Raw genomic sequence first — 975384 nt, forward strand, 5'->3', positions numbered from 1 at the left:
GTGTGGTTTGGGCACCAGCACTCCCTGGGAGCTGGCTAGAAATATGGAATCTCTGGCCCCACCTCCGGCCTGCTGAATCAGAATTTACATTTTAATAAGATTCCCAGCTGATTCTTGGAAAGCACTAGAACACACTGTTTCTTAAATTTGATGCACCTTGGAATCATCTGGGGAGCTTAAAAAAAGAGGGGGACAGGCACAATCTCGGATCAAGTCAATCAGACTCTTTGGATGTGGAGTTCATGCATCAGTAACTTTAAAACCGTTTAGGTGATCTAATGCGCCACCAGGGTCCAGAAGCATTGGGATGAGATGATCTATCAGCATCAGCAGCATCAGCACCATTATCATATCAATCCCTATGAGATAGGTACTATTATTGCCCCATTTGACAGATGTGTAGACTGAGGCTCAGAGAGGGGTTATCTGTTACTGTAAGTGACAAAGTTGATAAGTGGAAGAGTCAGGAATTTGTACCCAGGTTTGCAGCCTCCATCCCAAATCCACACTCTTCACAAACAAGGTTTTCTACCTCCTGCTGTACTAAGGCTCGAGCTTATATCATGGGTGGGCATCTTATTCCTCCAAATTTTGCTTTTCTGTTATTTAGCAAGCTTTCTTTCATAGGACTAGCCCAGAGTTCTGAAGTCAGAACATTCTCACCAATTTTCATTGCTTCCTAACTTTTCCCAAGATGTAGGTGCCTTCCCTCAAGCACTTGAGCAAAAGTGTTCTAATTTTATTCCTATCCATTTCTGGACTTATTTCTTCCACACTATTCTGCCCACCCAGTCTCTTAGGTTGACAGTTGTAGAGACAGGAACATTTTTGTGCTTGGCCCAGTATTGGAAAAGCTGACTGCAGAAAATGAGACTCTCCTCCCCAGGGGATACCCAGCGCTCGACACTGGCCTTGATCATGGCTCTCTGGTTTCTCCCCTCTATCTGTTATTATCCACTGGGATTCACAGAAAGTCCAGGAGTCCAGTTACAACTCTACTGCCTCCCCAATGCTGTGTGACCTCAGAAAGATCCTGCACCCACTCCAGGCTTCAATTTCTTGACAGTTAAAAAGAGGGTTCGGTTCTTCAAAATGTTAACCATAGAATTACCACATGATCCAGCAATCTCACTCCTAAAAGAATTGGAAGCAGGGACTCAAACAGATATTTGTACACCAATGTTCAGAATAGCATTATTTACAATAGCCAAAAGGTGGAAGCAACTCGAGTGTTCATCAACAAAAATATACATAGGCAGAATGTGGTATATCTATACGATGGAATATTATTTAGCCACAGAAAGGAATTAAGTGCTGAGACATACTACGGTGTGGATGAATCTCAAAAACATTAATTTTGGTGAAGTAAGCCAGACACAAAAGGACAAATATTGTATGATTCCAGTTACATGAAGCACCTAGAATTTAAAAAAAAATTATAGAAAGGGAACATAGAATACAGGTTACCAAGATCTGGGGCAGTGGGTGGTTGGAAGAGAGGGGAGTTATTACATAATGGTAGCTTGTTTTGGATAATGAAAAAGTTCTGGAAATGGAACTGGTGATGATTGCACAATGTTGTGAACATACTTAATGCCCTTGAGTTATACACTTAAAAATAATTAAAGTGGTAAATTTCGTGTCACATGTATTTTACCACAACAAAAAAATGCAAGTATAAAGATTGAATAGGTGAGTCTATAAGGTTAGTGATCCTGTAAAGTTAACTTCAACTTTCTAGGCCTAGGTAAGAAGCCACTGATTTTGCTATTCATTTCTATTTTTATTTTATTTTAATTTATTAATTATTTTTGAGATATGTTCTCACTCTGTCACACAAGCTGGAGTGCAGTGGCATGAACACAACTCACTGTAGCCTCCACCTCTTGGGCTCAAGCAATCGTCCCGCCTCAGCCTCCTGTGTATCTGGGACCACAGGCACGTGCCACCATGCTGGACTAAATTTTTTATTTTTTGTAGAGATGGGGTTTCATTTTGTTACCCAGACTGGTCTCAAATTCCTGGGCTCAAGCAATCCTCCAGCCTCAGCCTCCCAAATTGCTGGGATTACAGGCATGAGCCATCATGCCCAGCTTTATTTTAAATATACTTACTTAGTCCTCACCCAGCCTCCTTCTGGGGCTGGCTGTATCACATCCATGGCAGTGTTCCAAATGCTTACCTGTGTTCTAATGTGGGTCTTTCTCACCAATCTGTGGCAACAGGAGAAAAACACAGTATGGGCAATGCTGGGAGCTTGTCAGCAAGTGAGATTTAGTCCATTTAGGAGCAAAGTCTTTAATTCTGAGATAATGTTTTTCACTTCCCTACATTTTGGGTTTAAAATGTATTTCATTTTCTGAAATGATCATGATAATTTATGATAGTTGATTCTTTTAAAAAATTGTCTATGCTTGACAGAAAAAGTGACAGCCTCTATTTATTTCATTTATTTACATTTAAAAAGTTATGCTTGTTTGTGTAAACCCAATATCCAGGGACATTTGTTCTAACTTGGAAGGAGTCAATATCCTGAGAAGGATGGATGGACCGAGGGACAGAAAGCTCAATGATACTTTGAGCAATGGCCAAGGAGAAAGAGCTCATTAATGGACTCCAAGTTTATGAGGCTCCCCTCAAATCATACCTGCCTTCTTGCTCCCCCACCCACCTTCTTCATCATTGTCCTTCCATGGTTTGTCTTTACGCACTTAATCTACTTGGGCTCCCTGCCTTCTTCTTGCTGGTTTTGACCTCTGAGCTATTTTGAGTCTACTTTCTGAATTACTTCCTCCCTTATCCTTTTTACTTCACCTTATTGTCCTGAAAAAAAAATTCAATGCCTGCCTTTTTCTGGAAGACATCCCAGGTAACGCACCTGGTCTAGAGCTCCTCTCCTCTGAGCCCCCTCAGAGTCTATCTATTTTGATGACCATTGTGGGAATTCCATGGTGAGAATTGCCATGGGCTTTGTGCTTCCTTTATTCACTGAGTTTGCTGATTGAAAGCACCTACTATGTGCAGAGTACTGCATTGGGGGAGTGGTGATACACTAGGGTGAGCAAGGCAGACTGTTTTCCTCCTTTATCCAGTTACATTTTAGTAGAGGGAGACAGACAACAAACACATACTAAACGAGATGATTGCAGGTGCGGCTAAGAGTTATAAGAATAAACCAAGCTGATGGGAGAGGGAAGCAGAAGGACCACTTATTGTGGGATGATCAGAGGAAGTACCATTTGAACTGAGATCTCAATAAAGAGGAGTTCATATTTTAAAAATCTGGAGGTAGAATGTTTCAGGCAAATGCAACAGCAAACACAAAGGCTTAGAAGTAGTAACAAGCTCAGCAATTTTGAGGAACACTTATGAAGCGAAAATCCAAGTGTCATGTCACTGCTCTTATCAAAGTCCCTCCAAAGCACATTACCCTAAACATAAAACTTCAGTCACATCAGGCTTCTCATGATCTGGTTTCTCCTCTTCTCTCCAACCACACTTCTGACCACTCAACCATGAAATTCTGTACTGAGTGTTTTTCAAGCTTAAACTTGAATTAGAGCCACCTGGAGAGCCTGTCAAAACACAGATTGCTGGGTTCCATCTTGTACAGTTTCTTTTGCTGCATAGAAGCTCTTAAGTCAATAAGGCTATGGTAGCGCCTCGGAATTTGCATTTTTATCAAGTTCCCAGGAGACGCTGATGCTGTCAGCCCCGACTCCGCTTCAAGAAACACAGCATTACTGTAAGCAAAGTGAGTTCTGTCTTACCTCTGGGTCTTTGTACATGGAGAGCTCTCTCCCTGAGGTGCCTCCACCCTTTCCCTGCCTCTTTGGCTTGGATCACTCATACTTTGGGTCTTAATTTTCCCTGATTGCACCAACACAGAGAAGAATTCTTTTTTCATGCATCTCCTCAGCCTTCTAAGTTTAGCCCTTAATATCACAGATTACTCCACCCACACCCTGGATTGGAGGCAGAGATGTTTTCCTACTGCTTTGTTGAAACCTCAACACTTGGTATAATGCCTGGCACTTAGTCTGTGCCCAATAAATTTTGTTAATATGTTACAATAATTAGAAAGGGCATGTGACTTGAGTTACTTTTTTAGCAGTCAGCCACACTATCTCCGTGGTTTGGGGCTGGAGCCATGTTAAGTGGCCCACTTAATATTAACTCTGGCTTCATTCAACTCATATGGAAACCCACTGATCTATCTTTCCAGGTCAATGCCATCTTCCTTTCTTATTTATAAGTTTCTGCAAGCAGGGAGTCTAGCCATCGTTGCTGAATTTCCCAACCTCCTCATCTCCCAGGAGACCCCATCCAGCCCCAGAATCACCTGGTCTTGCTGCCCTCTGGTCACTGTCACATTCTTCATGTTTCTCAGACATAGGTTTTTTGTTTGTTTGTTTGTTTGTTTTAAGGTTTCTTTTTTTTTAAATTATACTTTAAGTTCTAGGATACACGTGCAAAACATGCAGATTTGTTACATAGGCATACATGTAGCCATGGTGGTTTGCTGCACTCATCAACCCATCATCTACATTAGGTATTTCTCCTAATGCTATCCCTCCCCTAGCCCCCTACCCCCCGATAGGCCCCAGTGTGTGATGTTCCCCTGCCTGTGTCCATGTGTGTTCTCAGTGTTCAACTCCCACTATGAGTGAGAACATGCAGTGTTTGGTTTTCTGTTCCTGTGTTAGTTTGCTGAGAATGATGGTTTCCAGCTTCATCCATGTCCCTGCAAAAGACATGAACTCTTCCTTTTTTATGGCTGCATAATATTCCATGGTGCATATATGTCACATTTTCTTTATCCAATCTATCATTGATGGACATTTGGGTTTGTTCCAAGTCTTTGCTATTGTGAATAGTGCTGCAATAAACATACATGTGCATGTGTCTTTATGGTAGCATGGTTTATAATCCTTTGGGTATATACCCAGTAATGGGATTGCTGGGTCAAATGGTATTTCTGGTTCTAGATCCTTGAGGAATCGCCACACTGTCTTCCATAGTGGTTGAACTAATTTACATTCCCACCAACAGTGTAAAAGTGTTCCTATTTTGCCACATCCTCTCCAGCATCTGCTGTTTCCTGACTTTTTAATGATCGCCATTCTAACTAGTGTGAGATGGTATCTCATTGTAGTTTTGATTTGCATTTCTCTAATGACCAATGATGATGAGCATTTTTTCATATGTTTTTTGGCCGCATAAATGTCTTTTTCTGAGAAATGTCTGTTTCTATCCATTGCCCACTTTTTGATGGGGTTGTTTTTTTCTTGTACATTTGTTTAAGTTCCTTGCAGATTCTGGATATTAGCCCTTTGTCAGATAGATGGATTGCAAAAGTTTTCTCCCATACTGTAGGTTGCCTGTTCACTCTCATGAGAGTTTCTTTTGATGTGCAGAAGCTCTTTAGTTTAATTAGATCCCATTTGTCAATTTTGGTTTATGTTGCCATTGCTTTTGGTGTTTTAGTCATGAAGTCTTTGCCCATGCCTATGTCCTGAAAGGTATTGCCTGGATTTTCTTCTAGGGTTTTTATGGTTTTAGGTCTTATGTTTAAGTCTTTAATCCATCTTGAGTTAATTTTTGTATAAGGTGTAAGGAAAGGGTCCAATTTCAGTTTTCTGCGTATGGCTAGCCAGTTTTCCCATCACCATTTATTAAACAGGGAATCCTTTCCCCATTTCTTGTTTTTGTCAGGTTTGTCAAAGATCAGATGGTTGTAGATGTGTGGTGTTATTTCTGAGGCCTCTGCTCTGTTCCATTGGTCTATATATCTGTTTTGGTACCAGTACCATGCTGTTTTGGTTACTGTAGCCTTGTAGTATAGTTTGAAGTCAGGTAGCATGATGCCTCCAGCTTTGTTCTTTTTGCTTAGGATTGTCTTGGCTATATGGGCTCTTTTTTTGATTCCATATGAAATTTAAAGTAGTTTTTTCTAATTCTGTGAAGGAAGTCAATGGCAGCTTGATGGGGATAGCATGGAATCCATAAATTACTTTGGGCAGTATGGCCATTTTTATGATATTGGTTCTTCCTATCCATGAGCATGGATTGTTTTTCCATTTGTTTGTGTCCTCTCTTATTTCCTTGAGCAGTGGTTTGTAGTTCTCCTTGAAGAGGTCCTTGTAAGTTTTATTCCTAGGTATTTTATTCTCTTTGTAGCAATTGTGAATGAGTGTTCACTCATGATTTGGCTCTGTTTATCTATTACTGGCGTGTAGGAATGCTTGTGAGTTTTGCATATTGATTTTGTATCCTGAGACCTTGCTGAAGTTGCTCGTCAGCTTAAGGAGTTTTGGGGCTGAGACAATGGGATTTTCTAAATATATAATCATGTCATCTGCAGACAGAGACAATTTGACTTCCTCTCTTCTTATTTGAATGCCCTTTATTTCTTTCTCTTGCCTGATTGCTCTGGCCAGAACTTCAAATACTATGTTGAATAGGAGTGGTGAGAGAGGGCATCCTTGTCCTGTGCCAGTTTTCAAGGGAAATGCTTTCAGCTTTTCCCCATTCAGTAGGATATTAACTATGGGTCTGTCATAAATAGCTCTTATTATTTTGAGATACGTCCCGTCAATACCTAGTTTATTGAGAGTTTTTATCATGAAGGGGTGTTGAATTTTATTGAAGGACTTTTCTGAATCTATTGAGATAATCATATGGTTTTTGTTATTGGTTCTGTTTATGTGATGGATTATGTTTATTGATTTGCATATGTTGAACCAGCCTTGCAGCCCAGGGATGAAGCTGACTTGATCGTGGTGGTTAAGCTTTTTGATGTGCTGCTGGATTCAGTTTGCCAGCATTTTATTAAGGATTTTTGCTTTGATGTTCATTAGGGATATTGGCCTGAAATTTTCTTTTTTTTTGTTGTGTTTCTGCCAGGTTTTGGTATCAAGATGATGCTGGCCTCATTAAATGAGTTAGGGAGGAGTCTCTCTTTTTATGTTGTTTGGAATAGTTTCAAAAGGAATGGTACCAACTCCTCTTTGTACCTCTGGTAAAATTCAGCTGTGAATCTGTCTGGTCCTGAGCTCGTTTTGGTTGGTAGGCTATTAATTACTGGCTCAATTTCAGAACTTGTTATTGGTCTATTCAGGGATTCGACTTCTTCCTGGTTTAGTCTTGGGAGGGTGTATGTGTCCAGGAATTTATCCATTTCTTGTAGATTTTCTAGTTTATTTGTGTGGAGGTGTTTATAGTATTATCTGATGGCAGTTTGTATCTCTGTGGGATCAGTGGTGATGTTCCCTTTATTATTTTTTATTGTGTCTATTGGATTCTTCTCTTTTCTTCTTTATTAGTCTGGCTAGCAGTCTGTCTATTTTCTTAATATTTTCAAAACACCAGCTCCTGTATTCATCGATTTTTTGAAGGGTTTTTCACATCTCTGTCTCCTTCAGCCCTGCTCTAATCTTAATTATTTCTTGTCTTCTGCTAGCTTTTGAATTTGTTTGCTCTTGCTTCTCTAGTTCTTCTAATTGTGATGTTAGAGTGGCGATTTTAGGCCTTTCCTGCTTCCTCCTATAGGCATTTAGTGCTATAAATTTCCCTCTTAACACTGCTTTATCTGTGTCCCAGAGATTCTGGTATGTTGTGTACCATTACACGTAGGTCCTTAAGACACCACAGGTGCCTTCTACTCAGCATGACAAAAAGCAAGTGAGGTAGTTAGGAGCTGGACACTTAGCCAGAGAGCTCGGCTCAGTCACCCTGGATGGTGAATATAGAAATACTCCCATTTAACTTGGGAAATAGCTTCTCCTATGATCTCACTCCAGTGCCCACGCCCTCTTCACTGACCTGGCCACTGCAACCATTTCCCTGGCACGCAGCTGTCCTATACCCAATATCCATCTGATAGGTCAGAGCCATACCATATGGGTTCATTTGTTTGTTTTGTTTTGTTTTGCTTTGTTTTGTTGAGACAGAGTCTCATTCTGTCACCCAGGCTGGAGTGTAGTGGCGTGATCTCAGCTCACTGCAACCTCCACCTCCCGGGTTTAAGCAATTCTTCTGCCTCAGCCTCCCGAGTAGCTGGGATTATAGGCACACACCACTGTGCCCAGCTAATTTTTGTATTTTTAGTAGAGACAGGGTTTCACCATGTTGGCCAGGCTGGTCTTGAACTCCTGACCTCAAGTGATCCACCCGCCTCTGCCTCCCAATATGCTGGGATTACAGGCGTGAGCCACTGCGCCCGGCCCATATGAGTTGTTAAGTGCTTTGCATATTACTCCTGGGTAAGAGCATGGGCTTTGGGCTCAGAAAGACCAAGATTTAAATTCCAGCTTTTCCATCTACCACCACTGCGTGACCTTAGACAAGACATTTTATCTCGCTGAGTCTCAGCTTCATCATACACAAAGGATGGATTCCAATAACAGCTCCCTCATTGCGTTGGTATAAGAAGGGAACGAGATGACATTTGTACTTAGTTCCAATGCAAGGCACATAGGAATCATTCAACAAATGCTAATTTCTGCTGTTATTAAAATTATTGTTATGAGTATTCTCAGGAAAGAAAAATACAAAGAAGCTACAGAGTGTCATTCCTAAGAGGACCCTCAAGCCCAGGAGTTGCAATGGTCAAGAGGGGAAATGTATATGCATGAAAAAGCCTGGATGAAATGCAATTAGGAGTGGGGGTCTGTGGCAAAAGGAGAACATTTTCCTTACCTATAGTCATTCACATTCTCGATTCTTAAATACATTGTGGCCATCAAACAAAAAACACATCTGTAAGCCAGATTCATACTCTGGGCTGCCAGTCTGAGACCTCTGAGAGCCTAACCCTGTAATTTTACAGATGGCAAAACTGAGACTGGGACTTAGGAGTAAGCGTTGCCTAAGTTCAATGAGGACCAGAATGCTGGCCCTTCAAGCCTTCAATGCATTGCCCAACCTCATCTAAAGTCCTCCTTGAAGGAGATCAGACTGGGAGTTATGGCTTGTTGCTCATATTCCTGAATAATAGATCTAGGGAATCCTTCATAAAGTCTAATTGAAAGAGATTTTTAAAAAACAGCATTTATCACCTTTCTAAAGACAAAATTCTATGGCACATTTATTATACTCATGAATACATCCCCCTCATCCCCCGCCATGGAAAAATAAAAGAGAAATCCACTCTAGATGTTCTGGCTGTCTGACCTCAGACAAGTCCCTTCACTTCTTACAGAGACTGCTTCAAAGGGTCACTGTGAGAATTAAATGTGAATATGTACATAAAGCGCTCATACCAAAGAGGAAAGATTAAACGCTCCAGAAGTTATTCTGGGTTTTTGGGTTGTCAGGAGCCTACATAGAATCTGGCTTGCCTGTAAGGCAAACTAAGTTTCCAGGAGGAAAATGATGCATTAACAATTGTGGTCACGTCACAACACTGACTATCAATTTATTCACTAATTACTTCTGCAACATCCAATCCAGGGGCAAGGCGAAAGGGAGGGTGCTGCTGCAGAGAGCTTTCTCCCAAAGCCCCTGGATGCAGAAGACACTCGTTTTCAGTTCTGCCTCCAAATCTTCTGTGTACAAGGGCATATGAACAGCCTTGAGTTTCTCTTCCTTGTCCTTTTTTTTTTTCTCCCAAACCAAAGGTCAGTTGCCTTTGTCTTCTGCTTCAAAGCATTCCAGGAGAGAATTCTGTACTCCTTTCAGTAGAAAAGAGTAACAGACAAGACAAAGCAAGCACATTCAAAAGTTGCAGCCTATCTTTAAAGGCAGAAGGCACTTGAGGCTATATATATAGTATAGACACACACACACGCACACACACACACACACACACACACACACACACAAATAAGAGCCATGACAGATAGAGAGATGCTTTCAGATGCAAAACTGGATTCTTTTAGGCAAGCTTTTTTTCCACCTTCCTGTTTATAGGAACAGAGATTTGCACATCCATATTTAAATATTACACCAGCTTCATACAACAGGTGAGATGCTCACAGTGTGTATATGTCAAATATATGTCGTTCGTAAGTGAAGGGACTAAGCTACACACCTCTACACAAAAAGGCTGTCGAGTCAAACGCCAAAATTACTCACGGATAGGTAACAGGGTGCACACAAATGTTAATGGCTTGAATACTACTTTAGGGTTTCCATAGTATCTTTCTCTCACTGATGCTCTTGTATACTATTTATGCTTTTAAAAAACGGAATAATTCTGAATGAGGAATATTTTTAAGTGAAAAGATAAACCATAAAAAATGTTTAAAATTACCTGAGGAGAGGGAGGGAATAGGGTGGACAGGAAAGGGTGTGTAGGCTTGTCTAAATATACCTTCTTGGTAGTTTTCACTTCAGAGCCATGTAAATATTTTACATTTAAAGAAATAAAGTTATATTGAAAAGCAATCCTTAAAAATCAAAAGTAAACAAATAAACCTCAATGCAATCCCATTCCAGTTGACTTTAATACACAGTCCTTTGAATATACATCCAAATGAGAGGCAAAAAAAAAAAAAAACCTTTAACTGAATTTAGTAATCATATTATGGAGGTAGGATAAGTACAGTTGTCCTAAAATATGTGTGTGTGCGTGTGTGTGTGTGTGTGTGTCTGCACACGTGTGCGTGCTGTGGGATAAATACATGAGTAATTATGTGAGTGTCACTAAATGTAGATTGTGGGCATATCAGAAAAGAGACACAGAGGGACAATTTATGAGGTTAAAAAAAAACCTGTAGCCCTTATTTTAACTAGAAATACAAGTGAAAACTCATGATACATTTTTGGTCTGAAAATAAAATTTCCTAGGTCTGTATGCTAAAAAATCCTAGAAACACTGACCAGCTAATCCGGTAATGATGAGAAACTCTGACACCTGTTGAAAGGAACCATTGCATTTTGGAGAAATGGCTGATTCCTGGTCTGGGTCAGGATATTTATAAGTTGAGCTTGGAACATCTTGACATATCAGAAAGTGAGAAAGCCACTGAAAGCCTTCTAGGTCATATCAAAGGACTCAGGAACCAATTGAATAGGCTCTCCTGGCTAAAGGTGGAACAAGTAAAGCATCAATAAGAATAATAACAGGAATTAATTGAAGCACATAAAATTTATTCAAATCTGAGTCCATTGTAAGGATTAAAAAATGGCAACAGCAAATAACCAATCAACTCAGTAGTACCTTATAAGGATACTAGTAGCCCAACCCATTATTTTTATAAGCTAGAAAATAAAAGGGAAAGAATCAAATATCATTCTGCCATTTCTATACTAATGGTGCTCTAAATTAACCAAATAGTTGATGAGGGATATTTCTTTATAGAAGTATTCCAGCTAATACATGAAAGATAAATGATAGATTAGAATATCACTATTTTGCAACCACTAAATTATAAATTATATAAATTATAAATTAATAAATTAAGCAATGATCTTCAGTGTCAGCTAGCATCACAAGAAAAGAGAAAACCATACATTATTAGCCTCCTGGTAGATTTTCTTTTGAACGTAAGTCTGATTAAGCCTCTAGCGTACCACCACTTAACAAAAAATAAAGAATGCAGAGAAACATGTTATCAATGCCACAGACTTGCAAAATCAGCAAAATACAGATTATGGAAAACTCTACTAGGCAAATAATCAAGTTTCTTAAGAAAAATAAAGAGGACAGAGGTAGAATGTTTGTGTGCATGTTGGCAATGGCAGAGAACCTAGAAATGAAAAGATATTTAAGGAGATATATCACCCAACCATGAGGAATAGGCCTTATTTGAATTCCAGTTCACACAAGCCAATGAACAATAAACAAACACTTAAAAGGCAATTGGGAATGGGGGATATTGACTGGATACTTGATGATATTCAGAAATTATTGTTAATTTTGTTTTGTGTGATGATATTGCAGTCATGCTTTTAAAAAGGAGTTCCTATATTTTAGAGATGCACCTTGTATTTACAACTGGGAATAATGCAATGTCTTAGATTTGCTTCACAATAATTTAGTAGTGTGGAAAGTGGGTGAGGGTACCAATGAAACAATTGACTCTTTATTGATCAGTGTTGAAATTAGACTATGGGGACATTGGGACTCATTAGGCTAGTCTCTTTATTTTTATGTATGTTTTAGATTTTTCATAATAAAAAAGTTTTTTAAAACTGATTTATTCATTACTTAACAAATTTACCTAAAGAGGACATTTTAGAGGTGAAAAACCAGTATCACATGCCAATGATGGAAAATAACTATAAAAATAAATTCAGTGAAAGCAAATCAAGGTTATTAAATTGTAATTGTCCTAACCTCTGAATCTGAAGTCACTTTCTTGTTGAAAAGCAAGTGCTAAGACAGGTTCAAGACATTTCAAGAAAATCAAGGTGTGTAGACTTACTTCTGGAGGTAACCCAATGGCTAGAAAAGAGAATTGAAAAAGAAATAACTTTCTCACATTATGACCATGTATTCCAATGTTATTTGTTGTGCTTGATCTGCCTGGATATCACCTAAAACATGCTTGGGGTGGGGGGATACCACTAGGGTTCCAAGGCTCCTCACTTTGAGAAATAATGATATAAAATAATTGGCTTTTAAAACTGGGTGTAATAATGGTGATTCTCTCATTTTGCATTTGAAAGAAAAATGAGACTCATTTAAAAGGAAAATGAGACTCAGAGAGTATAATTTCACTGCACACAGCACATTTTTTCATCACTAATTCCAACATTCTGCCTCCATTTTTTTCATCACTGTGTTCTCTGGGCTTCAGCCTCTCTCATAAGTCTACCCAACTCTTTCCCAATGTGTGGTCTTTGTGCGTACTGAACTCTTTTCCTGAAATGCTACCTCCCTTCTTCACTTGGCAAATGCCTCTTACTCTTAGATGAAACTTAAAAGCAACTGTCTTGGACAGACTTTACCTCTATACACTCAGTAAATTCTCTTTACACTTAGTAAATTCTCCACTTATCCAGTTTTACATCGTTTTCCTCTTTGGGGCATGGTTTTTTTTTATGATGTTTAACATAACTCAACTGGACTGAAGGGTTCAGGAGAGGAGGACCCATTTTTGTCCCTGTCCAATTGCTGTGCCCAATACATACTTGCACAATGAATGAATTTCACTTCAGGATATAAAAATCATATTAGAGGCAGTATGTAAGAATGATTAAGGGCTCTGCAAGTCAGACTAACTGAATTCATATGTTGGCTCCACCTTTTACTAACTGTGTGTCCCTGGTAAGTTACTTAAACTCTCTGTGGTTAATAGCAGGGCCTAATACATAGGGTTTTGGTGAGCATTCAATGGGTTAATATTTGTAAAGTACTTAGAAAAATGCCTGGCACTGAATACTATGTAACTATATACACATATATTGTTATAATTGCATATTATTACTGTTATACATACTACATAGAGTATACATAAAATACAGTGTTTTTCTCTCATCAATTCACAGTTAAGTGAATATATACAATGCCAGTAAGCACAGTGTGAATACTGTATTGTCACGTGTAATATGAGTATAAAATCGTGCCTCATTACCTGCGGGACTGGGTAACTTGAACATTAGTATAGTTTCTTACTGTATATGGAATCTACTCATTACACCAGCATTTACTGAACTTTTACTATGTGCCAATTCTATACTAGGCATTTGTGACTCAAATAAGAAATAGACATAGTCTGTTCTTTCAAGGATCACCCAGTCAATACTATGACAAGTAACTCTAAATAAATTATAAAGTATACCCATGGCTCAAAGGAGGGCCAAGAGAGGAAGATTTTATTATGGGTATGGAAGGCTAGCAATGCGTATGTTAAGACTTCTGAGATAATGTGATTATAAAATATCAAAGAATGAATAGGACATTTTCAAAAGGACAGAGATGTCAGAGGGGTTTGTTTTGCACGATTTGGAGAGTTATGGAGTAGAACGAGGTATATAGAGATACGATGAACAATGTGAAATAACTGGAGGGTGAAGTTCAAGGACAGATAGAAGGCAAGCACCAGTTCATGAGAGCCGTAATGCAGAGGGGTTAGCACTGACCCTACTAATTTGGGGGAGTCAGTGCAAGGTTTTCAAGGAAGGAAGTTATGAGCAGGCCCCCAGTTTGAAGGAAAAAAAAGTCCCTAGAGGGAATAAGTCCAAAGGATAGGTTAGCAGAAGGTGAATTCTTGCAGCAGGAAGGCAGATTAGGTGGCTGGTACAATTGCTCTGGGGAGGAATGGTTGCTTTATTCCAGTCTTGATTTTGAGCATCTCTCTCCTTCTCCTCCCACTGAGATTCTTCAGTTTGGTTTTCTTCAACAAAATCAATATGGTCGCCTTGGAGACTCATGTCTTTTCCTGCCAACTACCTATAAAATACCAGGTTGTACATATTAGGGTAGTACCAGGCAAGTACTCTTTGCCCTTCTGCAGGAAGAAGGTGGAGGCTCTGAAAATAACATCCTTGATAGCATAAATAGATATGCAGACTAATGGGCAGCTCTAGACATGGACACAATATATAGACAGGAGGGATACATTTTACACTCACCTAATGTTACACTTTTCTTATCCTGTTGCTGGAGGTCAGCGTAGCCTAGACTTTAGATTAAGACATATCTGGATTTGAAAGCAGACTCCTCTACTTGCTAGCTATGCAACTCTGGGCAAGTGATTCTCCCACTCAGAGACTCAGTTTCCAAATCTGCAAAATTTAGATGATGATGGTTCCTTTATCATAGAGCTGTTGTGAGAATTAAGTGAGATAATGTTTATCAAGGGTTTAAGCACATGTTGTGACTAGAACATAGTAACATATGTCTGATAAGTGTAGCAATTTTTATTGTCTGAGATGGCAATGAATCCATCTGTCTTGTAGAATCTTGGGATCTATGCAGTTGGAAGGAGGCTTTCTGGTTTATCCATACTAGTCCAGGAGTATCTGAAGTAGTGCACATGTATGTTCCAGAAGAGGAATGGACAATAAACAACAGAGGTGGGATTCAGGTTAGACACAAGGTAGAACTTTCAAGAAGTGAGGATTAAAGGAAGAAGTCAAATTGGGAACGAAGAAGTCAAGAAGTGAGGATTGATAAACATTGAGTAGTGCAATCATATTTTTCTCCCCAAATAAATAATCTTGTAATTTGAATGGTTTAGCATGATCTTGTTTAAAGACATAAAGACCGATGAATTGGTCTCATTATCATATTTCCCATCATCTCAGTAATTATTTGAATCTTTTGCTGTTCCCTGGACTTTTAGAAATGGGTACAGACTGTCAAGTTCTCTGATGCTGGTAGATAATGGTTGGCTCCATTGTACTCAGAGAAATCGTGGACACAGAAAGATTAAGAGATTTACCCAAGGTAACATGGTAATGTTAGTGAGGTGGGATTTGAACTGCCTCAGGAGAAGGGGTAGCTATTTCTCTGAGCTGGAGGTGCTGTATCTTTGGATCACTAAGGAGAAGGTTGCATAAGAATCTTCTTAGCTCCTGCTCTAGAGTGCCTGGGTTTGCAAAGTTTAGAATCATTTCTCCCTGCTGTCCCTTTTTTCAAATGAAAGAACAATACCAATCAGGTAAAGAAACATTCTCTAGACATGGATGGCAAATTGATTTTATCTGGAATGCCAAGACCAAACTATTAGTAGTGGCTATCTAGAAACTGTGTGTTAAGAAGGATTCTGAGGGTCGGTCTGAGAAAGAGTATTGTGAAGGATCAGTGATGTCTACCATCAGTATAGCACAGAGGGCAAGGAATAATTGTGCCATAAGTTTATATTCATTAACCAGCATATTAATAGGTCCTTGTTTATGGGGTGGGCTGGCTTGCATCTGGGGAAACAGAAAGCAATACCCGGAAGGAATGAGGCACAAGATGGTTCTATTTTAATAAAGTGATGGAGGAACTGGAGTTCACGTTATATTGGAGAAGCCAGACCTAAAGCAGAAGTCACTGTGATAAGATGAAAAGGGGACAAGTGTTAGTCAGTGGAGACCCAGAAGGAGAATTAGGCTGTGAACTGCTTCAGGGAAGGGACTATGTCTGGTTTGTCTTTGAGTCCTCCGTGCCCAGGACTGTGCCTGGCCAAGATGCAAGATTGGGCATCAGTTAATGATTATTGAACTGAATATGGCCTGACTTAACATAGTAACAGGTGATTATTCCAAGATCATGAGCAAGAAGAGCTACCATTGAATGGTCACTTGCTATAAACTGGACAATTTATTAAGTCCTTTACCAGTAATATTTCATTTAATCTTCCCAACCACGATGTGATATCTCCACTTTTGCAAATGAGGAAACAAAGGCAGAGGTTAGTTATTAGCCCAAGCTCATACAGCTACAAAGTGGCAGAGCTGGGCTTCATATCCTAGTTCTCTCTAAATCCACAGGCTGGGCTTTTAACCACTTGAGTAATTGATATTTTTGAGTAAACTGTGTTTCAGACACATTCTAGAACCTGTATGTGTGTTAATTCCTTCAATCCTCACAGCTAGTTCATCTAAACATATTATTTATAATCTTTATAGAATCTTCATGAAACCCCATCTCTACTAAAAATACAAAAAAAATTAGCTGGGCCGTCGTGGCAGGCGCCTGCAATCCCAGCTACTAGTGAGGCTGAGAAAGGAGAATGGCTTGAACCTGAGAGGCGGAGGTTGCAGTGAGCTGAGATCACACCACTGCATTTCAGCCTGGGCAACAGAGCGAGACTCTGTCTCAAAAAAAAATTCTTCATAGTATTGATAAAGAAACTGTGACATAGGCAAGTGAAATCCCTCCTCCAACATTACACAGCTAGGAAATGGCAGAGCTGGAATTTGAAGCCAGGCATTCTGGATTCCAAGTCCTGAACTGATTACTGCAGACTCCCAATTTAGGAACCTCAACACCAGGTGCTTCTAAGTATGTGACTCATTGTTATCTGATTTATTTTTAAATGGTGGTCCATCCTGATATGCGTAGTATCCCACTCCATCCTCCACCCCACCAAGCAAAAACAGAAACTGTATTTTTCACAAATTTCCTTTGCTTCCTACAGGATCACCCTGGGGAAGTCACTTGGTCATCCTCAACTTCTTCATGTTTAAAACAGAGTAAGATCGAATAGCAGGTCTACGTTTTTTAACTTTTATTTTAAGTTCAGGGGTACAAGCGCAGGTTTGTTACATAGGTAGACTTGTGTCACGGGGGTTCGTCGAACAGATTATTTCATCACCCAGGTATTTAGCCTAGTACCCATTAGTTATTTCTCCTGATCCTCTCCCTCCTCCCAACTTCCACCCTCCAAAAGGCCCCAGTGTGTGTTATTCCCATCTATATGCCCATGTGTTCTCATCATTTAGCTCCCATTTATAAGTGAGAACATGTGGTATCAGGTTTTCTGTTCCTATGTTAGTTTGCTAAGGATAATGACCTCCAGCTCCACTCATGTCCCTGCAAAGGACATGATATTCTTTTCATGGCTGCGTAGTATTCCATGGTGTATATGTACCACAACTTCTTTATCCAGTCTATCACTGATGGGCATTTAGGTTGATTCCATGTCTTTGCTATTGTGAGTAGTGCTGCAGTGAACATACACATGCATGTGTCTTTATAAAAGAATGAGCAGGTCTACTTTTAGTTCTTTGAGAAATCTTCATACTGTTTTCCATAGTTGTTGTACCAATTTACATCCACACCAACAGTGTATAACTGTTCCCTTTTCACTGCATCTACACCATCTATTTTTTTTTTTTACTTTTTAATAATGGCCTTTTGGGGGTAAGGTACTATTCGGGTGACAGGTATGTAAAAGCCCAGACTTCATCACTATACAATTCATCCATGTAACCAAAAAACACTTGCACCCTTAAAGCTATTGAAATAAGATAAATAAATAAAATAGAATAAGATCAGCTTTCTCTCCCACCTCATCTGGCTACGATGGGATTTTAAAAAGGCAATGTTTTGCATATGGGAGCTCTATCAACATTTTAGGGATTAGGAGCAGGCACACAACTGGAAGATGTTGACTGATCTTGTGGGGGTAGGATCCCACCTACCTCTCTCCTGCAAGTGACTCAGTTCATACCCTAAATGTCATGACTAAGGTTAGTTTTAAAGATGCCAGTCTGCTACCTATAAGAAGCCAGCTCTAGATTGCATTTACAATGATACCAACTTCTGGGTGGGAAACGGGGGTCTAGCCCAATCAGGGAATGGGGGATTTGGGGCGCAAGGTAAGAGGGAGAGGAAGGGAAGGGGTTAGCCTAGTCTCCACTTTGCTCCATCTCCAACCTTCCCAGGCCTGACCCCCACCTCTGGGCCCTCTCCCCCGGCAACCCACATAAGAAGCCAGCAAATGCACCTCTCGTTGTTGACCAGAAGGGGTCACTGCAGAGCAAGTAGCGCTCTCAGGCACTCAAATAAGCGGACGCAGGCGTGTCGAACACACACACTTCAAACGTAGATACCCTTTGGGGCGGGTACTCATTTACTCCAAGGTTCTTTCTTCTCCTGCCCCATCTTATCCTCTCTGTTGGCCTCTTCATCTTCACCTCCTAGTTACCTCCTGTTCCCCTTCAGAGAATTTCTGGAGTTCCCATTGTTCTCCCGACCCCCCCGCCCTACCCCGCCCTCATTGGGTCCCCATTGCTATCTGCTTTAGCAAAGAGCAGGAGTTTATTCTCGCTGTGACTGGGACTCAGCACCAGGTGCTTGGAGGCATTTAAGACTGAGCGAGGCCTCCTTCCAGGAATTTACAGCCTGGAAAGTGGAAGCGGGGTTGGGGGGAGGGGGAGGGCGTTAGGTGGGAGATGGGGGAGTAACAACTCTGCTAAGATTAAAAGGCTTCCAGGAAGGCAAGGGCTGAGGGGTCCCGCCACGATCTCTTTTTTTTATAATGAAAACCCTGGGGGAAAACAAGAGTCATTCTAACCAGATCTTCTGTGTCTGGGGTTGATTTGGGATTCTAAACCTCCACTTGCTTGGGATTACGATTGAACTGCGAGGCGGTAAGGAGATGGGGAGGAGAGACCGAAAAGTAACTATCCCCCTGCTAATCCTCGAGATTTTCCTCTCCAACCCTCCCACTAAGCGCTTTCTTTTCCAAAACGTACTCCTTTCCCGAGACTAGCGGCATTAGGAAAAGTGGCTGCAGGCGGATTCCCCAGGAGTGGATGGGGGTGGGGTGGGGTGAGATGGGAACTCTTTCCTCTGGACGGGGTTGGCGGCGGGGACGCTGGGCAGGCCGGCTGTGAGACACAAAAGAGATACCCTTGACAGCTCCGCATGCACAGATGTAACGCTGCGCCCCTTGGCGGGCGGGGGCCCTGCTCGGCAGATGGCGAGAAGCCGAATTGGTGAGGGATTGTCTATCAAATGGCACTTTCTGGGTGGTGGAGACCTCGCTAACCCCCGGCGCAAAGAGGAACGCAGGGCACCCTCTGTACCGGCCTAGGCCGTGTCTCCCAAAAGTGAGGGTCTGGGGGAGGCCGGCTGGGGTGGATAGATTAAGTTTTTTACGAGCCCCCCCAACCCCCCCCCCCCCCCCACGCAGAAGATCAGCTACAAGACTTGCGAAGGGGCTGGAAAGAAAGGTGGCCTGGCCCAAAGGGGGCACCCAGGAAAGGGCTGAGGAAGGCCAGCGATGATGGGAGAGGAGAGGGGCCTGGGAAGCAGGATCTCCTGCCTGGCGCAGATTGGGGTGCCAGGATGGCTTCTCAGAGGGATCAGCGCTGCAACTCGGTCGCCGCGGGGCCCTGGTGACAGGCGCACGCCCCGCCCTTTCTCCTCCCAAGACCTGCGGGCTTTTGTTATGCAGATGGCGGCAGGAGGCTGAGCCTGAGGAGGAGGGGGTTGGTGGGGAGGAGGAGAGACGGAGAGGGGGGAGGAAAGTGCAGCTCGCGCGACCAGCCTCCTCTTCCAACGTCACATTGTGCGAGAGACAAAACCCGGGCGCGCCGGAGCTCACACGCGCACGCACACACATCCGACCCCGTCGCCTCTTCTCTCCTGGTGCTGCCCAGAAAGCCAGCCCTCCCTTCCCTTCTTGGGGCGCAGAGGCTCAGCCAGCTCAGAGCGCAGCCTGGAGCCGACCCAGAAGGGCGAAGAAAGCCCAGCGGACGAGCCTCCTTTCTCTGCTGCCTGCCCGGGCTGGGGCGTCCCATCCCCCGCCCTGAACTCCGATCTCTCCCACCCCACCCCTCTCTGGGTTTCACCCGGACAGAGCCGGGAGCTGGGTGTCGCCCCCGTTTGGAATCCACGTTTCAGCACTTTGGACAGCGCCCCGGACGCCCCGGCCCCTTTGGGTTGGCGATGGCGAGCGTTCAGCAAGGCGAGAAGCAGCTTTTTGAGAAGTTCTGGCGAGGAACCTTCAAAGCGGTGGCCACCCCCCGTCCCGAGAGCATCATTGTCGCCAGTATCACGGCCCGCAAGCCGCTGCCAAGGTAATGATCTCCTTCTTAGAAGGGGGGATCCTGAAGGTCCTCCTTTCTGGCCTGTGCCCCAGAGCCCGGAGGGGTGGATGCAGGCAGCCGGGCCAGGGCGCCTGTCTTTTCCCGTCACTACTCGGCGGCTCCCGCTGAAACATGGGAACTCATTGCTTGTGTGAGGTGGAAGATGGTGAGAAGGGACAGGAATTCTTTGGGGGAAAGCAACGCTTATTGGACCCCCGTAGCTCCTATTCAAGAGGTTTTGCTACCTGAGGGTGGGCGGTGCAGATGGGGTACGACTTGACTGAAAAACTTTTCTTGGTGTCACAGAGTCCAGAGGGCAGGTGGGCCAAGGAATGGTGGATTTGAGATGTTTGGGGGGTGTTGTACCAGAAAAGGAGAACTGAGCCAGCTCAAGCAGCGTTCAGAGATAGCACACATTTCCATCCTCGGCTCGGAAACTAGCGAGCTTTGAACATTTTTGACAAAAGCCCATATGCTGTTCCCTCAAATACACCCAAAACAGCACCCTCCTCCACGCCTTTCTGGCGGCTGCTGCCGCTGCTGCTGAATTCTCTCCTCTCCAGCATCCAAAACCAAGACTCTGAGCTCAGGAGTCAGGGAGGAGCCTTCCAAGATCGTGAAGATGATCTTGGAAGAGTTTTATTTTGTTTTTTTTTGTTTTTTTTTTTTTTTTCCAAAAAGAATCTGATTGCTTTGAACTCAGGGATGAGAACCGATCCTTGGATGGTGGTAGACATGGTGCTGATGGAAGGAAGAATAAGGGAAGAAATGAAAGAAACAGGGGAACAGGAGGTGGGGTGAGAGGGAGAGGAGGTTGGGGGAAAATGGAAGCATTCCAAGACAGAGAAAAATCCAATTCTTTTCATAAATCATTCAATTTAGAGGAGTTTAAGAATGAAGGGAAGAAGGCTGTGCTCTCTGTCAGGGAAAATCAAGGTAGTATGAAAACTCATCTTTTGCTGGTGTTGGATGAGTGGTTTAGTAGGAGAAAAGAAAGAAGTGGACCAGGGGGACCACTTGGAGGATTTATTAATCCTGGCAGTCTGCATTAGGGAGCAGATTGAAAACATGTCTGCAAAAGTGCTTAGGACAGACTGAACGTCTGTTCTGGCACAACTGATTCTGAACTTTCCAGTGAGTGTGAGGTGGAAGACGTATGGGAAATTATGTCTGAAGAATCAAAGCCAGATTGGAGAAGTTTTCCTCTTCACTGTCTTATTGAGGATCATACAGGTCTTTAGAGAAATAGGTGTCCCATTTAGGAATGGGTGGCCAAGCATCACAACAGGCCAGTAGGGTGTAGCAGGCTTCAAGCTAAAGCAGCACCAGCCAGTGTTTGCAGACGGGAAGGAGGGGACACCCACCCACCCACTGACACAGGCTGGAGAAGGGGAACAATAATACCAAATGCCATTAAAGGCTGATGCTTCTCTGCTCCGAAGGAGGTTCTGTGTATAGAGTTTTGACGTCAGTGGTTTTTATCTTCCTGGGTTTCTGCTATCTATTCCACCTTTGGAACGTACCTACTGTTGGCTAATCAGGTGCTGCACTGGCCAAAGAAAATGCCCTTGTAGAAGGAACTAGAGGAAATTTCACAGGAAACTAGAAGTATGGCATTTAGTCCAGAGTCTTCCATCTATTTTAGGGGTGCAGGGAGAGGAAAGCGGATTCTTGGTGGTGTTTTGATTCAGGAAAGCACACCTATTATCTGCCTTGCTTGGTACTTTCCACTTTTGTCTGTCTCTCTGTTACTGTCCTGCCCTTTTCTTGGTCATATTTGCAATCACATGAATGGCCCACAAGGTCTTTCAACCCTCATCCTTTCTGCAGCTTTTTGCTAATTCTAATGTAATCCTGAGACTTTTATAATACTCCACTCCCCCTCTGCAACCAGTATCATTTCACTCTTGGTGCCTTTTAATGTCGTGGGTCTCCTTTGCCCTAGAAACCACCCCTGAGGTGAAAGCCTGAACCATAAGCCCTGGATTTATGTCACGCTAGGAGAATCCTGTGTAATACTTCTGTAATAGGCGTGGCCTCTCTGTAGAACAGATTCCGGTTTTATAACTGTTACTCCTGGTTTGGGGTAGAGAGTGAGAAGGGAACATTTGTTTCCAAGTCCTCAGGAAAGGTTGGATTGGAGTTGTCTTTTAACAGACTGGATAAAACCTGAATCATCCCCATTCTCACCCAAGCCAGCCACATCCAGTGACATTCAATTTCCACTTCCTTTTCAACATTCTACACTTACTTAAGGGTGAAAGTACCATGTTTCCAAAGCTGAGTTCTCAAGAGGAAAGAAGACAGAGGCATTGGCACAATATCAGCTGGGTTTGGGTGGCTTCCTCTAGAGGCAATCTGGGGACTTGGTCTCATCAGAAATGTCGTTTAGTTCCATGAGTCAAGCCCAGATCACAGTCGGCAAACCAGCACATGTAGCAGTCTGCAGGGGGATGGCAGGGAGTGGGTGGAGGAACCACTAGTCAGTCCTGTTGGTGTCACACTTAATATTTGTTTATAGATGAAGGCCACCCCTCTGAATAAACTTCCTCAGGATATTTTAAGTCTATCTCTCAAGGTAATTTAGTACCAGGATAGAAACATATATTCAATTCATTGATTTCATAGCAATATGCATACATCATGCAACTGCAATCTAAGCAACCCCCTGCTTAGTCTCTCTTTCTCCTCTACCCCTCTGTGGGGCATACTTGATGAGGCAATAGCTTTATAATGTATCAAATTGCAACCAGATGTCTGCCTCAAATGTCAGAACAGTAGAGCAGAGTGGGAAGCAGTATATCATAGTGGTTAAGAGCTCAGACTTGAGCATGAGACAACCTGGATTCCTGTCCTGGTTCTATCATTTACTAGCTGTGTATCCTGAACAAATAGTTTTACCACACTGAGCTTGAAAATAGAAATAATAACAGTAACCCCTCAGACAACAGGTTGTAAGGATTTAGTTAGGTAAAGCTCTACCCCTATGTGTGGTGCATGGTGTTGTTTAGTAGACATTGACTCTGGAACAAAGCTTATAGTGGCCAAAAGGAAAGCAACAACTCCTCATCATTGTGTTCTCCATGCCTACCCATTTCTCCCCCAAGTAATGCTGACCATTTTTATTGGGATTTCAACTCCTGATGGACAACTACATTCAGATGAAGTTAACACACATGAGGCAGGGTAGAGAGTGGTCCCATAATCCTCGTCTCTGAGAAGAGGCTAACTGCTTTCTGATCTGACTGTTTCAGTTAGGGGGTTGGGGATAATAAATAATTATCTGGATTCAGAATTGATTGGTATAACATTTCCATGGAGCATTCTGTTGGTTTGTATAGAGAAGACCAGGTACTGTCAGTCTAAAGAAAGCTCAAACTTCTTGAAAAATCACAATTTTAATCCCACGGTTTCATCAAATCTACAGTGACTATGTGATTTATAGTTTATATCAAAATGTCTTTAAAAATGAAAGAAGGTGTCATTAGTAATTACCTAGGATGGAAGATCTAACAGAGATCATCCCAGGCAAACCAGGATGTACAGTGGTCCTTGTCAAACTTTATCTACCAGCCGGAAGGGAACCAGCATGAATCGATAAGATATATGAATCTCTAAAGTGTAGAGAGCCACCTCCCTTTTATCCCCATCCAAGAAGGGTAGTCATTTTGCCTGGCATTAACTTAATTCTCTTTTTTAATTGCTTAGCCTAGAGAAGTTTGTACCTAAGAAGTTTCAGCTCGGTGAAAACCTAGTGCTTAAGGCTAGATCAAGCCACAATATGATTTCATATCACCATATCGACCAATAGTAGCAGCTAAAGGCTTAATGAACATGTAAAAATCATTTGAAATTTGCATATCAATTGTTTATGGATGCATGAGTGTTAGTAAAGGGCTAGAAAAGATATCCCCTTAAGTAGAACACACATTTTCCTTACAATTCTTTTAGCAAGCTATTAATTTTCTTCAAAAATCCTTTCTACGCAGAATAGACCAGAAGTAGACTTCAGCCCAGGCCCTGTCCAAAAGGCCATAAATTCCAAACTATTGGAGATTTTACTGCATAAAGGGAAATTGTAAGGCAGAAAAAAAAATGCCTTTGAACCATTTAATTCAAGACTCCCCTCGGTGCCAAGAGATCAGTTAGCAGTTTGTGCTGACTTGATCATCAGGAGCCAGGTGAGGGGCTGTTGAGAGGCGATTTTCTGGCAGCAGCCTGTGGTTAAGAGCCAATGCGCTGAGGGTCACAGAAAATGCTTGCCCTGGCGGTGAATGAGCGTTTTTCTCTAGGAAGGGAGCGTTATTGTGTGGGTCAAACCTTTCTCCTTTTGAAAGGTGAAATTTGTTGAATGGGATACAGGGGTTGGTTGCAGGGGGTCATTTCTGACATTCTGCTGTGTTCACCCGGCACACGTGCTATCTTAGAGAACGAGGTTGTGGTAGATGTTCAGTGAATGTTGGATGCATTAATTAGATGAATGTGCATGGTTCAAACCCAGCAACAGATTAGCTCTCTCCCCACCCCACCTCCAGTTCTGAGACGCTGAGGCTTCTGATCAATGCAACTTGAAAGACGCACACACTGCAAATAGACTTGACTCTCCCTGGTGTCAGAATGAAGTTCCCTAGATAGAGACATCTGTCTGTCTGGGCAAGTAGACATGTTAGCCAGTATGGGGGCAGGAGGTTGGACTAAATGCCACTTGGATGTGCTTTCTAGGCCTGTAAGTCTCCATTACCTCCACCACTGCTCCAGGCCACCAAAAAAAGGGAACATCCCTAAAACCCTAACTCCTTTAATAGGGAAGGAAGCCTGGGTCACATGCCTTCTTCTCCATGAACTCTTCAGGCATGCTGCAGAAGAGCAATACATTAAAAAAAAAATCTGTTTTTTTTATTTTTTATTTTTCAGAGTGGCTGGATTTACCTTCCCGTGAAGTGGAAGAATTCACAGGGGCTTAGCAAAACTAGAGCTCTTTAATTGCTTGTTCCTAAGACTTTCGCTGAAGTGTGAGAGAATATTTCTGAGGTGGAGGAAGTAGAATGATGAAGAGTTTGAGCTCTGAAGTCAAATCTATCCAGGCTCAAATCTTTCTTTGCTACGTGCAAGCTGCAGGACCCGCTAGTCACTTCACCTCTTTGTGCCTCAGCCTCCCCATCTGTGAAATACTCCTCTGTTGGGGTTGTAGTGAGGAGTGAATGAGATAATTTATATAAAGAGCATGGCACTGTGCCTGGTACAAACCCAGATCTCCATAAAGCAGATGCTCTTGTGTACTATGCCAGGGGCTACCCAACGAGATGCAGAGAGGGGGGATGCTAAAGCCCCTTACTACCTGGGCTGCGCTTGTTCAGTAGTGATGCTTGGGTTCTGTGGACTGGACTCCTGAGCAGCTCCAATGCTCTGTATTCACTTTTAAATGTGGCTTTGGTGCTCCCTAAAGAGCCACTGGAGATTGGTAGAGCTGTTTGAAACATTTGATGGACCTCAGGGGCACACTAATCAAAGGAAGTGTTTTATTTTATTGGTTGCAAATGCTTACGGGCTATGAGACTTGGCAAGCAGCTTGACCTTCTCAATCTCAGTTTTCTCATCCATAAAATGGGGCTAATAATAGCAGCTCCCTCCAAGAGCTGCTGTGAGGACTGGATGAGCTAATTTATGGAAAGTGCTACTTGGCACCCAGTCAGAGCTCCATCAGTGTTGGCTCTTGCTATTAATAATAAATGATAGGTTTTTTCGTTACTATTTGCCAGGCCCATTGGGGAGAAAAAAGTTGAATGTCCTCTAGTGAGGGCCTCAGAGTTTAGTAGAAAAGGTAGACACAACATAAGTACATATTTCATAAGGGAGACAGTCTTTTTAATTTTTAAAATTTGTTTTCACATAATAACTGTACATATTTGGGGGATACATAGTGGTGTTGTGATACATATAATGTACAGTGATCAGATCAGTGTAATTAACATATCCATCATCTTAAACATTTATAATTTCTTTTATTAGAAACATTCAGTATTTTTCTTCTAGCTATTTGAAACTGTAAAACATATTATTGTCTTAAGCATGATAATGTAGGGAGAAATAGAGACAGAGGAATGTAAAAAAAAAACAGCGAAGGGAGAGACCCTTAATGAAGCATGGAGTCCCTTGCTTATAGTCACACAGTTATTTTTAGTTATCCGATCTGCAAAATGGGGATGATTCTTCTATTTCATCAACGTTATCTACAAATACAAGGAATGATCAGAGAAAATCAGACCTTTGCCCCCAGCAGGGTCTCAAATACCATTTCTTTTAATAGGAGAGAAAGCAGGCTAAACTCTCTGAGGGGAACATTAACTGTGGGGGAATAGTCAACGCTAGTGGAGGGGAGCCGTGGAAGGGAGCTGCTCATATAATATACATTTTCCAGCTCAAGGATGCAGTCTCTGGCGTGGGCTATTAGGCTTCTTGTCCTTCATGGACCAGCTCTAGCTAATAGGAAATCTAGTCTGCATTCCATGAACAACCACCAGTGATGGGGGGATTATAGCGAGCCTGCAAATGTGGAAGATAAAATTAATCACAGGGGAATTAATACACAAAGTGGAAGAAGCTGCACGTTGGCTAAAAAAAAATTAGGTTGTACTTTCATTCATTTATTCAGTCATTCAACATTTTTATTGAACCACTACTCAACGTAACAGTGAATGAACACAGGAACTCCCTGTTCCCGTGGAGGAGAAAGACAATAAATGAAGAACCAAATAAATAAATGAGAGCTGGTGGTAATGCATTCTGTAAAGAACAATAAAGCCAAGGAAAGGAATAGAGGGTGAGGGAATGAGCTGCTTTGTTGGACAGCATGATCCCTGAGTGAAGGGAGAGGTGAGCTGTGAGGATAAGTGAGAGAAAAGTGTTTGAGGCAGAGGGAACAGCAAGTGCAAAGGCCCTGAGGTAGAAGGATGCTTGGTGTATTTGAGAAATAGCAAGGAGGTCAGTGTGGCTAGAGCAGAGTGAGTGAATGGGAGAGTGACAGAAGATGATTCCCAGGATGCAGGCAGAAAACAGATCAAGTGGGGCCTTGTAAGCCAGTTCAGGAAATTCCTAGGTCCTGGGCTGGGGGCAGGAGGTGGTCCCAGGAGGGTTCTTGCCTTCTCAAGCAGAGTTCCAGATCTGATCTGCTTCTGTTTGACTCCTCTTTCCTGACTCTGATGCAGCCAGTGATGACTTTGAACAGCAATATCAGAAGATTGGCTGGGTCCCTCCATGTGTTATGGACAAGCATGAAATTTACAGTCCCTTTGATTGTGAACAATCACATCAGGAAACTTTAAAGATGCTGTTTAGACTTCCAAATAGCAGTGATAGATTTTGTTCCCACGGTGCAAGGGTTTGGTCTCTCATATTCATGCATGCAAACCTAGACTATCCCTTGCACCCAGTAGCCCCCTCCACTGCACACTCTTGAAGCTACAGTCTGCTCTTTCTGTCTCTCTCCCTCTGTGTATCTCTCCCGGCACCTGTCCCCCCACACCTTCCAGCCCCCCACTCCATTTGAAATTTTGCTGAGGGAGCTCCCATATGCTACAGCCTCTGTGCGGAGCTCTGTGAAATAGAACACTGAATTAAGATGTCATAGAGACAAAGCCAAACCAAATACAGGAACAATGCCGAACCCTAAAACAGTCATTAAGTAATTCATGTCTACGTGTGTCTGTTCAAAACAAATATTAAGATCCTCTGGACGCAAATCTTTCTCATCCGGAGAATCCTCTGGTTGCTGGATTCCCAAAGCTTAGATGCCGCTGTCGGACAGCTTTGCTGAGTACAAATACCAACAGATCACTGTTCTCTGGCTTCGTTAAAAGTTAAGCTTAGGCAACTGAGCAGGAATTTAGAAGACAGTTGCCACTTCTGCAGAAAGAGAGGTGCCATTTGGGCCTGAAGCGTGCATCTTCATGGTGTGTGTGCACGCTCACTTGTGGTGGGAATGTGTGTGCTAAGAGCCTTGTGTTACTATGTGCCTTGCCCTGTGCTGAACACATTTCATCTCTTATCCAGTTCTGTACTTATAATAATTCCAGAAGAGAGGTGTCTTCAAGACCCTATTTTACAGATGAGAAAACAGAGGCTCTGAGAATAGAAATGATCTGCTCACAGACACATGGCTGGTAAGAGTCAGAATTGGAATGAGAACCCAGAGCTCTTAACCAACATGTTTATAGGATAAGACACTTTGCAGAGGAGGAAAAAATGGTATCACAGAGGGGAGGTAAGCCCTGGGAATCCAGCAACCAGGGGAGTCTCTAGATGAGAAACCTTTGCGTCCGGAGGTTCTTACTATTTGTTTTGAACAGACACACGTAGATGTGAATTGCTTAATGACTGTTTCAGGGTTCGGCATTGTCCTATTTGGTTCGGCTTTGTCTCTATGTCATCTTAATTCAGTGTGCCCATGATCACACGGTGTGTAAGTGATGAAAGCAGGAGATGAATTCAGGTCTGTCTGATTGCTAGTATATTCTTCTCTCCTGGCTGGACTTCCTGTCATTCTGGTTTGGGTTTTAAGGTTGGGGGTGTTTTTGTTTTGTTTTGCTCATCTTGTTTTATGTTCAATCAGTTTAGTAACTGCCATTGTTATAATCCCATCTCATACCACTTGCAGCAATACTGCTTTCCTCTTTCCTTGCCCCTCTTATCCATTATCCACATAGACCCAGAAGAACCTCTTTGAAAAGCACATCAGACCATGTAAGCCCTCTCTCCCTCCATCTAAAGCCCTCTATCACTTTCTCTTGTTTGTGTTTTTTTGGTTTGTTTTTGTTTTGAGATGGAGTCTCGCTCTGTCACCCAGGCTGGAGTGCAGTGGTGCGAACTCAGCTCACTGCAACCTCTGCCTCCCAGGCTCAAGGAATTCTCCTGCCTAAGCCTCCCAAGTACCCACCCCGCACCCAGCTAATTTTTGTATTTTTTTAGTAGAGACAGGGTTTCACCATTTTGGCCAGGCTGGTCTTGAACTCCTGACCTCAGGTGATCCACCCTCCTCGGCCTTCCAAAGTACTGGGATTACAGGTGTGAGCCACCATGCCTGGACCCATGTTTTTTTAAGTATACAGAGCCAGCTCCCTGCCATGGCCTCTAGCCTCTTCATGGTCCACTTCCTGCCCACCTCCCTGAGACCATTTCTAAAACACCACCTCTCACTTCCTCTGTTTAGTTGCATCTTATTCCTTTTAGTTACTCACATTTTCCAGGCTCCTTCCTGCCATGGAGCCTTTGCACATGCTGCTAGGAAAGCTCTTCCTCTCCCCTGGTGCCTGATTTATACCTACTCCACTTTCCAGAGCTCAGAGGAAATGCTGTTTCCTCGGGGATCCTTCCAGAATGCTGCAGACTAAGTCATACCCCTCATTACAGACATTACTTTCTTATCACTGTTTTCAACACATTTGTAATTATATATGGATTTGGGCGATCATTGGCTAAAGCATACCTCTCCTAACGGTTGAGGCCTCATGAGGAGAGGGACTGTGACTATGAGCTCCTTGTTGAACGAATCTCTTCCCCCAGATACGCAGCAGGGACCAAACACATGTTGGTAGAATGCATGAACTGTAGCACTTTCCCCTCATCGAATCACTTTCACACCTAATAGTCTGAACCATATGGAATTGCCAATATTCAAAACCAGTAATGTTATTTCCTCTGATTCATAGGAGAATTGTTTGAACCACTGGGGATGGGGACTATGCCTGTCTCATTCTTTGCGGTATCCCAGCACCTAGTACAGTGGCTCAAGGTTGGTCATCTTTAAATATTTGTTGAATAAATTGTTAATGAGGACAATACAACCATAAGCACACTGTACAGATGAGAAAACTCAGAGATCTACAGAGGTGTAGTATTAGATAGAGCTAACAGGACCTTAGGGATCACCCGATCTCATTTTACACGTGGAGGGCTGAGGGATAGGTTTGATAACGTGCTTAACATATTGGAACCATAGTGCGCATGTGTAATTTGTAAATAAATACACATATATTGGGGTTTTGTTCTCAGCATTTCTCACTGAGAGAGATATGAGATAAAAGAAACTTTGGGGTCCATTGATCTAATTCAGCTCCTCTTTTAGCAGAAAGAGACACTGAAGCCTGCAAAAAGAGAGAGATTTGCCTAAGGTCTGTAGTCTGCAGGTGAGCTCTGGGTTCAGAGAAGTGATGTTTGCCCAACGTCAGGGCTCTTGTTTGAACTTCTCTGCTGCAACCAGGTGAGCAGACACCAGTTCTCTCTGGTGACCCCACCCACGCTGTGAGACATGACATCCCGCCCCCTCAGGGTCTCCTGTGGCACCTGCTGCCCACCCACTCGTCTGGGTATCCTGACAAGATGTCCATCCGCACCCAGCCTGTGCCTAGCAGAGCAGGTGAGCAGCTCTGGGTGTTTCTGGAATCAGATTTCAGAACTTCCAGCTGATAAAGGGCTTTTGTTTGGCCAGTGTTTTGCCCCAGCCTCCTGTCCACAGCCAGGTGGCAGGTGATTCTGGGACCCAACCCACATCCGGAAGGGGCAGGTATCTGAGCAGTGGTGCAGGATTTATCATATGGATGGTTGTTTGCTGCAGGAACGAGAGGCCATCATCATTATAGCACCTTTCAATGGTCAGTTCTTTATAAATCCTCATTGCCTCACTGGGGCACTTAGTCTACTGTCAGGATGAGAGGGCAGCCAGGGGGACCTTCAGAACTCAAATATAGCCTCTTCATTTGATAGATGGGGAGACTGAGGCACAGAAAGAGCACAGGGCATTCCATATTGCATCAGAAAATTAGTGCCAAAGCTGTAGCTAAAATATGGGCTGCTTGGCACCCAGTCCCAAGACACCACACTGCTCAGAATTCCTTGGGGGAAGAAGACAGAAAAATCAATGTATTCACATTTTACAAACGGACTAATGAAGCTAAGAGATGTGAAATGATTTTCCTAAAGTCACATCATGAAATAATGATATATCATTACTATCGTCACTGTTAAACTGTTACTATTGATCTTGTTTGATCCTCACTACAGTAAGTACCAGTGTTATATCCATTTTAAAGATGAAGAAACTGAGGCTCGAGGTCTTATAAAGACCTGGAATAAGCTCCAGATCTCTTGACTCCAAGTTTAATGCCCTCATGCCACTGTGGGGAAAGATTTCTGACCCCAAAGAGGTTGTTCACTGAGCAGGGATCACCAGGCAAGGGTGGGAATGGTGTGACCGTCTTTAATCACTGACCCAGGCTGCACTGCCTAAGCATTCCCATTCAATTCCTCTCATTCTGTTCACCCACAGAGTGTGCCAGCATCATGCCTTCTTCAACTGCTCTGTATATACTGTATCTTTTTCCTGCATGGAGAGTCTCTTAGAATGACATTCCTCTTAATGGCCTTGGGGGCATGGAGGGATTGGAGTGGGCCCCCAAAATTGAAAGGGGAACCCAGATATCAATAGCCTTAGGAAGAAACACCATGTACCCAATTATGGCAGGGACCAGACTGAAGGGGAACAGGCCCCAAACTGCAGTGGGAAGAGTGCATGTGGGTCATGAAACCTTCTTTCCATGGTGGGTCCTGGTTATAAATGGCCCCCAAAGAAAAGACACCTTGACAACCAGAAGAAGTAGGGGTGGCCTCAAGATTGCTGTAGCCCAACCCTCCCTAACTCTTCATTTTACAGAAGGAATCTGGCACAGAGTAGTCAAGTCACTTGCCTAAAGTCTCACAAGCAATCAATGCCATTGACAATGGGTTCATTGTAGGGCACTTGTGGGCTTTTGGAAAGAGAAAAACTAACATGATTGCTTTCTGCTGGGTGCTATAACACATGCCTGCAGCCCCAGCTACTCAAGAGGTTGATGCAGGAAGATCCATCCCTTAAGCCCAGGAGTTCTGGGCGGAAGTGCGCTATGCCAATGGGTTGTCTGCACTAAGTTGGGCATCAATATGGTGACCTCCCAGGAGCTGGGAACCACCAGGTTGCCTAAGGGATGGTAAACCGGCCTAGGTCAGAAGCAGAACAGATCTAAACTCCCATGCTGATCAGTAGTGGGATCGCGCCTGTGAATACCTACTGCATTCCAGCCTGGGCAACATAGAAAGACCCCAACTCTAAAAAAATTAGTAAAAATAAATAAAAAATAAAAATGATTGCTTTCCACTCACCACTCCTATCCACACCCCAGAACACTGGCTGTTCCACCTTGGCTCTATAGCATTTATGTCCTATTAACAAGCCAACTCTCAAACTGTCCCCACGTAGTGGTGTGAATTCAGGAGCTAGAGGCTATGGTCTAAGTGCTCCTAGATGCTTTTAATGTTTTCCAGGAAAGCTCAGGCTGAGGCTTCCACCACAGAGACTCCCGGCTTGCAACTTGGGCAAGATGCCATTTCAGCCACCCTGATGTTTACTACCCCTACTCTAGTTCTTAAAAGCCTTTTGCCTTTCCTCTCACTGGAAAATAGCGTGCTCTGCATTCCCACCCCTCCAATCCTCCAACCTAAGGAAAGCATCAACTCCCAGTCACCAAGCAAATGTCAGTTCTGACGCATGCCAAGGAAGGGGTGTTGTATAGTTAGAAGACTTCTGGCTTTGCAGTTAATGTGCTTGGGCTTGAATTCTACTCCACCACCTAGTAGCTGTGCGACCTTCAGCAAATCCCTTCACTACCCTGAGCCTCAGTGCCCTCATCTGTAATATGGGGCCAAAAATCCTTAACTCGAGTGGTTGCTGATTCCTGGTATGACTGAGTATTTGCAATGGTTGCCTTTGGCCATTCCGGCTTATGTTCAAAAGCGAGTCAGTTTGATGGTGGTGGTGGAGTGAGAAAAGACACTGGGATTATACCCCTGATCAAGAATGCTAAACCTCACAGTTCATGGGTTCCATTCTCTATTATGCAGATGGAGAAAGTAAGCCTCAGAGAGGGAAAGGCATTTACCCAAAGTCATACAGTGAATGGGAATCCAGGTCTCCTTACCCCTAGAGTTCACTTCTCTGCCTCAGTGACCTCATAAATGTCAATTTTAAAACTTCTTCATCTGTCAAAAGGTTTAATAATAGTTACTAATAATAGTTTTTGACTACTTACTATACACCCAGCACTGAGAAAAGTGCTTTATCTGCAATATGTCACTTAATCTGCTCAACTGCTTTTTGAGGTAGATACTGTGACAATTTCCATTCTGTAGATGAGAAAATTAAGGATCAGAGAGGTAAGTGATTTGTCTAACTTACACAGCTAGGTAATGTCAGAGCCAGAATTTGAATCCTGTGCTGCTAACTCTCACTAACTCTTATTGGGAACACCTGTTCTGCCAATCTCCTGAGATAAGGAAAGATGAGAAAACTTAGGAGCACCATATGGAAACTAGGAAGTTCTTGACAAGCTGTTTACATCTTCCAATATGTGGCTCCATTCTGCTCCATCCCAGTGCCACAGTGGTGCATCAGAGAGAATGTGGCTCAGGATATCTGTCCACCTGCACTGCCCCATAGTTCTATTTTGGGACTTGCCAATTTGATGCTACATTAATGTAGAATGCTTTCCGGAAACAAGTTTCCCTAGGAATGAGAAACAGACAAGGAGAATAAGTCTTTCTTGAGTGAGAAATTTGGGACTTCTAACTGCAACGCTTACCCCAAGCTGACCCAGTTAGGTGCAGCCATTATGCAATCATGGTTATTCTTCAGATGCACAATACTTTATGCTTGCTGAGAACTTGATTCATGCATCTACCCATCCACCCATCCGTTTATCATGCATTTACTCATCATCTATTCCTGCATCCATTTATTTATCCACCACCACCTATTCATCCATCCATCCACCCTTTATCCACCTGTCAGTCAAGCAACAATTGATGCATTTATTATTTCATTCACCCATCCATCTATTTTCCAGCAGTTTCTCTATTCATCCATTCTACAACTATTTTCTTTTTTCTTTTCCCATTGATCTACCTGTCCATCTACCCATCCATCCACCTTTGCATCTAACCAACATTTATGCAGCATCTAATTTGTGCCTTTCTTCACCATTTCCCCACATTTATGGTAAAGTGAGATTTATTTATTTCATTCAACTGACAGTGGGAACTAACTACCAGCTCAAATTATTTTTTTCAAGACCACACAGGAATAAAGTTAAACCTGATCTTCCAGTCCTAGTTCTCTCCAAAACACCTGTAAAACATTGTGGGTCCAAAGAATCACAGGCATCTTGGGTTTGTTTTTCTTCTCTGAGGTCTTTTGCTGTGCATATTTAAATAATCATGCATATTCATTTATATCAGAAACAAAGGATCACAACAAATGCTATGACCCTTTTTCACTTGTGCAAAAAGATTTCACATATGCAAAAAACAAAAAATAAAATTTTCTCTATTCTCAAGTTGCTTACATTTTAGTATAGGAGACATGTTTATGAATAACTAGTGACTAGAAAGCAGGGCAGGAGTTAATAGTATCAAAAAGAAAATTAAGGCCAAGGCAGGTAAAGTGACTTGCCCAAGGTCATGCAAGTTAATACAAATGCTGTGTAATTACTTTGATTCCTAAACGAAGCTCTGTGTTAGGCAATTTATAGACAGATTTCACTGAATTCTCACCTCAACTCTGTGTAATAGGTATCATTGTCTCCATTTTATGGATGGTAGATGTGAGACTCAGAGAGTCTAAGCAACTTGGTCAAGGTTATCACTTGGTAAGGGCCAGAGTTAGTCCAGGCATGCTTGCTTCCACAGTTTTCTCTTTCATAAAACTTTTCCCAGAGTCAAGGTATGGAGCAAAAAATGTCACTTGTGAGGTCCAACTGTTTTCCTGCTTCTCAGTTTCTAGGTGATTACTTCAGTGGAAGTCCATTCCAAGACTAGGTTCAGATAGAGGAGGAAGGTTCTGCACAGAGATGAGGTGGACCTCATGGGGCTGAATGAGGCAGGGGTGGAGTAGTGATGGTCCCAGTCTGCACTGGGCAATCGCTCAGAAGAATCAACCAGCCAGGAAGTGTCTTCTCAGCAAGAAGGTTATCCATGAAAAGGAAAAACCCTTCAAGACAAGGAAACAAGAGATATTAGTTAACCATACATGCTCTTGACCACAGCTCAACTCAAAGATGGCACCCCAGAGGGGCATGAACTGAGTCGCTAGTAATGAGGAAGGTGTTGGGAGGAGTGGGGTAAACATTCTCTAAGCACCAAATTTGGTAGGGATTTCCACTTCCTTATACTCACATGTGGAGTGATTGAAAAGAGCCTTGTAACGTAAAGGAGAACACAAGCCCAGTGAGGTTGTTGTATTTACCCAGGGCTGCGCAACTTGGCAGAGCTCTTTCTATTGGCCATCAGTCCACACACGTTACTGTGGACGCGTCCATCATCCCTGCCATGTGGCACCTTTCTGGTCTTAGGGATCTCTCTCTCTCTCTCCCTTCTCCCCAGCCTGGAGGCAATCTCTTTCTGTTCTGGAGAAATCTTTCTTCCTTTGTGTTTCTTCATGATTCTCTTCTGAATCCATAAATCCTTTTCCCTAAGGGCTTTGACTTTTCCAAAAAGGAAACATGAAAACACTCTCATATTCTTTCTGTTTTCAGCCTGACACACGTCTCCCTGAGGCAATAAGAGTAGAACCCATGGCCTGCTTAAATGGTAAAAAAGAACAGGGGAAAATATAGAGAGAGGGAAAATATCCACATAGATCAATATCTCAAAATATTGTCCCATTGCACACGCAACATCTCCTTTAAGCTGCTTAAGCTTTTGAGGTGGATACTGTCATTATCTCCAGTTTACAGAGGAGGAAGCTGAAGTATGGGGACACTATGTGCCTTCTTCAAGGTGACACAGCTAGGAAGTGGATCCAGGATTCAAACTCAAGCTTGTAAGGCACTAATTGTCAAGTTTTTAACTACCACGTCCTACTGACACACTAACTGTGTGGAAAAAATACGTATCAAAATTGTTCCCTAAGGAAAATTGACTTGCCCAAGATTGTTCAGCAAGTCAGTAGAATGGGAGCCAAGTTTGCTGGTCAGAGGCACATCAATCCGGATCTATATTTAATGGACACTATTTGCATACATCTGGGTCTAAGGGTCACGTAGCTTGGTCTCTGAGGAGGCTACATTTAACACCCAAGAAAAGTGTTCAGAAAGGAAAGAGATATTTCTTAGAGTGCCAGCCAAGCTTCAGAACTGTGCAACTGAGTGGATAAGAGCAATATGGCAAAAAAAAAAAAAAAAAAAAAAAAAAAAAAATCACAGAGAGTGTCAACATCTCTAACCAATTGGTAGTTGTGGTCTGGAGCACTGTATTGAGATGGACTCTAGGGCTATATCTGAGATCAGTAGAAAAGAGTGCTTGGATCAATTAGTAATGTCTGTCATCCTTGCAGGAAACAGAGGTTGTAGCATGCATACTATGTATTTATCTTTCCCCCACCTGGAAGGGGATGTTACAGCTTTTGGAAGAATCAGATCAAGTGCTAACTATTGAACATTTACTACGCTGTTGGTGCCGTGCTCATCACATTCACTATTTCATTTAATGTTATCACTGGATTCCCTCTCCTAACACATTTTGCAAAGGAGAAAAGAGAATGTCAGAAAGGTGAAGTTACTTGCCCAAGGCTAAAGAAGCTGGTCCATGGCTAACCAGCTATGATAATTACTGTGAAATACATAAACAATTAGGTTGATCAATAGAAATGTCAATAGAGAAACAATCCCAGAACCTGTTAATTGGTGTTTGAATGTATATATTTGGCCAGAGGGCTTTGTCTTATTTATCTCTCTATTCCCAGTGACTAGCATAGGGCTCTGGACACAGGTGATGCCCAATTCATATTTATGTAGAACTGTGAACAGGCACTGCTCAAGACAGTGGTTTGGGGTATAAAGAGATTTTGTTATGCATATAATGGGAAGGTGTTGAGTTTAAGGTTGGGCATGACTAAGTACACAATAAATATTTGTATAATCCAAGAGTGATAGAGGAGTTGGCTACTGGGTGGGATCAGGAAGACAAAATGAAGACAATCTTGGTGAAGACAGGGCAAAGGTATTCTTTATCCTATCTGGAAGGATGTTAGGGGTCCAAGGACCCAGCCCCCACACTGCTGATTCCTAGGATACCAGGCTATGCAGGCACATTTCATGGTACCATCAGGCAAGTCCAGGAGGGAGAGTCCTGCACCTGGGGAGCTATTTCTGGCCGTGTGTTCTGCCAGCAGTGTGCTGGGAGGCTGCAGGAGCCGGATCTGCTGCTGGGGCTCTGGAACTCAGAGTCGGGACAACGCCAGCTTTGCCTTGCCAGGGGCACCTGAATGTCATGGCAGGAGGGGAAGGCAGCAGGGAGGGGCGGCCTCAGGGAGCCCAATCTTATTCTGTGCATCTTTTCCCAGCTGTGTCCCACCTGTGTTAAGTTTGAGGGTGATTTATCTTATCTGCAGCATTGGCATATTGCATTTAAAAGAGTCTCAAATTATGAAATCACTGTGAGATTGGAAGAATTATTTTTTTCCATTTCATAAATGAAACAACTAAAACTAACAGAGTTATTTATAATAACAACAGTGTATGTTAGGCATTACACTAAGCATTTCGTTTACTGTAACTTATTAAAGCCTTATAATGCCCTGTAAGACAGGGAATATTCTTATAGCTATTTTGCAGCTGAGGAAATTGAACTCAGAGAGGTCAAAACTTTATCAAACCCAGTCCCATCTGATTCCAGAGCCCACAGTCTTAACCTCTATCCTATGCTACCTCTGTGTCAATCAACTAATTAACTTGTTAATACTTTGCATATATACAGTGTTTTAAATTTCCCAAACACTTTATGTATATTTGTGCCTTAGAGTGGTGCTCTAATACTAGGCACTAAGTAGAAGAAGTACTATGTTTTGTTCACACCCTTTGACACATCAAAAATAATGCCAGGAGCTGGGGAGGTACTTACTGCTCTACACTGTACTTTGTACTGTATTATGACACATGATGTTTTGTATTTTGTACAGAACGCACTACACAATATGCTACTTTGTACAGTACAGCAAAGTAACCCCTGTACTACACTATATTTCACTTCCCCAAGCCTCAATTTTGTCATCTATAAAATGGGGGAAATAACTTTTTCCCAAGGCCTGTGACCATTGAAGATGATAAATGGGAAAAGAGCCGGGCACACCTCACACATCAAAGCAGTGCAATATGCTGTAGCTGCCCAGCCACACACCTCGGAGTCGTTTTACAGGAGTGAGCAAATACTTCTCTTGCTGAAGTGAACAAGGTGACTGGCTAAAATAAGCCTAGTCATCTGTAACTGAGGCATAACACAAGTTTATTCTTAGCATCCCCTTTGCACTCCCAGTCACTGGAAAAGAAAGGACTCAGACCAAGGACCCGTGAACTTTCCAATACATTTGACCCCAGTGAACCCTGTGTTTCTCGTGACTGGCCCTGTACTAAAGACCTCAGTGTTCTTGGTCTCCATTTAGGCAAGGTCAGACCAGAGATTTAGTCAGAATTGGTTTAAACTATTTCCAGGTGGAAGAGGCATCTCTGGGAAAAGTGAGGGCAAAAGGACAGAGAAAATATATTTACCATTGGAACATAGATTTTGTGAGTACAAGTCATCTAGCCATGCACAGCCCTGTCCTTGGGCTATAATTATATTCATTCCGAGTTTTCTCAAGAAACAGCTAGAAAGGGAGGCATTTTGCCAGAGCCTAACCTAAATGGAAGCTTATCACTGTTCATAGTCATGGGATCATTTGGCCAATGGGGGAACCTGGGAGGCAGGTAAGGATTTTCTTTCATTTCCTATCCTCTTTCCAATGAATCTCTCAGACCAGCACCATTTTTCTGCCAAGGAAAGTGGTCTCTGGCCATGAGGAAGTGTCTATTGGCTGCACACACCATTTGGGCTCAAAGAAAAAGCAGAATAGCGCCATCTTGGATTGTTACAAAAAGGCCATTAAATGAGGGTGGCATAGTTAGGGTAGGCAAGATTATCAGCTAAAACAGATGAGCTCTGGGATCTAAGTGGCTTCACTGATACATTCATTTCTTGCTCTTGTCTTAGTCCTTCCTATGTTGGTTGAAGGAGAGCTTTGCTTCTCGTGGCATACAGGGACCCACCCTTATGGCATGACTTCAAAGTTATGTGACATGGTGGTGCAGCTGGAAGATGAGGAAAGTGAACAACGTTGGAGAGGCCCCACCTACTCTTGACTGTCTCTGCTGGAAGTGATTCAACACTCCTCTTTAAATTTCATTGGTAAAAGCTTGTCACAAGGTCCCCTGGGTGCTAAGATAACTGGGAAGGGCAGTCTCGTAGCATGTCTGAGTGGGAAGTGAAGGAAGCTTAGTACCAACCTCTCTCAAGGTAGGAATTGCCCTTCAGGCCAGGAAACACATATTAAGGTGAGCATTTCAGGCTTCTCTGATCAGTTCTTTCTCTGTATGAGTGGAAGAGGGCAGGAAAAATAACAGTTACTATTTATTGAACAATTACTATGGACCACGCACTATGTTAAATTTTCCCAAGCCTCACTATGTTTCATATATGAACCCTGTCATGTATGTATTGTTATTTCTATATTACAGATAAGGAAAACCCCCATGAGAGAAAGTAACTTGATCAACATCACACAGCTAGGTGGGAGTGGTGGCTTCTGCCTGTAATCCAAGCACTTTGGGAGGACGAGGCAGGCAGATCGCTTGAGCCCAGGAGTTTGAAACCAGCCTGGGCAACATGAGGAAACCTTGCCTCTATAAAATAAACAAAAATTAACCAGGTGTGATGGCTCATGTCTGTAGTCCCAGCTACTTGGGAGGCTAAGATAGGAGGATCCCTCGATCCTGGGAGGTGGAGGTTGCAGTGAGCTGTGATCACACCACTCCACTCCAGCCTGGGTGACAGAGTGAAAACATGTCTCAAAAAAAAAAAAAAAAAAATCACACAACTAGAAAATGCTGGAGCCATGATCTATTCTGATTTTGATTCCAGGTCTGATTCTATAGCCTGTGTTCTTACCCATTAGACCACACTGCCTATGTGAAATACAGCTTTCAATGTGGCCCTGAGGGGTTAAACATGACGATAGACGAAGTGCTTAGCCCAGTTGCCTGCCATGCCATTAGTCCTCATTAGATGCTGATTGCGAAAAGAAAAGAAGCAAAAAAAAAAAAATTTTTTTTCAAGTTTCTCTTTGATCTTTGAGGAGTTACCTGCTCTGACGGTTTTTTTCCCTTGCAAGCTGGTATCCCATTTATTCATTTGCACATTGAGTTAATGTATCTACTGAACGTGTTCCATGGGCTTATCATAGTGCTAGGCACTTGGTATATGAAGATGAGCCAGATATGGTCCCTCCACTCAAGGAACAGAGTGAGGGTATGGGATGGATTCATTCTCTCCAAATTCTTGAGGATTCTGAGAAATGGCACTGGCGTTGTCAGAAACCTGGGGTCTGGTTGGACATTTGGGACAGGATGAAAATCTAATTGATTTGAAGTGTTTATTTCCCATTTGTGGGGCAAACAAGTAAGAAGGTAGATATAAGGAACTATAATATTTTTATTTAGTTATCTCCAGAAAGTTTTTCCTGTCTGATACAGCCTTATCTCTATTCAACCTAGGGCCACAATAGGCACCATTACAGTTCTCGGTTACCCTAGGTACCGTGTTTGGTGCAGGACTAGCATATGATACTAGGAGAGCCAATCTCAGCCCTTCCCTGGGGCTAAGTATGAGGAGAGTGACTTTCACTGGGCTCTGGTGGTGACAAAGGCCATGCTGGACAGGAGGGATCACAGTAACACCCAGCATCTATTAGGCGTCTACACCAAGGCCAGTGTTTACACCATGCTGCTGAACACTGCATTTGAATGAAATTGCTTCAACCTCGCAACCACCCTTTAAGGCGGGCACATTTTCATTATCCTTATTTTACAGTTGAGAAACCTGGAGCTCAGAGGGGTGACAACACTCATTCAACGTCCCACAGCTAGTAAGGGATCAAGCAGGGGTTTGAATCCCACACCATGTGCTCACAGTCACCATACCACACTGCTACCAGTTATCTCTATGTAGCTACCTCTGGGTCCCAGCAAGGAAGGGCATATGGAAAGAAGGCTAGGCTTGGGCTGCAACCTATGTTCGAAGACCAGGGGCAAGTAGATTTAACCCAGCCATTTGGACTGTGCTCTCTCTACCCCCTCCCCATCCCCCGCCACCAGCGTCATCCAATCTAAGACCCAAACTGAATAGCTGTGAGCCTTCACAGCTTCCGGCATATCCTGAGCCTCAGCCCCCAGGGCTCTGTAGCATCCTTGATTTTTTATACTCTCAGGGACATGCCATAAAAGATTGAATCAGCAACTGCGTAGATTGCTGTAAAAAATGAGGGCAATTTTATACATGTTTTCAGTTCCTATTTCCCCTCCTTGCTTTCCTCCAAGGATCTGAGATTGTTAAGCAGGAGAGCTGGTAGAGGTTCCGAGGGGAGGTCACCAACTGGAAATGAGGCATCTGCCAGATAGAGATAACTACACATGGCTAAGATACCACACCCAGATCAGCTTCATAAGGAAACCCTCCCAATGGGCAGCAGAAAGATCAGAGGGACACTGGAAGGTCTTGTCACCCCCAGCTCCCCCAGGGGCTTGCTGCAGTGGCTTGAGGTCAGTCCTTTCCATGTATCTCCTCCACCTTCATATCTCAGTGAATGCTTTAGACCTCTTATCTTCATGGCCTCTTTTTTCCCAAAGTTCTCTTAAGCAAACCATCATAGAGAAAACGCTGAATTATTCTTTTCTTCTCTCTATAGACGATATTACTAAATTGTCATATGAAGAGATGATCAGAATATGCAGGCAAAAAGTACAGGGAATAGAGTATGATAGAGATGTTTCAGGCTGTTAATTATTAATGAATTGTTAATTGATCAGTTATTTAATTAATAAAAATTATGTTCTAGTCTGGATTTTGGATGTTTGTGGTTTTTCTCAGCTTCTAAAAATGAGTCATGTGTTATTATCATCTTATTCTAAATATCCACCTTGGTACCAAACTCTTTTTGAAAATTTGATCTTCTTTTTCTTAAAGAGGCCTCCAAAATTGTGTAAGCTGCAGGTCCCACACACCTGGTTATGCCCCTGGTTCTAAGATTCTGAGACCATAAGATTCATGGTTTATATATTCCCCAGATCCAAGGTTTGTCATCTCCTGATCCCTTTAGGGTCACAACCATTCTGCTCCTTGCGTCCTGTGGGATATTTTTCATAAGAACATCTGATTCCTAGACTTCACAGTCCTGGAAGTTTTCTATCTGTCTCCCAAACATTTGAAGACTAGGACTGCAAGGTCCAAGGGGTTTAAGAAAGTACAGTGGTTCTGAAGGAAGCTGCTCCTGAGAGGGGGAGGGGAGCCTACAGCAGAGAGCTTCTGAGGAGGCCTAGTTTTGTTCAGATTTCTCCATTCATTAGGATTCCTCCATTTTCCATCCTGCAGCTCACAGATGGATTGAGAGAACTAGCCTCCTGCTAGCAAAGGGTGGGTCAGAATCAGGGCTCCAACCCCCTTCTTTTACAGGCAGGGAAATTGATCAGAGTATGGCAGCCCATTCAACAAGTCAGCCCGGCTGATAGCTAGGACTCCTTTTCTCTCCTCTCGGCTCCCCCAGACTCAGAAAAGAGGACAAGCACTGAGAAGGCACTTTACTTCCTGCCGAAGACGTAGGGAGTGATTTTAAAGGCAGAAGTGAAGACGATGTCCAGTGTCTGAAAAATACAGATCTCCCCATTGCCACCAAACCACAGACCCTTCTTCCAGGATCCATTTTCCTTTGTTCCCTTGGCGGAACCAAGGCTCCCCGCTCCACTATTATTTCACTGTATTTCAGGGGCACCCAACTGGTTCACCCAGAGAAGATTAAAACAGGCTGCTAGCAGCATCACAGTTCCTGTGGCTTCAGATTTCGGTGTTTCTGATACCACAAAAACCTATTTGAAATAAACATAATAAAACTTTTACAACAGGCTCACTGTAGGCCCCTAAACTCTGGCTGACTCTGGGGGAAAGGAGGAGAAGGGACAGTCAGGAACAGACTGCTTCTGGAGCTCTCAGCTCAAAGCATTCAGGGATTAACCCTTTCCTGTCCCAACCCTGGAGAGGATGGATTCTAGTCTGTCAAAACGGAAGGGGCCCCATTTTATAGACAGGAAAACTGAGGGAAACTCAGCTGTCCCACAGCTCCTCTGAGACGATAAATGGAACAGTCTTTGAGGAGCATGTGGTGCAGTGGTTCTCGAACTTGGAGGCTCATGGGAATCAACTGGGAATCTTTAAAAAGTACTGACACCTGGGCCCCACCTCCAGACATTCTTATTTAATTAATCTCGGAAGAGACCTGGACATTGGGATTTTCTTAATCGCTCCCTAGGTGATCCTAATGTGCACCACTGCTGGAAACCACTGGTGTGGTGGAGAAGGGACAGGGAGGTGTATATTTACATCTCTGTCCACTGTTTTATAACTGTGTCCTTCAGCAGTCACGTGGGCTTCAGTCTCCTTCTTCTGTAAATTAGAGCTAACGGTGAAACCTACCTCATCCAGGGTCCAAGTGGGAATTAAACGAAATTATATGCATTAATTGCTTAAAGCAGTGCCTATCACAGAGTAATCGATCAATACCTGTTTGCATTATTGTTACTGATGTTACTGTTGTTACTATCACTAATGTCATCATTTCAAGGTCTCGGGATGGGAAATGGGGGAATACAGTCCCCACATCCATTGATGGTTGAATTAGGATTCGGGAGATCTGATTTCCTTTTTGACTGTTCTGACAACAAACAAGCCGTGTGACCTTGGGCAAAGCTCTTAACCTCTCTGAGTTTAGTTACCACATCTTGCCAGATGGGTCTCACAGCCCCTGGTCATCTATTGTCCAGGAAGCTGTGAGATTCCAATAAGATAATGGATTTGAATGAGATTTGAAAACAGGAATGCACCAGAGGAATTTGAGATATTATGATTGTGACGCCCATTGCATCCCCCTTGTGCCCTGGCTGGCCCATCTGTTCTGGGAGCTTTCCGTTCTCTCTCTGCCTCCTTTGGCCGCCAGTCCTGAGCTGCTCTGTCTGACATTTGGGCAGTTTCCAGGGAGGATTCTGTCCCTTTTCCATCTGCTCTCAACTTAACTCTTTCTCTCCCCTCTTTTGGTCTACCAGGATCTGATGTTAGGGTGTGAGGCGATGGTGTGTGAGAAGAGACACTAGGGAGCGACTACTCCTTCTTTTCCTGGGGTCAGGAAGTGGTCAGTGATCTTGGATTTCCCACCATAGAAAAATTGAAAAGTCCCTATGAAACCTTTGAGGTAGACCAGGAGATGAGGTAGAGTGGGAAGTAGAGCCAGGATTTGAACCCAGCTTCCTGGACTCCCAGATAGTGCCCTTCTGCTCCCGACTCCCCATTCCACCCCATTGCCCTGAGCTCTTGGGAATGGGTTCTGCAATATGGGATCCCTCCTGGCTCCTCACTTTCTCTTGGAGAAGTTACTGCCTGTGGGAGAATATCAGGACACGGAGGATTGCTGCTTCCTTCAGGAGCCTGGGCTGTCTCCCAAGGAGAATTTGTGTCCTTGGCCAGATCATAGAGCTTCTGCAAGACTCAGTTTCCTCTGCTGTGCAATGGGAAATACCACCACTGATTCTATTGGTCAAATGCGACCATAAGCAAGAAAGAGTTTGCAGCTTCTATTGCCTGAAATGCCAATGCTCCTGCTGGAGATGGGCATGGTGGTGGGTTGAATCTGCCAGGCTGATCTCTCCTGGCTGGAGACCGAGGCCAAGGCAGAGGCATCTGGGCTGCTCCGAGCTGTGTGGGCTGGGAGGAGCCCGTGAGAAGGCAGGGCCTGCTTGGGATTGGCAGCTGCGGGCCTGCTGGCAGATGGTCTCCTAAGTGGGCCACCTCAGGGTCAGCTTTATGGATTTGCACATTAACCCTTCCCTCCCCAGCAGCCCCTTAGCAGCTGGTTCTTTTTGACTTTGGCCTAACTGAGCTGTAGACTAGACCCTGGCCCACATCTTATCACTTCCCAGCCCTCTCTGAAGACACGAACCATCCATTGCACATGGAGTGCAATTTAAAAATGTGCAGAGTCAAATTCTGAAACCTCATGACACTCAGAGCTGGGCAAGATTGAGGAGAGAATATCCTTTTAATATTCATCACTTGTATTAATACCAGTTTTATAAATACTGATGTACAAAAAATAAAATATTACTGCGCAGGAGAACAAACAAATATTTTGGAGTTTATCCTTCTAGACTCACTAACTTACTCTTATTTTCTCTCTCTTTTTTCTCATCTCTCCCCCTCTCTTTCCCTTTACCAATATGAGATAATGTTGGACATGTTTTTTTTATTCCAGACTTTTTAACAAATTTAGCAATACAGTCTGATTACCTTGCCATGTAAATTTCCATCCATCTCATCATTTTTAATGCCTTTATAATGTTCTATTATAGGCATCTATCAAAAGAAATTCACCCATCTGCTGTTGTTGGATGATACCATTAGAGAATGAGGAAACAAACTCAGAGAGGTTCAGTGACTTGCGCAAGGTCACACAGCTTAGAAATAACAACCAGAACTTGAATTTTGGTCTTGGGACTTGAAATACGGTTCTCTTTTTTGGTTAGAGGGAGTGAGGGTTTAGCAGCACTCCTCCTGTAAACCAGTACAGACCAATCCCACTCCAAGAGGGGCTCAGACGAGTGTTGCTTTTTGGTGGTTGTTTGGCTCAGTTCTGGGTTTGAATATGAGCCCCATCTTGATTGGCTGTGTGCTTTTGGGTAGCCTGACTCCCTTCTCCAGTGGGGAGGCCTCTCTGGAGCCTCAATTTCTTCTTCCATAAAATGAGGCTATTAAGATCTAACTTGTCAGGCCATTAAGGGGATTTGTTAGAGGAGAAATTGTCCAGGTATGTGGCACATAGTGGGTGCTCAGCGGTGAGGCTAATACCCTTCCATTGCTGCTAGAAGTTTTGGTATTATAAGAATATGAATAGGCCTGGAGCAGTGGCTCATGCCTGTAATCCCAGCACTTTGGGAGGCTGAGGTGGGCAGGTTGCTTGAGCCCAGGAGTTCAAGACATGACAAAAGCCTCATCTCTACAAAAAATACAAAAATTAGCCAGGTGTGGTGGTGCATGCCTGTAGTCCCAGCTACTTGGGAGACTGAATCCAGGAAATCGAGGCTACAGTGAACTGAGATTGCACCACTGCACTCCAGCCACAGTGAGATCCTGTCTCAAAAAAAAAAAAAATGAATAAAAAGATTAATGTTATCTAATATCTATTCAAATTTTCTGATCTCTACTCTTATCTAATGTTGTGTAACACCTAACCATGTTGGAGCTACTCTTATCTAATGTTGTGTAACACCTAACCATGTTGGAGCTACTCTTATCTAATGTTGTGTAACACCTAACCATGTTGGAGCTCTAAAGGTAGTAGTAGCCCCAGTCCTTGGCAAGTCTCCTCACCATGCCTCAGTTTACCCATCTGTGAAAGTAGGCTACTGCCTTTGACTATTTCTGAAGGTGATTCTTTTCCTCACCTCCAGCTCCCGGTGAGAACGCATGTTTATCTCCTGATGGGCACAGGTCTGCCCTTGAAACCCCTCCCTCATCAGTGCTGTTTTTCCCCTCCCCCACCAGCCAGAGCCAACGGGCCGCCCCTTCCTCCACCAGCTCTCCGGCCTTTGACACTAATTGATACGGAGTTTCCCCCTCTAATCCTGCCTCTGCCTGGGGCCCTTGTTCCTAGGGCATCTGCTTGGTGAGAGGAGGAGGAGGCAGGGCCGACCGCCACCCGCCTGTCTGCCATCTGGTCCCCTTCCCCTCCCTCCTCTCATTGCCACCGAGGGAAATCTGTAATGAATCCGTGGCCCCCAGCCCAAAGGGGTGGGGTAAGACCGGTCACACGCTGGCGGTCTACACACACGCTCACACACATACTCACATACACACACTCGCTCGCACACGCAGCTTGTAGACACAATCATTAGCAAAGCTTTTGTGCGGCCCTCCCAGGCCCGCTGCAGCTGAACAGCTGCTGGGAGGGCTCCGGAGCGAGATGCTAACAGGAGGGGAACTTTAATTATCCCACCGAATGGCATCTTGGGCAGACCCCGGGGACTGGACGAGATCGGGAAGAGGGAGGAGAGTAGGGGAGAGAAAGACAATTAAAGTAGAGAATCCGGGCCAAGAAAGGGATGGGACGCACAAGCCGATGGGGAAGAGATGGTAGAGGTTCACCTCTGCTCCCTGTCTCAGAGGGCCAGATCTCTCCCACTCAGGGGCTGAAGACAAGACTTGGGAAAACGACCACTTTCTTCTCCTTTTCTGACTGGGGTTACCCACATGACTTTCTCTGCCTCAGCCATCAGAGTTGCCTTCTAAAAGCTTGGCATCAAGAGCAAGGCTTTGATCTCTGCACATCTGGGTCTAATTTAGTTTTGCTTCTTGCCAGCTGTGTGACCTTGGGCCAACTACTTCACCTCTCTGAGGCTTGGAGTTCTTCTGTGCAAAATGGAAATCACAGCAATACCTACTCACCGGGTTGCCAAATCAGTTAATATCATTCATTCAAACAGCAAATGTCCACTGAGTGCCTGCTGTATACAGGCACTGTGCTAGGAGTCAGGGATACAAGAGAATGCATGATGTGGGGTGGGAGTGCAGACAATAAACAAGGGAACCAACTAACTACAAAAAGGGTATTGTGCTTAGGGCCCAAATACCAATTGCTTCAAGCAACTTTTTCAGATGTTCCCCCTTCGACTCCTGCCAGAACAATTTTTCTCCTTTCTTCCTTAATTCCCTAGCTGATGTTCTTTACTGCTGTAACTGGATCCCATAATATTCCATAAGTGTTTACCAACAGGAGTGTATTTTCTTTGTATGGGAAGCTCAGTGCTTGGCACATAGTAGGCTCTCAGAAAATATTTTCTTTCCTGAGACCGAGTCTCTCTCTGTCACCCAGGCTGGAGTGCAATGGTGCGATCTTGGCTCTCTGCAACCTCCGCCTCCCAGGTTCAAGCAATTCTCCGGCCTCAGCCTCCTGAGTAGCCGGGACTACAAGCACCCACCACCACGCCCGGCTAATTTTCGTATCTTTAGTAGAGACGGGGTTTCGCCATGTTGGCCAGGCTCGTTGTGAACTCCTGGCCTCAAGTAATCCGCCCGCCTCAGCCTCCCAGAGTGCTGGGAGTACAGGCATGAGCCACTGTGCCCAGCCTCAGAAAATATTTTCTGAGATGAATCATTGCGAACCCCACATATATTAAGTGGTTGAAGATGAAAAGTGTCAGCCCTTACATGGGAGGCCAACAAGGGGTTTGTCCACTTTGAGAGTTCTCTTTGTTCAATCAGAGTTTAAACTACACATTTTGTACCCTCCAGATCGATTAAAACTAAAAACAGTGTGGTAATATCACATTTTGGCAAAGATATCTGGGAATACGTACACTCATACATTGCTGTTAGGAGTGTAAACTGTTGCAGCCTTTTGGGAATATGATATTTCAGCATTTATCAAAAATTTTAAAAAATCTGCCTACTCCATGACCAGCTCTTGATGTCAACACTAAAGGAAAAAGGAGGTGAGTTCAAGAGTGTTTATTGCAGCCATGTTTGTTATCAGGAAGAATCTGCAAACAGCCCAGATGCTCTTAATTAGGAAAATGGCTAAATAAATTATGAAATATGCATAATTATGGAATACAATACAACAGTTGAAAAAATGCAGTAAATTCATGTGTATTAAACATAGATCTCTAAAAGACTGTGACAGGAAAAAGCAAACTGTGGGATGACACACAAGTTGTAATGTTATTTTATATAATACATGTAGGAAAAAGCATCTATCTATGTATACAAAAGAACACTATGTACTCTATATAAATATATATGTGTAGAAAAATGCTTCAAAGGATGTACACCAAACTGTCAATGACAGCATCACATATGAAGAAGAGGGGGATATTTTAGCTTTATCTCTGTGACTACATATTTAATAAAAAATGTTTTCATCATTCACAAGCTTTCCTCCTGTGTTAGTTATGTATACAAACATGAATTTGAAAAAAAAGGAAGAGTAGGTGGAAGACACATACATGGCAAAAAACAAATAAACAAAGTACTATGAAGAAGATTAGATTTCTATAGTCAGGTTTTTCAACCTTGGCACTACTGACATTTAGGGCCAGCCAGATAATACTTCCTTGTGGGGAGCTGTCCTGTGCACTGCAGGATGTTTAGCAGCATCTCTGGCCTCTACCCACTAGATGTCATTAGCACCACCCTCCCTTTGGGCTGTGACAATCAAACATGTCTCTAGACCGTGCCAAATGTCCCCTGGGGAGCAAAGTTGCCACTGGTTGAGAATCACTCATCTAGAGATACATTTCCATCTACCCCTAGATGATCTAGTCAGAAAAATCTGAAATGCTGAAAACCTCAGGACCATTAAGACAACGTTTGCAAATCAAGAGATGTCTAAGACTTTGGAAATTAAAAAAATAAAATAAAAGCCACATTGGTTTGTGTCTCCTGCCTTCCCATGGGTTTGGGGCGTGGCAGAGCTGCACAGTGAAAGGAGGAGCATGTGATTGGAGTCTGACAGTGCTAAGCTCCCTGAGTCTGTCCCTTCTACAAAATAGGGAGACCAGTGCCATTGCCGAGTGTCAGTTGTGGGCATCTTACTGCACATAGCTTGAGCCTTGGAATTGGAAGACCTGGTTGCCAATCTCAGCTGGGCAACATTGGGCAGGCCACTTTGCCTTCCTCAGCTCTAAGCTCACCTGTAAAATGGGGATGATGGTAGTGTCCACCTCATAGGTTGAATTTGAGGATTAAGTAAGGTAACATCTGCAAGCATTTAGCACTGTCCTGATATCTAGTTAAGTGCTCAGTAAATGGTTGCCATAATGCTCTTGGTGACAATGTTTGTAAATTGTATATTAGACAGTGTCCTGATATAAATCAATAGTTTTTACATGGAAAAAGAGGACCAGAGCTTTTCTTTTTCACCTCCCTGGGATCATCGTCTGGGAATTCAGATGTCTGCCCTGAAATGAAAGGGCACCATTCATTCATTCGTGCAGCAAGGGTTTATAATTTGCTGACCAAGGGCCACTTCCTTAAGATAGAGATGAATGAGTCCTCCCCATGGGGGGATGGAAACGCTGCATCATGACCTGGCATCTGAACTGGACTCACCTGGGGGTCTTTTTCATCAAGGTTGCCATGATATATCTCCCGAGAGGATATCCCCTGACTTAGCAACATTCCTCAGAGACAAAGCTTTCTGTGAACTCTGTGAATTCTTCTCTCCTGGCCACATTCCCTGCCCCCATACTCAGCCTTTCCCCACTTTGGAACTGTAGGGCAAATTTATAACAATTATAAGAACACAGTTTTCTCTTGTTGTTCTCATTCTTCTACCTGTCTGTTCTTTTCTTTCTCAACTAACAGACTCCCCCAAGATGATCTTTGTCTACCACTGAGTCCCGCTCTCTTTCTTCAAGGGCACTCCTGCTCTCTGAGCCAAATTCTTCCTTCAGCCACATGTGGTCTCTATCCTTGTTCTTTAACCCATGATTCTTTGATATTTCTCTGCAAAGACCCTACAATGTTCCTTTATTTTTATGTGGTCAGATACTTCTCACTTGTGCATTTCCGCTTTTCTTGTCTCTATTGATACTTCCTCTGTTTGGTGATTTTCTCTGTTGATATTTACTACATCTTCATTGACTCCTACCCAAGACACAGACAGACCCAATTACCCTCTAAACCTTAGGGAAGGCGCCAAAGAAAAATTTCACCAGGTGTTTTACATCAACCTGGGAGGTAATGCTATTTACTCTCAGCATGCACTAGGCCACAGGTGGAATTAGCAGAAGGAAAGGTGAATGCTGGATCACCCTCCAGCATCTCCAGATATGCCTTCACAGTGGGGAAACATCATTATTGTTTCCTTAACTAAGTTAAGTGACATGATCTTCAAGAATACTAGATCAATGTTTGCACATGAGTAACAAACAAAATTTTGGAGTCAATCAGGCTGTTTCCTTTCTGTACCATTTTGCCCCTCCTGTAGCATAAAGAATGTCAACAACAACAAATCTGTAGCATTTCCAGTTCAGAGATGAGAAAAATCAGGCCCAGAGAGGCTAAGCAATTAACCCAGTGCAACACAGCCAAAACAGAACATGAACCAGGGTTAAGATTCAAATGATATGATTTTCAGATTTTAAGTTCAGTACTGAATGATCTGCTTTCTTCTAAATATTTTGTAAATGAGTTTTAATCATAAAAGTTACACATGACAATGGTTTATAAAAAGTACTGCAGAAGTATTAAAAAACCCCAAAATTTCCTTCATCTTAACTTTGTACTCCTTTCTTTTAGACACAACTACTATTGTGCTTTCTAATGTATTCTTCCAGAAATATTTTATATGAAAATACAATGTATTATGCTGGGAAACTTGCCTTTTCTTCTTAACTTTGTATTTTGGATTTTTAAAATATATGACTGCATTTAGAACTACCCTGTTATTTTTTTAATGGCTGCATTATATTTGATTGTATAGATGTATCATTTATTTAATCAATATCCTATTGATTTATAATCAGGTTGTTTTCAGGATTTTTGCTGTAACAAACAGTACTACTGTAAACATTTTGGTACATTTATTTTGGCCTACCTTGGAGGGTATATCTATACTATAAATTCCTAGAAACGGAATTGTTAGAAATTTCCAGAAAATGATACTGTCTCATTGCCCACCCCAAAGTGTGCATGCTACCCTCCCCTTCTTCCCAACCCAGGGTATAAGAATCATTTTATTTGACCATTACTTGATGGTCAAAGTACTTGACCATTACTTGATCATTACTTGATAAGTTGGAGAATTATCAAGCTCTTTCATCTATCCATTCTGAGAGTTAGAAAGTAGTGTATACTTGTTTTTCTTCCTTTCTTTAATGAGTGAGGCCACACGTCTTTGCATGTTTGTTGATAATCTTATATTTTGCTATGATTACCTTTTCATGTCTTTCATCCGTTTAATAGAATTTGATTATTCTTTTTTTTAATTTGTAAGAGCTCTTTGCATATTAAAGGAATTATTCTTCTGTCATATGTGTTGCCTCAAACTTTCTGTTTGTTTCCGATGAGTACAGAGATTTAGAACAGACAAAAAAAATTATAGGTAGCTTTTGGAGAAGGGATAGGAATTAAAACGGGATTTTATCTCCTTCCCCGATCCCCACCCCCCACCTCTCTACCAAGAATGACTTGCTGTAACAGATGGAGAGCTATGAGTCAGAACAGGTATGATGCTCTAATCTCTCCTCCTGCTGGACCTGGGTTCAAAGGAAGGCAGGTATTAGAGGAAAGAAAAACTGTCTGCAAGGAGGCTTGGGCTATTTCCCAGATCCAAGCTGCAGTTGGCAACCTGATCCCCATTCCCAAAATGCCACTCCATGTTTTTAAAGAGTAGACACAAGGTAGCATATGGCCTACAGGAACCCTGCAATTTTTAAATTTAGGAAGGCACAGGAAGTGAGGAGGTAAGAAGGGAGGTACAGTGGGCTCCTCTGGGGCTGTTTAGCTTCAGAGGGTTGGGAGGGGATGGCTTTTTCTGCTTCATAAGAGACCAGCTCATCCCTGGCCCCTGAAACCATGGGAATATCTTATGATTACATACAATTCTGTTAAAGCGAAAGTACCCTGCAACCCAACTACACCCCTTCTAGCTTGGAGAAACCCTCACATGTGCCCAAATGCTGTTCAAGAAATTTGTGGAAGAATTGAGTGATTGGATTGATGTTTATGGCAGCATTGCTGTAATTGTGAGAAATTAGAAACAACTTAAGTATCCAACAAAAGGGGAATTAATAAATACTCGATTGTGATCTGCCAATAAGATGGAATGCAATGAAGCAGTCAAAATGAATGAGGCTGAACTACAGGTGTGGATATGAGAAGTTGACCAAGGTGTTTGTTGAGTGAAAAATGGCAGCCGCAGGTAGATATGGAGACAGTATGACACTGAGGAGTCCAGCATCCTCCTCTGCCTCCCCAGCATGTAATCAATCCGCCAGCAGGTCTATCACTTATAAATAAAGCCAGAATCCCTTTTTCTCCATCTCCAGTGCTAGAGAACTAGTCAGAGCAGCCATCACCTCTTCAACCAGACTTACAGGGACCATCTTTCATAAACCCCACTGCTATTGACATTGCTTACTCCCCTCCAAGCTGCGCTGCATGCAATAGCTACAGTGATCAATTATAAACCAAACCAGTTCCATATCACTCCTCTGCTCAAAATCTGTGCTGCTGTGCTCTGAATAAAACCCCAAGCTCCTGTCAAAGCCCCAGCCCCTACTTTCCTTCCTCTTTTGGCCCTCACTCACCCTTCTACATGCTCTTGCCTTTTCTTCTTAACTTTGTATTTTGAATTTTTAAAATATATGACTGCATTTAGAACTACCCTGTTATTTTTTTAATGGCTGCATTGTATTTGATTGTATAGATGCATCATTTATTTAATCAATATCCTATTGATTTGTAATCAATCAGGTTGTTTTCAGGATTTTTGCTATAACAAACAATACGCAAATTCCTCAGACACACTATCCTCATCCCAGGCTTAGAGTCCTCGCACTTCACCCTGGACTGTCCTTCCCCCTGATTTCTGCATGGTCAAGTCCTCCTCATTCTTCATATTTCAGCACAATTATTGTGCTCTTGGGAAGGCCATCTCTGATGACCTGTAGTGGTCATCAGACCATGTAAATACACGCCTTGCATATTCATGCCCACCAAGAACCTTTGAATGCGATCTTATTTGGAAACTGCGTCACTGTGGATGTCATTAGTTAAGATGAGGTCACACAAGAATAGGATGAGCACTTAATCCAATACAACTGGTATCCTTATGATGAGGGGAGAAGACACAGATGCACAGGGAAGATGAAGGTGAAGGCAGAGGTTGGAATGATGCTGCCACAAACCTAGGAATGCCAGAGCCACCAGAAGCTGGAAGAAGCAAAACAGAATCTTTTTCTAGAGTCTTTGGGGGAAGCGTGGTCCTAACAACACCTTGATTTTGGATTTCTAGCCTCCATAACTGTGAGAGAATGTATGTCAGTTGTTTTAAGCCACTCAGCATGTGGTACCTTATTATGGTAGTCCTAGGAAATGAACACAATCCCCCCAGCCCCATTCAGTAACCACCTTTCACATCACACTCTATGAGGGGGACTCTTCCTGGAAATGAGCAAAGTGTGGTTTTTGCCCTCCAGAGTTCAGAATTCAATACGATGTAATTAAAAAAAAAAAAAAGAAAAAGAAAAAGAAAAAATAGACTGCTGCATTTCCCCAGCCCAATTTCTAATCAAGAATTATGAAAACCATATAACATAGACTTTGTATTTTCCCTTTGTCTACCAGGAGACTCAAATACAAATTTATGGTTCAACACTCGTTACCCTGGGAAAGGTTAGACCTTGCAGATCCCTGTTCCATATTCTCCTCCATCACCTTGGCCACTGAGTGCCATTTACTTTTTCTTAATTCTGACTTTGCATTGTTTGTTTGTATTTTTACCTCTTTTACTATGTTTTGAGGGGCTTATTGGTAGTTTTCATTTTTCCTTTACAATATCATGCTATGGAAGTGCTTGGGAATGACAGGGTAGCATACTGCAGACAAGGCACGCTGACTCTGAACCCCAGCTCTGCCAGTTCCTGGCTGTGCAACCTTAGACCAGTCACTTCATGTTTCTGCACCTCAGTTTTCTCATCTGTAGAATGGGGATTAAATACCACCTACTTCATAGTATTGTTGTGATAATTAAATGAGATGATATTTGTAAATACTATGGGGTCTGGAATATGAAAAGTACTATCATGCTTGTTAAATAAACAGCAAACTTTAATATCCGCATGGATTATAAGACTTTTTAAGATGGAGTTCATATCACCACAGCCTAGTCTATAAATCCCCTGAGGTTGTTTTATTCCATTTTTAATCTCCAGCTTCTATGATTGGCACAGGGTAGCTGATTGATAAGTCTTCCTTGGATGAGTGAATGAATGAAACCCATCAAGTGCATCGTGGTAGAAAAGTCACTCTCCCTTTTTGGACTTTACTGTTCCCATCTTGAAACTGACACACATTTATAATTTCTTCCAGTTCTAAAATTCCCGGATGCTATGCCTGGAAAGGCACATCAGCATCCCATTTGCTTGGACTAGGCATTTCCTTCTTTCTGGATATTTACCTCTGGAGCTTTGACTAAGCCCCCTCAAGACTGTGGGCTTGTGTGTCTGGGCTGAAGACTCAGCATATACTAAGCGGGCAGATGGCTGCTGCATTCCCTGGGCTGAGGAAGATGGGAAGCAGCAGGAGGCTGGGGAAGAGTGTAAGGGGGTGGCAGGAGTGGGAGCAGGGGAGGAGACGTGGGTGGTGTGGCTATGCAGATGAAAGTGGAAGACTAATATCTTGGGGACTAGAAGAGGAATAACAAAGAAAGAGTGGAGTCCATTGCGGGGGCAGTCGAGAGTGAAGGTTTGTGGCATCCTTTGGGGAGGGGTCCGTCTCATCTTTGCTCTAGCAGAGACCCTCCCTCACTCACTTTGAACCTTCTTTAGGCTCATTACACCACAGTGAACTCATTCTGCCTCACTCCTCTCAGCTTATCTGCTCCCACCCACCTGCAATCTGGTAGCTCCACGCTGCCCATCTTCTAAATTCAGGCTGACCTGAGTTCAATCCTGACTCTGCCACATATGGGATATGTTGACTTGGGCAGGTTAGTTAACCCATCTGAACCCCAACTTCCTCATCACTAACGTGAGGCAGAATAATTTAGCAGGATCATTGTGAATATTAAATAAAACAATGTCAATAAAAGGCTTGACACAGAGTTGTTGTCAAGCAAAAGGGGCTCACTGCCGCCATGTGCTATGAGCCAGTACTATGACACTGGGTTTTTGAGAAAAGAAAAGCTTTACATTGAAAGTCAACTCCCAAGGAGACAGGAGTCAAACTCAAATCTGTCTCTCTGTGCTGGCTTTAAGGCAATATTTGCATTAGAAAAGTCTATGAGGATAGATTCTGAAACGAGTAGGTGATTGGTGGAAGAAAAGGGGGGTTTTGGAAAGTCCTTGGGCATGCACAGTTATCTCTGTGTGCTATTTCATGGATTCCTTGTGCAAATTTGAGGGGAATTAGTATGAAACATGCTGAGGAAATTCAGCATCGACTTCAGTTGGCCATCTTGGTTCCAACTGACTTCAGCCATTTTTTTAATCTCATTAATAAAGGAAGTTTCAGTGTTTCAGCAAGTTGTTCCTTTTCTTAACTGTCATCTTGCAAACTCAAGAATTTTTTTGTTAGTCATTGGTTTCTTTAACTCTTTGGGTCACAGTTTCAGTGTTAGGATGTAGTATGAGTTCAAAACTCTACAGCTATTGCAATTATTACAAGAAAAACAGAAAAGAGAGAGGTAGAGAGAAAAGCATTTGTTCAGATACCTGAAGAAAAAGAACAGGAAGAAATGGATTTAATTGAGAATGCTGGGTGGCCACTCGTATTTAGAAAGAATCCAATGCCTGGTACCCTAGAGTAATGGAAAGAATTACTCTACCTAATTTGTTTTGTTGTAAGTTAGAAATTTTGTATCCTCAGTTTTTTAAAAAGTAGGGTACCCCTACTGTCAAGTACCCTAGGAATCATAAAGACCCCACTGAAAATTCTAGGGAATCAAATCTGCAATCACTCACCCCCAGGAGTGGCTGAAATTTGTGAATCTCCTTCAGAATAATTTGGTTGCAAAAATCTCAAACTTAATGAAGCTCAAGTGAAAAGAAAGAGATTTATCACAGGGAACTTTCCCAGAACTGAACTGCTCCAGAATGACAGGTATGGTCCCCAACCCTTCATAACCTTCCTGGTCTGCTCCCCAAAGCTGACAGACTGAATCTCCTTGCCACAATGCCACCTTCCCTGCAGAGAGGATCTGATCGGTAAACGTGATGTGTAAATCAATGTGTCATAAATCAAATTCTAATTCAAATGCTCTGGGGGCCAGCTACTTAAATATTTAATGGAGGCTTTAAAAAGTTGAGCCCCAAATCCTTTGTGCAATGTGAACAATCAAATCCTAATCAAAGACACGTCAACCATCCCCCGGGTTGAAATAATGGGTGTTCGGCAGATGGGGGCTGCCTACAAATCTGAGCCTGCTGCCTCATTTCCTCTAGTCAACATGGGTAGTAAGGGGATTTTAGTAACTCCCTGAAGCTTCCCAGGGCTTGAATTCCCCCCCTCAAGCATTTCCCCTCCACCCACTCACTCCAGCTGTGTTTGTTTTAATTTTTTGCTCTCAGCCTGACACCTCAGACAACAGCAGTTCCTTCTTGCCTTCTCTGTTGGCAACTGCTCATGCACCCTGTTACCTTCTGAAATTACATAGTTTATTAACTTGCTACCCTAACCTACACTACCCTTCATAAGAACTCCCTTCTCTGCTCATGAACATCCTGCCACGGGCTCCCTGGGATTAAACTGCTTCTCTAAGAAATGAAACCATTGCCCAGCCCAACATCCCCTTTCCTGCTATTTTATTTGAGGAGTAGGGCTCTGTGGTTATTGATCACTTGAGAGGTAGAAGGAGGATGTTTGAAGGGAAAGGAAACACCAAGAAAACTTACAGAGTGGCAGGGAAGCCTGAGAGATCTCATAAACTACTGGCTTTGAAGCCTTCATGGGAACTTAGATGCTTTGAGAAGCTGGAAAGCTCTGGACAGTTCCCCCCGCTCCCCCCCCCCCCAAAAAAAAATCACACACATGCAACAGCACCCAGGCTGCTGCTTAACCGTACAGCACCTTTGTATGAATTAGGGAAGAGATTTGCTTTCTCTGGGTGGCACAGTGTGGTCAATGGAGTAGGGTAAACTCCAGCCCTCACTTTCCTTCTCAACAGGGCATCCTCGTGCGCATCAAAAATTGCACCACCAGGGTGGTGGTGCTGCATGGGGCCCCCACAAGTTCTCCCCTCTCTGACTTAGTTCACATCCCCTTTATCATACTGATGGGACCCTGAAGCCCAGAAGGGGGAAGTCACACTCTCAAGGTTGCAAAGTGTGTTATTTGTCCTTGCTATTTTATTTCCCTGTACCCAACATACACAGACCCTCTCACCTGCCTCCTCATTAAATAGCCCATTGATTATGCTCACCGTACTAAAAGGCAATACGACCAGTATGGTAGATAAAAATCTGTTGTCTAAATATCTGAATTAAATCCTTGTAGAAGATGCTTACATCCAAGTGTTGGTAAACCCAGTGGCCCCGGGCAGGGAGGAGCTATTCGTCTTATCAGTAACTGTCTGGGTAGAATGATCCATTTCAAACAGCGCAAGGAATGAAATCGTGAAAAGGATAAGAGTCCTGACGGAGGGGGAGTGAGTCGGAGCTGGTGGCGTTGAAAAGGTGTAGCTCAGAGCCAGCAGGCTGTCCTGAAGAGGATCATTCACGTGTGTGTTAAAGACAGGCCCGGTGTGAAAGCGCAAATGAATCGCTCAAAATAGATGAGATTTCTTTCCGTGGTAATTACAAGAGGGGCTGGCGAGAGGTTTTATATCAAAATCACAGAAAGGAAAGAGCTGGGGAAATAAAGAGGATTTTATTTGGAACCCAGAATGAGGAAGGACTTTTACAAAGAAAGCTGGGAGAGGGTGTGTTCTCTTCCAACGAGAGAATAGCCCTAATGGGTAGACAGGAAAAGGAGATGCCTTCTCGCCCGTAGAGGGCGCTGTAGAGGCAGCGGGAAAGTGATTCCTAGAGACGGTGGGGGGAGGCGCTGTGTTCTGCTGGTTCTCTGGGTGACTTGACCTGTGATTCCTCTTTCTGAGCCTTAGTTTCCTCAAAACCCAGACAAAACACATCTAGACGTCAGGTAAGTCAGGGAAAGGAGGTGAGAGAATCACTGGAAGTGAGTGTGAGAAGGGTGAGGGGGTGCTTCTGGAGACTGGGAATATTCTGTTTTGCAATCTGGTAGAAATTGATGCAGTTCTACCTTGATCATTTGGACACTCTTCTGTAAGTATATTCTAGTTTATTTAAAAGTTTACTTAAGGAAAAAAAAGAAGTGATCCTATGGTCATAGTGTCTCAGAAGAGATGAAACCTGTAGTTCAAGGCAGAAGATAAAACCACATGGAAAAGAGGCAGAATGACTAACAGAAGAGATTGGCTGACTTGAAGCTATGGAAGGCTGAGCTTTCATCAGGGTAGGGGTTCAGAGAATAAGAACACATAGGACTCCTTGAGTCAGATAGGCAGGCAGGAACTTGAGCAAACTAGAACTTTCCAAGGACCCAAGATGTCTGTGTGCACACCAGTGTGCACCAACTACCCCCAGTGGTCATTATTGCCAGATGTGCATTTTGAGGAGGTGCCTTCTCATAAATGGCTGAAAAGTCCAGCTTTTGTCCCCTCCCACTAGGGACCCCACCCCTGAACTAAAGTTAGCAGAAATAGATGTGCTTGCGACTTCATTGAAAGAGAAGAATGCTTGCTGAGGATGAGGCTTCCAACTTCATCCATGTCTCTGCCAAAGACATGGTCTCGTTCCTTTTTGTGGCTGCATAGTATTCCATGGTATATATGTATTACATTTTCTTTATCTAGTCTATCATTGATGGGCGTTTGGGTTGATTCTATGTCTTTGCTATTGTAAATAGTGCTGCAATAAACATACATGTGCATGTAACTTTATAATAGAATGATTTATATTCCTTTGGGTATATACCCAGTAATGGGATTGCTGGGTCAAATGGTATTTCTTGTTCTAGATCCTTGACACAGGGAGGGGAACAACACACATTGGGGCCTGTTGGTGGGGGAGGGCAAAGCATCAGGATAAATAGTTAATGCATGTGGGGCTTAATACCTAGGTGATGGGTTGATAGGTGCAGCAAACCACCTGTTACCTATGTAACAAACCTGCACATTCTGCCCGTATCCTGGAACTTAAAATAAAATTTAATAAAATTTAAAATAAAATAAAATTTAAAAAAAAGAAAGAGGAGAATGCTTATTTTCTTTCTCTGATAGACAAGCCTACACTTGACTCCGATGATTTCACATTTTTTGGTTACTTCAAACAAACAAAAACCTTTTGTCAAGACCCACTCTGTGCTCAGCACTGGTCTAGATGCTAAGGATTCAGTCACAACCATGGTTATTACCCGGTGGGGCCAAAATTCTAGGTAGTGATTTAAGGCAAAGAGATGATCTCCACCAGCCTTCCTTCACATCCACAAATCAGCACAAATAATCCACAAAGCAGCAATAGAAATGTAAGCCAGATGCCAAGAAGAACTTCCTGACTGCAATGTTAGTTGACTGTCTACCTGATGTGAAGGAAGGAAGCTTTACTAGACATAGATTTCATGTACCCTGGAGCTGAGTTTCTAGTCATATATTATCTAACATTTGCAGAGGGATTGTGAAGTTTTGTCACATGGTCACATATATCTCAGCATTATCACATATATCTCAAACTGAGCATGGTCACATATGTCTCAAACTGAGGCCCAGAGAACCTTTATCAATTGAAGTTTTTTCAGCTGCAGTTTTCAGAAAACATAATAATCAGGGAAATGCATTCTCCTACTTCATAGAAGTCCAGAGGCAGAGTTGGTTAATTGAGCAACTCAACTAGACTTCAGATTTGGCTCTGCCATTCTCAGGGTGTTAATGATGTTTCCCCTCACCACTGCAAGAGGGCTGCAGTGTCTCCAGCCATTGCATGAAGACACAATGAGCAGAGCATCTCTTTTTGTGTCTTTTTGAGAACAAACAAAGCCCTCTCTTGAAGCCCCCCAGAATTATACTCCGTACTTTTACCTACACCTGTCACGGTAAGAAGAATGTACTTTCCATGGTTGGCTTCCATCAATTCATTCTCTGGGGCTGAGAGCTCAGACTCCTCTGATGAGGTACACTGTCTTTCCCCCAATCCAAATGCTTGAACAGGAGCAGGATAGTGGTTAGCAATTCCTTGCTCCCTTTGCAGAAGAAAGTATCTGCTGGGTGGATAATGGTGTGTCTCAGTGACAAATTAGAAACCATGAACTAATCCCTGGGTCACAAAATGGAGATGAAACTGGGTGATTTTGCATAGAGGTGAGCACTGGGAACAGCTTAGTACCTGAGAGGGACAGTTAGTTCTGTTTATCCTTTCTTCCTCCTCGACCTAGTTTCCCTTAGGTGAGGGTGACTATGGAAGCCAAGCTCCCAAAAGACACAGCAATTCCTTTGATCCCTATCAAGAGCCAAATGATAAAGAAAGAGGTTGCAGGTCTCCAGTCACATGGCTAAGGGCTGTTAGTTGTGTCCTAGGCAAGCAGAGCTTGAGCAGTCCTTACCATCAGGCTCTGGTCTCCTGAAAGCAGCCAGTGTGACCTTCCCAACATGCAAACCAGATTATGTCACACAGCTGCTTAAAACCTTCCAACATCTTTTCATTACTCTCAGGAGAAAACTCCAAATTCTTATCTTGCTATCCAAGGTCTTGAATGATCTGGTCACTGCCTCCACCTTCTACATAAACTCATCCCATTTTCCCTCCCATTTCTTTGTTCCTGCCTCAATGAGCCCTTTCTTTGTCTTCATTGTTTCAGACCCAACATATAATAGGTGCTCAATACGTATTCCAATAGATAAATACTGTTCCTCAGCCAAATATTTTACTTACCCCTTCCCCTACACCCCGCATTTTAATTAACTCCTTCTCATGCTTTGACCTTAACAAGACTTTCTCTTCTTGCAGATGAGACCCTTCCTGTAATTCTCTCTCATTGTACTCTTGGCTTTTCTGCATGTTACCTATCACATTTATTTTTATTTATTTATGTGATTATTTGTTGAATGCCTACTTTCCCCATCTATTCATGTATTTCAAGAGGACTGTTTGACTTTCTCTCTTGTCCTCAGCTATATATGCAGTGTCTAAACCCAGCTCCTGGCCCATCATGGGGGCTCAAAAATTGTACCTGAAGCCCCAAGAAGGAGGTGCTCTGCCCGAAGTCATCCAACATGTTGAGGCTGACAAGGGCCAGAACTCAAACTCTGCTGACCCCCAGCTCCAAGTTTTTCCCGAGTCCAGCCTGTCCTCACCCAAGCTCACTGCTACCTTGCAGCGTATCTCTGTGTAGTTACCAAAGGTGCTCTCTCTGTGTTGTTGAATTCTAGCTGATGCAGTCTCACTGCCACTGCACGCAGGATGGCAGAGGGAATGTGGGCTGGGTTTCAGCCCCTGCAAGCCCCCTCGGCTGGGCCCCTTTGTGTAACTCAGCAACACACACACATAGAAGCCCTGCTCCTCATAAGCCCATTCTCTGTGTCTATTCTACTCAGCGTATCTCCTGTATGTCCTGGGTGCCCCCTCCCCTAACAGGCAGCTTGTCAGCTTTGATCTTTTAATCCAGGTTTCTCCAGAGCATGATTGATGTGCATTTAAACTGAGCTTCCCTGGGGCTAAGAACTGCTCCTGTCTAAACCCAAGGATGGCCAGGCTAGCCAGGCCTCTTAAGCTTGATCTTAGTGCCTTAGGATCTTTTCCAATCCCTTTACGTCCAACCCAGGCTGATGCTGGGAGTGAGTGTAACATGAGTGTTTTTCAGGACACTCTATCCTGAAAAACAAGGACTCTCTGTGTCTCCCTAGCCATGTATGGCGACAGTAGGAGGAGAAGGAGACCACTGGGCCATAAGCGCTCACTGTGTGCCAGGGCCTGTTCTGGGGACTGGACAAATGGGGAGTGAGAGGATACGGTGCTGCCCTACATAGAGCCTCATGCTATGTGGGGAAGCACTCAAGTCAGAAATTGCAGCATAGATGGATGGGTGCTTTGATGGAGGTTGGAAGAGTGTTCTGGGCATTCAGTGCAGAGACACGTAACCCTGGTGGGTGTGCATTAGGGTGTGTGTGTGTGTGTATTTGTGTGTAGGGAAAGGGAGAATAAACAATTCCAGGAGAAAGAACATTTACATTGAGATGTTAGCCAAACATGGAGTGTAGGGGGCAATGGTATTGGGGCAGAGGATCGGGCAGTGCAAACACCAGTATGTAAGGGGAGGCTGTCTGCATTTCAGGGGGGCTGGAATATATGGTGCAAGGAGTATGCATGGGACATGAGGCTGGACAGTCAGGCAGAGTCCAGATCATGGAGGTTTGTTAATCCAGGCCTGCTTAGATGTGGGTGTCAAGATAAGACTGCTCATATATGGAGTTTTTTTTTTTGTTTGTTTGTTTGTTTGTTCTTGAGACTGAGTTTCACTCTTGTTGCCCAGGCTGGAGGGCAATGGCATGATCTTGGCTCACCGCAACCTCTGCCTCCCGGGTTCAAGTGATTCTCCTGCCTCAGCCTCCCGAGTAGCTGGGATTACAGGCATGTGCCACCATGACCAGCTAATTTTGTATTTTTAGTACAGACAGGGTTTCCCCATGTTGGTCAGGCTGGTCTCAAACTCCCGACCTCAGGTGATCCACCTGCCTTGGCCTCCCAAAGTGCTGGGATCACAGGCATGAGCCACTGTGCCGGTCTCATATACGGATTTTACTAGGGGAACTGCCCAAAGGAGAAATGGGGAGGGAGGCTTAGAAAGCATCAGACCTCCATGAAAATGATCAGACCTTGAGCCAAGGAAAAAGGGGAGAAAGAAAGATTGGGCAAAAGCATCTTAGCCTGCTGTGCAGTTTGAGAAAGGTTTGGCAAGGCACTTTGGAAGCCCTTAAACCAAAGTTGGCCATCAGTGGAGTCCTATGTGTCCCTGCCTTAGAGTCACGGCCACCGAGCCATTGGCTGGAAGCAACCTGTGGGAGGTTTGATCTTCCACAAGGTCAGGGCTCCACATTGGAGGTCCTGGTGCCCTCTGTGGTTGAAGATCTGGGCGGTAGATTCTCATGGCCACCACATCTGGGTTTGGTTTTATTCTAGAGAGAATGGAAAGCCACAGAAGATTTTAAGCAATTTATGTCATGAAAAAAATCACTCTGTGGCTGTGGAGGAGATAAGTAGGAAGGGTTCAATAATGAAATTAAAAAAGAAATGTGAGGTGGAGCTGCTGGAGAGGTTCAGGAAAGAGATAATATTGACCTAGACTTGGAAGGTGACAGGATCACATAGAGAAATGGACAATTTGAAGTTATATTAAGGAGGCAAAATGCACAGAACTTGGTTCCTGTATGTGAGCGGTAAGAAAAAGGACTCAAAGAGGAAGTAACAGAGGACAAGGGCCACATCTATAAGTGTCACTTGTGTGCTAGACACAGTGTATGTACAGTGATCTCATTTTATCACCACAAATATCCTTTTTCTAAATTAATTAATGTTTTTAATTTTAATTTTTATTTATTTATTTATTTTTGAGATGGACTCTCACTCTGTTGCCCCAGCTAGAGTGCAATGGCGCGACGTTGGCTCACCACAACCTCCGCCTCCCAGGTTCAAGTGATTCTCGTGCCTCAGCCTCTCGAGTAGCTGGGATTACCAGCGTGCACCACCTCACCCGGCTAATTTTTGTTTTTTTTGTAGAGACAGGGTTTCAACAGAGGTTAGCCAGGCTGACCTCAAGTGATCCACCCACCTCAGCCTCCCAAAGTGCTGGGATTACAGGCATGAGCCACTTTGCCAGGCCCACAATGATCCTTTAAATTTTGTTCTAGGCATAGCATTGGAGAACCCCCAGTTTATCCACAACACCTCGGGTGATCAGTGTAAACTAATCATGGTAATCCCATTCTCACACCTGCAAATGTTTTAGGAATGGGAGAAGTCTGCTCAAGAGGCTTTGGGGAAAAATTTCTCCTTCTCAAGAAGGAGTCACATTTAGATGCTTCCTTTATTCCTCTGGACGCTGATGTCTGGGAGTGATGTCTGGGACTGCCTGGCATCTTGGAATCCCAAGGGGAGCAGCTGAGAGCACAGCTCTCCATCAAGAACAGGAGAGAAAAAAAGATGGGCCCCAAATGACATCATGGAGCACCAACTAAACCAACACTGGATCACCCACCCACCCAACCAGACTCCTGGGAATTGTGATCCTGTATTTCTCTATGGTTTGCACCAATGTGAGTTAGGGCTTTCTGTTTCTAAACTCATATAAAGTATCACCCCTGTTTTATAGACAAAGAAATGGAATCTTAAAGTCACAGAATGGGTAGGTGGCAGCGGAGGGACAAAATCCTAGTCTTCCTGAAAGGTCACGTCCCTTTTTCAATGGCAATTTTCCTTCGTGATGTCAACTCAAGTCACCTGACCATGAGAATGCTAGTAATCTTATCTTTTAAGATATTAATATATGGCACAATGAGTCAGATCTACAAGCACTCATTGTGCCTTTGCTGTATACCCTGCATGATGCAAATGAGCTACATATCAGCCCTGCTCATGAAGAGTTTATGTTATAACTGAGGTGAGATGAACACAATTGGAGACTATAATAATAGATAACCTGGGGGGGCACTTATTATACACTAGACAGTGGGCAAGTATTCTACATGTCTTATTAGGCTTTACTCCCCACAACAAACAACAGAGTATTTATTATTATGATCCCTGTCTCCATATTACAGGTATGTAGACACATAAAGGATATGAACCCTCCCGAGACCACAAAGCTGGTATAAATGGAATTTAGAGCAGTCTGAGTCTGACTTCGGGGCCTGTACTTTTATAACCACTGTGGTCTTTTGCATCCCCATATAGAGATTAATTAATGCAAGACAGCATCAACCCGAGTGGAGTATGCACAGGATAATAATAGCAAAGATTCTTAAACATATGCATGCAGGTGCTTTGCACGTGTTGTTGCTAATACTTAGTGGGTCTCAAACTTCAGCATGAATCGGAATCACCTGGAAGGCTTGTTAAAGCACAGATTGCTGGGCACCACCCCTAGACTTTCCAGCAGATTTGGGGTGGTGGTCTTAGGATTTGCATTTCTAACAAGTTCTCAGATGATATTTGTTCTAGGGAATCACATTTTGAGAGCCAATGCCTTAAAATAACTCTGTGAAGGAAGGGTGACTACCCCCATTGAACAGATGTGAAAAGTGGCTTAGTATAGGCAGCTGATATGGTTTGACTGTGTCCCCACCCAAATCTCATCTTGAATTGCAGCTCCCACAATTCCCATGTATTGTGGGAGGGACCCTGTGAGAGGTAATTGAATCATGGGGGCAGGTCTTTTCGTGCTAGTCTCATGATAGTGAATAAGCCTCACAAGATCTGATGGTTTTATAAAGGGCAGTTCCCCTGCACAAGTTCTCTTCTCTTGTCTGCCGCCATGTGAGACATGCCTTTCACCTCTGCCATGATTGTGAGGCCTCCCCAGCCACACAGAACTTGAGTGCATTAAGCCTCTTTCTTTTGTAAATTCCTCAGGCTCAGGTATATCTTTATCAGCAGCATGAAAATGGACTAGTACAGCAACTCATCTGTACATACCTACAATGGACAAATTCCAGAGCCAGGATTTGAACCTGGGTCACCCTGGCTCCAAAGTCCATGCTGTGTTTATTGTACCATGCTGTCCCCAGATATAAATGCACCACAAATTCGGGAGGAGAGACAACAGTGGGCTGCACATGCAGGAGAGACTTTTTGGAAGAAAAGGCCTTGAAGGAAAATAAATTTGAATCGGTGATCCCAGGCTATAGGCAAGATGAGAGAAACACTGGACTTGCCAAGTTATAGCTGATAGACACTTTGCCTGGGGTTTCAACATAGCAGGAGGGATTATGGTGAGGACACACAGTGAGAATTGCTCCATAAAAAGGAGCAGGAAAATAGCAGGGATCTTAGAGACAGAAAGGGACAACGAAGAAGGCCACCACTGCAAAAAGCACACAGGTGGGAAAATACTGTGCCCCATATGCAAAGGTGAGAAATAACTCACAATATCTTTTTTCATGAGAGGGATGGGTAGGCATTACACCATCCCCATTCCCTCAAGGAAGAAGGAGAAGCATGGCTTACATATACTCCCACCAGAACCTGCTCCCTTATTCCCACTCTAATTTCCTTAATCAAAGCAAAGGACAAGGACAGTGATTTCTCCTTTGTCACTGAGTGGAAAATGATACTATTCTAAGAGTGATTGAAGGCGCTGGGTATGCTAAGCCCTGATGAAGACATGAAGATGCAAGCATGTGAGCAAACAGAGGAGAGAAGTTTTGTGCCGTGTGATTGCCAAGATAAGAATTTGGACCAATAGGTGAAAATTCCAAGCTAATAATGTGCTAGAAATTTTTCATGTCATCCATTCAACAACCAATGAGTCATTCAACAACCACTGAGGCATTCAACAACCATTCATTAGGAGCCCTCTCTGTGCCAGGGACTGTCATAGATGCCTGGTGAGTCAAACAGAAGTGATCCTTGTCTTTCTGGTTGGCCTAAATCCATCTTGTTACAAACTAGACTTAGCTTTGAAGTTGAAGTATTTTAAGACCTTTCTCAGGGAAAGAAAATGTAGAGAGTCACCAACTCACTCTTCTCCTACACGTTTGTTTCTTCCTGCAGTGATAAAACATGTTTTGATGGTGATGGAACTTGCCGAATATGCCAAAATCACATCACACAGATCCCCTTCTCCTCCAGGTAATGGGAGCCTTGGATTAAATGCAGACATGGCAGGGTCAGAGACACAGTAGGCAGACAGCACCAGGTAAATCTGGTAGGAGCGAATTCTAATGTAGGGGAATAGGTTTCTCAGTGAGGATGACCTTCCAGCTAATGGCCCATACCTGGGGACCCATGCAGCTGTCCCAAGGCATTTCTGGAGTCTGAGAGAGAAAATCCATCAGCCATTCTTGACTAAGCTGGGGAACGTTTCAGCTTTCTAATAGGGTTATTAGCTGGGTAACAAATGAAACGGAACAGCAACAGAAGGGCAGAGGTAACTGAAATGCGAGAGAAAAATGCATAGTGATTTTCCACATTCTTTCAGCACACATGTTTTCCTCAAAATCCCCTCTACTGCCCAGCATTATGAAATGTCAGGAACCAAGGGATTTGGAGAGAGCAACTCAAAGAACCAAGGGTATGACACAGGATGGGAAGAACCTCCCCACAAGGGAGGATAACAGATTTCCGTAAGGCAAAGAAGTAATCCGGTAGAGCTGTTGATGATATCACAGGGCACCTCTAAACACACTCTCAGGGATTCTGTAAGCCCAGGAAATCAGGCAGAGTGATTTGTGAGCAACAAGGGACAGTGTTCTAAACAGAGAGTTTAGTTCTGGCTTAGGAATTTATTCCATTGTTGACTTGTATTAATTAATCTTGCTTTTTGATTACAAAAAAAAGTCTGTTGTCAGAAGTACAGAAAAAAAGAATATAAAAATCACCCCAAATTCTAAAATTTGAAGGTAAACATTATTCACTTTTTATTGGTATATCTGCAGTCTTTTTCTCTATGCATATCTGTATATCTCTCTCACAAAATTACAATCATATTTTCATTGCTTTATAAGCCATTTTTCTCACTTAACAATATATCATGAAATTTTATGATGTTCCCCCATATTGTATTTTTCATAAATACTATTTTCATGTCCATATCATACGAATGCATTAGGTTGAAACACATAAAATTAGTGCTATTCGACCTTTTTTAACCTGCAAAAATGATTTCATATGGTTCACCTGTATTATAATTGATTTCTCCAGCCTTATATTCATTGACATTTACACTGTTTCCAAATGTTCTCAATTATTAAAAAATTTGCAGTGAACGTCATTGTGTTTAGATCTTTGCACACATCCATGATTATTTTCTTCTGGTAAATCCTTATACACTAGATATGTACTGCTGGGTAATAAGTTTCCAGAAATTTAGCAGTTTAAACAACACACATTTTATTTTATAGTTTCCATGGATCAGGTTAAGCTGGTTCCTCTGCTTCAAGGTTTCTCTTAGGGCTCCAACCTAGGTGCAGGTGAGCACTGGGTCTCATCTGAAGACTCAATTGGGGAAGGGTCTGCTTTCATGTTCATTCAGGTGGTTGTTAGCAGGATTCAGTTTCTTGCTGGCTGTTAATCTGAGACCTCCCCCAGTTCCTTGCCAAGTGGGCTCCTTCATAGAACAGCTCACAGAATGGCAGCTGTCTTCATTAAAGCTAGCAATGGAAAGAGTCAGATAGTAAGATGAATGTTGCAATCTTACGTAACTTAACTAAGACATGATAGACCATCACCCTTGCCATATTCTATTGGTTAGAAGGAAGCTCTAGGTCTTGCCCACACTCAAGAGGAGGGGATTATATAAGAATGTGAACACCAGAAAGAAGGGATTATTAGGGATCATCTTGGAGTATGCCTACTACATTCTAGAAGTAGAATTGCTAGACAAAATGATGTGAACATTTTTAGGGTTTTGAGATTTACTGATAAATTGACCCCTGGGATAGCCACATAAGTTAGTCTTCCCTCTAGGAGTACATGAAAAAACCTAGCTGCCTAAAGGGTCATCATTTTTAAAGTCTTTTCAATTTGATAGGAAAACCATGATATCCTGTTTTTATTTGCATTTCTTTGAGAGCTCATTTATTTTTTCCTTTGCAAATTGCTAATTCATAATTTTTGCCCATTAAAAAAAGCTGTTCAAAGTTTTAATAGAATAAAGATTTTATTAACCATTTGTCTTTAATGCATATCTTAGATATTTTTTCTGATTTTACCATTTGTTTTAAAGTCTTGGTTGCAAAATTTACAAAAATATTTAATTTTTAAATGGTCAAACCCAGCAATATTTACTTTATAATTTCTTCTTTTGCATTTTTTCCTAAAAAGCCCATCACCCCAAATTAGATAGATTACTATCTAAAGTTCATTTTTGATAGTAATTAGTAATTTTGTTGTTTCATTATTTATCTTTAACTCTTTAATCCACAGTTCATCTTTTCCTCACTCTTCTCACCTGAGCAATGAGTGATGGTATAATAATATCTCATAGTGTGTATCCTGACTGGGAATGAAGCGTCCCCTCCCAAGAAGGGGTATTAGAATCTCTCTTGTTGGTATGGAAGGGAAGGATGGTGTGTGGAAATACCAATCCTGTTATTTCAGTTTTCTGCATTAATTAGAAATTCCGAGAGAAATTGTAAGATAAAAAAGACAGTAGTGAGTGTCTTTTTCAAGAATGTCCCCAGTGTTTCACCACTAAGCATGGTGTTCTGTGTAATATATGTCCTTGATCAAATTTATTTTTTGTGCAGAGACATTTCAATTACATCTGTAATGAGTATTGACTTTGGAGAGGAGAGTATTAATTTAAATGATCCCAATATTTTTTCTTATTTGACTTTTTGGAATAAATCTCACTGGTTGTGGCCCATTTCTCTCTTTAAAAACTTCTGTTTTCCATTTGGTAATAGTTTATTAATAATTTTGACATTTGTATTTAAAGTGAGATTGATTTCTTATTTATCAAGATTAGGGTTATGCTAATCTCAAATACTTTGGGAAGCTTTCTCCCTTCTCTATGTCTTGATATAATTTATGAAGTATGATATTGCTGGTTCTTGGAGGTTGGAAAGATCTTACTCTAGAGTGGCCAAGGCCCAAGACTTTTAACAGAGTTAACCATGTAACAATCCTTCAGATTCTTTATCATTAATAGTTTCACCAATTTTCTGTCTCTTATGTTAATATGGTAATTTATGTTTCCCTGCAAATTGTCGATTTTGTTGAGAATTTAAAATTTATCAGCTAAAAGTTATAATAGTCCCATAATATTTAAATCTAACTTTTGATCTATAATTATATTCCTAATGATATGTATTCTTTTTTCCTGCTTTATCCTTGGTTAGATATGATGAATTACCTATTTTATTGTTGACTTTTTTCAAGATCCAGTTTTTATATGTATATATCCATCCCATTAGCTTTCAATTTTTAAAAACTTCATTAATGTCTTCACTTATTTTTATTATTCCTTCCTCCTTTGTTTTAATTTTTTATGAAAATGTTCACGCTAAAACTTAGGGCAAATAATATAATGTATGCTTCCTTACAGATCCATGAGCAATATACAACAAATACCAAAATTTTGCCACATTTGCTTCATCTTTTTCTCTTTTCTTTGTATTATTTGCTGAAATGTTTTAAATAAAACCCTAGAGATTATGTTATTTCACCCCTACACACCTCAGAGTACATCTCTAAAAAATATTTTTCTCAGCCGGGTGCGGTGGCTCACACCTGTAATCCCAGCACTTAGGGAGACGGAGGTGGGCAGATCACGAGGTCAAGAGATGGAGGCCATCCTGGCCCACATGGTGAAATCCCGTCTCTACTAAAAATACAAAAATTAGCTGGGCGTGGTGGCACGCGCCTATGGTCCCAGCTACTCCGGAGGCTGAGGCAGGAGAATCGCTTGAACCCAAGAGGCGGAGGTCGCCGTGAGCAGAGAATATTCCACTGCAGTCCAGCCTGGTGACAGAATGAGACTCCATCTCAAAAAAAAAAAAAAATACTTTTCTCACCTTTAGACATGTTTCGTGTTTCTTTCTCCACCTTACTGGATTGATTTTTCTTGGTTTATTGATTTTTCATTCTTTCTTTTATAATAAAAAAGTATTTAACACTATGAATTTTCTACTGAGTATAGAATTAGCAGCACATATTAATAAACTTGATATGTAATTTTCCCAATGTCAATATGTTCAAAGTTGGCTACAGTTAAATTTTTCAGTCTTGTTCTAGTAACTATATAGAAGAAACACATACATTCATATATATCCTTCTGGTGTTTTTGCTTAAGTATTCTGGAAACAACTCTAACATTAGTTTGTTTCACAGATTGGGTTGTCTGGACAGTGGGGTCTGAGACGGAAATTAGCATACAGGCGACTTAGGAGCAAGGGGCCTTGGGGTCAAGCGACACTTGTGGAAAGAAAGGAAAGGGAGTAGGACTGGGCAGAGGGAGAAGCTGAGCTGCAAGGAGGTCTCAGTGGAGGCCTCAGCCCACACCACAGAGAGCTCTGAAGGATCTTTTCAAGTTGTCTGGAGCTGAGAACAAGAGGACAGGGTTTTATTCCCCACACCAATCATTGAAAACAGGCTGCCCCAGGAAGGGGACATGGCTTTGGCCTCTTCAGTGGGAACAGACTCTGGAGAGGGCTGACAGCTGAGTGCTGTCTGCTGGAAGGACTCTCAGTGGCTGGGAGGATCCACTCTTCCTTGTTGAAGATGACTCTGGGTGGGGCATCCCGGTCTCCATCACAGTTGCAGAATTTCTAAGTTTGGGGATTTGTTTGTTCAGTGTTCAAGAATCATGTTCATTCTTCAGCAGTCTAAAAATCTAATGCATGCATATTACTCAAACTCACTAATTTTACCTACTTGGTTTACTGAAGAATGTTAAAGTAGTCTAATAAAATTATGATTTGGCTGTTTCTCCTTGTATTTTTATTTTTCGTAGTGTTTCCTTTATACCTTTTGAAGCTGTGCCATTCAATACAGAAATGTCTATAGTATTGCATCTTCCTTATGGCTTAAATCTGCTGCCCCTGCAAAACGCCCTCTCTGAATATTGTTTTCTCTTGCCTTGAATTATTTGCTTGTGGACACTTTCGTCCCTGGTTCTTTTGGTGTGTCTGATGAATCTTTAGCCATACTTTTATTCCTAATCATTTTTTTGTCATATCCCTTAAAAATTCATATAATAGACTTGGATTTCTATTTTTTACTCACAACTGAGAATTTGGGTGATTAGCACTGAAATTTAGCCCTTTTACAATTACGGTCATAACCAATATAACATCTTGTTTTATGAGGCGAAATTTTCAGGCTTCTTTAAATTTTGCTTCATTCCCTGTCTCTCACTATATGAACTATACAATCCTTTATTTTGACTAACTTCTTACTTGGCCACAGTATATTCTTGAATAATTTTTTTCAGAGTGTATAAATTAAAAAATTAACCCTTGCATTTAAAAAAAATTGACTTTTCTCCTCTTCAATTGGAATATTACCTTCTTTAACTATATAATTCGTGGGTCACAATTTTTTCCCCCTGAAAACTGCAATGTTTTTATTGTAGAGAAGAAATTTGGGGCCTGCCTAGTTTTCTGTTTCTTAGCAGTAGTAATTCTCCCCTGCTTTGCTGGTAGAATTGCTTCTTTGTTATTGAAACTGGAAAAGTTTGACCAATGTGTTTGAGCATTTGTTGCTTCTCACCACTTTTTCCTTGAACTTAGTAGGTGCATTTAGTTTGCAGATAGAAGTAATTATTCAGCCAAGCAAAGTTTTCTTCACTACCTCTTGGTACTGTTGCCTCTCCTTCCCATTCTACAATTTTGGGTGTTGTGAATCCATGCTCTGTATCTTTTACTTTTCCTTTTTCATTTCCATGTTTCTAAGTTTTCTTAACCTCATCTTTATTTTTTAAAAATTGATCCTTTATCATTTTCAATCTACTGTTTCATGCTTCAATTGCAATTTTATTTTTAACTGGGTCAAGTTGTTTTTCATTTCCTTGGCCTTTTCCAGATTTCATAGGTGCCCCTCTCTGATTATCCCCTCTAGTTACAGAGATGTGATGTCCTGTTTCCATCTTATCAGGAACATTTCTAAACCTTTCTGCTTGCAGTAACTCTATATTGTTGAGTCTCTTTCTTTATCCCCTTCTTCTGTACTTTGAGTCTTTTCATATGGCTAAATGTCTTTATCTGCTGGCCCCTGGCTTACAGAGTGAAGTACTTGCTTCTAATAAATTGGAGGCCTACATATGTTCTAAGAGGGGCTTAGTCGATCTCTGATTGGATATTTCAGGCCACATGAAGGGAAAAGGGAAAATTCTTATTGTCATTTTCCTTTTCCTTTTCCTTTTCAAAGAGTCAGGTGCTTGGAGAGATAAGAGATAGATGGAGCCAATGATATCTTTGACAAGGAGTTTTGCCTGCATGGAAAAATTTCTTTTTCTTGTTTTTGGGGAAGCTAGAAGTGGTGTCAGACTTCAGTCAGCAAAATTTCAGCAGTGTCCCACGTCTTCACACTTCAAGTACTCTATGAACCAGTGCCACAGGCTCCACTTGGTGTGGCCATTGCCTCCGCTTTGCTTTCCAAAGATACCGCTGGATTCCAAAATTTGATCTCAATGTCTTTGATAGCCCGCTCTGGCTTCCAGGCAGGTGTTTGTAAGGCTCAGCCAGGGTCTCTTCCATTTGCTTCCAGGCCCATCGTTCTGAGCATACGGTGGCTTGCAGCTGAGCTTGGGCCTCCTTCCACACTCACTCTGACAACCCCATATCCTGCTGCTATTTTCCAGTGTGTCTTTGGCTGTGAGAGTTTCCCTTCCTCAGCTTCCAGCAGAAACAGAGTGTCTTGAGGTTGAATAAAGGAATAAGACAGGTTTCCCTCAATGTGTGTATTTCACTCATCATCTCAGTGGCAGTTTGAGGACCACCAGTGGAAGGAAATGGATGACATCCCTGAGGAGTTCTTGCTTGCCAGTTAGATTTCAAATAATGTCCCAGAAAATAATGGTCCAGGTTTAAGGGAGAAGGAAGGGGGAAAAGATGCAGTGAATGCAGAAAAGACAAAGAAAGAAGATCCTGGACAGAAAGGAAAACGGTACCTCCAAGTGTTCTGTGATGCCCATATATGCCTTATGAAAATACCCACTGCTCAAGCCAGCTGTGTGCAGGGTTTCCAGGGCAGTCCCACCACCCCGACTCGTGCTTCAGGGATATGATGATGTTAAGGGTGCTCTTCCGGGTGGGCTCCATGTCCATTCTCTTCGTTTCAGCCACTCACGCTTCTGGGGAAAGAGGACACACAAAGAAATTTCTGTCCCATTCCCGAAAGGTCTTAGAAATGGATTGTGGTGGAAACGAGGCGATATCAAACACAAGACCAAGAGAGGTCCACGCCCCCTGCTGGTGAAAACAATAAATAGCTCCACCATTTTTCCTGGGCGTGGTTCCCCCCAGTTCTTGGGTGGGTGGGTCTTGGTTTGGTCTGTTTTGCTCAAATGGTGATGGGGGTTTGGGGGATAGGGAGTCCGTGGGAGAAAGAGAGAGAGATTTACCAGAATAAATGACACCCAGACTGCAGAATACCATACCATGTGAGGCGGAAAATGCCCCAGGAGTTAAGGATCATCATCAGAAAATAGTTTTTCCAATCCAGAATGCAAACAGATTGCAGGGCCTTGTGGGTGGAGCTGGTGGGGAGGCTGGGAGGCAGGGGGAGAGACAGGGTGTCACCGGCCCTTCAGAATGAGGATTGGATTTCTGTTGAATTTTTTATGGATGCCTGTAAGCCTCCCCATCACATTATAGTCTGGATGAAAAATTATCCACCAAGGAAAATAGATCTGCGTGAATCAAGATTTCATTGCCAAGGGCCAGGTTATCACATGGAATTTCTTTGTGGGTCAGCATGGCTGATTTATTTATATGTGTACCCTGTGGGTGTCTATTAGGCCTCCCAGACTGTGATCACTGTGGGGACAGCTGGCTTATATATATGTGTTGCTGGGCATGTGGTGGAACTGAAGCTGAACATTCGCCGAAGAGAAGGGGAAGGAAGGCATGGAAATGTATTTGGGCTGCTTCTAAGCAGTCAAGGCCAGAGCCCAGATTTAGGACTTGAAATATCGGGGTTCTCATTCTAATTCCATTGATTGCTGGATACGTAAATTTGAATAATAGCATCACCTTGCTGAATTTCAGCTTCCTCAACTGTAAAATGAGGATAGTAATATTCTCTGCTGAGCCAGCAGGTCAATGAAGTATGATGGTGGCTGAAATACTATAGGAATGACTAACTTGGGTAGGGATTAATAATGCTATTATATCTATTTATTTGGTGATTCAACAAGCACTTATTGAGCAACTACTATGGGCCATGCACTTTGCTGGGTGCTGGGGACACAGCAAAGATCAAGTAGGCATGGCCTCTGCCTTCTTTGTGTTGACAGTCCAGTAGCAACACAGATAAGTAATCCTCCTCTGCCTTGCTAATACACTTGATTCTTTATCCTTGAAATTAAAAACTTTTTTTTTTTTTTTGAGACAGAGTCTCTCTCTGTCGCCCAGGCTGGAGTGCAGTGGCGCCATCTCAGCTCACGGCTCACTGCAAGCTCCGCCTTCCGGGTTCATGCCATTCTCCTGCCTCAGCCTCCCGAGTAGCTGGGACTACAGGCACCCGCCACCATGCCTGGCTAATTTTTTGTATTTTTAGTAGAGACGGGGTTTCACCGTGTTAGCCAGGATGGTCTCGATCTCCTGACCTCGTGATCCACCCACCTCGGCCTCCCAAAGTGCTGGGATTACAGGCGTGAGCCACCGCACCCGGCCGAAATTAAAAACTTTTACCAACATTTCTAGGTGTTTGTCTTTTCTCATTATTTGTTCCTGGAACTTGCTACGTCTGTTTGACTTGCAGATAGTTGTTCTCAACTCAGCAAAGTTTGCTTCATCATTTCTGTGTGCTCTTTTGTTTCCTTCTTATCAGACAGTATCAAGTGTTCTGGATTCATGCTCCACGTTTTTTCATGTTTCCTCTTCATTTTCATGTCTTCATGGGGTGCTACAAGGGGGTTCTGTCCTCAGGAATTTGCTGGTGGTATTCCTGCTGCCCAGTTAGATCCGACGTGTTATCAGCTATTTGTAGAAAGCTGTTATGATCCTCCCTCACTGTTCCTCATCCTCCAAAACACATACTGTTATTACGGGAGCCAGAGGGATGCAGTTGAGGAGCTGAACTGGCCTGAAGAGGTCCAGCTGATCCCTTGAGGTGGAACACCACCTACTAAGAGCAGATCTTGTCTACTTCAGCTCCACATTTCAACGCTCAAAATGCAAGTACTGAACAGGGAGCTGAAGAAATAAAGAAAATCTGGGATGGGACTGGGTTCAAACGCAACAAGCATCATCTCAGCTCTTACTTTTTGGAATATGCTAAGAGTTGGATCAAATCAGCTCTCATCACCAAACTGGGGCACCAACACCCCATGTCCTGCCATAGGGCTTACCCCTGCTTTCCTAGGGGAAAAGATTACAAGCCAAGCTCAGTGACGTTGCAGTCAGGGTTGACACACTGCGCGGCACACCAAGAAAGCACCATGTATGTGACAGCCTATGTAAATGGCATGCTCTTGAGTACACACAAGGGTGTCTCCTGGAGGGCCTGGCTAGGGTGGTCCCTGAGTGATGGAATTATAGGTGACATCAACTATTTTCTTCTCTATTTTATTCCTGGGTATTTCAAATGTCCTATTATTTTCACATTTTTCCACTAGCATTACTATTTCTATACAGTTATTATTTGTTTGTTTAAGGAGTTTAGTAAATCACTCATCACTTCAAAGTTTGAACCAATATGCAGGGTGACCACCTGATCCCTGCTGGTGTAGGACTTCCCCAGTTTCGTCACTGAAAGTTCCGCATCCCAGGATGCCCCTCAGTCTTAGATAAACTAAGATTGTTGGACACCTTACAAAGGTGGTATATAAACCACATGGCAGATTAATAACCAAACAAAAAACACAAAGTATTATCATAAATATCCAGCACTGAACTTGAGAAGGCTGCAGTAGAAAATGTGACCTGGTTCTGAGGCTGAATGAGGACATTTGCCTTTGATACCTGGGCTAAATCCTGAAACCTGAGACCCACATTTGCAGACGTGGCTGAAGAGAGAGAGAGAGAGAGCTTTTCTCAGCCACCCATATACCAGGGCAGGAAACAGCAGGTGAAGCACACGCACTGCCCCACACACCAATAAAGCCTGTCCCAACTATTTCCATTCTCTGACTACTTGGATGCCAACTTTCACATACAGGGGAGTGAATATGGGGAGGGCAGAAGATCAGAAATGTTAGTTATATGTAACTTTCCCAATATGGAGAAAGAGTGGATAGAAGTCACCTCCCCTAAGGGACAAGACATGTATGTGAGGAAAGGAGAAAAAAAGGCACCTGTCCCTACATTAATAACAATAAGAACAATAATAATAATAGCAGCTACCTTTTATTTTATTTTATTTTATTTTATTTTTCCATAATTTATTGGGGTACAGGTGGTATTTGGTTACATGAGTAAGTTCTTTAGTGGTGATTTGTGAGATCCTGGTGCACCCATCACCCGAGCAGTATACACTGCACCATATTTGTTGTCTGTTATCCCCTGTGTCCCTTCCACTCTTCCCCCCAAGTCCCCAAAGTCCATTGTATCATTCTTATGCCCTTGCATCCTCATAGCTTAGCTCCCACATATCAGTGAGAACATATGATGTTTGGTTTTCCATTCCTGAGTTACTTCACTTAGAATGATAGTCTCCAGTCTCATCCAGGTCATTGCAAATGCTGTTAATTCATTCCTTTTTATGGCTGAGTAGTATTCCATTGTGTATATATACCACAGTTTCTTTATCCATTCGTTGACTTGATTTGGGTTGGTTCTATGATTTTGCAATTGTGAATTGTGCTGCTATAAACATGCGTGTGCAAGTATCTTTTTGGAATAATGACTTCTTTTCTGCAGGGTAGATACCCAGTAGTGGGATTGTTGGATCAAATGAGCTACCCTTTATTTTTATTTTTATTTTGGAGGGATGGAGTCTCACTCACTCTGTTGCCCAGGCTGGAGTGCATGGCATGATCTCAGCTCACTGCAACTTTTTCCTCCCAGGTTCAAGCAATTCTCCTGCCTCAGCCTCCTGAGAAGCTGGGATTACAGGCAAGTGCCACAATGCTCGGCTAATTTTTGTATTTTTTTTTTTAAGTAAAGGTGGGGTTTCACCATGCTGGCCAGGCCGGTCTTGAACTCCAAGTGATCCACTCGCCTCAGCCTCCCAAAGTGCTAGGATTACAGGCATGAGTCACCATGCCTGGTGGTTGACTACTTTATTGACTACTCGTTATATCCAGGCATCATGTTAAGTTTCTTACATATATAAGCTTATTTGATTGTTAATAATTCTGTGAAAGGTACTCGTATTACCCCTGTCCTTCAAATGAGGAAACCAAGGCACAGAGAGGTCAAGCCATTTGCCTAAGACACCCAGCTAATAAGTGCAGAGCTATGATTAAAATCCAGTTGCACGTGGGTCTAATTAGATGGTAGGTTGGAGTCACACCTCTAAATTAATATGATTTTGATTGGGCCGCTTAACTTGTGGATGCCTCAGTTTCCTCATTTGTCCAATGAGGATAATATGCCTTGATTAATCTTACAGAGATATTCTGAAGATCCAGTGAAATGGTGAGTAGGAAAGTACTTTTCACAACTTACCCATATAAATTATTTTTTACATAACTTGCATAATATCAATGGCATTTCAATTTCAAGAATAACACGATGAACCCTACAGGTTTAAATGACAGCCCTGCAATATGGATCCCATGGACATTTCAAAGTTGCACTCTGTGTTGAAAAGCAGAGTCAGGTGATAAGGTGAAGCCTGTTTCCAGACCAAGATCTCTGATTTCTTTAGCTTTTGTAGGATGCCTTTGTATTTTTAGAGAGAACTGCTGTGGACTGGGTACAAATGGAGAACAACCAGTGCCCCACTTGATTCTTGATTGGAAATCAGGTAGTGTTGAGACTCCTATTTTTAGAGAGGGAACAGTGGGACACAGGTGATTAGATGCTCTGGATGGTGGTCAGAGGGTGATGAGCATTCTCAGTGAAAGCGGGAGAATGCCTACTGTCTACAAATAGCAATCCGAGCTCAATCTTCTCAGCATGGCTTGGTCCTACCAGGGGCCTTGCTTTAAGGCGGTGGGTAGAGGGTGGTAACAAATCTTTCCAGGACCCTGTATCTCTTGGAAACTTTAATGTCATTTGCGGTCATGGAACCAACTTCACGAACTAAGGATGACCTTGGAAATCACTCAGTCCAATGCCTTCATTTCGCGGATGACAAGAGTCTTAGAAAGACTCCAAGACTTTCCCAAGAACACGCAGTCAGTGGCAGAGCTAGGAACAAGAACTCAAGTCTCCTGACTCCCAGGTCAGTGGTCTTTTCATCTGACTAACTGCCCTGTAATGCAGTTTGAATCCCAGGTTGGGGAAGCAGGTTGTACAGTGAGGTGGGTGGGCTAAAGAGAGCTGCAAGCAGGCCTGGTGGGAGAGGAAAGGAGGAGGGGTCAGAGGGTGGGCAAGAAAGAAAAAGCGGAGAAAGAAGAGACATGTGGAAGGAACGGAGAGGCAGCGACAGAGAAACAAGACTTGCAATAAATAGGAGAGATGCTATGGAAATTACTTTTTGAATGGTATTTAATTGGTTTATTAGTGTAATTCAGTTGCAGTTTGATTTGATTCAAACTTCTGATATGTGTGATCCACCATCCACCAAGGACACTGCCAGCCTTACACAAGCAGAAGCAAAAGGCAGATCTGAGAGGAAGAGGGGGTGGTAGACAATGGAAGATGAAAGAGAAGGTGAAAAGAGGAGATAGCAAGAGGGATGAGAGGAGGAGAGGGAAAGGAAGAGAAAAGAAAGGAGAAGAGGAAAGAAGGGCAGGAAGAGGGAGGAAGGAACTGAGAGTGGTGGAGGGGAGATTGGAGATGGAGGCAGAGAAGAGAAGAGAAAGAAATGAGGAGAGAAAGAAGATAAGAAACAAGAAAGAGAGCCAGAGATGGGGGCATGTGATAGAGTGACTATGAGAGGCATGAAAGGGAAAGCAAGGGCCAGGAGAGATCAAGAGAGGTGAGGGAAAGTATAAATACAGCAAAGAGGCTGGCAAGGCTGCGGAGAAATAGAAATGCTTTTACACTGTTGGTGGGAGTGTAAATTAGTTCCACCATTGTGGGAGACAGTGTGGCAATTCCTCGAAGATCTAGAGACAGAAATACCATTTGACCCAGCAATCTCATTACTGGGTATATATCCAGAGGAATATAAATCATTCTATTATAAAGATACATGCATGTGTATGTTCATTGCAGCACTATTCACAATAGCAAAGACAGAATGAACCCAAATGCCCATCAATGATAGACTGGATAAAGCAAATGTGGTACATATACACCATAGAACACTATGCAGCCATAAAATGGAATGAGATCATGTCTTTTGCAGGGCCATGGATGGAGCTGGGAGCCATTATCCTCAGCAAACTCACGCAAGAACAGAAAACTAAACACCTCATGTTCTCACTTCTAAGTGGGAGCTGAACAATTAGAACACCTGGACACAGGGAGGGGAACAGGGGAACAACATACACCTGGGGCCTGTTGGGGAGGGGGAGGGAGAGCATCAGGATAGCTAATGCATGTGGGGCTTAATACCTAGGTGATGAGTTTATCTTTGCAGCAAACCACCATGGCACACATTTACCTATGTAACAAACCTGCACATCCTGCACATGTATCCCAGAACTTAATAAAATAAAATGAAATTGAAAAATAAATAAATACATGCATACAGCAAAAAGAAGTTTAGGAAGTCCTAGGAGACCAAGGAAGTCAGCAGGGCACAGAGCAATAGATGTGGAGAGACAATGAGAGACAAAAACAAAGAAAGGACAAAGAAAAAAGAAAGGGCATGGGGAGAGAAGAAAAGGGCGTAGGGGAACAGTGAGTTACAAACACATACACATGCACACATACACGCATACACACACACACACACACACACACACACACACAAGTCTTGGGCATCTCCTGATGCCCTTGAGGACCCACTGGCTAGACAATCCCTGGACTTTTGTTTTTTGTTTTTTGAGACGGAGTTTTGCTCTTGTTGCCCAGGCTGGAGTGCAATGGCGCGATCTCAGCTCACCACAACCTCCGCCTTCCGGTTTTCAAGTGATTCTCCTGCCTCAACCTCCCAAGTAGCTGGGATTACAGCTGCCCACCACCACACCCAGCTAATTTTGTATTTTTTAGAAGCGATGGGGTTTCTCCATGTTGGTCAGGCTGGTCTCGAACTCCTGACCTCAGGTAATCCACACGCCTCGGCCTCCCGAAGTGCTGGGATTATAGGCCTGAGCCACTGCACCCTGCCTATTTCCTGTACTTCTAACACTAGGGTGGCACCAGGACCCAGCCACCCTCCAGGCTATTTTCCAACCCAGGAAGACTTTCTATGTCAGTGGTGCTAGTCCCTCCCCAAGCCTTCTGGTGACAGCGGCGGCCCCTAGGTGCAGCTCTTGCCCTTAGATGCAGCTCCTGGTGGGTACCTTGGGAGATGTGGAGGGCGGGCTTGGGCAGGTACAGACAGTAGCATTTCAGAGCTGCACAGGCCCAGAGTTTTTATTAAAGCTAATCCTCTTCCTTTCACAGATGGGGAGACAGGACTCCAGGGAGGAGAATGGAGTCAGAAGCAGAGCTTCCTAAGCCACATGTCCTGCCTCCCAGAGCCCCCACAGCAAGAGCAAGCTGTTGGTACAGTGCCATGCCATGGTTATGGGCACAAGCTTTAGACCCAAACAGACCCAGCTGTGTAGACTTGGCCAAGTCCTTTAGCCTCCCTGAGCCTCATTTTCTGCAAAATGTGGATTGAGACAATTCCTAGGTCATAGGGCTGCTGGGAGGAACCAGGGAGATAAAAATATATGGAAAATATCTAGAAAAAAAAGCCTGGCACATACAAAGTGCTTGATATATTATGATTTTTACTATTAATAAAAGAAGGCACCTGAGACCCCCAACAGAGTTGTAGGGGGTTTCTCCTCAGCCAAAATTTGAGAAGGGCAATGGGGGCATAGTGGGTATGAATGTGAACTCTATGCATCAGAATGCCTGGGTTTGGTTCCCAGCTCTGCCACTGAGTGACCTTGAACAAGTTAATTACTTTGCTGTGCCTCAGTTTCTTCAACTGTGAAATGCAGCTAATTCCTACCTCATTGGATTGTTCACGAGAATCAATTAATACAAGTACTTAGAACAGGGTCTGACCCGTAGAAGGTGTTAGAGACATGGTAGCTCTCATTGTTAGTGTCATCGCTGGGCTCAGCTATACGGATGTGGGGACTGAGATCCAAAAGGTGGACACACCCACAGTCACATGCAGTTAGTGCAAAGCTGGGATTTGAACCCAGATATGCTTGCAGGCTCAAGACTTCCCAAGACTCCAGAATCCCTGTTCAGAAATCTTTCCACATTGCCACGCTTTCCAAAGAGGAAGACCCACCCCCGCCCCTTCCTCACAGCCAGCAACACATGTCTTGTTCCTTCTGACTTAAATTTTAACAGTATCTTTGATGAAAACGCCTCCCTTCCATAAGGAGAAAGGGCAGAGTGTGTTATAATCAAGACTTAGGAACTCCCAGGGCTTTGTCTCTGCCCCCTATGCCCCACATTCCCCTTCCCCCACTCCCCCGCTCCCCCCCGCCCCAAAACACTCACAGAGACACACCCTGCTTCTCCGTCTTTGGTCTGTGATTACAGAAGCCAACTCCATGTGGCTGGTGGTAATCGGTTGGGAACCCTGGCTAGATTTGTCTCTAATGCCGATTCCAGGGACCTGTAATTTTCATCAGCACCGTGTGACTTTTTATGGAACCGTAAGATGCATGGCACAGCTAATGAGCTGTAATTCTGAAGAGCTTCTGCCTTGATTGGGACTAATTATTTTTATAAAGAAAATAATTAGGCCAGGCATGGTGGCTCAAGCCTGTAATCCCAGCACTTTGGGAGGCCAAGGTGGGCGGATCACCTGAGGTCAGGAGTTCAAGACCAGCCTGGCCAATATGGTAAAACCCCATCTGTACTAAAATACAAAAAATTAGCCAGGCGTGGTGGTGTGCACCTGTAGTCCCAGCTACTCAGGAGGCTGAGGCAGGGGAATTGCTTGAACCCGGGAGGCAGAGGTTGCAGTGAGCTGAGATTGCTCCACTGCGCTCCAGCCTGGCGACAGAGCGAGATTCCATCTCAAAATAATAATAATAAAATTAAAAATAATAATAATTATTATTATTAACAATCCCAGCGACCCACTGATGGGGAAAGGAGGCGTGCTTTGGGCACCATTATATCCCAGGGCTGGTTTTCAGAACCTCTTGATCTCTTCTCAGCCTGGGACTGAGCAGAGTGAAGGGGAGCAGTGGTCCTATCTTCACCCTCATCAAAGAGCTTTTGCAGTGGGCCCCTGGGAGCAGGAGGAGGAAAGTCCAAGTCTGACCTCAGCCAAGAAAAAGAGATCTCTTGGCCTCTATCCACATGAAACTCACCCAGAGAATCCGGGAGCTAGAAGGGACTCTGGAGCTCTGAAATAAGTCTGGCAGTCTGGGTTTGGATTCCAACTATCTAACCTTAACATCTCTGCATTTTGGGTTGTTAGTGGGCCCTGGAAGGATTTTGTATGGATTAAATGAGACAACCTGTGAAAGAAACATCTAGAGCTTAATGGAGACATCTCATAAATAATTTTTTATACATGATTCACAGTTCAACATCATCAAAAATGCCCAGAGGAGGGAGAGCATTTAACTAAGGACACACAGTTGGCAGCAAAACCAGAATCAGAACCCAGGTCTTTCCAGGCCTCTCTGTTGCTGTTTTGTGTTTGTATGTTTGCTTCTAATTTCACCATGGTGAACTCTCCATTATCCAATCTCTCTGAAACATCTTGAACACTGATGATATGGCCCTTATTTAGTCTGAATTATCTGGATACAATTTGGTCTTCTATTTCACAGGTGTAAGGAAGCAGCACAGTCTGGAACATAAAAACGTGTGGACTCTGGTGAAACCCCGTCTCTACTAAAAATACAAAAAAATTAGCCAAGCATCGTGGCAGACACCTGTAGTCCCAGCTACTCCAGAGGCTGAGGGAGGAGAATGGTGTGAACCCGGGAGGCGGAGCTTGCAGTGAGCTGAGATCTCGCCACTGCACTCTAGCCTGGGTGACAGAGTGAGATCCCGTCTAAAAAAAAAAAAAAAAAAAGTGTGGACTCTGTCTTCACACAGTTCAATGTTTTATGGCTTAGCTACACCATTTCTTTGCTGGATAATCTTGGGAAAATCTCTGAAACTATGCCCAGTTTCCTTATCTTTAGAATAGAAACAATAATGAAATTTACCACAAATTTTATAAGATGATGAGCATAAAGTGACATTTAACAAGCATGTACATTTGTCAGCTAATGCCACAATAATGCTGTGTAACAAACCACATCCAAGCTCAATGTTCTAAAAGATTAATCATTTCTTTTATTATTAACTTTAAAATTTTTTTTTAATTTCAATAGGTTTTTGGGGAACAGGTGGTGCTTGGTTCCATAAATAAGTTCTTTAGTAGTGATTTCCGAGATTTTGGTGCACCCATCACTGGAGCAGTGTACACTGTACCCAATGTGTAGTCTTTTATCCCTCACCCTCCTCCCACCCTTTTTCCCCAAGTCCCCAAAGTCCATTGAATCATTCTTATCCCTTTGTGTCCTCATAGTTAAGCTCGCATTTGTGAGTTAAAACATTAATCATTTATTCTCACTTGTGCAACTGCAGTTAGTTTATCAATGCTGAGCCCAGCTGGGCTTGGGTTTAGATCTGTTTCACATGCACTCATTTCCCTGGACCAGTGGTCACCTGGACAAGTTCCAACGTGATGGTAGAAGTGCAAGAGAGGCAAGTGGGAAAACACAATCTTTCTTAAGGCCTAAGCCTGGAGCTGGTACACTGTCATTCTTTCCCTACTCCATTGGCTGGAGCAGGTCACATGATCAACCCCAATACTGATAGGTGGACAAATAAGCCCACCCCTAGTAGGAAGAACTGCAAAGTCATATGACAAAGGGCATGGAAGACACATGACAAGGAAGCAGAACAGAGAACCATAATGCAACCTGCTACAATACACAATCGATGCTAGCAGTTCTTATAAGAGACAAATGTTGCAATTCTAGATCTTGAGATATAATTCTGCCTTCTGTGTGCATGTTACTTTGCAGTTTTCAGAGTTTCACTGTCTCAAATATTCTTTTATGTTGCCCCCACTGCAACCCTGTGAAACAAGAATTAGAACCCCTGTTTTACAAACCCTGTGAAACAAGAATTAGAACCCCTATTTTACAGTGGGGACACTGGATCTCAGGGTGATAATGCAGCTTGCCCCAGACCGCAGCTGGAGAGGGCGGTAAAGCCAAGACCCAGCTCTGGGTCTCCCTAACCCAGTTCCAAATCAGGGGTGAGCCCATGAGTGCACATGAAGGGAAATAATTCCCAGTGGCCTTTACCTTTCTTCTTTTTCCTAAAATCAAATCATCAAGACATATTTAGCGAGCCCATGTGATGGAGGTGAAGGAGCTAGATAACACACTAAGAATAAACATGAATTGTGAGCTCTGGGAGATATTCTCATCACTTGCCTGGGATACAGTTTTCCAAGTCCCTCCTAGTGTTTAAGAGCATGGGGAACCTGAGGCAGGGAAAATCGGGTTCAAATCCTGCCACCAGCTCCCATTCTTTCTTTACACCTGGACGTTTGAATTCTCTGAGCCTTGGTCTCCTTACCTGTAAAATAAGGATAATAATAATAGCAATTGCGGGCTGGGTGCAGTGGCCTGTAATCCCAGCACTTTGGGAGGCCGAGGTGGGCTGATCACTTGAGGTCAGGAGTTCAAGAGCAGCCTGGCCAACATGGAGAAACCCTTTCTCTACTAAAAATACAAAAATTAGTCTGGCATGGTAGCACTTGCCTATAGTCCGAGTACTCAGGAGGCTGAGGCAGGAGAATCACTTGAACCCAGGAGGCAGAGGCTGCAGTGAGCTGAGATCACACCACTGTGCTCCAGCCTGGGCAACAGAGTGAGACTCTGTCTCAATAACAATAATAACAGCAATTGCATCAAGAAGTTGTGAGGACAGATTCATTCATTCAAGACATCTTTATTGGATACCTACTGTGTGCCAGACACTGTTCTAGGTGCTAGAGATGTAGCAATAAATACAGGAAAGCCTTTGCCCTTACGAAGCTTAAATTTTTGTGGAAGAAGACCGGCTATAGACAGATACACAAGTAAATACACAGTGTGAAGGAGAAAAATGACACGTGGTAAGGGGGATAGGAAAAGCGTGGCATTGGACAGGTGTCCCAGGTTGTTTTTTACATCTGGTGTTTAAGAATCTCACTCATGAAGTCACACTTGGGCAAAGAGTCAAAAGAAGTGTGGAAACAATCCAGGAGACATCTGGGCAAAGTGTATCCCAGGCACATACAAAAGCTAGTGGTGGGTGTATACTTGGCCAGTGTCATTGGAGCAATTTGAGAGAAGAGGAAAGTGATAAAATGAAATTAGAGAAATAACAGGGAGCCAATTTGTATGGCAACTTTTTTCGTTATTAGCAGGACTTGGCTTTATAATATGAGTGAGATAGGAAGCCTCGGTTTGAGAAGAGGACTGACATAATCTGACTTCCATTTGAAAGGATCACTCTGGCTATGGGGCAGAGAGTAGCTTTAAGGGAACTAGGGTACAAATTTAATGAGATAATGCATGTGGAGCTCTTAATACGGAGTCTGATCAGTAGTGTATCAGTTTTCTAGAACTACCATGACAAAATGCCACAGACTGAGTGTCTTAAACAGTAATAATTTATTTTCTCATTGTTTTGAAGGCTGGAAGTTCAAGATCAAGGTGTCAGCAGGTTTGGTTTCTTCTGAGGTCTCTCTCTTTGGCTTACAGATGGCTGCCTCACTCTAGGTCTTTACATCATCTTCTTTTTATACATATCTGTGTCCTAACCTCCTACTGGATTAGGGCCCACCCATAGGACCTCATTATACCTTAATTACCGTTTAAAAGGTCCCATTTTCAAACGCAATCACATTTTAAAAGGTCCTATTTTCAAATGCAATCACATTCTGAGGTACTGAGGGTTAGGACTTCAATATATGAATTTTGGAGAGACACAATTCAGCCTCAAACAAGTAGTAATCTAATTATTATTGTCATTATTGTCTTTATGCTTCATCTAGGAGCTCTCTTGTCTGGGCCAATCGTGCACTCTTCATACCTGAGCAATACCTCCAGGACGGTGACAGCAACCCTCTCCCACAATCTTTAGTCAACAATTATTTATTAAGCACATACTCTGTGCCAGGTACTGAGAAAGGACAGCAAGGACACTCACTTGTTCTAGGCATAACATGGTTTTCAACACCTTCACCATCTTTAACAGAGTTCTGGATCTGTTCTGGATTTGTTTGATCTCCTTTCAAGAAGTAGTTGTGATCACCTACATGTGCCAGGTTCTAGTGATGATAATGATGAACAAGACAGGGCTCTGCTTTCAAGGGCCTCTTGGGGATTTTGCTCAGCATAGCTAATCGCATAAACAAATTCATCCTGATGCATCAGTAGGTGTTCATAAATTTTCCTCTTGAGGTAATACGTGTGCTTTTAGAGACCTTGCAGTTCAATGGGGTGCATATGGTGGAACTTGCAGCAGAGTGTAAGACCTTTAGGGGAGTTATCTTTTGTCATGAAAGCTCAAAGCACACATTGCCTTGTATCCTAGCTTACTTTTTAGTATCTAACAGTTTGGTAAGAACAAGAGCCATGTCTGCCATTTTCCACTATATATCCAGTGTGTGACATCTTGGTTGGCACCTAACAGGTATTCAACAAATATTTGTTGACTGAATAGATAGACCTCAAACTATGTTATCTAGAACTGTACTGTCCAATATGGTAGCCACTAGCCATCTGTGGCTATTTATAAATTAAAAGTTTATTATTAAATGTACTATTTATTTAATATTAATTTATTATTAAAATTAAAAATTAATTTTCTAAGTCACCCTAGCCACATCCCAAGTGCTCAGTAGCCACCTGTGGCTCCCATATTGGACAGAGAGATACAAGATGTAGACCATCTCTGTCATCATAGAAAGGTTGCAGAGCCAGAACAGTGGTTCTCAATCAGGAGCAATTTTTTCCTCCAAGAGAATTTGGTAGTGGTTGGAGGTGTTTTTGGTTGTCACAACTGAGGGATTGCTACTGGTGTCTGTTGGATGGAAGCTAGGGATGCTACTAAACATCTACAGTGCAGAGGACAGACCCCCAGTAGTGTCATGGTTGGAAAACCATGTTGTAGGTTATCAGCCTCCAGGAGAGCCCAAAGATTTCTACCTGAAGCAATGTGCATTTACATAAGATTGTGATGCTGTTGTGTGGGTGACAGCTCACATATTTACAACACTCAACAGTTCACAAAGTTGAGCCATCCAATGTAATCCTCCCAACACTGGGAGAAAAGTAAACTCCTACTCTACTGGGGGAAAAAAGCAAGGCTCAGAGATGTGTCTTAGAAGGTGCTGAAATGGAACCCAAGCATGCAAGTTACAGGGAAGCTGCTTTTTTTCTTAGTTAAGGAAGATTTTTTCCAAATATTAGAGGTTTCTGAAAGTGGAGGGAATGAATCTTCTCTTATTGAAAGTACCCTAAGATTACTCCATGGGGCTGTATTTCTCAAAGTACCCACTAGACTACAGAAGAAAATTTGATGACCCCAAATTTCTAAGAAAGACTACACAATACTTTCCCTTCCTTGGCCTTCACGTTGCACTGAACATATTAAAGGCACTGATAAGTCCTGCAGCAACAAAGTCTGGTTTTTTTTGTTTAATCTCTTGTTTCTTTTGAGTACACAATCCCATCCCCACTCCATCTTAGAGGAGCAAGCAACGATTAACGTATGGTAGAACTGATGTTTGGTGGAGCACATTTTGGTGAATGCTGCTTTACAGCATCGTCAAACATGATAGGTAATATCAAACAATCTTTCTGTCTTCTGGGCCCATCTGCACTTCTATTACTACCTAGGTAACCATGGGCAAGTTTTGGTATTTGGTGAGAAACATTTAGAATGTCTGGATTTGAGCTAAATGACTTACCAGTGGCCACACAGCTAGAGTGTTCCATTTTAGAGCTTGGCTGGCATTTATTTATCATTTTCCTCTTTCTGCCTCTCGGGAGTCTATTTGGATCAGTATGAAGTCTTTCTCCTCAAGAGGCTGAATCAGATGCAATGCGCCCAATTCATCTGCTTGATGCCACACTCCCAAGGGGAATTACATCACCTGCTGTGTTTAGAATAATCACCGTGGCAACTGTGGCTGCTCTCGTGGATGTGGACTGTTCCCATGTAGCAGTGATGGGTGCTGGCTCATACGAAAGAGAGGGACAGGTAGTGAGTTTCCACTGCTAAGGACCCTTAGGTTTCATGTATGTCTCTCTGGTGATAACTGGGTGTGTGGATATGTCAACATCCAATTTAGTGTTTCCAAGACTCACCTGGGAAAGAGATGTATAAAATGTAAACTTTCTTTTATAGCTTAGTTTAATTCCAACCAAGTACTGGCATAGAGATTACCTAGGATGTTTAACTGCTTTTTTGTTGTTGTTGTTGTTGTTGTTTTGTTTGTTTATTTATTTATTTTTGAGACAGAGTCTCTCTCTGTTACCCAGGCTGGAGTGTAGTAGCGCGATCTCGGCTCACCGCAAGCTCCGCCTCCCGGGTTCACACCATTCTCCTGCCTCAGCCTCCCGAGTAGCTGGGACTACAGGCACCCGCCACCACCCCGGACTAATTTTTTGTATTTTTAGTAGAGATGGGGTTTCACCGTGTTAGCCAGAATGGTCTCGATCTCCTGACCTCGTGATCTGCCCCACCTCGGCCTCCCAAAGTGCTGGGATTACAGGCGTGAGCCACCACACCTGGCCTAAGATGTTTAACTGTTGAGAGACAGAGAGGACGTGGTGTGGCATAGGAAAGGAAGGTCCTTCGGTAATAAATAAATTGGAGATTGGAGTGCTATGTTTTTCAAATTTCTGTACCCAAATTATTATTTGCCTGAGAGATTTGAGGTGGCTGCATAGAAGCAGAATGAAATTTCATGGAATCTCATGGTGAGAAAGTGATTGTACTTTCAATTCACTTTCTCTCCTTCCAATTGTCAGAGAGTTGTCTCAGTTTGGGGCTACTATGTTTTTAACACCTCTCAACACTTGCTAATCTTCCCTTTTTTTAACAAAAGAAGGAGCAGGTGTCAGGCTCAGAGCCTGGGGCGAGTAGCAGTGTATAGCTGGAATTTAATAATGTTCTCTTGTTTTCATTTGTATCTATTTTAAGGCCTTCCTCTATTTATAAACAGGACACTTATTTTCCATTTACAATTGTAATATGAAGTTTCCTTTTTAATTGCATGTATCAAGTTAAAAAGTAAGCCAATTGCAAAAATAATAATAAGCAAATAATAGTATAGGAAACACATGCATAAATGGACAGCAATCATTATTAGTCTTGTGTGGGCAGCTGAGGCTTAAGAAACATTCTATGGGAGACGTGGCTTAGGAGGAAGGAAACCTAGGTTAAGAGCCAGCTCCATCATGCACTGTGTTGCCTTGAGAAAGGTTTGTGACTCTCTGTTTTGGTGTCAATTAAACGCAGATAATAAATTTCCTATCTTATCACATAGTCAATGTGAAATAATTATATAAAGCACATAGTAGGGACTCAACAAGTGGAAACACCTGCTGTGCGTATTTTGTGACTAACATACCAATTTGCACACGTGGCATCTCTAAGGGTCCCACGTTTGGGGTAAAACAACCTTCCTTGTGATCAAAATCCCAACAGTAGTTTTTTTTTTTAATTTTGTGGGTATGTAGTAGGAGTATATGTTTATGAGATATTTTGACACAGGCATGCAAAGTGTAATTATCACATCATGGAGAATGCAGTATCCATCCCCTTAAGCATTTATGCTTTGTGTTACAGACAATCCAATTATACTCTTTTATTTTAAAATGTACCATTAGGTTAATATTGGCTATAGTCACCCCATTGTGCTGTCAAATAGTAGATCTTATTCATTCTTTCTATTTTCTTTACCCATAAACCATCCGCACCTCCCCGCTACCAACCTCCCCACTACCTTTCCCATCTGCTGGTAACCATCCTTCTACTCTCTATGTCCATGAGTTCAATTGTGTTTATTTTTAGATTCCACAAACAAGTGAGAACATGCAGTTTGTCTTTCTGTGCCTGGCTTATTTCACTTAACGTAATGATCTCCAGTTCCATTTATGTTGTTGCAAATGATGGGATCTCATTCTTTTTATGGCTTAATAGTATTCCTTTGTGTATATGTACCACGTTTTATTTATCCATCCATGTAACAGTAACACTTTTTGAGCACTCACTGTGCCAGATGCTGTTATAATCCTTAGATATGTATATTATCTCATTTAACATCCTCAGTGATTCAGTGAGGTGGGGAATATTATTATCCTACTTCACAGTTGAGGCACAGGGAAGTAGGGTAACTTACCAAAATCAAACAACTAGAAAGTGGAAAAGGCAGAACTCAAATTCAATCAGCCTAATTCCAGTGTGCATGCACTTAACCATTCTCAGAAACCAGACTTTCCTACATTTTGTGGACCTACAGCAAAGTTTTGTTGTTGATGATGAGGGTGATTGTATTAGTTAGGAGTCCTTTATATACAAGAGATATAAGCCACACAAAGCTGGATCCAATAATAAAGGGGATGTATTGGCTCTCATACATGAAAAGTTGAATGGCTTCAGTTCCAGATAGATCCAGGAGCTAGAGCAATGTCATCCCTGTATTCATTTCTTGACGCTATTCTCCATGATGTTGATTCCATTCTTATGCAGCTGTCCCTTGGGGTGGCAAGAGTGCTACCAGAGGGCCGCACTTTTATCCTTTTTTAGCAACCTCTAGCAAAGGACAGTTTCTTCCTAATGGTTTCAACACAAGTTCCAGAATTGAGTCTCACTGGCTCTGGTTGTCCTGGCTTTGATAGGTGCTCATCTCTGAACCAACCACTGTGGCCAGGGGGCATGTGATGCTTAAAATGACCAGGGTGGGGTCATGCCCCCTTTCTGGAGCTGGAGTGAAGCCACCTCTGCTTGCATCAGATAGACTGAAAGTAGAGAAGGGGCTTGTCCCTCAGAGAAGAATCTGCTGCTCATCATAACAAGAGAGAACGGATGCTCAGCAGGGAAATTTATGCCCTCTGTGAAATCTTATTTTTAAAATTCATTGAGAAGATTTATGGGCTACACAGGAGGGAACAGACTGGAGTTTCGTCACTTCTCTCCTACTGGTTTGTTCTGTGACAGACAACCAAATAAACTCTAGTGGGTCTCAGTGTCTTCAGTTGCTACATGGGGCCAGTAACTCCCTCCCCACATGCCTCACAAGACTATTCTAAAAAGCACACGCAATGATGTTATTTATAAATGTAATTAACATTGTGGCTTTTTTCCCCTCCAGGGTTTCCATAAGAAGCATATTTTAGTTCAGGGTTTTTTTCCAAGTGGCAAGTACCACTCTCAAAATCCCAATGTAGTCAGCCTCTATTGGATTTTGAAGACCTGCCTTTATTCCTCCCCGCAAGACTGAAATGCCGCACATTTGGTATGGACTCAATAGCAGTTTCAAAGAGGGCATGCTATGTGCCAAGCACTGTGCTGGATATTTTTATATGCCACCTCATTTAGTTGTCAGATGACCCTGTTCTGTCATGAGTAATAAGAAGGAGAGAGAATAACACAGGACAGTTAGCTCTGGAGAGCTGAGTTCAAATCCTGATTCTGCCTCGAACAGCAGCAGGACCATGGCAAGTCACTTAACCTCTCTGAACTTCAGTTTCCTCACCTGTGAAATGGGAGCAACACAGAGGTTATGTCATAAAGTTGTTGGGAGGATATAAGGAGCTAACACATGTAGTGGGCATCTGCCCAAGGTCACAGAGCAGGTGTAGGTGCCTGCCCTTTCTGCTTCCAGAACCCATGCTGTACTGCCTAACAATAGAACGAAATCTCTTCTGGGGCCATGTAGGGACGTCCTTTAGCTTCCAGCAATTGCAGGGTCTCTGGGCCCCTCCAGTCTCTCCAGATTTGCTGTGTACACCCTGGCTACAATTGCCTGCTGCAATGTCTTGAAATAACTCTGCTCTTCCGGCCAGCCCCCCTCTCAGCCTCCCTCCCACAAGGCCCAGAATAGCCATGTACATCCTGGCTCCAAAACAGCCTGCATGATGCTCCCTCCCCTTTGATAATAGCTCAGCTTTGTCTAAGTTCTGGCATCTCCAGGACCACAGTGCCTCGTGCAGCCACAATGAGGCTTAAGTATGCTATGCTATCATGTAGAGATGTCATTTGATGTCAGCTACAAGGAGATGTCACCTCATCATTTTACCTGGGTGGCTGGGGAGGCAGTAAAGATGATGTTATCTCACTTTGCTGATGGAGAAACCAAAAGATTAGTGACAGGTCCATCGTGATGGTCTTATGTAACATTCCGGTGAAGCTTTACCATTGATTAAGAGAGCTCACATTTCTGTCTCACTTGGAATCTCTTTGCTGTGACCTGCAAGGCATTCAAAACCTGGTGCCTGCCCACCTCTCTGATCTTATCTTCTGCCTCTCTTCTCCTTTCCCATTTTTCTCAAGTCTTTCTCACCTCTTTTCAGTTTTTCAAACCCACTAAGCTATCTGTCCCACCTCAGGGCCTTTGCACATGCTGTTCTCTCGGCCTCACTTGTTCTCACTCGGCCTTCTTTTGCATGCATGGCTATTTTTTTTTTGCCATTCAGATTTCAAGCAATTCCCTCCCAGTTGCTCAACACTTCTTCCTTTGTTGCACATATCACAAATATAATTACACATATTTTTTCCCAGAGCACTTATTTATTTAATATCTGTCTCCCATGCTAAAATGTGAACTCCATTATAGCAGAGACCCACCTGTCTTGTTCATTAAGTTTCTGCAGAGCCCACTACAGTACCTAAATCTTGGAATCTTTCTGGCAGTAAATATTTTTGAAGGAAGGAGAGATAGGTTTGCAACAATGTTATTTGGTAAGCAACATTACTCCCATTCAACAGATGATAAGATATAGGCACAGAATATCCAGGGATTTTCCTAGATCACCTCAAGGCTAAGAACATAAAAGAAATGAAACCCGCATCCTCAGACACTTGGTCCATGGTTTTTATTCTTTCTTTTTTAAATTAGGTGAAGAAAGAAATAGTTGGGTTTTTTTCTTCAATTTTTATTTTAAGTTTTGGAATACATGTGCAGGATGCGCAGGTTTGTTACATAGGTAAATGTGTGCCATGGTGGTTTGCTACAAAGATCAACTCATCACCTAGGTATTAACCCCAGTGCCCAGCATCCACTAGCTATTCTTCCTGATGCTCTCCCTCTCCCAGCCCCCTGACAGGCCCCACCATGTGTTGTTCCCCTCCCCGTGTCCATGTGTTGTCATCATTCAGCTCCCACTTAGAAGTGAGAACATGCGGTGTTTGGTTTTCTGTTCCTGCATTAGTTTGCTGAGGATAACAGCTTCCAGCTCCAACCGTGTCCCTGCAAAGGACATTATCTTGTTCCATTTTATGGCTACATAGTATTCCAGGGTGTATATATACCACATTTTCTTTATCCAGTCTATCGTTGATGGGCATTTGGGTTCATTCCATGTCTTTGCTATTGTGAACAGTGCTGCAGTGAACATACGTGTGCATGCATCTTTATAACAGAATGATTTATACTCCTTTGGCTATATACCCAGTAATAGGATTGCTAGGCCAAATGGTATTTCTGTTTCTAGAGCTTTGAGGAATCACCATACTGTCTTCCACAATGGCTGAACTAATTTACACTCTCATCAGCAATGTAAAAGTGTTCCTTTTTCTCTGCAACCGTGTCAACATCTGTTGTTTCTGGACTTTTTAGTAATTGCCATTGGTCCAGGGTTTTTTCTATCCCTCACAGCTGCTTTCAGAACAAAGGCACAAAACCATGATCTTCCCCAAGGGATGCCAGGAAGGACATCTCCTGGAAAATAGACTCTCTGGGCTGATTCTTGACCTACAGATTTAAAAAATCACTGGGAAAGAAGATGGGGAAGGGAGTTCCTGGAAGAGGGAACAGTAGGTGCAAAGCATGTAACTGCCTCATTGCAAGCACTGGGCATATAATAAATCTTTTCTTGATTTACTCATTTGTTCATTCATTTATTTATATGAAATTTATTCTATATCTGCTAGGTATTATACATTTTGGGATGTACTAAAATACATAAACAAGTAATAACATTTAACACTAATAATACTAAGTATTAATGAAGTCATTAATAAATAAAAAGGATTAACATGTGGTTAACAAATAGTAAAGATTAACAATAATTAGTCAATCTTTAATGAGTTCATATTGTACCCCAGACACTGTATTCAGTGCCTTATAACAATGAGATAGATATTCCCTGAGACTGATGGGAGTTGTCCCCATTTTACAGAAAGGTAGACTGAGGCTTGAAGAGGTTAAATAGCTTTCTCATTTTACTCAGCCCAAAAGTGGCAAAGCTGGAAATGGAATTTAGGTACTTTGAGTCAAAAGTCCAAGTTCACAATCTGTTGGTCACCTTGCTCTTCCTATAGCTCTTCTCTGGTACAGAGTCTAGCATATTATAAAATATTTCTAATGAAAATGACACGAGCATTCCTTAGAAGTGTCAGCTACTATCAGAAATCTTTTCCCCCTCCCCACTTCTTCTGATGCTTCCTAGAGTGGAGACAAGCCAGTTACTGTCTGGTCTCCCTAGAGGACACACTCCAGCTCCATTCCCCTACCTCTCTTCCTCTTTCTCCTCCCTTTTTCTTTCAGAGCCATTGTTCTCTTAACATGTTTTGCCTTCCCTCTAAGGCTTCCCCTGCCAATAGCAGCTATATTTGGTGTCTTCCACCCCATCTTGCAATGGTGTGTGTGAGTCCTGCAGTGAAGAGGTCTGTGATCACCACCCCACCCGCAGCAGAGCCAGACAGAAAAAGTTGCCTTCAAATCCTGCAATTACCTCTCCTTAGATTGCAGCTATTTAGCTGGAGACACCTCTGCCCAGCCCTCCTCTGTGCCCAGCAAGCTCAAGATCTGTGAACAATAGAGCAGCAATTCAGGGCCTCCGGAGCAGTCCTCAGCCCTGTAACCACTTCTGTTTGGGTCTTGGATTAAGAAATATTGATTCTACCAATTAAACATCCCCTTCCCTACCCACCCTGTCCCTTTCTACTTGACATTCAACCCCTTGACAACTATATTGAAAAGACTCAGAATGCTGCTTTTATTCATTCATTCATTCATTCATTCATTTGTTCATTTGTTCATTTTGTTTGTGTGACAGGTGCTGTGACAACCAGATACAGGTACCAGTTAATAACATACCTGTTTGTTTCTCGCTATGTAGTGGGGTTACAGAAAAGGCACATTTATCAAGGACTTGGGGAGCCAGAGGAAGCTTACAGAGGAAGTACTGATTAGGATAAAACTTAAGGTATATGCAATCATTGGCCATGACCAGGAAAGAAGAGAGGAGCAGTGCATGTGTCCCCACTATGTGCCAAGAGTGATGTGAAAGAGGGCCTGGCCCACATTAGGGAAATGTCTCCCTGGCTACATTGTAGGGTGAAAGTTGAGAATTGAGAGAGTGGAAGCTGGGGAGGTGGAAAGGGATTCTGCTGTGCAACATAAGGGACATGATCTTATCTTAAAGGCAGTGGGAGCCACAGAAGGTTTTAGGCAGTTGCATCTTCTCCATATCTCATGTCGCTGCTACCCTGGCTCTTGACTACTCTTCTATATCTTTCTACCAAGAAATTTTTATCCATTACCAAGTCATACCCTGTTAGCCCAGGACTATCTATCCCTCAAGCAAACCAGATTTCAAGACTGAAATGTCCAGAATCTCTGGGGAAAGGAGAGAGGGTGCAGAGTCCCTTCATGTTGGAGGTCAGTAGAAGATTTGTGTTGACTGGTTCATCAGCCAGTTCTCTGCTTCATGTCAATCCAATCTTCTGTATGCTGAGGAACCATGATTAGTAGAGTGAAAGCCCTAGGGTGGAAGTTGAAAGTCTGGACTAGGCACTGCCCTGACTTTGTGTAGATTTAACCCACTTTTCCAGATCTCAGTCTCTCCATCTATAAAATGAAGTAATTAGAGGCTCTTTCGGCTTTGATATTTCATGAACTAATGGGTATCCAGGAAGAGCAAAATGATATCTGAGAAAACAATTACCTGAAAATACCTGCATATTAATATACGATGCACAAACTCTTTTCCTTGGAATTACTCACTTCGGTGGACAGATGAACAAAATAGGAGAAAATAAAGTGTCCAGGAGAGCCATGGATCCAAAGTGGAAATGTCTATTGATATGCCACTCCTATCCCACACTGTTGAACATGGATGGGCATTTTCACATGTATCCATGTGAGCGCTCCCACACATTTATGTGACATGGATAACTACCTGTGTGTACATTAACACTCATGCACGTACACATTCACACTCATTTACACCCTCATCCATTTACCCAAATGCACTGAGGGCTTTCAGTATCTTAAGTGTTCCTTATGGCAGTCAGGTCTCTGAGTGTTCTGTAGGAATTAGTAGAGTTTGTGTATTATCTGTAATTTCTTTCACAAGACCCCCTCCCAAGTATGGCCCAAAAGAACAAAAGAATGAGGCCCGGGACTTCAACCGTGTAACACTCAGCTTCTCATTCTATCTTTAGCCCTGGAGAATTTCTCTCATATGCTGGATCCTCTGTATTTTACATTCCAGGCTTTCCAATTCCCAAAGGACATAATGACCTCTGAAGACAGCTTCTGGGATGAGATCAGCTCACGCCCGCTCTTATCAAACATCTTATCAACCTAACTCATAGTGTGAGATGAAAGGAGGAACACAATCCCTACTTGCCAATTAAATCCTGGTCACTGGCTAGTTTGCTTTAAGAATGTAGCCCTAAACGATACCACGTCCCTTCCCCACCTCCTCCTGTAGGACACTGGAGTGTTACTTTCTGTTCTCATCTGAGCATGCCTACTCCCTCCGTGCACCTCTTAGTATGGAATGTGTGTGTGTGTGGGCATGTGTGCGCATGTGCACATGCAACAGCATGTGTGACAAGCCTGTGTACTCAGCAGCAGAAAAGTCCTTGAAGGTTGAAGGAATGAATAATGGAAGGAAAACAATCGCCACCCTGTCAAGCCCCAGACCGAAAATTCTTCAAGATGGACTCAAAAATAGCAATGTTTCCCGCATGTTAATTATCTTGTTCCAACGGTGGGGGCAGAGTGTCCTTGAGATGTGGTTAGAAAAGAAAAAAAGGTGTAGCCCTGCGTGTGCACTTGGGTGTGTTGGCAGAACTTCCGCTCAAATCCAGGGGCTTTGCTGATTCATGTTTCCTAGAGCCTGACGGCGGTTCAGCACCAGGGACAGCGACCACTGATTAAATAACAGGCTGCAGTGAATCCAACCATGAAAGCACTACCTGGCTGTTGCAGCCGTCCTTGCCTATTGAACCTACTAGTTACATTACTTTTCAGGTGTCTCTCACTTTTACGGAATGCGTGCTATTGAAAAGTTCTGTGTAAATCTATATTTTATAATGTGGTCAATCTTGAAACACATTTACTTATTTCCAAACAATCTTCCAAGGGGTTGAGGCAGGAAGCTAGAAGATTTTGTCCCCCTCATTTCTGAAAAGATAGATGTGTCCTATAACTTAGTAGTTAAAAGTGTGATAGGATATACCAGAATTTCTTGGCATTATTGACATATGGGGCTGGATAATTATTTGGGTTACTGCTCTGTGCATGATAAGAGACTTGCAGCTTCCCTGGCCTCGACACACTAGATTCTTATTGTATTTCCCCAGTTGTGACAACCAAAAGTGTCTCCAGATATTTTTAAATGTCCCCAGAGGGAAAAAATATCCCACCTCCATTGAAAATCTATGGATAGATATGCAGTCATGCGTCACTTATAAATGGGAATACATTCTGAAGTATGCATTGTTATGCAAACATCATAGAGTGTACTTACACCAATCTAGATGGGATAGCCTACTTCACACCTAGGCTGTATGGTACAGCTTGCTGCACCTAGGCTACCAACCTGCACAGCATGTTACTATACTGAATTCTGTAGGCAACTGTAACACAATGGTAAGTGTTTGTGTATATAAGCATATGTAAATGCAGAAAAGGTACATTAAAATACAGTAGAAAAGATTTTAAAAGTGGTTTATCTGTATAGGGCACTTGCTGGAGATTTCAGGGCTGGGAGTTGCTCCTGGTGAGCCAGGGAGAGAATGGTGAGTGAATGTGAAGAACTAGGACATTACTGTACACTACTGTAGACTTGATAAACACTGTAAACTTAAGCTACGCTCAATTTATTTTTTAAATAAGTTTCTTTCTTCAATAATAGATTAACCTTAGCTTACTTGTGCTTTTTGGGCTGTATAAACTTTTTCATTTATTTAAGCTTTTCATTATTTTACAGTAGCACTTAAATGCAAACACACTGTGCAGCTGTACAAAAAAAAATCTTTATATCCTTATTCTACTAGCTTTTTTGATTAAAAAAATTTCTTTTTACTTTTTAAACTTTTTTCAGCTTAAACAAGTTAAACCTTTAAACTGTTTTAAACTTTCAAACTGTCTTAAAAACTAAGACACAAACACACACTTTAGCCTAAGGTCAGGATACCAAGATATCACTAGGTGATAAGAATTTTTCATCTACATTATAATCGCATGGGACCACCATCTATGTATGGCTTGCCATTAACCGAAAGACTGTTATGCAGTGCACAGCCATGCCTGGATTTGAATCCTGGCTCTGCCACTTATTAGTGGCCCTAGGCAATGGGCCTACCAGATTCATGGCTTTAGTTTCTCATATGCAAAATGAAGACAACATTAATATTACCTTATGGGGTTACTGTGTGGACTGAATAAGATATTGTTTGTCAACTTATTTAGCAAAGTGCTAGACACATAGTAAGCCTTCAGTAGATGCCAGTGTCATGAATAAGGTTGTTTTTGTCATCCTCATGATCATTATCATCTCAGCCATTTAACTTCAATGGTTTACGTTATCACATTTCTAAATAATTCATTTAGAAAACATTACTGGTATCTACTAAATACTTGGCACTCTGCTAGGCAATAGATGTTCAAAGATGAACAAGCCACAGTCTCTTTCCCTAAATAATTAGTAAGTTCCAGATTTAATGTCATGGTTATCAATGCACATGACTCCCATGGCCATGTATGCATGAGACTTTATTGTGCATTTATTAGTAAGGATAGGCTTGGTTGTGCTATAGTAACAACCAGCCCCAAAATGTCAGGGGCTTAGAACAACAAAGGTTCCTTTTCATGTTTATACTACATGTTTGTCATGGGCTGGCCAGAGACCCTCCTCCATGTTTTCCTCTCTCAAGAGCCAAAACTGAATGAATCATCTAGAATGTCTGTAGTTACTAAGACAGAGGAAAGGGGGAAAAGGCGAATCACTCTTGCCTTAAAACTTCTAGCCAGAATTTTCACACATCAATTACGTCCACACTTCACTTGTCAAAGAAAGCCATGGCACCATGGTACCTAAATTCAAGGGGAAGAGTAAATGCAATCCTATTTTGTGCCTGGAAGAAGAACCAAGGTATTAATTAACAGCCTTAATAACTACCACACAACAATTTTACAAATGCTAGACATTGGTCTCTGGGAAATATTATGAGTAAGAGTGAAAGAGTGAATCTTGTGAGTAAGAGTAAAACCCTTCCCACTAATAGAAACAATTCAGTAAATAAAGAATACCATCAAACACAAAATATAGTATCTATTCTCTTGTGAATGAAGATGGGAGAGACAGAAACAGAGAGAGATGGGGAAATTGAGATCAGTGGAGCCTCTCATCTCCATTCCTAAACCCATGTAAGAGCCCCAGGCTTTAACATACCATGATCCTGGGCTATATACTAACAACATAAGAAGAGCTCATACTTTCAAAAAGAAAACAAGAAGCAAAAAATACCCCCACATCTGGTTGATCTTATTATCTTCTGAAAATAATTAACAAGAAAATTTTAATGGGAGCAGGGTGAGAGCAACTCCATTGATTTACAACTCAAATAGGAATGAATAATCCACATCAAGGCTTCCTTGGCCATTTCATTTTGGCTTCCAAAAACCCCATTATTAATTCATTTCTAAAGTGATCTCCCTCATTCCCAAGGGGTATATCCTGGTAACTACGTGCTTACAATACTCTATTTGATTAAAATTTAACAAGCTATGTTATTGGCAAATAAACTATTTATTTCAGTGCTGTTGCCAATGCCAAAAGGAATGTTTCAAACAAAGGAATGAAGTTGACACACTAAAGAGATTGTCATTAATAATTTACAATAGCCAAAAAATGCACACATATAATTTTTTTTAGTGATGGCACTGGAGTATGAAAAGCCAGAGGAGTCAGCCAAAGTCCTCTGGTTTCCTGTTTATTAAAAGAGGAAAACCAAAAACTTGAACTTAGGTTGGCATGTGGTGTAGTGGAAAGAACACTTCAGAAAACTAGCTATAACTCCGCTCTTAACCTGCTGTGTGACCTTAGGCAAGCCACTTAACCTCATTTTCCTCTTTTCAAAATGAGGCTAAGAAAAACCTTGCTTATTTAAAGCTTAGGGGTTTGTCGGGATAAACTGAGAGAAAATATATAAATGTACTTTGGAATGCAGAAAGTGCTTTATAAATGTCTTATACTGATAAGAGCTTCTCCTCCTTGCTCCTCAAACCAGACACCAATTTACCAGGCATAAATTTGTGGAAAAGGGGGAAAAAATGGTTTTCTCTAGCATTTTTTTGGATGTGTATTGTCAGGAAAAAACACAAGTAAAGTTCAGCTTCAGTTGATAATGAAGACATTAATATGAGCGAACTGCCCCCATGAATCCTTAATTCCCCTGCTTTACTGATAACAATACGAGTTATGATTTGCTTAGCATTTAACTAACATATACTAGGAATCATGTTAACCTCTTTATATATATTATGTATTATCTCACAACCACTTCAATGAGGTGGGTACTATTAACATTCTCATTTTCTAGAGAAGAAAATTGAGGCTCACAGAAGTAGGTTACTTGTCCAAGGCCACCCAGCTAATAAGGGGTAGGACCAGCAATCAAGAACCTACCTCAGATCTGTCCAGCTCCAGAGCCTCAATTCTAAATCTCTTGTCTCCTTTGGTTCTCACATTGGTTGGGAACACACTGTTCTGAGTTGACCCCTGCCCTCCATCAAAAATGTAGACAGCTCCAAGTGAGTCAGATCCCCTGACTGAAACAGGGAAATATCAGCCAATTTGAATACCAGGCCCACTTGACTAAAGGTTGTTTCCATTGAACTATGTAGGACCTAACACAGTTGACAGCCCAGAGTAGGAGTTTAAAAAAATCCATGGGTGGCCAGGTGCGGTGGTTCATGCTTGTAATCCCAGCACTTTGGGAGGCTGAAGCGGGAAGATCACAAGGTCAGGCATTTGAGACCAGCCTGGCCAACATAGTGAAACCCCGTCTCTACTAAAAATACAAAAATTAGCCCGGCGTGGTGGCAAGTGCCTGTAGTCCCAGCTACTTAGGAGACTGAAGCAGGAGAATCGCTTGAACCCATAAGGAGGAGCTTGCAGGGAGGCAGAGGTTGCAGTGAGCCGAGATTGTGCCACTGCACTCCAGCTTGGGCAACAGAGCAAGACTCCATCTCAAAATAAAATAAAATAAAATAATCCATGGGTCAGTGGTTGAATGGATGCATGGATGGATGGATGGATGGACAGATAGATGGATGAGTGGATGGATGGATGCATAAATGGGTGGATGGGTGGATGGGTGGGTGACTGGATAGATGAAAAAATGGTAAGTGGGTGAATTAATGAAGGTATTTTCCACTTAATAGAAGAATAAATAGACAAGGTGATTTAGCAGCCATGAAAAAAATAGTCTTCAATTCCTGTCTGCCTTTGAAGTCTCGCCTGACAAAGAGTAACCCCTCAATATGCCTTATGGAATTTTTATTATTATTCACCAATATTAGCTACTTGTCACTTTACTGGTTTCAGGCTTTGTGTGCTCATTGAAGATATCATTTTTAGTCTCAGTCCTAATGTGTCATTGGCCAAGTGCTGGTTTAAGCTTCTTCTCTGGGTAATAATAACAATAGCTATTATTTATTGAGCTTCTTCTATGTGCCAAGTACTGTAATAAACCTTGTACTTGATCTACTGTAAATACACAACAAACTCACAGTGTTGACATTACCAATCCCATTTATAGATGGAAAGAAAAAACCTCAATGAGGTCATCTAATTCTGCCCAGCTTAAAGAGGGAAAGAAACTGGATTCAGCTCTCAGTGAATGTGGTTGCAAATTGAGTATGTTTTATTTTACACTACTGGGTCTGAAAATGTGGCCCCCATGTCAGCAGAATCAGCATCATTTGGGAGCTTGTTAGAAATGTGAATCCTTGGTTCCCAGCCCAGACACACCAAATCAGAAACTTCGGAAGTGGGGCTGGGCAATCTGTGCCATATAACAAGCCCTCTAGGCATTTCTGATGCACATTCCGGTTTGACAACCACTGCTCTAGTCTAGAAATGTTGCTTCCTTAGGTTTCAAGGATGTGTTTATAATAAATCGTCTACAGCCCTTCACCTGATGTTCCTTGTTACCAGAAGCATTGCCTGGAGTTAGGAAGGGAACTTGTGCTGGAGAACGAGTTACATAGTTCCTCCCTCTTTTGTAAATCCACCATCATCTCTTGTCACGACGATGAATTCCTGCAAAGGCATCCTACCTGTCTTCCTGCTACTGGCTCTAGCTCCCCCTCCCCCACATGATTCTTATGTGCACACACACATCCATTCATTCTACCCATAAATTTACTAAAGCCAGGACTCTTTCCAAAGAGTGGACCTCAGTATTTCACTCTCCTGCCTAATAACCATCAAAGGCTCCCTGCTTCTCTCAGGTAAAGTCTAATGACCTATGCATGGCCTCCAGGCTCTGCCCTTCTAGTCTCATCTCACAATTCTGTCACTCACTCACTCTTTTCTGCTCCAGTCACTGCTTTTGCGTGTCCACCCCAAATTATCCACTTTCCTTCATTTTTTTTTTTGGATAGTCATGCACTTTGTATATCTCCATCAAATTAAAACTTTTACGAGGGCAGAAACCATATCTGTTTTTCTTAACATCATATCCCCAGTGCCTAGCACCATGTCTGACACAAAGTAAGTGCTCAATAAGCATTTCTGCAAATAAGACCTGGGAGCCCATTGCTTCTTATCATATTTCTTATTGTAACAACCCTAGTATGGTTCGTTATCTTTTCATGAGTCTATCAGGTCAGATCTTGGGCTCTAAAAGTCAATAAGCCTTGGCAGGGTGCAGTGTTTCATGCCTGTAATCCTAGCACTTTGGGAGGCCAAGGCGGGCAGATTACCTGAGGTCAGGAGTTCAAGACCAGCCTGGCCAACATGGTGAAACCCCGTCTTTACTAAAAATACAAAAAATTAGCCAGGTACAGTGGCGCGTGCCTGTAATCCCAGCTACTCGGGAGGTTCAGGCAGGAGAATCACTTGAACCCGGGAGGTGGAGGTTGCGGTGAGGCAAGATCATGCCACTGCACTCCAGCCTGGGTGACATAACGAGATTTCATTTCAAAAATAAATAAATAAATAAAAATAAAAATAAAAATAAGAGGTCAACAAGCCTGGAATGGAATCCCAGCTCCTCCACCTACACATTATGTGGCCTTGGGCCTGTGATTTAATCTGTCTGAACCTCAGTTTCCTTATCTGTAAAATGGAGGTAATACAGTGGGTGGAGAGAGTAAATTAGATAATGCACATAAAGCTCTTAGCACTTTGGCTGGCATGTTAGGGCTAATGATTTGTTTTTATTAAATCCGGCCTCCCCATCTATATTGCAAGTTCTTCAAATGGTTGGTGGCACACACCTTACCTAGCAGATGTTGACAGAATGCAAGTCCACTAGGAATGTCCAAGTGGGGACAGAGCCCAGGACCGTGGCAGCGTAACCTGGTGTTTAAATACTGGGCTTCAGATTCAGACTGAGAATCATCTGGCCCCTTCTCGTCTTGGCTTTGTGAGCTTGGACAAGTTTCTGACCTTCCCTATGCTTCATTTTTCTCATCTGTAATAGCAGTGGTAACCTAGGGCCTGTGTCATAGCTGTTGTGAGACTCAAATGCATGGAGAGCACGTAGAACCATGTTCAGCTGGAGCCAGCATGTGGCAGTCACTGAACACCTGTTAGCTGTCATCACTGTCATAGCCATCATCATCACTATTGTGACCCAGCCTGGGAGCTGCAGGACAAAAAGGGAGCCAAGGCAGTCTTCGTGCAGACTGCTTCTGCCACCAGCCTAATTTCTTTCTCCTCTCTCTCTTTCTAACTTGGTCCCTTCAGCAAGCAAAGAGAAGAGCTGGGCAGCTGCAGTGAGGGTGGGGGCGCCTCATCCAAACTCCACTTTCTTCTCCTTCTGTGCATATGTGAAATCACCTTGAAGAGCCGCTGTTTCCATGGCTTGGGGAGTTTTAGATATTTATCTCCCATGCCGCAGACCCCTGGGCACGGGAATCCACACTGGCATGCCACAGAGCTTCTATTGCTCCTGCTCAGGACTCATTCTTTCCAACAACCTCCATCTCGGTGTCAGAAACAGGTGATGGATTTCCAAAGCCAAGAGATAAAAGCACACTTGTTCCCACTAATTGATCTTAAAAGGAAGGTGAGGCTTAGAAACAGAGAGGCGGGGGATGGCAAGGAGAAAGAAACAAGAAGGTCTAGAGTCTGGGAGGAATCCCTACATGAGGCGTCGGGAGGGGAGGGCGACGAGTGATGATTTGGGGTTTATCTCATTCTTATTTTAAACCCATTCCCCAAAGATACTGCTCTGGGGTGTCCTTTTTCCTGCCTGTGTAGCTCCAGGGAACAGGGAATTTGGGATTCTGCACTAAGCCCACAGATCTAATTCAAGGTGGCTGAGGGAGAGAATCAAGAAAAAAGCCATCAGGCTTAGGGAGATATCCTTGAAGGAAGTTCAAGGTAAGGCAAAAATAGAAACGGGAGAGCCCTAAATAGTAAAGTCAACAATTAAGGGAATGGAAAGCAAACAGTGGAACAAAGTGAGTGGTTTAGCATGTTACCGGGGGTTCCTGCCCCTGGCTGGGCGTGAGAACTGCCGGGAGACCTTTTTATAAATACAGATGCTGGAGTCCACCCCTCCTTCACGATGACCAATTAGATCAGAATCCCCAAGGGTGGGGCCAAGGAATTCATATTTATGGGAAGTGCCTTCCGTGATTCTGAAGTAGCTCGACCAGCATGGGGTGTGGACACACGTTGGGAGGCCGTGGATTTAGATGATTAAAATATAATCCTAGCAGCTGGAGGCCACAGCATCAGCTGCATGGCACTCTCTAAATCTGACTGGAGCTGAGCCAACATTTTAGAACTTGGGAACAAAGACCCCTGTGTACAAAAGGAGAAAATGGGTGGCTGGGTGCATCCTCCCTACAAGCCACTAGAGGATGTGGGTGCTGACCTGTGTGAGAAATTCCTGGAGCACCCTCAGCCAATGAGATGTAAATCCGTGCTCTTGCTTCTTGGCTGAAAGTAAGAGAAAAGAATGAATGTTTCCATTTTCTGGGCCAGTTTCATGGAGGCCACCTTATTTCTTAGATGGTGCCTGGAATCAGAAAACCACCATCAGGTTACCCACTATCACTTAAGCTATGGCTCATGGCAAGCGTAGACCCAGGCACGGCTAGCTCTGTGCATTTCCAACACTTTGGAGGATAACAGAAGAAACTAGCCTTTAAACCAGGGAATCTCAAAATTAAATACCTACCAGGGTCATATAGATACCATAAATGGGTAGAGTGAGCCAGGTGGAGACTAACGTGAGTTGTGAATTGCGGGGAGGTGTTAGGGGCCGGGGGCACTGCTAACCAGATCCAGCTGATGATTGCCTTGGGAGAGGAATGCAGGTCCCTTGCTTCCAATCTTGATCCTTCTTAAAATTTGTGCATGAAGTACCTGATTTTGAAATGTTGGCAATGAATTTGAGTTTATGAAAAGCACTCTACAGTATAAGCAAATGTGTTTGCAGCCACCTTCCTTCCAGAAGCTTCTTCACACAGGTGAGAAAAAAAAAAAAAAAACTAGCCACTTTTTACCTGTCCACTAAATGAACAGGCCTTTCAAGCATACGTTCATTCAATGTCTATTTATTGGGCCAAGCACTGTTCTAAGCATGAGGGATTCAGTTGTGAACAGGACAGACCACAGATCACAGCCCTCTAAGTTATAGATCCCCGGATTTTAGAGTAGGGGCATCTTAGAGTTCACCCATGTCTGCAATTTCCAAACTATATTCTGTGGAGCTATTTCAGCTTTTGCCTTGAGGAGCAAAGAGAAGGTTGAGTGCCCAGATCTCCAAATTACCACCCCCTGCCGCACACAGAAGAGCTCTATTTTTATCTGTCTAATATGGGGAGGTTTTAGGCGACCACCAAGTCTATAAATAGGAAAACTAAGGCCAAGAAGGTGGCATGATATGTCCTAGGTCACATACAATTGGTTGGTCACCAAACCAGCATGAGAAACCATTTTCCTGGCTTCATAAAAGATAGAATGGACTAAGAAACTGCTGCTTTCATATCTATTCAGTTCATCCCGTTTTATGGTCCAAAGTCCACTGTTCCACTATTCCCCTGGAGTCTGACTGGGCCATGCTTCCCTGACACCTGGAATGAAAACCAGATGACAGCAGACTTCATGGTGAGGGTCCTAGGACTTGTCCTCACTGGCCTGATTTCAGAAATGCCAGATCTGCCCCGTCTTTACTCCACTGCCTCTGAGGCTCAGAGATTAAACACAGCGGGGAGGTACCAGGACTGGCTATGAGCTGATGAAGCTGGATGCTTGGGTATGACCTCTCCCACGGGGGCTTAGGTGTGTCCTCCCTAGGACTCAGGTTTTCCGTGGCAGGCCATATTACACTGTGATATGATCAATCACTTACATGTTTGTCCTCCCACAAGCCTGGTAGCTTCTTTAGCTCAAAGTCTGGGGTATGTTTCAATCATATGATTCCAAACGTAGCCCTAGTGCCCATCACAACCAAACATTGAATGCCTGAGAGATAAATAAATGAATATAAATGAATCTTAGTATGAGAACAATAAAAAACGGGAGGCAGGATACAGCAGTGGTTGGGAGCACAGATTTTCGTGTAAGACACAGATGTGTGTTGGAATCTTAGCTTTGGCCTTTCCTAGCTGTGCGATCTTGGGCAAGTTGCTTACCCTCTCTGAGCCCCAATAATGCGGTTGTGAGAATTAAATCTGTCTATGCCTGTAACAACTCAGCACATACGAAGCACACAGTAAACAGCTGCCATCATTGTAATTTGTTTGCTTTCTAATTTTTTTGCAACATTTTAGGGGTAATTTACATACGATAAAATAAGTATACAATACCAATACCATGAGTTTGCACAAATGCAAGCCCCTGGAACTCACCCTCCATTAAGACACAAGACACTTTGTCACCTGAAAGAATTCCTTCAGGCCTCTCCTTAATCAGTCCCCAGTCCCCAGAACTAATGACTGTTTCCTGTTTTAGAACTTCACAAAAATGGAATCCCACCTCTTGTGTGGCTTCTTTTGCACAGCATGGCAGCTGTGAGATTCATCATGCCGCACGCCGTTGTCACTGTTGTTACTTTTCAACAAAGGTCTTGGCACACATCTGCTCCATCAGACTTTGAAATCTCTGAGGGTGGGCTGCATGTGTTTAGGACATTGCCTTCCTGGAACCTAGTCAGTGTCTGGCACACAGTCCATGCCCATGAATTATTTGATAAGTGAATGGCTGAGTCTTAGGTGAGAAATACGAGCTCATGTTTCAGAGTAAAGCTCTGCAGCATTTGATCATTGCCTCTGCCACTTACCAAATGGGACGCTGTCAGCTTCTCCAAGGCTCAGTTTCTTCATCTGTGTAATAGGTACTAATAATAGTACTACCTTCCTCATAGTGCTGTCATGAGGACAAAAGGAGATAATGCCTTTGCAGATACAATAGTAAGAATTCAGTGAAAGATGACTGTGAATATTGGGTATTGCTGTTCTGTCTGGCCATCCTATTTTAATAAATGGGATTCCTTTCCCCCTACTTATTCACTCCAAACTCAAGTAGAAGCCAGACTTATAAGGGGAAGGGGGTGTGGCAGCTGTCATAGAACCTCGGAGGTAGCTGACCTAAAAATAGCCCCTTCCTCTCTCCTTCCTTCCCTACCTTCTCCCCAGGCAGCCATTTGCCCAGGCACTATTAGTCCTGATCTCTCATTTGAGGGAAGGATGAAGAAAGGGAGCAGGGAGGGAAGATCTATTTTTTTCCCCAGGCTGTTGGGGAAGGGAGGGTGAAGCTGCTCTCTCTGAGTTGATTGATGTTGCGCTTGGGGATCTAAATTCTCTGATGTAATTACACTGTGTGCTCCGTGAGATAAGGAGATTAATCAGTCCATTACGCAGGGGCTGTTTTACCCGCAGATTGAACAGAGACGTCGGACACCACCAGGTCCTAGCCAGCCAGCCAGTCTGCTCCAGTTATAGGCAGGTGGCTGGCCTCTGGGCAGATAGGCTATCTTCTCCAAATAGGAACAACTTCTGTTGCTACCACTACTAACTAGCTTGTTTTTGAGCCTCCCTGAGATTCCAGGCACTTCACATGCATGAATTCTCACAATTGCCCTGTGAGTTGGCCATGATTCCTACCCCCATTGTACAGAAGGAATAACTGGGTCTCAATACTTTAAGATGTCTGTCCAAAGGTCACACAGTCTGTCAAAGCTCAGATCTGAATTTAGATCAGGTGAATTCAAAAGTGCTCACAATCATCATTGCCTCCAAAAGAGAACAGAGAAATGAGATAGGACGAACAGCTAACAGCCAAGTTGTCCACTACTGGGTGATCTGAGTGAGCAGGCAAGACAAGAGGCATGTGTAACACATGAAAAGGAAAAAAAAAAATGTGACGCTCTAAGGAAATAATTGAGTCTGGGAACTAGATTGCCAAATGAATTGCCTGGTCTGGGGGAAAGCAGGGAAGTTCAGGGATGTATATGAGGCAAGTGGTTAAGAATATTTGGTTTGATCCTGGCACTACTCCTTACTTGCTGTGTGACCTTGAACAAGTGACATAACTTCTTGGAGTCTCTATTTCTCTCTCTCTCTCCTCTTTTTTTTTTTTGTTTGTTTGTTTGTTTGAGAAGGAGTCTCACTCTGTTGCCCAGGCTGGAGTGCAGTGCAGTGGCAAGATCATGGCTCACTGCAACCTCCACCTCCTGGATTCAAGCGATTCTTCTTTCTGAGCCTCCCGAGTAGCTGAGATTACAGGCACCTGCCATGCCCAGCTAATTTTTGTATTTTTAGTAGAGATGGGGTTTAGCCATGTTGGCTAGCCTCATCTCTAACTCCTTACTTCAAGTGATCTACCCACCTCGGCTTCCCAAAGTTCTGGGATTCCAGGAGTGAGCCATGGCACCCGGCCTCTCTCTCTTTTTTGAGACAAAGTCTCACTCTGTTGCTCAGGCTGGAGTATAGTGACACCATCATAGCTTACTGCAGGCTTGAACTCCTGGACTCAAGCAACCCTCCTACCTCAGCCTCCAGAGTAGCTGAGACCACAGTCATACCCTCTGTGCCCTGCTAGTTTTTTAAATTTTTAATAGATAAATAGACATAGGTCTCGCTATGTTGCCCAGGCTGGTTTCTAACTCTTGGGCTCAAGAAACTCTACTGCCTTCCTTGGCCTCCCAAAGTGCTGGGATTATAGGCAAGAGTCACTGCACCCAGCCAGAGCCTCTACTTCTCATCTGAAAACTGCATTATAATACCTACCTGAAAGGGTTTCCATTGACTTAAATAAGATAATATATGTAAAGTGTTTTTAAAAGAGCCTGGCACAGAGTTTGAGCTCATTATTAATAATGCTGTTGCCAATGGTGGTGGTGGTGATGGCAAGGGGTGGCAGTTTCAGATATTATGAAAATCTCCTGCTTAGGCTTAATACTCTTTCTTATCTTCCCTTCCTCTGAATGCTTGCCAATGGACTTAGGAAAGGGAAACGGTGAAAAAAAAAATCACATTTACTGGGTATTTCTGATGTTCCTGTCCCCATGCAGGCCCCTTTACCCACATTATCTCATTCAATGCTTACCATAAATAGCTCCAAATAATAGATGTTCTTTTCAGTGTACGGACAGAGCAACTGAGACTCTGAGAGGTTAAACGGGGCAGAAGCACCATCTTTGTGAGCCAACAAGGGTCACGGTGTTTAGTATAAAAGATTATTGCCCAACTTAATAAATGTTTATTAAGTGCCTATAAGCCTTGTGGTAAGGCTACAGATGCAAAGACAAGTATATGACCTGTACCCAGTGGGCTTCCAGTCAGGTGGGCTTGAAAATCACATATACATATGAAGAGGAAAAGAGTAGGTATCACCTCTGGCTCTATATTAGAATAAATTGCTGGGAGAAAGGAGATGCTTTTAAAAAGTACCAGCACCTTATTACTTGCCCTAGAGATTCTGTTTTGTTAATCTGAGATGACATCGATCAAAGACAGCCTACACAATGACATTTTTTAAACCACCACACCCCTGACCCTGTGATTGTTATAGAAGCCACTTGTCTAGGGGCTTAGGAGATTATTTAAAAGCCCTATGCAACCCTAAAAATAAGCCAATGAATTCACCCCATCACATACATATGACACACTAACTACAAGGCAAGTTGCAGTCCTTGCCCTCATGATATATTAGACATTTTCTTGTGCCTCACCTTTCTTGGTGAGAAAAATGAATTCCTGTGAGATGGAAGAGAAAATCTATGAGGCCAAAGAATGTGGAAGACACTCACAGAAGGTGGGATTGAGGACTCCAAGGGAACGGGGATTTGAGTGAGCCCTGATGGATAAGCAGTGATAGAGGCCAGTGTCCCTTCTGTAAGGTCTGATGGATCAGGTGAAAGTCAAAAACCAGTGGTCACCATCCCTAAGCTCCAATTGAAATAAATGTTAATTGGTTCAAAACTTTGAATGAGGTTCATCATTTTGGATCTTTCTTATTCATTCACAAAACATCTAACAAATATTCTGACACAATGTGCCAGATATTGTTTCTTCTTATTTAAAAAAATGAGCAAAGTAAAAAAAATTAATAATTTTCTGATATTAATAACTACTTATTGCATCAGCATGGGATCTGGACTGGATGATGATGATGACGATTATGATGGTAATGATGGTGAGGATGATGATGATGATGATAATGATGGTGATGATGACAGTAATGATGATGATGGTGATGATGATGGTGATGATGGTGATGATGATGGTGCTGATGGTGATGATGATGGTGGTGATGGTGATGATGATGGTGGTAATGATGGTGATAATGGTAGCAATGATGGTGATGATGATGGTGATGATAATGGTGATGATGGTGATGATGATGATGATGATGTTGATGATGGTGGTGATGGTGATGATGATAGTGGTAATGATGATGATGATGGTAGCGATGATGGTGATGATGATGGTGATGATGGTGATGATGAAGATGGTGATGATGGTGATGTTGATGATGGTGGTGATGGTGATGATGATGGTGGTAATGATGATGGTGATGATGGTGGTGATGATGATAGCGATGATGGTGATGATGATGGTGATGATAACGGTGATGATGGTGATGGTGATGATGATGATGATGTTGATGATGGTGGTGGTGATGATGATGGTAGTAGTGATGATGATGGTAGCGATGATGGTGATGATGATGATGATGGTGGTGATGGTGATGATGATGGTGGTAATGATGATGGTGGTGGTGGTGATGGTGATGATGGTGCTGATGATGGTGGTGATGGTGGCGATGATGATGATGGTGGTGATGGTGATGATGATAGTGATGATGGTGATGGTAGTAATGGTAATGATAATAATAATGATGGTGACGATAACAATGGTGATGAGGATAGTGACAATGAATGATGATGATGACAATGGGAATAATGATGATGATGATGACAATGATGATGATAATGACAGTGATGACAATGACAGCTGCCATTTATTGAGGGTTTACTATATACCAGCCACTGTGCTTAGCATTTTGCATGGATTAACTCATTTAATTCTCACAATCACCCTTTGAAGTGGACAGTATTGTTATACCCACTTTACAGATGGAAAAAAAAATGGCTTTGAGAGGGTTATTTGCCTAAACTTGTAAGCTAATAGGTGATGGGGATCAGAATTCCAGGAGATGGAAGCGTGGTATCAGGAGAACCCTGCATTCAGACACAGGATGCCTGGGCTCCTCCCTGCCATTCACATGGCTTTGTCTCTTCAGGCAAGTTACTCTCCTCTCTCTGCTTCAGTTCCTCATCTGCGAATTAAGTCTTTGAACTTCTCATATATTAAAATGATATCAAAGTTGTAAAGTAAGAAATGTAATAAAAGCGTTTGAGGAGAAAGAAGTAAGGGCTGGTCACACTGAATAGAAAATTTATTTTGGGAAGTTGTCGAGATCTGAAATTCAACCACCCCAAGGAAGTGCAAGAGTACAGCTGGCGCTTTGCTGATTCAGAGGAACCGCTCTCAGGGAGGTGGAAGCCAAACACACAGAATCTCTGTAATCAGAGAAAATGTCTCCATGATTTGCCATTATAATTCTCGATAGCAAACTCTGGGGCTCCAGCATCAATACTAATAACTTGTAGGAGGTGGGGGTTAGGAAAGAATTAAGAATTTTTAAAAACTGCTTTTTGGTAAAGCACTGGGAAATGTTCTGGGCTCCTAAATTTAAAGGGGGTATTTTTAGCACCTGTAATCAAACTGACTTGCGTAAACACATCTGCTGGAGTACTGGCATCAAAATGCCTTTGGAGTCTTTGTTGTATATCTCTTGCAGTTCTCCTGAGACCGAGGGAGAGTTTCACTGATTTTCTCCCTTCAGTATGCTTTTCCAAATCAGTTGAGTGATAAAGTCAAATGGGATATTTATTTTATGTTGAAAGCTACTGGGTCCCTACCTACAGAATGGCAATAAAATTCTCAAACTTTAGAAAGTGTAAGAATCACCTGGGAACGTTGTATAAATGAAGATTCCTGTGCCTTGCCTTCAAATCCTGGGGTCTGATGTGGGCCCAGAAGTTTTCATTTCACACAACTGTCCTAGGTGATTTTGATATAAGTGATCCATGGGCCACACTGAGAAATACTAGACTTGGAATTAACACACTTACGATTCTGGCTCTATCATGTACCAGCTGTTGACCTTGGGCAAGTTATTTTATCTTTTTGAACATCAATCATCTCATCTGTAAGGTGGGAAATTAATGGTACCTACCTCATAACTTCACTGAGAGGATTAAATTTGTCATATTAGCTTAGCACAGTGCTGGGCATGTAATAAATGACCCCAAAATGTCAACTATTATCATTATTATTAATGATAACTAGCTGGGCAAGTTATTTTCCTTTCTGACTTCTGGTTCCGCATCTGCAACATGGTAGCAATTATAATAATATCTTAAAATCAACTTTAATTCAAGGGTTATGTATTAAGTGAGAAAATGTCTACAAAGCTCTTAGTACCCTATCTGGCACACAGTAGCTATCCCATAAATATTTGTTCAATGAATGAACAAATGAAGGAATGAATTTAATGAGTGGTCCAACAATTACCTTCCATAAACTACAGACAATAAGAGTGATTTTAGGGGAACTTTCTCTCTCCCCAACACTATAAAGTGGACCTTTTCCAGATGCCCCACATATAGGGTTCTTGATCTCTCAATCTTCACTTCATGGAGTCACTTTGCCTCTCACTAGCTCAAATCCTAGCCTCAACTATGCTCAAATGCATCTAGGCATATCCAGCTGAGGTCTTATTCACTGGGTCTGCCTGTGGGTGGTTCTGAAGACCCTCCTCTACCCAAAGACAACATAAGCAGCTTGAGGAGTGGCAGGTGGGATGTACGTTATTCACGTGTCTACTGGATATCATTTTCATGACTTTGGGAAAACTATAGCATATAGCCTCAGCTCCCTCCTCTATAAAAGGAATCATTGAGGGACTCTATTCAACCCTTATGTCCTGGTATTATAAGCATCCATTTGCCCACTAGTTGTGTACTGAGCTATAACTTATCATGGGGCAGAGATACCACCTTAGTCAGCTTCCTGAAGCTCAGGTGCCCAGTTTGATGCTGGGCAATTACAGGTGCACAATTAATGGGGGCAGGATGTCTGAATGACTGGACAACTGAATCAATGGTGTTCATTTCTAAGAGCCCTAGTCACTGCTGCACATATCCTTAAAGGGCCAGAATAAGGAGACAGTGAGCCTAATCACACTCATTCATAGTCAAAAAGGCAAGAAAGCATCCTGAGAGAAAGATGGTGTTGCTGATGCCTCATCTTGCAAGGGGGAGGCTATACATCATCCAGTATCACTGGCAAATCTACAGTCATTCATTCCACAAAGCCTTTAAGCTGGGCATGATGGCTGATGCCTGTAATCCCAGCACTTTGGGAGGCCAAGGCAGGAGGATTGCTTGAGCCCAGAAGTTTGAGGCAAGCCTGGGCAATGTAGTGTGACCCCGTCTCTACAAAAAAAAATTTAAAATTCAAAATTTAGCCAAGTGTAGTGGCATGTGCCTGTAGTCCCAGCTACTCTGGAGGCTGAGGCAGGAGGATCACTCAAGCCCAGGAATTTAAGGCTACATTAAGTTATGACCACACCACTGCACTCCAGCCAGGGCAACAGAGCAAGACTTGTATCAAAAAAATAAAAAATAAAAAGGTGAAAACCTTAAAGCACATCTTTAAGGACGCACTCTGGGCTGGACGCTGTGTTAGATTCTGTGGACAAAACAGACCAAAAGCACAGGAGAAGGGCTGCACACCCAGCCAGGTGAGGGGGTGGTCCAGGAGGATGTGATGCAGGTGTGAGTGAATTAGGGATGGGAGAGAAAGGTGTTGCAGGTGGAGGGAACTTCATATGTGAAGACATGAAATCATGACAGCAAGAAAGATTTGGGGTGGCACTATCAGGTTGGTATTCTTGGAACCAAGGATACAGAAGGAGGAAACAAGAACTTCAGAAATGATGGGCTGAGACTGGATCGTGTCTGGCCTCCTGAGCCACAGTCGGGAGTCTGAACTCTTCTTATCTCAAGAGGAATCCAAAGGATTTTAATCATGAAAGTGACTCAGTGAGGTATGCTTTATAAAGACGGTCCTAGCTGCAGTGGACAAGAAAGATTGGCAGGAGAGAGATGGGAGACAGAGAGACCAATTAGAAGGCTACAGTCCAAGATCTGAATAGCAGGGATACTTGTCAGAGCAATTTCTTTGAGGCATTTGGTCTCTGATTGCTGGTGATCTTCCCCAGCCTCGTGTGTTTGCAATGACTCTAAACTGCAGAGAAAAGCCATTTACTCATGTTCACCTGCCGCATTGCACACTTAGCCTTGCCCTGTGGTCGCACACTTTGTCGGGAGAGTTGTGAGTTGTACTGCAAAGGAAAGAGGACTTGGGGGTCAGCTACCCCACTGTAAACCCCCGAAGCATCCTATGTTGTCACATCCTTAAAAAGTGCTGGTTATTATGCCCGATCCTTTCCACCCATGAAACTGTTGGGATCGCCTAGTCAATTACTAGTCAAGTGGGGTAATGTGCATTTCATTAGAAGCCTCTCATTTCAGATATACAAGGCCGTATATGAAATGAAATATTCTGAAGTTTTTTTTTTCAGCCAGTGATTGGGCATTGTAATTAAGAAGGCATTGTGCCTGATTTCCAATCTTTTTCTTTATTTAAATTTAATTGATTTTCTCCTTGATTTAATCAACCCGAATTCAGCTACCGGTGCCCCTCTCCACTCAAATGCTCAGGAGAACTCTGATTCTTAAAGATGTACATCCATGCCTGGAAAACGTGGGGTGTCATCCTGTCTTAACCCCTAACCTTTGTTAGCTGGTATGACAGGTGTCGGGATCTCTGGGACCTCGGTGGTTCTACTCAGGGAGGAAGGAGGAAGGGTTGGTTTTACATCTTTGAAACCTGGCTTTGCTGTGTCGTGACCTCAGGTGAATTCCTTAACCACACTGTGCCTCAGTTTCCTCTCCTTTAAAATAGGAGAAAAAATATTGTCTTCACAGCATTGTGGTGAGCACTAAATTATGTATAATATAATTATATAATTAACATATATATATTGCACTTAGAACAATGACTAGAATATAAGTACTAAGGTATTACCTGTTATTATTTCCACACCATTGTCTATGTGATAACTCATTTAATCCTCACAACAATGGTCTTAGGTTATAAACATTTAAGGTTATGAAAGAGAAACTCACAGATAGTAAGTGGCTCGACTCAAGTCCTGATGTTAATTCCAAAGCTCACACTCATGTGTGTCATCTCTCCCACCATGTGGCTCCTTCTTCCCATGTTGCACGTGGGAAAAACAGAAGTTTCTGAAGTTAAGTTCCTTAGTCAAAATCACTCAGCTAGGGGTGGCAGAGCCAGGACCTGAACCAAAGTCATTCTGGGAGCAATTACCATTGCATTATTTCTCAGCTATCTCTCAGAGCGAGAGCAGGCAACAGCTTCAAAGCCACACAGCAACAAAGGCTGTGAAGTGCCCTAAATCTACTCATTCGTTAGTCTTCAATCTCTCTTTTTTCAAGAGTCCAGACGTATAACAGGTGATGTTTACATACATAACATAGCCCCATGCATAAACCCAAGGTCACATGATGTTAACATTCTGAGCACACAAGCCCCAATCCGCACCTTTCTTTCCTGCTTAAGAAAGCATAACAGAACACAACTGAGGGTGAGGAGCTTTATCATAGAAGGAATTTGGAATCCATTTGCTTGTTCATTTAACAAATATTAATTGAGCCTTTACTGTATACCAGGCACTATTCAAAGATCCGAGAAATAGCTGTGAATGAAACAGACCAAAAACCTCTACCCTAATGAAACTTAGATTCTAGTGGGAGTAAGGGGCTCGTCCAATAAACAGCACAAATATGTAAATGATCATATTATATTACAGGGTAATAAATACTATAGACAGAAATAAAGCAGGAGGAGAGAAACATACATTGGGGAGGGAGTACCATTTTAAATCACGTTTGTATAGGCTTGTCAGGGAACACGTATCACTAAAAAGGTCATATTTGAGCAAAGACTTGAAGAAAGTAAGGAAGTTGTAGCTATTTGGAGAAAGAGTGTTCTAGGCAGTGGGAACAGCCCGTGCAAAACTCCTGAGGCAGGAGTGTAACTGGTGCATCAGGGAACAGCAAAGAGACCTGTGGGACCAGAGTGGAGAGAACAAGGGGAAAGGAGCAGGAAGTGAGGTCAGAGTGGTAACAGGGGCCGGACTGTGTAGACCTTGTAGTTACTTTGGCTTTAGGGAAGTGATCAGAGGGCTTTGACTGGAGCAGCACCATGATGTGGCTTAATTTGAGTAGGATCCCGCCAGCCGCCTTCTGGGGAACAGGATGCAGGAAGGCAAGAAGCAGGGAGACCCATTAGGAGGCCTTTGCAATAATGCAGGTGCAAGATGATGAGGGCCTGGACCAGGGCGCTAGCCATGTACATGAGAGAAGTGATTGGATTCTGAATGTACTTTGAAGTTAGCATCTAGATTTGCTGATAGGTCAGAACTGGGGTCTGAAAGAGAGAAGTCAAGGACAACACCAAGGTTACCACCAGAACAGCTAACAAGAGCTGCCATTAACGGAGATGATGAAGATTCATGTATTTATACCTTTACTTTAATTGGAAACCATTCTCAAATTTTAGTCTTTAATAATCATTAGTAGCAAAGCCATGACAGAGCTTACAGTTGATCATGACGGATCAGCACGCCACACAGTAGCTGACAGCCACTGGGTTGTTCTGCAGGGAGAGATTGTTTCTCGAGTTTGTAGCATTCCTGGCTTGGACTTGTGGGTCCCAGGATCAGCCTCATTATTCGGCAGGAGTTACAGAGAGTGGGCTGAACTCCCAGCAGGGGCCTCTAAAGGGCTCAGCCGCTCCTTTGAACAAGAGCCAAGACCCTCCACAAAGAGAAGTCCCACACCCTGTCCAGCCTCTGTCCCTCCTCCTCTTCCATTAGATGTAAAGCCACCCCCCATCCCCGCCTCCACCACGCTGGCCTCATCATTTCTTTCTTAGCATCTCCCATCTTCCTTTCAGCCAGTGTAATTTGGGAAAATGTGGACCTGTAGGGGCTTTGGCAGAAAACCTTTGATTGATCTTCTCAAATGGGCTGCTCTCTAGCGAGAAGGAGAATGTGCTCGTGATTTCCCCCCCTTCTTTTAAATTGCAACAAAAGGCAAAATCCTATTTTCTTCCTCAGACTGTTGCAGTGCATAAGGATGCATTTGAATGCTGAGCCAAGCCATCCTAGCTGGTGATTCAGCCCCGCGGGCGCTGTGATGAGATGAAGGCTTCACTTGCTGCCAGCCCTGCACCCAGCAGCCCCGTTTGACCTCCTCATCCTGGAGCCAGCCCCACCCTGGGCCTCCAGCCAGGGGAAGCAGTTCTGGCAGAGTGAGCAGTGACAGAGTCTCCAGAAGAGCCCTCCAGTGTAGCCTGAAGCACAAGATGTCAGAAAAGCAGGGCTCTGCTTGCTGCTTTGCCACTCACTGGCTATATGACCCAGAGCAGGTCAGGTCCCTTCTCTGAGCCTTATATGGAGAAGGGTTTGGACTTGGGGACTTTAGCATTCTGCCTGATCTTTATGCCCTAAGACTGCTTAGCAGAGCAGAAGCTCAAGAAAGATCTGAGGAAGGAGAGAAAGAACATAGGAAGGAAAGCGGGGAAGGAGAGGAGGATTTGATAAGGGGAGTGAAGTCTGGTGTTTCCTTCAATTCAGGACCCCCCTTGTGAAAGCTCCAGGGCAGTTGGGCAGTTGATCTTTTTTCTGGAGCACAGCCATGTGCTGCAGCCCTTCAGACCCTACTCAGTTCCCAGGCACAGCCAAAGTAGCCAGTGTTGTCACTGACCTGCCCATTTCCCCCCAACCACCCACAATTTCTGAGCACACCAGCTTGACTTCTAACTCATGGGACCTGCGACTCCTTACCTGAGTGTACTCCGGTCATGGAGCATTTTCATTTTGCCTCATTCAGCTTGATCACCTCCTGTCCATTTTTCAGATTTTAATATAGGCATCACTTCTTCCAGGAAGCCTTCCCTGATTTCTGCCATACACAAGGCAAGAATTACTGTCTCTTTGGAGCAGCCTTCAACTAATGACTGATGGGAGCTGGTGGATAAATATCCCAGCTCCCTGGTGCTTAGGTGGAACAATTCTGAGGTCTATAGCCTGCACAGGTTCCCAGGATTCCCCAGAGATATTAAGCTCCAGCCACCTGCAGCAGTAACTGGCTTTCTTCCCTGTTTCCCTTCCCAATGTCCTTACCAGAGCATCCTAGGATCATGTCACAAATAAATTACTTGCCCCAGAATTCTTATGTCTAATGCTGCATATAAGGGAATGGTCCCATTCCCAAGATGGCCAGGGACATTTGCTGGTCAGCTGGTGCTTTGGAAAATGGACTCAGAACTATTGTCCTCAGAGCTGAGCTGACAGTGCAGCTGCCCAGAACATTGCTAGGTGCCTACAGTGAGCTTGGATTTGTGCTAGAGGAGATAACAGCAGCTGGGCATCTAAATACACAGAGAAGATCCAATCAATAGGACTTGGCCATGCAGAGACACAGGGAGAAGGCATTTGAAGTGGGCAGAACAGCACAGACAAGACGTAGAATTTGGGGTTATTTTTTATGTCCTGCAAAGCATCACTGAGCTATTGCCATAAGCCATGCACATTACAAAGTGCATCACCTCATTGAATCCTCACTACGGCCCTACACAGCAAGCGCTATTACACTTCCCATTTTACAGGTGCAGGAACTGAGGCAAAGAGAGGGAAATTCATTTGCCTGAGATCACATAGCAAGTCTGTGGCACAGCTGGAATTTGAACCCAGCCCTCTGAGATCACAGTCTGACTGCTGTAGAAGGTGAATATTGGAGGAGAGGAGAGGGAAGAGAGCAGGGGAAGAGAACTCCTGAACACCAAACAGAGGGATTCTATTGTCCTCTGCACCCTGGAACTGAGGAGCTACCTCTTCTGGAAGGTGAGAGGGGAAGGCAGGCAAACAACTGGACATCACAGCAGGATATGAGGACTAGAGTCATGCACTATTTCTGTGTGCAGCATCCTCTGCGGAAACCCATCTGCCCTTCAGTACCTGCCTATCTTGAAGAAATATGTATTACATATCCCAGTGTACTGAGATTCAGGAATTGCCTCCAGTGGACTATTTGTAGCTACACTGATAGTGAGATACACTGCCATCTGCTGCCTGCCCCCTTAGTTAACCTCTCCCTTGCTGGCTTGATTGGGCTATTTCTCTAGTTGGTTCTCTCATTCAACCAATGTTTACTGAAGACGGATGGAGGGCCCATCATTTTCTTAGGTGCTGAGGATAAAATGGAGCAGAAGTCTCAGGCTATGCCTCAAAATTCTCATAGTCCGGTGGGGCAAAATAGAGAATTGCAATGGAGGGGGATTGTGCACACAAAGAAGGGACACAACAGGCTGAATAGTCAGGGGAGGCTTCCTGAAAGAGGTGACATCTGAATTGAAATCTGAAAAATGGGCAGGAGATGATCAAGTTGAAGGAGGCAAGGTGAATGATGCCAGTTTTTAAAAATATTTATTTCTTTATTTATTTGAGACAGAGTTTTGCTCTTTGTTGCCCAGGCTGGAATGCAGTGGTGCGATCTTGGCTCACTGCAACCTTCGCCTCCTGGGTTCAAGCGATTCTCCTGTCTCAGCCTCCCGAGTAGCCGGGATTACAGCTGCCCACCACCACGCTGGGCTAATTTTTGTATTTTTAGTAGAGATGAGGTTTCACCATGTTGGCCAGGCTGGTCTCAAACTCCAGACCTCAGGTGGATCCACCTGCCTTGGCCTCCCAAAGTGCTGGGATTACAGGCGTGAGCCACTGAGGCTGGCCAATGCCATTTTTTAATTAGCAAACACAGAGCACTTACTATTTCAGGCACTATTCCAACAGCTTTACATATTTTCACCATTAATCCTTGCAATAACCCTGTGAGGTAGGTGCTATTATTACCCTCATCTTACATACGATGACCTGAAGCCCTGAAAGGTAGTCAATTGCTCAAGGTCACAGAGTGGCAGCACTGGGGTTTGAACCCAGCAGTCTGGCTCCAGGCCATGCCCTTGAGTTTCATGTTCTGCTGCATCTAGCAGAAAGAACAAAGACAGCCAAGATGCTGGGACTTTTCAGAGTACTGCAAGGCCTTCAGATGGTTTGAGCATGGTGAGTGAGAAGCAGCTGAGAATGACAAACCTAGAGAAGTAGGTGACGCCAGAAATTGAAGACGCATGAGAGCCATGTTGAGAAGTTTGGACCTGCTTTTGGGGGCTCTGCACAAGAGAATAACATGATCCAATCTGCATTTTGGAAAAACAGCTTTGTCTCCTGCATGGACATCAGGCTGGCCAGGGTCAGGGTGAAAGCTAAAAGCTGCTCTGGAGGCTGCTGCAGTTGTCTGGGTGAGAGACGGTGGTGGCTTGGACCAGGAGGTGGCAATGGAGATGGAGGCTGAGATGCTTTGGAGTCAGAATGGGCAAGAAAGTGAGAGAAAGAGGATGGAGGGTGGTGGCCAGGCTGCTGCTTGGATGAGTAGGAAGCCGGTAGAGCTAGAGGACACTTTGTAAGGCAGGTAACACGTTGACGTTTGGTCACATTAAGTTTGAGGTGCCTGTGGGACTTTCATGTGGAGAGGTAGAAAGAACACTCAAGCCTCTTTAGGAAAAAGAGATGACCAGGAAGGCCAAACACCTAGGCACTTATTGTTAACATCCTTTTTGTTCCCCAAAGCATCCCAGTTTGAACAATGGATTACAGGGCCACCCTCAACGTAACTAACCTGCCTGTATGGCACATCTGGATATTGAAAACATCTGGGTCCAGGCTCCACGTCCCTCATACACACACACAAAAGGATACACCCTATATACTTATTTGGATATTCTTAGTTGGGCGCAAGTAAAAATATGGCTATGAATATGCAGTTCCTAGAGAGGCAGTTTCATTGTGGCTGAGAGATGTCTGATCCATCTAAAGTGCTTTGCTTCCATCCTGTTCCCAACCCTTGTCTCAGCCACAGGTCCCACCACCAGGGGCTGAGAAATATTTGTACAGGGAAACAAGACTCTGTCTTCACCCCACCAGCCAAATAGGTAACTGGTGGAACCAAGCCATAGCCATGAATTTTTCTGAATGTTATGGCCTCTTCTACTCAAACTATACTCTAGAGCAACCAGAGTGGTTGATGTTTTGCTCCCTGAAAAGGAGGATGCCATAGTGTACATTCACAGAGGCAAGTGCAGTCTGGGCTTATGCAGAAGGATGCAGCAGGGCCCCTTCATGGGGAAGAGGGAGTGGGCTGGTGCACAGCTTTCTGGTTGTGTGTTTCTTATCTGTATCAGCCATATAGATCAAAATAGCTGTAGGAAGAAGCCAGAGCTTTGGCTAGATGGTTGATCCCTAAGGGCAACGAATACCCCCAGAGTTTTGAGCCTAGAAAAGATCCCTCTCAAAGTCCTTGCCACCGATTTCTTTTGAAGGATCTCACTCAGCAGTGTCCATTGTGACTGAAGTCTGGAGGTAGAGTTCCAAACCCCAACTCTAAACACCAATCTCACAGCTGTAGAAGGATACAAAGCTTTCTTGCCCCATTATGTGTTGCTCTCAGATGCCCAAGGTGGGAGGCAGTGCTGGGGCTGGAGGATCTACGCGTGGTTCCCATGGTGTCCACCCCAAGAGGTGTACTATGGTGAAAGGGTTAAAACCATGGACTCTGGAGTCAGATCGTCTGGGTTCAAATTCCTTCTCTACCACCTTTTAATGGGATCTCCTATGACCTCAGTTTCTTCATTGGTAAAACAGGATTGATCATTGTACCAGCCTCTAATAATTGCCATGAGAATGACAAGATCAAACACATGCAAAGCACTTAGAACAGTACCCAGCACATAGCTGGTGCTCCACGAATATCCACTGTAACTAGTGGGAATAACAGCATTGACAATGGTGCTGTCAGTCATAAAATCCAACCATAGAGATAGAGGCAGGTGAAAGAAGCCAGGAGAAGGAACAAGGAGGAAAAAGGAGTGGAAACAGGGCCTTTTGCCTGCCAGGGCCTGGCTCAGAAGCTCCCAGAGGTCCATGTAATGACATTTCATTCGGACTTTTTTTTATTGGAATGAGAAATGAAAGTTCTGTGTCAGAAATCATTGCAAATTCCAAATTAGTGAGGTTTCATGGTCCCCAGAAACGCGCTGGAGGGAATATTGGTCGATGGGGTGTTTTTTTAGCTGTCGGAGGAAGCTGGCTGATTGACTGAGTGTCTCAGTCTATAGACTGTGCAGACAGCAGCCTGGGAACTGGGCATAGGAGAGGAAATAGGGAGAAGATGGAATAGCAGTCAGCATGGGGGATGCAGAGACATGATCCGCAGTGGAAAGAGACATAATTATACCAAAAACTGTGTAGACACAGGTCTGTCTGGAGTGGGGCCCATGCTCAGTCTGGAGACCAGGCACACGCAGCCACCTTTCCTTGAGAACACTGGGCTCCCTCACTTGCTCACTGCGTGTCCTCAGGCAAGCCACTGCACCTCTCTGAGCCTGTTTTCTCATCTAAAAACGACTCTTACAATACCCACCTCAAGAGTTTACTATGGGACTTAAATGAAATGATGGGTTTTAATTGTCTGATGAGGTGCTTAGTACATACTAGGTCCTCAATAAATGTGAGGTCCCTTTACTCTGACACAATGAGCTGGGGAAGTTGGTAGGCCCATGCTTCAGCCTTTGAACATAATTGCTGTGTTGGGAGATGACAGCTCTCATCCTTAAATTGGGGGATTATGGGCCACATTGGTAGGTTCTGGGCCCTACTGTGCTGCCCCACAATACTCAGAAGGAGATAAAATGATGGGGATGACTTCCATCCAGAGAAGAATCTGACTTACAAAAGTCCTGGAATTGGACAGCTTCATCAGAGGTCACTGGGGCCAGTCCCCTGACTTCAGGTTCCGCAAAGGATTCCAGGCAAATTAAAAGTCATGCACCCCCCTCAACGGTGATTGGGAAAGAATAATCCACAGGGCTCCTCACCAAGCAGAAATTATTTCTTATATTGAAGTTACTGAGCCTCCTTCAATAATAATTGCAATGATAATTATAATAATAAAACATTGTGCTTAGTTTAATGTATATTTCCCATAGCTACTGCAATACGTAAGGTATTATCATCCTCATCTTTAAAATGAGAAAACCGAGGCTTAAATAGTTGAAGGACTTTGCCCAAGGCCACCAGTGATGTCTTGGAGGGATTCACAAAGAGATGCTGGAACACAGTGCAGTAAAGAATTGATTCCTTTTGGGGGGCGTGGGGGTGGGTAATAAGTGGGGGGCCACAAAAGGAGGTTGGGATAGTTAAGCTGAGATATGAAGGATGAGTGAGGCTTCTCCTGACAGACAAGGGTAGAGAAGGCACTCTGGGCAGAGGGATCAGCTTGAACAAAGCCAGAGAGGTTGGAAGACTAGGTCCCAAAGGCTATTTACAATGAATAATTACAATTACAGTGACAGCTAACATTGATTAAGTGCTTACTCTGCACAAGGAATGGTGTTAAGCACTTTGCGTGCATCATCTCCAGGAGCTGGACACTATCGTTATCCCAGTTTTGCAGAAGAGAGATGAAGTGACTCGCCCGGGATCACAGCTTGAAAATGGCAGGATCAGCTTTTCAGCTCGAGTCTGCCTGATTCCCAAGCCCCCGGTGTCTCCTGGTTGTTCAGTCCCTGCCCCTCATCAACAGAGAAGCCATGCAGTTTAAAGAGAGCCCATATGAGAGCCCATCTTAGCATAGACCCTCTGCCCATGTGGTCGGGAGGGTGCTGTGCCAAGATGACCTAGTCTGTTTTTGCCGAAACCCACCGCACCACCCCAAGTCCTTTTGGAGCCACGGGGAACCCACCAATTGGTAGGAGATAATCATGAAGCTGACTGCCTAATAAAGATAAAGCTCTCTAATAAACCCACAATCCTGAGGTAATGGGTTTGACTTTTAAAAGGCAGATAAAAGTCCCAACGGAAGGACAGACATTTCCTATCAACTCCTTATTCAGAATCACTGTGGAGGAGGCATTTCCTACAGGTGGGAACAGCTGGATGCCTGGGTTGGCATTGAGAAATGGCCACTTTTGCATAAAGCCAGACATCTCCTCTCTCCAGAGCTCCCTCTCTCCCATGGAGAATCCTTTGTCAGAGAAGAATGATAATGACAAAGGATGGAGCCTACGGAATAAGCCTAAAGGAGGTTGAATGGAAAGGGTGGATTTGAGAGCTTGCTGATGATTGGTGCTGGAGCTGCAGAGTTGGAGTCTTCTGAGAACTCTGTGCTGATTGGTGGAGTTGGTATAGACCACCCTCTCTATTCATCCTGCCATCATCCTCAATATCATCATCATCATCATCATCCTCACCATTATTACCATGACTATCATCATCAGTAACATTATCACCATCATCACCATCACCATCATCATCATCAAACATATATTGAACATTTATTAGGCAACAGGGAAATATGCATTTTATAACTGCCTTATGAAGCAGGTAATATTAACATCTCTGATAACATTTCCCATTCTCAGATGGGAAAACTAAGTCTTGATAATATTAAAGAACTTCCTGTGGGTCACACAGCCAGGAAGCAGCAAAGCAGATTCAAACCCAGGTCTATTTGACTCCAGTTAATACAATCCAGTTTCTCTGTTGACAAGGGGCAGGGACCAAATAACTAGGAGACCCTGGAAGCTTAGGAATCAGGCAGACTCGAGCTGAAATGTTGATTCTGCCATTTTCAAGCAGTGATCTTGGGGGAGTCACTTAATCTGTCTTCTGCAAGTGATGGTTAAATACTTAACCATCATTTTGCATTTAGTATTAATAGTTTGATAGAGGAAAACATGGTGTGGGTCTATGTCTTAGATGGAATTCACAAGAAAGAAAGCCTGAGATAGAGGTCTGCGTGCATGTGACTTATTGAGATAGGAGAAAGGGAGTGAGGAAGCAGGATAGGACAGGGGAAGAAAGCTAAGAAAAGATATAGTTTCAACTGGACTCAAGCCTCAGCCTGATCCTAAGGGGAGCTCTGGAATGTGGATTCCACCATAGAATTGGTCTGACCTTGAGGCAAGGGGGCAGGTCTTTTGTACTCCTATGTCAGCTAGTCATTGGCTATGGGCCTCCCTCCCCACATCCCACCAGGAGTGGGCAAAATCTTCTGGAAGGGGCATCCCTGAGGCATTTGCAGCCAACATTCCCACCTATCTGGAAAGAGATCTAGGATCTGACCAACAGCATCCACTGTGCTGCAGACAAACAGAGCTGATGGTCCTTTCTTAGCCCCTAACTCACCAAGTGTCCCTGAGTGTAGCACTCGCCCCTACTGGACCTCAGTTTCTCCAGGCTTGGACTCAATGCTCCCCAAAGGCTGGCCCAGCTCTGACAAGTTCTCACTCTGATCTGGCAACAATGCAACTGACCAAGCTGGCAATCTCAGTTTCTGTAACCCAGGAGGAGAGACAAGGAGACCCCTCTGGTGGCCCCAAAAGTGTGAAGCAAGGTGTCTGACAGCTTCTCCCACTGAAGCCCTTTATCTCACTTCTTGCTGTGTTATTTTAAAACTAACAAGCCCAGACCGCAGGAGCTCACAGCCTGCCATGGAGATTTGTGGCTTGTCTGGTCTGTCCTCTCTGCAGATTTCAGCAGCGGCTTACTGTCTGCTTGTTAGGAATTTTCTCCCAAGCCTCAGCCTCTGGCACGAGTGTGTGTGTGTCTGCAGAGCAGAAAGTCCTAACTGAGCCATCCTCTCAGAAGCCCCCTGTCTGCAGTTCTAGCTGATGACAGGATCCTGTGAGTGACCCTGCAGTGGAGGGAGAGACAAATTTATCCCTGGACTGTAGAGAGAGAAGCCTGAACTCAGCAGGAATTGGGTTTCTGTAGCATTTCTAGGTTCCAGGATCATTTCTAGGTTCTGAAGTAGCCACTCAGCTTGGTGGTAGGAAGCCAAGGCCTCAGTGTAGGGGGATCTCCTGGGACCCTCAAGAGCACTTCAACCTCCCATCCCTCTCCTTCCCAGGATCCCTTGCCTTGGCTGTTTGAGGAAAGGTAGTCAGAGTCACAGTGAGTGGGTCTCCAGAGGCAATCTTTGCAAGTGAGGCTGGAGACCAGTGTCGTCTGTTCCTGGAAAATGTGGCTGATATTCAAAGTACCACCATGTGCCAGATACTAAGTGCTGGACATGCATCATCTCATTTCATTCTTGCAGCAACCTTGTAAAGTGATTGCAATTTGCGGTTTCACCAGGGAGGTGAAAGGACTTGCCCAAGGTCACCCAGCTGGTGAGTGGTCAGGCAGAGTCTATCCGATGGGTCTACTCACTATGCACTCCCAACTCTCCCTGGTTAGTAACTCTGTCCCCTCTGTGCAGCTTGCCTTGTATCCTCTGAGCACACATGCCTTTCCCCAGTCAGGATGTCTCCTTTCTCAGCCACTTCCACCCCATACCCCTATATGAGAGTTTCTAATGTACCTGCTGCATCCCTTCCTCTGGACTGTGCACTTGAGGGAGAGGCTTATGTTTGGATCATCTTGAAACAACCCTCCTCAGGAGTAAAATGATGCTTAGCAGATGAATGAGTGAATGAATAGCTGAGGAATGACTGGATGAATAAACGCACAAACAATAAATGAATCACTGTGTCTAAATGAATAACTTGGAGCTGTCAGTCACTTTATATTTTAAAAGCCAGTCCACCAGGCTGGGGCACTTCTATTGAGCCATCTTCTTATTTAAAACCCCACTGGTAGAATGCCACTGGAGCTTACCTCCCTCCTCAACTTTCACCCTTAATCTAGTTAGTTACTAGCCTGGTGTTCGTTCCATCTTACTCCCAGAAGATCCAGTCTCCTGGCTTTAAACACTGTCCAAATGCTATCATCTCTCAAACGCATTTCCCTAGCTCTGATCTCTTCTCTGAACTCCAGGCTCATGTACCCACTTGCCCACTTGCCATCTCAACATAGATGTCTAACTGACATCTCAAAATCTAACTGGCATCTCAAAAACTGAGCTTTAGAAGACTCTTCCAAAACATGCTTCCCCATCTCAGTTGTTCCAGCTCAGTGATTGGCAGCAAGAGCCTCCCAGTTGCTCAGACCTAAAACCTTGGAGTCATCCTTGGCCCCTCTCTTTCACACTCCATAGCCAATCCATGCAAAAACTCTGTTGATTCTACCTTCAATAAAAGTCCATAATCTGGCCACCTCTCATCACTACTGCAGAAAAAACACTGACCCCAGCCACCGTCTTCTTCATATGGATTATTGTAGTCATTTCTTCACTGGTCTTCCGTATCTATTCCAGATCCCTGGCCATATAGGCTCAGCAAGATGCCAGAGGGATCCTTTAAAACCTAAGTCAGAACATATCTATCCAATGAAGCCTCCAATGGCATCTCATCTCACCGAGAGGAAAGAGCCAAGTCCCTGTGAAAGCCCACCAGATTCTTATACCTGATCCCTCATTACCTCTCTGACTTTACCTCCTACTAATCTCCCCTTTGCTCCCTCAGCTCCAGCCACACTGCTAATTCTTCACTGCATTCCATATGTTCCTGCCTCAGGGCCTTTGCACTGGCTCCACTCTGCCTGTTATGTTCTCCTGGGCATGCTCAAGGCTCACTCCCTCATCACTTTCAAGTCTTTGCTCAAATCTCACCTTCTCAATGAGGGCTTCTCTGATTACCCAGTTTAAAATTGCAAGCCCCTCGCAGTAGTATTCCATCTCCCCCCTAGCACTTATTACCTTCTAATATTTACCACTTAATTATGTTTATTTTCTGCTCTCTTCCTACCTCCACCCATTGCAGTACAATGTGAGCTCCACCAAGCAAGGTTTTTTTCTCTATCTTGTTCCCAGTGCCTGCACATAATAGATGCTCAATAAATATTTGTTGAATGAAGAATAAGTGAACGGTCCTTGGAAGCACCTCTTGGGAGCAGTTTACACTCTCCTAGATCTTGTACCAAGGATCCTCCTTTCCTGGGTTGGGGGTTTCCTCTTAAGCTTAGGGCTTCTTTCCACTTCCCAGTTCCCTCTTGTTTGCTTAGTCTTTCTTCTAATAGTGGCTGTGATGGTCCCCAAAAGGGACTCACTTGTCCTGTCCCTCCCATGGCAAGAAAACATAATTAGCAACTCGCCCTCCCCGGAGAAATCCTAACTGTGTCTGCAATTCCAGCTGATCCCCAGGGGACCCTGGGCTGGAAGGAGAGATGATATTCTTGCCCATGGTGACACAACTTAGCAGAATCAGGACTTGAACCCAGGTCAGCAGGACTCCAGGTCCCATGCATTTTTCCCAGCATCACCTAATTACCTTTTGAACACCCTGCTCAAGTGGAAAACTATGACATTTTGGAATTCAGTCCCTTCCCTAGTTGGAGGCAGCCTGCATTTTAGGCAGTCTCAACAATCGAATCCAATCCACTTCTCAGCAGTTTTATCTCTCATGAAGCAAATAGGCAATTGATAGGCCAGCCTGTGGAGGGAGAAATGACTGGGTGGATGTGGGGTTGATTGGAGGGCAGTGGATGGATGTGTTCTGTGATGAGTTCAAAACCCGGTCAGGTTGGGTGCCTGACCTGCTTGGCTGAGTTGGGCAAGAAATGCTGAGCTGATTTTTCTCCACATGATTCTTTTGTCCTTTGACCTGAACTTGAGAACCAAGCAATTATTGATATATAAGAGTGTTTACCACACACTCATAAGCACACACACTCACACACATCCACACTCTTACACACTTGCTCTCAGCCCTGACAACTGGACTAAGCCATTCTCATCCATCGCCTGTGGAGAGGGAGTGGTGGGGAGCTGTGCTTGTCTATGTTGCTCATCCCTCAGGATCAAGTTCAAACTCCTTGTAGAATCTACAACATGGCTACTCAGAGTGTAGTTCCTGGAGCAACAGCCTCACCTGGGAATTGGTTAGAAATGCAGAAACTCAGGCCCTCCCCCAGACCTACTGAAGAATCAGCATCTGCAGTCTGACAAGATCCCCAGGTGACCCATGCACATGAAGGCTTGAAAAGCACCTGTCTACATGGCCCTGAAGAATCCAGCCCCTTTCTTCCTTCCTAGACTCAAGTCTTGCCTGCCACCCTCCACCTTCACTGTCTGTTCTAACTTACTGCATCCCCTGCAGTCACACGAAGGTCCACTGCTTTGTCTTGGTGCTGGACCTTTGCACTTGCTCTTCCTCCTTTTTGTTCCACTTTCCTGACCAATTTCTATTCATCTGCTAGAAACACATTCCGTGACCACCTGCCCACATTCCCCAGGAGGGGTTAGGTGCCCTCTCTGTGGGTCCACTGCCCCCGTAAGCCTCTCTCTATCAGAGAACTTCTTATATACCATATTGCAATTCCCGGTTTAGGGATCTGTCTCCCCTTCCAGGGTGAGAAGTCCTGCAGGGCAGAAACAATGTCTTGGTTACTTTTGGGTCTTTGAAATCTGATACTAAGTAGGTGTTCAGTAAACAACTGTTGAGTAATGAATGAAATAATGAGAGAAATGACAGCCTCATAAAACTTCCTTTCATTTTTTATTCAATTTCTACTAAAATGAACATTACTGCCCCTATATCCAAACGATGTCTCCCACAGCAGTGCTGTGCAATCCCCAGTTTTCCTCTAAGCTCTATTGCTTTTTCAAGCCACAATGGCAAAGCTCAAAGGGTCACAGCTCCTGAAGATTACCCCCATCCAGGCTTAATGAACTGGATTCACCTTGAAAACGAGTCGGAATGCCAAGACCTCAGGCCAGGACATTATTAACACAGCCCAGACTGAGGTCCCAGGAGCCAAGGCACAAATTGGCCAACTTCATCTTGTCTCTGGGCTAGGTCAGCCCCATGATAACTCTTGGGCTTTCTGAAGAGCATTTAAGCATGAGAGTCTAGGCCTACATTCTCTATTGAAACAGGCAGAGTGTGGGTGTCTGGCAAGTGTGGGAAAAAGGATGGACCTTTCACAGCCCTGGATGCACGGGTAGAACAAGTACCTGGGCCATGATCTCTGGAAGGAAGCAAGTACTTTTGCCTCTCCAGGTTTCAGTGCCTTCAGCTATGCAAGGGAAGGAGGTTCACCATGCTGCTGCTGCACACCCCACAGAGAGTTATAGGAATCAATTGAGACACTGGATTAGTAAGTCCTCTATACACAGAAGGAGCTATTTGTGGAATGGAGGCAATAAATGTCAGCGATGTCTCCAATCTCCTGGCCAACTGCCATTTCTGTTTGTGGAATATAAGATTCAGGCCAAACCTTGAGATACAGAGCCTCTCCAAACACATAAGACCAGTCCTATCTTACAACGTAATTACCAAGATTCCCCCTGTACCTCCACTTATCCTTTCCTATATTTTCAAAATGTTTTCTACTAAAAATACAGAAATTAGCCAAGCGTGGTGGCAGGTGCCTGTAATCCCAGCTACTCAGGAAGCTGAAGCAGGAGAATCACTTGAACCCGGGAGGCGGATGTTGCAGTGAGCCGAGATCATGCCACTGCACTCCAGCCTGGGCGATAGATTGAGCCTCAGTCTCAAAAAAAAAAAAAAAAAAAGAAAATGTTTTCCAGAGTCTTCTCCCTTTTGTTCTCAGTTGATTTTTATTTATTTATTTTTTTATGGAGTCTTGCTCTGTGGCGCAGGCTGGAGTGCAGTGGCGCGATCTCAGCTCACTGCAAGCTCTGCCTTCCAGGTTCATGCCATTCTCCTGCCTCAGCCTCCTGAGTAGCTGGGAGTACAGGTGCCCGCCACCACGCCCAGCTAATTTTTTTTTTTTTTTTTTGTATTTTTAGCAGTGACGGGGTTTCACTGTGTTAGCCAGGATGGTCTCAATCTTCCTGACCTCGTAATCCGCCCACCTCAGCCTCCCAAAATGCTGGGATTACAGGTGTGAGCCACCACGCCCGGCCTCTCAGTTGATTCTTATAAACAAGCAGGACAGCTGCTGATGTTCTTGCCAGTTAATATCTCAGGGTCTCAGTTTGTTCTTCACAGTAGGGATGGTAATGCTGGCTCATGGGTTTCTTTGAAAACTTCAATGAGAAGATGAGTGAGAAGTGCTTAGTTAGCTCAGTGTCTGGTGTGCAGGAGGTGCTTGATAAATACTAGCTGCTGTGATGATCAAGTGATGTGGAGAGAACGCTGGGCTGGGAGTCAAAAGGTGGCAACTCTACTAGCCAGAGCTATGATATGAGTCACTATTTGCCTTGGGCAAGTCCCCTTGCCTCTTGGGCCTCCCTTTCTCCACTCTGTACAGGGCTGAGCTGGATCTGGGGTTCTTCCCGCTCCACCATTGTTGGTCTCTGATTCCCCAAACAGTGTTTAACTCAATCTAGTGCTTGGGGCATGAGGATCTGCACCCAATGCTGGGCCAAATGAGAACTTTGTTGGGAGCAGCTGGCTGATTGGCTCAGTGAGCAAGAGCTTTGATGGGAAGCAGGGAAGCAGCTAGGGAGCCAGGCCTCTTGAGGAGTTTTGCAGAAAAGTTCAGCCCTGACTCTTATCGGAGCCTTGGAATCTGCCGGTTGCCATGACTACAGAGACAGCATCTAAGCTCCAGGTCTCTGATTAGCAGGAACAGAGCCGCCGGGAGGCCTTGAGGAATTCGGCACTCGTGGCTCCCTCCCTCCATCTGTGAAGTGGAGTGTGCCGGCCCTTGACTCCACTGTTTTAGCTGTCCCCAAAGATTTCGGCTTCTTTTAAGTATTTTTTAAATGCGATATAGAAGGAAAATGAGGCAACTGCCAGTACTTCTCAGCAAAGATGGAACACAGAATTTTTCTTAAGGACCTGCAAAGATGCAAGGCTGGAGGTAGGGAAGGGAGATAGGTGGGGCTGTGGAGGGCTGAGGGCTGTGGCTGAAGCCTGATTCCACTGCAGCGTTGAGTGACCTCAGACTCTTTACTTGTACCTCTGCTTCTTTATTTGTAAGGAGAGTTAGGATCCGATCTGTGGTTCCCACATGAGATCGGTAATCACAATTCATTTGTTCATCCATCCATTTATTCATTTGTTCATTCAATGAATGTTCATTGAGCAGGAAGCTACACGACGGTTTCCTTCTTCCTCCCCTCAGCATTTCCTCTCTGCCTGGCAGAATTCATTTTATTTCTGTTGGTTTTATTGCAAAATTCCAGGTGGGATACCCAACACCAGGAAGGTGAAATAAGTGCTATTGGAGAAAAAGAAAAATCTACCACATCAGAGGGTATAAAGTTACATAAATTCCTGCAACTCCATTGTGTCTTTCCTCACCAAATCATCTTCAAGATTTCCCCATATCTGATTCCTGACCCCTGTTGCTGACAATGATGGATGAGGCACTGTCCTCAACCTAAGCCTTACACCCCAGGGCTCTGGCAGTAGCATCCACCAGCTTCCCCTGTACTTCAGATAACTCACGCCTCTACTCTCTCCATTAGACAAGTCACTGAGACTTCCCACCCAATGCCAGCACACTCACCATGTGTTTATTCAATGCTAAATTCCTCACAGTTCTCAGCTTTTGCCTATCATGGGATTGCTTGTGGTATCGATTTATTTTCTACAATGTCCCAAAGAGTTCAGAATTATATTCTTATGTGTCTCCACCTTGACATAGTAATAATGTGTGACTTGCAAGAATTGGTTACAAAGGGCAGCTTCTGCCTTGCTCTCTTGGATTGATCATTGTCGGGGAAGCCAGCCGCCATGTTGTGAGGATACTCAAGCAGCCATATGGAGAGGCCCATGTGAAGAACTAAGGCCTTCTGCCAACAGCCAGCACCAGCTTGCCAGCCATATGAGTGAGCCACCTTGGAAGTGAACTATCTTATGTGTCAAGGCTTTGCTGGACAATACACACAAATCAATAAGCTCACTGATCTTTTCTAAAAGAAATATGAGGTTGAACAGAGAAGACATGGATTGAGCAGTCTGAGTAGACTGAGGCATTGGCTGAGTTACTGACCCTTTCTAAGATTCCATTCCCACCAACTATAACATCAGGAAATTAGCCCAAAGCATCTCAAAAGCACTTTCTAACTTTTTGAAACAATGTTCTCTTTGGCCAATTTTTTACCACTTTTATTGATTCATTGAAAAAATATTGCCTGATGTTCACTAAGCAGCAGGCTCTGAGGCAGAAAGACGCAGTCTTGCTCGCAGGGAGCTCATAGTCCAATTTGATAGAAGACAATTAAATGACAACATATTATTAAGAGTTGCTGGCAAGGGAGCAAAGGCATACCACATCCTAGAAAAGGGGATAGATCTTCCCAAAAGCTTGCTCCCTACTCTACCTTCTCCATCTCCTCAATGTTGACGCCATCCTTCCAGTTGCTCAGGCTCAAAACCTTGGAGTCATCCTTGACTCCTTCTCCTGTCTTACTCTCTTACTTCTCACATTTAGCCAGCAGTAAATCATGTCAGTACTACTTTCAAAATTTCTTAGAATCAGACCACATCTTATCCCCCACTCCATTGCTACTACACTGATCGGAGCTTGGACTATTGCAACCATTTCCCCATCTCTGCCCTTTTCTCCCTTCAGCCTTGTGTCCCTCAATCACTAGAGTGATCGTTCTCAAAGGTAATCCAGTCCCTATCACTCCTGTTCCAAAGACTCTTCTCCCATCTCAGCTACAGAGAGCCCCAAAGGTCTTCCCATGACCTGATCTCTGATCTCACCTCTTGCCACTCTAGCCCTTGCTTGCTGTTCCTTATTATTATTATTATTATTACTATTGTTATAGGCAGAGGCTCATTCTGTCACACAGGCTGGAGTGCAGTGGCATGATCTCAGCTCACTGCAACCTCTGCTTCCTGGGTTCAAGCGATTCTCCTGCCTCAGCCTCCTGAGTAGCTGGGATTACAGACGTGCAACACCATACCAGCTAATTCTTTTATTTTTAGTAGAGAAAGGGTTCTGCCATATTGGCCAGGCTGGTCTCAAACTCCTGACCTCAAGTTATCCACTTGCCTCGGCCTCCCGAAGTGCTGGGATTACAGGCATGAGTGACTATGCCCGGCCGCTCTTCCTTATAATATGTTAACAATTTTTGAACTTGCTATTCCTTCTGCCTAGGGCACACTTCTCACTTCGAGCAGATACCTGTGTAGAAGCTATATATAACTGTGTAACAAATTATTCCAAATCTTTTGGCTGAAAACAACAACAAACAGTTATTATGGTTCATAGTTTCTGTGACTCAGGAATTTGGCTGAGTGGTTCTAACTCATCATCTCTCATGAAGCTGTGGTCAGATGTCAACCAGGTTTGCAGTCTCATCATAAGGCTTGACTGGAGCTGAAGAATCCTCTTCCAAGGTGGCTCACTCATAGGGCTAACAAGTTGGTGCTGACTGTTGGCAGGAGGCCTCAGTTCTTCTTCACATAGGCCTCTCCATATGGCTGCTTGAGTGTCCTCACAACATGGCTACCACCAGAATCATCAACCCAAGAGAGGAAGGCAGAAGCTACCTTTTGTGACCAAGTCTTGAAGGTCATACATTATTACTTCTACTACATTCTTTTCATTGAATGTGAGTCACTAAGCCCATCCGATATTCAAAGGGAGATAAATTAAGTTCCGTCTTTTGATCTTTTGATGACAAGAGTGTCAAAGAATCTAAGAACACATTCTAAACCACCCAAATTTTAAGATTAGTCCTGAATCCTTCAAGTCTCCACTCCCTTGTTACTTCTCAGGAAGGACTTCTCTGATTATTATATACAAAGTAGCAGCCACTCCTCCCATTTCTTAGCTCTGTATGCTGCTTTAGTCACACCAAAATTTATTACCATTCAGCTGAAAATGGTGGCTCATACCTGTAATCCCAGCACTTTGGGAGGCCAAGTCAGGAGGATTGCTTGAGCCCAGGAGTTCAAGACCAGTTTGAACAATACAGTGGGACCCTGTCTCTACAAAAAAAAAAAAAAAATCTGGGTGTGGTGGTGTGTAACTGTGGTCCCAGCTACTTGGGAGGTTGAGGTCAGAGGATCACTTGAGCCAGGGAGTTCAAGGCTGCAGTGAGCTGTGATTGTGTCACTGCACTCCATCCTGGACAACACAGTGAGACTCTGCCTCAAAAAAAAAAATGTGTTACCATTCAACAAGCCCTATTTTTACTTGCTTATGTATCTATTCCTCCATCTAGAATGTAAACATTCCGTAATCACAGGAGACATCTCCGTCTTGTTCACTGTGTCTCCACACCTGAAACTGACCTGGATACAATTTAGGCACTCAGGAAATTGAAGTTAACAAATGCAGGTTACCCTAGGCCAGGACAAGTATGGGAAGAGGCAAGCCTTGCTGGGTGTTAGGCAGAAAATAGAAGCTTTGTTGTCAGACAGCAGACAGGGCAGCATTCCTCAGAGATAAATGGGCAGAAGTAAAGACATGGAAAGGTAACCCCCATAGGAGGGAGGTTTAGGGAAAACTGAGGCTGAGCAGGATGGAAGGGAGTTCTGGAAGCACAGAGTTGGCAGTGAGAAGGGCTGAGAAGCCCTAATTAGAATCTCCAGCCCTCCAGGGCTTGCAGTATCTACCAGCTCGGCTTCTAAAGATGCACTCATAAGTGGCTGACAGAGATGGATGTGTTTTGCTGCCCTTCCTTCAATATTGACTGGGCTTGACTTGCTCTCTTAGAAGCCCTAAGGAGCAGGGGGCTTATCAGATGCATTCATCCTGAGTCATAAAACCAATCTGGATGCACTGATGCAGAAGCCTGGTGCATGAGACATGCTAATGCCTTTGATCAATACTTGACATGGGGTCTGAAGGCAGGGTGAGCAGGGAGGGATGTTCTCTGCGTGTCACCAAATACGCCTGTGACTCTCAAACTCCTGACTCTTCCTAGTTAAGAGCCAGGAACTTGGGTGACAGTCTCTTCAAAAGCTGAGTAACCAGGCAACTTCTTTGCCCTCTCAGGAACTCCCATAAAGACGTGGGACTCATAGACGACGCCTCAGTATTCTCTGCAGCCTGTGTCATTGGCAGAGTTGGGGGCTGCAGGACTGCAGGCCTTCATGGGAACTGCTGTTCCAAGTGGGTGGCTCATACCAATTAAGGACATCAGATTGGAGATTTGGTTTACAAGGAAGTAAAACCAAAGAAAACTGACTTTTGAGGCCTTTCTGCTTGTATATTTTATCTCATTTTATCTTCACAATAGCTCGGAAATACATGAATTGATACTATTCACTATTTTATAACTGAAGAAACTGCAACTCAGAGATGTTGTGACTGGACCCAGATACTATAGCTACTAAATAGTTAAGACCATTTGAATCTACATATAGGTAGTCCATACAGAAATAAGGCAGAGAAATGGAATAGAAATGGCAAAGGGGGATTTACACTAATCCTATCATGCTTTGGCCTCCCATTATGTCTTGAGAAAAGAAATGAAATGCTGGTTTCCAGCATCTCTCTGTGATCTAGTCCAAATAGAATAAGCTATGCTGCTGTGACAAATAAACCTACATCAAAGTGGTTTAACCTAATTTCAGTTATTTCTCTCTTGCAAAGTCTGATGTGGTGAAGGCATCTTTCCTTCATCAAATAGTTTCACCTTTCAGAATGCGTGGACTCTAAAGTCGCTATGACAGAGGAAGGGGGAGCTGGAAAGGTACACAGATCTTGATTGCCTTGAACTGGAAATTACATGTGTTCCCTCCTGCTTAGAGACCATTGGCCAAAGATAATCTCATGGGCTCAACCTAACTGTAAGGGAAGCTGGGAAATACTAGTAATTCTATGAATATTTAATGAACATTAAGTGTCTCTGTATATTCTAACACTTTTGTGTCCTTATTTCTTCTTCTGTAGGACAGAGCCCCAGAATAACCCCGTTGTCCCAGCTCAGGATGGACCCTCAGAAAAGCTGGGTCAGCATCTGGCCACCGAGCCCTTGGGCACCAACAGTTGGGAGAGAGACAAGACCTGTCGGGAACTGGGTGCCACCAGAGGACACAGGTGAGATCCAATGAGGACGTTCAAGTTGAAGATACAGAAATAAAGTCTGCCTCTCTGGCCATGGCTCACCCCTCTCTTATGCAAGTTCCTCTTTCAAACCCTTAAATCAAGGGTTAGTAAATATTTACCGTAGAGGAACAAATCAGAAATATTTTAAGTTTGTAGACCCAGTGGTTTCTGTCACAACTACTCAACTCAGCCATTGCAGTGCAAAAAACAGCCATAGGCATTATGCAAACAAAAAGCATATCTGTGTTCCAATAAAATTGTATTTATAAAAGCAGGAGGCAGGCTAAATTGGCCCACTGGCTGTAGTTCAGCAAGCCCTACCTTAAATGATAGCGTTCCTTTGCATTTTAGTGGCTCTATGAGCCACTGACTCCCAAATCATAGTTTCAGCCCAGACCTGTCTCAGGAGTTTCAGGTCTCTGCATGTTTTCTTTTACTCAGTTGTTTAACCAGTACTTTTTGAGCACCCACTGTGTGATGGCACTGTACTAGCACACAAATGCAGAGAGCACTGTATACACATACTCCATAAAAATACTGTATACTCAGCATTTTACTGAGGCTGGGAGAAGTAAAGTGAGTTCCCCAGAATATGACAGCCACTAAGTGGCAGAGTGAAGTTTTGAACTCCAGTCTCTCTGATCTTAAATCCTTGACTAAAACCCACTCCATTATCCTATGGATGCTACTGAAAAACAAAAAAAAAATTATCCCCTGCCTCCTGTTTTCAGCATATGCTTATAAAGTCTGGCCCATCTTTGGCCTCTGGGAAATCTATTTCTAGAAGATGTGATCACTGAATTTTAGAGAAGTGGCTTGGGAAACTGGAGTCATTTTTTTTCTTTTTAATTTTTATTTCATTATTATTTTTTAACTTTTATTTTAGGTTTGGGGCTACATGTGAATGTTTGTTGCGTAGGTAAACATGTGTCATAGGGATTTGTTGTATACATTATTTTATTACCCAAGTATCAAACCCATTACCCAATAGTTATCTTTTCTGCTCCTCTCCCTCCATCCACCCTTTCTCGTCAAGTTGTTTCCTTCTTTGTGTTCATAAATTCTTATAAGTGGGAGTTAAGTGGAGTAATTTTCAAAAATGAAGTCTACCCCACCACCTAGGCTGCCCTCTCAGCTACAGGCTTTAGTTATGCTGCAATTTCAAAGAGAGAGAAACAGTTAAGCCCTATCAACTTGGAGAACTGAAGTTCAACCTCATGTCTGGAGAGTTCTCCCAAGGAAACAGGAAGAAAGTTGTTTCCATGATAGGCAGAGGGAGATAAAGAGAGAAGTGAGAAGGAAGGGAATTTCCCTACTTTTAAAACATTGGGCCAGGCATGCTGGCTCACGCCTGTAATCCCAACACTTTGGAAGGCCGAGGTGGGAGGATCACTTGAGGTCAGGAGTTGGAGACCAGCCTGGCCAACATGGTGAAACCCTTGTCTCTGCTAAAAATACAAAAATTAGCCAGGTGTGATGGTGCACACCTGTAATCCCAGCACTCTGGAGGCTGAGGCAGAAGAATTGCTTGTACCCAGGAGGAGGAGGTTGCAGTGAGCCGAGATCGCACCACAGCGCTTCAGCCTGGGCGACAGAGTGAGACTCCGTCTCAAAATAAAAAATAAAAAATATTGTCTCCTAGATGGAATCTGAGTGTACAAATCTTGACCCTGTCACTTACGAACTGAGCAACCTTGGGCAAGTTTCTTTTCCTCCATGGGCCTCAGTGTTCACAGCTATAAAATGGGAATGTTGAGATGTAATTCTCAAGGTCAGGATGAGGATTAAGTTAGACTAGGCATGTACAGATTGTGGCAGTGAGACTAGAGCAGAGGAAATCCTAAGATATGTTAGTGAGAGTTTCATGAAGCCAGAAGAGAAGATTCTGGTTATGAAAATCTGAAAAAATGATGCCATGTCATACAGCATCTCTATTGTAGAGCTGTTGTACTCTAGTGTACAGCATCTGGGCCTCTCACTCCCTTCTATCTGTGACTGACCCTCTGATGTGACAAAACCACAATAATGATGATAATAATAATAACAGTGATAATAAAAGTAATCATAATTATATTATATAATAAATTTATTATTTAATAATTAATTATAATTATAATAACAGAAACCCCTTATACTGTCCTCTTACTCTATGCCAGACCAGGGCACATTACCTAAGTCAGCTCCTTTATTCCTGGAAGCAAACTTAGGACACAGGTACCATGTTTCTTCCCATCTTGTTGACGATGATCAAGATGAGACTCAGAGAGGTCTCTGAGCCCTGTTGGAAGTAAGAGAGTTAGACTTTAAATCTAGGTTTGTCAGCTTCTGGACCAGCATTCCTTACTGCTGCATACTTTACTGCATATGTAACTTCTGCATATGTAACCACTGTGTTGGAACCACTGCATACTTAACCACTGCTTTTTTTTTTAATTTTTTTTGTTATACTTCAAGTTCTAGGGTACATGTGCACATCATGCAGGTTTGTTACATATGTATACATGTGCCATGTTGGTGTGCTGCACCCATTAACTCGTCATTTACATTAGGTATATCTCCTAATGCAATCCCTCCCCCCTCCCCCCACCCCACAACAGGCCCCACTGTGTGATGTTCCCCATCCTGTGTCCAAGTGTTCTCATTGTTCAATTCCCACCTATGAGTGAGAACATGCGGTGTTTGGTTTTCTGTCCTTGTGATAGTTTGTTCAGAATGATGGTTTCCAGCTTCATCCATGTCCTTACAAAGGACATGAACTCATCCTTTTTCATGGCTGCATAGTATTCCATGGTGTATATGTGCCACACTTTCCTAATCCAGTCTATCATTGATGGACATTTGGGTTGGTTCCAAGTCTTTGCTATTGTGAATAGTGCCGCAATAAACATACACGTGCATGTGTCTTTATAGCAGCATGATTTATAATCCTTTGGTTATATACCCAGTAATTGGATGGCTGCGTCAAATGATATTTCTAGTTTTAGATCCTTGAGGAATCACCACACTGTCTTCCACAATGGATGAACTAGTTTACACTCCCACCAACAGTGTAAAAGTGTTCCTATTTCTCCATATCCTCTCCAGCATCTGTTGTTTCCTGACTTCTTAATGATCGCCATTCTAACTGGTGTGAGATGGTATCTCATTGTAGTTTTGATTTGCATTTCTCTGATGGCCCGTGATGATGAGCATTTTTTCATGTGTCTGTTGGCTGCATAAATGTCTTCTTTTGAGAAGTGTCTGTTCATATCCTTTGCCCACTTTTTGATGGGGTTGTTTGATTTTTTTCTTGTAAATTTGTTTAAGTTCTTTGTAGATTCTGGATATTAGCCCTTTGTCAGATAGGTAGATTGTAAAAATTTTCTCCCATTCTGCAGGTTGCCTGTTCACTCTGATGGTAGTTTCTTTTGCTGTGCAGAAGCTCTTTAGTTTAATTAGATCCCATTTGTCAATTTTGGCTTTTGTTGCCATTGCTTTTGGTGTTTTAGTCATGAAGTCCTTGCCCATGCCTATGTCCTGAATGGTATTGCCTAGGTTTTTTATGGTTTTAAGTCTAACATTTAAGTCTTTAAACCATCTTGAATTAATTTTTGTATAAGGTGTAAGGAAGGGATCCAGTTTCAGCTTTCTACATATGGCTAGCCAGTTTTCCCAGCACCACTTATTAAATAGGGAATCCATTCCCCATGTCTTGTTTTTGTCAGGTTTGTCAAAGATCAAATGGTTGTAGACGTGTGTGTTATTTCTGAGGGCTCTGTTCTATTCCATTGGTCTATATCTCTGTTTTGGTACCAGTACCATGCTGTTTTGGTTACTGTAGCCTTGTAGTATAGTTTGAAGTCAGGTAGCGTGATGCCTCCAGTTTTGTTCTTTTGGCTTAGGATTGTCTTGGCAATGCGGGCTCTTTTTTGGTTCCATATGAACTTTAAAGTAGTTTTTTCCAGTTCTGTGGAAAAAGTCATTGGTAGCTTGATGGGGATGGCATTGAATCTATAAATTACCTTGGGCAGTATGGCCATTTTCATGATATTGATTCTTCCTATCCATGAGCATGGAATGTTCTTCCATTTGTTTGTGTCCTCTTTTATTTCATTGAGCAGTGGTTTGTAGTTCTCCTTGAAGAGGTCCTTCACATCCCTTGTAAGTTGGATTCCTAGATATTTTATTCTCTTTGAAGCAATTGTGAATGGGAGTTCACTCATGATTTGGCTCTCTGTTTGTCTGTTATTGGTGTATAGGAATGCTTGTGATTTTTGCACATTGATTTTGTATCCCGAGACTTTGCTAAAGTTGCTTATCAGCTTAAGGAGATTTTGAGCTGAGACAATGGGGTTTTATAAATAGACAATCATGTCATCTGCAAACAGGGACATTTTGACTTCCTCTTTTCCTAATTGAATACCCTTTATTTCTTTCTCCTGCCTGATTGCCCTGGCCGGAACTTGCAACAGTATGTTGAACAGGAGTGGTGAGAGAGGGCATCCCTGTCTTGTGCCAGTTTTCAAAGGGAATGCTTCCAGTTTTTGCCCATTCAGTATGATATTGGCTGTGGGTTTGTCATAAATAGCTCTCATTATTTTGAGATATGTCCCATCCATACCTAGTTTATTGAGAGTTTTTAGCATGAAGGGTGGTTGAATTTTGTCAAAGGCCTTTTCTGCATCTATTGAGATAATCCTGTGGTTTTTGTCTTTGGTTCTATTTATATGATGGATTACATTTATTGATTTGCATATGTTGAACCAGCCTTGCATCCCAGGGATGAAGCCAACTTGATCATGGTGGATAAGCTTTATGATGTGCTGCTGGATTTAAAATAATGGTTTGCCAGAATTTTATTGAGGATTTTCGCATCAATGTTCATCAGGGATATTGGGTCTAAATTTCTCTTTTTTTGTTGTGTCTCTGCCAGGCTTTGGTATCAGGATGATGCTGGCTTCATAAAATGAGTTAGGGAGGATTCCCTCTTTTTCTATTGATTGGAATAGTTACAGAAGAAGTGGTACCAACTCCTTTTTGTACCTCTAGTAGAATTCGGCTGTGAATCCATCTGGTCCTGGACTTTTTTTGGTTGCTAGGTTATTAATTATTGCCTCAATTTCAGAGCCTGTTATTGGTCTATTTAGGGATTCAACTTCTTCCTGGTTTAGTCTTGGGAGGGTCTATGTGTCCAGGAATTTATCCATTTCTTCTAGATTTTCTAGTTTATTTGTGTAGAGTGTTTATAGTATTCTCTGATGGTAGTTTGTATTTCTGTGGGATCGGTGGTGATATCCCCTTTATCATTTTTTATTGTGTGTATTTGATTCTTCTCTCTTTTCTTCTATATTAGTCTTGCTAGTGATCTATCAATTTTGTTGATCTTTTCAAAAAACCAGCTCCTGGATTCATTGATTTTTTGAAGGGTTTTTTGTGTATCTCCTTCAGTTCTGCTCTGATCTTAGTTATTTCTTGCCTTCTGCTAGCTTTTGAATGTGTTTGCTCTTGCTTCTCTAGTTCTTTTAATTGTGATGTTAGGGTGTCAATTTTAGATCTTTCCTGCTTTCTATTGTGGGCATTTAGTGCTATAAATTTCCCTCTACACACTGCTTTAAATGTGTCCCAGAGATTCCAGTATGTTGTGTCTTTGTTCTCATTGGTTTCAAAGAACATCTTTATTTCTGCCTTCATTTCGTTATGTACCCAGTAGTCATTCAGGAGCAGGTTGTTCAGTTTCCATGTAGTTGTGCAGTTTTGAGTGTGTCTCTTAATCCTGAGTTCTAATTTGATTGCACTGTGGTCTGAGAGACAGTTTGTTGTGATTTCTGTTCTTTTACATTTTCTGAGGAGTGCTTTACTTCCAACTATGTGGTCAATTTTGGAATAAGTGCGATGTGGTGCTGAGAAGAATGTATATTCTCCTGATTTGGGGTGGAGAGTTCTGTAGATGTCTATTAGGTCTGCTTGGTGCAGAGCTGAGTTCAATTCCTGGATATCCTTGTTAACTTTCTGTCTCATTGATCTGTCTAATGTTGACAGTGGGGTGTTAAAGTCTCCCATTATTATTGTGTGGGAGTCTAAGTCTCATTGTATGTCTCTAAGGACTTGCTTTTTGAATCTGGGTGCTCCTGTATTGGGTGCATATATACTTAGGATAGTTAGCTCTTCTTCTTGAATTGATCCCTTTACCATAATGTAATGGCCTTCTTTGTCTCTTTTGATCTTTGTTGGTTTAGAGTCTGTTTTATCAGAGACTAGGATTGCAACCCCTGTTTGTTTTTTTTTTGTTTTCCATTTGCTTGGTAGATCTTCCTCCATCCCTTTATTTTGAGCCTATGTGTGTCTCTGCAGGTGAGATGGGTCTCTTGAATACAGCACATTGATGGGTCTTGACTCTTTATCCAATTTGCCAGTCTGTGTCTTTTAATTGGAGCATTTAGCCCATTTACATTTTAAGGTTAATATTGTTATGTGTGAATTTGATCCTGTCATTATGATGTTAGCTGGTTATTTTGCTCTTTAGTTGATGCAATTTCTTCCTAGCATTGACGGTCTTTACAATTTGGCATGTTTTTGCAGTGGCTAGTATCAGTTGTTCCTTTCCATGTTTAGTGCTTCCTTCAGGAGCTCTTGTAAGGCAGGCCTGGTGGTGACAAAGTCTCTCAGCATTTGCTTGTCTGTAAAGGATTTTATTTCTCCTTCACTTATGAAGCCTAGTTTGGCTGGATATGAAATTCTGGGTTGAAAATTCTTTTCTTTAAGAATGTTGAATATTGGCCCCCACCCTCTTCTGGCTTGTAGAGTTTCTGCCGAGAGATCAGCTGTTAGTCTGATGGGCTTCCCTTTGTGGGTAACCCGACCTTTCTCTCTGGCTGCCCTTAACATTTTTTCCTTCATTTCAACTTTGGTGAATCTGACAGTTATGTGTCTTGGAGTTGCTCTTCTTGAGGAGTATCTTGTGGCGTTCTCTGTATTTCCTGAATTTGAATGTTGGCCTGCCCCGCTAGGTTGGGGAAGTTCTGGATAATATCCTGAAGAGTGTTTTCCAACTTGGTTCCATTCTCCCCGTCACTTTCAGGTATACCAATCAGACATAGATTTGGTCTTTTCACATAGTCCCATATTTCTTGGAGGCTTTGTTCATTTCTTTTTACTCTTTTTTCTCTAAACTTCTCTTCTCACTTCATTTCATTCATTTGATCTTCAATCACTGATACCCTTTCTTCCACTTGATTGAATTGGCTACTGAAGCTTGTGCATGTATCATGTAGTTCTCGTGCCATGATTTTCAGCTCCATCAGGTCATTTAAGGTCTTCTCTACACTGTTTATTCTAGTTAGCCATTCGTCTAATCTTTTTTCAAGGTTTTTAGCTTCTTTGCGATGGGTTCAAACATCCTCCTTTAGCGCAGAGAAGTTTGTAATCACTGATCATCTGAAAGCTTCTTCCCTCAACTTGTCAAAGTCATTCTCCGTCCAGCTTTGTTCCATTGTTGGCAAGGAGCTGCGTTCCTTTGGAGGAGAAGAGGCTCTCTGATTTTTAGAATTTTAGCTTTTCTGCTCTGGTTTCTCCCCATCTTTGTGGTTTTATCAGCCTGTGGTCTTTGATGATGGTGATGTACAGATGGGGTTTTGGTGTGGATGTCCTTTCTGTTTGTTAGTTTTCCTTCTAACAGTCAGGACCCTCAGCTGCAGGTCTGTTGGAGTTTGCTGGAGGTCCACTCCAGACACTGTTTGCCTGGGTATCACCAGCGGAGGCTGCAGAACAGCAAATATTGCAGAATGGCAAATGTTGCTGCCTGATCCTTCCTCTGGAATCTTCGTCTCAGAGGGGCACCTGGCCATATGAGGTGTCAGTCAGCCCTTACTGGGAGGTGCCTCCCAGTTAGGCTAGTTGGGGGTCAGGGACGCACTTGAGGAGGCAGTCTGTCCGTTTGCAGATCTCAAACTCTGTGCTGGGAGAACCACTACTATCTTCAAAACTGTCAGACAGGGACATTTAAGTCTGCAGAAGTTTCTGCTGCCTTTTGTTCAGCTATGCCCTGCCCCCAGAGGTGGAGTCTACAGAGGCAGGCAGGCCTCCTTGAGCTGCAGTAGGCTCCACCTAGTTTGAGCTTCCTGACCACTTTGTTTACCTACTTAAGCTTCAGCAATGGCGGACGCCCCTGCCCCAGCCTCGCTGCCGCCTTGCAGTTTGATCTCAGACTGCTGTGCTTGCAGTGAGTGAGGCTCCGTGGGCATGGGACCATCCAAGCCACATGTGGGATATAATCTCCTGGTGTGCCATTTGCTAAGACCATTGGAGAGGTGCAATATTAGGGTGGGAGTGTCCCGATTTTCCAGGTACCCTCTGTCACGGCTTCCCTTGGCTAGGAAAGGGAATTCCCTGACCCCTTGCACTTCCCAGGTGAGGCGATGCCCCGCCCTGCTTTGGCTCATGCTCCGTGGGCTGCACCCACTGTCCGACAAGCCCCCATGAGATGAACCCGGTACCTTAGTTGGAAATACAGAAATCACCCGTCTTCTGCATCACTCACGCTGGGAGCTGTAGACTGGAGCTCTTCCTATTCGGCCACCTTGGAACCTCCTCACCACTGCATATTTAATTGATGCATGTTTAACTACTGTGTACCTAACTGCTGAGCACTTAACCACTGAATAGTTAACCTCTGCTACTTCCCCAAGGTGTGCTTAACTACCATTTGTTTAACCACTACAGACTTAACTGCTGCACATGTAACCACTGCATACTCAACTGATACTTATTGAACTGTCATATATTTCATCACTGTATTTAGCCATGCATATGTAACCACAGCATACACAAGCATTATGTACTTAACCCCTGCACCTGTAACCAGGGTATACTTAACAACTATTCTGCCCTTTCCTGACCCTCTATGATGGTACAAGTAGAACTAGTGTAGGGAAAAATAGGGGGTAGAAGAAATGTAGACCTACCAGGGTAAAGGCGTTTGGGATTTATTGAGGGAGTTGATGATCCCCATCTCACACACCTCAAATGTCTCCAAATTCAAGGGCTTTCTGAGTTTTACCCCATTACTTAAATGCAAATCAAGGACGAAGTTCTCAAATCATGCTCTCCTGGGACCCTGGGATTCCAGAAGTTATAGCTGACTGAAACAATAGGCTCTTTCCTCATTTTGTAAGACACACTCTAAAAGATTTTTTTTTCTCTCAAGTTTTTCTCCTTTCATTTTTTCCCCACTCAAATTCCCAGTAGCTGTTGCACTGGGAAGTGTTTCTATGAAACAAGATGATTTAACAAGAAGCTCAATTATTTCATTCATTTATTCTCTCTTTTGGTCACTCAGCAAATATTGATTAGGCTTTTGCCCTGTGACAAGCACTCTTTAAGGAAATAATTTGGTGGCCGGGCACCATGGCTCATGCCTGTAATCCCAGCACTATGGGAGGCCAAAGCAAGTGGATCACCTGGGGTCAGGAGTTCGAGACCAGCCTGGCCAACATGGTGAAACCCTGTCTCTACTTTAAAAATACAAAAATTAGCCTGGCTTGGTGGCGGGGGCCTGTAGTCCCAGCTACTAGGAAGGCTGAGGCAGGAGAATCGCTTGAACCCAGGAGATGGAGGTTGCAGTGAGCTGAGATCATGCCACTGCACTCCAGCCTAGGCAAGAGAGTGAAACTGCGTCTCAAAAAAAAGAAAAAAAAAAAGAATTTGGAAGTAGCCCATCCTGTTTACACAAGCATCCTGTTTGCTTCCTGGACATGCATACTGTGCCTTGTGCTTTATAACATATAAGTGTAGTTAAGTAGTTAGGTACTTAATTCCTGTGATACTTATTTTTAACCTACTAAAAGGGACCCTCTTAGAAATGCAAATCAAAACCACAATGAGATGCCATCTCACGCCAGTCAGAATGGCAATTATTAAAAAGTCAAGAAACAACAGATGCTGGTGAGGTTGTACAGAAATAGGAATGCTTTTACACTATTAGTGGGAATGTAAATTAGTTCAACCATTGTGGAAGATGGTGGTTCCTCAAAGACCTAGAACCAGAAATACCATTTGACCCAGCAATCCCATTACTGGGTATATACCCAAAGGAATGAATATATGTCATTCTATTATAAAGATACATGCACGCATATGTTCATTGCAGCACTATTCACAATAGCAAAGACATGAAATGAACCCAAATGCCCATCAATGATAGGCTGGATAAAGAAAATGTGGTATACATATACCATGGAATACTATGCAGTATTCCATACTATGAACAAGATCCTGTCCTTTGCAGGCACAAGGATGAAGCTGGAAGCTATTATCCTCTGCAAACCAATGCAAGAACAGAAAACCAAATACTGCATGATCTCACTTATAAGTGGGAGCTGAACATTGAGAACACATGGACACAGGAAGGGGAACATCACACACTGGGGCCTGTTGGGGGAGAGTGGTGGCTGAGGAAGAGCATTAGGGAAAAGAGCAAATGCATGCTGGGCTTAATACCTAGGTGACGGGTTGATAGGTGCAGCAAACCACCATGGCACACATTTATCTATGTAACAAACCTGCACATCCTGCAAATGTAGCCCGGAATGTACAAATTTAAAATTAAAATTAAAAAAAAACAGCACATCAAAAGTTCCACATTCAGGAAAGCAAATTAGTAGAAAAGCTCAATAATATAAATAGTCTCTCCTCCAGCTGTTTAAATAAAATGACATCTGATAATTTTTAAAAAGTGGCTCTCTTGAAAATATTATAAATATAGCTATATGATTCTTATTTGCTGAAGATAGAGACCCTGGCATATATTCTAACCATTTTATCATTCTTTCTACTAACCACAATGATCCAGATTCTTAAAATGGAATTAAATACAGCAGTACTTTATGATATTCTATAAAAAGTTGGGTAATTTCCAGATGATTGGCCACACAAACAAGTTTGAGAAGGCAGCTGGTTTTGTGGGGAAAATCTCAGGGTAGGAATCACACAGGCCTTGATTCAAATCCTAGCCTGGACACATTCTAATTGTCTAGCCATCAGCAAGTTAATTAACCTTTCTGAGGCTCAAGACAGTAAAAGTCATACCATTCTCAAAGTGTTTGTATCCCAATATATAAAAAAACTTGGCACATAACAAGCGCATAAATGCTAGTTGTGTCACTGCTGAAATAATGACAATATTAGTAGTAAGATTATGTTTTCCCCTTGAGGTTCCACTAGGTTGGCATGTTCCAATTCCCAAGCAGTTTTTCATCTAAAACCATCTTCCTTTGCCATGGGATAGTGTTTTTAAAAAAATCCCTGGAGCCTGCCCCAATTATAAAAGAAGATAACTTGACTTCATTTAACTGCAGCCTCAGCATTTGAATTTAATTGAACAGGAAATAATTATTCTTGAAGAGCGGAGGTTTTTGAGGTTCTGCGAGGCAATATAAGATACGTATCTCGTTACATTAGACCTTGGCAAATATACTTTTAATAATCAGCTGCTACTTAACATACCTTCCGCCTGCTATTAAATTTCCAGCAGGAACTACGGACACGATATATTGGGGAGGGAGGGGGCTGAACGGCTGATGAGTTATTTAAAAAGTGATTTATTTACCAAGGCAAGCCATTTGCAAATTCAATAATAAATCTATTTAGGAGTAGTTAACCTCTATAACTCTGTTTTTAATAATCAGTTGGTGTTTGGGTAACGTACAACGTCTGTCTCATTAACTCGGCATTAAGTCCTTATTTAGGTACTTAGTCTGAAGTGTGACCCAATCAGCCATGAGGTGGTAATGAGGCACTGGCTATAGGTCCTTGATCATCCAAGGACCTGGGTCCTTCCCTGGCTGCACCAGCTCTGGTTGGGGAGTTGGGGAACCATGAGTTATCTAATGCTCCTCTCTTTGCTCCTCACAGTGCCTCTCATGACAAAGACTTGACACCACCACCTTCCTCCAGGGGAAAGAAGAAAAAGAAGAAATCCACTCGGAAGAAGAGAAGGAGGTAAGAGCACCAAGAGGGAGATAAAACCTGTAAGATGCAGGCAGGGACAAAATATGGGTTTCAAAGTCAGACAGTGGCTCCCTCTTGGGTTCAAATCCCCTCTCTGATGCTTAACTAGCTGTGTGACCTTGGGCAAGTCACTTTACATCTCTGTTCCTGTTTTTATTATACTTCTCCAAAATGGTGATAATATCTACCTTTTGAGATTTCATGAAAATTACATGAAAAATTAATGTGGAAGCGGCTGTCACAGTACCTGGCACATGGTAAATGACTAATTAATAGGAAGCATAGTCTTTTTTTTTTTTTTTTTTTTTTGAGACGGAGTCTCGCTCTGTCACCCAGGCTGGAGTGCACTGGCATGATCTCGGCTCCCTGCAATCTCCGCCTCCCAGGTTCACTCCATTCTCCTGCCTCAGCCTCCCGAGTAGCTGTGACTACAGGCGCCCGCCACCACGCCAGGCTAATTTTTTGTATTTTTAGTAGAGACAGAATTTCACTGTGTTAGCCAGGATGGTCTCCATCTCCTGACCTTGTGATCCGCCTGCCTCGGCCTTCCAAAGTGCTGGGGTTACAAGCGTGAACCACCGCGCCTGGCCGGAAGCATAGTCTTTAGCATGAATATTGAATTATTTTTTGAGAGCTTACTAGATGCAGAGGACTAGACTAGGCACCGTGGTCTTCATTATCTCTTTTATCCCTGACCATTGTCTACCAGGAAAGCATTATTATTCCCATTTTAGAGATGAGAAAATAAAGGCTCACAGAGGTGGTGACAGGATCTACAGGGGCTTGACGCCAGGTTCTCAGTTGGTTCTACGACGCCCACCTAACTAGTTCAATATCTAGGATAATAGGTGGGTGTTGGAGGGGAGGGGTGCTGTTTGTTTGTTTGCCAGCTATTGACTCTTTGGTATCCTATGCATTTTTTCTACGTCCAATTCCTTTAAAATTTTTTTATATTTAAAATGATTTCCAGATTTGCTTGTAGGCTGCCACTAACTAGACTGAAAGCATCTCTAGTGTGCCAACTCCAGAGGGGCAGGCTTAAATTAACCCTTAAGGCTGCCAACTGAGAATCACAGCAAACTTCTGAGGCAGTATTTATAGAAACCTGTAGGGGGCAGCAGAGAGCAGCATCTGATGACTTGGGCTTCAACTCCAGGTTTTCTGGAACCTTGTTTCACAGACACCCCTTAGCCTCATTCTAAAAGGACAGGCTCAAAGAGGAGCCAGGGGGAAATATGGATGAAGACTCTGAGTCCTAGCCATTGTAGGGTAGGAGATGAAATTGAGGCAAGTGCTTTGGATTTCCTAATTTGAGGGGTGGGCCAGAGAATACTCTAAAAAAGGAAACCTCAGATATTAAGATTCACTAATTGACTCGTTCATCCAGTGAATATTCACTGAGCATGTGTCTGGGGACAAATGTTATGATTCCTTGAAGGCTGAATTGTTTCTCAGCCATTCCCTTCTGCAGACATGTTTTGTTTGACCTGCAAAGTGATTTGATTTTTTTTTTAATTGGTGGTCAACATTTCCAAATCGGGAGATTTCATATGAAAATGTGGAGTTTTGGAGGCTCCTTTAGAAAAGGCAGGTGCTGTAGAAGCCCAGACCTGAATTCCTACACAGGATCTTCGGCTAATCTGAGAAGCAGACTCCCCTCCAGCCAGAACCTCTCTGGTTCCCCCACAGTCCCCACTACTCCCTACTGTCTTCCACCCAGCCTGCTTCATCCATTCATGTTACCTGAGAGGGCCCTGTTAGCATTGAATTTGTAACCTCTCATCTGTTTCAACCCTGGTCTTTTGTCAGCGGGGAAATAAGAGACTTAGAGATGAGCCTTGACATGCCCAAGGTGGCTCTGTGAGTTGGTAGTAGTCAAGATTGGAACTTAGGTCACCTGAGCCTCAGTCTTGAGTCATCACCATGGACTCAGAGTAGCTCTGTTGCTCAGGTAACACTTTGATGGCACTATCCGTGCAGCCGCAGCCTGGCAAGATATCCTTCAGGGGCTCAGTCTTACCAGGGAGACAAAGGATGGGGCAAAGGAGAAACCCTGAGACTTTGAGAGGAGGGTTGCAGCTTGAAGGGAGAACAGCAGACAGAAGGAAGCCTTTCCAGCTTGACCAGGCAGGCAGCTGTGAGGTGCTATGGTGACTGAGAGCAAAAACCAGTGGGATCCCAGCTCATCTACTTCCTAGCTGTGTGTCTTTAGGCCGGTCACTTCACCTCTCTGAACTTCATTTTCTTTGTCTGAAAAGGGAGGGTAGCAATTGTACCTACCTAAGAAGTGTGTGAAAGGATTGAATGAGATAATGCTTACAAAACACAAGGTAATGGTTTACATTAACTTGTTAAAAATTAAAATCAAATGAAAAGTAAAATTAAATTTGTGAGCAATTAAAAATTGCTTACAAATGCAAGCTAGTATCAGCATGGATATTATCTTTGATGTGTGTTCCTGCAAGAGCTAAAACCCTGTATAAGGACTGGGGAAGGTTCTTTTTGAAACCAACCTTGGCCTTTAAGAGCCTCCTTCTGAAATGTGTCTTCTTGGCCCTGGCAGGTCCTCATCCTATAGCCCATCGCCTGTCAAGAAAAAGAAGAAGAAAAGTTCCAAGAAACACAAGCGACGCAGGTATTGTCCTTTTTCTCTGCAAACAAGACCTCCCCAGGTGGGGTGGGGAGGACAGTTGATGGCACTAAAAGGTCATCTGGAAGCATATCATGTCATTTATGTAAAACAATTATCTATGTCTTTTTACGTATTTGTGTCTTGTGTAAGCTGGGACTGTGGCTGCGAAGACTAGAGGTCCACACATGCTAACTGAGGCCAGAGGAGGACTTGATTATAAAGAAGCAGGAGTGACTCAGGGACCAGCCAGGCCTGAGCAAGGGGCTAGAACAAGGAGTGGAAAGCTGACAGGACCCACCTGGGACCTGAAGTGCCCGCTGTCTCCTGGTCCCCATGAGGGACATGGCTGCACCCTGCCCCATCTCTCCATGTTGCAGGCCAAGTTGCAAGGAGACACTGAATCTCTCTGTCTTGTTCCTTATTCCAAATTCCCAAGGAAATGCCCCTCTTGTCAGTCCATTGCATGCTAGAGAATGAGATCATGTTGAAAAACATGGCTGTGCTGAGATTTCCCATGCTGGTGCATGGGGATGCAGTGACGGTAGTTACAGCGCATCATGAACTGGGCCCATGTTCCTGGTGTTCACTGTGCACACACACACACACACACGTGTATGTTTACAGGGGAAGGAAAAGACTAAAAGGATACTGTAGTCCTGGCACTTTGGGAGACCAAGGTGGGCAGATCACGAGGTCAGGAGGTCGAGACCATCCTGGCCAACATGGTGAAACCCAGTCTCTACTAAAAATACAAAAATTAGCCAGGTGTGGTGGCACGTGCCTGTAATCCCAGCTATTTGGGACGCTGAGGCAGAAGAATCACTTGAACCGGGGAGTCAGAGGTTGCAGTGAGCCGAGATCGCTCCATTGCACTCCAGCCTGGCAGCAGAGTGAGACTCTGTCTAAAAAACAAACAAACAAACAAACAAACAAAGGATATACAACAGAGGGCTCAGGTTTGTGGTTTATGGCCCAAACCAACACTTTATAATTGGAAGATTCTGCAATACAGAAATACAGTTTTCTAGTTCCTCTGTAGAGTCAGAAGGTCTGTCTTCTCTGGGCCTATTTTCCCACGAGCAACCATCCCCTGGAGCTGAGGAGTTGCCAAGCATTTAGACAGAGTGCTCCAGTTGGCCTTAGGACCTGTCCAGCCTGCTCTACCCACTTACAAAGCCTGCTTGGCCCCTGGAGGCAGGAAGTTTGAAGCTCCCTATACAAGTTATTTGCTGTAGTGAGCTGCGGATAATGGGAAAAGAGTGATTTATATATTACTTTTGCTTATCCGTATCATCCAATTTTCCTACATCAATTGTAGATTACTTGTGCAATTAACAACAGAATGAATGAGAGGTAAGAGGTTGTTTGGGGCTTCCCCCTGCATCTCAAGTCCAGTTCAAAGTTGCACCAGTGTGGCTTTTCCCAATCCAGGGATATGACCACATCTCAGTGCTGGTTGCTAGAGTGGCCTCAAACTCAGTTGGCTCTCACTGGTTATGTCAACCACCTGCCCAGACTTCCTGACTGATGTTATCTGAGTTTGTGTTTACTACAAGGCATGGGCAAACTAATTAGTGAAATGTTGTTAATTTGGTGTCAGCAATCTTTCCCCAAGTGGAGTCCTTTGTAGAGGCAATGGCCCACACTTATGATTCTAGATGGCCACCTTATCACCTCCCTTTGCTGAGCAGCTCCTCCCAATTTGGGGGTTCGCTGGGGGAAGGGAGAACAACTTTCCCATATTTGGGCTCTGGAAGCCAAGTGGCTTCTCACTCACAGATTCCTTCTCATGAGAAAGACACTGACAGACAGTCAGAAACAGGCTTTTCCTGCCCGGTCAGCCCAGGTCTTAGAGCTTTACAGAGTAGGGGGTTCATATGAGGGAGATGATTAGGAGGGGAAATTCTGTTGCTATTCCTTCCCAAACCCTGACCTCCCGAGCACCATCCTACTCCTGGTCCAGCCTCTCCAGGCTCTTGAAATGTTTGGTGAATGATAGCTGACACTTTTGGAGATGGGACCTAGGGGTAGCGAAAGCACTGAGATTTTTTTTTTTTTTTTTGTCTCTCCTCAGTTAGCAAGGCTTCTGAGTTTTTAAAAATTTTTCATTTTTCTAGCTAATGCATGCTGCACTTAATACCTAGGTGATGGGTTGATAGGTGCAGCAAACCACCATGGCACACATTACATGTAGCAAACCAGCACATCCTGCGTATGTACCCCAGAACTTAGAATAAAAATTAAAATTTTTAAAAAATGATTTTTCACATCTATTTATTGAACACCCATTATGTATCATGAATGAGGATTCTGAGTCCCAGAAAAGAAACCAAAACCCAGTCCCTGCCCTCCAATTCTCACATTCTAGTGGGGAAAATCGATCATTCTAATATGGAGAAGTCTGTACCCTGATGATGATAAGCTCAGAGGCTCACCCAGAGCTTGGGGGAGTAGACAGGAGGCATCCAACCAGCCTGAGGGACTCAGAAAATGTTACAAGGAGAAGACGGCCTCCAACTGGAGCACTGAAGAATGAGAAGAAGCTACATGGGTGATGCTGTTTGACTCTGAGCAACTTAATCAACTTCTCTGATCGTCAGTGTTTTTGTAAAATGGTTGTTAATAGTACTCCACAGGGCTTGGGGAAGATTGAATGAGATTGTACGTGACAGGTGCTAAGTACAGAACCTGGCACACAGTAAGAGTTCCACATGTGGAAGCTGGCTGTCTCATGATGATGACGGTGATGATGAGGATGAGGAGGAGGAGGAATGCACAACAAGGGAGAGAGAAGATGAGATGGAGAATGGAGGAGGGGAAAGGCAGAAGACTCTCTCTACGTTCTCCTTATCCAGCCTCATCCAGGACAGATTTACTGACAGTTTTGGGGGAGGATTGGAGCACCGGTAGGCTTTGATCTGGAAATTCAGAATCAAACCAGTATCTCCCATACAATTTTCATAGTCTCTGAAATCTAAGAGAGGAGGAGGATTAGCTAGGTGTCCCGACCCCCTGTAGCGTGATCACAAACATGCTGATACCTTCATACCAGGAAAAAAAAAAACTTTCAAACTCACCTATATTTACGTTTTCCCCTCCCTCCCTTCCTTCACCATCCCTCCCTTTCTTCCTTCCTCCTTTCTCTCCTTCTCTCCCTCTCTCCATCTCTCTCTCTCTCCCTCTCTTTCTCTGCCTTTTTTTTCTTTGATTCTTCTTTTCATTTTTTTTCTTTCTTTCTTTTCAGGTCATTCTCCAAGAAGAGAAGGCACAGGTAAGACTCTTGTTCTCTGACTGCCTGTTCAATTTTCTGCTTTCTCAGCCAGCTTGGGGCAGCTTCTAGGTCAGCCCTCAGTTTCCATCTGTGCTCTTAGGCATGACCCCTTCATCTTCCTGGGCCTCAGTTTCCTCCAAAATGAAGGTCTGGGCTGTTTTTTCTGAGTATTCCAAGCCAGCTTTTGACTTCCATCAGGCCAGGGGGTTGATCTTGGACCAGCCCTATCGATGTCTCGACCCCAGAATGTCTCATTACTACCCCTGCCACTGGTTGGAATCTTGAACTGGGGCACATAGGGAAACAGTCCTGTCACACCACCAAAACCTTCCCAGATCTGGCCAAGGAACAGGGCCAAGTCCTCGTATACTGGACACACTGGGTGAACACAAATAGTTATTACTTACAGGGTCCTGACTCCAAACTGGATCCTGAGCTAAGTCCCTTCCATGTGTAGATGTTTTTAATTCTCATTAATCCCTACCACAACCTTGCACAGTGGATATGTTTATTGTTCCCATTTTACAGATGAGGAAACTGAGACTAAGATAGAATGTCACAGGAATGTCCACAGATAGAACCAGAAGGTAACGGAGCCGAAATTCAAACCCAAATCTGTAGACAGAGGGTAAGGGGAGTGACGATGGCTTCTTAAATAACAATAACCACATCTAGAGCAATCTGCAAAATGCAAAGCCCTGTCATTTGTTCACTTAATAAGTAGATATTGGTTGCCAATGTCCTCTGTCCACTCAGCTCTGCAGCTTGAGTAATGGCCCCATTTCACGGTTGAAGAAACCAGGTTTTAAAGGGACGGGTAACTACCCTGATGTCACACAGCAGCTAAGAAGCAGAGGCGGATCTTGGGTCCAGTTGAATTTGGATCTGTCAGCAAGGTCCTGGGCTCTCCCACTGCCTAGGGTGAGTCTCAACATGAAGATAGATCCTGTGGCTGGCTTCAAGGTGTAAGATAGTTAGATGAAATAAAATTGCCCCTTCCCAGGTCCTAGGCCAGTAATAGGTTCTTGGTGACCCTCTGCAACCAGTCTAGCTTAAACTACCAAATAGTGTGTTCATCCTCCCTGATCTCTATTTGATTACACTGAGACCCCAAGTCATTCTTATCCATTGTACTCAGACCCTAGCCCTATGACTCAAAAAATAATTTAAACGCAGATACTTGAATATGAATGGGCAGACCATTTCAGAATCTACCAAGCGTCATGAGAGTTCAAATATCTTCCTGGATATTCCATTTGCTTCTCTTATAAATTGATTGAACAGCAGTCAAGAGCATGGGCTCTGGGGATCCATGGTCTCAGATCCATGGCCACATCCTAGCTCACCTGCGCAATCCTAACCAAGTTTCTTTGCCCATCTGAGGTTCAGCTTAGAATGAGCACTTGTTAAATTGTGCCTCCACCCATAGGTTGTGGAGAGAATAAAATGAAGTTGTTGACGAAAGTATTCAACAGAGTGCCTAGACTGTAATTAAAGTCTCAAAAAATGGCAGACATTGTTATTACTACCTTTATTGCTGCCATTATTATTAACCTAGCAAAGCTGAGCTTGGCATCCTCCACACTCCATCCTCAACATATGTGTGTGCGTCGGTATCCCTAGCCGAATTTGCTGCATGAAAATGTTGGCAGTGAATTTTCCAGTCTGAGGCAATGATCAGTGTCCATTCCAAAACTGCCTGGATCTCACACTGTGTGTTAAGCATTTTAACTACTTGTTTATCTTTAACTAGAATTTTGCATCTTTCAATTAATTGACCATTTCTTGTTTAGCTCCTCTAGCCCAAAAAGCAAAAGAAGAGATGAGAAGAGGCACAAGAAACAGTAAGTAGATACTACCTGGAATGTACTCATCAGTTTGAGGAGTTGGGGCATCTGGCTTCTTAAAAGCCAGAGTCTTAGAGTTGCCAAATAAACAGGGAAAGGGAGGAGAAGGTGAGCGGGTGAAAGGAAGGCAGGAAGGCAGGAAGGCAGGAAGGCAGGAAGGCAGGAAGGCAGGAAGGAAGGAAGGAAGGAAGGAAGGAAGGAAGGAAGGAAGGAAGGGGAGAGGGAGGGACAGAAAGGCATAACTGCGTGTGTTGTAGGTTTAGGAATGTATGAATGCACCGGGTCGTGTGTATATGATGTGTATGTGTATGCACGCTTGTTTATGTTGCATGAAAGGGTGCATGTGTGTGCCTGGTGTGTCCCTTATGAGTATACCTTGTGTGTATATTTATACATAGTATGTATATATCTAGTGCATGCATTGTAGATGTCTGTACATTTTTACATTTTTGTACACTGTGTGTACAAATGTATACAATATGGGAACATTGTGTGGTCTATATTTGTGCCTACACCAATGCATTTGTGTGTCTGTGCTTGTGTGAGCATGAATGTGAATGGTATACATAGGACACACTAAATTCTATGCACTGTGTGTGTGCGCTGTGTAAGTACCTGTGTATATTTTGTGCACAGGGGTCGTATGGTGGTTTTTACCTGTGCATGGGTGGTCATGGGGGTGTGAGCACATGGGTGCACGTGTGTGAGCATGTGTATGAATTCATGTGCTGACTGTTGGATTTACAGTGTGGAGATGTCAGTTAAGCTCCTAGCTCCAGTCTTGGGGCCCCAGCTGTTTCACAGTTTATAGCTGGTAGTAGAAATTCAAATCAGCCACTGCTGCCTGTGGAGTTCAGTTCCCAGCCAAATTAAAAGTAAATTTGGTTACAACCTACCTACTTTATATCCTGCAAATGTTAGTGCGTGTGTTTTCCAATCAACTAATATTTTATCTCCTGCCAAGAAGCTTCTAAAGAGAGGATCAAAGACAATAAGATGAAAGGTAGTCGACTGCCAGGGAGGAAAAAGAGGAGGCAGGGATGCAGAGGGAGGGTGCCCAGCTTTGCTGCCCCAAACGGTCTTTTCACCCAAGGTCAGGACGAAGGAGGGCATTTCCGCCACCACCACAGAGGCCTGGGGAATGCTCCAGAAGAAAGCAGTAGAGCCTTGAGTTAGCTGAGGGAAGAACTTCCTCATCATCGAATTTGTTCCGCTCAAGTCAAGAGACAATTATTGGCCACGTGTATTGAATGTGCTTTCACACTAAGCACAGATAGAGTACACGTTCCCAGCAATCTCGGTGTCACTTGACCAGTGGGGCCCCAGGGTAGGCAGCCACAGAGTCAGGGGGTAGGCCCAGACCTCAACAGCGCTAGGAAGGACCATCACTGAGATAAGGACTGCCTGCGTAAGGGGAGCAAGGTGGCCACCCTCCCCGCTGGCAAGAGCTGGATGAGCCCCAGAAATTGCTAGCAGGGCATCAGAAAGCTTGTGGAAGCCAAAAGACAAGAGGCAAGAGAGAAAAAAGACAAGAAGAATAAGGCTAGGAATCTTGAGGATTCAAGATAAACGATGGCTTATTCTTACCAAGTCTACGGTCAGGGCTGCTTCTAGGCAAGTGGCTGCTGGAGTGAGTTAGCCTCCTTTCATTCAACATCCCTTAATGAGGCCCTACTATGTGACTGGCCTTGCGCTGGGCCCAAGGACAGAGATGAGCCAGACACTGTCCTGGCCTTGAAGAGCTCACAGGAGCCAGACATAGGGCTGGTCACAGAACAGCAGACGAAACCCTGGGCATTGTGGGAACACAGGCACTGGGAAAAGGGCTTGGTGGCCTCCCGCAGGAGGCAGCATCTAAGCCGCAGGTGAGGATGGGAAGTAACCATTCCAGGCTGCAAGTTAAGCAGGTGGTTTAAACTCTCTGTGCCTCAGTTTCTTCATCTGTAAGATGGGAATAATAAGAGAATCTATTTCATAGGTTATTATGAAGAATAGATGAATCCCTTTAAGAAAAGTGCTTAGAATACAGTGCCTGGCATGAAGTATGTGTTAGATGTGGGTTACCTGTCATCATCACCATTGTTATCATCATCATCCCTAAGACATCATGAACTGGGAAATGTGTGAGCCAGCATACATACAGTTCAGAGCTGCTTTAGCCCACCAGGCCAGGGCAGAAGAAGACAAGCAGTGAGGCCAGAGAACTAGGCAAGGGCTAGCTCCTGAAGCTGCCTGAGGTTCAGGATCAGAGTTTGAACTTGATATGAGAGCAATGGGAAAGTTTTAAGCAGGGAAGGGATATGGTCTGATGATTACATTAGAAGAATCCCTGAGTCCTTTGTTGAGATAACCAAGTTACCTCCCAACAGAATCATCTCTAACTCCCACTGGCTTTCTCGTTTGGCCCAAACCATTGACATCCTTTATATATCTTCAATTACCACTGCCGCTGCCACTACTATTTCTGAATTATTACTACTTAGAAGTAGCTGAAGTAACCTGCAGTAACACCACTGTTAGTGGTAGTGGTAGTAATTGGTGTTGTTCTAATTTTTGTTTTTAATGAGGTTTGTAGCCCATCCTGAAAGGTTTTTGACTCCATGCTAAGAACCTGGACTTAATTTTCCAGGTCTGAGGTTGTAAATTGGCAGCCCAAAGGCCTAATTTACTCTGCAAATGTGTTTCATTTGCCCAAAAAGGTGCCTTTAAAAAAAAATAAGCTTCCATTTAAAATAAGAACATTTTACCTAAAAATCTGTATTTCCACACTCACTTGAAAAATTAGAGGATCACCACACAAATATTCTGGAGGCAAAGCAGCACCTTCTGTTTTAACTCGGGCCTCCGGTTGATATTATGTTAGTGCTGGGCTGATCCACATATTTATGCTGCCTGAATGGCCCCTGAAGCTCTGTGACGTTGAGGCGCCTGCCTTGAGTGATGCAGAGGAGACATGGGGAAGTGACTTTCTGCCTAGGGTGTCATCTGGGGAGCAGGGAGGGCCCTGAGTCATCCACACTCCCTTCAGAGGACCCCTTTCTGCTCACCCGTATTCAGTACCATTGGTTACGGAACCCTCCACCCAATACCCAGGCAGGAAGCTGGACTAACGCATGGGGTTGAGGGAGATGGAGAACTTCGGGAGGGATGGTGACCAGTGCAAAGGAAAAACGGGTGTCACAAGATCAAATCTCTCACTCTCCCTTTTTTACTCTCTCTCTCCTCTCCTCTGACTCGTTCCTTCTCATCCCCCCAAGATCTCGAAGCCGGCCCCGAAAGTCTCACCGCCACCGCCATCACCGCTGCCCCTCGCGGTCCCAGAGCTCGGAGTCCCGCCCCTCAAGCTGTGAGAGCAGGTAACCCCTTGCCCCAGGATCCTCTTCTGTCAGCCACAGCCGAGCCCAGGCTAAGACACTGTTAACACTAGCTTCGCCTCCACACTTCCAGCACAGGGTTTGGCCCCCTTCCTCAGACTCAGCAGCTGGCACCACTTCCCTGTAGAGAAAGGGCTGGAGAGCCTGGGTGCGGTGGCTCACGCCTGTAATGCTAGCACTTTGGGAGGCCGAGGTGGCCAAATTATGAGATCAGGAGTTCAAGACCAGCCTGGCCAATATGGTGAAACCCTGTCTCTACTAAAAATACAAAAAATTAGCTGGGCGTAGTGGTGGGCACCTTTAATTCCAGCTACTCTGGAGGCTGAGACAGGAGAATCGCTTGAACCCAGGAGATGGTGGTTGTGGTGAGCCAAGATCACGCCATTGCACTCCAGCCTGGGTGACAGAACAAGACTCCATCTCAAAACAAAAACAAAAACAAAAACAAGAGAAAGGGCTGGAGACCAAAAGGTCTTGCTGCCATCACTTATAGGAATGACAACACCATACTAGCTGCTTTTTTTTTTTTTTTTTTTTTTTTTTTGAGACAGAGTCTCACCCTATAGCCCAGTCTGGAGTGCAGGGGGGCGATCTTGGCTCACTGCAACCTCCACCTCCTGGGTTCAAGCGATTCTCCTGCCTCAGCCTCCAGAGTAGCTGGGACTACAGGCGCCCGCCACCACACCTGGCTAATTTCTGTATCTGTAGTAGAGACAGGGTTTCACCGTGTTGGCCAGGCTAGTCTCAAACTCCTGACCTCAAGTGATCCAACCGTCTCGGCCTCCCAAAGTGTTAGAATTACAGGTGTGAGCCACCGCCCCCAGCTCTAGCTGCTCTTTGTACATCCACTTGCAGGATCCTCTCTACAACCGTAACAAGTGGGCATTATTGTTATCCCCATTTTAAATATGAGAAAACTGAGGCATGGGGGGGTTAAGGACTTTACTAGTCTCTTAGCAACTAAGTGACAGTTAGGATTGAAATCAGGGAACATGGCTCTAGACTTCACTAAGGGACCACTCTAAGCACAGAGAAGCTAAGCAAACTATGTAAACCCAAACAGTGCAAAGTAGAAAGTTCACTCTAATGCCTTTTCAACTCAGTTTTCTCCTAACCTGGACTCTCTCTATGCTAATACATTGGTTGTCCCAACCTGAGAAGGCATCTTGTTGATGAGAAGAAGGAGGAAGGGAAGGAGAAGAGCAAGAATAAGAACTGGAGCTTTAACTATAAATCATGCTGCTATAAAGACACATGCACACGTATGTTTATTGCGGCATTATTCACAATAGCAAAGACTTGGAACCAACCCAAATGTCCAACAATGATAGACTGGATTAAGAAAATGTGGCACATATACACCATGGAATACTATGCAGCCATAAAAAATGATGAGTTCATGTCCTTTGTAGGGACATGGATGAAATTGGAAATCATCATTCTCAGTAAACTATCGCAAGAACAAAAAACCAGACACCGCATATTCTCACTCATAGGTGGGAACTGAACAGTGAGAACACATGGACACAGGAAGGGGAACATCATACTCTGGGGACTGTTGTGGGGTTGGGGGACGGGGGAGGGATAGCATTGGGAGATATACCTAATGCTAGATGATGAGTTAGTGGGTGCAGCACACCAGCATGGCACATGTATACATATGTAACTAACCTGCACATTGTATACATGTACCCTAAAACTTAAAGTATAATAATAATAAATAAATTTAAAAAAAAGAACTGGGGCTTTATTGGTGTTTGGAATCGTTGATGTTCAATGGGGACACTGAGACCTCCAGCTTCCAGATGTGAGGAGCTGCTTTTTTCTTTCTGAAATGCATCTCACACTTGACTCTCCGTTCACATCACAAGGGTAGATTTTAAAATGTCATTGCCCTGGCCCCACTTTTCCCAAATAAAGCAGAATATCTATAGGAAAAGGGAGGAGGAGCCAGGTACAATGTCTCGCGCCTGTAATCCTAGCACTTTGGGGGGCCGAGGTGGGCAGATCACCTGAGGTCAGGAGTTAGTGATCACCCTGGCCAACATAGTGAAACCTTGTCTCTATTAAAAATACAAAAATTAGCCAGGTGTGGTGGTGGGCACCTGTAATCCCAGCTACTCGGGAGGCTGAGGCAGGAGAATCACTTGAACCCAGGAGACGGAGGTTGCAGTGAGCCAAGATTGCACCATTGCACTCCAGCCTGGGTGACAAAAGTGAAAGTCTGTCTCAAAAAAAAAAAAGAAAAGAAAAGAAAGGAAGAAAAAGGGAGAAGGAGAAGGTAGAAGGGGGAGAAGGAGAAAGAGGAGGCAGGAGAGGAATATTTACCCAAATCCTGCTCTGTGTCAGACACTGTGCTAAGATTTTCAATACATTTTCTCTCTCATCATTCTGATAATACTACGTGCTATGCTGGTGCTTGTCTACTTCGGCTGCCCTTTTCAATCACTTGGGAAGTTTTAAAAGATGCCAATGCCTGGATCCCACCCTCTCAACATTCTGATTTAATCCAGATGAGATGAGACCAGAACAGTGAGATTTTTAAATCCCCCCAGGTGATGTGTGGGAAGCATTTGAGGAAGAGGCCCTTGGTACCTACTATCACAATTAGGCCTTGGTGTTTCTGCTGAACATCAATAATTTCCAAGAATATCACCATCCAACAAGGCCACTCTGCAGCCCTGATTGCTCAAGACAAAACTAAGCCCCCTCTGTAATCAAGTCTGAGCCCAGATGAGAACACCGCAAAACACAAAAGTGACCAAGCATCTCTCTACCCTGCCTAATATGAGTGACTGCTGCTTCCTCGGCAGTCAGCCTTAGCCTCGGTCTAGTCCTCCCTCTTTCTAAATAAGACTGATGAAGACACCCAGTCAGAATTACCCCCACTTCCTGGCAGCATCCAATTCTGAACAAAGCTCCAGATCTGTAAATGCTCCCCAAACCACCTATCACCAGCCCAAAGCCTATAATAGGTTCTTTTTAACACCCCCTTACAGAGACGCCTGAAACTTCCCTATGGTATGAAGGAGTGACAACAATGTTTGTTCAACCCCAGGTGGACTCCTGGTGGCCTTTTTCTGGAGGACATTGGCCAAATGAGCTAAAACACATCTCTGATCTGTTACAGCAGAGACAACTGCCTTTTGGTGGGCAAAGGGATCTGAGCGAGGTCACATAGCTAGGAAGTGTCTGGCAGAGCTGGAATAGGCACCAGGTTAGTGTGACTCAGCCTGAGCACTTCACCTACACCCCAGGCTGAATTATCTCTCGGCAGCTAAGCCCTACTGGCCTGGGCCAGAGAATCATACAAGGCTTTAGCAACTTACCTGTTAAATAAATGGTTAACATCACAAACACTACCCCGGGCCTCCTCTGCTGTCCCATCTCCTCCTGATGGTGTTGGCATCTGAGCTCCCAGTGCCTACTGAGCTGAGGAGCTTCCTAGCAGAAATGGAAGCAAACTGAGAGCTGGCACGCAGGTTACACATTCAGTAGAAACATGATTTTCAAGCCACAGAGCAGTCAGGGGCACTCCAGGGCATGAATCCCAGGCGCTAGTTCCTAGAGGGGCAAAAAACTGCCCTGGCCCTTGCTCTGCCACTTTCAGGCTGTTTGACCTCAGGAAGATCCCTAAACATCTCTGAGCTTCGGCTCCCTCATCTGTAAAATGGGAAAGTAATACCTTGCCCTGTCTATGTCTTCAAGTTGTAGGGAAAACTGTGAAACTGCTTCGAGAGGTGTATACATACCTTGCAAATCCATAATGTGCTATTTTTATTACTTTGGTGGCTCAGATAACTAATAAGATATGCAGAGTCTAAGCATGCCCTTTCTAAGAAGTCAGACATGCCTTTGGTTTTTACTGCAGACCAAGCAGCCAGATCTAGACGTGACAAACTTGCAGAAGGCATCTCTGTCATTTTTGTCAGCCATTTTTTTTTCACTAAAGTTTTGGGTGACAGTCAACAGGATGTCTTTATTTCACAGATGGCAAAGTCACATACACAAAGACACACAGTTATACACAGTTACATTTATAGACAAACACATGGAAACACAGATGGACACACCCAGACATACACATAGTCACATGACAGACAATCAGAGAGGTACACAAGTGACATTAAACTGAATAACTGAATCTGGATGGGGACCTTTTCTGTTTTTAAAGCTGCATCCTCAGACCCTAAAGCAGTTCCAGGTACATGAAGTAGTATTTGTCAAATGAACAAGTAAGAGAATGAATAAATAAAGGAATGAATAGATGGATGGATAGGTGGATGAATGGATGAATAGATTGTTGGTTAGGTAGATGGATGGATGAATGGCTGAATGGTTAGATGGATGAATGGATGAATGGTTAGTTGGACAAATGGATGGATGGATGGATGGATGGATGGATGGATGGATGGATGGATGGTTAGATGGTTAGTTGGATGGATGAACAGATGGAAGGAAGGACAGATGGATGGATGGATGGATGGATGGATGGATGGATGGATGGATGGATGAATGCATAGATGGTTGGCTGAGTGGTTGGTTGGTTAGTTGGATGGATAAACGGATGGATGGATGGTTGGATGATTGGATGGACGGATGAATAGATGAATAGTTAGATGGATGGATGGATGAGTGGATGAACGGATGGATGGATGGATAGATGAATGAATGGTTGGATGGGTGGATGATGGATAGATGGTTGCTTAGACAGATAGATGGATGGATGGATAGATGAATGAATGGATGATTGGGTGGATGGTTAGATGGCTGGATAGATGGTTGCTTAGACAGATGGATGGATGGATGGATGGTTAGATGGAGGGATGGATGGATACATGATTGGTTGGATTGATGGATGGATGATTGAGAGATGGCTAGTTAGATGGATGAATAGATGGTTGCTTAGACAGATGGATGGATGGATGGATGGATGGATGGATGGATGGTTAAATGGATGAATGGATGGTTAAATGGATGAATGAATAAATAAATGAATATACACACAGTCCAGCTTTCATACACACACATGCAGACATACCTAGGAACAATATCACATATGAACATATACAAACACCCCCAAACACACTTTATCATCCTCAGATCCTGTTGGTCCTGCATACATCTCCCTACCATGCTCCCCTTCAAAAGACCCTCAGGTCTCTCTCCCCCATCCCCAGGCACCGCGGCCGGTCCCCTGAGGAAGGGCAGAAGTCCCGCCGAAGGCACTCCCGCCGCTGCTCCAAGACCCTCTGCAAGGACAGCCCTGAGGCCCAGTCCAGTCGCCCGCCCAGTCAACCCCTCCAGATGCTTGGCTACCTGTCAGCCAGGGGTGTAGTAAGTATTCTTCACAGCCTCCTCTGCCAGCCTTGGCCACGACACTTGGGGAATGTGGAGGCACAAGTTCAGGGCAGTGTATGGTACACTTTAATTCAATTTCTGACAAAATATCCCACTGGCTCCAGACCTCATTAATGATGAACCAAATGATCATTCACCAGACTTTGGCAACACTGGCTTGGGGATTTTGGGGGGCAGGGGGAGAAAAACTAAATACCCAGTCTTTTTATCAGGGGAATGTTGACAAATAAATACCTGTCTCCAGAGTGATATCTGCAGGAAGACATGTTTAAGATACCATAGGAGGATTTTTTGTTTGTTTGTTTGTTTTTGGGAGAGAAAGGAAAAGAAGGGCTCTTTGACATAACAGAGGCACTCCAGCTTTTACATGAAGTCTGCATCTTTTATGCCAGCTGGCTGGCAGCATTGGTTGGCAGCTGGGATTTCATTTCACCTATAAACATGACCTTGAATTTATATGAGAATTTTCTTCCAAGGAGGTCATAGCTCTTGACCTACATCCTCTCATGTAGCCACACAAGGTCTTGGGAGTTGAGGGCACAGCTGTTCTCACTAGTCCCTTCTACAGATAGGAAAGAAGAATCAAGGCTCAGAGAGGTTAAGGGCTGGGGTAAAGCCCCAGAGCAAGGCAAGAGTTAATCCAATTTAGCAACCCAGCATTGAATAGAATTAAGCAGTGCTGCCCCAAGTCAACAAGGACAAGCTGGAATTTGACTTCATATAGTTTGACACCATGAGCAAGAGACTTAGAAATGGATCTGAATTCAGTCCTAGCTTGGCCACTTCCTAGCTGTGTGGCTTTGGGCAAATTACTTAATCTCCATTTTCTCATTGGTAAACTTGAAGTAAATACCACTTCCGTATGGAATTGTTGGGACTATCCAATAAGATAAAGTACGTGAAGGCCTTTTGTAGACTCTAAAGAGACAGACGAACAGGAAGAGAGTCAACATTGATAGGGTCTACAATTGCAGCAGGCAGCTGTGAAAGGGACTGTTTTCTCTAGCTACATGTGAACTTGAAAATTTCAGGTAGATGGTGCCTAAGGAAGGGTGAGGTGGAAGCAAGGAAAAGTTCAGGGGTGCTTGTGGGGATGTCAAGAAAGGGAAAGCAATGACAACGGTTGGGCCTGGTTGACACAATAATTATCTGCAGTGCATTCCAGGAATCTTCTTTACCAGTCAAGGCACCCAGCATAACCAAGGTCTAATTTTACCCAAATCCTCTGCCTACCTGGAACCATCTGCAACTGTCCCCAGACTCCTTCTTGGTAGAGATGTCTGTGGTTACTGAGTCCTTGCAGATGGCAAATGCCCATCTGCGTACTCTCTCTCTCACAAATATCCAAAAAGGGGTCTTCCCAGCAAGATAGAAAGTATAGAGGCCTAGATTTGAGTCTTGTTTTGGCTGGACTTGTCATTTTACCCCTCTCAACCTCAGCTTTCTCACCTGAGAAATGGGCATGATTATCCCGCTTGTCTCCCAGGAGGATTGTGGCAAAGGTAAAGATAAATTTGAAATATGAGCATTAAGAGGTAGAGGAATGTTTTTAAGTTAGTAAAGGATGCCTAATTGCTCTGGTCATGGTATTTGTGGTGGTCCATCTGGAGGTCCCAATTGACCCTAGCTAAAAAGTGCCATTGGAAGCAACTGGCTTATACATTCTTACATGTCTGGGATGGTTTTCCAACAAGATATGTCTGTCAAGATGTTACAAAAAGCTGGGTCTGTCCTCCCACACAAGCTGGGGAGGTTACCAGATTGGCTATTGGTAGTTTGCTTTCCTAAAACACATGGGTTCTTAATGGCTTTGAGGTGCAATGCCTCACTGTTCTTCATGAGCCTGGCCCTATCAGAAGAGCTAAAAACCAGGGTTCACCTGTACCTATAAGAGAGGCCTTAAGAGCTCAGCTAGCCTAATGCTCTGATTACTAAGAAAGGAAACTGAGATTCACAGAAAGGAAATGATTCACATGGGCCATGGCAAGGCAGAGTTATTTAAAAACATGGAATTATTAATTCGTGGTCACATCATGTCCCTGAGATAGTAGTAATTACTTAAATGTTTCTGAGCTGTACTTTCCTCATCTGTAAGAAATAATAATAAAATAATAATAATATAGATAATAACAGTCTCTTCTTCAGAAGGCAGCTGTTGAGCCCAGTACTTGATACAGGTGCAAAACTTGACAAATAATATGATGACAACATTCCAGATCCTGGCTCTGCACTTACCAGCTGTGACTCCTTGAGCAAGTTTCTGTGTCTCAGTTTCCTCAAAAACTGCAAAACAAGGATAGCAATAAGACCTACCTCATAAGATTGTTATGAGAATTCAATGACACAATGTAAGTAAAAGTTTTAGAGTATAACAGGCAAGAAGTAAATGCTGCATAATGCTTACTGCTTGTGATAGTAACAGCAGTAGAAGTAATAGTGGTGATAGCAGTGGTGATAGTAGTGGTGGTAATAGTAGTGGTGATAGTGGTAGCCACAATAGTAGTAGCAGTGGTAATAGCAGTGGTAGTAGTCATAGTAATAGTAGTATTGTTCCAGGCATAGGCTGGGCTGGGACTAGAGCCAAGACCCCTGCTTCCCAGACCAATTTCTTTCTATCCTAAATGGTAGCTGCAGCTCACATGGCTACTCTGCCCCACTTAAGGTTGCCTGGCTCCTGGAAGAATCACATGGCCCCAGATCTGGTTCTTTGAGTACTCCTCATGCATGGCCCTTTCTCGTCTTCTCTATTACAAAAGCAGAGATGGAAGAAGTTTCCAGATTGGATCAAAGGTTTTCCAAGGTTCCTAGCCCCAAGTTTTTCTCTCTGTTAAAGCTAACAGCAGAGTCATTTTCATTGAATCACCTGTCTGATCATTCATTTAAGTCTACAAACACCTATGGAGCATCTACAAAGGGTCAGGCTCTGACTTATCTCAGGATCCAATTACTAAGAAAGAAATAGCCTGTGCCTTCTAATGAAGCGAGACAGACAAGTTAAAAACAGTTAAAGGCAATGCACAACAATTGGTGCTCAGATGCTTATTTGGGGGTGCAAGGTTAGCAGACAGGGGAGGGGACTGGGATTAGGGTTAGGGTTGGGCAGAGAAGGTAACAATTACCTGAAAAGCTAAGGGTGAGCCAATGAAGGGGGAAAATAAAGACTAGAGTTGAGGGTTGAGATAAAATTCCATGGCAAGATATGGGCTCTGGAGGTAAAGAGGAGCCCAAGCATGAAGGATTTTCTATGCCATATTTGGTTACAGATATTTCACATGCACAGCTTTTTTAAAAACTCAAGGACAGTTGCATAATATCAAGGGGCTTATTTACATATATGAATATGCAAATTTGGGGGTTGGTTCTTAATGGAAATCTTAGTTGGTGAGCTAAAGCTAACCTGAGGCTCTCTTGCTTGGTCAGCACCCAAATCCAAATAGAAGATCCCAAGACAGTTTACCTCACACATGGTCCTTATCTTCACTCCACCATCTCTGTTCAAGGTACTGGGGAGGCAGAGAGATTGTAAAAAAAAAAAAAAAAGAAGAAAAGAAAAAAAAAAACACTCTTCCTGAACTCCAGGGGCTCACAGTCTAGTAGTCAGAAGAATGCTGCAATATAGTGTGATCATTTTGTAATCAGGGCTGGGATTGAGTCAGGAGCACCAGTACTTTCTCCAGTTGTTAAAATATTCAAATACTTTCATGCCAGTTGGTAAATAGGCCCTGTCATTACCTCACCCAACCCCAGTCAACCTAGCCATCCCTTCTCTCCCTTGGCACTTTCTGGATCTTCTCAAAATCCTGAAACAGAAAAGTGACACTTACTTCCCTTCAGCATCAAAGCCAGCTTCCTCTGTGGTGGGGCAGTACCCACAACGAACTAGTTATCGAATATTGTGAATGTCACTCCTGGCAGTGATGAAAGCAACTACAGTGTGTAATGGAAGCACAGAGTAAGGGCCAGACAATGTTGTCCTGATGTCTGAGAAGGCTTTACCAATAAAGGATCATTTGAGCTGGGCTTTGAAGGATGCATAGGAGTTCATTGGGTTGCAATTGTTGATGGACAGAAGGAGGGGAAAACACCACTATGTGTCAGGCACTGTCACATACTTTACATAATTTTTGCCTCATTTGGTACCTAAAACAGTTATTTGAAGTAGGTGCAATTATTATCACCATTTCGAAGATGGGAAAATAGGCCCTGTGAGGTGCTGGTACCTAGGAATGTAACAAAATTGGGAGAAAGGGGAACTGTTATGAGTTGTGGTTTGTGCCTTGAAAGCTTACCCTGATAGTTGGCATGGAGGGTGGGCTGGATGATGGGAAGGTGGATTGGATGATGGAGAGGCTCATGGCTCCAAGGATTAGCCAAGCCCTTTCCCTGTGATATGGGGCTCTCTATCAAGTCTATCATAACCAGAGAGGAATTCTAGAAGGAGGCTGATCAAGTCTGGAGCTGGGCCAAAGATAATGGCAGGTTTCTTGTTCCTCTTCTTGCCTCCAGCCTGGGCCAATAGTTGCTAATCCTTGTCAACAAAAACCTGTACAAATGTCGAAACCAAAAACAATAATAATAAAAGCAGAACTCGTAGTCCATAAAAGAGGATCTCATGAAATTTGTAAACTGGAAGAGGCAATATGATTAAGACATGAACTTTGGAATGGATCTGGGCACCCTGGAGTTCTTGATCTCTCCCTGTGAGACCCTAGGTGACAGCAATAACTAATGCCTGTTGAGCACCTGCCATGCACCAGGTGTTTACTGAGCACCTACTATGCACCAGGTGCTAGGCCAATTCTTTACATGTATCATCATCATTGCATTTAATTTTATAATAGCTTTTCAATGGAGCTTCCATGAATATGTCCACTTTATGATAAGGAAACCCAGCCAAGAAAAAATAAGTAAAAAGCAGCTATTCAACAGAGAAGCTAGGGTTTGAATCCAGGGAGTCTGACCTCAGAGTCCACATGTTTAATTACATGACCTCCTCTGTGCCATTTCACGTCTTTGGGCCTCATATCCTTATCTGTGCCTTGGGCTAATAATAATCATACCTACTTATAGGATTGTTATGAGGATAGAGTAAGATAAGGTATCCATTCATTTCAAAAATAAACACTAAGCATCTACTGTCCTGCCCTCATGTAGCTTATGCTCTGTGTGAAAAAAAGTATCCCAATGCTTGGGACATAACCCTCAAAGTATCCTAGTTGCCATAATATTTTTTGTCATCATAGCAGCTTTACTAAACTTATCCCAAATAAACCCAGATATGATGTTCTCGGAGTATCTTTAGCCTCAAAAAGCTGAATCCATCCAAGATCGCAGGTGAACTTCACAACAACCCCAGGAGAAAGGCGAGATGGGAATATGCTTCCCCCTTTGTAGATAGGGAAAATAGGGCTGAGGGAGAATCTGGATGGCTCAGGCCTTCTGACCCCTAGTCCAGGTGCTTGCACATTCTGCAAAGCCTTTGAGCTCTTGCTCAACTGGGAGACACAATATCCAACATTCAATACCATCATCATAGTTGAGAGAAGGGAGGAACCAAAGTACAGAAGGTGGATGAAATGAGATTTGGGGATTTTCTGGGCCATTGGTTTTTGTTTGTTTTGTTTTGTTTTGTTTTGTTTAATGGGAAGTGACATAGCATTGTCAACTTTTACTTTTGCCAAGGAAGAACAGAAAAAACCACCATTTTCTATCACTAAAGGGAGATTTTACCATCAGAAGAAGTAGGAAAGACACGACCTTGGAAGAAAAAAATGAGTCTTCAAATCGAAAGTATTTAGCAGGATGAAAAACTAATTACATTGAACTTATTTTTTCTTGTTTCAATTTGGGCTGGTGATAATGTATCTAACTGGGTCCCGGTGGGGATTTCTGAGAACAGGTGGGCAGGGGGTCCTCAGGAGAGGCTTCAAAGAAAGGGTGAGCCTGAAGCTGTCATTCCCTCTGGCTCCTGCTTAAGGAAAATAATAAGGAGGCCAGACCACCTCTGCCTACCAAAGGTTCAATGCAGTGCACAGCCCCATGGGATAGCCCCAGCCCTAAAGGACTTTGTTGTCTTCCCACAATGCCCGGCACATCTCCCTTCTCTTTCTCCATCTCCTCCTCCTCCCAGATGAACTCCTACCAGGTCAATGAATCCATTCTTTTGCTGTCTTCCTAATTAGTGCACTAAGGAAGATGAACAACAGAAAGGAAAATAAACTTAATGTCTTTGTGAAACAAAAGCTTTTTTTTTTTTAAGGAATAACCAGAACCCTCTAGCTAAAAGCTCTACCATACAGCTCCACACTCACATGAGAATTTCCAGTCTCCCATATGGCAGGGAAGAAAAAAAAATGTATAGCCGCCTCTCTCTATGGGGCCATTTGAAGCTCAGTAAATGGACTTGTTCAGTTTAATTGGAATTCTCTTCTTGATTGTATTTTTGTATCCTATTAGGCCGTGCTGCCTCTTGATCTTAGAATTCAGCTGAAATTAAATTTTGAAGTGTAAGTGAGAGGTTGCCTTTTTTCCCCGTTCTTGATTAAATAATGATTTGAAACAAAAACAATAAATAACAGTGCCGGCTTCCCTGGAGGGCTGAGAGAGACTCCCAGTGAAACGCCAGGGAGCTGGAGTTCGTGGTGGGGGGATTTAACTACTTATTAGAAAAACCTGAATGTGAACACTGAGTATATTAAGGAACAAGGAGATGAGGCGAGGTTTGGAGTGGAGAGAGAGAGAGAGAGAGAGAGAGAGAGAGAGAGAGAGAGAGAGAGGAGATACTGGAGCTTCACATTGGAAGGGGTTGAGGGAGTAAAAAGGGAAATAGTTCACTTCCCCCCAATGGCCTTGAGTTCATGAAAAACATTTTGTATTTAAAATTTTTAAAATTAAATTTTAAAATGTCTGAGATTGACTACCCTGACCCAGAGAGAAAGAGTTTATAATAACTCTGATGTCTGGATATGGTTTAATGGATCCGGTCTCCTGGTTCCTTTCATTGACAAAAGTCCAAGAGGGATTAAAAAGGTCGAGATGGGAGAGATGGAGCAATACACTTCACAGATCTGGAAGGAAGAGATGAAACATACAAGATGTACCAGGTTTATGTTACTCACAGAGGGATCAGAGTGGCAACAAACTTTTAGAACAGAGGGTCTCCAACTTAGAGGTCTTGGTGGCCAGCTAATAGATATGAGTAACAATGATCTCGTGGGGTTTGGGGTCCGGAGAGCTCATGCCCCATCTAAAAGGGGCAGCTGTAATTGCTCTCAGCTGATTCTTGCCAGGCAGGGATTTGGGCCCAGTGTTGCCAGATCTTATTTTTCAACAGAAACTGGAAATGGGGTTGTTACATGAAACCTCCCATTCTACCAACGTTGGCAGTTAATTCCAGTTTACTTCCTGACATACTAAGGGAGCTAACGAAAGCATGTCTGAAACAAAGCATAACTCGGCTCACCGGTTTTCCAGTGTTGACCTGGGGTACTGAAGCAGATAGTGTCCATATATAGATCCTCACCCTCTGCACTTCGGGGCGCATGGCTGACTTCCAGCTTCCAGATAGTATTCTCTGGTGCCAAAACCTATTTTCTCTGCCTGTTTGGCAGTCTGGACATACTAGAGAATTGATGCTCCAGTGTTCAGCCTTGAGTGATGGGGAACTGGTGTATAAATATCCCAGCTCCCTCACTCCTTGGTTGAGGTTAACTCTGGGGTGCATGTTCTACACTGGTTCCCAGGGTGTCCTCACTGAGATTAAGCATCCACTGCCCACTGTAATAGCTGGTTTGATAATGCATCTTTTATTGTCTCCCTCTCTCCTCTGCATCATTTCCACACTCCATTACAGAGGTTCCTTGCCCTCTCAAATTATTAGCACTCATTTTCCATCTCGACTTCTAAGAATCCAGATTAGACAGGCATTATTTCATTTGGCCATTAAGTAGATCTTGTGGAAGCTGGATTTTCATGCCATACCCCGAAAGTAGGCTTTTATGTAGACATCATGGAGGGTGAGGGCTGAGATGGAAGAAGAGGTAAAATTGGACCAAGGAAGAGAACCCTGGTGTAAGGGTTCCAGCTCTTAAAAGGGGGTCCTGGGTACCTGGAGGGCATTATTACCAGATGACAGAGGATCTGGAGTGGCTCTTGCTAATAAGTATCTTGGGACAAAGAGCAGTTGCATGCACAGAGAGAAACTCCCAATGCATGAAGAGGAGCTCTTCAAAGATGAATTATGAGAGGCCTATTATATAAATAAGGAGGCAAAAAGAAGCAAAGGAGAACCATCCTGTTGTATCAATGTCGGAGGGGGGTGACTGTTTGCACCTTATGTGCCAGAGAGAGTGGCTGACTAGGAAGGCAATACCCAGGGATGGAAGGGCAGAGGCAAGACCATGGGAGGCCCCTTTTTCAGCCCATCAGATGCTCACAACTCTAATGTCTCCTCTGCACTTCCACGGTCAGACCTCTCCCATCCTGTCTTGGGCTTCCCTCAATTGTATCTTCTTTCCTCCTCTTCTTGTGGAGTGAATGGAGAGCTCTGCAGAAGGTGGAGTCTGGGGTTTAGGAGACCATTAAACTATCTGAATATCTCTGATGATGACTTTGTGAAAATGCTCCTACCACCTGGAAGGATAAACAGAGCACATCAAGATTTGTAAAGACAATACCAAGTAGAGTTCAGCTGAAAAGAAGCAGGAATGAATGTCTTCAGGTTACCACCTCCTCTCTGCCAGAGGAATCTTCTAAGTAGGCCAGATGGAGTAAGACGATTTACTCACTCCAGATATACCCGCTAGGGACATGATGTCATGCTGGTTGTCCCCTTTGAGAGGGTGACCAGCATGGAGAGCAACTGGCAGATCAAAACCCCCCTGCCCTCCATTTACTAAGCTCTGAATACAGATGCAGGACTGCTTCAGCCCAGAAAAAGGTGTACTATCTCTTTTCTAATCTTTCTGGCCAGAAAGGGCACCTTTTTCTAATTCTTGACCCATAAGGAGCACCTTTTTTTTTCATTTAAAAAATTTAATTATTATGGCTACATAATAGTTGTATATATTTACAGGGTATATGTGATGTTTCCATACAGGCATACACTATGTAAGGATCAAATCAGGGTAATTGTGCATCCATCTCCTCAAGCATGTATCATTTCTTTGTGTTAGAAACATTCCAATTACACTCTTTTAGTTATTTTAAAATATAAGAAAAATTATTGCTAATTCTGCCGGGTGCAGTGGCTCACGCCTGTAATCCCAGCACTTTGGGAGGCTGAGGCGGAACAGATCACCTGAGATCAGGAGTTCGAGACCAGCCTGGCCAACATGGCAAAACCCTGTCTCTACTAAAAATACAAAAAAAATTACCTGGGCGTGGTGGCAGGCACCCGTAATCCCAGCTACCTGGAAGGCTGAAGCAGGAGAATCGCTTGAACCCAGGAGGTGAAGGCTGCAGTGAGCGGAGATCATGCCATTGCACTCCAGCCTGGGCAACAGAGCGAGACTCTGTCTCAAAAAAAAAAAAAAAATTATTGTTAACTATAGTCGTCCTGATGTGCTACCAAATACTAGATCTCATTTATTCTCTCTAATTGCATTTTTGTACCCAGTAACCATGCCTACTTTATACTCCACTTCCCACTACCCTTCCCAGTCTCTAGTAACCATCATTCCATTCTCTATAGGAGTACCTTTTCCTAATAGGAACAAAGTCACTATGCAGGCTGGCAGCCTTGCTGCATGCAAATGACTGAACTCAGTCCATCTTTGAACTTGAGCTCCCATAGTAGCAGAGAGTGGAATAAGAAGTAAGAAGACCCAGCACAGCTTGTTTCATCTGAAAGGTTTTGCAGGTCGGAAACTTCTCACCTGAAGGCTGCAGCTTATGCTGTTGAGAATCTGTGCAGAGCCTCTGGGTGCTTTCTCCCAGGGTCCTCGGTCTGAGGGGTATCAGGGGGAATGAGAGAAAGAACAGAGGGCTTTCTTTCTCTCTGCCAGGGGTCTGGACCTCAAACTTTCTTCTAAGACCTTCTGTTCAATAGCACAGTAGAGTGGCTCTAGTAAACAATAATCTATTTTATATTTCAAAGTAACTAGAAGAGAATAATTTTTTTTGGCTCAGGCTGGAGTGCAGTGGTGTGATCTTGGTTCACTGTAGCCTCCACCTCCCAGGTTCAAGAAACTCTCCCACCTCAGCCTCCCAACTAGCTAGGACTACAGGCACATGCCACCACACCCGGCTAATTTTTGTAGTTTTTGGTAGAGACAAGGTTTCGCCATGTTGGCCAGCCTGGTCTCGAACTCCTGACCTCAAGTAATCCACCCACTTCGGCCTCCCAGAGTGTTGGGATTACAGGCGTGAGCCACCATGCTCGGTCTTAGAAGAGAATAATTTGAATGCTCCCAGCATAAAGAAAAGATAAATGTTTAAGGTGATGGATATCTATCTCTATTACCCTGATCTGATCATTACACATTATGTGAATGTATCGAAATATCACATATATTCCAAAAATATGTACATCTATTATATATCAATAAAAATAAATATTTGATTCTAGAGGTTCTCTCGAGCTCACACACCCAGCCGAGCTGGTCTTGAGACCCCAAGCTTCAGCCAGGGGTCTCCAAGTTTCCTAGAACGATTCTCAGTGTGATGGAGGCTGGTTTCTTCTCAAATTCCCAAAGCTGGCAGACACCCAGCTGGATCCCACCTGGGCCTGATCACCCAGTTGTCTCTACAATAAATGAAGTCAGGCAGGCCCACAGAGGCTTTCAAAGGACCGGAGAGCAAACTTGTTCATTAGGCAAAATTTACTGAGTGCCTACTCTGTGCCAGGCATTGGTGAATGCTGGGGTGCAACATTGAACCAGTCATGGCCCTGCCCTCAGCAAGCTCCAAACCCAGTCAGAGAGACGGCCAATAAAATAAGCAACTACTGTACTGAGGAACAGGGCTGTGGCAAACAAATGACACTCATTTTTGAATGAGTGAGTGAATTCAAGATTCAGTGAATGAATGAAGTGCAGTGTATTGTGCTATCCTGGTCTGGAGGATGAGAGAAGGCTTTCTAGAAGAGGTGATAGGACACCTGGAGGATGAATAAATTTAGCCATGTGAAGTGGGGAAGAGAGGAGTATTCTAGGCAGAGGAAATGGCATGTGCAAATGGCCTGGGGTTAGAACAAGATGGGATGGCAGAACCAAGAAAACTCGAATCTGAATCAGTCAGCTTAGGCTGTGGGGGCCAGGGTGGGATGGTGTGGAAGAGATGCTATTTGTGAAGTAGGCAGGACCGGGCTGTAAAAAACACTGTCATCCATGTCAAAGAGTTTAGATCCATTCAAAGAAATGGGATTTTTAAACATGCAGGAGAGGTTGGTATTTTCAGGCACCAAATTTAACCCAATGAGAACATTTCAATAGTGCCTTTATCCCTGTTTTCTGGTGATGATGGAAAAGCATAATGCCTTGTAGATTTCTCAGTTCTGACCACACAAGTTACATGTGGATAAGTCAGAGCCAGGTGGTGATACTCTGAAAGTATCCCTGTGAGCTCAGAGTGTTGGGTTGAGAAGATGAACAAGGCTAGATCCACTTCTATATCCACTAGCCCAGAGGGGCCTCACATTCAAGAAATCCTTGCCTACGGGGATCCATGGTGCACCAGGAAAAATGAAATTCGTAGTCAAGACTAGGAACAAGTACTTGGGAGAGAAAGGCCCAGCCTGGCAGCCTCCAGGTAGCAAACCACAAGATAATGAAAATTATTGTACTCACAGGCCCCTGTCCTTGAGTTCTTCCAGCCTAGCTCCCTCCAGGATGGGCTTGTTGGATTCACTTGTAATACACTGGCTACCAACCACTCACCATCTCTGGGGCAAAGATTCCATGATCCCATCTTTGTACCAAGCCCAAGCCAGAGATCGCAGATCTCAGGGTCTAGTTGCCTGGCATGATACATTCCTGACAGAGGTGGTGGAGATACATGTGTTACCATTGAACTCCAGAGTTGAGAAAGATGTGGCATCTAAAATGCAAAACAAGAAGACAAATAAATAGGAGGACTGAATGGGAACAGGGCCTTTACATTATTGTTTTAAAAGTCTCACTCTAGAAAACTCCACCAGAGCAACCTTATTTTGAGGTCCCTTCTCCCAAAGCAAAGCTATCCAGTGTGCCATGCAGGTAAAGTGGCAGCTGTGCTGGACAGAACTTGCTAAAGCTAGACTATCACCTTGCCTGTATGCAAAGCCTCCTGGGAGAATCTACAAAGGAATTCCTGCCTCCCCAGCCCCAGGAGCTGACATCCTGACCACAGGAGTTATGCTATTCTCACAGTTCCAATGTGTCTGTGTTTCACCCTCATGACCAATTGCTGAGAAGGCAGAAATAGTTCTTAAGAAATTCCAGAAGTAGAAGTCCCCCCTCCTTTAGGGCCAAGATGCACAAGATAAAGTTTGGGGAAAGAGTAGGCTTTTTATGGTGAAAGCTGCCCTAACATTTGTGGGGTCAGAGCAAAGGTATAGAAGAAGACCCACAAATTAGATGTCTAAATGTTTATAAATAAGTCAGCAAACTTAATATGTTCTCTTATCTTGGTCAACATACCTTCAAAATGATCTGAAAGTTAGTTATGAATTTAGACCCTTGGACCATTTCAGAGTGCCAGGATATGACATGGCAGTGGCGGGAGAATCTGGCCCTGGAACCATCCCTTTCTCTCTCTGCATCTGGCACATCCAACACCATGATGGGGCTTACACACATGCATATAGACCCCTCAGCCTGAACATCCAAGTTCTGTCCAAATAGCTACCCTTGGACCTAGAAGTGTGGACACTTGAAGCATGGTCTACCTGCAGGAGAATGGATCCATGGATGAGGTCTACAGAGACCTGGAAAGTGGCATAGGAGTCATTTAAACAGAGAATTTTGGGATCTCAGGTACCCAGAGAGTGGTTAAGGCGGGCAGCAGTCTTAAGGGGGTGCCTTCTTGGTCCCCCAGATTTCTCATCCCATAGGGATGGTTATCTCTGGAGAAGGCCCAGGGCAGGGGTCCCTCCCATCCGCAGCTAAGCATGGTACTGCTGGCAGAGGCCAGCATCAAACTTAACTGTGTCATCCCAGCCACAACAGGTCTGAATATTTAAAGAAACCCCTCGCCATCCTGCTTCTAAACGCGTGCCCGCCTTCCCAAGTGCTGGCTTTCCATCGCCTCCTTTACTCCTTCATTGGTCCTAGATCAGCCCTAGACAGGGTTCTCGGGGCCCCTCTTTATTCCCAGTCACCCCAAAGCCCAATTTCCAAGCCCCTTCCAAAGCCCTCTGTTGCAAGCGCATCCTCCCTCCCTCGTGCCCCCTCAATATTCACACCTAGGTAGTAGATGCAATACTCTAGCTGCCACTGGCATGTTCCACAAGGGTTTCCTGCTCCAACTTGGGCCCTAAGGGATTGATTAGGTTGGCTAGGTTAGGTCCCCTTTATGACAAAACCAAAACAGAATTGATGCCCCCACCCGTCAAGGGCACTTAAAAAACCAAAACTCAAAGTTCAGGGCCAAGTTTGAGGATGTGCAGAAAGGTGTGTGTTTTTTCTTGTCAATTGCGACTCTAATGATGGACTCACGTTGCCCGCTCTTCCCTTTCTCTTACACCTTACCTACCTACTAAAGGAGGAGTTCTTGCTTGGTAAGTGGATATAATCCGCAAAGACATGAGAGAATTTATTAGAAGCCACTCAAGAGCCTTAGCTACCTTCTACAAGGGGAAAAGGACACACACAAATATCTATAGTGACCCTTTTTTTCGTTTATTTTTGGTCAGACTGTTTAACTTCCATTTTTTTTGTCCCCTCCTTTCTTTTCCCCTTTAGTTGAAAACTGCTAAAATGTCAGTTTGCGACCTTGACTTTATATTTAAAAAAACAAAAAACAAACTCTCATCTTTATTTCATTTCTTTTCCCCATGTGATATTTGTTTAGGTTTCTATTCAGGCAACTTTTTCTTTTCAAAAAAAATTGTTAAATTAATTGAGGATTTGGTTGAAGTTTAAAATTTTGGCTTTATCTGCTTTTATTTTTAATTTCCAAGATATATTTTTTCAGGCCCATAGTTCCATTTCTTTTTCCCCTTTCCCTTCCTTTATTTTTTATTATTGTTTTAGGTTAAGGGTGTTTACACCCCCTTTCTATTGAGTTGACTCTTTTGTTTAATTCATTAGAAATTAAATTTTGTATAATTTCCTTTTTCTTTTGTTTAATCTGAATCGCATGCTTTTTCTCTGCATGATACCTAAATCTTCCAGTTATCCTAGCAGGGGGTAAAAAAAAAATCTCCTTTCTGTGGTATTCCTTCAGGAATTTGTGCTTTTGTTTTTTGGCGTCTCTTCTTTCTTCTCCTCTCTCTCTCTTTCCTTTCGTTACAGTGCATCATGACGGTAAACATTTCTTGGTTATTTAGAAACAGCCCATGGGCCCAGCGCTCAGCAGTGTCCAACGGGTCTTTTTGCTTTCAGATCACTGGGTCGGGGTCTGCTGCTGACCTCTTTACCAAAACAGCCAGCCCGCTCACCACCTCGCGAGGACGTTCCCAGGAGTACGACTCAGGAAATGACACGTCCTCGCCACCCTCCACGCAAACCAGCTCAGCCAGGTCTCGGGGCCAGGAGAAGGGGAGCCCCAGTGGGGGCTTGAGCAAGAGCCGGGAGCTCAACAGTGGCAACACCTCTGATTCAGGGAACTCCTTCACCACCTCCTCACCCCAGAACAAGGGGGCCATGTTGGAGAATCTCTCCCCCACCAGCAGGGGCAGAGAGTCAAGGTCAGTGCACCACACAGGGTCGGGGGTAGACGGTCTCCCACCTTAGCTCCACCTTCTCATGCTCTCATCCCAGCCTCCCCCACTCCACCCCCAAGATTATTTTATTTGTAAGAGAGATGAAACTCAACTCAGACTGGCTTGTTTTAAAACACTAGTGGCACTAGCTTCAGGTACAGCTGGATTCAGGGGTTCAAAAATATGTTGCTGGAAATCCGTCTTTCTCATTACATCTCTTATTCTGCTTCCTCATCCTACTGGCCTTATTCTCAAGCAGATCCTCCCAAAGCATTGTCAAATATGCCAAGCAGCTAACATTCTATTGGTTTAGCCAGCCAACAGGAAAACAATGCTTCTTTCTCAAAGATTTCAGCCAAACACCAAGGCAGGTGCTTATTGGTTCTGTTTGGCCCAGCTTAGGTCATCTGCCCATCACTGTCCCAGGGGATGCTATGCTGTTGGCCAGAATGTGTCAGATGCCATCACTAGGGCTAATGAGTCGAACCTTCCCACACTCCTCTACAGGAAAAGCCAGGTTATTGGTATCAGGAGAGATGGAGGCTAGGCAGGCAAAAAAACAGATGACAATTTTACCAGTAATCTTAGAAGGAAGTCGAACATTGACCAGGCGTGGTGGCTCACACCTGTAATCCCAGCACTTTGGGAGGCCGAGGCGGGTGGATCACCTGAGGTCAGGAGTTCGAGACCGGCGTGACCAACATGGAGAAACCCTGTCTCTACTAGAAATACAAAATTAGCCGGGTGTGGTGGTACATGCCTGTAATCCCAGCTACTCGGGAGGCTGAGGCAGGAAAATTGCTTGAACCCTGGAGGCGGAGGTGGCAGTGAGCTGAGATTGTACCATTGCACTCCAGCCTGGGCAACAAGAGTGAAACTCCATCTCAAAAGAAAAAAAAAATGAAAGAAAGTCTAACATTAAATTAATTGTAAGTCATTTAAGAACATATCACAGGCCAGGTGCGGTGGCTCACGCCTGTAATCCCAGCACTTTGGGAGGCCGAGGCGGGTGGATCACGAGGTCAGGAGATCGAGACCATCCTGGCTAACACAGTGAAACCCCGTCTCTACTAAAAATACAAAAATTTAGCCAGGCATAGTGGCGGGCGCCTGTAGTCCCAGCTACTTGGGAGGCTGAGGCAGGAGAATGGCATAAACCTGGGAGGTGGAGCTTGCAGTGAGCCGAGATTGCGCCAGTGCACTCCAGCCTGGGTGACAGAGCCAGACTCCATCTCAAAAAAAAAAAAGAACATATCACAGTATTTACCCAAATGAATTGAAAACTTATCTCTACATAAAAACCTGCACTTGGATGTTACAACAGCTTTATTTGTAATTGCTAAAACTTGGAAGCAACCAGAATATCCTTCAGTACGTGAATGAATACATAAATTATGATACGTCCAGACAATGGAATGCTATTCAGTGCTCGGAAGGTATGAGGTACCACGCTATGAAAAGACATGGAGGAAATGTAAATGCATATTACTAAGTGAAAGAAGCCAATGTGAAAAGGTCACACACTGCATGGCTCCAACTGTATGACATTCTGGAAAAGGCAAAACTATGGAGAAAGTACAAAGATAAGTGGTTGCCAGAGGGTGAGGGGACAGAGGGATGAATAGGCAGAGCACAGAGGATTTTTAGGGCAATGGAACTACTCTGTGTGACACTACAATGGTGGATAACTGTCATTATACATTTGTCCAAATCCATAGAATGTATAACACCAAGAGGGTACTCTGATGTAAACTATAGACTCTGGGTGATAATGATGTGTCAATGGAGGTTCATCGATTGTAGCAAATGGACCACGTTGGTGGAGGATGCTGATAGTGGGGAATAAGGCTGTGCGTGTGTAGCAGCAAGAAGTATATGGGAGCTCCCTGTGCTTTCCATTCAATCATGCTATGAAACTAAAACTGCTCTAAAAAATAAAGTTTATTAATTATAGATACAGATATACCATAGTATAATTTATCAACATATCAGAGAACATTGAGATTTCTCCATTTTTTTACCCATCTTAACACACTCACTAGATGCAGTTTTCCTGCAGAAAACTCTTCCACACAGATGCATATGAGCCAGTTGTAATTCTACTTCGTCATCCGCTTAACTCTCTCACTCAAGAAATCACAACAAAATGCTAATCACTGAGGTTACTGTCATCATAATAGCTACTAAAATTTACTGATCACTTAGTCTGTACCATTCATTCTGTTGTTTATTCCTCAACTTGTTTATCAGGCAAGTCCTCTCTGCCAGACACTCAGCCTGGTGCTGGGGATTTAAAAATGGAACAGTCCTTTTTCTCAGGAGCTTATAATTAATGAGGCAGATGCACAGTTGCGGGATGGGTGGAAAAGCTTTGCTGGTGCCCTCTGTCATGCTAACAGTGAGGTTTTTCTACTTCTGAGGGTGGGAGTTTGCCTTTGTTCCATATAGCCAAAATTTTCAAAAGATGACTAACGCCTTAGCACTGAAGCAGCTAACAGCTTCTTCAAAGACAGAGCACTCTTTGTCCCTAACACATACCCCATTTCAGTCCTGGACAAACAGCTTGACATCCACATGCAGAACTGCCTTCCCATTTGCCTGCCCCAGGTCATCCCTGGCCTCAGCTCACACCCAAGCTTGACTGAGAACCTGAGCTGGGCCAGAGCCAATGTCAGTGTCTCCAAGAACAGGCAGTGAAGTTCCCAGAAGGGAGGAGGAGGACACATGTTTACTGATATACAGCAGTGCTATTATGCAGGAAAAATTGAAATAGCAATAACAACAACAATAATAACGGCAGTTCATATTCGTTGAGCCCAAATCACATGCTAGGTACACTGCCAAATGCTTTCCAGAAATAATCTTCCCGAGCTCCTCAAAACCTTTATAGGACAGTACTATTTGTAACCCTTTTTTACCTGATGGGGAAACTGAGGCTCAGAGTGGTTGAGAAACTCAGTTAATAAGTGGCAGCACCAGAATTCAAATACAAATATGTCCCCCAAACAGGAACTAAAGCCTGAGAGACATCTAGCAGTTACCTGTTTAATTTGATCTCCATGGACAGCCAAATTAAGTAATTTAGACCCAGCCTTTCACTTTGAAATATAAATGATGGTTGAGTCCATGACTGTTTATGTCATGCCACTTATGAGCAGAGAGGGCTCAATAAATATGGGCTGAGTGGAAGAGACATCAGCTCTAAATCAAAGGAACCATAGACACTGAAGGTAGGGAGCTGGTGAGGTGGGAGGGGTGGGGACTCTGGAGCTGCACAGATCAAGGTTTGGGGCTCTGGGTGGTTTTGAGGAAATAACAAACCCTTCTGAGACTTCTCTGTAAATCTGGGGGTAATAATAGCATTGGCAGCTGGGCGCAGTGGCTCATGCCTGTAATCCCAGCACTTTGGGAGGCCAAGGCAGGTGGATCACGAGGTCAAGAGATCAAAGCCATCCTGGCCAACATGGTGAAACCCCATTTCTACTAAAAATGCAAAAACTAGCTGAGTGTGGTGGTGCGCACCTGCAGTCCCAGCCACTCGGGAGGCTGAGGCAGGAGAATCGCTTGAACCTGGGAGGCGGAGGTTGCAGTCAGCCAAGATCACGTCACTGCACTCCAGCCTGGCGACAGAGCGAGACTGTCTCAAAAAATAAATAAATAATGATGTCGGCTTCAGAAGGTTGTTGGGAATGAAATGATGCTTGTGAAATTCTCAGAACATTGAAAAGGTCCCCAGGGAGCTGTCTCCAGGGAGCTCAATATCTGGGACAGAAGAGACAGCCTACAAGTATAAGACTAAGTAAGCCATATAGGGATAGGCAAAACATAGAACTAAGGTCTGTGGTAACACACTGGAGGTCGCCCAACCCAGACAGGGGACGGGGGTGTCAAGGAAGGTTTTCCAGAAAGGGTGAGGTCAAGCTAAAGCCAGAATCATAAGTAGGAGTTGCCAGATGAAGAGGGAATGGAGAGGGTTTGCAGACAGCCAGAATGTTCTGAGGCCTGGAGACAAGGAAGAGAATAGGGATATTTCAGGAGGAATAAGTAGTCTATGACAGCTGGAGTCAGGAGAGGAAAGAGTCAAGACCTGAGATTGGAGGGGTGAGCAGGTGCCAGGCCATCGTGAGCCTTGAAAACCATATTAATGTGATTTGAACTTGATTCTTGGCCCAATCCAAATAAATATGCCTTCACTGAGCACCTAACAGAGGTCAGCCTGGCCCTAGGCAGGGTGGGAGTACAGAAGACAGCACTCTAGCCTTCTGATAATCCTGAAGCCTCTGTCTTTTGGGAGGTCTCAATTCCTCCAACTGCAAAATGGGTTACATCAAAATTTCCCAAAACTAAACCAACAACAGGTCATCTTGATTTTTACCATATCCATGTACTACTGATATTCCTGTTTACTTTAATAAACTCATTTTTAATATATAAGTAAAAGGAAAATTACAGTACTATCTGAAATAGAAAATTAGAATCAAATGTCCTTGGCCGGGCACAGGGGCTCACATCTGTAATCCCAGCACTTTGGGAGGCCAAGGCGGGTGGATCATTTGAGGTCAGGAGTTTGAGACCAGTCTGGCCAACATAGTGAAACCCCATCTCTACTAAAAATACAAAAATTGGCTGGGTGTGGTGGCATGCACCTGTAATCTCAGCTACTCGGGAGGCTGAGGCAGGAGAATTGCTTGACCCCTGAAGGCAGAGGTTGCAGTCAGCCACTGCACTACAGCCTGGGTAACAGAGTGAGACTCTGTCTCAAAAAAAGAATCACATGTCCTAAATAAAAGGTACCTATAAAAACACATATGATTAAAACAATGGATTTAATCCTACTAGTTGCAGTTGCCTAACCAAGGCTGAGTCTGAGGTGTGCTCCTCTCTCTTAGAGAGATTACAAAGTGTTAGAGAGGTGTTACAAACCAACTAGCACCCAATGGGGGCTTCCTCATTAATGTAATCAGAAGGACAGAAAAAGACTAGACAGGGAATAAATTTCTCACCATGTAATCTGATGTTACTTACCATCATGCCCATGCCTGATGACATTCTAAAATACTCCACTGTGGCCCCAGCGGTATGTGTTTCACACTTGAGGAAATGCTAACCTGAATTGTCTACTTTTAAGGTATCTTCTGTCTCTACTCCTCTAACATATGTGGCCTGGGAAGTCTTTCCAGAGAGAATAGGATGGGAAAAGGGGCAAAGAGGGTTCTATGAGAGCACCACAGCCTAGGCCAAGGTAGGGAGGTATTCAAACAAGATGCTCCCAGAGTAGTGGGCAGTCGGTGCTCATGGACATTTTCCCACCTGCAGGGGATTTCAGTCACCGTGTCTGGAATGTGCCGAAGTGAAGAAGTCCAGTTTGGTCCCATCCACAGCCCGGAGCTCACCCATGAAAGGGTGTTCCCGCAGCTCCTCCTATGCCAGCACCCGATCCTCCAGTCACTCGTCCCGATCCCCAAATCCCAGGGCTTCCCCCAGGTACACCCAAAGCCGATCCACCTCTTCTGAAAAAAGGTGAGTGTGGTTTTGACCTTTGCTCTGCAGCACCTTTCTCCTTAGGAAATTAGTTAATTGCAGATGTCCTTTGACCCATGGGGGAGAGAAGTCAGACGGACTTAGGTTTGAATACTCGTTTTGCCCATTTCGAGCTGGTGGCCTTGGGAAAGTCAGTTAATTTCTCTGAACCTGAGTTTTCCCATCTGCAATATGAAGAAATAGCAATTCTTACCAGAAAAGATTGTTCTGAGGGCTATAAGGCACTTAGAACAGTACACAGAACATAATGAATATCAGTTATTATTGCTGCTATTGGCATGAGAATGAGCTAATGTGTATCAATTAACTTCTGCATAGAAAATTATCCCCAAACTTAGCATCTTTAAAACAAGTGCTACTTAGTTCCTGATCCTGTGGATCAGCAATTGGGCTGGGCTCAGCTGGGTGGTTCTTCTGATCTCATTGGGCTCACTCATACGCCTTTGATTGACTGGTGGGTTGGCTGGGGGCTGGAGAGTTTGAAAGACCCCAGCTGACTCATCACTCTACTCCATGAGGTCTCTCCTCCTCCAGCAGGCCTGTCTTGGTTTGTTCACATGGTGATGGCAGAATTCCAAGAGAGAGCACAGTATTGTGCAAGGCTTCTAGGCTTGGAAGTAATTAGCATCCCTTCTGCTATTCTATTAGCCATAGCAAGTCACAAGACCAGTACAGATTCAAGGGTATTCCTCTCAGTGAAAGGAGCTGCAAAGTCACATTGCAGGGGATGTGGACACTGGGAGAAGAAAAATTATGGCCATTTTTGCATTCTGCTACCCAGTTTCAATAGCTATTGGTAATCGCTTGATTGCCTCATGTAGAATAATAATGTAGCAGAATGAGACATGAAATCTCAGAAATCGGAAGATTCTATCCAAACGAATCAACCCATAAATTCAGGGAGTCCAGCTTTCCTCTGCAAAAAGAAATTCCCAATAGGAGCTTGATTGTTCCTCTTTTGCAACTATACAATCAAAAAACAGTTGCTTATTTAGCTGGTCATCTCAAGACTGGTCCATTCCAAAAAATGAGACAAGGCAACTGATGAAAATATTCAACATGATAGAGTGACATAAATAGAAGAGCAAATCAGGCTAAAAGAAAAATTAAGGAAAGAAATATAAAATTAAGTCAGGAGACAGTCCCAAAAGTACGTCCTACCATTCTGTAAAGTTGCTATGGAGGTAAGCTGCAAATATGACGTCTGAGCTCCCTGACAGACAAAGCAAAGAGGAAAATTACTCCCTCATTTACTACATTATTAACAAAAAAAAGATAAGAATTGAACCAGTTGCTCAGAAGAGCAGCTATTTCAGGTTTTTAATTCTATGAAAAATGACTCAGATGGCTCCACAGAAAAGGGACTCTATATGGTGCAGTGAATGGAAATTCTGATAATATCCTTTCAAAGTATCCAAAAACAGGTTTCATCTTGACTCTTTCTTATATCTCTCAATGCATAGCCAAAGCATAAGTTGGCAAAAGCACATTTTTCCAGTGACCATAGCTGGACACTGCTGAGGGCACTGAGAAGGGAAGAGCTATTCCTGCCCCTGTTTTCTAAAAGTGGGAGGCATTAACAGAAAGCAAAGAAGACTAGGAGGAGCATAAGGATTAGTCATGTAGATGCACAACAATATAGTCTACAAAAATCAAGAGCACTTTGAAACCAAACAGACGTGAATTAAATTTGGCTTAGAGGCAAACAGTCCTGGGTTCACATCTCTTACCAGCTGTGTTTAGCGAAGTGCATCATCTCTCTGTGCCTCTGTTTCCCCATCTATAAAATGAAATTGATAATAGTACCTAACCCTAAGATGTGTTGAGGATTAAATAATACACACAAAGCACTGGTTCAATGTCTGGCACATAATAAAATATGTCATAGTCATAGCTAACATTTCCTATGTCCTGTCTAATTGATACTTAGCATAGGTGCCAATATGCTATGTGATTTACCCGAATTCACTCATTCAATTTACAATTGTCTAGGGTAAGGACTATTATTACCTGCATTTTATAGACAAGAAAACGGCCCAGGGAAACGAAATCATCTGCCAAGGTCACACAGCTAGTAAGTGGCCAGGATAGTAGGCACAAAATAGAAGTTGTTGGTATTATTATTAACCACCGGTGGGGAGGGGCTTTCATTCTTTGATCGGGGCCCAGTTCCTCTGCCTGGCTTCCAGAAAGAAAAAGGTCACTGCCCAGGGACCCGCTGAATAAAGCTCAAGCCGTCTTGGATAACCCAGGCGGACACTCAGCAGGCTCCTCAGAGGCTGTTACCTCTCCCCCAGGTCCTACTCCCGCTCTCCCAGCTATTCCTCCAAGTCTGGCAAGAGGAGCCCGCCCAGCAGAAGCTCTAGGTCCCGCCGCAGCCCTAGCTACTCCCGCTACAGCCCCAGCAGGTACCGGCCCCGCCCCTCAAACTAGGCCCGTCCTAGGCCCCACCCCTTTGCTCTGATCCTCCTCTCTGGCCCCGCCTCCCCGTTCTCGGGCCTTCTTCCTCTTAGGTCTGACCCTGACTCAGCATTCTTACAGTTCCCTTTGTCCAATCAGGAGTGGCAGCGAGGCATCAAATACCCTTGTTTCCTAATGTCTCCAGCCCAAACAGTCCCGCAGACATACCCCAGAATTCACATCCCCAGCCCTCAGCCTCTACAGACCGTCCCCATATTCAGAGCCCCCAGTTCTTACCCACGCACCAGGGCCTGCGTAACATTCACGTCCTCACCCCTGCAGCACCTGCCCTGCTATGATGCCCACCTGCAAATGCTGACACCCCTGCACAAGCCCAGCCCCCACCCCTACGGTACTAACAACCCTCGCAGACTCTTACCGCAGCCCCGTCATCCTCCCTCCGGTCTCCCTTGCGGCAACGTGCAGACCCCATCCCGTGACCCAGTGGGGTGGGAAAGAAAGGGAGTGTCCCTCTCCCACGCGCTCACGCAGAAAATCCAGCCCAGCCCCAGCTCCCCAGTAACCCCCCGCGCCCCTTCAGGGAGCGGGATCCCAAATACAGTGAGAAGGACTCGCAGCAGCGGGAGCGCGAGCGAGCGCGTCGGAGACGTCGGTCCTACTCGCCTATGAGAAAGCGCCGGAGAGACTCCCCGAGCCACCTGGAGGCCCGGAGGATAACCAGGTGAGGCCAGGGGGCAAGGGGGACCCACCTTCATCCTCGTTCCCACTCCCATTCTTACTCATTCGAGCCTCAGGCTCTCCCTAGGCCTCCTTGGGGCTGGGATTTAGGATTGTGCGAGCTTATGGTCCCCCCAACCCCAACATCATTGAAATTACGTGTCTGTTCAAAGCCTTGGGACTGAGTCTCCCAGCTCAACCAGCAGGGCCTGCAAGAAGGGGGCGGGGCCAGCCTGAAGAATCGGGTGTGGCATGGGGGAGTGGCCAAAGCCTGAGGGTGGAGCTGGGGCCGGGGAGGTGGAGCTGGGGCCGGGGAGGCGGAGCTGGGGGAGAGAGTGGCGTCAGGCCAGGGAATGGAGGCCAAAGCAATGGAGCAGGACCTTGGCCTGGTGGTGGATCCCGAGCAGCGGAGACAGACCTCTACCCTCAGACCTGTACACTCAGCTGTCAGGCTTAAATAAACCTATATGTAATTATACCTTGAACCAAGTGTGGAAAGGACAAACAGGATTGCTTAGTTCCCAAAGGGACCTAGAGGGAGCCACGGTGGATAAGCCGGAGAGCACTGGATGTGGATTGGAATCCTGAATGTACCACTTTGCAGGTGACCTAGGAAAGGCTCTTACCTTCCTGAGCCTCAGTTTTCTCACCCATGAGATATTGGAAGAAATAACTCCCAGAAGCATGAGGATGAAATGAAAAGGGGCAAAAAGATGTGAACGTGCTTTGTAAACTTGAATGCAGAGTACACAATGTGCCATTGTTGATTGAATGGTCAGAATAGGTGGATACCGTTCCTGGAACAGGTAAGGCCTCAGAAGAGAAAAGCTCTAGCAGAGAAGTCTGAGTGCAAGCAAATTTCTCAGGCCTTGAAAGCTGGGAGAATGATTGAATGCTGCCCTAAGATTGGGTTGGGCTCTTCCTGCTGGCCTTCCAGGCATCTGCCACTCAGTCCAGACACTGGACTGAGGAATCAGGGATTCTCCCTGGAGATGACCTGGAGGAGGAAAAAGAATGTGTTTCCCAGATAGCAAGGCTGGGGTGATGGGTCCCCTTCTCCAATATCCCACAGGGCACCCTGCCTCAGCTTGTAAAGAATTCCTAAACCCTTGGGAGGCCAAGGCAGGCGGATTGCTGGATCTCAGGAGTTTGAGACCTGCCTAGGCAATATGACAAGACCCTGTCTCTACCAAAAATACAAAACACTAGCCAGGCATGGTGGTGTGCACCTGTGGTCCCATCTACTTGGGAGGCTGAGGTGGGAGGATCATTTGAGCCTGGAGTGGGGTGGAGGTTGCAGTGAGCCGAGATCGCACCACTGCATTCCAACCTGGGTGACAGAGCGAGACCCTGTCTGAAAAAATGTAATTAATATAATATAATACAATATAATTCCTAGCATAATTTCTAAACCCACTCCCTTGATCCAGTGTCACACAGCTATTAAGTGGCCAGGATAATAAGCACAAAATAGAAGTTGTTGGTATTATTATTATCTTTGGGGTCAACCTAGAGGAAAGCTAAGATAGAGAGTGGCATTTCCAAATGGCTGTCTAGTTTCTTTAGTCAATCTCAAATAATTCATCTTGATTAACCCATTCAGTGTTTCCCAATCTTTAGTCATTCACCAGTATCTTGACCACATATGACTTGTCTGTTTATCAACTGTACTATTCTTAATTTTCTTTAAATAGATATGACTCTTTTCAAAGGTTCATACATTTATTTCTAAAGGAAACGATACAGTACAGTAAATGGAAAATTAGCCTCTTTTGCCATAAATAGATGGTTCTAGTAAAAGTAAAAATAGGAAAACAAAACTATGATTAAAGTTTAGATGTAGATTCTGTTGCAAGCTGAAGGCTCTGAGCTCCAGGCTTGCTTCATGGGGGAAAGAAAAAAGTGAGATAATCATTTTTCAAGACATACTAGCACTAAGCTGAGACTTTTACTTTGATGTGTTCTCAGCACTGCAAGAGAAGTGGAAAGGGAGTATTTTTTCCTAAGGGACTGGGGAAAGGGAGGATATTGGTTTCCCTTGGGACAAGACTGGGGCTCGCTGCGGGGAGGCACGGAGGGGCCGGCCCTCATCCCTCCTCTCTCTGGTCTCTGCAGTGCCCGGAAACGCCCCATCCCCTACTATCGGCCCAGCCCCTCCTCATCCGGCAGCCTCAGCAGCACCTCCTCCTGGTACAGCAGCAGCAGTAGCCGCTCGGCCAGCCGCAGCTACTCCCGGAGCCGGAGTCGGAGCCGGAGCCGGAGACGGAGCCGGACCCGCACGAGCAGCAGCTCTAGCTCCCGCAGCCCTAGTCCGGGCTCCCGCAGCCGGAGCCGGAGCAGGAGCCGGAGCCGGAGCCGGAGCAGGAGCCAGAGCCGGAGCTACAGCTCAGCAGACAGCTACTCCAGCACGAGGCGCTAAGTGCCCCTGAGCCAGCTGCCCGTGGGGGCCCCTTCGCGCTGCCAGCCTCCCCCAACCACCTGCCCTCCCCGCCTTCTTGGTGACAAATAGTGAGGGCTCCTATACCTTGTCCTTCCTGCTTGCCTAGGGGAAGAGGAGAAGAGGGTAAGGGGGCTTCACTCTCTAGATCAGCCTGCTAGGAGCCTCTACCAGCATCATCCTGGGGCCCAGCTCAGGCCTGGGCATATGGAAAGAACCATCATCTTGTGGCACAAAAAAAGAAGAAAGAAAAGAAAACTTCAAGGTTTTGTGAGAAGCAATGGGTCTGTGACTCAAAAATTGAGCCCTGGCCAGGAAAATGTGGAGACAGTTCTTCTCCTCCACTGCTCACAGGAGGCCCGTGGTAATTCTCCCCACCTCCCCGGATGCCCCACTAGTCCAACTTCATGGCTGCACGTGGATGGACCCCCATGTCTGAGAGGGGTGAAAGAGGAGACCAATGGCAGTTCAGGTTCAAGATAACGGGGTCAGGCCTTTAACTTCCTCAAACAGGCCCAAGCAAAGGCTGGAAGACATTTGGGTCCTAGAAGAAGGGATATCCTTGAATACCAGATGGGGACGTTTGACTTGGTGGGAGGTGTCAGGAGATAGGAGTTGGTTAAGATGATAGATAGAAAAACGGAAGGGTTCAGCTGCTGCTCCCAATACCTCAGCATGGTAAGGGGACAGAGCCCAGCAGATCCCAGCTGTGAAGAGGCCACTGCATGGCTGACACAAAACACCTCTTGGCCATTCACAGGGGCCCTGCAACCTCACGAGAAAGGAGATAGTGGAAGAGTCAGGACAGGTTGGTCTCCAGCCCCACTTCCCAAATATGCCTCAGCCCCACTAGCTGGCACCAACTTAATTCCACGGGACCATCTGCTGAACATTCCCCAGTGCCATGGCCAGTTGCCAGGCCCCAGCGCCAGCCAGTCTGGCCTTACCCTCCGGTTGGCGCCTGCCAGCCCCCTCCCCTCTGCCCAGGCTGCCACGCCCTGGATGCCACCCAGTGCAGCCTGGCACCTACCCACCCACCCTTCAGCTTAAGCCACTCCCCTTGCCTCTCAGGAATTTTGCCAGGATGGGGCACAGCAGCTCAGGTTTGGGGGAAAAGACCCGAATCCAGAGTGCAGGGGAGAGGGGCTTGGATATGCCATGTCTTGGGCTCCTGCTGGCTTCTGAGGTTTCTTGTCAGCTTGGGAAAGACCCACCTTTATTTTTGCCCTCACCCCAAGTCCCCCCTGGCTGGGGCTGGGCAGAGAGGGTAAGCTGATCTCCGATCCACAAATACCACCAGCTGCTTCATCCACAGAAGGCGCTAAGAACGGGGAGGTGAGGAATAAGATCCTTAAAATAAACTCTTGGGCATCCCCCTCACCAGCTGACTGGCTTTCCGGAGGCTTGTGGGTGAGTTTCAAGTTTGTGGTGGCAACAGCAGCAGGACAGGGCACGGAGGGAGCGAGGGAGAGAGGACCGGTCCCAGCTTTTGGATATTTTGGGTTATGGGGAAGCAAGGGCCAAACATTCTTTATCCCTCCCACCCCAGGGAAAACATTTGGAAAATAGTCCTTTTTCTTGGAAGCAGTGACGTCTCCCTACCCAATCTTTCCCATCCTATCAACCCATGGGGCTAGAGACTGCCATGCAACCACCACCACGACAGCCCTTCCTCCATCAGAAGACAGGAGTGAGGGCCCCGGGCAGCAGTGGACGACCCAGCCTCCCCATACCGGGCCTCTGGCCCAGACCTAAGCCCTGCCCACAAAGACTAATGGATGCCAGTGCTGTCACTGCAGAAGGCCAGATGGCAGGTGCCTGGGACAGGGGCAGGTGCCCCGGGGAGGGCAAGTACAGCCACTGTAAATAACCCTCGTCCCTGCCCAGGAACCCAGACTGGACTTCAGTCTCCCTCCATGGAGACAAAGGCTTCCCAGAGCCACCAAAAACCTTCTTAGCAGGACAGCTGTGAGAGGCATCAGAACCTCACGTTCGGACTGCCTTCATCAAGACAACTCTAGGGGACCATTTTGCCTGGGGCTCCTAGCAAACCTTTTTATTTATTTTATTTATTTATCTATTTATTTATTTGATGACTGTCTCTCTTTCTCGCCATTAGCAGTATTGAATTATTTATTTATACAGAGGTTTTGTGTGTGTGTGTGTGTGTGTGTGTGTGTGTGTGTGTGTGTGTGTGTGTGTTGGGGGGATCTCCTAAATTATTTCTGTGCATCTCCTTTTTTTTTCTGCTGTTTTTTATGGATGGGATTTGAGAGGCCAAAGGTGAGTGGGCTATTGGCCTTCTCCCTGAAGGCTCTAAGCCTGGAACACCCTGGGGTTGGCCCAGAAGGAGGCACATCAGTCCCAAAATTCATCACTTAACCCAGCGTCCAGGAGGGTCAGGCCTGTACCCCAGCCTCCTGTCCCCCAGGAACCTCACAGGGGTATCAAAAAGATGTAAACAGCCCAGAGGCTTATGAGCTACAGTGATGAATTGACACAGTGGAGTTGCAACTTAGGTGGGGGTTGGAGTCGAAAGTTGGCAAATGGGGCCAAGGCTGCACAAAGTCGAAATCCCTTGTGAATGTCCCTTAGGGAGGCACCAGATTGGAGACAGATGTGCTATCTCCTAACAGAGTGATGAGGCTTCAGTTGAGTACTTGCTGAAGTAGTTGCCTTGTATTTTGAGGGCCATGGTGGATGAAAATGATGTCTGGTTTAGTACTGGAATTGCACTTGGGGTTGACAAGGTGCTCACACCATGAGAATGGAGGCAGGAATTGAGCTGACTGAGGGAAGATGCACCTTGATCTCACCCTCACTCCAAGGCACATAGCAGGATCACTCCCTAGCTTCTCTGAGCACACCTAGTTGGTTTCATGTATGTTACACATGCTTCCACTCCACAGTACCTAATTTCTCTCTGTCCCCTGAGATCTGAAGGCTACCTTGGGAAGAGGCATCAGCCATCTTGCTTGAGAACCACCAAGCCAAAAGCAAAAGCTTTTATCTATGATCTCTTGCTGTTTCATCAGGGGAAAGCACAAAGCTATTTCTGAAATTAGGAAAAAAAAAAAAAAGGTGGAAGGAGCAGCCAGATGTTCCACAGGACCCCACCAAGAAGGTCATTTCCAAACCCATCCTGGAAGGGCCCAGGATCCAAAGGTCATCAGTCCTGCTTATCTGACCAACTGGCAGTGTCTTCTGGCTGCTGGCCGGAGACAGCTCTTGCCCTTTCCAAAGTCACTGTCCACTGCCTTGCAATTGCCAGCTTGTCTGGTCCAGCTTTGGGTTTGGTGAGACTTTTGCAACATCCCTGGTTGTTTCCCTGGCAATGTGACTATCCAGCCCTAACCCAAAGCAAGGGAGTGCCCCTTTCCTGGGTGAAGTTTACAAGAAGGCTGCTTAAATGCCTGCTTCGGGGAAATCTCTGCCTCTCTCTCTCTCTGTCTCTCTCTCTGTCTCTCTCTCTGTCTCTCTCTCTCTCTCTCTCTCTCTCTCTCTCTCAGTGTATTTCTCTACTTTCTTTTACATTTCCTTTTTTTCTATCCAAAAACAATGTGCTTGTTGAGGCACTGGTAACCCTGATTAACCAGAACCTCCCATTCCCAGTATCGCTGTTCCTACGCCCATTTCACCCTCATTACCTTCTGCTTCCAAGGAATATGACAGATCACCAGGATGCTGCTCGTCGTGAGGATTTATCTCAAAAACCAACATCCAAAATGGGAGGGAGATGTGGCTTGAGGTCAAGCGCCATGCATCCCAAGCCTTTGACCTTCCCGCTATGGAAGTGCACTGGATGACAGAAACTGAATACATTGCTCCCTTTCCCTAGGGCAAAGTTCGACCTCTGTTAAGTGGAGGGATTTGTGAGATAAAAATTCAAAATGTTGGCCTGAGGCCTGAGAGTGTCACCAAAGACAGAGGGAGCTTCACTGAGACTCAGAGGGAAAAGGAAAAGAGCCTCAAACATTTTTAGGAGGTTGTCCATCATGAAAGTAAAAACGAAAAGCAAGATTTGATCTCCCTTCAGTTAATTAGGCAAGGCTAAGTAACTCAAAGCCCCCTATTAGTAACATTCTGGTTCACTGAGGTTTGATCATATTCCTATCTGCATTCCTTCCCTTCTTTGAAGGACAGCTGATCTTTCAGAAGCAGAATAAAATTAAGATGTTAGAACAAAGGTCTCAGTCTCAGAGAACCGCATCACTTCATTTGCTCAGACCCATCCTCTTTTGCAAAAGGGTCTGCTTGGAGAGGCCAAAATTCAGGGTGCTCTCAAAGGCAAAGAAAGCACATTGTTTTCCTTCTCCAGTCCAACTTTCATCTTTTCTTCTGCTGTTTTCTTTTCCCCTCTTCTTTTTCACAAATGTTCAAAATGGTCTCATGCGCATGTGTCTTGCCCCACTTTCCCCTTTAGCTGAACAGAAAATTTTGTCTCAGTAAAACGAAGTCAAAAAACAGGATTCCTCCAAACATGCCTCCTCCCGCACTGGCCAGCCGAGTCCAGCTGAGAAACTTATGCTAGATTCAATGTCATTGAGCAATGCTTTATTGAAGTCTCGTTCTTCTCACTTCTGCACCAGTGAGCCAATGATACTGACAGAAATGTCATCTCTCTTCTATCTGTGGTTGCTGTTTTTGGAGTAAAAGTTTCTGTGTGTGTTTTTTTAGTTCTTTTGATGGCTGTTGTTTTGCATTGTAAATACCATGATGGGGGACCCCCATCAGAACATGGCTTATTTAATAATTTATTTCGTATTTATTGAGTAATATTGGGAAAAGAGAAGGACCACCTCTTTCCCTGAATTGCTATTGAGAATTGGTCCATCTCCCAGCTCCAGGTGCTGCTGTCTGCAGCAAGGGCATTACTGCCCAGGTAAGGAGTGCTAGAATCACCAAGCAAATTGAAATTGGCAGAAATGGAGGCTTCAGTCACACAAATTAGACTCAAATGGAACTAAAACACTGGTTATCTCCAGGAAAACCTCATTTAGATGGAAATTAATGGAAGAATAAAATGCCTACACATGAACCAACTTCTATTAAAAAGTCACAACTCCTTGAAAAAAAAAATAAAGAAAAATTGTAAACTCTTTTTTTTTTCTGGCCAAGGAAAGCTATGCCTCATCTTCTAACGAGCCAAGCCAAAAAGACTGCAATGGTATTCCTATGTGTTTCTTTGGCCTGTGTATCAGTCTGAATGAAATGGAATGGGTCTCTAGCCTCAGTCTTGTCATCTGTAAAATGGGGCTTGTCCTATATATTATCTGCAAGACGTGGGAAATGGGGGCTCAAGCCCTGATGCTATGGACTCCATACTGTTGGATATATTGTCTCTTGTGTCTTCTGCTGACTGCAGATTAAAGGGTGTCAACCAAGGAAGGAAACAAAAAAGTAGGGCCTGGACTTCATTTGCAGAATGAGGTCATAGTCGTTGAGTCCCACAGTCATATATGGGAGACCTCAAGTTGCTGTCACCTTGATAACTCTTGTATCCTGGGTTAAAGCCCTCTGTATTTAGTTTGAACTTCTCTCTAAGCCCCGTGGTCCAAAGTCATCACGGGAGAGACCAAGATGGGCTTACCTTGCCCTGCTCTGGATTTAACCATTGTTCATTGTCAGGCTATATTTTTGTACAATCATTCAAATAACCCAGTGACATAGGTCATATTGCCACTTTTCAGAGGAGAAAACTGAGGCTCAGGAGGGGGAGTTGACATGCCCAAGCTCCCTTGAGCTCAGATCAGCTTGACTCAATGTCCAACATTCCCTTGGTAGCTTTTTCTCCGGGGTCCTGTGCTATAAGAACTTCTCTCTGCACTGTATTTTTTTTTCTCCCAATTCTTAGCTATTTCCTCAAGCAATGATTGGCCAAGGACCTAGCATAATCCACCACATTGGCCAAGGGGACGTGGTGCACCCCAAGGCCATTTCTCTGCATTGGAGGCTGCGAATCTCCTCTGGAAAATTCCCAACCCGAGGACCCACCATGAGCCCAGCTCAGCCTGACCAGACAGCCTCTGCCTGGAGCATTCACATCAGATGGAAAGAAGCTGCTGTGTCCTCCAGCATCCTGGGACCCTGTCCTCTGCCCAGTGACACAGCAGCCATGGCTAGCTTGATTTCTGGTCTCCAAAGCTAAGCATAACCTTCCCGGGGTTTCTGGTTTTTCAGCCTGTACGAAACATGTCTCTGTTCTAATTAAAGTTCCCATGGTATGGTGTTCTCATATATGGCTCAGTGTTCTCTGTTTATATGGGGTACTCAGAATTAAAAAATGGGGAGGGAAACAAGGAGCTAGAGAAGACTTAAGTAGCACCTGCTGCGTGTCATACATGTTCACACTACTCAGCTCACATCTTTAATCTTCCAAACAAACCTGTATGTATTTTGGGTTTTTGGTTATATATACAGCATATATACCAAATATATACATGTTATATATATATATATATATATGTGTGTGTGTGTGTGTGTGTGTGTGTGTTAGTAGCAGCTATGGAGTGCCTTAGGCAACCTTTTTGGAAGCATTTTATATGTGTTATCTTAGTATTCAGCAACAACCAACCCTATGAAGTAGGTATTAGGAACTTCTTCTTACAAATAAGGAAACTGAGTCTTAGAAAAGTAAAGTCACCCAGGCACAGTGGCTCACGCCTGTAATCCCAGCACTTTGGGAGGCTGAGGTGGGCAGATTACCTGAGGTCAGGAGTTTGAGACCAGCCTGGCCAATGTGGTGAAACCCCATCTAAACCCCTACTAAAAATACAAAAATTAGCTGGGCATGGTGGTGGGCACCTGTAGTCCCAGCTACTCAGTCACCTGAGATACAAGAATCACTTAAACCTGGGAGGCAGAGGTTGCAATGAGCTGAGTTCATGCCACTGCACTTCAGCCTGGGCCACAGAGAGAAAACCCATCTCAAAAAAATAAAAAGAAAACAAGGAAAGCAAAGTCACTTGCCCAGGGACCACAGAATCCAGAATTGATGATAACATCCAGGCAGGCTAACTCCAAAGCCCAGGTTGTCAACTTCTTTGCTCTGTAGCACTCCAGTATGTGTAATGAGTAACCAGAGTTCTTTGGTGGAACTCTTTTTCTCTGAGATCTTCTTCATGGGTGGGAGGAAGGACACAGATTTTGGAGTCCAAAGACCTAGATTCAAATCTAGACCCTGCCATTACCAGCTAGGTGGTATTGGGAAAGCACTATACACCTTGTTGGTGCTTGGTTGGTTTGCTCATTTGTAAAATGGGATAGCAACAGCCACCTCCCTGGGATGCTGTGAGAACTAAATGAGATGGTGGCTTTAAAAAACAATGAGGCACCAAAAGTAGTCAGTGACTGTTAATGAGCAACATGACTATTTCCTCAACTGAGACTGATCTGTGGTGGTGCAGATTAAGTAGATAGCCCAAAGTAGCCAACTTGGATCTGCAGGAGCCCTGCAAGGCCCTGTGGAAATGTCCTCAGTGTGGAATTAAATTGTTTCTTTCCCTCCAGAGCAGGGACTGAAAACACCCCCAGGGACTGACAGGTGAGGGAAGCAGATAAGGTTAGAACTGTGGGGAACTGGAGAACTCAGTAGACCAATGCCAGATAGAAATCTCAGCTCAGAGTTGCCAAATCTTCCCATTTTTCAAGAGAGCCTGAATTTTTCCATTTTAAAATCTGATTTTAAAATATTTATAACTTATTGTTTTTTCAAACACTATGTGGGTCCAAAACCTTACACACAGACACACACACACACACACACACACACACACACACAGTCCACAATTGAGTTGATTCTCAACTGGGGAGAAAGATCAAAGAAAACAGGTGACTGCCACTGCTCCCCTTGTATCCTGCCCAGCAGAAATTTCCCTTAGGAGTCATTGGATGGGATAACCTCCTTTGAGTAAATCCATGACTATATACCACCCTCCCCAAGTCCCCCCAACACACTGATTTCTTTCTTCCCAAATAGGTTTGGATAAAGCAACAACCAGTGTCCTCCTCTGAGGTTCCATCAATAAATAATGGTAATTAATAATAATAAACATTTATGGATCAGTTACCACCTGCCATGCCCTTTGCGTGCATTAACTTACCTCCTTTGGGGAGGGTTACCTAATTTTTTTACTTTTAATTTTTGGGGGGTACATAGACTTATTTCATTCTCATAACAACATCATTTAGCCCCATTTGACAGAGGACAAAATTGATGCTTATGGAGGGAAGACCACATAGCTAGTAGGTATTTAAACTTAGGTCTGTGGGCTCCAGGGCTGTTTCTGCTACACCTCTTTACCCCCTGAGGGGGGATCTCTATCAACTCAGAGCTAGCCATCGTTAAGGGCCCCTGGTAACTTCTTCCCATAAATTGTGGCTGCCAGGAGACTGGAGGATGCCTGCACCTTTCTATCTCCTGCTCCAGCCCCCAGTTACCGGAATCCATGTGTTTGTTTCTCCAGCAATTGCTCTCAACAGGCACTTCTCCCAGCCCAGGTGTCTGGGCTGCAGAGGAGAGAGACATCCTTCTGGAGATATCTCTCTCTCAGGCCAGATTAACAGCTGCCCAACGATGGAGCGGAGGTGGCATGCATTCAACACCACCGCCTGGGCAGCCCTGGGGACACACACAGCCCTTCCATGGGGTGAAAGCAAAGGCATAAGCAGAGGGGCGGGAGGAATATGGGAAAAATCCTCCCGAGAGGCAGGGACCAAGACTTGTTGCATGGCCCTAAGTTAATCAAGCCCCTCTCTAGGACCTAGTTACTCTACCTGTTAAAAGGGAATGCGCTAGACCAGTGGTCCACAATCCTGGCCAGACATTAAAATCATCTGTGAACTTTACAAAACCACATATGCTGGAGTTCCACCCCACCCCAAATAATAAGAATCTCTGAGGGTGACATTGATGTTTCTAAAAGGCTCCCTAGAGCATTCTGATATGAAGCCAGGATTGAGAGTCACTGAATTAGATGGCACCTGAAATGCCGTCCAGGTGTGGTATCCTAGGTGTGCTACTGGATGTCATAAAGGGGACAATAAAACCAGCACAAAAAGCACCCAACACATATAGAGCCTGCCATGTGCTAAGCATGCTTCTAAGTTCTTCACATATATGAACATAAATTATATATTCACTGCCACGACATCCTTATAAGGTAGATAGATACAATTTTTGATGCCTATTTTGCAGATGCAGAAACTGAGGCACAGACGGTTTTCCCCAGGTCACACAGATAGTAAGTGGTAACAGCTGAATGCTAGGGTAAAAGTGAGTCCAAAGAGGCACGTGAAACAGCCTTGTGGGGTCAAAGAAGGCATCACAGAAAAAAAACTGACCTCTAGGTTGATCCTGGGAGATGAGTAGGTGTTGGTCAAGCAAAGGAAGGGTTAAAAAAGAGGAGGGAAAGGGGCAGGCACAGTGGCTCATGCCTGTAATGCCACCTCTTTGGGAGGCCGAGGCAGACGGATCACTTGAGGTCAGGAGTTCAGGATTAGCCTGACCAACATGGTGAAACCCCATCTCTACTAAAAATACCAAAATTAGCTGGGTGTGGTGGTGCATACCTGTAATCCCAGCTACTCCAGAGGCTGAGGCAGGAGAATTGCTTGAACCTGGAAGGAAGAGATTGCAGTGAGTCGAGATAGCGCCAATGTACTCCACCTTGGGTGACAGAGCAAGACTATGTCAAAAAAAAGAATCAGAAAAAAGAAGGAAGGAAAGAAGGAAGGAAAGGAAGGAAGGAAGGAAGGAAAAGAAAGAAAGAAGGAAAGAAAGAGAAAGAGAAAGAAAGAAAGAAAGAAAGAGAAAGAGAGAAAGAGGAGGGAATGGAGTCATCTCAGACAGGGGAAATTGAGTGTGTACAGGGCCAGAGTCAATGACACCCACCTGCTTCCCCCACCTCCCCAGCGTATTCCTTCCATGAGGCTTATTACCACCTATAACCAGTTTGCTTACTTGTTTACTTGTTTACTGCCCACCTCCATGAGGACAGGAGTCTTGTCCACCTCATTCATTCATCTCTGTACACCCAGCAGCATGTGGCCAGCTGTCAAGTGATTGAATTTGCCTGGAGTGCCAGCCCCGCTCCCTTCCAATACCCATTCATTCCTGAGCTGGTTAATTTTTAGCTTATGTCGGGGATGGGGAGTGGTACTAGGAGGACTGTGGCAAGGTTGTGACATGTCCCATACAGGGACTCTAAGGATCTCTCATGCACATTCTCTTCCCACCCTGGGAATGAGAGAAGACAGCATGTATGGTAGGGTAGACATGAGCACATATTGTTTGTCCAGCATTGTTGGAAGCACTGGATATATACCCTTAGATGAGAAAATGGCACAATTTTTAAAAGGCAGTGGCTGAAAGCAAGGACTTGTGAATCAGACAGACCTGGATTGGAGCCTAACTCTGCTACTTCCTCACTGTGTGTCTTTGTGTAGTGACCTAACCTCTCTGAGCCTCAGGTTGCTTATCTTTCCAATGGAAATAGTAAAAGAATCAATCTTATAAGACTGCTGTGAAGATTGGTAGAGGTGATGCCTGGAAACGACTTAGCAAAGTGTCTGACTGAGTGTTAGTTCCATTGTTACTGATCATTTAAAAAAAAGGGAGGGGTGGGCGTGGTGGCTCACACCTGTAATCCCAGCACTTTGGGAGGCTGAGGCAGGCAGATCACCTGAGATCGGGAGTTCGAGACCAGCCTGACCAACATGGAAAAACCCTGTCTCTACTAAAAATACAAAATTAGCCGGACACATGCCTGTAATCCCAGCTACTTGGGAGGCTGAGGCAGGAGAATCGCTTGAACCCAGGAGGCGGAGGTTGCTGTGAGCCGAGATCGTGCCACAGCACTCCAGCCTGGGCAACAAGAGCGAAACTCCATCTCAAAAAAAAAAAAAAAAATGGGTGGGGGGTGGGGGTAGATGCTCAGTCGCCTATGTAAGCTCATGATAATTTCTGGGAGGATTTCAGGTCACCTTGGCAAAAGATAGAACAGTGTCTTTTCCTACCTTTCATCACCGACAACACCAGATTCTCAAGAGAGGCACTCCCACCTGCCACCCTCCATAAGGATCTCTTCCTCTCAGAAGGATCTAAAGCCTCCGGAGAACTTGGCAATCTCCCTATGTAGATCCCCACCCTGATCTTTCATCAACATCTTCCACCCAAGTTGCTCTAGCATGAATCCATCAGTGGGAAGACACTGGGGCACTGTTCAGGCCTTTCCACCCATAGTGGGTTTACAAAACAGGTTTACCACTCCCTTGGAACGCTGTCACTCCACCATTGTATAGCTATGGCCAACCTATAGCCAGATGACTCATGGAAATTTTTCTTTTGGTCTTTTTTTTTCCCCCTTTGCCATGGAAACTTGTCAAATGTTTTCTGAAGGTATAACACCGTGTCCCTTAATACACTCTCAAATTGAAAACTAAAATAACACAAATCACATCAAATAGAGTCATATTGCCAAATGGAAAGGGGTTGGAATAGATGTACACACATACACACACACACACACACACACGCACACACACACACTGAGCGAGAGAGAGAGGATTTGTTTCTTCCCTTCAGTCTCTCTCACCTCAAAACCTATTTCTAGATCAAGGTATCTTAATCTAAAGAAAACCGTGCCCTCCTGCGCTTGGGCTTTGTAGAGTCTGTGAATCATTTGAAATTCCAAGCCAAGTTTTCTGTATTAAAATATCAGCATTTCAGTGCAGAGGAGGTATATATTTCCACCAGTTTTCCAAGGGATTCAACTCAATGAAACCTTCAGGATGCTTCCGCAAAACCTATCTTCATTCTCTCCAGATGTGGTGGAGTTTCTAGTTGCCTTCCAATAGCCATTCCCTCTTCATCCATAGTAATAAAAAACCCCAATTTATAACTGGGATTATAGCCACCCAGAATAAAGACTGCATCTCCCAGCCTCCTTTGCAGCTAGGGGTGGCCATAGCTGCAAGATGTCTGAGCTATAGACAGAATTCTTGGTGGTAGTGTCCAGAAATTTTTATGAAAGAGATTTGTCATGTGCTTTTTCCGTCTTCATCCCTTCCTTTTTCTTGCTGGCTGGAATGTGGACATGATTGCTGGAATGCATGCGACTCCCTGATTCATGAGGTGGCTTTGGGAATAGACTCCATATGGATAAAGCACTAAGATAGAAGCGGTCTCCAGCTTAAGGACATGGTGGAGCAGGGACACATATTAGCCTCAGACAGAATCTCTCTGGACTTCAATGTTAGGAAGAAATAAATTTATTCTCTTGTTTCAGCCACTGTTATTTTGACTGTCTGTTGTTCACAGCTAAAGCTACTCACAACTCAAATTCTAGGTGAAGCTAAGACAGTCCCCAGAAGGAATATCTTGTTCATCTCTCCTTCTCCATCTCTATACATCCTCCCCAGCTCCTCCAGTCTTCCTCCTGCTCCCAGAACAAAGCTTGAGAATGCTCTCAGCTGAACGCTCCTAAGAGCTGTCACTCCCAGACCTAGAAGAAGCTGTTTTCAAAGCAGTTGTCTGGCAGCAAAGTCACCAACTGGTCAAACCAGATTCTGCTCTGACTGCAGAGGTTTCTGGGAAAGGGGCCTCAAGATTACAGACCTTCCAGCTCTCCCTTTTGCAAAGATCTCAGAGCCACCCTCTGTATAAGGGGCTCATGTTGGAATTCTTCATAAATGCTCCAAACGGAGAGGAACATGTACCAGTTTCCCAGCCAGGCTCTAGACAGAGGAGGCAGAATGATTTACCCCTTAATATAATTTTAGCACTGGGAAAGTTCTTTTAAAGCAATACCAACAACCACAAAATTACAGAATTAGGAAGACTCTCCATCAGAATAAGCCAGGTTATGCTACAATAATAAATAAGTCCAAAATTTCAATGCCTTGAAAGAGCAAAGAACTCTTTCTCACCCGTGTCCATTGTGGGCCAGCAGGGTCAGTCTACTTGTTACTGATGTTGATGACTGTGATGTTGATGATCATAGGGCAGAGAGAAAAAGAACTCACCCGAGGGTCCTGCCTAGACACAGCCAAGATGCTCCCATGGGCTCCCAAGGTGCTTTGAACTGGCAGTGACAGACATCACTTCTGCTCACAACTCATCGGCCACAACTAGTTATATGGCCCCATCCAACCACGGTGGTATCAGGAAGTGCATTGCTACCTCACAGGTGCCCAGAAAGCAGGAGGAGGAAGAGAAACCAGAAATGTTTGGCAAACAGCACTAGTTACAACCTCAAACCACCCATTTCATTGAATCCTGACTATGGGTCAGGTACTGCTCTAGGTGGCAATGATACAGCCGTGAACAGTTAGACACAAGTCCCTGCCCTCTGCCCACATGGAGCTTACGTTCTAATGGAGGAAGCAGAGAAACAAATAACTAGAGATGTAAAATGTAACTATCAGTTAATGGCAAGTGCTGTGAAGAAAAGTAAACCAGCTAATGTGAGAGTGTGACTTACTAAGTCGTTAGAGAAGATTTCTCCGAGCAGTTGAAATTTAAGTAGAGACACAAATGAATGAAGAGACCTGCCTTATGGAGGGGGAAGAGTGTTCCAGTCTGTGGGAACAGCAGGCAGGAAGACCTTCAGGCAGGAACATGCTTGACTCTTCCATCTGAGGGTCAGAAATGGGGACCCTATGATTGAAGCCCGTGACCAGGGAGTGGGTATTAGCAGGAAATCCAATGAGAAGGGTAACCAGGAGCCTTCCTTTTTTCTTCATAAAATTTTGTAGTATTGTCACCAGAAATGGGTCCTGATCCAGATCCCAAGAGAGGGTTCTTGGATCTCACACAAGAAAGAATTCCAGGAGAGTCCATACAGTGAAACAAAAGCAAGTTTATTAAGAAAGTAAAGGGGCCAGGCATGGTGGCTCACGCCTGTAATCCCAGCACTTTGGGAGGCCGAGGCGGACGGATCACGAGGTCAGGAGATCGAGACCATCCTGGCTAACAAGATGAAACCCTGTCTCTACTAAAAATACAAAAAATTAGCCGGGCGTGGTGGCAGGCGCCTGTAGTCCCAGCTACTCGGGAGGCTGAGGCAGGAGAGTGGCGTGAACCCGGGAGGCGGAACTTGCAGTGAGCCGAGATAGCGCCACTGCACTCCAGCCTGGGCGACAGAGCGAGACTCCGCCTCAGAAAAAAAAAAAAAAAAAGGAAGTAAAGGAATAAAAGAATGGCTACTCCATAGGCAGAGCAGCCCTGAGAGCCACTGGTTGCCCATTTTTATGGTTATTTCTTAATTATATGCCAAACAAGGGGCAGATTATTCATGAGTTTTCCCGGAAGTGGGGGGGAAGGGCAATTTCTGGAACTGAGGTTTCCTCCCCTTTATAGACCATGTAGGTGTAAATATAACTTCCTTACGTTGACATGGCATCTGTAAAGTGTGATGGCGCTCGTGGGAGTGTCTTTTAGCATGCTAATGCATTATACTTAGCGAATAATGAGCTGTGATGACCAGAGGTCACTCTCATTGCCATCTTGATTCTGGTGGGTTTTAGCCGGCTTCTTTACAGCAACCTGGAACTTTGTGACCTGTATCTTGTGCCGATCTCCTATCTCATCTCAAAGACCTTGTGACCCAAGGTCTTTGTGACCTGTACCTCGTGCCAACCTCCTACCTCATCCTGTGACAGAATGCCTAACTTACTGGGAATGCAGACCAGCAGGTCTCAGCCTTATTTTACCCAGCCCCCATTCACCATGGAGTTGCTCTGGTTCACATGCCACTGACGGTATCTGAAATTCTTTCTATTGTTTATTTATTTTGTGAACCCCAAAAATCTGAGACATGTCTCAGTTAATTTAGAAAGTTTATTTTACCAAGGTTGAGGACACGCCTGTGATACAGCTTCAGGCGGACATGTGCCCAAGGTGGTAGGGGCACAGCTTGGTTTTATACATTTTAGGGAGACAGGAGACATCAATCAATATGTGTAAGATGTACATTTGTTCAGTCCGGAAAGGTGGGACAACCAGAGGACAAGGCGGGACAACTCAAAGCAGGGCAAGGGCTTCCAGGTCATAGGTAGATAAGAGACAAATGGTTGCATTCCTTCCAGTTTCTGATTAGCCTCTCCAAAGAAGGCAATCAGATATGTATATATCTCAGTCAGTGAGCAGAGGGGTGACTTCGAATAGAATGGAAGGCAGGTTTGCCCTCAGCTGTTCACAGCTTGACTTTTCCCTTTAGCTTAGTGATTTGGGGGACCCGAGATTTATTTTCCTTTTACAATCCGTTTATTGATACACATGAAAGCAGGGACTTTTGCCTCATTTACTGCTTCATCTCTAGCCCCTCGGCTAGTGCTTTCCAAGTGAGAACGTAACAATTATGGAATGAATGAATCCGTGAGTAAATGAACAGACTGTGTCTCCCACTCCCCGCATCTGCTCCTCCTCACATGTTCACTGAGTGGCACCACCATTCACCCCGTTGAAAGGTCTGAAAACCGAGACATTCATTTGATCCAAACTTCTCTCCCCCTCTCATCGCAATCAGCACTCAAAATGCTCCTGCTTCTTTAATAGATCATGATTTTATCCACGCTTTACCGCTCCTCAGCCAACAACCCAGCCAAGGTTGCCATTTCACTGGGACCACTACAACAGCCTCCTAACTGGTCTCCCTAAAGCCCCCAAAAGATCTTCTCCAAAAGCAGACGATGATTTTCCTGGAACTCAGTTCTCATCACAGCACTCTCCTCCTCCAAACAGTTCAATGGTTCTTCAGTGTGCTCGGGACAAAGTCTAACCTCTTAATAGAGTCTGCAAGGTCCAATGTGATCAAGGGCACGCTCACCTCCCAGACCATTTTCCCTGATAATCTATGCTGACAATTACTCAAGGAGATGGGTCTTGAGATCATCTCCATTTTACAGATGACAAGACAGAGGTTCAGAGAGACTAAGTTCCTTGCCCAGAGCAGCAGAGCTAATGGGATTCAAATCCATATCTGGTCGAGTTCCTACCCACTATGTTTTACTGTCTTTCTTAAGTGGGAAATAGCAGCCCGGTCACTTCCTGAAAATTCTGGTTAGTTGAGATATTGGTTCCCTGAACCTGGAATAAGTATTTGGACCATGAAAGATCCCAGAGGCCTTGATTTAGGCTCAGGTATAAGAAATAGAGCCCCTGAGAGCCCGGCTGGGGATGTCCCTCCTTGAGGATGGGTGGAGAGAGGGCAGGATGATCCTCTCCGTCCCATAGCTGAGCCCTGACTCCCTTCTGTTGGCGGCACCTGCAGCAGAGAGGAGCTCCCATTGAGCTTGCGGGGCCCCCACCCCTGCCCTAGCTCCAAGTGGCTTTCACATTAATAACATGTAAGGATCCTCTGCTCGATGTGTGATAGCTCCTTCCAGGCAGTCGTCACTCTCCCAAATGTCAGCGTGTTCCTGGTGTCATTTGTTCTGCTGAGAAAGTTTGGAAGGGCTGAAGAAGGTTTCAGAGAGAGAAGCCCAGCAAGAAGGTGGGGGAAGAGGTGGTCCAGTGACCTGAAGTTCAGCTGTGTTCTGCCGGTAGATCTGGGTTTGGAAGGCCAGTGCTCTGGCTGGGCATACACCAGGGGTCAGGTGGCACAGGCTCCCTGGGCTGCTGAAGGTACAGGCTTTGCAGCCAGTAATCCCGGATCTGACCCTGGGCCTTAGGTTGTTCAACCGTAAAATGTGGTTAACAATAGGACTTCTACCTCCAAGGATTGTTATGACGATTAAAAGAGGCACAACATATAGGGCATTTAGCAGAGCTTGGGATGTGATAGTTCTCAAATAATGATGGGTATCATTACTGTCATTTTGTTGTTGTTATTCACAACAACAGAATCACATAGTGGTTAAGAACAGACCCTGGAGCCGGATTGCCTAGACACAGCTACTTGCCACTTAGTAACTGTGTGACCTTGGGCAAGTTATTTAACCATTCTGTGCCTTGATGTTGTCATCTGTGAATGGGGATAATAATACCTACCTTAGAGCAATTCAGGTGAGAATTAAATAATTTGATATATGCAAAGCACTTACAATTGGTACTAAATGTTAAATATGCACTTATTATTATTATTACTACTGCTATCATTATTATTTGCAGAGGTGGTCAGGGAAGGCAATTCCTGGAAAGAATTTTGGAGAAAATAATAGAAGAAAGCCAGAGCTCCAATAAGTAAGTGTTACTTTCCCAGGATTGTGAGGGCATAGGCTCATTTAGGGAGGGACCCAGTGCAGGCTGTTTGTTTTATTTTGTTTATTTATTCATTCTTGCTGGGGTGTGTGGCAGAGAAAAGAGGCCTGGGCTTAAAGTTCAGACAGACCTGGGTTCAGAATCCATAAGCTGGTGGCCTCAGGCAGGTCACCTCATGTCTTTTGCCTCAGTTTCCTCATCTGTAAAAAGGGAATAATGATAGTATAAAACCTCTAGGGGGCTGTGATGAAAATTAAAAAGAGCACGCTTGGGAAACCTTGGTGCCCGGCACCTTCTATGGACTGCAGAAATTAGTTAATATGTTGATGTTGTTACTGCATGTAGAGTCTACCCAGTGGGAGTTGGCAATTCAGACCCAGGGTTGCTGATACGACATCATCTACTCATCCAAGATATGCTGGGCTTCTACAGTGCAGCAGGCTCCCTCTAGGCGCTGGGGATGCTACTGTGAACAGGACTCCCAAGGGTCCTGCTTTCATGGAGCCGAGTATGCTGGGAATTCCATTAGTGTCATTGTAGGGGGGGTCTGAGAAACAAAAGAAATAAAAAGGCATGAGCATGCTTACTTCCTATTTTCTGGAGGATGTGCTGGGATCCAGAGCCACCCAAAAGAACTAACTCTGAGATGGGTCTTCAGACCCTGGGGAGGGGCTGGGGGCTGGGAATCCCCTAGGGGAGGGTGGGAACTTTTGTTTCTTACTACATTGAAAAGAAAAGGCACAGAATCTGGCAGCTATGTCTTTGTCCTACTTGGTCCCAGCACTACCTGTGTGGCTTCAGACTACTCTGTCCCCACCAGCTGGTCCCCAGTTTCAGGCATGCAGGGTGATCTCACCTACCTCCTGGGCTGTTTTGAGAATTAATGGTGGTACGCCCCGTACGAAAGCTCTATGAGGATGGCAGCCAAGAGAAACGTGGCTCTGGTTCCCAGGATCTAACATCCTTCCCCTGTACCACAGTCCCCTCTAAGGTCTCTTCTTCCCTGGCGGAACCAGCTTGGAGGCCCCTTCTTCTCCCGGGCCTCCCCTGAGCCTGGCGTCATATTTTCACCTGATTGGTGACAGCCCATGGGGTTTAGTGACCACTTTCCTCATGTGTTAGCTAACTCCTCACCAGGTGGCCGAGTTAGCAGGAGCAGCTGCCTCCCTCCTCAGCTTCCTGAAATGAAGGGCTGACCAGATCCAGAAATGCAATGAGAGCCCAAGGGGGAACAGGACACCAGGCAGTGTGGAAGGCTCGCTGGGCAAGGCTGGGCCAATATTGTCCCATAGTGGTTATTACCGTGCACTGCCAAGTGCGCCCTGGCTTGGATTCCAATCCTTGGTCAGCTGTGTGGTCCAGGGCAGGTGGCTTGACCTCTCTGAACCACAAGGATTCCATGAGGTCATGGATAAAACTGTTGACCACAGGGCCGGGTACATGGTTAGTGTTCAATAAATGTGAGCCATGACTTTGACTTCAGAGGCAGTGTAGCAGATGAGACAAGAACCAAACTGCCCGGGGTTCAAATCCCAGCTCTGCCACTGACATAGGCATGTCAGGTAATCTCTCTGTGCCTCAGTTTCCTCATCTCTAAAATGAGTTTAATAAAACATCCTTCCTGACGGGCATGGTGGCTCATGCCTGTAATCCCAGCACTTTGGGAGGACGAGGTGGGTGGATCTCCTGAGGTCAGGAGTTCGAGACCAGCCTGACAAACATGGTGAAAACCTGTCTCTACTAAAAATACAAAAATTAGCCAGGGGTGGTGGCAGGTGCCTGCAATCCCAGCTGCTCTGGAGGCTGAGGCATGAGAATCACTTGAACCCGGGAAGCAGAGGTTGCAGTGAGCCAAGATTATGCCGTTGCACTCCAGCCTGGGCAACAAGAGTGAAACTCCATCTCAAAATAAATAAATAAATTAAAAACATCCTTCCTAATAGGATTGTGGGGAGAAGTAAAAGAGTTTAGGAACATACATTTAAAGTGCTCAGAACAGAAGCTGGCACGGGGCAAGTGCCCCGTAAATGCCAGTGATTGTTATTTCTATTTTCTACCTTTGCATCCTCCCTTTCGTCCCCCTCATCCTTGAAATGAGAAGGTGGATTAGGTCATCACAGCTCGGTTCCCTGCTCCTTCGCCAGGCTTCCCCTCCTTCCAGGTCCCCTGGTCCCAACTGAGCCTCATTTGAGGCAGAGGGGTCCTCTGGAGGTTTGGGGATGGCCTGGGAAGGGAAAAGGAGGGGAGTTTCTTCCTGAACATACCCACCAGCAGACTCGGCGATAAACAAACACAGACCTATCGGCGCATAAACACAGACTCACTCCTGCACCCACTCAAATCCGCACACAAACTCATTCCACTCTGTCCCACCCACTCAGAAACCTCACCCCAGCCCCTGCCCAGGTCCCAGGCAGGGCCAGGTTTCTCCGGTGCGTCATGCGGCTTGCAGTGATTCTCCCCACAACTGGTTTCCAACTCAGCCAGCCCCGCCCAGCTGTAATTACAGAGAGAGCTGAAGCTTCTGTGCCCAGCCATGACGTCAGCCCGAAGCTTCCAGCCTGATGAGCTCACCCTACATCCAGTGGGGGCCCAGTCACTCGGGACATGTCATGCCGTGGGGTCCCCACCATTCTTTCTCAGCTGGGGAGGAGGGCAGGGGTCTCTGTCTGTCGGTTAAGCACAGATCCGGGATTCAGAACAACCCAGGTTCCCACCCAGGCTCTGCCACTCCATATCTGTGTGCAAGGGTCAAACCTCTGTGCCTCTGTTTTTTCACCTGCAAAATGGGGGTGATGATAATAGTGACGTTTAACTATCGAGTCAGGATTTAACTCAGTAATGTCTGAAATGTACTAACTCTAAAAGCAGACGCACAGGAGGCAATGGGCGACAGTGATTGTTTTTCTCCGTATTATTATTTTTAGCAAACTGCCTCATGCACTCACTGTTTAATATCAAAACAATTTCTCAACCTATGACTCACTGAATTCCTTAATATCCTCAGTTTACCCTCATCTCGTGAAGAAGGCAGGGCTGAGACCCGAAAGCCCACACAGGGAAAACGACATGCCTAAAATTTTCTGCCTGTTGCGGACAGATCAAAGATTAGAACCCAAGCCGAAGAGGCCTCCAAGCCAAAGGAGGATTTGTAAATTCATTCTTCCAGCTGCATGGGAAGAGCAGGAAAGTCTAGATTTGGGGCTTTGAGTTTCAGACCAGACCTCCTGCCTGAGTGTAACATCTTTCAATAATTATCAGTATTAACAGTCATAATAATAATAGAAGCTACTATTCATGAACACTTCTATGGTAGTTTTCTCATCTGTAAAATGGGATAATACTGGTACTCTTACCTCACAGGATTGCTGGTGAGGGTTAAATGAATTCATATTTATAAAGCCCATAGAGCAGGGCCTGGCATATAGCAAACATTATGTAATTGATAACTCAAAATTGAAAATACAAGGAGAAAGAGAATTACCTCATGTATTCTTCATGGTACATCTGTGAGTTGGCTACTGTTATGTCCGTTTATAAGGAGGAAAACTAACAACCTGGAGGTGCCTGGGAATAATGTTACTGCCTATAAAGATGCTTTGATTGACCAAACATTAATCGGATTTCTGAATCTTCTCCTAAGCCCATCAGTGAGGTTCCTTATAAAAATTCAGTTTTGGGCCAGGCGAGGTGGCTCACGTCTGTAATCCCAGCACTTTGGGAGGTGGAGGCAGGTGGATCATGAGGTCAGGAGTTCAAGACCAGCCTGGCCAAGATGGTGAAATCCAACTCTACTAAAAAATACAAAAATTAGCCGGGCACGATGGCGGGTGCCTATAATCCCAGCTACTCGGGAGTCTGAGGCAGAAGAATCGCTTGAACCTGGAAGGCGGAGGTTGCAGTGAGCGGAGATGGCGCAACTGCGCTCTAGCCTGGGGGACAGAGTGAGACTCTGTCTCAAAAAAAAAAAAGAAAAGAAAGAAAGAAAAATTCAGTTTTGGCATGAACTCTGCTAAGTCTGTTTAGTAGCAACCACCCATCTTCGATTTCTGATCACCCTCGATATCTGATTAGTTTCCTCATCCTCCGCGGTCCCCCAGGTGATGTCTGAGCACCCTGGCCTGTCTTCAGCAAGAATCCTCTTAGGTTAGCTGAGCCCGAATCCCTCTGACTCCTGGACTTCCCTCCTAGTAAATTTCCATTCGCTGACCCCCCACCTGCTTCTTGGCTACAAATTCACACTTACCCATGACCTACTGGGAATCAAGTCTAATCTTTCTCCCTCACTGCAAAATCCCATTGCAGGGGTCCCTACATCTATGGAGAAAGTTTCCCTGCCCAGTAAAGTCTTGCTTGTCATACTTTAACAAGCGTCATATGAATATATATATACACATTAAAAAAATTTTTTTTTTCCTTTACCAATCTCCCCAGAGGGCATTGAGGCTCTAGGAGCTTGGCCATCTTGTAAGTGGGGATTGCAACCCAGGGCCATCCTTCAAATCCACTGGGCTCCTGTCTCTCTCTTCCCTTTCTGCAGGTCCCCAGGGGAAAGGCAGGATACGACACGCTCTAGGGAAGGTATTTCCAGAGGGTGACCTGAGCCCTCAGCCAGGCTCGGGGTTATTAATAGCCAGGCCTTAGTGCCCCGCTCGGGGAGGGCGGCTCCAGCTCCTGGAGCAAGAGGAGGGCGGAGCTGAGCGGAGTGGCCAGGGGAGGAGAGAGTGTCCGGAGAGGCCGGCTGAACTTGGACGCGGCCCCTCCCAGCTCCCCCCACAGCCCAGCTGTTCCCTCCGCGGATTCTCCGGGGCTGGTTCATCACCTCCGAATATTCCTGTGACAGGAGACGCTTGCAAAACCCGCCTCCAGCCTCCAGCAGCAAATAAATAGAAGGCTTGCAGCCCAGAAGGAGCCAGAAGAAGTTTCTAGGCGCGCGTGCCCTGGGTTTATTAAGCTCCTGGCTCCGCTCTAGACCTCAGCGGTTCTGGCTGCCAGCCTGGGCAGCCTGGGAAGCCTGGGAGGACGGTGGCTTGCCGGTCTGTCGTGAGGCAGTGCGGACGGGGACCCTCTGGGATTCTGCTGGATCTGCCCCGGGGGTTACCTTTGGGGGCTGGGACCCCAGTCGAGGGGACACAACCGTCCCTGGCAGTGGTTGGTTCTGCTTCTCCCTGCAGAAAAGCAGCATTTTCGGAAGCTGAAGAATAAGCTAGCCCAGCCACACCACCTTGTTGTGTGACCTTGGGCAGGTGGTTCTGTCTCTCTGAGCCTCTGTTTCTCTCTGAGCTGAGCAGCCACCATGGCTGACGGTCAGATGCCCTTCTCCTGCCACTACCCAAGCCGCCTGCGCCGAGACCCCTTCCGGGACTCTCCCCTCTCCTCTCGCCTGCTGGATGATGGCTTTGGCATGGACCCCTTCCCAGACGACTTGACAGCCTCTTGGCCCGACTGGGCTCTGCCTCGTCTCTCCTCCGCCTGGCCAGGCACCCTAAGGTCGGGCATGGTGCCCCGGGGCCCCACTGCCACCGCCAGGTTTGGGGTGCCTGCCGAGGGCAGGACCCCCCCACCCTTCCCTGGGGAGCCCTGGAAAGTGTGTGTGAATGTGCACAGCTTCAAGCCAGAGGAGTTGATGGTGAAGACCAAAGATGGATACGTGGAGGTGTCTGGTAAGTCAGGGGCAGGAGGGAGAGAGAATGGGGAGGCCGGGATGTAGCCCTCAGCCCTGGGAATAGCCAGAGAAAGTTTCCTGGGAGCTGACGTTGGGACAGTGTGACACAGGTGACCTCAGGGCTCAGGAATGCAGCCTGCAAAGTTATCTTTACGGAAAACTTCTCTCCCGGCTCCCAGCAGAGATCTTAACCTGCCTGACTCAGCTATTGGGGCCTCTGGGTGCTCATCAATCATGGTACAGACAGGAAAATAGAAACCATGTTGGATATTTTGACAGAGGGCATTTAATATAAAGAATAGGTTAAGCAGATATCAAAGAATTAAAAAACAAAGAAGAAACGGGATTTTGTGCACTCCAGCATCATAACAGAGTCTAGAAGTGCACGTTAAGGCTGAACAATGATAGTGTTAATAACCGCAACTGGTTTCCGGTGAAACACCTCTCCTTGTCCCAGACAGGGAAACTGAGGCTTACCAGTAATTGTAGTAACACTAACTGGTAACTCTGAGTGCTAACTATTCGCTCAGCACTTTGCTAACTGCTGTTGCCTATAATATCTCAGCTAATACCACAACCAGAGGAGGTGGGTACTGTTTATCTTCTTTTTTCAGATGAGGAAACTGAGGCACGGAGAGATTAAAGTAACTTGTTCAAGGCCACCAAGGAGTCAGACCCAGGTTGTCTGGGAATTAGGAGGCCAGAAAGAAGAAGTGATGATTTACTGAGCACCTACTAGGTGCCAAGGGTGGGCTGACATTCTTATACTTCTCCAAAATCATCCTCAGTCCACTCCAGGGTAGCAGGGTAGGCCCATCTTGCAGCTGAGGAGGCTGAGGCCTAGGTGGGACTCGTTCACAGTCATGCCATGAGTCAGCAATAGGAGTGGAGTAGGGACTGGGCCTATGCACAGCTTTAGGCCCAGGGCTCTCACTGCCGCATCCCACCCTGGGAGAAATAAACATACTAGGGGGAAAAATGAGAGAAGACAGGAAGCTCAGCCCCTGTGAAGCTGGGCAGTAGAAAAATCTTTCTTTTCCTTCCCTCCTGATTAACACTCCATTAAAAAGAATGTGTTCCCGGCAGAGGCTTGCCTTCCAGAAAATCAGTCAAAGCCATTGCAAACACAGGCTGGGCAGGAACAAGCCCCAGCAGCATTCAGGGGGAGTTTCAAGCCAGTCCTGGTAGAATTATAAACATCAGAGGCTCCAGCGGGTGTGGTGGGCTGGGAGACACGCTGGGGCCACGTGCTGATGACAGGGTCAGCCAGATTTCTGAGTTGGCTGGGGAGCAGGGCATGAGTTCCGAAACTGGCTCCAACTTTAACCAGCAGGATGTGCAAATTACTTCACTTTGTGCTTCTGTTTTGTTTCCTCATCTGGAAATTAGGGTTCAAATGGTTATACCATAAGGATTGTTGTTTTAAGTGAGGTGATGCTGTAAAATGTGTACATACCTGTGAACCCAGAAAATCTGAGACAGATCTCAGTTCATTTAGGAAGTTTATTTTGCCGAGGTTGAGGACACTCCCATGACACAGCCTCAGGAAGTCCTCCTGTCACATGCCCAAGGTGGTCTGGGCACAGCTTAATTTTATACATTTTAGAGAGACATGAGACATCAATCAATATATGTAAGAAGTACATTGGTTCGATCTAGAAATGCAGGACAACTTGAAGCAGGGAGGGGTTTTCCAGGTCACAGGTAGGTGAGAGACAAATGGTCGCATTCTTTTGAGTTTCTGATTAGCCTTTCCAAAGGAGACAAACAGATAATGCATCTATGTCAGTGAGCAGAGGGCTGCCTTTGAATAGAATGGGGGGTAGGTTGGCCCTAAACAGTTCCCAGCTTGACTTTTCCCTTTAGCTTAGTGATTTGGGGGCCCCAAGATTTATTTTCCTTTCACATTCTATGACCTGGAACACAAGGAATTAGTATTATTATTGTCGTCGTTATTGTTATAGTGTCAGGCATCCAGGAAGGCCCCAATAAATAATGAATAATAGATGCTCTTTGAAACCTGGGTTCAGATCCCAGCACTGCTGTTCACTAGCATGGCGGATGTGGACGAGAAAGTCTTCATCCCTCTGAGCCTCATTTCTCCTATTTGCAGAATGGAGACCATAATAATATCTGTCCTGTAAGGGTGTAGGAAAGATTAAACATATGCAGACTATCTATGATAATATATGCGGAGTGTCTATAAAATGGAGCTAATAATAGTGCTTGCCTGGCACTCTGTAAACAGACCGATTATCACCATTCCTTCTGTCCTTGTTTTAATTAGGGTCTTAGATGCTTCTAGCCCAAGTCCAAGGGTCGACTCCACCCTGTGGTCCCTCTAGGAGACCCTCTGTCCAGCCTGGAGGGTTTTTCACCATCCTCTTTTGTAGGTGCTTCATAACAGGTGGGGTCTGGCAGCTCCATGTTGAGATCTCAGCTAAGTATCTTACTAATCCAGAGGCTTTGGGTGAGTCATGCAGTCTCAATTTCCACGTCTGTAAAATGGGGTCATTGGGAGCTTAAATAAGACAAAGACAAAGCTTTTCAGACATGCAATTAGTGACATCGGCTAGACAAAATCCAAATTCCCTGAGAGTCCATACAAGGGCTTTCATAAAAGGGGTTTAAAAATAAAATTGATATCAGGAGCTCTATTTAAGAAGCAACTTTCGGGCCGGGTGCGGTGGCTCATGCCTGTAATCCCAGCATTTTGGGAGGCCAAGGCGGGAGGATCGCTTAAGGTCAGGAGTCTGAGACCAGTCTGGTCAACATGGCGAAACCCCGTTCTACTAAAAATACAAAAATTAGCCGGGTGTGGTGGTGAGCGCCTGTAATCCCAGCTACTCAGGAGTCTGAGGCAGGAGAATCGCTTGAACCTGGGAGGTGGAGGTTGCAGTGAGCTGAGACCGTGCCACTGCATTCCAGCCTGGGCAACAAGAAAGAAATTCTGTCTCAAAAAAAATAAAAAATAAAAATAAATAAAAAGCAATTTTCAAGGGAAGTTGGAAGTCAGATCCAGTTTCCCACCCTATACCACAAAATGACAAATCCGTTCCTCCACAAGCACGTGCTAAAGGCCTACATGTGGTGGCTCAGTGGTTCCTCACAAGGACCTCCTAGGAAGTGTGGGTAGGTTTGTTAACCCCATTATACAGATAAGGAAGCCGAGGCCCAGAGAAAGTAACTCACCTGAGATTACCCACTTCTCCCTGGCAGTGTCTGACATTCAATGTCAGGCCTCTCTGGCTGGTTCTGAGTCAGGATGGCTGGATCTACTTCTGGCGGTGTGGCCCTGAGCAAATCCCACAGCCTCTGGAGCCTCAGTTTTACTGTTGGTCTTATGAAGAGGTAGACAAGATCAGAATTTACCAATGTACTTCAAGCTGTTACTAGGCATCTAGAAACAGGAGCAGGAGAGTTCAAGGTCTTGTATGGTGCCAGTAAAAACAAAATTATAAACAGGTCTTCTCACTGCAGGACTTATCAGAGCCTTTAAGTCACTAATGTAGTTTATGAATCTCTAAGAGGCAGCCCTATCTTATCTGACCACGTATGAGTGTCTCATTCAAGGAAGTGTTTGGAAAATGCTGGACTAGACAATTTCCAGCAAGCCTCAGATTCCCCTACCCCCATCCTGCAACCACCAGCCAAGAAATGTTCCCTTCATGGGCCACTGGGCCAGACCCTGGCTAAGATAGAGACTGGAAAGCCCCAAGGCCTTATTTCCACCCCTTCTCCTTAGTCCCAGGGACTCTGCCTTCCCTGGAAACAGCACTTTCTTTCTTTAGCTGGGCCAATAGTGTTCCACCTACATTTCTCTGAGGCATGTTGAAAAAAGCATGTCTGCAAGGGGTTTCTGACTTCTCCTAGCCTCTGGATGTATTTCTAAAAATCATAATAATTACTTTTTTCAGTTTACAAAAATAAAATGTCTTCATGATAAAATATGTAGTTAGGAAAGCAAAATAAGAAATTAAAAATCACTCATAATCCTTAAGCTGCCCCAATCTAAGTAGGCAAATGATAAGCAAATTGAGTTTCAAGATGATCCTCCTAGCAACACTCTCTTTAAATGAGGTTAACCCCACCTCCAGGCCCCTCTTTTGGAAATCTTGGAGCTTTCCCTGCTCAGAGATCCTCCCTTCCCTCACCCCAATACCCTATTTTCAGAGCAGACAGAGGCACCTAGTTTCTGAGGAGCAGTCTTTTCCCCAAACATCAAAATAAACCACAAGTGTTTACCTTCACATGGTACTTTTACAACTTCCAAAGCCATTCTGTGACTCGCTTTCATTTGCTTCCTACGGTAACCCGGTAAGATAGGTGTCGTCATTCCCATTTCAGAGAAGAATAAACTGAGGCTCAGAGAAACTTAGAGATGTGCCAGGAAATGTCAGAGTAGAGACTTAAGTCCAACACCCAATATTCCAGAACCTGTCTGCCTGCTTTTGAATCTTTGCACCAGTCACTTCCAAGCTGTGTGACCTTGGATACAGCACTTAACCTCTCTGAACTTCGGGTTTCCTATCTACAAAATGACAATAATGAAAATGCCTGCTTATATTATTATTTTACTATTATTATTTAAGGTTGTTGCAAAAATTAAAGGAGTTGATACAGATAAGGTGCTTAGAACAGTGGCTGACACCAAGGAAGCGCTATATTACTTGCTATTATTATTTATATTATCAGTTTTTATTCCCAGGACACCAGCATGCAGGAGGATTCTAGGATGCAAAAGGGCTGAGTCAGAGGCACTGGCCTGTCCCCAGGGGAAGCAGGTCTCCCGGCGCCCTGGCTGTGGGGAGGGTACCAAAGAACAGACAGTGCTCTTCTGGGCACAGGCCTGTGCTAGAGCCAGGCAGTTGGTGGTCATGGAGTTGGCAGCACAAGGTAGACTCTTTAAGCGGCCACACATTCACAGGATAGCATGTTCTGGTTAGCCAGACACTCCAGTTTAAAATGAATTTCTTTTGCTGAGAGCAATTTAGGAACATAGATTAAGCCTTAGAAATTCTGGAAGTTGCATTAGTCCTCAGTTAATCCTAAAGAAGTCATAGGGCGGCCTGGTGTGAGGTTCTAGCTACAAGAATGTTCAGGGCCACGAAGTTCTCGCCAACGTTGGAAACTCTTCAGCACCCCAAAGTAGGGGATTGGTTAAATTAGCTCTTATGTATTCCTCAATAGAACACTGCAGCCATTAAAAATTATGTTGTCAAAGAATATTTGGTAATATGGAAAAGTAATTATAATGTGTTAGCAAGAGAGAAAAATAAGTTCCAAACATAATGCAGAGAACTATCCCATTTGATAGAATACTGATATACATGGATACTATGTAACATTTACACATTTCTGAGAAACATAGAAAAGTCGGAACATATAAAAGATATTATTAATAGCTTCCGTGGGGTGACAGGATTATAAGTAGTTTTGATGGCTTTTTTTTTTAATTTTTTCTTTTGTTATTGTTGTTTTTTTTAAATTTAGAGACCAGATCTCACTCTGTTGCCCAGGCTGGAGTGCAGTGGTGCATTATAGCTTACTGTAACCTCAAACTCCTGGGCTCAAGCAATCTTCCCACCTCAGCCTCCCAAATAGCTAGGACTACAGGCACACACCATCACACCTGGATAATAATAATAATAGTAATTATTATTATTATTTTGAGACAGAGTCTCACCCTTTTGCTGGGCTGGAGCGCAGTGGCGCGATCTCGCCTCACTGCAACCTCTGCCTCCCGGGTTCAAGCAATTCTCCTGCCTCAGCCTCCCAAGTAGCTGGGACTATAGGCACGTGCCACCATGTCCAGCTAATTTTTGTATTTTTAGTAGAGACGGAGTTTCACCGTGTTGGCCAGGAAGGTCTCGATCTCTTGACCTCGTGATCCACCTGCCTCGGCCTCCCAAAGTGCTGGGATTACAGGCATAAGTCACCACGCCCTGCCTATTATTATTATTATTATTATTTTTAGAAACAGTGCCTCTCTATGTTGTCCAGGCTGGTCTCAAACTCCTGGCCTCGAGTCATCCTCCTGTCTCAGTCTCCCAAAGTGCAGACATTATAAGAGTGAGCCACTATGCCCGGCCTATTTTCTGCATTTTCTAACATACACATGCACTATCTTAAAGCACAAAAAAAGCTATTAACAAAGAAATAATTAAAAGTAATTAGCTATAAGTTGTCAGTTTAAAAAAATCTGGACTGCTATATTCAACAAAGTTGTTTACATTCTAGATTTCAAGGCCCCTCAGAAGCACCTCCCTGTGTAAATGAGGGTTCTTGCCTCCAGAAGGTGGCCCCACAAATGAGGAGTGAAAAGTAACAGCCGAATGGCCCCACTGTTGTACTAATCTTGTTTGTTTAAAGAGAAACTACAGACACTCTCTCTATTAAAGAAAAAAAGAATGAGGAGAGACCGAGAGAATTAGAATGTGCTATATACATTACAAGATCAAAACCAGTTTAGGCCCAAGTCTTCTTGTAATTTCATCTTTTTCCTCCCTGAGGGGGTTGGGAAGCCCTCTCTTACCACAGGTTAAGAGGCGAGAGGTCTGGTGGAATTTCACATCCACAGTGCCCTTAGGAAAAGCTGGGTGTTTTTGGCAGATTGAAGCATTCTTTTTCCAGGCTGTGCTTTCACTACTGGGTACAGATAATGTGGCTTAAAGAGCTAATCGGGAGCTGGAACAGACAGAAATTCAAGAGCAGAGAGGCATCAGGACCTAGAACTTGGCCTAGACTCAGAGAGAGCTGATTCAAAGCTCAGAGCCACCAGGGACCTGCTGGGCGACCCTGGATCCATCACCAAGCCTCAGTTTCCATGTTGGAAACAAAGGGAGAACGACGTCTGGGCTCAGAGTTAGGAAAGCACTCTGTTAGCTATAAAGCAAGCTACATGGCAGAGTCGCCCTCAGCATGTGACCCCGCTTCAAGCCTGCCATCCAGTCTGGGATGTCAGACCCAGGGTTCTACTGGCAGGTTAGAGAAGAGGAGTCAGGTGGGAGACTTGGAAGATTTGGTACAACACATGGAAGATTTGGTACAACACAGAAGTTTCTGCGATTTCCTCAGACTAACCCTTAATTAACTACAAACCACGGTCTACGCCTCCTTTCCATCAATTATCTTATTTCACCTTCATAGCCAGCCTTGGAAGTGGACTTAGGTGGGTCTGTATGGCAGACAAGGTCCTTGAGGCTTAGATAACTAGAGTCTCTAGGGTAGGCCTAAGTCACACAGCAAGGCAGGTCCAGGGCCAGGATTTGAACCCAAGCCTCAGTCCTGAAGGATGCCCAAGGAACATAGATGCTGACACGCCACACTTTTCTTCCTTCCAGGCAAACATGAAGAGAAACAGCAAGAAGGTGGCATTGTTTCTAAGAACTTCACAAAGAAAATCCAGTAAGTAACCTGGAGTCATGGAGCTCAGGGTGGGAGTGGAGGAGGGGGCACACCTGGGACCCATGATCTGGGGTCTCTCCCTCTTGGGCATCTCTCTTTTAAGACACCTCCTTGGGGCAGGGAATTGAACCCTCACACCTAACGAGGAGAAAATATCCCAGCAGACCTGTAATAGGGTCCCAGAAGGGGGAGCACATAGATTGCATCATCTCATCTGCTCGGTGCCCTGTGAGGTGGGTATTAAAAACCCCATTTTATTTATTTATTATTTATTTATTTATCTTGAGACCGAGTCTCACTCTGTCACCCAGTCTGGAGTGCAGCGGTGTGATCCCAGCTCACTGCAACCTCCACCTCCTGGGTTCAAGCGGTCCGTGTGCCTCAGCCTCCTGAGTAGTTGGGATTACAGGCATGTGCCACCATGTCCGGCTAATTTTTTGTATTTGTTTAGTAGAGATGGGGTTTCGCCATGTTGCCCACACTGGTCTTGAACTCCTGGGCTCAAGCGATCCACCCACCTCAGCCTCTCAAAGTGCTGGGATTAGAGGCTTGAGCCACTGCACCCGGGGAACAACTCCCTTTTATAGACTAAGCATCTGAGGGTAAGCAAGACAATGACTTGTCCACAATCACACAGCCCCTACCCATGGGGCATAGCTGAGGGAGGACCCCTGTCACCATCCAGAAAGACCATCCCCTGATTCCCCAAATGCCCCAGCAGAATATCTTCCAGGCTGCTTGCTCAGCCTCTGCCCTGCCAGGAAAATGAGCACCTTCTCTAGGGCATCCACAAAAATGAAGTTGGAAAGTGTCCTGAGAACACTGCATACTACCCAGAGAGGTTTGGAGGCTGAGACACTGGGACACAGGAAGAGCTATTTTGCTGAGGGGAGTAGAAGGGATTCATGTTTAACAGGGAAAGGGAGCCTGGGGGAACCGTGAGAGCAGCCAAGGACAATCAGGCTGAGGCCATGAACCAAAGCCACCACGAGCCCCTAGCTGGCAGTACCTATAGGGAGCAGAGTTGCACAGTGTGGTCACGATGGCTGCACTTAAACAACTGCCAGGTGCTTCATACATACCTTCTCCCTAATCAGCAATCAGCGTCACTCCACTATGTGCGTTTCTGGCCCCTAAACTCTCTCTCTCTCTCTCTCTCTTTTTTTTTTTTTTTTTGAGATGGAGTCTCACTCTGTTGCCCAGGCTGGAGTGCAGTGGCACGATGTCAGCTCACTGCAACCTCTGCCTCCTGGGTTCAAGCAATTCTCCGGCCTCAATCTCCCAAGTAGCTGGGATTACAGGTGCATGCCACCATGCCTGGCTAATTTTTGTATTTTTAGTAGAGACGGGGTTTCACCATGTTTGGCCAGCCTGGTCTTGATCTCCTGACTTCAAGTGATCTGCCCGCCTCTGCCTCCCAAAGTGCTGGGATTACAGGTGTGAGCCACTGCGCCTGGCCCCTAAACTCTTTTCCAAGCCATCGTTGCATTTAGCCTTTGCAGCAAAAGTGTGCATCGGAGAGGAGACATGACCCTCCTTGCAATACAGGGAAACTAAGTCTCCCACAGGTGAAAGGACATACCCAAGGTCTTTACAGCTAGAATTTAGAAGGGCCCAGAATAGATCCCTGACCTCTGAGTTCCATGCTCAGTCCTTGGGCAAGGAATGCTGTTTCCTCATCTGTGAAAGGGATGCTGATTCCAGCCTTGCAGAGTTCCTGGCTGAAAGTGACATAAGGTCATGGCCCAGCGTAGGTCCTCATAAGTGGGAGTTCATTATTACTATTGTTATTGTTGACTCTTAACTTTTCCATCAGCCTTTGCAAAGAAATTCTGTGTGTGGAGAGATCACACTAGCTGAATTCTGAGGCTTCTTCCAGCTTGGGATTCTACATTCCTGTCTCTTCCCCCACATGTCCGTCCCTGGCCCTCCCACAGCCTCTGCAGTTCTTGGAAGCCTGTGGACACTTCCTGATAAGGCAAACGCCAAACCATTTGTTCTTCGTGTTTGCTGGCTTGCCTGGCATCTCCGTGCCCCACACCTCTCCCTGGTTTAGCAAGCAGATTAAACATTGCTGAGGGAGAGGAAGGAAGGCAGGGGGTGGGGGGAAGCTGATGTCAAGGCTCAAATGAGGTCTCAGGGTGGAGTCACAAGCAGGGCATAGCTGTAAAAGGGACTGTGTAAGAAAGAAGTGAATTAATCATCTTAAAAGGGGTGTGTGTGTGTGTGTGTGTGTGTGTGTGTGTGTGTGTGTATTTCACATGCTCCAAGGCCTTAGGGGAGATAGCTTGCTGGAAGTAACCTGATGAGAAATGCCTGAAATTGCTCCAGGCTGGTGCTCAGCTGCTGAGCTGGGCTAGTTGTTAAAATATTCAGTGGTCCCCAACCTTTTTGGCACCAGGGACCAGTTTCGTAGAAGGCAATTTTTCCATGGACTGGGGAATGAAACTGTTCCACCTCAGATCATCGGGCATTAGATTCTCATAAGAAGCATGCAACCTAGATCCCTCGCATGCACAGTTCACAACAGGGTTCAAGCTCCTATGAGAATCTAATGCCACTGCTGATCTGACAGGAGGCGGAGCTCAGGCAGTAATGCTGGCTGAACTGCTGCTCACCTCCTGATGTGAAGCCTGGTTCCTAACAGGCCACAGATGGGTGCCGGTCCATGATCCGGGGGATGGGGACCCCTGAATATTGGCTAGCTATTGCCCTGAGCCCTCCCTAGCCAACCCCAGTCACTCTGATCTTGTCCCCAGGACCCTCTAAACCTCTCCACCTTCCAACAACTAAAGGGTCCCAGGACCCTCCTCCATCACTATGACATGCACCCATCCCTTCTGAATGGTCAGTGCCCAGCTGCACTAGTTGTTAAATATTTTGAATCTCAGCTCCGGGTGCAGGGAGTCCTGGCTCCATGAGAAAGTGAGTGGGTAACTTGGGGCAACTTGCTTAACTGCTCTGACCTTCCATTCCCACATCCCTGCATGGAGGGGTTGTGATGGGAGTGAGAGGATGTGTATAACGCATTAAGCATGGAATACAGACTCAGGGCTTGGTCCATGGGAATTAATATTATGAAAAGGCTTCACAAGGCTGGACTCACACTCCAGCAGCTGGGACTCCTGGGAGCTCCTGGCTCTGCCCAGACTCTAGACACCTAGGAGTCGAACTGGGGTCTGGGACACCTCTGGACCAATCTCAGGAGTCCTCGTTGCCTCCTCTCCCAGGGAAAACTCCAGTCATTAGAGGACAGGGAGATTCCTTCAGCCAGGCTGAGATCCTTGGAGATTTCCACCCAGGCAGGATGCTGCAGCTGTTTGCCTTAACCATGGCAAGGAAATTCATCTCAACACATCCATCTCTGTGTGAAAAGCCCCATTTGGACTGAATAAGGAGGAGAGGGAGAGGTCTTGGGTCTCAGCTTTCAAAGTCCATGATCTTCCTATTTGGTTAGGGGAAACCAAATTACAGTCATTTGCAATACCGTCATTCACATCCCATCTTCACTATTTTTTGCCTTATATGCTTACATTGCTGTACCATGATTTACTAAAGGTTTTTTTTTCTTTTAGATCATCTCATTTTTGATAAAGTTAAATTCTTATCACTGAAATGTTCACTGAGGAAAGCGATCATGAAATAAATCCAATGAAAGCAAACTGTGGTTAAATTCTAACTAGATAATATTGCCTGCCTAAGGGCCTCAGCTCTCTCATTGTTAAAAAGGGAAGGTAGCAAGTGATAGAGGCTAAAGGCGTTAAAGGCATGTTAGTACTTAGCAGAGACATTCCTTCAGATGTAAGTAGAAGCACTGAAAGAGAACTGAAGAGGAATTACTTTCCCACCAAATGGGTTTAAATACAAGTCACTTGGTTAGAGACCTTGGACTTGTCTATCTCTCTGAGTTTCAGTTTCCCCATAAGTAATATAAGAGCATTGTCATGGACAATCAGGAAGATCCTTTGGGGCCCTGATACTCTGTGGTTCAATGATCCTGCAATTTGTATGATACTCCATCTTGCTGTCAAGATGCCAACATGTAAGGTCAAAGACTGCAACGTAATTCTCACTCCACCCTAAGAGGTGGGTACTATTATTGCCCCCTTTTTTTCTGCAAAGAAACAGGTTCAAAGAGTCAAGATCACCAGCCCCATGTTGTGTGGTCAGGAAGAGTCAGAATTTGAATGCACGTCAGCCTGCCTGCAAAACCCATGCTCTAGGCCATAGCCACCCTGTCACACTGTACCTGGTGTGCACTGGGTTGGTGTGCACATGGTTAAACAGTCAGCCCATCCCCAGCATTGGGAGGGAGGTCTAAACTTTTGACTTTGTCTCCGCTTCAAAAGCTTGACTTGGCAGCTTTCTAGTTCCCTCTTTTTCTTCCAAATGGGCTTCCCAGAAGCAGCCTTGTTCATCTCCATGGTTCCAATCTGGCAAGGAATCTCCTGGGTAGATACGGCTCATGTGGCTACAGGTTGTTGTACCCACAAAAAAAGAAAGAAAGAAAGAAAAAAAAAAAACTCCCCAGCCCCTCCAGAAGGAGTCCTGCCTATGATCAGGAATGGGCTTACCTCATGCCTTGGTTCTTTCATCAAGACCCTCGTATTTACAATAGGCAGAGCCAGCAGGGATCAGTGGAAAGATTTTGATTGAACTGCCGGTCCTTCCTGCCATAGTCCTTCTTTCAAATGTCTGGTGCTGGGGGAGGCAGGAGAGCATCATGGTCAGATACTCTGAGTTTGGAGACCAGGATTCCAATTCCATTTCCTATCTGCCATTTGCCAGCTGAGCAACCTTGGGCAAAGCAGTTCACTTCTCTGAGTCTCAATTTCCTCATCTGTAAGATGGGGATAGCAATGGAATCTGCCTGGTGGGATTATTGTTAACACCAAAATGATATGATTCAGCTAAAGTACCTGGCACATAGAAAGTACTCAGAAGGTCATGGATTTCATGGTTAAAAAAAATAATGGCACCCCAATGAGATCACTAATATGTCCTCACAGTTTTAATAGTTTGTTGAAGAAACCAAATTCTCAATAGTCTCATTCACCCAAAGCAATCCAAAAATCATAAAAATACCTTATTAGAAGTTGGACCAGATTTAGGTTTAGAAATTCCATCTTCGATGCTTTCTCACTTGTTGAGCTTGTCATTTGATTTCCCCCAAGTCTCTGTTTAGTGATCTGTAGAATGGGCATATTAATTCTTACCTCTTAATCATCCTCTTACAATACTCCAACCAAGTATTGTCTATAACTGAGTTTTAAGAACAAGATAATTGGCTGGGCTCGGTGGCTCACGCCTGTTATCTCAGCACTTTGGGAGGCTGAGGTGGGTGGATCACAAGGTCAGGAGTTCGAGACCAGCCTGGCCAACATGGTGAAACCCCATCTCTACTAAAAATACAAAAATTAGCCAGGCATGGTGGTGGGTGTCTGTAATCCACACTACTCAGGAGGCTGAGGCAGGAGAATTGCTTGAACCTTGGGAGGCGGAACTTGCAGTGAACCAAGATCGCGCCACTGAACTCCAGCCTAGGTGACAGAGTGAGACTCTGTCCCAAAAAAATAAAAGGAAGAACAAGATAATAATGATCTGCTAAGTGATTGTATTAGTCTGTTTTCACACTGCTGATAAAGACATACCTGAGACTACATAATTGATATATATATGAAAAAAAGAGTTTTAATGGACTCACAGTTCCACATGGCTGGGGAGGCCTCACAATCATGGCAAAAGGTGAAAGGCACGTCTTACATGGCAGCAGACAAGAGAGAAAATGAGAACCAAGCAAAAAATCTTATAAAACCGTCAGATCTCGTGAGACTTATTCCCTACCATGAGAACAGTATGGAGGAAACTGCCCCCTACCCATGATTCAATTATCTCCCATCAGGCCTCTCCCACAACGTATGGGAATTATGGGAGCTACAATTCAATATGAGATTTAGGTGGACACAGCCAAACCACATCAGAGATACTTAGGGTATGAACAAAATCAAGGCTTATTTTGAATACCATCGAGTATGTTGCCATCTGAAATCTACATGTGGCCAGCTTGGCCCCTTTTATCCACCAAGGTACCTAGTGCTTGCATCACCATTAATGCATTTTGTAGTGAAGCACTCTCCAGCAAGCACATGTCAGATGAAAATGTGTTGCCTGTTATGATAACACCTTACTTGCGCTCTATAAAGGGATGGTAGTGGTGCCATTTCTGCTAGTAATTGTGGTCAGTAGTGGGTATTAAGGTGATGACTTCAACCTGGGACCAAATATGTGGGCCACAGCTCTCTTTTAAGTTAAGAACTACTGTTCAAACAGCATTTTACCATTTGCAAAGCATACTCAGACTCTGAAGTTCAAATACTCTACAAGTTCAGTATTATTATCCTCATTTTGCAGATGAGAAAACAAGCTCAGAGCAACTGAATAATCTTCCCAAGACCACACAGCTAGAAAGGGGTAGAGCCAGGATTCAAACCCAACATTGTATGTCCCCAAAGCCTAAGCTCTTATCAAAAATATTTCCTCTCAAGTGAATAAAAGAATGTTTAAGCAATATTAACAACAATAAATGAATAAAATCGTGTGTTTCTCCTAGGCTTCCTGCAGAGGTGGATCCTGTGACAGTATTTGCCTCACTTTCCCCAGAGGGTCTGCTGATCATCGAAGCTCCCCAGGTCCCTCCTTACTCAACATTTGGAGAGAGCAGTTTCAACAACGAGCTTCCCCAGGACAGCCAGGAAGTCACCTGTACCTGAGATGCCAGTACTGGCCCATCCTTGTTTTGTCCCCAACCCTAGGGCTTCTCTGATTCCAGGATACATTACTTTAGCTGAACTCAGATTTAGTGCAAGTAAAATGTTAGAGGGTGCGGGGGTGAGGACTGACCACAGATTCCCTGGATAGTGTAGTGGTAGATTTCTCCACAGGATAGCGCAATTGGCAAATCATGCTTGGTTGTGTTAGGCCAAAATACTAGTTTTGCTTTCTTTACCTTTTCTATCTTGATGAAAATGTTGCACATTCTATAGTTGCAAAACACATAAAAGGGGACTTAACATTTCACGTTGTATCTTACTTGCAGTGAATGCAAGGGTTACTTTTCTCTGGGGACCTCCCCCATCACCCAGGTTCCTACTCTGGGCTCCCGATTCCCATGGCTCCCAAACCATGCCGCATGGTTTGGTTAATGAAACCCAGTAGCTAACCCCACTGTGCTTCCACATGCCTGGCCTAAAATGGGTGATATACAGGTCTTATATCCCCATATGGAATTTATCCATCAACCACATAAAAACAAACAGTGCCTTCTGCCCTCTGCCCAGATGTGTCCAGCACGTTCTCAAAGTTTCCACATTAGCACTCCCTAAGGACGCTGGGAGCCTGTCAGTTTATGATCTGACCTAGGTCCCCCCTTTCTTCTGTCCCCTGTGTTTAAGTCGGGATTTTTACAGAGGGAGCTGTCTCCAGACAGCTCCATCAGGAACCAAGCAAAGGCCAGATAGCCTGACAGATAGGCTAGTGGTATTGTGTATATGGGCGGGACGTGTGTGTCATTATTATTTGAGTTATGCTGTTGTTTAGGGGTAAATAACAGTAAATAATTAATAATAATAATAATAATAATAAAGGAGCTGACGTTCTTAGCCTTGTGTGGTTCTTTTAATGAGGAACTAAATGTAATACCACCTAGATATACAACATCAGTTAGCAATGCTGTGGCTTAAAGTAATGTTGCGCGGAGCCGCGATGCCTAAAGGAGGGAGAAAGGGAGGCCACAAAGGCTGGGCGAGGCAGTATAGGAGCCCTGAGGAGATCGACGTACAGCTGCAGGCTGAGAAGCAGAAGGCCAGGGAAGAAGAGGAGCAAAAAGAAGGTGGAGATGGGGCTGCAGGTGACCCCAAAAAGGAGAAGAAATCTCTAGACTCAGATGAGAGTGAGGATGAAGAAGATGACTACCAGCAAAACCGCAAAGGCGTTGAAGGGCTCTTCAACATCGAGAACCCCAACCAGGTGGCACAGACAACCAAAAAGGTCACACAACTGTATCTGGATGGGCCAAAGGAGCTTTCGAGGAGAGAACGAGAAGAGATTGAGAAGCAGAAGGCAAAAGAGCGTTACATGAAAATGCACTTGGCCGGGAAGACAGAGCAAGCCAAGGCTGACCTGGCCCGCTGGCCATCATCCGGAAACAGCGGGAGGAGGCTGCCCGGAAGAAGGAAGAGGAAAGGAAAGCAAAAGATGATGCCACATTGTCAGGAAAACGAATGCAGTCGCTCTCCCTGTATAAGTAACCGCGACCCATGGGAGGAGATGCCGGGGACCTGGGCCGCGCTGCCAGGACCTCTGCTGTGTCTCGCCCACCCTGTGCCCTGGCGCCGCCGCAACAGCCCCTCGTGGCCAGGAGCCCCCCATGGCCTGGGGCCTCCTCTTCATTTTGGCACAGAAATTGTTTGGGGGATGTGGGGGGAGCTGGGGGAGGGGCAGTTGCTATCTTTGAGACAGAAAGATGAGGGACAGCATTTCACATGTAACCATTTGAATGTTTTTGCTGTTTTTAGAATTCAGAGCCCTTGCTGGGGGGTGCCTGGGAGATGGGGTAAGAAGAGCTTTCATTTTTCTGGTAGATAGCATGTAAGGGGGTGGTTGTCCCAGGAGGCAGCTGCTGACAGGTTTGCTACACCCAGCCCCGGACTGTGTTGCCTAGGTGCTCATTCAGAGAGGGGCTGTCATCTGGGAGCCTGTGCCCCTGGGTCCTCGAGGGTTATGGCTTGTCCCTGGTCAGTCCTGTCTGATCGAGGCCTCGCCTCTCTGCCCCTCCCTGCCCAGTTCCTACCCACCTGGCTAAGGCCAGTGCCCATTTTTAACCCTACCCATTGATCATTTCAAGAAACCTCTGTTTACTGTGTGGCACCCAGGCAAAACATGTTCCACAAGTTCAACTTGTATATTTGGCAGATTAAACTTGACATTATCGTAAAAAAATAAAAATAAAAAATATAAAAAATAAAGTAATGTTGCCTGATGAACAGTGGCTTAAATGATATAAATAGCTGTTTTCTAACTTCACAAAAAGTTTAGAGGTAAGTAGATACACAGTTTTTTTTTCAGCTGTTATGCCACCAAGAGCCCAGGATATTTCCATTTTTTTCTCTGCCATCTCTGACAAGTGTACATAGTCACAGTCTATCCTCATGGTTACAAGATGGCTGCAGCAGCTCCAGGCATCTCATCCTCATATGACAATGTATGGGGAATAGAAGGAAGTCATAAAAAGGTATTATCACCTAGCTTCTTTTATCAGTGAGCAGGATATCGTCCAGAAGCTCCCAGCAGACTTCTTTTTCTATCTCATTGGCCAAAAGTGGGTCACATGCCTACCCTGAGACCAATTTCTGCCAAAAGGGAAAAGGATGGTCATGACAGGCTTGGATCAACATCTTCTGAGGCCTGCAACATTGCTACCTGAACAAAACAAGGTTCTGCTAGGAAGGAGGAAAGAGGCCTAGCAGCTCTGAGGGCAGTTAACAGTGCTGTGGCTGCCACGGGTTTGGATGCTGCCAGGAACACAGATCCCTGACTGTAGGGTGGGAGGGAGAAGGGCTGCTGTGGTAAGTGCCAGGAGACCCAACTCAAACTAATTTAAACCAAAAGGGGTTTTTATTGGTGCACATAGCTGAGAAGTCTGGGATAAGAGCTGCTTGCTAGGAGAGCTGGATTCGGGGCACTAATGCTATCAACAGAATTGTTTCCCTCCATCTGACGTGGCCCTGCAGTAGTGGCTTCATTGCCACTCTCCCTGTTGCCCCCGCTTCCCACGCTCTCAGCCCTCCATGCCCCATGTCCTCTCATCGGGGCCACAAGGTAGCTGCAGTCACTACAGCTCCACAATCCACATTCCAGTCCTGAGGGAGAAAAGCCAGTCTTCTCCCACAGCGTCTGCCATTTTGGATAGTGATTCTTTTTTTACTTTTTTTTTTTTAGACAGAGTCTTACATTTTGTCACGCAGGCTGGAGTGCAGTGGAGCTATCTCTAGTTCACTGAAAGCTCTGCCGTCCAGATTTAAGCGATTGATTCTCCTGCCTCAGCCTCCCAAGTAGCTGGGACTACAAGCACCCAATACCACGCCCAGCTAATTTTTGCATTTTTAGTAGAGACAGGGTTTCACCATGTTGGCTAGGCTGGTCTGGAACTCCTGACCTCAAGTGATCCACCTGCCTCAGCCTCCCAAAGTGCTGGGATTACAGGCGTGAGCCACAGTGCCCTGCTACTTATTCCAGAGTCATTCTTAGTGGACCAGCCTGATCATATGATCATCCCTGAGCCAAGTGTAGGTCAAGAAATCAGTGCTTTGATTGGCCAGGCCTGGGTCACACGCTCCATCCCTGCAGTCAATCCCATTTAATCCCACAACATTCTAGGAAGTAGATGCTGTTATTTTTGCAATGAAAACACTTGAGGCCAAGAGAGAAGTGGCCTGGGTAAGTCACGTGATGACAGCAAAACTTGAACTTATATGTTTTATTTTGGAAGGTCAATAAGGAGCTACTGGGCTGCTTCTCAAGGACACCTCCAAAACCCCCAAAAGACAGCAAAATAAGTGACTGAACACCCACTCTGCTGGGTCCTGTACTAGGAGCCAAGGGCATAGCAAACCATGAGTTGCAATCCCAGCCTGCAAAGCGCTGTCAGTTCAGTAGCAGAGACAGGCAAATAAAGAGTGGCCCTCACTGAATCTTTGATTTGTGCAGACACCATGCTGGGTGCTTTATGTATATTTAATACATTTAATTGCACTACAATCATACGAGGTAGGTCCAATTTTCTTTTCTTTTCTCTCTCTCTTTTTTTTTTTTTTTTTTGAGAGGGAGTCTCACTCTGTCACCCAGGCTGGAGGGCAGCGGCACAATCTTAGCTCACTGCACCCTCCACCTCCCAGGTTCAAGTGATTCTCGTGCCTCAGCCTCCCCAGTAGCTGGCATTACAGGTGCCTGCCACCACGCCTAGCTAATTTTTGTATTTTTAGTAGAGACAACATTTTCACCATTTGGCCAGGCTGGTCTCTAACTCCTGACCCCAAGTGATCCACCCGCCTTGGCCTCCCAAAGTGCTGGGATTACAGGGGTGAGCCACTGCACCCAGCCGAGGTAGGTCCAGCATTTATCTCCATTTTTCAGATAAGCAGAAGTGCCCTGCCCCAAATCATATACCTGGTAAGCAACTGGCCCAGGCAGCCTGACTTCAGGACCTTCACTCTTCACTATTACTCTATTCTGACTTTCTCCTAACAAAGCAAAAGATGTGTGCCTTAAGTGAGTCCATCCAAATTATGGGAAGAGAAAAGAGGTGTTTCAGATTGGGGCTTTGCGGAGCGCAGGGGGATCAGGGGTGTCTTCTTAGAGAAGGGTTCACTTGTGGCAGGCTTGAGGATCAGGCACAGATATAGGACTTGAGCAAGCAGGGTTTGGGGCAGGGAGGTGCCTCACAGGCAGAAGAAAACACATGAGCCAAGGCAAAAGGCATGTTCCTTTTAAAATCCTTTCATGGTTCCCCATTGTTTACAGGATTGAGTGCAGACTTCTTTGCAAGACTTATTAGGCTGCTGGATCAGTCCCTGGGTGACCTTTTTCCACTACAGCTCAAACCCCTACTCTCTCCCTCCTGCCCCACCTAACTTCCCTCTGTTCCTCTAACCAGACAGGTGCTTTCTTGCTACCAGGACTTTGAATACACTACTCTCTCTCTTCCAAGGATTACTGTCCCACCCTCTTCATTGGCTAATTCTTTGGGGTCTCTGCTGGGTCTCCTACCAGGCAGGCCAGAGCCCCCTCTCACTTACCCTTATCCCAACACAACACATCATATTGTAACAGCCTAGGTATTTTTGTAGCAGATAAATAATAATAACAATAACAAAAATCAAAACTGATCCTAGCTACTCTGTTTTCAAGGAAGGGAGGAGGAATCATTTCAAGCCTAGGGGAAAATCCTTACCCATCTGATATTTGCTCAACAAACATTTACTGGACACCTACCATGTGCAAGGCACTGGGCTGGGTGTTAGATACTGTTTCTTCCCACTTTTAAGAGCCTGGTGAGAGGAGGAAAGTAAGATTGTTATTTCCAAGTTCTCTAGTTCTAGGCCACTGAATGGTGAGACCCCAAGCAGGTAGAGTAGAAGCCCATCCATGAGAGGGTTCCGGAGCCAAGGGCATGGAGAACCACACAGATCCTCCCAAGCAAGTGAGCAAGGGCTCTAAAGCAAGGGGGCCTGGCAACGTGTTGGATGGCTGGACTGTAGTGATGTAACTGCCCAATGGGTTCACCTTGCCTGCTGCCTAGATACAGCTGATTTATCAAGACAGGTGAATTGCGGTAGTGAAAGAGTAGTTCACGCAGAGCCGGCTGTGCAGGAGAACTCAAATCAGTCTCTCTGAGCATTCGAGAATCAGAGTTTTTAAAGATAGTTTGGTGGGTAGGGACTTGGGATTTGGGGAGTACTGATTGGTCAGGTTGGAAATGGAATCACAGGGTGCCAAAGTGAGGTTTTCTTTCCTTCCTTCTTTCCTTCCTTCCTTCCTTCCTTCCTTCCTCCCTTCCTTCCTTCCTTCCTTCCTTTCCTCCTTCCCTCCCTCCCTCCGTCCCTTCCTTTCTTCCTTCCTTCCTTCTTTCCTTTCTTTCTTTCTTTCTTTTTTTTAGAAGGACCCTCTCTCTGTCACCCAGGCTGGAGTGCAGGCACACTGCAACTTCCGCCCCCCAGGTTCAAGTGATTCTCCTGCCTCAGCCTCCTGAGTAGCTGGGATTACAGGCACCTGCCACTGTGCCCAGCTAATTTTTGTATTTTTAGTAGAGGCAGGGTTTCACCATGGTGGCCAGGCTGGTCTTTAACTCCTGACCTCGTGATCCACCCACCCTGGCCTCCCAAAGTGCTGGGATTACAGGCGTGAGCCACCGCACCCAGCCGAGGTTTTCTTAATGTCTTCCGTTCCTGGGTGGGATGGCAGAACTGGTTGGGCCAGATTACCGTCTGGGTGGCGTCAGCTGGTCCATCCAGGGCGAGGTCTGCAAAATATCTCAAGCACTGATCTTAGGTTTTACAATAGTGATGTTACCCCCAGGAGCAATTTGGGGAGGTTCAGACTCTTGGAACCAGAGGCTGCATGACCCTAAACTGTAATTTCTAATCTTGTAGCTAATTTGTTAGTCCTACAAAGGCAGACTGGTCCCCAAGCAAGAAGGGGGTCTTTTCAGGAAAGGGCTCTTGTCAAATTTGTGTCAGAGTCAAACCATGAACTGAATTCCTTCCCAAAGTTAGTTCGGCCTACACCCAGGAATGAACAAGGGCAGCTTTAGGGTTAGAAGCAAGATAGAGTCGGTTAGGTCTGATTTCTTTCACTGTCACAATTTCCTCAGTTATAATTTTGCAAAGGCAGTTTCAGTGAGAGGTGATCAGTGAGGAAGGCCAGGTGGTGGGGGGAATCAGAAACTAAAATATGGTGCACAGTATTTAATTTTAAATTCTTTGCATTGTGGTATAAAACTCATATGCCAGTACCACTTTTAGGGAAGTCTTACACACCCTTAGGTGCTTAGTATGAGCGGTCTTGGTGGGTGAGGATGGATCAAGGTCAAGGATAGTCCAGAGCAAGGTAAATGGAGAGAATTCTTCATGGGCAGGAACTTGGAGACGGAACCACAAGAATGGTCTCCTGAGAGGCTCTTGGAGAGGGTACTTCATAGGAGTATGAGTCATTTTTATTTAAATATCTCAAAAGAGTATGATTTTTCCCAGACACCCAGATAGTTCCCCTGGTAGACTACAGACAGAGAACACGCGTTGGTGCTTCTTTCCAGTATCCCTATCTCATAACACAGTGCCTGGTGCAGAGGAAGCATTTCATACTTGCCAGATGGATACATGAATGGATTGATTGAACAAATAAAATCCAAACTCCATTCTACTGCCTTCAAAGTCCCACATGATCTGGCCCCTGTCCGGTCTCCAACTTCATCTCTTGGCCACCTTTCTGCTCCTCAGACACCATGGTCCTTCTCACCCCAGGGCCTTTGCATTCTCCTTTCCTTAGGTTGTGAACACTCGGCCCCCAGCTCTTTGACTGCCTTATTCCTATCCTAATTTCCTCAGATCTCCCCTCCCCAACCCTACCCCTGCTTGCTCAAGTCTCACAATGTTGTGAGAGGCCTCATAATCACCACCTCCAATCACCGACTATTACATAGATCACATTGCTGTATTTCCATCAAAGCACTTCTGAGAATTGTGCTTGCTTGGTTGGAAACACACGTGCCTATTAAAACGTAAGCTACCCTCAACACACATCACTTGCATAGATACACCCTGGAATGGAAACTCCAAAAGAGTAGGCATTTTATTTGTCTGTCTTGTCCGCTACTGTCTTTTATGCTAAATGTAATGCTTGGCACATCAGAAACAATAAATATTTATTAAATGGATGGATGAACAAATAAATGGTGAGTGTGGGTCACCCTGGGAAATTAGGCTAAAGGCATGATTTCAAAACCCAGAAACCTGGCTCATTTCCATTCTGAGAGGTTCGAGCTCAAAGACACAAGACTTGGCATCAAAATAGATGACTTGACCCTTCCCTGGAGATCTCCAATCAAATGACAGAGAAGTATTATTCCTGAGCTCTCACTTTGATGATACTGGGAGAGGAGATGCCCAGAACCTTCTTGCAGCCCCCTGCCTTGACCCAGCTCTGACAGAGCTTTATCCGCAGCACACCTCCACCCCCTCCCAACTGCCTTCTAGCCAGCTGGCTGCCAATGGTGATGTATAGAGATGACTTGATTTGACCTTGAAGGGAAGAAACAAATTAATGTGTCTCAAAATAAATTCCGGCAATCGGTGGCTGGCTTCTCCTCCAACCCCTCCCTTCAGTGCTTCACGGGTAGTGCATCATAATGTGAAAATCAATACTGTCTCTTAAATGAGCCAACACCTGGAGCTGGCAGAATGTGGGGCTGCCTGGAGGTCCCCTCCCAACAAATGTCCTGGGCCTAGGAGTTGTTAGAAGCAGTGGGAGTCTCAAGGCCTGCTGTGGGCCCAGCTCTCAGGTTGCTGAAGGCTGGCTGAGCAAACCCACCTGTCCCATAGCTGGAAGGCCTCCCAGGTATAAGCAGATGTGGGTTACCTGGTGGCTCCCTCGGGAAGGAGGAAGGCAGCCATGTGGAAGGGCATTGCCATTGCCGTTCTCTAAGGATGACTTGGATATGGGGGGCGGGGCAACAGAGGCTCCAAGTCTCACTACCCAACTCAGCAATTCGCTGTGTATTTACTGAGCACTTGTGCTTGGCACTAAATTCAAGTGGTATGCCCAGGTACAGTATGCCAGTGTTCAAATAATGAAATACCTCATTACCGCTTGGTGAATAGCACTGCCTGAGCCTCTCAGGACCCCCAGGGTCCTGGCCTGTATCAAGCATGTTTTCTTATTCTAATGCTTTGGCATTTGGATTCTGGCTAACCCTGGAGGGACTACCTGTCCCAGGGCCAGCCAATTTCTGGAGATAGAAAAGGACTCTCTGGGAGAGGAGCACATTTTTCATATGCAAACCAAACCCTCCAGAACCCAGACCCCCAACCATCTCCTTTATTGTGCTTTTCAGCCCTTGGCTCACTCTCCACCTGCCCTAATCACCCAGGGCCAGGAACCAGAGAAGCAGAGACAGCTCCTATGTCCCAGAGCCTGCTGCAATTATTCAAACGAGCCAATTCAAAACCTGCATGCCCTGCTTCACCCTTTCCTTCCCGCAGAAGCCATAATAAAGGCTCTTGCTCACATTTTCTTCTTACTCCCTCTGCCTCCTGAGGGACCCTGGAGTTTCCCTTTGTGGCTCCCCGTGGCGTGGGGTGCCCCCACTTCTTAGAATCTTTGAGTATAACAAGCTATGTTTTCAATGGCAATCTTCCCCTTTTCTGTTGTCCACATCTAAATAATGATAGTACCTACAATTTTGTTTTTTCCTTTTTTTTTTTTTTTTTTTGAGACAATCTCACTCTGTTGCCCAGGCTGGAGTGCAGTGGTATGATCTTGGCTCACTGCAACCTCCGCCTCCCAGGTTCAAGCAATTCTCCTGCCTCAGCCTCCTGAGTAACAGGGACTACAGATGCCCACCAACACACCCGGCAAATTTTTGTATTTTTAGTAGAGACAGGGTTTCGTCATATTGGTCAGGCTGGTCTCGAACTCCTGACCTCAGGTGATCCACCCACCTTGACCTTCCAAAGTGCTGGGATTACAGGCATGAGCCACCACACCTGGCTACAATTTCAAATATAGCCACCGCCCCCATCACCTCCAACTCCCTCTAAGAATCAACAGCTGAAGTGTTAATATCTCTTCAGCAGGAGGCCTTTGGACGAGTGGCTGTTCTGAAAGATCAGTGCCGTGTCCTACCAGCTAAAGATTTTGAATATCACACAAACACACACACACACACACACACACACACACACTGGCCTACTATATGGCAGCTATAGCACTGGGCCTTGGGGAACACACACATGGGCCTCTGCCTGCACCCAGCCTGGATGTGGTAGTTACTGGGGGCTTCTAGGAAGAAATGGAAGAAATGATGTCCAGTCGAAACCTGAAGGGGGAGTAATAATAATAATGTTATTGAATGTTATTAGCTGCAAAGCACTGTCTATGCTCTTCACACTCATGTAATCTGTAGTCAACCCTGGAAGGCAGTTGATCCAGAAATGTGCCCAAGATCCCACAGCCTGGAAGAGATGAGCCAGTTTTAAACTACAGCAGGCTTATTCCAGACCAATGTGTTAGCTAGGCCAGGGAGCGGGGAGGGTGAAAAGAAGGGTTAAGAGTTTCTGGCAGAGGGAATGATAATGCTTGGATTTAGTAGGTGTGTGTTGTTTAAAACAAATGAAACCCTTAATTCTCACTCAGAGCTTCAGTTTCTTTATCCATAAAATGGGAATAATTAATAATCACGTTTAATATCCCCCAAAGAATTGCTGGGATGATTGCAAGTTTGTAAAAAAAAACAGGGCTATTGCTTAGTTATTATCACCATCCCAGCAGCTGAGAGAAGCAGAGAGAGCAGAGGAATGACAAGGACCAGCTGTCTTGGAAACGTTGCCTAGTGACCTGATATGGGACAATTTCATTTTTCCTGTGCCTGCATGACACACCAGCTTGTTCTGGATCTGACAGTGACAGCTTACAAAATCCACAGCAGACACGATGACAGAGCTTACTACCAATAGGCAGGCATGTATGCACACACACACACACACACAGGCCCATACACACCTCAGATCTAAGCCAGCACAGACACAGTTGTTGGAGAACAAAGAATGTCTTTGCAGAAGGGACAGAAATGGAGACTTTCTGGCTGTGTCCAAGATTTCATGCTAGATCAGCAGTTCCTAGAGTGGATGCTATCAGCAGAAAAGGAGATGGGAAGAGTTCTGCAGTCAAATAAGTTTGGGAGGTGCTAGGTTAGACAAAGTTAAATACTCCTCTTTAGTCTGGTGATGTGCATTGTGAACCTCCAAGAGGAAGATATAGCTGGTAGCTGTCATTGCATAAGAGATTACCCTAAAATTTAGTGACTTGAAACAGTAAACAGTTATGATTGCAGTTTCTGAGGTTCAGGAATTCAGCTGAGGCTCAGCTGGATGAGCTTGGTTTAAATGAATCTGCAGTCAAGATGTTAGCAGGGACTGCAGCCATCTGAAGGCTAGACCAGGGCTGGAAGGTCTGCCTTTAAGTTCACTCTTGTGGCTGTTGGCTGGAGGCCTCAGTTCCTTACCACGTGGGGCTCTCCATGGGGATGCGTTAGAATCCTCATGATATGGCAGCTGACCTCTCTTAGAGCAAGTGAGCCAACAGAGAATGAGGCAGAAGCCCAACGTGTCTTTTGTGATCTATCCTCGAAAGTGGCTAGCATTACGCCTGCTATATGCTTTTGGACAGCACCACTATAAAGAAACCCTAGAGTGAATGTGAATTTGTTCCAACCTAAGGCAAGAGAGCTGGGCTTTAATGCTTCTGCACCCAACACCCATTGTCTAGTATCTCCCTGGGGTGGAAGTGCGGCTGTGAACTCCCAGTCAGGACATAAACATCACGTCCTTTGACCCTGTGCCTAAAATGGCTCTAGTAGCCCCAGGGAAGTCCTCCACAGAAGAGTCACAGGTGCAAACTCATGGAAACAAAAGCACCCTGAGGCCAGGGGAGGCATATACAGAAACAGTAAAAGGGAGCTGGGGGATGCGGACTGCCCTGTCTGCTGCTTTTATATGCATGAATAAGTGGAAGTCAGAAGTGGTTCAATTGCAGGGCATCAGTTGGACAAACGGCTGAAACAGTATGCAACCACTAAATATCATGCTCCTGAAGATGATTTATTGTCACAGAAATAACATGGGAAGAGCCAGCCTCAAATAATCAGTATGTATGATATTCCATTTAAAATAAATAAATTTAACTTTGCGTTTCTATTTTGTTTTAAAATACCACTATTTCTTGGCCGAGCACGGTGGCTGATGCCTGTAATTCCAGCACTTTGGGAGGCCGAGGCGGGCAAATCACTTAAGGTCAGGAGTTCAAGACCAGCCTGGCACACATGGTGAAACCTCATCTCTACTAAAAACACAAAAATTAGCCAGGCGCGGTGGCTCACGCCTGTAATCCCAGCACTTTGGGAGGTCGAGGCAGGTGGATCACGAGGTCAGGAGTTTAAGACCAGCCTGGCCAAGATGGTGAAACCCTGTCTCTGCTAAAAATACAAAAATTAATGGGGCGCAGTGGTGGGTGCCTATAATCCCAGCTACTCGGGAGGCTGAGGCAGGAGAATCCCTTGAATCTGGGTGGCAGAGGTTGTACTTAGCCGAGATCATGACACTGCATTCCGGCCTGGGTGACAGAGTGAGACTCTGTGTCAAAATAATAATAATAATAATAATAATAATAATAATAATAATAGTAATTAGCCAGGCGTGGTGGCAGTCGCCTGTAATCCCAGCTACTCGGGAGGCTGAGGCAGGAGAATCACTTGAACTCAGGAGACAGAGGTTGCAGTGAGCCGAGATCATGCCACTGCACTCCAGCCTAGACGACAAAATGAGACTCCATTTCTAAAAAAATTTTAAAACTTAAAATAAATACAATTTTGCTTTCTATTTTGTTTTAAAATCCACTATTTCTGTAAAGAAGTTGAGTGTTCACATTACTCTTTCCTTTGTGCTTGTTATGGACTGTGTGTTTTGTATCCCACCAAAAATCACATGTTGAAATCCTAACTCCCAATGTGATCGTTTTAGGAGTTGGGTCTTTGGGAGGTGATTAGGCCATAAGAATGCAGCCCTCATGAATGGGATTAGCGCCTTTATAAAGGGGGCCCCAGAGAGCACTCTCATCCTCTTTCTCCCATGTGAGGGCACAACAAGAAGCTGGCAGTGTGCAACCTGAAGAGGGCCCTCACCACCACCCGACCATGCTGGCAGCCTGGCCGTGGGCTTCCAGCCTCCAGAACAGTGAGGAATAAATTTCTACTGTTTATAAACCACCCAGTCTGTGGTGCTTTATTATAACAGCCCGAACTAGGAGCAGTGCTTTTCTGTGTTTTTCAAATATTCTTCATAGAGAATGGATTGCATTTCAAACAAGAAAAGTAAACCCAGCTGTTAGGTCTGAGAGATTCTCATAAGGAAATCTTTGATTTAATATATCACCTGATGCAAATTTTATTTCCTGTCCTAGAACATGGCATTGGTGTAGCCGTGTGAGGTTATCCATACACACTCCAGAGCAAGACGGCCCTGGTTTGAATTCTGTGCTATCATTTATTAGCTGGGTGACCCTGAGCAGATTTCTTAACTTCTTTGTGCCTCAGGCTCCTTGGCATAGGAGTGATGATGGAGTACCTTGTAGAGTTGCGGAAAGGAATAAATGAATTAAGATATGTAAAATACTTAGAGCAATTGCTGGCAAATAAAAAGCACTTTGGCAGCACAGACCTACCTTCCCCCACCCCTCCCTCATCTCTAATTAGTCTAAATGGCTAAGGCCTTTTTTTCCTCTCTTTTCCCTCTCATTAAAGCTACCCTGTTCCACCTTCTGTTGCATTCCTTGGGGATCCTGCCAGGTATAAGTGGGTAGTGATGAATTAATCAGGTTGGCCAATCACATTCTTCTATGTTCAGGTCTTACTTCCTCCAGGGAATGCCCTCTAACCCAGTTTTGAAGGCTCCAGAGAGCCCTGTACAGGCCTGGGGTGGAGTGGGGGTGGGTAGACACCTGTGGCTTCTGCCTGGCAGCATTTATGTGTCTTTACTCTGGTCATAGTCCCTCAATACCTCTTTGGGACATCTTTCTTACCACTTTGTGCAGATTCACTGGGAACGTCCATCAAAGGACGTCAACCTTCCTTCACTAGGGGTGGGCACATGGCCCAAGCTAAGCCAAGCAGAGCCTCTCTCCTGGGAATTTGAACCTCATGCAGAGAGACTTGAGGATGGGAAATAGTTGAAGCTGATTCATTCCAGAGACAGTGTCCTGAGATGTCCATTTTCCTTGCTCCAGATCCCCAGAGTGGCCCCATTCTGTCCTTCCTGACATCTAAATAGTGTTCAACATTTCTTTTCGATTAAATGAACTATCCCACATCCCTTTCTCCCCAAATTACGTAAAGTCTGTTTCTTTCACTTAAAAACAAAGAATACCAGCTGCTAAGCTATAGTAAGTACACTAGGAGAGAGGGAATGAGAGAGAGAGAGAGAGATGTCAGGCTGGGCAGCATAGCATCTCCCATGCTACCTGTAAGGTGACACCTGAGTTCTAAACCAGCCAAACTACTAACTCCTTCTGTGACCCTGGCCAAGTCCTTTCACCTCTCCCCCTCTTCCCCCAACCCCCATTCTCCTTTGCAGAGTTCTTTTCCTAGAAGAGTCCCATAAATGCAGTTGTGCTGGAGTCCCCTCCTAAGGCCCCTGTGCATTTTCCTGGGAGTATCCCACACATTCCACAGCCTTCTCTAAGCTAACACACCCAAGTCCCTTCCAGATCAGCTCTCTGAGGCTTCAGGTGGCTCCTAGACATCACCACTCACAGGATTCTCAAACTGCACATCTCCAAAGGAGAATCCACTATCTCTCCCTGCAAACTGCTCCCTTCCCTTCCTTCCCCCAAGTTAGTACTCAGCACAAACACCTTCCCTGCAGAAACCCCAGAGCTCTTCTAGACTTCTCTCCTTGTCAGCTGTCACCAAGCTGCTGTCCATACTCTCTGATCTGTATCTGCCAATACTGTCCTCTGCCATATGAGTTCTGTTGTCCAGCAATTGTCACTTTACAAAATCCAGTCATCCATTTATTACTTAACCCTTACAACAAGTCGAGGAGGTGGATGGATGGTATCATCTCAATTTAAGGAAACGGAGGATCAGAAAAGGAAAGCCATCTGCTTAGGGTCACACAGGAATTAGAAAGTAGAGCTGGGGTTTGAACCTAGAGATGACTGAGCCTAAAACCCATGCTGGTCCCTCCAGGACCTCCTCTGTCCATGGTGCCCGAATGCAGGAGGAGCAAGATCTAAGCCCGTCTCTCTCTGGCAGGTTACTAAGGTCCACAGTGCAAACAGCAACAGTGTTGTTCATGAGCTCATCTGCTCCATCTTGCTCCACCCAGCCCTAATCCGGGCTCATGACCTGGGAATTCATCTCCCAGGCAACCAGAGTGATGCAACAAACAGAGGAGCTGCCCAGGCAGGATTGGTGCAAGCCCAGGACCGTGGCTGACGTTCAAGGGCTCCAGCCCAGAATGCCCCCTCTGTGGAATTAGCACCATGTGCCCCTGATGAGCCAGAGGAATCCAAAACCCAGTCCTGGCAAGGACAACAGAGGCTGGAAACATGGGGAGGCTCGTGACCTGCAGTCATCACAAAACACTCATTGTGCATCCTGGGGTACAGGGGAGGGTTCAAGAGACCCACGTTTTGTGTCTTGCCCCAAGAATTACTAACTCTGCATACAATTCATCAGGAAATCCTTCGCTGCCAAATGTATCCAGTGTCCAAACACTTCTCACCACCTCCCCTGCCTCCACCTTGATCCAAGCCTATGTTACAGCAAAGGTTGTTTCCACACTTGTCCCTACAGTCAATTTTTTTTTTCTGAGACAGAGTCTCGCTCTGTCACCCAGGCTGAAGGGCAGTGGTGCGGTCTCAACTCACTGCAGCCTCTGCCTCGCAGGCTCAAGCGATTCTCATGTCTCAACCTCCTGAGTAGCAGGGACTACAGACATGTGCCACTGCACCCAGATAATTTTTTTGTATTTTTAGTAGAGATGGGGTTTTGCCATGTTGGTCAAGCTGGTCTTGAACTCCCGGCCTCAAGTGATCTGCCCTCCTCGGCTTCCCACAGTGCTGGGATTACAGGCATGAGCCACCATGCCTGGTCAATTTTTTTTAAAATTTTTATTGTAGTAAAATATGTAACATGCAATATACCATTTAAATAATTTTCACAAACGAACAACTCCGTGGCATTAAGTACATTCAAAATGCTGTGCAACCACCACCACTATGTTCCAAACTTTTCATCGTCCAAAAAAAAAATCTCTGTAAGCATTAAGCAACAACTTCCTCATTTCTCTCTGCACCCAGCCCCTGGGAACTTCTAATCTACTTTCTGTCTCTAAATTTGCCTGCTCTAGACATTTCATATCAGTAAAATCATACCATATTTGTTCTTTTGTGTCAGGCTTCTTTCACTTAGCTTAATGTTTTCAAGGTTCTTCCATGTTATAGCATATATTGAAACATCATTTCTTTTTATGACTGAGTAATATTCCACATTGTATGGATATGACATTGTATGGATATGACATGCTGTGCATACACGTATCTGTTGATGTATACCCTGCAGTCAGTTTGAACACTAAAGCTGGATTGACCTCGGTAAAATATTACTCAGTTCAAATATGACTCAGATCAAAGCCTCTTAAGGCTCCTCTATTCAGCAAAATCCATAGTCCTTATCATGACTACAAAGCCCTAAAGGATTCTCCCTACACACATACACACAGACATGCCTACACATACACAGGCACACACACACATGCACGCACGCACACATGCACACAAACTTGCATGTACACCCTGTTCCCTTTGTGCCCCTTCAGCCTCATCACTTTCCCCTCTCCCCATCCCCACTCCACTCCTTGCTGCTCCATGAATGCCCCTGGCACACCACCACCCCAGGGCCTTTGAACATCCTGCATGTGCTCTTCCTCAAGACATCTGCATGGCTGAGCCCCTCATTTCCATCAAATATTTGCTCAAATATAATCTCAGTGAGGCTCAGCCTGAACACCCCATTTGAAACTGTAGCTGTTCCCCTTTGTTTATCATTCCCGATCTCCCTTATCAGATCTGTTTTTTTTTCCACACCACTTGCCACTTTCTGACATATTCTGTAATTTATCTATTCATGACTTCCATTGTTTATTATCTCCCTCCACTTCTAGAATGTAAGTTCTACAAGGGCAGGGATTTTTCACCTGTTCCATTCATCAATGTGTCTGAAGCACTGAAGACAATGGCTAATATCCAGGAGGCACTCGGTAGAAATATTTGTTGAGTTAATAAATATAAGTTGGGACGAGTTGCTGCACTTCTCTGGGCCCCTGTATCTGTGAATTAGGGATTACAATCTGTCCCTGGAGCAGTGGGTGTTAGGGTGGGAATCATGTTAGATAACGATTGTTACCACCCTTCATACATCATAAGGTATTATGCAAGTAAGAGAGGGTGGCGGAAAACTGATCTTCACTGAGTACTCTTGATGTCAGATACTTTCCATAATGTATCTCATTTCATTATTGCCATTTTACAGATGAGGAGACTGAGGCTCAGAAAGGTGAATTAACTTGTCCTGACATCACAGTGTGTAAGTGTGGGGGAGTCTGAGCTTCAACACAGCTTCCGGGCTTTTTCTTTGTTTTCTTTTCTTTCTTTTTTTTTTTTTTTGAGATGCAGTCTCGCTCTGTCACCCAGGCTGGAGTCCAGTCGCAAGATCTCAGCTCACTGCAAGCTCCGCCTCCCGGGTTCACGCCATTCTCCTGCCTCAGCCTCCTGAGTAGCTGGGACTACAGGTGCCCGCCACCACGCCCGGCTAATTTTTTGTATTTTTAGTAAGTAGAGAAGGGTTTTCACCGGGTTAGCCAGGATGATCTCGATCTCCTGACCTCGTGACCCGTCTGCCTCGGCCTCCCAAAGTGCTGGGATTACAGGCGTGAGCCACCGTGCCTGGCCTAGGGCTTTTTCTGTAAGTTGAGTCCAGCTCTGTTATTTCATAAGCCTGAGAGCAAACTCCTTCTTCACCAGGGAACAGTGCTGGACCCAGGAGAATAATAAGAATGAAGCTATGAACAATAACCACCTTTTATTAAGAGCTTCGTACATATGTCAGGCTCACTTTTCTAGGTGCCAGGTGCTTTCCATATCTCCCCTCACAAGAAAGCAGGGAATAGGTATTATTATTATTCCCTCGTAACAGGTGATGGAGAACCTGAGGCTCAGAGAGGTCAGGCCACTGACTTGAGGCTACACAGCTAATAAATAGCAGAGACAGCATCTGAGCCCATAGCAATCTGACTCCGATGGCATCTTAAAAAGGGATGATCATAGGAATATGGTTTCTCTAATGCTATGTATGGCCCCCACCTCCATGACCACACCCAAGGACCTCCCCACCCAAAGCAGACCCCAGATGGTGCTTCTGTAGGCGGGAAGGTAAACACAACACCAACCCTCACGCCTGTGCCCTCAGTGCTAGCAGCAGGATGCAAAAGGAGAAGGCATGGGTGGGAGCTGAGATGGGGATCCCACGGGCCTGCGTTGTCAACCAAGATAAATGAATGAACCACTCAGCAAACCAGGGCACTTCCACCCCAGAGCAGAACTGTCACTGGTAAATAAATCATCGAAGCTCTACACTGGACGTGCCAATTTCAGCAGGAGATCATGAGTGCATTTATCTGCTTGGCGACACGCTGGATGTCTTCAGGCTGTGAGGGGCTATGAAAATACTCCTCAGCATGCACTCCGCCCGAGGCTGGTTCCGCGGCATGGGTGGCGGGAGTGGGAAGAGCATCTCCTTCCAGAACTGTGTTCATCTTAAACTTCCCACAGTCCCCCTGATTCAGGGGACTGATGCTTTCTATGCCTTTTAAAATAATAATAACCATCATCGTCATCATAAGTAGCGTGTATTGAGTGCTTACTATGTGCCAGGCATTGTGATTTTAAAAAATATACATTATCTCCCTAACTGGCTAAAATGTTGAGTCTCTGCTGCATAGGAAAATGACTCCTTTGAGGTTGTCTATTCTTTACAATGATTCCCAAACACTGAGTGATATCTAAGAGAGGTGGTCCAGCTCCAGGTCAGAGCTTAACTTCCAAGAACTTCCCTAAGTTCCCACTATCACCAGCAGCAGTAACCACCACCACTCCAAGCCTCCTCTCTCTGATTAGACTCCCAAAAGGAGACAACAGAGGATAGTGAAAGGAGACCAGTGGGAGGTGGGAGAGAAGGAACTGGAACTGAAAAGCCCAGCTCTTGGGGAGATAAAGAAAGTTGAAGCTCAGAAACTTAGGAACCAAGTTCTTGCCATTCGGAGGAACCTGGTCACAATGTTCCACCAAGTTCTGCTGTGCCCTGCCCAAAAATTATTGTCTTGGGAAGTAAAGCTATCAAAAATCTATTATCTTTGGGAGGGGTTGGCAGAACACCCCTGGTATCTATGGAGACATGTGTTAGATAAATGGAGTGAAGGAGGAGAAGAAGGAGATGCTGTCTAGGCCTTAGCATACTTCTTTCATTCAATTCTTAAAATGACCCATTTGACAAAGGAGGGCACTTGGCCGATAGAGGGGTGTTATTTTGAAGTCCCAAAATGTTTTCCATCAGAAGTTTCCAACTTATTCCAAGCCCTCCCACATCCTGTGGAAAGACCCCTGGCCCTATAGCCAATGGCCCAGTCAGCCACAAAACACTTCTCCACCTCTCACCTCTTTGAAAACAAGAAATAAATAACCAACCATCAGAAATCTGCAGTTGTAAAAACCAAGTTGTGAAATTGTCTTTATTTATATCATCACAATACATTGAAAGGATCAGCTTACAAAATAGCAGGTACAATAGGATACCATTTAAAAATTGCATAAGAATTAAAGTGCTGGAAAGAAATATACCCAATACTAACAATGATTTTTTTTTTGGAGTAAGGGAGAGCAGATGTATTGGTGATTTTTATTTTATTAGTTTAGCTTATCTATAATTTTCTAATTTATCAGCAAGGTACATGTGGGGTGTGTCTTAATTGAATAATAAACAACAAAATAAAAGGTTGTTTTTTTTCTCAAAAGAAAGAATGAAATAAATACCTTGGAACCTGTATAAAGCTGCTGCAGGGAAACGGTGCGAACATCTACACCAGTGGCCAGCCTTGTTCTTCCACAGTTCTTCGTGCTTATTTTTATTTATTTATTTTATGTTTCAGGGAACATAATACAACTGGATCTAAGCTTAAGCAAACACGTGATGAGGGAACAAGTAAACAGGCAGGTAGGTCATCAGGATTTCTATTGTGTTTGTTTCTACACAGAAAAAAGAAAGGGGCCTGTGCTTTTGACTCAAAATTGCCTCCCACTGCATCGCCTGGTTCCTCTAATGTCCAAAAGGAAATCCTGTCAAGCCCCTTAGAACTCCCCAGGCTCCTTCACATCCAGCCCTCATCCATTCAGTTCCCACTAACAGGGCACCACCTCACCTTTCATTTCTTTTTTCATTGATTCGGTGAAGTTCATATGCCAGAGTTCAAATCCTCACTCTGCCTGAGTTCAAATCTCCACTCTCCCTGAGTTCAAATATCTACTCTACCTGAAAGTAAATCCCACTCTACCTGAGTTCAAATCACCACTCTGCCAGAGTTCAAATCTCTACTCTACCTGAGTTCCAATCTCTACTCTGCCTGAGTTCAAATCCCCACTCTGCCTGAGTTCAAATATCTACTCTATCTGAAAGCAAATCCCACTCTACCTGAGTTCAAATCCCCACTTGGCCTTAGCACAAATCTCCACTCTGCCAGAGTTCAAATCTCTACTCTGCCTGAGTTCAAATCTCTACTCTGCCTGAGTGCAAATCTCTACCCTGCCTGAGTTCAAATCCCCACTCTGCCTGAGTGCAAATCCCCACTCTGCCTGAGTTCAAATCCCCACTCTGCCTGAGTTCAAATATTTACTCTACCTGAATGCAAATCCCCACTCTATCTGAGTCCAAATCTCCACTCGGCCTTAGCACAAATCTCCACTCTGCCTGAGTTCAAATCTCCACTCAGCCTGAGTTCAAATCTACACTCTGCCTGGGTTGAAATCTCCACTCGCCTGAGTTCAAATCTCCACTCTGCCTGAGTTCAACTCTCCACTCTGCCTGAGTTCAAATGTTTACTCTGCCTGAATGCAAATCTCCACTCTGCCTGAGTTCACATCTCCACTCTGTCAGAGTCCAAATCGTTACCCTGCCTGAGTGCAATTTCCAACCCTGCCTAAGTGCAAATCCCCACTCTGCCCTCAACTAACTAGAGGATCTTAGGCAAGTCACTTCACCTATCCAAACCTCAGCATCGTCATTAGTAAAGGGGTAATTTTCATTACCAACTCCTCGGGTTGACTAAGGGAGATAATGCTCACAGTGTCTTTGGGACATGGCAGTGAATGGCAGGCAACATGAACCCCTCTCTCTCTTTTCTCTTCTGCTTTTTTGTTTCCTCTCATGAAGGTGCCCAAAGGGTCAAAATGGTGTTTGGGGACACAACAGTGCTTTCTTACTCTCCGAGGCTTCTAATGCAACTCATAGCCTTTGAATAGGGTTGTCATCTCATGACTCCCACGGTGATTGCAGGATGCCTGTCCTCAGACTGGCCGAAAGCCAGACAGACCACCAGTCTACCAATTTCTGAATTTGCCAAAAATGTTCTTGAAGACTAGCCTTCCTGAATATATCCAATGAATATTAATATGGTCTGCTTAATATATTAGTCTTGAACATATTCAGAGAACATATCCTTCTCAGCAGCATTTTAAGCTTAATTTGTCTAACACTAAATATCATGGGGGCTGTTTAGCTTTCTTATGACTATCTGCTAATGAAGAATAGATTATTGAATATCTTAAACAGAGTCTTGAATATAATTAAAATATCCTGGCTACATTTTTGGATAAGAGTATTCAAGAAGCATAAATTCACTGAGAATTACCATTGAACTGATTAAAAGAGCATATTATGAGAATGTAGTCATTGACTATGTTCAAGAGCAGGATGTTCGTCTTCAGTAATTATATTTGATAAGAGTTTTCCTTAAAATACAGTTTTGGAAAACTGGCAAATTTGACCGATTGGATCGATTGATTTCAAGCATCTTGATTATTTTAGGGAACTACTGATCATGGAGTTGATTTTTGATAAATTGGCCAAATTGACTGTGAACTGCTGGGGCAGACAAACAGAGTGCCCCCTGTGAGGTCTGCGGGGAGGTCCACAAAGATTCACCTCCAACTTCCTTTGTGCTCAACTTCGGCCAAAGCCCTAACCCTCCAGCTCTACTCCAACTCTCTGGAGCACCCCTACTCTCTCTGGGCACTGAAGGCCACCCACATTTTAAGAGGACCCTGTCCTCTTTATTAGCTTCCACATACAAGTATGCATTTTTTCTTTTTGAGACGGAATGTCACTCTGTTGCCCAGGCTGGAATGCAGTGGTGCTATCTCGGCTTACTGCAACCTCTGCCTCCCGGGTTCAAGCCATTCTCCTTAACTCAGCCTTCTGAGTAGCTGGGATTACAAGCGCCCGCCACCATGCCCAGCTAACTTTTTGTGTTTTTAGTAGAGATGGGGTTTCACCATGTTGACCAAGTTAGTCTCGAACTCCTGACCTCAAATGATCCGCCCATCTCAGCCTCCCAAAGTGCCGGGATTACAGGCGTGAGCCACCGCACCCAGCCCTCAAGTATGTATTTATGCTGCAGGAATGTGGATCATGGACTAAGAGCCAAAACTCAAATACGTAACTCTGAGTTTGAATCCTATTTCTGCTGCTGACTGGCTGTGTGATCTTAGGTAACTGACATAACCTCTCTGGGCTTTAGTTTCTTCTGTAAACCAAGGTGAAAATAGTTCCAACTCTAGAGAATTGCATCAAGGATTTCATGAGATCAGCCCTTAAAGTGCTGAGCACAGTGCCTGGCACATAGTAAGAGCTCAATGCATGATAGCTCTCATTGTCGTTATTGTTGTAATCTGAGAAATTTGCTTCTAGTTTTAGGGAAATCCCTTCATATCTCTAGTCTTTGGTTTCCTTCTCTGTAAAATTTAAAATGGTAAAGGCAGACTAGATCCATCCTTCTCAAAGAGAGATTAGAGGCTTCCAGAGGGCTCCCACTACACTTTCAGGGGGTCCACGAGATCAAAACTATTTTTTGTAACACTACTAAGGTGTTATTTGCCTTTTTCACTCTCATACTCTCATGAGTAGAGAGAAAAATTTCGCTTAGTCAACATGACCAGTGATATCACAATAGAATGAAGGCAGGAGCAGCAATGAGAATCCAGTCATCATTGAATGTTGAACATCTGAGAGATTTGCAAAAATATAAAACAATGTACTTCTTCTCGGTTTTTTGGAAAATATAGTTATTTTTCATAAAAATATGATATTTTTGTTAACATCACATGGGTTGCCTATTGTTTTTAAATGGATTTATACATAAATATTTTAAAAATGTGTCAGTTTTAATTTCTAAAGTAGTAAATAATGATAGCTATATCTATACAAACACATTATTTGGGGTCTTCAGTAATTTTTAAGAGTCTAAAGTGTCCAGAGATCAATACGTTTGAGAATTACTAGATTAGATTATTTCAATAGGTCCAAGAGTCTGGGGTTGTTACATGCCAGGCCCTCAATATATGTTGCTCATTCATCTTCATTCACTTATTCATACTGCAACAGACATTTAAGGAGTAGTTCCTATGTGCCAGGCACTTTGCAAGTTGCTGGGGGTATAATGGAGGAAAAGACACAGTTTCTGGTAGGGAATACATGAACATACTTGTTCATTGAGTGATATAGACACACAAACCCGATGATAGTCCTTATGAGGCAAGAGGAAGACAGGCTGGTGTGAGCTTAGAAGTAGGGTGGCAGGAACAAGATGACACCACAGGCAAGGAGTGTTAGCAAAGAATTCTCAATCACATTTGCAGGAATGCGCTTGGAACTGAGAGGGAGATTCGGGCAAGGAATCAAGGTGGGGCTCAGAGGGGCACACAGGGGTTGAGGGTTCAAACATCTTGGACTGTGATTCAGGAATGATGACCTCTGTCTTTGAGCCAGGTGAGAACAGCACCTCAGAGAGAGACAGCCACAACAGACATGGGTTACCTAGGAGACATCTGATGCTCTGTCTTGCAGCTGTTCATACATGTGCTTCTTTCTGCCTGTAACATTGTGGCCTGTCCTCAGTTTTCTTCAGGTGGCCAATGCTCCTACCTTTAGCACTCTGCTTCTTCTAGCTATCTCCTCTTATACCCGGGGCTCCCAAGACAGACTGCATAACCATCAATGCACCTGTCACTGGATCATCCACACCTACTTCCCTCCCTTACCAGACTGTAAGTTTCTTTTTTTCTTTCTTTCTTTTCTTTTCTTTTCTTTTTTTTTTTCTTAGACAGAGTCTCTCTCTGTTGCCCAGGCTGGGGTGCAGTGGCACAGTCTCAGCTTACTGCAATCTCCACCTCCTGGGTTCAAGCAATTCTTGTGCCTCAGCCTCCTGAGTAGCTGGAATTATAGGCGTGCACCACAATGCCAGGCTAATTTTTGTATTTTTTGTAGAAAAAGGGTTTCACATGTTGGCCAGGCTGGTCTCGAACTCCCAACCTCAAGTGGTCTGCCCTCCTCGGCCTCCCAAAGTGCTGGGATTAACAGGCACAATCCACTACACCTGGCCCTTTAGACTGTAAGTTTCTTGAAGAATAAAATGGCACTCTGTCCCCATCATACTTGTGGGGAATAGCTCAGAACTTGTATACAATAAGCGTCATCGGCAGCAGCATCATTGCCATCATCATTATTAAAGCCATCATTTGGGTTCATGTTTTTTTTTTTTTTTTGCACTGTCACCACGTGCTAAACATTTTATAGATCTGAACTCATAAAGCTTAACTCTTTTAATCATTATCACAATACCCAGGTGGTATTAGGTCACACTCTATGAAACTGCCATTTTCTGTAGGTTAAAACAGTCCAATATTAACAATTTCCTGTGGTTCAATCAAATATATTTTAGTGCCCCCATGTGACAGATGAGAAAATTGAGGCACTAAAAGACAATTATTTGATGAGTAATGAATAAATGAATGAATATCGGGGGAAATTCACCCCCGATATTTCACGTAGGTTCTTTTCTACTTTCCCTAAGTGTCAGCTGGTCTGAGAAATAAAGGGAAAGAGTACAGAAGACAGAAATTTTAAAGCTGGGTGTCCGGAGGAGACATCACATGTCAGCAGGTTCTGTGATGCCCCCCAAGCAGCAAAACCAGCAAGTTTTTGTTAGTGATTTTCAAAAGGGGAGGGAGTGTATGAATAGGGTGTGGGTCACAGAGATCACATGCTTCACAAGGTAATAAAATATCACAAGGCAATTGGAGGCAGGGTGAGATCACAGGACCACAGGACCCAGGCAAAATTAAAATTGCTAATGAAGTTTCGGGCATGCATTGTCATTGATAACATCTTATCCAGAGACAGGGTTTGAGAGCAGACAACCGGTCTGACCAAAATTTATTAGGCGGGAATTTCCTTGTTCTAATAAGCCTGGAAGCACTACGGGAGACCGGGGCTTATTTCATCCCTTATTAAGCCGTAAAAGACAGCCGCCCCCAAAGCAGCCATTTCAGAGGCCTCCCCTTACGGACATGTTCTCTTTCTCAGGCATGTTCCTTGCTGAGAAAAAGAATTCAGCAATATTTCTCCTATTTGCTTTTGAAAGAAGAGAAATATGGCTCTGTTCTGCCCGGCCCACAGGCAGCCAGATTTTAAGGTTATCTCCCTTGTTGCCTGAACATTGCTGTTATCCTGTTCTTTTTTCAAGGTGCCCAGATTTCATATTGCTTAAACAATTTGTGCAGTTAATGCAATTATCACAGGGTCATCCTCAGCTTGTGAAGATGATGGGATTAAGAGATTAAAGTAAAGACAGGCATAGGAAATCACAAGAGTATTGATTGGGGAAGTGATGAGTGTCCATTAAATCTTTATAATTTATGTTCAGAGATTGTAGTAAAGACAGGTGTAAGAAATTATAAAAGTATTAATTTGGGGAACTAATAAATGTCCATGAAATCTTCACAATTTATGTTCTTCTGCCATGGCTTCAGCCAGTCCCTCCGTTCGGGGTCCCTGACTTCCCGCAACAAATGAATAAATGAATCCTTAGAAATGAGAAAACTGATCTATGGTGAGCCCCCACTGTGCACCAGGCCCTTTGCAGGCATTCTTTCATCTTTGTAATGTGGCCTCATCCAAAGAGATTTTTAAGCGGGGGAATGATCAGTCAGGTTGCGTGCAGATGCATTACTTCATTTAATTCTTACCATGTCCTGAGGAGGGAAATAGGCAACTGTTACCACTACTGAAAAGATGAGAAAACTGAGGCTCAGAGATGTGAAGGGGCTTTCCAAGATCACACAGCCAGGCAGCAACAGAGGTAGGATTTCAACCCAGGTCCATCTGATTCCCTTCCTCAGGTCAGAAAACACATAAGGGAGGCTTCTCATTGTTGTGTAGCAGGTGGGAAGCTCAGAGCCCCTCATTATGGAGGGAGTCTGTATTAGTCAGCTCTGGCTGCCGTAACAAAATACTCCAATGGTTTGGTTTAAACACAACTGAAATTTATTTTCTCACATTTCTGGAGCTGAAAGTCCAAGATTGAGGTACTGGTAAATTCAGCTTCTGGTGAGGGCTCCCTTCCTGGCTTGCAGACAGCCACCTTCTTGCTCTCAGAGGGAGAGAGAGAGAGATAGAGAGAGAGAGATTCTCTTCTTATAAGCCTACTAATCCCATTGGATCAGGGCCTCATGCTCATGACTTCATCTAATCTTAATTACTTCCTTAGAGGTCCCATCTCCAAATACAGCCACATTAGCAGTTGAATTTTGGTGGGACACAAACACTCAGTCAGGGTCATTTCCAGTTACCCCCACCTCCCTGCTCTGAATTCTACTATCCACACCCCACTGAGAGAGAAACTGCTAGCGGTGAAAACAAAAGCCTCCTCACTCCTAAAGGGGAGAGACAGTAAAGGCAAAAGAACGATTCACCCAAGCAGCTAATATTTACAAACTTGCCAAAACCTTCCCCGACTTCCCACACAAACACAGACACCAGAGGCTTACTGCTGTCTCAGTTTATTGTACTAAAAATATTTGCCAGCACAAGGTTTTTATTAGTAGTGTGATTAGGATTATTATTTTTTTTCCACAGACAAAATCGTTACTGGAGTAGGAGGCTGTGGACATCTGAAGAAATACCACAGAGGAAGCCTATACTGCCATCTTTTTCTCATTTTTTCTGACAGGATCTATATCAATTCCTTTTTTCCATTCCTTAATTCTATTATTTTTAACTACATAAGACATTTTGTTACAGGAAAACCAGAAAACCCGAAAACCCAGAAGAAAATGAAAATCATTCACATTCCCTCCTTTCAGAGAAGGCTATGACTATTACATTTTCATTGCTTTTTTCCCATCAACTTTCACATGCACCAACATATAGAGAGTATTGTTTTTAATATTATTTTACAGAAATGGTATCAAACTTGGTGTATTTCCTCCTCTTTATTAGTACATATCACGAGTGTCTTTCCTTGCTAATAAATATGGATTGAGTTAATGTTTAATGGCTGCCTACTATTAAATTCTGTTGTATGGATGTCTTATAATTTATTTAAGAACAGTCCTATTGATGCACCTTTAGATTGTTTCTAAGTTTTCATTCTTATAAACCAAGCTGAGATAAGCATCCTGGCAGCTAAATATCTGTACTCATTCATGCTTTCTTTCTTAAGATAAATTCCTAGAAGTAGTATTTCCAAATAAATAGATATACATAGTTTTGCTGGTACTGTATTTTTGCATGCCCATAAAAAATATATATATACACATATATATATCACACTGGAGAGTTTTCCTTTCACCCTTTCCTTTTTCATTGTTGGGAAACATCTCTGAAAAGTCAGAAGTTTTTAAAAACATAATAACTGCAGTAGTCTGTTATCGCGATGCTAATAAAGACATACCCGAGACTGGGTAATTTATAAAGGAAAGGAGGTTTAATGGACTCACAGTTCCATGTGGCTGGGGAGGCCTCACAATCATGGTGGAAGACAAAGGAGGAGCAAAGGCATGTCTTACATGGTGGCAGGCAAGAGAGCATGTGCAGGGGAACTGCCCTTTATAAAACCATCAGATCTCATGAGACTTATTCACTATCACGAAAACCTGCCCCCATGATTCAATTACCTCCCACTGGGTCCCTCCCACGACACGTGGGGATTATGGGAGCTACAATTCAAGATGAGATTTGGGTGAGGACACAGCCAAACCATATCAATGACACATCAACATTATACTATGAGAGTTAATTGATCATTAAATTGGAGTTGCATCACATATATTTAACTAACTTGAGTTCAACTGTCTCACTAAATGTAAAACATCATCAACTTTAAGATATACTATTATTTTATGTAAAATTAAGAAAGAAAATTAAAAGCTCTTTCAATTAAACTATGACCCAACGCCTTATAGTCCAATGCCACACATTGATTGATCACAGCATTCCTCCTTTGAAATTCTGTTCATCTATTCTAAGGGATTGCCTCTAGTTGCCTGGCTTGGTGTATAAAAAGAAACCCTTTCGCACATATTTCAGTGACATAATGTACCATAGCTTCATCTACTGTGGTTTCTTCCTTTTTAGGGGTTCAGCACAGATTTGATTGTTGCTTTGCAGGAAAATATGAAACTGGAGTCATTCCCCCAAACACAAGAATGTGATTCACTAATATCAAGTTTCCACACCACTGCTCTGTTTGGGGACCTTTCTGTATATACACACGCTTTCCATTCCAGTGCCACACCATATCAGTGTAATCTTTTTGAAGACATTTTAAGTGGCAATTAAAATCAACATGTGAAGTACTTGTAATGTGCATAACTCAGTTGAAGTGATGACAATGTGAGCAGCTAGGACCAAGTTTGCTTAGGCGCAGGGAATGAAACTATATCATGCCTGCTGGCTGGCTGATAGCAAATTGTAAAATACATCTCAATTTCAGGGATGTGAAAATTAGAAAAAGTGTGCATATTAAAATTGATGAAATGTCATTAGGGAAGCTTCAAAAAGTTAAGATAAAAAAAGGAGGAATTTCAGTACAAATATGTGGGCAATTATGCTTCCTTCTTCCACTTGGTAAATGTGTGTCCCATGACAGGCATGAGATAGGACAAATACGTCTGTCCAACTCTCAGCTGATGCCATTTCCCACTTGCAAAGAGAGGGCATCTCGGCCACATAGAGAGTGGTTCTAGAATTTAAAGATACAGTTACATATAACTATTTATTTATTTTCATTTTTTTTAGAGACAAGGTCTCACTCTGTCACCCAGACTGAGATGCAGTGGTACAATCACGGCTTACTGCAGCCTCAAACTCCTGGGCTCAAGCAATCCTCCTGCCTCAGCCTCCCGAGTAACTGGGACTCCAGGCACGTGCCACCACGCCAAGCTAATTTTTACTTTTTTAAGTTGAGAGAAGGTCTCGTTATGTTTCCCAGGCTGGTCTTGAACTCCTAGGCTTAGGCTATCCTCCCACCTCGGTCTCCCAAAGTGCTGGTATTACAGGTGTGAGCCGCCATGCCCAGCCTACATATAAATATTTAGATAGACAGATGAGAGACACAGAGAGAGAGAGAGAGCACACAATAGATATAACTCAACACGATCCCTAAACACAAACCCAAGGAACAGCCATCTGTTTTAATTCTGGAGGAAAACTTAGTGAGAGACAGTATATAACTGCCAAAAGTTAGAAGCAATTAAGATGTCCTTTAACAGGTGAACGGGTAAGTAAGTTGTGGTACATCCAGACAATGGAATATTATTCAGGGCTAAAAAGAAATGAGTTATTGAGCCATAAAAAGACATGCAGGAACCTTAAATCTATATTGCTAAGAGAAAGGAGTCAATCTGAAAAGGTTACATGATTCTAATTATAATACATGACATTCTGGAAAAGACAAAACTTTGGGGACAATAAGATGATCGGGGTTGCAGGGAGAAAGGGCTGAATAAGTAGAGAGCAGAGGATGTTTTTTCTTGTTTTATTTTATTTCAATAGTTTTTGAGGGTACAGGTGGTTTTTGGTTACATGGCGAGTTCTTCAGTGGCAATTTCTGAGATTTTAGTCCACCCAACACCCAAACGGTGTGCACTGTACCCAATAGGTGGTCTTTTATCCCTCACCCTCCTCTCCCTGCCCTGAGTCCCCAAGGTCCATTATATCATTCTGTATGGCTTTGCATCCTCATAGCTTAGCTCCCACTTATAAGTGAGAACATGTGGTGTTTGATTTTCTATTCCTGTGTTACTTCACTTAGGATAATGGTCTCCAGCTCCATCTAAGTTGCTACAAAAGACATTCTTTTTCCTCTATATGGCTAAGTAGTATTCCATGGTGTATCAAAGACTTAAATCTAAGACCTGAAACTATAAAAGCTCTGGAAGATAACATCAGAAAAACTCTTCTGGACACTGGTGTAGGCAAATAATTCATGACTAGGATTTTTAGGGCAATGAAACTACTTTGTATGATGCTATAATGGGGGATACACATCCTTATACATTTGTCCAAACCCATAGAATGTATAACTCTGAGAGTGAATCCAAATGTAAACTACAGGCTTTAGTTGATAATAATGTCCCAATGTTGATTCATCCATTGTAATAAATGTACCACGTTAATGCGTGGGGAAACTGCGTGGGGGGGTTTGGGATGGGGAGTGGGAGCTCTGCATTTGCTGCTCAAGTTTTTCATAAACCTAAAACTGCTCAAAAATGGTCTATTCATTAAATACAAATATATACATCATATAAATAGGAATTAAAAAATATATATCTTTTAAAAACCACTGCACAGAAACAATCACTATTTAGTGGTGAAACTTCTAGTCTTGTTTCCAGGCAAATATATTCCTATTTAATTAAGTGAGAGCATCCTCAACAAGGCATGCACATTTTTAAGAGACTCAGTAAAAATACACAAATTTTCCTGCACAGAGGTATGGATTTCCACCACCCACATAAAGCACCAGTGCCCTTCTTCCTGCACCCTGACCAACACTGGAACCCCAGCCAGGTTCATATGCAACCACTTGGCTTCTTATGTTTGTTTTATTTCCCACAGCAGGTGAGAAGGTGCTCAGGGATGCCCCTCTGCTGCCCACCATACCTCGCTGTGCTGGGAAGGAGGAGATGGCGTTTGCCTTGGCTGCATGTTTGAGCCCCAGGACTGGCTGTCTCTGCTGCAGAGAATGCAAGGAGTGGAGGCTGAAAGGCCCCTGAGGCAGGATGAGATCTGGCTTTTTGTCAGGATGAGATTTGTCAATAAAGCTGTTGCAGTCTTGTCAGGATCAAGTCTCATTCCCCTATGCCTGCCCCAAACTCTGGTTCCCTTGAGATAATGCCAAAGTCAATTCTACAGAGCCTCACACTCGATTCCAGCCCAAGATCAAGACAGCCAGAGGTTAGGAGAGAGGCTGGGAGTCAGACTGACTCTGCTGGAGTTGCAGATCTAACTGTATATGACTATGGATAAATAATCTTCCCCCAAGTTGTACGGTTAATAAATATAAGAAATCTGAAATACTGTAGGCTCCACTGCTGGCATTTAAATGCTTCCAACGTTTAGTAGCTGTGTTACCTGGAGCAAGTTACTTAACCTCTCTGAGGCTTAGTTTCCTCAATTATAAAATGGGCATAATAATGCTCACCTCAAAGGATTCTGGTAGGAATTAAAGGAGATAATTCATGTAGAGTGCTTAGCACATCAGAAGCCCTCCATAAAGAGCAGCTGTTGTGAATCTTCAAGGACCATCGAGTCCACCCCTCCTCCCTGCCAAACTGGCTTGTGTTTGGGGTGGCAAAGGCTCAGAAAGGAAATACCTTGCGCATAGTCACAAAGTGACTTGCTACTCATGTCTGGAAGCTCAGTTTTTGAAGCCTCAATCCAGTGCCTTTTTTGTTACCCAAACAAGAGCCCCTCTTGCAGGACACAAAGTGCAGAAACCACGACCTCCTTTCACTTCCTTGGCTCTCGTCTGCCTCTTGAGGCACTAATGAACCACCAGGCATGTGGAGTCAGCCTCTCAGACAGTAGCTCTCTAACAGGGACATTATTTAGGACTTGAGTCAGTTCAGCATGAAATTTAATCACTGGATCAATATTGTGACACAGCTTGTCAGAGAGCCGGGGACTGGTCAGGAATACCTGGTTGCCAAGAATGCTTTCATTTGGTTGGCTTCTCCTTTGGATCTTAAAGAGCCAGTCCTGAAGTGTGGGGAGCAAAGAGGCTTCCATTCCCTGAGTAGGGCACCTTGTCTCCAACTAACAGCAAAACCCCTAATCCCTCATTTGCACTCATCTCCCTCCAGTGACGCCTGGCTCTCCATATTCTCTCACGATTACTTGTGTAATCCCACCTCTGCACCTTTGCCCACTAAGGTCCCCCCACCTTGAGGGTCATCCCTTGCTAGATCTTTCTAACTTGTCCCTCTGCTTCCACTCTGAGCCCCTCCTTCCTTAATTCGTAGAATGACACCAGTAGTGGATGATGGATGCATTGACCAAATCTTCCTTCAAGCATGAATAACTCATTTCCCAAGCTGCCCTTTCCAAGGTCACATTCTCTTTCCAAGACAGGTTGTATAGAGACTGGTCATTGCAGAAGCAGAAAGGCCCAGCCTCCTTGCTCAATTTGGGGTAACTCTGAAGGGCCATCCCAGGCTCCAAGCTCCCCGTGGCATTGGCTGAGCCCTTCCTTGCAATGCATCACAGCCTGACTTCCTTCTGCTCAATGCTGCTTCTTTCACTTACCTTCTACAGGTGTGGATCCCAAGAGCACCTCCCAATAAGCTTCCCACAAAATGATCTCTATCTCAGAGTCTGCTTCTCAGGAACTCAACAGCAGAGTGATTCTTTTAGGCACAGATCCAAGTGTCTTACTTCTCCATTTAAAATCATCTGATGGCTTCCTACTGCACTTGGAATAAAATTCAGACTGCTCATGAGGATTGTAGGGCTCCAGGTCAAGGCTGCCTAATAGCAATACACATAGGTAGGTAGCACATTTAGAAAGTAAAAAAAAAAAATCAGATGAAATTAACTTCAATAATGTTTTATTTAATATATAAATAATAATTATATATATAAATATATATTTTGTTTAACCCCAAAATCAAACATATTATCATTTTAAAGTGTGTTCAATATAAAATATGAATATTTTACATTCTTTATTTTTCATTCTAGGTCTCTGCAATCTGGTGCATATTTACAATTACAGCACGTCTCAATTGGGACTCCATGCATTTTTTTTTTTTTTGAGACAGTGTCTCATTCTGTCACCCAAGCTAGAGTGCAGTGGTGTGATCTCAGCTCACTGCAACCTCTGCCTCCCGGATTCAAGCAATTCTCCTGCCTCAGCCTCCCGAGTAGCTGGGATTACAGGTGCGCGCCACCACACCCGGCTAATTTTGTATTTTTAGTAGAAATGGGGTTTCTCCATGTTTGTCAGGCTGCTCTCCAACTCCTGACCTCAGGTGATCTGCCCACCTCGGCCTCCCAAAGTGCTGGGATTACAGGCGTGAGCCACCATGCCCAGCTGGGACTCGATGCATTTTAAGTGCTCGATGGCCACACATGATTAATGGCTACTGAAGGGAACAGGGAAGCTCTCAATGACCTGGTGCCTGCCTTCTTCTCACCCTCATCTCTACTACAGTCACTGCTGCTCTCTGTGTTTGAGACTTCCTGCTTTTCTTTCAGTTCCTTGAATACCCCAATCCCATTGATGCCTCGGGGACTTTGCACCTGCTATTTCCTCCACCTGAAATACTATGTTCCCAGCACTTTGCACAGCTGGCTCCTTCGTGTACTCAAGTCTCCACTCAAATGCAACCTCTTCCGAGAGGCTGTTCCTGAAAACTCCATCTAAAGAAGTCCCCCTCCCCCAACATCATTCATCAATGACTCATGCCAAGATAATGTCCACATAGCATGTATCACCTTCTGAAATGATCTTATTTACTATTTTTTCATGTATTTTATTGCCTGTCTTCCTCTACCAAAAAGTGAGCCCCAGAGATTTGGGTCTGTTTATTCATTCTGCATCCCTTTTTGGGCCAAGGACAGAGTTTGTCATTAGCACTATCTCTTATCTCTTAATACTTATTAATGCACAAAAAACTAAGAAAGCATAAATTAAAAATAAAATACACATCTACAATATTTGCATATATGGGTTTGCTGGGGGAGAAACTTCTTTTTATAATCACAGATAATCTAGTGTCTGAAATACCAGGCATGTGCAGTCAGCTAACACAAGATTCAGTATTTACTGGGTATTCATCACAGAGTTTACTCATTCTTATTTCCTCAAAATATCACCTATAACCCAATGACTCCCACATATTTATCTCTAGCCACTGACTCTCACCTCCAGTTTCCAATTATCTACCGGATATATCAGTGTTGCCATCTTCTCTTCTAGTTATCTCTATTGTAGCACTTATCCAGGGCATAATAACTCCATACTCTCCTTTGCCTTTTACTACCAACTGCTGGATGGCTGATTTACCTCTATCTCCGTAGTATTTATGTTCTTGAGTCATACATTTGATGTTTTATTAATTAAATGTAATACATTACCATGCTAAAAAAACAAACTTCAGAGATAAAATTCCATAACTTTCTCCTGTGTGCTTCATTATAATCTTTGCTTGATATATAATTATATATGACAGACTACTGCCATTAGGAGATTAACAGTTTGTGTACATACACATATATGTCCCATACACGTGTACGCATGTGCATGCACACGGATCCAACAGAAACCCCTGCTCTCATGAAGCTTACCCTCTAATGGAGGAGAAGGACAATAAGTCATATACACACACACACACACACACACACCCAGGCACACATACATATACACAGATGCTCCTTGATTTACAATAAATCCATCATAAGTTGAAAATATTGTAAGTCAAAAACGCATAAATAGGTTGGGCACGGTGGCTCACACCTGTAATCCCAGCACTTTGGGAGGCCAAGGCTGGCAGATCACCTGAGGTCAGGAATTCGAGACCAGCCTGGCCAACATGGTGAAACCCCATCTCTACTAAAAATACAAAAATTAGCCAGGCGTGGTGACGGGTGCCTGTAATCCCAGCTACTTGGGGGGCTGAGGCAGGAGAATCGCTTGACCCCGGGAGGCGGAGGTTGCAGTGAGTTGAGATCGCGCCACTGCACTGCAGCCTGGGCAACAAAAGGGAGACTCCATCTCAAAACAAACAAAAACAAAAACAAAAAAAACCCCGCATAAATACACCTAACTTACTGAACATCCTAGCTTAGCCTAGCCTAAATTTAACGTGCTCAGAACATTTACTTAGCCTATAGTGGGGCAAAATCATCTAACACAAAGTCTATATTATAATAAAGGGTTGAATATCTGATGTATTTTATTGACTACTAATTATTACATCAAAATTATATACATGTATAAACATGTATACATATATAAACATGTATACCTATGTATATGTATATATGTTGGTAATATGTACTATGGAGAAAAACCAGGGGAAGGAAGTCAGAGAGTATCAGGGGTTGGAGTTGCCTTTTTAAATGGTTGGGGTCAGAGAAGGCCTGGATGAGAAGGTGGCATTTGAATAAAGACTTGAAGGAGGTGAGGAAATAATGGCTAACTGAGAAAGAGTGCTTCAGGAAGAAGGTTCAACAGTGCAAAAGCCCTGAGGTAGGTAGTTGCCTGACATGTTTGAAGAAGGCAAACAAGACAGTGTGGCTGGAGGGAATGAGCAAGGAGGTGAGTGGGAGGGGATGAGATTAGAACTGGGTGGTGGGTGGGGTCATGTGGGGCTTGATAAGCAGTTCCAAAGACATTGGCTTTTACTCCAAGAGAACACCAGAGGCCACTGGGGAGTTCTGAGGAGAGAATCACATTTTAGCAGCAGTATTGTTTTCAAAATACACTGATTAGACTGCAAGTTTGTCCAACCCGCAGCCCGTGGGCTACATGCAGCCCAGGACAGCTTTGAATGCAGCCCAACACAAATTCATAAACTTCCTTAAAACATTATGAGATTTTCTTTGGATTTCTTTTTCTTTCTTTTTTTTTTTTTTTTGCTCATCAGCTAGCGTTAGTATATTTTATAATGTGTGGCCCAAGACAATTCCTCTTCTTCCAATGTGGCTCAGGGAAGCCAAAAGTTTGGGCATTGCTGGATTAGAGCAAGGGTACAATTGACAGATTATTACAATAATCCACGTGAGAGACTAGGTCCAAGACCACAATAAAAACCACCAGTTTTCCAACAAATTCCATTCTCTCTTCCATAGCCGTAAGTGAACCGTTGCTGCTCAACAGGGGACTACATTTCCCAGCCTCCCCTGGGGCAAGGTCGAATCATGTGACTAAGTTCTAACCAATGAAATATAAACAAAAGAGACGTGTGCAACACTGCCTCACTTGCTTGAAAAAAATGGTGGGTCGTGTTCTTTTGCCCCCTGCTCGTTTATACAAAGGCACAGGAATGTGCCTGGATGCAGCTGAATCATGCCGATGAGAACAACTGAAGGAAGCTGCGTCCCTGTGTGAAGGTGTGGAGCAAAGTCTAATATACTCCTAGGCTGTTCACCTCAGGACCATCTCATGAATGAGAAATAAATATCTGTCTTCTGTAATCCACTGTATTTTGGCATTCTTTGTTACAGCAGCTTAACCTTTACCTCAACTAATACACAGAATTTTACGGAAGGTTTAGCAACATCAGAAGTGAATTACAGCACAGTGTAGAATAGGAAACAACCTACAATGTAATACTCATCGCCTCTATCCTTAAAGCTCCTTAACCAAACCCTGCAGGGAATTTTTCAGACAGTCTTTTACTTCTCTGATACATGTATTTCTCCAACTTCCCAGGGCCTGGGGACATCCGCAAAATTTTCTTTCATTTTATTAAGCAAATGAATATTTTGTGAATCTCTATCACAGACAAACTCCAGGAACTTCCTTTGCATTACTCAAAAGATTTGGTGGTGCACCTAACCCAGGTGAACATCTTGACACGAATAATTATTGAAAGTAATGGCAAAAACCTCAATTACATTTGTGCCACCTAATAGCAGAAACTTTGTTATCAACAGTTTTCCTCTCATTTGCTTTACAGTAAGCTTTTCAGCACTTCCTCCTCCCCTAAAAATACTCTCAAGAAGTAGAAGTGGAGAAGGAGGGGAAACATATTTTCCTCTAACCTGACCAAATCTTAGCGTTTGCTCCTGGGGTTTTAGATGATGCTTTCTCCCATTTACTCAGACCCAGATATTTATATGACAGGCACCCCTATATATGCATCCACATGGTTCCTTCTTATAGACACACACTCAGGCACACGCAGACACACAGACAGCTGAGTCATGCTGGAAGGTCCCTAGTTGTCCATTCTGTTCTTTTCTGCCTTCAAACCCCAGCCTTCAACAACACTTCCCAAGACCGCGGCTCTGTGTCCTTTCCACTGGTTGATTCTTTGGGTTTCTCACCAAAATTCACAGTGGGAACGTTATGCTGGCTCATTTCCTCCCTGCTTTTATGGTCTGTCCTATTCATTAGTAACACTATGAAGCGGCTTGTAAAATGCATCAGAAACAAGGTCTCCTCTGGAGGACCTAAGAAGCCAAGCCCAGGTGTGGCACAGTCAGGCTTTGCCCTCATGACAGAAGTGGTCATATTTCTCCCCTGAACAAGATGAGACATCTAATAGGGCTACTTACTCATGGGATAGCTGTGGCCGGCTGAGTGTTCACACCACCAAGGAAGTGCATGGGGACAAAGCTTCATGGGATCTTGGAGAATGTCCTCCAAGGCCCTGCTCAGGTGATCTGATCAGAATTAGCCCCTTCTGCTGCCTCCCTGGGGTGTGGAGGGAGTCAGGGAGAATCAGTGAGGAATTAATTATATGTGGTTTCTTGTGTCCCTGTATGGATAGATGTGTATGCATATTGTGTGTTGACTCGATGAATTGTTAAGTGCATACAAGTCTGGATTGTCTATATATGTTAATGTCAGGGCGTTGATCTCGTTCTCTGTGGGCATGTGTTCATATTTCATTGTTCCCTGCTTATTTCTCTAGCCCATCTCACACCATTCTGTCTTCTAAACATAGGCTCTTCTTAAATTCCTTACTTCTCTCCAATCACTCTGTCCCTCCCTCTGACACTGTCTTTGCATTTTTCTTCGACTCCGTTAGCTCCGTTCCTTTATCTCACCTGCCTCTCCCTCCTTCCTCCTCCCTCCTCCCCCTCCTTCTCCTTGTCATCTTCCTTCTTCTTCTCATTCTCCTCCTCCTTCTTCCTCCTTCTTTCTTCTTCTTCCTCCTCTCTATCCCTTTCCCTCCTCTCCATCCTCCTCATCTTCCTCCTTGTACTCCTTCTTCTTCCTCTTCCTCCCCCTTCTTCCTCTCCCCTCCCTGCCCTGTCACTTCCACACACTATTTTCTTTCCTCCTTCCACACTCACCTCACCTGACGAAGCCCCCCTTCACCACTCAGCATGGCCATCACTTCTTCTGGCCTGAGCCCCTAGATGGTAACTGTTCCTGCTGGGTAAGCACCCACCAGTGCCTCCCTTCCCCGTTTGGAACTCCCACCAACTGTACTGCCACTCCCTAGTTCACTGTGTCTTCCCTGGCCACAGTGGCCTTGCATTGTGTCATCTTAGTTAAATTGAAAGCATTTCCCCAAATTCCCTTTCCTGCAGTGTTCTGTGTTAAAGTGGGCCAACCAACTTGGGTGAGCCTTGGAAAGTGGGTGTGAAGCAGCAGTTGTGTTTATGCTCCAGGGGTCAATGTGAGCTGAGGCTCTGCTGCATCTCACACTCATTGTCATGGATTTGATGGCTCATCTTGTTGGGAGATTGCAGACAGCAGGCAGGGCTGGGGCTCCTCCACCTCCTGCCGATCTCCTCTTTTACTTTTTCTAACGTCTGTGCCAGATTTGGGTGCAGCTCCATGGTCCTTCCAAAGCTCACGGCATCACTCAGATTAGAAGTCTGGAGGCACTGAGAGACTGACAGTTCCCAGGGAGGGACAAAGGCAGCTTCCAGTTTTCCTTGGTGTGTTCCAGCTCATCCTCATGGGTTCCATGTTGTTCTTGCTCTCTCCCATTTCATGTCCGTAATCACTTACCAAGGCACAGCCCTGCTGAATGTAGGTTCAGCATCCAATGCTTACATAAGCAGCACCACCAACCGGCACAGTCACGTAAGGCCCAGCCCTATCATAAACCCCTTATATCACTCATACTGGTTCTGCTTCTTTGACCTGATAAACAGCCTAAAACCTCCCAGAGGACAGGATTTCAACTCAACTCGCAAATTAACATGATTGTTCACTGTTGAATTCCCAGAATTGAGAATGCACCCACCACTTGGAAATAGCCCCATAAGAATGCCCTACACTCAACCACAACATTGATGTACTCGCCTAGTGATCTATGCGCATGTGTGCACACCTAGGCATTTCTATAGTTCTTATGAGATCAGCTGTCACAAGAACTGGCAGTGGATCTCATATTGGCAGCCCTGGATCAAATATGTCCTACTTATAGGTTACCCTTGGTCCAGAGGGCTTTTAAATTTTTGAATTAGTTGTAACATTTAGAAGTCAAATTTCACATACAAAATCCAGGTTTTAAACTTTTCTTTACAAAATTGGGCCAGGTGCGGTGGCTCACACCCGTAGTTCCAGCACTTTGGGAGGCTGAGGTGGGTGGATCACTTGAGTCCAGGAGTTTGAGAGAAACTTGGGCAATATGGTGAGACCCTGTCTCTACAAAAGATACAAAAATTAACTGGGTGGGGTGGCACACGCCTGTAGTATGAGCTACTCAGGGGGTGAGGTGGGAGAATAGCTTGAGACCGGCAGGTGGAGGTTGCAGTGAGTCATGATTGCACCACTGGACGCCAGCCTCAGTGACAGAGCAAGACTCTGTCTCAAAAAAAATCAATAGCTCAAGCAACATGGAGCTGACTTTCTCCATGGCATCAACTGTGTAAAGATGGAGAACTGATGTACCCTTTTCATGGGACTTGTGCCCTCTGCTTCCCACCCCACCCAGTCCCTTCATTTACATTCCTTTCTGTCCCCTCTAGAACTTTGAGTTTGAACTGTTCTACCTCTGGCTTCTTTGTCGTGGAAAAGAATAAACTACTTGTGCTAGCCCATATTTCTGTGTCTCTGTAACTTGCAGCAGAATATAATCCTAAGTGACAAAACCGGCATCATCATATTATACTATTAAGAGTCCAAAAAGAGGGATATACAGTATTTGATCGAAATGTCTTCCCTTGAGTTAGTTGCGCACATGTTCTGAATCCAAATTAAAATATGCAATGGTCTTTTTCCTTAAGTTTAAGCCATGCATTTCCACGTGTACAGTCTCCCCAGGGTAGGGAGATGGGAGTGGCTACTCTCCTTTGTTTAGCTTGTTCCCCAGCTCTCTAAAAGGCGTGAGACCTTTATTCTAGACTCTTCAGTTCCCCATCACCATCTTGGTGCTCTCTTGCTCAGCTCTCTCTCTCGCTCACTCAGTGTCCCTATCTTCTCCCTGTAGCAGATGACATTGGTCCCTCACTACACACCTGCACATTGTCTCTGGCACTGCTCACAAGTGCTTGCGACTCACCACATGCTGCCTTTACTGTAGCTTGGCTTCTGGATGGAGAAAATTCAATATGACTGAGCCCACCACTCAGCCATGCTGTTAGCATGACAAGCCAGGGGAGTCCCGGCCTCTTTCTCTGCCTCCAGTTATATTATTTGGTTAGTACAGCTTTATCATATGCCCAACATCATTTCTATATGCACATTTATATGCATCTTCATTTCTATATGCAAGTTTAATTCTGTAAACATATGCACTGGTGTTTCCTATAGCATATATATATATATATATATATATATATATATATATATATATATTCTGTCATTTTTTAATACATTGAGTATGTGTGCAATGCTGTGTGTGAATACATTTATAAGAGAATATCTGTATATTCAAGTGTTTTCTGTAGATTTTGATCTCATTTAATTTATATAAACATAGGTAGCGTTAGCTGCATTTATAATGAGAACATTCAGGCTTAGAGGGGAAAGTCCTTTGGCTACAGTGACACAGCTTTAAGTCATTTGTTGCAGATGCTCTTGGTGCCACCCCTTTCTCACCCTCACCCCCTTAGCAAGTGCACCTGTCACCTAGCCACTGCAAATGGAGGCTGCTAACAGGTCACACCTGCACGCCTTGCTCACAGTCACCCACAAGTTCACATCCCTTCTCAGGAGACACCCTGGGCTAATGTCTCACTGATGTGGAGGCATAAGAGCCCACCAGTTCTTACCTTCCAGGAGAAGGTGAGAGAAATATGTTCAGGCAGAAGGAGGAGTTAGACTAATGGGATTTCAGGAGCAATCTAGTCTGAATCCTTGTCTTTGGCTCTGTTGTTTGGGAACCCGATCTAGACATCATTGCATCAGAATTGGAGCATGGGTTCTATCTAACTACAAAGCCGAGGGCGGTTCCTCCACACCACACTGCGTCCTCCCTGGCTGTTTGTGTTACAATTCATGCTCATCCAGGATGATTTTCCTATACCTTTCTCCAGAGGTAGCAATGAATAGGAATTGTTTGTTTGTCTAAACGCAGAGTGGAAGCTAACTGTTTTAGACTGTGATGCTGCATAATGGACGTTGCGCCTGTTACATTACATTTTATGGTTTTATAGCAATTACGTTGCATTTTATGGTGTCATAACATATTACATTTTATGGCTTAATATCAGCTTTAATACAAGACACCACGGCCCAGAATTTTAACAAGGGAAAGCTTCTCCTGGTGAGATGGTAATGGGCTTTCTGCATGACCACATGCCTGCCAGCAGGAGGCCAGGGAAGATGAATCAGGGGACAGATTTCCCTCAAGCCTCCATAGCCACCCCACCCTGTGCCCCCTCAGTCAAGCCTGGCTTTCTTGCTAGGGGTCCTTGTACAAACTAGTTGAACTGATGCTGTAGGCACACAGCCCCTCGTCTCTCGTTCACCCCTATTTTCTCGTCCACGTAACAGACAGGATAATCTTCTTAAAGCACAAAGCTACTCATGCCATGACTCTGCTTGAAACCTGTGTATAATTTCCCATTGCTATTGGAGCCATGTCCAAACTAAGCCTATGGCTCAAGGAAGGACTTTCATGTTCTTATCCTCAGCCTTGGCTCATTTATCACCCACGATGTACCCTATGCTAAAGCCACAGTTCTCAAATGTGCCGTGTCCTTTTGCTCCTCTGTGCCTTTGCATATGCTGTTCCTTCTGCCTGGAACCCCTTCCTGGATCTTTTTTTTCTATGCATTCATTCAGTAAATATTTATTGAGCACCTACAATGCTTGGCATTGTTCTGACAACTGGGAATCCAGCGGTAAATGAAACACACAAACCCTCTACTCTCATGGAGCTCACCTTCTAGTGGAAAGAGGTGACATGGTATTAGTCTTTCAAAACTCAACTCATGTCACCTCCTCCAGGAAGCCTGCCCTGATGGGCCCAGGTAGTGAGATATGCATTCTATTCCATGCCTGTGTCATAACACTTATCACAGCAACTGTAGTCATCCATTCACTTCTATGTCTTCCCCAAGGGCAGGGACAATGCCTTACCCATTTTTACTTTTGTATTGCTATCATCAAGCAAGGTCCCCGGTTCAGCAAGTTGATCAAATAAACGAATGAATAATGCAAGAGGAAAAAATGGTTAGTGTGCTTTAGGGGTGCCAGTGAGATTCCACTGCCACCAGGAAACATTTCCAGTACAAATGTAGCAAATCCTGCCACTAGAAATTCACCCCTTTGGGTTAAGCATTGTCTGTTGCCAGCAGCTCCTTTGAATTCCAATGGCCCTGGGAGTAAGATGTTTGCATGAATAATTCCATCAGAGTTCTTAGGAGCTGGCTGGAGAGAACAGGACTGAAGCAAGCTGCTCACCTGCACTGGGAGATAAAAAGAGGAGACAAAAAAGGAGGCTTTGCCCAGGGCTCTGGCCTGAGTTCTGGAAATTTGTTGCAGATGTTGACAAACACATTGGCCAAAAAGCCTTGGAAATCTCAGCTGTTAGAGGTATGCTGTAGGAGAATGAAAAGAGCTCGGCATCAGGTTCTAGCCCTGGCTCTGCCACTGACCTGCTGTGTAATCTCTCCGCAAAACCCTCAGTCTCTCTTGGCCTCAGTTTCATGAGCTATAAAACAATGAGACTGAACTAGATATAATCAGATACCTTCTCAGGAGTCAGCAGAGTTCAGTGCTTCAAATCCCAGTGCTGCAGTTATCAGCAGTGACCTTGGACAATCTACTTAACCCTATGTGCCTCAGTTTTCTCATCTATAAAATAAGGAGAGGTATAAAATGTTATACATTCTTCAAAGGGTTGGTTTAAGGACTTAATAAGTTAATACAAATAAAGAATTAGCACAGAATCCGGGGTACTATAAGCACTCGACAAAGGTTAGTGATTATTTAACAAACCAAAGGGTGAACATTAGAATCTCTGCAAACCACAGAAGGCCAAAGCTGGAAAAGACTCTAATAAAAATAACAGTAGACCTGTATCGGGGCTCACCATGCACCAGACACTGTGCCAAGTGCTTTATAAGTAGCATCTCCTCACAGTAATCCTATGATGTTAGTGTTGTTTTCCCTGATTTACCAATAAAGACCAGAGCAGGTGAGTAATGTCCCCAAGTTCACAGAGGTGGTAAATGGCATAGCCAGGGCTTAAACCAGGCTCTACCTGATGCCAAAGATTTTTATCTAATATGGGAATTTTCAGCCATTCTAGCCATTCTTTCTTTAATTTTTTTTTTTTTTAACAGGATCTTGGGTCTTGCTCTGTCACCAGGCTGGAGTACAGTAGTGCAGTCATAGCTCACTGCAGTCTCAACCTCCTGGGCTCAAGTGATCCTCCCACCTCAGCATCCTGAGTAGCTGACACTACAGGCGTGTGCCACCACACCTGTCTAATTTAAAAAAAAAAATGTTTTTGTAGAGATGAGGTCTCGTCTTGCTATGTCACCCAGGCTGGTCTCAAACTGCTGGTCTCAAACCCCTGGTCTCAAGCCATCCTCCTGCCTTGGCCTCCCAAAGTGCTGAGATTACAGGCATGAACCCCTGTACCCAGCTAAATATTTTTTTGATCCCACGTCTGTCTCCTCTCCCTTGGTGACTTCAATTACACATACATTATTAATAGACTGCTTGAATTTGTCCCACATCTCATTGATGCTCTGTTCATTTAAAAAATATGTTTTCTTTGTGTGTTACACTTTGGATAGTTTCTATTACTAAGTCTTTGAATTTACTCATTTTTTCTTTGGAATATCTAATCTGCTGTTAATACACTTCTGTGTAGTTTTCATCTCACACATTGTAGTCTTCATCTCTAGAAGTTCAATTGGGTATTTTTTATGTTTTCTATAGTTCTACAGAACATTTTTTTAAACCTATGGAATACGGTTAGAATAACTGTTTTAATGTCCTTGTCAGTTACTTCTAACATCTGTGTCTGTTCTAGGCTGGTTTCAATGGGTTGATTTTACTCCTCCTTAGGAGTCATGTTTTCCTGCTTCTTCTCATGCTTGATAATCTTTGATTTAATGCTAACCAGGAGCTGGTCACATGACCTAATTCTGGCTAATGAAACACGGACACAGGACAGTAACAGTTCTAGTCCCCTAGCCATTGATTGGCTTAGGAGTGAACACGTCACCCAACTCTGCCGGGAGCTTTTTGGGAAAGGCTTCCTCAGTCTTAGGAAAGAGACCAGTTCCTCTGGATGTGGCCATTTCCTGACGAGACAATAGGGACTGGTGCATTTACTGAGCACTTGCTGTGTGCCTGACCCTGTGCTAAATGCATTAAGTTGTGTGATTCTCAACAGCAAGCTTTTGTAGTACATAGTATCATGATGTCCATTTTACAGATAAGGAAACTGAGGTTCAGCATGGTGATTACCCTTTCCCAAGGTCACATAGGTAGCCAAGGGCAGAGGCAGAATGGGAAGCCAGACCTTTCTGACTCCAGAACCTGTGACCTTAAAACCCTCCTCTATACTTCCTCTGAAAAAGAAAAACATCCTAACCCAGATGAGCCCCCTCATCCCACTGATCAATATTCATGTTGCTCAGAACCAAGTAATTGGGGCTGCCAAAGGGTGCCGAGAAGTCCCCCTAATGAACTTGTTCAGCTACTCTTCTGAAACAGCATACCCTGCTGGGCCCAGGGGCCTCTTCTGTCAATATTGACGTCTGTCTGAGACACTGGGAACCTGCCACGGATGGAGGAGCAGATGCTGCTAAGATTTAAAAGAGAAAGGAAGAGAAGAAACACAAATCCCCTCAACGAAGCTACTACTTAGAACCGCAGGCCCAGCAAACCCCTGTACATCTGGAGACACTGCAGTAGAAGCAGCTAGATCAGAGGCCAGCAGACCTACAAGGTGCTTGGCTGGGCTCCTGAACCCAGGGTCTGCTCAGCAGCGTCCTGGAGAGCTTGCTAAGCTGGGCAAGTCTGCTCTGGCAAGGGGACGATGCCTCCTTGCCAGGAGTGCTCCTTGGGGAGCTGAGATTCTAGATTTCTCAGCCTGCTCCCAGGTCCTGCCCAGCCCACAGCCCCCTAGAGGACTAGAGTCAAGCTCCAGGAAGGCATGTTTCTGGAGAGTGATAAAGAGGTTGGGACAACAAAACTGTCCTTTTTGAGAAGGGCAATGCTATGTAAGGAGTCCTGGCTGTGGAGTCAGACAGTTCTGGATTCAAATCCATAATAATAAATTCGTAATAATCCATAATAAGGGGGTTATCCTCTCTAGCAAATGGGGATTTCTGCACTCAACAAATGTTCATATGCCTGGAGATTATGACAATATAGAGTCATAGGGATGCAAATAAAATGCCAAACATAGAGCCTGACACATCAAATGTCCTCAAGAAGTACAGAAACTCCTGATGCATATGCAGGTGCCACCACCCCCATAGCTGCCCTGTCCATAAAGATGGTGACATGGCTGTGTAAAATGGGCTTCAGAGACAGAGTTTATTCTCTAGCCTACCTGCAAATGCTGTCATGCAATCTTGAGTAGTTAATCCATGTGATGGGTAATTTTGTGTGTCAACTTGACTGGTCCATGGGGTACCCAGACATTTGGCCTAATATTATTCTTAATGGACCTGTGAAGATTATTTCTGGATAAGATTAACATTTTACTTATTTATTTATTTTTATTTTATTTTTTGAGATGGACTCTTGCTCGGTCACTCAGGCTGGAGTGTAGTGTCGTGATCTCGGCTCACTGCAACCTCTGCCTCCTGGGTTCAAGCAAGTCCCATGCCTCAGCCTCCCGAGTAGCTGGGATTACAGGCATGTGCCACCATGCCCGGCTAATTTTTGTATTTTAGTAGAGACAGGGTTTCACCATGTTGCCCAGGCTAGTCTCAAACTCCTGAAATCAGGCAATCTGCCCACCTTGGCCTCCCAAAGTGCTAGGATTACAGGCGTGAGCCACTGCACCCTGCCTGAGGTTAACATTTTCATCGGTAGATTGAGTAGAGTACACTCTCTAATATGGGTAAGTCTCATCCAATCAATTGGACCAATCCAATCCAACCCAATCCAAAAATTGAGGACCTGAATAGAACAAAAAAGCTGAGTAAGAGGGAACGTCTCCTCCATGACTGCTTGAGCTGGGCTATCCATCTTTTCTGGCTTTGAACTTCAACTGAAACATAGGCTCTTCTTGCATCTCAAGCATGCTGGCTTCCAGACTGGAGCTTACTCCATCAGCCCTCCTGGTTCTCAGACATTTGGACTCAGACTGGAACTATGCTTCCGCTCTCTTGGGTCTCCAGCTTGCCAAGATCTTGGGACTTCTTCACCTCCATAATCATGGGAGCCACTTCTTTGTAATAAATTAATAAATCTTTTCTCTCAATTAGTTATGTTTCTGTGGAGCATTCTGACTAATACACTCCACTTTCCTAATTCTGTTTCCTCATCTGGAAACTGATGAGAATCTTTCTTACTTCACGGGTTGTTGTGAGGACAAGCAGTTACGGCATAAATTGCAATACAGCTTGCAATGTGCTATGAAATGGGTAAGAATGGGGGCTTGGGGCCCAAAGAAGCACGTGACTCAATCTTAAAGAATAGCTTCTTATAGGAGGAGAGCAGAAGGAGTGGTTGATGTCCAAAAGAGAGTATGGAAAGGGTGTTTCAGGAAGTGGGAAAAGCATATGCAAAGTCTTTGAGGCCAAATAGCGCGTGGCCTTATCAGAATGTTGAACGTAGCTCAGTATTTCCAGGGCCAAACCATGGGTCTCTTTCCTGTTACGTTAATGGTTTGGTCTTTATCTTGAAGGAAATGGAAAGCCACTGAAAAAATTTTAGGCACAGCAGTGACACGAATCTGGGGATTTTAAAGAATTTATTTTAACCTCTCTGAATCTCAGTCTCTTTATGACTAACATTGAAAAATATCTCCACCTGCTTCACTGAGTTTTTGTGAAGACCAGCTGAAGTTATGTACCTCAAAGTGCTTTGTAAGTCATTGCGTGCTTGGCAAACAAAAGGTAGGGTTATTAACCAATAAGTCAATATTATTATATCAACTTCAAGGCTTTCATCCCCCGAAGTTCCTCTAACCAAAACCACGAGTCAAATAAGATATGGGGTAAGAACTTATTTGGAAAACCCTAAAACTTTTGATGAGAGTTAGCGATTTGCTAGTTGCCTTTCCAGTATTTGTGTTAATTTGGGTCTTCCAAGAGGCAGATGCCCAAATGAGGTTACACATGCAAGAAGTTTATTAGGGGAAAATGCCTGTGAGGGAAAATGGGAAGGGAGCCAGGGGGAGAGGGGAGCTGGGACATTCACCACCCAATGCAGTTCTAATCCCAAGTGAGGGGTAGACAGCGAGAAGGAAGAGTGGGTAGAGGCATCTTGGACTGCAATGCAAGGTTGTTCAGCAAGGCCAGTAGGGAGTCCTTGAGCCAAAGTCACCTGTCAGGGGAGTCGTGTCTCTCCAGAATGGGACTGCCTTAGTATTCCTGTTGCACTCAGCCACCGGCTGGAAGCAGCCCCGGGGGGACGTGTGGCCGTTGCATAAATGCAATGATGGATTTCAGAGCACAGCAGCTGAAGCCCTAGATCCATCATGCTCCCTGCAGCAGAGATCTGAGAAGTGCATGTTCACAGTTGGGACAGTATCCAGTACCCTTCTTGATTTTTGTTTAGGAATCTGCTCCTTTCCTGCTCTCAGTCCTCATACCCAGGCCTGAGCCAATCAGAGCATCACAGTGCCCTAGGTGCAGCCATTGGTGCATTCACAGACACATAACCTAAGCTGATCCAATCAGAGGGAATTCAGAGTTTTAAGAGATGCATTGGGGAAAAGATGCTCCTATCTTTTCTCTGGATTTGAACTTGGAAGGATGAAATTCAGGAGTCGGCGGGGAGGGCAGCTCACGCCTGTAATCCCAGCACTTTGGGAGGCCGAGGCAGGCGGATCACTTGAGGTCAGGAGTTTGAAACCAGCCTGGCTAATATGGTGAACACCCCTGTACTAAAAATTTAAAAATTAGCCGGGCATGGTGGCGGGCACCTGTAGTCCCAGCTACTCCAGAGGCTGAGGCAAGAGAATCGCTTGAACCCGGGAAGCGGAGGTTGCAGTGAGTCGAGATCTGCCACTGCACTCCAGAGGGAGACTCCGTCTCAAAAAAAAAAAAAAAAAAAAAGAAAGAAAGAAAGAAAAGAAAAGAAAAGAAAAAGAAATTCAGGAGTCGAGGCAGCACCATTGATCACAGGAGGAGAGCTCCACAATTGGAGAAAGAGAAGTTGCACATCAACATATCATTTGAACTCTTTTTCCTCAGACATGCTTGAAGCCAGGATTACTCTCGTGACACTTTAACTTTGAAAAATCTGTGTATTCCAACTTTTCATTTAAAAAAAATTTAAGAGCTTTATTGAGGTATAATATGCAACAAACAGCACAGACTTAAAGTCTGCAACTTGATGTTTTGACATATGTATACACCAGTAAAACCATCTCTACAATCAAGATAAAGAACATATCCATCACCTTCTGAGTTTCCTCCTGCCTCTTTTACTCCTTCTCTCTCAACCCCTGCCTTGGGCAATCTGATTTCTGTCACTGTGGATGTTTTCATTTCTAGAATTTCATATCAATGGAATCATACAGTATATACCTTTTTTGTCTGACTTCTCTCATTCAGCATAATTATTTTGAGATGCATCCATGTTATGTGTATCAACAGTTCATTCATTTCTATTGTTAAGTAGTATTCCATCAGATGGATATATCAGTTTGTTTATCCATTCACCTGTTGATGGATATTTGGATTGTTTCCAGTTTGGGGCTATTACAAACAAGGCTGCTATAAGCATTGTGTGTAAGTCTTTACAGGAACACATGCTTTTATTTCTCCTTGGTATATACCTAGGAGCGGACAAGATGAATCTGATGGCAGATATAGTTTACATTTTTTTTTTTTTGAGACAGAATCTTGCTCTGTTGCCCAGGCTGGAGTGCAATGGCGCAATCTCGGCTCACTGAAACCTCTGCCTCTGAGGTTCAAGCTATTCTCCTGCCTCAGCCTCCCAAGTAGCTGGGATTACAGGTGCGTGCCACCATACCCGGCTAATTTATGTATTTTTAGTAGAGGCAGTGTTTCACCATGTTGGCCAGGCTGGTCTCAAACTCCTGACCTCAGGCGATCTGCCCGCCTTGGCCTCCCAAAGTGCTGGGATTACAGGCATGAACCACTGCACCCGGCCTAGTTTACTTTTTTAAAGAAATGTCAAACTGGTTTCCAAAATAGTTCTACAATATTACATTTCTACCAGCAGGATGTAAGAGTGTCATTTCTCCCAGCCGGGCGCAGTGGCTCCTGCCTGTAATCCCAGCACTTTGGGAGGCCAAGGCAGGCAGATTACATGAGCCCAGAAATTCAAGAGTGGCCTGGGAAACATGGTGAAACTTCATCTTTACTAAAAATTAAAAAAAAAGAAATTAGCCTGGTGCAGTGGTGCATGCCTCTAGTTCCAGCTACTCAGGAGGCTGAAGTGGGAGGATGGCTTGAGCCTGGGACGTTGAGGCTCCAGTGAGCTGTGATCATGCCATTGCACTCCAGCATGGGCAACAGAGTGAGGCTGTCTCAAAAAAAGAAAAAAGAGTTTCAGTTCTTCCACATCCTTGCCAACACTCAATATGGTAAGTCCTTTTAATTTTAGCCATTCTAAAATAGGTGTGTAGTGGTATCTCATTGTTGTTTTAGTTTGCATTTTCCGAATGACTAAGGAGAGCGAGCACATTTTGATGTGCTTATTTGTCATCTTTATAGCTTCTCTGATGAATTATCTGTTCAAATATTTTGCCCAGTTTTTAACTGGGTTATTTATTTACTTCTTATTGAGTTTTGAGAGCTCTTTACATATTCTAGATGCAGATCCTTTGTCAGATGTATGATTTGCAAATATTGTCTTCCAGCCCTTGGCTTGTCTTTTCATGTTCTTCACAATGTGTTTGAAGAGCAAAAAGTTTTAATTTTAATAAAGTTGAATTTGTCAATTTGTTCTTTTATAGATTGTACTTTTGGTGTCAGATCTAAGAAATGTTTGCCTATACCAAGATCACAAAAGTTTTCTTCTATATTTTTTTCTAGAATAGAGTTTCTCAACCTTGGTACTCTTGACACATTATTTTAGATAATTCTTTGCTGTGGGGGTCTTTATACACATTATAAAATGTTTGAGAGTGCCTCTGGCCTCTACCCACTAGACACCTATAGCATGCCCCCTCCACTTATGACAACCACAAATATCTCTAGACATTGCCACGTATTTCCTGGGTTGTGGGGTAGGGGGTGTCAAATTGCCCCCATTAAGAATTACTATTCTAGGAATTTTATAGTTTTAAGTTTTGCATTTAGATCTATGATCCATTTTGAGTTAAATTTGCATTTCATACAAGTTATGGATCCAAGTGCTGTTTTGTTTTTTGGGGTGGTGTTTTTGGCATCTAGATATCTAATTCTTCCAGCACCATTTGATGAGAGGACTTCCTTTTACCACTGAATTATCTTTACACCTTTGTCAAGACTCAATTTTTTATATATGCATTTGTGTATTTCTGGACTCTCTATTCTGTCCCATCGGTGATGAATATGTTGGTCTTTTTTTTTTTTTTTTTTTTTTTGCCAATGCAATACTATTTGGTTACTAAACTGTAAGAGTCTTGAACTTGATTCTTCTTTATCAAAGTTGTTGTGGCCATTGTAGATATTTTGCATTTCATATGAATTTTAGAATCAGTTTGACAATTTCTACCAAAAATAAAGCCAACTGGGATTTTGATTGGGATTGCATAGATCAATTTGGGGAGAACAGACATCTTATCAAAATTGAGGCTTCTCACCTATTAACATGATATATTTCTTCATTTATTTAAGTCTTTTTTAATTTTTTCTTTAAATGTTTTGTAGCTTTCAATGTATAGTTCTTTCACCTTTTTTGGTCAGATTTATCCCTAAGTATTGAATTTGTTGTAAAGGGTATTTTAAATTTCAATTTCCAATTGTTTGTTGCTAGTGTATAGAAATAAAATTGATTTTTGTATATTGATCTTGTGTCCTGCAAATTTGCTAAACTCATTAATTAGATATGGTAGTTTTATGTAGATTACATAGGATTTTCTACATAAATAATCATGCTGTCTTCAAATAAAGATAGTTTTACTTTCCAATCTGGATGCCTTTTGTTTCTTTGTCTTGCCTTATTTCACCAGTGAGGACCTCCAGCATATTGTTAAATAGAAGACGTGGTAGTATATCCTTGTCTTATTCTGATCTTAGGAGATAGTATCCAGTTTTAGCCATTAAGTATATTGTTAACTGTGGGAATCCCCTTTAAGATTTGTTTAGTGTTTAGTTAATTATTCCCCACCAATGAGTAAGACCCGTCTGTAGTCTATTCAATGCCCTGAGATCCATGAGGTTTTCCAGTCTGGCAAATGGGAACAGACACTGTTCTTGGTCCTGTGTAAATGCCAACACTGTTATTTCTAATCCTTTCTGATAATTCTTTCCCCAAACTTGGGTCATTTCCTCAAATGTGCAGGCTGATCCCTCCTGTCTTGAAAATCCAAGGATACTCTCTGGCCAATCTTTGGCTTTCTCCCTCTATGCAACTCTCTTCTCTCCACTATTCCAATCTGGTTCCTCCAGACACCTTGGCCTCCCCAAACTTTCACTTCTGTCTCCTTAATTTAGGGAGTCTCCTCGAATCCTCCTAGGCTGCAGCGTGGAAAGTCTCTCAAAGCAGTATGCTGGAGCAAACCCAGGGCTCACTTTGTTTCCTGTCTTTCAAGGTTAACTGTCCTCTGTTTCCTAAGATCCAAAGTTTAAAAACCATTGCATCATACATTGTATCTATTTTTTGGTTGTTTTAAGCAGGAGGAAAAAAAATCTCATTCCTGCTACTCCCTTCTCATGAGAAGCAGAAGTTTGTTCAATTGTTGAACTAACACATTCCCAGTTTGTGTTGGGATTCCCATTGTTGCTAGCAAAAACATTCCAATTATTATAGTCACATGACCTGTCTGGCCTGGGAAAGACTGAGCCAGAGTCTTATCCTGCTCTAGATAAAATGCCAGAGAATGGCCAGAAGTGATGGTAATTCTTTTTAATTATTCCAAAATAAGGGGTTTGGACAGAAAGTATTTGGGTGGTATTGAGAGGTGGTAAAGCCCACAGAATCTGGAATTACAAAAGGCTTGGGTTTGAATTCTAACCCAGTGACCTCCTAGTCATGTGTGACCTGGGAAAAAGTTACTTAAATTCCCTGATCTTCAGTTTCGTTATCTATGAGATGGGAATTAATTATAACCGTACCTTACTGACAACGAGATTGTTTGAGGAGTCACTAGAATGATACCTGTGAAGCTCAGTGCCTGGCAGGTAGTAAATTATATACTATTGTATGAAAAATGATAGCTGTTATTATCAGTAACATGCTATGCTATACAGATCCAACCCTTTTGACAATGATCTAACTTTGATTTTGCCTTGTCTGCATCTATAACCCTAATAAAGCTTAGATTCATTATCTATTTCAGTTGGATAGGCCTAATACCCTGTCCCCCAAAATTGTGTGAGCTGTGATGTCAGCGCCAAAATCAGTAAGAATCAACAGTGGCTTAATTTAGTTGATCAAAGCTGAGAACAAAGACTTGGGATCTGGTTTCCATGCAGATATTTGGGCCCTGCATTATTTAAATTATTTGATTGGACTGTTGTGCTGAAGATGTCTATCACTGGGACCGTCCAACCACACAGCATCCTAAAGGGAAATGCCCCACCTCCATGCCCTGGTTAAGATATGAGCCCAGTAACCCTTGACTCTGGCCCACTGCTGATTGGACCACACCTGATTAGATATGAGCCACCAGATCAGGTCTGATCCAGTCAATGACATAGGCCTTGGCCTGGTAAAGAAGAGAGGAGTCTCTCTCTTCTGGAAATTTGGACTATGTATAGTATATCCAGAGAACTAAATATACCCGGAGACCAAAATAGTCATACTTTGGCACTGAAGTAGCAAAGTCATGAGGTTGACTTCTGGCTGGAGAGGCTCTGATAGACCAGAAGCAGGCAGAGGTTTAGAGGCAGCAGAACCATGGGTAAGCAATGAAAGGGTTTGGATGTTTGTGCCCCCAAATCTCAGATTGAAAGGTAATCCCCAATGTTGGAGGTGTGGCCTGGTGCGGGGTGAGTGGATCATGGGGGTGGACTTTTAACACCATCCGCTTGGTGCCTTCTTTGCAATAGTGAGTGAGTTCTTGTGAGATCCGGTTGTTTAAAAGTGTGTGGCACCTCCCCTTGTTCTCTTGCTCCTGCTCTCACCACGTGATACATCAGCTCCCCCTTCACCTTCTGCCATGATTGTAAGCTTCCTGAGGTCATCCAAAAGCTGAGCAGATGCCAACCATGCTTCCTGTATGTACAGCCTGCAGAACTGTGAGCCAATTAAACCTCTTTTCTTTATAAGTTACTCAGATTCAGGCATTCCTTTATAGCAACACAAGAATGGCCTAACACACCCAGTAAGTAGAGAGAGTAGAATGAACCCACAGAGGAAATAAGCCAGGCTAGAGCCCAGCTAGTCCCCAAGCCTGCTTAATTCCCAACAGTTTCCATTTCATTTCTGGCTCCTGTTCACAGCTATCTCTTTTCAAAACAGCTTTTTCTGTTTTGAAAATAACAAGTAACACATTATCACTGGGAAAAAAAAATCAGAAGAACCCCAGAGAAGAATCTAAATGTAACACAAATTCTCATCTTCCCAGAATAGTGCATTTCCTTCCCGTCTTTTTTCCACACAATTGCAGACATTTTTTTTTCCAGAAAATTTAGATCATACTATTTATTAGACATTTTATTTGTTTACTGTAACTTAACAATGTATCATTTCCCACCACTTTAGGAGGCCAAGGTGGTAGGATCACTTGAAGTTGGGAGTTCAAGACCAGCCTGACCAACATGGTGAAACCTCGCCTCCACTGAAAATACAAAAATTAGCTGGGCATGGTGGCAGGCACCTGTAATCCTAGCTACTCGCTAAGACTGAGGCAGGAGAATCGCTTGAACCCAGGAGACGGAAGTTGCAGTGAGCCGAGATCATGCCACTGCACTCCAGCCTGGGCAACAGGGCGAGACTCCACCTCAAAAAAAAAAAAAATGTGTAATTAACTGTTCCCCATGTCAATAAATATTCTCTTCTAATATTCTTTTAAATGATTTTCTAGTATGCCATCCTAACGATATGTCATCACGAATTTATATAATTCCTTGTCATTGAACAATTAGGTTTTTCAAAGATTTTTTCTTTGCTTTTGTAAATAATGTTGCAATGAACACAGCTGCAGCTAAATCTTTGCACACATAAGTGATTATCCCCTTATCATAAATTATTAGAAGGCCAATTGTTGGGTCAATGGGCATGCACATCTCTTAAATCTCTTATACATATTGTTCAATTACGCTCCAGGAAAGCTGTAAAAAATTTATATTCCTACCAGTAGCATATGAATGCATCTGACCCAAGGAGTTTTTTTACTGATTCTGCCAGACGTTGGAGACCACATTTCTACTGTCTGCTATATGTCTGGTATACAGTAGGCACTCAATACCCGTTTGTTGACCCAAACTGAAGTGGCTAGGTGTCCTCCTTCTATCTCAAGGAGTGACTAGAGAGTTTTCTTTCTCTTGGGCTAAGTTGAGGGACCTGTGCTCCTTGCAGCCACCACAGCACCTAACACTTTTCCCTGCATGCTCTTCTTTGGGAAAATCATTTCTTTTTTCTTTCTTTTTTTTTTTTTTTGAGATGGAGTCTCACTCTGTTGCCCAGGCTGGAGTGCAGTGGCATGATCTCAGCTCACTGCAACCTCCGCCTCCTGGGTTCAAGCGATTCTCCTGCCTCAGCCTCCTGAGTAGCTGGTACTACAGGGGCGTGCCACCACTCACGGCTAATTTTTGTATTTTCAGTAGAGATGGGTTTTCACCATGTTGGCCAGGCTGGTCTCGAACTCCTGACCTCAAATGATCCATCTGCCTTGGCTTCCCAAAATGCTGGTATTACAGGCATGAGCCACCATGCCCAGCCTGGGGAAATCATTTCTAATTTCACCAGGGAATGCAGAACCCCTGGGCAGCAGATCCAAGCCAGAGATCCTCCCCTCTTTCAAACTGTGACCTCCCAAGAGTGGAGTCTGTTCTTTTCTCTCACTAAAACCAGTTACTGAGTAGAGAAAGACAGAAGAAAATGAGACAGATGGAGAGCTCATTAAAACAATCAATTATTTCAGTGCATTTGGACATGACAAAAGTACACCAGGGTGTGTGGATTTTTAATAAGGCCGGTGCCGAGAGAGCAGCCGCGGGACCGACGGGCAGAGAATGAGACATTGCTTTCTAGAAGGCACCTACTGTGATAATGTTACCTGCCATTTATGCTGCGGCAGAAAATAGACACAAAATCAGAGAACGTTAAATCTGAGATAATGGGTTTTTTAATTGTTTTCAAATTTTGGATGAGCATTTTAATTGAAGTGGTTTGGAGGTTAATATAACTTTTGTATTTGATTATCTGGCAAGAAGAGGGGGGAATAAAAGAAAAGTGGGGGAAATTGAGGTAGTCTTTTAAAAAAGCCTCTCGTAACACATAGCATGATAAATTCCATTTCTGTACAATCGTTTTCATTATATGTGTCAGAGGCAAAATGATTTCTGTACATAATTAGTGCCAAGATGAGAGAAATGCTGACACCCTGAGGTTCTAAGTTAACCCGCTGCAGGCTGAGAGGGAGAGAAATTTTTTACTCTTTCAATAAACTTTTATTAAGAGTTAGAAGGGATCTCATATTTTGGAGTTGCCCACACAATGCCAGGCACTTTTTATAATTCTTTTTCAATCTCTCAACAACTCTATGAGAATTTTCTTCTTATTCTTGTTTCAAAGATGAGATGACTACGGCTCAGAAAGTGTAAGTGACTTGCTCAAGGTCACACAGCTAGTTAGAAAAGGCTGAAGTTTTGACCCAAACCTAATTGATTCTGAGGTCAGTGTAGCAGAATGAAATCATACATACCTGGGTTCAAATCCCCACTCTTATAATTTAGGAGCTCTGTGAGGCTGGGTGCAGTGGCTCATGCCTGTAATCCTAGCACTTTCGGAGGCTGAGGACTAAGGAACGCTGGAGCCCAGGAGTTCAAGACCAGCCTGAGAAATGTAGGAAGACCCCGTCACTACAAAAAAAAAATTTTTTTAATTAGCCAGGCATAGTGGTGCATGCCTGTAGTCCCAGCTACTTGGGAGGCCAAGGAGGGAAGACTACATGAGCCCAGGAGATCTAGGCTCTGTTAGCCAAGATCGCGCCACTGCACTCCAGCCTGGGCAACAGAGCAAGATCCTGTCTTAAAGAAGAAAAAATGAGCTCTGTGATTTTGGGCTTATTATTCAATGTCTTTGAGCCTCAATTTTATCTTCTGTAAAATGGTAATAAAAATCTTAAAAGAATAGATAGATAATAATAGCACAGTTGTCTATTGATAGTTGTTTTTTTTTCTTTTGAGAATTTACTAAGGTAATTATGAAACACTTATTGTGGTTCCTCGGATAGGGCAAGTACTCAATAAACATTAGCTGTTAGTATTAACAGCAATCTGCCCCCTGTATAAAGCTTCTTACTATTTCCAATGTCCTATGGGGAAAAGTTTCCGAGGCATGATCCTCACCTTCAATAGAGCTTACAGTCTACTGAGATAACAGACCAAGATCTCCAAATTTCCAGGCAATCTAATAAGTGGACAAAAGGCTGGTGACCAAATATTCCTCCCCAGTTTCCCAGGATTTCAAATATTATTTTACCCTCTCATCTAACATACCCACCAACACCTTCCTCTCCCTACCCGTACCATGGATCTTAATTCCTTATTTTGGAAAACGTGATCTATCTAATCACCCAGAAAACTATCTACAGTGTTAGACTTCATCATCCATAGGCATTGAGGGTGAAGAGCAGGTTTTGCCCTTGTTGGAAGCCATGGAAAAATGAAATTGCAAGTCTTTGGCAAACATGAAAGGTTTTGCCTTTCTACAATTGGAGAAACTTTGGCAAGCTGAAGGAAGCAGGTGATTTGAGGAACTCTGTTAACTCTTTGGGGACCAACGGCCATTTCTTATCCAGATACTTACAAGTTTCTTTTCTCTCCCAAAACTGACACTGCAGGCAAAAAGGACACAGGGCAGAATTTTCCCATTTGTTTCTGTCTGTATTCAAGCTCCATTGCCCGCCCAGCAATGGTAGCGATCATCTGTCAAGTGTTTACCCTGTGTCAAACCCTGGCCGCATCTGTCCAGTGCTAAAGGGACCTGAGGTTCTAGGGGTCACCCAGGTTGTCACTGGTGAACATGAGATTTGAACCCACTTTGCCTGACCTTGCAACAGTGCCTTCCTGCTATCATTCTACCATTCACACCAATGAGGCGAGGATTAAGTCCCATTTCTGGTCCTGTTCCTTCCTCTTAAGGAGTAGTCTAGAATTCTCTCCAAATAGCCAAAGTGAAATAGGACTTACCTGCTTATGCTTACTTGAGCTTCTTGGCCTGATATCTATTAGTCACTCAATAAATGTTTGTTGAATGACTGCTTGATTGGCTACTACAGATACAGCCACTGTAGATCCAAGATTTTAAATACAAATATTCCAATTTTGAAATTTTTGTTTCACTATCAAATCATTTTGTATTTTAAAAAAGGTGGAAAGGGCCTGGGGTCTTCACATTGTAGAAGAAAAGAGACTACTAGGGGATTTTAATGCAAAAGAGATGGCCTTGGACAAATCACTTAACCTTTCGGAGTTTCCATTGATTCACCAGGAAAATTGGGGTGATAACACCAACCTAAGCTGGTTCCCTTCACACCCTCACACCTGCTTCCTTCAGCGTCACACACACATACACTCACACACGCTCGTGCACACACACTCTCACATACGCACGCACACACTCAGGGCTGTCTCTGGACATTTTTCGTTTTACAGCCTGGGAAGCAGGATAAGGTTTAATATGGAGGAGGAAGAAGATGGCCAGGGGTCTGGTTCCCCAAGGAAACTGAGGTTGGAGTGAGCTCCTATGGCAAGAGGGAGTGAGGATCAGAAGCTGATGGAAATGCTCATGAAAGTCTTTGAGCTGTGTGGGGCACAAGCAGGATAGACTTGGGGCCCAGGTGCAAAGTATGGTCCACAGAAGGAGTAGACTTTCTTCTCACCATGCATGGGCATAGTGCCATCCTGGCAGCCCCAAGACCAGAAGCTTTGAAGCACCAGGAGGTAGCTTCCTGGCATGGACATTGCTGTTATCACAGTGAGCTCAGTGGTGACAGTGTCATCACTCCAAGTGACTTCACTGGTTGAAGACATGGATCCAGAAGAGGAGAACAGGACAGCCGGATGCTGTGAGTGAATGCACCTGCCCTTCAGGCTTCTGGGCATGGGTGAGAGCTGGAGGGAACATGGATGGGGCAGGATGGGAGCTTTCCTTCCTGCATAATCAGGTTGGGACTCAGGCCAACCCACCCTGGATACAGAATCCACTACTTCTCACCAGCCCCACTCTTACTACCTGGTCTGAGCTGCCATCGTCTCTCACCTGGATCCTTGCAGGAGCTTCCTAACATCTCCCTTGCCCCTCACAAACTGTTTTCAACACAGCAGCCACAGAGATTATTAAAACCGAAGTCAGATCACATCACTTCCCTGCTCAAGATTCTACAGTGAATCCACATTCAGAATCAAAGCTGACTCCTTACAATGGCCATAGGCCCACAGGACCCAGCACCCTGGACCTTCTCCATCTCACCTCCAATTACCCTCCTGCCTCTCTGTCCCACCTCCAATTACTCTCCTGCCTCATTCCCTCTGCTGCTGCACACCAGCCTCCTTGTTTCCCCAAACATAGCAGACACGCTCCTGCCCCAGGGCCTTGGCACTAGCTGCTCTCGCTTGCAATTAAACTTTTCTCCAAAACATGCAGATGGCTTACTTTCTGCCTTTTTCAGATCTTCACTCAAATGTTACCTCTTCAGGGAGACTTTTCTTTTTTTCTCCCCCCCTCTTTTGCGGAGAACAGGGTCTTGCCATATTGCGCAAGTTGGTCTTGAACTCCTGGGCTCAAGCTGTCCTCCAGCCTCTGCTTCCCTAAGAGCTGGGATTACAGGCATGAGCCACCACACCCAACCCAGGGAGACTTTTCTTGACCGTATTTCTCAAAGTTGCAACCTCACTCTACCCTGCACTCGCCGTCCCCATTCCGTGCTTTGGTTTCCACATAGCACTCCTCCCCGTCTGATATCCCAGACATAGTGTTAATTTGCTGTTGTCCTACCCACAGCCCACTAGCATGTCAGTTCCATGAAGGCAGGGAACACGGACTCGTGGTCTGTCTCCTTTCCTGCTACATCCCCAGTGCCTAGAATAGTGCCTGCCAGATGTCAGATGTTCCATTCAAAAAATATTTGTCGAATGACTGAATTAATGAATATAGGCAGTGTGACCCTTTCTTATTTATTTATAAATTTATTTATTTATTTATTTATTTATTTAGACAGAGTTTCGCTCTTGCTGCCCAGGCTGGGGTGCAATGGCACAATCTTGGCTCACTGCAACCTCCGCCTCCCTGATTCAAGCGATTCTCCTGCCTCAGCCTCCCGAGTAGCTGGGACTACAGGCATGTGCCACCACGCCCAGATAATTTTTGTTTGTTTTTTTTTTTTTTTTTTTTTTTTTGTGGAGACAGAGTTTCACCATGTTGGCCAGGATGGTCTCAATCTCTTGACCTTGTGATCCACCCTCCTCAGACTCCCAAAGTGCTGGGATTACAGGCATGAGCCACCGCGCCCGGCCCGACCCTTTTTTATTTTGTACTCATTTATTTTTTTTTGAGACAAAGTCTCACTCTGTTGCCCAGGCTGGAGTGCAATGCTGCAATCAGGGCCTCAACCTCTTAGCCTCAAGTGATACTCCCACTTTATCTTCCCAAGTAGCTGGGCCCACAGGCATGCGCCACCACACCTGGCTAATTTTTGTATTTTTTTGTAGAGATGAGGTTTTGCCATGCTGGCCAGGGTGGTCTTAAACTCCTGGGCCCACATGACTGGCCCACCTCAGCCTCCCAAAGTGCTGGGATTACAGGCGTGAGCCACCGAAGCCCGCCACGACCTTTTTTTTCTTAAAGCATCCACAGGTTGATGAGGCCTGACATGCATGTGTCATGCTGCCTCAGAGGGTCACAATGAGCACTAAATGGGCTTTGGTGTATAAAGTATCTGGCACATAGTAGGCACTTTTCTTAGTCTGTTCAGGCTCACAGTTTTGGAGGCTGGAAAGTCCAAATCAGGGCATTGGTAGATTCGGTGTCAGGTGAGGGCCTACTTCTGGTTCATAGATGGACAGCCATCTTCTTGCTGGGTCCTCACATGGCAGAAGGGGGCAAGGGACCTCTCTTGGGCATCTTTTATAAGGGCACTAATCCCATTCATGAAGGTCCTTCTCTCATAACCTAATCACCTCTCAAAAGTTCTGCCTGCTAATAACATCACCTTGGGGGTTAGGATTTCAACATATGGATTTGGGGAGGACACAAATACGTCTTCCACAGCAGAGCTCTATTGGTGGTAGCTGTCATTATGGTTGCTATTGTTGTTGTTGCTTTTGATCTTCTTAGCTCTAAACCTCTCTGTGTCAGAGGCAGGGCACAGTGGTTCACACCTGTAACCCCAGCACTTTGGGAGGCCAAGGCAGGTGGATCACTTGAGGCCAGGAGTTCAAGACCAGCCTGGCCAACATGGTGAAACCCCAGCTCTATCCAAAATACAAAAATTAGCTGGGCATAGTGGTGCACACCTGTAATCCCAGCTACTTGGGAGGCTGAGGCAGGAGAATCACTTGAGCCTGGGAGGCGGATGTTGCAGTGAGCTGAGATCGCACCACTGCACTCCACCCTGGGTGACAGAGCGAGGGTCTGTCTCAAAAATAATAAAAATATAAAATGAAGAAATAAACCTCTCTCTGATCCTCTCTCATTCCTTGCACTTTATTCCCAACCCCACTGACTCCCCACTTTGGCTTTCCCTGGGTCTCCTATCCTCATTCATCAGCTCCTACCGGCTCCTTGATTCTCCTCCCTTCCTGCTGCTCAGGGAAACAATCTAACCCAGCAGTCCCCTGGGACCCCAGCCTGCATCTCCACTGGGTCTCCCTGACTCCCTGGAAGAGCAAATCATCATGAATCACTTCCTCTCCGGACCAAAGACCAAAAGCATCCTTGACAACATGTGCTGGTTCTGGCTCCCGACAGACCTTTTCAGATGGGACAAGCTTCAAATCAATTCCTATTTCTTCCAGGTGAGAGAGACGGCTGTTTGGTGACCCAGGAGGCCCCCATGAGTCTCCTCCAAGAAATCACTTTGATTTCTACTTTTCTGCTTAGATGAGTTGCCAGCTTCTCTGCAAACTCGGATCTTTCTCCAAATAATTCGCAGAAATGACTCTCCCCAAAGGCAAAGACAGGCCCATCCCCTTGTGCTGGCATCCTGCAGCAGAGCAGCATTCAGTAATTAAAGTAAAAATAATAAAGGAATAACGCCAATAATAATAGCTAACCCTTATAAGCACATACTAGGTGCCAGACTCCAGACATATAGTAGCTTATTTGGCTCGCACCACAACCTTTTGCAGTACATAATATTCCCCACTTTGTCGATGAAGAAAATGAGACACAGAAAATTGGAGTAACTTGCCTGAGGTCACCCAGCTAGTGAGTGAAAGAAGCTAAGATTTCAACTCAGGCAGTCTGGCTTCAATTATCTAGAGCTGATACTATGGCTAGGCACTGTGCTGGGTGCTGGGAATATAGGAAGGGACAACAGAAGACATAGCCCCTGCCCTCAAAGACCTTATGGTCTATGGTAGATCAGGGAGAGAGGCATTCATTAAATGCACAAATAAATCTATAGCTACAGGTTGTGATGATGCCAGGAAGGGAAGAGGGTATGAGATTATCTTCGGGCTTCCTCTTAGAATAAGAGGAATTTATTTGGAATTTATCTACAGGAGAACCCAGTGGTAGCTTTTAGACCCTAGAAGCCTGGGCTTAGATAAGCCCAATGGCTACTGTTTCTTGAATATCCACCAGGTACTAAATGGCATGATTTATGCCCAAACTTCTTTCCATCATTACAAAACAGTAATCATTCTTTGTCCCTTCTCACAGATGAAAAACTGAGACTCAGAAAGATTGGGGGACTTACTCGAGGTCTTCTGCCTGAGACACAGACAGCCAGGACTGAATCCAGTTAAGTCCAATTCTTTCTACCATATTCAAGATCAGATTTCTCATCCTCAACATTTACTGGCATTGTAGGCCAGATAACTCTTCGTAGCGAGTGGTGGGACTGTCCTGGACACTGCAGGATGCTGAGAAGCATCCCTGACTGATATGGTTTGGCTGTGTCCCCACCCAAATCTCATCTTGAATTGTGGCTCCCATAATTCCCACGTGTTGTGGGAGGGACCCAGTGGGAGGTAATTGAATCATAGGGACGGCCTGTCTTTCCTGTGCTGTTCTTGTGATAATCTCACAAGATCTGATGGTTTTACAAAGGGCAGTTCCCCTGCACATGCTCTCTTGTCTGCCACCATGTAAGACGTGTCTTGCTTCCTCTTCGCCATCTACCATGATTGTGAGGCTTCCCCAGCCATGTGGAACTGTGAGTTAATTAAACTTATTCCCTTTATAAATTACCCAGTCCCAGGTATGTCTTTATTAGCAGTGTGAGAACAGACTAATTCACTGACCTCCACCCACTAAATGCCAGCAGCACCTACTCCTCTTGTGACAACCAAACATGTCTCCAGACATTGCCTAGTGTCCCCTTAGGGGTAAAAGGAAATCACTCCTATTTGAAAACCACTGTTGTAGATGCCAGCTCGCCTCCAGACTGTTTCTTATCTATCTTTGTGTACCTGGTACCCAGCATTGTAGCACAACTAAAGTTTATTTAATAATAGAATGGAAGAAAGGAGGAAAGAAAAGAAAAGATACAGGAAAAGAAAGAAAAGGAGGGAGAAGGGGAGGGAAGAAGGCCTAAGTTCACCCGGTATGTATATTATGGAAAGCTTATAGATAAATCAACCTAAATGGATGTTGTAACCCAAATTCTATTTGAACTACCCGGGGTGGAAATCAGGGCTTCAGGGAATCGTGTGATAAATTCGTACGTTAAATGAGCAGTCTTTCTGATATGAACACATACATCTGCACATCTGCATGCACACACACAAATGAAAATGTCCTGTGGGCCTGGGCGCCATGGCTCATGCCTGTCATCCCAGCACTTTGGGAGGCCAAGGTAGGTAGATCACTTGAGACCAGGAGTTCAAGACCAGCCTGGCCAACATGGTGAAACCTTGTCTATACTAAAAATACAAAAATTAGCCAGGCATGGTGGTGCGCACCTGTAATCCCAGCTACTCAGGAGGCTGAGGCAGAATCACTTGAGCACAGGAAGCAGAGGTTACAGTGAGCCAAGATCGAGCCACTATACTCCAGCCTGGGCAACAGAGCAAGACTCTGTGAAAAAAAAAAAAAAAAAAAAAACCGAAAACAAAAATGCCTTGTGGGTTTGGCATTTCCACATTAAATTTACATCAAGACCACTCCCCAAAGTGGGGTGAACCAAGCCATCCTTGTTCCCTCCCAGCGGGGAATTCAATTACCCATTTGAAACAACACCCCAGAGGTCCTTCCAAGCTTCTTCATGAAACAATATTTATCAGCAATTGTTATTATTACCAAGAGGACCCCTGCTGGCCTGGGATCTGCTCCTCTGCCACCCAAGAGTTCTCCCATTTCCAGCTCTTCTTGATGTGGTCAATAATACCACAATCTCTTCAGCTCAGAATTTCCCCCGGACTGGAAGACGGCTTTCCTGTGTGTACATTTCAATCAACAGAAGCACCGGCATTTCCAAAGCAGATGTTTCCTGTCACTACTTACTGTGTCCTGAGCAGATGGCCCTGTTAAAGCTGTATTGTTGGACAAGCCTTTCAATCAAGGCTTTCATTCCTGGATATGAGTGACGGGCGACAGGAAAGGGAGTTCTGCTGTCAAATCCAGGCAGCAGAGAATGATGCAACCTACTGTCTTCCCCATGCTTCCACATGCGACCGAGGTGTGTTCTTCTTGCATGGGGCAACTGGTTAGCTTAGCAGTATGGCAGGTGAGAATCACAGACATGGACTGAAATCCCACCTGCAACATTTGCCACTTGAGTGATTTTTGGAGGAGCGACTGTAGTTTTCTGAGTCAGTGTCCTCATTCATAAAATAGAGATACTCATATTACCTACCTCATGGGGTGGCTGGGAAAAATAATTAAATCACCCGAAGCACATAAAATCCTTTTAGCACAAGGCTTCACACCTGGTAAGTTCTCAATAAATGATTGCTCTTGTTTTGACAACAATCGCACATCAAGGGCACAATCTGGTTGCCCCAGGAGATCCAGACTTGAAATGAATAAAATCCTCATAAAGCTTCAGTCTAGCTGGGGAGCTAGACCTCAGCACAGGCGATACTGTCCTGACACTGTCTCTCCCCAGCTGTGCAACTTGGGATGTGGAATCTCACCTCTCAGAGGCTCTCATCACCTCGGAAACAGTGGGGCAATTCCTGGCTTAAATTGTTGGAAGAACTTTGGTACACGGCCCATAGCTCAGAGGAACTCAGGACATGGTAGCTAGAGGTACTGTTGGCCAGTTCCAGGCATCGTGGTAGGAGATGATTCTTATTAAAGTGAATTGGAATCTTGGGGAAAGCAGCATGATTGGGGAGGTCATCGTCATGGTGATTTGATTTGTGATGTGAGGAATGGACTTGCCTACTTTAAATCTCAACTTGACTTGGAAGGGTGTGGATCTGTGAAAAAATAACTGAGACTTGCTTCTGTCAAGCTACTTCCTGTGACAACATTAGAGGAATTTCTTTCTTTCTTTCTTTCTTTCTTTTTTTTTTTTTTTTTTTTTTTTGAGACAGGTTTTCACTCCCACAGCCCAGGCAGGCTGCAGTGGGCGCAATCTCAGCTCACTGCAACCTCTGCCTCCCAAACTCAAGTGATTCTCCCACGTCAGCCTCCCAAGTAGCTGGGACTACAGGCACACACCACTGCACCTGGCTAATTTTTGTAGAGACAGGATTTTGTCATGTTGGCCAGGGTGGTCCTGAACTCTTGAGCTCAAGGGATCTGCCCACCTTGGCCTCCCAAAGTGCTGGGATTACAAGTGTGAGCCACGATGCCCGGCCTTGGAGGGAATTTCTATGCATGAAGGACAATGTCAACAAGTCTCACTTCCTCTATTATCTGGAGTTTGGGCTCTGTGTCTTCAGCAGGCGTGGACAGGAATTTCCTGGCTCAGAATGATACCAGGGGTTTTCCGGTGCTTTTCTAAGAACAGAGATGGTAGATAAGTATGAGGATGGTGGGAAAATCCTTCAGTTTTCTAAGGAAGGCTCATGTTTATGGTAGAAGATTTGAGACAAAAATTTTCTATTTTCATCCCACCAGTCATAATTTGTGTGACTTTGACATGTCTCTTAACCTTTCTGAACCACCGTGTGATGGAATACTGGGTTGTTCCCCCAGATCATATCCCCCCTTCCTACCACGCACTTAACGTTTTCCGTAGGAAACTACATTAATTAAGGATTTGATGTAGGTTCCATAGGTAACTACTCACCATCTTCAGCTCTGTTGTTTTCACCGAGATTGATCTCACCCCCAGCTCTAGAGTAGGTCTGGATTGGCTTAAGCCAATAAGTGCCTACTATCCCTTGTTCACTGTAGTTTGGTTGAAGGATGGGCATCTGACCTAGTTCACACTAATGTGACATGTGAAAAGGTTTTCTGAGGTTTCTGGGACAGACAAGTGCTCCATCTTCCAAAAGACCTACCAGAAGCATCTGTCTGCTTTTTGTGCAGTGTGATGTGAGGCTATGAGAATAGGAGGCCAGAAATATTGTACTATGGAAGAGTCAACCTGAAGAGGAAGCCAACAAGGCAGCTGAAAGAATCATCCAGGAACAAAGCCAGAGCCTTAATGGTAGCATGAACTCCTCGATCAAACCATTCCTGAATCAGAATATTACAGGGCAATTCAGTTATGTGAGCCAACAATCTTCTCATTGACCCCTCTCCCCATTTCTTTTTTCCTTAGTATTTTAAGTTGGATTTTTCTGTTGCTTGCAACCAAAATATTCCTAACTAGTACACTGTTTTCTCTGTCCTCTCCGAACTTCTGGAAGAATAAAATAAGATAATAAGGTATGTGAAAATAATACTGTTTTGCCTTGGGCAGGCCTATGCAAACCTACCCCAAAGTCTGAGGAAGCTGAGAAGCTGAAGAAAGAGGCTGACAAATCCAGTTTCTTAGGAAGAAATATTTAATAGGGGCTTAGGAACAGAAACCATGCCTGTGTCTTGGGTGGTGGAAAGACAAGATGGTGGATCCCTGCGGCACCAATAGCCTCCAGACCCAGAGATTATATACTCTAGGGGAGAGGCATACATGTTTCACAGAGAATAGGTAGGAAATTGCCCTGAGGGCAGGATTTGCAGGAAGTACAGTCCTCTTACACGACGAACAACAGATAAACTGGAAATCTCAGAGGCTTTCCCAAAACGGGTTAATCAGAAGCTAACATGGCAGATTAGCATCCAAGATGGAGTTGATTCAACCTTCACAGATATGTAAACTGTAAATCACAGTACCAATTAGATGTGAGGATTATCAGAACAATTATTATCACCACCTCAAAGACTTCCTAGCTCAGAATAATCCAATTTACAGATGTGTAATATTTCCTTCCATTCCTCTGAAATGTACCAGTTTCATTATGTTGAAACTATTAGATCATGCACTGATAATGGTGCTTAATGAAGCTAACAGTATTATTCTCCTGTAAACAGAAATGTATATAATTAATAACTCTCTTAAGGCTTTTGGTATTCACTGGTACTAATTACATTCCAGTGCTCATCAGTGTGAGTCCAACCAGAGTAGGCTGAGTGAAAACAGACACTCAGTCCTCGAGAGAAATATGAGGTCTCAGCATCTGCCTTGACTGTCAGTTGGCCGCACTTTTGTGGAGAAGAGAGCACTAGTCTGTGTTCCAGCTCTGCCACTGAGTCTCTTTGTGACCTTGGACACGTCACTTAACTGCTGTGTGCCTCAGTTTCCCCATCTATAAAATGAGGAGGATAGACTTGCCAGATTCTTAATTTTTGTTGAATGCCTATGAGAATCTGCTGAAAACTCTGCATCTTCTCCAGAGAGGTCCATTTCTCTATATAATCTATATCTACAGATATAGATATATATTTCTGGGACAGAGTCTCGCTCTGTGGACCAGGCTAGAGTGCAGTGCCACAATCTCAGCTCACTGCAATCTCCGCCTCCTGGGTTCAAGCGATTCTCCTGCCTCAGCTTCCTGAGGACCTGGGATTACAGGCACCCACCACCACTCCCAGCTAATTTTTGCATTTTTAGTAGAGACGGGATTTCGCCATATTGGCCAGGCTGGTCTCGAACTCTTGACTTCAAGCGATCCTCCCACCTCAGCCTCTCAAAGTGCTAGGCTTACATGTGTGAGCCACTGTGCACAGCCTTCCGTATTTTATATATTGAATAATTTATATACAATCACAAGAGGCCCATGGAAAACTCCATTTGCTTTTTTTTTTAATCAAGCCAAACCAACAAGTAAGAAATTCAAAATTAAATGAACTTTAAGGGCCCTGTAAGCTCTACATTTTCAGTGCCCATAATTCCACGATTCCCCTAGAAGTAGCAGAGTCATAATTGAGTTCTAGAATGTCTTTTTACCTAAAAGGTAGAAATTCTTTGAGCATGGGCATTGGTGGGGAGGGGCTTGAAAGCTGAGGGACAGTAAGGAGGTTGTTACAATCACCCCAGCAAAAGATGATGTGACTCAGACAAGAATAAAAGAAGGAGATGTACTGAAGAGATAGCCAGAATGCAGAACTTTGTATAAGAGTAGATTTAGGGGAGAATTTCCAGAATCCTATCACTTAGGATTCGTTTCATCTGTGAGGAACAATAAATCCAATTATAATGACTTAAACAGCAAGAAGAATTTGTTTTTCCTCAGGTGAAAGTCATCTGACGGTAGATAGTCCAAGCCTGTTTAGAAGCTCTTCAATACTTGGTTCTATCTATTAACTACTCTGCCACATTTGTTCTATCCTCAGGGTCCAAGGTGGCTGCAGGAGTTCCAGCCATCACACCTATGTTTCAGGGTATAAGAAAGAGAATAAGTGGAAGTGCAAAATGGAGCTCCTTTAAAGAGCTTTCCTGGAAGCAAAGCTTCCACTTACATCTCATCAGCTAGAACTCAGTCACTTCCAGCTGTGGGACAGTCTGGGAAATGTAGAAACATAGTGTTTTGCTAGGCATATTGCCCAAGATTCTATTACTAAGAAGAAGGAAGACGCAACTAGCAGTTTCTGCTACAGTTTCCATTTAAAATAAATACAGTGTGGAGAGGACAGTGGAGGAGAGTCAGGATTGGGGAGGAAGATCAAGAGTTCAGTTTGATACATGCTGGGTTTGAGTGCTTAGGAAACATTCGTGAGAGTTGTCCTATAGACAGTTGAATAAACATGTATGAAACTTGAAATAAAGGTGTGAGCCAGAGCTAAAGATGTGAGAGCCACCAAGATACAAAGGACACATGGAACCCTGGAACTTTTCTTCACAAGAATGATCTCAAAACACAAACCTGATGATCTCAAGCCTCTTTGCCATTTTTAAAATAGTTCAAGGTGTTCTTACAGCTCTCAAGATAAAGATGAAAATCCCTAACGTGAACTACACTGATTTTCATTATTTTGACCCCAGATTACCCGTTTCATCTAAACTCACTATCACCTTTGCCCATCTCACTTCAAGGCCTTTGCAGGTGCTGGCCAATCTTCCCTCTCCATCTCCACCTCCAGCTCTGCATTCTGCAATATGATCTCTGTTGGCCTTTAAAAGCTTTAGAATGTTGGAAAATTGGAATCTTCACCCCAGTTTTATAGATGGGCATGACATCAGCTCAAAGAGTAAAGGCATTTCTCTAAGGTTACACAACTATAGTAAGAGGCAGAGTAGAAATCAAAGCCAACGTCTTCTAGCAACTGGTACCTTCTCTCCACTCAGCACAGCAGGCTGCTACTTTTGGGTGGCTCTCCATGCCCTCACAAGAAAGGATAGACAAGAAGAGAGAGGGAACAAAAAAAACCCAGACGCTCAGAGCTGACTCCACGGAAGGGCTTATTCAATCAGTCTAGACAAAAGCCTGCCCCATTACTCCTTTCTTTCCTCCCTCCCACCTTTTCTCCCCACTTCCCAGAGGAACTTGATTAATCCATTAGGTTTCACCTCTATTTAACTTCCTGATTAGTTACATTTATAAACTCCATTTGTTTTTGCTTTCTCATCAAGCCAAACCAACACCCCCAGGGAAAAAAAAAAAAAGGCCAATTTTCAGTGACACTGATTTACTGCAATTTCTGAAAATCAGACCGAACCGAGGAGAAACATGACTAGAATTTCAACTCCCCCTTTTCACATTGCAGGTATCTTTGCGAACGGAAAAGAAGCTTTAACAGAAAGAGAGAAAACTCAGTGATGGCAGGATCCCAAATTTGGCCAAAGTGGCAAAATACCAAGCCTGTTAATGAAGCAGATTAATAAATTCTGTAATTTCCATCTCCTAGTTGAGTAACAAAGCTACAAAGTACAACAAAAAAGTAAAAGCTGAAGCTAAGGGATCATATGTTTTTATCGGCAAAGTGAAATACTCAAGATATTTCCTTGCTTCCATTTTCTCCCTGTAGTCTGTGATGTAGGATATTTAAACTTTTAAATAATTTTATTTTAACAAGACTAATACATGTGCATAGTAGGAAGCTATGTACATGTATTTTTTTTCTGGGGGTGTTGGTTTGGCTTGATGAGAAAGCAAAAACAAATGGAGTTTATAAATGTAACTAATCAGGAAGTTAAAGAGAGGTGAAACCTAATGGATTAATCAAGTTCCTCTGGGAAGTGGGGAGAAAAGGTAGGAGGGAGGGAAGAAAGGAGTAATGGGGCAGGCTTTTGTCTAGACTGATTGCAATTTTGTTATAAAACTTATAACAGCCTGGGTGCGGTGGCTCACGCCTGTAATCTCAGTGCTTTGGGAGGCCGAGGTGGGCAGAACATGAGGTCAAGAGATCGAGACCATCCTGGCCAATATGGTGAAACCCCGTCTCTACTGAAAATACAAAAATTAGCTGGATGTGGTGGTGCACGCCTGTAGTCCCAGCTACTCAGGAGGCTGAGGCAGGAGAATCGCTTGAACCTGGGAGGCGGAGGTTGCAGTGAGCTGAGATTGCGCCACTGCACTCCAGCCTGGTGACCGAGCATGACTCCATCTCAAAGAAAAAAAAAAGTATAACAAAATTTCAGCAATCTCATGTATGTCCATATGCAACATCAGCCCCTAATCTTGCTCCACAGAGGCAACCACATTCAGTATTTTAGGCTGCCTTTTCTGGTATTCATTTCCACATTTTAAGTAACACACTGATACTACTATTTATTGAGTTATCAACTGTAAGCATCATCTATTATATTTTCTATTTTTCTATGGAAGAAAAATTTTAATTATTTTACATCATGACCCCTCACTCACATAATCTAACTCTCTCTCTCTTTCTCTCCCCCACCCCAAATTCTTCCTCATAATATCTCAATTTTTGTTTAAACTAATAAATAGTGTTATTATAAGAATCAAGTAAATAATGTTAATTCCTTAGGTAAGTATTGTACTATGATTACATGTCTTTTCTTGTCTTTTGTTTGTTTGTTTTTTCTAGTGATAATAATTGCCTCAAAACCACAACGAGATACCATCTCATGCCAGTCAGAATGGCTAGCATCAAAAACTAAAAAAATAACAGATGTTGATGAGGTTGCAGAGAAAAGAGAAGGCTTATACCTGTTGGTGAGAATGCAAATTAGTTCGACCACTGTGGAAAGCAGTTGGAGAGTTCTCAAAGGGCTAAAAATAGAATTACCATTCAACCCAGCAATCCCATTACTGAGTATATACCCAAAGGAAAATAAACTATTCTACCAAAAAGACACTTGTACCCACATGTTTATCATGGCACTATTCACAATAGCAAAGACATGGAATCAATCCAGGTGCCCATCAATGATAGATTGAATAAAGAAAATGTGGCACACATACACCATGGAATACTATGCAGCCATAAAAAAAAGAATGAAATCATGTCGTTTGCAGCAGTATGGGTACAGCTGGAGGCCATTGTCCTAAGCAAATTCACAGAAGAACAGAAAACTAGATGCCACAAGTTCTCACTTAAAAATGGGAGCTACGCATTGGGTACACACAGACATAAAGGTGGGAACAATAAACCCTGGGGATGCCAAAAGTGGGGAGGCAGAGAGGGAGGCAAGGGCCAAAAATACTACCTACTGGGCACTATGTTCACTATGTGGATGCTGGGATCATTAGAAGCCCAAACTTTAGCATTGCATTATATACTCATGTAACAAACCTGCACATGTACTCCCTGAATCTAAAACAATAATAATAATTTCCTCTTGCTTTTATTTACTATGTACTTATTATTAGTTACTCCTAAAATCTACAATGCAAAAATCTCAATACTATTTTTCCACCTGCTCAAAAGCATCATAAAATCTACCAGCTCCTACTTTCCTCCCTCCCTTCTTGCCATCCTTCCTTCCTTTCTCTTCACCCTGCCCCATCCCCTTCTCTCTTCCTCCCTTTCTCACATCCTCCCTACCTCTTTGTCTTTCTTTCCTCATTCTTCTTCTTTCCTTTTCTTTTTTCCTTTCTCCTCCTCTTCCTCCTTCTCCTCAGTGTCCCTTGTTCCTCTTGCTCTCCTTCTCTTTTCCTGGACTCTCCATTCTCCTGCTTCAAAATGAATTGGTTTCATTTAAGGCCTGAAGCATGACTATTGTCTTCGGATTTTCCTTTGTAATTGTCCTGAGGCTTTCACTTCTCTCCTGGATCTCCTATCCAAATATCCTGTCACTTTTTTGGATTTCCCACTTGTTTTCCTGGAACACTTCCTTTAGCAACATTTTGAGAAAGGTACTTAGGAAATATTGGATACTTTGCAGATCTTAAAATATCCTTCTTCCATCCTTGAACTCAACAGACAGTTTCCCTAGATATATAATTGAACATTGAAAATAACATTTACTATGAATACTGAAAGCATTGATGCATTTACTTCAATCTTTGAATATTACTGATGCCAGTAAAATTTTTATTCTCACATACCAAGGTGATATGGTTTGGCTTTGTGTCCCCACCCAAGTCTCATGTTGAATTATAATCACCAATATTGGGGGCAGGACCTGATGGGAAGTGATCATGGGGGCAGATTTCCCCCTTGCTGTTCTCATGATAGTGAGTTCTCATGAGATCTGGTTGTTTTGAAAGTGTGTAGCTCTTCCCCCCTTCACTTCCCCTCTCTCCTGCTGGCCATGTGCTTGCTGCTTCTAATAGCATATGCTCATATGTGTTCACAAAGAGATGGTCTGAAATTGGAACTTATATTTAAATGGGAAGAAGAACATAAAAGTTTGGCAAATTTGCAGCCTGACCATGTGGTGGAAAAGAAAAAACCATTTTCTGGGGAGGAGTTCAAGGCTGCATAAATTTGCATAAGTAAAGAGAAGCCAAATGTTAATAGCCAAGACAATGGGGAAAATGCCAACAAGGCCTTTCAGAAACCTACATGGCAGCCCCTCCCGTCACAGGCCTGGAGGCCTAGGAAGGAAAAATAGTTTTGTGGGCTGGGCTCAGGGCCCCTCTGCTCTGTGCCACCTCAGGTCAGGATGCTCTGCATCCCAGCTGCTCCAGCTCCAGCTGTGGCTAAAAGGAGCCAAGGTACAGCTCAGGCCATTGCTTCAGAGGGTGCAAGCCCCAAGTCTTGGCAGCTTTCATGTGGTGTTGGGCCTGCAGGTGCACAGAAGGCAAGAGTTGAGGCTTGGGAGACTGCCTAGATTTCAGAGGATGTATAGAAATGCCTGGATGTTCAGGCAGAAGTCTGCTGCAGGGGCAGAGCCTTCATGGAGAACATCTACTAGGGCAGTGCAGTGGGGAAATGTGGGGTTGGAGCACCCACACAGAGTCCTTACTGGGGTACTGTCTAGTGGAGCTGTGGAAAGAGGGTCACCATCCTTCAGACCCCGGAATGGTAGATTCACCAACAGCTTGCACTGTGTACCTGTTAAAACCACAGGTACTCAATGCCAGCCCATGAAAGCAGCCATGGGGGTTGCACCCTGCAGAGCCACAGGGCAGAGCTGCCCAGGGCCTTGGGAGTCCACCCCTTGCATCAGCATGCCCTGGATGTGAGACACAAAGTCAAAGGAGATGATTTCAGAGCCTTAAGGCTTAATGACAGCCCTGCTGTTTTTTGGACTTGCATGGGGCCTGTAGCTGCTTGGTTTTGGCCAACTACTCCCTTTGGAACAGGAGTATTCACTCAATCCCTGTACCTCTATTGTATCTTGAAAGTAACTAACTTGTTTTTGATTTTATAGGCTCATAGGTAGAAGGGACTTGCCTTGTCTCAGATGAGACTTTGGACTAGGACATTTGACCTAATGCTGAAATGAGTTAAGACTTCAGGGGACTGTTGGGAAAGCAGGACTGTGTTTTAAAATATGAGAAGGGCAGGAGATTGATTTGGGAGGGGCCAGGGGTGGAATGATATGATTTGGCTCTGTCTTCCCACCCAAATCTCATGTTGAATTGTAATCCCCAATGTTGGGGGAAGGACCTGGTGGGAGGTGATTGGATCATGTGGGCAGATTTCCCCCTTGCTGTTCTCACAATAGTGAATGAGTTATCATGAGATCTGGTTGTTTTGAAAGTGTGTAGCACTTCTCCCCTTCACTTTCTCTCTCTCCTGCTGGCCATGTGAACATGTGCTTGCTTCCCCTTTGCCCGTTTGCCATGATTGTAAGTTCCTGAGGCCTCTCCAATCACGCTTCCTGTACAGCCTGTGGAACTGTGAGTCAATTAAACCTCTTTTCTTCACAAATTACCCAGTCTGAGGTAATTCTTTATAGCAGTGTGAGAATAGACTAACACACAATATATGTGACCTATGCTATTTTAAAATTTCATTTCTGGTCACCTTTTTTTTTGTTTCTTTTTGAGACAGGGTCTCATTCTGTCACCCAGGCTGAAGTGCAGTGACATGATAATGACTCACTACAGCCTCAACTTCCTGGGCTCAAGCAATCCTCTGCCTCAGCCTCCTGAGTAACTGGGACTACAGGTGCGTGCCACCACAACTGGCTAATTTTTAATTTTTTATAGAGATGGGGGTCTCACTATGCTGCCCAGGCTGGTCCCATACTCCTGGCCTCATGCAATCCTCTTGCTTCAGCCTCCCAAAGTGCTGAGATTATAGGCGTGTGCCACCATGCCTGGCCTCTAGTCACTTTTAAGATTTTCCTTTTATCCCCTCTGTTTTAAAAATATCATAATGTTGTGCCTTTGTGTGGATATTTTTTCCCCTTTAGGATACAGATTACTCAATAGACCCTCCTAATCTGTAGTCTCATATGCTGTAGTTCTTGGATATTCTCTTGTACTTTGATTATCTCATTCTCTCCACTTTTTTTTTTCTGTTTTCTAACTCTATGACTCACTTACTCCTGTTTTGAATCTCAGACCAAGTCTCTAATTTTCTTACCTCTTCCCTTTTATTTTCCAGCTCTTCATTTTTTGTTCTACTTTATGGGAGATTTCTTCAACTTTACAACATTTCTATTGATTTTTTTAGCAGTATAATTCATTTTATTCTACCTTTAATCATTGTAGGTTGTAAACATACATATAGAAAAGTGCACAGAACAAATATGTAACCTGAATTATTTATAGTAAAACAAACACTCGTGTTCTTTTAAATTATTTCAGTAACTCATTCTTAACTCTCATTATCCCTTTTGGTGATATTCTTTTCTTATTTCATGGATGTAATATCTTCTCTTAACTCTACAAGGATATTAAGTATTTCTTTTGTTTCTATTTTACTTTATTTTCTGTTCCTATGTCATCTCTGCTTTCTCCAAGTTTCTCATTTCTGTTTGTTAACTTTGGTATCTGTATTTTCATGTTACAATTTACTTAAGTCTTGTCCAGTCCTAATATGTCCAGACATATGAATAGATTTAAAAACTAGAAAGCTAATTGGAATGTTTTACCTACAAGCAGGATACTTCAACCAATGGATCTCTTCATTAAGGGTGACTAGATAGGAATCTGTCCCATCTTCTTTGGTGGGTCACCCAAAGGTCAGCACCAAAGAGTATATAGTTGATTCTCCATAATTATTTACTGAACGACTGATATTTAATGCTGTGTTGTTTATACAGTGGAAAATTGAAACTCTGTAGCCTATTTTCTAACTTTGTATTCATGAAAATCTCAAACACAAAAAAGCATAGATAATCTCATGTACCCATCACATTTGGCCAAGCTTGCTTTGTCAGTATCCCACTCTTGAGAGTATTTTAAAGTAAACCTCTGACAGCAGATCACTCCATCAAAAAGGAAGCCCATTTTGGCCAGCCATGGTGCTCATGCCTGTAATCCCAGCACTTCAGGAGGCCAAGGTGGGAGGATCACCTGAGACCAGGGGGTCAAGGCTGCAGTGAGCCATTATCATGCCACTGCAGTCCAGCCTGGGCAACAGAGTGAGACCCTGTCTCAAAAAAAAAAAGAAAAGAAAAGAAAAAGAAAGCCCTTTTTGACCTCTTGCCTTTGCATATGAGAGGAATATCTCTGGTTGGAACACAAGACTGTGGTGACTTTTATTCTTCAGTTACTCCTTGTATTGGTCCATTTTCACGCTGCTGATAAAGACATACCCGAGACTGGGCAATTTACAAAAGAAAGAGGTTTAATGGACTTACAGTTCCACATGGTTGGGGAGGCCTCACAATCATGGTGGAAAGCAAGGAGAAGCAAGTCACGTCTTACATGGATGGCAGGAGGCAAAAAAAGAGAGCATGTGCAGGGAAACTCCCCTTTAGAAAACCACCAGATCTCATGAGACTTATTCACTGTCACAAGAACAGCATGGGAAAGATGTGCCCCCGTGATTCAATTATCTCCCACTGGGTCCCTCCCACAACACATGGGAATTCAAGATGAGATTTGGGGTGGACACAGACAAACCATATAACCCCTGGTTCCAGGAGTAGCTCTTAGTCTTTCTCTATAATGCTCCCTGCAGTGATTTCAGGCCTGACCATGGAATGTTCTTTGAAATATTAGTCCCAAGAAAATAATAATCAGTTTCAGAAGAATCGGGACCTATTCTCACCAGGTATGGATATTAAGGACAAAGGGCAATCCTGGTAGCAAAAACTTTTAAAATCTCTATAGCCCTCAGGAAAATCTCTGCTATCAGGACAACTGTCAATGAGATGTTTCAAGCTAAACTCCCAGGAAGAAACTTAAACCAAGTTTTGTGAAGCTTAATCTACAAGCTCACTTTGCACAATCCCCGTTACCTCTTTTGTCATGATAGCAACCCACATTCCATAATAAGTAGTAAACCAAGGCATTATCAGAAGAGACAAGAGGCCTACAAATGTTGACTTCACCCCTAGTCATTCTCAATCCTTATATGTTTTCTTCTTCTTATGGTTACTTGGCATCTTGCGATCTGTAATAATCACCTGTTAGTGTTTGGAAGCATCTCCAGATAAATCAGGATGCTCATAATATCTTGACATCAGGCCAATTCACACCCAAATTTCTCAATGAACCCAGTAGTCATGCATAAATCTAAGGAATTTAGTTCAGACTTTCTATCTACATCCCAATCACAAAAGCCTAAGATAAAAGTGAGTGGAGGCAGGGCACAGTGGTTCACGCCTGTAGTTCCAACACTTTGGGAGGCCGAGGAGGGTGGATTGCTTGAGCTCAGGGGTTTGAGAGCAGCCTGGGCAACATGGTGAAACCCCATCTCTACAAAAAATTAAAAAATTAGCCACGCATGATGGCGGACACCTGTGATCCCAGCTAATTGGGAGGCTGAGGTGGGAGGATCACCTGAGCCTGGGAGGCCAAGGCTGCAGTAAGCCCTGATCATACCATTGCACTCCAACCTTGGGTGACAGAGCGAGACCCTGTCTCAAAAAAAAAAAAAGTGAATGGAAAATAGATTATTAGGAACAAACAGCCTCTCAGTTCTTCGATTCTTTAATCACAAAACAGGAGTGATATCATCCCCCTTACCTCTATCTACAGCTCAAGAAAGTTCCTATGAAAGAGTGACCACTAATCAGGCACTAGTCTGTACAGCAACCTGAGTGTTAGTTCCATTTTACAGAGGAGAAAACTGAGGCTCCAACACTCCTAGTACTTTATCCTAGTACTTTATGGCACAGCTAGAAAATGTTGGAAGTAAGGTTTGAACCTGAGTCTCTCTTATTCCAAAGCCTTCACTTTTAATCTTTGTGCAGAGAGACTGGATGACGGGCTATGGTGATTTCCATTTGTAATTGAAATGATCAATTTCTCACCAATGTAGCTATTATTACTATTTTCAGCTCTCCTTTCAACCAGACACACCTTATCCCCATTCCAGCTGAACATGGAAACCAATCTTCTAACAGTGGACAAGCTGCAAGACACAGCTTCTACACCTGCACTTCTCAAATAATCTATTATGAAAGACTAATTTTTTCCCATGCTTCATAAGCCAACGCTTGTGGTCTAAACCCTGTTCAACAAGATGAGTCCACTCATCACACACTTGGATGCTGTACAAATATTGAACTTCTCACAAAGTTTCTAAATGCTTACCCTCAATTACTCTTTTCATCTCATCCTGGAAAATAACAAATGGTTCATGAACCAGCATGGGCTCTATCAATGTCAGCTGTCATTCATGGATGGAGGGGGCATCCATCACGTGTTCATGCTTTCTAGCATCTATTCCCTCCCCTCCCAACTTAACCTTCCTAACAGCTCTCAATTCCCATCTGAGAACTCATGTTACTCTGGGGAAGATGGTACCATCCCTGGATGCAGGCATGGGACATGTAACCCAGGAGAAACCAATCAATGGATTTCATCCCTCTGGCCTCAGTGATTGGTTCTGGGGTTGACATGTGACCCAAAATGGTCCAATTGGAGTGAATCTCAAAACAATTCCTTGGAATATTGGAGACAAGATGCTCTCTTCCTCTGGATTTGTGGTGTCTGAGAATGAGATCTCAGCAGCTATTTTTTCTACCGTAATGCAAATCTCCCCCAGAGGACAAGGACACAAAGAATGGCAGATCTGAGAAGACTAGAGAAATGAAGTCACAGCCAAGATCATATCATACACCTCTGGACCCATGCTACAACCCCCCTTACCTCTGAACATTTCTCTGTCTTTTTGTTGTTGTCAAGCCAGTCTGAGTTGGATTTTCTGTCAACAGCAACTGAAAACTTCCTTTTTTATTACTTGGCTGCATATATTTCTTCAACAAGCACCTATTAAGTGCCTACTTTGTATCAAGTACTGAGTTAGGTGTAGATATAGTGCTTCTCACAAAAGATACTGTAAAATGAGTCAGAGGAGGGATGAGTGGTTAATAGAGCTGGAAGCATTTAGACATGTCAACTGGCTCACTTTAAGAGAGTCCTGTGTAATTTTAAGGTAATATTTAAAGCATAGATATTTGCAATTTATTTGCAAATTATTAACTTTGCAAGTAAAAAAACAAATACAGTGATTTTAAGGTTATCCCTGGAAGAAGGACAACCTGACTGCCTTGCATTATGGTATCTGCTAATGTCATAATCTTTACCATTTTTACATACTACCTGTTCATTTTTATTTAATATTATTAAATTGATTCACTTACAGAACTTACATAGATGTATTTCAAGACAAAATTTCTATAATACCACTAAAATGGAAAACTAGTACCACTTTACATGAATAGAAGGCAATCATAAAATAAGTACAATGAAATTATAGAATGTTACTAAATACTGAGAATGGTGACCTGACAAATGCCCTGACCCTGTGGACTGCTGTGTCTTTTGCCAAAAGGGAAATTAGCAAGGGTCCAAAAGGTGTTAAAGACATGTTAGCACCCCAACTGAGACTTTCTCCTTGTTACGTTTGGAGGGACTAAAAGAACATTGAAAAAAGGGATCAATTTCTCACCAAGTATTTCACTGTTACTTAATGCTGCCTCTGCACACAGCTATATATTACCTCCTTTGCACAAAATGTACTGCCCTTACCAGTCTTTGAGAAACACTATTTTAACCAAATCTCATTTGATAGCTGAGCAAATCGAAGCCTGGAGAGATAATGGGACTCTCCTAAGGCTTCCTGATTTCCAGCCTGCTCAACTCCCCCGTATTCAATAATATTTTATTACTTTCATTGGATTTATTTTGTGATTACCTTCTAATTAAGGCAAGTGACTCTGGGTTTTTCTTATTTATGGTAATGATATCAAGTTTCCTTTTTAAGTAAGCTTTAGTTGCTTTTAAACCATCCCATTGTTGAGACCAATTTGAAATAAGGCCCTTAGCAATGCCAATGGCCCCGTGTTCCCACCACTGATATGGGAGTTGGGGCAGGGAAGTGCTGGGTAAAGAAGGGCAGGGTCCCTGGCAAAGGATTCACCCTTGGGCCTGTGCCCACGGACCTAGGTGAGGACAGCCACTCCTGTTTTCGTGCCCAAATGGTGCATTTTCTAAGACCACTCTAACCTGCCAAATGCCCCATCCTGTAACTATAAAAACCCCAAGACCCTAGCAGACACAGACACAAACAGCTGGAGGTTGAGAGGAACACACTGGCAGAAGCACACACCAGCAGACACCAGTAGACGCCGGCAGGCCATCTACGGTAGGACAATGCAGAATTCAGTTGGGGGCGGTTGGAGGGGAGTCCAGTTGCTGAGCATTCTGACTCCAGGGGAAGATCACCTTTCCACACCACCCGCTGCTGGCTCTCCATTCATCTGCTGAGAGCTACCTTCACCCAATAAAACCTTGCACCCATCATCCAAGCCCAAGTGTGATCTGATTCTTCCAGGACACTGGGGCAAGAACCTAGGGTAAAGAAAGCCCTCTGTCCCTGTGATAAGGCAGAGGGTCTAATTGAGCTGATTAACACAAGCTGCCTGTGGACAGCTACGCTGAAAGAGCACACTGTACCACACGCCCACTGGGGCTTCGGGAGCTATAAACATTCAACCCTAGATGCTGCTGTGGGGTCGGAGCCCGCGCTCCCCACGACCTGCTCATCTGCATGCTCCCTCTAGGGGTTTAAGCTGTGGGGCACTGAAGAAGAGAGCCACACCCCCATCGCACACCCCGAGAGGGGGATAAGGGAATTTTTCCTGTTTCACCACTACCACTTTACCCCCAGGCAAAGGCAGGCACAGGGATTTATACCATCCTCTACTGCCCCATGCTGGAATCCCTAGATATGCCCCATGATTCAAGTCCTTCCCTCCCCAAGCCTAGGGGAAAAAATAGAAGCTAGGATAAGTGATTCCTCTAAAGCAGGGTTTCTCAATCTCAACACGATTGACCTTTGAGACGAGATAATCTAGCTGCTCTGTAGATGTTGAGCAGCATCCCTGGCCTCTACTCATGAGATGCCAGTAACACACCCCCCACACACAAGTTGTAACAACCAGAAATTTCTCTAGACATTGTCAAGTGTCCCCTGGAAGCAAAGTCACCCCTGGTGAAAAACCATACGCTTACTCATGGCTGGCAGCTTCCTATCCCAGCCCTCCAAATTTTCACAATAAACTTTAAATACAGAGCAGTCCTTTGCCACTACAGTTGAGGTAATTTGAGATCACTTTTTTTTTTAAGACCAGAATATTTTCTAAGAAAAAAAGAAATAATATGAACTCTCCACCAGCCATAAAGTTTACTCTTTTTAGACAATTCATGTACACTCTCCCAGGTGAAGGAAGCTTAAGTGATAGCACCTTCAATGGGTCCCTTACATTTGCCCACTGCTGGGTCCTGTCTTAATATTACTGAGCAGAGCCAATATGTGGCACCTGCTGAAGTGGGCATTCCATTTTCTCATAACCCCTTGCACCTTGACTTTGGATATTTAAAACCAGGTGCATTTCCATGCCTCATTTTAATATTTGGGGTCCATGCACTGACTAAATGCTGTGCCTGAACAAGTTTGAGCGGGACTTAGTGCCCCAGAAAGCAAATGTGCCATTCTTAAAGGAATCGTTGATGTTAAAAAGTCAAGTAAAAGGGATAGCATCAATGAATGAATGAATGAAAATGTGTATTTTTTTTTTTCTTTTTTTGAGACAGAGTCTCACTCTGTCACCCAGGCTGGAGTGCCGTGGCACGATCTCGGCTCACTGCAAGCTCTGCCTCCCAGGTTCACGCCATTCTCCTGCCTCAGCCTCTCGAGTAGCTGGGACTAATTTTTTTGTATTTTTAGTAGAGACAGGGTTTCACCTGTGTTAGCCAGGATGGTCTCGATCTCCTGACCTCGTGATCCGCCTGCCTCGGCCTCCCAAAGTGCTGGGATTACAGGCTTGAGCCACCACACCCGGACAACGTTTGTGTATTTATCCATTTATCCATGTAATACGAAATTATAGTAAAATGCTAATGTCATAGTTCGGGTTCCTTTAAAAACAGACTCTGAGACAAGGATTTGGGTTCAAAGAGTTTTTTTGGGAGTGATCCCAGGAAGCATTGTGAAGAAGTGGGGAAGTCAGACAGAGAAGGGAAGATGGCAATCCAGGATATCTTAATGAGCTGGTCACTCTCCATGGACTGTTGGGGTTTAATCCTTCACGATACTTCTAGTAGATAATGTAGAATATGCTTCAGAATTGTCCCTCCAAGGATCAAGGAAGCTGGGGTATTTGTCCTCACGGGTTGAGGAACACTCATGAAGTGTCACTCCTCCGGTGCTTTCTACCTGCTCTGAGAGGTATCAAGCACACTACCATGGCCCATGGACACCCTCAGGCTGAGAGATACTGGAAAGCATCACAGCCTACTGGAAGTCATCAGAGCATCCAAGAACTGCGGCAGACAACTGAGGCCTAGGGAGTGCAGGTTGAGTACCAACTGCACCTCCCAACGGCATCTGCCTGGAGTAGGCACATGTGGCTGCAAAAACATTGGGGGGATGAAGGAAAGCTCCCACCCCCTAGTTTAGGCTGCAGGTCTCTGGAATTATTTTAACAGCCTTCTAATAGTCTTCCTGTTCCCCTTTGTCTGCTCTCCACTTGGCAGCCAAAGTGAGCTTCCTGAAACACAAATCTGATTATTTCACCCTTAAAACTCCTCAGTGCCTGCAAGATAAAGTCCAAACCTTTCAACGCTCTAACTTTACTTACCTCTGTGGACTTATTTCTCAGCATTCCCATGCCTTCTCAGCTGAACCTGAAGTTCCCAAACAGAGCACCAACTAACTCTCAGAACTATGCCAAACATGGGGGATGAGAAGACAATATGATACGATACACTCCCTGCCTTCAGTGATGTCATTGAGACCTATGATGTGGTCTATCAGGGTCAGGGGGTGGAGGGTGTGCAGGAAGAACAAGATGGAAACGAAGAATTCCAGTCCTGCATATACCCAGGAAGCTACCATGGAAGGCACACATTACATAGATGTCATCCATATACAGAGATTTGGTTATTTTAAGATTAACCCTTTCTTGTCTGGAGTTAGCTAAGAGAAAGTCAGGGATGGGAGACAAGGCTGCTAAGTTTGGAAAAAGAATGTCTCCCTGATGTGTGCAACAGGTAGCACAGGACACTGGGAACAGGGGGATGTACTGGAGGGAACCAAGAGGGAAAAATCGGAGTTGCAGGGCTATGTGTTTTTCTCAGCAGCCTTTACAGCCCCAGATGACAGCCTCTGCAGTCATTGTCTATGGCCCCTCTACAGCCCTCTTGGAACCTTCAGAGCTCAGCAGATGCATAGACCTTCAGCTGATTAGCCTCAGAGGTGACTGGGCGGCTCCAAGAGGCTAGAAGCAAAGAAAGAGCAGCGAGTGTGGAGGTGGATGGGTCTAATTATGCAGGAGCCATTTTCTGTTTACATAAAAATACCTTGAGTAATCAGTGGTGATGAGCAAGAGGAGGAAAGAGCCTGCCTGAGAGTCTGAGGATGTTATGATCAATTAAATACCATCTTTCCAAATGTTTGCAGAGGGGAATTTTAAGATGGAACTGATTTTAATTTGACAAAGAAAACCTGAAGCGCTTTTCCTTGGGGCTCCAAAATGCATGCATATTGGCCTAGCCTGTGTCACTTGCTTCACTAAGAGTATATATTCCCTTCATGTTATTACTCCTGTATTTTCAGGATGAGTAAACAAAGCAGAAGAAATTCTCTTTATATGTTAAGTGCCTACTCTGTGCCAAGTGTTTTGCAAATATTATTTATAAACATTGAAAACCCCATAAAGGTGGGTGTTACTATTAACTCCACTTTGTGAGCAAGGAAACTGAGACATCAAGAGGGGAAGCGACTTGCAAAATGGAGGTCTAGAGTCAGTTTCACAGCTATGTAAAGTTGGTATGACTTCCATGTATCTATTTCCAAAGTCAGAGGCAGGGATGGGGATCACTACTATCCCACAGGACAGAAGCAGAGCTTGGAGCAAGGCTAAGAAGGTCCTGGACTCTGCCTCCAACTTCACTGTAAGGTTAGGCTGGACTAGATGATTAAAAGCCCCTCAAAACTACTGCAATCTTTGCTTGTCGGTGGGTTTGGACATGGCCTCGTTGCTTATGAGAAGTAGACACTCCTGGCAATAGAGCAAGGTGGAGAGTATGTGCATTTTGGAATCAGACAGGTCCCACTTGCAAGCTGGGTGGCCTTGAGCAAGTTGTTCAACCTCTCTGAGCTCCAATTTTCACACATATGAATGAGAGGTATTTTTTTTTTCTGAATAATTAGTGCAAGATTCAGTGTGATGATGTCCATTAAGTGTCTGGCACAGAGTGGGTATTTATCAAAGTTATGCACCTTCCTGTTTCCTCCATCATTCTTTCCAGGTCAACCCCATGCTTGAAGTCCTAATCATGCAGTAATACCTGCCTCATGGAGCTGCACTGTGTTCAGAATGGGTGCAGGTCTGTGAGCCTAGCACAGACACATACAGAGCTCATAGAGCACAATGAATAGTAACACCTATAATAAGAATTATTCTAATTATCATTGTTTAAAAATATACCCCTATCATCCAAAGATAATCCCTGTTAACATTTTCCAATATACCCTTGCAGATATACTGAGTGAGAGATACCATGTTACACATATTCTCTTCCTTACTTCACCCACTTAATTTGCATTGTGAATTTTTTCCTGTGTATAAATATGCAGCTACATCATTGCTTTAAGAAATTCTGGCTGGGCACGGTGGCTCACACCTGTAATCCCAGCACTTTGGGAGGCTGAGGTGGGCGGATCATTTGAAGTCAGGAGTTCGAGACCATCCTGGCCAACATGGCAAAACCCCGTCTCTACTAAATACAAAAAAATTAGCCAGGTATGGTGGCACATGCCTGTAATCCCAGCTACTTGGGAGGCTGAGGCAGGAGAATCTCTTGAACCCGGGAGGTGGAGGTTACAGTGAGCCAAGATCGTGCCATTGCACTCCAGCCTGGGCCACAAGAGGGAAAATCCATCCCCCCCCCCAAAAAAAATAAAAAGAAACTCTATAGTATTCTGGTGTGTTTACAAATCCAAACCTTTGTTGTTGGATATTTACGTTTATATTCTTTTTGCTCTTGTAAAGAAAGCTGCAATAAACACCCCTGTAGCTAAGCACATTTTTCTTTGTATTCATCAAAGATACTGTTTTAATGCCCAGAATGCAGGAATGTCATAATTTATTTATTTATCTATTCATTTATTTAAACCAGTGTCCTACTGCTGGATATTTAAATTATATACAATTCTTTTGGCTTTCATAAATAATAATATGAATGCCTAGATACCACATCTTTACATCTTATCTGATTATTTCCTTGGGATAAATTCTTAAGAAGGGGAAAGAGTGAGATCAGAAAAAATTTACATTTTTAAGGCTCTTGACACTCTCAGTAAAATCACTCCTGGAAAGGATTACAGGAGTTTATTCACTCACCATCTTACCCAGTCACTTGCATTCATTCAACAAACATTTTCTTTGTTAGGAGAGGCTTCTAACCTTCTTTTTCCTCAGCACAGTCATGCAATGATGCAACTGGGACCCAGCTAGATCTGTACCGGGCGGTCTGGCTCTGCTCCTCTTTAGCCTGTGTGATTTTTGGCAAGTCACTTCACTTCCCTGAGACCCTGCTACTACCAGCTCACCAGCCTCCAGGTTTATTGTGATGATCACATGAGACACTAGATTTGAGAGGGCTTTAAGGGCTGAACAAACAGAAGGGACTTATTGCTAACACAAAGCAAATTTCTCATGCAGTATTCTCATTATTTTGTTTTTGCACAGAACTTTAGGTTTGCCTTGAGACTTTTTATGAGGTTTCCTTAACTGTCCCCTGCTGTGGTTACCAAGACACAGCTCGAATATAATTTCTTAAGGAGGAAACAAGTCCAGAGAGACTCGGTGGCTTTCTCTAGGCGCCATGAGCCTCAGGACTGCTACCGAGCCCTTCGTCAGACTGCTGTCTGGGCCGTATTTCCTTTTTCTATATCAGCAACATAAAAATGGCTGTTACCCCAAAAAGATGCAGTTGTATTCATAATGAATCTGATGGTGCCAGCGATTCAAAACATAAAGGCAATTTTCCATTTAGTGCTTTGTAACCAAATAAAATGCAGTGACCCTTTCTTTGTCTTTCCAGAAGATTTGGAATCTTCTCTGAGGGTTGATAAAGAGTAGAGGGAGGAAATAAGATTGTAGATTCCTTGAGCATTCGGATCACCACTTATTTCTGTATGCAGCAGAGCACCTAGCACAGAATGAGGCCCTCTCCAGAGGCAGCAACTGAGCCATAGAATAGGCATTCATCTCAAAGCTTAAAACCTAGGCTGGAATCACAGTAGGTCACTTACTATCTGATCAATTAACACATAACTTATTAGTTGCCTACTAGATGTCAGACATTGCACTAGGTGCTGTGCAGCTTTAAGCAAATTAGTTCACCTCTCTGAGCCTTTGTTTCTTCTCCTGGGTAATTACTGGAGAATCTGGAGAAAGGCCTGGTCACACAGTAGAGGTTCAGTGACAAATGACACAGCAACACTTCTTTGTTCAAATGTGTAATTGTGCGTGATTTATAGAGACACCCATGAGGTGCACCCCAAAAACTTTGACAAAGGGAAGTGTGATTGCCCTCCCAGAGTAACTCTTCACAGCATATAAATAAGGCAGGGTCAATAATTCATGTCACATATGCCTCTGTCATCCTTCCCTCACCCACAGCAGACATTGCTAATCAAACATGTTGATCTTTGCTGAAATCCTTCTAAAGGAATTTCAGCCAGTTAAAACCAACAGAACAGGGTTGACTAATGTGACGACTAGCCAATCCCAGATTTAGTCCATCAGAGCACAATTATTTTCAATAATTATCCTCAGGTAATTTTCTTCCTGTAGTTGCTAAAACACAATGCCCCTTTAAAGACAATGTTATAGAAGTACCATTTCCTCTGCACTGAAGGTCATCAAAACAACCCATTTAAAAGTGACCTTGTAACCCATGGGCTGCAGAAGTAGCTTCTTATACATATCAGGAAATGCCACATACCCCTCAAGCTGGAAATCACCCAAAATTGGGTTTATAAAGGACAGGGGTTTTGTTTCAGCTGAATCCAAGTGTCCTTATGTTCTGCCCTTCCTCTCCTCCTCTAGAGAATGTGTTCAGTCTTATGTGAAATTCGCCTTTTCTACTAGATGTTTGACCTTAGACAAGTTGCTTAACCTCTGTGCCTCGGTTTCCTCAACTGTAAAATGGAGCAATTAACAGTATCTGCCTCATAGGGTTGATAAGAACACCAGATGAGATATTATGCGGAAAGCGCGGGCCCATGGCATCTGCTCAGTAAGCTCTAATTATTAGCTATTATTATTAAGCACTTACCAAGTGCTACGCTTCATTGAGCATTAACTGTGTCTTGAAAACAATCCTATGAGGTAGGTTTTGTGTTATTAAAATTGTTAAACCAATTGTTGTTGATTGATTTGCACAAGCACATGGTGTTTGCTGATAGAAAAGCATTTAATGAGAAGCTGGTTTCGTTCCCATGCCCACATGATCCGGAAGCCACAGCCCCATGATAGAAGAATATTACGTGGTAAATATGACAACGTTAATTGTACATGGCTTTAAACAGGTGGTGCAACAATTACGTGGCAGAGTCAAGATTTGAACTTGTTTTGGTTCCATGCACCATGAGGCCTCCCCTGGTCCCCTTTTCACTACTCTCCCCCTCCACCTACCCCCTCGACACTTTATTAGGAAACAAAGACACAACCATAAGATAAACAAAGCCAGCATGTGTGCTGTTATTGTGTGCCAGGTAATCTCTTATATGTTTACTTCCCTGACTTATGTGATTGTCACAATAGCCCTGTGAGATAGGTATTGTTAGTATTCCCATTTTCCAGGAATCCTAGAGACACTCCGAGAACTAAATGAAATAATGGCATCTGAAAACAGAGTTTTTGGCTTAAAGCGCCTCCTGCCACTCACTAGCTGTGGAAACGTAGGTCAGTTACAGAACCTCTGTTTCTGTATCTTGAAGAGTAGTTAGCTCCACCTCACAGGACTGTCATTCATTCATTTGTTCACTAAACATTTATTGAATATCTAATGCAAAAAATTGTGCTGTATACTGGATCTACACTGGAAACCAAAATGGGCATCACGGCCAGACATGGTGGCTCATCCCTGTAATCCCAGCACTTTGGGAAGCCAAAGTGGGAGGATCACTTGAGCCCAGGAGTTTGAGACCAGCCTGGACAACATAGTGAAGCCCCATCTCCATAAAATATGAAAAATTAGCCAGGTGGCTGGGCGTGGTGGCTCACACCTGTAATCTCAGCAATTTGGGAGGCCGAGGAGGGTGGATCACCTGAGGTAGGGAGTTTGAGACCAACCTGACCAACGTGGAGAAACCCCATCTGTACTAAAAATACAAAATTAGCGGGACGTGGTGGCGCATGCCTGTAATCCCAGCTACTTGGGAGCCTGAGGCAGAAGAATCGCTCGCACCCAGGAGGCAGACGTTGCGGTGAGCCGAAATCACCCCATTGCACTCCAGCCAGGGCAACAAGAGCGAAATTCCGTTGCAAAAATAAATAAATAAATAAATAAAATTTAAAAAGTAGCCAGGTGTGGTGGCACACACCTCTAATTTCAGCTACTCGAGAGGCTGACACAGGAGGATGGCTTGAGCCTGGGAGGTCAAGGCTGCAGTGAGCCATGATCGCACTACTGCAATCCAGTCTGGGCAACAGAACAAAACCTTGTCTCAAAAATTAAAAACAAAAAAAAAACAAGCATCACCCCTGATCTTAGGGAGCTTCCTGTCTAGGATTAAATGAGATTTTTTTCTATATAAAACTCACAGCACAGAGCCTGGCAAACAAAACATGCTCAATACAAGTTAACGTTATTATTAGTATTATTTCTATGGCCCAGTTGGGATTTGAACAAAAGTCTTTTTGACTCCAAAATCTTTTCCATAAAGATAGCGTTTTGTAGGGGGCCCGCTGAGATAGGAATAGAAGGGAACTTGAGGATGTTCAGAACAGACTTCAAATGCTAGATTTTTAATACATAGAGCAGCAAGCTACTGTATATATTATACTTCCAAAGCATTCTTAGATCTTCTCATTCTCTTTCTCATCATCCACCCCAGCCTGATGTGCACATGTCTTTACATTTCCGTAAGCACACCCCTCTCCATGGGAATAAATTTATTTCTCCCCTGAATGTGGACCCCGTGTGTTTGATTTGCTTGGAAAGGTGTGGAAACCACCCAGACACAGTGCTAATGGGATGTGACAGAACTCACAGCTTCTCCAGGCCTGGAAGGAAGAATGTTGACAAAGGGGAGCTTAATGAGCTTCCACCCACATTTCAATTATCCTAACAAGCTGCCAGAGGAATCCCTGTTTGCTGTACTGCATTCTGGAAAGTTTTGACAAGCCCAGGAGGAATCTATCCAGGCTGAAGCTGAGGGTGCCTAAGGAAAAGAAAAACAGTCTTCCTCTGGAAGGGATGTGCATGGATGACAAGGCCAAGCCAGCAGTCAGCTTTGTCCCCTGATATTTGAGAGGGTCCTCTGCTCAAAAAACACTCCCTCATTAGCTACCCGGTACAATGTATTGGTTACCATAATGCTGCATAACAAACAACCACAAAGCCTCAGCGCGTACGGTAACCATCGATTATTTTCACTCACAAGTCAGTGGGTCAGCTGGGCAGTTCTGATCACCTGAGCTGAGGTTGGTGGGGTTTGCATATATTTCTGTGGTGAGGCTAGGTGGCTCTGCTAATCTTGGTGGGGCTTTCTCACACATCTGGGACAACTGAGCTGATTCTGCTCTTATTCACATAGTCTGTCATTCCGCCCACAGGTTTATTCACAGGACAGCAGGAGAACTCCAAGAGACAGGCCAAAATCATTCAGGGTCTCTTGTTCCCAGGCTCAGAAAAGGTATAATGTTCCTTCTGCCACATTCTGTTGGTCAAAGCAATCACAAGACTAGCCCAAATCCAAGGATTGGGAAATAGACTTCAACCCTTGATGAGAGGGGCTAACAAGCCATGGCAAAGAGTGTGGATACCATTGATGAGGTCCATCAGTGCAGTAAATCTCCCACAACAACGTAAAAGTTACAAAGCACCATGGACTGAACAGCAACTGTATGCATATAACAGGATGCTAAAATGGAATATTTGGGTATTGGTTTCAGTTGAGGCTCCATGGGCCAAAAACAAAATGAAATGTTCAAATACCTGACATTTCCAACCTTGCAAAGGGTCTAAATGGAAATAGTTTTCTGACTCTTGGTCCAACGGCCATCTCTGAAAAGGCTGAAGTTGGAAACTGGGGAGAGGATTTTTCTGGAGAAAGTAGTCCAGTATGAAGTTAGTCTCAGTCCCCTTGGAAGAGGAGAGAGGCAATGACTCCTGACCACAGCCTTGCCTGGTGAGAGGAACTTACAGGAAATATCTCTAGTTTGCTGTGAATTCCCTGAAGTCTGGGGAGACTGGCATCTGATTGAGACCTGAAAAATGTATAGATTAGTCAGACCATGGCTGGAGTCTATCAAGATCTCAGGATGAGGATTGAGGATAGCACTAGAAGCAGGACTTACCCTGATCCAGGTGCCAAGGATGCATGAGCTTCCCATGAGTCAAGCAGATGTGCAGAAACTGGAATGGAGGTGTCTTAGAAGCATCCCACCTGAAAGGAGTAGAAAGAGGTACTCACAGCTACCACCTGGCATGGGATCTGGGAAAGAGGCACCACAAGAAGGGAACTGAAGAATCCCCACCTGAACACAGTTCTCAGGTGAACAATTGGGGGACTGTGCAGCGTGGACGCCACTAACAGGGACCTCAAAGAATCCACAATACACCTCAAAGAATTGACTCAGCTTTGATCACTTGCCAAACCTGAAGGAAGTTTAAATACCTGCCAGGCAGAGAGCACCAATGCCAAACTGTGACACTACTGGTCAAGAGAGCCCTTATCTGCCCTCACCTCTCCTCCCTCTGCTCCCTTGGGCCTTTGGCTAGCAATCAGAGAAAAGGTGAGGACCTAGGGAAGCCAACCACAAACCCCTTCCCCAACATCTGAGCTGAGAGAGGGGTGACCAGGGCTATTGCTAACCCACACTGATACTACTTCTTTGTTTGAACTAGAAAAAAAAGTGCCCCCTCCAAGAACTGTACCTCCATTTATCTGAAGTTTGTCATTATATAATCTATTTGTTGTCTATTACTGCATAACAAATTTCCCCAAAACTTGGTAGTTTAAAACAGCTATTATCTGACAGTTTCTGTGGGTCAGGAATCCAGGCACAGCTGAGCGGAGTCCACAGGCTCAGGATCTCTCACCAGGTTGCAATCAAGGTATTGGCAGGGCTGCAGTCTCAGCTGAAGGTTTGAACGGGGAATGATCCTCTTCCAAGCTCATGAGTGTGGTTTTTGGAAACATTCAATCACTCCAGGGCTGTTGGCCAGTGGTCATGCTCTCAGTTCCTTAATATGTGGGTCTCTCCACAGAGTAACTCACAACAAGGCAGCTAGTTTCTTCAGAATAAGCAAGAGAGAAAAGCTGGAGAGAGGTAGTGCCAGACAAAAGACAGTCTTTTATAATCTAATATTGGAAGTGACATTCCATCATTTTTACTGTATTCTATTCATCCGAACAAAGTCACTAGGCCCGGCCCCAAGGGGGTGTGATTACACAGGATGTGAATACCAGGAGGAGAAGATAATTAGGGGGTTATCACAGAAGTTCATCTACCAATATAATAAATATGCTGATTTTATTAAAGCAACAGACCACTGCCATCGGCCAAAGAACTGTTATAATAAATACATAGATTGACAATGTATATTATATAAACAATACCCACTAGACTTATGTGCTATACAACATGCCAATTATATAAGGTTGTTTAGGAAAGATGCTTTAAAATCTTTTTCAAACTTTTATTGTATAAGTTTTCAAGCACTTATAAAAGTAGGAGATAGGATAACAAAAAAATAATAAAATAAACATGATCATTCTTGTTTCACTAATACCCCAACCCTTTACCCCCAAACCACTAGTTATTGAAAAGCAAATCTCAGACACCACCTTACTTCATCTTTAGTAATTCAGTGTAAATATCCACATATCTTATGTACCATTACTCAATTAAGAATACCTTAATTTCATCTACTATTCAGTTACTGTTCAAATTTCTCCAATTATTTCAGAAATGTCTTTTAAAAAAAAACAGTTGGTTTGTCTGAAAGAAGCTTTAACTTTAAATGAAACTTGGAGTTTTAACCATTACTTAAGAGCAGGCATTTTAATTACTGACACAGAACTATTCTGTGAGAAAAATGACTTCAGGACATTTTATTATCCAGGAATCACCAGCAAAGTGATGGGGGATGCTGAAAATTTTACCCACGGGCAGAGGAAGCTTCAACTCATCAAAGCCTTGCCAATGGACAGTGGAGAAAACAGTGAGGGTGCCTTCTCACACTCAACAGAGTCCCGCTTATTCACCAGGTGAGTGACACACAGGCTATCTCTAAGCCTCACTACAGTCCTTTGGTTGGGTGTTATAATCCTCATTTTAACAGATGAAAAACTTAAACATAGGCGAATTAACTCGCCTAAAGTCATACAGCTATTATTAGGTAGAACCTGTATTCCAACTCAGGTCTGTCTGACCTCTCCAAGGGGCTCTGGAAGTCACCTACCAAGTAACACTGTCATAGTCTTAGGACATTAAGACACTGTGAAAGCCTTTTTTACAGTTGTGACAGAAGTTAGCAAGAACCAAACCACATCTTCTATTCATTTTTGTTTCCTGGGACTTGACACAGAACTGGGTACACAATAGGTGCCTAATAAATATAAAGCCTTGAAGCCACCATAGCACAGAACCTTATTTAAAGAAACGTCCATTATGGCAGCCAGCCAGTCAGTCTGAAAAACAATTTCCGCCCGCTGCCCCATCTACCATCAGCTTTATCTCAACTTGTTTTCTTGGCAATAGTGGCAGGGGTAGAATCAGCTGCAGAGGTTGGGAGCAAGACAGATTCAGGCCCACATTACAGGAACTCACCTGAGAATATTCAATTTCACTGAAACTAGAAACTAGATATTGAGAAGAGTCTGGTGGAGAAGTTCGCAGCATTGTTACTTTTGATAGGACAGCTTTGGCCAATAAACTGGATTCTTTCATTCCATGAATCCCTCTCAAAAGCCATTATCTGCGTCTGAAACTGTCCATACTCCCCACCCGCGTCTCTTTGCCTGACAAACTCCTAATCCTTCAGAGTTCAACAGAAATCTCATTTGCTCAGCGAAGGCTTCTCTGCCTTCCTGGATGAAGTTCCATCCTTCTCATATGTGTACCTATCATGTATTCAGTCCTCTTTCACTTGGAACGACATGCCAGATAAGGAAAAAATTGCATCTATCTTGTACCTGGAACATAGTAGGCATTCAATAAATATTTTTTGACTGATTTTTTTTTTTAAGCAAGTTTAAAACTGCAATTACAGCAGGGCACGGTGGCTCATGCCTGTAATCCCAGCACTTTGGGAGGCTGAGGTGGGTGGATCACGAGACCAGGAGTTCAAGACCAGCCTGACCAACATGGTGAAACCCCATCTCTACTAAAAATATAAAAATTAGCTGGCCATGGTGGTGCGCGCCTGTAATCCCAGCTACTCAGGAGGCTGAGGTAGGAGAATCGCTTGAACTCGGGAGGTGGAGGATGCAGTGAGCAGACATCACGCCACTGCACTCCAGCCTGGACAACAGAGTGAGACTCCATCTAAAAAAATAAAAAAAAGAAAAAAAAGAAAAAAAATACCACAAAACTGCAATTACTGAAGTCTCTTAAAAAATATCACAGAGCACAGAGGCATTCCATTCACACAACAGAGCAAAGCTTAAAATGCACTTCCTTCTTCTCATTGTGTTCCCCACAAAACGCTCCACTACATTCTTCTCTTCTCTTTTATGAACTCCCTAAAATCTTCAAACCTAGCCATGCCCCCTGGCTTGTGTTCCCTAGTCTTCTCTTCCCATGCAGCAATTTCTCCTATGAATCTACTGAGCCTTTCTATCTCTTTTGAGTTTTCACATTTATCCATTATCCAGATTCTAGAAAGCAAAGAAAGCCTTCAAACTGACCCAATAATCTTCCATCCTTGGAAAGTGAGACAGGACCATAAACTCCTAAAGTAATGGATTTATGCCCATTTTTGTTCCCTGCTGTGTTCTCAGTCTTTAACTGATGCTTGATCAAGATTTACTAGTTGAACAATATAGTTCTCTTAAGCTTATCATATATTTTTATTGTTGATGATGAATAAGTAACAAGAGGTGTTGCCAGAGTGAAAGAAGGGAAGGAAAAGTTTAATAAGGAATCATTTCTCTATTTGGAGGTCTAAGATGGGAAGTCTGCCTGAAGAACCATACCAAGTGGAACACAGCCCCTGGTCATTCCCAGACTAGACGAGCTGCCATGTGCTGCTGAATCAGCAGGAAACAGCACGGGGGGCAAGAGCGAGGTACAGCTCGGCAGCGTGGCAGCAATTTGGCTGACAATTTCCTTCTATGTTTCAGCATAATTGAATTAGCATCCATGGAGACTGTCTCCCAGACATCGGCAAATGCAATACTGTGGAGCAGGCGCTGCAATTCATCTGGCATTATGAGGCATTGAATTGCCATCCAATCCCGCACCTCTCCTTGTTGCTTTGTGTGTGCTCGTTAGAGAAAATTACGTGGATGCGACAAGCCTGGGAACAATTAAAATCTTCCCACTTAGCCAATTCCCAGCAGTGGTGTCCAAGTTCTTCTGATAGGCACTCGGCTTGCTCAGCTAGTATGCCCAACTTCCTGGACGTGCTTTCAAATTTTAAGTAATGGATAAAAGTTCATTTTGCTCCAGCTGAGAATAGGAATTGTTAGCACATAGAGGGACAGCCATGATATGAACCAACCAGAACATCATCCATAGTGGATAGTATCAAGACCAGGAGTCCTGGAACTCAGTCCAACTAGGAAGAGTATTTCTCAAGACAAGTCTAGGGCAATGGAGCTGGATGGTGAGTCAAAGTCAAGGGCCAGGGAGACAGCATCCAGCGTTGCATCCAGAGGGCTAACAGAAACTAGATGTTGGGGGTATTAAAGGCAGGATGCAGCAGACAGTGAGGAATAGCATTGAGTAAATGATTCAGAACCAAGCTTCTGAACATCAAGAAAGTGCTAGATTAAACAGAGGCTATGGGTGGCCAATTAAAGAATTGTATTCTGCTGGCTGGAGGGAATGGCTTACAACTGCTAGGGAGCAGAATGGTGTGAGGAAAAGAGCATATTTTCAGAGTCATATGGATCTTCTGCTTCCTCATTGGAGAAAAAAAGAAACCCATCTTGCAAAGTTAGGAAAGGATTAGAAATGCGCTAGGAATAAAGGTATTATCTGAATAACAGGGCTTTGTCTTGGTTTGAGTTCCACCAGAAAGGGATTGTATTCATCCATTCTCACACTGCTATGAAGAAATACCCAAGACTGGGTAATTTATAAAGGAAAGAGATTTAATTGACTCACAGTCCCTCATGGCTGGAAAGGCCTCAGGGAACTTACAATCATGGCAGAAGGTGAAACAGGCATCTCTTACATGGTGGCAGGTAAGAGAGGTGAGTGTCGTGCAAAGGGGGAAGCCCCTTATAAAACCATCAGATCTTGTGACAACTCACTCACTGTCATGAGAACAGTATGAGGGTAACCACCCCATGACGCAATTACTTCCCACCAGTTCCCTCCCATGACACGTGGGGATTATGGGAACTACAATTCAAGATGAGATTTGGGTGGGGACACAGCCAGACCATATCAGGGATCCTGAGATCAGGATTTGAGTATGAGTACTTTATTTCGGAGGAGAGTGGGATGTATTAGTCTGTTTTCACACTGCTGATAAAGACATACCTGAGACTAGGAAGAAAAATAGGTTTAATGGACTCATAGTTCCACGTGGCTGGGGAGGCCTCACAATCATGGAAGGCAAAAGGCACTTCTTACATGGTGGCAAAAAGAGAAAATGAGGCAGAACCAAAAGCGGAAACCCCTTATAAAACCATCAGATCTCATGAGATTTATTCCCAAACATGAGAACAGTATGGGGGAAATTGTCCCCGTGATTCAATGCTCTCCCACCGGGTCCCTCCCACAACACATGGGAGTTACGAGAGTACACTTCAAGATGAGATCTGGGTGGGGACAGACAGCCAAACCATATCATGGGGGAAAAGAGTCAGGGAAAAGGAAAAAAACCTGTAAAAGATTTGTAAAATCAAGCCAACTACCATTTTGGTGGGCATCAAAAATAACTTCCTAGGAACTCTGGGAAACCATGCAGAATACATGCCTCAATGTGCTTCCAACTCAGCAGTGAGGGATCTCGGAGCTTTATATACCAACTCCCATCAGTCATTGGCTGATGGCTTCTCCCAGAGGATGTTAATTCCCTGGCACTTCTGGTCTCCTTGGGAATGGGCAGACTGGTCTTCCTCATCTTCAGAGAAAGCCCCCAAGCACAGAGATGACAATACTGAGAGATGGCATTTGGCCTTTCAGGGTTGCTATGATAAATTCTGATGGGGCACTGACCACTTCTACTGCCAGTTTTGGGAGAGAACATGTCACAGAACTCCATCAATTCTATCTAAAAAATCTCCCTTCCAATTTCTTCCCCTCTCCACACTTCAACAGGAACCCTCTTATGCCCTCAAATTAGAGGAAAGGCTAAAGGGACATGAAACAAGTTCTGGCCACCTCGTTAGCTGGTTATGTTGAGAGTATTGGACCTCACTTTGGAGCACTGGGTGAGTTGGCATTTACTGTTTTGTTCTTGGCTTTCTTACAGCGGGGTCCCCAAGCCCTAGGCCACAGTCTGGTAATGGTCCATGGCCTGTTAGGAACAGGGCCACACAGCAGGAAGTGGGCAGGGGGAGAGCGAGCAAAGCTTCATCTGTATTTACAGCTGCTCTGCATCCCTCTCATTACTGCCTGAGCTCCACCTCCTGTCAGATCAGCCGCAGCATTAGATTCTCATAGAAGCACAAACCCTATTGTGAACTGCACATGCGAGGGATCTAGGTTGCATGCTCCTTATGAGAATCTAGTGCCGGATGATCTGTCACCATCTCCCATCACCCCCAGATCAGACTGTCTAGTTGTAGGAAAACAAACTCAGGGCTCCCACGGACTCTGCATTATGGTGAGTCATATAATAATTTCATTATATATTAAAATGTAATAATAGCAATAAAGTGCACGATAAAAGTAATGTGCTTGAATCATCCTGAAATCATCCCCTGACCCCGTCTGTGGAAAAATTGTCTTCCACGAAACCAGCCCCCGGTGCCAAAAAGTCTGGGGATGGCTGTCTTACAGGACTCAGTCCAAACTGAGACAATGTGTCCCATTCTAATACCAGCAGTAGAAGTGGTCAGTGCCCCGTCAGCATTCACCATATCAGTGCAGAAAGGCCAACTGTCATCTCTCAGGGAAGAGAAGGGGTGCACTCCTCCCACCTGAAGCCTAATGAAAGGGGCTTTGCAGACAGGCCTTGGAGAGCTTGATTTCTGTCCCCTAATGATTGGGGAACCCTGTGGACTGGAGTCTGAATCATACCTGAGAAATCTAAGGGGCCCAGGGATAGCTGAAGAGGGCTTCAATTTGGCAAGCAACTGCACTTCCACCAAAGGCCAGTGTTTTCTGTGGGGGGCAGGGGATAGAGAGAGAGCATGCACAAACAAGCTGACCTAGGGATATTTGAAAGATGTTTTGCCTGATCTTCTCAGGTATGATGAGCCTCTGTGAAGGTGGGCCATGAAGGACCAAGGCCAGAGGGGATGTCATGCATGACTGGACAGTTGGAATGTGAAGCTTGTGCAGCTCCAGTGCCGGAGAACTACAGGTAAGAGATGTGCATATAGGGTCCCTAAAGATGAACGTGTCCTCAGTGCACTGAACAAAAGCTCTCACTCAAGAGTGTTGCAGACATTCAGCCATGTTCTGCTCTTAGGATGTACATACCCACGCGGGCTTGCAGAAACCTAGAGAAAGAGAAAGGCTTTTTCTTTTTTCTTTCTTTTTTTTTTTTTTTTTTGAGACGCAGTCTCGCTCTGTCGCCCAGGCTGGAGAGCAATGGCGCGATCTCGGCTCACTGCAAGCTCCGCCTCCCGGGTTCACGCCATTCTCCTGCCTCAGCCTCCCAAGTAGCTGGGACTGCAGGCGCCCGCCACCACGCCCAGCTAATTTTTTGTATTTTTAGTAGAGACGGAGTTTCACCGTGTTAGCCAGGATGGTCTCGATCTCCTGACCTCGTGATCTGCCTGCCTCGGCCTCCCAAAGTGCTGGGATTACAGGCGTGAGCCACAGCGCCCGACTGGGAAAGGCTTTTTCTAACTTGCACAAGACAGCATCCATTTGCCAAGCTGAGCATACATGAGGCTGTGTCTGATTCCTTTTTTCTAATCCCTACAAAGATCTTGTGTTTCAAAGCCAATGGAGACAGAGTTTCAAAGTTCACACGAACTCCCCATGAGAGAGTGGCATCCTGTAGGACCCAGCTCACAGCAGCAGTCCCAGTTAAGTGAGACCTTTTTCTACCCCTTGTCTCTTCCCACTGTGCCCTCACCAACCTTAAAGGGTCAAGGGCAGCCTGGCTGAGGAAGAGATTGGAGGGCAAAATTACCACTCTTTTAGAGAAAACTCACGAAGCTGATGGTTCCCATTTCCCACTGCAGCTTCTGCCTGCAGCAAGTCTGAGAAAATGAAGTCAGAGGCGTGACCCTCCACTGGACTGGACACATTAATCACTGAACTAAAGTGTTTTGGGGGGCCACAGATGCCAATGACATTTTTATTACCTACACATAACAAATTTGTAGCAAAGGGGCCTGGCTGACATTCATTCAGAGGCAGAGAGGACCGGTCCTGAGATTACACAACAATAGGGGAGGGGGCAACAAAAGTAGCTTTATGATTGTATCCCACAGCCCTGCTCTTTCAATATACAGGCTATTTAGAGAAAGTGTACAATAAGCATTGCATATGGAAAGCCTCCAAAAGACACTCAATAAGTGGTTGCTCTTGTTATTATGAGCTGTTGTGCAGGTGAAGGTTAAACCAGATTTTCAGAGCTAAATGCCAAGGGGGTTGCACTTGATTATCAGCCCTGAGCTGGACAGTTCAGGAGAAGGAAATGAGTGGCTGAGAGCAAGGTCTACATACCAGAGTGGAGCATGAGGGGCCCCTCCACACCACCACTGCTGGGTCATCAGCCACAGGAAAACTGCGTATGTTGTGATCATGATGCTGGCTCCTGGGAGAGCATCTTTCTTGTCCCCGTTGGACAGCAATTCGAGAGGGAGATTTGCTAATTTGTCTTTCTGAAGCTAAACATCAGGGTGGGTTGGGGAGGGAAGTTGGGGTGGGAGTCAAGACTGTCTGCTGCCTGCACCAGCATCATAATGCAAAGAGGATTGCTCACCCAGAGCTCAGGTCCCAGGCACAGTACAGACACAGGTAGAACTTCTGTTTCTTTGGGGTTTAGGGAAAGTGCCCTGGAACGCCTCATGCAGATGCCAAAAAAATAAAATCAGAACTAAGACGAAGGGATATCCACACACAACCCATGCTTTCACTGGTTTCTTTCTTTACCGAAGGGTAATGGAGATGAGCTGTTTTATTTATACCTGATTCACATTTCAACAGGAAACTCTTGAGCTAGCTCCTTTTTCTGTAAAACACAGAGCTCCTTGAGAGCAGGGACTGTGTCTCGACTCATCTTTGAATCCCTAGGACCTAACCCAAGGCCTGGGTAATACAACAGAAGGTGAGTGGGCTTTAAGCTCATACAAATTAGGGTTTGAATTGCAGCTCTGTTGCTTACTAGCTGTGTGACCTCAGGCAGGTCGCTTCACCTCTCTGAAGTTCAATTTCCTCATCTGAAACATGGAAATAAAAATATCTACCTTCAAGTTTTGGAGAAGCAGAACTACATTTAAATTAAATATGCTGATTATGATAACTGGCCCCCGGAAAAATAGTAATTATCACCATCATCATCATCATCATTATTTTCCTTTGACATCCTCTCAATTCCTCAGTTATGTTCAGACGGCTCTGGTTCTCTTACAGAATTTACTGCAAACATTGCCAGATCATTTATATACTGAAGACACCTCCGAATTTTGGCACAAATCCTTAGTTACACAGTCTGTAAACATAGTCAGAGCTGAAAATACTTTTTCATTATCGGATAAGAAGATTCCTTTCTTGTCCTTTCTGCTGTCTCCTCATGCTCTAGTTCTGCCCCCAGTGGGTCCTGAGAAAGGTAATCTTGCGTGACATGTGAGCTTTATACCTGAAATCAAATTTGGCATCCCAGTTCCCAATGGGGCAAGTGTAGCATTTTCACATATTTCCAAAACGTCAAAGAGAATAGCCGCCCCTTTTGTTTCATGCCAGTTTCCTCCAAATCAGTTTTCTACTCAGTAATTTATCTGAGATTCAGTTGCCTAACCTGTAGAATGGATCTGTAAAGTGATCTAAAAACACTATCCTCACACATAGGAATGCTCTGAAGATGGATGGGTGGCCAGAGAACTCAGCTTACTTACATAGCCACTTTCATCCATCCCCACTGTACCAGGGGAGGAAATCAGTGGGTCTGTCCTTCCCGGCTGCTGGCCAACATTATGTCCAGGCTGAGCTTGATCAGATTTGCTCTGCTGAGCAAAAGGAACCAACTCTAGGACACTTTTCATGAATTCTGATCAAATGCCCCACCCAGCGTAGCTACGGGGTCCTGCTGTGTTCTTACTGTTTAACCGTTTTGGAACTCTATAAGCTACAGAAGACATAGGAGAGAGGAGAGTGTTTTAGGGGGAATGGAGGGACCCGTCGCAGGGTTTGTGACTGGCCATGGTTAGAGACAAGGCTGAAAGGAAGCAAGACAGGACTGCGAAGGTGAAGAAGCTGCAAGTGGAGGTGTCTAAATATCATGCCCTAGGCACCAGGACCGGGGCAGGAAATCAGAACCGAAAAGAGTATCTTTCTCTTGTCTGACTCCATCAAGTGACCACACATGGAAAACTGGATTTCTGGTGTGGAAGGTCCCCAAAAAAGGAAAAAGGAGAGGTGAGCGGGAACAGCCATTGCAGATATCACTTACTGAGCACTGTGCTAGGTGCCTTACATAGAGTATATATTTAATCCTCCCAATAACCCAAGAGGTTGGTATTATTATTATGCTTTTTATACAGAGATGGTAACTGAGACCCAGAGAAGTGCCTTCCTCGACATTCCCCAGCTCACTCTATCTGCCAGGCCTTTAATGTTTCCATCATTAATTCAATCTTCAACCATCACCGACTGAGTGTTAGGCTCTGTGCCAGGCACTAGAAGGGTTCCAATCAGGTAAGCAGAGAGAAGAGAGGAAAAGAATTTCAGACAAAGGGTAAAGGGGTGAACAGAGCACAAAGCCAGAACGCAGGAGAGTTTTGGAATTCAGAAGGTGCTTAGCATGCTAGGAAGCAAGAGGGTCAGACCCACCTAGAATGTTCCTCAGGGAAATTTTCCCTGTAGTCCCACCTCCTCCCCAGTTCCGTTGTCACAGCTACAAGAGAAGCCTGTGGGGTTATGGAGCAACTTTTGCTTTTTTTCCAAAGTTCCAGGAATAATGGTGCCAGCAACCCGTGCCTAAGTCAATCAGAAACAGAAACAGAGCCACAGTCCCTGGGGGGAGCAGGTGTCACCTAATCCCACCAGGAAGATATAAGTCTCTCTAAATCATGGTTTTCCAGAAACAGTCATGGTGACAACAGCCAGTAACACTTACTGAGCAATTTACCGTGTCCTGAGCTCTTATAGGCATTTCACACACATGAGCCCATTTAACCCTCACTCTATGAGGTAAATAGGTTAATGATCCCCCATTTCACAGATGAGCTAAACGAGGTTCGGGACTTGGAAGTGGCAGAGTCAAGATTCAAATCCAGATTTATCAAACTCTGAAGGCTTTTTCTGAACCCCTGTGCTATGCCATCCCTCCCACCGTCCTGCAACTGTGAGCTCACCCCACTTCTCTATGGACACGGGTTGGCCTACTCCTAAGAGGGCTATGGCAGGAAAACCAGCATGGTAGCCCTGCCCCTTATGAGCTAGGTGACCTTGGGCAAGTGACTTCACCTCCCGGAGCCTCAGTCTCCTCATCTGTACAATAGGAACTATATCCTAGAGTTCTTGTGAGCACTTTACACAGGACTTCGTGCACAGAAAATGTGCACACTGGAGATGATCCATCCCTCTTAGGAGTCTCCTACACCATCCTCACTGTTCCATTGGAAAAACAAAGCCAAGCAGACCCTGGAATGGTGAAGAAAAGGCCACAACTGTTTGCAACAACCAGACAGTGAGACCTGGCAGCCAAGGTTGGATTTTGCTCACCTTCTTTTCCCAGAAGGCTGGTCACATGACGACAGGCATTGAATAAATATTTCTTCTGAAAACATACACACACACACATGCACACATACAGACACACACACAGCAGAAAGGAAATACATCAGCATGTTCTCCCTGGTTATCTCTGAGCTGTGGAACTTTATCTTTCCTTTTGCTTATCTGAATTTTCTGATTTTTCTATGTTGAGCATGTACTATTTGTGGCACCGAGATCTTGAAAGACACACATCCCACTATAGATTACCTCTGGGAAATGAAAATGGGAAAACCTAATTAATTAGGAAGGCTTTTTTAAAGCTTTGTGTTCATTCTTCATTTTTGTGTTACTTTTGAAATTTTTTACACTTTCTTTTTAGTTCAAATTTATTTTCTTCTTTTTCTATTCCACCAAAAAGTGTTCCTCTGGATGGAATACTCACAAAGACCCTCTCCCCAGCCCCAAAAGATTACAAGGAAGTGAGCTTCATTCCAGATACGATGGTGGAGTCCAGCTAATCTTTTCTTGTGTCTTTGGGAATTTGCTTGCTGTTTGACCCAGATGCTCTACATATGCTCATAAAAACCTTCTGCCAAACTTCATTAGCCATTTAGGCTGCTGTGGTGCTATTCTGAGTACCTTATCTTCTGGCATTAATTTAAAGCAACATTGTCTTACCTCTGTAGGCATGCTTCCATGAGTTAGAGGCTTAAAAAATAGACTGCAATGGATTTTGTCAAAAATTGCCAAAAATCAAAATGTCTGGTTTCATCTCCTATTTCATTTCCAAATGATTAGTAGCAACTGCCTGTAGCACTTAGCAGGAAGGACCCTGAGACCATTCCCAGGTAGAGCAAAAACAATCAAATGGCAAGAATTTAAAAACACCTGCCAGGCACGGTGGCTCGCCTGTAATCCCAGCACTTTGGGAGGCCAAGGCGGGTGGATCACTTAAGGTCAGGAGTTCAAGACCAGCCTGGCCAACATGGTGAAATCCTGTCTTTACTAAAAATACAAAAATCAGCCAGGCGTGGTGGCGGGTGCCTGTAATCCCAGCTACTCGGGAGGCTGAGGCAGGAGAATTGCTTGAATCGGGAGGCAAAGGTTGCAGTGAGCCGAGATTGCCCCACTGCACTCCAGCCTGGGTCACAGAGCAAGACTGTCTCAAAAAAAACAAAAAACAAAAAAAACACCATACACCATAGCCTTTATGAATTAATGTTTTCTGCTAATGGATTACTGATGTCTGCCATGGCATGAAATCAAGGGCTATTGGCATATCTGATATCCCAAATCTAATAAAACACGTCCTCCTTTCACTCCAAAGAAGCAAACTGGTAGGACTCCCACGTGGTACAGTGTGGCAATAATACAGCTATTATTTGTGGAGTGACACATTGATTTCTTTTTTAATTTTTTTTTTTTTTTGAGATGGAGTCTTGCTGTGTCATTCCAGGCTGGAGTGCAGTGGTATGATCTCTGCTCACTGCAACCTCTGCCTCCTGGGTTCAAGTGATTCTCCTGCCTCAGCCTCCCAAGTAGCCTGGATTACAGGCACCTGCCACCAGGCCCAGTTACTTTTTTTGTATTGGAGTGCCACTTTGAGCAAAGGATTTTCCACACCTAACACATCTTATAGCAACTCCTCAGTTATCAGGACAGTTTTGGTTACAAGTATCAGACGGCCAACTCACACTAGCTGAAGCAAAAAGGGTGTGTTTGGGCTCATGTAACTGAGAGGAGAACTGAGTTAGAGCTTAAAATCACAGGAAGAGCTTTAGGACTGACAACAGTGACGGGTTCCAGAAACGACCTCTCTTTATCTTATCTCTGTTTGTATTTGCGTGTTGATCTCTCATTTCATCTTTGCTATGGTTTGAAGGTGTCCCCCAAAGTTCATGTGTTAGAAACTTGATCTCAAATGCAACAATGTTGGGAGGTGGGGCCTAATAAGAGGCAATTGGGTCATGAGGGCTCTGACCTCATGAATGGATTAAGGTTGTTATTTCAAGAGTGGCTTTGTTTTTTTGGTTTGTTTGTTTTTGTTTTTCTTTCTTGTGACAGAGTCTCACTCTATCGCCAGGCTGGAGTGCAATGGCGCAATCTCAGGTCACTGCAAACTCCACCTCCCAGGTTCAAGTGATTCTCCTGCCTCAGTCTCCCAAGTAGTGGGACTACAGGCGAGCACCACCACGCCCAGCTAATTTTTGTATTTTTAGTACAGACAGGGTTTCACCATGTTGGCCAGGATGGTCTCGATCTCTTGACTTCGTGATCTGCCCGCCTCGGCCTCCCAAAGTGCTGTGATTACAGGCGTGAGCCACCGTGCCCGGCCGAGTGGCTTTATTATATCAAGTTCCAGTCCCTCTTGCTCTTGCACTTAATTACCCTTCTTTCATGGGATGACACAGCACAAAGGCCCTTGCCAGATATAGGCCCCACTACTTTGGACTTCTCAGCCTCCAGAACTGTAAGAAATACATTTCTTTTCTTTATAAATTACCTGGTCTGTGGTATTGTTATAGCAACACAAAACAGATTAAGACACTCATACTACAAACAGGCCTCTCCCATATGAAGAGGAACATGGTTGCTGTTTTCCCAGTGCATGGAGTGCTAACTTTTCCCAACATGTGTTTATCAGTCCCAGGTGAAAACTCTGATTGGACTGTTTGGGTCATATGGCCATTCTTTGGACCAATCACTGTTTATTGTCACATAATTTGGTCAGAATTCAGCTATATTCCCATCTTTTTTGGCCAAGGGGTCTGTGTCTACCAATAAAAGAAAGGTTTAGAAAGCTTAACAGTCAGTTAAAAATCAGGGCCACTATGAACAGTTGTGCAGGTTGCATGCTGCACAAGGGCACCACCAGCTGTGTGGATAACGAAGGGATAAAAATCCTGCCTGTGCCCTGCTTACAGAGCAAGCCATAAACACTGGCCCCAGGTACATCTGCTAGAATTGTTCTAATTCATAACATGGTGTCATGCAGGCTAGCATTAGCCCAAGGAAAAAGCAACAGCTACTGAAAGACACTGCAGTCCCTAGGAAGTAAATAATGATTATCCCATTTTTAAGATGAGAAAACAGAGCTCACAGAGGCCAAGTGAATCACCCAAGGCTTTACAGGAGTCTCTCCTTATTCTGAATCCCCAGTAGATGCCTGAAACCATGGATAATACTGAACCCTACATACATATATATTTTTTCCTATAATGCAAACCTATGATAAAGTTTAATTTATAAATTAGGTACAGTAACTAATAATAAAATAGAACAATTATAACAATGTACTGCAATAAGTTATGTGAATGTGATCTATCTCTCTTCTAAATATCTCACTGTACCGTACTCATCTCTGTTCAGACAGCAGCAGACCACAGGTAACTGAAACTGGGAAAAGTAAAACCGCAAATAAGGGGGAACTACTGTACAGCAGCAAACAGTAGAGTCAGGATTCGAACCCAGGTCTGTGTGGCTCCAAAGCCTATGTTTTGCCTATCATAACCCACTCAACAACCTGTAAGAGAAATGGGACCCACCAGGCTCCTAACAGCTTGAAGAAGAAGTGAGAGAAGTGGATTCTTGTGCCTCTTCTCTCTGAAAACCCAGTTAACCCCATAGAAACAAACAATCCACTTAAGAAAGCCAACCCAAGCCCAAGACGGAACACTCCAAAAAAAAAAACAAAAACAAACTGTGTTTACAAACAGCTTGAAAGTCATGGTGTTCCTCTTAAAAAGGTAATTTCTTGCTTGGAACAGTGAGAAATTAGATGCAATCTGTTTTGATTTCTTTGCAATTTAGGACACGCTTTAGTGACCAATCTGCAGACATGCCAGTATCCTTCTGTCCTGAGGGTATGTTGGCTTAGTTTGTGTCTCTGTTCATAAAGGAAGTCTAAATCATCCCACAGGAAGAGTGGCCTAGAATTTATACCACAGGCATGGAGACAGGCTGAGCAGCCTCTTCCTGGATATTATTATTAATAAGAATAAGAATAATTACCATTTACTGGGCTTTTACTGTGTGTCATGTCTGGTGCTGAAAACATCCATCACCACAAAACCTTACTGGGATGGGGTTGGGGGGATATTTTTGGGTACTCAGCATCTGAACACCCTTCCTCTGTAGGAGGAAAATCCCCCACTGGGCAGTTCTTGGTAGGAGCTGGACCTGTCTCCCTCCACAAGAGCAAAAGAGGCTAGAAATCCGTGAGCTCCCCATGATCCTTTCAATATATTTCATTTCTAAAAAATAGACTTTTAAATTCACAACAAAATTGAGAGGAAGATACAGATTTCCCATATATCCCCTTCCCCCAACATCCTCCCCCACTGTCAACATCCCACACAGAGTGGTCCATTTGTTACAAATGACGAACCTACATTGACACATCATCACCCAAAGTCCGTAATAATATGTGCCCACCAGTACAGTCTCATGCAGAGTCGTTTTGCTGCCCTGAAAATCCCACCTACTCATCCCTTCCTCTGCCCTAACACCTGGCAACCCCTAATCCTTTTACTGTCCCCATCATTTTGCCTTTTGCAAAATGTCACATCACTGAAATCATACCATGTGTGGCCTTTTCAGTTGGCTTCTTCCTCTTAGCAATGTGCATTCCATTAAGTTTCCTCCACCTCTTTTCATGCCTTGATGGCTCATTTCTACATTCTATTTTTGCTTACATTCACCAAAGTCTATTTCTGTTGTTAGCATCCAAGCACCCTGCTACAAAAAAAGTGTTGTTATCCCCATTTTACAGATTAAAAAAAAAAAAACAAAACCCTGAGACTCAGCGAGACAAGACTAGGTGGAAGAGTAGAAAAGCTACAAAGGGCAGAGGAAAGCTGCAGGAGGCACAACGCAGGCGGCACGATGCAGTTGGCAGAAGTGCAGTTTTGTAATCAGGAACTTGGATATGAGGGCCGGCTTCATCACTTACCCGCTGGGGGGAGCCTCTGGAAAGTTGCTTAACTTCTCTCAATTTCTTCATCCATAAAGAAACGGGTCTCCATTTCTTCATCCATAAAATTCAGGCTACTGTGCCTGTAACAAGCAATTCTTGAGAGTATTAAAAGAAATCATGTATAGGCCAGGCGCGGTGGCTCACACCCATAACCCCAGCACTTTGGGAGGCCAAGGTGGGTGGATCATTTGAGGCCATGAGTTCGAGACCAGCCTGGCCAACATGGTGAAAACCTGTCTCTACTAAAAATACAAAAATTAGCTGGGCATGGTAACATGTGCCTGTAGTCCCAGCTACTCAGAAGGCTGAGGCAGGAGAATAGCTTGAACCCGGGAGGCGAAGGTTGCAGGGAGCCGAGATCTTGCCACTGTACTCCAGCCTAGGCAACAGAGTGAGACCCTGTCAAAAAAAAGAAAAAAGAAAAAAAGAAGAAAGAAAGAAAGAAAGAAAGAAAGAAAGAAAGAAAGAAAGAAAGAAAGAAAGAAAGAAGAAGGAAAGAAAGATGAAAGAAAGAAAGAAAGAAAGAAAGAAAGAAAGAAAGAAAGAAAGAAAGAAAGAAAGAAAGAAAGAAGGAAAGAAAGAAAGGAAGAAATCATGTATATATTGCACTTAACACAGTGCCTGGCTCAACATGTGTTAGCTGTGGTATCTGTTATTGTTATTATTTGTGTTCTGTGTTCATTAACCTAATTCTATCCTACCCTGTTATAAGCCAGGATCATCTGACCATCTGGAAGGATTCTGTTTGCTCTATTTTGTCCTCTCCTCAACCCCCAGAGTCGCAGGTGACGGAAAGGAGAGGGTGAGTGACCCTTCTGCCTGGAGATTCTTGACATGAGGTAACTTCTGAAACCAGACATTCCATCTGCTTCTTTCCATATCTCAGGGGAACCCTAGCACAAGGCAGTGGGGGCTCAGCCTGTGCTCATTGATTACGCTAATGATGATGGATTTCCTCCCCTTTGGCACTTGATCAACAGCTGCCCAGTGTTTTATCACCATTTCCCAGGGCAGAGCAGGCCACCCCAACCCCTGCTCACGAGGGCCTTTTCTTTCTTACTCCATGTGACCCAGAACAGAGCCCATTAAAGAACTCACTCATTTCTCCACCCTCCACCCCTTTAATTACAAACAGTGCTGAGAGTTGAATAACACAGAACAAAAGACAGATTTATTTACCCCAGGACATAAACAAGATTATCAGAAACAGGCATTCAGAAGCCCTTAGCTCCTGGGAGAATTTTAATTTGCTGACCCCTGGCTTACAGAAATCTTAGGTCTTTTCACATAATTATAAAACCCCGAGAGTTTTGCCTGCTTGAATTAGTTATTGGCACGCATCCCCAACCCGGCCGCTGGCTCTCATTGGCCAATTACAGGCATCTCCACTGGGGCTTTAAACCGGGCTCTTTTGAGACAATGCAGGAAGGCTGAAAGAAATTCTCTTTTCCTTGGTGAAGTTTTCCTACTGGCGGCTTCCTGGAATGACTGAGGTACACAAACAGGAGGGAGGAGGAGGCATAATTACATTGATTAGAACACTTTGGGTTACAAATCACTTAACCCCACATCGAAATGGCATTAAACCAAAAAGGGACTGTATTGTAACTGAAAAGTCCACCATTAAAGTTACCTTCAGGCACAGCTCAATTCAGGGGCTATCACCATGCCAGTGGGCTCAGTCTCTCTCTACATCTCTCACCTGTTTGCCTCTAGGTCATTGGCTTCTTTCTCATGGGAAAAATGGTACCCAGCCCTCCTAAGCTTCCAACCTATCAGCTCCTAGAATTAAGTCTCATTGGCTCAGCTTTGGTCACGTGCCCAGAGGGAACCAATCACTGTGGCTGGAGGATGAAATATGCTGATTGGCTAGACCTGGGTCATATGCCCAATTTTTTTTTTTTTTTTTTTTTTTTTTTTTTTTTTGAGATGGAGTCCCGCTCTGTTGCCCAGGCAGGAGTGCAGTGGCAGGATCATGGCTCACTGCAACCTCCACCTCCAGGGTTCAAGTGATCCTCCCATCTCAGTCTCCCGAGTAGCTGCGATTAAATGTGCCTGCACCATCAGCCCGGCTAATGTTTTTGTATTTTTAGTAAAGACAGAGTCTCACCAAGTTGGCCAGATTGGTCTGGATCTCCTGACCTCAAGTGATCTGCCCCCTAGGCCTCCCAAAGTGCTGGGATTACAGGCGTGAGCCACCGTGCCCAGCAAGCATACCCTATCTTGTATCTGCGGTGGGACCAATTCTATCTGAACCATATGGGCTAAGGGCATCATGGGGTGAGTCCTCAAAGAAAAGTCAGGGTGTGTACCCAGGAAAAGGGAGACGGATGCTGAGCAGATAAAGGCAACGAAATACTTTGCTTTTATCTATCCATGATAGTATTCCTCTGGGTTAGGGGTTACAGGACACCCCACACTCTTCCTGGAGCAGCTTGGAAGTGGCCATTTTAGCATCTGTTAGGGGTTAAATTGTTTTCTCCCCCTAAATGTATAGCTTGACATCGTAACCCACAGTACTTCAAAATGTGACTGTGATGGTTAATTTTAGGTGATGTGTAGGGGAAAACTCTCCTCAAACTGCGTTTTTCCTCTACTCTCACACTACAACCATCATCAACACAGAAGGCTTCTGTGACCAAATGTGGGGGGCGGTTTCCCCACATACCAAGCAGCGGACACCAGCTGGGTGTCCTCTAATTCAGTTCTGACACCATCTACCTGGAGATAGTATCATATCCCAAAGGTTGAGGGCTCAGTCCCCAAGACTGCCTTTCTACACACACACACCAGTTGCAAGTTTGGAACTTCTGGCAGACGGGCTTCAACCCCCACTTTGGATTTGATTAGTCTGCTGGCGTGGCTCACAAAACTCAGGGAAACACCTACTTGCATTTACCAATTTATTATAAAGGATATTGCAAAGGATTCAGATGAAGAGCTGTATAGGGCGAGGTAGGGGTAGTGGTGCAGAGCTTTCGTGCCCTCTGGGCACCACCCTCTGGGAGCCTCCATGTGTTTGTGAACCCCGAAACTTTCAGACAGGTGTCAGTTAATTTAGAAAGTTTATTTTGCCAAGGTTGAGGACTCGCGCCTGTGACACAGCCTCAGGAGGTCCTGACAACATGTGTCCAAGGTGGTCAGAGCACAGTTTGGTTTATACATTTTAGGGAGACATGAAACATCAATCAACATATGTTGTAAGATGAACATTGCTTCCTTCTGGAAAGGTGGAACAACTCGAAGTGGGAAGGGGGCTTTCAGATCATAGGTAGATAAGAGACAAATGGTTGCATTCTTTTAGGTTTCTGATGAGCCTCTCCAAAGGAGGCCATCAGATATATATTTATTTCAGTGAGCAGAAGGGTGACTTTGAATAGAACGAGAGGCAGGTTTGCTGTAAGCAGTTCCCAGCTTGACTTTTCCCTTTAGCTTAGTGGTTTTGGGGGGGCCCAAGATATTTTCTTTTCACATGTTCAACTATCTGGAAGCTCCCCAAACCCTGTCCCTCTTGGGTTTTCTGGAAGCTTCATGATATCACCATTCCTTCCCCTAGGATATAGGGTGGGACCCTCTAATGGGAGGGTCTTAAGATCCACAGTCAGAAAGGTGGGGGAACATTAGAGTGAAAAGAGGGCAGGAGAAAGTCAGAGGCCCACCCACGAGGCTACCCACGAGGCCGACACACACCATTCTTAAAACAGCCTGTAACAAGGGCTGTGGGAGTTATGAGCCAGGAACCATGGACGAAAACCAGTACATATTAACACCACAGAGGTCAACTTGGCTGCATTAAGGAATAACTAGAAACCTGGTGAAGCATTATTTTGGGGTATGTCTGTGGAGATATTTCCAGAGGAAATTAGCATGTGAGTCAGTGTGAACTAGATGGGGAAAAGCCATCCTCAGTGTGGGCAGGCACCATCCAATCTGCTAGGGGCCCAGAGAGAACAAAACCAGAGAAAGGCAAATATGTCTATCTGTCTGCTGGACTTAGATCCACTCCTTTTCTCCTGTCTTTGGGCAACTCTAAGTTCCCCAGCCTTTGGACTCCAGGACTTAAACCAGCACCTCTCCCCTCGGATCTCAGGTTCTCAAGCCTTTGACCTCAGACTGTGAGTCACATAATTGGCTTCCCTGGTTCTGAGGCCTTCAGACTTGGACTGAGCCATGCTACCAGAATCCCAGGGTCTCCAGCTTGCAGACAGCTTGTCGTGAGACCTCTCAGTCTCCATAATTGTGTGAGCCAATTCCCCTAATAAATTCCCTCTCATCTATCTGTCTATCTATCCATCCATCCATCCTATTGGTTCTGTCTCTCTGAAGAACTCTGACAAATACAGTGACCCTTAGGTCTTTAAAGAGAGAATCAAGTTAAGTCCTGGTGCAGTGGCTCACACCTATTATCTCAGCACTTTGGGAGGCTGAGGCAGGCAGACTTCTTGAACTCAGGAGTTCGAGACCAGCCTGGCCAACATGGCAAAACTCCATCTCTACTCAAAACACAAAAATTAGCTGGGCGTGGTGGCACATGCCTGTAATCCCAGGTATTTGGGAGGCTGAGGCAGGAGGATCACTTGAACCTGGGAGGTATAGGTTGCAGTGATCCAAGATTGTGCCACTGCACTCCAGCCTGGGCAGCAGAATGAGACTCTGTTTCAATAAAAAAAAAAAAAAAAAAAGATAATCAAGTTAAAATAAGGTCATTAGAATAGGTCCTAATCCAATATGACTGGTGTCTGTTTAAGAAGGGGGTATTTGAACACAGATATGCATACGGCGAAAATGTCATGTAAACATGACGATGGCCTTCTACAAGCCAAGTAGACGAGCCTGAAACAGGTTATTCTCTGACAGCTCTCAGAAGGAACCAACCCTACCAACACCTTGATCTTGGACCTCAAGCCTCCAGAATTGTGAGACAGTAAGTTTCTGTTGCGTACGCTATCCAGTCGTGGTATTTTGTTACCCAAGCAGCCCAAAGTAATACGGCATCCTTTGAGGAAGAAGTGAGGTGAAGTGTTCAGGTTCCTTGAGAGCCTGGCTCAAGCCTCACTCCATGCCCTGGGAGATTCCAAAGCTCTACCGGGATTCCTGTAAATCCCTGGGGGGTTATGCCACCGTGGTCCCTCCTGGTTACAGGCTCCTGTTTCCATATGGGTTTTCTCTGTTAATCACCATTGATTTGCATATGACATTCAGCCCTTTCCCGTAACTGCCACCCAGAAAAAGAATCCATTCATCCAAGACATGTCTGTGCACTTTGCTGAAGTCTGTTGGATTAGGGAGAGGAGGAAGTTAAATGGCAAGTTCACATGAAGCTACGAAATTGAACGATAAGAATCCATGTTCATTCATTCATTCATAAAAAAATGTATTTATTTATTTATTTATTTATCTGAGACAGGGTCTTGCTCTGTTACCCAGTCTGGAGCACAGTGGTGTGATCATTGCTCACTGCAGCCTCAAACTCCCAGGCTCAGGTGATACTCCTGCCTCAGCCTCCTGAGTAGCTGGGACTACAGGAGTGTGCCACCATGCCCAACTAATTTTTGTATTTTTTTTAGAGACAGGGTTTTGCCATGTTGCCCAAGCTGACAAAAAAAAAATGTTTATTGAAACCCACTTTGTGCCATCACTGAGGCATGAGAAGACACAGTAAAGAACAAAATAGACAAGACCACTGTCCTCACAGAACTTATATTTTAGTTGGAAACACAGATGATAAACAGGAAAAATAAGCAAGAACATTCCAGATTGTACTAAGTGTCATGAAGAAAATAGCAGGGTTGGGGGCCAGGCATGGTGGCTCATGCCTATAATCCCAGCACTTTGGGAGGCCCAAGGGGGTGGATCACTTGAGGTGAGGAGTTTGAGACCAGCCTGGCCAACACGGTGAAACCCCTTCTCTACTAAAAATACAAAAAAAAATTAGCCAGGCGTGGTGGCAGGGTCCTGTATTCCCAGCTACTCAGGAGGCTGAGGCAGGAGAATCGCTTGAACCCAGGAGGCGGAGGTTGCAGTGAGCTGAGATGGCACCACTGCACTCCAGCCTGGGTGACAGAGTGAGACTCTCCATCTCAAACAAACAAAAAAGAAAACAGCAGGGTCAGGTGGTGGCAGTTACATGGGAATGAGCACTTTGGAGATGACATTTTTTAGCAAGGGCGAGGGAGTCAGAAAATGACTCTTGGAGGAAAAGAAAGTGGGGGTGACTCTAAAAAAAAAAAGAGAAGGAGTGAGCCATGTGCCAGTGATGGGAAGCCGGGCTCAGATTACAGATGAGGCTGTGATGGTTAATTTCCTGTGTCAGTTTAACTGGGCCACAGGGTGCCCAGATATTTGGTTGAACATTATTGCTGGGTGTGTCTGTGAGAGTGTTTCTGAATGAGCTTAACATTTGAATCAGCAGACTGAGTAAGAAAGCCCTCCCCAGTGTGGGTGGGCTTTCTCTAATCCACTGAAGGCCTGAATAGAATAAAAGGCTGAGGCCCAGTGTGGTGGCTCACACCTGTAATCCCAAAACTTTGGAAGGCCGAGGTGGGAGGATAACTTGACCTCAGAAATTTGACATCAATGTGGGCATCATAAAGAGAACTTGTCTCTATAAAAAAATTTTAAAATCAGCCAAGCATGGTGATGTGCACCTGTAGTCCCAGCTATGTGGTAAGCTGAGGCAGGAGGATCACTTGAGCCGGGGATGTAGAGGCTGCAGTGAGCCATGATTGTGTCACTGCACTCCACCTGGGCAACAAAGTGAGACCCCATCTCAAATAAATAAATAAATAAAAATAAAGTTTTTTAAAAAAGAAAAGGCTGAGAAAGAAAGAATTCTCTCTCTCTCTCTCTCTCTCTCTCTCTCTCTCTCTCTCTCTCTCTCCCCCTCCCTGATTGTCTCTAAGCTGGGACATCAGTTTTCTTCTGCCTTCAAACTGGGATGTAGACTGGAACTTACACCATCAGTTCTCCTGGTACTCAGGCCTTTGGACTCAGACTGGAACTATGGGATTATACCATCAGTCTTTCTGAGTCTGGACTTCTCGGCTTCATAATCACGTAAGCCAATTCCTTATTATAAATCTACATATGGAAATACAAACACACACACACACACATATATATATATAGAGAGAGAGAGAGATTGAGACTGCATATCTTCTGTTTCTCTGAAAAACCCTGACTAATACAAAGGGCCCCAGGGCAGCATAACCCCTGACAATAGGGCCAGATTTTTCCCGAAGGGAGTGGAAATTTCCACTGCCAGCATTCTGGAATGAGGTCAGACAATGAGGCTGTGGAGAGGCAGACCTTCGACTGGGCCGCGGTGGGCATGGGTTCCAAGAAATTCGTTGCCCTGACCACCCAGGCCCATGCTCTGTGAACGTGTGTGTCCAGTGAGGGCCCTGGGCTCTGAGCACATTGCCTGCAGGAGTAGTTGGGAGCAACACTTCATGCCTCCTTCCCTTCTATCATCCTGGAACTTTCAGTAGACTCAGCATAAAAGCTGCGGCCTGTTCTTTGCTGGTGCTGTAGACAATGAGGAGAGGGTCTGTTCTGGGTCAGAGGGGAGGGGAAGGTGCACCTGGTGGAGCAGCAGCAGCTGGAGGCAGAAGGAGGGGAGCTGAAGCGCGGAGAGAGCCGCGCCTCGTGGGAAATGTGAGGCAGCGGTCCAGAGAGCGCAGCTGGCTACAGTGACAGGCAAGATGGATCTGCGGAGCATGCCCGTGCTCCCCAGCGAGGGAAACCTGGTCGTACAAAGGAAAGTGAAAAGGAGAAAAAAACGAAAACCAGAACAAAACAAAAAAAGCAAAAGGAAAGGAAGAAAGGGAAAGGGGAATGGAGAGAATCTTCTGGAAATCAAGTGGGATGGGAGGCTGAACATCACAATTAAGGTCTTAAAAGAGAGAGCAGGCCAGGCGCCCCGTGGCTCACGCCTGTAATCCCAGCATTATGGAAGGCGAAGGCAGGAGAATCGCTTGAGCTCAGGAGTTTGAGACCAGCTTGGGCAACATGGTGAAACCCCATCTCTTCAAAAAATGTGAAAATTAGTCAGGTGTGGTGGTGAACGCCTATAGTCCCAGCTATTAGGGAGGCTGAGGTGGGAGGATGGCTTGAGCCCAGGAGGCAGAGGTTGCAGTGAGCCACTGCACTCCAGCCTGGGCAACAGAGCCAGACCTTGTCCCCCCCGCAAAAAAAAGAGAGAGAGCAGCAGCACAGATGGGTAAAATTTGAGGTCTACTGGTAAATAATAAAAATAAATAAATAAATAAAATAAGAATAAAAACCATTTGCCCGGGTACTGGACTGAGTCCTCTCCATGGCTCAGTTAAGTTGTACCTTGCAACATCACTGAGCCCAGTATGATTACTTCACGATATACATGCGGATATTGAGGCTCAGAGAGTCTACATAAATAGCCCCAGGTCACATAGCTAGGAGTTGGTACCGTCACGAGTTAGACTTGGTTGTGTGTGACTCCAACCCTGGGCCCGAGCTTCTTAAGAGGTGTTCTGCAGAACACCAAACCCAAAAGGTCTCCGTATTAAAAAAGCAGGGGATGGGGAGAAAAGGAGATGAGGATCTCCCACCTCCCTTTCTCCTCATTTCAATTCCAAATAGAATTGGAAAATGAGGCATATTACTAGCCACTTGGAAAGTCACGACACACACAGCAGCTGTGAGAAGCTATCTTGGTTACCTGCTACTGCATAACCAACCAGCCTGCAAGGGTTAATTTCATGTCAACTTGGCTAGACCATGGTGCTCAGATATTTGGTCAAACATTAGTCTAGATGTTGCTCTCAGGTATCTTTTTAGATGAGGTTAACACTTAAATCCATAGACTTTGAGTAAAGTAGATTATTCCCATAATGTGAGTGGGCCTTATCCAATCAGTTGAAGGCCTACAGAGGAAAAAGACTGACCTCTCCGGAAGAAGACGGAATTCTGCCTGCAGTCTGCCTTCAGACTGGAGCTACTGCCAGCCTCCAGAATTGTGTGAGCCAGTTCCTTAAAATAAATCTTTCTATATGGTGGGGTGGAAGGGATTCTCCAAAGAAAGAGAACAATAGGAGATACATATATTCTATTGAATATGTAAATCCTGTAGAGATTCTATATATAGACGAAATTTGATATAGCTCTATATCAAATTATACATAGATTGATATCTATAGACCTATATCAAATTATGTATAGATCTATAGATCTATATATATAGATCTATAATCTATATAGATATAGATACAGATATGGATGATATTCTATTGGTCTGCTTGTCTGGCGAACCCTGATAAATTGACAGCCTTAACTTAGTGGCTTAAAACATCATTTTATGATGTTCATTAATTCTATGACTCAGGAGTCAAGGAAGGCACTGTGGGGACCTCTTGCCTTTGCTCTAGGATATCTGGAATTTCAACTGGGAAGCCTCAAATGGCTGGGTCTAGAAAGGCTGGACTGAAGGGTTCAAGTCGCTGGTATTATAACTTGTTAATTTTTTATTTTTATTTATTTATTACTTATTTATTTTTTGAGGCAGGGTCTCACTCTGTTGCCCAGGCTGGAGTGCAACGGAGTGATCACAGCTCACTGCAGCCTCAACCTCCATGGGCTCCAGTGATCCTCCCACCTCAGCCTCCAGAGTAGCTGGGATTACAGACACACACCACGTTGCCTGGCTAATTTTTGTATTTTTTGTAGAGACAGAGTTTCGCCATGTTGTTCAGGTTGGTCTCAAACTCCTGAGCTCAAGCGATCCTCCCACCTCAGTCTCCCAAAGTGCTGTGATTATAGGCATGAGCCACCATGCTTGGCTAGGTAGCTTTTTGTTTTTTTCTTTTCACCCAGGCTAGAGTGCATAATACCATCTCTGCTCACTGCAACCTCCGCCTCCCGGGTTCAAGCGATTCTTCTGCCTCAGCCTCCTGAGTAGCTGGGATTACAGGCACCACTACCATGCCCGGCTAATTTTTGTGTTTTTAGTAGAGACAAGGTTTCACCATGTTGGCCAGGCTGGTCTCGAACTGCTGACCTCAAGTGATCCTCCCACCTTGGCCTCCCAAAGTGATGGAATTACAGGCGTGAGCCACCGCACCTGGCTCAGCTAGGTAGCTTTGTAACTCACCCGTCTGGCACTTTGGCAGCATAGCTGAAAGGCTGGGCTTAGCTGGGACTGCAGCCTAGAGACTTTACTGTGCCTCTCAGGGGGATGGCTTCTTGGTATTCAAATCTCTCATATGACAGCTCAATGTTCCAGCAAACAAGGCAGAAGTGGAATGGCCTTTTAGGACCCTGCCTTAAAAGTCACATAGCCTCATTTCCACCATATTCTATCAGTCCCAGATTCAAGGGAGGGGACAGAGACCCCATCTCTCAATCGGAAGAGTGTAACAGATTTGTAGCCACATGGTAAAACTGCCACAGAGGCCCTGAAGTAAAGAAATCTGTTGAATTTTGCTTAACTCAGCTTTTCTCAAGATTTCACTTAGGTGTTGTTATGGGTTGAATTGTGTCCTCTCTCAAAATCCGTATGTTAAAGTCTTAACCCACAGTAACTCAGAACGTGAGCTATTTTGGAAATAGGGTGGTCACAGATTAAATAGTTAAGGTGAGGTCGCACTAGAGTGGAGTGGGGACCTCAATCAATATGACGGTGTCCTTCTAAAAAGGGGAAATTTAAAGAGACATGCCCACCGGAAAGACACCATAAAAAGAGAAGGCAGAGATTGGGTTTATGCTTTTACAAGTCAAGGTACACCAGAGATCGCCAGCAAATCCCCAGATGCAAGGAGAAAGGCTTGGAACAAATCCTTCCCTCTCAGCCCTCAAAAGAAACCAGCCCTGCCAACACCTTAATCTTGGATTTCTGGCCTCTAGAACTGTAAGACAATACATTTCTGTTGTTTAAGCTACCTAGTTAGTGGTATCTTGTTGCAGCAGCCTGAGCAACTGAATACAAGTTGTCAAACTAAAAAAACAGAAAGAAGCTCTCTAAAAGAAAAGATGTTTACTTGGGAATATAGCACAGTAAAGGGAATACATATATCATAGTAAACTATGTGCATATTCAGGGAGGTAAAAGAAGAGAAAAGCTTTTTAAAGGAAAAAAAATGAAGAGGATCACATAACTGTTTAGAAATAATTATCCTTGGCCAGTGTGGTGGTTTATGCCTATAATCCCAGCATTCTGGGAGGCCTAGGTGGGAGGATCACTTAAGCTAAGGAGGTTGAAGCTACAGTGAGCTGTGATTGTGTCACTGCACTCCAACCTGGGTAACAGAGTGAGACCTTGTCAAAAAAAAGGAAACAGAGAGAGAGAGAGAGAGGAGGGAAGGAGGGAAGGAAGGAGGGAAGGAAGGAAGGAAGGAGGGAGGGAGGGAGGGGAGAGAGAGAGAAAGAAAGAAGGAGAGAGAGAAAGAAAGAAAGAAAGAGAAAAGAAAAAGAAAAGAGAAAAGAAAAGAAAACAAAAAAGCAAAGAAAGGAAAGGAAAGAAAGAGAAAAAAGAAATAATTGTCTTTGGCTACAAAGTCCAAGGTTGGACAGGTAATGGCTGAGCAGATGTCCTTTCAAAATATATTTTCGTGTAAGGTTGCAGTGGCTTTTGTGTGAGGTTGTGGTTTTTATAGTCTTTTGTGATGGTTTTTGTTATCAGGCATACACACTTGAGAACTCTCTCTTCATGGCCTTCCTGGGCTCTATTTGTCAGGATTTTCTTAACACTAGTGACTCCCTGTTGATTCTGACAACTTTCACAAGGTGTTAGCTCCGTTCATTTGTTCATTCACTCACTCATTCAGCTAGATTCAAGGCCCTTCACAGCACGGCCTCTGCCAATCCCCACTTTCACCTCCAACTCCCTTTCTTTCCCCTCACTGAGCTACTTTGTGTTCCCTGAAACTAAAATTTTTGTAAAGATTAAATAAAATATGCAAAAGCCTGGTAAGTAGGAACTCAGCAACAAATAACCATCCCTTCTCTTAGCTGTTTATTCTCTATCAATTGTTTCTTCTTGTTCTGCTGTTCTCGCCCTTGGGTTTTCTTCTCTTGCTGCATCCTGGGCTTCTCTTCCAGACACCTGAGATTCTAGTCTCCTAAAGAGGCTGGAGTCTGACCCCTCCATGCCCATGTAAGCTCCTCCTTCTGGCTCCATGCAGAACTCCCAGGCAGCCCCATGGATAGGACGAAGGGCTTGCAAGGGCAAGTTCAGGGAAAGAAGACCGGATGTTTCCAGGTTTCATAGAAGCTGCAGAAGAAAGGGAATGCTACCAGAGCCAGGCAGAGAAAACTGCTGAGACCTGGGCAAGACATGGTGTTCAGTCCTGGCTCTAATAATAATTAGCTGTGTGACTGTAGGCAGAGCTCAGAACCTCTTTAGGCCTCGGTTCACCCATTTATGCAGCCCAGATAGCCACAGGGATCCTCTTTCCCTTAAGATCTAGATAAAATGGATAGATCCACTTCGTATAAATCATAGAAAATCTGGCACCTTCGGCAAGAATTCTGTGAACTCCCAGCTTTACAGCTCTTCTTTTGGTCTTACTTCTATTTAGGGATCATCTTTCTGTCTCACCCGTGGGGTCCGATTCTGCACTAGGGAAGGCAGAGGAGGAATCCAGTTTCTTTCTTAATCTCCACCAAGCTAACCACTCGCATAAGGTATCTGTGAATGGGCATGTTGTGGTCACATACTGTGCGTGCTGCCCACCACTGAGTCTCCTTATGTGAACCCACTTTTCCAGTAACCACTCCTTCCTTGTCCACTTCAACCCAAGTGGAGGTGGAGGTGACCCCATGGTTAATTCCAAAGGTGAACACATGATACACTCCTGGCCAATCAGAGCATTCCATCCCCCTGGCCACAACGATTGGCTCAAAGATGGTCATGTGATCCTAGGCAATCAAATGACAATTACTTCTGGTCTTTCTGGAAAGAAACTATGTATTGGGAATCAATACAAAGCGAAGTCAAAATAGAAGATATATAAAGTGGCTGGACATGGTGGCTCACATCTATAATCCTAGCACTTTGAGAGGCCAAGCCGTGCGGATCAACTGAGGTCGGGCGTTGGCGACCAGCCTGGCCAACATGGCGAAACCCTGTCTCTACTAAAAATACAAAAATTAGCTGGACGTGGTGGCATGTGCCTGTAATCGCAGTTACACAGGAGGCAGAGGTTGCAGTGAGCCGAGATCGCACCACTGCACTCCAGCCTGGGCAACAGAGTTAAAACTGTCTCAAAAAAAAAAAAAAAAGAAGCTATATAAAGCGACATAAAGTTTCTTTTTTGTGTGTGTATTTTGTTTATTTATTTATTTTTAAATAATTTTAACTTTTATATTCAGGGACACGTGCAGGTTTGTCACGTGGGTATATTGCATGATACTGAGGTTTGGGGTACCATTGATCCCATCCCCAGGTACTGAGCATAGTACCCAATAGCTAGTTTTTCAATCCTTGCCCCTCTTCCTCCTTCCCCCACCTAATAGTCCCCAATGTCTATTGTTGCCATCTTTATGTCCATGTGTACCCAACATTTGGCTCCCACTTATATGTGAGAACATGAGATATTTGGCTTTCTGTTGCTGTGTTAATTTGCTTTGGATCGTGGCCTCCAGCTGCATCCATGTTGCTGCAAATGACATGATTTTGTTCTTTTTCATGGCTGTATAGTATCCTGTGGTGTATATGTACCACATTTTCTTTATCCAGTCCACCACTGATGGACACCTGGGTTGATTCCTTATCTTTGCTATTGTGAATAGTGCTGTGACGAGGGACGCTAAGTTTCTATGCCATTAATTAGGGCCCTGGATCCAGCCATCCCTGTTGTACTCAATTTCACAAGCAAACAAACATTCCTAACTTAATCTTAATCAAATTGTTCTTAATCCAATTTGAGTTGTTTTTCTATCACTTGCTCCTGAAAGAGACCTCACTAAATGTTAAACCTTACTGAAAATTACTGAAAATTCAGTGGACAGATACATTTACAGCACAGCAAATAATATAAATTCAATATTACATATTCTTGTTTCTAAAGCCCTTTGTTTTGTTAACTCAGGTTCTGCCCTCCCCCTGTGCTACTTGGCTCAATGCTGTCTATTCCAAATTCCTGTTTATTCCTTATATAGCTTAGTTCAATTACTCCCTCCTCAGCAGCACCCCTTTCGATAAGCATTTATGAATATATTTCCCTAAACAAAGAAAATTCCCTCCCTGCAGGGAATTCCCATACCAGCTATTGCTAAAGTTAAATTTTCACTTCTCTGCATATAAAATGAAGAGGCCTGGGCAAGACCTCCTCTATGACTCCATACAACTTCAAAACTCTGGAGTTCAAAATATAATAAAGCCATTAAAATTGTGACATAGGAGAATGTTTTCCAAAATGCAAGTCACAATCCATTAATGGGTCTTGAAATCAATTTACTGGGTCATAACCAGCATTTTTTTTTTTAATGAAAGAGAATAAAATAGAAAATAACAGAGTATATCATACATAATGGAAGTGAGAATTGGTTCGTGAAACTTTTATTTTGGTTATAAATATATATGCACTGTACATACACTGTACTGGATCATAGTTTCAAATGTATTTCTCACAGTGTGTACAACAATTTTGAAAGCCAATGGGGTAAATCAGCACTCACTGAGGGAAAGATGTCATTAAGTTAAAGAGTAATATACTTAATGTGATGCAAGCTTTGTTTAAAAAAAAAAAAACCAGAAAGGCTAAGCTATACATTAGATATAGAAATACCTGAAAAAATACGGAATTATATATAACAAAAAGCTAAATTATTATGCCTTCAGGAGGAGGGGAATTATGGTATTTTTCCTTTTCGTATGAATATTTTTGGGGTTATCTAATTTTTTTTTTTTTTTGTAAAGATGGCGGGGTTTTGCCATGTTGCCCAGGATGGTCTCAAACTTGTGAGCTCAGGATCCACTTGCCTCAGCCTCCCAAAGTGCTGGGATTACAGTCGTGAGCCACTGCACCTTGCCAATCTGATTTTTTTAAAGACATATTTTACTTCTACAGTCAAAAAACATTTAAAGCTTGTTTTCATTTTGAAAGATAAGTATTTAGTCACGTATTGTTTAATGACAGGAACGCATTCTGGGAAATGTGTCCTTACATAATTTAATCATTGTGTGAACATCATAGAGTATACTGACATAAGCCCAAACGCATAGGCCACTCCATACAGGATATATAGCCCAGCCCATTACTTCTGGGCTACAAACCTGCATACAGCATGTTATTGTACTGGATACTATAGGCAATTGGAGTACAATGGTAAGTATTTGTGTATCTACACATAGAAAATATGGTATAAAACATAAAAACGGTACACCTGCATAGGATACTTACCATGCATGGAACTTGCGGGACTAGAGTTGCTCTGGGTGAGTCAGTGAGTGGTGAGTGAATGTGAAGGACTAGGACACTCGTGTACGCTACTAAAACTTTATAAACACTGTGTGCTTATTTTTTCTTCAATAATAAATTAGGTTTAGCTTATCATAACTTTTTAACTTTATAAGCTATTAATTTTTTCACTCTTGTAATAACATTTAACTTAAATAACTTTCACCTCTGTACAACCTATTTCACTATACAAAAATATTTACTTTCTTTATATCCTTATTCTGTAAGCTTTTTTAAGCTTAAAAATTTTGATTTTTACTTTTTAAACCTTTTTTTTTTTTTTTTTTTGAGATGGAGTCTCGCTCTGTCGCTCAGGCTGGAGTGCAATGGCGTGATCTCGGCTCACTGCAACTTCTGCCTCCTGAGTTCAAGCTATTCTCCTGCCTCAGTCTCCCGAGTAGCTGAGATTACAGGTGTATGCCACCACGACCGGCTAATTTTTTTTATTTTTAGTAGAGACAGGGTTTCACCGTGTTAGCCAGGAAGGTCTTGATCTCCTGACCTCGTGATCCATCCGCCTTGGCCTCCCAAAGTGCTGGGATTGCAGGCGTGAGCCACTGCACCGGGCCTACTTTTTAAACCTTTTTCGTTAAAAACTAAGACACAAACACACACATTAGGCTAGGCCTACACGGGGTCAGGCTCCTCAACATCACTGTCTCCCACCTCCACATCCCATCCCATTAGGAGGTCTTCAGGGGCAATGACATGCAGGGAGCTGTCATCTCCTATGATGACAATGCCTTCTTCTGGATACCTCCTGAAAGACCTGCCTGAGGCTGTTTTACAGGTAACTTTTTTTTATAATAAAATATATTATAGTAAACATATAAACCAGTAACATAGTCATTTATTACCATTATCAAGTATTATGTACTGTACATAGTTGTATGTACTATACTTTTATATGAATGGCAATGATATTGTTTACACCGACATCACCACAAACGTGAGCAATGCCTTGTGCTGAAACATTTGATGACTATGACATCACTAGGTGATAGGAATTTTTCAGCTTCATTCTAATCTTAGAGACCACTGTGGAATATATGGTTTATTATGGATGAAACATCATTTGCAACGCATGACTACACTTCTAAAAACCATCTAAGAAGAGCATCTGAAAGAAATATACACAAATATTAACAGTGCCAATTTCTAGATGTTTTTATTTTTGTATTTTTCTCTTTTGTTAACTGTTTGTATTTTCTGCATTTCTCATGATAAACAAGTGTTATTGTAAAAGTAACAGGGGGAAAAGTGTGTTTTGTTTTGTTTTAATTCCAAGATTCTTCAGTAGGAGAAAGAGGTTTGCAAACAAATCTTGAAAATTCAGAAAACAGGCTGGGTGCAGTGGCTCACACCTGTAATCCCAATACTTTGCGAGGCGAAGGTGGGAGGATCATCTGAAGTCAGGAGTTCAAGACCAGCCTGGCCAACATGGCAAAACCCCGTCTCCACAAAAATACAAAAAATTAGCTGGGCATGATGGTGGGTGCCTGTAATCCCAGCTATTGGGGAGACTGAGGCAGGAGAATCACTTGAACCAGGAGGAGGAGGAGGTTGCAGTGAGCCGAGATCACACCATTGCACTCCCACCTGGGTGGCAGAGTGAGACTTCATCTCAAAAAAAAAGAAAGAAAAGAAAAAAAAAGGAAAATTCAGAAAACACAGTGAAGGGAAAGAAAGGCTGGGTGGAGCTGGGTGGAGGTGGGTGGGGAGGGTGGAGTAGGAGGATATGCAAATCCTTTGCATTGATTTTCCACATCAGTGAGTTCCTTTTCTCCTTTTAGCTACTATCTGGTGAAGGTATATGTGACAATGTACTATTATATATTCCAAATGTCATATTCCTCAACATCTGTTTGAAAGAGCATAATTTATTGAGAAAGAAGTGTCACTGAAGCTCAGAGAAAGACAGTTTCTACCCAAGTGCCCCAAGTCTGGCGACAGCTAGGCTGGAAATAGTGGTGTGCCTCTGAGACTGTCCTTGAGCAGAATCCAGACAGCGACAGAGGACGAACCAAAAGAGGGGGCAGAGAGAGGCACTCCAAGGAAGATATTGTCAGGAAATTGAAAAATGCACCACCCCATCCAGATTATCTCAACAATGATGCCTGAAACAAGGTTAAAGTGAAAGTGTTGCCACCCCAATAGTTCATCCAATTGTGAGTTCAAAATCGTAAGTTATAAAAATAAATTAGAAGGAAAAAATGGGAGGGAGAGAGAAAGAAGGGAGAGAGATAAAAAGAAACCAATAGTCGTAAACTAAATTCTTGCCTGTCACGTTTTCAGAAGAGCAGGAAGAAAAGTATCAAAGAAAAGAGATGCATTTGGGACAGAAACACACAAATGTGAACATTCCAACCTTGTCTTGGTGATCAATACAGCAGCCTCACCTAGAACACTCAGCCCTCTGGGGAAGAAACGGTTGTGCCCAAGCTTTGTGCCTGGACTAAGTCATTTGTTCTTACCTCTTCATCTCTGAGGATAACACGTCTCTCTTTGCTTCTGTGTGCAAAATGAATAGAACTGACATTTATTTTTGAGTATTTTTAAAATAATGCACACATGTGGGTTAGAAAAAAAAATCAAACAGTATGAAAGGCAACTAGTTTAAAGTAAGTTACATTCTATGCTAGACATTTTCCGCTTGCTCCCAAATCTACTTTCTACCTCTATGGCACCAACCAGGCTCACATGCCCCCTGGCTTCTATGTGGGTTGAGTCAATAGGAGGCACTGGCAGGAGATTAGAGGAAAGGATCAGGATGTGTCCTGGGCATTTATTTCTCTGGCATTCTTCCTGCAGGGTTGCCTCAGACCAGCTGAATCCTTCAACTAGAGATTACTGCTTCTCTCCAGGAGCCCTCACGTGATCTTTCTCCTGCATGGTGCTGGTAACCACTCCCTCTCCTTGTCCCATGAGGATTAGGAATGGCCACAGCTTCACTGATTCTATCCCTGGGTTACTTCATTGTCTCCTGTGTTCCACTGCACCCATACTTGTGTAAATGGCCCCTTTGTAAATGATCCCTCCTCATATCATCTTAATATAAGTCTGCCATTTGTGTCCTGATGGCGCCCTGACCGACAATACCCTCTCATTCCTCATCCTTCCTCAGTGCGACTGTTCCCCACTTTAAGGTAACCACTGGTACAATTTCTTGTGTATCCTTCTATCCTTCGAAATCTCTCTCTCTAATGCTAATGTATGATATACTTTATTTATATCTTTTTTTTTTTTTGAGACAGAGTTTCACTCTTTTGCCCAGGCTGGAGTGCAGTGGTGTGATCTCGGGTCACTGCAACCTATGCCCCCTGAGTTCCAGCCATTCTCCTACCTCAGCCTCCCAAGTAGCTGGGATTATAGGTGCCCGCCACCATGCCTGGCTAATTTTTGTATTTTTAATGGAGACAGGATTTCACCATGTTGGCCAGGCTCGTCTCAAACTCCTGACCTCAGGTGATCCACAAGCCTTGACCTCCTAAAGTGCTGGGATTACAGGCATGAGCCACCGCACCTGGCCTATTTATATCCTCTTTTAAGAAAAACTTAATATATCTTGCAGATTGTGCTGAATACTTTTTGCATACCTATTTGCACAACTTCTGCCCAATCCGCTCCCACTTTTCTTCACCTTGCTCTGTGTTTCTGGAGGCTGACCTGTATGGACTTTGTCACTGGAATCCCTTGCCCTGTGGCATCTAGTTGGGCTTTGATGATTGGAGGCCCATTGGCAAGGGAAGGAACTCACAATAGACAAGAAGTCAGGAGAAAAGTGAGCCTGGGTTGTGGATTTCTTCTCCCTCCCTGCCCGGTGGTCATGGATGGCTGCTTTCCTCTTCAGAAGTCTCCTGCTTCTGTTGGCAGCTTATTCTACAGCTTCTCATTCTGCTAACTCTTCCTTTCCTTTGTCCCTTCAGGTCTAGGGGTGGTAACAGCTTCCCACTGTTGCCAGCCTTGAAATACTGCCCAATCTGTTCATTCTGCCTACACCTTTGTAAGTAACCCATCACTTAAACTCTCTTCAATTATTTCTTTATGACTACATCATGTCTCCTTCTGGTGCCCTGATTGACATCTAGATCATCTCACAACCATACACAGAGCATGACTTCATGATAATTTTAACAACTGAGTGGTATTCTGTTGTAGGACTATAACATAATTTATTTAACCAGTTCTCTATTAATGGATATTTCAAGTTGGAAGGAGTACTTTTTCACAACCTACTAAGTGCCAGGCGTATTTTTACATAAAATAGCTCATTTGGCCCTCACATCCAGGCTGTGGGATAGGTAATACCATTATATCCATTTATGAGAAGAGGGAACTGAGGTTCAGCAAGGCAATGAAAAGGCTCAAGATTATATATGTAGTAAATGTAGATGCAGGATTTAAACCGAGCATTTGATTCAAGCAGACCGGAATCCAAAGCCCATGGGATACTGGATCCTGGTATAAATCTTAAGATTTGCCCTCAATAACAAATGTTGCCATTTTTTTTATTTTTATAGCTTTAATGTATTTTAAAATAAACTTAATTATTAAAGGGTCACATACATATGTACAGAAAAGTACACAAATCAGAATCTACAACATTTAATGTTCACAAAATGAACACGCTCATAGAATCACCACCCCAAGCAAGAGACAGAACATTATCAGCAGCACAGACACTCCCAGGGTCCCCCTCTCAGTTACCATCACCCCCTTTCCCAAAGGTCATATCTATTCTCTTTTCTTCTTGGTTTAATATAATGTTACATCTATCTACTGAGTACTTAACTTTAGTTAGTACACTATATAATTATAGACTTTCTGGCCTGGATGGAGTAATAGAGATTGAATGTACCCTTCTACCCAAAATACTAAAAAAATCAAACAATATTTATATTAAATAAGAGTTTTTAGCCAGGCTTGGTGGCTCATGCTTGTAATCCCAGCACTTTGGGAGGCTGTGGCAGGTGGATCACCTGAGGTCAAGAGTTTGAGACCAGTCTGATCAACATGGTGAAACCCCATCTCTACTGAAAATACAAAAATTAGCTGGGTGTGGTGGCAGACACCTGTAATCCCAGCTACCCAGGAGGCTGAGGCAGGAGAATCGCTTGGACCTGGGAGGCAGAGGTTGCAGTGAGCCAAGATTGCACCACTGAACTTAAGCCTGGGCAATAAGTTGAGACTCTGTCTCAAAAAAAAAAAAAAAAAAAAGTTTTTAGAGCATTGGACATCAGCCAGTGAAGGACAGTAATCTCTGAGAGACAGAAAAAAAACAAGTGCAGCGAGCCCTGCAGTTTCTCTGGTTTACAGGCTGGAGGGTTTCCAGACTGCAGCGCAGGAAGAGAGAACAACAGTCTCTGGGCTGAGGAGATGAAGCTGGCAGTTCAGGGAGGCCAAGACCTCTAGAAGTCGCAGGAAAAAGTACTAAAGAGGATAGGGTTGCACAGCAAAAGGCAATCCTCAGAAGGTTCCTCTTGAGTCTCCAGCTAAGTACTGACCAGCGCATGCGTGTGAGCAAATTAACGGCGGCCACAGAAGAGCCATCCAAAGAGATTACAGAAAGCAATATCCAGATCTCATGTAGGGCCAGGAGGAGTGTCTGTTCCAGCTCTCCAGACTGGAAAAGCTCACAACTTAAGAGGCATCATAAAGGCTTGTCTCAATAACGGGGCAAGATGAGTCCTAAATTAAATCTGCCTGAAAGGGCTTAAAAACAAGACTTGAAAGGATCAAACTTAACTATGTCCCAGAATAAAGCTCATAAGCATACAAAAATATCCAGCACCTAACAAGGTAAAAGTTTCAATGTCTGGCATATGATAAAAAATTACCAGGCATACAAAAAAATTAGGAAAATATAATCCATAATAATATAAAAGTCAAACAATGAAAACTGACTCTGAAATGACAGCTGTTAATAGACGAGTACATTAAAACTATTAAGTAGCTAGAAGAAAGATTGAACATGTTAAGTAGAGTCATGCAAGTTAAAAAGAAGACTCAAATTGCACCTCTAGAGAGAAAACTACAGCATCTGAGATAAAAATACACTGAATGGGATTGATAAATATTAAACAGGGAAAGATTAATGAACTTGATGACATAGAAATATCTATTTTCTTGAATATGTTAGTCCCAGTTATTTTAAAGTCTGTGTCTGATAACTCTAATACCTGGATCTTTGGGGGTTTGTTTCTATTGTTTCTTATTGCTCTTGATTTTCTGTTATCTGGGCATATCTCCTAGCATACTGGTAATTTTTTACTGACTGCCAGACAATGTGCATGAAAAAATGTATATATTTATTTTGAAGATCTGAATAGTATTATCACCTTCCATAAAGGAATAATTTTGATTTCTGACAGTCAATTATGGAAGAGAGGATCACCTTAATTTAGTCAGGGATTGAGTTGAATTAAAGTTGAGTTTTAGTCTTTGCAAAGGCTGGTCTATTCCCTGTTCACCTTCATTCTTAGAGTAGAGCCCATCGGTGGATTCCAACTGGAAGGAAAGAAGGAAGGGAGGGAAGGAGGAAGGGAGGCACTTCCGGAGGACAAAGGACTCGGAAACTAATAATGATAGCTACAATTTATTTGTACCTATTTTATGTTATGTTTTATACCTAATACATGTATTAACATATTTTATACGTAATCTATGTTTTAATATATGTTTTATATCTAATATATGTAGATGATAGAGACAGGTATACAGACAGATAGATAGATAATTATGTCATTTAACCCCCCAGTGGCCCTACAAGTTTGGTGGAAATTTTAATTTTTAGTCTTCATAATGGAGAGATTGAAGCTTGTATAAGTTAAGAAATTTACCCAAGGTAACAGGGACAACGTATGTGATGAAAAAGCAGAATTTGAACTCAATTCTGTTTGGCTTAAATCCCAGGCTTTTCCTCCCCACACCCATAGTGCCTTTCAGCCTAATGCACGCACACCCTCAAGTCTAGCTCTCTTGATTCTACAGTCAAAGTGGCCTACCTCTTATGTGAGAGTCTATTTTAAAATCCCAAATAGGATTTTCCGAGTCTGGGGCAGGAAACTGGGTAGAAAAGAGTTAAGCTAGTCAACTCTTTCCAATGCAGATGACAAAAATTTCAACTCAAATCAATTGAAGGAGGACAGTAAAACCAACCACAGCTGCAACAATAACAAAATGGCGTTCATGGACTCACATAAATAGAATTTGAGGATAGCACTAGCCTCAAGGCCACCTGGATTCAGGCACACAAACACATTTCATTAGAATTCAGTCTCTCTCTTCAATCTGCTTTCTCTCTAACAGAAAGGCTTCTCTTTGTGGCACACACACAGAATGCCCTCAGGCAGAGTATATCTTTCTAGTTCCATGACCTGAAAGGAAGTCCCCTTTCCTCGAATGTCTGACAAAAAAATACTCTGGAAGACAATTCTGATAGACCCAATTTGGGTGACATTCTTACTCCTGATCCAGTCACTGTAGTCAGGAGGAAATAGGGTTTTCTAGTTTATGGGCTTAGGTAGAACCTCACAAGAATCCCAGGATAGGAGTAGAATGGGATCAGTTCCCCAGTGGAAGTGTAGATTCTGAAGAGCAAAAGTGGTCAATGACAACTACATGAGGTCTTGCCTATGTGCTGGCACTAGGCACCCACAATGTCCACAGGTGTAGACATTGAGCTAAAGTCTAGCTCAAGGCTCCAAAACCAACAAAATATCACCATACCTTCAAGATACTGCCCAGTTGTAGAGTCAGGATAAAAACACACCATTTCCTGTCCAGTAATAAGAAGCCAGTTGAACAAGCTGTCGGACAGTCATAAACTGGAACTCCATTCTAGCAAGCATCCATTTAAGAGCCAAATGTAAAATACATCTATAGAAATGGAAGGTGTTTTTATCTTATTATGTGAAAAAGCAGGTTACAAACAGCATGTTTGACAAAGGTGCTTACCCCTAACTGTGTGTTAGACTCCCCCAGGAACTTTATTTTTATGTCATTGAAAATCCAGTGATGCCTAATATCTAATTTTAAGTTACTGACTCTGCAGAGCTGTGCTGCAGTTTTCCTCTGTTATCCCAAACCTCCACTAAAGTCCTACTGTACACCGCCTTTGGAAAATAGCATTTTGAGGGCATAAATAAATTGGGGTGGACAGGGAAATGAAGCTGCAGCCAAGAGGGGTGGTGTATTAGTTTCTTGGAGCTGTTGCAACAAATTGGCACAAACGATGTGGATTAAAACAACAGTATTTCTTGTCTCGGTTCTGAAACTAGAAATCCAAAATCAAGACATCAGCAGGGCCATACTCTCTCTCTCTCTGAAGGCTCTAGGGAAGGATTCCTTTGCCTCTTCCTTGCTTTTGGTATTTCTTGGCAATCTTTGGTGGGGTTTTGTTACTGTTTTTTGTTCGTTTGTTTATTATTTATTTTTATTTTTTGAGACAGAATCTAGCTCTGTCACCCAGGTTGGAGTGCAGTGGCGCACTCTCAGCTCACTGCAATCTCTGCCTCCCAGTTTCAGACGATTACTCACACCTCACTCTACTGAGTAGCTGGGACTACAGGCACACACCACCACGCCCAGCTAATTTTTGTATTTTTAGTAGAGATGGGGTTTCACCATGTTGGTCAAGCTGGTCTCAAACTCCTGACCTCAAGTGATCTGCTCACCTTGGCCTCCCAAAGTTCTGGAATTACAGGTGTGAGCCACTGTGCCCAGCCTGTTACTGTTTTTTGTTAGTGTTGTTTTATTTGTTTGTTTGTTGGCTTGTAGATGTATCACTCCAATCTCTGCCTCCATCATCACTTGGCATTCTCCTTGTCATTCTCCTTGTGTGTCTTCTGTCTCTATATCTAAATTTCCCTTTCCTTATAAAGACATAAGTCATTGGGCTGGGGGCCATCTTAATCCAGGATAACGTCATCTTAACTGGATCATCTGCCAAAATCCTATTTCCAAATAAGGTCACATGCACAGATCCTGGGGCTGAAGACTCAAACATGTCTTTTTCAGGGTGATATCATTCTACCTATGCAGTTAGGAAACTGGCTGGAGGGTATACTGAACAAGAAATTGTGAGCTACTTGGAAATTCATGGGAATACTTGGAGGGAGGTGCCTTCCTACCTGGGACTGGGGCTTGAGGTGTCTTATTTGGATGTTGAAGTCAAGACTTCCTCCAGAAAGCTGTAGAAGACCATCTTCCAGACAGCTTGGAAATCCCAATTGTCTTTGTTTCTTGGTTACTTGCAGAAGTAACCTCAGGTTGTTCTGCTGAACAAGACACACACACACACACAAATACACACTTACCTTTAAGTAAAAGAACATTAAGACAGTGTGACAGAGTGCTGAAATAAATCACTAAGTTTGGAATTGAAAAAACAGGTTCTTGGACAACCTCCACCACTAACAAATTACTACATGCCAGAGCTTGCTTCAATGTCTACATTTGTGAAATGGGATTAATAGTTTCATAAATCCAATCTGGCCTACCTCCCAGGACACTGTGGCATGAAACATATACAAATGGAAAACATCACTCATGGAGGTAGCTTGGATCCCATCCTAGGACTCCAGTAGGACTCCATATTCACTAAGAATAGTCCTGGGGCTACACTTCTTCCTCTGCTACTAGGCCAGGTGATATGGTTTGGATCTGTGTCCCCACCCACATCTCATGTCGAATTAGAATCCCCACTGTTGGAGGTAGGGCCTGGTGGGAGGTGATTGGATCATGGGGGAGGTTTTTCATGGTTTAACACCATCCCTTCTTGGTGTTGTCATCGCATCGCAATAGTGAGTTCTCATGAGACCTGGTTGTTTAAAGTTGTGTGGCATCACCCCCCACCTTGGTCCTGCTCCCACCATGTAAGACACCCACTCCCACTTTGCCTTCCACCATGAGTAAAAGCTTCCTGAGGCCTCCCCAGAAGCAAATGCTGCCAAGCTTCCCGTACAGCCTGCAGAACTGTGAGGCAATTAAACAAACTTCTTCTTATTTTTAATATAAGTTACCCAGTCTCAGGTATTTATTTATAGCAGTGTGAAAACTGACTAATACACCGGACATACCAAAGTTAAAAAGAAAGGAGAGTAGAAGCAGGTTAACATTACATTTTCTTCTCTTCAGTCTCAAAGATCCAAATTCACCTCTCGCCTGGGGCTGTGGTTTGGAGGATAGAGTAGGAATGGGATGTGGGGCCAGAGACCCCACAAGGGCCCTGTAGCATGCGGTAATTCTTTAATCTAACAAAGGACAGGAATCCACAAGGTGGTACAAATACACATTATCCAGTGGTATTTCAACCTGGAAACAATTCTTCAATAGATTGCCAGCTACCAGGTGTCAAGGGAGCCCCAAGTTGTACTCTTGCCCTGGGCCCCATAATTTGTAAATCCAGTGCTGACATTTCAGTAAAAATACCCAGAAGGAGTTTTCTGGGTGCTAGATGCAACACACAAAAAAAGCATATTAAAGATATTCCAAAAATGATGACTTTTTCAATAGGTTTTTAATGCCAAACATATGTATTACTGACTGAAATTCAAGTGTTTACCAGATTTCAAGCTTTCTCTTCAGCTGCCCCAGCTGGCGTCTGACACATTCCAAAATTTTTCTTCTGCTTGATATGTCTATTTTTAATCCCTTCAGATACTTTTCTTTTTGGCAAATCGGGAGGAGAGAATGCCTGTCGCTTCACGTCCTTCAGTTAATATTTTGCATAAATCAGTCAGGAATTAAGCATTAAACAATCACTTCATATCTCGGTTGTCAAATATTTCACCGTTGGGGGATGTATTTACGTATCTGAAAACATGTTGGCCTCTCCGTGTTTAAGGGAGGTGGAGAATATCAAGAAACTCTTTATGATAAACTTGAGAGCAATGGTAAGAAGGAGATTATGGGACGAGGTGATCAAAGGAGATAGGAACCCCATGTAATGAGATGAGGGAGAGGAAAAAATTCAGGTGTCCTGACAACGCGCTATGACTCAGTGTCAGAGCCTGATTCGAGTCTGACCTCCCCAGATTATTTCAGTCAACACTAACCTAAGTTGGTTCCCCAGGAGCAGACCCAGGGAAATAGCTTGGATATAAGTAGTTTATTGGGAGGCTATCCAGGAAGTACCAGAAGGGGAGTGGGAAAATGAGACAGGAAAAGGAAAAAAGCCAGTGTGGGTTGTTTGGGTGGAGCAGGCAGTGACCGTAGGCAGTGGTGTTTCCTATAAGTCAGTCCTGCAGGGTACCACTGGGGGCAGTGTAGACCATACTCCAGACTTGTCCTACCCAAGGGTTGAGGAGGCAGAGTATTTATCCACTAATTCCCATTAGTCGTTGCTTTATGGCTATCCCCATGGGTGTTAACTTCTTGCACTTCTAGCCTGCTCTGCTTAAAGGCAGAATGGACCGGGTGCTGTGGCTCATGCCTGTAATCCCAGCACTTTGGGAGGCCAAGGCAGGTGGATCACAAGGTCAGGAGATCGAGACCATCCTGGCTAACACGGTGAAACCCCTTCTCTACTAAAAATACAAAAAATTAGCCGGGCATGGTGGCATGTGCCTGAAATCCCAGCTACTTGGGAGGCTGAGGCAGGAGAATCACTTGAACCTGGGAGGTGGAGGTTGCAGTGAGCCAAGATGGTGCCACTGCACTCCAGCTTGGTTGACACAGCAAGACTCCATCTAAAAAAAAAAAAAAAAAAAAAGGCAGAATGCATTCCTATAGCCCTGTGGTTCCCAAACGGTGTACCAAAGTGCCCCAGAGTGCCACAGCAAATTCACAGAAGAGGCTACATGTATTTTTAATTTTTAAGGGAAACACGGCAACATCTATTGAATGCCATATGAACTACTAGTGACACATAGTTCAATTTTGAAGGCTACACTGTGCCCCTCTAAGATTTACGTGTTGAAGTTCTAACCCCTAATACCTCAGAAGGTGGCCTTATTTGGAGACAGGGTCTTTACAGATGTCTTGACATTAAAACGAGGTCATGAGGTGGGCCCTCATCTGGGCTCTGCAGGGTGAGAGGTCCAGGTTCCCAAAGTGGGTACACTCTTGCCAGGGCACACAGCATGGATTGTATTAACTCTTAGCTACAGCTGCCACCAGACACTTTGAACTCCTTGTGTCCAGGAACCAGCAGGTGAGAAGAGGAGTCACAATTTTGGCAAGGACAATTGACCCTGATCAGCAGTTACACAGATAGGAGCAGGAAGGAACACATATGGAACCTGAGTGATCCACTTGGGTGCTTCCTAGTAAGTACTCTCTTGATCAGGACTGGGGTCCTTAGAAGAAGGGGAGATCTGGACACAGAAGGGTGCGGAGGAAAGACCATGTGAAGACGCAGGGAGAGGGCTGCCGTCTGCAAGCCAAGGAGAGAGGCCTGAGAAGGAACCAAGCCTGCTGATACCTTGATCCCAAACTTCTGCCACAAAACTGTGAGAAAATAAATGTCCATTGTTTAAGCCTCCCAGTCTGCAGTGCTTTGTTACTGCAGCCTGAGCTGACTAGTGCACTCAGTTTCAACAGTAGATTCCACGACATTCCTTTCATGAAATATCTTTGAAAAAGCTGGATTTGGGGCAGTTGCTGTGATAAAAAGTGAGAACTGCACAAAAATTAACGTCCTACAGAAAATGAAGGTGATGGTATCCAAACTGATTCCAAGGTTCGAGAAGCTGCACTGTGGCCACCAGAGGCACATGACCCACTGGTAAGCAATGGCAGCTATTTAAGAAGCAAATACTGTGCTCACTTCAGCAGCACATATACTAAAAGTGGAAGAATCAAATACAAATACTATTTTCTTTCCATTTATATGTGTTAGTTTTCACGTGATTAGGATGTAAATACTAAGTTGTGCAGGCCTAAGGACTTCATAAATGGGATTCTCAACATGTTTCTTTTAGCTTGGAGGTGGCATGAAAAAAATTACTGGGAAGTAAAGGGTACCAAGAGCCACAAACGGTTGGGAACTTCTGCTGTAGCCAGAGAGGAATGTCTCAGGCAAAATGGCAGCAAGGAGCTGTCCTTAGGAACTATTAATGTCAAGGGACAATGGGCCGGGTTCTGACAATGTCTGCCACCATCACTGCCCCTCTATGCCCATGGAAACTCTAGGAACTAGAAACCACCTTCACAGTGGTCATGGGATCCAGCAGTATCACATATCACCCCACCCAGAAGCAGCTGGTGTCACAGAGTTCTAGATCAGTCTATTGAAGCAAGAATGGGCTATCCTATAGTTTGAAGCACATGCATCAAATCAGACTTCTATACAACTTTGTGTTCCCAATGGGAACGAAGATCTGGGAACCCCAGAGATTCAGGAGCCAATAAGTGGAACCAGGAGTGGTTCCCACTGCCCTCATGCCCAATGAGGCACTGAGGGAGTGCGTTCTTTCCATTTCTGCAACTCTGGGCTATGTAGGGTGAGAGGTCCAGGTTCCCAAAGTGGGTACACTCTTGCCAGGGGACACAGCACGGATTGTATTAACTCTTAGCTATAGCTGCCACCAGACACTTTGTGCCCAGGAACCAGCAGGTGAGAAGAGGAGTCACAATTTTAGCAAGGACAATTGACCCTGATCAGTGATTATACAGATAGGGGCAGGAAGGAACATATATGGAAACTGAGTGATCCACTTGGGTGCCTCCTAATAAGTACTCTCTTGATCAGTTTTAACTAGGAATGGATACATGCAGCAACCCTGAGACAGTGAGGAGAGCAGATTTACTTAAAGGCTCAGAATTCTCAGGAATAAAGATTTTGGTCACTCCACTACCTAAGCCTAGACCTAGAGAGGGAAGAGCTAAGCGTGAGGGGGAATTTAGAATGTATAGTGAAGAAGGAAAAGAACAAACACCAATTTCAGCCCCCAATGCCAGTTGCAATGATGGAGGCTATAGTTGGTCCCACTAATTTCCCTTTTCTAAGTTTTCTGTCAGGAAAGGATATCCACAGGAGCCAGGAGGGAGGGACTGTTCCTTGGGCATGCATTCTAAAGTGAATCTGTGCAGCTTAAGAGATGACCTGGTAGGGCCATGGAGGTCTGCAGCTGAGATGATGCCTCACCAAGAGAAAACTGCAGGGAGCATAGTTGACTGACAGATGCTGCATTTTGAATCTACTGTGTACATCCTACACCCAGCTGTTCCTAGATAATCACTGAGCAGAATAGGGGTCCTAGAACCAGGACTTTCCTGTGCAATGGGAGATTCATCCATTGGGCAACTTTGGCTCAGGGTCTCCCTGTCAGCCTGGCTGAGACTTTCTCAGAGCTGTGTCTCAGTGCATGGCTTTTCCTACCCAATCCTTTCTTCCTTCTCCTTTTCAACAGACTCTCCTTATATACTCCTTCTTCCTTCCCCTTTATCCTTCACAACCATTTTCCTCTATAAATCCCTAGCACATGTAATCTTATTCTGGCATCTTCTTGGAGGATCCCAATTAACACCTTATATACTGTTTCGGTGTGTGTGTGTGTGTGTGTGTGTGTGTGTGTGTGTGTGTGTGAGAGAGAGAGAGAGAGAGATTCTTCTCCACCCAGCTAGAGCTAGATTGGGAGATGCCATAAGACCAAAGAGCTTTTCTTACTAACTCTAGTTGGCCCCCCAAAGCACTAAATCGTTCTAGAAAATACTTCTGTTCATACGATTAAAAAAAACAACAGCTAGCATTTATTGAGCATGTATTATGTGCCAACTGTACTAAATATTTTATGTACATGATACCATTTTCACGAATGTACTATTATCTTCACTCTGTAATGAGAAAACCAAAGCTTTGAGCAGATAAGTTACTTAGTTAAAGTCACACAGCTGGTAAATGGCTGAGTTGGGATTTAGACACCAGCTCAACTAGTACTCCATATAGTCTCTCAATATCGGTTTGGAAAGAGCCTTAAATATCATGTAGTCTGACACCCCCAAGTGATCAAAAATCCAAGAAGCCATATGGCATTTAGTTGAACACCTCTAGTGCTGGGTAGTTTGTTCCCTCTCTAAAGAATATACCCCTTCCTAGACAGAGAAGGGAAATTCGTTATTTTGCTTCATCATCCTGGTAGCAGGTATAAAATTGGCATAACCATTCACTACACATGAGTTTTATACACGTGAAAAATTGAGGCTTGGAGAAGTGAACTTGACCCAGGTCTTATTGGTAACAAATGGCAGAGCCAGGAATTGAACGCATGTCTTTTCAGTTCTAGAGCCCTTCCTATTTCCAGTTCTTACATGGCTCTGACAGGTGAGTATTATAAAAACAACAAAGGAAATAAGGGCTAATATTTATTGAGCACTTCCTCCGTGCTAGGCATTGTGCTTTGCATGAGTTATCCCATTTGGTTTTCATCACAGTCCTATGAGAATTATCATTGAAGCTGCTCAGTGGCTAATTCAGTTGGATTCCAGAGGTCACACCTTTTAAAATTATGTTCTGCTGTGTACACATTTCTTCCTATTGAGCCCAAACCTCCTCCTATTCTTTGAGCTAATACAGAACTAGTTGAGTTCCTCTTTGCCAAGCCTGTTCTACAAAATCATATGAAGACAGCTTTTGTCTGTTCTGCTCAGGGCTGAACATTTCCCATCCTGCCTTGTTTTCTCATCCCCTCATCCCCTCATCCCCAGCCCTATCTCCCAAACATGATTCCCTTTATCTGCTTCATTCTGAAAGTGTCTGCCGATTGCTTAATGCTGCCCACAAAAGAAGCCGGAGAACCAAAACTTCCTGTGAAAGGGAAGGTCAGGGTCAGTCTTTAGGCAATGGTGAGAAAATAATGACTTTCAGGCACCAGCATCTAGAGTTACTTGGCTAGGTATTTTGCATTCTGTAGAGTGTCATCTTGCAGTAGATGCCTTCTAAAGAGAAGATGAGCTGGGCGCCATGGCTCACACCTGTAATCCCAGCAGATAACTTGAGTTCAGGAGTTTGAGACCAGCCTGGCCAACATGGTGAAACCCCGTCTCTACTAAAAATACAAAAATTAGCCTGGCCTGCCTGGTGGCATGCCCCTGTAATCCCAGCTACTCAGAAGGCTGATGCAGGAGAATCGCTTGAACCCGGGAGGCGGAGGTTGCAGTGAGCCGAGATCACGCCACTGCACTCCAGCCTGGGCAACACAGCAAGACTCTGCCTCAAAAAAAAAGAAAAAGAAAAAGAAAGAAAGAAAGAGAGAAGATGCAGCCATAATGATATCATAATCCCCAGCAGCTCAAGGTTGTTGGATAAAACAGGAATCAGATCGATCCAGTGTGAAACAATGCCAAGGATAAGGCATTCAAATCCAAACATACGAAATAAATCTGCTGCAGGCTGGGAACCTACCCCGTAGGGTTATTGGAAGGATTAAATGAATTAATGTATGCGAAGTGCTTAGTACAGTACCTAGCACAGAGCAAGTGATCAATAAATATCAGTTAGTACTAACATCTGCTGTGAAATGAACCCAGCACAGTGAGAATGCCTGATTCTTCCTCGGGAAGTGATGTCAGGGAATAATAATAGTACCACTTAGCTAGGACTCCCCATGGGCTCAGCCTTCATATGCATCATCCACTTCAATTCTTAACAACCTGTGGCAAAGATAGTATCCCCATTTTAAAGACATAGAAGCCAAACTCAGCAAAGTTAGGCATCTAAGTGGTTAAAAGCTTGCTCTTTAGACTCAAACAGTTCTGGCTTTGAATTTCAGCTGCAGCACATGCGTGACTTTAAACTTGTCATTTAATGTCTCTGTGCTTCAGTTGCTTAGGCTGTACAATGGGGTAATAAAACACCTTCTTTAAAGAGGTGCTGTATGGATTGAGTCAGTATGTGACACTTAGAACAGTGTCTAGCACATCCTAAGCACTCAATAAATGTCATATGCATACATGCCCACACACACAAATACGTATATACACACATATATACATGTCTACATATGTATATTCATATATGTGTATATGTATGTGTGTGCATATATCTATATCTATATACAGCTGTCCCTTTTCTTTGCTCCCACAATACCCTATGATACTTTCCCAGCACATCATAAATCATCCTGCCTTATAACAATGTTTCTTATCTTTTGCTCCCCATCCCAAACATACACACTATAGATCGTGAAGTCCTGAAGGTCTCATTTTTTTTAATTTCATTTTTACTTTATTATATTTTATTTTAGCAGAGTCAATAAATCTTTGCTAAATAAATGGAATAACAATATTTCATTTTATGAAATGAAGGGCTTTGAAGGATGAGCAGGAGTTTGTCAGGTGGAAAAACGGGAGAAATAGGCATCTCAGGTTAAGAATTGCAGGACTACAGGCCACCCACCCCAAGGCACAAAAAATTACTAGTGGGTTAGCAGCAGTACAGAGCAGAGTTTGAAAAGAAGGATTCGCTTGTAGTCAGGCAGAGAGAAAGGGTATGGTCCTCAGGCCTAAAAACAGAAACCAATTTGTTTAGAGAATGCAGCTCCGGTGGCAGCCGGCTGCTCTGAGCCGGCGTCCCAGCAACCTGGGAGAGTTCACGACCCCCATGACCCCGCCCCCACGAATTCCAGCCAATGAGGAAGCCCTCCTCGGCGTCCCGTTGCCAAGCAACTGGGTTCCCCCCACCCCCACCCGGCCCAAGGGTTAGCAGTTGCCTACTTTCCCCGCAGTGCGATAAACCCCTCGTTGGGGCCGCCTTAGTTCTCGGCCGCTCTCGGAGGATGGCGATCTGGGAGCCCCTCCATGGGACCCCTCTCACACTTTGTCACTGGAATTTTATTTATTTTTTAGTTCATATTTTATTTTGCTTATAGAAGAGAAAGATATCCCTTCCGAAGAGGAGGAAGCTTACAGAAGTTTATAACCTTTCAAAAAGTAAATAAGTCCAGGCTTGCCTGATTCTGCCCTACCCGGACTTCCTTATCCCGTCTGTGGGAGACCCAGGTGCTTTCTCATTACTCTTCAGAAGGAAACCGCTTTGGAGTTCGTGTAATTGGGACTTGGGGATCAGGGAGAAGTTGCCGAAACTTCTCATACCAGTAACTACTGAAGTAGAAGATTCTGGAAAAATCCTTGTCTTGGGGGCACAGGCTAAAACCTGAAGGATTTTTAAGATGACCAAGGTTCCAGCCACCAAGAAGCTTCAGAGTTCCCCCAACTCGGGGGCTGTCCGGCCCTTTTATGCCTCGGAGAACCTAAGGCAGGTAAGTCTCCCCTCTGCTGAAACCAATCATGTTTTCGAGAACAAGTGAAATAGGAATTAGCTGGGTCAAATGGTATTTCTAGTTCTAGATCCCTGAGGAATCGCCACACTGACTTCCACAATGGTTGAACTAGTTTACAGTCCCACCAACAGTGTAAAAGTGTTCCTATTTCTCCACATCCTCTCCAGCACCTGTTGTTTCCTGACTTTTTAATGATTGCCATTCTAACTGGTGTGAGATGGTATCTCATTGTGGTTTTGATTTGCATTTCTCTGATGGCCAGTGATGATGAGCATTTTTTCATGTGTTTTTTGGCTGCATAAATGTCTTCTTTTGAGAAGTGTCTGTTCATGTCCTTTGCCCACTTTTTGATGGGGTTGTTTGTTTTTTTCTTGTAAATTTGTTTAAGTTCATTGTAGATTCTGGATATTAGCTTTTTGTCAGATAAGTATGTTGCGAAAATTTTCTCCCATTTTGTAGGTTGCCTGTTCACTCTGATGGTACTTTCTTTTGCTGTACAGAAGCTCTTTAGTTTAATTAGATCCCTTTTGTCAATTTTGTCTTTTGTTGCCATTGCTTTTGGTGTTTTAGACGTGAAGTCCTTGCCCATGCCTATGTCCTGAATGGTATTGCCTAGGTTTTCTTCTAGGGTTTTTATGGTTTTCATGTCCTTTGTAGGGACATGGATGAAATTGGAAATCATCATTCTCAGTAAACTATCGCAAGAACAAAAAACCAAACACCGCATATTCTCACTCATAGGTGGGAATTGAACAATGAGATCACATGGACACAGGAAGGGGAACATCACACTCTGGGGACTGTTGTGGGGTGGGGGGAGGGGGGAGGGATAGCTTTGGGAGATATACCTGATGCTAGATGACGAGTTAGTGGGTGCAGCACACCAGCATGGCACATGTATACATATGTAACTAACCTGCACAATGTGCACATGTACCCTAAAACTTAAAGTATAATAATACAAAAAAAGGAATTAGCCTCGAAACCAACAAGGGAGAGGGAGAGAGAGGAGAGTCATGGTGTGATTAAATTGTCGAGACACATTCCCGTTGCTATCAATGGCTGGTTTCTCTTAAAGAGTGAAAACGCGAACCAGATCAGTGAGCTGGGCCATCCTATTAGCCAGTAATTCCAAAATGATGGAATAAATCAGCAATGACACTGTAGAACATCAGAAAAAAATTAAGATGAATTGTAGGTTTGCCGTCTGCAGGACTTACTCTCAGAGATCTGCTGGTCTCCAGAAACAGGCATATCCCCTCTCTCTATGGAGAGGCTGCAGAGGGTCAACTTTTGGTGTTCAAAGGCTAGGTTTGCCACGCACCAGCTGTGTGACTTTAGACAGGTGAATTGCTTAGCCTCTCTGAGGCTTTATTTCCTTGTGTCTATGAATTTAGAACAGGAACATCAACTAGGCAGAAGCAGTGTGAGGACTAAATCGAATAAGCTATGAAAATTGTCCACTGTGATGTTAACGCTGGATAATGTGTTTATGGGACATGAAACAGTGTTGTTGATTTGAAAAACAAAGAAAAATCGATACGTACTGAATGACTGGAGTTAATGGTTCCTGTTTTTTAAATGATCATAACTGGACGAGCACAACTGTAAGTGTGCATTTGTTATTGTATCCTCAAACCCCACTTTGCATGGACTGGCCAAGGTCAGCAATGCTGGTCCACTCTAGTGCATCCACAAGGCACAGTTGTGGCTCACAGTCATGCCCCAGGAAGGAGGGCCTGGCAGGTGGTCAGTCTGTGAAGGAGAGCTTAAAACTCACAAGGGCTCTCCATGTGGTCCAAAATGTTCCCAAGCTGCTCTTCTCTAAGGCTTAACCCATCTCTGTGCACTCCTCATTACTCAGCCCTCTTAGCAAGACCACTCTGCAAGATACAGCCTTTTTCCATCTCCTTTCATCTCAAAATACCACACAGAAGGATGTTCAATCCAGAGCAGCCCGCTCTGGGACTGAACTTCCCAGCATAGCGGTGGGAGAATGAATGAGGGAAAGAATGAAGAGGGAAATGAACACTTCAATAGCGAGGGTGAACATCAGAGCGGGAGCAGCAGACAGAATCACCCTGGGTTTGGATCTGCCTCTTCGCAGCCCTGTGGTCTTGGGCAAGCTGCAGAGCTGCTCCGCTTCAGTGCTGCCATCTGCAAAACGGGAATGTCATAGAGCTTCCTCATGGGATTGCTGTGAGCATTAAATGAGTTAACGTACGCCAAAAGCTACGAGCACAGTTCCTGACATATAGTAAGCACACTTTAGGTTTTAGTTCTATTGTTATTTCATTTATTTAGTAAACATTTATTGCACTGCTGTTAGGTGCTAAACACTTGCTCTAGTTAAAAATGAGACTCGCCTTCAAGAATCTTACAATCTATAGTGTGTATGCTTGGGATGGGGAGTAAAAGAGATAAGAAACGTTATAATGCAGGTTGATTAATGATGTGTTGAGGAAGTATCAGAGGGTGTTGTGGGAGCAAAGAAAAGGGACAGCTAATTTAGATTCACGCATGTGTGTGTGTGTATTTGTGTGTGTGTGTGTGTGTGTGTGTGTGTGTGTGTGTGTGTCTCCATGTTGGATTTTGGGAAGAAACAAGCCATGTACTCAAATAAATGTAATAGAGTTTTTCATCCTACCATAGAGAGATGTAGAGAGTGGAGGAAGATGTAGAAGATGAAATGATCATCTCTTTCTTGGGAGGAGGGTAGTGGGACTCAGGGATGTCAAGCAATGGGAAGAAGGCTTCCAGGAAACTGTTGGATAGACCAAGACTTCCGGCCCGAAAGCCTCATTGAAATCCTTCGCACCCCTCTCTACTTTCTAGGAAATAATGAAGACCCCAGGGGTTCCTAGCTCACATTCAAAAGATCATGCCCTTAGGAATTTCAAGGTTTTAGAGTTATAGTAAAGCATTAATTAACCTAATCTAGCGTCAATAGAAAGTGACAAGCCACAAGGAAATATGTAGAGATCAGGATTGATGTCTGGGGTAAATCAAATGAATAATAACTGCAGTCATGATCATGATCATGACGATAGTTGGCATGTATTGAGTATGCATGCATCATGTGCCACGTATTGAACTCAAAAAACTCTTAAGTGTGATATTTTCAGAACCTTCTACAATCCTTCAAGCTATGAACTGTTACCTCTTCATGAGATGGCAACACTGAGGCTCAGAGAGGACAGGTCCCTTACCCAAGGGCACCCAACGGGCAAGGAACAGAACTGGGATTTGAATTCATATCTGTCTGGCTCTGAGCACAAGTCCTCTCCATCTCACCATTCTAGTCAAGCTGTGATAAATGGTTGTTCTGTTCAATGTGCCCAGCACCACAGGGGCTACAAAAATAAGGTGTAAGACACAATCATTGGCTTCAAATAGCTTCCAGGTTTGTTTGGAGGAGGAAAGGGAACGACACCTAAAAGTAGAATCACAAAATGCCAGGCGGCCCGGTAAGTGTCTAATGAGGAGGAATATGAGGAGTGGCCTCTCCCGGGGGAAGGTATAGCCACACTGGCTGCGTGGTAATATTAAGAGTCCCCTGCATACTAGTATAATGAATGACTGTTGGAAAAAACCTCAAAAGGGTCTCGAAGCCCTCTGAACTGGCCATTTTCCTTTCTCACAGGGTTGGACATTGCTATATCCTAACGAATGTTCCACTGGCAACTGCCTTGTACAGGCTCTTCATGGTTTTTGTTTTTGTTTTTTTTAACTGAGGGAATATAAATAACATATGCAAATCCTCTGTTTGAAAGTCTTTTGTTAAAGAAACCGTCTAGCTTGCCCTTATGTTGGGTTCCCTAATCTGCTTAGGGAGTCCCTTTTCCCTTTGTTTCCTAAGGAAGCAGACGAAGTCTAATGGGATCAGACATGGGGGAGGGGAGAAGCAGATTGTGTATAGGATTACCACGGACCCACGATTTCTGCCTTGGAAAAGGCTGAAAAAGAGAGGTGCTTAGAACATCCCCCTTTATGTTCTAGAATGAAAACTCAAAAGTAGCATTTGGCAAAAACTGTAAAGGTTTGCAATCCTTTATACAAGCTCTGTCTCTTAGTGTCTGAACTTTCCACCTCGTTGTCATTAAAAACCCAGAGAGAAAAGCAGCATCCCTAATTTGGGCAGATCCTAAAACTTCCAGGAACCATTCTGGGTGACTTGCTCATATCCTAGCTTTTAGTGATTAAAGGAGCAGATTCTGCCAGGCGCAGTGGCTCATGCCTATAATCTGAACACTTTGGGGGGGGCCGAGGCAGGAGGATCACTTGAGCCCAGGAGTTTGAGACAAGCCTGGGCACTAAAGTGAGACCCCATCTCCACAAAAAGTAAAAACAGAACAAAACAAAACAAAAGAACTAGCCAGGTGTGGTGGCATATGCCTATGGTCACAGCTTCTTGGGAGGCTGAGGCAGGAGGCTTGCTTGAGCCCAGGAGGTCAAGGCTGCAGTGAACTGTGATTGTGCCACTATACTCCAGCCGGGGTGACAGAGCGAGATCCTGTCTCAATAAATCAACCAACCAATAAAAGAGCAGATTCTTCGCAAACTCTGTGCTCCAGCTGGGGTGTCAGAGCGAGATCCTGTCTCAGTAAATCAACCAACCAATAAAAGAGTAGATTCTTCGGCAAACTCTGTGGGTTCGAACCCCAACACTGCCACTTACTAGGTTGTGTGATCTTGGGTTACTCAATTCCTCTCTGTGCCTCAGTTTGCTGCTCTGTGAAACAAGCGTTATCACGTTTTATCTAATCCAAGAAGCCTTCCATTTCCAGATGCATCACCATTTTCTTGTGCTGCTAAAAAAGAAAACTTAACAAATTAAACTATCACCTGTTTCAATTATATGTCTCAGTTTCAGAGGTATTAAAATGCAGAAAGAAAAGGTGCATCTTAGGATAGATGAAATACATGTAAAAATGCTTCCCCATCAAAGGGGTGTTGTGGGAATTAGATGACTTAATGTGGGTAATGCTGTTAGAACAGAGCCTGGCATACAGTAAATACCATTAAATGGTAGCCACCATTACGGCGTTGTTTAATCCTTTCAACAACTCCATAATAGAGGTATTGTTAATAAGCTTTAGTACCTAGGTAGACTGGGGCTTGAAGATCCCCAGGGTCTAGTTCTCTGCTGAGAGGTAAGTTGGCAGGTGCCTGAAGAAGGGGGCAAACCCAGGTATGGAAAAGACCTGGGCCTGACGGTCTCCATCCTTCCTGCCGCCCCACCCCCTGCCCCCCACCACCAAGTGATGAGGATGGATGTCTCCAGAGACAGCCTTAGAAGCCCAATCCAGCATATACCCAGCTGGGCTGCCTGGAGTCGGAAAAGGAGAACCAACATATTTGAGAAACATTTTCCCCAACAAGAGAAACCTGGACTCCCAGCACAATACGTTTCCATGGCAAACATAAAACGATTTTCCTCCTTGTCCAAATAGAAGAAATTGTGACCTGAAGAGATAAATGGCGGGCTGTAGTGAGTCATTGGTTTTTGTTAAAGGTGACGTCAGCGCTCAGTGATCTCTCTGGCCTCTAATCACTGAGACCACGCCCCCTGCATGGAATCACTGATTACCCTGAAAAAAATAAAACAAAATATCTAACAACCACTTGAGATTCAATTCTAAAGAATCTCAGCTGGCTGTTCCATTTTTATATCACTCATGACTTAAGCCAGGAAAAGAGAAATGAGGGAGAAGGGACTCTTTTCTCTCTCCAAGAGGTTCTTCTAGCTCCATTGCTACTGCATGAGATAAATTGCAGAATTCATGTTTTTTGTTTAGGTGGTTTGTTTGGTTTTTTGTTTTGTTTTGTTATCTTTATGGCCTAATGCTTTGGACAGGCAATGCTTGCCTTAGCGAATCTTGCTGTGTCTAATTGCATGGGCATGTGACAGTCGGCTCTTTTCCATGATAAATCAGGATGCAGGGAAGGAGTGTGTTCATTACCTCCTGACACGAGAAGAGCGATCGGCACTCTTCATGCTGGACAAAATGAAGCAGGCTATTTGTCCCATCTGCAAGGAGGCAGCTGCTCTGCAGGGGGAGGGGAGGGTGGGAGAGGAGTGAAGAAATGATCCAAGAGTCTTGTTGATGGGATAATAAGCTTTGTAATTAGTTAGAAGCTCTGCCTTTGAAGTCAGGCAAAGGTGGGTTCAAATCCTCTTTTTGACACTCTAGTGTGAGTTTCTGGTAAATGGGGTTGAAGAACAATAAGATCTATGGCATAGATGTTTTGGAAGGATTAAATAAAATAATGCATGTGAAATACTGAGCACGATACCCAGTTAGCCTCCACTAAGTGGTGACATGGTCATTATTGTTACTTGTGCTCCTCTCCCTTCTCTGATTGGACATGAGTGCTACCATGACTGTTTTGAAGATATGGCCAACCCAGAGATGAAGTCTAGAGGAAACTGAGTATTAACTGTAAAGTCACATAGTGAGGTCCATCATTAATGAGGCCAGGCCTCAGCTTAAGGGTAGAAGGGAAGAAGCAGGTCCAAAGATATTTTTAGAGTTGGTATGAGAATATATTTGCATGAGAGATGCAATGTGTTAGTTGTAGAGAAGGGGGTGCTCCTGAGCATGGTTTGAGTTCCTTGGATTTACCTCTCAGCTCAGTCCCATTATTCATCTTTTAATCCCATAGAGAGCCAAAGGGTAGTGAGGAAAAATAAAAGGAAAACACCATATATAAATTAGGGTTGTTTTTGGCTGCAAGTAAGAGAAAAACTGAAAAGCAGCGAAGTAAACAAATAGGAATTTATTTTTCTCATGTGAGAAGTCTGGAGGTGGATAGCTGTTGGCATTGGCTCGAGAGCTCACTAGCATCAGGCTGGCAAGGCCCAAGGCCCTTTCCCTCATGGTCACAAAATGGCTGTCCCAGGTCACAAAATGGCTGTCCCACATCCATATTCCAGCAGAAAGAGGAAAAAGCAGAGAGGAAAAGCTATGTTTGTCCCTTTTATGAGGGAAACAGAAGCTTTCCAAGAACCTTCCTGACCTATTTTCTCTATTTCTAATTTTCCAGAACAGTGTCACCTCTCTTTTCTAGCAGTAAGAATGGCTGGGAAAGTATGCATCTAACATGAGTATAGAAAGCAGGAGCAAGGAAGCGATGGTGATATTGAAGATGAGTACTGGATTGACTATTCAGCAGTGACTTGCACAAATGATTTCACAAAAATTCAAATAATAGGGATCCCAAGCCATGCATTGACAGAGGGTAACCCAAAAAAGGAGTCATCCCTATCCCCTACCCTACACAACAACTGCTTAGGAATCTCAAGGGCACTTGTCCATAGTAGTACCCATCAAAGAGCTGTGGGGGTGAGGGAAAAAGTAGAGTTCCCCCAGTGGGAACATTTATTCACTCAACTAACATGTATTGAGTTCCAAGGATAGGCCAAGCATGGTTATAGGTGGTGGGGACACAGAAGTGAATAAAGAAAATCAAATGAGACACTCTGGACACTCTGAAAAATGTAGGGAGAATAACACAAGCATGGATCTAAACAAATGGAATGTGTGCCATCTTTATTCCTGTGACCCCCATCTGTTTCACTGTTTGGTGAGGCTTAAGGAAATTCTGGTTAGATAAGCCTTTGCACAACTGTGGAAAGAAACTTATTCTTGACTTCCTTTCAACATCCCCACAGCCATCAGCTGTTAAATTCAAAAGCTGCAAAAATTCATATGGGGTTCAGTGGCAAATAGCACTTACAAAAAATCTGACAGAAGCCAATTAAACCTTTCTTGGACTGAATAAACCAACATATTTTTTCTCAGAGATATTTCTGACAGCTAAATTCAAAATCATAATCATCATAATGGGATACCTTCTATCATGAGATGGTGGCATTTTCCCTTCTAAATTCCTGTTTTCAAACTCTGCTGAGAAAATTTCTTGCGGGGCTCAATTTTGATCTAATGTATTTCTGCCTAAATTGGAATTTATGCAATCGGTAGTTTTATTTAATAACTTGAAAATTAGCCGCGTCTGGCAATCGGCTTGCAAGCTTGGAAATGCCTCGGGGTTTCTGGATTTCACTAAGCGGGGAGATTATACAACTGGGACAGATTCTGGGATAGGTTCAGCATTGTCAGGGGTTTCATAGTGGCTGTAGATCAGGGGCAGAACAGAGAGAGACTATCCCTCATTGCAGCCTGGTACATGATCAGGGTCATCTTTTGAGGTATATATTGAGCACCTACCATGTGACAGATGTTTTGAGGGCGCTAAAATGCAGCAGACTTGTGGTCTTCTCCCAAGGAACCCACAGTGCTGTTGGAAAGAACATTTATAAATAACTATGAATCAAGATAGTGAATAACAAGTACCAAAAGAAAGGCAAACTATATATATATATATATATATATATGTATATATAAGCTTGAGGTAGAAACAAGTTCTATCATGGAAAGACAGGTGCAGTGAAGCCATCTGAATCTTGAACGTTGGCTGGATATAGACTTGGGTGGTACTAGACACTGAGCCAAACCTAGAACTCATTTTCTAATACATCAGGGAGGAAGGGAGGGGGCGTATTACCATTCTCCTGCAAAAAACAACTTCTTTCTTGGTATCCTGTCTGAAAAAATGCTGCCTCACAGAGCTCCAGCAGATCACTCTTTTCATACTCTCCTTCTCCATACCCAAAGTTACCCAAGTTTCTGTCCCAAAGGGTTGTCAAATTAGGGAGGACTTTGCCCCATGAACTCCCACTAAAGCTTTAAATAATTGGAAATATCTAGTGTGTTACTTCTCTCCAGGCTTTACGTTTCAGCAGAGTTTCTCAAATTTGGCACTATTGAACATTTGAGGCCAGATAGGCTGTCCCTTGCATTGCAGGGTGTGAAGCAGCATTCCTGACCTCTCCCTATTAGATGACAGTTGCAGCCTCCCCATGGTGACAACGAAAAACATCTCAGTATTGCCAAATGTCCTCAGGGGGCAAGACCATCCACAGTTGAGAATCACCAGCAGAAGGATACTAAAGTCTTGACTACCCTTCCCCAGTTGAATGCCTATCTGATGGTAAAACCTTCCCCGTCTAAATAAATGATGCCGTCATGTACCCAGTTGTTCAAGTAGAAACCCAAGCTTCATCTATGACCTCTGCCTCTTCATCACCCCGTATGTCCAATTAACTACCACAGGGTGGGTGTTCAGTGGATGCTGCCTCCTTCCCCAAGGTTACTACCTGGTCCATAGCACCATTATTTCTTGCCTGGACCACCCCATTGGCCCCATTACTGTACTTTTTACCTTCCATCTGACCCATTATCTTTCAATGCAAGTGTGATACTGTCATTCCCCTTGTTAAAACAATTCAATGACCCTCTATTGTCCTGAAAATGAAGACGAATATCTTTAATGAAGTTTAAAAGTCTCTGCATGATCTGGCCCATGGCAGGTTCTTCAGCCTCATCTTTCTTCACTTGGTCACCACTAAGGAGCCACACTAGTTTTGGAATTTCTGCCTTATATCTTCTTCCTCCTCTTAGAACATTCTCTCTCTCTCTCTCTCTTTCTCTCTCTCTCTCTCTCTCACACACACACACACACACACACACACACACACACACACACACAATCTCTCCTACTTCCTTCAATGTCAGCTTTAATATCACTTCTTTTGACAAGCCTTCCCTGGCCACCACCTCCCCATCCAGGTCACACGCTTCTTTTGCACCATAAAATTCCCCTTTGTAATACTATCTTCCCTAGGAAACTGTAAGCTCCTCCAGAGCAAGAAACATGGTGGCTTTTTTGTTGCCACCACTTTGGTATCCCACAGGACCTGCCACATCAGACGTACAATTAAGACTTAGATGAGTAAGCTCTTTCTAGTGCTCTCTTGTCTCATAAGTATAACATTAAAGCCAAACCAACCCTGCTTAAGACAGAAAAAGGAGGCTGGGCACGGTGGCTCATGCCCGTAATCCCAGCACTTTGGGAAGCCAAAGCAGGCGGATCATGAGGTCAGGATTTCGAGACCAGCCTGATCAACATGGTGAAATCCCGTCTTTACTAAAAATACCAAAATTAGCCAGGTGTGGTGGCATGTGCCTATAATCCCAGCTACTCAGGAGGCTGAGGCAGGAGAATCACTTGAACCCGGGAGGCGGAGGTTGCAGTGAGCCCAGATCATGCCACTGCACTCCAGCCTTGGTGACAGAGTGAGACTCCATCTCAAAAATAAATAAATAAATAAATAAATAAGAGAGAGACAGCAAATGGGGCCTGCAGTTTAGATGGGACATAGAAAGGGAGGTACCTCTCAAGACCTCTCCTCAAACAGTCAGTTTAGATGGGACATAGAAACGGAGCTGCCTCTCAAGACCTCCCCTCAAACAGCCAAATCCTTATGGTTTTTCACGGCAATATCTTTCCAGAAATTTGAATGGTGGTGGAGCAGGCATAGCCCTTACCTGGAATTAAGAGGCCTGGTTCCCAGCTCTCTCACTATCTGGCTGTATGACTTTTGTTTTTGTTTGTTTGTTTTTTGTTTTTTTTTGTTTGTTTGTTTTGAGACAGTCTCACTCTGTCACCCTGGCTGGAGTGCAGTGGCGCGATCTCAGCTCAATTCAATCTCCACCTCCCGGGTTCAAGGGATTCTTTTCTCAGCCTCCCAAATAGCTGGGTTTACAAGCACATGCCGCCATACCCAGCTGATTTTTTTTTTTTTTTTTTTTTTAGTAGAGATGGAGTTTTGCCATATTGCCCGGGCTGATCCCGAACTCCTGGGCTCAAGAGATCTACCCACCTCGGCCTCCCAAAGTGCTGGGATTACAGGTGTGAGCCACTGTACCTGGCCTGGCTGTATGACTTTGGACAAATCACTTAACCTCTTTGATTTCTTTGTCTTCATCTGAAGAAACAGGGAATCTTAACCTGGAAATTGCTAGGCTCCCTTGATGGCACTTGAAAAAAAAATGGCTACCACTTACTGAGCATCTATTTTGCACCAATTTCTTTGCCTATATTATTAAAATGAACTCTTCAATCCAGTGTGGCAGGTGCTATCATGACATCTAACCTCTACTTGTAGAGATGAGGAAACTGAGGCTTGAAGAAGTTTTGCAACCTGTCCAGAGACACCAGAGAAGCAGGTGATGGAGTTAGGATTTGAATCCAGAACCAAGTAACTACAGAAAGCCTGTGCTCTTAAGATGAGCCTGGTAGGTTGCAGTAAGAAGGGGCAAGTATCTCTCTAAAAGGGGCAACTATTGGTGCAATTTTTAAAGAATATGTTTAAAAAGCCTCTGGAAGAAAGGGGAAAGTGCCAATTTTAGCTGTAGGCAATGCAAACAAGAATGTGACTGTGCCCGTGACCACAGACAAGGATATTTGCATTTTCTTGAGCTTTTGCTAAAATATGCTAGCAGGTTTCTGCCAGAAAAAAACACAGCTAAGGATGAGAAGAAGAGGGAGAAAAAACCTGCATGTGGCTTAGACTCATCTTTCTCTTTCTTTCTTTCTTTCTTTCTTTCTTTCTTTCTTTCTTTCTTTCTTTCTTTCTTTCTTTTTTTTTTGAGACAGAGTCTTGCTCTGTCACCGAGGCTGGAGAGCAATGGCGTGATCTGGGCTCACTGCAGCCTCTGCCTCCTGGGTTCAAGCGATTCTCCTGCCTCAGCCTCCTGAGTAGCTGGGGTTACAGGCGTGCCCCACCATGCCTGGCTAACTTTTGTATTTTTAATAGAGATGGGGTTTCACCATCTTGGTCAAGCTGGTCTCAAACTCCTGACCTCGTGATCCACCCACCTCAGCCTCTCAAAGTGCTGGGATTACAGTCATAAGCCACGTGCCCGGCCTAGACTCATCTTTCTAAATAATGTTCATTTCAATGAAGATGTATAAGCCATTTCTAATTAGAGTCACATTTCTAAAAAAGACATATTTTGATACTGGATCAATATACTGCCAAAACCTGCTAGAAAAAATGGAGAGGAAGACAGGCCCAACTAATGAGAGATGAGGCTCTGGGGTGTGTGTGGCTGAAATGTTGATAATCGTAAACAGCTTAATTGGGTTGAATACTTTGAGTAAATATCAAGTTAAATGGATTCACTCTGAATCCAAGCTCTGACCCACTGAAATTTTTATTTTCTCCAAAAAAAATTCTGTATCATAATTGCCTGTTTATTTTTCTGATCTCACCACTGGACTTGTAGCTCCTTGAGGAAGGTGACACCATGCGTTGCTCATGATTCTATCCTAGAGCCTAGCACAGGGGCTGATACTGGCAAAATGTTCAATATTCTCGTCTCTATTCTCAGGACCAAGGGTAGCTCCACATAGTGAGGCAACACATTCCTTAGGCAACTAGAAATTCCATTTGGACAAGGCCTACAAATGTTTTATTACTATATTCCCAGTACATGCTGGGTGCTCCATATATATGAATACCATTCTAATACTTACTATGTAAACTTGGGCAAGTTACTCTCTGTGCCTCAGTTTTCCTCTCCTCCATGCAAAAATAATAACAGTTCCTGCCTCATCGGGTTGTTGAGAGGATCAGGGACAGCCCCAGGCACGTAGTCAGTGCTCACAAAATGTTATCTCTTAATATTCTCCTTCAAAATCGAAGCCAATGGCTCCCAAATATCAAGAATTAAAATATTTAAATACTGACATTTCCAGAGATGACGATTCTTATGCTGATCATTTTTATGCATTCAGGAAAAGGCAGCCAAAAGGATAACATGACTAAAATGTTTCACTTCTAAGAGCCCTTGAAGAAAATGCCCAAAAGGCAATTAGCACATGACTGTCGCCTGTGTTGCTATTGCTCATTAGCTGATCCCATCCTCTGCTAATCAAACTGCTTCTTTGATATTTTTAGACCTTTTAAAAGAGGCTCCTCAAAACTCAGGAAGCAATGCTTATTGGCAGATACCAAAGAATTTGAGACACCGTGAATATGGCATTCTCATAGAGAATGTGAGAATGGTGAGAGCATTCTGCAGGGTCTTTTAGAACCAGAGTAAGCAGTTTGGATGCTTCTTTAACCCTAACTAGCCTCCTCACCTTTTCACTTCCTGCCCCAACCAACAAACAGCCTTCCCAGTCCCCTGTTCCTTGTGTTCTATGGTTCAGGATTTAAATTGCCTCAGTAAAAGCACATTTGAGTCTCCTTCACTAAACAAACTCTAGCCAGAGCTGATTGAGTTAGCATCTGGGTCACGGGCTCATTCTAGGTTTTGAGTCCCAATTCTGATGCTGTTTGCCTGCTCTGTGACCTTACACTACCCATTTCACTTCTCTGATGCTGAAAGCTCTCACCTGTAATAGAATCTCGTGAAGATTCAAGATAATGTTCATAAGGACTGAGTCCAAAATAATAGCTAAGGTTGATTTGTGATTGACATTTTTCAATGCTCTTGATGTTTTATGTGCATCCCAGCCATCTCCATGTTCTGGTATATGTAATGCCAGGCTCTTTTGTCCAGAAAAAGATGGCATAGTATTGAGAAAAGAAATCTCCTCCTGATAAATCATCATTCTCTCAAGGTCGTCCTGGAGGTATATTTTTGTATTCTCCATGAGGTTAAAAATTATGTCAATGTTTTAAGAATAAGTAAATGGTACATTATATAGCCATGATCATGATAATAGAAGTAACTCATGTTATTGGCTGAGTACTTAATTGTGTGCCTTGTGCCATGCAAACCCCTTATGTGAGTTATGCAATTCCATGCAGTCTACAGTGCTAAGAGGCAGGCATTATTAATTCCATTTTACAGATGAGGAAGCCTGTCAACAAGGGTCATACAGCTGCTGGTTAGTGGACCATCCATCATTTTTAACCATTATGCTGTATTTCTCAACAAGGTAAACTTGACTTTTTACTGGGGGTGGGTGGGTTGAGAGAAAATATGCCCCCACTCTCAAAAGAAGAGCAGAAGGAAGGAAAACCACCCACTTTGAGAAGCTTTGGGGGATAGAAAAAACATTGACTGCATCTTATAACTGTTCACTTCTGGCTTCTCTTCACCCACCAAGGCCAAGGTCCAGGGCGTGTTCCTTTTTTTTTTTTTTTTTTTTTCTTCTGAGACAGAGTCTCTCTCTGTTGCCCAGGCTAGAGTGCAGTGGCACAATCTGGGCTCACTGCAACCTCTGCCTCCCAGATTCAAGCAATTCTCATGTCTCAGCCTCCTGAATAACTGGGATTACAGGTGTGTACCACCTAATTTTTTTGTATTTTTAGTAGGGACAGGGTTTCACCATGTTGGCCAGGCTGGTCTCAAACTCCTGACCTCAGATGATCTGCCCATCTCAGCCTCCCAAAGTGCTTGGATTATAGGCGTGAGCCACTGCGCCTGGCCCAGGGCGTGTTTCAAGGACACCCTGTTCACCCCAGTAGTCCCTGAAGTTGACAACGGACAGACATTCCACAGGACTCTCAATCCACTCCATCCCCTCCAAGAACCCTGTGAAGTCTCCATCCCGTCTTTTGTAATGTCAGTAATCACGAATATACCCTGTTCATTGAATGAAGCCTGGGATTATCTAATCAACCCAACTTTATCTTTGCCTCTCATTACTCCCTTCAGATATTTTCAGTGCAGGAAGCTCTTCTCTGGAGCCTGCATAAAAATGGTGTACCCAGTGCCTTTTCTGCTCACCCTTGGGTGACAGCCACTCTAGTAGTCTCTTTAAGTCACAAAACACAGCCACAATTCAAAAACCAAAAGCATTGACATAAGATACTAAGCAACATTTCAACCTTCCCTCAAGGAGAAGAGTGGTCCTGTTCTCCTCCCTATTAAGGATGGTTTCAGGCAGGCCACCCAGGAGGGAGATGTGGGGTGTGCCCCTATCTTGAACCAGGGAGATCCCCAGCTCTTCTTTGCTTTATTATTTATTTATTTATTTATTTATTTATTTATTTATTTATTTTTTGAGACAGAGTCTCGCTCTGTCACCCAGGCTGGAGTGCAGTAGCATGATCTCGGCTCACTGCAACCACCGCCTCCTGGGTTCAAGCATTTCTTTCGCCTCAGCCTCCCAAGTAGCTGGGATTATAGGCGCATACCACAACACCCAGCTAATTTTTTTGTATTTTTAGTAGACACACAGTTTCACCATGCTGTATTTTTAGTAGAGACAGGGTTTTTCCATGTTGGCCAGGCTGGTCTCAAACTCCTTACCTCAAGTGATCTGCCTGCCTCGGCCTCCCAAAGTGCTGGGATTACAGATGTGAGCCACCATGCCCAGCCTCTCCTTTGCTTTCTAACTGTATTGGCTGGAAAAGAAAATAGGAGACATGGGAAAGCTCTTATCAGCACTGCCATAAAATGGTTCTATTCTCTCTGGGTCCAGCAGATGCCTAAAATTGGCTCATTCTGAAGGTAATTTTGTTGGCTGAAGGTAATTTTTTCAAAGTTCTCTACTACAATGCTCTGGTTCCCGCTCTCAACATATTTTCTACCAGCTGTGCACTCCCCTCAGATCCTAGTTTTTCAGAAGTCCACCCCATTCAGACTCATGATATTGGGGTGTCCTGCATACTGGTGGGAGTCATTATGGGCAGGATCCCAGGTTGCTGTTTCTGCCTTTGGTGTCACATCTGATCCCCAGGTTTCACACACCCCTGACATACCACTGAAGACAAGCACCACTTCCTGACGCAGCAGCTATTCTCCATCTCTCTACCTTCCTTGCCCCAGAAGCACTTCCCAGCCTGCGTCTGTTCTCTGGATTTTCCAGGAGGGTGTCAGAGACCAGCCCACCAGTCCCCAGCTGCAGGGATCTCATCTTCAGCTCTTGAGCAATCCCAATGGTGGCCTCTCCCTCATTCATTTTGAGGTGAAGGATAAAGCATCCTCTTCCCTTTGGGGTCAGGATTCAAAGCATCACAGAAGCTGTTGATGAAATTGCTTCGTAAGTGCCTCTCTCCCTTTCCACTCTCTAGTTTTGTATTCTCAAAGTGGGTAAGAATTGAGAGATCCATTCTCCCATAGCTACCTTGAAGATGCCTTCAGGGTGGTCTTTCTCACTTTCACTTGGTGTCTGATGCCTATCTTGAGCCCTCAGTCCATACCATCTGTATTAGTCCATTCTCACATTGCTATAAAAAAATACCTGAGTCTGGGTAACCTATACAGACAAGAGGTTTAATTGGCTCATGGCTCTGCAGGCTGCACAGGAAACATGGCAGCATCTACTTCTGGAGAAGCCTCAGGAAGCTTTTACTCATAGTGGAAGGCAAAGCAGGAGTGAGAGCCTTACATGGCAGGAGCAGGACCCAGAGAGAGAAGGGGAGATGCTACAGACTTTTAAACAACCAGATCTTGTAACAACTTTATTGTAAGAACAGAACCAAGAGGTTAGTGCTAAACCATTCATGAAAGAACCACTCTTTGCTAAAGCATAGCAAGAGTGACCTTTACTCCAGTTCCCAGTAAGTTCCTTGTTTCCATCTGAGACCACCTCAGCCTGGACTTCATTGTCCATATTACTATCAGCATTTTGGTCACAACCATTTGGCAAGTCTCTAGGAAGTTCCAAACTTTCCCTCATCTTTCTGTCTTGTTCTGAGCCCTCCAAACTGTTCCAAACTCTGCCTATTACCTAGTTCCAAAGTCATCTCCACATTTTCAGGTATCTTTATAGCAATGCCTCACTCCCAGTATCAATTTTCTGTATTAGTCAGTTCTCACACTGCTATAAAGAACTACCTGAGATTAATTTATGAGGAAAAGAGGTTTAATTGACTCTCAGGAAGCACAGTTGGGGAGGCCTCAGGAAACTTACAATCATGGCAAAAGGGCAAAGGGGAAGCAAGCACATCTTCACATGGCCAGTAGGAGAGAGAGAAAGTGAAGGGGGAAAGAGCTACACACTTTCAAAACAACTAGAGATCATGAGAATTCATTCACTATTGTGAGAACAGCAAGGGGGAAATCCACCCACATGATCCAGTCGCCTTCTACCAGACCCCACCTCCAACACTGGGGATTACAGTTCAACCTGAGATTTGAATGGGGACATGGGTCCAAACCATATCACTATCCTGCCTGTTAGTCTATCCTGTTATCCTACCATTTACTAAGGGTTCACTGTGTGCCAGGTGATTTACAAACAGTGTTTTGAAACCTGAGGACAACTTTGTGAGGAAGGTGTTATCACCTCTTTTTTACAGATAAGAAAACAAAGGCTCAGAATTTAAATATGTTTATAAGATGTTGCACTGCTAATGGATGGAGAAGCTAACCCTGAAAACCAGCCCAGTCTGGCCCAAAAGTCTCAATATTTCCCTCTGCAACATGACCAGAGCTGCTAATAATTGCTGGGATGGAGTCTTGGCTTCATTCTCAAGTTTCTCAAATTTCACTTCCCAGTCAGACATGGTGGCTCATGCCTGTAATCCCAGCACTTTGGGAGGCCGAAACAGGTGGATCACTGAAGGTCAGGAATTCGAGACCAGCCTGGCCAACATGGTGAAACCCCGTCTCTACTAAAAACATAAAAATTAGCCGGATGTGGTGGTGGTAGGTACCTGTGATCCAAGCTACTTGGGAGGCTGAAGCAGGAGAATCACTTGGACCAGGGAGGCGGAGGTTATAGTGAGCCAAGATTGTGCCACTGTACTCCAGCCTGGGTAACAGAGTGAGACTCTGTCTCAATAATTAAAATTAAAATTAAAAAAAAATAAATAAATTCACTTCCAGATGATGCTCATACAGCTTTTATGAGCCCTCCTTGCTACCAAAGACTCTTAAGCTCAGAAGTTACAGGAGCATTTGAGAGGGTGGAGTGGGGGTGAGGGGGTTATGACACTGTTCACCTCAGATGCAGCTGTCTCAGGGTCACTCACAAAACAAAGTGTCCCTTTTCTCCTTTTTTTTTTATATAAGAACATGGTCCTCCTGCAAATTGACTTGAAAGGAAGCCAGATTCCACTGTTCCTTGTCTGCCTGTGAAGGAAGATAGCCTCTTTCAGCACTTAAAGGACCTTAATCCATGATAGGGAACTTCATGAAATGGCTGGGGATGTTGATCAGAGGTCAGATGGCCCCTAAGTAGCCAACACAGATCCAAAGGAAATCAAATAATGTCACTCTCCAGAAAGCAGTTTTTATTTCACCAAAGGTTTGGAAACTGTGCATTAAACAAATCTCTCAAAATCTCTCTCTCTCTCTCACTCTCTGTCCATCTCTCTCCGTCTCTGTCTCTGTCTCTCTGTCTCTCTGTCTGTATTTCTCTCTCTCTGTCTCTCATTCTTTGTCTCTCTATGTTTCTCTCCTTCTCTCTCCCCTCTCTCCTTCTTCTTCTTCTTCTTCTTTTTTTTTTTTTTTTTTTTTTTTTTGAGATGGAGTTTCACTCTTGTTGCCCAGGCTGGAGTGCAGAGGTGTGATCTCAGCTTACTGCAACCTCTGCCTCCAGGGTTCAAGCAATTCTCCTGCCTCAGCCTCCCAAGTAGCTGGGATTACAGGTGCCCACCACCACACCCAGAGGGTGAGAAAAAGGGGTGTGGCTGGGCGCAGTGGCTTACGCCTGTAATCCCAGCACTTTGGTATGCCAAGGCGAGTGGATCGCCTGAGGTCCAGAGTTTGAGACCAGCCTGGCCAACATGGTGAAACCCCGTCTCTATCAAAAATACAAAAAATTAGCTGGGTGTGGTGCTCACCCTCTTCCTGGCTATCTGCTCTCTCTGTCCCTGCTCTCTTGCTCTCTCTCCTCTGTCTTTCTCACTCTCTCTCACCCTCTTTCTAGCTATCTGCTCTCTCCCTGCTTGCTCTCTCTCTTTCTCTCTCTCTCTCGTCTCTCTCCTACCTCTTTCCTTTCTTCTCCATTTCTCTCTCTCTCTTTCTCTGTCTACCCTCCATCATGACACCTAACAATATTTCTTAGTTCTTCCTATGCTTCCTTTTAGCTTTTTAAATAATTGTAACAATTTTATCTGTTTAAAAAGTGAACAGAAAAACCCTAGACAGCCTGTTCATTTGGACATCAAGGAAAGCAGACTTTCAGACCAATTGCTAGGCAATCCAATCCCACAGACTCCTTGTTTCGTTAATGTGCTTTCGTCTGCCTGGATTGTAATGGGTGTCTGTCTGTAATTGTGTACTTTAGGTAAATAGATCATTAGATAAGATTGATAACAGAGTGGCTTAGGTAATGTTTTAAACCAAAAGCAGAAAATCATCGGGTGTCTCCAGCTGTAAATGACAGGACCACAATTCATACAGTTTCAGTTAAGGGTCTGTCAGGGTTTTTCAGCATAAATCGCCATTTTCTGAAGGTTCACCTTTCTGCTTTAGCAAAGAAACGGGGAGACTTTCTTTCCAGCTACAGCACAGTGCACGGGGCTCCAGGCAAATGGATGTGAGTTTGTTTGCATAAAGAACTTGATATCAAGTTACTGCTCATTAATGTAGACCACAAAATGTTTTTACAAATAATTTCTTCATTTTGCAAAGGCTGGCTCTCAGCCTTTGCTGCTGCTCCAACCAGGGTCACAGAGCACTCAGACACTGTCTTTATGTTCTAGTAGCAGTAGAATTCAGGCTAACAGAGACAAAGCCAAAGAAATCTCTTCTTGGGTTAAAGAGGCAGAACAATCCAAACCAATAGATTCTCCCAGTTCTGAAGATGGGGCCTCATCATCTAGAGCCACAGAATCATAGAGTAACCTTGCAGGGCATCTAACCAGCTTCCTATCCAAAATGGGAGGATATGTAATGTTTTTGGCTATCAGGCACAGTATGAGCCATGGCTCTGCTATTTTCTTCCTGTTTGACCCTTGAACAAATCACCTCTCATGCCAAGCCTCAGTTTCCTTATCCACAAAATGGAGATAAAGACAGTGCCTACTTTTAAAAGTCTTGAAACTTGGGTAACCAGGGTGACTTGGTCTCCCTGAGAGAGGGCTGGCCTGAGGTGGGCACAGTACTAATAGGTGGTCTGATCTTCTACATTGTCTTCCTATTTGTTGGTAAAATTGTTGGCCTGGGTTCAGGCACATACTCAGAGCTCATTAAAACCAGACAGATTAGGAAGTTCCTCCCTTTAAGAAGCTTTCTCTAACTCTCTCCTTGTTTTCTTCCTCCCTAACTCTGTGCGGTTCCACAGTCAGAGCCTTCATCATGCAACTGCTGATACGTCTGTGTCACCACCAGCAGCAGATTCATCAGAGCAGGAACAGCCATTAATGATCTTTGAATTCATTCATTTATTCAAAACCCATTTGCAGCACACCTACTATGTACTGACGCAGGGCAGACGAGCCTCAAAATTGGGGCTTAGCCCGGGAGGGTTCTTGGCTTTGCCCAGGGAAGAATTCAAGGTCAAGCTGGTAATGTTAGACAACAATTTTTATTGAAGTGGCAGTGTACAGCAGCAGCAGAACTGATGCTCCTTGCAGAGCAGGGCTGCCCCATAGGCAGTGTGCCACGAGTAGCAGCTCAGAGGCAGTTCTGCAGTCATATTTATACCCATTTTTAATTATATGCAAATTAAGGGGCAGAATATGTGGAATTTTCTAGAAAAAGGGTGGTAATTTCCAGGTTGTCGGGTTGTTGCCATGGAAAGGGTAACTTCCAGTTGTTGCCATGGCAGTGGTAAGCTGACATGGCATGCTGGTGGATGTGGCTCAGAAAAAACTGCTTCCACCTTGTCCCTGTTTTAGCTAGTCCTCAATTTACTCCAGTGTCCAAGTCCCACCTCCTCAGTCAAGTCCTGCCTCCTACCTCAGTACCAGTTAAGCCCCATGGAAAAAAACATAATAAATATTTGTTGAACAAATTAATGCAACATCTTCCGCAAATAGTGGACCTATTATCTCCTTGTACAGCTACTTGCTCTAAACAGTACAAACTCTATTTAAAATGTATTGTTCTTTTTAAGTTTCCACTCATTCTTAACTTTAGATTTTCTGGATAATTCCAGAATATTCTAGAGGGCCATTTACTCCTGGAACCAGCCATCTTCAGTGAAATCTCTTTGAATATCTGAGATGAGGTGTTCTATGGAAATCAAGTTTCCCTAGGTACTGCACCTTTTGCTTTGTTATTAGAATGATACATAGTTATCCATTTCATTTCATTTTATTTCATTCATTTCATTTATATTCATATTCATTCATTCACTCATATTTATTTCATTTTCTAGAGTTCCTCACCCATCTAATGCCATATTTCTTTCTAGAGACTTTAGCAAAGAACTCATGTCAATCTTTTATGAGATTGTTCAGACCATTTCCTTCCAAAATCTAGTGCAGAATATGACCAGAATTATCTCCTTCCCAATACAGTATCAGTCCCCAGATACAGGCACTGTGGTGAACTTTCCCCAAAGTTTCCATCCAGTTTTCTTCCTTTATTGGCTCTTGGTCCATTTTTCACTTTATTCCTGTGTTTGTCCAAAGATAAAATTCCTAGCAATGCAAATGAGAAATATATCAGATGTTTCACTTCAGGTTTGCAACAAAGGCCTGAAAAATTGGCCTTTCATCATTGCAGTATCTTGCATCAGGACCAATTTTGCAATGTCTTGCATTTCTCTCTGTGTTCTGAAGTTCTTTTCCACTAGTAGAATTTTTCTAAATTATTTTATTCTCACCCAAATGCTTTAAAAAACAATTTTATTAAAGTATAACATACATAGAGAAAAGCACACAAATATAAGTACATAGTTTTATAAGTTTTTACACAGTGAAAAGATCCATGCAACCTCTTCACCAAAATCAAGATACAGACCATTACCAGTGCTGTTGTTTCAACCTTTGTCCTCTCCAAAACTCATGTTGAAATTTAATTGCCATTGTAGCACCATTAAGAGATGGGGGCCTTTTTTATTGAAATGTAATATTTGTAAATATGTTGATGGGTACAGGTGATATTTTGTTATATGCATAGTATGTGTAATGATCAAGTGAGGGTACTTAGGATACCTGTCACTAGGACCATTTATCATTTCTGTTTTGAGAACATTTCAAGTCCTCACTTCAAGCTATTTTTAAATGTACAATACATTGTTGATAACTATTATTACACTACTCTGCTATCCAACATTAGAACTTATTTCTTCCATCTAACTATATGTTTATACCCATTCACCAACCTCTCTCCATTCCCAACACCCACACCCATATCTTTCCCAGGCTCTGCTATCATTCTATTCTCTACTTCATGAGATCAGCTTTTTTTTTTTTTGAGATGGAGTTTCACTCTTGTTGCCCAGGCTGGAGTGCAATAGCATGATATTGGCTCACCGCAACCTCCGCCTCTCAAGTTTAAGCGATTCTCCTGCCTCAGCCTCCCAAGTAGCTGGGATTACAGGCATGTGCCACCACACCTGGCTAATTTTGTATTTTTAGTAGATACAGTTTTTCTCTATGTTGGTCAGGCTGGTCTCAAACTCCCGACCTCAGGTGATCCACCCACTTCGGCCTCCCAAAGTGCTGGGATTACAGGGGTGAGCCACCGTGCCTGGCTGAGATCAGCTTTTTTAGATCCCAAATATGTATGAGAGATATATTAGTCCTTTCTCACATTGCTATAAAGAAATACCTGAGACTGAATAATTTACAAAGGAAAGTGGTTTAATTTGCTCATGGTTCTGCAAGCTGTGCAGGAAGCATTATGCTGGCATCTGCTCAGCTTCTGGGGAGACCTCAGGAAACTTACAATCATGGCTAAAGGTGAAGAGGAAGCAGGCATGTCTTACACAGCAGGAGCAAGAACAAAAGAAAGTGGGGGGCAAGGCGAGCTACACACTTTTAAACAACCAGATCTCATGAGCACTCACTATCATGAGGACAGTACCAAGGGGGATGGTGCTAGACCATTCATGGAGGATCCACCTCCACAATCCAATCACCTCCCACCAGGCCCCACCTCCAACACTGGGGATTACAATTCAACATGAGATTTGGGTGGGACACAGATCCAAACCATGTCAGGTGATTACATGCAATATTTGTCTTCCTGTGGCTGGCTTATTTCACTTGCTATAATGACCTCTAGTTCCCTATAAGGTGATTAGACCAGAAAGCCTCCACCCTCATGGATGGGATTATTGCTATTATAAAAGGGTGAGTTTTGTCCTTTCTCACCCCTCTCTTGCCCTTCCACCTTCCACCATGGGATGACACAGCAAGAAGGTTCCCACAAGATGCCACGCCAGCCCCTCAATCTTGGACTTCCCAGTCTCCATTTTGAGCCAATACATTTCTGTTCATTATAAATTACCCAGTCTCAAGTAGTCTGTTATAGCAGCACAAAACAGACTAAGACAACCAGAACCCAAAAAACCCCCTCAAACATCCTCCCAGACATGGTCCTCCTTCTCCCCAATGGTAACCACCATCCTGACCTCTATCACCATCAATTATTTTTGCCTGTTTCTTGAATATCATATAAATGAATAATATGGGGTATACTCTTTTGGATCTGGATTCATTTCACAATGTTATGTTTATGGGATTCACTTATATTTTTGTGCATAACTGTCATTTGTTCATTATCATTGCTATATAGTATTCTACAATATGAATGTACCACAATTTATTTATCTGTTTACTTCTTGAAGGACTTTTGGGTTGTGTTTCAGGGAGAAGATGGGAGTGGAGCTATTACAAAATGCTATGAATGTTTTTTGTACAATGCCTTTTGGTGAATAAATGTAGATTTCCCATGAGTGGAATTGCTGGCCAGAGGAAATGCATATGTTCAGCCTTATAAGCTTTATATGCTGCCAAACAGTTATCCATAGGGGTGGTTCAATTTATACTACCACCAGCAGTGAAGGAAATTTCCAGTTGCTCCACATCCTCAACAATCTTGGTATTGTGAGTGTTTTTAATGTCAGCTATTCTGGTGGGTGCTTAGTAGTATCATATTGTGGAAATGCTTTAATCTGCATTTCCTTAATGCCTAATGAGGTTGAGCATGTTTTTTTAGGTTTATTGGCCATTTGGATATATTCTTTCATGAAATGCCAGTTCAAGTCTCTTGTTCATTTTTCCGTTGTTATACACATCTCAGATCTACTTCCAGATGTGGGGAAACAAGCACTGGTGTAGGTGAGAGTGAAAATCTGTACATTCTTGGAACATGGTTTTAAATACACCAAGACCCTTTATGTAGTCATTTCACTTTTAGGTGTTGATTGCATGGAAATATTCCTAATAAGTACTGTCCTCAAGAATAAATATTGAGAATATTGAGTACTTATACATATATTTTTAAATATATAGATAGATGCTTATCACAGGTCTTTTTTTTTTTTTTTTATTGATCATTCTTGGGTGTTTCTCACAGAGGGGGATTTGGCACGGTCATAGGACAATAGTGGAGGGAAGGTCAGCAGATAAACAAGTGAACAAAGGTCTCTGGTTTTCCTAGGCAGAGGACCCTGCGGCCTTCCGCAGCGTTTGTGTCCCTGGGTACTTGAGATTAGGGAGTGGTGATGACTCTTAATGAGCATGCTGCCTTCAAGCATCTGTTTAACAAAGCACGTCTTGCACCGCCCTTAATCCATTTAACTCTGAGTGGACACAGCACATGTTTCAGAGAGCACAGGGTTGGGGGTAAGGTCACAGATCAACAGGATCCCAAGGCAGAAGAATTTCTCTTAGTACAGAACAAAATGAAAAGTCTCCCATGTCTACTTCTTTCTACACAGACACGGCAACCATCCCATTTCTCAATCTTTTCCCCACCTTTCCCCCCTTTCTATTCCACAAAGCCGCCATTGTCATCCTGGCCCGTTCTCAATGAGCTGTTGGGCACACCTCCCAGACGGGGTGGTGGCCGGGCAGAGGGGCTCCTCACTTCCCAGTAGGGGCGGCCGGGCAGAGGCACCCCTCACCTCCCGGACGGGGCGGCTGGCCGGGCGGGGGGCTGACCCCCCCCCACCTCCCTCCCGGACAGGGCGGCTGGCTGGGCAGAGGGGCTCCTCACTTCCCAGTAGGGGCGGCCGGGCAGAGGCGCCCCTCACCTCCCGGACGGGGCGGCTGGCCGGGCAGGGGGCTGACCCCCCCACCTCCCTCCCGGACTGGGCGGCTGGCCAGGCGGGGGGCTGACGCCCCCACCTCCCTCCCGGACGGGGCGGCTGGCCGGGCGGGGGGCTGACCCCCCCACCTCCCTCCCGGACAGGGTGGCTGCCGGGCGGAGACGCTCCTCACTTCCCAGACGGGGTGGCTGCCGGGCGGAGAGGCTCCTCACTTCTCAGATGGGGCGGCTGCCGGGCGGAGGGTCTCCTCACTTCTCAGACGGGGCGGCCGGGCGGAGACGCTCCTCACCTCCCAGACGGGGTGGCGGCCGGGCAGAGGCACTCCTCACATCCCAAACAGGGCGGCGGGGCAGAGGCGTTCCCCACATCCCAGACGATGGGCGGCGGGGCAGAGACACTCCTCACTTCCTAGATGTGATGGCGGCCGGGAAGAGGCGCTCCTCACTTCCCAGATGGGATGGCAGCCGGGCAGAGGCTGCAATCTCGGCACTTTGGGAGGCCAAGGCAGGCGGCTGGGAGGTGGAGGTTGTAGCGAGCCGAGATCATGCCACTGCACTCCAGCCTGGGCGCCATTGAGCACTGAGTGAACCAGACTCTGTCTGCAATCCCGGCACCTCGGGAGGCCGAGGCTGGCGGATCACTCGCGGTTAGGAGCTGGAGACCAGCCCGGCCAACACAACGAAACCCCGTCTCCACCAAAAAAATACGAAAACCAGTCAGGCGTGGCGGCGTGCGCCTGCAATTGCAGGCACTCCGCAGGCTGAGGCAGGAGAATCAGGCAGGGAGGTTGCAGTGAGCCGAGATGGCAGCAGTATAGTCCAGCTTCGGCTTGGCATGAGAGGGAGACCGTGGAAAGAGAGGGAGAGGGAGACCATGGGGAGAGGGAGACCATGGGGAGAGGGAGAGGGAGAGGGAGAGGGAGACGAGAGGGAGAGGGAGAGGGAGAGCTCAAGTCTATCACAGGTCTATTTTATCAAAAATCTTTTAGTTGCAAGTAACAAAACCCTCTCAAATTTACACAAGCAAAAAATATTGGAATCAGAGGTTCACATTACAGAAACTCTAAGGTTTCAGGCATAGCTAGATCCAAGAGTTTAGACAAAGTCATCAAGAATCTGCCTATATTCATTGTCTCTATTTCCATTTGTGATGGTTTCATTCTCAGGCAAGAGCTCTTTATTGAGTGTCAAAATGGCCACCAGCAGCTCCAGGTTTAAATTCTTCTGGCTTAGGAACAGCAGGGAAAAAAAAATAAGCTTCTCTTTCTGTAAAGAAACATCAAGGGTCGCAAAAGAATCACCCCTGAGTTATTCACTTGGAGCCCAGAGACCAGGGTTACCCACATTTGAGCAACATGTACTGAGGATGGAGAAGGGATAAGTCCCAAGATGAAAATCCAGGTGCTTTGATCAAAAGAAGGCAGCCCAACTGTTGACAAGACAAAAACAGTTAGTGTCTATTCCATCAGCATTAATCATATTTTCAAAAAACTGGCAACAGCCCAAAATGTGCACCAATAAGAGAATCAAATAATAAGTCATGTCCATGCATACTGTGGAATATTATGCAGCCACTAAAATGAACAAGGTTAAGTCCGTACATATAGACATGGAAAGATGGCCATTGTGCATAGTTTAATGAGGGGAGTGATCATTGTATGTACAGTATAATGAGTATGGCCATATAATTTATTGCCCAACTTGGACACTTTTCAGAGTAAAATGAGGTGCATCATCAGTTATCCTGGAAAAATACATATAAATTAAGATTGTCCTGGACAAACACATATGTATTGTGGCCAGAATTCTAATCCCATTTTTATTTAAACATCTATCTTATATCTATAGCTGTGTCTATATCTATCTACTTACCTACTTGTATGTATTTATAATTTGTTTTTATTTAAGACTTGGAGGTTGATTCTAGGATGCATGAGAAGGGGCTTAGGGGAGACTCAGCCCCTTTTAAATTTGAGGTGTAAATTACATGCCATAAAATGTTTAAAACTTAAGTTACAGCTCAATTAAATTTTACATATCTATATACCTGTTAACCATGACCTTAATAAATATATAAAACATTCCAGAAGATTCTCTCATCTCTTCCTATCAATACTGCACCCACTTCTCCCTGCAATAAATAAATAAATAAATACTACACCCACCACAGATGTAACCAGTATTCTAACTTACAATATTGAGTTGTGTCCATTCTTGATCTTCATGTAATGAAATCATAGGGTATATATTCTCTTTTACCTCTGGCTTCTTTTGCTCACCATTATATCTGGGTGATTTAATCCACAGTGTTGCACGTATCAGTAGTTTATTATTTTTCATTGGTAAATAGTATTTTCTTGTATGAATATACCATAATTTATTTCTTTACCCTCTCATTGATAGACATATGGAGTGTTTCCTATTTAGGACTATTATGAGTAAATCTTCTTGGACATTCTTTTACATGTCTTTTGGGTGAACATATACACTAGATTTTCTTAGCTGGGTCATAGAATAGGAATATTTTTAGTTTAATCAGAAACTGGCCCACAAGGTGGCTCAGGCCTATAATCCCAGCACTTTGGGAGGCCTAGGTGGGCAGATCACTTGAGGCCAGGAGTTCGAGACCAGCTTGGCCAACATGGCAAAACCCCATCTCTACTAAAAATATAAAAATTAGCGGGTGTGGTGGCACATGCCTGTAATCCCAGCTACTCGGGAGGCTGGGGCAGGAGAATCGCTTGAATGCAGAAGGCAGAGGTTGCAGTGAGCTGAGACTGCACCGCTGCACCCCAGCCTGGGCGAGACAGCCAGTCTCCCTCTCAAAAATAAAAATAAAAAAGAAAGAAATTGGCAGGATTCCAGCATTCTAAGGTGTCAGCCATGTATGAGAGCTCCAGTTGCTCCATATCCTCATCAAAATTTAGTCTTTCTTATTTTAGCCTCTCTGGTGAGTGTGTAGTGATACCTCATCGTGCTTTTAACCTGAATTTTCCTGATGAGTAATGATATTGAACAACTTTTCATGTTGTTACGGATCATTTGGATTCCTCTTTTGTGAATGCCTGTTTGAGTCTGCTGTCTTTGCAAAATTTTGTCCTCTATTATTGACTTGTAAGAGTTCTTTATATAGTCTAGGTATGAGTCCTCTGTGTGTGTGTGTGTGTGTGTGTATTCACGAAGTGCCTTTTTATTCCTTTAATGGTGCCTTCCATAAGCAGAAATTCTTAAATTTAACAAAGTCAAATTTATCCATTCTTTTTATTATAGTTGGAGCTTTTTTTCTATATGTATTAGAAAGCCACAAGACACAGCTATTAATATTGCTTTAAACAGTCAGTATTCTATCCAGGCATTCATACATTTGCTCCATCTGGTCTCTTTGTTCTATTCTGTGGGTACTTGTTTCCATCTGGGATTGACTTCCTGCAGCCTGGAGAGCTGCTTTAGTATTTCTTGTAGTGCAGACCTGCTGGTGGTGAGGAATTTCCTGAGCTTTTGTAGGTGCGAAAATACCTTTATTTTGCTACCATTTTTGAAAAATACTTTTATTGGAGACAGAATTGTAGGTGAGCAGATTCTTGGGTTTTGGTGTTTGGTTGGTTGTTTGGGGTTTGGGATTTTCATTTTTTAGCACTTTAAATATGTCATTCTGTTGTTTTATGTCTTTCATAATTTCTAAGCAGCACTCTTCACTCTCTGAAATTTTAGTTCTTCTTTTGCTTCCATGGCTCTCCAGTGCCTTCGAAAATACGATCCTTGTAATCTTGCTGTTGCAATGAAAACAATAGGCTTTCACTAACTGCCACAACCTACTCAGAAATTGAAAACAAGCTTTAATTTGGGGCGGTTTCGAGCTAGGATATTTGCTTCCCTTCCTTCTTCTCTCCTTCCTTCCTTCTTTGTTTTGACTTTGATATACTCATTTATTTTTAATCAACTTTTTGAGGTGTAATTTACATATAACCAAATGCACACATTTTAAGTCTACAGTTCAATGAGATTTGACGATTGTATGCACCCACGTAACCACCATCCTAATCAAGATATAGAGCATTTTTATAGTCCCCAAAAGACCTCTCATACCCATTTGAAGTCAATCCCCTCCTCCTACCCTAAAACCCAGGCAACTCCTCATCTATACTCTATCACTATAAGTTAATTTCTTTTTTTCTGTTTTCTAATTTCCTATAAATTGAATCACATAGTATATGCTCTTCTGTGTCTAGCTTCTTTCATCCAACATGTTTTTGAGACTCATCATGTTGTTGGACATATCAGTGGCCTGCTCTCTTTTATTACTGAATATGAATATAACAGAGTTTATCCATTCACCTGTTGATGCACAGTTGGGTCAGTTCCAGTTTTTCTTTTAAAAGTCTGAGAAGATAAAAGTAATTTGCCGGTGCATCTTATAATTGATGCCCACACTGGTAACAGAGCACAGACTCCGCTGGGAACAGAGCACAGAGGAGATCCACGGGGCGATCTCCCTTTGGACAACCGCAAGCATGATGAGTGTTGCAGAAAGGCAAGCACAGGCTGTCACAGGAGCAAACAGCAGGAAGACCTTGTTTTGTCCAGGGATTCAGGAAAAGCTCCCTGAAAAAGCATTTGAGATGAGAGCCAAGGATGACTGGGAGTGAATGATGTGAAGATGGAGACAGGCTCTGAGGTGTATAGAAAACTCAGTGGACATGGAAGGCAGTTGGAAATTAGTACATCACCGAGCATCTACACAGTGAGGCAGATGTTGTGATAGACACTTCTTAAAAATATTGTTCCATTTAATCCTCAGAACACCTGTGAGAAGTATACTAAGCTCCATTTTATGAACGATGAATCAGATTCAAGGAAATGAGATAACGTGTCCCAGGTGACAGCATTAGTGGTCATAGCAGGATTCGAACCCAGCTCTATCTGGCCTCAAAACTCATGCTTCCTCCCTGTCCTGAGACGAGCCCTGGTTAGACTGATTGCAAAGGAGATGGAACAAAAGGGACAGATTCAAGAAGGATCAACATGTTCCTGGCAGTAATGAACACTAAAAAAAAGTTCTATTTATTGAATGAATAAATATCCAAGGAAAGGAAATCCTTTAGCATATTGTCTGTGTTTCCTCGTTTGTATTTAGTTCATTGTTTAAATTAAAAATAAAGACACTGATGACTGACAAATTTATTAAATCCTATGCAGTCTACCTGGAAATTGTCACATTATACAAATGTCAACTTTTGTGTGTGTGTGTGTGTTTTGTTTTGTTTTGCGGTCAGAGGCAAGGGCTAAAAGAAAGCAAGATCAGAGAAATACCAAGAGGTGTTTACTGACTAAAGGGCAAAGGGATCTATCAGTTAACCAAAGCAAGATAAATAGAACTGCCAATTAACTTTATATTCTCAGAAGCAGTGAGCAAAGAACGCTGCCTGAACAATGAAAGTGTTGCTGCAAGCTTTCATATTTGCTGTTGTCTGCATGTAATTTGTTTCCTTTTACATAGAAATATGTGGTATTAACAGAGGAATGTGATTAGAATACCAGCGGAAGCTCTCTTTGATAGGAGACACACAGGCAGGTGCCTAACAGCCTATGGAGATCAGGACAGTTTCTCTCCAGTAAACTCACAAATTGTGGGGACCATGATCTGCTTAATAAGTAAAAGGGCAATGGGGCCAAGATTACAATGTTGAAAACATCCAGGCTTCCCACCTGGAGTCCTGGCCTCACAGTAATAATAAGAATAAAGATGTATTGAGATATATCTAGACCTAACTATATAAATAGACAGATAGATATACACACATACACACACTGTGCTAAGATGCTTCACATGAACTCCCTCATTTCACCCTCAAACAACCACAGGGTAGATGGTTTATCACCGTTTTAGAGATAAGAAAACTCCAGTTAGTACGTCACTGAAGATCTACACAGTGACGTAGATGTTGTGATAGACATTTCTTAAAAATATTCCAATTAATCCTCAGAACACCTGTGAGAAGTATACTAAATATACTAAGCTCCATTTTATGAATGAGGAATCAGAGTCAAGGAGACGAGATAACATGTCCCAGGTGACGGTATTAACGGTCATAGCAGGATTTGAGCCCAGCTCTGTCTGTCTTCAAAACTCATGTTTAGGAGACTCTTCTGCTTTCCACCAAAGCCCTTGATTTGAACCTTTGCTCTCTCCTGAATCCACACTTCTCCTGAAGGAGGAGCAAGGTGGAGATGGGATAGGGCACAGGATGGCTGACTCTCTGACTGGAGGGCCTAAGAAACCCCACTTTGACACACACACAGAAAACTGTGCCCTGGGTGGGGGTGTGGGGCTTCATGAGAAAATCAAGTAGCAAGAGAGAGTCTTAACATGCTTAGATGGCATGTGCCTGTTCTCCTGATTTAATGGATGAGAAAACTGAGATCCAGGGCAAGGGCAGTGAGATAGTGAGGGTCTCTTAGAATGAGTACAGCCTTCAGGGACCCACCCCATGTACCCGTGGGATCAAGACGAGCCAGAGGATACCTCCTAAGTAAGAACAGAAGGAACAGAAAACCCTTAGGGTTTGTTGTTGTTGTTGTGACAGAATCTCGCTCTGTTGCCCAGGCTGGAGAGCAGTGGCACAGTCTCGGCTCACTGCAACTTCTGCCTCCCAGGTTCAAGCGATTCTCCTGCCTCACCCTCCCGAGTAGCTGGGATTACAGGCACCCGCCACCATGCCTGGCTAATTTTTGTATTTTTAATACAGACGAGGTTTCACCATGTTGGCCAGGCTGGTCTCAAACTCCTGACCTCAAGTGATCCACCCACCCCGGCCTCCCAAAGTGCTGGGATTACAGGCGTGAGCCACCGCACCTGGCCTGAAAACACGTATCATACTTGCTATGTGCCAGACACAATTCTAACCACTTTTCCACAGATTAACTCAGCCTTCAAACAATCCTAAAAAGTAGGTATGATTATTTCCTGCATTTTACAGCCAAAGAAACTGAAGCACAGAGAGATTAAGAGGACTTGTGCAAGGTCATGGAGGGCTATAGTCCTACCCTCTGAAGTAAGTTAAACCCTCTCCAGAAAAAGCCCTCGAGTCTCCTTTTCTTGTTCCTTCAAAGTCACTCATAGCTTTCCTTCCCTACATGATAATTCCACCGCCTATATCCTCCAAGTCCCCCAAACTCTGCATTTGAAATATTATGGGATCTTCACATATTTATTTAAAAGTATAGAATAAGATATCTATTTTAGTGTTTGTGTGCCTGAGTTATGGAGGTCTGAGTCCCAGGTTTGCCCTTAGCTGTGACCTTGGGAAAGCTTAGTACAATGTAGAGGTCAACATGACAGCTCTGCCCAAAAGTCCGTGAAGTGACAAACAGATAAACAAGATATAGCCTATCCATACAGTGGAATATTATTCAGTCATGAGAAGGAATGAAATACTAATGCAACCTGCAACATGGAAGAACCTTGAAAACGTTATGCAAAATGAAAGAAGCTGGTCACAAAAGGATGCATATGACATGATCCATTTTTATGAAAGTACAAACCAGGGAAATCTATAGAGACAGAAGGTAAATTTGGGGTTTCCAGGGGCTCAGAAGCCTGGGAGGATAATGGGGTAATATATAAAGGGGTTTTTTTTTTTTGAGCTGATGAAAAGTTTCCAGAATTGATCATGGTGATGGTTGCACATATCTGTGAGTCTCTTAAAAACTTTTGAACTGTACACTTTAAATGGGTGAATTGTATTGTGTGTGAATTATATGTCAATAAATCTGTTTTTCTGAAGAAAAAAAGAAGAACAAGAAGAAGGAGGAGGGGGAGGAGGAGGGAAGGGGGAGGAGGAGAAGGAAAGAAGGAAGAAGGAAGAAGAGAGGAGAAGAAAAGAAGGAGGAGGAGGAAGGGGAGGAGGAGAAAAAGGAGGGGGAAGGGCAGGAGGAGGAGGGGGAGGAAGAGGAGGAGGAGGAGGGGGAGGAGAAGATAGAAAAGAAGAAGACGGCTCTGATGAAAGAATTCCTGGGTTCAAGCCATAGAGCTGCCATTTTATAGCTGTACAACCTTGAGCTACTGGCCCAAACCTCATTTTTCTTGTCTAATAAATATTAGCTGAGAATGATAGTAAATGATATTAAAATGTTTAGCAATCAGTATGGCTAGGACACCGGACCCGCCATTAACTCTTTTGTGGCTGGATCATGTGAAAGTCCAAGGAGCTTGCTGGAGAGGGACTGGAGTGGTCAGGGGAACACAGGGCGGTACTCTCGGCCTCACAATAAAGAATTACGCCTTCCGACTTCTGAGCTGAGAATTTGCAACCATGGGGGAAACCATCTGAAATTGGGTTTGTCATCAGCAGCTTCTAAAGGTTGTACCAGTGGCCTCAACTTTCAAATACATGCCCTTTTGCCCTCAGCACCATTTTGCAGTGCAGCTATTTCCATGTAATTAACACAGGTTCATGAATGTGCCCACCTTGGGTTTCCATGACAATCCCTGCTCGTAATTAACGTGGCCCGGTTGCATCTCTGTGCTTCGGTTCAGGCCAACCTCCACTTAGTCGCCACTTTATCTGTAATACCCCAAATTTAATTGGTGCTAATTATTTCTCTTTCTATGCTGGTGATAACCTGATCGTTTCGTAGTTCTTTTTCCCCTTTCCTCTTGTTTTTCTGAACTAACGTCTAGAGAGGATGAAGAAAGAGGAATGGGTGGGGACAGACAATGCCTATTCTCTTTGGTGACAGAGGAAGAATTGTGGAAAGATAAGAGTCTCAATATCCAACCACACAGTGAGGTCTCAGCTGGTAGAACTCAAGGCTGCAGAACTAGGGATACAGGAGGTAAAAGCAGGCAGGCAGGTTGGTACAAGAGAAGAAAATAACACAAGCATGACCTTATACGAGGCCTTCCTTTCCTGTGCTGGAGGAATGAATGCTAAATCCAGGCCTGAGAAGTAGCCATATTTGGAGAGAAAGACGCTCGCAATGTAGGTTTTAAAAAGATTTACAAGGCACAAAGCACCAAGCTCATCTCCAAGGAAGTCTCCCCTTTCAGCCCAGAAAAGGGTGAACACTGCAAGTGGAGAGCTGACAAACAGCATTCCTGGGGGATGGGGGAAGCTTTCTAGTTTTATTGGGTTAGAAAAAACACTTGTATTGCATTAAATTTCTTAAATCTGCAGAGTGCCAGAGATTCAGAGGGCTGCAGAACTTTAAAGCCCACTGAATCCTTGAAAGCTAATGTAAGCTCCCTGGAAATCATCTTGCCAGAGAAACACTGATGCATAGTGGTTAAGAATATGGACTTGCTCACTAGCTGTGCAGCCATAGGCAAGTTACTTTGCCTCTCTGAGCCCCACAGTCTCCATCTACAAATGGAGAAAATAATAATACTTAGCTCGTGGAGCTGTTGGGAGGATGTTAGGAGGATGTAATTAGCTCGTGGGGTTGTTAGGAGGTTAATGTGTTGAAGCAGCATCCCGTATGTTGTGTTTGTTAATTACTATTGCCTGCTGCCTCCCAGTACCTAGCACGGGGCCTGGCATGGAGCAGGTGCCAGTAAATGGTTGTTGAATGAATGAATGTGGTGAAATGGGGGTTCAGAGGCTTGCCAAGGGCATCAGTAAGTGCCTCAATTATTCAGAATTTTGCCTTTCAATCCACCACCTAAAATCAGGGATTTCAAATGTAAATGTCTTCAAGACCCAGGCAGGAAATACAAATGAGTAAATTCAGCTTGGGGATAAGGACGTATACCTCCCTATCAAACACAAGAAGAGACCAGGCCAGACCAGCTTTGAGGCCGCTTCAGGAAAGGTGGTCACTTAACGTGTTCCAACATGCCTGAACCTGTCCAACGCCTGATTCAGTCCCATAAGCCCAACCCTGCACTTAGACAATTCCAAACAACACAATCCATTTTAAAGTTCCATTTCTCTCCAACCCACAGAATCCATAATGAATTAAGGAAAGCATATCAAATATAATCATGCACTATTGTTAAGTTCTTGGCAAAGTTGCCAAATGTCAGGCAGACAGTGCGCCCCGTGGTGCATTCCACATCCGGGACTATGGCTTAAGTTGTCATGATAATGAATTGCCGTGCTCACTTAGGCTTGGGAATAGATCCAGAATATCATGTCGAGTTGAGAAAAGAAGTGCCTCGCAAAGGTGACACCTTATACCTCATTTGCAAGGCAACAATCCCAAACACACATCACAGGTATGGATGGATGAGAGAAGGTTATTTTCAACACAGCTCTTTAAAACTGTACTTGAGGGCCTGAAGTCTATGTGAAGGGGTCACGTGGATGGAGCAGTCCACTCCTCCCTGCTCATCTCAGGAACAGCTCTGACATCTCACCAACAACCTAGGCCTTGAAGGCTGAAATGCAGAAGTTCAGTAATAATTTAAGCCTGGAACTGGTGGGGGCATTCATCAAAAACACTTACTCTTCAACAGTTTGGTTTAGAATATGAGGCAGGCATAGTGGCTCATGCCTGTAATCTCAACACTTTGGGAAGCTGAGGCAGGATGATCACTTGAGCCCAGGAGTTTGAGACCAGCCTGGGCAACATAGTGAGACCCCATCTCTACAAAATATTTTCAAAAAACTTAGCCAGGTATAGTGGCACACCCCTGTAGTCCCAGGCACTTAAGAGGCTGAGGTGAGAGGATCCTTTGAGCCCAGGAGGTTGAGGCTGCAGTGAGCCATGACCATAGCACTGCACTCCAGCCTGGGTGACAAAGTGAGACACTGTCTCTATTTTAAAAAATAAAATAAAATAGTAGCTTTTTAATCACCCTGGGCCCTGGACCCTAATGCCTCAGCGATTGGATGGGTTGGTTCTCTCTACCTGATTCCATTTCTTGAGACAGCCTTGTGTTTCTTCATTAAACCACCATCACTGGGGACTTGATTCCTTCTATAGGAGAACAAGATCAGATCATGACATTGTGTCTCCATCAGCAAAATAGATACTTGAGATAATTAATAAAAAATGCAAGACACTGCCCCCACCCCAAGTGGTACCCATGTTCAATAGGAGAGAGGGGAGGAAGGGCTTAAAGCCAGAAAACTTCAGGGATTTTTCTCCAGAGCCCAAATCTCATAGTTCCCAACCTATTCCCAAGGCCTGGATAGAGCAGTGGCTCAATAAATAGTTGTGGAATGAATGAGTGAATGAATGAAATGAATGAGTGAATGAATGACTCGGTCTGCTTTGTGTCAGAAAAAAACAACTACCCTTATAGTCAGAGCTGGGTTAGAATCCCATGTCTACCGCTTAAAAGCCATCAAATCTTGGTCAAGACACTTCTCTTTTCTGAGCCTGAGGTTTTCCCATTGGTGGGATCTCAGAAGCGCTCCCAAGTTGCTGTTTCAATTTTCTAAAACAAACCACAGCATCCATCCAGTTCTCCAGGCAGCTGTGTTTCCTAACCCCAGAGTTGTTCATTTCTTTAGGAATAGGCTTTTCTCCGGGCTTCAAGAAACAAACCAGCTTGGAATTCTTCCTGCAGAGCCTGGCCAGGAATTCCCCTCCCTGGCTCTGGGAAGAGCCCATCCACTAGAGCCTACATCCATTATTAAAAGGGGCTTGTGCTGAGTCTCTGTGATGATGCCACCTAAGGACTCTCTCAATCTGGTGATCCCAGGTGGGAGGTGGCACTAGGACAGAGGTTAGAATGGCAGGTAAGCATGATCTTAGGCCGGACGCAGTGGCTCACCCCTGTAATCCCAGCACTTTGGGAGGCCAAGGCGGGTGGATCACTTGATGTCAGGAGTTTGAGACCAGCTGGCCCAACATGGTGAAACCCCATCTCTACTAAAAATACAAAAAAATTAGCCGGGTATGGTGGATCGTGCCTGAATTCCCAGCTACTCGGGAGGCTGAGGCAGGAGAATTGCTTAAGCCCAGGAGGCAGAGTTTGCAGTGAGCTGAGATCACACCACCGCACTCCAGCCTGGGTGACAGAGCAAGACTGTGTCTCAAAAATAAAAAATAAGAATGGCAGGTAAGCATGATCTTTAAGAGTTAGGCTAGCCTGGGCTTGAAGCTAGGCTTCTCTACTTAATGGCTGTGCCACTTTGCCTCTCTGAGCTCTCATCTGCAAAACTGGGGCATAATGTCAATCTTTCAAGAGACTGTGAGGTTTAGAGCTGATGTATAGAACCCTAGTAACTAGGAACCACCCTCCCATAGCGTGGCTTCCAGGGTCCCAGGGTAACATAAATCAAGACAGAGACAATCACTGGGCAAAATCTCAGAGATTTGATTGACACATAAAAATCCCCCACATTATGGAAGTCAGGCAGTGCCATAGTCCAAAGCTGCTTCTGGAAAATGCTTCAGTGTTCAGCCTCCACCTACGAATCCCCACTCAGAGAGATATCTCGGTGCTTGAGTCCCCCCGCCTTATCAGCAGGCATGACATAGATTTCACACAACACCTGGGCCCTAGAGATGGTTGCATAACCCACTAAACAAGCCACAATGCCTGGGCCTTAGAGGTTGCTACACACGCCATGGTGACATGCAGCGTAATTTTAAATGGACAGTCACTTTCACTCTTCCTTGTTTATGATGTGTTCATTTCAATAGTGCATTAGGAAAACTCTAACAAGGCGTTTCAAAAGCATAATGTCGTGGATATTATTGCTTAGGAGAGAACTAAAGTAGATACTTAAGGTTTTTTGTTTAACGTTACTGTAAAGAAAAATATTAATAGTAAAAGTGGCAGTGCATGAGTACCACAATAGATTATGATGATTGTAAGTGAAAGTTTGAATTTTGGAAAACGTGGAATCAGGAGGAGGGGGCAATGTCAGGTTTAAGCTGCAGAGTGGGTGGCGTCTCCTTTACAAAGTACTGAAATGCAGTCAAGCTGACTGACCTGGATCTAACCCTGGAGCAACTTCAACTTCCTGATGCTAAATGGGGAGCTCAGAATATAACTCCAATTCCCTTACAGTCATAAAATGCCTAGCACATAGCATTTACTCAATAAATAATCTGTGATTCTTTTGGTGGTGCTTAAGAGAACACTGATTGACCTAAAGAAAAGCTGGCTCCAATCACTCTAAACCCCACCGGCAGCTATGTGACTCTGAGCCAGTTACTTAACCTCTCTGAGCCTCAGTTTCCTCATTTGCAAATAGGGGTTTTCATCAGTCCAACCCTGCTTATCACAATTGAGGCACTGTCAATAGAAGCTTGCTGCCAAACCACTTACTACATGCCTCTGAGTGTAGGACCATGTCTGTCACCGTGGTGAGCAATTTCAGCAAAGAGGAGCAGCGTGGTGGACTTGAAACTGCACTGGTGAAAGTTTATGCTTTAGTTTTGCCACCAAAAATCTGTGCAAACTTAGGCAAGATACTTTCTCTCCGGGGTGGGGTGGGGGGGGGTCTCAGTTCCCTTATCTGTAAAATGAGATGGGGGGCGTCCCCCTTCATTTCCACAAGTTCTCATTAATGGAAGCTTGGCTTAGCCTCTTTTCTAGCCATCCAGATGTTTCTAAAATACACCACTTCTGACATGGCAGAGACCAAACATGTGGATGATTGACTACATTTTTCACGTTTCATTTGTTATCTAGACAGGCTTTAAGTACATGGATAATGAACCTGGAATTTCAAATGAACTTGAGCCAATTCCTTTCTCACTCTCTCTTTGAGGCAAGAAAGGTTTCTTTGAAGGAAATGAAGAGAACTTTATCTTTTTTTTTTTTTCTGCTCCTGACAGAACACCAGCTCTTGCCCAGGGGCTGAGTAGTAGGAAGCCAACTTGCCAGAGGGAGAAAACCTATGCTGAAGAGGCAGTTTTCTGTGCTGGTTAGGTACACAGACTTTGAAATTCCAAAAGCTCTGGGTTCTAATCCCAGCTCTGCCACTTAATGGCTGTTAGACTTTCATCTAGAGACTTAAGATCTGAGGGCCTTCTCGTCCTTAGATGGATAATAATACCTTTGTCACTGGGTTATTGTGAGGATTAAATAGATTAAAATATTAAATATAATGTATTACACCACTCATCCATGGCAGCCATGAAGAAATTACCTATAAGGGTCAATGCTATTACTCTCCTCCTTTTTAAAGATGAGAAAACTAAAGCACAGAGAAGTTAACTGACTTGCTCAACTTCAGAGGTAGTAAGTATGAAGCTAGGAAAGGAAACCTTATAGAAATAATAAAGACAAATACATAGATAGTTGCAATCTGGACGGGAAAGGGTATGATGAGAGATGCTATAGAGGGGTGGTGGTGTTCCTGGAAAGGGGTCTTGATCGAGACCCCAAGAGAGGATTCTTGGACCGCACATAAGAAAGAATACGGGGCAAGTCCATAGAGTAAAGTGAAACCAAGTTTATTAGAGAAGTAAAGAAACAAAAGAATGGCTACTCCATAGGCAGAGCAGTGGCATGGGCTGCTTAACTGAGTGTATTTATAGTTAGTTCTTGATTATATGCTAAACAAGGGGTGGGTTTTTCATGAGTTTTCTGGGAAAGGGGCAGGCAATTCCCAGAACTGAGGGTTCCTCCTCCTTTTAGACCATATAAGGGTCATTTCTGGTTGTTGCCTTGGCATTTGTAAACTGTCCTGGCGCTGGTGGGAGTGTCTTTTAGCATAATGCATTAAAATTATGAGCAGTGAGGACGACTAGAGGTTACTGTCATTGCCATCTTGGTTTTGGTGGGTTTTGGCTGGCTTCCTTACCGCATACTGTATTATCGGCAGGGTCTTTGTGACCCATATCTTGTGATACCAGTCCTGCCAACCGCCTATCTTTCTGTGACTAGGAATGCCTAGCCTCCTGGGAATGCAGCCCAGTTGGTCTCAGCCTCATTTTACCCAGTCCCTATTCAAAATAGAGTTGCTCTGTTTCCAGCGCCTCTGACAGTGGGGTTTAGGGACAACGTGTCTTAAGAATGTATCCATATGGACAGAAACTTTTGCCCCATTGATGTGCTGGTAAATGTTTAACAACCAGCTTTCTGGAAAAAACAAACAAGCAAGCAAAAAACCCTAATTTGCAATGTTTGTTTGCCAGTTTCCATGGTGTAAATATTCCCACTGTGGCCAATTTCAAGCTATCGATCACTGAACAAAGAATTGGGAAGCAGATGCATACAATCAGCTCTCATGCAATCACCCTCACCAGCTAGTACACCATTGCTTTCTCCGCACTGGACTTGAAAGATCCCCCTGAGCTGTCTTTGCTGGGCCACATCCCTCCACCCTACCTACTGACCCATCAGAGAATGTCCCCATACAAATAAAATGTGTCCATGAGCCCCTCCCCCCAACTGTCTCTCTATGAATAGCTCACTGATGGCTGTGTTTTACTTAATCAATCAAAATAATGGGGTGTGGAGTCAGGGACTGAGAGACCAGAGTCCTTCGTCCACCTAAACTGCTCCCTGTATATGACAAAGACAGTTTTCAGCAGAATGAACAGAAATAGAGCCGTGGAGGGAAGTGGCTTGGATGTCATGAAAATTTCATGTGTTTCTGATGCATGCAGGATGCAATGTGGGGAAGTGGGTGAGCCAGAAGGCCCTGGGGACAGTTTTCGAAATGAATCAAGTCCTCAGCTTCTTCCTGCAACAACCAGCCCCTCCCTTGAAGCTCTTAGTATAAAGTCTGACAAACGTGGAGCCACCTAATCAACTTGCCCGTTGTCTCTTTAAAAGACCTCCTCTCCTGACTTTCCTCTGGTGAAAAGAGCAGAGTGGTAATCAGACAGAAAGGTCACATTATACCAAGAAATGTGGCTGTTGGAAGAGAGCCCACACACCCACGCCCATCTGGATTTGTGTGTTGGACACGTTTTCTTCTTGTATTTCATTAATAACAAAGAAAGCATGGCCACCTTCAGAAAAACGCACTTGCTAATACCCCAGTGAAGCTTAGCCCACTCAATTGGAACAGCAGAGGCAACCCTCTCTGAGCTGAAGATTGGGGTTTGCCAAAAACTGCCTTACACTACAAGGCTCATCCTTGATCACTTTGATCCCTCCTGTCCTATCTTTCCAGGAATACCTGCAGGTCTCCAATTAACCAGAATGAAGAAACAGGGCCGAGGGCAGTGGCTCATGCCTGTAATCGCAGCACTTTGGGAAGCTGAGGCGGGCAGATCGCTTGAGTCCAGGAGTTTGAAACCAGCCTGGGAAACATGGTGAAACCCCGTCTCTACAAAAAATACAAAAATTTGTCAGGCATGGTGGCACGCACCTGTAGTCCCAGCTACTTGGGAAGCTGAGGTGGGAGGATCGCTTGAACCTAGGAAATGAAGCTTGCAGTGAGCCAGAATTGAGTCACAGCACTCCAGGCTGGGCAACAGAGTAAGACTTTGTCTCAAAAAAATAAAATAAAATAAAATAAAACTCAGGGGATGGTCCTAAGTACACAGTGGTAATCTCAGGATGCTGGCTTCGTCTGGTTCATTCCCAAACCTCCCTTAGGCTCCTATATCCTTTAAACAGTGTGCCCCTATATATTTCCAACAGAGTGGCTACTTTATAGGCAATGGTATAAGTAGTTGGGGCTGGGGTCATTTACCCATTTTGGAATATTGGGGGATGTTCTGTAGCTGCAGGGATTTAGGGCTAGAGAAAGGCCTTGTCTTTCTCTGGGCTGGATAGTATTTGCAAGCTTCCACTAGACAATGTGGATGGAGACTAAGCCCTCAATATTCCAACTCAGGCCAGACACAGTGGCTCACACCTGTAAACCCAGCACTTTGGGAGGCCAAGGTGGGCAGATTACTTGAGGCCAGGAGTTCGAGACCAGCCTGGCCAACATGGTGAAATCCCATCTCTACTAAAAATACAAAAATTAGCTGGGTGTGGTGGCACGTGCCTGTAATCCCAGCTACTTGGGAGGCTGAAGTATGGGAATCGCTTGAGCTTGGGAGGCGGAGGTTGCAGCAAGCTGAGATCGTGCAACTGCACTCCTGTCTGGGCGACAGAGCAACACTCCATCTCAAAAAAAAAAAAAAAAAAAAAAAAAGAAAAAGAAAGAAAGAAAAAATTCCAACCCAAGTCTCAAGAGACGGAGAAGTAAAATAAGAAATATCTTCCAATTGTTGTAAAGCCTTGTCTCTGTAACCACAAAAATCTGGTAAATTCAAATAATCAGTTCTGTTTTCTTTTTATTCTCAGTGTTTACATGCACAAGTAATAACATCACTACATTAACTCTGTAAACAGTTACAATATTATAAATAAGGTTAAAAGTATCATTCACCATCATCCCAAACCAGTTTTACTCCAGAAGTAACAACTGGTCACTATATAGTTATTAACTAAACTAACTAAATAGTTAATAACTAACAAAATAGTTACAAAACAGTTATTAACTATTTAGTGTGAGTCCTTCCATATTCCCACTTCTACGCACAACTAGCAAATGAAAAAATTTGGAATCAAATCCAGGAAAATTTGGTTTCAAAGTCTTTTCATTTTACCTCTACACATTTTTTTCTACACCAAATTTAACCGCTGTGTGAACACAGGCTCTTAAACCCTTTGCCAAGGAGCATAAGGAAGTGCTTGCGGTATGCCAGGCACAGACGTGGCATCGTTGTCTGGGGTAAATACTCGAGGTTTGCTGTCTCACGCCAGGGAAATCGAGGACGCAGACACACAAGAAATGAGTTTAAGAGCAGAGGTTTCATAGGCGAAAGAAAGAGAAAAGAGAATAGCTCTCTTTCTTGCAGAGAGAGAGGAGCTCCCAAGTGGGACTTCCAGCTCCATGGTGAAATGCACGGGGTTTTATAGAAAAGCTTGAGGAGGCGGTGTCTGATTCACATAGAGCCCGAGAGATCAGTCGGACCAGGTATGACGTTTGCATAGTATGCAAAGAAGCTGGCCATCCCACCCTAATCTCTTACTAGCAGATCGGTTCTCTACCTGGCGGGTGCCGTGTTGTCTGTTCCTTACTGTACACGTGGTTGACAAAGAAAAGGGAAGATGGAGCCACCATGTTGAACATGCCTGGCCCTCAGGTAGCCTTTTCCTATTGACACAGCTGCTGGCATTCACCCGTGCAAGCTTCTAGCTTGCCTTTCTATGTCTGCAGCTTGATTTTACAGGCTTCTCTTTGTTAGAAAGGAAATGATTTGGGGGCTGCCTTTTATTAAAAGGGAAACCTTACCAAGGACTCTCTTACCCTCACTATCTGCCTAAATAATTTCTTTCTAGCTCCTGTATCAGCACTAAACCAAGAACCTCAATTAATCTTTACAGCAACATCATGAGGGCCAGTGTAATTGGTTCCATTTTTGCAGGTCCACAGACTGAGGCTCAAGAAAATTAGGTAACTGGTCATAGAGCTAATAAGCATCAGGGATAGGATTGGAACCCAGGTCTGTCCATGCTCTTAACAAACATGGTGCCTGCCTCCCCAGACACAGCTGAAATTTGCTGTCCCTCCAACAGTTGTAAGTGGATTGGTGAAATTGTTTTTGTTTTTGTTTTTGCGAAGATCCTCAAGGCACAAGCCTATATAGTATCACAAGCAAAGCCCTATGCACAGGCCAAGATTGACACAGGCTTGTCAAGACAGCAGGCAGTGAGCCTGTTGGATATGTGCAGAGAGCCAGACCCATAGACGAATCTTCCCTCTGTACATGGTGGGTAAGCCACCCATCTAAGATGTTGATAACAATCAATGCTCAGCCCAGGGCCAACACATTCTGGTGGGTCTGGGACAAGAGGGCAAGGTCATCAGACGACAGCTTTATTCAGTAGTTCTCCACTCATTCTGGAAGCCCCCAGCTCGGCCTGGCTTGGTTTTACCAGGCAGAGGCCAATTCCAGCATTGAAGAGGAGAAGAAAAAAAGAAAACACTAGGAGCTCATGCCAGACCTTTGCTAGGAAGCTAAAAATAGTTGTTGCTGCGGAAGGCCACAGATCATGAAACACATATGCCAACATAATAACCGTGTATAAAATCACCCCATGTGGGGTGTCCTCCAAACCACTCACAATTAAGCTTAAGTGATGATATATAGAACATCATTTTCCAGGTGGAGGACACTCAAATGTTTTGTGGCCTGGACACCCAGGAGATGTTGAAAGGGCTAGACTGGACTGAAGCCAGGGCTTGCATCTGGAGCCATGGGCAGCCTTACTGCCATCCATGAAGTTGATTGGGTACCCACGAGGTCCACAACACTGTTCTGCACTTTGTTGGGTTACAGGAACAAAAAGGAAGCATGCCATGGCATGGCAGAGGTGGGTAAGCTTCTTATCTAATCCTCATAGCAACTCTGAAATAGACACTCTAATAATCATATAATGCCTGGCACATAATGGGTCTCAATGCAATGTTACTTAGACCCAGGGCTTTCTTGAAAGTATGTATGGTGAAATGTGCAAACAGATCAGATGAAGATTTAATTGCCATAGTCATACACAGTAATTCACCTGCAGATGGTAACTGATGTGTGGGAGATGCTAAATATGGAAAGGCGATGACTGGTTTGAACTGATTCAGGGAAGCTACTGGAGGTAGGGTAGCCCTTTGGCCATGACTTAAAAGTTAAGTAAGCAGAAGCCTCAACACCCTGCTTGGATATAAAGCAAAGCTACCATTGAGAATACCCAGCAGGCGAAATGCAGATGTTAATTAAATATAGATGTGCATATACATACAGATGTGTACAGTGGACAATTGAAGGTCAAGCCCAACTCAGTGGTTACTAAAGTGTTTGTGTGGGGGTGCAGGCAAGAAAGTATCTCAATGCCTCTATCTCTGAAATGGGCACAAATGGAATCAGATTGTGGAGCGGGACTGCAAGAAGTCTTCTAGTTCATCCCTCACACACACATTCTCTAAGAGATGGCCAAGTGTCTCAGAGGCTTTTTCAAGATTTTTCAGTATTAGATATAAATCCCTTGGAAGCAGTTTTGTTTTACATTCTTAAGAGGACAACCACAGTTGGGTGGGAACAGTCATGTGTGCTAGAAGCAGCTCATACTGAACCTATTGTATTCATCTCCTTCCAACTCTTGGTCGGAATTTGGTGATCTCATATTGGTAGAGTAAAATCAGCCATGATGGGAATATTTACACCATGGGAATTGGCAAACACTGTAAATCAGGGCCTTTCCTTCTCCCCTGGAGAGCAGATTGTTAAGCATTTGCCAGCGTTTGGTGGGAAATGAATATCAAGAAAGTATAGTGAGAACCTGACGTCGTAATATCTCAGAGTTGGAAGGGATTTTAGGTCTTCTCTTACCCAACCCCAGATTTGGTGCTAGAATTCTTCTCCCAGGAGTTTCTCTGAGGATGGGGCAGTTACTAACAGCAGATGGTGAAATGATTTTTCAGTGTTACATAGACATTAACATGAAATCGCATAGCAGAAAAGGTACTTGTTTTTAAATTCTCTTTTGTCCTTTTTTATTATGCAAAGGAGAAAGTCTCAATTTAGTGCTATTCAATTTTTAACACCTCTCTAAGGACTTGTTGCTCTTCCTTTTAACAGAAAGGGCAGGCCTCAGGCTCAGAGCCTTGTGAAGATTAGTGCCTAGCTGTAATTGAATAGCTTCTTTTGTTTTTATTGTATTTACTTTTATAGTTACTTTCTATTTGTGACATGCAGGAATGGCTTTCTTCTTACAGTGATAGTAGTAAGTTTACTTTTTATCACGTTTCTAAAATGAGCTCAATTAGAGACAAATATTAAGTAAATTATAATAAAATTAGTGTAGAGAGATGGCAAATATCCTGAAGGTGGTTTGTGAATGACCAACACGTCTGGAACACAGACGTACCCTAGATCAGGCAGACTTTGCCTGAATATGCCCAGTGACAGGGAGGTCACCACTCGGTAAGGCACTTCTGTTACGGTAATCAGTGAAACACTTCATTTGAATTAACAGGGACTTTTGTTTCTTCCTCCCCATGACCAGCACCATATTTAAATTAAGTGTATTTCCTACAATATTCTCTTATTGGGCCAAAACTACTCAGTCTGCAAGGTCTCCAGTTTCTATTCTTGGTTTGCCTTTGGCTCAATATCTCCATTAATTGTCATGGGCTTAGGGTCTTTATGATGAACTGAGCCATGATGACCTTTAAAGTCGAATTCTGTCCTTGGTGTGTCAACATTTCTCCAATTGAAGCTGTTCTCCCTATACAAGAGGAATTGGAGTCTGTGGTTGCCAAGCAAACGTGGCAGGATAATTTGTTTCTGTGCCTTAAATCTCTGGAATTACTGTCTCTAGCTCCCTATCTTTGTCCTTTGGAAAACCAGATCCTCAGTGTGATATCCTGATACTCAGACTCAGTGGTAGTAATCACTGCTCCCTACTGTGGCCTTCCTGTGCACCAGGCACCAAACTGACAGCTTCCCATGCATCCTCTCACTTACACCTCATGACAACCCCAGTGGCACCTGCTATTGCCACCCCATTCTAAGGACGAGGAAGCTGGAGCTCAGAGAGTCGAAGTCACTCAAGGTCTCCTGGCCAGCAAGCAGTGGAGTCTGGACTCTTAGATCTGTGGCCCCAAAGTCTCAGTGCTCCAAACTTATGAGAAGGATTTCTTATCTCAGACCCTAAGATCTACAATGGAAAGTTGAAGCAGGTGACATGGGGAGGTGCCTGTGCTACAACCAGAGACCCTTTAAGGAAAATTCTTGTTTTCTAAAGTCAGAAGAATGTGCAGTAAGTGAGCACAAAGCAGGCTGGCTCTTTGCAGGCATCTGACACCTTCTCATGACCTTCCTATCTTTATCGTTAGTGCTTGAGAGAGAGAGATAAGGCGGGGCAGGGGCAGAGCCAGGGAGAAACCCTACTTGACCCCATCCAGGCAAATGCATACCTCTCTTCTCCTTCCACAAACATGAAGCTGATTTTCATGTGCTTTAGCCACGAAACTTTTAGCCACAAAAACTCTTTCCCTTGTCAATGTTCAGTAATTAAAATTTTCTCAAAACCTGCAAATGAGCTTCACAGCAGTCTTTAGCGTTTTACCATGAGGCAGAGATATGTCTTCCAGGCCTTTTTTTGACATTAATCCATTCAGCAGACTTGGCCTGATGCTCGGCTGTGTGACAGCCAGCGCACTGGTCACTGTGGGTACAGGGAAGCACGATGAGCACCATTTCTGCCCTCTGTCTTCATCCCAATAAGTCCTGACACAGAAGGGGAACAGGGTACAAAAGTTCTGTGGGAGCACCTAACTGATGAAGGGGTGGAGGGAAAAGTATTCGTAACAGGGGGAAGAGCATCTGTGAAGGCCCTGAGTCATGAGACAGCAGGAGCTCAAGGAGGCCCAGTATGGCCTGTACTACTGGGCTGGCCCATCACAGGCATTCAGAACAGTGGGAATGAATGAATGAATGAATGAATGAATAAGCAGAGTGTAATGGGGCACACTGGGAGATGAGGATGGAGATACACACTTAGGCTGATTCATGAAGTCTTTGAAGTCTGTTATGAGGAATTTTGACCTTGAGCCTAACTGTGAGGGGAGGCCATGGACGCATTCTACACAATAGTGATGTGATTATGTTTCATGTTTCCCCAAACATGCCGGGCCACCAAGCTGTGACTATCTCACCACCCACCCATCCCAATACACTCAATGTGAATACAAAGCTTTACTTCTCTCCTTTGCTCCCAAAGAGATGAGGTGCTGAAAATGCAGCAGACCCAGGGTAATTGGAGATCTACTGATGGCGGAACCTCTTTGTGCTTGCCTGTTAGCCATGTTCTTGAAGCTGGTCTTGCAGGCATAACCCTGGGTGGCCACTGCACTGGAAATTAAATTAATTAAAGAAATTAAATAATTGATCAAAAGTCTGGAAGTGATTGGATGAATAGAGATTTAAATCCAGATCTGGGCTGGGATCAGTGGCCCACACCTATAATCCCAGCACTTTGGGAAGCCAAGGCGGGAGAATTACTTGAGCCCAGGAGTTCAAGACCAACCTGGGCAACAGTGAGATTCTATCTCTACAAAAATAAAATTAAAAATATATTATCCAGATCTGCTTTTGCTTCTATAGCATCTCTTTCTGGATGTTCTAGAGAAGTCTTCTCGCCCCACCCATATTTCCTATTTCAGAGACAGGAAGCTATACCGACCACATGGTCCCACCCTCCAGGCTACAGATGATTGGACCAAAGGGAAACACCTGATACAAGCTGAACCAATCAGATTTCCTTATCTGGAACTTGGACTTTAGACACTGAAAGACGGATCCAGATAGCCACAGAGTATGGAGATGAGGGCCCCATAAACTCTAGGGCCGCGACAGCTATGATGGGCTGTGTGCGAGAGCAGAAGGAGCCAGGATAGAGAAAGAATAAAGAAACGAGTGTGCAGAAAATAGCATATCTGAGCATTCATGCCTTTTGAGAGCTCAAGAGACACAGCAAGTAGCTGAGCTGTCCTGTCACTGGATACCATGAGATTTCCTACATTTTTAAAAACTTGAGCTGAATGAACCTGTTTCTTTCTGCCCACCACAGATACCTGAATAAAACGCAATCTAGACAACACAAGAGACCTTCAAGAGGGCATGTTCATGAGATGGGTGAGCGTGTTATAAGCTGATGAAAAGACTTGGGGTGTCCATGGGTTTCTTTGTAATATCTCTGCCTAGCCACTTTAAAGAGACAGACCTAGGCCGGGCGCGGTGGCTCACGCCTGTAATCCCAGCACTTTGAGAGGCCGAGGCGGGCGGATCACGAGGTCAGGAGATTGAGACCATCCTGGCTAACACGGTGAAACCCCATCTCTATTAAAAATACAAAAAATTAGCCGGGCGTGGTGGCGGGCGCCTATAGTTCCAACTACTTGGGAGGCTGAGGCAGGAGAATGGTTGTGACCCAGGAGGTGGAGCTTGCAGTGAGCTGACATCGTGCCACTACACTCCAGCCTAGGGGACAGAGCAAGACTCCATCTCAAAAAAAAAAAGAGAGAGAGAGAGACAGAGCTAAGATATTGTGCAGCCAAGGGAGAGTGAAGGCAGAAAGGTGTCAAAGCACAGGGCTGCAAAATGAAAGATGCTTCATTAGGGGTTTGGCATCTGCTTCTTAAGAAAAGAAGAGGAGCACAGCTCAGGCCTTCTTCCTCCCTGCAGCTTCACCACTAATAAAGGCAGCTGGGTGATGAGTTTCTGTATCTGGCAAATCTACTTCATTTTCCATCCCTCTGTCGACTGCAATGTAAGACAGCTCAAGAAGAAATTAATACTTGGAGTCAGTGTCAGCCCCACTGACAGCAGATCAAGGCTGAAAGACAAATTGCTCATCACAGTTCAGGGAGCCGGAGCTGGGAGAAGACAGACCTGCCATTCCCTGCGAGCTCCGGGCCGCTCCCACTGGTGGCTAACTTTACAAGGGACCCATCCTGGCTTCTGCCTACCTGTGAAGTCTGCAGAGAGCTGCAAGGGGCTGGTCCTGGGAGAGCAACTTGTTGGACATCCTTAGGGCCCCTTAATGACCCTGTGTTTGCAGCATGTCACCATGTCACTGGTATGACCAAGCCTAATGCCCTAGAAAAGCTATTTCTGGGCATCACCTGTCACCAGCTCATTCCAAGTCGTGGATTCTCAATTTTCTTTATGACACCTTGACCGCTTGGCCATGAAGGATATTGTGTTTTGTGGGTTGAGTTCTGCACAAGCTCCTGACCAAACATTGAGTGGGGGGGCTGATATCCAGCCCTTGCTTCACTGGCGAAACCATGTGCCCTGGCACGGGGCTGCATTCATTTGGAGAGAGGGTGGCTTTTTCTAATTTTTACAGAGGTGCTGCTTAGATTAATGAAGTCCTGGCAACATTGTGTTATAGAGCTATGGGCTTACTTGTTTATGGTCTGTGTCCCATAGGTAGAATATTGACTCCTTGAGGACAAGGACTGTGCTGGAAATATACCATTTGCCTCTCCAGAACCACTTGCCACCCTTCTCCTCCCTGCTCTGTGCCCCAGGAGAATGACAACTTAATGACCTCCCTTGCTCTCCAGCCTCCAGTTGGATTCAGCCAATAGAAAGCACTGCTGGGAGATCAAAGGTGATATGGTTTGGCTGTGTCCCCACCCACATCTCATCTTGAATTGTAGCTCCCATAATTCCCGTATGTGGTGGGAGGGACTTGATGGAAGATAATTGAATCATGGGGGCAGTTTCCCCCGTACTGTTATTGTGATAGTGAATAAGTCTCACGAGATCTGATGGTTTTATAAAGGGTTTCCCCCTTTCACTTGGCTCGCATTCTTTCTTGCCTGCTGCCACGTAAGACGTGCCTTTTGCCTTCCATCATGATTGTGAGGCCCAGCCATGTGGAACTATGAGTCCATTAAACCTCTTTTTTAAAAAATAAATTACCTAGTTTCAGGTATGTCTTTATAAATAGCCTGAAAACAGACTAATACAAAAGGGCAGGGAGATAGAAAGGTTGGAGTCTCTGTTCCCAGTCTCATTTTTGCTACATGGACTTGGTTGTTTGTGATTCTCTGGTCCTGGCTCCTGTCACACGGCCTCTCCCTACCACTAACCTCTTCACTGCCAGTCGCTGCTCCCCCTCCGTGCCCCTTCAGGGTGGTAACAGCTCCCTGCTGTTGCTAGCCCCAGGGGACTGCACCATCCCTTGTAGGGGGATCTATGCAAACAGTCTGTGCAAATAGTCCCTTTATTCAACTCCTCCTCCAATTCCCAGTTTGAGTGCACCATCTCTTTCCTACTCAGAGCCCAGTTAAGATATAGAGATGTTGCTTGGTTCATTGCTGTGTCCCCAGCTCCTAGAAGAATTTCCAGCACAGAACAACCACTAACCATTCAACCATTTATTTGTTGAATGAATAAATTATGATCCCTGAAGGCGGCAAGCCTTGGTTTTTTGTTGTTTTGTTAAGGACTCACTGGCATCCTCTTTATTCAGCCTTGCAGCTCGGCTGTTGGAAATCACTCATGAAGACCATTCCTCCCACCTCATCTGTCCATGTTCAGCAGTCCTCAAACCTCCCTGTTCTCATTTATTTCAGACAACAATTAGACCCTATTGGAAAAATTTTTCTTCTGCTCTTGCCCTGGGTAGGTTGCAGGGGTGGAGGGAAAAATAAGTGATACCCTTAGAGAAGCATCATTTTTGATTTCTGAAAACCAATATTTTTCCTGCCATTCTTCTTTTCTTTACACCCATTTGTCAGACTCAGTCTCCTAAATTAGTGCTAGAGGGTGCTTGCTGACCAGGGTAATTCCACTCTAAGAAAAAAAAAAAAAAGCAACCAGTAACAGTGAGCTGTTTAGTCTGGGGAGCCATGGTGCGGTCGCACCAAAGGTGCACATCTTTAGGAGTAGCCGTCTGAGGGCTGCTGGGCATAATGACCAGGTGGCAGCATTCCAGCCTTGGAAAATGTGTAGTATTTTCTCTCCAGGGTTTTGCAGAAATGACACTGTCAGAGAAAACAATGATTTAATGGCCACATGACAGGAGCCTTAAGACTAATGGTACCCAACTCAGAAAAATGTAGGAGACAACTGGAAGGCAATTACGAAACAGTCCGTGCCTACAACTCAGTCATTACCAACCGAGCATTGCGAGGAAGCCTCTCTCCTTTGGAAGGTCAAATTCTTATGGTTCCAAGTGATTAGGAGCAGAGCCGGTGCTGGAAAACACAGGGTGGATATTTCTATGGAGAATTCTCCAGAATTGTGTACATCACACAGAGTACTCCATCCTCCTCCCCTCTTCCCCCTCAACTCTCTCTCTCTCTCTCCCTCCCTCCCCCTCTGTCTCTCTCACACACACACACACACACACACACACACACACACACACACTCTCCAATTAAAATGTTTCAGCTCTTCCACTTTCCAAACCCAGTCCTCACAAAGCTTTGTTTACGCAGGCTAGGCAAAGTGACATTGCCTACTTGACAAGTAGCTTTTGATTAAAAACACTGAACTCTGCCCGAGTAATTGTGCCACACACATGAAAATCATTTGAGGATCTGAAGAGAAGTTCCTCTTTGCCCCCAGGAAACCTGAAATATTGTGTTTTTCTAAACAACAACAACAACAAAAAAAACCTCTGTCTTGCACGGTTTGAACAAAACTTACATCTGTGCATTCTAGTATTTGCTAGATTTTTCTACAATGAGCATGTGGGCTATTTTCCAAACATTATCTTTTTATGACAAAGCCCTAAATTCACTCATTTGTGTTGCTAAAAGGACAAATGCCATACATAAAAAAGCACAAGTTTCTCTTAATTCTCACCCCCTGCCCATCTCCCAGCTCCAGAGGTAAATGCTTTTATGTATATGATGTGATTCCTCCCACCCCCTTTTTCTATAGGTATGAATGTATATATATATGAATCTTTACACATTTTATTTTAAGGATTATTTTGTTTTTCATAAATGGGATTATACCATATGTATTTATTTCACAACTTCTTAAAACTTAAATGTCTTAGAGATCTTGGAGATGTTGGGATCAGCACATAAAAATTTACCTAATTGCTTTTAACGGCTGCCTCAAATTCCATAGTGTTACTGAATCACAGTTTATTTCCCTAGGTCCCCTCTGACGCACATTTCAGGTTACTCTTAATGTCTCACGATTACATGCAATGCTATAATAAAATACTTGTACATTGCCTATTTGGACACATAAGGCCCCATTTCTATATGGGAGAGATAATTATATCAGTTAAGATACTTTTGGCTGCAAATAAAAGAAGATCCCAGTGGCTAAGCAATAAGGGTTTTATTTTCTCATGTTAAGGTGAACTCTGAAGGTTAGAGCAGCACAAAGGTGGTTAATTCATCGGCTCAATGTCATCATCCTGGAGCCAGGTGCTTTCTTTCCATCTTTCTGGTCTGCTTCTCTCAGAGAGTTGGGAATGCCTCCCCCAGAGATCACATGATGGCTGGAGATGTTCTAGGTGACATGTGCAGACATGCCTCTTCAGCAGTCCTTGGATCCCCTTGGCCAGGATTGAGCTGCAAACTCACACATACACCTGCCACTGGCAAGAGGAATGAGATGACCGTGACTGTCATGGACCAATTGTGATTCCTTCTCTTGTTCTTGGAGGAAGAAAGTGAGAGGAAACAGATTTTATTAATCAAATAAACCTCCAGAAAATTTGTACCAAATCACAGCCTACTTGAATATCCAAGTACCAGTTACTTCGCATCTTCATCCACCCTTTAATAAGGCATTTAAGTTTCTGCCAGTGTGATGGGCAAAGAGGACATGTTGTTGTTTTCTTGTACCTACCTGATTGTCAAGATTGAGGATCATCTATATATTCATTGTTTATTTATATTTTCTCTTTGGAGAATTACCTTATTTGTATTATTTGCCCTATTTTCTACTAGGTAGTTTGCTCTCTTTTCATTGATTTGCAAAGTTTCTATATGTACATCTTGGAAACACATATAATCAAGACATTTTAAAAGGTTCTTAAGAATAAACACTTAAATTATGTATCTTTGTTCTTACTTTGATTCTCAAGTGCTTCTATAACAGTTTGGGGAGCAGAAGAAAATCCATTTCGTGGAATAGGTTATGGTGACATGCTTTCTAAATGGTGTGCTTCAGAACAAAAGTTCCTAGACAGATGTTAAAATGCAACTGGAAAACACTGCACAAAATTTCCTACTTTTAGAGTATCACCATGTACAAACAGCATAGGGATCAGCTCTGTTTTGATCATGACCACTACCTTTCTTGTGATCTCATACCATCATTTGCCCTCTCTGAGTCTTACTTCACTCATTATAAAATAGTCCCCTTTCTTGGCTCTTCCCATGCTCATGCACATTCATGGCTTCCCACAGTAGCACCTGTGGCTCTCTGTCTGTGGTCTGGGGCAGTTCAGAAGGGACAAGAAAGGCAATGCCTTAAGGAGCATCCCTTTACCAATGGCAGACAAATGATAACACATAAGTACCTCAGTTGCCTTGCCTTCAGATGCAACAATTCTGAGACATCTTCTATATCAAGAGTCAACAAACTACAGTTCACCAGCCAAATCTGGCTGACCACTTGTTTTTATAAATAAAGTTATACTGGAACACAGCCACGCCCATTTCTTTACATATGGTCTATGGTTGCCTTCATACTACAAGGGCAGAGTTGTACAAGAGACTGTATACCCCCAAAAGCCTAGTATTTATGGTGTGGCCCTTTCTAGACAAGTTTGCTGACTCCAACTCTATATTATTCCCCTGTGGTGCCAGCAGGGTTGAGCCCCAAGTTGCCCACGGTGGTCACCTGCTTGCTCATTAACATACCTTCCTCTCCTTGTCCCACTCTCCTATGGGGGTTTCCCAGGATCACCTCCCAAATACACTACTTGTGCTCACAAAGCTGTAACATACTAGACAGGCTTAGAAAAGAAGCAAGTAGAGTGGGAAATGGCAGGGGATTGTCGATCATGGTAAGTCTGAGCCCCTGAGCCCCAGACCCAAGGCATCTTTAGGGTTAGCCCCCCTACCCACCTCCCATCACTTCCACAAATCACCACCAACACACAGGCATGCACACACACACACATACACAGAGCAAGCTTGCCATTCATTTGGGTAGTGGCTTTGCACACATTACCATTAGTGGCTGATGAATTGAAAACTAAATGGAAAATGCAAATGGAAGACAAAGATGACTTTCTCTTCTCTGCATCAGGAAGACACCCTGACTCCTGGTCAGTGTGTGGCCACATGAAAGAAGTAGACTTTCTCCAGAGGGAAATATGTCTGTTTAGTCTGTAATGATGCATATTTTCATACATAAAATAAATAGGTCATCAAATCTCTCTCCTAAGGGAGGAAGGGCTCCTAACATCTCACTATTACATGTAATGCTACCATAATGCCATTCTCAAATCGTAAAAGACAAGGCTTCAATATACCTCACATCTTCCCACCTCCAGGCATTTGCACAAGCCATTCCTGCCGCCCAGAACATTCCCTTAATAAACACACTTTTGTCCTTCTTTGGGTCTGTTTAGATACTACTTCCCAAAGACACCTTCCCTAATCCTCCCTGCAGGTGCTCCCTGTCAGTAAGCAGATCAGGGCCCTAAAACACTGTTTGTTGTGCTTACTAAATTTATCCTGGTACTTACTATAATAACTAAATAAATGTTTGTTTAATGTCTTTCTCTCCCACCATTCTATACATCACATCTCTCCTGTTTACAGTCACAGCCCCAGTGCCTGACATTTAGTGGATAATCAATATATTTTTTAAATAGATGAATCAGTGAATGGGTGAATGAATGAATGAATGGACAAATGAATGAATGTGGATGGACCCCTCAGAGAGTGGTCATTCTTTCAGTATAATGATGCCAAGATGAGTTCTTTGATGACCAGAGGAAGCTCTCTGCTTTTCAAATTCTAATCTGCAAGGAATCACTTGGAGATCCTTGTGGAAATGCAGATTTGAATTCAGCAGCTCGGAGTAGGGCTGAGACTTGCTTTTCTGACAAGCCCCCAGGTGACACAGATGCTTCTAGTTCCCGAGCCACACTTTGAGTAGCAAGGAGTTAGATGATCTTAAGCAAGAACAGTGGCAGGTGCATTTATTTTTAAAGAGCTCATTCCTTTTGCCCTCATTGACATTTATTTTTACAAAAGTTCTAAAAAGCAGCAGTGCTTCCAGGCGGGGCAGCCATGCCACTTGGCTTAATTTCCTGCTGTTTAACCTCAGGCCACCTAGTCAGACCTCAGTACACATTCAGGATTTTGTGTGATGCCATTTCTCATTTTAGGTTAGGTCTTAACCACATTCCTCAATGAAGCACCCAGTTCTGCATGACTTTACTTTTTATAAAATGTGAGGGGAGGATTTGAGGATGCTGAGATGAACCAAATTCAAGAAGCATCAGAAAATGGACTGTTACCCACACGTCTCTGTGGCTATTCTGAGCTCCTCTAAGCCACAGTAGGACCAGCAGCACCTACTGTCACCATTCATGCCAGTGTGACTTCTTTTTCCAAGTATGTGTCTATGTGTATGTGTGTGTGTGTCTTTTCTTAAAATGCCATCCACGTCTGGGTGCTTTCAGGACTTATAGAGGACATTCTGAGCTGCAGATCCTGAGGACTTCAACAATAATCATCAAATTGCTGAAGTACCAGACAATACCTTAATGTCTTAGGCATGGATATAATGTTAGAACTTGAGCTCTAGCCTCAGACTGATCTGGATTGGAGAGTCACCACCCATACCTCATAGCCATGTGCCTTTGGGCAAGTTACTTGGCCCTCTTGGGCCTCAGTTTCTGCCTCTGCACAATGACAGCAATAATAACCTCTACCGGAAAGGGTTGTTGTGAATGTCAAACAGAAAAGTGCATGTAATGTGCATGCTGCAGAGTAATGTGCATGTCATGTGATGCTGCGGTGTCTGGCACCTAGCAAATGAGAGCTATCGTTAGCGCTGTTATTACTGTTGTTGTTGGTACTCCTAGAGAAAGCTAAAAGAATTTTGTTGTGTAGGTTGACAGGGCTTTTCTGTATTAGGATTAGCAAAGGTCCAGTATCTTTTTCTTCCTTCTGAGCCCTGCAAAAATGCTTGGTCTGAAGTGGCCACCTTCTGGAAGCTTTCTGCAGTGGGGTCCCGCAGCATACCAGTGAGTTGTGTGGCACGTCTGAGTGCTCGAGACAGCTGTTCATTCTATTGCTTTGCTCCACTGTGCAATTGGGTGTGCAATATTGCAGAGGTCAGGAGCCAAAACCCAGGAGAGGGCTCTGGAAGTATTCAGCAATCTGTGATTACAAGACCAGCTAACTCAGGCCCCCCTCAATCATAAGTAACATAAACCCTTTCAGAGATCAAGAAAGGGTGATTTATTCTAGAGAAAGGGGTGTCCTGTGGAGTTCAGATGTAGGAGATGCTGTGAAACCTCCCAGTGTAGTGGTCCCAAGACCTAGGATATCACTGGTCTAGGATATCCATCACTTCATCTTCCCCAAAATCCACCCTCTGCAGCCCAGCAGACATGGAAGAAGGCAGCTACTCACAGAGACCCTGTTTCTCTGAGAACTGCCTCCTGTTGGACTGTAGCCAGCTTTGAACTAAGTGACACAGCTCCACTCTCTTCACCTCTGCTGTGAGGAGAAGTGGACACTTAACCCAAGCTAGGCCAATAAGTTTCTTCCTGAGAGTTTGGAATTATGGCTGAATTAGTCCTGGCTGGTTTTCTCATCTGTAAAATGGTGATAATAATAGTAACATTTACCTAGTAGAGTTGTGGTGGAGATCAAATGAGAGATGCCATGCCAAGTTCTTACCCAACGCAGGGTGCATAATAAGCACTCAATAAAATGACTGTTATGATCATGGTTATCCCCAATACCAAACACCACAGCATAAGGCCTAGCACAAAGTGGTGCTCAATAAATATTTACGGGATGAATGAATCAATCAATCAGGGAATGCCATAGGCTGCAGTCAGCCATGCTAGTTGATGCTCAGCCATGGCAATGTATGAACCACATGTTTGTACAAAACCTCTTTCTGGAGAACAGAGGACTTTGCCTCCTAAACGAAACCAGGTTGAACATCCTGACCCTGGGTCTCGTGTTTGTGAGGTGCAAGTACTATATAACAGTTTTGTGGCCAGGTGCAGTGGCTTACACCTGTAATCCCAGCACTTTGGGAAGCCAAAGCAGGAGGACTGCTTGAGACAAGGAGTTTGAGACCACCCTGGGCAACACGGCAAGAATCCATCACTACAAAAATACAAAAAATTAAAAATATCAGACAGTCATGGTGGCACACGCCTATGGTCCCAGTTACTTAGCAGGCTGAGGTGACAGAATCACTTGAGCCCATGAGATTGAGGCTGCAGTGAGTTGTAATTGCACCACTGCACTCCAGCCTGGGTGACAGAGCAAGATCCTGTCACAAAAAAGAAAGAATTCTGAGGGTTGCCAGGTACTCACCATACATTTTACGGCTCATTAAATCTCTAATTAGACAAACTCAATCGTGTGTTTTTGTTAAAATGAGATTTGGGCCATTTCAAAGATTTCATCGTGCAGGAAATATGGTTTAAGTTTTCCTTGGAAAGGGAGGAGGGGGAAAATGCATTTCACAATAGCATCCAAGAGTTCCAAAGCGTATTTCTGATTTTATACTTCCTGCAGTCATTCTCTCTTTCACAAATGATTCCTTGTTTTGCTTTCGCTGCTCCCGAATTGTATTTATTTTGTCTGCATCTCCACCTACGCCCTAGGCTCAAAAATGCACATCCTGGAGATTTGTACCTGCATTAAACAGGGAGCATGTTTATATTTTTAAAATGTAGCTGCAGTAAACAACTTTTGAAATGTACATGGAATAAATGCAGACAAACATGCTTAATCAACTCGCCCTTGGAGAGCAAGACACAGGGAAAGCTTTGCAAATGAAATTTTCTCCCAGTGGTTTAGAAAAGAGCCTTCAAAGTGGCAACTCGTGCCCACACCTGGACAGGCTTCAAGAGGAAAGAAATATCAGTCTGGAGCTTCCTGCTTTTGTGTGACGTTTTCAGTGAAGGGATAGAGCAAGGAAATAAGGATTCATTTAATAAATGACACAAGGTCAGATGACCTCTTCTGGTGCAACAGGGCTACAATGAAGCCATCAGACTTTAACCAGCACCTTCAGGAAGTGAGCACGTACACACGCCATGTTTGGTGTTGTAAAACAGTGTTTAACAGCCCTGATCATCTTGAGCTTAAGCATTTTAGAGTCTCAAGATGCTGGAACTATGACAGGCCCTTAATAGGCCCCCAGAAAATATTTGTGGAACTAATAATCATCATGCTAGATAAAAAATGACAGATTCCATTTACCAATAGCTTGCTACATGCCAGGCATTCTGTGTTCACTAAGTTTAATTGTTACAACTGTACCGCAAAGCAAGTATTGTTATAAGCACCTTCACCATGGTAGAAATGAGAACACAGAGGCTCAGAGAAGATAAAGGACTTGTCCAAGGTCACTCCACTGGGAAGCAGAAGCTTGAGGATTTGAAACCTATGTCTGTCTGATACTAAAATCCGCATTATTGTCTCTTGTCTCCCCAACGTCTCTCCTTTTTCTTCTTAAAAGCATTTTCCCTAGTTCCTTCTGCCTGTTACAAAGGAAACGGGGTAATTTCATGCTTCAAGAGATCTACATGCTTAGCGTCCACCCACCATGTGGTAGTCCAGGCAAGGACATACTCCGTGCCTCTGGCAAAGCCCAAGGAGACCTCTCACTGCCCCCCAGGCATCCCCTAAAAGCACAGTTGCACTTTCTAGTTACTCCCAGAATGAATACCCCCATGGATGCACAGAAAACAGTAATTCTCATGGGTGACCAAGGCATGGCATGCACGACCATATGGGCAACTGGTCTCCCCAAGACTGAATGGGAAAATTGAATATCTTTGTCCTTCATGTCCTTTTTTGTCCTTGCCACCTTCCAGCTGTTGCATCTCCTGTTAAATAACGTCACTTTCCTCCAACTTTCATTTAGTCAAGCAACAAACACTCACTGATCCCTTACAAGGTCAGCTCTGATCTCAGGATCAGATCCCTACCTGAATAGGGGCAGATGCATAAAACAAGTAACTTTAGTGCATGAGCTCAGTGTTCCAAGAAAAGAGACTTGATCAATATGCTCTGGAAACACAGAGAAGCATGACTAACTCAGCCAGTGGAGGGAGAATTGAAGAAGGGGGTGCTTACGAAGGCTTCATAATGGTGAGGATACTTAAGTTGGGTCTTGAAGGATGAGTAGTTTTCCAAGTGAGAGAAGAGAGAAACAGCATTGCCTACAGAAGGTATAATGTGTTTCCAGGAGTTCAGCGTGTTTCAGAAGTACTCAGAGTGGCTGCAGAAAAGAGTGTATCTGGGCAGAGGTGCAACCAACAGATGAAAAGTCATGAATGACTCTATAGAACACCCTGAAGAATTGAGGCTTTCCTTTGTGATCCATGGAAGCCACTGAAGGGTCTTGAGCAAGAGCATGTGTATTAGTGCATTATTGCACCACTATAAAGAAATACCTGAGACTGGGTAATTTACAAAGAAAGGTGGTTTACCTGGCTCACAGTTCCACAGGCTGTACAGGAAGCATGATGCTGGCTTCTGGGGAGGCCTCAGGAAACTTATAACCATGGCAGAAGGCAAAGGGGAAGCAGACCCGTCTTACCAAATGGGGAAGAGAGAGAAAGAGTGGAAGTGCCACACACTTTTAAAAGACCAGATCTTGTGGTAACTCACTATCATGAGAACGGCACCAGAGGGGAAATCCACCCTCATGAACCAATCACCTCCCACTAGGACCCAACAACATTGAGGATTACAATTTGACATGAAATTTGGGCAGGGACAAAGACCCAAACCATATCAGCACGGTAATGAGTTTCACTCTATAGAAAGATGGTACATTAGTTTTTAGGGCTGCCATAACCAATGATCACAAATGGGTGGCTCAAAACAGCAGACATTTATTCTCTCCCAGCTCAGGAGGTGAGAAGTCCAAAACCAAGATGTCAGCAGGGTTAGTTTCTTCTGGAAGCTCTCATGTTCCATGTCTCTCTCCCAGCTTCTGGTGGCTCCTGCAATCCTTGGTGTTTGTTGGCTTGTAGCCTCATCACTCCAGTCTCCACTTCCATCTTCACATGGCATTCTCCTCCATCATGCATCCTTTTCTTTCTTTTTTTTTTAGATGGAGTCTCGCTCTGTTGCCCAGGCTGAAGTGCAGTGGCTTGATCTCAACTCACTGCAACCTCTGCCTCCCGGGTTCAAGCGATTCCTCTCCCTCAGCCTCCCAAGTAGCTGGGATTACAGGCGCCCACCACCTCGCCTGGCTAATTTTTGTATTTTTAGTAGAGACTGAGTCTCACCATGTTGGCCAGGCTGGTGTCGAACTCCTGACCTCAAGTGATTCCCCCGCCTCAGCCTCCTAAAATGCTGGGACTACAAGCGTGAGCCACCAAACCTGGCCTTATCCTCTCCTTTTCTTATAAAGACACCAGCCATTGGACTTAGGGCCTAAGTTAGTATGACTTTATCTTGACTAATTACATCTGCAAAGGTAACATATAAGGTCCCATTCTGGGTGGATGTGAGTTTCAGAAGGACACTATTCAACCCACTCCAGATTGTATAGAGGTGAGAGTGGCAGTGGGAACCTAGGAGACCAGCCAGAAAGCCATCCCAAAAGAGGAGGAATGGGTCATGGATGCAGCAGTGGAACAGGGACCCACTATCACAACAAGGGCTTTGGTGTGGGCCCTTTCCCAGAAAGAAGGGGGTCATAATGACACAGTGAGTCCCATTGGAAGAGACCTCAAAGATCAAATTGGGCCAGACACAGGAGCCAATACCTGTAATCCCAGCACTTTGAGAGGCCAAGGCAGGAGGATCACTTGAGGTCAAGAGTTCAAGACCAGCCTAGACAATATAGCAAGACCCAGTCTCTACAAAAAAATTTAAATAATTAGACAAGTGTCTGGTGTGTGCCTGTGGTCCTAGCTACTCAAGATGCTGAGGCAGGAGGATCACTTGAGCCCAGCAGCTCCAGGCTGCAGTGAGCTGTGATAACACTGCATCCAGAATTGGTAGGTTCTTGGTCTCGCTGACTTCAAGAATGAAGTCACGGACCCTCGCAGTGGGTGTTACATTTCTTAAAGATGGTGTGTCCAGAGTTTGTTCCTTCAGATGTTCAGATGTGTCCAGAGTTTCTTCTTTCTAGTGGGTTCGTGGTCTCGCTGGCTTCAGGAGTGAAGCTGCAGACCTTCACAGTGCATTTTACAGCTCTTAAAGGCAGGGCATCTGGAGTTGTTCGTTCCTCCCCTCCAGAGTTGTTCATTTCTCCCTGTGAGTTCATGCTCTCGCTGGCTTCAGGAGTGAAGCTGCAGACCTTCATGGTGAGCATTACAGCTCATAAAGGTGTTGCAAACCCAAAGAGTGAGCAGCAGCAAGAGTTATTGCCAACAGCGAAAAAACAACACTTCCATGATCTGAAAAGGGACCTGAGCCGGTTGCCTCTACTGGCTCCAGCAGCCTGCTTTTATTCCCTTATCTGGCCCTACCCACACCCTGCTGATTGGCCCATTTTACAGAGAGCTGATTGGTCCGTTTTACAGAGAGCTGATTGGTCCATTTTGATAGAGTGCTGATTGGTGCGTTTACAATCCCTGAGTTAGACACAGAGTGCTGATTGGTGCATTTGCAATCCTCTAGCTAGACATAAAAGTTCTCCAAGTCCTCACCAGATTAGCTAGATACAGAGAGCTGATTGGTGCATCCATGAACCCCGAGCTAGACACAGAGTGCTGATTGTTGCATATACAATCTTCCAGCTAGACATAAAAGTTCTCCAAGTCCCCACTCAACTCAGGAGCCCAGCTGGCTTCGCCTGGTGGATCTTGCAAGTGGGGCAGGGGTGGAGTTGCCGGCCAGTCCCACCCCGCTGCCTGCACTCCTCAGCCCTTGGGCGGTCAATGGGACCGGGTACCACGGAGCAGGGGGCAGCGCCCGTCAGGGAGGCTGGGTGGGGCAGGGTGGGGAAGGGGGGAGGGAGGGGGGAGGGGGGGAGGGGGAGGGGGGGGGGGGGAGGGAGGGCAGAAAGTGGGGCAGGGAGGAAGGGGGTGGGGGAGGAAGGGGGCAGGGTGGGGAAGGAAGGGGGCGGGGAGGAAGGAAGGGGGCTGTGTGGGAGGGGGAGGAAGGGGGTGGCGTGGGGAGTGGGAGGAAGGGGCGGTGTGGGGGGATGGGAGGAAGGGGGCGGCGGGAGGGAGGAAGGGGCAGCGGGGGGGGAGGAAGGGGGTGGGGGGAGAGGAAGGGGCCGCGGGGGGAGGAAGGGGGCGGTGTGGGGGGAGGAAGGGGTGGCAGAGGGGAGGAGGAAGGCGGGGGGCTCAGGCATGGCGGGCTGCAGGTCCGAGCCCTGCCCTGTGGGGAGGTGGCTGAGGCCTGGCAAGAATTTGAGTGCGGTGCGGGCAGGCCGGCAGTGCTGGGGGACCCGGCGCAACCTCTGCAGCTCCTGGCCCAGATGCTAAGCGCATCACTGCCAGGCACCGGCACCGGCCAGCCGCTCCTAGTGCGTGGCCCTCCGAGCTTACGCCCACCCGGAACTCGTGCTGGCCTGGGAGCATGGCACGCAGACTCGGTTCCCACCCGTGCCTCTCCCTGCACGCCTCCCCGCAAGCAGAGGGAACCAGCTCCAGCCTCGGCCAGCCCTGAGAGGGGCTCCCACAGTGCAGCTCAGGCTGAAGGGCTCCTCAAGCGCGGCCAGAGTAGGCACCAAGGCCGAGGAGGCGCCAAGAGTGAGGGCTGCTAGCACCTTTGTCACCTCTCAGCACCACTGCTCTCTATCCTGGGCAGCAGAGCAAAACTCCATTCCTTTAAAAAAATCAAATTGCTCACTTTTCCTTTTCACTGATAAAAGTGGTCATGGACACACTATTAAGTGGTGAAACTAGCATTTTACAATTAGATAATCTGTCTTGAGGATCCCTTTATAGTCTTAAGATTGTTTAATGCGTACTGACTCTTTGTAGTAAGGTTTAGTTTAGGCCTTCAAGAGCTAAGGAGTTTATTGGCAGAGCCCAGAATTGTCTTAACAGACAACATTTATTAAGCACACACTAAATGCCAGGTACTATGTGAGGTACCTAGAATTTATTAGCTGTAATTCTCATATCTCTAAAAAGAAAGGCAATATTATGAATGTCTCCTTTTTACAGATGAGGAAATTGATGCATGGGGAGGTTCTAACTTGCCCAGAGTCACACAGTGATGACAGTGACCTGCAATATAGGGCCATGCAATGCCAAAGGAAGTTTCTCAAACAAAAACTATGGAGAAAAAAAATATAGGATGAAGGGCAGTGGGGTATGAATATTTCATCAATTCAAGAGGCCCCAGTTTATCTTGATCCTAAGGAAGAAGTCTTTGTGTCCCTAGCTTAGGATAAAGAACCAGCTCTGGAAGCCTGGATGACAGACTGGGGTCACCCTCTTAGTTCATGGGGTGCTCAAAAGGAGATGCACCCAGGACCCAGATGGGCATCCTCCTGTTGAAAGAGGGACCTGGGATCCAACTTAATTAATCATCTTCTCACTGCCAAGGTTTCCCTTGCCCTCCCATCTGTTCTATTCTCCAGGGATTAAGGGACCTTTACAGTTCCAGCTCATTCAGAATAAAGTTCCTTCAAATGAGTGGCCAATTTCTTTTTTTCCTTTGAGCCTGACATGCGGAGCCAGCTGTTGACTTAGGAAACTCTGCCAACAGTGCGTGTCGGGTGCAGACCTCATCTGGTGTCTGCTTGGGATTTTCCTTTTAATTATAATTATACTTCAAAGGGAATCTGGAACTTGCAGAGCCAAAGATCAAAGCCTCAAGAGGGGCTACGTTCTCCCTAACAGTCCCCAACAGGGCTCTGAAGACAGGGGGGAAGGGAAGGATGTATGTGATGCCATCAGCCTGGCTAACCTCAGCCCTCCCACATCGCACCCTGTGTTCATGTGGCTGCCACTGGGCATCCAGCTTAGCCAACTAGTCCCTTCAGTGTGGCCAGAGTAGGAAATTACCTACGGGGTATGATCTGAGGATGGAGCAGCATAGTCCACACTAAAACATACCCCTACACACCAAAACTTGCTACATGCCTAATATTACACCACTTGCCAAGCAGCTTTTTAGATTAAGTATCGTGCACTCCATGCTCTGCTATTTCAAGGTGAAAATGCTACTAAGCTAGTGATGCTATGTGTCACTCCCACCTTAGTATAAATTAGCCTACAGGTTGGTTTCCTTTTTTTTTTTTTTTTTTTTGAGACGGAGTCTCACTCTGTCGCCCAGGCTGGAGTGCAGTGGCGCGATCTCAGCTCACTGCAACCTCCGCCTCCGGGGTTCACACCATTCTCCTGCCTCAGCCTCCCGAGTAGCTGGGACTACAGGCGCCAGCCACCACGCCCGGCTAATTTTTTGTATTTTTAGTAAAGACGGGGTTTCACCGTATTAGCCAGGATGGTCTCGATCTCCTGACCTCGTGATCCACCCGCCTTGGCCTCCCAAAGTGCCGGGATTACAGGCGTGAGCCACTGCGCCCGGCCCGGTTGGTTTCCATAGGTCAGAGCAGCATGAGGATATTTAGCACTGGGTGGAGGAAGATAATTGATGGAGACGAGTAAATATTTCAATATCGCTAAAAAGGGAAAGAAATGAAGGAAACCAACATGTATTAAGCACCTACTGTGTGATAGTCTTTCACATATGTGATATTATTTGTTTTCTTAGCAACCCTCTAAAGTTGGCATTATCACCTGTATTTTGTAGTTGTCCCTCGCCTCCCAGTTGGGTTTAATCCAGTGGTTCTCAGACTTTAACAGCCATAGGAATGCCTGAAAGTGGAGATTCCTTGGTCCACACCAGAGGTTCTGGTTCACCTGGTCAGAATGTAGTCCATGAATTTGCAGGCGTAATAAGCTCCCAAATGATGCTGCTGGCATTGGTTCATGGACCACGGCTTGAGCAGCACTGGATTTGGCCAGTCATAGCTATCTTATTTGCTTCGCCAACAACTGGTTCGAATGATGGCCATCCCGGAGAGCCCATTTGGGCCAATGGGTGCAGGAAAGAAGCCTTGACCCTGGTTGCTGTCAGAAGCCACTTTACAACCATGAGGGGAAGATGTCTAAAGATGAGGCTGATTCTGTGGGCAATTCACTCTGTGCAGAGCTCAGTGACATGACAGACCTTCAAAGTCAACCCTGAAATCCCAAATCCTACTCTGTACTTCTTCTTACATGGAGTAATAAATTTCCTTATGTGTAAGCAACAGTGAGTGGAGTTTCCTGTTACTTTCAGCTCAAAGACATTATCAACATTCTCAGATGAAGAAAGAGGGGCTTGGTCCAAGGCCCATGGTCACAGAGCTGGTTACCCAGGTCCGTGTGATGTCAAGTGTCCTTCCAATTTACCACACTGCCTGAGAGGTTTTCTCTTCCAATACCTGATGTGACTCCCCATCTACTTTGGCACAAGCATTTGAGACCAGACCCATCTAATCTCCTATCACCAAGAGGTTCAGGATCCCATTCATCCATCCAACTGTCCATCCATCTGTCCATCCATCCATCCTTTCATTCATCAAGCATTTATCCAGCACTTGCTGCGTATCAAATCCTGTACTCAAGGCTGGGGATCTACTGCAAGACAAGACGCAATCTTGGCCCCGAAGGAGCTCAGATCTAGAGGAAGAGACAGCCCGACAATCTCAGCATCTCTTTCTACGTTCAAGACAAGGGCATTGAGCTCAGCCTATGGATGTCCAGATGTCCAGTTGTTGTAGGTTTCTAAGGTGTTGGCAGATAATTAAAACCCAGTCTTCTTTTGTTTGACTCAGATAGATTTATCCACTTTTGGAAGGTTGAATTTATTTTAACATCAGTAAACCAATTCAAGATATCCTCAATAATGGATATCATACAAATATTCAACCATCACATTTCTCTGTTTATAGAGCATCAAAGTGCACAGTACATTGTAAAGCTGCTAATTAATTCTTGTAACGCCCTGGTGTCATGAGCAAAAGGCAGATAATAACCCTATTTTACCAGTGGGACCAATGGCCGCTGTAATTCAGCAACTAGCCTGTGGTCATGTGGCAGATCACCTGCATTTTATACCTTCATTAACAGCACAGCTTATTAATTGTAACAATTACATTCACAATTAACATTTATTGAGAGCCCCCATAAACCTGGCTCTGTCCTAAGAACTTTATACACACATCACGTCCATCACTGGAGGTGCAGCCTCATGTTCCTTCCTCAGACTCATGAAAAAATAAGATCTCCCTGCAGCCAGGGAGGTGGAATATTCTGATTGGCTGGGCCTGCATGTGATGTTGTGTTGATTCTCCATCACAAGCCTATGAAGTAGGCTTTGTGATTATTCTCACCTTGCACACAAGGAAACTGAGGCTCAAAGAGTAATCTTATCTGCCAAAGACCCTGGCTGGTGAACTCAGGTCTGTATGACTCCAAATCCCATACCCTGCCCTTTGACTTATTGCACCTGCTGGGTGACATGTTGGAAGGAGAGGATCGTGTATTCTTGTCCTGAGTCTTCCATTCCTTTGCTGTGTGACGTTAGGAAAATTCTCCAGCTTCTCTGAGTCTTAGATTGCACATCTGTTGGTGAAGCAGAGAGAGTACAAGCTTTGGAGCCAAAGTGCAGTTTGTGTTTGAACCCCACCTCTGTTCCTTACTCTGTCATGTAACTGGAAATTAACCTCTCTGGACCTGTTTTCTCATCTGTAAAATGGAGATAATAGCAGTCCTATCCCACAAAATATATTGCAAGGGTAAATGGAAATAATATGTGTAAAACTAAGTGGGTAGCACATAGTATGCACTTAGACACTTAGTAGGTAAATGGCAGCTGTTTTTAGTGTGTCTGTCATGTGATGGAGGTGTTGTGTTGGGTAATCTCTCAACGCTGATGATCTCTGATAATTTTTAAATGAAAGATCTCCCATGGATTTTGGTTTAGCCACAGAGAACTAGTGTAACTCTCCAGGGGTGTAGTTTGGGGTTGTCTTGACAAAAATATTTGCAATATGCTAACAAAATTGTGGTCAAATCAAGATCCTGCTAGTTGCAAATGATAGAAAACCCCAATTCAATGTGGCCTACGCAAAAGAGAAAACTAATTATCTAAGATTAACAAAAAGTCCACAAATAAACCTAGCTTTAGGAATAATGAGTTCCAAGTGTTCGAACATTATCTCCAGATACATACTCTTCTTTCTTCTGTGTTGCCTTCATTCTCAGGCAGGCTTTACCAAGTTGATGGCCAAGATAGTCGCCAAGAGCTCTAGGCTCACATTCTTCCATGGGAGCAACCCCAGCAGAAAGAGATCTTCTCTTTCCCAAGAGCAGCAGCAAATGTCCTGAGACTAAATACCTTGGTTTTTCTTTGGGTCTCAGACTCATGAAAAAATAAGATCCTCCCTGCAGCCAGGGAGGTGGAATATTTTGATTGGCTGGGCCTGCATCCCGTGTTCACCTCCGAAGCCACATGGATGGAAGGTGAGAGAGGAAGGCTCCCATGGGGAGTTGACTGGAGCATCTATGCCTGGGAGGAAACTAGTACCGTCTAGCTGCCAGTCTGCAGATTTCCTGGGCTTGGAGTCTAGGAGCATAACGTCGAGCTTTAATCACCAAGTTGCAGATTTCCTGGGCTTGCAGTCCAAGAGCATAACATTGGGCTTTAATCACCCAGCTACAAATTGGTGTCCCACTCCCAATCACAGTGGCCTGGGGAGAGTCCCAGCAGCCACACTCAAACCCCTCAGCCCCATCTTCCCCCTGTGCCCTCTGCATAAAATCCCAGATCCCAGCTGCTGTCACGATCATGACTGGCCCTTTCTACCGCTCCCTTGTTCCTCACCCCTCCCCTCCACCAACCCTATTGCTATGCTCCAGCTGGACTGAGCCACCTTCACTATCAAGTTCTCACTCACCTCCATCCCGATCTTTGCAAATGCTGTCCCCTCTGCCTGGCACATCTTCCTCCTTCCTCTTCTTTTATTTATTTTTTCAATTGAAAAATGAAAAATTGTATATATTTATGGCATACAACGTGATGTTTTGATGTATGTATACATTGTGGGATGATTGAATCAAGCTAATTAACATATCCATCACCTCACATACTAATCATTCCTCATCCTTTAGAACTGTACTCAGAAGTCATTTCCTTTAGGCCGGGCACAGTGGCTCATGCCTAGAATCCCAGCACTTTTGGAGGCCGAGGTGGGCAGATCACTTGAGGTCAGGAGTTCGAGAACAGCCTGGCCAACATGGCGAAACTCTGTCTCTACTAAAAATACAAAAAAGTTAGCTGGGCATGGTTGCATATGCCTGTAATCTCAGCTACTTGGGAGGCTGAGGCAGGAGAATCACTTGAACCCGGGAGGCTGAGATTGCAGTGAGCCAAGATCACGCCACTGCACTCCAGCCTGGTTGACAGAGTGAGATTCTGTCTCCAAAAAAAATAAAAAGTCATTTTGTTTATCCTTCTGACTGTCCTCCACCCTTGCTGGGTCAGTTGTGTGCTCACACCTCCAGCTCCCTCACTCCCACCACAGCTACATCATATGATATCATAACTGCTTAATTATCTGCCTACCTCCCCCCCACCACCCTGCCATCAATGAGACCCTGAGAGGGAGTTTGGGGGTGGGTGTGTGTTTCCTAGCTCTGAGCTGGGACCCCCAGAGGGGCTCAGGAAGACCTTTTTGAATGGAGAAATATCTGGACAGTGAGGATGATTTATTGACAAGTCCACAGGTCAGAAGAGCAAGGAGCAAGGCACCAAGTGTGAGATGGACTTGAGAAGGTCCTGGTTAGTTGCCAAAGACCCCAACAGGGATGAGGACAGGTAGGTCTGTCAGAGGTTAGGCAGATAGGGCACTCTTGAATCTCAGCTCTAGATAAGATCTTAACCCAGCTCCAAAACCATGACAGATCTAGAGGGTCGTGCCCAGCAGGGCCCCTTAGAGACAAAGATCCTCACCACTCCCTCCCCAAAGGCACATGGAGATGGTTTGAAAGAAATCTTTGCAGTTCCCACAAAAAGCTTGTGATCTGCAAACAAAAATGCTCCCTCACCTACCTTTGAGGCACTTGGCTCACCTCCTTCTAATTTGCATGATGAACCTGCTTGGGTCTCTGATTAACCCCAGGAAAGCATGAAAATGAGCATTTGACATCATCAAGGGCATCCATGCTTGCTCCTCTTTGGAGAAAGGAGCTCCTCTATTCAGGCTTTCACGTTTGAAAATAATAAGCAAGTTCAGCTCATTTCTCCACCCCAGGCTGCAAACTGCAGCCTTCTCCTGTCTCCGTGCACACCCCCAGGAACCGTGTTTGCTAACAACCAAGAGGAAGGTGTTTTGCTTTTCAAACAAGCCTGAACCCCAATTGGTTTCTCAGCGACTTGATCCTCATTGGTGGCAACTGCGGTTTCTCATCCAGCGTTGTTATTGATTTGGTCATAAGTAATTAAGGAGATAATTCTTACTCAATTACATTTCCTTGAATTTCCTGAGGTTGCTAACTCTGTTCCCCGGCTGTATTTTCTTTTCCAAATTAATTTTGTCTTGACTCTGAAATGAGCATGGATATTACAAGGCTTGTTGTGCTTGTTGATTTTCACGGTAACAAAGTCGGGCTCTGTATTTTAACTCCAACTAGGGCTCTCAAACTCTGTTAGTTTTTAGAAAATTAATGTAAAACATTCTCAGATTTAAAAAAAACCAAAAACAAATATCATCAAAAATCTTCTGCTGTAAAGCAGGAGTCCCTCTTCCCTGCCCTCTTCTCATCCTTGATGCCATCCCTCAGGGCAGCCGTGTCTAACACTTTTTGCTACTTCCTCCAATGACCCGTGCCTCTAAATTATATAAGTTTTACGTGTATTTCTTAGTTTATGCATTTAAAACTTGAATAATTTTCTGCTGTGAAAGATGAGGATCTAGTTACCGCATCCCCACACCACTCCCCACCCCTAACTCCCACCCTCCAAAAGTAGCCTTACCTTCAGCTCCCCTAGTGGTTAATTCTGTAATTAAAAAATATAGATGAGGCTGGGTGTGGTGGCTCACGCCTGTAATCCCAGCACTTTGGGAGGCCAAGGCAGGCGGATCCCCAGAGATCAGGAGTTCGAGACCAGCCTGACCAACATAGAGAAACTCCGCCCTTACTAAAAATACAAAATTAGCTGGGAGTGGTGGCACATGCCTGTAATCCCAGCTATTCAGGAGGCTGAGGCAGGAGAATCGCTTGAACCCGGGAGGCAGAGATTGTGGTGAGCAGAGATCGTGCCATTGCACTCCAGCCTGGGCAACAAGAGGGAAACTCTGTCTCAAAAAATATATATATATATAGATATATATATATAGAGAGAGAGAGAGAGAGTTGGGGTCTTCTTGCCTCATTCACCCTAGACAGCGTCTTTGACTCCTTACTTTGTGGAAGAGATGAGGGTCTCATCAGCTCCCCTTGCGTCTTTATTACTATTTTTACATTGTCAAGATCAATAGCATTCACATTCCATACCCATAATTCAGTTTCCCAGGCTTTGTCTCTGAGTTGTCTAAAAGTTGAAAAATCAACACATATTGAAGTTTTATTTTCATCCCTTCATCCACTCACTGAACAAATAACTGCCAAGAAGCCACTCTTTGTTTGGCATTGTGCCTGAAACCAAAAACACAATGTGACAAGGTCATACTCCTCGCATACATTGCAATGCTAGAATCCAGAGGAGGAGAGAGAAAACAGCATTTACAATGTAAGAGGAATAGCTGCTTAAATCAGTGGTTTTGAATATGTTTAAAATATGAATACAAAACATAATAAAAAGGTAAGCTGAATATAGCAAAAAAAAAAAAAGGTTTTAAATTGGAGCTGCTTGGTTTTCTTTTTACTTCATGAATATAAGCCAAGTCTTGGTGCTCCAGCCCCACCCACTTACCTACATACCCCCACTGATCCTCAGGCTGAAGCCAGAGCACCAGAGGATGCAATACACTAGGGTTTCTCTACTTCCTCCAGGGACTGAGACATGGTGACAGGCATCACGGCTGCATTTTGGTTTCATGTTTGTAAAGTTCCTTCATCAGCAGTGAGTCTTTACAGCATTCAATGTTCATAACACGCTGGCTGGAAATACCACTTTAGGGACAGCTAAGGACAAATATCTTCTTGTCATGAGAGGTGCCAGAACAGTCACCACAATGCCAGTGGGGTCAGCAGAGAACACCGAGGGGACATCCAGGGCCATAGGGGGGTATATTCTGACTGCCCTTGGCATGAATGTCCCATCCAGGTGGGGTGTGTGTACGTAAATGGAGCATAACACTAGAAGCCAGGTGGCCAAGTGCAGTAGGAAAATTAAAATTATAAGATGATGTATCTGGCCAGGCACTGTGGCTCACACCTATAATCCCAGCACTTTGGGAGGCCAAGGCGGGACAATTACTTGAGGCTAGGAGTTCAACATCAGCCTCGGCAACATAGTGACAACTCACCTCTACAAAAAAAAAGAAAAGAAAAGAAAAGAAAAAGAAATTTAATTAGCCAGGCATGGTGGCACGTGCCTGTGGTCCCAGCTACTTGGGAGCCTCAGGAAGGAGGATCACTTGAGCCCGAGAGTTCGAGACTGCAGCGAGCTATGATCATGCCACTGCACTCCAGTCTGGGTGACAGAGCAAGACCCTGTCTCAAAAATAAATTAATTAATTACTAAAAATATGTTGTATCTATCCAAGCACACATGCATGCATATGTACCAATTAAGAAAGCCCGAGATTGTTGTTCTACTTGCTTACCTTGGAAACGACCCAGTAGTTTCTTCACTTAATGATCACCACTGGGTTCATTTCCTGACCCTGTAGTTATATGCAGTCACTCTGCCCCTCCATGCCTTGGTAGTGGCTTTTTTTTAACCCATAAAATGGGCACTCCAGAAGGTGTATTTCTTATGGCTCTTGCCCAAACAGTTAGCAAATGGCAGAGCTGGGATTTAAAACCAAGTCTGTCTGATTAAGTCTGTGCTTTTCAATACTACAATCTACTGTCTCCTGTGGTAGTTCAGTTATGGAATGATCTTGTTTACAACCAAGTCATGCCCAGGCCGTGGACAAAAAATTAAATTAAATTAAAAATAAAAAGGTTTTCTCTGCTTTATTTTATTAGAAATAAAAAGGTTTTTTTTAAATGCATATGGGAGCCAGCTAATGGCTCACACCCTGAAACAGACCAACACATTTTTCTTGCCAATAGGGGAGACTGTTATAGTCAAAGAAGAGCTATTAATTTTGTGACTAGCCCCTAAAGAGAAAGTAAATGAGTTTATGTAACCCAAATCATCAACTGTTTCTTGTGGAGAGTTTATTCCTGTATAGCTGTATTTCAGTTACATATTTCTATGTGACAAATTACTCTAAACCTTAGCAGCTTAAGGCAACAAACATTGATTATCTCACAATCTCTGTGGGTCGGGAATCTAGGCATGGCTTAGCTGGGAGCCTCTGCTTCAGGATCTCCTGAGGCCACACTGAAGATGGCAGCTGGGCCTACAGTTATTTCAAGACTCAACAGGGAGACGGCTCACTCCTGAGCTCATACACTTGGCTATTGGCTGGTATCAGGTGCTTTCTGGCTGTAGGCTAGAGATGTATTAGGCTGGTGCAAACGTAGTTGTGGTTTCTGCCATTTAAAAGTAATAGCAAGGGCTGGGCGCAGTGGCTCACACCTGTAATCTCAGCACTTTGGGAGGCCGAGGTGGGTGGATCACGAGGTCAGGAGATCGAAACCATCCTGGCTAACACGGTGAAACCCTGTCTCTACTAAAAAAAATACAAAAAATTAGCCAGGCGTGGTGGCGGGCGCCTGTAGTCCCAGCTACTTGGGAGGCTGAGGCAGGAGAATGGTGTGAACCTGGAGGCAGAGCTTGCAGTGAGCCGAGATCAGGCCACTGCACTCCAGCCTGGGTGACAGAGCGAGACTCCGTCTCAAAAAAAAAACAAAGAGTAATAGCAATAACCGCAATGACATTGGCACCAACCTAATAAGTTTCTTGCTATGTGGACCTCTCCCAAAGAGAAGCTCACAACTTGGAAGCTGGTTTTCCCCAGATCAAGAGCAGGTGCCCAAGACAGAAGCCATGTTTATCCTGTAACCTCATCTCAGAAGGGACATTGCATCACTTTTGCCATGTTCTAGTCATTAGAAGTGAGTTACTAGGTTCAGCCCAACCTCCAGGGGAGGAGATTATACAAGAGTGTGAGTACCAGGAGGTGGGTATCATGGGGGATATCTTAAGAGGCTGCCTACCACAGACTCCGGTGTAGGGGAAAGCAAAACCTAGATCCTGATCATCGCCAACCTGGGTGCTGGGTGCCCCGGGATCTCCAGGCAAAATAAAAACACAGCTCTTGTCTTAGCAACAGTGTTGCTCAACCTCAGCACTCTTGAAAGTTTGGAGCTGATACGGCTTTGTGGGGGAAGAAGGACTGTCCTGTATATTGTAGGATGTTTAGCAGCATCATGGGCATCTACTTACTAGATGCACCACCCCCCAACCCCCAGCAAGTTGTGACAGCCAAAAAGAACTTCTGTAACACCTTGGGAAGTTGCCTGGTTATCTACTGAAGGTCTCCCTTGCAATGAGGAAGAGGAGGTATTGCAGCTACTAGGCAGCAGCAAGACCTTAATGAATGACATCTTTATTGTCCCCAAAATGTACTCCAGCCCTCACACCAACAAACAATTAAGAAATGCAAAAAGATAAATGATTTGAGATTTTGCAAACATAGAAGACTGGGATTTCACTCAATATCCATTTTCTGTGTTCTAATAAAACTTTATTTACAGAAACAGGCAGGCTTTTCCGTATCTTCTTGGTCCTCTGTGTTCCTTGACAGTTTCCCCGTGTGTCAGTCTTTGGCCTTCTAATCTTCATAATCTTAGTATCCTCTTCTCCCCTCCTCCCTCCAAGGCCCCCCTCTCTGTCTCTGTCTGTCTGCCTCTCTCTGTGTGTCTCCTTCTCACTCTTTCTCTCTCTCTGCCCTCTTTTCCCACCTCCCTCTCTGACAGTTAATTCAACACTCCTTACCTTAACTTCCAATTCCATCCTCTTCTCAGAGCTCCAATCCATGCATTAATGACAGCCTCTTAGCCACCACTCTTGTTCCCAGATTCAGCTCCAAAGACTCAAGAGTTTGGCATCAACCTGCTCCAGCCTCCTTATAGTCCCACGATACTCAATACCCTGACGCTCTCCAAGATACATTGTTATGTCAGGGGAAATCAGGACACAAACAGTGCTACCATGTGTATTTGTGTGAAAGGTAGATGCTAGTGTTGGAAAGAGTGTGTGTGTGTGTGTGTCTGTGTGTGTGTGTGTGTGTGGTTTCCAAATCTCTCTGGAAGGATACACAAGAACTTGATAACACTATTCATTTCCAGGGAGGGAAATGAATGGTTTGAGGACAAGGTGGAAGTAATACATTTTAAAAAGTGATGTACCTTTTGATACATTTTTTTAAACCATTTGAAAATACTACTTGCTTTAAAAAAACTAAAGTAATAAAAAATGAAATGACAGAAAACTCAGTGCTCCATCTTCAGTCCTTCACTGGGCCCTCACCCCTAAGCTGATTTTGCCGAAATGGCTTCTCAACAGCATTACCAGCTTCAGGAATGTTCTCTCCTGCCTCGTGACATCAGGAAAACCTTCATCACCACACCCCAATACACACACACACACAGGCACACACACACATCCCATACTCTGCATTCCAACCATTCCAGCTCCTTCTGGTTCCTTCTGTCTGAAACACCTATAGGGCAGAAAAAGTAAAACCCTTTACCTCACCCATCACAGTTCTTGGATGATATCCCCATAACAAAAGACGTATTAATGAAAGAAAAGCATAACAATTTTTTTTGAGACAGAGTCTCGCTCTGTCACTCGGGCTGCAGTGCGGTGGCGCGATCTCAGCTCACTGCAGCCTCTGCCTCCCCAGCTCAAGCAATTCTCCTGCCTCAGCCTTCTGAGTAGCTGGGACTACAGGCACGCACCACTACACTCAGCTAATTTTTGTATTTTTTTTTAGTAGAGACAGGGTTTTGCCATGTTGGCTAGGCTGGCCTCAAGTGATCCCCACACCTCAGCCTCCCAAAGTGCTGGGATTACTGGCATGAGCCACTGCGCCCGGCCACATTTATTTTTTTAACCGAAGTTTTACATAACATGGGAGCCTTCAGAAATGGAGACCCAAAGACCAAGGGAAAACTGTGTTTTTATGCTAAGTCTGATGAGAAGAGTGGATAGTTGTAGAGAAACGTGATTGGACAAAAAGGGGTGTTATCTAAAGGTAGTAAACCTAAGGGGAGGTGTGCTTAGGAAGGCATGTTTGTTCAGATTCTTTTCTGTGTCTCTGTAAGACATTTTTCCCCCAGGTATGGGACCAGAAACATGTCACATAGAACCATCAGGATGGAAGGGAGGAGGCCAGACAGTAGCCTTTCTAGGTTTTATGGCTTGCTTTGGGAGAGCGAAATTCTAGTTTCTGTGAGCCAGCTTGGGGGTGAAAAGCCTCGTTCATGTTCTGAACCCGGGAGGCGGAGGCTGCAGTGAGCCGAGATCACACCACTGGACTCCAGCCTGGGCAACAGAGCGAGACTCCATCTCAAAAAAAGAAAAAAATTGTTATGCTTTTCTCTCATTAATATGTCTTTTGTTATGGTGATGTCATCCAAGACCCTTGTGATGGGTGAGGTAAAAGGTTTTACTTTTTCTGCCCTATAGGTGTTTCAGACAGAAGGAACCAGACAGAGCTGGTTCTCACCTTGGGGGTGAGAAATTCCAGTTTCTATGACCTTCTCGGGAGAGAAAGAGGAGAGGTGGAAAGAAAGTCAGAGAGACCTTGTTTCTGAGCCTGTTCCCATCTCTTTCCATCCAAAATACTTAGCATGCCAAGGCACCATGTTTTGGGGTATCATGTTCTGAGCCCCGATACACCCTTTCCCCCAAGTTTTGTGTTCAGCACAGTCTGAATCGCTGCCAACAACCCTTCCAGCCCCCACACGGTTTGATGCCTGCACTTTCCTACATTGTAGTTAAGTGTCTCCTACTAGACCACCAGATCCCTGAGGAAAGGATGGCCCCTTGTTCAGCACCACATCCTCAGATATTTTCTAACTCCTAATAGATATTTAAGAAATATGTGAGCTGCTCTTGCCCCTCACTGAGCCTCAAAAGGTAATCCATGTAAATTTCCATCGAATGGCATCCAGGGGACAGCATTGTAGAATTCATATCCCAGCATCTCTGGTGTCACACTAAAGCTCAGCCCAAGAGTCAAGCTTCATCCAGCCCCAAGCAGCTCTCCTGAATCTTGGCTCTTTTCTCTTTCACCAGTGGCTTAAGCTCAGCTCTGCTTCTGCTCTTCACATTAAAAAAAAAAAATGAGGTTAAAAGTTATTAGCCAATGGGAGGCTGTGTTTCTTTGGACCTTCAGGGGGTTCACTTGATTGTTGCAGAGATGTCAACTTTATCTTCTTCCAGGGAGAGAGAAAACGGATGGAAGCCACTTGGGGGCTTAACCACCAACACACATCCTTCTTATCAGGACATTGGCAATATGAAAGGATACTTTCTTAGGTCACTCTTTGTTTCATTTATCCAGGATGAATTGCCAAATAAATTTTTTCATTTCCAAGAAAGGAAGTAAACTGTGGTGTAATATGCAATAAACAGAGCCCTGCAGCCAACAGGATACGTTTAAACTTCTGGTTCTAGCCCTCACTCACTCGCTGGGTGACCTCTGGCAAGTTATTTAACTTCTCTGGGTCTCGGTTCTCTTAATCAGAAAATAGAGATAATCATGCTATCAACTTTTGGAGTGGCTGTGAATATTTAATGAGAAAAGACAGGTAAAGCCCCCCACCCCCCCCCACCCCCCCATGCAGGAATGGTAATGGGGCACATTGATGCTGCTGTTCCTTACTGGGTCTGTGGCAGACATTGCTAATCAATCACAGATACTTCTTCTGATAAGACTGGACTGGAGGACACTCCAGACAGAATGACTACTCGTGGGTAGATTGAAGCTAGCGCTCAGATTGGAGCCCATTTGCCATCTCAAGCCTCCCGCATTTCCAGACACGCCATTTGCAAGGTTCACGATACAGAATAGAGTGGTTGTCACATCCCGGGGCTCCTGTTTCCTGAAGCTCCTCCAGGACTTTGAACAGCAGCCGCTAGCCCATCGTACAGATTCCCATTAGCTCCCAGGGTCTGACAGCTGGACTGCTGGCCCCTCATACCTAGTCTTTCAAAAGAGCTTATGAGATTAATGCATTTGATTAATTTTTTTAACTGGGTGGATAACACATTGGCTGTTGGCATGCCAGCTCAGTCTCAGGGCTGCTGGGGGCTCATTGATGCTGGCAGCCAATTTCCATTTCAATCAAGTGAGAGAAGAGGGAGGCAGAGAAAGAGATTAAAAGAAACCAGGACTTGATTGAAAGCTATGGCATCTAGCGCCACCTACTGTTATATCGCTGCATCGCTACTTTTGCTGACCATCGGGTCACTGACAGTCTTGCTCGGCCCTTAAGGCATCGCGGGGGGAACATTTTCGTGATCTCACACAAGTTATATTTTTCATTCATAGCTCATAATTGATTCAATGTGTATAAACTACAGGTACTCCTGGTATAGTGAGAGTAATAGTGACATTTCCTTGGCTTGTTTTGGTTCACAAAGCCCTGTGTACCAAGTGGGCCTCTCAGCATCCTCATGGCCCCTGCATGAAGATTAGGCAGTGCCAGGTGGGAGCCCGGAGGTACACAAGAGATGACTTTCTTCGGGTCACGCAGGTGTGGTGCATGGAGAGGGGATTCCGACTCCACATTCTTTTCTCCTGAATCCGTCCCTTGTCCACCTCTGCTCCCCCAGCCCACCTTGGGGCCTGGCTCCTCAAGCCCCTCAGAGAGCAGTCCCCACTCCATATGTGCCAGTGCGTAATGGGGATTTTACTGAAGGGTTCACAGAAGAGAGGGAGAAGGTTACATTGCACCTCACACAGGAAAAAACAATAATACAGTCCTTTAGCTGCTTGTGGGTTCTTTTCTGGATGTCAGTTCCCCCTCCCTCACCTCTTCTCCCAGGCCCCCTCCTAACCCTGCACTGTCTATCACTCTGGTTTGCTTTTTTTTAGATGGTATCTCACTCTGTCACCCAGGCTGGAGTGCAGTGGTGCGATCTTGGCTAACCACAACCCCTGCCTCCTGGGTTCAAGCGATTCTTCTCCCTCAGCCTCCCAAGTAGCTGGGATTACAGGCACGCACCACCACACCCAGCTACTTCTTTTCTTTGTAGAAGAGAGGGGATTTCACCGTGTTGGCCAAGCCGGTCTCTAACTCCTGACCTCAAGAGATCTGCCTGCCGCAACCTCCCAAAGTGCTGGGATTACAGGTGTGAGCCACCACGCCCGGCCACTCTTGTCTTTATTAGCTGGAGCCATCCTCACTGTGTGTCTCCCTCAACCCTCTTCATACTCACCTTCCTTCTCAGCAAACCCTTCTTTAAAAACAGGAAGGATTTAAGAAAGAAAATAGTGGAATAATGTCTTTCCTTCCAGTTCAAAGGATGGGAAGACTGAATTTTCAGGGAGGCTTAATGGCTGAGGACTCAAGTTTTTTGTCTTGTTTTGGTTTTTGTTTTTATTTCATTTTGTTTTGTTTTTAGAGACAGAGTTTTACTCTGTTGCCCAGGCTGGAGTGCAATGGTGCAATCATAGCTCACCACAACCTCAAACTCTCGAGCTTAAGTGATCCTCCTGCCTCAGCCTCCTGAGTAGCAAGGGCTACAGGTGCATGCCACCATGTCCAGCTAATTGTTTTGTTTTTTGTAGAGAGAGAGGTCTCACTATGTTGCCCAGGCTGGTCTCAAACGCCTGGCCTCAACTGATCCATCTTGCCCTCCCAAAGTTCTGGGATTACAGGCATGAGCCACCACACCTGGCCTGAAACCTAGTTTTAAATGCAGGAAGACCAGGGTTCTCATCCTGGTTCTGACCACTGACCAATTGTGTAACCTTGAACAACTTCATCTATTCTTCCATTTCTCCTTCTGTAAAAGGGACAGTTATTTTTTAATAACCATCTCATTGGTTTGTTGGAAGAAGTAAATGAGATTGATAATGCAAAATGCTTAGCACAGTGCTGATGTGTAGCAATTCTTCAATAATTTGTCAGTTTCGGTGACTTAGCCTCACCTTTTTTTCCACTCACTGATTAAAGGGAGATTCCATTCACTTAGACTAAAATGCAAATAGTGTATCTCTCCAGAGTTGTGCAGCGTCCAACCTGTGCATCCTTATATGACAGCCTGCCAGGCTTACAGAGACCAAGGAATGCATCACAGCAAAGAGTTAAAGGATAAACCACAGCTAACAAATTGAAAGTGAACTGATAGCACAAAAGCATCCTAGGAAAAAAGGGCAGCAGGTGCAAAGACCCTGTGATCAGAATGAGCAAGACACTTAAGGGAGGCTCACTGGCTAGACCATAGAGATCAGGACAGTGGAGCAATGCAAGATCACACTGAAGGCAGGAGCTAGATCACAGAGCTGTGTAGTTCCCATCAAGGATTTTGGACTTTAGTCTAAAAACAATAAGGAAAATTTTAGGCAATGGAGTCATGGGATTGGGTGTGCATTTTGGAAGGGTCAGCTATGTGGACAATGGACAAGGAAAACAAGAATGGAGGAGAGAGGTCATCGGAGGCTGTGTCTGTTGTCCAGGTGGCTTGCAGCAGCGTGGGAATGACACTGGTGGGAAGACAATGGAGGGAAAAGACTGGAGAGCTCTCTAGGAAGCAAAGTCAACAACTTGGTAAATTAGCTCAGGGCTTAGTAAACTTTTTCTGGAAAGGGCCAGATGGTAACATTCTAGGCTGTGCAGCCTCTGAAATAACTACTAAACTTCGCTGTTATAACAGGAAAACATCCACAGACAGTAATAAGCACATGGGTGTGACTGTGCCCAATAAAACTGTAATATACAAAAGCCAGCTGCAGGCTGTAGTTTGCTGATCCCTGGATTAGATAAGGGGAGGGGAGGGTATCAAGGATTGGAGGGTACTGAGCTCTCCCACTTCCTGTCTCTGTGACCTTGAATAATTGACTTAACCTCTCAGATACTGGGTTTCCTTTCCAGGAAAACAGGAATAAGGATTCCTTATAGGGTTGGCATGAGGATTAAATAAGGCAGTGTTGGCGAGGCGTAGTGGTTCACGCCTGTAATCCCAGCATTCTAGGAGGCCAAGGCAGGCGGATCACCTGAGGTCAGGAGTTCGAGACCAGCCTGACCAACATGGAGAAACCCATCTCTACTAAAAATACAAATTAGCCGGGCGAGGTGTTGCATGCCTGTAATCCCAGCTACTCAGGAGGCTGAGGCAGGAGAATTGCTTGAACCCAGGAGGCAGAGGTTACAGTGAGCCGAGATCACACCATTGCACTCCAGCCTGGGAAACAAGAGCAAGACTCTGTCTCAAATAATAATGATAATAATAATAAGGCAGTGTCTGCTGTGGGACAAACAGGGAGGTCTCATTCATGAACACACTCCAGTGAGGAATATCCAGCTACATTCAAAATGGCCATCAAGGGTAGAAAATGAAGTTCTTTATTACTGAGGCCCTTACACAAAGAACAAATAGAACTTACACAGAAAAATTGGAATCTTTAGGAAGGGGAAAAAAATCCCTGCTGATTACAGCTTTCCTCACACAGCTCAATAGATTTTTTTTTACTTCAAAACAACTCTATAGGTGGGAAGAGGGCTCCAGCCTGAAGCAGGACTGAAGAACAGATAAATTGCATGGCATTAAATAGAATGCTTATTTTGCTGGTTATCTTTTTCTTTCAGGTGCCCTGAGTTTTTTCAAAAATTTCCCCACAAATCAAGGGTTGGGCCAGGATTTAGAATGGAGTCTTTATAAAGAGATTCCCGGCCGGTCGACGTGGCTCATGCCTGTAATCCCAGCACTTTGGGAGGCTGAGATGGGCAGATCACCTGAGGCCAGGAGTTTGAGACCAGCCTGACCAACATGGTGAAACCCCATCTATACAAAAAAATACAAAATTATTCGGGCATGGTGGCACATGCCTGTAATCCTAGCTACTTGGGAGGCTGAGGCAGGAGAATTGCTTAAACCTGGAGGCAGAAGTTGCAGTGAGCCAAGATCGCGCCATTGCACTCCAGCCTGGGCAACAAGAGCGAAACTCTGTCTAAAAAAAAGAAAAAAAGAACATTCCCACCCCTCCCCTCATCAAAGTTTAACTCAGTAGTGTTCTCAATTGAGGGTGATTCTGCTTCCCAGAGGACACTTGGCAATGTCTGGAGACATTTTTATTGTTGTAACTTGCAGGAGAGATGCTACATTGTATGATGTACAAGAAAATCCCCCACAACAAATAGCGATTTGGTCCCAAACTTCAGTCATCCTGAGGAAGAGAGATCTTGTTAACCAGCCTGGGATGTTGCCTGGAGGAGGAAATGGTTTATCTTTACTTTTTGGAATACATCAGCAAGATTTTTCTTTCTACCCCCCTTTTTCCTTTTTCTCTTACTTTATCTCTTTTATTGGCTTTTGGCTGACAGGCAGGCATACAATCCTCCTTCCCAGAGCACCCAATTTCCTTTTATGGAGTTACTTCTGCTCTATTAGATACAATCAGGCTCTGTCCCCCTAGTTATTTAACTAGTACCTGGTCCTGAGCAGGTGCATAGTGGCCCCAGAGAGCCCAGTAAAGGAAGTGGTTAAGGTGTGACCTTAATTAAGTCCTCAAGAAGAGGTACTGACATAGCCAGGGCCTCAACACTTAGCCAAAACAAACAAATCAACCAAAAAACTATGACAGGTGGTGACTTGTAGGTTCTGCTGGGCCACAATTTCTCCAGCCTCAGGGGCATGGGTCCTACCTTTGTTTCCCAACTTCATCCAAGCTCCCACCCTGAATGTCAGCAAGAAGCCCAGACCCTTCCTTTATTCCCAAAGCACGGCTTCCATAAGGCAGTCCTGCTTCACTGACATTTACGGAAGACCCAAGCAAATTAACTGCAGCAAAGGAAAACCTGAAACTGGGGTTTCAGTCACTTCATATTTTTTCCCTAACTTGTAAAAGATTGTAGAAGATTCCAAACCTACAGAAAGTTTGCAAAAATAGTACAACAGGCAGTCAAATACCCTTAACTTAAATTCACAATGTTATCTTTTTGTCATGTTTTTAACATGTTTCCATATTTTTCATATGTATGTATGTATGCATACATGTGTGTATATATGTATGTATGTACTATATATATAATATGTGTGTATATTTACAATTTTTTAAGCTGAGCCTCTTGAAAGTCAGTTACAGACACTTCACACCTAAACACTTCAGCATGTATTACCGAAGGACATTCTCCTTCATAGTCACAATACAGTTAACACAGAAATTTCACATTAACCCAGTGCTATTATCTTTTTCTTTCTTTTTCCTTTTCTTTCTTTCTTTTTTTTTTTTTTTTTTTTTTTTTTTTTTTTTTTTTTTTTTTTTTGAGATGGGGTCTCACTCTGTTCCCCAGGCTGGAGTGCAGTGGCGCAATCTCAGTTCACTGCAGCCTCTGCCTCCTGGGGTCAAGTGATTCTCCTGCCTCAGCCTCCTGAGTAGCTGGGACTACAGGTGCACGCCACCACGCCCAGCTAATTTTTGTATTTTCAATAGAGACAGGATTTCACCATGTTGGTCAGGCTGGTCTCCAACTCCTGACCTCAGGTGATCCACCCACCTCAACCTCCCAAAGTGCTGGGATTACAGGCGTGAGCCCCAATGCTGTTATCTAACATAAAGTTCATGTGCAGATGTCCCTAGTTATCCCAGTCATGCCCTTTATAGCCTTGTCTCCAGTCCAGCATTCAATCAAGGGACCATGCATTTCATTTAGTTGTTGTGTCCCCTTGGTGTCCTAGAGAAACAGATCTTCTGCCTTCTTCCTCTTTTATGACATTGTTAGAATACAAAGAGGTGTATCCCTTGGACTTCTCTCCAAGAAAGAACTTGCCAGCAGGCGGCACAGGTAGCTGAGACTCTCCAGCTGTTGACACCGCCAGCATCCACAGCAGCTTTCATGCAGCGGAAGTCAGAAGCTTCCCCAGAAATTCCCCATCAGTGGGCACTGGCCATTTCTGCCTTGTGCTTGGGCTCAATCAAGCAATCTTTGCTCTGGATCTCCCTGTTGCATTGGCTGGACTCTGTCAGATCTGCATCATGGTCTAGGGCTCCCCTGCCAAATCCCACTTCCTCCTCCTTTTCTCTTTCATGGGCTTACCCGCAATGAGCATTTTGTAGTCCTTTCTCCGTGTCTGCTTCCCAGAGGCCCCAACAGACACAGACATTGACATCTTTTAAGAGTCCAGATCACCTATTTTGTAAAATGACCTTCACTTTTTATTTTTCTGATTGCTTTCTCATGATTAGATTCAGATTGGACCTCTGGGGCAGGACATGTATGTAGGTGATGTAACCATGTAGGCGATGCTGTGCCCTTCCCAGTGCATCACTTCAGGTTCACCTGATAAGAGTTTGTCCTGTCATTGGTGATGCTAAGCATAGCCATGATGGTTAAAGTGGTGTCCGCCAGACCTCACCGTTATATGGGTATCTCGTTTCCTTTGTAACGAATCATTAACCTGTGGGGTTAAACCTTGAGACTGTGATGCATTCATCTTCTCATTCATTCAGCAATGACAGAAAGAATGCAGAGCCAGGCCCTGTACCATGTGCTGAGTATCAGAAGCTTCCTTCCCAGGGATCATTGTTCCTTCTCCTCTTCTTCCCAGAGGACTCCTGCTGCTTTGTCTCCCCTAAGTTCTCAGTAGAGGACTTGCTCGTCTCCCCAGATGACAGTCTCTCCTTCTACCACCTCTCCCTGACAATCAAAATTTCCTATAAAAGATGCAACCTGTCTTCAACAAGGAGAGATGTTAAATAATTCTTTTTTTTTTTTTTTTTTTTTTTGGAGACAGAGTCTCGCTCTGTCGCCCCAGGCTGGAGTGCAGTGGCACGATCTCGGCTCACTGCAACCTCCGCCTCCTGGGTTCACGCCATTCTCCTGCCTCAGCCTCCCGAGTAGCTGGGACTACAGGCACCCACCACCACACCTGGGTAATTTTTTGTATTTTTAGTAGAGATAGGGTTTCACCGTGTTAGCCGGGATGGTCTCGAACTCCTGACCTCGTGATCCACCCGCCTCGGCCTCCCAAAGTGCTGAGATTACAGGTATAAGCCACCATGCCCGGCCTGTTAAGTAATTCTATAGTATATTTCCTATTTCAGTTTGAAGGATCTGTGTGTGGATGAGGTCACTAATTCTGGGTATCTCTATGTGGGTAGGTACACATCTTACATTCTTATGACAAAAAAAATACCTCACTCTCCCCAAAAGGAACTGCCTATCAACACCATAAAACCACCAAAATGGAGTATTATTCAGCTACAAAAAAAAGAGTGAGATCCAGTTATTTGCAACAACATGGATGGAACTGGAGATCATTATGTTAAGTGTGTTAAGTGAAACAAGCCAGACACAGAAAGACAAACATCACATGTTCTCACTTATTTGTGGGATCTACAAATCAAAACAATTGAACTAATGGACATAGGTAGTAGAAGGATGGTTATTAGAGGCTGGGAAGGATAGTGGGGGATGGGGGGCAGAAGGTGGGAATGGCTAACGGGTACCAAAAAAATAGAAAGAATGAATAAGACCTGCTATTTGATAGCACAACAGGTTGACTATAGTCAATAATAACTCACTTTTTAAATGACTAAGAGTATAATTGGATTGTTTGTAACTCAAAGGATAAATGCTTGAGGGGATAGATGCCCCATTCTCCATGATGTGCTTATTTCACATTACATGCCTGTATCAAAACAACTCATGTATTCCGTAAATATATGCACTTATTATGTACCCACAAAAATAAAAAATAAAATATTAAAACCACCAAAAACTTAAACATCCGTGTGCAAGCTAAGGTCTCCGGGTTCATGTGTGTACTCCTGCCATGATCCCGCCTACTCTGTTCTTTACAGCTTCTCCATAATGAGTCTGAAATTTGTTAATCAGCAAGCTCGCTTCTCAGTGCTGTCTTTTCAGCCTCCCTTCCCCGCTCACCCCTCGACGGAGCATCCCAGCTGTTTCCCTGATGTCTGTATCAGCCCGGGCACATTTAACAGGAATTCACTTCCATCTTCATCTTATTCTAGGAAGTAGATCATGTTTTAAGGAATAACAAAGATGAGTTCAGAACATTCTTTCATAAAACACAGAGAACAACAGATATTTAGAAAATTGGCTTTCCGGCCATGACCTCCAACAAATCATTCTGATTTTCTGCCATATTAAATTCTTTATGATGAAATCTAACAAAATTCAGTGGAAGAGTTTTGGAGGTAGTATCTGTAAATCAATAGCTAGCAACCGCTACCCCTCAGGTAGTTCCCACTATGCAAAATAGGGCAAAGTGGGATGGGGGTGCAGAATGGAGTAGTGAATAAGAACACAGTCGTCAATGTCACTTGACCATGAGTTCAAATCCAGGCTTTGCCACTTAATAGCAAGTCAGTTTCACCTTTTTAAGCCTCTATTTGCTGTCCTATAGAATGGGAATAATAATATGGCAAGGACTCAATGGACTCATCTATTTCATATAAGAATGCACTTGGGACAGTGCAGAGCACATAGGAGATTGGCATTAGTCCCATTTCACAGATGGGGATTGGCATTAGTTCTGGTAGGACTGGCATTAGTTCCATTTCACAGATGGGGAAACTGAGACTGGGGAGTAAAGTTACCTCACTCAAGGTCACTGAACTCCTGAGTGACAGGGCCAGGACTCAAACCTAGGTCTTTCTGACAGCAAACGTCTTTCCATCCATTCTTGCCACACTTCACTTCTCAGCTGTCAGGTTAAACCACACCACTTCCCGATGCTACTATTTAAACAGCCCCAGCACATGAATATTAAATGTGAGTATATCTGCCAAGAAAACCATCCCCATCTAAGAGTCCACTGTTAGTCCATGCGTGCTCCATCCCTCCCAGAACCCCACCTCCATTTACCACCTTTTAACCTGGTACATTACACGACATCACATGGTGTTTCTGACGATCTTGCTCTCAAAAACTCATTGGGTCGATAAGAGAAAGGATGCTGTTCACACATGCTGTAGGAAAGGTGGGCAGGGCAGAGACTTGACTTTGTTTTCTAGGAAACAAAGAACGGAGTCATCACCGGTGCTCTGCAGAGCAATGGAAACACTGAAAGCTCTGAAGCCAATGGCACATCCAAGGGAAGCAAAGACAGAAAATCAAAATCAACTGTCCCCAAGATGGCTTTTATGCAACCAGGTTGGGAGTCATCACAGAGCACCAAACAAAGGATATCTGCAGAGACGGTGTATTAGTCCATTCTCACACTGCTCCAAAGAAATACCTGAGACTGGGTAATTTATACAGAAAAGAGGTTTAATTGGCTCACAGTTTCGCAGGCTGCACAGGAAGCATGATGCTGGCATCTGGTCCTGGGGAGGCCTCAGGGAGCTTTTACTCATGGCAGAAGGCAAAGTGTGAGCAGGCGTCTTACATGGCAGGAGCAGGACCAAGAGGGAGATGGGGGAGGTGCCACAAACTTTTAAACAACCAGATCTCACAAGAAATCACTATTGAAAGGACAGCACCAAGGGGGCATGGTGTTAACCCATGAGAAACCACCCCCATGATCCAATCACCTCCCACAAGGACCCACCTCCAGCATTAGGAATTACATTTCAACATGAGATTTGGGTGGAGACACAGATCCAAACCGTATCAGATGGTGATGGGGTTTTGCTTGGTTTTTATTTTCTCCTAATTTTTTTTATCTTTTCCTGATTTTCTATTAGGTTGGTGCAAAACTAATTACGGTTTTTGCCATTTTAATGGCAAATGAATTTTCGGCATTCATTCAATGGCAAGTGAATTTCAATGGCAAAAACTGCAATTACTTTTGCACCAACACAACATAACACAATGTTCATTAATGTCAAAACCAGATTAAAATATTAAATATGAGGTTGTATTACAAATATGTTACCGGGGTAGGGAGACACATGAATGAGTGTCAGCAAGGAGTATAAAGACCTAACAGTATGGGAAGTAGAGCAGGTAAGTTTTGATGGGAAGGGAGTTGATCTACAAAGATCTGGAGAAATTTGGAGAAGTAGGAGGGTTCTGAATACCCTAGAATCGTGATTTATGACAATTTTTGGGGGGGCGAGGCGCATGACCACAATTCTGGATATGCATTTTAGCCATGGAAAACTCTGGGAACCTCAGGCATAAGATCAAAAGGAGTATCCAAAGTTATCATCTGTAAAGGGATCCTTGATTAACTTAAGGGGAGGACCTGCTTTATAGTCCCAAAGTGGCCTGGGGCCAAGACATTTGCATAAGGTGTACCCATAATTACTTGCTTTCACTCTCATTTCCATTTCCTGCTCCCACCGGGGGCTGATCCTTGCAAACTACATTTCCCAGGGGCCCTTGCAGCTGGCTTCCAAGTAGGTTCAGCCAATAGCAGGCACCATCAGGAACTGAAGGGTGAGAGTTAAGCAGAAGCCAGGGCATTTCATCCCTTCTCTCATTCGGCTTATGGTGGCACCTCTAGCTAAAACTACATCTCCTCCATGAGTCTAGCTTATGCCAAGTGGCCCTATTCCAGGGCTTCTGAAGGCCACCTCTTCTTCCCTTAATTCCTCCAGCCCTGGAGATGGTAGAGGTTTCCTTTTGCTAATCTCTAGCTTGCCTCATCATTCCTTATGTGACTTTTGAGCTCTTCCAGCACCTTTGTAACCACTCCCCTGTATTAAATTCCCTTTGTTGAACTACCTGTCATGAGTTCTGATTTCCTGCCTAGACCCTGCCTGATCCAGTATGTTAAAATAAACTATTAGCTTACATCATTCCAGACTCTTAGATGACTCAATTTAAATTGGCATTAAACATTTCTACTTTGCCTGCCTTGAGAGAATTAGTCAAAATTGCTTTACAAACATGAAAAACGCTATTATTTTATTAAAATTAATCTATGTGAATTGTAGAAAAATTAGGAAAAAAGATAACCAAAACAAAAAATTATCGTTTAATTGCCTATAATTCAAATGCCCTGAGATAACATCTCTATTAACAATTTATTGTATTTACTTCCAGCTTGTTATATTAGTACATATATGCCTTGTCATATGTCAATATTTTAAAACCTAATTTGTATCAGATCACATACATTTCTGGAAATGTCTATAGATTTTATAAGCATAAATCTTAGAGCTTCTCTATGATCTACTATCTTTACGTTTTGTAGCATGCATTTTCATCTGAAATTACATTCCATTACCACCTTTCCACATTAGTGAATAAACAGCCATAGCAGCACTAAGTGGTAGCACCAAGACTCAAATGCATCACATACCACTGTCTGGATAGACCATGATTTATCCCCACAATGCCTATGGTGGGACATTTAGGTATTTTTCACTATTATTCACACTGCTGTGATAAACATCCTCGGGGATAAATCTCTTCATCCTGGCGACATAATTTCCTTGGCTGGGGCAAGAGGATATGTATTTCTAAAGCTTGTCACACATATGTCTAAATTGCCCTCTAGAAAGGTTGTAGAGAGAGTGATTTTTGAATGTTTTATAAACTTTTTAATCTACTATTTAACTTATTTAACTTATTAACTTTTAATTTAACTTATTATTTTTCACTTAATATCAAATGATGTTTGTAAATGTCCTGAGAACTAGTTATTTCTGCTGGCTTATTATAATTTTAATTAAACAAAACTATAATTATAAAGTTATAATCATAAACCTACCTTTATAATTATAAAATTATACTTTGACAGAAATGGTTTCCTGAGAATCCATTGAAATGCTGACATAGTTGTGAGGCTTGGGGGTGCGTGCATCTCATGCTGCTAAAGTCGGTGTCAAGTTGAGGACGCAATTCAGTACCAATCCCAGTCAATACAAATCCACTCTTACACAATGATGTGAATTCCTGGTGCACAGGCAGCTATCATTAGGTGACATTTGAAAAAAAAAATGCTTGAATGTTGGACATTATCATAGTTGTTTCATGAAGAAGGTAAAATTTAGGATGTTTAGGAGAGTGGTACAGACATGACCGTGGCATAAAACAGGGTTTCAATCATGTGTTTTCAAATTATCTGGCAGGAAAATTTCTGATGTGCTTATTTTTCCTTCATTTATAAATATGCTTAGTTCACAGCATCTTTTTGGAAAGTTACTTTGGGCCTGCAGGAAATATATAATGAGGTTCTCCAAAATAAGTGGGATTAGAAAGACAGGCAACCTTGTTTTCAAATATTTGATCTCAACATGGCCAATCTCATTGCTTTCACTATAAAATACACCAGAATGGGGGTCATCTGATCTTGATACCTCAAAAGCAGTGTTGGGAAAAGAAAAAGAACTAGTTAAAAGAAGTCTCAGTCTCTTAGCTGTTTTGCCACTCCCAAGAGAGGGATGTATTTCAGATAGAATTTTGTGGCTGCAGGTAACAGAAAACCTAATTTAAGCTGTTATAAATAATAAAGGAAATGTTCATGAAAAGTCAAGATTCCAGTGAAGCTTGATCAGTTCAACAAGGCACCGTGGAACGAGTTTTTCTCTGACTCTCTTCTCTGCCTTTCCTCCATATCATCTTTGCCCAAGGCTGGCTACCCTCATGGGCACGAAATGGCTGCAAGCAACTCGCAGGGGCTCTCTGCTTCCCCATTTCTAGTCAGTAAGGAAAGAGAACATCTCTGCCTGTGCTTCTCAGAAGCCCCTAGAAAATGCTTGCATCTCATTTGCCCAAACTGGGTCACATGACCATCCATAAACTAACCACTTTGACAGGGGATGGTTTGTGCTGTTTGGCTTCAGTCATTCAGGGCCTCCCCTGCTGCTGGTAACCATGAGCATCTCCCAAGATGCAAGTGCTGAGTGAAGGAAAGGCAAAGGGCCTAACCAGGGAACTAACTGGTATCAACAGGGAGGGTGAACAGATGTTGTATGTGTGAGACAAACGAATGTTCATTATGCAAAAGCATGGGAAAGTACTCCTAGAGTTCCTTACATGCCTCATCAGAGGGTGGTCTCTCCACCCGCTTCACCCATCCCTCAAGATGAACACTGATGGGTCTGCCATCAATTTCCAGCCAAGGGGTTGAGGCCCCCTGGTATACTGAAATGAGCAAGATAAAGTACCTGTAATTCATTACTAAGAATAGCCAAAGAGACAGTTTTTAAATTATTTCATTGTTTCCTATCCAATTGGCCTGATTCAAAGCCATCCATATGTTTTGTTTTGTTTTGCATCCTTTATGTTTTGCTTTCTTTTCTTTTTTCTTTTATTTTTATTTATTTTTGTTTTGTTTTGTTTTTTTGAGAGAGGGTCTCGCTCTGTCACCAGGCTGCACTGCAGTGGCGCGATCTCAGGTGACAGCAGCCTTGACCTCTTGGGCTCAAGCGATCCTCCTACCTCAGCTTCCTGAGCAGCTGGGATTACAGGCATGCACCACACATGCTTGGCTAATTTTTTTGTATTTTTTGTAGAGACAGGGTTTTGTCATGTTGCCCTGTCTGGTCTCAAATTCCTGAGCTCAAGCCATCCTCCCGCCTCAACCTCCCAAAATCCTAGGATTACGGACATGAGCCACTGCGCCTGGCCCCACTTTGTCAAGTGGGCAAGTAATAGCTGCAGTTACAAATACTTTGTAGAATTGCCATAGACTCTTCACCCTTCATCTGTGCTGCCTTACATGGGAACATGTATTGGCCAACCCAGGAGAAAAATGGAATCAAGCAGGCCAGAAGCAGTTCCTTCCTCCACTTCATCTCCCACTCTGCCTCCCACCCAACTCTTCCACAAGCATCATTCAACTTTGAAACAACAATGCTTTTCAACTTTCACTTTACACTTCAAAGCCTCAGAGCAGTAGGCACCATAGCCCAATTTCATTGATGGTGACTGCAGAGAAAACACTTTGCCTCCTCCCACACATCAATATTGGGATTTCTGTTAGTGAGCAGCCAACCTGTTCTCACCCTGCCTTCAAAAAACACTCTCAGTACAATACTACCAACCAGCCTTTGTCAAATTTCACTTTGCTGTTTACTTTTTAAATCTTTTCTCTTTCATTATGTAACTAATTAATATTTATTGCAAAGTTATAGGAAATGCACATCAGCTAAGAAAAAGAAATAAAACCTGCCATAATCTCACCCCCAGAGAAAATCACTGCATTTTGGAGCTATGTCATTTCATATCTTTGATATGTGTATATCCACACAGATCATTTTTCAAAAACCAAAATAGAATCATGCTATAAATATTACTTTGTAACATGTCTTTTGACTCAAAAAAATCAAACATCTTTATATATCAATAAACATACTTACATTATGTTGCCGTTATACTTAATTGCTGCATTGTATTCCATTGTGTAGATACACCATAATTATTTAACCTGTCTTCTATTGTGAGATGTAAAGTTGTTTTCCAATAGTTTGCTATTACAAGCAGCATGCTGGTGAACAGTTTTGTTGATGAATCTCTATGTCCATGAAAGGATATTTCCTTAGGATTCTTGACAGCAGAGTTGTTGGATCTAAGGACATGCTCATTTCTAAAGCATCTGGTATGCATTGAGAATTGCCCTTCTGAAATGCCAGCACAAAGTATTTACCAGATTTATCTGAGAGCACCCATTTTCCCATAATTTCTAAGTATTTTTTTATTTAAAAAAAATCCTAAGGTGCAGGAAAATTTCAAGACAAGATAATCTAGGTAATATTCTGATTATTGTTTCTCCAAACTGCAGGTTGAGAAAAATGACTTTTATACTAAAATATAATTTGCCAAGTATGATGGCTTGAACCTGTAATCCTAACCTTACTTGGGAGACTGAAGCAAGAGGATCACTTGGGCCGAGGAGCTCGAGGCTGCAGTGAGCTGCACTCCAGCCTCAGTGACAGTGTGATCCTGTCTCTAAAAAAAATAAATAAAAATATAATATAGTTAATTTATCTCTCTTCTTTATATTGAGCATGTATCAACTTCTGAGTAATGTGAGATTTCCCCTAGGTATAGACAAGGCAAATTAATAGGGAGAAAGAAAAACCCACGAACAATTATCTGGATAATTCATTCATAAACCTCCGCTATGGGAGCAGGAAGAGAGGGGAAGTACATTTGCATCTTTACATTGACAAGATTCAGCTCTCCAAATCAACTGCTAAAACCACCAATAATAATTATTTTTAATGCCTAATTTTTTGCTCTAAAGTGTAATGCTTATAGTAGTAGCTTCCATTTATCTAATGCTTGCTATCAGTGAGGAATTTAGCAATTAATTTAATCCTCAGAACAGAGTAGGAGTGATTCCCCATTCTACTGAAGAAATTGAGGCCCAAATTCTTCAGAGAGGTTGAGTAATTTGTTCAAGGTCACACAGCTGGTCACCAGACAGAACCAGGGTCAGGGCTCAGGTCCATCTGTCTCCAAAACCCTTACCATGTCCACTGTATCACACAGCAGCCCCCTCTTTGGTGTCAAGGTAGACTCTGTGCTGCCCAGGACTCCTTAAACCTAGCCATACATCTCAGAGAAACCCATGAGCCTCCTGTGCCTATCTCCATTTGGAAGCATTGTATTAACACTCCTTTTATTTTAACCCCTTGTCTTCTCATCAGGTCCCAGACAAGCCAATGAAGAGCATCAAGTATATGGACAAGGAAATAATAAACCTCAAAAAGGACCTTATACGAAGCCGGTGAGTGAGCCCAGCAGGGAATGATCCATAGACAACCCAACAGGCATGAGCAGGCTATGGGGTGTTGCCTACAAGTCCTTGCCCAGTCCCAGCATCCCCCAATTCTGAACACTAAGCAGAAGACTTACAGGAGGGTAACCCTGGGAGGAGCAGAGGGCAGGATCGCTTTCTCAGCTGGACTTTCCAGGGAGTACCCATGCCATGCCAGCCTCCAGCCGCCTAGAATTCCCTCTGCTTTTCTTCCTGGACCTGAATCCAACTCAAGAGAGTGTCCCCATGCTCCAGAAAACCTTCCCTTTTTTACTCCAGACACACGTGATGATACCGTGGAGTCAGAGTCGTTCTCAAATTCTGGTCCTGTTACCTGCTAGCTGGGATGCTGGAGGAGTTATTTAAACTCTCTGGGACTCTTTTTCCCTATCTGTAAAATGAGAATAATAGGAGGTTGTTAGAAGAACCGAGGGAAATAAAGCAGATAAAGTGTCCCTCATATGGCCTTGAATACAGGGCTGTTCCTATCTTTCCTCTCCTCACTCCCTATTCCTTTCCTCCCTGATGACTGAGGCCCAGGACCATGTTTCAGCCATCTCTGTCTAGTGAGATGGAATTTTTTTCCCTTACCCCTTAACTGTTTCCTGAGACCTGGAACATCCCAAGGTAGGATCCTAAAATGAGACTTTTGGTAAAGCAACTCAAGACAGAGTAAGAGATGAAGACTCTTTTAGCACAAAACACGTAAGATGTGTGCTGAGAGGGGTAATCTAGGTAGCGGGGAAGTTCTATTGATCTTAGACATCTCCCACTCTGAGCCAGATGCAGTGAGAGGCAAAGTGAGACACCCTCTCCCTTCACCTCCATCTTCTGAAAGCCACCCTTCTCCACCACTACCGGAATCTCCACCCTGCCCCATCCAGCAGCACAACTTCATGGAACTGATGACTGAGCCCAGGAGGACTCCTGGAAGGTAGAGGAAGGGAAAGGAGTTAAAGGGCCTAGGGGAGAGGTGAAGAGAGTGCCCCACTGACTGCAGGGGGTGGCTGTGTCAGCTATTGGAGGGTCTCTAGACACTGTCTAGTGAAATATAATTTGAGCCTTGTGTGTAATTTTAAGCTTCTGAGTAGCCACACTAGAAAAAGTAAATAGAAACAGGTGAAAGTAATTCTAATAATATTTTTAACTCAGTACCTCCAAAATATTATCATTCAACATGTAATCAGTATTAAAAATGTATTGATGAGATGCTTTTCATTATGTTTTTTCATACATGATGAAAAGTAATGAAGGGATGAAAAATAATGAATGATGAAAGATCTGGGATGTATTTCATACTTAGAACACGTGTCAATTTGCACCAGTAACATTTCAAGTGCCCAGTAATTGTCATGGACTAAATTGTGCCCCTGCCACACATACACACACACACACACACACACACACACATACACACACACACACATATTAATATGTTGAAACCCTAAGCCCCAATGTAATTTTTTTGGAGATACAACCGTTAAAGAAACAAGTAAGGCTAAAAGAAGTCAAAGGGTGGAGCCTTAATCCAATGTGATTGGTGAAAGAGGAAGCGACATCAGGCATAAGCACACAGAGAAAAGGTCACATGAGACTGGGTGTGGTGGCTCAAGCCTGTAATCCCAGCACTTTGGGAGGCCAAGGCAGGCGGATCACAAGGTCAGGAAATCGAGACCATCCTGGCTAACATGGTACAACCCTGTCTCTACTAAAAATATAAAAAAATTAGCCGGGCATGGTGGTGGGCGCCTGTAGTCCCAGCTACTCGGGAGGCTGAGGCAGGAGAATAGTGTGAACCCAGGAGGCGGAACTTGCTTTGAGCCGAGATCATGCCACTGCACTCCAGCCTGGGCAACACAGCAAGACTCTGTCTCCAAAAAAAAAAAAAAGTCACATGAGTCACATGAGGACATAGCAGGAACTCAGCCATCTGCAAGCCTAGGAGAGAGACCTCAGGAGAAACCGACCCTGCTGGCACCTGCACCTTCAGCTTCCAGCCTCTAGAACTGTGAGAAAATATATGTCTGTTGTTTAAGCTGCTCAGGGTGTGGTATTCTGTTAGGGCGGCTCCAGCAGACTAATACGTAAGAGACAATACATAAGAGTCAATGCTGGGATGTTCTTGCAGAGAATGATCCAGCTCAAAGAGGCCAGCAGGGCTCAGTCTCATATTCCTTTGCAGAGCTGAGCTCAAAGGCAGCATTTGAACTTGGATCTCCAAATTGAGGGCCTAGAGCCACAAGGATCCTCTGTTAGTTTCAGACATACTGGCCTCTCTGTAACTGCCCAGTGGATTCACCTTACCCGAATTTGTAACTGCCCAGTGGGTTCACCTTGCCTGCTGCCTAGACAGAGCCAATTTATCAAGACAGGGGAATTGCAATAGAGAAAGAGTAATTCACGCAGAGCCGGCTGTGTGAGAGATTAAAGTTTTATTATAACTGAAATCAGTATCCCCGAGCATAAGGGAGTCAGAGTTTTTAAGGATAATTTGGAGGGTGGAGGAAGGCCAGTGAGTCAGGAGTGCTGATTGGCTGGGTCAGAGATGAAATCACAGGGAACTGAAGCTATTCTCTTGTGCTGAGTCAGTTCTTGGGTGGGGACCACAAGATTAGATGAGCCAGTTTATCTGTCTGCATGGTGCCAGCTGATCCATCAAGTACAGGGTCCGCAAAATATCTCAAGCACTGATCTTAGAAGCGGTTTAGGGAGGGTCAGAATCTTGCAGTCTCCAGCTGCATGACTCCTAAACCATAATTTCTAATCTTCTGGCTAGTTTTTTAGTCCTACAAAGACAATCTAGTCCCCAGGCAAAAAGGAGGTTTGTTTTGAGAGAGGGCTGTTATCGTCATTGTTTTTTGTTTTTCTGTGTTTGTGTTTGTTTGTTTGTTTGTTTTTTGTTTTGAGACAGAGTCTCGCTCTGTTGCCCAGGCTGGCGTGCAGTGGCACAGTCTCAGCTCACTGCAACCTCCGCCTCCCGGGTTCACGCCATTCTCCTGCCTCAGCCTCCTGAGTAGCTGGGACTACAGGAGCCCACCACCACGCCTGGCTAATTTTTTTGTATTTTTAGTAGAGACGGAGTTTCACCACGTTAGCCAGGATGATCTCGATCTCCTGACCTGGTGATCTGCCCGCCTCGGCCTCCCAAAGTGCTGGGATTACAGGTGTAAGCCACCATGCCCGGCCCTTTGTTTTTAAACCATAAACTAAGTTCCTCCAAAGTTAGTTCAGCTTACGCCCAGGAATGAACAATGACAGCTTGGAGGTTAGAAGCAAGATGGAGTTCGTTAAAAGTCAGATATCTTTCATTGTCTGTTACAATTTTGCAATGACAGTTTCATCTACAGTGTTTGAACCCAAGTTAGAGGGCTTTTGAGGCTGATGCCTTGGGAACCTTGGAGCCCCAGGGACTGGTGACATGTAGGATCAAGAAGCCAAGAGCCATCTGAGTAGGGACAGCAACTGTGGCAGGCAGCTGAGAAAGAAGATGGCATGGCGAGGGATGAGCCTCCCAAAAGGGAATTGCACTCTGTTCCACAGCTTTGCCCAGAGATGTTCCAGGCTTCACAAGGAATGGTGCAGCAGGGACGTTGGATCAGAAGAGAGGTTCCAAATACAGAATTTCATGGGCATCAATCAGTCATAACAGACACTGGCCATACCCAACCATCATGACCATGTTAGTTCTTACTAGCTGAGTATTATCAGCCTTCAGGTAGATGAGGCCAACTAAGAGCCCCAGATGCAAAGACATGTCAGAATCTCTAGAGCCTGAGGAATGAGGGTCTCCACAAGAATCTGTACACTGTAGACAAATGGCTGTTGATGAGATAGACGCCAATAGATGCCTTGACCTAGACTTGACTCAGCCTAAGGAGGGCGACAAAGCAGTGGCTTGCCAGCTTGTAACTAGAGCCCACTGCTAAATTTTCAGTGGAAAATTATTGAACCAATTATTAAACACAGCTATTGTTAAAGATTAATTATATAAATGTATATCTATAATTGCAAACCGATCGTTAAACACAGCTATTATTAGAAATTAATTACATGAATTTACAATTAAGTACAATTAAATAAATTCTATTAAAGCACAGGTAATAAATACTTAGAACTCATACCTTCCTAATTGTTTTATACAGTTTGCTAATCTCTATGCCCTAGAGGCTATCAATGGTTGTAGTATCTATGTGGTGGAAATAGTATATAAGGAGTGCTACAACAAATCTCTTCCCAGCTCTGTGTTCACTGACGTCACCACTTTGGTAGCTCGAAAGCAACTGGTGGGAATATCTGCACCACGGTGACAATATTTGCACCGTGGAAATCAGCAAACACTACAAATCAGGGCTCAGTTCCCCCGACAGAGAGTTGTTAAACATTCACCAGCACACCACGGGGGACGTGCCCCAAGAACGACAAAGGTTCCACTTCCCACAGACCCAGTAGAATAGAGGGGATTAATTATTAATAAAAGGTGATACAGGCAACAGTTGTTCTGCCACTCTTCAGTTGGTCAGCTGAGTCTGTCACTCCCAACAGACGCATTAAATGTTAAAGCTGAGATTTAACGTTCTGCTCGGACACCCTTAGCCTCTCCCACTGCCGGACACAAAGGAGAATGGGGAAAAGGCCAAACAGAGAAGCCACAAGCAAGCAAGAAAGAAACGACAATGAGATGTTCCATCTGGCCACACTTCTGGATCCCACCAACATTAAGGAAGGAATCAGGATTCCCCTTCAGAAGGAAACACCATGTTTTCCAAGGGAAGTCATCTCTCCAAGTGGCACAAACTCCCTGACCCCATATCCCAGTATTAAATGAGGCGAATTGTTAACAAAGATGATGTTGACTTTTCCATCCATTGTTTCTTAACTTTGTTTCCCCTCCTGTTGGAGACTAGCTCACCTTGAGCCAAACTATTTTACTGTCTCTTGGATTTTTGTTTAATATTTTAGCCCTCTTGTAATTCAATGGCACCGTCCCTGGTTTCATGGCCAATTTAACCTGATGCTAAAAAGAATAAGATTCTAACTGCTTTCCTCCTCGCCTGTTCCGTCAGATGTTCAGTGGCACTAAGCAGCACCCTAGGCACAAACTTGGTGAATTTCTAGCGGAAGTTGACAATCAGGGTCTCTTTGCATGTGCCCAGTTCTTGGCTGACTCTTGAAGTGCGATGACGTACCTTCCTGCAAAGGTGCCAGCGCTTTTTATTGTGAATGTTTTAAGGAAAATAAACATCTCTGCAGTGAAAACAACTGCAATGTTGAACATGAAGCCGTGATTGGCAAAGTTTAGTTAGGTCCAGGCAATTGCAAATAAACAATGATGAATTATCCACTCTCCCCTACCCCCAGCAGGGTCCAGGTGATGCACGTGTTTAAGGGGTCTGAGACTTTGCTTTCCAGCTGTGTTTGGTAGACAGCTGAAGCAAAGTAATTAGAAATAACAAAGGTGGAATTTGGGGCAGAGAAAGAAGCTATTCTTTTTTTTTGGCAGGGGGGTTAGGCACTTCTTCTTGGTACTTCTTTAGCCCTCTGTACTCATTCATTTTTTTTTGACAAATGTTTATTGAGTATGAGATATCACCAGGTGTACACCAGGCATTGCTGTATATATTGGAGATGAACAAAACAGACAAGACTCCTGTCTTTGATGAATAAGAGATGACGACTTGCATTATAATGAGGTAAAAACAACAATCAAATTAACAAGTAAATAAGCAGAATTTGAAGGTGGGGATCTAAAACCAGGTGATGTATAAATAGTGGTGTTGAAGAAGCTGCTGCTTTAGCTACAGCCATCAGACAAGAGTTGTTTATAAAGGGAACCCTGGGCCCAATACCTGAATAGTGAGAAAGAACCATCCCAATAAAGACATAGCAGGGTGAAAGGTGGTGTATTTCAGAGAACAATAAATGAATGGGTACCAAAGTCAGAACAAGCTGGAAATGCTGGAAGAACTGAGGTGAGCTGGGTGGCCAGAGCAGAGTGAGAGAGGATAAGAGAGACAAGAGATAAAATTGAAGAGTTGGGTAAGAGCTGGCTCAGCCCACACGCTGCCTTGTAGGCTGCGATGAAAAGTATGGGTTTGAATCTAAGTGCCACAAGAACCACAGGAGCATTCTGAGCAAGAGATGGATATAATCTGATTTTTTAAAAGAGCATCACATCCACTGCATAGAGGCTATGGTGAAAGATGACAATGGCTTCAATGAGGGAAACAGCAGTGAACTGGGGAGAAGTGGATGGATTCAGGATTCCTTTGGAGGTAGAGCCACAGGACTGGCTAATGGATTGGATGTGGGAGCCTAAGGAAAAGGCTGCATTGTGCATCCACATTCTACAATGACCTGTTTCCATCTCTCACACTAGCATGTGAGCGATCTCACAGTAGGCACCATGTCATGTCCACTGTCATGGTCCCAAGAAAGTGTTTATTGATGGGATGAATTAATTATCTTGTCCATCTCTAGAATTTATCAGTTGAAATAAGGGGGAAGGCTTATTAGCTTAGTAGGGAAAGTGAATAAGTGAGGGGGCTTATAAATTAAACTGTGGGTTAATCAAGAGATAAGATAGCTAGCCCATTGCTTTAGGCCTTCCAGGTGAGCCTGATAACTTCTGCCTTTTCCACTGCCATTCAAACAGGAGTGTCCACTTTGACTTATCGATGACTGGTCTATGGCTGGAAGGAGGAGGTAGTAATGTTGCCCTACAAAAGAATTAACCTGTCTTGCAAATCCCCAGGGTCTAGCTCAGTGCTTGGCACAGAGTGGGCACTAAGTAAATATTCTGAAGTTTATATTTACATAGCATCTTACAATCTTCCCCGAGGCAGGCAGGAAAAGTCTTGTTGATTAATTCCTCAAATGAGAAAATTAAGATTCAGAGAAGTTCAGAGATCTACTCAAAGTCATTGTATCGGTCAGCTGTTGCTGCATAACAAACTACCCCCAAAACTCAGTAACTTAAAACAATGAGCATTTATTAGTGATTATGAGGCTATGGTTCCACTGGGAGGTTCTCCAGCCTCAGATGGGCTCCCTTGTGCACCTGTAATCAGCTGAGGATCAGGGAGGTGGTTTTGCTGATCTTGGCTGGATTCTCTCATATGTTTGGAGGTCAGCTGGCTCTAGGCAGGTCTAGGATAGTCTTGGGCAGAACAACATGGTCTCTTGCTCTCAAATAGGTCAGCTAGGACTTGTAGTCCTAAGAAAGAATGAAAGTATGTGAGATCTTTTGAGCTTTAAGTTAGGAACTGGCAAAATGTCACTTCTGCCATATTCTTGTGGCCAAAGCAAGTCACAAATCCAGACCAAGTTAAAGGTGGAAAAATAGATTCTACTTCTCAGCGGGAACAGCTGCAAATTCACACTACAAATGATGGAGATTTGGGTCCATTTTTTCAGTCTACCACAATCATACAGCTAATTCTGCACTGGCCTTGGAGACATGAGCTAGCATCATTAGATAATCTGTACAAATCAGAGTCTCACTCTTGGGAATGTAAAGTGGAAAGCACATCATTTAAGCAGACAGCAGTGGGCACAGAGGTTGAAACACTAAGAGAAAGGGATGCCAGAGGGTCCATGGTGAGCTGTTTGGAGCCAGAGGTTCCAGGGAACAATGACTATAGGTGAGCAGATGCTTTAAATTAAGGAAAGATGGAGAAGAAGCCAACTAGGAAATTAGAGAACACAGCAAGCAAAGAGAAGCAAGCGAGTCCCCTTGAGTGATGCCAATACTTTTTTTTTTTTTTGAGACAGAGTTTCTCTCCTGTTGCCCAGGCTGGAGTGCAATGGCACGATCTCGGCTCACTGCAACCTCCGCCTCCCGGGTTCAAGCGATTCTCCTGCCTCAGCCTCCCGAGTAGCTGGGATTACAGGTGTGCACCACCTTGCCCAGCTAATTTTTTGTATTTTTAGTAGAGATAGGGTTTCACCATGGCCAGGCTGGTCTTGAACTCCTGACCTCAGGTGATCTACCTGCCTCGGCCTCCCAGAGTGCTGGGATTACAGGCATGAGCCACTGTGCCCGGCCGAGTGATACCAATACTTTTAACTGCATTACTCAGGTCCCTGAAGCTATCTTCTATAGAAAATCTCCAGTTCTTCTCTCTGTGAATTTCTGATCTTGGATTTCCATGAGACCTTTCATATCCCTTATGACTCCATTATGTACTCTTAAAATAATCACCTCTCCAGTAGGCTAGTTTGCCAACCAAGGAGCCCAACAAAAATGATTTCCTTGTTCATAAAGTGCAGAGAAATCAAGAAGACATGTGGCACTTTTATCATCCCACCAGCCCTATTTCTTGGGCTTCTTTTTGCATTAATAGTGTTTAATAGTGTTAATCATGGTCACTTTGAGATATGGTTTGTGTCTTGGCTGGCAGGTAGGGTGAGCTTCTCCTAACTTTTTTTGAAATAAGAAGGGAAAAAACTAATAATTGCATTGAAACAATGCAAGTTCGATGACAGTCATGTGGCACATGTACCCCACTTCTCTCTCCTGTGCCCAGGGCAGACATCGCTAATGGATCACAGCACTCTTTTATTCGAACCCAGATTTTCTAAAAACCTTCTCAGCCTAGCATTCCAGGCAGCTACCACCATGGAGTAGAATGGTTACATGGGATTTAATTTCTTTGTCATCTCCAAATTAGAAATCTCAAAAGGAAACTTTGATATCTATAGTGGCATCTTATTAACTCAAATTGAGGCTTGGAGTATGAGGGACCAGCAGGAGGAACAGACCTCACCCAAATCCCTTTATGAATGAGGCTGCTTTTAAGTGAATTTAAGTAGTTGGAAAAATTATTGTTGATCTCAGGCATTTACTGACCGCTCTCAGTCGCTTCTGCATCTCATCGTTCAACACTCAGGATGCGCACATCCATAGCCAGTAGCCCAGAACTTCATTTAGAAGTTCAACCCTGGTTCTTCCCACCATTCCCTCCCCTAGACTTGAGACCTTGCCTCAAAGCCCCAGGATTGTTTAAGATCATGGATTTATAAGTTGTTCAATATCTTGGAAGCAGGCATGGTTAAGGCTTCTGAAATGTATCTTGTGAATCATTCAAAGAAGACCTTAGTCCTCTTGAGTCACATCTTCCTCACACCCTGCAGACAGCAAGTGGCCATTAACGAGTCACTAGTTTGTCCCATAAGGACAAACACTTGACCTCATGTTCTTAGCCCAGAACTGGTAAACACAACTGCACACCCCATGGGTAGGTTGCTGCTATGGGTTGGAGGGACCTGTCTCAAGTTAATTGCGGTTTTATCATCTTGGATGTGACCCAGAGGCCCTACCTATTTTTCTCTGTTTCTGGTATCTTCATGTATCTTTGACACCTGTAGTTAACCATAGTTTTAGGGTGAGTTTTTTTTCTCTGCCTTTCTTACACTACTCTCTCCTGAGGGTAAATATCTTTTTTATTCCTTTCCTTGTGTCAAAGTCTGCCTTGGAGACCCCAGTAAAAGAGAATTTAACTAGAAGACCATGCTTTCAAATTTAACCATCAAAAATATTTTGAACTTCTGAACCTTTTGTTACACAGGGCTTTGCACAAAACTTTGTTTTCCAAAATTCTTTTCCAGATGACAAGCAATGTGCTCAGTTTTATAGCCAGGCTTGGCAGGCTCACAGAGCATAGTCAAAAGTCTTCTGGCATTGGAGTCAGCTGTGGGTTCAAATCCTAACTCTTCCAGTTATTAGCTGGGTGGCTGTACACAAATGAATTCACTTCTCTAGACCTCAGTTACTTTATCTATGTTATGGGAGAGAGAGATAACAAGATCTATTCCACACTACTGTTGGGATTTTTGAGAACAATATGGATGAGGAATATATGACTAGACCAATAAAAGGAAGTCACTGTCTTTTTTATGCTAGCTGTCTTGAAAGTATCTGAAAATATTCATGGGTGGCAACAAAGAACATGAGCTATGCAGACAGAGAGACTCAACCAGACTCCTGTCAGCTGGGTGACCTTGGGCTGGTCATTTCACCTCTCTGAGCCTTAGTTTCTCCTCTTGGGATGGGACTGTGCCTTCCTACAGGGATTTTTGTGTCTGAATAAGGACAGAATGAGATAATGTACATAAAAACCCCCGTTCTGCTTCCCTTTCTTAGATCCTACAATGCCTGGAGAACAGAGATGAGGCCAAGGAATTCAGAGCCCAGTAGCCCCACCTATCTTTAATTAACTAGAGGACATCACTCCAGCATCTTCTGCTCTCCAGGCTTCCATGGTCCTGGACCATGAGAATACATGCTCCTCATCATTGAAGATGCAGGATGAGATCTTACTCTGTAGAGTACAAACAGTATATACATCCCTTTTCTGGGCAAAAAAAAAAAAAAAAAAAAAAAAGAGTTAGCTCAGTCCCTGCATTGCCCTAGGAAACACTTAGCTACATGGGTCCTTAGGTGAATTTATTCTGTTGATCAAACTTGTGTGTGTGTGCACGTGCATGCATACACACACACATGTGAGAGACAGAGTGTGTGTGTTATCCAAAGTAGACTCCACACTATATGTAACTCCCCTAGACCTGGAGGGGAGAAGGGAGTACCCAGGTCAGAATTTGATTCATTTACATCCTTAATTTACCAGTGGGAGAGTCCAGATCAGCTACAGTCAGAAAGGAAATTTCAGGAGATAAAATGCTGACAGCGAATGGCAATTGTCCCTCTTTTATCATTTTCAATATTGTTGCAACAATGCTGACCTCTGTTCTCCCAAGTCATGAACAGAGAGAGCCAATGATTTAAAGAGACCAATTAGATTTTAGCTCCATAAGCAAACAGGTCATCTTGCTCAAAGAAGTTTCCCAGTGTATACTGAGCAGGTCACCTGTCCTACAAAATGCACCATGAAGAAAAGTGTTCTGTAGTCACAGATGTTTAAGAAATGCTGTGAACTGCACCCCCATCCCAGAGACTCTTAGTGCACAGTGATATTTTCAAGCTCAGTAAAGTCCAATAGCAAAGAAGCCTACTTAAATATAGGTAGTCCAGCATTTCCTAGTCATTAAGGCATGACCTCCATTTCTGGCCATATAGCCGACTAGACACCTTGGATGATTCTCCCAATGAGGGAAAAATAACTACAGGGACATGGAAGAAGCTGGAAGCCATCATTCTCAGCAAACACAGGAATTGAAAGCCAAACACCGCATGTTCTCACTCGTAAGAGGGAGTTGAACAATGAGAACACATGGACACAGGGAGTGGAACACCACACACTGGGGCCTGTCGGGGGGTGGGGGGCCGGGGATGGAGAGCATTAGGACAAATACCTAACGCATGCAGGACTTAAAACCTAGATGACAGGTTGATAGGTGCAGCAAACCACCATGGCACATGTATACCTATGTAACAAACCTGCACGTTCTGCACATGTAACCCAGAACTGAAAATAAAATTAAAATAAAAAATAAAATCCGACCGGGCACGGTGGCTCACGTCTGTAATCCCAGCACTTTGGGAGGCCGAGGCGGGCGGATTGTGAGGTCAGGAGATCAAGACCATCCTGCCTAACACGGCGAAACCCAGTCTCTACTAAAAATACAAAAAATTAGCGGGGCATGGTGGCGGGCACCTGTAGTCCCAGCTACTTGGGAGGCTGAGGCAGGAGAATGGCGTTAACCCGGGAAGTGGAGCTTGCAGTGAGCTGAGATCGCGCCACTGCACTCCAGCCTGGGTGACAGAGTGAGACTCCATCTCAAAATAAATAAACAAATAAATGTAAAATAAAATAAAATCTGAATATAAAATCCATTGACATTTAGTATGTGTTGTAGGATGGGTTCCCAGGGAAACGGCATCTGAGATGGAAGTTTGTGTGCAGGGGTTTACCGGGAAGTAGTCTCAGGATCGACACCTGTGAGGGAGTGGGAATACAGAGTGGGGCAGAAGGAGAAGGTAAACTGTGATGGAGCCACAAAGAGACCTTGGCCAATCCCAAGGGCAGCTCTGAAGCTGGATTGCCCTTTAGAGGTGTACCACACTGAGACACAGCGATGAAAAAGCTGCCTAATTTCTCTGATCTCCAAAGTGGAGAATGCAAAGCACTCTCTCTCCCAAGGCTGTGATGAGGATTAAATAAGCTAATACATGCAAAGCACTTGGAACAATGTCTGACACACGGTAAGTGCTTGGTAAATGGTGGCTGTGTGTATTACATCATTCACGTTCCCTGAGTGGCTGCAACTATTTTACAATATGATCATGATCTCATTAATTTCTCCCTGACCCCAGCTGTGGGGCTGCAGGCAGAGCTCAGCACCAGGTCCAGTGTATTCACCAGATACCCCATATTCTGAAACTTGGAGGTCCATGTTTTAGGGACAGCTGAAGCAAACATGATACAGGGCGGGGGGAGTCAGGATGTTCATAAGCGGAAGCTGTGCAAATGCAGCTGTTCATCTGGGATTTCCATATTTATTTAATTTTAAATCTCTTCCTGTTGGGATTGTTGAACAAGCCATTACACTAATGGATGTAACCACAGGCTTGCACGGTAAAGCACCAGTTCACCACTTAGAGTGGACACTACACGCAATAAGCTCTATAATTTTTTTGAACTTTTAATTGAAATATAACATAATGCAGGAAAGCACACAAATCATTCAGCATCCAGCCCAATACATTTTCATGAAACAAACACACCCATGTAACCCTCATCAGCATCAGAAGAAGGAACATTACCAAGGCCTCCCAGGCAACCTCCTCATGTCCCCTTCCAGTCTCTAACACCCCAAAGAAAATCACTCTCCTGACTTCTAACATTTAGATTTGTTCCTCTTGTCTTGAGCTTTAAATCAATGGAACTATTCAGTTAGCACTCTTATTGTACCTGGTTTCTTTCACTCAATATTGTCTTTCTGAGATTTATCCATATTGTCTCTATTACTTGGAGTCTGTTCTCTCTCAGTATCTGCGTAGTATTTATTGCGTGAGGATAGCACAACTTATCCACTCTAGCATTGATGGACATTTGGGTCATTTCCACTTTAAAGCCATTATGAATAAAGCTGCTATGAACACTCTTATACTTTTTTTTTGCTGAACATATGTACATACTTCTTTTCAGAAGATACCTAAAAGTGAAATAATTGGCTCATAGAGTTTGCATATGCTCAGCTTTAGAAGATACTGCCAGTTTTCCAAGCCCATTTTTTTTAAAGTTTAAAACGCACAAATAATACAATCTAGAAAAGCTAGAAAATATCAATTAATATGTATACATAAGTAATAAAACTATCCATAATTACCCCAGGCAGGAATAGCCCCTATTTTGGCAGCTCAACTTGCAACAATTTTCTATGCATTCATGGATCCACGTGTATTTTTTACAGAAAAAAAACATTCCGTATAGACTACTTGCTTTTTTATTTAGCAAAAGATTATGAGCATCTTTCACAGCCTCAATAAATGTACAGCTATATGTGACTTCATTTCTTTCAACTCTTTAGTATAAAAATGTTCAAATATCTACAAAGGCAGACAATAATATAACAAATGGGCCAGGTGCGGTGGCTCATGCCTGTAATCCCAGCACTTTGGGAGGCAGAGAGGGGGTGGATCGCCTTGAGCCCAGAAGTTCGAGACCAGCCTGGGCAACATGGCGAAACCACGTCTCTATGAAAAAGAATAATATAACAAACTCCTATGCACCCATTGCTCAGATCAATAATCATATCATAGCCAATCTGATTTCATTTATGCATTATCCTCTCTCTCATTATTTTGAAGCATTATATCATTTTATCTGTAAATATTTTAAACAACTATTTAGAGAAGATAAGGACTGTTTAAAACCATAACGAAAATAACATTATTATATCTGAAAAAAGTCTTTACTATCCAATATCCACACAAACATAATAACTATCTTTGCATGGATGCATTCTATTTCATTGTAAGAATGTAGCATTATTTACCTAACCAGTTTAAATTTTTAAGCATGCAGCTTTAAGACTCTCAATACTTAACTGAAGTTGTCTAAATTTACACGGTGCTTCCATTGCTGACAACTTCATAAATGCCTGAAACAAAATAAACTTTTCTCATAAGAAATGAAAGAAAAGCCAGAAATACGGTGTAAAGAGGCTGAAAGTACTTCAGACGTGACTTTTTGCTCTTCTGACTTTAGCGTAGTCATCAGCAGCAAGTAAGCAGTTTATGGAAAGCAAAATGAAAAGAGACAGTGTTCATGAAAGTAACTCTCCCCCTAAATTTACTGGCAATGCCCAGCTGAGCCACACAGACAGTGCCAACGTGCATCAGGAATATCACTTTCTACCTGTAGGATTCTTTATTTAAAGTCTTTGTCCTACTCAGTAACATCCTAGGCTCAGCCTTTTCTTTAATACCAGCAACTTCATTAATGATTGTTCTGATGGCTTTTACTCCATTGAGCTAATTGCCAATGTCTCCAATCTATTTGCCTTTTTCAATACAGATGGAAACTTCTATTTTTCCTGAAAAGACTGTAGCCTTTGAATACTTCTTTGTCTGGGTCTTCTCTGTCATATTAACTGATATTTTGCAGTCATGATTTTGCTTAAAAGTAAAATAAAATAAAGTTATATTAAAAAGCCAGAAATCTCACAAGCTCACCAAGCTAACCTCAGAACACCTGTATAGTTCTCAGGAGTAACAACTGGGATGCTAGACGGGAAATGGCCTTGCAGCCCACTGTGGGGAAAGGGACGTGTCTGTCACTTTTCCAACCCGCAACCTACAAGAGTTCAAAGTCATGATAATAATAATAATAAAACAGCAGGCAGTTTAAACCCCATTGTTTCCAAATTATTGCTTACAAATATATTTCAACAGGTATTAATTTCCTCACGGCTCTATTCCAAAGTGTATGAAAACAAAAACTGTCTTTAAAACCAGCTTCCCAATCACCTACCTGATTTAATGTATTCACAGGCAATAGAACAAAACATGGCTTTTGGAGCCAGCATGAATCCTGGCTCTACCACCTACTAGCTTTTTGAGTATGGATGAGTTACCTAATCTCTCTGAGTCTCACTGCCCTCATCTATGAAATGGGGACAATAATAAAGTCTGCCTCACAGGGTTGTGAATTAAATGAGTTAACATGCACATACCTGGCACACAGATGACATAAGTGTTACACACAGGCACACATACACACACACATACACCAATATCTCTGAAGGCTCAATTCCAGCTGCTTAACTATGCCATCAGGACTCTGTCCACTCTGCAGGTGAGATTTTCTTATTATCTGTGCAGGGACCCAAAGTTGTCTCATTCCTGTCTGATGGGAAAATCAGATGCCAGAAAGCATACAGCTAAGAAACTTAAGGTTCTATAGTTTGTTGTTTGCCTTGAAAGACAAACAGCTAGATACTTTTCAGACATCGTTTTCAGGATAACGTTAGGTAACACAATGAAAGCGTTTAGAATAGAGTTGTCACAGTACGTGTTGGCTCTTGTCATCATCAGAGTTCTTCTTATTACTATTTATTAGAAGTAGAGCCAATGGCTTGAATCAATGGGAAAAGAAAAGGCTAGATAAGAGTTAATTCCTTTCCTTTCTCATAGTCTCGTCACTGGGAGAAAAGTGAATAAGAACATCATAAGGGCCATTTCTTTTGTAACATGAACTGAGCTACAAATTCAAGTCTCGCTTCTTTTATTTTTCCAGTTAGCCATAGGCCATTACGTGAATTATTCATGGGAAGTCTAGAGTCTCCCTCTAGGAGCCTCATCTTTCCCTTGAATTGTCTAATAAGCTGAAGTTTGTTATCCCACAGAAAGTTGGCGCTGTGTCCTCCACTGCCATTGCTTCTCATGGCCACAAGGTGGCGCTGTACAAAAACAGGTCCTCCAAGGTCTTAGAGACCACGCTGGCCACTCTTCTCTGACATCTCGCTGATCCACACCATCATCGCTCTCAGAACCCAGAGCGTTTGATTAAATACCTTCCCCCGGACAACCAGGCTACCTGGACAAGGGAGGCTACCTTTAGGAGCTATGGGATACCTTATCCCTGCTCGATCTAAGGGAAGTTGCTCTAATGTCTAACCAAAGTGATTTTCTGGCCCTTTCTTGCTGAAAAACTTACAGGAAGAGCAAAATGGCTTTTTTTTTTCTATTAGGTGCCCAGATATAGTACATAAAGCATTTTAATAGATGAACAGTGATGTGGAAGGCAATGTTTCCCCAAAGTGAAAATACCCTCAACCTCACCACAGCTGCACTTTACCATACAACTGGAATAGAAAGATCCCTTAAAAATATACCCGAACTTTATCTTCCCTAAATTTCCCATGAAAATGAGAACAAAGTCAATAAGAATGCCCTGAGGCCAGGCGCGGTGGCTCACGCCTTTAATCCCAGCAATTTGGGAGGCCGAGGTGGGTGGATCACTTGAGTCCAGGAGTTTGAGACCAGCCTGGTCAACATGGTGAAACCCCGTCTCTACTAAAAATACAAAAATTAGCCGGGTATGGTGGCACATGCCTGTAGTCCCAGCTACTCGGGAGGCTGAGGTGGGAGAATCGCTTGAACCCGGGATGCAGAGGTCGCAGTGAGCCGGGATCACACCACTGCACTCCAGCCTGAGTGACAGAGCGAGACTCCATCTCAAAAAAAAAAAAAAAAAAAAAAAGGAATGCTCTGAGAAGCATTTTTCTGCCCTGAGCTAAAAAAAAAAAAAAAATGCAGGACAACCAAATCAAGCAGGCTGCAAAGTGTTGAGAACAATTCTTCAACAAGTTCCCTTAGGTTGCATCTGAGGCAGACAGAGTTTGGGGGTCAGGAAATTCTGATGTCATCGTGCCTGCAGTGTCCCATTTTTTAAAAGTGAATGGCCTGACCCTTCAGCATCTATGACTATGTGTTAAGCTTTAGAAATTATTCAGGGTTGGATTAGCTTCGAAAGAGTGTTTCCTGGAATACTACTCAGCCATAAAAAGGAATGAATTAATGGCATCTGCAGCAACCTGGATGAGATTTGGGACTATTCTTCGAAGTGGAGTAACTCAGGAATGGAAAACCAAATATCGTGTGTTCTCAAGCTAAGCTATGAGGACGCAAAGGCATAAGAACGATACAATGGACTTTGGGGACTTGGAGGGATGGGGACGGGGGGTGAGGGACAAAAGACTACAAATATGGTGCAGTGTATACTGCTTAGGTGATGGATGCACCAAAATCTCACAGATCACCACTAAAGAACTTACTCATGTAACCAAACACGACCTGTACCCTAATAACTTATGGAAAAATTTAAAAATAATAAATAAATAGTGTTTCCTGACAGAATATGGGTGCAAAGTTAAAGAAACCAAATAGAGCATTGTTTTGCAAGACAGTCTCAAAAAAAAAGCTTACATAGGAGTCCATTAAATAAAGCCATATCTAAACAACTAGTTAAAACAGGAATCTGAATCTCTATCCTTGCTCTGAGACAGCTCAAAATGCACATTAACTGAAGAGCAATTCCTAAATCTCATGAACCTTTCCTGAAGGTCTACTATTACACAAGCACAAGGATTGGGTGGAGATGGGAGCAGTATATGTTCAGGGCAAGACTGCCCTTTTGCACAATTCCAGGGGGCATCATTCACAATATATGCTCAAGGGTGAATGTCGCCACAATTTGTAGAGTACAATGTCAATGATGCCCCTGGGGCCGTACAACTGAACAGCCCTTTATTGGTAGCTATACAAAGATAAAAATAAAAGCTTAAAGAGCTGGGATGGGGAGGTTACAGAAGGATGTGGGAGGAAGGATACAGGAAGAAAAAAAGGGAGAGGGAGAGGGAGGACGGGAGACAGAGAGAATGAATCACAGGCCAAATTATGAGTCAGAGTGTCTACGATGGTTCACTGGATATAGCTTTAAAAGCTGTGTGTGCCTGTGTGGATGTGTGTGTTTGGGTTCATTTACCTTTTACTTGCATGGCCCCTGTAAGTTTTTTGTTTTTGTTTTTTTTTAATTTGTACCCTTTGGATATTTTTGGTCTAGAAAAGATAATAGGCAATAATCAGATTTTTAAAAAGTCACAGGGAGTTGGTGGAGATATCCCAGACGGAGAAAGCAATCTGCACATGATTACAGGCAAGGACCTGGAAGGCTGGGTGCCTTCTACTAAGCTCCTGCTGTGAGTCAGGCACTGGGCTAGGATTGAGGTAAGGTCATCTCAAATGTGAGAAGAAGACGAGAGGCGATAGCTTAATCCTGGGGATCAGGCAGTTAAGGGAATAGCTTTCATACTGACACAGCTCAGCAAACTCTGGAAGAAAGGAAGAGAGCTGGCCCGTGGTCCTGGAAAGAGGTTTTACATCTGCTGGGATCCCTCTGAATATATCGCAGTGAGGACGAGTGTCAGGTAACCACCCCATGTCCAGGAGGCAATCAAAAGCCCTCTTTGCACGGTGACAGGCAAGACTCAAGTTGTAAACTCAAAAGGGAAGCTTTGACAACACCTCCTTGCAACTGCATTGCGCCTCAGACCCCTCCCACTTCCCCTTGTACTGATGCTTAGTGAAGGAGCCATTGTGAATTCCTAAGGAGTTGTGGGTCTCCAGCGAGCAGTCCCTGCCATCAATCAGGCAGAAGAACACCGATCGAACCATCACAGGCTGGTGGTCTTGTGCCTTATTCCATTGTCTGTTGTTTGTCCTGAAATTATAAACCAGGGGGTAATTTGGAAATTGTTGGTGTGCCCTGGAAAAAGCCTCTCTCCCTGCTAATGCATTTTTCTATATCCACAATGGCAGGTCCATAAGAGCAATCCCTCCCATTCCATTTAGTCATTAAGCACAATAGGTAATAACAGGGATGGCAGGGTGGAGCTTGCATTCTCGAAAAAAACATATTGAACCGGTTTATCTCAGAACTGAAAACTGACTGCTGAACAACTGCTATGCACAATACTTTGCTTCTGTTTTCTCATGTAGGGTAGCTGCCTGGGTGCTGACAGGTGGCAGGAAGTCACAGTGGCTAAGAAACTGGCTCCTGAGAATCGCCTGAACCCGGGAGGTGGAGGTTGCAGTGAGCTGAGATCGCGCCATTGCACTCCAGCATGGGCAACAAGTGAAACTCTGTCTCAAAAGAAAAAAAGAAAGAAAAGAAAGTGGCTACTGAGTCTAATAGAGGCAAACAGGCAAACTCATCGAGGCAGAGAGTATAAGAATGGTTGCCGGGGTGGGGTGGGGGAGGGATGGAGTGGAATGGGGACATGTTTGTCAAGGGTACACATTTTCACTTATGCAAGATAAATAAGTTCTGGAGCTCTAATGTACAGCATGATGCCTATAGTAACAATACTTTACTGTATACTTGACATTTGCTTAGCAGGTAGATCCTATGTTGTCTTATCACCAAAAAAAAAAAAGGTAACAATGACAGCTGATGGATATATTAATTATCTTGATTGTGGAGATAATGTCACAAGGTATACACATATGAAATCGTCAAGTGGTATATCTTAAATATAAACAAATTTATTTTAAAGAGGCGATGACTCCAGGATTCAGACAGACCGAAATCCAAATCCTGGCATTGCCACCTTCTCATAGTGTGACTTTGGGCAAGTGGCTTCAATCCGTGAGCCTCAGTTTCTCCATCTTTGAAATGATAGTGTCTACCTGTAGGGCTCTTGTAGGAATTACATGATGTAACCCATGTGAGGCTTCAGAGACCTGCCTGACACACAGAGAGTGAGCTAGAAACAGTAACTATCAAGAGCATGATTTTCCAAGCCTGAGCTTTCCCCAGGGCTTTTGCCCTCGAAGATATTTAGCTTCTTCTACACCCCTCTAAGACATAATTTGCTTCTAAATATGATGGGGTAAATAGACAAGAATGGCGGTGGGGAGGGGAGGGGGTCTGGAAGAGGCGCATTAGGTTCCTTAGCAAGGCAGACTTGGCAATATTCTCTTTCCAGTGAGCTTCAGAACTCTTAATAGCAGTTGCCTAGAAACCAGAGCTGTGGTGGGCTTCTGCTGCCTTCCAGAAATCACCCTAATTGGGATGCATATAGAACTGTTTGTTGACACTTGGCAGGTTTTTATCCCTCTTCTTCCAGAAGAAATGCAGTCCTCTTACACAGCGTTACACAAACGCTGACTCACATTAATTAAACAGAAGCCCTGAGCCAAGGCACCTTTTAACCACATAGAAGTCAGGCGGTGGGGATTGCAGCCTGGTCAGCATCCTCTAATCCATTGACCATTTTAGGTTGCTGTCACTGTGTTTCCAAGGTATGGGGTGACTTTTTGGGGGGCAGGCAGGATGCTGTGTGGCCTGAGGGTCTATGTGTATGTGTATGTATATGTGAACAGGTCACAAAAGCTTGCCAAGTCCATGAGATTCTACCGTCAATCAAAGCACAACATGTGCACACTTGTGTAACTTGATATTAAATGCCAGATCTGCCTTCCCTTTGGGGGGTTTAAACACCACTCCTAGTCATGTGGCATAAGGTAGGTCAGAGACTGCATTACAAATGAAAGAAATAACTTTCCTGAGAGGCATGTAGGGAGCTTGTTTCATTTGATCACTTCTTCCAGAACACAGCTATATTCTAGTTCCTAGCTGGAAAAAAATATATATATTTCAAAGGCATCCATTTATCTCTATCCTGTTTGGATCATTCAGCTTCTGCACATATAGTCCTATAACCTGCTCCATCCAAAGAAAATGCGAATGCACCACATCAGTGTAAGAAGGTGCCATTATTACATGCCAAAAAAAAGGCGTGTATTTAATTAGCATTAAATTCAAGAATTTCAAATGGTTTAGTTACTCGTGCAATAGATATTCTTTAAGTAGTCTCTATGTGCTAGTCACTGTGCCAGGTTCTGAGGACGCAGGAAAGACTGAGAAATTGCCCTGCATTTAAGGAGCTCAGTCTAGTGGTGGGTGTGGGAAGGGAGAGTGCATGGCCAGACAGGTCAATCAGCAGGTTCATGGGAGAGACCAGGGGTGTCTAACCTAGCCCAGGAAAAGCAGAAGTAACTTCTGGTGGCGGGGGCGGGCAGGTAAGGCTCATACCTAATCAAGTTCTAAAGGATGAGTTGGGAAGAACTAAAAATAGATCTACCATTCAATCCAGCAATCCCACTACTGGGTATACACCCAAAGAAAAATAAATCATTATTTTAAAAAGATACCTTCACTCATATGTTTATTGCAGCACTATTCCCCATAACAAAGTCAAGGAATCAACCTAGTGTCCATCAACAGATGATTGGACCAAGAAAATGTGGTATACTACTTAGCCATAAAAAAGAATGGAATCATGTCTTTTGCAGCAACATGAATGGAACTGGAGGCCATTATCTTAAGTGAAATAACTCAGAAACAGAAAGTGAATTATTGCGTGTTCTTATTTACATTAAGCTAAACAATGTGCACACATGTACATAGAGAGCAGAATAATGGGCATTGGAGACCAGGAAGGGTGGGAGGGTGGGAGGAGGGCTAGGGATGAGAAATTACTGGGTACAATGTGCATTATTCAGTGATGGCTACATTAAAAGCACAGACTTCATTGATATATATGCAATACACCCATGTAACAAAATGATACTTCTACCCCCTAAATCCATTAAAATTTTTTAAAAATTTTTAAAATAAAGGATGAGTAGAAGTTTGCCAGGTGGAGAAGAGCAGAGCATTCTAGGCAGGACAAGCAAAGGTACTGAGATGAAGAAGTGCATGGCTGTGCAGCAGAATATCTGGTATTGCTAGAGCATCAAGAGGTTAAAGACATGAGAGGCCGGGCGCAGTGGCTCACGCCTGTAATCCCAGCACTTTGGGAGGCCGAGGTGGGCGGATCACAAGGTCAAGAGATGGAGACCATCTTGGGCAACATGGTGAAACCCCACCTCTACTAAAAATACAAAAATTAGCTAGGCTTTGGTGGTGCGTGCCTGTAGTCCCAGCTACTTGGGAGGCTGAAGCAGGAGAATCACTTGAACCCAGGAGGCGGAGGTTGCGGTGAGCTGAGTTCACGCGACTGCACTCCAGCCTGGCGACAGAGCAAGACTCCATCTCAAAAAAAAAAAAAGAGAGAGAGAGAGAGAGATAAGACAAATCCAGCTCTCACAGAGCCCTGCAGCCTGGACTGCAGAGTCTGGAAAGGGTGTGTACTATATAGGGAAGCATCATTGGGAGAAAGAGGTCTGAGGCAGGGAGACCAATTAAGAGGGAGTGGCCCTTGTGCAGGGGAGAGATGATGACAGCTTGATTTTCGAACAAGGCAAACTGAATTGAAAACTTTTGTTACTCAGCCCCATGGTGGGCAGAGTCCTGAAACAAAGCAAGGTCCAGCCAACGTGAAGGGAGGGGAACCACTGAAGGACTTAAAACAGGGATGCATTTTTCCACAAGATGTACATCTGCACCTTTAGGGAGATAATTGGTGCAAGGTGGAAGAGCAAAATCATTTTGGCCATTACATTGCCAAGAGTTTTGAATTCCAAAGCCCCAGCTAAACATATCTGTTTAGCTGTTCAGTTCCTTAAGAGGTGTGTAGGGTGATAGGGGGTTTAGAACAAAGTGCCTTGCACTAGGAATCCAGAGACCCCCACCCAGCCCCACCCCAACCCCTGCACCATTATTGTCCTAGGTCTGCCTGTAATTTGTCATGTGATATGTCGCCTCTCTGGGCCTCAGTTTCCCCATCTGCAAAATGGGGGCTTGGGGCTTTCCCCAAGGGTCTTTTCACTCCAAAATTCTCAGTCTAGCTTCTGATTCAGGTCAGAAAAATAATCCCTAATGCCAAGCCATGGACATCAGGAGTGGAAGTCTCCGGCCCTCAAATGCCATCTAGAATGTAGATTCTTTGGCGGCAAAGTCCAAATCCTCTCAATTTTTGTATCTTTCCTCAGCATGGCACAGCACCTTTTACACAGTCAGTGTCCAATAAAGATATCAGGAAGGAAGGAATTAAATGAATTGCATTCAAAATTAGGCAGAACACATGGAAATGGGATTGGCAAGCAGTGAAGAGATTTAGATTAGATAAATACTTACTGAGAGTACATTTGTGAATCATGAGAAATGTTGCCTGAAGATGTTGGTCCCTAAGTTTAGAGATAGATAAGAATAGAACTGGCCCTCACCAAGAGATCAAATTACCAACATCATCTTTTCTTCTTCACTGAATCAACTAGCCATTTGATCAAAAATAGCATTAGGTCCCCACAATGCGCCAAAGGGATGAGGAGAGGGGTGGAAGAATGAGTATAATATGGTGTCTGCCTCCAAGGAATGTAATTTCTAGAGATTCGTTTAGCCAAAACTCTGAAGCTACTTTGCATAGAGATATAGCTTTTTTGCATCTTAATTTCACTCATCACCTACTCATCTATGGGCGTATCCTACACTGATGAGAGGGCTTGCTTTTCTAATTGTGGCCCTGACAATTAGCAATAATGTGATTAGGTGAAAAGAACCAGTCCTCCCTCTTTATAAAGCAGTTTTGAATATCCAATTTAGAATTGTACTTTCTCTTTGCATGGCATGTTTTAAGACCTTCCAAACTGCTTTTGCATCTATTTTCTGATTTTTTGTCTTTCACAACTACTCAGATAAGACAATATTATCTTGAAGAATGGCTGAGCGAGACAGGCTTAGGCCCGAGAACCAGTCCAGACTCTGCTCCACCCAGACTGGGTACCTTTGCATTGATCAAATCACTGAACCTCTTAGCATTTCAGTTTCCACACAATGAAATGAGGCTAGCAACACTACTGAGGGTTGCCTTGAAGGATTGTTTTCAGAAGTTAAAGAAATCAGTAGCTGCAAAAGCTTTCTCACAGTTACTGGCACACGGTAATGAGTCATATTCTAGTTGTGATGATGGTGGTGGAAATGGCGATAGTGGTGGTGATGGTGGAGATGGTAGTAGTAATAGTTATTCATTCCTAGATAACAGAACAGAGTGGTTCATGAATCTGTCTAAATCCCACAGCAATTTTTTGGTAGAGTTAGAGTTAGAATTTGGCTTGTTTTTTTTTTGTTTGTTTGTTTGTTTTAGATGGACCCTCACTCTGTCACGCAGGCTGGAGTCCAGTGACGTGATCTCGGCTCACTGCCACCTCCACCTCCCTGGTTCAAGCAATTCCCCTGCCTCAACCTCCAGAGTAGCTGGGATTACAGGCACGCACCACCATGCCCAGCTAATTTTATTTTGTATTTTTAGTAGAGACGGGGTTTCACCATGTTGGCCAGACTGGTCTCGAACTCCTGATCTCAGGCAATCTGCCCACCTCAGCCTCCCAAAGTTTTGGGATTACAGGCGTGAGCCACCATACCCAGCCAGAACTTGGCTTTTTAACTGACATTAATGTATATCCCACTTTGGCCTAAACCCTTAGATTTGATTGTAATTTACTGTTATCAGCACTGTCTTCCTGTGAAACATCCTGTGTGTTCACAGGCTGTGATATGGGATCTTCAGATTCTTCTTTCCATTTCTTTATCCTCCCCTCTTCCCTCCTCCTCCTTTTCTTCCATCGTCATTTTCTTTAATGAAGATCTGAGATAGAGATTAAATCAAAGAAGAATTAAGAAAAGAAAACCATTTAAAATAATTAGAAGGCTTCTGCATGTCATTTCCTATCCAGCAAAGCAGAGGTTAATTCCTGGGCCCCTTAGCTTAATACATTTCATTACTTACATGATAACCAAGCATTTTTCCTACCACCACTGGCACAGTGGACTCACAGACCTTTGTGAATTACTTCATAAGGCAATTTACTAAATCCCCAAATAATTGTAATCTAATTAGACTGTTCTTCCCATCACCCCCAGAGAAGAGAACCTCCTAGGCTCACCACTTGAACTAAGTGCCACTTCCCAGAACTCTGTGGGGCTTACAGCCAAACCACCATCCTGGTCATGTGCAAAGCAAGAAAGTTGTACCAGAAGGCATTCATGGTGATGACTACAATGAAGAAGAAGAAGAAAGAAGAATGAGAAAGAGGAGAGGGAAGGGAAGAGGAGCAGGAGGAGAAGGAAGAGGAAGAGGAGGAGGAGGAGAAGGGAAAGGGGAAGAAGGAGGAAGAGAAGTCGATGATAATTTGATGATTGTGATGATGATGATGATGATGATGATGAAAAATAAGAAGAAAAAAATGATAATGTTACCATGTATCGAACAGCTCCAGTGTGCTAGGCACCATACTAATTGCCTCTCATATATGATTTTCAACAATGTCCCAGGATGGCTATTAATGTATCCAAATTTTAAAGGTGAGGAAAGGACATCTCAACGAGGTAAGATGACTCACAGACATTGAGTGATAAGGAAATCATGGCCAGTTAAACCTAGAACAGACCATTTCCAAAACCAGTGTATTTTTCTCATGTAATACTTTGGAATTAGCCTGCCTGTGTTTAAATTCCAGTGCCACCTCTTACTAACCCTATGGTCAGACTATTTGACTTCTTTGAGCCTTAGTTTCCTCATCAGCAAAATGGGGATAATAGTACTTACTTCATAGGATGTTGTGAAAGTTTGATGAGATAATGCATATAAAGTGCTTAGCTCAGTGCCTCACTCAAGCCATCACTATAGAGAGAAACCTCCTGTTTCTCTCTAAGTGCCACCACCCCCTCCTGTCCCAGCCCTCATTTCTTACAGGCTCAGACTCACCTGTTGCCTATTTACCAGCTGCCCTGGACACGCTCAGTGGAGACTCTCCCAGGCCAAATTCTCTTGACAGAGTTTCATGTTTCTAAGTTTCCTTGTTACTACCCAATTATCTAAACCAGCCTCTCCCAATATCCTTTTCTGGTCCATGGCCATTGATTTAGCCAAGGACAATAGCATTTTAAATGTGTGAATTGTGATAGTTTGGTCAAGAAAAAAGAAAGAGGCAGAGAAAGAGATATTGTCTCTTGGAACTGTATTCTGCTGCATGGTAGCAGAGCCCTGAAATCACTATGGCTTAAACAAAATAAAGAATTACCTCCCTCACATAAAAAGGGTTTACATTTGGATGAAGGTGATCTAGTACTGGTATGGCAGCTTCCTGGTCATCCAGTACCTGGGTTCCTTCTAGGTTTTATCCACCATCCTCCGTATTTGCTTCCATCTGCCAGAATTCCTCATGCTCAGAAAATGGCTGCTGGAGCAGCTTCAGGCAACAGAAAGGAACTGAAAAAGGGGCTAACGGGCATATGTTACCCAGCTTGCCAATTTCCTTTAAAGAATTTTCCCAGAAGCCTCTTTAAATGACTTCCACTTGTACCTCATTGGCCTAGCCTATCGGGAAAGGCAGCTGGGAAATATAGTTTTTGTTTGTGGTGGTTGTTGTTTGATTTTGCTTTGCTTTGCTGGTTGTTAATCTAGGCATATTGATGCCCACGATAATGTGGTCTATTACTAAAGAAGCTAGGCAAGTTGATACTTGGTAGGCAACTGGCACTTTCTGTCATTGGGAGCAATAGAGAGAAGTAGGGAAGGAAAACCAAGTGCTGATAGCCTTCTACATGCCAGAGTCTTACTTCAAGGAGCCCACAGACAGTAAGAAAGGCAGACAAGTCAATCAGCAATCACCATGTAGTGTGCTGAGTGTAATAATAGGAAGTACATAGGTACAAGGAGCTGTGGGTGCACTTGACCTAGCCTGGAACTGAGAGGAGAGAAGGGAAGAGGTATTGAATGACCAACAGTTGATAGTTTTACCCAAACCTTGAAGGACAAATAGAAATCAAGCCAAGTGAAGACAATGGAGAAGATGCTGCAGAGAGAAAGAAAAGCATGTGCAGGCGGGTCACAGTGGTTCATGCTTATAATCCTAAATTTTTGGGAGGCCAAGGAAGGAGGATCACTTGAGCTCAGGAGTTTGAGGCTGCAGTGAGCTATGATGGCACCACTGCACTCCAGTATGGACAACAGAGCAAGACTCTGTCTCTGAAAAAGAAAGAAAGAAGGAAAGAAAGAAAAGAAAAGAAAGAAAGAGTGAAAGAAAGAAAAAGAAGAAGAAAAACAGAAGAAGAAGAAAAGGAGGAGGAAGGAGAAGAAGAAGGAAGGAAGGAAGAAAAGAAAAGGGAGGGAAGGAAGGAAGGAAAAGAAAGGAAAGAAAGAAGGAGGGAGGAAGGAAGGAGGAAAGAAAGAAAGAGAAAGAGAGAGAAAGGAAGGAAGGAGGGAGGGGAGGGAGGGAGGGAGAGAGAAAGAGAGAGAGAAAGAGAAAGAAAGAAAGAAAGAAAGAAAGAAAGAAAGAAAGAAAGAAAGAAAGAAAGAAAGAAAGCAAGCAAGCATGTGCAATTTCAAGGGGGTAGAGAGATGCAAAGGAATGGCAGGGTGAATGGTTAGAGATAAATCCCAGATCTTAGAGGACATTGCTAGGAGGAGAAGGAAGGACTCAGGACTTCACCCTGAGAACAGTAGGAAGCCATTAGAGGATTTTGAGCATTAAGATAGGAATGATGAGATTTGCCTTTTCAAAAAAGCCCTGGGGCAGCCAGGTGGCCAATAGGAAGGAAAAGACCTGGTGGGAAACTACCTAAAGTAAATGATGGTTTCTGGCTAGGTTAAGGAAGAGAGTCAACTAATATTCAGAAAATAGAGTTGACATCACTTCATGATCAATTAACTGGATATGAAAGGGGTCAAAAGACACAAGTGTTACAGGACCCCAACACTTCCTGGGGGTTTCTGCACTACAGTCCCTTCATGGTCACTAGAAAGATGTTACATGAAAGGGGTCCCAATCCAGACCCCAAGAGAAGGTTCTTGGATCTTGCACAAGAAAGAATTCAGGGCAAGTCCATAGCATAAAGTGAAAGCAAGTTTATTAATAAAGTAAAGGAATAAAAGTAAAGCCCCAAGGGCTAATGGTTGCCCATTTTTATGGTTATTTCCTGATGATATGCTAAACAAGGGGTGGATTATTGATGCCTCCCCTTTTTAGACCATGTAGGGTAACTTCCTGACATTGCCATGGCATTGGTAAACTGTCATGGCGCTGACAGGAGTGTAGCAGTGAGGACGACCAGAGGTCACTCTTGTCGCCATCTTGGTTTTGGTGAGATTTAGCTGGCTTCTTTACTGCAACCTGTTTTATCCGCAAGGTCTTTATGATCTGTATTTTGTGCCTACCTCCTATCTCATCCAGTGACTTAGAATGCTTTAACTGTCTGGGAATGCAGCCCAGTAGGTCTCAGCATCATTTTACCTAGCCCCATTCAAGATGGAGTTGCTCTGGTTTATACACCTCTGACACAAGCAATCTTTCTGTTCTACATTTGGAACAAACTTGTTTTTGCCACCCTAGAGTGATTTCTAAACAGCACACTTACCCTTAGCCAAAGAAACACCTTAGGTTCTTCCAGCTCAAACGGAAGTCTTCTAGGTGCATGTGTGCACTTTGCTCAGACCCAAGAATTTTGCAAAAGTGCCAGAGAGAATAAAACTGAAGCAACTAAAGGGACTTCTCCTCCACTGAGAGTCAAATTTTCTGAGCCCTTATAAAAGTTCCAGTAGCATCTTTCTTCCATCCAATTTATGATCAAAAAGAACCCATTAACGGGTCTTTCTCTTTGGGCTGAGTCATTCAGAAAGGAGAGAAATCCATCTGAAACTTGATCTGAGAGGTGAAATCCTGACTCAGCAAATTTCCCATTGTTGGGCATTACAATTAGCAAATGACCCAGGGATAGCAAGGAGATGTTTGGATGTGATTTAATAAGAATGTGGTTGCAATAAGCACTCAGAATATGTTTGCAATCAATTTGCTGTATACACAATATGCTACCAGAGCAATCTTTTGTGTACGTAGTTGACCTTTATCTCTGGCAATCTTGTCCTATAAAGAAGAGTGAAATCCTCCATTGCAAATCATTAGCACTCAGGAAATAGCTTTAATTTGCATGCTGACAAAGATATTAACTTGGTGGTTGGCGGGGGGGAGAATAATACAACACATCCTTTTGTCTGAAAGGCAGTTCAAAATCTGTGTTGTGACTACAGTTGACTGAAGTTCAATTACTGTAATAAATGTATTCCAAATTTCATCTCAATTGCATTTGCATTTTAATGAATGATTCTCACCTTCTTGTCAATTTGGCAGCCAGGCTAGATTTATTAAGTTATTGTATAAACAGGGCATTCTAATGCAGGAATTTAAATGCAAAATATTTGCTTGGTGCTTTTGAACTGGGGCTGCGTTATTAATTTGCCTCTATGGGTTGCCTGAAAATTCAAGAACTTAAGGATGGTGTTTCAGATCCCTTCATTCCATCATTTTTGCCCTCTCTTCCTCCGAAATCAATATGTCTGGGTGGGCTGACAGAGCAAGGCCTGAGCCAGCCAGATGAAGTGGGCTCCCCAAGCCTCCAGCCTCAACCAATTGGGAATAAACTGATTTATTTGCTATTATTTGAAAACAGTAAAATTTGTTAAGTGAAAATTTCCCATGTAGGCAATTCCCTTCTGCAAGAGCAGGACATCCCTGAAATCAGATTGCCATGAGTGTTTGTTCATCTTAATGTCATTCTGCCTTTCCCGTCAAAGCACTCCTGGCTTTATAGCCCCATATTTCTTGTAGGTAGAGCTGGAAAATGTAAGTGAAAACCAGCTGGATGTAGAGCCATAATACCATTAAAAGTTTATTTTTATTTTTATTTTTTTTTAAGTACATCTGGGCTCTTAGTTTTTAACACAGTGATTTGTGGTAGTTAATCCCATGCCCCCCATAATAGAAAGGTTGAACATGAGTTTCACTCACTGCCTCCCAAATCTTCAATACTCTGCAATTTCTTGTGAGGTTCCTGAGAAGAGGGCTGGGAAGGTCTGTTTTGGGTGATGTTCAATCCTAGTTTTCTTTAGGGCCCTTGGGAGGGAGGCCGATTCAGGTCATGGGAGATGTATTCAGGCAGAGTGCCCTCAAGATAAGAATGTCCAATAGAGAGATTTGTTTTGTTTTTGTTTTTGTTTTTGTTTTTGTTTTTGAGACAGAATCTCACTCTGTCACCCAGGCTAGAGTGCAATGGCATGATCTCGGCTCACAGTAACCTCCACCTCCTGGGTTCAAGCGATTCTCTTGCCTCAGCCCCCCGAGTAGCTGGAATTAAAGGCACCCACCACCATGCCCAGCTAATTTTTTGTATTTTTAGTAGAGACAGAGTTTCACCATGTTGGTCAGTCTGGTCTCGAATTCCTGACCTCAGGTAATCCACCTCCGTCGGCCGCCCAAAGTGAACCAAAGTGGATTACAGGCGTGAACCACCACACCCGGCCAAGAGATTCTTAGAGAACTTCTGAGATTAACTGATTGCTAGCATGTGGCAGAGTTTTAGTTCAGACTTGCAGGAAGGGGACTAGCCTTCTAGTAAAGCCAACTGGAAGATTTTTTTTCTGGAAAGAGTTCCTTTCAATAGTGGGGAAAAGGTATCCAGACAAGTGCATCTCAAACTTCAATGTGTACATGAATTACCCGAGGATCCTGTTAAAATGCAGATTCAGATTCAAGAGGTCTGGGGTGGGGCCCAAGATTCTGCAATTCTAACCCAAACTGCCTTTGCAAAAATTATGACAGTGAGAAAAATCTGACATAGGAAAATTATGACAATAAAAGAAATTTGACCTAACTGATTCCATCTTGCTTCTAACCTCCAAGATGCCCTTGTTCATTCCTGGGGATGGATCTAGGTAACCATAGTAGGAATTTAGTTTCAAACAAAGATGATTTGGAAAACTAGCAAATTAGCCACAAGATTAGAAATTATGGCTCTGGAGTCATACAGCCAGAGGCCACAAGATTCCTGACCACCCCCATTGCTCCTATAGATAACAACTCTATTGTAAAACCTAAGACAGGTGTTCAAGGTATTTTACAGACCCTGCATTCTGATGGCCCTGCTTGCACTACCCAGACCAGTAAACTGGTTCATCTGGTCTTGTGCCCCCCAACCAGGAACTGACTCAGTGCAAGAAGATAAGCTTCAACTCCCTGTGGTTTCATCTTGGACCCAACCAATTAGCATTCCCCATTCTTAAGCCCCTGCCCACCAAGCTATCATTAAGAAATCCTAGACTCTGAATTTTCAGGGAGGCTGATTTGACTATAATAAATCACTGTGCTGTCCTTCCACTTAGCTGACTGCATTTATACAACTTTTTCTCTATTGCAATAATGCTATCTCAGTAAAGTGGCTTTATCTGTGCAGTGGGTAAGATGAACCCATGGGGCAATTACACAACAAGCTCTCACGTGATGCTGATGCTGCTGGACCACACTTTGATTTGTAAGGAACTAGATAGCATCACCTGAAGTAGGAGTGGTTAGTTAATAGTTAATAGTTAATAGTCTTGTTGTAAGTCTGTCGGGCCAGCACCACGGGTAAATCCAATGCTGCAGAAAAGACTCTTAATCTCACAGAGAATATCAGAAAATTGCTCAGATATTTTATCACAATTGCTAGATACTTCTCAGAAGGAGCTGTTAATTACATCATGCTCCAGGTCCTACTCCAGGCCATCTTTCTTAGGTCTGAGGCAACTTCTTTCTTAATACTATATTTTATCATGTCTAAGAAGCACATTTTTTGCACATTTTATCATCTCTGAACTTGGAATGCAATGTACAATCATGTCTTAATTTAATTGACATGTGTTTTTGTGTTTTCTTCTTTGTGGTTCATAAAATAATGGTGCATTTTACAATGGATGATGCACCAGTCAGCTATTTTCATCATGATGCTGTGTAACAAGCTGCCCCCAAACTCAATGATTTTCAACACATATTTCTTTCTTGCTCCAGCCTTCGCTGAGCTAGGCTAGAATTGCTGGGTTCAGAAAGGTCTGTTCAATGTCTTCTCACTCTTCTGGGTCCGTTGTGGATTTTGTTCACACGGACCCAGCTGAGAAAGCTCATTTTATGTGTTCATTCAATTCATATCTGCTAATATCCCATCGACCAAAGGAGACACATGTCCAAGTCCAAATTCTGGACACTGAGAAAATACATCCCAACCCTGAATGTAGGGGATGGGAGAGGAAGAGAGTATTTGCTCAATAATGACCTAATCTGCCACAGATGGTGCTTTGGATTGGGTAAAAACATGGTCTAAAGGGGGAAAAGGTAAGCCATTTGTTCCTATTCTACAGACCTAGAAATGAAATCTGCAAAACAAACAGCCCAGAGGTACATAAACTCAAAGCCTTAAAGCTTTCTACTGAACATACCTATGCTTGGAGCATGCAAATAGAGAGAGAGAAATTCTGGAATCAACCCTACTGTCTTCCGATCTCTGCTTGGCCACATTCCAGCTGTTATGACCATCATTTACCTAACCTTTTCTCTGTTTTCTCATCTGTAAATCACTCCAACTTCTCAGGACTGTTAAGCAAGCTGACGATAACAACCGCTTCCCATTATGGAGCCCTATGTACTAGGTACTACAGTAAACTCATTATCTTTACTGTCTCATTTAATCCTCCCAATAGCCCTTTGAGGGAGGAACTAATATTTTCCCCATTTGAAGATGAAGGGGTTGTGATTCAGAGAGGTTTAAAACCACCCTAAGGGAATGAAAAAGTAGAGTCCAGCCAGAGGCAATCCCCTCTAACACCTTCCCATCGCCCATACTGCTCCTCAAGTCCAAAGGTGCTTAGAAATGAAACCTAGGCTTCCTTCCTTCTGTCCCTTTGGTCTGTCTTGGCCAAGCCCTGCTGAGAATACTCCTATTGCTGCAGTAAGCATCCTCTCATCAGCTCACACACAGACTCCCATACAGAGAACATACGTTCCTTAATAATAACAACCCACCCTCTCCCATGCACTGGTTGAGAAGAAATTGTATTGCATAGAGAAAACTTTCCATTTTATAATCTGCTTTTTCCTCCTCTTGCCTGATGCAGTTAATTATTTTACTCCCCATCGTTCCTCTTGTGATGTTAGCCAGGGGAGTTTTACATCGCACAAAGCAGTGAGCAGGAGGCCCCAGGTGAGTGGATTTAAAGGCGAAAACTGCTCTTCCCTGCAAATAGCTCCCTTCACACAAATAGCCTGGTAATCAGCAATAATGATGAAGAAAATGTAGGGAACACACGGAATTAAATGAGAATTTGCTAAAATATTAAGCGTTTTTAAATGGGCCTCCGCGGTATCAAGGGAGCACTTCCCAAGCTCGTTGAATGAACATCCTGCAGCCTGAAGTTCCCAGAATAGACTGGTGTGTCTGACATGAAGGCCCAGACCCTCCCCCTAACCACATTCATCTGTCACTCAGGCCTTTCCAGAAGATCTGGCAGCTGGACATCTGACTGCCTTGCCTGAAGAGGGGCTGAAATTCCACCAGAAGATTTGCTTGCTAGGTTTCTCAAATTGTCCAACAGTGACTGCCCTGTCTCTTTCTGTGGAGTTAATTGATAAGACAAGCATTTATCACTCTATTTGTATCTAGGGGTTTGCTACAGACTTGGCTTTTTACCGTATGCTCCCTGTACAGCTCCTTGAAAGAAGTCTCTTCCTATTTGCAGCACCAGGAACAGCCCAGCATCTCCTAAACAGCTTTTTAAAAATCTTCAGCCATTAGGAATCACATTAGGATTGTGTTTACCTCTTTGCCTCAGCCACTAGGATGCTCAGGGCCAAATTTATGCACCAGATTATGTGGCATGGGTTTTGTTACCTGTCTTACCTGATTTTGGTTTTCTTGTTTTTTTCTGCCTTCTGCCTGTCTCACTTTAAAAAAAATTTTCTTGTTTCTAATTCTTTTTAGAATGAGAGCATGAATAAGTTGAAAAAAATCTCTTACCAACTTGTTAATTACTACAAAAAGGTAAATGACCGAGATGCAGAGGTAAAGACTGAGAATTTTTTTAGAGACAGGATTTCACTGTCACCCATGCTGGAATGCAATGGCATGGTCATAGCTTACTGCATCCTCAAACTCCTGGCTTAAGTGATCCTCCTGCCTCAGCCTTTCAAGTAGCTGGGACCATTGGCATATGCTACCATGCCCAACTAACTTCATTTATTTATTTATTTATTTATTTATTTATTTATTTATTTATTTATTTTTGAGACAGAGTCTTGCTCTCTCGCCCAGGCTGTAGTGCAGTGATGCGATGTCAGCTCTCTACAACCTCCGCCTCCCAGGTTCAAGTGATTCTTGTGCCTCAGCCTCCTGAGTAGCTGGTACTACAGGCGCTTGCCACCACGCCCAGCTAATATTTGTATTTTTCGTAGAGACAGGGTTTCGCCATGTTGGCCAGGCTGGTCTCGAACTCCTGACCTCAAGTGATCCACCCGCCTTGGCCTCCCAAAGTGCTGGGATTACAAGCATGAGCTGCCACGCCTAGCCTCAGTGCCTGTTCTGTTCTCTGCCCCTACAGACCACAGTCTGTCTCAGGATCCAACAGGTCACTCTGACAGCCTTCCAATCCATGAGAGAATCTGGACAACAGCAAATCCCTGGCACCTACCAGTCAGTGATAAACCACCCAAGTTAGTCCTTGACCCAGTGGCTCATGGAAACTTCAAGATCAAGGCCCATGCTGGTGGGACTTCCGAAAGGACAGAGTGACCAGCCACATCCAGAAACATCCTGACCATCTACCAACCAGCGCAGTGCACAGCTGAGCTCTACAGTGAACTCACCACTTGGGTTCAGACCTCAGCTCTGCTTCTTTCCAGCTCTGTGACCTTGTCTTTCCTGACCACAGTTTCCTTATCTTCAAATGGAAGTGATAATAATAGCACCTAAAACACAGAGTCATTGTGAGGACAAATACATTAACACACGTGCCCAAGAATGGAAAGATCAGGAGAGTGAGGCACAAAACTGCTGGTAAGAAGCACTAAGGTCTACCGCAGACGCGAAATCCCAACAGTGCCGAGTTCACCTTAAAAAGGGCTCTTATGTGAATGCTTTGCAGCATCTCAAGTGTACACTGGAAACACTTGAGAAGTCTCATTGAAGTCCAGTGGCAGAGAGGGACCTCTACAGCTCTGTTCTTATGGCCCTGCACATGAAGATGTTAGACTGAGTTATTAGAAATGAGCTTCTTAATTCAAATGGTAAAGTCTATGGCCTCCTGGAGTAGGACCCTGGAGTAAAGGAGTCGAGAGGCAGGTGCCCAGACCATCACTGTTACCTGGTTCTCCCTACCTTTCCAGCTTAGGACACACAGCCCACCCTTCCTTCTTTCCTCTCTTCCTTTCTTTTTTCCTCTCTCCCTTCCTTACTTCCTCTTTCCTTCCTTCTTCCTTTTTTCTTCCCTCCCTCCCATTTTCCCTTCCTTCCTCTGCGCCTGGCCCAGAGATTTATTTAATTCGTAATTGGTTAAAGGAGCAAGAACTTTATTCAAACACTTGGAATCAGCAGAAAGGAAAGCTGAAGTTCCTGGGGGTTGGACTTCAATGTATGAATTTGGGGAGGACACAACTGAATCCATAGCACACACATTTCAGGATCCAGTAGGTTGCAGTTTCTGCACATCATCACGTAATATTTTGCCAGAGTTGGGTTGCAAGAGCAACCCCCCCCCCACTCTTCCTTACTTCCTCTTTCCTTCCTTCTTCCTTTTTTCTTCCCTCCCTCCCATTTTCCCTTCCTTCCTCCTTCCTTCCCTCCCCTTTCCTCTTCCTCCCTCCCTCCCTTCCATCTTTCCTTTCTTCTTTTTCCAGAGAAGAACCTTTCTGTCAAACAAAAGTCTTAAGTAGAACACTGTAAACTAAAAATAAAATCCTAAGCCCCCTCCAACCAGCTGAATAGACCCTCTCTTGGCCAAGGGAACCCCCGAAAAACCTTAAAAACTGACTTCTTGGCCATGACAAGATGGGAGGTCAGACACACCTCATTGTACTCCGTCCCTTTTGGAAATTAGCCACAAGAGCTGCCCACCATTAATGTTAAAATAGAGATCAGAAGACTGATGAAACTGACTGACAGTAAGATACCAAATTATAAACAGGACCTAAAGCTACACTGGACAAGGATTAAGTCATGCAGAACTACAGGTCACTCCGATCCAATGTATTATGTCTTGCTCTTGCAACCCAACTCTGGCAAAATATTACATGATGATGTGCAGAAACTGCAGCCTACTGGATCCTGAAATGTGTGTGTTATGGATTCAATTGTGTCCTCCCCAAATTCATACATTGAAGTCCAACCCCCAGGAACTTCAACTTTCCTTTCTGCTGATTCCAAGTGTTTGAATAAAGTTCTTGCTCCTTTAACCAATTACGAATTAAATAAATCTCTGGGCCAGGCGCGGTGGCTCATGCCTGTAATCCCAGCACTTTGGGAGGCCGAGGCGGGTGGATCACGAGGTCAGGAGATCGAGACCATCCTGGCTAACATGGTGAAACCCCGTCTCTACTAAAAATACAAAAACAATTAGCCAGGCCTGGTGGCGGGCGCCTGTAGTCCCAGCTAGTCAGGAGGCTGAGGCGGGAGAATGGCGTGGAACCCGGGAGGCGGAGGTTGCAGTGAGCCGAGATCGCACCACTGCACTCCAGCCTGGGTGACAGAGTGAGACTCCATCTCAAAAAAATAAAAATAAAAAAATAAATCTCTGAACCCACCTATGACCTATAAGCCTCAGCTTCCAGGTATCCCACCTTTTTTTGGGTGAAACCAATGTAAAGCCTCTATGTATTGATTTATGACTTTGACTGTAACTTCTACTTCTCTAAAATGTATAAAGCAGACCGGGCGAGGTGGTTCACACCTGTAATCCCAGCACTCTGGGAGGCCGAGGCAGGTGGATCACCTCAGGTCAGAAGTTCAAGACCAGCCTTGATAACATGGTGAAACCCCGTCTCTACTAAAAATATAAAAACTAGCCAGGCGTGATGGTGGGCACCTGTAATCCCAGCTACTCAGGAGGCTGAGGCAGGAGAATTGCTTGAACCCAGGAGATGGAGGTTAGTGTGAGCTGACACGGTGCCACTGCACTCCAGCCTCAGTGACAGAGTGAGACTTCATCTCAAAAAAAAAAAAATGTATAAAACAGAGCTGCATTCTGACTGCCTCTGGGCCACTTACTCAAGGCTCCTTGGGCTTGTGTTTTCTCCAGACCATGGCCACTCATACTGGCATAAACCTCTTTGGAATATTTTACAGAGTTTGGTTTTATTTCCATCAACAACACCAATTTCTAAAACGTGCAAAGCCAACATTTTGGTAGCACACATCGTATTATATGATGTCATATAACATTTTATTCAATGGAAACGAAACTTTTCTTAGTTTAAAATCGTACTTGCTCAGAGCCTTTGCACATGTTGTTCCTGCTACTGGAATACTCTTCCCCCAACAAGTATCTGCATGGTTTACTCCCTTACCTCCTTCACATCTTTCTGCAAACATCACCTTCTGAGTGAGGGTTTCACTGACCATCTTTTTCTAAATGCACTGACACCCCTCATCCCTGGCATCTCGTCCCACTTGCCTGCTCTGTTCCTCCATAGCAGTTGGCACTTTGGGTACCATTTACTTCTTAGTTTTGAATCTGTCTCCACCCTCTGGAATACGAGCTTCATAAGGGCCAGAACTCTACAGCTATTTTGTTTACTGCTGCATCCTCAACACATAGTGCTTTGTACGTAATAAGCATTCACCAAATATTTGTTGAACATTTTCATTGAACGGTTGATAATGGTGCAGTTATTTAGGCAAACACACAAATTGGAAATTGGGATTAATCCGTGTAATAAAGAATCTGACTCCATTCTTGATATTTGACTACTGATGGATTTCAAGCTCCAACACTCCATCCTCACCCACCACACCATTCCCTTCTGCCCTATATCTGGGCAAGTTGATAAGAAAGCCCAGGTGCACCCTCCTTTGATGCTGGTGGGAAGTTCAAATCATCTCCAAATGTGGAACCACTACCTCACCCCCTAACCACCATAAAACCCCAAGCCACTGGTCCCTTCCTGCTCTTTCAGGCAGTTTGAAGACCTGCTTGGGAGACTTCCCTGCTCTCCCCAGAAAATCTAGTTATGTGAGTAATAACCCATTTCATATTCTCTTGGTGTGTGCATTGTGTTGAGGTAGGAGGTGGGACTTAACACCAGAGGTGGGCCTTGGACACCAGACCAAAGTGAGAACTAGCTAAAACAGGGACAGGGAAGAAGCACCTTTCCATAAGATATGTCCATCAGTTTACCATTGCCATGGCAACACTCTGGGAGTTACTGCCCCTTTCTATGGCAATGACACAATGACCCAAAAGTTACCACCTTTTCCCTAGAAATTTCTGCATAAACTACCGCTTATTCTACATGTAATTAAAAGTGGGTATAAATATGACTGCAAAACTGCCCTGAGCTGCTGCTCTCAGCACACTGCCTGTGGGGTGGCCCTGCTCTGCAGGTGCAGTCATGGAGCAGTAACACCGCCTCTTCAATAAAGCTGTTTTCTTCTACCACCAGCTCACCCTTGATTCTTTCCTGGGTGAAGCCAAGCACCCTCCTAGGCTAAGCCCCAATTTTGGGCATGCCTGCCCTGCATCAGTATCAGTCTTGACTTCTGAACAAATTTTCAGTGAAGGGTCTGTTACAGATTGAATGTTTGTGTCCCCCCACCAAATTCATATGTTGAAATCCTTACCCACCTCCCAATATGATATTAGGAGTTGAGGCCTTTGGGAGGTGATTAGCCTCCACCTTTGTGAATGCGATTAGTGCCCCTATAAAAGAGACTCTGGAGAGCTCTCTAGCTCTCTTCCCTCCATGTGAGGCTTCAGTGAGAAAATGGCAGTCTCCAACCTGGAAGAGGGACCTCACCAGAACCCAACCATGCTGGCACCCTGATCTTGGGCTTCCAGCCTCCAGAACTGTGAGAAAGAAGTTTCTGTTGTTTAAGCCACCCAGTCTATGGTATTTTTGTAACAGCAGCCAAAGCAGACTGAAACAGAGTCCACCCCATCTCTGTAAAGTGGCATGACAATGAAAAGCAGTTGCTGTCACATCAGTCTCACCTCCCAGGTTATTTCTGCATTTGCTTTGTTTGTGCTACACAGAGAAAAATCCTCATGTGTGAAGTTAAGAGGTTGCAAACGCTAACGGTTTTCTTTTTATCAAGTTCCCTTGCAGCTTCAGGACTCTCACCAATTCAGAAGCTTGAAAGCAAAATGGAAGCATATTTTTGTTTCAAACATGAATTCCACCTCATATTCACTGCTCACATTCCTAAACTTAAATATAAAAGCCAGGCAGCCAGGCACGGTGGCTCATGCCTGTAATCCCAGCACTTTGGGAGGCCGAGGTGGGTGGGTCATAAGATCAGGAGTTCAAGACCAGCCTGGCCAATATAGTGAAACCTCGTCTCTACTAAAAATAAAAATAAAATAAATAAATAAATAAATTAGCCGGGCATGGTGGCACATGCCTGTAATCCCAGCTACGCAGGAGGCTGAGGCAGGAGAATTGCTTGAACCCAAGAGGTGGGGGTTGCAGTGAGCCGAGATCGCACCACTACACTCCAGCCTGGGCGATAGAGCAAGACGCTGTCTTAAAAAATAAAAATTTTTTAAAAAAAAGCCAGGCAAAAGCACCTATAACTGACAATATGGCATTACTAAGTGATAACAGGTTACCCACTCATTTGCTTTTGCACAATTTTATACATAAGAAAACTGAGAGATTATTTTGCAATGACAAGAACATGAGCTGAGCAGATATGACTGATCCTTGCCTGCAACTGACTGTCTGGGATGGATATATGACATGTGGCATAAACATCCAAAAAATTTTACATGAGCTGAGAAGCAGGATTTAAATTTAGAAAACATTCAGTGGTAATCTTCCAGGAGCACATTCATAAAGAGCAAAAATACAGCATTTTATTGAGTCTAAACCACCATCAAATCTAAGATATGCCACTAAAAAGAAAAACTAAACAATGAAAAGAATTTTATTTAAAAAATTTAACATAACAAAATAAAAACACTGTCAATTAAAATAAGATGGTTCTTTCTTATCACTTAGAATTTTTATTTTGTAAAAATATTTTAGGCCAGGTGCAGTGGCTCATGCTTGTAATCCCAGCATTTTGGGAGGCTGAGGCAAGAGGATCACTTGAGGCCAGGAATGTGAGACCAGCTTGGGCAACACAGTGAGACCCCCATCTCTACAAAAATTAAAATTTTTTTAAAAATTAAAAAATATATATATTATTTCCTAATTTTTAAGAAAAGCTCCTTTTTTACCTACTTAAATAATTTTTTAATATTCCATTTATATCTATATATTCTGTTCAAACCAAAAGGAAAACACAGGTAAAATACATTGGTTAAGGTATTCCTCAAACTTCTTCACATTCAAAGCCCAACTCTTCAGAATCACTCTTCCACTCAGAGTCAACAATGTCCTGTGGAACATTTCTTAAGAGGATGCTCCTCTGTTGTCTCCAAGATTTCTTCCCAGCTGCAGACCCAAGTCTGAAAGTTTTTATAATGGCACTTTCTTGCTTTTCAAAAAATTTTTTGAGATGGAGTCTCACTCTGTCACTCAGGCTGGAGTGCAGTGGCGTGATCTCAGCTAACTGCAACCTCCGCCTCCTTGCAAACTCCGCCTCCCGGGTTCCAGTGATTCTCCCTCAGCCTCCCGAGTAGCTGGGATTAGAGGCACCCGCCACCACCCTGGCTAATTTTTGTATTTTCAGTAGAAATGGGGTTTCATCATGTTGGCCAGGCTGGTCTCAAACTCCTGACCTCAAGTGATCCACCCGCCCCGGCCTCCCAAAGTGCTGAGATTATAGGCATGAACAACCACACCAAGCCTACTTCCTTGATTTTATAAGAATATGTCAAAGAAAAAGACTTTTCAGACTTCAAACTCCTGGTCCAGTGATTTATTGCCCAGCGGGGGCAATTGTGCAGTCAGGCTACCAGGAGTAACAACCAAATTTAAACCTATAGAGGCCACAACAACTGCAAAGCAACTGCCACGTAGCTGGCAGTGATTGTGAATGGCCAATGATTGTAAGATGCAGTTTCACGTCAAGGAAGTTGAGATGCGAAAAAATGGGCCTTTCAGAATTAGTGAACACAGGCCGATGCAATAGAAATGTACAAAATGAATTGATCTAGCATATAACAGAATGTTTTGTGTTGTGGGTGTTGTTAATAGCTTTAATAGCTGTTAATGAAAACTCAGACATTTGCAGATTCCTGAAGCATTTTTACGTACAGTCCAAGCAATTCCCAAATCCAGGCTCACTTAAGAACCCAAGGCCCTGCGCCATGTTTCCTGCCTGCATTGTCAGCTTTAGCTCTAGCCACTCTTCTGTGCTCCAGTGTTTTAAAGATAGTTATAGTTCCCTAAAGAGGCCATCATCAGACTCACCTTTTTGCATTTACACCTGATATTCCATCCACTGGTATGCCATGTCCCACTTTGTTCTACTGGTGAATTCCTACTTAGCCTAAATACTACCTCCTCCAGAAAGCCTTCCAAGATTTCTCTAGGTTCCTATAGCCCTTTGGTACATTAGGTTGAGAGTATCTGTTTGTGGGTGTTCTTCCTCCATGACACTGTGAACTCCTTGGGGGGTAAATGTTTTATCTTATTGCTTTGTGCAGCCCCAGTCCCCTGAACTGGTCCCTGGAATAGCAGGTTCTCAGCCAAGGTCAGCCAGAGGAATGAATGAATGAAATGTTATCACTTAGCTGCCACCCATGTGATGTGATTTGAAAAATGCTGGAAAATCCCGACCTCCCGCCTCCCAGCATATTCCCAATGGACATTTGTAAGAGTCCCCCGATGAAATGAAATGACCTTCATAACACCTTAGCTCGTCTTAGCAAATAAGCAGGGGTCAACTAATCATATGAGTCTGGCCATGGCAGCTGGCTGGGAATATTCCCATGCAAAACCGAGCACAAGAGAGACATGAGAGGAGAGGAAGAGGCCACCTTCAAACAGGGAAAGAAAATCCTACTTTCTCCAGGAAGAGGTCTTCAGCCTCCCCCTAGTCTCAATTAGGTGCCCCCTTCCCCAAAGCCCAGAGTCCTGCCTCTCCCATTACCCTGTGCTATTATTGACATCATGTATCTCTCTCTCCCTCTCTCCTACTGAACCATGAACCCTGAGGGACCCAATGTCTTGTTCATCACTGTATCCCCAACAGTCAGTACAATACCCAACACACATTGCTTGCTTACTAGGAATTTGGAGAACAAATAAAATTGATGGTTGCTTATTAGGAATTTGGAGAACAAATAAAACTGAATTTGAGAACCAACATTTACATCTAGGAACAAAGTGGGCAGACAGAAAGAAACATGTAGACACCTCTGCATCACTCCTTCTCCACCACAGGGCTGCTAACTCCAACCCCAAGGTGAAGACTGGCAAAGCGCAGGGAGGTGTGTAGCCCATCACGACTGAGAATGTCTTCACATCAAGCCAGCATCAAGACATCTGATTAGGAAATAGTGGTTGAGTTGGCATGAAAAGAATTATGAGGTCCCAACATATGTTATTTGACACAGCAAGAACCCACACATTAGTACTTGAACTTCTGTAGCAGTCATGCTGACAGATGTGAGCATTTAGGCAAATCAAAGAGAGGGCAGCCTTAGCCAGGAGCCTAGGCCCTTTAGTGCCTGCTATGCCATTGATTTTCATGGAAGAGCCCATCTTCTGTGCCAAGCACTTCACTGCTGACCCCTTCCCATGCATGATGGTATCTGATCCTGCAGGCTGTGAATTGTTATGTTCATTCCACAGCACCTAGCAGACTGCCTGGTGCTGTAAGTGGGCACTCCATAAACATTTGTTGAGTGATGGGATGATGAAGGAAATGAGGCTCAGAGAGATTCAAGGACTTGGCCAAGGTCTTTAGTACAAGGTGGATCCAGAATTCAAACTCAGGTCTGGCTGAGTCTGGAAATCTACAGGTGGGAAGGCTCCTGCCCTGCAGGCACGAGGGCACGCTCAGAGATTATTGGTCCCAAGACAATAAGAGTCAACTCATCTTTTTTTTAAATTTGTGTCTCCCTCTCCTCCCTCCCTCTCTCTCTCTCTCTTTCCTTCCTTCCCTCTCCCTCTCTCACTCTCTTTCTCTATTTCTACCTGTTTCTTTCTCTCTATCCCTCTTTATCTCTCTTTTCTCTTTCCTCTCTCTCTTTCTTTCTCTCCTTCTCTTTCCTTCTCTCTCTCCACCCTCCCACCTTCCTCCCTCTCTCCCTCTTCCTCCCTGCATGTCTCCAGCTTTTTGATCCAGTCTGTGAAGATAGGCCGTGGATATTTTGCTATTCTGAGGGAAGAGACTGCAAAGAAAAAGAAGCAACAACAACTTCAGAAACTGAAAGAGGAGGAAAGAAATAAATTCCAGCCAGCCGAAAAGATCTCAGAAATCCACTATGGGGACACCTTATTGAGGTAAGTGGATGCAGTAGCTGTGGCACTGAAGGTTTTGGGAATGACCATTGAGAGTGAACCCTGCCTGGTAAGGTCAAGCGAGGGCAGCTATCTCAGAGCACGTGCCCCTTCTCAGCCTGGCATCTAACACCTTCTTTAGTGTGGTCCAACCAACCTTGATAGCCTCGCTTTCTGGTATTCGCTGGAACATCTTCCACTTATCACTAACCACCCAGCTTAAATGCTGCTCTCTCCGAATACTTCCTGGATTTCAGTCCAACCACCTCCTGCACCCATTTGCACTCCAGGTCCCCATAATACGTGTTTATATGCTAGTTTTAGTCCACATCAGTATCTCTGTTCCATACCTTCAGTGGCAGCCCCAGGGCCTGGCTCATTGTCCACAGAAACCAGGTGCATAAAAAATGCCTCCTTTTTTTTTTTTTTTTTTTTTTGATATGGAATCTCGCTCTGTTGCCCAGGCTGGAGTGCAGCGGCGTGATCTTGGCTCACTGCAACCTCTGCCTCCCAGGTTCAAGCGATTCTCCTGCCTCAGCCTCCCAAGTAGCTGGGATTACAGGTGCCCACCACCACGCCTGGCTAATTTTTTTGTATTTTTAATAGAGACGGGGTTTCACTGTGTTGGCCAGGCTGGTCTCGAACTGCTGACCTTGTGGTCTGCCCGCCTGAGCTTCCCAAAGTGCTGGGATTACAAGTGTGAGCCACCACGCCCGGCCTCCTTTTTTTGTAAAGGACTTTCCCCTGGTTGGAAAAGGACTATCAATAGACTGGTCCATTATGAAATGCCCATGCATATAATAATAGTAATAACCAAAATAACAATAAAAACAGATGATGATGTTTACTGTGTGCTTAATGCACACCTATTCGGCTAAATTTCAAAACATTCCTGAGATAGGTGCTATCATTGGCCCCATTTTAGAGATGGAGAAATGAGGCTTAGAAGTTAACTAATCTCCCCCAAGGTCAGTAGTTAGAAAGCAGCTCTGAGTCCCAAACTTAGTGGCACCAAAATCCATCGACTGCACCATTTGGCGTGGACAAAATCCTGGGATACTTTGAGCTTGTGCAGACTGAATGAGGCACAAACCAAGGATGGAAAGGAAGTGCCAAGGCAGCCAGGGAGGAAATGCAGGGTAGAAAAATGGCCTGCAGCTGTAGCCACTCTCCTGTGAGCGCAGCTGTTGCAACCCTAGCTACATATTAGAATCATCTGGCAAGTTTTTAAAAACACCACTGTCCAGGTCAGTTACATTAGGCTCTCTAATATACATTAGCTGTTCATAGATTAATTTTTTTTTATTTCAATAGTTTTTGGGGAACAGGTGGTGTTTGGTTACATGAATAAGTTCTCCAGTGGTGATTTCTGAGATTATGGTGCACCCATCACCCAAGCAGTGTGCACTGTACCCAATGTGCAGTCTTTTATCCCTCACCCTCCTCCCACCCTTCCCCCAGGAGTCCCCAGAGTCCATTATATCATTCTTTTGCCTTTGCATCCTCATAGCTTAGCTCCCACTTATGAATGAGAATATACGATGTTTGGTTTTCCATTCCTGAGTTACTTTACTTAGAATAATGGTCTCCAACTCCATCCAGATTGCTGAAAATGCCATTATTTTGTTTCTTTTTATGGCTGAGCAGTATTCCATGGTGTATATATATATGTATATACATACCACCTTTTCTTTATCCACTCATTGATTGATGGGCATTTGGACTAGTTCTATATTTTTGCAATTGTGAATTGTGCTGCTATAAACATGCATGTGCAAGTGTCTTTTTCAGACAATGACTTCTTTTCCTCTGAGTAGATACTGAGTAGTGGGATTGCTGGATCAAATGGTAGTTCTACTTTTAGTTCTTTAAGGAAACTCCATACTGTTTTCCACAGTGGTTGTACTAGTTTACATTCCCGAAAAAAAGTGCTCAACATCGCTAATTATCAGGGAAATGCAAATCAAAACCACAACGCAATACCACCTTACTCCTGCAAAGAACGGCCATAATATAAAAAGGAATAGGTGTTGGCTTGGATATTCATAGAATTTTTTTAAGTTCCCCTAAGCGAATCCAGTGTGAAGCCACAGTTGAGAGCCGTTAGGCTAAGGCTGCCTTCAGGAATCCAAACTGCCAGGTCATTTGCCAAAAATGAAATGGAAGCCACGACAGATACCCACTTTCCTCTGCACCATTTCCCAAATTCTGTTCTTGAGAATGTTAATTTACAGAATGTGAATATGTGCTTCTTATAAACAAGGGTCCTGTCAATGGAATCATATATTATGTGACTCTTCTGTGTCTGGCTTCTTTCACTTATAGTGCATTTGAAGTTCATCCTAAACAGAGAGCAGATTGTTGGTTGCCAGATGCTGGGGGCAGGGGAAATGGGAAGTGACCACATGGGTCTGGAGTCCCCTTTTGGGAGTGATGAAAATGTTTTGTACCAAGAGGTTATGGTTGTACAACATGGTGCAATGTACTAAATACCACTACATTCTACTCTTTAAAACAGTTAATTTTATGTTCTGTGACTTTCACCTTAATAAATTTTTCTTCAGGCCAGGCGTGGTGGCTCACACCTGTAATCCCAGCACTTAGGGAGGCTGAGGCAGGAAGATCACTTGAGCCCAGGAGTTCAAGACCAGCTTGGGCAACATAGAGAGACTCCATCTCTCTTTAAGGAAAAAAAAGAAAAATATATACAATTTTTTCAAGTAGAACAAGGGTTCTTGTCTATGAGGCCTGGGGTATTGAGTCAGAGGAGAACAGGACCTCTTTAAAGCCCAGGGTTCCAGGTGATGGATGAGAACCCAGACTGCAAGACCTCATGGAGCTGGTATATTTCCAGTCACCTCCCCCAGAATCATGGCTGTTGGGATCCCAGAATATTGTGGAAAGGGTCTCTTCTTTGACTCCTCATTGGTGTAGACCCTGGGATCAGCACAAATTGTGCCTACCTGACCAAACTCAATGGCACCCATAGATTCTGATACTCCTAGTGACAGACTGGCAGCCTTTCCCTGGAATAAAGAGAAGGCATGAACTCATGGCTCTTTTTTCAGGAGCTATGCTCAGATTGACAGGCAAACCCAAAAAGCACTGGGGAAAGATGGTGTCTATGAAAGACACTCCTGTACCTGTTTAAATGGCTTGGGTGTCTTGTTCCACTTGTTTGGATGGAGTTTCTCATCCATGGTCGTAGAACGCAATTCTCCCCTCTCCAATCCATGTTTCAGTGTGTGAGAAATGATTTATTTAAAGTTTAATAAGTTTAAATATGCATGAGATCGCTCCTCTTGTAGACTTTGGTCTGGTTATGTCTTATCTGGTAGGTTCTATGAGTTATACAAGGCTGGTTATTAAAATAAAACTGGAAGTCATTACAGCAATGTAGCCATCAAATGCGCGGGTGGGAGGGTGTTATAAAACAGCATTAGGAGATTGTCTACACCCAGACAGGGTAGTAGTGGTGAAGTACACAAGCCTTGGAACCCGTTAGGACTTCCCCCATACAACTGTTTCACTTTGAACAAATCCCTGTACCTCTCTGAGTCTCCTTTTCTTCACGTACATAAATAAATGGTACCAAACTCCCAAGCTTATTATGAGGATTAAATGAAATGATACTTAGCCTAGAGTCTACGTATAAGACATGCTCAGTAATTGTTCCTATTATGACGCAATAAAGTGAGTTTGAGCTCTCTGAGCCTCAGTTACCTAAAATCCTTAAATGTATGGCTAAAAATCTTAATTTCCATGAAAGCTGAAAAGCATCTCACATCTAACAGCAATGCTTCTATAGATAAAATTCCAATCACAAAAGTATAAAAAATACAAGTTTCATTTATAAATACTTTTTAAACAAAGTATTTGATCTTGTGCATCATAAAAGCGAAAGGAATTATTTTCTCCTCTCTGGATCTAAGACCATAGAATACATTCTTTTAGACAAAAATTTTAAGTCTGACAAACTATGCAGGGAAAAAAAAATCAAGCACATCCCCAAAGATTTCTGCCTGCAAGCAGTCTTTCCCACTGTGCTCAGTGACCTCATTTTTCAGCTGCAGATTCAGCTGAAAAGGTGGAAAAAAAAGTGACGGGTAAAATTTGTTTTATTATTGTGGTTGAGAGAAGACATAAAACCAGAGATTAGGGATGTAAAAGCTGGGTTAATTTCCACATATCCTAAACCACTGGAAGCATGGTTGAGCCAGTAAGAAAAGGTCACAGCAAGGTATTTGCTGTGGTTTTCTCAGCTCTAGGATTGAATAAAGAGTCAGTGGAAGTGAACATTGGAGGACATAGATTCTGGTCCTAATTTTTGTTAACTCTGTGATTCCAGAATTATCCTCAAATTCCCAGGAGGAAGGTAAACCCCTAACGTGTGTCCCAGCATCATCTCCACTGGCCCCCTCCATCCCATTCCCCACACTAAGCCCCAAGCTAAGTGATCTTTTCAAAATATAAATTGCACACAGCCTAACACCCTCCATGGTTGCCATTCCTCACAGGGTAAACACAAAAGTCTCAGCAGGGGTTCCAAGGCCCTGGATGGTCTAGCCTGTGGCTTGCCTCTCCAGCCCCAGCTCATAGCCTCCTTTTACTCCCTCTACCCAGCCACACTCTCCTACTTTCTTACTCATGACATGGCCTCCTCTACAGAGTCTTTACACATGCTGTTCCCTCTGGCTGGAAGGTCTTTCCCTCCTCCATTTACCCAGTTAATTTCCATTCAACCTTCAGATTTCAGCTCAATATTTACTTCTGCTACAGTTACTATTGCCATGAACACCCACTCTAAAACTTATTAACTCAAGATAATCAGAACTTCTTTCTCTCATAAATCTGCAATTTGAGTAAGGCTCAGAGGGGCAGCTCACAGGACCCATTTCCAAGACAGCTCACTCACATTGGTGGCAAGTTGTATTTGGCTGTCAGTTCGTGAGCTTGGTTCCTTTCCCTGTGGGCCTCCTCACAGGCTGCCAGCTTCCCCACAGCATGGCAGCTGAATGCTGAGTGAGCATCCCAGGACACAGGAAGGAGAGGTTGCCAGTTCCTGGTGCCCGGAATCACATGACTTCTGACATATTCTGTTAGGTCAGCTGGTCACAGAGCCAAATGAACATAGACCTACCTCTCGATTGGAGAAGTTTCAAAGAATTTGGGGGACATGTTTTGAAATTTCCACAACTTCCTCAAGGAAGTACAGTATTCCCTGGTTTCCATTTCAGTCAAATTTACTATTCTAGGCTATTAAAGCACTTTCTATTGGAACACTTATCACAACTGTGTGTTTGGTTGTACCCATCTCCCCCACTAGACTCAGCTTCGGAAGAGGAGAGGCTGCATCTGTTTCATACATTGCTGTATTGGCAGCCCCCAGCTCAGAGAAGAGGTTCAATAATTATTGGTAGAAATGAATGAATCAGGGAACCTGTCAATGATCCAATCAATGAAAGTACTTACACTGCAGCTCAGAAACTAAAAGGCCTTCAGGTAACAGGCAGATGGCATGAATTAGAAAGAAAGGCAGAGAGTGAGAACAGGGATGCTTGTGTTTGGGGTAACTGAAGAAGCACACACCTCATTCAAAGCAGTCTGTGGCCCATCATTCTTGTGTAGAAACACAGGTCCCGAGTGGCCAGAGCTTTCAATTTTTTGAAGGCCAAAGTTTTTTCATTTTTATGTGACATCTCCCAATTTTAAAATACAGACAATTGATTCAATTGCACACACGCACACACACACACACTCACAGAGAGAGAGAGGAGAGAGAGAGAGAAAGAGAGAGAAAAAGAGAGTGGATTAATTAAAATATATCTGTGGGCTGAATTTGGCCATGGACAGAAAAATATATACCCCACAGCCAGGTGCAATGTCTCACGCCTGTAATCCCAGCACTTTGGGAGGCCAAGGCAGGTGGATCACTTGAGGACAGGAGTTCAAGACCAGCCTGGCCAACATAGCAAAACCCCATCTCTACTTAAAATACAAAAAAGTAGCCAGGCATGGTGGCACATGCCTGTAATCCCAGCTACTCGGGAGGCTGAGGCACGAGAATTGCTTGAACCTAGGAGGCAGAGGTTGCAGTGAGCCAAGATCACGCCACTGCACTCCAGCCTGGGTGACAGTGAGATTCTGTCTCAAACAAACAAACTATATATATCATATGACTCAAGCATGACAACAACCACCCCCCCCCAAAAAAAATCCTATTTTCTATAACGGAAATGATTTGCTCTGCTGTAATGGTGAAAGAAAAAACACCTAAATATGGTATTAAATTGCTGTTTCCAGAACACAGCTGAAAATATACCTTGTCTGGCCCTTGAAGCAAACATTTCCAACCCTAGTATAATATACTAGTATGCCGCATGATTTATCTTGTTTATTCTCTTGGCTCTTCTAGAGATTATATACTCCATAAGGCAGGGACTTTTTTTTTTTTTTTTTTTTTTGAGACGGAGTCTCACTCTGTCACCCAGGCTGGAGTGCAATGGCACGATCTCAGCTCACTGCAACCTCTGCCTCCCGGGTTCAAGAGATTCTCCTGCCTCAGCCTCCCGAGTAGCTGGGACTACAGGCACTTGCCACCACGCCCAGCTGTTTTTGTATTTTTAGTAGAGACAGGGTTTCACCGTGTTAGCCAGGATGGTCTTGATCTCCTGACCTTGTGATCCACCCGCCTCGGCCTCCCAAAGTGCTGGGATTACAGGCATGAGCCACGGCACCCGACCGAGGGCAGGGACTTTTATATGCTTTGTTAAGGAACTGCATCTGAAACCCTCATCCCTCCAGCAGAAATTATTTGCCTGATACATAGTAAGTGTCCAGTCATATCTGCCGAATAGACCGTGGCAAGAGAAGAAGGTGTTCAAAGCTACTGCTCATTGTTCACATTGTTTCTCTGTCTGCTTGTCCTTCAGCACATATGATGATGAGAAGTTGAAGACACTGGGAGCTAGAGTCACACGTCGCCCATTCACTCCCATCCACAGCTGCATCATTTCTCCCTCGCTAACCGAGGCTCACGTGTAAGTAGTCTCACCTCCAGCTCATTTGCTTTGCTAGCTTATAAATTGAAGCCGAACTGAAATGACTCAACGAGCTGTCATGTCAGTAGCTGTTCCTTTGTCCTCTTGAAAGGGACATGGAGCCTGGAGCTGGCAAAGCTATTTGGCATATAAAAATAACAGAAAGTAGACACAGTGGTTTACAGCTAAGTGGCAAATCAGCTGGGACTGAGTCATTTCATTTCTTGCCAAGCCAGACGCTCTAATGTCAAATAGTTTGCAAAGCCTGATAAAATCTGTCTACAGCCCTCATCGAGTGTGTGCGAGAACATCTCAGCCTGTGCTCAGGGGCATGTTTTCCCCAAGACTCAAGGAGCTGTTTCCCAGAGAAGCCCATCCAGTTTTCTGACCTGAGGCATGAACTCATCATTGTGTGGTGCAACAGGAACTAATCAACCTTCCAAAGAACACTCTTGCTTTCTAAAGTCTTGATGTCTTGTTCCCCTTGTGTCTATTCCAAATCTCAAGCCCAACTTTTTCTTTTTCACCAGTTAGCACTTTTCAGCTGGAAGATTTCAGGCACAGGGATACAAGCTTCTGACTTTAGGGCAGGGTTTTTCAGCCTTGACACCGCTGACATTTTGAGAGAAATAATTAATTCTTTGTTGTGAAAGGCTGTCCTGTGTATTGTAGGATGTTTAGCCGCATCCATGGCCTCTACCCACTAGATACCAGTGTTGACAACCAAAAATGTCTCCAGACATTACCAAATGTCCCCTGGGAGCAAAAGTGCATGAGCCCCCACCGTACATCATACACACACACACACACACACACACACACACACACACACACACACACACACTCCACATTGAGAACCACTGCTTTAGGGCAATGGATTCATTTAGAGCTGTGATACAATGATTCCAGACTTCTCTGTCTGCTCATTTGTCAAATATTTATTAGGCTTCTACAGTGTTCACAGTGATAATGGCCACTCCTCATCACTCTGTAGCATTATCTCACTCAGTCCTCTCAGCCTCCCTGTTGTGTAGGTGTATCATTATCCCCTCTCTGCAGATGGGAAAGCAGAAGCTCAGAGACATAAACTCACCTATTCAGGGTCACAGAGGTCAGTGTGTTGCTGAGTCAGGTCGGTCTGACTGCAAAGCCCAAGCTTTCATCACCACACACTACATAGAACATATATCCCAAAGCCTTGTCTTTAAGGAGCTCATAATATATTTGGCAAGCCAAGTTTCCTATACTTGAAGAGTAAAAGAATACAAGAGTGAAATCATAGGATAAGATGGCAAACAAAAGAAAATCACTAATAAGAGTACTTAGTTCATGAATGGAAGATGCAAAAACCATCACCAACACCATCATCATCATCACCATCATCCTCATCACCATCATCACCATCACCATCATCATCATCATCACCATCACCATCATTATCACCATCATCATCACCAGCATCATCATCATCACCATCATCCTCACCACCATTATCATCACCATCATCCTCACCACCACCATCATCACCACCATCATCATCACCATCATCCTCACCATCATCATCATCACCATCATCATCACCATCATCATCACCACCATCGTCACCATCATCCTCACCACCATCATCACCACCATCATCCTCACCACCATCATCACTGTCATCATCACCATCACCATCATCATCACCACCATCATCACCACCATCCTCACCATCACCATCATCATCACCATCATCATCACCACCATCATCACCATCATCACCATCACCATCATTATCACCATCATCATCACCAGCATCATCATCATCACCATCGTCCTCACCACCATCATCATCATCACCATCATCCTCACCACCATCATCATCATCACCATCATCATCATCACCATCATCATCATCACATTGTGTTGGACACATCCTTATCCCTCCCTAATATTTCAGTCATTAATGAGCCCTATCCCACTCCATCCCATCCCACTGTCCCCCTACCTCTCTTTGATTGGTATTATGATTATAATATTCCAGCTGGCAGCCTAAGCTTGATGTTCTTAAAGCATCTCCTTGCAAAAATAGGCCTTGCAATTTCTCATGATGTCTCTTCAGTACACTTGCACTTCTGCCCATCTCTCCCATGGACAAGACTTCTGAAACCAATTGGAATAGAACCAGTGGGCTTTCACTTGCATCTGAATCGTCTGGGGGTGGGGGAGAGCAGGGAGGAAATGTTTCTGAGAATGCATATTCCTGAGCCCAATCCACAATTTATTTGGTCTGAGCCATTGAGGCTTACTTAAATCAGCTATGAAGAGAGTTTCTTACCCATCTTCTGTCAATGTCAGATGGGAAAACTAAAGCCCAGAAAGGGGGAAGAACCTGCCAAAAGTCTCACAACAGGAATCTTTTTTTTTAATTTTTTTATTTCCATAGGTTTTTGGGGAACAGGTGGTGTTTGGTTACATCATTTCTTTAGTGGTGATTTGTGAGATTTTGGTGCACCCATCACCTGGGCCATATACACTGCAGCCAATTTGTAGTCTTTTATCCCTCACCTCCTTCCCACCCCTTTCCCTTGAGTCCCCAAAGTCCACTGTGTCATTCTTATGCCTTTGCATCATCATACCTTAGCTCTACTTATGAGTGAGAACACAGTATGTTTGGTTTTCCATTCCTGAGTTACTTCACTTAGAATAATAGTCTTCAACCTCATCCAAATTGCTGCAAATACCATAAATTCACTCCTTTATATGGATGAGCAGTATTCCATCATATATATATAGTATATATATGTATATATATATGTATATATAGTATATATATATGTATATATGTGTGTATATATATGTATATATATGTGTGTATATATATGATGGAATACTACTCATCCATATATATATATATACACATATATACACACATATATATACATATATATACACATATATATACACACACACACACATACACACACACACACACACATATATATATGCCACAGCTTCTTTATCCACTCATTGATTGATGGCCATTTGGGTTGGTTCCACATTTTTGCAATTGCAAATTCACAACAGGAATCTTGATCTCCTGACAGCTAAGTCAGATCTTTACACCAGGTTTGTTACATAGGCTATTACTATTATTATTATTATTATTATCACAGTGGATGTGGTTCATATTTGTATTGGACCAGGGGTCAGCAAACTTTTCTTTAAAGGGCCAGACAGTAAAAATTTTAGGCTTTGCTGACCAGGTGGTATTCCTTGCAACCACTTAACTTTGCTGTTGCAGCATGAAAACTACAACAATGGATGTGGCTATGTTCCAATAAAGTTTTATTTACAAAACCAAAGTGGCAGGCCCACAGGCTGTAGTTTGCTGTAGTCCCTGTCCAGCACTGAAGGCTGCCTTTTCTTATCCTCAGCTGTTCAAAGGCTCTGGCTGCATTTGATGACTTTATTAGTAAGCTATGGCTGTATTACAGATCACCTCGACATGGAGTGGCTTAAAACAACGATTTAGTATTGCTCCTAAGTCTACATGTCAGCAGGGTGGTTCTGCTGGTCAGGTTGGCTCGGCTGATCTTGGCTGGATGTGCTTATGTGTGTACACCCAGCTGATGGGTGAGCTGGAGGTTGGCTGATCTCGAATGGTCTCATTCATAAGTCTTGGTTAGTTGGTTGGTGGCCAGGGTGACATGGGTGAGATGCTGAATGTCTCTCAATACCCAGCAAGCAAACTCAGACTTGTTCACATGGCAAGCAGAAAGGGTTCCAAGAACAAGATCCTAAGTACCCAAAGCCCCTTGAGGGCAATGACAGTGATGATGATGGTGCTGGTGATGATTATTGCATTTTCCATCTGTGAACTAGGCTCAGAATGAACACAGTTACCCTCTCACCACATTCCACTGGCCAAAGCAAGTCACCAGGCCAGCCTAGATACAAGAAGTATGGGGAAAGACTTCCCTTCTTGTTGGGGGGAAGCAGCAAAGTCACATCCCAAAGTGTGCAAAGCAGAGAGGGATGGCATTGTTGTCATCAGTCTACCAAAAGGCACCAGGGCTGGCCCTGCCTGATAATTCCTGAATTTTCAGTTGTCACATCAGCCAATGCGGATCAGAGCCTGGTCAGTCCCTTCAGTCCCTGTGTGATCGATCCCAAAAGTGGCTGATAATTCCAAATCGACTGTGTAGGGATCAATTCAATCATGTAACAAGAGACTGACCTTTATCTTTAAAAAGGGAAGGGAGTGGTCTCTAGGAATGAGAAGCAGCCCCTCGTTTTTCCCTCCTAGATGACTGGGCTGTGCCCCACAGCCTTTAATGAGTGATTGGGCAGCAAGGGCAATGCCTGCAACCTGTGTCGAGATTTGCCCTTGGCAATCAGCACGGGGTGCTTGGAATGGCTTTGAATGCATTTTCCAATTTCTCTTGTAAAAGAAAAAAAAATGCTTTCTTCTCAGAGATGTTTATGCCCACTAGGATTCTGGTTGGTACAGTAGTTTTAATAGAGTGAGCTATTCAGGTGTGCTGACTGCTGGCACTCGCCCGGAGTTCTGAGCTCAGGGACTTCAGAAGCAGGCTTTGTGTAACCCTGTTCAGCATTTTCACCTCTTATTCCCTGCATTTAAAAAAATAAATGTTCTCTCTTCTAATTTGATAAAATCCAAGATACTATGCTATGACCTGACACATGATCATTATGAGAAAAGACCGATTTCTATCAAGCATGCTTCTGGGGACTTTTTTTTTTTTTTAATTTGTTTCACTGCAGATTAGAAGAGCAATCATCAGGTTTAGGGCACTTTTTATAAACAGAGAAAAAGGACCAGATCTATCAGATGAAACCCTATTCTGATGAAAAGGGAGTCTCTACCCTGTAACAAGAGACAACATCCACATTTTCATTAAGAGCACGAATTCAGAAGCCAGACTGCCTGGGCTCACATTCCAACTCTGCCATTTGCTGTCTTTTGTGACCTTGGATAAGTCACTGAGGCCCTTTATGCCTCAGTTTCCTCATCTGCAAAACGGGGATAATAATAGTACCTTCTTCACAGGATTTTATAAGAATGAACTTAGTTAATGGATATTGGGCACTTAGAACAGTGGTCTGGCATAGAGTAAGGACTCTTATGGGAAATATTTACCATTAGTATTACTTCGTTGTTCTGTTGTTGTTGTTTTTGTTACTACTCTTTATTATCTCAATGGTTCTGTGTATAAGAATTGTGCTCAAGTACAGGTGCAGTGGCTCACGTCTGTAATCCCAGCACTTTGGGAAACTGAGGCAGGCGGATCGCTTGAGCCCAGGAGTTTGAGACCAGCCTGGGCAACATGGCAAAACCCCATCTCTACAAAATACAAAAACTGTCTGGGCAGGTGTCACATGCCTGTAGTCCCAGCCACTCAGAAGACTGAAGTAGGAGGATCGCTTGTGCCCAGGAGGCAGAGGCTGCAGTGTGCCAAAATCACGCCACCGCACTCCATCCTGGGCAACAGAGTGAGACCCTGTCTCAAAAAAAATAAAAAAAAAGAATTGTGCTCAAGTTATCAGTTCAGAAAAATATCAGATCTGAACCAATTCATTCCCACCATTTTCCATCAGTAACTGAAAAATCTATTGAGCTGACTCTGTGCAGAGCACAGAGCACCCTGTGGTGGACAGGACTCTGTAGGTTGTAGGCTCACGGTCTGGAAAGTCAAGTAATCAGGTAGTTACAGCAGAGCAGGAACCCAAAGGTGAGGACAGGGAGGACATATTGTAGGGATGGGGATGCTTTAGAACCTCCTTAGAGTGAGCCCAGCCCAGACCCAGAGCAATCAAGGAAGGCTTCCGGATGGAGATGAGAGCTGAAGCCCAATCACTGAGAGTCAAGAAGGAAGAGGAGCAGGAATATGTATCAGGAGCAGGGAACAGTGCTAAGCACATCACCTCACCCTCACTCTCGCCTTTTAAGAGAGGTACTGCAATTACCACCATTTTACAGATAAGAAAACTGAGGCTCAAAGAAGTTAAGTAATTTGGCCAAGGCCACAGGGCCAGTAGATGGCAAAGCTAGAAGTTTAACATGGATGGTGCAAAGAGCAAGCATGGTGAGCTTGAGTGACTGAGTGGATTTTTGCCAGGCTGCAGGTGGTAGCACAAGGAACAGACAGGACAACTCCAGGCTGGAGAGGCGGACGGGGCCTCATGTGTGTCAGTGGATTAGTTTGCTGGGGCTGCCATAGTAAACTACTAGACTGGGTGGCTTAAAGAACAGAAACGTATTTCCTCATGGTTCTGGAGGCTGAAAGCCCAAGATCAAGGTGCTGTCAGCGTTGGTTTCTCCCAACCCTCTCGAGGTTGGAGGATCGCTCTCTCCCTGTCTTCTCTGTGTCCTCATATGGTCTTTTTCTCAGTGCTCGCAGCCCTGGCGTCTCTTTAGGCGTCCAAATCTCCTCCTCTTATAAGGACACCAGTCAGATTAGATTAGGGACCACCCTAATGGCTTCATTTATAAGTGAATCCACTCTTTAAAGGTCCCATCTCCTAACACAGTCACACGCTGAGGTACAGAGGTTCGAATTTCAACAAATGAATCTGGTATGTCCACAATTCAGCCAATTACAAATTATTTAGGAAGTTTGAAGATTTTAAGCAAGAGAGGGAGAGGGTCAGGTTTGCATCCGTTGTTGTCATCTGCAGAAATGAATCTGATGCTCACATGCCCCGCTTCCCCTCCACCACCTTGTGACCAAGCAGACCCCATCTCACCAATTCACTTCCTTTGTTCATTTCCCTCCCCACCCCACATATCCCAAAGCCCAGGCCTGCAGGGGCTCCAAGCTGCAAAACAGAAGAACCCATAGGCCTCTCCCCCGGCCTCTCACAACCTCCTAGGGTTATGGGGAGGGTATAGTGAGGTGCTCATGGCCCAGTGCCAGGCATGTGGCACAGCTAGCTGCTGCTATTGCTAAATGCTGGACATGGCCTATGTACCCAGACCTACCAAAATGCTGTCACCTGTAGGGCCCAAGAAGGTGTTATGGGAGAAGAAAGAGACAATAACTGAAAAGGGGTCAGGTGCAATAGCTCATACCTATAATCCCAGAGCTTTGGGAGGCCAAGGCAGGAGGACCGCTGGAGGCCAGGAGTTTGACGCTAGCCTAGGCAACGTAGGAAGTCCCCATCTCTACAAAAAAAAATAAAAATTAGCTGGGCATGGTGATGCATGTCTGTAGTCCCAGCTACTCTGGAAACTGAGGCAGGAGGATCACTTAAGCCCAGGAGTTGGAGGCTGCAGCCTGGTGACAGAATGAGAGCCTGTCTCTTAAACAAATGTTTTATTTAATAAAAAAAATTGAAAAAGCTGTGGGCTTACAAGTCCTTTAAATTAGAAGTAAAGGAATAGTAGGCGCTTAGTAGATAATCTGTAGAAGGAAAAGACTCCAGGGAAGAAAGGAAAGAGAGTTTCTCATGGTAGTTTTCCAAAGACCTGGTGGATACAGCCACCCTAGTACACAGAGGTGAGGGGATGGGGTAGGGCAGGGCTGTTCCCCTTCAAGCTAAGCAAATGCATGCCTCTCAAGGATTAGCCGGGATAACCCTGGGCCAGCTCCACACTTGAGCCCAGGGATTGGGTATCACCTTCTGAAGTGGTGCCTTCCTGGAAACAGAGAGTAGAGATACCTTCCTGACCCTGAAAACACCAGGCCTAGGAACCCTGGGGAGTGTTGATGAGGGCAGGATGCAGTTTCAGAGAAGAGCAATTACACAGGTTCTTAATGGAGGCATCTGGCCCATTAGTGTTAAGAGGAGAAATCTTGCGGGGAGGGGGGTGGCTGGCCAGGACTCCACCTTGTTTCCAGGAAAAAGGCAGGCAGCAGGTTAACCCTCTCCTGACCTCGCTCTTGGGGTGACCACTGCATCAGCTTCATCAGCACCTCCTCAGAGCCCAGGCCCGTGAGAGCACAGACATGGAGTTAAATTGACACTGGTTCAAATTCTCACTAATCCTAGCAGTGTGACCTCAAGTCACTCATTGCCCCTCTCTGAGCCTCCCATCCCCCATTGTAAAGAGGAGGTGGGAGCGGTATATTACCTAAAGGATTGTTGTGAGCTTTTTTTTTTTTTTTTCCGAGATGAAGTCTTGCTCTGTCACCCAGGCTGGAGTGCAGTGGCATGATCTCGGCTCACTGCCACCTCCGCCTCTCAGGCTCAAGCAATTCTCCTGCCTTAGCCTCCCGAGTAGCTGGGATTACAGGGGCCTGCCACCGTGCACAGCTAATTTTTGTATTTTTAATAGAGATGGGGGTTTCACCATGTTGGCCAGGCTGGTCTTGAACTCCTGACCTAGTAATCCGCCTGCCTCAGCTTCCCAAAGTGCTGGGATTACAAGAGTGAGCCACCGTGCCTGGCCTCGTTGTGAGCTTTAAATGAGATACTGAGAACCATCTCAGTCACCAACAGGCTCTGTGACCTTAAGCAAAGTGATGGCACCTCTCTGAGCCTCAGTTTCCCCTTCTCTAAAATGTGCATAATAATTCATACTCCAGCAGGTTGTAGGAAGAATTAAATAATGTGTATAAAGTGCCCCCATCAATACCTGCCTCCTTGTAGGTGTTTAATACAAAGTGTCCAAAAAATCAGAAAATGTAGGTGAGACATATGTGGTTTTGTTGTTTAAGACAGTCTCACTCTGTCACCCAGACTGGCATGCAGTGGTGTGACCTTGGCTCACTACAGCCTTGACCTCCCTGGCTCAAGCGATCCTCTTACCCCAGCCTCCCAAGTAGCAGGGATCACAGGTGCATGCCACCACACCCAGCTCATTTTTGTATTTTTTGTAGGCTAGTCTCAAACTCCTGAGATCAAGCAACCCACCCGCCTCAGCCTCTCAAAGTGCTGGGATTACACAAATGCGCCATCATTCCCAGCCTGAGACATATTTTTAAACAGTGTTTTAGTGAATATTTTCAAGTAATATGCTCTTTGTGTTTTTCTTCAAAACCCAGCTACATTTTCAGGCAAAGGACTCATAAATGTAAAGCAATGCATCCCATTTTTAATCTGGGGGGAGAAGAACAATTAATACACTAGTTTCCCTGAGTTTCCAGACTTTTTACACACTCTTAGTTTATTTATTGTACTTTTATCAGATTAACAATTGGACATACATAGGATGCTGATTTCCTTGAAGCCTCTCATTTGCCTGAGTCAAGACTTCCAGCTGGGGGACCCCTTCTTGTTTCTCTCCCTGCTATATATACAAATTCTCAGTAACTGGCATTGGATAATCTCATTTCAAATGGGCTCTATCACCTACTGGCCTGGTGACCTGGCACAACTTCCTAAAGTCCTGTGAGCCTCTGATTCCTCATCTGTAAAATGGGCTACAGAATATCTCATGGGCCCATTGCAAAGGCCAAATGAGATGATACATGCAAAATACTTGCGCATGCCTGGAGCATGGTGCCTGCTCCCTCACTGGGAGCAAGTACCACTACTATTTCTGTGGCTATTTTTGCGAAGAAAGTTGTTCTAACAGGATCCCACTGTGTTCCCTCTCTCTGTCTTTGCAGCGAGCCCCTCTTCCGCCAGCTCTGTGCTCTCCACTGGCTTCTGGAGGCCCTGACTATTGACCACACCCACCACACCATGAAGCCTGTGATCACCTGCTGGAACCCAAAGTATGCCTCAGCCCTTCAACTTGTCTTAGACTAGCAGTAGGCTGGGCAGTGGGGAAGAGATTCCTGTATGTTCTTCCACTCCCTTTGCTGTTTTTGGTAGGTGGGCTGTTTCAGTTCCTCTTCTATGTGCTCTGTGGGATCTGAACAGGGGAGAACTAGAGACAGCTTATGCAGATTCGTGGGAGCCGGTTGTGTGCATCTCCTTCCCACATCTCTTCCCAACTCCACATTCAGTGACATCACATGGGTAGCTTGAAATCAGCCAGCCACATGGGAGTATTTACACCACAGAAATTGGCAAGCTATGGAAGCACATCACTGGATCCACAGCTTGACTGCTCTCCAACTCTCTTCTTGGACTGCGTCTCCCTACACTATTCTTTATTCTTCTTCCTTTTCCTCCTCCTTTCCCTCCCTTTTAATCTTTCTTTTCTTTTTGTTTTTGTTTTTATCCTTTCTTTCAAGGTTGTGTTTTGTTTTGCTTTGGTCTTTTTGTTGCTTAATATACATTGGTGGCTACTTCTCCACTTGGACCCAAGGGAATATTTGGTATTCAGTTCCCTGGAGCAGCTGGGTTTGTACAGGCAGAAGCTCCAGAACATGTTGTCTAGGTCAAGAGAAGCGTTAGGTGTCCGCACCAGAGGAGAGAGCTCACATAAAAGCTTGGACGCCACTGTTGCAGGAACAGCATTGTACACACAGGGCAGAACAAAGAACAGACAGGCATGTAAAGGCATTGGTTCTTTAAGAAGGGTCAGGTTGTTTGCAAGAAGAGGACAAACAAAAGTAAAGAACCCTGACTTGAAGAATCAGTTTTTCACTGTGAAAATCAGAGGCTGAGTTAAATAAAATAGTTCCCCACCCCCCGTGCTAACCCATGCCCTCCCATAGTCCTGCCTCCCAGGTGGATCCAGTCTTCCTCTTCCCAAAACCTGAGTCTTTTTTTTTTTTAGACAGAGTCTTGCTCTGTCACCAGGCCAGAGTACGGTGACGCAATCTCGGCTCACTGCAACCTCCATCTCCCGGGTTCAAGCGATTCTCCTGCCTCAGCCTCCCGAGTAGCTGGGACTACAGACATGCACCACCATGCCCAGCTAATTTTTGTATTTTTCGTAGAGACGGGGTTTCACCATGTTGGCCAGGATGGTCTCAATCTCTTGACCTCATGATCCGCCTGCCTCGGCCTCCCAAAGTATTGGGATTACAGGCGTGAGCCACCGCGCCCGGCCAAACGTTAAGTCTTAATTAACTTCTTCCTCTTGAAGACATTTATTACCCATCCCCTAGATCTCCTCCACCCCCAAGTCATCTCTTACACCAGGACCCAGAGAAACTAACCTCAAATGCAACCAGCAATATCATGCATCCATTGATAGATCAGTAACTCCAATCAATTCAGTGTTTTTGGTTGGGATAATTTTAAAACTACAGTCTCTTTTGATACAAGTGGTTGACAGACTTTATTTTTTTAAGCAGCAGACCTCATTTTTTTTTAAATAGAAACCTCTGTAATGTAAAACAGACTTTTCTAAATGGAAGTTCTTCATGAAGCAAGAGGTTTGGGAGCCTGGGAGACCTGGGACCCCTCCAACTTACTTCTATCCCCATCACGGCACCCTAGTTATTTCCAAAATGTCTTTGTGGCTTCCAGAATTTCCTTGAAAACCACAGCCTTAAAACATTTTTCATGCCTTCTTCTTCTTTTTTTTTTTAAAGAGATGAGGGTCTTGCTCTGTTGCCCAGGCTAGAGTACAGTGTCACAATCATGGCTCACCACAGCCTCGAACTCCTGGGCTCAAACAATCCTCCTGCCTCAGCCTCCCAGGTAGCTAGTACTACAGGTGAATGCCACCACACCTGCCATCATACCTGGCTAATTGTTTTTTAAGTTTTTTAGAGATGGTGTCTTGCTATGTTGCCCAGGCTGGTGTCTAGCTCATGCCCTCAAGCAATCCTCCTGCCTCAGCATCCCAAGTAGCTGGGATTACAGGCTATTTATTTTTCTCTAAAATAAAACTGCTCAAGTAATAAGTGAATACAATTTATGCTTATGGAAATCTTTCAAAAAATGTATAAGTATATAAAGTATGAAAGCCTTTATTCCCTCCCTGAAATCCCCTTCTTAAAGAAAACTCCTTTTAAAAGTCTATGATATGTCCTTCCAAATCTTTCTAATGCCTTCCTTTTATAAACATAAACAGTCACATTTTTTAACAGAAATAGGATCATATCTGCATATTGTTCTCTACATGATTTTCCCCTTTACAATAACCAATAGGCATCTTTCCATGATGGTATACACAGGTTTACACATTCTTTCAATGGCAGCAGAATATTCTATCATATGGATGGAATATACACCATTTCTTTATTAACAGACACTGAGGTCATTTCCCAATTTTTGACATTTCAAGTAGTACTGTGTGGAATATCCTTACACATCTCTTTTTGTTTGTTTGTTTGTTTTTGTTTTTGTTTTTGAGATGGAGTCTCGCTCTGTCGCCCAGGCTGGAGTACAATGGCGCGATCTCGGCTCACTGCAACCTCCGCCTCCTGGGTTCACGCCATTCTCCTGCCTCAGCCTCCTGAGCAGCTGGGACTACAGGTGCCCGCCACCACGCCCGGCTAATTTTTTGTATTTTTAGTGGAGACAGGGTTTCACCATGTTAGCCAGGATGGTCTCGATCTCCTGACCTCGTGATCTGCCCACCTCAGCCTCCCAAAGTGCTGGGATTACAGGCATGAGCCACTGTGCCCGGCCCCTTACACATATCTTTTATGCCCAGTTACAAGTGTTTCTGTTAGCTGGATTCCGGGAAGGAGAATCACTAGGTAAAAGCAATATCTTTTTTTTTTTTTTCCTTACTTGATTGCTTACATTCTAAGAAAAAGGCCTCTGAGCCAGAGGGCTCCTGACAGCATTTCATCTCCCTAAACAAACCACCAACAGCAACATTTTCCTCCTACATGTGGGCACCCATTCTCCAAAACTGAGAAAAGAACATCATGTGGAATTTGGATTGAGAAGAGAAAAAGGGCCATGTTTCTTTCCTTTGGTTGGTTTTAGAAATGTGCTCAGAACGTGACCAAAAATTGTTAACTGCAGTAAAAAGACGTAGTGGTCACATTGAGAGTAGCAGATGTTCTACCATGACTTGTAGTGGCAGAATTCTATCAGCGCTCCGAGGATGCCCAGCTCTATAAAATCAGAACCTGAACCAGACCTAGCCACCTGAGGTAAAAAATGCAGTCCAGGAAGATTAACATAGGAAGTCACGGTATTTGTTGGGGTTGTTTTTTCTAGCTGACTATTTCTTCCTGGTGGGCATTTTAGTTTAGGGTCAATGACAATGCTGGTAAATGTTTTAACAACCAGTTCTCTAGGAGGTGAAGAACAATGATTTGTGACAATGCCAATTTCCACGGTGTAAATACTCCCACCGTGGCTGATTTCAATCTTACCAACATGGTATCACCGAACTTGGAGTTGGGAAGAGAGGTACAGAATCCGTTCTTATGAGCCACTATGAGCCAGCTCCAGCACACCACTGTTCGGGATTCATTTTTAAAAATTATGAATCTGGGGGGCAGTTTAAGTTCTCTATAAAGTATAAGAAAACACCTTTTCAGTTATAAGAAAGCAGAAAGAGCTCTTCTCTTCAACACTTAATCCCTATTTATGACGTTTCACCCTTATGCAGCAGTGTGAATTTCCCCAAATCTTCAAGTGCATTTTTTTAAACCCAGAGGGATTAGAGTGATTAAGAGCAAAGGGTTTAGCATCAGATGAACCCAGATGAGTCAAAGCTCTGCCACTTAATAGCTGTGTGACCTTGGGCAAGTCACTTGACATCTCTGGCCCTCTGTTTCTTCATTGGTTAAATGTGTTCCTGCCTCAGAAGTTATTGTAAGAATTAAGCAAAATCAAGTCCATAGAGGATTTAGCCTAATATCTGGGAACACAATGAATGTTCATTAAATAACAGCTATAAAATGTAAAAATCCCTATTTTAAAGAGAAGTTAGGTGTACGATTATCAGTACCATTGAGACTGAAGGCTAGGAAAGAAAGGAACTTCTGAGCAGAATTTTACCAACAGGTGAGACCTATGTTCACTGGGTGAACAGACAAGTATGCAAACAGGGAAAAAAGGCTACAGAAGGTTGCCCAAAACCTAGTTGCAAAGATAAACAACCCAGGTAATGAGCCCAAGAAGGTAATACCTAATCTCCAGTTCTCCTGACTGTGCTTTTCTGAGTCTCCATCATCAAGCAACCAGTATCTCCTGTTACTAAAGCATTTTGACACTTAAACCCTGAGCCCTGACACCCACCGTGCATTTTCCAAAAGGAGATATCCATCCTTGGGGACCTGTAGATCCCAGAGGCTCCATTTCAGTTAGGCATAATGACAGCTGTAGACCCAATCCCTCCCCCTTATGGATTTTATAGGAAGAAAGTCGGAGTGGTTCGATACCTCAATGAGGGCTTTCTACAGGCAGCAAAATTTCACTAACCGGCAGTTACTGTGCTGCAAGCAGAAGAACAATCTTTGTTAGTTGCAGGATGATCTCATATTTGGATGGATTGGTGGATGTTTGGGTGAATGGACAGATGACAGATTTTAGGGTGTCATTATGAGTTGCATCTGAGTCTCTGCTTTATTGAGAAAAAAAAAAACTCCTCAACTTCCCAATTTCATCATGTGGCAATTTAAACACATTATCACTATCATTTCTCAGCATCCTTGTTAATTCCACTGCTAACAAGAGAGTTTATTTCAATTGACAAGATGATCGGGTCCACAGTAGAAATTGAAACCAACCCTTCAATAATGAATGTGCCAATTACGTTTCTCCAAGAGATATAAGCCTCTTTTTAGGCAAAGTAGGATCTGATTTTTTCATGAATGCCCATAAGTATTTATTCAAACCCTTAGGGCCAACTGCATTTCAGAATTCTGAGGGTTTTTTTTGTTTTGTTTTGTTTTGTTTTTGCATTTTAAAAAGGAAATATGATACATGTGCCATATAGAACATCACACTCCCAGAGGGGCCTGTCATCAAACACAATATTTCTGCAGAAAACAAATAAGTGAATATTTATCTTAAGTGCATAACAAAGGTCAAAAAAAGGCCACTAACAGCCTCCCATCAGTTTCTGTCATGCTTTGCTACCAAATAAGCCATTTAAATTGTTTTGGTTTAAAGACTCTTTGGATTTTGGAATTGGTTAAGTGGTTGTGAACCTGTATTGATTTTATTCTTATTAGAGACCAAATTTCCAAGAACCAACCGAAGACCTACCTAGAAATGAGTAGACTTTTACAGAGTCACAGACATCAGCTGTGGGGAAATTTGACAAGCTCTAATGCTGCCTCCCCTACCCCTGTGGCCATCTTCCCTAGTTACAGTGGAGAAGAAACAGGCCAGACCCCTGGCCAAAGAAGGGAGTGAAGAGTTACCTACTAACCTTCCAGCAGGTACAGCACACACCTCAAAGGAGTTGTTCCAACAGGCTCGAGTCCCCAGAGTCCTGTGCTTTCCCCTGGTGCCACAGGGGCAGTACAGTTGTCTACGTCTTATTGCTTCAGGCTGTCCAGAGAGACACCACTGGGCCCACTGTTTAGTGGGGAGACCAAGTGGGTGTAATCCCTACGCTTACAATCCTGATTCTTATAATCCTGACTCTTGTAATCCTTACTCTTAAGAGACACCAGACATTCAAGGGCTGGGCTGTCCAGGCACAAAAAATCCACCCTTCCTTTAGAAATACACATATGAGTAAAAGGCAACCAACCACACTTTGAGGTTTCAAATATGACACAAACATCAGCCAGGCGTGGTGGCTCATGCCTGTAATCCCAGCACTTTGGGAGGCCGAGGTGGGCAGATCACCTGAGGACAGGAGTTCGAGACCAGCCTGACCCACACGGAGAAACCCCATCTCTACTAAAAATACAAAATTAGCCAGGCTTGGTGGCACATGCCTATAATCCCAGCTACTTGGGAAGGCTGAGGCAAGAGAATTGCTTGAACCTGGGAGGTGGAAGTTGCGGTGAGCCGAGATCATGCCATTGCACTCCAGCCTGGGCAACAAAAGCAAATCTCCGTCTCAAATATGACACAAACATCAAAATCCATCTACTGTTTTATGATGAAAATGGCTGGCACTTGAGTGCTTTCTATGTCAAGCACTGCTCTGGGTGTATTACCTCATTTAAGCCTCATTCCAACTTACCAATAAGGAAACTGAGGCATAGAAAATTAATTTGCTCAAAGTTGCACAGCTAGCAAAAGGTAAGGCAGGATTCGAACCCAGGTAACCTTGCTGCAAAGTATGGGTGCTTCACCCCCAAATGGTTGTTTCTCTGTAGGTAAATCCCAAAGTCTTTAATCAACTTAGAGAATAATCTGATGCCCCGCCTCGAAGAAAAGAAGATCTTATTACAATGTGGTACTTTCTGGGAGGCCCCAGGATACAAAAGGGACTCGACTTACCGAGATGTTATCACATATAAACTGCAATTTTCTTTTATAAAATAATTTCAAGTGCCATTTTGCACATACTGTTTTGAAACTAAATTTTTGCTGTTTGCCTTAGTATATAAGGAGCATCTCTCCAGATCTGAACCTCTGCTGTGGCGTTTATCAGCATACGAATGTACTGAAACATATTTAACCAATATTCCAAGACCTTTACGTCTTTTCCAAGTTTTTGCTTCCATGAAATACTGTCGCAATCGTTCTGAGCAGCACTCATAATAGCATTTTTAAAATTTAAATTGTTTATATTTAAATTAGTTTTCCCTTATCTTGTGGTACTCCTCCCCCCACAACCAAGAAAATCTCACTTTCCTCAAGCCTGGCTTTTCCAGGCACTAGTGGGAATACTGCCGTGAAGAAAACAGACAACACCCCAGCTCTCAGGAGCTTCCATTCTACAGGGGGTGAGGGAAGCAACAGATGATAAACATGCAATAATCAAGATACTTTGAGATAGCAATGTGTCATGAAGAAATTGATGGGTGATGTGCTAGTGATGGGCAGGGGAGTTTTAAATTGGGTCATCAAGGAAAGACTCACTCAGACAGTGACATATGAGTGAAATCTCTGATTTCCCCTGCTCTCCTCTTTGCACTGATTTAATTGCATGGCTCCTCCACTGTGGTACTCCAGTGGACATCTCTGTGGAGTGGGAGAATGTGGCAGGAGGATCAGATCATCACTCAGGAGGTAGGATGGAACCACCTGGTCCAGGAAGTCCCCAGAGCTTTGACCTCTGCCCCCGCCCTGCTGCAGAATCAGCAGCTCTTCCCCTCCGTCATGGACATATGAGCACGTCCTAACCTAGCCTACAGCTTTCCACCCTGGGAAGCAGATGTTTTACCCCAGATGGGAGTTCAGAAAGAGAGCACGAAGTATTTGAGAAAATTGCTCTGAATTGCCACTGTGGATAGACATCTTCAAGTGACAGCCTGGAACAAAATGTGCTTGGCGGATATAGTTAAAAGAGATTTGACAGTGCTCAGCGCCCTATTCCCTTGATTTCTGGCAAATAGGATCCCCTAGGAAGCTTCAGCAGGGGAAAATTACGGTCTGAAAGTTATAGCTACATCTCCCCCAAGGATCTGCCCTAGTACCCTGTTGTCTACCATCAGCTCCTCCTCTAAGCCACAGTAAATCTCTGTTGAAAAGAGAAGGTTATTGTTGTTAATAGCTGAACTGTATTCAGCTCTCTGTACACAGCACCCATGAAGCCCTTAATAAGCCCCATTTCTTTTCATCTTCACGGCAATCCTTTGTCATAGCTGCTATTATTCCCCCATTTTACAGATGAGGACAGTGAGGTTCAGAGAGACTAAATTACTTACACCAAGTCACACATGTAGGAAGCAGTGGGGAAGACAGAGGACTCGAACAGCTGGTCCAACCTATTGTTAAATTCACTCTTAACCACTAAGATAACACTTTCCTGGCCTTGATACTCGGAGACTTGCCCGAGGTCACACAGACAGTAAATCACAAGGATATTAAATGGGTGAGCTAAGTAAGTTAGGCTGCCATAATGAACAACCCCCAAATCTCAGCAGTTTAAGGCAAAAAAAGCTTGTTCCTTGGCTCACCTTTCAAATCCAACAGGGAGGCTCTACTCTGTAGTTACTCAGGGACTCATGCTGATAGAAGCTTCCACCATCAACGAGGCAGAAAAAGGAATCCGATGACTTCAGGACTAGCTATTAAATCATCTACCCGAAGTCCCACATGTCACTTTCACTCATGTATTTTTGAACAAAGCAAGTCACAGTGCTACACTTGCCTTCAGAGAGCAGAGAAGGCCTGGAACTATTTGGTCGATGGCACTAATGCTTACCCCACCAGGCCAGGGGGAAGGACCACCAACCCTCTCTGCCCTCCTCCACAAGGTATGCAATGGATGATGCAGCTTAGGTGGTTTTATTTTTTTCTTCCTTCCCCTATTGATCTTCCTTTTTGGGTTATTTGCTACTGAAAATGAAACATCAGAAAGACCGATTCCAGCTAACCAGGCCTTTTCTTTATCAATGGGTTTGCAAGAGCAAGGGCTCCGAGCTTTTTAAGGTCTGTGGGAATCTTGCTGCATTTTGAACTCATTTAGCCTGCTGCTTGAAGTCGCAATAGATTTCAGGTCATCTTGGAAGTCAGCATTAGTGGAAAACTTCCATCTTCCCGATTGGACCTGAATAGTTAAGATTTTGAAAGCTTTGCTGGGACCAGATTTAATTTTAAAAGGGGAAAGGGGGTTGCTTTTGAACTTCGAGAAGAAGGCTGGAGGCTCAGCAGGGGCTGCGTTAGCAAAGGGAAATGCGAAAAGCCCTGTGGTCTTGAAAGAAATGCTCCAAAGTGAAAAAAAAAAAACACTAAAGCTTCCAGTGGGTGAACCTTAAATCAGACTTCAAAAGCACTGCTAGTTTAAATATTGTTTATAGGACTGAAGGATTGCTCCTTCTTCTGGCTGGATTTTAAATATCCCCTAATTTGATTACTCGGGGGAGAGGCAGGCAGAACCAACTTAAATGAGCTTCACTGTTAATTATTCAGAGGGCTTTTTATTGTGTAATCAAACATAAAGTCTTACAAAAAGCTTAGAGGCACATTCTCACCCCACCTCACCAGCCCGACTTCCACTTTGGGTCTGTGTGCATTTCTTGTGTGGTGGCTGTTCGCTGGTAGATCTTCAGCAAAGTCCCACTGGTGAAGAGAGGACACCCCCAACTCCTTATTTGGACTGGGAAAAGCCTTTGATTCTGCTACTCAGATCTCCATGCCATGAGAAGTCAGCCTTAAGTTAGGTTTATCTTGATCACCTTTTGCCTTCTATATCTGAGCACCTCCCTTCTACCCACAACCACCAGCACTCAGCAGCCCCTAACAAGCCTAGACCCCTGTCATTGTCTCCCTAAACCAAAGCAGTTCTGTTCATCCTCTTTTTTTTTTCTTTTTTTGAGACGGAGTTTCACTCTTGTCCCCCAGGCTGGAGTGCAATGGTGCGATCTCGGCTCACTGCAACCTCCGCCTCCCAGGTTCAAGCGATTCTGCTGCCTCAGCCTCCAGAGCAGCTGGGATTACAGGTGTGCGCCACCACACCTGGCTAAATTTTTTTTGTATTTTTAGTAGAGACAGAGTTTCACCATGTTGGCCAGGCTGGTCTCGAACTTCTCATCTCAGTTGATCTGCCTGCCTTGGCCTCCCAAAGTGCTGGGATTACAGGCATGAGCCCGGTTCGTCTTCTTATTTCAAGTTCCTGCTCTCTGCTAGGCGAGAGCTAGACAAATAATTAAAAGGATCCTTGTGATATAAAATTCTTTCTGCAAAGAAAAAGGGAATAAAGAAACAGATAGGTGGATGGATGAATGGATGAAAAGATATATATGGACAGAGAGATTGATAGACCAATCAGTCGATCAATCGATATGTAAAGGTAGTTGAGAGATCACACGTTGAGACTCCCTGCTTTCTTATCAGTAGAGACCCACTTCCCCATAGCCACAAGTCCAAAATCCACAAGCTCTGAAAACTCAGTTTTTTCATAACTCATTTGGCAGCAAAATCTGACAGGAACCAATCGAAGTTGGCAGCAAAATTGGACTTGAAGCTACTTCTGGTCTTTATTTCTCCCACCTAGTGTAAATATCCATGTGTTTCATTGCAGAAATATTCATGTATTTGGTTACAGGATGCTGTCCCTTTAGCCCCCTCAGAGGGATTATGTTAACATACAGTATATGCAGCATGTTTCCTTTCCAAAATGCCAAAATTATTAATTTGGCAACAAATCTGGTCCCACAGATTTCATACAAGGAATTATGGGTGTGTCACCAACAGAACCTACTGGGCTTCAGTCTCCTATCCAGAAAATTCCCAACCCATGACAGGAGGATCCAGGTTTTGTGGAGCCTGAAGCTTATTTAACTGGGGAGAGGGCATTTTAAGAAAAAAAAATACAAAATTACAATACAAAATTAGGTACAGGATCCTGGAAGAGGGACCCACACTAGTGAGGAGCCCTGAAGCTTTAGCTTCATTCGTTTCACTGTAAGTAAGTGACTTAAACTCCCTTAGTTTGTTTTCTCATCTGAAAATGGGATGACAATGACTACATCACAAGGTTATAGTGATTGAGATGATACAGACAGAAGGCACAGAAAGGTGTTGCACACAGTGTCGTAGAGAACTTATGCCCAGTCAACCTCCAATCAGTGATTTTCATTGTGCAATCCACCCCCATCAGCCCCACCCTCAATCCCACCCAGTAATATTCTCTGTGTGTCTCTCAGAAATGTCCCTGATGGTGGACCCCTTGGGCAACAGAAAAAGCAAAGATTTAGAAATGAACATGCTTTTCAATTCACCCCTCAGGAGTAATCGCAGACCTGCCCAGGATTCTAGGAGAGGACCGAGTCTAAAATACAAATAGATGCAAAAAACATGCAAATATATACCACCTCCCTCCTCCACCCAGTAAGCAAAAGTCTCTCCAAACCTCGATTTCACTCAAAAGAGCCAGCTATGGAGAACTATCCCCCCCATTTCTTCACAAGTAGAGGAGTGGGGGAGGAAATCCTAACAGAGCCCAGCCACCATTCCTCCTCTATTTATTGCATTTCTTAAAAGAACTTGTAATAAACCAAGACTCTGGAAACGGAAAACTCATTAAGCTGTTTCTCACTCAGGGACCCGGGTGGAAGCAAGAGCACCATTAAAAAAATCAATAAGGACAAGTCCATGGGACAGAAATGGGAGCATTTCATCACAGCGCCAAAGGTAACCAACAACACGCGACTCAACCCTTTGGCTCCTAGGTCCCAGCTTGTGTTGAGGAGTATTTTTGCCAGTCTTTTCTCTGATGGGAATTTTTTTTTCCTAGTTGGTTCTCGGAGTGAAGGGAAGTCAGAGCCACAGGCTGTTGGATGGTTTTTGTAAATTTTAATTAAAACAGTTATCTAGGGATTATAGGAGAAATGACATTTGGCTGGACACTACATAATGGGGACAGGAGGGGGTGCTAAGCAGCTGCTTAACAAGATGTCACCAGAAGGAAATGGACTCACCTCACTCTATCTTCTAAATCAATAACAGTCATTTCTTTCTCCTTCTCCCTCCCTCCCTCGCTTCCTCCCTCACCGCCCCCCACCCCCACCCCGCTTTAACCCAGTCAGAAAATAAAAGCCAGGCACACTAGCTCATGCTTGTAATCCCAAAGGATTGGGAGGCCAAGGCAGGAGGATCGCTTGAGCCCAGGAGTTTGAGACGAGCCTGGGCAACATAGCAAGACCCCGTCTTCACAAAAAATTTAAAAATTAGCTGGGCATAGTGGTGTGCACCTGTAGTCCCAGGTATTAGGGAGGCTGAAGTGAGAGGATCATTTAAGCCCAGGAATTGGAGGCTGCAGTGAGCTATGATCCCACCACTGCACTCCAGCCTCCCACCTGGGCAAGAGAGTGAGATCCTGTCTCTAAGAAAAAGAAAAGACAAAGTGAGTGATTCAACAAAGATTTTCTACAAACTAGAAGGTGCAGTTATTAAGAGGACACCAAGATACAGATTCTTTTTACCCAAAAGTATTCCTAACCCAGGACCTCCCAAACTCATCTACTCAATAAACAAGCCTAATAATCATAATAATAATAATGGCAAAAGGTAATATTGAGATAGGTAAAGGTAATAGAGCACACAACTAGAGCGTTTGCTGAACCTGTCCCCTAACCTATGAAATGGATATAATGCCCTTTCCTGCCTACCTCACAACTTTAGTGAAGAATCCCAGGAAATAAATATAAGGCAAACACACTTTGAAAATGTGAGAATGCTTAGCATTACTGTGGTTATGTAAATTTTAGAGGCCACTGTTCAACATAATTGTAAATGGGCTAGGTTCTGTGCTAAGGAAGCTTCTGTAGGAATATTATCCAGTTATGCCCTCTTAATAACCCTATGGGGCACTATTCTTACCCCCAGGTGAGAGAGGAGGTATTTGGGGGCTCAGAGAGGTTAAGTAACTTACGTAAGGTTACCCAGCTGGGTACTGGCAGAGCCAGAAGTTAATTCTGGGTCTGTTTATTAAACATAGTTTATTAAACATATAAACATCAATAGGTTTATTAAACATATAAACATCCAATGCCTGGTCTTCCTGACCCCATGATTATAGTTGCCCCTCATGAAGAATTTCACCATTTTCTTACTCTTTCATCAGGGTGCTCCTAGATTTAAGACGAGCCTTGGTTTTTATGGCAGAAAGTTGCTATGGAGATACAGTGTGCATCCGTCTTCAGAAATGCACAGAAAAAGCAGCAGGAGCTACAAACCTTTAAAAAAAGTCCTTCAGGGATATTCACCACTAAAATTGGAGGAGGGGAGGGGGAGAATGAATAGCTGTGCTTGAACTCTTGCAAAACTGAATTCAAGTTTGTGGGTCAAATCCTGGGCTGCAGCACGTTCCACTCTGGGCATGGGGGAGCACTCAATTAGGCTGCAGGAGACCTGGCTCAGCCATGCTGACTCAGTTCACTGTGTGACCTCAGACAAATCCTTTCCCCTGTTCTGGGCCTCAGTTTGTCTACCTATAAAATGAGGACTTTGAAGGAGGGAATCCAACCAGCTCCCACAATACTCTTCTTTTCCCCTGATACTCTTCTGTATGTCTAGGCAGTGTTCATAGGGGCCAGGCAAATTGTGTTATTAATAAAAGAAAAGATCAGGCTGAGTGTGATACAGTAGGGAGTGGTGGAGTCTGTGGCAAACTGGAGCACTCCTGCACAGCTAAAGGGAAGAACCTCTGTGCAGCTTTAGCTCATTTTGCCTTGTGAGAATGGGAGCCCAGAGCTTATCATTTTCAAAAGAAACAAAAAACTTACATTTTTATATAAAAGTCTCCCAATTTGTAAAATCCTGGGTAGCTAAACATGTCTCCCCATGGGCCACCAGTCTGCAACCCCTACTTCACAGAAAGTGTAAGGAACCTTTCAGCAAATTCTTTTCCTCCGTTGCCAAAAATCAGTCCCTACTGAGATGGAACATAGCAACTGGTTAACACAACTGCTGAGTGAAATATAAAAAATAGAGAAGCAGCATTTAGGGATTTAAGTCAATTCAGAGAGGTTCAGTTCAATAAAAGGCAAGCCAGTGCCTGTCACATCTTCCCCCTACATTTTATTTTTCTGCCAGTTTCAATTAATCACAAGTGTCAGCCCTTCACTTTGGATTTCCTGGCTAGGATGGTTAATTAAATTTTAATTAATGGCAACTTTGGGAGCATAAGATGAAATCCTAGCTCAAGGAAGACACCCCTGGATATGGAAGGCTCTTCTGAAATTGTCCCAGGCTATCCCCTAGGTTTTATAAATGAGGAAACTGAGGCAGGGCAGAGTGACATATTCAAGGCCCCCCTGAGGTACCCTGACTCTGACTCCAGTGCTCACTGCAAGATTCCAAGCTGCCTCATGCCACCATCTGTCCACCCTTCAAAAATTACATTGATTTTACTAGGCACAGTGGTTTACACCTATGATCCCAGCACTTTGGGAGACCAAGGCGGGCAGATTGCTTGAGCTCAGGAGTTCAAGACCAGCCTGGGCAACATGGTGAAACCCCATCTCTACCAAAAATAACAACAACAACAAATTGGCCAGGCATGGTGGTGGGCACCTGTAATACCAGCTACTTGGGAGGCCGAGGCAGGAGAATAGCTCAAACCTGGGAGGCAGAGGTTGCAGTGAGCCAAGACTGTGCCACTGCACTCCAGCCTGGGCAACAGAGTCAGACCCTGTCAAATAAAAATAAAAATAAAAAAATTACGTTGATCTGAAGAGCCTGGTTCCTAGAGTCAGGAATTCATATTGTTCTAGATAAAATGGAAAGAGGCAACTTCTACATGTTTCATCCCTGAGCTCTGATATCATCTCTCCCCAGAATGACAAAGAGTAGAGGGGCCTTCTGTCAGTTTTGCAAGCTCTTGACCAGTTGCAGTGTCAGGACAACAGGATCATTGTACCAAGCTCCTAATTTATCAAAGGAGAGGACATGCCTGCTTTGGGTGCTTGGCATTTCTTGATCAGTCATTTTGTAACTTGCATGGCCTCTTGAAGATCTGGTTAAATCCAGTTCAAATTCCATTTCTCCAGTCTATCATATTCTGAAGCATTCTGTCGTTTGTACAGAATTTCACTGAAGATTTGAGAGAGATGAGGCAGGCACAGGGAGAGATCATATGTTAAGGCCCACAGCCTCTCCCTCCTCTTCCCCAACCTTCTCCCTCTCCTGTGCAACCAAGAAATCCCTCCCCTCTTCTAGTGCAAGAAGGTTCCACCCATAGTCAGTGCCCTACAAGGTAGCCATTCAAAATATTGCTTCTGATCACATACAGTGGACTCCCTGAAATGAATTCTGCTGAATACAATTCTCTCCACCCTGCGCAATGTGTATTAAATGTTGGTGTGGTCTTCAATGCTGTCTCTTCTCCCTATCACCTTTCCCAGGGTGTCAAACACTACGAATTTCATCTAAAGAAAACACCAGTCTATCCATCAAGAGCTTTCATTGTAAATGTGCTCAGATAAAATTATTTCTATTAAGTGAATATAAACTATAGCCCACTCTGTGTTGAGCTCTTTCTCTGGGGCATCTGAGGGCCTATTCTTCCCCCTTGTAAACCTGGCATTTTAGATGTCATAAAGAATCATTAGCATGGGATAAAGGGCATTTTCGATGTCACTGAAAAAAAACTTTTGAAGTATTTTGAAGCCAGGCATAGTAATGAGCTTTGGCATTAACCTAACTTAGGTCTGAATTCTGGTTCTGCTATTTTCTTGCTGTGACCTTGAGGAGGTTAGGAAGCCTCGCTGAAACTTGGATCATGAGTTATACGAGGACATAACCCCAAACAGTGCATTCTGAAGTGACACCAATCTCACAGGAAGGTACACACAGACACACACACAGACAGTCTGTGTGTACTCTTTCTTACTCCTTTCCTTCTAAAAATCCACAGGACTTTCCCTACCTACCTCTCAATTCCTTCCAGAACTTATCATCCAATTCTCCTAGCCCACTACAACCGTGGCTCCTCCCCCAAGAATGCCACTGCACCAGACAAATCTGCTTCCTCCCACTCACATCCTAAATGTCAGGCCTACAATTTCCCTATTCTGTGTTCTTTAGAAAACCTCCATGATTACAAATTATTCTTTGAGGCCCAGGTGTCAACTGGGGGACTAGGAAGTGTACACATGGAATTTGGAGCCAAAACCAAGATGTGGTTAAAAAATTAGACCCATCCTCATACACAGTTTGAAAATCAACTCCAATAGTTATTACAAAAGAAAAGTCAAAACCTGTTCTGGGCCTTGACATCATCATGGAAAACACGTTTGGCTTCCTATGGTGACTTCTTGGGCAACCATGAGCTCGTTCAATAGAATATACTCCACCACATTTGCTTTAAATAATACACATTTTAACATTATCTCGATTTGTGACAAAAGGTCACTCCAGATCCAGAATATATCTCATGGTGTTTGGAAAGAGCCAGAAGGAATTCACAGTCAGACCCAGGCTTTGCTTTTGTCTGCTGTCCCTCCCCACCTTCCTCCTTCCCTCCTTTCTTTCTTTCTTCCATCTTTTTCCCCCTCCTTCCTGAAACCTCTCTTTCTTCTCTTTCCTTTAGACCAAGAAATTCAAAATTCCCACAATGCGAGTCACCAACCGCAAACCAAGCCGGCGAGGCTCCACACTCAGTCTGAGTCGGGCCAGTGGGGGGTCCTCTCCCCAGAGCAGCATGATCTCTGTGAACCCTGGCTCGGATGAGCCCCCAAGTGTGAACACCCAGGTGACCAGCAGCAAGGACATTGAGGACAATGAGTCATCTTCAACCAAGCCAGATGAAGAACCTCTGTATATGAGTAAGTCCTACCTGAGATCTGACTCATCTACCCTGACCCTTTGCCTTTAAGCCAGACATCAAGAAACCCTCCTGCCTCAAGTCCACCTCCACTCATTTAAAGGTGACATGGGATCCCGCATCCTTGTTCAATTTCCTTGGACCTCTTTGTTTTCCCCAGTGGAGATCAGAAATATACTCCATAACTTGGGTTGCCCCAAGCCATTTCTCCTACAGAGACAGCCTGTGGTCACCAACTGCCCTTTTCTAATTTTAAAAATATTTTTATTTAGGCTGGGCACTGTGGCTCATGCCTGTAATCCCAGCACTTTGGGAAGCTGAGGCAGGCAGATCATTTGAGGTCAGGAGTTTGAGACCAGCCTGGCCAACATGGTGAAACCCTGTCTCTACTGCAAATGCAAAAATCAGCTGGGCGTGATGGCACACATCTGTAGTCCAAGCTACTTGGAAGGCTGAGGCAGGAGAATCACTTTAACCTGGGAGGCGAGGTTGCAGTGAGCTGAGATCATGCCACTGCACTCCAGCCTGGGCCACAGAGGAAGACTCCATCTCAAAAAAAAGCATTTTTTTAAATTTAGCCCAGTTTATACAGAACATTATCATTTCAATGTGTAACCAATGTAAAAATTATTAATGAGATATTTTATATCCTCTTTTATACTGTCTTTGAAATTCGGTGTCTACTTTTTTAAACAGCTTTATTATTGAGATATAATTTACATACCATAAAATTCGCTTATTTTAAATGTGCAATTCAGTGATTTTTAGTAAACTTGGAGTTGTGTAACCATCACCACAATCTAATTTCAGAACATTTCCAACCACCTGAAAGAAAACCTTCTGCCCTTCTTACCCAGAGCCCCCAGGCAACCACAAACTTGCTTTCTGTCTCTACTGATTTGTCTTTTCTGAACATTTTATAGATGGAAGTTGTACCACTCTGTGATCTTCACCCTGAAAAAGTCTTTTCAGTGGCTCAAAATATGAGGGAGACAAGTCCCTTAAAAATATCCAATTAGGCCAGGCATGGTGGCTCATGTCTGTAATCCCAGAACTTAGGGAGATGGAGGTGGGCAGATCGCTTGAGTTCAGGAGTTTGAGATCAGCTTGGGCAACGTGGTGAAACCTCATCTCTCAAAAAAAAAAAAAAAAAAAAAAAAATTAGCCATGCATGGTGGTGTGTGCCTGTGGTTCCAACTACTCAGGAGGCTGAGGTGGGAGGATCGCTTGAGCCTAGGACGTAGGGGCTGACGTGAGCTGTGATTTGCTTCTTCACTGCAGCCTGGGCAATGGTGCAAGACCCTGTCTCAAAAAGAGAAAAGAAGAGAAGAAGGGAAGGGGGAATGGGGAAGGGAAGGAAAATAGGAAAATTCATTGAAAGCTATGAGCCCTCACACAAGAAAAAAATTCAAACACACACATATACACAATTTTGCACAATATTTTGAGTGGGGTGCTGTGGATCTCTACTAGATAGAATCATGACTGGATTCCATAAGTCACATAAAACATTCATTTTCAGAACTTTCTGGCTTGAGCTTGTATAGTAAAAGGAGATAGGAAAAGCAAGAGAAGGATCCAGAAGGATTCATACAGAAAGATGGAGAAGGTAGAAAGAAGAGAGGGTAAGACAGGGACATGAAGGAGGAGTGGCCTACCACAAAATTCTTGACTCTGATGCACGGGACATCTTCCTGCTTCCTCCCCATCTGCTGTGTCCCCTCAGTGGTGTCCAGCGACAGAACTGAGACAACACTGGCGGCCAGTGTTCTCTCTCACACCATCTGGAATGCCTGTGGCAGCCGAGGCTGGGCTGAGTGACAAGGATTGTGTGTCGCATAGATTCAAGGAGGCGAAAAAGGAGGTCAAGGCAGACCAAGAATCTGTGTGGGGCCCTGATGTTCAAAGATGGAAGTGAGCAGAAGTGCAAAAGTCCACTGGGTGGTCAGGGTTCAGAGTAATGACTGCCAACAGGAAAAATCCCCACCGCCCCTGCCTGTCAACAGGGGGCTGGGAAAGGTCCCAAGCCCCGAAAAGCTGTTTTCTGAACAGAAGAAGTAGTATCTGAGATGGGAAGAAACTAAGATAGACCATCAGCAGATATGCGATTCTTATATATATATACGTGTATATATATACACATATATATACATATATACACATACATATATATACATATATACACATATATACATATATACACACATATATATACATATATATACACATATATATACACATATATATACATATATATATATATATATGTATATATACACATATATATACATATATATATATATATATATATATTTTTTTTTTTTTTTTCTAGAAACAGGGTCTCACTCTGTTGCCCAGGCTGGAATGCAGTGGCATAATCATGGCTCACTGCAGCCTCAAACTCCTGGGCTCAAACAACCCTCCCACCTCAGCTTCCTGGCCACTTACGGATTTCTTGATTCTTCTTTCATTTAACACATACTTTTTGAGCACCTACTGTGCACCGAAAACTGAGTTACTTGAGTACCTGCCCTTCCCAAACTTAAATTTTAGAAGAGACAAATGATAAATAAGAAATCCCTAGGCTGGGTACAGTGGCTCATGTCTGTCATTCCAATATTTTGGGAGGCCAAGGCAGGAGGATGGCTTGAGTCCAGGAATTTGAGACCAGTCTGGGCAAAATAGTGAGACCCCATCTCTACATGGAAAATTTTAAAAATTAGCCAGGCATGGTGGCACATGCCTGTAGTCCTAGCTACTTGGGAGGCTGAGGTCGGGGGATCACTTGAGTCCAGGATTTCAAGATTGCAGTGAATTATGGTTGTGCCACTGCACTCCAGCCTGGGCAACAGAGTGAGACCATGTCTATAAAAATAAAGTAATAAAGAAGAAAGTTATGGCATGGCATGGTAGCTCACGCCTGTAATCCCAGCACTTTGGGAGTCTGAGGTGGGCTTATCAAAAGGTCAAGAGATCAAGACCATCCTGGCCAACGGGGTGAAATCCCATCTCTACTAAAAATACAAAAATTAGCTGGGCATGGTGGCATGTGCCTGTAGTCCCAGCTACTCAGGAGGCTGAGGCAGGAGAATCGCTTGAACCCTGGAGGCAGAGGTTGTAGTGAGCTGAAATCACACCACTGCACTCCAGCCTGGCAACAAAGCAAGACTCTGTCTCAAAAAAAAAAAAGGAAGTTGTAACTAGCAAGGCAGTTGCATATAGTATGAGCTGGGAAGAGAACAAAACAGAATGCTGGGATAGAGAGAGACCGTTGGTGGGCATGGAGCTAAATTAGCAAGGGTGATCAAGGGAGCCTCTCTCAGGTCTGATGTTTGAACTGAGACCTGAAGACCTGAAGCTGAGGAGGGAGGCAGGGGCCAGAGCACGCAGGGCCTTTGTGGAGCAAGTAAGACTTCAGAATTATTCCAGGTGCAAGAGGAAGTATCTGGAAAGTTTTCAGTACAGGAGGGACTAGACCTGATCTACTTTTCCAAGGTGTTCTTGTGGTTATTGGTGTTATATCCATGTCTTCATTTTTTTTTTCAACTCTAAAAGCTTTGCTCTTAAATAAGAAGAGTAGAGCGATAGCCCAGCTTCAAGGCCCCACCCCAGTCCCAGAGCTTGCCCATGGTTCTCCTGGGGCAAACTGAACACTGGCGCTGGTGGCAGAAGGGAGTAGCAGAGGAAGGAGACTTTGCAATGAGGGGAGGGGTAAATGGAGCATCTCTCTAGGCACCTGCAACACTGCAGGCATGTCCCCAGTGGCCACCTTCCTCTCACATCCAATCACTCACCTGCTCTGATCAGTGCTGTCTCCTAAAACTCCCTCAAACCCTACCCTCTTCACACCTATTGCTTTTGTCTTGAAGATAGAAAACTAGGGGCACATACGGAGATCCTCACACTTATGTTTTGTTTAGCATACACAAAAATTTGTGTTTTTTTGAAAAGTAGCTGTGACTTTTAAAGATTAAGATGTTTTACCTAAAACATCTGACTTTTTACAAACAAAACACTCTTGGCCAGATATGGCAGCTCACACTCGTAATCCTGGCACTTTGAGAGGTCAAGACAGGAGGACCACTTGAGGCCAGGAGTTCGAGATTAGCCTGGCTGACATAGCCAGACCCCATCTCTAAAGATAAAATAAATTACTCCTTGTGGTAACAGTGGGCCTGCAACCCTGAATGACAACAATCAACTGGAGCTTGGTCCCTTTAAGTAGGGTTTGTGTTCTCCAGTTTTCCACAGTCTTCATCACTCCCTATTGCCCCACTAATTGCTCTGGTTGGCTGAGTGTGTGACCATTTACTATCACATTTGCCCTATTTTTTTCTTTAGAATGATGATGATGATGATGATGATGATGATGGTGATGATAAAACTATAACTAACACTTAAAAGTATTTTTGTATCAGCTCCTTTGTATGTACATTAATTCATTTAATCCTCACAAGAACTTCTTCATGCCTATTCTGCTGATGAGAACATTGGGGCACAGAGAGGTTAAGTTATTTGCCCTAAGTCACAAAGCTAGTGAGTGATGAAGACATAATTTGAACCCAGGAAATCTGGCCCTCAAGTCAGACTTGATTGCTCTGCTTTACCCAAGTCTTCAGGAAAAAATAAAAAATAAACGATGGACCAAGAGAGCAAATTGATTTTTTTTTACATCAACTTGTGTCACTCATTTTTGGTACCTGGCCCCTGAAGGCCACCTGAGTTTTGGACTTCTGGTCTAGAATCTCTTCACTTCTCACCTAGAAAACAACAACAGCCTCCTAACTAGTTTCCCTGCTTCTTGTCCTGCCTTTACCCACTTACTTTTCTCCATGTTGAGTCAGAAGGGACTTTCTAAATGAAAAATCTGATATAGTTCTCTCTAGCTCAACATCTTTCAATGACTCTGCCTTTTCTCTAATACGTTACCTCTGATCTTGCCCCAGGCTGCCCAGGTCAGCTCTTGCTAGTTCACACCTTAGGTGGGGCACTCCAACCTCATCAAAACACTTTCTTCTTTTTAAACAATGCACACTCTTGTATGACTCTCTCTACTTGAAATGCCTGTTCATGCTTGACCCTTCAGTCTGGTGGACTCCTGCTGAACCTTCAAGACCCAGTTCAAATGTTCCCTCCTCTGTGAAGCCTTCTCTGATTCACCCAGGTTTCCTCTTCTCTTGTCTCTTAGTAGTTGGTATTTGCTTTTATTGAATTATTAATTTTAACTTAAAATGCATCTCACTGTATCCAGTAGGCCCTTCTCATGGCTCAGTACAGAGACCTAAAAAGCAGTGGCTTAAAAAAAGATAAAAGCTTATTTTTTGTACAGATTAAAGAAGATCAGTCCAGGGCTGGTAAGGTGGCTTCCATAGATCATCAGGAATCCTACTTCCCCCACTTTCTTCTGTGTCATCCTTAACATCACTTCATAATCCACTATGGCTGCCAGAACTCCAGCCGTCACACTCACATTCTAGGATGGAAGAAAAAGGAAGTAAGCAAAGTACGAAAGTGCCCACTCCCAGCTGAGTTTAAGCAATCCTCTCAGGAGCCCCATACCACACTTCTACTAAAATCTCATTGCCCAGAACTTAGTCACAGGGCTATGCCCAGCTGCAAAGGATGTTGAAAAAATGAGCTAGCAAATGCTTCCCCTTGTATGCATAGAAAGAATCACAGTTCAATTACTAAGAAAGAAGGGGAAAAGGAATGTGAGCTCCCCACAAGTGTGCAACAGTAACATCTTATTTACCTTCATCCTAGCACACAGTAGGAACACAAAAATGACTGAAAAAAAATGAATTTCCTCTGGGAGGAAAAGTTTGCTACTTTAGCCTCCCAAACCTTTTCCTCCATTTATACCTTAACCTCCATCCAATTTGTCACAGCCTTGACAAAAGTAGATTAATTTCCCAGCCTCTCTTGCCTTCTAAAACCTCCTCAAATTGATTCTGAATTCAGGAGTCCTATTCTAAGAGACATACTATTTGACCAAGGTCTAATTTCCAAGGTTTCTGCATAATGAAGTCTTTGTTGATGCAAATCACTGGAGACAGCAGGTTGCAGCCTCTATGGGGAATGATCCCCTCCCCAAATCAATGGCAGGGAGATTCCCAAGAAACAAAAGCCCAGGCTACTCCTCCTGCTGGTCTTGAAGCTCTGAGTCTTGGAACTATTAGAGGAGAAACTCACTTAAATAATAACTCAAAAACATGAGTCCTATGCCATCTCATGTTTCCCTTCAAACCAGCCCCGTACAACAAAAAGACTTCCTCTATTCCCCCTCCCCAAAAAGAAGAAATGGATTTAGGCATTCAAGGGTGAGATTCTTAGACAGGCTGGGCATGGAAGATGGAGAAAGGAAGTCAGGATTTTTTTCTCTGGGGATATAATTTGACATTTGGTGCTCTAGAAGGACTGCTTGATGTGCCAGGTCGCTGTGGTCATTTGCTGATATCCATATCCACCCAACCTTAGGCTTGTTTGCTTATGAGTTGGGGGTAGGAGTGGTAGAGCAGTCAGATGTTGCTGCTTGGTTCTAAAGAGAAGGGAAGAAACTTGGAGAACCAATCACAGCTCCCTTGCTAATAGGCTTCTGGACACACTCCAGAGATTCTAGGATCTGTGGCTCTAGGGAAGGTTGGCATGACAAGACAAAAATAAAGGTCAAGTTCAGGTTAAATGGAATCATGCCCACAAATTGAGAGCTGGAGTAGAAAATGGCTTAATGCTGACATTTATCACAGCCTAGATGGCTCCAAAGTCACTAAGGAAGGCATTCTTTCCCTAGCACCCAGTAATTGCATTAATATGCAAAGGTGGATGTACACAACACACAAATGGTCTTGGGAAGCACTGGGCTTCACGCTTCCCTTCCAGGTATGGCTTTTGACGCCTGAGCTTGAGCCAACTGCAGGTACCCACTAAGGAATGAGGTGTCTGCACTGGTATTGTCATCGTTCATCGATATCCAAATCTAACTCATAGTCCCAAATCCTTCCTTCTATTTCCTCCCTAGTTGTTCACTTTTACGTTTAGCAACTATTGACTGAGACCCCATGTGCTAAGCATGCTGCCAGGTGCTATCAATAAAAAGACAAATAAAATGTGGCCCCTGACATCAAGGAACTCACAGCCTGAGGAGAAGACCTGCAAGTGAACAGAAACTGGCTATCACATGAAATCAATGCTGTGATGGGGGTCAGAAGGACAGTGTGCTGCAGGAGTCCACAGGTGGGCACCCTACCAGGTGCAATGGATGGAGATGGGAAGATAGCATTCTTCCAGAACCCCAGAGGAGGGAGGAAAATGTGATAGATCTATCAAAAGTGCATGAAACCAACATCGGCCACACTGCTCTCTGTTCTGAGATGGTGCAAGCCACCAATATTTCCCACAAAGACAGAAAATAAAAATCAAAAATTATTTTATCCAGTGGAGACAGCCATCTAGCATATTTGTTCATTTTGAGATGCAATCAGGTTGCACCACTAAGAATATGTGTTTAAGGCTCTCCCTTTGGTTGCTCACGTTCCAGTAGTTGGCTGTCATAGTTTTCTTCTTAGTTCCTGGGATTATTTAAAAACCATCTCAAAAGTCTCCTCTCTTTTATTTCTTGACATATCTCTGATCTCCAATGGCTCTCTGTCTGTGTATTTTCTCCTCTTCTCACTCCAAGTCCCTTCTTCCCAATTCTTGTTCATAAATCTGGGGAGAAATTCTGGTGTAGTCACAGTCATCAAGGGACAACCTCACACTGTGATGTTTCAGCACCGTGGACAGCTACAAACATTAGGAAAAAGCGGTCCCAAAGCTCGTGGTTTTGTATCAAAGCAGATTCCACGTTAGGGAGTGGGAAGAATTGAGATATCCAGGGATTTGCAAATATATATCCACATAAGACAGGACCATTCACTTCCACTCTCCCACTTTTCTTGAGGCACGTAACTTACTCCATCTCTATTTCATTTTCCAACTTTTTGGAGTGTCAGTGTGTGCGTTTCCTACAGCTGCTGTAAAATTTCTGACAACAGAAACTTATTGTCTCACAGTTCTGGATACTAAACATCCAAACCAACATGTCCATAGGGCCATGCATCTTCCGAAATCCATAGGAGAGAATAGTTCTCTCCTTTTCTGGTGGGTGCTGGCAATCCTTGGCATTCCTTGGTTCATAAATGCATCACTTGAATCTAGAGCCCGTGTCATCACATAGCCACCTTTTCCCTATATATCTCTCTTTCCTACTTATAAGGACACTAGTCATTGGATAGAGGGTTCATCATACCCCAATATGATGTCACCTTGACTTAACTACAATCACGTGTCACATAACAATGTTTCAGTCAACAATGGACCACATATACGACAGTGGTCCCATAAGATTAGAGTGAAGCTGAAAAATTCCTATTGCCTAATATATCTTAGCCATCATGATATCATAGCACACTATGTTACTCACAGGTCTGTAATGATGCTGGTGTCAATAAACCTACTGCATTTTATACTGCATATAAAAGTATAACACAATTATATACAGTACACAGTACTGTACTTGATAACGATCAAATGACTATGGTACTGGTTTATATAAGTACTACACTTTATTTTCTATTGTAATTTTAGAGTGTATTCCTTCTATTTATAAAAAGAAAGTGAATTGTGAAACAGCCCTAGGTAGATCCTTCAGGAGATATGCCAGAAGAAGGCATTGTTATCATGGGAGATGACAGCTCCATGTGTGTTACTTGTTACTGCCTCTGAAGACCTTACAGGGGACAAGATGTAGAGGTGAAAGACAGCAATATTGATAATCCTGACCCTGTGTAGGCCTAGGCTAATGCGTGTGTTTGTGGCTTAGTTTCCTTTTCTTTTTTCTTTTTTTTTTTCCTGAGACAAAGTTTCGCTCATGTTGCCCAGGCTGGAGTGCAGTGGCGCAGTCTCGGTTTACTGCAACCTCCACCTCCCAGGTTTAGGTGATTTTCCTGCCTCAGCCTCCCAAGCAGCTGGGATTACAGGCACCTGCCACCACATCTGGCTATTTTTTTTTTTTTTTTTGTATTTTTAGTAGAGACAGGATTTCACCATGTTAGCCAGGCTTGATCTTGAACTCCCATCATCAGGTGATCCACCCACCTCAGCCTCCCAAAGTGCTGGGATTACAGGCATGAGCCACCGCATCTGCCCTTAGTTTTTAACAAAAATGTTTTAAAAGTAAAAAATTTTAAAAAATAGAAAAATGCTTATAGAACAAGGATATTAAAAAAGAAAACATTTTTTACAGATATACAATGTGTTTGTTTTATGCTAAGTGTTATTACAAAAGAGTCAAGAAATTTAAAAAATGTAAAGCTTATAAAGTAAAAAAGTACAGTAAGCTAAGTTTAATTTATTATTGAAGAAAGAAAAATATTTTTAGTAAATTTACTGCAGCCTAAGTGTACAGTGTTTATAAAGTCCACAGTAATGTCCTAGGCCTTCGAATTCACTCACCACTCACTCACTGACTCACCTAGAGCAATTTTCAGTCCTGGAAGCTCCATTTATGATAAGTACCCTATATAGGTGTACTATTTTTTATCTCATACTCTATTTTGGCTGTACCTTTTCTGTTATCCCTAGATACACAAATACTTAACATTGTGTTATAATTGCCTTCAGTATTCAGTACAGTAACATGCTGTACAGGTTTGTGGCCTGGGAAAAATAAGCTGTATATACCAGGTGTATAGTAAGCTATGCCCAGGTGTATAGTAAGCTATGCCATCTAGGTTTGTGGGAGTGCACTCTATAATGTTCACACAATGACAAAATCGCCTAATGATGCATTTCTCAAGATGGGTCCCCATTGTTAAATGACACAATGGTCATTACATCTGCAGTGACCCTATTTCCAAATAAGGTCATCGACTGAGGTCCTGGTGATTAGGACTTCAGCATATCTTAGCAGAGAGGGTCACACAATTCAACCCATAACAGTCAGGTATGAATAAATATTTCCATACTATACAAAAATCAACAATATTCTTTTTTTCTGAGACAAGAGTCTCACTCTGTCGTCCAGGCTGGAGAGCAGTGGTGTGATCTCGGCTCACTGCAGCCTTGACTTCCCAGGCTCAGGTGATTCTCCCACCTCAGCCTCCTGAGTAGCTGGGAATACAAGTTTACCCCACCATGCCTAGCTAATCTTTTTATATTTTTGTTTTAGTAGAAATGGTGGTTTCTCCATGTTGCCCAGGCTGGCCTCGAACTCCTGAACTCAAGCAATCCTCCCACCCCGGCCTCCCAAAGTGCTGAGATTATAGGTGTGAGCCACTGCACCCAGCCAAAATCAATATTAAATATGAAAATAAAAGCTAGGCCAAGGCAAGGAGGGGTGGTGGGAGCTGTGGGGAGCTAGAGAGCAGTCGCCTATCTAAAGGCACGTCCAGCATGCAGCAGGAATGGGGGCAGTGTAGTCCCATCTCAGACTCCTTTCTAGGGAAGCTGGAGGTCTGGATTTTCATGTGAAATCTTCCAGTGTTAAAAGATTGGCATCCACATGGAATCAAATAAAACACATTTGTAAGCTGAATTCAGCCTGTGGATTGCTGGTTTAAAACTTCAGGCCTATGGAGATCAGAGAAGGTTTCCTGAGCAAGATGATTTATTCTCAGCTTTGGAAACAGTTCTCTCTGGCTGCAGTAGAGTTTAAGGTGGGGAAGGGAAGGGAGATGAAATGGGGGATAAAAAGAGAAGCTGGATCCTGGCAGGCCTCACAGGCTGTGTTGAAAGAATTTATTTATGTTTTATTTTTTATTTTATTATTATTGTTATTATTTTGATTCAGAGTCTAACTGTATCACCCAGGCTGGAGTGCAGTGGCATGATCTCGGCTCGCTGCAACCTCTGCCTCTCAGGTTCAAGCAATTTTCATGCCTCAGCCCCCTGAGAAGCTGAAATTACAGACATCCACCACCACGCCCAGCTGATTTTTGTATTTTTTGTAGAGGTAGGGTTTCACCATGTTGGCCAGGCTGGTTTCAAACTCCTGGCCTCAAGTGATCCACCTGCCTTGACCTCTCAAAGTACTGGCATTACAGGCATTAGCCAAACGTAACACAGAACCACTGATGGGTTTTAAGCAGGGGCGTGGCATGGTCAGATTTGCAACATGCCCAACACTATCAGCCACCTCTTCTGGACCCCAGTGGAATCTCTCTCCAGATCTCCAACCCTCAGGAGCAGAGGTGACCCCAGTTTGGGGGGCTGCACCCTGTTCTGCACAATCCTGTCTCAGGGGTGGCTTCTGGTCAAGGGTGACCTCTCATATTCTCATCAGATCTGCAGAAGCTCCTGGAGATGGTTCGGGAAGATGCCCGGAGGACAGTCACAATAGAAAATGGGATGCAAAGAAAAGCACCCAGGTATGTGCTCTTGACTCCTGGGGCAAATAAAGCTTAGAATAATAGCAATCACATTAACAGTAGTAGTTGCCAACTGTTGAGCATTTTCTCTGTGACAGGCACTGAGCTGTGTTGTTTATGTGTATCACCTCTCTGAGTTCTTACAATAATCCTACAAGGTAGGTACTATTATCTTTATTTTACAAATCAAGAAATGAGGCTCAGAGAGCCTATGTGACTAGTTCAAGGTCACTCAGCTAGTGAATGATAAGGCCATGACTCTAATCTAGACCTTTCTTACCAATTTATTTTTGTCTCTGAGACAGGGTCTCGCTCTGTTGCCCAAGCTGAAGTGCAGTGGCACAATCATAGCTCACTGCAGCCTCCAACTCCTGGACTCAAGTGATCCTCCCAACTCAGCCTCCCACGTAGCTGGGACTACAGGCACACACCACCACATCTGGCTAATTTTTTTTTTATTATTATTTTGTAGAGACAGGGTCTCGCTATACTGCCCAGGCTGGCCTCAAACTCATGGCTTAAGTGATCCTCCCACCTCGGCCTCCCAAAATGCTGGGATTACAGATGTGAATCACCATACCTGGCAAATCCAGACATTTCTAATTCCAAAAACCATTCTCTTTGCCATTCTGCCACACTGCTTCTCAGGAATCTTCTGGTTATTCATTCCTCCTTTGAGTGAATATTTATGAACATGTATGGGCTGTGTACTCATTATTATTGTGAGAAGTGTCCATTAAAGGAAAGCTTGAAACTGTGAGAACAAATAATAATGGCATTTGACCTAGTCTGGGTTGGGGATGGGGATCAGAGAAGTTTCCTCCAAGGAAGAAGCTTTAAGCTGAGATTTGGATAAAGCATGTAAATGAGCCAGCCTGATGAGGCTGGCATGGGCGGGTAGGGAGGTGGGGAAGAGAGTATTATAGGCAGCACATGTGCAAACGTGGTCAAAAGGGACCACAACACCTTCAGGGAACTGAAATGCAGCCAAAAAGGGATGAAACTCAAGGATTCTGGTTTTTATTCTAAGAGCAGCGGGAATCCTTTGAAGTTTCAAGCCAGCAACCGATATGATTAGCTCATAAGGAGGTACTATCAGACTTGAACCTAAGACATCCGCTTTCTGGTGGGAAGCCTCGTCCACAGACTTCTGACCTCTAAAAGCCCCAGAGAGCACACAGCCTAGAGCCAGAGCTCCCTTCCCAGGTGTGGATTCCTTTGAGTAAGCAAATTCCTTCCTGAAAATAAATGAGGCACTAGAAGAGGTTCATCATCACCTTCAGCCCACTGGGATGCCAACTATGACTTATTGGTTATTGTTATTACCACAATTACAGTTCACTGCGCACTTTCACATGCATCACACCTCGCCTCTGCTTGTGAATGATGAATTCGCTGGCTGCTGCCTCAACTCTCATTGGGGCTGCTCTGGAAGGTGGCACTTGGAGGCACTCAGAGACAATGCTGACCCATAAGGCCCCCACTGCTGTGCCTGATTTATAAGCATTAGAGACAGACAATAATAATGAAGCATCAGCTCAATGAGGCTCCTTCCTTTGTAAGAACCCACAGCACAAGCACTGGCTTTGGAGTCAGACTGATGTGGATCCAAAACCTATTGCCCTTGGACAAGTCATCTAGCCTTTCTCTAAACCTCTGTTTTCTCATCTGTAAAATGAGATTGTGTCGCATCAAAGCTTGGCTTTGGAACCAGACAAACTAAGGTCAGGCTCCATGGCCATGACTAATTGCCGGGTTATGTTGGGCAAGTTGCTTCACCTCTCTGAGTCTGATTCTCATTCTGTAAAATGAGGCTCATTAGCAGCCAATCCCAAAGGGTTGTAGTGAGAATAAGATAATATTATCCCTGTAAAATATTACTAATGTTATGGAAATAACATCTAGTTCAATGAAACATTTTAAGCACTTAATCAGATAATGCATTTATTTAACATATTAGCATGTGCCTGGCATAGAGTAAGTATTCAATAAATGGCAGTGAGGTTGGTGGTGGGGATGGTGGTGGGGACGGTTGTTACTTTTATCTCACACATGTTGCCCCATGGAATCTTCTCCTGCTGAGACAGGTACATTCACCATTACCATCACCCCATCCCATATATGTCAAAGAGCAACAAGCAGTGACTTCCATAAGGTCTTCAAAGACAAAACCACTCTAGACCCTGGCTCTCATGAGACCATCACATGGCCTCTGCTTTCAATTTAATGATAAAATAACCATGGTTACAGAGCAAGAATGTGTTGAAGTTTCCCTTCCTCATTAATTCCTCTGGGAAAAAAATCTCCCTAATCTTTTGCTAAGGCAGCAGACATTAAAGCTTCAACGCAGAGCTACAGAGAGACGGTTAGGAAAAGCTGGAAAAGCTGCAGATTCTCTTTTGCCCCTCACTTTAGAAGCTGGATTCCTTTCTCACTTTAGATCCCAAATCTGCTCCCATCAAGGCTGACATCGAACTGAGGGGCCTGCAGAAATCCCTACAAGCCAGCACATCCAGCCCCCAGCCTCAAGGCCGGGCTGCCCCCTAGCCATCTGAAAATACAGCTTTTCTTAAAATCTGGTAGCAGTGTCCCTGATGATCAGAAGCAGTTAGGATACTTGTGAAAAATACAAATTTCTACGCCTCCTCATCCCAGAATCCACTGAATCAGAATATCCAGAGGTAGTGATATATATGTGTGTGTGTGTGTGTGTGTGTGTGTGTGTGTGCGCGTGTGTGTGTGTGTATATATATATATATATTTTTTTTTTTTTTTGACAGAGTCATGCTCTGTTACCCAGGCTGGAGTGCAGTGGTGCGATCTCGGATCACTGCAACCTCTGCCTCCCTGGTTCAAGCGATTCTTCCACCTCAGCCTCCCGAGTAGGTGGGATTACAGACATGCACCACCACACTCGGCTAATTTTTATATTTTTAGTAGAGACAGGGTTTTGCAATGTTGGCCAGGCTGGTCTGGAACTCCTGACCTCAAGTGATCCGCTTGCCTTGCCCTCCCAAAGTGCTGGGATCACAGGTGTGAACCATGACGCCTGGCCAGTAGCTATATTTTTTAAACAAGCACTTCAGGTGGGCATTATGTCACAGTATTTTGCTGTATGGTGGGGAATTTTAGGAGAGAGAGAGAGAGAGTGTGTGTGTGTGTGTGTGTGTATACCTGTGTGTGTGATCTAAATGCAGCTTCTGGGGCCCCCCTCCAGGCCTAATGTATTCAAGTCCCAGGAAATGTGGCCGAGGAATCTGTATTCATAGCAAACTCTCCAGGTGAGTGCTGTGCTCAGTAGAGTCTGAAGATTCTTGCTCTAGAAAGAGAATTCCCCCTCCTCCCACATGTAGTTACTGCACAAAATCTTCATGAATTCAGCGCCTTGTTAAAGGACTCATTTTGCCTTGCAGCATCTTGTCAGTGCTGAAACAAAACAAGAGTAATTCTGCTTATAAGGAAATGCAGACCACTCTCAAATCAAGGTAGGAAAGCCTGGAGCCTGCAGCAGGTGCCTCCGAAGGCAGCCCACACTTACAGGGGCCACTGCAGGGATGCTCCTCCCCAGACCATGGAAAGTGGGACAGGAAAGAGGGAACTTTTTCCTTCTTATGACCTCACTAGAAACAAGCCCCTTTACTGCAGGGCCGGGCGTGGGAATTCAGGTATTTCTCCCCAACAATTATATACCATCAAGTTAAAATCTTCTAGTCATGGAGAAGTGAGGTGGGGAGGACGCGGTACAAGACTATGTCTCTTTCTCTCTACTTGGGTAATTTATAATGGAGGAGGTGGAGATCTTACCCCAATTTATTTGTTCATTTAGAGAATATTCTTTTTTTTTTTTTTTTTGAGATGGACTCTCACTCTGTCACCCAGGCTGGAGTGCAGTGGTGTGATCTCGGCTGACTGCAACCTCCATCTCTTGGGTTCAAGTGATTCTCCTGCCTCAGCCTCCCAAGCAGCTGGGATTACAGGCATGCACCACCATGCCCTGCTAATTTTTGTATTTTTAGTAGAGACAGGGTTTCACCACATTGGCCAGGCTGGTCTCAAACTCCTGACCTCAAGTGATCCACCTCCCTTGGCCTTCTAAATACTGGAATTACAGGCATGAGCCCAGCCCACTTAGAGAATATTCTTAGATTCCCCATCTGTGCCAGTAACTGCGCTAGGTTTGGGGAATTCATTAGCAAATGAAACAAACACAAACAAACACAGCCTGCCCTCATGGATCTCTGTGTCTGGGCTGGGGTTATAAACTTTTATGTGCCATAGACTCCTTGGTAGTCTGAGAAAATCTATGGACTCCTTTAAGAAAAATGCTTTTAAATGCGTACTATACAGTATAAAAGATCACTAAGAAATTCGTAGTAATCTAGATTGCTATATTACAATCAAATTTGGAATATGGTAATCTATGCGTGTCTTTCACAATGCGTTATATAACAAGACTTAACTCCTGTAATTTTGGATTAGTGTTGAGTATAAATGATTTTTCAAATTATCTCTCACAATTGTAATGTGATAGGCAAATACCTGCAATTTCCATTTTGGTTGAAAGTTAGTTCAACTAAAGATGCAACTTTTTTCCCATCTGCATTCATGGACCCCTTGAATTCTACCCATGCTCAAGAATTGCTGATCTAATGGGAGAGTCAAGCATTTCTCAGATAATCCTACAGCTAGCCATAACATCATGACTGTGAAGTGTTCTGAAAAAGAAGTAGGGGTGTTGGGTGCTAACCAACACTGAGTCTGATGTTTAAGCTGAGAACTTCAGGACAAAGGAGAATTGACTAGGCTATGAGTTGGAAAAGGTGGGAATGCTGTTCCAAGCAGGGGGAATAGTGTGTGCAAAGGTCCTGCGGCAGGAGGAAGCTTAGGCTCAGGGGCTCCAAGCAAAGACCAGTGCAGCTGAAACTCAAAGAGGGCCAGGTGGGGGGCACAGAGTGAGACAGGCAGACGGGTTTTTTGTTGCTTATTTCTGTCTCTTGCTTATCACTCCCTAATAACACCACTTTCTTTACCTCCCACCTCCTCCCTGAATCACTGTCAAAGCTCTTGAAAAGAAGAGAGCCATCTACAGGAGGAAGGTCAGGGCCACCATGCTCCCCCAAAGGATTCATCTGCAGGGATTAGGGCAGCTGGTTGGAATCCAAAATCAAGGCTATCTGGATATTGTTAATGGGGGCCTGCTTCTTACCCAAGTAGGATGAGGATTTGCCTACTAGGCCTAAGACCTCCAGGTCTAGTCCTGTGAGCTTCTGGGGAAACCAGCAAAGGCAGGACCTTTTCTATGGGGAGGGGTCTGGAAAATGGCCAGGCCTGCCTGCCTAAAGAAGTCCCAAATGCCACAGGGCTAGAAGCAAAGGGTTACCCACACATCATATTAAAAAGGAAAACGGTCTTACCACTCCCTCCCTCAGAGCCACAGATAAAGTGGTCAGACAGTTTTCCAAGCATTTGGAAGAAAGAAGGGGAAACAGAGTCAGAGAGAAGGTGCTAGACAATGGTGCTGAAAGCCCAAGTCCCTAAACAAGGATCCTGGAGAAAGGCATGAAGGGGGTGGTGGGCAGGGGTAGGGGCTCTTCATCCCCCTCTAGGAAGCTTGCCCAGGCAGAGTCACAGGAGGGGGTATCCATACGAGGATTCAGTCATCCACACCTAGAAATGGTTGGATGGCATGATGAGTTGATGGGTCACAGATGAGGAAACTGACCATCCAGAAGGGAGCTGCTTGCTCACAGACTGACAAGGGGTAAAATGGGTGTTGGGCTTCACTAAACTGCACCTGGTCCAGTGTTAAGTGTTGGGCATGGAGAGGAGTGTGGAAAGGTCCTAAGTCAATTCACCCTCCAGACAAAGAGAACAGTTTTACACAAATGAAACTGAGATCCAGAAAAGACGTAATCCCGACAATATGCAGAGGCGGAAGGTCAAAGTTAGACACAGGAGAGTTCAGATATACAGGACTTGCTGTGGACCGTAAGGCAGGGTAGGATTTAAATAGGTAGAAAAGAAACAAAGAGGACCCTCCAGGCAGGGATATGGCATGAGGAAAGGCCAAGAGGTGGGAAGAAATTCATAGAGTTCTGTGACTGGTGCCTTGATTAGAACCACCTCCCATGCCTGAATCCTGGAAGCTAGCAGGTGCCATGGAGCACTGGGGGCACCCTTTTCTTGAAAAGCAGACTCTGAGCAACTTGAAACCATCCTTTTGTGTTTCAGTGAGAGATCCAGCAGTACAAGTGCAGAAAGCCACATCCAACCAGTCCAGAAGAAGTCTAAAAAGTAAGCCAGGAGGGCAATGGAAGGAACCACGCAAGAGGGAATATGGTGACCACACCCTCTATCTTCCCAGGGGTGTAGAAATGACCCAATGCAGACCAGACTCCCTAAAGCCGTAGATGATGCTGAAGGACAAGGGATCCCCCAGGTTTAGGGACTCATAGTCAAGAAGCTGAGCAGCAATGCAGACAATGGCAAGAAACTCCTCCGCTGTGCCAGGCACCATGAAAAGCATTCTGTCTTCATTACCTTGCTTGTTCCTCAAAACCAATCCTATGAGGCAGGAGGACTAACCCATCTTACAAAGGAGCAGGCTGAAACCTGGCCACGTGAAATGTCTTGCCTGAGGCCACACAGCTAAGAAGTGGTGAAGCTGGACTTTGAGCCTGAATCTCCCAGCTCCAAATTCCATCTCCCGTCCTTAACATTTGCTGGGCTCCAGTGACCAGTTGTCTCACTGTGGGCTCATTTAATAGGGTCTGAACGACCATCCTGATGCTATTGGGAAGATCTGTCCTTTCTACATCCAGGGAGATGCTTAGGGAGGCTCCAGGTGAGGGCAGAGAACCCAGGTGGCTACAGGGAGTCCCCCATGCAGAGCACCTTGGGGCTAAGGGGGGCCAGAGTGGGACCCAGGTTACTAGGGGACATCCCTGGGCTCCATTCCCCAAGCCCTTCTTATCTGTGTCCACAGCCGCACTAATTGTGACATCAACATCCACTACAAGAGTGGGGTGTGTAACACCATGAGGGCCAAGTTTTACAGCGTAGCCCAGGAGGCTGGCTTCTGCCTGCAGGACAAGATGGAAATCCTCATGAAGTAAGCGCACATATATATCCATTCATTCAAACAGCATTCACTGGGTACCTACTATATGCCTGCCAGGTGCCAGGTGCTGGGGCTATATCACAAACAAGAAGAACTTGTTCTCTGTCCTCAGGGAGCTCACAGTCTTCTGGAAAATATGGGCAGAAACAAAATAACTGCATCCATAAATATATAGGTACAAATTCTAATCATTGTCCTACAGTAAGAGAACAGGGTGCTATGAGACAGAGATAGAGAGCATAGGTACCTAATCTAGATGGGGAAATCTGGGAAGACCTCTCTGAGGAGGTGACTTTTAGATGAGTCCTGAAGGATGAGGAAGAGCCAGCAGTGTGATGAGAAGGTGGAATGACATTCCAGGTAGAAGGAAAAGTGCATGCAAAGTCCCAAGTCCAGAAGGGACATGGAGAATTTGAAGAGGATGGACAAGTGGTAGATGAGGGCTGCATCACGCAAGCCACAAATGCCAGAGTTATGATGCGGGATTTGATCTTAAGAGCACCAGAAAGCCACTGAAAGTTTTTCTTCCCTGTTCTGATAACCCAATAACTTCTGCCCTTTCTAGCTTACTCCTTGACTCCAGAGACCATCCATCCCGATGAATGCATCTATACAACAAAGTTTGCATCATAGCCCGTTGCACTCTCATTTTCACAGCACTAATGGGCTGAATGCTCTGGGGCTAGGGTTGGAGAAGACTAATCCTTGCCCTTTCCTTCTGGGAGCTAACAGTCCAGTAGGGAAGATGGAAAGGTAAACAGGAAAGTAGCACACAGGGGTCTGGATGTTGTGGGAGGAAGCAGCCTGAACACAAAAGGGATGCCCCACCTGGCCCAGGACAGCCCTCAGAAAGGTTTCCTTGGAGGAAACAGCAGTTTCTTTTCTTTTCTTTTCTTTTTTTTTTTTTTTTTTTGAGACAGGGTTTTGCTCTGTTACCCAGGCTGGAGTTCAGTGGCATGATCATACCTTACTGCAGCCTCGAGTGATAAGTTTTTTGGTTTTTGGTTTTTGGGGTATTTTTACAGATAGGGTCTTGCTATATTTTCCAGGCTGGTGTCAAACTCCTGGCCTCAAGCAGTCCTCTCACCTTGGCCTCCCAAAATGCTGGGTTTGCAAGCATGAGCCACCACACACAGCTGGAAACAATATTTTCAGTTTAATAAACATAGATGATATTTCCAGGGCACTTACTATGTACCAGTCATGGATGTAAGAGCTTTGTATTTATGTATCATTTAATGCTCACAACAATCCTATGAGGTAGGTGCTATCATTAACTTATTTTGTAGATGATAAAAGTGAGCTCAGAGATGCCTCTTGTCAAAGGTTCTCCAATGGCTAAGTAGTAAAGCTAGAATTCAAACCCAAAGAGTCATGCTGAACAACTTGGAAAATATATTTCAGGATGTCATCCATGAAAACTTCTTCAACCTTGCTAGAGAAGCCAATAGTCAAATTCAGGAAATACAGACAACTCCTGCAAGATTCTATACAAGAAGATCATCCCCAAGACACATAATCATCAGGTTTTCCAAGGTCATAATGAAGAATGTTAAAGGCAGCTAGAGAGAAAGGGCAGGTCACCAAAAAAGGGATCCCCATGTGGCTAACAGCAGACCTCTCAGCTGAAACCCTGTAAGCCAGAAGAGACTGGGGGGCTATATTCAACATTCTTAAAGAAAAAAATCTTCAACAAAGAATTTCATATCCAGACAAACTAAGCTTCCTATGTGAAAAAGAAATAAGATCCTTTTCAGATAAGCAAATGTTGAGGGACTTAATCACCACCAAACTTGCCTTCCAAGAAATCTTGAAAGGAGCACTAAATATAGAAAGGAAAGACTGCTATCAGCTAATACAAATACACACAAAAATACCTAGGGAAGTGAAAGATCTCTACAATGAGAATTACAAAACACTGCTCAAAGAAATCAAAGACACAAACAAATGGAAAAACATCCCATGCTCATGAGTAGGAAGAATCAATATCACTAAAATGGCTATACTGCCCAAAGCAATTTATAGATTCAATTATATTCCTATCAAACTACCAAAAAGATATTCTTCACAGAACTAGAAAAAAATATTTTAAAAATTATATGGAACCAAAAAAGAGCCTGAATAACCAAGGCAATCTTAAGCAAAAAGAACAAAACTGGAGGAATCACATCACCTGACCTCAAACTATACTACAAGGTGACAGTGACCAAAACAGCATGATACTGGTACAAAAACAGGCACATAGACTGATAGAACAGAACAGAGAGCCCAGAGTAAGGCTGCACATGTATGGCCATCTGATCTTTGACAAAGGTGACAAAACAAGCAATGGGGAAAAAACTCTCTATTCAATAAATGGTGCTGGGATAACTGGCTAGCCATATGCAGAAGATTGAAGCTAGACCCCTCCCTTACACCATAAATAAAAATCAACTCAAGATGGATTAAAGACTTAAATGTAAAACCCAAAACTATAAAATCCCTGGAAGACAACCTAGGCAATACCATCCTGGACCTAGGAATGGGCAAAGATTTTATGACAAAGACACCAAAAGCAATTGCAACAAAAGCAAAAATTGACAAATGGGATCTAATTGAACTTAAGAGCTTCCGCCCAGCAAAAGATGCTATCAACCGAGTAAACTGACACCCCACAGAATGGGAGAAAATATTTGCAAACTATGCATCTGACAAAGGTCTAATATCCAGCATCTATAAGGAACTTAAAGAAATTTACAAGAGAAAAACAACCCATTGAAAAGTGGGCAAAGGACATGAACAGACACTTTCTTAAAAGAAGGCATACATTGTGGCCAAGAAGCATATTTTAAAAAGCTCAACATCACTGATCATTAGAGAAATGCAAATCAAAACCACAATGAGATACCATCTCACTCCAGTCAGAATGACTATTATTAAAAAGTCAAAAAATAACAGATGCTGGTGAGGTCATGGAGAAAAAGGAATCCTTATACACTGTTGGTGGGAGTGTAAATTAGTTCAACCATTGTGGAAAGCAATATGGCTATTCCTTAAAGAGCTAAAAGCAGAACTTCCATTTAATCCAGCAATCCCATTACTGGGTATATACTACCCAAAGGAATATAAATCATCCTACCATAAAGACACATGCATGTGAATGTCCACTGCAGCACTATTCACAATAGAAAGGACACAGAATCAATCTAAATGCCCATCAATGACAGACTGGATAAAAAATTGTGGTACATTCATACCATGGAATATTATGCAGCCATAAAAAAGAATGAGATCATGTATTTTTGGGGAACATAGATGGAGCTGAAGGCTATGATCCTAGCAAACTAACACAGGAACAGAAAACCAAATACCACATGTTCTCACTTGTAAGTGGAAGCTAAATGATAAGAATTTATGAACACAAAGAAGGAAACAACAGACACTGGAGTCTACCTTGAGGGGGGATGGTGGGAGGAGGGGGAGGAGCAAAAAAATAACTATTGGGTACAGAGCTTAATACCTGGGTGATGTAGTAATATGTACAACAAACCCCCGTGACACATGTTTATCTATGTAACAAATCTTCACATGTAGCCCCAAATCTAAAACAAATTTTTAAAAAGTCATGCTGGAAAAGTAGGGTGGAAGGGAGTTTCAAGGAAAAGCAACAGATAGGTCCCAGAAGTCAGAGGGGCACAGAGAGCCAGGGAACTGCCAGTAGTCAGGTGTGGCTGGGGCATACAGTGTTTGCAAGGTGATCAGAGAGCTAGAGAAGCCAGATTATAAAAGGCTGTGATAGCCCAGCTGTGGAGGTTGAGCTTTATCTCAGAGACTTTGTTTTTTCTTTCTTTCTTTCTTTCTTTTTTTTTTTTTTTTTTTTTTTTTATTGAGATGGAGTCTCGCTCTGTCGCCCAGGCTAGAGTGCAGTGGCGCAATCTCGGCTCACTGCAAGCTCCGCCTCCTGGGTTCACGCCATTCTCCCGCCTCAGTCTCCCGAGTAGCTGGGACTACAGGCGCCCGCCACCACGCCCGGCTAATTTTTTTTTGTATTTTTTTAGTAGAGACGGGGTTTCACCATGTTAGCCAGGATGGTGTCGATCTCCTGACCTCATGATCCACCCTCCCAAAGTGCTGGGATTACAGGCATGATCCACTGCGCCCGGCATCTCAGAGACTTTGATCATGACCCAAAGGATAAAATTCTGGAAGAGAAGGGATGGAAAGGATGAGGATAAAGCTGGAAAATGTGGGGGCTGAATAATTTAGAGCCTTAGAGAAGAATTTATTCTGAGTAAACTGAAAAGCTATTGAAAGCTGTAGGCAGTGGGGTGACATGGTGATATTTATAATATAAAGTCTCATTGGAGAGACAGAACATAGGCACAAGATGATAAGGGGAGTGGGGAAGAGAGGAACCAGCACAAGTTAACACCTACTGTGTGTCTGGCATGAATCTCAACAGTTTACACACATTATATCATTTAATCCTCACCTCTGGAAAATAGGAATCATTATTATTCCCCATCTTAGAGACTGAAAAGCTATGTAAATACAATCAGAAGTAGGAAGAGAATGAAAGCTAATAAAAAGTGACTAGATTTAACTGTGCTTAAGTAGTGCTTCAGGACCTTGGAGAGAGCTGTATCCTCTTGTGGCAAAAGCCAGAGCCTAAGTTAAAGATTAGCTGACAGGGTTAAGAAAAGCCTCATGAAGGAAAAGGTGTTTAAGTCAGATCTCAAAGGGCAGCTAAGATGGTTACAGGAGGAGGGGATCTCATTCTTCTCTCTCTTTCTCATACAACCTTGTAGGCGCCAAGAAGAGAGAGGTATCCAGAAGTTCCGTGCTTTTGTCCTTGTCTCAAATTTTCAAAAGGACATAGCAAAAATGAGACATCACATATCTGTAGTAAAAGGAGATGCAGAAGAAATTGCAGACCACTGGTAAATATCCTAAGAACCAGATAAGATGGTCCCTGGAAGAGAACAGGGTGTTGTTATTACAAGATCACTATTGATTCCACTGTCCTTCAAGGCATAGAGAGGCATTACTCCAAAACTGTCATTGGCCATCAACAGGATCCCCCACCCCCCAGAAACACTAAATCCAGAGCACAATCAGGCCCAAAACTCCTGGTTTCTGAAATCACAGATAATCCAACCCATTGCGTTCTCCATATTTACCTGCTGTTTGATTCAGACTTGCAAATAAGGACAACCTTGCCAGGCCCTGTGGGACAGGCAGATGAGGCATATCAACCTGAAAATTTCTACAGATTCTGAGGTCTATGGGGGTGATCACTGCATCCCCCCAAGTAACGTAATCCCTAAAAAGTGCAAAACCAGGCAGTCATATCCTAGAAACACTGTGCCACAGCATAAGGGTGATGATAAGTAACAACAAAAAAAGCAACATGAATTGAGTGATTACTGGATGGCAGTCACTACATAAGCAATTTTCATAAATTGTCCATTTTATCCCCCCCAACAAAATAATCCTGAAAGATACATATTAACCCCCATTTCACAAACAAGGAAACAGAGACTCAGAGGGGTAAATTCACTTGTCAAAGGTCACACCATCAGTTAACTGGTGAATTTAGGATTCGAACTCCTGTCTAACCTCAGTCTGTGTGCTCATTTGCAATACAGAATTGGAATCTACTGAACTGTGGTGTCCCGAACCCCATCCTAGCAGGGTGAATACACTAAGATTTAAGAGTAAGATGAGAAAGTAAAAAATGTACCCAGAATCCCTTCCATGAGTTTTATAATGTGAAACAGGAACTTACAAGCAGGTCCCTGGAGTCTTTGCAGAGTTGTTGGAACTTCTACACATCCTCACATCCCAGAACATCACTTTCTCACAAGCAATGTCTGGCCCTGAAGATACATGAGTCTTTTAAGAGGGACCCTCTTACGAAAGGGAGAAAAGGGTCTTCTGCAAACCCTCTTCCCTCTGTGGGAGGGAATTTGGGGGGAGGAGGAAAGGTTGTTATGAACTAACTCACATAAAGGTATTACAGAAGGAAATTAATGCTGGTCCTCCCACAGTGAGATTCAGCCCACAAATCTAATGGTGGAATTTCTGTCATTATTATGGGGGAAGTAATTGCCCTCCATAGTAACATTAAAATCAAGTCAAACAAACCACAGCGTCGTAAGGATGATGTTGAGTTGTAGTTGTTCATTCATCCAATTACTCATTCAGTTTTTCAAATGATAGTTATTGAGCACCTACTATGAGTTAGGCAGTATTCTAGCAGTCTGAATACTGAATAACTCAGACAAGTTTCCTCTTCTCCTCAACGGGACTTTATTCTAAACAAGGAGACAGGAATCAATATAATAAATATATATCCTAGAATATAAAGCAGTATGAGAAGCCCAAAACATATAATGGATGATCAGTTACATCTTCAAAATTTTCCACAATGGGCACATATATAGCAAGGGGTGAGGGAGTTTTTTTTTTTTTAAGAGATCTACCAGCCTTAAACCTGATCACATCTGAACCATCTCCTTAGGTTAGACCTAAGGTAGATTAGATCAAGTAGGTTCTTCAAGGATGGATTCCAAAACTACTCTCACATTCACATAACACTGAAATACACAAAGCTTTGACCCAACCTTGCTCATTAATCAAAGAGATAGAAAATACACACACACACCGTCGTGTGTGAGAGCCTCCAGCATCCTAGTAGACATCCCAAAGATGTGTGTACATCAACTCCGACCTGATTAACCCTCAGAAGAGAAGTTTCAGATCCCAAAGTCCATTCCTTTCTTCTAACATTTCACATTGTCTGATAGAAAAATTACAAATACATCCCTTGAAATCACACCTTTGTTTTATTTTTTAATGAAATGCAAGTCATTCTCCATCTTTTTCTACCCCTAAAAGTAAAGACAGGCCTGATCTGTGGGTCACAGAGGAAAGGTCCCTAGATAAAGAATACTGCTGCCCTGGAGACATCACAGAGAGCAGAAAGAGAAAGTGGAGATGGATGGCCAGAGGTGCTCAGATCTTCCAGCAGCTTCCTAACTTGTCCTCTCCTTTTGGAATTGAAGGTACTTTGATCTGTTGTCCAAACTGCCAGAGGATCTAAAGAACTTCCGCCCCGCCAAAAAGATCCTGGTGAAACTGCAGAAGTTTGGAGAAAACCTGGACTTGCGGATTCGACCCCATGTCCTCCTGAAGGTGCTGCAGGATCTGAGGATTTGGGAACTGTGCTCCCCTGACATCGCTGTGGCTATTGAGGTAAACACCACCTCCTTCCCCTCCACAGTGTTTCAGGTGTCCTCATTCAATCACCTCTCAACATTCAGGCACTGTTTAAGTGCTGGGGACACAAAGTCCCCTGCCTTTATGGAGCTCATATTCTAATAGTAGAGGGATTGTCCCATTACCTGGTTGCCCAACTCCAACTGCAAGGGACATTATATTCTATATAAATGGTACCCCCTGGAAACTCAGAGGCTTTGGGGTGGCATAAAAAATGGGCAGTAATAAGGAGTCCTTTATCTTGCTACTAAAAGTGTACTCCATGGACCAGCAGCATGGACCTCACCTGGGTGCTTGTTAGAAACGCAGAATTGCAGGTTTCAAGTCAATCTGCCAACTCCAAGTTTATATTTTAATGGGATTCCAGGTGTCTTGTATGCACAATACAGTTTGAGAAGCCCCGTATGTAAGTTAGAAGGGATCTACCTTAACTCAGGCAACTGGGAAGGTGACTTTTAAGGCAAGACCAGAATCATGAGAAGACGGCACCATGAAGAGAAAGGGAAAGAGCAGATCAAGAAGAGAAGACAGTGTGTGCAAAGATCCCAAAGCAGCACACGACTTGACTTGTTGGAAGAACTCACTGGCACTCAGTGAGTATGGAAGGAAGCAGGCAAGGAGTGCATAGTTCCCAGGGGATTGGAGAGGTCAGTCTGTGCAAACCTTTGAAGGTCAAGATAAAAATTTAGGAGCCACTAAACAGTTTTCCATTGTCATTCACCACCATCACCAGAAGAAGTTCCTGGTGTTTGTCAAAATGCATCAGCAATACAAGGACTCCACAGTAAGGTGTTAGCAGAGGTTAATGAAGTCACTTCTTTAATTTTATCAGACGGCATATGTGCATTTTAACAGGGCCTTCAACGCCTCCCTCCTGGTAAAGAAGTGACTCAAAAGGTCAAATTCCCAGGCCTTGACAGGCTATGGAGCGTTTGACATTTTCATACCAGGAGGGCCCTTCCACAGAATGACCTGGGTGTGTTAATGAGGGCAAGGTTAGGAGTGGAAGGAGGGGGATGACCTTGTAGACAAATTCAAATGCCAAGACTCTACTCCCCATGACCCGTGAGGCTCCTTCAGGAAAGATTCTAGCAGGTTTGGCCAAAACTAACTCTAGGGCAACTTCCACCTTCTATTTACCAGTTATGGGGTCCAACTTCCACTTGAAGTTATGGAGGACTTTGAAAAGCTAGTCCCTGCATGGGTAAGAAGAGGGAGTACTAGGGGCTCCTCTTTTATATGAGGTGAGTTCACAGCCCTGACTAATAAAATTTAGCAAGCTCTTTTCCTAGTGAGAACATCACAGAACTATTATTATTATTATTATTATTATTATTATTATTATCATTATACTTTAAGTTCTGGGATACATGTGCGTAACGTGAAGGTTTGTTACATAGGTATACATGTGTCATGGTGGTTTTCTGCACCCATCAACCCATCATCTACATTAGGTATTTCTCCTAATGCTATCCCTCCCCTAGACCCCCATCCCCTGACAGGCCCCAGCTTGTGATGTTTCCCTTCCTGTGTCCATGTGTTCTCATTGTTCAACTCCCACTTATGAGTGAGAACATGTGTTTGGTTTTCTGTTCCTGTGTTAATTTGCTGAGAATGATGATTTCCAGCTTCATCTATGTCCCTGCAAAGGACATGAACTCATCCTTTTTTATGGCTGCATAGTATTCTATGGTGTATATGTGCAACATTTTCTTTATCCAGTCTATCATTGATGGGCATTTGGGTTGGTTCCAAGTCTTTGCTATTGTGAATAGTGCTGCAGTAAACATATGTGTACATGTGTCTTTATAGTAGAAAGATTTATAATCCTTTGGGTATACATCCAGTAATGGGATTGCTGGATCAAATGGTATTTCTGGCTCTAGATCCTTGAGGAATCACCACTCTGTCTTCCAAAATGGTTGAACTAATTTACACTCCCATCAATAGTGTAAAAGCATTCCTATTTCTCCACATCCTCTCCAGCATTTATTGTTTCCTGACTTTTTAATGATCGTCATTCTAACTGGCATGAGATGGTATCTCATTGTGGTTTTGATTTGCAATTATCTAATGACCAGTGATGATGAGCCTTTTTTCATTTGTTTGTTGGCTGCATAAATGTCTTCTTTTGAGAAGTGTCTATTCATATCCTTCACCTACTTTTTGATGGCGTTGTTTATTTTTTTCTTCTAAATTTGTTTAAGTTCCTTGTAGATTCTAGATATTAGCCCTTTGTCAGATGGGTAGATTGCAAAAATTTTCTCCCATTCTGTAGGTTGCCTGTTCACTATGATGATAGTTTCTTTTGCTGTGCAGAAGCTCTTTAGTTTAATCAGATCCCATTTGTCTATTTTGCCTTTTGTTGCCATTGCTTTTGGTGTTTTAGTCATGAAGTCTTTGCCCATGCCTATGTCCTGAATGGTACTGCCTAGGTTTTCTTCTAGGGTTTTTATGGTTTTAGGTCTAACGTTTAAGTCTTTAATCCATCTTGAATTAATTTTTGTATAAGTTGTAAGGAAGGGATCCAGTTTCAGCTTTCTACATAAGACTAGCCAGTTTTCCCATCACCATTTATTAAACAGGGAATCCTTTCCCCATTGCTTGTTTTTGTCAGGTTTGTCAAAGATCAGATGGTTGTAGATGTGTGGTGTTTTTTCTGAGGCCTCTGTTCTGTTCCATTGGTCTATAAGTCTGTTTTGGTACCAGTACCATGCAGTTTTGGTTACTGTAGCCTTGTAGTATAGTTTGAAGTCAGGTAGTGTGATGCCTCCAGCTTTGTTCTTTTTGCTTAGGATTGACTTGACAATACGGGCTCTTTTTTGGTTCCATATGAATTTTAAAGTAGTTTTTTCCAATTTTGTGAAGAAAGTCATTGGTAGCTTGATGGGGATAGCATTGAATCTATAAATTACCTTGGGGAGTACGGCCATTTTCACAATATTGATTCTTCCTATCCATGAGCATGGAATATTTTTCCATTTGTTTGTGTCCTCTTTTATTTCGTTGAGCAGTGGTTTGTAGTTCTCCTTGAAGAGGTCCTTCACATCCCTTGTAAGTTGGTTTCCTAGGTATTTTATTCTCTTTGTAGCAATTGTGAATGGGAGTTCACCCATGATTTGGCTCTCTGTCTGTTATTGGTATATAGGAATGCTTGTGATTTTTCCACATTGATTTTGTATCTTGAGACTTTGCTGAAGTTGCTTATCAGCTTAAGGAGATTTTGGGCTGAGACAATGGGGTTTTCTAAATATACAATCATGTCATCTGCAAATAGGGACATTTTGACTTCCTCTTTTCCTAAGTGAATACCCTTTATTTCTTTCTCTTGCCTGATTGACCTGGCCAGAACTTCCAACACTATGTTGAATAGGAGTGGTGAGAGACGGCATCCCTGTCTTGTGCCAGTTTTCAAAAGGAATGCTTCCCGTTTTTGCCCATTCAGTATGATATTGGCTGTGGGTTTGTCATAAATAGCTCTCATTATTTTGAGATACATTCCATCAATACATAGTTTATTGAGAGTTTTTAGCATGAAGGGCTGTTGAATTTTGTCAAAGGCCTTTTCTGCATCTATTGAGATAATCATGTGGTTTTTGTCGATGGTTCTGTTTATGTGATGGATTACGTTTATTGATTTGCATATGTTGAACCAGCCTTGCATCCCAGGGATGAAGCTGACTTGATCGTGGTGGATAAGCTTTTTGATTTGCTGCTGGACTCGGTTTGCCAGTATTTTATTGAGGACTTTCACATCGATGTTCATCAGGGATATTGGTCTAAAAATTCTCTTTTTTTGTTTTGTCTCTGTCAGGCTTTGGTATCAGGATGATGTTGGCCTCATAAAATGAGTTGGGGAGGATTCCCTCTTTTTCTATTGACTGGAATAGTTTCAGAAGGAATGGTACCAGCTCCTCTTTGTACCTCTGGTAGAATTTGGCTGTGAATCCGTATGGTCCTGGACTTTTTTTCTTGGTAGGCTATTAATTACTGCCTCAATTTCAGAGCCTGTTATCAGTCTATTCAGATTCAATTTCTTCCTGGTTTAGTCTTGACAGGGTGTATGTGTCCAGGAATTTATCCATTTTTTCTAGATCTTCTAGTTTATTTGCGCAGAGGTGTTTATGGTATTCTCTGATGGTAGTTTGTATTTCTGTGGGATCAGTGGTGATATTCCCTTTATCATTTTTTATTGCGTCTATTTGATTCTTCTCTCTTTTCTTCTTTGTTACTCTTGCTAGCAGTCTATCAATTTTGTTGATCTTTTCAAAAAACCAGCTCCTGGATTCATTGATTATTTGAAGGGTTTTTTGTGTCTCTATCTCCTTCAGTTCTGCTCTAATCTTAGTTATTTCTTGTCTTCTGCTAGTTTTGAATTTGTTTGCTCTTGCTTGTCTAGTTCTTTTCATTGTGATGTTAGGGTGTTGATTTTAGATCTTTCTTGCCTTCTCTTGTGGGCATTTAGTGCTATAAATTTTCCCTCTACACACTGCTTTAAGTGTGTCCCAGAGATTCAGGCACCTTGTGTCTTTGTTTTCATTGGTTTCAAAGAACATCTTTATTTCTGCCTTCATTTCGTTATGTACCCAGTAGTCATTCAGGAGCAGGATGTTCAGTTTCCATGTAGTTGTGCAGTTTTGAGTGAGTTTCTTAATCCTGAATTCTAATTTGATTGCACTGTGGTCTGAGAGACAGTTTGTTATAATTTCTGCTCTTTTACATTTGCTGAGGAGTGCTTTCCTTCCAACTATGTGGTCAGTTTTGGAATAAGTGCGATGTGGTGCTAAGAAGAATGTCTATTCTGTTGATTTGGGGTGGAGAGTTCTGTAGATGTCTATTAGGTCTGCTTGGTGCAGAGCTGAGTTCAAGTCCTGGATATCCTTGTTAAACTTCTGTCTCCTTGATCTGTCTAATATTGACAGTGGGGTGTTAAAGTCTCCCATTATTATTGTGTAGGAGTCTAAGTCTCTTTGTAGGTCTCTAAGGCCTTGCTTTTTGAATCTGGGTGCTCCTGTATTTGGTGCATCTATATTTAGGATAGTTAGCTCTTCCTGTTGAATTGATCCCTTTACCATTATGTAATGGCCTTCTTTGTCTCTTTTGATCTTTGTTGATTTGAAGTCTGTTTTATCAGAGACTAGAATTGCAACCCCTCCATTTTTTGCTTTCCATTTGCTTGGTACATCTTCCTCCATCCCTTTATTTTGAGCCTATGTGTGTCTCTGCACGTGAGATGGGTCTACTGAATACAGCATAGTGATGGATCTTGACTCTTCATCCAATTTGCCAGTCTGTGTCTTTTAATTGGGGTATTTAGCCCATTTACGTTTAAGGTTAATATTGCTATGTGTGAATTTGATCCCGTCATTATGATGTTAGCTGGTTATTTTGCCCATTAGCTGATGCAGTTTCTTCCTAGCATCGATGGTCTTTACAATTTGGCATGTTTTTGCAGTGGCTGGTACCGGTTGTTCCTTTTTATGTTTAGTGCTTCCTTCAGGCACTGTTGTAAGGCAGGCCTGGTGGTGACAAAAATCTCTCACCATTTGCTTGTCTGTAAAGGATTTTATTTCTCCTTCACTTATGAAGCTTAGTTTGGCTGGATATGAAATTCTGGGTTGAAAATCCTTTTCTTTAAGAATGCTGAATATTGGCCCTTACTCTCTTCTGGCTTGTAGAGTTTCTGCTGAGAGATCCACTGTTAGTCTGATGGGCTTCCTTTGTGGGTAACCTGAACTTTCTGACTGCCCTTAACATTTTTTCCTTCATTTCAACCTTGGTAAATCTGACAATTATGTGTCTTGGGCTTGCTCTTCTCAAGGAGTATCTTTGTGGTGTTCTCTGTATTTTGTGAATTTGAATGTTGGCCTGCCTTGCTCGGTTGGGGAAGTTCTCCTGGATAATATCCTGCAGAATATTTTCCAACTTGGTTCCATTCTCCCCATCACTTTCAGGTACACCAATCAAACATAGTTTTGGTCTTTTCACATAGTCCCATATGTCTTGGAGGCTTTGTTCATTTCTTTTTACTCTTTTCTCTAAACTTCTCTTCTCACTTTATTTCATTAATTTGATCTTCAACCACTGATACCCTTTCTTCCACTAGATTGAATCGGCTACTGAAGCTTGTGAATTCTTCACGTAGTTCTTGTGCCTTGGTTTTCAGCTCCATCAGGTCATTTAAGGTCTTCTCTTCACTGTTTATTCTAGTTCGCCATTCGTCTAATCTTTTTTCAAGGTTTTTAGCTTCCTTGCAATGGGTTCAAACATCCTCCTTTAGCTTGGAGAAGTTTGTTATTACCGACCTTCTGAAGCCTACTTCTGTCAGCTCGTCAAAGTCATTCTCCATCCCGCTTTGTTCCATTGCTGGCAAGGAGTTGCGATCCTTTGGAGGAGAAGAGGTGCTCCAGTTTTTAGAATTTTCAGCTTTTCTGCTCTGGTTTCTCCCCACCTTTGTGGTTTTATCTACCTTTGGTCTTTGTTGGTGGTGACCTACAGATGGGGTTTTGGTGTGGATGTCCTTTTTGTTGATGTTGATGCTATTCCTTTCTGTTTGTTAGTTTTCCGTCTCACAGTCAGGTCTCTCAGCTGCAGGTCTGTTGGAGTTTGCTGGAGGTCCACTCCAGACCCTGTTTGCCTGGGTATCACCAGCGGAGGCTGTAGAACAGCAAATATTGCTGCTAGATCCTTCCTCTGGAAGCTTCGTCCCAAAGGGGCGCCCGCCTGTATGAGGTGTCAGTTGGCCCCTACTGGGAGGTGTCTCCCAGTGAAGCTACATGGGGGTCAGGGACCCACTTGAGGAGGCAGTCTGTCTGTTCTCAGAGCTCAAACATCATGCTGGGAGAACCAGTACTCTCTTCAGAGCTGTCAGACAGGGACGTTTAAGTCTGCAGAAGTATCTGCTGCCTTTTGTTCAGCTATGCCCTGCCCCCAGAGGTGGAATCTACAGAGGCAACAGGCCTTGCTGAGCTGTGGTGGACTCCACCCAGTTCGAGCTTCCACGGCCACTTTGTTTACCTACTCAAGCCTCAGCAATGGCGGATGCCCCTCCCCCTGCCAGGCTGCTGCCTCACAGGTTGATCTCAGACTGCTGCACTAGCAGTGAGCAATGCTCCATGGGCATGGGACCTGCCGAGCCAGGCGCATATAATTTCCTGGTGTGCCATTTCCTAAGACCATTGGAAAAGCACAGTATTTGGGCAGAAGTGTCCTGATTTTCCAGGTACAGTCTGTCCCGGCTTCCCTTGGCTAGGAAAGGGAAAACCCCCAACCCCTTGCACTTCCTGGGTGAGGCGATACCCTGCCCTGTTTCGGCTTGCCCTCCATGGGCTGCACCCACTTTCCAACCAGTCCCAATGAGATGAACCAGGTACCTCAGTTGGAAATGCAGAAATCACCTGTCTTCTGCATCGATCATGCTGGGAGCTGCAGACTGGAGCTGTTCCTATTCGGCCATCTTGGAACAGACTCCTAAACTGGTTATTCTAGTTAGCAATTCCTCTAACCTTTTTTAGAGGTTCTTGGCTTCCTTGCATTGGGTTAGAACATGCTCCTTTAGCTCAGAGGAGTTTGTTATCATCCATCTTCTGAAGCCTACTTCTGTCAATTTGTCAAACTCATTCTCTGCCCAGTTTTGTTCCCTTGCTGGTGAGGAACTGTGATCCTTTGGAGGAGAAGAAGCGTTCTGGTTTTGGGAATTTTCAGCCTTTTTGTGCTGGTTTTTCCTCATCTTCATGGATTTATCTACTTTTGGTCTCTGATGTTGGTGACCATCACATGGGGTTTTTGTGTGGATGTGCTTTTTGTTGATGTTGATGCTATTCCTTTCTGTTTGTTAGTTTTCCTTCTAACAGTCAGCCCCCTCTGCTTCAGGTCTGCTGGAGTTTGCTGGAGGTCCACTCCAGACCCTGTTTTCCTGGGTATCACCAGTGGAGGCTGCAGAACAGCAAAGATTGCTGCCTGTTCCTTCCTCTGGAAGCTTCATCTCAGAGGGGCACCAGCCTGATGCCAGCCAGAGCTCTCCCATATGAGGTGTCTGTCAACCCCTCCTGGGAGGTGTCTCCCAGTCAGGAGACATGGCGGTCAGGGACCCACTTGAGGCAGTCTGTCCTTTAGCAGAGCTTGAGCGCTGTGCTGGGAGATCCACTGCTCTCTTCAGAGCCGGCAGGCAGGAATGTTTAAGTCTGCTGAAGCTGCACCCACAACCGCCCCTTCTCCCAGGTGCTCTGTCCCAGGGAGATGGGAGTTTTATCTATAAGTCCCTGACTGGGGCTGCTGCCTTTCTTTCAGAGATGCCCTGCCCAGAAAGGAGGAATCTAGAGAGGCAGTTTGGCTACAGTGGCTTTGCTGTGGGCTCTGCCCAGTTTGAACTTTCTGGTGGCTTTGTTTACACTGTGAGGGGAAAACTGCCTACCCAAACCTCCATAATGGCGGACGTCCCTCCCCCCACCAAACTCCAACAACCCACGTCGACTTCAGACTGCTGTGCTGGCGGCAGGAATTTCAAGCCAGTGGATCTTAGCTTGCTGGGCTCCGTGGAAGTGGGATCCAGTGAGCTAGACCACTTGGCTCCCTGGCTTCAGCCCCCTTTCCAGGGGAGTGGCAGTTGTCTCTCACTGGCATTCCAGGTGCCACAGGGGTATAAGAAAAAAACTCCTGCAGCTAGCTTGGTGTCTGCCCAAATGGCCACCCAGTTTTGTGCTTAAAACCCAGGGTCCTGGTTGTGTAGGCACCCAAGGGAATCTCCTGGTCTGCGGGTTGTGGAGACCATGGGAAAAGCGTAGTATCTGGGCCAGAATGCACTGTTCCTCACAGCACAGTCCCTCACAGCTTCCCTTGGCTAGGGGAGAGAATTATCTGACCCCTTGTGCTTCCTGGGTGAGGCAACACCCCACCCTGCTTCAGCTTGCCCTCTGTGCTGCACCCACTGTCTAACCAGTCCCAATGAGATGAGCCAGGTACCTCAGCTGGAAATGCAGAAATCACCCACCTTCTGTGTTGATCTCACTGGGAGCTGCAGACTGGAGCTGTTCCTATTCAGCCGTCTTGCTAGCCACCCAACATCACAGAATTTCTAATAATCTGGATGTGGGGGTCTACATGAAACTCTTCCTTTTGTGTGTCTTAAACCCTTTCCAGGAAATTAAGCCCATAGCTGTCATCAATTCTGAAACGGATTTACAAACCAAAAACGTTTAACAACAAATGACTGTTTGAAAAGATATTAAGGAGTAGAAAAGAAAGAAAAATGCAGATAGCTGGGACTTCCTGTCCTCCCCAAATTTCCTTGCATCGATAGCAACAAGAAGGGGCTTAACATTAGCCTGCTGAGCCAGGAAGCTGGAAAGGGGTCCTCTTCACCAAAGGACCACCCCAATCTGATGCTCCAAGATTATGAATGCCCAAATGGTATTCCTGGGGCCACCAGTCTCAGTCACAAATCTTCCAGGATCTTGAGGGGAGGGAGAGAAGGTGGAGTCTACTTTTCAGAGCAAATTCTGAGATTGCCACTATGTCTGCCTCACAGTTTGTGCGAGAACACATCATCCATATGCCTCAAGAGGATTACATCAGCTGGCTGCAGAGCCGGATCAACATACCCATTGGGCCCTACAGCGCCCTGAGGTAGGCTGGGCCTGGGTTGACCAGCTGTCTCAGTGGAGGAGTGTTTGCCTATATCATGTTCCTGTATCCTGCCTGTGTTCCTGCCTCCTGACTACCCTCATGGATGCTCTTTATGGATGACCCTTTACAGTAGGGTCATCTGGAGACTGACTTCCAGCAACATTTTTAGAGGGGGATGGCCCCGGTGGCCCTCCCCTCAATTCCACACCCCAGACCCAACCTACCAGTCTCTGTTCTTCAATGATCCAGCCTGACTCTACCTACTTCCTCTTCAGATTCCTTCACCCTATTTACCTTCCTCAAGTACTGGAGAATAAAATTGAACTGAATGTTTGATGTCTGTCTGGGAAAGAGCTGGGGCCATGGAATTCAGGTGTGGTATTTAGATCCTAATAACAATAGTTACTATTTATTGAGTTTCTATTATGCAATAGATCCAGTGCTGAGTGCTTTACCTAGATAATGTTATTTCAATCTCATGATAACTTGGTTAAGTAGGCACTGATATTAACTTAATTTCACACCGATTAAGCTACAGCATATTTATCAATATTATATATATATTGCTTTGGATGGATGGTTGGGTGGGTGGGTGGGTGGACGGATGGGCAGATGGGTGGATGGGTGGGTGGGTAGATGTATGTATGGATGGATGGATGGATGGATGGATGGATGGATGGTTTGCATAGTTGCATGGTTGGATGGTTGCATGGTTGGATGAATGGATGGATGGATGAATGAATGGATGGTGGATGGATGGATGGATGGATGGATAGATGGATGGATGAATGATGGATGGATGAATGGACAGATGGCACATTCCCCAACAAGGCAATGGTATGCAAAAAAATTTTAGCCTTGAATCCTCGTATATTTTCTGTGGGTCTTAGTTATAGAAAGAAGCTTATCTTCCTGTCATCTCAAAATGTGTGTAGACTCTCATAACCTCTTCTCTCATATTGGTCTTATGCTCACCTACATTCTCACTAAGTTATAGGAACTGTAGGCATTTTAACTCCCTTAGTGATGGCCACACTGAATTAAAAATTGGACAACTGGACTTGATTTGCTCTTGTGCCTGGATTATCAGAGCATTTATGTAGACTAGGCTTGAATCTCTCCCTCTGGCAATCTAAAAGTAGGAAGGAGAGTTAAATTTGAATTATTCTTTAGTCTAAGCAATCTTACACTCATCCATTCACCTATTCAGTCATTTATTCATTTAATGAATATTTATTAAGAGCCCAATATGCACCAACCAAGTTCTAGGTGTTAAGGATACAGCAATGAACAAGGCAGACAAGGTCTCTGTTCTCATGGAGTTTGCCATTTTTTAAAATTTCTTCTTTTTTGACACATGGTCCAAGATGAGATCATGGAGTTCACATAAAAACAGAGAAGTCAATAAAATGCGACAGGGAGGTCAGAGGCATTATGTAACATCCCATGTCCCTCCACAGAGATACCCTATGTTTAACAGTAAACCTTGAAAAGCTATTTGGGGTGCAAAGGTAAGATACACTCCACAGAGAAACTACAAAATTAAGAGACCCTACAGGTCTCTGTATTAAATAGGAATTCGAGTGAGGGAGGAGCAGAGAAGTAAGAGGGAGCTGCCAATAAAGAAGAAGAAAAAGGACAAAGGAGGTAGAGGAGGAAAAGGGAGCTGAGTAACAGGAGCGTGAGAAGGGACTTCAGGAGAAAACCAATCAGGGGGATAAAACAGGGCAGGGCTGGCTGGTGGATCCCTAAGAACTACAATGCAAACCAACCCTCTTCATCCCTCTGGACCTTTAGTAGTTTCTGTTACATACCCAACTGTCTTCTGTGAGCCATGTTTTGAAGAAATAAAGAAAAGGCGCTGTGTTCTACATCTGGGCTGCTTGGGGGCAAAAAAAAGAGCTTGAGGTACTCAGACCCTCAACACAATAAAGAGTTCAGGGCCTGGCAAGGTGGCTCAGGCCTGTAATGCCAGTGTTTTGGGAGGCCAAGGTGAAAGAATCCTTTGAGGCCAGGAATTCAACACCAGCCTGGGCAACATAGTGAGACCCCATTTCTACAGAATATAATTGTTCTTAAAATTAGCTGGTGGAGTTCGAGACCAGCCTGGCCAATATGGTGAAACCCTGTCTCTACTAAAAATATAAATAAATAGCCAGGCATGGTGGCACGCCCCCGTAGTCTCAGCTACTCAGGAGGCTGAGGCAGGAGAATCGCTTGAACCCGGAGGCTGAGGTTGCAGTGAGCCAAGATCGCACCACTGTACTCCGGCTTGGGCGACAAAATTAAACTCCGTCTCAAAAAAAAAAAAAAAAAAAAAAAAAAAAAAAAAAAGCTGGTGGCACCATCTGTAGTCCCAGCTACTCGGAAGGCTGAGGCAGGAGGATCCCTTGAGCCCAGGAGGTCAAGACTGCAGTGAGCCATGATCATGCCACTGTACCCCAGCCTGAGCAACAGAGCGAGATCCTGTCTCAAAAATGAAAGAGTACAGTAGGAACAGGAAGTCAAAGTTAGAGAGACTACTATTACATGAGCTCTCTAGGTTTATAGAAATCTTAAACGGACATTTGGCTTCTCACTAGACATGGGACAGGAACCCAGCCAAATTGATGTATATCTCAAATGTCAGGTGACCATCACAGCTGACATTTAATTACACAAGATAATCAGTGCAATGGTGCCAAATTAAAGCAAGCACAAAAAGGTCCCAGTGGACATGAGGGAGGGGAGGACTAACTCATACCTGAGACGTCAGGAAAGGCTTTTGAGAAGAGGTGATTGATACCTGTAAGTTGAGCTAGAGTTAGCCAGAGAGAGATGGGTAGGCAGATAAGGAGGGAAGAAAGAATGTTCCAGGCAGAAGGAACAGCATGTGCAAAGGCCGAGAGGAAAAAAAGCTTAATTTGTCATTTGAGGACCTAAACGTAAGTCCAGCTGGGCCATATTTCGAATTGGGAGTGCAAGACAGAGAAAGGGAGGAGGGGGGTTGGGGAGGGAAGTAGAAGCCAGATCTTTCAGATGCCTTATAAGCCATGTTAGGAAGTTTGGGCTTTATCTGCCTGGAAATAGGAATCCATGGAAGGATTTTGAGGAAGGGAATAATTGCATTTGCTTTCAAGGGAGAAAAATGGCACTCACAAGGAACAAGGAGCTAAGATGAGGCTATGGCAATGATTGTGGGGAGAACAGCGGTGGTGGAGAAGGGGTGAAGACATTCATTGGAAAGATATCTAAACAGAAGAATCAACAGAACTTGGTGTGATGGATTATAAGTAAGGGGTGGGAGGGCAGGAATATCAGGAATCACGAGTGGAAGGTGATGCCTTAAATGTACCAGGAGAACAGGAAGAAAAGAAATTCATAATGAGAAGGTGAGGAGTTATGTTTTAAGCATATTGAGTTGGAGATGCCTGAGGGACAGTCAGGTGGGGGGATGCATAACTCAGGAAAGGAGGTTGCACTGGAGACGGAAACATAGCAGCAACATCCCACAGGTCAAGACGGTCAAAGGAAGAAATGGGAAGAGAGGCAAGAAGAGGAGAGGAGAGAGGGGTCTTGAGGACAGAATAACGAAAAGCATCAAGAAGCCTACTCAGAAAATAACATTTACTGACTGGACGCAGTGGCTCAAGCTTGTGATCCCAGCATTTTGGGAGGCCAAGGTGGGCGGATCACCTGATGTCAGGAGTTCAAGACCAGCGTGACCAACATGGTGAAACCCAGTCTCTATTAAAAATACAAAAATTAGCCAGGTGTGGTGGTGCATGCCTGTAATCTCAGGTACTCAGGAGGCTGAGGCAGGAGAATCACTTGAACCCGGGAGGTAGAGGTTACAGTGAGCCAAAATCATGGCATTGCACTCCAGCCTGGGTGACAGCGTGAGACTCTGTCTCAAAAGAAATTAAAAAAAAATTTTAAATAACATTTACTGAAGGGCTGCTTAGTTCCAGACCTCATGCAAAATGCTTGGCATATATGATCTCATTCCATCTTCACAAGCCTGCAAAGAAGGGCTCTTATATCCTCCTGTTTTGCAGATGATGGAATAGAGACTCTGAGAAATGTTTTGTACGCATGTCCAGCTGACTATGAACCCCCTCCCCATCCCTACCCTCCGACCTCCAGCCCCCTCTGCTATGAAACAAGGAGGTCACGAGAGTTATTGCGCTTTTGGAATTGAGCTCATCTAATGAGGAGGCTTTCATGAATTGTATTAGCTCACATTTGTACTGTATTCCACTGTTTCCAGAGTGCCTTCTCCAGTATTATCTTATTCGATGCTCACAGCATCCCTCTGAGGTGGGCATTATTATAATCCCCATTTTGCAAAGAAGGATATCGAGACTTAAGATTGTCCAATAGTCACATAGCAGGTAAGTGGGAGAGCCAAGTCTAAATTGAAGTCTGTCTGTCCCAGTCAGGGGCAATCTGAAATTGCAAGACTCACTCCGCCCTCCCGCTTGGCAGTTTCTGAGCCTGTTTCTCATAGCTGTAGCTCCATCTAGTGGCCTTTGTCAGTATTACTCTCCCACCCTGCCCTCCAGCAGAATGTCACTTTCCTGCCAAAAAAAAATGCAAGTATTAAACAGCAGCAACAAGACCTCTTCTGCTTAGACAAAGAGTGTTTACTCAAACAAAGGAAGACCTTTTACTACTAAAATAGACTGGGGACCAGGACAAGGCAACACATCCCCTCCCAGCTTCCAGGTTCTAAGAAGAGCCACAGGAAGAAATTTTTTTGCTTGTTAGCCTCTCCATCATAATCTTAATTGAACACCTACTAGGTGTTGGGTCCCCAGAAGTCACTGTCCCACAGCTCTGACCAAGCCATCTAAGTGGTTAACATGAGAGCTTTTTAAACTATATGTGCGCTAGAGAAGCTTTTTTCTGTAAAGGACTGGATATTAAATATCTGTTGCATGTTCTTTTTATTTATATAGTCCTTTAAAGGTGTGAAAACTGTTTTTTTACACCTTTAAACTTTTAACTGTAAATTAGAGGTCACACAAAAAGAGACCATAGACCAGATTGGGGCCGTCAGTCATCGTTTGCTGATCCCGCTTGAGGATAAATTTAAGAGTGAAGAGGAATGTTCTAGTCTTCCCCAAAAAACAGAGACAGGGAGGACTGGTGAACGTAATATGGTAAATATGTAGATGAACGGGGGGTTGGCACTACTCAGAATAGTTTTTGTCATTTTTGTGGAAAAGGAATGTATGCATGGGGTAAAAATCTTAACAGTGCAAAAGGATCTCCACTAAGTAGTGAGTATTCCTCCCCCTCCAACTCTCAGACCCCCATTCCGGTTTACAGAGGCACTCACACTGTATCCAGTAACTTGTATTACTTTCCAGGGATATTCTTCACATGTATAAGCAAAACATTTTTAATTAATTAACTAAAATGAAGCATTCATTGCGTGCTTACTGTATACCACGCATTGTTCTAAGTGCTTCGCATTCAATTATAGTTTATCCTCACCACAGTTTCATGAGGTAGATATCACTCTGACCCCCACTTTGTTGTGGAGGAAACTGGTGTTGTGGAGGAAAGTTGGGAAACCTGCCCAAAGCTACATAATTGGGGTAGGTAACCTTTTTTCTTTTTAACAGACATAGTGAGCTTCGTATACAAACTTCTGCATTAATTTGCTATGTTGGTGGTCATTTCACTTCCTATCTTCCTACTTTATATGAAGGAGGAAAGAGGCTGAAGGTTCACACCAGTGCATTAAAACCAATACCCAGACTCTTGTCACCACCCTGCCTTGGCATTTCATTTAAAGGTTTGCAGGTAAGGGAGGAACTGGACCAAAAGCTATGACCAATTGTAAAGAATGATATCAAAATAAAAGCCCAAGCTAATGTTAAAACAACACCTGCATCACTTCCTCTTTACCCAATACTGCTCATTTCAGTCCCTGAGCTTCACCTGCATGGCTGAGGTTGAGTGTCCTTCCCTGTTTTGGGATCTGGAGGTAGCCAGGGGAAGTCAGATAAAGATAATGTAGAGTAAGAATTTAATAAACATGAAAATTTTCTAAGTGCCTTATGCTAGGCACTATGTAATTCATATGCATTTGCTGGTTGATTCCTTGTAATTATCCTGTGAAGCTAGCATTATTATGCTTATTCACATTTACAGATGACAGAAAATTGAAGCTAAAGGAGGTGAAGTGGCTTGCCCAAGTCACACGCCTTCAAGCAATTAATCAAGAGTTCAAATCGTGGTCGTCTTGAAATTTTGCAATATTGCTTTAACCACATTACACTGCCTCTCTACTTAAAGGATCTTGTCTTGGGGTTCAAATTGGTCATCTTTTGGGGGGAATCAGAGCTCGAGCTTTAGTGATAATAAAATTTAGAAACCATTTACATTTTTGAAGGGTGTTCACATCCATTAGCACCATGTGATCTTCAAAGCAATCCTCTGAGATGTGCAAAGCAAATCTCACCCACATTTTGAAGACATGACACACCAAGTAATTTGAGATTTGGGTCTGGCTATTTAACTCTGTAGCTTTCTCCACCACACTACCCTGGGGCAAAGGAACCACACTAGTGAAAAGTGGAGAGGGCACAAATTCCTTTCTGGCCTAGTCTCAAAATAGCTCTGAATTTTTTTATGTTTGTTTACTTATTATCTGTCTTCCCAACTAGATTTAGCCTTCATGAGGGCAAGGACTACATCTGCTTTATTTGTTATTGTATTCCCAGAATTTCTCATAACATTTCTGGCATCAACTGAATGGATGGATGGATGGATGGATGGATGGATGGATGGATGGATGGATGCATGGATGCATGGATGCATGGATGGATGGATGGATGGATGGATGCATGGATGGATGGATGCATGGATGGATGAACAGTTGAGTGGATAAATGGATGAATACTTGAGTGCATGGATGGATAGATGGATGGATGGATGGATGGATGGACGGACGGATGACTGAGAGAAACTAAAAGAAGCCATCATCAGGGTTAGACTCATCAGGATTCCTCAGATCCCCACTGCCTTCTAGGAAATAAAGATGTCCAGGAGGCTGGCTTAGATGTGAGACTGCCCATCCTGGCAAAGGTGGAGCCTGATAGTATAAAAAATAAGCTCACAGCTCAGTGTCCTAAGGCCAGCACAAACAGTTCCCTCAATGACCCAACAGGTTGGCGAGAATAGAGCTGAGGCATTCCTTTGACCTTAGACTTTTAAAAGTAAAAAGTCTACTTTCAGAGCTTGGGGCAGGTTTTCTATTACACATCACAGAGCTAGTCCCTTCCATCACATGACTTAAGCCAGAAATACCCCCATCCTTTGTCCCAATTCACTTTTAATGTTCTGATGAAAAGTCTCTCCCGCTTGCCTTTTGGGATTATATCTATCACCACGGATGCTATTCAACAGCCATTTCCCATTCTTCTTTTGCTAGGAGTCCTGATTTTGTTCAAGTGTCTACCCCTTCCCATGTGAATCAGGATAAATTTTGATTGGTCTAAATCTATATTGGCAATTCCATTCCCCATGCTAGGGTTAATTTATAGGTGGTCATGTTACCCCAGGTTTGCAAGGGGAAGCTCCTGAGAAAGGTTTGTTTCTTCTTAAAACAAACACAGAGGAGGCCGGGCACAATGGCTCATGCAATCACTTAATCCCAGCACTTAGGGAGGCCAAGGCAGGTGGATCACCTGAGGTCAGAAGTTCGAGACCAGCCCAGCCAACCTGGTGAAACCCCATCGCTACTAAAAATACAAAAATTAGCTGGGTGTGGTGGGCACCTGTAATCCCAGCTACTCAGGAGGCTGAGGCAGGAGAATCACTTGAACCCGGGAGGCGGAGGTTGCAGTGAGCCGAGATCACGCCATTGCACTTCAGCGTGGGTGACAGAACAAGACTCTATCTCAAAAAAAAAAAAAAAAAAAAAACACAGAGCACAGAGGAAAACAGTCCTTTCCCGGAACTTATCGTGTCTTCACTAAATTGTGCAGGCACCTTGCTGCCAACAAGGGGCAGATTCAAGAGAATCACCTTGGCTGGAACATTTTGAAGTGAGTTGATACAACCTTCATTGCCCAAAGCAGCTGAGTCTGGGTTTTCTGCTACTTGAAGCTGAAAATACTCAGTTGCATAAACCAATAACAATATCATTCTCACGCCTCGCCCTTAACTAACATCTGCTCTTTTGATAGCTGTTTGAATGATAGCTCCCTCGTCTGCAAATCTCAGAGAAAGCCTTTGACTCTTTCAAGCAAGATGTCATCATGCCAAAGAGAACCCAGATTTGTTATACTTGGAACTCCACAAAAAGGCTGCAGTGTGCCTTGCAAATGGCAACATTAACTCTGCTAAAACCTTCCCAAAGATGTGAAACTCAGGGGTCACTAAGGAGCTGGGGGTAAGGCAGAGAACATATGACACAGTACAAAGCCCTTCACAAGGCAGAGACATCTTCATCCCCAAAGTCAAAATAATCTAGGAACAGGGGTGAAAATGAAAAACTGGTGACGGGGGAAGATTTTCAACAATCATTTTAAGGTGTTCACGGGAACAGGGGTGGGAAGGAGGTGAAGAATAGTGTATATTGATTAGATGGTAAGTCCTGGAGGTAACAAGTGGGAGAAGGGGACTGAAAGAAGAAGGGCTGCAGTTTGACAGGTGGAGGTAGGAAACTCATAGAATGTTTGCGCCAGGTGAGACCTTGTCATCAACCTGAGCTTGCATATCATTGAGCACCTACCATGCTCCAGGCTATTTGAGAGACGCCAGAGGTATAAAGAGAGCCTGTGTCCTCCAAAGGTTAAATAGTGGTGTTATACTGTGATGGTTAAAACAGAATGTTCAGGTGTCAGACTGAGAAAGTTCAGATCCTAGTTGTGTTGTCATTGGCTGTATGACCTTGAGAGGTATCTTCACTTCTATATATCTCATCTGTAAAATGAGAACACCACTAAAGAGTCAATGAGATAGCCTGGGCCAGTCTTGGTGGCTCACGCCTGTAATCCCAACACTATGGGAGGCCAAGGTGGGCAGATCACTTGAGGTCAGGAGTTCGAGACCACCAGCCTGGCCAACATGGGGAAACTCCTCTCTACTAAAAATATAAAAATTAGCCAGGAGTGGTGGCAGGCACCTGTTATCCCAGCTACTCTGGAGGCTGAGGCAGAAGAATCGCTTGAACCCGGGAGACAGAGGTTGTAGTGAGCCGAGATCACGCCACTGCACTCCAGCCTGTTTGACAGAGTGAGACTCCATCTCAAAAAAAAAAAAATTCAGTGAAATAGGCTGTGTAAAGCATCCAGCTTACAGTAAAGACTCAATACAACTCAGCTATGACAACAATGGCAGAGAAAGATGGAGCACACAGAAAGCCACCACCGGAGTCTGGCAAGTCAAAAAAGGTACATCAGCCAAAGTCTTTATATGCAAGCAATAGAATCTGATTCTGGCTAATTTAACTCTGAGTCTTTACATTACTGCCTCTGAAAACATAAAAATCCGATCGCAAAGCCTAAGTCACATGATCATATCCTAGTTGACAAAAAAAGCTGAGAAAGCAAGTATCTGGATTGTTTGACTTTCATAATAGGAGAAATATTAATCTCATAGAGTGAAAGTTCCCCAAGAAAAGGAAAAGGACTGAGAAGCTACTCATAAAAAAACAAAAGTGTCCTCTAGAGAAGGCTTACTGGAAGAAGTAACAGCTGAGTTGAAACCAATCCACATCCTACATTTACCAATGAAGAAACTGAGACACAGAGGGGTGGACTCTTCCAAAGTCACTAGCTTTGGGAGGAAAAGAAAGAAGGGCTTGGAATAGGGGACAGTAGGGTTCAGGAGGAGACCCCAAAGGAGATCTCTGATGGGCTGAGGGAGGAAGAGGCTGAAAGCCTCAGCCAGAGTTGGTGTTGGGTCCAGAAGTGGTGGCAGCAGAGGAGACAGTGAATATTGGACGGTGTTAGTTTCCAGGCCTGGGAAGAGTTTGGGATCCAGCATAGAGGAGTGGTGTATCATAAGGAATTGGTTTGGTCTTTATCCCCAGTTTCTGGGAGGGAGCCTCTAAACCCTTAGAAGTTCCTGAGTGAGAAGAGTTTCTTTGTTATTCATAGTGGGCCCCACAGATCACCCCTGAGTTTATGCTAATGAGGTGATCCACAGTGGGTCCCTAGATAGTTTTTGGCTGGAAGCTGGTCATGCCAGAAAGACCAACAATGTGATTAGAGGGTTGGGGTTTTGAACCACGTTATATCCTTTCATCTTCCTATGCTCTGGGGACAGAAGGAGGGTTGGAGGTGGGGTTCAATCACATGGCCATTGATTCAACCAAGCATGTCTACATGATGAAGCCCTAATAAAAATTCTGAACATCCGACATTCCAGTGAGTTTCCCTATTCGATAATCATATATCGATATCCTGAAGACATGGAAATGCCACATCTTGGACCCTCCCAGACTTCACTCTGTGTCACTCTTCATTTGGATCATTTTGATTTATATCCTTTATAATAAAATTGTAATCATCTATATCATATTTTGTTGAGTTCTGTGGGTTGTTCTGTCTTATAAACAGATAAGAACTCAACAAAGTATGATATATATGATAGTGAATTAATGGACCAGAGGGGCTAGTGGGAACCCTCAAATTGTAGCCAGCTGGTCAAAAGTATAGGTGGCCTGGGACCACTATGAATGGTGTCTTAATTGAAGACATTCTTGTGTACCCTTAATCTGAAAGTTTTGACCTACCTCCGGATAGTTGGCGTCACAATTGCATAGCAAAATGAAAGCTGTAATTCAGGCAAAGGACTGTATTGTTCCAACCCTGTGGTTGAGCCTCTGTCAAGGAAAGTCCTCACTCAAAGGTGGAACACATGTGTAGCTTGTGTCTACCCACTCCCTCTTCTTTAGGCAGCAACCCCTTCCTCCTGACTCTCATTCATTGTGGATTGAGCAGTGCTTCAATCCAGTGCCAGGTGTGGGCATGTGACCAAGACCTGGATAATGCAAGCATGACATTTCCCTAATCATAGCAAATGGCTCAGGATGGACACCCAAAGTAATCCAATAAAGCTCAATTCCCGAACTTATGTTGGAACTGGAAGAGAGAACAAGAAGCCCTCTTTTTTCTGGAACTGTTAACACTAAGGATAAAACAAGCCTACAGCTTCTGGGAACCAACACACAGAGAGAAATTGCCAACAAAGGGAGGAAAACAAAGCCAAGAAATGCAGCAAAAGAGAGATCAAATATTGGTCGCATCATTCGGGCCCCTGGCTCTCTAGCCAGATCTTTGAACTTTTGGTTATGGTGGCTAACAGCTTCTCTTTCTTCGGAAGCCAGATTTAATTTGATTTCCTTCACTTGCAACAAACTGATTCCCAATTAATGCAGCAGGAGAAAGAAAAGAGATCTGTATATAAGCATAGTCAAATTCTAGACACCTCTTCCTCTAAGAGGGCGAGTGAGGTCGTAGAGAAAGGCACTGCTATGGGATATATCATGCAGGTAATGCTAAGACGAAATCCTGAGTTAAATTCACAACATCAATCAACAGAAAACGGAAAGACTAAGAACACAGATGTTTTATCACTCCGTTTTGCAGCAGGTGTGAAAGTGCCAATTTGGATTTAAAAGAGCATGAAACAAATGCAAGGTGGGGACTGTTATCAGAGCCAACCCTCATGTCTCTACCACTGTGAAAAGAGGCGCTGGGTAAGTATATTTCCTAGCTCAATGGTCTTCAAAGTGGAAGGGCTGCACAAGATGATCCATTAGGGAGCAGAAAAAAATATTAGAACTTATATTTATAGCTATCTTAGCAAAAGTCTATTTGAAGTTTTACGAGTAGTTTGGGTGTGGATTGACCCTGGCACCCTCATTCAGTCTATACTGAGAAAGAGACCACGTGTCTGGCATCAGGCAAGCTAAGAAACCCAGGAGAAGTTGGGCATTCCACAATATGAAAGGGATAATAGTGGCATTCTTGTCTTCTCATCCCGTGTTACTTCTGATAAGCTTCCAATGCCTCTTCTTTAAATCTCCTATTATTAATTCTAGAGCATCAAGGGTACCTATGAATTGGCATGCCTCTCTCTGTACCCCAGTGATGCTCTCAGATACTGAAAGATTAGTTATCTTCCCTTGCATTAAATGACCCCAGGCAACTGATATCCTAATTAACCCCTCCTCTATCTCCTCCTTGGTTCTCTAGCTTCTCTCCCAACAAAAGCGAGTTTGCCAAGAGAAACAGTGCACCTAACTTGTGCATAAAAAACTTAACTTTACATAGAGGTTTTTTTAAACATGCAATTTCCAGGTTAATGGGAGTCAAATGGCCAAGTGCCTAAATCAAGGAGCATGAAATAATGCTCTGCAATGTTCTTTAGTTCACCCCACAAACTGGCTGTTCTAAGCACATTCTAAATCTCTCTCTTTCTCCCCACCCTGACCCCATGATAAAAAAAGAGAGCTGAGGTTTCAAGGGATCAAAGAAACAGATCACCCACCCCAAACCATTTTTACTTGGGGTGACACAGAAACATCGCCATCCAAGTTTGCTAAAACAGCAGCTGGATCTCACTTGTAAGGCAGTTCCAATAGAGGAGGAAAGGGATACAAATTTACAAAGACAATAAATTTAACACCCTTTTCTCATTATTCCAGCACTTGTAAGAGGATTGCATTACAGGTCTAGCAACTCTAGGGCATCTGAAATGCGGTCTCATTTACAAACATTTTGTTTACACTGCATGATTTCATGAACCACTGATTGCATAAAGCAGGCCAACTGGCCTCCTCCTCTCATCTTCAATTTAATGCCATTTTACCTTTGCAGAAAACTCACCAATGAAGAACAGCAGACAGGTGAACAGGCTGGCCAGGAAGTGGGTCAGATGGTAATACATTTAGTCTTCTTTTCCTCTAGGGCTTCAGTTTCCCCATCTGTAAAATCAGAGAGCTAGATTATGAGGGTCCCAAATCTACATTTCAACCAAGACCAGGCAAGTAATACGAATGAATGGAAGGAATGGGGTCTAATATTATGTGCCGAATATTTGACAGGCACTGAGAGAGAAAGGTACTGGGAGCAGAAAGGGAGACAAGCCATGATCCTTGCTCTGGTGAAGCACTTGGCCTTGTGAGAGATGTGAGCACATAGGCAGCTACCGACAAATATGATAAAAGCTGTATTCAAGGTTCCATATGAATGCACAGGAGGGTTGGACTAATCCATCCCAGATGAATCCTCAAAGATTTTTTAAATAAACGAGAAGGCATCTGGGGGGAAGAGGAGTGTTGTAGGTGAAGAAGTGGAAAGAACAAGAGAACAGGAACGACCTTTCAGGTGGAGAAAACCGCCTGTGCAAAGTCACAGTGACCTGAAAAACAATTACGTATTCGGGGAGAAAAATGAAGTTTGATAGGGCTGGAAGGTCCCTATGTGAAGTTACAGAAAAATAACCTAAAAGGGTGAGTTGGAAATAAATCACAAAGAACCTTGAGGAATTTGTCTTGAGAGTAATAGGAAGCCAGGAATATGTTCTAAATTGTTGAGAAAACTGGTGACATTTCCATTTTAGAAAGTTTGGTCTGTCTGCAGGGTGGAGAATGGGTTAGAGCTGCACCATCTAATATGAGGGTCATTAGCCACGTGTGGCTACTGACCACTGGACACATGGCCATTCCAAATTGAGATGTGCTATGTAACTAAAAATAAAATCTTAAGCCCCCTGCCCCACTGACAGAACAGACCCCCTCTTGGCCAAAGAGACCCCCAGAAAAACCTTAAAAACTGAGTTCACGACAATGACAAGAACCGGAGGTCCAACACACCTCGTTATACCCCCTCTTTTGTGTAGTTTACAGACAACTGACCAGCGTTAATGTTAAAATAGAGATCACAAGACCGACAAAATGAACTCTTCGTAGTAATAAGATACCAAGTTATAAACAGGGCCTAAGGCCATGCCAGGAAAGGGTTAAGTCACACACTCCTTCACTTAAAGAATAAACTATATTCTAACTGCCACAAGGTTTTTCTTTTTCTCTAGCAGCTAAACAAGTGCTGGCCTTGAGATAAGCAGTGTTAAAACAACTGCAACGAACCAACCACCAGACACTGACTAACTGATCCTCCCCCGCACCGTTCCCTTTCCACCAGCCATAACTACAGCTTTGATTAGGCAAGAAATTGATTTCAATAACTTTCTCCTAATAAAAAAGACCACTGACCATGGACTGATTCTGGCCAGTTTACAGAGGCTGTGCACATGAGTGCCTTCGTTCTAAAAAGACCTTTTGACATATAGGATCTAATTATAATACATTTAAATATCAAGCCCCACCCCAAGGTGGGGTGATATGTCACATGTCACATGCATATTTGTTCAATACACGTGTCATAACTACCTTCATAAATATTCATAACTCCTCTCGTAACCTGTTGAATACGCATACTTGGCCACCCCAGTGAGCTAAAATTCCTGTCCAACCCCTCCTCCTCCTGGCCAGGCCCAGTGGCTCACGCCTGTAATCCCAGCACTTTGGGAGGCCAAGGTGGGCAGATCATGAGGTCAGGAGATCGAGGCTATCCTGGCCAACAAGGTGAAACCCCGTCTCTACTAAAAATACAAAAATTAGCCAGGCGTGGTGGCGGGCACCTGTAGTCCCAGCTATTAGGGAGGCTGAGGCAGGAGAATGGCATGAACCCGGGAGGTGAAGCTTGCAGTGAGCCGAGATCACGCCACTGCACTTCAGCCTGGGCAACAAAGCGAGACTCCATCTCAAAAAAAAAAAAAAAAAAAAAAAAAAAACCAACCCCACCTCCTTCAAAATGCCTGCTAATGACTTTGGCCAGAAGTATGGTTCCCAGCCTGTGGGATGGCCACCTTGTAGACTGTAACCCTTTTTAAAAAAATAAAGTCTCTTTATCTAAATGCATGGATTTTGTGATTTTTCAACAACTATAAGTATAAAATACACACGGGACTTTGAACACTGAGTATGAAAAAAGGAATGTAGACTATCTCGTTAATATTGTTTAATATTGATTATGTGTCAAAAGGATATTTGGAATATATTGGGTTAAATAAAATATGGTATTAAAATTAATTTATCCTGCTTTTTACTTGTTTAATGTGGCCAGTGGAAAATTTAAAATTACATATGTGGCTTGCATTATAATTCCATTGGACAGAGCTGAGTTAGAGAGCCTGAGACTCAAGAAAGAAGACCAATGAGGAGACTTCGAAATGTCCAGGAGACATTATGAGAGCATGGGAGTTTGAACCAGACAGTGGGATGGGGACAGAGAATAAGAATAAGAATACGCAAACTTCTCAATGACAGATTGGATAAAGAAAATGTGGTACATATACACCACAGCATACTATGCAGTCATAAAAAAGAATGAGATTATGTCTTTTGCAGGAACATAGATGGAGCTGGAGGCCCATTATCCTTGGCAAACTAACACAGAAACAGAAAACCAAATACTGCATGTTCTCACTGATAAGTGGGAGCTGAATGACGAGAACTCGTAGACACAAAGAAGAGAACCACAGACACTGGAGCCTACCTGAGGATGGAGGGTGGGAGGAGGGAGAGGAGCAGAAAAAATAACTATTGGGTACTTAATACCTGGGTGATGAAATAACCTGTACCACAAACCCCCGAGACACAAGTTTACCTATTAATGTACAACAAACCTGCACATGTACCCCTGAACCTAAAATAAAAATTAAAAAAAAAAATTTGGGAAATAGTAGGAAAAAAATTAAAACCAGAAGACTACATATAATAGCATGATCTCATTTTTATAAAACAAGAATAAGCAAGAGTAAAACACATGCTGTGTAGGTATGACTTTATATATGCAAAGCAGTGATACACTCCCAAACTCAGGATAACAATGACCTCTGTGGAGGGGACCTGGGGCCCTGGACTGGGAAAGAGCATCAGGTGTATGCCTTATTGGCAATGCCCTAGTTCTTTGGTTGACGGGGCCACAGATTTTCATTATACAATTAATCTGTATAACGTAAACACATGTGGTGTGTGTGTGTGTGTGTGTAAACAAATACTTTTAAGATAAATTTTTTCAAATAAAAAGAATATGCGGGCCTCTGGTTACAGGTTTTGGTGATTAAAGGCATGAATTCTGGGACCATACAGCCTGGTTCAACACTTGGCTCTGACATCTGTCAGCTGTGTGACCTTGGGCAAGTCACTTACTTAATCTGTCTCTTGTGCCTGAGTTTCCTCACTTATGCAACATGAGTAGTAGCAGCACCTGTTTTATAAGGTGTTATGAAGATTAAATGAGTTCATTCCCTGATTCTCACAGTTGACTACATATGTGAGTCACCTGGGGAGTGTTTAAAACTCAAATTAGGGGAGCCTGATTTCATTGGTGTAGGGTGTGGCCTAAGCATAGGGACTATTTTAAATTACCCACGTGATTCTAATGTGCAGGAGAGTTCATGAACCACTGTATTAGTATATGTAGATGCTTGAAAGAGTGTCTGACACAGTGTAACCATGATTTAAGTATTTGAAGTTATTATATTTTTAGTGTCTTTAAAATGCATAATATATTTAAAATCCACAATTGAGAGTCTACTATGTGCCACTAAATGCCACTGCAGGGACGGAATATTTCTTAAATGAATTCACAGAGCTCACAGGAAAGGTTTCAACACGTCCTCTCCAGTGAGCACAGGTGGGCCAATTGGAGATCAAGTTCAGATCTGGCAGCTCATTCAGCAATTCCAACTTTTTGAAGTCTCGGTTGGTGAAATATTACAGACCATTTCCCAAAACACTTAACTCCAACAACAAGGTTTTAGTGTTTGGCAACATACAAGCAGAATGCCATTAAGTCTTGGAACTGTGTACTGAGTGTCTATCAGCTGGAGCCAAAGGGGAATGTAGTGAAGTGAGGCTCCTTTCAGAGTATGGAACAAGCCCATCTGTGTCTCAGACCCCCATAGTGGAAACACCTTAATGAGAACTGGCTAACGGTGGTGAGAACTCCTTGTCATCAATGAAGGAGGCATGTCTGGGCCTTACAAGGACATTAAGCAAAGAGGTACTAAAGTCATGAAAAAAAAAATGGCCCTTCTGTCTTGGATAGAGCCTAAAGAAAAATCAGAGCCATCTCTATTCTTATTTGATAGACTTATGTTCTCATTCACATCGTCTCCAGGCTCTATGAATGCTAATTCCAATAGTAATCATTGTTAACATTTATTGGGTGTGTGTTATGTGCCAGGAACCATCATAAGCATTTTATATGCATCAAATTTTTAAAATATGAGGAAGGGGTCATTATCAATACTTTATAATGAGGAAACTGAGGCTCAGAGAGGTGCAGCAATTTGGTTGCAAGTGACAGAGTCTAAACTCAAACTAACTTAGACTAAAGGGGAATTTGTTGCCTTGAGGAATACAATGAAGTGTTGAAACATCAAGCTCTGAAAGGGATAAAGATACAGATGGATCTTTGATGCAACTGGAACCAGGGTTTTTTTTCTCTCTGCTCCTCTCTTCTTCCCTCTGTGCATCAGCCACATCCTGCTGCATGCCAGCTTCTAACACACGTGGCAATGTGGCTTCTCAACTCCCCAGGCTCTCCTCTCTGTTCTGGTTTCAAAAATCCTAGGGCAAAGCTCTGATTGGTCCATCTTGGGTCAGGTGTTCACCTTGAACCAATCAACAGCAACCAAGAGAGCAAGATCATGTGAAAACATGGCAGTTCACTCAAATCACATGGGTTGGAGTCAGGGAAGAAGAAAGAAAATGATTTCCCAAAAAGAAGAATGATATATGTTCCCAGAAGAAAGAGAAAACTACCTATGATAGTCCACTACTTCCAAGAATGAGTGCCAACAAGACTATTAAGTAGGGAGGAAAACTGACTCCTCCTTAAGGTTACACACTCTGAAAGTCCTCCAAAAATTCGAGGTCCAGACCACATATGGCATGCCAACTCAACTGAACATTAATTGACTTTTTACAGTGTACTGGCATTATATTCCAGGCTACCACATAGTATGGTCTCAGTAAATATTTGTTGGATGAATAATGCAAAGATGAATAAGGCAAGGTCCCTCTACTCAAAGAACTTACAGCATAGTAAGTGATGAAGGCAAAGAAACAGCCCAAAAGGGACATAGAACATAGTCTGAGAGCTCAAACAAATGGAAGATCACATGGGTTTGAGAACACATAGGGAGACAATAAGTTAGAAAAGTCATCAAGGAAGGAGGTCCTATTTGAGATCGGCCTTGAAAACAGAATGAGATTTCAATAGACAAAAATGTAAGAAAAGTGTTCCCCAGCAAGAGCAAAGCCATGTGAGCAAAGGCATGGAGGCAGGGATGGACATATCATCCAGGTTTTTTTTTTAATTGTACTAAAATATACATAAAATTTGCCATTTTAATCATTTTTAAGTTGACAATTCAATGGCATTAATTACATTCATATTGCTGTACAACTATCATCACTATCTTGAAACTCTTCCATCTTCCAAAACTCTTCCATCACCCTTGCAGAAACTCTGTACCCATTAAGCAATACCTCCCCATTCCCAGGAACATGGTAATCTCTAATCTACTTTCTGTCTCCTTAAATTTACCTAATCTATGTATTTACTGTAAGTGGAATTATACAACATTGATCACTTTGTGTTTGGCTTATATCATTTAGCATAATGCCTTCAAGTTTCATCCATGCTGAGGGATGTACTGTATCTTCATTCCTTTGTACACCTAAATAATATCCCATCATATGAATATTCCACATTCCCTTTATCGTTTCATTGGTGGATGGACATTTGGTTTGTTTCCACATTTTAGCTATTGTGACTAATGCTGCAGTGAACACTGATGAGCAAGTATCTGTTCAAGTCCTTGTTTTCAATTCTTTTGGTTATCTACCTAGAAGTGAAATTGCTGGGCTGTATAGTAATTCTCTTTAGCTTTTTGAGGAACCATCGTATTGTTTTCTGTAGCGGCTGCAGCATTTTACATTCCCACCAGCAATGTACAAGGGTTTCAATTTCTCTGCATCCTTGCCAACACTTATTATATTCCATTGTTGTTATTGTTGCTTTTAACAGCCATTCTAATAAAGGTGAAGTAGTATCTAGTTGTGGTTTCGATTTGCATTTTTTGTAATGACTAAGGGTATTTAGCATCTTTTCACATGCTTATTCAAGCCATCCAGTTTTACGAGTGCACAACCAACCATCATAAATCCAAGATGTTTAGGTTTCATTGTGTAGGCAGTAGGGAGCCAATGATAGTTTGGAAGCCAAAGAGTGGCATGACCAGAAATATAAAATCTTGGCAGAGGAGTATAAAATGAAGCCAGAGGACTAGTTAAGAGGCTACTTCAATGGTCCAAGCAAGGGACCTGCCACCTCCCAAGCTTGAGCCAGGGAGGTGGTAGTGGCAATGTAAGGAAAGGGACAGTTTCCAGACACATCATCTTTTCAACACAATGGAAGCAACCTATGTGCAATCATAAAGGGCTGGTTATGTAAGCATGGTATAGCCTATGTGATGAATTGCTCTGCATCTGTAAAAATAATGATGCCGATGAATAAATGAAACAGATGTTTCCAAGTAAATGAAAAAAGTAAGGTTACAACACAGCGTGTACATCATGATCCCATTTTTAGATAGATGATGCATAATTAGATCAGAATGCAAAGAGAAGGACAGACACTAAAGGTAAAAAAGACCTTGAACACCACACACGCAAATGTGAACAATGATCACCTCTTGCTAAACTAACCTCCCACCAAGATACTTGTATGTTCTCTTTTATTTTCTTCCTTGCCTTTATCACTATCTGAAAATATCTTATTCATTTGTTCATCTGTTCATAAATTCCAGGAAGGAGGGAGGGTGTCTGTTTTGTTCTCTCTCTATTCCCAGAACCTGGAATCTAGCCACAGGTGAAGCTCCATGGATATTTTTTGATGAAATCTTTTAGTGATGGGATCCATTTTTATTCTCTTACATATATTTTTTAAATGTAAAAAAGGAATCTATGACTTTCGTCATAAAAAAAGTAGCAAAAAGAAGAGACATAAACAGGCATTATTCTCACCACCATCACAATGGCACTGGTTCTTTGATCACAGCTGTTACCCCTAAAAGAACCTCAAAGCCAGATTCTAACACCAGACCCCACTAGCACATCAAAGTGCTTTTCTCAGCCTGTGAACCCACTCACTGCCTCTCTTCCCTTCCTCCAGCTTCCTGGGTATCCACTTCCTCCACCTGTGCCCACTCAGCACAGGATGTTATTAACACCATTGCACCCCCACAGACTTAGGAGCCTAGAATAACCTGCTACCGGTAGGGCAGATACTTGGAAGACTCTTCCAGGAAGAGGAGGTCATCGATCAATGCCCATGCTTGTCCCATCCTCTCTTCTCACCTCCCTTGCACCCAGTCCTGGGGACTTTGGAGTTCATTTTTAAACACCAGAGCTGGCTAACATTGGAGGAGGATACCAGGCTGTGGGCATGGAAAAGTACGAGTGAAGCCAAGAAGCCCAATCAGAAATTCATCTCATAATTTCAGGCATCAGCACCTGGCTGTTAGGCCCAGCGTTTCTTAACCAGAGATTAACCAAGGCTGGGTCTGAATCCCTATGAAGAAAGACATGAGCCACTAATAATAAAGTATCAATGTTTTTAGGTAATTTAATATATTATTTTATTTATTTATTTTTTGAGAAAGAGTCTCGCTCTGTCATTCAGGCTGGAGTACAGTGGCACAATCATAGCTCACTGCAGCCTCCAACTCCTGGGCTCAAGCAATCCTCTTGCCTCAGTCTCCCAAGCAACTAGGACCACAGGTGTACACCACCACACCTGGCTAACTTTTTAAAATGCTTTGTAGAGACAGGGTCTACCTATGTTGCCCAGGCTGGTCTTGAACTTCAGGCCTCAAGCGATCCTCCTGCCTTGGCCTCCCAAAGCACTGGGATTGCAGGCATGAGCCACCGTGACTGACCCTATAATATTTTACTGTATGATATGCTATATAGAGAAAAGTACATGTATTTATATACTACATATATGTGCTATATAAAATGTATTTACAATTTAAATACAGAACATTGTATTTACCATATACATATATATATAGATAGAGGAGGTTCATTCATTTATTCATTTGTGCTGTGAAACTGAATTTTGATATTTTCTACTATCTTGTAGGCTCAAAGTGGGGGACAAACAGGTATTTTAAAGCCACCAGCATTTTTTTCAGCTACTCATCAGACAGAGATTGAGTTCATCACAGTGGTTCTGAAGAGAAGAGGAAGGAAAATTTCTGTTTTGTTTTGGGAGAACACTCTTGGACTCCTGGAGGCATTTCAGTTAAGCAAAGGGTAAACAATCTCCTCTTTTTTTTTTTTTTTTTTTTTGAGATGGAGTCTCGCTCTGTCGCCCAGGCTGAAGTACAGTGGCGCAATGTCAGCTCACTGCAACCTCCACCTCCTGGCTCAAGTGATTCTCGTGTCTCAGCCTCCTGAGTAGCTAGGATTATAGGTGCTCAACATCATGCCTGGCTAAATTTTTGTATTTTTAGTAGATGGGGTTTCACCACGTTGGCCAGCCTGGTCTGGAACTCCTGACCTGAAGCAATTGGCCTACCTCAGCCTCCCAAAATGCTGGGATTACAGGTGTGATCCGCCACACCTGGCTGCAATCTCCTCTTCTGAAAAGGTCATGGAGGGAAGAAATGCATCTCTCTAAAGAATACTTTGTGTGATGGAGAGGAAAGGCTTCTCCTTCTCTCTCTCTGGAACAAAGTGGAAGTTGGGATTTGGAGGAGAGATAGTCAAAGACTCCAACGACATGGGAAACAGGATGAGCCCACGACACCATGGCAGGAGAAAAAGGTTCACCAGTTGGGGTGCTCATGAGCACGATGCATGAGCTCTAAAATATGTGAAGTCCGGGATTTAGGGTCCAGGCTTTCCTATGATGTTTTTCTGCTCTCACCTCCAGATCTCCAGTAAAAGAAATGGGGCTAATTAGGGCAATGAAAGATGTCTAGCAGAGAACTTAGGAGGAGGCTCCCAGAGGAATACTCTTAAAACAGATGTGGGAACATGAAAGCATTCCTCAAGGACCCCCAGAAATGCCCAGGGAGCACTACCTGGTATAAAACTGCAATTCTTTTGGATCAACGCAAAACAGAGCTCAATTATATAACAACTGTAATGGAAGATGACCCATGAAAGCTGGAAAATCCCAAGACATCTGGGTAACAATGAACTCCACAGAAACGACTGAGATCAATTCTGTATTCAGAAATAGAAAGACAATGGTGAGGCTGGGCGCAGTGGCTCAATGCCTGTAATCCCAGCACTTTGGGAGGCCAAGGAGAGTGGATCACAAGGTCAGGAGTTCAAGACCAGCCTGGCCAACATGGTGAAACCCCATCTCTATTAAAAATACAAAAATTAGCCGGGCGTGTTGGTGGACGCCTGTAATCCCAGCTACTGGGGAGGCTGAGACAGGAGAATTGCTTGAAACCGGAAGGCAGAGGTTGCAGTGAGCCGAGATCACCCACTGCACTCCAGCCTGGGCGAAAGAGCAAAACTCCGTCTCAAAAAAAAAAAAAAAGAGAGAGAAAGACAATGGTGAGCAAGATGGACATGGTCTTGAACCTCACAGATAAATATTCAACAAGTACGTACTTGTGGATTCCAATGGATGTGACAGTCTAGTAAGAGTTTTGGCAAACTTTTTCTGTAAAGGAACAGAAAATAAATATTTGAGACTTTGTGAGTCGTATGGTCTCTGCTGAACTCGGCCATGGTGGTGTGAAAGCAGTCACAGACAATGCATAAACAAACAGGCAATGCTGTGTTCCCATTAAGCTTTATTTAAGGATACTGCAATTTGAATTTCATACAATTTTCACATGTCAGAGACTATTATTCTCTTTTTTAGCTACTTAAAAATGCAAAAATTATTCTTAGTTCTCAGGTCATACAAAAACAGGTGGCAGGATGGATGTGGACCATGGGGTGTGGTTTGGCTACTCCTGGTTGAAGGTTAGGCCTAAGACATACATAATAATAATTAATTAAAAATAAGCCGGGCGCAGTGATTCACACCTGTAATCCTAGCACTTTATGAGGCTGAGGTGGGTGGATCACCTAAGGTCAGGAGTTCGAGACCAGCCTGGCCAACATGGCGAAACCCCGTCTCTACTAAAAATACAAAAATTAGCTGGGCGTGGTGACGGGTGCCTGTAATCCCAGCTACTTGGGAGGCTGAGGCAGAGAATCACTTGAACCAGGGAGGCAGAGATTGCAGTGAGCCGAGATCACACCACTGCACTCCAGCCTGGGCAACAGAGCAAGACTCTATCTCAAAAATAATAATAATAATAATAACAATAAATAAAAATAGCTTATGGTCTTGAGCACAGGTCTAAGTGCCAGGTGCTATGCCAAGTATGCTTTGCTATAATGATATTACACTTATAATTTGGAATTTTTTTTAGAGCTCTGTCACTCAGGCTGGAGTGCAATGGCACAATTAGAGCTCATTATAACCCTGAACTCCTGGGCTCAAGCGATCCTCCCACCTCAGCCTCCTAAGTAGCTGGGGCTACTGGCAGATGCCACCATACCCAGCTGATTTCTTTAAATTTTTTGTAGAGATGAGGTCTGACTATGTTGCCCAGGCTGGTCTTGAACTCCTGGCCTCGAGCAATCCTCCCACCTCAGCCTTCCAAAGCACTGAGATTACAAGCATGAGCCACTGCACCCAGCCTATAAATTGGCTTTCTTCTCAACTTTCTTGAGTGAGAAAGAAGAGAGGGGTATTGCACTAATTTTCCAAGAATTTAGCATAACTGGGTGGTGTCATCCTGTCTCTTCAAAGAAAATGTCAAAATGACTGCCCTGGGCACCTCCTCTCAAGCTCTCCAAATGCCAAGCAAGAAAGGATCATTGGGTCCAATCTTGCCACTCTCTCTATATATATTTTAAAAACTATTTAGTGGCTGGGCACGGTGGCTCACACCTGTAACCCCAGCACTTTGGGAGGCTGAGGCAGGCAGATCACCTGAGGTCCAGAGTTGGAGACCAGCCTGGCCAACATGGTGAAACCCAGTCTCTACTAAAAATACAAAAATTAGGCCGGGCGCGGTGGCTCACACCTGTAATCCCAGCACTTTGGGAGGCCGAGGCGGGTGGATCACGAGGTCAGGAGATCGAGACCATCCTGGCTAACACGGTGAAACCCCGTCTCTACTAAAAAATACAAAAAATTAGCCGGGCGTGGTGGTGGGCGCCTGTAGTCCCAGCTACTTGGGAGGCTGAGGCAGGAGAATGGCGTGAACCCGGGAGGCGGAGCTTGCAGTGAGCCAAGATTGTGCCACTGCACTCAAGCTTGGGCGACAGAGCGAGACTCTGTCTCCAAAAAAAAAAAAATTAGCCAGGCGTGGTGGTGCGTACCTGTAATCCCAGCTACTCAGGAGGCTGAGGTAGGAGAATAGCTTGAACCCAGAAGGTGGAGGTTCCAGTGAGCTGAGATTGCACCACTGCCCTCCAGCCTTGGAGACAGAGTGAGACTCTGTCTCAAAAAAATAAAAATAAATAAATACATATATGTTTTTAAAAACCTATTTAGACAGAATTAACGGAAAATGCACCCAAACATAGCAACCATCCTGCCACCTCTGGTGACTCCATTTACCACCAGTTCCCCTTGCCCCAGTGACCATCTAACTTCTGGTCACAAATTGGCAAAAGGGATCACAGAAAACCAAGTGGCCTTGGGTCACCAGACCATCCTGCCCAACAAGGCAACCTTTGCTAAGAGTGACTCACTGTGGCAGAGAGGCAAGTTTAACAGGCATCTGGGCAGGAAGCACTGCCCTGTTTATTGATGGCAAACTGTTTGCCAGAGTAAGAGCTCTTTGGGGACTTCTGAAGGTGTTTGGCAAGCCCCAGTCCCGAAGGCTACTGTGCGCTAAGAAAGGACCTGTGGGCCTCTGAAAACTCAGCAGCTAAAAGGTCACCGCCCCAGAAGCCTATTAAGGAAACAGCATGAAAAGTTCTCCATCCCAGGAGGATGCATGGGAGCGAGCTACCATGTCTTTTTTTTTTTTTTTTTTTTGAGACCGAGTTTCGCTCTTATTGCCCAGGCTGGAGTGCAGTGTCACGATCTCAGCTCACTGCAACCTCCGCCTCCCAGGTTCAGGCGATTCTCCTGCCTCAACCTTCCTGAGTAGCTGGGATTATAGGCACGCACCACCATGCATGGCTGATTTTGTATTTTTAGTAGAGATGGCGTTTCTCCATGTTGGCCACGCTGGTCTCGAACTCCCAGCCTCAGATGATCCACCCGCCTCAGCCTCCCAAAGTGCTGAGATTACAGGCATGAGCAACCAAGCCCAGCCTACCACGTATCTCTTTAAGAGATGCCCCTCCTCTAGGAGTAAGTCACGCCCTCGACCCCATTCCCTGTAACTTCTCCCTTGGAGAAGTTCTCCCTTAGAGCAATTTGCAAAACTGTAATTCGGTATGTGTGTATATTTTATACCCACACGGCTTCAAGTTCTGTAAGTGTGTTTGCTGTGCTGTAATCCACTTAGCACAGTGCCAGACGCATGATAAAAACCTGTTGACCACATGAGATATCACCTCACACCCATGAGGATGGCTATAGTCAAAAGAAATTGAAAATAACAAATATTAGTGATGATAGGGAGAAACTGGAACCCTTGTGTACCATTGGTGAGAATGTAAAATAGTGTAGCTGTTACAGAAAACAGTATGGCAGTTCTTCAAAACATTAAAAAGAGAGTTGAAAGCACGGCCTCAAAAAGAGACTTGTATACCTATTTTCATAGCATTATTCACAACAGCCAAAAGGTGGAAGCAACCGAACTGTCCACCGACAGCTATTTAGGTTTGTGAAACAAAACCCAATCCAAGCCCACTCAAGCAAAAAAACAAAAATTCATTGGCTCAAATGAAAAAAAAGAAATCCAAAGATAGATGTTTCAGCCATAGCAGGATCCAGGTGTTCAAAATGGAAGATTTCAACACATATCTTGCAGTAACTGAGTCTTTGAACAACACAATTTAAAAATCTGATTTAATAGATATATACAGAACCCAGTACCCAACAATTAGAGAACACACATTCTTCTCAATTACATATGAAACAGTTACAAAAAGTGACCACATTTCAGGCAGTAAAGTGTTTCAACAACTTTCAAAGAATCAATGTCATATAGATTATGATCTCTGATCAGAATGTAATGGAGTCGATAACAAAAAGAAAACAAAAAATGTTGACCTTAGAGAATGTGCTTCTCAATTTTAAAAAGAAGAACATGCTTCTATATAACATGAATCCAAGAAAAATCATAATGAAAATGTACAAATACTTACAATTGAAAATAATGAAAATGCTATAAATTAAAGTTTATGGGATGCATCTAGTGAAGTACTTCAAAAAATGTATATTCTTAAATTTTTATATTAAAAATAAAGGCTAAAAATTAGTGAACTAAGTATCCAGGTTAGGAAGTTATAAATATAACAAAGTAAGCTCAAAGAAAGAAGGAAGGCAATAGTAATAGTAAAAAGAATATAAATTAATAGGCCGGTTGCAGCAGCTCATGCCTGTAATCCCAGCACTTTGGGAGGCCAAGGCAGGTGGATCACCTGAGATCAGGAGTTCAAGACCAACCTGGCCCACCTGGTAAAACCCCATCTCTACTAAAAATACAAAACATTGGCCGGGCATGGTGGCACACACCTGTAATCCTAGCTACTCGGGAGCCTGAGTCAGGAGAATCGCTTGAACCCTTGGAGGTGGAGGTTGCGGTGAGCCAAGATCATGCCATTGTACTCCAGCCTGGGCGACAAGAGCAAAAACTCCATCTCAAAAATATATATATTATATATATATATAAAATATATAATATATATTATAATATATGTATTATATATAATATATATAAATTATATATAATATATAATATATATAAATTATAATATATAATATATATAATATAATATATATTATATATAAATAAATAAATGATTTTTTAAAAAATGAAATGTTGGTTCTTCAAGAAAAAATAATAACAGATGCAGGTCTCTGGTGAGATTGATCTAGTAAAGAGAGAGAAAAAGCACAAATGGAGAATATGTCTAAAAATACGTAAAAGAGAGATTTTAAAAGATAATGAAATACTATGAAAAACTTCATGACAATAAATTTGACAGTTTAGACTACATGGAAAATTATATATGGAAAATTATATATTTTACAAAACTGGCTCAGAAAGAAACAGAAAACAAGAATAGTTCTAAAACGAAGAAAATTTGTCAGTAATTTAAAATATTTCCTCAAAGGAAAGAAAAAGATCTAGATAGAATTGTAAAAACTTACAGCAAATTTTCAAGAAACAGATAATTCCAATTTTATACAAGTGCTTCCGAAGAATTCCTGAGAGGAAATGTACCCGTTAATCTAATATAATTCCGATACCAAAACCAGACAGAAAATGAAAAAGGAAAGTTACAGGATAATCTTGCAAATAAATATATGTGCAAAAATCCTAAATATCGGAAAGCAAAACCTAGCTATATGTTCATGAAATATATCATTCATATATCGTATCGTAAACTATATCATATAATAAAATCCTTCATGGCCAATTTGGCTTATACCATGAACGTAAGATTAGCTTAACCTTTAAAAATCCTTTAATGTAAATTGTCACATTTTCAGATCAAAGGAAAAAAACTATATGATCTTGTCAATGGATGAAGAAAAGGCATTGGATAGAATTCAACATTCATTTGTAATTTGTTTTAAAAAACAGAGCACACTTAGCAAACTAGGAATAGGAGAAAAAAAATAGTTAACTTGATAAACGTGTCTACCTAAAACCTGTAACAGAAATCATAATTGCAGGTAAAATTTAGAAGTATTCCCTTTAGAGGAGGGAACAAAAGAAGGGTGCTCATTCTCACTTCTTCCATTCAAAATTGTACTGGATACCCCAGCCAATGCAATAATACGAGATGAATTAAACCAAGGTAGAATGATTAAAATATGGCAACAAAATGAATTATTTGCAATGAATGTGATTATTCACATAGAAACTGCAAAGACTCTATAAATTATTAGAATAAATTAGGCAATTTAGCAAGGTAATTGAATATAATAGTGATATAAAATTTAACTGTATTTATCTGCATCAACAACAAACAGAAATATAACATTTAAAATACTCAACAGGCCAGGCACAGTGTCTCACGCCTGTAATCCCAGTACTTTGGGAGGCCAAGACGGGCGGATCACTTGAGGTCAGGAGTTCGAGACCAGCCTGGCCAACACGGTGAAACTGCATCTCTACTAAAAATACAAAAATTAGCTGGGCTTGAACCCAGGAGGCAGAGGTTGCAGTGAGCCGAGATCATGCCACTGCACTCCAGCCTGGGTGACAGAGCGAGACTCCTTCTTAAAAAATAATAAATAATAAAATAAAATACTCAATGATGATGGCAAAATAAACTGGTAGCCAGAAATACAGATATTTTAAAAATAAGCAGAGCCTCAAGTGGAAAATTATACAACTATACAACTCCCTTGAAAGACATTAAAGACATATTTATATCAAGAAAGACATTTCTCCCCAAATTGATTATATAAATATTCAGGCAATTTCAAATGAAATTCTAATAAAGTTTTTTGTGAAACTTGAAAAGCTAATTCCAAAAGAGAAAAAAGCCAAAGACAGCCACGACATTTTTTGGAAAAGAAAAAGAAATCAAGACTTACCTTAGAAAACTATAGCAATTAAGATAGTACTTTATTGGTGCAAAAATATTAAAAATAGTTTAATTAAACAGAGTAGAGAGTGCAGACACAGTACTAGACATACGACAAAAGAAATATCACAGGTCACTAGGAAAAGTATACCCCTACTCTATAAACACCACTAGGACAATAAGCTATCTGTAAAAAAATTTTTTTTAATTTGATTTCTACTTCACACTATTAAAAAATACAGCTCCAAATGGATTAAAGACTTAAATGTGAGACCGGGCATGGTGGCTCACACCTGTAATCCCAGCATTTTGAGAGACCGAGGCAGGTGGATCACTTGAGGTCAGGAGTTCAAGACCAGCCTGGCCAACATGGCCAAACCCCATCTCTACTAAAAATACAACAATTAGCTGGGCTTGGTGGTGTGCACCTGTAATCCCAGCTACTCAGGAGACTGAGGCAGGAGAATCACTTGAACTCATGAGGCGGAGGATGTAGTGAGCTGAGATCACACTACTGCACTCCAGCCTGGATGATGAGACTCCGTCTCAAAAAAAAAAAAAAAAAAAAAGACTTAAATGTGAAAATAAAAGTCTAAATTTTTGAAGAAAATATGAATGACCTTGAGTTTAATAAAGGATTTCTAAACGAGTTATCATAAAGGAAAACTGAGTTCTATGCTCAGATATATTTGGCAATATAAAAACTTCTACTTACAACGTCATAAACAGGGGACTTCACTTCTGGTTCTGATGAACTAGCCTGTATCAGAATGTTCCTGGCAAAAGCAATTTGAAAAGATTAATAAATGCCCAAAAAATCTATCTGAAGGCATTGCAAAGATATCAAAGCAGCCAGGGCTTAAGAGGTTAAAGTTCTCTGAGCCCGCCGAGGTTAGTCTGACATTCTATGCCATCTTCTGCCAATTTGTCAATAGCACCAAGCTAAGAAACTGAGAAGAAAGTGGATATAAGAGGTTGAGCTGTTTAGCAAAGCTTTCCACCATCACAACAGTACTGGAGAAGCAAAATAAGAGCTCAGGATCTAACAAGGAGAAAGGTCACAGGTTGCATTAGTCTGTTTTCACACTGCTATAAAGAACTACCCGAGACCGGGTAATTTATAAAGGAAAGAGATTTAATTGATTCACAGTTCCGAGTGGCTGGGGAGGCCTCAGGAAACTTACAATCACGGTAGAAGGTAAAGGAGAAGCAAAGGCACATCTTACGTGGCAGCAGGAGAGAGAAGTGAGAGCACAGGAAAAACTGCTGCTTTTAAAACCATCAGATCTTGTGAGAATTTCCTCACTATCACAAGAACAGTATGGGGGAAACTGCCCCGTGATCCAATCACTTCCCCTCCTCCACACGTGAGGATTACAGTTCGAGATGGGATTTGGGTGGGGACACAGAGCCAAACCATATAACAGGAAAGCACACCCAGGCTTTCACTTGAATTTCAATGAAAGGGCTGTCCCTTTCACTGAAAAGGGCTATACGCCAAAAGTGAGGGCAAACCAGAAATAAGACGCCAAAAGTGAGGGCAAACCAGAAATAAGACAAACCTCATGAAGACTGAACCCAGTGATGTGCCAGAGCTGGCTCATATCAACTTCTGAGGAGCCAGTTGTTAAATTTACATTAATTCTGTGAACCACCTGTTAAATGCAGCCATTATTTAAAATGATTATATGAACTTACAATTAAATAAATTATATTTAAAACAAAGATGATGACCAGGCACTATGGCTCCTGCCTGTAATCCCACCACCTTGGGAGGCGAACGTGGGTGGATCGCTTGAGTTCTAGACCAGCCTGGCTGACATGGTGAAACTCTGTCTCTACTAAAAATACAAAAATTAACCAAGTGTGGTGACGCATACCTGTAATCCCAGCTACTCAGGAAGCGGAGGTGGGAGGATCACTTGAGCCTGGGAGGCAGAGTTTGCAGTGAGCTAAGATTGTGCCACTGCACTCCAGCCTGGGCAACAGAGTGAGACTCCCACTCAAAAATAAATAAATAAATAAATAAAACAAAGATAATAAAAATTCAATGTTTTCCAATTATTTTACAATATTTTATTATTATTGATGCTTCGAGGTTATTTCTTTCTATAGCATATATATGGTAGAAACACTATATAATGGTGTGCTAACTATACATCTCTTTCCAACATCACACTTAGTGACCTCAGGTTGGTGAGAATATTTACACCACAGAAATTGGTAACATTACAAATAAACCTTGATTAACTGTTTTGTTGATTGTCTAAGCCAGGGACCAGCAAATTGTTTCTGTAAAGGGCCAGACAATACATATTTGCAGTTTTTTAAGCCACATAGTCTCTGTCACAAGTATACAACTCTACCACTGCAGTACAAAAGCAGCCAAAAACAATATGTAAACAAATGGGTGCAGGCATATGGCAGGCAGATTTGACCCACAGCTGTAATTTGCCAACCCAGATCTAGACTTTTAAAAGTGATACATAAAATATTAACCACGTAGATTAAACTTAAAAGGAGTCATCACATTATGAATAACAAAAAAGAAGAAATACTCTTCCAGTATTGAAACTATTATCCAACTTAGCAAAAAAGTTGCTCATATCATTGACAAATAAGTGAAATTCCCATGTCTTCATTGTTTCATTTTTGCCTTTCTCATTAACCTAAACAAAAATATCAACTAACATTCATGTCAAAACTACACTCATTCATCAACGCAACCCTAGGTTGGCTAAAGATAAAAGAATTTGACAAAAATCAATAAGAATTCTGTGAGAACTGGGTATTTGAAATTTACTACTAAAATATTGTGTATTTTTAATTATTTGCAAGTTGAATGTTACATGTCCTTTATATCAGGAAATTTATAATAAATATATATGTAATTTATAATATATGCATGTATGTGTGTGCAGATATGCATATATAATAAATATTTATATATTAATAATACGTGTACATCACTACCCAGAGAAACCACTACAAAAACTATACAGAGAGATATTGAAAAATACTAGAAATAAATCAAAATGGAATCTCAAAAAGTATTCAAGTAACCTATAGGAAGGCAAGTAAAGAAAAACAGAGGAGGCTGGGCGCGATGGCTCACGCCTGTAATCCCAGCACTTTGGGAGGCTGAGGTGGGTGGATCACCTGAGGCCAGGAGTTCTAGACCAGCCTGGCCAACATGGTAAAACCCCGTCTCTACTAAAAATACAAAAATTAGCCGGGCATGGTGGCAGGCGCCTGTCCCAGCTACTCGAGAGGCTGAGGCAGGAGAATTTCTTGAACCTGGAAGGCAGAGGTTGCAGTGAGCCAAAATCGCGCCATCGCACTCCAGCCTGGGGAACAAGAGCAAGACTGGGAAGGAAAGGAAAAGGAAGGAGAGGAGAGGAGAGGAGGAAAGAAGGAAGGAAGGAAAGAAGGAAGGAAGGAAAGAAGGAAGGAAGGAAGGGAAAAGAAGAGGAAGCAAACACAACAAATAATAAAATGGCAGACTTAAGTTCTAGCATAGCAATAGATTAGGGCCCATCCCACTAACCTCATTTGAATGTAATTCCCTATTTAAGGGCCCTATCTCCAAATACAGTCACATTCTGGGATACAGAGACTAGGACTCCTACATATAAATTCTGGGGAGACACAGTTCAGCCCATAACGTAGGCATTAGATGACTATATGCTAAATAAATGAATGAATGAATGAATGAATGAATGAGTGAATGGTTGAAGCCTCCATTATAACATGTCTTTTGTGAAAGGAGATGTGAATCCCAGATGCCTGAGATGAGGATATGTGGGCTTTTTTTATTGTCCTGAACTCCTCCCATTAAACCAGTGAAGCAAAGTGTAGGGTATGGCCATTCCCAGTGGGACACCAGGGAGCCAAGCTAAGTGCCAATACAATCTACTTATTGCTAGTGCTCTGATATCTTCAATCTTCTAGCACTAAACATTGAGGTCAATTCTCCAAGTGCCAAGGAGCCTCCCCCAGTCAAATTCAGTCACCTTTTGAAACTAACCCTTACTGATCCCTAAATGTCAGAGAAGGCATTTAAGCACAGACAGCCACCACCCTAAGGAAGGCTTTCATTGTCGGGATATGTTGTAGAGAGTTTATCTAGTCCAAAACCTATGGCCATTTATTCTCAATTTTTCCATGTCAATACAACCACTGTGGCCAGAGTCCTAATTTCAAATACGTAGTTCCCTTGTCTTCCTATGCATACTTGCCCAAATCTGGACACCAGAATACTAAGCCCGGCCCCAATCTCTAAAAATGCCATTACCTATAGGCCGGGCATGGTGGCTCACACCTGTAATCCCAGCACTTTGGGAGGCCGAGGCAGGTGGATCACGAGGTCAGGGGATCGAGACCATCCTGGCTAACACGGTGAAACCCCGTCTCTACTAAAAATACAAAAAATCAGCCGGGCGTGGTGGTGGGCGCCTGTAGTCCCAGCTACTCAGGAGGCTGAGGCAGGGGAATGGCATGAACCCGGGAGGCGGAACTTGCAGTGAGCCGAGATTGCACCACTGCACTCCAGCCTGGGAGACAGAGCAAGACTCCACCTCAAAAAAAAAAAATGCCATTACCTATAAAAAAGAATGCTTTGAGGTTAATCATCTGAATGGTTCCTTCAAGTCCTAAGACTGCTTGTCTTTAGACACCCTGATTTCTTAATAAACAATGATGTCTTTGACATTTATATGTCACTTTATTCATTCTCTCATTCATTTGCTTGATATTAAGTGGGTGTTTACTACATGCCAGGCACTGTTCTAATTCCTGGGATACAATAGTAAAGGAAGGTTTCTGCTTTGTGAGGCTTACATATTAGTGAGGAAGACGGATGCTGGGTAAATAATAGCAGTGATGATGATGATGATGATGATGGTGATGATGATGATGATGATGATTGTTGATGATGAGGAGGATAATAGTTGGAAAAGATTATTTCAAACAATATTAAGTGCCTGGGAGGGAGATGATGTGATAGTGACTTAGTGGCCACATTAGCTCATGTGCTAACAGGAGGCTTAGCTGAGCAGGCAACATGGGAGCTGAGGCCTGAATATCAAAAAGGAGCCAACCACATAAAGATCAGAAGGATGGTATTCCAGATGGCGGAAAGAGCATATGCAAAGGCCCTGTGGTGGCAACAAGGGTATTTAGAGGAACAGAAGGAAAAAAAAAAAAAAAAAGACCAGTATGTCTCCCAATATCGAAAGTTCACTAAGTGTCCAGAATAATATTTTCTGTCTCATGGTTTAAGCTGAATTCTCCCAAATGTTTGGGAATTAGGAAAGGGCGTTCATTCTTGTAAACACATAACACCTTCTCCATTATTCTTTTCATGAGTTCAGGTTTTGATAGCAACTATTCTCAAGTTTCCACCCTCTAATTTGAAGCATCCCGATGGCTCTGGCTTACCTCATGCCACCTCAAATCCTCTTGATAAAAGTCACTTTGTCCTTTTAAAGCCTCCAACAACTAAGACTTACTGAGTGCTTATCACGTGCCAGGCACTGTGATAAGCAATTTACATGCACTGTCTCCTTTAATCATCACAACAACTGCATTAGAGTTGGCATTATTGTCCCCATTTTATAGGCAAGAAAACTGAGGCTCTCACAGACTGACTTGTCCGAGGTCACCCAAATGAGAAGCCAGGGGACGGGGATTTGACTTATCCAGGCATGTGCCCTGCCATTTTTGGCTACCATTATCCCAGACATGAGTAGGTGACCTTTGGCCTAAGTTAGTTTCTAAAATCATGGAGGATCCCAGAGAGTCCTCAGGCCTTTCTAAGGTAACTTACAATTCTGCTGATACTGTTCCTAAAAGCCATTTGGGACCAGACCCAGGTTGGCTCCATCTGAATCTCAAGGGAGGATTTTAATAAACAAAGATCCTAGGATTAGAACCCAGGCTAAAAATACATCTTCCCCTTTTGAAAAGCTCCCCCTGGTGACTTTGGTGAGCAGCCAGGAAGAGCACTGGCCCATCTAACCCGACCTCCCTAGCCTACACAACATCTTCAGAAAAACTTTCAGAGACCGGAATTCATCACATCCCAATTTTAGCCTTAATATTGGAAACTTCTTTCTTTGTTGCCTGAACTCTGCTGTTCTCAAACTTGGGCTGCCTAAAAAGAAACGGAAGTCATCCAAGGCCATAAGATTGAAAATTCTTATAAACAATTTCACATCCTATTTCCTGAAACTGATGTTTTGTTTTGGTTTTTGTAAGGAACACAAACCAACCAACCCAGCACCTCAGAGTGCGAGTCATAAAGAAACATACTTGTTGTCCCTCATCAGATTCACTGTGCAAAAAGATCAAAGAGACAGAAAGAACAGAGATGTGAAAAGGGAGGCTGGAGAAGGAGGTAGTTGACTATGATAGAAAGAAATGAGAGGGAGAATGGGTTAAATATTGGGATCTGTGGCTCTTTTAAAAACCCACTTTCAATCTTTCACAAAAGAACAAGAGAAAGAATCATCCCTTAGCAAAATCATGTCGAACCTTCCTTGGCCAAAAAGATGCAGGAAAGTTTTAATTCTTAATGCACAAAAATTCCCTAGGAGCCCAAGAAGAGCTTTCTTGCTGGATTGTGATAGAAAGCCCACTCCTTCATGTATAATTGAAGACATTTAGGATGACATTACAACCCCTCCTGCTTATACACGGATCTGCCTCCCATCCCTGGCTAATGTGCAGCGCTCCCAGGAAGCTCTCTTAAGCAATTAAAAATGGTCCATTCTGCTGCCGAGCAAGAGTCTGAGCTCATCCCAGCCTCTGCGTGATCGGCACAACACATTCAGGAATCATTCACTTCAAGCATGCTCATTCTTCAAACTGTTCCCAAACCACACTTGCTAAATATGTAGGTTAGGGTCATCTTTTTTCCCAAATAACACAAATAACAAAATGATTGTTTTTGATAAGCATTTCCTCTTAATTTGTCCAGTTGGTTTCTAATTTACCAAGTATAGGAAATAAAACTAGATTATGTGTGTTCCCTACCCTTCGGGAACAATTTGCTTCTGAAAGTTTAATGCTAGAATCCCCATCTTCCACGTAGGAAACCTAATTTAATTCATAGCAAATATTGCACCAGAGTGTTATTTTGCATTACAACTGTGATATACACCGTCTCCAAACAATGGGGGAGTGGGGAGGGAAGGCAGGAACAGTTACCTTTTTAGGTTGTATAGTTTAAAGTAGTTATTAAAAGTGTGGTCCACAGACCAGTGGCACCTGAGAGCTTGCAGAAATACAAAATGCTGCTTTAGAGCAGTGATGCCCAACAAGGGTGATTTTGCCCCTTAGGGGACATTGGGCAATGTCTGGAGACATATTTGGTTGTCTCAACTGAGGATGGGGGTGCTACTGACATGAAGTGGGTAGAGGCCAGGAATGCCACTCAGCCTCCTACAAGGCACAAGACAGGCCCCCACAATAAATAATTCTCCTGCCCCCAAATGTCAACAGTCTTGAGGTGGAGAAACCCTGATTTAGAGGAAAGTGAATGGGAAATCGTGGGGTGTGAGGGAAAGTGAATGGGAAATAGTGGGTTGGGAGTAGGGAGAGTAAAAAGAAATTGCTTCAACCTGCTAAATAATAGAAGTAATAGTGAGTCATGGAATTGGGCTGTGATCATGGAAGTTGTGTACCCATAAGGAAGTCACTTACCCTTTCTTGATTTCATTTTACACATTTATAAAATGAAGGGGAAAAATAAAATTGAGCCAAAAAGAATTACTATCTACAAGGTTCTTTTCGGGATAGACGCATTATAATTTAGGTAGTCTTTTGCAAACTTGAGTAATCTATAGATCACCTTCACTATGTTTTCCATATCTGAGTGCCATCTCTGTTAGTTAAGGTTTTACTTTAACTATTTTGTGTTTTTAAACTGTATTTTAAGAGAAAATTTTATGTCACTGCCATTAGTTTAAAGCCACTTCTACTTCACAAAACTGGAAGTAAACACAATTAATAGACATCCATGTTATTAAATTCTAGCTAGGTAACATTGTCCCCCAAGACTTTGAGACTCAGGCCAGCCCCCTCTTGATCAAAAGGAGATGAATGAAGGTTAGAAGGCTAAGGGTATATTTGCACCAACTTGAGACTTTCTGTACCACCTTAAATGGTCTTACATTCCATCAGTGGGATGCATCTACCCTTTGGAAAATCACGGTATGGAGATTGAGTGGGCAAACTTTGGAACAGATCCATTTGGGTCCAAGACTCAGCTCCACCATTCATTGGCTGTTGGATATTAGGCAAGTGATTTAACCTTGGTAAGCCCCAGTTTCTCATTGGGAGTTAGTAATAGAACAGCCACTGAGATGGCCCCAGTGATCCCCACCTTCAGACATTCATGCCCTTGCATAATCCCCTTCCCTTGAGTCCCCTTGAGGGTGTGCTGGACTTAGCACTTACTGATTTGCTTGTAACCAATAGAATACAGCAATAATGATGGGATGCCACTTCTGAAATTAGGTTGCGAAAGAATCTCTCTCTCTCTCTCTTTCACTCCTCTCTCTCTGTCTGCTCTGGTTCTCCAAAAACAAGCTGCCATGCTGTGAGTACCCTTATAGAGGCCCACATAGCAAGGAATTAAAGTCTCCAGCCAAAAGTCACCAAGAACATGAGGCCAACCACAGCTATGTGAGTAAGCTTGGATGTGGATCTGCCACCCACACCACCCAATCAAGCTTTGCAATGGCTGCAGCTCCAGCCTTGCGAGAGATCCTGAGTCAGAGATATCGATCTAAGCTGTGCCCAGATTTCTGACTCACAGAAACTATGAGATATTACCTACATGTGAGATGATACATATTTGTTGTTTCAAGCTGCTAAGTTTGGGGATAATTGGTTATGCAGCAATAGATAACTAATGTAGCTACTGTGAAGGTTATACAAGATAATGGCCCCCCATTCAAAGGAAAAGTCATACTGGAAACACTATTATACAATGTGGAGAAAATCCACAATAGCTGCTAGTATTAATCAATGAATTCCACTATGAATATGAATGGACAACCAAGGATCCTCAGACATTTGTGAACTAAGATGAACAAATAACACAACTGAACTTCAACCAAAAAAAGAGAAGCTATAAAAGAAAAAAAATAATGTTTTTCTTTGAGACAGGGTCTCATCTTGCTGCCCAGGATGGAGTACAGTGGCTCAATCATGGCTCATGATAGCCTCGACCTCCTGGGCTCAACTGATCCTCCCATCTCAGCCTCCCAAGTAGCTGGGACTACAGCTGCACCACCATGCCCAGCTAATTTTTAATTTTTTTGTAGAGACAGGGTCTCACTATGTTGCCCAAGCTGGTCTTAAACTCCTGGGATCAAGTGATCATCTCACCTCACCCTCCCAAAGTGCTAGGATTACAGGCATGAGCCACCACACCCAGCCAAGAAAATTTTTTTTAATTATAGTTAGTAGTGTCTTCAGAGAAAACCAAGAAGATATTCTTTTTGTTTTTGTTTTTGTTTTTGTTTTTGAGATGGAGTCTCATTCTGTCATTCTGTTGCCCAGGCTGGAGTGCAGTGGTGTGATCTCAGCTCACTGCAAGCTCCACCTCCCAGGTTCATGGCATCCTCCCGCCTCAGCCTCCCGAGTAGCTGGGACTACAGGCGCCCGCCACCATGTCTGGCTAATTTTTTATTATTTTTAGTAGAGACGGGGTTTCACCGTGTTAGCCAGAATTGTCTCGACCTCCTGACCTCGTGATCAGCCTGCCTCAGCCTCCCAAAGTGCTGGGATTATAGACGTGAGCCACTGCGCCCGGCCAAGATATTCATTTTAAAATAATAATTAGTGTTGACAATTATAAGGTCTACAGAAAAGACATTATCAGAAAATAGGAAGGCCCTCTAAAAAATTAAAAGTCATACTACCTAAATTTTTAATTTGGTGCACAGCCTGGAAAATTGTCAAGAACCTAAGGGGAAAAGACATGCAAAATATAAACACTAAGAGACACAAAAGACAATCCAGCAGATTCAAAATTTATTTAATAAGAGACCCAGAAAAAGAGGAACAGAAAATAGAAGTGATAAAAATAATTACCAAATAATAGAATAATTCTCAACTCATGCAGAAAAGATAACAAAATCCAACAGTTATAAATAATTTTTACATTAATAAGCTAATGGAAACTTTCTTAATATGATTTTTAAAAAGCCAAAACAACTACAACAACTGATTATAAGACCTCACTCTGAATCACCTAGGTTTACTTATGTCTATTCTGGCCAAATGTGAATGATATTCATGTAAAGCTATATTTTAAAATTATAACAAAACTTCAATTAAAAAGTAAATTAACATTTTCTTTAAAAATCTATCACAAATAGATTTACTGGTGAAACTTTAGAAGCATCCTCATTAAAGTCAGTAACAAGAAAATAATATTTGCTTAACATTATAAAAATTATAATTAAGAAGAATAAATGATGTTTAAGAATAGGAAAAGAAGCTTCTTCAACCAATATGATTAGCTATACAGAAAATGTAAGAGAATCTATAGACAAACTGTTAGAACCAATAAGCGTATCCAGAATATCAACATACAAATATCAGTATAATTTCTACATTCTAAGAACTACCAGTTAGAAAATGTAATAGAAAAAAAAAATCCCACTTAAACAGCAAGAAAAACTATAATGACTATAATTATGAAGAAAATTATGAAACATTATTGAAATACATAGATGAAGCCTTGAATACATACAGACAAATTTGGGAAGACTTAATAACTTTTCCATTTTTTTTCCATCCATGGAATACACGTTTGTGCTTCACGAAACTTATTTAAAGACAATATGAATTGTCTATGCTAGTTTTTTAAATAAAAGCAATGGGGAACAACACACACTGGGGCCTAGAGGTGGGGGTGGGAGGGTGGGGGTTTTGGGGTGGGGGGAGGGAGAGCATCAGGAAGAACAGCTAATATACACTGGGCTTAATACCTGGGTCATGGGTTGATCTGTGCAGCAAACCACTGTGACAGATGTTTACCTATGTAACAAACCTGCACATCCTGCACATGTACCCCTAAACTTAAAAGTTGAAGAAGAAAAGTAGGGTTCACCCTATCAGATATTAATACATCATACAAATGCATAGCAATAAAAAAAACATGCAGTAGTGGTGTGGGAAGTGGCTACTAGAGCCATGTATAATCATGGATGGTTTGGAGGAAACTATTAGGTTGGTTCAAAAGTAATTGTGGTTTTTGCCATTGAAAGTAATGCGAAACTGCAATTACTTTTGTTCCAACCTAATAACTCATTGTTTGAACAAAACTGAAAGTGGATCCCTGACTCACACCTTTACAAAGATGAGCTCCAAATTCCTTGAGGATGTAAATGTAAAATGTGAAACCAGAAATCTAATAGAAGCAATTGTCAGAGAATATTTTTGTGACTTCTAAATGAAGAATGACTTATTAAATAAAATTTAAAACCTATACCATAGGTGGAAAACTGGTGGTACATCAAAATTAAGGTTCCCTGTTTAAAGAAATATCACATAGTTAACAGATAAATGATAGCCTGAAAGAAGGTATTTGCAACATATAAAAAACTGCACATTCTGCACATGTAACCCAGAACTTAAAGTATAACAAAAAAAATTAAAAAAAACAAGAAATTAACATCTAGAAAATAAAAGAAACAAAATCAACAAGAAAAGAAGAAAGCCCCAATAGAAATAGAAAAATTCAGAAGAATATATTGACAGAGAATTTACATATAGGGAAATCTGAATGGCTGAAAAGTAAATGAATAAATGTTCAATCTCACTAGTAATCAAAGAAATGCAAATTAAAACAATTAGATACTGATTTACTCCCATAAGACTGGCAAAAGCTGGAAAGCAAGCTAATAACAGGAATCTCCATGCATTCTGATGGGCATGTAAACAAGTACAGTCATTCTAGAAAACAATCCATCAATAGTTAGTGAAAGAAAATCTGTGTATACCCTAGGACTTAGCAACCCTGCCCCTGAACATATGTACTCTATAGAAACTCTCACACAGAACTCTAACGTGGCATTTATAAGAATGTGAATTGCAACAGTGTTTGTGCTATAGGGAGCTAAAGACCACTAGATGTCCATTACTGAAGAAATGTAACAGCAAGTTGTAATAGATGCGTGCTTTGAAATACTATGCAACTGTTAAAAGGAATTAACTAGATGTACATATAGCAGCAAAAATACATCTGAAAATCATATTGCTTTTAAAAGGTAAGAAACAATGGTCTCTGTTACAAAACATTTTTTGTATCATTTAAGCACATATACACATAAAATAATGTATTGTGATACACATGTAACCAGATACATACACCAAAGACATTTAAGTGGGTGCCTGAGATTGGGGTATGGAGGGGATAAAAAGAATCAAGCAAAAAACAAGGCCAGAGCCTTGAATGGACCAATGACAGTATGTAAAATGAAGTGAGGAATACCATTAACTAGCCCTTTGCACCTGAGATTAAAAAAAAATGCATGTCACAAAGAAGAACAAAGGGCCAAGAATAGCGAAAAGGATACGAAGAAAGCAAGCATGAGGTTGGATTTGTCCTAGCAAATATCAAGGCTTTTAGTAAAGCTATAGAAATTAAGACAGGAGTGCAATAAAATCAAGTCTCAGGATGACACGTATGCAGTGGGCATGAAAAAAATGGTCTAAATTAGATCACAATGTTAGAGAACTCTAAAAACAAAATAGATAAATTATATATTTACAAATAATCTAGATTAACTTGATGAAATTGAATGGCATATAATAGAAATAACAATAGCTATATGGTTACAATATGCTGTATCCTCTTGATATGGTTTGGCTGTGTCCCCACCCAAATCTCATCTTGAATTGTAGCTCCCATAATTCCCATCTGTATGGGAGGGACCTGGTGGGAGTTAACTGAATCATGGGGGCAGTTTCCCCCATAATGTTCTTGTGGTAGTGAATAAGTCTCACGAGATCTGATGGCTTTATAAGGGGTTTCCCCTCTTACTTGGCTCTCATTCTGTCTTGCATGTCACCATGTAAGATGTGGCTTTCGCCTTCCACCATGATTGTGAGGCCTCTCCAGCCACATGGAACTGTGAGTCCATTAAACCTGTTTTTCTTTATAAATCAGCCAGTCTCAGGTATGTCTTTATCAGCAGCATGAAAATGAACTAATACACTTCTGCCCTCCCAATGATCCTTCCTCCCAATTTTTATTAATTATATTCTCCTCTAAAAGACTCAACTGTAATGAAATAGGATTAGGTCCTTCTCTATAAATTTAATCATGCTACTTGATTCTGCAGTAAATCATACTTAGGTAACACTATTGAAACTATCCATTGGTGATACCACCTTTGGACAAAGCCCAAAAGAATTACATTCTCTATATCATAGAAAACAAAATTTACATGTTGTAAACCTTGACAATGCACAAATAATGTCAGAGAACAATTAGGGGGTAAAGAGATTTGTGTGTCATATTTAGAGAAGCAGTTGACAGGTGTATAAGGCACAAGCTCTGAGAGGAAAGTTGATGCTTTATGGAAAGTGCCCATCATCATTTTGACCAGTGGAAGATGGTGTAAGAAATTAGAGGCAAAGAGAGAGGGCAGAAAGGTGAGGCTTCAGGGAACCAAAGAGCAAAGCCAGCCAGAAAGGATGAAAGACTACGCTCTTCCCTGTGGTTACAGGATAGCAGAGATCCAGCCCAAAAGGGCTCCTCGACTTCATATGACTCCAAGATTAGGTGCTTTTGCTCTGAAATATTTCAGAAACCGTAAGAGTGAGTGTGGGAAGAAAAAACGTTCCACCTTCTTCAACTCTGAAGCACTAAAATCCATTGTGAAAGCCCCATTTTTAGGGCAACTGCAATTTAGTCATTCACAAGGCAACTCACTTTACAGTTAGTCCACTTGAGGTTCTGAATTAAAGGATGCCACAGCCACTTCCAGAAATGCCTGTGGAATTACACCTTATTGGAGGGGATATGTCTAGTTGACATCAATTCCGCTTTCCCTAAGATATATGTGCATGTCTTATGCATCGTTAAGCACGTTCTCACTTCAAAACCTCTGGTCATTCTATTCCTCCTAACAGGCTTAAAACCCTACTTTTCACATGCCTTCTTCTTTTCATGCCACAGATCTCTGGTTAAATGTTAACATCTTAGTGAGGTCTTCCCTTACCATTCTATCTAAGTACCTTGCTACTGTCATCTGTCTCAGGCTGTCAGTCCACTAATCTTAGTTGAACACCTACTATGTGCCAGGCACTGTTCAGTCTTAGGACATACAACTGTGACCAGATAAAAACCCCATCCTTGAGGAGCATTTTGAAATTACTTGTTTGTACATCTTGAAATAACTTAATTTTTGTTTGCTTTTTTTTTTTTGAGGGAGGGACTCACTTACCCCTAGAATATAAGCTCCACAAAGAGCATGAGCAAGGTTTGTTTAGTTCATCATCATATGCATCCCCAGCACCTAGTACAAGGCATGCATTCACACAGCATTTGTGAACAAATCAAGGAATAGATGATCCCTTCACTTCACATGCTGACTACCAATTGATTGGAATCCAAGGGACACTAGACTTGAGTTTGGAGTTTGATCCATAGATACAGATTAGTGATTGGGAGCCAGATGAGAAGAGACGAACTTTTATGGTGAGGTCCCCACATCTGCCCTGTCTCATTCCTGCCTGTCCCAGTGCCTAGTAGTCTAACTCTTCTAGGAGCTGATGAAATAAAGCTTCCTTCCCATAAATTTCCTGAGGTCGGTTTTAATTACTCTATATCTGGCAATTGATTAATGCAACTGATTAGCAAAAAAGAACATTAATCGGCTCACATCCAAATCTGGTTTAAAATGCTTCAAGGGCAGGTGCAATGGCACATGCCTGTAATCGCAGCTACTTGGGAGGCTAATTTGGGAGGATTGCTTGAAGCCAAGAGCTCAAGACCAGCCTGAGCAACATAGTGAGACTCTAAAAAAAGTTTTTTAATAAACAAATTAAAATAAAATGTTTCCATGTTTCCTGTTCTTAGAATAAAATCCAGGCTCTTTACTGGTGCTGGAAAGGCCCTACATGGCCTGGTTGTACTTACCTCTTCTATCTTATCTCCTACCCTCGATGGCTTTCTTTCTGTTTCTTAAGTACTCTGAGTTCTTTTCCACCCCAGAACCTTTGCACATCCCATTCCCATTGCCTGGAATGCTATTTCCTCAGCTCTTCAAATGTCTGGCTTCTCCTTAGTCACCAGATCTCTGCTCAAACATTACCTCCCCAAGGAGGCATTCTCAAGCAGTCCTGCACCCAGCAGGATTCAGTCGGCACATTCACAATACGAACGTTAGAGGAAGGACTATTTACAAAAGCATGGGGAACCATAAGGAATAGTGAAGCACCCCAGGAGCAAGAGAGGGGCTGTTACCCCTGTTAGGCCTGAAGCGAAGAGGGCAGGAGCATTCCGGAATACGAAAGGAGAGCTCTATGAAGACAGCTGCCCTTAGAGGACGTGTGGCCGTCAACCCAGTGATTCACCCAGCTCAAGGCAACTCAGAAAGGAGGGGGCCAAGGAGGAAAGCACCCTGACATCACTCTCCACCCTCCCTCCATTCTTCTCCATTCTCGAGGACTCTGTGTTGGCCAAACCCATCCAACACTAGAAGGCAAGAAAGCTTGTTGATGTAGAATTGGGGTTGACAAATGTTTTCTAGTAAGTATTTTCAGCTTTTCAAGTCATGCAGTCTCTGTCATAACTACTCAATTCTGCCATCGTAGCGTAGACCATACATAAATAAATGAGTGTGGCTGTGTTCCAATAAAACTTTATTTACAAAAACAGGCAGCAGGCCATCATTTACTGGTCCTTGATGTAGAATATTCATGATGGTCTTCTGGGGCAGAGGACAAGGTAGAGAAAGGTGGAGCATAGCCCTCAGGTTAAACAGAATTTGCCTAGCATCCCTTGCCTGGGCATCCCAAGTCACTATCACATTATCCCTTTTTTTTTTTTTTTGAGATGGAGTTTTGCTCTGTCACCCAGGCTGGAGTGCAATGGCACTCCAGTGATCTTGGCTCACTGCAACCTCTGCCTCCCGGGTTCCAGCAATTCTTCTGCCTCAGCCTCCCGAGTAGCTGGGACTACAGGCACACGCCACCATGCCTGGCTAATTTTTGTATTTTTAGTAAAGACAGAGTTTCACCATGTTGGTCAGGCTGGTCTCGAACTCCTGACCTCGTGATCTGCCTGCCTCGGCCTCCCAAAGTGCTGGGATTACAGGCATGAACCACCACGCCTGGCCATTATCCTATTTTATTTCCTTCATCACAAATTATCTTATTTGTCCATAAGGGTAGGAATCATGGCTTTCTTGCTTATCACGCTATCTCTGGCACCCAACCCAAATACTGCCTGACACAGGGTAGCCAAATACATTTTTTTTTTTTTTTGAGATGGAGTCTTGCTCTGTCACCCAGGCTGGAGTGCAGTGGCACGATCTTGGCTTACTGCAACGTCTTCCTCCCGGGTTCCAGCAATTCTCCTGCCTCAGCCTCCTGAGTAGCTGGGACTACAGGCATGTGCCACCACGCCTGGCTAATTTTTGTAGTTTTTAGTAGAGACCATATTGGCCAGGCTGGTCTCAAACTCCTGACATCGTGATCCACTCGCCTCGGCCTCCCAAAGTGCTGGGATTACAGGCGTGAGCCACTGCGCCCGGCCTCAAATAAAATAACATGTAACTAATAAAGTATGATACAGGCTGACAAAAAATCCAGAATATCTGTTCTCCTTAAGTAAGGTGCACCAGATAGTGTGCTCCAAATAGAACTCTGTTCTCCCTCTCGAGGCCACACCAAAGTGCAGTTCTCGTCTACTCCCAGTCTTCCTAGCACCCTCTCCAGACCAACTCTGCTCATCTACCACTCTCAGTGCCTCCACCATCCATCACTCTGGTTGCAATTCCCTGCCCAACTTTCAGTCCTTCAAGCCCTAAGTGGTTTGGAGTTCAGAGTCTTTGGAAATAATTCTGCTTCATGAGACCTCTCCCCAATCCTCCCAGCATAGACAGACTTGCTTTGAGTGTCTCCATTTCATCTGATGATGCCACAGTACTTTCCTGGGTAGGTGGTGAGGGAAGAGAGAAAGGAAATAGGGCTTAGAAGCCTCTCTAAAATTCCTGCTCTGTGTGTGTGTGTGTGTGTGTGTGTGTGTGTGTGTGTGTGTGTGTGTGTGTCAGGGTCTCACTCTGTCACCCAGGCTGGAGTGCAATGGCACAAAAATGGCTCACTGCAGCCTCAACCTCCTGGACACAATCAATTCTCCCACCTTAGCCTCCTGACTAGCTAGGACTACAGGAACACACCACCAAGCCCAGTTAATTTTGTTGGTATTTTCTGTAGAAACGGGGTTTTGCCATGTTGCTCAGGCTGGTCGCAAACTCCTGGGCTCAAGCAATCCTCCCACCTCAGCCTCCCAAAGTGCTGGGATTACAGGCATGAGCCACCGTGCCCAGCCATGCTTTCTTATTTTTCATACAAAAGATGACAAATTCCCCAAAAGTATCCAACAAAAGGAAAACAATTAAATTATCATACAATTTTTAAAGCGATCAAAAATGATTATCATCAAGTTTTAAAGCAATCAAAAAGAGAATCACAATTTGCAAAGGGTTTAGTATACAGCATTAAGTTTTTAAAAAATCAAGATACCAAATTGTGTATGTACTTTTATTGCAAGTGTATGAAAATTGCACCTGGATCCAAGGACTAGAAGAGAGTATGAGGAATGTCAATGCTAGTATATTAGAGTATGGGTGGTTTCCCTCTGATTTCCATTACCACTTCTATATTTGCTAATTATTATAAGCAGCTCATCCATGAGCTACAGAGTATGGTCCAATACACAGCATTTTGTATCATCAATTCAGCAAGAAGAGTGACAGGTGGACGCTTTCTTAGTATCTGGTACAATGAAGGACAAATAGGGAAAGAATTGCATTTTAAGCCTGAGAGGCTGAGTTTTATTTAATATGGTCCTCTGTCCAGAAGTAGTTTCATTAAAAGGTATGGCTTAAGAAATTAACGAGACCAGGTGTGGTGGCTCATGCCTGTAATCACAACACTTTGGTAGGCCAAGGCAGGTGGATCACCTGAAGTCAGGAGTTCAAGACCAGCCTGGCCAACATGGTGGAACCCCATCTCTACTGAAAATACAGAAATTAGCCGGGCATGGTGGCAGGCGCCTGTAATCCCAGATGCTCAGGAGGCTGAGGCAGGAGAATCACTTGAACCCAGGAGGAGGAGGCTGCAATGAGCTGAGATCACACCACTGCACTCCAGCCTGGGCAACTCTGACTCAAAAAAAAAAAAAAAAAAAAAAGAAAGGAAAGAAGGAAGGAAGGAAGGAAGGAAGGAAACCAAATCTGTTTCCCCCTATACTTCCTCTCCTCTGTTTTTCCCTTTTTTCTTTTTTTTTTTTTTTTTTTGTGAGAGGACCAAAGTTGTTGGAAAGTGGAAAGGTAAATGGTTTTCTAATAATATTAGCCAAAAAGACACTGTTATTTTGTAGCAAACCCCTGAGACCACAGCAGTTACTTTATGGCTTTATGACTACTAACGGCTGGCACTTGAGACTAATGCAAAATTTGGCAGCAAATACTTGCAACCTCTTACCATTTCCTAAAGATCTGGACTCTCTCTCTTATATTCTCACAGATCAGCAGAATCTCTCTCTCTCTCTCTCTCTCCTCCCTCCCCCACCCCCTGCCCCTCCACCCCAGCCCACTTTTATTTTGGAATCCCAGACATAGCTAAGATCAAATGCACAGATTTCCAGCACACATTCATAGATTCAACACCAATCCATTGCCATTGAATGTTATAAATTCGGGGATCCATTTGGCATTGGGAAGTTGTTCTTTGAATCCATCTCATTTCATCTCTTATGAAGCATCTCATGTCTGTAGTCTATTGAATCTATGGTTGTTTCCTTGGCCTAAATTTTAATTTTACCTTTCATACATATCTTACGATACAACTTCTCAACCAGCCAATCTGAATTGTTTCTCTGCTCTTTCAAAGACTGATATCTACCCTGTAAGATCACAATTCACAAAGAAAAGATCACGAATGCAGACACTCAGATACAAAAGAGATTCATCACAGCAATTTTTAAAATAACTGTATAAACACTAAAAATAACTGCAATACTTAGTGATCAGGGCATGGTGACATAAATAATAATTCATTTAATCAATGGGAAATTACTCAGACCATGAAAATATCTGCAAAGGATGTTAACCATCATATAATGTTGCGTGAGAAAAAGAGGAAACAAAACTGTATATAATTCCATTTTAGTGGAAAATGATATATACATATACAAAGAAGACCAGAAGGAAATAGTTCCTTCTGTTTGTAGTGGTTACTTGGATGACACCTCCTTCTGTTTATGTTTTTCTTCATTTTCTCAATTTTCTTAAATGAATACGTATTACTTTTACATTTGGAAATAAACTTGTTTCAAAGATCAAAAAGGCAAGTTGCTACACTAGAATCCAGAAAGCTACAGTAAGCCTTTCCCCTCTCCTAGGCTGGCTATTAGAAAGTTGCTTTCTCTTCTGTCTCATTTGAAAGAGGGTAGGTATTGCCACATTATTAAGCAATCAGCCAGTAGGGTTCATCCAAGAACAATAAACTGACCTCTCAAGAGAAAATTAGTGAAGCTCAGGAAATTAGAGCTGGAAACCCCCACTGAGTGATCTAATGCATCCCTCAAGAATCAGCACCATATACATTACATTTTCTGGTGTAGGCACTTTCTTTTCAATTTAATTTGAAAAGTTTCAAGTGATGGCAATTTCACTGCTACATCTTAGACCAGTCAACAAGCTATTAATCCATCTTCCCTGAGCAGAGCATAATAACTCCAATGAACTTCAGAGATATCCATTTAACTTTCTGGCCTGGACCTGCCAGCTGAACAAATATCTCAGACCGAGTTCAAATTCTGGCACCTCCTCTTAGCCAGAAGACTTTACACAAGTCCCTTTACCTATCTGTTCCTAGGTTTCCTCATTTGGGAAAAAGAAAACCTCATCACCTCCCTCAGAAAATTTGCTGTAGGAATTAAATGAGATGATACACACAGGGAATGCACTTAGTGCAACAGTGGTGCTCGGTCAATGTTTGGCGATTCTAGAGTGCTCGGCTCATGTTAAGCAGTTGTTTTCCTGGCAGAAGAAACAGTCCACAATGAGTCAACAATCCCTTCTTTTGGCTTTCCCTAGATGACACTAGTGGGTTACAGTGAACAATATAGTTCAAAACTTTGAAAAGCAAAATTTCATTTGGTACCCAAACCTTGGGCTACTGGCACCAACGAAATTAACTAGCCTCATCAACACCTGTGAAAAGAAGGGGGAAAAATAAAAATACAAATATTTTTAAAATAAATTAGGCTCAGATCACAAATATGGTTCAGAGAGCACTTTTTCATTGTGAATAAGAGCCAGAATTGGAAGCCCAGGAGGATGGGAAAAAGAAGACATGGAATGAAGAGTCACATTTGAGAATGAATCAATAGTTTGATGAATAATTCATGGAGAGGCTGAAGGAAAGAGAAGAAGAATGCTGCCAAGTACCTAACTTGGAGGACTAAATTCACAATTTATTCATTCAATGAATTATCTGTTGAGCACCTGCTAATGGCCAGGCACAGTTCTGGGTGTTTGGGATAACACAGCAAACAAAATGGAAAAAAATATCTGCCCTTGTGGAGCTTCCTTTCTAGTGGGAAAGACAGTAAATAAGAAGACAAATAAATAAAAAAGACCATGTCTGACATAGAAAATAAACAAGGTAATGGGATGGAGAATAAGAGGATGGGGTCCACTTTAGATATGATGGTCAGGGAAGGCCTCTGTCAGGCGGTAACATGTGAGTTAGTGGGTCCTGGAAGATGAGAAGGAACCAATAGTTAGAGAGGAGAGGAAGCATTCCAGGAGGAAAGAACAGTAGGTACAGAGACTTTGGGGTGGGAAAAGGTTAGGTATGTTAGAGAAACGGGGAAAAATGTCTATGTAATTGAAGTGCAGTAAGAAAGGAGAGAATTCTGGGCATGGTGGTGCATGCCTGTAATCCCAGCACTTTGGGAGGCTGAGGCGGGAGGATCGCTTGAGGCCAGGAGCTCGACGTTGCAGAGAGCTATGATTGCACAACTGCACTCCAGCCTGGGTGACAGAGCAAGGCTGTCTCTAAAAAATAAATAGTAAATAAATAAATAAATAAGAAAGGAGATACTTGGCAGAAGAGATTGGAAAAGTGAGCAGTGTTCATTGACCAAAGACCAAGCCTTGAGAAGCAAGTTCTTAGGGAAGACAATGAGTTCCTCTTTGACACATTGAGTTTGGGACACCTGAGAGGATTTCCAAGCTAAAGATCCTGGACTGTGTCCTAAGAATTAGAGACAGAACTGGGATCTGAGAAATTGCTCAGTTGCATCAGAATCACCAGGGAGTATTCTAAAAATACAGTTTTCTCAGGCATTAAAAGTACAGATTTCTGGCCAGGCGTGATGGCTCATGCCTATAATCCCAGCACTTTGGGAGGCCGAGGCAGGCAGATCACAGGGGCAGGTGATGGAGACCATCCTGGCTAACACGGTGAAACCCCGTCTCTACTAAAAATACAAAAAAATTAGCCAGGCGTGGTGGTGGGTGCCTGTAGTCCCAGCTACTCGGGAGACTGAGGCAGGAGAATGGCATGAACCTGGGAGGCAGAGCTTGCAGTGAGCCGAGATCGCACCACTGCACTCCAGCCTGGGTGACAGAGTGAGACTCCATCTCAAAAAAAAAAAAAAAAAAAGTACAGATTTCTGGGGTGCTACCTGAGAAATTCTAATCCAAGTAGGTCTTGATCAAAACCTGAAAATCATTTTTTTCAATACATCCAGGTAATTTTGGTCAATTCATTCAAGAAACATTTCTTGCATTCCTACTATGCACCAGGACAATTCTTAAGTGCTGGAAATATAGTTCTGAACAGGTTGGACAGGCTATAGTCTAGAGATAGAACAAACAGTGAACAAGTAAAGAAATAAATTACAATTGTGACACGCTACACACACAAAAAATAATAAACTGGCAAGAATAAAATAAGGATGGAGACCTACACTAGATAATCTACAAGAAGACCTCTCTTTGAGGAAGTGACTTGACCTGTCACCTGAGGAATAAGAAGGAGGAGCCTCCCAGCACTTTGGGAGGCCAAAGCGGGTGGATCATGAGGTCAGGAGTTCAAGACCAGCCTGGCCAAGATGGTGAAACCCTGTGTCTACTAAAAATACAAAAATTAGCTGGGCGTGGTGGCAGACACCTGTAATCCCAGCTACTCGGGAGGCTGAGGCAGAGAATTGCTTGAACCCAGGAGGTGGAGGTTGCAGTGAGCCGAGATCACACCACTGCACTCCAGCCTGGGTGACAGAGTGAGACTCCAACTCAAAGTAAAAAAAAAAAGAAGGAGGAGCCATGTGACAGCCAGGGAAAAACAGCCGAGGCAGAGGGAACAGCCAATGCAAAGACTTGGTTGAGAATTCAGTAGATGAATCTAATCTTTTAGTTACTCCCATTTTATTAATCCATCAAAATGAGAAAGAAGGCATGGCGGAGAATGTACTATTTCATCTTTGTGTGTTCACCCAGCAAGCTATACTAAGCACCTCCCTTGTACCAGGAACTGTGCCAGATGCTGACACAAAGATGAGCCAGATGACCCCTTCTCTCGGGGAGTGTGCAGTCCAATGAGGGAGGCAGATAACAAAATAAGTATGGCTCATGAGATAAGTGAGAATCTCCCAGGCAATCAGCTTATATTCTGAGAAAGCCAAGAAGATGATTAATAGTTTCAAGTATGATGATGTGAGCAATTGCTTTTGACACTGCATGATCAAATTATTTTCATTTCTTTGTGGTCCTGCAGCTCAGAATACCTGGATTTTTGGTGAAATATTAGCAAGGGATATCAAGTTTAGGATACTGTATAATGCACTATATGTTTCAGAATATAAGGAGAAATAGTATGCTAATAATAGCTAATATTTATTGAGCACATGGATTGACCTGGATAATGTACCATCTCATAGAAGAGTCACTACGACTTTATGAGGCAGGGACTATTATTTCCCCTTTTTCAGATGGAGAAATAGGGGCTTAGCAAGATGAAGGGGCTTTCCTGAAGTGACAATTTCCTAGTTCTGTCTGGATTCAAGCTTCAGTTCTGGTCCATACGGCCCTCTCATGAATAGCTTAGACACTGATACAATTGCTTTTCTCACACTAGTCCCCAAAGTGGATACCTTGTTCTTCTTCCCAGCCCACTCATCCATCTAGGTTGCCTAGGCCAGCCTGATCTACCTGCATTTCTCCCCAGGGGTCCTGCAGGTGGAAAAGTGGAAAGAAGAATTCCTTGTTTCCACACTGGGGAGGGCACCTGGACGGGCATGGACCGGGCAGTGCCCACTGACTGACTATACTGGACTCCAGTCTCTTGAGCCCCAAGTAGAATGTGGAAAGCTTTGAGGCCAAAGCTGGGCACCTGGTTCCCACCCCACCTGGGGGAGGGGGTCGGGGGGAGGAGAAATTCCTGGGGCTCAGTGTTCAAGGTCTGAGGCACAGGAGACAAATCAAATGCCCAGGCACCAGACAGTTAAGGTAAAACGTTGAAGTCAAGAGGAAGTAGTGAGTCTGTTGCCAACTGGATAGGGTTGGTCCTGTCCCATCTAAATGTATTAGAATTAAGTGGCTTTTAAAAATGAGCTGGTCATCTTCAGCCCACGGGCTGGCCAATTTGGAACTTAATGGGCCTTTGCGTCCTCCTTCCCTGAGCCTCCTTTTATTCCAGACTTCTCAGTGTGAGTCTGTGCGTCCCTCCGACGATCTCAGGGAGTGGGGTGCCTTCATCTGCCTGTTCCCTGTTCCTCAGGCTGACGCTCCCGCTGTCCTCCCCGCCTCCCCTCACTCCTTTTCTCCCTCCCTTCCTCCTTGTGGGGAGGCTCTTGGCCAGGGTCCCTGAGCCCGGGCGGGTGCTGGCAGAGGACGCAGAAGGGGTGAGGTCACGTCTCCCTTGAGCCCCGAGCCGCTGGCTTTTCAGAGCCTCGCCACAAGCCGGCGGCCAGAGCCCCAGACCACACAGACCGTGCGCTCCTCCGCCCTCCCGGCGCCGCCGGCCTCGCCCATGTCTCAGTACGCCCCTAGCCCGGACTTCAAGAGGGCTTTGGACAGCAGTCCCGAGGCCAACACTGAAGATGACAAGACCGAGGAGGACGTGCCCATGCCCAAGAACTACCTGTGGCTCACCATCGTCTCGTGTTTTTGCCCTGCGTACCCCATCAACATCGTGGCTTTGGTCTTTTCCATCATGGTGAGTGAATCACGGCCAGAGGCAGCCTGGGAGGAGAGACCCGGGCGGCTTTGAGCCCCTGCAGGGGAGTCCGCGCGCTCTCTGCGGCTCCCTTCCTCACGGCCCGGCCCGCGCTAGGTGTTCTTTGTCCTCGCACCTCCTCCTCACCTTTCTCGGGCTCTCAGAGCTCTCCCCGCAATCATCAGCACCTCCTCTGCACTCCTCGTGGTACTCAGAGCCCTGATCAAGCTTCCCCCAGGCTAGCTTTCCTCTTCTTTCCAGCTCCCAGGGTGCGTTTCCTCTCCAACCCGGGGAAGTTCTTCCGTGGACTTTGCTGACTCCTCTGACCTTCCTAGGCACTTGCCCGGGGCTTCTCAACCCTCTTTTCTAGAGCCCCAGTGCGCGCCACCCTAGCGAGCGCAGTAAGCTCATACCCCGAGCATGCAGGCTCTACGTTCCTTTCCCTGCCGCTCCGGGGGCTCCTGCTCTCCAGCGCCCAGGACTGTCTCTATCTCAGCCTGTGCTCCCTTCTCTCTTTGCTGCGCCCAAGGGCACCGCTTCCGCCACTCTCCGGGGGGTCCCCAGGCGATTCCTGATGCCCCCTCCTTGATCCCGTTTCCGCGCTTTGGCACGGCACGCTCTGTCCAGGCAACAGTTTCCTCTCGCTTCTTCCTACACCCAACTTCCTCTCCTTGCCTCCCTCCGGCGCCCCCTTTTTAACGCGCCCGAGGCTGGCTCACACCCACTACCTCTTTAGGCCTTTCTTAGGCTCCCCGTGTGCCCCCCTCACCAGCAAAGTGGGTGCGCCTCTCTTACTCTTTCTACCCAGCGCGTCGTAGTTCCTCCCCGTTTGCTGCGCACTGGCCCTAACCTCTCTTCTCTTGGTGTCCCCCAGAGCTCCCAGGCGCCCCTCCACCGCTCTGTCCTGCGCCCGGGGCTCTCCCGGGAATGAACTAGGGGATTCCACGCAACGTGCGGCTCCGCCCGCCCTCTGCGCTCAGACCTCCCGAGCTGCCCGCCTCTCTAGGAGTGGCCGCTGGGGCCTCTAGTCCGCCCTTCCGGAGCTCAGCTCCCTAGCCCTCTTCAACCCTGGTAGGAACACCCGAGCGAACCCCACCAGGAGGGCGACGAGCGCCTGCTAGGCCCTCGCCTTATTGACTGCAGCAGCTGGCCCGGGGGTGGCGGCGGGGTGAGGTTCGTACCGGCACTGTCCCGGGACAACCCTTGCAGTTGCGCTCCCTCCCCCACCGGCTCACCTCGCCTGCAGCTGGGCCACGGAACTCCCCGGCCACAGACGCAGAGCCCTGATTCAGCGCTGTGAAAATCGCTAGCCACCCGTCCCCCATCAAGTCCGCCCACACTTGCCCACGGGTGGTGGCACCATATTCGATTCGTGGGCACCTGCAAGGCTCCATTTGCACCCGTAACTTGCCCTTTCCCAAACCCGGTTTGTGGACAGCGTCTGCACCGATATGAAAGCGTGCAGCCGCTGAAGTTCAGACAAGTCTGTATTCAAATCCCAATTCTCCCACTTTCTAGCTGTGTGATCTCTGAAGTCACTGCATCTCTGAACCTCAGTCTCTTTGTAAAACCAGAATAATCATAGCCATGTTTCTTGGGGTTGTTGGGAGCATTCATGACATAAATAATTGTAAAGTGCTTAGAACAGTGACCAGCACGGTATCTTTACAAAATCTTTACTCAAATGTCACTTCATGAGGCCTTCTGTGATTACTGTTTAAAATCAGGACCCCCATCCACCCACCCCGCGCAAGCTCTGTTCTTCCTTCCCTGCTACCTTTTGACCAAATTACTTCTCTCCATCTGATATAGTATTTTAATTATTTGTATGTTTACAGTCTGTGTCCCTCTCATTAGAATATAAGCTCCATAAGGGCAGGAATATTTGTTGGTTCCTGTATCTTCAGCATCTAGAAGAAAATGTGGCACGTGGTAGATGCTTAATAAGTATCATGAAATGAATGCATGCATGAATGAATGGTGTGGATGAATCATTAACCTTTTTTTCCCATCCTGGAGGCCCGGAAGCCGTCGCATCCGGTTCCTTCCGACCAACCAGCCAATTTCCTCCCTTCCTTCCTCTCCCCATATATCCGGTCTTGACTTTTTTTGCCGAGAGTCTGGAAACAATGCTGCAGCCAAATTCTCCAGGCAGCAGCAGACTGTCTGGCTGGCACTGGTGCCCACATTCTATCCTGCTTTATTAATGAAGCAGCCAATTCACTCCTTTCCCAGTGCCACTTAGAAAACTGCCTGCAAAGGCTTTTTCCCTCATTGGTCTGAAATGAGCTGGCACTCCAGATGGTAGTGACAGGTCAGATATTAATGATGCTGCTTGGTATGCCCTGGGAGATGAGGTTTGCACATGCTTTGAATTGAAACTTCCTTTTCTAATCCCCTCTTCCCCATTCCCTCCCCCACTGGAGACAGTTTACTATGGACAAGTTTGTATCTTTTTTTTTTTTTTTTTTTTTTGAGACGGAGTCTTGCTCTGTCACCCAGGCTGGAGTGCAGTGGCACAATCTCGGCTCACTGCAACCTCCACCTCCCGGGTTCAAGCGATCCTTCCACCCCAGCCACCCCAACCAGCTGGGACTACAGACGCCGGCCACCACGCCCGACTAATTTTTGTATTTTTAGTAGAGACAGGGTTTGACCATGTTGCCCAGGCTGATCTCAAACTCCTGACCTCAAGTGATCTGCCCGCCTCAGCCTCCCAGAGTGCTGGGATTACATGGGTGAGCCACTGCGCCCGGCCAAGTTTTGTACCTTTTTAAAGCCTTGGTTTCTTCATCTATAAAATGGGAATGTGAAAGCTGTTTTAAGTTGAGCAAAACTGTTGTAAGGATGAAACAAAACAAAGCATTCTAGTTCTTAGCACTATGCTAGGTACATGCAATAATTGTCAGACAGATGTATAGATTTGGAACCTGGAGATATCATGTTACATATAAAAACAAACAGAAATTCTAAACAGTGTGTCCTACACCCTTCCTGTTGCACTGGAAGTCTTTTCCCATTGATATATAGTGCAGCTCTGGACTTGATCAGTTTCATCACAAGGACTCCAAAGGACAAAGGACAAAGAGGAAGAGGAAGGATGTGCAGTAGAAAGGTGGGAGACCAATTCTGCCAGGCGTTTGCTTCCCCTAGGGTCTCTTGTGATGTTCAGTCCTGGCAATTTTCAACTCTCACTTCTCTGTAATTTATGATTTGTGGTGCCCTCAATGATTTGGGGTGTTACTGGCATTTGGTGGAAAAAGCCGAAGTACTAATGTCTGCCATGCTAGGGGCTGTCCCCCAGTGAAGAATGGGCACATTCCCAATACCAAGACCATCCCAATGAAGAAGCACTGTAGGATGATGCAAATTGATATAAACATGGATGTGTGGAACATACTGACAAGGCTCAAAATAATTAGTTTCCAGAATGGTAAAAAAAAAAAGAGCCAACAATCTCAAAACAATCAATGCTTAAATATTTATTACACCAAGCCTGAGAAGCTTTCTATAAAATCACCAAATTAGAGTAGGTGCTGGCAAAGAAAACTACTTTGGAAAAATACACATTCAAGAAGAGTGTTCTTCGAGTGGTGGATTTCTGTGTTCTTTCTACCACCCCATGTAGAACCAGGGGAGTCCTGGGGTCCTGGGGGTTAGGAGGTGGCACACTACAGACAAGCTCTAGTCCAACATGTCATGTGGTATTGGATGTTGATGGGTCAAGCATTGTCAGGGACACAGAAGTGTTTCTTCCTCTATATATTGAAAGTCTGTTTATTGAAAGCATACTTAACCTCAATTTGAGGGACGCATGTCTCAAGAATTTCCCCCTAGACTGGGTTCCTGGTAGCTCATATTGCATCGTTGTGTGAATTTGAATATGGCACATTTTCTCCATGCAGACACAGCCCTCCACCAGGGCACATAGCTTGGTGAGGAGCACAAGCTGGCTTTCAGGCCTCATTCAACATGATCTCACCCATCCCTGGCTATCTGTTTATTCCATGTGAAAGAACCCTATAATTTCCTAATGTGGCCCTCGACCCTGGAGAAAGAATATTTATTTGTTATTCAACATGTACTTATTGAGCATCTATTATGTGCCAGGCTCTATTCCAGCTATTCCTTTATCTCTATCAAGTGGCAAATAAGATCAGCAAGGTCTCTGCCCTCCTGGATCTCAAAGAAGTGGGGCTCTAGGCAAGTTGCAAGAGTGTTGGCAAATTTAGGGTTAGTTCACTGTCTATTGGTTTTGTAGCTGGAATTTGCTACCTGACTCAGAAGACGAGTTTGTGCCCACCCTCAATTCTTGATGACATCATGATGTAATCATTTGCAAAACTGAACCAACTGGTCACTCTAATTATGGATACACAATAACCAATGACTTTTGACTGGATGGCTTATAAGCTTTTCATTAGCACATCTGTCTCACACCTACCAATAGGTGTGTGGGGATTTGCCCTTTATTGGGGGACAATTCATGGCATGGCAGGACAGTAGTACTTTGAGTCTTTCCACCAAATACCAGTAGCACCCCAAAATCATTGAGACCACCACAGATAGCTCCCACATTTCTAAATGCCTTCAAGGGGAATGGTGCAACCCCTAGTCGAGATTCTCAAGCACACCATTGCCTGAGATGTCTTACATACCTGTCTAGAGAACCTGTCTAGAGACCAACCATTAAGGTTCAAATCCTTTTCTTTGATGTGCTTATGATTTTATGCAAGTGCCTCGATCTTTCTGAAGCTTGGTCTTTCCACCTTGTAAATGGGGGTTGTGATAGTATTTACCCAAGTGCAATTGTGGAGATTAGATAATAAAAGTTAAAAGTTTTCAGGTCACTGCTTAGAATACAGCTAGAATTCAATAAGTATTGATGTTGATGATGGTGATGTAGATGATGGAAGACGTGTCTGTTCTAGAGATACAAGCCATTATCTTTCCCAGTTTTTCTGTTTTTACTGAGACTAGCAAATTTGATAAGAATAAAACAATGATCAGTAGTAGACATGTCACTGGAATAAAAATTTGTTGCAGCATAAAGGTAAATATTAATGCCAAACTGAAACACATACAAATAAGCAAAGAGGACTTTCGATTAATCGTGAAATATTGAACATACCTGTTTTGCTCCCACCCCTTCTAAGACCACTTAAAATGATAGTAAGTGCTATTTGGTAGCACAATAGGGTGACTGTAGTCAATAATAACTTAATTGTAATTTTTAAATAACTTAAAGAGTGTAATTGCATTGTCTGTAACGTAAAGGATAAATTCTTGAGAGGATGGATACCCCATTCTCCATGATGTGCTTATTTCACATTGCATGCCTGTATCAAAACATCTCATGTACCCCGTAAATGTATACACTTACTATGTGCCCAGAATTTTAAAAAAAATCGTAGTAAATGAATTTAAAAGGATATAAACACTCAAGAACAAATTAGGAAAACAGAAGAAGAAATGAGATGGTGACAAAATCTTAGACGATGGAAAATAGCTGGCTGGGCATCAACTAATTTTACGTAGTAGATGACACTGAAATCTAAATCCTGCACAAATAGTAGCCAACAAGAAGAAAGTCAATTTTCTCTGCAAAACTCTAGGAAAGCTCAGAAATTGGAGGTACCAGCTGAAGATACTGCCTTTGATGTTAGGAATAAAGGGTAGGGAAAATCTTTGAAAGTCTGTTTATGAAGTCGTGGAACTGCCAGAGATCACCTACCACCCCACACAGCCAGGCCCCCACTTCCTCACCAACTCAGACAGAAGATTAGAGATTTTCTCTCTGGTAAGATTAAACAGAATGACTGTGGACACCAGGCACAGCTGAGAGAAGGGTTTAGGTGCCAAGCTGAAAACGAGATTAATGGAAAGCTGCAATGTTGAACAAGGAAGCTCCTTCCCCAACTTGGTTTCCTGGACAGAAATCGGAGAATTTCTCTCCAAGGATGTGACCAGTCCAAAAGAAAAAATCTTTAGGAGTCCTCCAGAGAGAGGATGCAATCCACCCACCCATTAACAAGCTCCATCCTCATGCAAAAAACTTCCAAGCAGCTTTTCAGTGTCTCACTTTCAAATATGATGAGTCAACTAAAGATTATCAGACATATGAAAAACTCTTCTGAAATAAAAGACCTGCAGTTTACAAAAAAAAAAAAAAAATGAAGTATAAGGTAACAAATAATACAAGATGTAGAAGAAAACTTCAAGAATAGGTGAGTAGCATCCCCAGAGAATAAGAAACTATATTCTGTCCACAAGACAAGAACCGGCTGAAAAAAATAAAACAGCCAGAGAAGCAAAACAGAGCTCTTGGGAATTAAAAAATATGTGGGTAGATTAAAAAAAAAAAAAACAGCAGAAGCTCCTTTGAGCTGGAGCTGAAAAAATAAAATAAAAATAGAGAAAGATTGCAAGTTAATGTTGAGGGAGGCTGGAGGCTGAAGAAGTAATGTAAAAATCAAAAAGATGGAAAATATGGAAGTCACCCAAGTGTCCATCGATGGATGAATAGGTAAACAAAATGTGTTATATACATGAAATTGAATATTATTCAGTCTTTAAAAGGAAGGAAATTCTGACATGGGCTACAACCTGGATGAACCTTGAAAATACTAGGCTAAATACAAGAAGCCAGTCACAAAAGGACAAATATTATATGATTCCACTTATATGAAATACCTAGAGTGGTCTAATTCTTGAGACAGAAAGTAGAATGGTGGTTGCCAGAGACTATGGGGAGAGGGAAATGGGGAGTTACTGTTTAATGGGTATGGAGTTTCAATTCTGAAGATAGAAAAGTTCTGGGAATGGATGGTGGTGATGGTTGTACAACAGTGTGAATGTATTTAATGCCATTGAACTGTATACTTAAAAATAGTTAAAATGGTCAATTTTATGTTGTGTATATTTTACCACAATAAAAAATAAAGGAGGAAAATATTCTCCAAAAAAGATAAAAATAGTCAAGAATATATATAATAAAATTTGATACTCATTCCCAGAAATCTAACATCTAAAAGGAAAGTTCCACAAAAAGGAAAGGACAAAGAGAATTAAAGAGAGGAGATTATCAAATAAGCAATATAGAAAAAATTCCCAGAACTGAACGCATGAATTTCCAGATTAAAAGAATCCCCCAGTACTCAATAAAGTGAATGAAGCAAGACATACCAAGGCACATCTTGGTGAAATTTCAGAGGTTCAAGGGTAAAATTTCTCTCCAATTCTGTAAACTTTGAAAGAAAGGAAACATTATTAATCCACATATGGACTAACAATGGCTTCAGAATTCTGATCAGGAATGCTGAAGGCTAAACAATAGTGAAGGCCAGGTGCGGTGGCTCAAGCCTGTAATCCCAGCACTTTGGGAGGCCGAGGCGGGCGGATCACGAGGTCAGGAGACTGAGACCATCCTGGCTAACACGGTGAAACCCTGTCTCTACTAAAAATGCAAAAAAAATTAGCCAGGCGTGGTGGCGGGCGCCTGTAGTCCCAGCTACTCGGGAGGCTAAGGCAGGAGAATGGCGTGAACCTGAGAGCCGGAGCTTGCAGTGAGCCGAGATCGCGCCACTGCACTCCAGCCTGGGCGACAGAGCGAGATTCCGCCTCAAAAAAAAAAAAAAAAAAAATAGTGAAAAGATGACTTCAAAAATCCTGAAAGAAAATTATTTGCAACTTCAATTCTAGACACATCTAAATAATCGTTCAAGGGAGAGAGAAAAATAAAGACATTTCCAGACATTTAAGATCTCAAATAAGTTGCCTGGCATACATCTTTTCTCAGAAAGTCATGGGCGAATGTGCCTCCCAAAAAGAAGGGAGTAAGTCAAGAAAAGGACACAGGATCCGGAAAAGGGATTCAACATAGAAAAGAGACAGAGAAATGCTCCTGAAAACAAGGCAACCAGTCTCTCACCCCCACAGAAGATGCAGTTGATAATGGATGGTTGGCCTGAAGGCTTTATCACAACCCATTATCTGGTTGTGGGCTGGCACTGTAAGCCACAGCCATGCCCCAAGTCTGACCATACCTGCTGTGGATGATAAGGTCAGTGGTCAGTAAATACTCACAGGATGAAAAGCAAAACAAACCACGTGTTTTTTCCATCTGACCCGAGCTCCACCAGAGCTTGAAACATAGTTTTGACTGCTCACACGTCAAAACTGCTTCAAGTGGACTTCAGCTAGGTGTAGGGAGAAGATCATGTGTGTCTGTGAACTTGGAAATAACAGGTCTTGGTGCAGGCAACTGATCCAGAGAGCTTGACGCTGCCCACTAGTTGGAGCACCAAATGCTGATTCATTGGATCTCTCCCTGTCACTTCTCCCAATGTTCTCTGGCTCTTTCCACAGCTGAGATTGTCACCTGAGAAATGGCGTATTAAAATTACAGACCCCTGTGAATTATTTCTTTTGAATTTCTTGCTTGAAGCTCTGAAGAGCATTCAGATGGTTCCAGATGATGAAGACCCTGTCTGAAGTGTGTCATCATGGGAAGGCCGCATTCCAGATACCCATAGATTTTGCAAATATGCACATTTCCCCAGCAGCCCTGCCTCATCAGTTACTTGCATAAGTTTTGCCACTTGGTGGCCACTGACATTTGGTATTTAGGAACCTAGAATTTAAACTGTTTTTAGAGTCCTTTCAGATCATTAGCAGTACAGACTATGTCTATTTCAAGATGTAAATCTGTGTGCTCCTAATTTTAAAAAATACATTTTAAGAGCCATTTAAATTTACTGATGACATGCTGTAATGGCTGGGTTTGTTGTAACATAATATGTGGGGATAGAGATAAAACAAGATTGGCCACTAATGCATGACAGTGGAAGCTGGGTTATGGGAACATGGGGATTTTATTATATTACCCTGTCAAACTGTGTATACATTTAAAGCTTTCCATAATAAAAAGTAAAAAGAGGGCCAGGCACGGAAGCTCATGCCTGTAATCCCAGCACTTCAGGAGGCTGAGGCGGGTGGACCACCTGAGTGCAGAAGCTCGAGACAAACCTGGGTAACATGATAAAACCCCGTCCCTACAAAAATAAAAATAAAAATAAAAATAAAAAATCAGCTGGGCACAGCAGTGAGTGCCTGTAATCCAAGCTACCCAAAAGGCAGAGGCAGGAAAATCACTTGAGCCCAGGAGGCAGAGGTTGCAGGGAGCCGAGATCACGCCACTGCACTCTAGCCTGGGCAACAGAACGAGACCCTGTCTCAAAACAAACAAAAAAAGTAAAAAGAAAGAAATCCAGATAGAACCTCCCCTCCTAAGTCATTATCCGCCCAGATGAGTGGCAGATAAGATAACAAGACAGCAGCTATTAAATGAGTTGGCCAAAAAGGCTGTGGTTGAGGTAGAGCTTGTCATTAAATAGTAAGAAAACTATTTCTGGCTTATGTGTGAATGTCAATGATGACTTTGAAGAATACCTTCAAATAATCATCAAGGTGAGCCCAGGTAGGACTCACATCCTAGAACTTTAATCACCTAAGGATCTTGTTAAAATGCAGACTCCACTCCTCTTTCAAGGCTCAGCTAGAAAATCACCTCCTCCATGAAGCCTTTTTTGATTGCCTCCTCTCTTTCACTCAAGGTTGTGCCCTCTTTACTCTAAACAGATTTCCTCTTGGATCATCTTTACTTCCTTGCACTGATTTGTGTATGTGAGGCCCTTAAGATTACACTGTTAGCCCCAGCACCTAGCACAATGTCAAGCATGAAGTCCACATGTAACAAACATTTGATGAATGAATAAATGAATTAATGAATGAATGACTACATAGGCCAAAGTCTGCTCCTACCTTTATCTCTGAGGGTTTGCTTCCCTTCCCCAACTGTGTTCTGCATTCCTGCCAAAACCTTTTTTGGAAAATATCCAGGAGACTCAGGCAAATGCCAAGGGTCACTGAGAGGTTGGCCAAGTCTTGGTTCACAAGGATAATTTTCCTGGCTGGTCCAGAGCTCACCAATATGCTCACACTGCAGACCAGTTGGTCCACGTTTAGAAATTTGTCTTTATTCTCAGCTCGTTAGTTCAGGGCAGGACACTCTTCAGCTCAAAGCCCCTCATCCAAAAATGTGAGCCTGAACATACCTGAGAATGTCCAGGTCTTCAAGTTCAAGAATTAAGCCAGACTTTCCAACATGGTGCTTCTCAGAAAACTAGTTGTGTGTGGTGATAACAAATTTTACCAAAAAAGGTACAGGTGCAGGAGAGGATTAAATTGAGAAACCAAATGCTGAGTTGAGCAAAAGTTAAGTCTTTTCTTTCCTTTGGAGCTTTTCGGAGCCTTTGGCAAACCCCTGTGCATTATGGCTCTTTAATGGAATAATATAGTATGGGGCATTTACTAAGCATTTTCCTGGATTCTTGGATCGTAAGGCTAATATGCCACAGCACACATTTTGGGAAATACTGTTCTTAATAATACTTTGATTCTCACTTTAATGAGTACAGCTGCTATTGATATGGGAAGATTGCATGGTACTCCATCCTTAACATTCTTGCATTGTAGACCCACCTCTCCCCCTTTCTTCCAACTTGCATGTTTTTTTGGTTTGGTTGGTTTTTGTTGTTTTTTGTTTTGTTTTTGTTTTTGAGACAGGGTCTTACTCTGTCACCCAGACTGGAGTGCAATGGTGCAATCATGGCTCACTCCAGCCTCAATCTCTGGCTCAAGCGATACTCACACTTCAGTCTCCAAAGTGCTGGAATTACAGACATGAGCCACTATGCCTGGCTAATTTTTTAATTATTTTTTAGAAACAGGGTCTCCCTGTGTTGCCCAAGCTCGTCTCAAACTCCTGGCCTTAAGTGATCTTCCTGCCTTAGCCTCCAAAGTGCTGGGATTACAGGCATGAGACACCATGCCTGGCTAAGTTAGGTGTTTTTAATGAGTCTCCGTAGCCAAACTTTTGCTAATTTCCTTCTTCCCTCACTATCTTTTTTTTTTTTTTGCCACGGGTGAAATTCAGAAACTTGTCTTTCTGTTTCCTTTACCCTTTGTATCATATCTTCTATTCCCCCAACTAAAGGAGACTTTCTCTATTTTACTCCCTCTTTTGATAACTTTATTTGTTCTTTGCTGTGGGTAATTTTTATAGTAGTTTAGTGTTTCTATTACTATTGTTATTATAACATTTATACATTTGTCTTTACTTTTTAAAGCATTTCATATTGACACAATTTCACTTGTTCCTTGCAAAAATCCCAGCAAGGGACATAAGAAAGCTCTCCTCCTTATTTATCCTTAAGAAAACTGAGGCTCAGAAATGTGGTAAGCCTCTCCAACAAAATCAACCATGACAGTCCTTACCCCCATGAAGCATTATAATCAGACAGCTATGCCTTTCCTTTTTTTTTTTTTTTTTTTTTTTTTTTTTTTTTTTTGAGACAGGGCCTCACTCTGTTGCACAGGCTGGAGTGCAGTGGTACAACCACAGGTCACTGCAGCCTTGACCTCCCCAGGCTAAGTCGATCCTCCCAGTTCAGCCTCCCAGGCAGCTGGAACTATAGGCACGCACCACCATGCCCAGCTAAACTTTTTTGTATTTATTGTATAGATGGTTCACCATGTTGCCCAGGCTGGTCTTGAACTCCTGTGCTCAAGGGATCTACCCCCCTCAGCCTCCCGAAGTGCTGGGATTAGAGGCGTGAGCCACAACATCTGGCCCTGCCTTACCCTTTGATAGGAAACAGCTTTGATTGTTCTGGAAGCTTTCTCTTTTAACAGATTTACCCCCATCAATATAAGAAGCATCATACAATACTCTCAATCAAGCCTGGCAGAATTCCTCCCTAGCTTTTGGCTCTAACCATAGACAGCCAAAAGGACAATTCTCACTTGTCCTGAAAATATTTATGGAGAGAAAAAGCCCAAAAGCCCAAGAAGAAGAGAGACGAGCATGAATGAATTAACGGTGCTGAAGAGGAAATGCACCTTGTAGTCTGGAAGCCCAGTCTCAGAATGCCCAGCACGACTTTTAGGTGTAGAAACAGGAGCAAGCAAAATCTAAACTAGAAATCCCAAAGTCGTCTAAAAATTCAGATGTTATTCCTAAAAATATTTACTAAGTGCCCACATACATCAAGCTATTTTGATAGGAGCCTGCTATCTAGGAGTTTGGAATTTAAAACAATATTGATCTACTTAAAAAGAGTTTCTTGCACGTGGAAAAAAGTATCAGACTATGTTCAGAAATTTATGTAAGTCTACAGATGGAGGGGAGTATAAGGAGGGGACACTGGGAAAGAAAGAAACAGAGACAGAGACAGAGACAGAGAAGGGAGAAAACTCACTTCTCACTAACCAAATATGTGCTAGACATAAAGGAATGAAGATGATGAGGATGGTTTTGAAAGAGAGAAGATGTGGTTTGAAGAATAAAAAACATGTTCTAAAAAAAAGACATGTTCTAAAATTTGAAGAATTAGAAGACGTTGTTTGAAGAAAAAAACATGTTCTAAAAAAAATTTGTTCTAAAATTAGGATTTCAGTATTGACTGAACTCAACAGATCAGAATATTGGCATTAGCAATAGCAAACAAAATGTAAAGTTCCCGAAAAAATTTAGGAAACACACAAGGTTTATACAAAGAAAGCCTCACCAAGAGATTAAAATGAAAAACCATGAGCTAAATGGAGTATAGTATTTACATATTAGATGTTCATCCAGCATTAGTCATGACATAAATTATAAAATGAGTTCCTAAACATAAAGCATGGTGCCTAGCACAGAGTAACTGCTTAATATTCATTATTGTTGCCGTAAATGTAAAAGAGACATAAATATTGATTGCAAAATAGGAGATTGGCAAACCAAATAATAATCCATCTATTTATAACATAGAGTGTTACAGCACAGTTAGGATAGTGCTTTTGAAGAATTTTTATGATACAGGGAAAGCTTGGGTGAAGGGCCAAGTGGAAAAACAGGACAAAATACAAAATTGTCTGTGCAAAGAGATCCTTCATTCTTTATCAATTAAAAGTAGCCATATACCCATTCATTGACCCTTAAAAGCATGAACGTGCATGGGGGAAGAAAAGGCTGGAAAGTATTTCAAACTGTCTACAATGATTTCCTCTAAGTAGCAGGATTCTGGACAGTTACAGTATAAAGAGTTATAATATGTAGAGCACAAACTCTATCATCAGACCCACCAGGGTTTTAATCTTGGCACTACTGTTTATTGTTAGGTGACATTCATTGAATTATTTAACCTCTCTGAGTCTCTATTTCCTCATCTGTAAATTGGAAACAATATCACCTACCTCAGAGCTCCAGTGGCGCAATCGGTTAGCGCGCGGTATTTCTACAATATCACCTACCTCCAAGGGATTGTTGTCTGAATTAAATGGGATAATATATGCAAAGTTCTTGACAAATCTTGCCTATTATCATTTCAAATATTCCTATCAAAAGTTTTAATATTTTCCAGAGTTTCCATAAAAAGTATGTAGACCTCATTTCTAGTCTGAAATGAGCATTTTTCTAAAGATAAAAAGGAATTCAACAAGGAGAACAAGGTTAGTAATTAGATGCAATTTTTTTTTTTTTTTGAGACAGAGTCTCGCTTTGTCACCCTGGCTCCCAGGCTCAAGTGCAGTGGTGCAAAAATGGTTCACTGCAGCCCCCACCTCCCGGGCCCAAGCGACCCTCCTGCCCCATCCTCAGGCCCCCAAGTAGCTGAGACTACAGGCATGCATCACCACACCCGACTAATCTTTGTATTTCTTGCTGGTCTCCAAACTCCTGAGCTCAGGAGATTCTCCCACCTCGGCCTCTCAAAGCGCAGGGATTACAGGCGTGAGCCACCATGCCCAACTAGTAATTAGATGCATTCTTATCCACCCCAAAAGGTGATTCTTGCTCTAAATCATATATCATTCCAGACCTGAAATGGTCAGCTCTCTAGTTAACTTAAGAAAAACGCTTTTATTCTGATATTTTATTCTAGTCTTGAAGATCATTGAGGACAGAGAAACTACAGCTTAGCACAGCTCCTGCCCCAAAGTTAATGCTTGGAGAGTTAACACAAGTTTTGCTGTTGTTTTTGTTTTGTTCCAATTCCAGTGGGGTTTTTTAGCCTGCAATGGTAAGAAGTAGCTCTTTCTCTACCCAAGTAGAAGCTCACTCTAATATAAGCCCACTTTTTGGATCTATCTCCCAGCCAGAGAGAGGGCACCTGATGCTCCTGAGATAAATTCTTCATGTTTTTGAAAGACATGTGGCCCATGATCTTTTCCCTTGAAAAGATTCCCTTTACTCACTATTCTGTAGAAAGTATCTACCAAAAGGAGGAAATGGCAGACAGCAGCGACAATGTCTCCATCACTTCAAACATCCCCCCCAGATTTCTTGTCCACATTCATGTTTGATTATAGCAAAGTCCAAGGCTCACTTTCAATGAGAAGGAAAATGAAGGAGGCTGAGGGAGTGGCAAATAGAAATCTGCAAGGCCAAAGACAGAGAAAGCCTGGGCCTCCAGCCTTCTCTTCCAATGATGGCAATCTCTAGCCCCTGCCGCCATGGTTAAGAAGCTGGTTGGGGTGGCAGTTGACTCTTATATTTAAAGAGCAAAGCTGGGAGAGGGAATTCAGATGAGGGGGAAGAGCTTAAAGTCAACATGAAGAAGCGTCACTTGAGTGTGCAACAGGGTGCTTGGTCCCCAGAGAAGTTTCCACAGCATGTGGGAAACTTTCTACTGCCATCCTTCAAGGGTAGAAATCAGGGAGGGATGTTCTCCTACATTCATTTATTCATTTATTCACTCAAAAATGTTTGAATACCTGCTATATGCCAAGCACTATGGCAGCCCTGGAGATAAATGCCCGCCTTTCTTGGGTATTTCTTCATAGCAGCATGAGAATGAATTAATAGAGTAAACTGGTACTGAGGGAGTGGGGCGCTGCTATAAGGATACGCAAAAATGTGGAAGCAACTTTGGAAATGGATAACAGGCAGAGGTTGGAACAGTTTGGAGGTCTCAGAAGAAGACAGGAAAATGTGGGAAAGTTTGGAACTTCCTAGAGACTTGCTGAATGACCAAAATGCTGATAGTGATATGAACAATATGGTCCAGGCTGAGGTGGTCTCAGATGGAGATAAGGAACTTTTTGGGAACTGGAGTAAAGGTCACTCTTGCTATGCAAAGAGACTGGATGCATTTTACCTCTGCCCTAGAGATCTGTGGAACTTTGAACTTGAGAGAGATGATTTAGGGTATCTGGCAGAAGAAATTTCTAAGCAATAAAGCATTCAGAAGGAAGTAGAGCATAAAAGTTTGGAAAATTTGCAGCCCAGCAATGCATAGAAAAGAGAAAGCTATTTTCTGGGGAGAAATTCAAGCCGGCTACAAAAATTTGCATAAGTAACCAGGAGCCAAATGTTAATCACCAAGACAATGGGCAAAATGTCTCCAGGGCATATCAGAGACCTTCAAGGCAGCCCCTCTTATCACAGGCCTGGAGGCTTAGGAGGGAAAAATGGTTTTATGGGCCCAGGGCCCCCTGCTGTGTGCAGCCTCAGACGTGATGCCCTGCATCCAAGCTGCTTCAGCTCCAGCCATGACCAAAAGGGGACAAAGTATAGCTTGGGCCATTGCTTCAGAGGATGCAAGCCTCAAGCCTTGGGGGCTCCCACATCGTGCTGGGTCTGAGGGTGCACAGAAGTCAAGAATTGAGGTTTGGGAACCTCTGCCTAGATTTCAGAGGATGTATGGAAATGCCTGGATGTCCAGGCAGAGGTTTGCTGCAGGAGTGAAGTCCTCATGAAGAACCTCTGCTAGGGCAGTGTGGAAGGGAAATGTGGGGTCAGAGCCCCCCACAGAGTCCCCATGGGGGCACTGCCTAGTGGAGCTATGAGAAGAGGGCCACCATCCTCTAGACCCCAGAATGGTAGATCCATCAATAGCTTGCACCATGCACTTGGTGCAACCCACAGACACTCAACACCAGCCATGGAAGCAACCAGGGTGGGGACTATACCCTGCAAAGCCACAGAGGCAGAGCTGCCCAAGGCTATGGGAGCCCACCTCTTGTATCAGCATTACCTGGATGTGAGACATAGAGTCAAAGGAGATTATTTTGAAACGTTAAGGTTTAATGACTGCCCTATTGGATTTTGGACTTGCATCCTTTGTTTTGGTCAATTTCTCCCATTTAGAATGGGTGTATTTACCCAATGCCTGTACTCCTATTGTATCTAGGAAGTGACTTACTTGCTTTTGATTTTACAGGCTCATAGGCAGAAGGGACTTGCCTTGTCTTCAATGAGACTTTGGATCTGGACTTTGAGGTTAATGCTGGATGAGTTAAGACTTTGGGTGACTGTTGGAAGGGCATGATTTTTGTGTCTTGAAATGTGAGGACATGAGATTTGGGAGGGGCCATGGATGGAATGTTGTGGTTTAGCTGTGTCCTCATGCAAATCTCATCTTGAATTGCAGTTTCCATAAGCCCCACCTGTCATGGGAGGGACCTGGTGGGAGGTAATTGAATCATGGGGGTGGTTTCCCCCATGCTGTTCTCATGATAGTGAGTTCTCACGACATTATGATGGTTTTATAAGGGACTCTTCCCCAATTCACTTGGCACTCATTCTCTCTCCTGCTGTCCTGTAAAGAGGTGCTTTCCACCATGATTGTAAGTTTCCTGAGGCTTCCCCAGCCATGTGGAGCTGTGAGTCAATTACACCTCTTTTCTTATAAATTAACCCGTCTCAGGTATTTCTTTATAGCAGCGTGAAAATGGATTAATACAACCCATTTGCAGTCACTACTCATCCCCACAACCCCTGGCAATCTCTATTCTACTGTCTATCTCTACGGATTTACCTATTCTGGATATTTCTTATAAATGAAATCATACAATATGTGATCTTTCATATATGTCCTCTTTCACTTAGCATCCTGTTTTCAGGGTTCATCCATGTTGTAGCATTAATCAGTACTTCCTTCTTTTTAAGGCTGAATAATATTCTGTTGTATGGATATTCTATATTGTGTTTTTCTATTCATTCATTGATGGACATTGGATTGATTCCATTTTTGGCTCTTAAAAATATGCTGCTATGAATATTCATGCACAACTTTTCTGTATGAACTTATGTTTTCAATTTTCTTTGGTGTAGAGCTAGGAGTGGAATTGTTGGGTGGTATGATAACAATATGTTTAACTTGTTGAGGAACTGCTAGACCATTTCCAAAGCACCCACACAATTTTGCAATCCCACCAGCCCTGTACAAGGGTTCCAGTTTCTCTATATCCTCAATAACACATGTTATTATCTTTTTTACTGTGGCTATCCCAGTAGATGCAAAGTGGTATATTTTTGAGGTTTTGATTTGCATTTCCCCATTGACTAATGATGTTGAGCATTTCCTGTGCTTACTGGCAATTTGTATATTTTCTTCAAAGAAATGTCCATTCAGAGACTTTGCCCCTCTTTAACTGGGTTGTTTGTCTTTTTATTGTTGAGTTTAAGATATATATATATATATATTCTAGATACAAATACTTCATCAGATATGTGAATTGCAAATATTTTCTCTCCTTTTTGTGGGTTTTCTGGCCCTTGCTTCTTTCACTGCTTTGTGAACCTTTTTTGAGAGGTCTGTTTATGTATCCCAGAGTTTTTCACAAAACTGCTTTCCATTTTTGCTTGTATCTTCTCCTTTGGCTCCCAACATGAACACTGGGAGGGGGTACAGATTCAAAGGCAAACATCATGTTGGGCTAGGCTCTGAACTCAACTCCTAAGTCTGAATCCCAGCTCTGCTCTTATCCTAGCTTCTCTGAGCCTAGGTTTTCCCACCTATACAATAGGAATATTAATGCCAACCTCTCTTTCAGTTTTCAAAATTAAGTGAGATAGTGTTGGGCCACTTTACCGCCATCATCTCACGTAAGCCTCACAACCAACCTGTGCATAGATATTCTTTTTTTTTTTTCTGAGACAGAGTCTCGCTCTGTCACCCAGGCTGGAGTGCAGTGGTGTGGTCTCAGCTCACTGCAACCTCCGCCTCCCGGGTTCAAGTGACTCTCCTGCGTCAGCCTCCTGAGTAGCTGGGACTACAGGCACGTGGCACCATGCCCGGCTAATTTTTTGCATTTTTAGTAGAGATGAGGTTTCACCTTGTTAGCCAGGATAGTCTTAATCTCCTGACCCTGTGATTCCCCCACCTCGCACTCCCAAAGTGCTGGGATTACAGGCGTGAGCCACTGCGCCCAGCCCTGTGCATAGATATTCTTATCCCCATTTTACAAATGAGGAGGCCAGGTGCAGTGACTCACACCTGTAATCCCAGCACTTTGGGAGGCCAAGGCAGGTGGATTGCTTGAGCTCAGGAGTTCCAGACCAGCCTGGGCAACACGGCAAAACCCCGTCTTCAAAAAATACAAAAAATTGGCTGGGCGAAGTGGTTCATGCCTATAATCCCAGGACTTTGGGAGGCTGAGGCAGGCGGATCACGAGGTCAGGAGATCAAGACCATCCTGGCTAACACGGTGAAACCCCATCTCTACTAAAAATACAGAAACAAAATTAGCCGGGCGTGGTGGCGGGCACCTGTAGTCCCAGCTACTTGGGAGGCTGAGGCGGGAGAATGGCATGAACCGGGAGGCGGAGGTTGCAGTGAGCCAAGATCACGCCACTGCACTCCAGCCTGGGCGACAGACCAAGACTCCGTCTCAAAAAAAAAAAAAAAAAAAATTAGCCAGGCGTGGTGGTGTGCGCCTGTAGTCCCAGCTACTTAGGAGACTGAGGTGGGAGGATCACTAGAGTACAGGAGGTCAAGGCTGCAGTGAGCCATGATCTCACCACTGCATTCCAGGTGATGTAATGAGACCCTGTCAAAAAAATAAAAATAAAAAAAAGAGGAAAACTAAGGTTTTTTTTGTTTTTGTTTTTTTATTATTATACTTTAAGTTCTAGGGTACATGTGCACAACGTGCAGGCTTGTTATGTAGGTATACATGTGCCATGTTGGTTTGCTGCACCCATCAACTCATCATTTACATTAGGTATTTCTCCTAATGCTATGCCTCCCCTAGCCCCCCAATTGTTTGGTCAACCAAGCATTCTTTTTACATACCAGTAATCATCAACTGTCCAAATGGCTAGATATTTGGGCAAATTCCCAAGAAGCCTGTTCCAAAAAAAAAAAAAAAAAGGGCTACAGGTTGGAAAATGAAAACCTAGCTGTATGAATTTTTTCTTTTTTATTAGAAATATATATTAAGGGAATGCTAGGTGTCAGACCCTCCATTAGGCACCGGAGCAATGAATACATTGAGATATGGTCTGTGCCTTCACGGAGCTCACAGTCAGGTGGCAGAACAAACACTCAAAAGTCAACAGGCCGCTGAATCAAATGACTGTGACTCGCGTCAAGAGCACAAAGGAAATAAATCAGGAGCTGAGTCAGAACCCACTGACTATGGTCACAGGACCTACTTAAGATGTCGGGACCTGGCTGAGTACAGTGGCTCATGCCTGTAATCCCAGCACTTTCGGAGGCTGAGGCAGGATGAACACTTGAGCACAAGAGTCTGAGACCAGCCTGGGCAACATAGCAAGACCCTGTCTCTACCAGAAAATGAAAAAATTAGTCGGGCATGGTGGCATGCACCTGTGGTCCCAGCTACTCTGGAGGCTGAGGCTGGAGAATTGCTTAAGCCCAAGAGTTTGAGGCTGCACTGAGCTATGATTGCACCACTGGGCAACAGAGTAAAACCTTGTCTCAAAAAATAAAAAATGAAGAGATGAGGAGGCCTGAGAAGGCTGCCCTGAAGGTGCCAACAGGTCAGCCAAGACCAGAATGAGCAGATGCTGGCCACACGAGACAGAAAGAGAAGAGGGCCACAAGTAGAGAGGAGATGACCTGGACACAGACGGGGGCAGGAAACGGGGAGACAGTGAGCAAGGGAAAAGGCTCCAAACGAGATAGGAGAGCCTGCAGGGGCCACTCCTGCAGGGTTGGGAAGGGCAGAATGAAGAATGTGAGTTTCTCCCAGGGAAATAGGGAGCCATGGAAGACTTTAGAGCTGAGGAAGCACAATGTTCGAATCCCATCTACCCACCAGTAATCCCAGCAGGGAGTACTTTGGGAGGCTGAGGCAGGTGGATCACCTGAGGTCAGGAGTTCAAGACCAGCCTGGCCAACATGTGAAAGCCCATCTCTAATAAAAATACAAAAATTTGCTGGGTATGGTGGCGTGCATCTGTAATCCCAGCTACTTGGCAGGCTGAGGTGGGAGAATCGCTTGAACGTGGGAAGCGGAGGCTTCAGTGAGCCGAGATTGCACCACTGCACTCCAGGCTGGGTGAGAGAGAGAGAGACTCCATCTCAACGAGAGAGAGAGAGAGAGAGAGAGAGGCAAGAACAAAGAAAATGAATTTTTGACAGTAAAATTAGTAGCACAGCTTAGATATACTTGCCCTATGTTCTCTATCAGTAACCAAATTTTTATTAAATTTAAGTAAAGTCATCTACCTGGTGCTGTGCATCAAATAGTACATCAAATCTTGCTCTTAATTTCTTTGGGGCATAATAAAATAATTATCCTAAGGGCTTTGTGGATGGATGCACTAACTTTTGGTTACATTTGTAGTCCCCTTAGAAAGTTGCTTTTGAACACAGAAACACTGTTTGACTGTTGGTGTCCCACTCTCTGAGTCTCAGTTTTCTCATCTGTAAAATAGGGGATAAGATTACTTCTATCCCCATGGGGGTTATTGTAAGGAATCAATTATATGATGTACATATAGTGGTTAGTCCAGGGCCTGGCACAGAATATTCAATAAATATTAACTATAATTTTAATATGATGATTCATTATTATGACTAATATAGCTCCTGGCTTCCCCTTTGGCCTTATCTCATCTCTCTCCTCTCTCCTCTCTTTTCTTTCCTTTCTTGTACCCTCTCCTCTCTCTTTCACTCCTACAGCTCAGCCACACTGCATTTTGGGGGGAACCTTCAATAAAAAAGTTCTTTCCCCCCTCCAGACCTTTATAATTGCCATCCTCCCTGCCAGGCATCCTCTCCCCACTGCTCTCTGCAGGCCTGGCTTCTTCTCAAACCCTCAGGTCTCAGTCTACCCGCTTTCTGCTAAAAAAAAAAAAAAAAAAAAAAAAAAAAAAAAACTGCCTCCTCCACCCCACTTTCTTTGCCTTAATAATATTCTGTATTCATCTTATTTATTTGCATGTTTACTTATTTTTTATCTCCACCAGAAAGTAAGCCTCATGAGGGCAGGGAGCAGTGCCAGCCACACAGGTGATACTCAAGAAGTAGTTTTCAAATAAATGAATTAATGAATGGCTGTCTATCTAGGACAGTGGTTCTCAAGTCTAGCTGCACTCAGGATAACCTGAAAAACTTTCAAAAAAAAATTCTGATGCTGGGGTCCCACCCCCAGAGAGCCTGATTCAGTTGGTTTGGGAAGGAACTTGGGTATAGGAATTTTTTAAGCTTCCCACCCCAGGTAATTCTAAGTTGCAGCTAGAACTGGGAACCATGAATACAGGGAGATATAAAAATATAACTTTGGAGAGTTTCATCTCCGGTCTTCACTGGCAGCAATCCCATAGGTACTGCTGTCTCATCCAGGGTATCATGTGGGATGTAGCAAGAGTTCTGATCTGAAGACCAGAAGGAAAGGACAAAGTACTTTCCACATTTTCCTGGCTTAGGGCAGTGGAGTAGCTTTGCCGTCTGGTGTGAAGTGTTATGAACTCTCAGAACATTAGACCTACCGGTATTCAGTGCCAGTTATCAAAATTTATGGGGTTACTCTGGACTCTTTTTCTTTGAGGTGTGGATGCCAGGAGTTGCCTGGCACAGCCTCATGACTGTCTTGCCGTCCCCCACAGCAACCTTTTTGAGGTTCAGCATAGAAATGGTCACCGTCACTTCTGACTTCTGCCCAGCTTTCCCCCCGTGGGTATTTAGGTGTCATGTGTCCATCCAGGGAAGGGGTGTATAAATAAGTTTGAAATAACCAGCTGCAGTGACCATGAGATCATTAGCATTTACTACAGGAGAGAGGACCTTGCTCACTCTTCTATCAAAGTGTGGCCTTCACTGGTTCAAGGCATCTGGTCAAGACCTGAACACTGTTATTCCGTTTTGCCAACATGAGCCTAGGCCCAGAGCAAAGAGAAGAGTCACTGCAGGAGACTCCTGCATGCCTTATGAAATACGTGATGAGAACCCATGTGTTCTATATCCTAAGAGTGAAGTGTCATGAATTCTTAGAACATTAGACTATGCTCTTGTTCTATAAGATCCATTTGGATAACAGAGGAAAATTAAAACCAGAAAGAAACTGAAGTCCCTTCATTTTAAAATACTTTGCAGGATGAAGAGAGACAGCAACTGGCTGCTTAGCACCCTCAAATACGGGTGGTTGGCTTATGAAATTATGAGTGCTATAGCTTAGAAAAGAACTCAACAATGTCCAAACACCACAAATATAAGTGAACAGACAATGGACGTGGAGGAAAGGTGCGACTTACAAGGAGTCACAGGGAGAATTTCTCTGTGGTGATGGAGCATTTCTGTTTCCTGATTGTAGTCATGGTTATTAAAATGTACATGGGTGATATTGTTTGGCTCTGTCCCCACCCAAATCTCAATCTTGAATTGTAGCTCCCATAATCCCCATGTGTCATGGGAGGAACCCAGTGGGAGGTAATTGAATCATGGGGCCAGTTTCTCCCATGCTGTTCTTGTGATAGTGGGTGAGTTCTCACAAGATCTGATGGTTCTGTAAGGGGCTTCCCCCTTCGCTCAGCACTCATTCTTTTCTCTCTTGCCACCATGTGAAGAAGGACATGTTTACTTCTCCTTCTGCCATGATTATAAGTTTCCTGAGGCCTCCCCAGCCCTGTGGAACTGTGAGTCAATTAAACCTCTTTCCTTTATAAATTACCCGGTCTCAGGTATGTCTTTATTAACAGCGTGAGAACAGACAATTACAGTAAATTGGTACCACAGAGAGTGGGGAGCTGCTATAAAGATACCAGAAAATGTGGAAGCAACTTTGGAACTGGGTAACAGACAGAGATTGGAACAGTTTGGAGGGCTCAGAAGAAGACAAGAAAATGTGGGAAAGTTTGGAACTTCCTAGAGACTTGGAGGCCTCAGAAGACAGGAAGATGTAGGAAAGTTTAGAACTTCTTAGAGACTTGTTGAATGGCTTTGACCAAAATGCTGATAGTAATATGGACAATGAAGTCCAGGCTAAGGTGGTCTCAGATGGAGATGAGGGACTTTTTGGGAACTAGAGTAAAGGTCACTCTTGCTATGCAAACAGACTGGCGACATTTTGCCCCTGCCCCAGAGATCTATGGAACATTGAACTTGAGACAAATGATTTAGGGGATCTGGCAGAAGAAATTTCTACATGGCAAAGCACTAAAGAGGAAGCAGATCATAAAAGTTTGAAAAATTTGCAGCCCGATGATGTGATAGAAAAGAAAACCCCAGCCGGGCACGGTGGCTCATGCCTCTAATCCCAGCACTCTGAGAGGCCAAGGTGGGCAGATTACCTGAGGTTAGGAGTTCGAGACCAGCCTGACCAAAATAGAGAAACCCTGTCTCTACTAAAAATACAAAATTAGCCAGGCATGGTGGTGCATGCCTGTAATCCCAGCTACTCGGGAGGCTGAGGCAAGAGAACTGCTTGAATCTGGGAGGTGGAGGTTGCAGTGAACCAAGATCACGCCATTGCACTCCAACCTGGGCAACAAGAAAGAAACTCCATCTCAAAAAAACAAAAAGAAAGAAAGAAACCCCATTTTCTGGGGAGAAATTCAAGCCAGCTGCAGAAATCAAATGTTAATCACCAAGACAATGGGAAAAATGTCTCCATGGCATGTTAGAGACTTTGAAGGCAGCCCCTCCCATCACAGGCCTGGAGGCCTAGGAGGGAAAATTGTTTCATGGGCCAGGCCCAGGGACCCCCTGCTGTGTGCAGCCTCTGGACATGGTGCCCTGCATCCCAGCTGTTTCAGCCCCAACTGTGGCTAAAAGGAGCCAAGGTACAGCTTGGACCATTGCCTCAGAGGGTGCAAGTCCCAAGTCTTGGCAGCTTCCATGTGGTGTTAGTCCTGAGGGTGTGCAGAAGACAATAACTGAGGTTTGGGAACCTCCACCTAGATTTCAGAGGATGTATGGAAATGCCTGGATGTCCAGGCAGAAATTTGCTGCAGGGGCAGAGCCCTCATGGAAAACCTCTGCTAGGGAAGTATGGAAGGGAAATATGCAGTAGTAGCCTCCACACAAGGTCCCCACTGGGGCACTGCCTAGTGGAGCTGTGAGAAGAGGGCCACTGTCCTCCAGAACCCAGAATGGTAGATCCATCAACAGCCTGCACCATGCACCTGGAAAAGCCACAGGCACTCAATGCCAGCCTGTGAAAGCAGCTAGGGAAGGGGGCTGTACCCTGCAAAGCCACAGGGGTGGAGTTGTCCAAGGCCATGGGAACACACCTCTTACATCAGTGTGACCTGGATGTGAGACATGGAGTCAAAGGGGATCATTTTGGAAATTTAATGTTTAATGACTGCTCTATTGGATTTTGGACTTGCATGGGGCCTGTAGCCACTTTGTTTTGGCCAATTTCTCCCTTGTGGAACAGATGTATTTGCCCAATGCCTGTACCCCCATTGTATCTAGGAAGTGACTAACTTGCTTTTGGTTTTGCAAGGTCATAGGCGGAAGGGATTTGTCTTGTCTCAGATGAGAACTTGGACTTGGACTTTTGGATTAATGCTGGAATGAGCTGAGACTTAGGGGGACTGTTGGAAAGGCATGATTTTGTCTTGAAATGTGAGGACATGAGATTTGAGAGGGGCCAGGAGTGCAATGATATGGTTTGGCAGTGTCCTCACCCAAATCTCATCTTTAATTGTAGTTCTCATAATCCCCACATGTCATGGGAGGGACCTGGTAGGAAGTAGCTGAATCATGTGGCCAGTTTCCCCCATGCTATTCATGTGATAGTGAGTAAGTTCTCACAAGATCCGATGGTTTTATAAGGGGCTTCCTCCTTCACTCAGCACTCATTCTTCCCTCTCCTGCTGCCATGTGAAGAAGGACATGTTTGCTTCCCTTTCCACCACAATTGTAAGTTTCCTGAGGCCTCCCCAGCCATGCTGAACTGTGAGTCAGTTAAACCTCTTTCCTTTATAAATTGCCCAGTCTCAAGTATGTCTTTATTAGCAGCATAAGAATGGACGAATACAATGGGACAAAATTCCATAGAAGCATACACATATGAAAAAAGAGTAGGCTAGGCATGGTGGCTCATGTCTATAATACCAACAGTTTCGGAGGCCGAGGCAGGCAGATAATTTGAGCTCTGAAGTTCAAGACCAGCCTGGGCAACATGGCACAACCTCATCTCTACAAAAAATACAAAAATTACCTGGTAGTGGTAGCACTCACCTGTAGTCCCAGATACTTGGGAGGCTGAGGTGGGAAGATCACTTCAGCCAGGGAAGTTGAGGTTGCAGTGAGCCAAGATCATGCCATTGCACTCCAGCCTGGGTGACAGAGCGAGATCCTGTCTCAAGAAAAAAAAAAAAACACACTGACACTGGTAGAAATCTATTCACTCAGGAGTTATATTAATATAATATCACTATAATAATAGTATTTTAAAATATTTTTTGAAGACAGCTTTGAATAATATTTTGGACATGTTGGATTGAATATATATTATTGAAGTTAATTTCACCTACTTATTTTTACTTTTTTGATGTGGTTACTAGAAAATTTAAAATCACCTGTGTGTCTCCCATTATATTTCTGTTGCACAGTGCTGGTTCATAATATGTAAAAGTTTCCCACAGCTCAGTAAGAAAACACAAACCGACAGAAAACTAGACAAAGGGTATGGGTACAAAACTCATCAAGAAGAAATACGTAGGATCAATAAATATTCATTTATACATACATTTGTTAATTCAACACATACTTATTGCTCTCCTTCTATGTTCCAGGCACTGTGTGGGTCATGAGGGAGAGCTGGCCAGTTTTAGATAAGCTGGAGGTGAAAAGTCCTCTGTGAGAAGATAACACTGGAGCTAAGATCTGAAGTGTGAAAAGATGGCTCAACCTCACCATTAATTAATGGAATCTTATCTTGAGATTCTTCTTCACCCATCAGAATGGGGAAACAATAGATTGATAATATACAGTATTGGCAATGATGTCAGGGAAAGAGCACTTAAAAGAATTAGTGGGAGCATAGATTTGGATAACCTTTCTGCAGGGCAATTTGGCTCTATCTCTCCAAATGTAAATCCATATACCCTTTGACACAACAATTCCATTCCTAGAAATTCACCAAAAGCAGAGGCTCAAACGTATGCAAAAATGTATGAATTAGAATGTCCACTGCAGCATATTATGCAATCTCAACAAATTTTAAATAACTAAATGTCTATAGTTATAGGTGAGGCATGACCACTTAAATGAACTACTAGGAAGCCTTAAAAAGAATAAGAGAACCATACTCACAATGTTTATAGAACTCACAATGTTTCTATAAGTTTGAAGCTATTTGAAAATAAAAAGTTACAAAGGAAAGATTGCACCATAACAAATCAAGACTTTCCCCAAGAATACAAGGATGATGTAACATCAGGAAGTCTATCAATATAACTCATTATTTTAATCACGAAGGGGGAAAGGAAACAAGAATAAGATAGACTTGGACACACTAGCTTGGGAAGTTGCCCACCCCATATTAAGTGGAAAAAAAAGCAAATTGCAGAACACATGTAGTATGATACTGTTTGTATTTTTATATTTTTTATTTTTTCAGATACAGGGTCTTGCTCTGTCACCCAGGCTACAGTGCAGTGGTTCAACCATAGCTCACTGTAACCTCAAACTCCTGCGCTCAAGCAATCCTCTCGCCTCAGCCTCCTGAGTAGCTGGGACTACAGGTACATGCCACCATACCTGGCTTTTTTTTTTTTTTTTTTTCTGAAACAGGGTCTTTCTCTATCACTCAGGCTGGAGTGCAGTGGCACAATCATAGCTCACTGCAGCCTTGAACACTGGGACTCAAGCAATCCTCCCACCTCAGCATCCCCAAGTAGCTGGGACTACAAGCATGTGCCACCACGCCAGCTAATTTTTTGTAGATACAGGGTCTCCCTATCTTGCCCAGGTTGGTCTTGAACTCCTGGACTCACGTGATCCCCTGCCTTGGCCTCCCAAAGTGTTGGGATTACAGGCATGAATCACTGCACCTGGCATCCAGCTAATTTTTAAAATTTTTTGTAGAGACAAGGGTCTTGCTATGTTGCCCAGGCTGGTCTTGAACTCCTGGACTCAAGCGATCCTCCTGCCTCAGCCTCCCAAAGTGCTGGGATTACAGGTATGAGCCACTGCACCTGGCCTATTCATATGCTTAGAACAAAGAGAGAAAAAAAAAACACAAACTTCTGTGTGTCTGTGCCTGTGTGTGTGTACAATTACTGTACCAAACTAGCCACGTGACTATGGACAAATTGCTTTGACTTCTTTGTGCCTCAGTTTTCCCATCTGTAAAATGGAAACCACAAAGCACCTAGCTCATAGTGTTGTGAGGACCAATACAATAATCCTTGAAAAACATTTAACACAGTGTCTGGCATATACTAAATGCCTCATAAATACTATCTGTTATCATTGTTATTTTGTCAAAGAAAGACTTAAGGCCAAAACATTTAGAGAAGAAAAGATTTTACTTCAAAAGAAATACAAGAGAATCCACCTTCAAAAAGACCAGCTAGCCAAAGCAAAACACAAGTATTTAAAAGAAAACAGATGCAAAGTTGCCAAGGTCACTGAGTTGTTTTATATTAATCTGTTCCTGGAAAACAAACAGTATCTTTCTGAGTATATTACAATATCCACAAAGGAAGTAACCCGTGTTTAGACATCATAGTTGCAAAAGGTAGTGATGAAGTTGTCTTTGCCAAAATTTATGGGAAGTACTCAAGGTTTTAATATTTGAGGGATCAGGACTAGACAGACTGACTCTGTTATTCTTGGTTTACCTCAGGGTGAAAATTGCTGTTTCTCTCTCCTGACTATGATACATGATGTGCTTAGTCATAATGGAAGCAGGAGAAAGTGTCAGTTTTCTTTTCATATTATTCATGCGGGGAAAAAATCTAGAATCAGATGCACCAAACTGCTAATAAGGGTTATCTCTGAGAAGTAAGATTAGGGAAAGAGATTTACTATTGACTGCATGTGCTTCTATAGCATCCAAATGTTTTACATGTTCACAAATTGCATTAGTAATTTTTAAAAGAACAAATAAGATCATATAAATTTTGAGTATCTAAAGCTGCCCTGTTTCTTCCTAGTTCTTCCACACCAGATGGAATAGTTTACATTCTAAGCTCTTCAGAAAAAGATTTATAAACCATGCATTTTCTCTAAAATCCATTTCCACCGCTTCAGTCTGTCACATCTGCCAGGAGAACCTCAGTATAAAATTCCAATTAAAAGAGGAAAAGAATTACAGTGACATGTTGGGGAAGCAGGGAAAGAATTCTTTCTGCTTCACTGTTAGTTCTCTACCCTTAAGCCCGAGACCCCCCCAGCCATGGAAATCCTTCACAATGAAATCTCAGAGCTGGAATCTCTCACTCTCGTCCCTCCCCTCATCTTCTTACTTTTACCCAGCAGATCTACCCGTGGGCAGCCCTTTTCCCAAGTACCAGGGGAGAAAATGGATTCAGAAAAGGATTTGTGGGGAGAGGAGCTTCCACACTTAATACTGAAAGAGGCTTTTCATCTGTTTTTCAAGCCAACAGCAGCCCCATTCCCAGATTCACTCAAGGTCTCCCTTACATGTCCCTGGAAAGAAGGAGGGTCACATACAAGATGCCAGAGTGGCAGCAGGTGATGAACGTGGGGCAGGATTCACCTGTGGCTTGCACCCAAATCCCCTTCAGCCAGGTCACCAAGCACAGCCTCTCTGCCTTGTATCAAACAACTCAAATGGCCAGGGACTCTCATTTCACCTGTGCTCATGGGCAATGCACAGGTGATAGATGTACCCTTCTACGTGACAGATTGGCTGTTCTTCCCACTTTTTTGGTCACTGCTACTGAGAACACGAAACTGTTTTTTCATCCAAACAGCCAGGAGTTGCCATTTAGAAAAGAGAGGGGACTTCATTATTTTTCCTATGGTTACAGCAACATGAATGCATCATCATAGCTATCATCTCAGAACTGTGTTTTCCAAGGCAGCACAATAGGTCGGTTTGGGAAGGTCTGAATTTATATAATTCTAAACTGGATTATGAGCTCAGAATTTAGGGTTCTAATATTCTATGCAGTGATTTTGATTGTAAAGCCTCTAAAACAGCTTCTCAGCAGTTTGGGAGGCTGAGGCAGGTGGACTGCTTGAGGTCAGGAGTTTGACACCAGCCTGGACAACATGGCAAAACCCCATCTCTACCAAAAATACAAAAAAAAAAAAAAAAATTAGCTGGTTGTGGTGGTATGCACCTGTAGTCCCAGCTACTCAGGAGGCTGAGGTGGAAGGATTACTCTCCCCAAAGATCCAGCAAGGGTAGAGAAGATTCTGGTACACCCCAAAGATTGCAGATTTAGAATAAGAGCAAGGCAGGAAGTGGCAATTCACAGCAAAAGCTAACATTTATTGAGCACACACTATGTGCGGAGCCAATACCAACCACTTGACACACATTAATTCAATGTGAAGTGGGCGCTATTACTATTGCCCCCGATTTACAGATGAGGGCACTAAGGCTTAGGAAAGTTGAAAACTTGCCTTAGCTCTTGCAGATGATAAGACATGGAATTTGAACTCAGATCTCTGAATTTCAAGCCCATGGTCTATTACATACTTCCTTGGAATAAATTTAACGACGGTGGGCATCTTGACCTTGAAGGACATTAAGGATAGTTACATAGACCAGAAGTTTTCAATCCTGTGAAGCTTAAAAATTATAATAATAGGCTGGGTAAGGTGGCTCATGCCTGTAATCCCAGCACTTTGGGAGGCTCTGGCAGGTGGATTGCTTGAGGTCAGGAGTTTGAAACCAGCCTGGGCAACATGGCAAAACCCCATCTCTACCAAAAATTAAAAAAAAAACAAAAATTAGCTGGGTGTGGTGGTATGCACCTGTAGTCCCAGCTACTCAGGAGGCTGAAGTGGAAGGATTACTTGAGCCCAGGAGGTCGAGGCTGCAGTGAGCCAAGATTGTGCCACTCCGCTCCAACCTGGGTGACAGAATGAGACCTCATCTCAAAAAAAAAAAAATTTTAATGATAATAATAATGCAAGAGCAACTCAGCCATCTATCAACAGCTGAAGGGATAAACAAAATGCAGTGTATCCTTACAGTGGAATATTATATATATCCCTACAATGGAGTATTGTTCATCCTTAAAAGGGGAAAAAATTCTGACACATACTATAACATGGATGAACTTTGAAGACATTATTATGTCTAAGTAAAAGAATCCAGTCCCCCCAAAAAACAAATACTGCATAATTTCACTTGCATGAGGTACCCAGAATAGTCAAATTTATAGAGTCAGAAGGAATTGTGGTTGTCAGGGGCTGGGGAGAGGATGAATGGGAGTGAGTATTTTACAGGTATGGAGTTTCCATTGGGGAAGATGAAAATTCCAGAGATAGATGGTGGGTCATGGTTGCACAGCAATGCGAATGTACATAATGCCACTAAACAGTATACTTAAAAATGATTAAAAGATTAAATTGTAGGCATATTTTACCACAACAAAAAAATCACACACAAAAAACATGTGCCACCTGGTCCCCACATCAGTTAAATCAGAATCTCTCCATGATAGAGCCTGGTTCTCTGTATTTTTTTTTTACTACCCAGGTGGTTCTAATGAACACCCAAGCTGGAGAACTCCAGAATTCGTGACTTAGAATTCAGGAACTCACCTTGCTGGAAGTCCCTAACATTGTTTTTAGTTCTCGCTCTCTCATTCACACAAGAGGCCTAAAAGCAATTCCTCTTCATTGTTGAGTCTTCCCACCTGTTGCTGACTAAGGTGGCCCAGATCCAAGAATTAATGGAAGGTTCCGGAAGCAGAAAGCTCTGTGGTATACTGGGTATTTCTCTGGCTTGTAATTGTCTGCATATGTCTAATCCCCCTTAATAGTCCAGGAAGAGGAGCAATTATTACTGAAGTGCTGTGATTTCAGAATCAAGGAAGAGGTTCTCAGTGAAATCTGTAATTTCACAGCACTGACGGAGTCCTTCTGTACATAACTTCTTCTTTTTTTTTTTTTTTCCTTTGATACAAGGTCTCACTCTGTCATCCAGGCTGGAGTGCAGTGGCACGATCATAGCTCACTGCAGCCTCAAACTCGTGGGCTCAGGTGATCCTGCCACCTCAGCCTCCTGAGAAACTTAGACTACAGGTGTGCGCATACATAACTTTTAAATAAATATTTCCAGTCTTCTTTGGGCTACAGCACAACTGTTGGGTGACTCTCAGCCATGGGATGATAAAGAGAGCTTATTTTTCAAAACTGTGTGTTCTTTTTATTTTGAAAAATTGCAGGCCTCAAATATAAGTGAGCAAATAACACAATGACCTATATAATCACCAAACTGCATCAATAGTTAACATTTTTTGCCATTTTTATTCTTATTTTGCTGAAAATTTAGGTACAGGTTGCAATAATATCAGTTCTAGATAATGCAGCCTGTATCTTCTGTAGAAAAAAAAATTCTCTTGTGTAACTAAAATACAAATATCACACTCAAGAAATTTAACATTATTATTATCTAACATTTACTCTACACTCGAATTTCCCCAATTATCCCGAAGATATCTGTAATTGCTACTTATTTATTAATCCTAGACACGATCAAGGATCATACATTGCATATAATTGTTAGGTTCATCTAGTTTTCTTTAATCTAGGAGAGTCTCCTGATGTGTTTGGGTGGGTGGGTGTGCATGTCTTTCACGACATTGACTTTTTAAAAATAATTTCAAGCCATTTGTCTTGCAGAAAGTTGCTCAAATAGAATTTACCCTATTATTCCCTCTTAATTAAAAAAAGCTAGGTATATTGAGAAAACTACATAGGGCCAGGTGCAGTGGCTCATGCCTGTAATCCCAACACTCTGAGAGGCCGAGGCAAGTGGATTGCTTGAGGCTGGAAGTTCGAGACCAGCCTGGCCAACATGGTGAAACTCTCTCTGCTAAAAATACAAAAATTTGCCACGCGTGGTGGCAGGCACCTTTAGTCTCAGCTACTCAGGAGGCTGAGGCGGGAGAATGGCTTGAACCCAGGAGGCAGAGGTTGCAGTGAGCTGAGATCACGTCACTGCACTCCAGCCTGGGAAACAAAGCAAGACTCCGTCTCCGGAAAAAAAAAAAAAAGAAGAAAAAGGAGGAGGAGGAGGAGGAGGAGGAGAAGGGAGAAGGGAGAAGGGAGAAGAGAAGAGAAGAGAAGAGAAGAGAAGAGAAGAGAAGAGAAGAGAAGAGAAGAGAAAAAAGAAAAGAAAAGAAAACTACACAGGTAAAATGTCCTTGCTAGGGTATTTTATCAGAAGGCACATGATGTCATTTGGTCAAGATTCTCTTATTATTAAAGGGAGAAGAACAGTATCTGGCCTTCATTTCAGCAGCAAGCAGTCTCTGAATACCTCTTCTTTGCCTGGCAGTGTACTATGTCCTGCAGACCTCAAAGATGCCCTCAAAAACTTCACATTCTGTGGGGAAACAGAAATATTCATGCACTCATTCAGTCAATAACATATTTCTTGAGCTCCAACAATGTGCCAGACACCACTCTAAGTACTAGAAACAAGGATGATATTTAAATATTTAACAAGTTTGGCATGAGCACAGAATCAGAGAAGATGCTCTGCTGAGCCCAATAACCCTTAAGTTGCTGGATCATGGGGAAACCGGGGAAAAGGCAGAGGAGCAAGTGGGATGGCTGGGATATTGGGGAAGGCGGACAAGCTTCAGAGTAGCTGCTATTTATCAGTGAGTACAGAGTATTTCAACATTTTAACAGCTGGGAATGACAGCCGTGGCTTGGGCATGGAGATGAAAAATTCAGCCAAGGTCCCTGACCTCATGGATTGACCTTCTAGTGCAGGAGTGGGCGAACTTCTTTGGTAAATGACCAAATAGTAAATATTTTTGGCCTTGCAGGCCCTACATTCTCTGGACAGAGAGGCAAAGTCCCAACTACTCAACTCTGTCTTTGTAGCACAAAAGTAGTGTGTCAGTCCATTTTGCACTGCTATAAAGAAATACCTAACACTGAATGATTTATAAAGAAAGGAGGTTTGTTTGGTGCATGGTTCTGCAGGCTAAACAAACATGGCGCCAGTATCTTCTTCCGGTGAGGACTCAGGAAGCCTTTACTCATTGTGGAAAGCAAGGGGAAAACAATTGTGTCATGTGGCAAGACAGAGAGAGAGAGCAAGAGAACGATGCCAGGCTCTTTTAAACAACCAGCTCACACATGAACTAACAGAGTGAGAACTCATTACTGCAGGGAGGGCACCAAGCCATTAATGAGGGTCTGCCCCCTGACCACAACATCTCCCACCAGGCCCCACCTCCAACATTGGGGATCACGTTTACACATGAGATTTGGAGGGAACAAACATCCAAACTGAGGTAGGAGGCGGGACTTGACTCCAGACCAGATTGAAGACCGGCTGAAACAGGGAAAAGGCACTCAAAGCTCCTCTCCATAAGACATGCTCACCAGTGCCATGACAGTTTACCATTGCTATGGCAACACCCAGAAGCTACCACCCCTTTCCAGGGCAATGACTCGGAAGTTGTCACCCCTTTTCAGGGCCACGACCCAGAAGTTACTACCCCTTATCTAAAAATTTCTTAACAACCTGCCCCTTAATTTACATATAGTTAAAAGTGAGTATAAATCTGACTGCAGCACTGCCCTGAGCTGCTGCTCTCAACACGCTACCTATGGGGTAGCCTTGCTCTGCAGGAGCAGTCATGGAGCTGTAACTCAACCAGGGCTCTAATGCTGCTGCCTCAATCAAGCTGCTTTTATATTTTATTTTTTTTATTTTTATTTTTGAGACGGAGTTTCACTCTTGTTGCCCAGGCTGGAGTGCAATGGCAAAAATCTCAGCTCACTGCAACCTCTGCCTCCCAGGTTCAAGCAATTCTCCTGCCTCAGCTTCCCGAGTAGCTGGGATTACAGGTGCCTGCCATCACACCCGGCTAATTTTTTGTATTTTCAGTAGAGACAGAGTTTTACCATGTTGGCCAGGATGGTCTTGAACTCCTGACCTCAGGTGATCCACCTGCCTCGACCTCCCAAAGTGCTGGGATTACAGGCGTGAGCCAGCACGCCCGGCCTAAAGCTGCTTTCTTCTACCACCAGCTCACTCTTTTTTTTTTTTTTTTTTTTTTTTTGAGATGGAGTCTTGCTCAGTCGCCCAGGCTGGAGTGCAGTGGCACGATCTTGGCTCACTGCAAGCTCCGCCTCCCAGATTCACGCCATTCTCTTGCCTCAGCCTCCCAAGTAGCTGGGACTATAGGCGCCCGCCACCACGCCCGGCTAATTTTTTTTTATTTTTAGTAGAGACGGGGTTTCACTGTGTTAGCCAGGATGGTCTTGATCTCCTGACCTCGTGATCTGCCCATCTCATCCTCCCAAAGTGCTGGGATTACAGGCATGAGCCACCACGCCCGGCCCACCAGCTCACTCTTAAATTCTTTCCTGAGAGAGGTCAAAAAACTTCCCAGGCTAGGCCCCAGTTCTGGGGCTCACCTGCCCTACAACAAAACTATATCAAATAGCCACAGACAGTAGTAAACAAATGAGTGTGACTATGTTCCAAATAAGCTTTATTTACAAAAACAGGCAGCAGGCTGGATTTGGCCCATGGGCCATGATTTGCAAATCCCATTCTAGTGAACAAGACAGACATACTCATTTGTGTTTTTATGCTACAAATACTTATCCAGCATCTTCTACATGGCAAGTATTGCACTGGACACTGGTATGCCGAACAAGACAGAAGGCCGGGCGTGGTGGCTCATGCCTGTAATCCCAGCACTCTGGGAGACCAAGGTGGATGGATTACTTGAGGTCAGGAGTTTGAGACCAGCCTGGCCAATGTGGTAAAACCCTGTCTCTACTAAAAATACAAAAATTAGCCAGGCGTGGTGGCGGGCACCTGTAATCCCAGCTACTTGGGAGGCTGAGGCAGGAGAATTGCTTGAACCCGGGAGGCGGAGGTTGCCATGAGCCAAGGTTGTGCCACTGCACTTCAGCCTGGGTGACAGAGTGAGACTCTGTCTCAAAAAAAAAAAGAAAAGATAAAAGACAGACGATGACCCCTGCCCACGTTGCACTTACATGCTGGTGGGAGAGACAAAATCTTGTTACGTAAATGCTAAGACAAAAGTCATCAGGAAATACAGAGGGGGCAGTTAACTCATCCTTAGAGTTTAGGGAAGGATTCCTGGAGGAGGGGATGACTGTGTTGTTTGCTTAGCAGGCTGTCAGTGAGATGAGCAAAGTCACCAGAGAGCTCTTGGAACCTTTTCATCAGGACAGCCTGAGGACCTCCATCCCTTTCCCTGTGGGTTATCTGTCATCACCAGCTCTTCCCTTCTGTCCCCCAGTCTCTGAACAGCTACAACGATGGAGACTACGAAGGAGCCAGGCGGCTTGGGCGGAATGCTAAGTGGGTAGCCATCGCCTCCATCATCATTGGCCTTCTCATCATCGGCATTTCTTGTGCAGTTCACTTCACAAGGAAGTAAGTAGGCTTTTTGAATCCCTCCCCATGTCAAACGCCCTTTCTCGAACGCCCGTTGGAATCTGTTAGGGTAGATTAGGTTATGCTCCAGTAACAACCCCAAGCCAAAGGGTTTTCATGTTTTCTTCTCAGAATAAATTTGTCCCAGTCCAGAGGGACATATCAACAGTGTGGATCTTCTAGTGCGGGAGTGGGTGAACTCCTTTGGTAAATGACCAAATAGTTAATATTTCTGGCCTTACAGGCCCTACATCCTCTGGACAGAGGGACATAGTCCCAACTACTCAACTCAGTCTTTGTAGCACAAAAGTAGTGTGTTAGTCCATTCTGCATTGCTATAAAGAAATACCTCAGACTGAGTGATTTATAAAAAAAGAAGGTTTGGATGCTTCTTTGGATCAGGTCAACAATATGGATCCATTACATGGATCATATAGGTCAGTGGAAGGTCTCTCCTCCACACAGTCATGCAGGGTCCCACGCTATACAAAGCTGCACCATCTTGTAGCTGCTCTATCTAGGACAGAAGTCAACAAACTTTGTCTGTAAAGGGCCAGATAGTAAATCTTTTAAGCCTTGCAGGCCATATGGTCCCGATCATGGTCTCTGGCACAGCTACTTAGCTCTGCCATTTTAGCACAAAAGCAGCCATAGACAATATAGAAATGAACAGGCGTGGCTGTGTTCCAATAAAACTTTATTTACAACAACAGGCATCTGTCTGTGGGCTGTAGTTTGCCAACTTCAGATCTAGAACATGAGGTGTCCTCAGGCAAAGGCGGGGGAGAGGAAGACTGGAGAATCCCACATGGGCTTTTTACTGCCTAGCGACAAATGTCGCTTAGGCTTACATTGACTGAAATCAGTCACGTAATCCCACCTAACTGTAAGAGGGTAGGAAATGTGGGAGAATAAATGGGATATTTAGGATTGCTATTTGCTCTGCCCTAGCACATCATCTGCTAAATAAACTCCTACTTGCATCAAACTAGCATAACTGTTTTAGTTTAAGGGCAGAAAGGTCACTACATATTTTTGGTATTGACAAGGAGCTCTCATCTCATGAAGAGATGGATGCTGCTGATGTGTTGTCCCTCTGGACTGGGACAAATTTATTCTGATTTCTCTAACCAGCTCAGATGGGCTCCATCTGCTAGACTCAATAACACTTTCCGTCAGAGGTTTGACAGACAGCAAGGTCATGTGATAGGCAACTCAGACCCAGAAATGACAAGTCCAGATCCATCTCTGTCTTGCTGTGTAATTTCTGGTAAGACAGATAAGAATGCTGAGAAATTCTTTCACTTTTCTGCCACAGCAGCATGGCTACTCCTATACCCTTGACCAAAGTCCTACACCCATCAAACTGAGAAGGTCAACCTCTTTCTCTTGGTTGACAAAGGAGGCTCACCCAGATGGGTGAGGGAGGAAGGAGACCTCTTTTGACATTCCAGATCAGCCAACCCAACCTTGGCAACCAAGACAGTAGCAGATGTCATGGTAGATCCACTTCCTATCAGAGAAGGCAGACCCAGGAACAACCAGTGGCAGCTGGGTAGAGGGGAAGATGTCAAAACAGAAGTGTCACAAAAGAAAATTAAATGGCTTTGGCCAAATAAAAGAGAAAAGGACACTCAAACATGAAAGGAAACTCAAGGTTTCTTGCCTGCAGGATGGCAAATTTGATGTTGGCCCATGAAGAGGAAGATGGTTGGAGAATACACGTGAATGAACCTGACTATATTCTTAAGAGAAGGTGTAAGGTGCTTGTGAACTTGTGAGCAGGGGAGCCACAGAGTGTGGGTTTAATGGTGCAGTTTTGGCACCAGACTGCCTGGACCCAGGTCCCAGTCACCACTTATTCACTGTGAGACCTTCAGCCAATTGTTTAACATTCCTGAACCTCAGTTTCCTCACCTGTAAAATGAGAATAATAGTAGTACCCATTTCATAAAGCTATTGTAAAGGTTAACTGGATGACCCACAGAATGTGTAGGTTGGTGTCTCTGTTCTTTAGTGGGTGCACAAAAATGTAAACCATTTATTAATCCCATTATTACTAATATTATCAATGTTACTGGGAAAGGACCTCAGAATTCAAGATGCCATTAAATAGAATTCAAGGCTTTATATTTATGAGCCAAACAAAGGACAATGTTCTAAGGGAATGAGACCAAGCCTTGGCTTGACTCCTGGGAACTTGGGAAAATGCATACTGCCTAGATTAGTGTTTGAGCTAAGTGGGTTATAATAATAGCAGCTGACACTAACATAGACCTTGACATATGCCAGGTACTGTTCTAAGCTCTTAACATTAATTAATCCTCATTGAGTCTTCACAGCAACCCAAAGAGGTAGATAGGTATTATTATCCCTATTTTGTAGATGAGGAAACCGAGACTCAGAGAGGTAAAGTGACTTGCCCAAAGCCTCACAGCTAGTTAGTGGAAAAGGTAGGATTTAAAACCAGGATAGTGTCGCTCTTCAGGCTGTGTTCTTAGCCAAACTCTGCACTGCCGCTAAGTCAATATGTTCCTGCTAGTACACCCAGTAACAAAGGCCAGTAAGTGGTACTTGCTTTGTGGCTAACTCCAGGATTGATTTACGGGGGAATGGTATGGTGAGGTTTCATCCTACAGAAATGTGTGATGAGTCAGGGCTAAGGTTCACAAAATCAAAGGAGTACAGGGGTCAGGGGAAGGACATACATGAGGTAGCCTGGTTATAGGACAATAGGAAGTGGTGGGGACCATGGTAATTTCAAAAGCACAGTTTAAAGGAAGCAGCCACCACTCTGCTCCAATTGTAACCACTTAGTATGCAGGCCTCATGGGGCTCATTTTTCAAGAGATGTTGGAAATCTGGGATTTTATGTAAAATCTCCAAATTTTTAGATGTTGACAACCAATTCACATTACTAAAACGCATGGTTAGCAATTCACATTACTAAAACACAAAAACAATATTTGCAGCCTAGACACTATCTACTTTGCAGTCTCTAGTGGACAGTTTGCTTTCAAAGATCAGTTTGCTCATGGCAACTCCATCCAAGAAGTGTTGGAAGGGATCTAGAAGCATTCATATGTTAGACTTTCTCCAGCCTTAATATAAGTGTTTTTATCTGGGGATGAAGTGTTGATGTCTCTGCTTGTGATTGAAGCTTTGTTAGGAATAAAAGGTATGAGAAGGAGTTGCCTCTTTGATCCTTCTTCCTAAAAGGCACTGTTCACAAAGGTTAGAGCCTATGATTTAATACCAGCTTTATCAGGATTCAGATCCTACTTCTACCACACAGGCTATCTGGGCAAATTATTAAACTCTCTGTGCCTCAATTTCCCTAACTATAAAATGAGAATTGAATTATTTCCCCATCTGTAAGGTCAAATTCCTTCTAGATGCCTTTCCCTCTGTTATTAAAGAAAACAGGCCAGGCACAGTGGCTGATGCCTATAATCCTAGCACTTTGGGAGGCAAAGATGGAAGGATCTCTTGAGGCCAGGAGTTCCTTGACCAGCCTGGGCAACATAGCTAGACCCCATCTCTAAAAAAAAAAAATTTTTTTTAATTAGCTGGGCATGGTGGCACACACCTGTATTCCCAGCTATTTGGAAGGCTGAGATGGGAGGATCACTTGAGTCCAGGAATTCAAGGCTGCAGTGAGCTGTGGTCATGCCATCGCACTCTAGCCTACATGACAGAGTGAGACCCTGTCTCAAAAACTAAATAAATAAATTTTAAAAGAGACCCAAATTTAAAGGCTTTGTCATATGCATGTAGGGGCAAGAGAGAGAGAGACAGAGAGAAAGAAGGAAAGAGGCAGAAAAGAACTAGCTGTTAGAGAATGAAATCAATTCTCTCTTCCAGGTAACATGGCCAATTTCTCAGTAATCCTTTGAAATTAAATCTCCCAGCCCTCATTTACAGGAGTAACTAAATGGCAATATGAAACTTTTAAGGCAAAAGTACCCAAGCTTTAGACTCCATAAGAGTTACCTGGAGAGGTTTTAAAAAAGTTAGCATCCGAGCCTCACCTCCAAAGATTCCAACCTGCTAAATCAGAAGTGGGGTTCAAGAACATCTGCATCTTTCAGCTGCCCCTGCTCCCAACCTGAGGATTCAGATGCAGGTGGCGGGCAGAAGGGTCTTTGCCAAACCTTGGCAAATATCCTGCCACCAAAGTCCACAAGGAAGAACGTGCGAATGGTGGCCATTCATGGACTGGTCGGTTTTCATTTACAGCAAACTCATCATCCTAATCTGCTGTCTAACCCAATGCTAGGGAGGGGAATGAAGTTGCCACCTAGCAGGTCTACCCACAGGGAGCCTCCTTTGTAACAATCTATTTCCACAGAGGGGCTGGAAAATCTGACATTAGAGGAGTCGAAGCCTGAAGATGAGCCCAAAACCCATGAATCTGTGAGTTTTCTGAAAGTATTCATTCCAAAATGCTGTCTCGGGGCTGGGTGTGGTGGCTCACACCTGTAATCCAATACCTTGGGCTGAGGTGGGAGGATCTCTTGAGGCCAGGAGTTTAGGACCAGCCTGGGCAACATAGCAAGACCCTGTTGCTCCAAAAAATATTTATTTTAAATTAGCTGGGTTTGGTGGCGCATACCTGTCATCCTAGCTATTTGGGAGGCGGAAGCAGGAGGATCTTTTGAGCCCAGGAGATTGAGGCTGCAGTGAGCTGTGATCACACCACTGCACTGCAGCCTAAGCAACAGAGTGAGACCCTGTCTCAAAAAAAAACAAAAACAAAAACAAAACCTGTCTGAAGTAAATTACTGCCTTTTAAAAATTGTAAATTCCCTGTCTTTAAAAAAATCATTCTTTATCCTTATTAAGAAAGCTGTAACCAATGTGTTAGAGAACAGATTGAAATCTCAAATGGTTGAAATCCCGGGTAGTTTACTTCCTTGGCGTAGTCTCAGATCATGATAGTCTTTACCCAAACTCATAAAAAGCTCTCATTCGTCCTATTTTACAGGATATCTATGTAAGCCACATGGTGGCTGGGGCAATGAAACACGGGGTTTCATGACATCAAATTCCTAAGAGCTGGGAATTATTCAACTGAAATATTAAACCATTTTGGATAGAATCGTGCATTGACAGCAGGGAATTGTTCTTGTCCAGACAGAATCATGAACTTGCAGTCTTTCAAAGTCAGAAAACTCTCCGCCCTCAAGCTGCTAGGGAAAGTGAAGAAATAAATCACACAGGTGAAAGGTTTAAATATAGTAGCTGTCCATTTATCAATCCTAGTAATTCAAACCCCTAGTCAAAACCAACCTATTTGCAGGCTTTTGCTTCCTGCTAATACCTTGAGGACTCAAGCAAGGTTAGGTTATTCTAGTGATGTTTCTCAAAGCACAAATCTCAGAGCCACCTACGACAGATTCATCTGGGATGTTTATAAAAATGCAAGTTCCTGGACCCCATTTCCTGAGTAGCCTGGAAATATGACAAGCCACCTTCCCCAAAAAATAATTCTAAATATTCTAAAGTTGCAGAACTACTATCCTAGGGCTTGCATTTAATGAAGAACATTCTTGCCTGTGTGGACATGTGCCAACAAACAAGACTTTTTGCATCCCTAAGATAAAAGATAAACAGTTTTTCTTCTCTTATACACTCAACACAACACACAGCTGTGAGCAGGTGTGTTTTGTTTCCCCCACACACCAAGCAATTGTCCAGTGACTACCAACTAGGTATTCTGTAATTTAGCCCGATTATGACACCATCTACTGGGAGTTAGAGTCAGATCCCACAGGTTAATGGTTTGGTCCCCCAAGACTGCCTCCCATTTCAGATGCTAATTGCAAGCCCCAGGTTGTGACCTGCGCTTCTGACTGGCTGGCTCTTAGTTGGAGATTTTCACCACCCTCTTCTCAGTTTCTATTAATGCGCTAAAGTGGCTCACAGAACTCAAGGCAACACTTACTTATGTTTACCCATTTATTACAAAGGATATTACAAAGGATACAGATGAACAGTCAGATGGAAGAGATGCATAGGGCAAGGTATAGAGGAAGGGGCGTGGTGTTTCCATGTGTGCCACCTTCCAGGTCCCACCACACATTCAGCAATCTAAAACCTCTCCCAACCCTGTCCTTTTGGGTTTGCATGGGGGCTTCATTACATAGGCATGACCAATTACATCACTGGCCATTGGTGCCCAACTCAAAATCAACCTTCAGGCCATTTGTCCTCCCTGGAGTCCAGGGGGTGGGACTGGAAGTTCCAACCTTCTAATTACATGGCTGGTTCCCCTGGCAACCCACTCCCAACCTGAGGCTATCCAGGAGCCCACCAAGAGTTGCCTCATTAGAACAAATATAGTCCCATCACCCAGGAAATTCCAAGAAACTGGGGAGCTCTGTGTCAGAAACTGGAGTCAAAGACAAAACATCAAAACAAAAGATTCTCCTAGTACCCAGTCTACAAGGGTGTTAGGAGCTCTGTGTCAAGAACCAGATGCAGGGATCAAATATTTCTTATTGTTATTATAGCACAACATCACACCTAAGGTACCTGGTAGAAGCTTCAGTTATTGCTGCTTCCCTGGAAAGTTTACACACCTCCCAAATTTTCTCTTCCTCCCTCCCTTTTGTTTTTGGTTTTTGAGACAGGGGTCTCATTATGTTGCCCCGGCTGGTCTTGAACTCCCAGCCTCAAGTGATCCTCCCACCTCAGCCTCCTGAGTTAGCTGGGATTACAGGGTTGAGCCACCACACCCAGCTCTTTTCATCTCTCATTGAGATTAGGCTCATGGTCACTTATCTGATGCTCTGTGGAATTCAGCGGAACGTCCTTAGCAGCAGAAAGAGTTGACCAGGACAACATTTGGGTATGAGACAAATGTCCTCTGTGACAAATATGACATTCCCGGATGACCCTGCTAATACAGTGGAGCTTCATGTTACTCAGGAGTAAGGTTCTCATGTCAGGGCACAAGGTGAGCTTTGAGTATAATCAAACTTAATCTTGGAAGTATCCAAGGAGGGCGCCCTACTGGAGACTCACACATGGTATCTTGATCAGCCCAGCATAGCCAGTGAATGTTTCCAGTGTTGGAACAGGTGACTGTTCCTTGGGTTGAGAGCCCACTGAAGTATGTGGCTGGGTTTAGGGTTCATGGCATCTGTTTCAACACTGGAACCACACTCTGGGCTCACATAGAAGGAATAGATGTGACATCCCCATCCGTGCTCATGATCATTGAGCGGGGCGGCAGTCAGAAACTCCAGCTCTATTTAAACAGTTGCTTTTTTTGTTTTTGAGGAACATAAATAGTTGATCTGCCACATGTTAAATGCACATACAATGTAACTCCCCTGAAGGTACATCTCTGAGTGGTCTTGTTGAGGTGTAAACAGCCAGGTACACACCTGTGTGTTAAAAATGCTTGCTTGCCATTCTTAACAACAACAGCCTTTGTGCTCCAAGGTTTTCATTAAGGAAAAACTTACCTCTAAACAGGGGTTAGGGTCCCATGACTGTGTCTCATTAGCAGGCACAGAGTTAGAAGACCTTGACCCATTCTGTACTGGGAAAGCGTCTCTCTCATAAGCAAATTGAAATGAATCCTTTCCTGGTCTCAAAATATCCTTCAATTGCATCAGAATTGGAAGGAGACATACATATCAAGGTGGAACTTGACCTTTTTGCAAAAGCTTAAAAGCAAATCCCTCTTCTTTTCTATATTTTTGGCTGGGGAAAGGCTTTCTGGGAATTGTTTTGATCAGAGAATTTTTGTGATTCCATAATGAAAAATGGGAATCATTACCTATTTCTAGAAGGTTAGAAGGGTCTTTCTCTGTTGGTTCAGATAAGTTCAGGTAGAGACAAATCAGACCTAAGTTGCCAGCAACAATGGAAGAATTTTTGCTTGGAAAAGGATATAAGCTAGCAGCGCATTGATGAAGAAATCAGAATGAACATTAAAAAGATGTTCAACCTCACTAGTAATCAAGAAAGCACAAATTAAAGCAATAACAACAAAAATCCTACATATTTTTGTCTGGCAGATTGCAACAATTAAAAAGATGGGTAATATCAAGGTTGACCAGGATGTGAAAAATTTGACACTATACTGGTGGTGAAAGAGAAAATTGGGACAGTCTTTTGGAAAGTCAGTTTGGATGTATCTAATATAAAATCCAGGCACCCACCAACCCAGCAATTCCACTGCTCAGTATCCACCTTAGAGACAGGTGCACAGAAATGCATGTAACACAGTAATGCTTCACCCTAGCTACGTGTTAGAATCACCTGGGGAGCTTTAAACATATGCCAATGCCGCTGGGCACTGTAGTTCATGCCTGAAATCCCAGCACTTTGGGAGGCAGAAACAGGAGGATCACTAGAGCTCAGGAGCTGGAGGCCAGCCTGGGAAACATAGCAAGATCTCATCTCTACTAAAAATTTAAAAAAATATATCTGGGCTTGGTGGCATGCACCTGTAGTCCCAGCTACTTGGGAGGCTCAGGTGTGAGGCCAGCTTGAGCCCAAGAGGTCGAGGGTGCAGTCCGCTATAATTGTGCCACTGTACTCCAGCCTGGGTGACAGAGCAAGACCCTGTCTCAAAAAATTAAAACAAAAAAATTTTTAAAAACAATGCCCAGGGCCCACCCTGGACCAATTAAATTAGAATCTCCAGTAACAGGGCCAGGAATTGGTAGACTGTAGGGCTCTCCAGGTAACTCTAATGTGCAGCCAGGGTTGGGAACCACAGACGTGCAACGATGTTCATTGCAGCTTTGTTTGCAATAGGAGAAACCTTGAAACAACCTAAATGTCCATCAGTAGGCAGGTTAAATTAGGAGTGATGTATTCATATGATGGGACGCCACACTGCAGTTTAAACATGAAGACAGGGCCAGGTGCCCTGGTTCATACCTGTAATCCCAGCACTTTGGGAGGCCGAGGTGGGAGGATCACTTGAGCCCAGGAGTTCAAGACCAGCCTGGGCGATATACTGAGATCCCGTCTCTATTTTTTTTTAAGTATACAGGTGGAGACATCCTTCTTACTATGACTTTACAAGCCCTGCATGATCTGGCTGCCACCTCCCCATCCTCATCTCCCATCCCACATCCTCATCTCCCCTCTCTCTCCCTTTCACTCCCTCCACTTCAGCCACATCAGAGTCCTCTCTGAGCAATGCAAGCATATTCCTGCCTCAGGGCCTCTGCACTTGCCGTTCCCTCTGCCTGGAATTCTCTTCCTTCTAAAAGCCAAACAGCTGGTTCCCATTTCTCCTTCTGGTACTTGTTCATATATTACATTAGCAAAGAGACTATCCCTTTAGCCAGTTTTACTTCTCTTCCTTACTACTCCCTGACAAATTATATATCTATGTCTGTTTCCCCCCTACTGGCATGAGAACTCCAGGGACATTTTCATTTCTGTTATTGCCCATAATAATAGAGCATGGCCCTTAAGAGTGCCTATTTATGGCCAGGTGTGGTGACTCACACCTGTAATCCCAGCACTTTGGGAGGCTGAGGCGGGTGGATCACAAGGTCAGGAGATCGATACCATCCTGGCTAACATGGTGAAACCCCGTCTCTACTAAAAATAGAAAAAAAAAAATTAGCTGGGCATGGTGGCAGGCGCCTGTAGTCCCAGCTACTTGGGAGGCTGAGGCAGGAGAATGGCATGAACCCAGGAGGTGGAGGTTGCAGTGAGCCGAGATCATGCCACTGCACTCCAGCCTGGGCAACAGAGCGAGACTCCATCTCAAAAAAAAAAGAAAAAAAGAAAAAGAGGACCTATTTACAAGTTAGACTGCTGGAGTTCCAGTCCAGGTGCTTCCTCTAAGTAGCTGTGTGCCCTTGGGTATATCTTTTAAGCAGTCTGTGCCTCTGTTTTCTCATACATAAAATGGGGATAATAACAGTGCCTATCTCATAGGGCTGTGAGGGTTAAATGGCACAAACTACAGGGCCTGGCACTCTGTACTCACTAGGTAACTGTTGGGTATTATTACTATCATCAGCACCTAAAGCAGTGCCCAGCATGTAAATAAGCATTGAATAAATGAATGAGTAAAACAAAAAAAGAAATTGCAGCACGATCACATTGTGTAAACGCATACACATGATGAGTATATAATTTCTACATGCTTATTGATCAGTTTCAATGCAGAGAAAAACGCCTGGAGAACTTACACCAAACTGCTAACAGCACTACTATACTAATCCTTGGGGAGGAGAGTGAGGTTCGGAAATGCTCAAGAGGCATTTTTCCATATCCGCATTTTGTTTGTTGTTGTTGTTTTGTTTTGTTTTTTGAGATGGAGTCTTGCTCAGTCGCCCAGGCTGGAGTGCAGTGGCACAATCTCGGCTCACTGCAAGCTCCGCCTCCCGGGTTCACGCCATTCTCCTGCCTCAGCCTCCCAAGTAGCTGGGACTACAGGCACCCGCCACCACGCCCGGCTAATTTTTTTTGTATTTTTAGTAGAGATGCAGTTTCACCATGTTAGCCAGGATGGTCTCTATCTCCTGACCTCGTGATCCACCCGCCTCAGCCTCCCAAAGTGCTGGGATTACAGGCGTGAGCCACCATGCCTGGCCTGTTTTTGCTTTTGTTTTTTTGCACGTACCACATGTAAGATAAAATAAGTTTTACAAATAGAATATGTTTCTCAAAAGGAAGCCCCTGCTTAGAGTCAAAAGTGTGCACGCAGGCTGGTACATTTCAACATGTGTTTAACCAGAGTCATCATCATCAAATAAGGAAGGCATCGAGCTGGGAAAGCCAACCACAGAAGCTCAGCCCACGGTCTTTCTCTCTCTCTCTCTGTCTGTACCACACAGTGCCTGAGGAACCAGCGGTCAGTGGGCTGTGAGCGTGGAGGATGGACCTCATCCACACACACCCCAAAGGAGTTTCTAAGGAATGGATCCTTGACTTCAGACTGTGAGATCTTTTCCTCCAGGACTCTCCAGAGGCAGGTCCCTGGCAAATGAACAAGAAAAAAAAAAAAAAAAAGTCCAAAATTTAGGCAATCCAAGCTGCACAGCCGGATCAGCCAAAGTCATTGATTTGTAAAAATGAAAAGAAAACAGAAAAAAGAAAAATGAAGTCTCACTGTCTCAGTTTAGCGAATCCCGTTGTGTCCACTCCTGTCCTCCAGAGGCGAGCCTCAGGAAATCACATAACTTTTCACTGAGGGGATCCAGGGGGTCTCCATATAGGGGGAGATGGAGGTTTCTAGGAAGAGCAGCAGGTGCTGGTATTTACAATGTTGAGCACAAACATTTGCAGCATGTTTAAAATTGTCTAGTAGAGTTCAAGTTGTGGATTTGCTTTTCCTTTTATTCTTATAACCTTCAGTAACTCCTCCTCTGGGAGTCAGCACTCCCATGCCCAGAGTTCACCCATCTGGTCATCAAACACTCAAAGAAGGGGCTTTTCTGGCCTTTTGTCTTGATGCTTATATTTCCAAATAGGCCCCCTCCCTTGCTTGCATCCACGTTGGTCAACTTGACCAAAACCTCACTCTTCACTCAAACAGGCTCTGAGAATGGACTTAGTGGCCAATTCTAGGTACATGAGCACTTCCTGTATCCCAGTTTTGGGAATAAACTGGCTGTATTTATAGAATGTGCTTTTTTTTTTTCAATTTCTCACTCTCTCTCCTATCTCTAGCAAGTCTCAGGCAAGATCTTTGATTTTCCTGGATGCCACCTGGAAATGCCACCCATTGTGTTTCTTTTCTGTCAAATGTAAACCCTTTAGATGTGAATGTACTGGTTTAATGATGCCATTATTCTGCCTGCCAGAACGCAGTAACCCAGTGTCTCACAGAGCACAAGGGGTGTGCCACTGGTGGTACACAAGATAATTTTTAAGTAGTTTCTAGGAACAACATTAAGTAATACCAAATCACAAAGAATGTTTCCCCTTTTCTATTCTTTTTTCATCCTGATTACAGCAAGGAAAAAGTCTCTGTTTAGTGCTAGCAGGTCCTTTACACCTTTCAGACACTATGGCTCTTTTCCCTTTTTAGCAAAGAAAGAGCAGGCCTCAGAGTCTTCTGTCTAGATAGAATTTAATGATATTGTTTTGTGTCATGGTATTTATTTTATTTATTACCTTCCATTTACAGCTTCCCACAGTGGGGGATGTGACATATTGTTTCTGTTCAAATAAATTAAGAAAAACAAGAGAACTCAAGAAAATATCAAGTAATTAACACACCAGATAAGTATATGTGGCAAAAGTCACTTCAAAGAATTAATGTCAGAAAGATGGTGATAATGAAGCAAAAGAAAGGCAGATTATGCTGGCCGGGCGTGGTGGCTCACGCCTGTAATCCCAGCAATTTGAGAGGCTGAGATCACTTAAGGTCAGGAGTTTGAGACCAGCCTGACCAACATGGTGAAACTCCATCTCTACTAAAAATACAAAAATTAGCCAGGCGTGGTGGTGCATGCCTGTAATCCCAGCTAATAGAGAGGCTGAGGCAGGAGAATCACTTGAATCCAGAAGGCGGAGGTTGCCGTGAGCTGAGACTGTGCCACTACACTCCAGCCCGGGGTGACAGAGCAAGACTCCATCTCAAAAAAAAAAGAAAAGAAAACGAAAGAAAAAGAAAAAAGAAAGGCAGATTATTCTAATTGAATGAATAAGAGGCTGAGAGTCAATACCTAGTTCCAACGCCCTTTTGTTTTTGCAGGGTTTTTATTGGCCACTAACTAGCTATGCAAGCTGATTTTAGGCAAGTTTCATAGCCTCTCTGTGCCTAAAATTCCTTCACCTGCAAAATGGGGATAAGAATGCCTGCCTACTTACCTCACAGTGCTGTTATGAGAATTAATTGTTGTAATAGTTGTGACTAACCATTGGCGGGGAGAATTCTAAGTACTATACCAATACAAATTTCAGCATTTTTTCATATACTGAACCCTAGCAAAAAAAAAAAAAATTCTGATGAACATCAGATTCAACCTGTCATTTTACCCGGATGTTGTGATGAGCCAGCACTTGTCCCAGGAGGACGTTGAATCAGGGACACGAAATCTCAGCACACAGAGATTCTAGCATCATTCCAATAGATTGGACCCTGATTTCTGTTTCTGACATCCTGTTTTTTGTTTGTGCGTGTTTGGGTCCCTGGTCTTTTACCCAAATCAAATGAAAAGTGTTGCTCAGAGGCAGAATAAAAATGGTTTTAAGTAAGCCTGTGTACCACAGTGTGTGAATTGTGTTTTCTTGGGGTTCCCCACCTTCCAGAGATTTCCGTAACCAAAATAAGCTCATCTAGTCCAGCATCAGTCCCCAGGGAAGAGCCCAGAGAGGCCAGAGGTGGCGCTAGAGAGGCATCACTCTGAACTAATTTATGGCCAGAAATGTCCCTCTATGAGGCACTGAAAATGTTGGTCCTATTAAAGTAAAAAAATAAAATAAGAAAAATCTTGTCATTAAATGTGCTCCTTGGGGTCAAGAGGGCCACTGATTTTTGTTGGGCGTCCCCCAGGTCCTAAGCTCTAAGAAGGACAAAATGGTTTTTGTTGGGATGATGGGCTTGTCCAGAGCTTCCTCCAAAGCTAAGACTGCCCCTGCTCCACTCGCAAAAGCACAGTTTAAAAAGAGATTGGTGGCCGGGCGCGGTGGCTCACGCCTGTAATCCCAGCACTTCGGGAGGCCGAGGCAGGTGGATCATAAAGTCAGGCTAGCGAGACCATCCTGGCTAACACAGTGAAACCCAGTCTCTACTAAAAATACAAAAAATTAGCCGGGCGTGGTGGCGGGCGCCTGTAGTCCCAGCTACTCGGGAGGCTGAGGCAGGAGAATCGCTTGAATCCGGGAGGCGGAGGTTGCAGTGAGCCGAGATCATGCCACTGCACTCCAGCCTGGGCGACAGAGTGAGATTCCGTATCAAAAAAAAAAAAAAGGTGTATTATCAACCAAGAGACTCCTTCATCAGCCAGTTACAAAAACTGGCTAAATAGAGCAGAAAAAGTAGAGTTTACCCTCACAAGACGGAAACTTCCAGGGATAGCTTCAGAGGCAGCTGGATCCTGGTGCGCAGGGTTTTTGGGAACGTGTCCCTTTCCAGGTCTCAGCCCCAACTTGCTGAGTTCATTTTAGTTTAATAGGGACAATACGACTGCCAACAGCTTTGGACTTTTTCCTACCAGCCTGTGGAAAGACAGTGTTTCTTCCCTAATAGCTCCAGGGGGGAAAAATGGTTCAATTCAATATAATGAACAACTGATACAAACCAGAAACCGACCTATCAAAATGGATACCAGTCATTAACAAACAGGTGTGGCCACTGTACCAACATAAATGGATGCTGTGGCCAGGGGTGTGTGGTGCCCTCATTGGCCAGGCTTGAAGTCAGGATTCAATCACTGGAACTGAATGTGAGGTCAGCTCCACTCAAACCTTATAGATTGAGGGTGCGGGAAGGATGGTTCCCCAAAGGAAAACCAAAGTACTCTTACCAGAAGAAGGAGAGAGATTTGCTAGGCAAAAAAACAAAAACAAACAAACAAAAAAAACAGCGTCCATATTAAGCATGCTGCTTCTTACTATACCTTCCATATGCAGGGCAAAGTAATCTAATGGCTTTTCTTTTTCTTTTCTTTTTTTTTTTTTTTTTTGAGATGGAGTTTCACTCATTGCCCAGGCTGGAGTGCAATGGCACGATCTCTGCTCACTGCAACCTCCACCTCCCGGGTTCAAGCGATTCTCCTGCTTCAGCTTCCTGAGTAGCTGGGATTACAGGTGTGCACCACCACACCTGGCTAATTTTTTGTATTTTTAGTAGAGACTGGGTTTCACCATGTTGGCCAGGCTGGTCTCGAACTCCTGACCTCAGGTGATCCACCCACCTCGGCCTCCCAAAGTGCTGGGATTACAGGTGTGAGCCACCACACCCAGCCTCCTCATAGCTTTTCAATTTCCCCGTGGTGTTGTCACTTTCATCCAGCTCCTTCTCTGACCAGTATTTATAGAGCACCTGCTCAACCACAGAAACTGGGCTGGTGGAAATTCCAGAATGTTTAAGAGAGACCCCTGAGAAGGTGGCAGTAGTCTAGTGGGGGGAACAGACACACACAAACAATGAGAAGGAAACATGAGAGTGCCCAGACAGAGGCATAAACAAAGTATTGTGCCATCACTTTGCAGGAGAACACACTGGCTGTACTAAAGGGAAGGAAGACAGTCCCTGTCCTACCATTCTTCGCAGTGCTGAGGCCAATAGGGCTACAGCTCTTGAAGTTGCCCTGTCTCTGCCCACAAGTTATGGGCAGAAACAGATGCAGATATAAAATCGCTGGCCTCAGCTCCTGGATCAGCAAATTACCTTTGGCCTACAGCAGGACAGCTGCATTCAGCAAAACAGCATGATGCACATATCTTGATACGTAACCCTAGATTCAGGCTTCTAAATATAAGAGACAGTTCTGGGCCACCAATTACCAAAAAAAAAAAAAAAAAAATCTTGTAAGATAACGTTCATACTCATGGGTTACAACCAATTCTTAAAAAATACTCACGAATATTGAATATTTAAGTCTGGGGAATTGCCCTATAAAAATATGTCCCTGCACCAAAACACTTTGAATTCTGGTTTGGACAAGCACAAAGAGAGGCAGGCATAAAGATGACTCAGGCATCACCTACACTTGCTGGAGAAGCCACAGAAAGAAGGAATTCCCTTTCCAATACATTCATTCATTCATTCCAGTAGACATCTATTTATCAGGGGTCAGGAGAGGGAAGTATGAAGTTGCCTCTGTGCATTGCCTGCATGAGGCATCAGAGAGTTTCATCTCGAGTACCTGTTCCAAACCTCGGGTGAGCAGCCAGTCAGACCTGCAATGACCCGGTCACGGCGTTCATCTCTCTTCCTGTCCCAGTGTAGAATTTCCCAGTTTGCACCCACACTGGTTCACTGATGCACCCAAGCTGTCTGCTCCTGGAACTGTGACCAAGTGTTTACTCCCCCAGGTCACGTGGAATCCCATGCATGGGGACTAGTTGTACTAGTTGTACTAGTTGGAGTGAAAGTATTGGGAGGAACTCATAAAAGGCCAAATTCTGCCTATATAGAAATGGCCTGATCACCCCCAAGAAAGAGGACCTAAAGCACGCCTAGAAGGGAAGGTAAATAAATATTTCTTGAGCCATTACCAAAGCTCATCTAAACAATTACAGTAGCTTTTTTTTTTTTTTGAGATGGAGTCTTGCTCTGTTGCCCAGGCTTGAGTACAGTGGCATGATCTTGGCTCACTGCAACCTCCGCCTCCCAGGTTCAAGCAATTCTTCTGCCTCAGCCTCCCGAGTAGCTGGGACTACAGGCTAGCACCACCATGCCCAGCTAATTTTTTGTATTTTTAGTAGAGACGGAGTTTTGCCATGTTGGCCGGGCTGGTCTCGAACTCCTGGCCTCAAGTGATCCGCCCACCTCGGCTTCCCAAAGTGCCAAGATTAAAGGCATGAGCCACGGCACCAGTCCTACAGTAGCTTTCTTACAGGGCTCTCTGGTATAACAACCATTACAAACTTAATGAGTTAAAACAACCCAAATTTATTATCTTGCAGTTCTGGAGGTCAGAAGTCTAAAACGGGTCTTGCTGGACCAAAATCAAGATGGCGGCAGGGTTGGATTCCTTTCTGGAAGTTCGTAGAGAGAATCCCTTTTCTTGCCTTTTCCACCTTCTAGAAGCTATCCACATGCCTTGACTCAGGGCCTCCTTCCATCTTCAACGGCAGCAAAGTCACCATTTACTTATTTATTATCTTCTTTATTATCTACCTCCTCCCCTTAAGATGCCTTTTTCACACTGCATCTCTTTTGTTCTGACTCCTTTTCCTCTCTCTTCCCCATTTAGGGACCCTTGTCATTACTTTGGGTCCACCTGGATGATCCAGAAAAATCTCCTTATTTTAAGGTCAGCTGATTAGCAACCTTAATTCCATCTGCTCCCTTAATTCCTCTTTACCATGTAACCCAACATATTCACAAGTTCCAGGTGTTTGTATGGGGATATCTTTTGGCGAGCATTATTCTGTCTACTACATCTTGCTTTGACATCCATTCGCTTAAAAAACACACACAGCAGCCAGGGTTATCTCACAACCTAGACTTAATCACATCATTCCTCTGCTGAAACCCAACCCACACACCCAGTGACCACCCACGGAATTAAAACTCAAACTTTCTTTTTTTTTGGAAGAGATGGGAGTCTTGCTATGTGGCCCAGGCTAGTCTCAAACTTCTGGCCTCAAGCAATCCTCCCACCTCTGCCTCCGAAAGTGCTGGGATTGTAGGTGTAAGCCACCATACCCAGCCTTTAAAATCCAAACTTTTTTTGTGTGTCCTTAAAAAGGTCTTTATTACTAAAAGCTGGAAGGTCAGTCTTTAACCCCCAATCACAAAATGCTACTTTGCCTCGACAAGCAGGCTTTTTAGTTGAGTTGGTGTCTCTTTTGTAGTTAAGACAAGCATTTGCCCTTGTTGACCAGTGATCAGGAATCCGTTCTTGTAATTTTGCCCTTTCATCCTTGATAGGTGAAATCAGTACCTTTTCCACAACTTTGTTTATTCTTCATTTTTTTTGTCTTCGGAGTAAAAGACCAAGGGACATTAACAAGTTGATGGTCCCCTAGATATGGGCTCTAGTGCCAGCGAGTCTGTTCTCTTCTTCAGTGTCAAAAGGACTGCTCATTCTGGAGCATCTACTCTTCTGGACTAAAATCCAAACTTTTTTTTATTTTTTAACTTCAAGTTCTGGGATACATGTGCAGAACGTGGAGGTTTGTTACGTAGGTATATGTGTGCCATGGTGGTTTGCTGCACCTATCAACCTATTATCTAGGTTTTAAGCCCTGCATGCATTAAGCATTTATCCTAATGCTCTCCCTCCCTTTGCCCCCCACCCCCCCGACAGGCCCCAGTGTGTTATGTTCCCCTCCCTGTGTCCATGTGTTCTCATTGTTCAACTCCCACTTATGAGTGAGAACATGCGGTGTTTTAAAATCCAAACTTTTAATGATACCCCGCAAAGCCCTACATGATCAGACCCTTGGCTGCCTCTCAGATCTCATCTTCTACCTCGCCCCCACTCTACTCAGCTGCAGCCACACACTGGCCCCAAACATGACAAGATCATTCTGGTCTCAAGGCCTTATGTGTGCTGTTTCCTCCATTCATAACACCATTCTCCAGATTTTCACATAGCTGGTCCTTTCTTCCCCATGCCCTAGGTCACAGTTTCTCAGAGAGGATCAACCTAACCCCCATCTCTAAGGCAACCACCCCACCCCTCATCACTTGCTATTACACCACCCTGTTTTACTTCCTCCATGGGGTTTGCCACCACTAACAATATTTTTATTTAACTGTTTACTTATTTATTATCTTCTTTATTATCTATCTCCTCCCCCTAGGATGTTGACCTTGTGAGGGCAGAGACCTTGTCTGTTCTGTTCACTGATGTGTCCCCAGCATCTAGACTAGGGCTTGGCCCATGGCAGATACTCTATAGCTATTTGCTGAATGAGTGAAAGGTTCTTTTCCCCATGTGCCCTTCCTCCTGGCTAATGTCCACTCCTTTATCTCAGATTAAGTGCCTCTTGTTCAGAGGTGCCTTCTCTGATATGCCAACGTTTCAAGAACATGAGGGTCTCCCTTTTGCATGCTCACACTTCCCCGTGGTTTCACTCAAGGTCATATCACAATGGTAGTTAGATGCAGTTTGCACAATTACCATTTAATATCTGTCTTTCCCAGCAGATCATGAGCCCCCATGAGGGCAGGGACCATGTTCATCTTGTTCACCTCTGTCTTCCTGGTCCCTAGCTTGGTACCTGGCACATAAGTTTCCAATAGTTATTTAATGAATGAATGAATTAATTAATTAATTAATGAGGTAGAGAGAAATGGAAGAAGAAAACTGAGTCAAAGCTTCCTCCATCATCATAGCTTTATTTTTACATTGTTATCTGACAAGATTTAAACTTGAATTTTAAAGCAAGATGAAGCTAACCAAGGTATTGGCTGTAAATCCTGTCTCAAAACTTTCTCACATATTCCTTATCGTGATGGTTTAGAAAAAGGAAGAAATGAAAATCGACTTATACCAAAAAATAATTTCAAGAAGATAGAGACCCGGCTGGGCGCGGTGGCTCATGCCTGTAATCCCAGCACTTTGGGAGGCCGAGGTAGGAGGATCACCTGAGGTCAGAACTTCGAGAACAGCCTGGCCAACATGGTGAAACCCAATGTCTACTAAAAATACAAAAATTAGCCGAGAGTGGTGGTGCATGCTTGTAATCTCAGCTACTCGGGAAGCTGAGGCAGGAGAATCTCCTGAACCCAGGTGGCGGAGGTTGCAGTGAGCCGAGATTGTGCCACTGCACTCCAGCCTGGGCCACAAGAGCAAAACTCTGTCTCAAAAAAACAGAAGAAAAGAAAAAGAAAAGGAGAAGAGAAAAGAAGAGAAAAAGAAAAGATAGAGACCCAAATGAACCCCAGCCTCCTTTGTGCCTGGGATGCCCCCTAGTGGAAAAAATGGAGAAAGACAATTTAGAGTGTTCCCTAACAATTTGACAAATATCGTATTTCTTTGCTTTTTATACTCTCTGAGTTAGTGTAGGATCCAGAAACAAACTGGAAGAAAATCACACAGCTTTGATGAAGCAAAGAAGCAAGATGTTCTAGAGTAATAAACTTTCAGTAAAACAAAAACTGAGCAACTGTTGCTTTGGAACCAGATTTTTGGCTGATCTCTGATGGTAATTTTTGGGCTATCTCACTCTAAGACTTATTTCTGATATGGAACTTTTCAAAAATGATGTAGATTCAATTAGTCACACCTCTGTTCCTTAGAAATTCAAGGTGGATAAGATCATCAAATGCCAACACTGGCTCAGCGGGGCTTGTTCTTCAGTCTCTATATTCTACAATTCTAAACTTAGCTCTTCTGTCCCACGGTAGTTGTTTAACTATTAAAAAAAAAAAAAAAAAAAAAGGGCCGGGCGCGTTGGCTCACGCCTGTAATCCCAGCACTTTGGGAGGCCGAGGTGAGCGGATCACGAGGTAAGGAGATCAAGACCACCCTGGCTAACACGTTGAAACCCCGTCTCTACTAAAAATACAAAAAATTAGCCGGGCGCGGTGGCGGGCGCCTGTACTCCCAGCTACTCAGGAGGCTGAGGCAGGAGAATGGCGTGAACCCGGGAGGCGGAGTTTGCAGTGAGCAGAGATGGCGCCACTGCACTCCAGCCTGGGCAATAGAGCAAGACTCCATCTCAAAAAAAAAAAAAAAAGTGGGTAACTATAATAACAAACATTATGGCTTGCTATTTGCCAGACATTCTGCTAAACCTTTGACATGATCTCTCATTTGATCATTATTAACAACCCTAGATATAAATACCATTAACTTCTCTTTGCATCTGAGGAAACTGAGTCATGGAAGAGTTAAATAATTTGTCTGAGGCACAACTGCTGAATGTTGGGCCATTTGATTTTAAAATCCATGATCTTAATCATTACACTCAATTAACTCCCATAAATGATAAACTAACTCTCAGAGTTTAGTTCATAACTAAGCAAAAATAACAGAACTACTTTCTACGCATAACAGCGTGCAATGACCTAATAGCCTATTACCCATTGTCCCTAATTCGTTGCAAACTTGACATAAATTTCTGTGAGATGAACTTTTACGGCCGATTTGCATTAATTATAACACATTCCTTTTGGGATTGCTTATTTGATTTTGTTGTTGTTGTTGTTGTTGTTGTTGTTTTTGAGACGGAGTCTCGCTCTGTTGCCCAGGCTGGGGTGCAGTGGCACAATCTCAGCTCACTGCAACCTTCACCCCCCAGATTCAAGTGATTCTCCTGCCTCAGCCTCCCCAGTAGCTGGGATTACAGGCATGAGCCACCACACCCAGCTAATTTTTGTATTTTTAGTAGCCATCGGGTTTTGCCATGTTGGCCAGGCTGGTCTTGAACTCCTGAACTCAAGTGATCTCCCCACTTTGACCTCCTAAAGTGCTGGGATTACAGGCACAAGCCACTGCTCCCGGCCTGCTTATTCGATATTTAAGAAGCTCTGAGGTCTCACTTCAATGTCTAAGATATATTTTCTATGCACAATAATTAATATACACAGGAAAGAAAAAACAGCTACATTTCTACTGTTGAAGGATATGAGTCCATCCGAGTATACGATTTAGGATGCTTTGGGTTGTAAGCAACAGAAAATCCAACTGGCTTTAATAAGGGCAGTTACCAGTTCTCACAATGGAAAATTTCAGATAGAAGACAAACTTCAAGGTTGGTTTGATTCTGCACATCACAAATTTAATAGGCTATGGCTCTGTTTCCCTTTGATTTTCTCAGCTTTGTCCACCTTTGTGTATTCTTTGACCTCAAACTGGTTTCTCTCATGGGAGTAGCTCTTCAGGCTACAAACTTCCTCATCAATGTCCTGAGAGAAGGAAGGCCTCTCTACCCTAAACCTTCAGACAAAAGCCCCACTGTATTCTTACTGTAACAGTTAGGTCATACAACCATTCCTGAACCCAGTGCTCCAGTCTGGGTTATGTGACCATTCCGAAAAAAACTGCAGCAAGAAGGGTAGGATTGTCCAGTCAGGACCTGCCTTAAGAATTGCTCAGTAGGCCAGGTGCAGTGGCTCACACCTATAATCCCAGCACTTTGGGAGGCAGAGGTGGGTGGATCATGAGGTTAGGCGGTCAAGACCATCCTGGCCAACATGGTGAAACCCCGTCTCTACTAAATATACAAAAAAAAAAAAAAATTAGCTGGATGTGGTGGCACATGCCTGTAATCCCAGCTACTCGGGAGGCTGAGGCAGGAAAATCACCTGAACCAGGGAGTCGGAGGTTGCAGTGAGCCGAGATCATTCCACTGCAGTCCAGCCTGGCGACAGAGTGAGACTCCGTCTCAAAAAAAAAAAAAAAAAAAAAAAAGAATTGCTCAGTAAACAGTAGCTCTTAGAAATTTTTATTCTAATAAATGAAAATTTCTGTACCCAAGTAAAGTATAAGTAGAATGACTAATAATGAAAAGTTAGTCCACCTCACTCATAAATCAACAAAAGCATAGGAAACCAATGGCATACAACTTTTATTAATCAGACTACCAAAAAAATTTAAAAATTAATAATGCTTAGTGTTGAGGAGGATGTGAGAAACAGATATCACAAACATCATTGCTGCAACACTTTTGGAGAGAAATTTGGCAATTTCTAGCAAAAGTGTAAAGGTATGTACCCTTGGACCTAGTGATTCCATATTAGAAATTATTCCCACTATTTTACTCAGAAAACTATGATATGTGAGCTAGGATATGTGAATCAGTCACATTGTATGGATATACCAAGGCAGTGTTATGTGTGAAAGTTTAAAATGAGAAGCAAAAATGTCCATCAATAGAGACTAATTAGATTTCTGGATTTTAGTAGTGGAGGAGTAACTTATATTGGGCAAATTCCATTGCCTAGTACAGCTACAAACTCTGAACAAAACATTTTTACAAATTAAAGACACCTGAGAACAACTAAAAACTGGAGGGTCAGTAAGAATCCTCATAAAATGGGAATCATCCACATTTACCCGGCTTTTCCTCTGAAGGGTCACCCAGTCTGCATAGCACACAGAGAACAGAGCTCAAGCCAAAAGCAATAGTCTTATTAGGCAGCAGAATCACAGGTTAGAGTTTGGGGCCCCCATGGTGGCTGAAATTTGATGAGAGAAATCCCAGAAATGATAGAGCCACAGAAAAGGGACCTAAAAAATCTGAATATAAACTCCCCTCAAATCCTTGGCTGACTCAAACTGTATTTGTGAAGCCCGACAGAAAACAAAACCAAACCAAAAAGCTGGAGGAGAATGCAAAGAACTGCATTGATCAGTGCTGGGGAGGCAGAGTTTGGAGCTCAAGTTCTACCAAATTAGAGAAACTTAAACTCCTCAGTCTTTCTGTTGAAACCCAGAGGGGTCACAAATTAGTCAGAAAGACCACATCCAAGAACTAGTATGTAGAAGGCACAAAACCAAAATGGATCCACCCAAAAGAAGTCCCAAACCATACCTTCGTAACATAAGAACGAGTCACTAGTAATTTCACTACCAGTTAAAACAAAACTCAACAATTTTCTGAGAAAGATAATAGAATCCAGAGCCTCTGCTATATTATCCACAATGTGCAGTATAAAATTTTAAAATCACTGGGCCGGGCACAGTGGCTCACACCTATAATCCCAGCACTTTGGGAGGCCGAGGTGGATGGATCACGAGGTCAGGAGATGGAGACCATCTGGCTAACACGGAGAAACCCCGTCTCTATCAAAAATACAAAAAATTAACCAGGCAAGGTGGTGGGCATCTGTACTCCCAGCTGCTTGGGAGGCTGAGGCAGGAGAATGGTGTGAACCTGGGAGGCAGAGGTTGCAGTGAGCCGAGATCACACCATTGCACTCCAGCCTGGGTGACAGAGCGAGACGCCACCTCAAAAAAAAAAAAAAAAAAAAATTAATCACTAAACATGTGAAGGAGCAGGAAACTGTGATAGTCAAGAGAAAAAATAGTTAATAGAAACAGACCCAAAGACAATGCAGATGTTGAAATAAGTAGGCAAATATTTTACAATAACTCCAATACATATGTTAAAGAATCTAGAGGAATAGATTAATAGGTGAAGAGGTGATGAGTTTCATGAAGCTATGCAATGTAAAAAAAAATTAAAAAATTTTTTAAAAACCCCTGAAAATCCTAGAACTAAGAAAACAAATCCTGAAATAAATTATTTGTATGGGATTAAGCATACAGAAGAAAGGAGCAATGATCTTGAAGACAGGTAAATAAAAATTATCCAAACTGAAGCAGCAGCAAGAAAAAAGATTTAAAGAAAAAAATAAGCAGAGCTTCAGTGATTTGCAGAGAAGTATCAAGCATTCTACCATATATGTAATTAGAGTCCTAAAAATAAAAGGAGAGAAAGAATGGAGCATTTAAAAAGTTTGCTTAAGAAAAATTGATTTAAATGTTTCCAAATGGTATTAAAAATATCAACCTACATATCCAAGAAGCTAAAAAAAAAAAAAACAAAAACCCAATCAGGATAAATGCAAAGGAAAACACACCTAGGCAAATTACTGGAAAAAGAAAAAATCTAAAAGGCAGCCAGAGGGAAAAATGATACATCACGTACATGGAAACAAAGGTAAAAATGATAATTGACTTCTCTTTTTTTTCAGGTCTTGGCATCAAGACTTGATTCTCATCAGAAACAATTAAATACAGAATAGAGTAGAATGACAACTTTAAAATGCTGAAAGAAAAAAGGTGTCAAGCTCTAGTGAAAATATTCTTCAACAATGAAAGCAAAATAAAGATATTTTTAGTTAAAAACTTAGAGACTTTGTTGCCAGCAGATCTGCATTACAAGAAATGCTAAAGGAAGTCCTTTGGCCTACAGGGAAATGAAACCAGATGGGAATTAGTATTTAAAGGAAAAAAAATGAAAAGTAGTAGGAATATTAAATTTGTGAATAAATATTAAAGACCATAAATCTATGGTCTAATCAAAATCTCAGCAAGACTTTTTGTAGAAACTGACAAGTGGGGTCTAAAATTTATATAGAAAGGCAAAAGAACTGGAATTGCTGAAACAATATTGACAAAGAAAAGCAAAGTTGGAGAAGTTACATTGCCTGATGTGAAGACTTGCCATAAAATTACAGTAATTGAGACAGTGTGAAGCTGGGCACAGTGGCTCACACCTGTAAGCTTTAGGAGGCTGAGGTGGGAGGATTATATGAGGCCAGGAGTTTAAGACCAGCCTAGACAACATAGCAAGACTCCATCTCTACAATTTTCTTTAATTAGCCAGACATAGTGGTACATGAATATAGTCTTAGCCACTTAGGAGGCTTGAGCCCAGGAGTTCAAGGTTACAGTGAACTATGATCATGCACTGCACTCCAGCATGGGTGACAAAGCGAGACGCTGTCTCAAAAAAAAAAAAAAAAAAAAAAAAAAAGACAGTGTGGTATTGATAAGACAGACACATAGATCAATGGAACAAAATAGAAACTTCACAAATAGACCCACACATATATGGTTAATTGTTTTTGTTTTGTTTTGTTTGTTTTTTTGTTTTTTTGTTGTTGTTGTTTTTTTGAGACGGAGTCTCGCTCTGTCGCCCAGGCTGGACTGCGGACTGCAGTGGCGCAATGGCTCACTGCAAGCTCCGCTTCCCGGGTTCACGCCATTCTCCTGCCTCAGCCTCCCGAGTAGCTGGGACTACAGGCGCCCGCCACCGCGCCCGGCTAATTTTTTGTATTTTTAGTAGAGACGGGGTTTCACCTTGTTAGCCAGGATGGTCTCGATCTCCTGACCTCATGATCCACCCGCCTCGGCCTCCCAAAGTGCTGGGATTACAGGTGAGCCACCGCGCCAGGCCTGTTTTGTTTTGTTTTGAGACAGTCTCCCTGTGTTGCCCAGGCTGGTCTGAACTCCTGGCCTCAAGTGATCCTCCCACCTCAGCCTCTCAGGTAGCTGGGATAACAAGTATGAGCCACCACTAGATTAAGTCAATAGATTGTTTTTTGGTTGTTTGTTTGTTTGTTTGTTTTGAGACAGAGCCTCCCTATGTTGCCCAGGCTGGTCTGAACTCCTGGCCTCAAGTGATGCTCCCACCTCAGCCTCTAAGGTAGCTGGGACAACAAGTGTGAGCCACCACTAGACTAAGCCAATTGATTTTTTTTTTTTTTTTTGAGACAGGGTGTCTCTCTGTCTCCCAGCTAGAGTGCAATGCGATCATGGCTCACTGAAGCCTCAACCACCTGGGCTCACATGATCCTCCTGCCTCAGCCCCACAAGTAGCTGGGGCCACAGGTGCATGCCACCATGTCCAGCTAATTTTTTTACTTTTTGTAGAGATGGGGTCTCACTATGTTGCTCAGGGCTGGTCTCAAACTCCTTGGCTCAAGCAATCCTCCCACCTCGACCTCCCAAAGTGCTGGGATTACAGGCATAAGCCACGGCACCTGGCTGTAAATTGATTTTTGGCAAAGGTGCAAAGGTCATCCAATGGAGAAAGAATAGTGTTTTCAACAAATGATGCTGGAATAATTGGACATCCATGTGCCCACAGATGAACTTCAACCCATAGTTCACACCATACATAAAAATTGATTCAAAATAGATCATAGAGCTAAATGTAAAACCTAAAATGATATAATTTCTGAAGAAAATATAGGAGGATGTGGAGAAACTGGAACTCTTGTGTACTGTTAGTGGGAAATGGTACAGCGGCTATGAAAAACAGTATGGCAATTCCCCAAAAATTAAAAATAGAATTACCATAGGATCTGGCAATTCCATTTCTGTATACCCAAAACAACTCAAAGGGACATGAAGAAATATTTGTACACCTGTTTTCTTAGAAGCATTATTCACAATAGCCAAAAGGTAGAAGCAACCCAACTGTCCATCAATAGATGAATGGATAAACAAGCTGTGGTGTATACATACAAAATATGATTCAGCCTTAAAAAGGAAGGAAATTCTGATACATGCTACAGCATAGATGAAACTCAAAGACATTATGCTAAGTGAAATAAGCCAGTTACAGAAGCACAAATACTGTTTGATTCCATACATCTGAGATACTTGCAGCAGCAAAATTTATACAGACAGAAAGTAAAATGGTGCTTGCTGGGGTCAAGGGTAAGATGGAATGAGGAGTTACTGTTTAATGGGCATAAAGTATCAGTTTTGCAAAATGAAAAAACTGTGGATGGATGGTGATGATGGCTGCAAAACAATGTAAATGTACTTAATGTCACTGAACTGTACACTTTAACATGGATAAAATAATAAAGTTTATGCTATGTATATGTATTAATCGCATTTTTCATTTTCTATATCTTATGAGGCTTGACATCTTGGGGACTTACCAACCTGAAAGAGACTGTTTGTCCCAGGGTTAGCTCATTCCAAGAGATAGCAGATGACCTTCCTGCAATATGCAGTCCAACCAATTCAGAGCCCATACTCTGAACCACCTCCTCTCTCTGGCTTTTCCACTCCGAGAGGCAAGTTTCCCCTGCCCTAATCATCCCAGGGTCAGGTATCAGACAGTTAGAGACTACCCCTATAGCCCACAGCTGGCCTGAATTATTCAAACTATCCAATCCTAAGCCCTAATCATCCCAGGGTCAGGTATCAGACATTTAGAGACTACCCCTATAGCCCACAGCTGGCCTGAATTATTCAAACTATCCAATCCTAAGCCCTAATCATCCCAGGGTCAGGTGTCAGACATTTAGAGACTACCCCCCCCAACCCCCTATAGCCCACAGCTGGCCTGAATTATTCAAACTATCCAATCCTAAGCCCTAATCATCCCAGGGTTGGGTGTCAGACAGTTAGGTACGACACCTATAGCCCACAGCTGGCCTGAATTATTCAGACTATCCAATCCTAAGCCTGTTCAGCTGCTTACCTTGCCTCGCCCATTCCTCCTGGCAAAAACCACAATAAAGGCTTTTTCCTAGGCTTTCTTCTCATCCTCTCTGGCTGTGACCAACCTCAAAGTTCTCTCCTGTGGTTCTGCATGGCATGGCGGGCTCCTGCCCCTTGGGAACTGTATTAGACTGTTCTCACACTGCTGTGAAGAAATACCTGATACTAGGTAATTTATAAAGAAAAGGGGTTTAATTGACTCACAGTTCCCCATGGCTGGGAAGCCCCAGGAAACACAATCATGGCAGAAGGAGAAGCAAACAAATCCTTCTTCACAAGGAGGCAGGAGAGAGAAGTGCCAAGCAAAGGGGGAAAAGCCCCTTATAAAACCATCAGATCTCATAAGAACTCACTCACTATCAGGAGAAGAGCATAGAGGTAATCGGCTCCATGATTCAATGACCGCCCCCGCCAAATTCCTCCCACGACACGTGGGAATTATGGGACCTACACTTCAAGATGAGATTTGTGTGGGGACACAGCCAAAGCATATCAGGAACTGTGAGCAATAAAACTATATTTTTAATGGCAATGGTCTTCCGATCCATTGGCCTTACCATACATGAATAAACCCAAAGTCCCAGGTACATTCTAGAACAGTATATCCTACAACATTTTAAAAAATACATTAAGGAAATGATAGATTCAGTACCTTAAGGCAGCAGTCCCCAACCGCCAGGCCACGGACCAGTACCATGGTACGTTAGGAACCAGGCCGCACAGCAGGAGGTGAGCAGTAGGTGAGCAAGTAAGGCTTCATCTGTATTTACAGCTGCTCCCCATCGCTCACATTACTGCCTGAGCTCTGCCTCCTGTCAGATCAGTGGTGGCATTAGATTCTCACAGGAGCACAAACTGTATTGTGAACTGCGTATGCGAGGGATCTAGGTTGCATGCTCCTTATGAGAATCTAATGCCTGATAATCTGTCACTGTCTCCCATCACCCCTAGATGGAAGCATCTAGCTGCAGGAAAACAAGCTCAGGGCTCCCGCTGTTTCTACATAATGGGGAGCTGTGTAATTATTTCATTATATATTACAATGCAATAATAATAGAAAAGTACGCAATAAATATAATGTGCTTGAATCATCCCAAAACCATCCCCCCAACCCTAGTCCATGGAAAAATTGTCTTTCACGAAACCTGTCCCTGGTGCCGAAAACACTGGGGACCACTGCAATATAGTACATCTGTGCAGCAGTAGTTTTGCATGGTGGCTAAGAGCATAGACTCAAGAATTAAATTTCCTGTATCTAAATCCTGGCTTCACCACTTACTAGCTTTGTGCCATTGGACAAGTTACTTCTCCACTTGTGCCTTAGTTTTTTCTTATGTAAAGTGGGGATAATAACAAAATGCACCTCTTAAAGCTTTATAAGAAGTACATGGCTTAAAGCAAGGAAAGTGCTTAGGACAGTGGCAGGTGTACAGTAAGCACTCTATACATAGACCTCTTCTTGTTATGAAATCTGCAGTCATTACAAAACTGAGGTGGCGGGACATGGTGACACACAACTGTAGTCCCAGCTACTCAGGAGGCTGAGGCAGGAGGATCACTTGAGCCCAGGACTTTGAGGCTGCAGTGAGCCATGATTGCACCTGTGACTAGCCTCTGCACTCCAGCCTGGCAGCATAGCAAGACCCTGTCTCTTTTAAGAAATTTTTTTTTTACTTAAAAATTTTTTTAATTAAAATTTTAAAATGAGGTGGAGCTGTATATGCTGATATGGAAAGATATGCTAAGGAAAAAAAGTACTAATTGCTTGCATTTTTAAAGAAGAGCGATGTAAGTACTTTTTCTATAGTTATAATTATAGGAAATTATAATTATAATAATTGTAACAAAATATACCCCCAAAAAGTATACAAGAAACTCTCAACAAGTTATTTGAGGGGAAAGGAATTAATGATGTAGGAGAAGGTGTAAGGGAGACTTTTGTTTTTGATTCTGTACCCCCTCCCATACTGCTTGAAGTTTTTAACCATGTTCATCCATACTTTAAAATACATACATTTAATTTTTTGAAAGGCCATAGGAATAATCTTTGTTGCTCTTTATTGCCACCTAGGGGATGCTAGGGGCATTGCCTGCCATGATCACTCATTGCTGTTAACCCTATTGACTATTTAATAATTGATTCCACCTTCTTGATTAGTACGTTACACCCAGCAAGTCATGGCTTCCAACTTTCAGATTTTTATTGAGTTTTGTAACAATAAGAAACATGGTTGGGAAATTGATGCTCTTTTGAAAAAAAAGAAAAGAAAAAACAAACATGGATTCGTAGTTAGAAAATTTTTTATTTTTTTAATTTTTATTTTTTAAAATATAATAAAGATGGGGTCTCGACAGCTTGCTCAGGCTGGTCTTAAACTCCCGGACTCAAGCTATCCTCCCGCCTCGGCCTCCCAAGCTGCTGAGAGCCACTGCATCTAGCCTAGAAAATTTAATAGATATTAAAACAATTGAACACCTAGTTTGTTCTCCCTCTCTGAATGACCATTCCAGCTTTATACTTATAATCTAGATCAGCCCAATCCATTGGCCCACCCAAAATGATTTCATCCCTCACTCAATGATCTGTCCGTGGTGGCTAAAATGTTGACATCTGTCTGGTTGCCTGCATTTGAATGCTGGTTTCATGACTTTCTAGTTGTGTGACCTCGAATAAGTCACTTCATCTCTCTGAGCCTCATTTTCTCCTGAAAAATGCAAGTGGTAATAATAGTAGATCCCTCAAAGGACTGTTGGTGGCATTACATGAGTTCATACATCAAACACAATGCCGAGTGCATAATAAGGATTGATAAACAACTTTCACTTTAACACCTACAATCTCCAAATCTCAACTTGATTGTCACTTCCTTCAGCAAGCCTCCTCTGACCTCAGGACTTGGTCACATCCTTCTCACTAGGTCACACTTCTCCTTCTTAGCGTTTGTCACAGAAGACTGTTGGATGATTGTTCGATTAATTTCTCTCTTCCCTACTAGATCGTAAACACTCAGGACAGAGCCTGGGTTTGATTTTGCCCACAATTCTCTCCCCAGTGTCTACCACAGTGCCCGGTGGATAGGAGTTTTTGCCATGAAAAAGTTATTGATAAAGAAATGAATTAATGCAATTAGAAAACTGAAGGCCTCTGAAAAAATCAATATTAACTAGAACAAGTGCCATGAACTAGTTAGGTTCTGATGGGCTAGATGACATGAGTCATGAGACACTTACAGGGAAGGACAGGGTGCGGAGAGGTTTATTTTGTAAGACAGTTGCAGAAAATAAATTGGAAAAAAGATAAACTGTACACCTCTACCATTTGTTCTAGGACTAACCCTATTTTCTTTGAGGTAAAATTCATACAACATAAATGTTAATTTTAAAGTAGACATTTTTAAGTGAACAATTCATAGGCATTTAGTACATTGACAATGTTGTGGAACCACCATCTATGCCAAGTCTTAAAACATTTTCATCATTCCAAAAGAAAGCCCTCATTCCCTCTTCCGCCAAGCCCGTGGTCACCACCAGTCTGCTTTCTATTGACATGGATATATCTATTCTGTATATTTCATATAAATGGAATCATATAATATATGACCTTTTGTGTCTGGCTTATTTCACTTAGCATAATGTTAATATTTTTGAGGTCATCCACATTGTAACATGTAACAGTACTTTATTCCTTTTTGTGATAGAAGAATATTCCACTGTATGAACATACCACAATTTGTTTATAATTCATTTTGTTATTGTTGTTACAGAGTCTTTCTCTGTCGCCCAGGCTGGGGTGCAGTGGCACAATCTCAGCTCACTGCAACCTTCGCCTCCCAGGCTGAAGCAAGTCTCATGCCTCAGCCTCCCAATAAACTGGGATTACAGGTGTGCGCCACTACAACCAGCTAATTTTTTGTATTTTTAGTACAGATGGAGTTTCACCATGTTAGCCAGGCCGGTCTCGAACTCCTGGCCCCAAGTTGATCTACCCACCTCGGCCTCCCAAAGTGCTAGGATTACAGGTATGAGCCACTGTGCCAGCCTACAAACTCATCTCTTGGTGGACATTTGGATTCTTTCCACCTTCTGTCTATTATGATAATGCTGCCGATCCCTGTTTTTTAAAAGTCTCCATGGTTCATCATATCAAGAAGAATGATAATCTCACAGTACCCTGGACCAGAAACCAAGACATAAGATCCAAATTATGATCTATGACCACTAACTTTTTCTATAATTCAGCAAGCTATTGTCCCTCCTCATCTGTAACCTATGTGGTTGAACTAGGATTTTCATGCAATTAGTGTGTCTTGGGAGGTGTTTCTGAGTATTTATTTGGAAGGTGCTCCTAAAAAGAGATAAAGAAAAGGAAAGGAAGATAATCAATGAATTCCTTGATCCAATTACTGCTGTGGACATCTAGGGTGCATTTCCACTGGGGACCTCTGAGACACGGTAGGGAATATATCTTAGTTATACGAGAGCTAAAAAGAAATTATTTAGACAGTTAGTGAGGGTAAGAGAGTCCTCAGTAAGGTTTTTCTTTTAATAAAAACGCAGTCTCCAAATCATTTCTTTTTTTAACAAAAAGCAGCCTGAAAAATCAAGCTGCAAGCATAGATAAGCAAGCTAGAGGCTTGCATAGGTAAATACCAGCAGCTGTGCCAATAGAAAACAGATAGCTGGAAACCAGGTATATTCAACATGGAGGTTCCCTCTTCCCTTTTCTTTGTTGCCACGTGTGCAGATAACATGGCACCAGCCAGGTTTTTTAAAATTCCATTTGCATAATAAAAGATTAGAGTGGGATGACCAGCCTCTTCACGGGCTATGAAAATGGCACATCTGGTCCAACCAATCCACTACACCCCATGTAAATCATATACCATCTCCTCACGCTCATCCCTAAAACCAACCACACCTTGCCCCAAACCAGGGAAACCCACTCAGGACCCCTTCTTCTGCATGAGGAAGCTCTCTTCCTTCTTTCATCTATTTAACTTTCCACTCTTAAACCCACTCCTTGCATGGCCATGTCTTCAATTTCCTTAGCATGAGACATCGAACCTCGGGTGTTACCCCAGAAAAATGACGCTGCTTCATTAGAGTTAGCACATCCAAGGGGCAAGGGAACTGGCTCCTCTGTGGTTGGCTGAGGGCTTCTCTCAGGGTGTCTTCTCTGGTCCCCTTGGGTTCCCACTTGTGTCGACAAAGCTTTCTCCAGAAGGCCCTCAGAGTTGCACCTGCTCACAGTTAGGAAGTTTGGGGCATGCGCAGAAGGGCACATGCAGATGGGGTATGATGGTCCCAACAGCATATGTTAAAGTGATTATGAAACTTTGATATTCAAATCCCTGGGAGCTTACATTTTAAAGAGATGAGACAGAGACAGACTTCCTCTCATTGTTTTCACCTCCGTTGGATCTTTGCCTGGATACTGCTTTAGTTTGTCACTTGTCCTCTAGAAAAGGGGTAGAAAGTGTACATCCTTTTCTCCTCCATTCCTTCAAAGCTCTTAAAAGAGGATAGAGATGCCAGGTGCAGTGGCTCACACCTGTAATCCCAGCACTTTGGGAGGCCGAGGAGGGTGGATCACCTGAGGTCAGGAGTTTGAGACCAGCCTGGCCAACATGGTGAAACCCCGTCTCTACTAAAAATACAAAAAGTAGCCAGGCGTGGTGGGGTGCGCCTGTGGTCCCAGCTACTTGGGAGGCTGAGGCAGAAGAATCGCTTGAACCCGGGAGACGGAGGTTGCAGTGAGCCGACATTGCACCACTGCACTCCAGCCTGAGTGAAAAGAGTGAAACTCCATCTCAAAAAAAAAAAAAAAGAGGATAGACTTGAGGTGAACTTTATTAAGAACATTGTGTTACCTTGAACTGGGCACTTCTCCCTTCTAGGTTTCAGCTTACCCTGTGAGTGAAGCTATTTATTTAAAAAAAACTTTATTGAAAATAAAATAAAGATACAGGAAACTACACAAAAGAAATGTATGGCTTAGTAAGTTACTACAAGGCAAACATGTTAATAATTACCAACCCAGGTCAAGAAACAGAATTTTCTCAGACAACCTAAAAGTCACAAAATGAGGCTATTTGCCAATTAAGGTTGTAGACCAAATGCTGTAGAATGAACTTCTTTTAATTCTATGTTGATGACTCTCTGTCACAATATTCACATCTCAGTGCAAAGAGAACACAAGAATGTCTAGCAAGAAAAGATGGACAAGTTTCTCAAACATTGGCAGTGTTACTTACATTGGCTAGGCAAAATTCAGAAGGCCTGGTGGAAATCTGGTTAAGCCCTAAAAGTAAGCTTGTAATTCTATCCTAGCAGCCCACACACATTTGAGTCTGTCTTAGTCAGCTCAGACTGCTATAACAAATCATCAACTGGGTGGCTTAAACAACAGAGATTTACTTCTCCCAGGTCCGAAAGCTGGAAGTCTAATATCAGTGATATAATTTGGATACTTTTCCCCCTAAATCTTACACTGAAATGTAATCCCATGTTGGAGGTGAGGCCTCCAACATGGTGGGAGGTGACTGCATCATGGAGGTGGACTTCTCATGAATAGTGTAGCACCATCGTCTTGGTGCTGCCCTCACAAGATCTGGTTGTTTAAAAGCGTGCGGCACCTCCTCCCACTTTTTTTCTTACTCCCACTCTTGCCATGTGATACATCAATACATCGGCTCCCCCTTGGCTTCCTGAGGCCTCACCAGAAGCAAGCAGATACCCAGAGCCATGCTTGCTGTACAGCCTACAGAACCATAAGCCAAGTAAACCTCTTTTCTTTATAACTTACTCAACCTCAAATATTTCTTTATAGCAATACAAGAATGGCCTAATACAATCAGGGTGCCAGGATGGTTGATGTGTGGTGAGGGCTCTTTCCCTGAGTTGCAGATGGCCGCCTTCTTGCTTTGTCATCACATGGCCTTTCCATTGAGCATGGGCGTGAATAGACAGCATGCGAGCAAGCTCTCCAGCGTCTCTTCTTCCCATAAGTACCCTGATCTCATCATGGGGGCCCCACTCTCATGAGCTCATCTAACCCTAATTACCCCTTGAAGGCCCCACCTCCAAACATTATAAAATTGGGAGTGGGAGTGCAAATGTATGAATTTTGGGGGGATACAATTTAGTCTACAGCATAGTCCAAATGTGAAATTTCTTCCTCCAGCTACCGATGTTTAGTGAGAACACTGCCTGTTCTCACCACATGTGCATATGTGTGTGGACTCTTTCCTCTGGAGGGCAAGAACTTGGTTTTGTTCACTGTTGTAACCAAGAGTTACAACAGTGCCTGGCTCATAATTGGCACTCAATATTGCCATTGAGTTATTTGTGATCAGAGCCCTGGCTGTTCTTAGATGGGGAGGGTTCTTCAGAACAGTACAAATGTTTGTAGACAGGCCAGCTGGGGAACCAAAGGTCTTTTTGATGAGGTGCCATGACCATGATGTAGTGGGGAGTGGCCAGGTGATCCAGAATTCAGTCTCAGTATGACCTATGATCATCTGAGTGACCTCAGGCAAAACTGTTCGATCTCTGGGACTTAGACTCTTCCTTATATAAAACAAATGGGTTGGTCAGTTCAGAAGTGCTATACTGATTCTAATCCATCCTATGGAGGAGGCCCCAAAACATTATCCTTAACCCTTTTAATCATAAATTTAAGGATAAATGAGATTTTATCTCACTCTGGGTGACTTTTAAGGACTTGAAAACCTACTTCTTTTTGTGCTTGGAGCTGGAGTGAATTTGAAGCCAGGGTTGCGGGGGTGGGGGAGGGGTACTCCTAGCTGTGGCTGTGTTAAAATTGCCCTGGTTTGTTTGGGGGAGAATCTAGGGTATTTATCATTTGTCTTTGCCCTGGTGCCAGACAGACAGCAGTGAGTAGATGATGCCTTTTACACAGCAATGTGCTAACAGTTATACTTCCTGGCACACCTCCAGCCCCCAAGATGGAATGGTCTGACATCCATATCAGCAGAGAATCAGAGAAAGATGAGACGCTCTGATGCTTAGGAAAGTCACAAACCATTGTTACACAGATAAGTAACACAAAATGACCCAAGAGAGACACAGCTGGGACCCAAGTAGACACTTGTAATTGGCGAGTCTACCCTACCCATGATTTTCAATATGGGGTCAATAGCTGATAGATACCAATGTTAGTTTCTTTGTCATGAAATCTTGATACAATGTGGTAAGAGTTTCCAATCAGCAGTTGGTGGCATCCTCAGGATATTGTTGATTGTATTTGACATCAAGGGCCACCCATGCTTTCACTGTTATCTTATTCAAGCTAGTGCAGATGTCTTAAAACTTTCTTCATGCATCAAAGCATCTGCATAGCTCAGATAAAGAATCCACAGCTCATGTGTTCTTTCTTATCTCTCCGGCTGTTTGGGAGAGATTTCAAAACTCAACACCCCACTGTCTCATGTAACCAAGTCAGGGCCACTATTAGAAAAGCAGCTCAAAGAAGATATCCTGGGTCATCCACAGTATCTTAGCTTATTTAATTCAGCAAGCACATTCAACATTTCTGATTATACTGAATACATTCAAATTCTCAGTCATCAGCTTCAGGAAGACCCTCCTGGCTCCCATCCCTTTTCCTGGCTCCCATCCCTTTTCCTGGCCTGGCTTAAGTCCCTTCTGGGCTCCCACAGGATCCCTTACCTAGCTATATTATTGCTTTTCTGTGGGTCGGTGCCAGCCTGTACTGTATTAATTCCTTTGGGGCTGGAACCATATCTTATTTTTTTAAATTAAAAAGTAGTACATCCTCACAATAGAAAACTTTTCAAATACAGAACTATATAAATGAAAAGTGAAAGTCCCTTTTCTGTCTGCTCCTATTTGCAATCTCCCTCCTCTCCCCACAGAAGACCACTATTAACAATGTGTTGTATACCCTTCCAGAACTTTCCATTTGCTAGCCTAATAGTGCTAATAAAAGTGTTAACAGTTATTGAGTGTTTACTAAGAGTCAAGTGCTATGCTCAGCATTTTTATGCACGTTCCCAATTAATTCACAAAACAAGCCTATGAAGTAGGTGTTATTTTTGTTCCCATTTCACAAAAGAAGAGACTAAGGTGACAGTTACTAAATGGTAAAGCCAGAATCTGAACATGGCCAGGCTGAATTCAGAGCTCCTGCCCTTGAACTTGTTCTCTCACTTGCTTCCGGACCTTGCAATATCATAGACACTTCCCCATAGTGACCTAAAAATGGTTTCTCCCTTTTTAAAAGTTGCTTGGTATTCTACAAAATGAATGTATTCCATTCATTTTGCCATTCTCCTACTGAACAACTTTTAGGATTTTGTAGTTTTTCATTTCCTTATTTCACCAAGTGTAAGATTCCATTATTGTAAAAAGCATCCAGTTTCAGAAATTAAAATATATGGGGGCATGGGGGGTGACAAGTGCATCTTAGAATATATTTTTGCATGTAAATATTTTGTAGATAATGCTTGTAAATAATTTTCATGTGTGTATTTCTGCACAAGTTTCCTAGGAGTAAAATTGTGTGTCAAAATGAAGGTGCATTTTTAAATTTTGATGCATACTGCTGAATTCCCCCCAGGAAACCTTATCTTAGTCATCTTGTGTTCCTCATTTCCTTAGCACAATGTCTGGTACTTTTTTAGGTACTAAATAAATGTTCAGTGGGTGAAATGCATGACCTGACCCGGCAAATGCAAAGTATTTTGAGATATTCACACACCAAAAAACCCACAAAATATGACAATGACTGACAATGAGAAGATGAGAATATTTTACTACCGTATTTGTATGCACTTCTTGTTGAAGCACTGACCAGAGTAAATGACAAACGCTAATGCATCTTATGCAGAAGGATGTTTCCGAAGTGATTACAAGATATCTTGCAAAATTACCTATCAAAAGATTGCACACTCAATAAAAATACACGAATAACTCCAGCATTTTACAACCCCCAACCTACTAGACATAAGAAATTTCCAGAGATCTTATGGTCTGCCATTTTTTCAAATACCTGCAAGACTGCCTGCACCCCCGACCCTAATCTGTAGAAATCATGATTCTGCAGGTCTGCAGTGGGGGATGCATTTAACAAGCGCTCCAGGTTAACCTAATGCACTGTAAAGCGTGAGAACACGTGCATTAAAAGGGCTTTAAGAAGTGGAGTTTCTGAATCAGATTTGCATTTTAGAAAGATCCCTCTGGCTGCAGAGTGTAGAATCAACTATAAGTGAGCAAAGATAGCTAAATGGCATTATTCAGCCCAGCGCATGAACGGCTCAGATTGCCCGCGCGCTGGGGTGCCCCCTGCCGGCCCTCGGCAGCGCCTCGTCCTGGGCCTGGCCCTGGGCGGCCGGCTGCTGACTGCGACTGCGCGCTCCGAGGCCTGCAGAGACGGCCCGGGGCACCTGTTACCGCACCGCTCAAGACCGGAAGCGGAAATGGAATCGAGATAGCCTCGCGCGTTTAGCTGGCCGCCGCCACCTCCACGCCCTAGGCCGGGCCGACTTACGGAGTCGCCGGAAGCGGAAGTCGCTGAGGGGTGGTGAAGCGGTTGGGAAAGTGTCGGTTTATCTTCGCGCCCCTTGCGTTCTTGCCGCGGCTTGCCTGGGCAGGTAAAGCGCGATTGCGAGAGCTCGGCAACCCTGCCGACTCAGCCGGAACCGGCTCCCGGCCCGAGGGGCGTGGTGTCCTGGTGCTCCGACTCCTTCCGCAGGCTCCTTGGGACCCGCGGTTCCGGGAGTCCCTTGCTCAGGGTCCCTTTCCTGCAGTGAGGCGCCGTCCGCCTTCCCTGTGTCCCCGCAGACCCCCATCATGGGCAATACCAGCAGTGAGCGCGCCGCGCTGGAGCGGCATGGTGGCCATAAGACGCCCCGGAGGGACAGCTCGGGGGGCACCAAGGACGGGGACAGGCCCAAGATCCTGATGGACAGCCCCGAAGACGCCGACCTCTTCCACTCCGAGGAAATCAAGGTGCGAGCGGTGTGGAGGAACCCGATTCCCCTTGACTAATGTTGAGGAGAGGAACCCTCCACTAGATTCCCGTCACATCCTTTCGAAAAACACCAGAACGGAGAGGGAGGTGGTACATTACCCGGTGCACTTAAAAGCCAGATGGTCCTGTAAGAGTTCTCTTAGCGGTCCAAGAACCTGTGTCTAATTACCAATATGAGAAAGTCACCCTGAGGGAGGAGGTGCTCACTTGGTTTAACATCATTAAGGAGAAAGCAGCTCTGGGACAGAGTTTCAAATTCTTAATTAATTCAGAGTCGAGCTAACAGTAATTGAGCCCCAGCTTCTGCTTTTCTCTTAGGTGTAATTAATTGCACTGCTTTGAGACAAATTCCCTCACCTTTACACAAACTGGAGCTTTTGTAAAAGTTAGTTTGGGAATTTATCCATTTTGGAGGCAAACCAGGTACATATACAAGCTGAAAGTAGAGCGGAACAGCTGACGGCAGTTGCCAGAGGTGTTTAGTTCTGCCCAACACTTTTGATTCACCCTACTTATTTTTTAAAAGACGGTGGTCTCACTAATTAGCCGGGCGTGGTGGCGGGCGCCTGTGGTCCCAGCTACTCGGGAGGCTGAGGCAGGAGAATGGCGTGAACCCGGGAGGCGCAGCTTGCAGTGAGCCGAGGTCGCGCCACTGCACTCCAGCCTGGGCGACAGAGCTAGACTTCGTCTCAAAAAAAAAATATAAATAAAAATAAAAAAGACGGTGGTCTCACAATGTTCTCCAGGCTGGTCTCGAACTCCCGGGTTCAAGCAATCTTTATGCCTTGGCCTCCCAAAGTGCTGGGATCGCAGGCGTGAGCTACGGTGCTGGCCGGTTCAGCCTACTTTTTTTTTTTTTTGAGACCGAGTCTCGCTCTGTCGCCCAGGCTGGAGTGCAGTGGCGCGATCTCGGCTCACTGCAAGCTCCGCCTCCTAGGTTCACGCCATTCTCCTGCCTCAGCCTCCCGAGTAGCTGGGACGACAGGCACCCGCCACCACGCCCGGCTAATTTTTTATATTTTTAGTAGAGACGGGGTTTCACCGTGTTAGCCAGGATGGTCTCCATCTCCTGACCTCAGGAGATCCGCCTGCCTCGGCCTCCCAAAGTGCTGGGATTACAGGCGTGAGCCACTGAACCCACCCTACTTATTTTTTTTTTTTCCTTCTTTGAGATGGAGTCTCACTCTGTTGCCCAGGCTGGAGGGCAGTAGCACAATCTCGGGGCACTGCAACCTTCGTCTCCCGGACTCAAACCATCCTGCCTCAGCCTCCCGAGTAGCTGGGACTACAGGCGTGTGCCACCATGCCTGGCTAATTTTGTGTATTTTTGGTAGAGGTGGGGTTTCGCCATGTTGCCCAGGTTGGTCTTGAACTCCTGACCTCAAGTGATCCGCCCGCCTGGGCCGCCCAAAGTGCTGCGATTACAGGCATGAGCCACCACTCCCGGCCTCACCCTGCTTTTTTTTAAAGCGTACATAGAAAAGTCTTTCAGCTTCTAGAGGTCAGTGGGCGGTGAGGGTCTGTCTGAAGGAGGCAGCCAGCAGCTACTGAACTTCTCTCTAGTGTTGTTTAAATATGACTTAATCGTGCTTAAGCAGGCCAGTGCAAACATTTTTCTTCCTGCTGCAGCCTGTTTAAATTCAAAAACTCAGGTGACTTAACTCCTGCTTCAACCACACTCCTGTTAACCACCTTCATATGGTGGATATTTCCAGCCGCAGGGCTCAGTCCAAGGACACTTAGTGATTCTGGCAGCTGGTATTTATGTGTTATGTCCAAAAGGAACTAATTGTTTCAAGGAACAAAGTAGGTTTAGGAAAGATAAAGCTGCCCTCTGCCCAACATACCCTGTTAGTATCCAATTTCATGTTAATCATCATCCATTTAATTGCTTGGCAGCTCATTCCATCTGTGTTTGTCCTCATGTTGAGCGAGGTGATCACATCTCACACCTTCTTTTGGATCTTAGTTTTGAGCCTGACTACAAAGAGGCTGCTTTTATGTGGCCCTACAACCTGTGGTTTGAACTTGCTCTCTGAATTTGTTGCATTCTTGAAGAGCTGTGTGCAAAGTGAACTTTAGAATCATGTTTCTCTAATGACTTGACGTCCTTTCCCCAGGAGGTAATTTTGGTCCCTGGTCCCAAGAAGGCTATTTAAGACACCAAAGGAATCAAAACTACTTTCTTCAGAAGTATTTGTTCTGTTACTATTCCAAAACTCCTCCAGGAAATGTTGAGCACACACATCATCTATGGGGAATGATTTCAAGCAGCGTCCATTCTCACTTCATTAGAAGTTACTGAAATCCCCAGATACCAAAAAAGTCGTGAATTCTTTTAACTACACTAGGGTGCTATTTTGGTCATAATTAGTTATCCTTAGTGTGAAGTGATTCCAGTCTGTTATTTAATATGTAGATCTTGTTAGAATTCAAAGAATACAGGCATCATTTGGATAAGCTGAGGTCGGTATTTGAGATGAAGGTGCTAGAAGCCTGCTTAACTCCCTGAAGAGTCTTTTCCAGCCTGAACCTTCTGCTCTTTTTAAGTCTTTGGCTTCTGACTGGGAAAAAATCTAAAAGGTGCATGACTACATATGTCATCCAGATAGATTTGGATGAGTTTATTTCTTATTCTGGAATACCTCAGTTATACGGAGCTTACCACACTGGAGGTTATCATTTATCCTAATGAGGGTTCAGTCTTTGTCTTGCTTTATTCCCCAGTCCCTAGACAGAACTTTGTGAGTAGTTTTTCCCTTCCTCAAAATCTGGATTTGCCTATTTTCAAGTTGACAGCTCTAGAATTGTTCCTCTTAAATTTTCATGTACAGTCATACATCACTTAATGACAGGGACATATTCTGAGAAATACATCATTAGGTGATTTTATCATTGTGTGAACATCATAGAGTGTACTTACACAAACCTAGTCTGTTCTCATGCTACTATGTAGAAATACCCGAGACTGGGTAATTTATAAAGAAAAGAGGTTTAATTGACTCAGTTCCGCATGGCTGGGGAGGCCTTAGGAAACTTACAATCATGGTAAAAGGCACCTCTTCACAGGACGGCAGAAGAGAATGAGAGCAAGCAGGGGAAATGCCAGATGCTTATAAAACCATCAGATCTCATGAGACTCACTCACTGTCAGAGAACAGCATGGGGAAACCGCCCCCATGATCGATACCTCCACCTGGTCCTGCCCTTGACACGTGGGGATTATGGGGATTACAATTCAAGGTGAGATTTGGGTGGGGACGCAGAGCCAAACCGTATCACCTAGTCTATATGGTGTAACCTGTTGCTTATGGACTATAAACCTGTACAGCATGTTATTCTACTGAATACTGTAGACACTTATTCCACAAGTATATTTAAGGATTTGTGTACTTAAATGTATCTAAACATAGAAAAGATAACAATAAAAATATGGTATAATCTTATGGGACTACCATATACACAGTCCGTCGTTGACTAAGACATCATGCACATGACTGTACTTCAAATCTTGCTTGATTAAGGGAGGAACATGACATTAAGCTAGTCTTGGATTCGTAGTAGCCCCTTCCAAGTGTGTTTCATAGCTTCTTCTAGAATTTTGATGTCAACTTCTTTAATGACAACAATAGCTAATAATTAGCACTCACTGTGTCAGACACTATATAGAGCACTTACATGGACTGTCTCAGTCTTCACAACCTTAAAAAATATATTTCTATTTTGCAGGCAAGGAAACTGAGGCACCACTAGTAAGTTTCCGATCCTAACCATGAACCAAGATAGTAACAGCTGCGTCTTTAGAATGAATTGTCAATATTGTCTGTTGTAGGGAGCTCGCTTATGGCTTTCTGAGTAAACTGCTCTGCTTCTAGGCACCAGAGAAGGAGGAATTCCTGGCCTGGCAGCATGATCTGGAAGTGAATGATAAAGCTCCCGCCCAGGCTCGGCCAACGGTGTTTCGATGGACGGGGGGCGGAAAGGAAGTTTACTTATCTGGGTCCTTCAACAACTGGAGTAAACTTCCCCTCACCAGAAGGTAATTGCCTGGGGAGTGTTCACATATTTGTCTTAACATAAATTCTCTTCTTTCTAAAACATCTCTGAGAGAGAACAGAAAATGGATGTTTCTATAAAATGGATGCCTAGTGGAAAAATAATTTTGCTTAATAAGTCTTAAGGTTCAAATGTTAAACCTTGGTGGTCTCTAGGTTTAGAGTACAGAAGAAAGAGAATATTTCTGTGTCACAGACATCTTTCACTTCAGATCCTCAGCTATCTGTTCGGTCAGGACTTTTCCACAGAAACACAAAAATCTGTCTTAATGCAGTAAGGGAGCACTGGGCTGGAATCTTAGAAACCCACATTTGAGCCCACATTGGCCATGCTGTCAGTCACCTAACGTTAGTTAACCTGAGCCTCAGCGTTCGTTTCTGTAAAGAGGGAATATTGGACCAGATCATCTCTGAGGTTTCATCTAACTTTGACTCTGCGTAATACTTTGTTTGAAAAGTACATGTTGGCTGGGCATGGGGGCTCATGCCTATGATCTCAGCACTTTTGGGGGCTGAGGCAGGAGGATTGCTTGAGGCTAGGAGTTCAAGACCAGCCTGGGCAACATAGTGAGACCCCCATCTCTACAAAAAAATTAAAAATTAGCTGGACATGGTGGTGCACACCTGTATCCCCAGCTACTCGGGAGGCTGAGATGGGAGGATTGTTTGAGCCTGAGAGGTCAGTGCTGTAGTGAGCAGTGGTTGCACCACTGCACTCCAGCCTGGGCAACAGAGCAAGACTTTGTCTCCAAAAAGAAAAGAAAAATACATGCTATGTAGGTGTCATTAGCAAGGATTATAGTAAGACATTTTATCAGGAACCCCAGCATGGACTTCTGTCTTAAGTTGTCAGTGAGAGAACACCTTTAGTGAGTATTCTTGATAAAATGAGGGAGAAAGTGTCAGGCCTATTGTCAGGGGCTGCCTGCTTTCCAGCGTTTCCATTGGAGAAGGAGGGAGCCACTCAGCACAGCAGTCACAGGTCAGTTCAAGCCAGGGGACAAAACAACCCAGTGAAGGGGCTCTTCCGGAGTTTGGTTTTTCAGTCATTAGGCAAGTTTCTTTAGAGAACATTTGAGCTTCCTATTCAATTGATCCCTTCTCCTGCCCAAGGCAAAGTGACAAAGGGTAAAACGAGGCAGCTTCTGTTTATCTTGTGTTGTCATCCTCCTTGGCATCCAGGAGCCTTGCGAGCTTGAGACGCACAAATGCCTGACTGTTGACCTTTTAACATTAGGGATGTGGTTTCCTGGTATTTGAGTAAGGTGAGTTTTCAGGAAACTGTGTCGCACTGCTGCTTCCTTATAGCCTTTTCAGATTGAGGTCATTATGCTGAATTGTCTAAATGGGCTAAAAATGTTTGTTCTCCTGCAGCTGAACTCTTGGTTTTATGTGGAAACGTTTTGTTCTGTAGCTGGTTTGGCAAGTAAGCTCGGGGGGCAGCCCACCCCACGGAAGTCCTCTGCTTCCTTTTTCCTTGCAGCCACAATAACTTTGTAGCCATCCTGGATCTGCCGGAAGGAGAGCATCAGTACAAGTTCTTTGTGGATGGTCAGTGGACGCACGACCCTTCCGAGGTACTCTTCCTCCCACCTCTGGTCCTCTGGGTGCCCGCACATTCCAAACAAATCACCTTCCCAAGAGATTGCCGCTAGGTCCCTTTGCCCAGCTAGTAAAAGTCCCCGTGTGTGGCAGAGCTGAGTAGCAGCACTACCTGTCAGACAGTTGGCATACTTGACCAAGATGAGCAGGGTGGCTAGCCAGGAGATGAGGCCTTCCAGCCAGGAATTCCAAGTCCTCTGAAGAATAACTCCGCAGACCTTCCACGTTATGATTTCTGCCTATCTGTCTCTTCCCAGCCCATAGTAACCAGCCAGCTTGGCACAGTTAACAACATCATTCAAGTGAAGAAAACTGACTTTGAAGTATTTGATGCTTTAATGGTGGATTCCCAAAAGTGCTCCGATGTGTCTGGTATGAACACAGTTATTTTATACCACATGCGTGCAGGTGGGGGCTGTACAGTCTAGACATACTCTTGTTTCTCTTGCCTCTCTTGAGCTGAAGCTGCCCAGTCAGATAGGCATTTATAGCCCCCACTTAAAGGCCACAGAACTTAATTCCTGTCAGGTTGTTGAAATTTAGCCCTAAGGGAGCTACAAGTCATTTCCCTGGTCATCTCAGGTATTCAGTAGGTCTGCTTGGCCACAGAACGCAGACAGCAGAAATGGAACCATAGCTTGATCTCGTGCCAAGGGCAGGGCTGAAGAGGCCCTGGAGGGTGGCACTGAGTCAGTGACAGCCCAGCACTGGGGAAGCCTGTGTCTCATCCCACTTGTGGTGCCTGAAGAATTTCAGCCTGACAGGTGTAAATGGACACCTCAGTGACCTTAGCAGTCACTTATGTGGTACATTAGCACCTTGTCAGAATCCCTTTGGGGAGGATGCGGCTCCCCACGGGAAACAGCCTGCACAGCCCAACTCTCCTTGATGGGAAGCTATTTGGTACAGAAATACAGACCCAGTAAAACTTCTCCATCTTGTAAGAGCCTTTCAGGCATCGAGGTTTCAATAAATTGCTTTCCCTCCAAGCCCCACAGGAAGAAACTACCTGGAACATGATTCATACAGTTCGGGGGAAGAGGGTTGCGATCTAAAGTGTTCCCCTTCTTGGAGGCGGGGGCTTAACAATTCCTGGACTCTGAGGGAGGCAGTGGAAAGATGCCCTGGCAGAATATCTGGCGCCCTAAGAAAACAGATTCCGTTCGTTGACAGGAGAGTTCTTCATCATTGTCTAGTTAGGCCTGGAAGTTCTGCCACCAGGATTTCTTGTTACCAGTTCAGAAATCACAGTGGTAAAATGATCACAATGGGCTCACTGTGGTTGACAGTTTGTTGAGCAGGACTTGGAAATCCGAAATCTGTGCTTTTATCTGGGTAATTAGTCTTTTAGAGATATCATCTAGTTTTTTTGCAGATAGTTGAGAATCAGGGAATGGAGGAAGTGTGCCCAAATATCCTCCAAAATATATAACTTACTGATACATGTAATTTTAAGCCACTTACAAGCTTTTTAGTCAAATTTCCACCTAGGGAAAGGAAACGGACCCCTCACTGATACGAAGCTAATTCCACGTTCTCTACAGACTTCTGTTTCGACACTTACTTCCTCAAAATGTTATTTACTCCTTATGGCTCAGTTTTCTGCACTTCATGCTTTTCTCAGTTTCTTGCTGTGATATGGTTGGGTCACATAAACGGGGCTTGTCCCCTGAAAAATGACATTGAGGGAATTGGCAGAGCTGGGGCATAGCAGATTTTCCCTGGACCAGTCCCAGGATCTGGCGACCAGAACCATCCCACGCGTTCTTTGGATGATGGCTTGGTACCTTCTGGCTGGCCAAACGTCACTATCCAGTGTTCTAGCATTATGAAATCCTGCTCTTGTAGCAGCTTCTCAGTGTATCTGAATAATCCAGATACTCAAGCAAGAGTTTGGAAGGAACTTGAGTGTAATGGAGTTAAAGAGCCTTTAGATATTGGGCTTTCAATTTTCCCCCCCATTTTGAAATGTGCCTCGTTTAGCCTGTTTTCTCCACGGCCTCTGTGTAAACAGACTGCCTCATCTTCTGTTGCATTGCGGCCGGGGGTGCCCATAACTTGGACTTAGCTACTCAATCCTCACTTAGCCTCCAGCTTCTTTGTGGTTTTGCCAGCCCAGCCTGAAGGGAGAAGGAAGTCTTATTCTGCCGTGCGTGTGGGATTAAGTTATCGAGAATAGCCTCCTTGTGATCTGACGCAGACTCACTGGCTGGGCCGTGTCTTCCACCAGGGCATCTGAGTTGACTACTGAGTTGTATGCTAGTCACCCAGATTCCAAAAGGGTTTTCTCCTCTCCTCTATTCTGCACTCTTGGAACCAGTGCATCCTTCAAGAGAATGTAAATCTGCATTGAGGGAACAAGAGACAAGGAAAATGAGATGATGACAACATAAGTAAGGCTGCTCCTAGAATGCCTGATTTTCAAAGTAAAGTCCTGTTACCATCTCCCAACAGAGCTGTCCAGTTCTCCCCCAGGACCCTACCATCAGGAGCCCTACGTCTGCAAACCCGAAGAGCGCTTTCGGGCACCCCCTATTCTCCCCCCACATCTCCTCCAGGTCATCCTGAACAAGGACACGGGGATTTCCGTAAGTATGTGGGCATCTGCCCGGACCATCCGCCGTGGGTCATGTTCAGTTGCTTTCTTTCCTGTGTCCACCTCTTGCAAAGCAGCTGGTGAGCAAGCTCAGTGTCACCCCCTAGTGTGAACTGTGCCGTTCACCTCTGCTGTGGGGATGGGCTGATAACAAGAGGTTCCCAGTGTGGACACCGCTGCCTCGTCTTGCAAAGCCTTTCTGCACTACTCTTCCTTGTCCTTCACGCCTGCCTCAGTCTAAGCCCTGTTCAATTTACATTTCATGACAAACTGTATCACCATCTCTTCTTAGTAAGCTACATGCTCTGGCCCCCACATTTTAGAATCTAGTTTTAATCATTCAATTGCTTTTAGAAATATCAGTACTCCTGGATCAAAATTTGGGATATCTAGGTAACACACATTTCTCCTCCGGGAAATTATTACATGCAGAAAAGAAGTGTGTGTCCTCCTGGATCTTGAAGAACAGCCAGTTCTGTTGTGATTCTGTTTTCTGTTCCATCTAACCTGGATTGCCTGCCCAGTCCGCCTAGCTCTGGGATGCATGGCACAGCCGTAATTCTTGGGAATCCAGGAATTCAGCTTGGTCCAAGCTACCTCTTAAGAGGCATTGTTTACGAGGTGCTTAAAGTAACCATGCTGCTACTGAACACTCCACCCTGAAGTGGAGGGCATGTGTGCTGAGACGAGGAATGCACGTGTACACATGCAGGTGTCCCTACAGTGGTCCCTGCCGGGCTGCCAGGACAGGGTCTCAGTGCTTGTTACCCTACAGGGTACCCAACAGGGCTTGCCTTTCTCAGGTCACCTCCTGTGCTGGGAGTGCCCCTGCAGCTGGGTAGCCATCCTGGTATAGGCCCAGAAGAGGCCAGTGGTAAGGACAGCACGCCTCAGCTGGCAGGGCCCACCATCTTTCCAGCACTGAGTTGGCAACAGTCTCAAATAGGTCACAGGTGAAGAGTTTCAAGGACATGTAGCTTCTGCCTTAGAAGCACTTAGTTGACACTGCTTCCCTTAGCTCTAACTTTACAAAGGTTGGTGGGTAAGATGACTTTCAGTGCCCTCCTAAGCTAGTGAGGTTTGTTTTTTTTTTTTTTTTTTTTTGAGACGGAGTCTTGCTCTGTTGCCCAGGCTGGAGTGCTGTGGTGCCATCTTGGCTCACTGCAAGCTCCGCCTCCCGAGTTCACGCCATTCTCCTGCCTCAGCCTCCCGAGTAGCTGGGACTACAGGCCCCCGCCACCACGCCCGGCAAATTTTTTGTATTTTTAGTAAAGATGGGGTTTCACCATGTTAGCCAAGATGGTCTCGATCTCCTAGCCTCGTGATCCACCCGCCTCGGCCTCCCAAAGTGCCGGGATTACAGGCGTGAACCACCGTGCCTGGCCAGGTTTTGTTTTTTCTAGAAAAGGGAGGCATCACTAGCCATCTTCTCTGATGGAGACTGCTGCTGGGAATAGACAAGCTGAGAGTGGCCCAGGGGGCTGGGAATATGAGAATGTCAGGACCCCTCTGTCCAAGGTAGCACTAAGCTCTAATGTAAACTGTGGTTACAGTTGTCACTACTAAAGGGTTAACATTTATTTTGCCCCAAACTAATCTTAAGTGCTTTTCGTGTATTCTTATTCAAGCCTCACAACAACCATGTGAAGTAGGTGCAATTATTACCCCCATTTTAGGGATGGGGAAACTGAGGCACAGAGCAGTAGGGAGAACACTTAAAATCTACTGTCTTAGAGATTTTCAAGAATACATTGTTACTAATAGTCACCGTGTTGTACAGTGGATCTCTTGAACGTATTCCTCCTGTCTAACTGAAATGTTGTATTCTTTGACCAGCATCTCCCTACCCCCACCACTCCTAGCCGCTGGCAACCACCACTCTACTCTCTACTTCTGTGAGTTCGACTTTCTTGGATTCCACATAAGTGACATCACATGGGATTTGTCTTTCTGTGCCTGGCTCATTTCACTTAATGTCCTCCAGGTTTATCCATGCTGTCACAGATGACAAGATTCCTTTTGTAAGGCTCAGCAGCACTGCATTGTGTATCAGTACCTCATTTCTTTATCCATTCATCCATTGTGGACACCTACGTTGATTCCACGTCTTGGCTATTATGAATAGAGCTGCAGTGAACGTGGGAGTACAGATATCTCGACATGCTGATTTCATTTCCTTGGAGTATCTACCCTGTAGTGGGATTGCTAGACCATGTGGTAATTTTAGTTATAACTTTTTAGGAACCTTCATGCCATTTTCCATAATGGTTGTACTAATTTACATGCCCATCAGCAGTGCACTAAAAGTAGCTTTTAAGTGTTCTCACCACAAAAACATGGTAAGCATGTTCTGCGTGTGTTGATGAGCTTGATTTAGCCATTCCACAATGTGTCCATATTTCAAAACAACATATTGTACATGGTAAATATACATAATTTTATCTGTCAATCTTTGAAATTGATTAATTTTTTAAAAACCCCTCTTAGGCTCACACAGCAACTGGCTGAGCCAGCAGTCACATCAGGCTTGGCTGGTGCCAGATCCTTGGTAGTTGGTGCTCTCAGCAGCCACCCTGAATGGCCTCCCAGCGGGAGCTTGCTGAGTATTTGTTGACACAATGATTGGCCCAGCCTCTGGGATCCTAAGCCTACAGCAGTTGTTCTACACTTTTTTCCATTTGAATTGCATTTATAACAGTTGGGGGTATACAATGAAAAAATAAATCCCGATTTCTGGCTTCTCTTAAAACATAGGAAGGTGCGGCGGGCAGCTCTGAGTGCCAGCCCGGTGGCAGATTTTCCAGAGTAGTGGTGTCTTGCCCAGGTATCCGTTTCATTCTTCAGGTTCATTGAGTCTTACAGATACAAGTTTTGAATCCATTGCTCAGGAGCGTTTAGTGCAGATGGTCTCTTCCTGTGTTCTCTGAAAGTGCTGTTAATAGCTGCTTTCTTCCTGCCCCACCCTCCATAAGAGGACAGGGCCGTGGCCCACACTTGAAAGAGGCCGGGGTAAATGCCTGGCCAGAGACACACACCGATGCCTCCAGCAGGCATGCAGGGAGCTCCCTTCAGGTCAGAAGGCGTGACCTTCATCTCACCTGTCGTCTTGGACAAGCCCTTGCGCTGCCTGATTTGGGAAGAGAGGTCGGCCTGAGCGCTGCCTCCTGTCCTTTGATATCTGGCACTGGGAAGTAAAGGGGAGAATCTTGGTTTCCAAATCCCAAATGCTCACCGCTGCCTTTGTTCCCTCACAGTGTGATCCAGCTTTGCTTCCTGAGCCCAATCACGTCATGCTGAACCACCTATACGCGCTGTCTATCAAGGTAATGACATGTCTGTCCCCATGAGAGCTGTGTTGCCCAGTGTGTGCTCTGAGGACCCCCAGCAGTGGAATGACCTGGCGGGACTGACTTAAAGGGCAGCTTCCAGGGTCTGGCACAGGCCATCAGGCTCAGGTTCTGAAGCTGGCCCGGGAATTTGTGGTTTTATGAAGCCCTTAATGATTCTCATGTCCTCTGAGGCTTGAGCCCCTTAGTCCAGCCTTTGATCATTTCCACCTTGTTCCTTAGGATGGAGTGATGGTGCTCAGCGCAACCCACCGGTACAAGAAGAAGTACGTCACCACCTTGTTATACAAGCCCATATGAAGAGCTGGGGGCGGATGGTGGCCCAGGAGACAGCACACCACCAGGCTCCACACGTGCATGCTTTCCCCAAGAGGGAATGGACTGTACATTGCTCATTTCACACTCTTCAGAAGACATTTCATACCTGCCCTGGTCCTGCTTGAAGGTTTGTCCAGGCAGAGCAGCTCCTGCAGCGCCTCGGTCTGTGACAGTCCTCCTAGCACCCCCATGGCTTTGAGCCTCGGGGACTCATCAAGTCCAAGAAAAGAGGGAGGGGTGGCAGAGGATCTGCAGCCCTGGCCCCGCGGTGCATGAGGCTGGGTGCAGTTCTAAACCTACATTCTCGATTTTTCTTAAGCCAAAAATGAATGCTAACTCCTTTGCCAGTAAAATTCTGGGAAACAGGGACTGAGGCCACACATCATTTCCAGTCATCTGTGTGTTTTTAAGGCCAGCCACTTGTCCCTGTTGAGGCCTGGCTATGGAACTAAATACAGTGTTGGTCTTGCCTGTCCTTCAAAATCAACAACAGATTGTCTCTCGGCTCCAGGGAGGTGTCATTTCTATAGAAATTAGAAGCTTTCTGATTTCTAGATGAGGTTTTACAATTGTTTCTTACAGTCATGTGCACTAAGTACTCTTTTTGTAAGCAGAGGTGGCTGGCTCTGCAGCCTTAAGGCCATTTTTTAAGTCACCACGTCTAGAAGTCACATGAACTCTGCTCAGCAATAATCTGTTCTCAGAACAGACTTTTCAACCTGCTGCCGGATTTCTCCATTCAGCTGGATGATCCTCAGGACTGACCAGTTAGCTGGCAGGTTGTCCAGCTTTTTATTCCAGTCATAATAGGTGACAGTGTTAACCGTGAAAACTTGAGAGGCACTCTGCCCTCTTCCCTATAAAATCACACAGCGTGATTTTACAAGGTCCCGTGGCACCTTGCTCAGGACCTCTGCCCCTAGTTAGCAAGACTGCAGCAGTTGCTGTTGCTTATTCTGAAAGGAATGTAGAACTTGACAGCAGCCTTCTGAGTCTGGGTCAGGAAGATGTCCTTTGGACCAAAGCAGACTTCTTTATACGCAGCTCAGTTTCCCGGGAGTCGCCACAGATGTACCCACTAGCCCAGGTTGCTGTGAGTCAGCGGAAGCTCCCGTTATGCCCTTTGCTCCTGGTGGGAGAGGGAGGAGTGAGCTCCCTGGGTTCCAGTATTTACTTGGTATACCTGAGTTTGGGGGTACCCTTTTTTGTGACTTTTCAAAACAGTGAATTACTGTCACCTTGATGGACAAGTTTCAATAAAACTTTGTAAAAATAATTGGACATGTGCCTGGAGGAGCTCTGATTTTATTCAGTCCCTTGGAGAAGAGACTGGAACTCTTCGAGAGTTGCGTTTCAGTACCGTTCTTGTGGCTCTGAGCGGACAGGGCTACTCCAGCTGCCCAGGCCTGAGAACCAGTCCTGTGACTCACACCCATTCACACAGTTTGGAACCTTAAGGGACCCCTAAAACTGAGCCCCTCTGAACAGCTCAAGTCACAAGGGGAAGCTGAAGAGGGGTAACAGCAGAGGCTCCTGGCTTCGGCCAGTTGTTGGTGTCCCCAGGCCAGAGGGTTTGTTTCCTTTTGCTCCTAAACAAGCCCGGTGGGACAGCCTGGGATCGTGACCCTGGCGTGTGAGAGAGCAGGACGTTGTGGAGTCAGAGCTGTTTTCATCCACTAAAAGAGGCCGTGTCCCTCCTCCAAAAAGGTGGAAGGTTATGGGTGTTCCTTTAAGCCTTCTCAGGTATCAGGAAACATTTTAAATTTAGCAGAAAAGCATGCTAATGAGCTCTACCCACTGGTGCAGAAAACCCAAGCTGAAAATGCTATGTAAAATAAGACTGGTTTACTGGAGCCAGTCACCCCATGAGTTCTCCAAGCCCTGGGGCCACAGGGGACTTCCAGGTGAGGTCACTGCTGAGATGATGGAGGAGACACAAAACAAGAGGACATGGTCAGAGACAACACATCTCTGTGCGTATTCAAAGGATTTCATTTTCTTTAAAAAGCACATTATAGTCGGAAAGCCTGCCCACCAAGTGAAAGCCTCCATACCCAAGAAGCTAAAGGTTAATGGTGATTTTACAAAGGTGGAAAAGGAGACCTTGTTTTGCCCAAATCACAGGGGCAAAGCCATATGTCAAATCGTGTCCTATGACCAAGTAATCCTTTCTTCATTAGCATTTCCTTTATGGGTGAGGACTTAGTTAAAGCTTAACTCAAATTGCTTTTCAATGAAGATACATTTTTCCCTCTAGAAGCTGATATACAGATGAATTTATAGAGCCAAATTAAAGCCTAAAAAATTACTAAAATGTAAATCAGTATTGCAGGGCTAAGGCCACAAACAGGAAGTCAAAAGGCCAGACAAGAAAATTGTGCCTGCACCTCAGCTAGCTCAATTAGGAAATCTCCAAGGCTCCTAAAAGACTGAGAGAAAAAACCTGGAACATCATGATACGATCTGTGGCTGAGGTCAGAGACTGAACGAGCCAGTCTAGGAAAGAACAAAATTTCATTTTAATTCAGTTCCTTTTGTATGAGCACAGTTTCACTTTCAAGCATTTACTTCCCATATCTGATCCTCCTCTGCTATTGTGTCACCTTCAAAATTCAAATGTCCCCAATGTGATAGTATTAAGAGGTAGGGCCTTTAAGAAGAGATTAGGTCATGAGAGCCCCTCCTCTCATGAATGAAATTGAGGTTCTTATCAAAGAGGCTTCAGGCAGCATTCAGCTCATGTGCCCTGGCACCTTCTGCCATGTGAGGACACACAGCTTTTCTCCCCTGCAGAGGACCCAAGCACAAGGCGCCATCTGGGAAGCAGAGAGTAGCCCTCACTAGACAAGCAAACCTGCCCATGCCTTAATCTTGGACTTCCCAGCCTCCAGAACTGTGAGAGAATGAATTTTTGTTCTTTATAAATTACCCATTCTCAGGTATTTTGTTAAAGCAGCACTAAATGGGCTAAGACATCCACCAATGTTTACAAATGGTTTGAATGAATTGATGAAGACCCAAGACATGGACCACTCATCAAATCATAAAGTTTCTGAGGAATAAAAGCTTCAGCACTCATCTTGGCCAGCAAATTAGTGGAGAAACAAACTAGAGCCTTCTGCCCTGGTATGCCAACTATAATTGTCTTCAGGAGAAAACATGGAAGTTGTAGATACGTATACATTTCTTCTAAAACCCCAGTCATCCCTATTAATTGTAAAAACATCCACAGGATCCTCCTAAGAGTCATCGTCACTATAGTGAGTCAGACATTTGGAGAAGATCCCAAAAGCTGGAGCAGCAGCCGGAGCCCCGTCTCTGGGACCCCAGCCACTGGCTCTAGAACGAGCCACCAGGCTCTGCCCTCAGGGTGGGCTCCCACAACTACATTGTCGTCTTGTCTTTCATACAACTAAAGAGCCTTTCCCCAGATGAGGATGCCAGCTCTTACTGCTACCTCCCCCTAAAAGAATTCACCCATCCCATCTGAAATACTCAGTGGCCAGTGAGAACAGGCCAAGATGTGTATACCCTTGGTCGATTTTTTGTTTCCTTTTTTGTGGCTCTCTGAAAGACAGCCTGACTTATGCAGAGTAATAAAGTCATTTTCAAGGTTCTTTCATCTACCTCTAACAATCTCTCTAGGGCAAATAGAGTTCCGTTCATCATTAACAGACTCAAGGGAAAACAAAGTGATCAACACTGGACTCTATTTCCACTACCCCCACCCTCCCCAGCTTCAGGAAACAGCTTCAGCATTTGAGTGGGCAAATAAGAAACTATTTTTCTCATTTAACACTGTAGGCCTAGAGCCACGGTCTACATGCTTTAGACATCATTAGCAGTATTTAAATTGCCAAGGAAGACATGGGACTAAAACTAGAACAGACCACGGTTTCTCAACCTTGGCACTATTGAGGCTTTGGGCCAGATAATGCTTTACAGTGGGGGGCTGTCCTTTGCCTTGTAGGATGTTGAGCAGCATCTCTGACCTCCACCCATTGGATACCAGTAGTACTCCCGAGTTGTGACAACCAAAAATGTCTCCAGACATTGTCAAATGTCCTCTGGGAGGAGGGAAGCAAAATCTCCCCATGGCTTAGAACCAGTGGAACAAGCCAGTGTAACCACTGTATTCTGAGAATGGAATCTGAGCTGGCCCCCACGAATGCTTTCTATAGCAAATCACATTCAAGAGGTCCAATTCTGAAGACAGTCCTATTAAGCAAATTCTCTTTTGGCCTAACCCTCCAAATCCTAAAGTTCCATGGTTATGGAATTTGCTATGCAATCAACCTCTTTAGTCCGGTGACAATTAAGTTGTAAGCGCAGAAAACATGACATCTAATTTTGTGCTTATGAAACAGGAGTGGCCAGCATGAAGAGTTAGGCCTCATTTTACGGTGTGGCTGTGGAATTGGTTGGTTGTTTCTTTCGGGCTATTCCTTAGGGTTCAAACACTCTTCCTTGGCACTTCCTTTTGAAACCAAACTATGTTGACTTAGCTTTGGAAGTTTTCTGTGACCTCCCACAATCCTCTAGACAATCACTGAAATGCTTGGTTGATATTTAACAGATGTTTTTCTAATGCTACAAGGAAAGAAAGGTTCACATTTCACCACTTCATCTTCTGAATTATTTTCATTCTTACAACTACGACCTTGTGGCAGATTTTCATGCCCAACAGTAACATCGAAAAGAACAGAATTGCATCTGTGGTTCCCATCACAAGCAACAAAGACAGATACGACTCTGCGAGTCCAATTTTGACCGTGGTCAGACGACTTCATTAGAAAATAAAAATTCAAAGACTACAACCCACAGGAACCATGAAAACAAAAACATCACCATTTGCCAAAACCCGTTTGTCTGGATCGAGCAAGTTTATACTAACAAACTAAAGAATGAGAAAAAATTTATCTTGCAGACTGTAAAAGTTCCTCTACTTAAAAATGGAAGTATTTTCATTTTTAATTACCTTTGATTTGAATTCTTCTCTACAAAGAAATCTACATTATTAAATTGTAGTTGGCCTTTTAATAGATGAAAGATATCTTGAGCTGACCTGTTCCTGGTTAGCTGATTATAGAACTGGGTAATCCATTCTTCAGTAATCCTTTCCAAATGTCCTGTGTGACTGCTTGAAGAGCTTTCCAGCTCTGCAGTCCTATAAAATGACCTTAATAGCCAGTTCATGGTTCACTGGAAGTATTGACCAAATTTCCACAGTCAAACTCTTGGCAGAGAATGTCACCAATCGCTTAATTCCAGGATAGCAGTGTGCCCTAACCACCACGTGGCTTCCTCTATCCCACTCCAGAGGAAAACCCTCCCCACAACGTAAAGAAGGTCCCATCCATGATAATACACCTACACTGACACGCTGGTGATAGTTTTTCTTTCACAGTCTCTCAAAAAAAGAAGAGGTCATTGCACTAAAGCACACATTAGTTTAGATCATTGCTTTATTTCACTAATTGTTCAACAACAAAGTTCATTCCTCTCAAGGTGGATCTTGAATCATTCCTTGTGTTCTCTTCCTCGTTCTGAATAAAAAAGGTAATGAAGAAAAAGCCTGTACTTTTGGAGACCTAGAATCTTGATTGATGCTAATAAGCTTTTGACAGCAATTTCGTGTTACGGTATATCCTGCTGGCATCTTGGTGGTCACACGGAGCTCCCCACCCTCCAGTGAAGATGGCTGTCCACAACTACCACCATTGAAACCAAAAGTAAGTGTTGAAAAATGCACCTTTTACAATAAAAAAGTAGAAACCAATTCAATTTCCTCTTTTTTTTTTTACGAATATAAAGTTTCTTGTAAATATGTACAGTCTTTTGAGCTAGTTCTATATAGCAGAAAGCAGTTCACAGATGAGACACACAATATACATTTTCAGGGCTCAAGAAGCCCATTTCTCATGGAGATCCTAAATGAAATGCCAAGACTGAAAGACCCATTTTCAGTGACCTTTCCAAATACTGTGGACCAAGAGACAAAACTTCAGCAAACATTCAATCAAATCTGCCCTGGGGACGGGAGGGGAGGGAGTACGACCCCACAGACTCCAAGCAACACATAAAACGCCACAGCAGGACATTTGCCAAAGGAGCTACCACATGGAGGTTTGTAGGCGTTTCAAACAAGAAAGCACTTAGGTTAAGACACGAGCAGGAAGGAGCTGGGATGCAGGCCAGGTTGCAATCTGGAAAGGGATCTGAACTGTGGACACAGTTGAAAACACGGTCATGTTCACCTGCTGCGGTGGAAACGGGTCTACCTTTGAGCCTACCTAGGAGGTGCCTGGGTTGTTGAGGCGGGCCTAAGAGTCGTGGAGGACCCAAAGCAACAGATGCCTTGTGGGAGATTAAAGGCAGAAATAAGGCCGCGAGTTAGCTTGCCAACTGCAAAGCCTCTAGGTTGGTTCTGTACCAGTTGCCAGGAATTTCGTACTCTAATAGGAGGGTCCGCAGACCCAGTGGGAGCCGCACTGCACCTAAGGACTTCCCAACCCTGGCGGAGCTGGAAGAGTTGAGCTGCGGCTGCTTTCTCAAACTTCCTGGTCTTAGGTCTAGCCCTAGGGAAAGGCTCATTTGGAAAGTCACAGTTTCGTGGGGTAGAACCGCGCTGGATTGGGTGTGAACAGAGTCATCCTCTGCAGGCAGGGAAGTGTGAAGTTTGGAGGGGACACTGAGTGGGAGGTGGTGGTTTGCTGAAATCCTTCTCTGGTCGTAAGGCTTGAGCGTTTTGTTTTTTGTTTGTTCAGTGCTACAGACTGCAGCTTGTGGTGGCCAGTTAGTCGGCAAGTCGTCAGAGGGTCTCGATTTGGCAGGAGCTATGGGATGGTATTAATACATTGGCAGAGCAACCCAAGGGGGCAGCACATGCAGTGAACTGCCATGCAGAACTCCCGACGGGCCTCTTCCCCATCCCAGAGTGGGGAACAACACGCCGTCACAGACAAGGAAGTGGGTGCCCCCGTCCCCTCCCCGACCCCGAGACCCAGGAGTGCTGGGCTCCGAGCAAGTCTATTGCATGCTTTCCTGGCCAAAGCTATATGGAAAGCGGGAACAGCAGGCTGGGGAGATGACGCTGGGGGGTGGGGAAGGAAAGCGTCTCGAGGTCCCTTGGCCCCAAGTCACTGCCTCCGAGCTGAGGCCCCGATGACCTCCATACATTCTCAGCTGGTGGGAGGGGAAGTCGTCAAGGCCATAAAAGGCAATGAAAACAGTAAACATTTGGCTACGATGTCACCCTGGGGAAAGCAGGGCCATCTATGAGAATGAACAGGAACAAGGATGAACCTACTTGGCTGCGGGAGGTTGGCCAACTGACCGGGACTGTTCTACACTATGCCTCGGTGGCAAAGACCTGATGATGTGGTCGAGCTAAAAATGACTACAACAGGAAATACGTCGCTATTCAAATCTATTAAGAATTCTGTTGTCTTAAAAAAAAAAAAAAAAAAAGGAAAGAAACAAAGAGAAAAAAAAAAGAAAAACCAACCAATCCTAGGATCTTAAAGTAGCTAATTAGGATTCTAACCATGTTGTAGTTAGCATCCCGGTTGGTTTCCTTTGATGAACTAACTGGTACAGGCTAGAGCTAGGTACAAAAGTTTGTGAATGCTTTGAAAGAGTAACAAAGTGCAAAGAGATGACTGCAGGGAGGTGCCCAGGGCAGGCACCGGGCGCTGACAGCTCCGAAGAGCCTCAGCCACCTGCCCCTCCTGGAGACAGGGGTGTCCGTGCCGAGGTGGGTCTGGGCCCCGCTGAGCCAGAGGGTGGCTGAGCACGTGGGCGCTTGGGTCCCCATCAGCAGAGTTCCATAGTGTGTTTGGTGTTTTCCTGCAGATCAAGATGAGGAGTTGGTTTTTCTGGCTGAGATTTATACTGAAGACTGGTCCCAGACCTAGGAGTGAAATAAGGAGGAGTGTTAGCCATCCGAGGCCAGAAGTTGCTGTGCTCACCTTGCATGATGCAAATGGGAATCTGCAGCCCCTGGGCTATCCCCTTCAGCAGCTAGCAGTGAGTGCTTGGCAGGGCAGCACCCGCTCCAGAGCCTGGGGAAGCCAGGGAGTGAAACTCACTGGAAAATCCCAAAGCCGTGTGTGTACCTGCGATGCTGTAAGCATGTGATACACACACATGCACATACACAGTTTCATCGGTCAATTGGGAGGGATAAGAAGCCATATGGATGGTGTTTCCTTCTTTCTTTACCAGCAGGTGAACTGCAGGTGGCATCAGAAGGAGAATGCCACCCAGAAAATCAGCCCCAAATGGCAGAAAGGTGGCTCCTTGACCTGCTTAGCCTGCTAAGGAGGCACCAAGCACTTGAGCCATGCCCTGCCTGGGGGAGCCCCTGGTCTTCCACACCCATCCCTCTCCTCGATCGCAAACCTAAAATTACACAGATCATTCATGCACATGATTTAAACATTTCCAAAAGTTCAAAGTTCTTCTGGAAGGCAACCACTGTGAACACTTTCTGTGTAGCCTTCCAGAAAAACAATTTATATATACACATGTGTGGGCTGAGCGTGGTGACTCACGCCTGTAATCCCAGCATTTTGGGAGGCCAAGGTGGGAGGATTGCTTGAGCCCAGGAGTTCAAGACCAGCCTGGGCAACATAGCGACATTATGTCTCTAAAAAAAATAAAAAGGGCCGGGGGTGGGGGTGGGAATCAGACAGATGGTGGCTTGAGCCTGTAGTCGCAGCTATTCAGGAGGCTGAGGCTGGAGGATCACTTGAGCCCAGAAGTTCAAGGCCGTGGTGAGCTATGATCACACCACTGCACTCCAGCCTGGGCAACATAGTAAGACCCTGTCTCTAAAACAAAACAAAACAAACAAACAAACAAACAAACAAAAAGTGGGGGAAAAAGTTAGCCAGACATGGTAGCTACAGCCCATATTCCCAGCTACTCAGGAGGCTGAAGTGAGAGGATCACTTGAGCCCAGGAGTTTGAGGCTGCCGTGAGCTATAATCACGCCACTGCACTCCAGCCTGGGGTAACAGAGCAAGACGCTGTCTCTCAAAAGAAAAAAAAAAAAAGAAAAGCATATGTGTGTATGTGTGTGAATCTATATCTATGTTTGAAAAAAGCATGCAACATTTCATATAGGATGCTATCATTTGGGTTTCAAAAGGAGAGCACACATATATATTTGCTGGTACGCACAGAATATCTCTAGAAACTGCTACCACTTGCCTCTGGAGAAGGGAAAACATTTTTTGGTAGCTATTATATTTTGAGTTACATGCATACATATTTTCCTTTTCAATTACACACACGTTATCCATTTGCTTAGGAAGCTCTTTTTTTTTTTTTTTTTTTTTTTTTTTTTAAGACAGAGTCTCGCTCTGTCACCCAGGCTGGAGTGCAGTGGCGCGATCTCGGCTCACTGCAAGCTCCGCCCTCCGGGTTCACGCCATTCTCCCGCCTCAGCCTCCCAAGTAGCTGGGACTACAGGCACCAGCCACCACACCCGGCTAATTTTTTGTATTTTTTTCGTAGAGACGGGGTTTCACCACATTAGCCAGGATGGTCTCGATTTCCTGACCTCGTGATCCACCCGCCTCGGCCTCCCAAAGTGCTGGGATTGCAGGCGTGAGCCACCACGCCCGGCCAGGAAGCTATTTCTTAAGGTACATTTTCTTCCTAAATTCCTGTGTCTCGCAAAGTCTGAATTACAGTCATGGAGTTCCTTTTTTAAACAACAGTGGCCCCGTGGGGGCCTCAGTTCCCCAAGTCACTCCTGGCCTCCGCAACAGACACACAGGCCTCGGAATGCTGCCTCACCTTGTTCACCTGGGACAGCGGGGTCCTCACGGCTCCCGCAGGCAGCCGGCCCCTGCTGCTGTCTTCAAACAGCCTCCCGGGGGACCGCTCTCTCCGCGTGCTGAGCATCCGGCCGGGGGACTTCTCTCGCTCCAGGGGGCGGCCAGGAGACTTGTCCCTGCGCAGCTCGGTCCGCCCCTCGCGGTAGCGGTGGGGTGTGCTTGGCTCTCGCGGGTGGCTGGGGCCTTCGGGCGGCGCTGGGCTGGAGGCCACGCGCTTGGTGATGTGCTCGTTGTACGTGGGTGGGCCTCGCTTGTTGGGGCTGCTGGCGACACAAGAGGAACGTAGGGAGCTGCGAGGCCACAACCCCAGAGGGGCATTTTCCTTCTTACCTGAGCAACCCCCTCCTTGACCCAGCCTCACCACTGATTATCAAGAGATTAGACCTGGAGTTCTTTGGACTTTGCCTGCATTTGATTTTGGTAGCAAAGACAGGGAAGAGAGCAAAGATGGCAACAAAAGACAACCCACCTTCCTCAGTGCAGGCTTTCATTTACTGAGCACCTACTGTGTGCCAGGCCTGTGCTAAGTTCTTCATCTGCCATCTCTCATTATCTCATTAAATCATCACAGCAGCTCCTGAGCTATGAACAAGCATGACCCTCACTGTACAGGCAAGAAAATGGGGACAGACAGGAGTTAGGTGACTTGCCTGAGCTAATGAGTGGTAGAGCTGGGATTCCAATAAAGACCAGTTTGATAGGCCAGGCGCAGTGGCGCACACCTGTAATCCCAGCACTTTGGGAGGCCGAGGCAGGTAGATCACGAGGTCAGGAGATCGAGGCCAGCCTGGCCAACATGGTGAAACCCCGTCTCTACTAAAAATACAAAAATTAGCCGGGCGTGTTGGCGTGTGCCTGTAGTCCCAGCTACTCAGGAGGCTGAGGCAGGAGAATTGCTTGAACTGGGGAGGCGGAGGTTGCAGTGAGCCAAGATCGGACCACTGCACTCCAGCCTAAGTGACAGAGCAAGACTCCGTCTCAAAAAAAAAAAAAAAAAAAAAAGACCAGTTTGATGTCATAAGCCCCATATAATATCCTACTGACCTACTATTTCCCAGAGCCTAGAAGGCACAGAAGGAAGTCATCAACTAGGAGGTCAGCCTACTAAGACCCAGAAGTCAGGGACCCACAAAGGCCCTCAGTGCAAGGAAGCAGTTTGGAGAAACCCTGTACTGATCACTGTTAACTGCCATGTCTGTCCCACTCCTGGGCCTCGTGTTTGGTCACCTCTGCCCCCATGTGGCTTTCCAAGAGTCTCTGACACCTGATGCAAATGCAGATGCTCAGAAGGTGGATGGTTCTCAGTCATGACAATAAGACGACCGAGAGGTGTAGGGATCAGGCCTGATAGAGTCAGGAAACTGAGCAGGGCAGACAAAGTAAAGCGGGCTCAGAAAACGTCCCAGGCCTCAAAGGTTGATAATTAGTAACCAAGCAGTTGAAAACACTGCGGCCTTTTTGTACAACCCAACCCAATCCTCCACCCACTCCTGGCCTGGATATTTCAAATGAAGATTTCAGCAGACCCAGGGGCCAAACTCCCTCTCTGAAGATGTAGTAAGACCTACAAACACAGAGAGAACTGAAATGTGGCCTTCTGAGTCAATTCTTTCCCACCCTTGATCAGCTCTAAAAGTACTAGGGTCCCTATTATCTCAGCATAATTTGTGCTTGGAAAAGGCCCTACTTAAAATGGAGGAAAAAAATTACAGTGAATATTACTTGAAAACATATTTTGTTTGATTGAGGCTTTATCTTGGAATATAAACTTATTTTATGCTAGATATTTTTAGTATTTAAATTACAATGCAATTACATGCTGATTCCAAAAATGAACCAAGCATGAATCACAGAATGATTTGTTTTGTGCTAATTGTCTCAACAAAATTGCTGCTAACATGCTCTGACACCAACGTTGGACACATTGGACTTTTGCAGTGGATCCTAAAGAAGGCTCTTCAAAAATATTTGAAAAAGCCGGGCACAGTGATGCATGCCTGTAGTCCTAGCTATTAGGAAGGCTAAGGAAGGAGAATTGCTTGAGCCCAGGAGTTCAAGACCAGCCCGGGCAATATGGCAAGACCCCGCTTCTAAAAAACTAAAACTAAAAATTAAAACAAGAAAAGTGTTTTCCCAAAGGACTATCTTAATCCTTGATATTTAAATCCTTCTCATTGGAAGAGGCTATAATTTTATCAACTTGTTCATTTCTTTCTTCAATTATTGGTCTAACTGTATCAGAACCTCTTCTGTCAACGTCCATAATTGAGAAGCGACAGCAAAGACAGTGTTTATTGTGGAAGGAGAGACTCTAGAACAGGCTTGAGGGCCAAATCCGGAAGATGCTTGTTTTTATAAATACAGTTTTATTGGAATGAAGCCATGCCCATCTGGTTATGCATTGTCTTACAGCTGCTTCCGCATGACCACAACAGGGTTGAGCAGCTGAGACAGAGACCATATGGCTCACAAAGCCGAAAATATTTACCATCTAAACCTGTGCAGAAAAAGTTTGCCAATTCCTCCTCTACAATATAACAGAGAAGTTGGTGTGCAGAGATAATTTCATAAGGGCTCAGTTCATAGTGAATAGTTTCATGCCATGCTCTTGCTTTCCCATGCAACTGTAACGTTTGGAGATTCAGACAACGAATGCTCAGAAGGCCAGAACCCCTGTCTCTGCAGCAGTAAGATTTAAGATAACTCAGATTTCAACATCTTGAAATCAAGGTTTATATTCATCTCTAGCCATATGGCTTTGAAATCTGGAAGACAAACAAAAAAATAAATTCCGAGTAGGAGAACTACATTAAGCCTACTTGTAATGGAAAAGAAATGATAAGATGTGTCCACAAGAAACTATCATAAAACAAATGAGAGGGTGCTCACTGGCCAGGGGAAGAAGGATTGCTCAAGGGAAGGCCATTCAGGACGTCAGCTGAGATTAACGGGAGGAAGGAACACACCCGTCATTCCAAGCCAAGTGGGCAGTCTTCCATCTCCTTATCCATTAATGACCCATAATCTACCACATCAATTTTATGGTTTTTTGGCAAGGAGTTACGTTTCCTGCTCTGCTAAACAGACCAGGGCAACGAAGCCTGCAGTGAATCAGACCCAGAAAGCCAACCTTCTACATTCTCAACTGCCCAAAGAAGTCAGCGACCAAAAGATCATTCTATAAGCCAAGAGATAACCAACTACTGATTTTCCAGACATGCCACAGGAAAGCAAACACTTTTCTGCCCCTCGTTCTCAGGAACTGGAACTGTTTTGATCGCACAGTAAGCAACTCCTTTGAGAGACTATATAATCTCAAAAGCAAGGTGCCTGGCCACCTATCCAGTGAGGCAACGGAGGAAAAAAATCTAATTACAATATTTCAATGTGTTTCTGGCATGACTTGGGAACTACTTAAAAAAGATCTAGACATTTTCAGGGGAGGACTGTGGTGCACTGAGCAGTCACTCTTGAAGCAGGGCCAAGCCAAGAGTTAGGAGCATTTAATTATTGGCACTTCTGGTTTTTCAGCAAGTTCCTCAGGTTAAAACCACACTAACCAAACATTTCAGATTAATTAACTCCTATACATCAACAAAAGAGAGATTATTCATTAGGACAGTCTTGCCCAAGATCTTGGTATTTTGTAATATTAGTTGTGGTTCTTCCACCAAATTATGGGCTCCTGGAATATAAGAACATGCTTTCTACATCTCTGTATCCCCAGCCATAGACATTATGTCGGGCACATGGTATGGAGTCCACATAACTATTTAGAAGGTAGACACACCTTATAATAATCCAGAAGATTATCTTAGGTCATTTATTCCCGGGGTTAAATAATCTCAGACCTTCTTTGCAGGCCAAGGTTTCAAACTTCCTACACCTCGAGCTGGATCTAGCTCCTAGCACTGTGTCAAGACGAGGCCAGTCCCACTTCCACACGCAGCTGGTGGGATGGCAAATGGGAGAAGCCTTCAGGGCAGAAAACTCCACACTGTCCATCAGATTTACAAATCCACATCAGCCATCACCCATTCACCCACACTTTTCTAGGAATTTATCCTACAGATAGATTCCTCAGCATGTAAAATGACGTAAGGAGAAAGTCATTTATTGCAGCAACAGATTGGAGACAACTCGAACAGCCATTAATGAAGAAGCAGTTAAACCAATTAAGGTACAGCCCTGATAAGGAAGGTTGTGCAGGCATCTGGGGAGAAATGAATGAATAACTACTTCTCACACTGACACGGAGCAATCGCCAAGACACATCAAGGTACAGGAGAGTATGCAGAATATGCTGCCACTTGTATTAAAAAGGAGGGGTGGTTGCGTGTAGTGGCTCACACCTGTAATCCCAGCACTTTGGGGGGCCAGGGCAGGCAAATTGCTTGAGCCCAGGAGTTCAAGACCAGCCTGGGCAATGTGGTAAAACCCTGTCTCTACAAAAAATACAAAAATTAGCCAGGTGTGGTGGCGGGCGCCTGTAGTCCCAGCTACTCGGGGGGAGGCTGAAGTCGGGGGCTCTCTTGAGCCCAGGAGGCGGAGGTTGCAGTGAGCCGAGATCACGCCACTGTGCTCCAGCCTGGGCACAGAGTGAGACCCTACCTCGAAAAAAAATAAATAAATAAAAATAAAAAATAAATAAACAAGGAGGGGAAGGGCACTTCCAGAATGCCAGACTAAGGACCTCTCACAACCTGTTTCTCCATAAAAGCAACAAGATCACTGGCAGTTGTCAAAATCAACTTTTCAGAGCTCTAGAAATTAACCCTAGCCCTTTGCGCGGCCACTCTCGAGGCAGGGTCAAACCAAAAGAGTCAGGAGCACGTGGGTATTTGGCACCTCTGCTTTTCCAGCAAGTTCCTGGGATCAAAACCACACTGAACAAGCATGTTGCAAAAAAGGCCTGCAACAATTCAAAGAGTGTTTATGCAAGAAAAACAAAGGAATCTCAGCAAGAACCGAATGTTTTGTGACATTCAACTTGCCCCATACCCACTCCCCTCTCCCCAGATCTGTGGAAGAGTTGAAACCAATGTCCTTGGAACCACAGTAGCTGTGAAAACCAGCAGTCTAGTAGCCACTAGAGGGAGCAGATCAGGATTGAAGCTCCCCAAAAAGCCCCATCCCCAGAAAACTGTTGCTATCTGACCTGCCTAGCGACGCTCCGTGGAAAAGACCCATTCTCAGGGCAGTGGATCTGACTGTACATTTGGTTGTACAGTTGTCCCTTGGTGGCCTGGGGGACTGCTTCCAGGACTTCCTGTGGGTACCAAAATCTATGGATGTTCACATCTCTTATATTAAATGGTGTAGGACCAGACACAGTGCTTCAAGCCTATAAACCTAGCACTTTGGGAGGCCAAGGCGGGCAGATCACTTGAGCCCAGGAGTTTGAGACCAGCCTGGGCAACATGGTAAAACTCCATCTCTACAAAAAATACAAAAATTAGCTGGGTGTGGTGGCACACACCTGTAATCCCAGCTGCTCATCAGGCTGAGGTAGGAGGATCACCTGAGCCCAGAGGTCGAGGCTGCAGTGAGCTGGTACCACTGCATTCCAGCTTAGATGACAGAGACCCTGTCCCAAAAAAAAAGTAGGGGGAGTGTATTTGCATATAACCTACACACATCCTGTTGTACACTTTAAATCATCTCTAGATTACTTATAACACCTAATACAATGTAAATGCTCTGTAAATAGCTGTTATACTATATTGTTTAGGGAATAATGACAATTTGTAAAAGCTTGAACATGTGCAGTACAAACACAATTATTTTTTCAAATATTTTCAATCCATGGTTTATTGAATCTACAGAGGCATAACCTATAGACAGAGAGGGCTGGCTGTATTGGCATAAAGGATCCCTAAACGGAAACACAAAAACTTCAAAAAATTGGTTCCTTCCCAGGTGGGGACCTGGGGAGAGGGAGTGAGGAGAGTTAGGAGGCAAGAGAGACCCAGAAGAGAGGCTCTGTACTGTACACCTTTCTTATCCTTTGAATTCTGTGCCCTGTGGTTAGATTATCAATTCAAAAAGAAGTAAAATTTAAAAAGAATGCCTTTTAAGAAGAGGCCTTTTTTTGGAACATGCTTGTTCAATGTGGTTTTGATCCCAGGAACTTGCTGGAAAAGCAGAGGTGCCAAATACCCATGTGCTCCTGACTCTTTTGGTTTGACTCTGCCTTGACAGAGACCACTCAGAGGGCTAGGGTTAATTTCCAGAGCTCTGAAAAGTTGATTTTGATAATTGCCAGTGGTCCCGTTGCCTTTATGGAGAAACAGGTTATCAGAGGTCCTTACTCTGAAATTCTGGAAGTGCCCTTCCCATCCTTTTTTGATTTTGAGATAGGGTCTCACTCTGTGCCCAGGCTGGAGTACAGTGGTGTGATCTCAGCTCACGGCAACCTCCGCCTCAAGGGCTCAAGCAGTCCCCGCCACCTCAGCCTCCAGAGTAGCCGGGATTACAGGCACACACCACCACACCTGGCTAATTTTTGTATTTTTTGTAGAGATAGGGTTTTACCACATTGCCCAGGCTGGTCTTGAACTCCTGGGCTCAAGTGATCTGCCAGCCCTCACCTCCCAAAGTGCTGGGATTACAGGTGTGAGCCACCGCACCACCTCCCCTCCTTTTTAATACAAGTGGCAGCATATCTGCATACTCTCCTGTACCTTGATGTGTCTTGGCGATTGCTCCATGTCAGTGTGAGTTCTTCATTCTTTTCCCCAGATGCCTGCACAACATTCCTTCCCAGGGCTGTACTTTAATTTATTTAACTGCTTCTTTATCAATGGCTGTTTGAGTCCAATCCTGTTCAGGAGGTCTCGCATTCCAGGGAAGGCACGAGGCTGGCCAGGAGTCCCTGACCTGCTCTCACGACCTCACATCTCTGGACCTCCAGGCATGGCTTGCCTTCCCTCCTGCCTGAGCACCCCTCACTGGTCTCCCTGCCCCCACCTCGTATCTGATGGGAAATCCTCCCTCACCTCCACGTCCAGGCTTTCAACCACCCCACCAGGGCCTCATCCTTCCATGCCTTAATCTCTGATTGCCAGCATCTCTCCCACTGGGCTGTGAGTGCCATCAGGGAGGGGCTACATCTGCTTTATTCACCATTCTCCCTCCCCCACAAGCCCAACAACTAGCACCGCAGAATACCTGCTAAAGCAATAAATGCCTAATTTGTGCTCCATTTCTCACCAAGCCAATGAAAATACCCAGGAGAGAAAGATCAGACCTCTCCCCTCTGACTTTTGCAAGGTGGTATTTTCTAATTCTCCTGATGCTCATAATGGTCTGTGTTATTTCAGTGCCGCAGATCGCAAACAAATGAATGGTTTGAGCTTAAGAACAAAGTGAAGATTGGGAAACATTCTACTGGTTTAGTATCACTTCCTTCTGCCTTGCAGAAAAGCACGTTGCCCCTGGTACTGAGGAAGAGGAGAAGCTGGTTACCTGCGGGAGGTGGACGGGCCCCGGTGGTGTTCAGTGCCGGACTCCTTCACGAGGTTTCCCTTGCAGCAAATGACCCTTAATTTATCCTGGTATGAGGACGCCAAGTAAATCGCTCCTGAGGAAATGGCAGGGCCCAGGTAGCGCGGGTTCGGGATGTCCAGGTACGCTCGGGCAGGGGTCCTGCAGAGTCCCAGAGTTCCAGTTACCTTCATTGCAGGCTACCTCCATTGCTAGGCAAGTTAGGAAGGAACATGCGGCCGGCCCCAACACCTACCCCAATAGCTGAAGTTTTCCACGCATGGGAGGACAATGCTTACCCTGCTGAGGAGCGTGCCTGGATCTCAATTACTTCGAGTGAGTTGAAGTGGGTCACAAACAGATAGGGTTCTCTGTAGGCTGTGTGATCACCATGCAGGCACAGTGTGGGCCAAAGAATGGTGAAAAGAGGGAAAATCAAAATCTGACTGCAATGCATTCTTTGACCCAGCAATCCTGTGTAAAGCAACTCACCCAACAAATACATATCTATGCGCCAGAACAGTCATGCATGTTCGAGGATATTCACTGCCGTGTGGTTTGTTACAGCAGAAGATGGAAAACAACTCAAGTGTACAGTGTAGGGATTGGCTAAATACATTATAATACATCTGGCTGGGCGTGGTGGCTCACGCCTGTAATCCCAGCACTTTGGGAGGCCAAGGCAGGTGGATCACCTGAAGTCAGGAGTTCGAGACCAGCCTGGCCTACATGGTGAAACCCCATCTCTACTAAAAATACAAAAATTAGCCAGGCATGGTGGTGTACACCTGTAATCCCAGCTACTCAGGAGGCTGAGGCGGGAGAATCACTTGAACCCAAGAGGCAGAGGTTGCAGTGAGCTGAGATGGCACCACTGCACTCCGACCTGGGCAACAGAGGGAGACTCTGTCTCAAAAAAAAAAAAAAAAAATTATAATACATCTATGGAATTCTGTGCAGCTGTAAACATGCATGAAAAGGCTCTCTTTGTACAGATATGAAAGAATGCCCAAGGTACACTGCTCAGTGCAAAAAGCAAGGTTCAGAATCATGTGGGAAGTATTCTGCCTTACTGATTTTTAAAAAGCTGGAAAAAAGAATATATATATTTTATGTGCTAGTATTTGCATAAAGTACTGGAAGGACAAGAAACTCATATGAGCTTTTTTTTCTTTGGAGGAATAGCGATGGAGAATTTGGGAGATGGACTCTCTGGGTGAGACTTTTCATTGTATACCTTTTAAAACTGATTGTAAACATCTTCAAAGAATTCAATTTTTAAAAAGACTAGGTTCGGGCTGGGCGCGGTGGCTCATGCCTGTAATCCCAGCACTTTGGGAGGCCGAGGCGGGTGGATCACCTGAGATCAGGAGTTCAAGACCAGCCTGGCCAACATGGTGAAACCCTGTCTCTACTAAACATAGAAAAAATTAGCCGGGTATGGTGACAGGCGCCTGTAATCCCAGCTACTTGGGAGGCTGAGGCAGGAGAATCACTTGAACCCGGGAGGTAGAGGTTGCAGTGAGCTGAGATTGTGCCATTGCCCTACAGCCTGGGCAACAAGAGTGAAAATCCGACTCAAAAAAAAAAAAAAAAAAAAGACTGGGTTCTATTTTAAAAAAAAGACTGGGTTCACAGCTATTTAGACATTGCTGGTCTTCTTAATACTCTATCTCTGCATGACAGTGTCACTGAAACTAGAGCACACAGGACTGGAAATATTTTCTGCCTTAAAGGGAAAAAGCACTATTATTCCTTGTGGCAAGACTTGGTATTAGACTTTTAAAGTCATGGGCTCTGGTATGCGTGCCCCGGTGCAGTTCCCTGGCCTTGAATCTGGGCTGACTCTGCGGTCTGCTCTAACCAGTAGAGCGTGGTGGAAGTGAGCACGCTTGCCAGCTTCCGCTTCTATATTCTTGGAAGAAGCCAGCGTGGAAAGCAACAAGGCCTCCAGCCACCAGCCGCAGCTAAGCGCCCACATTATGGCCAGCACTCATTGCGTGCCATGTTTGTGAGCCTGTCTTGGGCTTTCTAGTTGTCCCAGTGGCCCTGCTGATACCACATGAAGCAGAACTGTCCAGTCAAGCCACGGAGTTGGGGCCAATAATAAGCTGTTGTTTGAAGTCACTAAGCTTTCAGATGGCTTGTTATGCAGCAAGAGAGAAACAAAATAGCCTCGAAGGGTATCTGGGCCACGACGGCATTTCAGAACATTCACACAGATACGTATGTACATACTTGTATGTGTATGTGTGTTTAGTCTTTGATCCAACAGTTCCACTTTTAGGAGCTTATAATCAGGGGGTGCTATCTAACAAGTGCAAAAAGATTAGTACAAGGATGTTCATCGTAGTGTTGTTTACACTTACAAACAAAACGGGCATGGCCTTACTGCTTTGCCTAATTAGAACTGGTTAAGTGAACAGGTGTTCAGCTATGCCATGGGACACTCTGCAGCCTTTGGAAATGACTGAAATAAATCTACAGGAATTGGGCTCCTTTCTATCATGAGAGCCTAGCAAATATTTCCCAGGGCTGGGACTGTGGGCTGGTGAATCTGGCGTAGGCAGCTCTTCATCGAGCCTCAGAATCTTTCCATGAACAGTTCTCCGGGTGACTGTTACACATGGCACTTGGTATCTAATGGAATTCACATGCACAGTGCTTAGGCCAAAAAAGAAAAAAATTTCCACTTGCAATTGCGGTTTTTTTTGTTGTTTTTTTGAGACAGAGTCTCGCTTTGTCACCCAGGCTGGAGTGCAGTGGTGTGATCTCAGCTCACTGCAACCTCCGCCTCCTGGGTTCAAGCAATTCTCCTGCCTCAGCTTCCTGAGTAGCTGGGACTACAGGCACATGCCACCATGCCTGGCTAATTTTTGTATTTTTAGTAGAAATGGGGTTTCGCCATGTTGGTCAGGCTGGGCTCAAACTCCTGACCTCATGATCCACCCGCCTCGGCCTCCCAAAGTGTTGGGATTACAGGCGTGAGCCACCGCACCCGGATGCAATTCTTTTCCAGGACACCAGCTGCTGGCAAAAGAGAAGCCCCCACACTGAGCCTCACGTACCAAAGGCCAAAGGTAAGCGACTCCACTTGAGATCGTCTGTGCGGCTACGTCTTCCGTAAGAATCCACGAACACTCCAAATTCTGCAAGGTGTCAAGAGCACGTGGGCATTAGCACAGCCAAGAGCAGGGGCATCAGCGACACACATGGTGATGGAAGAATGAGGAGCAGAGCCCAGGGACCCCTGGCCAGATGGGACTGACTGTGAAAACCAGAGGCCCTCTGCTGAGCCAGCTCTCAGCTTTATTAAAAATGAGGGACTTTTTAAATTTAATTTATTTTAATTTATTAAATTTTATTAAAGAAAGAGAACTCAAGTGAAAAGAAGGAAAGGAATAAGAGGAGGAGAGGGAAAGAGAAAGAGACAGAGAGAGAGGGGAATGAAGCGATCCGGAGGAAGGAGGACAGACAGGGAAAGACGGAAAGACTCAGGAAAGAAGGGAAGGGGGAGGGGAGGGAGGGGATGGGGAGGGGGAGGGGAGGGAGGGGATGGGGAGGGGGAGGGGAGGACCCAAGAAAGAAAGAAAAGAAAGAATGCAACAAAGAAAAGGACAGATAGAAGGATGGAAAGGGAGGGGAAGGGAGGGGAGGACGAAATGAGGACAGAGTAAGAGAAAGGAAAGGGAGAGAAAGAAAGGCAAGGGATGGATGAGGAAAAAACTGCCTGCTCTTTGGAGAGAATGTGATAAAGTTAGACCACGCTAGTATCTGGTGATGGAGAGGAGCATCCCCAAGGGGACTTGGTGGTGCTGGAAGGACATTCTCTGTACCCCTAGTCAAACCTATCCTGCCCCAGAGCTCCATGTACCCTCCTCCAACCCCTCATGGGTCCCTAGTGTCCATGAGGACCCAAAAGGGCAGTGGGCGCAGCCACGACTCACCGTGGAAACACAGCAAGTACTCCTCTCGCTGCCCTGCGCTGTTCACCTGCACGATTGAGACAGGGAAGCTGTTGGAAGAGGCGGCAAACACAGCAGGTGCCAAGGAATGGTCATTCTTATCCAGGAATTCTGTAAAGGCAGGCGAGAAGCGGGGCTTCAGGAGTGAGTTCTGAGTCTCAGCGCGGCCTGAGCCATGGGTGGGTGCGAAAGTGGAGGTGGGTCCTACCCTCGAGCGTGTACTGCTTCATGTCGATTTCGTAGAATTTATTGGTTCCAATGAGGATACTGTAATTGGTGAAGTGGATACAGCTGCAGGGCTCTGAGGTCTCTATCTCCTGAGACATGAGAGCAGAAGAGAAGGATGTGAGAGGTAACACAGGGCAGCCAAGGTCCACAGCTGTTCTGCTTCTGCCTACAGCATCTAGCCAAGCCCTGGAGAACATTGTCACCAAGCTTGTTCACGTTGTCATAGAGAGCCATTCATCTTTTTTTTTTTTTGGAGACAAGATCTCGCTCTGTCACCTAGGTTAGAGTGCAGTGGTGTGATCATAGCTCACTGCAGCCTCAAACTGCTGGGCTCAAGCAATCCTCCCACCTCAGCCTCCCAAAGCATTAGAATTACAAGCTTGAGCCACTGCACACGCCCCATTCACCTTTCATGCCTCTCAGGATGAACAGTGATCCATTTGTTTTCTCTTCCTATTGTTCCATGCAACCCAAAACTAAGAAAACAAGGTCAAACTGCAGCCAAAAAAAGGTGGGGTCAGAAACACCATTCCAGGCTGGGCGCAGTAGCTTACATCTGTAATCCCAGCACTTTGGGAGGCTGAGGCAGGTGGATCACCTGAGGTCAGGAGTTCGAGACCAGTGTAGCCAACATGGTGAAACCCCGTCTCTACTAAAAATACAAAAAATTAGCCAGGTGTGGTGGTGTGCACCTGTGATCCCAGTTACTCAGGAGGCTGAGGCAGGAGAATCGCTCAAACCCGGGAGGCAGAGGTTGCAGTGGGCTGAGATAGTGCCATTGCACTACAGCCTGGGCGACAAGAGCAAAACTCTGTCTCAAAAAAAAAAAGAAAGAAAAGAAAGAAACAGCATTCCAATGAAGAGACAGATCTTGAACAATACAACATTCTTATCACAGGAAAAAAAAATACAGGAAAAATACAACAACTATTAACAGTGGTGGTCAGCAGCAATGGTTTTGGTTTCCTTCTTTTTGCTAGCTTCTAAGTTTCTAGTTTGAACCTATATTACCTATGCAGTCATCATCATGATCATCATTATTGTCATCTTAATTACCTGCTTCCTGATTATTTTTAGTTGTTTTTAGGCCAATCCTAATGTCATCAAAAAACCAGGCACACCTATTCAAAATGTGTGGCCGGGAATCATAAAGAAGCAATGATTTCTGAGAATTTTCCTGAAGCTAACAGTTCAAATTCTAGTGAGCATTATCATCATCACTGAATATTTCTTGGTCACCTACTAAGTATGGGAAAACTTTGAGGAAGCACGATATAGTGAAATGCTAGGAAAAAAAATCAAACTTCAGTTCTGGCCTCAACTTTGTAACTGAGGATTTTCTGCCAGCCTCAGTTGTCTTACCTGAAAATTGGGAATAACTGTCTCTGCTTTTCAGAACTGTGGTGAAAGGTGCTTGTAAAACAGCCAGTTCAGTCCCTTACAGGGTGGGCACCCAATGAACACACCAACTAAACTAACACCACCCTGCCCAGAATGGAACAGTTTCTCTAACAGGTAATGACCCTTATATATTATTCACCCTTCATTTCACTTTTTTTTTTTTTTTTTTTTTTGAGATGGAGTCTTGCTCTGTTGCCCAGGCTGGAATGCGGTAGTGCAATCTCGGTTCACTGCAACTTCCACCTCCCACGTTTATGCAATTCTCCTGCCTCTGCCTCCCACGTAGCTGAGATAACAAGCACCCGCCACCATGCCCGGCTAATTTTTGTATTTTTAGTAGAGACAGGGTTTCACCATGTTGGCCAGGCTGGTCTCAAACTCCTGACCTCAAGTGATCCACCCTCCTCGGCCTCCCAAAGTGCTGGGATTATAGGCCTGAGCCAACATGCCCAGCCTCATTTCATTTTTGAGACTAATCATGAAAGCACCAGAAATATATCAGGCTTAGGAGGAGTGGGACACTCCGAGGTAGGGACATCAGACAGCATTCTCCAGAAGCCAGGCAGATTTAAGGATCTAACACACATCTCGTCCATATTGCAGTCATCATCACAGCTCACTCTGCTCCGAAAAGAAGGAGCTCCCTAATTACATATCAAAATACTGCTAGCACTGGTTATTGCAGAAGGTTATATTAATAGACACCTCTAGAATTTGAGAAAGATTCTGATAAGTGCTACCTGGGACTGCTAGGATCTTAGAAAGAGCCCCCCCTTTTTTTTTTCCACTGGTTTTTCCTATCAGTCAACTTTCTGTTCTAACAAAAGGCTGAACTCACTGGGCTGGATGGGGAGGCAGTTCGCAAATGTGAGAAGAAAAGCAGGAGGGAAACCGCAGCTACTAGTGGCCCTGGGGAATCCTCCACAAAGGAAGGATCTCGCTGACGACAGAGGTCACCCCAGGCTAAAGGCCCGCAGGGTAGAAGGAACCCAGTACAGGCTGTGTCCCAGGACAGTGCACTTTCCACACTGGCTCGCTGAGAGAGCAGGACTGGCTTTCCCACGTTCAACCAAGGCAAGGCCCAGGACTTACTTTCCGGATGCAGTATTTGCTGAGGTTTTCGTTGTAGCGGAGAATGACGACTTTGCTGGGCATGGCTGCACAGATGCAGAGCCCGTTCTCAATCTGAAAAGCAACCAAGAAAAGAAAAAGACTGTCACCAGTGTGATACCGGCTGTGGGGCAAAACTAGGAAAAGCTCTCAGGCTCAGCGCCATTGATGATTCAGACCAGATCATTCTGTGTGGTGGGGGGAGGGCTGTCCTGGGCATCGCAGGATATGAGCAGTATCCCTGGCCTTGACCCACTAGATGCCTGCAGCACTTCAATGTGTGACAATCAAAAATGTCTCCAGCCATTACCAAATGTCCCCTGGTAAGGCAGAATTACCCCTGGTCGAGAACCAAGGCTTTACCTGGGATCCAGAGAAGGCCTCAGGGAGGCACCTGACACCACACACCTTTCCCACACATGTGCCTTCTGCTGGAGACAGAATCTTTTGACAAACTTCCCTTGTGAGGAGGGAGAAGACAGAATGAGGGAAGGGAGAGGAAAGGTGGTAGAGACTGCTAAACGAATTTAGAGAAAATTTCTTTTCTTCTGAGACGGAGTCTCACTCTGTCGCCCAGGCTGGAGTGCAGTGGCATGATCTCGGCTCACTGCAGCCTCCACCTCCCGGCTTCAAGCCATTCTCCCACCTCAGCCTCCCAAGTAGCTGGGACCACAGGTGCGCACCACCATGCCTGGCCAATTTTTGTATTTTAAGTACAGATGGGGTTTTGCCATGTTGGCCAGGCTGGTCTCGAACTCCTGGCCTCAAGTGATCCGCCTGCCTCGGCCTCCCAAAGTGCTGGGATTACAAGTGTGAACCACCACACCCGGCCCACATTTAGAGAAAATTTCAATCCAAAAGGAAAAGTTCTTAGCTAAGAACTCATACACGTGCAGAGTTCTACATCAAAACGCTCTTTTTCTAGAACAGCTGAAACCCTTTTAACGTCTCCTGCTACAACCAGATGTTTATCATTCACCAAATGAGGCTTACTGCTCAAATTAGTCCTGGCACGAAGGTCAGCAGCTGGTACAGTGGGAGAATGAAGATGGGCCGGGATAAGGGAGGAACACACAAGAAAAGGGAAATTGTTAGCAATGTTCTATTTCTTGGACTGGGTAGTGAGTGTGTGGATGCTTACGACATTATTAGGCTTTATGATTTACATATATGTTCCATACATTTTTTGAACAGTTCAGATATTAGAATGAAAATAATTTCTAATTTAAAAAACTAATTTTTATTAGCTGGGCATGGTGGGCATGCCTGTAATCCCAGTTACTCAGGAGGCTGAGGCAGAAGAATCACTTGAACCTGGGAGGCAGAGGCTGCAGTGAGCCAAGATCACACCACTGCATTCCAGCCTGGGTGACAGAGTGAGACTCTGTCTCAAAAAAAAAAAAAAAAAAAAAAAAAAAAAAAATTTTGGCCAGGTGCAGTGGCTCATGCCTGTAATCCCAGCACTTTGGGAGGCCAAGGTGGGTGGATCACTTGAGGCCAGGAGTTCGAGACTAGCCTGGCCAACATGGTCAAACCCTGTCTCTACTAAAAATACAAAAATTGGCCTGCTGTGATGGTGCGTGCCTGTAGTCCCAGCTACTTGGGAGGCTGAAGAGGGAGAATCGCTTAAAGCCGGGAGGCAGAGGCTACAGTGAGCCAAGATCGTGCCGCTGTGCTCCAGCCTGGGTGACAGAGCAAGACTCTGTGTCAAAAAAAAAAAAAAAAAATGTTGATTGAGCGGCTGAATGAACAAATGTGCAGTGTGCTCTCTTCTGAGGGTCAAAATGCGATGGTTTTCAACAGCAGAACGCCAGTAGCCTCAGGGGGTCTATAAACACCTGATTCAGACTTAATTAAAGTTATACATGTACATGTATATATACCCGCAAACACTCTTTTTTATTATTTTCTACTTTAACTTTTAAGTTCACAGGCACATGTGCAGGTTTGTTGTATCAATAAACTCATGTCATGGGGGTTTGTTGTACAGGTTATTTCATCACCTGCGTATTAAGCCTAGTATCCATTAGTTATTTTTCCCGATCCCCTCCCTCCTCCCACCCTCCACCCTCTGACGGGCCCCAGTGTGTGTGTTCCCCTCTATGTGTCCATGTGTTCTCATCATTCAGCTCCCACTTATAAGTGAAAACATGTGGTATTTGTTTTTCTGTTCCTGCATTAGTTTGCTTAGGATAATGGCCTACAGCTCCATCCATGTTCCTGCAAAGGACATGATCTCATTCTTTTTTAGAGCTGCATAATATTCCATGGTGTATATGTACCACATTTTCTTTATCCAGTCTACCATTGATGGGCATTTAGGTGGATTCCATGTCTTTGCTATTATGAGTAGGCTGCAATGAACATACACATGCATGTGACTTTATAATAGAATGATTTATATTCCTTTGGGTATATACCCAGTAATGGGATTGCTGGGTTGAATGGTATTTCCATTTTTAGGTCTTTGAGGATCCCCACACTGTCTTCCACAATGGTTGAACTAATTTATACTCCCACCAACAGTGTATAAGTGTTCCTTTTTCTCCACGACCTCACCAGCATCTGTTATTTTTTGACTTTTTGACTAAAGAAGCAAACAAAGGTATTTTATGTGCCACTTTTCAATATGCCAGAAGCTACAAATGAATTAACTTGAGTTCTCATGAACTTTGTTATGTAAATGTCATAAATTCGAATTTTTAAATTTCTAGTAATGAAACATACTTTCATCTAGTTCAGACATGGAGATCCACATTAGATTTTTTTTAAGGTTCATCTCTCTCTCACAGACACAGCAGACATACACACGCACATGCAAACACACTTATTTTTAAATTATGGATCATCCTTCTAGTTTTGTTAATTTTATTCCCATTTTGCTCTCAGACATTTATTTTAGATTCAAAACCTGTACAAATTTCATGGCTACACAAATTATTTCACGTGCCTAAAGGAGGCAACAGAAATTTAACCTAGTTTGAGGATGTACAATTGTGAAAGTTGTCAGAATCAAAATGGAGCTGCCAATGTTAACAAAACGCTGACATTAGAGCAGGAGGAGGCCATGAAGAGAGGATTCTCACACTTGTGTGCCTGATAAAAAAGAGACTCGACGAAAACCACAAAGGCCATTGCAATCTGTTTTTTTTTTCCCTGTCACCAGGCTGGAGTGCGGTGGCGCAATCTCGGCTCACTGCAACCTCCGCCTCCTGGGTTCAAGTCATTTTCCTCCCTCAGCCTCCCGAGTAGCTGGGATTACAGGCGCCCGCCACCGTGCCCAGCTAATTTTTGTATTTTTAGTAGAGACAGGGTTTCACCATGTTGGCCAGGATGGTCTTGATCTCTTGACCTCGTGATCCACCTGCCTCGGCCTCCCAAAGTGCTGGGATTACAGGCATGAGCCACCGCGCCCGGCCAGGCCATTGCAATCTTACACAAAAAATACTTCTGCAAGGACATCCGCCCAGTGACTATCTGTCCAACCTTAGACAAGCGTCAGTCTTGTTATTAATCTTTGAAGCCAAGGATAATTATTTCAAAAAGACTATGGAATCCTCACTTACAAACCTCTGTCTTCCTTTATCTCCCTAGATACCCACATAGTTTACAATGGCACGTGTATTCCCATTGCAAAGCCCTGTTCCCAAATCAATCTCTTTTCTTTCAAGAGAGCCCCTCTCTGTTTGTTATTTAAGTTGACACTATCTTGAAGGTCAAATCAACGAGCTCTGTGGGAAGAGAGGTAGTGTCAATTTCCAGAACATTCCACCAGCTAGGACTCTGAGGGGAGCTTACCTTGCCTGCCCCAAACAAGTGGCAGCCCTTGACAGCTTCAAAAATGTTGGGTGAGATGTCGGGCTGGGCAGGCAGGTGGGACTGGGCCAGGGACTGTTTCACTTTCTTCACGTCCACAAGACACAGTGCCCGCTCTTCTCCTGAACAGGAAAAGGAACAACCTCTCGTCAGTGTGAAGCCGTTAAGTAAAGGTACGGGATGGTGGTTCTAGTTCTAGTCACAAGTAAAAGTCACAAGAGGCCACACAGATGATCTGAGTTTTCCACAAATCCATATAAACACATTTTAGGTCCATGATTTATTTATTTTTTTTTTTTAAATTTTTGAGACAGAGTCTTGCTCTGTTGCCCACACTGGAGTGCAATGGTACAATCTCGGCTCACTAAAACCTCTGCCTCCTGGGTTCAAGCAATTCTCCTGCCTCAGCCTCCTGAGTAGCTGGGATTACAGGTGCATGCTACCACGCCTGGCTAATTTTTTTTTGTATTTTTAGTAGAGATGGGGTTTCGCCATGTTGGTCAGGCTGGTCTCAAACTCCTGACCTTGTGATCTGCCCGCCTCAGCCTCCCAAAGTGCTGAGATTACAGGCGTGAGCCACCACGCCCGGCCCAAGTCCATGATTTAAATCTAAGACAATAACATTTGGCCTTTTAGTCAAGATTCTGAGGAGGGTGGAATTCTGCAGACATAAAATTGGAGAATGTGAACTGTACTTTCAAACATGCTCCCCAGCAAAGTAAAGAACGAATGTGTGAGGGAGGAATGAGGAGGCATTCTATGAAAAAACAGACTTGGACTATCCAAATATGTGGATGTCAGGAGAGACAAAAGGCTGAGGAACCGTTCAGATTAAAGGAGACTAGAGAGACATGATTAAATGCAATGCAAATTCTGGGACATTATAGAAGCCACAGGTAAAATCCAATTATGGGCAGCATAGCGGATACTTGTATTATAGTAAGGGTAAATTTCCTAAATGCAGAAATTATAGTATGTGAAACTATTCTATATGATACTCTATGTGTGGATACATGTCATTATATGTTTTTCAAAACCCATAGAATGTATACCACCAAGAAAGAACTCTATAATGTAAACTGTAGACTTGGGGTGACAATGATGTGTCACTGTCAATGTGTCAATGTAGGTTCACTGACTCTAACGAACGTATCACTCTGGTGGGGGATGTTGGTAGTGGGGGAGGCTATGCATATATGAGAACGGGGGTATATGGGAACTCTCTGTACCTTTCAATTTTGCTGTGAATCTAAAACTGCTCTAAAGAATAAAATAAGGAAGAGAGGAAGAGACGGAGGAAAAAGAGCTGAGATTAAGAAAGGCCAGTTCTTGTCCATAGTATGTCAGTCCCCGGATCCAGCCATGCCTGAAACAAGACCTAACTGTTGTTGTTTTGAACACTGAATCGATATATTACTCTTTTCCCCTTTAAAAATAATGTCACTAACACAGACAGAGAGAAATAAACTGTACCCTGGTTATGTGACAGAATGTCTTCAATCCTTAGGTTGATATACTGAAGAACTTGGCGTCATACCTGCAACTAACTCTCAAATGGTTCAGGAAAGAGAGAGAGAGAGAGAGAGAGAGAGTGTGTGTGTGTGTGTGTGTGTGTGTGTGTGTGTGTGTGTGTGTGTGTGTTAAGAAGACAGAGAAAAAAATTATGACAAAATATTAGCAAATGGTGACTTGAGAGAGATCACAGAGTTAACAGAGCAAGCAAGCTCTCAGAAGGTCAGGGCCCACGGTGGTTTCGTTGCAATCAGGACAAAGGGTTTGGCTTTAGATAGTCTTCGAGGCTTAGCACTCTTCACTTGGCCTAACAGTGGGATGTTCTTTGGGAATGTCAGACTGTGCTAAACTGGATACTGGAAGGGAACTGAATCTGGACAGAGGGGGTCCATTAGCTGAGGCTTGGGCATCTATGGGGACACAGAGATAAGAGCTACAACGGCTCCTCTCTACTATTTTGTGTTTTACGAGCATGAAACGTGGCTTCAACATATTGGCTCCCTTGAAAGTAAAGAAAAAACACCATGTCCTTGGCCTCACACCTGCTATCATGAGTAGCTTCTCCAGGTCCTTGATAATATAAATTTGGAAGACTGCTCCAATTCCTGGGACATGGGTTAGGGAGTTTTTCAAGACATTCAGGGCGTAGAGCCCTTCCTCGGTGCCCACCAACACCACCTGCAAGGGCAGAAGTCCGAAGGCAGAACATAAGCACGGTCACGTCACCAGAACAATCTCTAGTAAGAGCAACAAGGCCTCCACAGCCCTTTCTTTCTTGATGGGGTGTGGCTGTAACCAGACACCAGCTGGCCGTGCCCATGCAAGCATTACCTGGTCACTGAAGGGCAGCGTGCAGTTCATGTCTAGACGGTCATCACCTTCCAGTTTCAGCAGGGAGTTTCCAAGCAGTTTCTTTTCATAGGTGAAAGAAAAGAAAAACAGAAGACATCGTGAGGCTGATCTGTTTATGACCAAACCATCCAGAGAAACCAAGAGAAGGTTAAGGCCAAGTTATTCCTGGAAATGCTCAGAAACGCACATATGCTCTTAGCTCAGCCCGTATTTTGATCTGAGCTCCAAATGCAAAATGCGAGTGCTATTGGTATCTCTGGGGCAGCTGTTAATTAGCATCTGAGTTATAATTTGGCTGGGATGCAGAAATAAGGGAGGGTAGTAGACATGGAAAGCTATTCTGTAATAAGAAATAAGCTGAAGCTAAGGAGATTTCACCTGCGCAGGGTTAATAAGACACATGAAAGACTCCTTCCCCCATAAGGCTGCAGCAGAAGTGCAAAGGCGCCGTGTTAGCAGCGAGCCAGCACGCCTCTGCATCTCTTTACCTGAACCCAGGCAGGCAGAAGCTCGTAAGAAACACAGTCGCGGGCCTATTGTACACATATTAACAAGGATTTCAGTAAAAGCTCACGTGTGAAACGACCAACAAGTCATCCAAACAGGTCTAACCACTGAGTAAAGCCCTTTTCAGGAGGCTTGTGGTTAAGAATCTGCCAATTGCTAACACATAAAGTGTTTATTAGGAGTGAAGAGTCTGAAAAGAGCTGTTTGGTCTTCGCTGGAGCAAACGTCAATGAGCAATGAGCACTGTTTGTATCCTGGAACATTTTAGGTGGGGTGATGCCAATCACAGCACACCTACGTTTCTAACAGCTTAAGGATAAGTAGGACTCCAAACCTGCCTACGGAAGAGCAAATACTGCAAAAACAACTGAGATGCTTATGAAAAGCCTTCCTGGAGGGGACACAGCTGCCGGCAGCCTATTGTGCTGCTTCGTGGCCAAAGTGCTTCTAACTCAAGCCTTCAAACCAGACAAACTCATTTGAGTAAACAGGAGAGAGGATTTCCTTATAAGTACATTTGCTGCTGCATCACCACAACCAAGGTCTACAATGCCACCAGAGTAGGCTACTGATGCCGATTCCCCCATTCTTTTTCCTTTGCTTTTACAGTCCATGCCTCGCTCTGTTGCCCAGGCTGGAGTACAGTGGCACAATCGTAGCTCACTGCAGCCTCAAACTCCTGGGCAATCCGCCGGCCTCAGCCTCCCTACTAGCTGGAACTACAGGTGCATGTCACCACACCTGGCTAACTTTCTTTCTTTCTCTTTTTTTAAGAGATGGGATCTTGCTATCTTGCCCAGTCTGGTTTCAAACTCCTGGGCTCAAGTGATCCTCCTGCCTTGGCCTCCTGGGTCACTGGGACCACAGGCATGAGCCACCGCATCCCTGATTCCCACATTCTAAATGGATCATGATGCCACACAAGCTACCTTGGTGCTTGTGCCTTCATCACCACCAGACTCCTGGCCATGACACAGTCTAGAGCCATCAGCCCTCAGAGAGAGAGCCTGAGGGGAATCAAAATGGCCAATGGGATTCTCGTCGTTAACACCAGTTACCAAGTCAGCCCCCTTTACAAAGACAACCTCCAGGGCCCGCTTTCATACTCACAGCATCAGCTTCTGCTTTTTCCCTAGAAACTCTCCCACCTGCGACAACTGATTCTAAGGCGGTGACCCAGCGCTGTTTGTCAGGGAAGCTGGGAGCTAGCAAGTAGAGGGTTCTCCCGGGCCAGCAGGTGGTGTGCGGGTGAGATTCCATCTTCAGTATGTATGGGACATCTAGGAGATTTCAGAGAGCACAGGATTGGGTGTGGATTTCCCCCGTTCCCACTGGGAGGGACGGGCCTGAGAGATCAAAGATGCCCACCAAACCACGCAAATCCCAGTTACCGCCAAGGCGGGGAGCGGAGGAAGATGGGCCTCCTTTGCAGAGCCAATCTTCCCTGTACCACCCCTTCTGTCCCTGCTGATTGGCCAAGCCCGGCCCACCTCCAGGGCGGGGCTCCTCCGGCTCCTCCTCACCTGCTTTGGCTGTATTTGCGAGTTCGGAAGCACCAACGGCACCATGAATAGATACATCCCCGTCGGGAAGGCACAGCTCAAATTCTTCCACCGGCCTCTGTCCAGCTTGGTGCAAAGAGGAAGGGCAGAAAGAAAAACAAAAGAACAGGAACAAGAACAAGGGGAGAAGAGAGAGCGAGAGAGACAGCAAGGGAGAGAGAGACAGGGTACGTGTGTAAAGAGAGGCGCACGAGAACAAGGAAGGGACAGAGGTGTGCAGAGAAGGCAGAGAGGGAAGATAAAAAAAAATAAAGTGTGTCAGATGAGTAGCACAGTCAAATTTCTGATGACGATGCGGATTTATGGGTTAGTTGACTGAGGCAGAAGTTCTCGGAAGGTGTATTAGCAGGTGGAATCTTCAGGGCAGCGCCCTGCGGGTTCTTCAGGGGGGAGACCTATAGATGTGAGTATCGCACCAATAACCTTTAGAGAAGTCATTTGGTTTGTAAGTTTCAAAAATGGAAAAGCGTAGAAGGCTTGCAAGGCAGTCCAAAAAACAAAGCCTTCGCGCCAGCACTGGGGAGACCTGGGTTAGCCACGTGCAATGACCTTCCCCCTGAATTATTAATTTACCTTCTCTGGCTTCATTGTCATAAATGAGGACTTTTGATCCCTCCAGGACAATGTACTTCCTGTCCCAGCCTTGCTGTCCTCGTTTGTTATTCCTGGGGAAAGAAAGATGGAAAAGAAAAATGTCTGAACTCAGAAGAAACATCCGGCTGGAGGATAGGATGAGGGGGTGGCAGAGTTCCTAGAAAAGACACTTCCCTAGAAAACATCAGGGACAGAGTGGCTTGTGCCAGCACCTGCTCCAGCCCAAGCCACCCTGACATGGTACCTGGGCACCTTCATCCACCCTTCCAGGTGCAAGCTGCTGCTGGGCTCCTTGGTCTGGAGACCTGGGGAGTTCATTTTGTCACGGCAGAAGGCCTCGGTGAAGTGTGTGGCATATTCAGCAGGCAAGCCGCAGGTGGCTGGCAAGCACGTGGAGCACTTGGGGTGACACATCACCTGACATTCTAGGGAAGAACAGTGAGCAACCTGAGGGCATGCTCAGCTGACCCTGGACCCTTCCCTTCCTCTGCCAGCCAACGCCTGGGCTTCTCTACCCCAGCCGGGCCCAGAGAGTCTGGCCCTGGCTTGCAGGTAGTCTCCTGAGCTTCCCCTGGTGCCAGGCCCCTGCAGAAAGGGAAAACAAAAGTGCCAAGTGCTCTTGACCCAGTTTTCCAGGCTTCAATCCAGACCGCCCACAAACAGGTGTGTAAAGAACACGTTTGCATGTTTCAGTTGGAGTCAGCGGAAAGGTAGGGAGAGACCAGCCTGACAAAAAGGGGCTGGAAATTAGCAAAGCCTAAGGCACTCTGAGCAGCAGGCTGGAGTCATGAGCTGCAGACATATATAAACTCACAGCTTCAACAGGGGAAAAATAGCATCCTCCTACTGAAGTAAGAAGCTCGAAAATGAATGCACTATATGATGAGTTAGAAAAAAATCACCTCCACCTGATAGACTTTTTAAGCTGGAGATGCACAGGTGCCCAGCACAGATGCACAACTACTGATCTTACCGAGACATTTGGATGCCTGGCGTCCAAAGTGCACGGTATCCAGACACACAGCACACTTTGTGGCTCGCATGTTCAGTCCTACGTTGAATCGGTGAGGAATATTGTGGTGCATGCGTTCCTTAAGACGCCGACTAAATTCTGGAGGAAAATGTTTTAAAAAATCATTAGAGTACTGCAAATGATCCCATCAGGAAAGTGAAAAGACAACCCACAGAAAGGGAAAAAATACTTGCAAATCAAATCTCTGATAAGGGACTCATATCTAGAATACATAAAGAACTCTTACAACTCAATAATAAAAGGACAACCCAATTTTAAAATGGGCCAAGAATTTAAATAGACACCTCCCCGAAGAGGATAAATGGCCAACGAGCAAATGAAAAGATGCTCAACATTATCAGTCGTTAGAGAGATGTGAATCAAAACCCCAAGCAGACACCACTTCACAACCACTAGGATGTCTACAGTCTAAAAAAAGGAAGATAAGTGTTGATGAGGATGTGGAGAAACTGGAACCCTCACACATTCCTGGTGAGAATGTAAAAATGGTGCAGCCACTTTGGAACTCAGTCTGGTAGTTCTGTAAAAGGTTAAACATAGTTACCCCAGAACCCAGCAATTCCGCTCCTGGCTATATATCCAAGGGGACTGAAAACATATGTACCCACAAAAATCTGTACATAAATGTTCACAGCAGCATAATTTATGACAACTACAAAGTGAAAACAACACAAATGTCCACCAATGGTGATATGGTTTGGCTGTGTCCCCACCCAAATCTCATCTTGAATTGCAGCTGCCATAATTCCCATGTGTTGGGAGGGACTTGGTGGGAGATAACTGAATCATGCGGGTGGTTTCCCCCATACTGTTCTTGTGGTAGTGAATAAGATCTGATAGTTTTATAAGGGGAAACCCCTCTCGCTTGGTTCTTATTCTCTTTTGTCACCGCCACATGAGACATGCCTTTTGCCTTCCACCATGATTGTGAGGCCTCCCCAGCCACATGGAACTGTGAGTCTATTACACCTCTTTTTCTTTATAAATTACCCAGTCTTGGGCATGTCTTTATCAGCAGTGTGAAAATGGACTAATGAAAATGGATTAATGGATAATCAGATGTGCCATCTACACAATGGAGTATTATTCAGCCATGAAAGGAATGAAGTTCTGATACATGCTACAACATGGGTGAACCTTGAAAACATTACATTCCATGAAAGAAGCCAGACACAAAGGCCGCATGCAGTATGATTCATCTTTATGAAATGTCTAAGAGAGCAGATCGACAGAGACAGAAAGTAGATTGGTGGTTGCTAAGAAGAACATTAGTGGAAGGAGAATGGCGGGGGACTGATAATGTGTATGGAGTATTTTTTGGGTGGGGGGGTGTCAAAATTGTTCAAAAATTAGAATGTGATGAGGGTTACACAACCCTGTAAACTTACTGAAAAAGACTGAATTGTACATTTTTAATGAGCGAACTGTACGGTATGCAAATTACATCTGAATGAAACTGTTAAAACCATTAGAACAGGTTAGTTACAGATTTTGAAAGTATTAACACTAACAGATGCATCTAGATTTATAAGACTCAACTTAAAATCTCCATTATCCAGTGATTAGGAATCAGGCTTTAAGAACATGTTACTGGTAGGAGATTGACTGACTATACGGTAGGCTCTCCTTACAACATCACCCCCCTTCCTTTCTTGGAAAGGTGCAAGGAATAAATAACAGGAATGCACTTTGAAACTGTGTGGTGCAGTATACACAAAGGAGCAATATACTGTAGTACTATCACTATTCAGGGACATTTCAGTGGACACCACAGCCAGAAGCAATGCTTTCCTCTATCTTGTCATCACCATTTTAATGAGTTTAAAAGTAAAGCTCTTGGGCTGGGCACAGTGGCTCAAACCTGTAATGCCAGCACTCTGGGAGGCCAAGGCAAGTGGATCGCTTGAGGTCAGGAGTTCAAGACCAGCCTGGCCAACATGGTGAAACCCTATCTCTACTAAAAATAAAAATATTAGCCAGGCATGGTGGCGCATGCCTATAATCCCAGCTACTCAGGAAGCTGAGGCATGAGAATCGCTTGAGCCTGGGAGGCAGAGGTTGCAGTGAGCCAAGATCACACCACTGCTCTCCAAGCCTGGGCGACAGAGCGAGACTCTGTCTCAAAAAAAAAAAAAAAAAAAAAAAAAAAAAAAAAAAAGTAAAGCTCTTTGATTCAAGGAGTTATATAAACACAGGAGGAAGAAAATGACTTCAGGCTAAAGAAAAACAACAGCAACAAGAAAACACCATCTGGTTTACAACCAAAACAGGTTTGATTGCAATGCCATGATTGCTAAACCACAGCTCTACCCTAGTGTTCCTAAGACATTCCAAACAGCTTCCTTGGCCTTTTCTTAAGTCCTTTTAATCTCTAGGTAAATGGAGTACATTTGAGACCAGCAAGAAAACTCCTCACACTGTTGGTAGAAATAAACATTGGCACAAACTACCAGCACTCAAAATGTACATGACCTTTAACCCAGTGATTCATTTCCCAGGAATTTCTCCAGGCACAACACCCACAGAGGCACAGGATGTCCTCTGCAAGGTGTTTACAGTAACAGGGGATTGGAAACAACCTAAATGGCCATCAACAGGAGCCTGGCTTAACAGGTGAATTGCATGCTCACACCACGGAATACTGTGTGGTTCTCTGAAAGAATGGGGTAGGTCCTTATGTACTAATGTGAAACCTCTAAGATAGCACTTTAATGAAACGAAGGTGTCTTGCAGTGTATACTGTAGTGTGCTATGATATTTATAAGAGAAAAAAGGCCTGAAAGATAAGCTTACGTTTTCTTGTTTTTGTTTTTGAGACAGAGTTTCAGTCTTGTTGCCCAGACTGGAATGCAATGGCTTTATCTTGGCTCACTGCAACCTCTGCCTCCCAGGTTCAAACAGTTCTCCTGCCTCAGCCTCCCAGGTAACTGGGATTACAGGCATGCACCACCACACCCGGCTAATTTTGTATTTTTAGTAGAGACAGGGTTTCTCCATGTTGGTCAGGCTAGTCTCGAACTCCCAACCTCAGGTGATCCGCCCACCTCAGCCTCCCAAAGTGCTGGGATTACAGGCGTGAGCCACCACTATAATATTTATAAAAGAAAAAAGGCCTGAGAGAGAGATGTGCTTATTTTTTCATATTCTTTTTTCTTTTCTTTTCTTTTTTTTTTTTTTTTTTTGAGATGGAATCTCACTTTATCACCCAGGCTGGAGTGCAGTGGGGTGATCTCGGCTCACTGCAACCTCCACCTCCTGGGTTCAAATGATTCTACTGCCTTAGCCTCCCAAGTAGCTGGGACTTCAGGAGAATGCTACCACACCCAGCTAATTTTTGTATTTTTAGTAGAAACGAGGTTTCACCATGTTGGCCAGGCTGGTCTCAAACTCCTGACCTCAGGTGATCCGCCTGCCTCAGCATCCCAAAGTGCTGGGATTACTGGCGTGAGCCACCATGCCCAGCCTATTTTCTCATATTCTTTAAATATAATCACACAATGTAAGATACATGAATGGTATAGACATGTGGTCACATATATGAACCAACACTGAGGATGGGGAGCCAGGAGACTGACTTCTTTCTTTTTTTTTTTTTTTTTTTTGAGATGGAGTTTCCCTCTTGTTGCCCAGGCTGGAGTGCAATGGCGCAATCTCGGCTACCGCAACCTCCGCCTCCCGGATTCAAGCAATTCTCCTGCCTCAGCCTCCCGAGTAGCTAGGATTACAGGCATACACTACCATGCCCAGCTAATTTTGCATTTTTAGTAGAGACGGGGTTTCTCCATGTTGGTCAGGCTGGTCTTGAGCTCCCAACTTCAGGTGATCCGCCCACCTCGGCCTCCCAAAGTGCTGGGGTTACAGGTGTGAGCCACCGTGCCTGGCCAAGACTGACTTTTTAATCTTTAACCCCTAGTATTACTTGTAATTTTTACCATATGCCCACATGTCTTAGTCGACTAAAAGAAATTTCCATACAACTCCAACGTACCCTCTGGAGTTGAAGACTCCTTTCTGCGGCTGGATGGCGGGGCCAGCAGGCTCATGGCACTGGGCTGGTGCTCTGGCGACCGCACGATGGCGGACATGGCGATCTGCTGCCTCGCGGTGGCTGGCGTGGATGGGTGTGGGTGGTCCGTTGCTTTGCGGTGGGCAGCTGCAGAGAGACCAGGACAATGCCTTTTGGTTAGCTGGGTCGCCTAGAGGACCAAACTAAGCCGAATGTCCCTGGGCTATCTTTCAAGGACCCAAGACCAAAAGAATATGCGTCACATCAACTTGGCAATGCACAGGGGCCATACGTTTTTCAGACATGGGATGTCTGGTCTGAAAGCGTATGGGCCATAAACGAAGACACTGAGCTAGTTAGTCTTGGCTGATCTCACTGAGATCAATCCTCTGCCTTTTCCACATCCTTGAGCATTTTGGAGAGAGTGAGCCCCTACCTTCCTCCCGGGCGGACCGGAGCTCGATGCGGGTCTTCTGAAGGGCTTCCTCTAGCTCTGCACAGCGAGCTTTCTCCTTCTCCAGGGCCAGCTTCAGCTCATTGTACTGCAGAGGAACCTGTGTGGGTAAAGCAGGGTCCTCTTTCCGTCGACTAAATAAACCCTAGCAATGGAAACAGAGATATCTCCTAACTCCTGGAAACTGGCACTTGAAACTAGCTAAAGGAAATCTGACTCGGGAGGAGCAAACCACAAAAGCCAGGAGCATACTCACTGTAAGTGTATTTAGTAAAAATGGCATGTGAAGGGGGGGAAGGGTAGGCTGAGCCACAGCCCGTTCCAGCCGGCTGAAAAAAATAGGGGTGCGGAAGTTTTCACCAAGAGGATTAAAGATGCTTGAATGGCCACCACCTCTTCCTCTAGCATTGCCAAGACAGGAGAGTCATGTCCTGAGTCTTTCCCATTCAAAAAATGGAATCAGGAGAGTATGGAGTATGGAGTCAGGAGAGATGGTTCAGAGGTCACTCTTGCCTTGGAATATGTCTCATGATGCTCAGTTACAAGACACAGAGATGAGTGTTTTGTAAAAGGAAGCAAAATTTTAAAAGGAATGCTAAAATGAGGTCAAAACAAGGGGCTTACTCAAAAAAAAATGCAAATGAAAATATTTACTATACATGGAAAAAAAAGGAAAACAGAATAATGCAACTTAAAAAAAAGGTAACTAAAAAAAATAACAAATGGAAACACCCTAACTAAATCAAGTGACATAACCAGGTAACAGTTCACTGCTAAAATAAAAAAGATTAAATATCATAAGCATAACAACCATATACAGTCACGCAGCATGCAAGAAAATCCTTCCCGTGCAGCCAACGTCTAGTGGGAGGCGGCCTCTGAATGTTGTGCTCATGCCCTTACAGCGAAGATGGCACCGGAAATATTGAGACAACTGTCAACTTCAGCCCTCCACTCCTTCCTCCTAGGTATTCCAAGTCATCAAGGCCTCTCCTGCAAAACCACTGCCACTGCTGCTATGGTATGCTTCTGCATTTGGAAGGAAACTGCAAGCTTCTTCAAGACTTTTCTGGAACTGAGAACACCTGGCCAAACCTAGTATGAAGGCTTTAGTGGTTTGGGAAAGCATGTATAGATCAGGCTTATGAAAAACAATCTTCTCATGTGCACTATGTATAACCCTGCCCCTAGTTTGTAATTTGTCTCCTGCAATCTAAAAGGGTTGTTCAGTACTTGGCAGAGGGGAGAAGTGTCCAGTCAGACACTTCAGGCAGGTCACCCCAGCTCCCTGAGTTCTAGTCTCTTTGTGAGCCGATCAAAAGGACTGGACTAGATCACTGTTAAAGTCCTTTCTGGAGTGTGGTACGAGAGACCTGAACTGCTGAAGCCCCATACTTGTGACTTGCTAACTCCCTCTAGAGTCATGTATGCATGACTTGGTATAAATCTTTCTCTCTGCATACATCCCTCTGCCCCAACTGCTATGTGTGTGGGCTGGGGAGGGATTACTTCTTTAACAAAGATACTATGATTTGAATGGTCATAAACAAAAAGTAGTTTGTTAGACTTGATCACTGATATCTTTCAGTAAGACCTATTATAATTATCTCAAAATCTATTTTTCAACCCAAAATAAAACAACAAAAAAAGTATACTTTGTTTTCTTCTATGTTCCTATGATCATATATCACAGTGGTGTCCACTGAGCCATGAATGATGAGTGAAACTGACAATTCCCACTTTTCAAACACTTTGACTCACCTTTTTCTTTTTAGCAGGTTGGTCCATTTTGGCTTGCAGAAAATCAATGAGTTTGGTTTGTTGAGAAATAGTGCCTTCCATTTTCACCTTTTCATGAGAATAGAGAACCTAAAATTCAAGAAAACAAACTAACCTCAAATCCAGACAGAAGTATACTTTTAAAGTTGGTACTTTAAGAAACTAAAAAGTGAAGTTGTTAGGACACTAATATATGAAAATCCAACACAAACAGTACTGAGTCAGTATGTATTTAGTCCAGTTTTACTGCAAAAGAGAAAAAAGATATATTTATAGATAAATATGTGAAAAAGTAAAAATAGCAACAGGTTCCTTGTAGGTCATGGTCACTATAGAAATCTTCCAACTTCTCTGAATGTTTGCAATCTTTGAAAATAAAATCTTGGGGAAAATACACACAATATGCAGCACAAAGATACTGACCATTTTACCAGATGACTGTACAATCATGCTTTGCCTCTGCAGACTTATTTATTTATTTATTTTCTTGAGACAAAGTCTTGCTCTGTTGCCCGGGCTGGAGTGCAGTGGTGTGATCTCAGCCCACTGCAACCTCCACCTCCCGGGTTCAAGCCATTCTCCTTCCTCAGTCTCCCGAGTAGCTGGGACTACAGGCACCCGCCACCACGCCAGGCTAATTTTTGTATTTTTAGTAGAGATGGGGTTTCACCATGTTGGCCAGGCTGGTCTCGAACTCCTGACCTCAAGTAATCTGCCCTCCTCAGCCTCCCGAAGTGCTGGGATTACAGGCATGAGCCACTGCGCCCAGCCGTGCAGACCATTTTTAAGCAGATTCCCTCTGCCAGTCCTCACCTGAATGTTTTCCAGCTGATACTCCAAGTCACTTCTTTCTGTCTTCAGTAGATCAGCCCGATCTAGAGCTTCTTGCAGTCCTTGAGTCAGACGGAAAATGTGATTTTTCTGCAGGTCCATCTGCTGCTGTAATTTGGCTTGCTAGTGGGGAGAAGGGCCAGGGAAATGCTTGATACTGCACACAATACAATTTGTTCCCCTGCTGTTCCTATTTCAAACTAATTTCAGGCATGGCACCAGAAGTACAGCTTTTGAAATCATCTCAATTCAGAATTACCAATTGTCATCTATTCCAAAAGGATGCAAGCACAGTTAAAATGAATTTGCACAGAAACCTCTGCTGGCCAACAAGTCCGAGGATCCCTACCGTCACAGGAAGTCCAGGCTGCAGGGATGGCCTTCCCAGACAGAGTTCCAATTGAGGATATTTTGGTACATTAAGGTGAGGATATTTTGGATGGCATGAGCCATCTGAGTTGACATCTAAGGCAGTTCGACTCAGTGCCATGACAACTAAGTTCCAATGTCTTTATTTTCTGTTTTCAAGATCTTAATTGTTGCTATGAGAAATTACTCCATGCAGGCAGTGTGGGATACACAAAGAGAAATCATATCATCCCTTACTTAATAAAGGTCCCATTAGGGTAAGAGACCCCAACAAGTACATGAATAACCACAATCATGAGACATATTTCTACAACGTTGGGGGAAAAGAAGAAGATCCCAGTTATAGTACAGAGTGTTGGTAAAACCCAGAAAAGAAATTCAATTAAGTATATTGAAAATAGTTTTGTGCTGCAAATCTCGCTCCAATTTTTATAATGGAAGTTAACCAGAAAATAGGACAGGCTATAAAGACGCTGGTTTTGTGGTTCTTTTTCCTAAAATGCATCCGTTTCTAAAAAAGCAGGAGAGAGCAGGCATCCTGATGAGACAGTGCTTGATTTTATCCAAACCCTGGATTATAGCTTAACTACACTTAGTGTGGCCCAAATAATCTCTTCCCTGGTAGCCTGGGTCCTCTGCAGACTTAGGGACAGAGAGCTACTCAAAGCAATAAACATCATCACTGGAGATTCCAAAAGGCCTATGGCAGCCCCCAAACTCCTCCATCCCAGCAGGCCCAGAGCCACTGATAATCTCAGCATTTCCTGGCCCTCTCTGTCTCTTTGCTTCTCTCTACCTCTGTTTTTCTTTCCATTTATATTCCTCACCTGCCCTTCCTCTTAACATGTAGCTGATTCCCTAAGGCATCGTGTTGCAGTAGAAAGACCTGGATGCTGGATTCTTACAGACCCTGGTTTAAATCCTGACTTTTACACTTATCATATCACTGATACCTGTTAAAATCTGTATTTATCACCTCTCAGAGCCTCAGTTTCTTCATCTGAAAGTGGGTATACTAGCTTGCCTCATTGGATGACATATTGAACAAAGTGCCCAGTATACAGTAGGTGCTTATTGAATGTTTATCCTCTCCATCTCCTTTGTCCTTCTTTCTTCCCTCCATTCAGTTAAGGTGCTCCCTCTCATCCTCCCGTCTGCCTTTCCCTAACAGTACTGCCACAAAGGAAGAGCTACCAACTAAAGATCACCTGGGGCCAGGCACAGTGGCTCACACCTGAAATCCCAGGACTCTGGGAGGCTGAGGTGGGAGGATCGCTTGAGCCCATGAGTTCGAAGTGGCAATGAGCTATGATTATGCCACTGCATTCCAGCCTGGGCGACAGAGCAAGACCCTGTCTCTAAAAAAATAAAAACGAAAATTTAAAAAAAAAATCATTTGGCCCGTGTGCGTAATCTGGAATTTCTCAATCAAACCACAGAGCCCCCTAAAATACAGGAAAAAAGGAAAGAAACAGCTAAGATACCCTCCTCCGCAGCATGAGTGATTTCTTCTGCAAATTACCCTCTTTAGTTTCTTCCCACTATTTTAGGACAACATTAATTACTAGGCAGAAACCAGAGAAACAAGTGCTGGGGACGAGAATCTGTTTGGTGACAGCCGAGCCCAAAATATTTTTCTAGAATAAACGCATCAACTGTCCATTAGCTTTCCAAGAAATAGGCTGGTTATTCCCTATACATTAAAAAAAAAAAAAAAAAAAAGTAAGCGGGGCATTTGTACTCTATGAAATGTTTTTCAGAAGCATTTACCTGCTTCCCAGAAAGAAGCAAACAGAGGTATATTCATGGGCCAGTGTTAGGCTGAAAGGGGGATCTTAGCTGTGTGTTTAGACCTGTCCAACAATTTCACGAGGAAACTGTAAGGAAAAAGACAGGAAACTGGGAGGAAAAAGAAAGGGCCTGGATGATAGAACAAGAGCATGAAACAACCCCCGTGGGCTGGAAGAATGGATCAAGACCAACAAGAAAAACTTCAGTAGGGCGGTATTTTTTAAATTGTCAATGGAATAAATCTAGAACATAAAGATGTTTTTAAGAAAAAGCAAACTTGTGGAAGGGCAGGTAGTGATTTAACAGACCAGTGGTGTCAATGATGTGATCAAAACTACCCAAAGAGCACAGGTAATTGGCAGAGGTTTAGAGCCCAGTATGGAGACGGAAAGATCCCAATGTATTCAGTGCTATTCAGACCACATGGACTTGTAGAAACTCTCTGTGGAAAGACAAATCTACCAGAAAAGAACATCCAAAGCTTGAGGGGATCTAAAATGTTTCACTTAAAAAAGAGAAGGTGGCCGGGTGCAGTGGCTCACTCTTATAATCCTAGCACTTTGGGAGGCCAAGGCAGGAGGATCGCTTGAGCCCAGGAGTTTGAGGGCAACATAGGGAGACGCCGTCTCTACAAAAATACTTGAAAAAATAAAAGAGAAGGCAATTTGGAGTGGGAGAGCTATTTGGATATCTAGTTGACTGTCACAGAGATAATAAAACTAGTTATCTCCCAGGAACATTGCAAGGACTGTAAGAGTTAATTCATGTACTCAGAGAGTCAGTCACATGGTAAGTGCTAATTAAACATTAGTTATTTTAATTATTAATCAAGTAATCTATTAATCAGTATTAATCTCCCATTTTGGTTGGAGATATCAGACTACTTTCTAATTTCATGTGTTTTAATGTAATAGAACCAATAGGTAAAAGTGGAAGGTTTTTAGTTCAAAATAAGAATGTTCTAAGAATGAGAGTTGCTGAAAAATGGGTTGGGATGTCCAAAGTCATTGTAAGTATTTAGGCCAAGGTTCAACGGGGCCTACCTATGAGGAGCGTTGGGGAAGGGATCTTCTACCTTGGATGAGAGATGAATTTGACCAGGACTAGCAAATGGACTTTGATCACTGATATTACTTCCAATGAACAGATAGTGGCTATAAAGTGTCATGTTGGCCAGGTGCAGTGGCTCACGCCTGGAATCCCAGCACTTTGGGAGGCCAAGGTGGGTGGATCACGAGGTCAAGAGATCGAGACCATCCTGGCCAACGTGGTGAAACCCTGTCTCTACTAAAAATACAAAAAATTAGCCGGGCGTGATAGCAGGCACCTGTAGTCCCAGCTACTCGGGAGGCTGAGGCAGAATGGCGTGAACCCGGGAGGCAGAGCTTGCAGTGAGCCGAGATCACTGCACTCCAGTCTGGGCGACAGAGCGAGACTCCATCTCAAAAAAAAAAAAAAAAAAAAAAAAAAAGTGTCATGTTGAGAAAGCTTCTGAAGCCATTTTGGGCCCAGGAGGAAAAATGTGAAAGATCCATTAGTAAAGTTTGTCAGGAGCAAGGATAAAGGGAATAGTGCTGGAAATTCAGACTGGATGATATAAAAATTCTTTCAATTCTGAGACTTTGATTCTGGCTCCATTTAAAAGTCTCCTTATAGGCCAGGCATGGTAGCTCATGCTATAATCCTAGCACATTGGGAGGCTGAGGTGGGCGGATCATTTGAGGCCAGGAGTTGGAGACAAGCTGGGCCAACATCGTGAAACCTTGTCTCTACTAAAAATACAAAAAAATTTAGCCGGGAGTGCTGGTGTATACCTGTAATCTCAGCTACTCGGGAGGCTGAGGCAGGAGAATTGCTTGACCCTCGGAGGTGGAGGTTGCAGTGAGCCAAGATCACGCCACTGCACTCCAGCCTGGGCGAGAGAGCAAGACTCTGTCTCAAAAAATAAAAATAAAAATAAAAAATAAAAGTCTCCGCACCTACGAAGAGGATACTTAGGTGGAAGCCTTGGGCACATATGCTTATACAGCACACACCAACCAGGAGGCCCAATCACAATGTGGACAATAAAGAGCATTCTTTGTTCCAGAATGGTTTCAACTGTCACTGAAATCTGCCTCCGGCTCAATGTCAGCCAGAAGTCTGTGCTCAAAAATCTTTCTGTGAGGAACATCCTGGGAAACTGGAAATGTTCTCATGTAGGTTAGAAGTGAGAAGGAGGGAACTGAATTGGGATCCCGGCACTCTATTCCTAGAGTCGTCACTGACTCACCACATAACCTTGGACCAAAGTACTGGGCTGTCAGGGCCAACTCGCCCTCTCAGAAGGAAAATAGGACAGGCAAGAGCATTGATTATTTCTGTTCTTTCTGTTTGCAGGATGTGCCTAAGTGGGAACACTGTCTATTCACTGCAGATAAAAGACCCTAATTCTCTATTTGACCACGAGGTACATTTAACATTTCCACTGTAGTGTTGTTCTTAAGGCCACGGGGTGAATTCCTATGTGTGTTCACCAAATATACGTGTGTGTGTGTGTGTGTGTGTGTTTAGTATTAATTTTATTTTTTAAATTGTTTACAGAGGCAAAATACACGACATAAAATTTACCATTTTAACCATTTTTTAAGTGTATAGTTCAGTGGCATTAAGTACACTCATGTTATTGTGTAACCACCACCACCATCCATTTCTAGAACTTTCTCAAACTCCCACCCATATTTTTCATTTTAATTTTTAATTTTTATTTTGAGACAGGCTCTCACTCTGTCACCCAGGCTACAGTGCAGTGGTACCATCAGAGCTCAATGCAGCCTCAAACACCTGCGCTCAAGTGATCCTCCCACCTCAGCCTCCTGAGTAGCTGGGACTAGAACTGCACACCACCACACTTGGCTAATTTTTTTTTTTTTTTTTTTTTTTTTTTGTAGAGATGGGGTCTCACTATGTTGCCTATACTGGTCTCAAACTCTTGGCCTCAAGCAATCCTCACGCCTCAGCCACCCATATTTTTTAAAGTATCATTCAATAAAATATTTTATACTCACCCGCAAAAATGTCACTATACTTTTCAAACTTAACAGCATAACAATATTATTTCTATCAGCAAAGTGCCTCAGGAGCTATGGGTATCACGTGACAAAACCTCATCAGCCAGAACAGGGCATTCTGGTTAATTAAACTGTCAGGCTCACTAAGGGTTAAACAGAATACTCTTTGGAGTCCAATTTTTCATTATAAAGTGCATTTGTCCTTGCAGGTCAATCCTAAAGAACAAAGCGGAATCATCAGTGATTCAACACACAGGGCTCTGGTTGGGGAGTGGGAGGTAGTCATCAATTTAAATAGCCGTTCTCAGAGTTCTGTGAAAAGGTACCAGCCATCACGTAAGGGATGGGTTTAGAAGATCAGTCTGAGCTTGTCTATTATGCTTCAAAAGCAGGGCACACATTATTTTTAACTAAATTACCCAATGTTCAAAAACCTTCATGAAATTTGGTACTCAGAATAATCTGATAAAATTCTGCCCTGTGCAGGAAGCTAATTTGCATGGATGTCCTATCGGCATGAAACTTAATATACTTTGGATATTAGCTCTAAAGAACAATTTAACTCAATATTCATTCACCCATGTATTTAATAAACTTCTATTTGGCACACACTTACTATGTGCTTGACACTCCATTAAGCATCACATAGAAGGATAAAAATGACAGAGACCCTCTGGCCTTCATGACATAGTCTTTTAATGTGTTAAATACCTTAAGACAAGTATTACATGACCCCCATACTCTTACTTGAAAATTCTAATTTCAAAATATCTAATTTGGATCTGACAAATTGTCAATTTCAAAATTCCACCTAGAACGGAAAGCTAACTACTGCACATTCTCACTTACAAGTGGGAGCTAAGCTATGAGTATGAAGGCATACAAGTGGTATAATAGACACTGTGGATTCAGAAGGGGGAAGGCGAGGAGGGGAGTGAGGGATGAAAAATTACCTATCGGGTACGATATACACTATTTGCGTGACAGGTACACGAAAAGCCCAGACTTCACCACCACACAATTCACCCATGTCACCAAAAAAACACTTGTACCCCTAAAGCTATTGAAATAAAAAAATCTTTTAAAGAAATTTGTTTACAAGTCCAGGCAGGGCACGGGGACTCATGCCTGTAACCCCAACACTTTGGGAGGCCAAGACAGGTAGATCACTTGAGCCCAAGGGTTTGAAACCAGCCAGCCTGAGCAACATGGGGAAACCCCATCTCTACAAAACAATACAAAAATTAGTCGAGCATGGAGGCATATACCTGTAGTCCCAGCTACTTAGGAGGCTGAGGTGGGAGGATGACCTGAACCCAGGAAGTCAAGGCTGCAGTGAGTAGTGATTGCTCCACTGCATTCTAGCCTGGGCAACAGAGCAAGACCAAAAAAAAAAAAAGACTCCAGAGAGAAATGAGCTACCAGCTATGAAAAGACATGGAGGAAACCTGGATGCATATGACTAAGTGAAAGCAGCTGATCTGAAAGGCTACATCCTGTGTGATTCCAGATATGCAACATTCTGGAAAAGGGAAAACTATGGAGACAGCAAAAAGATCAGTGGCTGCCAGGAGTTGAGGGTGGGGAGGGATGAACAGGCAGAGTACAGAGGGTTTTTAGGGCAGTGAAACTATCCTGTATGATACAGTAAAGGTGGATAACTGTCATTACACATTTGTCAAAACCCATAGAACATACAACACCAATAGCAAACCTAATTTAAACTATGCATTTGGGGTGATGACGATGTGTCAGTGCAGGCCCATTGATTGTAACAAATGGACACTCTGGTACAGGGTGTTGATAGCTGGGGACACTGTGGGAGGAGGAGACAGGGAGTATGTGGGAACTCTCTGTGCTTTCTGCTCAATTTTGCTGTGAACCTAAAGCTGCTCCAAAAAAAAGAAGCCTATTAAAAGAAAAAAAAAATCCACTTGGCCCTTCTCCCAGGTATTTCACACTCACCTCTTCCAGAAGCCTCTGTTTGAGCTCTCGTTCAGTCTCCAGCTTCTGCTGTAAGCTTCGGGCATTCATTTCAAGCATAGCATGCTTCTTCTCCAGGTCATTGAGCTAGACATTTGGAAAGATTGGCATAATGCCACACTTAGGAATGTTAGATGCTGACAACGTTTATGAATGTCCACGAACCTTCACGGAGAAAGAATATTGAGTTCTAAAGGTCAGAACGTAAAGGTTGCTTTTTTCTAAATACAGAAGTCCCTGTCACTGGTGAGTCTTCCATAGGTTATTATATGAGGATGGAAATTATTTCTAAGGGATGGCTCTTAAATATGGCTGTGACAAGTTCTAGGAGGATAACTGCTCAAGGACTTATTTATCTGACATGCTTTGGCTGAATTTAATTAAATAATCATACGCTGAATGCTTACTACCTGCATTATAGCTTTTAGGATGAAAGGATAACCAAGCTCTCAAGGATCTTACGTCAAGTCAGAAAGGCCCATAACTAGACATGTATGCAAATAATGACTGCTCTGTCAGCTTATAAGTTTGATAAGAAAGGCTTGGGAAAGAAATTCAACCCAATTAGGAGAAGATCAAGACAATAAGGTATTGCAAAGTCTGGAGCTTTAAAAGATATGAAGGACTTTGCTGCTTAACATTTTAAGAACAGTCAACTAGAAAAAAATATTTTTCACATTAAACATAAAAGGCCTCACATAGCTCTAATAAATCTAGTTTCCTCATGCTTAAAAAAAATGGTAACCCAGTTTCAGGGAACTCAGGAGCATTCCTGACTAGAGAGCTCTGGCCTTAAACCTAATAATTCTGCTTCTATTAATATAAGTATCCGGTAAGAAAATAATCATGGATGTCCATAAAGATTCATGTTTATCATATTGTTATTTATATGGTAAAATACTGGAAGTTCAAATTTCCAATACAAGTATAATGATTCAAGTAGGTACTTCCATGCAATTTATTTTTTTTAGAATCACATATTCAAAAAATATTCAACTCAGAAAAAACCTGAAGTTAAATGATTTTTAATAAAAACAGGTAAAGCTGTATATATAATGAAAATCTAATTTATAAAAATACATACGTATGTCTATGTATATGTGTGTATGCATAAACATAAGCACAGAGACTGCAAATAAATACACCAATAAAACAACAGCGATGGGTGACCAGCCATTATTTCTTTTACTTTTCTGTGGTTTCTATATTTTCCACAATGACCCAAATAATTATTTTTCTATCATGAAATAACAAAGTTATAGAAAATATAAAATCAGATCGTTATTTTATTTTGTGTGTGTATGTGCATGAAAAAGAGTGTCTATGTATGCATCTGTGTGTTCATACATAAAAGTCCTCTGATCTTCACTTTGGTGATCTGTAACGCTGAAGCGCCTATTCTGTATCTCTCTCAAGATTATTAGCTAAAATCTCCAAAACATTGTTTATGACTATAAATGTAATATGGAGAGGCACATGGATGGAACACGTGTATTTCCGATGTGAAATACTGAGAACCAGCATGCGTCATCAGACCCTATCACGACCCTGAACTTGGAACACGGAGAAGCTGAGCTGCCTATTACTGCAGCAATTGGATGAGCATTAGTCACTGCCACCAAGAACTTCCCAAAGATGCACAGCATTCAATCCATAAAGCCTTCTGGAAATAAGATGCCAGACAACCAGAGAGTAGAACACCCAGATCAAAATTCGAACTTCAAGGGCCTAGACACACAGATTTTAAAAAGTCACTGGCCGACTGTGATCACTGGGTACCCACCGCACCCACCCACGCTACTGCCAACCAAAAATGTCCCATGGTAAGGCAAAACCATGGGACATTTTTGGAGTGCATGAACATATGTTTATGAAATATGTTTGCCATGGATTGCATTTGAATTTTTATCAAGCGTGCCTTTAAAAGAAGGAAACGAAAATGTTTTCCTAAAAAGCAGAAGGGGTGGGCGCTGACCTTGTCAGAGAGGCTCTCGGCCTTCAGCTTCTGCTCTTTGAGAGCCTGCTGCAGAGCGAGAATCTCAGCCTTGTGCTCCTTCACTGCCAGCTCCACCACCTGGCGAGACTCGGTGATCCGCTGATCGGCTCTCGCCCTGCCAGAAAGACACAGGTCAGCTTTTGGTAGCCCCCCAACAGCTGACCTGCGGAAAGAAGGCTGGTCCGTCTCTAATCCTGACGAGCAACTAAACAGGCTGCAGGCCAGAAAGATGCCCAACCTTGACTCTTAGTTCCAAACTGTCTTCCTTTCCAACAGCTTACAAAGCAAAGATTTGACCCATGTTAGGCTTGGGTAAGGAAAAACAAAACAGGCCAGGCACGGTGGCTCATGCCTGTAATCCCAGCAGTTTGGGAGGCCAAGGTGGGTGGATTACCTGAGGTCAGGAGTTCAAGACCAGCCTGGCCAACGTGGTGAAATCCCATCTTTACTAAAAATACAAAATTAGCTGGGTGTGGTGGCGTGCGCCCCTAAACCCAGCTACTCGGGAGGCTGAGGCAGGAGAATCACTTGAACCCAGGAGGTGGAAGTTGCAGTGAGCCGAGATCACACCACCGCACTCCAGCCTGGGTGATAGAGCAAGACTCGGTCTCAAAACAAAACAAAAACAAAAACAAAGTTAAATGTTTTTGGGTACTCATCAAGAAACTGAAACTTGAGGCTGGGTGCAGTGGCTCACGCCTGTAATCCCAACACTTCGGGAGGCTGAGGTGGGCAGATCACCTGAGGTCAAGAGTTCGAGACCAGCCTGGCCAACATGGTGAAACCCCGTCTCTACAAAAGATACAAAAAATTAGCCAGGCATAGTGGCGCATGCCTGTAATCCTAGCTACTCAGGAGGCTGAGGCAGGAGAATTGCTTGAACTCGGGAGGCAGAGTTGCAGTGAGCCGAGATGGCACCACTGCACTCCAGCCTGGGCAACAAAGCAAGACTCCATTCTCAAAAAAAAAAAAAAAAAGAAAAAACAAAAGTGAAACTTGAATCTGATGAGTGTCTCCATAAATAATGCTAAAGAATAGAAAAACCAGAAGCAAAATAGGAAAAAAAAATCACTTCCCTTTCCCCATTTAGGTATCATGCTTCCTACTTCCACACTTTGGCTTATACAATCTCCTCCACTGGCCATTCCCTCCTTTGCTACTCTGCAAACTCAAATCTTACTCAGCCTTCAAGGATAAATTCAAATGCTATGATCTCCATAAAACTATTCCCACTTTCTCTTCTCAGGAGCAACCTCACCTTGTTCTGTAACAAAAGCATAACTGTATTTCTCTCCTAAATATATATATATATATATATATATATACTTTTTTTTTTTTGAGATGGAGTCCCACTCTGTCGCCCAGGCTGGAGTTCAGTGGCGTGATCTCAGTTCACTGCAACCTCCACCTCCAAGATTCAAGCGATTCTCCTGCCTCAGCCTCCCAAGTAGCTTGGACTACAGGCACGTGCCACCAAACCCGGCTAATTTTTGTATTTTTTGTAAAGACAGGATTTCGCCATGTTGGCCAGGCTGGTCTCAAACTCCTGACCTCAAGTGATCCACCCACTTCGGCCTCCCCATCTCTCCTAAATATCTGAATCCATATCTCCTCCAGTAGACTCTTAGGCTCTTGAGGACAAAGATTAACAATTATATTTTACTCATCTCAGTATCCCATATAATACCAAAACAGAAAAAAGAAAAAAAAGGAAAAGAAAGGCACGATCTTCCACAATTGCCCTGAAAGCAGACATGAAATGAAAGCAGACTAATGCTAGTCTTCCTGAGAACAGTTCATAATTATACCTTCCATGTATGGTCGTGTATTTCTTGATGCTGAAGCCAGATCCTACCCCAAAAATGATCTCTGTAGGTCCCTAAAAACAGCTAGGATAGGAGCTGGACTTGAGGGTGGGAGGGAAGGGGTCTGTGGGAAAACAACCAGAACTTACAATGAGGATGGGGGAGTCTAAGGATTCAGAAGGAAGCTGGAATAGGAGACTTAAACAGCAGTCCCTCACATCAACAAATACCCTGAGTGGGGAAGCTGGGAGGATCTACAAAAAGGAACTATTTCTACCATTTCTTTTGAAATGTAAGGGTTTTCATCTTTTACCTCCAAACTTTTGGAGCTCAACTGAACTTTGCGTAATCCATCTGACATATTTAGTTAAGCCTACTATGGCCAAGCAAAAGTGAGAGATAGATACCCAAGTGAGTGTAATACAGACTAATTCATTGATCGATATTTCTATGGATAGCTAATCTTGCTTAAGGAGTTCAGAGAATCACAGGAAGGTAAGTTTCAGAGGAAGGTGACATGAGCAAGTTGATGAAAAATGGATCCGATTCAGCTGTGCAGACAGGAAGTCACGGGGCACACACTAGCCCATATCATGCCTTTGTACAAACTGGAAAGCGGCACCCGTCCTTCTAGACCATTTCTTTCCATCTGTGAAATGTCACAACGTACCAATTTTGTCAGAAAGAAAACACTTTTCTGCCATGAGCTGTGTAAAACTGTCATAACAACTCTTCCAGTCTATGACATCTTTAATGTGACCAGCAACCCTTAGAACTATGGAGTATGCAATTGTGCCACTGTGGCCCCACAGGAAGGGAAATCTATACTGGGGAACTGTGGAAACAAAAGTGAGAAAGCAGAGGAACGATACTGCCTGAACTGATTATTATCATTTCCTACTAAGAAAGGAGAAAAAAAAAAAAACCAGCCAGGTGTGGTGGCTCACGCTTGTAATCCCAGCACTCTGGGAGACCAAGGCAGGTGGATCACTTGAGGTCAGGAGTTTGAGACCAGCCTGGCCAACACGGTGAAACCCCGTCTCTACAAAAATACAAAAAAAAAATTAGCCGGGCATAGTGGTGCACACCTGTATTCCCAGCTACTTGGGAGGCTGAAGAAGGAGAATTCCTCCCACCCTGGAGGTGGAGGTTGCAGTGAACTGCGATGGTGCCACTGCACTCCAGCCTGGGTGACAGAGACTCTGTCACAAAAAAAAAAAAAACAAAAAAAACCCACTAAACTATTCTTGTACAGCAGTGGTTCTCAACTGGGGACAATGGAGACACAGGGGATATTGGGGGCAATGTCTAGAGACATATTTGTTGTCACAACGTGGGAAGGGGGTTGTTGGTGGCATCTAGTGAGTAGAGACTAGGGATGCTGTCCCGTCCTACAATGCACAGGACAGCCCCCATAACAAAGAATGACCCAGCCTGACATGTCAATAGTGCCAAGGTTGAGGAACCCTGGGGTGGAGGGAAGACCAGGATTAAAATGGTAATGGTTTTGCTATGGCCTTGCTATGGTCACTCTGACAAGAAACCTCATGAGAGTTTTCTGCACAGAAAACAGAGGTATTTGCCCTGATGCCCAGGCCTCTGCATGGGGAAAACAGATACCAGTCATAGCCACAGAATCCAACTCACACTATCTACGTTTACAACTAGGGTGACCACCCTATCCTGGTTTGCCCAAGAGTCTCCTGGTTTTTAGCACCAGGAGGCTTGTGACCCAGGAAACTTCTCAGTCTCGGCGGGAATAGCTGATCACCCTGTCCACAACTCTCAGGCCGATCCTCCTGCGGTCACCTGTCATGAGCTTTCCACAAACACAAAGCCCCACCTGCTCTGTTTCTCGGTGTCCAGCATTCTCTGCAGCTCTCGAACCCGACACTCAAACTGGGATTTCTCATCACCCAGGACGCTCCTCCAGGCCTCCCACTGCCGCTCTTTTTCTAGCAGCTCATCGTTTAGGGCCTCCAAATCCATGACCTGTTCCTCCAGCATGGTGCACGTGGTCTTCAGAGCCTCCATCGTCTGCAAATCAGTAGCACTGATTTGTGCCTTGTCTTTAAACAAGGATTTCCTGGAGATTACTTTGGTCGGGTCAGTTTCAGAAAAGCACAAGTTTCTAACTACAGTTTGAAATGCGGTTTGTCTTTTGCTTCTGCAGCCCAAGGGGACCAGGCAAGAATGGATGAAGGGCCAGTTCTGCAGCCACCTTAGAGGCAGGATCCAAAGCAAAGCCAGGGGAAGTGACCAAGCTTAAAATCAAGCCATTTACATTGATCCCCCAAAGCATTTGATTTTGTTTTTATCTATCTTTATTTTTTCGAGACAGGGTCCAGCTCTGTCACCCAGGCTGGAGTACAGTGGCATGATCACAGTTCACTGCAGCCTCGACCTCCTGGGTTCAAGCGTTCCTCCCGCCTCAGCATCCTGAAAAGCTGGAACTACTGGCATGCACCACCAAGCCCAGCTAATTTTTATCTTTTTTATTTTTATTTTTTTTAAGAGATGGGGTCTCACTATATTGCCCAGACTGATCCTGAACTCCTGGGCTCAAGTGATCCTTCTGCCTCGGCCTCCCAAAGTACTGGGATGACAGGGAAGAGCTGCCACACTGGCCCTATTTTTTAAAATCAAAATTAATAAGAACTACACACTTTTAAAATACATTTTTAAAACCCTAAAGGCTTGGAAAAAAGACATGATTTTAAAAAGAGCCCAATTACTGTATGAGGTTCAGTGTTGGAACCCTTGGGAGAACGCACCAAGCACTCCTAAAATCCTTCTAAAAGTCCTCCAGGGATCTCACGACCTTGTTAACCCTCCTTACTTGCTTCTGGCTGGTAAGCTGCATCTCTCGTTCCGTGATCTCCCGGCGGAGATGGTCCACTTCACTTCGCAGTTGTACAATCTCGTCGTTGGCGCCAGAAGCCTCATCGAGTTGTTTGGACAAGTAGAAGTTTTGGTTGTTGAGTTCAGCGTTGTCCTCGGTCAGCTGGTTTAGCTGCTCCTCCAGGTCTGTGATTACCTAAAAGAGGAAAGGAATCCAGTTACACGCCAAGCACATTCATTTCAAATAAGAAATTGCTTCTAGGGCTATGGATTTCTGAACCCACGTGACACTGGCAATCAACGTGCCGCTCATGAGTTTGCCCACCTGACCGTGAGAGCCATGTCCAAGCTCCTATGCCCAGCCACTTAACTCTAAACACGAGCAGTGGAAGAAAAAGACTCAGTTTCTCTCTAACTCAGGACACATCTAAAAAATATGGCAAAAGCAATCAAAAGTAATCACTGCATGAAACGGATGACTTCGAATGAGATCAAATTGACGGAAATAATATAATGTGGAAAGAAAATGCAAATTAAGAATAGACTGGTATCACCATCCACTAATTAAGCTAAAAATGCCCATGACACTATCACTAGGACCTTATTATTGGAGATGGCCATAGTCTTAGAAAGCAAAATGAAGTTCTTATCAAGGAAGACTGACAGGGAAAGACGCCAGGAGTTATTTCGATAATATCACAAGCAATAAATTTAATTTCATACAACAAAGGAAAAAAACTTCAGGGAAACTCAGAAAAACCCTGAAAATACAATACACTGTACTATGGCATGACTTTAATGGATTTTACTATACAGTTGGCTATCAGACAATGGGAAGCCATGTATATGAAATTGTTATTTTATTGAGAGAGATTTAATCGGGGTTTGCTAAATTACTCTCCTGCTCAGTAGCAGAATGACTTCAATTTCAGAACATTTAGCTTTCCTATTCTCTTTGCTGAGATTTAGTATTATGGCTTGCAGAGAGCTTTTATGTATAATACCTTGGAAGTTTAAGGGCAATTTTCTAATAATAGTTGGACTGAGGCACACAGGCAGTAAATTAAATTTTACGTAACAAAAAGAAGGAAATTAAAAGGAAATGCCGTTAAGCCTACAGTTATTAATTGTTTCCAATTTTCAAACCTAGAGTCGATTTCGTTTATGAAATGTTGCCATTGCTTTCATGACTAATTCCCTATTTTAACCCTCTTTGATTATCAATTTAAAAAAAAATCTTCCCAGGCACATGAAATTAAAGAACATCAATTAAGTACACTTGTCCACAAATGTACTCAGAGGAGATACAACTTTTCATTTTGTTAACTGAGCTGATAACCTTTTAGTGTATGGTCTAATGGTCTAGTAATTTGCTTTTTAATGTCAAAAGCCACATTAATTCCTATGTACGATTTTGAAGTACACTGTCAGCTACAAGAGGGGGAATAAAAGTTATCTGGTCAGGTTCTTAGCTCAGATACATTCTTTATCAAGGAAGACAAATAAGGAAAATCTGTACGTTTGCCATTCCTAACAGACACTTATGACTTGCAGGGTCCCTGCCTTTCCCTTTCTGTGGCATGTTAAATCTCCTAAAACCAGAAACAATGAATAAACAATGCCCAGTAGTTCAACTGGTCTCCTTCCTGTACGTAGTAAACCCATTCCTTAAGATGTTTTTCATAATGTCTCCATTTAACTACTAATTCCTCCCCCTACCTCTTTCCCAAAGAAAAATAAGACAGGCAAGCTGGCTTGGAAGATATAAAATGGATTCTGGAACCCCCAATAAGCCATCTGACCTTTGCTGGGTTGGTTTCTTCATCTGTGACATGGGAGTGAACACTATATTTACTCATCTGCTTTTACCTTTTTAATTATTTTAATTTTCTTGCATGTTATTTGACCTTAATGCATCATGTAAACATGAGGTCAGGAGATCAAGACCATCCCGGCTAACACGGTGAAACCCCGTCTCTACTAAAAATACAAAAAATTAACCAGGCGTGGTGGCGGGCACCTGTAGTCCCAGCTACTCGGGAGGCTGAGGCAGGAGAATGGCATGAACCCGGGAGGCGGAGCTTGCAGTGAGCCACAATTGCGCCACTGCACTCCAGCCTGGGTGACAGAGCAAGATTCCATCTCAAAAAAAAAAAAAAAAAAAAAAAAAAAAAAAAAAAAGCCTCTTGGGGAATAAATAGACTAGACTATAGAAAGTCTACTCACATGAAAATACATCATTGCCAAAATAATTTACTTGCCATTCAAGGATGTACTTAAGACTTTGGGTACCTGCTTTCTTTGATTCACGAAAAAAATGCAATTTATCATTTGTGATGGTAGCCCATTTCTGCCACCTCTTCGTTTTCTCCCAAAGTTATATTATAAAATGCTAAAGAAGAAACACTTGAAAAAGGGCAATTTTGTATCACTCAATTGAGATGGGCCCATTGGAATAAGAAGGGTCTTTCTATTTCCCTGTTGTCATCCAGTTTTCAAGGGTTCTCACGCCTCTAATTATATTTCCGGTTTGTGATTGCTGGTTCTATATTTGGTCATCATCTCTATTTTGCCCATTTGACAAGAGAAGTGTTACATGTTTTTGTAAAGTACCCATGCCGAGATTGAAGGCATTTTAATTGATTTGGACTTTTTATACACATATTCTATCTACCCAAGCCATAACACATTTAGCTTGTGACCTTGTTTCAAGTTGCTGGAGTCATGATATTAAACGTTGGACACACCCACACACACACACATACGTTACTGAGTTTACAGATATTAAACTGACTTATGACATAGGCAGTAAATTAATGGTCTTCGTGGATTTTTTAAAAAAGGCATAACAACAGGCAATGTTCACTACTGTCCTTTGAAGTAGGTATTATTTTATTTCTATTTTATAGATGGGGAAATTGGGGAAACAGAGATGCTAGGTAACTTGCCCAAGGTCACTGCTAGTAAATAACAAAGCCAGAATTTGAACCCAACACTAAAACTCAAGAATCTACATTCTTGCCCCCTGAACCATACTGCCTGTCTAAAATAGGGATAGAAGTGTTTATTCACTTTTTTATTCAGATCTTTGAAAACTGAAATGATGGAGGTAAGATATATTGACCATTCAGGACAACCCCTCTTGATTTTGATCCAGGGAATGTGCAAGGAAAATTGTTAGGTCTACTTTCTGGTCCTGGGTATATTCTCTACCCACCAAGGACAAATGATTTGTTTACTATGAGTCTGTTAACCTTTTAACCCCAAAGATAGAGAGTAAAAAAGAGAAACTGAAAGGCTGATTCCATCTTAGCAGCAAAAAAAGATGAGCAAAATATCTTCACAACGCAGGCGCCAGCAGAGCTTTCTTATATGCTGTTTTTACAGATGAGAGGTCTTGGTACAGTTCTAAGACAGAAGATATTAAAAAAAAAGATCTAAGCTGGACGTGGTGGCTCACACCTGTAATCCCAGCACTTTGGGAGGCTGAGGCGGGTGGATCACCTGATGTTGAGAGTTCAAGACCAGCCTGACCAACATGGAGAAATCCCGTCTCTACTAAAAATACAAAATTAGCTGGGCATGGTGGCACATGCCTATAATCCCAGCTACCCAGGAGGCTGAGGCAGGAGAATCACTTGAACCTGGGAGGCGGAGGTTGTGGTGAGCCAAGATCACGCCATTGCACCCCAGCCTGGGCAATAAGAGAGAAACTCAATCTCCAGAAAAAAAAAAAAAAAAGATCTACTCTCAGTGTCAAAAAGAAAAAAAAACAGCTCTGTTTGGGCTTATCTGTTGTTTTTCAGTGCTATCATGGTTCTGAGAAGAAGATGTGAACCTCTCACACCTAACTGGAAGACCAGGAGAGGAAAATTACCAGGTAAAAGTCCAATGGCATGTTAGGGGTGAAGAAACCAGTCAGATAATGAGCATCAGGCTAAACAGACACAGGACTGAAATCCTATTTTAATGCCTGGTTCTCTTCTGAAGGCAGCTATTTGCATATTATTTATTTTTAATCTTATAGCTGACAGATTGATTCATAATTAAAACTGTGTCATATGTTTGCCCACCAACTCCCCTCTAAAACAGACTTAGGTAGGGTTTTAGGTGCCAGATTGAATCAAATCCTTTTTAAATGTCTTCAAAATATAGAAATGGTCTGAGCTTGAAAATCTTACTGTGCATGAGCTTTTTGAAAGCTGAAGAGAGCTCCTATCAATTGAGTTATTATGGGAGTTGTGGGAACTCCCATAATAACTCATTTTTAAATGACAAAGATGACATTTCCTAGCGGAGACAATCTTGGGCAATGCCAAGAAAGAAAGGAACCTCCAACACACTCCTCTGAAGTGTCTTTAAAGCGGTCTTGAACTTGCAAAAGTATAATTGAGACCTACTATTGTGGCCAAATGTTGTTCTAAAGTAGTGGTATTCAAACTTTTTAAAGTAGCAGCAGAGCCATTTTCCAAACAAAAGATTATATTATAAGCCCAGGAGAATAAAATAATAGTAGTAACCAATGTTGTTTAGTACTTTCTATGGATCAGGCCCTGTGCAAGCAGTTTGCACGTATCTCATTTAATTCTCGCAGCAACCTTATGAGGGAGGTACTACTACCAAATCCCATGACTCAGTGTTCCATAAGTTGTATTGTTTCTGAAATGTGGATACGTGGTATACTGGAACCAGCAGCTCTCTCTCTTCCCTCACCCAGCCCCCAAAGAGCAGTTATTAAATAAATTATGCATCCTACAATCAATGAGCGTACTGATTGGAACTGAGGGTATACAATGTTATCTCCATTTTACAGACAAAGAAACAGAGGCTTAGTAGGATAATACACGTAGGTTACTAAGAGGCCAATTTATAATCTGAACTCTATCTGATTCCAGAGCCCATGACTTAGACTACTAAGTTACCCAGCTCCTCTGGCTGAAATGTGGGTGAAGGGCATCTCTCTCAGGTTCACACACACACACTTGGGAAGGCCCCCATAGGCTTCGCCACAGAACACAGAGGTAAATGAAGCAAAGATTAGAAGTCACCGTTCCAGAAATGCAAATTTGGAGAGCATTAGAGTTACATGAGAAAGTAACCAAATGCATTCTACATACTAGTGTATTCCACTAAAACTAAACTTCCAGTTTTTAAAATGGGGGACAAGATGAATTACAAAGGGGTATAAGGAAACTTTTGAGGGTCATGAATACAATAAATATTTTGTTTTTATCGCTCAAGGATAAAATTTGGATAACCTTATTATCCAAAATAATAACAAAATTCATTATTTTGATTGTTTTGCTGTTTCACAGTTACACACACATTTTAAAACGCATCAGATTATAGTACACCAATTATACCTCAATAAAACTGTAAAAAAAAGTTTTTTAGAAAGTTCTTATGCCAAAAGACTGAAAAAGGAAAAAAGAACTCCAGATGAATGGAACAGGATTACTAATGCACACATTTTTTAAAATCCAAGCTTATATAAGGAAAAAATAGTAATATAAAAAATTCCAGTCATAAAATGATCTACATTTTATTCAGTGATCATTCACGCGCATGTATGTAATATAAGCAAATAATTCTTGTGTAAAATAAGAAACGAAGACAACAAGAAACTAAAATCCTAGGGCAGAAAACTACCAGAATGTCACCCCCCAACTCCTCAAGGAAGGGAGGAGGGATGGAGGAAATCCACAGACATTTTAAGGCAGGCCCATCCCGATCCACCACCACATCAGGAAATACAGACCAAAAAACTGGTCTGTCAGTTCCCTACTAAAGTCAAACAGAGGCAAATCTCATGACCTAGTAATTCTTGGGGATATGTTCACCAGACGTAAGTGCTCACAGCCACCAAAGGCCTTGTGTAACGGGGTTTCCTAACAGCTTGATCCATTATGGAAACAATCCAAATGTCTACCAACAAGGAGAATGGATAAACAAACTATAGTTCTATTCATACACCAGAAACACCACACAGTGATAAAAAAAAAAAAGAACAAATTATTGATAGGTACAGCAACATGGAGGAACCTCACAAAACATTTAAGCGAAAAAAAAAGCTAAGCCCCAGAGAGCACATCCTCTGTGATTCCATTTATATGACATTCAAGAACAGGTAAGACTAAACTATGGTTATCAGAGGTCAGCATAGTGGTTACCCTTTGGGTGAAGGATGATGATGGGAAGGGGACATGAGGGAGCCTTCAGGGACTAAGAAAGTTCTGTATCTTGATCTACATTGGGGTTACCCAGTTGTCTATCTGTGTAAAAATTTTATTGAGCTGTATACTTAAAATTACTACATTATTATGTGCTTTACTAGATACATTTTATATCTAAATTAAGAAAAAAATACCATTAGGACTTAATATTTCATTTACAGTAGCTAAAGAGGAAAGAAAGGGCTCATAACAAGAAAATAAAATATGTATGTGTGTGGAGGCTGGGAGGTGTCTCTGGAAATTCACAAATGCAAATAATACAAACAAGGACAAGATCACTGAGGACTAAGAAGGTAATAAAGTGACAAAAAGGCCAAAGAAAAGAGAGGGCACATGAATAAGGAGAACATCCCCATCTTCTGAAAGGGGCCTATTTCAGTTCTTCACTCTCATCAAAAATAGACTGAATTCCCACTGACCCTACTCTATTATATAACCTATGGAAGATGCTTATCCACTCATAGAATTTACTTCTCTCAATATAAATAACATCTCCCAAAGAGTCCTAGATTTTGAATTTGCATGTTGGGAAGCCAAATTTTGCCTGGTAGAAAGTTACAATTTCTAGGTCTCCAGGAGAGCTCACTGGTCTTTCCTCCGCAGGGGCAGCAATCTGGACAAGTCTCACAGATACAACTGCCCTGGTGACAGGGGAGTCTCTGACCTGGGCTAGCCATGGAACCTTCTACATTGGGACAGGAGGTGGAACTGCCTTGGGATTTTTGTTGCGGCTGCTGAAACCTATTAGTTGTTCCACTAATAGAATTATTTTGACCCTTCCAACTATCCTCTTCCCCAAAACATGAAGAATGGTTTCAGTTTTTGAAAACTGGAAGAACCCCCAAAAACAGGTTATCTAGGGCTCAAAAACTCCAAATAAGGTTGATTGCATTATCTTCTTCAAGCTGCAAGTTCGTATCAAAACTCAGTCACCAATATTTTAAAGAGACGTCCCCTTTTCCTCCTCTGTTTTAGTTTCATGTTATTTTAATCGTCTTTGGGTAATTAATACTCACAGTACAGCTGTTACGAAGAGCATCAAATTTGCGCTGGATTTCATCTCTATGTGCCTAAAAGGTAAGAAGTTGATTATAAATTTTTCATAGGGTAGAATACAATTCTACATGCTACGGGTCAAATATAGAGAATAGCAATTTGCCTGGAAAGCCGAGAATGCGGCACCAGCATCTGTTTTTCTAAGAACTAATTAATCAAATCATCCCCAACACCAGAAATAAGTTACAGGAATACACAATGCTGTGTTAATAACAATTAATTCTTTAGACCATACATGCACACCCTGTACAAATATTTTTAACATTTATATTAACACCTACAGGCTATTAGGAGAAAAGGGAAAAAAAGCAATAAAGGATGAAGTTTTACTCTCCTTCATTTGTCCTATTCCCATTCTGAAAAGATGAGTATTTTCCCTCTTCCCTCCAACTGACTCCTCCCCAGCCTACTCCCTGACACACACACACACACACACACACACACATACACACAGAAACGCACACACAGGACAATAGCCAAGACAAAGGGACTTTGTGTGTGTGTTGTTTTTTCATTAAAAGCTGCGGACATTCAGAAAACTCTACATCGGCCTTGAAATAAATATATATAGGCTTTCTCCAGGAAAAAGCTGCCTTAAACCAGCAGCATTTTTTCAGTTGACAAGGACTTTTTTAGTGCATACTATATGCTTGACACTGTGGAAGGATATAGGCATCCATGACCCATGCCTTCATTCTGGTGACGGAAGATCGGAAATGAATAAGTGCGTGATTAGAGATTGGGACAAATGTTATAAAGAAAACAAATAGGGACCAGTTTAAAAAAAAAAAAGGAATAAGAAAGGTAGGTAGAAACTTACTTAGATGGGATGGTCAAGGAGGGCTTCTCTGAGGAGGTGGCATGTAAGCTGAAACCTATAGGATGATGAGGAGCCAGCCATGCAATGGACAGGAGACGGCAGAGGGAGCAGCATTTGCAAAGACCCTGAGGCAGGAAAGGGTCTGGTGCATTTGATGAACAACAACAACCAAAAAAACTGAGTGGCTAGAGCAGAGTTTTTCAAACTGCAAGCTGTGACCCAATAGCAAGCATGACAAGTGGGGTTTTTTGTTTTGTTGTATCCAGTGAAGTAGAATAAAAAAGATAGAATTGAAAACATCAGAATGTGCCTTGAGGAGTAAACATGAGGTCTGTTATAGGAAACTTCTGCTTTAGATACTATAACTAATCAAATTTAAGGTACTTTCCATGGTAAAACCTAATTTTATGTAACATTAAGAAAGAAAAAGTGCTGTTAAACTATGACATGTTTATGTCTGTATATGACTGTAATATGCACCTTGATTTCAGATGCCTTAGAAACAGTGAAATACAGTATATATACTCCCTTCTATTGGATTGCAAGTAAAATGTATTCTGTGGGTTGTGGTCAACTTTTGAAAAAGCACAGCAAAGAAGAAAAAAAAGTAGCCCAAGATGATGACAGGGACCAAGGCAGAGACCAAGAATCTTGAAGGTCCAGTAAAGAATTTAGGTTTCATTCAAAATTCAATTAATTGAAAACCAATGGAAAATTTTAAGAAAGAAAGTGACGGATTTTACTGTTGTTTTAAGATCACGGTAGATGTTACAGGGAGAAGAGGATCAAAATAGAACAAAGGTAGAACGTAGCAGGGAAACCAATGAAGGTACTGTTACTGTCATTCAAGCGAGAGATGATAGTGGCTTGGAGAAGGATGGTGGCAAAAACAAACAAACAAACAAACCAAACAGAGAAAGTGGATGAAACTGAGATCTCCTTTGAAAACATAAGGAAAAGGACTTACTGATAGATGTGTGGCCAAGAGGAAAGAGGAGTCAAAGACGCCCTAACAGACTTTTCACTTGATAGACAAAGTGGATATGGTCCCATCTGCTTATGTATGAAAACCCAAATAAGAACCCAGAACCCAGTTTAGGGCAGATGTAAGAGTGATCCTTCTATTTAATTATAAAAAAAAAAAAAGTCTCCATAAGAAGGTCTATAGGAGGCCAGGCGCAGTGGCTCATGCCTGTAATCCCAGCACTTTGGGAAGCCGAGGCGGGCAGATCATGAGGTGAGGAGATTAAGACCATCCTGGCTAACAGGATGGTCTCTACTAAAAAATACAAAAAATTAGCTGGGTGTGGTGGCAGGTGCCTGTAGTCACAGCTACTCTGGAGGCTGAGGCAGGAGAATGGTGTGAACCGGAAGGCAGAGCTTGCAGTGAGCTGAGATCACGCCACCACACTCCAGCCTGGGCAACAGGGCGAGACTCCGCCTCAAAAAAAAAAAAAAAAAAAAGTCTATAAGATAACTGAGTCAAAAATTTTAGAGCTGTGATGTTTTTTCTAATATGTCTATTTTTCCATAAATACTATTGTCAGTTTATAATGGCAGATTAGATACTTTAGAAGAAAAGATTAGTGAACTTGAAGACAAGTAGAAACAAAGAAGTAGAAGACAAGAAGTAGAAACCAAAATGAAACACAATGAGAAAAGAAAAAGGCATTTTCAAAAAATGCAGAGCATCAGGGAGTTGTGGACAACTTCAAGTAGCCTAACATACATGCAATTAGAGACCCAGAAGGAGTACAGGAGACAGAAAAAATATTTCAAGAAATAATGGCCACAAATTTTCCAAAGTTGATGAAAGCCATAAACCCACAGATGCAAAATATTCAACAAGTAAGTACCAAGCATAAGAAATGTGAAGAAAATTAACCTAAAGCACACTATAATGAAACTGTTTAAGTCCAATAATAAAAAGAAAATCTTAAAAAAAAAAAAAACAGCCAGAGAAAAATACATGTTACATTAAGAGAAACAAAAATGAGAAAGACAGATTTCTCACCAAGATGGGGAGAAGGAGTGGGCATGAAAAGCTAGAACACAGTAAAGCAATATCTTCAAAGTGCTGAAATAAAAAACAGAAGAAACAAGCAAAAAAAAAAAAAAAAAAAAAAAACACCTGTCCACATAGAATTCTATACCCAGCAAAAATACCTCTTAAAAAATGAAGGTAATATAAAAACTTTTTCAAACATACAAAAGTTGAAGGAATTTGACACCAGCAAACCTGTGCTATAAGAAATGTTAAAGAAAGTCCTTCCGACAGATGGAAAATGGCAACCAGAAATTTGGATCTACACAAATGAATGAAGAGCCCTGGAGAGATGGTAAAACAAAACAAACCAAAAATAGATTAGTTGCTGAAAATAGCCAGAAGAGAATTATAACGTTCCCAACACAAAGAAAAGATAAATGTTTGAGGTGATGGATATCCCAATTACCCTGATTTGATCATTACACATTGTAGGCATGTATCAAAATGTCACATGTATCTCAAAAATATGTACGACTGTGATATACCAATAAAAAAATACATAAAATACCAAAAATAGATAGTTGCATAGACAGAATCACAGACAGATTTATAAATAAAAAGTTATTGTTTAGAATTGACTTCCTAAATAACTAGCCTATATTCTATGGACTAATTTAACAGATCTTAATTTTTTTTCTAAAAATCTACCTGCTTTTTGCCCAGCAATAATGAGAGATTTATTCCTTTGTTAAGATAAGAATACTGCTTACCCAAAGTAAGACTGTGGCTATCTGCACTATGTCAAAATCTCATCTGTGACCAAGCAGCAGCCTAGACCCAAGGACCACACAACCCCCTTTAGTGTCTTCCATGATCACCAAAAACCAAAGGCAAGGATTCTTCCTAGAGAAAGAATAAGGCCCTTATGTTAACAGACTCTTGGTCAGGAATCGGCAAATTTTTTCCTTAAAATGCCAGATAAGGAAATTTCCTTAAAATTTCCAGAGTATCCAGTCTTGGTTAGAACTACTTAACTCTACCCTTCTAAAGCAAAAGCAGCCACAAACGATATGTAAACAAACAGACATGTTTGTTTCTAATGTGTTCTAATAAAACTTTATTTACAGAAAACAGTGACAGACTAAAATTTGGCCTGTAATTTGCCAGTCTCTGCTCTAAATGACTATTTGGTGTGAAATCTCTCAAAAACAGAAACAGGAAGCTGAGAGTGGAGTTAGCTCCTTCAAAGCATAAGTGGTGACCATAAAAAAGCTCACTGGCTTATCCACAGGGACAGAAGCCCTATTCCACTTTCTTATTAACAGCAAAGTTTCAAATAACACAGCACCATTAAAAACTCATTTAACTCTCCCACTGGAGTCTGAAATTTCAGTCATTAATACTGATCCATTTCCATTAAAATTAACCATTATGGGGACTTTGGATCATGTCAAGCAATCCTCTCTGAAAGTTAACATAATGAACCACAGTCATTATGGCTTTTGATTTATTACTGTTTATGAAATATAAACACAAAATGTAGAACTGACCCTGTTGTGGTTGCTAGACCTACTGTAAGCACTTAACTACTGAACTAGTCACAGTAAGAAAATGGTAAGTCATATGCTTTATGTTTTTTGAAATAAGTTATAAAACAAATACACAAAAAGGCAAAAGCTCATGCAATAGAATATATACATAAAGACAGCAAAACGCATAAGACAAGCTTTGGATGCTCTCAATGAAATGTGTGAGTGTTAATTAGATATTAGGTGCTACAGAGAATAAATATCTACACTCTTAAAAATTACTGAGGACCCCAAAGAGCTCTTGTTTATGTAGTATCCACCTACACTTGCAACATTAGAAATTAAGACTGAGATGGCCAGGCACAGTGGCTCACACCTGTAATTCCAGCACTTTGGGAGGCTGAAGCAGGTGGATCACAAGGTCAGGAGTTCGAGACCAGCCTGACCAACACGGTGAAACCCCTTCTCTACTAAAAATTTAAAAATTAGCTGGGAGTGGTGGCGCATGCCTGTAATCCCAGCTACTCAGGAGGCTGAGGTAGGAAAATCGCTTGAACCCAGGAGGTGGAGGTTGCAGTGAGCCAAGATCGTGCCATTGCACTCCAGCCTGGGCAACAGAGGGAGACTCCATCTCAAAAAAAAAAAAAAATTAGGCCTGGCGCAGTGGCTCAAGCCTGTAATCCCAGCACTTTGGGAGGCAGAGGCGGGTGGATCACAAGGTCAAGAGATCGAGACCATCCTGGCCAACATGGTGAAACCCGTGACTCACTAAAAATACAAAAATTAACTGGGCGTGGTGGGCGAGCACCTGTAGTCCCAGCTACTCGGGAGGCTGAGGCAGGAGAATCGCCTGAACCCAGGAGGTGGAAGTTGCAGTGAGCCGAGATCACGCCACTGCACTCCAGCCTGGCAAGAGAGTGAGACTCCGTCTCAAAAAAACAAACAAACAAAAAAATTAAGACAGATATTTTTCAAATATTTATTTTTTATTTCTTTTAAAATAACACTAACATTGCTTTTGCACCATCAGTGCAAATATTAACACAGTGAAAAGTGTTAAATGACATCTTAGTATTGTTATGAAAACAGTCTGACAGGCAGGCATAATGGCTCATGTCTGTAATCCCAGCACTTTGAGAGACCAAGGCAGGCGAATTGCTTGAGCCCAGGAGTTCAAGACCAGCCTGGGAAACACGGTGAAACCTCTTCTTTACAAAAAAATACAAAAGTTAACCAGGTGGGTGGCGAGCACCTATAGTCCCAGCTACTTGGGAGGCTGAGGTGGGAGTATCACTCTTGAGCCTGGGAGTCAAGGCTGCAGTGTGCTGACATTGCACCACTGCACTCCAGCCTGGGTGACAGAGTGAGACCCTGTCTCAAAAAAAAGGAAAAAAAACCATCTGATCTTGGGAAACCCAGGAGTCCACAGATCCACTTTGGGAACCACTAACCTAGGAGTTGGGTGGCAAAAATGTGGACGGACAGGTTGCAGCCAGTCTGCCCCTAAGACCAGAGAGATACTTTCTTTTGGAAGTATTTATGCCTTAATTTTCAGGAAAGTTACAAGAAGAAGAAAGAAAAGTAAACTACAATGTAGCCTTGAGGGAGCAAAATATCTGCAGAACTGAAGAAAGGAAACAAGCGTGTAGATGTCTGACCACCTTCTGGGATCCATGGTCAGGATTCTAGAACGGTTAGGCTTCTGTGCACCCACCCCCTTTCAGGGTGAAGGCAGGCACCAGGCAAGAATGTCACCTTACATGCCCCGATTTCACATCTTGGCTATCATGCCGATGGCTTACTAATTAATTAAACAGAGGGCTTGATATTTATGTACGAGAATGAGAACGTGCACTGACTCATGATTTTAACAAATCAAAGAGGATGACTTTGGGATCCCATCATCACGCTATGCAGGGAGAAGGATTCCTTTCATTAGTGTCTCTAGCTTTCAACTCTTGATTATTCAACATTAGTCACTTGACAGAATCGGTAAAAGAACAGAGGAGTGAAAACACAAAATGTGTTCATGAGGCCTGGCCGGTGCACACAGAGCACACAGCACGCCTCTTGCCTGGTGGTCCTCTTCAGAGTGATGCTTATACCACATCACACATCGTGTGCTATAAGGTGTGCAGACTCAAATTATCTCCCTTGAGATGGAGTCTTAAATATCAAGTTCAGGCTGAAATGTCTCTTTTCCAGCAATAAGTACGGAAGTATCTTAAAAGCATGTTTCTGTTTAAATTTGACAGGATGGGTGAAGTGAAAGTGGAGAAGAGGCAAGCATTAGAAACGGCAACAAAGGCCTCCCAGCTGCACCGCCAAGACCCTTCAGTCGAGAGCTTTAATTTAACTGTGCTCCATCTCATTTGGCCCAGGGATGGAGGCCAAACAAGGTAACTGCTCCCTTTCACAGGCTAGGAGATGACTGCCTCTTACAATTAAACAATCATAGCACATTTGACTATTCCCTTTTATTGACAAAACAGCCTGCTGTGAAACTCACAAATCTCCTAGGCGATCATTATAGATCCAGCTGATTTCATTTGACTGATGCTTGTGCAGGGTCTCCACTCAGGTCTCAAACAATGAGAAAGTTGGAAAGTATGGCATTTTGGGACCATTTTCGCTTTTTCTTGGAAAAGACGTTTTTCAGAACAAATTCAACTAACCCATTCAGGCAACAAACACATGCTGTCCATAACCAGGTTTATGGAACATAATCAAGAGAAGGGGGAAGGAAAAGCCCACAGCCTTGAAACTGAATGGAAGCAAATGGAAATGGAGTTTGGATTTCCGTATGATGGGTTTGCAAACAGCTGTTGGAGGAAGGCACTTCTGCCATCATTTGAAGAAGCCCTGTTTTTTCCACAGCATCTTCATCTGCAAAAGCAACAGAGCCCTAGTTTCTAAACCAAGGGAGGTTTGTTTCCTTATTTTTTTTTTTAAGAAGATGCTTTGAGGCAGTGATCTCATCTAACTAAATTAAGTCGTGACTTGCTGCTGTGCTCAGCTTCCAGCAGCCATCAGACACAGCACATTCCAACCAGCAGCAAGAAAGGATTTAAAGGACTAATTTCCCCATAGATAAAGAGCAGTGACACGTGCTCTATTTTATGCCCTCTTCCTTCCAAACAGGGCCAGGATAAGATACACAGTCACCCCTCCTTCCCAATTCCAACAGAGCAGCAAGATAAATGTGTCCTTCTCGGCTGCTCTGAAATAAACGGATTTGAGGAATTACAGACCAATCCCCTGGGGAGAAAAAGCTAAAGACACAGCATTGGGCCCATAGCAAGGGCTTATTAAATATGGATTAAATTGCTGATGTCTCTTTTTCTTTCAGAGGTTGGGTATAGGTACAGGAGGAAAATATTAATATACATTGCGTTAAATATAATAGTGGTTGAAATTTAGGTGCCTCCCTTTAAAAGCTAAGAAATGTTATCTGTCTCTCTCCACCCACCCAACTCCCAACTCCAGCAAGTCTATAAGCCTTCTTGGCATGAACTCTTATATATCAACTTCATTCCTAGCTCCATTTTTTCTTCTACAGACTTATTTTCTCTTTGCCTTTTGTTTCTTATTTTGTTCTGTTTTACTGTGTTGCATCTTTCCAAGTGGTTTTCAGTCCACTGTGAAACAAGACAGTATACACAAAGACATACTGTGGTTATTTTTTGCCAAAGCAAATTTTGGGGGCATGATGTGGCATCATTTAATGAGTGTTCTCATAGAGACTATGGAACCTAAATGTGCAGTCAATATCTGAACTTGGTGTAAGTCCTAGAAAATCTAGGATGCACAAACATACTGGAAGCCACTAAACCTTGGACTGGTCCTATACAGACCCTGGCACTGTCAGATCACATTCCCAGTTTGGTTCAGATACTGGGATCCCCAAACCCAACAATGGGCAATAACTTCTAAGAATGAAACTACGTTAAATATATATAGATATAGATAGATAGATAGATAGATAGATAGATAGATAGATAGATAGATAGAGATATAGAGATGTACACGTGCATTACATCGAGGTAAAGTGTAAGCAATGAATGTACATGGCCATTCATTCCACGGAAGTAACCCCAATCAAAGAGAGGTTTAGAGATGTTCACTGACGGAAATGGGGACAGCATCTAAGTTGAGTCAGAATGAATAAGGTACCTATTTAGGTGGCTTATTAAAAAAACACTAAACCCAATCAGCTGTATTGTGACTGGCCCACAGGAGAGGGCACCCTGACCAGCAGGCAGGTGTGTGCCTGTCTGCTTGGCGGGTACAGTATGATACTATGAGAAATGTATGAGCTTGGCTGACACCAGCCATTAAAATTCATTTGGCCTTCTATGCTCACAGTCTAGGTCCTCCGGGGATCCTTCCAAGATTAACGGGATTTTCTAAGTATACTTCCCTGAATGGGAAAAAGAAAATGTGAAGATTGGCCACCCAGAGTACCCTAGTCAACTTGGCAGTTGCATTTCCCCCTTCAAGTTAAGTTGGCATTTCACATATCAGATTTTTGTGAGTTTTGTTATTCTGGGTCAGTCTCTGTGGGAATGATCAAATGTGGGGAAAATGGCCCCACAAAAAAATCCATTTCAGACTTCTAAAAAGAACTAAGGTTTCAATCCAGTAACACCCCCGCTCCAAGTTCTACCTCCTGAGAATACTCTCCAGCTAAGTAAACTAGTCTCTCAGAAAGAACAAGGAAGCCAGGTCCCTTTTAGAGAAAGAATCTTTCATTCAGTAGAATTTTTCCCATCCAGTTCATACCAGATGCATACAAAAGACAGGAAGCAGAATCTACAGCTTGAAAAAAAAAAAAAGTAACATGAGTAAGGTTAACTAAAACAAAAAGTAAAAATATGGTAGAAAAACTACTATAAGATTATTATTATTATTTTAAATGATTATTGAAAACTAAAGTAGAAAGCCAAGGTAAACAAACTTTTAAACAAACTGAAACCAAACTTTAAAATATAATGATGATTTTTTCAAAAGAAGGAAAATATATAAGTAAAGGAGGAACTATTCAAGATACTAAGAAAAGTTTGAATATAACCAACCAAGCTCATCTACTAGTTCCAATGAAGCAGCAGCCTATGTAAGCCAATTTCCTGGCCACTGAATATCTTTGTGGATCATGTTTTCCCTCCTGGAATTTCTAAGGGTGAGCCAGTATACTCAGTGCCAGTTCCACACTCATCCTAGCTGAGGCCTTTAGCAACCTGAAGATGTTGCTCCCCAGACCTACCGTGAGTGCCTGGATCTCCTCTTCAGCTTCTGCTGTGGTCTCTTCCAGCTCTGTCTTCGCCTGGCGAAGCTGGCTCTCCAGGGCCGCCCGTGCAGCCTGCAGGGCTGTCAACTGTGACTCGCGCTCCTGCAGGGAGAGCTGTAGCTCTGTGAGCTGGCGCTTGAGCTCCAGTTTCTGCTCCTCGTGCTCTAGACTGACCTGAGACAGAGAGAGAGAGAGAAAGAGAGATAAACCCTTGCTTGGTCTGAACAAAAGAGAAAGTGAAGACATGACCTGCTACTCAACCTGCAGCTGAAACCTGGTCTTGGAACCACCTTCTCGGCACTCGATAGAGGAGAGGAAAATGCAACAAAATGGGCCTGAGTTCCATGCATCTCTGAATTCAACAGGAGTAAGAACAGGTAAGGGCTATATCTCCTAACCACCCCTTACTTACATATATTCAAATGCCTGGGAAGACTTTAAAAGGAAAAGCCACACAGCAAGAATCACTAATGAAAATGATGATGATTACTCTTATTAGAAAAACATTTAAAGCTAAGCAGATATAAATAACAACATATTAGTAACAAGGACATCTTTTCAATTCGATTGTAAATGAAACAACAGACTGAATTCTATTTATTTTAAACACGCTTTCTCTGATGTGTCCTCATTAGGTAATCTGCTTTAATGTCACATTAGAAGTTAATCATTCTTCCCTCCATCTGCTCATCCATCCACCTATCTATTCAATCTTTCATCATTCATTTAACAAAAATTTACTCAGCAATTTCTGTGGAAAATGGAATATGGAGATGAAAGACAGTCTCTGCCTTCAAGTGGGGAGAAAAATGAAAACCAACCATGACCATATATCATGGTCAAGTGCAACGGTCAGGACATGTAGGGATGTTGCAGGAATACCGCAGGTGGGTAGAGGAGCTAACTCTGGATCTGTTAAATTCTGTTGAAGAATATGCAGGAGTCAAACAAGCAGGTAAGAGGTGAAAGAAAATTCCAGGCAGGGGAAGCAAGACATCCAAAGGTATGGGGGTGAGGGAGACCACGACACATCTATTGACCTGACAAACATGGACAGTGTGGTCCTAAAGATCAATGTCAAGCAACTCAGAGATGCTTGCTGCCCTCAGAGAGCCTGCTGTCTAAGGGGACTGCCAAGAAGAACACACTGCGATGAGCTATGCCCTGAAAGCCATGGGGATAAAAAGGAGACCTCCAACCCAGCTTCAGAGGGTCGGAGAAGGCTCCTCCCTAGAAAAGGTGGCACCCACATCCCGAAGCCCATAGGGGTGAAGAGAAGAAACACTTGCAAAAGATGTAACCTGCAAAACCAACAGGATTTAGTGGTGAATTTGATGTGGGGCAGAGAACAAAGGACATAAGGGAGTCAAAGATGACTCCCAGCCGGGTGCAATGGCTCACACCTGTAATCCCAGCACTTTGGGAGGCCGAGGTGGGCAGATCACGAGGTCAGGAGTTCGAGACCAGCCTGGCCAGCATGGTGAAACCCCATCTCTACTAAAAATAACAAAAAATTAGCTGGGTGTGGTGGCACACACCTGTAGTACCAGCTACTCAGGAGGCTGAGGCAGGAGAATCACTTGAACCTGGCAGGCAGAGGTTGCAGTGGGCCAAGATTGCGCCATTGTACTCCAGCCTGGGTGACAGAGCGAGACTCTGCCTCAAAAAAAAAAAAAGAAAAGAAAAAAAGATGACTCCCACATTTCTGGACGGGTGAATTACACAAATAGACCATTGCTATGACAGAATAGGAGAGAAAGGGCCAGTCTGAGGCAAAAGATAAGAAATTCAGTCTTAACATGTTGAACTTGAGCCCTGCGGGAGACATCCAAGTGGAGATGTCTAACGTCTACTAATAAGTAGTCTACTAGTAAGACAATGGGTCAGAAACTCAAAAGAAAGGTCTGGATTGGCAACCTGGATCCAGGAGGCCTTAACAAATCAGTGACAGCTGAAGCCATGGCTATTATCTCTCTCTAGTGATGATGGTGATGACGACGATGTCACAGCAGCAAATACGGTCCTCACAACACACTGGGCCCTGAATTAACTCATTTCATTTTCAGAACAACTCACTAAGGGAGGTACTACTATTACCTCCATTTTACAGATAAGCAAACTGTGGCACTGAGAGATTAGGTAACTGAGCAAATGTCACACAGCTATAAAAATCTTTTTAAAAGGCAGGACTGGCATTCAAACCCAGAAAGTCTGGCTCAAGAGTCCATGTAACATGTTGCTGTATTCCTGCAACATCCCTACGTGTCCTGACCATTGCACTTGACCATGTACAGGGTAAACACTGTACCCTTCTGTCTTACTAAAACACCATCAGTCACAGCAGAGTGGACCTCTACTAGCAAGCCTGAAAATGCTTCCGATGCCATTTGGCAAAACCAAGAGAGGCAGGTGACAGTGACTCAAGGGGAGGAGCGGGAGCTGGATGCTATACAATGAAGGAAGAACCCGGGAGCCTGCATCTTTGTGACTCCACACACCTGGCTAGAGAAGAGCTAACGCTGCACACACAAAGTTGGGGGAAGGCCCAGGTCCTTTAAGGCGGATCAAACTCCAGGTGGAGGCCTCTGCCCTCAATCTCAGTAGCAGCATGTGGCCAAAAGAAGAGGGACTGATCTGGTTATATTTAGAGCTAAACTGCAAAACTCCCAGGGAGAATATAGAGCCTGAACCTCTCGTGAAACGTTTGAAGTTTCTCTTACCATCCTTGAGGGGCTGGCTCTACTGATTCAAGTGAAAAACAACAGCTTCCCTGGGACACTTTAATAGCCCAGATGAGCTACAGCAGCAGGGCAGGCTCCTAAGAGGAACATTTGTGCAAAGGGAAGGCAAGAGACAGCCAGTCAAGGCCCCCAAGCTAGAGAAGTCCATCTGGATTGTTTAGACTCAAACTTAAGGGCGAGTCTCCCGTGATCTTGCTGTTAAACTTACAGAAGAGTGAAAGTATAGCCTGGATGATAAAAGTTAAACCATCGCCTAAGGCTTAAGGCTCATGCCTGTAATCCTAGCACTTTGGAGGCCACGGAGGGAGGACTGCTTAAAGCCAGACGTCCTCCTTCTGAGAAATCCTGACCTAAGAAATAATAAAAGAAAAATAAATAAATAAATAAAGCCAGGAGCTCAAGACCAGCCTGGGCAACATAGCAAGACCCCATTGCTAGAAAAAATGAAAATAAAACCAGACACTCCAGGTGAACCTAATGGAGGAGTTCACACCTTGACAACCCCTAAAAAACATGAGATAACACATTGTTACTGTCCCTTGGAGAACTGACTTCATTTTAATACTCCAAGACAAATAAAGACATGCATAAACATGAGTACTACCCAAGGCTTAGACCTCAGACCGCTGTCTGCTTAACAGGACCTTCCTTAAGAAAGATCATCTGCTTTTTGAAGAATTCCATCACAAATATTTGAGCAACTATTTTACATGAGACATTGTATCTTCCCTCCCAGCCTGGGTGTTCAGCTTCCAACAACCACTATCCTGAACTCCAGTTGTGTCTCTGCTGGTGCCAGCGAACCCTGCTGCTAGGCTAAAAGCCCTCGTGTCAGGAACAGGTCTGTCTTGTCGCCACTGTAGACCCAGGCTACAAATTGGCACACAGCAGACATCTGACAAATATACAGTGACTACATAAATGTAACCTTATGGCTTCAATCAACCTCAACATGTCTACAACCCAATTTGTTGTATTTTCCTCCCCAAAACCTGGCCACTCTTCCCAGCCTCCTTATGTTTTTGAAGAGAGCTACCTTTCATCAATCACACCTAAATTTGGTTTTGTCTTTTAATCTCCCACCGTCATTATGAGACAGACCTCTGCCACCAGCACTGGGCCACCATGGCTAAGCTCTGACTAGGTCACGGGGCTGTCATTACATCTTGATAAAGGAGGAATTGCTCTGCTCCCATTTGACAGATGCACAAATTGACACGCTCCCCACAGGACCCTATAAAGGAGATACATTATCACTGACATTTTACAGATGAAGAAACTGAAGCCCAGCAGAGAGATGAGGCAGCTTGCAAAACTAGTAAGAGGTCATAAAACCAGTAAGGAGTGGAGGTGGAATTCTAACCCAGATCCCCATGGCCCAGTCTGTTACCAGAAGGAGGGCCTGGGGTCTAAGTTGTCTATTTTGAACAAAGAATTGGACAAAACGCACAAAGTAACAAAGGAACGAAACACAGGAACGAAGCAGCGAAAGCAGGGATCTATTAAAGCAAGAACGCACTCCACAGGGTGGGAGTGGCCCCAGCAAGTGGCTCAAGGGCCCAGTTACAAAGTTTTCTGGGTTTTAAGTACTCCTTTTGGGGTTCCTATTGGTTACTCCTTATCTGAATAAAGGATTCGGTCTGTGGCTAATTACAGGCTGAGGCGAACTGGTGCCCTATGCAGATGAAGGGATAGTCCCTCCTTGGCCCGCGGCCCATCCAAGGTGCTCTTCCTTTCCATCTGAGCAATGGTGGAAGGTGGGGGGAGGGGGTTGCAGGGAGAGTAGTCTTCCATCTTTTGGAGCATTGCAGGGAGAGTAGCCTGTTCCATCTTTCACTACTGGGGCGTGGGAAGATGAGGATTTTCCTTTTGGTTCAGCTTTAGGAAGTTTGTGTTAATTGGCCTCAGGTTCCCTGCCTCCAGCCCCACGTGTTTTCCTTTCGATCCAGCTCTGGGAAGTCAGCAGGAATGGGCTTTAGGTTCCCTGCCCACAGAACCTGGTGTTTTCTCTTTTAGAAAGCTAGCACAAATTGGCCAGGCATGGTGGCTCACGCCTGTAACCCCAGCACTTTGGGAAGCTGAGGCGGGTGGATCACTTGAGGTCAGAAGTTCAAGACCAGTCTGGTCAACATGGCAAAACCCTGTCTCTACAAAAATTGGCTGGGTGTGGTGCCAGGCGCCTGTAGTCCCAGCTACTCGAGAAGCTGAGGCACGAGAATCACTTGAACCCAGGAGGCGGAGGCTGCAGTGAACCAAGATCGCACCACTGCACTCCAGCCTGGACAACAGAGCAAGACTCTCTTAAAAAAAAAAAAAAAAGAGGTTAGCACAAGGGCCTCAGATTCCCTGCCATAAACCTTGGTGTTTTTCCTTGATTCAGCATGAATTGGCCTTAGGTTCCTTGCCTCCAGACCCTTTTCTCCTGCCTCAAGTCTGCCCCCTTAACCACCAAGCACAATGTCTCTTGTATAGATATTGATTTGTGCTCGAAAGCTGACTTGTTCAGAGCCCGAATCGCCCAGCAAATCCTCCCAGGAGATGACTCCTCGCTCTCACCTCCCGCAATCTTGTCTCCAGTTCCAGCAGCCGATTCTTGTCACTGTGGTCTTGGTGGCTGATCTTCTCCAGCTGCTCCTCCAGTTTTCGGTTCTGGGCCTCCAACTTCCCAGCCTGTGTCTCCAGGTAAAATTTCTGTTGCCTGAGTTCAGAAATCATCTCTTCTTGGGCCTTCCTGGTGGGGGTGGTGGGAGGATCCAAACAAAATCACAGTCTCATTAGGGTTGAGCCCGTTTCCACGGGAGGTAGACGGACACGGAGTTAGACATGTCTCCTCACTAAGTGGACTAGGGCCATTCCTGGGTTAGCTGTCTCCTGATCTGGCCTCATAAGCATGATCCCGGCATGACGAACGTGGGGACCATTTACTCATCACCACTCAGTGTCAGTCCCTCACATATGGGATTAAGTAAGGTCCAGGAGGATGCAAGAGATACTAACATTTCACTCCTTTGACAGGCCTGTTTATTTCTTCTGTGAGTCTGTGTAGGGACAGAAGGGGGCCTCCTTAGATTAATGTACAAGGGCACCCCAGTAACTCATGAAGGCAGGCCCTGGAGAAAAAGGACTAAGGAGAAAGAATGGTATTCCTTCTAGTTCTCTGCAGATCTCCCTCACCTCTCCAGCAAACTGCTTAGAAGTATCAAAACCTAGAACGACTCAAAGACCCAAAACACAGCCTACTAAGCTGGTTTAGATTAAGATGGGACTGTTTTGGGAGATCTCTGAAGAGAGAAACCTAAGGGGGAAAAAAATCCTGGAGATTCTAATTCTCTGGGGGAAAAGATTCAGCTCAAAGTGCTCCTGGAACACAGCCCTTGCTGAACCCCAAACTTCCTTCCATAGGGTCTAACCTAGTGACAACTAAATGGATGGCCCAACTGGGCACACACAATTTCACCTCTTACTAATTACAGGATGCAAGTCTAGGGAACAAGAACTGCAGCTTTCCACAAGCAAATTATAAATAGCCTCATTAGAGAGAGCAAAACACTCTGTAATGTGATGGTAATTGAAGGCATTTAAGAAAACCCGACTCAAAAGTGGCAGAGTGAGACCACTTAAGACAGGGCAAGATGACGTAAGTATCTGAGGGCTGGGCTGAGCTACAGAAGTCATTCAATCCACTCCAGCTCCATCAAACAGAAGAAGGGAGTTTATGCCACAGGAGAGGAGACCAAAGTGTAATAATGTAGGGCAGTTAGAATTTGAATACTTACATGTTCCTTTGGGTAAAAAGACTGCTATTTGCTGCAAGTTTATTGGCTTCAGACAGTTCCACAATCCTCTGTTCCAGGGATCTGATCTTGGAATCCATAGCATTGATCATCTGAAACACAGGGCACCTATGAAACTTCACACACCAGAACAGGAGTAACAGGGGCAGTGCGGGCCAGGGTAAAAGTTTCATCTGAAATGACGGCAATTTGGCTAGAGGTAACAAGGCACTCAACTAGTCTGTACTCTGAGGATCACAGATGGTACCACTCAAATGGATGGTACTTGGTTGTTTTTTCAGTGATGAAATCTCCCCACACTGGCTAAGTGGCTTGCATTTAAAACAGACATAAGGACCTATTCAAGAACCTAACATCCTGGGAGTAATCAGGCCTTGTTAAACCCCATCTCATCTACATGTGACCTGGGCCTGCAAGTCTCTTAACTCAAATCTGCACATTCGCATTTATCACCACCTCCTCGAGGGTTGTCATTTTCTGAGTGATTCCTTCTCACCCAGCCACCATTGCTCTAGACTCCACAGCAGGGGTCTCCAACCCCAGGGCCACAGAGCAGTACCCCATTACCGGTCTGCCACCTGTTATGAACCAGGCCGCACAGCAGGAGGTGAGCGGCCAGCGAGCGAGCATTACTGCCTGAGCTCTACCTCCTGTGGGATCAGTGGCATTAGATTCTCCTCAGAGTGTGAACCCAATCATGACCTGCGCAAGCGAGGGATCGAGGTTGCGTGCTCCTAATGAGAATCGAATGCCGCCAGCCGGGCGCGGCGGCTTAGCCTGTAATCCCAACACTTTGGGAGGCCAAGGCAGGTGGGTCACCTGAGGTCAGGAATTCCAGACCAGCCTGGCCAACATGGAGAAATGCTGTCTTTACTAAAAATACAAAAATTAGCCAGGTGCAGTGGCACATGACTATAATCCCAGCTACTCGGGAGGCTGAGGCAGGAGAGTCACTTGAACTCGGGAGGTAGAGGTTGCAGTGAGCCGATATTGCGCCACTGCACTCCAGCCTGTGTGACAGAGCAAGACTCCGTCTCAAAAACAAAACAAAACAACAAAAAAATCTAATGCCTTAATGCCTGATAGTCTGAGGTGGTACGGTTTTATCTCAAAACCATCCCCCCACCCCTGTGGAAAAATTGTCTTCCACAAAACCGGTCCCTGGTGCTAAAAAGGTTGGGGACAGCTTCTCTACAGCAAAGTTTCCCCAACTTAAAAAATCATAAGAATTGGGGTGTGGGGGTACTAACTAAAAATTTAATTTCCCAGGATCTCCCCTCAGAGATCCTGATGTGGGGTCGGGCGCGGTGGCTCGTACCTGTAATCCCAGCACTTTGGGAGGCCGAGGTGGGCAGATCACTTGAGGTCAAGAGTTTGAGACTGGCCTGGCCAACATAGTGAAACCCTGTCTCTACTAAAAATACAAAAATTAGCCGGGCACGGTGGCACATGCCTTTAATTCCAGCTACTCGGGAGGCTGAGGCAGGAAAATTACTTGAACCTGGGAGGCGGAGGTTGCAGTGAGCTGAAATCATGCCACTAAACTCCAGCCTGGGTGACAGAGTGAGATTCCATCTCAAAAAAAAAAAAAAAAAAGAGAGAGATTCTGATATGGTAAGTCTTGGTGGAGTGCAGATAAATAAGCACCACAGGTAAACCTTAGGGGCAACAAGTTTCTGAAACAACTGCCTATGTGGATTAGAAAAGAGACAAACAGGCAAGTAAAAAGAAGAGAAGTGTAGGGCCAGGAGTGGTGGCCTGTAATCCCAGCACTTTGAGAGACCAAGATGGGAGGATTGCTTGAGGCCAGAAGTTTGAGACCAGCCTGGGCAACATAGCAAGATCTCGTCTCTACAGAAAACTTAAAAATTAGGTAAGCATGGGGGCATGCACCTGTAGTCTCAGTTACTTGGGAGGCTGAGGTGGAAGGATCACTTGAGCCCAGGAGTTGGAGGCTGCAGTGAGCCATGATTGCACCACCACATTGCAGCCTGGGCTTCAGAGCAAAACCCCACCTCAAAAAAAAAAAAAAGAGCAGGAAGACCAAGAGCCACTGGACATTTTGTCAGGGGCATTTAGAAGGACAGTATTTTAGCAGACAGCAGAACAGCATGAGTTCTTGAAAAACACAAAACTGGCCATCCAGAGCCACCACCTCAGTTGCTTTTAGGAAAGGAAACAGTTTCAGAGAAAGCCTCCTATTACCAACAACTCCACAGGATTCAACAGAAGGAATTTCACCAGGTGAAATAGAGTCTTATCAGGGGTGATTCTTGGCATATTTCAAAAACCCTCCTTTGAACACTGGCTTGGCAACTCCTTCTACCTACCGCCTTCTGTTCGCTGAGAATTTTGCCCTTCTCATGGGCCTCCTCCTCGTGTCTCTGCATCATGTTCTCCAGTGTCTCCTTGTCAGCCAGGTCTTTCTTTATCTGATTGTCCAACACCTACAAAAACAAAAGCAGCAGCAAATGTTCTCAGGAGCCAAGCTGAGGAGGGAAGACTAAACGGGGACACTTGAGAAAATCTAGGAAAGAGGAGAAAAGCAGGGGAGAGGCCCGAGGTCTCCAAATTCTGGGGCAAAGAGAAGGCAAAAACTGGGAGTCCGCTTATCAATCAGGATAAGATTGAAAAGTCAAATATTACCATCCAATGGCAAGTAACAGGTTGACTTGAACCAAGAACTTATTTTAAAATCAGCAGCCCAAAGACCAGAGAGATATATTCAAAATGAGGCAGACTCCAGAATGAGAAGGGAGGAGGAAACAAGATTGCTCTAGATCCAGACCTAGAGAATAAATTTCTTATAATCTGCAGATATTACCTGGGGACAACTTTTTCTTCGCCAGTGCACCCGTAGTTTTCAGAATATTCCTCACTCCTAATTTATACAGATTAATTCTAGATACTCCTGGGCTGTGTGCAAGAGGGAGAGAAGCCGAAGACAGGGGAAGTCTATGTGACCAAGGATGATGCTCAGAAACAACCAGGGACAAGAGGCTTTTGGCCACCAATAACGTAGGTGGATGGTCAACAGATTAAAAAGACAACATAAAAGAAAGAAAAAAATGCCTCTTTCCCTGGTTCTTTCCTCTGATCCAACTAGGGGGAGAAAAAAAAGTCACTGGGAAAAGAAACCTTTCCCAGGGGAAGAGAGATCATGTGTTCTCAGTGCTCAGAATGCCACTGTAAGCACCTACTGTTCCCAAGAGGAAACATAAAACAGTAATGGTATCACCAATCGCCAACTTGATCTAATGTTCTTTGGGGCACACACAGCCCTACGAGTTGCCAAAACAACAAGCAAAAAGGAAGGAAAAAAGAAGACGACATCAGAACATGCCCAAGCCTTTGACCACAACCCTACGTTCCTCACCACAGAGGCTCCATTCGACTTTTCCAAAGAACACCAACAACATCAAGGAGGACAACAGGATCCTGGGAATAAAGCTGAAAGAGCTGGGGTCACAGAGAGGGCTAAAATCTGCCTTTCCAACAATGTCTATTGTGAAAGGACTGTCACAGCTCATGGGGACGACGTCCCTAAAAAGAGCCAGTCAGCGGGGAGGGAGTCCACAGGAGAAAGAAAGGAAAGAACAGATTTCAAAGAGGTCTTTAAACTAGAACTGACTGATGAAAAAAAATAGAATGGAAGTTGGAAGAGAAGACCAAAAGGTGGGAACAGGGTCATGAGAGAAAGGAAGAAGCTCAAAAGGATGAGAAATGGCCCACTCTCTTGGATGTCTGAGCATGATTCTAAAATTATGAGCAAGAACAGGGTAGAATCGAGGGTATGATCATAATTATTACTAAAATGGCCTGACAGAGGCTGGAACAGGAAACACAAAGCAGAACAGGCTAAAAAGAAATGGTTTCATAAAGATTCCAGTAGGGAAGAAAGACAGATCTTTCCCTGACATTCCTTGGGATCTATAAAACAAATTTCTTTCCATCTAGAAGTTAGCAGAGACCACATAATATCTAGACCACATATGCCCTTTATATTTTATGAGGTGCTAAAGCAATGAAATACATTTTCAGGATGCCTCTGCTCAAAATAAGACCTCAACTTTGGTCAAGAAGGATACCAATAAGAGGTAAGTATGAGCTAGAAGGGATAAGCCTCTATCAAGAACGTATGCACTAGGCCAGGCATGGTGGCTCATGCCTCTAACCCCAGCACTTTGGGAGGCTGACACGGGTGGAGATCGCTTGGGGACAGAAGTTTGAGACCAGCCTGGGCAACATAGCAAGACCCCATTTCCACAAAAAGTATAAAAAATAGTAATTAGCTGGGCATGGTGTTGTACACCTGTAATCCCAGCTACTCAGGAGGATAAGATGGGAGGATTGCTTGAGCCCAGGAGTTCGAAGCCTCATTGAGCTATGATCACACTACCACATTCTACCCTGGGTGATGGAGCAAGAACCTGTCTCAAAACAATAAACAGATAAATAAAAGAACATACGGATCTCTCTTAGCTTTCATAGGGTTCAACTGGCAGAAAGATAAACAAGATATATGGGGAAGAAGGGGAGCAAAATGTTTATTTGAAATAAGAGATTCCACTAAAGACATCTAAATCAATTTAAGATAGAATATGGCTTTTGGTAGGAACATCAATATATCACCAAATCATAGAATATGTTTCACAAAAGGTTACTTTCATCATGCAAAGGTGGCTCACTGCAGCCTCAACCTCCTGATCACAAGCGATCCTCCCACCTCAGGCTCCCAAGCAGCTGGGACTACAGATGTGTGCCACCTGCCTGGCTAATTTTTGTATTTTTTGTAGACAAGATGAGAAGGGCGTCTCACTTTGTTACACAGACTGGTCTCGAATCCCTGGACTCAAGCGATCTGCCCACCTTAGCCCCACAAAGTGCTGAAATTACAGATGTGAACCACTGTGCCTGGCCTCCTATATTTCTTTTACTGAAAAACAACCAAAAATAACGCCAGCGGTAAAAGATGCCAGGGTGGTGATGGTGATGATGCTGTGTGAGCATGTACGTGTTAGATTCTCCAAGAAAGGACCACTCAATTCTTTGAGAATACCAACCAAATCAATAACAAGATCATCACAAAAATTGAAATCCCCCTTCAATGTCTGGTTGGAAAAGGGAAGCGACAATATTCAAGATATAATAAACAGCATCTGATTCTCAAGAACATAAGAATGAATTAAAGGCTTGATCCAAATCATCATGAAAATGGGATGTGATTTTAAAGGAAATTGATAGAGCGGCAGCCATTTCTAATAGCATAGTGGGCTACATGTCAGGCCAGCCCTTCTCTTGAAAATGATTTAAAATGCTAGATAAAATATAAAAAACATTTTCCCAAAAGCACCTACAAGTTGGCAAGAGAGTAAGAAATTGCCAAAAACTAAGTAAAACAGAAGCAGGGAGAGGTAAGAAGGGTTTAACCTGAGATATTTTACTGAAACAAATTAACTTAAGTTTCAGTTTTTATAGCCTCAGTGGTCAAGAAAAGGCAGAAATGAAAGCCCCCGACCACCCACCAAGGTGGGCACACATTTCATCCAAGGCCTCAAAGAATTTCCATTAATAATTCTCCAAGGAAAATAAAACAGTCACCATGACAAAGAACCAAGAGAAACAACAGAGCAGAAGCAGACCTTCAAATACTTCACATAGTGGAGTTGTCAGGTACAGATGATAAAATAACTATGCTCAGTACATTTAAAGAAAGAAAAGTTAGGCTTGAAAATGAATGCACAGAACAGAAGATGATTGTCTTAAATAATCTAGCAAACTTGGGAATGACCCAAATAGAATGTCTAGAAGTAAAAAATATAACAACCGAAATTAAAACTCAACAGAAAATTTAAAAATTACCCAGGCGTGGTGGCATGCACCTATAGTCCCAGCTACTCAGGAGGCTGAGGTAGGAGGATTGCTTAAGCCCAGGTTGCAATGAGCTATGACTTGCACCAGTGCACTCCAGCCTGGGTGACAGAGTGAGATCCTGTCTCAAAAAAAAAAAAAAAAGAAAGAAAGAAAAGAAAAAACCTCAATGGAACAGCAGATTAGACACAGCTAAGAAAGAATTTGCAAATTGGGAAATATGTCAGAAGAAACTACCCAAAATGTAGCACAAAGAAACAAAGAAATAGAAAATATTTAAAAAGGCTAAATTGGAGCTGATCTAACTGATGCCCAATCAAATTCTTTTTTATTTTTTTCTTTTTTGAGACAGAGTCTCACTCTGTCACCTAGGCTGGAGTGCAGTGGTGAAATCTTGGCTCACTGCAACCTCTGCTCACTGGGTTCAAGAGATTCTCGTGTCTCAGCCTCCCAAGTAGCTGGGACTACAGGTGCACGCCACCACGCCTGGCTAATTTTTTTGTATTTTTAGTAGAGGCGGGGTTTCACCATGTTGGCCAGGCTGGTCTTGAACTCCTGACCTCAGGTGATCCACCCGCCTCTGCCACCCAAGTGCTGGGATTACAGGCGTGAACCACCGCACCCAGCCCCAATCAAATTCTTAAAAGGAAAAGAGAGAAGGGGGAAGAGACAATATTTGAGATATAATGACCACTAACTTTCTAGAATAAATAAAAAGATATGAATCTACTCAAAAGCCCGGGAGACCCCATCTCTACAAAAAACATTTTTTAAATAGCCAGGTATGGTGTCATGTGCCTATAGTCCCAGCTACTTGGGTGGCTGAGGAGGGAAGATCACTTGAGCCTACTGTGCTGAGCAAGACCATGTCTCTAAATATATATATATTATATATAATATAATATATATTATAATATATATTATATAACATATATATATATTTAGCCCAGTAAATCTTAAGCAGAATAAGATAAGTAAAAAGAAACAGACTTTTTTTTTTTTTTTTTTTGAGACAGGGTCTCTCTCTGTCACCCAGGCTGGAGTGAAGTGGTGCAATCTCGGCTCACTGCAACCTCCGCCTCCCAGGTTCAAGCAATTCTCCCATCCCAGCCTCCTGAGTAGCTGAGACAACAGGTGCGTGCCACCACACCCAGCTAATTTTTGTATTTTTTGTAGAGCCAGGGGTCTCGTCAAGTTGCCTAGGCTAGTCTTGAATTCCTAGACTCAAGTGATTCACCCATCTCGGCCTCCCAAAGTGCTAGGATTATATGCATGAGCCACCACACCTAGCCAAGAAATCCACATTTAGACACAATACAGTAAGCCTCAGAAAAATTAAAGGCAAAGTAAAATTGTAAAGAAAAAGCCAAAGAAAAATCGAGCTGTCACATGATCCAGCAATCCCACTGCTGGAAAGGAAAGAAAAGGAAATCAGTATATCAAAGAGATATCTGCACTCCCATGTTTGCTGCAGTACTATTTACAATAGCTAAGATTTGGAAATGACCCAAGTGTCCATCAGCGGATGAATGGATAAAGAAAATGTGGTATACGGACACATGGCAGGGAACAACACAAACCCTGTCAGCGGGGGTGGGGTGGGGAGAGCATCAGGAAGACAGCAAGAATAGCTAATGCATGCTGGGCTTAAGACCTAGGTGATTGGTTGATCTGTGCAGCCAATCACCATGGCACACGTCGTTTACCTATGTAACAAACCTGCACATCCTGCACATGTACCCCAGAACTTAAAAGTTGAAGGGAAAAAAAAAAGAAAGAAAATGTGGTACAGATACAACAATGGAGTACTATTCAACCATAAAATGGAATGGGATCCAGTCATTTGCAACAACATGGATGGAATTGGAGATCATCATATTAACTGAAATCAGCCAGGCACAGAAGGACAAACATCACATATTCTCACTTATTTGTGGGATCTAAAAATCAACTTAATTAAACTCATGGACATAGAGTATAGAAGGATGGTTAACAGAGGTTGGGAAGCGTAGAAGGGGTTGTAGGGAAGGTAGGGATGGTTAATGGCTGCAAAAAAATAGAATGAACAAGACCTAGTATTTGAGAGTACAGTAGGATGACTACAGTCAATAGTAACTTAATTGTGTATTTTAAAATAACTTAAAGAATGTAATTAGATTATTTGTAACTCAAAGGATAAATGTTTGAGGGGATGGACACCCCATTCTCTATGATGTGCTTATTTCATATTGCATGTCTGTATCAAAACATCTCATGTACCCCATAAATATATACACCTACTATGTACCCACAAAAATTAAAAAAGAAAAAGGATTATAGAAATGATCATGGATTAAATGACAATGAGTTTAAAAAATCAGTTTAAAGATGAAATTGAGATAAATGATGACCACATTTAAAAAAAAAAAAAGGTTTTTTTTTTGGAACTTCAGATTTCCAATCCTTCACATAAGTAACACCCTGAAATCTCTCACCATGGAATAAGGACATTATTCACCCCAAACAGTACTTTGGTCCAGCAAGAAATGGCCACAAGGGCCCAGGAAGAGATGGGAGCTACATGGTACTATAGGAGCAAGGCCAGGGAAGATCAGAAAATGTCTTTACTTTAATCTTTTCCTCATAGTGCTGCTCTTTCTGTTTCAGGTGCACTTCTAGGTGCTGGGCTGAGACTTGGGCCTCCCGATGTTTCTCTTCGAGCTCCTAGACACAAAAGAAAAGACAGTCAGGTGTGCAGAGGGCAGGACACCGCCAATGCACGTTAGACATTCACAGGAAACATGACTTTGGTACAGGTACCACAGGTAACGGTCATCTGGTCCTCCATTACTAGCCTAAGGCTCTTGGGAAGGAAACCACCACGCCTTGGCCCTGGGTTTTCCAAGTCCAAGTATTCGCACACACATACACACATAGCTGGTGGGCTGTAAGGCCTGAGACCACAAATACGTCAGTATGACAGGTCGAACAAAGGCAGCTCTTCATCTTTGCATAGAGAAATAAGAGTAACAAGGCAACACTGGAAAGTTTAGTACATGACAAAGCCCTGACCACTATCTTGAGCCTTAAATGAGAAAAGTCATTTTAATATATGATTATGATTTTTAAAAATACTTTGTATTTTCCTCATTAACAGAATTATTGCTCAAGAACCCTAGCTAAAAAGGAAAACTAATGTTATGATCCAAGCACTTCAAGTTTTGAATGATGATTTTAACTGACTGGTAAGTGGCATATGTGACTATCTGTAGATGTGCATGTGATATAATGTTCATATGATACAATGCAAATGGGGACAAAGACAAACATATAATACACTGATAATAATGACATAAAAATGTACAGACATATTAAAGATTAGAAGAGAATCTGGAGTAATATAAATAGCCTACATTTAATGTTCTCTTAATTCTTTTATTGTTAAGTTTCCAGCTTTTTTTTTTTTTTTTTAGACGGATTTTCACTCTTGTTGCCCAGGCTAGAGTGCACTGGCGCGATCTTGGCTCACTGCAACTTTCACCTCCCAGGTTCAAGCAATTCTCATGTCTCAGTCTCCCAAGTAGCTGGGATTATAGGCATGCGCCACCATGCCCGGCTAATTTTTGTATTTTTAGTAGAGGCGAGGTTTCACCATGTCGGTCAGGCTGGTTTCAAACTCCTGACCTCAGGTGATCCACCCGCCTCAGCCTCCCAAAGTGCTGGGATTACAGGCACGAGCCACCATGCCTGACCAAGTTTCTAGCTTTTAAACAAAACTGTAATTCACTTGAAAATTGCAGTTCATTTGCCAATGTTTTATAAACTGACCTTACAAAAGGCAGCATTCAATTCACTAAAACATTCTGTAAATGCACAGCTGCATCTATATTAATTCTTATGAATCTGGACCCATCAGTTAATTACTAATATCAAGTCATTACTCCAAGTTTTCAACTCTTTATACTATTATGAAATTTTTCTTTGAAGTGGAAGCAATTATGAGGGTTTTGAAGAATGAGGAAATTATATAGGATATGTTCATAAAATGGAGGTGAAAAAGTACTTTGAGATTCACACACACTTAAAATGTTAGTGATTAAGCTTTTGATATTCTAAAGTCTCCAAGCATTGGCTTTGCTCTGAGGGCAATTAAAGTTCAATCTTAAGACCAGGTGCACAAGATCTACTGCAATTCAATAGATGTGATCTTGAAGAGTTGAAAATAAACAGGATTAATAAAAACATATTTTAAAAGGTTCTATATGTACTTGGCTAAACGATCTCTTGCAGTAACTTCTTTTACTAAGGCCAAGGACTCTACTGTACTGACTGTACCATTATCTGTTTTGAAAGTTCTTATCAGAATAGCAAATATTTTAAAGCCAATGACATTTGGCGATGTATGTTCAGGCATCATCATTACATAATGGTACTAAGGACCACTCTTTGCCCACCTCCTAGATACTTTGCAGCCTAAGCACAGGGTTCTTGAGCAAAAGGCACCTTCTAATAAATGAAGTCACAACCACAAAGGTACTCCGGCGGGTGGCAAGATACACTCGGACGAAGAAATCCGCTTATTTTTCCTTTATGTTAGAAATCATTTGATAATCATCCTTTTTTTTTTTTTTTCCAGTTTCGGTCTTCATAAGATAGCACAGGAATGGAAATCAGAATCTAAGATTAGATCAAAAAACTCAGGTATCTGAGACTGACAACTTTAAGACCAAATTTCTGGTCTATTTGTGAATGGGAGTTTATAACACATAATCCAAGAATGCAGAACTCTCTACTCCTCCATTTTAATTGTAAGTGAACCTTAGGAAGAGCAGATATTCTAAAAATCTGACTCCTTGGTAGTTTGGCATTTTTTGTTGTTGTTGTCATTTTTTAAACAGGTATTTTCTAGATATATTGGATCAACTCTTCAGTCCTGTTATGCAAATACTGTTGTTTGCTGCTAAATTTCCAGCTCCTAGAACAGTGCCTGGCACATAGTAGAAGCTCATTAAATATTTGTTGAATGAATGAATGAACACATCACCATTAAACAGAGAAACACTTTGCAACCACAAGAGAGTTAACCACTCCGTTTATACCAAGCAAGGGACAGCAGCGGTGGGATCTCAGTGGGATCTAATTTTATACTCATGATAAAATTCAAACACTTGACAATAGCCAAGAGAAACTTTGATGACGGAACAAGAGAACAGAAAGGGTAGACTAACAGTCACATTTGTCTTTGTGTGCAGACATATATACAAAGACTGGGTGTCTTAGCAAAACAATTTAACCCATTTTTCTTTTACCTGTTGATTCGAGAACATCCATATATTTATAAATACACACAAACAGAAATGTAAAGTTGTAAACAGTTTGATTTGGTATTAAGTATAGACCTATAAGTTGGCCACTATGGAATTCCAATAGTTGCTGGTGACTCATTTCCCAGAAGTGATGTGAAGAGAGAGAGATGAAGTGCCCTGCTCACGACCTTGCCTCCTTAGGGTGGAGAGGAATGACCAATGACTTCAGAGACTCTCTCCCAGGTGGGATAGGAATGGACTCCAAGTCATCCTTGAGTCTCAAACATGATGTCAAATTTCTGGCTGTGGGACTGAGGTCCAAGGAGAGCCCTTCAAAGGTGCTGTCTTCCACCCTGGCAGGGGCAAAACGTCAACACATCTGCAAATACCACCCGAACCTTCCTTGATCAAGTTAATTTGGTGATCAGAGCCTGAGACAGAATCAGGATGACTACAGACCCTAAAAAAAGACCTGCTATATCTAAGGAAATTGAAAAAATAATAATAATAATAACCAACTGTAGCAGAGAAAGTGAGTGGGTGAACATGGATCTATGACAAATACTACTCCTAGCAAAACAATTCTGTATGACTAATTGCTTTCTTCTCTAAAAGCAAGAATCTGAATTTCGGTCTTAAAGGTCTAAACCCCTACAGCTTTTTAAATTGGCAATGCGAAGTTGACAGCTATCCAAAGCTCTGCTGATAGAAGTATGTCAACACGCCTTTAAAAATGTATTGAAAATGATAGATGCACGTTCCACTAAAAAAAAAAAAAAAGCCAGGCTGTAGCAAACAGAGCAAAAAACGATATTTACGGATCTGTTACCAGTGCTGAAATGTCCGTTATTTGGTTATTCATACTACTCTACGATGTGGCATATGCTGAAACCACCTCACTCAATTCATCTACTTGGAGATACCTCCCTTATTGTGGCGGTTAATTCTTCTTCTTACCCCCTTCCCTTTGCAAACTCTAACCTGTTATCTTTTAACTTTGCGACTTTCATTCCTGCTCACCAGAATTTTATCAGCCATCTGCTGGATCTGTTGGGATTTTGTCTGGATGTCATCCTTCAGTCTGTTTTCTCTACGCTCCATGGTCTCTAGTCTCTTTACCTTGTTCTCCAGAGAATGGCGGCGTTCCTGTAGATCATGAATCAATCAGAGAGTTTTAATGGAGTAACCGCTATGGGCATAACACCTGCACCGAGGGAAAGAGCCCTCAAGAAGCATACACTCGAGTCAGGAAGAAAAGTCTCAGGCACCCGAAGCAACAGCAGAGAAAATAAGATTCTATAATCTAGGTACTCAGTTGTGTAGGTTACAAGAGTGCATTCATTCATTCAAATATTTACCAAGCACCTACTATCTGCAAAGTGCCACCTAGGCATCACGGAAAATACAGAGGAAGATGGCATCATTCCTGCCCTTGGAGGAGATAAGATAAACACAAATAATCATAATATAGGTTAAGAGGAGGAAGAACCATAAAGCAAAGAGGTACAAAGTGCTGCAGGAGGTTGCAGGCAGGAAAGAGGACTTTTAATTGGACAGTTGAGCAGAGACATCAGAGAGGCGTGAGCTCTGGAGGGGGGTGGTATATGGTGTTTTGCAGGAGGAAGGACAGGAGAGGAGGGGGAAGATGTTTCAGACAAAAGGAGACACACTAGCAGAAACACAGCAGTAGTCAAGAGCCAGTCTGGGCCCCAAGAGAAGCCTGGAATGGCTACAGCACAGCACATGTTAAGGGGAAGGGCAGGTGAAAAGCAGAAAGGTCAAAGGTTGAGGGTTTCAGGTACCAGGCTCAGGGGTGCACCTGAGCATTATGGAACCCCTGAAAGGTTTGGGATGGGGCAGGGAATTCTGAGAAATCTGGTCCTTGAGGTCCATGAATCTTTCACTGTGTGAACTAGCTGGAAGGAAGGAGAAGCTGGAGGCAGATGGCCAAGAAATTATTAGATTTTCTCAGCCAAGAGGAAAGGGCTTGGACTACAAGGAGGGCTACAGAAATGGGAAGCAGGAGATGAACAGGAGACGTATGGCTGCATTTATAGGATGGAGGGACTCACTGAATAGCGGGGTCCAGAGAAAACGAAATGACACCAAAGTTTCAAGCCTGGAATGACGAGATGAATGATGGTGGCCCTGCCTGGCATGAGGAAAGTGAGAAGGGAAACCAGCTTGCCAGGGAAGAGACTGAGCTCATTCTAAATCTGATGCACCATTCAGGCACTCAGTTGGAATTTAGGGGAGCTGGGGGAAATGCAGATGAATGTGGGTGAGGATGGCCCAAAAGAGACATGTACCAGGAGGTTCACACCAAGAATGTGACAGGAAAAAGCAAAAGACCCAGCAATAGGAGGAGGGTGAAATCAACTACGGCACGCCCCTTCTGTGGGACAAACACCAAGGGGCAGAGGAGGCAGATACGAGTAAAGGAGAAGAATCGCTTTTTATCCTATATTCTTCTGTACTGTTTTAAGTTTTTTACGAAAAGGCACTCATGTGGTTCTGGTAAAATTATACAAATGATTTCAACAACAACAACAACAAAGAATTTGAAGTAGACAAGAGGCCCAAAAATATAGATCTGAGAGTCATTGACGCGCAGGTAATAGGTGAAGCCTTGAAAATTAATATGCTATTAATATCGTGGAGGGGAAAGGCAAGGAAAAAACAGAGGGAAGAGAAAGAAAAAACCAGTGATGGAGCTTCGGTTTACCTATAAAAATCAAAATTCTCCCAGATTAGTGGGTAGGTCAGAGGAAAATAAACAGAAAGAAAAAACTTCTATGAAGACATCTTTCTACTTGAAGCTGCTATGACAAATCTTTCTTTCCCCTGGGGGGAAATGATTCCCAGCCTCTCAGGTTTCAAAGGGATCTTCAGAAGGGAAAGCAGCTTTGGTCAAACATAAGCAAGTGATGGTCTGGCAGTTTCTTTCCTTGGGCACAGCCAAAGGCCGAGGCCGCTGGGGCCTGGGCTGGAGGTTCCCTGCTCACCTCAGCTTCCACCAGCTTCTTTCTGATGCCTTCAGAAGAATCCTCTCGGTTCTGCAGCTTCTCCAGCTCCCTCTCGGCTCGCTCCTTTGCCTGGCGGATATTCTGCAGCAGCTCGGTGGCCTCCGTGCTGGCTTTTACAGCCTAGGAAGAGAGAAGGAAAAGGAGATAGGTGGGCAAATTTATTCATATAAAAAGATGGTGACAGTATGTTCTGCACATGTATCCCAGAACTTAAAGTATAATCTAAAAAAAAAAAAAAAAAGATAGTGACAGTGTCCTAAATTTAAAAAGCAGGTAATACTGAATTTACCATTTGTCAAAACAAATACACAATCATTTAATTCTATATTTCATTATTCTAAGGTGCACTTTTTTTAACATCACTGAATTTGAAATCCACCCCACAATTAAAATTGATGCATTTTTCTTTCTTGGGGTATATAAGATAATGGTGTATCTGACCATCATTAGCATCTTCGATTCGATGCAACGTAATGAATGGAAATAGAAAGATCTAAATGGATTGATCTACCCAGGTATCAATGTATTTGCCTCTAAGCATTAATTTTCTCCTTATTTTAATTATCTCATTTGTTAATTTTCCTATGGGAAATATTGAGATATACTGGGTTAAAACAAACATATCATTCAAATGACTTCACCTGTTTTGCTTTTTTTTTGAGACGGAGTTTTGCTCTTCTTGCCCAGGCTGGAGTGCAATGGCGCAATCTCAGCTCACTGCAACCTCCACCTCCGGAGGTTCAAGTGATTCTCCTGCCTCAGCCTCCCGAGTAGCTAGGATTACAGGCATGCGCCACCACATCCAGCTAATTTTGTATTTTTAGTAAAGACAGGGTTTCACCATGTTGGTCAGGCTGGTCTCGAACTCCTGACCTCAGGAGTTCGCCTCAGCCTCCCAAAGTGCTGGGATTACAGGCGTGAGCCACCATGCCCGGCCTGTGTTTGCTGTTTTTAAATGTGGCTACTAGAAAATTTTAAATTACATCTGTAAGTAATATTTGTGGCTCCCTCACACTTTGATTGGAGAGCAGAGTTCTAGATGGAGACACGTGTCCTCTCACAAGCTTTTGGCTAAAGAGGGCCATGAGAGCTTTCATTAGAGAGCTCAAGAATAAGGAAGCAGGGAGCAAATAGTGGATAAGCAATATGCAGTATGTCTATAAAAAGGAATATGATTCCACCTTAAGAAGGAAGGAAATTCTGATACATGCAACATGAATGCAACTTTAGGACATTACGCTAAATGAAAGAAGCCAGTCACAAAAGGACAAACACTGTATGATTCCAGTTTATGAGGTATATAAAGTAGTCAAAATCATAGAAACAGAAAGTAGAAAGGTAGGGGGATGAGAGGAATTCGTATTTGGTGGTTATAGAGTTTCAGTGTAACAAGACAAAAACGTTCCAGAGATTCATTGCCCAGTAATGGGAATAAACTTAGCACAACTGAACTGTACACTTAAAAATGGTTAAGATGGTAATTTAATGTTATGTGGTTTTTTTTTTTACCACAATTTTAAAAAAGAAGAAGGAGGAGGAGGAGGAACTCTATTAAACCAAGCCAGCAAACACATTCACAAACATTCTCAATGCCAAAGGTACGTCCCACAACCACATTCATTCTGGCCCTTCCATTAAGCATTTCCAGTGTTCAACTAAAGAAAGGGCTTGAAAATTGCTCTTAAATGTTCTCACCACAAAAAATATAAGAAGAATGTGAGGTGATAGATCTGTTAGCTGGCTTGACTTAATCATTTCACAATGTATATGTGTGTGTGTGTGTGTGTGTGTGTGTATACATCACATTGCATACTATAAGTACATGCAATTATTATTTGCCAATTATACCTTAATGAAGCTAGGGAAAAAATTAATAAAAATTTTAAAAACAAGATAAAATGGTCAGGTACAGTGGCTCATGCCTGTAATCCCAGCATCTTGGGAAGCAATGGCAGGTGGTTCACTTGAGTCCAGGTGTTTGAGACCAGCCTGGGCAACATGGCAAAATCCTATCTCTACAGAAAATACAGAAAATCAGCTGGGTGTAGTGGTGCACACCTGTAGTCCCAGCTACCCAGGAGGCGGAGGTGGGAGGATCACCTGAGCGTGTGAAGTCAAGGCTGCAGTGAGCCATGATCATGCCCTGCACTCCAGCCTGGGTGACAGAGTGAGACCCTGTCTCAAAAAAGTTAAATAAGTTGGCCAGGCGCAGTGGCTCATGCCTGTAATCCCAGCACTTTGGGAGGCCTAGGCATGCAGATCACCTGAGGTCAGGAGTTCGAGACCAGCCTGACCAACATGGTGAAACCCCGTGTCTATTAAAAATACAAAAATTAGCCAGGCGTGGTGGCACATGCCTGTAATCCCAGCTATTCAGGGGGCTGAGGCAAGAGAATCGCTTCAACCCAGGAGGCGGAGGTTGCAGTGAGCCAAGATCACACCACTGCACTCCAGCCTGGACAACAGAGCAAGACTCCATCTCAAAAAAAAATTTTTTTTAATTAAATAATTAAACAATGAAATAAAAGGGCCATTAGCACAAACTTTGCAGGATGCTATAAACCAAATCCACGCCCCTTCCCAATCACGTGACAACCCCATGGCTCCTCCAGCCTTCTGCAGGGCAGGCCTCCTGCTGGCAGAAAGCAGTTTGGGTGGGGAACTACTTCTCTTACAAATGTGCATAAATGAGGTGCCAGGCCCCCTGAGGCGAGAGATGCAGGCCTCTTGGGTTCTGTCGTAGTATAATTAGAACTTTTACTTGAGAGTCTCACACAGCTTGGTTTTTAAAAATAAACACTGCTGACATGTCTCAAAAGGAAAAACTATATTCAGAACTCTGATATTTTCAGGTAATCGCTCACTCCCCCTTCATTTTCCTCAGCGCTGGGTGACTAATTCTGTTTCTTTCATCTTTCGTGCTCTGGGACAAGGCAAAGATGTTTGGAAAGGAGGTGGTGGGGGGTAAGTTCCTGAAAAATCACCTTGGGCTTACCTTCTCCAGTTTCTCTTGGAGCTCCTGAATTTTGAGCTGCTGCTCAGCATTGATCTATAATTAAAATCCCAGGAAATAAAGCAAAAGGCAAATCAGCATTAACATCTTGCTACATTTATTGCAGTCCTATTCTCTTGAGGTTTCTATGGGGTCTTTTTCTTTGGGTTTCCAGAACCTATTAAGGGAGAGGAAGAACAGTGGCCTCTCAGGGAAGACTTTGTCCCAGTGCAAAGCTCCATGTTGATGATGCATGTAGGACCAGCAACATACAAATGGCAAAAAGAGAAAGTCGCTCAGTCCTTTAAAACAATAACAATTTTCCTATACTTTTTACTAAGTGTCTGGGTTTGTTGCTGTGGGCAGGTGTGACAAAAATGAGCTGTCTTTTACCTCTTTTAGAGCCATAAAGTCATATGTGGTCACCCAAAGGTGGACTATCAAAATAAGCCTCGAAGAGAGGTCTCTATTCATTGATGAAGAATACTCTTCATCAATGATGGGCCACTGATAATAACATGAAAAAAGTTATCTACCCAAAATATTAATAGCAAAACCAATCATGGAAAGTATACCTTCTCCAGTTTCGCATATTCTCCCACTTCAGGCTTCCCTTGATCCTTAGCCTGTAATTAAAAAGACACAACATATTGGGAAATCTCAACAACCTAAAAAAGTCGTGTAGACTACTTTCTTGGTCTCTGTGACCAAGATAATAATAGTAAATAAGAATAATGTTATCTTCTGTAAATAAAGACCAAGAGTTTTCCAAGGTATCCTACTATTTCTCAAACTAGGTTGTTTCTCATTAAACTAGGTTCTCCTTTTTCTTGCTAAGATCATGTACAATTTTACCCAAAAAGCACCCTCCTGGAGGGTGGCTGACTACCTTCAACAGTTTATGCTGACATTCTGTCGCTTTCCGCTTGAATTCTTCAGCAGCAAGCCGAGACTCTCTCAGCTCAGATTCGTAGAGATCACTCCGTCTTCTTGCTGAGACAAGATCCTCTTCCAACTGATTCATCATCAACCTCATTTCTTCCACTTGAGCCTGGTACTCCTAAAGAGCAGGCAATGAAATAAAAGAGAACTTTCGAACTCCGAAAAGAATAGACAGGCAGTGAGGATGGAAGAGTATTAACCACACAGGGAAGATGCACAGTGAAGAGAGACTGGCAAAGAAAAGACCTGGCCAGGTGCAGTGGCTCACGCCTGTAATCCCAGCACTTTGGGAGGCCAAGGCAGGTGGATCACCTGACGTCAGGAGTTCAAGACCATCCTGGCCAACATGGTGAAACACTGTCTCTGCTAAAAATACAAAAATTAGCTGGGTGTGGTGGTGCGGGCCTATAGTCCCAGCTACTTGGGAGGCTGAGGCAGGAGAATCGCTTGAACCCAGGAGGCAGAGGTTGCAGTGAGCCGAGATCGCGCCACTGCACTCCAGCCTGGGTGACAGGGCAAGACTCCGTCTCAAAAAAAAACAACCTACAGACCTAGAGACGAGGGGAGTAGAAAGATGGACCCAGAATGAGGCACCAAGTAGGCAAAGGTGAGAAGTGTAGGGTGAAGATGAGGGAGAAAAAAATATTAAACCTTAAAACTGTTTTGGCCGGGTGTTGTGGCTCATGCCTGTAATCCCAGAACTTTGGGAGGCTGAGGCAGGCGGATCACAAGGTCAGGAATTCGAGACCAGCATGGCCAACATGGTGAAATCCCGTCTCTACTAAAAACACAAAAATTAGCCAGGTGTGGTGGTGGACGCCTGTAATCCCAGCTAGTCAGGAGGCTGAGGCAGAAGAATCGCTTGGACCCGGGAGGCGGAGGTTGCAGTGAGCCGAGATCGCGCCACTGCACTCCAGCCTGGGTGACAGAGCAAGACTCCGTCTCAAAAAAACAAAAAAAAACAAAAAAAAACACTTTTAATGTAGAGCATATGTCATTAGCAAAACCACCGGGAACACACATGCAAATCACACCATACGAAATGCACAGAACCTTAAGGCCTAACACAGGAGAGCCAAAAGGGATGTTCTTTAAACAACAAGGATAAACTGCTTACATGTAGTTTTCCGCCAAGGGTAATCATTTATATAGACTTGTCCTTTAGAAGTCATGTGCTCCTAACACAAATTGGATATGGTACTAGTTTTAAAATTAACCTTTCAGACAGCACAAGAGGGTAATTGAAAATCTCAGTGGAAAGAATTCTGGAAGGTGAAACTCATCATGTCAGTTTCTCACCATTAATTTTTCTGGGCTCAAAACTGAATGATGACCGTAACATCACTCCTGCAATGCAAGTCACCCTGAAATCTGGAAGAGTCACAAAACACTGGCTTCGGTCAAAATAACTTGTGAGAAAAATTCCAAGGAAAGAACCTTCCTGTTCCCTTGAGCAAACCCTTTAAGTGATCCAAACAGCCCAACCTTTTCCAAAATGCATTTCTAAAATCAAAACATTTACATTGAAGTTTCTCAGAACTGGGCTCACCAAAAGAAATGGCCAGTGATTTTGAAAACTTTTGGACAAAGTATAAAAATATTCTGTGTTAGCAAAAATCAAGGCTAAGTATAAGGATTATGAATGAGCATTTATGTAATCCAAGGTGACTTGTGGGGTGAGGACGAGAGAGATACAAAACGAAATGAACAAGGAATTGAATCAAGAATGTCTTTAAAAATCACAATATTCAGTAACATCTCTGAGATCCACTCTCCCAAGAAATAATTGGTGAGGAATATTTGAATATTTCTCCCAAGAAATAATCGACTGAGCAAGGATATTCTTTTAACTGATAAATTGCAATTTTTGAATAACAGGGTATAAAGGAAACCTTTTATCCCATTGTAGCAGGTGACGCCCCCCCCCCAGAGCATATTAAAGGGGATGTGCTGCTCTTATGAAAATTGGATGGTTTCCATGCAAGCACACCTCTCCCTCTATTATCTGTAAAGGAGAAAGGAAAAAACAGCCCAAAATGGAACACGGGTCTCATTTCACTCTCTCCCACCCAAAAGCATACTGTTATTGAAGGTCAATCCTCAGAATCATGGGGCACACAGGTTTCCTGGGTCATGCATACTAAGCAGGCAATGCTGGATTATATAACCAAAGATCTTTATAACCTGCTCACAATTATCTAAACTCACAGGGCAGGCCGGGCATGGTGGTTCACGCCTGTAATCCCAGCACTTTGGGAGCCCGAGGTGGCGGATCACTTGAGGTTAGGAGTTCAAGACCAGCCTGGCCAACATAGTGAAACCCCATCTCTACAAAATATACAAAAATTAGCCAGACATGGTGGTGAGCACCTGTAATCCCAGCTACTTGGAAGGCTGAGACAGGAGAACTGCTTGAACCTGGGAGGCAGAGGTTGCAGTGAGCTGAGATTACACCACTGCCCTCCAGCCTGGGTGACAGAGCAAGACTCTATCTCAAATTAATTAATTAATTAATTAATTCACAGGCCAGAACATGAGCTGTATGTGAAATGGAATATCGGTTTTTCTGGACCCCCTCAAGCAGAGCCATATTATGGCTTTCATAACTGTGAGCACTGAGCCTGTCTTGCCTTCCTCCATAAAAATTAAAATTAAAAATTACATTTTACAGTTGTGCTCCTATAAATACAAAAATATTAACATCATCTATGAAAACAGTGTCTTTGACCTAAGCCCAACTTTTTTCTTCTGATGAAAAAATTAAAACATTTTGTGAGACCCTAAAAGTAAAGTGGTCCCTAGATACCGTGCCTGCTAGAGCTAATGGGAAAGCCAGTCCTGGCTACAGGCATGGACACCAAATCTTGAGCATCTTTTGTCCTCAAGCTCACTTTTCTTTCTTGAATTTATGTCGGCGAGAAGGGAATGTAATTTTTGTGTTTTGTCAAGAGCAAGGACAGAGTGTCTGTTCCTTCCCCCCAACATCTCTCTTCCCTGAGCTGTCAGCACATAAGAGGGAGGAAGGCAGGAATCAGGCAACCACTCTGTCAGCTCTCCAAGCTCTCGGGGCACCCAGTCTCCTACAAGCATCAAAAGAAAATTCTAACTCATTTGTGGATCCTTTGATATTGTGCAGGATACTTCAAGGAAATCCTATAAATCTAGCAGCTAACCAAATCCCTGCTTCAGGAAAAACCTGAGAGGTGATCATCAGGTCTGTTTGCAAGATCAGCTGAGAGAGAGCTGTGGTATCTCAGGATGGAATGAAAGACTGGTAGGTGTGAGTCAGGTCAGGATGGGGAACTGCAGACAGGTTTCAAGGCCCACCTAACGCAAGTCTTCTGAATGGAGCTTCAGAATTTTGTGGGGAGGAAGGATCAGGTATGATGCAATTCACTCAGAAACCATGGAACACAAGTGACTTTTGTGTTACCCACACTTTTGTCTCCTTTCCTGAGTAGGGGAGCAAGGAAGAAGCTGAAATTGCTAGTAATGATCTAGGAATCAAATTTCACATGAGTCTTTGAGGTGTTTTTCTTTTAAACCAAATCTAAATATTCTAGAGGGGGTAGCTAGGTGGAAGTAAAATATTTTTTAAAAAAATGAAGAGCCGGCCAGGTGCAGTGGCTCATGCCTGTAATCTCAGCACTTTGGGAGGCCAAGGCGGGCAGATCAGGAGGTCAGGAGTTCGAGACCAGCCTGACAAACATGGTGAAACCCCATCTCTACTAAAAACACAAAAATTAGCTGGGTGTGGCGGCGTGCACCTGTAGTCCCAGCTACTCAGGAGGCTGAGGCAGGAGAATCACTTGAACCCAGGAGGTGGAGGCTGCAGTGAGCCGAAACTGCACCACTGCACTCCAGCCTGGGTGACAGAGCGAGACTCCATCTCAAAAAAATAAAGAGCGATATAGAAAGTTAGATTTTTAAGAGAAAGATCAGGGAATAAATCCCAAGTCTAGAAAAAATCAATATGCCACAAACTAAATACTGAAAGTTTGCTGCAAGCATTAAAAGCTTTCTCCCAGTCTGCAAACATCCTGCTCTCACAAAACTTACCAAAAGTCATAAAATAAATCCTTGTTCCGATGAAAAATCAAATCTGAAACCACGTTTCTTCCCCACAATGGAACTTTTAGCAGTCATTAAATCTAAGACTCCACATGCATGCCAACTGTGGTATGAATCATAAAAGACGTGTCTTTGAACTCGGCCACCAACATACACCTTTTCAAAACGTCCTGATAATTCCGTTTCTAAGGAATCTATGGACACCAGCTGCTCCCTCTGGTGGCCAAACACAGCTTTCATTTCCCCAGGATGTCACCAAAAGTAAATTTCCAGGTATGTTGAACTAATGGGAGAAAATGATTCCTACCTCTTGAAACTTTTAGGATGAAAAACTATGTTGATAAAAGGAGCATGAGTCAACTGTCAAAGCAGATTTCTCAAAGCCAATGTGCAGCCTTCAAAACCTCTAAGACTGCATTATTCAGAGATCTGATGATCCTTTACAGGGTTTCCGTCCTATGCACGTTTATTTATAATGTTTTTATCAAGCAACAGAATATTAACTGATCACAACTTTAAAATATTCAGATGATAAATATGCCAACAAAACTCCAAAGACAGTAATTCTTTTTTTAAAGAGTAATTAATGGATAGAGTTATTTGCAGAAGTTTCTTGCATTAGCTCCAGCCAGATGGCTAAGTTTGTGCTACCCAGAGACAGAAATGTTCATTTCTATCAGTGTTTCCATTAGATTTTCTGAAGTGAATGAGAGTTGCCTGGCAGCTGATAGTTCAGCTCTCCAATTGCTCATTGCCATCTCTTCATTAAAGTCTCTATTTACAGTTTTTCAAAAGACACAAAAATCCATGCTAAAAAGGAAACAATGAGGCAATACAAAAATGAGCCATTTAGAAAGAAAACCCGTTTAGAAAGAAAAAAAAGAGTGGGCTTTTTAAAGGTCTCGATTCTCCTTTCTGAAAACACAGGGGACAGCCTTCTGCACTCAGATAGGCAGTGTTAATCCTGACTTGACCTTGACCAGAATGGTTCAAATTTCTCTTCTAGAATATTTCTTTATGTAAGTAAAACTATGAATTAGCCTGGCTTCACTCAAAAACTTAAAAGTGCATCTGAGAAGCTATTAAAACATTTAATTGTTTTTAACCATCTAAAGCAGGGATTGGCAAACTTTTGCTGTAAGAAGCCAGATAGTAAGTAGTTTCAGCTTTGCAGGCCACATGGTCTCTGTAACAACCACTCACCTCTGACTCTGTAGCCTGAAAGCAGCCAGGGCCGATATGCAAATTACCAAGCATGGCTGTGTTCCAAAAAAAAAACACTTTATTTATGGAGACTGAAATTTGAATTTCATATAAATTTCAAATGTCATGAAATATTGTTTTACTTTTGATTTTTTTTCCAACTGTTTAAAAACGTAACCCCATTCTTAGCTTGTGGGCCATAGAAAATAGGTGTTGGACCAGCTTTGCCCCACAGGCTGAAGTCTGCCCACTCTTGCTCTAAACCTACATCTTTATTTTTAAAAGCAGACATTATGGGGTATCAGCTTCAAAAGGAGCTGGAACAAGCATTCTATGATGTATATAAATTATGAGAAATCTGAAGTTTCTGAATGACCTACATACCTGTCTCTCTTCCACTCTGCCCCCACCCTTTCTCTCTCTCCCTTTCTTCCTATTTCTCTCTCAAACACGCCTCTCCTGAAATTAGAGGTCCAAGCAAGCCGAGATGCTGCTGTGCTCCCAGGCAAGCAGGCCTACCTGCTCTTTGATTTCTTGGAGCTTCCGGCTCTGCTCTCTGATATCATGGAGAAGCTGCAGTGCTTTGTCATCCTCCTGGGACACCTCCATCCGTGCTTGCTCCAAACTTCGCTTTAAGCTCTGCAGAAAGCAAAAATTTTAATAGGGATGCCCTGTGGATCCTGCTTTGTTTGAAAAGACTCATTAAGAGAGCTGCAAGCTGCTTCGCAGACACCAGGACAGTTTCGAGTGACGGACCACAGTTCACAACTTCCAGTTGGTTGCCGACTCCGGTTTCCATCCTGTAAAACCCCTTGGTTCAAGAAACATCATCTCAACCTGGTGACCTTAGGGATCCAGCCGGAAACTGCATCAGCCTGTCTCCTGCCACCATCTACCTGTCCTAGGAGATACTTACTTGCATGTTCAGGACTAAAACCTATTAAGACCCAGTAGCTATTACAGCCACCATGTGGATAGCTACAAAGTGTTTTCTACAGTTATTTGTGGGCCCTAAAGTACATATGCCTCTTTCAAAGTAGCAATGACTTCATATCCTCTGCCCAGTTGTCATTTAAGACTCCAAGTGGTCTATTTCTACCTCCTGGCTTATTTTTCCTGGACACCTTTCATCCATAAGAATCCCTTAATGCTTCAATGGCACTGAAATCTATATCTGAAATACATAGCTGAATAACTTCACCCACCACTGAAAGGCAGCCAAGTCTGGAATGGAAACATAGCAGTTATTCTTAATCAGCCACGTTCTATAGATTTCCTCTCCCTTGTGAAAAAAACTTTAGAAATGTGTGATTCAACTTCTTGAGACTGTTTAATTGGGCACATTAAAAAACACCTGAATGAAAAATTTAACAAGACAATGGAGAAGAAGACAGTCTACTCTTGTGAAGGAAAGAAAAAATGAAAGTCACATGGTAAATAATGACAGAGGGTCTGGGTTTTCAAGGCTATTTTCTTGTCACTACACTGGTTCTGGCCAATGGAAAATTTGATGTCAGGAAGATTGAAAGTAAGTTTTCTTGTACATAGTTGGGAGTCTGGTTCTCAAGGCTGCTCATGTCAGACACAACGCAGACCACAGAGGCTGGGATGGGAGATGTTAAGATCTTTTGCAACTTGCGGCAAAGATGGATTACTCCCATCTCCAGACTCCATGGTACCAGCCGTCTACCTGCACTTTCTGCTGGAAATGAGTCCAATCTCATTTCTTGGGGACCTTACGCCTGGCTCTCACTACTCTGCAAAACACAGATCTTGCTTTTGTGCTCTCCCTCTCTCTACTCTCTGCCATTGGCTGTGATGTGCCTCATGGAGCCATCATGAAACAGGATGAGACACACACAACAGGAAGTGCCACCTCCAAGGGAAGGGGGCTTCAGGGAAGGCTCACACTGCATTCTGTGATGTAGGTAGCAAGGTCCTGCTCCAGGAGGGATCTCTGAGTCTCAGAGGCCTTCAGCTCCACCTCCTTCTGACTAAGCACAGCCTCCACCTCTGACACTCTCCGATGTAACCGGGTCATTTCCTGCTCCATCTGAAATAAACACATCGACAGGTTAAAAAGGCCCGTGGAGGTTCATTAGGAGCAATCACATCTCAAGTAGCCTCCGAAACCACCTGGTGGTCTGGGCTAAGGCTAATTCGCCAAAAGTTAAGTTGGGATGGAAATACCATTGTTTCTTCGCCCAGGAGCGCACAGTTCTTCGTTAAGGACAGTCACCAAATGCTAAGTCACTCCTCTCATTCAAGTCCCGGTTCACACTTGATCACTTCTCTAACCCAGTTAGCAAGGAAGCCACAATCATCATTTTTCACCTGTTTGCTTTTGTTTTTGTTTTGTTTTTGCAGACGTCACTTTAATTTTATCCCAAATCCATCTTGATCCCCCCCCATCTCCTTGCAAAGATCTAGAGGACAAATCCAGGACAGGGCAAGGAGATATTTATTCGTCTGCACTCTTAGGAGTCCCAGGCAAGCAGTGACTTATTAGTTTCCAGAGCGTTGCCTCTGGGCAGGAACAGTGAATGTTAAGAGACGTTGAGCGTAATCAACACAGTGGCCGCAGTGACATAAGCAGGAGTTTTAAAAGACTAGGAAGAGAGACTTCGCATCACTCAAAGCAGATGGGATGTATCTCAGCCACAGGTGAGGACCCAGGCCACCTGCCGGAAGAAGCAGACATCTGGCTGGGTCATGCTGAGAAACGGACTGTTTAAATCCAGGGCCTCCTCTGGTTTAGATTTAAAGGATTTACAGCAACAGCAAGGCCCGAATTCATCTCCCTCTGAGCTGCTGGAGGCGCGACTTCAGCGAAGGCAGGAGCGCCTCACTCTCTACGGATCAGGCGGCTCAGAGCCAGCAGCGGCCCCGGGCGGATCCCTTGGCATATACGGACGGGAGGATCCTGGAGCAAGGAAGGAGGCCGGCTGCGGAAATAAATACCTTGTGACACTTGTCCTGAGAGTCTTGTAGCTCTTTGCTTTTGATGAGAAGTTTCTTTTCCATGGAGCTAGTCTTGGCAGGGGAGTCCAGACCCGACACAACAGACCTAGGTAGAGAAAAACCAACGTCAAGGGGGCCTGCAGGTGGGCCTAAGAAGCTGCATTAGGAAGCTGCAACATTTGTTTCATTTTACAAAAACATCTCATGCTCTTGATGTTAGGTCAAATAATGCCCCCTTCCCGTTTCCCAAAGATGCCCATGTCCTGATCTCTGCAAGCTGTGAATATATTACCACACATGGCAAAAGGGACTTTGCAGATGGGATTTAAGTTATGGATCTTGGGATGGAAAGATTCTCCTGGGATATCTGGATGGGTACAATGAAATCACAAGGATCCTTATAAGATGGAAGCAAGGATCGGAGTCACAGAGACCTGAAGATGTTACACCAATGGCTTTGAACACGGAGGAAGGGGCCACAAGCCAAGGAATGCAGGCAACCTCTAGAAGCTGGAAAAGACAAGGAAACAGATTCTGCCCTAGAGCCTCCAGAGAGAGTGCAGCCTTGTCTACACTGATCTCAGCCCAGTAAAACTCATCCCGGACTTTTTTTTTTTTCTTGGAAACAGGGTCGCGTTCTGTTGCCCAGGCTGGAGTGCAGTGGTGCAACCTCGGCTCACTGCAACCTCGGCTCACTGCAACCTCCACCTCCTGGGTTCAAGCAATTCTCCTGCCTCAGCCTCCTGAGTAGTTGGGATTACAGGTGCTCGTGACCGTGCCTGACTAATTTTTGTATTTTTAGTAGAGATGGGGTTTCACCATGTTGGCTAGGCTAGTCTGGAACTCCTGACCTCAAGTGATCCTGCCACCTCAGCCTCCCAAAGTGCTGGGATTACAGGCTTGAGCCACCAAGCCTGGCATCATCTTAGACTTCTGACCTCCAGAACTGTAAAATAATAAATGTGTGTTGTTTTAAGCCACTAAGTTTGTGGTCATTTGTTACATTGGCCATAGGAAACTCATACACCTATTGGGCACTGGCTGCATACCTGGTTCTGTTTGAACGCTAGATATATTTGAACTCTTTGTTTTTGTTTTTTTTTCTTTTTTCCTTCACTGACAGATACATTTGAACTCTTTACTCCCCACAGCAACTCTATGAGCAGATACGATTTATTATCCTCATTTTATATGAGGAAATTGAGGCCCAGAGAGGTTACGTAAACTGCCAGTTGATAAATAGTTTCTGCTGGTCTCAAGAGGGAGCTGGGGTAGACAAGTTGGCTTGATGCACTTGCTTATACAACTCTTAGGAAAATATCACAAAAATAACATAGGATGCCCTCCTGAGAGTGGACCAAAAGGATGCTCCCCCCACAGAAAGGGCAAACTTACCCACACTCATCTATGTAACTCATGCACTGTGCCCAGAAGCAGTTAATTATGGGCAGAGATGAGAGAGAGATTCCAGGACAGCTGCCCTCAGTGGTTGGTACACTGGATATGAACACTGGGATTGGTGAAAGACAAGGCCAGAGCAAGTGGCCAAAGGTTCTTATGCACAGAGAGATGTGGCAGAGCCCACCATTACCCCTGGGCCCATCTTTGTTGCCCTGGTAACAGGGTTGCAGAGCTGGTTGTCAGTGACCACTCAGATCTTACCAGCAGGTGCAAGTTCTGCTTTCTACTGCCCAAACTACTTCCCTGACTAAAAGAGGTCAGTTCCCTGCAGCAATGCAAAACACCTCTCTCCCCGCAGCTCCTGGCAATGACAAGGGCTGGCTTGATAGTGCTGACTTGCTGTACTCCAGTGACAGCTTTCCACACTCACAGCCAAATGAGTCAACGCCCAGCATCATGCTCCTCTGTTCAAAATCTCAGGCTGGGCACAGTGGCACATGCCTATAATCTCAACACTTTGGGAGGCCGAGGCAGAAGGATCACTTGAGGCCAGAAGTTCAAGACGGGCCTGGGCAACACAGCAATACCCTGTCTCTATTTTTAAAATAAATAAATAAATTATTTTTTGAAAGACAGTCTCACTCCGATGCCCAGGCTGGAGTGCGGTGGTCCCAGGTCACTGCAGCCTCGACTTCCCAGACTCAAGTGATTCTCTTACCTCAGCCTCCCCAGTAACTGGAACTACAGGCACGCACCACCACACCCAGCTGATTTTTGTATTTTTTGTAGACACGGGGTTTCTCCATGTTGCCCAGGCTGGTCTCAAATTCCTGGGCTCAAGCAATCCGCCCGCCTCAGTCTCCCAAAGTGCTGGGATTACAGGTACCACACCCAGCCGTCTCTATAAAAAATGTTTAAAAATGAGTCGGGCATAGTGGCTCATGCCTCTAGTCCCAGCTACGTGGGAGGCTGGGGTGGGAGGATCGCTCGAGCCCAGGAGTTCAAGGCTACAGTGAGCTACGATTGTACCACTGCACTCCAGTCTGGGTAACACAGCAAGACCTTGTCTCTTAAAAAAAAAAACAAATAGGCCGGGCGCGGTGGCTGATGCCTGTAATCTCAGCACTTTGGGGGGCCGAGGCAAGCGGATCACGAGGTCAGGAGATCCAGACCATCCTGGCTAACACGGTGAAACCTCGTCTCTACTAAAAATACAAAAAATTAGCCAGGCCTGGTGGTGGGCGCCTGTAGTCCCAGCTACTCCGGAGGCTGAGGCAGGAGAATGGCATGAACCCGGGAGGCGGAGCTTGCAGTGAGCCAAGATGGCACCACAGCACTCCAGCCTGGGCAACAGAGTGAGACTCCGTCTCAAAAAAAAAAAAAAAAAAAGCAAATAAATTTAAAAAAAAAAGAAAAATCTGACCCCACCACTGACTAGTTATTTGACATCTCCGAACCTCAGTTTCCTCAATTGTAAAATGGCCATAATTACCAACCTACTTCAAAGAGTTCTTGGAAGGATTAAATGAAATAATGCATGTAATGCTGTCAGCACAGTGCCTGGCACACTGCAAGTGTTCGACAAATGTCACCTGTTACTACTGTCATTGTTGTGTTTTCCATTACTACCCATGCAACTTCATAAATAGTACATGCCTCACGGGCCTAAAGCAATTGCTTAAAATGGTAAAACTCAGGGGGCTGAATTTGCTGTGTGCTATTATTCACATTAAAACAAATGGTGATTATTCATAGAAATGGGCAACAGGGATTGGATCCAGAAATAAATCTTTTTAAAAATCTTACTTTTGGCTAGAAATTTTAACCAAGTTCTACGCTTCTCACCAGCCTGTTTTCTACCTAAATCTAGCCAACACACACACACTCTCTCTCTTTTCCTTTTCATATAAGATGAAATGCTTGGCATGGCCTTGAGCAAAATTCCTTTGCTATTTCCTTTATTCCTAATTGCACCTGGCTGGGTGGGCTAGAGAACAAGACCCAAACCACCCACGGAGAGAGTGGTGATCCACAGACTGGGTCCCTGGTCCTTCAGAGATCAAAAGTCACCCACATGTCATGAAGTCACATGCATGACATGCATCAGGGATGACAACACAGGTCACAGCTCCTTGTGCTTAAGCAAAAAACTGGCACCCTTTAAAAGAACGATGACATGGGTGCATGATGATAGGTAGGATGTGGCGTGAAAAACTTAATGACACATAGAAGGCTGGCCCCAGTAGGGCTTCCTGTTTAAAGTGCACCGCTGTGGGTACAAAACAGATTGCTTTTTCACCCCCCACCAAAAAAAACGAAAGGCACTTTTAGGTCACTTATCAATGGGCCCAGAAGCGAGGAGATGTGCAGCCCCCACCCGCCGGCACTCGAAAGAGACCATGCGACAGCCCTCCTCACCCGAGGTCCAACCCCTTCATTCTGCTATTCTATGTTTGACAAATGCTCACTGTTTAGAAGTTCTAAGCACAGCAATTAAGAGCTCTTTAGAATAAAGGTGCTAAAGAAATCTTTTTCTTTAAGAATAAATAAAAATTGCATCTAAAAAAAAGCTAGAGTAAGAATGCTATGACTAAGCTGGGTGTGTAGCAACAATCCCATAAACAATCATGGGATTGGAGGATGAGGCTGGAGAGTAAAGGTTATCAGGCTTCCTACACCTTCCCTGGTCCTCAATGCAAGTACACATTAGAATCACTTGGAGACCTTTTAAAAAACACCTGATGTATAGGCCCCATTCAGACCAATTAAATCAGAGAGTCAGAAAGATGTGGAGTGTGGCCCCGGGAAGCAACATTTGTATTAAGCTGCTGAGTGATTGTAATGTACAGAAAGGATTAAGAACCATGGTGCTAATTAGAAGAAAGTGCTTCTGATTTAGGGTCTAGCCACTTAAAACTCATTGTATGACCATCCCCAGCATTTAGTTCCATGTAGCATTTTGGCCAGACCATTTGGTACTGGTGCCTTTTCATCACTCTTTGAGTAAGAACCCAATTTTGAAATTAATGGTGGTGGGCTATGAATTTCAAAACAACGTACAGGTATTAGATAATGATTAAAGCCTATTGTCCCCAGTGTTAATAATTCAGTTAAAATATACCATTTCCATGAATTTCTATAAAAGAAATATAATACAGATAGACATGGCTCAATTTAAAATGTTTATATTCTATTCATTTTTCATGTAGACATGGGGAAATTCAATCTCTAGCATCAATGGTAAGTTCTCAGTATGTATTTCTTGAGCACACATATCCTCCCCAACAAATATTCTGAAATATTACAATTTATTTTCTTTTTCTAAGATTTTCTTTTTTTGTTTTTTGTTTTGTTTTGTTTTGTTTGAGACGGAGTCTCACTCCGTCACCAGGCTGGAGTGCAGTGGCACAATCTCGGCTCACTGCAACCTCCACCTCCCGGGTTCAAGCGATTCCCCTGACTCAGCTCCCGAGTAGCTGGGACTACAGGCGCACGCCACCACGCCCAGCAAATTTTTTTTTTTTTTTTGTATTCTAGTACAGATGGGGTTTCACCATGTTGGCCAGGATGGTCTCAATCTCCTGACCTCATGATCTGCCCGCCTCAGCCTCCCAAAGTGCTGGGATTACAGGGGTGAGCCACTGCACCCGGCCTGTTTTCTTTTTCTAAGATTTTTATTAGCCATCCTTCTGACTTTCAAAGCAACAGCAAGTGATTGCTGATAATTGCATTATGCTAACATTGACCATAATGTAAATCATAGCTTGAGAGGTTCGATCAAAGACTGGCCTCAGAGTCACCAGTTACACCAAATATTATTGTATATTACATTATAATAATATTACATACATATTATCACATATATATTATTACCAAATATAGCCCTGTCCTCTTCAAGCAGCAAGTCGGCTGGTCTCAAATTATCCCGAAAAGTACCACTTCATCAAGCATAGTATTATTTAAAGAGCTGATACTATCACTGCTTTAAGGAAAGTTTGCAAGAAAAATCCTCTAACTGGTTGGAACTCTAAAATGATGGGCAATGGGGTGCAGAGTTGCAGTAAACAAACTATCTAATTATGAAATTCTGTTGACCATGGAATGGGACAGAGTCTATCTGTTCATTAAAATGCCTTCCAAAATTTTTCCTTTGTTCTCAAAATTCTCAAACTTCAACAAAATTTTTTTTAACCACCTTCTCTAAGCGTGTGTGTGAGAGAGAGAGACACCCAGAGAGGGAGAGAGAGAGACAGAGAAGAGAATATAAAAGCCCTGTGATCCCCATGAGAGATACCTGCAGACCAGTGGTTCTCAACAGGGGCAGTTTGGCAATGTCTAGACATTTTATTTTCATGACTAGGGGTGCTATTAATATGTAGTGGGTAGAGGCCAAAGATGCTGCTCAACATCCTACAATCCACAGGACAGCTCCCACAACAAGAATTATCCAGCCCAAAATGTCAATAGTGCCAACTTGAGAAACTCTGCTGCAGTGGCCATTAAGGAAGCCACAATTCCTGTCCTCAAGGAAGTAACAATCTAGGAGAGAGAATTAATGCCACGACCTTTGTCATCAGGACAAGTGCTCATTTATTGAGCACGTGTCAGGCACGTGTTTAGTGCTTCATGGGTTACTTCACTGAGTCCTCCCCACAATCCTATAAGATGGGTATTATTCATGGCATTAAGGAGGGGCTTGCCCTATACCTCTATGTTCTCCTACCACGTTACCATGATTTGTGCAGGGGTGCCAGGCAGTAGAACCCCAGTTCAAAGCTGAGGCTCTATCACCAAACAGTCATGGCTTCAAATCCCATTTCTGCTACTTCTTAGCTAGATGGCCTTGGACACACTCAAGAAAAGTGCTACAGAGGCTCAGAGGGGCAAGGTCATGGAGGAAAGGGAGAGCGGAACATGTGAGATACAGTGACCTCCATCCATGACTGGCTGCATTCAGTGCTAAGAAGCTGACTCCAAGCCTGAGTCCAGGACAGCTCTGGATACCCAAGAACATCCACATGCCAGGTTGGTTCACAGCCACCCCAGGGAAAGCTCACCCCACAAGAGCAACTCTCCCTCCCTCACTTTAGGGTTCAGGGGAGTAATTAGGTGGGAAGCAGGGTAGATATTAGAAACCCAGGCCAGTTCATGCTCTGGGCTCGACGAGATGCAGTACAATGAAGATGCTAATAAAAGAACATGCAGCCTGCCCACACGTTGCTTGCCTACTCCTGGCCACATCTCGGATACACAGCCAGTTATCCCCATGGAGAGAAAAGGCACTTCTGAGCAGCGGGTGCACGCAGCCACCCGCCCACACACAGCAGTGCTGTCTCTTCGAGCACGAAGCCAAGTTTGGGTTTTCCTTTTTTTTCCAGCTTCTATTTTCTAGAAAAACTTACTCTGAAATCAACATCTCTCCCTGATATACACATCTGCTTTATAATTATAGAAGCCCAAAGAGTATTAATAGGGATAATGGCATATGACACAGAAGAAAGAGCAGGCATGGTCATTACCGCTGTAACAGGAAGACATGTTTTCTTAAAATGTATCAGATATGACATAAAAATTGCTTTACATGTAACCTCAACATTTCAGTGAAAATTATAAAATGCAGTTTTCCCGTGATGTACCTGTAAATAATCCATATAACTTTGTTAAAAAAAATTACTTAATAGGGCTATGAATAAAATATTGCATATCAAAAGAGAATACAATGTGTACTCCTTCCTACAAGCAAGTGTACATGTTGAATACTCTTTAATCACTACTGCGATGATTAAGTTCGTGCTTAAGCATCAAGCCATCCATTTATTCCCTTAGGAATAGGACCCTATGCCTGCAAAATACGACACCAAACCACAGATAACACAGATCACAAATCCCAGATATTCTTGGGAAAACCAAGAATGAGTATACTTGAAGCCAAAATGAGGGGACTCAAAATTAGCTCAGCTGAGGGCCCCACCTTTAGTGCTGGCCAACAGCACTAAAAATACATGCAACTGCAAGATGTAATATGCTGCAAAAAATAAAAAACTCATCAGCATTCCGTTTCCAAAAATATACTGGCTTTTAAGATTGAGCATTCCGAAATTTGTGAACTTGTTTTATTTATTTATTTAGAGATGGAGTCTTGTTCTGTCACCAGGCTGGAGTGCAGTGGTGCGATCTCGGCTCACTGCAACCTCTACCTCCCAGGTTCAAGCAATTCTCCTGCCTTGTCCTCCGGAGTAGTTGGGACTACAGGCACGCGCCACTGTACCCAGCTAATTTTTTTGTATTTTTAGTAGAGATGGGGTTTCACCACCCCGTTGGCAAGGATGGTCTCGGTCTCCCAACCTCATGATCCACCCGCCTCGGCCTCCCAAAGTGCTTGGATTACAGGCGTGGGCCACCACATCTGGCCTCTGAACTAATTTTATAAGCACACTTTAAAATACACAATGGTGGCCGGGTGTGGTGGCACGCACCTGTAGTCCTAGCTACTCGGGAGGCTGAGGCAGGAGAATTGCTTGAACCTGGGAGGCGGAGGTTGTCTTGAGCCGAGATAGCGCCACTGCACTCCAGCCTGGCGACAGAGTGAGACTCCGTCTCAAAAATAAAATAAAAATAAAATAAAATAACAATGGTGCCCATCAGGAACACCTGGAAATATCAAAAACACTATTCCCCTAAAGACAGTCAGAGTCTGTCTAGCTTTGGGGCACCCCCCCTCCCCCACCACACACAATATATATATTTATATATATACCATACACACATATACATACTGACACACACCACACATACTCATATACATACACACATATGCACTCACACACACAACCAGCAGTGGTCTCTAGTTAAATTAGAGCACTTGCTTTGAAATGATTAATATGTAGCTCCAGAATCATTTATCAAAAATCATGCTATTAATAAAAGAATAGCTAGTCCCATGATTTTTAATTCAGTTCCCACCTCTAAGCCAGTGCCTCACTTTGCAGGTTAATTTCATTGCCTCTCACCTGGATGACTGCAATAACCACACTTACCTCCCTGGATCCAACTCTTGTCCCTCACTATCCACCCTCCACACAATGGTCAGAGGCACACTTTGTGAAATAAGACCCAGATATTCCATGACCCTATTCAAAATCCTGCAAAAGCTTCCTACTCAGTGCAATTTAGAGCAAAGTCCATACCTAAAGGCCCTGATGACCTCAGCTCAGACCATGTTCCTTGTGTATCCTTAAGTACCCCCTACCCAAACATGCCTTCTGTTCATTGAGCACCCATAGGTTAGTGGCAGCCTCAGGGCCTTTGCCCTTTTTTCCTCTCTCTGGAATACTCTTCCCACTTATTTTTGCTAACCGACTCCTTATTGATATTCTGGAAGAATGCACTCTGTGTGGGCAGGGATGCTTGCTCCTTTGCATTCACTGTTACTTCTCCAGTGCCTAGAAAGTGCTTGGCACATAGTAGGCTCTCAAATAGCTGAATGAATTAATGAATTAATGAACAAATGAATGAATGTGAATCTGCCCCCATCATGTAAGCTCCATGAAGACAGGGATTTTTGTCTCATAGTCAGTGCTATATCCCAGGTTCTCGAACAGCCCCTAGGACCTCAGAGCTGCTCAGTGTGGGCTTAAAAGCTGTGTCACCTTGGGATGCAACTCAGCCTTCTTGAACAAATACTCATGCTCAGCTCAGAGAACCTTTCCTTGCGGACCCAGTCTAAAGTGGCCACCCCCAGGCAGTCTCAATCCCAATTCTGCAGACCACCATCTGCAATTGCCTCACATGTGCACAGTAGTTATTTCTCCTTTGTTTCTCCCCACCAAATGCTAGCTTCTTGAGAGTAAAGACCTTACCTGTCTTGCTCAGAGTTGTGCCTTAAGGACTAGAACAATATATTTGTTGAGTGAATGAATGAATGAATGAATGAATGAATAAATAAGTGAATGGTGTGCTAGTACTTCTGTGCCCCCAGGCAGCCAGTTTAAAGGTCACCGTGGGATAAAGGAATCCAAAATGAGAAGTGTGCTGCATGTATGCTGGCATGAAAAAGCTTTCCAGCACCTGCAAGTAGAGATGCCCAGCATTGGTTCTGAGACAGGAATGGCACAATGACACACAGACTTACCCATCCAGGGGATACCCAAGTGCTTCCAGGGTGGGTGGGAGCATGTGACATCTAGGCTGGGAACATGCACACTTCCCACTGGCACTGGATCCTACCAGAAGCCTGGAGAGCATTTTATAGAAAGTGCAGGTTGAAGTGATACATCACAGACTCCATTCAGAGTAAAAAATTAGATGGAGATATTAGGACATCTGTCAGGCCCCCCACGTGGAGCTGGATTCTCTCAATGGGCAGAAACCAGCAAGATGTCTTTATAAGGCGGAAGCAGGGAGAAAAAGAGAGTCCAAAGCACCCCATACCCATCCTCGGACCTAAATAACATTAACAAATATGAAATGAACACTCATTCTACTCATGGCACCAACACTAAGTGTGCTTCATATCCCCATGGCAAACCTATCAGATAGGCGACCTTACACCTTCCACTTTACAGATGAGGGAATTGAGGCTGAAAGCAGTGAAATGTCTCATTCACACAACAAGCAAGGGGTGAAACCCTGAGTTCAGCCCACGTCTGTCTGATTCCAAAGCCTGGACTTTGAATGGGTATGCTACAGTCAGTCCCAAAAAAATAGGCATGTTTATATCAGTTCTAAAGTTAAAAGTTGAGCCAGGCGTGGTGGCTCACATCTGTAATCACAACACTTTGGGAGGCCGAGGCTGGCAGATCACTTGAGGTCAGGAGTTCAAGACAGGCCTGGCCAACATGGTGAAACCCAGCCTCTACTAAAAATACAAAAACAAAATTAGCTGGGCGTGGTGGCAGGCACCTGTAATCCCAGCTACACGGGAGGCTGAGGCACAAGAATCGCTTGAACCTGGGAGGCGGAGGTTGCAATAAGCTGAGATTGTGTCACCGTACTCCAGCGTGGGCAACAGAATGAGACTCTGTCTCAAAATAAATAAATAAATAAGTTAAAACTTGGAAAAGTTGACCACCCTCTGCCAGATGTGAGCTGAGTGAACCTAAGAAGTAACCCAAGCATCATGATCATCATTTTCTCTATCTGTAAAATAATGAGTTATTGCTGGGTCTACATGAGAATGCTTGTCAGGCACTCAGAATAGTACCTAGAAGAGTAGATTCTCATTAAAACCAATTCTTTTACCTTTACTATTAGACAAGTCCATAACTCCTGCATAATCTAGCAAAGTCATGGCTCTTAGAGGCAGGGTAGATAGTACAGTGGTCTAGAGGCAACCAGATATTGCTCCAAGTCTTAGATGTGTTTCTACCTTCAGAACCTCAGGAAAATAATCTAATCTTCCTGAATCAGTGTCTTCATTTGTAAAATGGGGATAATATCAGCTACCTCATAGAGTTACAGTGAGATTGTGATGATTTAATGAGATAATGCACATAAAGTACTCGCATAGTTCTGGGAACACAAGAAGTGCTCTACAGAAAACAGGTTCCATTAGCAGTTGTCTACACTGTGCAGAAGGAATTGGTATAATCCCTGGCCATTTTAGTCTAATTCAATTCAACAAATGTTCATTGAAGACCTGCCAGGGGCAAGGCACTGTTTCAGGCAAAAGAAGGAAGACCTGGTCCTGTCCTTAATGAGCCTTGAACAGCTTGGCCAGACAACACTATTGAAGTGATTCAGTAGGGGATGAGGAGACACAAATGAGCCGGCAGGCTGGGGTCTTGGCATACCAAGACTGAATACCAAGTTCAGGAGCAGCCATTAATTATGAGCACACTGGGATGCTGTTGAAGGTGTAAGCCGGTGAATGACATCATCCAACCTATGCTTTGGAAGAATTCCACCCTTTGTGGAGAATGGATTACAGCCAGGAAAACCAGAGGCAAGGGAATCACTGAGGAGGCTACTGCACCAGACCAAGCAAGAGTCCATGATGGGTGCCAATGAGGAAGAAAGATGGGTATGGATGCAAGTGGCATCCTAGAGGCACCACTTGGAGAAATTGGCAACTGATGGGATGGCGGGGGAGGCAGAAAAGAATTTACGATGACTCAGCTTTCTTGCCTAGAAGGGTAGGGAAGGTGGTAGTTTCTTACATAAAATGAAGAAGCCAAAACTAGCACCTAGTGGCTTACTGAGTGAGCGAGTGGGTCTGTCTATGTAGGAAGGGAACAGAGGATGGGATGGTGAGAAACTGGTAAAACATCCTGGTGATGAGGAACACAGTGTACGATGGGAGGAGGCCATGGGGAGGTAAGAACTAAAGTCAAGGAACTGAATGAGATCACCAAGAACCAACTAGAAAGATAACTGAGGATGGAACTTGAGGAGATGGTACGTACATTGCAAGAGCCTGATGGCAGCCACAAAAGAGTGAGAATGACAGTCAGAGAGGTAGGAGGGAAACCAAGTGTCCATAATACAGAAGAGAAGAAAGTAGAACGTTGTCTCGAAGAAAGGTAGTATTAATGGTATCACGTGGTGAGATGGAAATCACCAGATTTGGTGGTTAGGTACAATCAACGGCTTCTGAGACAGTCATTTCAGTATTGTTGAAGAGGTGGAAAAAAGAGGTGTTGAGTGCAGGCTCTTCTTTCAGGAAGTTTGTCGGAGAGAGGTCAGGAGATGAACAGCAAGCAAAGCAAAAAGAACTAGGAGAAATTCACGTAGACAAAGGAAGAGTTGCCAGACTGGCGCAGAGCTTGGGAACATGTAGCGCCATTTAGTCAATGACTGTCTTCTTAAGGGATCCCAGGCAACCATGCAAATTAGCATGTGTAGGCCAGCAAAAAACACACTTGACAGATCTTCTGGAGCCTAATCTTCAGGACTGGGCTAGGATTGTCTGGATTAGATTTCCTAAAGGTATCTTTAAGACAAATGAGAAGGCGGTGGAATGGTCCTGCCAGGGCTGCAAGGCAGGCACGCACAGTCTAAATAGAGAACAGAATAAGGCAAGTAGGAGAACAAGCTGTGCTTGGCTAAGAGAAGGAAGAAATTGAATGAGCAAGAGGAGAGGAGAAAATCCAACACAACACACACAGGCAAATGTTAAACATCTAATCCAGATAATGAGGGGATGGGAACAACACAAGGCACTTGAGAGCAATAACCATGGGCAGAAGCTAGTTAAGGTTTTTGAACTTGTCTGGGAAATACAGCAGATGCATGTCTTCGTGTAGCAGAGACGACTCTGTTATTGCTGCTATTTAAAAAATCAAATTGCAGGCAAGACTCTTTCCAATAGGGATCTAGGTAGCAAGCACAAGGACCAAGAGCCTTTGGCTGGATGTAGAAAGGAAAACACTTTTTAAGGGAAGATCCTCCAACCTCCAAGTATTTCATAAAAAGGAAACAGGACTGATTGGAGAGTTCAGGCTGTCTTCCACTGGTATCAGCCATCCCAGGACAGATGGGAGGCAAACAAAAGTACAAAATGTAGATGTGAATAGACATAGATAGTAGAGTCATCAACAAAATGAGAGTTGCAGCCATAAGAATGATTTAGATGGATTAACCAAATGCTTATTAAGCAACTTGTGTATGATCAGCCTGAAGATATGGTGGAGAGTAAGGTCAGTGCAGTTTCCTCTCTTTGCCAAGCTTAAGCTTTAGCAAATAAGAACATTCAGGGAAAGAGTATATACGCGTGGGTTTATGTATGTGTGCGGGCACACACACACCAGATAAGAGTCTCTAAATGAAAAGAGGAAAAAATCTGAGAAATCCAAGAGCTATACCGTCTACCTACTCAATAAACACAGAGACTGAAAATGAATCCCAGCATTTAGACCTGCCTGTCAGCTCCCATCACACCCTGCCCCAACCTCATCATTCGTGATTCTCTACAAATAGCTTCCACTTCTAACAAGCACATGAACCTGGGTACCCCACACAAATTTCCCATCTGTGGCGTTTATACCCACAGGGTTCAAATCTCAGCTAAGCCACTCAAAGCTACATAACTTTAGGCAAGTTGTTTGATCTCCCCACGCCTCAGTTTCCTCACATCCAAAATGAGAATAATAATGGTACCTTCCTCTTGGGCTGGTTGTGCAATTTAAATGAATTCATCTGTGTAAAGTGGTTGGAACACAGCCTAGAACACAGTTGGTGCCCTGTAAGGATGGGCTGTTGTTAGCACCCTGCCCACCTGAAATTCCCTCTACCTTCCTCTCCACTGATCCAAATCCACTGTCTTTTTAAAAAACCAACCCAAATATTTTACTTTCCATTAGTATGCTTATAAGCCCAGTTCCAGCACAAGTATTTACTGCTCCAGGAAAACCAGGATGAATAAGACCCAGCCTTGCCTTGAGATCACAGTCTACTTGGGGGAATGGACAGACATTCCAAGGAAGATCAGCAATGTAATTTAACAAGAATTGTGAATTGGCATTACCCATTAAGCGTCCCTCACTGGATTTTGCCTTACTCCGCTAACTCCCAAAGATGTCCAATTTGTACCATGATATTCTGCAGCAATGGTGTTTGCTTTACTTTCTCTCAGTTGTTTCAACATAACCTGTTTTGACTTGTTCAACTTGATGGGAAGGTACCCATTCTGGGACTGGACCTTCTAATTCTGTTCCCCAATCCACTCCTCCCCAACATCCACCTTTTACCAACAGGTATTTGGCAACTGCATATTAACTCTTTGTAGTTGGTCAGAACCGTGAAGTGTCTCTAGCAGAAAAGTCCCAGGGCCTGGGAAGCTTGGTTTCCAATCTGGTATGACTTTGGACTACCTAATCATTGCTGAGTCCTTTCCATATTCTCTTGGTGTGTATAGGAGGACACTATACATACATGGACTAGTGTATTAGTAATAACAAAAATAACAACAGTGAACATTTACCAAGGCTTTTCCATGTGCCAGGTACTAGACCAAGTGTTTTACGTATTTCATCCATCCCCGCAAAAGTCCTGTAAGAAAAGTATCGCTGTCCTTCCACTTCGCAGTTGAAGAAACTGACATGCAGAGAAGCCCCAGTAGAGCAAGGAAGAGGCACCAAAAACTGGTTCCCAGAAAACTCGGGAAGCAATGGCAACAGCCACTCTTCCTTCCTCCATGGTGTTTGAATGCCTGGATCCATCGCTGTGTTTTCAGAACCACCCGAAAAGAAAGGAAAAATCTCTGAATCAAAAGGAAGAGAGTGCCCCTTCCTAAAAACAGCCTACCCAGACACCATCTTCCCACAAATTCCAGCCCCATCAAGATCCCATTACCCTCAGTGTTCCCCAACTCTTCCAAAAGCATACAACCAGCATGTTTAAAACAAAAACATAAAACCAACTGATTTTTACCTTCTACAGCAAGCTTGTCCAACCCAAGGCCCCGGGGGCTGCATGCAGCCCAGGATGGTTTTTAATGTGGCTCAAAACTTACAAGTTTGTAAGCTTTCTTAAAACTTTATGAGTTTTTTTTTTTTTAGCTCATCAGCTATCATTAGTGTATTTTATGTGTGCCTCAAGACAATTCTTCTTCTTCCCATGTGGCCCAAGGAAGCCAAAAGATTGGACACCCCCGTTCTAGAGTTTATACTTATGGTTTGCAGAAATGCACGGCTTCACCAAGAACTTAAATGAGGCAGTGCCTCAATCTAGAAGGAAAAACCTAAATAAATGTACCCCTTGCTAATGGGAAGGAAAAGAGCTGAGATCTATTTTATTTTTAAAACTTTAACATGCTGTTTCCTGTTACTACCCTACTATTGTCAAGTTCAAGCAAAGAAAGGCTGAGAGGAACAGCCAGGCATTCAGAGCTTGGGGATTTGGTTTGGGCTCTTGCTGGTTAAAAAGGAAAAGAAGCATCAGACAGCTACTCACTCTCCAAGACTAATTTCACCATAACCCCACCCCAAAGACAACCAAACCTAGTTCTCTAGAAACTCTCCAGCTCCCACCAACTCAAGCTGCAAGGAACTCCCACTACGCCTCAGCCATTGAAACGCTGTCATCAAGATTCTTGCTCAGCCTAAAATAATGATGCACTCAATGGCTTAAAAATAGTCTGGGGTCCCAAAATAAGGATCCCAAAAAACGAGGAGCTATCACAGAATTTAAATCATTCTCACTGCCAATTTCTCCACAAAAACTCCTCGTTCATTCAGCTCCACCTCTGAACATTTCATTCAATTCACTGGTAACAAATCTGAGGTCAATTTACCTAGCACAGTACAGCAGCATCTGCAATTTCCTCAGTGGTGTGAAGAATGAGTAACAGCACAGGTAATCAATGTGTGTAAATAAAAACCTGTGATGCTGAAAACGGTGAGAAAAGAAAAAGAAACTCAGGAAGAAACACAGGGTCGCTGGCAGCAAAGGTGGTACCCCCAGAAAATGTCTCCCCCTCTCTCCAAGTAAATTTTGTCAATAAAACTGCAGGAGCTGCTAAGTAATTTCATCACTGCCTCTCTTTTATTAGATTTCTAATTAATCACAATCTGATATGTCCAGGGTCATCTACATCCAACAGGTGGATGAATTTCTAAAATGATGCTTGTAGGTATCACCCACAGGGCTGCCTACAGCAGAGTAGCCAAGTCCAATAGCAATAACACATAACAAGACGCAAGATGAAAGAAAATCTTTCTGATTCCAACCCCGTTGCCAAGCTTTGAAAAAACGTTAAAGTTCCCCAATGATAGGAATACTCTGATGCCATCGTCCAAATAAGAAATACACAGTTTTATTTGCATGGACCTTTTTTGAAATAAGAATCTTATTAAACATTCTGTTGGGTCAGGAACAGCAGCTCGTTTTGTGCTCTAAGGATATAGTTTAAACTACCAGAGGTGAGATAGCACATCTTCAAATACAATAAGCAATATAAACACTTCTGGAGGAAAGGATCATAGGTAAATTAAATCAACAAATATTTATCGAGTGCCTCAGCCTTAATACTGAGATGTCCCTGTCAGAGAGCTCCCTAAACTGAGCTTTCTGTGAGAAACAGAAAGATGTCGTTCAAGTCTTCCTGAAAAATAAGCAATTAATCACACACTGCTTCAGATTAATTGCAATGCCTAAGATCTCCCATATCATTCTGCCTTTTCCCCTGAAATCTAACTCCCTCGAATCCTCCCTCGTCTTTCAGATCACTGACCAACACCCAAGCAAGCTTGCATTCTGACCCAGCCAGCCCACTGCTAACCAGAACTAGAACTCTCCACACGTCCTTCCAGTACGACGTGTGACCTTCAGTGTGCTGCGTGTGTCAAGGTTATACTGCCCACTAACCATGCATCCTTCAACATCAGGCCTCCGCTTCTGCCCTGCTCTTTGATGCCAATGGCAAAACCTCCCAATCCTGCTGAGCCGTTTCAAACCCATCTGATGGCACATTCAACAGCTAGTTAGCACTCTGCCTCTCCCACCACCATCCAGATTGCTTTGGGGTTGTGGAGCAAATCAGACAGAGAGGCACATCTAACACTACCAAAATCCAACCTGAATTTGAAACCCAGCCCCCAGAGAGGGGATCAAGAAAGACCACTTCAACATCTTGCAACATAAAAACCTCCCTCACATTCAATCACAGCCCACAACCTTATTTCGTATCAAATGCCCAATTCCCCACAACACTCTGAAATCTTTTCAGGAACGTTACTGTCAAAATAGCACCCATAGGGAGACACCATCCAGGAACCAACATAACATCCCTATAAATCGATATCTAAGCTACAAATACCACAAAGAGGGAAAGATGCTGCCAAGAAGAATATCAAATTCTGCTCGTCTCCTAAGTGGGCAGCAACTAACCCAACATTACCCTCTGAGAACCTGAAAGTGCAGGGACCAGGGTGGCTGGCAAATAACACCATCAGTCCAAGATCTTCTGGGGAACTCACTCCTCTGAAAACAGAATGTCATTGTATCATGAGAGAATGAGGCAAGATACTGACCTCCCACATCCACAGAAGCTACTGCATTTTACAGAAATTCCAGGAGGCTCCTGGAAGCCTCGACCCTCTAATTCCAAGTGCTCTGTTAATGCATTTTTCAATAGCTTTTATGAGAATGGAGAAAGACCTACCAGATCAAGAGGTTTACAGTGATATTTATATTTCCATTTTCTAGTCTCCTGGTTTTTTTTCCCCCTATGAAGCCCAGTTTCTGTGAATCAATGACTCGGCTACATCACACTCCCTCCTGGTGGCTCACAGTAACGGGGCTTTCTCTGGCTGCCAGCGCTCCACCAGCTCAGAGAGGCTCAGCTGCCAGATCCCTGATCTTGCAGCATACTTGGAGAGGAGCCGAGCACCATCTCTCTGTTAGAGCTCTGGTTCAGCCACTTGCAGCTCAGTTAAACCCATCAGGAAACCTCTAGCTTATGAGACAAGGTTTTTAGGATTCTTTATACAGCCAAGATAGCAACCCCCATCCACCCACTTGAGAGACAGATACATAGATGGTTAGATAGATGGGCAGCTCATCTTAACTCCTGCACATTTCTCCTTTGACCGGGGATCTGCACTGCTGGAAATCTCCCACTCTCTCCCCTTTAAAGAAGACCAAAGATTGGAAAACTAACCCAAAGTACCCAATTGACAATTATCATACCACAGACAGGAACAGGTACCTTACACACTGCAAAATGAGAATATTAACAGGCTACCCCCGCAAAGCCCTAACAGGTAGACTGCTTTCCCAATGCAGGTGACTAGCAGCTTCCCTCCACTGCACTCCCCCCACCTATTCCCCCACCCCCCCACCACCACCTTTGGCTCCAAAAGCCTTGCATCAATGCAGGTCCCTTTAGAAAGTCAAATTTTCACTTACTCAGATCTACCAAGAATCCCCAGTGCCTTGCTGTACGAAAACCCCACAAACGGCAGTTCTTCACCCGAGAAGCCTGAGGGGCTCAGCTGGCACGGAGAGGATGAAACCCACGAATTCTTCTCTGGTTCATCAAAATTGGAGGTGTCATCGTCAGACTTGAGGGTGGGAACGAAGGGGGGAGGAGCTGGTTAAAGAAAAACAAGAAAGGAGGCGGGGAGGAAAAAAAATTTCAGCCGGATTCAACACTGTTGCGGAGAAGATCGTCTTACTCCTTCGGCGCTGGCGATGGCACTGCAGCGCCTGCTTTCAATCTAGCTCGCAACCTCGGCTCCTACAGCAACAAGAGATTAACCCCTTCTCTGCCAACATGGCCACCAACCCGCAGACAGGCTGCCTTCCCGCCTGGGGTAAACTGAAGAGCAAACTCAAACAGGTCACTTGGGCCAACGAAAGCACTTGGGCCAACGAAAGCACTTGGGGAACTCGTGGGGAAGCCGCTCCTTCCTGCTGTTTCCAGAAGGCTCCTACAGAGCAGCTGCTGGCTAGTGCCAGGATGCTAGGAGACCTAAACCTATGGATTCCCTCCTCCAGACAGGTCTAAATTATTAATGATTAGCACTAATCGTTGAAATAAGATGGAACTTCTACATTTCGTGGATTAACCGGGATAAGAGGAAGGACCAGGAAAAGGGATGTGTGAGGTTCTGGAACTCCTGTTAGGATACCACTGCAGTCTACTTCATTCATACCCGGACAAGTCGACTCCGAGATCTTATTAACCACTTTTTTTTTTTTTTAGTTCATTATGCATCTTCCCCAGCGCAATCATGCCCATCAAATCCACTGCAGTTTAATCAGCATAATGAAGCACCAGCCAAATAAAGTTCCTACCGGTGATCTACAGCACCCCTGCGCGCTGACGGTGGGAATGCACGGATGGACATATGCGGCTCCTACCTCCTCAGGGCTTCACTCCCGGCTGGGGGCGTGTTACATCCTCTCCACTTCCTCCGACCTACTAAGCGCTCTCGGTCTGGGAGGTGGACACTCGTCCATCAGTCACCAGGAGGCTGCCCATCGCGGTGGGCTCCCGGGGGTGTCCCCCGCCAGAAACGTTACCATGGTTGCAAGCTGAGGCGTCCGTGGCGGGCCAGCCAGGCGAGTTAGAGCCGAGCATCACATCCCCCGCAGTGCAGGCTGCATGCTCCCGGCTCCGTGCGTGCGTGCTCTGGCTGGAACCCCACCTGGCTGCCGCCTGCCTGCCAGGGGCCAGTGCTGATCCCAGTGACAGAGCAGCATGAGTCACTGCCCGCCAGGGCTCGCTAGAGCTCCCCCTAGGACAGTTGTCACAGCCCTTCACAGCCCAGACTTCTTTTTAACTCCTCGTTTTCTGGACAAAGCTGGGTGCCAGATATGAGCAGCAAGCAGTCTGTTTTCTGCTTACAGACTCCAAAAAAATCTGGCTGTTTCCAAAGTTCCCCGATGACAACAACATCCAAGTGGCGCTGGGAAGTAATTGGAGCAGGAAAGGGATGTGGAGGGGAGAGGAGATGAAGCCAGAGGTCTGGCTGTTCCTGAGAAGTACAAAAGAACATTCCCAGAGCTTCAGGTACATTGAGATGAGGTGGGAGAGTGAGGAAGATTTAAGATGTAAAATGTGCACTACCAGAAAATTATTTAACACCTCCAGTCTCTCAAGAGAATTTAAATCTTCCCTGTTAGTGTCAGAATCTACTTGCTTAATACTTTAAAAATTAGCTGATGGAAAGAAAAATTAGATTGAACACTTCAGCCCACATCCCATGTGTACTTCCATCAACACAGGCTCAAATCCAATCTGGTTTCAATTATCCGGTACCTTTTTTAATAGCAAAAAAAAAAGTTTTAATGGAAATTGTATTTCATAAGGATCAAAAACAGAAGTTTTCCTTCCTGAAATAAGGAAACTCAGATAAAGACTGAGGAAATTTATGGAGAGAGATTTGCAGATGATACTAATATGGAAGCAAAGTGGTTAATGGCAATTGTTCTGGAATCTCAGTTCAAATCCCAGCTCCACCACTTACTAGTTCTGTGACACTGGGTAAGTCACTTAACCTCTCTGAACCTCAGTTTTCAACATGGCAATATCTATTTCAATGGACTATTAGGAGGTTTAAATAAAATAATCCATATAAAAGTGTTTACCACAGTTCTTAGCATACAGTAATCACTCCACAAATATGACCTGCTATTATTGCTACTGCTCACAGGAATTGCATGCTTAGGAGAGAACCTGCAGGTCTTGAAAGCTAGTGACATAGAGCAGAATCTGTACTGAATGTTCATCTTTCCTGCACAGGGCAGAGACACATCCATGTGGATGTTTGTGTTAATCATATCATTTAATTCCTAGCAGAACTTTATAATTCCTTTCCACTATATACTAATTTATCTTTAGGAGACCAAAATAGAATTCCATTTCTGAGTGAGAAGTATAATTAATGGAGAGTAAAAGCCACCCTCAGTGAAATAATTATGATTTTGAAATCCTGTACTATAAAATAAGATTCATCTATAAAACTCTTGCCATGCTCAAAGCCAGCTTAATGCGGTTAAGATTAGAAAAAGGGGCAGATAATCTTCAAGTTAAAAGGAAGAAGAAGTAGGCCAGGCACAGTGGCTCATGCCTGTAATCCCAGCACCTTGGGAGGGCGAGGCAGGTGGATCACCTGAGGTCAGGAGTTCAAGGCCAGCCTGGCCAACATGGTAAAACCCCATCTCTATTAAAAATACAAAAAAATTAGCCAGATGTGATGGTGCATGCCTGTAGTCCCAGCTACTTGGGAGGCTGAGGCAAGAGAATCGCTTGAACCTGGGAGGTGGAGGTTGCAGTGAGCCAAGATCGTGCCACTGCACTCCAGCCTGGGGAACAAGAGCGAAACACCATCTCAAAAAAAAAAAAAAAAAAAAAAAAGGAAAGAGAAGTCAATGTGAAATATACTAGCTGGTAACAGGTAAGATATTCACAGCAAAGATTAAAAGCTAGGGATATAAACCTCTAGACAGCTAGTCGGTCAAGTACAACAGGAAAGTTTGAAAAGAAGGGCTTCTTAGGGCCACATTCAGGCAGAGGAAAAAGCCACAGCCTTAAGCCAAAAAGAAGTGGGGGAACTGGAAATATTCTGCCACCCAGAAAGTGATGAGATGTTTACCCTTGTCCAGGGCCCTTCAGTGGGAAGGAAATAAAGCAGATAGAAAGAAGCAGTAACCTCAGGTAGAGTGTCCACATTTACAGTATCCTGTTACAATTCAAGAAATTAACATGACTACTGGTCCAGGATCACTGAGCCCTTGGAGCACTGGCAGATGCAAGTGGAGAACAACTTGTAGGGGTGTTTTTGCAACCCAGGGCACACAGGATTTTCTCCCCACCCCACCCCCACCCCAACAACCTCCTTCCAATCCCTACCAGAAATAAATTCACAATTAAAAAGTAAAAATCAACAACTACACCTTACGGGTGCAACAACAGATACAAGAAATGGGAGAATTAGCCCTCCAAAAACTGCAGATAAAAGAACAATCTAAAATGAGCCATGAAACAAATTTTTATTATCAAGGTAAATTAGTAGAAATTCTTATCAAAGAACATGACACTTTGAAAAAGAACCAGGTACATTTGAAAGGAACCAAACTGAACTTCCATAAATAAAAAGTCTTGTTCTTGAATTTAAGGTTAAAAATTCACTGAATATGTTAAATAGCAGACTAGATACAGCTGAAGAGAAACTTAGTGAACTAGCAGTTAGATCTGAGGGAATCACATAGAACCTTGATACTTAAGCTATGGTCTACACACTGGCATTATCACCACCACTCAGGAGCTGGTTAGAATTTAATTCTCTAAGAATCTCAGGCCCTGCCCCATACCCATGGAATCAGAACCTACGTTGTAACAAGGTCCCCAGGTGATTCATGTGCACACCACAGTTCAAGAAGCATTTGTGTACAATGCAACACACAGAGACAAAGAGACGGAAAACATGAGAGGTCAAAAGACAAAGACAGAATGAGAAGATCCAATATACATCTAATGGGGCACAGAAAGAGAGATTAGAGAACTACTTTAAAATCTGGTTGCTGCATTTTTTAAGGATTGTGTAAAATCTGGTCACGTCCAAAAACTAACAAGTATGTTATCACATATATCTTGGGGATATAATTCTTCTATTTCTTGTACCTTATATAAAATGTCTCTTTTTTGATCCTTACAAAATGTGATTTTTTTTTGCTTCAATAAAGGTATTTTTAGTTCACTGAAATCATATTGATCTTGAGTCTATGTTGATGGAGGTACACATGGCACCTCAGTACACAGCACAGTGCCAGGTACCTAGTAGGTGCAGAGTAAATATTTGCTAAGCAAATATATAATTAAATAGCAAGAAAATAGGTCTTGTAAAGAGAGCACCTAACATAACACAGGCCACAAACAGGGTACTTGATGTTTGAATTAAATGAAGAGGTTTTAAAAGTCAAGATTGTTCTGTCTGAGAAATATGTTAATAAGTACCTACACTAATCATTTCTGATACAGTATTATGAAATCATCAGCTCCCCCAGCTGCCACATACCCACCACATTCACTAATGACAAATAAGAAATCATATAGTAAGACCTATTGTTCACTGGGAAAAGCCACTAAAAAAAAAAATAGAAAAAAATATTTCCATATATATTTTTAAATATTTTAATAAATCAGCCTGTTTGAGGTAACATCAGAACACAGTCTCCTTAGTGGCAGAGGCTATACAAGTAACTTCTTGAGGTTGTTTTTTGTTTTTGTTTTTGTTTTTGTTTCAGTTATAAAATAGATAGCAGAATCAAGGCTTTCAGAAACAAAGAGCTATTTTAGGAGCTATAGTTAATTTCTCTTCTATAAATTCTCTCTCTCTCTTTTTTAATCCTAACATTCATTAAAAGCTTTTGAGGGGAAAAAAATTATCATCCTCAAAAATATTCGAAAAAAAACAAGGAAAGAAGAACCAAATGGATTTGTCCTCTTGGGACTCCTTCTAACATGCTCCTTTGAGCTCCAGCTGCCTCATTCCCACCTTTGATTTTTTAGCATAGCCCACTAACACCTCAAACAATACCTGGCTGTCCTTATTTAATGTTTAATATCTATTTTTTAAGAGAATGAATGAAAAACAAGAACCTTACATAGGGGATAATTATTTAGACCTAATGTGCCATTCCACGCAACATACCACTTCAGGAAACCCAGGAAATGATATGCTTCAGAGTACCCAATGTATTCATGAAGAACTAGCATATTAAAAAAAAAAAATACTGAGCCTCGTAAAACTCCTAAGACTTTTAATCATCACCATGGATTGCAGAAATGGGAGATGAATAAGAGCCAGCACTGTGTCATAAAGGATGAAGGCACATAAATAATTATTGTGTGATGATATAATGAATCAGGACTGTGCCTAGAATACAGTGGGCATGCGCTAATATTCAACCAAAAACACGTTCAACTTCGTTCTCTCTACCATGATGTCCCTCGCCCTTTTAAAAAAATGTTAATTGACTAATTAGACACTATGTTCAAATTTAAAGGAAGAGTACCAAAAAAATAGCTATCTTCCAGTTGCTTAAAATCTAGAGCGCTAATGTGATCATACTTATCAATGTTATGAAGACAGAACTGTGAAATAAATGAAGAGGAGAATATGTGTGTTGTTCAGAGGTCAAGATATGGGTGTGAAAAGCAGAGAATACATAAACTGGCTGATGGCAAGTTTTGCCAGTGGGGAATGCAGTACTTTTTTGCAAGTTCCTGCAGGAAAGTGTCACGGAGGGGATTTAATCTCAAGAGCTGGTTAAAAGGTATCTTCATGGGCTGGAGTGGGGAAAAGTGCTACTTTAGAAAAGCCCCAGAAGCCAGAGCAATGGCCCAAGAGCATAGTGAATAATGAGGCAGGGAAGAAAGTGAAAGTGAAGTCTTGATGGATTGACAGATGTAAAACCAGAGTGCTGGGTTAGTGTCAGTACTGAGACGGATACAATCATCTCAATAGTGATGGGTGGAAGAGGCTAGTGCTAGAAACTCTAAAAGACAAGTCTACAATAGTCAACATGACAAATTCTACAAATTCTACACTTAGGCAGATCTACACTAAGGAAATGATAACAGAAACAGAGAGGATGGGATTAACAGGAGACAGGTTTGAATTATTATGAGATATATATATACATATATATAGGTTTTCATCCACGGTTCCTGGCTTATGACTCCCATAGTCCTTGTTACAATCTTTTGTTATTTAGGGGTGCTTTAGGCTTTAGAAGCAGGCCTTGAAAAACAGAATCTCTCTCTCTCTGACCTCCTCCAGCCCTCCTTTCATCTGCTCAAGGCAGGACTCTAATCTTCCCCCACCTTTCTGACTTGGAGCTGGCCATAAAGAAATTTCCTCTGCCTTGTCTGATTGTAGGTCAGAAGACCCCATTTCAGAAGGGGTCCTGCCCCATAACCTGGAGGAATGAATGCTACAGAAGGATCTGAACAAACAGGCCTTGCTGGGATTCCCCACTCAGCCTATGAGGATTAGATCATAGCCTTTTCGTGCAATCCCATTTCTACATGGTTGTTGATCATGCCTATCCAATGGCGTCTCCATGAAAGGTCCCAAGAGGACAGAGTTTGGAGAGCTTCCGGATAGCTGAACACGTGGAGGTTCCTGGAGGGCGACCAGGGAGGGCGTGGAAGCTCGCAACCCTTCCCCCATACCTCGCCCTATGCATTTCTTCATCTTTATCCTTTGCAATGTCCTTTAGAATAAACCAGTAAATGTGTTTTCCCAAGTTCTGTGAGCAGCTCTAGCCAATTAATTGAACTCAAAGAGGGGGCTGCAGGAACCCCAATTTGAAGCCAGTCAGCGAGAAGTTCCAGAGGCCTGGACTTGCAACTGGTGCCTGAAGAGGGGACATTCTTGGGGACTGAGACCTCCACCTGTGGGATTGAGCCCTATCTCCAGGCGGATAGTGCCAGAACTGAACTGGAGGACGCCTAGTGGTGTCCACTGCAGAACTTACTGCTTGCTTGGTGGTGACCACATATTTGGTCACAGAAGTCTTCTGTGGTGTTGACAGTTATGGTGTGAGAGTGGAGGAAAGACAGTGAGTTTTTCCACATTCAGGTTACAGAAAGAAGTAACAAAATGTGGCTGGGCGTAGTGGCTCACACCTGTAATCCCAGCACTTTGGGAAGCAGAGACAGGCAGATCATTTAAGGTCAGGAGTTTGAGACCAACCTGGCCAATATGGTGAAAGCCCATCTCTACTAAAAAAAATACAAAAATTAGCCTGGAGTGGTGGGGTGCTCCTGTAATCTCAGCTACTCGGGAGGCTGAGGCAGGAGAATCCCTCAAACCCGGGAGACAGAGGTTGCAATGAGCCGAGATGGTGGCACTGCCTCCAGCCTGGGCAGCAGAGTGAGATTCCATCATCTCAGAAAAAAAAAAAAAAAAAAAAGTGGCAAAATCTGACAACTGATGTTAGAGCAGAGATTTTGATGGGAGTTCTTATCATGGGAACAACTCTGAGAGAAAAGGCTGCAATGGGAAGAAGAGGAAGATATCCCATATCGAAGTCTCATGGGAATGAACGAAGAGAACAGATTAGGTGATCAGCAAATAGAGCTGGCTACTAAATATGCATAAGTAATTGATCCCAAGAGAACAGATTACATTGCCTAAAGCCTCAGGCAAGCCCTCTAGTTTCTCCCCTCCCACTAGGAAGTGGTCAGGCATGACTTGCCCACACAACACACTGTATATACGAAGTTCAAGACCGGGCCTGGTGGCTAACACTTGTAATCCCAGCATTTTAGGAGGCCAAAGCAGGTGGATCACTTCAGTCTAGGAGTTCAAGACCAGCCTGGGCAACATGGCAAAACCCTGTCTCTACAAAAAATACAAAAAATTAGCCGGGTGTGGTGATGCACATGGGAGAGATGGGAGGATCATCGGAGTCTGGGAGGTCAAGGCTGCAGTCAGCTGTGACTGCATCACTGCTTTCTAGTCTGGGTAACAAAGCAAGACTCTCTCTCAAAAAAACAAAAAAGGTAGTTCAAAAAGAAGACAAAGGAGTTCCAGTTTGCAATAGACTTAAATAAATCAAAAATTATCCCATCTCTTTGCCTCCCCAAAAAGTCATAAAAATACTTCAGGGTAACATTGATTTGGGCTGGTGATCAATTTTTACAATGCTGTCTTTAAAGTCAATGAATAAGGAAGCCAGCATTCCCAAAGTAGCCTTCCATCAATCAATCTAAACAATGCCAGGGTCTGGCTGCCAACAACTAGGCAGATAACCTCTCTGGTGGTGGATTTCAATGGAGATGTGAGCTCTAGCTGGCTCTCGCCATACCCAAAAGCCATGTTCCTATGAGGCTGCTTAATATTAAGTTTTTGGTAATCAAGTTATGTTTCCCCAAAGATTCATACTTTTAGAGATGCTTTCCCTCACTTCTGGATTGCACTTTAACCAGACTTCTTAACATTTTAGCTTTACTTTGTTTTTTTCTCTCCCTCTCAGTCTAGGTACTCAGCAATCTGTGAAACACCTACATAGGCTAGAAATACTCAGAAGAGGAACGTTTCAAATTGCAACTAGTCATGAGTGCATTTCTTTGCAAAGCTGAATTTGGATATACCCAATTTTTCACCCTGGTGGATATTCCCCAGGAATTTTTTTTTTTTTTTTTTTTGAGACTCAGTCTTGCTCTTTTGCCCAGGTTGGAGTGCAGTGGCATGATCTCGGCTCACTGCAACCTCCACCTCCCGGGTTCAAGGAATTCTCATGCTTCAGCCTCCCAAGTAGCTGGGATTACAAGCACCTGCCACCATGCCTGGATACTTTTTTTGTATTTTTAGTAGAGACGGGGTTTTACCATGTTGGCCAGGCTGGTCTCGAACTTCTGACCTCAAGTGATCCGTCCGCCTTGGCCTCCCAAAGTGCTGGGATTACAGGTGTGAGCCACCACATCTGGCCCAACCAGGACACATTTAAGTAATAGCAAAGGAGCTAGTTCATCAGCACCTGCTTGCTGTAGGCCCAGGCAACCTTCCCTTTCAGCACCTTCCGCCATGAATTACGTACACCCAATAACACATCAGACTAGATTCATTCTTTGCTGCCTTCCCGATCTCTTTAGTACCCTTTTATCTCTTTAGTATCCTTTTCTCCAACTTTTTTTTTTTAGAGACAGTGTCTCACTCTGATGCCCAGGAGGGAGTGCAGGGGTGCAATCATAGTTCACTATAAGCTTGAACTCCTGGGCTCAAGCAATCCTCCCACCTCAGCCTCCCAAGTAGCTGGGATTACAGGTGCACACCACCATACCCAGCTAGCTTTTTTTATTATTATTTTTTGGTAGAGACAGGGGTCTTGCTATGTTGCCCAGGCTAGTCTCAAACTCCTGGCCTCAAGTGATCCTCTCACCTCAGCCTCTCAAAACTTTTCTCCAACAGTGAAAAGATTTATTCTTAATTTTTTTTTTTTTTTTTTGAGATGGAGTCTTGCTCTTTCGCCCAGGTTGGAGACATCGCACCCGGCTAGTCTCACCCTTCTACTCACTCCTCCAATAAAGAAGAAGGAGGTTATCTGGCTCATGAAAAGCAGACATTTATTTGGCCATGTTTTACTAGAAGGTAGAATTACTATGTCTTGAAAGTAAGGGCCAAACTTAAAACTTCCCCTTTTACTGCCTAGGCACAGGCATAGCAGGCACTCAACCAACCGAACACTCTTGTCCCCCTTATTTCCATCAGGCCCCCTGTTGTGGCAAGGCCCCCCTCCGACCCCGTTCATGAGGGGAGGCCACCATTCTTCTCTGTTGGTAGGATGGGCAAATTTACCAGAGCCCTGCATCAGAGCTTACTGGGTGCTTGCCCTGCCAAGAATAAAGTGGGTATTTTGGTCTCTATCTGGCTATCTGTTCTTTGTGTGTGTCCTTTATAAGTCAGAATTTTGAAGTGCTGGAAGGGTGGTCTTAGATCCCAAACTGCCAGTGCTGTAGTTGAATGTTCCATCACCACGGATGAACAGAGTTGGCTATATTTATTTTCTCTGAAGTGAGACACCAGAAATCATTTCCAAACTCTCAGTCATGAACCACCTGGGCCTCTAACTCTTTGTCCTGAGGCTTTCATCTCTTTTGATTCCTGCCAACCGCCCTTTTTAGTTCTATCCAAACTTCACCCTCAGAAAATGAGCATAACTGCAATCACCACACTCATAGAATTGATTAGAAAGTTGGCTGCTGAATATAGTCCCAGATGTTTAATATAATTTTGAATCTTTGGCCAAATCATTTCCACATTTGCTTGGTTGTGAAAGGTTTTCCCGCAAGTGAGAATTTAAGGGTTGAAGACTCCAATTTATGGGCTCTCCAACAAACCCACTCTGTTTCCCATCTTCCCCCAAAAAAGGCATTAATTTATCTCACTTAGAATTGATTTACCAAACTTGGATGTGGCATTGCACTGCTGGCTTGCACTAAGAGGCCCAGAAGGAAGCAGTCCTATGGAAATGCCAGGGTACACTTCCGAGGGATGGGGCCCACCAGGTCACAGGGGGTCTCATTTATGGGAAACCCAGTGGTGAAATTCCTCAGGGCTCAGTATTCAGAAAATTGGGTCTCCTCTGAGCAGAGCATTCTGGACTTTTTTTTCATGCGACTGGGGCTCTTGTAACTGTTTATATTCTCCTTTCTGCTTTGGTCACTGGGAGACTGAGAGTCCCAAATCATTCTTCCTTTGGCAACTTAACAGGAACTTCCTTGTTTTTACTTTCAACCCTAACTTTATTTCCCTATCCTCATACTCCTTTCATCTAGATTTCTCTATTTATTCATTGTTATATTTTTAATATTGCAATTATTTCTAGAATAAGTTGCCCTCAATTTATCTTGGAATAAAGTAGAATATTACATATTTTTGACATCTCTGGAAGTAGCTTCTAAATTCAGACTAGTGGGGGAAAATCCTATAATCCTAATTCATAAGCATTTAGCTCTTTTTGGCCTATTTTTTCTTACCAATCATTTACCTTCTAAAAACAGAACAGCCCCCAAGAGACACATAAATATTTGCCTACATATCCCATAAGAGATTATAAGAGCTACTGACTATAGCTCTTCATTATTCCTTTTTTGTTTTAGTAGGTGGCGCCCACACGCTCCTGGTCTAGTAAGTTGAATTTCTACCATCACTACTTTACCATCCCATCCCTCTTGCTCCCCTTCCCGTCCATGCTGATACTCCAAACAGACCCAACTCCTCTTCCTCACTTCCTCCTGCCCCTGAAGTAAGTGAGTGTCCAAAAGGAAGACAAGTTTAAGGGCCAACCAAGCCTAACAGAGAAGCATATCTATGATCCTCATGGAACTAGCTTAGAAAACAAAACATGACCAGATAACCCTTCAAATGACAGGAAGCCTCAAACAAGAAGAACTTTAAAAGGCCCCAAACAAATGAATACACAAACAAGATGAACTTTAAAAGGCCCAAAACATCACGCCTGTAATCCCAGCACTTTGGGAGGCCGAGGCGGGCGGATTACCTGAGGTCAGGAGTTCGAGACCAGCCTGGCCAACACGGTGAAACCCGTCTCTACTAAAAATACAAAAAAATTAGCCAGGCGTGGTGGCGCATGCCTGTAATCCCAGCTGCGTGGGAGGCTGAGGCAGGAGAATTGCTTGAACCCAGGAGGCAGAAGTTGCAGTGAGCCGAGATCGTGCCACTGCACTCCAGCCTGGCTGACAGAGGAAGACTCTGTCTCAAAAAAAAAAAAAAAAAGGGCCCAAAACGAATATGTGCGTGCTCACATACCACACACACACACACACAACACACACACACACACACACACACACACTAAATGCACAAGCCATTGAGATAATGCAATTCTAAAGGCAGGACACTAAACAAAATAAATGAAAAAATAATGTCAAAATCATGATATCACCTGTGGCCTTGTTTAAAAAAAAAAAAAAGCCATAAGGGGTTTTCATTTGAGAAGAGCACTGCTTATCAGAAACCAATGGCTGAGTGGCAGATTCGAAGGATAAGCATGGTAGGGCCATGCTTAAATGAATGAAGTATAAAGATTGCTTCATTCATTTCAATGATGCGGGAAAATAACCTGCCAATAAAAATTACTGAATTTGGCCAGGTGCGGTGGCTCACGCCTGTAATCTCAACACTTTGGGAGGCCGAGGTGGGCGGATTACCTGAGGTTGGGAGTTCAAGACCAGCCTGACCAACATGGAGAAACCCCATCTCTACTAAAAATACAAAATTAGCCAAGCATAGTGGCGCATGCCTGTAATCCCAGCTACTCGGGAGGCTGAGGCAAGAGAATCACTTGAACGTGGGAGGCAGAGGTTGCAACGAGCCGAGATCACGCCATTGCACTCCAGCCTGGGCAACTAGAGCAAAACTCCATCTCAAAAAAAAAAAAATTACTGAATTCTTGGGAGGCAGCATAAAGATGTTGTTAAGAGGATAGGTTGTGCTAGTGTTATAGGAGCATAGAATATTCTGGAAAGTTCTATGAGAAACTGACAATAGTGGTTCGCTTGAGGGAGAGGGGTTGGGCGTGGGGTGGGAAGGAGGCATTTTTCGCCGTATAACCTTCTGTATAATGTGAATTTTCTGCTATGGGCTATACCACTTTTTCAAAAAAACAAAGGCAAAGAGAATTTAGAGTCAGGGAGACCTGAGTTTGATTCCTACCACTGCCAACTTCGGGCTCCATGACCTCATTTGTATTGTGGACTAGTGATAGGACCTGCCTCACAGAGGTTTGGGGAAGAATAAATGGAACAATAATAAGCATAAAGCACTTTGCAGAGCTCCTGGCACATACTAGGCACTCAATAAATGGCATGGTAATATCATACATGTATAAACATGTTAGTGAAGAATACTTATTCCACCCTTAATTAAAATCCAATATGGGACAACAGTAAAGTGGGGTTCAGGGAGTCAAGGAAATATCTTTTTGCTATCAGAAGGCAGAGATTAGGTCAAACCACCATTTTGAAGTATATGAACGATGTAATGTCCATCTAAGAGAAAAGCTTTAAATTCCTCAAAGCAAGGCCTAAAACCCAGCAGTTCTAAGCAGTCCCATTCACCCATAGGAGTCCTGAGCCAAAAAGTGGCCTCCCCATACCTTAAGCCCGAAGACAAAACGAGGAAGACCCACAAAGATGAGCAAGAAACTCTGAGGCTAGCATCCAATTTCTTCCTCTTGCAGGGCTTCACAACTCTAATATGCACAGAAATCCCCTGGGGATCCTTATTAAAATGCAGCTTCTGACTCAGTAGGCCTGAGTCTCTGAAGCTCTAACAAGCTCCTAGATGATTCCGATGCTGCCGGTCCACGGACCACACTCTGAGTAGCAAGGTCCTACTGCCTCCACGTAATAGTTTTGCTGTTCGTTAACAGTAACAGTGGCAGTATTGAGAGATTCAGATTACTGTGATGTTCCCTCTCCTGATAATAACCTGGCCAATTCTTCTAAATCAATGGTTCTCAACTGAAGGTGACTGTAGCCCCCAAGGGGAGACTGGGCAATGTCTAGAGTCATTTTTGGTTGTTGCAACTGCAGGGGGAGGGTGCTACTGGTATCCATGGAGAAAGCACAGCGATGCTGTTCAACATCCTGCAATTCACACAACAGCCCCCACAGCAAAGAATTATCTGGCCCCAAATGTCAACAGTGCCAAGGCTGAGAAACCCTGTTCTAAATAAACAGAAAACAGGACACATCCTGAGTCTTCTCAACTCATCTTGAGATTAGAAATCCCAAGATTAGAAGTGGGCCATCGATCCAACATTGTCCTTTCCCAGGCTAGATCTGAGACATGGGGAGAGTTATAGGTTAGCAGGATGCTGTATGTGGGGAAGAGATCACCAGGTCACAGCCTATAGTCTGTATTTTGCTTAAAATCAAGCACATGTGGGGCCAGGCACAGTGGCTCATGCCTGTAATCCCAGCACTTTGGGAGGCTGAGGCAGGTGGATCACGAGGTCAGGAGACCGAGACCATCCTGGCTAACATGGTAAAACCCTGTCTCTACTAAAAATACAAAAAAATTAGCCGGGCGTGTTGGCGGGCACCTGTAGTCCCAGCTACTCGGGAGGCTGAGGCAGAAGAATGGCGTGAACCTGGGAGGCGGAGCTTGCAGTGAGCCGAGATCACGCCACTGCACTCCGGCCTGGGCAACAGAGCGAGACCCCATCTCAAAAAAAAATCAAGCACATGTGGTTCAGTAAACTAGTGAGGGGAGGCCTACGAAGCATTAAACTTCCCACCATTTGGAGGTACAGCAATTTAACAGGACTACAGCTCTATTCAAGCAAAAGACCGGTTAGGCTCTTAGACTCTAAATTCAATGAAGGTAGGGCCATACCCAAATGTGTTCATCAATGGAGCCACAGCACCAGCACCTGACATTGCACTTAACATACTGTAGAAATTCAAATATCAGAATGAATCATCAATTCAAAAATTCCTGCAATTCTAGGCTGGGCATGGTGGCTCATATCTGTAATCCCATCACTTTGGGAGGCAGAGGGAGGATGATCACTTGAGCCCACAAGTTTGAGACCAGCCTGGGCAAAGATGGCAAGACTCCATCACTTAAAAAAAAAAAAAAATCCAATTCCTGCAATTCCAAATGTTCTTAAATAGACCTAGAGATTAAATCACTCTCTAGTGTGACATGGTTTATTATTTGCCATCATCACAAATATTATTACTAATAACAATAACTTATGCAAAGGCATATATAGTATTGTAGAAAGAGCATGGGCTTTGGAATCACACAGACCTCCACCCAAATCCAGAATCCCTTATTCACTTGCCCTATGACCTTGGCCAAGTTACCACAGTAACCACATCTGTAAAATGGGTATAATAATCCTTACATTTGACAGAAGTGTTTTGAAGGAGCATAGTGTAATATACTTGAATGCCTAGTGGTTAGCACAGAATAGGTACTCCCTAAACAATATTGTTGACCATACTAAAGGACTAGAAAAAAAAAGAAAAAACCCAAGGAGGTACATGGTGCTTATTTCTACACACAAAAATTTGTAAGACTTTCACCTGAAGCTAAGTAGGCACAGAATCCCTATCCCCCAAACCAAAGACTGTCTTCCCTCAGGATTATTGAGCAACCATATTATACACTTGAGGTTTCATTGTCACTATTGAGGGCCAGCTAGCAAATAAGCAGCAACAATCAAAACGATACCTATTTGGAAGAAGACTATCTCAGCGTTTCATCAGCATGGGACCACCACTGAGTCACTGCCGGATGGAAACAAAGTGTACTTTCTGCTAACAAATGCTGAGGACCTGAAAAATCAGGATCATGTGGCAAGAATTGTTTCTTTCAGAGAATAGCAAAAGAAAGACAACTCAAGAGAAAAAGCCCATGTCAGACGCAACAGACCATCCGAGTTCTCTAGCGCATTAGCCATAATGTCCTAGGAAATAATCCGTGATCACCACTTCCATTATGCATTTCTCACTGTTGAGATATGGCAGTCTTGCATAAAACGTACAAGTGTGCTGGTTCCGTTGACATCACGATGCCTCGGGGGAAGATATCTTAAAAGATGTTGATAGAAGACAGTACCAGACAGCAAAACTTTCCCATGGATGGGAGCAGGTACACGATGCCAGGCAAGGTAAGCATAATCCCAAAGGCATGAAAGAGGAGCTCTGATTGGCTTCAGCTTTCCTGAAGCCCAGAAAGATCAGGCTGGGTACAGCCAGAATCCGGCCCAGCATCTGAAACATCGCCGGAACTGCACAACCAGGGCAGCTGGTACGCTTAGGAAACCCCCCACTGAAACTTGGAAAGCAGCCTTGAAATAATGATAATAATAAATAAGCAGCTGAAAAACCAATCTTGTGGGAGGCTGGAAATGAAACAGAATAATGAGAGCCTGGTGACCCATGAGCATGGCAGTCACTCATCACAGAGTGTTCGACTTGCTGGAAGAATAAGTATCCTGGAACTGGGTCAGATGCCTGGTTCATGGGGTGCTGCCTGCAGCAACCCCAAGAGGCAGGACCCAGGAGTGTACAGAAGCTACGCCTGACCTCAGTGTCAAAGCAAAGGCGCATCCTAGTTTCTCTCGGTAGCCACTCCCAGTTCTGTCATTCATAAATTTGCCAAGACCTTTCTTAAATTGCATTTATATATCCTGCCAGGACCACCTCTTGAGATAATGAGTTTTAGAAGATTATTACCTGCTGTGTTAAGCAGTACTTCCTTTCATTGGTTACAACAAGAAAAAGAAGAATTGGGGGTGAAACCGCACAAAGGCTAATGTTGCTTTTAACAAGGGACAATCTCTTATTGCAGAAGGCAGAAATATTCGACAGCCTGGAACCACCAGGCATTTAAGCAGCATCCATGAACTTGGGAAACTTAATGATTCGAAGTATTTCGGTTGATGAAAATCACTCAACATGTGTTTATGAAAAACAGTGCTAGATAAAAGCATAATTTATGTTACAGTTACCTAGTTAGAAAATAGCTTAAAGAGCATGGAGTCAAGCAATGTTTTCAATCACAAATCTCTGAGTTGATTGCAAATAATGCAGGGATCAGAGGTTGGTGAAAAACAGGAAAATTTGCTAGGAGACACTGAAGTTAATACCATGCCTCTCTGCATAGTCGGAAATGCCATAAAACCACCAGGAAAACACAATACCAATCCTCGGTGGGCATGAAGATCCCACCTGCTGGCTGAGCTACACTAAGTATCTAAACTAGGACCAGTCCCATCAAATATAAACACCCTAACTGCAATATGGTACCACGGATTGATTCCTGAAACAGAAAAGGGACATGAGTGGGAGAATTGGTAAAATCCAAAAAAAGTCTGAAGTGTAGTTAACAATAATGTACCAATATTAGTTTTGACAAATAGTTTTTCAAACACTTAGACAGTGACACTGTTATGTAAGAGTTAACACTGGGGGCTGGGTGCGGTGGCTCATGTCTGTAATCCCAGCACTTTGGGAGGCTAAGGTAGGCAGATCACCTGAGGTCAGGAGCTTGAGATCAGCCTGACCAACATGGTGAAACCCTGTCTCTACTGAAAATACAAAAAGTAGCCGGGCATGGTGGCGCACACCTGTGGTCCCAGCTACTCGGAGGCTGAGGCAGAAGAATCACTTGAACCCAGGAGGCGGAGGTTGCAGTGAGCCGAGATCGTGCCACCACACTCCAGCCTGGGCGACGGGAAGACTGTGTCTCAAAAAATAAATAAATAAATATAAAAAAGAGTTAACGTTGGGGAAAACTGGGTGAAGGGTATGTGGGAACTCTTCCATACTATCTTTGCAACTTTTCTATAAATCTAATACTATTCCAAAATAAAAGATTTATTAAAATTAGGGCTGGGTGCAATGGCTCACGCCTGTAATCCCAGTATTTTGGGAGGCCAAAGCAGGAGGATCACTTGAGCTCAGGAGTTCAAGACCAGCCTGGGCAACCTGGTGAAACCGCGTCTCTACAAATACAAAAAAATTAGCAGAGTGTGATGGCACACACCTGTAGTCCTAGCTACTTAGGAGGCTGAGGTGGGAGGACTGCTTGAGCATGGGAGGTCGAGGCTGCAGTGAGCCGTGATCACACCACTGCATTCCTGCCTGGCCCACAGAGTGAGACTCTGTCTCAAAAGTAAATAAATAAAGATTTACTTAAATTAAAAGAATTTTTTGGCCAGGCGTGGTGGCTCACACCTGTAATCCCAGCACTTTGGAAGGCCGAGGCAGGCAGATCACCTGAGGTCAGGAGTTCAAGATCAGCCTGACCAACATGGAAAAACCCTGTTTCTACGAAAAATAGAAAATTAGCTGGGTGTGGTGGTGCATGCCTATAATCCCAGCTACTTGGGAGGCTGAGGCAGGAGAATCGCTTGAACCCAAGAGGCGGAGGTTGCAGTGAGCTGAGGTCGCACCACTGCACTCCAGCCTGGGCAACAAGAGCAAAACTCCGTCTCAAAAAAAAAAAAAAGAATTTTTTAAAGCAAATACATTTTGTGAGTCTTCAGAGCCACTACACTGGGAGCTGGGAGTCAAATATATTATGCCTAATTTATAAGTTAAGCTTTATATAACATAGGTATGTATGCACAGGAAAAAAGGTAGATGGGTTTCAGTACTATCATCAGTTTCACACATCCACTGGGAGACTTGGAACATATGTGCCACAGATAGGAGGGTGGGGGACTACTTTAACTCTACTCAGGTAATCACCATTCACTGACTTACTTAAGTGGAGATACATTCTTAGACATGATCAGCAGGTTCATGAATAAAAAAAATTAACTGCTTATTCAAGAAGATTACAGAGATAAAAAGGCAAGACAAGAAAAGATTAAGTACTTGAACAGCATCTAAAAGAAAGTCTATTACATCTTTCTAAAAGCATAAAAGGAAGAATGCCCTGAAAATATATTACTGATTAGAAGGTCTGAACCTTGGAGATTTGGGGGGAGATGTCTATTTATTTAGAAAAATAAAGCAATGTGGCCACCCGAATAATAAAAACATTTGCCAAGAAAGATTTATGGAAATGCGACCTACTTAAATATTTCAGCAGAAGGTTAGAGAAACCATCAAAATGGTTTACAACTGGACAATACTGATTTTTTACCATACTATGTCCTAGCTGAAGGTGCAAGCAATTATAATTATAACACATCTCCAATCAGAAGCCTGGTTTTGACACCTAGAAACAGATTCCATTTCCCAACCTCCCTCCATCACCAAAAACAAAACACATACTCAAACAGGATAACTGCTTTCCTACTGGCTCTAATCCGTGCTGATCATTCAGTAGAACACATTCAATCAACAACACATCCAAGAATTAAAAGGATTTTTAAAAGATCACCAACTGGTAAAAGAAAAAAGAGCATTGTGTGGTTTCTGTTGATAATAAACCAGGTCTTTGTTTTTAATGAATTCATTCAGTTTGCACTAACTGATTATAAAAAGTGATGTATGAATGAATCTACTGTGCATATACATTATAGGTTTTACATGCTTGTGAGCAAAGACAAATATTATCGAGGGAAACAAATGAATAAACACAGGGAGGTGTTTATGGTTTTTGTTTAAACTCAGCCATTAGCAGAACAACCTGGGCATGTTGCCTAATCTGAGTCTTTTTCCTGATATGTGAATGAAATACCTAGATCCACTTTTTTGGAAGAAACTGTGTCAAACCAAGTGACAACCTTCAAACTCCATTAATCTGTGCCTCTAACTTACTGAGGGATAATATTCTAAAGGCCACATAAACACAGAGTTTGATAAATGACCCAGTTCTACACAAACAATTTTAAGGCAGAATTATTACTCAAAGACAGCTACATCATTAGCCTTTACTACTCCTGTAGATAATTAAAGCCTTTATTTATGTAATTTACAGAAGCTTCTTTGGGCCAGAACAATCTCAGATCTCTCTTGAGTGTTTCATAATCCCAACATCCCAAATTAAGGAAAACAGCCCTACTTACAGTTACGAATGTTGTTCCAGTCAATTTTAGAGAAGAAAGGATGGCAGCAAAGACCTTCAAACTTCAGTCTCTCTTTCTGGCCGCACAACAAGCTTTGAATCAGATCAAGAAAGTCACTGCTCACTTTGGGGTCATCTGGAAATTTCAAAAACCGCTGTTCCAAAAAAAATAAGAGAATTATTTCCTTAGTAGGGATTCCGTTTCTCATGCTGCAAAGTGAAGAAAGTATTTCTCATATATGCAAGTTTCTTTTTTTTTGTTTTTTAGAGAAGGAAGTTTCGTGCCCTCTTCCCTTTGGACCAAAGGCGTGTTCCCAAAATAAGTGGCCTGTTCACATCAATAGGCTTAGTTCCTTTGTAGGGGTTCAGCGTCCTCCATGGCTTGACCCCGGCTCCCCTTCTCATCTCATCTTGCCACATTCCCCATCTCTCCCTTTGCTGTCCAACAATGATGAGCTATTTAAAGATCCCTGAACAAATCATGCTGTTCTTGCTGCTTTCCTTGGCTACCTTTTCTATCCTATAACTCCTTTCTGCATGTTCCCTCTGCACTCTACTTTTGCACACACACAATGCGCTGTGATTTCAGTGTGATGAAAAAGAAAGAAGGCAGAGAGGGCCTGCTTCTTCTGCTCATCCCTGTAAACCTGCTACCTAACAGTACCTGGTATGATAACGCACTCGTTATTGAATGATTGAATGAGTGAGTGAGCTAAAGGGAAGGAAATAAATTAGCTCCAAGAGTCATCTAAGGGGAAATTTTCACTCAAGAGGAGGCTCAAGAATAACAAATAATGTATGTACATAAAAATATGTATTAAGCATTCCAGAAAGATGAAAATTAGGTGAGATACAAAAATCTAGGAAATACGTTCCTTTTCCTTTTGGTTGAAACTAAAACATATACATTTATCAGAGCCTTAAGAAATGAGCTTCACAGGCTAGGCACAGTGGCTCATGCCTGTAATCCCAATACTTTGGGAGGCCGAGGCAGGCGGATCACCTAAGGTCAAGAGTTCAAGACCAGCCTAGCCAACATGGTGAAACCCCATCTCTACTAAAAATACAAAAATTAGCCAGGCATGGTGGTGGGCACCCGTGATCCCAGCTACTCAGGAGGCTGAGGCAGGAAAATCGCTTGAACCCAGGAGGCAGGGTTGCAGTGAGCCGATATTGTGCCACTGCACTCCAGCCTGGGTAACAGAGCAAGACTCCATCTCAAAAAAAAAAAAAAAAAAAAAATAGGCTTAATGTAGTAGAAAGCACAGTTATTAGAAAATAGTTTTACTGTATATATATATATATATATATATATATATATATACAGTAAAACACATATCTATATGTAATTGTATTTCTAATTCATTTCCTCATTCAATTGTAATACCATATTCAACAGTTAGTACTAAGAAGGAGTATATCGAAAAATCAAGAGCATGGACTTCAGGGCCAGACTGCCTGTGTTATTTCAGGCCAGTTACTTCACCTTCAGTGCTTTGGTTTCCTCATCTATAAATGAAAATAATAATACTTACCTCACAAGGTTGTTTGAAGATTAACTAACTGACTAAACTATATCTCCTCAATTCTAAGACTCACAGTTATTCACAGTTAACAGCACTGAAATCAAGATGCATTCTATAATCAATAAAAATATCATAGACTCATTGGCAACAGTTTTTCTTCCGTAGCAGTACATAAAATAATGGTGTAGTCTTATCATTACTGGCAGCTGAGATTCCGTGAAATACAATTAATAAAATGTTTAGAATAGCCTTTGGCACAGAGTTAAGTGCCATATAAGTATTTGCTATTATTATTTTCCACCACTGCTGAAACACTCATTCACACAATTTTTAAATAACATCTAACATTCTATAAACATTCATTCACACAATACGTATAAAATATTCATGAACACAATTTTTAAACAACATTCTAGAAACATTCATTCACACAATTTTTTGGTTTTTTGTTTTGTTTTGTTTTGTTTTTTAGACGGAGTCTCACTCCGTTGCCCAGGCTGCTGTAGTACAGCGGCGCGATCTTGGCTCACTGTAAGCTCCGCCTCCCGGGTTCATGCCATTCTCCTGCCTCAGCCTCCAGAGTAGCTGGGACTACAGGCGCCCACCACCACAACTGGCTAATTTTTTTGTATTTTTTAGTAGAGATGGGGTTTCACCATGTTAGCCAGGATGGTCTCGATCTCCTGACCTCGTGATCCACCCACCTCGGCCTCCCAAAGTGCCGGGATTACAGGCATGAGCCACCACGCCCAGCCTCATTCGCACAATTTTTAAATAACGTTTCTCAATGTGACTTCGAAATCTTCTAAGGACTCTTTACCTGGAAATTCATAATGTTATTGAAGGTTCTGGCAGAGGTTCCCTCTGCGAAGGGGGATCTCCCATAAATCATCTCATAGGCAATCACGCCCACTGACCACCAGTCACAGTCCAGGCCGTAGGTGCCTTTTCCATCCCCGTTCATCACAGTCAGCACTTCAGGAGCCATGTAATCTGGGGTCCCAATCGGGAGTTTGGCATTCACCTAGAATCCCATCAATAAAACGAATACAGCAAACTTTCAATTATCCTCAAGTAGACTGCCAACAGCCACATTTCAGACACAAGCTGATTTGCCACTGATTACTATTCTCCCAGGCACTTAAACCAGCTGTCAAGTGGCACACTGTCAGGAAATGCAAACGCTTTACTAATTTAAAAAAAAAAAAAAAGCACACAGCATATAATGCAATCCAAGGGCAAAAGGGCAAGAATTGTTGATGATATACACACAGCCTTCAGTTATACGAATGAGAGTTGGATATACCGGGAATGGAAGATGTCTTTCCTAATACAAGTTATTGACATGATGGAACTTCTCTTATGATAACAGCAAAATGATAATAAACTCTAAAAATGAATCTAAAATATCAACCTAACCATTACTAGAAAACTGGCAGTTGGCCAGGTGCAGTGGCCCATGCCTGTAATCCCAACACTTTGGGAGGCCAAGGTGGGTGGATCATTTGAGGCCAGGAGTTTGAGACCAGCATGGCCAACATGGTGAAGCCCCATCTCTATTAAAAATACAAAAATTAGTCAGGTGTGGTGGTGCACACCTGTGGTCCCAGCTACTCGGGAGGCTGAGGCACAAGAATCGCTTGAACCTGGGAGGCGGAGGTTGCAGTGAGCCAAGATTGCGCCATTACACTGCAGCCTGGGTGACAGCGAGACTGTAAGAAAAGAAAAGAAAAAAGAGAAGAGAACTGGTGGCTAACTGGCAAGATAATATTACAAATCTCAAGTTCAAAAATTTGGAAAACTGCCTTTGGAATTAACGTTCCTACTTCAACCCACCCACAGGGCAAGACATGATAATTAACTTCCACCCAGGGCCCAAGGTTAATGAGTTCTTTTTCCTCACCCCTAACCCTTGTTCCTGTGGTTCCCTCCCCCACCGTTCAGAAACCCAGGGGCTTATAATCCAATGGCACCCAAGCACTTGACCTTGGCAAAGAAAGATTAGGACAATACAGGAGGGCATTTTATAAAGCTAAATGTAACCCATTTAAAGGACTGTCCTTTTTTTCTGAGAATTTGTCCTTCTGACTTTTTTAGTGTTTAAATGTCCTTTGTTTCTGGATATGCTGTTGATGAAAGAAGCAGGCTTTCTTCCCCTCATACCCACCCCTGTCTAGGCAGCCTAGTAAGCTAGCAACCCCTTTGGTCTTCAAAATTATTTTGACGTTTTACTGAGCCATGAAATTTGAAGTCTAAAGATTCCTTCTCTAACTTTTCTCCCCATCAAAACAGAGAGGCCCTGATTTTAGCTATATAGTGTGTTGGCCAGCTGTCCTATAACTCTATATCATAATGGGCTTCTCTCAGGTCAGCAGTTACATGGTACAAAAGAACTTTTTCCTCATTAAACGATGGTAAGTGAAACTGAGTGAGCCAAGAGATTTTGTGGGTAAGTCCACATACCTTGAAGGCTGGGCTTTTCACCAAGGAAGTAAATTTGCTTTACTTTAACTGGGTGTGGAGAGGAAAGTGAATGTTTAGTGAGGACGTGATGAGGTCTCCTCTCCCCGGGGCTGATTCTGGATGAAGCTCTTCCAGCCTGTAACTTGAATCTCATCCATTCCTCTGCCATGAGACTTTCTCGTTATATGAAACAGACCTATTCTTCCCTCTCCTCTCTTTTTACCTCTTCCCTAGGGCCCACGCTCTGATACAGGTTTTTCCAAGCCCTAAACCCAGAAAGCAGTGTGATATAATCATTCCTGACATGGATTGTCCACCGGTTTGGGCAATAAAACTTCCCCTGTAAGTGCCCCTTCAAGAAAGCCAGATGGTCACACTATCCAAAACCCACAGGCAGGCTTGGCTTGATAGACAGAAGGGGAGACAAAGGGGAAAATATTTGGCCTAAGACAAAACCACAGGGTGACTTAAGCTTGAAGAACTGAAAGTAGCTTAAGTCAAGGAGAAGACTTAATATGTTGGGAAATCTGGGCTGATTCTGTTTTTTAATATGTATGTAAATGTTAAAGAGCTCAGCACAGGTTAGGGTTAAACTAAAGGGTTTTGGTTAAAATGCACCAACAATAACCAATAGATTTTTTTTTTTTCCGAGATGGAGTCTCGCTCTGTCACCAGGCTGGAGTGCAGTGCTGCGATCTCAGCTCACTGCAACCTCCTCCTCCCAGGTTCAAGCAATTCTCTTGCCTCAGCCTCTCGAGTAACTGCGACTACAGGTGCATGCCACCACACCCAGATAATTTTTGTATTTTTAGTAGAGACGGGGTTTCACTATGTTTGGCCAGGATGGTCTCGATCTCTTGACCTCGTGATCCACCCATCTTGGCCTCCCAAAGTGCTGGGATTACAAGTGTGAGCCACGGAGCCTGGCCACAATAGATATTTTTTAAATAACAAAACAAGAGAAGGAAAACTGTAACATCTTGATTTGACTAGGTAATGAAAATGCTACTATATTGTTGATTAAATACTTATCCTTTATGTCTAATTACCTTGCAGGACCTAACTACGCAATTGTTGAATACATACCATTTGCACTTACTGGATTTCATTTTTATTGCCACAGACTGTTCAGGAATATTCAGTTCTCCTTATTTGCAGCTCACAGGGCAGTCACTTGTTCACAACCAAAGAGTTGCAAAAACAGAATTGACTGGGGAGTGTTTCTCAGGACAACCCAGCCAAACAGTATGAATTGCCAATGCCCCATTTTCAAACTAATGATAAGACTTATCAAAGAAAGATAATTCCCCAACTAATTTTTGCCCCCTAACAGATACATGATTATACACATTTATGCACAATCATTTTCTAATTTTCTAAATTTTATTAATTTGTACTAGAAAGCTATGAAGGGAAAAATACCCACTGGCTTCCTCTTAAGTGCATAATAGTGATTAGCAAAGGCATTACTCTTTGTTAATTAACAAATCTCTAAGTGTGTAATAGTAATTAACAAACATTTTTAATGACAGTTAATGACTGCTAAGTTCCCATTAGTCACTGACCCCCAAGCACATTAAACCTGTTCAACACATAATCTCACATGTCCTGATTATGATTTTGCAATATGCTTTCACTCTCCTCTGGTGGCAATTCAGTCAGCTAATCTCGGTGAGATATTAAAAGTGAAACTGTAGTAGGGGCCCAGCCTGCCTGCAGGAGGACACTATCTGATAGGGCCCAAGTACTACTTAACTTAGTTAATTTTTTTTTTTTTTTAAAGACTGCTCTGTCGCCCAGGCTAGAGTGCAGTGGCGCGATCTTGGCTCACTGCAACCTCCAGCCCCTGGGTTCAAGCAATTCTCCTGCCTCAGCCTCCCGAATAGCTGGGACTACAGGTGCGCACCACCACACCCAGCTAACTTTTACAATTTTTTTTTAGTAGAGACAGGGTTTCACCATGTTGGCCAGGCTGGTCTCAAACTCCTGACCTCAGGTGATCTGCTCGCCTCGGCCTCCCAAAGTGCTGGGATTACAGGCATGTGCCACCACTCCTGGCCAACTTAGTTAATTTTTACTGTATTAACAGGGAAGAAAATAAACAAGTTCAGAAGACTATATGAGAATGACTAGGGGACAGAAGAGTCTGCCATATTTTGGGAGAAAGGGGGAGAAGGAAAAGAAAGGAAGGAAGGAAGGAAAGGGGGGAAGAACTGAAAGAGGGAGAGAGGGAGGGAGAAAGAAAAGAGTTAGCTTAGCAGGTTCTTTCACTAACAAAAAGCAGATGAGGAAGAAAGAAAACCAATGTCTTCCTCCTCCTAACCCCTTTCCATAAAATGCTTCAACATGGTGAAACCCCATCTCTACTAAAAATACAAAAATTAGCCAGGCATGGTGGCGGGCACCTGTAATCCCAGCTACTCGGGGAGCTGAGGCAGGAGAATCTCTTGAACCCAGGAGGCGGAGGTTGCAGTGAGCCAAGGTCGCCCACTGCACTCCAGCCTGGGTGACAGAGCAAGACTCTGTCTTGAAAGAAAAGAAGAGAAGAGAAGAGAAGAGAAGAGAAGAGAAGAGAAGAGAAGAGAAGAGAAGAGAAGAGCTTACAAATAAAACTATTTAAACCTAACTTTACCCATCAAGTTGCCTAGGGCATAAGCATATACCTGCAGAAGCAGGGGGAAAAGGAGTTCTTACTATGTCGTTCCTCTTGTGGAAAATAAAGCTTTTCACTCCTACACAAATCTAAAAAGGGCTATCTCTTGTGGGGTTGCAACTGCCAAATGGGGTTGATTATCACTTACTATGCTATATAATGTGGTTTATCTACAATCTCCTTATGACTGTTTTCATGAGAGCCAAATGAGACAGATTGGAACTCAGCTGTTCACCATTCTTTGAGATTCTAATAAAGTGAAGTGGGTGACCTAAGTCACACAGCAGGTCCTAGAGTCACTAGGCCCTGTGTTTACTAACAGAAAATACTCCAAAGCAACATTCTGAATGAGAAGCTTGAAATAAGACAATGGATAATGGAAAACTGAACAGATCTAAGATTCACAGGTATCCAAAATACGAAGATATTACGTGGGGGTGATAGGGAAGGGATTGATTGATTTGGGGTAAGTAATATATGGTAGTTCCAGTAAATGTGGATTATATTTTATATGGTATACTATGAGTACAGGCAACATTTAGAACCTACTTTAGGCCTACAGACATTTCATTTAAAGGAAATATGTTTAACCCAAAACCACTATTAAAAATATCCCCCCAAAAATTATAATTTTATATCCACACTTGACTTGATCTAGTGTGCAGATTATTGCTCTTCTATAAGAAAAAGGACTTTGCACTTAATGCAAAAAATTCCTTATCTGCCTGTCACGTTCCAACCCTAAAAGCTCAAGAGAAAAAGAGAGGCAATATTCTCAAGTGTGTGGTATAGAGTGTCATATCTCCTTGACCAAAATAATCAGAGATTGAGCCTTGTTGTAAATAAACCTGGGAGGCTCCCCACCTGGAGTGAAGGTTGTTACAATTATAACTGAAAAGGGCAGTCTGAAGCACTAAAAAATTGAAACTGGGAACCCTGTCTCTCCACCAAGAGCTCCGAAGAGAATGACCCCAGACACAGAGATAGGGTCTTATTCTTAATTCCTATTTATTTACCAAGCAGTAACTTTGGAACTTGATTAGTTTGCTGAGGTTTTCTTACTGCAAACACATATTCCTGTCTAATTAATTAGCTTTCTGATGCTTCTCAACCTACTGCAGGCATGATCAACTAAGGGTTCTCAAACCCCACTTCCCCCAACCCTCCTACCCCAGGCACATCTGGCAATGTCTAGAGACATTTTTGGTTATCACATCTGGAGGGGAGGGTGCTAATGGCATCTAGGAGGTAGGAGTCAGGGATGCAGCTAAACATCTTATACAGCGCATCCCCCACAACAAAGAATTATTCAGATCAAAATGTCAGTAGTGCTGAGGTTACACTGTCAATGTACCTTGCTTCAATTTATTTCTAAATCCATGATTTTTTTTTAATTTCACGAATGCAGCATATAAATTTGTTTTAAGACAGGGTCTTGTTCTGTCGCCCAGGCTGGAATGCAATGGTGCAAACACGGTCATTGCAGCCTCAACCTCCTTCGCTCCAGCGATCCTACTGTCTTGGCCTCCCATGTGGCTGGAGCTACAAGCATGTACTACCATGTCTGGCTAATTTTTTGATTTTTTGTAGAGACTAGGTCTCATTTTGTTGCCCAGGCTGGTCTCAAACTCCAGCAATCCTCCCGCCTCGACCTCCAAACGTGCTGGGATTACAGGTGTGAGGCACTACACCCGGCCCATATAAATGTTTAATCCTAAGTGATAAAACTGCATTATTTTAACTTTTTTTCTGTGCTTTATTCCACTAAATTTAATACCTAAGTTTTCATGCCTGTTTCTAAATTGTACATAATTTTTAAAACATAAAATGCTTTGTAGTTATAGCAATATAATCTAATTCTTAATGTAATGATCAAGTGAACAGATTACAAGAAAATAACCTGAAAAAAAGAATAGTGCTGAGGTTGAGAAACTTTGACACTGGACAACATAGGGAACTTATTTTTCCAAGGGCCTGAACACCAAGAAAATTATCTCAAGTAGGTCTCAGGTCTGCAGAACAGACAGGCCAGATGCTAGAAAGCAAAAAGTTAATGCAACTCCAAGCCTTTTCTTAACATCAACCTAATAATATCCACTTTTCTGGAAGCAGTTTAAGAAAAAAAAGAGCCGGGCGCAGTGGCTTATGCCTGTAATCCCAGCACTTTGGGAGGCCGAAGCGAGTGGATCACGAGGTCAGGAGATCGAGACCATCCTGGCTAACACGGTGAAACCCCGTCTCTACTAAAAATACAAAAAATTAGCTGGGCATGGTGGCGGGCGCTTGCAGTCCCAGCTACTCGGGAGGCTGAGGCAGGAGAATGGCGTGAACCCAGGGGGGCGGAGCTTGCAGTGAGCCGAGATCGCGCCACTGCACTCCAGCCTGGGGGACAGAGCGAGACTCCGTCTCAAAAAAAAAGAAAAAAGAAAAAGAAAATTTTACATATTGTCCTTTATGTAAAGGATTTAACTCTCAGACTTGGGGGGCATTTTGAAGAGCAGCTTCTCTAACCTCTTAAATTATGCATTTTCACTAGCATCAGTTTTTTCTAGAGAAAGTATAAAAGATCAAGTTCCCAAGGATTTGTCTAGGTCACCAAATGGCTCAGTTGTAAAATCAGTCTTAAAACCTAAGTCGATTTTCTCTTAGACCTATCCTTTTTTGCGGAGTTGACTTCCAAATTCATATTTTAGTACATACCAACTTTATTAGAAGATTTTTAAACTCTAATCTTTTTTTACTTTGTCATCTTTTTCCTAAAGTAGTCTCACTCTTGATCTCAGTAGCTACCCTCCTGCCGTCCTACTTAGCATGTGGAATACAGTTTAATTTCTACCAAAGATCCAAGACTTAAAAATGATATTTTGAGCACTTGGTTCTTAACACTTAAGGATATTTGGTTCAAATGCTCCAGTGATTAATTTCAATTTTGCTGCATAGGAAATAGAGGATTTGACATGCAGGAGTTTCCATTTCATCAAAATATTTTAAAGTAAAAAAGATAATATAACAAAAGACAGTCTATAACAGGCAAGGAAAATGAAGAGAGAAACAAAATAAGCATTTTCCTTTATTTCTAACCAAACTATAACAATGCTCCTAAAAATGTCTTGGAGGGTATTAACAGGCACTATAAATAAAAAGGTGCCACGGTCTGGGAAATGGTTCTGTGTCCCTGTCCCCACCCCCATACACTGCCAAAGGCTCCAAAACATTGTTCACCATTTTATCCCAACACTTCCCAAACTTAGGAGGACCAAGAATACTTTTTAGTATAAACTCTATTAAGCTATCTTATTCCATTTTTTACCATCTTGTTTGAATTCATTTTCGCGGCAGATCCAAAATCCACCAGCTTGATGTGTCCTGTGCGGTCAACGAGAATGTTCTCAGGCTTGATGTCTCTGTAAGAAAATCAGGACCATGAATTGCCTCCTCCATCCCAATCAGCAAGCAAGTGCTAACCTAGAATCTCAATTGAGCCAAAAATCTTTGTTTATGTATTCTGTTATATAGACCTCCTCTATTGGTGGATATAAATTATTAGCATACATTTTGCAAAATGAATTTAACCGAAAGGAAGGAAGGAAGGAGAGAGAGAGGGAGAGAGGGGGAAAGAGAAAAAGGGCGAGAGGGAGCAAGGAAGGATAGGAGAGAAAGAAAAGGAAGAGAAATGAAACACATATTATTCAATGGATTATTTCTCCTAGAGACACACATTTCACATGAGGAAAACTAAGGCCAAAAGGAGCTATGAAATTTTCCCAAGGTCATGTAGCTAGGCAATGGAAAAGCTGAGACTCTATCTCAAATTTTGTGATTCCTGGACTAACAATCATTGTATTCCCACAACATTCTCAGATGTACACAAAACATCAGATGAATGAAGACATGAAGAACCACTTACCAACTGAGGATTTTGTAGGCCAGGCATGGTGGCTCATGCCTGTAATCCCAGCAATTTGGGAGGACAAGGTGGGTGGATCATGAGGTCAGGAGATCAAGACCATCCTGGCCAACCTGGTGAAACCCCATCTCTACTAAAAATACAAAAATTAGCTGGGCATGGCGGTGCGTGCCTGTAATTCCAGCTACTTGGGAGGCTGAGGCAGGAGAATCACCTGAACCCAGCAGGCGGAGGTTGCCATGAGCCAATATGGTACCACTGCACTCCAGCCTGGCAACAGAGCTAGACTCTGTCTCAAAAAAAAAAAAAAAAAAAAAAAATTGTAAATTCTAACGGGCAGAGTTAGAGAAGTACAGCTCCATGGTCTTACACTACTATGTGGTATGACATTTCCTTCTGCAAACCAAATTCAGTTCTTCTATCATATAACCCAAAGAACTCATGCAAGAGTTCCCAGTCTTATTTAGCTACATTAATAGATATTACTAGCAAACTTGAGCACATTACAATTCTAGATCTATTGCACTGCTGGATAAGCAAGCTGAAATGTCCTCCATCTTGGAAAGTTTGCTTTCAGCCAGTTATTGGTAGACTGGCTAAAAACTGGATGGGGCGTTATCTTGATCTTGAAATCACTCATCCACTCATTTCCATGCAGGAACTCTTATGCGACACAGGAAAATCCTCAGCATAAAAATGCTACCAGAGTCTCACTTACCGATGCACGTATCCCATCAGATGAACGCTGTGAACAGCCAAAATCAGCTCAGCTAGGTAAAACTGTATCAGGTTTTCATCTAACTGGTCCTCATATCTATTCAAAAGTGACAGCAAGTCCCCTCCAGGCTGATATTCCATGACCTGTATAGAATGCCAAAGTTATTAATTCTTCACACACCCAAAAATAGGGAATGCCTCAATTAGATCCTCGAATATCACCTGACGTGTTATAATAACAAGGTCTCCACAAAGCAAAGAAGATGTGTAAGGCACGCTGTAAGTCATGTAGGATGAAGTCCCTGCCCTAAGGAAATTACATCTGTTACCCAGGGGAATCAATATAATGAAAGACTAGTCCCAGACACCATGCACAGTGTTTGCAAGGCAAGCTTGAACAGTTGAATTAAATCCACCCACTTTCCCACCCACAAGTTGACACCCCAGACATTCCCTAGGATTAGGTACAGTGTAGACGGATATTCCTAGAGGGCAACCACTCTTATATCCTTTCTGTATTCCCCTCAGCACCCAGCAGAATACAGAAGGCTTGCAATAAATGTGATACAATCTTTTCCTTTTATAGTCAGTGTGGAAGGCAACTGACAGCCTCTATTCAAAATTTAAATGTGAAAATATCCCCTTTGACCTAGTAATTCCACTTCTAACAATTTACAGGTACTTACAATAGTTTGCAGATAAATAGAAAGATAAATAGATTCCTTGCAGTATTGTTTGTAACAGGGGAAAAAAACATGGAAATCATTCAGCTATCCATCAGTTAGAGACTGGCTAAAATATGACATATGTAAACAATGGGATAAGACAAAGATATTAAAAACAAACAGATTCCATTTATTCATACTGCCATGGAAAATTGTCCATGACAATATAAAGTGAAATCTTGTAAAGAATAAAGTACAACCCCTTTTTTGAAATAAACAAGGAATTATTACATGTGTTGGTACATACACAGGAAAAAAATCTTGAAGAAGAATATGAAGCCTCAAGTAAAATGTTTGATTAGCAAAAAGAAACTCTTCTACCCCAAGGAACTGAAATCCTTTCTCCTTTTGATGATAAACAGGTGTGATATTCCTGAGTCCCTAGGTAGCTATAAGGCCAGTTAGCCTGGGCGGCTTCAGCCTCCTGCTGGTGACTTCACCTCGCTGCCTTTCAGTTTCATCCTCTCTAAAACAGGGATAAGACTAATCCTCTTGCAGCACTGTGTGAGGATTGAGTAAGACAAGGTCCTAGGAGGGCCTGGCACAGTGCCTGGCACCAACATGAAGTCTTCACCTACCATTCAATTCCCTTTCTTCCCCCCCACTTTACTGCATGATCCTTTCTGCTCTGGCCAGCAAAAAGAACCCATTTAGACAATCGCTGTAGCCATGTTAACCCTTATTGAGTTCTCCTGTCCTTCGCCCTGATTTCCCATTTTATTAGCCATGCTATAAATGTCTTGGAAGTTGTCTCATATGCTTTCTGGGAAAAAGGCAAGATCTGAATATACTTCTTAAAAAAAACACTAAATCTCACAAACTACTGCATTCCAAAAGCCAACTCGGGGATGTGAATTCTCACCATCATCCTCCAAACTCCTGCTTGCTTTTAGTCCAGAATTAGAAGAAAGCTCTAGACAAGTCAGAAGTAGAGCATCTGCACAGAGCCCCAAAGGCCTCAGGCTGGTCCAGTAAAATCTCCAGGAAGTGTGCCCAGCACCAAGGCAACCCCAAACCAGAGACCCCTGGAGAAGCCAGTGACTCGCGCATCCTCCCTGGGGGCTCCTTATAACCTGGGAATCTACTCCATTCACATGGTTTCTGACAACAGCAGACATTAAGCCAGACACTGGACAATTGCATTTGAAGAGTAAGGTTCCACTTGTATAACAATTGCTGAAAAAATTTTGATTTATGGGCTGGGCACAGTGGCTCACACCTGTAATCCCAGCACTTTGGGAGGCCGAGGCAGGCGGATCACAAGGTCAAGAGATCGAGACCACCCTGGCCAACATGGTGAAACCCCGTCTTTACTAAAAATACAAAAATTAGCTGGGCATGGTGGTGCATGCCTGTAGTCCCAGCTACTCGGGAGGCTGAGGCAGGAGAATCACTTGAACCCGGGAGGCAGAGGTTGCAGTGAGCTGAGATCACACCACTGCACTCCAGCCTGGCAACAGAGCGAGACTCCATCTAAAAAAAAAAAAAAAAAAAAAAAAAAAAAATTATGAACAAGAGGAACACTTAGAAGGGGGCAGCACCTAACATACACACCTTCTTTCCCCCAAGTTCCTAGCAGACATTAGTTACTCACCCCAGTCCTCGAGGAGCCCACAGGAGCCACCTGGCTGCCTGTAGCTCACCCACTCATCCCAACCTGGTTCTCCATAGGCCCTGGGTATGTGGGTGAATGCTAATTTATATGTCTGTTTTAAATATATATTGACATCGAAAAGGTCTTAAATATCCAAAAAAAGAAAAAGGAAAGAAATTCACAGATAATAACAGAAGTACTTATACTTTTAGTACTGAAATGTCTTAAAATAAGAACAATGCATATTTATGACGACACGCCACAGTTATAAATTTCCTATGGCTGTATTAAAGATGTGAAAAAAACAGTATGGCTTGTAAGTTTAAGGCTGAGAAAGTCATACGCATAGCAGAGCAGCCACCGGCAACTCTTAAGAACTGACAAACTGAACACAACTTAGTATTTGGCAGCTACTCCTGACATTCTATTTGCAATGACCAGTAAAATAGTTCAGAAAACAAGAGCCAGCTTGTAAAGTGGCAAAAAGACATGTATTCTTTGCTTCCATTCAGAAGATCCAACTTCCTGAACTGAAAATCCCCTCCCAAGTCAGATCAGTCTAAGAGTGGAACAACTTCCCATTTCTTCAAAACCAGGGTTGATTGAGAAAACAAGCAACAAAAATTACAACAGCTGCTACACAGCATGCTTCACAACATGAGGCCAAAACAGACACACTCAATGACAAACCTCTAAATAGACCGGGTCCTTATCAAAGATGCTAATCAAACTTGACCCACCAACACTATTCCAGGTTACCACACCAAAAATTCCAACAGTGCACCATTAGGAGAATGTAAGCCAGACATTTACTAAGTAAATGTGGCTATCCCAAGATGTTACCCATATCCCAAAACTATACTACTGGGGTATAGCTGCTCATTCTAGTATGAATGGAGGCCATGGGGAAGATGGCTTGTGTGTGGCCAACCACAGCTTATTCAATCATCATGCTGTTAGAGCTTAAAGATACAATAAAGACCCAGGACTTGAGTGCTTTCATAAAATACGTTTGGATTGTTAAAATGGTACCAAGAGGTTCCAAAAGCATCATCTAAAGTAACAAACTAGCAGTCTTTGAGTCTTCTTATCAGGTGACTTGCTGTGAACCAAAGAACAGGGTCAGCAGAAAATGATGAAGAAGTTAAGGACCAAGTCGCCACCCAGGTTGTGACCAAGAGTCCATTCACAGCATCTGGTTTTGTCCAAAAATGTAACTCTGTCCCTGACTTTTACTCTTCAGAGATGCCCAGTAAGGCACTGATTCTAAAAACCAGGATAGCCTTGGCTTCTACCCCAAGACAACTGTAGGTCCTCTAGGTTAGAACTTCCCAAGCCTGATTGTCCATCAGAATCACCAGAAGTGCTTGTTAAAAATAAGACAAGCCAGGCATGTTGGCTCATGCCTATCCTAGCCCTTTGGGAGGCTGAGGCAGTACAATCGCTTGAGGCCAGGAGTTTTGAGACCAGCTTGGGCAACAAAGCCAGACCCCACCTCTAATAAAAATTAAAAATTTAAAAGAAAATAAAATAGACTCATCTAAATCAATACTTGAGTGCCTATCGTGCCAGCCACTATTCTAGATGTTAGGGAAACAGCAGTGAATAAAACAGAAAAAATCCCCGACTCCATAAAGCTGACGTTCCGGTATAATGAAAAAGAGTTTTGTTTTTTTGGGTTTTTTTTGAGATGAAGTCTCACTCTGTTACCCAGGCTGGAGTGCAGTGCCACGATCTCGGCTCACTGCAACCTCTGCCTCCCGGGTTCAAGCGATTCTCCTGCCTCAGCCTCCGGAGTGGCTGGGACTACAGGCATGCGCCACCATGCCCAGCTAATTTTTGTATTTTTAGTAGAGACAGGATTTCATCATGTTGGCCAGGCCAGTCTCGAACTCCTGACCTCAAGTGATCCACCCGCCTCGGTCTCCCAATGTGCTGGGATTACAGGTGTGAGCCACTGCGCCCGGCAAGAATTTTAAAATAATAATAAGAAGAAGTATAGTAACATAAAGCATATCTCTTTCCCATCCCAACCACTTAGGGAGCTTAAAGGATTCCAGGGAATAACCCCAGACTTCATGGATCACATTCCATGGGTGGGACCCAGGAATCTATAGTAAAAGGAGCTACTGCGGTGATTCAGAGGCAGCTAGCCCAGCACTGTGTTGGGACCCACTGCTGAGGAGGCTGTGGAACCAATATGGCTCCCTACTCCAAGTGAATTGAAAGTTTCCATAGCAGCAATGCCCTTGATGAAACGTGACTTTCATATAGCCATCACCTCTGCTGCTTATATTTTTTTCAGTGACTACCTGGAGCCTTTCTGCATATCAAGACAAGATCACTGACGACAAAGGGCTGGAAAATAACCAGTCCATCAGCACTGAAGCCAGTGATCTTCCCTCCTTACAAGGACTGGAGATGTCTCCTGCACACACAATGAGCAGCTGCAGGTCACCCAAATGAGGATCACCAAGGCATGGTAATCAAAGGCTGGGGGCACAGGAGGAGGAAAGAGTCCTAGAGTGAAACAGCCCAAAACAATGTGGCAACCCCGCTGATGGCAGAGAAAGCACAGCAGCTGACAGACGAGCCTGGCTTGGAGCTATAATGGACTTGCTCTTTTAAAGCAAAGACTTTCAGGCCAACAGAGACAGACCCTTCTGATGGCAGCAGCTGCAGATGCTAATTAAAGGGCAAATCTCACATGTGTTCAGTTTGGAAGTAGCGGCTGCTTCTCTGTTGGTGTTTGCATCCATACCCCAGTACCAGGAAGGCAATTTCCATCCATTGTGTTGCATTTGAAACGAAGGACAAATGTGTCTGTGCACACGTGCACACACACATATACAATGAACCCACGTGCATGCTTGCATATGCGGGGATGGGGTGAATATTGAACAGTTCTTTAGTACTCTATTCCAATTCACATAGGGCATTAGAGGCATGCTGTGCTAGCCACCTCTTAGAAATGTCTCCTTGAAATGTTTGCACGCTCAGCACAACTGAAAGTGCCGTGAAAATGTAATGACGCTGGCGGCATCGTTATCCGCTCTGCCCAATGTTCCTGATCTTTGGCATGAGGGAGGAGAGAAGGGGTCCTCAAAGCAGAGTGGCCTCTGAGCAGAGTGGCCCCGATATTATTCTTCTTGAGAATAAAAACTCTGTTATTTTCTTCTTGGTCAAAGTGACCAAGAGAAAAAGAGAGAAGCACCTTTATCTTAGAAAACATGAAACCCAGCCTGTTTCATCCATCTATGCGAAAAATCCTCATTGAGTACTGAATCATCCAGAGTCTTGCCAAGAAACAGACAGGACACGCAAAACAGGGAATTGAGGACGTTCATTAGGGAAGGGGCTATTTACAAAGGTTCAGGTTAGGAGAAGAAAAATAAACTTGGGATGATGAAGCACCCCAGGGCTAGCAACAGAAGAGGACCAGATACCATGCCTGGGCCTGAAAGAGCAAGGACAGGGATTTCGGATGTGTACACTATTACTGAAGGGACAAAAGGAAGAAGCTATAACCAGAAACTAACTATAGCTACAGCTATAGAACAATGGTTCTCAAAATGAGGTCCCTACACCAGCAGCAGCATTACCTGGAAACTAGTTAGAAATGCAAAGTCTTGGCCAAGTGCAGTGGCTCATGCCAGGAATGCCGGCATTTGGGGAGGCTGAAGCAGGAGGATCACTTCAGCCCAGGAATTCAAGACCAGCCTGAGCAACACAGTGAGACCCCCATCCTTACAAAAAATTAAAAAGGTGGCAGGGCATGGTAGTATATGCCTATAGTCCCAGCTACTCAGGAGGGTGAGGTGGGAGGACGGCTTGAGCCCAGGAGTTTGAGGCTACAATGAGCTACGATCGTGCCACTGCACTCCAGCTTGGATGACACAGTCAGACTCTGTCTCGAAAAAAGAAGAAGAAATGCAAATTATTGGGCCCCACCCCAGACCTACTGAATCAGAAACTCTGGGGATGGGGCCAAGCAAGCTGGGACAACATAACTGAATTGTGGCTCCTAAAATGGTAGAAGTGTAAATGCACTCACTTGAAACATGCCTCAAAACACCAGAATAAAAAAAAACAACTATTTCAAAGGCACAGAAAACTCAAAGAACCTCCCAAAGGCAACAATACACTCAGCAATTGAATTGAAGTCAATAAGAGGAATTAATATCTCATTTCACCGATAAGAAAATTGAAGCGGAAAAGGCCAGTGACTCTGGAGAGACCAAACAAGGAATGGTAATAAAACAAGAACCAATATTCTAAGTCACAGCCTCATTCTGATGGGCAGCTGGTTTCCAAACCCTGGCTTCAGAAGCAGCAGCATGTGAGCAGGCCTGGTGAGTTTTGAGACATGCCTGAAAAATCAGATAATCTTAGCTGAGAGATCAAAACAGCACATGTCTCACTGTCAAAACTATCATAAGCTGCCACATTTCACTAAAGTAAACAATGAAGTTGTGTTCATTAACTCCCTCCAGATTCCCAATGACAGCATAGCCTGCTATTCATGAAAGCCTAGAAACAGCCCACTTTCAAATTGTTCCTATATAGGAAACAAACGCTGCCCATAAAATTACACAGGTGTGGGTTGAAAGCAAGATAATATAAAGAACTCATCCCAAGCAGGGCATCAGATCCAGTGGTTTCAGATCCAGAAGTATAATGCCTTGAGTAAGAATATGGAAGGTGAAACTACAGGCCTGGCTTCAAAGCTTAGCTGTACCTTGTATCACCTACAAAAGCAGCTGTTTATTTAACCTTTTTTTTTTTTTTTGAGATGGAGTCTTGCTCTGTCGCCCAGGCTGGAGTGCAGTGGCACCATCTTGGCTCACTGCAACCTCTGCCTTCCAGGTTCAAGCAATTCTCCTGCCTCAACCTCTGGAGTAGCTCGGATTACAGGTACCCGCCACCATGCCCGGCTAATTTCTATATTTTTAGGAGAGACAGGGTTTCACCATGTTGGCCAGGCTGGTCTCAAATTCCTGATCTCAAGTGATCCACTTGCCTCGGCCTCCCAAAGTGCTGAAATTACATGTGTGAGCCACCGTGCCCAGCCAAAAGCAGCTGTTTTAGCCTCTGTGACAGACTATTAATTGTGCCCCCAAATCCATCCTTCCCTTATTCCACAGTAATAAGAATTTTAGCTTGACAGAGGCCACACAGCCGACAGTAAATTCCCAGTCTCCTTAGCAGCTAGACGTGCAGTCACATGACTACGTTCTGGCCGAGAAAATGTGAGAGGAAATGATGTGTCCAACTTCCGCATCCATCTATAGAAAAAGAATTTGCTTACTCTGAATTTCTGTTCTTTTTTCCTACCAGGCAGCTGGAACAGAGACATGAAATGGCCCAACTTCAGCCATGTAAAAGAAGACAACATCCTAAGGAAGGGGGGAGTCACAACATGGAAGGAACCTGGGTCCCTGAATTAACACATACAGCAGAGCTGCTCTACCAGCCTGGGTTGTACATTAGGGTCTCTTTGATACAGCAGCTAAGCATGTACCTTAGCTAATACATCTCTACATGCAACCAGGGAAAAACATTTGGAGTGAACACAAGGAAGTCATTGTAAGGTTAGAACATGGAAAAGAAGTTCATGAGTCAATTGCAGGCTCAGAGCAAGGGTAATCTGAAGAAAACCACAGTAGGAAAAACATCAGCACAAATAATTTAGACAAAACAATACTGGCAGGGCACAGTGACTCACGCCTGTAATCCCAACACTTTGGGACGCCAAGGCAGGCAGATCATGAGGTCAAGAGTTTGAGACCAGCCTGACCAATATGGTGAAACTCCGTCTCTACTAAAACAACAAAAATTAGCCAGGCATGGTGGTGTGCGCCTGTAATCCCAGCTACTCAGGAGGCTGAGGCAGGAGAATCAATTGAACCCAGGAGGTAGAGGTTGCACTGAGCTGAGATCATGCCACTGCACTCCAGCCAGGGTGACAGAGCGAGACTGCATCTCAAAAAAAAAAAAAAAAAAAAAAAAATACTGCAAGTGGTGGGATGCAAAACTATGTGTTCTTTGTGAAGATCAGCTCCTTCATGGAAGGACACTGATGAAGGCATCTGTTATGCAGAATTGAACAGATTTCTTCATGAACCAGATCAACAGAGCACTGTTTCCATCAGCCACATGCAGAATACAGGACTAGCTTTGTTATATAGAACCAGACATTATGACAGAGTTTGCGACAATTTTCTATAGACCAGAAAACAATAAGCCACATTCACTGGCTTATTGTGGTATGTCACCACAAATGGGAAATTTTTAACCATCAAAATGCAAAAGAACTCAAGTTCAATTTCCTTGCACTGCATTCCAAATTTTGAAAATCTCACTGAGTCTATCTTGAATTACACACGTGAAAGAAAATAACTCCACTGAGAATATAATGCAAGTTCCGTAATACAATAAGTAAATTTGAATGCACATCAAATTTCTATGAAATTAATCACACATTCATCCAATAAATATTGCTTAAGCATTGACTTGGTAAAGCTCTACTCTCCCTTTATGGATGAAGTAGCCTAGTGGGACAGACCAGCACCCACTCATAAAGGAGAAGTACAGGGTGCAATGAGCGTACAGTCAAAAGGCGCCATTCCAGAAGTATAGGGTCTAGGAAGGGCTTCTGGAAGAAGTGAAATCTGATCCAACCCAGAAAGAGAAAGAGGAGTTAGCAAGGTGAACAGGGAAAGAGTGAACAGCATGGAAAAAGGTCAGAGGCAAGGTCAAAGAACCAAAGGAAGTTCAGGATGTTAAGGTAGAAAGAGAGAAACAGTAAGTGGCTGGGGACAAGTGCAAGAAAGGCCTGGTAAGTCACGTGGAAGAGTCTGGACTTCATCCAGAGGACAGCAGGGAGTCTTGAAGGGTTTCAACAGCGGGCTGACTTGGCTGCAGTATGTGGAAGACCTGGGAGAAGGGCCAGACAGATGGCAGGGAAAATACTTCAGAGGTTATCACAGTAATTCAGAGTAGAGAAGATGGATGCCTGAAACCCACACAGCAGAGGCAAGACTGGAGAGAAGAGACAGCCAGGAGGGATATACCATAGGAGGTAGAATCCTGTTGTTTTTTTCATTGATTTAAAATGTATCTTCAGGGCCAGGCGTGGTGGTTCACGCCTGTAATTCCAGCACTTTGGGAGGCCGAGGAGGGAAGATTACAAGGTCAGGAGTTCGAGAACAGCCTGGTTAACATAGTGAAACCCCGTCTCTACTAAAAAGACAAAAATTAGCTGGGCATGGTGTTGCATGCCTATAATCCCAGCTACTCAGGAGGCTGAGGCAGGAGAATTGCTTGAACCCGGGAGGCAGAGGTTGCAGTGAGCCAAGATCGCGCCACTGCACTCCAGCCTGGGCAAAGCGAGACTCCATCTCAAAATAAATAAATAATGTTCAACTGCCAAGGGAGCGTGATATGTAAGTTTCCCCAAACTTCAAAGGTTTGTTGATGTAAAAGTGGCCAATAGATAGGATGGAATTTCAGGACTGTACGGTACCGATATAAATCTAGGATCCATTTATCTTGAAGCAGAATGGGTTTCCAGATTCAGAATTTTTCAGATTTTAGAAAGGTAAAGTGGTACACACACTTTTTTTTTTTTTTTTTTGAGACAGATTCTTGCTTTGTCGCCCAGGCTGGAGTGCAGTGGCATGACCTTGGCTCACTGCAACCTCCACCTCCTGGGTTCAAGTGATTCTCCTGCCTCAGCCTAAGGAGTAGCTGGGATTACAGGCGCCCACCATCATGCCTGGCTAATTTTTGTATTCTTAGTAGAGACGGGGTTTCACCATGTTGGCCAGGCTGGGCTTGAACTCCTGAACTAAGGTTATCCGCTCGCCTCGGCCTCCCAAAGTGCTGGGATTACAGGTATAAGCCACCGCGCCCAGCCATACATACAGTTTATATTATGTAACACCCTCAGTAGGGTCTGGGACATCACCTTGTAATCAAACACACTCATAATTTTATAGCAAAATGGGAAGTCACACTAAAGGGAATGAATAAAGACTAAAAAGAGCCTTAAGAGAGCTTGGATCAAGTTTTGCCAAAAACTGAGTTCAAATCAGGTTTTGCTGATAAACAAGTAACAAAAGAATTTGAGGTTATTCAGAACTCTAGGTATTTCAGAATTACAGATAAGGGATGGCAGACGTATGAGCATATCTTAATTTCCATGCTAAATTTGAGCTTTTATGTGAAAACTATACCCTTAGCAAGCATTTTACTCAAAAGCAACAAAGTACTTGAGAAGAAAATGGAGACAAGAAAATATTAATAATTACAAAATCCCATCAGTAATACCCAATTGAGCTACAAAACAAGGGAGTAAAAATGTCATTGACCCAAGTAGCAGTGTGCTGAGGCAACCAGAACTCCAAAAAACAGCTGCATTAAGAACCCTCCTAGGCTGGGCACGGTGGCTCACGCCTGTAATCCCAGCACTCTGGGAGGCTGAAGCAGGCGGATCATGAGGTCAGAAGATCGAGACCATCCTGGCTAACACGGTGAAACCCCGTCTCTACTAAAAATACAAAAAATTAAACGAACATGGTGGCACGCGCCTGTAATCCCAGCTACTCCAGAGGCTGAGGCAGGTGAATCACTTGAACCCAGGAGGTGGAGGTTGCACTGAGCCGAGATTGCGCCACTGAACTCCAGCCTTGGCAACAGAGCGAGACTCTATCTCAAAAAAAATAAACCAAAAAACAAAAACAAAAACAAAACAACCTTCCATCTTGCAAGATGGCAGATGGAAAAGCTGAGTAGAAGCTAAGGATGCCGATGCCAGTGGTGAGATCATTGGGGAAGCCTCCTACATCTGGGAGCCTGTCCTAGCACAGAAACCCACAGACAGTCCCAATCCAAGAGGTACTCCGGGAAGGCTATGCCCAAGCAGATGTCCACAGCAGTTAAATCCACAACTAAGAAGACAAAGGTGGCCAGGCGCAGTGGCTCATGCCTGTAATTCCATCACTCTGGGAGGCTGAGGCAGGCGGATCACCTGGGGTCAGGAGTTAGAAACCAGCCTGGCCAACATGGTGAAACCCTGTCTCTACTAAAAATACAAAAATTTGCCGGACATGGTGGTGGGCACCTGTAATCCCAGCTACTCAGGAGGCTGAGGCAGAAGAATTGCTTGAACCTAGGAGGTGGAGGCTGCAGTGAGCCAAGATCCCGCCACTGCACTCCAGCCTGGGCAACAGAGCAAGACTCTGTCTCAAAAAAAAAAAAAAAAAAGCCAGGCGTGGTGGCTCACACCTGCAATCCCAGCACTTTGGGAGGTCAAGGTGGGCGGATCACAAGGTCAGGAGTTCAAGACCAGCCTGGCCAAAGTGGTGAAACCCCATCTCTACTGAAAATACAAAAATGAGCCGGGCGTGGTGTCACACGCCTGTAATCCCAACTACTCGGGAGGCTGAGGCAGGAGAACCCGGGAGGCAGAGGTTGCAGTGAGCCGAGAACACGCCACTGCACTACAGCCTGGGCAACACGGCAAGACTCCATCTCAAAACACACACACACACACACACACACACACACACACACACACAGAAAAAGGAAAGTTATTTCTACTATGACAAAACTAGGTGATGGTAATAAGAACGGTGACATCAAAGTGAGAAATTATCAAAGTGCCCAGATAGTACCCTCCTGAAGATGTGATTTGAGAACTGTTTAGACATGAAACAATGCACTCCCATCAACATGTAAGAAAACTACATTTGGGCATTCCTGCTGGGACTCCTCTGATCATCCTCACTGGCCACAGGGGAGGCAAGCAGTGGTTTCCCTGAAGCTACTGAGCAGTAGCCTGCCACATGGACCACTAAATCCTCAACTGAGTTCCTTCACACAGAACACTCAAAATCTGTCAGTGCCTCTACCAAAATGGACCTTGATGATGTGAAAATCCCAAAGCATTTCAATAATGCTTACTTTTAAGAATAAGTTGCCTGAGACTAGACACCAAGAAGGGGAGCTCTTCAGCTCAGAGAAAAGAAATATGAGTTTATGGAGCAGTGCAAGGTAGACCAGAAAACTGTGGACTCTCAACTTTGGTCCAAAAAATCAAAGCCCTTCCTAATTCCAGGACCACTTAGATTCTGTGTGGCCTTGAAAATGAAGTTTATCTTCACAAGCTAGTGTTCTAAACCTCCTGTAGAGCTCGAATTAAAATATCTAAAAATAGGCTGGGTGTGGTGATTCATGCCTGTGATCCCAACAATTTGGGAAGCCAAGGCAGGAGGATGACTTGGGGCCAGGAGTTCGAAACCAGCCTAGGCAACATAGTGAGACCCTAGTCTCTATGAAAAATTTAAAAATTCGCTAGGCATGGTGGTTTGTACCTGTTGTCCCAGCTAATCAGGAAGGTGAAGCAGGAGAATCACTTGAGCCCTGCAATTTGAGGTTACAGTGAGCTATGATCATGCCACTGCAACAGAGACATCATCACTTAAAAAAAAAAAAGAAAGAAAAAAATACGTATCTAAAACAACAATAACAAACAAACACAAACCAAAACAAACAAAAGCCCTGTTGTTTCAAGGGAACGTCTTTTTTTTTTTTCTTGAGACGGAGCCTCGCTCTGTCACCCAGGCTGGAGTGCACTGGCACAATCTGGGCTCACTGCAAGCTCCGCCTCCCAGGTTCACACCGTTCTCCTCCCTCAGCCTCCCGAGTAGCTGGGACTACAGGCACCCGCCACCATACCTGCCTAATTTTTTATATTTTTAGTAGAGACGAGGTTTCACCATGTTAGCCAGGATGGTCTCGATCTCCTGACCTCCTGATCTGCCCACCTCGGCCTCCCAAATTGCTGGGATTACAGGTGTAAGCCACCACACCTGGCCCGAACTTCTTCTTAATAAAGAAGCCTGAGGCTGGGCACAGTGGCTCACGCCTATAACCCCAGCACTTTGGGAGGCCAAGACGGGTGGATCACCTGAGGTCAGGAGTTCAAGACCAGCCTAACCCACATGGCAAAACCCCGTCTCTACTAAAAATATAAAAATTAGCTGGGCACGGTGGCACACGCCTGTAGTCCCAGCTACACAGGAGGCTAAGACAGGAGAATCACTTTAACCCAGGAGGTGGAAGTTGCAGTGAGCTGAGATTGCATGACTGTACTCCAGCCTGGTGACAGAGAAAGACTCCATCTCAGAAAAAAAATGAAAAGAAAAGGCGCAGTGGCTCACGCCTGTAATCCCAGCACTTTGGGAGGCCAAGGCGGGCAGATCATCTGAGGTCAGGAGTTTGAGACCAGCCCCACCAACATGGCGAAACCCCGTCTCTACTAAAAATACAAAAATTAGCAGGGCGTGGTGTCATGCACCTGTAATCCCAGCTACTCGGGAGGCTGAGGCAAGAGAATCGCTTGAACCCAGGAGGTGGAGGTTGCAGTGAGCTGAGATTGAGCCATTGCACTCCAGCCTGGGTAACACTAGCCTGGGTGACAGAGTGAGACTTTGTCTCAAAAATAAAAAAAATTAAAAGTCTGTTAATACATTCAAACATGAGAAGCTGCTTATGATGCAGAGAGCACAAGGTAAATACTGCATCTGCAACAGATGTCCTGGAACACCAGCAACCCTAGAAACACACCAAGGTCATCTGTGAAGGTGAGGGTTCCATGCCCCATGTCTCAAGGAAGGAAAGTTTCTAAGGCAATATGTAAGGAAAGGGTGTTTCAGGCCATAAACCTAAGAGCTGTGGCATTGGTTCTGAAGGCACGTGTGGTCAGTCAAAGCCAGTCTGCCAATAGATTCATATGTGAATGTCCTCACTCAGAGGACAAGGAAAACTTCTCTCCAGGCACTGGGTTCTCAACTAATATGAAACCAAGACACATAAACTTATTTATTTTAGGTCAGGAATAAAAGCAGCAAATTCCCCAAAAACGGGCCAGTAGAAGTTTAAGATAAGTGGGAGTTCATCCCTCTTACCCTTTTCTCTTACGTGAGCCTGTTTATCTCCATTCAAGGTAACATGATAGTCCTCTTTTAAGGGCTGAATCAGGAACAAAAATTGTTTCCAGGATACACTTGTTAAATTTAGGAATTTAATCCCTCAAGAACCTAAACAAGGCCCCAAAATGAATTTTAGCATTCTCTAACTTATGATATATACACATCAGGGAAAATTATGCCACTGCTCAAAGAATAAAGTAGACCTGCGTTACTGACAAGGAAGAAAGGATGTCTGGGATACACTGGTGAAAGGCAACAGCAAGCTGGAGAGCCAAGCACAGAGTAACATACCATTTTTATAAAGTAAACTATACACATGTGGATATAGAAATATCCCCCACCGGAGCTGGGCATGGTGGCTCACACCTGTAATCCCAGCACTTTGGAAGGCCAAGGCAGGAAGATCTCTTGAGCTCAGGACTTCGAAACCAGCCTGGGCAACATGGCAAAACCCCGTCTCTACTAAAAATACAAAAATTAGCCAGGCACAGTGGTGTATGCCCGGGAGGCTGAGGTGGGAGGTTTGCTGGAGCCCAGGAAGTCGAGGCTGCAGTGAGCCATGTTCATGCCACTGAACTCCAGCCTGGGTGGCAAAGTGAGACCTGGTCTCAAAAAAAGAAGAAAAGAAAAGAAACATCCCCCACCATGCTCCTACAGAGCACAGTTAAGGGTCAGAAAGGGAAAGCTTATGTAACCATTTAACATTTCTTCCCCTAGGGAGGAGGATTAGAAAATAAAACGGAGAGGCCGGGCACAGTGGCTCACTCCTGTAATCACAACACTTTGGGAGGCCGAGGCAGGTGGATCATTTGAGGTCAGGAGTTTGCGGCCAGCCCGGCCAACGTGGTAAAACCCCATCTCTACTAAAAATACAAAAATTAGTTGGGCGTGGTGACACGTGCCTGTAATCCCAGCTACTAGGGAAGCTGAGGCAGAAGAATCTCTTGAACCTGGGAGGTGGAGATTGCAGTGAGCCGAGATAGTGCCACCGCACTCCAGCCTGGGTGACAAAGCGAGACTCTGTCTCAAAAAAAAAGAAAAGGAAAAGAAAATGGGGGGCTTTCCCTTCAACTTCATGCATGTCTGCAGTGTTTGCATTTTCTTATAACAACCATGCACTATTATCATTTTTTTAATCCTAAGCAAGCTAACACAGGAAGTTTTTAAAAATTAAAGCAAGATTATCTTATACATAATGACAGACTATTCCCCAATAAATGATTCCCTATTATTGCCTGAAAGCCACAGCTACAATATCCAACTGTCAATGAGGCTGTTTCTTTTTTTTTCTTTTTTTTTTTTTTGAGATAGAGTCTTGCTCTGTCACCCAGGCTGGAGTGCAGTGGCGCAATCTCGGCTCACTGCAAGCTCCGCTTCCCAGGTTCAAGCGATTGTCCTGCCTTAGCCACCTGAGTAGCTGGGACTACAGGCACCCGACACCATGCCCGGCTAATTTTTCTGTATTTTTAGTAGAGACGGGGTTTCACTGTGTTAGCCAGGATGGTCTTGATCTCCTGACCTCGTGATCCACCCGCCTCGGCCTCCCAAAATGCTGGGATTACAGGCGTGAGCCACCACGTTCAGCCCAATGAGGCTGTTTCTAAATGGGTTAGCTCTTGATCTTTATAACGAGGAAACCAGGGAGACACCTGTAAGGTAAGAAAGTCTTTGCATGAATGAGACCACATGGGCAAGAACAACATTCAGTTCTACCACAGGCATCTGAGTGTCAGAGTGCTAGGCTAATTCCAGAGAGACAGATGTAAAGACTCACCAGATAAAGGTGATTTTTGTCCTGAAAGGCATACTGTAATTGGGGGATCCACGGGCTTGTGCTTCGAGATAATATGTTCCGCTCTTCCTCAAAAAATGAAACCTAGGGAAAAAAGAAACTGCTTAGACAATTATAAAGAACTGTGAGAGGAAAAAGAAGCCTTTTCCTCTGTCTTTATGCCTAAACTGATGTTTCTAGCTTTAAAAAAAAAAAAAGGCAAAGGAAAGAAGGGAAAAGAAAACAGAAGGAAGGAAGGAAGAAGAGGGAAAGGGAAGGAAAGGGAAGGGAAGGGGAAGGGAAAGGGAAGGAAAGGGAAGGGAAAGGGAAGAAAAGGGAAGGGAAGGGGAAGGGAAGGGAAAGGGAAGGGGCTGTCACTTAGCCCAGAATTGCATAAATCTCAATCATTCACCTACTTTGGTCACAATTTTTGCCAGCTCCGTATATTACCTGCTCAATTCTTTACCTAACATATTTCTTTAAACTACCTTTCTTTAAATGTAAATATTTTTCTCTTCCTCTTCTCTTCCTGAAGCCATTCACTGGTGTGGAACAAGGTAAGCATCCACGCTAGTTATGAGAAAAGTCATGGTGGCCCAGGACACAGTGCCGTCCCAAGCAACGTGAGGAGGGCAGCACTCATGTGTGGGGGCAGCCCAGTATCACAGGCCCACACAGGGTAAGGAAGACATCCACGTGAAAGGGCAACCCAGAGCAGATTATCTGGACCCACCAAGGGGAGGTGGGATACCAACAAAGACAGTAGATTGGATGCATACAGATGCATAAAATAAGTAAACATATTAAGGGTATAATGTCAGAGAAGAGAATTACAAACATGGAAAGGGTGAAAACTAAAATGAACCCTGTGAAGTTGGATTGGAACTGGGGGCACGGGTGTGAACTCATGGTTTTCCCTTTTTATTTTTGTAGAGACAGAGTCTCTCTCTGTTTCCCAAGCTGGTGTTGAACTCCTGGCTTCAGGTGATCCTCTTGCCTCAGCCTCCCAAAATGCTGAGATTAAAGGCATAAGCCACTGTGCCCAGCCACAATTTTCAATATATAGACATGGATACACAAATATAGATGTAATGTATATGTGTGTGTGTGAGTGCACGCACATGTGTAGGTGGATATATTGTATATACGTATGTGTATTCCTTAGTGCTGTCCACTGAAAGGGGTCTGGGAGTAGTGACACACCGGTAGCAATGAAAACACCCAATGTCCAGATCTTGGCCTCTAAACACCATTGTCCACTGAAAGGCACAGGGCTCCTCTGAGAAATGACTGATGCCAGAGCCAGGGCAGAGAAAGTAAAAGTACCAAAAGAACCTGAACATCTTGCTATACCAGAAAGCAGGAAAGTATTCAATGAATCTTGGAGACATGTGAAAAGGACACAAAAGCTAACCTAAAAAGGTTCTCAGTGGCCAAGTTGGGAACAATTTAAGTATAAAACTAGTGACAGAAATGGATTATAACTCACTGACTGAAATAGGAAAATCCAAGTCCACATAGATATAAAATATTTCCATCACTTGAAAGTAACTCCCCATAAAATACTTTTTTAATTACAAAGGAGGCTGGGTGCAGTGGCTCATGCCTGTAATCCCAGCACTTCGGGAGGCCAAGGCCGGAAGACTGCTTGAGGCCAGGAGTTACAGACCAGCCTGGACAACACAGTGAGACCCCATCTCTACAATACAAAAAGTAGCTGGGTGTGGTGGTGTTCGCTTACAGTCCCAGTTACTCAGGAGGCTGTGGCAGGTGGATTACTTGAGCCCAGGAGTTCAAGGCTGCAGTGAGCCAAGATCCCACCACTGCACTCCAGCTTGGGCAACCAAGCAAGACCCTGTCTCTAAGAAAAATAAAATAAATAAAATCACGAAGGAGGAAGGAGTAACCCTACAAGTAGAAAGGCATAACTGACACCACCTTAATCAAGTGATCAAAGTGAGCATCAACATAAATGTGATCAACTGAAACAGAGAGTCTTCTGCTCTGATGCAATAAGAACAGAGCATCTTGTCTGAGATATTCCGGCCAAAGACCAAGACCCTAAATCTAAACATAAGCAACATCAGACAAATTCAAATTTTACAAAATAACTGGCCTATAATCATCAGAATTGTCAAGGTCATGAGAGTCCAGGAAAAATCAAAGAACTGCTCCAGATTGAAGGAGACTAAAGAGACAGGACAATTAAGTGTCACGTGTGATCCTCAACTCGATCGTTTTATTCTAAAAGACATTATGGGAGCCAGGTGTGGTGGCTCACGCCTGAAATCCCAGCACTTTGGGAGGCCAAGGCGGGCGGATCACTTGAGGTCAGGAGTTCGAGACCAGCCTGGCCAACATGATGAAACCTCGTCTCTACTAAAAAAAATACAAAAATTAGCTGGGCATGGTGGTGTGCTACTTGTGGAGCTGAGGCAGGAGAATCACTGGAACCCGGGGGCAGAGGTTGCAGTGAGCTGAGATCTCGCCACTGCACTCTAGCCTGGGTGACAGAGTGAGACTCTGTCTCAAAAAAAAAACAAAAACAAAAACTGTATAAATCAACTGCTTAAAATAAATAAATTATATATATGCATATATATGTAAATATATTCTATGCATGTGTACATATATATTTCTGTGTATATATTCTGTATGCACATATATTCTATGTGTATATACATTCTGTGTGTGTGTATATATATTCTATGTATATCAGTGTGTGTGTATCTATCAAATGGTTTAAGAAAAAAAGTTGTTTATACTGTATGTGACGGTTAGTCTTATGTGTCAACTTATAATCCTAGGAGATGATTATATATCTATCTCCTACTGGTTCCATTTCTCTTAAGAACCCTGACTACATGGTACTTGCAACTTTTCTATAAATTTGTGATTGTAATCCCAGCACTTTGGGAGGCCAAGGCACGTGGACTACTGCAGGTCAGGAGTTCAAGACTAGCCTAGCCAACATGGTGAAACCCCGTCTCTACTAAAAATACAAAAATTAGCTGGGCATGGTGGAGTGCACCTGTAATCAATCCCACCTACTCAGAAGCCTGAGGCAGGAGAATTGTTTGAAGGCAGAGGTTGCAGTGAGCAGAGATTGTGCCACTGCACTCTAGACTAGGTGACAAAGCAAGACTCTGTCTCCAAAAAAAAAAAAAAAAATGGTTACTGTTTCAATTTTTTTATTTAATTTTAAATAAAAAATTGTTTAGGTTATTGTTAGAACAAGTTACAGGGGATTTGTTTATTTGTTTGTTTGTTTGTTTTGTTTTGTTTTGTTTTAGAGACAGGGTCTCACCATGTTACCTAGGCTGGCCTCAAACTCCTGGGCCCAAACCATCCTCCCGCCTTGGCCTCCCAAAGTGCTGGGATTACAGGCGTGAGCAAAGTCACAGGTTTTGATATGCTAGTTAATATTAAACTATTAAATGTTTTTACATAGGTTGTCCATATACTACCTAAAATCATGAGATTTAACACTACCAGGGATAAATCTAACACATTTGGGAAACACCAACATAACCCCAATAATTTACTGCACCTGATATGCTGATCCTTCTTTTGTCTGGCACATAAAAGGTGTCCAAGGAAGGCTGAACTGAACAGTCTACACCTTTGCTTGCTCACCAATGACTCTGTCTGACCCCGTCTGACCCCTGAAGCTTCCATTAAAATAAGCAGTCTCAAAACAAAAAAAATTAAAAATAAATAAAATAAGCAGTCTCAGCCAGGAGGGGTGGCTCATGCCTGTAATCCCAACACTTTGGGAGGGGGAGATGGAAGGATCACTTGAGGCCAGGAGTTCAAGACCAGTCCGGGCAACATAGGGAGATCCCACCTCTACATAATTTATTTTTTTTTTTTGAGACGGAGTGTTCGCTCTTGTTGCCCAGGCTGTAGTGCAGTGGCGTGATCTAAGCTCACTGCAACCTCTGCCTCCCAGATTCAAGCAATTCTCCTGCCTCAGCTCCCAAGTAGCTGGGATTACAGGCATGCACCACCACACCCGGCTAATTTTTTGTATTTTTAGTAGAGACAGGGTTTCTCCATGTTGGTCAGGCTGGTCTCAAACTCCCGACCTCAAGTGATCCGCCCTGCTTGGCCTCCAAAGTGCTGGGATTACAGGCGTGAGCCACTGCACCCGGCCCACAAAATTTTTTTTTAAAGTTAGCTGGGGGCTAGCCACAGTGGCTCACGCCTGTAATCCCAGTACTTTGAGAGGCTAAAGTGGGCAGATCACTTGAGGTCAGGAGTTCGAGACCAGCCTGGCCAACATGGCAAAACCCCGTCTCTACTAAAAAGATACAAAAAACATTAGCCAGGCATGGTGGCACCCGCCTGTAGTCCCAGCTACTAGAGAGGCTGAAGCACAAGAATCACTTGAACCCAGGAGGCAGAGGTTGCAGTGAGTGAGATCCGGCCACTGAACTCCAGCGGACTCTGTCTCAAAAAAATAAAAATAAAACAATGTTTTTAAAATAATAAAGTGGGCCGGGCACGGTGGCTCACGCCTGTAATCCCAGCACTTTGGGAGGCCGAGGCAGGCAGATCACAAGGTCAGGAGTTCGAGACCAGCCTGACCAACATGGTGAAACCCCCCCTCTGCACTAAAAATACAAAAATTAGCCAGGTGTGGTGGCAGGTGCCTGTAATCCCAGCTATTCAGGAGGCTGAGCAAGAAGAATCGCTTGAACCTGGGAGGCGGGGTTGCAGTGAGCCGAGATCGTGCCACTGCACCTCTAGCCTGGGCAACAGAATGAGACTCATTCTCTAAATAAATAAATAAATAATAAAGTTAACTGGGTGTGGCAGCACATGCCTATGGTCCCAGCTACTTAAGAGGCTGAGGCGGGAGGGTCGCTTAAGCCCAGGAGTTTGAGGGTGCAGTGAGCTATGACTGCATCACTGCATTCCAGCACAGATGACAGTGAGACCCTCTCTCTAAAATAGTAGAAACAGTCGGCCAGGCACAGTGGCTCACACCTGTAATCCCAGCACTTTGGGAGGCCGAGGTGGGCGAATCATGAGGTCAGGAGATCAAGACCATCCTGGCTAACGAGGTAAAACCCCGTCTCTACTAAAATTACAAAAAAATTAGCCGGGCATTGTGGCAGGCGCCTGTAGTCCCAGCTACTCGGGAGGCTGAGATAGGAGAATGGTGTGAACCTGGGAGGCGGAGCTTGCAGTGAGCTGAGATCGCACCACTGCACTCCAGCCTGGGTGACAGAGACTCTGTCTCAAAATAAATAAATAAATAAATAAATAAAATATAAACAGTCTCTGAAGACCCCTTCCAGCTGTCAGAGAACCCTGGGTGGGCGTGCGGGCCTCTCCCAGGCGGCAGGCCTTGTCTGCAGAACAGCATCCCTCCCTCCTCTCGGGCACTTCTTTTCCTTCCCTTCACTGCTTGTGCTGGCTTCTCTCATGCCCTTAAATTCCAAATGGCTCAGTTAAGGACCCTACTTTTCTTTTCTATGCATCCTCTTAAGGAATGAATAGGCGGCTTTAGTTAGCGCCTGTATGTGTATAATTTTATAAGCCCCCAGCCCACACTTCCACACGGTCATTTCAGGCCATTCACCTGGAGGAAGGTATACCTATTTGAATATCTCTATTGTTTGCCTGCCGTGTGGCCTGTTGGATTATTTTCTTTTTACACGCACTATTTCCCATCAAAAACATAAGCATCACAAGGTCAGGGCTACACGTAATGCCTCTTCTCCAGGACCTAGAAACACACCAGATACAACAGATGCTCAGGTAGTATGAACTGATGAGACACAGTTCTTTCTCAGGAGCTGGGAGGCTGAGTGAGCATCTTCCACTCCTCTCTTCCAAATTATCTGCCATGTCCTGTCACTTTTCCTTTCTATTATGTGCTCACATTTTATTGCTAAACAAAGAAGCCACATCACTCTCAGATTCTGACAAGCAGCTTCCTGCCCTCCGCTGCTTCTCTGATTGGAGGCCACACAAAGTCATTGAAGTCCACAGGGCCAGACTCTGATCCCAACCTCCTCCTTCCAGAGGCCTAAATAATCCCCAACAGCCTCACAAAGTAAACTGCAATTCAAAAACTGGTTCTTGGGGGAATGGGGAGGTATTGTATAATGGATAGAGAGTTTCTGTTTGGGATGATAGAAAAATTCTAGAAATGGAGAGCGGTCATGGTTGTACAACATCATGAATGCACTGAATACCACTCAGTTGCACATTTAAAAATGGTTAAAATGGTACACTTTATGTTATATATATTTTACCACAATTTTTTAAAAAAAGGTTCTTGAGTTTCCCACCCATTTCCCCCTCCCCACCCAAATGTCCTCATTTCGCCATTTCCCAGTCTGTTCTGAACCACTGAACACACACACACACCCACACACACACACTTGCATAGCATTCTAGTACTCCAGAATGTCACACTTCTACCCAACATGTTCTCATCACTTCTCTCTGCCGAGAACCTACATTTCCCCCCATCGGTGAGAACTGTCCCTAACTGTCCCTTGCTCACCCACAACATCTCCCCTCACATCATCGTTAATTAATTTGCTAATTGCTCTCCCACTTCTGTGATACTTTAGCTGGTAAGCACCTGCTTTATACATTTGCATTTTTCCTCCACTTTCCAAGGTTGTTTTTAAACACTGAAAATAGCAACCATGGGACTTCTATTCCTTTTGCAAGCTTCCTGCAGAGCTGGGTACATTATCAGACATATCATGTGCACTAAAATGTCTGTAAGTAATAAATTACTCTCTGAATTCCAAGGCTGACGGCCATCTCTCTAAAACACAGCAAATGAATCAATATGTCTAGAGACAGTAGCCTTGTTTAAAAGAAAGAAAAATACCACAACAAAAAAGATAACGTTCTACCTGCTCTCAAACAAGCAACTCCCTAGCCACATAACAAAGAATGTTATTTGATTTCTTCAAAGGCCTGTTTTAAAACCAAATCCATATGCCCACAACACAAATACCTAAAGCGTGTACAAAAGCAATCTGATTCACCCCACCATATGTATATCCTGAGTCCTCAGCTAATGGTCATAAAAGATCATCTTAAATTCATTAGCTAAAAGGCCACCTTGGTTCTGAAATAAATTACAACGATAGAAACATGATACATCAAGAGGAATTTGTGAGCCTTCAAAATTAGCCAACATCAGTTCAAGAAGATGAGCTAAGAACATGAGAGACCTTTTTGCCCCAACTATAATTAAATATAGAGTCACAGAGGAAAACGTGCTTGATCCTAGACGCCAGTGCAGCAGATTATCGTCTTTGCAATGAACACTCCGGTACAGAAAGTGGAAAAGCATGATGTTAAAATCCTCCTACCTGCTCCTGGGCCAATAAAGCCTTCTTCTTCATCACTTTCATAGCATAGATGTCCCCGGTTGCTTTCTCTCTTACCACCTGCACTTCAGCAAAGTGACCACAACCTACAAGACTTCTGACTTCGAAGTCCTTTGCCGAAGGCTGGAGCTCCTGTAACTCAGCTATGGTGTCGGAATCTGCAAAAGATGCAAGAGTTAGCCCCAGGTAAATAAAGCATGCAAATATATGCATCTTTATGAAAGAAAAAAAAAAAAGAAAATAGCATTCGGATAGCTTCCCTCACTGTCAAAGACATTCACTTTCTCATCCATCATGAATAATTATAAAATCAGTACAAAAGTGTTTTTATATGTTAAGTTAAAATTAAGGGCTCTAGAAATTCCAAAGTACAGTTTCCATGGCAGCTACAATTTGAATCCCATAGACTCAGAAAATAGGGAGAGAGGATACAAATTATGTTTTCCTTCTTCCTCTCTGAAGGCTGCAGGGCAGTGTTTGGTCAAGCATGCTTATTAGCATTTAGACTGGTTTACAGTGTGACATAGTCAACATGAGTCTAATTTAGACCAACTTGGGACCTGGTTTCCAGATCATTCCATTCTAACTACATGCGCTTAGTTTTATCCCACTAGCCCAAGGTTCATCTTCCTTGGATTGTATCCATAAAGCCTTCGTAGATCTAATATGTGGCAGTGCTTAAAGGGGCAGAGGGGTCCAGGCATGGTGGCTGACGCCTGTAATCCCAACACTTTGGGAGGCCTAGGCAAGTGGATCACTGGAGGTCAGGAGATCGAGACCAGCCTGGCCAACATGGTGAAACCCCATCTCTACTAAAAATACAAAAATTAGCCAGGTGTTGTGGTGCACGCCTGTAATTCCACCTACTCAGGAGGCTGAGGCACAAGAATCACTTGAACCTGGGAGGCAGAGGACACAATGAGCTGAGATTGTGCCACAGCACTCCAATCTGGGTGACAGAGTGAAACTCTGTCTCCAAAAAAAAAAAAAGGCGTGGGGGCCAGGAGCAGTGGCTCACGCCTGTAATCCCAGCACTTTGGGAGGCCGAAGCGGGTGGATCACAAGGTCAGGAGATCCAGACCATCCTGGCTAACACAGTGAAACCCCGTCTCTACCAAAAACATACAAAAAATTAGCTGGGCATGGTGGTGAGCACCTGTAGTCCCAGCTACTTGGGAGGCTGAGGCAGGAGAATGGCGTGAACCTGGGAGACAGAGCTTGCAGTGAGCCGAGATCACACCACTGCACTCCAGCCTGAGTGACAGAGCGAGACTCCATCTCAAAAAAAAAAAACAGCGTGGTGGGCAGAAGGGCTTAGCACTCAGAGAACTAAATGGGGTTCTGACATCTGCTCTGCAGGGCTGACATACTACATGTCCAAATGGATTTGCAACTATAGTTTTCTTACCATACAGTCTTATTATTTTTCCAAGTCTAATCTTTCAGTCAGAGATCCTCAACGTATGAAGTATGGATTAAATGGACAGTAGATTTGGAATCTAACATGTTTATTAACACTCTAGATACACTGATCTGAGACATCGCTAAATGTACGATGACTCTAATGACCTGCAGGAATGAAGGGGAGCAGCAGTGGCTGACCCAAAAATTTAATCCTGCACGTTACAAGGGAACAGCATCATACACAGGCATTACACACCAAGGGCAATGCAATGCTTATAATCAAAATTATCCTGGAAAATCCGGCAGAAAGATGCCACACTGAAGACCAAGAGACTGTCTTAAAATCCCAAACACACACTGGAATCTTCTGGGAACTGGAAGGGATGGCCATTTCAATGGCTGGGCAGCAGATAAGGTTAGGAGCTACATTCCAGAGTCATACTCAGCCCTGCAAGTGGCTCACACAATGAGACAGACTCGGTCCATCAAAGGGAAAGCCATTTCATACCACAGTCAGTGAGTGGCATTTTAATGAATTGGCCAATGTCATTTTTTTCATTTTCTTAGTTTTTTTTTTAAGAGACACAAATGGCTGGGCGCAGTAGCTCACGCCTGTAATCCCAGCATTTTGGGAGGGCGAGGCGGGTGGATCACCTGAGGTCAGGAGTTCAAGACAAGCCTGACCAACATGATGAAACCCCATCTCTACTAACAATACAAAAATTAGCTGCACACAAGCGGCCGCTTTTAATCTCAGCTGCTCGGGAGGCTGAGGGAGAGAATCACTTGAACCTGGGAGGTGCAGGTTGTAGTGAGCAGAGATCGTACCACTGCACTTCAGCCTGGGTGACAGAGTGAGACTCCGTCTCAAAAAAAAAAAAGAACACAATCTTGCTCTGTCGCCCAGGCTGGAATGCAGTGGTGAAATCATAGAATCATAACTCACTGCAGCCTCGAACTCCTGGACTCAAGGGACCCTCACCCACCTCATTCTCCAGAGTAGCTGGGACTATAGGCGCACACCACCAATCTGGCTAATTTTTAAAATTTTTTTGTACAGGTAGGGTCTCATTATGTCACCCAGGCTGGTCTCAAACTCCTAGACTCAAGCAATCCTCCCACCTTGGCTTCCCAAAGCACTGGGATTACAGGCATGAACCATCGCACTCAGCCTGCAACTGTAACTACTCTTGCCCACCCTGTTCCTTTGTTGCACGGGTGGAGTTGAAATCTCCTGTGTCAGAGGCTTATAATGAGTGCCGCGGTATTGAGAGTCTTCTCAGCCACAGACCCCACCCCTCACTTCAGCAATCATCCTGAATACACCTTCCCTTGGTCCCTTGGGGAACCAGGCAAGAGTGGTGGGTGGATCCACATGAAGTCGTGACCACTGTAAAAAACAAATCTAGGGCACCTACATGGGGAATGCCATGAAGAAGCAAAATTAAAAGCTGCACGGTATTTTCCTTTTACCCTGACAATGCTGTAACAAGCCTGTCTTCCTTCCCTCTTTCCAAGTTTCTTCCAGATCAAGTATTTGAGTTTTGAATTATAATTCCCCAAAAACTTGCTGGATTGAACTTGATTTTGTTATTGCTCATACACAAAGCCAATCTCTCCTAATTCTCTAGTATGCCTTGGATTGTTTACAAAGTTGCTTAAAGCAGTGTCCAACTTAATAACTCTGGGCCTGTCAGTGGCGACCACCAGCTTTCTCAACTGCACAAGGAGACAGACCACGGTGCTTTGCAGGCAAAACCATGACAATACTCTCTTGGAATTCTGAGAAGCCATTCCAAATCTCCATTTCTTTATCTAAAGGCTTTTGGATTATTAAGGTGAACAGATGAGAGGCTACATTCAAGCCTATGATTACTTAAAAAAAAAAAAAAAAGACCAGGCGCAATGGCTCAGGCCTGTAATCCCAGCACTTTGGGAGGCCCAGGTGGGCGGATCACCTGAGGTCAGGAGCTCAAGACCAGCCTGGCCAACATGGTGAAACCCCATCTCTACTAAAAACACAAAAATTAGCTGGGTATGGTGACACATGCCTATAATCCCAGCTACTCGGGAGGCTGAGGCATAAGAATCACTTGAACCAGGGAGACAGAGGTTGCAGTGAGCCGAGATCAAGCCACTGCACTCCAGCCTAGGGGATACAGCGAGACTCTGTCTCAGGAAAAAAAAAAAAAACTTCACAACTTCTCTCTATACCAGCTGCTTCTGTGACCCCAAAACCGTCACATCACTCCACCCCTGTGCACTTTTAGCTGCAGTATCTAAGGGCCCAGTGGGCACTGAATATTGAGGTACTGAGGTAGAGATAAGGACCCAAAACACTGTGAAAATGCAGTCAGAGGGCCAGGCACTGTGGCTCACGCCTGTAATCCCAGCACTTTGGGAGGCTGAAGCGGGTGGATCACCTGAGGTCAAGAGTTCAAGACCAGCCTGACCAATATGGAGAAATCCCATCTCTACTAAAAATACAAAAAATTAGCCAGGTGTCGTGGCGCATGCCTGCAATGCCAGCTACTTAGGAGGCTGAGGCAGGAGAATCGCTTGAACCTGGGAGGCAGAGGTTGCAGTGAGCCGAGATCGCGCCATTGCACTCCAACCTGGGCAACAAGAGCGAAACTCCATCTCAAAAAAAAAAAAGAAAAGAAAAGAAAAGAAAATGCAATCAGAGAATAACTTTGTCAGATAATCATCTGGACCCAAGAGCAAAAGCCAACATAGCTGGGTGTATTGCTTCCTTTTTTGGAACACAGTAATCCAAACTTTCAATTTCTAGGAATCATCCATTGTCCACAGAAATACTTGCACATGTGCTCAAAAAAGATGCATACAAAGATGTGAATGATGAAAACTGTTGTAACACAAAAATAATCAGAAACCACCTAAAGGTTCATCAACAGAAAAGTTGAAACAACCTACAAGTCCGCCCATATAAAAGAACATTAGGCACATGTTAAACAGAACAAGATGGCTCAGTATCCATTAGAACACATACTCCTTACAGACAGGGAGTTTTCTCTGGTTGGTTAGTTGGTTTGTTTGTTTGTTTGTTTGTTTCTAGGATGGAGTCTCACTCTGTCACCCTGGCTGGAGTGCAGTGGCATGGTCTTGGCTCACTGCAACCTCTGCCTCCAGGGTTCAAGCAATTCTCATGACTTGGTCTCCCGAGTAGCTGGAACTACAGGTGCCCACCACACCCGGCTAATTTTTGTATTTTTAGGAGACTGGTATCACCATTTTGGCCAGGCTGGTCTCAAACTCCTGACCTCAAGTAATACACCCACCTCGGGCTCCCAAAGTGCCAGGATTACAGGCGTGAGCCACTACACCTGGCCACCTTGGGGTACGTTTTTAAATTTCCATAATAAATATTTTTAAGGCACACACACACACAAACAAAATTGGCACACTATACAGCAATCTGTTGGCAGTGATTGTCTCAGGTAAGATTTTGAGGGATTTTTCTCTCACTATGTATGTGATGTGCTATATTCTAAACGTTTGTGCCCCTCGCCCCTACAAAATTCATGTTGAAATGTAATCCCCAGTGTAATACTATTAAGAGGTAGGACTTGCAGGGGCTGGCCACAGTGGCTCCCGCCTGTAATCCCAGCATTTTGGGCAGATCACTTGAGGTCAGGAGTTCAAGACCAGCCTGGCCAACATGGTGAAACCCCAACTCTACTAAAAATACAAAAAAATTAGCCAGGCGTGGTGGCAGGCACCTATAATCCCAGCTACTCAGGAGGCTGAGGCAGGAGAATTGCTTGAACTCAGGAGGTGGAGGTTGCAGTGAGCCAAGATCGCACCACTGCACTCCAGCCTGGGTGACAGAGCAAGACTCTACCTAAAAAAAAAAAAAAAAAAAAAAAAAAAAAAAAGAAAAAACCAAAAAAAAAAACGAGGTAGGACTTTTAGGGAAGTGATTAAATCACTTCCCTAAAAAAGAGGCTGACATTGGGCCGGGTGCAGTGACTCACACCTGTAATCTCAGCACTTTGGGAAAAAGACGAGGCCGGCGGATCACAAGGTCAAGAGTTGGAGACCAGCGTGGCCAGCATGGTGAAACCCTATCTCTACTAAAATACAAAAATTAGCCTGGCATGGTGGTGCGCACCTGTAGTCCCAGCTACTCAGGAGGCTAAGGCAAGAGAATCACTTGAACCCGGGAGGCAGAGGTTGCAGTGAGCCAAGATCGCACCACTGCACTCCAACCTGGGCAACAGAGCGAGACTCTGTATCAAAAAAAAAAAAAAAAAAAAAAAAGAGGCTGACATTATCCTTAGCAAACTAATGCAGGAACAGAAAACCAAATACCACATGTTCTCACATATAAATGGGAGCTAAAGGATGAGAACACAAGGACACTAAGAAGGGAACAACAGACATTGGAGCCTACTAGAGGACAGAGGGTGGGAGGAGGGAGACAATCTGAAAAAATAACTATTGGTTACTAGGCTTAGTACCTGGGTGACGAAATAATCTATAACAAACCCCAAGACAAGTTTACCTACATAACAAACCTGTACATTTACCCATGAACCTAAAATAAAAGTTTTTTTTTGTTTTTTTTGTTTGTTTGTTTTGAGACGGAGTCTTACTCTGTTGCCAGGCTGGAGTGCAGTGGCGCAATCTTGGCTCACTGCAACCTCTGCCTCCCAGGTTCAAGCAATTCTCCTGCCTCAGCCTCCTGAGTAGCTGGGACTACAAGCACACGCCACCATGCCTGGCTAATTTTTGTATTTTTAGTATAGAGACGGGGGGGTTTCACCATGTTGGCCAGGATGGTCTCGATCTCTTGACCTCATGATGCACCTGCCTCGGCCTCCCAAAGTGCTAGGATTACAGGCATGAGCCACCACGCCGGACCAAAAGTTTTAAACATAGAAAAAAAAAAAAAAAGAAGCTGAAGGACTCATGTTTGCCCCTTCTGCCAGGTGAAGATGCAGCAAGAAGGCGCCATTTTTGAAGCAGGGAGCCATCACCAGATACCAGATTCGCTGGCGCCTTGATCTTGGACTTCCCAGTCTTCACAACTGTCAGCAATGAATTTCTATTGTTTATAAATTGCCAAGTCTAAGGTATCTATTATCGCAGCCCAAACAGACTCAGATGCACGTTTAACCTTCTATATTTAACATTGTATTGTGTATTGTTTGCAATAAGAAAAAAAAAAAACTTTTCAAAAGTTATCATTTTCCCATTAGTACTAAAGTTGTAAATATATTGAAGATCTTATCTATAGTGAATATAGCTCAAATGGTAGTAATTCAGCTACTGTCAAATTGCCAATAACAGCCCAATTTTGACAATTATCAACACTTTTCTGTGTAAGTTTTTTTGTTGTGGTGGTGGTTTTGGATTTTTTTTGAAGGGGGTGTTGTTTTGTGTTTTGAGACAGGGTCTTACTCTGTCACCCAGGCTGGGGTGCAGTGGCACAATCTTGGCTTACTGCAACCTCCACCTCCCAGCTTCAAGCAATTCTCCAGCCTCAGCCTCCCAAGTAGCTGGGACCACAGATGTGCGTCCCCATGCCCCAGCTACTTTTTGTATTTTTTGTATAGACAGGGTTTCAGCATGTTGCCCAGGTTGGTCTCAAACTCCTGAGCTCAAAGATCTGCCCACCTCGGCCTCCCAGTGCTGGGATTACAGGCGTGAGCCACTGCACCTGGCCTCTGTGCAAGTTTTAGTATAACACTGCTGTATATTTTTTACACAAATTATCTGATACTGTGCTTAATGTTTGCCATTTATTTTGTTCACTGAGCATACACTCATTCAACAAGTATTTACTAAGGACTTAACATATGCCAGACACTATTTTGGGCACTGGGGATGTAAGAGTAATTAAGAAAGACAAAAATCCCTTCCCTGGTTCCCAGATGCTCGTTCCCTTCCCTTCCCTCCCTTGGCCCAAGGCTAGAGGTACTTCTGCTGGAGACATCCTTCTCCTTCAGAGCTACACTCTATTCCATTTTCTCTAACAGTCCCCAAAGAAAATCTCCATCCCTATAGGAAGATTCAAAAAACCTGGGCAGAAGCAGCTGAGGGACCCTTCTCCACGTAGAAAAACAAAGCTTACATTCCAAAACAGAAACTCAAAAAGGGGAGGAATAGAAAACACACTAATGTAATCACCCATTTTCAATCATGGCCTCTTAAACACTCCCCAGGAAACCTCTTCAAAAATATGAAACATTTCCCTGGAAGAGGGGTCTATTAGAAAAAAATCTACATTCCACTAAACCAAGTCTTCTGATCACTAAATGATTCTAGATAATTCACTGCTGTTAAGTAACCAGAGGACAGTCTCAAGACTAATGAAGGTGCCTGCAGATGGCTCAGTAAGCTAGCCTCATCACATAACTTCCTTCCCCTCCCACTCGCTACTTATAAATTTAAATATTCACAAAAAGAAGGCACGAGCTTATTCAAACAAAAACAGAATGATGAACAAATACCTCAAGTACATTTTGAAGATATACAATATATTAAATGTTGTTGACATTCACAGTTATTAATACTGGGTACCATTTATTGTCTCCTATGGGCCAGGCAACATGACAAATCTGGTCTGTGCATTAACTCATTCAATTCCAACACAGCCTCATTAGATATACATTATTCCCAATGGGCGTGGTGGCTCATGCCTGTAATTCCAGCACTTTCGGAGGCCGAGGCAGGCAGATCACTTGAGGTCAGGAGTTTGAGACCAGCCTGGCCAACATGGCGAAACCCCATCTCTACTAAAAATACAAAAACTAGCTGAGTGTGGTGGTGCACGCCTGTAGTCCCAGCTACTGAGGAGGCTGAGGCAGGAGAATCACTTGAACCCGGGATGCGGAGGTTGCAGTGAGCTGAGATTGTGCCACTGTACTCCAGCCTGGACAACAGAGCAAGACTCCAAAAAAAAAAAAAAAAAAAGGATATACATTATTCCTATTTTACAGATGAGAAAACTGAGAACAAAGTACATGTAAAATACTGAAGAGCACTATAGTGAACATATGCTGATTTTTTTTCTACCCAGCATCCCCGGCTCCTTTGCATAACCACGCATCCCCCATTCCATGAGGTCCTGGTAATCACACTGCCCTGACCCCTTTGGGCATTCCAACAAAACCGATCACAACACCTCACCTCCAGGGAGGCAAATGACCCAAAGCAGAGCCAAGTTAGAATCTTCCCTGGGGTTGTATTAATCTAGATAAGGGAAGATTACCATTGGGCAGGGTGTGGTAGCCAGTCTCCAAAAATAGCACCCAATGCCCCAGTCCTCTTGGGATTCATGACCTTGTGTAGTTTCCTCTCAGGTGGAATTTGAGCAGCCCCAGAGCATGCATCAAACAATAAAATGCAGTCAAAGAGATCCTATGTCCCTCCTAGGATAACCCCTAAGAAAGCCTGGCAGCTTCCACTTTTGTGTTTTGGAAACCTGAGCTACCGTCGAGGCTGTCCTGCTAGAGAGACCATGTAGCTCAGAGGTCAGCAAGCCTTTTCGAAATGGGCCAAACAGGAACTATTTTGGGCTTTGTAGGCCATTTGGTCTCTATCACAACTACTCAAATGCTGTTGTGGGCTGGGCACAGTGGCTCATGCCTGTAATCCAAGCATTTTGGGAGGCCAAGGTGGGAGGATTTCTTGAGGCCAGGAGTTCAAGACCAGCCTAGGCAATCTCACAAGGTCCCATCTCTACACAAAATTAAAAAATTAGCCATTAGTGGTGGCATGGGCCTGTAGTACTAGCTACTGAGGAGGCTGAGACAGGAGGATTGCTTGAGCCCAAGAGTTGGAGGCTGCAGTGAGCTATGATTGTGCTGCTGCACTCCAGCCAGAGTGAGACTTTGTCTCAAAAAAAAATAAATAAAATGAAATAAAATGCTGTTATGATGTGAAAGCAGCCATAGGCACTGTACAAACACATGGGTAGGGCTGTGTTCCAGTAAAACCTTCTTTACAAAATAGGCATCACAGGCTGTAGTTCCTTGACTTCTGATTTGGAGACCACATAGAGGTGCCATGTGGACAGCAAAAGGCCCTGAAACTTCATGAAGAGAGAGAGGCCCAGCTGGGCCCAGCCTCCAAGCCAGGGCACCAAACACTGAGTAAGCCCTCTCACACATTCCAGCCCAGGAGAGCCCCAGGTGACTGCAATCCTGGCCAATGTAATACAGAGCAGAGGAATCCCCAGCTGAGTCCAATTAACCTACACACACAAGAGGTAATACAATAACTTTTTTTTTTTTTTAAGACAGAGTCTCACTCATTGCCCAAGCTGGAGTGCAATGGTGAGATCTTGGCTCACTGCAACCTCCACCTCCCAGGTTCAAGCGATTCTCCTGCCTCTGCCTCCCAAATGGCTGGGATTACAGGCGCCCGCTGCCACATTCAGCTAATTCTTGTATTTTTAGTAGAGACAAGGTTTCACCATGTTGGCCAGGCTGGTCTGGAACTCCTGACCTCAAGTGATCCGCCGCCTCAGCCTCCCAAAGCGCTGGGCTTACACGCATGAGCCACCGCGCCCAGCCACAGTGACTATTGTTTTAAGTCAGTAATATTTAGGGTGGTTGGTTGCACAGCAATGTTGTACAAGGTGGGGTTTCTCAAATTCAGCACTGTTGGCATTGTGGGCTACATAATTCTGTGTTATGGGGGCTGCTTTGTGCACTGTAAGGTGTTTGGTGGCATCTCTGGCCTCACCCATTAACTGACAGTAGGACCCTTCCCCCCAAACTCACACACCACCACCCCCAACTAGCTCTGACAACCGAAAACGTCAAATCACCCACTGGTTGAAAAACACTAATGTAAGAGTATGAAACTGGGACACTAACAGCCAACTGCCTCATCACATGGAAGTCAAGCAAAGTCAGAAACAGGGTGAAGGCAAGGCCAATATATGACTTCATAGGCCCTAGGTACTTTTGCCTTCCTCAGCCCCTTCCTCCATTAAAAACAAAAAAGAATTCAAAAATTATATTTTATGGGGCCAGGCATGGTGGCTCACACCTGTAATCCCAAAGCTTTGGGAGGCTGAGGCAGGAAGACTGCTTCAAGCCTGGAGTTTGAAACCAGCCTGGGTAACATAGTAAGACCCTATCTCTACAGAGAAAAAAGCAAAAATTAGCTGGGCGTGGTAGTGTGAGCCTGTAGTCCCAGCCACTGGGGTGGAAGGATTGCTTGAGCCTAGAAGGTTGAAACTGCAGTGAGCCATGATATACCACTGCAATCCAGCCTGGGTAATAGGGCAAGACTCTGTCTCCAAAAAAAACAAAAATTATATTTTATGACTACATTAGTATAAAGATGAATGTAATCCAGAATCATTATACATTATTATATTCATTTTTCCTATAATTTTAAAACAAATTAAAATTTAATTCAGTTAATTAAAAGTAATTAAATTCATTAAAATTAAATATCACAGATCCTAAGCACCGTGCCTACTCTGCCTAATAGAAAGTCAGCCCTGAGTGAGTATAAGGACAGGGCCACGGGATATTATTGAGGTCTCTGGAACTAGCTATGCCTAAAGCTAAAACTTAACTCATTCCTGGATTTCTCAGTTTCATGAGCCAATAAATTCACTCTTTTATTCACACAGGGTCTCACTCTGTCACCCAGACTGGAGTGCAATGGCACAATCACAGCTCATTGAGCCTCAACCTCCCGGGCTCCAGTGATCCTCCCACCTCAGCCTCCTCAGCAGCTGGGACCACGGGTGCAAGCCACCATACCCAGCTAATTTTTGTATTTTTTGTAGAGATGGGGTTTCACCATGTTGCCCAAGCTGGTCTTGAACTCCTGGGCTCAAGCGATTCACCCACCTCAGCTTCCCAAAGGGCTGAGATTATAGGTATGAGCCATTGCACCTGGCCTAAATTCAGTCTTTGAATTAAGTTTGTCGCTTGCAACCAAGAAGCCCAACTTACCTGGTCTCCCAGCTATAAGAGGTGCAGCCTGAATTTGAACCTGGATCTGTCTTATATAGAACCAGAGTTCTTACCGACTACTATCAACCAGTAACTCATTCTGCCTCAAGCATCTTTCTAGTTTTTCTCTCTCAGGACAGTTTTCAAGAAAAAGTTCCCCAAACTTACACTTCCGGACAAAGTTGCTCACGTGCTTAATCTTCATCAGAGCAGGCTGACTGCATTCTTCAAAGAGAACAAAGAGGGCATCTAATATCCCTTCTCGGGAAAGAGGAGACATCTGCTGTTGAGTCATAAAGGGTGGTTTCCCCTAAAAACAGCAAACAGCAGATGGAGACACTGTCAATAATGAAAAGCTTTGATCAATAACATCCACACAGAGTAAATTACAAGCCACCAACTCAACTAACTGCTCACGACATGCTAACAGCACAATTCTGTGGCTTCATTCTTTAAAGCAACGTCAACTGACAGTCATTATGGTATCACTTCCATGATTCCAAGACTGTGGGTTTCTTTCACCAGCACCTGGGAAGGAAAACTGCACAAGCGTGGCCATTAACAAGAAAAGCTCCCTCACTCCTGAGGGTCTGAGGCTAGTGAGAATATTTCCTCTGGATCCTCTGGCTCTGACATGCTTCCATGTTTCTACAATAGGAAACAATGGGTTTTTCACTTCTTTCATGTGTGCCCAGGGGTTTATTCATATAATTTCAGCTTTTTTAATTCATTTGAACAACCTAGAGTAATAAGAACTGAGTGACCATCGTAAAGCCAAATTTACTCATGATCTGGAGAAATAGTTACAAACTGGCAGACTGTCTCTAGCCCACAGATATGTTTTGTTTGGCCTGTAGTGTTTAAGATAATTTGAATTATCTGCCAATATTTCAAAATCAGGAGATTCCATACAAAAAAATAAAAATGGAGTCTCTGGCTTCTTTTGAAACACTGGCACATCCGGCAACACTGCCTCGCCTTCCTGCCTGATGACGCTGAGCTGGAGCTGAGTAATGCTGCCCCTCCCGGTAGCAGATGTGTTTGGGAGTTCACTGCAGGTCTGACTCCATCTTCCAACTGGCCCACTTGACTCATTTATACTCACTGCCTGGCCCCCAAAGACATGAGTCTGCAACCCTGGTATAGAGCAGTGATTCCCACGTGCCAAGCCATGGATAGTGGTGGTCTCTCTTCAAAGATGGCCTCCAACAGTTCCTCCAATTCTGTAGGCACATGCTACTCCTTACTTTAAGCGCTGGAGTCTATTTCTCCTGCCTTTGAATCTGTGCCATCTCTGAGACTCTCTTCAACCAAAAGAATGTGACACAAGTGACACTGTGCCAGTTCAGGGCAGTGCCTTTAAGAAGCTTGTCAAGCGGCCAGACACGGTGGCTCACATCTGTAATCCCAGCACTTTGGGAGGCCAAGACGGGTGGATCACTTGAGGTCAGGAGTTTGAGACCAGCCTGGCCAACATGGTGAAACCCTGTCTCTACCAAAATACAAAAATTAGCCAGGCGTGGTGGTAGGCACCCGTAATCCCAGCTACCTGGGAGGTTGAGGCATGAGAATTGCCTGCACCCGGGAGATGGAGGTTGCAGTGAGCCGAGATCACACCACCGCACTCCAGCCTAGGCAACACAGTGAGACTCCCTCTCAAAAAAAAAAAAAAAAAAAAAAAAGGCAGCTTAGCAGCTTCCACTTTTGGGAAGCCAGCCACCATGCACAGATGCTTGGGCTAGACCAGGGGTGTGCAATCTGTAGCCCTTGGACCAAATCCAGCCCACGGACTTTTTATAAGTTTTACTGGAACACAGCTACACCCATCATTTACATATTGTCTTTAGCTGCTTTTGTGCTACCATGGCCAAGTTGAGTGGTTGCAACAGAGACTACAGGACCCACAAAGCCTAAAATATTTATTACTTACAAAAAAAGTTACGAGTCAGCCAGGTGCAGTGGCTCACACCTGTAATTCCAACACTTTGGGAGGCCGAGGCAGGCGGATCGCGAGGTCAGAAGTTCGAGACCAGCCTGACCAACGTGGTGAAACCCCATCTCTACTAAAAATGCAAACATTAGCCGGGCGTGGAGGCACGTGCCTGTAATCCCAGCTACTCGGGAGGCTGGGGCAGGAGAATTGCTTGAACCCAGGAGGCGGAGGTTGCAGTGAGCAGAGATCGTGCCACTGCACTCCAGCCTGGGCGACAGGGCGACAGTCTGTCTTAAAAAAAAAAAAAAAGTTACGAGTCCTGGGCTATACTACTGAAAGACCTCATGGAGAAGAGAGGCCATGTGAGAAACACTAAGGTGCCCCAGCCAGCAGTCAGCACCCACATGTTCCAGTCCCAGACATAATCCCAGCTGAATGTAGCCCCACAAGTGACCCCAGCTGACATCACAGGATGAAGCAGAACTACCTAGCTGAGTCCAGCCAACCCACAGAATCCTAAGAAAAAATAAATCATTGTTGCTTTAAACTTTGTGAGTGCTTTGTTACACAGCACTTGATAACAGAAACAGACCGGCTGCATTTGAATCACAACAGCACTGGAGAATTTAAGAAAAACAAACAAACAAACAAACACATTCTCTGGTCCTATGCCCCCCTCCCCCACAACCAAATGAATTAGAATTTTCCAGACTGTAGCCTAGAATCTGTTTTATTAACAAGTTCCCCAGCAGGGAGAGGTGGCTCACACCTGGAATACTAGCACTTTGGGAGGCCAAGGTGGGAGGATCACTTGAGCCCAGGAGTTCAAGACCAGCCAGGGCAACACAGCGAGATCCCATCTCTACAAACAAACAAAAAAAAATTAGCCAGGTGTAGTGCCATGGTCCTGTAGTCCTAGCCACTTGTGAGACTGAGGTAGAAGGATCACTTGAGCCCAAGAAGTAAAGGCTGCAGTGAGCCAAGATTGTGCTGCCACACTCCAGCCTGGGCAACAGAATGAGACCCTGGTCCCCAAGAGAGTCAGACCTCAATCAGGTTTGGGAAGCACTGCATTCAAGGCCACCATATCTGTCACTTTAGTAATAGTTGCCAGTAACTCAGAAAAATAAAATGCTTTGTTTCTTCTATTCTTCAAGAGTTTAGATCAATTAAAGCAGGGGTTCCCAAATATAGTACTGGTTCTTAACAAAGTTTTCAACAGCCTGCAGTGAAATGAGAAAAAATGAACACCACATGATATCTTTTTTATAAAACTAAATGTATTCAAATTTAAAAATGGTCCTTTATTCTGAGATGATGTTCTTCCTGTCTTGTTGTTTCTTAAAATGCCCTTTATGAAATACAAGGGCCAGAAAATAATAGGTCTTTCTTTTTATTTTTTTTTTATATATCCTTACTTGGCAAAATAAAAAGTTGGAAAACCTGTGTCTACCCAGCAATTTGGGAAATTTTGCTGGCTCAGAAAGTCTGACAATCACTGACCTCGAACATGTCAGGAAATCCTGTTGAGTAGAAGTAAAAAAGACAAAATGACACTCAGTCTAAGGTACTCACCTGAATGGAAAACAAAATTGCTACTGTATCTCAACCTCATTCAAACAGCACTATATGGGAAAAGAACAAACAGCATCCTTACCTGATAACTCAAGGCAAATGATAGGTATATACTATACTTGCAATAATAGCTTTACTGGGCAGGGGGATCTCAGCATTAAAAAGAGATGAACTGAGGGTTTACCCATAAGTCTTCCTGTTATAATGACTAAATACAAGATATACTTAATAAATTCTGACGTGCACAGGTGCTGTGGCCCAATGGCTATGTGGTCAGCCTTTGGAGTCAGACCAACCAAAGATGGAGTCTGATCTTGGCCTCATCTGCAAAACCCAACGTGTATGATCTTGGGCAAGGCCTTACCTACCTCCATATCTGTCTATATCTGTTGCCTCCTATTTATGTATTTATTTAGAAACAGGGTCTCGTTCTGTTGCCCAGGCTGGAGTGCAGTGTTGCAATCTCAACTCACTACAACCTCTGCCTCCGGGGCCCCAGAGATGCCCCCACCTCAGCCTCCTGAGTAGCTGGGACTACAGGCACACACCGCCATGCCTGACTAATTATTTATATTTTTTGTAGAGATGGGGTTTCACCATTTTGCCCAGGCTAGTCTTGAACTCTTGGACTCAAGCAATCCACCTGCCTCAGCCTCCCAAAGTACTGGGATTACAGGTGTGAGCCACCACACCTGGCCTGTTGCCTCCTATTTAAAGTTTAAATTAAAAATAGTCCTTACCTCTGTCATGAGGCTGAAGTGAGATACTCAGAAACATGCCAGTTCTATGCCAGACACATTGGAAGCCATAACTATTACATAATCAGCACACTATAAGCCCTTAATAAGTTGGAAATTTTTTTCCTTTTCTTTTTTTTTTTTTTTTTAATTTACAGGGTCTTGCTCTGTCGCCTAGGCTGAAGTGCTGAAGTGCAGTGGCACAATCTTAGCTCACTGCAACCTCTGCCTCTAGGGCTCAAGTGATCCTCCTGCCTCAGCCTCCCGAGTAGCTGGGACTACAGGCACACACCATCACAGTCAGCTATTTTTTGTGTTTTTAGTAGAAACGGAGGGGCTCACCATGTTGCCCGGGCTGCTCTCGAACTCCTGACCTCAAGCAATCCACCCACCTCAGCCTCCCAAATTGCTAGGATTACAGGCGTGAGCCACCACGCCCAGCAAGTTGGAGATATTTTAAAGTAGCATGATAAAGGGGCTGAAACGTGGCAGCACTCCAGCCATCTAAGGTTAAAGACAGACTATTCATTTGTGAAAGATATGTCAAGACTTAAAATGCTGATGGGGATGGTCCCACAGAAAAACCTAAGCTTTCAATTTGTTTCCACTCTCATCTGTTTAAACACCCAATACCAATATTTTGGAAAAAAAAAAAAGTTATCAAGAATACTTCATCATTCATCATCTTACAGGTATCCTACATAACTACCTTCCCAAATATAATTACTATTAAGGAAACAAATTTAGTATTAATATTATAACTAATACTATTCTATGCTGAGTATTAACAATAATTACCATTTTTTATAAGGAGTTTACTAAGAGCCAGGCAAGGTGCTAAGTGCTTTAAATCGAATATCTCATCTAATCCTCACAACAACCCTGTGGATTAGGTACTACAACCTCTATGTTATTTTTTTTGTTTTCTTTTGTTTTGTTTTGTTTTGAGATGGAGTCTTACCCACTCTGTCGCCCAGGCTGGAGTGCAGTGCACCATCTCGGCTCACGACAACCTCCGCCTCCCGGGTTCAAATGATTCTCCTGCTTCAGCTTTTCAAGTAGCTGGGATTACAGGTACATGCGACCACCATGCCCAGCTAATTTTCTATATTTTTAGTAGAGACAGGGTTTCACCACGTTGTCCAGGCTGGTCTCGAACCCGTGACCTCAAGTAATCCGCCCGCCTCAGCCTCCGAAAATACTGGCATTACAGGCTACAACCTATTTTAAAGAATAGCAAATGGACTCAGAAAAGGTAACTGACTCACCCAAAGTAATGCAGCTAACTAGTGCTGGGACTGGGATTCAATTCTAAATCTTCATGGTCTCTATTGTCCCCCTGACTTACGAATACATAAATCAAACAAGGATTTCTACTTCACCAGTGTTCCACATACATCAGAAACAAAAGAATTAAAAATCTATTTGGAAGTAATCTTATGATATTAAGTTTTAACGCATCTGGGGTGACAGAAATGTGTATCTTGAGAGGAATGAGGGTTAAACAGGTGTGGTATTCATCAAAACTTTTTTTAAAATCTTAAAAAATACCATCCTGACTAACACAGTGAAACCCCGTCTCTACTAAAAATACAAAAAATTAGCCGGGCGAGGTGACGGGCGCCTGTAGTCCCAGCTACGTGGGAGGCTGAGGCAGGAGAATGGCGTGAACCCCGGGGGGCAGAGCCTGCAGTGAGCCGAGATCGCGCCACTGCACTCCAGCCTGGGCGACAGCGAAGACTCTGTCTCAAAAAAAAAAAAAAAAAATCTTAAAAAATAAACATCCCTGCAATGAAAATGAATAGGATTATACCCACAGAAATTGTAGTTTTAAAAAGCATCTTTGTTCATTTATTTTTCTTTCTTCAATAAAAGGACAAACTTGCCCTGGTACAGGGGCTTATGCCTGTAAGCCCAACACTTGCAGAAGCTGTGACAAGTAGATCACTTGAGCCCAGGAATTCGAGACCTGCCTGGGCAACATGGTGAAACCTCATCTCTACAAAAAATACAAAAATTAGCCAGGTATGGTGGCACACACCTGTGGTCCCAGCTACTCAGGAAGCTGAAGTGGGAGGATCGTTTGAGCCCAGGAGGTCAAGGCTGCAGTAAGCCGTGATTGTGCCAATGCACTCCAGCCTGAGCCACAGAGCAAGACCCTGTCTTGCAAGCAACCAATCAATCAATGAATGAATAAACTTTAGTACAGAAGTGTAAAGTGTGAGAAATATGAAAAGATCTCCCTTCTAAGGCAAGTTCAGCTATCTACTTCTGCACAGTGTCTTTTTTCCAAAAGAATCAGTGCATATAAAACTCTAAATAGAGGGCCAGGTGCAGTGGCTCACACCTATAACCCCAGTGCTTTGGGAGGCCAAGGCAAGAGGCTCACTTGAAGTCAGGTGTTCTATATCAGCCTGGGCAACACAGTGAGACCCCATCCCTACAAAAAATTAAAAAATTAGCCAGGCATGGTGGCACAGGCCTAGAGTCGACAGAAGACCTTGTTTCAAACAAAACAAAACAGAATTTCCCCTAAAATATTATCCCTGGTCCTATAATAAAAGCAAGCTGGGCACGGTTCATGCCTGTAATCCCAGCACTTTAGGAGGCCAAGGCAGGTGGATCACTTGAGGTCAGGAGTTCGACCCTAGCCTGGCCAACATGGTGAAACCCCGTCTCTACTAAAAAGAAAAATACAAAATTTAGCCGGGTGTGGTGGCAGGCGGCTGTAGTCCCAGCTACTCTGGAGGCTGAGGCAGGAGAATCGCTTGAACCCAGGAGGCGGAGGTTGCAGTGAGCTGAGATTGCACCACTGTACTCCAGCCTGAGAGACTGAGACTCTAAATAAATAAACAAATAAATAAAAGCAAAGGTGAGTGACAAGGAGATTCCAAGGACACACACAGGTGAGCAAAGTTGGCAGGGTAGGCTGTTACCTGGAAGAACAGATTCAGCCTGGAGGCCCGGCTGGCAATGGGTTCAGCAGCACCAGCATCCAAAGGATTCCGCGCTCCATATTTGAACTTCAACATCTCCCCACTGGCGCTGAAAGGATATCAGAAAAGTCAAGTGTGTCCTATGTTTTGAGCAGGAAGGGCCTGAGAGATCCTGATCTCCCTCAAGATATCAGGGACAAGGAGGTGAAAATCAGCTACCACTCCAGTTTTAGGAAGCTCAGTCTAATCATGGAGATTAAACACCAGATTTTAACTCACTGTGACAGGAGATGATACACTTATCTGACATACTCTCTTACTTATAAATGTGTTTATTATCTCCCCCCTTAGAATGGAAGCTCCACAAGGGCAGAGATGTTTGCCCCCATGCAGTGGGGGCACACATAGCCTGGCACACAAATAGGTGCGAATAGTTATTAAATGAATGACTGAAATAAGCAAAATATATAGCTTGTTGTAAGGTGTTAAGTGCTATGGGGTAAAAACAAAATCGAGCAAGAAAAGGACAATGGGGGTGAGATGGTGCAATTTTTAGTGTGGTCAAATAAGACTTCACTGAGAAGCCACCATTTGACCCAAGACTTGAAGACCTGAAGCGAATGACCAGCAAGCCATGTTGATATCTGGGGAAAGAAAGACATCCGTGGCAAACGAAACAGCCAAGCCAAAAGCACTGAGGCAGGACCTGGCCTCTCCAGCAACAGCGAGGCCAGACGGACTGGAGCAGAGCGAAAGAGGCGGGGGCATCATGAGGTGATGGGGTGGGCACGGGGTATGAATACGCTGAAACAGAGAGGTTAAGTAAATGGCTAAGTTCACGCAGATAATAAGGAACCGGCCGACTACACTGGGCAGAATAATGCAGTTAGTGCTGACAGGAGGCAGAGCTGAAGAGACAAAGCACTCCGCCTGGTTTAGGGGAGGAGCAAGCCTCCTGCCCCAGCACCACTCGGCTGACCCCTCGGCTCCCAAGGAAGGTGGGCGCGCGCACAGCTAGCCCCGGAAGACCCTCCAGGCCTCCCGCAGCCCTGGGGGTGGAATCGCCGCCCTCCCCGGGGCGGGAGGGAAACCCGGGACTTGTATGGGTGGAGGCGGCCCTCCCCTGGCCTTGCAGAGCCGGGTGCGGTAGAATTGGGTCTGGGGGATCAGACTCACGCTCTGCGAACCCCCAGGTCTGCGATCTGTTCCGCCCCGCGCCTCCCGCCGCCGCGTTTGAACCCGAGGAACGGCGCGGGCGGGTCTCAGCCGTGTTTGGACCAATCAGCGTCTCCGCTCCTATGATAGACATGGGCGTCTCAGCCAGGCCCCGCCCATGTCCCTAAAGGCATGGAGGAAAGTGAAGGGGAGAGCCAATCAAATTGCATCTTCCTTTGACTCGCGACCAACGGGAAAAAGGGAAGGGCAAAATCAGCAGGGCAGGTCTTGGAAGTTTGAAATTGGCGGTTACGCAGGATGCTGCGTTTGAGGACGCGACTGTTAATCTAGGATCCCTGAGGAGGTCGCCAGGGCGCTGTCCCCTGCTCTCGGCCACCTGCAAGGAGGAAGGCAGCCAGGCTGCTCTGCCTGGTCTTCTTTCTCTCTCATGTGGCTAAGGTAGAAGTACTTGTTACCTGGGGAAGCCCAGTGGTCCTCTGCTACAGCTGAGGCAGCGAATGTTTTGAGCTTGACTTCAACCTACCTTGATTACTCTATCTCCGGGCTGACTGCCCTGCAAGGAGTTGGTGACAGTCATTGAGACTGTCTGAAAGGACACTTTAAAATAAATTATAGACGAGATACTTAAACAGGCACTTCACCAAAAAGGAAATCCAGATGACCAACAAATGTGTGAAAGTTGTCAACCTCGTTCATAATCAGAAAATATGAAAAATAAAGTCACAGTGAGAAAGAATAACACTCAAATTCGAGAACAACAACAACAAAAGGATGTGACAGTGTTTGCGAAGATGTGGAAGTACACACACTTATACAGTACCCGTAGGCGTGTAAATGGATACAATCTCTTTGAAATTTGAAAAAAAAGTTTGGCATTATTTGCTAACATTGAAGATTTGTGCATTCTATGACTATTGCTAGGTGTAGTTTCTCTACCTAAGAAAAACTCCTATTTATTTATTTATTTTGAGATGGAGTCTTGCTCTGTCTCCCAGGCTGGAGTGCAATGGCACGATCTCGCCTCACTGCAACCTCCACCTCCCAGGTTCAAGCTATTCTCTTGTCTCATCCTCCCAAGTAACTGGGATTACAGGTGCATGCCACCATGCCCAATTGTTTGTATTTTTAGTAGAGATGGGGTTTCACCGTGTTGTCCAGGCTGGTCTTGAACTCCTGACCTCGAGTGATCTGCCCACCTCGGCCTCCCAAAGTGCTGAGATTACAGGCCCTGAGCCACCACGCCGGCGAGAAACTCCTACTTATGTACACCAAGAGATGTGTATAAGAATACAAAATAGTGTTCGCAAAAAACTGGAAGTGATATAAATGTCCATCAGCAGTAGAAAAGACAAAATTGTATATTGCAGTGTTTTCACAAGCAATGAAAAAGAATAAACTGCAACTAACCACAATGACATAATGAGTCTCAAAACAAGGCCTAATGAAGGAAGCAAGAAAATAACATATGATTCCATTATGATTCCATTCTTATAAGTTCCAAAACAGGACAAAACAAAGCAACATTGTTTAAGGAGGGATGTATTAGGTTGATGCAAATCATTGCAGTTTTTGTCATTGTTTAAAGTAATGACAAAACCATAAAGAAAGCAACAGCCAGAATAGTAGTTACCTGGGGTTGGGATGGAGGCCTTTCAGGGTGTTGGGGTGCTGCTGTGATCTATTTCTTAACCTAGGTAGCAACAATATGGATGTGGTTTCATAATGATTAAATTGTGTGTATATGTGTGCACGCATGTGTGTGTGTGTATGTTCTATTTATATATGTAAAGTCCTTTTTGTACTCTCCTAATTCTACAGTAGACAGAACTGGAGATGTGTTCTCTCTCTCACACACACACACACACACACGCACACCAGCACATAATTAGAGCTACAGGCTTGCTTAATACACATTTGTTCTTTTTTCCTTCCCCAAACATAACTTACTTCTTGTTCCCGGGGCCAATAATGGATAGCTACTATTTATCAAGCACCTCTTTTTTTTTCTTTTTTCTTAGACAGAATCTCACTCCGTCACCCAAGCTGGAGTTCAGTGGCACAATCACGGCTTACTGCAGCTTCCACCTCTCCAGGCTCAAGTGATCATCCCACCTCAGCCCTTCCAGTAGCTGGGACCACAAGAATGTACCACCATGCCTGGCTGTTTTTTTGTTTTTTTGGGTTTTTTTTTTTGTAGAGATGGGGTCTCCCTATGCTACCCAAGCTGATCTCAAATTCCTGTACTCAAGCAATCATCCTGCCCCGACCTCCCAAAGTGCTGGGATTACAGGTGTGAGCAACTGCGCCCAGCCCAGAAACTTCTATATAAAGAAAATAACTGGCCAGACCCAATGGCTCATGCCTGTAATCCCAACACTTTGGGAGGCCAAGATTGGTGGATCACTTGAGGTCAGAAATTTGAGACCAGACTGGCCAATGTGGTAAAACCCCATCTCTACTAAAAATACAAATTAGCCTGGCGAGGTGGCAGGTGCCTGTAATCCCAGCTACTCAGGAGGGTAAAGCAGGAGAATCACTCGAACCTGGGAGGCGGAGGTTGCAGTGAGCTGAGATCTCACTTGCCACTGCACTCCAGCCTGGGTGAGACAGTGAGACTCGGTAAAAAAAAAAAAGAATAATTATCATTGGCTGAGTGCTTTCTAGGTTTCTAGGTGCAAGCCTTCAATAGCCCCTGAAGTAGGCACTATTATTAGCATCCACCCCTATGGAAAGGAGCCACTCTCACGCTGGCTCAGAGGCAAATATCCCAGATATTCCCTGTTTCCCAAAGATGTGTCCCCACAACTGGTATGAGCAACACTTTCAAGTGGCAAAAAAAGTCACTTATTTGTTAAATTATATATTTTACTATATGTTAGAAAAACTATAGCTAGCCCATCCAACCAAGTATTTTATAGATGATACCACTTGGAGTGAGACCAAAGGAAATATTTAAGAAGAAAAAATGAGCCAGTAAAGGAAATATTAAGTAAACAGTAGTACAGGTTGTACATGGGTATAGCTTTAGAACAAATCTTGAAATTTGGGAAACACTGCATCATTTGACATAATTCTTAAGCAAGCCTCTGAAGTAGGCATTATTGTTAGCAACCCCATTTTACCAGCAGAGAAATTCAAGCTTAGAGAAATTAAGTCACATACTAGTAAACAGTGGAGCCAGGACATCAGTTGGTTCTTTCATTCTAAAGCCCATTTTGATAACCACCAAACTGTATTGACTTATGTTTATCCCAGCACCTAGCACATAATATTTATAAATATTTGTGGACTAAATGATGAAATCTAACTCCATGTGCATTTGATTACAATTTAATTACTTCTTTCCAGCCTACCAACAATCAACTTTGCAGGCTCTCAATAGAAGTGTACTGAATTTACAAATGAATTGCCTTCTGATTCTACACACACCATTTATTATACCTTCTCATGGTGCAGGTATTCCAGAAGCAGTGGTTCACAACCTTGCATTCACACTGAGATCACCTGGGAAGCTTTAAAATAACATTGATACCTGGGCCCCATCCTTGGAGATCCTCATTTCACTGTTCCAGGATCAAGCCTAGGAATTGGAAGTTGATCAAGCTCCCCAAGTGATATGGTTTGGCTGTGGCCCCACCCAAATCTCATCTTGAATTCCCACGTGTTGTGGGAGGGACCTGGTGGGAGGTAATTGAATCATGGTGGCAGGTCTTTCCTGTGGTGTTCTCATGATAGAGAATAAGTCTTATGAGATCTGATGGTTTTATAAGGGGGAGATTCTCTGCACAAGCCCTCTTCTCTTGTCTGCCACCATCCACATAAGATGTGAGTTGCTCCTCCTTGCCCTCTGCCATGATTGTGAGGCTTCCCCAGCCATGTGGAACTGCAAGTCCATTAAACCTCTTCCTTTTGTAAATGCCCAGTCTCAGGTATGTCCTTATCAGCAGTGTGAAAACAGACTAATACACCAAGTGACCCCAATGTGCAGCCAATGTCATGAACCACTTGCCTAGAAAGGGCAAATATACTACTAACCAAATGTCAAAGTGTATTTTTCATTGTAAGTTAATAAACTGACAATGTGGCTTTATTATCAATCTTTGTTAACAAGAGTCCGTCCCTATGGAGAGGACCCACTCTCACACTGGCTCAGATGCAAAGTGGATACCTCAGAATGGGCCTTCCAGTCCTTGCTCTGTGATCTACTATGGTGAAACCAAAGAGGGTGATGGCTAAGTAATTTAACAGAAGGAGACTGGGGAGTATGGGTTATACTCGGCTTAAGTAAGGACTGAATTCTAAAATAAGTGTTTCGTGTTTTCATATTTGGAGCCTTAAGTGAAGATGGGTATACAAAAGGAAGAGATTCCCAAGCACTATACACAAGCAAAGGACATACAACTTGATTTCCTCTCCACTTTCTTCTGTCCTTTTCTCTTCTTTCCCCTCACTTTCTCTCATTCCAATGGTGTTCCATTTGAGGTTTTAAACTGAAATGGAGGCCGGGCATGGTGGCTCATGCCTGTAATCCTGGCACTTTGGGAGGCCAAGGCATAAGGATCACCTGAAGTTGGTCAGGAGTTCAAGATCAACCTGGCCAACATGGTGAAACACCATCTCTACTAAAAATACAAAAAAATCGGCCAGGCAGAGTGGCACATGCCTATAATCCCAGCTACTCAGGAGGCTGAGGCAGGAGAATCATTTGAACCCAGGATGCGGAGGTTGCAGTGAGCCAAGATCTCACCATTGCACTCCAGCCTGGGTGACACAGTGAGACTCTGTCTCAAAAAATAAAATTAAAAAATTAAAAAATTAACTGAAATGGAAATCAAATTCTAGACACTTGATCTTTCTAGCCTAGCAACAGTCAACTTTGTAGGCTCTCAATAAAAGTTTATTGAATTCACATATGAACAAACTTCTGATTCTGCACACATCATTTAACCTCTGAGCCTAAATTTTTGCCTAGCTATAGGGAGATTTAAAAGCTAAGAGATGTGAAATGCTTTGTAAAATCTAAAGCCAGCAACTCACAAACTGGGAGAAAAATGTGTAAATCAAATATCTAATGAGAAACTAGCATCCATTATGTACAAAGAATTCCTACAGTCTGACAATAAAAAACAAATAGCCCAATTTAAAAACGAGCAAAAGATTTGAACAGACAATTCTCCAAAAAATATATGCCAATAGCCAAAAAGCACGTGAAAAGATGCCCAACAACATTAGTCATTAGGGAAATGCAAATCAAAATCACAATAACACTTCATGTCCCCTGGGATAGTTATAAATAAACAGAAAGACAATAACAAGTATTGGTGAGGGTGTAAGAAAATGGATCCCTCCTAAACTGCTGGTGGGAATGTAAAATGATTCAGCCACTTTGGAATACAGTTTGGCAGTTCCTCAAAAAGTTAAACAGAGCAACAGTATGACCTAACATCTTCCTCCCTAGGCATATAACCAAAAGAAATAAAAACATGGCCGGGCGCGGTGGCTCACGCCTGTAATCCCAGCACTTTGGGAGGCCGAGGCTGGCAGATCACGAGGTCAGGAGATCGAGACCATCCTGGCTAACACGGTGAAACCCCGTCTTTACTAAAAATACAAAAAATTAGCCGGGGTTGACGGCGGGCGCCTGTAGTCCCAGCCACTCGGGAGGCTGAGACAGGAGAATGGCGTGAACCCTGGAGGCAGAGCTTGCAGTGAGACGAGATCACGCCACTGCACTCCAGCCTGGGTGACAGAGCGAGACTCCATCTCAAAAAAAAAAAAAGAAAGAAATAAAAACATATATCTACACAAACACTTGTATACAAATGGTCCTGACAGCACTATTCACAATAGCCACAAAGTGGAAACTACCCAAATATCTGTCAACTGATGACTGGATAAACAAAAGATGGTATCACCATGCAATGGAATATTATTTGACCATAAAAAGGAGTGAACCACTTAAACATGCTAAGATGTGGATGAGCCTCAAAAACATTATGCTCAGTGAAAGAGTGCAGGTGCAAAAGGCCACATATTGTAAGATTCCATTTACATGAAATATGTAAGAGTATGTAAATCCATAGAGACGAAAGGTAGATTAGTGGGCTATGGAGATGGGGAAATAGGAAGTGATTTACTAGTGGGTACTGGGTACAGAGTTTCCTTCTTTCTTTTTTCTTGTATAGTCAGCGTATTTTATTTTAGTTACTTCAATAGGTGGTGTAGTGGATCCACTGTGGTTTTTGTTTTCAGATTTTATTTTTTTAGAGAAGTTTTAGGTTCACAGCAAAATTGAGAGGAAGGTACGAAGATGTCCCTTACATCCCCCGTCCCCACACATACATACCCTGCCCCATTATCACTATCCTCCACCAGGGTGGTACATTTGTTACAACTGATTAATTGAATGAAACATTATTATCTCTCAGCAATTTGGGAGGCTGAGCTGGGAGGATTGCTTGAGCCCAGGAGTTCAAAACCAGCCTGGGCAACATAGCAAGACACTGTCTCTACAAAAAAAATTTTTAAATTAACTGAGGCATGGTGGCACGCACCTGTAGTCCCAGCTACTCTGGTGGCTGAGATGGGAGGATCGCTTGAGCCTGGGAGGTCAAGACTGCAGTGAGCTATGATTGCATCACTGCACTCCAACCTGGGCAACAGAGCAGGAGCCTATCAAAAAAGAAAGGAAAGAGAGGGAAAGAACGAAGGAAGGAAAGAAGGAAGGAAGGAAGGAAGGAAGGAAGGAAGGAAGGAAGGAAGGAAGGAAGGAAAGAGAGAGGAAAGAGGAAGGAAGGAACGAAGGAAGGAAGGAAAAGAGAGAAGGAGAGAGGGAGAGGGAGAAAGAGAAAGACAGAGAGAAAAAAGAGAGAAAGGGAAAGAAGGGAGAGAAAGAGGAAGAAACATTATTATCACTCAAAATCCATGGTTTACATTCTTGGTATTATACATTCTGTGGGTTTGAACAGGTGTATAATGATATGTATCCACCAATATAGTATCATACAAAGTCTTTTCACTGCCCTAAAAATCCTCTGTGCTTTGCCTATTTATTCATTCTTTCGTTTCTCCAATCCCTGGCAACCACTGATATTTTTACTGTCTCCATAGTTTTACCTTTTCCAGAATGTCATATAGTTGGAATCAGTATGTAGTCTTTTCAGATTGGTGTCTTTCACTTAGGAATACGCATTTAAGTTTCCTCTGTGTTTTTTACATGACATGATACCTCGTTTCTTTTTAACAATGAATAATATTCCTTTGTCTGGATATACCATAATTTATTTATTCATGACCTGCTGAAGGACCTCTTGGTTTCTTACAAGTTTTGGCAGCTGTGAATAAAGCAGTTATAGACAGCCGTGTGCCGGTTTTTGTGTGGACATGTTTTCATTTTCTCTGGGTAAATACCAAGGAGTGTGATTATATTGTACGAATATGTTTACTTTTTTTTTTTTTTTTTTTTTGAGACGGAATCTCACCCTGTTGCTCAGGCTGGAATGCAGTGGCACGATCTCAGCTCACTGCAAGCTCCACCTCCCAGGGTCACGCCATTCTCCTGCCTCAGCCTCCTGAGTAGCTGGGACTACAGGCGCCCGCCACCACGCCTGGCTAATTTTTTTATATTTTTTAGTAGAGATGGGGTTTCACCATGTTAGCCAGGATGGTCTCGATCTCCTGACCTCGTGATCAGCCCGCCTCAGCCTCCCAAAGTGCTGGGATTACAGGCGTGAGCCACCGCGCCCGGCACCATTTTTTAATAAGAAAACACATAACTGTCTTCCAAAGTGGCTGTACCATTTTGCATTCCCACGAGCAATGAATGAAAGTTCCTGTTGCTCCACATCCTTGTCAGCACTTGATATTGTCAGTGTTCTGAATTTTGACCATCCTAATAGGTGTGTACAGAGTTTCTTTTTGGGGTGACAAAAATGTTCTGGAATTAGATAGTAGTGATGATTACACAACTTTGTAAATATACTAAAACTCACTGAATTGTACACTTTTCGAGAGTAAAATTTGTGGTATGTGAATTATACCTCAATTTTGAAAATATTTTTAGGAATGGGGTCTCACTCTGTCACCCAGGCTGGAGTGCAATGGCACAATCATAGCTCACTGTGACCTCGAACTCCTGGGCTCAAGGGATCTTCCCGCCTCGGCCTCCAAAATAGCTAGGACTACAAGTGCATGCCACTATACCCAGTTTGTTTGTTTTTGTAGAGATGAGATCTGGCTTTGTTGCCCAGGCTGGTCTTGAACTCCTGGCCTCAAGCAATCCTCCCAGCTCAGCCTCCCAGAACATTGGGATTACAGGCATGAGCCACTGTGCCTGGCCTCAATTTTTTTAATGTAAAAAAATTTCTAAAGCCAGTATATAAATGTGAAACATCATTTTAACTCAGGGTTTCTCAGTCCCAGGATTGTTGATATTTGGGGCTAGATAATTCTTTGTTGTCGAGGCTCTGCCCTGTGCATTGTAGTATCCCTGGCCTCCGCCCACTAGCACACACACCCCAGCCATGGCAACCGAAGATGTCTGTAAACATTGTCAAATATCTCTTGGAGGACAAAATCACCCTGGATTGAAAAGCACCTGCTATAACTGTATGATGTGAACATTCTCAATGAATTCATTAAATATACTTTAATTAAGCCAGCAGAGCTCACAAAACAACCAAAATACATTGCCCAGTTTTTAAATATTATGACAATTTTAACTGATTATTAGAACTTTCATTCTGATCCCATCACTTTCCCAGTGTTTTCTCCAAGTTTGAACAAATGATTTCCGATGGTTTTTCCCTCTTTGACCTGAGACAAAGCTTTTAACGAGAAAAGCTAAATTTTCAAAACTCAATTAAATGGTAATTAGCCTCCCTGCCATTTGATTTAGGCAATTTTTCTACGGTGTTTTGGTATGTTCATTAATTGTGTTTCTTCAAATGTTATAAGATATAAAAACATATCTCTAATCCTTCAGCCCACTGACTTCAGGAGTGTTTTGTAATTCCCAATCCATTTATAATGCAGGAAACTCAGGCACCTGATTCATACCAACTATTCTCTAAGGACAGCTTTAAAAAAATGTCATCAAATTCATACAGTGATCCGGGTCCCCACTCTGTATACTTAACATAATTGTTACTGATGTCTAATCTACTAGAAAGAGACTAGATGAATGTCAATCTCTCAAAATTGATGCAAAGCATATACTTATTGGAAACTGTGTCTCATGCCTTGGCTAAGCTCCAATAAGTCAAATATCTTGTCCTAGGAATATGATTAAACATGCCCTACATTGGATGGGCACGGTGCCTCACATCTGTAATCTCAGCACTTTGGAAGGCAAGGTGGGCAGATCACTCGAGGCAAGGAGCTTCAGACCAGCCTGGGCAACATGGCGAAACCCCATCTCTACAAAAAAAACACAAAATTTAGCCAGACGTGGTGGTGTGTGCCTGTAGTCCCAGCTGCTTGTGGGGCTGAGGTGAGGGTATTGCTTGAGCCCCAGAGGTGGAGGCTGCAGTGAGCTGCACTCCAGCCTGGGTGACAAAGCAAGACTTTGTCTAAAAAAAAATTTTTTTTAATTATATACATATATATGCCCTATATCTTTCATCTGGGCTTGTCTTAGGCCTGCATATAATAATAACTTTTTAATAAAATTGACTCTCAGTCAGGCATGGTAGCTCATGCTTATAATCCCAGCACTTTAGGAGGCCAGGACGGGTGGATCGCTTGAGGTGAGGAGTTCAAGACCAGCCTGGCCAACATGGGGAAACCCCGTCTTTACTAAAATACAAAAAAAAAAAAAAAAATTAGCTGTGTGTGGTGGCAGACGCCTATAATCCCAGCTACTCGGGAGGCTGAGGCAGGAGAATCACTCGAACCCAGGAGGCAGAGGTTGCAGGAAGCCAAGATTGTGCCACTGCACTCCAGCCTGGGTGACAGAGTGAGACTTCATCTCAAAAATAAATAAATTAATTAATTAATATAATTGACTCCTAACCTTTCCTGTCAATCTAATATTTATTTTTTAAGTCCCTCTCCTATGCCCACGCACTCGAGCTGCACGAGAGAATCCTTTTTTTCTTTTCTTTTCTTTTTTTTTTTTTAAGAGACAGGATCTCACTATGTTGCCCAAGCTGGTGTCAAACTCCTGAGCTCAAGTGATCCTCCCACCTCATTCTCCCAAAGTGTTAGGATTACAGGCATGCGCCACCTCGCCCAGCCAAGAGCAAGAATCATGCCTGTCTTGGTGCAGGCGACAATCCTCAATATCTTACACAGTGCCTGGCCTTTGGTAGTCTCTCAATAAATTTGTATTCTCTGAATTAATGTGTGACTAAATGAATCAATGCACCTATAAGTCAATAAAGTGCTAGATATAAAGGTCAGGTGTAAAAGACACCCTGCTTTAAGTTTTCATATAAGAATGTTGTGACTGTTGATGGGTTTGAATCGGAACATGGAATAAATATCTAGAAGCAGTCATCCTGGGGAAGAACAAAAAAACACAGGAAGACATCAGTAAAAGCCCTTCAAGAGATGAGCAGAAGCCAGGCACGGTGGCTCACACCTGTAATCCCAGCACTTTGGGAAGCCAAGGTGGGCGGATCACTTGAGACCAGCCCGGCCAACATGGTGAAACCCTGTCTCCACTAAAAATACAAAAATTAGCTGGGCATGTTGGTGGGCACTTGTAATCCGAGCTACTCAGGAGGCTGAGGCAGGAGAATCGCTTGAATCTGCGAGGCAGAGGTTGCCCTGAGCCAAGATCACCCCACTACACTCCAGCCTGGGCAACAGAGTGAGACTCCGTCCCCAAAAAAAAGAAGAAAAAAAAAAGAGAGAGATGAATAGAAAATACAGGGATTAAAGTAACTGGACTATTTATTTAGTAGGAAGAATAGGAAGACTTTGTAAGACTTCAATCATTCATTTCTCCATTCACTCACTCAACAAACATTTATTGGATGCCTACTATTTGCTGACACTGTTTTTTGGTGTTGGAAAGACAGCAGGAGATAAACTGTACAAACATCTCTGGCCTGTGGAGCTCATGTTCCAGTGGGTGGAGACAGACAGCAAGCAAGATTAAGAAGTAAAATAGCCTGTGATTTCAGTATTTTGGGAGGTCGAGGCAGGTGGATCACTTGAGGTCAGGAGTTCGAGACCAGCCCGGGCAACATGGTGAAACCCCATCTCTACCAAAAATACAAAAAATTAGCTGGGCATGGTGGCGTGCACCTGTGGTCCCAGCTACTTGAGAGGCTGAGGTGGGAGGAGTGCTTGAGCTTGGGAGGCGAAGGTTGCAGTGAGCTGAGATTGCACCATTGCACTCCAGCATGCGGGACAGACTGAGACCCTGTTGCAAAAAAAAATAAAAACTAAATAGAGGTAAAATATGTTATGGGGGGAAAAGTGAACCAGGAGAAAGGCTCCTGGAGTACAGGGGAGGGTTGCAATCTTAAACAAAGTGGTCAGGAGCAGCTTGATGGAGTAAAGACCCCAAATGTGGGAAAAAGCCATGCAGGTAACTGGGGTAGAGTGGGATCAGCAAGGACAAAGGTCACGAGGTGGGAAGGAGGCTGATGTACTCAAGAAACAGTAAGGAGGTGGGTGTATTTCCTTCCTATAGCTGCTGTAACAAATGACCATGCATTTAGTGGCTTAAAACAACACAGTTTTTTTGTTTTGTTTGTTTGTTTGTTTGTTTTGTTTTTGAGACGGAGTTTCACTCTTGTCGCCCAGGCTGGAGTGCAATGAATGGCACGATGTTGGCTCACCTCTGCCTCCGGGGTTCAAGCGATTCTCCTGCATCATCCTCCCGAGTAGCTGGGATTACAGGCACGCGTCACCACGCCCAGCCAATTTTGCATTTTTAGTAGAGACAGGGTTTCTCCATATCGGTCAAGCTGGTCTCAAACTCCCGACCTCAGGTGATCCGCCTGCCTCAGCCTCCCAAAGTGCTGGGATTATAGGCATGAGCCATGGCACATGGCCTTGTGGGGTTTTTTTTTTTTTTGAGACAAGGTCTCACATTGACACTGAGGCTGGAGTGCAGTGACAAAATCATAGTGCATGCCACCATGCCCAGCTAATTTTTTTCCTGTAGCGATGTAGCAGGACGAGCAGCAGACAAAACTCCTCAGACACCAGGTTAAAGAAGGAAGGAGCTTTATTCTGCCGGGAGCTTCAGCAGACTTGCATCTCAAAAAGCCCAGCTCCCCGAGCTTACAACTCAAGGGTGGTTCGCGTGAGAAGGCTGTGATCGATTGAGCAAGCAGGGGGTATGTGGCTGGGGGATGCATGCGCTGGTAATTAGAACAGAACAGAACAAGACAGGGATTTTCACAATGCTTTTCCATACAATGTCTGGAATCTATAGATAACACAAGCAGTTAGATCAGGGGTTGATTTTTAACTACTAGGCCCAGGGCATGCAGGGCTATCTGCCTGTGGATTTCATTTCTGCCTTTTAGTTTTTACTTCTTCTTTCTTTGGAGGCAGAAATTGGGCATAAGACAGTATGAGGGGTGGTCTCCTCCCTTAGAGACAGGGTCTTGCTATGTTTCCCAGGCTGATCTTGAACTCCTGGCTTCATGTAATCCTCCTGCCTTGGCCTCCCAAAGTGCCGGGATTACAGGCATGAGCCACCACGCCCAGCCTATAAGAATACAAATTTCTTCTCTTATGGTGCTAGAGGTCAAAAGACCAACACAGGTATCACATACTAAGATCAAAGTATTGGAGTCTCTGAGAGAAAATCCTTATCCTTGCCCTTTTCAGCTTTTAGAAGCCACCTACGTTCTTTGATTCATGGCTTCATTTGCCATCTTCAAAGCGAATAATGTAGCAAATAGAGCATCTTGATTCTCTCCTTCTCTCCCGTTCCCTCTCTCTTTCTGACCCCTTTATTTGTCACATTCTTATTTCCTTATCTTTCTGGGCTTCCTCTTTTCTTCTTTCTTAAAAATATTTTTTATTTTATTTATTTTATTTTTTTTCTGAGAATCTCACTCTGTCACCCAGGCTGGAGTGCAGTGGCACTATGTCAGCTCACTGCAACCTCTGCCTACTGGGTTCAAGCAATTCTTATGCCTCAGCCTCCCAAGTAGCTGTGATTACAGGCATGCGTCACCACACCCAGCTAATTTTTTGTATTTTTAGTAGAGATGATTGACCAGGCTGGTCTCGAACTCCTGACCTCAAGTAATCCACCGGCCTCAGCTTCCCAAAGTGCTGGGATTAAAGGCGTGAGCCACTGCACCCAGTCCCTCCTTCCCTCTTATAAAGACTCTTGTATCTCATCTTGGATAATCCCGAATAACTCCCCCATCTCAAGATTTTAAATTTAATCACATTTGAAAAATCCCTTTTGTTATAAGGTAATATACCCTTGGGTTCTAGGGAATGGAATGTTGACATCTTTGAAGCACTAATATTGGGCCTACTGGAAAGGTTGAAGAAAAGTTAGTGCAGGCAAGAATAGGTAGGTGAGGTCAAAGACTTTCCTTTTTTTTTTTTTTTGAGATGGAGTCTCGCTCTGTCGCCCAGGCTGGAGTGCAGTGGCACGATCTCGGCTCACTGCAAGCTCTGCCTCCCAGGTTCACACCATTCTCCTGCCTCAGCCTCCCAAGTAGCTGGGACTACAGGCGCCCGCCACCACACCTGGCTAATTTTTTGTATTTTTTAATAGAGACGAGGTTTCACCATGTTAGCCAGGATGGTCTCGATCTCCTGACCTCGTGATCCGCCCACCTCAGCCTCCCAAAGTGCTGGGATTATAGGCATGAGCCACCGTGCCCAGCCTTAAAGACATTCCTTTTTAATGACTAAACGCTTATCCATTACAAAGAATTATGTTTGCAGTTTCATTCTTTAAGACTAACTGGATTGGCCTTTTCCATGATAAATAATATTGGGTTGCACTTTTCTACTCCTTTTGCTTTTAGACTGCTTTTGTAATGTTTTCTCTATTTTTCAACTTCTAATAAAGTGAAAACACTTGGAGAGGCTGACTGCAAGATGCATTAGTTCAGCTTTCCGTGTGAGAAAGATCTACAGAACCCAAAGATTTCTATTTGGGGCATGTATATATTGGCAAAAACACTGTCCAGCCTTGCATAGCTCTTTGCTTAAATTAATTTTTTTTTTGAGACAGGGTCTCACTCTGCTGCCCAGGCTGGAGTGCAATGGTGCAACCTCAGCTCACTGCAACCTCCAACTCCCAGGTTCAAGTGATCCTCCTGCCTCAGCCTCCTGAGTAGCTGGGACCACAGGCGCGCACCACCATGCCCGGCTAATTTTTGCATTTTACTAGAGAGGGCCACCATGTTGGCCAGGCTGGTCTCAAACTTCTGACCTCAGGTGATCTGCTGATCTGGGCCTCCCAAAATTCTGGAATTAGAAGTGTGAGCCACTGCACCGGGCCCATCTTAACTTTTTTTTTTTTTTTTTTTTTTTGAGACGGAGTTTCACTCTTGTTGCCCAGGCTGGAGTGTAATGGCGAGATCTCGGCTCACTATAACCTCCACCTCTGGGTTCAAGTGATTCTCCTGCCTCAGCCTCCCAAGTAGCTGGGATTATAGGCGCCTGCCACCACACCTGGCTAATTTTTGTATTTTTTAGTAGAGATGGGGTTTTGCTATGTTGCCCAGGCTGGTCTTGAACTCCTGACTTCAGGTGATCCGCTGACATCAGCCCCTCAAAGTTCTGGGATTACAAGTGTGAGCCACCACTCTCGGCCCATCTTAACCCTTTTTTTTTTTTTTTTTTTTGAGACGGAGTCTTGCTCTGTTGCCCAGGCTGGAGTGCAGTGGCACAATCTCGGCTCACTGCAACCTCCACCTCCCAGGTTCAAGCAATCCTCCTACCTCAGCCCCCCTAGTAGCTGGGATTACAGGCATGCGCCACCATGCCCGGCTAATTTTTGTATTTTTAGTAGAGACGGGTTTTGGCCATGTTGGCCAGGCTGATCTCAAACTCCTGACCTCAGGTCCTCCACCTGCCTCGGCCTCCCAAAGTGCTGGGATTATGGGTGTGAGCCAACACGCCATGCCATCTTAACCATTTTTAAGCGTACAGTTCAGTGGTAGTAAATGCGTTCACATGGTTGTGCAAACATCACCACCATCCATACACGGAACTCTTTTCATCCTGCAAAACTAAAACTCCATCCCCATTAAACACAAACTCCCCATTCTCCACTCCCCCAAAGCCCTGGAAACCACCATTCTACTTTCTGTCTCTGAAATTTTGACTACTCTAGATATCTCATATAAGTGGAATCATATAATATTTGTTCTTCTGTGACTGGTTTGTTTCCCTTAACACAAGTTCATCCATGTTGTAGCATGTGTCAGAATTTCCTTCCTTTTTAAGACTGAATAATAGTCTATTGTATGGATAGACCACATTTTGTTTATCCATTCATCTGTTTTGGGAAGGGGGTTGTTTGTTTGCTTTGAGAAAGGGTGTTGCTCTGTCACCCAGGCTGGAGTGCAGGGGTGTGATCAGGGCTCACTGCAAGCTCCAACTCTTGGGCTCAAGCAATTCTCCCACCTCAGCCTCCTGAGTAGCTGGAATGGCAGGCATGCACCACGACATCATTTTGTTTGTTTGTTTTTTGTTTTTGAGACAAGGTCTCATTCTGTTGCCCAGGCTGGAGGGCAGTGGTGTGATCTTGGCTCACTGAAACCTCCACCTCCCAGGTTCAAGCAATTCTCATGCCTCAGCCTCCCAAGTAGCTGGGATTACAGGTGTGCACTACTATGCCCAGCTAATTTTTGTATTTTTAGTAGAGATGGGGGTTTCACCATGTTGGCGAGGCTGGTCTCAAGCTCCTGACCTCAGGTGATCCACCCGCCTCGGCCTCCCAAAGTGCTGGGATTATAGGCAAGAGCCACTGTGCCCGGCCCCCATTCATCTGTTGATGAGCACTTGGGTTTACTTCTACCTTTTGGCTATTGTGAATAATATGTACAAATATCTCTTTGAATCCCTGATTTCAATTATTTTGGATATATCTCCCGAAGTGGAATTGCTGGATCATAAGGAAATTCTATTTTGAGTTATTTAAGGAACCACCATTCTGTTTCCCACAGTAGCTGCATCATTTTACATTCCCAGCAATGCACCAGGGCTCCGATTTCTCTACATCCTCGTCAACACTTGTTGTTTTCTGTTTGGCAGTAGGCGTCCTAATGGGTGGGAAGTGGCATCTCCTTGCATAGTTCTTCGAAGCTGTCACATCAGCTCTTTACTTCCCACATATTACGTAAAGGGAGAATGCCAGCATATGCCCTCCATAGCCTTAATTCTGAACTCCTGACTTCCATTTCCTGGTCCACCCCGGGAGAACTGGACAGAAACTGAAGGAGTCATGATGTTCTCCAAAATGAAGCACAAGGAAATAGGTTTAAGCCAGCTGATTCCCAAGCTAGGCTAGGAGACTTTACAGATGATCAAATTTCCAAATGTATGTGTGTGTGTGTGTCTCTGTGTGTGTGTGTGTGTGTGTGTGTGTGAGACTGACATAGGATTTCAACAACTTATTTTGCAAAATAAGAATATTTTTTAAAATGTTTAATGTTATTTTATAATATTTTTGTTTTATAATATTTTATTCTGCTTTATTTAAAGACAGAGCCTCGCTATATTGTCCAGGCTGGAGTATGGTGGCTATCCACAGGAATGATCACAGCTCACTGCAGCCTTGAACCCCTGGGCAATCCTCCTGCCTCAGCCTCCCTAGTAGCTGGGACTACAGATGCATGTCACAGCACCTGGTTCTATTATTTTATTTTATTTAAAAATAATATGTATTTTAATATTTCTAAATGTTCAAATAATTTTAAAAGAGCATCTGTTATCATGACTTCATAAAAGCAATGAAATTAAAATGACAGAAAAACTGAGACTATATTATTCAGGATTCTCCAGAGATGCAGAGATGCAGAACTAATCAAAGATATATACATGCATACATACACATCTATTATACATACACACCCATATATACACACATACATATGCACACACACACATACATATCCATATACTTACACACATATATACACACATACACACATATATAATACACATATGTATACACACATGCACACACGCATACACATAACCACATATATACACACATACACATATGCACACATATATGCCCATATATAATACACACATATACACACATACACACATATACAGAAACACATATACACACGTATACACATGAATACACATATACATATGTATATACATACACACGTGTATACACATATTTATACATACATATATACACAAATATACACACATATATATGCTTACACGATATATACATACATATATACACATACATATATATACATACCAACATCTGTACATATATATACATACACACATATACACACATATATACATACACACACATATATACACACACACAATATACATACACACCTAGATACACACACACCTATATACACACACACACACATCTCTGAAGCTGGCAGACCTGGGTTTAACTTCTAGCTATGCCCCTTATTACCTGTGTGTAGGCAAATTATGTAACCTCTTTTTTGTCTCCATTTCGTCATCTATAAAATAAGATCACAACACCTACCTCCCTGGGCTGTTGTAAGAAATATGTTACATAATTTGCCTCCGACCTGGGTTTCTTCCAGGGGTCTTTATCTTAGAAAATGTCCATCTGGAAGTATACAAACCTGAAGCTAGGCAATGAAGCTGTAAAAGTTTTTCTGGGGAAGTGCTCTCTGAGCTGATATCAGAAGGAAAGGTGGGAGTTAACCAGGGAAAGAGTGGGAGAAAATATTCCAGGCAGAGGGAACAGCACATTCAAAGACCCAGCAGTGAAAAGGAGCCCTGACAGGAAGATGTTGGTCAAAAGGTACAAAGTTTCACTTGATAGGATGAATCAATTCAGGAGAGCTATTGTACTGCATGGTGACTCTAGTTAATAACAATGTACTGTGTGCTTGAAATTGGCTAAAAAATAGATGTTGGCTAGGCTTGGTGGCTCATGCCTGTAATCCCATTGCTTTGGGAGGCCAAGGGCAGGAGTTTGAGACCAGCCTGGTCCATCCTGGTGAAACCCCATCTCTATGAAAAATACAAAAATGAGCCAGGCATGGTGGTGGGCACCTGTAATCCCGGCTACTTGGGAGGCTGAGGCAGGAGAATCGCTTGAACCCGGGAGTTGGAGGTTGCAGTGAGCTGAGATCGTGCCACTGCACTCCAGCCTGGGTGACAGAGTGAGACTCTGCCTCAAAAAAAAAAAAAAAAAGTAGATGTTAAATGTTCTCACTACAAATAAAGGTGAGGTGATGAATATGTTAATTAGTTTGATTTAATCATTTCACATGTATACGTACATCAAAACCTCATGTTGCACACTGTAAATGTACACAATGTGTATTTGTTGATTATACCTTAATAAAGGTGGAGGAGGAAGGGCAAGAGAGCCTTGAGTATCAAATTGAAAGAAAGCAGTGTCCCTAAAGCTCTGAACACAGTGAGGGATGAAGATGAGGGCTTAGTTGAATACTTTGGTTTTGAAATGCGTGTCCACTTCTAATGGCTGCTATAACAATTTTTCAGCAACGTGGTGGCTAAAAGCAAACAAAATTTATTCCCTCACAGTTCTAGAGGCTAGGAATATGAAATCACTATTGCTGGACTGAAATCAGCGTGTCAGCAGGGGATACACTCCCTCGGGAGCCTCTAGCAGGAGAATCTTTGCCTTTCCTCACTTAGCTTCTGGTAGCTGCCAGCATTCCTTGGCTTGTGGCTGTTTCACTCCAATCTTCAAGCCTAGCATCTTTAAGTCTCCCTCTGCTCTGTCTTCATGTCACCTTCTCTGTATGTTGTCCGATCTCCCTCTGCCTCCCTCTTAAAAGAATATATGTGACTGGGCGCGGTGGTTCACGCCTTTAATCCTGCACTTTGGAAGGATCACTTGAGCCCAGGAGTTTGAGACCAGCCTGAGCAACACAGTGAGACCTTGTCTACAAAAAAATCAAAAAATTAGCTGGGCTTGGTGGTGCATACTGTGGTCCCAGCTACTTAGTAGGCTGAGGTGGGAGGATTGCTTGAGCCCAGAAGGTGGAGGCTGCAGTGAGCCACAATTGCACCACTGCACTCCTGCCTGGATGGCTGAGCAAGGCTCTGTCCCAAAAAAAGAAAAAAAAAAATGCTTGATAGAATCCAGAACAATCTCTCCATCTCAAGACCCTTCTTTTTTATTTTTTTTTTTGAGACAGTCTTGCTCGTTGCCCAGGCTGGAATGCAGTGGTGAGATCTCAGCTCATTGTAACCTCTGCCTCCCAGGTTCAAGTCATTCTCCTGCCTCAGCCTCCTAAATAGCTGGGATTACAGGCACCTGCCACCACGCCCAGCTAATTTTTGTATTTTTAAAAGAGACAGGGTTTTGCCCTGTTGGCTAGGATTGTCTTGAACTCCTTACCTTAGGTGAGCCACCTGCCTCGGCCTCCCAAAGTGTGGGGATTACAGGCACGAGCCACTGCACCTGGCCATCTCAAGATCCTTAATCACATCTTCAAAGCTTTTCCTTCCTTTTTTTTTGGAGATGGAGTCTGGCCTTGTCACTCAGTCTGGAGTGCAGTGGCATGATCAAGGTTCACTGCAACTTCCGCTTCCCGGGTTCAAGCCATTCTCCTGCCTCAGCCTCCTGAATAGGTGGGACTATAGGCGCGCACCGCCACGCCCGGCTAATTTTTTGTATTTTTTAGTAGAGACGGGTTTCACCGTGTTGCCCAGATTGGTCTCGGACTCCTGAGCTCAGGTAATCCACCCGGCTCGGCCTCCCGGAGTGTTAGGATTATAGGCGTAAACCACCGCACCCGGCCATTCAAAGAGCCTTTTTCTAAATAAGGTAACATTTACAGGGATTAGGACATGGCCATCCTTTGAGGGACTATTCTGCAGCCTACCACAAAAAAATGCATTTTATAATCAAGGCCTGGCATACAGAGAGCATTGAATAAATATTGGCTACTAGTATCATTACCAATGTCAAAATCATTACTATCTAAGATATCTTGTTTGCCTTTTCACCTTAACTCCATGCAACTAGACTTGAGCAAAATTTTAGGGATTAGTCATCCGCTTTTTCATTTATTTACTTATTTTTGGGCAATATGTACATTTACATAGTTCAAACTCAAAAGGCACATCCAAAGAGAATATCTCCCTCCAGACTACCATTTCCTCTTCATGGAGGTATCAATGAACGACTTTTATGTGATTCCTCCCAGAATTACATTCCATAGAAAAACCACATATTTGACCAGGCGCAGTGTCTCATGCCTGTAATCCCAGCACTTTGAGAGGCCGAGGAGGGAGGACTGCTTGAGTCTAGGAGTTTGAGACCAGCCTGGGCAATATACCAAGACCTCATCTCTACTAAAAATAAAAAAAATTACCAGACGTATTGGTTTTCGCCTATAATCCCAGCTACTCAGGAGGCTGAGTCAGGAGAATCGCTTGAACCTAGGAGGCAGAAGTTTCAGTGAGCCGAGATTGCACCATTGCACCCCAGCCTGAGTGACAAGAGCAAAACTCTGTCTCAAAAAAAAAAAAAAAATAACATAATGAAATCCTGTCTCTACTAAAAATACAAAAATTAGCCAGGCATGGTGGCGTGTGCCTGTAGACCCAGCTACTCAGCAGGCTGAGGTGGAGGAGGATCACTTGAGCCAAGAGTTGGAGTCTGCAGTGAGCTGTGATCATGCCATTGCACTTCAACCTGGGCGACAGAGTGAGACCCTGACTAAAAAAAAAAATATATATATATATATATATATGGCAACTCTATTACTACATAAAGAGCTTCTAGCTTTCTTCCTGCTTTATTTCCTTCTTTTTTTGGGGGGGGCGGGGGGGTCAGAGTCTCTCTCTGTCACCCAGGCTGGAGTGCAGAGGCATGATCATGGCTCACTGCGACTTCCTGAGCTCAGGCAATCCACCCACCTTAGCCTCCTGAGTAGCTGGGACTTCAGGCACCTGCCACGACAACCAAATAATTTTTGTGTTTTTTTGTAGAGGCGTGGTCTTGCTATGTTACCCAGGCTAGTCTTGAACCCCTGGGCTCAAGCGATCCTCCTGCCTCAGCCTCTGATAGTGCTACAATTTATTTATCTTTTATAGCTGCATAGTATTCCATGGAATGGTTGTATCAAACTTTATTTAATCAGCCTAAAAATGATGGGCATTTAGGTTGTCTCTAATGTATCGCTACATCAAACAATGCTGCAAAGAGTGACTTTTATGTATGTTTCACACGTGCAAGTTTATCTGTATGATAATTTTTTTTATTATACTTTAAGTTTTAGGGTACATGTGCACAATGTGCAGGTTAGTTACATATGTATACATGTGCCATGTTGGTGTGCTGCACCCATTAACTCATCATTTAGCATTAGGTGTATCTCCTAATGCTATCCCTCCCCCCTCCACCCACCCCCACAACAGGCCCCGGTGTGTGATGTTCCCCTTCCTGTGTCCATGTGTTCTCATTGTTCAATTCCCACCAATGAGTGAGAACATGTGGTGTTTGGTTTTTTGTCCTTGCAATAGTTTGCTGAGAATGATGGTTTCCAGCTTCATCCATGTCCCTACAAAGGACATGAACTCATCATTTTTTATGGCTGCATAGTATTCCATGGTGTATATGTGCCACATTTTCTTAATCCAGTCTATCATTGTTGGACATTTGGGTTGGTTCCAACTCTTTGCTATTGTGAATAGTGCCGCAATAAACATACGTGTGCATGTGTCTTTATAGCAGCATGATTTATAATCCTTTGGGTATATACCCAGTAATAGGATGGCTGGGTTGAATGGTATTTAAAAAGTCAGGAAACAACAGGTGCTGGAGAGGATGCGGAGAAATAGGAACACTTTTACACTGTTGGTGGGACTGTAAACTAGTTCAACCATTGTGGAAGTCAGTGTGGCGATTCCTCAGGGATCTAGAACTAGAAATACCATTAGACCCTGTATGATAAATTTTTAAGTGCAATTTCGCTGGGTCAGATGTTCTCTTCAGCATAGTTTGGTAGATGAAAATGCCCTCCAGAGGGGCAGTACTAGTTTATAGCCCTACTAGAGTTGTACAAAGCTGCCTTTTATTCATCTTTACTGATGCAGCATGTTATTTAAATGTGTTGTCTATGCTATGTGATAGATGAAAAAAATGCTATCTCAGTATAGTTTTAGTTGAGCATCTTTTCATGTATTTAAAAGCCATTTGTATTTCTTTTCTCTTTGTTTTTGATTGTTTTGATTGTTTGTTTGTTTTTCAAGACAGGGTCTCAGTCTGTCACCCAGGCAGGAATGCAGTGGCACCATCTCAGTTTACTGCAGCCTCAACTTCCCACGCTCAGGTGATCCTCATGCCTCAGCCTCCCGAGTAGCTTGAACTACCAGCATGCACCATCATGGCCGGCTAAATTTTGTACTTTTTGTAGAGATGGAGTTTCACCATATTGCCCAGGCTGGTCTCAAACTCCTGGCTCAAGCGATCTGCCCACCTTGGTGTATTTTGATTATAGGCTTTTACATCCAACTGCAAGTTAGCTAATAAAATGTCAGGAGCAGCTTTCTTAGCCAAGAACAAATATCAGAGGGCATAGCTTTATTAATATTTTTTTCTTTTTTTTTTTTTTTTTAGATGGAGTCTTACTTGTTGCCCAGGCTGGAGAGCAGCGGCGCGATCTCGGCTCACTGCAACCTCCACCACCCAGGTTCAAGTGATTCTCCTGCCTCAGCCTCCCAAGTAGCTGGGATTACAGACACATGGCACCACACCTGGCTAACTTTTGTTTTTTGTTTGTTTGTTTTGTTTGTTTGTTTGTTTTGAGACGGAGTCTCTCTCTGTCGCCCAGGCTGGAGTGCAGTGGCACGATCTTGGCTCACTGCAAGCTCCGCCTCCCAGGTTCACGCCCATTCTCCTGCCTCAGCCTCCTGAGTAGCTGGGACTACAGGTGCCGGCCTAATTTTTTGTGTTTTTAGTAGAGACGGGGTTTCACCATGTTAGCCAGGATAGTCTCGATCTCCTGACCTCGTGATCCACCCGCCTCAGCCTCCCAAAGTGCTGGGATTACAGGCGTGAGCCACCGCGCCGGGCCTGTATTTTTTTTTTCAGTAGAGACGGAGTTTCACCATGTTGGCCAGCTATTTATTTATTTTTATTGTGGTAAAATATACACAGCATAATTTTTTCATTTAACTATTCTTTATTTTTTTACTTTTATTTTTGAGACGGAGTCTCGCTCTGTCACCCAGGCTGGAGTGCAGTGGCGCGACCTCGGCTCACTGCAACCTCCGCCTCCCGGGTTCAAGCGATTCTCCTGCCTCAGCCTCCCGAGTGGCTGGGATTACAGGCCGGCGCCACCACACCCAGCTAATTTTTGTATTTTTTGTATAGACATTAGTTTTGCCAGGCTGGTCTGGAACTCTGACTTCAGATGATCTGCCAGCCTCGGCCTCCCAAAGTGCTGGGATTACAGGCGTGAGCCACTGTGCCTGGCCTATTTAACTATTCTTTAGCATACAGTTCAGTAGCATTAAGTACATTCATAACGTGCAATGAATCATGATCACTGCCTATTTTCAGAACTTTGTCATCATCCCAAACAAACTCTGTACCTATTAAACTACATCTTTTCATTTTCCCTCGGCAACATCCGTTCTGCTTTCTGTTTTTTTGTTGTTGTTGTTGTTGTTTTTGTTTGTTTTTTAAACTGAGTCTCCCTCTCACTCTGTCACCCAGGATGGAGTGCAATGTCACAATCTTGGCTCACTGCAACCTGTAACTCCTGGGTTCAAGTGATTCTCCTGCCTCAGCCTCCCAAGTAGCTGGGATTATAGGCGTGCACCAGCACCCCTGGCTAATTTTTGTATTTTTAGTAGAGACAGGGTTTCACCATGTTGGCCAGGCTGGTCTCGAACTCCTGACCTCAAGTGATCTGCCCGCCTCGGCCTCCCAAAGTGCTGAGATTACAGTCGTGAGCCACCGCACCCAGCCTCTGCTTTCTTAACCTCTATTCTACTTTCTGTATCTATGAATTTGCCCATTTTAGGCACCTCATATAAGTGGAATGATATCATACAGCAGCCCTTCGTGCCTGGCTGATTTCGCTTAGCATGTTTTCAAGGTTCATCCATGTTGTAACATGTATTAGGACTTCATTCCATGTATGACTGAATAATATTCCATTGCATGTATATGCCACATGTTGTTTATCCATTCATCTGTTCATAAACACGTGGGTTGCTTCTGTTTTCTGAAAGAATGTTGGTGTACAAATATCTGAGTCCCTGCTTTCCATTCTTTGGGGTATATTTACATACGTAGGAGTGGATCATACGTCACTTCTGTTTCCTTTTTGAAGAACCACCAAACTGTTTCTCAAAGTGGCTGCACCATTTGAAATTCCCACCACTAACGAATCAGGGCTTCAAATTCTCCACACTCTAACCAACACTTAAATTATTTTCCATTTTATATATATATAAAACAATAAATATAAATAATATATAATATAATTACATTATATAATAATATATTATAAATTATATATTTTATATATTATAAATAATATATATTTTTCCATTTAATATCTATATTATATTATATATAATAGCCATCCTAATAGGGATGAAGTGGCATTTCATTGTGTCTTTTTAATTTCCTTGTTTAGCAATGTAAATTTTTCCTATGGAATGTAAGCAATTTTCTAGATCACATTCATTCCACACTACCTAATGAGCACCTGTACTTCTCTTCCAAATAGCCTTTTTAGAGTCCTGCCCTGGAAATTACTTCCGTTAGTTGCTTCCTTATCTTTAAACCATCTAAAGCACCATTGCTTGGTTTAGCATTTTACCTCCTCGAAGCAGAAGCGCTATCTAGTGGCCCAATAGAGTAGCTGCAGGGGCAGCCCCCATTTTCACTAGTGCCTGTCTTAGTAACAAGGTCCTTGATATGCTTTATCTGGTGCTGCTGATCTGGCAGTGCCATGAAAGTCGACATCCAAGTCTGACTCAGAGAGGGATGTCTCTACAAAGATGAGATAGATGGGCTTTCGCCCCAAATGACAATGTCTTCTCTGGTCTTAATTGCACCATTCCTAAAACAGGGATGATAGAAATACAGTTGACATTGTAAAAGCAACTGGTTAAATATTATGTCCAAAAAAACCCCCAATTTATTATTTTTCCAGTCTCTTCCTTCAACCATTCTCTATGGAACCTTCCTTTTCCACCCTTAAGAGACATCCCTAGCAAACGCTGTGGCTTTCATGTCCTCAACTTTCCCAAAGTGCCCCCACCCCACCCCCTTTATTTGAGATACGATCTTGCTCTGTTGCCCAAGTTGGAATGCAGCAGTGTGATCACAGCTCACTGCAGCCTCGACCTCCCAAAGCTCAAACAATTCTCTCCTCTCAGCCTCCCGAGTAGCTGGGACTACAGGCACACGCCACCACTCCTAGCTAATTTTTAAATATTTTTTGTAGAGGTGGGATCTCCCTTTGTTATCCAGGCTGATCTAGAACTCCTGGGTTCAAGCGATCCTCCTGCCTTGGCCTCCCAAAGTGCTGGGATTACAGGCATGAGCCATTGCCCCAGCCCCAAAGGCTCTGATAGTGTGTCTGATGCATCATCTCCTACTCCCCTCCCCGATAAGCCCAGCTTTGGAGTGGGGGGAAAGAATGATCTGTGGGGAGTGGTCTGCTCTCACATGCTTGCCCCACCCTCCTTCGTTCAAAGCTCCTCTGATGCTTGGGGCAGAGACTAGAAATAAAGGAAAAGGGCCACACCTTGTACAATTTTCTGACATAGGAAATGGACTCTTGCTTGGACTTTTCCAATTACCCTTCTCTCAGCTAAGCTCCAGGGAGTCCACTTAATTCATTCTTGTCCCACCCAACATCAGGAGTTCAAGCTTTCTCATTTCGCCTCCTCTCTCTGTCTCTCTACCCCTGTACCCCAACCATCTGCCTCCCGTTTTTCTCCCTTTCCTCAGAGATTACACGTATAAGAAAAAGGAGTATCACTCTTAGAAAAGGAGATCACAGCCCGGGAAGGCTGAGGCAGGAGGATTGCCTGAGTCCAGGAGTTGGAGACCAGCCTGTGCAACAAAGTGAGACCATCTACCCGACCCCACCTTCTCTACAAAAAAATTAAGAATTAGCCAGGTGGGGTGGCGTGCACTTGTAGACCAGGCATTCCAAATGATAGCCCAATATAAGATGAATGCACATACACACAAAATCAATAGCTTTCCATTACACTAGTAACAACCATTGAGCTAATGTTAAAGAGAAATTATTCTCCTCCAGTAACAACAAACTATCCAGTTCCTAGAAATCAACACAATAAGAAAAGGGCAAGGGGTTCATAAAGAAAACCGCAAAGCTTGACTACAGACTTACAAACAAGGCCTGAGTAAGAAAAGACAGGGATGATCTGTTCCTAAATAAGAAGTGCCAATGTTGTAAGATTCCTTTTCTTCCCAATTTAACATAAAAAGGAAAAGCAGAATAAATAAATGGTGGTGTATCCATACAGTGCAGTTCTACTCAACATTAAGAAGGTATGTGCGGCCAGGCACGGTGGCTCATGCCTGTAATCCTAGCACTTTGGGAGGCCAAGGCAGGCGGATCACCCGAGATTAGGAGTTCGAGACCAGCCTGGCCAACATGGTGAAGCCCCATCTCTACTAAAAATACAAAAATTAGCTGGGCGTGGTGGTGCACGCCTGTAATCCTAGCTACTCAGGAGGCTGAGGCAGAAGAATCACATAAACCCTGGAGGTGCAGATTGCAGTGAGCTAAGATCGTGCCACTGTACTCCAGCCTGGGTGACAGAGTGAGACTCTGTCTCAAAAAAAAAAAAAAAAAAAGAAGGTATGTACTATTGATACAAACAATACAATAAATGAAAATAAGTGAATCTCAAAACCATTAGGCTGAGTGAAAGAAGCCAGATTCAGAAGAGAGCACAAAACCGAAGGCAGTGGCTCATGCTTGTAATCCCACCACTTTGGGAGGCCAAGGCAGGAGGATTGCTTGAGCCCAGGAGTTTGAGACTAGCATGGGCAATATTGTGAGACCCCGTATCTACAAAAAATAAAATAAAAATTAGCTGGGCATGGTGGCATGCACTTGTAGTCCCAGCTACTCGGGAGGCTGAGATAGGAGGATCCCTTGGGCCTGGGAGGTTGAGGTTGCAGTAAGCTATGATCACACCACTGCACTCCAGCCTGAGTACCAAAGTGAGACTCTGTCTCAAAAAAACAACAGCAACAAACAACAAAAGAATACATGCTGTATGATTGCATTTATATAAAATTCTAGAGAGGGGAAAAAATGACGGCAGCTAGAGTTGGGGATGAAGGTAAGGATTAATTGCAAAAGGATCTCCAGGGGTCTAACAAGAATGTTCTATAGCTTAATTGCATTGGCGGTGACATGGCGTATACATTTGTCAAAACTCATCTAAATATAGCCCTAAAATGGTGCATTTTATTGTATGTAAATTATGGCTCAATAAAGTGGGAAAAAATAAAATGTAATTCAAATTGAAATGTGGGCAGGCATAGTTGCTCATGCCTGTAATCCCAGCACTTTGGGAGGCTGAGGTGGGCAGATCACCTGGGGTCAGGAGTTCGAGACCAGCCTGACCAACATGCAGAAACCCCATCTCTACTAAAAAATACAAAAATTACTTGGGCATGGTAGCTCATGCCTGTAGTCCCAGCTACTCAGGAGGTGGAGGCATGAGAATCGCTTGAACCCGGGAGCTGGAGGTTGCAGTGAGCCAAGATCGTACCACTGCACTCCAGCCTGGGCAACAGAGTGAGACACTATCTCAATTAAAAAAAAAAAAAATGGCCAGGCTCAGTGGCTCAAGCCTGTAATCCCAGCACTTAGGGAGGCCCAGGCGGGCAGATCACGAGGTCAGGAGTTCAAGACCAGCCTGACCAACATGATGAAACCCCGTCTCTGCTACAAATACAAAAATTAGCCAGGCATGGTGGCGTGTGCGTACAATCCCAGCTATGCAGGAGGCTGAGGCAGGAGAATTGCTTGAAGGAGGCAGAGGGTGCAGTGAGCTGAGATCATGCCACTGCACTCCAGCCTGGGTGACAGAGCGAGACTCCATCTCAAAAAAAAAAAAAAAAGAAAAGAAAAGAAAAAATTGAAATGCAATTCAAAAAAAAAATTCCAGGCTGGACGTGGTGGCTCATGTCTGTAATCCTAGCACTTTGGGAGGCCAAGGTGGGTGGATCACTTTAGGTCAGGAGTTCATGGCCAGCCTGGCCAACATGAAGAAACCCTATCTCTGCTAAAAAATACAAAAACTAGCCAGGTGTGGTGGTCCGTGCCTGTAGTCCAAGCTACTTGGGTGGCTGAGGTGGGAGAATCACTTGAGCCTGAGAGGCAGAGAGAGTGAACGGAGATAGCACCATTGCACTCCAACCTGGGCAATAGAGCAAGATTCTGTCTCAAAAACAAAAATAAAAAGAATTCCAACTTCAGGGTTTCAGGGAGAGGTATGGCAGAGACATGAGAACTGAAAATGAAATTCTTCAGGAAGAATAAATGCATGAGAACAGACAAGAAAAACACCGTGAGCCCAGAGAGTCCATCGACAATTCTGCAGCCCAAGTAGGCAGCCACTCTGGCCACCCTAGGAATGAGATGCCTTTGGTTCTCGCTTCTGCCAGGTGCCCTCCAACTCAAAGAACAGCTTCTAGCTCACGCTTGTAATCCCAGCACTTTGGGAGGCTGAGGAGAGTGGATGACCTGAGGTCAGGAGTTCGAGACCAGCCTGGCCAACATGGTGAAACCTCATCTCTACTAAAAATACAAAATTAGCCGGGCATGGTGGCTCACTCTTGTAATCCCAGCTACTCAGGAGGCTGAGGTGGGAGAATCACTTGAACCCCGGTGGCAGAGGTTGCAGTGAACCAAGATCACGCCACTGCACCCTAGCCTGCGTGACAGAGTGAGACCCTGTCTCAAAAAAACAAAAACAAAAACAGAAAAAAAAAAAGTAAAAAAAACATACATCCCTAAGTTGTTTTTCAAAAACCCAGACCCCTACCAAATGGCATCCAGGGGCGCACAGACCTCAGATGAGGGGAGACTGATGACCGACCTCTGACCACCATTCTTTGTTCTAAATTTGTTCCTGAAGGGCCTGGAGGAAGCCAGGAGCTAACGTTCTTTTCTGCTGACCCCAAATTTTTAAACAAAGCTTCTCTTCCTTAACCAACTGCAAATCAGAAAATCTTTGAATCCACCTATAACCTGGGGGCCCCACTTCAAGGTATCCTGCCTTTTTAGGCCAAAAACCAAGGTGTACCCTCCATGTATTGATTTACAATTTTGCCTATAACTCTGCTTTCTTAAAATTTACCCCTGCTTTTAAAAACCATCAGGGAGGTCAGGACGTAAGCATTAGCTGCCCAATTCTCCTTGCTTGGCACCCTGCATATAAATACCTTCCCTTCTCCTGCTGCAAACCTCCATGTGGATATCTGGCCTTACCGTGCCAGGCGAGCAGAACTCAGTTCGGTTTAACACCTTCCCTCCCCCAATACACAGGCTGGGATGCAGGATGGGATAGAGTGAGGCTGTGGATAGCGAAGTAGTTTGGTTACTTTTTTTTTTTTCTGAGACTAAGTCTCACTCTGTAGCCCAGGCTGGTGTGCAATGGCTCAATCTTGGCTCACTGTAACCTCCACCTCCTGGGTTCAAGCGATTCTCCTGCCTAGCATCTCAAGTAGCTGGGATTACAGGTGCATGCCACCACACCCAGCTAATTTTTTTGTATTTTTAGAAGAGACGGGGTTTCGCCATGTTGGCCAGGCTGGTCTTGAACTCCTGACCTCAAGTGATCTGCCCGCCTCGGCCTCCCAAAATGCTAGAATTATAGGCATGAGCCACCATGCCCAGCCTATTTGGTTACTTCTTAATAGAAGAGGGGACTCCAGTTATTTTCTTCTTTCTTTGGACCATGGAGTCCATGAAGCTTTTTTATCAGCTTTTGAGCCCTGGCTGCCTCCTCCAGAGTTGTTCTGTGACAAAAGGCAAGAAAAAGGATCAAACTCCTTTGGCATGCACCTTATATCATGGAGGTCTTCAAGAATATATTATTTCATGGCATAAAAACATGGACCAGCTGCAGTGGCTCACACCTGTAATCCCAGTGCTTTGGGGGGCCCAGGCGGGAGGATCACTTGAGCCAGGGAGTTTGAGACCACCTTGAGCAACACAGCAAGACCCTATCTCTACAAAAAAAAAAAAAAAATTTTTTTAATTAGCTAGGCCTAGTGGTACACACCTGTAGTCTAAGGTATTCATGAGGCTGAGTCAGGAGGATCGCATGCGCATGAACCCAGGAGTTTAAGGCTGCAGTGAGCTATGATCATGCCACTGCACTCCAGCCTGGGTGACACAGCGAGACCTTGTCTGTAAAACAAAAACAAAGTTAAATAGGCCAGGCATGGTGGTTCATGCCTGTGATCTCAGCACTTTGGGAGGCCAAGGCAGGTCAATCACCTGAGGTCAGGAGTTCGAGAACAGCCTGGCCAACGTGGTGAAACCCCATCTCTACCAAAAATACAAAAATTTGCCGGGCATGCTGGTGGGTGTCTGTAATCCCAGCTACTCGGGGAGCTGAGGCAGGAGAATCGCTTGAACCTTGGAGGGGGAGGTTGCAGTGAGCCGAGATCGCACCACTGCACTCCAGCCTGGGCAACAGGGTGAGATCCTGTCTCAAAAAAAAAAAGGCAAAATAAATTCTAAAAATTTAAAAGCAGAAATGTGTGAACCTTAGATGGTAGGGCAGATTCTAGCACATGCTAAACAGGAAATAACAGAACAGCAATGAATCGATTTTGTGAACTCCCACAGTTTGCTGTTATCTAAGATGAAACTCCTGAAAAGGGAGAACAATGGGTCGATGCATCAACATACATTGTGTTCACAGCAGATAAAAGCAAGACAGGACCTTAATGTGACCAATTTCTCTGGGCATAAAGATTTTCCACAACCATTAGGCATTTCTCTTTCAACTGGCGTGCTTGGTAGTGTATTTTTAGAATCAAATTTCTCCTTCAGGGGTGGTGTGGTTTGAAGATGATTGCCCTTCCAAGGCAGTTTTCTCTCTGTTCCCCATTAGCAGGGTCTAAAAAAACAGCCTTTGAAAATCCAGGTTTTGTGCCTTCAAGAGCACAGTTTCCAGCTCCCTTTCCTTTGCCAAGTAAAAACTAATTCTAGCACTAACAAAAGGGTAATTCACCTAAGATTCTCCACCAGTTTTTCACTCTGTGTAACTAAGATTCTTCAAGGAACAAGAAATCATTAAGATTGAACATTTTTTGGAAATATTTATGGCAGCCAATCAATGACAGAAATTGGGGTCTATCCATCATAAAATAATGTATGGAGAGAGTCTTGTGTTTTCTAAGCTACTAAAGTGTCTCTCTATTCACTGATACTAGTCAATAAAACAAGAACAACCCTATAAGCTGCTCCGAATGCCTGCTGAAAATTAAATGGACATATCACTCAGGTCTGTCTGTTTGTCGTTGTTTTTAGACAGGGCCTCATCCTGTTTCCCAGGCTGGAGTGCAGTGGCATGATCATAGCTAACTGTAACCTCGAGCTTCTAGGCTCAAGCCATCCTCCCACCTCAGCCTCTTGAGTAGCTGGGACTACAGGTGCACACCACCATGCCTGGCTAATTTTTAATTTTTTTAAGAGATGGGTCTTGCTATGTTGCCCCGGCTGGTCTTGAACTCCTGAGATCAAGCACTTCTCCCACCTCAGCCTCCCAAAGTGCTGGGATTACAGGCATGAGCCACCACTCCCAGCCAGATCTATCTGTATTCATTATCTATTGCTATATAACAATACTGCCAAAACTTAGCAGCATAAAACGACCTGCATTTATTATCTCATAGCTTCTGTGAGTCTGGAGTCCAGGCACAGCCTAGGTAGGTGCTCTGCAAAGCTGCAATCAAAGTCCCAGCCAGGGCAGTGGGATCTCATTCCAAGGTCTGACTGGGGAAGAATCTGCTTTTAAGCCCACATGATTGCCGGCAACATTCAGTTCCTTGAAAGCTGTAGCTGTAGCTTCTTACTCACTGTCAGTGGACGCCACTCCCAGTTTCCCTTGCCCCATGGCCCTGTCCACAGAGCAGCTCACAAGATGGCAGCTTGCAAGGGAGAAAGTCTCTCAGCAAGACACACACGACAATCTTATGTAACGTGATAACCCATCATCTTTGCCATAGTCACCTGGTTAGAAGCAAATCACAGGTCCTGCCCACACTCAAGGCAAAGGGATCACACAGGATCTGAACACCAGGAGATGAAGATCATGGGGACCACCTTGGCCACCTTACAGTCTGTCCTCTGCACTGTCCAAACTGGTTGCTAACATCACTTTAGCTTAAACATCAAGATCTCCATCCCATGGCTGACCATCCTCTGCCGTGAATCCTTTAATTCCAGTATAGCATTTACCCCAAATTGAGGACGATCTTGGATGATGGTATTTTCTTATCTGCTCCCTCTTTCTCCTTCCATTGTCTACCTCCCCTCCAAATACCAGGAATCCACACTGCTGCTCTGGTGGGCACAGCTCCCTGAGCATTGCTTGGATGCTTCCCAGTGGAGGTGCGTCCATCTCTAGAAATGTAACTGTGTACATGGAGATCCCCACCATTGCCACTGTCATCACCATTACAGTTCATTAGCACCATGGGCCAAAGCACAGTGTCAGACATGGACTGTGACACAAAGAATAATGAGGCATGGTACTCAAGATGTATACAATCCAGATGAAAACTGCTTTAAGTCTTACCCAAGGGAGAACTGTCAACCTAAAGGGCACAGTGGACAGCTCTTAAAGTTATAAATAATCCGCATATGTCATTTGTGTAATAACAAATTTTTTTTTTATAAATTACTTGCAACTGAGAGCATAAGCTAAGAGCTGAGAGTCAACGTCCCTTACCCTACCTTCTGAAACAGAATCCAAAATATCCTGTGTGGGCCCAGTGCAGTGGCTCACGCCTGTAATCCTAGCACTTTGGGAGGCGGAGGTGGGCAGATCGCCTGAGGTCGGGAGTTCAAGACCAGCCTGGCCAACATGGTGAAACCCCGTCTCTACTAAAAATACAAAAATTAGCCGGGCATGGTGGCGCAAGCCTGTAGTCCCAGCTACTCAGGAGGCTGAGGCAGGAGAATCACTTGAACCCGGGAGGTGGAGGTTGCAGTGAGCCAAGATCGTGCCACTGCACTCTAGCCTGGGCAACAGATAGAGACTCATCTCAAAAAAAAAAATCCTGTGTGAAACCCCCCTCCCTCCCTCCCTCATCTTCTCAGTCCTCATCTTCTCAGCCATAAACTTTAGGCAATATTGATCCAACTCCTCCTCCAGGGGTGGGCCTGTATCCAGCATCAGCCAATCAACTTATCCCGTACATTTTCCCTATGATGATTGGTTCACAATTGAAGCAGAAACCCAACCAAAGTCAACGATAGGTAAGGAGATGCTTACTGTGGTCTTTGGGAAAGAAAAGTCTCCTCTCTCTTGAGGAAGATTTCAGAAGAGGTTCTTCTCTTACACTAGTGCTATCCAATAGAAATATAATGTGAGCTTCATATTGAGATTTCAATTTTCTATTGGCTGCAGCTTAAAAAGGAAAAGGAAAAGGTGAAATTAATTTTAATAATATGTTTTATTTAATCCAATATAACCAAAATATTATCATTTCAGTGTGTCAATAGTAGAAAAAAATCAATATTTTACATTCTTTTTTTTCATAGTGAGTCTTTGAAATCTGACATGTGTATTTTATACCTTCAGCACATCTCAAATCAGACCTAAACAGATTTCTCAAGAGCCACGTGTGACTAGTGGCTACTATGAAGCTCTGGACAGTAAAATATAAGGATATGAAACTTGATCTGCTTTACTCATAGCACAAGTAGGTGGAAAAGGAGGACTTTAGGATGAAACTGACCACAACTAATAGGAAAAAAAAAAGAACTGGGTCCTCACTGACATCATTGGAGTCATTGGCTCAAGCTTCACTTGAAATCAGCATGACCTCAGAAACTCAGTTATGCGAGCCAATAAGCTCAATTTACTGTTTAAATGTATTCAAGTTGAAATTCCTATCACTTCCAACAAAAGAATCTCAACGGACACAGAGAGTGAGCGATGATATAAAGCAATTTATTATGTGCCAAAACTGAAGAAGGGACAGTAAGCATCAAGTGTGTAGAGAAAGGATAAATCAACTTGAGACTAGCCTGGGCAACATAGCGAGGTTCTATCTCTATTAAAAAAAAAATTGTAGCAGGGTTTCTCAACCTTAGCACTTTTGACATTTTCAGCTGCATAATTCTTTCTTGTGGTGCTGTCCTGCACATTGTGGGATGCTTAGCAACATCCCTGGCCTCCACCCACTAGATGCCAGCAATACCCTTTACCTCTGGTTCTGACAACCAAAGGGGTCTTCAAATATTTCCAGTTGTCCCCAGTTGAAAGCCACTGGGCTAGAGGTGGTATTTGTAATAAATCTGGAAGACTTGTTGGGATGTACTGTTATAATAAATCTGGAAGGCTTGGTGGGATGTACTTAGAGATAATGATGTAAATAAAGGTACCAGGGAAAGAGAACAAAAGGCTCATGAGGAAATCAATCATCATCACTACTAAGTCTCAGCTATGGTTGCCAACAACAATTAGAACATTAAATCTTATCTAGAAGCTCATTTTTAAAATATTTTTTTAGAGATGGGGTCTCACTTTGTTGTACAGGCTTGTCGCAAACTCCTGGCCTCAATCCTTCTGTTTAGCTTCCCAAAAGGCTGGGATCACAGGCTCAGCCACTACACCTGGCCTAAAAAATATATATATATTTTAATTCTTATCATACACTGTTGGTAGAAACTGAAATCGGCAGAAACCTTTTTGGAGAGGAATTTGGCAACATCTATGAAAATAAGAAATGTTTTAACCTTTTGTCCCAACAATTCTTCCTCTAGAAATTTGCCTTACAGTAAAAAACTTTTCCTAACATCATAATAATAACTGGGCCAAGATCATGCCATTGTACTCCAGCCTGGGCAACAGAGCAAGACTCTATCTCAATAAATAAATAAATAAATAATGACTCTGTGTGTACAAAGAAAAATATCTAAGATACATATGCCAAGGTATCTTATGGGATGTACAGTGCCATCCCATACAAATAAGATAAAGATCTATTGACATATGCTTGGGAAAAGTTAGGGAAATATATATAAAATGTATCAGTGGTTATCTTGGGTGAAATGCATACTGTGGTATGGGAAAGAAATGAGGATTACACTCTATCCATTATATACAAAATGTAAAAATAAGTAATTCAAAATCTAAGCCATTGAAACTCTATTTTGAGCCTTAAAGGAATGTGATTATGGGGACTGAGTCATGTGATAGGCAGCTGTAACCTAGACAGCTGTAACCTTTGTTTCTCTGATTATAAATTAGCCATCTTCTTTTTTTGTTTTTGTTTTTGTTTTTTTTAGTTTTTTTCCTTTTTTTTTTTGAGACAGTCTCGCTTTGTCACCCAGGCTGGAGTGTAGTAGCACGATCTCAGCTCACTGCAAGCTCCGCCTCCCAGGTTCACGCCATTCTCCTGCCTCAGCCTCCTGAGTAGCTGGGACTGCAGGCGCCTGCCACCATGCCCAGCTAATTTTTTGTATTTTTAGTAGAGACAGGGTTTCACCGTGTTAGCCAGGATGGTCTGGATCTCCAAACCTCGTGATCCACCCGCCTTGGCCTCCCAAAGTGCTGGGATTACAGGCATGAGCCACCGGGCCCGGCCTTTTTGTTTTGTTTTTGAGACGGAATCTCACTCTGTCACCAGGCTGGAGTGCAGTGATGCAATCTCAGCTCACTGCAACCTCTGCCTCATGGATTCAAGTGATTCTCCTGCCTCAGCCTCCCAAGTAGCTGGGACTACAGGCGCACACCACCACATCCAGCTAACTTTTGTAGAGATGGGGTTTTACCATGTTGGCCAGGATGGTCTTGATCTCCTGACCTTGTGATCTGCCCACCTCAGCCTCCCAAAGTGCTGGGATTACAGGTGTGAACCACCGCGCCCCAGTGCCTAGCCAGATTAGCCATCTTCCTAAACTATGTTGTTTGTAAAATGTTGCAAATGACTAAAGGGCACCAGAGAAGACCCCTTGCCTCTTTACTGTTGATTTTCATTATAGATTAACTTCCTGCTTACCCTTCTCACACAAAGATTTCATAGCTATCACATTGTCTTAAGATGGAATGCTAAATATACTCTTTTAAATTGGAAAGGAAATGCAAGCCAGCTGTAAAGAAAAGAAAACAAGCCTTAAGGAAAAGAAAACAAACTGTAACTAATTAAATTGTTGTAACTCATAAACCAGGCTTATGTAGAAAATGTTACCATTCTACTAGACTCTGTTTTCTGCTTATAACCAAGAACTTAACTTTCAACTTCGGAACTCTCACCTCATTTCTCTGGAGTCTGTCTCCCAGATTGGCTATTCCCAGCTCTTCGCTTGAATAAACTCTTTAAGACTAGATTCTGATGCTTCCAATTATTTCAGTTTGGCATCAAAAATTATTCCCCACCCAAGACCCTGGCACTGACTTCTGCAGAACAGGACCTATTTGTTAGGTAAAAACTTTGGGCGGGGTGCATTGGCTCACACTTGTAATCCCAACACTGAGAGATGCAGAGGCAAAAGGATAGCTTGAGCCCAGGAGTTTGAGTCCAGCCTGGACAACATAGCAAGACCCCATTCTCCACAGAAATGAAAAAAAGACTTTGGTGTGCATCTTGCAGAGTGAGTCAGTTGTATGCTGGTAATTATTTAAGAAGTAACTCAGGCCGGGCACGGTGGCTCACCCCTGTAATCCCAGCACTTTGGGAGGCTGAGGCCGGTGGATCATGAGGTCAGGAGAGCGAGACCATCCTGGCTAACATGGTGAAACCCTGTCTCTACTAAAAAATACAAAAAATTAGCTGGGTATGGTGGCGGGTGCCGTAGTCCCAGCTACTCGGGAGGCTGAGGCAGGAGAATGGCATGAACCTGGGAGGCGGAGCTTGCAGTGAGCCAAGATAGCACCACTGCACTCCAGCCTGGGCGACAGTGCGAGACTGCACCCCCCACAAAAAAAAAAACAAAACAAAACAAGGGCTCACTATGTTGCCCAGCCTTGTCTCAAACTTCTTGACTCAAGCAGTCCTCCCACCTCGGCTTCCCAAAGTGCTGGGATTACAGGAATGAGCCTCCATGCCCCACCTGATTTATTTAATAATGAGCATGTATTATTTGAGTAATTAGATACAGTTCTCTCTGTGTTGAGAACTGTGTCTAATTACTCAAATAATTCTGTCAACACAGAGTTGAGAGAACTTTCTTACCATACTCAGTAGAACATGGCAGAGATTCTTTAAATGCAAGGAGGCACCTATAGGAAGTAATCAAGTCCTGGAATGTCACCTAAACCAGTCGGGTCTGTTTAGAGAGAGGGTTTTTGTTACAGAATATAACCTCCCAAAAACTCCTTTTTATTTATTTTTTTTCAATTCTGTTTTGGCTGAAGTATGTGGAAGCAAATCCATTCCAATCATAACTTTGGGTAAAAATGACTCCTATCCATATCATAATAGGACCCAGGAGTATTGCCTGCTGATCCCAGCAAAATGTAGAAAGAGAGCATCTCTGATGCAACTTAAACTTAGATTGAAGAAGGGTTGGTCAGGCCAGGTACAGTAGCTCACATCTGTAATCTCAGCATTTTGGGAGGCCAAGGCGGGCAGATTACTTGAGCTCAGGAGTTCAAGACCAGCCTGGGCAATATAGCAAGACCCTGTCTCTAGGAAAAAAAAAAAAAGAAGAAGAAAAAGTTTGGCCATTATGTTTATATTTGGAAAATAAATTTTATTTATTTCTTAAAACGGTCTTGTGAGGTAAGTACTATGTATTCCATTTTATAGATGATGCACCTAAGAACACCAAGAGATTAACTGGCCATCCTGAGTGTACAGTTTAATACATTTTGGAAAGTTTGCTGAGTTATGCATCATCACCATATCATCACCAGGTTTATATATATATATATATATTTTTTTTTTTTTTTTTTTGAGACGGAACCTTGCTCTGTCTCCCAGGCTGGAGTATAGTGGTGCAATCTCCACTCACTGCAGCCTCCGCCTCCCAGGTTCAAGTGATTCTCCTGCCTCAGCCTCCCGAGTAGCTGGGACTACAGGTGCATGCCACCATGCCTGGCTAATTTTTTCTATTTTTATTACAGACGAAGTTTCACCATATTGGCCAGGCTGATCTCGAACTCCTGACCTCAAGTGATCTGCTCACTTCAGCCTCCCAAGTGCTGGGATTACAGGCGTGAACCACCACACCCGGCCAGAATATTTTTATCACCCCAATAAGGTCTCTCATGCCCATTTACAATTAATCCCCATTTCCACCTCCAGCTCCAGGCAACCACGACTCTACTTTCTGTCTTTATAATTTGCTTTTCCTGGGTATGTCATATAAAAACAATCATGTAATATGTGGTCTTTTGCATCTGGCTCCTTTCACTGAGCATAACGTTTTCGAGGCCCAGGCACGTCGTAGCGTATATCAGTACATCATTTCTTTTTATAGCTGAGTAGTAACGATAGACCACATTTTGTTTACACAGTAAACATTTTGAGTTGCTTCCACATATGGGCTATTATGAATAATGTTGCTATGAACATTCACACACTAAGCTTTGTATGGAGGTATGTTTTTACTTCTCTTGGGTAAATACCTAAGAGTGGGATCGCTGGTGGACAGCAAGATTCCAGAGCCTGGTAGAGTGTTGTATACAATGCCGTGTTGAATAACGGGGCTTTGTATTCATCCGTGATTATTCTGACGTCCAGGGATGTGGTTATGATTCTTGTTCCCTCTGGAAATTCTATTTCTATTAAATCAGGGTTTCTCAACCTCAGTACCATTGCTATTTTAAGCTAGATAATTCCTTGTTGTGGGGGGATGCCCTGGACGTTGAGGAACCTCCCTGACCTCAGCCCACTAGATGCCAGTAGCACTCCCACCCGCTGCCTAGTTGTGACAACCTAAACTGTCTTAAGGCCGGGCGCCGTGGCTCACGCCGGCAATCCCAGCACTTTGGGAGGCTGAGGCGGGCAGATCACCTGAGGTCAAGAGTTCAAGACCAGCCTGGCCAACATAGTGAAACTCCGCCTCTACTAAAAATACAAAAATTAGTTGGGTGTGGTGGCGGGCACCTATAGTCCCAGCTAGTCGGGAGGCTGAGGCAGGAGAATCACTTGAACCCGGGAGGCAGAGGTTGCAGTGAGCCAAGATCGTGCCATTGCACTCCAGCCTGGGCAACAGAACAAGACTCCATCTCCAAAAAAAATTAAAAAAAAAAAATGTCTTCAGACATTGTCAAATGTCCCCTCGGGAGCAAAATCACCCCTGGATGAGAATCACAGAGTTTGAATTCACTCGGGAAGTGGAAGTGCTGCCAATCCTGCTTCTGACCTGAGGGTACTTGGTGGTTTAGCACATGGTTTGGCCTGTCTTCCACACTCAGAGTAGGTGTGCTGGGTCCTGTCTTGGAGCGCGTGGTGTTGACATCCTACATGTTACTTTATTTAATTTGTTCTAAATCAGTCGTTCTCTTGTGGTTCGGTGTGTATGTGTTTGTTCTCAAATTGGGCCAAGAGAAGTGGGGGACTGCAGATGGTACAAACTGTAGTCTCTGTCTATTTAATTCAAATCAGCCCATCCTGGTGGTATTTATTTTCAAAAGTATGAGTTTAAGACAACATGTAATAGGTATTTGGAGTATTTATACAGCTATGCTTACAAAAGCTCAAAGCAAAATAGAGTGGATATTTGTTGTTTTTGAGCTTCCAGGTATATATATTTTTCTCTTCCAAACAGCACCCTGCTTGCATTTTGAAGAACTGCTTCTCCCTGGCTGTGGGAAATTCACAGGGCAGAGAGTCTAAGTATGCAGCCCTCACACTGTGGAAGCCAAAAGAGGTTTCTAGAGGCTTCTCCTAGCAGATCCTTTCTCTCCAGGCCCAGGGGGATGGGCATGTGTTCCAGTTATTGATGCTGTGTAAAAAACAACACCAAACTCAGAGGCTTAAAATGATCATTGTTAATTTCTTATGGTTCTAGGGTTGGCCATTTGGACAAATCTGCTGATCTTGCCTGGGCTCATCCACATGGCTACATTCAACCGGAAGTTTGGATGAGCTAGAAGATCCGAGACAGCCTCCCTCAGTAACTGGCAGTGGGTGCTGACTGTCCCCTGAGGAGCCTCAGTTTTCCTCCATATGACTGCTTGTCCCACAGGAGGCCAGGCAGAAGCTGCAAAGTTTCTTTTTTTTTTTTTTTTTTTTTAAATTTATTTTTTTATTGATAATTCTTGGGTGTTTCTCACAGAGGGGGATTTGGCAGGGTCATGGGACAATAGTGGAGGGAAGGTCAGCAGATAAACAAGTGAACAAAGGTCTCTGGTTTTCCTAGGCAGAGGACCCTGCGGCCTTCCGCAGTGTTTGTGTCCCTGGGTACTTGAGATTAGAGAGTGGTGATGACTCTTAAGGAGCATGCTGCCTTCAAGCATCTGTTTAACAAAGCACATCTTGCACCGCCCTTAATCCATTTAACCCTGAGTGGACACAGCACATGTTTCAGAGAGCACAGGGTTGGGGATAAGGTCACAGATCAACAGGATCCCAAGGCAGAGGAATTTTTCTTAGTGCAGAACAAAATGAAAAGTCTCCCATGTCTACTTCTTTCTACACAGACACGGCAACCATCCGATTTCTCAATCTTTTCCCCACCTTTCCCGCCTTTCTATTCCACAAAGCCGCCATTGTCATCCTGGCCCGTTCTCAATGAGCTGTTGGGCACACCTCCCAGACGGGGTGGTGGCCGGGCAGAGGGGCTACTCACTTCCCAGTAGGGGCGGCCGGGCAGAGGCGCCCCTCACCTCCCGGACGGGGCGGCCGGCCGGGCGGGGGGCTGACCCCCCCACCTCCCTCCCGGACGGGGCGGCTGGCCGGGTGGGGGGGCTGACCCCCCCATCTCCCTCCCGGACGGGGTGGCTGGCCGGGCAGAGGGGCTACTCACTTCCCAGTAGGGGCGGCCAGGCAGAGGCGCCCCTCACCTCCCGGACGGGGCGGCCGGCCGGGCGGCTGACCCCCCCACCTCCCTCCCGGACGGGGCGGCTGGCCGGGTGGGGGGGCTGACCCCCCCATCTCCCTCCCGGACGGGGTGGCTGGCCGGGCTGAGGGGCTCCTCACTTCCCAGTAGGGGCGGCCGGGCCGAGGCGCCCCTCACCTCCCGGACGGGGCGGCTGGCCGGGCGGGGAGCTGACCCCCCACCTCCCTCCCGGATCGGGCGGCTGGCCGGGCGGGGGGCTGACTCCCCCCACCTCCCTCCCGGACGGGGTGGCTGCCGGGCGGAGACGCTCCTCACTTCCCAGATGGGGTGGCTGCCGGGCGGAGAGGCTCCTCACTTCTCAGACGGGGCAGCTGCCGGGCGGAGGGGCTCCTCACTTCTCAGACGGGGTGGTTGCCAGGCAGAGGGTCTCCTCACTTCTCAGACGGGGCGGCCGGGCAGAGACGCTCCTCACCTCCCAGACGGGGTCTCGGCCGGGCAGAGGCGCTCCTCACATCCCAAATGGGGCGGCGGGGCAGAGGCGCTCCCCACATCTCAGAATATGGGCGGCCGGGCAGAGACGCTCCTCACTTCCTAGATGTGATGGCGGCTGGGAAGAGGCGCTCCTCACTTCCTAGATGGGATGGCGGCCGGGCGGAGACGCTCCTCACTTTCCAGACTGGGCAGCCAGGCAGAGGGGGTCCTCACATCCCAGACGATGGGCGGCCAGGCAGAGACACTCCTCACTTCCCAGACGGGGTGGCGGCCGGGCAGAGGCTGCAATCTCGGCACTTTGGGAGGCCAAGGCAGGCGGCTGGGAGGTGTAGGTTGTAGTGAGCCGAGATCACGCCACTGCACTCCAGCCTGGGCACCATTGAGCACTGAGTGAACGAGACTCCGTCTGCAGTCCCGGCACCTCGGGAGGCCGAGGTTGGCGGATCACTCGCGGTTAGGGGCTGGAGACCGGCCCGGCCAACACAGCGAAACCCCATCTCCACCAAAACCAGTCAGGCGTGGCGGCGCGTGCCTGCAATCGCAGGCATTCGGCAGACTGAGGCAGGAGAATCAGGCAGGGAGGTTGCAGTGAGCCGAGATGGCAGCAGTACAGTCCAGCTTCGGCTCCGCATGAGAGGGAGACCGTGGGGAGAGGGAGAGGGAGAGGGAGAGGGAGAGGGAGAGGGAGAGGGAGAGGGAGAGGGAGAGGGAGAGGGAGAGGGAGAGGGAGAGGGAGAGGGAGAGGGAGAGGGAGAGGGAGAGGGAGAGGGAGAGGGAGAGGGAGAGGGAGAGGGAGAGGGAGAGGGAGAGGGAGAGGGAGAGGGAGAGGGAGAGGGAGAGGGAGAGGGAGAGGGAGAGGGAGAGGGAGAGGGAGAGGGAGAGGGAGAGGGAGAGGGAGAGGGAGAGGGAGAGGGAGAGGGAGAGGGAGAGGGAGAGGTTTCTTAAAACCTGAGCTCTGAAGCTCACACAGCATCAAGTCTGCCACATTCTGTTGGTCAATGTGAGCCATGAGGCCAGTATCAGTTCAAGCGAGCAGAAGAATAGAGTCCACCTCTTGAAGGGAGGAACAGCAACACCACATTGCAAAGAGGGGTGGGTAAAGGGCCATTATTTATTTACTTTTCTTTTTGAGCAGGGTCTCACTCTGTCTCCCAGACTGCAGTGCAGTGACGCAATCATAAGCTCACTGCAGCCTCAACCTCCCAGGCTCAAGTGATCCTCCCACCCCGGCCTCCCAGGTATCCAGCACTAAAAGGTGCACACCACCACACTTGGCCAACTTTTGCATTTTTTGTAGAAACGGGTTACACCATGTTGTCCAGGCTGGTCTGGAACTCCTGGGCTCAAGCAATCCTCCTGACTCGGCCTCCCAAAGTGCTGAGATTACAGGCGTGAGCCACTGCAGAGAGCCATTATTATAATGATCTAGCACATCATGTGACCCAGGCCACTCCAATTAGACACTGTCTCTTGGGATTCCAGATACATATGTGTGTGTAAGAGTGTTCATGTGTATATTTATACATATACATATATGTATAAATGTTTGGTTTGAGTTGGCCAGAGTTGATTTCTGTGTCACTTGCAACCAAAATATCCTAACTGATACATGTATCAGGGCTATTGAGTGGAAGGCCTTTCTCAGGTTTTGGCATATCAGGGTATTTACTTCTTCTCATTGGTAATAAGGGAACAACACCAAGTCCCTGAGACCTGTCTTGTCCCCATTTCCAACTCCCGTGGTGGCTCCTTTTGGCCATGTCTGGACAATGTAATCCCAACTCCTTGACCATACTTGTTGGGACCAGAGTCGAAACTAACCCTACTGACCAGTGGTGAACGCCTGTAATCCCAGAACTTTGGGAGGCTGAAGCGGTCAGATCACCAGAGGTCAGGAGTTCGAGACCAGCCTGGCCAACATGGTGAAACCCTGCCTCTACTAAAAATACAAAAAATTATCCAGGCGTGGTGGTGCACTCCTGTAACCCCAGCTACTAGGGAGGCTGAGGCAGAAGAATTGCTTGAACCTAGAAGGCGGAAGTTGCAGTGAGCTGATATCATGCCACTGCATTCCAGCCTGGATGACAGAGCGAGACTCTGTCTCAAAAAAAGAAAGAAACTAATCCTACTAAGCCCAATCAGATTATTTCTGCCAGGATTTAAAATCAGAACATGAGAATCTGTCAGACTATACTATCCCTTGAATGAGGCCACATAAACTCAAAGACTGAGGATGGTCACCTTCCACCCTATGCAGAGAAAAATAGAGATGGTTGATGTGCAGAAAGAAGGAGCAGAGATACTGAGAGAATAGAGATGAGAGATGGTGTGGCATCTAAGAACCTGGCCGGGAACAGTGGCTCACCTCTGTAATCCCAGCACTTTGGGAGGCTAAGGTGGGTAGATCATTTGAGGTCAGGAGTTTGAGACCAGCCTGGTCAACATGGTAAAAACCCATCTCTACTAAAAATACAAAAAATTAGCTGAGTGTGGTAGTACAAGCCTGTAATCCCAGCTACTCGGGAGGCTGAGGCGGGAGAATCACTTGAACCTTGGGGGCAGAGGTTGCAGTGAGCAGAGATGGCATCAGTGCACTCCAGCCTGGGTGACAGTGCAAGGCTCTGTCTCAAAATAATAATAATAATAATAATAAAATAAAAATAAAAAGGGAAACCTGAGAGATGTTTACTCCTGAGAGCTTTCTGTTCCCTAGTTCTCGTCTCCTGGCCACAGCAATTGGTTCAGGAATCAGCAAATGACTGCATTCAGGTCAACAATAGAGAGTGAATCCTAGGACTAACATAAGAGATATCAGAAAATATATTATTTCTTCCCCTGGCTAGTCTGGTAGAAGTAGGCGGATCACCTGAGGTCAGGAGTTCGAGACCAGCCTGGCCAACATGGTGAAACCCTGTCTCTACTAAAAATACAAAAACTTAGCCGGGTATGGTGGTGCGCGCCTGTAGTCCCAGCTACTTGGGAGGCTGAGACACCAGAATCGCTTGAACCCGGGAGGCAGAGGTTGAAGTGAGCCAAGATTGCATCACTGCACTCCAGCCTGGATGACAGAGTGAAACTCCATCTCAAAAAAAAAAAAAAAAAAAAAAAAGAAAGTAAAATCTGGAGCAGCCACAAGACCACTGGGTGGACTGTGAAGATGACGCGAATACTATAGAAGTTAGAATGGAGAGGCCAGAGCTGAGCTTGGTGGCTCACACCTGTAATCCCATCATCTGGGGAGGCTGAGGTGGGTGGATCACGTGAGGCCAGGAGTTCAAGACCAGCCTGGCCAACATATCAAAACCCCATCTCTATTAAAAATACAAAAAAATGGTAGTCCCAGCTACTTGGGAGGGCTGAGGCATGAGAATCACTTGAGACCAGGAGGCAGAGGTTGCAGTGAACCGTGATCATGCCACTGCACTCCAGCCTGGGTAACAGACTGAGACCCTGTCTCAAAAAAAAAAGAAAAAAAAAAAGAAAAAGGAAAGAAAAGAAAAAATAACATATAAAGCTCAGAACTCATTTTTTTTGTACCCCTGGCCATTGATAGACACAACTTTCGGCCGGGTGAGGTGGCTCACGCCTATAATCTCAGCACTTTGGGAGGCCGAGGCAGGCGGATCACAAGGTCAGGAGATCGAGTCCATCCTGGCCAACTTAGTGAAACCTCATCTCTAGTAAAAATACAAAGATTAGCCAGGAGTGGTGGCAGGCATGTAATCCCAGCTACTCAGGAGGCTGAGGCAGGAGAACTGCTTGAATCTGGGAGGCAGAGGTTGCAGTGAGCCGAGATCACACCCCTGTGCTCCAGCCTGGTGACAGAGCGAGACTCCATCTCAAAAAAAAAAAAAAAAAAAAAAAAAGATAGATGCAACCCTCCTCTGCGAAATGTTGATCCAGAGGCTCAACCTGCAGGATTCAAAAGTGATTTTGGACCTCCAAATGTGACCTGAGGAACACCTCAGCTTGTGGGAGTTGATCAGATAACTCACTTTATTCTCCTGCTATTGGTAACTTAAAAAAAAGCAATGAGAGCTCCATCTTATAGATAAGACAAATTGAGGCTTATGGTGGTGATTTATCAGCTACAGTGACAAGATAAGAACTAGCAAAGGCAGTGGCTCACACCTGTAATCCCAGCACTTTGGGAAGGTGAGGCAGGAGGATCACTTGAGGCCAGGAGTTCGAGACCAGCCTGGGCAATATGGTGAGACCCTCGTCTCTACAAAAAATAAAAATACCAGCCAGGAATGGTGGTGCATGCCTGTAGTTCCAGTTACTTGGGAGACTGAGGTGGGAGGATCAGCTAAACCCAGGAGTTCGAGGCTGCAGTGAGCTATAATCGCACCACTGCACTCCAGCCTGGGCGACAGAGCAAGACTCTGTCTCAAAAAAAGAAAGAAAAAGAAAATTAAAACATTTTAATTATAAGAAAGAAAAAATAAATAACTAGCAAGGGCACTCATATTTGATGCTCTGCTGAGCTCTTAAATCGCCTTTGTAAATCATGTATTATTTACCTACCTAGACACCTAAAAACAGAACTGGGGGCTCCTCAGAAGCCAAGAGGAGCAGCCCAAAACAGAGGAAAAAAGGCCAGGAGTATTTTTAAATTTTACATCTAGTTTAAATGATCAGGACTTGGATTATAGTGATACAGTGCAGGGACCTCATTAGTGACTGACTTCTAAAGCAGTACTAAAATTGTCCAAAAATGAAGAGTGTTCCCTCCACAGTTCCACGCACAGAATCAAATACCATGAGTAAGTATGCAAATTAGCAGGTGCCCACAGGCCCAGGGTCTAAAGAAAATAAATCAAGCAGCTATCCTAAGATAACTTCCAATAAACTTTGCTTTTCCCTTTATTAGCATTCAGTTCAGTTGAGTTCAACAAGCACTTTTTGAATGCTTGCTACATGATGTGCAACGGGCATTGCATTTCCATTTGCATGATGGTCAGCTGTCACCTCATTTTCCCCTTTAAGCGCTTCCAAATAAAATACTGTATTCATTTCCTAAGGCTGCCATAACAAAGTAGCACAAGCTGGGTAGCTGAAATAATGGAATTTTATTCTCTCACAGTTCTGGAGGCTGAAAGTCCCAAATCAAGGTGTCAGCAGGGGAGGCTTCCTCTGAAGGCTCTAAGAGTGGATCGTTACTCGGCTTTTCCAGCTTCTGGTGGTGCTAGCTGTTCCTTAACTTGTGTCTGCATCACTTCAATCTCTCCTTATGTCTTCGCATGATCATCATCTGTGTGTGTCTCTCCACTCCTTATAAGATACTGGGCTGGGCATGGTGGCTCATATCTGTAATCCCAGCACTTTGGGAGACCAAGGCAGGAGGACCACTTGAGGCCAGGAGTTCAAAACCAGTCTGGGCAACATATTGAGACCCTGTCTCTACAAAGGGAAAAAAAATAGCCAGGCATGGTGGTGCATGACTGTAGTCCCAGCTGCTTAGGAGGCTGAGGCAGGAGGATTGCTTGAGCATGGGAGTTTGAGGCTATACTGAGCCATGATTGTGCCCCTGCCCTCCAGCCTGGGTAAAAGAGTGAGACCCTGTCATAATCTCACCTTGAGATCCTTAAGTAGTTTCATCTACCAAGAGCCTACTTCCAAATAAGGCCATATTTCGGAGTTCCAGGTGGACACTATTTAATCCACTACAAATACTGTGTCACAAAATGTGAATGAGCAATGTTAATTTCACTGAAGTTTTTGAAAGGAAGGAAGAGAAGGTTGAGGTTACTCAACCCACCATAGACACCTTGAAATCCCTGTTGCAGGTTGGGTTCCTGGGAAGCTGACTCTGAGATGGAGATTAGCATGCAGGATGTTTATTAGGGAGTACTCTGGAATCCCAGTCCTTGGGAAGGTTGAGGAAGGAAGCAGGACTTACACGGGGAAGTTGAGCTGTGATGCAGCCGCACCAAAGGCTTTAGATGACCCCTCAAAAAGCTCTGCAAGGCTGGGCATGGTGGCCCACGCCTGTAATCCCAGCACTTTGGAGGCTGAGGCAGGTGGATCACTTGAGTCCAGGAGTTCAACACCAGCCTGGACAACATGGAAAGACCCACATCTTTACAAGAAAAAAAGTACAAAAATTAGCTGGACTTGGTGGCGCACACCTGTAGTCCTAGCTACTTAGGGGGCTGACGCAGGGGGATTGCTTGAACCTGAGAGATTTGTGTCCCCCGTTGATTACTGGTTGTGGGCCTCCCAGGAAGGGGGTGTGAACTTGAGTGAAGCCACTCACTTTAGCAAAGGCAGTCCCCAGAGGAGGCTGCCAGCCTGCAACACTCCCAGCATCTGGGAGAATAATCCTGCATCCTTGAAGGGGGATCTGGGTAGGGCACCATGGTGTCTTCAGCATCTCTTTAGTCATTCCTTCTGTTCTTAGTCATTTCTCTCCCACAGTTGTCAGAAGGGAGAGTTCCCTTTTGCTCTTGTCTCTTCACAGTGCTGAGGGACCCTCACATTCCTTGCTCCCATTGAAGCTTTTTTCTCCAAACTTACAAATGCAAACCTATCTACAAAGAAAATGCCTGCACACCACCTCTGAGGTCACCTTCAAGGACATCTACTTAGAAGATATCAAAGGGAGTATTTATTTATTTATTTATTTTGAGACAGAGTCTCGCTCTCTCGCTTAGGCTGGAGTGCAGCAGTGCAATCTTGGCTCACTGCAACCTCCGCCTCCCAAGTTCAAGCGATTCCAAAGGGAGTAATTAATAGCAACCGAGGTGTTTGTTAATGCTGCTTGTTGCATAATGGAATGAGTGCTGGATTTTGAGTAAGAAGCCGCAAATTCAAGTGCTAGTGCTACCTCGAGCAAACCACTAGTCTCTAAGAATGGGGGCAAGAACTTTATCACTGATTATGGAGCACCTAGGATAGTTCCTTGCACAAAGCAGGCTTTAAATAAAGATTCCCCTGGCTGGGCACAGTGGCTCACATCTGTAATCCTAGCACTTTGGGAGGCCAAGGCGGGTGGATCACTTGAGCTCAAGAGTTCGAGACCAGCCTGGCCAACATGGCAAAACCCTGTCTCTACTAAAATTACAAAAATTAGCCGGCGTGGTAGCACGTGCCTGTAGTTCCAGCTACCTGGAAAGCTGAGGCATGAGAATCAATTCAGCCCAGGAGGTAGAGGTTGCAGTGAGCCGAGATCACACCACTGCACTCCAGCCTGGGCGACAGGGCAAGACTCCGTCTAAAAAATAATAAATAAATAAATATTCCCTGAGCGCATGAAGGAAGGAACAAGCTTTGCCTAAGCTTTGATTCCCTTGGAATAATACCGAATTGGTAAGGGTAGGCCAGGTCGTGATTCCCAAAGTGTTATACTGGCACTAGCAGCAGCAGCAGCACCCAGGAACTTGCTAGAAATGTAATTTATTGGACTCCACCCCAAACCTGCTGAATCAGGAACTGTAGAGAAGGGGTTCAGCATTCTCTGTGCTATAGGCTGAAGGTCCCCTTCCCCTCAATCCATATGTTGAAACCTAATCCCCAATGTGATAGTATTTGGAGGTGGGGTCTCTGGAGGTGACTAGGTCAGAGGATGGAGCTCTCATGAAGAGGCTTTTCTTTCTTTCTTTCTTTCTTTGAGACAAAGTCTACCTCTGTCGCCCCAGGCTGGAGTGCAGTGGCACAGTCTTGGCTCCCTGCAGCCCCCGCCTACCTAGTTCAAGCGATTCTCCCTCCTCAGCCTTCCAAGTAGCTGGAACTACAGGCGCCCACCACCACGCCCGGCTAATTTTTTTTTTTTTTTTTTTTTTTTTTGTATTTTTAGTAAGGACGGGGTTTCACCATGTTGACCACGCTGGTCTCCAACTCCTGACCTCAAGTGATCCACCCATCTCAGCCTACCAAAGTGCTGGGATTACAGGCGTGAGCCACTGTGCCCAGCCTAGGATTAGTGCCCTTAGAAAAGAGACTCCCTGGCCGGGTGCAGTGGCTCATGCCTGTAATCCCAGCACTTTGGGAGGCCCAGGCAGGAGGATCACTTGAGGTCAGGAGTTCCAGACCAGCCTGGCCAACTTGGTGAAACCCCGTCTCTACTAAAAATACAAAAATTAGCCAGGGGTGGGGGTGGGGAGGGGTGGCACGAGCCTGTAATCCCAGCTACTTGGGAGGCTGAGGCAGAAGAATCACTTGAATCTGGGAGGTGGAGGTTGCAGTGAGCCAAGATCGCACCATTGCGCTCCAGCCTGGGGACACCTGGGGACAAGAGTGAGACTTTGTCAAAAAAAAAAAAAAAAGAAAGAAAAGAAAAGAAGAGAAGAGAGGGGAGCGGAGGGGAGCGGAGGGGAGGGGAGGGGAGGGGAGCAAACCCCACAGAGCTCCCTTGCCCCTTCCACCGTCTGAGGATGCAGTGAGAAGATGGCTGTCTATGAACCAGGAAGTCTTGTTCACTGCCTGTAGAATGCCATCTTCCTAAGAGAAGGGACCTTATATGTCTCCTTTATCCCTGGAACCTAATCCCCTAGAACAATGCCCGAAGCATACATCTGCACCCTATAAATGTACATTGAATGAAGGGCTCGGGGCTCTGCTTCTCTTTTGAGGTATTGACACTGTGCTCTGTGGGAGGAAAATACCTTCTTTATAAACTAAAGATAACAATTTCTGCAGCAGCCACATTTTCACATGAAATCAATAGATCCAGAAATGAAGTGCATCTGGCAGCCATGTGGCGAGGAAGTGCCATTTTTAACAAAGGACTTACAGGGTCACTGTTTCAGCTGATACGCTTTGCAACCTCGCTGCAGATGCCTAGCAAAATATTGTACAAATGGCCAAATTATTTTTGCACATTACTACGTTGGAACTATGCACAATGTCCTCATAGTCATGTGTAGATGTGCTTTCAGGAAGAAAATAACATTTATTGTAAGTTTTTAGAATTTCTAATTTCAGAAGAATCACGAGCTCATTGCAGAAAATTTGGAAAATAGAGACAAGCACAAAAGGAAACACCAATCTTGCGAACAGTGAAATATTTTGATGCGTGTACTTTCCAGCCTATTTCTATGAATGCCTTAAAAATGAATTTGTATCATATAAAATGTTTCAGAGTAGAATTTTTCACTTAGTGGCATATCATGGATATTATTATTTGTTTAATATTGTTCTATAAAATGTTTATATATTATAATCTAGTTAAATACTTTTAAATTATATAAAAATATCATGGTAAAAAATATTACATAACAGAAGAGCAGGAAGGAAAAAGAAACTTCGTAACACTTCTATCACTAAAGGTTTCTTGCATTGTACATCTTTCCAGAATATTCTAGGCTTTTATATACACAAAGGGAATCACACAATACTATTGTTCAACTTATTATTTAATGTTACAACACATCGTAAATATCTATGGCTGTATGGTGTTCTGTTATGTAAGTATGCAATATATTTTATTATTATTATTATTGTTTTTTATAAATAGAGACAGGCTCTTGCTTTGTTGCCAATCTGGACCTGAACTGAGCTCAAGTGATCCTCCTGCCTCAGCCTTCCAAACTGCTGGAATTACAGGATATGAACCACCATGCCTGGAAACTTGATGAAAAATTCATATTTCTTAATTCTTTGATATTACATACAGTGATGAAATGTTTGCACTCTCACTCTATCTCTATATATACACACATATATTAAACATATATATATGTAACTTGTAAAATGCTTACAACAGTGCCCACATATAGTAACGTGCTGTGTGTGTGTGTGTGTGTTTCTTCATATATATTTGTAGGTAATATATATATGGAGATGATCAATTGGGCAATATTGGCTGGGCATGGTGGCTCGCACCTGTAATCCCAGCACTTTGGGAGACCGAGGCAGGCAGATCAGTTGAGGTCAGGAGTTCAAGACCAGCCTGGCCAACATGGTGAAACTCCATCTCTACTAAAAATACAAAAATTAGCCAGGCCTGGTGGTGGCACTACACACCTGTAGTGCCAGCTACTCAGGAGGCTGAGGCAGGAGAATTGCTTGAACCTGGGAGATGGAGGTTGCAGTGAGCCGAGATCGCACCACTGCACTCCAGCCTCGGTAACAGAGTGAGACTCCATCTCAAAAAAAAAAAAACAAAAACTGGCACTATCTACCAAAATTTAAATTGCATATCTCCTTTGACTTAATTATGAATACTTTGCAAATCTACAGATTTTTAGGTACAAAATTAATAAGTTGATAAAATGCAAATTTAATAATATATTTTTAATTTTGTTAGATACTGCCAAATTGCCCTCCCAAAGCGGGTGCCAGCTTTCACTTTCACCGAGAGTATGACAGTGCCTATTTCTCTACTGTTTTGTCAACACTGGGTAGTATAAATTTTTTTAAATATTCATTAATCTAAAAGGTGAAAAGTTATATTCTATGGTATCTCCCTAATTTTTTTTTTGAGCCACTGCCCCTAGCCTTCATCTCTCTAATTGTTAGTGAGCTTGATTATGTTTTTATTTTATTTTATTTTTAATTTTTGGAGATGGAGTCTCACTCTGTCACCCAGGCTGCTGTGCAATGGCATGTTCTCGGCTCACTGCAAGCTCCGCCTCCTGGGTTCAAGCGATTCTCCTGCCTTAGCCTCCCGAGTAGCTGGGATTACAGGCGCCTGCCACCACACCAGTTAATTTTTGTATTTTTAGTAGAGAAGGGATTTCACCATGTTGGTCAGGCTGGTTTCGAACTCCTGACCTCAAGTGATCCTCCCGCCTTGGCCTCCCAAAGTGCTGGGATTATAGGCATGAGCCACCGCATCCGGCCTCCAAATTCTACTTCTGGTGGTGAGAACTTAACCTATTCTCCTTAAATTGGGTCTATGTTAACAAAGTGGGCAACAAACAAGTAATGAATTTGTCCATGAGTTCAACTTGTATAATAAAAACGTTGAAAGGGAGCAAAGATAACAGGTGAAAGCAAGAGACTGTGTCACCCAAAATACTATCCTGAATGCCCAGCTGCCTAGAGTTTTATCAGCACGCCATTTCGTGTTGTATAACCTAACGTCAGACACTATCCTTCACTATGGCACTTGCAGCCTTGAGCAGCTCCCTTAAATTTCTGTGCCTTGTTTTTCTTTCATGAACTGGGCAGGAGAAGAGGTATATTATTTCACAAGGGGGCTGTGCAAAGCAGTCCATGCACATCAGGCCCTGCAGAAAGGCTCAGAGCCATCTGCCCTCCTGATTAACATGAAGTCACTGAATGTTAAGTCGCAGACTCCAGCTCTGCCAACACTCAAGACAATCTCAAGACCTTAATAATCATCGTGCCTAGCACAGAATAGAAATGCGTGACTTGACTGGCTATGCAGTTTCCTACTGATAGCAGTAAAAATAAGAATGAGTTCTCCTCCTTCCCAATAAAAAAGCAACATATGAGATCAGGTTCCAGAGAGAAAACTGCCTATTAACTCCAGTAAACATTCTACTCCATTGTTCAGGTACTGTTTAACCAGTTTTAGAATTTCCTAAACCAGTAGTTCTCAAACGTGATTGCAAACTAGAATCACCTAGGGAAGTTTTTAAAAATGTACATGCCGGCTGGGTGTGGTGGCTCCTGCCTATGATCCCAGCACTTTGGGAGGTCGAGGCGGGTGTATCGCCTAAGCTCAGGAGTTCGAGACTAGCCTGACCAACATGGTGAAACCCCATCTCTACTAAAAACACAAAAATTGGCCAGACGTGGTGGCGCACACCTGTGATCCTAGCTACTTAAGAGGTTGAGGCATGAGAATCGCTTGAACCTGGGAGGCAGAGGTTGCAGTGAGCCAAGATCATGCCATTGCACTCCAGCCTGGGCAATGAGAGCAAATCTCCGTCTCAAACAGACAAACAAACAAAAAAATACATACATGCCAGCTGGGTGCGGTGGCTCCCACCTATGATCCCAGCACTTTGGGAGGCCGAGGGGGGAGTATCACCTGAGCTCAGGAGTTTGAGACCAGCCTGGGCAACATGGCGAAACCCCATCTCTACCAAAAATACAACACAGGTGTGCACCTGTGGTCCCAGCTACTAGGGAGGCTGAGGTGGGAGGATCACTTGAGGCTGGAAGGGAGAGGTTGCAGCGAGCCAAGATCATTGCCACTGCACTCCAACCTGGGTGACAGACTGAGACCATGTCTCAAAAAAAAAAATTGTAAATGCCTAAGCCGCACTCACAGGATTCTACTTTAAGTGGTTTGAATGGGGTCTAGTAATCTGTATTTTTAAAAACTCTCTAGGTAGTTCTAATGTGAAAACTTTAATGTGCATTCAAATCCTTTGGAGGAATTTTAATGCGAGGCTCTGGTTCCCACCCAGAGAGTCGAATTTGGTGGGTTTGGGGTAGGAGCCCTGGAATACACATTTTAAACGACCAGTCCAAATAATTCTCACGCCCTCTTCTTCTGTTACTTTAAGGTTTTGTTTTTTGTTTTTTTAACGTACCGAGTCATAGTTGCAACAGAGAGGAAAAGGAGTTGACATTTGAATCCATTAGTTTTGCAGACATGCCAAAACACATTGAGGGAGCTAGGTGAAGCTATTGACTATGAAGAGGATGGGACGATTGCACTTACCCGTGCTCTCAACCTAGCAGGACACACACACAAATGGACACACACACGCTTCTACATGAATGACTACATTCACCCAGTATGTTTGTACTGATGATTGTTAAAATGCAGGAATACTTCCATACCAACTAATAAATAGCTGCTACTTTTTTTTTTTTTTTTTTTTTTTGTGACAGAGTTTTGCTCTTGTTGTCCAGGCTGGAGTGCCATGGCGCGATCTCAGCTCACCACAACCTCCTCCTCCCGGGTTCAAGTGATTCTCCTGCCTCAGCCTCCTGAGTAGCTGAGATTACAGACATGCGCCACCACGCCCAGCTAATTTTGTATTTTTAGTAGAGACGGGGTTTCTCCATGTTGGTCAGGCTGGATTCAAACTCCCGACCTCTGATCTGGCCGCCTCGGCCTCCCAAAGTGCTGGGATTACAGGCATGAGCCACTGCACCCGGCCAATAGCTGCTACTTTCAAGACCTTATTCCTCCCTATCCACTTCCATGCCAGGACTACTCAGTCCCCCCGTGGAAGGACTCTCCCCACAAACCAGGCACAAGAGTATCTCAATCTTCTAAGTTCTCATGGGTCTGGTCAATGAGCCACACTGTTGTTAAATATTTTAAATAGCCCTTGAGGCTGGGCGCGGTGGCTCATGCCTGTAATCCCAGCGCTTTGGGAGGGTGAAGCAGGCGGGTCACTTGAGGCCGGGAGCTCGAGACCAGCCTGGCCAACAAGGAAAAACCCTGTCTCTACTAAAAATACAAAAATTAGCTGGGTGTGGTGGCTTGCGCCTATAGTTCCAGCTATTTGGGAGGCTAAGGTTGCAGTGACCCAAGATCACTGCATTCCAGCCTGGGTGACAGAGCGAGACTCCATCTCCAAATAAATAAATAAATAAATACCCCTTGGCCAGGTGTGGTGGCTCATGCCTGCAATTCTAGTACTTAGGGAGGCTGAGGTGGGAGGATAGCTTGATCCCAGGATTTGAAGACCAGCCTGGGCAACATAGTGAGACCCTATCTCTACAAAAAATATCGTTTTTAATTTGCTGGGAGTGGTGGCACACACCTGTAGTCCCAGCTACTCAGGAGGCTGAGGCAGGAGGATCTCTTGAACCCAGGAGTTGGAGGCTTCAGTGAGTCATGATTGTGCCACTGCACTCCAGCCTGGGTGACAGAGTGAGATTTCATCTCAAAAAAAAAAAAGAAAGAAAGAAAACATATCCCACCCACTGCTCTCTGTAACAAATTTTTCATGCTGGATGTTTGCACACAGCAGTATGAAAATATAGAGAAGAGAATGATTAATTCTACCTGGAGGGGTCAAAGAAGGATTTGAAAAGTAAGTAGCCTTAAAGTAAACCCCCAAAAGATAAGCGGCTCTGACTAGGCAGGGAAAATAAAGGCATTTTAGACATGGAGAATGAGCAAAGATAGAGGGGGGTAAACAGTGGGGACGAGGTAGTGGGTAGTATGATGTCATTACAGTGTGGGACAAGAAAAAGGTCTAAAAGGTGGATTGCAGCCAGGTCTGCAAGAAAATTGAATGTCACATTATATTTAGCCAGTATTACACTGTTTCTCAACGTATGGTCCAAGAATGACCTAACAAAGAATTACCTGATGCTGGCTTAAAAGGCAGATTCCAGGCTGGGCCTGGTGGCTCACATCTGTAACTCCAGCACTTTGGGAGGCCACGGTGGGAGAATCACTTGAGCCCAGAAGTTTGAGACCAGCCTGGGCAACATAGTGAGACCTCATCTCTACTAAAAATAAAAAATTAGCCAGGAGTGGTGGTGCCTGCCTGTGATTCCAGCTACTCAGGAGGCTGAGGCAGGAGGATTGCTTGAGCCCAGGAGTTCAAGGTTACATTAAGCCACGATTGCACCACAGCACTCCAGACTGGATTGCAGATCTCTCCATCTGATAGTAAATGAGGAAAGCCCATCTCTGCAGTGGGACCCAGAAATCTGTATTTTTTTTTTTTTTTTTTTTGAGGCAAGGTCTCACTCTCTTGCTCAGGCTGGAGAGCAGTGGCAAGATCACGGCTCACTGCAGCCTCAACCTCCCAGGCTCAAGAAATCCTCCCACCTCAGCCTCCCAAGGAGCTGGGATTACAGGCGCACCCCACAATGCCTGGCTAATTTTTGTATTTTTTGTAGAGACAGGATCTCATTGTGTTGCCCAGGCTAGTCTCAAATTCCTAGGCTGAAGTGACCTACCCACCCTGAGTGCTGGGATTACAGGCATGAGCCACCGTGCCTGGCACAAAAATGTTTTGCTTTTGAAAGCAGAAAAAAAACAAATAAACAGAAGAAGAATGAATCCAGTCTGGATTACAACGCAGTCATAAAATATTATTAAAAAAATTTTTTTGATATTGAGTCTTGCTCTGTTGCCCAGGCTAGAGTGCAGTGGTGCAATCTTGGCTCACTGAAGCCTCTGCCTTCTGGGTTCAAGGGATTCTCCTGCCTCAGCCTCCTGAGTAGCTGGGATTACAGGCACCCGCCACCATACCTGGCTAATTTTTGTATTTTTAGTAGAGACGGGGTTTCACTATGTTGGCTAGGCTGGTCTCAAACTCCTGGTCTCAAGTGATCTGCCCGCCTCAGCCTCCCAAAGTGCTGGGATTATAGGGATGAGCCACCCCACCTGGCTTATTTATTTTTATTTTTATTTAAAACAATAGGGACAGGGTCTCACTATGCTGCCCAGGCTGGTCTTGAACTCCTGGGGTCAAGTGATCCTCCTGCCTTGGCCTCTCAAAGTGCTGGGATTACAGGCGTGAGTCACCTCGTCTGGCCAAAATATAATTTTTAGTATCTTTTACAGAAGATGGGTTCATACAGGCAACAAAAGTGCTTCAGGCCCACAAAAGTCATAATGTGGCCTTGAGTCCACCCAAAGAGAGACGAATCAAAGCGTAGCTCAAAGAACTCTTGAGCTTCGCAGGTTTTTTTCGCATTTTCTATGTGTGAATTCCCTTTGGCAACCCTGTGAAGCTGAAGGACTCTTCTCAGAATAACGGGTTTTTTTGTGTGTTTTTGTTTTTGTTTTTGTTTTTGTTTTTTTGAGACGGAGTCTCACTCTGCCACCCAGGCTGGAGTGCAGTGGTGCGATCTCAGCTCACTGCAACCTCCGTGATATGGTTTGGCTGTGTCCCCAACCAAATCTCAACTTGAATTATATCTCCCAGAATTTCCACGTGTTGTGGGAGAGACCCAGGAGGAGGTAATTGAATCGTGGGGGCTGGTCTTTCCCCTGCTATTCTCGTGATAGTGACTAAGTCTCACAAGATCCGATGAGTTTATCAGGGGCTTCTGCTTTTGCTTCTTCCTCATTTTTCACTTGTCACTGCCACGTAAGAAGTACCTTTTGCCTCCCGCCATGATTCTGAGGCCTCCCCAGCCATGGGGAACTGTAAGTCCCATTAAACCTCTTTTTCTTCCCAGTTTCGGGTATGTCTTTATCAGCAGCATGAAAACAGACTAATACACTCCACCTCCGGGTTCAATCGAGCCTGCTGCCTCAGCCTCCGAGTAGCTGGGATTACAGGTACACGCCATGACGCCCAGCTAATTTTTTGTATTTTTTTTAGAGATGGGGTTTCACCCTGTTGGCCAGGCTGTTCTTAAACTCTTGATCTCAGATGATCAGCCCACCTCGCCCTCCCAAAGTGCTAGGATTACAGGCGTGTGCCACCGCACCCACTCCTGGTCAGAATAACAGCTTTAAATGCCAAAAAGAAAACACACAGGGTTACAAAGGAACCAATTATATTGAAATACAAGTTATCAAAATACTTTACAAAACCAACTTGGGATATAGCAACATGGTTTTTATATTGCTATAAACAATTGCTATAAACACATTTTATAGCAATATGTGTCTCTATTAACAAACTAAATAATAAGATCTAGCAGCAAGTCTAAAAACTGCCATGATTTTAAAGTAGCTATGAGCATTAATTTTGAGACATCAGCAGCAGCTGTACATGTAGTGTACAAATATCTGTGACTTCTACGGGTGACAAAATCACAGGCACTGCCAGGAGTTCCAGACCAGCCCTGGCAACATGGTGAGACCCCTGACTCTACAAAAAGTTAAAACATTAGTTGGGTGTGGTAGTGTGTGCTTGTGATCTGAGCTACTTGGGAGGCTGAGGTGGGAGGATCACTTGAGCCCGGGAGGTGGAGGCTGCAGTGACCTGTGATCACACCACTGCGCTTCAGCCTGGGCAACAGAGAAAGACCCTGTGTCAAAAAAAAAAAAAAAAAAAAAATCACAGGCGTGGTTTGTTGTCTGCATTCACAATGGAAGGAGAAATGCTGTCTTTCAGTTAGAATTGTGAAAATAGAGAAGTGATTTTCCCACGTTTTTGGATGTCTGAATTTTTTTTATTTTTTTTATTTTTTTGAGATGGAGTCTTGCTCTGTCACCCAGGCTGGAGTGCAGTGGCGCAATCTTGGCTCACTGCAAACTCCAGATGGTCTCGATCTCCTGACCTCGTGATCCGCCCGCCTCGGCCTCCAAAAGTGTTGGGATTACAGGGGTGAGCCACCGCGTCCGGCTCTGGATGTCTGAGTTCTACCCACTGTCCCCTTTTGGGGGTTCATGGATCTGAATTAGGAACTTCTAGTTTAATGAGTGTTGGAGATGAGGTGACAGAGAGTGATCAGAGGAATAGGGACAGATCCAAGAAAAACGTGACCAAACATGCAAATGTTTCATAAGAGATGCCCTGAAGTGTTAAGACAAAGGGAGTGCACGGAGGGGCAACCATTGTCCCGACTAAACTATCAGCCCCTTAAGGACAGGGATTGTGTCCTGTGTATTCCATGGACTGGGGTTGTAGATTCATAAGGACTCTATGAAATTAATGCAACCCATCACCACATTTATTTATAGACTGAATAAATGTTGCCTCCTGCACACCCACATAAGACTTTTTTCTTTTTCTTTCTTTCTTTTTTTTTTTTTTTTTTTTTTGAGAAAGGATCTCACTCTGTTGCCCAGCATGGAGTACAGCAGCATGATCACAGCTCACTGCAAACTCAAACTCCTGGGCATGAATGATCTTCCCACCTCAGCCTCCCGAGTAGTTGGGACTACAAGACCATGTCATCACACCTGGCTAATTTTTTATTTTTAGTAGAGACAAGGTCTTGCTATGTTGCCCAGGCTGGTCTCCAACTCCTAGGCTCAAGCAGTCCTCTAGCCTTGGCCTCCCAAAGTATGATTGCATGCATGAGCCACTGCACCCAGCCAAGAATTTTTCAAAGTGTGTGGATGATGTTATAATAAATAAAACAGGAATCTGAAGAGTCCTTAAATCATGGTAGCTTTT

General features: G+C 43.8%; 6 protein-coding genes, 11 long non-coding RNA genes, 1 other non-coding gene and 3 pseudogenes across 53 annotated transcripts, besides 42 other annotated features; 8 read left to right on the plus strand and 13 right to left on the minus strand.

Moving 5' to 3' along the window:
- Positions 1-19939: 19939 nt before the first annotated feature.
- On the plus strand, positions 19940-201450 carry SRRM4 (serine/arginine repetitive matrix 4). The gene is made up of 13 exons (NM_194286.4): positions 19940-20412; positions 140635-140781; positions 152677-152763; positions 155336-155407; positions 158649-158675; positions 160469-160519; positions 163780-163878; positions 169077-169233; positions 183780-184084; positions 189416-189619; positions 191938-192048; positions 192642-192782; positions 194894-201450. Exons 1-13 carry the CDS (start codon positions 20282-20284, stop codon positions 195195-195197), a joined length of 1836 nt encoding a protein of 611 aa, NP_919262.2. The 5' UTR covers positions 19940-20281; the 3' UTR covers positions 195198-201450.
- Positions 24316-24842: an enhancer, noted in NCBI's record as "OCT4-NANOG hESC enhancer chr12:119423722-119424248 (GRCh37/hg19 assembly coordinates)". NCBI's record gives its function as "activates a minimal SCP1, AML or CMV promoter by ChIP-STARR-seq in primed H9 embryonic stem cells {active_cell/tissue: H9 hESC(primed)}" and the evidence as "EXISTENCE:reporter gene assay evidence [ECO:0000049][PMID:30033119]".
- RN7SL508P (RNA, 7SL, cytoplasmic 508, pseudogene) lies at positions 32256-32558 on the plus strand (annotated as a pseudogene).
- Positions 69437-90586, minus strand: SRRM4-AS1 (SRRM4 antisense RNA 1). Its single transcript, XR_945431.3, has 3 exons — positions 90399-90586; positions 75184-75366; positions 69437-69721 (listed from the first exon to the last, which is right to left on the minus strand). It is a non-coding gene; the product is annotated as an SRRM4 antisense RNA 1 (long non-coding RNA).
- Positions 94028-94529: an enhancer, noted in NCBI's record as "NANOG hESC enhancer chr12:119493434-119493935 (GRCh37/hg19 assembly coordinates)". NCBI's record gives its function as "activates a minimal SCP1, AML or CMV promoter by ChIP-STARR-seq in naive H9 embryonic stem cells {active_cell/tissue: H9 hESC(naive)}" and the evidence as "EXISTENCE:reporter gene assay evidence [ECO:0000049][PMID:30033119]".
- Positions 99680-99880: a silencer, noted in NCBI's record as "peak1997 fragment used in MPRA reporter construct". NCBI's record gives its function as "represses an SCP1 promoter by STARR-seq MPRAs in K562 erythroleukemia cells {active_cell/tissue: K562}" and the evidence as "EXISTENCE:reporter gene assay evidence [ECO:0000049][PMID:32103011]".
- Positions 127049-127639: an enhancer, noted in NCBI's record as "OCT4-NANOG-H3K27ac-H3K4me1 hESC enhancer chr12:119526455-119527045 (GRCh37/hg19 assembly coordinates)". NCBI's record gives its function as "activates a minimal SCP1, AML or CMV promoter by ChIP-STARR-seq in primed H9 embryonic stem cells {active_cell/tissue: H9 hESC(primed)}" and the evidence as "EXISTENCE:reporter gene assay evidence [ECO:0000049][PMID:30033119]".
- Positions 127640-128229: an enhancer, noted in NCBI's record as "OCT4-NANOG-H3K27ac-H3K4me1 hESC enhancer chr12:119527046-119527635 (GRCh37/hg19 assembly coordinates)". NCBI's record gives its function as "activates a minimal SCP1, AML or CMV promoter by ChIP-STARR-seq in naive and primed H9 embryonic stem cells {active_cell/tissue: H9 hESC(naive and primed)}" and the evidence as "EXISTENCE:reporter gene assay evidence [ECO:0000049][PMID:30033119]".
- Positions 128506-129160: an enhancer, noted in NCBI's record as "H3K27ac-H3K4me1 hESC enhancer chr12:119527912-119528566 (GRCh37/hg19 assembly coordinates)". NCBI's record gives its function as "activates a minimal SCP1, AML or CMV promoter by ChIP-STARR-seq in primed H9 embryonic stem cells {active_cell/tissue: H9 hESC(primed)}" and the evidence as "EXISTENCE:reporter gene assay evidence [ECO:0000049][PMID:30033119]".
- Positions 149276-163369, minus strand: LOC105370021 (uncharacterized). The gene is made up of 3 exons (XR_945429.3): positions 163296-163369; positions 155286-155358; positions 149276-149362 (listed from the first exon to the last, which is right to left on the minus strand). It is a non-coding gene; the product is annotated as an uncharacterized LOC105370021 (long non-coding RNA).
- LOC112268101 (uncharacterized) lies at positions 176211-189494 on the minus strand. Of its 2 annotated transcripts, none has more exons than XR_002957434.2 (3): positions 189410-189494; positions 181044-181293; positions 176211-177888 (listed from the first exon to the last, which is right to left on the minus strand). It is a non-coding gene; the product is annotated as an uncharacterized LOC112268101 (long non-coding RNA). The 2 variants fall into 2 exon arrangements; XR_007063481.1 differs by lacking the exon at positions 189410-189494 and adding an exon at positions 189125-189224.
- Positions 192038-192570: an enhancer, noted in NCBI's record as "NANOG-H3K27ac-H3K4me1 hESC enhancer chr12:119591444-119591976 (GRCh37/hg19 assembly coordinates)". NCBI's record gives its function as "activates a minimal SCP1, AML or CMV promoter by ChIP-STARR-seq in naive H9 embryonic stem cells {active_cell/tissue: H9 hESC(naive)}" and the evidence as "EXISTENCE:reporter gene assay evidence [ECO:0000049][PMID:30033119]".
- Positions 192571-193101: an enhancer, noted in NCBI's record as "NANOG-H3K27ac-H3K4me1 hESC enhancer chr12:119591977-119592507 (GRCh37/hg19 assembly coordinates)". NCBI's record gives its function as "activates a minimal SCP1, AML or CMV promoter by ChIP-STARR-seq in primed H9 embryonic stem cells {active_cell/tissue: H9 hESC(primed)}" and the evidence as "EXISTENCE:reporter gene assay evidence [ECO:0000049][PMID:30033119]".
- Positions 204883-205383: an enhancer, noted in NCBI's record as "H3K4me1 hESC enhancer chr12:119604289-119604789 (GRCh37/hg19 assembly coordinates)". NCBI's record gives its function as "activates a minimal SCP1, AML or CMV promoter by ChIP-STARR-seq in naive H9 embryonic stem cells {active_cell/tissue: H9 hESC(naive)}" and the evidence as "EXISTENCE:reporter gene assay evidence [ECO:0000049][PMID:30033119]".
- LOC105370024 (uncharacterized) lies at positions 212464-214883 on the minus strand. Its single transcript, NR_134996.1, has 2 exons — positions 214806-214883; positions 212464-212962 (listed from the first exon to the last, which is right to left on the minus strand). It is a non-coding gene; the product is annotated as an uncharacterized LOC105370024 (long non-coding RNA).
- Positions 214554-215753: an enhancer, noted in NCBI's record as "CDK7 strongly-dependent group 2 enhancer chr12:119613960-119615159 (GRCh37/hg19 assembly coordinates)". NCBI's record gives its function as "activates an origin of replication core promoter dependent on BRD2, BRD4, P300/CBP, MED14 and CDK7 cofactors, with strong dependence on CDK7, by STARR-seq in HCT116 cells {active_cell/tissue: HCT116}" and the evidence as "EXISTENCE:reporter gene assay evidence [ECO:0000049][PMID:35650434]".
- Positions 216933-217682: an enhancer, noted in NCBI's record as "H3K27ac-H3K4me1 hESC enhancer chr12:119616339-119617088 (GRCh37/hg19 assembly coordinates)". NCBI's record gives its function as "activates a minimal SCP1, AML or CMV promoter by ChIP-STARR-seq in primed H9 embryonic stem cells {active_cell/tissue: H9 hESC(primed)}" and the evidence as "EXISTENCE:reporter gene assay evidence [ECO:0000049][PMID:30033119]".
- Positions 217330-233145, plus strand: HSPB8 (heat shock protein family B (small) member 8). Its single transcript, NM_014365.3, has 3 exons — positions 217330-218078; positions 225424-225487; positions 232098-233145. The coding sequence occupies exons 1-3, from the start codon at positions 217712-217714 to the stop codon at positions 232255-232257; spliced, it is 591 nt and encodes a 196-aa protein (NP_055180.1). The 5' UTR covers positions 217330-217711; the 3' UTR covers positions 232258-233145.
- On the minus strand, positions 219566-222494 carry HSPB8-AS1 (HSPB8 antisense RNA 1). 3 transcript variants are annotated; one of them, XR_007063482.1, is made up of 3 exons: positions 222326-222494; positions 221273-221420; positions 219566-220601 (listed from the first exon to the last, which is right to left on the minus strand). It is a non-coding gene; the product is annotated as an HSPB8 antisense RNA 1 (long non-coding RNA). The 3 variants fall into 3 exon arrangements; XR_001749345.2 differs by lacking the exon at positions 222326-222494 and having other exon boundaries at positions 219566-220578; positions 221273-221682; XR_001749344.2 differs by lacking the exon at positions 222326-222494 and having other exon boundaries at positions 221273-221682.
- On the plus strand, positions 233239-233990 carry PDAP1P1 (PDAP1 pseudogene 1; annotated as a pseudogene).
- LOC105370026 (uncharacterized) lies at positions 249084-259530 on the plus strand. The gene is made up of 3 exons (XR_945438.3): positions 249084-249458; positions 252076-252140; positions 259113-259530. It is a non-coding gene; the product is annotated as an uncharacterized LOC105370026 (long non-coding RNA).
- Positions 257095-257596: an enhancer, noted in NCBI's record as "OCT4-NANOG hESC enhancer chr12:119656501-119657002 (GRCh37/hg19 assembly coordinates)". NCBI's record gives its function as "activates a minimal SCP1, AML or CMV promoter by ChIP-STARR-seq in primed H9 embryonic stem cells {active_cell/tissue: H9 hESC(primed)}" and the evidence as "EXISTENCE:reporter gene assay evidence [ECO:0000049][PMID:30033119]".
- LOC105370025 (uncharacterized) lies at positions 262448-288863 on the minus strand. Of its 2 annotated transcripts, XR_945437.2 has the most exons (4): positions 288749-288863; positions 275312-275415; positions 264786-265007; positions 262448-264239 (listed from the first exon to the last, which is right to left on the minus strand). It is a non-coding gene; the product is annotated as an uncharacterized LOC105370025 (long non-coding RNA). The 2 variants fall into 2 exon arrangements; XR_945436.2 differs by having other exon boundaries at positions 262448-265007.
- Positions 263709-264210: an enhancer, noted in NCBI's record as "NANOG hESC enhancer chr12:119663115-119663616 (GRCh37/hg19 assembly coordinates)". NCBI's record gives its function as "activates a minimal SCP1, AML or CMV promoter by ChIP-STARR-seq in naive H9 embryonic stem cells {active_cell/tissue: H9 hESC(naive)}" and the evidence as "EXISTENCE:reporter gene assay evidence [ECO:0000049][PMID:30033119]".
- A 10275-nt stretch (positions 288864-299138) lies between the features above and the next one.
- On the minus strand, positions 299139-304641 carry LOC124903032 (uncharacterized). The gene is made up of 2 exons (XR_007063483.1): positions 304600-304641; positions 299139-299468 (listed from the first exon to the last, which is right to left on the minus strand). It is a non-coding gene; the product is annotated as an uncharacterized LOC124903032 (long non-coding RNA).
- Positions 304642-322223: 17582 nt separating this feature from the next.
- On the minus strand, positions 322224-341779 carry LINC00934 (long intergenic non-protein coding RNA 934). Its single transcript, NR_024246.2, has 4 exons — positions 341734-341779; positions 340008-340430; positions 323171-324135; positions 322224-323080 (listed from the first exon to the last, which is right to left on the minus strand). It is a non-coding gene; the product is annotated as a long intergenic non-protein coding RNA 934 (long non-coding RNA).
- Positions 346055-346556: an enhancer, noted in NCBI's record as "NANOG hESC enhancer chr12:119745461-119745962 (GRCh37/hg19 assembly coordinates)". NCBI's record gives its function as "activates a minimal SCP1, AML or CMV promoter by ChIP-STARR-seq in primed H9 embryonic stem cells {active_cell/tissue: H9 hESC(primed)}" and the evidence as "EXISTENCE:reporter gene assay evidence [ECO:0000049][PMID:30033119]".
- On the plus strand, positions 373128-579439 carry CCDC60 (coiled-coil domain containing 60). 8 transcript variants are annotated; one of them, NM_178499.5, is made up of 14 exons: positions 373128-373665; positions 467082-467161; positions 510393-510563; positions 517493-517600; positions 527158-527265; positions 538477-538567; positions 543468-543702; positions 555022-555106; positions 558520-558591; positions 561338-561400; positions 562092-562217; positions 567014-567145; positions 569273-569462; positions 579013-579439. In NM_178499.5, the coding sequence occupies exons 1-14, from the start codon at positions 373576-373578 to the stop codon at positions 579112-579114; spliced, it is 1653 nt and encodes a 550-aa protein (NP_848594.2). In that variant the 5' UTR covers positions 373128-373575; the 3' UTR covers positions 579115-579439. The 8 variants fall into 8 exon arrangements, with proteins under 8 accessions (NP_848594.2, XP_016874401.1, XP_016874400.1 ...); XM_017018912.3 differs by lacking the exon at positions 567014-567145; XM_017018911.3 differs by lacking the exon at positions 527158-527265.
- Positions 407933-409132: an enhancer, noted in NCBI's record as "MED14-independent group 3 enhancer chr12:119807339-119808538 (GRCh37/hg19 assembly coordinates)". NCBI's record gives its function as "activates an origin of replication core promoter dependent on BRD2, BRD4, P300/CBP and CDK7 cofactors, and independent of MED14, by STARR-seq in HCT116 cells {active_cell/tissue: HCT116}" and the evidence as "EXISTENCE:reporter gene assay evidence [ECO:0000049][PMID:35650434]".
- Positions 414245-414304: an enhancer, noted in NCBI's record as "active region_7114". NCBI's record gives its function as "activates an Ori minimal core promoter by ATAC-STARR-seq in GM12878 lymphoblastoid cells {active_cell/tissue: GM12878}" and the evidence as "EXISTENCE:reporter gene assay evidence [ECO:0000049][PMID:35858748]".
- Positions 426386-706526, minus strand: PRKAB1-AS1 (PRKAB1, TMEM233 and CCDC60 antisense RNA 1). Of its 4 annotated transcripts, NR_188490.1 has the most exons (4): positions 706342-706526; positions 591947-592044; positions 440714-440829; positions 426386-426727 (listed from the first exon to the last, which is right to left on the minus strand). It is a non-coding gene; the product is annotated as a PRKAB1, TMEM233 and CCDC60 antisense RNA 1 (long non-coding RNA). The 4 variants fall into 4 exon arrangements; NR_188494.1 differs by lacking the exon at positions 440714-440829 and having other exon boundaries at positions 426386-426666; NR_188492.1 differs by lacking the exon at positions 440714-440829.
- Positions 428757-429258: an enhancer, noted in NCBI's record as "NANOG hESC enhancer chr12:119828163-119828664 (GRCh37/hg19 assembly coordinates)". NCBI's record gives its function as "activates a minimal SCP1, AML or CMV promoter by ChIP-STARR-seq in primed H9 embryonic stem cells {active_cell/tissue: H9 hESC(primed)}" and the evidence as "EXISTENCE:reporter gene assay evidence [ECO:0000049][PMID:30033119]".
- Positions 461614-462134: an enhancer, noted in NCBI's record as "NANOG hESC enhancer chr12:119861020-119861540 (GRCh37/hg19 assembly coordinates)". NCBI's record gives its function as "activates a minimal SCP1, AML or CMV promoter by ChIP-STARR-seq in primed H9 embryonic stem cells {active_cell/tissue: H9 hESC(primed)}" and the evidence as "EXISTENCE:reporter gene assay evidence [ECO:0000049][PMID:30033119]".
- Positions 461723-462017: an enhancer, noted in NCBI's record as "tiled region #763; HepG2 Activating non-DNase unmatched - State 24:Quies, and K562 Activating non-DNase unmatched - State 24:Quies". NCBI's record gives its function as "activates a minimal TATA promoter and a strong SV40 promoter by Sharpr-MPRA in HepG2 and K562 cells {active_cell/tissue: HepG2 | K562}" and the evidence as "EXISTENCE:reporter gene assay evidence [ECO:0000049][PMID:27701403]".
- Positions 501790-501990: a silencer, noted in NCBI's record as "peak2000 fragment used in MPRA reporter construct". NCBI's record gives its function as "represses an SCP1 promoter by STARR-seq MPRAs in K562 erythroleukemia cells {active_cell/tissue: K562}" and the evidence as "EXISTENCE:reporter gene assay evidence [ECO:0000049][PMID:32103011]".
- Positions 525028-525580: an enhancer, noted in NCBI's record as "OCT4-NANOG hESC enhancer chr12:119924434-119924986 (GRCh37/hg19 assembly coordinates)". NCBI's record gives its function as "activates a minimal SCP1, AML or CMV promoter by ChIP-STARR-seq in naive H9 embryonic stem cells {active_cell/tissue: H9 hESC(naive)}" and the evidence as "EXISTENCE:reporter gene assay evidence [ECO:0000049][PMID:30033119]".
- Positions 551390-551590: a silencer, noted in NCBI's record as "peak2001 fragment used in MPRA reporter construct". NCBI's record gives its function as "represses an SCP1 promoter by STARR-seq MPRAs in K562 erythroleukemia cells {active_cell/tissue: K562}" and the evidence as "EXISTENCE:reporter gene assay evidence [ECO:0000049][PMID:32103011]".
- Positions 632161-632734: an enhancer, noted in NCBI's record as "H3K4me1 hESC enhancer chr12:120031567-120032140 (GRCh37/hg19 assembly coordinates)". NCBI's record gives its function as "activates a minimal SCP1, AML or CMV promoter by ChIP-STARR-seq in primed H9 embryonic stem cells {active_cell/tissue: H9 hESC(primed)}" and the evidence as "EXISTENCE:reporter gene assay evidence [ECO:0000049][PMID:30033119]".
- On the plus strand, positions 632173-692694 carry TMEM233 (transmembrane protein 233). 7 transcript variants are annotated; one of them, XM_011538329.3, is made up of 4 exons: positions 632173-632433; positions 668135-668271; positions 672623-672687; positions 692537-692694. In XM_011538329.3, exons 1-3 carry the CDS (start codon positions 632248-632250, stop codon positions 672660-672662), a joined length of 363 nt encoding a protein of 120 aa, XP_011536631.1. In that variant the 5' UTR covers positions 632173-632247; the 3' UTR covers positions 672663-672687; positions 692537-692694. The 7 variants fall into 7 exon arrangements, with proteins under 7 accessions (XP_011536631.1, XP_005253938.1, XP_011536630.1 ...); XM_005253881.4 differs by lacking the exon at positions 692537-692694 and adding an exon at positions 679098-681474; XM_011538328.4 differs by lacking the exon at positions 692537-692694 and adding an exon at positions 680393-680455.
- On the minus strand, positions 669489-669785 carry RN7SKP197 (RN7SK pseudogene 197; annotated as a pseudogene).
- Positions 704100-704244: an enhancer, noted in NCBI's record as "145 bp enhancer 88 fragment used in the MPRA reporter construct; PK_construct_4701". NCBI's record gives its function as "activates an SV40 promoter by MPRA in K562 cells {active_cell/tissue: K562}" and the evidence as "EXISTENCE:reporter gene assay evidence [ECO:0000049][PMID:23512712]".
- Positions 704164-704181: a transcriptional cis regulatory region, noted in NCBI's record as "GATA motif; enhancer activity is reduced when this motif is scrambled". NCBI's record gives its function as "necessary for full MPRA enhancer 88 activity {active_cell/tissue: K562}" and the evidence as "EXISTENCE:site-directed mutagenesis evidence [ECO:0005528][PMID:23512712]".
- Positions 706009-706278: a silencer, noted in NCBI's record as "silent region_4930". NCBI's record gives its function as "represses an Ori minimal core promoter by ATAC-STARR-seq in GM12878 lymphoblastoid cells {active_cell/tissue: GM12878}" and the evidence as "EXISTENCE:reporter gene assay evidence [ECO:0000049][PMID:35858748]".
- PRKAB1 (protein kinase AMP-activated non-catalytic subunit beta 1) lies at positions 706351-720018 on the plus strand. Of its 2 annotated transcripts, XM_005253909.2 has the most exons (8): positions 706351-706444; positions 706635-706802; positions 710700-710863; positions 712363-712456; positions 712739-712853; positions 714936-715069; positions 718332-718400; positions 718647-720018. In XM_005253909.2, exons 2-8 carry the CDS (start codon positions 706644-706646, stop codon positions 718722-718724), a joined length of 813 nt encoding a protein of 270 aa, XP_005253966.1. In that variant the 5' UTR covers positions 706351-706444; positions 706635-706643; the 3' UTR covers positions 718725-720018. The 2 variants fall into 2 exon arrangements, with proteins under 2 accessions (XP_005253966.1, NP_006244.2); NM_006253.5 differs by lacking the exon at positions 706351-706444 and having other exon boundaries at positions 706532-706802.
- Positions 706379-706788: an enhancer, noted in NCBI's record as "active region_7115". NCBI's record gives its function as "activates an Ori minimal core promoter by ATAC-STARR-seq in GM12878 lymphoblastoid cells {active_cell/tissue: GM12878}" and the evidence as "EXISTENCE:reporter gene assay evidence [ECO:0000049][PMID:35858748]".
- Positions 707227-707862: an enhancer, noted in NCBI's record as "H3K4me1 hESC enhancer chr12:120106633-120107268 (GRCh37/hg19 assembly coordinates)". NCBI's record gives its function as "activates a minimal SCP1, AML or CMV promoter by ChIP-STARR-seq in naive H9 embryonic stem cells {active_cell/tissue: H9 hESC(naive)}" and the evidence as "EXISTENCE:reporter gene assay evidence [ECO:0000049][PMID:30033119]".
- Positions 712799-723885, minus strand: LOC124903033 (uncharacterized). The gene is made up of 2 exons (XR_007063485.1): positions 723721-723885; positions 712799-714825 (listed from the first exon to the last, which is right to left on the minus strand). It is a non-coding gene; the product is annotated as an uncharacterized LOC124903033 (long non-coding RNA).
- Positions 715801-716302: an enhancer, noted in NCBI's record as "H3K4me1 hESC enhancer chr12:120115207-120115708 (GRCh37/hg19 assembly coordinates)". NCBI's record gives its function as "activates a minimal SCP1, AML or CMV promoter by ChIP-STARR-seq in naive H9 embryonic stem cells {active_cell/tissue: H9 hESC(naive)}" and the evidence as "EXISTENCE:reporter gene assay evidence [ECO:0000049][PMID:30033119]".
- Positions 716303-716802: an enhancer, noted in NCBI's record as "H3K4me1 hESC enhancer chr12:120115709-120116208 (GRCh37/hg19 assembly coordinates)". NCBI's record gives its function as "activates a minimal SCP1, AML or CMV promoter by ChIP-STARR-seq in naive H9 embryonic stem cells {active_cell/tissue: H9 hESC(naive)}" and the evidence as "EXISTENCE:reporter gene assay evidence [ECO:0000049][PMID:30033119]".
- Positions 717606-718805: an enhancer, noted in NCBI's record as "BRD4-independent group 4 enhancer chr12:120117012-120118211 (GRCh37/hg19 assembly coordinates)". NCBI's record gives its function as "activates an origin of replication core promoter dependent on BRD2, P300/CBP, MED14 and CDK7 cofactors, and independent of BRD4, by STARR-seq in HCT116 cells {active_cell/tissue: HCT116}" and the evidence as "EXISTENCE:reporter gene assay evidence [ECO:0000049][PMID:35650434]".
- Positions 720401-720460: an enhancer, noted in NCBI's record as "active region_7116". NCBI's record gives its function as "activates an Ori minimal core promoter by ATAC-STARR-seq in GM12878 lymphoblastoid cells {active_cell/tissue: GM12878}" and the evidence as "EXISTENCE:reporter gene assay evidence [ECO:0000049][PMID:35858748]".
- Positions 720631-720760: an enhancer, noted in NCBI's record as "active region_7117". NCBI's record gives its function as "activates an Ori minimal core promoter by ATAC-STARR-seq in GM12878 lymphoblastoid cells {active_cell/tissue: GM12878}" and the evidence as "EXISTENCE:reporter gene assay evidence [ECO:0000049][PMID:35858748]".
- CIT (citron rho-interacting serine/threonine kinase) lies at positions 724190-915719 on the minus strand. Of its 15 annotated transcripts, none has more exons than XM_017018736.2 (49): positions 915648-915719; positions 914472-914580; positions 907459-907600; positions 895922-896097; positions 888573-888674; positions 872485-872627; positions 871170-871263; positions 863564-863767; positions 861219-861372; positions 841605-841788; positions 823359-823464; positions 822307-822450; positions 820917-821036; positions 815071-815241; positions 814757-814807; positions 814185-814238; positions 811169-811309; positions 809184-809309; positions 805486-805581; positions 799338-799454; positions 796990-797099; positions 795770-795944; positions 790449-790646; positions 780810-780863; positions 773559-773756; positions 772563-772756; positions 768894-769029; positions 766901-767005; positions 759708-759848; positions 758877-758984; positions 757098-757215; positions 756644-756808; positions 752596-752733; positions 751867-752047; positions 751602-751693; positions 750990-751094; positions 750577-750746; positions 749448-749492; positions 748939-749019; positions 748650-748785; positions 746578-746717; positions 742762-742854; positions 740249-740357; positions 740023-740151; positions 739144-739224; positions 736375-736453; positions 736058-736237; positions 728550-728850; positions 724190-726654 (listed from the first exon to the last, which is right to left on the minus strand). In XM_017018736.2, exons 2-49 carry the CDS (start codon positions 914565-914567, stop codon positions 726631-726633), a joined length of 6207 nt encoding a protein of 2068 aa, XP_016874225.1. In that variant the 5' UTR covers positions 914568-914580; positions 915648-915719; the 3' UTR covers positions 724190-726630. The 15 variants fall into 15 exon arrangements, with proteins under 15 accessions (XP_016874225.1, XP_011536087.1, XP_011536086.1 ...); XM_011537785.2 differs by having other exon boundaries at positions 728550-728853; XM_011537784.2 differs by having other exon boundaries at positions 757098-757260.
- Positions 726149-727019: an enhancer, noted in NCBI's record as "H3K4me1 hESC enhancer chr12:120125555-120126425 (GRCh37/hg19 assembly coordinates)". NCBI's record gives its function as "activates a minimal SCP1, AML or CMV promoter by ChIP-STARR-seq in primed H9 embryonic stem cells {active_cell/tissue: H9 hESC(primed)}" and the evidence as "EXISTENCE:reporter gene assay evidence [ECO:0000049][PMID:30033119]".
- Positions 752033-752123, minus strand: MIR1178 (microRNA 1178). Its single transcript, NR_031589.1, has one exon. It is a non-coding gene; the product is annotated as a microRNA 1178 (primary transcript).
- Positions 786550-787749: an enhancer, noted in NCBI's record as "P300/CBP strongly-dependent group 1 enhancer chr12:120185956-120187155 (GRCh37/hg19 assembly coordinates)". NCBI's record gives its function as "activates an origin of replication core promoter dependent on BRD2, BRD4, P300/CBP, MED14 and CDK7 cofactors, with strong dependence on P300/CBP, by STARR-seq in HCT116 cells {active_cell/tissue: HCT116}" and the evidence as "EXISTENCE:reporter gene assay evidence [ECO:0000049][PMID:35650434]".
- Positions 792761-792944: a silencer, noted in NCBI's record as "fragment chr12:120192166-120192349 (GRCh37/hg19 assembly coordinates)". NCBI's record gives its function as "represses an EF-1alpha promoter that drives an FKBP-Casp9 reporter gene in an ReSE screen in K562 erythroleukemia cells {active_cell/tissue: K562}" and the evidence as "EXISTENCE:reporter gene assay evidence [ECO:0000049][PMID:32094911]".
- Positions 798398-798584: a silencer, noted in NCBI's record as "fragment chr12:120197803-120197989 (GRCh37/hg19 assembly coordinates)". NCBI's record gives its function as "represses an EF-1alpha promoter that drives an FKBP-Casp9 reporter gene in an ReSE screen in K562 erythroleukemia cells {active_cell/tissue: K562}" and the evidence as "EXISTENCE:reporter gene assay evidence [ECO:0000049][PMID:32094911]".
- Positions 813634-814235: an enhancer, noted in NCBI's record as "NANOG hESC enhancer chr12:120213039-120213640 (GRCh37/hg19 assembly coordinates)". NCBI's record gives its function as "activates a minimal SCP1, AML or CMV promoter by ChIP-STARR-seq in naive H9 embryonic stem cells {active_cell/tissue: H9 hESC(naive)}" and the evidence as "EXISTENCE:reporter gene assay evidence [ECO:0000049][PMID:30033119]".
- Positions 842726-843277: an enhancer, noted in NCBI's record as "H3K4me1 hESC enhancer chr12:120242131-120242682 (GRCh37/hg19 assembly coordinates)". NCBI's record gives its function as "activates a minimal SCP1, AML or CMV promoter by ChIP-STARR-seq in naive H9 embryonic stem cells {active_cell/tissue: H9 hESC(naive)}" and the evidence as "EXISTENCE:reporter gene assay evidence [ECO:0000049][PMID:30033119]".
- Positions 907297-908496: an enhancer, noted in NCBI's record as "MED14-independent group 3 enhancer chr12:120306702-120307901 (GRCh37/hg19 assembly coordinates)". NCBI's record gives its function as "activates an origin of replication core promoter dependent on BRD2, BRD4, P300/CBP and CDK7 cofactors, and independent of MED14, by STARR-seq in HCT116 cells {active_cell/tissue: HCT116}" and the evidence as "EXISTENCE:reporter gene assay evidence [ECO:0000049][PMID:35650434]".
- Positions 915109-915168: an enhancer, noted in NCBI's record as "active region_7118". NCBI's record gives its function as "activates an Ori minimal core promoter by ATAC-STARR-seq in GM12878 lymphoblastoid cells {active_cell/tissue: GM12878}" and the evidence as "EXISTENCE:reporter gene assay evidence [ECO:0000049][PMID:35858748]".
- Positions 915399-915478: a silencer, noted in NCBI's record as "silent region_4931". NCBI's record gives its function as "represses an Ori minimal core promoter by ATAC-STARR-seq in GM12878 lymphoblastoid cells {active_cell/tissue: GM12878}" and the evidence as "EXISTENCE:reporter gene assay evidence [ECO:0000049][PMID:35858748]".

This window comes from Homo sapiens, chromosome 12 (assembly GCF_000001405.40).
Source record: "Homo sapiens chromosome 12, GRCh38.p14 Primary Assembly".
Lineage (NCBI taxonomy): Eukaryota > Metazoa > Chordata > Mammalia > Primates > Hominidae > Homo > Homo sapiens.

Coding starts and splice junctions, on each gene's coding strand:
- TMEM233 (XM_005253880.4), top strand. CDS start 632,248: ATGTCTCAGTACGCCCCTAGCCCGGACTTCAAGAGGGCTTTGGACAGC. Junction 632,434..668,134: donor CTTTGGTCTTTTCCATCATG/GTGAGTGAATCA, acceptor TCTGTCCCCCAG/TCTCTGAACAGCTACAACGA. Junction 668,272..669,943: donor GCAGTTCACTTCACAAGGAA/GTAAGTAGGCTT, acceptor TCTTGCCTGCAG/GATGGCAAATTTGATGTTGG.
- CCDC60 (NM_178499.5), top strand. CDS start 373,576: ATGACCAAGGTTCCAGCCACCAAGAAGCTTCAGAGTTCCCCCAACTCG. Junction 510,564..517,492: donor TATGGGGACACCTTATTGAG/GTAAGTGGATGC, acceptor CTTGTCCTTCAG/CACATATGATGATGAGAAGT. Junction 567,146..569,272: donor GAAGAAATTGCAGACCACTG/GTAAATATCCTA, acceptor TTGGAATTGAAG/GTACTTTGATCTGTTGTCCA.
- HSPB8 (NM_014365.3), top strand. CDS start 217,712: ATGGCTGACGGTCAGATGCCCTTCTCCTGCCACTACCCAAGCCGCCTG. Junction 218,079..225,423: donor TGGATACGTGGAGGTGTCTG/GTAAGTCAGGGG, acceptor TCTTCCTTCCAG/GCAAACATGAAGAGAAACAG. Junction 225,488..232,097: donor AACTTCACAAAGAAAATCCA/GTAAGTAACCTG, acceptor TGTTTCTCCTAG/GCTTCCTGCAGAGGTGGATC.
- PRKAB1 (XM_005253909.2), top strand. CDS start 706,644: ATGGGCAATACCAGCAGTGAGCGCGCCGCGCTGGAGCGGCATGGTGGC. Junction 706,803..710,699: donor TCCACTCCGAGGAAATCAAG/GTGCGAGCGGTG, acceptor CTCTGCTTCTAG/GCACCAGAGAAGGAGGAATT. Junction 710,864..712,362: donor AAACTTCCCCTCACCAGAAG/GTAATTGCCTGG, acceptor TTTTCCTTGCAG/CCACAATAACTTTGTAGCCA.
- CIT (XM_011537783.2), bottom strand. CDS start 914,567: ATGTTGAAGTTCAAATATGGAGCGCGGAATCCTTTGGATGCTGGTGCT. Junction 758,985..759,707: donor ATCAGCTGGAAAACATTCAG/GTGAGGACTGGC, acceptor CTTGAATTTTAG/GTTCTCTATTCTCATGAAAA. Junction 740,152..740,248: donor GAAGCAGTACACGCTCGAGG/GTAGGACCCACC, acceptor CTGCCTTTACAG/AATTCCTGGATAAGAATGAC.
- SRRM4 (NM_194286.4), top strand. CDS start 20,282: ATGGCGAGCGTTCAGCAAGGCGAGAAGCAGCTTTTTGAGAAGTTCTGG. Junction 192,049..192,641: donor TCCCGCTACAGCCCCAGCAG/GTACCGGCCCCG, acceptor GCGCCCCTTCAG/GGAGCGGGATCCCAAATACA. Junction 192,783..194,893: donor GAGGCCCGGAGGATAACCAG/GTGAGGCCAGGG, acceptor TGGTCTCTGCAG/TGCCCGGAAACGCCCCATCC.